This window comes from Mastigoproctus giganteus, chromosome 7 (assembly GCF_048544385.1).
Source record: "Mastigoproctus giganteus isolate SK-2022 chromosome 7, ASM4854438v1, whole genome shotgun sequence".
NCBI classification, from domain to species: domain Eukaryota; kingdom Metazoa; phylum Arthropoda; class Arachnida; order Uropygi; family Thelyphonidae; genus Mastigoproctus; species Mastigoproctus giganteus.
In genome coordinates, this window is record NC_143581.1 from 117,164,803 (window position 1) to 118,297,830 (window position 1,133,028).

The window sequence follows — 1,133,028 nt, forward strand, 5'->3', positions numbered from 1 at the left end:
GAAAATGTATTTGCCAATTAAGTAAAAACTACTTACAAAGAGCTAACATTTCAACTAGATGGCTGGTAATATTATCTAAACGAAACGTTAAGATTTAAGTAATTGTATGTTTTTACTTATATAGGTTTATTAAAATAATAATTTTAAATGCAGAGCAAGTGTAAATCTTTGATAAATAATTAAGTTAACTGAAGATTACTAATTCATGAAACTAAAAAAGTGAAATGCTACATTAGGAAATAAAATTTATAATGGCAGTGTTTCTTATACAATCTAAATAATTAGATTGTATAAGTGTATATCTAAATAATTTCACAACACAGTTTCAATTTGCTAAGTATTTTTGATATAGTTTTCAAAAATGAAGTTGCCAATTCAAAAAAAAAAAAAAAAAAAAAAAAAGGATTATTGTATTTCCATTTTATAAGCGGAAGAGAAATGTATGTGTCACCCCTTAGAAAACAGAAGGTTGGTTAATCGACTGATTTGTGGTTTTATGGCACAGCAGCATCTCTGGCCGTAGAGTGCTTAGTCCATGGTTACAGACAGTAAGAAAAGAATGATAAAAATCAAATATACTAACACTGAAATTCACTAAAATGTGAATTCTTTGTGAAGTCTTTTCAGAAAACTGTTTAGTTTTATGCCTAAACACATGTACATGTGGAAGACAGGCTTCAGTTTTATAGTATGCATAGCAAATTGAATTGATTTTTGAATCTAAAGTTGCACAGGTGTTAGGACAACAAAAGTTACTTGTTGTGGGGAAAAGGACAGTTAGTATACATATATATAACTGGGTATAAAGTTTGGTGGATATAAGCTACCTGTTTTATTAATAAATATTTATATAGCAAACATAATACCGCAAGTGGAGCTAATATTAAGTCAGACAGGAAACTGTAATTAGTTTGCAAAACGGGAATTTTGAAAGGGGATAAAATGAATCAAAATTAAGTGGAATGTATTTTGTGTATTAAATATTCTTAAAAACGAGAAGAGATGTGGAAGGACACGCAATCTATTATAAGACAAAAGCATATATAATACATAAAGACAAGCATATACATACACTACTGAGGTAGGATATAGCAAAGGCAGTGGTAATTATCAATGATGTGGCTTTTTAATGACAAACTTTTCAGGACAAGTCATTATGATGTACTTCCTAGAATTATTCTTTTTGGAGAGGATACTCCTGCACTTTTGCTCTACTATAAATATATCTGTCCAGAAAAAATGAGCATGTTTTTAATGTACAAACTTGAATGGTATTATCAAGGAACTTCATAATTTGCACTGAATAAAGAATTTTTTTAAACTTTGAGCAAAACATGTAAAAATATATAAGTGCACCTACAGAAATATACACCTGTGTTCAAACTTAAATTTTAATAATAATAATAAAAAAGCAATATCACAAATTACCTAAATAGGATAAAAGTTCATTTGACACATGAAGTGGAAGTTCGTTTTGGGTGCAGTTGCTTGATTAAAGAATCTAACATAAAAGACCAGTATATAATTAATATAAAACATACCCAGGAGGATTTATAAATATATGTAATGTCTAAACAAGGCAAAACATCCTGATGAACAGAGGATACAGTCATCACAGGTGATATGCACACATATACAAAGGACTTACTTTAAATTTGAATATTCTACTGTTGTAGCAGACATCAAAAGAACTAAATTCTTTTATGACTTCAGCATTTGTAAAGATGATCTTGCAAAAAGAATGCACAAATCTAATTTATGAAGGACAACACCATGTTATCTCTCTCTCTCTCTCTCTCTCTCTCTCTCTCTCTCACACACACACACACACACACACACACCACTGGTTAACAAGGTCTGACATTACTTAAACTGCCTACTCCTGATTTCTGATGTTTGCCACACTATGGCAGGATTTATTTATTATTTTGCCTTGTAGAAATTAAAATATGATGTGTACACAAAAGGACAGTCTTGCGAATAGTTCACTTGAAAGAACATGGCAACTACATCATTATCTTCTGCTATGATGACCAAGGTAAAAATGGTTTTGTATCTACATCATCTATAAGCTTTTGAAGCTGGTGTACAGTGTGGTATACCAGTGAGGCACTGATAAGTCCAAAATCAAATAAATTGCTAAGATGCAATAGAAAGTTCTTGTACAGCTTTCTCGTAACTAAATCTTTTCCATGATGGTCAACAAACATAGAACATGCAAGAGGAATCTGACAATCGCCAACATACCTGTCAAGGAAAAAGATTAGTTTCATTAGTTTTACTTTTATAATTCTGTCTTCCAGAAGAGGGTCTAAAAAGTGATATATAAAATTCTACTTACCTTTATAAAACATCTCACTGTACAGACTACTGTACATTTATAATATATTTCAAATTGAATAATAAATTAAATTTGAAATATTACAATATTAATTACAACTTTAATTAGAACTACTTTAATTGTAGCTCTTCTCAGAGCATTCACCAGTGGCTAAATATTATAGTTATTTTTAGCTAAAACATTATCTAGAAATTAGAATCATGATATCACTCAATTGGATAATAAAAGACTTAAGCATAACAAAAAAAAAAAAAAACCCAACTGAGACAGTAACCCATAGCTCTTTTTCTGTACTTTGAGTTTTGTGTTGCCTGATCACAATTGGAATAATACAGACTTCCATGGAGCAAGAATGAAAAAATGAACAAAAGCTACTGAGAGTCCAGATATTAAAAAATTACTGTCCTATAAAAACACAATATTTGTAGTCTTCTCAGACAAAGTTCATAAAATTTTAAAAATAATACACTGTGAATGAGGGCTGGTGCAAGAGATAGAGTAGGTGGCACAGGGCAAAAAAGATTGAAAACATTAAACTACCATTTTACAGGTGCCTGAAGTGGAACTTTTAAAAATATAGTGGTAATGATTTTAATCTGATGTGAGAATGCTTTAATATAGCGTAAATAAGGAACTACAGCTTGAAGTAACCAATGATACCAATGTTTTTTGAATGCTTGCCAGTGTGCTTAAATGAAATAATACATTTTCTGCTTAATATTCGGATGACCACATAGGATCAGAGGAGTTTAAAACAAAGAAAATAAAATTAATTAAAAATTTGCAGATAAAGGAACCACTAGGGGGGCAGTGATCACAGTATACTGAGCCGGGATTTACTTAAAGATATCTTCTCCTCCTCCTTGGTGATTCCTTTCTACTTCTGACTTGTCTCTCTCTCTCTCTCAGGGTAATTCAGAAATTTTTTTTTTTTGACTGGTGCAGCATAAGCCTGAGGCTTCCTTGCACCATATGGCTAATAATAATAAATAAATAAACATAACTACCATCAGGGATAAAGGGAAGGGCTTTTGCTTTCATAAAGGTGACTACAGTGTTCTCAGAGAGTTTTTAAATTCTATATATTGGGACCTCAACATGAATTGTTGAGGAGGCTTCCATCCTGCAGTGGGTTGATAATGGCTGCACTTTACTTTTTTTACCATCAGGGATAAAGGGAAGGGCTTTTGCTTTCATAAAGGTGACTACAGTGTTCTCAGAGAGTTTTTAAATTCTATATATTGGGACCAACTGATGACATTACCAACAGCGAATTCTATATGGGAAGCATTGAAGGAATTAAATCATGGAAGCTACTCATGGAGGCTTTTCGTACTGATTAAGAATACTGTTCAAGGTTTAGGCTTAAATGGATGTCAGATAAACTAAGGAGACTTTTTTTTTTTTTTTTTTGTTAGTTGTTGGCGCATCGGCTTCTGTGGCCATAATGCACCTCACAAAGTTTTTGCATTTAATCTGATCCAAGCCTGAGGTGGGATTCGAACCCAGGACCTTTGGGTTGCCAGGCAGGCACTTTACCTAGCTGGCTAGAATGAGACTCGTGGCAGAGAAGAAAAATGCACGGGATGCATATAAATTATCATGCGACACAGAAGCCTATGGTAGATATAAGTTAGTCTGTAATCAAGTCACAAAGGGGGCCAGGCAAGTGATGGCAGATTATGAGAAATCTTTGGCAAAGGATGCAAAGACTTCTTTACTTATGTAAACTCTAGAAGGATTTGACTGATTGACTGACTTATTTGAGAATTCTTGGCACAAGAGCTACTGAGGCTAAACTGCACCTGGAAGGTTTTATTCAACAGTTTTGTTCTTATTCGTATTTTGCTGCTAATAGTTTCCATGAATCACAGAGTGACTATAGCTTGATTCAGAAATAATATTTGGTTTCATATTTGATTGTAGTTTTCTTGAGGAGTTAAAAAACATCTGCTATATTTTTCCTATCTTCCAGTATGGTTTTGAGAGTAAGGAAGTGATGTTTGCTTGTCAGCTCGTTGAAGCACTTTCGGCACTCATCTGCAAAAGCTGGACAAGTAATCAGTACATGTTCTACTGTTTGTTGTATGTGGCAGATAGGACATGGAGGGGGATAACCTCTCCTCGAAAAAGAGGAGGAGAGTTGCTGAAATGTGTGTGTCCTATTCTGAACCCTGCAAGTCTTCATGTCTATTTTGCTGTATGCTGGATTTCCATGGTTGGAGTAAACTTTTAATCTGATGCAATTTGTTATTGGTTAGTACTTGCCATTGCTGTTGCCAGTGATGTATTCCACTGTGATGAATAACTTGTTTGTAGTCTGAGGAAGGGATATATTCTGATGAAGAAATGTTGTTGGCTTCTTTAGCAGCTCTGACTGCTTGCTTGTTACCAATCATGTATTCTGACATGACTTGGGATCCAGAAAAATCTAATGTTACAATGTTGTTCAAGGAGTTTTGATACTCGGTATTTAATTTGTTGTTGTAGTGGATGTTTGTTAGAACTGATATTTTGTATCGCCATTGTGGAACTAAGGGAATCAGTGAAAATGATGTTTTCACTGATTCCCTTAGTTCCACAATGTTGTGGAACTAAGGGAATTGTTTTTGGTACCTGAATGGTCGATTTGGTTTAGTGCTAACATAATGGCTTGTTGTAGTTCTCGAGTATAAACGCAGCAGTCTTTTGGGAGTTTTTGAGTCAACGAAGGTCAGAAAAGTAAAATTTCTGCTCCCACATGAGATTCAGTTTTGGATCCATCTATATATAGAAAGCAATGATCTGAAAATTGTTCCTTATAAGCAGCATGCAGCTATTGATAGTTTATATGAGAGAGGGTTTGTTTGCTTTAAAAGAGGAAAAAGTCACATGACAGCTGTGTGGTTATCCATGGTGGTGGTGTAGACTGGTTCGTCAGTGGGGTTATATTATCTGGGTTAAGCTCTCCACTGAGAAGGTTTTTAATCTCACACTCACTGGTTTATTGATTCCTTGTTGTTGATAATGTTGTTCCCATTCAGATGTAAAAAGAGTTTTCTGTAGGGGGTGACCTGGTAAGGATTTTATTTTAGCTGCACAAGAAAGTAATTGATTTTGTCTTCTGATTTGCAAAGGACGTTCTTGGGCCTCAGTATACAGGCTATGCACATGTGAGGTACGGAAAGCTCCAAGGGCTCATCAGAGTGCGCAGTGATGTACCAGGTCAAGCCATCTTAGGGCACTAGTTCTTGCTGAGTCAGACTTGGGCAAATAGTCTAGTTTACATCGAATGAGTAGGTGATATAAACATAGTAGGATTGTCCTGTCTGCTCCCCAGGATATAGTGGATAGGACCATTAAGATATTCGTTTCCTTCAGATAGTGGACTCTCATGTGAATGATATGCGCTAGAAAAGTCAATTTTTTGTCAAAAACAAGTCCTAAGAAATGGACACTATTTTAAACTGGGATGATCTGTTCTTTCAGCCTGAGTTCGGGGTCAGGATGGAGATTGCTTTTTCTGCAGAAATGTATACATGCAGTTTTTTGTACCGAAATTCTATATCCATTTCTTTCTGTCCATTTTAAGACTCTGTTTATGGCTACTTGTAATTGCCGTTCTATTGTCCTTATATGCTGCGCTTGATAAGAAATGCTGAAATCATCAGCATAAACAGTTGTAAAGATGTCCTTTGGAATTTGTTCTATTATTGTGCTGAAGTGGACTGCAAAAAGTGTGGCACTTACAGACCCTTGAGGGACCTCTTCTTCCTGACATAGAAAGTGTATTTCGAACTTGGAATGTCCGATTCTTAAGGAAATTGTATACATAGAGGGGTAGATGTCCGCTAAGTCCTAGTTGATATACCCTTCTAAGTATACCATGAGCGGCACGTAATATCATATGCCTTCTCGATATCAAAATTAACCATGACGATGTTGTTTTCTGAGGAAAAGCATTTCTTTCTTTCCAGTTGTATAAGTACATTCAAGGCACAGTGATTTTTCTGAAAGCCATATTCTGCTGGGTTGAGAAGAAGTTTATTATTTTCTAGATACCATGTTAGTCTATTGTTGACCATTTTCTCTAAGATCTTTCCCAAGCAGCTAGTCAAAGCTATGGGGCAACATGTGGGTCTGATAGGTCTTTTCCCTATTTTGGGAAAGCTAGTATTATTGCATGGTGCCATTTGTTTGGAAAAGAATTTTCAAGGTATATCTTGTTGAATAGATCTAACAGGGCTAATTGGGATTGTTCATCTAATTGTTGTATCATTGCATAATGTATTTCATTATGCAATGATACAACAATTTCAGGACCGAATGCACTGTGTTTCGTCTGTAGCAGAGCCTGCTTTAGTTCTGCAATTGTGAGTGGCAAGTTGTATTGTTCACTGCTGGAAATGTTTAGTTTTATTTTTTCAGACTCATTCTTGTACGTTTTGAAAGTGGTCAAGCATACACAATTAACAGATGTATTGGCAAACTTTACACCAAGCACATGGACAATATCTAAGGTATTTGTAACCAAATGTCCTTTCCAGTTTAGCAATGGAGAGGGGTTTATTTGAGAATTGGAAATGGTTATAGTGGATGCGAATTTCATCCAAGTCGCTTTTTTGCTGATTTTTTTGCACTTTCCTGACCTTAGCTCAAGCTCTCTTGAATTGTATCAGATTGACTGTTGTTGAATTTTTGCAAAAGAGGTTCCAGGCGCTATTTCTCTCTTTTTTTAGCTTCCCGGCACTCTGTTCCACCGTGGTTTTGGATATATTCAAATTTAGAATATAATTAGTATTGTCTTTTCCGTAGCTTGAAGGATATTATCTGTAACATTAGCTAGTGTCCTGAATGTTTCTCAATCTGCATCATATATTTTCCATCTGGGATGCCTACTGGCTTGGCATAGCATTTTCTTCATGATTTTCAAAATTATGGGGTAGTGGTCACTGCTCAATGAAGTATCGTGCATGCTCCAATGTGTCATCGGGAACAGTGTTGGGGAACAGATTGATAAGTCTATTTCAGTACTGCTTTTTGATGGAAGGTGGAAATATGTGTGTGCATGTGCCATTATTCAAAATCATTAGGTTATTCTCAACTAATAATTTTTCAATTTGTCTTTCCTTCTGGTCTATATTGGGATCGCTTCATAGTGGATGATGTCCATTTAGGTCACCTAAAATGCAGAACGGAGGTAGTAGTTGAGCAATCAGCTCTCAGAAATCTTTCAATCGGAATTCCTGATTAGGGAATAGTTATACTGAGACTATGGTAATATTAAAGCCCATTGCTAGACGGGCTGTGACTGCTTCTGATGGTGTTTGGGAAGGCACATGTCTATTAATTAATATTGGAACCCCTTCTCGTGTTGTTCCGTCCGGTATGCAATCCTTGCCATATCATTAGTAGAGGCACACAATGCAAGAAAGTAAGCTTATGCAGCATCAGCCAAAAAAAAAAAAAAAAAAAAAAAAAAAAAAAGTTCCCATTTCAGCACACAATTCGTTCCAAATGCCTGTCTAGCTCAGCCTGAAATTTATTTAGGCTATTGGCTTCCACAACAAAAGATGGAAGCCTGTTTCACCAATCAACTAACCTCTAATCAATTACCCATTGTCTAACTAAAGGCAAATTTTCGCACATCTATTCTACAACTATCTTTCCTCAATTTGAAAAAGCGGCCCCCTCAGGTTCTTAGTCTGAGCAAGAGGAAGAATCCCATCAGTATTCAGCTTGCTCAACCCATTCAAGGCCTTATACACCTCAATCAGATCAACTCGCAGGTGTCTACTCTCCAGGTGCTGCATTTTTGCAGAACTTAAGCCTTTCTTGGTATGAGCACCCCTTTATTCCCCTAACCAATCTTGTTGCCCTTATTTGTACTCGTTCTAGCAACTCCATATCCTTCCAAAAATGAGGCCTCTAGACCCATACACAGTACAGTACTCTACGTGCGGCCTGACCATTGCATTGTATAACGAGATAATCACCTCCCTGTCTCTGCTAGCAAAATTCCTATATATCATTGACAAGACTTCATGACATGTCCTCACAGCCCGTCTGCACTGCTCAGCGAACTTCATATTTGACTGCACAATTACCCATAGGTCTTTTTTACTTTTCACTTTCCTGAGCGTAGTACCACAGAGTTGGTACGTTTCTTTTCGGTTATCACTACCCATATGCAGTATTTTGCATTTGTCAAGGTTAAACTTAAGTTGTCACTTCTCAGCCCATTTTCCCAACTTATCTAGATCCAGTTGGAGTAGTATACTGTCTTTACTGTCGTTAACAACCCTGCTAACCTTTTATCATCTGAAAACTTGGCCATTAAACCTGATATTCATAATAACTGCACAATCATACACCAACCATTATTAAAAATATAGTGTTATGCTATATTAAAATAATGATGTAGATAAATGAAATAAATAGAATGATATAATTCCACCGGATAAAACTAATAAAAATGTAACTGTCTGTACAATAAAACACAAGATGATAAAAGTGCTAAAACACTGTAGCTTTTGCAGGCATCCGCCTCCTTTTTCAACAGTGACTACTTACAGTCTGAAAGTCAGTTCGAAATTTCATATTTTATTGTTCAAAGTTACCTTTTTATCAGTTTTATCTGGTGGGATTATATCATTCTATTTATTTCATTTATCTACATCATTATTTAAATATAACATAACACTATTTATATTTTTAATAACGGTTAGTGTATGATGGTGCAGTTATTATGAACATTCCCAACCCCAGAGGCCTATTTGAAGATTACACCCGATATACCTTCATCAATATCATTGACAAATATACAAAACAACAATTGACCCAACACCAAACCCTGGGGAACTCCACTAACAACATTTGTTTACAAAGAGCATTGTCCATTGATTCCCACGCTCTGTCGTATCCCATTCAACCACCCCTTTATCCATTGTAGCAACTTACTCAATTTGTACAGCAGTCTACCATGTGCAACAGTATCAAAAGCTTTCCTGAAATCCAAGTATATGCCATCAAAATTATTTTTGGCAATCAGTTCCTTTGTGACCACATCATAGTATCCAATCAAATTGGTCAGACAAGACCTCCCTTTAACAAACCCATGCTGTCTTAACGATTACTGCAGCCTTGTCTAGATGATCCTGCAATGCTTCTTTAACCAGTAATTCCATTATTTTCCATGGAACACAAATTAAACTAACAGGTCTGTAGTTACTTGTGTCGCCTTTTGAACCCCCTTTGTGAATTGGCAATACATTTGTAAATCTACAGCCCATGGGGACCTCCCCTGAGTCCAAGGAAGCTCTTATAATTATGGCAAAGGGTTTGTTTACTTCCCTTACTGCTTCCTTTAATATAACTGGATAGATCCCGTACATCCCAGATGCCTTCCTTATGTTTAACTTCAACAATTCCTCCTCCACTTTGCTTTGAGTTATTACAAAATCACTTAGCTCCCTGTTAGCTTTTGATAAACTGCTGGCACTCCCCTCATTGAATGACTCCTCATGTGTGAATGTAGATGCAAAATACTCATTCAGTTTATCAGATACTTGAGCATGATCATCAATAGCCAACCCATCTATGTTAAGTGGTCCAATCTGATTCGTCCCTTCCCTTCTAGAGTTTACATAAGTAAAGAACTGTTTGCTGTTTCTCTTTGCATCCTTTGCCAAAGATTTCTTGTAATCTGCCTTCGCCTGCCTAACCTACTTTGTGACTTGATTACAGACTAGTTTATACCTGCCATAGGCTTCTGTGTAACCTGATACTTTATATGCAACCCATACATTTTTCTGCTCTGTCACATGTTTAATTAGTTCATCTGACATCCATTTAGTCCCAAAATCGTGAACAATATTTCTTAGTTGGCATGAAACCCCGGGGGCTCACATCCGGTGAGTATGGGCTTGGCAAACCCAGGGTCCTGAGCTGGATATCATCATTCTTCTCTTTCTTGGTGATGCCTTTCTACTTCTCTCTCTCTCACACACACACACAGGGGGTAACTTGGATTTTTTTTTTTTTTTTTTTGGCTGGTGCAGCATAAGCCTCAGGCTTCCTTGTACCATATGGGTAATAATAATAATAATAATAAAAAGCCTAGTAGCCTCCAAAATTAAGTCCCTGAAGCAGTAGCGTAGCTACCCTTTCTTGGGCCCAGAGGCAAAGAACATGTTTAGGCTCCTACTTATTTAATGAAAATTGCAAAAACAGGAGACAGCCAAAGACGCCGTACCCCTAAAGGGCCCGGGCCAGGAGGCAACAGACTTGCCTGCCTACATGGTCACTACGCCACTGTCCTGAAGGCTTTCTCATTTAGAATTCAACATTCGTAACATCAATTGATCCCACTGTACAAAATTTAAAAACTGTCTGAGACCTCTGTAGTTACCTTTACGAAAACAAAAGCCCTTCCTTTTAGCCTTGATGGTAGTTACATCTTTAAGTAATTCCCACATCAATACATTGTGATCACTGTCACCCAGTGGTTCCTTTATCTGCAAATTCTTAATGCATGAATAATCATTGCTGATAATCAGATCAAGAGTATTACTCCCTCTGGTTTCCACTCGAACATGTTGCTGTAGAAAACAATCATCCAATAAATCCATAAAAGTCTCGTTAGTGTGTGAGTGACCAACCCACAAGTTCCAGTCAATATCTGGAAAGTTAAAATCCCCCATTATAAGACATCCTGATTTACTGGCCCACTCTATTACTCTGCACAATTGATCATTATACTCATCAGATTCATTAGGCCTATAACACACACCTACTCCCATTTTTCCTTTGCCAGTGCTTATGTCACACCAAATAGACTCAACACTGCATTGCCCACAAACATCAATTGCATGCACTTCCTTAGATTTTATGTTTCTTAACTAACAGCATAATCCCTCCACCCTTCCTGTACACACTGTACTCCCCAAATTCTAATTCTGCACTGCTTATCTGTGTGACACCATGTCTCTGATATCCCAACAATATCTGCCTTTGATGTCTTGACTAGCACTTCAAGCTATAAAATTTATTAACCCTATTCCTAGCATTGATGTACGTGAAAGTATACATGCACCTGTTCCTACTCTTAATTACCCTATAACACAGCCCATGTATTTAATTGTTCCACTATGACTCCCAGCAGTCCTGGATATCTCCATTACCTTGCTTTCCGGGCTTCTGCTCATTCTAATAGAAGCAGTGCAAGAATCACTTTTGCCTCTGCCTGCAGCCAATGTTAACCTTTCAGTTTGTGTATCCTCCCAAGCTAGCAGTTTTCCAACCCACCTAACACTGCATTGATAGCATCAGCAAATATTCTTGAACCCTTTCTATTTAAGTGTACCCCATCCCTGCAGAACCAGGCTCTACTGTCAACAAGCACAGATCAGGATGAAAAAAATTGTGCCCCTTGAGCCTTTCGCAATCTCTCCACAGCCGAATTGATCAACAAGGCTCTCATCATATACTCCCACCTATCGTGTCTGGGCAGAATTGCAGACACTTTCACATTCAACCTTAACTCGCGACTTTTTCTTCCTTCAACATTTACCTGTACGTTTTGAGTTACTCTTAATGTCATTGGTTGCAACGTGTACAACAACATCACCTTTTCTGCCCTTAAAAGATGATATCTACTCTAAAACGTCATCAACTTTTGCCCCTGGCAGACATACCCTGGTAAGGTGTCTCCATAGCCAAGTGGGCAGCAGCAGCAGTTTGTAGTACACGATTAGACCGGGGTTCGAGCACGTGACCACCAAATACGGAGGATGCGGAAAGGTCAGGGAATGACCACCACATATCCCCGGAGCAATATGGCCTTAGTTGTTAATGCTCCTAAAAACCAAATAAATAAACAACATACCCTGGTCCTGTTCCACCTATCCTTCTTGCATAGTATATCCCCTGTCTCCCTGACAATATTCACCAACAATAACTAGTTCCTTTGGCACCAGCGCATTCTACCTTGGAGATTGCCTCTGTTTTGCCTGATGCACAGGAGTGAGCTGTGCATCAGGCAACACACAAAAGGCATCTTCTTTGGCTAGATCATGTCCTATTGTAGAAAAATCGCAAACATTTCATTCGCATATTTTTTGAGACTGTGATGCATTGGAGAATTGGCCCCTTGATTTCTCCCCCGAGTCACAGCACTCTCGCTAGTTTGTGATCTTTGCTTCGAAGCTCTGGGTCAAGATTTCCATTTAAATACAATTTAATTAACAATGAATTTTAATGAGATTAATACTTTTTGATTAATTGATAATACTATAATAAGCTAACAGATTCCTAATACAGTGCTTTGTATTATGCTATATAGTTTTACCAGTTCGAGATATATATACATTAAGCTATTTCTTATCGACTACAATATGGCGGCTAGTTCAATTATTGGCGCCAACACCGGGAGTTGTAACTTCTAAAAATCGCTGGTTAAATTCAAAATAAGAAACTAACGAACGCTACTAAACCTATTTAATATCTGTGTAAAACACAATGTACTATGTTAATTAACGAAGGATACGTTAAAAATACTTATCCCTTTACAGCAGCCAGAAATCCACCAACTGTTCTCCTCCGCGACCCTAGCACCACGTATGTGGTATAATTTTTGATTATACTGTTGTCCTGTGGTTTTACATAGGTTTCTTTTAGGCAGATGGTTATGTTGGATGGTACTGGGTAATGAGGTCTATAACATCATTAATGTTTAAGTGAAAACCTCGACAGTTCCAATGGATAATCGAATCTATCATTTGGGGTTGGATGATCCCTCGAATTGCTTCCTTGGGTCTGTTTTCACTTTGTCTGCCTTGGTTTAGTCTTTCTTTGAAAAACAGGGTCTCTCCATATCCATTTCTTCTTCAAGGAAAATTTCGAGAACTAGTTCCTCTCCGTGGTTTCTTACCTCTAGGTCTATTTGTTCTGTCATTTTTTTCCTTCCTTTGTTTATTCTTCTTATTAGACTTTCTGCATTATCTGGTGGGAAAGATAAAGGCGTATTGATAATTTTTAATTGTTCTTTTTGTGATGGAGATGGTTTGTAAAACTCACGAACCCATCCTGAGATGGATTCTCCTAGGGGAATTGTAACATCTGTTTGTGTGCCGCAACATTTTGAATTAGGCAGTGTAATTTCCGGAGTCTTTTTGATTGTGTTAACCTGAGTATAAGAAGGTTTGATTGCTATGTTTATTCCAATTGCCTTTTTAGCTTCTTGATATGAAACTCCATTTTCTGCTTTGGATTTTTGTATTCTTTTTTCTTTCTTCCAAATTGCACAATCTCTTGAGTGCACAGTATGTTCCCCTTTACAATTTATGCACTAGCTGTGCAAATAGAAGTGGCATGTTCTTGAGAACCATAGTTTGCACACGTTAATTTTCCTCTACATACTGTCTGCGAGCGACCAAACTTCTGACAGTTGAAACAGCTGAGAGGATTCAGGATATATGGTTTTATATTGCAGTGTAGGTATACTGCTTTTACCGATCTGGGTGGCTTTGGTGTGTTAAAAGTGAATATCAGATTCCTGGTGGGATGATTATCCCTTCTTTTTTAATTGTAATTCTTTTAAGACTGATGATTACTTCTTCCTGAAGCTCAATTTGAATTTCCTCTTCGGGCACATTTAGAAGGTCCCATTTGTGGTATTTAATGTATTGTGTGGGGATACTGTTACTGGTATTCCTGCAAAGGTTGTCATTTGTAATAATCTTTCGGAGTCTTTAGCACTGGCTGTTTCTACCAAAATATCACCTGATTTTAACCCCTTAACAATTTTTGGTGGATCGACATAACTCTCAAGAGTCTTTTGTATGAGAGGAGGTGATAATTGGCCTACCGCTTTCTCGGTGTTTGAATGAATAATAATATATGCTGAAGAAATTAACTCTAATGTCAGTTTTTAATCTCTTTGCAGAGACAGAGTAATTTATATCGCCATTTCTGGTTGCCAATTCGAAAGAACTGAATTCCTCATATCTTGGATCAGTTCTATTCGGGTCCATTGACCAGTGAATTCCTGGGTATTGGAGCCAGTTTGCTCCATTTCACCTTGGAAGGGAGAGTTTTTCTACTCCAGGTTACTGGCCCTGCCATGTGGAGGCAGGAGAAGTGCCACACTGTGATCAAGCACTAGGAGGTTAGTAATTAAGATATATACAAGAAAAGAAAAGGTAAAGAGAAGGTTGCATTCCTTCTTAATCTAGTAAAGTTGATTTCTTTACTTGATTTCTTTACTATAGACTAGGTTTATTTACTATAGATTATGTGTGTCAATAAATAGTTCAAATAAGGAAACGATTTCTACTTCAGGAAAGAGCCACTTGATCACAGAATCGCTTGGCACCTACGGCCACTCTAGAAGGAAGGGGATGAATCAGATTAGTCCACTTGACATTCGTGGTTCAAACGTTGATGATCCTGCTAAGATAGCTGACAAATTGAATAAGTATTTTGCATCTACATTCACACCTGAAGAATTCTGTAGGGAAGTGGAGGACAGAAGCTTACTAAACTCTAACAGGGAGCTTAATGATTTTGTAATAACTGAGAGCAAAGTGGAGAAAAAATCGTTGTAGTTAAGAAAGGCACCTGGAGTGAATGGGAATCTATCCAGATATATTGAAGGAGGTGGCAAAGGAAGCACACCCTTAGTCATGATTATGAGGGCATCCTTGGACTCAGGGGAGATCCGCACAGACTGGAGCTGTGCAAATGTATCCCCAATTCACAAAGGGGGTTGAAAAGGTGATACAAGTAATTACAGACCTGATAGTTTAACTTCTGTTTCGGGGAAAATAAGGGGGCTAATAAAGAAGCATTGCATTATCATCTAGACAAGACTGCAGTAATAATTCAGACACATCATGGGTTTGTTAAGGGAAACTCGGGTCTGACAAATTAGATTGGACCTATTATTATTATTATTAGCCACATGGTGCAAGAAAGCCAAAAAAAAAAAAAAAAAAAAAAAATATTTCTGAAATACCGAGAGAGAGAGAGAGAGAGAGAGAGAGAGAGAGAGAGAGAGAGAAGGGAATCACCAAGAAAGAGAAGAATGATGATATCCAGCTCAAGACCTTGGGTGTGCCAAGCCCATACACAACAGGTGTGAGCCCCTGGGAATTGGAACTGAATGAAAAAAATAATTTTGATATCACATACTTGGATTTCAAGAAAGCTTTTGATATTGTTGCACATGGAAGACTACTGTACAAATTGGAGGAGTATGGTATTAAGGGGGTTTAGAGGGAAACAGGTATCCTGTGTGTTATCAGACACTCAGCCTAAAACACTGATGGATCCAATATCTCTCTATTACAGAAGATTTAGGAGAAGTCCGGTTGGCCTGCCTCCCTAAATTCCACTCACTCATCGGTGAAGACAGGATATTAGAGCTGGAAAAGGAATTAGAAAATGTGAATTGGAATATCATCGGATTGGCTGAAACAACAAGAAGAAATGAATCACTTATAAGTATATCAGGTGGAAATCTGCTGTACACCAATGGAAACAGTGAAAGGAGTGAAGGTGGAGTTGGGTTTCTGGTCCATAAAGATTTTAAAAACAACATTTTGGAATTCAAAAGTACATCACCAAGGGTGTCAAGACTAATACTCAAGATTTCTAAGAGGTACAAGCTAAAGATTATAATGATTTATGCACCAACATCGAGCCATGATGATGAAGAGGTTGAAGAAATGTACACCGAAATTGAGTCTTCTAGATGAGCAGAAAACCCACTACACTATTATTATGGGGGACTTCAATGCTAAGGTTGGAAAAAGGCAAAACAGCGCAGAAAGAGGAACTATAGGAAATTTTGGAATTGGTGAAAGAAATAAAAGAGGTGAAAGACTTCTGGAATTTGCAGAATCTCAAGGACTGTCAGTAATGAACACTTTTTTCAAGAAAAGGGTGAACAGAAAGTGGACATGGAAGAGTCCAAATGGATTAACAACTAATGAAATCGACTTCATCCTCACTAACAGAAGATATATTGTGAATGATGTTATCGTCCTGAATAAGGTAAATGTTGGAAGTGATCACAGAATGGTAAGATGTACACTTGATATAAATGTAGGAAAGGAAAGGAAAAAACTGAGTCGGGTAAATAATACAAAGGTCTTTGAGATAACAGAGGAGGAGAAAAAGCAGTATGTACTGGAACTTAAGAACAAGTTTGAGCTTCTGCAGACTGCTCAGGACCAAGATATCGACGAGGAATATTACAACTTACTGAAAGGGATAAAGCCCAAGAAACCTATAGGGAAACAGAAATCCAAAAAAGAAAAAATTAGTCTAGAAACACTTGTCATGATGAATCGAAGACGACAAATGAAGAGCAAGAAAAACACTGACAGGGAGAAAATTGAGTATACTGAGTTATGCAAAGCCATTAGAAAGAGACTCAGAGAGGACATAAAGAAGATTTAACACAAGAAAAGTAGAACAAGCATTAAGGGAAAACAAAGGATTTAAATCAGCAGCCATGAGCAGTAATACAGAAAGACAAATGATACTGAAACTGAAGAATAGCGATGGTGTACTTATAAACAGCAGAGAAGGCGTAATTCAAATAGTAGAAGACTACTATAGAGAATTATACAAGGAGCGAGGGAATGATACCAGCAGTGGGGAAGATGGATTGCAAAGTAGCAACACATACGACATACCCGATGTTCTTCCTGATGAGGTAGAACATGCATTGAAGAAAATGAAGAATCGGAAAGCCCCGGGGGGGAGATGAAGTTACTGTAGAGTTGTTAAAATTGGGAGGAAGAGACAACACAAAAACTGGCAAAGCTCTTCACAAAGTGGATTAGAAAAGGTGTGATGCCTAATATGTGATGCCATAGATACTCCATATATTATGATTTTGAAGAAAATATATGAGAGTGCTACCTCCTTTATTAGACTAGACAAAGACAGTAGCCAATTTAAAATTGAGAAAGGGGTTCGACAAGGAGACACAATATCTCCAAAGCTGTTTACTGCTGCCCTTGAGGAAGCTTTCAGAAAATTAGACTGGTCGCAGAAAGGAGTCAATGTGAACGGATTTGCAGACGACATTGTGGTCATAAGCCATGACCCCAAAGAATTAGAGGAAAATCTTAATCAGTGATGCACAGTTAGTAAGGATTTTGGACTAAAGATGAATATGGCTAAAACAAAAGTAATGATGAACAAGTATGCCACGGAAAGGGAAATAATGATTGAAGGAGCAGTAATTGAAAAGGTGGAGTCATATACTTATCTGGGACAAGTTATTAGCTGTAATAATGATAAATGGCTGGAAGTCAAGAGAAGAATAAATTTTGGATGGATAGCATTCAGGAAATATAGTCACATACTGAAGAGCAATATCCCAGTTTGTCTGAAACGTAAAATAATGAATCAATGTATATTCCCCATCATGACCTATGGAAGTGAAACTTGGGCACTCACCAAAAGAATGGAAGAGAAGCTGAGAACTACACAGCGAAGAATGGAACGAATTATATTGGGAATCAGACTGTTAGATAAGAAGAGAAACACATCGATTAGGCAGCAAACTCAAGTAAAGGACATTCTTATCAAAACTAAAGAACTAATGGTCTTGGGCAGGACACATAGCTCGAAGACATGATGACAGATCGACTAAGAAAATAACAGAATGGAACCCAAGAGGAGCTAGAAGAAAACCTGGAAGACAAAGGCGGAGATGGATAGATGAAATTCATGAGTTTTTGGGTAGTAAATGGATGGCCAGTGCTCAAAACAGAAGGAACTGGAAAGTTGCTGGAGAGACCTTCATCCTGCAGTGCATTGAAAATGGCTGATGATGATGATGATGATGATGGTGGTATTAAGGGCAAGTTGCTACAATGGATAAAAGGGTGGTTGAGTGGGAGAAGACAGAGAGTGGTATCAATTTACACTGCTTTTTGTGGACTAATGTTATTAGTGGAGTCCCCTTGGTTTCGATGTTGAACCCACTGTTGTTTTGTCAATTTATCAATGATATTGAAGGTATATCAGGCTTAATGTCCAAGTTTGCAGATTATACAAAGGTTGGCAGGGTTGCTAATGACAGTAATGATAGTATGCTATTGCAACAGGATCTAGAAAAGCTAGGAAGACCCTGCAAAGTGGCAACTGAAGTTTAACACTGACAAATACAAAGTACTGCATATGGGTAGAAGTAACACGAGAGAAATGTATAATCTGTGTGGTACTACACTTAAAGTGGTAAAAAAAAAAAAAAAAAAGGGACCTGGAGGCCTCATTTGAGGAAGGATATACAATTCTGGGGGCCTCATGTGAGGAATGATGTAGAGTTGCTTGAGCGAGTACAGAGAAAGGCAACAAGATTGGTGAGGGGGATCCTCTTATCAAGTTAGGCTAAAGTTCTGCAAATTGCAGCATCTGGAGACTAGGCACCTGGATGATCTGAATGAGGTGTATAAGGCCTTGGATGCGTTCAACAGGCTCAGTTCTAATGGGATATAATTTCAAATTGAGGAAAGACAGTTGTAGAACAGATGAGCAGAAATTTGCCTTTAGCCAGCGAGTAGTTGGTTACTGGAATAAACTTCGATTTGTTGTTGTGGAAGGTGATAGCTTAAATAAATTCAAGGTAGAACGGGACAAACTTTTAGAAGGAATGGATGTGTGAAATGTTCTTTTTTTTCCCTAGCTGATGCTACATAAGCTTGCTTTTTGCATAATATCTAGCAGTCATATGAGCTTGAACCATGGTCAACTAAAATGCATGTACTACTGTACTCTTGCAAAGGCAAAGGGTATAGAGGCATTGTTGTATGCATGCCGTCAAAGCAGGAAAAAAAAGAGAGAAGGATTTAAAAGGACTCTCCGTTAGAACAGTTAATCCTAGACCCTTTGTAGGAAACTGCAACTGATTAGTGAGAGGATCATTAAGAGAGAGAGAAAGTGTTAAATGCGTTCACACTGAGCATGCTATTTCAATGCAAAGATAGTAATATTGTAAATGGGATGGAGCTGCAATTAAGCTCTCCACAACACTACAATGCATTAAAAGGAAGGAAATTTGGAAATATAGCAAACTTTCAGAGGCATGAGCTTTTCTCAGTGTTCTAGCACTGTAAACTGTATTTCATAAAATGAGAAGTGAAGAGCAAAACTTCCTTACATATGAATTACTCTTAGTGGACTGATCACAAACTAATTCCAGAAGAGGGATTTCCCATGGCCTGCCAAATACTCCTTGGATCAGCTGACAGATTTTCCCATCGGCAAAGATGAAAGGCAATGGAACTTGGAGTTGCAAAAATGTCAACTGTAAAGAGAACTTGATCATGAAGGCAACAAGCAGATCACAGGTTAGCTGATTTCTTGTTCCAAGTTTCACATGCATGAGTTGCTAAGCTTGGTGATGGAAATAAACCAAACAGATGAATTTGAAATACGCAAACAAAATTGACCAGTCATAGTTTACACAAAATACAATAAAAACACACATTTGTAATATTAAAGAATAATGAGGGCAGTACTGCCAAAACTCATCTTGACATCGAGATTGCCAAGAAAGGAATCAGAGTACAACAACAAAACAATGCTGTTCCTAAAATTATAATATATAACACAGCAATCATCCTAACACAAGACGAAAGCATGGAGGACCCGTCTATAAAAACTCTTGAGGTACGTGCAAGGGTTGCTTTGACCAATATTATCAGATAAATGCGTGTCAGTATTACCCACATCCCCCCTAACTAGCAGTTCCCCTGAACCTTTAAGGTATTCTCAATAATACTGGCAAAAACTTTTGCACCACCTTTGTTTAAGTGTATCCCATCTCTACAAAACAAATTCCTTCTACCTACAAGTGTGGGCCAAGCTGATAGAAATTTCCGCCCAAAAGCCTTGCAGAGTCCTTCAAGTCTTGAGTTAATCCACAAGGCTTTTAATATATAATTCCTCCTATTGTGTCTGGGCAGAATTGCAGACACATAGACATTGTGGCCTAGCTCGCAGCATTTCCTCAGCATGGGCCCTGTATTTTTCCAACAAATCGTCCGATTGTGTACGTTTAATGTCATTAGTCCCCACATGAATAATAATATTCTCTTTTCCCCCCTTAAAATCTGACAATCTGTTGGTGATATCATTAATAGTTGCTCCCAGAAGACATACCCTGGTTCTACTCCACCTATCCTTATTACAAAAAATATTCCCTGTTTCGCTGACAATAGTCTCCTAATAAAACAAAGTCCTTTTGAACCACAGTAGTTTGCACTTTGTTTTTCTGTTTTGAGGCCCGAATTGGGAGTGCATCACTTGAGTCTCTGATGAGCTCCCAGATGTATTATGACTCAATTGTTCCATCAGTGCACCAAATTGTGATTTAAGATCGGTGCACTCCTTACCTCGATCACAAAGAAAAGAATCCCCAGGTGAGCTATCAACTAGTCACCAGGTCGACTTTGGAAGACATTCCACAGGTTCCGCAATGGATTAAATCATGACTCACATGTAAATCGCCATCGGCTATTTCCGTGTGAGTCTCGATACCCTGTGACGTGTTTAAGGCACATCTCGTAATTACCATTATAAAATTAGCTAAATATCAATGAAAATTAACTTTAAAAAATTATATCTATAATATTATAAAATTTAAACTGTTACAGGAAAACCTATAACAAAATAATCCAACAATATACTAAATAAATCAAATATTTAAAAGCAATAATCAACAGTAATCCAATCCGCACTAAATTGAAGAACCCTGATGAAGCGTGTCCGCTCACCTCGAATGCTAACACAATGTACTTCCACAACAACAGATGGATCTAGCAATAAATTACCAGCTGGCTAAAGGCAAATTTCCACACACCTAGGAAGATGGGCCACGTGCTTGAAAGTTCAGTTTTCTGTGTAGTACCAGGACAAGAAAACAGACATTACGAGCAAGGGGAATTGAAACATTACTGATCTTTAGCTCAGGATCAGGATGAAGTGACTGTAATTTGCAGAAGTGAGCAGTGGTAGATTTCTGCTCAGTAAGACGGATATCCTTTACGTAAGGTCCAGGATTTTATTTTGGAAAGAGCAATTTGTAATTGTCTTTCAACAGTATTCATACTCTGTGACTGGTAGGATATGGTGAGGTCATCTGCATACATGTTTAATGGTAATTAAAGAGGCCTATGTGCTCCAGATTCATTCTACTAAAATTAAAGTTAAAATTACAGTTGCTCAGAGCGAAATGGATACAAAAATATAGATTGTAACAGGTTTAATAACAGGAAATATACATATATTAGATTAGATACATAGATGTAATTTTAACTTTAATTTTAGTAGATGTTTAATGATTTTTGGAAGATCTTCCAATATGTTGTTGACCCGAATCGCAATAGGGTAGCACTCAATATGGAAGCTTGCAGGAGACCCTCTTCTTGAATGTGAGATGATGACAGCAGGTGGGATAGGGAGGGGCTGCAGCCAATACCTCTGGCAAGAGGCCAGACTTCTCAACTACAGATTAGACAAGAAGAAATTTTCCTATTCTCAGCGTGTTGAAAATCTAGCTTGGATTGATTAATAATGGCTTGACAATTGTTGTGACTTTAGTGTAGCCAGAAAATGAATGTTAAGAGCATCATGTAAGCTAATTGTGATATGAAATCTCCCATTTTCAAGATATATATATATATATATATATATAAGACTTCTAATATATCAGATAATTTTCTAATCATTATTATTGGATTTATGATACATTACGTATTCTAAAATTTCTTCTGATTACATCAAATATCGCTACATACTATAATACCAGGATCCTTACTAAAAGGTCAGGCAGTTACGCTCCCGGTAAATCCCAAGTATCTAAATAATATGCCGTTTCTACTTTTGCTTTCTGCTCGCTAACTCTAATCTTTTATACTTCAAAATCTATTAGAGCAATTCGAGAGAGATTGAGGTCTATTACTATCCTTATTCCTCTTCATATTCACCTTAATTTTAGGCCTTCCTTTTCACTACATAAATAAATTGTTGGTACTCATTCTTTTTTGTACCCTATATTTATAGGCCGAATGTAAATCGAATATAAATCGAAAGATGAAACTGAAACCGAAAGATGAAAATCGAAACCGAGCCACAACTTATATCTTGTAATGTCTTTAAACTGTAATGTCTTTAAACTTGTAATGTCTTTAAACGACCGAAGAAGAACGGAAATTGCCATCCCCAATGAATGAAAGTAAATTACATGCTCGAAGAAAATCGACCACCCCACAAGACTGCCAAGAGTAAGAGGAAATCAAAATGAGCGTGGAAGAAGACAACCCCGACCAAAGTGAGGCCATAAATGGATCAAAGGACCCAACAGGACCCTACAAAGATCAAGAAAATAGCAAAGTGACAAGGAACCTGGTCAGACACTGCCATAGGAACTAACCGACGAAGATGATTACATGCAAACAAACCAAGTGACAAAAAGCCCGGACTGGACATAAATGCAGGAACTACTTGCATTACGCCATATGGCGGTCTGTATAGGACTCCCTAGTCCTATTCACCTTTAAATTCCCAATCCCCAGGCAAGGGGGAGACGGTTTCCTGTTTCCCCCCTGCCACTCCCCGCTTCTCTACCTCTGGTGGGGCATGGGCCTGCCCCACTGCTTTTGGGGGACACCTACTCTATTGTCCCCATACTTCTTGCTTTTCCCCCCAGTCTTTAGTCTCCCTCCCCTCCTCTGTCTATACACCAGCCAACGTCCCACACAATGTTAAAAATTAAAATATGTCCAAATTCAAACCGCGCACGCAAAACTCTTTCAGCTTAAACCTTTTTCAGCAATTATTTTATTTTATTATTTTATTTTTATTATTATTTATTATTATTATTATTTATTTATTTATTTATTATTTTTTTAAGGCCCTAGCCACTGAAATCTCAGGAAACTAGGTGGCAGGGCCTGCCAGAGTAAAATATCAACTACTGGGTACCTGGTCTGCCTCCACGAGGCTAAGTGTGGAGAACGTTGGGCCCCAGCAGGGGTCTAGCGGCTAAATGGCCAGAAGAACAACGAAACACAACACTACACTTACAAAATCCATACACTTTTAAATCTCTGGCCTTTACAGTGAACTGTTACACCTACAATGAAAGCAACGCGGAGTTGGGGGAACCTCCGGTGCCGCTAGACATGAATACACTTTACACTTTTGTCTTTAAACTGTCCTACACTCTTTAGTTTTATTTCTCCGAAATTATTAGGGCAATCCGAGGACGTAGGAGAAACTATTTCTTATCTATACCACTATTTTTCGCCTTTGTGGAGTTCAGGTTCTATTATTCCTACTCCTTTAGTTTTTCTTCTTACTATCTGCATGTTTCTCTATGCGTTAATTTAGTTATTTATTTTTACCGTATCCATCACATAGGGGGCACCACATATTATTTTGACGACTATTACATTATGTCCTAGATACGGTCAATATGTAGTATGTATTATATATTTAATCTTATTTTAATCATTAAATTACGTTCTCTGTCAGGTCAACGATGATTAATATATGCTTACATTTATATTTTACTTATATTTCTTACCTTTGATTCTAATATTTCTAAATTTTCTTAACTTTTATTATCATCTTTCCATTTATATTCGATTTACATTCGGCCTATTCTGGTTAATATTTGGTTTAGATTTAAATTACTTAGCATATATTGATCATCACAGAAACAGAGAACCTCTTGTCGTTTTTTGCCTTCATTCTGGGTGGTTGGCCCCAGTTGAAGTCATCTAGATTGTCGGTAAAAAGCGATAATATATATATATTTTTTTTTTTGCATTTTCTTAGGTCCCTGATGGTATTATTGGAATGATTTGCTTATTCTAATGGTTCTTTATATTATCCTTAATACTATATATATATGCCACCAAAATAATGATTGAACATTACAACAGTCTGTAAAACATATATTACATTATTTATTAAACTGAATAGCAAGGGAATTATACAACTGATAATATTTAATAAGAATTTTGGAATATTAAGTATTAGGAATTTTGGAATATTAAGTATTAAGTATTAGGGGTGAAAAAAAAAAAAAATGTTAATTTTAACAGAAAACTGGTAGAATAACCACTGGCAATTATTCTGCCAGTTTGCTGCTAAATTTAATATATATTGCATTATTATATTAAAATACTCAAATTATATTCTTAGTATATTTGAACCTAGACAAACTGGAAAATGGCATACAGAAACAGATAGCCTCAGCCAATTATTATTAGCCATAAGGTGCAAGGTGACGCCTATGCTGCACCAGCCAGAAAAAAAAAAAAAAAAAAAAAAAAATCCTGTGTTACCCTGATAGAGAATCACCAAGAAAGCAAGGGAGAAGAATGATGATATCCAGCTCAGAACCCTGCCCTAGTTAACGTTCCATTCAATGTATCCATTAATCAATAATTTCCTACATCATCATTTTATTTTTATTATAAATTGTGTTTATTTATATGGTGCAACAAAGGTTACCTAAATACTTGGCACTATGGCCTTATAGGTATATTTTTTCACCCCTAATACTTATATTCCAAGATTCTTATTAAATTTCATCAGTTGTATAATTCCCTTGGTGTTAATTTTAATAAATAATGTAAAATACAGTCCATTCCGGTTATTTGGGACACATCGGGACTAGTGCATTTTGGCTCGATTAGGCGGCTGCCCCAATTATCCGAAGTTTCACGTATATAGTTAAAAATACAATGTACCCCCCCCCCCCTTTTTTACAATTGTTTCACAGTACAATCATATCACGTTACGATGAACTCAACATAGTAAAGTACCGTTCACTATACGATGCACAGTAAGTGCCGGTCATTGTGATCACGTTTGTGAATTGAATTTTAATTCTATTAAACAGTGATTCTAATTAGTGAAAATAGGAGGAATCCACAGGCTATAAAAGCAAAGATATATTAAGCACACAAATTTACCCTTTATTACCTCACAAATTAAAAAATACGTACTGTAATATGTACATATGAACTAGTTGACATTTCTGTTCACTGACATTTGTGCATGGGCGTTAAAATTTAAAACAGTAAAAAGATAAGCAATCAATAACAAAGAACATGGCACACACACAAACTGCAAGTAACACACGATACACGCAAGTGAGAACGGAGTAACGAGTTACAAAGCTTTAAAAATAGGAATGAAGAGAAGATCTGAAAATTAATTTTTTTATTTGATTGAAGATTTCATGGAAGTGTAAACACATTTCACCATAATAACCAACAGAATTCCAGCTGTTGGTATTATCACGAATTCAATAAGATTGAGTTTACTGTCCGTTTACGATAGATTTCACTAACAGAAAAGCCCAATACACAGGTGACTGCTAATTGTTTTATGGTTGTGACCTACAGAATTTCGACCGAACCACGTGGTACTGTCGGAAACAATTGTAGGGTAATCTCCAGGGCTGCAGTCTCCTGCCCCGATTAAACGGCATGCTGTCCCAATTAAGCGAAGTAAACCCAGGCTATTTTCTAGACTGGTTTCTGTTTTTTAAGATTTGCCCCAAATAAACGGCTGCCCTGATCAACAGGTGGCCCAAATAACCGGAATCCACTGTATATATACACACTGGTGTTCAAAGAAAGTTCATCACCCTTTAAAACTGTAATTGTTGTTAGAATAACAAAGTATATGGCAATATTTCTTAAAGATAGGCATCAGATAAGATTGACACGCGTAGGTGATTACATAATATTGCATCAGCAGTTACTTTCAGCTACATAAGCACATTATATATAATATATATGACTGTTGCAGCCATTCTTTGCTTGTGTCAGGATAGCGAGTTACGTCCTGTCATATTGCTTATAGAGAGTCTTGTTGTTGTTGTTTGGGGTTTAATGGTGCAAGAGCAACTTCGGCTATATTGCGCCTATTCAAGTTTTGTTATTTTCTGTTTTACTCTTACTGATTTGACATATTAGATATGATTGGTTCAGTTTATTAAACTGAGGTATGAAAAGAGTTCACTACCATTTGATTTTTCTCCCATAATGAGTTCAAGGCTTAATGGCTCATTTGAATGCGATTTGAAAGCTGATTGGTGGGCAATTTGGTATCGCGGACATTCTATGATGATGTGCTTCACTGTTAGTGTGGTCAGACACTGAGGGCATTGTGGAGGATCGTCTTCCATTAGGAGGTAAGAGTGTGTTAAATGTGTCTGTCCGATGAGAAGCCGGGCGAGGATAACCTCTTCATGTCTGTTTGACCGAAAACTTGATTTCCAGGATTTCTGCTGTTGCTTGATTTGATATAATTTATTGTTTGTTTGAAATTTCCAGGTCTGCGTCCATATGTTTTCAGAGGCTTTTCGATGTTTTTGAAGTCATTGAGCGGTATTTTATGTAAGTGAAAATTTTTGTTAGACGGATGTTTTGCACCATCATTTGAGTCTGCTGACGAGGCTAGTAGGGGCCAGACGTGTTCAAAGCCGCTAAGTGGATTTTTCTTATTTATTGATTCGAAATTATTGTTTTTCTAAAACTTTTGATTTAAATTTAGCAGTATAGCATTATTTTGGGATTTTCTGATTAATTTGGTGTATTTATTCTTTACTCGGCCTTGCAATTGCATAAAACTATCGGTAAGAGTATACACGTGTTACAAGTCGCAACTCCGCTGAACGAGAAGTTTTTTTTTTAGCCATATTTAGCCGGTTATTGAATATTTTTTACAACAAATTATTTTTTGTAAGTAGCTTATAGACCTACTAAAGATCGTTAGTTTATTGTGAATTGAGACAGCGAGATTTGAAAGTTAATTAATACTTAAGTGTCCATAGATTACCGTTCGTAACTTCCGCCTTTGTCTTTGTGATACGATCGTCATATATCAAACCTAGATAGCGTTAGTATAGTATAGGTTATAATATTTTCAGTGATCGGTAAAATCTATTAAACTTCTTGAACTTCGTTGGCATTTAAATTGTACTTTTAACTAAACACATATACCGTCTTAGATTACAAACCTAACATAATCAATTAATACTTAACTGATACGGAAGTTATATAAAGGGAACTCGGAGATAATTAATACTTGACACTAAAAAAAATATATCCCGTTATAACTGTGTTGGAGATAATTTAGGGTTATAAACTGAAATTGAAATTTTATTTAAATTAAAAGAAACATGACTCAGACCAGAGCAGCAAAACAAAAGGCTCAAGCTAATGGAAGTGCTGTGGCTCAGAGGACAACTGAGTGGGGCAGTTGCTTTCGGAATCACAGCCTTCTAAAATGCACAGCTTGCATGATGTTTGTGGAGCATCCAGTTACGGGACATGATATTGCCATGGGGGATGTCTTTGTGTGTGCGCGATGCAAGGAGTGTATCGAAATCAGGCAACAACTCAGCGTTCTTATGGGCCTATATGAGAGCTTGAAGGACAGGGTGGATGCCCTCGAAGGAACTAAATTGAGGGGCCCATCAAGCTCTCAGCTGCCCACATCAACGCCAGAGCTTGCACTTCGTCGTCGTGCAACACAGCAGCAACCCCCATGGCAGAATGCGCTGGTCCCAAAGGAACTAGTAGTTGTTGGTGACTCTATTGTCAGGGAAACGGGGAACATGCTTTGTAAAAAGGATAGGTGGAACAGGACCAGGGTATGTCTGCCAGGGGCAAAGGTTGGTGATGTTGTAGAGCAGATATCATCTTTTAAGGGCACAAAAGGTGATATAGTTGTACACGTAGGCACTAATGATATCAAGAGTAGGAGACCGGCAGAATTGCTTAACAAGTACAGGTCACTGTTGAAAAAAAGCCGTGAAATAGGGTTGAATTTGAAAGTGTCTGCAATTCTGCCCAGACACGATAGGAGGGAGTATATGATGAGAGCCTTGTCGATCAATTCGGCCCTGGAAAGATTGTGCAAAGCTCAAGGGGTAGAATTTTTTTCAGCCTGGACTGTACTTGTTAACAGGAGAGATTGCTTCTACAGGGATGGGATACACTTAAATAGAAAGGGTGCAAGAATATTTGCTGATGCTATGAGGCAGTGTTAGGTGGGTCGGAAAACTGCTAGCTTGGGGGGAGACAAAGACGAATAGATTAACAGTAGCCACTGGCAGAGGTGAAAGAGATTCTTGCACTGCTTCTATTGGAATGAGCAGAAGCCTGAAAAACAAGATGCAGGATATTTCAGAGACTGCCGGGAGTCATTGCGGTACAAGTAAATACATGGGTTGTGTTAGGGTAGCTAAGAATAGAAACAGGTGCATGTAATACTTGCTTGTACACCAATGCTAGGAGTTTAGTAAATAAATTTGATGAATTTGAGGTATTGCTCAAAACATCAAAGGCAGATATTGTTGGGATATCAGAGACGTGGTGTCACGCAGATATAAGGAATGCAGAACTGGAATTTGGGGAGTACAGTCTACAGAAAGGATAGACTGGATAGGAAGGGAGGAGGGGTTATGCTATTAGTTAGGAAATACATAAAATCCAAGGAAGTGAAGCCAGTGGACATCGCTGGACAGTGCAGTGTCAAGTCAGTTTGGTGTGACATAAGCATTGGGAGATCAAAATTGAGAGTAGGAGTGTGCTATAGGCCTAATGACTCTGATGAGTATAATAAGATACTGTACAGGGAAATAGAGTGGGCCAGTAAATCAGTGAGTCTTATAATGGGAGATTTTAATTTCCCAGATATTGACTGGAATTTGGGGGCTGGACACTCACACACTAGCAAGGCTTTTGTGGATTTATTGGATGATTGTTTTCTACATCAGCATGTTCAGGAGGCAACTAGAGGGAAGAATACTCTTGATTTGATTATCAGCAGTGATTCTTCATGTATTAAGCATCTGCAGATAAATGAACCACTAGGTGGCAGTGATCACAGTGTGCTGAAGTGGGATTTACTCAAGGAGGTAACTACCATCAGAGGTAAAGGGAAGGGTTTTTGTTTTCGTAAAGGCGACTATGATGGTCTGAGACAGTATTTAAATTCTATACAGTGGGACCAACTGATAATGTTACCAACAGCAAACTCAAAATGGGAAGCATTCAAGGAACTAATCTTGGAGGCTACCATTAGCAAAGGCACGTGATGCAAGAAAGCAAGCTTATATAGCATCAGTCAAAAAAAAAAAAAAAAAAATCTAATTTCACCCATCCACTTGCTCCACATGTTTGTCTAGTACTGCCTTCAATCTATTTAAGCTATCAACTTCTACAACTACAGATGGAAGTTTGTTCCAGCAATCAACCACCCACTGGCTAAAGGCAAACTTCCGCACATCTATCCTACAACCATCTTTCCTCAATTTGAATTTATACCCTCTCAGGTGATTATTCTGAGCAAGAGCAAGAATCCCATCAGCAATGAGCATGCTCAAACCATCCAAGGCTTTATACACTCAATCAGTTCATGTCGCAGGTGCCTAGTCTCCAGCCACTGTAATTTGCAAAACTTAAGCCTTTCTTCATAAGAGCAATCCTTTGTTCCATTCACTAATCTTGTTCTTCTCTGCACTCGTTCCAGCAGCTCTATATCCATCCTAAAATGAGGCATCCAGACCTGTATACAGTACTCAAGATGTGGCCTGAGCATTGCCTTATGCAAGGTGATAATCACCTCCTTATCCCCGACAGAAAAATTCTTCTATATCGTTGACAAGACACCATGATTTACTCTTGGAGACCGTCTGCACTGCTCAGAAAACTTCATATCTGGCTGCACAATTACCCCCAGGTCCTTTACATTCTCTACCACTGTCAGTGTGGTACAACACAGTTGATACATCACTATGGGATTACTGCTTCCATACGCAGTACTTTACATGTGTCAAAGTTAAACTTCAGTTGCCACCTCGCTGCCCATCTGCTCAACTTTTCTAGATCCTGCTCCAGCAGCGTACTGCCATTAGTGTCATTAACAACCCTGCCAACCATCTTATAGTCTGCAAAATTGGACATTAATCCTGATATACCATCATCAATATCATTAATAAATACAGAAAACAACAATTGACCCAACACTGAACCCTGAGAGCATACTCTAATACCATTAGTACACGAAGTGCAGTGTCCACTGATTACCACTCTGTCTTCTCCCACTCAACCGCCCCTTTATTCATAGCAGCAATTTGCCTCCAATGCCACACTGCTCCAATTTGTGCAGCAGTTTTCCATGTGCAACAGTATCAAAAGCCTTGCGCTTTGTCAGGAACACCCGCCATTCGTTAACGTAGCTGTATCTACCGCCCATCTCCGTCGATCATGGTTATGGGATATGATCGCTACGGTGCAGCAGGGGATAGATGTTAGCGCTGTCAAAAGTTAGAGTGCAGTGCAACGTTCGGCTGCATATATTTGGAATATTTTCTGTGAAGATAAGATAAACTTCTGTTAAAAGAAATTAAAATAAGTGTAAGTAAAAATAAGGTAAATTCTTGTAAAATATTATATACAAATTAGTAATTATATAGTAATATGTAAGTAAGAAATTGTTTCTCCTTTCTAGATATTTTTCTTCACCGTTCTCCCATAGTTATGGCTACTAAGAAAAGAAAAGTAGATGCTGAGTGTCGCCTTTTCAATGAAGAATGGGAAGAAAAGCACTTCTTTGTGGAAGCAAGTAACCAAAGGGCTATGTGCCTGATATGTAACGACAGTGTTGCCGTTTTGAAAGAGTACAATCTTCGGCGTCATTATGAAACAAAACATGTTTCAACATTTTCTGGAAAGTTACGTACTGAAAAATATAAATTCATGAAAAATAGTTTGGAATCACAAAGGTATGTGTTCACAAAAATATTTACTGAAAATGAATCTGTAACCCGTGTAAGTTACAAAATAGTAAATAAGATGGTAGAGCGAAGAAAACCGTTCACTGATGGCAGCTTTATCAAAGAGTGTATGATGGAAGCGGCAAATGGCTTGTGTCCTGAAAAAGCAGATTTATTTAGAAGTGTTAGCCATTCAGCAAGTAACAGAGCAAGTAATGGAGAACAGAAGTACTTGGAGAAAATATAGTACTGCCGATACGCGAAAAAGCTAGACGATTCTTGTGGTATTCTCTAGCGCTGGATGAGTCTACTGATCTCTTGAGCACGTCGCAACTTCTCATATTCATTTGTGGTGTTAATTTGGACTTACAGGTCACAAAAGAGTTGGCATCTGTTCGCAGCATGCACAGAACAACAACTGGAGAAGATATTTTCGTGGAAGTGCAGAAAAATTTGCAAAGCTATAATCTTCAATAGAATCAGCTTCGATGTGTCATAGTTGATGGAGGAAAAAACATGGCTGGTGTTAGGAAGCGTCTCGTAGGGAAAATTAGAACTAAGTTAGAAGATCTTCAACTTACGGGTGTTTTGTTTATACACTGCATTAGACATCAACAAGCACTATGTGGCAAAGACTTAGATATTTCTTGCGTACTGAAACCAGTCATCTCTGCGGTGAACTTTATTCGGGGCCATGCACTTAATCACCGCCAGTTCCAGGCTTTTCTTGAGGAAATTGACTCTGAATTTTGTGACCTTATCACACAGCAGTGAGGTGGCTTATCTGCGGTAAAGTCCTGTTAAATTTTTATAAGCTACGAAAAGAAATAGATATTTTCCTCACTGAAAAGGATAGAGCTGATACACTTCTATCAGATCCTACTTGGCTATCAAAATTGTCATCTTTGGTTGACATAACATCTCACATGAATGAATTGAATTTAAAACTTCAAGGAAAGGACAACTTTATCTGTGATCTTTACCGAATCATTAAAGGATTTCGAAGAAAGCTATTACTTTTTGAAGCACAACTAGAAAGAGGAGATTTCTCTCATTTTCAGTGTTTCAAAGAATTTCTTGCTGAAATCGGAGAACATAACAATCTCGAGTTTCCAACGAAAATGATTAATGACTTAAAAAAGCATTTTTTGGAAAGATTTTCAGACCTCGACAGAACTGAATGATATTCTTTTGTTTCAAAATCCGTTTCACTGTAAGATTGATGACGTGCCAGTCGAACTACAGAGAAGGAAACCTTGTAGAATTTTATCGCTGCTTATCTGATAATGAGTTTTCAAAATTAAAGAAATTTGCCTCTGGTATGGCATCAGTGTTCAGTAAAACTTATGCCTGGGAGCAAGCATTTTCAAAACGGAAATTACCATTAGTAGAGGCATATGATGCAAAAAAGCAAGCTTATGCAGCATAAGCAAAAAAAAAAAAAAAAAAAATTCCACTTCACCCCTCCATTCGTTCAAAATACCTGTCCAGCTGATCCTTAAATTTATTTAGGCTATCAACTTCAACAACAAGGGATGGAAGTCTGTTCCACCAACCAACTACTGCTGGCTAAAGGCAAATTTCCGCACATCTATCCTATAATTGTCCTTACTCTATTTGAATTTATGCCCTCTCAGGTGATTATTCTGAGCAAGAGGAAGAATCCCATCAACATTAAGCATGCTCAAACCATTAAGGGCTTTATACACCTCTATCAGATCACCTCGCCGGTGCCTAGTCTCCAGACACTGCAATTTGCAAAACTTAAGCCTTTCTTCGTAAGAGCAACCCTTTGTTCCATTCACTAATCTTGTTGCCCTTCTCTGTACTCGTTCCAGCAGCTCTACATCCTTCTTGAAATGAGGCCTCCAGATCTGTATACAGTACTCAAGGTGCAGCCTGACCATTGCCTTATACAAGGAAATCATCACCTCCCTATCCCTGCTAGAAAAATTCCTGTATATTATTGATAAGACACCATGAGCTACTCTTGCAGCCCGTCTGCACAATTGCCCCCAGGTCCTTTTCATTCTCTACCACTGTCAGTGTAGTACCACAGAGTTGATATGTTGCTCTGGGGTTGCTGTTTCCCATATGTAGTACTTTACATTTGTCAATGTTAAACTTCATTTGCCACCTCTCAGCCCATCTACTCAACCTTTCCAGATCCGGTTGCAGCAGCATAGCATCGGTAGTGTCCTTAACAACCCTGTCAACCTTTGTATTGTCAGCAAACTTGGACATTAAGCTTGATATACCCTCATCAATATTATTTTTAAATACAGAAAACAAAAATGGACCCAACACTGAACCCTGAGGGACTCCAATAATAACATTAGTCCATGATGAGCAGTGTCCATTGATTACCACTCTTTGTCATCTCCCCCCGAACCAACCCTTTATCCATAGCAGCAATTTTCCTCCAATGACACACTGCTCCAATTTGTGCAGAAGTCTTCCATGTGCAACAGTATCAAAAGCCTTTCTAAGATCCAAGTATATAATAAAGTTATTCCTTGCATCCTAGTAATCCAATCAAATTGGTAAGGCAAGACTTTCCCTTAACAAAACCATGCTGTGTCCGAGCTATAACTGAAGTCTTATCTAGATGATCCTGCAGTGCTTCTTTAACCAGTGCCTCCATTAATTTTCCTGCAACAGAAGTTAAACTCACAGGTCTATAATTACTTGTGTCAGCCTTTGTCCTCCTTTGTGAATTGGGGTCACATTTCCACATCTCCAGTCTATGGGTACCCTGAGTCCAAGGAAGCTCTCAATAATTATGGCTAAGGGTTTGCTTACTTCCTTTGCTGCCTCCTTTAATATAACTGGATAGATCCCATCCACCCCAGGTGCCTTTCTTGTGTTTATCTTCAATAATTTCTCCTCCACTTTACTCTCAGTTATTCCCCTCGTTGAATAACTCCTCATGTGTGAATGTCGATGCAAAATATTCATTTAGGTTGTAAGCTACCTGAGCAGGATCATCAACAGTTGAACCATCGATATCAAGTGAACCAACCTGATTCATCCCCTTCCTTCTAGAGTTTACATAAGTAAAGAACTCTTTGCTGTTTTTCTTTGCATCCTTTGCCAAAGATTTCTCGTCATCTGCCTTCGCCTGCCTAACCTCCTTTCTAACTTGGTTATAGATCAACTTATATTCATCATAGGCTTCTGTGACACATGTTAATTTATAAGTATCACACGCATTTTTCTTTTCTGCCATATGTCTCATTAGTTCATCTGACATCCATTTAGGCCTAAACTTTGAACAATATTTCTTAGTTGGTATGTAAAGCCTATTAGCTTCCAAGATAAGTTCTTTGAATGCTACCCATTTTGAATTTGCTGTTTTCAACATCATCAGTTGGGCCCACTGTATAGAATTTAAATACTGTCTCAGACCATCGCAATCGCCTTTACGAAAGCAAAACCCTTTCCCTTTACCCCTGATGGTAGTTACCTCTTCGTGTAAATCCCACTTCAGCACAATGTGATCACTGCCACCTAGTGGTTCCTTTATCTGCAGATTATTAATGCTGTTGTTGTTGTTGTTATTTGGTTTTTAGGAGCATTAGGAACTAAGACCATATTGCTCCGGGGATATGCGGTGATCATTCCCTGACCTTTCCGCATCCACTGTATTTGGTGGTCACGGGCTCGAACCCCGATCTAATCAAGTAGCGTGTGCTACGCACTGTTGCTCGTGCCCACCTGGCTACAGAGGCGCTGATTCTTAATGCATGAAGAATCACTACTGATAATCAAATCAAGAGTATTACTCCCTCTAGTTGCCTCCCGAACATGCTGATGTAGAAAACAATCATCCAATAAATCCACAAAAGCCTTGCTAGTGTGTGAGTGACCAACCCACAAATTCCAGTCAATATCTGGGAAATTAAAATCCCCCATTATAAGACTCTCTGATTTACTGGCCCACTCTATTTCCCTGTACAGTTTCTTATTATACTCATCAGAGTCATTAGGCATATAGCACACTCCTACTCTCAATTTTGATCTCCCAATGGATAAGATGTTACACCAAACTGACTCGACATTGCGCTGTCCAGCGATGTCGACTGGCTTCATTACCTTGGATTTTATGTATTTCCTAACTAATAGCATAACCCCTCCTCCCTTCCTATCCAGTCTATCCTTTCTGTAGACATTGTACTCCCCAAATTCCAGTTCTGCATTCCTTATCTCTGTGTGACACCAAGTCTCTGATATCCCAACAGTATCTGCCTTTGATGCTTTGAGCAATACCTGAAATTTATTTACCAGACTCCAAGCATTGGTGTACATGCAAGTATACATGCACCTGTTCCTATTCTTAGCTACCTAACAACACAACCCATGTGTTAGGTAGCTAAGTCATTGCGGTACAAGTAGTTTACTTGTACTGCAATGACTCCCAGCAGTCTCTGAAATACCATGCATCTTGTTTTCCAGGCTTCTGCTCATTCCAATAGAAGCAGTGCAAGAATCACTTTCACCTCTGCCAGTGCTTACTGTTAATCTATTAGTCCTTGTATCCCCCCAAGCTAGCAGTTTTACGCCCCACCTAACAATGCCTCGATAGCATCAGCAAATATTCTTGCACCCTTTCTATTTAAGTGTATCCCATCCCTGTAGAAGCTGTCTCTCCTGTAACAAGTACAGACCAGGCTGAAAAAAAATTCTACCCCTTGAGCCTTGCACAATCCTTCCAGGGCTGAACTGATCGACAAGGCTCTCATCATATACTCCCTCCAGAACTGGAGGGAGTATATGATGGGCAGAATTGCAGTCACTTTCAAATTCAACCCTAATTCACGGCTTTTTTTTCAACACTGACCTGTACTTGTTAAGTAATTCTACTGGTCTCCTACTCTTATGTAAAGTCCACATATTGAACAAGGCTGAGTGATGAACATTTAAAGGCAATTCTCTTGTGTGGGTGTAGCAATTCTAAAGCAAACATTGATGATAGTTTTAAAGCTAAACGCCAGTTCCATAAATCACATTAATCTTTTCTGGTTATCTTATTCCTAATGTCGCCTTCCTTGATAAGTTTTTGATAAATAAATATATTTGTTATCTTTATTTTTCTATATATTCTTTATTTTTGCATATTGTGTATTGGTAAATAAATATATTCGTTGACTTCATTTTTGTTGTGTTTACTGAATTGTATGTATTGAAAAAAATGATTATACGTTCCGAGCTCCTCAATCTCTCGGGTATCTGACCCGTCGTGAAAAAATTTGGTGATCCCTGGTCTAGATGATCCTGCAGGGCTTCTTTAAGCAGTGCTTCCATTAATTTCCTTGGAACAGAAGTTAAACTAACAGGTCTGTAATTACTTATGTTTCCCTTTGATCCTGCTATGTCATATTTGCACTTCTCACCTTGGACTCAGAGGAGGCACTCATGGACCTCCATGAGTCCAAGGAAGCTTTCATAATTATGGCTAAGGGTTTGCTTACTTCCATTGCTGCCTCCTTTAATATAACTGGATAGATCTCATCCACCACAATTTCTCCTCCACTTTGCTCTCAGTTATTACATTATCTAGCTCACTGCCAGAGTTTAATTCATCTCTGGCATTCTCTTCCCGGAATAGCTCATCATGTGTAAATGTAGATGCAAAATACTCATTTAGTTTGTTAGCTACGAAAGCAGGATCATCATGAGTCGAACCATTAATATCCAGTGGATCAATGTGATTCATCCCCTTCCTTCTAGAGTTTACATAAGTGAAGAACTCTTTGCTGTTTTTCTTTGCATCCTTTGCCAAAGATTTCTCATAATCTGCCTTTGCCTGCCTAACCTCCTTTGTGACTTGATTATAGACCAGCTTATATTGATCATAGGCTTCTGTGTCACACACTAACCTATATGTATGCTATGCATTTTTGTTCTCTGCCACATGTCTCATTAATTCATCTGACATCCATTTTGGCCTAAACCTTGAAAAATATTTCTTCGTTGGTATGAAAAGCCTAATAGTTTCCAAGATTAATTCTTTGAATGCCTCCCATTTTGAATTTGCTGTTGGTAGCATCATCAGTTGGTCCCACCTCATACGGTCTCAAACCTCTGTAGTCGCCTTTACGAAAACAAAAACCCTTCACTTTACCCCCGATGGTAGTTACCTCTTTGAGTAAATTCCATTTCAGTACACTGTGATCATTGCCGCCTAGTGGTTCCTTTATCTGCAGATTCTTAATGCATATAGAATCACTACTGTAGTTAGATCAAAAGTATTACTCCCTCTCTAGTTGCCTCCCGAACATGCTGCTGTAGAAAACAATCATTCAATAAATCCACAAAAGCCTTGTAAGTGTGAGAATAACCAACCCACAAATTCCAGTCAATATCTGGGAAATTATAATCCCTCATTATAAGACTCTCTGATTTACTGGTCCACTCTATTTCCCTGTACAGTTTCTTATTATACTCATCAGAGTCATTAGGCATATAGCACACTCCTACTCTCAATTTTGATCTCCCAATGCTTATGTCACACCAAACTGACTCAACACTGCACTGTCCCGTGATGTCGAGTGGCTTCACTTCCTTGGATTTTATGTGTTTCTTCACTAATAGCATAACCCCTCCTCCCTTCCTATCCTTTCTGTACACATTGTAATCCCCAAATTCCAGTTCTGCATTTCTTATATCTGTGTGACAAAACGTTTCTGATATCCCAACAATATCTGCCTTTGATGTTTTGATCAACACCTCAAATCCATCAAATTTATTTACCAAATTCCTAGCATTGGTGTACACAAAAGTATATTTGCACCTCTAATGCATTAAGGGCTTATGCCTCAAGCTGTGAAAGAGTTAGACTATGTATATTTAAGTGCACTTGCATCATTTATACACAGCCAATTATTGATTAGCAAATTTGCAATAGCGGCATCGTTTAAGTTACATCTCATATTGTGAATACCTTCACTACGAGTTTCCATGACATTGCACTACTTTGAATAAGTAACGATTCACCCGAAGCAGAAGACTGTTGTTACTTATTATCAGTGGATACCACCACCCAGACGGCACCATTTCAGGGCTATTTTGTATTTGTGTGGGATAATAACTCGACTATCCAGTTGTCCTTATTAGACTTCGAAAAGCAGAAAGGTAGAGGGAAAGTAATAGTAGGAATGGAAGAGGAAAAGAAAAAGTTTAGAAGAATGAAAGGGACAGTAACTTCTTCAACTCACACCACTCAAAAACTCAAACGTCTCGAATAGGCAACGCTTCCCCAGTGGAGAAGGCTGTTGCTACCTATTCTTGGAAAATCCGGACATCATCAGGCTTCCCTGATGATGTCCAGATATAAGTTATAAGTTATATCCGGATATAAGTATGATATAAGTTAGGACTCTAATGCATTAAGGGCTTATGCCTCAAGCTGCGAAAGAGTGACTATGTATATTTTAGTGCACTTGCATCATTTATACACAGCCAATTATAGATTAGCAAATTTGCAAAAGCGGTATCCACTGAGAATAAGTAACAACAGTCTTCTCCTTCGGGTGAAGTGATACTTATTTGAAGTAATGCAACTCATCGTGAAGGTATTCACAATATAAGATGTAACTTAAACGATGCCGCTATTGCAAATTTGCTAATCTATAATTGACTAAGTATAAATGATGCAAGTACACTAAAATATACATGCACTAAAATATGCGTACACTAAAGTATACTTGCACTGCAATGACTCCCAGCAGTATCTGAAATCCCCTGCCTCCTTGTTTTCCAGGCTGCTGCTCATTCCAATAGAAGCAGTGCAACAATCATTTTCACCTCTGCCGGTGGCTACTGTTAATCTAATAGTCCATGTTTCCCCCCAAGCTAGCAGTTTTCCAACCCACCTAACACTGCCTCGATAGCATCAGCAAATATTCTTGCACCCTTTCTATTTAAGTGTATCCTATCCCTGTAGAAGCAGTCTCTCCTGTTAACAAGCACAGACCAGGCTGATAAAGATTCTACTCCTTCAGCCTTGCACAATCTCTCCAGGGCCAAATTGACCGACAAGGCTTTCATCATATACTACCTCCTTTTAGGTCTGTGCAAAATTGCAGACACTTTCAAATTCAACCCTAATTCAAGGCTTTTTTTTTTAGCAGTGACTTGTACTTTAAGTAATTCCGCAGGTCTAATACTCTTAATATCATTAGTGCCAACGTGTACAACTATATCACCTTTTGTGCCCTTAAAAGATATCTGCTCTACAATGTCATCAACCTTTGTCCTAGCAGACATACCCTGGTCCTGTTCCACCCATCCTTTTTGCACAATATGTTCCCCGTTTCCCTAACAATAAAGTCACCGAGAACGACATTCCTTTAGGGCCAGTGCATTCTGCCTTGGGGGTTGCCGCTGTGTAGATGATGTACAAGTGCAAGCTTAGGCATTGATGTGGGCAGCTGAGAGCTTGATTGGCCCCTCAATTTAGATCCTTCGAGGGCATCCACCCTGTACTTCAAGCTCTCATATAGGCCCATAACAACGCTGAGTCGTCGCCTGATTTCCTGACACTCCTTACATTGTGCACGCACACAGACATTCCTCTTGGCAATATCATGTCCCATCCCTGATTGCTGAAGAAACATCAACTGCACCCCCTCCTCAGTTCTCCCCCGAGCCACAGCACTTCCATTAGCTTGAGCCTTTTGCTTTGCGGCTGTGGTCTGAGTCATGATTTCGATTCAGTTTCAAATAAAATTTCAATACAAAATTATAACCCTAATCTTATATCCCAATGCAGTTATAACACTATATATATATAATTTTTCTTTCCTTATCGAGTATTATCTCTGAGTTTAGTTATATAACTTCAGAATCTCCTATCAAGTTATATGTATTAATTAATGGTGTTACGTTTGCAAAATCTAAGTTGTTATACGTAGTTAGTTAAAAAAGTACAATTTAAATGAAAATGAAATTTAAGAAGATAAATCTATGGACGTCATCATCATCAGCCATTTTCAATCCACTGCAGGATGAAGGCCTCTCCAGCAACTTTCCAGTTCCTTCTGTTTTGTGCAATGGCCATCCATTTACTACCCACAAACTCACGAATTTCATCTGTGCATTTCTGTTGTTGTCTTCAGGTTTTCTCTTAGCTCCTCTTGGGTACAATTCTCTTATTTTCTTAGTCCATCTGTCATCAAGCTATGTATCATGCCCAAGACCATTTTAGTTTGTTAGTTTTGATAAGAATACTTGTGTTTGCTGCTTAATCCACGTGTTTCTTTTTTATCTAACAGGCTGATTCCCAATATAATTCATTCCATTTTTCGCTGTGTAGTTCTCACTTCTCTTCCAAACGTCATGGTGGGGATTATACATTGGTTCATTATTTTATGGTTCAGACAAATTGGGATATTGCTTCTCAGTACGTGACTATATTTCCTGAATGCTATCCATCCAAAATTTATTCTTCTCTGCACTTCCATCCATTTCTCATTATTATAGCTAATAACTTGTCCCAGATAAGTATATGACTACACCTTTTCAATTACGGCTCCTTCAATAATCATATCCCTTTCTGTGGCATACTTTTTCATCATTACTTTTGTTTTAGCCATATTCGTCTTTAGTCCAAAATCCTTACTAACTGTGCATAACTGATTAAAATTTTCCTCTAATTCTTTGGGGTCATGGCTTATGACCACAATGTCGTCTGCAAATCGTAAATGGTTTAGGTACTCTCCGTTCACATTGACCCATTTGAAAGCTTCCTCAAGGGCAGCAGTAAACAACTTCGGAGATATTGTGTCTCCTTGTCGAACTCCTTACTCAATTTTAAATTTATTGCTGTCTTTGTCTAGTCTAATAAAGGAGGTAGCATTCTCATATATTTTCTTCAAAAATCATAATATATGGGGTATCAATGCCTTGTCTTTCCAGTGCCTGAAACATTGCCTTATTCTGTATGGAGTCAAATGCCTTTTCATAATCCACAAATTCCAGGCATAACGGTGTTTTTTTATTCATTTGCCTTCTCCATTAGCTGTGACATTAAGTGAAGGTGATCCATAGATGAGAATCCTGTCCTAAAGCCAGGTTGCTCTTTCGGTTGATTCTCATTAAGTATTCTTTCTAATCCGTTAGTAATGAGCCTTGTGACCAACTTGTATATATGGGATAACAAGCTAATTGGTCTATAATTTCGAATTTCTAATTTATCTCCTTTCTTATGCAGCAAAACTATGATTGCATTATCCCACTCCTTAGGTGCCACACCTTTTCTAATGTATTTTGTGAAGAGTCTTGCCAGTTTTTGTGTCATGTCTCTTCCTCCCAATTTTAACAACTCTACAGTAACTTAATCTTCCCACAGAGCTTTCTGATTCTTCATTTTCTTCAATGCATGTTCTACCTCATCAAAAAGGATATCAGGTATGTTGTATGTGTTACTAATCTGCGATCCATCTTCCCACTGCTGGCATCATTCCCTCACTCCTTGTATAACTCTTTATAGTAGTCTTCTGCTATTTGAATTATGCCTTTTCTGCTATTCATAAGTACACCATTGCTATTCTTCAGTTTCAGTATCATTTGTCTTTCAGTATTACTGCTGATTTAAATCCTTTGTTTTCCCTTAATGCTTGTTCTACTTTTCTTATGTTAAATTTTCTTATGTCCTCTGAGTCTCTTTCTAATGCCTTTGCATAATTCAGTATACTCAATTTTCTCCCTATCTGTGTTTTTCTTGCTCTTCATTTGTTGTCTTAGGTTCATCATGACAAGTGTTTCATGACTGATTTTTTCTTCTTTGGATTTCTTTTTACATATAGGTTTCTTGGGCTTTATCACTTTCAGAAAGTTGTAATATTCCTTGTCGATATCTTGGTCCTGAAAAGTATGCAGAAGCTCGAACTTGTTCTTAAGTTCCAGTACATTCTGCTTTTTCTCCTCTTCTGTTATCTCAAAGACCTTTGTATTATTTACTCGAGTCAGTTTTTTCCTTTCTTTTCTTACATCTATATCAAGTGTGCATCTTACCATTCTGTGATCACTTTCAACATTTATCTTGTTCAGGATAGTAACATCATTAATGATATATCTTCTGTTAGTGAGGATGAAGTCGATTTCATTAGTTGTTAATCCATTTGGACTCTTCCATGTCCACTTTCTGTTCACCCTTTTCTTGAAAAAAGTGTTCATTACTGACAGTCCTTGAGATTCTGCAAATTCTACAAGTCTTTCACCTCTTTTATTTCTTTCACCAATTCCAAAATTTCCTATAGTTCCTCTTTCTGTGCTGTTTTGTCTCTTTCCAACCTTAGCATTGAAGTCCCCCATAACGATAGTGTAGTGAGTTTTCTGTTCCTCTAGAAGACTCTCAATTTCGGTGTACATTTCTTCAACCTCTTCATCATCATGGCTCGATGTTGGTGCATAAATCATTATAACCTTTAGCTTGTACCTCTTAGAAATCCTGAATAGTAGTCTTGACGCCCTTCGTGATGTGCTTTTGAATTCCAAAATGTTGTTTTTTATATCTTTATGGACCAGAAAGCCAACTCCACCTTCGCTCCTCTCACTGTTTCCATTGGTGTACAGCAGATTTCCACTTGATAAACTTATAAGTGATTCATTTCTTCTTCTTGTTTCAGCCAAACCGATGATATTCCAATTTACATTTTCAAATTCCTTTTCCAGCTCTAGTATTCTGTCCTCACCGATGAGCGATCTTTACGTTGGAACAGGTCAAGTTCAGTTTCCGTGCATGGCAACCTGGTCGTACCCAGAGATTCTTAGCATCCCCCGCTTCCACTCTGATCCTCTCGCTGCCGTAAGAGGGGGAGTGAAAGCTGCTGGGGACTGAGGGCGATTTGTTTTGTTGTGCTGTCATGTGCTGGAGAGTTTGGTCTTTTCCTCTTCATGCTGACTAGGTGTCTTGAAGAGAACTACTCTACACGTTCATTGCTACCTAAGTGACGTAACAGGGCTTACCATCGAGAAGGTGTGCATGATAGATTTCAGGGAGGAAGGCCAACCGGACTTCTCCTAAATCTTCTGGAATAGAAAGATATTGGATCCATCAGCGTTTTAGACTCAGAGTCTGATAACACACAGAATGCCTGTTCCCCGTCTAAGCCCCTAAGTATTAATTAACTTTAAAAATAGCACTATCTAAATTCAAAATACATCAAGGAGTATGACTAGGTCTATAAGCAACTTATAGAAAATAATTTAATATAAAAATTAAGTCAATAAAAACTTAACTTTCGCTGGAGCTACAAAAACATAAAACACGTATATTGGATACCCTTACCGATACTAAGTAATAACCTACAAAATCTCTATCGAAGTTCAAATTAAACTAAGTATTGTAACCAGGAATACAAAGCTACTTCTAGAAAATAAATTAATATGCCAATGTAAGTCAATAAAAAAGCAGAAATTTAAGAAAACTTCTCTATTAGCTGGAGCTGTAAAAACTTCGCCTGCACAAGGCTACTATTGTTCCGAAAATGTTTTGAAGCGCTTATGCCTGAAACACAGTAACGCTTCTTCGTCTGAGCTGAAAAGAGAATGAGAAGAACATACAGGAATGGTGGCAACTGCAGTAACAGTCAGAAGACACCGCTTCAAAAATGGACTTGTAGCCCGTCGTCCTAAGAAGCCCCTCCTCACACAAAAAATGAAAAAGGCCCGATTAATTTAGTGCAATGAGCATGTCAAATGGATCCCTGAGCAGTGGAAGTCAGTTATTTTCTCGGATGAGAAGAAATTCAACCTGCATGGCTCTCATGGGAGACAAACAATTCGCTTAGATGTGAAGAATTACCATGCAGACTGTATGGTGTCGACAGTGAAATTTCCAGTAAAGATTCAATATCAGGTACAGCCACCAAAAATGGCGGCGAGGAGAGTAGGGGGGAAAGCAATGGTTGATGGGTCGTGACTCCGCCCACTCACTGCATTCCCCCTCCTCTCCTTGCCTGGTGGATTTGAAATGACACGCGGACGGCACTTGGCACAGCAACAATTATCGTGGCTGAAAACAACTGAAGAAAAAGCAATTTTTAAAAAACCAGGAAACAAATATTTACATGAAATGCAATCACTGATTCTTCTCGCCCGTACATAACTAGACTATTTCGCGAGCATTAACAACGATAATTTCTGATGCCAGTGAACACATAAATGCTTCTTTTTTTGCGAGTGAGCACATAAATGCTTTTTTTTATAAATTTTTGGTGGGGGCTGCTGCCCCTAACCCCCTGCTATTTCCCCCCCACAAAATTGGAGCCGAAAAAGAAAAGGTAATTTAAGGGTAAATAGATAGGAAATTTTACAAAACAGAAATGCACGTTTTTCTATGCTATTTTACAGACTTTCTCATTAACAATGAGAAAGGCTGAAAAGCAAACGAAAAGGTAATTTTAGGGGAAATTTTACGAAACAAACATAAAGCACGTTTTTCTACAAAAAACATAAATGCACGTTTTTTTATGAAAAACATAAATACATGTTTTTCTATGCTATTTTACGAGCATTAACAATGAGAAAGGCTGAAAAGAAGAAAAAGAAAATGTAATTTTAGGGGAAATTTTACGAAACAAACAAAAATGTTTCTATGAAAAACATAAATGCACGTTTTTCTATGCTATTTCTATGAAAAACAATCAGATTGAACTGAGACAAAGAAAAATCACTCACCTCATCGGTCGGGTGTCCTCGTTCAATCCTCGGTTTCAGGTTTATACACTAAGCTCGCAGCTTTTAAAAATTCCATAGTTAAAGGGCTGCTGCCGGAATGTTTCCTTCGCCACATATACTCTTCGAGGTAGGAGTCGAACTGATCCTTTACTTTGCTTAATGACAGTTGCCGTTTAATAGCACTCCATGTTCCCTCGATTTTGTTAGTGTTTGCCTGTTTCCTGTGAAAAATACCTGTGACAAAGGAGATTTCACGGCAGCAAGCAACAGGCACCCGCGCAAATCAAGAACTGACCAAAACGTGATTACGCAATCGTAATCAGCCAATCACAGAGTTAAGTTACTTTATTTTTTTTTAAAAATTTAATTTTTATTATTTTTTACTTTTTTTTCTGGGGGCTACCGCAGACCCCCGTCTATGTGGGGGCTCCATCCCCCACACCCCCGGAATTATTCAGCCGAGAACAATACCAATAAACAATAGTTAATTTTTTTTTAATTTTTCGGTTTCGTAACCCAAAAAAACCTCAGCATGCCTCGTGTTGCCAGTGCCAGTAGGTACATGACACGGTTGACACGGCCCTCACACCCACTAGTTTTATTTCACCTTTAAATTCAGATAAATATGATTTTTTTAAATTACAAATGTAATTAAGAAAGACCGATGATTAAATTGGCACCACGTGACATCCGATGATTAAACCGCAACCACATGACATCCGAACTCTGCAAGTAACAAGAGGGGGAGAGTGGCCACGTCACTTTCATCAGTCGACATTTCAAAATTTTTTTTCTGGGGGCTCTACCCACAGACCCCCGTTTGAGCGGGGGTTCAGCCCCATCACCCACTAGTTTAATTTCACCTTTCAATTCGGATAAGCATGATTTTTTTAAATTACGAATGTAATTAAAAAAAAGATTACACCGAGAAGACTGATGATTACACCGCAACCACGCGATATCAAACACCACAAGTAACAGGTGCGCACAAGGTGACACGCACTGCGTGGCACCTGTGTCAGTTGTGATCGTCTAGACGTCAGTTGACTCCGCCCACTGGGTGGAGCCGGCTGCCTTCATTCACAGCCCTTCTGAGCCGTTCTCATTGACTGTACCCGATACTGAATCTCGACCAAATTTCCTACCAGCCAAATGATATGGGGTGCATTTCGTATCACAGAGTATGTCACCTGCAGTTCATAAACGGTTCCAAAAATGCCAATGGATACCTGGCTATATATTGGAAGGGAAATTGCTGACAACCATTAGAGACCATGTCAAGCTGCCAAGTAACTGCATCTCTCAGGACGACTCCGCTCCTTGTCATTGGGCAAAAAAGTGTAAGTAGGAACTTCTGTAGTTACTTTAGCTTCATTTCTGCATTAGACGTTTGATATTAAGGTTTTTAAATTTGTTACAAGTGAAAAAATGGTCCATTACAACTCTTAACTGGCCAGGAAAGAGCCCGGACCTGAATTCTATAGAGAACTGTTGGCATCATGTGGAATCTGCAGTTGCGAGAAAGAAACCAAAGACCCGTTGTGAACTTCAGGAAGCCATAATTCATGTTTGGAACCACGATCTATCAAGTTCATTATCTTCACAAACTGATCTTGCCAATTCCTCGATGATGTGCTGCTGTCATCAGGGCCAGAGGCGGTTCAACTAAATATTAGTTTGCATCTGGTGAACTTTTTATTTTGTTTTCCATTTAGAATGATAAACTGAAGCAAACTCAGGGCTTCTGATAACATTTCAGCTGTAATTGTCGTGTTTACCAAAACAGTTGTATAAAGGTTGCAAATGCTCATTTTGGAATATTTTGAGATCACCTGTCAAATATTACTTAGCTTTGCCTTAATTATTAATAAATATCTCTGTTTATATTTCTATTTGTGATGCTAGTCATTAATGTAACTTACCATCGCAAAAAAAAAGTTAGAAACGTGAAATTCCTAGGCGATGCACTTTCTTTGAACACCAGTGTGTGTGTGTGTGTGTATATATATATATATATATATATATATATATATATATTTGAGTACATACTCTGGATCCAGGTGTCAAGTCAGGTTAACCATTTTTGTAGGTTGATGGGTACTAAAATGATGCATTTGCACTAACCTGTACATTAAATATTCCTTACTAAAAAAATAAAATTTCTTAGCTAAAAACAAATTAGAACCTTTGAGTTACTTATTTATCACAATTGATCCCTATTATTTCACTGCACCACATAGTTACATGCTATGCTATTTGCACCAAAACCCCAATAGCTGGTCGAACAAGTTGTAATTTACAAAATAACTAGCTAAATTAAAAAAAATAAAAAAATAACGAACATGGTCAGGACTATTAAACTATTTGTCAAAAACAATTTAGTATGTTAATTAATTAAAAAGAACTAAAAATTTCCAGCAACCTGATGTGTTCCCATGAGTTTGAAATTCTTTGACCATTCATGTGTACCCTCATTGTTGGTGACTCTAATGTCAGGGAAACAAGAAGCACACTGTGCAAATAAGATATATGTAATACAGGGTGACCAGATTTATAAAACAAAAAGACACTCATGGAAAGCTGACGAATCGACTGTCATACTAGTTAAAACTATCCTCTTGTACTTGTTTCATGCCAACTAGCCATAACTGTTTAGCTTGATTAAAATTAACATAGATTACTTACATATTTATTGCTGTCCTAGTCTCACATCAACATTGTCAAATTACCAAATCTTTATTGAGCAGATGGACCAGGATATCCACTACTAATAACTTTTTCAAATTTTTTAGATGACTGAATTTCTTTCAAAAGGTTTGGCTGTTCCTTTATGAATTTAGAAAAGTCCATTTTTGTTATTAATATTTCCTGTACAGTTTCAACGGACAACTGGTTCACTTCATCAGTCCAAAATACGTTCATTAAAGAAAACACCCTCTATAATGATGCATTTGTGCCTGGTATCCCTAACACAAAATTCACAATGTGTATTATGTTCCCAAAACTAATGTCTTAAATTTTTATTGTCTGAATTGCTTCAGTCCACCTCTCGCTAGTCGTCACACCACAATTCCTCCAATGATCAATCTTAGATTCACATATATTCTTCATATGATTCACTTCACTGAATAGTTTGTCTTCATCTATTACTTTTAATATGTTTGTGTCAATTCTGGATATGTTTTGGACACACTGTTGAAAATACACCAAGATTTTTGGTTTTGGTTGGTTTTTGGGGTCCAGGACAGCAGATGTAAAAAAATGTTGCTCCTTTCTATTGAGAATTTGTTCTGTCAGGGTAATCAGTTCTTGTGCCACTTCACTGCCACAAATGTCATCTCGTTCAATCTTTTTGATAGTGTATTACACATTTTAAGTTGGCTGTGAATGAACATGAACCAGAGAAAGCACTGTGGATTATTAAAAAAAAAATCCTTCAAAAGTTTGAGGCCATCAAACATTTCGATCATTCTTTCCACTGCAGGTAGCAAGGAAAGCCCATCTCATATTCACACTTCCTAAAAATTGCTTGTATTCCACTTTGACAAAATTGCATAAGGATTTCAGTGCCTCAACTCTAATAGTGAAAACATAATAATGATTCCACATCAATTGGCAACATATCTGCACTTGTTTGCAGATATGTTGACATTAAATTGACATATACATATTTGCAGATATGTATTAAATTGACAGCCAATTTAATAGGATCTTGTAACTTTTCTAGATCCTGTTGCAAAGTTATTCACGATACATGCAGCACTGCATACTCCCAAGATGTTCATTTCGTGTTCTTGCTTAACTTATGAAAGACATTATTCTTACATTTTCTCACAATGCCACGGAAGTTGGTGTTACAGTTTCACCACAAAATGTTATCTTGTTGTTTAATTTATATTTCTCCAATATGGACAGAATGTGATCCACCAATATCTTAGACGTTTCTCCTACAAGATTTTTTAATTCCAAAAATTCCCTTGTATTCCTTTCATAGGTATAAAATACTTCACAAAAACTGGGACCAACTTCAGGATTGAATGATTTAATGAACCTACCGTAATAGATACATATTTTGCCTCATGTAAGTCATTTATCACTTCACAAAATGCAAAAGGAGCTAGTACGTTCACAACTACACATGTGAATCTTTTTGAGAATAAGTTTTGTATGAAGGTAGATGTTTAATCCACTGATCTAAACAAACGGTTATGCTGATATTATGGAAAGCTAGCAATCCTCCTTGTACAGCAAGACGTTTCTGTTCACCATTTACATCTTGTTGTTTTGTCTCAAAAGAGGTTAGTTTACGGCTTGCACTTTTTGCTGCAGCTGCTTCTTTTTAACAGTGTGCTGTGTAATATCTGAAAGACCACCATTCAATAGAAAATTCAGCTGTACAAACAGTGCATAAAACTTTAGAGTTAACATTATGGCTTTCAGTTAGGAAATGGAATATTTTTTTTAGCATTAAGCATTAGTAGAGGAATATGACACAAGAAAGCAAGCTTATGCAGCATCAGCCAAAAAAAAAAAAAAAAAAACACTCCCATTTCACCCTTCCGTTCATGCCAAATACCTGTCCAGCTCAGCCTTAAATTTATTTAAGCTATTAACTTTCCACAACAAAAGATGGAAGTCTGTTCCACCAACCAACTACCTGCTGGCTAAAGGCAAACTTCCACACATCTATCCTACAATTGTCTTTCCTCTATTTCAACTTATGCCCTCTCAGGTGATTATTCTGAATCTGATTCTTCAAGAGGAGGAATCCCATCAGCATTGAGCATGCTCAAACCATTCAAAGCTTTATACACTTCAATCAGATCACCTCGCAGGTGCCTAGTCTCCAGACACTGTAATCTGCAAAACTTAAGCCTTTCTTCGTAAGAGCAACCCTTCGTTCCATTCACTAATCTTGTTGCCCTTCTCTGCACTCGCTCCAGCAGCTCTATATCCTTCCTAAAATGAAGCCTCCAGACCTGTATACAGTACTCATGGTGTGGCCTGACCATTGCCTTATACAAGGGGATAATCACCTCCTTCTCACTGCTAGAAAAATTCCTGTATATCATCGACAAGACACTATGAGCTACTCTTGCAGACCATCTGCAGTGCTCAGAAAACTTCATATCTGCCTGCACAATTACCCCCAGGTCCTTTTCATTCTCTACCACTGTCAGTGTAGTACCACAGAGTAGATTATTCTGGGGTTACTGCTTCCCATATGTAATACTTTACATTTGTCAATGTTAAACTTCATTTGTCACCTCTCAACTTTTCTAGATCCTGTTGCAGCAGTGTACTGTCATTAGTATCCTTAACAACCCTGCCAACCTTCGCATCGTCTGCAAACTTGGACATTAAGCTTGATATACCATCATCAATATCATTTATAAATACAGAAAACAACAACAGACCCAGCACTGAACCCTGAGGAACTCCACTAATAACCTTAGTCCACAATGAGCAGTGTATATTGATTACCACTCTCTTTCTCCTCCCACTCAACCATCCCTTTATCCATAGCAGCAATTTGCCTCCAATACCACAATGCTCCAATCTGTGCAGCAGTCTTCCATGTGCAACAGTATCAAAAGCCTTTCTAAGATCCAAATATATAATATCAAAGTTATTGCCTACATCCTGTTCCTTTGTGACCACATCACAGTATCCAATCAAATTGGTCAGGCAAGCCAACGTGTCCATGAAACTACACTTTCGCTTGGGCATCTCATGACCTATTGTCAACAAATTGAATTTATAATTAAATACTGGACCTTTCAAATAATGTTACAGAGTTTGCATCACCACCAACACATTAATACTTTGAAAAACACCACAGAAAATAATAAATTCATTCGCATGCTACACACATCAGTTGACCCTCATGTGGTAAAGAAAGAAAATAAAAATGGGAAGCGGGTTTAAAAAAACGGGGCATTTGGCGTCCTGTTTACATTTTCTCAGAACAATAGTATCAGTGGCTGAAAAAAGGGGACAATACCGTTAAATACCCTGGCATTTTCTGATGTAAGGGGAATTTGTCAATTACCTAGCACTAGCAAGACTTTTGGGGATTTCTTGGATGACTGTTTTCTACGGGGAGCATTAAAAAGGCAATAAAACTCTTCATCTGGTTATCAGCAGTGATTCTCATTGCATTAAGAATCTGCAGAAAAAAGACCCACTCACTGGGTGTCAGCGATAACAGTGTAACAATGTAGAATTTAATTAAAAACATAACTACTGTCAAGGGAAATGTTTTTGCTTTTATAAGGGCGACTAAATTGGTCTCAGACAGTTTTAATATTCCATGCAGTGGGACCAACTGATTACCAACAGGAAAATTCTAAATGGGAAGCATTCAGAAAAGTAATCATAGAAGCTACTAGATTTTTCATACCAAAGAAGAAATACTGCTCAAGGCTTAGACCTAAATGAATGTCAGATGAACAACTGAGACAAGTGGCAGAGAAGAAAAGTGCATGGGATGCATAAATGATCGGATGATTCAGAAGTCGATGGTAGATATAAATTAGTCTGTAATCAAGTAACAAAGCAGGTTAGGCAAGCTAAGGCAGATTACGAGAAATCTTTGGCAAAGAATGTCAAGAAATGTAGTAGACTTCTTTACTTATATTAGCAGTTTTAGGAAGGGTTGCTGACAAACTGAATATACATTCACACATGAGTAATTCTTTAGGGTCTTCCAGAAGTTTATCAAACTCTAATAGGGAGCTAAATGATTTTGTGATAATTGAAAGAAAGAGGGAGAAGAATTGTTGAAGCTGAATATAAAAAAGCATTTGTGTTCCATAGGATCCATCCAATCATATTAAGAGAGGCAGCAAGAAAGGTAAATAAACCATTAGCCATAATTATGAGAGCCTCTGTGGGATCAGGGAAGGTCCCTATGTACTGGACATGAAAATGTATCCCCAATTCATAAAAAGGGGATAAAAATGTGACATGAGTAATCACAGACCTGTTAGCTTAACATCTTTTCCAGGGAAAATAAGAAATGATGCAGGACAATCTGGGCAGGAATGCTATTATATTGCAGTCACAGCATGGATTTTTTAAGGGACGGCCTTATCTAACCAATCTGATAGGTTACTATGATGCAGTGACCAAGGAACTGGATGAAAAAATAATTTTAATATTATATATTTGGATTTCAGAAAGGCTTTTGATACTGTTCCACATAAAAATACAAACTGGCGCAATGTAGCATTTCAGGCAAGATACTGCTATGGATAAAGGTGACTAAATAGAGAGAATGGTCATCAATGGACACTGCTCTTTGTGGACTGATGTTATTAGTGGAGTTCTCTGGGGGTTCACTGCTGAGTAAATTGTTGTTTTCAGTATTTATCAGTGATATTGAAGATGGTATATCAGTCAATGTCCAAGTTTGCAGATGATACAAATATTGGCATGGTGGTTAACAGTAATCAAGTCATTGAGCTGGATATCATCATCATTCTCTTTCTTGATGATTCCTTTCTACTTCTCTCTCTCAGGGTAACTTGGGAATTTTTTTTGGCTGGTGCAGCATAAGCCTCAGGCTTCCTTGCACCATACGGCTAATAATAATAATAATAAAAAAAAAAAAAAAGTCCACGAAGAGCCAGTATAAAGACAGTTTTTTTTGAACTGTATGATTAATGCAGTGATCAGAGGCATAGGAATCCAAGGCCTTCCTGAAAGAGTTTAGTGATTAAGGATGTCATTTATGCAGTTGTTAAATCCCTTTGTACAAGGCCATGGTTAGGCCGCATGTTGATTATTTAATACAGGTCCGGAGGTTTCACTTTAGGAAGAATGTAGATCGGCTGGAGCAGGTGCAGAAAGGCAATGAAGTCAGTGAAGTGTACATAGGGGTGTTCTTACCAAGAAAGGCTTTAGTTCTGCAAATTCATCTTCTGGAGACTAGGCACCTGGGGGTGATCTGCTTGATGTGTTTAAGGCCTTCAATGAACTGAGTTAGCTGAATGTGAATGGCATTCTTTCTCTTGATGAGACCATACACACGTGAGAAGGCATAAACTTAAGTCAAGGAAGGATGGTAACAGAATAGATGTGGGGAGGTTTTCCTCCAAAACAGAATTTAAAAACACACAAATGTTTTTTTTTCTAGAAAAAGAAAATTGGCACCACCATTTTTTGCAACTATTCATTCAGGTTAACTGCTAAGTTAATAGAGGAACTGTTAATTACAACAATTCCTCTACTGATCTAGATAGGTTCATTAACTGCTGCAGACCTTTCTATGCTTAAGATAAACATTTTGGAATGTAAATTGAAAACGGCAAAGCATGTGTGTCACAAGGCTGAATACAAGTATAGTCATATCCACCTTGATATCATACCACTAGATGTAATCTGTTTTAGAAGCAAAGGGAAGTACTTACTCTCTTTTTTCCTTAGTTAAATGACCCCCCCCCCAACTTCTTAAATACACTATGTAAGATAAACTGACCACTTAAAAAGCATTAGCAACAGAATGGTTTGAACATTATACACAAATTTCAGTCCTTAATGACAAACTACTCAAAACCTTTTCTCTCATATGGAACTTAAACAATATAAAATTTTCAATGCACATGCCCAAGTTGCACCATGGGAATCAGGTGCATATATTAATAACACTTCTCCTTCCCACCATTAAAGAACCAACTGAAGATGTATTTGAAACTTCATGTTTGAACTCTTGGTTCCCATGTTTTTAACATTGGGTAATATTATGACAAATATTGCCGACCGGGCTAGCCGGGTAGGTAAAGTGCCTGCCTGGCAACCCAAAGGTCGCGGGTTCGATTCCCGCCTCGGGCTGGATATCGCGATGGTGCCGAACCAACTGGTTGGTTGGATATCCCGGCCACGATACACGAAGGAAGCAAGAAAAAACTGGTTCCTTCGTGTATTGATCACATCATACGAAATAAAAAATGACAAATATTAGAGAAAGATGCAGTTTCCTCTATGGCAGTGTTTCCTAAATTGGGATCCGTAGGCAGTACCCGGGGTCTGTGAAATGGACCCTCTCGAACTGGTCAAATTATTTGTTCCATGTATAGCAAACTGATGATAAATAAAGTTCTTATTATATATTTGTGTAAAACTAAGAATAAAGTTGATTTGTTTTAAACATAAAATTTTGAACTTTCTTTTCAGAAAACCCAGTGTTCACACACACACACACACACACACACACACACACACACACACACACACACACACACACACACACACACACACACACACACACACACACACACAGAGAGAGAGAGAGAGAGAGAGAGAGAGAGAGAGAGAGAGAGAGAGAGAGAGAGAGAGAGAGAGAGAGAGAGAGAGAGAGAGAGAGAGAGAGAGAGAGAGAGAGAGAGAGAGAGAGAGAGACACATACAAACATATATATACAGTCGATTCCGGTTATTTGGGACACATCGGGACTAGTGCATTTTGGCCCGATTAAGCGGCTGCCCCAATTATCCGAAGTTTCACGTAAATAGTTAAAAATACAATGTATCCCCCCCCCTTTACAATTAGTTCACTGTACAATCAAATCACATTACGACGAACTCACCACAGTAAAGTACCGTTCACTATACGATGTGTAGAAAGAGCTGGTCATTGTGATCATGTTTGTGAATTGAATTTTAATTCTATTAAACAGTGATTCTAATTAGCGAAAATAGGAGGAATATTATCCACAGGCTATAAAAGTAAAGATATATTAAGCACAAATTTACCCTTTATTACCTTACCAATTAAAAAATTAAATGATATAAGTGAAATTCAGAAGAATATACGTGATAATTGGAATAATTAATACGTACTGTAATATGTATATACGAACTAGTTGACAAATTGCAAGTAACACAACACGCGCAAGTGAGAACGGAGTAACGAGTTACAAAGCTTTAAAAATAGGAATGAAGAGAAGATTCTGAAAATTATTTTTTTTTTATATGATTGAAGATTCCAAGGAAGTATAAACACATTTTACCATAATAACCCACAGAATTTCAGCTGTCAGTATTATCGCAAATTCAATAAGATCGAGTTTACTATCCGTTTATGATCGATTGCACTAACAGAAAAGCCCAATAAACAGGTGACTGCTAATTGTTTTTATTGTTTTATGGTTGTGACCTCCAGAAATCCGACCGAACTATGTGGTACGGTCGGAGACAATCGCAGGGTAATCTCCAGTGCTGCAGTTTCTTGCCCCGATTAAACGGCATTTTGTCCCAATTAAGCAAAGTAAACTCTGGCTATTTTCTCGATTCGGTTCTGTTTTTTAAGATTTGTCCCAAATAAACGGCTGCCCCAATTAACCGGTGGCCCAAATAACCGGGATCCACTGTATATACATATACATATATATATATATATAGGGGTCAGCAAACTTTTTTTTGATTTTTGAAGGGCTCACTAAACATTTTTAATTTCTGAAAGGGTATGTAGACCTCAGGAGTTTGGGAACCACTGCTCTGTTGGATCTCATTTTAAGAAATTTTTAATGCTCACTATGATTTTCCAATTAATTTCTTTATAACTTGAAACATGCAGCAAGGAGTAAGTTCTGTAAAATAAGGTATTCTTCTTGGGGTGTGGGGTGTTTAGTATAATCATAGTGATTCTGAATTGATGTCGATTCACTGATCGAATCAGTGTCGATCCACTGGTGATATTCTGGCTTATGTTACCCATTTATGGACTAATTCAAGGAAAGGTTCGGTGAAACACAAGTAGTTGCTCTTGACATCTCAAAGGCTTTCGATCGTGTTTGGCATAAAGGTCTTCTAAACAAGCTTCCATCTTATGGTTTACCAACTGTTTTTGTAATTGGTTATCCAGTTTTCTCTCTGATCGCTCACTGAGGGTGATGGTAGATGGCTCTTTGTCTTCTAACTTCTCGACTAATGCCGGTGTCCCTCAAGGTTCAGTTCTTTCTCCCACTCTTTTCCTCTTGTATATTAATGACCTTCTTCCATTGATTGGAAATCCTATCCATAGTTTTGCTGATGATAGCACATTGCATTCCACTTACCATTTTGAGAAACCTTGTTCTGCTCAATCAGCTTCAACTTCTCGAAAATCTGCTACCAATTCCTTAAATGCAGATCTTCAGGTAATTCTCCAGTGGGGCAAAGACAACTTAGTTGATTTCAACCCTTCTAAAACTCAGTCTTGTCTTATATCTCGCAAAAAGGATTCTTCTGCTCCTATGCTTATCTTTAGTGACACTCCGATTTCTAGGCAAAATGATATATCTCTTTTGGGGGTTACCCTGACTTCTAATCTCTCTTGGCACAAGCACATTACAAATATTGTTTCCTCTGTATCTAAAAAAACTTGGTTTTCTCTTTCGCTCTCAGCGTTACTTTTCTTCCAAACAGCTGCTCACTCTGTATAAATAAATCGCAAATCCGCCCTGCCATGGAATATTGTTCCTACATCTGGGGGTGGTGCCCCCAAAATCTCTCACTCGGGCTTCTTGATTCCATTCAGAAGAGGGCAGTTAGGTTAATTAATGATTCATCTATAACAGAGTCTCTCCACTCGCTGTCTCATAGATGTACTGTTTCTGCTGCATGCCTCTTCTACAGATACTTCCATGGGCACTGTTCTTCTGAATTGGATTCTATAATTCCCGCTCTCTCATTCAAAACAGTCCGAACACATGCCGCCACCAGCCAACATCCATTTACTGTCCAACTTCAAACCCACCGAACCAACTTTTCATCTTCCTCATTTATTCATTCAACTGCCATTTTCTGGAACAACCTTCCTTCATACGTATTTCCTGAAAATTACAGTCTACAGAAGTTCATTATTATTAGCTGTATGGTGCAAGGAAGAAGCCCAATGTCAACAAATATCTTCTTTCATCTTCTCAACCTCCAACCCAAGCACGGCACTACGTACTAAAAAAAAAAAAAAAAAAAAGAATAATATAGTTATTAAATTACAATAAATGTTTGCTTACCCATATTTCATTACATGCAGATTCCACATTTTCATTAGTTCTTTTTCGCCTTCATTTACATCTGTAAACTCATCTATCATCTGAAATATAAATCTGCATATAATTTTTTTTCTTCTTAAATGGATTTTTAAGAAACATGCTTAAACATTTTAATGTTTAGAAACTGTCTGTCACATTCAGTTGGTTGGCTGGTTTGGGTTTTGCTGCACATTGGCAAGCAACTAAAGCTATAGTGAGCAAAAACCAGGTCATATGAAAGATAACAAGATTATAGTGACCTAACAAATTAGGTCATTATATAAAAACAGATAACAATAAAAAAATATATATATATATAAAAAAACAGCAAGCTACATTTTAAATGAGGAAGGCTTAATAATTTTTAAATATCTAAAAAATGGATGACATATGGTCACTGTTGGATAAAATCTGACCGAGTAAATAAGGGTCAGTCAGATGACTAAGCACAGTCAAATAAAACACATTTGTAATTATAAATCTGGACACAGATAAAATATGTTGAATAGTTAAAAAGGTCTCACACATGAGAGTCGCCTGCCCACTGCAGGAATGAACGTATTGTTTTCATAGGAGAGAAATAACAATTCCTCCCTACAGTTTCTGCATGGACTAGACTGCCAATTTCTGATTACAGGCTTTAACCAATATTGTTAGTTTGTGACCTACCCATGTTAAGATCGTTGCCATTGGGAGAGTAATCTATTGTATTATTATTTTCCTGTAGTCTGTACACCAACTAACAAGTTATGGTGGTTCTGGGTTTTGGTTATCTGGCTGCAGTGTCAGCCAGTTCATTACCCTTGATACAAATGTGGCTTGGGATAGAGAATGAGATAAGATAAAAATATATCTCATTCTCGATAGAGCCTTAGTTTACTTACAGAGTTCTGTATACACCAAATATCTTCAGTAATTCACTAAAGTTTTAATGGTTTTCACTGTTGTTCCGAGGCAAATTCTATAGGGTATAACTATGCTGTATTTGTTGAGAAACTTTTCAGATATAGTGTTTTCTAGTGAAATGGCAGGACCCAACCAATGACCAACTTCCAGTCTTTGGTAAACACAGGCAAGGAGTCAGAATACAATCAGTCCTGCTATAACGCAGTATATATGTTCCTAAAAATCTCCATGCTATGGTATTTTGCATATTAAAAACAGCAAGGCTTATGGGAAAAATAGGGATAGGGACAGAGCACTCAAAAAAAAAAAAAAAAAAAAAAAAAAAAAAAAAAGCCAGTCTGTTAAGTAAAACACTAAAAAAAGTTAAAAACCCAATAAAGTTTCTAACACAGGTTTAAACACCTTAAAGTTCTAATAAATAAATAAAAATTCCAGTAAATATAGCAATTTACCTTGACCACTTTAAATTTCTAAAGCTTACAAGATAGGAATGAAGAGAAGATTCCGAAAATTTATGTTTTTTTATATGATTGGAGATTTCATGGAATGGGAGACATTTCACCATAACAATGTAAAAACCAACAGAATTCCAGCTATCGGTATCATCACAATAAGATCGAGTTTACTACTCGATTGCACTAACAGAAAAGTCCAATAAACAAGGAACTGCAAATTGTTTTTATTGTTTTATGGTAGTGATCCCCAGAAATATGCTCCTCTGATCATGCTACATGCCTCATGAAATTTCTGTTAAAACAGAAAAATGTGAGCTAATGCGCAAATCGCATTATACTCGCATCGTTCCCTAATATATCAATTGTGTTGGAGCAAATTTGTGCTGTAAAAATGCGCATTAAAGCAGAACTGACTGTATTTGGCTTTGTAGTCAGCAGAAAGTTGTAAGTAGAAGAAATGTGGGGGGGGGGGGTGGCGGCAGCCTTTCCTCAATTTTTAATAGAGAGAAGTGTCATAATGGTACTTCAGCATGCCAGGATGAAGTGACTACCTCAACGACTCAGCCATATTGACTACCGTGATGTGCAATTCTCTTAGTAAATCTTGGACATGAATACCAAAGTAACAGTTAGCTGTCTTAAGATAGTTATAGAGGTTTTTTCAATGTGCCTCAAAAACGGAAGCCTGTGTGGGGTGGTCTGGCAGGAATTATCCAAGTATCATCAAAAAATTGATGCTCCTGAGAATAGATAAGTTTTTGAAAAATTTTGCATTTTATTGACCTAATTAGTATATTAAATCATACTCTTCAAACAGCTTTATAATTCTAGTCATGTTCATTAGTTCATTTTTAAATTTTGGTAGAGATTTTGTAAGTTACAACTTAATATATGCAGAAACTTTATATCAGTAATTTTGAGCGAATATTGTATCTTTTAACATCATACTGTAGGGCAGTGTTTCTCAATCTTTTTACTCTCGTGGCACATTTTCCAAAGAAGAAAAATTTCGCGGCACACCTACGTAGTCATAGAAGAAGAAATTTCTAAATTTCGCGGCACACTTGGAAATTTTTGCGGCACACCCTTTGAGAAACACTGCTGTAGGGTGTGGTAGGGAAATTGTCTTAATTGTGGTAAATACGAATCTAAAAAGTTTGAATCATGTAGGTTGGCATTAAAATGAAATTTTATTAGCTTTTATAATAAAATTTAAAATCATTATTATAATATAATAATATTATAACTTTACAAGCCTAATGGTACAGAGCAAACTCGATAATGTATTACACATAACATTAACTCCAAATGTAATAATTACAACATAAACTTGATATCATAATATGTATTTCTGCAGCATAACTGGTGCGTAGTGTCATTATTGAATTTGAATGGAAATCATGCCTCAGGTATTGATATGGGTGTTTAAGGGCACAAGGGCAGCCGAGACCAAAACGTGCCAGTTCCTATATAATTTGGTCAGTTTGGCATCAGACAAATTCATATATGTGTGTTTGTTTAAGGAAGGTATAGTTTGGCTAGATCAGCACTTTTTCCAATGATGTGAATAATGGTTCTTGCAATCGTAACTGAGTGGGAAGTATTTTTTTGTGAAATGGGAATAGCACATACAATCTAAGGGTATATGTTTGACTGTAAGTGGTAACGTGCAATACGTTCATCAAGGTGGGGCATCCCTCACGAGAAGAAACGTATGGGTTAGGTGTGGATTTCCTATCGTTAATCTTTTAGCAAAGTAAAGGGCTCAAAGTAGAGGGAGTACTGTGCCGTTGGGGGAAGAAGTGAGGGGTATAGTTGTGTGTTACGGGAGTTGGGTTTAATGGTGCATAAGTTGTGTGGCTATAATGCGCCTATTCAGAGGAAAATGCTAAAAACAAAATTTAGGCATGACCACTTGATTTTGTTTACAGAGATATTTTAGAATTTATCGTATAGTCCAATTATTTGCAGATAAGAGAAAAACTCATTGATGTTTGCGTTATCTCCAATAAAATGTTGTAATGTCATTGGTTCTCGTAGATTTCTCAGGGAAAACAGGACGGATGTTCTGTCCTGTTGGTAGTGAGGACAGTCAATCAGAATATGTTTGACTGTTAAATCTGCTGAACAGTATAAGCACTGAGGAGAAGCTTCGTGTGTGAGTACATGGAGGTGAGTCAGTTATGTAGGTCCAATTCAGGACCGTGCAAGTACCACTCTTCTCTTTGCACTGTTTTGGTGCTAGAGTGCCAAAGCTTTGGATCATGTTTCAACTGGTAGAGTTTATTATGGTTTGGGTGTGCCAGAGCTCTTGACACTGTGAGACATGCTGTTTATATGATGTGATTGTAGTCAGAGGTTGGAACTGGAATGGCAGTTAAATCAAAAGTTGATGGATTTTTAGCCGTTTGATCAGCAAGTTTGTTCCCCCATTATCCCCGAATGTGCTGGCATCCAGCAAAAGGTCACTGATATGATATTCTTCAATTTGTAACGAGTCTTCTGATTTGATTTAACACAGGGTGAACCTTGTAGGAGGAGTTTTTCATTGCTGCAATTGAGAAGAGGGAGTCAGTGCATATACTACGTATTTTAGAGATGGGTAGATTCAGGTTGTTTAAAGCTAATTTTATTGCATGAAGTTCTGCAGAGAAGTTGCTATACTCAGGTTGAAGGGCAGCCAAAATGATACTAGAGGGAAGTGTACTGCCGCTGCTCCAATGGCTGAATGCAATTTCGAGCCATCAGTGTATATTGGCAAAAAATCAGTGTACTTCTGAATATGGCTTGCATGGAGTTGTTTCACATTGAGTGTTGGTAGACGATTCTTTCCCTACTTGTGAGGATAAGTATCGAAAAGTTAAATGAAGAGTGGGAGACCAAGGTTGGGAGTAATTCATTAATTGTTGCCTGTTGAAAATAGGAACATTCCAACTCTGCATTAATTCAATAAGATGTAAGCCTGCCGGTCTTATTTTACTGGGTTTATTTCTATACAGATTTTGCAGTGGTGCATTAAAGAGGAATGGATCAATAGGATGCTGACAGCAACTTTGTATTCGGGCTGCATACTTAAGAAGTAGTGTTTTCTTGTGGAAGCAAAGAGGGGGGCCTCACGAGCTTCAAAATATAAACTATAGGTAGGAGATGTCTTGAAGGCGCCAAGAGCAATCCGCAATGCTGTATAGGATCCAGCCCGAAAGAGCACAACAAGTGCTCTTTAAGGCAGAACCATAGATTGGAGCACCATAATCGAAACGGGATCTGATCAATGCTCTTTATAAGAGCAACAAAGATGTATGGTCTGCTCCCCAAGACAGGTCAGATAAAGCTTTTAGTATGTTCAACCTGTTGTGACAGGTAGTACACACAAATTTAATGTGCTCAAAGAAATTTAACTTCCTGTCAAGGATTAATCCCAAGCATCTGATGTTCAGGATCTGTGTAATTTACATTTATTGCAAAAGTGGACTGTAACAGTTTTATGCTGTGACAGACAATAGCCACTGTACAGTGCCCAGCTTTGGACTTTATTCAGGGATATCTGCAATTGCCGTTCAATGAATCTCATGTTCTGAGAATGGCAAAAAATAGAGGGATCGACAGCGTAATGGTAGGTGCCAACAGTATTTGGAAGTTCTTTTGTGATGGAATCAATTCTAAGGGCAAAAAGGGTTATACTCAGTACAGACCCTTGTGGTATTTCATCTGAAAAATGTCTGATGAATATAGGCAGGTTGCCTCGTAGACCAAGAGCATGGAGGTCATTGAGAATGCCATGACACCAGGTAGTGTCACATGCCTTCTCTATGTCATGAACGTCTTGTTATGGAAACCATAACAAGATGTTCATCTTTTTACAAAGGCATTATGAATTGCAGACTCAGCTTTGATCATGAGATCTGAGGAGGACCTGTTCTGGCAAGCCATGCAGCTTATTAATCAGAAGATGTTGCATTTCTATGATCCAAACAAGTTTCTGGAGGCCTCATTTTAAGAAGGATGTAGAGCTGCTGGAACAAGTACAGAGAAGAGCAACAAGATTAGTGAATGAAACAAAGGGTTGCTCTTACGAAGAAAGACTTAAGTTTTGCAAATTACATTGTCTGGAGACTAGGCACCTGCGAGGTGATCTGATCTGATTGAGGTGTATAACGCTTTGAATGGTTTGAGCATGCTCAATGTTGATGAAGTTCTTCCTCTTGCTCAGAATAATCACTTGAGAGAGCATAAATTCAAATTGAGGAAAGACAGTTGTAGGATAGATGTGTCGAAGTTTGCCTTTAGCCTTTTGCTGGAACAAACTTCCACCTGTTGTAGAAGCTGAGAGGTGCCTCCATAGCCAGGTGGGCAGGAGCAGCACTGCGTAGTACACGCTTCTTGATTAGACCGGCGTTCGAGCCCGTGACCACCAAATACGGAGGATGCGGAAAGGTCAGGGAATGACCACCGCATATCCCTGGAGCAATATGGCCTTAGTTGCTAATGCTCCTAAAAACCAAATAACAAACAAAAAACAGAAGTTGAGAGCTTAAATAGATTCAAGACAGAACTAGCCAAACATTTGAAGCAAGTGGATGGATGAAACGAGAAGGTTTTTTTTTTTGGCTGATGCTATATAAGCTTGTTTGCTTTCTTGCATCATGTGCCTTTACTATTGCTAAGTCGATTAAGGATTATTTTTCAAGTAAATTAACATGGCAACTGTAGACAGAAATTAGTCTGTAACTGTATGGACTGGTAGGATCTTTTCCAGGTTTCAAAGAGGACAGAACTATGGCATGGTCCTAAGAGGTGGGGTAAAGGTTTTCAAGAATGATTCGGTTATAGAAGGCCAGCAGTATTTTTAAATTTTTTTCTTCAATATGTTTTGATAGCATGTAGACATTCACAATATTAAAGAAGTTGGTTACATGGAAGAAGTACTGAGATTCAAAAGTTCAGGATCGATGTTCAATTGTGGTCTTAATTTTCTAGAAATCCAGAGAGTAAGTTGATGCCACTGAAACTTGGGCAAAGGTTATGCCCAAGGCATTTGCAATGTCCACAGGAGAAGAGAGTTCTTGCCTATTCCATGAAAGAATTAGGGAAAGGATGGTTGGAAACTTTTTTTTTTTTTATGTAAACCACAACCACAAGAGATATTAGAAACTATAGTACTTAGTACCGTGGCTGGGTTGGAGGTTGGGAAGATGAAAGAAGATATTTGTTGACATTGGACTTGAACTTCTGTAGACTGTAATTTTCAGGAAATACGTATGAAGGAAGGTTGTTCCAGAAAACAGCAGTTGAATGAATAAACAAGGAAGATAAAAGTTGGTTCTGTGAGTTTGAAGTTGGACAGTAAATGGATGATGGCTGGTAGTGGCACGTGTTCAGACTGTTTTGAAAGAGAGAGAGAGCGGGGAATTATAGAAGCGGCATGCAGCAGAAACAGTAAGTCTATGAGACAGCGGGTGGAGAGACTCTGTTAGAGATGAATCATTAATTAACCTAACTATCCTCTTCTGAATGGAATCAAGAAGCCTGAGAGAGGTTTTGGGGGCACCACCAATTGTGGGAACAATATTCCACGATAGGGCAGATTTGCGATTTTTAAAGAGTGAACAGCTGTTTGAAAGAAAAGTAACACCGAGAGAAAAAGAGAAAACCAAGTTTTTAGATGCAGAGGAAGCAATATTTGTAATGTGCTTGTACCAAGAGAGATTAGAAGTCAGTGTAATCCCCAAAGATAAACATAGGAGCAGAAGAATCCTTTTTGCGAGATATAAAACAAGACTGAGTTTTAGAAGGATTGAAATCAACTAAGTTGTCTCTGCCCCACTGGAGAATTATCTGGAGATCGGTATTTAAGGAATTGGCAGCAGATTTTCGAGAAGTTGAAGCTGATTGAGCAGGACAAGGTTTCTCAAAATGGAATGCAACGTGCTATCATCGGAAAAACTATGGATAGCATTTCCAGTCAATGGAAGAAGGTCATTAATATACAAGAGGAAAAGAGTGGGGGAAAGAACTGAACCTTGGGGTACACCAGCATTAGTGGAGAAGTTAGAACACAGAGAGCCATCTACCATCACCCTCAGTGATTGATCAGAGAGAAAACTGGATAACCAATTACAAAAAACAGTTTGCAAACCATAAGATGGAAGTTTGTTTAAAAGACATTTATGCCAAACACAATTGAAAGCCTTTCAGATGTCAAGAGCAACTCCTTGTGTTTCACCAAACTTTTCCATTAAATTAGATCATAAATGGGTAACATAAAGCCAGAATATCACCAGTGGATTGACACTGATAGAATCCATACTGGCGATCATTGAACAGACGGAAGGTTTCTAGATAGTTTAAGAGTTGGCGGTTAATTGATTTCTCCATTACTTTAGAAAGAGTAGAATAAATTGCGATGGGATGATAATTGGATGGGAGGGATTTGTCACCCTTTTTAGGAACTGGCTGGATATGGGGAAATTTCCAAGCAGCAGGAAAAACACATTTGGAATAAGAAAGTGAAAAAAGGCGGCAAGGAACAGGAGTAAGTTCAGAGCACAGGTTTTGAGAACAAGTGGAGAAATATCATCGGGACTAGAAGCTTTCTTAGCATCAAGATTCATCAAAATCCATTTGTCATCCTTTTGACGGAAGACTACAGGAGGTAATGAATGGAGTGTGTTGGGAATGATGGGAGGTGCCTTACCAAGATCATTAATACATGAGTTGGAAGAAAAATGGGATGCTAGCAGGTCAGCTTTATCCTTAGCTGAAGTGACAATAAAATCACCTAGTTTGGACAGAGGTGGGAGCAGACTTGGGCAAAAGTTGTGGGCAATAGATTTGGCAAGAGACAAGAATGCTCGGCTACCATTCAGGCAAGAAGCAAGTTTTCTACTCTTAGCCTGTTCAAACTAGTTCGGACTGCTTTACAATTGTTGCAAGCTTTGGTGTAGGCAGAAAATGTAACTGAAGAATTAGAAACAAGCCAATTACGATATGCAATGTTCTTCTCTGAACACCCTTAGCACATTTATTGGAAAACCAAGGTTTATATAAAGGATGAGATTTTAAAGCGGAGTGTGGGATAAAGGATTCCATTCCTGCAAGAATAATTTCACTGACATGGTCTGAGCAAACATTACATCAGAAGTTTTGAAATAGTAATCCAACAAGTCATTATCATAATCGCAGGTCATTCCATTTTGCATTCTTGTAATGCCAAACAACATGAGGTTGGGAATAGCCATGAGATAAAGGCTCCATTGGAGAAGAGACAATCACCAAGTTGTGATCTGAGGTGCCTAAAGGACCTCTCACTTCGACTGTGTACCTTGAAGGGTTGTTTGTGAGAAAAAGATCAAGCATGTTGGTTGTACGGTTAGGATTGTCCGGTATTCTTGTAGGTAAATAAACAATCTATGCAGGGTCATTAGTAATTGCAAAAGCCTCAGCATCTCAACCAGCTGGGTCAGTGTGACTAGAATATGGGAGCCACCTGGAGTTGTGAACATTAAAATCACCAAGGAATGTTACCTCCCTGTTAAGAAAGTTGGACTGGAGAAAGTCAAGTTGCAAAGAGAGGAAGTCAAAGAGCTTCAAGTGATTAATGGAGTTGGGAGAATAGTAGAGAGAGAGAGAGAGAGAAAACAGATGAATTTGACACAATGAGGTAGAGAGATTTTAAGCCAGAGAAGATTGGAACAGAGATATGCACAAGTACCACCTTTGAGGCGAAAGGAATCATACAGCAAATAATTTAGGCAACTGAGATGAGCAGTAGTTGAATCAACGGATAACTGAGATTCAGTCAGAAAAAGTACATGGGGTTTGGCAGACTGCAAGTGGAAATGGACATCGTTGAGATTAGAATTGAGACCATGTATATGTCTGAAATGAATTAGGAACTGCTTGGGAGGTTTGGACCTTTTTGCAGATAAGCTTACTCTATTAGTTTGACAATTCATGGTGTATTTAATAATAAGAAAAAGAGCGTGGGACATGAAATTTTTGGATATGCATATACATGGTAAGAATATACCCAGATCCTTGACATAAAGTGGCCTCGAAAATGCTCCCCCGCAGCATACACACTACTCGGACTCCCTCCAGTCACTACATAGCAGAGTAGAGGTAGCAAGATTATACACTAGCTGATCAGGAAGTCTCTTAGAAAGTTACCAATAGGTTCGGTCCAGTGTACTAACTAGCGGCCAGCCTGTGACTACCGTTTTAGAATTGTACCCTCGAAATGTAAGGAAGATTGGATCTCGCTACGATGTTCATCTTAACTTCAAAGGTCATTAATCATACTGCATGATGGAAGAGATGGAGAAGGGTTGACCAGAACTTAGTGCTGGAGACTAAACATGGGTTCCACCACTTCAAGCCTCCAATAAGCAAAGTGGTGGTATTGCACTGGTTGATGAGAGTCATCTACACCCCTCTGTGTTACTGCCTGGTAACACAGAGGGATGGCATCCCTTCATGTGGTGTGGGTGCCACACCTCGACCCCTGCTTACGTTGGTTCAGACCTGGATGGTCACCCACCATGTGCTTGTGCATGGAGGTTATACCCAGGATTACCAACAGTCCCACCATCGTGAAAGTGTAAGCAGAGGATCTGGCTGTCACAGACCATCCGGACTTCGCCAAAATTGGGTCCACTTGACTTGAGTGTCACCCAAATATCAGTTCCATCAGCGTTTTAGACTCCCAAGTAGCAAGTGCAGCTTGTCTGGCATATCTGAGAGAATGTCTGTGACAACCTCAAGGACCGAAGGACTTGCCGGAAATCTGTTGAATCTTCTTCCATATTAACCCGGAATTAGTATTTTTGTTTACTGCAGAGGCGAACTGAAACCAGGTATTCTTCTTGGCTTGTCTTTGTGCGAGACATGCTTTTGCACTTAGCTTCTTATAGTTGATAAGATTAACTGTGGTTGGGGATCTATGAAATGAAGTCCATGCTTTAATTTTTGACTTTTGTTTTTGTGCAATATTCATTCCACCAACAGTTATGGTGCCATTGAGAAGGGGGATTCGTCAATCGAATTGAGCATTTAGCTGCAGATAATAGGTGTGACGTAATCTGTGGCTTCATCTATTGGCTGAGTTTGTATAAATTTCTCATCCAGGCTGACAGCTGATTGAAATTTGACCCAGTTGGCTTGAGAGAATTTCCATTTCCTGCATGGTTGGGTAGTGAACAGCCAGCAAACAATTGAAAAATGGTTACTTCCCATGGGATCATCCACAGTGGACCAGTCCATGACTGGAAAGAGAATCAGGGAGCATACTGATAGATCGATTGCAGAAGTTTGTCCAGTTGGTAATTGTATGTGACTGGGTGCACCAGTATTAAAAACAGTAAGGTTTTGCTTCTCCAGAAAGGTTTCAATTAGTCAGCCATATCTATCTAATTTAGTCGATCCCCATAAGGGGCGGTGGCCATTGAAACCCCCAAGAGGCAGACAGGGGAAGGTAACTGCATTAGCAGGTTTTCAAGATCTTGGTAAGAGAAGGCATGACTTGGTGGGAGATAGATTGATACCAGTATTAATGCAATCTGGGCAATTAAATGTATGACAACTTCAATTATAGTTTGCAAAACAATTTGGTCGGGATCTTTGTACTGACCAAGGTGGCTACACCCTCACGGGTGGCATTTGAAGTATTACGATCTTGTTGATAGATAGAATAGTTCTTTATGTTACTAGAAATTTGAGAAGTTAGGTAGGTTTCCCGTAGACAGAAACCAACTGGAGAGTGGCGGGTAATTAAGACTTGAATACCATTAAGGTTGCTCCAATATCCTCTACAATTCCACTGTATAATGTAAGGCATTATTGGTGTTTAGTAGAAGAAGCTGTATCTGACTGTTTCTTTAATGTGACTGGCTTATGGCATTCAGGCTTTGGTTTGTCTTTTTGAGAAGAATGGCTGACTGGTGTCCATATCTTCTTCCACATATATTTCTAGGATTGAGTCTTCTTGTCTGGATGAGTAAATTTTATCCACAGATGTTTCTTGGATATTCTTTTTTAAATTTGAGCTTCAATTATTCGATGTAGAAGCAATCAATAAGGGAGTAGAAGGAGATTATCTGGTACTGTAAGTGCAGTATTGCTTGCCTGGTTCAACTGTTTAGGAATATTTGGCTGTTGCTGAGAGAGAACAGTCCAAGCCCAGTCAGAGATTGAAGTGTTTGAAGGGACTGTAACATCAGTTTGGGTGGCCACTGATTGATATTTTTTCACAATACTGGCATATGTATGTTTATTCATAGTGGGAACAATTAATTCCCTTGCTTCTTGAAAGCTTACTTTATTTTCAATCTTATATTTCACGATTTTATTTTCAGTTTTCCATCTGCCACATGTACTTGAATAAGTAGAATGGTTTCCTTTACAGTGGGCCATTTCTTTTGCCGAGCAATCACTTTGAGTGTGGTCTAAGGACCCACACTCAATTGGGACAAACTTGGTTTCCTCTGCACACCGTTTGAGAGTGGCCATACTTTTGGCACTTAAAATATCTCAATGGATCAGGAATGTAAGGTCTAATGTGGCAAAGTTGAGAGCCTGCTTTTATCGATGATGGTAGATTTGGTGTGTTAAAGGTTAGAATAATATTCTTCATAGACATGAGTGTATTTTCTCTCTTAACCATAATTCTTTTCACAGCAATGACATTTGGATCTTGAAGCTCTTGGGCTTTTTTCCTCCTCCGTGACATTCAATAGATCCCAGCTGGATATAACACTCTTAGATGTATTAGGGTTACATGAGAAGAAACCTTTACTGGAATTCAAGCTAAGTTTGTAATATATAGCAGTTTCTCTGAATAATTGCAGTGTCTTGATTGTCATAGGAGATCCTGCCAGACTTTCTAGATATTTCAGGATAAGGAATAGAGACAGCTCACTGAGAGGCTGATCTGCAAGAGAGTGCATTATGAGAAATGCAGGAAAATCTGTGGCCGAGAAATTGGTTTTAAACCTCTTGGGTTGCAACATGTCATGTTTGGTTTCTGTGTTTGGCTGAGAGCTTGTCGGTTGTAAAGGCGGAAACCTATTAGGATCTGTTTCTGCTCCTTTTGACCCTTGGCAGATTAACCGTTCTGCCAAGGTTTCCGACCCCGCCACAGGGAGGCAGGAACAATGCCTGGTGTGACCAAGTGTAAAGTAGCAAGTGTTAGTAACAGAAATACAAAAAATAGAGAAAAATGGTTTTTTCTTTCTTGCTCTGGACATGTAGTTTTGTAACAGCAGCTTTTTTTTTTTTTTTTTTTTTTATGTGAACCCCAAACACGAGAGGTATTAGGACCTATAGTACTTAGTACCGTGCTTGGGTTTGAGGTTAAGAAGGCGAAAGAAGATATTTGTTGACATTGGACTTGAACTTCTGTAGATTGTAATTTTCAGGAAATACGTATGAAGGAAGGTTGTTCCAGAAAACGGCAGTTGAATGAATAAATGAAGAAGATGAAAAGTTGGTTCTGTGGGTTTGAAGTTGGACAGTAAATGGATGTTGGCTGGTGGCGGCACGTGTTCGGACTGTTTTGAAAGAGAGAGCAGGAATTATAGAAGCCAATTCAGAAGAACAGTGCCCATGGAAGTATCTGTAGAAGAGGTACGCAGCAGAAACAATGCGTCTATGAGAAAGCGAGTGGAGAGACACTGTTAGAGATGAATCATTAATTAACCTAACTGCCCTCTTCTGAATGGAATCAAGAAGCCGGAGAGAGGTTTTGGGGGCACCACCCCAGATATGGGAACAATATTCCATGGCAGGGCGAATTTGCGATTTATACAGAGTGAGCAGCTGTTTGGACGCCGAGAGCGAAAGAGAAAACCAAGTTTTTTAGATGCAGAGGAAGCAATATTTGTAATGTGCTTGTGCCAAGAGAGATTAGAAGTCAGGGTAATCCCCAAAAGAGATATATCATTTTGCCTAGAAATCGGAGTGTAACTAAAGATAAGCATAGGAGTAGAAGAATCCTTTTTGAGAGACATAAGACAACACTGAGTTTTAGAAGGGTTGAAATCAACTAAGTTGTCTTTGCCCCACTGGAGAATTACCTGAAGATCAGCATTTAAGGAAGTGGTAGCAGATTTTCGAGAAGTTGAAGCTGATTGAGCAGGACAAGGTTTCTCAAAATGGAAAGTTGAATGCAATGTGCTATCATCGGCAAAACTATGGATAGGATTTCCATTCAATGGAAGAAGGTCATTGATATACAAGAGGAAAAGAGTGGGGGAAAGAACTGAACCTTGGGGGCCACCGGCATTAGTGGAGAAGTTAGAAGACAGAGAGCCATCTACCATCACCCTCAGTGAGCGATCAGAGAGAAAACTGGATAACCAATTACTAAAAACAGTTGGCAAACCATAAGATGGAAGCTTGTTTAGAAGACCTTTATGCCAAACACGATCAAAAGCCTTTGAGATGTCAAGAGCAACTACTTGTGTTTCACCGAATCTTTCCATTGAATTAGTCCATAAATGGGTAACATAAGCCAGAATATCTCCAGTGGATCGACACTGACGGAATCCATACTGGTGATCGTTGATCAGACGGAAGGTTTCTAGGTAGTTTAAGAGTTGGCGGTTAATTGATTTCTCCATTACTTTAGAAAGAGTAGAAGTAATTGCAATGGGACGATAATTGGATGGGAGGGATTTGTCACCCTTTTTAGGAACTGGCTGGATATGAGCAAATTTCCAAGCAGAAGGAAAAACACCTTTGGAATAAGAAAGTGAAAAAAGGCGGCAAAGAATAGGAGTAAGTTCAGGAGCACAGGTTTTGAGAACAAGTGGAGAAATACCATCAGGACCTGGAGCTTTCTTAGCATCAAGATTCATCAAAATCCTTCTGATATCCTTTTGACGGAAGACAACAGGAGGCATTGAATGGAGCGTGTTGGGAATGGTGGGAGGTGTTTTACCAAGATCATTAATACATGAGCTGGAAGAAAAATGGGATGCTAGAAGGTCAGCTTTATCCTTGGCTGAAGTGGAAACAGAACCATCTGGTTTGGACAGAGGTGGGAGTAAAGATGGGCAAAAGTTGCGGCCAATTGCTTTGGCAAGAGGCCAGAATGCTCGGCTACCATTAGGGCAAGAAGCAAGTTTTCTACTCTTAGCCTGTTCAAACTCTAGTCTGGACTGGTTAATAACTGCTTTACAACTGTTGCGAGCTTTGGTGTAGGCAGAAAATGAAACTGAAGAATTAGAAACAAGCCAATCACGATATGCAACATTCTTCTCTTGGACAGTCTTAGCACATTTATTGGAAAACCAAGGTTTAGATAAAGGACGAGATTTTAAAGTGGAGTGTGGGATAAAGGATTCCATTCCTGCAAGAATAATTTCACTGACACGATCTGAGCAAACGTTGACATCAGAAGTTTTGAAACGGTAATCCAACCAAGGAAAAGAAGTCTCGCAGGTCATCCCATTTTGCATTCTTGTAATGCCAAACAACACGTGGTTGGGAATAGCCATGAGATAAAGGTTCCATTGGAGAAGAGACAATCACCAAGTTGTGATTTGAAGTGTCTAAAGGACCTCTCACTTCGACCGTGTACTTAGAAGGGTTGTTTGTGAGAAAAAGATCAAGTGTATTGCCCGTATGATTAGGATTGCCCGGTATTCTTGTAGGTAAATGAATAATCTGTGCTAGGTCATTAGTAATTGCAAAAGCCTCAGCATCTCGACCTGCTGGGTCGGTGTGACTAGAAAACGGAAGCCAGCTGGAGTTGTGAACATTAAAATCACCAAGGAAAATTACTTCACTGTTAGGAAAGTTGGACTGGAGAAAGTCAAGTTGCAAAGAGAGGAAGTCAAAGAGCTCCAAGTGATTAGTGGAGTTGGGAGAACGGTAGAGACAACAGATGAATTTGACACAATGAGGTAGAGAGATTTTAAGCCAGAGAAGATCAAAGAGAGGAGATTCCAAATTGCCAAGTGTCTGACAGGGAATATCAGAACGGACATATGCACAAGTACCACCTTTGAGGCGAAAGGAATCATACAGCGAATAATTTGGGCATCTGAGATGAGCAGTAGATGAATCAACCGATAACTGAGATTCTGTCAGAAAAAGTACATGGGGTTTGGCAGACTGCAAGTGGAAATGGACATCGTTGAGATTAGAATTGAGACCACGTATATTTGTGAAATGAATTAGGAAGTCCTTGGGAGGTTTAGATCTTTTCGCAGATAAGCTTGCTCTATTAGTTTGACAATTCATGGTGTATTCAATAGTAAGGAAAAGTAGGTGGGACATGCTGTATGAAGTAAGGAAATTTTTGGATATGGCGTACATGTGGTAAGAATATACCCAGATCCTTGACATAACGTGGCCTCGAAAATGCTCCCCGCATACACACTATTCCGACTCCCTCCACTCACTACTATCTGGCAGAGTAGAGGCAGCAAGATTATACACTAGCTGATCCGGAAGCTTCCTAGAGAGTTACCAATAGGTTCAGTCCGGTGTACTAACTAGCGGCCGGCCTGTGAATACCGTTTTAGAGCTGTACCCTCGAAATGTAAGGAATATTGGATCTCGCCACGACGTTCATCATAACCTCAAAAGTCATCAATCATACTGCATGATGGAGGAGATAGGGAAAGGTTGACCGGAACTTAGCTCTAGAGATTAAACATGGGTTCCACCATTTCAAGCCTCCAATAAGCAAAGTGGTGGTATTTCACCGGTTGATGAGAGTCATCTACCACCTAGTACTGCCTGGTAACATAGAGGGGCGGCGTTCCTCCATGTGGTGTGGGCGCCACACCTCAACCCCTGCTTACGTTGGTTCACACCTGGGTGGTCACCCACCATGTACTTGAGCATGGAGGTTATACCCAGGATTACTAACAGTCTCACCATCGTGAAGGTGCAAGCAGAGGATTTGGCTGTCACAGACCGTCCGGACTTCGCCGAAATTGGGTCCACTTGACTTGAGTGTCACCCGAATATCAGTTCCATTAGCGTTTTAGACTCCCAGATAGCAAGTATAGCTTGTCTGGCATATCTGAGAGAATGTCTGTGACAACTTCAAGGACCAAAAGGTTATTAAATAAATTAAATTTCTTAAGGATAGGAAATTAAAAGAATATAAATTGGCTTTAGACAATTGCACTTTAAGCACGGAGAAAAAGCTTTATCACAATTGCTTGACACTCAGGGCCGGGATAGTTGTCTTCCAAATCACAGCCTCACGAAATTAATTACTTGTTTGATATTTGTGGAATGGGACATTAGGTTGACCATAATTCCTTGAGGCCAAAACAGGATGAGAACGAGCTGATGCTTAGAACCAAATTCAAAGTTTTCTCAGCATCCTTATGTTTCAGACTATGTAGATGTCGGCTAATGTCACTCCTACATTCATGAGCATCGGAAAAATAAACATTATAATGTTGACAAACCACTTCTGTTTTATAACTATACCAATTGTCCAGTTTAATAAATTTGAATTCTCTTAGAAGGTCTTTGTTAAATGTGTATTTCTCCCATTTGACATTTTAAATTTGAGGCTTAAAAAACTTAAAATTATAAAATAAAAACTTTCAAGTGTATCTATGTATGAAGCACACAGAACAAATGCTGACTACAGACTACTGATCAACTACTGCCACGCAACACATTGTTGAACTGATGTTAAAGGCCTATGACAAAAATTGTCGGACCCTTTCAGTTGTAGTGGTAACCACTGGTAGATGGAATTCACGGCATTTGATCAATGTGCCTCTACCTGTGATTACATGAATGACTACTACCTACGATATAATCATGATAATCGATTATGTTGTGCCAATATTTAGGGATTTTTAAACAAACAAAAAAAAAAAAAAAAAAAAAACCAGATGCAAAATGATATTTTTACTAAAACGACGGAATTGCTGGGACATAGCAAAAAATGATGTCCTTGTGTGTGTTCAATGTAGAGAGAGAGAGAGAGTCAGGATATTAGGTGTCAACCAAATGTTCTAAGAACTTGAAGAACAGAGTGGATACCCTCGAGGAAATTAACTTGGGGGTCCATTAAGTTCTCAGATGTACACAAGAGTTTGCACATCAGGTGACACAGTGGCAACTCTAATGCAGAAGCGACTCTATTGTTAGGAAAATGGGAAATATATTGTGCAAAAAATATAGGTGGAACAGGATCAGTGTGTGTGTCTGCCAGGGGACAAAAGTTGATGACATTATAGGACAGATATCTTTTAAGGGCACAAAATATGATACACTAATGACATTCAGAGTAGGAGAGTGAGGTCTTACTTAACAAGTACAGGGCAATGTCAAGAAAAAGTCGTGGGTTATCAGAAATTTGAAGGAATCTACAATCCTGTCCAGACATGATATGAGGGAGTACATGATGAGCACCTTGCCAATCAATTTGGCCCTGGAGAGATTGTGTAAGGCTTGTGGGGCAGAATATTTCTCAGAATTATCTGTGCTTGTTAACATACACAGATAATTCTGAGAAAAATGTTTCCTATGCTTGGTTCTACAGGCATGGGAAACACTTAAATAGAAATGGTGCAAAAATATCTGCTAATGCTATCAAGGCATTAGCAGATATTTTAGATGGGTTGAAAAACTGCTTGTTTGGTGGGAGGGGGGGAGATACAAAGACTAATAGATTAACAATATGCAGAAGTGAAAGTAATACTTTCACTTCAGCCTAGTATTAATCTATTAGTGAAAGAATCAATATCTGTTAATTTATTACTGAAAGAATCACTATTATCTCTGTCACAGGCAGAAGTGAAAGTGATTTTCTTGCACTGCTTCATGCAGCAGCAGCCTGGAAAGCAAGGTACCCAAGATTTAAAGGACTGATGTAGGTCATCATGGAACAAGGAAATACACAGGCTGTGTTAGGATAACTAAGAGTAAGAACAGCAGTTATACTTGCATGTACACTTATCATAGGAGAATACTAAATATATTGATGAATTTGATGTTCTGGTATGTCATCAAATGCAGTCTTTTTAAGGATATCAGATGTTTCACTCAGATATAAGGGATCCAGAATTCGAACATGGGAAGTCTAATGTATACAGAAAGGACAGGAGGGGTCGGGGTTATGCTCTTATTTAAGCACATAAAATCTAAAGCATTGCACCCAGTTGACATAGGTGATCAGTGCAATGTTGAGTCAGTTTGTTGTGACAAAAGCAATGGGAAAGCAAAAAAGGAGTGTGTTAAAGGACTGTGATGAGTACAATGAACAGCTGTATAGGGATAAGAATGGGCTGATAAATTAGAATGTCTTACAATGAGGAATTTTCACTTTAAAGATATTTACTGGAAATTGTGGGCTGGTCACTCACACACTAGCAAGGCTTTTGTGAATTTATTAGATGACTTTAAGATATTACCAACAACAAATTCTAAATCGGAAGCAATTCAGGAAAATAATCATAAAAGCTAAGAAATACTGTTCTTACAGTATTTACATTAATGTTCTTACAGTATATCTAAGAAATGCTGTTGAAGGATGTCTAAGAACTATTGAGACATGTGGCAGAAAAGAAAATTGAATGGAATGAATATAAATTATCAGGCAAGACATGATAATTGCCTATGGTAGATATAAACTTATCTGCAATCAAGTTACAAAGGAGGTTAAGCAAGTCAAGGCAGATTAAGAAGTCTGGCAAAAATGCCAAGAAAAGCAGTAAAGATTTCTTTACTTATATAAACAATAGAAGGAAGGGATAGATTGAATCACATTGGTCCACTGTGGGTCATCCTGTCAGGTTGCTGATAGACTGAATGAATAGATATTTTGTAATTACATTAACTCACACACAGACACACTTATCAATCTAATAGAAAGCTAAATGATTTTGTGATAACTGTGAGGAAAGTGGAAGAGAAGTTGAAGTTAAACATAAAAAGGCACCTCAGGTGGATAGGATCTTTGCAATTATATTAAGGAATGCATGAAAGGAGACAAGTCAACCCACAGCTATAACTATGAAAGCATTCTTGGTTTCAGGGAGGTTCCTGTGGACTGGAGATGAGCAAAAGCAGTGGCATATTGAGGTATCATCGTAAGGGGGGGGGGGATGGCGACCAAGTTTTTGAGGTTTTTTTTTTTTTTTTTCTTTTAAGATAGACCTAGGAACATTTATACGCACAAAAATAATGTTTGATTGATTGTCTTTATTTGAATATTAGGAAAGCATGTCAATAATAATATATATTAATCACAAAAAAAATTACAATAATATATTATTTCCAAACATATGGCAAACAAGATTATGAAATATGCAAGAAAATTATAAAAGGAAAGAACAACAGAAGTACGTTATACACTAAAATTATGCATAAAATTGTTTACAAAAACTGCAAACTAGAAAAAAAACAGAACAGCATTACACTCAAAATAAATGAAATTCTGAACAAAATAAACAAAGGAATGATTAATATAAGTTCATGTACACATTAAAATTATATTAAAATTTATAAAGAAAATTAGAAAAATTACAAAGAAAAGAAAAAAAAATGACAAAATAGTTTTTAACTTTCTACTCTTTTTCTATAGAATATTAAAAACATTGTCAATATCTGCAAGTAAATGTTTTATGAATATACAAAAGTGCAGGGTAATCAAAATACATTAGAGTTTATATACATTGAGAAAATAGTTTCACTGCACAAGTTTAGGTACTCTATTGCATGGTAAGGTAAACTCTATTGCATGACTAGGTAAATATTTTGGACTTGAAAGCTTTGAATTTATCCCTCCACAGCAGCACTTCAGAATTTAATATATTTACATTCACACTGCACTGAAAATCACTTTTATATAAGTTTTTATTAACAACTCTTCTTCTTTTTTTCATAATTGTCTGAATAAGGCATATTAAGTAACAAGATGTTCGGTGATTCCAAAATTTCTCTGTGACTGGTAAACTTACTGGTTAGTTGTACAATCACTGAGTTTAAAAAGGATATAAATAAGATGATTTCATACTGACCCTCTGGAGTAGACTCATGGAAATTATGATGGAATTTTTGGCTTTCTGTCACTCTGGGCAAAGGAATTTTGCATTTTTCACGGATGACATATTTTCAGCAACTTAATAGCTGTATCGTAAATTTTTTCAAACTTTGCATCAACATTATGTGTTCATTTCAGTTTTTCAATCACAGTTTTTTTTTTTTTTTTTTATGTGAATAATTCTACCCTGGTTTGTGTAAAAATTTCCTTATATATCAAAAGGCTATACTCATGCAACGTCCAATGTTACTTTGGTATATAGTACCCATACAATTTGGTCTACTGTCTATTAATTCTGACCTACATTCACTGTATTTTTTACTTGTAGCCATGACAGCCATATCTTATGACTTTCTGATCCGTTGGACAAGTCACTTTAATATATCTATTTTCATTTATAGACTGATATATTTTTACTTTCTACATTTCTTTTGTCTTTCTGTCTACAGAATACAATTATTCCAATCACATATTTATATTATAATTAATTTTAGAGATAGGCGTTCACTTTACCAATGCTCGACTACAGACGTCACTAATTTCTCCCTTTCATAGCTTTTTATTAAGTCCGTTCTGTTTCTATAAATAATGGTGCCTTATGCATATCAAGCTTAATGTACAAATTTCCGGACAATACAAAGGTTGGCAGGATTGTTAAGGACACTAATGACGCTATGCTGCTGCAACAGGATCTGGAAAGATTGAGCAGATGGGCTGAGAGGTGGCAAATGAAGTTTAACATTGACAAATGTAAAGTACTACATATGGGAAAGAGTAACCCCAGAGCAATGTATCAACTCTGTGGTACTACACTGACAGTGGTAGAGAATGAAAAGGACCTGGGGGTAATTGTGCAGATATGAAGTTCTCTGAGTTGTGCAGACGGGCTGCAAGAGTAGCTCATGGTGTCTTATCAATGATATACAGGAATTTTTCTAGCAGGGATAGGGAGGTGATGATTTCCTTGTATAAGGCAATGGTCAGGCTGCACCTTGAGTACTGTATACAGGTCTGGAGACCTCATTTCAAGAAGGATGTAGAGCTGCTGGAACGAATACAGAGAAGGGCAACAAGATTAGTGAATGGAACAAAGGTTTGCTCTTACAAAGAAAGGCTTAAGTTTTGCAAATTACAGTGTCTGGAGACTAGGCACCGGCAAGGTAATCTGATAGAGGTGTATGAAGACTTGAATGGTTTTAAGTATGCTCAATGCTGATGAGATTCTTGAGGGGAAAGACAGATGTAGGATAGATGTGCGGAAATTTGCCTTTAGCCAGCAGGTAGTTGGTTGGTGGAACAGACTTCCATCCCTTGTTGTGGAAGTTGATAGCATAAATAAATTTAAGGCTCAGCTGGACAGGTATTTCGAACGAACGGACGGGTGAAATGGAAGTTTTTTTTTTTTTTTTTTTTGGTTGATGCTGCATAAGCTTGCTTTCTTGCATCATATGCCTCTACTAATGCTAATACTGTGGTACTGATTTATCAACTCAACAGAATATTTTTACAATATTTTCCCCGCCTTTTTACTTACACTACGCATTACTTGAAAACACCAGGTATCGTCTTTACACTTTATTTTCACATTTTACTTTTGGTTTCTGTTTCGGACTTTCTCAGCTCATATTTTTCAGCTTTAGATTTTTGCTTGCGCTATTCTCTCTTGCTTATTCACAAGCATTTGGTATTACATCTCTTTTTCATACTAACACTTATAAAGGCTAGCTGGGCTTTACAACGCCAGCTAGTATAGTTTATTTTATACCCTTTTCTTTACTTTTTCCTTTCCTACTTCTACTTTTTCCTATTCGTAAAGCTATTAGTGCAATACGAGGGTGATACGAACGTTCCTACTATCCTTAATCTCTCGCTATCTTCGTCTCTATTTATTCAATTACACCTTTATCCTATTCCCACAATTACCCTATCCTCAACTTTCCTTACCCTTGCCGCATACCATTTGCTTGCTCCAAATTTTATCAAATTTATTCACTTCGCCACTAAATTCCATTTAAATTTACATTATATAATTTTTTTTTTTATTCTGAAAACACTTATTTGTATTGCAGTTTTGTTTCAGCTTTGATTTACTTTTATTTAACTCAGACTGCGCAGGGACTACCTTGTCCGTACTTTGTGAGAGTGCTGCTGCTGCTGCTTTATCCGTGGTAATTTTATTCTTTTATGTTTTATTTTGCCTCTCTTCCACTGTTACAGACAAGTATAGAAATGTAGTTCCTGATACATGGTCAGGTGTAGTCCCCTGATGAAATACCTGACTATGTCTCAATAATAACTCTAGCTAACATCAGATTTCTGCCTTTTTGCTATTCCCCTTTTTCGACTTATAGCTAAATTTGCCCACCCATTTCCGATGATAGTTATCTCATCTTTTATTTTATTTGTTTAATCATTTTGTATTAATCTACTTTACAGTTCCTTCGCCTCTAATTCAGCCTCGCCAGGCTTTGCAATTCAGCCTATAATTTTCTCATTTCATCATAACATATAGGATATTCACATTCTTTCTCTCTTTTTACAAACCTACAATACTTCATATTTCGGCTCTCCTCACCCTTTTAGTTTTCGGCACCTTGTGTATTTTTTCACTTCCATCTATGCACCTTTATCAGACCTATCATTTCCTAGATACATATATACAGGGTGTCCAAAAAAAAAAAAAAAAAAAAAAAAAATGTATACACACTCTAATAGCCCATAACCCAGTAACCTTTTTTCTTTTGTCATTTGCAAGTTGGTGGTAATAATGCAGAAGACCAGACTTACATTTGAACAGTGCAAATGTGTGTTGAAGTGGTATTGGAAGTCGGAAAATATCAACAAAGTTCTTAGACAGTTTAGGAGTGAATACCACACCGAACCACCAATGAGTCTGAAAATTTTGCTTAGTTGTGATAAGCATGAAGCGGATGGCACTGTGCAAAATGTACAGGCAACGATCAGGAAGATCTCGCACCACGAACGTTCCTACTATCCTTAATCTCTTGCTATCTTCGTCCCTATTTATTCAATTACACCTTTATCCCTTCCCTACCCTCGCCGCATACCATTTGCTTGCTCCAAATTTTATCCATGAGATCACAAGAGGTGCTGGAACTTTTTTGACAAACAACAAGGAAATCAGTCCGACAGGCTGCCTCTGAAACGGCAACCCCCAAATCAGCGTGAATATTTTACAGCATGTAAAATGGAAAAGCCACATTCCAAGATTAGTGCAGACCCCAATATATATATAAACAATATTAAAAAATGTTATATGATAGTTATACACAGATGAGCCAAAACATTATGATCACCTACCTAATATGATGTTGGTCCTCCACATGCAACCAAAACAGCTCGTAACCAGCGAGGCATGCACGCTACAAGATTTCTAAAAGTGTCTTGTGGTATCTAGCACCAACAAGTAACCAGCAGATTCTTTAACTCCTGTAAGGTCTGTGGTTGAGATGCCACCGATCGGAATTGCTGTTCCAACAGAAACCACAGATGCTCGATTGATTGATGCCTGGGGAATTTGGAGGCAGGGCAATACCTGGAAGTCTTCCTCATGTTCCGCAAAAAAGTCTCGAACAATCCGGGCGGTGTGAAATGGAACATTATTCTGCTGAAAGACAGCACTGCCAGAGGCAAAGACTGTTGCATTGAAAGGGTGTACCTGGTCAGCAAAGATGTTTAGGTAGGTGGTAGATGGCAGAGTGCCCAGCACATGGATGAATGGACCCAGGGTATCCCAGCACAACACTGCCACCACCGGCTTGGTTTCATCCCACGGTGCATCCAGCTGCCACATGGTGCAACAGGAAACGTGATTCATTGGACCAGACAACTATCTTCGAATCACTCAGGGTCCAGTTTCGATGTTCACGTGTCCAATGTAGCCACTGTTGCTGGTGAACTGCGGTTATCATGGTCACTCGGAGCCTCCTGTGACTCCGCAGCCCCATTTTCAGCAGGGTTTGATGTACTATGTGTTGTGACACATTACTCCCATCACCAGAAATCCAATTACTGGCGAGATGTGCCACAGTTGCCCTTCTTTTTTTTTTTTTTTTATATGTAAACCTCAAACACGAGAGGTGTTAGAACTTATAGTACTTAGTACCGTGCTTGGGTTGGAGGTTGAGAAAACGAAAGAAGATATTTGTTGACATTGGACTTGAACTTCTGTAGACTGTAAGTTTCAGGAAATACATATGAAGGAAGGTTGTTCCAGAAAACGGCAGTTGAATGAATAAATGAGGAAGATGAAAAGTTGGTTCTATGAGTTTGAAGTTGGACAGTAAATGGACGTTGGTTGGTGGCGGCACGTGTTCGGACTGTTTTCAAAGAGAGAGCAGGAATTATAGAAGCTAATTCCGAAGAACAGTGCACGTGGAAGTATCTGTAGAAGAGGCATGCAGCAGAAACAGTACATCTATGAGAAAGCGAGTGCAGAGACTCTGTTAGAGATGAGTCATTAATTAACCTAACTGCCCTCTTCTGAATGGAATCAAGAAGCCCGAGTGAGAGATTTTGGGGGCGCCACCCCCAGATGTAGGAACAATATTCCATGGCAGAGCGGATTTGCGATTTATAGAGAGTGAGCAGATGTTTGGAAGAAAAGTAATGCCGAGAGCGAAACAGAAAACCGAGTTTTTAGATGCAGAAGAAGCAATATTTGTAATGTGCTTGTGCCAAGAGAGATTAGAAGTCAGGGTAATCCCCAAAAGAGATATATAATTTTGCTTAGAAATTGGAATGTCACTAAAGATAAGCATAGGAGCAGAAGAATCCTTTTTGCAAGATATAAGACAAGACTGAGTTTTAGAAGGGTTGAAATCAACTAAGTTGTCTTTGCCCCACTGGAGAATTACCTGAAGATTGACATTTAAGGAATTCGTAGCAGATTTTCGAGAAGTTGAAGCTGATTGAGCAGGACAAGGTTTCTCAAAATGGAAAGTTGAATGCAATGTGCGATCATCGGCAAAACTATGGATAGGATTTCCAGTCAATGGAAGAAGGTCATTGATATACAAGAGGAAAAGAGTGGGAGAAAGAACTGAACCTTAGGGGACACCGGCATTAGTGGAGAAGTTAGAAGATAGAGAGCCATCTACCATCACAGTCAGTGCGCGATCAGAGAGAAACTGGATAACCAATTACTAAAAACAGTTGGCAAACCATAAGATGGAAGCTTGTTTAGACGACCTTTATGCCAAACACGATTGAAAGCCTTTCAGATGTCAAGAGCAACTACTTGTGTTTCACCAAACCTTTCCATTGAATTAGTCCATAAATGGGTAACATAAGCAAGAATATCACCAGAGGATCGACACTGACAGAATCCATACTGGCGATCGTTGATCAGACGCAAGGTTTCTAGGTAGTTTAAAATTTGGCAGTTAATTGATTTCTCCATTACTTTAGAAAGAGTAGAAGTAATTGCAATGGGACGATAATTGGATGTGAGGGATTTGTCACCCTTTTTAGGAACTGGCTGGATATGAGCAAATTTCCAAGCAGAAGGAAAAACACCTTTGGAATAAGAAAGTGAAAAAAGGCGGCAAAGAACAGGAGTAAGTTCAGGAGCACAGGTTTTAAGAACAAGTGGAGAAATACCATCGGGACCTCGAGCTTTCTTAGCATCAAGATTCGTCAAAATCCTTCTGACATCCTTTTGATGGAAAACCACAGGAGGCATTGAATGGAGCGTGTTGGGAATGGTGGGAGGTGTTTTACCAAGATCATTAATACATGAGTTGGAAGAAAAATGGGATGCTAGGAGATCAGCTTTATCCTTGGCTGAAGTGATAACACAACCATCTGGTTTGGACAGAGGTGGGAGCAGAGATGGGCAAAGGTTGTGGCCAATAGCTTTGATAGAGACCGGAATGCTGGGCTACCATTAGGGCAAGAAGCAAGTTTTCTACTCTTAGCCTGTTCAAACTCTAGTTTGGACTGGTTAATAACTGCTTTACAATTGTTGCGAGCTTGGTGTAGGCAGAAAATGAAACTGAAGAATTCGAAACAAGCCAATTACGATATGCAACATTCTTCTCTTGAACAGCCTTAGCACATTTATTGGAAAACCAAGGTTTAGATAAAGGAAGAGATTTTAAAGTGGAGTGTGGGATAAAGGATTCCATTCCTGCAAGAATAATTTCACTGACACGATCTGAGCAAACGCTGACATCAGAACTTTTGAAACAGTAATCCGACCAAGGAAAAGAAGAAAAGAAGTCTCGCAGGTCATCCCATTTTGCATTCTTGTAATGCCAAACAACACGAGGTTGGGAATAGCCATGAGATAAAGGTTCCAATGCAGAAGAGACAATCACCAAGTTGTGATCTGAAGTGCCTAAAGGACCTCTCACTTCGAATGTGTGAAGTGCACAATGTCTTCTTGTAAACATTTAACTTTAAAAGATAAAGTCGAACTCATTAATGCATATGATCAGCAAAAAGTAGTGTTCGCAATCTCGCTGAAAAATTCAAAATCGGGAAGACGCAGGTAAGCGACATCCTAAAGGGAAAAAATGAACTGCTCAAACAATTTTGGCAACGCGGAAATGATCAGGTTGAAAAATCATTCCCGAAAACTGTTGGACTTCAAATTGACAATGTTACGTATGAGTGGTTTTGTCGCGCATGTGCTAAAAAAATTCCCATTAATGGGCATTAGGGAAAAGGCTTTGGAGGTTGCGAAATATATGGGTGTAAATGAGTTCAAAGCTTCTGTGGGATGGCTAGACAAGTTCAAATCTTGGAATAAAATTTCTTGGAAAACCATACGCAGTGAAGGTCGATCTGTTGATACTGGGGTTGTAACAGAGTGGACCGTCAAATTGGAAGATTTATGTCGTTTTTGAAGCTAAGGATATTTACAACTGTGACGAAACAGGGTTGTTTTTTAAAGCTCTTCCTGAAAAAACAATAAGTCTAAAAAATGAAAAGTGCCCAGGGCAGAAAAATTTCTAAGGAACGCTTGACTGTACTATTGTGTACAAATATGCTGGGATACTTTGAACAACCTCTTGTTATAGGAAAACCACAAAATCCTCATTGTTTCAAGGGCATAAAGTTGAATCTTTTGAATATTGACTGGAAGTCTAATAAAAAAGCGTGGATGACACGAGATATCATGAGCAAATGGATAAGTACTTTAACCAAAACATGATTCGTCAAAACAGAAAAATTATTCTTTTCATGGATAATGCTGCATCTCACCCGCACATTGAATTGTCCAACATTCAAATCGTTTGTCTGCCACCAAACACATCTGCAGAGTGTCAGCCCTTGGATCAAGGGATAATAAAAAAATTTTAAACTTCACTACAGAAAACGTGTTTTAAGACATCTCACTGCAAACAGGAACGATGTAACATGTGCGAGTGACCTTGCAAAGAAAATCAGCATCCTAGATGCGATTCAATGGATTTCCTCTTCAGTAAACGCAAAAATTGAAGTTGTGAACAGCAATGTGGAGCACCAAAAAGAACAAGAATTCAACATCTATTGATAATGTACGATACTTCCGCTACAAGTGACCCTAGCTACAAAGATATAGACTCGAACCTCACTACAGAAGATGGTGCTCTAGATATCAGCGACATTATCATCGATATTTTTCAAGAAGTTCCTCATGAGGATAAAGAAATGGAAGGAGGTCATTCTGTCGAAGAACATATTAATGACGAACCACCGATGAAAATAGAAGTGCTCATACAAATCAATCGTTTAAAAATGTTTTTCGCCGCTGAAGAAGATACTGAAGGACTTTCGATGGTTTCTTCACTCCAAACAAATGTTGAAAACAAAATATCAGATGGTGCAGAAGAAAATAAGTGATTACTGTATGTATTTTTCTTATATAATATCGGTGTTTAGATACACCATAGATAACTCTTAATAAACTACAAAGTAGTTGTTGTAGGCATCATTTGCTGTTTCTCATATTGTGCTCTGCCTTCACAACGAGTTGCCATGACATTGCACTACTTCGAATAAGTAACTCTTCACTAATAGAGAAGACTATTGTTACTTATTCTCAGTTGAGTACCACCACCCAGACAGCACTGTTTCACGGCTATTGGCCGATCATCAGTGGGTGGGCAGGTACCCTGGTAATGCAGACATGACGACCCAGTTGTGAAGTTAATCACACAATATGAGAGATGCCAAGAGGTGTAGATGTCAATATTTAAAATAAATAAATGCACAAGGCATAATACTTTAAGAGTTTGGTATCTATATAATATCGGTGTTTAGATACACCATAGATAACTCTTAATAAACTACAAAGTAGTTGTAGGCATCATTTGCTGTTTCTCATATTGTGCTCTGCCTTCACAACGAGTTGCCATGATATTGCACTACTTCGAATAAGTAACTCTTCACTAATAGAGAAGACTATTGTTACTTATTCTCAGTTGAGTACCAATAGCCGTGAGATGATCGGCCAATAGCCGTGAAACAGTGCTGTCTGGGTGGTGGTACTCAACTGAGAATAAGTAACAATAGTCTTCTCTATTAGTGAAGAGTTACTTATTCGAAGTAGTGCAATATCATGGCAACTCGTTGTGAAGGCAGAGCACAATATGAGAAACAGCAAATGATGCCTACAACAACTACTTTGTAGTTTATTAAGAGTTATCTATGGTGTATCTAAACACCGATATTATATAGATACCAAACTCTTAAAGTATTATGCCTTGTGCATTTATTTATTTTAAATATTGACATCTACACCTCTTGGCATCTCTCATATTGTGTGATTAACTTCACAACTGGGTCGTCATGTCTGCATTACCAGGGTACCTGCCCACCCACTGATGATCGGCCAATAGCCGTGAAACAGTGCTGTCTGGGTGGTGGTACTCAACTGAGAATAAGTAACAATAGTCTTCTCTATTAGTGAAGAGTTACTTATTCGAAGTAGTGCAATATCATGGCAACTCGTTGTGAAGGCAGAGCACAATATGAGAAACAGCAAATGATGCCTACAACAACTACTTTGTAGTTTATTAAGAGTTATCTATGGTGTATCTAAACACCGATATTATATAGATACCAAACTCTTAAAGTATTATGCCTTGTGCATTTATTTATTTTAAGTATTTTTCTTAAGATAAAGTCATAATACATAGCACAATTGTATGTATATTATTAACAAAAATATTGTGCAAAATCTGTATATAATTAAATTTAATTTTACATTAAACATTTAACAATTTTTCTTTATCTCGTGTATGTAATTGTATATTATTTACAAAATATTGTTCAAAATCTGTATATATTTTAATTTAATTTTAGATTAAACGTTTAACGATTTTTCTTTCTTTTTTTTTTTTTTTTTTTTTCCTCCCTCAGACTTCTTGTTAGTGGACAGTTCTCTCTAACAGACAAACTTTCGTTCCCCATGGCTGTCCGTTAAAGGGAAGTTTCACTGTATTAGTATACCAGTCTGATGCACGAGTGTGGTGGGTAACTGGAGAAAGGCATCGGTTTGACTGTACCATCCCAATAGGTTTTTTTTAGACAACAATGTGTTTCCTACATTGTACATTGCGATGGACTGGTTTGTGGACATGAGCACTGAAAAGTTGGAACGGTGAGTCTAGAGCCCTCACCTGAATCCTATAGAGAACCTCTGGGATCAATTGGATGATTGAGTGCTTGTGAGGAGAAACTATCATAAAAACAGAACTTAACTGGTTTACCCTTTGAAGGCTGAACAGGATTCAAAGAAAAAAAATTTGTAAAAAAAAAAAAAAAAAAAAAGTTGAGCATACCACGGAGACCAGAAGAGGTCATAAAGCTAAAGATTTCAGCACAAATTATCTGTACACCCCAAATATATGCAATGGTACACCAAAATATAAACCTGGGGGAAAGGAGGGTAAACTCTTAAAGGATGTTAAAGCTAAAAACAGGCAAAATAAAATAAACATTACTAAAGTATAAAGAATAGTTTTTAAAATAGAATTTTTTTCTCCCAGGAGTAGGGGTCGGAAAACCAATGGCCCGTAGTCCTAAAAAAGAATTTAAGAGCGTAATTCGTTCTGAGGCCTGATGAAGAACTGCATAATTTTAATAAATTATAATGATTTAGAGGGTGTTATGAGCCTGAATATAAATGTACATATTTGTTTATAAGTCAATAAAATAAATATATAAACATCTAAAATAGAAATAAAAAAGGATTTAGATTTTTGATTTTAGAAGATTCAGAGAGCAGTGTTGCTTTCATACATTTTTTTTACGATTGGCCTTGATCTTTCATAGCTCTTGTTTTCTGTGCTACAGTGGCTGATGGCACCACGGCTCGTGTCGCATCAGCCATGCTTGGTGTGGAAGGAGTTGCATAGAGGCACCTGTCACTTGCCATGTCCTTGTCACCTGTGTTTCGGCCTCATATATTATTGCTGCTCTTTAGCATTAGCATTAGTAGAGGCATTTGATGCAAGAAAGCAAGCTTGTGCAGCATCAGCCAAAAAAAAAAAAAAAAAACCCCACTTCCACTTCACCCCTCTGTTCGTTCAAAATACCTGTCCAGCTGAGCCTTAAACTTATTTAGGCTATCAATCTCCACTACAAGGGATGGAAGTCTGTTCCACCAACCAACCATCCGCTGGCTAAAGGCAAATTTCCGCACGTCTATCCTACATCTGTCCTTTCCTCAATTTGAATTTATGCCCTCTCAGGTGATTATTCTGAGCTAGAGGAAGAATCCCATCAGCATTCAGCATGCTCAAACCATTCAAGGCTTTATACACCTCTATCAGATCACCTCGCTGGTGCCTAGTCTCCAGACACTGTAATTTGCAAAACTTAAGCCTTTCTTTGTAAGAGCACCCCTTTGTTCCATTCACTAATCTTGTTGCCCTTCTCTGTACTCGTTCCAGCAGCTCTACATCCTTCTTGAAATGAGGTGTGGCCTGACCATTGCCTTATACAAGGGAATAATCACCTCCTTATCCCTGCTGGAAAAATTCCTGTATATCATTGACAATACTCCATGAGCTACTCTTGCAGCCCGTCTGCACTGCTCAGAGAACTTCATATCTGCCTGCACAACCACCCCCAAGTCCCTTTCATTCTCTACCACTGTCAGTGTAGTACCACAGAGTTGATATGTTGCTCTGGGGTTGCTGTTTCCCATGTGTAGTACTTTACATTTGTCAATGTTAAACTTCATTTGCCACCTCTCAGCCCATCTGCTCAACCTTTCCAGATCCTGTTGCAGCAGCATAGTGTCAGTAGTGTCCTTGACAACCCTACCAACCTTTGTATTGTCTGCAAACTTGGACATTAAGCTTGATATACCATCATCAATATCATTTATAAATACAGAAAACAATAATGGACCCAACACTGAGCCCTGAGGGACTCCACTAATAACATTAGTCCACGATGAGCAGTGTCCATTGATTACCACTCTCTGTCTTCTCCCCCTCAACCACCCCTTTATCCATAGCAGCAATTTGCCTCTAATGTCACACTGCTCCAATTTGTTTAGCAGTCTTCCATGTGCAACAGTATCAAAAGCCTTTCTAAGATCCAATTTATGCCCTGGACAACATGTTCCCCAGTTTCCGTGACAATAGTCACCAACAACAAATAGTTTCTTTGGGACTAGCAAGGTTTTATATATTAGAATATACATTGATATTCTATTATGCAGTGCTTTTTTTTTGTAAAAAAATAGGTGCCAGTATCCATTCTTTGCTATCAGGAAAAATTGAAAATTAAAAGGATATGAAAAATACTTTCAATTTTTTTTTCTCCTGATATTGTTACATTAGTAGCAATGTTTTTAGAATAAGAAAAAACAAATTAAGTATATTAACACAGTTTATTAAGCATAAATTTATTATTCAAGTACATAAAAAATAAGTAAAATGTGAGTAAAATAAGTAAAAAATAATAACATAAGTAAAAATAATTACATAATAAAGTTTTTGTAGAATATTTCAAATTTTTATTAAGTTCTCATCCGATGCCACGGGCCGGCAACCTATTTTTGAGTGAAGAGACATTTTTGATCTAATATAAAAAAAGAAAAAAAAAAAAAAAAAAAGAGAGAATCCGAAGAGCCACACCTCAGCTCAAGTTTAGAAGAATTAATACCTTCGTAGTCCTCGTTTTTCTTCTCTCATCATCGGTATTGTCACTAGTTCTTAAATTTGAATTTTTTCTTTTCTTTTTTTTTTGAAACTGTCCAAAACGTCGGTGTCACTCAGATATTCAGGTACTGTGATCATGTAAACAGAGATAAGGAAATTTTACGAAAAATGTGGATAACGCACTTTCGCGAAACAACAGATGATTATTTGTTGGGGTAAAAGAAAATAACTTTTCTAATTCTGGAACGGGGCGCTTACAATTGATTCACAAAGGTGTCCAACTGAGGAAAGTGAACTAAAACAGCATTTTAAATTTTATTCAGTAAATGCAATTGTGTTGTACTTAATCAAATTTTCGAATATTTTCAATTTTACTTTTACATGCAACAAGATATCGAAAATGTAACACACTAAAGAAATCTAACTGAATTTTTTTGAATATGGCCCCTGTATGGGAAAAGGTTGGACACCACTGCAGTAGAAGGTGGGCAGAGCCCATTGGGAATACACCTTGATCTGCTCACTGTGGACTAGTGCAACTCCTCCGTATGTGGGACAGGTCGACCACCTGATAGGTTTGACCAGGTACCACTAAGTTGTAGAATGCTTTAGCTCTCTTAATTCGCGCAGCAACACTAATTGCCTGAAGACCAGAAATGTGAACAGTTCATACCGAGTTAATTCTATCCTAATCCGTTCGCAACATGAAAATTTTCTTCACCCAACGGAAACTATTTTAAATGTAACTTCCAAGGGCAATTCAAAATAATTCGCCATAAAAGCACTTCGTTAAACTGAGGTCCGACTGAGTAATTTAGAATTATAAAAACGGTTATACAGTTTTATATAGAAAATATCTTAACAATAGACAGTAAAAAATGCAAATTTAGTTAAATAATTTTAAGCTTATTTGAATAGTAGGTAAACATGTGAAAAATTTTTAACGAATATTACAAATTTCGAAGTGTATTGCATCCAAATGTCACACGTCACTGTTAATAAAGGTGCTGGTACTGTCCCAAAATAAAGCACTGCTATTATGTATAGCACTTAAAAACACCACTATTTTTTCAAAGCCATTTCTTTTCTTTTTTTTTTTTTAGTTGTTGGCACATCGGCTTCTGTGGCCATATTGAACCTCCCAAGGTTTTTGCATTTTCTACTCTGATCCAAGCCAGAGGCGGGATTTGACCCCGCGACCTTTGGGTTGCCAGACAGGCACTTTACCCATCCCGCTAGCCTGATCGGCAAAGCCATTACAACCTCTCCTTATATCTGCTCTACATCATCAACCTTTGCCCCTGGCAGAAATACCTGATCCTGTTCCACCTATCCTTTATGCACGATATGTTCCCCGTTTCCCTGACAATAGAGTCACCAACAACAGCTAGTTCCTTTGGGACCATTAGCATTAGTAGAGGAACAATGATGCAAGAAAGCAAGCCTATGCAGCATCAGCCAAAAAAAAATCCTCTCCCATTTCACCCCTCTGTTCATTCCAAATACCTGTCCAGCCCAGCCTTAAATTTATTTAGGCTATCAACTTCCACAACAAAGGATGGAAGTCTGTTCCACCAACCAACTACCTACTGGCTAAAGGCAAACTTCCACACATCTATCCTACACCTGTCTTTCCTCAATTTGAATTTATGCCCTCTCAGGTGATTATTCTGAGCAAGAGGAAGAATCCCATCAGCATTGAGCATGCTCAAACCATTCAAGTCTTTATACACCTCAACCAGATCACCTTGCAGGTGCCTAGTCTCCAGACACTGTAATTTGCAAAACTTAAGCCCTTCTCTGTACTCGTTCCAACAGCTCTACATTCTTCTTAAAATGAGGTCTCCAGCCCTGTATACAGTACTCAAGGTGTGGCCTGACCATTGCCTTATACAAGGGGATAATCACCTCTTTATCCCTGCTAGAAAAATTCCTGTATATCATTGACAAGACACCATGAGCTACTCTTGCAAACCGTCTGCACTGCTCAGAGAACTTCATACCTGCCTGCACAATTAACCCCAGGTCCTTTTCATTCTCTACCACTTTCAGTGTAGTACCACAGAGTTGATACGTTACTGCTTCCCATATGTAGTACTTTACATCTGTCAACGTTAAACTTCATTTGCCACCTCTCAGCCCACCTGCTCAACTTTTCTAGATCCTGTTGCAGCAGCATACTGTCAGCTTGCTGACCAGCAAGGTATTAGCATTGCTATATACTATTATGTACAGCACTTGAAAATGGCACTATTTTTTCAAAGCATTACAACCACTTCTTTCCCTCTTTGTGCAGTTTCGCTAACAGTGCCCGCTGTTCTCCCACTGCTATCTTCCCCATCCATATTTTTTGGTTATCTCCCTACCGTGAAATAAAATTCTACATGGCACCCTTGCAAAACTAGCACAGAGCAAGGGAAGAATATAGCTTCGGCTATATTGCACATATTCAAGTTTTGTTATATTCAGTTATGATAATACTAATGTTGGAATTCGTAAGGTTTATCAGACTGTGGTATGTAAATAGTTCCTTTATTTCTGAGTTTTTTCCAATAATGAGTTCAAGGCTTAAAGCTGATTGCCAGGCAATTTGGTAACGTGGACATTCTATGATGACGTGCTTCACTATTAGTATGGTTAGACACTGAGGGCATTGTGCAGGAGCATCTTTTATTAGGAGATAAGAGGGTATTAAATGTGTATGTCCAATACGAAGCCAGGTAAGGATAACCTCTTCATGTCTGTTTGCCTGAAAACGTGATTTCCAAGATTTCAGCTGATGTTTGATGTGGTATAGTTCGTTGTTTTCTTGAAATTTCCAGGTCTGCATCCATATATTTTCAGAGGCTTTTCGAATGTTATTTTTTAAGTTATTGTGTGGAATTTTATGAAGGTGAGAATTTTCATTTGATGGATGTTTGGCAGCTTGATCAGCATGTTCATTGCCCTATATTCCAGATTGTCCAGGAATCCAAGTGAATCTGACTTTTCGGTTTTTAGTATTAAGAAGCAATAAGCAGGAAAGAATTTTTCTTGGATATGGATGAGATAGCTGATTTTGTAGCTGTAAAGCATATATTGAAAGCATATATATTGAATTATACTTTTTACAAGGGAACTTTTGGTAAGTGATCTAGTGTGAAACTTTTGCAAACATGATGCTACACTCTATTGGAAGTGACTGAGAAATTGTGCTATATGGCAGGACCACAGCAGCACCAACGTGTACATCCGTTTTCAAGCCATCAGTGTTGTTGTTGTTATTTGGTTTTTTAGGAGCATTAGCAACTAAGGCCATATTGCTCTGGGGATATGCGGTGTTCATTCCCTGACCTTTCCGCATCCTCTGTATTTGGTGGTCACGGGCTCGAACCCCAGTCTAATCAAGAAGCATGTGCTACGCACTGCTGCTCCTGCCCACCTGGCTATGGAGGCAGCAGCCATCATTGTACAGATGTGAGTAATCAGAGAATTGCATTACATAAGAGGAATGCAGCTGTTTCACATATTGATTTGGGATGTTATTGTGGTCCATGCCACAGTCGGCTTAAATGATATCCCACGGGGGAAGATATGCGGGGGTATCTTGGTAGATTTTATCCATATTTAAGTTCCATTGTGAAAGTATTTCTTTTAGTCATATGCTGACAGATTTGCATATGTTAGGTTTGTTCTCATATAAAGTTTCCCATTTTGGAGTATACAGATATTGCAAAGTTGGATGTCCGGAAAGGCTTTGAATTTTTGTAGCATAGTTCAGAAGAAGTCGTTGTCTACGAAGGTTGAGTGGAAGTTCATAAATCTCAGTGTATAGACTGTACACAGGTGAGGTATGAAATGCTCTGCAAGCAACACGTAAAGCACTGTGATGGATAAGATATAACCATTCTAGAACACTTTTCCTTGCTGAGGAGTAGATGGGAGAACCATAATCTAATCTAGATCTTATCATTGTTCAATAAATGTGCAAAAGTGAATAACGAGCAGCTTCCCATGTCACGGCAGATATTGCTTGTAGAATGTTTAATTTGTATACACACACCGTACGTAGATATTTTATATGTTCTAAAAAATTTAATTTGTGATCCATGATTATACCTAGCAGTTGGATGCTATGCTTCAGTGGGACTTGTTGATTGTTTATTCTTAGTTTTGGGTCAGGATGCATCTTTGGTTTTCTGCAGAAGTGTATTGCTGCTGTCTTTTGTAATGAGAGTCGATATCCATTATAGGTACACCAGGATTATTTTGTTTATAGTGCATTGAAGCTGTCTCTCGATTGCCAGCATATTCTCTGAGTGACATGAAATAATGAGATCATCTGCAAATAGATATGTTTCAACTGTTTTTCTGGAATGACTTTTGTGATAGGATTGATTTTTATTGCGAAAAGGGTTCCACTAAGGAGTACCCTCTGTTCTTGATTGTATATTTGAGACAAAATATTATGGTAGCGGACTTTGGAAAGTTCTTTTATATATGAAGTTCTGGAGGAACATTGGTAGATGGCCTCGCAATCCAAATTTGTGCAAATCCTGGAGGATACCACATATCCAGGTAGTATCAAAAGCCTTTTCAATGTCAAAAGATCAAAACAAGGTGTTCGTTCCAGAGAAAGGCATTGCAGATGTTTGATTCGGCTTTTGTCAATATATCCAGTGTTGATCCGTTTTTCCGAAAACCATATTGGCTCAGACTAATGAGATTGTGCGAGCCAAGAAACCATGCTAACTGATCATTTACCATTCTTTCTAAAGTTTTAGTAAGACAGCTAGTGAGGGAAATAGGATGGTAATTATTTGGATTTGAGTGGTCCTTCCCTGGTTTTGGAAAGGCCAGAACAAACAAATGCCGCCAAGAGTTTGGATATTTGTGCTCAAGGGATATCCTATTAAAAAGTAGTAGGATCATGTATGGAATTTTCAGTGAGATGTTTAATCATTTGTTAGTGGATCCCATGTGGACCTGCTGCACTTTGTTTTGATTTGGATAAGGCTTTATGTAGCTCATTTATAGTGAAGAGTCGATTGTATGGAATCTCATGAATTGTGTGGAAATTAATTTTGTATTTTTCGATTTGAGCTTTATATTTTTGACTGTCTCCGTAGCCGAGTGGGCAGGAGCGGGAGTGCAGTAGCACACGCTCTTTGAGTAGACTGGGGTTCAAGCCCCTGACTGCTGAATACGGTCGATCTACCAACCCGCACTGGACCAGCGTGGCAGATTATGGTCCATTTCCCTCAGCATGAATTGTTGAGGAGGCTTCCACCCTGCAGTGGGTTGATAATGGCTGCACTTTACTTTTTTTTTTTATTTTTGAAAGACTGGTCTATATGACAATGCAGCTGATAATTCCTCAAATGTTTCTAGTAAGTTTGCAATTTTTCTGGATCAGTTATGTCATGGCCTTTCCAGCTTGTTATCGGTTAGGTGCTGTTGAATATTTACCTGAGATTTGTCTAATCTTATTCCAGATAATTCTAGTGTTGGTATTTCTATTAATTTTGTTAGCATAAGATATCCAGGACTCTTTTTGAGATTTCTAATGTATATAACATGCTCTTGCTCTGGCTTTCTTATATTTTATGAGATTAGTGGTGGTGGTGGGGAACTTTCTGAATTGATTCCAAGCTTTATTTTTCTCTTCCTTTGCTTCCAGGCATTCTTCCAGGCACTACTGATATCACAATGTCTTATAGTTTGCACATCTGGTATTTTTCCCAGTCAGTTTTCATTGCAAAATTTTCACTTTGCACCACTTATAGATCACAGTACGTCATCTGTCAATAGGTGGCAAACAACTGGGTAATGATCACTGTTATAGGGATCATTTTAAACAGACCAGTCAAGAATAGGATAGAGAGCCAGGGAACAGATGGTGAGATCAACTTCAAAAGTATTCCCTGTAGGTAAAGGATATGGGTGTGAGCACATAAAAGAGAAATAGTGAGAGAGACAAAAGAAGATGAGAAAACCAGAGAAATAGAGATAGGGAGAAAATTGCAGAGAGAGAGAGAGAGAGAGAGAGAGAGAGAGAGAGAGGGAGAGAAAATGTTCCTGCTATCAAGAAGTTTTCTATTATCTGCCTTCTTTTGTCTACATGAAGAGAGCCCAAAATGGCATGATGCTCATTAAGGTCTCCCATCAAACAGAATGGAGATGGTAATTCGTTAACTAAATCCTCGAAGTATTGCAACGTATATATATATATGGTTAGGTGGAAGATAGAGGGAAACCATGGTAACGGTAATTCCAATCACAATGCAGACTGTGGCTGCTTCAACGGATGTCTGCAGCTGAATAAGGCTGGATGGAATATTAGAGTCGACCAAAATGGCAACTCCTCTGTTGGTGGTGGTTGTAGTTTTACGATCTTGCCTATATGTATATTGTAGTGCTTGAACGAAATATTTATGTGCGGAGTTAAGTTTGTTTCTTGTAAACAAACACTTGCAGGATTACAGATGGAAATCAGATCTCTGATATCATTAAGGTTACTCCAAATCCCATGACAATTCCACTGAAGAACTGTACGCATTATTTGGACTTAGTTATTGATTCAGATTATTTACGATGTGCTGCCTGTCTCAACCGATCTATTTTGACTTTTTCTTTTCTAGGGAAATTTGGTCTACCACCACTGTCCATATCATCAGTTGCATAAATTTCCAGAACTAGTTAATCTTCTTATTCCTTTTGATCAATTTCCACAGTGTCAGTATTTTTTTGTGTTTTTTCAACAGGTTTAGTGGGATTTGCACTGCTTTTTGATGTTGGATCTTCAGCATCTGGTGAGATTATAATGGGTGTACTAATTGTGTGTTCAACTTTTGGGTTTGTAAGTAAAAGGAGATCACATGGCCAGTCCGCTATTGAGATGTTAGTCTGTGTTGCAGTTACTTTTGTTTTCTGCACTGTAGTTGCAGTTGCTGCTGCATATGATCTTACTGCTGGAAGTAATGTTATCTGCTTTTTGGCTTCTTGGTATGTGACCTTATGTTCAATTTTATATTTCTGAACTTTTTTCTCTCTCTTCCATGTAGTCGCCTTTACGAAAGCAATAACCCTTCCCTTTACCCCTAATGGTAGTTACCTCTTCGAGTAAATCCCACTTCAGAACACTGTGATCACTGCCACCTAGTGGTTCATTTATCTGCAGATTCTTAATGCATGAAGAATCACTGCTGATAATCAAATCAAGAGTATTCCTCCCTCTAGTTGCCTCCCGAACATGCTGATGTAGAAAACAATCATCCAATAAATCCACAAAAGCCTTGCTAGTGTGTGAGTGACCAGCCCCAAATTGCAGTCAATATCTGGGAAATTAAAATCCCCCATTATAAGACTCTCTGATTTACTGGCCCACTCTATTTCCCTGTACAGTTTCTGATTATACTCATCAGAGTCATTAGGCCTATAGCACACTCCTACTCTCAATTTTGATCTCCCAACGCTTATGCCACACCAAACTGACTCGACACTGCACTGTCCAGCGATGTCCACTGGCTTCACTTCCTTGGATTTTATGTATTTCTTAACTAATAGCATAACCCCTCCTCCCTTCCTATCCAGTCTATCCTTTCTGTAGACGTTGTACGCCCCAAATTCCAGTTCTGAATTCCTTATATCTGTGTGACACCACGTCTCTGATATCCCAACAATATTTGCCTTTGATGTTTTGAGCAATACCTCAAATTCATCAAATTTATTTACTAAACTCCTAGCATTGGTGTACACGCAAGTATACATGCACCTATTTCTATTCTTAGCTACCCTAACACAACCCATGTGTTTACTTGTACCACAATGACTCCCGGCAGTCTCTGAAATATCCTGCATCTTGGTTTTCAGGCTTCCTCATTCCAATAGAAGCAGTGCAAGAATCTCTTTCACCTCTGCTAGTGGCTACTGTTAATCTATTCGTTATTTAGGGGATGACACCAGAAGAATTGGCCGTGGATGCAAAAGACTGCAGCTACGCCGCTGGTTACCTATATATTATTTTATATATTTAATTATTATGGATACATTTATTTATTCCTAATTTATGATTGTTATTCAGTTAGTATTCAATGCCATATTCTTATATTCTATATTCTTTGAGTTCATGGGGGCCACAGGAACAGATATTAGTCAAAGTTTTATATATACTACAATTTTCACATAATGAAATTTTAAGAGAGTTGCAGCATACAATATACAACTAGAGTTGTAACCTCTTTGAAATTTATCAAAGACTGAATGTGCAGCCTAATCCCCATATTCCAAATAAATTTAAGTCCAGCTCAGACTTAAATTTATTTAGGCTATCAACTTCCACAACAAAAGAGGCAAGTCTGTTCCACCAATCAACCACCTGTTGGCTTAAGGCAACTTCTGTACATTTATTCTACAACTACCTTTTTTCAATTTGTATCAACGGCCCCTCAAGTTCTTAATCTCAGCAAGAGGAAGAATCCCATCAGCATTCAGTTTGCTCAACCCATTCAAGGCCTTATACACCTCAATCAGATCACCTTGCAGGTACCTACTCTCCAGGCACTGCAATTTCCAGAACTTAAGCCTTTCTTGGTAAGAGTACCCTCTGTTCTCCTCACCAATCTTGTTGCCCTTCTATGAACTCGTTCTAGCAACTCTTTATCCATCCTAAAGTGAAGCCTCCAGACCTGTACACAGTACTTTAGGTGTGGCCTGACCATTGCCTTGTATAACGGAATAATAATCAACTCACTGTCCTACTCTAGCAACCCGTTTGAACTGCTCAGCGAACTTCATATTTGACTGCACAATTACCCCAGATCTTTTTCACTTTCCACTTCCCTGAGTGTAGTACCACACAGTTGGTACGTTTATCTTTGGTTATTGCTACCCATAGGCAGAACTTTGCATTTGTCAATGTTAATCTTCAGTTGCCACTTCTCAGCCCATTTTCCCAACTTATCTACATCCAGTTGGAGTAGCATACCGTCTTTACTGTTGTTAACAACCCTGCCAAACTTTGTATCATCTACAAACAAACTTGGACATTAAATCTGATATACCTTCATCAATATCATTGATAAATATACAAAACAACAATGGGCTCAACACCGGATTCTGGGGAACTCCACTAATAACATTTGTCCACGAAGAGAAGTGTCCCTTGATGACCACTCTCTGTCGTCTCCCACTCAACCATCCCTTTATCCATTGTAGCAACTTACCCTTAATGCCATGGAAGACTGCTGTACAAATTCTCCAATTTGTACAGCAATCTTCCAAGTGCAACAGTATCAAAAGCTTTCCTGAAATCCAAGTACAGTAATTCCCCGCTATTCACGGGGGTTACGTTCCTGAAAAATGCCGCAAAAAGTTATGGCTCCCATAGTAATAAAGGGGTTCCGTTCCAAAGTATGAAATATATAAGAAAAACTAGTCTAAAATTTTGTCTATGTATTATATGTACCTTCGTAATATGACTATGTACATAGACAGTACATAGTGAAATGCAAGCATAAGGCATCGAAATGAAAATAAGAAACAATTTAATATTAAATGTAATATTTATTAGAAATTTCAAACAAATCTTTCAAACCACCACCTTTGCTAACTAAAAAACTTATCCCGTCAGTGCTATCACCTATTTCGCTAAAGTGTTGATAAAGGAGTTTTGCCTTTTCATGAATGATGAGTGAACTTAACGGAATTTTATTTTGAGTTTGGTCTTCTATCCACAGATTTAAAGCCTTTTCCATTTTTTCTAATTTAACATCACGAGTTACAGAGTAAATTTTTGAAGCAATTAGTGCATTTTCACGGATTTTTCCTTCTGATTTCTTGATTGATCGTACCGTTGACTCATTGATTTTATAATGTTTTGCCACTGAGGAGACACTTTCACCACTAGAAATTTTGTCTAATAACTCAATTTTATTCGCTAATGTCATCACCTTCTTTGATATTTTCACATTTCCCTTGTTATTCGTAGCCATATTTTTGTACGGGTTAGAAAGAATTTGTCCACAATAAAGTTACTTTCTTCTGTTAACACACTCGAAAAAGTCTGTTTTACCCTGCAAAACGGTAGATTTATCGCTTTTGTAAGCATATCAATTTATAAATTGATAAAAAATTTATTCAATTTATAAGCATATAAATTAAAAGCAAATGACGAAACCTTCCATGACAAGCGCATAACACATACTGAACGAGGATTAGCGAGAAACATCCACGCTCGCGATTTTGTCACCCCTCTCCCCCCACCCACTGAGCGCTGTTTTGACCGGGAAAGATGATTTTAGCCACGGCCATGTTTTTTTATGGCAGAAAATGTTCACGCCGTTTTAAAATTCACATTTTTTTAGGTTTCATTTTATATTAAATCAGCGCCCGCGAATAGCGGGGGTTTACTGTATATGATATCAAAATTATTTTTGGCATTCAGGTCCTTTGTGACCACATCATAGTAACCAATGAAATTAGTCAGACAAGACCTCCCTTTAACAAACTCATGCTGTGTCTTAACTATTACTGCAGTCTTGTCTAGATGATCCTGCAATGCTTCATTAACCAGTGATTCCATTATTTTCCCTGGAACACAAGTTAAACTAACAGGTCTGTAGTTACTTCTGTCACCTTTTGAACCCCCTTTGTGAATTGGTGATACATCTGCAACCTTCCCTGAGTACAAGGAAGTTCTCATAATTATTGCAAAGGGTTTGCTTATTTCCTTTGCTGCCTCCTTTAATATAACTGGTTTTAACTCCTTTAATATTAACTTATATTAACTCCTTTAATATAATCGGAAAGCCCCGGGGGAAGATGAAGTTACTGTAGAGTTGTTAAAATTGGGAGGAAGAGACATAACACAAAAACTGGCAAGGCTCTTCACAAAGTGCATTAGAAAAGGTGTGATGCCTAAGCAGTGGAATAATGCAATCATAGTTTTGCTGCATAAGAAAGGAGATAAATCAGAAATTGGAAATTATAGACCAATTAGCTTGTTATCCCATATCTACAAGTTGTTCACAAGGGTCATTACTAACAGATTAGAAAGAATACTTGATGAGAATCAACCGAAAGAGCAAGCTGGCTTTAGAACAGGATTCTCAACTATGGATCACCTTCACGTAATATCACAGCTAATGGACAAAGCAAATGAATATAAAACACCATTATGCCTGGCATTTGTGGATTATGAAAAGGCATTTGACTCTATACAGCATAAGGCAATGTTTCAGGCACTGGAAAGACAAGGCATAGATACTCCATATATTATGATTTTGAAGAAAATATATGAGAGTGCTACATCCTTTATTAGACTAGACAAAGACAGTAGCAAATTTAAAATCGAGAAAGGAGTTCGACAAGGAGACACAATATCTCCGAAGCTGTTTACTGCTGCCCTTGAGGAAGCTTTCAGAAGATTAGACTGGTCGCAGAAAGGAGTCAATGTGAACGGAGAGTACCTAAACCATTTACGATTTGCAGATGACATTGTGGTCATAAGCCACGATCCCAAAGAATTAGAGCAAAATCTTAATCAGTTATGCACAGTTAGTAAGGATTTTGGACTAAAGATGAATATGGCTAAAACAAAAGTAATGATGAACAAGTATGCCACGGAAAGGGAAATAATGATTGAAGGAGCAGTAATTGAAAAGGTGGAGTCATATACTTATCTGGGACAAGTCATTAGCTGGAATAATGATAAATGGCTGGAAGTCAAGAGAAGAATAAATTTTGGATGGATAGCATTCAGGAAATATAGTCACATACTGAAGAGCAATATCCCAGTTTGTCTGAAACGTAAAATAATGAATCAATGTATACTCCCCACCATGACTTATGGAAGTGAAACTTGGGCACTCACCAAAAGAATGGAAGAGAAGCTAAGAACTACACAGCGAAGAATGGAACGAATTATATTGGGAATCAGACTGTTAGATAAGAAGAGAAACACATGGATTAGGCAGCAAACTCAAGTAAAGGACATTCTTATCAAAACTAAAGAACTAAAATGGTCTTGGGCAGGACACATAGCTCGAAGACATGATGACAGATGGACTAAGAAAATAACAGAATGGTACCCAAGAGGAGCTAGAAGAAAACCTGGAAGACAAAGGCGGAGATGGATAGATGAAATTCATGAGTTTTTGAGTAGTAAATGGATGGCCAGTGCTCAAAACAGAAGGAACTGGAAAGTTGCTGGAGAGGCCTTCATCCTGCAGTGGATTGAAAATGGCTGATGATGATGATGATTAATATAACTGGATAGATCCCGTACCCCCCAGGAGCCTTCCATATCTTTAACTTCAACGATTTCTCCTCCACTTTACTCTCAGTTATTACAAAATCACTTAGCTCTCTGTTAGCATTTGATAAACTTCTGGCACTCCATTCATTGAATAACCCCTCATGTGTGAATGTAGATACAAAATACTCATTCAGTTTATCAGGTACCTGAACGTGATCATCAACCCATCTATGTTAAGTAGTCCAATCTGATTCATCTTTTACCGTTTAGAGTTTACATAAGTGAAGAACTCTTTGCTGTTTTTCTTTCCATCCTTTGCCAAAGATTTCTCGTAACCTTCGCCTGCCTAACCTCCTTTGTGACTTGATTACAGACTAGTTTATATCTGCCATAGGCTTCTGTGTCACCTGATACTTTATATGCATCCCATACATTATTCTTTTCTGCCACGAGCCTCATTAATTCATTTAGGTCTAAACCTTGAACAGTATTTCTTACTTGGAATGAAAAGCCTAGTAGCCTCCAAAATTAAGTCCCTGAAGACTTTCCCATTTAGAATTCAACGTTGGTAACATCATCAATTGATCCCACTGTACAGAATTTAAAAACTGTCTGAGACCTCTGTAGTTACCTTTATAAAAGCAAAAGGTCTTCCCTTTAGCCTTGATGGCAGTTACATCTTTAAGTAATTCCCACATCAGTACATTGTGATCACTGTCACCCGGTGGTTCCTTTATCTGCGAATTCTTAATGTATGAATAATCACTGCTGATAATCAGATCAAGAGTATTACTCCCTCTGGTTGCCACTAGAACATGTTACTGTAGAAAACAGTTATCCAATAAATCCACAAAAGTCTTGCTAGTTTGTGAGTGACCAACCCACAAGTTCCAATCAATATCTGGAAAGTTAAAATCCCCCATTATAAGACATCCTAATTTACTGGCCCACTCTATTACTCTGCACCACTGCTCATTATACTCATCAGATTCATTAGGCCTATAACACACACCTACTCTCATTTTTTCTTTGCCAATGCTTATTTCACACCAGACTCAACACTGCATTGTCAACCAACATCAATTGGATGCACTTCCTTATATTTTGTGTGTTTTATAATTAACAGCATAACCTCTTCTCCCTTCCTATCCTGTCTATCTTTCCTGCACACATTGTACTCTCCAAATTCCAACTCTGCACTGCCTATATCTGTGTGACACCACACCTCTAATATCCAAACAATATCTGCCTTTGATGTCTTGACTAGCACTTCAAGCTCATAGAATTTATTAACCATACCCGTAGCATTGGTGTACATGCACCTGTTCCTACTCCTAGCCACCCCAACACAGCCCAAGTATTTACTTGTTCCATTATCATTCCCCTGGCATTCCTGGAAATCTCCATTACCTTGCTTTCCAGGTTGCTGCTTATTCTAATAGAAGCAGTGCAAGAATCACTTTTGCCTCTGCCTGCAGCCACTGTTAACCTTTATGTACACAAAGTTTGAAATTTATCGTGAAAAGTCTAGAAATCACTAGTTTTGTGGATGTTCCAAAGGATTATAATCACTTATGAAGCAGATTGAAAAACATGCAAAATGTAAGATTTGTAAACTTCATTTACAAAAAATAAATTCTAAAACTTTATATAGGTAAGTGTTTTCAGTTCCAGTATATACCTGATTATTACGATATATTTAATAGAATAGAATAACTTACATGTTGAGTTTTGATCTGCAGCCATTCAGGATCATTTTCTGATTCACTATCAATATCAATTTCTTGCGCTCTAACTGGCAAACAAGTGCACGTGTGATAGTATAACCTAGAAAACAAAAAAAAATACAGTGAACATTAACAGAAATAAATATGCAGTTTACAGCAAGGGCATCAGTTATTTTTATTTCTCGAACAGCTAATATTTTATAAAAAAAGAACACTAAAGGCTTTCTTATCTGACCTGATGGGAATTTTGTTGAAAAATTAAGATTTTTTAAGACAGTTCTAAGTTGTTTTATCAGCCAGCCGATAATTCAAATTTTAGTGTGCTAGATTACCACTGCATCAACTGCTTCAGCAATTTCAGAAAATTGTTGAATGTTTAGTTATATACTCATTTTTTTTTTTTTTTTTTGCAAAAAAAGCACTAAGAGCCAATACTCATTCTTTGCTATCAGAAAAAATTGAAAATTAAAAGGGCATGAAAAGTAAACTAAAAAATTATTTCCTGATTCCTGACATTGTTACTTCAGTAATAATATTTTTGGAATAAGAACAACAGATGAAGTATATTAACACACAGTTTATTAAGCATAACTTTATTATACAAGTTTAAAAAAAATTAAGAAAAATGTGCATAGTTTCATAATAAAGTTTTTATAGAAAATTCCAAATTTTTATAAAGTTCTCATCCAACACACTATACTGACTTCTTTTCTTACTCTTTGTGTCTGTTGCTGAATGATGTTTCCAAAGCAGCCATGAATTGACATATTTGGCTGCATTGAAGCGTGTCAGCAGTGGGCCTACAATTTTAAGAAATAGTAATAAAGAAATTGTTTTTGTCATCAACGAAGATCTGGTTCGGCTGACAATTAGATTCATTTGTGAAAATCCTCGTTCACATTCACTCAAAGAAATTGGTATCGTTCTGAGATGATCCATCAAATGCTTTAAATTTTCTGGAACCATCTTTTCAATTAGGCATTCCCGAAATGCAAGAATTGTATCTCTTTCATTTAAATGAAGCTAATTGACAATGTTCTTCTAACTTCATTCTTACCAAATGTCGCTTCAGAGTTGATATCTTCGGGCCAATGTTTCCTATCAAGTACTTTGACTAATGCTGCCAAAAAAAGCATTTCTGTAATCTATCCCATGAAGTGAAACTCCTTATCACAGATTTTTGTAGAAGAAAATCATAGATTATTGGCAGCATTTCTGTAATACTGTCCCTGAACTGTTTGTGTTTCGTGAAAAAGTTGTACAACAATTTCTATTTTTTATTCACCCCGTACATAGCAACAAAATTTCTCCCTTCGAGTAGAACAGAAGGTTCTGTACCTGGAAGAGTGGCTGACGTTTCTGGTGCATGCTGGTTACTTGCGAGAGAAGGTGAATTACGAAAGAGCAGGAAATAAATCTAAGGACATGAAACCAGCTGAGCGAATTTAAACTAGTTCTTTATCCTTGGATTTATTTACTATTCTTGCAACATTGGATTTTTACTACACCCTTTCCCCTTTGAATTTACACCTGAAACTACCTTTGGGTTCAACCGATTTCATATCCATGGACTTATTTCCTCTTCTTTCATATTATACCTTTGAAAATCCACATGTGGATTTTCTACTAAAATTGTATAGCTGCCTTTAGAATTTAGTAACTTGACTTTGCCACTAATCTTTGAAAACGTTCCTTTCCACAGTCTCTTAACTACACCACTATTAGGTCTAGAGACATCCAATTACAGTGGAACTTCTCTATTACGAACTTCTATTTAACGAATTTCTCTATATTATGATTTTTTTCGCAAAACATTGCACCTTGAAACAAAATTCCTTTTAAAATTAACCCCATAAAACGAACTGTTAGTCTCTCTATAACGAATTTTAAAAAAAATTAGTAAAAGCATTTTTGAAGATTTTTAAGCATTTACTGCTAAATGCTTGAAAATCTTATAACAGCTGATCAAATATACTGCCTCCTTCCTTCCGAAATTGCACATTAGCATCTGGAATTAAATAATCATCCTTTTAGTGAACACTTGTGGCCATTGACGCCTATAGGAGAGTCTTTGTTTCATTTTTGTTACAGTTATTAAACCAAACAGGTCTTCTTAAAAGTGGTCGTAAACTTTACAATAAATAGGGTAGATTTTTAAATTGATGTTGGCTCAGGGGAAAACGAAATTTGCTGAGGTAACTTTAGCATACTGTGGCGGCAATACATAGAATGCTACCATAGTCGGTTTTTATTAACACCTACTGAGTGACATTCGCTTCTCACCTCAACTGTACCACGTGACCTTCCTGTCAATCATTATATGATATGTCCGTTCTCATCTAACTGAGTAGACGGTTTTCACGAATTTTTTTTTTTTAATTTCATTCGTCATCAATCACATATGCTATATGCTATATGTTCTTGTATTTTTTTTTTTTTTTCCTTCTGAAAAGTAACATATAGCATACATTAATCATAAATTTTCTTTCATGTATATATGAATGAAAGCAGAAAGTCGTATATTTCTTTAAAGTGATTGATAGAAAAGGTCACGTGATACTGTTGGTTGGTTGGGTTTTATTGGCGCATTAGCAACTAAGGCTATAATGCGCCAAAACCTGGTCATAAAAAAGCAAAACTTTCAGTGGCCTAATGAATTAGGTCACTAAGTCAAGGTATAAAAACAAGTATAAACTGTAAAAGACAAAGGATACTGTTGAATTGGCAAGCGAACGTCATTGAGTAGGCGGTAATAACAATTCACTATATGGCAAGCGCAGCGAAGTTCGCGGTGTGTATATCGGCAAGAGCTGCAGTAGAGTAATTTTTACAATTGCGGAAACAATGTCGAAGAGAAAGTGTTTAAGTATTAATGATAAAGCAAAGATTGTTATGTTATTGACCAGGGTTTTAAGAAAAAAGATGTTGCGGAGAAATGTGGCATACCTGCAAGCAGTTTATCCACAATTTTAAAAAATCGAGAATCAATTTTAAATGCAATTGAAGGAGGAGCAGACAAAAAGCGAATTAAGTTGTGTATTTAAGAAGATGTTGATTTTTTTTTTTTTTTTTTTGATTTGGTAGTTGGCGCATCGGCTTCTGTGGCCATATTGCACCTCCCAAGGTTTTTGCAGTACTTTGATCCAAGCCCGAGGCGGGAATCGAACCCGCGACCTTTGGGTTGCCGGGCAGGTACTTTACCCACTCGGCTAGCCCGGTCGGCAAGAAGATGTTGATAAAGCTGTTCTAAAATGAGTGCAAATGATACGTGAAAAGAATATACCAATATCGAGCCTAATAATTAAGTAACAAGCTCTGAAATTTGCACACAGTCCCTTGGACATACAGAATTTAATGCGAGCACTAGGTCAGCACTGGCAAAACAGTGAATTGTTAGTACCGCCTACGCAATGACGTTCGCTTGCCAATTCAACAGTATCACGTGACCTTTCCTATCCAATCACTTTAAAGATATATGGCTAGATAAATTTAAGAAGCGGCACAGAATTGTGGAAAAGGTTATTTGTGGGTAAAGTGTTAATGAAAGCAAAGAAGATTACAAGAGTTGGAGGAACATGAGCGTAAGGATGTTTTTAATGCTGACGAAATGAGTTTATTCTTTAAATGTTTACCGAATAGAACATTTGCTTTTAAGATAAATGTTTTGGCGGAAAACAAAGCAAAGAAAGAATCACTATGCTAGTTGGGGCAAATATGACAGGAAGTGAAAAATTAAGACTTTTAGTCATCGGAATATCAAAAAACCCAAGATTAGAGGCACAAAATCTTTGGAAGTTGATTACACCTTTAATAAAAAAGCATGGATGACAAGTGATATTTTTGAAGAATGGATATTAAAACTAGACAAGCGTATAAGAAAAGAAAAAAGGAAAATTGTGTTGTCAGTTACCAACTTGATTTTCCTTTTTTCTTTTGTTACATAATACTGTCCGGCACATCCTGCCAGTATTTCTGCCAAACTTAAAAGTGTGAAGTTGTTGTTTTTACCACCAAACGTAATGTCAAAACTCCAGCCAATGGACCAAGGCATTATTAAAAATTTTAAATTTCATTATCAAAAGAGAATAATAATGAAGATTGTCAATGCGTTATCAGAAAATAGAAACTTGGAGGTTACAATTAACCTTAGAGATTGTATCTCCGAACTGGCAAAAGTTTGGACAAACGATGTCACAGAATACACTATTCAAAATTGTTTTTCGAAAGCGGGATTTGCATTGAATATAGAAGTCGAACAACAACAACAACAACTGGACGAACAAGATGAACTGCCCCTTTCACAACTAAAAAACTTTTGGACATTATTAGAATCGTCCGGAAACATCGAAAATGAAATAACACTGGATAGTTATGTTTATGTAGATCACAGCAGAACATCCAAATGAAGATGAAACACTGCTGAACAGGGCTAGACGCGACCATGATCACGAAAAAATTAACGATGACGCTGAAGACGCATCAGAACAGCCCGTAGAAAAGCCAACTCACAAAGAAATGATTACCACTTTTGAAACGATTTGTATGGGTCTACAGTTTTGTGAAATGTTCCTGTTTTTAATGCTCTGAACAAATGTGAGAAAATGTTTTTGAAATAAAATAGATTAAAAATAAATGTAGATTCGTTTTCATTTTCTAATTAGATAACAATTTCTAATAAAAAAGATATTCTCTGTATAACGAAATTTCTCGCTGGATTTATCGAATTCATCATAGGGAAGTTTGACTATTTGTTTCCTTGGAACTGTTTCATATACATGGACTTTTTCCTGCTCTTTCATCATTGGATTCTTAACTACGCCACCATTGGATCTAAAGTCACCAAATTATTTATATCCTTGGAGTTATGTCATATGCTTTCATCAATGGACTTAAACTAGTTCTTCATCCTTGGATATCTTTACTATTCTTTCAAAATTGGATTCTTACTTACTTTTTGGACTACAGATTAAAATTATTAATCTTTCTCTATCAAAGAACATTTTGTGATTCTTCACATAGCTCCTTCTTTCTATGTTTATTTTTGTAATCTGTATGACTTTATTATGGTAAAGTCTTGAAATCTACTGCTCCAACCGCATTTCTTTTTTCAACAACAGAGGTTACTACTTTCACATTTCTCCACAGCTCACTATAAAGTCCGTTACATTGCTATAAATTCCTTCATCATGTAGATATATTACTAATGTGATTAAGGTTTACGTGCACTCATATATTCTACTAAATTGTGCGATTCATTTCCCTGCCTTTTCCCTTCAGCTATGTATATTTTTCCTGCCAGCTTATTTCTGTTATGCATTATCAAACTTGAAACTCCAGGTATCGTTCACTTTCTTAACATACTTTCGGTTTCGTTTTAAGTTAGTTTCTCTGCATGTTTCGTAGTACTTGAAAACTCCAGGTATCGTTCACTTTTCTTTCCGCTACGTATATTTTCCCCTCCAGCTTATTTCTTCTACGCATTACATAGCAGAAATGAACCGAAAAAGAAATCAAAAGTATAATTAGAAATAAGGGTATTTCTGCTATGCATTATGTAGCAGAAATACCCTTATTTCTTATTATACTTTAGATTTCTTTTTTGGTTCATTTCTCGGCATGTTTCAATTTACATATTTTTACACCTGTCTCTTCCTTACAATATAAGCATTTGGTATTAGCTCCCTTTTATACTAACGCTTACAAAGCCAGAGCCCTTATTATAAGGTTGGGCTTCACAACCCCAGCTAGCTTAGTATTATTATATAACAACTTTTTCTTTGCTTTTTATCTTTCTGCTTTCTATTTCTACCATTCTTTCCATTCGTAAAACTATTAGTGATTACGAGGGCGATACGAACTTTCCTACTATACTACTTCTATTGCTATTTCTTGCCTTTATTTATTTAAATACTCCTTTCCCCCTTCCCTATCCTTAATTTAATACCTCACCCTATAACACGTGCTTGTTCCAAATTATTGAATTCCACAAAACCTCCACAAAATTACAACTTTTAAACCCCATACAAAACTTTACATATTTTTATTAACCATATCTTATTCTAACTTGATCCTTATTTTTACCTTAATAAATGACACTGCATTGGGAATACCTTGTCCATACTGTATTAGAAAGTGCTAATTACATTTTTGTTGCTTTTTTGGCCTTTCACCTTTCTTCCACTACTATGGACGAGTATAGAAACACAGTTTCTGATACATGGTCAGGTGTAGTCCCCTGATAAAATTACCTGATCATGTATCAATATTTGGTTCAGCTGATATCAGATTGTGCACATTTGCCTTACCTATATTCAACCATTATCCAAATATGTTTCCCCCACATCTCATGACAGCTGTACCACTTTTAATTTTTATTTTATTTGTATTTTACTTTACAGTTCATCCACCTTCTATTTGCTATTATTTATTTTTTGCCTGTTTGCAAGAAGCTGCACTAACTTGATTCAAATTTGTTGTAGTAATGTATTACTGGAAGGAAGTTTACACTGCAGAGCAGATAGAGCACTTAAAGGAATCGGTGTAGATAATGGTTTGGGGATATAAGGACTGTTTTTCATTCTCTAGAGCAATCAGGATAGCATTAGCATTAGTAGAGGCATATGATGCAAGAAAGCAAGCTTATTCAGCATCAGCCAAAAAAAAAAAAAAAAAAAAACCCTCTCCCATTTCACCCCTCCGTTCGTTCGAAATACCTGTCCAGTTGAGCTTTAAATTTGTTTAGGCTATCAACTTCAACAACAAGTGATGGAAGTCGGTTCCACCAACCAACCACCCGCTGGCCAAAGGCAAATTTCCGCACATCTATCCGACATCCGTCCTTCCTCAATTTGAATTTATGCCCTCTGAGGTGATTATTCTGAGAAAGATGAAGAATCCCATTGGCATTGAGCATGCTCAAACCATTCAAAGCCTTATACACCTCTATCAGATCACCTCGCCGGTGCCTAGTCTCCAGACTCTGTAATTTGCAAAACTTAAGCCTTTCTTCGTAAGAGCGACCCTTTGTTCCATTTACTAATCTTGTTGCCCTTCTCTGTACCCGTTCCAGCAGCTCTACATCCTTCTTGAAATGAGGCCTCCAGACCTGTATACAGTACTCAAGATGTGGCCTAACCATTGCCTTATACAAGGGAATAATCACCTCCTTATCCCTGCTAGAAAAATTCCTGTATATCATTGACAAGACACCATGAGCTACTCTTGCAGCTCGTCTGCACTGCTCAGAGAACTTCATATCTGCCTGCACAATTACCCCCAGGTCCTTTTCATTCTCCACCACTGTCAGTGTAGTACCGCAGAGTTGATACATTGCTCTGGGGTTACTGTTACCCATATGTAGTACTTTACATTTATCAATGTTAAACTTCATTTGCCACCTCTCAGCCCATCTGTTCAACCTTTCCAGATCCTGTTGCAGCAGCATAGCGTCAGTAGTGTCCTTAACAACCCTGCCAACCTTTGTATCATCTGCAAACTTAGACATTAAACTTGATATCCCATCATCAATATCATTCATAAACACCGAAAACAACAATGGACCCAACACTGAACCTTGAGGAACTCCACTAATAACATTAGTCCACGTTGAGCAGTGTCCATTGATTACCACTCTCTGTCTTCTGCCACCCAACCATCCCCTTATCCATAGCAGCAATTTGCCTCCAATGCCACACTGCTCCAATTTGTGCAGCAGTCTTCCATGTGCAACAGTATCAAAAGCCTTTCTAAGATCCAAATATATAATATCAAAGTTATTCCCTGCATCCAGTTCTTTTGTGACTACAGGTGACCCCCGCTTAACGCTGATCATTCGTTCCGGAAAAACAGAGCGCTAAGTGAATCCGCGCTAAGCGAGCGCCGCTTTTCCATAAGGTGCCATAGGATATTTCCTAATCAATAATAAACGGTAATGAAAAGATGCACAAATGTCGGTCAAAATATTTAATATTCAAATATTTGCACATATAAAATATTCTGCATTACATACGTATAATTATGTGGTAACTACTTGCGTCTCAAAAGTAAACAGAATTCCAATTAAAATAATGAATTTAATTGATTTAATTTAATGGATGAATTTAATCATGAAAAATGTGTGGATTTTGAGTTGAACTTTGGCCCTCTTCCAAATAAACTAAAAGGGGTATTAATTTTAAATGGCCCTCAGCGTTACCACCCAAAAATGAAGTCAACTGATCCTTCGCCGCTTTGAAATTTGGCATATTTTTTGTTCTTTCAATATGAAACTTCTTTTAGGCATTCGTTTCCACAAAAGTCCCGCTTCATCTATGTTAAAAACTTGTTGAGAAGTATTACACATAATACCTCTCTCCCTCTTCAATAATTTTAACAAGTTCTTTTTTGAAAGTTTCGGCTCCTTAATCTGCACTAGCGGCTTCTCCCGGGATTTTAAATCAATTCTACCAGTTTTAAATGGTTCCACATTTTTTTTTTTTTTTTTTTTTAGGCGAGTTTTCTTCAGATCATCGTATTGGCTAATCTCTTTCTCTCTCTCTCTCTCTCTTTAATATTTAACTTAACTGAATTCTGCATTGGAATATTATCTTCAAAAAAATTAGTCTTTCCATTTCAATCCTAATAGCCGGTCTAGTCCTAGTTGCTTGCAGTGGAACAGCTATCTTTCCCGCTGCTAAAATTAATTCTTTATTTTTTCATAATTGTTCTTACAGTTAAATTTGCGAGTCCTAAATTATGGCACACATCCGCTTGTCGTTGACCGGAATCGATTCGCTTCAAAACGACTAATTTAATTTTCAAATTCAGTCTTTTTCTTACATTTATAGTCTTCGTACTGCGCCCAGACGTTGTTGCATTTTCATTCCTGTCGGTCATTATTAGCTCTTCGAAAATATAACTGCTTTGGTTGAATTAATTATGATATAATGTTCAAGTAAACTGTCCGTTAAGCACAATGTCTAATACTGTACTGAGTGATGACTAACTAGACTTCGGATAAATGCATATAACGCAAATATTACAAGCAATATATTTGATCATTTTTTAAAATGTTGATCTCGGAACTACGTAACAAGTGACTGTACTTAAATTAGCGTGAGAGAAAATTTCACTGAGCGTGGGAAAATTGCTCAAGTCGGCGTGGGAAACGTTTTAATGCTGTTTTGCTATTCATTTTCAAGCTATCGACTCCATCAAATGAAACGATTTCGTTAAATATGTCAAAAATAATCTGTAAAAGAGCGTTATAGAGATCTGTGACAGCGTTATAGTCAGATACGGGTTATAATATAAGAACAGCGTTATAGCAAATCAGAGTAAAGCGAACCGCGTTATAACGGGGGCCTGCTGTACATCATAGTATCCAATCAAATTGGTCAGGCAAGACCTGCCCTTAACAAAACCATGCTGCGTCTGAGCTATAACTGAATTCTTGTCTAGATGATCCTGCAGTGCTTCTTTAACCAGTGCCTCCATTAATTTACCTGGAACAGAAGTTAAACTAACAGGTCTATAATTACTTGTGTCAGCCTTTGATCCTCCTTTGTGAATTGGGGTTACATTTGCACATCTCCAGTCTATGGGTACCTCCCCTGAGTCCAAAGAAGCTCTCATAATTATGGCTAGGGGTTTGCATACTTCCTTTGCTGCCTCCTTTAATATAACTGGATAGATCCCATCCACCCCAGGTGCCTTTTTTATGTTTATCCTCAACAATCTCTCCTCCACTTTCCTCTCAGTTATTACAAAATCATCCAGCTCACTGCCAATGTTTACTTTACCTACATCATTCTCCTTCCTGAATAACTCCTCATGCGTGAATGTAGATGCAAAATACTCGTTTAGATTGTTAGCCACCTGAGCAGGATCCTCAACTGTTGAACCATCAATATCCAGTGGACCAATCTGATTCATCCCTTTCCTTCTCGAGTTCAAGTATGTAAAGAACTCCTTTCTGTTTTTCTTTGCATCCTTTGCCAAGGATTTTTCGTAGTCTGCCTTTGCCTGCCTAATCTCCTTTGTGACTTGGTTACAGACCAATTTATATCTATCATAGGCTTCCATGTCACCCATTAATTTGTATGTATCCCATGCATTTTTCTTCTCTGCCACATGTCTCATTAGTCCATCTGACAACCATTTAGGCCTAAACCTTGAACAATATTTCTTAGTTGGTATGTAAAGCCTGGTAGCCACCAAGATTAGTTCCTTGAATGCTTCCCATTTTGAGTTTGCTGTTGGTAACATCATCAGTTGGTCCCACTGTATAGAATTTAAATACTGTCTCAGACCATCATAGTCGCCTTTACGAAAACAAAAACCCTTCCCCTTACCTCTGATGGTAGTTACCTCCTTGAGTAAATCCCACTTCAACACACTGTGATCACTGCCACCTAGTGGTTCATTTATCTGCAGGTTCTTAATGCATGAAGAATCACTATTGATAATCAGATCAAGAGTATTGCTCCCTCTTGTTGCCTCACGAACATGCTGATGTAGAAAACAATCATCCAATAAATCCACAAAAGCCTTGCTAGTGTGCGAGTGACCAACCCACAAATTCCAGTCAATATCTGGGAAATTAAAATCCCCCATTATAAGACTCTCTGATTTACTGGCCCACTCTATTTCCCTGTACAATATATTATTATACTCATCAGAGTCATTAGGCCTATAGCACACTCCTACTCTCAATTTTGATTTCCCTATGCTTATGTCACACCAAACTGACTCGACACTGCCCTGTCCATCGATGTCAACTGGCTTCACTTCCTTTGACTTTATGTGTTTCTTAATTAATAGCATAACCCCTCCTCCCCTCCTGTCCTGTCTATCCTTTCTATATACATTGTATTCCCCAAATTCCAGTTCCGCATTACTTATATCTGTGTGACACCACGTCTCTGATATCCCAACAATATCTGCCTTTGATGTTTTGAGCAATACCTCAAATTCATCAAATTTATTTACCAAACTCCTAGCATTGGTGTACACGCAGGTATACATGCACCTGTTTCTATTCTTAGCTACCCTAACACAACCCATGTGTTTACTTGTAACGCAATGACTACCAGCAGTCTCTGAAATATCCTGCATCTTGTTTTTCAGACTTCTGCTCATTTGAATAGAAGCAGTGCAAGAATCACTTCCACCTCTGCCAGTGGCTACTGTTAATCTATTAGTCCTTGTATCCCCCCCCAACTAGCAGTTTTCCGACCCACCTAACACTGCCTCGACAGCATCAGCAAAAATTCTTGCACCCTTTCTATTTAAGTGTATCCCATCCCTGTAGAAGCAATCTCTCCTGTTAACAAGTACAGTCCAGGCTGAAAAAAATTCTACCCCTTGAGCCTTGCACAATCCCTCCAGGGCCGAATTGATCGACAAGGCTCTCATCATATACTCCCTCCTATCGTGTCTGGGCAGAATTGCAGACACTTTCAAGTTCAACCCTAATTCACGGCTTTTTTTCAACAGTGACCTGTACTTGCTAAGTAATTCTGCCGGTCTCCTACTCTTAATATCATTAGTGCCAACGTATACAACTATATCACCTTTTGTGCCCTTAAAAGATGATATCCGCTCTACAACGTCATGAACCTTTGCCCCTGGCAAGACATACCCTGGTCCTATTCCACCTATCCTTTTTACAAAGCATGTTCCCCGTTTCCCTGACAGAGTCACCAACAACTACGTGGGACCAGCGCATTCTGCCTAGGGGGCTGCCCCTGTGTTGCCTGATGACCAAGTGCAAGCTCTGGCGTTGATGTGGGCAGCTGAGAGCTTGATGGGCCCCTCAATTTATTTCCTTCGAGGGCATCCACCCTGTCCTTCAAGGTCTCATAAAGGCCCATAACAACGCTGAGTTGTCGCCTGATTTCCTTGCACTCCTTACATCGTGCACACACAAAGACATCCCCCTTGGCAGTATCATGTCCCGTACCCGACTGCTCCGCAAACATCAAGCAAAGAGTGCATTTTAATAGACTGTGATTCAGAGGGCAACTGCCCCCCTCAGTTCTCCCCTGAACCACAGCACTCCCATTACCTTGAGCCTTTTGCTTTGCTGCTCTGGTCAGAGTCATGATTCCAATTTAATTCAATAAAATTTAAAACAAAAATTAAATCCTTAAGTTATATCCCAAAACAGTTATGTTATATATATATATATATATTTTTTTTTTTCGGTATCTAGTGTTCCCTTTATACAACTTCCGTATCACGTGTAACACTATAGTTATGTATTAATTATTTGTTACGATTAAGTCGTTATATATATTTATAGAGTTAAAAATACAATTTAATTGACAATAAAGTTTATCAAGATTAATAGATTTACTGATTAATTGACAATATTATATTATGCAGTATACTACACTAAGCTTATGCTATCGTGTAAAAATGGCGGGAATTCACGAACGGTATTTCTACGGACTCGTAAGTATTGATTAGCTTCGAAATCTCGCTATCTCAATTTAGAATAAACTAAGGATCCTGACTAGGTCTATAATCTACTTATAGAAGATAATTTGATATAACAATTGGTTAATAAATCGACTAAATTTGGTTAAAAGACCTCTCGTTCAATTTGTGACACGTGGATTTGATACCGTTACCGATACTAAGTAATATCTACGAAATCTCTGTCTAAGTTAAACTTTAAACTAAGTATCGTAACTAGGAATATAAAGCTACTCTAGAAAATAAGTTAATATGACAATTTAAACTAATAAAGCAGAAAATAAATCAGGAAAAACTTCTCTGTTTGAAGAGCTTTAAGGAGCAATGTCTGCACAGGCTAACCTCGCACCCCACTCAGCATACAGTTCTGCAGTGTAAGTGCTGCCCTCCAAAGGGAGCTGCTGGGATATTGTAATGTTTGGTAGAACTGCAGCTGTGCCAACTTTATTATCTGTTTTGGAACCATCAGTGTAAATTTGGGTAAAACTAGAGAACTAAAAAGAGTTTTACCCAAATTTGCTGAAATTTGGAAGTGCATTCTTTCCATATCGTTGGAAATGTTGGTCAACATTAGCCAAGGATACTTGCAATGGTGGTGTAGCCATGCTAATATCTAGAATTATATTATTCATATTTAGTTCCCAGCACAGAATTAAGCTTTGTAATCTAATGCCACATGGTTTATTCTGAAAAGGTTTATTTTGGTACAAATTATGCCATTTTGGGTTGAATAGATACTGCCTTATAGGATGATGTGGAAAACTTCTGATTTTAGCTGCATAGCTTAATAGCAGAGCAAGCTGAAAAAGGAATAGAGGTGATTCGTGTGCTTCTGTATAGAGACTCTGAACTGGTGTTGTACTAAACACTCCCAGTGCAATTCGGTGAGAATTGTGATGTACTGGGTTGAGCCATTTTAATGCACTCTCTCTAGCTGAGGCATATGCAGGAGATCAAAAGTCTAGTCTGGATCTTATTAGCAACCGGTATAAGTGTAGCAGCATGTACCAATCTGCACCCCATGGCATAGCATAAATTGCCCTGAGGAGATTCAGCTTCTTTAAACTGGTTGTATGAATATGTTTAATAAGGTCGAGGAAACTAAGTTTTTTATCCAGAATTAGTCCAAGAAAGCTAATACTCTGTAGAAAAGTAACTGGATGAGAGTCAAGATATAAATCTGGATCAATTCTGTTGTAAATTCTGTTTATGGCAAAAATGAACTGCTGGTGTTTTTTGTTTTGAAAGTCTATCCATTATTTTTTGCCCACTGAAAAAGCTTGTTAATTGTGTCTTGAAGCTGCCTTTCAATGAAATGAATGTTTTGTGAGTGGCACGAGATTGCCAGATCGTCGGTATACAGATATGTTTCAACTGTGTCAGGAATACACTGGTAATCGAATTAATCCTGATGGAGAAGAGTGTGGCTAAGCACAGAACCCTGAGGGGGGGGGGACCCCTTCTTCTTGCACAAATGTTTGCGAGAGCAGAGTGAAATCGTGCCTGAAAGGACCTATTGCTCAAAAGTTCCGGATAAATTTTGGAAGATGACCTCAAAGACCAGATTCATACAGATTGAGAAGAATCCCATATCGCCAAGTTGTATCAAAAGTGTTTTTGATGTCAAGACATATCCCCTTGGTGTTCGTTCCTGAGAAATGCATTTCGAACGTTTCCTTCAAGCTTTGGCCATAAGGTCAAGTGTTATTATTATTATCATTATTAGTGATTTTGACCTAGAATGTTTTCAGTCTCTAGGAACCATATTCAACCTGGCATTAATTATTTTTTCTAATATTTTTCCTATACAACTAGTTAAAGCTTTCGGTCAGCATTTTGCTGGACCTGAATGGTCCTTTCCTGGTTTTGGGAAAGCTAATACAATAGAATGACACCAGCTGGTAGGGTAGTAATCTTCATCAAAGATTCTATTATACAGTTTTTAGCAGAGCAAAATTGGATTCTTCACTCAAATGATATATCATGGCATAGTAAACTCCATCAGGACTAGCAGCACTATTATTGGATCTTGCAAGTGCACTGCATAACTCTGTCATGGTAAGGGGTACATTATATCGAAAGAGAGGTTATGTTTTTCTACTTGTACTTTATGTGATTGAAAGCTTGGCTCAAATCGGTTACAGATGAGAGTTTCAGATGTTTCACCTAATGTATTAGCAATTTCAAGCAGATTGTAGATCTCTTTCCCTTTTAGAAATATTATCCCAAGATTATCGGAGTGGTTATAGGAGGATATTTTCCATTTATCCTTTGAACTTTAGTCCAAACAGTTCTGATATTTGTGGTTCTGTTTATAGTGGAGGCATATCTGGACCACGTCTCTTTTTTGTTTATTTGTTGTATATGACGCGCTTTAGCTCTAGCTTTGTTGAACTGTATGAGATTTGCTGTGGTTGGGTATTTACAAAATAAGTCTCAGTATCTATTCTTCTCTTTTTTGGCATTGCTACAGGCTTCATTCCACCGTATTTTTGGGTGTGAGTGGGTTTTCATGGATGATCTGGGTATGCTGATTTCTGATGTTGTTGTTATTTGGTTTTTAGGAGTATTAGTAATTAAGACCATATTGCTCCGAGATATGCGGTGGTCATTCCCTGACCTTTCCGCATCCTCCGTATTTGGTGGTGACAGGTTCGAACCCCGATCTAATCAAGAAGCGTTTGCTACGACTGCTGCTCCTTCCCACCTGGCTAAGGGAGGCAATTTCTGCAGCTGCTTTATTTGCTGAGCTATGTAAGTCACTGCAGAGTCAATGGTGAGAGTCTCAATCGTTTGAATATCAATATGTCCAGTATTTGATATTTCTTTCAGTTAGCTTTGTCAAATTTCCAAACAGTTTTTATTTCAGTTTGAGGATGTTGTTATTTGGTTTTTAGGAGTATTAGCAACTAAGTCCATATTGTTCCAGGAATATGCGGTGGTCATTCCCTGATCTTTCTGCATCCTCAGTATTTGGTGGTGGTGGGCGTGAACCCCGGTCTAATCAAGAAGCGTGTGCTATGCACTGCTGCTCCTTCCCACCTGGCTACGGAGGCGCCTCAGTTTGAGGAGGAGAGTTAGTCGACAGTGTGCATATTACTGGAAAGTGGTCACTATTATGAAGGTTATTAGTGACCGTCCAATCAATAAGCGGAAAGAGGTTTGGCGAGCATATTGAAAGATCAATTGCAGAAGTTGACCTTGAGGAAAGATGCACGTATGTGTGAGTCCCATTGTTTAATAATGTCAAGTTGTGCCTTTCAAGAAATTTTTCAATTAACTGACCTCTTTTATCAAGGTGCAAGGAACCCCATAAGGGGCGATGGCCATTCCAGTCACCAAAGATGGTGGCAGCTGAGTAGCTAAATCATCCAAATCTGCTAAAGTGTATGAATAATTCGGCAAAAGGTATAAGGAAACAACTGTTACTGTTATCTCAACCATAACTCTAGAAATGATTGCTTCTGAAACTGTTTGCATTGGGACAGGTCTGAAAGGAGTTCTGGAGTTTACTAGCAATGTTAAACCTCGATGTGCTGTATTAGAGTCATTCCTATCCTTTCTAACCATTATATGATGTTTTATGCACATAGATATTTTAGGGGTCAGGCTGTTTTCCTGTAGACCAAGAACAGTAAAATTATATTCGGTAATTAAGTTATAAACACCGTCTAAGTTAGCTCGGAGTCCGTGACAATTCCACTGAATGATTCTATGTATTATTGAGGATTATTGGGTGTGTCTACTTGCTTACGGGATGTGGTTTGTTTGCACCTGTCTAGTATTGTTTTTTCCCTTTTTGGGAAAGTTAGTCTGGTGACATCCTTGTCCTCCTCCTCTTCTGCATGAATTTCAAGAAGCAGTTCATCATCGGTGTGAATGTGTCTATTTCCACAGTATCAAGTACTTGATCTTTGATTATTTTTTTCTAAGCTTGTTTGATTAACTGGCTGTTGTACAGTGTTTTTATCTGGCGGTATTATCAATGGTGTATTTACTGAATGAGTTGATTGTTGTTGGGTAGGCTGTCCTTTTAGTGAAGAGGACTAACTTTGCCCAATCAGAAATTGAGATGCTCGGTAGAACTGAACAATCTGTTTGTACTGTTATGGATTGTTGCTTTTTTACAACTGAAGAATAAGATGGCAATTTATTAGAAATTGAAAAATGTCTTTTTTGCTTCTTGGTATGCCACCTTGTGTTCTACTTTGTACTTTTGTATACGGGTAGTCGTTGAATTACCACCTATGTGCTTTACAACTGATCGACTTACAACTGCTATTGTATCTTGCACCGGGTTTCAGTCTGAACTGAGCATACATACAAGATTGTTGCTAGGAAGAATGCTATACGCACATCAACCGCCCCCTCCCTTAATGCAGTGCTCTCAGATTTTTCTACTACACTAATACGCCCTATCCATGTGGTCCCCGAAGCCTAATGGGAACGGTTGTGCGTGTAGCATCAGCCCACTGCCAGTAACGTGTGTTTGGCATGAATAAGCTAGTCTTAATCCATTTAGTCAGCTTTGTCATCACAGCTGAATAAAACATCTTGCTAATGTATGTATGTCGTGATTCATGCGTCTCGATCTCTGTTTGCATACATATTATGTACACTATTTTTGGTTCAGTTATATTTTTGTTACAATTAGAATTTTTTTAAAATGCCTAAACATGTCAACCAAGAGGAAAGTGCCTTTCCTCTTGGCTGACATGTGGTCTTTCAGTGGTCTTTCTTTCTTGACAGGTCTACCCCTAGACCTGTCAAGAAAGAAAGACCACTGATTTAGACACAAAATTGAAAGTGATCAAGAAGCATGAAGAAGGAAAGAAGGTGAACGTGATCGCACGTGATTTTAAATTATCTCATTCTACAGTGTCTACAATTTTGAAAGACAAAGAAAGGATTCATGAAGTTGTTAAAGGTTTGGCACCCATGCGAGCAACAGTGATGACGAAACATCGTACAGGGCCCATCCATGAAATGGAAAAATTATTTCTTTGGATGGAAGGTCAGATACAGAAGTGAACACCCTTAAGCCTTCTTACAGTGCATTCAAAGGCTAGAAGTCTCTTTCAGATGCTGAAGAAACGCGCCGGAAAAGATTAGACTCAGATGGTTCAAAACATTCAACCTTCATAGGGTTCGAGTCACTGGAGAATCAGCAAGTGCGGATGAAATAATTACGGAAGGAGAGTATTAACCAGAGAAGCTTTTCAATGTGGACGAGACTGAATTGTTTTGGAAAAGGATGCCAGAAAGCACTTACATTCACCAAGAAGCCAAAAGCATGCCTGGTTTTAAGGCACTTAAAGATAGGCTGACTTTGTTCCTTGGAGGGAACATCGCAGGTTTTAAAGTGAAGCCTTTTTTTTTAATTTATCATTCTAGGCAGAGTGTGCTTATTTACGTTCAAGAATGTAAACAAGCACACTCTGCCTGTATACTTCTGTTCAAACCGAAAAGCCTGGATGACTCAAACATTGTTTGAAGACTGGTTTCTAAATTGTGAAAGAAAGAAATTCCTTTCAAAATTGTATTAATCTTAGATAATGCACCTGGCCATCCACCTCACCTAGACCACCTCCATCCAGATGTAAAAGTTGTTTATTTGCCGCCAAATACAACTCCACTCATTCAGCCTATGGACCAAGAGGCGATTGCCACACTTAAGGCGCACTATCTTCGAACCACTTTCGCCCAAGCTATAGCCAACAGAGACACCGACCCAGAACTATCTTTGCGAGAGTTTTGGAAACAGTATGATATTTATAAATGCATCAAAAATATTGCGGCCGCATGGGAGGCTGTGACAAAGAAATGCATGAATGGAATCTGGAAAAACTGTGTCCAGGGTTTTGTTAATACTATTGATGAATTTGATAGTGAACACGAATTTGAAATGGTTACGGAAAATATTGTAACACTGGCAAATGGACTTGTTTAGAGATTGAAGTGGAAGATGTTGAGGAGCTGCTAGAGCAAGAATTTGGAGAACTTACGAATGAAGAACTTATCGCTTTGAAAGAAGAAAGGATGGAAGAAGAGGAAAATGAAAGAAAATTCACCACTAGACGGTTATCTGAAGGTTTTTCTCTACTAAATAAATGTTTTACACATTTTGAGGAAATGGACCCAAACATTGAACAATTTGCAGGGATTGAACGAATGGTACAAGATGCTTTTCAGCCATACCGTGAAATTTAGAAAAGGAAACAAACAACTCAGAGACAAAAATCAACATGTTTACGAGAAAAACAACTCCCACTACATCAAGTGGCGGCATTGATGACCCGCAGCCAAGCACGAGTGGTCAGTAAAATATTTTTATCTTAATATGTAGAAAAGATAAAATAAGGTTCTTTAAGATAAAATATTTTTTAGGTTTTATACAGTATTTGATATCTTTTTCATAATATTTTTTATTTTTGTAAATAATAAACCAATTGTGTTGTATACAGTGTCTGATTTACCTAACCTGGTCCGACTTATGTCCAGATCGCTTTACGACCGGTCAGTCGGAATCTAACATGGTCGTAAGTCGATGACTATCTGTATTCTTTTCTGCATACAGATGCATTCCTTTGAAAATGCTGAATGATTTCCCTTACAGTTTGGGCAGCATTGCATTTCAGTGGTGCAGTCTGTGTGAACATGCCCTTTTGAACAGTTGGGTTACACCCCTGCAGATGGCTTGCAAATGTCCAAATTTTTTGCATTAAAAACACCAGACTTGATTTGGAATGTAAGGTCAAATCTGTGTTTTAAATGTAAGAATAACTGTTTGGGTACGAGTAAGAACCCCATCTTTCTTAATGACTATTCTTTTGGCATTTATTACATTTTGATTGCCTAATTCCTAAACAATCTCTTCCTCAGATACATTAAGGAGATCCCACTCGGCTATTACCCCTTTAGAGGAGTTTAGGGTGGCATGCAGGGTAACCTTTGTGGGAATTCCACCAAAAGTCAATGTTTTTAACAGTATTTCTGAGTGCTTATTCTCAAGCATCTCCGCTACAAGGTTTCCAGATTTTAATTTCCAAACCATTTTTGGAGGGCCCGCCACATTTTCCAAGACATTTCTGTATTAAGAATGGGGAGAGCTTACTCAAAGGATGATCAATGAATGCAGTATCAGAAAAAGAGGAGCAGAGGTTTCTGTTCCTTCTTTTTCTGCTGTTTTGCATTGCATGCATTTGAGTCATCTCTGTTTGAGAGATCTGGATCATGAGATCTGTAAGTGTTATGTCTATTTATGTCCATCTTTGCTCCTTTTTGACATGGGAGAGTGATTTCTTCTCCCAGGTTACTGGCCCCACCACGTGGAGGGGATATATATATACAAGGAAAGAAAGGTGTATTTCCTTTTGGGATTCCTACTTCAAAGCTTTTAAGTAAAGAATCACTTATGAAAAACAGGAAGAACAGATGCACTGGAAAATAAATATAACTAATCCGCTGAGAAAGTCCACTCTATGTATCGCACAAAATATAGCCTGGTACTCGGAGTCACGCACTTCAAGTGCTCGTCTAGTACAGCCCTAAGAGAACAAAGAATGGGGACAAGGAACGTTTCATGTATTTGAACAGATGGGAGAAAAAAGTGCATCATATCAGACCCTGGGTGTGGGATCCTAGACTACCTAGCTGATGTTACAGGTGAATTGAACAGATACTTTGCATCTGTCTTTACTACAGAAAGTTCCTTCGTGCTAAGAAGAGGCTGTGCAAGTGATGCAGAGTCATACAAAATTAGTGATTTCAAAATTACAGATAACTATTATTAAAAAAACTTTTCAGCATAAAGACAATTAAGGCTCCTGGAGTTGATGACATATACCCAGTAATTTTGAGGAAGGCAGCCTAGGAGAGTATTGAACGACTGACGTTAATTATAAGTGCATCTTCGAACTTGGGCGACATTCCTTTGGATTGGAGAATTGCCTACATATCACCAAAACATAGAGGCAGTTCTAAGAGTAAAGTTGGTAACTACAGACCAGTTAGTCTAACTTCAGTGATATGGTAAATCTTAGAAGCAATGATTAAGAGTGCAATCCAGGGATATTTAGATAGATATGGCATTCTGAATAACACATAACATGCTTTGTTAAGGGAAAATCATGTTTAACTACCTAATTTAGTACAGATACTGATGAACTGAATTTAGGGAACAATTTCAAAATTGTTTATTTGGATTTTGGCAAAGCATTTGACTAGGTCCTCATGAGATAAGCTTGAACAGGTTGGGATTACTGTTAAGCTTCTAAAGATTGATTGCTGGGTGCGTGCAGGGTAGAAGGCTATAATTAATGGATATTCTTCAGATTGATATAACGTCAGGAGTGGGCCCCATGAGGATCGGCTCTTGGACCATTATTGTTTCTCATTTTCATAAATGACATCAATAATGGGATAGCAGGTGTGAGGCCAAAATTTGCAGATGAGGTAAAGATTGGCAGAGTATTAAGTGATCAATACCAAGCAGTGATCCGTCAAGATGGCTTGAACAGGCTGCAAGAATGGTGAAAAAAGTGGCTGCTTTGTTTTAATGCAGCAAAATGCAAGGTCTTACATATGGGGACTAGCACGAACAAAATATATTATACATTTTGTGGGGTTGAATTAAAAACAGGAGGAAGAAAGGGATCTGGGAGGTATAATATGGGCAGATATGAAGTTTTCTGAGAAGTGTAAACAGGCAGCGAAGAAAGCCTATGGTGTCTGAACATTGTCCTATAGAGATATGGAAGTCATAGTCCCACTGTATAAGGAACTGTAAGATCACATTTGGAACACATACAGATCAAGTATGGAGACCTCATCTGAAAAAAAGCCATTGATCTTCTTGAAAGGGTTCAAAGATGGGCAACGTTGATGATCCTGCTCAAGTAGCTGATAAACTGAATGAGTGTTTGGCATCTACATTCACAGGAAGAGTTATTCAAGAAGAGGAATGCCAGAAGTTTTTCAAACTCTAACAGGGAGCTAAGTGATTCTGTAATAACTGAGAGCAAAGTGGAGGAGAAATTGTTGAAGTTAAACATAAAAAAAGGCACCTGGGGCAGATGGAATCTATCCAGTTATAATAAAGGAGGTAGCAAGGGAAGTAAGCAATCCCTTAGACATAATTATGAGAGCATCCTTAGAGTCAGGAGAGGTCACCATGGACTGAAAATGTGCAAATGTATCCCCAATTCACAAAGGGGGGGGGGGGGTTCAAAGGGTGACACAAGTAACTATACACTTGTTAGTTTAACTTCTATTCCGAGGAAAATAATGGAGCCACTGGTTAAAGAAGTGATATTGGATCACCTAGACAAAGCAGCAGTAATAGTTCAGACAGAGCCTGGGTTTGTTAAGAGGAAGTCTTGTTTGACCAATTTGATTAGATTACTATGATGTGGTCACAAAGGAACTGGATGCAGGGAATAACTTTGATATCATATACAGGAAGCCCTCATTTCGTGCCAATTCCCAATAGTGCAGATCACTAACCACAATGCCATTTTTATTTTTATTTTTGCAATTTTTTTTTTTTCAAATTTTTTACAAATTGAAAGCTTAAAATCATCAGACAAAATTTTATATTATTATTATCATATAGGGCTCAGATGTGAGCCCTATATTTTTTGCCTCTAGCAGCTTACATTTCTTATTGGCAATTATTGCTTTCCTACTGCAGATGTCTCTAATCACAGTAATAAGATACAGAGTGGACACTCTCATAGGCGATAATGCTAATTGCTTTTACATGTTAAGACGCACAGAAAGTAGAGCCACCATTGTGTGAACAGGGAAACAGGCCAAAACATTAGAATTAGCATTAGCAGAGGCATACGATGCAAGAATAAATAAATAAATAAATAATAATTTATTTATAAATAAAAATAAATAAATACCCGCTCCCATTTCATCCCAAATACCTATCCAGCTTAGCCTTAAATTTATTTAAGCTATCATCTTCCACAACAAAAGATGGAAGTCTGTTCCACCAATCACCTACCTGCTGGCTAAAGGCAAACTTCTGCACATCTATCCTACATCTGTGTTTCCTCAATTTGAATTTATACCCTCTCTGATTTGAGGATAGCTTTTGATACTGTTGCACATGGAAAACTGCTGTACAAATTGGAGTGGTATGGCATTAAGGGCAAGTTACTGGAATGGATAAAGAGATGGTTGAGTGGGAGACTGCAGAGTGTGGTACTAAATGGACTGCTCTACGTCGACTAATGTTATTAGTGGAGTTCACCAGGGTTTGGTGCTGGGCCCATTGTAGTTTTCTCTATTCATTAATGATATTGATGATGGTATATCAGGCTTAATCTCCAAGTTTGCAGATGATATGCAGGTCAGCAGGGTTGGTAATGACACTAATGATAGTGCACTGCTGCAACAGGATCTAGAAAAGTTGAGTAGATGGGCTGAGAGGTGGCAAATGTAAAGTACTGCATATGGGAAGCAGTAACCCCAGAGTAAACATATGAACTGTAAGGTACCACACTGATAGGCGCAGAGAGTGAAAAGGACCTGGGCATAATTGTGCAGTCAAATATGAAGTTCTCTGAGCAGTGCAGACGGGCTGCCAGAGCAGGTCATGGAGTTTTGTCAATGATATATAGGGATTTTGCTAGCAGAGACAAGGAGGTGTTATCCCTTTGTATAAAGCAATGGTCAGGCCACACCCTGTATACAGGTCTGGAGTCCTCATTTTTGGAAGGATGTACAGTTGCTAGAACGAGTACAGAGAAAGGGAACAAGTTTGGTGAGAATAACAAAGGGGTGCCCTTATGAAGAAAGGCTTAAGTACTGCAAGTTGCAGCATCTGGAGACTAGGCCCCTGCGAGGTGATCCGTTAGAGGTGTATAAGGCCTTAAATGGTTTGAGCAGGTTCAATGCTGACGGGATACTCCTGTTTGCTCAGATTAAGAACCCGAGAGGGCATAGATTGAAATTGAGAAAAGACAGTTGCAGAATAGATGTGTGGAAGTTTGCCTTTAGCCAGCGGGTAGTTGATAGCTTAAATAAATTTAAGGCTAAATTAGACAAATGTTTGGAGTGACTGGATGGGTGAAAAGGGAAGTTTTTTTTGGCTGATGCTGTATAAGCTTGCTTTCTTGCATTGGCAAAAGGGAGACCACATGAGGAAAAAAGGCTGTATATGTGGGCTGCAGAACTTGCCAACCAGGTACCTCGGACGTGACCTGACTGAAGTTTATAAGGCTCTGAGATGGGTTAGTAAAATGAACAAAGGCAGAAAATTCACTGTAATAGAGAATTCCAGAAATCAAGGGCATAAATTCAAATTGCAGGGATAAGGTTCAGACTACTGTTGGAAGTTTTCTTTCAGCCAGCATGTTGTTGATTACTGGAACAGGTTGTCTGACAGGTAGTTGAAGCTGAAAATTTGAATAAATTCAAAGGTAAACTGGATACTCATGTGAGGATGAAAGCCAATAATTTGTTTTATCTTATCTACTTATTTTTTTTTGGAATTTCTATATTTTATTGTTCAATTTAATCATCGTTACTTTTTTTTTGTTTAATTAGCCACCCTAAAAGTAAAAAAAATCAGAAGACGTGAAGGAGCATGCAGCAACAACAATTATACTGGGTGAACCACAAGTGATAAAAGACAGCTTGGTCTGAGTAGGAATCCACAACCAAAGATGAACAAAATTATTTGAAAATATACAGACATTTATTCAATTTTCAGATTATCTATGTGTTAACAAAAGGACCGTTTTCTGTGTGTCTTGTTTGTGGAGAAAAACTTTCCAGTGATGCCTTGGTTCCTAGCAAATTGAGGAGATATTTTCATCACTAACCATGAGAACTTGCAGATAAAGATTTGAGCTATTTCAAAAAAAATACTGAAAAAAAAAAAAAAAAAAAAAAAAGAGAAAACTATTTCGGGAAAATAATACAAATTTCTAAAAAAGTCCAGATTGGATCTTATCAAATAGCACAAATCATTTCATTGCAAAAGAAACAGCCCACCACAACAGTGTCCCTTATTTTGCCAACTTGTTTGATTGTCAGAACACTGTTTGGTACTGAAGCCAAAAAACAAATTGCTGAACCACCCTATCAGATAACTCCATTTGAAGAACAATAATCAAAATGTGCTCTGACATCAAAATGAATCATTGAGGATCCAGTAGCTACAAAGCTAAAAAAAAAAAAAAAAAAAAAAAAAAAAATCATATTTTGCATTAAAAGTTGGCTAGTCTACTGATATTAGTGCCAAAGCACAACTACTGCCTCTGTTTTATTGACAGAACTTAAATTAAAAATCAATTCTTAGGTGGAAAGAGCTTAAAGAACCACCAAGGGTAATGACATTTTTGATACTCTGACTGGCTACTTAGAAAAATTAGAACTTTCATGGAATTCATGCATGAGTGTCTGTACAAATAGTGCTCCAGCAATGACAGGATGCATCAGCAGTTTTATTTAATTTGGAGAGAAAGAAAACCAAAATGTGATGTTTACTCACTGCTTTCTGCACAGATAGGCCCTCGTTGGAAGAATACTAGGCAATGAGTTGGATTCGGTGATAGATCAAGTTGCATTAATGGTCAATTACATTAAATTGAGACTACTAAAAACTTGTCTCTTTCATCAGCTTTGTAGTGCCATGGATGCTAAGCATGAATACAGAAGTAAGACGGCAGAAAAGGGGAAAAGTATTGTTTCGGGTCTATGAACTAAAAGATGAAAGTATTCTTTCTATCAGAAAAAAAGAATTTTTTTTTTACGAATACCTAAATAATGAGCAATGATATGCGAAGCTAGCTTATCTATTCACTCATTTGAATGGTTTGAATACTAGTATGCAAGGAGAACGTCCTTAGTTCTATAGACAAGCTACCAGCATTTAAGAAAAAACAACTGATTTAGTGGAACAGAGAAAGAAGGGGGAATTCTGATATCTTTCCATAACTTAAACATTTAAAAAGATTATCGCTGCTCTCGTAACTCATCACTTAGAAGCACTGGAAAACAACATTTAAAAATACTTTCCATCGCTAAATATAGTTTTGACTGGGTACGAAACCTTTTTACGTCCGTCTCATCTGGCTTGGAGTTCACAGTGAAAGATGAACAATTAGCATCAATTTCATGTGATCAAAGTCTTAAAAAGAAACATACTGATACCCACTTAGTTGCATTCTGGATTTCGATCAAAGATAAGTATCCTGCAATTTCAAATTGCCCTTTGAAAATTTTATTGCAGTTCTCCACTATTATTGTTCTGAGTTGGAATTCGTGTTATTAACAAAAACAATAAAAAAAAATCCAATAAAATGAAAAAAGCCCTAACATGGTACTACATTCAGGGTAGTAGAAAATGAAAGACTTGGGGATAACTGTGCAGTGAGATATTAAATTTTCTGAGTAGTGCAGACACATGCAGCTAGGACAGCTCTGGGGTTTTGTTAGTGATATACAGAACTTTGCTAGTAGGGATAAGAAGGCGATTATTCTTTTGTATAAGGCAAAGGTCAGGCCACATTTTAGAATTTAGAGCTGCTGGAATGAGTACAGAGAATGGCAATCAGACTGGTGAAGGGAACAAAGGGGTGCATTACCTAGACGGGCTTCAGTCCTGCAAATCGCAGCATCTTGAGATTAGGAACCCGTGGGGTGATTTGATTGAAGCCCTGAATGGATTGAGTAAGCTGAATGTGAATGTGGCAGTCTTCTCTTGCCGATACCTTACATGAGGGGGCATAAATTTAAGTTGAGGAAGGATGGCTGCACATTATATGTGCAGAAGTTTGCCTTCAGCCAGGGTGTGGTTGATTGTCAGAACAGGTTTCCAACTGTTGTTGTGGAAGTGGATGGTTTGAATAAATTCAAGGAAGAACTATATAAATTCTTGGACGGTATGAAAGGTTGGATGGGAGAAGGGTGCAGTGTCCCCCCCACCTCTTTTGACCTGCAAGCTTTATAAGCTTGCAGGAAACTATTCAAAAGCATCGTCAAAATCATTAAAATATTTTAGTGAAAACTTCCAGTCTGTATACAAAGGGTACTAGGAAAGTTTTGCAATATGACGCAGCAATGAATCACAGGAAGCTGCTTGTTGCTGCATTTTGAGACATGTTCATACGTGCATGGTAGCCGCCGCGCCAAGTCGATGGGCTCAATTATTCATTAGTAGTGAGAGTGTAAAGTGCTTGCGATGGCATCGTGGTCACGAAATGAGATAAGGACAGTTTTGCGGTATAATTTCGTGCGTGGTTTAACCATAGACCAGTGCTTAGAAGAAATGACTCTTGCACTAGATGATGATTGTCCACATCGTACAACGATATTCAGGTGGTATAGAGAATTCCAAAGGGGAAATTTCACTCTGGAGGATTCTGAGAGGCCGGGAAGGCCACGAACGTCAGTTACGGAGGAAAACGTTACTGCTGTGAGGAAAATGCTTGACGAAAACAGGCGAGTGACCTACCAACAGATAGAGGATACTTTGGGCCTAAATGCACCAGCAATTCGTTCGATTCTGCAAGATCATTTGCACGTGAAGAAACTTTGTTCTCTCTGGGTGCCGCATCAACTGACTGAAGAGCAGATGACACGACGTGTGACTTGGTGCCGGGAGATGTTAAAAAAGTTTGATAAGGGACAATCTCGGTATGTGAACAACATCGTGACAGGTGACGAGACTTGGCTGAACTATTACGATCTGCTGACCAAGGCTCAAAACAAAGTTTGGGTCTTTGATGATGACGACACACCCGTAATTGTCAAAAAATCCTGATCTGTAAAGAAGAAAATGATAGCTGTATTTTTCAAATCGAGTGGAATTGTGGAATGTGTCGTTTTGGACACGCAGAAGACAGTCACAGCTAAGTGGTATACTGAACAATGCCTGCCTAAAGTCATTGGATCTATGAAGAACCTGCGGCTCCTTGAAATTAAAAAAGATATTCCATGAGGAATATCTTTTTTAATTTCAAGGATTTCGATAAAAACGAAGTGTTTTCTATTAAATTATTGTTAGATACGTTAATTGGCTAATTTTTGTAAAGAAATATTGGAAATTAAGTGAGTTGTTGAGAAAAGAATTTTCTTCAATGCTTCCCTATGGCACCCAAAACGACTTCAGAAAAAGTGCAGTATTTACTGCATTTTAGAACGAAAATCTTTGATTTTGCCATTTTTCACACTAATCTCATCTTAAATTACACTCAAGGATTTCAATCAAAAAACGAATTAAACATTTAATATAGCTTATTTGTAGGTATATTAACATATTATCATCAAGTTTTCGGCAGAAATTAAGTTTAAATAAGAAACTCATTTCCCATTGTTCCTATGGGAATCCTCCCTATGCTTTACTATGGGAATCTAATACCATGTCGATTCACTTATTTCATACGAAGGATTTCTATAAAAACGAATATTTGACCTTCTCGAGCACCCTCCCTACAGTCCAGACCTTGCTCCCTGAGACTTTGCACTGTTCCCGCATGTGAAAATGAAGCTAAAAGGGAGGCGGTTTTCCAGTGATGAGGACCTTCTACGGGCTTGGGACAACGAGTGTGCTTTACTCCCTAGTGAAACTTGGCAGAACTGGTTTAAAGATTGGTTTGGGAGGATGAGGAGAGGTGTAGAGGAAATTACTTTGAAAAAAATAAATAAACAAAGCTGTATTGCAAAACTTTCCTAGTACCCTTTGTATTTGACAACTAAATAAAAAAATTCCTTCTACCTTGACTGATCATATAGTATTTTTTAGTTATAACCACCACTTAATTATATTAAAGTGTGCTGTGAACTATTTTTCAAGTATGCCAAGAGCCCAAAAAGGTTGAGAAACACTGAAATAAGGCAGGGATGTTTTAATAAATGTGAATTGGATTACCGATATATGACTGATGAAGTGAGTATTGTCGCAGAACTTTTGAATAATAGCTTTTAAAAGTCATTCGGAATCTGATGCTTCCAAAAATCATGGAAATTTATGGGGAACTTGTAAATTTAATCAGTCAATATGACAGATTGGCAAATCATTTAAATACAACTTTAGTTCTTGGGACTATCGAACAGAATTCAAAATGACTTGATAGATGCAATTAAAAAGGTTATGTTGAATGAAATACAAACTAAAATTAATGAGGAAGCTAAGTTTGTTGCAATCCTTTTAGATGAGACTTTTGATACATCCAATTACTCACAATTGTTGACTGTTTTGTTGTATGATACTAAGGATAACATTGTCAGTGAACGATTTATCGGTTTTACAGATGTGAGTGAAGAGTGTTCAGCAAGTGCCTTATCTGATCATGTTTTTCAGTTTAAAAATATGAACAGTAAAGAGTAAGGGAAAAAATATCCATGATCAATTATTTTCATTGTTGAGCGTATGTATTAAACTTAGTTCTTTCACAAGCACGCAAAATTATAAAAAGGCATAAGACATTTTTTTCCAACTATAAATGGATAGGCTAGTTTATTTTTCAAAATCACCTAAAAGATCCAATGCTCTGGACGATATTATTAAGAAAAGATTTCTAAATGCTGCATGAACTAGGTGGAATTACTCCTCCCCCTCGTCAATACCATGAAATAAAATCATGGTATTGACCATGAAATAAAATCATGGTCTTTTTGAAGGCATAATCGAAAACCCCGAAAAGTGGGACAAAGTAACCATTGACTCTGCTATTGGATTCAAGAACAAATTTAATGTTCTCATTTCGTATTTCTCTTGGAAGTATTCAGTGAAATGTTTTAATTCCCTGATGTTTTATTTAAAATTTAAAATTCTTCAACAAAATACCTAGACGCTGTGTATTGCATAAATGAAATAAAGCTGACTACAAAGTTGCTTGAAAATAAACAAGAAGACTCTCAGATTTTATAAAATAATAGAAAGCGACATAGATACAACACGACCACATAAGAGCAAGAAGGAAATGTGTTAAGTCACAGAAATACCACCTGTGGCCTAACTGTTATACTATGAAATCACAGATATAAGAGTGCAACAATTAAAAGTACAGTTTTCATTGTTTATTATTAAATTTTAGCCAAATTAAAGAATATTTCAAGAATTTTCCCGAGAATGCGCTGAAATCTTCAAATTTCGAATTGTCAAACTCATCTGGAAACGATCTAAATCTCCCAAAGACTTCTTCATTCATTTCACAAATATACGTGGTATCAGTTCCAATCTCAATGCTGTTGATTTCTACATACAGTTGTTCGAATTATTCGTTATACGATTACTCTCACTTCAGAGGTGGTACTTAGACTAGAAGACCACTGATATTCCCAGTCAGAGACTTAGAAATTTGGAATCTCCTCTTTTCAATCATCTCTGGCTTACAATCTCTCTGTCCCATGTTCATTTTCTGCCTACAAGCTCGCAACAATTGCAAAGCAGCTATTAATCAGTCCAAACTAGATTTCAAGCAGGCTAAGGGTAAAAAACTTACTTCTTGTCCAAATGGAAGCTGTGAATTCTGGTTTGTAGCTACCAACTGCAACTTTTGCTCAGCTATACTGCCAACTCAGTCAAAATCAGACGCTTGTATTGCCACCTCAGCTAAAGATAAGGCTGACTTGCTTAGCATGTTACTTTTCTTCTAACCCATGTATTGATGATCTTGGTAAACCACCTTTTACTATTGCCACTCCATTCAATGCACCCTATGGTCTTCTGTCAAAAGGATGCCAGAAGAATTCTGAAGTCTTGATGCTACGAAAGCTCCAGGTCCTGATGGTATGTCTCCACTTGATCAAAAACCCGTGCTACCAAGCTTACTCCTGTTCTGTATTCTACCTTATTCTATGCTCATATCCAGCCAGTTTCTAGAAAGGGTGGCAAATCCCTCCCATCCAAGTATTGTCCCATTGCACTCACTTCTAATCTTTTCAAAGTAATGGAAAAATCCGACAGCTGCCAACTCCTAAACTATGTAGAAACTTCCAGTGATCACAAGTATAGATTCTGTCAGTTGAAATCCATTGGCAATATCCTGGCTTATGTTACCTATTTATGGTAACAAATTGAATGGAAAAGTCTGATGAAACTCAAGCAGCTGCTCATAACATGTATTCCTGAAAAAAAAACACACCAAGTTATGAGTTGCTACATCAGGTTTAGGGGGTGAAATATCACAGTGACATGCATGAATTTTATGTTGTTCTTGCAATAGCACAAGAGTTTCATTTTGAACTTTATTCCTTCAATTTAGTTTTTTGTTTTTTTTTATGATTACAATACATTTGCTTTAAAAAAAAATATATATATATCAATCTCATATATATGTAAATTCCACTCTGCAATCACAGTACTAAGTACTCTGTGTTCTAATACCTTTTGTGTTTCATAAAAAAAAAAAAAAACACACACACACACACACATCTGTAAGAGAAAGATATTTCAGCATCATTTTCCTCCAGAATGAATTAACCATTCTATACTCAACGGAAAAGTTCTCTGATAAAAAAAGAAAAAGAAAAAAAAGTGGTTGAGTTCATGCACTACACCTATACCAATGGGCTTGTTGATGCTATTCCAGAAAATTTCAAAAACTATAATCTATCTGTAACAATTTCATCTATTATTTAAACTATTGAAAGAACATTTCCTGTATTAAAAAGAATCAAAACTATTAAAAAAAAAAAAAAAAAGCAATTGTTGGGTTTAGCTTAAATGTCAACAGAAAAGAATTTGTTCTACAAGTTAAGAAATTCAACAGATTTTTATGAAAATGTCATTGACGAATTTGTCAAGGATTGCAGAGTAGAATTTACATATACACGAGGATGAGATATATATATACAAAGGGTACTAGGAAAGTTTTGCAATACAGTTTTGTTTATTTAATTATTTCAAAGTAATTTCCTCTACATTCAATACACCTCTCCATCCTCCGAAACCAATCTTTAAACCAGTTCTGCCAAGTTTCACTGTGGAGTAAAGTACACTCGTTGTCCCAAGCCCGTAGAAGGTCCTCATCACTGGAAAACCGCCTCCCTTTTAGCTTCATTTTCACATGCGGGAACAGTGCAAAGTCGCAGGGAGCAAGGTCTGAACTGTAGGGAGGGTGCTCGAGAAGTTTCAGTCCTGTCGTGGTCAAATATTCGGTGCAGTCTTTGGCGCGCTGAGCTGCAGCATTATCGTGATGGAGGTACCAGGTGTCCATTCTTAACTTTGGCCGCAGGTTCTTCATAGATCCAATGACTTTAGGCAGGCATTGTTCAGTATACCACTTAGCTGTGACTGTCTTCTGCGTGTCCAAAACGACACATTCCACAATTCCACTCAATTTGAAAAATACAGCTATCATTTTCTTCTTTACAGATCAGGATTTTCTGACAATTACGGGTGTGTCGTCATCATCAAAGACCCAAACTTTGTTTTGAGCCTTGGTCAGCAGATCGTAATAGTTCAGCCAAGTCTCGTCACCTGTCACGATGTTGTTCACATACCGAGATTGTCCCTTATCAAACTTTTTTAACATCTCCCGGCACCAAGTCACACGTCGTGTCATCTGCTCTTCAGTCAGTTGATGCGGCACCCAGAGAGAACAAAGTTTCTTCACGTGCAAATGATCTTGCAGAATCGAACGAATTGCTGGTGCATTTAGGCCCAAAGTATCCTCTATCTGTTGGTAGGTCACTCGCCTGTTTTCGTCAAGCATTTTCCTCACAGCAGTAACGTTTTCCTCCGTAACTGACGTTCGTGGCCTTCCCGGCCTCTCAGAATCCTCCAGAGTGAAATTTCCCCTTTGGAATTCTCTATACCACCTGAATATCGTTGTACGATGTGGACAATCATCATCTAGTGCAAGAGTCATTTCTTCTAAGCACTGGTCTATGGTTAAACCACGCACGAAATTATACCGCAAAACTGTCCTTATCTCATTTCGTGACCACGATGCCATCGCAAGCACTTTACACTCTCACTACTAATGAATAATTGAGCCCATCGACTTGGCGCGGCGGCTACCATGCACGTATGAACATGTCTCAAAATGCAGCAACAAGCAGCTTCCTGTGATTCATTGTTGCGTCATATTGCAAAACTTTCCTAGTACCCTTTGTAGCAGACTCTTGATTAACCGGGACACTTCAAGCCTCCAAATTAAAAAAATAAAATAAAAATAAATAATCAACCAGAAATCAAAAAATTCGAGTGATAACTAGAATAAGTATAAACAGATATTTTGCAAGACGTAAATAAGTGACAAGCGGCATTATAAGTTGTCATTGGGAGATTAGTGTACCTATTATCTTGCAATCTCCACTGTCTTCACACCTGCCTCTCAAAAAAAAAAAAAAAAAAAAAAAAAAAGAGAGACGAAATGTTTGGTTTGTTTTAGTGTGTTGCGTCGATTGTTGTGTTCTGCTGCAGTGCAAAAGGACAAATCTTGTTTCGTTATTTATGTCAGCGATGTCGGAATTTTTTTTTTATATATAAAAAAAAAAAAAAAAAAAAAAAATTTTTATAGTTTAGAAATCGCAAAAATGATGGGCGAACGCAAAAGAGTTGTTTTCAGTTAAACAAAAACTACTTGAAATTATTCAAAAGTTTAAAAACGGTGCATCTGTTAAATCTCTAAGGAATCATTATAATAAGGATGTATCAAAATGGCCATACATTAACAGGTATCGTGCGGAATTCAGATTTGTCAAATGATAATATAGTAGCAATATGTTATTAGTCATACCAGAGATACGTAAAACTTGACGAAGTAAAAAGTCTTGGAATGTATCTCTTACATATGCCGGGGACTTGGTAGTCCACCGTATCCACCGTATTTGGTGGTCACGGGCTCGAACCCAGGTCTAATCAAGAAGTGTGTGCTATGCACTGCCACTCCTGCCCACCTAGCTACGGAAGTGCCAACTGTGCCTGGTGCCATCACATATTTTTTAATTATGTAAAGGAATTCAATGTTAACTGCTTCTAACAACAACAACAACAAAAAAAAAATTATTTTCCAATTACCAAATAAATTTAATTTCGGTTGAAAAATAAATGTTCTTCACAGAATTGATGATGTATAAGCCATACTACTACCTATACTTAACTGGACTAAATTTAAACTGAATGGCAATAAACATGAGCCAGTAAATAAGGTTCCTGTAATGCTGTAACCAGTTGATTAACAGTGAAGCAAAAATGAGTGAAATTTAAATTTAAACACTGATGCATTATGCACTTGTGACTGACACCTTCCCCTATCTTTAAGTTAATGGTAAATTTCAGTACACAGTCTCCTTTCTTTTGGACAAAAACATGTAAAAAAGAGCAGGGGATATGGGCAGATATGCTCAAGTATAATCAAGGCCATTTAAATTCAATGGGTGTTATTACCTTAAAATAAGAAAGTATGCATCCAAAGCTTACTGACTTTCACATAGGTATCATTACACTTGTCACGCTTTGATTCCCCATTGCAAATCGAGCTAAATTCTCATATCTGCAGTCCACATGGACACCGACTGAATCCAAGGATACTAACATAATTAAGACTAAAAGTTTGCTTACCTCTTTTGCTGCTACATTTGTTAACATAACTGGATAGATCCCATTCCCCACAGGTGTCATTTTTTTTAATTTAACTTTATCTCCTAGACATGACAGGACATGGTGGGGGTATTATCAATCAGTAAATTCAGCCCAAGAGAGAGAGATTGCACAAGGCTCACAGAGGTGGAATTTTTTAATGGGTGGAATTTTTTAATATTTACTGATGCTACTGAGGCAGTGTTAGGCAAGTCAAAAACTACTGGCTAGGGGTAGAGGAAGAGAGATATATAGATTAATGGATTAACAGTTGCCAGTCAGAGATGCAAGTGATTTTTTCACTGCTTGCATTCAAATATGCAGCAGTATGCAGAGATGTTGGAATTTCAATGCCTGCTGGAGGGAGGTGTGGGGCTCATGGAACAAGCAAATACACGGGCTGTGTTAGGGTTACTAAGAGTAAAAATGGGTGCACAGATATTTGCGTGCATTAATGCTAGGAGTATAGTAAATAAATATCAGAGACATGGTATGGCTGGGAATATGGGTTGTACAATGTGTAAATTACAGAGAGACAGAAATCGTAGGGTTATGTTCTCAGTTAAGTTAAGAAGCATAGACATCTAAAGCAGTGAATTTAGTTAGCTTTGTTGACCAGTGCAATGATGAGCATGAAGAAAACAAAACAGAAACTAGGAGTATGCTATAGGCCTAATGACTGTGACGAGTATAAAAAAAAATTCTGTACAGATATAGAAAGAGAATAGCCATGTATAGACACAGAAATCAGAATGTCTTATAATGGGGGATTTACTTTCCAGATATTGAATGGACCTTGGGGGGGGGGGGGTCACTTACAAAGTAGCAAGAGTTCTCTGGATTTACTGGATGATTTTCATACCAGCACGTTAGAGCTAATAATAGGAAGCATACCCATGTTCTGATTACACCAGTCAGCATCAATTTCCTCCCTGAAATAATTGATAGATTCTTGTAGGAAATATGGTCAAACACTAGATACAAGCTTAAAAAGTTCTCAGCACCCACAGTTTTCAAATATTGTAAGTTAATGACTGAAAACCAAGACCTGTAGTTGGTTTAATCAACTCTTTCATCTAATATATATATATACACACACACACTGGTGTTAAAGAAAGTGCATCACCTAGGAATTTCATATTTCTAACCCTTTTTTGCGATGGTACATTACATTAATGACTAGCATCACAAACAGAAATATAAACAAAATATATTTATTAATAGTTAAGGCAAAGCTAAGTAATATTTGACAGGTGCTCTCAAAATCTTCCAAAACGAGCATTTGCAACCTTTATACAAAAGTTTTGGTAAACACGACAATTATGGCTGAAATGTTATCAGAAGCCCCCATTTTGCTTCAGTTTATCACTTAAAATGGAAAACAAAATGAAAAGTTCACCAGATGCAAACTAATATTAATTGAACCACCTCTGGCCCTAATGACAGCAGCACACCGTAAAGACATTGACAAGATCAACTGCTGAAGGTAATCAACTGATAGTTCGTAGTTACAAACACGAATTATGACTTCTTGACGTTCACGAAGGGTCTTTGGTTTCTTTCTGGCAACTGGAGATTCCACACGATGCCAACAGTTCTATATAGGATTCAGGTCCAGGCTGTTTCCTGGACAGCTAAGAGTTGTAATGGACCGTTGTTTCAACCAATTTTTCACCTGTAACAAATGTAAACACATTACTGTCGAACCTCAAATGCAGAAATGAAGCTAAAGTAACTTCAGAAGTGCCTACTTACACTTGATAACAAGGAGCAGATTGATATTGATATTTATTACTTAAAGTGGCCCCTGCCAACCAATGGCAACCCCGCTGTCAGTTACACATAATTTAGCAGTACTGTTATATACCCCCTCTCCTGTTTGCACAAGTACAGGGAAGGAAAAAACCTGCCATGACCAAAAAAAGATTGATATGAACAAACTGAAAAATAATCAAATAAATAAAAAATAAAACATACATATAATTAAATTTCAGACAAAGTCCAAACTTCATTGGAAAGATCTGCATCTGTTCACAGTCGCATATCGATGTTGGAAAGCCAGCATCGCTAGGAGCTGCCGAGAAGACAAATACCAGTGCCAGGAGCTGCTAAGAGCAGAAATTCCAGCACAAGGAGCTGCAGAGAACAGAAATGCCAGCACAAGGAGCTGGAGTTATAGTGGAATATAGCACACTCAAGCCTCCATGATTTCACAGAACTTTAGGTAATTGAGCAGAAGGAGCTGGAGTTGCAGTGGAATATAGCACACTCAAGCCTCCATGATTTCACAGAATTCTAGGTAATTGAGCAGAAGGAGCTGGAGTTGCAGTGGATATAGCAGACTCAAGCCTCCATGATTTCACAGAATTCTAGGTAATCCGGCATACACCATACCGCATTACAAATCCAAGGCTTCCAGAGGCAGAAGAGTCTTCCGCCTAAGAAATGTTGCAGTAGGAAAGGCTTGGAAAGCCAAGAAGTTCTCCTGTTTATCAACTAGAATTGTCTCGCAGCCTTCTGCATAAGATTGAGATTACTAACCCGAGATACCAATTCAATTTGTAGATCGCAGTACTCCTCACAGTTGTACATATGTTCCCATGATTCTCTTTTGCACAATGGCAACTAGATCTTTCATTAATTCCTAAATCATGCAAATTTGCATTAATCCAACAATGACCAGTTAATAAGAACATAGCTTGTAAGTTTGGGGCAAACCATTTGAATTTTATTGAGGCTGCATTTCTTAAATCTGGGAAAAATTTTTGTGTAATCTGCCCCTTATCACAAACACTCCAATGCTCTTGCCACACTGTTACCAAAGCATCCCAGATTCTTGTCGTTTCCTTCCTGGGATCTGCCAAAATGTCCACCTGTATATTCAGAAAAGGACAGGGAATGCCATGCCAGATGAAGTAAGCCAATGCACAATACAATAAATGCAAATCAATAGGCAATTTTCCAGTCACAATCTGCAATGCTGGGGTAGACACAGTTCTGCATGCCATTCACATCCTAAGGAGCATTAATCTTTGAATGGAACTGAGCTTTCTAGTAAATACTTTTCCACTTACACGTTCAAACCAAATTGGTGCATCATACATTACCATGGGGATAAATACATATTCATATGGCAAGTTCAGAGCCTTACCTTTTATTCCCCAGCCAACTCTAGTGATTCCAATAATCATCCCAATAAATTTCCTCACCTTTTATGATAGATAAGTAACATGTGAGTTGAAAGTCAAAGATCTGTCAAACATAATGCCTAGATATTTTAATTGCCTTGCCGATTTTAGGCTCGACCCATTCATTATAACAACCGGGGGTTTTCTACTCGAAAATTGATCCTTAAAGACCATTGTCAGTTTATGTAACTTACACCAGTTATTAAGTTCAAACAAAACCTGCTGTGACCTGGTTTCTAGTTGCATCCGTGTATTTCCTTCAATAAGCAACACAAGATCATCGGCACATGCCACCATCTCTGTATGCTAGAAGTCCCTACAAAACCAGTCCTCCAAAACTAGGTTCCACATTAGTGGTCCAAGACCTGATCCTTGTGGGCATCCCCTGGTCAACTCTCGTGTGTGTGTGTGTGTGTGTGTGTGTGTGTTATGGTTGTTTATTGGCGCATTAGCTGCTATGGCTATAGTGCGCCTATTCGTAGTTATATCAGAAAATAATAAAGAACGTAACAATTCAAATTAATTTCAGTTCTGAGAGCTATTCATAAAAGATCATACACTCTAATATGTTTCAGAAAGCAGAAAAGTTCCTTATTATTTGACTCCTCTCCTATGATATGATGTAGTGTCAGTGGTTCTTGAAGATTTGAAGTGTTGAAGTACGATGTGGACAGTCAATCAAAATATGTCTGACTGTTAGATGTTCAGAGCAGTGTGAACACTGAGGAGGATCATTGCCAGTGAGTAAATGGAGGTGAGTCAGATGGGTATGCCCTATTCTTATCCGTGCGAGTAACACTTCTCGCTTGAGTGCATGAGTGCCATAATTTTGGGTCCTGTTTCAATTGAAAAAGTTTGTTATTTGTTTCTTTATGCCATAGCTCTGACCACTCTGCATGGTATGCTGTTTGAATTATGATATTATAATCAGATGCTCGAATGAAGGCAGAGGTTAAGTCTAAGGTTGATGGATTTTTAGCAGATATATCAGCTAGTTCATTTCCTTTTATGCCTGAATGTGCCGGAATCCAGCAAAACTTCACTAGTTGTTGACGGTGGTCAACTTGCAATAGCAAACTCCTGATTTTAATTAAAATATGGTGATTCTTTTGAGAGGGATTCTGCATTGCTCTAATTGAGCTGAGAGAGTCAGTGTAAACTATATATTTTGCAGATGGGTGTAGAGTCAAATTGTCTAGAGCTAACTGTATCGCATACAGTTCTGCTGAAAAGTTGGTATACTCAGGTGGAAGAGAAGCTGATATGATAGCCGAGGGAAACACTGCTGCTGCTCCCACAGTTGAAAGAGATTTGGAACCATCCGTATATACCCAAGAAGTCAGCACAGCTTTGAAGATGGCTAGCATGGAGTTGTTGCACATTCAGTGTCGGAAGGCGATTCTTTCCCCATTGTATCACAAGTTAGTTGAGGAAAGGGGGCCCACGGAGGATGAGAGTAATTCTTTATCTGTTGCCTACTGTGGAGAGGAACATTCCACTTCTGTGATATTTCAAGGAGCCGTAGGCCAGCTGGTCGGATTTTACTTGGTATATTTCTATAAAGATTAACTAGTGGTTGATTAAAAAGGTATGGCTGAATAGGATGCAAAGAGCAAGTCTGTATTACAACATTTTTCTGCGGAGATGCAGAGGGGGCTCACGAGCTTCAATGTATAGACTATGAGTTGGAGATGTCCTATACGCACCAATTGCAATCTGCAGTGCATTATGTTGAATAGGATCCAGCCAATGTAGTACACTCCTTCGGGCAGAATCACAAACTGGAGCACCATAATCTAAACTGGATCTGATCAATGCTCTATATAAGAGCAGCAAAGTTGTACGGTCTGCTCCCCAAGAATGGGCAGATAAAGCTCTTAGCATGTTGATCTTTTTGAGACAGGTAGTACGTAATAATTTAACATGCTCAAAGAAGTTCAGCTTACTCTCCAGGATTGGTCCCAAGAATCTGATATTGCTGGCAATTGGAATGGTGGTATTTGATATCCGAAGTTCAGGATCCATATGCAGTTTGCGGTGATTGCAAAAGTGGATCGCAACTGTTTTTTGTTGGGAAAGTCGATATCCATTGCGCTCAGCCCAATTTTGTACTTTATTGAGAGACATCTGCAAACGCCTTTCAATAGATCTCATATTCTGTGAATGGCAAGAAAGAGAGAGATCGTCAGCGTAAAGGTACGCCTCTACAGTATTTGGGAGTTCTTTTGTGATAGAATCAATTCTGAGGGCAAACAGGGTTGCACTCAAAACTGACCCTTGTGGTACTCCTTCTTCTTGCAAGAATGTAGTAGAAAGGGAATTTTGATATCGCACCTGGAAAGATCTGCTCTTGAGGAAGTTCTTAATAAATATAGGCAGGTTGCCACGGACACCATGATTACGGAGGTCACGGAGAATTCCGTAATGCCAGGTAGTATCGAATGCCTTCTCTATATCTATGGAGACCATAATTAGGTGTTCGTTTTTAACAAAGGCATTGCGAATTTCAGATTCAGCCTTGATCATCAGATCAAAGGAGGACCTGTTTTGGCGAAAGCCATGCTGACTATTACTTAGTAGATGTTGGCTTTCAATGATCCAAGTGAGTCGACTGTGGATCATTTTTTCAAGAATTTTACCGAGGCAACTGGACAGAGATATTGATCTGTAACTATTAGGATTGGAGGGGTCTTTTCCAGGTTTCAAAAAGGCCAGAACTGTAGCATGGTGCCAAGAAGTGGGATAAACATTTCCCAGGAAGGTTCGGTTAAAGAAGGCTAGCAGCATTTGTAAGTTTTTCTCATCAAGGTGCTGTAACATAACATAATATATCCCATCTGGCCCAGCGGCACTGTTGCGTGTTTTTCTGATGGCTTGCATAAGTTCACATTTTTGGAGTGGCTGGTTATATGGAAGTAGCAGTGAAGTTCGAAAGTTGATGTGTCTCTGTTCTGTGGTGGTCTTAGTTTTCTGAAATTCCGGAGAGTAGGTGGAAGCAGCTGAGACGTGAGCAAAAGTTTTGCCTATGGCATTTGCTATATCCAGAGGAGTAGAGACGTCTAGACCATTGCAGGAGAGAATTGGGGAAGGAACAGTTGGAAACTTCCCGGAAAGCTGCCTAATTTTCTTCCATATTAATCGTGGGTTCGTGTTTCTATTGATAGTTGATGCAAACCGAGTCCAAGAATCTTTCTTGGCTTGTATTTGAATGAGACGAGCTTTTGCCTTTAGTTTCTTGTAGTTAATAAGATTAACTGTAGTTGGAGTTCGACGAAATAAATTCCATGCTTTATTTTGTTCTTTCTTCGCTTTTGTGCATTCCTCATTCCACCAACAGTTGAAATGGCGTCAAGTCTTGGAATTGAGCTTTTAGCTGCAAATAAAAGGCAGGAAGTGATATAATCGGTAACTTCATCTATGGGATGTAGTTGTATAATTTTCTTGTCCAATGTGATTGCTGACTGAAATTTGTCCCAATTAGCTTTAGAGAATTTTCATTTCCTGCAGGGTTCGTCTAATGGTGGTTGTGTAGTCATCAGATTACAAACAATTCGAAAATGATCGCTGCCCATGGGATTATCCAGAGCGGACCACTGCATCACTGAAAACAGTATCGGGGAGCAAATCGATAGGGCAATGGCAGAAGTCTGTCCATTAGGTAACTGTATATGGGTGTGCGCACCACTGTTAAGAAGAGTGAGGTTTTGTTTTTCCAGTAAAGTTTCGATCAGTCGGCTGCGTCTGTCTAATTTAGATGATCCCCATAAAGGGTGGCCATTGAAATCCCCTAGCAGGCAGATAGGGGAGGGTAGCTGTAATAAAAGTTCCTTAAGATCATTATAAGAGTAAGTATGATTTGGTGGGAGATAAACTGAGACTAGAGTTAAAGCAGTCTGAGTAATCAGACGCACAGCGACAGCTTCGATTTGGGTTTGGAGAGTGATTTGCCTAGCTGGAATCCTTGTGTTAATTAAAATAGCTACACCAGCACGAGCAGAATTGGATGTATTCCGATCTAGTCGATAGACTGAGTAGTTTTTTATGGAAATGGAAATTTGAGGAGTTAAATAGGTTTCTTGCAGGCAGAAACCAACTGGAGAGTGGCGGTTAATTAAGTAATGAATGTCGTCAATGTTGCCACAAAAGCCTATGCAATTCCATTGCAAGATGTTAGGCATTACTTGAATTTAGAAGAAGAAGCTGTACCTGACGTGGCTGTCTTATGGCGTTCTGGCTTTGGTTTGTCTCTTTTTGGAATATCTTCTTCTTCTACAAATATTTCCAAAATCGGATCTTTCTGTTTGGATGAATACTCTGAATGCATCGATGTGCCCTGAATAATCTTTTTTGAAGATGAACTAGGATTATTTGAAGTAGTAGCAATCACTGGTGGAGGAGGAGATTTTACTGGAATCTTAAGAGGCGTATTACCTGCTTGGTCTGAGTGCTTCTGGGTATTGGACTCTTGCTGAGAGAGGCCAGCTCGAGCCCAGTCGCAGATTGATATGTTATGTGGAATGGTAACATCAGTTTGCGTGGCTATTGTCTGATATTTTTTTGCGATACTGGCATAGGTACAGTTATGTATACTGGGTTCAATTAATTTTCTTGCTTCCTGATAACTAACTTTATTTTGAACTTTATATTTCACAATTTGTTTCTCTGTTTTCCATCTCTCACATGTCTTAGAGTAGGCTGGATGGTTGCCTTTGCAGTTGGGACAGATCATATCTTTCACCGAACAATCACTTTGAATGTGATCAGAAGATCCACAGTTGGGACAAACTGGGTTGCTTCTGCATGTCGTTTGAGAGTGGCCATACTTTTGGCATTTATAACATCTCAACGGATTGGGTATGAAAGGATGAGTGCGGCAAAGAAGATATCCTGCTTTTACTGATGAGGGCAGATTTGGACTGTTAAAGGTTAGAATTATATTTCTGGTAGGTATGAGTATATTGTCTCTTTTGACCATAATTCTTTTTACAGCGATTACATTTTGTTCCTTAAGCTCTTCTTTAATTTCTTTCTCCGTCACATTCATCAGGTCCCAACTAGATATTACACCCTTTGATGTATTTAGGGTTGCATGTGGAGTTACGATAACTGGAATACCAGCAAAATTTGTAATTTTTAGTAGTTTTTCAGAATGCCTGTGGTTTTCAGTTTCAACAAGTAAGTCCCCTGATTGCAGTCTCTTAACCGTCTTGGGAGACCCTGCAATACTTTCCAGATGTTTTTGGATTAGAAAAGGGGATAGCTTACTGAGAGGCTGTTCTGATATTGAGTGCATTATTAAAAATGCTGGTAAGTCTGTCACCAAGGGATTGGTTTTCAACCTCTTTGCTTGTGATGAATCATGTTTATGTTCGGTATCTGGCCGACAGCTCGTCAACTCTATAGATGGAAACATATTTTTTTCCATGTTGGCTCCTCTTAGCCCCTGGCAGATGAACTTTTCTGCCAAGGTTACCGGCCCTGGCACGGGGAGGCAGGAGCAGTGCCTGGTGTGACCAAGCGAAGTTAGTAGGGATTAGCCTATTAAATATGAAAAAAGAAAGGTTACTTTCCTTTCTTGCTCTCGATCAGAACTTTTGAAAAAAGAGCTGCTATTAAATAAAAGGATTTATTAAGGAGAAGAACGTGAAAGAGAACTAGAATTCACCTTTTGAGAATTGCAGTGAAAGCACAGGGAAATCGCTCAGTCACAATTGCTTGGCACCTGGGGCCTCACCTCTTGTACAATAGAATCAACCAATGACTTAACAGTCACTGTATGGTGTATGAAGTAGTCCTTTACCACCCTAAAGATCTTAGTTGAACAGCTTGCAAGTCTCAACATCAGAAGAACGCTGCTCCATTGAATGAAGTCGAAAGCTCCCTCAAAGTCAATAAAGATTCAAAGGATATACTTACTGTTCGAGCCATACTGAAAGATGTAGTTACTTGGAAGGCTGAAATGGTCTCTAATGGTTGGCAGCAATTTGCATTCAAATACAGCCAGGTAGACATTGGCATTTACATAACCTTTTATAAAATGTGGGTGACCTACTTCACGATACAAAATGCACCCCGTATCATTTGGCTGGTAGGGAATTTCACTGTAACCATACAGTCTAGATGGTATTTTTCATCACAATGAAATGTTCGTCTCCCATGAATTTCTTCTCATTCGAGAAAATAACTGAATTCCACTGCTTTGGAGTCCATTTGACAAGCTCCTTACACCAAATTAATGGGAACTTTTTGATTTTTTGTGTGAGGAGGGGCTTCTTCTTAGGAAGATGGGCTACAAGTCCATTTTGAAGGGGTGTCTTCTGACTGTTACTGCACTTGCTACCACCAATGTACGTTCTTCCCATTCTCTTTTCAGTTCAGACGAAGAAGCTTTACAGTTTTTAAGGCACAAGTGCTTCAAAATGGGGTCCTGTTTTGGCGTAGAGACTTGTTTGCACCCGGTGCCTTTTTCCCATTAGCAGAACCAGTATTCTTGAGTTTGGAAAGAAATCTACTCACTGTCGACTGATTAAAAGACACTATGAGCAATATGACAGGAAGAACATCTTTCCTCACGTGAAGTAACACAGCACTCTTTTTTTGTGGCGTCAACTGCCTGTAACTCACCATCCGTACACAAAGGAATGACTGCAACTCTTGCAGAGCGTGCTTATATAGCTGAAAGTAACAGCTAATGCAATATTATGTTATTGACTACGCGTGTCAATCTTATCTGATGCAATCTGGAAGAAATATTGCCACAGCGGCAACTCCCAAGGCAGAATGCGCTGGTCCAACAGGAACTAGTAGTTTTTGGTGACTCTATTGTCAGGGAAACGGCGAACATGCTTTGTAAAAAGGATAGGTGGAACAGGACCAGGGTATGTCTGCCAGGGACAAAGGTTGATGACGTTGTAGAGCAGATATCATCTTTTAAGGGTACAAAAGGTGATATAGTTGTACACGTTGACACTAATAATATTAAGAGAAGGAGACCGGCAGAATTACTTAACAACTACAGGTCACTGTTGAAAAAAAGCCGTTAATTAGGATGGAATTTGAAAGTGTCTGCAATTCTGCCCAGACACGATAGGAGGGAGAATATATGATGAGAGCCTTGTCGATCAATTCGGCCCTGGAAAGATTGTACAAGGCTCAAGGGGTAGAATTTTTTTCAGATGATCTGTACTTGTTAACAGGAGAGACTGCTTCTACAGGGATGGGGTACACTTAAATAGAAAGGGTGCAAGAATATTTGCTGATGCTATCAAGGTAGTGTTAGGTGGGTCGGAAAACTGCTAGCTTTGGGGGAGGAATACAAGGACTAATAGATTAACCATGGCCACTAGCAGAGGTGAAAGTGATTCTTGCACTGCTTCTATTGGAATGAGCAGAAGCCTGGAAAACAAGAGCCAGGATATTTCAGAGTTGTTGTTGTTATTTGGTTTTTTAGGAGCATTAGCAACTAAGGCCATATTGCTCCGGTGCGGTGGTCATTCCCTGACCTTTCCGCATGTTCCGTATTTGGTGGTGACGGGCTCGAACCCCGATCTAATCAAGAAGGGTGTGCTACGCACTGCTGCTCCTTCCCACCTGGCTACGGAGGCGCCTTATTTCAGAGACAGCTGGGAGTCACTGCGATACAAGTAAACACATGGGTTGTGTTAGGTCAGCTAAGAATAGGAACAGGTGCATGTATAATTGCGTGTACACCAATGCTAGGAGTTTGGTAAATAAATTTGATCAATTTGAGGTATTGCTCAAAGCATCAAAGGCGGATATTGTTGGGATATAAGGGACGTGGTGTCACGCAGATATAAGGAATGCAGAAGTGGAATTTGGGGAGTACAATGTGTACAGAAAGGATAGGAAGGGAGGAGGGGTTATGCTATTAGTTAAGAAACACAAAAAAATCCAAGGAAGTGAAGCCAGTCGACATCGCTGGACAGTGCAGTGTCGAGTCAGTTTGGTGTGACATAAGCATTGGGAGATCAAAATTGAGAGTTGGAGTGTGCTATAGGCCTAATGACCCTGATGAGTATAATAAGAAACTGTACAGGGAAATAGAGTGGGTCAGTAATTCAGAGAGTCTTATAATGGGGGATTTTACTCTCGCAGATATCGACTGGAATTTGTGGGTTGGTCACTCACCCACACTAGGAAGACATACCAACTAAGAAATATTGTTCAAGGTTTAGGCCTAAATGGATGTCAGATGAACTAATGAGACATGGCAGTGAAGAAAAATGCATGGGATACATATAAATTAACATGTGACACAGAACCTTTTATAGATATAAGCTCTTCTGTAACCAAGTTACGAAGGAGGTTAGGCAGGCGAAGGCAGATTACGAGAAATCTTTGGCAAAGGATGCAAAGAAAAACAGCAAAGAGTTCTTTACTTATGTAAACTCTAGAAGGAAGGGGATGAATCAGATTGGTCCACTTGATATCGATGATTCAACTGTTGATGATCCTGCTCAGGTAGATAACAAACTAAATGAATATTCTGCATCGACATTCACACATGAGGAGTTATTGAGCAAGGGGAATGCCAGAAGAGAATTAAACTCTGGCAGTGAGATAGATGATCTTGTAATAACTGAGAGTAAAGTGGAGGAGAAATTGTTGAAGATAAACACAAGAAAGGCACCTGGGGTGGATGGGATCTATCCAGTTATATTAAAGGAGGCAGCAAAGGAAATAAGGAGGCAGCAAAGGCCTCATTTCAGGGAAGTAAGCAAACCCTTAGCCATAATTATGAGAGCTTCCTTAGACTCAGGGTATCCATAGACTGGAGATGTGGAAATGTGACCCTAATTCACAAAGGAGGATCAAAGGCTGACAAGTAATTAATAGACCTGTGAGTTTAAGTTCTGTTCCAGAAAAATTAATGGAAGCACTGCAGGATCATCTAGACAAGACTTCTGTTATAGCTTGGACACAGCATGGTTTTGTTATGGGAAAGTCTTACCTGACCAATCTGATTGGATACTATGATGCAGTCACAAAAGAACTGGATGCAGGAAATAATTTTGATATCATATAATTGGATCTTAGAAAGGCTTTTGATACTGTTGCATATGGAAGCCTGCTGCACAAATTGGAGCAGTGTGGCATTGGAAGCAGATTGCTGCTATTGATAAAGGGGTGGTTGAGAGGGAGAAGACAGAGTGGTAATCAATGGGCACTGCTCATTGTGGACTAATGTTATTAGTGGAGTCCCTCAGGGTTCAGTGTTGGGTCCATTATTGTTTTCTGCATTTATAAATAATATTGATGATGGTATATTAAAGCTTAATGTCCAAGTTTGCAGATGATACAAAGGTTGGCAGGGTTGTCAAGGACACTACTGACACTATGCTGAGAGGTGGCAAATGAAGTTCAACATTGAAAAATGTAAAGTAGTACATATGGGAAACAGCAACCCCAGAGCAACGTATCAACTCTGTGGTACTACATTGACAGTGGTAGAGAATGAAAAGGACCTGGGGGTAATTGTGCAGGCAGATATGAAGTTCTCCAAGCAGTGGGGACGGGCTGCAAGGGTAGCTCATGGAGTATTGTCAATGATATACAGGAATGTTTCTAGCAGGGATAAGGAGGTGATTATTCCCTTGTATAAGGCAATGGTTAGGCCACATCTTGAGTACTGTATACAGGTACTCATATTGATGGTTCAACAGTTGAGGATCCTGCTCAGGTGGCTAACAATCTAAACGAGTATTTTGCATCTACATTCACGCATGAGTTGTTATTCAGGAAGGAGAATGATGTAGGTAAAGTAAACATTGGCAGTGAGCTGGATGATTTTGTAATAACTGAGAGGAAAGTGGAGGAGAGATTGTTGAGGATAAACATAAAAAAGGCACCTGGGGTGGATGGGATCTATCCAGTTATATTAAAGGAGGCAGCAAAGGAAGTAAGCAAACCCCTAACCATAATTATGAGAGCTCCTTTGGACTCAGGGGAGGTACCCATAGACTGGAGATGTGCAAATGTAACCCCCATTCACAAAGGAGGATCAAAGGCTGACACAAGTAATTATAGACCTGTTAGTTTAACTTCTGTTCCAGGTAAATTAATGGAGGCACTGGTTAAAGAAGCACTGCAGGATCATCTAGACAAGAATTCAGTTATAGCTCAGACTCAGCATGGTTTTGTTAAGTGCAGGTCTTGCCTGACCAATTTGATTGGATACTATGATGCAGGGAATAACTTTGATATTATATATTTGGATCTTAGAAAGGCTTTTGATACTGTTGCACATGGAAGTCTGCTGCACAAATTGGAGCAGTGTGGCATTGGAGGCAAATTGCTGCTATCGATAAGGGGATGGTTGAGTGGTTGTTATTGTTGTTATTTGGTTTTTAGGAGCATTAGCAACTAAGGCCATATTGCTCCGGGATATGCGGTGGTCATTCCTTGACCTTTCCGCATCCTCCGTATTTGGTGGTGACGGGCTCGAACCCCGGTCTAATCAAGAAGCGTGTGCTACGCACTGCTGCTCCTTCCCACCTGGCTACGGAGGCGCCATGGTTGAGTGGCAGAAGACAGAGAGTGGTAATCAATGGACACTGCTCAATGTGGAGTAATGTTATTAGTGGAGTTCCTCAGGGTTCAGTGTTGGGTCCGTTGTTGTTTTCGGTGTTTATGAATGATACTGATGATGGGATATCAAGTTTAATGTCCAAGTTTGCAGATGATACAAAGGTTGGCAGGGTTGTTAAGGACACTACTGACGCTATGCTGCTGCAACAGGATCTGGAAAGGTTGAACAGATGGGCTGAGAGGTGGCAAATGAGGTTTAACATTGACAAATGTAAACTACTACATATGGGAAACAGAAACCCCAGAGCAACATATCAACTCTGCGGTACTACACTGACAGTGGTGGAGAATGAAAAGGACCTGGGGGTAATTGTGCAGGCAGATATGAAGTTCTCTGAGCAGTGCAGACGAGCTGCAAGAGTAGCTCATGGTGTCTTGTTAATGATATACAGGAATGTTTCTAGCAGGGATAAGGAGGTGATTATTCCCTTGTATAAGGCAATGGTTAGGCCACACCTTGAGTACTGTATACAGGTCTGGAGGCCTCATTTCAAGAAGGATGTAGAGCTGCTGGAACGGGTACAGAGAAGGGCAACAAGATTAGTGAATGGAACAAAGGGTTGCTCCTATGAAGAAAGGCTTAAGTTTTGCAAATTACAGAGTCTGGAGACTAGGCATCGGCGAGGTATTCTGATAGAGGTGTATAAGGCTTTGAATGGCTTTGGCATGCTCAATGCCGATGGGATTCTTCCTCTTGCTCAGAATAATCACCTGAGAGGGCACAAATTCAAATTGAGGAAGGACAGATGTCGGAGAGATGTGCGGAAATTTGCCTTTAGCCAGCGGGCAATTGGTTTGTGGAATAGACTTCCATCACTTGTTGTTGAAGTTGATAGCCTAAACAAATTTAAGGCTCAACTGGACAGGTATTTCGAACGAACGGAGGGGTGAAATGGGAGTGGTGTTTTTTTTTTTTTTTTTTTGGCTGATGCTGAATAAGCTTGCTTTCTTGCATCATATGCCTCTACTAATGCTATTGCTAATGCTAAGTTTTGAAGTGCTGGTCAAGACATCAAAGGCAGATACAGTTGGGATATCAGAGACTTGATGTAACACATATATAAGGAATAAAGAATTGGAATTTGGGGAGTACAAGGTGTACAGAAAAGATAGGAAGGGAGGTAGGAGAGGTTATGCCGTTAGTTAAGAAACACAATCTAAGGAAGTACATCCAGTTGACACTGATGGACAGAGCAAGGTTGAGTCAGTGTGGCGTGATATAAGCACTGAGAAAGCAAAAATTAGGGTAGGAGTATTTTATAGAGTATTTTGCTAAGACTCTGACGAGTACAATGAACAATTATACAGAGAAATTGAGTGGGTGAGTAAATCAGAATGTGTTATAATGCGATATTTTAACTTCCGAGATATTGATTGGAATTTGTGATTTGGTCACTTGCACTCTAGCAAGGCTTTTCTGGATTTATTGGATGATTGTTTTCTTCAGCAGCATGTAGGAGAGGCAACCAGAGGGAGTAACACTCTTGTTGTTTGTATGTAGTGCAAGGGCAGAAAAGGCCACAATGTGCCTAACTATGGTGATGTTAAATACATAGTTCTATCTGTATAGATGTTATTCAAATTTATACGGTATTGTACAGTTTTATCTGTCTGAGGAAACCAAAAATTTCGGTTATATGTGGCGTGTCTGCTAGGAGGTCAGAAATGCTGAAAGATGTTTGTTTGTTTGTTTGGATTTTTTAGTGCATTAGCAACTAAGGCTACAATGCGCCAAGTCCAGGTAATATCTAAAAATTTGAAATGCTGAAAGAGGTGTTTGTCGTGGAAAATGAGATAAACATAGCTTGTAGATCATAGTTTGTCACAATCAATAGGCAGATGCTAGACAGTGAGCTGAGTGTTGCACCCTGTGCACCGTTGTGGATCAGTGCCTGCAAGAAGATAGAGATGAGTCAGGTGCGTATGACCTATTCGTAATCGAGCTAGTACTACTTTTTCATGTCTATTCTCAAGTGTACTCGACTTCCAAGGCTTGAGATATTTCTTTATACAGAGCAGTTTGTTACCAACTTGGTTTTGCCAGATATGTTTCCACTGCTCAACACTTCGCTTCTTTATAATTAATTTGAAATCAGAGAGTGGTATGCTAAGGGTTGATCTGAAGGATCTGTAGCAGTTTTAGCAGCTAGGTCAGCACATTCATTTCCAACAATTCCAATGACCAGAGATCCAACAAAAGAGAATTTATTGTTTGTTCTTATTTAACTTGGTCATGGTGTTCCAAATGTGTAGGAGTAAGGGGTTGTGATGATTTTTATTCTGCTGTACAGCTTGGATAGCACTAATTGAGTCTGTGTTGATAGTGCTGTGGAAAATATTTGCTGAGAGGGTGAAATTTAATGCTATGTAGATAGCATAGTGTTTTGCAGTGTAGCTATTCAATGGGGAGTTTCTTGGCTATAGTAAGGTTGGGAAATACTGCTGCTGCACCAACATGGGTGGCAGTTTTAGATCTGTGTGTAGATTTCTCATGTACAATACGTGCTGGGTTCTTAATGTGGCATTAATTTGCAGTATGTTCTGCTGGGATAAGGTATGTTTCACCAACGATGTAAGTGAAAGGTCGCACAGCGGTATGTCATACATACGGGGTGGAACTGTATGCGAAGTGGCCAGCTGTATCATGCTAAGGCCAATTTGCCAATCACTGAGCAGGGATAGCAGACGTATCCCTCTTGATGGATTTTCAGATGGGTAGGATCTGTGAAGATTTTCCCATTTCGGCGAGAAAAGTCCATTCGGGTATGGTTGTCCAGTTGCCCTTTGACTTTTGCTGCGTAGTTTAACAAAAGCATTTGTCTGCGCAGATGTAAAGAGGTTTCAGTTGCTTCAGAAGCTCTGAACTGGTGATGTATGGAATGCCCCTAGTGAAAGACGAAGAGAACTGTTGTGTACGGGATCAAGCCAACGTAAGGCGCTTGGTCTAGTAGAGTTGTAGACCACAGAGCCGTAGTCTAGACATGACCGTATTAAGGCATGATACAAATGCAGTAGCGTGTAACAGTCAGCTTCCCATGTTGTGTCAGACAGCACTCTTAAGATGTTTGGCTTAAAGCAATAAACCGGAGATGTTTTATATATTCGAGGAAGGTACGTTTTTGGTCTAGAACCACGCCAAGAAAGCGAAAGCTGCAAACCACTGCCATAATTTGATTTTCTAGGTGAAGTTCTAGGTCTGGATGTAGGTCATGCTTCCTACAGAAGTGTATCCCAACAGTCTTTTGGGGGGAGACACAAAAGTCATTGTTTTGTGACCATTTTACAACGTTGTTGACGCAACTTGCAACTGTGTTTCTACCATTTGCAAATTAGGCGAATGGCAGGAGATACTGAATTCATCGGCATACAGAGTAGTGGACCCTGTTCGTGGTAGACCCTACGTTAAGGAGTTCATTATTATGTTAAATAGGGTGGCACTCAGTACTGAACCTTGCGGAATGCCTTCTTCCCGGATAAAATTTAAAGATAATTGGTTCTTGACTCTAACTCGGAATGGGCAATGGTGTAGGAAGTTTCTGACATACCCTGGTGGGTTTCCGCATAGCATTAGCATTAGTAGAGGCACATGATGCAAGAAAGAAAGCTTATGCAGCATCAGCCAAAAAAAACCCATTCCATTTCACCCCTCTGTTCATTCGAAATACATGTCCAGCTGAGCCTTAAATTTATTTGGGCTATCAACTTCCATGACAAGGGATGGAAGTATGTTCCACAAACCAACTACCCGCTAGCTAAAGGCAAATTTCTGCACATCTACACTTCCTCAATTTGAATTTATGCCCTCTCAGGTGATTATTCTGAGCAAGAGAAAGAATCCCATCAGCATTGAGCATTCTCAAACCATTCAAGGCTTTATACACCTCTATCAGATCACCTCGCTGGTGCCTAGTCTCCAGATACTGTAATTTGCAAAACTTAAGCCTTTCTTCGTAAGAGCAACCCTTTGTTCCATTCACTAATCTTGTTGCCCTTCTCTGTACTCATTCCAGCAGCGCTACATCCTTCTTGAAATGAGACCTCAAGACCTGCACACAGTACTCAAGGTGTGGCCTGACCATTGCCTTATACAAAGGAATAATCACCTACTTATCCCTGCTAGAAAAATTCCTATACAGTGAAACTTCCCTTTAACGGACAGCCATGGGGAACGAAAATGTGTCCGTTAGAGAGAAGTGTCTGCTAACAAGAAGTCTGAGGGAGAAAAAAAAAAAAAGAAAGAAAGAAAAATCGTTAAACGTTTAATGTAAAATTAAAGTAAAATATATACAGATTTTGAACAATATTTTTGTAAATAATATACAATTACATACACGAGAGATACAGTAAAATCGTTAAACGTTTAATGTAAAATTAAATTAAATTATATACAGATTTTGCACAATATTTTGTAAATAATATACATACAATTGTGCTATGCATATTATGACTTTATCTTAAGAAAAATACATACAGTAATCACTTATTTTCTTCTGCACCTTCTTCCGGCTGATAATTTTGTTTTTAACATTTGTTTGGAGTGAAGAAACCATCGAAAGTCCTTCAGTATCTTTTTCAGCGGCGAAAAACATTTTTAAACGATTGATTTGTAAGAGCGCTTCTTCTATTTTCATCAGTGGTTCGTCGTTAATATGTTCTTCGACAGAATGACCTCCTTCCGTTTCTTCATCCTCATGAGGAACTTCATAGAAAAATATCGATGATAATGTCGCTGATATCTAGAGCACCATCTTCTGTAGTGAGGTTCGAGTCTATATCTTTGTAGCCAGGGTCACTTGTAGCTGAAGTATCGTACATTATCAATAGATGTTGAAGTTCTTGTTCTTCTTGGTGCTCCACATTGCTGTTCACAACTTCAATTTTTGCGTTTGAGAAGCCAGACTTTACAAAACAGTTCACGACAGTTTGTTTTCTAATTGCGTTTATTGAAGAGGAAATCCATTGAATCGCATCTAGGATGCTGATTTTCTTTGCAAGGTCACTCGCACATGTTACATCATTCATGTTTGCAATGAGATGTCTTAAAACACATTTTCTGTAGTGAAGTTTAAATTTTTTTTATTATCCCTTGATCCAAGGGCTGACACTCTGCAGATGTGTTTGGTGGCAGAAAAACGATTTGAATGTTGGACAATTCAATGTGCGGGTGAGATGCAGCATTATCCACGAAAAGAATAATTTTTCTGTTTTGAGGAATCAAGTTTTGGTTAAAGTGACTTATCCATTCGCTCATGATATCTCGTGTCATCCACGCTTTTTTATTAGAGTTCCAGTCAACATTCAAAAGATTCAACTTTATGCCCTTGAAACAACGAGGATTTTGTGGTTTTCCTATAACAAGAGGTTGTTCAAAGTCTCCCAGCATATTTGTACACAATAGTACAGTCAAGCATTCCTTAGAAATTTTTCCACCCTGGCACTTTTCGTTTTTTAGACTCCTTGTTTTTTCAGGAAGAGCTTTAAAAAACAACCTTGTTTCGTCACAGTTGTAAATATCCTTATCTTCAAAATCACAACATAAATCTTCCAATTTGATGGTCCACTCTGTTACAACCCCAGTATCAACAGATCCACCTTCACCACTTACGGTTTTCCAAGAAATTTTATGCCGAGTTTTGAACTTGTCTAGCCATCCCACAGAAGCTTTGAACTCATTTACTCCCATAGATTTCGCAACCTCCAAAGCCTTTTCCCTATTAATGGGAAATTTTTTAGCACATTTGCGACAAAACCACTCATACGTAACATTGTCAATTTGAAGTCCAACAGTTTTCGGAAATGATTTTTGAACCTGATCATTTCCGTGTTGCCAAAATTGTTTGAGCAGTTCATTTTTTTCCCTTTACGATGTCGCTTACCTTTCCGATTTTGAATTTTGCAGCGAGATTGCGAACACCATTTTTTGCCGATCATACGCATTAATGAGTTCGACTTTATCTTTTAAAGTTAAATGTTTACGAGAAGACATTGTGCACTTCATACGACACTGAACAAAACTGAAAACTGAAACTGAAAAGACGAAAGGCCGACCAAATTCCCCCCCCCCATGCACACACCGAATTCATCAGAAGTTTTACACGTGCCTTAAAATTCTTGAAAAAGGGTTTAGAACAGTGACGTAAACCTTGATAAAATTCAGAGAATCGGAAATAGAAAATAAACACACGATTGAGGCAATACGTGGAAGAAAAGTTCCTAGAAAAAGGGCCGTGAGCTCGCCCGCTGTCTGTTATGGGGAGATCAAATTAAGTGCTAATCTAAACGAAACAGTGCAGCTTGCCTGTCCGCGTCCGTTACAGAGAATGTCTGCTAGACAGAAGTTGAAAACACGTTAAAACCAATGGAGGTGAGTTGGGGAATTTGAAAATGTCCGTTGTAGAGAGATGTCCGTTAATGAGAGGTGTCTGTTAGGAGAAGTTTCACTGTATATCATTGACAATACACCATGAGCTACTCTTGCAGCCTGTCTGCACTGCTCAGAGAACTTCATATCTGCCTGCACAACCACCCCCAGGTCCATTTCATTCTCTACCACTGTCAGTGTAAATTTAGGTTTCAGATTATGCAGTACCTCCAAGCTGTGTCAAGCGCCTTTTCTATGTCAAAAAGAACCAGGATGTGGTGTTCTTTGCGTACAAAAGCATCACAGATGTTTATTTCTCCCTGATCAGTGGATCTGCCTTGATGGAAACAGCATTGTACCGGTTTAAGAAGCTTGTTTTAGACCGGAAACCAGGTTAGGCGGGCAGTTATCGTTTTTTCCAGGACCTTGCTCATACAGCTGGTGAGTGCAATAGGTCGGTAATGTTGTGGATTTGTAGGATCTTTTTCTGGTTTTGGAAATACCAAAACATAAGCATGGTGCCACTTGTCTGGGAAGGTATTCTGTTTGAAATTTCTGTTATAAAAAACTAACAATGTCTTAAGGGCTGCTTCAGTAGGTTGTGCTATCACGATGCAATGTATTCCATCTGGTCCTGCTGCACTGAGTTTGGTGGTGGCTAAAGCAAGGTGCAATTCTATCTTTACGAAGTGGAGATTGTATGCAGCACTAGTGCTGATTCGAAGTTGATAAAATATTTCTGAGCCTGTGCCTTGCGTACCTGAAAACCAGTTGTGTAAGATTTCGTGGCTGAGATTTTCGTGAACGAGTCGTCCAATTAATCTGCAATATCCACTGGTGTTGTAACATCACAACTGTTTACAGTTAGTATGGGAAGGTTGATGTGTGGATGTTTAGAGTACATACGCCGTATTTTGGTCCACATTGTTTGCATTTTTGTAGTTCTTGTAATTGTGGAGGCGTAACGTCTCCATGCTTCCCCTTTGCTAGTCTGTCTAGTAAGTTTTGCTTTTGTCCGAGCCTGTTTAAAGTGGATGAGATTTGCAGTTGTTGGAAACTTCCTGAAGATGTTCCATGCTTTGTTCTTTTCTTTTTTAGCCGCGCTGCATTCTTCATTCCACCAAAATTTTGAGTTTGCTGATACTTTGTTGGATTTCTTTGGAACCGCTTGGTCTGCTGCCTGTAGTATTTTGTTAGATATATATTCTGTGTCTGAGTTTATCGATGCTTGCTGGACCTGCTTTAGTTCCAATATTGTTAGTTGTTTGTATATGTCCCATTTCGCCATATCATTGGGTAATGGTCACTACCCAGTGGATTGCTGTGATTGTTGTCCATCCAAATATAGGATATATGGATGCTGAGCATAGTAAGATATCAATAGCTGAGGGAGATCCGGTAGGTAAATACATATAGGTAGATGACTTCCATTAACTGGTGAAGTACCACCATTTTGCTTATTGGAGGCTTGAAGTGGTGAAACCCATGTGTAGTCTCTAGAGCAAAGTTTCCAGCATCCCCCCCCCCCATACTTCTCCTTCAACCCATGCAAGGTACTAAGTACTATAGTTTTTGATACCTTTTGTGTTTGGGGGTTTAATAAAAAAATAAAATAAAAAATCAAATTGTGCTGGTCAAGTAACTGTTCTATAATTTGTCCTTGTTTGTCCATATTTTCATTTCTCCATAAAGGAAGATGACTATTGAGTCATCTTCCTTTGAGGTCACCTAGGATGAAGTAGGGTTGAGGAAGTTGTACCACTAGTTCTTCTAGGCCGGTTCAGCTTATATTTTGAATAGGCGGCAAGTATAGCGAGACAATAGTCAAGTCAAAATTAACATTGACTCGCACTGCAATTGCCCCAAGGTTTGTTTTCAATGGGAGTGGTTTGGAGGGTATTTGAGCGTTGATGATCAATGCCACACCTCCACGCACCTGATTGTTGGGGTTGTGTACAATACAATCTTGCCGATGAATTATGTGGTTCCAAAGAGAAACAGTTATATGTGGTGTGAAATTGGTTTACTGAAGGCAGAAAGCGATAGAATCATATTGTGTGAGGAGATCTCGGATATCATTTAAATTACTGCGATATCAGATATGTAATTATTATTTGGTTTTAGTAGAACCCCCAGTTTGTTTTCGAGGAGTTGAAGGTTTCTTTCGCTCAGGTTTCCCTTTCCCCTTCTTTGCAAAGTATGGTTTTCCAGTGTCCATATCCTCATCAGTAAATAGTTTTAGTACGTGCTTATCTTGCTGAGAGTTACCTTCTAAGTCCATGAAATCTGTTTGGTTTGCATAAGAAGAGGTAGTTACTTTTTATTGTTTTGCTTTGGGGAGACATCTGGTTGTACAGTAATTGGAGTATTTATGGCTTTACTTTGTTTGCTTGTCGTTTGGTTTACTTGTATGGTGGTCAATACTGACCTTGCCCAGTGAGATAGCAATTTGCTTGCCAGTATGGTTACCACTGTTTGGGTTGCAATTGATGTATGTCTTTTGCTTGCTTGAGCATAGGTTGGTTTATTATTATTCATGGCTGGTAAAAATTTTTTGGCCTCTTGATAAGTGACTGTGTTCAGTTTTGTATCGTTGTATGTGTTTTTAACGTTTCCAAATGGGACACTCCTTAGAAAACGCTGGATGTGCTTCTCTGCAGTTTGGACAACTAGGTGTTGTAGCTGTGCATTCAGAGTTCGTGTGCGCAGTGGACCCAAATGCGGCATAGGCAGCTGTTCCCTCCTCTGCAGACTGTCTGTGAGTGCCCAAACTTCTGGCACTTGTAGCAGCATAAGGGATTTGGAATGTACGCTCTAACATGGTAATTAAGATAACCTGCTTTGATCGCTGTTGGTGGTTTAGGGTTATTGAAAGTGAGTATTATGTTCCGAGTGGGAAGTAGTATGCTGTCTTTCTTTGTTATTATTCTTCTTACATTGATTACTCCTTGATCTCGTAATTCCTGTTTTAACTCTTCATCTGACACCTCTTGACGTGTTCAGGGAAGCGTGTGGTGAAATGGTAATGGAAGTTCCACCAAAAGTTTTTAGTTTTAGTAGTTGCTCAGACTACTGAGCAGCAGCAACTTCAACCAGTAAGTCTCCCGATCTTAAGCGATGAACTGTCTTGGTGGTACCTATTATGCTTTTTTGCACTAGAAATGGCGATACTTTGCCAATAGGTTGTTCTTCAGTTGAGTGAATGATATGAGTTGGAGTTCTAATTTTGGCCACGTCAGTCTTTTGACATTTAGCTCCAACAAAATCAGGCTCCGACTGTTTTTGCCCTGTAAGGGTCTCATCCATGCACCCAATGGATTTCTGGGTCTTAGGATTTGTTTGCTCCATTTCACTCCGGAAGGGAGAGCTTTTCCACTCTAGGTTACCGGCCCCACCATGTGGAGGCAAGAGTAACACTCTTGATCTGATTATCAGCAGTGATTATTCATGCATTAAGAACGCACAGATGTCGGATTTACTTAAAGATGTAATTACCATCAAGGTAAAGGGAAGGGTTTTCACTTTTATAAATATGACTACGGTGGTCACAGAGATTTCTTAAATTCTATTCAGTGAGACCAACGGATGATGTTACAAATAGCAAATTCTAAATGGGAAGTAATCTTGGAAGCTATTAGGCTTTTTGTTCCAACTAAGAAATACTGTTCTAGGTTTAGACACAAATGAATGTTAGATGAACTAATGGGACTTGTGGCATAGAAGAAAAATGCATGGGATGCATATAAATTATCAGGTGACACAGAAGCCTATGGTAGATATCAGCTAGTCTGTAATCAAGTAACAAAGGATGCAAAGAAACACAGCAAAGGCTTCTTTACTTATATCAATTCTAAAAGGAAGGGGACGATTCTGATTGGTCCACTTCATATCAATGGGTTGACTGTTGATCATTCTCAGATAGCTGCCAAACTAAATGAGTATTTTGCATCTACTTTCACACATGAGGAATTATCCGAGGAGGAGAAGGTCAGATGTTATTATTAGCCATATGGTGCAAGGAAGCCTGAGGCTTATGCTGCACCAGCCAAAACAAACTCCGTAGCCAGGTGGGCAGGAGCAGCAGTGCGTAGCACACGCTTCTTGATTAGACCGGGGTTCGAGCCCGTGTCCACCAAATACGGAGGATGCGGCAAGGTCAGAGAATGACCACCGCATATCCCTGGAGCAATATGGCCTTAGCTGCTAATGCTCCAAATAACAACAACAACCAGCCAAAACAAAAAAAAATTCCGGAGTTACACTGAGAAAGAGTAAGTGAGAAGTAGAAAGGAATCACCAATGATATCCAGCTCAAGATGCTGAGTGTGCCAAGCCCATACTCACCAGATGTGAGCCCCTGGGAACCTCATTAGTTCATCTGACATCCACTTGTGTCCAAATCTAGACTAGTATTTCTTAGTTTGAACAAAAAACCTATTTGTAACATCATCTGTTGGTCCTGTAAGTTATAAAATCCTACAAGTAAATTGTAGATAAAGATAACAGAGGTCGTTCCCAAAAAGTGAGAAATTTAACAAGAAAGGACATGTTAGGAATAGTTATACAGTAAACCCCCGCTATTCGCGGTCGCTGATTTAATAAATATGAAACCTTAAAAAAATGTGAAGTTTAAAGCGCTGTGAACATTTTCCACCAAAAAAAAAAACATGGGCGTGGCTAAAATTATCTTTCCCGGTCAAAACAGCGCCCAGTGGGTGGGGGGAGAAGGGTGATAAAATCGCGGAGTGGATGTTTCTCGCTAATCAGTATGTGTTATGCACTTGTCATGGAAGAAATATAGTAGAGAGAAATAAGCCTAGTCCGTAATCGGAAGGTAGTGAAAGTGGCCAGTCTGCAAATAAGTGAAAGGAGGAACCTTGGTAAACCGAAAGAAGCAGCCTTGTGAAGCTGAAAGTAGGAGCCTTGGTAAGGAGAAAATAAGCCTAGTCCATAATTGGAAGGTAGTGAAAGTGGCCTGTATGTAAACGAGTGAAGTGTAAGGAGAAATAAGCCTAGTCCGTAATCGGAAGGTAGTGAAAGTGGCCAGAGTGAAAATAAGTGTTGTGTAAGGAGGGAAATAACCGTAGTCCGTCATCTGAAGGCAGTGATAAAGGCCAATGTGCAGATAAGTGAGCTGAGAAGGTAAAGTTGTAGTCCCGAGCCCGCCAGAATAGCTGAACCGAAGGCTAAGTAGCAGTATTGGAGAATGGTCCATAAATTCCTAAGAGACTCAGTGATGCCCTATCCAGACGTCGACTACAGCCAAGAGATCTGGTTCAGTATCAGAAGTAAGTGTCTAATTAACATGAGTATTCACTTGTAAATTATAGGACTCTAAAGAAGGGTTAGGAATTATAAGAGGGACATTATAACAAGAGATATGTACTTAAAAAAAATGTACAATTAAGATAAGGTTCCCTAGATAAAGGTAAAGAGAGGAAGATTCATAGATGTAGAAAATTTTCTTGAGTAATGTAAAGTAAGGTAACAGTTTTGGAAGTGGGACAATTCAGAGAGATTATAGAAAGAGTGTTATATATGTATGTGATACACTGAACTGTCATAAGCTGACAAGTCAGAAGTAAGGTTGTTAGCATAATTTAGAGATTGAGATAAATATTGATTTAAAAGATGAATGCCAATGTATTAGAAAAGATAAATAATCTAATTAGAAAGAGATTACCCTTAATGTTGCTAAGAGAGAAATCTTATTGTTAAAAAGGAAAGATTGAAATGTGAGAGACAAGCCTGATCTATTAGAATAAATAAAAAAAAAAAAAGATTTATCAGAGAATGTTTTGCTAAGTAATGTATAAAAAGAGTGGCATAAGAAAGCTGTTGTTGGCCTTGTAATATAAAGGAAGAAATTGTACAAGAATATAGCTAAACTTAACCAATCATTTTATGCTTGTACGGTAATAGAACAATAACAACAAAATTTTATTACACATATTTACATAAATGAAATTTATGTAAATATATGTAATAAAATTTTGTTATATTTTAAACGAAGTCTTTGTTTAGTCATTTTGAACATACAGCCAAACCCAAAGGAGGAACATAATAATATAGAAACCCCTTAGAATCTGAAAGCTCCTGATAGACATACGAGTCAGATTGCAAAGTGCCTTTATTAGGTAATAATAAATATAAGGAAGGATATAAAAAAAAGGGGTTAAAATAAATATAAAGTAAAAAAAGTAAGTAAAAAAATAAAAAAACCTCCAGACAGTCCCATTGTATAGAATGTTTATGAAATTCTAATAGGGAGAGAAATGATTTTGTAAGAACTGAGAGCAAACTGGAGGAGATATTGAAATTAAACATATGAAAAGCAGCTGACATGGAGAGGATCTACCCAGTTATATTAAAGGAGGTGGCAAAGTAAGGAAACCCTTAGCACTAATCATGAGAGTATCCCTGGACTCAGGCAAACTCACCACGGACTGGAGATGTACAAATGTATCTACAATTCACAAAGGGGGAATCAAAGGGACCTGTTAGTTTGACTTTGGTTCTATGGTAAATAATGGAGTCACCAGTTAATGAAGCAAATCAGGATCATCTATACAAGACTACAGTAATAATTCAGACTCAGCATGGGTGTGTTAAGCGGAAGTCTTGTCTGACCAATTTGATTGGATACTACGATGTGGTCACAAAGGAACTGGTTGCAAAAAATAATTTTAATATCATATACTTGGATTCCAGGAAAGCTTTTGATACTGTTACACACGGAAGACTACTGTATAAATTGGAGCTGTTGTTGTTATTTAGGAGCATTAGCAACTAAGGCCATATTGCTCCGGGAATAGGCGGTGGTCATTCCCTGACCTTTCCACATCCTTCGTATTTGGTGGTGATGGGTTCGAACCCCGGTCAAATCAAGAAGCGTGTGCAATGCACTGCTGCTCCTGCCCACTTGGCTATGGAGGCGTCATAAATTGGGGCATTATGGCATTTGGTTACAATGGATAAAAGGATGGTTGAGTGGTTGAAGATAGAGTGGTTATCAATGGTAACTGCTCTTCATGGAGTAATGTTATTAGTGGTGACCACAAGGGTGTGCCGTTGCACCGTCTGTTGTTTTTTATATTTATCAATGCTATTGATAAAGGTATATCAAGCTGAATGGCAAAGTCTTCAGATGATACAAAGGTTGGCAGGGTTGTTAATAACAGTAATGACAATATGCTGCTGCAAAAATATTCTGGAAAAGATGGGCAGATGGGCTGAGATTGGATTGTATTGGGGTTTAGTGGCACATGGACTTCATGAGTCACAATACAGTAGATCATACAAAGGGTACTAGGAAAGTTTTGCAATATGACACAACAATGAATCACAGGAAGCTGCTTGTTGCTGCATGTTGAGACATGTTCATACGTGCATAGTAGCCGCCGCGCCAAGTCGATGGGCTCAGTTATTCATTAGTAGTGAGAGTGTAAAGTGCTTGCAATGGCATCGTGGTCACGAACTGAGATGAGGACAGTTTTGCGGTATAATTTCGTGCGTGGTTTAACCATAGACCAGTGCTTAGATGAAATGACTCTTGCACCAGATGATGATTGTCCACATCGTACAACGATATTCAGGTGGTATAGAGAATTCTAAAGGGGAAATTTCACTCTGGAGGATTCTGAGAGGCCGGGAAGGCCACGAACGTCAGTTACGGAGGAAAACGTTACTGCTGTGAGGAAAATGCTTGACGAAAACAGGCGAGTGACCTACCAACAGATAGAGGATACTTTGGGCCTAAATGCACCAGCAATTCGTTCGATTCTGCAAGATCATTTGCACGTGAAGAAACTTTGTTCTCTCTGGGTGCCGCATCAACTGACTGAAGAGCAGATGACACGATGTGTGACTTGGTGCCGGGAGATGTTAAAAAAGTTTGATAAGGGACAATCTCGGTATGTGAACAACATCGTGACAGGTGACGAGACTTGGCTGTACTATTACGATCTGCTGACCAAGGCTCAAAACAAAGTTTGGGTCTTTGATGATGACGACACACCCGTAATTGTCAGAAAATCCCGATCTGTAAAGAAGAAAATGATAGCTGTATTTTTCAAATCGAGTGGAATTGTGGAACGTGTCGTTTTGGACACGCAGAAGACAGTCACAGCTAAGTGGTATACTGAACAATGCCTGCCTAAAGTCATTGGATCTATGAAGAACCTGCGGCCAAAGTCAAGAATGGACACCTGGTACCTCCATCACGATAATGCTCCAGCTTACCGCGCCAAAGCCTGCACCAAATATTTGACCACGACAGGACTGAAACTTCTCGAGCACCCTCCCTACAGTCCAGACCTTGCTCCCTGCGACTTTGCACTTTTCCCGCATGTGAAAATGAAGCTAGAAGGGAGGCGGTTTTCCAGTGATGAGGACCTTCTACGGGCTTGGGACAACGAGTGTGCTTTACTCCCTAGTGAAACTTGGCAGAACTGGTTTAAAGATTGGTTTCGGAGGATGGAGAGGTGTATTGAATGTAGAGGAAATTACTTTGAAAAAATTAAATAAACAAAGCTGTATTGCAAAACTTTCCTAGTACCCTTTGTATGGTATGATGTGTTTCAGAGGTTTTTACTTTGGATTTAAATTGGTCCTTTTAACCTGATTTGTACTTCGTTGGGCTAGTCTGTTTCTTATGTTTACTTCCTTAGAGGAGGTGGCATAATTACTATCTTTACAGGTGAAAACATCTGTGAAGTCATCTCTATCATTCAAGAGGTCCATTAGGGCAGTGGTATGATGTGTCCTATAAATACCTTTGAAAGCCTGTTCGTGTTCATTTGCATATTTAGGACCGTCTATTAAAATGTGTTGGACTGACTGGATAGTGTCACAAGTCGGGCATTGTGATGATTCTTTGGCTCGCAACAAGAAAGTGTGCGTAATACAGGAATGTCTGATCCTTAGTCTGGCCAGTAGCGTTTGTTCTTTTCTCAACTTTCGTGAGCTTGCAACCAAGTTTTCAATATTTGGCTTTATCTGGTACAAATTAGTTTGCTGATTCAAAGTTTCTTGCCATTGCAACTAGAAAGTATGCTGTATTGCAGGCTTGTAATCGGAATATGGCACTGATCTATCTTCTCCAATCTGCATTATGGGTTCTTTTGCTGCCTTGTCTGCTGCTTCATTTCCAGTAATTCCTGTATGTGCTGGTGTTGTTGTTGTTGTTGATGGTGGTGTAGATGCTGGAAATTTGTTTTATTTGATTTTAGAAATATTCATATAGTCTGGTTTGTTTAAGATAAGCAAAGAGCTCATCCAGATTAGCACTGTTTCCCAACTGGTGAGTTAAAGATAAGGGATCTTGCATTTGCGTTAGAGAGTGGAAAGTATGATTTTTGATGTGAGAATAAATTGAACAGTCTAAGGGATTATGCCGGACTGTAAGTTGTGATGAACAATGTGTGCATATATATGAGTATCGTCACCCACGAGCAGGAACAAGTGGGTCAGTTGTGTGTGCCCTATGCGTAGTTTTGACAGTATTACCTCTTCATGCCTGTTTCATCTATAGCCGGTGTTCCACAGTTGTGGTTTACGTTTAATTCAAACAATTTATTTTTCATATGGGTCTTCCAGCCTGGTCTGCTGTTTCATTGCGTCTGATGCCAGCATGCCCTGGAATCCAACCGAGGCTTAGAGTATGATTCCGATTCCGTAAATGATTTGTTGTTGTTGTTATGGGATTTCTGGCGCAAGGGCTACAAATAGGCCATATTGCGCCTATCAAAGTAAGTAAGTATACATGTGATAACTGCTCTGGGTGCAATTAGAGTTGGCCATACAGTTTAAATTTTTTTCGAGTAGGTGAAAAATTCGGAGAGTTTTGCGTCATTACCTATGATGCTATTGAGTGACAAAGGTTTGAGAAGGAGCTGAAAGTAGACTGTCGGACAGTGCTGAACAAGCTTTTTTTTTTTTTATATGGTGCCGCATCGGCTTCTCTGACCATAGTGCACCTCCCAAGATTTTTGCAGTACTTTGATCCAAGCCCGAGGTGGGATTCGAACCAGCGACCTTTGGGTTGCCAGGCAGGCACTTGACCCACCTGGCTAGCCCGGTCGGCGTTGAGCAAGCTACATTCAGTCAGAATGTGCGTAAATGATTTAGACCAGACCATATTTCTTTTACTATGTAAAAGAAATATGGTCCGGTCTTTTACTATGGGATGTGGAGTTGAGAATTTATTACTTATTGCGGACAGCGCACTCATGGAGTCTGTATATATTAAACTGCTAGTGTTGAGATGAATACTGATATTGTCAATAGCTAGCTGCATTGCATACAGTTCTACAGTATAGTTGCTGCATTCAGTCGGGAGAGATAGACGCTATGAACGTGGGAGAAACTGGTGCAGCACCTAAAGTGCCGTCTGATTTTGAGCCTCAGTATATATATTATGCAGCTCTGTGCATTGCTATAAGCATGCCCTTTGTGCAGTTGTTGATGTTACAGTTTTCCAGAGACTTTTCCTCCTACTGTTGGAAATGTGTGTCATAGAAAGGTAGGTTTGTGGACCAGGGTGGATCAGGTATTTTAGTTTCTTTGAGCATGTTTTCAAAATGTACGTTCCAGCAGTGAATCAATTCTTGTAGTCTAACACCAATGGGTCTGTTTTCAGTAGACTCATTGTTATAAAAATGTTATCCATTCAGGATTGAAGAGTAGCAGTTGATTGGAATGATCTGGAGGCTTTTAAGTCTGGCTGCATAGGTGAGTAGTAATATTTTTCTGTTGAGGTGGAGTGGAATCCTGGTGGAATGAAGACAGCATGACAAAAAAAAAGACAACAAAACAAAGCATGCAATAAGTTCCGGAGATGTCCTATAACAGATTTGCCTCTATATAGAGACTTTGGACCGGGGAAGTTCGGAAGGCCCCAAGAGCAGTGCGAAGGGCACTGTGTTGTATGGTATTTAGTCTCGTAAGCACTTTTCCTGGCTGAGTCATAAATGATTGCACCATTGTCTAGACACAACCTAATGAAAAAACGATACACGTGCAGGAGAGTGTATCTATCTGCACCCCATGCTATGGCAGAGAAAGCTCTAAGTATATTGAAATTTTTCAAACAGATGGTTCTAAGATAACTTATATGCATGGAAAAATTTAGTTTCACATCTAGAGTTAAACCTAAAAAGTGGATATTGCTGGCAAGAGGGATTGGATAAGTTCTTAATTTAATTTCAGGTTCTGGAGGTAATTTGCATTTTTCACAAAATGGATCGCAATCATCTGCTGTTCCGATAGACATTAATCATTTTTCTGTGTCCATGTCTCCAGCTTATTTATGGATAGTTGTATCTGTCCCTCAATGGTATTAATATTTGATGAATGGCATGATATGGCAAGATCGTCAGCATACATACCTAGGCGCCTCGGTAGCCAGGTGGGAAGGAGCAGCAGTGCGTAGCACACACTTCTTGATTAGACCGGGGTTCGAGCCCGTCACCGCCAAATACGGAGGATGCGGAAAGGACAGGGAATGACCACCGCACCGGAGCAATATGGCCTTAGTTGCTAATGCTCCTAAAAAAAAAAACCAAAAATAACAATAAAAAAAAATAAGCATACATACATATATCTCTACAGTTCTAGGAATATTCTGCGTCATGGTGTTTAGTATAATTGCAAAGAGGGTAGGACTAAGTATGGACCCTTGGGGCACCCCTTCTACCAGGATAAAACACCATGACAGTACATTCTGGTGATGAACTTGAAAGGTTCCATGCTTAAGAAAATTCTGAATGAATTGTGGTAGGTGTTCTCTCAACCCCTGGGAATAGAGCTCTAGAAGAATGCTATATCTCCACGAGGTATCAAAAGCTTTTCCGATGTCTAGGGATCGGGGAAATGACCACCAGTAGATGTTGATTTTTAACATAAGCGTTGTGAATATTGGTTTCAGCTCTTATCATAAGATCCAAGCAGGATCTGTTTTGGTGGACTAGATGTTGATTTTTAACGTAAGCTTTGTGAATATTGGTTTCAGCTCTTATCATAAGATCCAAGCAGGAAACCATATTGGTTGCAATTTAACAGCATTTTACTTTCAAGGATCTATTTTAGTCTGCAGTGTATAATTTTTTTCGAGTGTTTTACAAAGACAGCTGATGAGAGAAATTGGTCGATAGTTTTGTGGAACTGATTGATCCTTCCCCAGTTTAGGAAAGGCAAGCATTACTGTGTGATGCAATGAGGAAGGATAAACACATTCAAGGAAAATCTGATTATAGAATACAGTCGGTCCTCGTATAACACGTGTTTGCATTACACGAATTCGATCATACACGATTTATAAATAGGGGAACGTTATCTTATATAACACGAACCGAATTCGCTTATACACGATTCGCCTTTGTGTTTACAAGAAATGGCAGTCGAATGCGGAATCACCCCAACTGAACGTAACACGATAGGAACGAAGAAGATTCTGAAAATGTATTTATGTGTTTTATATCAGTGAAGGGGAAACACATTTCACCATAATAACGTAAAAACCAACACGATTCCAGCTATCGATATACTGTAATCGCAAATGCAATTAGATGGAGTTTACTACCAGTTTATAACAGATTCCACTAGCAGAAACGCAACTGGAAATTGTTTTTATTGTTTTATGGTAGTAACCTCCAAAAATGTGCTTTAGTAAAATGCGAGGTGTTAATTAATAGTGTATCTCGGCCTTTACGGTGTTATTTATTCAGTTGCTACACGCGCGCAGCTTTGTTTATGTGTATCAAGCGTGCCTCCTCGTTTTATAATTGCGCTTTATTCCCTAAAAATTAGTAAAATACTTAAAAGGTGTGAAAAGGAAGCGTCCTGGCTAAGACACTGCAGATTCAGAGAGAAAAAAAAAAAAAAGCAATATCGATAAACAGAGGCGGACGGGGTCAAAAATTCTTACCCGGGAAAATTTATAGTGGCCTCATACTACGGTTTATGGCCAAAATCACACCGGCCTCCGGCCCACCGTGGTTTCCCCCGTAAGGCTTATGGCCAGTTCGCTTCTGTCGACAGAGAAAAAATATGAAATTGTGAAAAGCTTTGAGCGAAATGAAAGACCATGTGATATTGCACGTGCTACAGACCTAAATGAGGCAACGCCGAGAATTACAAAGAATGCAGAGAAAATAAAAACAACTTTCATAGCGGGAACAACTCAAAGTGTAATTAAAATCCATTAGATTAAGACACAAAGAATTGGAAGAGATGGAACGGCTGTCATCTCTTTGGATAGAAAATCAAACAAAAAGCAAGTTTGCTTACGATAGAAGCAAAAGCATTAGCAATATTTTATTACGACTTAAGTATTATAATTTATACTTACATATTATAAAATACGTAAGTATTTTATTACGACTATTTTATTTAATATAATAATTTTTTTACGAATAAAATACGTATTTTATTCGTAAAAAATACTTTTTTAGTATTAAAAATACTAAAAATACTTTATTATAATATAATATTATTTTTATTACGTATTTTAATCGTTATAAAATACGTAAGTATTTTATAACGATTAAAATTACCCGATTATTTATTGTGTTTGGTAATGTTTTGGTTCCAAATGTGTGTTCAATCTTGGGTGGTCGGCACCTAACCCCACTTTTCCCATAGGGCCTGTTGTTTATATTGCACGATTTTGCATTGCACGAGGATTTCTAGGAACGCAACTATCGTGCTATACAAGGACAGACTGTACTAGTAATAATTTTAAAGATGTGTTATTGAGATGTTTGAGCACTATGTAACAGATTGTGTCCGGTCCTGCTGCATTGTTTAGGGCTTCTTGGAGTTCAGTTAAGTTGAAGCGCTGATTATAAGAAAGAGGACGCACTGTATTAAAATTTATTTAATATATTGCTGCTGAGGTTTGAATTTTCGGGAATGAAGTGTCATATATAGATGCTGCTGATATTTCACTAAAAGTTTCTCCAAGGAAATTGCCTATTTCTTTATGGGAGGACAGTTCTCGTCCATTTCTAATCAGGATTGCAGCAGTAAATGGAATGTATTTATTATTTAATTGTTGGATTTTTTTCCATATTATCTGCCTGCTGGTGTTCGTGATGGTACTGGCAAATTTTAACCAGGAGTCTTTTTTTTTTTTTTTGCTTTTCTTCTTATTTGTCTTGTCCTTGCCGTTTGTTTTTTATATAATATGAGGTTGGCTGTTGTGGGGAAACCTATGAAACTGATTCCAGGCTTTATTTTTCTCTCTTTTGGCACTATTACAAGCCTCATTCCACCACTATTTTCCATATCTGTGTTGGTCTGCAGAGGATTGAGGATTTGTTTCCAAAGCTGCTGCCAGAATATTTGTGGTAATGTGCTTGGTGACTTTGTCTATGGATTGTGTTTTTATAAATTGATCGTCAAAGGACACACAGATTGAGTATTTTGCCCAATTTGCTTTTGAGAACTTTCATTTTACTCTATACCCGGCACAGTGGAACTGTTTTGTTTGAATTTTGCATATAACTTGAAGATGACCGCTGTTGTGTGGATCTTCTAAGATTGACTACTCCATACTGGGGAACAGTATGGGAGAGCAGATGGACAGGTCAATTGTTGAGGTGGATTCTGTGGGAAGATGAATATAAGTGGGATGGCCAGTATTTAACAAGACTAACTGCTGTGGGTTCAGTAAGATCTCAATCAGATGCAGTCTTTAATCCATGCAGGAAGATCCTCATAATTCGTGATGCCCACTGAAGTCACTGAAGAGACAGAAGGGTGTTGGCACTTGAACTATGAGATCCTCTAGTTCTTTTAGTGTGAAGGGACTGTTTGGCAGAAGGTATATTGAAATTAGTGTTAGATGAACAGCTTCCAAGTCAGTCTGCAGAGAGATAATTAGAGAGGGAATTTTATAGTTAACTAAGATCGCCATCCCTCCATGTGCGGATTTTGCAGTATTCCTGTCTTTTCTATAAATTGTGAAGTTTTTGATTCAGAGAGTTACTTGCAGCGTTAAATTGGTTTCTTGTTAACAACCTATCATTGGATTATATCTATTAATCAGGTCATATAAGTTGTCTGTATGGGCACGCATGCCTCTACAATTCCATTGAAGTATGTGCTGCATTACACGGTTTTTGGAGTTGTGTTTTGATCAGTCTGTCTTTTTTTTTTTTTTTTTTTTTTTTTTTGAGCAGTTTGTTTTTATCATTCAGTTTTATGTCTATCTTTTTTTGAAAATATCTGTCACTGTCTTCTTCTGCATGAAGATGTGATATAGTTTCACCTGTTTAAACTTTATTGTCAACATCCATATGTACGGGGGGGATTTTTTCTTGGGCTGGATACGATCTGTTGGTGCTGATTTGTCTGATTTTTTAGTAGTTGCAGGTATATTGGGTGGAACGAAAATTAGAGTATTACTTTCTTGTTCTTGTAGACTTTGTATGGCAGGTTGCAGCATTAAGCACGGACCTCGCCCAATCGGCAAATGAACTGTTTGGAGAGATTGAGATGTCAGTCTGGGTACCAATAGAAACAATCTGTTGAGCTGATTGTGCATTTTGGTATAAACTGCATGATGTGCTTTTTTGGTATGGTATGTTACCTTGTTTTCTGTTTTGTTTATTTTTTCCCACTCTCCACATTTCAAAATTTTATGAATAGGCCAATTAGGGCAGGTGAAGGCTTTTACAGTACGCGTAGCTTGGGTGTGTTCTGTTGAACCACAATTTGAGCATATCATAGTGCCATGGCATGCTAATTGGGAGTGTCCATATTTCTGGCACTTATAACACCTGATGGGATTCGGTATATATGGACATATACGAGAATTTAGATATCCTCCTTTAAGTGGTCCTTGAGGTTGTCACAGACATTCTCTCAGATAGGCCAGACAAGCTGTACTTACTAAATGGGAGTCTAAAACGCTGATGGAACTGATATTCTGGTGACACTTAAGTCAAGTGGACCAATTTCGGTGAAGCCTGGGCAGTCTGTGACAGCCAAATCCTCTGCTTGCACCTTCATGATGGTGGGACTGTTAGTAATCCTGGGTATAACCTCCATGCACAAGTACATGGTGGGTGACCAACCAGGTGTGAACCAACGTAAGTAGGGGTCGAGGAGTGGTGCCCACACCACATGGAGGAATGCCGCCCCTCTATGTTACCAGGCACTACAAGGTGGTAGATGACTCTCATCAACCAATGCAATACCACCACTTTGCTTATTGGAGGCTTGAAGTGGTGGAACCAATGTCTCTAGAGCTAAGTTCTGATCAACCCTCCCCTATCTCTTCCATCATGCAATATGATTGATGACTTTTGAGGTTATGATGAACAACGTGGCGAGATCCATTATTCCTTACATTTCGAGGGTACAGCTCTAAGACGGTGTTCGCAGGCCGGCCGCTAGTTAGTATGCCGGACCGAACCTATCGGTAACTCTCTAGGAGGCTTCCGGATCAGCGAGTGTATAATCTTGCTACCTCTACTCTGCCAGTTAGTGACTGGAGGGCATCCGAGTAGGTGTGTGCATTGTCGACGCCATGTTATGTCAAGGATCTGGGTATATTCTTACCACCTGTACGCCATATCCAAAAATTTCATTACTTCCTACAGCATGTCCCACCCACTTTTTCTTACTATTGAATACACCATGAACTGTCAAACTTATAGAGCAAGCTTATCTGCGAAAAGATTTAAACCTCCCAAGCACTTCCTAATTAAATTCACAAATATAAGTGGTCTCAATTCTAATCTCAACAATGTCCACTTCCACTTGCATTCTGCCAAACCCCACGTACTTTTTCTGACAGAATATCAGTTATCGGTTGATTCAACTACTGCTCATCTCAGATGCCCAAATTATTGGTTGTATGATTCCTTTCGCCTCAAAGATGGTACTTGTGCTTATGTCCATTCTGATATTCCCTGTCAGAGACTTGGTAATTTGGAATCTCCTCTCTTCGATCTTCGCCGGCTTAAAACCTCTCTACCTCACTGTGTCAAATTCATCTGTTGTCTCTACCATTCTCCAAACTGTACTAATCACTTGAAACTCTTTGCTTCCACTCTTTGCAACTTGACTCTCTCCAGTCCAACTTTCCTAACAATGAGGTAATTTTCCTTCGTGATTTTTACGTTCACAACTCCAGCTGGCTTCCGATTTCTAGTCACACTGACCCAGCTGGTCGAGATGCTTGTTAGTTTGTTATTGATTTTTAGGAGCATTAGCAACTAAGGCCATATTGTTCCGGGATATGCGGTGGTCATTCCCTGACCTTTCCGCATCCTCCGTATTTGGTGGTGACGGGCTTGAACCACGGTCTAATCAAGAAGCGTGTACTACGCACTACTGCTCCTTCCCACCTGGCTATGGAGGCGCCTAGGTCGAGATGCTGAGGCTTTTGCAATTACTAATGCACAGATTGTTTATGTACCTACAAGAATAAAGGACAATCCTAATCATACAGCCAATATACTTGATCTTTTTCCCACAAACAATCCCTCTAAATACATGGTTGAAGTGAGAGGTCCTTTAGGCACTTCAGATCACAACCTGGTGATTGTCTCTTCTCCACTGGAACCTTTAACTCATGGCTATTCCCAACATCGTTTTGTTTGGCATTACAAGAATGCAAAATGGGATGACCTGCGAGATTTCTTTTCTTCTTTTCCTTGGTCGGATTACTGATTCAAAAGTTCTGATGTCAACGTTTGCTCAGATCGTGTCAGTGAAATTATTCTTGCAGGAATGGAATCCTTTATCCCACACTCCACTTTAAAATCTCGTCCTTTATTTAAACCTTGGTTTTCCAATAAATGTGCTAAGGCTGTTCAAGAGAAGAATGTTGCATATCATAATTGGTTTGTTTCTAATTCTTCAGTTTCATTTTCTGCCTGCACCAAAGCTCGCAACAATTGTAAAGCAGTTATTAACCAGTCCAAACTAGAGTTTGAACAGGTTAAGAGTAGAAAACTTGCTTCTTGCCCTAATGGTAGCCGAGCATTCTGGCCTCTTGCCAAAGTTATTGGCCGCACCTTTTGCCCATCTCTGCTCCCACCTCTGTCCAAACCAGATGGTTCTGTTGTCACTTCAGCCAAGGATAATGCTCACCTGCTAGCATCCCATTTTTCTTCCAACTCATGTATTACCGATCTTGGTAAAACACCTCCCTCCATTCCCAACATGCTCCATTCGATGCCTCCTGTGGTCTTACGTCAAAAGATGTGAGAAGGAATTTGACGAATCTTGATGCTAAGAAAGCTCCAGGTCCCGATGGTATTTCTCCACTTGTTCTCAAAATCTGTGCTCCTGAACTTACTCCTATTCTTTGCTGCCTTTTTTCACTTTCTTATTCCAAAGGTGTTTTTCCTTCTGCTTGGAAATTTGGTGCCTCCAAAACCTCTCACGGGCTTCTAGATTCCATTCAGAAGAGGGCAGTTAGGCTAATTAATGACTCATCTCTTACAGATTCTCTCCACTCGCTGTCTCATAGATATACTACTTCTGCTGCATTCCCTTTCTACAGATACTTCCATGGCCACTGTTCTTCTGAATTGGCTTCTATCCTGCTCTCTCTTCAGAAACAGTCCATCCATGTTGTGCCACCAGCCAACATCCATTTACCGTCCAACTTCAAACTCACAGAACCAACCTTTCATCTTCCTCGTTTATTCATTCCACTGCCGTTTTCTGGAACAATCTTCCTTCTTATGTATTTCCTGAAAATTCCAGCCTACAGAAGTTCAAGTCTCATGTCAACAAATATCTTCCCTTGTCTTCTCAACCTCCAACCCAAGCACGGCAGTAATACCTCTCGTGTTTGAAGTTTCCATAAAAGAAACAAAATTACGATTTTTCACGGAACACTTGTACACATCTCAGAAATTATGGGATACCTACCTAGTAACAGGCAGGTCCAACCTTTGCCTGGGTAAGGATGGTCACACTGCGAGACATTTAGTCAAATTGTTCATGAAAGCATTCCACACGTATTTCCATCCATGCTTGCTGCAATGTTGTCCATAATTCCATTGCATTCCTGGGTGGAGATCCAAAGCCCGAACAGACCATTCCAGTGCATCCCACAGATTCTCCACAGGGTTAATTTCTGGTGAATATGGAGGCCATTTCATGGTGCTAAAATCTGAAGAATGCTCTTCGAACCATGTTCTAGTCACCATGGCTCTGTGGGGAGACGCATTGTCCTGCTGGAAGTCCATTGCCATGTGGGTGCACAATGACCATGACTGGATGCAGATGGTCTGCAAGGATGGACACGTAACCTGAACCATATAGAGATGCGTCTAGACCAGTGTTTCTCAATCTTTTTACTCTCGTGGCACATTTTCCAAAGAAGAAAAATTTCGCGGCACACCTACGTAGTCATAGAAGAAGAAGAAATTTCTAAATTTCGCGGCACACTTGGAAAATTTTGCGGCACACTAATGTGACGCGGCACACCCTTTGAGAAACACTGGTCTAGACCATAGGTTCCCAAAGTGGGCGCTGAAGTCTTCTGGGGGGGGGGCATTCAGGTGGTCCAGGGGTCGGAGGCTCCTTATTCGTATTTTTATCTCCTCAGGTCCAGCGTACCCAATTCAAAGGTCAACTAATAAATTCTATAACTTTTACTCTATGGACATAGTGGAAATTCGCTATAGGTGAAGCCAGAACTGTTTTCTTCAATTTCCCCTCTTCAGTTTTCAAAACCTTCTATTGGATTTCACGCAAATGACAAAAACGTGACATCGTGTGTATATTTTTAGGCCTTTTTCTGTTATTTTTCTAAACCCACCCTAATTAGCCTAGGGCCTTTGAAACGCAACAACGCGAGCTACTGTGAGTTGTCATAAAGAAGCGATAAAGCGAAACAGTTGCAACAACTGTTTTTAAAAGGTGAACAGATCGTATTTCCTTTCTTCAATGTGTATTGCTCCTGCGAACATAAAATCAAGGAAATTCATCTTTTAGAAACAAGAAAAACTGGCGTAAAACTGATAACACTGCAATGCGCATGTGATAAAAAAAAATTTGCTTTATTGTAATTGTTTTTAGTAAACAATATCGGAACAGCAGTTTCCTGGGTTTGATCTTCTAACGAAATTTTGAGAAAATATTTCTATTTGTAGCTGCGTTATAAACTTCGAAAACTGGTGTGCAAAAGAAGAAAAAAAAAAAAAAAAGGATTATCCGCTATGAATAATGGGCTGTTTCTTGAAATGTGTATTCTTCACAAAACTGCAATATTTTCTAACAGTACAAAGCTAACAGATTGTGACTAACTGCGGCCGAAAAAGTATTCTTACAAGATATTTGTTTGTTACGCTTTGATGTCATCGCAAAGGGAGAAATTCTGTTTTAGTACAGAAGCCGAATAAATTCACTATCCACAGTCATAATGCTGTTCTGAACTACAATAAACAGATAAACTCCACTGAAAAATTGATTTTTTCCCCATCACTTTTCTTGTTTTGCTGTGGTTTATAGCGAGCAATTTCACACAATCAAGTCTGTGACTTGATTGTGTGAAATGCGGTTTCTTGCATTCTTTCTCTCTATTTCGGGATCTCTGACCGTGTGGTCATCCTGGAGTATGAACAGAAAATTTGTTAGTCTGAATGCTGCCCACCAATGGCACTAATTATCAACTCTTTTACTGTACTTCTAATTTTCAATATGTGCAGATAATCGACCTGGGCAAAATTCGAAAGTGCTACTTCAATTAGGAGCAAAAACCGTTTGCCCCAACATAACGAATTACTTTAGGTACAATAAAGGACGACTACTGATGGTTTTACTGACTGGAAGGAAGTGTCTACAATAAAACATCTGTACAAGGCAGTCAAAGGAAAGTAACCGTAGTCATTTGTATTCAAGGACAAGCTATACAGCGATGTTTGAAATGTATAATGCAGTTCACTGGCTAATATTTCCAGGGGGATTATTGCAAAATATTGTTCCGAAAAACAATTACAATAAAGCAAAGAGGGATTTTTATCGAATGCACACGGACAAAAATCGGACTAATCTGAACTTAGGCATCCTACGATGAAGCTGACTTATTAGAACTTTAGCATCCGTTGTGAAACTGAATGCAATAAAGAAATACTTTCGAATCCGCAATGAAACTGACTTATTAGAACTTCAGCATCTGTGATGAAAGTTACAACTGTGGACCTTTGACAATCTCCAGGCCTTCCTCCCACCAAAAGAGTATTTTTATTTCTTTCGCTCTGTCTCTTTCCCTTAGGGTCGGACTAGAAAGGGTGAACTCCATCCCCTAAGGAGTTTTTTCCCCTCAAATGAATGAAAGGAAGTGGAAATTTCAGGAAAATGAACCCCGTTTTCCTTCATTCGGCAAACAGCAGCTCTGTCAGCACAAGAGAAGTCAAATTACATTTGCAGCTCAGATTGGAATTCAAGCAAGCAAACGTATGACACTTTATGGTGAATTTTTCGGGCGTGTGTGTGTGATAATGAAAATTCAATTTTCCCCTCAAATTTTTTGATGGTATCAAATGTATATAAAACAATCCATTACTTGTAGCATATATATATATATATATATATATATTTTTTTTTTTCATTTGTACACCAGGTGAGATGCATGTGAAGTTCCTTTGACATCAGTTTTCGAAGTTTATAACGCAGCTATGAATAGAAATATTTTGTTAAACGTTCGATTTAGTCTTCTAAAAACAATTACAATAAGTGAACTTTGTTTTTATGAAATGCGCATTGTGGTGATCAGTTTTACAACAGTTTTTCCCCCCCTTCTGTTTCCAGTATGGCTTCCAACAGATGAATTTCCTTCATTTTTTGTTAGTAGTTACAATAAATACTGAAGAAAGCAAAGAAGATATTTTTGTTTTTCAAAACCAATTCATTGCAATTCTTTCGTACAACAATTACAAAAAGCAGTGAAGGCAAAATGGTGTGATAGAGCGACAATGCAAAATACTGTACGCAAGTAATGATGCTCAACTGTTTGTTTTCCACGAAAATTGTTTACAGTTTTATTTTCTCCTTGGATCACCTTGGTAACGCTAATGACGTAAGTTTGACCAGTCAATTATATCTCCACATCTGTTGATTCGTTTGAGACAGATTAGGTGCGAATTTTAAACTAATGCCGTAGCGCGTTTCATCTTCAAAGCTTCCAAGGCCGTTTTGCCGACGTAATAATTCATAAATTGATCTGTGATCTTGTAAGATCCATTCTTACAAATATTATGTTAATAAAATTTTACCAATTTTTTTGGAAAATATCTAATGTTTCAAACAGACAAACACTGAGCAGAATTTGCTTGCACTGTGTACATTTTATTAGGGACCAGATTAGCGTGGCAGCAGGAGGGACGCCGACCGTTAGGTAGTACGATGGGAAGGCCAGTTTTGATGCGGATCTTGTTTACAGAATGTAGGGCTGTACCGAACTTATGGCAGCAGGGGACAAAAGAACGCCCACACTCTAGAACGGTTTTGGACTCCATCCAAAGGGAAGACCTCAGATCAGAGAGTACACTGTGTTCGAGTGATAAACAAAGTACAAACGGGCCGACACGACAGGTACTCTCAATAATTTCAAGGGCGGTAACTTGAAATAGAGCGTGACGGAAGAGGTAAATGGAATGGTCACCCCAAGGGTAGTTCTTGAGATTGCTTAGCGCCCGGATGTTCTCGACACAAAGAAGGAAGATCGACCTATCAGACGCGGGTCGGGACGACATAGAAAAAAAAAGAGCGAATGAAATTAAGGAGAGATGGAGGACTACCAAATGATTGGACAAAAAATAAGGAAGGGAGTTTGAAACAAAAAGGTGATGCAGAGAGGAGAGGAGAACCCAAGAAAAACAGAGTCCCAAAAACTGAAAGGAAAGAATCCGGAGGAGAATCTCGGGGAGAGGCACGTGAGAGTAGCGGAAAGAAATTTTGGGAGTGTGGGAAACGCGTACAAAAAGTCCAACTATGATAGTTTAGTTAGTGGGTAAAGGTAGTAGCGAAAGGCAGTATGATCAGCGTAAGGAAGGCCGTTCGAGTTTTCCACGGAGAGTTAAAAGGCAACAGTCCTGGAGAAAGATTCTAGAACGCAGTAGGAATGTCTAAGTGTTGAGTTGGGCGCACACTTAGCTAGTCTGCGGAGGCCGAGCTCAGAGAGGAAATCGTGGAGGAAGACCTGAAGGATCGGAAACTCACCCAAGTGGTAGGAAAAGATAGCAAGTAAGTTTGTTTAACAAATATATTAACAGAAACGATGTTACAAAGAAATAGACGAGAAAGGAATAATGCAGAGGACAGTCAATAAAGAACTGTAGTTAGTGGCACTTTTATCGTTAGTGATAGATATTAAAATTAATAAAGAGAGAGAGAGAGAGAGTGTGTGTACGTTACTATTCTGTGATTAGAGGTATTGGTTAGAAGCTTAATGAAATGTGTTAGAAGTAAATGAGTTGATATCATGAATTGTCTAATTGCTATTAACGGAGTGAATTGTATTCAGTAGATATTTCCTCCAGAGTATGTAAGAGAGAGTGAAAAATTATTGGAGTTATTCAGTGTATGTTGGAAAGAATATATATAATAAATATATGTGAGAATAAATCATCATCATTTATTTGCCCCCCGACAATTGTCGAGTAAGAGAATAAGTAAATCATTCTTCATTCCCCCCCCCCCCCCAACTGTACATTTTTGCTGTTTAGGAATAAGTTTCATTATTTTTTGTGTGCTTTGCCAACTTTTGTTTTTTGTTTTGTTTTGGTTTTATTGGCGCATTAGCTACTAAGGCTATAATGCGCCAAGACCATGTCATTTATAAAAAAATTTAAACTTTCAGTGACCTAATTATTTAGGTCACTATGTCAACAGTAGTATAAGAAAAAGTATAAGAAAAAAGTAAACTTTATAAACGAGTAAAAATATTTATTGATTTTAAAAATCTAAAAATAGCAGACACATTGTCATTGTCGGATAAGATCTGACTGAGTGTATACGGCTCAGTCAGATGATTAAAAGCAGTGAAACGGATATTACTAAAATCTGGACAATCAATTAAAATGTGTCTTATAGTTAAAATTGTACCACAAAACACACACATAGGAGGGTCACCAGCCCTCAGCAAAAACGAATGAGATAAATGACTGTGTCCTATGCAGGTCCGGGCAAGAACAACTTCCTCCTTACGATTCCTGCGCAGACTAGACTGCCACGGTTCAATTACAGGCTTTATACAATATAGTTTATTTCCAGTCTGTCTATTCCACGAGTCCTGCCATTGGGAATGTATCTTTTGATGTATTATTTGCCTGTAGTCTGTATAGGGGACTGACAGGCATTGGTTATTATTGGGAATTGCTGATTTGGCTGCGGCGTCAGCCAAATCATTTCCCCTAATCCCAATGTGGCTGGGAATCCAGCAGAAGTGGATATCATATTCACGTCCAAGGAGGAAGTGAATCTTCTGCTGAATACTAGACAGAACTGGATGAGGATTATACCTCACAGATATTAAAGCCTGTAACACACTGAGAGAATCGGAATATAAAATGAACCGTTGGTATTGGCATTCACTAATGTGATCCAAGGCTAACTCTATAGCATGCAGCTCTGCAGTAAATATACTGCATTCAGAGGGAATCTGCTCCGATGTAGTGCTGTCTGTAAAGACAGCGGCAGATCCCACATATGAGTCCAACTTCGAACCGTCTGTGTAGACTGGCGCGAAGTCAGAATGTTCAGCTCGGTGTGCTGAATAAAGCTGCAGGTAGACCGATGATGGAGTGTCCGACTTTCCCCAATTTCTAAGGGACAAATCGCATGCCGGGACACGAGCATGCCAGGGTGGAAAGGGTTGCTTTGGTGTTTGGGCAACCTTGTCTACCTTGATATTAAGTTCTTTGAGTAGCTCTTGGAGACGAATACCAAAAGGACGATTGGCAGTCTTACGGGTATTGTATAAATTTTCCCATCGTGGCTCAAAAACGGATGGCCACGTTGGATGGTCTGGCAGGGATTTCAGTTTTAAAGCGTACTTTAAAGACAACTGCTTACGTCGAAGCGATAATGGTGGTTCGTTTGCTTCGACGTATAAGCTCTGGACAGGAGATGTTCGAAATGCTCCAGTAGCGATACGTAGAGCCTGATGATGGACAGGGTCCAGCCATCGAAGGGCACTGTCTTTGGCTAAAGAATATACTTGGGACCCATAATGTAATTTGGATCTCACAAGTGCACGGTAAAGCCGTAGGAGGGTGCATCGGTCTGCACCCCAAGATAAAGAGCAGAGCGAGCGGAGCATACTGAGGCCTCTTGTGCACTTTGTGCGGAGTTGACGAATATGATCCAAAAAGGTCAGTTTTTTTTATCAAATATGAGTCCCAAGAATTTTGTGTTCGCTGCTACTGGAATAGCATTTTGTCCGAGCCTTAATTCAGGTTCAGGATGAAGATTACGCTTGCGACAAAAGTGTACGCAAACGGTCTTCTCCGGCGAGAACCTGAAGCCATTAGCAAGTGCCCAGGAATTCAGACTATCAATGGCTTTCTGCAGTTGTCTTTCAATAACCCTCATGTTGCACGACTGACAAAAAATGCTAAAGTCATCAACATAGAGGGCACTGTTTACAGTTGGAGGAAGTTGTTCTGTGATGGAATTTATTTTGATGGCAAAAAGCGTGACACTTAATACGGATCCTTGTGGTACTCCCTCCTCTTGGCTAAAAGAGCGAGAGAGTGAGGATCCCACACGAACTTGGAACGATCGATTAGCTAAAAAGTTTTGGATAAAACAGGGGAGATGTCCTCTTAGGCCTAGGCTATGTAAATCTTTTAAAATGCCAAATCTCCAAGTTGTGTCGTACGCTTTCTCCATGTAAAAGAACACCGACACCAAGTGTTCGCATTTTAGGAAAGCATCCCGGATGGATGCTTCCAATCTAATAAGATGGTCCAAAGTGGACCGGTTCCTTCGGAAGCCGCACTGGATGTTGGAGAGAAGGTCGTTTGATTCTAGATACCATATTAAACGAGAACTGACCATTCTCTCCAGGATTTTGCACAGACAGCTAGTCAGAGCAATAGGACGATAATTGGTGGTGACTTTTGGATCCTTTCCTGGTTTAGGAAAGGCAAGAACGATTGCCTTTCGCCAGGAGTCCGGAAACTGCCCTTCAGTAAAGATTCTGTTATACAGAAGGAGCAGACAATCCATAGATTTTGGTGAAAGATGTTTAATCATTTCAAAATGGATGCCATCTGGTCCAACAGCACTTGCTTTGGAAAGAGTGAGGGCTCTTTTCAGTTCCTCTATAGTGAATGCCCCGTTGTAGGGATAGAGGCCCTTGGTCTTAAAATTAAGTGCTTGTTTTTCTAGTTTATGTTTCAAGACCAGGAACTCTGGGGAATACGAAGATGTTGCGGAGATGTTAGAGAATGTTTCCCCAAGAGCATTGGCTATTGCAGTTGAATCTGCAATAGCGCATCCATTATAATCTAGGATTGAAGAAGGGTGGGAAGAAGAATATATTTTCCCTTCATTTTCCGGATTTTATCCCAGACTACCTTAGAGTTGGTAGACTGGTTAATAGATGATGTAAAACGGATCCACGATTCCTTTTGACTCTGACGACGGATGTAGCGTGCTTTGGCTCGTGCAAGTTTGAAGGCTATAAGGTTGTTCGTGGTAGGATATCGGCGAAATATCCCCCACGCTTTGTTTTGAGCCTTTTTTGCTGCTGTGCATTTGTATTCCACCAAGGTTTGGGAAATGGTAGAAACAGGGCAGATGTTTTTGGAATAGCATTCGCAGTTGCTTGGACAATATTTTCTGTGATGTACTTAACTGCATCATTGATAGGCTCTTGACTGACTGTGCTAAGATCAAAATTTGCCTGATGTTGGTAGGCAGTCCAGTCAGCCTGATCAATCTTCCACCGTGGTAACCTCAAGGGAAGACATGGTCTCCCGCTGTGTAACGAAGTTATCACAGGGAAGTGATCACTTCCGTATGGATTCTCACTTCCCAGGTGAGTGAAGGGAGTAGAGCAGGGGAGCAGATAGAGAGATCAATGGCAGAAAAAGTACGGGCAAGCATGTGGAAGAAGATGTTTGTTCCAGTATTTAGAAGGGAAAGATCATTGTCATTGAGCATACGCTCTATGACACTTCCCCTTCCGTTGATGTTAGCACTACCCCACAGGGTGTTATGTCCGTTAAAATCCCCGAGAAGTAAGAAAGGGGGAGGCAGCTGCATTAGAAGATCATCAAGGTCTGCCTGGGAGATGTCAGTCCCAGGTGGCAAATAAATGGAGCACACAGTTAATAAAAATCCCACTGAAAGGCGCATTGCAACAACCTCTATGCTGGTTGTAATTAGCAAGGGCTGCACTGGGGTCTGGTTACTCACAAGGATAGCCACTCCCCCACGTACAGAGCCATCCGCGATTCTATCCTTTCGAAAAACTGTGATGTTGTGCATGGTGGGATCATCATTTGCCTTTAGATATGTCTCCTGCAAGCAAAAGCAAACTGGCTCGTGCTTTTGCAGGAGGGCCTTGATGTCATCAATGTTTCGCCGGAATCCACGACAATTCCATTGTAGGAATTTAGCCATTATTTTGGCTTGGTGGGTCCATCAGGCGGCTTCCGAGGTGCTGAGGGCTTACTTTTATCAGTCTTGGTTTTGTCTTTTTTGGGGAAGAATGGACGCTGTCCCATGTCCATTTCCTCCTCCGCAAAGAGTTCCAAGACTGAATCTTCGGGTACCTCCTTCTGCTCGACATCCATCTTTTCTTGGATACTAGGGGGGGACTTCCCATTTCTTATTCTTTTCTTTCGTAATTATCTTTGTTGCTTGTGGAGCATTAGGAGGTACCGATATAGGAGTGGCAGCTGATTGGTCCTTTTGTGCAGGTTTTTGAAAGCTTAAGAGATACCGCGCAATGGGAGTGAAAGATTCCTTTGGAGGAATGGTCATGTCTGTCTGAGTTCCGACGGAACAGCTCCCTGCTACCTTCTGGGCGTAGGTAGGTTTCTTGATATTCAGGGGTTTGACCGATTTCCTTGCCTCCTGGTATGATATATTTAGCTCTGCCTTCAGCCGTTGAATTTCTTTTTCTTCTTTTCACATCTGGCATGCTCGTCAGTAGGCCGGGTGTTCGCCTTCACAGTTAATACAGGTGGGTTTTGCGGCTGAACATGCTGTTGTTTCGTGGTCCTTTGCACCGCATCGAGCACATGCAAGGACTCCACGGCAGGCCATTTGAGAATGTCCATACTTCTGGCATTTAAAACACCGTAAAGGGTTCGGAACGAACGGACGCACTGAACAGTTGATGTATCCAGCTTTAATCTCGTCAGGAGGTTTAGGAGAGTTAAATGTCAGGATAACGCTCCTGGTTTTCACAATTTTTCCATCCCTTCGCGCAGTAATTCTCTTGACGGCAATAACTCCCTGGGGTTTTAATTTGGAGCAGATTTCCTCCTCGGTTACGTCGAGAAGGTCCCACTCCGAAATGACACCACTCGATGAATTGAGGGTTCTGTGTGGTGTCACTGTTATGGGTATTCCTCCGATTGATGTTGTTCGGAGTAGATGTTCAGATTGCCTGTCATTTTTAGTTTCAATTAAGAGGTCTCCAGAACGGAGCCTCTTAACTGATTTGGGAGAACCTGCTAACCCATCTAACCCTTTTTGAATAAAAAAGGGCGACATTTTACCAATCGGTGTCTCATTGGTAGAATGCATGATTAAGAACCGTGGGACTGGCCCTGATGGTACTTCGGTTCGCTGCCTTTTTTTAGCAATACTGTTATCTGTATCTGCATCAATGTTTTCTGATAGGGATCGGGTTGGGGGCCCCTGAAGAAGTAAGTTTATCAGGATTCATGAAGTTTTTTATAAGGTTCAGTGCTCGGGCTCCCCACCCATCACGGAGCCCAAACGGATGCCCACTACCCGGCATGCAATAAATGCGCTCGGGAGTGGGACGCCAGGGCTACCCAGACACTATACCCGCACCGCCGCCAGCCTGAATCCTGTCCCTCGGACCATGAGGGTAGGGGCGTGGCACTGACATGGTTGACCCTACCCGGGCCTTCCAGGACCACCCATCTTGTCGAAGCAGGGGCCAAAGTGGTGTATTGAAGCTGGGCCCCTCAACCACCAGGATCCCCCTTTCCAAATTTCACGGGTCGCAGCGCACGGCAAACACATCGGATTCCATTGATGTAAGCCTGGAACCTAGGCTGTGGGCGTTTGATCGCAGTGATGCTAGTCTGGAAGTCCAGCAGCGTCACAGGGAGGTCCCCTCACCACGTACAAGTGTCCACGTCGAGGGGGCTTTGCCAACAATTATCAGTCGAAACTGTGATAGATAGGTGGAGTCATACAAAGTGTAAATTAAATCTTTTATTTTGTGAATATTGTTGCAAATTTTATTACTTCATTATGTCTGAAACTAAGAAGGAATGTCGACAGTACAGTATTGAGTATTTGAAATATGGCTTTATTCAGTCTCCTACGAACCAATTATTACCTATGTGCTTGATTTGCCAAAAAGTATTTTCAAATGAAGCCTTCTAGGCTACATGAGCATTTGACTAAAATGCATGCTGACGAAAAGGATAAAGATTTGTCCTATTTTCAAGTACTAAAATAAAAATATTTTAAACGTCCAACTATATCAAAACTTTTTGCATCGTCCACTAAACAAGATAATGACGGATTACAAGCTTCTTATAATATTCCATTATTAATGGCAAAAGCGGGAAAACCACACACAATTGGTGAGGAATTAATCTTGCCGGCAGTAAAAGAAGTAATAAACACTGTGCTTCATAAGCCAGCGTCAGATATCATCAGGAAAATTCCTTTGAGCAATAATTCAGTGCAAAGAAGAATCGATGAAATGGCTGAAGACGTTGAAATCATTGTGCGATTTGAAGACATGCCAATTTTCCATTCAACTCGATGAATCAACTCTCCCAAATAATGAAGCACTACTCTTATCATACGTACGATTCATAAAAGAAGAAAACGATTGTCGAGAATTATTATTCGCTAAAAATTTGGAAGTGGATACAAAGGGAGAATCAATATTTAATACCATGAATAAGTTTTTTTGAGAGAAAGGCATTCCTATTTGTAATATTTTGTCTGTTGCTACTGATGGTACTCCAGCAATGACAGGGTGCCACAAGGGTTTCATAGCGCATTTGAAACAAGCAGTCCAAATCTACTCGCTATACATTGTGTTCTTCATCGTCAACATTTGGTTGCGAAGAATTTAAGTGAACGACTGCATTTTTTTTTTTTTTTTTTAAGAGAACCCCAAACACGAGAGGTATTAGAACCTATGGTACTTAGTACCGTGCTTGGGTTGGAGGTTGAGAAGACGAAAGAAGATATTTGTTGACATTAGACTTGAACTTCTGCAGATTGTAATTTTCAGGAAATACGTATGAAGGAAGGTTGTTCCAGAAAACGGCAGTTGAATGAATAAACGAGGAAGTTGAAAATTTGGTTCTGTGAGTTTGAACTTGGACTGTAAATGGATGTTGACTGGTGGCGGCACATGTTCGGACTGTTTTAAAAGATAGAGCAGGAATTATAGAAGCCAATTCAGAAGAACAGTGCCCGTGGAAGTATCTGTAGAGGAGGCATGCAGCAGAAACAGTACGTCTATGAGAAAGCGAGTGGAGAGACTCTGTTAGAGATGAATCATTAATTAACCTAACTGCCCTCTTCTGAATGGAATCAAGAAGCCTGAGAGAGGTTTTGGGAGCACCACCCAAGATGTGGGAACAATATTCCATGGCAGGGCGGATTTGCGATTTATACAGAGTGAGCAGCTGTTTGGAAGAAAAGTAACGGCAAGAGCGAAAGAGAAAGCCAAGTTTTTTAGATGCGGAGGAAGCAATATTTGTAATGTGCTTGTGCCAAGAGAGATTAGAAGTCAGGGTAATCCCCAAAAGAGATATATCATTTTGCCTAGAAATCGTAGTGTCACTAAAGATAAGCATAGGAGCAGAAGAATCCTTTTTGCGAGATATAAGACAAGACTGACTTTTAGAAGGGTTGAAATCAACTAAGTTGTCTTTGCCCCACTGGAGAATTACCTGAAGATCGGCATTTAAGGAATTGACAGCAGATTTTCGAGAACTTGAAGCAGATTGAGCAGGACAAGGTTTCTCAAAATGGAAAGTTGAATGCAATGTGCTATCATCGGCAAAACTATGGATAGGATTTCCAGTCAATGGAAGAAGGTCATTGATATACAAGAGGAAAAGAGTGGGGGAAAGAACTGAACCTTGGGGGACACCGGCATTAGTGGAGAAGTTAGAAGACAGAGAGCCATCTACCATCACCCTCAGTGAGCGATCAGAGAGAAAACTGGATAACCAATTACTAAAATCAGTTGGCAACCCATAAGATGGAAGCTTGTTTAGAAGACCTTTATGCCAAACACGATGAAAAGCCTTTGAGATGTCAAGAGCAACTATTTGTGTTTCACCGAACCTTTCCATTGATTTAATCCATAAATGGGTAACATAAGCCAGAATATCACCAGTGGATCGACACTGACGGAATCCATACTGGCGATCGTTGATCAGACGCAAGGTTTCTAGGTAGTTTAAGAGTTGGCGGTTAATTGATTTCTCCATTACTTTAGAAAGAGTAGAAGTAATTGCAATGGGACGATAATTGGATGGGAGGGATTTGTCACCCTTTTTAGGAACTGGCTGGATATGAGCAAATTTCCAAGCAGAAGGAAAAACACCTTTGGAATAAGAAAGTGAAAAAAGGCGACAAAGAATAGGAGTAAGTTCAGGAGCACAGGTTTTGAGAACAAGTGGAGAAATACCATCAGGACCTGGAGCTTTCTTAGCATCAAGATTCATCAAAATCCTTCTGATATCCTTTTGACGGAAGACCACAGAAGGCATTGAATGGAGCTTGTTAGGAATGGTGGGAGGTGTTTTACCAAGATCATTAATACATGAGCTGGAAGAAAAATGGGATGTCAGCAGGTCAGCTTTATCCTTGGCTGAAGTGACAACAGAACCATCTGTTTTGGACAGAGGTGGGAGCAGAGATGGGGAAAAGTTGCGGCCAACAGCTTTGGCAAGAGACCAGAATGCTCGGCTACCATTAGGGCAAGAAGCAAGTTTTCTACTCTTAGCCTATTCAAACTCTAGTTTGGACTGATTAATAACTGCTTTACAATTGTTGCGAGCTTTGGTGTAGGCAGAAAATGAAACTGGAGAATTAGAAACAAGCCAATTACGATATGCAACATTCTTCTCTTGGACAGCCTTAGCACATTTGTTGGAGAACCAAGGTTTAGATAAAGGACGAGATTTTAAAGTGGAGTGTGGGATAAAAGATTCCATTACTGCAAGAATAATTTCCCTGACACGATCTGAGCAATCGTTGACATCAGAAGTTTTGAAACAGTAATCAGACCAAGGAAAAGAAGAAAAGAAGTCTCGCAGGTCATCCCATTTTGCATTCTTGTAATGCCAAACATTACGAGGTTGGGAATATGTCGCTTCATTACGTTATTAGAGCAGTCAACAAGATTAGAAGCAATTCATTGAGTGACAGATTGTTTAGCCAACTTTGTAGTGAAAACGATGAAGATTTCAATCGTTTGCTGCTTCACACAGAAGTTCGTTGGCTTTCAAAAGGTATTTGTCTGAATCGATTTTACATTTTGTTTGATTCAGTACTAGAGTTTCTAGAAAACAGAGACGACGGATTGCGGGCCAACCTGATTACATCCAAAAATGACATCACTTATTTGGCAGACCTATATAAAATATTTAATGAAGTCAATCTACAATTACAAGATGATGAATGGAATTTAATTAAAACAAAAAACGTTATTGCCGCTTTTGTGCGGAAACTTCTGTTCAAGCGGAATCTAGGCCGAGGGGAATATAGCCACTTTTCAAATTTATCAGCAGTGTCTCTCAAAAAGGGAGATTTACTAACATACTGCCAACACTTGGAGGTTCTCCATGCTGATTTCAATGAGCGATTCTTATGAAGGATATTCTAAACATGAATATACCAAATTGGGTTCTAGATCCTTTGTCACATGTAAACACAGCAGGATCATGAAATTTAGAAGGGGAACTCACAACAAATGAAGAACTAAAAATAAAATTCAAAAGTGGATACCAAGAGTTCTGGCTTCAGAAATCAATACCGACACTGTACCCTGGATTATGGGAAATAGTGCAGAAATTTTTAATTGCATTTCCATCTTCTTATTTGGCTGAGCGTGGGTTTAGTGCTGTAACGAATTTACTATCTAAGAAAAGGAATCGATTGCATATCGAACTGAGCGTGGCGATTTACGACTGTTTTTAATGAAAGTTGAACCCGATATTAACAAATTTTTAAAAATGCATCAGGCTCACCCTTCACATTAATTTGTTATTTTTTCTTTGTATTTTTACTTTGTAAGTTCGAAATAAACAATTTTCTAATACATTTGACGGTGTTTTAATTATTACAATAAGATTCTTAATAATGCATTTGCAATCTCTTAATATGTATTCTGAATTTTCATAAATCATTGTATGAAACTGTGCATAATGTTATTCAAGCATACACTTTACATATGGGCTATGTTTCATCAAAATCGGTATTTCATCAAAACCAGGAGATGAAGCACATATTGGCCACTACGTTTTCAATAATTTAACGGCATAAGCAGTAATGTGTCATTGTTATTGTTATTTAGTTGCTATTTACGTCGAAAATATCAAATGGCTTAAACGCGGAAAACTATTATAATGGGGGGAGGGGTATTACAAAATGTATGTCTTACAAAGTGGGCGGTGGCCCAAAAAAGTTTGGGAACCTATGGTCTAGACGTACCAGAGGTCCCAACGTGTGCCAGTTGAACAAGCCCCCAGATCATTACCGACTGTCGAACTGCATGCACAATTCCTTGTTGACATGACGTAGCTTCATGCGGTTTCCGCTAGATATGCAACCTCCCACCAGCAATCATCTAAGGTCCGGTGTTGATGTTCTTTCGCCCAGTTGAGGCATAGATTCCTGTGTCATGGTGTTAGCAATGGGGCCCTGGTGGGTCGGCAGCTCCCACAACCTATTGCAGCCAATGAACGCCTGATGGCTTCGAAGGAGACGTTTCTGGCATTGCCCTCGTTGAAATTTCTGCCAATGTTGCTCTCCGGTTGGTTGAAACAATGCAAGACAGATGTTGACGGACACATTCACTACCACCTTTTTTCACCCACAGCTCTGTCCACAATGAGATGTTATTCCGAAATGGCATATTCCTGATATACTAGTGATAATGTCGAATGGGTATAGTGCAATTTCTATACCACTTCTGTGATAGAGTGATGCTAGTCGGTACATAACGTAAAGGAGTTCCTAATAGCGTCACATTTTTAGTGTCTGGGGTATGGCCATTTTTCCATTAATTGCTGACTGCCAGATTGCACCTGCAGACTGTGGGCAACAGGGTCATCAAATAGATGTATGTCCCAATAAGCATTCACAAATGGTTCAATCAAATTGCACGTTGAAGAAAAAGAAGTCTGACCATTCATACTGCAGGTGTCCTGAATATGCTTTTGCCCAGGAGTTAACCAAATCAAGAACTAATTACGTTTATCGCGGTTAACACTGACAAAAATATCAGTCAAATATCGAAGTCATACAGCTAATTGTCAGCTATATGCATCAATATTAAATGATTTGTCCAAAATTATCATTCAGCAAAACATAGGAGTTCTTGGATTGCAAGAACTGTACTCCTATAAGGGAAAAGTTAAAGAACTGCCTTTTGGTTGTATGGTAGTCTAGTCAGAAACTCAAATTACAGGAATTAGTGAAATGAGGTGGCTAGGTTGATTGATTGATTGATTGAATTTTATTGGCGCATCAGCAACTTAGGCTATAATGTGCCAAAACCTTGTCATAAAAAAGTAAAACTTTCAGTGATCTAATGAATTAGGTCTCTAAGTCAGGGTATAAAAACAAGTATAAACTGTAAAAGACAAATATCAGTAAACAAGTAACAATAATAAATCTTAAAATAATAAGATTTTTTAAATATGAGTAAAAAGGTTTACTGATTTTAGGAAGCTAAAAATAGCAGACACATGGTCATTGTCGGATAAAATCTCACTGAGTGTATATGGCTCAGTCAGATGGTTAAAAGCGGTAAACCGAGCATTTCTAAAACTGGTACAGTCACATAAAATATGTTGAACGGATAAAATGGTGTCGCACTGCTCGCACATAGGAGAGTCATCAGTCCTCAGCAAAAATGAGTGTGTAATATGACAGTGTCCTATGCGGAGCTGAGCAAGAACAACTTCCTCTTTGCGATCCCTGCGTAAGCTGTACCGCGAAGGATGGATCACAGGCTTAATTCGACATAGTTTGTTTGTAGTATTCAGTCGATGCCACGAATCTTGCCAATGAGATTGTAAGTTATTACGGATCACTTGCCTGTAGCAATGTCAGCCAAATTATTTCCTCTAATCCCGATGTGACTAGGGATCCAGCAGAAGCGGATATCAAATCCACTTACATAGAGGCTGTATATTATCTGCTGAATTCGGGACAGGGTTGGATGATTAGTGTGTGACATCGCTGATAAAGCCTGTAGTGCACTCACTGAATCGGCATATGTAATACACCGTTGGTAACGATGTTTTCTTATGTGATCTAGAGCTAACTCTATAGCATGCAGCTCTGCAGTGTAAATGCTGCAGTCAACGGGCATATGCTCTGATATTAGTATTAATATTAGTAACGGCTGCATGGTGCAAGAAAGCCTATGGCTTATGCTGCACCAGCCAAAAAAAAAAAAAAAAAAAAATCCGAACAAAACAATGATAAAAACAAAAAAATAAATAAATACTAAATAATAATTAATAAATAAAAAAATATAAAATAAAAAATAAATAAAAAGGAAATTAAACCTATCATCCTATGCGCTTCCCTTACCCGAAAGTACTATCCAGATGACCCTCGAATTTCCCCAAACTGTCGGCCTCTACCACCCACGAAGGCAACTTATTCCAGTAATTTATAACTCGCTGGCTAAAATAGAACTTCCTGCAGTCCAATCTAAACATTTCCCCCCGTAACTTGAATTTATGTCCTCTAGTTCTAGCATCATTTATAATCTTGAAAATTTTGTCCTCATTCATTTTTACTGATGCCTCTCAGAGCCTTAAACACCTCAATCAAATCTCCTCTAAGGTATCTAGTTTCCAAACTCTGCAACCCACATATTCGAAGTCTTTCTTCATAAGGACGCCCTTTTGCCGATCTCACCAGGTGAGTTACCCTTCTTTGCACCCTTTCAAGAAGCTCGATGTCTTTCTTTAGGTGTGGTCTCCATACTTGAACACAGTATTCCAAGTGTGGTCTAACATAAGCCTTATATAATAGGATTATCACGTCCCTATCTCTACTTGCAAAAGTTCGATAGATCATCGATAGGACACCATGGGCCTTCCTTGCAACCTGTTTACAATGCTCAGAGAATTTCATGTCTGACCGTATCGTAACACCCAAGTCCCTTTCCTCCAGTACTGGGTTTAGTTGAACTCCACCAAGTGAATAAGTTATTTTGGGATTACTGTTTCCCAGGTGTAATACCTTACACTTTGTTGGATTAAAGCACAAAGTGTAAGGTATTACACCTGGGAAACAGTACCACTTCTGTGATATATTCATTCATCAATGTCGTTTATGAAAATTAAAAACAACAGTGGTGGTCGTAATACTGATCCTTGGGGAACCCCACTTCTTACATCAACCCAATCTGAGGAATAGCCATTTATCACAACCCTCTGCCTCCTGCCCCGAAGCCATCCTTCTATCCATCAAAGGATTTTCCCAGTGATTCCAACCTGTTCCAGCTTATAAAGCAACCGCTCATGTGGGACTCAGTCAAAAGCTTTGCTGAAATCTAAATAAACAATGTCGAAATTATTATCTAAATCCAGCTTGTGAGTGACCCTTTCGAAATAGCGAACCAGATTTGTTAAACATGATTTTCCCTTTACGAAACCATGCTGAGTATCCTTGAGAATTTCAATTCGATCCAAATGATCCTGAATTCCACACTTGATCATTGCCTCCATGATTTTCCCTACTACTGAAGTCAGACTGACAGGTCGATAATTTCCAACTTCACTTTTAGAGCCACCCTTATGTATGGGAGATACATTTGATATGGTATTATTTGGAAAGACAGCAGCAGATCCCACATAAAATTCTGACTTCGAGCCGTCTGTGTAAACTGGCAAGAAGTCAGAATGTTCTGCACGGTGTTGTGAATAGAGCTGAAGGTAGACAGAAGCTGGAGTATTAGACTTCATCGCAATCTTGAGCGAGAAGTTACATGCTGGTGTTTGTGCATGCCAGGGTGGAAGGAGCTCCTTTGGTGATCGAGCAACCTTGTTTACCGAGATCTTAAGCTCATTGAGTAGCTCTTGAACACGAATGCCGATCCATCGTGTGTTATAAAGATTTTCCCATCGTGGCTCGAAAACAGATGTCCATGTGGGATGGTCTGGCAGGGACTTCAGCTTGAAGGCATATTGTAGAGACAACTGCATCCGTCGAAGCGACAAGGATGGTTCATTTGCTTCGACATACAGACTTGGGACAGGTGATGTTCTGAATGCACCAGTAGCAATATGAATGGCTTGGTGACGGATGGGGTCAAGCCAACGAACAGCGCTATTTCTGGCCGATGCATACACCTGAGACCCATAATCTAATTTTGAGCGTACAAGTACACGGTATAGATGTAGTAGAGTGCATCGGTCTGCACCCCAAGAGGTAGAAGAGGGAGAGCGGATGATGTTAAGCCCTCTCTCGTGCACTTTGTGCGTAGCTGACGAATGTGTTGAACAAATGTCAACTTTTTGTCAAAAAAGATTCCCAGGAATTTCGTCCCTGATACAACTGGAATGGTGTTTTGTCCAAGTCGTAATTCAGGCTCGGGGTGGAGGTTACATTTGCAACAAAAATGGACGCAAACAGTCTTCTCCGGTGAGAACCAGAAACCATTGGCCGTGGCCCAGGTGTTAAGACGGTCAATAGATTGTTGCAGTTGTCTCTCAATAACCCTCATATTGCATGATTGAGAGAATATGCTGAGGTCATCGACATAGAGTGCACTGTTTATAGCTGGAGGAAGTTACTGCAGGATCATTTAGACAAGACTTCAGTTATAGCTCGGACACAGCATGGTTTTGTTAAGGGGAAGTCTTGCCTGACCAATTTGATTGGATAGTATGATGCAGTCACAAAAGAACTGGATGCAGGGAATAGCTTTGATATTATATACTTGGATCTTAGAAAGGCTTTTGATACTGTTGCACATGGAAGACTGCTACACAAATTGGAGCAGTGTGACATTGGAGGCAAATTGCTGCTATGGATAAAGGGGTGGTTGAGGGGGAGAAGACAGAGAGTGGTAATCAATGGACACTGCTCGTCGTGGACTAATGTTATTAGTGGAGTCCCTCAGGGCTCAGTGTTGGGTCCATTATTGTTTTCTGTATTTATAAATGATATTGATGATGGTATATCAAGCTTAATGTCCAAGTTTGCAGATGATACAAAGGTTGGCAGGGTTGTCAAGGACACTACTGACACTATGCTGCTGCAACAGGATCTGGAAAAGTTGAGCAGATGGGCTGAGAGGTGACAAATGAAGTTTAACATAGAAAATGTAAAGTACTACACATTGGAAACAGCAACCCCAGAGCAACGTATCAACTCTGTGGTACTACACTGACAGTGGTAGAGAATGAAAGGGGGTGGTTGTGCAGGCAGATATGAAGTTCTCTGAGCAGTGCAGACGGGCTGCAAGAGTAGCTCATGGAGTATTGTCAATGATATACAGGAATTTTTCCAGCAGGGATAAGGAGGTGATTTTTCCCTTGTATAAGGCAATGGTCAGGCCACACCTAGAGTACTGTATACAGGTCTGGAGGCCTCATTTCAAGAAGGATGTAGAGCTGCTGGAACGAGTACAGAGAAGGGCAACAAGATTAATGAATGGAACAAAAGGGTGCTCTTACGAAGAAAGGCTAAAGTTTTGCAAATTACAGTGTCTGGAGACTAGGCACCAGCGAGGTGATCTGATAGAAGTGTATAAAGCCTTGAATGGTTTGAGCATGCTCACTGCTGATGGGATTCTTCCTCTAGCTCAGAATAATCACCTGAGAGGGCATAAATTCAAATTGAGGAAAGACAGATGTAGGATAGACGTGCGGAAATTTGCCTTTAGCCAGCGGGTGGTTGGTTGGTGGAACAGACTTCCATCCCTAGTAGTGGAGGTTGATAGCCTAAATACGTTTAAGGCTCAGCTGGACAGGTATTTTGAACGAACAGAGGGGTGAAGTGGAAGTGGGTTTTTTTTTTTTTTTTTTTGGCTGATGCTGCATAAGCTTGCTTTCTTGCATCAAATGCCACTCTACTAATGCTAATGCTAAAGTTGTTCAGAAATAGCATTTATTTTAATGGCCAAAAGCGTAACACTTAAGACAGATCCTTGTGGTACCCCCTCCTTTTGGCAAAAAGGCCGCGAAAGGGAGGATCCTACACGAACTTGGAAATAACGGCAGGATAAAAAATTTTTAATAAAAATGGGGAGGTGGCCTCTCAGACAGAGGTTGTAGAGGTCTTTTAAAATACCAAATCTCCAAGTTGTGTCATCCGCTTTTTCCATGTCAAAGAATATGGACACCAAGTGTTCTCTTTTTAGGAAAGCATCTCGAATAGATGTTTCCAGTCTAATTAAGTGGTCCAGCGTGGACCTGTTTCTTTGGAAGCCGCACTGAAAGCGGGAGAGAAGGTCGTTCGATTCTAAATACCATAAGAGACGAGCATTGCCCATTCTCTCCAATATTTTGCACAGACAGCTGGTCAGAGCAATAGGACAACAGTTTTTTGGACATTTAGGATACTTTCCTGGCTTAGCAAAAGCAAGAATAGTTGCCTTGTGTCAGGTATCCAGAAAGTGCTCTTCAAGTAAAATTCTGTTGTACAGGAAGAGCAAACAGTCCATGGATTCTGGTGAAAGATGTTTGATCATTTCGTAATGGATGTTGTCTGGTCCAACAGCAGTAGCCTTTGTAAGGGCGAGTGCTGTTTTCAACTCATGGATATTAAATGGCCCATTGTATTTGTGGGAACCCTTCGATGTGAATTTAAGGGCCTGTTTCTCAGTGTTGCGCTTTACGACCAGAAACTCTGGGGAGTAAGATGATGTTGGAGAAAATGTTAGAAAATGTTTCCTCAAGAGCATTGGCTATTGCAGTAGAGTCTGCAATAGTACATCCATTATATTCAAGGACCGATGAGGGGTGTGCTGTGTATTTTCCCTTCATTTTCCAGATTTTTTCCAAGACCACCTTAGTGGACTGAGTAATTGACGAAGTTAAACGGATCCACGATTCCTTTTGACTCTGACGGCGGATGTAGCATGCTTTGGCTCGTGCACGTTTAAAGGCTATAAGGTTGTTTGTGGTAGGATATCGGCGGTATATCCCCCACACTTGGCTTTGAGCCTTTTTTGCTGCTGTGCATTGTGAATTCCACCAAGGTTTGGGAAATGGTGAAAACCGGGCAGATGTTTTTGGAACAGCATTCGCAGCTGCTTGGACGATAATTTCTGTGATGTACGTTACTGCATCATTGATAGGCTTCTGACTGACGGTACTGAGGTAAAAATTTGCCTGATGTTGGAAGGCAGACCAGTCAGCCTGATCAATCTTCCACCGTGGTAACCTGAAAGGAAGACACAGTCTCGCACTGTATAATGAGGTTATCACAGGGAAGTGATCACTTCCGTATGGATTCTCCTCCACTTCCCAAGTGAATGAAGGGAGTAGAGAAGGGGAGCAGATAGAGAGATCAATGGCAGAAAATGTATGGGTAGGCATGTGGAAGACGGTATTTGTTCCAGTATTTAGAAGAGAAAGGTCATTGGCATTTGGCATATGCTCTATGACTCGTCCCCTTCCATTGATGTTAGCACTACCCCACAGGGTGTTATGTCCATTAAAATCCCCGGAAAGTAAGAAAGGGGGAGGCAACTGCGTTACAAGATCATCAAGGTTTTCCTGGGAGATGTCAGTCCCAGGTGACAAATAGATAGAGCACAACGTTAATAAAAATCCCACTGTAAGGCGAAATCCAACAGCTTCTATGCTAGTTGTAATTAGCAAGGGCTGAACTGGGGTCTGGTTGCCCACAAGGATAGCCACTCCTCCATGAGCAGGACCATGGAAACTGGCAAACTGGCTCGTGCTTTTTCAGGAGGGCCTTGATGTCATCAGTATTTCGCCGGAATCCACAACAATTCCACTGTAGGAATTTAGCCATTATTTTGGCTTGGTGGGTCCATCAGGCGGCTTCCGAGTTGTTGAGGGCTTACTTTTATCAGTCTTGGGTTTATCTCTTTTGGGGAAGTATGGACGCTGTCCATTGTCCATTTCCTCCTCCACGAAGAGTTCCAAAACTGATTCGTCCGTTACCTCCTTGTTCTCTACATCCATTGTTTCTGTTATTATTGGTTGCTCTGTTTTACTACTTGGTTTTGTTAGTTGTGGAGCACTAGGACGCACGGATATAGGAGTACCAGCTGACTGCGTTTTTTTGGTGGGCTTTTGTGAACTTAATAAATAGCGTGCAAGCGGCGTGAATCACTCTCTTGGTGGTACAGTCATCTCTGTTTGTGTACCGATAGTGCACTTTGCAGAAACCTTCTGAGCATATGAAGGCTTCCCGCTATTTATTGGTTGTATGCGTTTTCTAGCCTCTGGGTAGGAGATGTTTAGCTCCGTTTTTAATTTTTGTATCTCCTTTTCGTCCTTCCACCGCTGGCATGCTCGAGAGTATGCAGCGTGCTCTCCTTGGCAGTTAATACAAGGCTTAGGAGCTATACATTCCTTGCTCTTGTGATCTTTAGCACCACATCGAGCACAGACTTGTCAAGCACTCACAAACAGCTTGTCGTTACCACGACAAGCTGTTTGTGAGTGGCCGTACTTTTGACATTTAAAACACCTCAGTGGATTTGGAACGTAAATCCTCACTGGGCAGTTTAAGTACTCTGCCTTGATGGAACTTGGAGGCCGTGGGCTGTTGAATATTAGGATGAGAACTCGGGTAGGGACGCGATTCCCATCCTTACACATGGATATTCGCTTGACAGCTGTTACTCCTTGTTCTTTTAATTCAGAGGAGATCTCTTCTACAGAAACGTGAAGATCCCACTCTGATATGACACCTCGTGAAGAGTTCAAAGTTTTGTAAGGGGTTACGATGATGGGTATTCCCCCTATAGATGTGGCTTTCAAAATTTTTTCTGCTTGATTTGTGCTTGGTGCTTCAATTAGAATATCTCAAGAATGCAGCCGTTTTACGGATTTGGGTGAACCTGCCATCCCTTCTAATTCTTTCTGGATAAAGAAAGGTGACATTTTCCCTATTGACTGCTCTCCGGTGGAATGGAGAATGAGGAAGAGTTGTCACAGATGGTGTTTTCTCCTCAGTTCTGGCTCTTTTAGCAGAATTGCTCTCACTTTCATCCGATGATCGATTAGGTAGGGGCCTTGTTGGGGCCCTAGAAAAAGAGGGATTTAAATTACTCATAAGAGTAAAGAGAAAGTGTCTGATGCCTAAGTACCTCACCCACCACGGAGCCCTACGAGGGGACGCCCACTCGTGAACTAGCAGGTACTGCATACACGAATTGGACGCCGAGTTCGCTTAGGAGCACCATACCCACGTTACAAATAAGTCTTTATCCTGTCCCAGGAACAAAGGGAGGGAGACTTATTGGAACACAGTTGACCCTAGCAGTAAAAAACCACCTGCCAATTGATCCCAGTCGGGCCCAGCCCGGGACCACCCGTCTTGTCAAAGCAGGGGCCAAAGTGGTGTATTAAGGCTGGGCCCCTCAACCACCAGGATCCCCCTTTTCGAAATCCACAGGTCGCGGCACAAGGCTGCACACGCCGGATTCCAAAGACCTGGAAGTCCAGCAGCTTCACTGGGAGGTCACCTCACCACGTACAGGTGCCCACATCGAGGGTAGAGGTGGCTAGGGTTTGGGCAGCCCCAGTCATTGTGGTTAGCTGGTTGGGGATTTTTTTTTGGCGCATCAGCATCTATGGCCATAGTGCAACACCAGTCAATGGAGAATTCACATTCTTCTTGTGCATGATTGGAGGATTTGAAAATAAGACTAATTGCTTGGCTAAGTTTATGCCTTACCTTATGTTTTTTAGTGTACAATTTGGCACTCCAGAATTTTAATCTGCACCATCATCCTCTGAATTGATTTGGTTTACCTCCGATGCCATTTTCACCAAATACACTTCTCTAGCATCTTTTCTACCAGTAATTCTTGAAGTTTGAGTCACATCATCAAACTTTCCCCCCTCCTACCGACTTAACAATATTTACTATCGCACAGATTCCGTTTTCTGCTTGTTTGACCATACAGTATTTATTGAATGAACTGACTCTGGCCATACATTTTTCCAACACGGTTTTAATATTGACAGATATATTTCTTTGGGTGATAAAGTTATGATTCTGACACATTCCACAATTAACAAATGCTTCCATGCCTCTATCACTTCAACAGATTGGAAATCATTTTTTTTTTAAATCCATTGTAAATTTTCTGATGTGGTGAGTTTTAATGGTAGATATAATGCCTTGATCTAATGGCTGAATTAAAAGAGTTGTATTAGGTGGTACAAACAGTACTTCAACATTTTCGATGACTTAAATCTTTTGGATGGCCTGGAGCCTTATCCAATAGTAAGAAAACAATTTAGAAATCATTCTTTTAATAAATTGGCAGTTACCCAAATTATGCCCAAGTTCCTTAGGCATAATTTAGGGCTGGAATTGAATCCACAACAAAGAAATTATTCCAATACACTTTTTTAAGACAAAGTTTAGTAATGCTTTGAAGGCACAAATTTTTTTTTTTTGTGGTCTCAAGCAAGCACAAGTTAAGTAGCACAGAATTTTTTTTTCTGTGCTACTGAACACAGGGATTTCCAAGCAAAATAAAATATGGGGATTTCCCAATAATTTTTTTGCATAACGACTAGTGAGTCAACAATGCAGATTCAGAAAAAACAATGGAAATGTTGAAAAATTACATCCAACATAATAACAGTAGGGTTTTCTCCACATAAATGCTCAAAAATACTGTGCCTTCCGAGGTTTGTCGAAATTCTCTAACCGTGTTAGAGCGACCGGTGTTATTTAAGTACTGCATTATGTGAGGATTGCTACAATTTATCAATTGTGTTAGAGCGAAACCGTATTGTAGAAGTACCATGTTATATGGGGGGGGGGAGGTTTCCTATATTCCATCTTCAAATAAGTTTTTAAAAGTAGGATATTAAAAACTTATCCATAGTTTTGCTGATGATAGCACATTGCATTCCACCTTCCAGTTTGAGAAAACGTAACCTGCATAAATAGCTTGAACTTCTCGAATATATACTACCAATTCCTTAAATGCTGATCTACAGGTAATCTCCACTGGGGCAAAGATAACTTAGCTGATTTCAATTCTTCTAAAACTCAGTCCTGCCTGATATTTTGCAAAAAGGATTCCTCAGTTCCCATGCTTATCTTTGATTACACTCCAATTTCTAGGCAAGATCATACATCTCTATTGGGGGTTACTCTGAATTCTTATCTCTCTTGGCATATGCACATTACAAATATTGCTGTTTCTGCATTTAAAAAACTGGGTTTTCTCCTTTACTCTTGGCGTTAATTTTCTTCAAAACAGCTGTTCACTCTGTACAAATCGCAAATCTGCCCTACCATGGAATATTGTTTCCATATCTGAGGCAGTGCCCCCAAAACCTCTCTCATGCTTCTAGATTTCATTAAAAAGAGGGCAGTTAGGTTAATTAATGATTGATCTCTAACAGACTCTCTCCACTCTCTGTCCCATAGACTTTCCATTTCTGCTGTATGACTTTTCTATAGATACTTCCACGGGCACTGTGCTTCTGAATTGGATTCTATAATTCCTGCTCTCTCTTTCAAAGCAGTCTGAGCACGTGCCACAAGAAGTCAACTTATCCATTTACTGTTGAATTTCAAAGTCAGAGAACCAACTTTTCTCATTCCTCATTTATTCAATCAACTTCCCTTTTTTGGAACAACCTTCCTTCGTAGGTATTTCCAAAAAATTACAATCTACAACAGTTCAAATCTAATATCAAATATCAACAGATATCTTCTTTCATCTTCTCCAGCTGAACCCTGAAATTGTTGATGTCAGTGACCAAAAAAATTTGTAAAATTAATTATGAATGTTTCTTTCTTTTACTTCTTAATATTATTATTCAAATATTATTGTTATTATTATTATTATTAATTATTATTATTATTATTAATTTAAAGCTAACTAATGCATTTTTACTGACATGTAGAAAATTTAATGCAAATTTTTTTTAATTTATCATTTATTATTCTTATTTTCCATCCCCAGTTGCAGGTAGAAACAATGCTAGTTGGGTCAAGTTTAAACTGCGGATTTGCGAGGATTTTAATATGGAGTAATGAAAATCTTCATGTTTTTTCATAAAACACTCTTATGCCCTGAAAAGATTGTGGAATGGTGTACTGTTTCAAATTGTTGAGGGAATGGGTCCCATTTCTACGAGAACAAAGTTATTATAACCTGCAACCGGGATTTAATGCATCAGTTCATTGTGCTACTTGACAATGACAAATGCTATTATTAGTTGCAAGGAGATGAGGAACATTTCCACACACCCAATGAAACAGCGAATTTTATTGGATTTATGAGAATTTTTTGTCAAGAGTTTTTCAGTAACCATCATATTTCTATAACTTCATGGTACCCCACGAACCCCAGATTTTATTATTTATAGGCTTGTTAAAAGAAAAAGCCTATACAAGCCTATCAGAACTATAAAAGTGTTACACTAAGTATTGATGCATGCATTCTATGCGAGTGGGATAGTCGTGCCAAGGATATGCACTATGAGAAGAGGAGTTGGCCTCAATGAAAATCAATAACACCTGGAATGAAGAATGCAGCATTTGAACCTCTGGTAGATTCACATTAAGTTTTGCTTCCACTCCACATCAAAGTGGAGCTCATTAAAAATTTTGTGAAGGTTTCGCAATGAATGGTCCTGCATTCACATACCTGCAAGAGAAATTCCCAAGACTTAATACAGAGAAGATTAAGGCGGGCATTTTCAAAGATGAAGTCTTTGAAAATGCCCGCCTTAATCTACCACTAAAGGCACCTTCCAGTTTGAAGGTGCCTTTAGTGGTAGCGAGAAATCAGTGTGGAAAAACTTTTGAAATGTGGAATGGTTTTCTAGGAAATGTTAAAGCTGGCAACTACAGGCAGCTTGTGGAAGATCTCATTAATTCCTAAGGAAAAGTGGTGTGCAACATGTCATTGAAGATGCATTCATGCACTCAGACCTGGATTTTTCCCCCACAAAATAGTGGTGCCATCGGTGACAAACATGGTGAGCGCTTCCATCAAGACATTGCGGCAATGGAACAATGATAAAAAAGCAAATGGAATGCAGCCACATTAGCTGATTATTGTTGGATGGTGTTTGATATAGCTATGTTTGTAGCCACATCTTTTGCCATATAAATAAAAAAAAAAATTACTTTTTTCAAAAATATGAGCAAATCTGCCAGTTTAAGCACCATTTCCGTGTTTAGCACCCCAAAATTTGTTGTTCAGTGTTATATGCTCTTGTATAGGCCAGAAGGTTTTAAATTTATTAAAACGGTGGTTCCCAAACTGTGTGCCACAAAAGGGGTGCCGTGGGACATTTTAAATTTGAGGGAAACACAGCGATACTCGACATCTGTTGGACACCGCAGGAACTACTAGCTCCAGGTAGTTCACAGTGTCAACATTACTTATTAAGTTGTTTGGACCTAACTATTTAATAAACAGAACAGTTAGGTATTTCTTTTGGCCTAGGGGACCGGTGAAAAAATTATTGAGACACTAAGGGTGCCGTGAACCGAGAAAGTTTGGGAATCTCTGGATTAAAAGTTCTACATTTGCATCCTTTCCTAAGAAGTGAGATAAATCATTAGCATTAGTAGAGGCATATGATGCAAGAAAGCAAGTTTAAGCAACTCCAGCAAAAAAAAAAAAAAAAGCTCGTATTTCAGCCCTTCGTTCATTCTAAATACCTGTCCAGTTCAGCCTTAAATTTATTTAGCCTATCACCTTCAACAACAAAAGATTGAAGACTGTTCCACCAATCAACTACCCGTTGGCTAAAGGCAAACTTCCGCACATCTATCCTACAACTGTCAACATTCCAACTGTGAACAGGCTGTTTGATTTTCATGTTGTTTACTCCCATAGAAGGAATCTCACCGAGTATTATAATGTTTTTCTATGAAGGTAAGTTGTAATGAGGGATCATGTACTTCAATATAAACACTCTGGAATGAAGAAGTCCTGAAAGCTCCCAGTGTATTCCTCAGAGCACTGTGCTGGATGAAATTTACCTGTTGTAAAGTAGTGCTCCTGGTAGTCCTCTAATGGACAACCATAATCTAGGTGTGAAAAGATTAAAGTTCTGTAAAGATATAGTAAAGCATACTGATCAGATCAACACAACATGGATGAGACCGACAGAAGTATATTCAAATGCTTTAGACAAGTATTTCTTCAGTGAGTGATGTGAGCTTGGAAATTTAGCATGCTAACTAATATCAATCCAAGTAATTTAACAGTATTAACAAGTGGGTTTGGAGTATTGTTTATTTGCAATTCAGGATCAGGATATAGAGCTCTGTGCTTGCAAAAGTGAGTGGCAGTGCATTTCTTTTCTGATAGTCGATAACCATTTTACGAAGTACAGGATTCTATTTTGGTTATGGCAAATTGGAGCTGCCTTTCAATGATGTGCATACTTCGAGACCAGCAAAAAATGATAAGGTTATCTGCCCACATATACGTTTCAACAGTTTTTTGGGTATATCGTGTCATGTTGCTAATTTGGATTGCAAATAGTGTTGAACTAAGCATTGATCCTTGCAGGACCTTCTTCCTCAAAGTGAGATACAGAGAGTATGTTTTTATAACAGAACTGAAAAGCATGCAGTTGTGGGAAATTTTGAATTATTTCAGGCTTAGCCATTGGTGGTCAAGATTCATAATAATATCATGACACCAATTAGCACCAAATGCCTTTTCCTGACCTAAAGTAACCATAACTAGATGTTGTTTCATGACAAAGGCACTATGGATATGAGATTCAGCTTTGATTAGGTTGATCTGTTTTTCCCAAAGTCATGCTGATGATCTGTGAGGAGAATCTGTGACTTCATTATCCAAGTGAGCCTTGTATGAACCATCCTTTTGAAAATTTTACCCACACAGCTCATAAGGGATTTGGTCTGTAATTTTGAATAAAGACAGGATCTTTTCCTGATTTTGGCAAGGCAATAATGAAAGAATAGCACCAGGAAGGATAGGAATTTTTAAGATCCAGGGTACACAAGTCCTCTTCAAATAAATGCTTCAGAATAATGTAATAAACACCAACTGGGCCCTTCTGCACTATTGGAAGATCTGATTTGATTCTTTTCGTTCCATTAATGTAAAGGGCTGGTTGTACATGTGTATGAACAAGTTGATCTATACTGTACTGCACCTGCTTGATTTTCCGGAAGGAGGACATATAGGAGGCAGAAGCAGAGATTGTAGTAAAATATATTGCTAGTGCATTAAGCAATCTGTCTACTTCTTCAGGAATAGACAGGTCTTTCCTTTCCACTGAAGAACTGAAAAGGGCAGCCAAACGAATCTGCCATTTAGATCCTGTATTCTTTTCCAGATGAGCCCTGGTGATTTTGATGATTGTTCAGGCAAAAGCAATCCACAAATTCCGTTTCACTTTCATCTAATTTGTCTTGCTTTTAGCTTTAAGTCTTGTAAGAGGGGGGTATCAAAAAGTTCTTCATTATCATCATTAGCCATTTTCAATCCACCGCAAGATGAAGGCCTCTCCAGCAACTTTCCAGTTCCTTCAGTTTTGTGCAATGGCCATCCACTTACTACCCATAAACTGCTGAATCTCATCTATCCATCTCCGTTGTTGTCCTCCAGGTTTTCTTCTAGCTCCTCTTGGGTACCATTCTGTTATTTTCTTAGTCCATCTGTCATCATGTCTCCGAGCTGTGTCCTGCCCAAGACCTTTTAGTTCTTTAGTTTGATAAGAATGTCTTTTACTTGAGTTGGCTGCCTAATCCACGTGTTTCTCTTCTTATCTACAGTCTGATTCCCAATATAATTTTTTCCATTCTTCGCTGTGTGGTTCTCAGCTTTTCTTCCATTCTTTTGGTGAGTGCCCAAGTTTCACTTTCAAAAGTCATGGTGGGGAGTATACATTGGTTCATTATTTTACGTTTCACACAAATTGGGATATTGCTCATCAGTATGTGACTATATTTCCTGAATGCTATCCATCCCAAATTTATTCTTCTCTTGACTTCCAGCCATTTATCATTATTACAGCTAATGACTTGTCCCAGATAAGTATATGACTCCACCTTTTCAATCACTGCTCCTTCAATCATTATATTCCTTTCTGGCATACTTGTCAATCACTACTTTTGTTTTAGACATAGTCATCTTTAGTCCAAAATCCTTACTAATTCTGCATAACTGATTAAGATTTTCTAATTCTTTGCAATCGTTGCTTATGACCACAATGTTACCTGCAAATTGTAAATGGTTTAGGTACTCTCCATTCACATTGACTCCTTTCTGCGACCAGTCTAATCTTCTGAAAGCTTCTTCAAGGTTAGTAGTAAACAACTTCGGAGATATTGTGTCTCCTTGTCAAACTCCTTTTTCAATTTTAAATTTACTACTGTCTTCTTCTAGTCTAATAAAGGAGGTAGCAATCTCATATATTTTCTTCAAAATCATAATATATGGGGTATCTATGCCTTGTCTTTTCAGTGCCCGAAACATTGCCTTATGCTGTAATAAGTCACGTGCCTTTTCATAACCCACAAATGCCAGACATAATGGTGTTTTATATTCATTTGCTTTCTCCATTAGCTGTGACATTATGTGAAGGTGATCCATAGTTGAGAATCCTGTCCTAAAGCCAGCTTGGTCTTTCGGTTGATTCTCATCAAGTATTCTTTCTAATCTGTTAGTAATGACCCTTGTGAACAACTTGTAGATGTGGGATAACAAGCTAATTGGTCTATAATTTCCAATTTCTGATTTATCTCCTTTCTTATGTAGCACCTTTTCTAATGCACTTTTTGAAGAGCCTTGCCAGTTTTTGTGTCATGTCTCTTCCTCCCAATTTGAACAACTTTACAGTAACTTCACCTTCCCCCGGGGCTTTCTGATTCTTCAACACATGTTCTACCTCACCAGGATGGATATCAGCTACGTTGTATGTGTTACTAATTTGCGATCCATCTTTCCCACTGCTAGCATCATTCCTTCGCTCTTTATAGTAGTCTTCTACTATTTGAATCATGCCTTCTCTGCTATTTATAAGCACACCATCGCTATTCTTCAGTTTCAGTATCATTTGGCTTTCTGTATTACTGCTGATGGCTGCTGATTTAAATCCTTTGTTTTCCCTTAATGCTTGTTCTACTTTTCTTGTGTTAAATTTTCTTATGTCCTCTGTGAGTCTCTTTCTAATGACTTTGCAAAACTCGGTATACTCAATTTTCTCCTTGTCAATGTTTTTCTTACTCTTCATTTGTCATCTTCGGTTCAACATGACAAATGTTACTTGACCAATTTTTTTTTCTTCGGATTTCTTTTTGCCTATAGGTTTCTTGGGCTTTATCACTTTTAGAAAGTTGTAATATTCCTCGTTGATACCTTGGTCCTGAGCCGTCTGCAGAAGCTCAAACTTGTTCTTAAGTTCCAGTACATACTGCTTTTTCTCCTCTTCTGTTATCTCAAAGACGTTTGTATTATTTACTGGAGTAAGTTTTTTACCTTCTTTTCTTACAACTATATCAAGTGTGCATCTTACCATTCTGTGATCACTACCGATATTTACCTTGTTCAGAACAGTAACATCATTCATGATATATCTTCTGTTAGCGAGGATGAAGTCAATTCCATTAGTTGATAATCCATTTGGACTCTTCCATGTCCATTTTCTGTTCACGCTTTTCTTGAAAAAGTGTTCATTACTGACTTTCCTCGAGATTCTGCAAATTCCACAACTCTTTCACCTCTTTCATTTCTTTCACCAATTCCAAAATTTCTGCCTTGTCTCTTTCCCTTAGCATTGAAGTCCCCCATAATGATAGTGTAGTGAGTTTTCTGTTCATCTAGAAGACTCACAATTTTGGTGTATATTTCTTCAACCCCTTCATCAACATGGCTCGATGTTGGTGTATAAATCATTATAACCTTTGGCTTATACCTCTTAGAAATCCTGAGTATTATTATTGACACCCTTGGTGAGGTACTTTTGAATTCCAAAATGTTGTTTTTTATATCTTCATGGACCAGAAAGCCAACTCCACCTTCACTCCTTTCACTGTTTCCATTGGTGTATAGCAGATTTCCACTTGATAACTTATAAGTGATTCATTTTCTAATTCCTTTTCTAGCTCTAATACCCTGTCTTCACTGAAGAAATGAATCACTTATAAGTGATTCATTTCTTCTTGTTTCAGCCAAACCTATGATATTCCAATTCACATGTTCTAATTCCTTTTCCAGCTCTAATATCCTGTCTTCACTGATGAGCGATCTTATGTTGTAACAAGCCAATTTCAGTTTCCTTGCATGGCAGCCTGGTCATACCCAGAGATTCTTAGCACCTTCTGCTTCCACTCTGATCCTCTTGCTGCCATAAGAGGGGGGAGTGAAAGTCGCTGGGAACTGAGGGCCATTTGTTTCGTCTTAATGTCATGTGCTGGAGGGTTTGGACCTTTCCTCTTCATGCTGACCAGGCGTCTTGAAGAGAACCACTCTACACGTTCATTGCCACCTAAGTGACATAACAGAGCTTACCATCGAGAAAGTGTGCATGAGTGGATTTTAGGGAGGCAGGCCAACCGGACTTCTCCTAAATCTTCTGAAATAGAAAGATATTGGATCCATCAGTATTTTAGACAGAGTGTCTGATAACACAGAGAATAAAACATCAGTAGAAAGATGCCGTTTTTAATATAAGTTGACTACACATTCAATAACTAACATTTCATTCCTGTGGGTGATTATACACCAGAGGTGGATTCTGGAATCTGAGGAAGGGCACTATGGTTGATAAAGTGGAGTATCGAGCATTGATCAAGTTCCTGCATTTGCAGGCCAAGAAAGCTCCAGAAATTGATAAAGCAATGAAAGCTGCGTATGGGTAGAATTGTCCATCCTATGAAAATGTAAAAAAGTGGAAACGGAAGTTCCAGCGTGGCATACAAGTGTCTTACACAAGCCAAGAGGAGGAAGGCCATCAACACCCAACAGTTGCAAAGGTCAAGCAGCTAGTGCTGAGTGACAGATGGGTAACAATTCATTTTATCATAAATGCAGTCGGAATTAGTTATGGGTCTGCCCACAGCATTTTATATGACCATCTGCACATGTCTAAGGTCTCCACACGATGGGTTCCAAGATTGCTGATGTCTTTGCAGAAGCAATGTCGAATGAAATGTTCTCGCCAACTGTTGCATTTGCGTAATGTGGATGTTGAGAACTTTTTTGATCAGTTGGTGACAAATGACGAATGGTGGGTGTACCAGTATGATGGACGCCACTTTGATTCGTCTCAGATGAAGTGAAATTGTGGTTGCAGGCAAAAAGTGTGGACTTCTATCATTTTTACGAGAGGGTATGATCAAGGCATTAAACAACTGATCCACGGATGGGAGAAATATGTTACTATACATGGAGAGCACATAGAAAAGGATCAAAGTTGCTGTGAAGTTTCACCTTTCTAGGGCTATTATTTCTAAGTAATGGTAGAAAATTTTTGATACCCCCTCGTATAATCAATTAAGTTACCAGAGGAAGGATAGCTATGGAAATTATGCCAAGCATTGTATTTCTCTTGTTTGGCCTTAGGGCAATATGTATTCCACCAGTGATTTGGTTAATGAGATATGTCTTGAATTATGGAATGGAAGCATTAGTTGAAGTCAGAATCTGATTGGTCATGAAAGTAGTTACATCACCAATAGGTTGTTTTTGGACATAAAGTCTGTCTAAAATTATTTGGGCAGATTAGCCATCCCAGTTCACCTCAATAAAGTTCCAAGCGAATCATTGATTAGGACTTGGAGTTACCACTGTTTGTAATGAGCAAATAATTGGAAAGTGATCATTGTTAAAGGGAACAGTTAATACTGATGTCAAAATGGAAAGTTGAATGGTGAACAAACTGACAAGTCAATTACAGAAGCAGATCCTGTAATTAGGTGGATATAGGCGTAGGTGTGGGATGCAGAATTTAGTAAATTAAGATCATTATTATCCATAAATTCTTCAGTCAATTTGCCTTCTTGTGTCAGTTGTAGTTGAACCCCACCCCACAGTGGATGGTGACCATTAAAATCACCAAAAAGACAAACTGGAGTTGGGAACTGTGTAATGAGGTTGTCATGTTATGAATGGGGAAATGGCAGAGATGGTAGAATATAAATGGAAACAAGGTTAACTGAAATACCCAATGCAATACGAGCTGTCACAGCTTTAAGAATGGTTCATAAATGGACAGATCTGGAGTGTGTGTTAGAATTAACAAAAATAGCTACTCCTCCAAGGGCAAAAGACTATGCTCCTATCTTGTCTGTACATGATATAATTTGAGAATATGGTAAAACTTGCAGTGTTAAGAACGTTTCCAGCAGGCACACACCTGTGGGATTCAACTGAGCAAGTAAACCTCTTAAGTCATCAGAATGATTGATTAATCATTTGTTGTATGATATTCTGCATTATTTAGGTTTAGCTGATGATGATTTTAATTGGACATTTTTGGGCTTCAGCTTGAAGGTGGCAAGTTATTTAAATCCATGTTTGCTATTTTCAGACCTGGGAGAGGGACTTTCTTCTACAAAGTTAGCACCCCTCCACAAAAAGGCAGGGCCATTAACCAACCAGTTAACCAAGCGATAAAACCAGTAACCAAGCAACAAGGAGAGTAGTATGTTGCTAGTGGGTGTAGCAGTCACATTGCTATTGAGGGAGCAGTAATGTTGAGAGTGGAGGAAGGTTTATTAAAAAAACTAGTACTAGCCCTAGAGAAAAACTAGAAAATTGCTTGGAAACTATCGCTTGGCACTCGGGCCAGGCATAGCGGAGTATTATTAAATAAAGTTCTGGAAATGGGAACAACGCTTTAAATTGGTACGGGACATTGGTGCTGCCTGAAATGGAATCGAAGCAACAAATGGAACTGACTTTAAGAGAATTGCAGACAGTGTGGAGCTAGTGATGAACAGCCTTGTGGAAATTTGTAGGCAACCTGATTTGGAAAATAAGTCTAGAGCTCAAGATTAACTGACAGCTACAGAAATATGAAGTCAGTCAGATGAAAGAGAAAACTGGAGAATCTAAAGGGTTCAAATGGAAGGAAGGTGAGCTTTGACCTCTTTAAGGAGGACTTAGCTGTGTTTAAACATCTCAATGTTTCAGCAGGTATTTACATCTTTGCCAGTTAAATGGACATATATGAAGAGAAAAAGAGACAACTTTTCAGACATACCTTGACATGTTCTTCAAGGAAGTAGGCAGCTGCAAAGCTAGCCATCTACATCAGGTTCTACTACTTTAAAAGCCATTCCCAGAAGTGTAAAAGAACGTTCCTCAAATCCAGCTGATTACCCAACCATTACCCTCACTTTCCTCTTCCAAATAAACATCACTCATCTTCAAGCAACATCACTAATATTAAGGTAAAAAAAAAAAAAAAGTTTATTCAAAGAATAATACAGTAAAGTACATTGCACTTTATATATAGGAAATATCAAAAACACTACATATATAGTGTTTCTGATACTTTTAAGAGTAAAATTTGAAACAAACTTTTCGACCTGTGAAAGAATCTCAGGAATGCATTAAGCTTTTAAGCTGGGTATATATGCCATCACGAGCCAAAACATCACAATTAACCCTGTCTCCTTGAGTGGATGCATCCTAGGAGATGATGTCACCGACTGGTGTAGCATATATAATGAGTAGTACATGAGTAGTACCTGTTAGTTTGAAAGTGGAATGATTTGTGGTGCTAGGAAAGTTGGGGGCAGCATCACTGCAACCACAGGCATCATTGGCTGTTGGAGGACCACTGTGGTGGTGAATATGTGACAGGAATGTGGTGAACGGTGGCTGGCATGTGTTTGCCTGGAAAACAGATGGCTCCTGATCACTCAATTAATGTAAGACTACAACCAGGTCGTAAAGAGAAACATTTCCACACACAACATCCAGTAGATGTTTTTGGGGATAGACCTATGGAGTAGGTGACCTGTTCGAGTGCTCACATTGACTGACTATTCCACCTGAAGTGGGCATGGGACCACCATTCCTAGGCAAATAGAAAGGAGTTGCCTGGTCTAATGACCCAGGGATCCAGCTCAATTATGCCACGGGATAGGACATATTTGATGGTGAGCAGCCAAACAGCTGAAACCAAACTACACGGTTGGAGGGAAACAGGTTGGTGGCAATGGTAGCATGGTTTGGGGATGTCTTTATGGACATCACTGGGTTTGCTCATTCCCACTGAACACACATTCACCACCAGATTCTACCTCAACTTTATTTCAAACCAAGTTTTTCCCTACACGGCAACCATGCATGACAACACCCTGTGTTACAAGTCCCACATTGTGAAGGAATAGCATTAGCATTAGTAGAGGCATTTGATGCAAGAAAGCGAGCTTATGCAGCATTAGCCAAAAAATAAATAAATAAATAAATAAAAAATAACCACTTCCACTTCACCCCTCTGTTCGTTTGAAATACCTGTCCAGCTGAGCCTTAAACGTATTTAGGCTATCAACTTCCACGACAAGGGATGGAAGTCTATTCCACCAACCAACCACCCGCTGGCTAAAGGCAAATTTCGTCACGTCTATCCTACATCTGTCTTCTCTCAATTTGGATTTATGCCCTCTCAGGTGATTATTCAAAGCAAGAGGAAGAATCCCATCAGCATTGAGCATGCTCAAACCATTCAAGGCTTTATACACCTCTATCAGATCACCTCACCGGTGCATGGATAATGCCCAATCATTACATGCACTCTCCAGCTGCCAATTTACCCCACCTCAACATTAATACCATTGAATGTTTGTGGGATGTGGTGGAACATAGTACTCAGAGGTCTTTTTTTTTTAAATGAAACCCCAAACACAAAAGATATCAAAACATATAGTACCTAGTAGCGAGAATGGGTTTAAAATGGGGAGGGAATGCCAGAAACTTTTCTCTGGACTATTAAACATGGGTTACACCACTTCAAGCTTCCAATAAGCTAAGTGGAGGTACTGCATTGATTGATGAGAGTCATCGACTTGAAACAACCTAGTGTTAGCATTAGTAAGTATTCCTATTATATTATTAGTGTTATATTATATTAGTATTGGCACCGCTCAGCGCTCCATTGGCAAATTCCAGATATCTTCGACCTAGCTGGTGCAGAATACCCGAGGACACCTTCGATCTTGTGGAGTCGATGTCACACCAGGTGCAAACAATTATCACGATAAAAGGTGGCCCAACAGATCTATTAGACAGGTAGTCAAGATGTTTTGCTCACAAGTGTACATACATATAGAGGGATCCCCATTATCCACACAAAAAGAAAGAAAAACTTGTAAAAGTGACAAAAATGCAAATTTATATACATAATTATTTCATATTTATAAGAGTACAGCCATTCCCCGACTTACATAAGGGTTGCATTCTGCAGAACTCTATGTAAGTCCAATTTTACATAAGTCAGAATTTCCCAAAATACTAATGCAGCACTCGTAACTATGCAAGCTGAACTTGATTGAAACAAAAAAGAAATGTTCGACGAACAAGTAAACAGAACTATTTATTAATTTTTTTTTATCTTATGTGGAGGAAAAGTTATCTTTGCAAGAATTAAATCTCCAGCTGATAAGCACACCGCTGCAGAAGTTGAGGGCTGTGGAGATTTAGAAGGAGTTTTATCCAACACCACAAAATTTCTCTGCAGCTTCAGAATCAGTACTGGTAACATCACCGCATATTTTAATGTTTTGGAAATCAGCACAATACATAATGCTTGAACCTATTAAACCATCCATTGCTTGCCACGAACTTGGCTTGGGGTTCGCCATACTTATCCTCAATAACTTCATAAATACTTTTTGCTTTTGCTTGAATGGCCACTGGATTCAGGGGCATTCACTTCTGAATCTGATTTACATTCCATATTATTAATAGCTTTCCATCTTTGATATAGCACCTGAATGCTGTTTTGTGATCACTGTCAATCTTAAATGTGTTGATCCTACAACATGTTTTTTTATATGGGCAATGTCCCTTAAAATAGTATTCACTGTTGAAGCAGCGAGACCTAATTCGTTCAATAGATGACAAACTTTTTCCTGCTTCATATTTCTTAATTTAATCATCTTCATTTCTAAATCAATTTTGTTTCGTTTCCTAGCACTGCCAGCACTTGCACTTTCCGTTGCTCTCTTTTCCGTCTCCATTGTAACAAGTAAATAGGAATGAAGGGAAGATTCTGAAAATTTATTTATGTTTTTTTATATATTTGAAAATTTCAGTGAAGAGGAGCTCTTTTCGCAATAATACCGTAACGTAAAAACCCACATAATTCCAGTTATCGGTATTATCACAAATGCAATAAGATCGAGTTTGCTCGCTGTTTACAATAGATTTCACTAACAGAAAACCCCAATAAACCAGAAAGTGCAAATTGCTTTTATTGTTTCATAAAAACGTTGAGGCAAAAGGAATCATAAGCGAATAATTTGGGCAACTGAGATGAGCAGTGGTTAAATCAACCAATAACTGAGATGCTGTCATAAAAATACATGGGGTTTGGCAGACTGTAAGTGGAAATGGACATCATTGAGATTAGAACTGAGATCACATATATTTGTGGTGCCTCCGTAGCCAGGTGAGCAGGAGCAGCAGTACGTAGCACACGCTTCTTCAAGCCCGTGACCATCAAATACAGAGGATGCGGAAAGGTCAGGGAATGACCACTGCATATTCCCGGAGCAATATAGCCTTAGTTGCTAATTCTCCTAAAAACCAAACAACAACAACAACGTATATTTGTGAAATGAATAGGAAACATTTGGGAGGTTTAGATCTTTTCTCAGATAAGTTTGCTCAATTAGTTTGACAATTAATGGTGTATTGAATAGTAAAAAAAGATTGGGGGGGGGGGGGGGTGGAGACATGCTGTATGAAGTAATTAAATTTTTGATATGGCGTACACATGGTAAGAATATACCCAGATTCTTGACATAATGTAGCCTTGACAATGCCCCACATAATACACACTTCTCGGACTCCCCCAATCACTGTTTGGCAGTGCAGAGGTAGCAAGATTATACGCTAGCTGATCCGGAAGCCCCTGAAAGAGTTACAATTGGCTTGGTCCGGTGTTCTAATTAGCAGCTGTCCTGCGAACACTGTTTTAGAGCTGTACCCTCAAAATGTAAGGCAGTTTGGATCTTGCCATGGCATTCAACATAACCTCAAAAGACATCAATCATACTGCTCGATGGAAGAGATGGGGAAGCGTTGATGGAACTTAGCTATGGAGGCTAAACATGGGTTCCACCACTTCAAGCCTCCAACTAGCAAAGTGGTCGTATTACACCGGTTGATGAGTCATCTACCATCTAGTGTTGCCTAGTAACACAGAGGGGGCAGCATTCGTCTGTGTGGTGTGGGCACCACACCTTGACCCTGCTTAAATTGGTTTACACCTGGGTAGTCACACACAGTGTGCTTGCGCTTGGGGGTTATATGCAGGATTACTAACAACTAACAGTCCCACCATTGTGAAGGTGCAAGCAGATGATTTGGCTGTCACAGACCATCCGGACTTGGGCCAACTAGACTTTAATGTTACCCGAATATCAGTTCCATCAATGTTTTAGAATCCCAGGTAGAAAGCACAGCTTGTTTGGCATATCTGAGGGAATGTCTGTGATAGCTTGAAGGACCATGATGATGATTAGTGAAATGTTTCCTCTGCAGGTAGTTGTGGCCAACAACTTGAAGAAATTCAAAGGTAAAATGGAAAGTTATCTGTGTGAGGCAGGAAATGCATAATTTATTTATTTTCTTACCTAATTTTTTTTTTTTATTTGGCTGGTGCAGAAAAATCCAATGGACCCGTTGCACTATATGACTAGTACTGGTAGCCAAAAACAAAGAAATTTGAAAATTCTTACAATTTAAAGTTTTGAGAAATAAGAATAGGAGAGATTCAGTGACAGCAATTTGAAGTTAATAAATTCAAAGGGGAAATATAAATAAATTTTTTTGCCTGGAAATCGGGGAGGGGGGAGGCTGCTGCAATGATGTAGCTTTCTTAATAGTTCCAGGGTCATGATAAGAGTTTCCAGAAGTGTGTGTGAAGTTTCAGTGAAGTATATTTTGGTGGAGAAGAGTAGATGTAGCAATAAGCTGGGCCATGTACTGGAAAGAAAGGCTAATAAATCTTTTCCTAAAAATGGAAGGAAAAGTTGGGAAAATCCTATGTTCTAATGTCTTTAAAGAATAAAGTGAAATCACTCTTTTAATGATGTCCAGTTATTGAAGTGGCCGAGGCAACTTCAATAACTGGACATAGTTTGGAGGATCCATAGCTTGGCTAGGTAGGAAAATTCAGCCCCATATTATCAGAACAGGAATGTCCCAAAGAAGTTTCTTGGAAATGGAGGAACGATCTGCTGACAGTAGACCCCAGAAAAGATAAAATTATTGAAGGATTGCTAATGAACTATCATAAATTCACAAGACTACAGTGGCTGCTACATATACTAGAGACATATTAAGTTGGATTTAGCTTTTAGTTAAATGTAACTGAAGAGTATGGAAAAAAAAAAATTACTGCTATTGATAGTAAATATACCCAAAGAAAGTTATATGTATATGATAGATGGAAGTAATTCAGAGAATTAAATATGGATTTAGAACTGATACTTGATTTGCAGTATTGTCTGAATATAGAAAGTATTTGATACGTTTTATCTCTATTTCTGTAAAGGAGGAGGTGAAATACTGAATGAAGAGACTCATTTATAACAAATGAAAGCCAATTATGTACACTAAAAAATAATTTCATCTACTTAATGCTTTGTTGTTTATTCTTGTGTCTGCCCCTGAGAGCTCATGAGACCTACACATCTTGCTCTGTATACATATAGTCGTAAATATGTATACAGAGGATCAGTATCAATAAAATAAAAGTTACAGGTATAAAATAAATGAAAAATGTTAGAAAGAAAATATATACACTTTTCCACACCGCATCATATAGCATATAACATAATTCTGCTACCTTTTTTTGGATAATGCACAATATAAATGCAATTTGCATTCATATATGTGTATCATTAATATTGGAAGTGTATTTATGAAGTATATAAACTACAAATTTACAATACACTGAACGGACAGAAATCACAGAAATCACAAGGATACCTACCTAGTAACGGGTAGGTCCACCTTTCGTCCAGATAAGGGCAGTCACATGGAGGGGCATTGAGTCCACCATTTAAGAAAAGTGCTCCACAGATATTTCCATCCAAGCTTGCTGCACTGCTGTCCACAATTCCATCGGATTTCTGGGTGGAAGATCCAAAGAAAATAGACCTTTCCACAGCATCCCAAAGGTGCTCCACAGGGTTCGTGCCTGGTGAACGGGAAGGCCATTCCATGGTGGTAAGATCTGCAGAATGCTCTTCGAACCAGGTTCTAGTCACCAGGGCTCTGTGGGGAGATGCATTGTCCTGCTGGAAGTGTCCCTTCCTTGTGGGTGCACAATGACTAAGAAAGGATGCTGATGGTCTGCAAGGATGGACACATAACCTGGACCATTCAGCGATGCATCTAGATGTATCAAAGGTCAGAATATGTGCCAGCTGAACACGCCTCAGACCACTGCCAACCATTACAAATTTATAATACACTAAGTGGACAGAAATCATGGGATACCTACCTAGTAACGGGTAGGTTCACCTTCTGCCCAGATAAAGGCAGTCACATGAAGAGGCATTGAGTCCACCAGTTCAAAAAAGCATTCCACAGGTATTTTCGTCCATGCTTGCTACATCGCTGTCCATAATTCCGTCTCACCCGCCTGATTGGTTCCTTGTTGACATGATGCGTGCATAACTTCATGCGGTTTCCGCCAGATTCACACCCTCTTGCCCACTCGAAATAAGTGGAAACGGGACTCATCAGACCAGTAGACCCCATCTGCAATCATCCAAGGTCTAGTTCCGATGTTCTTTATCCCAGTCAAGGTGTAGAGTCCTGTGTCGGTATTAGCAATGAGACTCTGTGTGGGTTGTCAGCTAATAATCACCTGATGGTCTTGGTGGAGACATTTTTGGCACCTCCCTAGTAGAATGATTTGTGCCAGTTAATCTCCAGTTGGCTGAAACAATGTGAGACAGACATTGACAGCCAAGTTCATCAACCACCTTTCTTCACCCACAGCGCCGTCCACTCTGAGATGTTATTCCGGAGAAGCCGTATTCTCGATACAGTCGAATAGGGATAATGCAATTCTGTACCACCTCCGCGATAGAGTGACCCATGCATCAGGCACCCACTATCATCCCTTTTTCAAAGTTGATTAACTCACCACGTTTATCCACACTGACATCGAATTACCGTCTACATGAATGCAATGTACCTATATACCTGCCAAGCAGTCGGTTCATCCACCAGTGAGATGGGTGACAGTAAAGCATTTCCCAGGAACCAGGTAGCCCTTGAATTCTGTACTTTTCAGGGTAATGCATACATGATTTTATAATGAAAATGACAGTACATGTTACAGAACATAACTTAAAATAGTGTATCTGTGCAATACCATTGTATTACCTAGGAGGAGTATATTTTTATAATCCTAACTTATAATTTTGCATTATTAAATTAAATTTTAGACTAAAATCAAGCTTCACACTACAGCAGTAAAGCAAAAGACTTAAAGTGGCTAGAATGTTTGGCTTGGGGAGGATGGTTGGTTGGTTTAGAAGTTAAGTGTATTCCTGATTCCTAATAGCACTGCTGTCAGCAGTGCGATTTGGAGTCAAGGCTAAATAACATGCCCTATTAGAGCCAAAGGGAATATCTTTGTGTGGGTGTATATATTCGGTGTAAAGGCTGTGAGAATATTATGTACATAGTAAGTATTCTGGTCTTATATGGAGGTTCGTCTCAATGCTACAGTCTGTGCTTGAGCATCAGACAATATGACATCTTTAATTGCAAAGACGTCTAGTCCAAGAGGAAGCAGCTTTTGTCGACTCTACTGCCAGGGAAATGGCAAATATACTGCAAAAAAAGGGTAGGTTGAATAGGACCGTGTATGCCTGTCAGGAGTACTAATGACATTAAGAATAGGAGTTCTGATAACTTATGGTACTACTTGTTGAGGATTTACTTAGAAGGTAGAGGGCAATGTATGATGAGTGCCTTGTTAATTGTTTTATCCCTGGAGGAGAAAGTGTGAAAGGGTGTTATGGGCACAATCTTTCGTTGGCAAGGTCCATGCTGTCAATGAGGGTTTTTTTTTCTTTCTCCCTCGAAAACTGTAGGCCTGCAGAAATACTTAAGAGTTACAGATTAGTTGTAGCGACAAGCAGAGGTGAGAATGATCTTGCACTGCTTTTATAGGGACATGTAGCAGCCTGGAAAGCAAAACATTTGAGATTGCAAGGCCTGCTATCATTGTTATTTATAGTGCAACAGCTAAAATAGTCCATGATGTGCCTATCATTGATATGAAGATACTATGATATGAAAATAATCACAGTCTATCATATAATTGTAATTGCCTGTTGGGGATAAGAATTGGGCATCGTTATTTGAATAAGTATGCAAACTATTGGGGGGAATGAATGGGAGGCGTCGTTGTTTATTTATTTTTTTTTTTTTGCACCATTTGCAACTGCTAATGCTAACTTTTTATTTGAATAAAAATTTGTTATTCATCTATTCATTAAAGAAAATATTACTCATTATTCATTATTTTTATTCAGACTATGAATAAATCATTACAAACAAACGTTCTTGAAAAGCTTCTTTAATAATTTTATTAATTAGAGTGGTCCCTGCTATAAAATGATTTAGCCTAAACATATTATTTTTTAACACCATTATTATATGGGAAAGAACTCATAATGTGATAAAAAAAAAAAAAAAAAAAAAATTATATTACTTTTAAGTTTGACCATTAATGCTTTCCCAGAATTTCTCCACCAACATATCTACACAGTCGCCAATTCAGACTGTTCTTAATTTGTGTTTATTTTATAATGTGATACAGAATTATTCTCATAAGATTTGAAATTCTCACTAAAATAATTTATTCATTACATTTTTTCATTTAAATTGCTATTAACATAGCATGTATCTTATAAGAGGGAGCAGCATCAAAACACTTGTTTACATTATGTAAAGAAGGTGCTGATGTAATTTACACACAGCACCTTCCTTTCATATAGCTTTTAATTTGATGAGTATACAAACAACCGTCAAAGGCGGCTCCGTAGCCAGGTGGGAAGGAGCAGCAGTGGGTAGCACACGCTTCTTGATTAGACAGGGGTTCAAGCCTGTCACCATCAAATACGGCGGATGCAGAAAGGTCAGGGAATGACCACCGCATATTCAAGGAGCAATATGGCCTTAGTTGCTAATGCTCCTAAAAACCAAATAACACAACTGTCAATTTGTTTTACTTCTTACCTGTTACTTCTAATTCTGCATTATTTCTTTGCTTCGGCAGAGTAAACCTGTTTTTTTTCTTGAAATTATTTTTATGTCAATCCATTAATTTTCGAATTCTTCAATCAGTTGGAAAATTTATATTTTTAAGTGGAATTTTTTTTTCAAAGAAGTCTTAATATTTTTTTTTTCTTTGTGATAATTCTGTGTTGATTTAGCTGCATATATATTTTTTTAAAATTTATATTTATTTTGGTAGCTCTTTACTTTATTCACAATGGACCAGAGAGACAGTGATACTTGATCAAGTTTAGGCCTATCAAGCCACAAAATAAATAAGAGATCTGGCCATTCGGGAATAAATGAATCCATTAGCAATGAACATAAAAGCGAGTCTCAGTTCCGATTAGCCACTTTGGATGGCAAGTTCTTTAAAGTGTTGACTGAAGAAAGTTGATCTGTAGACAACAGGTTTTTGTGTCCTGCATAGTGTGTGAACTGAGGAGAGTAAAAATTAAAGGCTCTGCAAATTCGTCTAATTTTATTTCTCATCTTAAGAGACGGCATGGAATAGAGGCTCTCAAGAATACAGCGAGTCGAACAAAAAAAAAGTACCTAAAAGAAGTCATGAATCTGCTGTAAAAAAGAAAACAGTATCAACGAATGCAAAGAAAAGCATCTCTCAACAGTCTTTTAATGAAGACATTACAAAATTGATGCTATGATTCTTGAGAACTGCTGAGAATTCATACTTTTTAAAAGTGTTTGAGAACTTAAATATTTCTAAAGCTGGTTTAAAAGTTATTAGCAGTTATTACAACTGCTAATAACTTTTAAACGACATGATGATTTATTCCACCATAGTATTTCTCAAATAAAAGAGGAAACAGGAAAGAAGTAAATTTTATATGTATGACTAGGAAACGAAGTTTCTTAAGCATGACCACTCACTGGATTACATCGGATTTAGGAAGGAAATCAGTTGGACTAACTGTTCGTGTTTTGCAGTACACATTCCATCGACAGAACTGATGACCTTTTAGTTGAGATCCATTTTGATCTAAATTCAACAAAAATCTTAGCAAACATTACCAATAATGCAAGCAATTTCCTTAAAGCATTTAAATATTTCAGGGTAAAAAGCAAATATTTATAAAAATTAGAAGATTATAAAATATTCAAGGGCAAAGGCCTCATGCTACAAGATAGAATGACTAACATGTAGGTTAGTGCAAAAGCATCATTTTAACATAACCATCTACCAAAGCAGTTATCCGCTGAAAATAAATAACAGTAGTCTCCTCCACTGGTGAAGTGTTATTTATTCAAGGTAGTACAATACCATGGCAACTTGTTGTGAAGGCATTCACAATATGAGATATAACCAAAACGATGGCAATTTAATTAATTTAAGTACTTTGATAGATGGCTACGGTAAAATGATGCTTTTGCACTAACCTACATGTTAAAAATTAGAAGATGCTTTAAACCTCTCATGTTTGACAACTGACAGAGCCAATGGCAGCAATGTGAACATCTCGTTGCAAACAAATACAGTAAACCCCCGCTATTCGCAGTTGCTGATTTAATATAAAATGAAACCTAAAAAAAAAAAAAAAAATGTGAATTTTAAAGCGCCGTGAACATTTTCCGCCATAAAAAACATGGGCATGGCTAAAATTATCTTTCCCAGTCAAAACAGCGCTCAGTGGGTGGGGGAGAGGGGTGACAAAATCGTGAGCGTGGATGTTTCTCGCTAATCCTTGTTCAGCATGTGTTATGCGCTTGCCAGGAAAGTTTTGTCGTTTGTTTTTAATTTATATGCTTATAAATTGAATAAATTTATCAATTTATAAATCGCAAGCATATCAATTTATAAATTGATATGCTTACAAATGTGATAAATCTACCGTTTTGTAGTGTAAAACAGACTTTTTCAAGTGTGTTAATGGAAGAAAGTGACTTTATTTGGACAAGTTCTTTCTAACCCCTACAAAAATATGGCTACGGATAACAAGGGAAATGTGAAAATATCAAAGAAGGTGATGACATTAGCGAATAAAATTGAGTTATTAGACAAAATTTCTAATGGTGAAAGTGTCTCCTCAGTGGGAAAACATTATAAAATCAATGAGTCAACGTTACGATCAATCAAAAAATCAGAAGAAAAAATCAGCTGTAGTGTCAGTGAAAATGCGTTAATTGCTTCAAAAATTTGCTCTGTAACTCGTGATGTTAAATTAGAAAAAATGGAAAAAGCTTTAAATCTGTGGACAGAAGACCGAACTCAAAATAAAATTTCCTTAAATTCACTCATCATTTGTGAAAAGGCAAAACACAATTATCAACACTTTAGCGAAACTGGTGATAGAACTGGCGGGATAAGTTTTTTAACTATAGCAAAGGCGCTGGATTGAAAGATTTGTTTGAAATTTCTAATAAATATTACACTTAATATTATTGTTTCTTATTTTCATTTCGATGCCATATTCTTGCATTTCACTGTGTACTGTCTGTGTACACAGTGAAATGTCTGTGTACTATCTTCACTGTGTACATAGTCATATTATGACTGTACATAGACAAAATTTTAGACTAGTTTTTCTTATATATTTCATACTTTGCAATGGAACCCCTTTATTACTATGGGAGCTATAACTCAGTATTCGCAGCATTTCTCAGGAACTAACCCCCGCAAATGGCAGGGATTTACTGTATTACCTAGATATCTAATAGCAGGGATTTACTGTATTACCTAGATATTACTATCTTTATTACAAGAAAGTAATAAAGAAATGTAACAAGTTCTGGAAAGTTGCAGGATGCCTGAAATCTTCTGAAATTTTGGAAAGAGTATCAAGTCATACACTTTCCTATTCAATCAAATTTAAAAAATTCCTTGAGATACTTTCAACTCAATTATATATTGGAACACGTAACATGTACACAGCTACTAGCAGAAGCCCTGGATATATTGCACGGAGAGACAAATGCATACTATGGAGTTTTCATACCATGCCTTTGGGCATGGTGCAGGAAATTGTAAAATGTATAAAATGTGAATGGATGTATTGTAAACATTTGAGTGAATCCTTACTCAATAGTGTTAATTGCTGATTAAATGATTTTTTTTTTTTCCAGGTGCCTAGGCAGAAAATGCAGCTGTCGCTACACATTCGTATCCTCATTTTAAGAATAAATGGATAGCCTGCATGGACCAGTACAAACAAAGACGATTGCTTACTCTCTTTAAGCAACTATATTTAAACTACAGCTGAAGAAATTACAACAGAAACTGAAGAGAGCATATGTTCTTCAACAGAAAGTAGAGATGATGCTTTTTTGATTTTGGATTAGACATAAATCACTATATAGTGAAAAAATTAACATCAATTGGAGAACTGGAAGTACTGCACTTTTCAAATGACCCAGACGTCAATATAAAGTGTTTAAAGAAATATCTGGCTGTGAAGGAAGTATTCAATTTAATACACCACTTCCAACTTCTGCACTGGTAGAAAGACTTCTCTTTTGCCTCCATTACACTGGTCAACAAGGTTTTTGATAACACAGGTGAAAGTAAGCATTTTTTTGTTAATTTGTATGTGCTTTCACTGATTACGAATGTGATGTGATAGGAATCAACATCACATTTTTTAGGAAAATGCAAAAAACAGTTTTAAAAAAAAAACATGTAAAATAGCTTCAAAATCAATGAATTCGTTGAACATTGCATTGTGTACCTTTCCCGGTTGAATTTACTGTAGAAAAAAAGACATATCTATGTTGCTTAATGGTATACTAATATATCTCTTTTTAGTTTTAAGGCCCTGAGGAGTGGGCGCTCTGAGTTATATTGCTATAATCCATATTATGTGGTAGCACATTTCGACCCTACTATATTTCTGGCAGCCAGGCGGAAAAACAATTTCTGGGAAAGACAATTTCTTTACAAGCTGTCTTTAGCCCTTAAATTTACATTTATCGGGTTAGTTTCGTTTTGGTCTTGCCAAAACTTGTGAAAAGGAGAGAAAATGCCGTGCATGCGGTAATTTGCCAAACAGTTTTTGCTATGTTTGTGGACAATTTACAGTGAAGTCACAACGTCGATCAATCACAGACAAAGAGAAACAAGCTTATTATTTTTATTTTGGTTGTCATGTGGATGATCAGGAAAAGGATGGGCACTGCACATGTGCTGTATAACGTGCTATGTAAATCTGACTGAATAGATGAAGGGGGAAACCATTCTAAAATGCCTTTTGAAGAACCAACAAGTCACCTCAAAGATTGTTATTTCTGCTTCACAAATACAAAGGGATTTTCAAGGAAAAATAGAGTTAAAATAAAATACCCCAACCTTCGTCCGCAATAACACCAGTGCCACACACACATACTGGAACTCCCTATTCCTCCACCTAGTTGTGAAGAAATTACTATTCTGGACGGAAGAAGAGCAAGAGTTATTAGAGCTTATATCTGACCCCTCAACATTTGCTGATCCTAGTTAAAATCCTGAAAATGACAAACCCCCACACTTAATTGAGTCAATTGAACTTACTGATTTGGTTAGGGATTTAAATCTTTCAAAGGAACAGGCTGAGCTATTAGGATCTAGGTTGAAACGGGGGAATTTGCTGGCAAAAACCACAAGGATTGCGGTGCTTAGAAACCAAAATTAAAAGTTTGCAGGTTAAATGGAAGGTTCTCTTTGTGTCTGCAAAGATGTAAACGGACTGATGGATGAAATAGGATTTGAACAAAATCCTGAAGAATGGAGGTTAATTATCAATTCTTTTAAACACAGTTTAAAAGCCGTTTTGCTACACAATGGTAATATTAAACCGATGGTCCCAGTGACTATGAAAGAAATCTACGATAGCATGTCATTGCTATTAAATGCCTTAAACTATAAAAAATATTGTTGGAAAATCTGTTATGATTTTAAAGTAATCGCTTTGTTGCTTGGACTACAGGGTGGTTTTACTAAGTACTGTTGTTTCCTGTGTTCATGGGATAGTCGAACAGTAGAACATCATTATAATGTGAAGGAATGGCCCATCCAAGAAGAATACATTCCCGGGAATCCAAACAGAAAAATGCATGCCTTTAGTGAAAGATGAAATGGTGCTTCTCCCGCCTTTGCACATTAAGCTGGGTTTCATGAAAAATTTTGTAAAAGCTCTGGACAAAAATAGTGAAGGTTTTGAGTACCTAAAAAGTCAGTTTTCAAACACTAGTGGTGCAAAGTTTAAGGAGGGTATACTCATAGGCCCACAAATTAGACGGCTTTTAAAGGATGAAATCTTTAATGCACACGTATGGCTTCAGTATCCCTCCCCAGTAATCAGCACAATGCATTACAGCAGGCCCCTGTTATAACGCGGTTTGCTTTACGATGATTTGCTATAACGGCTGTTTTTATATTATAATCCATATCTGACTATAACGATAATCAGATACAGATAAGAATCACATATCACTATAATGCTCTTTTACAGATTGCATTTTTGGTATATTTAACGAAATCGTTTCATTTTCTCGCACGCTAATTTAATTGCAGTACAGTGACTTGTTACGTAGTTCCGAGATCAACATTTTAAAAAATGATCAAGTATATCCACAATAAGGGCTCTAAGGTTGGGATTATTCATAGCACAAATTTAAACAGATACACCAACTGTTTAAAACTGATTTAATAATAAAATAAAATGATACAAAAGACTAAAATAATATTTACAAAAAACTAGTTTAAGACAAAAATAAAATAAGTAAATACGTTAAAATATAAATTTAAAAGCGATAAAAACACTACTGAAGCTTTCGGAGGTGTCTGCCTCCTTCCTCAGCAATAATGAAACTTAAGCAATACATCCTTAAATACCAGGTTCACGACATACGTGGATGACCAGGTGCATACTCAGTATTCCTTTCACGTGTACCAGAACCGGAAGTGGCCTGGGGGCATGGAAAACTAAAATGTTTATCTCTGGCAAAAACCACCGCCTCAAAAAGGGCCCTATCTCTATTCATGCTATTGTTGCCAGAGGATCCAATCCACAGACTTTCCCAACCACTTGCGGTCCCAGAATCTATGCGCCCGGTCAAGGATGACAGCGTCGTCGGGGGAGACCTGGTGTTGTTTTTCGCAATAGTGCTCGGCTATGGTGGATTTATTGAGCTCTGCGGTCCGTATCGCTCTTGAATGATCCCCCAGACGGTCCTTAAGACGCCGTCCTGTCTCCCCTACGTAACATTCCCCACAATCCGGGCATGTGATCTCATATATACGACCCCACTACTAGAATCCCTAGTAATTGGGTCTTTGACCTGGAACACTACTGTGTGCAACCCCCGGCCCGGGAGCCGCACACAGCGTAAAATAAATATTATTTTATGCTGCGCACAGTAAAATAAATATTATTTTAGTCTTTTGTATCATTTTATTTTATTATTAAATCAGTTTTAAACGGTTGGTGTATCTGTTTAAATTTGAGGTCTGAATAATTCCAACCTTAGAGGCCTTATTGCGGATATAGTTAATGTTTATGGCCATACAGTTTTGCGGCACATCCGACGGTTCCAAAGATACAGCATAGGTGAGTCTAAACAGCAACAGCACTTAAGGTTTGCCTACTGCTGCAGGGATCATAATCTTATTCCACATGGACTTAGGATCAAGGCACCATTTAAGGATGCCCATCTGTCCAGAATTATCACATGGTATCAAAAGAAGGTTTTGAACACATGGATTCAGAAGCTTCATGATGATTTGAGACATAGTAGGAGATTGAAGTAGCATTAGGTAATATTAGTAGTAGATTGTCCCCCCCCTGCACCTGATGGGTGTTAAGAGGTTAGTTCTGGAGAGGGTGAATAGGATTTCCCATTCATATAAACAGAGACATATTAGGAAGTTCAACACGTTATTAGAGGAGCAGTCCACTATATTTAGGGGTAGTAATCATTCCAACTTCATTCAGAACTTAAGTGGCAAACCTTTAACCCAAGAACAAGAGGGACTTTTGGCTCTTGGACCTAAGTTTGCATTGCTGCTCCCTAAACCTCCAATTACCAAAATATCCATGGGCATTGAGATTAGCAAATTACATGAACATATTGCCAATCAAATTCGTGTTAAAGCTGTTTCCATACTGTGCCAGGCAAAAATGGTTGCTCCAAATCTAACCCCGTAACAGAAGAAAGCGCTAGAAGAACTTAAACGGGATGAATACATTATAATCCTACCAGCAGATAAAGGCAGATCAACGGTGGTATTAAGCAAGGATGATTACCACAAGAAAGTGTTGGACTTATTAGGTAATAGTGGTATTTACAAGATTATCCATAGAAACCCCTTGGCTTGCTTAGAACAGCGTGTAAATAAGATGCTACTTTCCTGGCTAAAAGTGGAAAAGATTTCAAAGGACCAGTATTGGTCCATGCATGCAACAGGGTGTCGGCTGCTCGGATATTATGGGTTACCCAAGACGCACAAGGAGAATGTTCCATTACGGCCCATAGTTTCCTTCATTGGTAGCCCTACATATGTTCTATCTAAATATCTGACGCAGCTGAATTCTCCTGTTGTGGGTCGTTAGTCTCCGTTAGTCATTGGAAATAGTGTGGAATTTGTGAACTTTGAAAGGAGTCAAAATATAGAGATGGACGAGATGATGATGTCATTGGACGTGGTATCATTATTCACGTGTATCCCTATATGGGGTAGAATGTGTGAAATTGGCTTTACAGAAGGATGATACCTTAAGTGCTAGATCCCACCTAAACATAGATGATATATGTTGTGCTGTTGAATTATGTCTTTCTAGTACAACCTTGGTTTTCCAAGGAGTGATGTATAAACTGGTTCACGGCACGGCCATGGGTTCTCCAATCAGCGCCATTGTCGCAAATCTGGCTATGGAGGAATTAGAGAATAGGGTTTTTGCGAGATTGGAGTTCTCTACGTGTAAGTGGAAACAATATGTCGATGACACATTGTTTCCACTTACTCTCTCCACTTGTAAAGAAGGGGAGAGAGGAAGATGTGATCTCATTTCTCAATGGTTTTCCCCCCTTTATAAAATTTACCTCGGAGGTAGAAACAGATGGCACCCTCCCATTTCTAGATATAATGGTGTATAGGGAAGGCCCCAGACTTAGAACCAAGGTTTATAGGAAACCAACTTGTAGGGGCCAGTATACACATTATAGGTCGGCACAGACTACCCAACATAAAAATAGTGTGGCCAGAGCACTTTAGGGTGAGGATGCATTCCAGCACCTCTAAGGAAGGGGAGAAGGAAATTAGGCAAATTACGACGGATCTTATGAGGTGCGGTTACCCCCAGAGGGTCATTGATAAATACAATAAAGAGGAAGAGCTCAATCGGGTAGTTGCGCCTGTACCGCTTACCACAGTGTATGTTCAATGTGTTTCATTATTGCTGAGGAAGGAGGCAGACACCTCGGAAAGCTTCAATAGTGTTTTTATCGCTTTAAAATTTATATTTTAAAGCGATAAAACTTATTAGTTTTATCGCTTTAAAAACGTTAAAATACATTTTACATATTTACTTATTTTATTTTTGTCTTAAACTAGTTTTTTGTAAATAATCGGATTTTGTAAATATTATTTTGCAGTCTTTTGTATCATTTTATTTTATTATTAAATCAGTTTTTAAACGGTTGGTGTATCTGTTTAAATTTGTGGTAGGATCAAGTATCTTGCTTGTAATATTTGCATTGTATGCATTTATCCGAAGTCTAGTCCTCACTCAGTACAGTATTAGACATTGTGCGTAACGGACAGTTTATTTGAACATTGTATCAAATTAATGCAACCAACGCAGTTACATTTTCGAAGAGTTAATAATGGCTGATAAGAATGAAAAAGCAACAACGTCTTGGTGCAGTACGAAGACTATAAATGTAAGAAAAAAACTGAATTTGAAAATTAAATTAGACATTTTGAAGCGAATCGATTCTGGTCAAAGACAAGCGGATGTGTGCCATAATTTAGGACTTGCAAGTTTAATTGTAAGAACAATCATAAAATAAATAAAGAATTAATTTTAGCATCAGGAAAGATAGCTGTTCCACTGCAAGCAACTAGGGCTAGGCCGGCTATTAGGATTGAAATGGAAAAACTTTAACTAATTTTATTGAAGATAATATCCAATGCAGAATTCAGTTAAGTTAAATATTATAGATAAAAAAAAAAAAAAAAAAAAAAAAAAAGAGAGAGAGTGAGAGATTAACCTATATATAATGAGCTGAAGAAAACTCACCTAAAAAAAAAAAAAAAATTGGAACCATTTAAAACTAGTAAGGGCTGGTTGAATGGATTTAAAATCCAGGGAGAAGGCGCAAGTGCAGATCAAGGAGCCGAAACTTTCAAAAAACAAATTGTTAAAACTATTGAAGAGGGGTATTGTGTTATACTTCTCAACAAGTTTTTAACATAGATGAAGAGGGACATTTGTGGAAATGAATGCCTAAAAGAAGTTTCATATTGAAAGAAGAAAAAACATGCCAGTTTTCAAGGCGGTGAAGGATCGATTGACTTTATTGTTGAGGGGTAACACTGCAGGGGATTTAAAATTAATACCCCTTTTAATTTATTTGGAAGAGGGCCAAAATTGAACCCAAAATCGACACATTTTTCATGATTAAATTCATCAATTAAATTAAATCAATTTAGATCAATTAAATTCATGATTTTAATTGGAATTTTAAGTTTAATTTTGATAAGTAAGTAGTTTCCACATAATTATATACGTATGTAATGCAGAATATTTATATATAGAAATATTTGAATATTAAATATTTTGACCGACATTTGTGCATCTTTTCACTACTGTTTATTATTGATTAGGATATATCCTATGGCACCAATCGCAACTCACAAATACATGTTACCTTATGGGAATGCGGCGCTCGCTTAGCGCGAATTCACTTAGCGCTCTGTTTTTCCAGAATGAATTATCGACGTTAAGCGGGGGTCACCTGTACTGTGTTCTGCACATTTCGAGATCTGGGTTCACTAGACTCCATGGGCAGAGGAAATTTTAAAGTTCTCTTTAATCGAGGCTGCAGTTATCCAACCTAAAACAGAGGGTGTTTTGCTTTTCTGTGTTTTATTCTGGGATTTTCAGCTGATGCGACACCACAAGGTTTAAGCAAGAATTCTCTGTATAAAGTTTGTTTGTGTGATGTTTTGAAGGTGTATATTTAATATACACACACACTATAAGATACAAGATATTAAAATGCATGAATATAATAAATACAATTAAAAAGAAAGGACTATGCAACCAAGCTTACCAATAAATATTTATACAGGTGATTGTCAAAATGTAAAATTAATTGTAATCTTTCAAATTAATTTAATTTGCAAACAGGGACTTTGACATAAATTATTAACAAAATTACATTACCTATTGTGTCCTGATACGTAAGTTCTCGGGCCATCAAAGTCTGTGTCATCTGGTTCTAGAAATTCTGAAAGACTAGGTAGTAACCTTTTAGGACTAGAAATAGAGAAAAAATTACATTAATTCAGAATTTAAAGAAAGTTTCTGATATATTTATGCATGTTTTTAAGCATTGCCTAAATAAATATTTTATTTCATTAAAAACATGATAATATTAAAAAATTATTGAATCAACATTATTTGCCAGTCGAGAAAGTGAGTAAAAAAAATGTTTTATTTTAATGGAACATTACAAAACTAATCTGATGAGCAGACAACTGAATATTTAGAAACCTTACTGGTCAATTAGCACAAGGCTTCTTAAACTTTTTTTCCCCCCATGACCCCTTTTTTTACAAAGAAAAAAATTTTGCAACTCCTGGCATTATAAAGGTTCTTCTTTCAAACAAACCTCTTTCAGATGGGCATAACTTAAAATTTACATTTTTCCATACAATTTTAATATATCAAACGAGGACAGGTGATTACACTGGTCAACACGTAAAATGTTACAAAAACGGAAATACCAAATATTGACTAATTTTATGCTGCTGAACACCGAAATCGCATTAAAATGTGTTAAAGATGAAGATGCTGATGAACATCAACATGGTATACACGAAGAAGTACAGCAGCCATCTAAGTCAAGGGATCCACCAATATGTCCAAAGATTTGTATCCTTCTGAATCGCATAAAATCGCAGAAAGTGAGCTTAATGACCTCATCAGGGAACTTGAACTGCTGAAGAATAAGGAAGAGCTTTTGGCCTCGAGGCTACAACAGTGGAATCTTCTAGATCATTCTGTGAAAGTGACAACGTTTCGTACTACAAATAAAGACTATGATAAATTCTATCAAACAGAAGATGAACTCACTATTTGTAAGGAAGTTAGCCTTAAGGTTGTGTTATCACACAATGGAAATATCCTGCCTTCAATACCTTTGCATTATGGCGTCCATAAAAAAGAAACATATACAAGCGTAGTGTACTCCTAAGAGGATATACACTATCAGACATATGAGTGTCAGATATGCAGTGATTTAAAGGTAATTGCCATTTTATTAGGACTATAAAAGGGTTACACTAAATACTGATGCTTTCTGTGCAAATAGGATAGTCGTGACAAGGATATGCACTATGAGAAGAGGAGTTGGCCTCGATGAAAATTATTAACACCTGTTAATGATTTTAGTGCCAATGTGTACAATAATATTACCTTTTTTGTGCCCATAAAAGATGATATCCGCTCTACATCATCATCATCAACCTTTGTCCCTAGCAGACATACCCTACCCAGACATACCTGTTTCACCTATCCTTTTTACATAGCATGTTCCCCGTTTCTCTGACAATAGAGTTACCAACAACTACTAGTTGTTGGTAACTCTAGAAGGATATGCACTATGAGAAGAGGAGTTGGCCTCGATGAAAATTATTAACACCTGTTAATGATTTTAGTGCCAATGTGTACAATAATATTACCTTTTTTGTGCCCATAAAAGATGATATCCGCTCTACATCATCATCATCAACCTTTGTCCCTAGCAGACATACCCTACCCAGACATACCTGTTTCACCTATCCTTTTTACATAGCATGTTCCCCGTTTCTCTGACAATAGAGTTACCAACAACTACTAGTTCCTGTGGGGTTATATATGACATTGTTCCCATATTTATAAATTGTGTATGATTGAATTTGTGTAATGTAAACACGTGTTATACAAGGACTGGCCGTACTATATATTGTATTTTAATTTTTTCTCATGGTAAGTATTTTTTGTGCTACCATGTGCAACTTATTTGTTAGCTTACAGCTTTGATTCTTTATACGATTTCAATCTTTTAGCATTGCTTATAAATATCATGAAACTTGCCCACTAATCCGTATGGTAAATTAAAATATAACGAAGAAATTAAAATATATAAAAAAATTCCCTGAGAGGAAAAAGGGCACTCTTTTCTGCTTGATTGATCATACATGAAAATTAACGATTATGAAACTAAGAATGAGAAGAACCAAGAGTGGTAACTTTGAAGTTTTGAAGTTATGTCATCACTTGGTTCATTCAGGAAAGAAATTCTGAGTGTTATAAAGGTTAACTCTAGCTCCCATGGTGCATGGTTAGGCGGAAATTTTACATGTTATCCTGTGAGGTTCAGTCGGAAAATCATTCAATGGCTAAAGCTTTGTGTATTAATAATAGTTTATAAGGGATGGAATTCAGTTTTGTTAATATTACTGCAGAATCTGAGTGTTATAAATATGTGAATGCGAATGTTGACCGAGTTCTGTGGCTGAATAATTAGCATGAAGGCTGGTTTGGTGATATAAGCTCTGTTATTTGCAGTTTTAGTGGATCCAAATTTAGCAGTAGTAGTAGTACCAATGTCGCATGCATTAGGGTACCTACAGACGCCCAGGCTTGCCTGCAATGGCCAAGTTTGTACAGTCAAACCGGAGCGTATGTATATAGCGCAAGCTGTCTGGTCCGGTCTGTGTAAATTTGAGTGACAACAGATATTGCCCTGCACGTCTGTGCATGTGGATGTAGTTTTCCCAAATATGGCACACACAAAGAACCTTGTGAAGGCACGCACTCAATGCCGAAAACTAATTCCCTACAATTATTAGCTTCACAAGTTCTGATTGTAATTTGGCTTCTGATGTCGGTAATTTCTAGATTCTGGGTTATGAGAGTGAGCAAACAGCAGGTTAGACAAAAAAAACCATACACAGTGAACGAAACAAATAATTCATATTTAATGCATCTTAAATTCTTCTTCACTACCCTTAAGCTGTATGAAGAAATTCTTTTTCCATTTGAATCGTTACAATATATTTTTAAAAACGATTTTACATATAATTTTCCAAATGTAGCAGTTGCACAAAGAATTTTTCTAATTAACTTGACTGGTTTCAACTGCCACAGGTGAATGAAGTTTTTCAAAATTAAAATTAATTAAAAATATAAAGTATTTAAGGGCAAAGACCTCATGCTACGAGGTAGAATGACTAATATGTAGGTTAGTGCAAATGCATCATTTTAACATAGCTATCTACCAAGGCAACCATGGCATGGCGACTCGTGAAGGCAGTCACAATATGAGATACAACCAAAACGATGCCAATTTAATTAATCAAATGCATCATTTTAACATAGATAGCTATGTTAAAATGATGCATTTGCACTAACCTACAAATTAATCAAAAATTATTTACGACCGACAATGTCTCAACAAGTACTTTCTAATTTGGAAATTATTTCAATAGAAAATGACCATTTGTAAAAAATAAACATAAATTTATATAATTTTTTTGACATTATAATTTTCCTTTCATTTTATTATTGTGATAGAATATGATTACTGTGATTTAGAATTTAAAACAACATTTTGTTCACTGATGAAGCTGTGTTTACTCGTGATGGTATTTTTAATTTTCATAACTGTCACGTTTGGTCCGACGAAAATCCTAATGCAAAAGTTTGTTTCCAGAATTTCAGAATGATTTTATTTTTGCTTGTTTATTTATATTATATGTGAGATATTTTGTAATTATTTTCTCTTTTAATAAATGAATGCTATTTTATTTTGTAATTCAAATATTTTTGGGTGGCAAATTTGATTTTGCTTACTGGTGGCACATAGGGTCGTGGCGGCCCTGCTTGTTTTAAGGAATTTAAGAGTCTTTCTAAATACTCTACTGACTTACTGGAGTAGGCAACATATTTGGTTTCAAGATGTCTTCTAAATTTTGCAGGCTTTAACCTTTCGCTGACCAAAATATCATTACAAATTAAACAGACTTGTTGCTATTCATTATGATTAGAATTAAAAGTAAATCCATATTGCAAAAACAATTCATTACGTTTCTTCTTTTTTTGTACCTGAAGGTGTGCCCTTATTTGATTCTTGTGTCATTTTACTACTTCCTGATATTCCAGCATCCTTCACATCATCTTCTTTTCCGGTTTTTCTTTTTTAACTAAATTTAACAATTTGTCCATAATGATAATTATTTTATTATATTTAAAATTTTCAGTACTATTAAAATTCAAATATTGTTACACACTATGAGAAAGCAACAATAATCTCACGTAAAGAACGTTGAAGTTTCGCATGCAAATCAACAATTGGATCAGCCTGTATGAATAACAGCTGAGCTGCTTTCGATTATGTTTTTGGAATAGCAATTATTTGTAGTACAAAGGTTACCAGGAAAGTTTTGCAATACGTTAGTTCTCAAACAGTAGGGACACGAGTGTTGTTTCAAAGAATGTCTCAATACAGGGGAAGCAGTAATAATCATTAATGGAAATACAGCAATTGCTCAAAACAGTGCAATTAAAAATATCAAGTATGGCATCACGGTCGCAAAATGAAATTCGTGTAGTTATATGATACAATTTCACAAAAGGGTTTGTCAATAGATGAATGCATAAATGAAATGTATTTCTTCTAATTTTTGTTTACATTTCTTTGAATTCATATTTACCACGAAATCATGACATCATACCATTACACTCAACAGCTCTATTGGATAATCATTATAATTATTTAAGTACAGGCTTTTTAAAGGACATGCTCAGCCAGAGAAGTTGAAGTTGTGTAACCATAACTTTTTAAATTGTTGTTGTTATTTGGTTTTTAGGAGCATTAGCAACTAAGGCCATATCGCTCCAGGGATATGCGGTGGTCATTCCCTGACCTTTCCGCATCCTCTGTATTTGGTGGTCACGGGCTCGAACCCCGGTCTAATCAAGAAGCGTGTGCTACGCACTACTGTCCTGCCCACTTGGCTATGGAGGCGCCTAATTTTAAGTGTGATTCCGATTCTGACTGTTGTGTCAGTTCACACTCTCACTGCAAGTGCAAGAACAAAACTGTAATAGCCTATAATTGTTGCCATTTCAGAATCCATACACAGAGCTGGCATCTGGGTACAACCTGTATTTCACCCATTTCCATAAACTCAATGCTAAAATAGAATCCATAAACAGAGCTGGCATCTGAGTACAACCTGTATTTCACCCATTTCCCTAAACTCAATGCTAAAACAGAATCTCAAAATCATGCACACAACTATTAAATATATTATAAGCGCAATAAAACTAAAATACCTTACAAACTACTAGTCTTAAATATATATACAGGTAGCCCTCGGCTTACGACAATTCACAATAACGGTGGTTTTGAAACCAGATGGCAAAAAAAAAAAAAAAAAAAAAAAAAAAATATATATATTTAAATAATGGCTTAAAAATTTAACATAAAATAAGAAAATAAATAAATAAATAAATATTTATTAACATTTATTTATTTATTTCCTTATTTTATGTTAAACTTTTAAGCCATTATTTAAATATAAATCAGTGGTAGTAGTGGGTTGATATGCTAAATAAGCAGCGCCTGTGCCGCCATCTATTCTTTTCTTTTCTTTTATATAAGCTGGCTAAGCTTATATTATGTCAGTGGTATGGCTCTGCTCTAGAGTGCTGTCTGCTCTATAAATTATTTCTCGCTACATAAGGACCACCGCCGTGCAAATCCTCTGCATTTGTGGATCAATCGAAGAAGGAATGGGTGGTTTGGTTCTTCGATCTTTTCGCCTTCGCGACGATTTGTATAGTGATTGAAATGCAGCAATTCCGTGACCATTATTGGCCCTGTGGTCCTCTGTCGATATGGGGCATAATGGTCAGACTATTATTTTGATATTTTGTTTTTCTCTTAGTAGTTTCTTTTAACACCTTTTTGTAATATTCCACGTTTTTCGGAAATGGTACCTTTGAGGGGGGTACCACGAAATTATATTATAATTGGTATTATTTTAAATTTTATATCGGTTTTATTAATTGGATTTAAATTGCTAAATTATATAGGGGACTATCGGCTACTGTTTATGTCTTATTCCCCCTCCCTCCCTGTTGGTTTATTTTATTTAACGTTATTTTTATGTTAATTTTCGCTCCACAGTTTTTCTCATACTACTGGGTTATGTTTTATTTTGAATTATCGGATATATATACAGGGTGTTTCAGTTAAATGTTTCAGAACTTCTAAGAGGGGTAGGGTACATCCTGACAACTCGAAATCATATAGCAATGTGGGGTCGGAAATGCTTTCCTGAAGCGGTATTGTACACAGAAGTCGTCGTGCAGCACAGATTCGATTTTCGGTCAATGTATGGGCTGGTATTATGGGAGATCACCTCATCGGACCTTACCTGTTACCGTGTCATCTAACCGGACCTATCTACTTGATCTTTCTGTAGCAAGTATTGCCACAACTTTTGAGAGATAAACAGATTTCTGCATCGACGCAACAGACAATGTGGTTCCAACACGATGGAGCCCCTGCCCATTATAGCGGAGATGTTCGTAACTACCTGGATGTCACATTTGGACAACAGTGGATCGGACGTGGTGGTCCCGTGCGTTGGCCTGCTCGGTCACCCGACCTATCATGTCTTGATTTTTATTTCTGGGGTCATATGAAATCGCTAGTTTATGACACCCCTGTTGACAATGCTGAGGAGCTGGTTGCAAGAATCGCAGTAGCTGCCGAAGAAATTCGAAATTCGCCTGGACTATTCCAGAATGTTCGGATGTCCATGCGTCGGAGATGTGAGGCGTGCATTGTAGCCCGTGGAAGAAACTTCGAACACTTACTTTAATCCATGTACCTTTTGCTTCTTTTCATGTATTATTAAAAACGATTTCTCACTTACGGTCTCTTTTCTTTATGGTGCTTCTGTGTACAACACCGCTTCAGGAAAGCATTTCCGACCTCACATTGCTATATGATTTCGAGTTGTCAGGCTGTACCCTACCCCTCTTAGAAGTTCTGAAACGTTTAACTGAAACACCCTGTATAAATATATATATATATTTTTTGGTTTCAAAAAAATATATATCTCGCCTTCTGGTTTCAAAACCATTTTTTATATATACAGCAAACACCCACTATTCGCAGTAGCTGATTTAATATAAAATGAAACGTAACATTTTCCGCCATAAAAAAAAAAATGGGCGTGGCTAAAATCATCTCTCCTGGTCAAAACAGTGCTGAGTGGGTGGGGGGGGGGGGGGAAATGGGTGACAAAATCGCGAGCATGGATGTTTCTCGCTAATCCTTGTTCAGTATGTGTTATTCGCTAGTCATGGAAGATTTCGTCATTTGCTTTTAATTTATATGCTTATAAATTGAATAAATTTATCAATTTATAAATTGATATGCTTACAAAAGTGAAAAATCTACCATTTTGCCATGTGTTAGTGTAAACAGACTTTTTCGAGTGTATTAACGGTAGAAATTGACTTTATTGTGGACAAATTCTTTTCTAACCCCTATAAAAATATGGCTACGAATAACAAGGGAATTGTAAAAACATCAAAGAAGGTAATGAACATTAGTGAGTAAAATTCAGTTATTAGACAAAATTTCTAATGGTGAAAGTGTCTCTTCAGTCGCAAAACATTATAAAATCAATAAGTCAACGGTACGATCAATCAAGAAATCGGAAGAAAAAATCCGCCGTAGTGTCCATGAAAACGAACTAATTGCTTCAAAAATTTGCTCTGTAACTCTTGATGTTAAATTAGAAAAAATGGAAAAAGCTTTAAACCTGTGGATAGAAGACCAAACTCAAAATAAAATTCCCTGAAGTTCACTCATCATTCGTGAAAAGGCAAAACACCGTTATCAACACTTTAGCAAAATGGTGATAGCACTGGTGAGAAGTTTTTTTTGGCTATAGCAAACACGCTGGTTTGAAAGATTTGTTTGAAATTTCTAATAAATATTACATTTAATATTAAATTGTTTTTTATTTTCATTTCAATGCCTTATGCTTGCATTTCACAAAGTACTGTCTGTGTACATAGTCATATTATGAAGGTACCTATAATACATACATAGACGAAATTTAAGACTAGTTTTTCTTATATATTTCATACTTTGGAATGGAACCCCTTTAATACTATGGGAGCCATAACTCAGTATTTGGATATGTAAATAATAAACAGCACGGTTAATCAGAGATGAAAGTTATCCTCTACCTACCATCTAAGCCAATCAGGGATGAGCTGACCGAAGTTAAGAGGAGAGGACCACTTAGTTCGCTTGTTTGCGTACTATTGTTGGGCGACTATTCTACAGTGTCATTTTGTGACTCTTAATTAAAAATGGTTGATTACATTAATATAATAAGAGCCATGATCTCTACTAAGAGAAGTGCAGTTGAAAGTGTCGCAAAAAAAAAAAAAAAAAGTAAGAGGTCTATCATGTTGGAAAAAAGATGGAGCTAATTCGTGGAATGGAAGATGGTCAGACATATCCTAATGTGTGTAGAAATATGATATTGCCTTCGTTGGCTATGAGTACCATAAAGAAAAATGCACATAAAATAAAACAACCAATGCAACATGCTATGATAGTAAGTGCAATGCAAGTGAGTTATAGCAGAAGGAAACTTTTAGGAAAAATGGAGAAATTGCCATTGTCGATGGATGTCTTAAAATAAATAAAAAAATCCGTTGGCTCAAGTTGATAGAACTGACATTTTTGAAGATTTTTAAGAAGCAAGAGGGTGGCGATTAGACATTAGCATTAGTAGAGGCATTTGATGCAAGAAAGCAAGCTTATGCAGCATCATCCAAAAAAAAAAAAAAAAAAAAAAAAACCACTTCCACTTCACCCGTCTATTCGTTCGAAATACCTGTCCAGCTGAGCCTTAAACTTATTTAGGCTATCAACTTCCACGACAAGGGATGAAAGTCTGTTCCACCAACCAACCACCCTCTGGCTAAAGGCAAATTTCCGCAAGTCTATCCTACATCTGTCCTTCCTCAATTTGAATTTATGCCCTCTCAGGTGATTATTCTGAGCAAGAGGAAGAATCCCATCAGCACTGAGCACGCTCAAACCATTCAAGGCTTTATACACCTCTATCAGATCACCTCGCTGGTCCCTGGAATCAAGACACTGTAATTTGCAAAACTTAAGCCTTTCTTCGTAAGAGCACCCCTTTGTTCCATTCACTAATCTTGTTGCCCTTCTCTGTACTCATTCCAGCAGCTCTACATCCTTCTTGAAATGAGGCCTCCAGACCTGTATACAGTGTGGCCTGACCATTGCCTTATACAAGGGAATAATCACCTCCTTATCCCTGCTAGAAAAATTCCTATATATCATTGACAATACACCATGAGCTACTCTTGCAGCCTGTCTGCACTGCTTAGAGAACTTCATATCTGCCTGCACAACCACCCCCAGGTCCATTTCATTCTCTACAACTGTCAGTGTAGTACCACAGAGTTGATACATTGCTCTGGGGTTGCTGTTTCCCATATGTAGTACTTTACATTTGTCAATGTTAAACTTCATTTGCCACCTCTCAGCCCATCTGCTCAACCTTTCCAGATCCTATTACAGCAGCATAGTGTCAGTAGTGTCCTTGACAACCCTGCCTACCTTTGTATCGTCTGCAAACTTCGACATTAAGCTTGATATACCATCATCAATATCATTTATAAATACAGAAAACAATAGTGGACCCAACACTGAACCCTGAGGGACTCCACTAATAACATTAGTCCATGATGAGCAGTGTCCATTGATTACCACTCTCTATCTTCTCCCCCTCAACCACCCCTTCATCCATAGTAGCAATTTGCCTCCAAAGCCACACTGCTCCAATTTGTGCAGCAGTCTTCCATGTGCAACAGTATCAAAAGCCTTTGTATGATCCAAGTATATAATATGAAAGTTATTCCCTGCATCCAATTCTTTTGTGACTGCAGAGTATCCAATCAAATTGGTCAGGCAAGGCTTCCCCTTAACAAAACCATGCTGTGTCCGAGCTATAACTGAAGTCTTGTCTAGATGATCCTGCAGTGCTTCTTTAACCAGTGCCTCCATTAATTTTCCTGGAACAGAAGTTAAACTCACAGGTTTATAATTATTTGTGTCAGCCTTTGATCCTCCTTTGTGAACTGGGATCACATTTGCACTGAGTTCAAGGAAGATCTCATAATTATGGCTAAAGGTTTGCTTACTTCCTTTGCTGCCTTTTTTGTGTTTATCTTCAACAATTTTTCCTCCACTTTACTCTCAGTTATTACAAGATTCTGTAGCTTACTGCCAGAGTTGAACACACCTCTGGCATTCCCCTCACTGAATAACTCCTCATGTGTGAATGTCGATGCAGAATATTCATTTAGTTTGTTAACTACCTGAGCAGGATCCTCAACAGTTGACCCATCGATATCAAGTGGACCAATCTGATTCATCCCCTTCCTTCTAGAGTTTACATAAGTAAAGAACTCTTTGCATCCCTTGCCAAAATTTCTCGTAATCTGCATTCGCCTGCCTAACCTCCTTTGTAACTTGTTTACAGATCAACTTGTATCTATCATAGGCTTCTGTGTCACGTGTTAATTTGTATCTATCATATGATGTTTCTTCTCTGCCATATGTCTCATTAGTTCATCTGACATCCATTTAGGCCTAAACCTTGAACAATATTTCTTAGTTGGTATGTAAAGCCCAGTAGCTTCCAAGATAATTTCTTTGAATGCTTCCCATTTTGAATTTGCTGTTGGTAACATCAACACTTGGTCCCACTGTATAGAATTTAAATACTGTCTCAGTCCATCGTAGTCGCCTTTACGAAAGCAATAATCCTTCCCTTTACCCCTAATGGTAGTTACCTCTTTGAGTAAATCCCACTTCAGCACACTGTGATCAATGCCACCTAGTGGTTCATTATCTGCAGATTCTTAATGCATGAAGAATCACTACTGATAATCAAATCAAGAGTATTATTCCCTCTAGTTGCCTCCCGAACATGCTGATTTAGAAAACAATCATCCAATAAATCCCCAAAAGCCTTGCTAGTGAGTGACCAGCACCCAAATTCCAGTCAATAACTGGGAAATTAAAATTCCCCATTATAAGACTCTCTGATTTACTGGCCCACTCTATTTCCCTGTACAGTTTCTTATTATACTCATTAGGCCTATAGCACACTCCTACTCTCAATTTTGATCTCCCAATGCTTATGTCACACCAAACTGACTCGACATTGCACTGTCCAGCGATGTCGACTGGCTTCACTTTCTTGGATTTTATGTGTTTCTTAACTAATAGCATAACCCCTCCTCCCTTCCTATCCTTTCTGTAGACGTTGTACTCCCCAAATTCCAGTTCTGCATTCTTTATATCTGTGTGACACAACGTCTCCGATATCCCAACAACATCTGACTTTGATGTTTTGAGCAATACCTCAAATTCATCAAATTTATTTACTAAACCCCTAGCTTTGCTGTACAAGCAAGTATATATGCACCTGTTTCTATTCTTAGCTACCCTAACACAACCCATGTGTTTACTTGTACAGCCATGACTCCCAGCAGTCTCTGAAATATACTGCATCTTGTTTTTCAGGCTTCTGCTCATTCCAATAGAAGCAGTGCAAGAATCTCTTTCACCTCTGCCAGTGGCTACTGTTAATCTATTAGTCTTTGTCTCCCCCCAAGCTAGCAGTTTTCCGACCCACCTAACACTGCCTCGATAGAATCAGCAAATATTCTTGCACCCTTACTATTTAAGTGTATCCCATCCCTGTAGAAGCAGTCTCTCCTGTTAACAAGTACAGTCGAGGCTGAAAAAAGTTGTACCCCTTGAGCCATGCACAATCTTTCCAGTGCCGAACTGATCGACAAGGCTCTCATCATATACTCCCTCCTATCATGTCTGGCCTGAATTGCAGACACTTTGAAATTCAACCCTAATTCATGGCTTTTTTTCAACAGTGACCTGTACTTGTTAAGTAATTCTGCCGGTCTCCTACTCTTGTTATCATTAGTGCCAATGTGTACAACTATATCACCTTTTGTGCCCTTAAAAAATGATATCCGCTCTACAACGTCTTCAACCTTTGCCTCTGGCAGATATACCCTGGTCCTGTTCCACCTATCCTTTTTACAAAGCATGTTCCCCATTTCTCTGACAATAGAGTCATCAAGAACTACTAGTTCCTGTGGGACCAGCACATTCTGCCTTGGGGCTTGCCGCGGTGTTGTGTGATGACCAAGTGCAAGTTCTGGTGTTGATGTGGGCAGCTGAGAGCTTGATGGGTCCCTCAATTTAGTTACTTCGAGGGCATCCTCCCTGTCCTTCAAGCCGTCATATAGGCCCATAACAACGCTGAGTTGTTGCCTGATTTCGATACACTCCTTGCATCGCCCACACACAAAGACATTCCCCATGGCAATATCACTTCCCGTACCTGAATGCTGCACAAACAACATGCAAGTAGTGCATTTTAAAAGGCTGTGATTCAGAAGGCAACTGCCCCCCTCAGTTCTCCACTGAGCCACGGTACTTCCATTAGCTTGAGCCTTTTGAACTGAAATTGAAATTTCAATAAAATATAATTTTCAGTTCAAAATAATAACCCTAAACTTGTATCCCAACACAGTTATAACGGTATATATATTTTTCCGTGTCAAGTATTAGTTATCTACGAGTTCCCTTTATATAACTTCCGTATAAGTTATGTATTAATTAATTGTTACGTTTGTAATCTAAGTCGTTATATGTATTGAGTTAAAAGTACAATTTAACTGACAACGAAGTTCAACAAGTTTAATAGATTCTACCAATCAACTGACAATATTATAACCTATACTATACTAATGCTACCTAGTTCGGTATATAACGAATCGTATGACAAAGGCGGCAAGTTACGAACGGCAAATCTACGGACACTTAAGTATTAATTAACTTTCAAATCTCGCTGTCTAATTTCAGAATAAACTAACGATCCTTACTAGGTCTATAAGCTGCTTACAGAAAATAATTTGATGTAAAAAATATTCAATAAAGCGGCTAAATATAGCTAAGAAACTTCTCGTTCAGCGGAGTTGCAACTTGTAACACGTGGATTTGATACCCTTACCAATACTTTTATGCAATTACAAGGCTGAGTAAGGAATAAATACACCAGATTAATCAGAAAATCACAAAATAATGCTATACTACTAAATTTAAATCAAAAGTTTTAGAAAAACAATAATTTCAAATCAATAAATAAGAAAAATCCATTTAGCGGCTTTGAACACGTCTGGCTCCTACTAGCCTCAATAGTGACATTTTTAGGTAGCAAGGGATGGTTCATGTGATTAAAATCTCAAAGTAAGTACAGATGCTAAGGCATCTGCACTTGCCGCCAATGTTGTTTACATGCCACCGAACACCACTTACCTGGCAGAATTGGCCAAGGAATTTAGTCAACAGAAAGAGGAGGATAACGAAAAGGATGAAGAGTCACTTCTAAATCTATGAATGCAAGCAATATACAGACCATCCTTTCAGCCATGGAAACCCTCACTGATGAGCTTGACCACAACTGGGAGCGAAGTGCGAAAGTGAAAATGAACGTAACTGTATCCATTACCCCCACATTCTGAGATTCTCAAAGAAAGAAAGAAAGAGGAAATCTCAACAACAGGCATGCTTTCTTCAAAAAAAGGGACTTATCAGAAATCAAATCTCTGCATTACGCCACTGTCAAAAAAGATCAATGCAGAGGCCTTACACTGGCACTTAAAAAAAAACTTTAGGTTGTCTTCGAACATATCAAAGTAAATGTGCAAATTTCATTTTTTTGATTAAATTAAATTTAATTTCGTTATCTTCTATTGTACTACATTTCACTGATTTATATTCATAAAATTACTGTTTTTACATTCATAACATTCATTTCAGAGCTTTAAATATAATGCTATTATATTACTCATGTCAATTTTAGGTGAAGCCTGGAACGTACACATTGACTTACATTATTTTACATCGATTTTTTTTTGCAAAAAAGTTCGTCCTTGCTGCTATGGAAAAAGGGATGGTTGAGGGGCAGAAGACAGAGAGTGGCAATAAATGGACACTGCTCAACGTGGACTAATGTTATTAGTGGAGTTCCTCAGGGTTCAGTGTTGGGTCCACTGTTGTTTTCTGTATTTATAAACGATATTGATGATGGTATATCAAGCTTAATGTCCAAGTTTGCAGACAATACAAAGGTTGGCAGGGTTGTTAAGGACACTAATGATGCTATGCTGCTGCTGCAACAGGATCTGGAAAGGTTGAGCAGATGGGCTGAGAGGTGACAAATGAAGTTTAACAAATGTAAAGTACTACATATGGGAAACAGTAACCCCAGATCAACGTATCAACTCTGTGGTACTACACTGACAGTGGTAGAGAATGAAAAGGACCTGGGGATAATTGTGCAGGCAGATATGAAGTTCTCTGAGCAGTGCAGACGAGCTGCAAGAGTAGCTCATGGTGTCTTGTCAATGATATACAGGAATGTTTCTAGCAGGGATAGGGATGTGATTATTCCCTTGTATAAGGCATTGGTCAGGCCACACCTTGAGTACTGTGTACAGGTCTGGAGGCCTCATTTCAAGAAGGATGTAGAGCTGCTGCAACGAGTACAGAGAAGGGCAACAAGATTAGTGAATGGAACAAAGGGTTGCTCCTATGAAGAAAGGCTTAAGTTTTGCAAATTACAGAGTCTGGAGACTAGGCATCGGCGAGGTATTCTGATAGAGGTGTATAAGGCTTTGAATGGCTTTGGCATGCTCAATGCCGATGGGATTCTTCCTCTTGCTCAGAATAATCACCTGAGAGGGCACAAATTCAAATTGAGGAAGGACAGATGTCGGAGAGATGTGCGGAAATTTGCCTTTAGCCAGCGGGCAATTGGTTTGTGGAATAGACTTCCATCACTTGTTGTTGAAGTTGATAGCCTAAACAAATTTAAGGCTCAGCTGGACAGGTATTTCGAACGAACGGAGGGGTGAAATGGGAGTAGTGGTTGTGTTTTTTTTTTTTTTTTTGGCTGATGCTGAAAAAGCTTGCTTTCTTCCATCATTTTTCTTTGCATCCTTGGCAAAGGATGCAAAGAAAAACGGAAAATAGTTCTTCACCTATGTAAACCCCAGAAGAAAGGGATGAATCAGATTGGTCGACTAGATATTGATGGTTCAACAGTTCAGGATCCTGTCAGGTGGCTAACAAACTAAATGAATATTCTGCATCGACATTCACACATGAGGAGTTATTGAGCAAGGGGAATGCCAGAGGAGAATTAAACTCTGGCAGTGAGCTAGATGATTTTGTAATAACTGAGAGTAAAGTGGAGGAGAAATTGTTGAAGATAAACACAAGAAAGGCACCTGGGGTGGATGGGATCTATCCAGTTATATTAAAGGAGGCAGCAAAGGAAGTAAGCAAACCCTTAGCCATAATTATGAGAGCTTCTTGGACTAGGCGAGGTACCTATAGACTGTGGAAATTTGACCCCAATTCACAAAGGAGGATCAAAGGCTGACATAAGTAATTACAGACCTGTGAGTTTAACTTCTGTACCAGAAAACTTAATAGAGGCACCAATTAAAGAAGTACTGCAGGATCATCGAGCCAATTCATCAGTTATAGCTCGGACACAACATGGTTTTGTTAAGGGAAAGTCTTGCCTGACCAATCTGATTGGATACTATGATGCAGTCACAAAAAAACTGGATGCAGGGAATAACTTTGATATTATATATTTGGATCTTAGAAAGGCTGTTGATACTGTTGCGCATGGAAGACTGCTGCACAAATTGGGGCAGTGTGGCATTGGAGGCAAATTGCTGCTATGGATAAAGAGATGGTTGTGAGGGACAACACAGAGAGTGGTAATCAATGGACACTGCTCGTCGTCGACTAATGTTATTAGTGGAGTCCCTCAGGGTTCAGTGTTGGGTCCATTATTGTTTTCTGTATTTATAAATGATATTGATGATAGTATATCAAGCTTAATGTCCAAGTTTGCAGATGATACAAAGGTTGGCAGGGTTTTAAGGATGCTATGCTGCTGCAACAGGATCTAGAAAGGTTGAGCAGATGAGCTGAGAGGGGAAAAATGAAGTTTAACAGTGACAAAAGTAAAGTATTACATATGGGAAACAGTAACCCCAGAGCAACGTATCAACTCTGTGGTACTACACTGACAGTGGTAGAGAATGAAAAGGACCTGGGGTAATTGTGCATGCAGATATGAAGTTTTCTGAATAGTGCAGACGGGCTGCAAGAGTAGCTCATGGTGTCTTGTCAATGATATACAGGAATTTTTCTAGCAGGGATAAGGAGGTGATTATTCCCTTGTATATGGTAATGGTCAGGCCACATCTAGAGTACTGTATACAAGTCTGTATGCCTCATTTCAAGAAGGATGTAGAGCTGCTGGAATGAGTACAGAGAAGGGCAACAAGATTAGTGAATGGAACAAAGGGTTGCTCTTACGAAGAAAGGCTTAAGTTTTGCCAATTACAGTGTCTGGAGAGTAGACACCGGCGAGGTGATCTGATAGAGGTGTATGAAGTCTTGAATGGTTTGAGCATGCTCAATTCCGATGGGATTTTTCCACTTGCTCAGAATAATCACTTGAAAGGGCATAAATTCAAATTGAGGAAAGACAGATGTAGGATATTTGCCTTTTAGCAGTGGGTAGTTGGTTGGGGGAATGGACTTCCATCCCTTGTTGTGGAAGTTGATAGCCTAAATAAATTTATGGCCCAGCTGGACAGGTATTTCTAACGTATGGAGGGGTAACATGGGAGTGTCTTTTTTTTTATTTTTTTTTGCTGATGCTGCATAAACTTGCTTTCTCGCATCATATGCCTCTGCTAATGCTTCGTCAACGTTTGTAACCTCGCACTTTGAAAAAAAAATTTTTTTACCTTTTCGGTTATGTTCTTTTCCAGTGGAGATATGTAAACATCTTTATTCTTCCACAATCATCATCATCAGCCATTTTCAATCCACTGCAGGATGAAGGCCTCTCCAGCAACTTTCCGCTTCCTTCTGTTTTGAGCACTGGCCATCCATTTACTACTCAAAAACTCATGAATTTCATCTATCCATCTCCGCCTTTGTCTTCCAGGTTTTCTTCTAGCTTCTCTTGGGTACCATTCTGTTATTTTCTTAGTCCATCTGTCATCATGTCTTCGAGCTATGTGTCCTGCCCAAGACCATTTTAGTTCTTTAGTTTTGATAAGAATGTCCTTTACTTGAGTTTGCTGCCTAATCCATGTGTTTCTCTTCTTATCTAACAGTCTGATTCCCAATATAATTCGTTCCATTCTTCGCTGTGTAGTTCTTAGCTTCTCTTCCATTCTTTTGGTGAGTGCCCAGGTTTCACTTCCATAAGTCATGGTGGGGAGTATACATTGATTCATTATTTTACATTTCAGACAAACTGGGATATTGCTCTTCAGTATGTGACTATATTTCCTGAATGCTATCCATCCAAAATTTATTCTTCTCTTGACTTCCAGCCATTTATCATTATTAGAGCTAATAACTTGTCCCAGATAAGTATATGACTCCACCTTTTCAATTACTGCTCCTTCAATCATTATTTCCCTTTCCGTGGCATACTTGTTCATCATTACTTTTGTTTTAGCCATATTCATCTTTAGTCCAAAATCCTTACTAACTGTGCATAACTGATTAAGATTTTCCTCTAATTCTTTGGGATCGTGGCTTATGACCACAATGTCATCTGCAAATCGGTAATGGTTTAGGTACTCTCCGTTCACATTGTCTCCTTTCTGCGACCAGTCTAATCTTTTGAAAGCTTCCTCAAGGGCAGCAGTAAACAGCTTCGGAGATATTGTGTCTCCTTGTCGAACTCCTTTCTCGATTTTAAATTTGCTACTGTCGTTGTCTAGTCTAATATAGGATGTAGCATTCTCATATATTTTCTTCAAAATCATAATATATGGAATATCTATGCCTTGTCTTTCCAGTGCCCGAAACATTGCCTTATGCTGTATGGAGTCAAATGCCTTTTCATAATCCACAAATGCCAGGCATAATGGTGTTTTGTATTCATTTGCTTTCTCCATTAGCTGTGATATTACGTGAAGGTGATCCATAGTTGAGAATCCTGTCCTAAAGCGAGCTTGCTCTTTTGGTTGATTCTCATCAAGTATTCTTTCTAATCTGTTAGTAATGACCCTTGTGAACAACTTGTAGATGTGGGGTAACAAGCTAATTGGTCTATAATTTCCAATTTCTGATTTATCTCCTTTCTTATGCAGCAAAACTATGATTGCATTATTCCACTGCTTAGGCACCACACCTTTTCTAATGCACTTTGTGAAGAGCCTTGCCAGTTTTTGTGTTATGTCTCTTCCTCCCAATTTTAGCAACTCTACAGTAACTTCATCTTCCCCCGGGGCTTTCCGATTCTTCATTTTCTTCAATGCATGTTCTACCTCATCAGGAAGAATATCGGGTATGTCGTATGTGTTGCTACTTTGCAATCCATCTTCCCCACTGCTGGTATCATTCCCTCGCTCCTTGTATAATTATCTATAGTAGTCTTCTGCTATTTGAATTATGCCTTCTCTGCTGTTTATAAGTACACCATCGCTATTTTTCAGTTTCAGTATCATTTGTCTTTCTGTATTACTGCTCATGGCTGCTGATTTAAATCCTTTGTTTTCCCTTAATGATTGTTCTACTTTTCTTGTGTTAAATCTTCTTATGTCCTCTCTGAGTCTCTTTCTAATGGCTTTGCATAACTCAGTATACTCAATTTTCTCCCTGTCAGTGTTTTTCTTGCTCTTCATTTGTCGTCTTTGGTTCATCATGACAAGTGTTTCGTGACTAATTTTTTCTTCTTTGGATTTCTGTTTCCCTATAGGTTTCTTGGGCTTTATCACTTTCAGAAAGTTGTAATATTCCTCGTCGATATCTTGGTCCTGAGCAGTCTGCAGAAGCTCAAACTTGTTCTTAAGTTCCAGTACATACTGCTTTTTCTCCTCCTCTGTTATTTCAAAGACCTTTGTATTATTTACTCGAGTCAGTTTTTTCCTTTCCTTTCCTACATCTATATCAAGTGTACATCTTACCATTCTGTGATCACTTCTAACATTTACCTGATTCAGGACGGTAACATCATTCACAATATATCTTCTGTTAGTGAGGATGAAGTCGATTTCATTAGTTGTTAATCCATTTGGACTCTTCCATGTCCACTTTCTGTTCACCCTTTTCTTGAAAAAAGTGTTCATTACTGACAGTCCTTGAGATTCTGCAAATTCCACAAGTCTTTCACCTCTTTTATTTCTTTCACCAATTCCAAAATTTCCCATAGTTCCTCTTTCTGCGCTGTTTTGCCTTTTTCCAACCTTAGCATTGAAGTCCCCCATAATAATAGTGTAGTGGGTTTTCTGCTCATCTAGAAGACTCTCAATTTCAGTGTACATTTCTTCAACCTCTTCATCATCATGGCTCGATGTTGGTGCGTAAATCATTATAATCTTTAGCTTGTACCTCTTAGAAATCTTGAATATTAGTCTTGACACCCTTGGTGATGTACTTTTGAATTCCAAAATGTTGTTTTTAAAATCTTTATAGACCAGAAACCCAACTCCACCTTCACTCCTTTCACTGTTTCCATTAGTGTACAGCAGATTTCCACTTGATAAACTTATAAGTGATTCATTTCTTCTTCTTGTTTCAGCCGAACCGATGATATTCCAATTCACATTTCTAATTCCTTTTCCAGCTCTAATATCCTGTCTTCACCGATGAGTGATCGCACGTTATAACAGGCCAAGTTCAATTTCCGTGCATGGCAGCCTGGTCATACCCAGAGATTCTTAGCACCCTCTGCTTCCACTCTGATCCTCTCGCTGCCGTAAGAGGGAGAGTGAAAGCTGCTGGGGACTGAGGGCCATTTGTATTGTTGTCCTCTCATATGCTGGAGGGTTTGGTCTTTTCCTCTTCACGCTGACCAGGCGTCTGGAAGAGAACCACTCTACACGTTCGTTGCCACCTAAGTGACGTAACAGGGCTTACCATCGAGAAGGTGTGCATGAGTGGATTTTAGGGAGGCAGGCCAACCGGACTTCTCCTAAATCTGTAATAGAGAGATATTGGATCCATCAGTGTTTTAGGCTGAGTGTCTGATAACACACAGGATACCCGTTCCCCTCTAAGCCCCCTTCCACAATATCGATACACTTGAAAATGACAAAGAAAACTTTTTACGCACTTCAACATTTTTTCACCACGTTCTAACTTATAAATAATTTCGACTTTTTCGCGAATCGAGAGACATTTTTTTTTTTGTTAGTAGAGAAGTTCCAGAAGGAAGGCTTTGTTTCTAACTGATTTTACTTTAAAACAATAAAGTGATCTGCATACAAAGTTCTAAGAAGTCCAAAATGCATACAAAGTTCGTAGAAGTCCCGAAATGCGCACAACATTCTTAGAATGTCCCATAATGCTTACAACGTTCTTAGAAGTCCGAAATGAATACAAATTTCCTAGAATTCCCATTTCCAAAATTCTTAGAAGTCGAAAAAGAAATTTGTGGTTCAAAATACAAGACCATCTTTAAATAGGGTAATGCAACAAACGGAACTCCAATGCAGTATTGTATAGCCCCCTGTCTGCGGAAGAACAAGGTCATAAATCGGCTGATAATCTGAGGTAGGTGGTCATAAAGCTAAGTCACACTTTTCATTTTCGTCTATTCCAAGAATTGGGTTTTTTCGACTACCCGAGCAATTAAGAAGGCATACAAAAATTTGTTCGGTATATCAGCGCAGTATACTAATTATAATAGCGAGCGATTGTATGGGAATACGCATAATTTAAAACCATTATGGCTTTTTGCTCATTACAGCCACGATCTTGTTATTTCCGGGTTCATTATAACCTAGTTAGACTGAGTACAGCACATTCTCAAGTTTTTTTTTTTTATCGCCATATTTTTTACGTAGGTTGCTGGATATTTTTGTATACAGTAAGTCTCCGATTCACGTAACTTTGGAATTATGTTAAATTTTTTTCATTCGATTTTTTTCCCTTCTTTTTTAGGATTGTAAAATTTAAAACAGTAAAATAATAATACCAAGCAATCGATAGTGATGATCACGGCACGCACAAATTGCAGAAGAGAGATGACTCTCCCTCTCTCTCTCTCTCTCTCTCTCTCTCTCACTCATAGGGTAACTCGGGAATTTTTTTTTTTTTGGCTGGTGCAGCATAAGTTTTAGGCTTCCTTGAACCATATGGCTATTAATAATAATAATAATAATAAAGCTTAAAAACAAGAATGAAGAGAAGATTCTTAAAATGTATTTAGTTTTGTTTTTATATGACTGAAGATTTCAGTGAAGGCAACACACACTTCACCATAATAATAATATAAAATCACACAGAATTCCAGCTATCGGTATTATCGCAAATGCAATACGATCGAGTTTACTACCCATTTATAATGAATTGCACTAACAGAAAGCCCAAACTGATTTTATTGTTTTATCGTAGTGACCTCCAGAAATGTGTTTTAGCAAAATGTGAGATTGCGGGGGGTGATAATAGTGTGTTTTCGCATTAACCACGTGAAGTTCTTTACAGATTTCATTTTGACAACTATCATGGTGCTGACTAAAAGAATAAATGACAGTGGTACTAGCAAATCTATCAAAAAAAGAAAAGCAAACGATTCAGATCAGAAAATTAAAATAAGAATGTTTGAAAATGGTCGAAGATTAACAATTATTGTGTAGAATTCAGATTTGTCGTTGTCAGCAGTGAACACAATAATAAAGGACAAAGACAATAAGAGAAGTGGAAGGGATCGGCACCATGAAGTCAACTATGATTACCAAAGCTAAGAAATACATATCAGTTTTTATAGTACAACAACATGTGCCACTCCGGCTACTTCACCGTTGTCCCCCAGATAAAGTTATTAATTGAACTAATTAAAAATATATTACTAACTAATTGAAAAATATATAACTATACTATCTTTCTTCATTGTCCTGATGATATTATGTGGTTTTTTTTTTTTTTTTGGGATATCACGGATACAGTAGCAATATTTTATTAGTCATTCCCGAGTTACCGAAAATTTGACTTACGGAAGAAGTTCTGGAACGTATGTCGGGGACTTACTGCATTTTTGGATTATCCAGGAAACAAACCCGGATAATCAAAAAAATTTTTTTTTTTTTTTTTTTTTTACCATCTCTCCCGGAAAATCGAGAGTCTACTGTGTGTAGGTATATATATATATAAGCTAAAGTAAAATCGAATATTGCCAGTAGCATGGCTAACCAGTAGGGTGAAAATGAACTGAACCAAATAAAATAACATAAAATGATGTTAGCTTTTTCTATTATTTTTTTTATTTATTTTAATATATATTTCAGTAATTTTTATTTCACTATTTAACTTTTGGATTAATTCGATCACACACACACACACACACACACACACACACACACACACACACACACACACACACACACACACACACACACACACACACACACACACACAGTTAACTTATATACATAAGTTAACATATTTTATACACTATGGATTTATATAATTGTTGGCTAAACCATAACACCATTACCTTGTGAAGGTCCTTGCACCGTATGTAGACTGTTTCATCGTTTTTCTGATAGTTATGCCTTTTACGCTTTCAGATATGCCTGCAAAATCTAAGTCTCTCTTTATTTTTTACGATGTCGTGTATCGTTTGGTTACCAACGTTATAATGGTTCATTAAAGATTTAATAGATGCACCGTTTTCAAACGTTTGAATAATTTCGAGTTTTTGTTCAATTCAAAACAATTTTTTTTTGTGTACCTATCATTTTCACGATTTCTAAACAAAAAAAAATATTTACTATAAAAAAATGGACACTCCTGGCATAAATAAGGAAACAAAACTTGTCTTTTTTTGGTGGAAGGGAACACAACAATCCATGCAACTTACTAAAACAAACTAAACACATGTTCTCTTTCCAATGATTTTTGAGCAGCAGGTGTGAAGACAGCAGAGGTTGTGGGATGATAGGTACATTCATCTCCCAATCAGGACTTATAATGCCACTTCTTATCACTTATTTATGGCTTCCAAAACATCTGTTTATATCCATTGATTTGCAGGGTGTCCCAAAAGTTTGGAACCAATGGTAAAAACATGTTTTTCTTTACAGGTGAAAAATGACATTAACACTGGGTGGAGATAGTCCTCCTCAGTGGTTGTCAGGGATGGACCCAGAGGGAACTGGTGGGTGAATTTAATGATAGGGAATTCCTGAAGGCACAGGTATATGCTGTAAAAATCTGAGATCTTCAGCTTAGGAAGAGAATTACCAAGGTTTGTGCCACTGTAAATCCCAATATGCTGAGAAGAATCCAAACAATCATGGTATATCAGCTGATAAAAGGCATGGAGAGTCATGTGGACACTTTAACACATATTGTAAATGAGTAAGCAAATGTAGTGTAAATCCCATTGGTTCAAGACATGCCATCTTTATTATTTGAATTTTATGATATTCAATAGGATATTTATTTATTTAATTTTTTACTTTAGAATCTTGAAGTTAATCCAATCCTGGTAAATCAAGAGTCTACTGTACAACTCCCGAGTCTTCTATCGATGGATAAATGTATTGCCTTTTTATGGTTTTTAAATAAAGGCTCTAAAGTGATATATATATATATATATATTTTTTTTTTTACATTTATTTGTTTTCTAAGTTTATTTTGTCTTTTAGGAATATCTTTTGCTTCACTAATCAGGATTAGCGAGGGTTAGCTGTGGGCATACAGGGTGATTCACTACCAGTGCGACAAACCTGCAGGAGGTGTAGGCGATACAAAGACGAATCGGAATCACATAGCATTGCAGGGTCCGAAATGCCTTCATCATGCGGTAGAGGGCATTGAACGGGAGGTTGCGTGAACAGCGATCCCGCTGGAATTCGGCATTTGCGAACCAGTTCCCGAGGCATTAGGATAGACGAGTATTCAAATTTTGAACTGGCCGACATGCACCTCACATATGGAGATGCTGACTGTAATGGGCGCGCCACTCTGCGCTTGTACCAGGAACGTTTCCCGCACAGGCGTGCTCCTCATCATACGATTTTCGCATGTATGCACAGAAGGTTACGTGAGACTGGTTGTTTCATGAGAGGTACCATGAATCGAGAGAGAACGACAAGGACGCCAGACAATGAGGAGAATGTCCTACGTCTTGCAGAAGGCAATCCGAGTACGAGTACTCGAGCGATAGGCCAACGATTATGTATTTCCCAATCCACTGTATGGAGGATACTGTCAACAAACCAAATGAGTTCATACCATCTGCACCGCGTCCAATCATTGGAGCCTGTGGATTATCCACTCCGGAGGACTTCTGCTACTTGGTTTCTTCAACAGAGTACGGAAGACAGCGCATTTGCTGTGTCCGTATTATTCTCGGATGAGGCAAGTATCAATAGAGGGAACCTTCAACAACAAAACACCCATTTGTGGGCTTTGGAGAACCCCCATGGTGGTTCCAGCATGATGGGGCTCCCGCACATTACACCAATGACATCGGCCAACACCTAAGTGTTACATTTGGACAGCATTGGATAGGTCGTGGTGGTCCGGTTCATTGGCCTGCTAGATCGCCGGACCTATCATGCCTGGACTTCGTCTGCTGGGGTCAAATGAAGACATTGGTGTACGATAACCACCGTTGATTCAGTTGAAGACCTAGTCGCTCGCATCTCTGTAGCTGCCAGGGAGATTCGAGACGCCACGAATCTTACAGAACGTTTGGGATTCCATGCGGCGGCGCTGTGAAGCCTGTGTGACCGCTTCTGGTCGAACTTTCGAACACCTTCTGTAGCATGGCTTTTTGCCAATGTAAAACTTGTCATTAAAATGATTTCTGTTACACTAACGATTTGCTGTTTCTGTTCTTTTTCTTTGCTTCTTTGTTCACGTGACCTCCTGCATCACGAAGGCATTTCGGACCCTCTAATGCTATGTGATTCCGATTCGTCTTAGTGTCCCCTACACCTCCTGTAAGTTTGTTGCACTGGTAGTGAATCACCCTGTATATAAATCTCCTTCATGCGTTCTACCTACAATTTTTTATACATAAAATATTTTAAGATATATATATACATAGTACTAAATACTTAATTAGTATTCTAAAAAAATTAAACCACTCACCGACACACCATGATGTGAGTGACTGGGGTACGACGTACTGGTCCTGTTCGACTGAAAGCAAATCCAGCTTGTGAATACAAATCTTGGGGATTTCCAGCATATGATCCATCATAGCATTCATTTATAGACACATCAATTCGAGCACCTTTAGTATGTGGCTAAAAGAAAATTGTTTCATTTATTTAAAAAAAAAAACTTAATATAAATAAATGTTGAATTGAACTAAATACGATAGATCAGCGGTCCCCAAACTGTGCACCGTGGTACCAAGGTGTGTGGCAGCGAATTCACAGGGGTTCTGCGATACTTGACATCTGTCGGACACGGTCGAAATACTAGCTCGAGGTAGGTCACAGTCTTAGCATTATCACAGTTTCAACATTACTTAGTAAGTTGCTTGGACCAAACAATTTAACAAATAGAACTGTTAATTATTTCTTTTGTACTGGAGGTGCCAGGAAAACAATACTTAGGCACTAAAGGTGCCGTGAAAAAATTGAGACACTAAGGGCGCCATGAATCGAAAAAGTTTGGGAAACTCTGTAAAAGACTACGCAGACAAGAAAGAGGATGTATTAATAACAGAGAAATATAAACCTTATAGATTAATTCCATATGCCACCAAATTTACACTTTTTTCTATTTATTCTCATAATAAAAATAATTATAGTTTTTGTGACAAAAATGAACGTATGATATTAATATTTTGTGATAACTGATTTTTGAGAAAGTTCTCTTATGTCTGTTTATTAGTAGTAGTAGAAGTGGCATGTGATGCAAGAAACCAAATGTATGAGCTTATGCAGCATCAGCCAAAAAAAAAAAAAAAAAAAAATCACACCATTCCCTCCAAATGCCTGTCCAGTTCCTCCTTAAATTTATTCAACCTATCAACTTCCACAACGACAGATGGAAGTTTGTTCCAGCAATTAACCACCTGCTGGCTAAAGGCAAATTTCCGCACATCCATTCTACATCTGTCTTTTCTTAATTTGAATTTATGCCCCCTTAGATTCGTAATCTGAACAAGTGGAAGGATCCCATCAGAATTCAGTGTGCTCAACCCATTCAAGGCCTTATATACCTCAATCAGATCACCGCACAGGTGCCTAGTCTCCAGCCACTGCAATTTGCAGAACTTAAGCCTCTCTTGGTAAGAGGATCCCTTCATTCCCCTCACCAATCTTGTTGCCCTTCTCTGTACACGCTCAAGTAAATCTACATCCTTCCTAAAATGAGGCCTCCAGACCTGTACGCAGTACTCAAGCCGTGGCCTGACCATTGCCTTATACAGAGGGATAATCACCTCCTTTTCCCTGCTAGCAAAATTCCTATATATCATTGACAAAACCCCATGATCTGCCCTGGCAGCCTATCTGCATTGCTCAGAAAACTTCATATCTGCCTGCACAATTACTCCCAGGTCTTTTTCATTTTCTACCACCTTAAGTGTAGTACCACACAGTTGGTACGTTTCTCTGGGGTTACTTCTACCCATATGCAGTTCTTTGCATTTGTCAAGGTTAAACTTCAGTTGCCACTTCTTAGCCCATCTGCCCAAATTATCTAGATCCTGTTGCAGTAGCACACTGCCATTACTGTCATTAACAACCCTGCCAACCTTTGTATCATCTGCAAACTTCGACATTAAGCCTGATATACCTGCATCAATATCATTGATAAATATACAAAACAACAGTGGAGCTAACACCGAACCCTGTGGGACTCCACTAATAACATTAGTCCAAGAATAGCAGCACCCATTGATTACCACCCACTGTCTTCTCCCACTTAACCATCCTTTTATCCACTGTAGCAACTTACCCTTAATACCATTCTGCTCCAATTTGTACAATAGTCTTCCATGCGCAACAGTGTCAAAAGCTTTCCTGAAATCCAAATATATGATATCAAAATTATTTTTCGCATCCAGTTCCTTTGTAACCACATCATAATATCCTATCAAATTTGTCAGACAAGACTTTCCCTTAACAAACCCATGCTGTGTCTGAATTATTGCTGCAGTCTTGTCTAGATGATCCTGCAATGCATCCTTAACCAGCGACTCCATTATTTTACCCGGAACAGAAGTTAAACTAACTGGTCTGTAATTACTTGTGTCACCCTTCGATCCCCCTTTGTGAATTGGGGATACATTTGCACATCTCCAGTCCGTGGGAACCTCCCCTGAGTCCAAGGATGCTCTCATAATTATGGCTAAGGGTTTGATTAGTTGCTTTGCCGTCTCCTTTAATATAACTGGATAGATCCCATCCACCCCAGGTGCTTTTCTTACGTTTAACTTCAACAATTTCTCTTCCACTTTGCTCTCGGTTATTACAAAATCATTAAGTATCCTGCTACAATTTGATAACCTTCTGCCATTTTCAAACCTTAATAATTCCTCACATGTGAATGTAGATGCAAAATACTCATTCAGTTTGTTTGCTATCTGAGCAGGATCATCAACAGTCGAACCATCGATGACAAGTGGACCGATCAGATTCATCCCCTTCCTTTTAGAGTTTATATAAGTAAAGAAATCCTTGCTGTTTTTCTTAGCATCTTTTGCCAAGGATTTCTCGTAATCTGCCTTCGCCTGCCAAACCTCCTTTGTGACCTGATTACAAATTAACTTATATCTGCCATATGCTTCTGAGTCGCTTGATAATTTATATGCATCCCATGCATTTTTCTTCTCTGTTACGAATCTCATTAGTTCATTTGACAACCATTTAGGCCTAAACCTTGAACAATATTTCTTAATAGGTATAAATCTTTTAGTAGCTTCCACGATTAATTCCTTGAATGCTTCCCATTTTGAATTTGCTGTTGGCAATATCATCAGTTGATCCCACTGTATAGAATTTAAATACTGTCTCAGTCCATTGTAGTCGCCTTTACGAAAGCAATACCCCTTCCCTTTACCCCTAATGGTAGTTACCTCTTTGAGTAACTCCCACTTCAGCACACTGTGATCACTGCCACCAAGTGGTTCATTTATCTGCAGATTCTGAATGCATGAAGAATCACTACTGATAATCAAATCAAGAGTATTACTCCCTCTAGTTGCCTCCCGAACATGCTGATGTAGAAAACAATCATCCAATAAATCCACAAAAGCCTTGCTACTGTGTGAGTGACCAGCCCCCAAATTCCAGTCAATATCTGGGAAATTAAAATCCCCCATTATAAGACTCTCTGATTTACTGGCCCACTCTATTTCTCCGAACAGTTTCTTATTATACTCATCAGAGTCATTAGGCCTATAGCACACTCCTACTCTCAATTTTACTAATACATGAATGATCACTGCTGATAACCAGATCAAGAGTATTACTTTCTCTGGTTGCCTCTCGAACATGCTGCTGCAGAAAAATATCATCCAATAAATCCACAAAAGTCTGACTAGTGTGTGAGTGCCCAACCCACAAGTTCCAGTCAATATCTGGGAAGTTAAAATCCCCCATTATAAGACATTCCGATTTACTAGCCCACTCTATTTCTCTGTACAATTGTTCATTGTACTCATTCAAGTCATTAGGCCTATAACACACTCCTACTCTTATTTTTGTTTCACAGTGCTTATGTCACACCAAACTGACTCAACAGTGCACTGTTCATCTATATCAACTGGATGCACTTCTTTTGATTTTATGTTTTTCTTTATTAACAGCATAACACCTCCTTCCTTCCTATCCTGTCTATCCTTTCTGTACACATTGTACTCGCCAAATTCCAGTTCTGCATTCCTTATATCTTTGTGACACCACGTCTCTGCTATCCCAACAATATCCGCCTTTGATGTCTTGACCAACACTTCAAATTCATCAAATATATTTACTATACTTCTAGCATTGGTATACATGCAAGTATACATGCACCTATTCTTATTCTTAATTACTCTATCCCATATCCCATATACCCACCTGTTTCACGATGACTGCCATCCGTCCCTGAAACCCCCAACACCCCTCGCTCCAGGTCGCTACTTACTCTAATAGAAGTTGTGCAAGAATCACCTTCACCTCTGCCTACGGCTACTGTTAAACTATTAGTCCTTGTATCCCCCCAAGCTATCAGTTTTCCGACCCACCTAACACTGCCTCGATAGCATCAGCAAATATTCTTGCACCCTTTCTATTTAAGTGTATCCCATCCCTGTAGAAGCAGTCTCTCCTGTTAACAAGTACAGTCCAGGCTGAAAAAAATTCTATCCCTTGAGCCTTGTACAATCTTTCCAGGGCCGAATTGATCGACAAGGCTCTCATCATATACTCCCTCCTATCGTGTCTGGGCAGAATTGCAGACACTTTCAAATTCAACCCTATTTCACGGCTTTTTTTCAACAGTGACCTGTACTTAGCATTAGTATTAGTAGAGGCATATGATGCAAGAAAGCAAGCTTATTCAGCATCAGCCAAAAAAAAAAAAAAAAAAACCAACCACAACTCCCATTTCACCCCTCCGTTGGTTCGAAATACCTGTCCAGCTGAGCCTTAAATTTGTTTAGGCTATCAACTTCAACAACAAGCGATGGGAGTCTATTCCACAAACCAACTGCCCGCTGGCCAAAGGCAAATTTCCGCACATCTATCCGACATCCGTCCTTCCTCAATTTGAATTTATGCCCTCTCAGGTGATTATTCTGAGCAAGAGGAAGAATCCCATCGGCATTGAGCATGCTCAAGCCATTCAAAGCCTTATCACCTCAATCAGATCACCTCGCCGATGCCTAGTCTCCAGGCTCTGTAATTTGCAAAACTTAAGCCTTTCTTCGTAAATGCAACCCTTTGTTCCATTCACTAATCTTGTTGCCCTTCTCTGTACTCGTTCCAGCAGCTCTACATCCTTCTTGAAATGAGGCCTCCAGACCTGTATACAGTACTCAAGGTGTGGCCTGACCAATGCCTTATACAAGGGAATAATCACATCCCTGTCCCTGCTAGAAAAATTCCTGTATATCATCGACAAGACACCATGAGCTACTCTTGCAGCTCGTCTGCACTGCTCAGAGAACTTCATATCTGCCTGCACAATTATCCCCAGGTCCTTTTCATTCTCTACCACTGTCAGTGTAGTACCACAGAGTTGATACGTTGCTCTGGGGTTACTGTTTCCCATATGTAGTACTTTACATTTGTCAATGTTAAACTTCATTTGCCACCTCTCAGCCCATCTGCTCAACCTTTCCAGATCCTGTTGCAGCAGCATAGTATCAGTAGTGTCCTTAACAACCCTGCCAACCTTGGTATCGTCTGCAAACTTGGACATTAAGCCTGATACACCATCATCAATATCATTTATAAATACAGAAAACAACAATGGACCCAACACTGAACCCTGAGGAACTCCACTAATAACATTAGTCCACGTTGAGCAGTGTCCATTGATTACCACTCTCTGTCTTCTGCCACTCAACCATCCCTTTATCCATAGCAGCAATTTGCCTCCAATGCCACACTTCTCCAATTTGTGCAGCAGTCTTCTATGCGCAACAGTATCAAAAGCCTTTCTAAGATCCAAATATATAATATCAAAGTTATTCCCTGCATCCAGTTCTTTTGTGACTACATCATAGTATCCAATCAAATTGGTCAGACAAGACCTCCCTTAACAAAACCATGCTGTGTCTGAGCTATAACTGAATTCTTGTGCAGATGATCCTGCAGTGCTTCTTTAACCAGTGTCTCCATTAATTTTCCTGGAACCGTAGTTAAACTAACAGGTCCATAATTACTTGTGTCAGCCTTTGATCCTCCTTTGTGAATTGGGGTTACATTTGCACATCTCCAGTCCATGGGTACCTCCCCTGAGTCCAAAGAAGCTCTCATAATTATGGCTAGGGGTTTGCTTACTTCCTTTGCTGCCTCCTTTAATATAACTGGATAGATCCCATCCACCCCGGGTGCCTTTTTTATGTTTATCCTCAACAATTTCTCCTCCACTTTCCTCTCTGTTATTAGAAAATCATCTAGCTCACTGCCAATGTTTACTTCACCTACGACATTCCCCTTCCTGAATAACTCCTCATGTGTGAATGTAGATGCAAAATACTCGTTTAGATTGTTAGCCACCTGAGCTGGATCCTCAACTGTTGAACCATCAACATCCAGTGGACCAATCTGATTCATCCCTTTCCTTCTTGAGTTTAAATAGGTAAAGAATTCTTTTCTGTTTTTCTTTGCATCCTTTGCCAAGGATTTCTCATAATCTGCCTGCCTAATCTCCTTTGTGACTTGATTGCAGACCAACTTATATCTATCATAGGCTTCCATGTCACCCATTAATTTGTATGTATCCCATGCATTTTTCTTCTCTGCCATTTGTCTCATTAGTCCATCTGACAACCATTTAGGCCTGAACCTTGAACAATATTTCTTGGTTGGTATGTAAAGCCTGGTAGCTTCCAAGATTAGTTCCTTGAATACTTCCCATTTTGAATTTGCTGTTGGTAACATCATCAGTTGGTCCCACTGTATAGAATTTAAATACTGTCTCAGATCATCATAGTCGCCTTTACGAAAGCAAAAACCCTTCCCTTTACCTCTGATGGTAGTTACCTCCTTGAGTAAATCCCACTTCAGCACACTGTGATCACTGCCATCCAGTGATTCCTTTATCTGCAGATTCCGAATGCATGAAAAATCACTACTGATAATCAGATCAAGAGTATTACTCCCTCTATTTGCCTCCCGAACATGCTGGTGTAGAAAACAATCATCCAATAAATCCACAAAAGCCCTGCTAATGTGTGAGTGACCAACCCACAAATTCCAGTCAATATCTGGGAAATTAAATTCCCCCATTATAAGACTCTCTGATTTACTGGCCCATTCTATTTCCCTGTACAGTATCTTATTATACTCATCAGAGTCATTAGGCCTATAGCACACTCCTACTCTCAATTTTGATCTCCCAATGCTTAAGTCACACCAAACTGACTCGACACTGCCCTGTCCATCAATGTCGACTGGCTTCACTTCCTTGGATTTTATGTGTTTTTTAACTAATAGCATAACCCCTCCTCCCCTCCTGTCCTGCCTATCCTTTCTATACACATTGTACTCCCCAAATTCCAGTTCTGCATTCCTTATATCTTTGTGACACGACGTCTCTGATATCCCAACAATATCTGCCTTTGATGTTTTGAGCAATACCTCAAATGCATAAAATTTATTTACTAAACTCCTAGGATTGGTGTACACGCAAGTATACATGCACCTGTTTCTATTCTTAGCTACCCAAACACAACCCATGTGTTTACTCGTACCGCAATGACTTCCAGCAGTCTCTGAAATATCCTGCATCTTGTTTTTCAGGCTTCTACTCATTCCAATAGAAGCAGTGCAAGAATCTCTTTCACCTCTGCCAGTGGCTACTGTTAATCCATTAGTCTGTCTCCCCCCAAGCTAGCAGTTTTCCGACCCACCTAACACTGCCTCGATAGCATAAGCAAATATTCTTGCACCCTTTCTATTTAAGTGTATCCCATCCCTGTAGAAGCAATCTCTCCTGTTAACAAGTACAGTCCAGGCTGAAAAAAATTCTACCCCTTGAGCCTTGCACAATCTTTCCAGGGCCGAACTGATCGACAAGGCTCTCATCATATACTCCCTCCTATCGTGTCTGGGCAGAATTGCAGACACTTTCAAATTCAACCCTACTTCACGGCTTTTTTTCAACAGTGACCTGTACTTGTTAAGCAATTCTGCTGGTCTCCTACTCTTGATATCATTAGTACTTGATATCATTACTATTCTAAGAAGACTCCAATAAATTTAATCAATCAATATCTGGTGCTGGATAATGACTGATAAAGGATTGTCAAGAAGTTAATCAAGGATTGTCTTTGAGTCCCAGAAGAAGAGTTTAATTTTTCAGGATTATTATTGTTATTATTATTAATAGCCATAGGGTACAAGGAAGCCTGAGGCTTATGCTGCACCAGCCAAAAAAAAAAAAAAAATCCCCAGTTACCCTGAGAGAGAAAGAGAGAAGTAGAAAGGAATCACCAAGAAAGACAAGAATGGTGATATCCAGCTCAGGACCCTGGATATCACCAGCTCAGTCCTGAGCTGGTGATATCCAGCTCAGGACTCTATGATTCATGATAAAATTAAACTACTACTACTACTATTGCCATCTGTGGTATCTGTTTGTTCCGTTTTAAACTGTAATAGAGGTGTACAACTACACCCAATCTTGGAGTCTGTAGTGTTACAATGTGACAAATGCTGGCAGTCAGCCAATATACGCAGCCTGTACCAGCAACAAGAAAAGATTCATTATCTTAAAAGCTTCCATTAACAATTTATTAAATACTTAATACACTGATCATACTTTGTAAACTGAATTATTATTTCTTATCTATGGAACCCAGTGGCAGTCCCCTTTTATTTTATTTGTTCTAACTATGGCCAGCATACATACAGCGTTACAGAGGATCTTCAGAAAATTTTTTTCTTGATAGCGGGAAATAAGGAGAACCTCCGCTTCGCACATCGAGGCAAGTCACGTTGCATCACCTCTAAGGGCTTTTTCTATAAGGCAACCATCAACCATGCCCGCACGAAGAGCACCTGTTTTAACTTTGGCCTTCAAACCTTGAGAGTATTATTCGGCTACCTACACCTAGAACTGTAGAGAGACACGGTCAATAAGTCCAGACATCCAGGAACTCGGTGGTTTGGTTTCTCTGTTACCCTTTCCAAACCTAATTCACACCCTTTGTTCCCAGGCTAGCCGCGTATCTAATACTTACTGCTCGCGCCAACAGCTTAAGTTCACTGACCTACTCTGAGAAGTTCACTCTTCCAAATCCCACAAGGATCCCCCAGCAGACAATGCTCACATTGTCTTAAACCCAAGCAGCAAACAATTATCTGGCAACCAGACCAAACTCCTCACTTTCGGTATAACGTTTGCTATTCTACCATCTAGACCTCCTATCACACAACTCACCATTGGGGTAGAGGCATCCTTGACCTGCCTCCCCGAAGAGACTGATAACAAAATTCGCTTCAAGACAGTTTCTATTCTTCAGCGCATGCACCCTGCTGCCCCTAATCATAACCAATGCCAACATGCAGCCCTTAATTCTACAGGAACGACATTGTCGTCCTAACAGCTGACAAGGGGTATCATACGGTTGTGATGGATTGTCCTGAATATCTAAGTACGGCTCTCTCTCTTTTCCACTTGATCCTAATGTCTATGAACCGGTGCAGGACCCTCCCATCAGAATATTGGGATTATTAGAATCAAAGGCGAATAAGTTAGTCAGTGATTGGTTCAAGCCCGGGAAGATTTCCAATTCCACACGTTGGCAATTGCACACAATGGGCTGCCAGCTCCCACAGTCCTATGGCCTACCAAAAGTGCACAAGTGAGGCATTCCTTTAAGACCTATTGTCTGTTGCTACAATTCTCCAACAACAATGGCATTAATAAACGGGCGACATATTTTGTCGCCCGTTAACTAACACCACTAGTAAATACTACTATTCACACTGCATTGAACAGTGTGGAATTCCTATTCCTCATCAAGCAACTCAGTTCCTGAAGACAAGATCATCGCATCCTTTAATGTCATCTCTTTATTTACTTCAATACCTCTGCAGTTATAGTATATGCAAGGTAACTCTTGCAGAGTGACGACAGCTTACCGGAGAACATCCCTATCCACAGAGGAAATCTGTACCACAATTAATACAAAGAACAGGTCAGTGTACACCGCTACACAGTACTGCACACACACTACTTGCATGAGCCTGGAGCCATTCCAGTTCGATGGAAGACAGAGGTAATAAAGTTTCTAAGATAACAGCCGACCTCACCGCATGCAATTCTTCTAACAGAATCGCAGTTATCAGTTGATTCAACCACTCCTCCTCATCACAGTTGCCCAAATTATTAGCTATATGATTCCTTTTGCCTCAAAGTTGGTATTTGTGCATATGTCTGCTCTGATATTCCCTGTCAGAGACTTGGTAATTTGAAATCTCTTCTTTTCAATCTCCTCTGGCTTAAAATCTCTCTACCTCATCCTGTCAAATTCATCTGTTGTCTCTACATTCTCCCAACTCCACTAACCACTTGGAACTCTTTCACTTCCTCTCTTTGCAACTTGACTTTCTCCAGTCCAACTTTCCGAACAGTGAGGTAATGTTCCATGGTGATTTTAATGTTCACAACTCCAGCTGCCTTCCATTCTCTAGTCACACAGACTCAGCTGGTCGAGATGTATGAGGCTTTTGCAATTTCTAATGACCTACCAGAATACCAGACAATCCTAACCACACAGCGAACACACTTCATCTTTTCCCACAAACAACCCTTCTAAGTACACGGTCGAAGTGAGTAGTCCTTTAGTCACCTCATATCACAACCTGGTGAATGGCTCTTCTCCAATGGCGCCTTTATCTCATGGCTATTCACAACCTCGTGTTGTTTGGCATTACAAGAATACAAAATGGGATGATCTGCGAGATTTCTATTCCTTGGTCGGATTACTGTTTGAAAACTTCTGATTTCAACGTTTGCTCAGACTGTTGTTGTTGTTATGGAGGCTTATTGGCACATAAGCTGCTAAGGCTATAATGTGCCTATTCACTTATTATATTAAAACATGAGTTTTCCATAAATCAGAAATAATTAAAAAGCGCAGTTTGCCTGAGAAAGTCAAAAAATTCAGAAATATTTGCCTTATCACCAATCAGGTTTTCAAGAGTTATTGGTTTATGTAGATTAACCAGTGAGATCAAGGATGAAGTTCTGGCTTGTTTATAATAGGAGCAGACAATAAGAATATGTTTTACAGTCAAATTGTTAGAACAATGTGTACATTGTGGTGGATCATCTCCTCTCAGTAAATGAAGGTGGGTCAGATGTGTATGTCCTATTCTTGCCCTTGAGAGTACTACTTCTTCTCGTCTCGATGTACAGCCACTGGAGCGCCAAATTTTCGGGTCTTGTTTAAACTGAAAGAGTTTATTATTAGTCTGAGAATGCCACAGTGCTGTCCATTGTGATAGGCAAGCAGCATGAATGGTTAGTGCATAATCTGATGCTGGAACAGGGATGTTGGTGAAATCTAAGATAGTTGGATTTTTTGCAGCTTTATCGGCCAGTTCATTGCCTAAAATACCGGAATGTGCTGGAATCCAGCAAAAAGTGACCTGTTGATTGGGTTCTTTAATTTGCAGTAATAAGCTTCTGATTTCATCTAGAACAGGGTGAACTTTATCTGGGGAATTACATAACGACATGATTGAGCTGAGGGAATCAGTGTAAATAACAGATTTTAAGGAACAGTTAGAATGGAGATTTTCTAAAGCTAGTTTTATTGCGTATAATTCAGCAGAAAATATACTAAATTCTGACGGAAGGGAAGCTGATACAATTGTATTTGGAAACACTGCAGCTGCTCCAACATTCGAATTAGATTTAGAGCCATCTGTATAAATTGGAGAGAAATCAGAATATCTTTGAATATGAACTGCATGAATTTGGTTGATATTTGATGCTTGCAAAGAATTCTTTCTCCATTGACAGAGGTAAGTGTCACAGATTGGAAGAGGAGGAGGAGTCCATGGAGGATGAGTATAAGCTGCTACCTGCTTTACGGAACGGATAGAAATATTCCAAACTTGCACCAGTTCAAGAAGGCGAAGACCAGCTGGTTTTACTATGCTAGGCTTGTTTCTGTCTAGGGTTTCTAACGGTGGGTTAAAAAGGTATGACCGAACGGGATGAGAGGCACAACTTTGTATCTTGACAGCATATTTCAGTAACAGTGTTTTCCTGCGTAAAGTTAGTGGAGCCTCATGAGCATCAATGTAGAGACTATGTACTGGCGACGTTCTGAATGCACCAATTGCAATTCTCAAAGCACTGTGCTGAATGGGATCAAGCCAGCGTAATGCACTCTTTCTGGCAGAATCATAGATTGGAGCACCATAATCGAGACGAGATCTGATTAATGCCCTGTATAACCGAAGAAGGGAGGTACGATCTGCACCCCATGTTTGGGCAGATAAAGCTCTGAGTATGTTTAACTTTTTTAAACATGAAGTCCTTACATTTTTAATATGATCTAGGAAATTTAACTTATTGTCAAGGGTTAATCCTAGAAATCGGATGTTGCTGGTGACCGGGACAAAGACGTTAGAAATTTGAAGTTCAGGATCTGGATGAAGTGTGCGTTGTCTACAGAAATGGATGGCAACTGTTTTCTGCTGCGAGAGCCGATAGCCGTTGAGGCTCGCCCATTGTTGAATTTTATTAAGTGATATCTGAAGCTGTCTTTCAATAGACCTCATGTTTTGAGAATGACAGGAGATGGAAAGGTCATCTGCATAAAGGTAAGTCTCAATTGTATTTGGAAGCTGCTTAGTGATAGAATCTATTCTCAGAGCAAAAAGAGTGGCACTCAGTACTGATCCCTGTGGAACACCTTCTTCCTGGATGAAAGTTGGGGAAAGGGCATGTTGATATCGAACTTGAAATGATCTAGTATGTAGAAAGTTCTGAACAAATATAGGAAGATTGCCTCGTAGTCCGAGAAGGTAAAGATCACTAAGTATACCATACCGCCAGGTGGTATCAAAAGCCTTCTCTATGTCTATTGAAACCTTACTAGATGTTCATGTTTGACAAAAGCATTACGGATGGCAAATTCGGCCTTGACCATAAGATCTAAGCATGATCTGTTTTGACGAAAGCCATATTGACTATGGCTCATTAGATGTTCCGACTCAATGATCCAGACGAGTCTTCTGTGGATAATTTTCTCAAGGATTTTACTGAGGCAGCTTGAGAGAAATATGGGTCTATAGCTATTTGGGTTGGATGGATCTTTTCCAGGCTTCAGGAATGCCAAAATTGTAGAGTGATGCCAAGATGCTGGAAAAACATTTTCTAAAAATATGCGATTGTAAAAGACCAGGAGGCAGCGCAGAGCTTTGTCATCAAGATGTTGTAGCACGACATAATAAATCCCACCTGGCCCAGCAGCACCATTGCGAGATGTTCTAATGACATGTAAAAGTTCAGAATATTGCAGAGGTTTGTTCTATGGGAGAAGACGGGTAGTTTGAAAATGAATAGCATGCTTTTCTTTAGTGTTTTTAATTCTTTGGAATGAGGTAGTATAGGCTGACGTTGCTGAGATTTCTGCAAATGTATTGCCTAAAGCATTAGCTATATCTACAGGATTAGAGAGATCTTTCCCATTCCAGGAGAGGATTGGAGAAGGTATGGTAGGAAACTTACCAGACAGCTGTCTAATTTTTTTCCATATTATTTTGGGATCGGTATTTCTGTGAAAACTGGATGCAAAATGGGTCCAGGATTCTTTCTTTGCTTGCTTTTGTATGAAGCGTGCTTTTGCCCTTAATTTCTTATAATTAATGAGATTGACTGTGCTCAGACATTTCCGAAACAAATTCCAGGCTTTATTTTTTGCTCTCTTTGCTGTGGTGCATTTGTCATTCCACCAGTAATTATAATGCTTTCGGCCTGGCGGATTTGATATTGGTATTGTGTCTTTAGCCACATTTAGAAGATGCGACATGATGTAATCTGTCACATCATCAATGTGCTGGAGGCGGATTTTTTCCTCATCGAGGTCAATTGATGATTGATATTTTGCCCAGTCTGCTCGGACAAATTTCCACTTTCTGCAGGGTTGAATTGAAGGAGTCTTTGCTTTCAGAAAGTTGCATACTATTGGGAAGTGGTCACTGCTCATGGGATCGTTTATTACATACCACTCTATGGCTGGGACTAGTACTGGTGAACAAATTGAGAGATCTATTGCTGAGGTGTGTCCTGCTGGAAGCTGTACGTGAGTCGGTGCACCTGTATTGAGTATAGTGAGATTTAGTGCATCCAAAAAACTTTCAATTAGTCAGCCTCGTCTATCCAATTTAGGAGAGCCCCATAATGGGTGGTGCCCGTTAAAGTCTCCTAATATACAGAGAGGTGGAGGTATCTGTATAAAGAGGTCTTCAAGATCTTTTAAAGAGTTAGTACAGTTTGGCGGTAGGTATATTGAGACTAGTGTTATTGCACTATGGAGAATTATACGAACAGCAACAGCTTCTATTTTAGTTTGGAGTGGGATATGTTTAGTTGGGATCTTTGAATTTACTAGGATTGCCACACCACCATGGGCAGCGCTAGCGGTATTTCGATCTCTTCGATAAATGCAATAGTTCTTTATGGAAGGAGATATTTGTGTGGTTAGGTAAGTTTCCTGTAAACAAAAGGCGACCGGAGAATATTGATTAATTAGGTATTGAATATCGTCTGTGTTGGAACGAAAGCCTCTGCAATTCCATTGTAAGATGCTGTGGTTCATTTTGGTTTAGTTGAGGATGATTCATCTGACTGTTTTTTGTTTGAGGAGGATTTTTTTCGGTCTCTTTTCGGGAAGGTAGGACGACCGGTATCCATAGTATCGTTTGCGTGAAGTCCTAGTAATGATTCTTCATGATCTGGGTTTACATCTACTTCCATACTACCAGTGGATGATTCAGGTTTATTGTTGTGTTTAGTAGTTTTTAGTTTTTCTTTGTCATGCGGGACTGTCCGAGTCTCAACTGGGATACTGATTGGAGTGTTGGTCGATTCACTGATTTTAATTTGATGTGTGCCTTTTACAGGGTTTGATAATGTGTTTTTAACCCAGTTAGCAGGGAGGTATTGATACATCTGTTTGAGCTGCTGTTGAATTATAGCTTCGAGTGTGAGATGCATATGAACGACTGGGCATGGTCGACATAACCTGTCTGCATGCCTCGGGGTACGTAACTTTGTGCTCTATTTTATATTTTTGGATTTTCTTCCCAGTTTTCCACATTTCACAAGATTTGGAAAAGGTTGGGTGACTTTCTTTGCAGTTGGGACAAATGGGACTTGAGGCTGAACAGTCTGTTTGTGTATGCTCCTTGGAACCACAAATTGGACAAATGGCATCACCTATACATGCTTGTTGCGATTGTCCATATTTTTGGCATTTAAAGCAACGTAGGGGATTAGGTATGTAAGGCCGTATTCGGCAGTTTAAATAGCCAGCTTTTACTGAGGATGGCAAATCTGGGGTGCTGAATGTTGAAATTATGGATCGGGTTGGAATAACATTTCCATCTTTTTTGGTCTTTATACGTTTTGCACTAATTACTTTTTGATTGCCCAGTTCCTGTACTAATTCCTCTTCAGATACTGTAATCAGGTCCCACTCTGTGATGACACCTTTTGACGAGTTTAACGTATTGTGGGGAGTGATAGATACGGGTAGCCCAGCAAAGGTTGTTGTTTAAGCAGCCATTCTGAATGTTTTGAGGAGCCTGTTTCGATTAGGAGGTCTCCGGATTGCAGTCGTTTAACCATTTTCGGTGTACCAGCAATGGATTCCAAAAATCTTTGGATGACAAATGGTGATAATTTGCCGACAGGCTGGTTGGAGAGCGAATGTATTACAAGGAAGTTTGGCATCTCATTGCTCTGCACTTCTCTTCAGAGACTTTTTGGTTGGTTTAGGTCATCATCATTTGGTTTGTCTGGCATTGAATTTGAAGGCTCTAGTGGTGGATAGTCATTTATATCCATCGTTACTCCTTTTCGCCCTGGAGGATAACTTTTCCCCCAGGTTACCGGCCCCGCCACGGGGAGGCAGGAGCAGTGCCGCTTGGAGGCCAAGCGGTTGAAGTGTTAGTTAATTAGTAAAAATATAAATAGAGGAAAATGTAAAGAAAGGTGTATTTCCTTCCTGTGTTCTACTTGTTACTTTTCAAGTATAGAACTGTTTTTAAAGTAAAACTGTTTATAGAAATGTGAACGTAAAATATAATTTCAATCGCTTATCAAGAGCACTTTATAAATTGCAATAATACAGCTTGGCCTCGAAATACGCTTGGCACCCGGGGCCGCTCAGACTGTGATATTGAAATTATTCTTGTAGGAATGGAATCCTTTATTCCACACTCTACGTTAAAATCTCGTCCTTTATCTAAACCTTGGTTTTCCAATAAATGTGCTAAGGCTGTTCAAGAGAAGAATGTTGCATATCATAACTGGCTTGTTTCCAATTTTTTAGTTTCATTTTATTTCTACACCAGAGCTCACAACAATTGTAAAGCAGTTATTATTCAGTTCAAACTAGAGTTTGAACAGGCTACGAGAAGAAAACTTGCTTCTTGCCCTAATGGCAGCCAAGCATTCTAGTCTCTTGCCAAAGCTATTGGACGCAACTTTTGCCCATTACTGCTCCCACCTCTGTCAAAATCAGATGGTTCTATTTTCACTTCAGCCAAGGATAAAGCTGACCGGCTAGCATCCCATTTTTCTTCCAACTCATGTATTAAAGACCATGGTAAAACACCTCCCACCATTCCCAACACGCTCCATTCAATTCTTCTTGTGGTCTTCCGTCAGAAGGTTTTGATGAATCTTCTTAGAAAGCCCCAGTTCCTGATGGCATTTCTCCACTTGTTCTGAAAACCTCTGCTACTGAATTTACTCCTATTCTTTGCCACCTTTTTTCATTTTCTAATTCCAAAGGTATTTTTCCTTCTGCTTGAAAATTTGCACATATCCAGCCAGTTTCTAAAAAGGGTCACAAATCACCTCACAGCCAATTATCGTCCCATTGCAATTACTTCTACTCTTTCTAAAGTAATGGAGAAATCAATTAACCACCAAATTTTAAACTAACTAAAAACCTTCCGTTTGATCAATGATCGCCAGTATGGATTCCATCAGTGTTGATCCACTGGTGATATTCTGGCTTATATTACCCATTTATGGACAAATTCAATGAAAAAGTTCAGTGAACCACAAGCACTTGCTCTTGACATCTCAATAGCTTTCCATTGTGTTTGGCATAAAAGTCTTCTAAACAAGTTTCCATCTGACCACTCACTGAGAGTGATGGTAGATGGCTCTCTACCATCACCCTCACTAATGCCGGTGTCCCCCAAGGTTCAGTTCTTTCCCCACACTCTTTTCCTCTTGTATATTAAAGACCTTCTTCCCTTGACTGGAAATCCTATCCATAGTTTTGCCGACGATAGCACATTGCATTCCACTTTACATTTTGAGAAACCTTGCCCTGCTCAATCAGCTTCAAATTCACAAAAATCTGCTAGCAATTCCTTAAATGCTGATCTCCAGATAATTCTACAGTGTGACAAAGACAACTTTGTTGATTTCAATCCTTCTAAAACTCAGTCTTGTCTTATATCTTGCAAAAAGGATTCTTCTGCTCCCATGCCTATCTTTGGTGACACTCCCCTTTCTAGGCAAAATGATATATTTCTTTTGGGTATTACCCTGACTCCTATCCTCTCTTGGCACAAGTACATTACAAACAAACATTGTTTCCTCTGCATCTAAAAAACTTAGTTTTCTCTTTCGCTCACTGTGTAATTTTTCTTCCAAACTGTTGTTCACTCTGTACAAAACCCATCCCCATACTACCATGGAATATTGTTCCCACATCTGGGGAGGTGCTCCCAAAACCTCTCTCAGGCATCTAGATTTCATTCAGAAGAGGGCAGTTAGGTTAATTAATGACTCATCTCTGTCGCAGTTTGACGTTTTATCCAAAAAATTGTCATAGTCATTCCAAAATGTCAAAAATTCATTCCAAACATTTGGAATGAATGGATAAGTGAAATGGGAAGAGGTTTTTTTTTTTTTTTTTTGGCTGATGCTGTATAAGCTTGCTTTCTTGCACCATGTGCCTTTACTATTGCTAATATCTTTTTTCCAGGTTTCAGGAGATTTGCATGCTTTACTCAATGGTGGGATCACCATCCATAATTTGCTGCTTTAAAGTTCCAAGCATATGAAATATTAAATTGAATTCTTATGAAATGAATTCAACTACTTCAAATTGTCCTCATCTTCAAAAGCATGTTGCCGTTTTAACTTAACAATGTCATTATTACTGAGTTCTTATGTATTATATTCCAACAATTCATGAATTGTTGTGTTTAATCGCAGTGTCTAATCGATCTAAACCTATCTCTCTTTTCCAATTTCAGGTATTTCTTCAATAGCAATTTTCACTTAAGCTGGAAAGCCACAAAGATCAATTGCACAATGTGGCATAACATGTTTTCAGACAGCACTCATACTGCTTGCAGTCAATTTGAGCCATGACTGATGAATATTTGCAATGGCATCTTACTTAATTCATAAGTTCTCCTTAGATAATAAACCTTGAAAGTTGCAAGTTCACTTTGGTACAAGGGTTACAATAATGACATAGTATTCACAGGAAAAAAAAAAATTGCATTCACATTTTTTCACACGAGGACATCGTGAACAGTCGACTTACCCATCTTCACTATTTCTACGATTCCATGCAGTTTCACTCACCTGTTTTCAAGAATGATGCCCTTAACACACAAAATGTTCTCTTCTGTCATGCTCGATTAAGCCCTGTCCACCCGAATGATCTTCAATGTCAAAACAGCCGCTGTATATTCATTGCTCCAAAACACATCTGCTTCTTTGTCATCACCTTTACACAATACACAGTAACAAGTTCATGGGGAATGACACTTGGCAAAGACCTTTTGCTTGCAAAAAGTGAATAACTTCACAAACACCTGTTTTGGACCACACTCGCATGGTAGCTGCCATTTTGCAACTGGAATCTGTTGTGAGGCGACAGTGCAGCAACACTGCACTGGCAGTCATTTTGTACATTATTAACTGGTCTCTCTGTCCATTTCATTTCATCTCATTCCCTTTCACCAATATTAAGAAAAAAAATGTGCTACCTTACTTTTTTGGAAATCCCTCGTAACAGTATCATGCCATGATTCTTGTCATTAATCACCCTGCCATGGTTTATTCTCATGTGCAAACTTAGACAATTAGCTTGATGCCTTCATTAATATTGTTAATAAATACTGAAAAGAGTAACGGGGGCTCAGTAATGAACCCTGAAGGCCTAAACTAATAACTAAGTCAAAGAAGGCTATTTATAACAATCCATCTTCTGCTTTGATTTGATTTGATTTTGATTTTTTGTGGCACAAAAACAGCAAGGTTATAATGTGCCAGGAAAAGGTTAAAATATAAAAAGACAAGGCTGGTAACTTGTAAAAAGGTTACTTCGTCCATCTTCTGCCATTCTTCTCCAATATTCATAGTTTTTCATGTGGACCCACGTCAAAAACTTTACTGAGACCACACAAGATCACCATGTGATCACGCAACAAAATCATGCTATGATTTCCATATAACTGCATTCTTGATAAGAAGATTCTGCAATTCTTCTTTGTCACTGTATTATTTTACCCAACTCCATTTTACACCCTTCATTATTTTACCCAACTTCTAAACAGTGGATATCTTATGAACACAGGTCAGGCCTATAGGTCAATTATTACTCATTTTACCTTCATTTTACCTTTATCTCTCTTTGTGAATAGGGAAGCTCCAATCTATAGGAACCTCCCTTGTATCCAGGAATGCTCACATAATTAAAGCTAAAGGGTTGCCTGTGTCTCTCTCTCTCTCTCTCACTGCTTCTTTTAATATAATTGGATAGATTTCACCAGATCAACGTGCCTTATTAACTTTTGGCTTCAACAATTTCATTTTCACTCTCTTATCAGTTATCACAAATTCATTTAGCTCACATATAAAACTTGCTATACTTCTGGTATCCCAATCCCTAAAAACGTTTCACATAAATGATGCTAAATGTTAGTTCAGTTTGTCAGAAAACTGAACATGGTAAATGTGGATGGATTCCATGCTTTCTAGTGTTAGTATAAGGACAGTATACTTTGTTTGCTGTCTTAGCAAACGACCTGACATCTAACATTCTTTGAGGTCTAAACTTTCAACACTACAGTAGAATGTTGGTTATTGAAAAGTCAGTTTTCTGGGATAAGGGTTGATTTTTTTTATTTAGGGTAGAATTTGAGACAAATGTTTATTATGCTACAAGAGTATTTCTGTCTGTTCTTTTATGTTGTATATCTGGTGAAACATTGGATTAGGACTAATGGGTTTTCTTGGAAACCATGAGTAATAGAGTTTAGTCATTCGCTTCTGCGTACCAATTTAACACTACATATTTTGTTCTCTTCATTTTATATTATGTTTAGTTTAGTTCCAGATTCATTAAGAATAATATCGGCCCAAAACTGTACGATTTATTATTTTCTAATTTTTTTTTTTTTTTATGGTAAAATGTCAATGAAAAGAAATAGCACTGAAATGGGCAAAAAACCAGGAAAAATGCGATATAATCAAATTGATATTATTAAGGAACTTCAGAGATTTAGCAGCAAAAAAAAGTTCACAAAAAACAATTGAACATTATTTTAAAACACTGCTTTAAAAATTTTTTTCCCCATAAATTTTGCAGTAAAATACGTATCCGAATATATGTACATATGTAACTGGGTAAATTTTTAAGTTATTATTGTTTTTAAATAAATAAATCAGTTTTTCTCACGCTATTTAAAGTCTTTTTATTTTACCTTAATACATAATGGCAGGATTTGGCTTCCAGGTATCGCTTGGTGAGGCAGACTTCTGTAGCTGAAGTTGCAACTCGCTACTCCTACCACTAACTATCACAGTGGTAATATTGCAGCATAACCAGTAGCTCAGAACAGTAAGGTTTAAATTGTAATAAATAAGTATTTAGAACGGTTTAATCATTGGTCATATATCTTTTTGCATTTTTTGATTAATTAACGTATTAATTTGTGTTTTTCAAATAGATTAAAATAAGTTTAGTAGAGTTTGTTAGCGTATTCTTTTAAACTTAGCTAGTGACTTTGTAGTTACAACTCGTTACTCTTACCGCTATCGTTTGGTGTTTTGGCTGAAATATCATAGTGTAATCAGACACAGGACTGGTCATGGGGATTGAGTCTTAGCAAATTTTATATTTCAATGAGCGCCGGTTGGCTGTTTGTTGTTTATTTATTTTTCTGTATTTATTTGTATTGCTTGATCCATTCCAGCTGCCTGTACCTCTTCATTGGCATGGGGTAGGTGAGGAGAGTTTCCCTGAGTGGCTAAATAGGTTTAATTGACACCAACTGTAGGAACAATGAGGAAAATAAGAGGTCAAATCCCATGCTCAAAATTGGAAGTCAGAGTAGGAGTTATTGAAATTGACTTCTATTGTTTTAATAAAATTAGCTGAACCTAGATTGTGTTCAACTATACGGTACCTTGTTTTTATTTCAATTTTGGGTGTACGCTTTATAGATAAATTCTAATCTATACATTTCTATATCTTTATCACCTTTAACTATTTTTGATAATTTAGTATTGATTTAACATTGGGTTAGCAATATGCACGTTTTGCAGCCCCCCCTCTCACTTCGGAATATGCCTGCTTGTGCATATTCATTGATAAGATCATGAAATCCAACCATTTTGTTCAGAAAGCCTCTACAATTCCATTCAAGGATTCTTTCCATTATAGGTATTTTTTTTTTTTTTTTTGAACTGCATTTTAGTTGTGGACTGCTTGTGTCAGTATCCATTTCAGTGGAAAGTGATGGTTGCAGCTTGATGGGTTCTGTCACTTTTGATTTTGTTGTTGGACGAATATCAGCTGTAATGTCAACTGCAGTATCACTATCTTGTTCAGCTGTTTATTGAGACAGATATTGTTTGGAAATGGATAAAAACAAAAACGTCCAATTAGCAACAGATATATCTCGAGGAACTCACACATCTGTCTGAATACCTACTAACAGAAAATGCTAGCAGCGGTGGCATAAGTACACTCTGACTCTGTTCTGATTATTCCTCTTCTTGCCTCTAAGTGTGTGGCTTTATTCTCAACTTTATATATCTGGATTTTTTTTTTTTTTTTTTTTTTAAACATTTTACAAAGTTCACATGATTGGAAGAACACTGAGTAGCTACTCATACAGTCTGGGCAATGAAAAATGCTATCGGTGCAATCACCTTGGTTGTGCTCCTTTTATCTACAATTATGGGGATTTTACATCACCTCAACATGCAGTTTGGGAGTGCCAGTATTTTTGATACTTGAAGCATCTGATAGGTTTAGGAATGAAATGTTGCACATGGCAGCAAAGATAGTCTGTTTTGACAGATGTTGGTAAGTTAGGAGAGATAAAGGTGAGGATTCCTTGTCAGAACAAGACTACCATCTTTTTTGAGTAATGATTCTCCTTGCTTGGATGACTCTGATCATTAGCTCTTGGACATTTTTTTTTTATGTTATTATTCACTTGGAATTTGGGTGAGCAAATTTTATTGGGTGTCTACCAAAGTTTGTCAGCTTAATAGCTTTGCAGAATGTTAGAATTCAGTAGTCTCTATTAGAAGATTGCCAGACTGGAGGTGCCTTACTCATTTCAGTGAATCTTCAGCAGACTAATGCAATTCTGAACAAAGAAGGGAGATAATTTACTCAGAGGCTGGGTTCAGAAGCATTGCAAAATAAAGTGTGCCTCCGTAGTCAGGCGGAGCAGTGTGTAGCACACGCTTCTTGATTAGACAGGGGTTCGAGCCAGTGACCACCAGATACGGAAAGGTCAGGAATAACCACCCCATATCCCTGGAACAATATGGCCTTAGTTGCCAATGCTCCTAAAAAAAAAAAAGCAAAAATAAAGAATGCTCTTGGGGATGAATTTTTAACCTGTTGACTCAGAAAAGTCAAGAAAACTCAGAAAATTTTGGTGTCACTTGTCTCAGTTCTTGAGCTTAATGGCTTCAAAGATGGGAGGAAATATATATTATAATATTATATTTCTTCTCAGTTTCTGGCCACACCATGGGGAGGCAGGAGCAGTGCCACTAGAGCCTCCAAACAGTATAAAATTAGTGTGTTGCTATAAAAGTTAAAAGAAACGTGGTTTTCCCTTCTGAAACTCATTAACAAGTCATAACACTAAGCATACTGTTAATTAATGGGGACATAAAAAACACTTTTAAAACTGAACAAGACCTGTAACTTTGAGGAAACACTATAGAAATCACTCATACAATTGCATTATGCTTGGAACCCATAGCAGGGGACCTGGTAGGATGAGATATCTAAGTTTGTTTGATTTTTTTTCGCTGCTCAATTAGCACATTCATGCCTGGGATGCAATGAATTACCGATATTGAGACCATTTTACTTGTGATTGATTTAAGAATTCTTGGCGCAAGAGCTACCGCAGCTAAAATGTGCCAGTAAGATTTTATAACGGTTTTATTCTAATTCGTATTTTGCTGCTAATAGTTTCCACATGCTAATAGAGTCACAGAGTAACTATAGCTTGCTTCAGAGATAATATTTGGTTTCATATTTGATAATAGTAATTTATTTTCTTGAGGAACTGAAAAACATCTGCTATATTTTTCCTATCTTCCAGTATGGTTTTGAGAGTGAGGGAGTGATGTTTGTTTAACTCTTTGAAGCAGTTTCAGCACTCATCTGCAAAAGCTGGACAAGTAATCAGTACATGTTCTATTGTTTGTTGTGTGTGACAGATAGGACATTGTGGGGGGGAGATCCTATCCTCGCAAAAGATAAGAGTGGCTGAAATGCATGTGTCTTATTCTTAATCTTGAAAGTATCATTTCATAGTGTCTATTTTTCTGTATGCTGGATTTCCATGGTTGCAGTAATTTTTTAATCTGATGCAATTTGTTAGTGCTTAGTATTTGCCATTGTTGTTGCCAGTGATGTACCCCACTGTGATGAATAACTTGCTTGTAGTCTGAAAAACGGATATATTCTGATGCAGAAATGTTGTTGTTGGCTTCTTTAGCAGCTCTGTCTGCTTGCTCGTTACCATGTATTCTGACATGACTTGGGATCCAGCAAAATCTAATGTTATGATGTTGTTCAAGGAGTTTTGATATTCTGTACTGAATTTGCTGTTGTAGTGGATGTTTGTTAGAACTGATATTTTGTATCACCATCATGGAACTACGGGAGTCAGTGAAAATGATGCTGTTTTGGAAACTTGGTCGATTTAGTTTAGTGCTAACACAACGGCTTGCAGTTCTGCAGAATAAATGCTGCAGTCTTTTTGGGCCAATGTGATGTCAGAAAAGTAAACTGCCACTCCCACATGAGAATCAGTTTTGGATCCATCTGTATATAGAAAGCAATGATCTGAAAACTGTGCCTTATAAGCAGCATGCAGCTGTTGATGGTTTATACGAGAAAGGGTTTGTTTGCTCCAAAGGTGGAAGGAGAAGTCACATAAAGGCTGTCTGATTATCCATGGTGGTGTAGACTGTTTCGTCACGGAGTTATAATATCCAGGTTAAGCTCTCTACTGGGAAGAAGGTTTTTTAATATCATGCTCGCAGGTTTATTGATTCGTTGTTGTTGTTGATAATGTTGTTCCCATTCAGATGCAAAAAGAGTTTTCGGTAGGGGGGTGAGAAGAAGACACATAAAACGCTACTACGAGACGGTCGTGTTCAAAGCCGCTAAGTGGATTTTTCTTAATTATTGATTTGAAATTATTGTTTTTCTAAAACTTTTGATTTAAATTTAGTAGTATAACATTATTTTGTGATTTTCTGATTAATTTGGTGTATTTATTCTTTACTCGGCCTTGTATTTGCATAAAAGTATCGGCAAGGGTATCCACGTGTTTGCAACTCCGCTGAACGAGAAGTTCTTTAGCCATATTTAGCCGCTTGATTGAATATTTTTTACATCGAATTATTTATGTAAGTAACTTATAGACCTAGTAAGGATCGTTAGTTTATTCTGAATTGAGACAGCGAGATTTGAAAGTTAATTAATACTTAAGTGTCCGTAGATTTACCGTTCGTAACTTTCCCGCCTTTGTGATACGAGAGTTATATACCGTACTAGATAGCATTAGTTGAACTTCGTTAGCAGATAAATTGTACTTTTAAATAAATACATATAACGACTTAGATTACAAACGTAATATAATTAATTATAATTAATTAATAAATTAATAGAATCATGACTCAGACCAAAGCAGCAAAGCAAAAGGCTCAAGCTAATGGAAGTGCTGTGGCTCAGAGCAGAACAGAGGGGGGCAGTTGTCCTCTGACTCACAGCCTTATAAAATGCACTGTTTGCTTGATGTTTGCAGAGCAATCGGGTACGGGACATGATACTGCCATGGGGGATGTCTTTGTGTGCGCGCGATGCAAGGAGTGTATCGATATCAGGCAACAACTCTGCGTTCTTGTGGGCCTATATGAGAGCTTGAAGGACAGGATGGATGCCCTCGAATAAACTAAATTAAGGGACCCATTAAGCTCTCAGCTGCCCACATCAACGCCAGAGCTTGCACTTTGGCATCACGTGACACAGAGGCAACCCCCAAGGCAGAATGCGCTGGTCCCGAAGGAACTAGTAGTTGTTGGTGACTCTATTGTCAGGGAAACGGGGAACATGCTTTGTAAAAAGGATAGGTGGAACAGGACCAGGGTATGTCTGCCAGGGGCAAAGGTTGGTGACGTTGTAGAGCAGATATCATCTTTTAAGGGCACAAAAGGTGATATAGTTGTACACGTAGGCACTAATGATATCAAGAGTAGGAGACCGGCAGAATTGCTTAACAAGTACAGGTCACTGTTGAAAAAAAAGCCGTGAAAGAGGGTTGAATTTGAAAGTGTCTGCAATTCTGCCCAGACACGATAGGAGGGAGAATATATGATGAGAGCCTTGTCGATCAATTCGGCCCTGGAAAGATTGCTTCTACAGGGATGGGATACACTTAAATAGAAAGGGTGCAATAATATTTGCTGATGCTATCAAGGTAGTGTTAGGTGGGTCGGAAAACTGCTAGCTTGGGGGGGGATACAAGGACGAATAGATTAACTGTGGCCACTAGCAGAGGTGAAAGTGATTCTTGCACTGCTTCTATTGGAATGAGCAGAAGCCTGGAAAACAAGATGCAGGATATTTCAGAGACTGCTGGGAGCCATTGCGGTACAAGTAAACACATGGGTTGTGTTAGGGTAGCTAAGAATAGAAACAGGTGCAGGTATACTTGCGTGTACACCAATGCTAGGAATTTAGTAAATAAATTTGATGAATTTGAGGTATTGCTGAAAACATCAAAGGCAGATATTGTTGGGATATCAGAGACGTGGTGTCACACAGATATAAGAGATGCAGAACTGGAATTTGGGGAGTACAACGTCTACAGAAAGGATAGGAAGGGGGGAGGGGTTATGCTATTAGTTAAGAAAAACATAAAAACCAAGGAAGAGAAGCCAGTCGACATCGCTGGACAGTGCAGTGTTGAGTCAGTTTGGTGTGACATAGGCATTGGGAGATCAAAATTGAGAGTAGGAGTGTGCTATAGGCCTAATGACTCTGATGAGTATAATAAGAAACTGTACAGGGAAATAGAGTGGTCCAGTAAATCAGAGAGTCTTATAATAGGAGATTTTAATTTCCCAGATATCGACTGGAATTTGGGGGCTGGTCACTCACACACTAGCAAGGCTTTTGTGGATTTATTGGATGATTGTTTCCTACATCAGCATGTTCGGGAGGCAAATAGAGGGAGGAATACTCTTGATTTGATTATCAGCAGTGATTCTTCATGCATTAAGAATCTGCAGATAAATGAACCACTAGGTGGCAGTGATCACAGTGTGCTGAAGTGGGATTTACTCAAAGAGGTAACTACCATTTGGGGTAAAGGGAAGGGTTATTGCTTCCGTAAAGGCGACTACAATGGACTGAGACAGTATTTAAATTCTATACAGTGGGACCAACTGATGATGTTACCAACAGCAAATTCAAAATGGGAAGCATTCAAAGAACTTATCTTGGAAGCTACTATGCTTTACATACCAACTAAGAAATATTGCTCAAGGTTTAGGCCAAAATGGATGTCAGATGAACTAATGAGGCATATGGCAGAGAAGAAAAATTCATGGGATATTTACAAATTAACACATGATACAGAAGCCTATGATAGATACAAGTTGATATGCAACCAAGTTACAAAGGAGGTTAGGCAGGCGAAGGCAGATTACGAGAAAACCTTGGCAAGGGATGCAAAGAAAAACAGCAAAGAGTTCTTTACTTATGTATACTCTAGAAGGAAGAGGATGAATCAGATTGGTCCACTTCATATTGATGGGTCAACTGTTGATGATCCTGCTCAGGTAGCTAACGAACTAAATGAATATTTTGCATCGACATTCACACATGAGGAGTTATTCAGCGAGGGGAATGCCAGGTGTATTCAACTCTAGCAGTAAGCTACAGAATCTTGAAATAACTGGGAGTAAAGTGGAGGAGAAACTGTTGAAGATAAACACAAGAAAGGCACCCGGGGTGGATGGGATCTATCCAGTTATATTAAATGAGGCAGCAAAGGAAGTAAGCAAACCCTTAGCCATAATTATGAGAGCTTCCTTGGACTCAGGGGAGGTACCCATAGACTGGAGATGTGCAAATGTGACCCCAATTCACAAAGGAGGATCAAAGGCTGACACAAGTAATTATAGACCTGTCAGCTTAACTTCTGTTCCAGGAAAATTAATGGAGGCACTGGTTAAAGAAGCACTGCAGGATCATTTAGACAAGACTTCAGTTATAGCTCGGACACAGCATGGTTTTGTTAAGGGGAAATCTTGCCTGACCAATTTGATTGGGTACTATGATGCAGTCACAAAAGAACCGGATGCAGGGAATAGCTTTGATATTATATACTTGGATCTTAGAAAGGCTTTTGATACTATTGCACATGGAAGACTGCTACACAAATTGGAGCAGTGTGACATTGGAGGCAAGTTGCTGCTATGGATAAAGTGGTGGTTGAAGGGGAGAAGACAGAGAGTGGTAATCAATGGACACTGCTCATCGTGGACTAATGTTATTAGTGGAGTCCCTCAGGGCTCAGTGTTGGGTCCATTATTGTTTTCTGTATTTATAAATGATATTGATGATGGTATATCAAGCTTAATGTCCAAGTTTGCAGACGATACAAAGGTTGGCAGGGTTGTCAAGGACACTACTGACACTATGCTGCTGCAACAGGATCTGGAAAGGTTGAGCAGATGGGCTGAGAGGTGGCAAATGAAGTTTAACATTGACAAATGTAAAGTACTACACATGGGAAACAGCAACCCCAGAGCAACATATCAACTCTGTGGTACTACACTGACAGTGGTAGAGAATGAAAGGGACTTGGGGGTGGTTGTGCAGGCAGATATGAAGTTCTCTGAGCAGTGCAGACGGGCTGCAAGAGTAGCTCATGGAGTATTGTCAATGATATACAGGAATTTTTCCAGCAGGGATAAGGAGGTGATTATTCCCTTGTATAATGCAATGGTCAGGCCACACCTAGAGTACTGTATACAGGTCTGGAGGCCTCATTTGAAGAAGGATGTAGAGCTGCTGGAACGAGTACAGAGAAGGGCAACAAGATTAGTGAACGGAACAAAGGGGTGCTCTTACGAAGAAAGGCTTAAGTTTTGCAAATTACAGTGTCTGGACACTAGGCACCAGCGAGGTGATCTGATAGAGGTGTATAAAGCCTTGAATGGTTTGAGCATGCTCAATGCTGATGGGATTCTTCCTCTAGCTCAGAATAATCACCTGGGAGGGCATAAATTCAAATTGAGGAAAGACAGATGTAGGAAAGACGTGCGGAAATTTGCCTTTAGCCAGCGGGTGGTTGGTTGGTGGAACAGACTTCCATCCCTTGTAGTGGAAGTTGATAGCCTAAATAAGTTTAAGGCTCAGCTGGACATGTATTTTGAACGAACAGAGGGGTGAAGTGGAAGTGGGTTTTTTTTTTTTTTTTTTTTTTTGGCTGATGCTGCATAAGCTTGCTTTCTCGCATCAAATGCCTCTACTAATGCTAATGCTAATAAAGGCTGTCTGATTATCCATGGTGGTGTGGTGTAGACTGCTTCGTCACGGAGTTGTAATGTCCAGGTTAAGCTGTCTACTGAGAAGAAGGTTTTAATATCATGCTCGCAGGTTTACTGATTCTTTGTTGTTGTTGATAATGTTGTACCCATTCAGATGCAAAAAGAGTTTTCTGTAGGGGGTGACCTAGTAATGATTTTATTTTAGCTGAATAAGAAAGTAAATGATTTTGTCTTCTGATTTGCAAAGGATGTTCTTGGGCCCCAGTGTACAGGCTTTGCACAGGTGAGGTACAGAAAGCTCCAAGGGCTAATCGGAGTGCGCAGTGATGTACCGGGTCGAGCCACCTCAGGGCACTAGGTCTTGCCAAGTCATAGATTGGGGCACCATAGTCTGAATGAGAAGGCAATGCAAACGTAATAAGATTGTCCTGTCTGCTCCTCAAGATATAGCAGATAGGACCTTCAAGATATTCATTTTCTTCAGACAGTGGACTCTCATGTGAATGATATATGCTAGAAAAGTAAATTTTTTGTCAAAAACAAGTCCTAGAAAATGGACACTATTAAACGGGGATGGTCTGTTCTTTCAGCCCAATGTCAGGGTCAGGATGGAGATTGCTTTTTCTGCAGAAATATATACATGCAGTCTTTTGTACCGAAATTCTATATTCATTTCTTTCTGTCCATTTTATGACTCTGTTTATGGCTACTTGTAATTGCCGTTCTATGGTCCACCTACGCTGCGCTTGATAAGAAATGCCAAAATCATCAGCATACACAGTTATAAAGATATTGTTTGGGATTTGTTCTGTTATTGTTCTGAAGTAGACAGCAAAAAGTGTGGACAGATCCTTGAGGGACCCCTTCTTCTTGATATTATATATTGGAAAGTGTATTGTTCATTCGATTTTGGAAGTTCCGATTCTTAAGGAAAAGAGGGGTAGATGTCCACTTAGACCAAGTTGATGTAATCTTCTAAGTATACCCTAGTGCCACGTGGTACCATATGCCTTCTCGATATCAAAATTAACCATGAGTTAGTGTTGTTTCCTGAGAAAAACATTTCTTACTGATTTTCCAGTTGTATAAATACATCTAAGGTACAGCGATATTTTCTAAAGCCATATTGTTCTGGGTTGAGAACATCATTAACCATTTTCTCTAAGATCTTGCCAAAGCAGCTAGTCAAAGACAAGGGGGCAATAGTTCTATGGGTCTGATAGATCTTTTCCCTGTTTTGGGAAAGCTAGTATTATTGTGTGGTGCCATTTGTTTAGGAAAGAATTTTCAAGGTATATTTTGTAGTATAGATCTAACAGGGCTAACTGGATTGTTTATCTAATTGTTGTATTATTGCACAATGCATTTCATCAGAACCAACTGCACTGTATTTCCCCTGTTTTAGTTCTGTTACCGTGAGCGGCAAGTTGTATTGTTCGCACTGATTGCTAGAAAAGTTTAGTTTTAATTTTTCGGCCTCATTATTGTACGTTTTGAAAGCAGTTGAGAATGCAAAATTAGCAGATGTATTCGAAAAATTTTCCCCAGGCACATTGACTATATCTAAGGTATCTGTAACCAACTATTCCTTTCAATTAAGCAATGGAGAGGGGTTTATTTGAGAATTGTTTGTCATCCTTCTGATCTTTTTCCAGATAAGTGGAGATGGTGTGGAAATGGTTATAGTGGATGAAAATTTCATCCAAGCAGCATTTTTGCTTATTTTTTGCACTTTCCTGACCTTAGCTCTGGCTCCCTTGAATTATGAGACTGATTGTTTTGGGATTTTTGCGAAAGAGGTTCCAGGCTCTATTTCTCTCTTTTTTAGCTTCATGGCACTCTTTGTTCCACCATGGTTTTGGATATATTCTAATGTTAGAAGATGTTTTAGGTATTGTCTTTCCCACAGCTTGAAGAATATTATCAGTAACATAGGCCACTGATGCTTGTATTGATTCTCGTTTAATAATGTTGCAGTCTAACTTGGCTAGTGACCTGAATGTTTCCCCATCTGCAGTGCCCACTGGCTTGTCATGACATTTTCTTCATGATTTTCAAAATTATGTGGTAAAATTATGTTCACTGCTCAATGGAATCTCATGCATTCTCCATTTTGTCATTGGGAACAGTGTTGGGGACAGACTGATAAGTTTGAGAATGGGAATTTGCTTTCCCTTCTGGTCTATTTTGGGATCGCCCCATAGTGGGCGATGTTCATTTAGGTCAAATAAAATGCAGAATGGAAGTGGTAGTTGAGTGATCAGCTCTTCGGAATCTTGAAATCCGAATTCTTGATTAGGGGGTAGATATATTGAGGCTATGGTAATATTGAAGCCCATTGCTAGACGGGCTGCGACTGCTTTTAATGGTGTGTTCAATAATATTGTTTGGGAAGGTTTAATCTGTTAACTAATATTGCGACTCCTCCTCACGTTGTTCCATTCGTTATGCGATCTTTCTATATGTGGTTTTATATAGGTTGCTTTTAGGCAGATATTTAGTGGATGGTACTGGGTGATGAGGTCTATAAGATCATTAAAGTTTGAGCGAAAACCTTTACCGTTCCACTAGATAAGTATATCTATCATTTGGGGTTGGATGATTCCTCGGATTGCTTCCTTGGGGCTGTTTTTGTTTTGTCTACCTTGGTTTTGTCTTTCTTTGAAAAATATGGTCTACCTGTATCCATTTCTTCTTTAGCAAAAATTTCAAGAACTAGTTCCTCTCCTTGGTTTCTTACCTCCGTGTCCATTTCTTCTGTCATATTTTTTCCTATATTACCTACCCTTCCTTTGTTTACTTTTTGTTTTACATTTTCTGAATTAATTGGTGGTAAAGATAAAGGAGCATTGATAATTTTTTCTTGTTGTTTTTATGATGGAGATGGTTTGTAAAACTTAAGAACCCATTCTGAGATTGATTCTCCTGGGAAAATTGTAACATCCATTTGTGTGCCACAACATTTTGAATTAGATAATTTCATTTCCGAAGTCCTTTTGATTGTGGTAATCTGTGCATAAGACAGTTTGTTTGCTACATTTATTGCAATCACCTTTTTAGCTTCTTGACATGAAACTCTTCTGCTTTGTATTTTTGTATTCTTTTTTCCTTCTTCCAAATTCCACATTCTTTACAATTTACATATTTATGGTTTCCAGGTGTGCAAATAGAAGTGGCATGTTCTTGAGAACCACAGTTTGCACATGTTAAATTTTCCTCTACATACTTTCTGCGAGTAACCAAACTTCTGACAGTTGAAACAACAGAGAGGATTCTGGATATACAGACTTATATTGCAGTGTAAATATCCTGCCTTTACATCTGAGTGGTTTCGGTGTATTGAAGGTGAGTATCAGATTACTGGTGGGGGTGATTGTCCCTTCTTTTTTAATTATAATTCTTTTAACACTGATGACTCCTTGTTCCTGAAGCTCCATTCCGTAATGACACCTTTTGGGGTATTTCATGTACAGTGGTACCTTGGTTTGCGAGCATAATTCGTTCCGGAAACGTGCTCGTAATCCAAAGCACTCGTATATCAAAGCGAATTTCCCCATAAGAAATAATGGAAACCCAGATGATTTGTTCCAAAACTCAAAAATATTCATATACTGTAAAAATGATTAATACAAAATACATACCTTTTTTATATTTTTAATTAAATTTAATATACATAAAGCAATCGAATTTATTAATTATTGGGTAGGACGACTTTCACTGTCTCTAACGGAATCACTGCTATCTGTTGATTTTTTCTTTTTGTGCGACTTGAACAAGGAATCTTTCCAATGACACTTGCTTTTGCCTCCTTTTGAGGATTTCAGAAATCAGATTCATCACTCGCACTATTACAAAACGAGGAGGCACGCTTGATACACATAAACAAAGCTGCACGCGTGTAGCCCGGTGGGCCGGAGCGTAGTATGAGGCCACTATAAATTTTCCCGGGTAAGAATTTTTGACCCAGTCCGCCTCTGTTTATCGATATTGCTTTTTTTTTTCTCTCTGAATCTGCAGTGTCTTCGCCAGGATGCTTCCTTTTCACACCTTTTAATTATTTTACTCATTTTTAGGGAATAAAGCACAATTACAAAACGAGGAGGCACGCTTGATACACATAAACAAAGCTGCGCGTGTAGCAACTGAATAAACAACACCGTAAAGGCAGAGACAACTCTATTAACACCTCACATTTTACTAAAGCACATTTCCAGGGGTTACTACCATAAAACAATAAAAACAATTTCTAGTTTCTTGCGAGTGGAATCTGTTATAAACTGGTAGTAAACTCGATCTAATTGCATTTGCGATTATACCGATAGCTGGAATTGTGTTAGTTTTTACGTTATTATGGTGAAATGTGTTTCCACTTCACTGATATAAAAAACCATAAATACATTTTCAAAATCTTTTCATTCCTATCGGGTTGCGTTCGGTTGGGGTGATTCTGCGTTCGACTGCCATTTCTTGTAAACACAAGGGCTAATTGTGCATAAGCGAATTCGGTTTGTGTTATATAAGATATCGTTCCCCTATTTATAAATCGTGTATGATCGAATTAGTGTAGTGTAAACACGTGTTATACGAGGACTGACTGTACTCGCATTGCAAGACCTCGCTCGTTTATCAAGTAAAAATTTATTAAAAATTTTTGCTCGTCTTGCAAAACACTCGCATACCAAGTTACTCGTAATCCAAGGTACCACTGTATTTGCTTGTTATTTGGTTTTTAGGAGCATTAGCAACTAAGGCCATATTGCTCCAGGGATATGCAGTGGTCATTCCCTGACCTTTCTGCATCCTCTTCTCTCAAATTTTGCCTTCTTTTTTGGGAAAAAAAGGAGGAGCATCCATGTGATCAATATCCATACCTTGTGTCAGAGGCAGCTTCATGCTATTTGTGCTAAGGCAAGTGGGGAATAAAGTGAGATGTTGCAGGCAGCATCTGGTGGAGCTGTGATTGGAGTGTTGGTAGCTTGAGTGGAGACTGATAGAATAAGCAGATACTGTTCAGGGCATGGTACTGAGTAAGCCTAGTGGATACATGCAGAGAGAAAGAGGCACTGGCTTCAACTGATAATGTTTTCTGCTTCGGTTGTTGAAGATCAAGTGCACAGGAATATTTTTAAAAAAATTTAATTGTATTTAATGGAATTTGCTCTTTTTTTTTTTTTTTTTGCTTCTAGGTAGGAAACTTTATATGCCTTTTAATACTGTTGGATTTTTTTTTTTTTTTTTTTTCCAGTTGTCGCAATCCTCTGAATATGTGGTGTGATCACCTTTGTGGTTTGGAACATGCTGTGTGGATTCACAGGAGGTGCAACTGCATATTTCCTGCAGGCTGTCTGTGAATACCTTTGGCATTTAAATCGATTACCAATTAATAAGATTTAGTATTGTCATACTTTACAATTTACATAGCATGCCTTCACTGTTCCTGATGGACTAGGTGAACTGAAATACAGTATATCATTTCTAGTTGGTAAGAGTGAGCCATCTTGTTTGCTAAGCTTTCTTTTGGCCTGAATGGTACTTTGATTCTGCTGCTCTTGAGTAATTTCATCCTCAGTGATATGTAATAAGTTCTTTCTAATACAATACCCATGCAGCTAACAAACACCCACAGAAATAAATACTTCCAGTGAATGCAGGCCTATAAAGTAGAAAACACTATAAGGAAAAACATAAATGAGCAACCCATATATGGCCAAATAGATACAGCATAACAGGACAAGCCTGTTATGTTGTATCTATACTATCTTAGATATTTTTGCAGAAGACATGAAAATTTGCAAAACATGTTCCAAAAAGAGAAAGATTAAAGGCAGAAAAACACAAGACAGTCCCACAGAAACAAACTGAGGTCACAAAAACAATAGATTTTAATGTTTTAACGTACTAGAACTGTTGAGGTTTCTGCAGTAATATCAAACGTGAAACAATTAGAAACTATTCCACATATTGAAAAGACAGATTTGCTGAAAACAATGCACATGAAAAATGGCAATCCTTGTTAACTCCAGCATTCTCATTAAGGACAAATCTAAAGGCTGTACTTCTGTGCATGTCATATAAGTTTCCACGTATGTACCTACAAACAAGTACACAGATTACACTAAACTGGAAAACGTCACTGATGAGTTACAACCTCCTGTGTAAACTGGGAAACAAATTGTCATCAACTATTATGGGCATATTCAACTACTGACAGAAGAGGGCAACATACAGAAAAGCTGATTCAGAAACAGCTTAATGTGAATGCACGCACTTATGTGCATGTTCCCACAGGTACTGGTACAAGCTGTAGTTCTTATCACTAGTTTCCCCCAACTCCGTACCCTATCCATGAATGGATAGTATATATGAAAATCCACTACATAGTGATCATTATCCCAATATAATCACCCTAACATGAAATATCCCATGTCAACCCAAGAAAAATCCCAAGTGGAGACTGGAAAAATTCAAGAGGTATTCAATGATTCAACAGTTAATATGTATAAGCACTTTAATCCAAGAAGCAACAGACTCAATACCGAAAACATCAACTAGATTAGCCACATAACCAAAAGCATGATGGATTCACTAGCTCCCCCAATTCCGTACCCTATCTTCAATGAATAGTATATATGAAAATCCACTACACAGTGATCATTAACATGAAATACCCCATGCCAACCCAAGAGAAATCCCAAGTGGAGACTGAAAAAATCCAAATGGTAATATTTCAAACAGATAGCAGTATTAAATGAACAAAAAATCCATAATTCAGCAGTTAATATGTACAAGCACTTTAATTCAAGCAGCAACAGAATCAAAACTGAAAACATCAACTAGATTAGCCACATAACCAAAAACATGATGAAATAAGGAATGCTTCAATGAGAAACATGAACAGAACACAGCATGGAACACCTTCCACAAGTCTCACCACAGACAACCTCATAATATATAAAAAAGGAAAAATAAATAAAAGGTAGATATATCAAGAATTTGGTTAGCTACGTCCTGGGTCCGGTTTGCCTTAATAATAAATAGCTCCACAAATACCACTTTAATAAAATCAGAATGATGAACAACAAACAAATATCAAAAAAACCAGCCTCCAATTTTAAAAGGAAAGAAAAGGATATAACATACATGATGGTGACACCTATGGCAATGCCAAAATACGTGCAGCTACAAATTATTCTCAAGATGCCTAAGATTATAAAAAAACAAACAAACACACATACAGCATGAATTTCTCCACTTTGCATTCCAACCCACACAATCAACTTTTGACAGTGTTGCGATTACTACGAGAACTAGCTCACTAAAATCAAAGTGCAGAGGATTCAAGTGTATTTGCAATATGATGCAAAAGAGCGTAGATGGAAAATAACTACACTATACTACAGGTGACCCCACATTCCCGTAATGTAACATATGGATTTGTGAGTCGTGGTCTATGCCATAGGATATTTCCAAATCAATAGCGGCTCAAATAGCGGTCAAAATATTCAATATTAAAATTTTGTACATATAAAACATTCTCCATTACATACGTATAAAATTATGTGGTAAATAACTACACTACGTATCAAAATTAAACTAAAATGCCAATTAAAATCATGAATTTATTAACCCAATGGCCATGGGCTGCCGAGTTTTCTTAACTTTGGTCAATTACGGGCTGTACTTTGGCCGTCTTCCTAGTAAACTAAAAGGGGTTTTACTTTAAAATCCCTGCAGTGTTACCACCCAACAATAAAGTCAACCGATCCTTCGCCGCTCTGAAGACTGGCATGTTTTTTTTTTCCTTCTTCTTTCAATATGAAACTTCTTTTAGGTATTCGTTTTCAAAAAAAGTTCTGTTTCATCTATGCTAAAAACTTGTTGAGAAGTTTAACATCACTCTTGAATAATTTTTAGAAGTTCTTTTTAGAAAGTTTCAGCTCCTTTTTGATCTGCACTTGCGGCTTCTCTCTGGATTTTAAATCTATCTTACCAGCCCTTACTAGCTTTAAATGGTTCCACATTTTTTTTTTTTTAAAGGTGAGCTTTCTACATATCATCATATAGGCTAATCACTTGTCCTTTAATAATATTTAACTTAACGGAATTTTTTGTTGGATATTATCTTCGATAACATTATTTAGAAGTCTCTCCATTTCAATTACAATATCTAGCCTAGTTGCTTGCAGTGCAACAGCTGTCTTTCCCATTGCTAAAATTAATTCTTGATTTTTTTATAATTGTTCTTACAGTTAAACCTGCCAGTCCTAAATTATTGCACACATCCACTTGTCACTGAACGGAATCAATTCCCTTCAAAACATAATTTAATTTTCAAATTCAGTATTTTTATTACCTGAGTGGCCTCCGTACTGCGTCCAGACGTTGTTCCTTTTTAATTCTTATCCACCATTATTAATCTTTGAAAATGTAACTGCATTGCATTATGAAACAATGTTTGAGTAAACTGTTCATTACAGATGATGTCTAACCCAGTACCGAGTGATGACTAGACTTCTGATAAATGCATATAACTCAAATATTACAAGCAATATACTTAATCATTTTTCTAAAATGTTGATCTTGGAACTACGTTACAAGTCACCATAGTGCAATTAAATTAGCATGGGAGAAAATTTCACTGAGTGTGAGTAAATTTCGCAAGTCAGCTTGGGAAACTTCACTATTCATTTTCAAGCTATTGACTACATCAGATGAAACGTTTTCGTTAAGCATGCCAAAAATTCAATCTGTATGCTGGTAATAGAGTGTTAAAGTGAGTTCTGACAGCACTGGAGTGGATATGAGTTATAATATAAGAACAGCATTGTAGCGAATCAGATTAGAGCAAACCGCATTACAATGAGGCAGGTCAAGCACCCAGTAGATTATTAAAGTACTCTGGCTGGCTCCACCATCTAATTTCCAAAGATTTCAGTGGCAAGAACTTAAAAAAAAACAGAAAAAAAAAAAAAAAAGGGGGGGGGGGTTTCCCCCTAGAATTTGGCGGCATTGTTAAAGGGTGTACTTGGTCGGTTTAGTGAGAGAAGGGGAGGACTGAAGCGTGAGGGGGAAACAGAAGAATAGGGAGGATAGAGTAGGCATCCCCAAAGAGGTCAGTGGAGACGAGCCCCACAAGGCGAAGTATGGGGGTAGGCAGGGAGGAGACAGAGACCTGTCTCCTCCTTCCCTCCCCGGGGATGGGGTTTTAGAGGGAACCAGGCTAGAGTACCCGGTTCAGATTGCCAATGGCGTGTCAGCAGCAAAGCTGCAGAATGTCTTCATCGGTGTCATGTCCAAGTAGTGTCAAATACAATAGGAAGGTCAAGCTGCCCACCCCACTCCGGGGGTGGGATATGTTAGTTGGCAGTGGGGAACCCACCAGGCAAAGGGGTGGGAGAGACACAGATTTACTTCATTCACAATCTGCATTCTCACTCTATTTGCATTCTGTTTTTATACTTTTTTCTTAAATTATATATATATATATATATATATATTTTTTTTTTTTTTTTTTTCACTGGCACTCATTCATCTTTTTCTAACAACACCAAGGGGGGATGCAATGATGTGTAATGTAAATTTAAATACTAATTAAAACTAGGGTTAGTGTGTACTTAACTGTAGCATATATGGTTTGTGTTCTTTATCTCACACACTTACACTTTCATTCATTCTTCTGGCTTTCATTTCATTTATTCGACTCTTGCTTTCTGCACTGCCCTCTCTGGGCACCTCAACTTACTGTTATTCTTCAGTTGTGGTGCAGGCCTAGCCGCAAGTTTTTTGCAGGCCAAGGGAGAATGCAGTGATAGTGTTTGTGTTGTTAGTAAATGTTTGTTAGTATATATAAAGTAATGTGTTATTTTTAACTTTGTATTCTTTCGGCCAATTACATTTGCTCTTCCACTCATTCCCATTCACTCTCTATTTCCCCTCATGCTAGCTCACTCTCTTTCACCAAAACTGCCATTTATTCCCTTTTACCATAATTCCTAGTTTAGTATTAGTATTAGTAACGGCTGTATGGTGCAAGAAAGCCTATGGCTTATGCTGCACCAGCCAAAAAAAAAAAAAAAAAAAAAAAAAAACCGAACCCAGTTTCGGATTTTACCCAGTGCCCAGCATATTCATTGTCTTTCATTCTACATTGCATCCCTTTGCTACTAGCTTACTGATATTTTTCAGCTAATCTGCTTCCTTGGCCGCCTGTACACCCCCCCCCCCCACGTGGTTACTTATTTGGCATGGGGCCCTAGGTTAGTACACATGGCAGGGTAGTCCTGGGGAGGTTTGTCATGTCAGGTTTCTGTAAGGGTGCAGAATACTGCCATCCTGACAGTTTTTAAGTCATCTTCTGTGTATGGTGGGAAACTTGGACAATTTTAACTATCGATTATTGTTTAATTGCTGGGGTGCTGAATTGCCATTCTTTGGATACTTCTGCACTTTTCAAACACTTTCTGTGTGAAAGATGTAAAGGTTTTATAATTTTCCTCTTCTATGATGAACAGATGTTCATCTCCCCTAGGAAGGGGGGCCAATCTGTGATATTAGCTCTGTTCTGGGGATGTCATATATTATACATTCATATAGAATGTGTACCCAGTCTTCACTCTCGCCACAGGTGCAGTTTGGGTCATCAGTCAGGCCTACGGAGGTTAGTTTTGCCTTTAGGAAGCCGTGACATGTCAATATAAATGTTGCAAAAAGTCCAGGGACATACCACTTAGGTGGGTTTGGGCTAACAATTGCCACCCATGGTAGAAACCTTTTGGTAACTAGACCTCTGGTTTCCTGCTCCCACTTTGTTTGCCATAGCTCATGGAGCTTTATGGCTATTCTTTTTTTTTCTTATCCCCCCCCTCCATCATTGAAGGTGTTGGTTGTATCAAGGGTTATCCCCAGAAATTCTGTGAGTATGTCCTTTGTAAATCTATAATATAAGCCTCTTTTGGCTACTTCAGGTAAAGTGGAAGAGCTACGACCAGCAACTGTAGTGCAGGTGCGCTTACTGTGAGACATGCTTTAGTAATAGTGAGTAGTATTGTCCTTTGTATTGATTCTAATTTATTCCCATTTCTTACTATGGTCGAGCAGGTGAACCACGCATTGGCTCCATAGGTAAAGACATCGCACGGTATATGATTGCAAGAGTCTTTCTTTCGAGATCCCAGTCTGCTCGACTGATCCTGGAAATTATACCTGCATAATTTCTCACTTTCTTTGCCAAGTAGATCAAATGGGGGTAAAAAGTTAATTTTGAATCAAAGAGCACTCCAAAATATTTTAGTTCTGTTACCATTTTTACAGTGGTTGTGTTAATTTTAATTTGTGGACATCTTCTTATGTCCAAATTGCCCTTTAGAAGTACTTGTTTGGTTTTTACAGGTGATATTTTGAGCATGTGCATTTGTGTCCACTCCTGCAGCTGCAAGAGGGTGGCATTTCATCTTTGCTCTACAACCAATCGCGTGTTACCTTTTAAAAGGAAAATCATGTCATTTGGCAAGGCCAAGCTTTCTACGGGACCCAGATCCAAGGCAGCCTTTATTCACAGGGCATGTCAATTCCTGGAACCTTGTGCATACTGAGACACTTCTGTCTGTAAGGTAGCTGTTTATTACCTTATAGAGGATTTTGGTGCATTTGCCTGGAGGAGTCTCCTAAGAACACTAGGCCACCAGAGTGAGTCAAATGCCCCAGAAAAGTGAATGGAGATTGAGTGCATATATTTCTCCTCTGAGTTTTTAACTGTTGTCAGTAGGTGGTGCATGGCATCTTCCATAGAGTTGCCCTGCTTAAAACCATACTGATTGTTACAATGTAAACCGGCTTCCGTGTGAGCTAATCTACTATATATATTAGTCTTTCACATATTTTCCCTAGTACAGGGAGTAGGGTTTGGTCTATATGATTTGGGATCAGTAGGCAGTTTCTCGGGGTTTTTGAGAATTAATCTTAACACAGCTTTTTTCAATATTTTTGTCATACAGTTATTATATAGTGCTATTAATTTTTCTGGTGCTATTTCTGCCAATTTTTTGATAATCTCAACCTCTAAGAGGTCAAAACCTGGGCATTTATTGTTTTTGGTTTTAGATAGTGTTATTTCTAAGTCTTGTATAGTAAACAGAGGTTCAATATTGGCATTGTCATATTCAGTGTTTTCTTTTATAATGTCTAGCTGGGTGGGGTAGTTGTTGGCACATCGGCTTCTGTGGCCATAATGCACCTTCCAAGGTTTTTGCAGTACTTTAATCCAAGCCCCAGGCGGGATTCGAACCCGCGACTTTTGGGTTGCCAGGCAGGCACTTTACCCACCTGGCTAGCCCGGTCGGCCCTTGGTGGGGGAATGTTCCCAAGTTTCAAGTCTGAATAATACTGTCTAGGATGTTATTTACAGAATCCACCCAACACAGGGTTGGGGTCCATCTGGTTTGACAGTCGTTTCCAAGACATCTCCTCTTGGCAGCTTGTTAGTCACTATTCTGTAAACAACTCCCCAAGGGTTATTGTTTCCAGTAGTTTCCACCAAGTGCCTCCAGCATTCCTTTTTCTTGTCTGTTATGAGGGCTGTATACTGATTCCTGAGAGTTCTATAAGAATCTCTCAGTGCATCCACCTCATGTTCTGGCTCTTTGAAAATTTCTCCTAGCCTGGTGCACCCTTCTCCGGAGTACAGTCAGTTCAGGGCACCACCGAGGGACTGCCTGCTTCCTTGGCTTTTTCCGTGGGATAGACAGGTTTTCTGTTTTTGTTAAAATGTTTGTCATAGTCGGTGCTTGCTCGTCCAGGTTACAGTTGCTTGAACTAGACCACTCATTTTCCTGTTTTTGCAGCTCAGCTGCTGTATGTTCTGCGAAAATCTGCCAATTTGCCTTTTTGAGGTTATATCTTTTGGTATCCGACAAGGAGTGTTGGGTTATCTGTAATTGCTTGTTTAGTTTGAAGTGATGGCTCTAGGATCTGATGTGGTCCAGGCTGGCTGGACACACCAGTCTGTGATTTTATAGGCCATTGAATTGATGGCAAGAGTGACATCAACGTCACTCTCCCACATGGTACTGCTAAAAGTTGGTAAGTTATTAAGTTGAATTATCACTTGAAAGGGTGAGGTGGCTATAAAATCTGATAATATCTGGCCATTTTGTGTGCCTGCTCTGTCTTCTCTATGGCTAAGCCATAAGGCTGACCAGCAGTTGATATCAGCACACACTATGATATTTGCTGTAGGTAGCAGGTCTGTGACTGCTTGTAAATATTCTATTGTAGGATTTATATCTTCACCAGGTCTGGAATAAAGTGAGATAACAGAGAACTGTCCCACAGCACTAGTGATATGAGCATACACTGCTGTTGGGGTGCAGAGGTGACCCACCTTTTTGACTGTAAGGTCAGTGTTTTCAACTACTATTGCTGTAGAAGGGACACCCGAGGTGGATTCCATGATTCTGTAGTTTCTTGGGTATCCTTGAACCCTACTCACATGTGTGTGTAGTTTCTGGAGTACCAATACGTCTAGGTCATTTTCTTCTAATTTAAGCTTGACGTGATCTACAACAGCTCTTGTTCTTTGAGCATTCAATTTAACGACATTTAGAGCCCTAGTCACATTTATATTTTCAATCTGGCTCATAATTGGTCCTATATTGTATAAATTTTTACCACTTTTTTTATAGCAGGGGCATATCTCATCCCTGATGTTGTGTGCAGTTAGTCAGTTATGCTGCCTTGCAGATAGCACATTTTGGCTGCTGAGACTTATTTTTGCAGCTTTTTTAATCGTGGCCAGTGACTGCACAGTGACCACAGACGGGTTCTTTTTGAGTGCAATCCCTGGCAGTATGACCATACTTATGACATTTAAAACACTTTTGTATGGGGAAAATGTTCCCTGAATCTATGGCTGTTCCAGCCAGCATAGATTCTCTGTTGTTCCTGCAGTCCCTTCCATATTTTAGGTGTAATTTTTGTTATTATGTTAAATAATCCATTTCTTTTGCTTTTGGTTCCTCTTTTTAGAAGGAATTCAGCAGCAAATTCATTTACTGTCATTATACTACTGAAGTATTTATAGTATATATCCGTCATTAGATCTTTTTCTCATGTTGCCTCTAGTACATCAAAAATTAAGATGAGGATTTTTTCCTTTTGGCTTTTTTGTTTTAAGCTCCACCTTTTTTAAATCCTCTTTATTTGCTACTGCCAGTAGCACCCCATTTTCTTTCACCATTCTCATACTGTTAAGTTTTATGTCCTTTTAGTAGGGCTTTACTTGTGTCATCAATGTTTCTTTGACAGCCTCACTGGATTTGTGGGCTGAGTCAGACATTGCTTTTAGTATAACAATGTTTGTTTCTTTATTTCTGGATGTTTGTTTTTGTCTTGTTAACCTCTTTCGGCTGTGTAGCTGTTTTATTTGCCCCTGCTACTTGGGCATAACTTAATGTATTGATCTCTTTATAATTTTTTTTTTTTCTTCTGTCACAGTTTGCACTTTGGTTTTTAAAACTGTTTTCTGTGTTCAACTCTATGACCCTCTGCTCCAAAACTGTCCAGCAGTTGACTATCTGTAGTCTTGTTGCAGATGTTATTTTATTTGTTTGCTTGTGGAGAAAGTCTTCTAAGTATAGTTTTAACTCTTTAGGGCCTGCTGTACTGTTATCACAAAATATACACAGGAAATGATATCCCAGTTAAATAACACCATCCCATAGTCCTCGTTCCAAAGCTTGGTAAATAGCCAACAAAACTGACTATCACCCCTTGCCGTAACTAGCTGCTTAGAAAAAATTATACAAAAGATGATCAATATAAGATCCCAAATGTAAAAATTGGACATGTCCAGTGCAATATGGATTCAGAAAACAACCTGTTTGCACTGTCCAAAGAATAGGGTGGAGTGTAAAATTACCCATCTTTTTTCTTGAGTTTGGAGTGACCCAAATCACACGTCAGATTGATATTATAAGTGGAGTGCCCAGGGTTTCTGTTGGGACCATTGTTATTTTCTATATTTATCAATGATATTGATGAAGGTATAACAGACTTAATGTCCAGGTTTGCAGAGGATACAAAAAGATTGGCAGGGTTGTTAATGACAGTAATGACGATATGATGCTGCAACGGATCTAGAAAAGTTGGGAAGATGGGCTGAGAGGTGGCAACTGAAGTTTAACATTGACAAATGCAAAGTACTGCATATGAGTAGCAGTAACACCAAAGTAACGTACCAACTGTGTAGTACTACACTCAGGGTAGGGGAGGATAAAAAAGATTTAATTGTGCCTCAGATATGAAGTTTTCAGAGCAGTGCAGACAGTCTGCCAGAGCAGCTCATGGCCTCTTGTCAAAGATATACAGGAATTTTGCTAGCAGGGATAAGGTGATTATCACCTTGTATAAGACAATAGTCAGGCCCTCAACTTGAGTACTGCATACAGGTCTCGAGGCCCCATTTTAGGATGTAGAGCAGCTGGAACGAGTACACAGAAGGGCTATGAGATTGGGGAGGGGAACAAAGGAGTGCTTTTATGGCTTAAGTTCTGCATATTGCAGCAGCTGAAGACTATGCACCTGTGAGGTGATCTGAATGAGGTGTATAAGGCTTTGTGAATGGTGCCAATCTTTTTCATATCCTCTGCAAACCTGGACATCAAGTCTGTTATACCTTCATCAATATCATTGACAAATATAGAAAATAACAATGGTCCCAACAGAAAACCCTGGGCGACTCCACTAATAACATTAGTCCACGATGAGCAGTGTCCATTGATTACTATTTATAATATCAATCTAATAATATTTGGGTCGCTCCAAATTCAAGAAAAAAGATTTGAGCAAGCTCAATGCTGATGGGATTCTTCCTCTTGCTCAGATTACGCACTTCAGGGGGCATAAATTCAAATCAAGGAAGGACATTTGCTGAATAGAGTGGTTGACTGCTGGAACAAACTTCCATCTGTTGTAGAAATTGATTGCTTAAATCCATTCAAGGAAGAACTGGATAAACTTTAAGGAGCAAATGGATAGGTAAATGCGAAGTGTTTTTTTTTTTTTTTTTTTCCGGTTGATAGAGTATAAGCTTGTTTTCTTGAATCATATGCGACTGCTAGTGCAAATGATACTTACTGCTATCTTGCATTTATGGATGTTCAACTTTAGATGTGGCAGAAATGCACTTTAGGTAGATAAAATGATTGAGTTACAGCAGACTGGCACAGCACTGCTAAGTGCAAGAATGATGAATACATTGTGTCACACATTCAGCCATATTTCTGTAATGCAAATCATGTAAAAAAAAACAAAAAAAACCCCAAACAGTGAACCCACTAAATGATAAAAGCAATTAAGACAAAAAAAAAAAAAAAAGGCTTCATATAATCACAAAGCAGAAAAAACAAAAAACTTCTTGGTTTTTAAATAGAGATGAGCAAGTAAAGAATAACTTACAACATAACTGAAGATAAAACGATTGTGGCAAAGCTTGAGATGTTTAAGCAAACAATACAGCTGAAGGCAGTTAAGGGAACACCAAGGACAATGGAGATCATCTCTTGCTTCAGTTTGTTGGCGGGTATTGTTATTATAGAGAAACTGATAAAATATTCTCACTTTCTTTGCCTTTTCAAGTAGCACATTTTCAAATGCATATTCTAGAATGAAAATGAACATTATTTGTCAGAAGTCTGATCAGTTTTGTTACTGGTTAAAAAAAAAACAAAAAAAAAACCCTAATGTAGGTTTACTCCAAAATGCAAATACAGAACTATTAAGATTGTATTTATTTATTACAGCTGTTATATTTAGCACCTAAATAGAAATTCACATATCCCAGTCTTATGTTCAACAGTTAACTATACACTAACAGTAAACACTTTTCTTTTTATTATTACAGAGCACACCTTTATTGAAATTGGAGATGTACATTTTAATGGTGAAGTTAAGATGAAATTGAACTTCAAATTACCATTTTATTATAACAAAAACAAATGAACATTAAAATTTTCCCTCATTTCATTAAAAAAAAAAAAAAAACCCACAAGCAACAGAGTTGAAGTATGACACAAAAACTATCACAGTTTCGGCACTACTCTTCTTGAACTGTTATTAGTGGACTCCTTAGGGTTCAGTGCTGGATCTCTTACGTACAGTGGTTATTCCCAATATTAATAAAAGGATACCAAGCTTACTGTCTAAGTTTAGAGATGACACCCAGCATGGATAATGATAAAAATCAAGGCATACTAATGCAGCAATACATTGAAAAATTAGGCAGATCTGATGAGAACTGCCAATTCACATTTAACATTATAAGTGCAAGGTACTGCACATGGGTAACAGTATTCCAAGAATAACTCCAATATGCAGCTCTGTGAGTAGTGCAGACATGCTGCCAGAACAGGCCATAGTGTTTTGTCAATAATATACAGGAACTTTGCCAGTAGGGAAAAAGAGATTATCTGAATGTATCAGGCAATGGTTAAGCCATACCTTGAGTACTATATGCAGGTGTGCTAACCTCATTTTGAGAAATGAGCAGCTGCAGGGGCAAACAAATTAGTCAAGAACATAAAAGGATACTTTTTGGTTCTACGAATCGCAGTGGTTGGAAAGTAAGAATTTACAAGAAGACCTGATTGAAGAATTTAAGGCTTTAAATGGACTGAGTAGACTTAACGATGATGGTATTCTACCTTTGTCGAGCAATATACATACACACAAATGGATATAAATTTAAAATTAAAATGAAATGGCTGCAGGATAGATGAGCAAAATTTTTCTATAAAACAGAGTGTAATTGATTGTAGAAATAAAAAAGTACCACATCGTGTTGTGGAAGTGGGTATCTTAAATAAGTTTAAGGCAGAAAAGGGTATATTATTAGATGTGATGGAATGTGAGGGTGGACAGCATTTTTTTTGGTTGTGGAAGTGGGTATCTTAAATAAGTTTAAGGCAGAAAAGGGTAAATTATTAGATGTGATGGAATGTGAGGGTGGACAGCATTTTTTTTGGTTGATGATGTATAAGTTTGCTTCCTTTTATCAGTTGCTATTTACTATAGCTAGTTATAATAATAATAATAAACCACTGCAAGAGTTGGTTCAGAGAACCCTTCCCCCCCCCCCAAGGTTGAAGTGATGCCTGAGACAGATAGTAGTGGCATTTGGCATCACTCCCAAGAAGTAACATTACCACTGGTAAGCCGAAGCTATAAAGGTCCACCTCCATAGATGGATAATGACCTCGAAGAGAACTAATAATTATACTGCATGGAGTGCGGTGCAAGACAAAGAATTATACTGCACGGAGTGCGGTGCAAGATAAAGCACTCCATGCACTGCGGTGCATTCCTTCCAACTTTTCAAACTGACCCCTCTGCCTAAGGCAGAGGGATCGGTTTGAAATGTTGGAGATGGAAGGCAGTGAAGCAGGTGGCAATGTCTCCTGTTTGGCTACCCCAAGGAAAAGGCAAGACCATCCAGCCAACTAACTGGAAGTGCTTCCTGTGCAACTGTGCTAGTGACCAACCACGATGAAAGTAAATGCTAATGTGGAGTATCAAAATAAATACATTTTTCATGTGAACATACTACGAAATACCCAAGATAGAGACCGATATGATAATGTACAGGCTGAGACTACATACCAAGTGGCTGGAACGATTGCCGGATATTCAGGTCACTGAACTGCACACCAGAGAAGGACTATCGACATGAAGAACCTGATAGCTCCAGCTATCTTCGAAAAAAATCAAGCAGGACATGAGCGACAAATATGGACAGCATGGAGCCATGTTATCCATATTCTTTGAGGTGGAAGAAAGAAATACAACCCAGAGCAGTGGAATTGGAAAGAGAGGAGGTCATGAAACCTAGAATGGAAGACAAGTGTAAGGCCCTAAGTGGTTATTTGGTTTTTAGGAGCATTAGCAACTAAGGCCATATCGCTCCGGCGATATGCGGTGGTCATTCCCTGACCTTTCCGCATCCTCCGTATTTGGTGGTCACCGGATCAAACCACGATCTAATCGAGAAGCATGTGCTACGCACTGCTGCTCCTGCCCACCTGGCTACGGAGGCGCCGAAGGCCCTAATAGAACGAGAGGAAGAACCATAAGAAGTTGTGGTCCTTCCTATTGGAAATAGAATTTGATTCAGAAGGAAAGACTGCACAAATACCCACACGTTACCGAAGGAGACCAATAGAATCCTGTGGAGAGTCACAGACGATCTCAATCAGCAAATAATACCACAATACCACAAAACAACAGTGTAGCACCATAGGCCATCCACACAGCTGTATACTAGGCTGCCATAGCAGCCCACTATGATTAACAGTGGGCTGCTATGGCAGCCTAGTATACAGCTGTGTCTATCTCTCATTGCTGCTGCTGCTGCTTATCTCTCGTTTCTCCACCTGGAGAAACGAGAGATAAGCTGCAGAAGGGAAAAAAAAAAAAAAATACAAGGAACCTCCAGCTTGGGAAAGAAGACTTCAGCAGAAGATAGAAGAATCAAGACGGGCCAATTGACCCAGTACCCACAGGGCAATAGAAGTAATTGATTGGGAAAGTGTTTGCTGTGGATGTTATCCCTCAAGTGAGATAACATCCACAGCAAACACAAGACTAAAAATCAGAGAATACTTGGACACACTGAAGCAGAACTTCCTTGCATTCAGCAAGAGACTACGCTGATACAAAGAGAGCTCCCAGAGGAAAATAAAGAACTAAATTTTCGGACAAGGCAGTAAAAACAGAACTGAACCACCCAAGCAGAAGGCTATCGAGGAGATCTGGGCCAACGTATGGAACTGTAAAGTAAGACAAAAGCCAAGAACGTGGACAGAACTAGAATGTAAGAGAACCAAGAAGGTAGAAGAGAGAGGGAATGGATAATTCAGAAGGAAGAAATACACCAGTTGATCAGGAAGTCCCACAACTGGAAAACCCCAATAGATAACGTCCACAACTACTAGTAAAAGAAGATCACATACACATACAGAACAGTTAACGGAAGTAACGCAGTGACAATCCCAGAGTTTCTCACCCAAGGAATCATACATCTGAAGGCTAAAGACCAAGAAACAAGATACCCAGCAAAATACAGGATGAAAACCCGACTCCCAATAATGTGAAGGGCATACTGTACAAGAGCAGCTGCATAACCAAGAAGATATGAGACCACTTGGAAAGCCAGAGCATCATGGCCAAACAGCAGAAAGGATGCAAGGAGCAATTCACCATTGATGCCACAGTTATATAGGAAGCACCACAACCTGTACACGACCTACATTGATTACTGCAAGGACTTTTGACTGCATACCTCATAGCTGGCTAATAGAGACAAATTTCCTAGAAGCAACTTCGTGAACTTGTGTACCACCATCAAGGTGGAGATTATAGGAACCAGACCAATCAGGAGAGGAATCTTTCAGGGAAATGCCCTGAGCCCACTCTGGTTCTGTCTAGCACATAACCCACTATTTACCATGCTCAACAACAGCTAGTATGGATATAACCACAAAAAAAGTAAAGAAAAACCTGTACACCCTCTCCCACCTGATGTTCATGGATGACATCGAGCTCTATGCAGCAATTGAGAAACTCCAGAAACTACTCTGGATCAACAAAGAATTCAGCAATGATATCAGGATGGAATTTGGAACAGACAAAGGCAAGACCCAAGAATGGAAACGGGGGAAATTACCAGCTGCAGACTAGTAAAGAGAGCGAAGCTATGATGAAGGGAAGAGACCTCCAAACACCTGGGGATGATGCAGACTCGGCAGTTAGACAAGGAGATCAAGGCTTGCATGACCAACCATCATATACCATCAGAGATTCAAAAGCTTGCTGAAAGAAAAGCTGAAAGGAGAGAATACAGAAAAAGTCATAACTAAACAAACACTTATGCAGTCCCAGTGGTAACATATTCCTTTAGTATCACAGATTGGACTAAAATTAAGCTGGAAAATATCACGGAAAAGACGTGGACAATGATGACCAAGAGCCAGCAACACCACCCGAAGTAATCTGTGGAGAGAATGACAATAGATTGGAAAGAAGGAAGGTGTCTGATAAACCTCATCGAGCAACAGAACACAGTGATATCTAACTTGGTGTATTTCCAGAACAACATAGCAGCAGCACTTTACCAGGCCATAAGAAAGATAGGAAGAAGGCATACCACACTCAACCTAAACGAGGAGTCCCTCCTGCCCAGACAGCACAAACAAAGCTATAAAGATGGGAAAAGAAGACATCCCATTGTAGATCCTACAATTACCTACATCAGGATCACATAGATAAAATGGCTTCCAGTACATTGCTCATAGCAGGATGCTCTACTCCAAAACTGTAGGATTCATGCTTGCCATTCAAGACCAAGAACTATAGAAAATATACTGTCAAGGAGCCCAGACTGTGACACACGTCAACGATGCTATCTGTCCTTAGAAACAATTCAACACATCACTGTCTGATGCAAAGTGATAACCCAGAGGGAGTACACTCCTAGCAAAAGGGCGCCTCCGTAGCCAGGTTGGAAGGAGCAGCAGTGCGTAGCACATGCTTCTTGATTAGACCGGGGTTCGAGCCCATCACCACCAAATACGGAGGATGTGGAAAGGTCAGGGAATGACCACCGTATATCCCGGAGCAATATGGCCTTAGTTGCTAACGCTCCTAAAATAACAAACACAAACCTAGCAATGACCAAGATTTGCATCAGAAGCTAGTGAGTAAATACCAGTTGAACAAAGAAAGTATGAACACCAGGCCATATTAGAGATTCAACCCAACAAGCTCTACTCGGACCGCACCACAATAATGGATAAGACAATCACACACAGCAGACTGGACATAATCCTTGTTGACAAAAAGGAAAAGACTACCAATCTGATATTACTGAGGTGCCCAAAACTGGTAACCTCTAGAGAAAACATCAGAACTTTGTTTTCTTGACAGGACAGTCATTAAACTGATGTCGCCGAGCACCACAGTGTCCACAAATCCACAAATACTTTCCACCTGGCGGAAATTTTTTGTTGAATGCCCATATCCCAGACAACAGAAACACAAGGCAACTGTAATTTTTTTTCATTCCACGAATGGACAATTTAAATACACTTTATTATTCAACAGTGACAGGAACCTCAATCAACCAGTGCAAATGATTTTTATTTTTGGACTTAATTTTAAAGTGAATTTTGACCTGTTCTTTCAGGTCCATCTCAGTATAACCAGAGTCAGATAGATTTTAATCCAGCAATTCTTCTATAAATTTCTGATCTGTTGTATCTTTCCCTACATTGTAGACAAACATTGTTGGACAGCATTTTTTTTTTTAGGAAACTCAACATTAAAATTAAGTCTTTAAATTTTGTACACTTTTTGTAAGACTACAGGTCTCCGTTGCTGACAGCCTCAATCAAGATACCACAATCTTTCCACACCAAATTTTATCTTAATTTGCTTAAACTCAGCTTTGAATTGCTTAGTCATATATTTTTTGATTTCCTCACTTGCATTCTGAACTCTGACCAATTTTCTCTATAGTTATATGCCTTTGCTGAATACCCTTTGGAGACCGCAACTGAAATTTGTCTGCCGGTACCTTTCCAAGCCACACTGGCATAGGTGACAGCAGTAGGAGTACTCAGTGCAATTTGTTTTTCTAGCTTACATTTCAGCTTATAATTTTCAGTACTTAATTCAAAAACCAATTTTTCTATCAAGTTAAATATCTTTGTAACCTCAATAATCATATCAGGAGTGACTTTCATGCCACCCTTCAAATGATCTAAAAGCAAAAACAACCTTTGGTTTAAGTATCAACCATATCTGCAGAACCCGCTTGGTCTACTAAATTTGAATTATCCAGCTGCTCCTGAGCTGATTCCAATATAGGTAACTCTTTGCCAAATACATCAGCTATATTGGCTGGTGGACATTAGCATTAGCAGAGGAATATGATGCAAGAAAGCAAGTTTATGCAGCATCAGCTAAAAAAAAAAAAAAAAAACACCTCCAAGTTCACTCATCCATTCACTCCAAATGCTTGTCCAGCTCAGCCTTAAATTTATTTAGGCTATTAGCTTCCACAACAAAAGATGGAAGCCTGTTCCACCAATCAACTACACACCTGCTAAAGGCAAATTTCCGCACATCTATTCTACAACTATCCTTCCTCAATTTGAAACTGTACCCCTCAGGGTCTTAGTCTGAGCAAGAGGAAGAATTCCATCAGTACAGCTTGCTCAACACATTCAAGGTCTTATTATACACCTCAATCAGATCGCCTTGCAGGTGCCTACTCTCCAGGTGCTGCAATTTGCAGCCCAGCCTGGAGGCTGGGCTGCATGATGCCAGCAGTACTGGAGTATTTCTTGGGCAGCAGCAAGTTCATCCGGCATTGAAGCAGTTGAATCCGAAGAATTTAAATCTGACACAGTAAAAGTGTGAACATACCACTTAAACAAGTTATCAGTTATCTTTAATATACAATTTATTGCCAAAACAGAGTAGCATGAAATCCACTAGAACAGATTTGTATAGTTAACACCAACATCCAGTCAACTATACAAGGTAGCCCTCAAACCCCTTAAGTTGTTTAAGCAAGTAAATTGAATAGAGAGAATTACTATAAGGTATCCATAAAATCTAACAACGAGCAACGAAGGCTCAATTTATACTACGTTATATTCAATATAAAAATAGAGATTACCTCATAGATTCATAGGATGTCTTCTACACTATACTCTCCAAATAATAATAATTAAAATAGTTAAAAACAACTTAATTTAAATGTGTTCCTCACTTAATGCCCATTGATGGCCCGACACCCCCAGGATCACAGCCAAATGCCTCAACGTGACCCCAAACATATCAATGAGCCCCCCAAGAAACTCAGAGTGACTGAAGACATTATGTCAAATATACAATACTATAAAAAATAAATTTAAAAGATAAAATGCGCCGACGAAATAAAAACAAATTCATGTAAATTTCCTCCCTTGAGTGGACTGAGCTTTTTGACTCATGTCTTGATCACAGATTGGAACAAACTGGTGCAAGGTATATGTGTGCTATGATACTAACAGGAGATTAATTGTTCATGTGCATACATTCAAACAACCATGAATCGGAAAGGAGGTACTGCATTTAAAATTGAATTACTGTGTAGCTTTGCTTCCAGGGTTTTAGCAATTAAAACTTTTGTGTAATTCTGCTGAATATGTATATCTTAGTATCGTTAAACAGGAATGTGTAACCTTCATTTATAGCATGGAATGTTAACTCTGAAGCTGAGGCATGTGATACCCGGACTGACGCAGCATGTTGCTTTTGGTCCAGAGGAAATCTGGTCGATCCTACGTATGTGGAATCACACTCGCCACAAGAACCACCATATACAATGCCAGGGGTCTGGAATCTTTTTTTTTACGCTGCAAGGCCAAATTTTATTTAACATAGACACTATTAGGCCGCAAGCTGAGAATTAAATATTTCCAAAAAAATTCATATTTTTGTAAGCATATTAACAATTTTAATTACAGCCTGTAATCATATGAGGGTTTTAAACAAAAAAATAAGAAAAGACATTTATTTGTTTAGCAAAGATGAAACTAAAAATAGACAAATTTAGACATCAAACCATTTAATGACTTTTTTGTGACTGCTTAGTGCCAGATAGAAGTCTGATATTTGGTTCCAACATCGTTGAGTGTAGTTTTATTTGGTCCACCAAGCAAATATCCACCACCTGAGATCTCAAGCTTGTTTTAATTTGTGTCATATATGCAAATTTTGATTCAACAGTAGATTGTGCCAAAACAAGATAATATTCAATGAGCAGGTTGACATAGACATGGGTATTCAAGATCATTTTTTCATATTTGAAGAGGATCCTTCTTTGCATCAAATAGATACCTCAGTATATTATCTTCTGAGAGTGTAATTAATTCCATCCACAGTTCCATCAGGAACTATGGAGACATCAATCAGATGTGGTTGAAAAGCTGGTTTCAGTGTGAGATCACATTTCTCAAAATCAGCAAACCTTTCATTGTATTCTTCAATTAGGGAGTCTAGAACAGCTGTATATTCATTTATGTCACATTTCCTTAATGATTTGTTTGTATCCTGTTCATTAATTACGTTTGCCAGTTCAGGAAAGTGTTCAGTTGAAAGTTCCAATCGGGTAAGCAAGGTTTTGAAAAAGGTCAGCTTTTAACAAAATGTCTGTGTTTAAAGTGACGTATAAATATATACAAGGGGTCTCCGAAAAGTAAGGTAACATATTTTTTTTCTTAATAATGGTGAAAGGGAATGAGATGAAATGCGGTGGACAGACAGACCCATTTGAACATGCTGTCTTTTTGAACATTAATAATTCTTCTCTTTCTTGGTGATTCCCTTCTACTTTTGACTCTCTCTCGCTCTCTCTCTCAGGGTAACTCGGGAATTTTTTATTTTTTTTGGCTGGCGCAGCATAAGCCTCAGGCTGCCTTGCACCATGTAGCTAATAATAATAATAATAATAATAATAATATTCAAAAAGACCGCCAGTGCAATGTTGCGGTACTGTCACCTCACAGCAGATTCCAGTTGCAAAATAGTGGCTACAGTGCGAGTGTGGACCAAAACAGGTGTTCGTGAAGTCATTCGCTTTTTGCAAGCAAAAGGGTCTTCAACCAAGCGACGTTTACCATGAACTGGTTGCTGTGTAAGGCAAAAATGTGATGACAAAGAATCAGGTGTGTTTTAGGTGCAATGAATTTAAAGCAGGGCATGTTGACATTGAAAATCGACATCGGGCAGATAGGCCTTCATTGAGCAAGACAGAAGACAACACTTCGTGCATTAAGGGCATCATCCTTGAAAAAGGCAAGTGAAACTACCTGAAATTGCACAAATAGTGAACTTAAGTCAACTGTTCACGAAATTGTTCAGGTGTCCTTGGCTTTCGAAACGTGTGCTGCCGTTGGATGCTCTGACAATTGTCATAGGAGGACAAAGCAAAATGCATGGGGATGTGTTTGGAGAAGCTGTTGCAATACAGCACCGAAGGAGAGGATTTTCTTGCTCGTATAGTGACAGCAGACGAAACGTGGGTTCATCACTTTACCCTGGAGAACAAACAAGACTCCATGACCTGGAAATATCCAAAACCTCCTGTGCACAAAAAAGTCAAAGCTGTTCCCAGTGTCTGAAGAGTCATGGCCACAGTGTTCTGGAATCACCAAGGAGTTCTGTTGGTGTATATCTTGTTGAAGGGAGGAATAATCAATGCACAGCTTTACTGTGCAATGTTGGAAAAACTGAAAGGCAACATTCGACGCAAAAAATCAGGACTCTTGACCAGGTGTGATTTTGCTGCATGACAACACAACTCCATACCACTTGTGAGTGGTTGCACTGCAATCGTTGGGAAACTCTGGCAACCCCCCCCCCTACAGCTCAGACTTAGCGCCTTCAGACTTCCATTCGTTCACCTTATGAAAAAACAACTTTCATGAAAGCATTTCACCACAGATGAGAAAGTTCATTAGGCGGTGTGATGTTGATTACTGCGTGTAGGCACGGACTTCTTCAGTACTGTATCGATAAACTGATCCATCATTGGGACAAGTGCATCAATAAAACTGGAGACTTTGTGTAGTGCATGTTCACTTATTTCTTGGAGTGTAATTTCAACTTCGTAATATTAAACATCATCAAGCGAAAAAATGTTACCTTACTCTTCGGAAACCCCTCGTAGATTTGGCTTTACCTTGCAAAATAATAATTCAGATCGGTTTGCTTTATCACACAAAAATGCAATATCTCTGCAGAATTAAACTTTTGACAATTCACACTGTTCATTCAGTTCCTCAGAAAAGCTTGTGTTTTTCTTTCAAAGAAAAAAGTTTGACAGTTATTTGTCAGATTTCCTTGGGACAGCTAGCACACTTTAGCATGATACGGCAGATCCATGCTTAATGTTTCATCATCAAGATGAAGCATGTAGTGAAACTGGTGAAGTCGTGATATATTTGCTCGAATATAGTTTACAATACCTATAACTTCATTTAATGTGTCACTTATAACAGTAGATTTGGCACACAGATTCTTCTGACGAAGAATACAGTGAAAGGATACTTTGTCTAGTAACAGGACCTGGCAATTTTCTGTAGAAACACAATAAATCCATCGTGTTTCCTCTCGTGGATGGTGCGCAATCTATGCATACACTACTAAATTACATAAATTCAGTTTCGCTTCACGCCATTTTTCTTTGAAGATGGTGAAGATGTCAATGTCCTGGCAGTAAGAGAACCCAAAGCCGTAACTCCTCGTGAGAGTGAAAATCCACAGTAATAACATGAATAAAAAATAACACCTGCGCTGAGTCAGTAATGTCAGTGGATTCATTCAAAGCGATAGAATAATAAATGTCTTCGCTTTGGCATACTGCATGAAGCTGTTCCGTTATATTATCGCTAATTAATTCATGCTGCTGATCAGTTATGGTCCTCCTTGAAAGAGGTAGTTGTTTACATTTTAACCTCTGCTGAATCTAAACATCCCACAACTTCAACAATGCATTCTTTTATGATTTCCACATTGCTTACCTCTTTCAAGTATGCATGCTACTTTTAGAATAAATAAAACCGAACTATAATCCTCAAATGAGTCCTACATTTATATATATACAGATATAAAGAGGAATTTACCTCAATGCTTTTTTTTTTTTTTTTTTTTTGGTAGTTGTTGGCGCATCGGCTTCTGTGGCCATAGTGCACCTCCCAAGGTTTTTGCAGTACTCTGATCCAAGCCCGAGGCGGGATTCGAACCCGCGACCTTTGGGTTGCCAGGCAGGCACTTTACCCACCTGGCTAGCCCGGTCGGCACTTTTTTGTAGAATGCTTCACTACAATACTCTCTGAAATTCAACCAGACAAAAATTATAACTCAATGGTTTCCTTCCCTCACAGACCATTCATTCACTTCTGTGTAATTCAAGGCTGCAGCAATAATTCAGACACAGCATGGGTTTGTTAAGGGAAAGTCTTGTCTGACAAATCTGACTGGATAGTATGATGTGGTTACAAAGGAACTGGATGCAAAAATTAATTTTGATATCATATACTTTTGGATTTCAGGAAAGCTTTTGATACTGTTGCGCATGGAAGACTACTGTACAAGTTGAAGCAGAATGGTATTAAGGGTAAGTTGCGACAACGGATAAAAGGATGGTTGAGTGGGACAATACAGAGGGTGGTAATCAATGGGCGCTGCTCTTCGTGGACTAATGTTATTAGTGGAGTCCCACAGGTTTCGGTGTTGGGTCCACTGTTGTTTTGCATATTTATCATCGATACTGATGAAGGTATATCAGACTTAGTGTCGAAGTTTGCAGATGATACAAAGGTTGGCAGGGTTGTTAATGACAGTAATGGCAGTGTGCTACTGCAACGGGATCTAGAAAATTTGGGAAGATGGGCTGAGAAATGGCAACTGAAGTTTAACATGGACAAATGCAAAGTACTGCATATGGGTAGAAGTAACCCCAGAGGAACGTACCAACTGTATGGTACTACACTTAACGTGGTAGAAAATGAAAAAGACCCGAGAGTAATTGTGCTGTCAGATATGAAGTTTTCTGAGCAATGCGGACAGGCTGCCATGGCAGGGCATGGGGTTTTGTTAATGATATACAGGAAATTTGCTAGCAGGGAAAAGGCAGTGATTGTCCCTAGCAGGTGGATCCTTGTGGGACTCCCTCCTCCTGACAAAATACTCAAGAGAGCATGGATCCTAAATGGACTTGAAATTGGCGATCAGAGAGAAAGCTTTGCTTTTAATAAAAAGAGGTTTGTTATCCCTAAGACCAAAGTTATAGAGGACTTTTGATATGCCAAATCACCAGGTTGTGTTGCACGCTTTTTAAATATTAAAGAAAACTGCTATCAGATGCTCGGATTTAATAAAAGCGTCACGAATGTAAGCTTCAAGTCGGATTAAGTGATCCAAAGTGGTTCTGTTTCTTCGGAAAGCCGCACTGTGTCCTGGAAAGCAGATCATTTGTTTTCAAATACCAAAGAAGGTGAGAATTAACCATTATTTCCAGGACCTTGCACAAACAGCTTATCTGAGCAATAGAACGATAGTTACTTGGATTTCTAGGATCCGTTTCTGGTTTTGTGAAGGCAACAATAATTGCCTTCCGCCAGGAATCCGGAAATTGTTTAAGAAAAATTCCATTAAATAAAATTAAAAGGTGATCCTTAGTTTGTGGTGAGAGGTGTTTTATCATTTCGAATAGGATGTAATCGGCCCAACAGCACTGACACGCGTGAGAAATAGTGTGAATGATTAAATTAAAGGGATATACGGTTCTAGCCCATTGGAAGAAAATTTAAATGGATATTTCTCTTTCAGGGTCAAAAACTGTGGGGAGGAATGATGTTATTGCAGAGGTTTTTGCAAGAGTTTTCCCTAGAGTGTTTGCAACTGCAGTTCGATCAGCAATTGGACATCCATTGTCCTCGAGGATCACTGAAGGGCTTGGTGGATATTTCCCCTTCATTTTCTGGATTTTATCCCAGATCACTTTTGTTCTAGCCGCCTGAATTATGTTAAATGGATCCAAGATGACGTCGGACATAACGTGCTTTAGCACATAAACGTTTGATATTAAATTTTCAGTCAATCTCAAAAAAAAAAAAAAAAAAAAAAAACCCCCCAACTGGATTTGTTTTGGGATTGCAATTGTAGCCACTTGGACAATCGTTTCTGTGACATACATGACTGCACCATTGATTGGTTCCTGACTGACTGTAGCTGTTGGGCTAAACTAAATTCCATACAACGCATCATGCTTCTTGGTATTCTAAGAGTGTGCAGAACGGTGTCCACTGCTGCGCTGCAGGTATTGGCCGGAGCACTACCCTTGGATCTACATTTGTTGTATTATGGTTTTTGCTACCGTATTAAGAGGGAAATTCCTACAGAACTTTTTGGTATAGAGATAAATATTCGCTCTGACTGTAGAGGCGAAAAGAAAAGATGTATGAATGAAATAACCAATTTATGGCAGACAAGACGGGATACCATACCTACTGGAAGAGTGACCAACTTGTTTATCCCAAACGTGACTTTTCTGTATGATAAAAAGGTTCACAATTGGATTGCACCTAGTTTACGGTCGTCATTTTTGTTAACAGGGCATGGGTCAATGAATGAGAAATTATATGCATTAGGACTAAGTAACACAGACCTTTGTTTTTGCAGGGCCAGCGAAGGCTGGTGGCACATACTATATGATTGTCAAATATATGACAATGCCAGGACAGCGATATGTGAAATTCTTAAGAGACTGTAGTAAGTTTCAGATGCTCCAGGTAGATGCTACAGAAGTGTTTGAACTAAGGAAAAGTATGATTCCAGTGATACGAGTTTGATCAAATCCATCTGGCTGGAGGAACCGAAGTGTTTTTATGCTGCCGTTCTTACTGGTTGCACAACTGGAAGATCTACTCTTTTCTTTATCTCTCACTTTCCCCCCTTGGTTTCCCTTTTCACTTTTTGGTATATATATATGTATGCATGTTTGCGTATATATGCTAAAAACCAATATATATATACTTAGTATATATATTTTTTTATTATTTATTTATTATTATTTTTATTATTTATTTTTTATTTATTTATTATTATTATTATTTATTTATTTATTATTTTTTTTATTATTTATTTAATTTTTTTTATTATCTTGGTTAATTATTTTTATTCTCTTCTTTCTCTTCCTTTCTTTTTTTTTTTTTTGTCTCATACTCTGAGACCATAGGTGCCCCATCTACTGGAACTGGCCCACCTTCCCGTGGTGTGGACGAGTACCCAGAATCATCTGTCCAGGTGATTGATGCTTCTGGGTAGCCAAGTGGCCAGAACATAACAACAGAACACACACAAACCGACGTCACACACATATCCGGCCCATTTGTAGTGATACTGTTCTTCACAGAGATACGAGGCGGAGTTCAACTGACGTTCTAGGAGCCGCCCGATACATAAACACATGTCCATGACTGTAGCTGCTGTTGTTGTTGTTATTTGGTTTTTAGGAACATTAGCAACTAAGGCCATATTGCTCCAGGGATATGTGGTGGTCATCACTGACCTTTCCGCATCCTCCGTATTTGGTGATCACGGCTCGAACTCCGGTCTAATTAAGAAGTGTGTGCTACGCACTACTGCTCCTGCCCACCTGGCTACAGAGGCACCCTGACTGTAGTGATGTCAAGATTTGCCAGATGTTGAAAGGCATTCCAGTCAGCCTGATCAATCTTTTCGGGGGAAACTAAATGGCAGACACAGTCTACAAATACGGTGGTTATCAGAGGGAAGTGATCGCTTCCATATGTGTTTTCTTCCACCTACCAAGTAAGTGAAGGAAGGAGAGAAGGGGAGCAGATAGAAAGATCAATGGCAGAGATGTACAGGTGGTATGTGGAAGAAGATGTCTGTTCCCACATTTAGGAGGGAGAGGTCATTTTCAGTGAGCATATGTTCTATGACTCATCCCCTTCCATTGATGTTAGCACTACTGCACAGAGTGTTATGTCCATTGAAATCCCTAAGAATTAAACAAGGGGAAGGCAACTGCATGATAAGATCATCAAGGTCTGTCTAGGGCAGTGTTTCTCAAAGGGTGTGCCGCGTCACATTAGTGTGCCGCAAAATTTTCCAAGTGTGCCGCGAAATTTAGAAATTTCTTCTTCTATGACTACGTAGGTGTGCCGCGAAATTTTTCTTCTTTGGAAAATGTGCCACGAGAGTAAAAAGATTGAGAAACACTGGTCTAGGGGATGTCAATCCCAGAACCCCAGTTTAAGGCAAATTGCTACAGCCGCAATGCTAGTGTAAACTGCAAAAGCTGAAATGGGATCTAGTTGTCGACGAGGATTGCAACTCCTCCCTGAGCAGGACCATCCACAATTCTATCCTTACGAATGATGGTAATGTTATGTATGACAGGGTCATCATTCGCCTTTAAATAAGCCCCCTGTAGGCAAAAGTAAGCTGGTTTGCAGGAGTCCCTTGATGTCGTCAGTAATTTGCCGGAATCCACAGCAATTCCACTATAGGAATTTAGCCATTATTTGGGCTTGTTGTGTCCATCAGGCAGCTTCCTAGGTGCTGAGGGTTTAATTTTGTCAGTCTTGGATTTATCTGTCCTGGGGAAGTATGAATGCTGTTCTGTGTCCATTACTTCCTCCACAAAGAGTTCCAAGACTGACTTATCATGTACCTCCTTTCTTCGGCATCCATTATTTCTTGCCCTGAAGTGGACAGTTCACTTTTCTGTGATGTTAATTTAGTGCTCACTGTTGGTAATGCTGGAGCACTGGGAGGTACCGAAATTGGAGTGGCAGCTGACTGCGAGTTTTGGGTGAGCTTTAGTGAACTCAATAAATAGCGAGCATTGTGAGTGAAAGAGTCCCTTGGGGGAATCTTTCACTCACAATCAGTTTGCATCCCGATAGTACTCTTACTAGAAACTTTCTGGGTGTATGAAGGCTTCCCGCTATTTATTGGTTGGATGCGTTTTCTTGCCTCCGGGTAGAAGATGGTCAGCTCTGTTTTTAATTTTTGAATCTCCTTTTCGTCCTTCCACCGCTGGCATGCTCGAGAGAATGTAGGGCTTTCTTAGGAGCTAGACATTCCTTGCTCTCGTGATCTTTAGAACCACATCGAGCACAGACAGGGTTACCACGACAAGCTGTCTGTGAGTGGCCGTACTTTGACATTTAAAACACCTTAGTGGGTTTGGAACATAAATCTTCACCGGGCAGTTTAAATACCCTGCCTTGACGGAACTTGGAGTCTGGGGGGGGGGGTATTAAAAGTTAGGATGAGAACTCTGGTAGGGGACAAGATTCACGTCCTTTTGTATGGATATTTGCTTGACAGCTGTCACTCCTTGTTCTTTTAATTCAGAGCACATCTCTTCTTCAGAAACGTGAAGAAGATCCCACTCTGATATGACACCTCATGGCGAGTTCAGAGTTTTGCGAGAGGTTACGACAATGGGTATTCCCCCTATGGATGTGGCTTTCAAAATTTTTTCATCATACATTGTATTTGATGCTTCGAGTAAAGTATCTCCAGGACGCAGCCGTTTTACGGATTTAGGTGATCCTGCCATCCCTTCTAATCCTCTCTGGATAAAGAAGGGTGACATTTTCCCGATTGACTGCTCCCAAGTGGAATGAAGAATGAGGAAAAGAGGTGTCACAGATGGTGTATTTTCCTCAGTTCTGGCTCTTTTAACAGAATTCGTGTCATTATCATCTGATGATCGATTAGGTAGGGGGCCTTGTTGGGGCCCCAGAAAAAGTAGGATTTATATTACTCATAGGAGTAATATAAAAATTTCCAATGCCCTAAGTACCTCATCCATCACTGAGCCCTACGAGGGAACCCCCACTCGTGAACTAGCAGGTACTCCATACACGAATGGGATGACAAGTTCGCTAAGGAGCGCCATACACACGTTACCAATAAGCCTTGATCCCATCCCAGGACCAAAGGGAGGGGGACTTATTGGAATGCAGTTGACCCTAGCAGTAAGAACCGCATGCCGATTGATCCCAATTGGGGCGGTCCGGGATCACCCGTCTTGTCAAAGCAGGGGCCGAAGTGGTGTATTAAGGCTGGGCCTCTCAACCACCAGCATCCCCCTTTCCGAGTTTCCATGGGTCTGGGCGCATGGCAGCACACGCCGGATTCCAATGATGTAACCCTGGAACCAAGGTATGGGTGTTAGATCCCAGTGATGCTGGAAGGCCAACAGCATCACTGAGAGGTCCCCTCACCCCATACAGGTGCCCACATCGAAGGGTCGTAAGCAGGACACTCATACATGGGGTGCCCCATGACTCCTCTTCGCAACAGTGGTATAACGGATTTCTTTCAATTCCCATTGGTGTCAATTTCTGCTTATTTATTTGTTTTTTTTTTTTAGGAGCATTAGCAACTAAGGCCATATTGCTCCGGGGATATACGGTGGTCACAGGCTCGAACCCCAGTGTAATCAAGAAGCATGGGCTATGCACTGCTGCTGCTCTTGCCTACCTGGCTACGGAGGCGCCTTGAATTTCTGCTGTAAGGGTCCTTGTCCTGTGATCAGGAATGTAACTTGCACATCACTCGAAAACCAGGGAGGCAGCTTTGGGAAAGTCATTTGAATGGATGGCAGGAATCTTCTAGTAATTTCTCCTTTTGGCGTGGTTTCCCATGAATGCTGCCCAAAGTCCTTGAAGGTGTTTTGAAAATATGCTTTTTTTTTTCATGTTTCAGGTCATTGTTAAGCTCCAGTTGAAGATTTAACAACTGTGTTGGAATTCTCTTCTTTAATCGATGGTAAAGGCCCCTTTTAATCACCTCAAGATCCAGTGATAACCTGTAGGGCAGGGATGCTGGCAGTGCAGCATGCCCTGCAGATAGACAACAGCATGGATCTCTGTACTGAATCAAGTTTACGCTTGTTTTTTCCAGGGTGGCCTTTGTACACCAAACTGAGGTCCGTAACAAACAACTGGGAGAAACACTGCTTCATAGATGAGAGACAAAGCTTAATGCTTCAAATCCCAGTCCGCTCTGCTGACTCTTCTTATCATGGCTGTATACTCTAGGATTTTCGTGGACAAGTACTTCACATGACAGTGGAAGATAAGGCCGGTGTTGATGTAGATTCCGAGGTATTTGACTTCTGTGTAGAGAGAGATGGGGATGTTGTTTAACTGCATTGTTGGAGGTCTGTGTATTTGTAGCTTTCCCTAAAGAAGAATTGATTTTGTTTTCTCACCAAAAATTGAGAGGTTAAAGAGTGCTGCCCAGTTTTGGAGCTTTTCCAGAGCTGGATTTACTTTTGCATCCAGTGCCGCTCTTGTGTCGGCTTCCAATTGATAACCCTACTGCGGGTGCAACGTATCACCCACAACTTACTTATATGTAAATAACATGTTTGGCTACGCAAAACCAGAAGAACGCTGACCAAAATTATACTGACTCTCTACCCACGCAAGCAAAGTGCAATGTGCTCACACATGGTATCGATCCATGTTTTACTCAGGCAAAACTTTCCCCCACTCAAACCATATGTGATACGCCTGCTTACAAACGTGTGACGAACCTTTGTTCATACGTGTTATCTGAACATCAAGTTTCTCTTTTAGAGAAGGAGTAAAATTATAACTCACCACCACGTATACTTCCTAAAAACAGTTGATGATGGATTTGGAATTTTGCCTTAGGGATATCCCGCAAAAGATTTATTGATTCGACAGGTAAACTGAGTTATAAACAGCTCTAATATGCTATGGTTACCAAAATTATGAGAGAACAAGGATATCATTATACAGAGGGCTGATAAGGGGGGGATACGTTGGTTGTCCTTAAGACAGACTACATTAACAAATTCGGTAATATTATAACTGACAGTTCTACTTACCGAGAGGTTGACACCATATTTAATAATCCAGTCGAACCCTACAATAAATCTCTTACGTTATATCGAAAAAATTATTACATCTCGATGGCCCAATTAAAACAGCTTAAGGCTAGAACATAGAATGTACTTGTGCTCTTCAGATAGGTATACAAACCTGATAAACCCTTTCAACAAGTAGTCTTCCTTAAGAACTGGACATTCTCACCCTTGGCCCATCTGTTATATATCACATTATAAAACCGTTTAGACAAGTACTAAAATTCAGTATCAAGAACTATGATATACAATTCGCTAGTCTAACTAAAAGATCTCAAGCCTGCATATGATGTCAAATTATTTTCACTGGACGTTACTTCATTATATACAAACATTAATGTAGAATATGCGTTATACATAAGTTAGGAGTAACTGAATGATGACACTGTTGGCATTAATCAGACCAGGTTAGTGAAAAAAGAAATTGGTGATTTGGTTAAACTTTTGAAAGAAGCAAATTACATTTCTTTCCAGGACAAAATTTATAAACAAATTTTTGGTTTGCCAGTGGGCCCATATTACATATTATGGGAGGTAACTAGCTGATATACTTATCATTACGGATGATAATACTATTAATGACTTAAAGATATTTAAGAATATTCATGAGAGATTGAAATTTACACTGGAAAGTGAACATGTGGAGACTAGGGCTATTAATTTCCTAAACTTTACACTCATAAGAGAGGGGGGAAATTCAAGATTATCGCAAACCTGGGATATTCCTCCACAATGACAGTTACTATCCATTTTTGTATTAAGAGATCCATTAAATTTAATCAGTTTTTTAATGCCTATAAATATTCCTCTACAACAGTGGTATCCAACCCGTGGTTCACAAACCTCTGGGGGTTCACGAAAGTGTTCCAGGGAGTCCGCACTAAAAATTATGTAATGGCATCTGCTTAGATTTACATAAGTATAATACTGTAGACTAAAAAAATATAACTAACAATGAACAATAAACTAAAATAAAATTAAATAAAAAGTAAAGAATCTCCCACAATTCTTTATAATTACTTTATTATCTAACAGTGTATCATGTTAAATAAATGTTTTTCATACAATTTTTTTTTTTTTTTTTTTTTTTCATTCTCAAAGATCATTGTTATGTATAGGTACTTATTTTTTTTACAGAAAGCATAAAGATAGTACTTACCACAGTGCATGGGTTGAAGGTTGAAAAGATGAAAGAAGATTCTTGTTAACATTAGACTTCACCTTCTGTAAATTGTAATTTTCAGGAAATACTATGAAGGAAGGTTGTTCCAGAAAACAGAAGTTGAATACATGAGGAAAAAGAAAGTTGGTTCTGTGGGATTGAACATGGACAGTAAAAGGAAGTTGACTGGTTGCATCACGTGTTCGAACTGCTTTGAAAAAGAGAGCAGAAATTAGAGAAGTCAATTCAGAAAAACAGTGCCCATGCTAGTACCTACAGAAAAGGCACACAACGAGGCAGAGAGAGGAGAGACTCTGTTATAGATGAGACATTAATTAACTTCACTCATCTGAATGGATCTAGAAGCTGAGAGAAGTTTTGGAGGCACCGTCCAAGATGATGGAACAATATTCTTTAGTAGGCTGGATTTGCGATTTCTACAGAGTCAAGCATTTGGAAGAATGGTATAGTCGAGAGCAAAAGAGAAAACCCAGTTTTTTAGATGCAGAGGAAAGAATATTTGTAATGTGCTTTGTGCCAAGAAAGATTAAAAGTCAGGGTAATCCCCAAGATCTTGCCTAGAAATCGGAGCATCATCAAAGATAAGCATAAGAGCAGAAGAATCCTTTTTGCGAGCTATAAGACGGGACTGAGTTTTAGACGGATTGAAATTAAGTTATCTTTGCCCCACTGGAGATCACCATTTAAGGATTTGGCACTGGATATTCGAGATGTCGAAGCTATTTGAGTAAGGCGAGGTTTCTCAAACTGGAAGGTGGAATGCAATGGGCTATCCTGAGCCAAACTATGTTATTGTTGTTGTTTGATTTTTAGGAGTATTAGCAACTAAGGCCATATTTCTTTGGGAATATGCGGTGGTCATTACCTTGACCTTTCCGCATCCTCCGTATTTGGTGGTGACAGGCTCGAACTCCGGTCTAATCAAGAAGCATGTGCTACGCACTGCTGCTCCTTCCCAACTGGCTACGGAGATGCCAGCCAAACTATGGATAGCATTTCCAGTCAACAGAAGAAAGTCATTAATATACAAGAGGAAAAGAGTGTGAGAAAGAAATGAACCTTGGTTAACACCAGCATTAGTGGAAACGTTAGAAGAGAGAAACCACTCTACTATCACCTGTAGTGAGCAGTAAGAGAGAAAACAGGATACCCAATTACAAACAAGAGCTAGCAAACCATAGGATTGAAGCTTATTTAGAAGACCTTTATGTGAAACACAATCAGAATCCTTTGAAATGTCAAGAGCAATGGCTTGAGTTTCAGCAAACTTTTCCATTGAATTTGTCCATAGAATAGTAATGTAGCCAGGATATCACCAGTGGAATGATACTGACAGAATCCATACTGGCGATAGTTGATCAGATGAAAGATTTTCAGATAGTTTAGGAGTTGCCAGTTAAGTGATTTCTCCATTACTTTGTCACCCTTTTTGGAACTGGCTGGATATAAGCAAATATCCTAGCAGAAGGAAAAATACCTTTGGAATAAGAAAGTGAAACAAGACGACACAAAACAGGAGTAAATTCATGGGGAAAGGTTTTGAGAACAAGTGGAGAAATACAATTAGCACCTAGAGCTTTCTTAGCATCAGATTCATCAAAATCATTCTGACATACTTTTGACAGAAGACACACTCCATTCAATGCCACAGGAGGCACTGAATGGAGCATGTTGGGAATGGTGAATTTTACCAAGATCATCAATACACGAGTTGGAAGAATCATAGGATGCTAGTACGTCGGCATTATCTTTGGCTGATGTGGCTTTAGAATCATCTGGTTTTGACAGAGGTGCGAACAGAGATTGGCAAAATTGCAGCCAATAGCTTTGGCAAGAGACAAAAATACTCCGCTACCATCTGGACAAGAAACAAGTTTTCTACTCTTAGCTTGTTCGAAATCTAATCTGGACTGATTATTAACTGCTTTACAAAGTATAAATAATATATTTTAATTTAATTTAATTAAAATATAATTTTATTATATTTTTAATATAATTTAATTTAATTTAATATCTTGGTTTAACTCTCATCTATTTGTCATACATGTTTTTATATTACCCCATAACCTTGTGAAGCCCCTGGCCTCCTGGCTGTGGCAGGCATATATTGTATCTTTATTGTACAATAAAGATTTCTTCATCTTCTTAATAATAATTTTTATTATTACGCAATGTCGTTTATAAAAACGTAGTACTCAAAATATTTTATAATAAAAATTCAGAAATATTATACGATTTCAGAGAATATAGGCTTAGTGATTCGCATAAAAATATTGTGTTGAAAGGGAATCGCGATAAAAAATATTGTGTTGAAAGGGGTTCGTGAGTCAAAAATGGCTGGGAACCGCTGCTCTACATAGTCCACCTTACATACAGAAATTGATGAATTAACTTCTAGATTCCTGAATAGAGGATATCCTCTCATGATGTTCAACTGAATAAAAATGCAAGCTAAAGACAGGGTAGAAATCAGGGGACATGGCAGCTGAATTAACAAAAAATACTTTATTACTATTCCATACATAGATTATTGCTATAAGCAAATTAACAGTCTTCTCAGAAACACTGAATTTAAAATAGTTGGGGAAAAAAAAAAAAAAAAAAAAAACCCGACACAAAAATCATTCTGTTTTTTCCGCTTTCCTGCACAGACAGATGACATAGTATATGGTGTTTTGTGTGGAGAATGTGATTTCACATATGAAAGATTGACCAGATGGACTCTGGGGCAGAGACTAAAGCAACATGATATCACCGAAAAAAACTAAATCTATACTTTTGATATGAAACCTAACGAGACCCCCCTCAAATTAAAATTAAGGGAAAAACTGTAAAAATTATATCAGAACTAAAATGTGTGAGTGGGCTAATCACCCGAATAGCCACACCTCACATTACGAGACTAATCTGGAGAGCTCTTGTGCCAAACAAAGTGATTCTGCTGCTTCCAGTGATCCTTGATGGAGGAATATGGATTCGGTACAGGGATAGAAATCTGGCAACTTGGGCCAGCATTAATGACAGACAGATCATTTAAAAGAATGTCTGGCAGATTTCTGTGCAGCTCCATCAGTACAGCCTTTTGATGAAACAAATATTTAAGCTTTTGGGCTTAATGATGACTTTGGTGTAGAGGAAATGCATTCCTGAAAGGCAGAACAGTGTAACTAGTGCCCAAGGATATGAAACCTTATAATAAGCCAAGAGACTTCTGTTGCTGTTTGTCAAGTTGATGCAGATGATTGCTTAAATGTGCTATTTTCCATGTAAAGTTCCTCAGAACAAAGTCAACAGATTCCAGTTTGTAAATATTACAGTGGCAAAAAGAGTTGCTGACTGAAGCCGGTCTGTCCTGGGGTGGTGCCTATTTTTGGTCTGATATAAGTAGAACAGTTGTGTGTGGTTACTTTGTGCATGTCACTCAGCAATTCCGAGGGAGAGATTGAAAAAGTGGGAGTGTGATTGAGCTGGAAAGATTGCCAGAGTGATGAAGCATATGAAGACCTATATCTGAAGAAGAATTTCTTTTTAGATTATGGTGAAGAGTATATTTACATTTTGAGTACCCCAGAGACCCATTTTAAACTCTTCTAAGCCACTGCATTGCAATGATAAATGATGAAATCCAGGACATCTTCGGCAGCCAAGAATCTCAGAATTCTTGGCTGCCAAAAAAAACATAGCTGTCAAAGAAACCTCTGACAAGAATTCTGAGATTACTGATTAAATTCTTTGAGAAGCACTACAGCAAAAGCCCCAGGCTTCCTTGCACCATATATCTAATGATAATGTAATGGGGATGTCCCTATTCTTATTATTGTGGCTATCGTTTCCATCTTTACCTTGTGTTGCACAAAAAGACGTGTTGTAAATGTAGAGAGAACTTGTTTTTTTCTAGATTTACTTTTTCAGTGGGGGAAGGGGAATAAATAAAAATCTCTCCATACCAGTAGAGTAAAGTGTAAAGAGTGTTAGTTGTCTGATGGCACTAGGGGTTCCCCCATCTCCACATTGTATTCATTGTACATGACACAGAACTCTGTGAAGGCCAGAGATTTAAAAGTGTATGGGGAGTGGAATGTTGTGTACCGTTGTAGCTCTGACCATTTAGCCATTGGACCCCTAGTGGGACCCAACATTTTCCACACTTTGCCATGGGGAGGCAGGTCATTTTTAACAGTACTCTGGCAGGCCCTCCCACATAGCTTTGAAAGATTTCAGTGCCTTATATAAAAAAAAAATGAAATGCCGCATATTAGGTTAAGGCCGAATTGGAGTTAAAAGTTAGGGTTGAATTTAGATACTAAGTTAAGTTTAATTTAGATTAAGAGCTAGTGTGATGGTTGGGTAAGTTAGAGTAGGGAAGAAGACTAAAGGTTGGGGGAAACAGACAGACTATGGGGACGATATGGGGCCGTGGAGGGGAGGAGACAGGAACTAATCTCCTCCCTCCACCAGGGGAAGGGGAATAAAGGTTCACACAAGGGAGTGTGATACAGATCACAAGATGGTCGCTGACAGCAGAGCTGAATGTTGCCAGGGTAGGGGTGGGTGGGTAGACACTAGGGCTTGCATAAAACCGAGAAATTTCAAAACCGAGTTTAACCGAAGTTTACTCTTAAAACCGATTTTCTCAGACTTAGGGAAAATAATTAAAAGCTTATAACACAAGTATTTATTTTATCTTGGGTAGATTGTACAAATCGTAATCAAATCTTTTAAACAAAATCTATCACCTCTTATATAGTAAAAAAAAAAATTTAAAAAATTAAAATGCTCCAAAAAGGTAACCAGCTTGAGATTATACAAAATTACAAATTGTATTCAAATCCTTTGAATAAAAACTATCTTCTTGTATAGTAAACAAAAAAATAATAAGCCCTATAATAATAATAATAAATAAATAAAAAATAATGTGAAAAAAAAACAGCTTGGGGAAATTACTTTACTATTTATTGCTCAGCTTTTTTCTGAAAATGATCCTTTAAAAAACACAGTATATTAAGCATTTTTCCTGATAGACTTGACCTTATTTTTGTGTTAAAGAGTCCGGTGATCGAAAACACTCTCTCAGATTGGACACTTGTTGGTTTAATGGTCAGCAGTGCTCTATAAACTTTCTCCAGCTTTTCACTTCTACTGCTAGTTGCCTCCAAAATTTTAAATTCTTTGCTGATTTCCAATTCACTCGGATATTTTGAAGGCTCTTCAGTTACTCTTTATTGCACTATCATACTCTCGCACGAGTGTATCTCCAACATCGGAACTAGACGAGTCTTTGTTTTCTTCTAAAAGAACAGTTCGTTTATTTTCAGTTTCTTCGTTCAACGCTAAGGCACCTTCGGAATGTTTTGCAAATAATCTCTGATAAATCTCTTCAGCATGTTTTTTCAAAACTTGCTTACTTGGAAAATCAAAAGTTCTTGAACCTGAATCTTCTTTCCTAAACTTTTTGGGGTTGTGTAGATAGCTCAGCAAAGCCACAGTTTGGCAATTTCGTCTTGCATCGTAACGCTGCAAAAGGCTTTGGTGAAACTTTAAAGCAAATGGATTTTCTGCAGTATCAAGCTTAGCAAGCAGAAATTCTATTGAACACTCTGCTTTAAGTAATTCTGTATCTTCTGAGGTTATAGCCTTCAGAATCATTTCAACTGGACGCAAAGTTTCACATAGCAATTCAAGTGTTTTCCAGTCATCGTCAGATTTTTTGATTTGATTTAGATTTTATTGGCGCATTAGCATCTAAGGCTATAATGCGCCAAAACAAGGTAATATATAAAAATTTATTCTCTCAGTGACCTAAGTAGTTAGGCCACCGTGTCCAGATATATAATAAAAGACATAACAATAATGTAAAAATTTTAAATACGAGTAAAAACCTTTATTGATTTAAAAAAACTAAAAACAGCAGACACATTGTCATTGTCAGATAAAATCTGACTGAGTGTATACGGCTCAGTCAGATGGTTAAAAGCGGTAAGACGGATATTGCTAAAATCTGGACAGTCAATTAAAAGGTGTCTAATCGATAAAATAGTGCCACAGGACACACACATAGGAGGGTCATCAGCCCTCAGCAAAAACGAATGAGTTAAATGACTGTGTCCTATGCGGGTCCGGGCAAGAACAACTTCCTCCTTACGATTCCTGCGCAGACTAGACTGCCACGGTTCAATTACAGGATTTATTTGATATAATTTATTCGCAGTCTGTCTATTCCACGAATCCTGCCATTGGGAATGTATCCTCATGTATATTATTTGCCTGTAGTCTGTATAGGGGACTGACAGGCAGCGGTTATTATTGGGAATTGCTGATTTGGCTGCGGTGTCAGCCAAATCATTTCCCTTAATCCCAACGTGGCTAGGAATCCAGCAGAAGCGGATGTCATATTCACGTTCACGGAGGAAGTGAATCTTCTGCTGAATGCTAGACAGAACTGGATGAGAATTATATTTCAAGGTTATTAAAGCCTGTAGCGCGCTGAGAGAGTCAGAATATAAAATGAACCGTTGGAATTGGCATTCACTAATGTGATCCAAGGCTAACTCTATTGCGTGCAGCTCTGCAGTAAATATGCTGCATTCAGAGGGAATCTGCTCCGATGTAGTGCTGTCTGTAAAGACAGCAGCAGATCCCACATATGATTCCGACTTCGAGCCGTCTGTGTAGACTGGCGCGAAGTCAGAATGTTCAGCTCTGTGTGCTGAATAAAGCTGCAGGTAGACAAACGATGGAGTGTCTGACTTGCCCCAATTTCTAAGGGACAAGTCACATGTTGATACATGGGCATGCCAGGGTGGAAGGGGTTGCTTTGGTGTTTGGGCAACCTTGTCTACCTTAATATTAAGTTCTTTGAGTAGCTCTTGGAGACGAATACCAAAAGGACGATTGGCAGTCTTACGGGTGGTGTACAAATTTTCCCATCGTGGCTCAAAAACGGATGGCCACGTAGGATGGTCTGGCAGGGATTTCAATTTTAAGGCGTACTTTAGAGACAACTGCTTACGTCGAAGTGATAACGGTGGTTCGTTTGCTTCGACGTATAAGCTCTGGACAGGAGATGTTCGAAATGCTCCAATAGAGATACGGAGAGCCTGATGATGGACAGGATCCAGCCATCGAAGTACACTGTCTCTGGCCGAATTGTATACCAGGGACCCGTAATCTAGTCTGGATCGTACAAGTGCACGGTAGATGCGTAGTAGGGTGCATCGATCCGCACCCCAAGATGTAGAGGAAAGAGAGCGCAGAATATTCAGCCCTCTTGTGCACTTTGTACGGAGTTGACGGACGTGATCCAGAAAGGTCAACTTTTTGTCAAATACGAGTCCCAAGAATCTTGTATCCGCTACTACTGGAATAGCATTTTGTCCGAGCCTTAATTCAGGTTCAGGATGAAGATTACGCTTACGACAAAAGTGTACGCAAACGGTCTTCTCCGGCGAGAACCTGAAGCCATTTGCAAGTGCCCAGGAGTTGAGACGATCAATGGCTTTCTGCAGTTGTCTTTCAATAACCCTCATGTTGCATGACTGACAAAATATGCTAAAGTCATCAACATAGAGGGCACTGTTTACAGTTGGAGGAAGTTGTTCTGTGATGGAATTTACTTTGATGGCAAAAAGCGTGACACTTAATACTGATCCTTGTGGTACTCCCTCCTCTTGGCTAAAGGAACGAGAGAGTGAGGATCCCACACGAACTTGGAAAGATCGATTGGCTAAAAAGTTTTGAATAAAAAAGGGGAGATGCCCCCTAAGGCCAAGGCTATGCAGATCTTTTAAAATGCCCAATCTCCAAGTTGTGTCATACGCTTTCTCCATGTCAAAAAACACCGACACCAAGTGTTCGCGTTTTAGGAAAGCATCCCGAATGGATGCTTCCAATCTAATAAGATGGTCCAAAGTGGACCGGTTCCTTCGGAAGCCGCACTGGATGCTGGAGAGAAGGTCATTTGATTCTAAATACCATATTAAGCGAGAATTGACCATTCTCTCCAGGATTTTGTACAGACAGCTAGTCAGAGCAATAAGACGATAATTGGTGGTAACTTTTGGATCATTTCCTGGCTTAGGAAAGGCAAGAACGATTGCCTTTCGCCAGGAATCCGGAAACTGCCCCTCAGTAAAGATTCTGTTATACAGAAGGAGCAGACAATCCATAGATTTTGGTGAAAGATGTTTAATCATTTCATAATGGATGCCATCTGGCCCAACAGCACTTGCTTTGGAAAGAGCGAGGGCTCTTTTCAGTTCCTCTATATTGAATGCCCCGTTGTAGGGATAGAGGCCCTTGGTCTTAAAATTAAGTACTTGCTTTTCCAGTTTATGTTTAAGGACCTGGAACTCTGGGGAATACGAGGATGTTGCAGAGATGTTAGAGAATGTTTCCCCAAGAGCATTGGCTATTGCAGTTGGATCTGCAATAGCGCATCCATTATAATCTAGGATTGAGGAAGGGTGGGATGTATATTTCCCCTTCATTTTCCGGATTTTATCCCAGACTACCTTAGAATTGGTAGCCTGGTTAATAGATGATGTAAAACGGATCCATGATTCCTTTTGACTCTGACGGCGGATATAGCGTGCTTTGGCTCGTGCACGCTTGAAGGCTATTAGATTAACAGTGGTAGGATATCGGCGGAATATCCCCCACGCTTTGTTTTGAGCCTTTTTTGCTGCTGTGCATTGGGAATTCCACCAAGGTTTGGGAAATGGTGGAAACCGGGCAGATGTTTTTGGAACAGCATTCACAGCTGCTTGGACAATGATTTCTGTGATGTACATTACTGCGTCATTGATCGCCTCCTGACTGACTGTACTCAGGTCAAAATTTGCCTGATGTTGGAAGGCATTCCAGTCAGCCTGATCAAACTTCCACCGTGGTAACCTAAAAGGAAGACATGGTCTCCCACTGTGTAACAAGGTTATCACAGGGAAGTGATCACTTCCGTATGGATTCTCCTCCACTTCCCAGGTGAGTGAAGGGAGTAGAGAAGGGGAGCAGATAGAGAGATCAATGGCAGAAAAAGTACGGGTAGGCATGTGGAAGCAGGTGTTTGTTCCAGTATTTAGAAGGGAAAGGGCATTGTCATTGAGCATACGCTCTATGACCCGTCCCCTTCCAGTGATGTTAGCACTACCCCACAGGGTGTTATGTCCATTAAAATCCCCAAGAAGTAAGAAAGGGGGAGGCAACTGCGTTACAAGATCATCAAGGTCTTCCTGGGAGATGTCAGTCCCAGGTGGCAAATAAATAGAGCAGACCGTTAATAGAAATCCCACTGTAAGGCGAATTGCAACAGCCTCTATGCTGGTTGTAATTAGCAAGGGCTGAACTGGGGTCTGATTATTCACAAGGATAGCCACTCCTCCATGAGCAGGACCATCCGCAATTCTATCCTTACGAAAGATTGTGATGTTATGCATGGTGGGATCATCATTTGCCTTTAGATAAGTCTCCTGCAAGCAAAAGCAAACTGGCTCGTGCTTTTGCAGGAGGGCCTTGATGTCATCTGTATTTCGCCGGAATCCACGACAATTCCATTGTAGGAATTTAGCCATTATTTTGGCTTGGTGGGTCCATCAGGCGGCTTCCGAGGTGCTGAGGGCTTACTTTTATCAGTCTTGGCTTTATCTTTTTTGGGGAAGAATGGACGCTGTCCCGTGTCCATTTCTTCCTCCGCAAAGAGTTCCAAGACTGATTCATCCTGTACCTCCTTGTTCTCTACATCCATTTTTTCTGTTGTTCCTTGAGGCTCTTTACCACTTGGTTTTGGTAGTGGTGGAGCACTAGGAGGTACGGATATAGGAGTGGCAGCTGACTGCGTTTTTTTGGTGGGCTTTTGTGAACTCAATAAATAGCGTGCAATCGGAGTGAATGACTCTTTTGGTGGTACAGTCATCTCTGTTTGTGTACCGATAGTGCACTTCGCAGAAACCTTCTGGGCATATGAAGGTTTCCCGCTATTTATTGGTTGCATGCGTCTTCTGGCCTCTGGGTAGGAGATATTCAGCTCTGTTTTTAGTTTTTGGATCTCTTTTTCATCCTTCCACCGCTGACATGCTCTGGAGTAGGCAGGGTGCTCTCCTTGGCAATTTATACAGATCGGTTTGGAAGCTGAACATTCCTTGCTCTCGTGATCTTTCGAACCACATCGAGCACAGGCAGGGTTACCACGACAAGCCGTTTGTGAATGGCCGTATTTTTGGCATTTAAAACACCTCAGTGGGTTTGGGATGTAAAGCCTCACTGGGCAGTTTAAATAGCCTGCCTTGATGGAACTTGGAGGCCGTGGGGTGTTAAATGTTATGATGAGAACTCGGGTAGGGACGAGATTCCCATCCTTCCGCATCGATATTCTCTTGACAGCCGTCACTCCTTGGTCTTTTAGTTCAGAGCAGATCTCTTCCTCAGAGACATGAAGAAGATCCCACTCCGAAATGACTCCTCGTGAAGAGTTTAAAGTTCTGTGGGGTGTTACAATGATCGGTATTCCCCCTATGGATGTCGCATTCGGGATTCTTTCTGCTTGCTTTGTACTTGAAGCTTCAATTAAGAGATCGCCAGAACGCAGCCGTTTTACAGATTTTGGTGATCCTGCCAGCCCTTCTAATCCTTTCTGGATAAAGAAGGGTGACATCTTCCCAATTGACTGCTCTCCGGTAGAATGGAGAATGAGGAAAAGCGGTGTAATAGATGGTGTTTTATCCTCAGTTCTGGCTCTTTTTGCAGAATTGCTCTCACTCTCATCTGATCGATTAGGTAGGGGCCTTGTTGGGGCCCCAGAAGAAGGATTTAAATTACTCATGAGAGTAAAGAAAAAATGTCTGATGCCTAAGTATCTCACCCACCACGGAGCCCTACGAGGGGGCGCCCACTCGTGAACTAGCAGGTACTGCGTACACGAATGGGTCGCCGAGTTCGCTTAGAACACCATACCCACGTTACCAATAAGTCTTTATCCCGTCCCAGGACCAAAGGGAGGGAGACTTATTGGAACGCAGTTGACCCTAGCAGTATAAGACCACCCGCCGATTGATCCCAGTCGAGCCGGTCCGGGACCACCCGTCTCGTCGAAGCAGGGGCCAAAGTGGTGTATTAAGGCTGGGCCCCTCAACCACCAGGATCCCCCTTTCCGCTTCCACGGGTCGCGGCGCACGGCTGCACACGCCGGATTCCAATGTTGTAACCCTGGAACCAAGGTATGGGCGTTGGATCCCAGTGATGCTAATCTGGAAAACCAGCAGCATCACTGGGAGGTCCCCTCACCACGTACAGGTGCCCACGTCGAGGGGTCATCGTCAGACACAGCTTCAGTTGACAGTACTGCACATAGAGCATTTGGAATGCAATTTTTCAATTTCAAAAATCTCTCAATCATATAGAATATGCTATCCCATATAGTCTTGCAATCCAATATAAGTTTATATTCCGTCCCATTAAATTTTGCTTTAACAAAATTTTGTGCAATAATGGCCATTGGATTGAAGAAATAAATGAGCTCATCGGTAAAATCGGTTTGATAAAGCATGCCTTGCTGTCTTTCTTCAACTTCTTCATCATCACTACTTTCTTCATTATTTTCATTTTCTTCATTGTCTTTGGGAGACTCAGAGACTGTGGCACCATAACTGATTGCTTTTTCATAAAGTATATCTATAACCGACAGATGTATACAATGGGCTATACATTGTTGATGATCAGGCGTAATTTGCTTGCCAAACTTAATCATCATTGCTGCTCCATCGGTGGTGCAGGCAACAATATCCTCATCCAAGTTCAAACCAAATTCCTTCAAGTGTCCATTCACAATTTGCTCAGTTCTTCTGCTATCAAGTGAACCATTAATCTCAACAAGACCTAACGACCAATGATTGTCTTTTGAATGCACATTTATATTCATATACCTTTTATTTTGTATAGACGTATATTCGTCTAGAGTCAATGAATACCGTGCACCCAAAACCAATGAATTTTTGAAATGCTGAATGAGTTCTTCTTTCTTAGTTTTATAATAATTCAGAACCATATTTTTAATTCCATTCACTGAGGCTGGTGGTAATTTATCGTATTTATTTCTCTGAAGGCACAATACTATGCGTCACTCCCGCAAGCACTGAATGACGAGTAAACGAGGCAAGTTTCAAAAGATACAAGTGGGAAGATAAAAGGTACCCCTCTTAGACTTGGGCCACTTGCCCATGAGATTCGTACCTAAACATAAAATAAAATAAAATAAAAAACATGTTTAAAACAAAGCAGTTGAATGATCCAGACAAACGAACAAACAAAAGAAAATGTCCATAACAAAAAACTATATTCGAGGGCTAACTAAAAAAATATTCAAATCCGGTTTTAGAAGCTCGGTTTCGGTTTTAACAACTCAATATGAAAACCGGATTTAACCGGTTTATAAAACCGGCTTGCAAGCTGTAGTAGACACCCATTTAGTTCATTCATAATCTGCATTCTCACTCTACTTGAATTCTATTTTATACTTTCTCCACACCTACATTTTATAGTTTTTTTTTTTTTTTTTTTTCCTGTTAGGTTAAACACACACACACTTTTCCTCCCTACTCACTCATCTCTTTTTTTCTTTTGCACACACCAGGCGGGGATGCAATGGTGTGTAGTATAATTTTAAATACTGTAATTAAAGTAAATAAGTAAGAATATAAAAGATTAAAACTAGGGTTAGTGTGCACTTTAACTGTAGCATTTATGGTTTGTGTTCTTTCTCTCACACACTTCAGTTATTCTTCAGTTGTAGTGCTGGCCGAGCTGCAAGTTTTTGCAGGCCAGGGGATAATACAGTGATAGTTTCTGTGTTAGTGAATGTTTATTAGTATATGTAAAGTAATTAAGTTATTATTCACTTTGTATTCTTTTGGCCAATTACTTTTGCTTTTTCACTCATTCCCATTCACTAAAACACTCATTCACTCACTCTTTCACTCAGTGCCCAGCCCATTCATTCTTTTTTCATTCTACGTTGCATCCCCCCCCCCCCCCGATTAACTTACTAACATTTTTTTCAGCTAATCTGCTTCCCTGGCTGCCTCTATATCTCCCTCCCCTAATGGTTATTTGGTTAAATACCAGTACAAACAAAACATAACAAAATTTAAAACTTTCATGAGAACAAATTAAATACAGAAACTACAGTTGACAATGCTTATGATCACTTTGCAACACAGCTGTTCAGCATTCTTTTTTTTGATGCAGAGCAGAAATGTGTGCATAAAAAGATAGAACTGAACAGAAAAGAAACATTACAATCAAGCAGCACAAAATACTTTTATTTAACTGCCCCCTATTTCTTTCAGAATGTCAACAATAAACATGAAACTATCGTGTTTCTGGAAATCCACACAAACCATTTAAAAAAATATATATACAGGGTTATTCAAAATGAAGTCCGGGGTTTCAAACAATTCCTGTACACAGATGAGCAGACATAGGAAGAAAGAAATATTCCAGAATGCAAGTATAGTAATGAAGTTTTTTTACATACGTCATAAATGTTCAATATGAGAGCCTTAAGTGAAATCGCACTGAAATTGCCCAAAAACACACATTCTGCTTATTCACTTTCCCCGACAAATGGAAGGTGATTCCTCAGAAAACTACTCTGTCAGCAAAGTGGCGTTGCACAACAATAACAGAATTACTTACATGAAATTCCAACACAGTAAACGCTTTCTCATTACATTCCGAAGCCATGTCGCAACAGAGCAGAAATGACGTCACAGGCAAATGAACGACCGCATGGCGGTATGCGTCCAAAGCCATTTGGTGGTCAGCCGTGCAGCATACCGAACATCACGAGCGTGGGAACGAAACTTGAGATATTATGCGTTCATTCGAGATGGCTACAAATGATTAAGACACATGCGCTTCCCCAAAAAAAATTCTGAAACCCCGGACTTCATTTTGAATAACCCTGTATATATATATATATATATATATATAAAAAAATCAAGAATTAGAAAATGGTTAATACTCTATCGTAAAATAGTCAAATTGGGAAAGTGTACAGATAGAGTATTATGAAGAAAGAGCAGCAACTCTAGAGATGCAACACAGAGTTCAAGAACAAATTGGGATGTTACATAACCACTTCCACCATGTAAACCATGATAAAACAAAAAAAAAAAAAAAACTGATAAAGTAAACTGAAGTGCGGATTACAATAAACATTATTTCTATGCATTATTGTACATCTCATAAGGACTTCACTCTTATCGTGATTGTGGACAGTTTGACCACAATTGATCACATTATGTTTTGTTTTTTTTTAGTTAGTTGTTGGCGCATCGGCTTCTGTGGCCATAATGCACCTCCCAAGGTTTTTGCAGTACTCTGATCCAATCCCAAGGTGGGATTCGAACCCTCGACCTTTGGGTTGCCAGACAGGCACTTTAACCATCCGGCTAGCACGGTCGGCATCGCATTATGCATAATCATAATAAGCTGTTTACACTGTTTATTATGCTAAATACTGGAGATATACAGTGTATATCTCCAATTTTTAGAGATTTATGTTTATCAAACAAATTCCCTAAACAAATCTAAATAGGTACACTAACTACTGAAATATTACAAACAATTGAGAAAATGGGCAATTTTTTTTTTAATTGCAATCTATGTGCAACTTGTACTATCAGTAGCTATTTTTTTTGTGTTTCTATATAAAACAGAAATTCTAAAAATTCGGGGGAAAAAAAAAAAAAAAAAACCCCAAACATTTTCTAACCATGCTGCATATCCTCTGACACTGATCATTGTTATGAGGAATTTTTAAAGTGCAGACCATTATTTGGGATTATTTGTCCTATTTCAAGGACCACTGTACATCAATCTTTGCTCCTTTCATAATAGATATGGTATGTTCTCCCAATGAAACAGATAGAAATTATGCCATAAATCATCCATTTCATCTACGGCTTCATCTTTAAGAAAACCAAAAAGAACTGAAACTGTAAGAAAAAATATTCAAAAGTGAAAATAATGCAGTACCAACTGATGAAAATTTGGTGCTAACTCAGTATTTATAAGAAAATACTATTTATTTTTTTTTTTGACCTTTGAACCATTTAGTTATTTTTGCAAAAAAATACTTTTTCACTGAGCAAAAAAAACCAGAATATTCTCCTCATGTTTGAAACTCACAATAATCCTGAGAGTAGAAATGCCTATGACTAAGTCAGAATCATGGTTCCAGTTGGGTCTGGTATGGTAATTAATTTCCAATGCAGAAATGAAAGATTTAAAATTGTTTTTAAAATACATTTTCACTTAACATTCTTTGACATATCTATGAAAAATGTCATCAGTACAGATATGAGAGGTACACCAGATTTTCAAATGTTGGCATAATATTCAAAAGAAACAAGAAAAGTGTTTTAATAAAACGCTAGAAGAGAGAAATATGAACAGATGCTCATGAGTGAAGCAATATGCCTGGAATTATCAGCTTGTTGGCCCATTTAGAATTGAATTTAAGCAATTTTTTCTTCACTTGATTAATTTGTCTTCTTTCAAAACTTTTGGATCATGAAATAGATCTGAACATGAATCAAGATTGCACTCAATAGTAATTGTTGTTGTACTTTACAATTTGATAACTCTGTAAATTGCCTCATATTGCTTTTCTATCACTTCTTTAAACAAACTTGTGAAAGGATAGATTAAAAGTAGCCACTGGCAGAGGTGAAAGTAATTCTTGCACTGCTTGTATTGGAATGAAAAGCAGCCTGGAAAACAAGATGCAGGGTATTTCAGAGACGGCTGGGAGTCATTGCGGTACAAGTAAACACATGGGCTGTGTTAGGGTAGCTAGGAATAGGAACAGATACATGTACACTTGCGTATACACCAATGCTAGGAGTTTGGTAAATAAATTTGATGAATTTGAGGTGTTTGTCAAAATATCACGGGAGGATATTATTGGGATATCAGAGACTTGGTGTCACAAACAGATATAAGGAATGCAGAACTGGAATTTGGGGAGTACAATGTGTACATGAAGGATAGACAGGATAGGAAGGGAAGAGAGGTTATGCACTAGTTAAGAAACACACAAAACCCAAGGAAGTGAAGTCAGTCGACATCACTGGACAGTGCAGCGTTGAGTCAGTTTCGTGTGAAACAAGCACTGTGAGATCAAAATTGAGAGTAGGAGTGTGTTATAAGCCTAATGACTCTGATGAGTATAAAAATAAACTGTACAGAGAAATAGAGTGGGCCAGTAAATCAGAGTCTTATAATGGGGATTTTAATTTCCCAGATATTCACTGGAATTTGTGGGTTGGTCACACACACTAGCAAGATTTTGTGGATTAATTGGATGATTGTTTTCTAAATCAGCATGTTCAGGAGGCAACTAGAGGTAGTAATACTCTTGATCTGATTATCAGTAGTGATTCTTCATGTACAGTAAACCCCTGCTATTCACGTACGTTCCTGAGAAATGCCGCGAATACTGAGTTATGGCTCCCATAGTAATAAAGGGTTTCCGTTCCAAAGCATGAAATATATAATAAAAACTACTCTAAAATTTTGTCTATGTATGTAATATATGTACCTTCATAATATGAACTATGTACATAGACAGCACGTAGTGAAATGCAAGCATATGGCATCGAAAAGAAAATAAGAAACAATTTAATATTAAATGTAATATTTATTAGAAATTTTAAACAAATCTTTCAAACCAGCACCTTTGCTAGCTAAAAAACTTATCCCACCAGTGCTATCACCAGTTTCGCTAAAGTGTTGATTAAAGGAGTTTTGCCTTTTCACGAATGATGAGTGAACTTCAGGGAACTTTATTTTGAGTTTGGTCTTCTATCCACAGATTTAAAGCCTTTTCTATTTTTTCTAATTTAACATCACGAGTTATAGAGCAAATATTTGAAGCAATCAGCGAGTTTTCATGGACACTGCGGCGGATTTTTTCTTCCGATTTTTTCATGGATCGTACCACTGACCCATTGATTTTATGTTTTGCCACTTTCACCTTTAGAAATTTTGTCTAATAATTCAATTTTATTTGCTAATGTCATCACCTTCTTTGATATTTTCACATTTCCCTTGTTATTCGTAGCCATATTTTTGTATGGGTTAGAAAGAACTTGTCCATAATAAAGTCACTTTCTTCCGTTAACACACTCGAAAAAGTCTGTTATACACTGCAAAACGGTAGATTTATCACTTTTGTAAGCATATCAATTTATAAGCATATAAATTAGAAGCGAACGACGAAACCTTCCATGACAAGTGCATAACACATACTGATTAGCGAGAAACATCCACGCCACGATTTTGTCACCCCTCTCCCCGCACCCACTGAGCGCTGTTTTGACCAGGAAAGATAATTTTAGCCACACCCATGTTTTTTTATGGCGGAAAATGTTCACGGCACTTTAAAATTCACATTTTTTTAGGTTTCATATTTATTAAATCAGCGAACGTGAATACGTGAAACCGCAAATAGAGGGGATTTACTGTATTAAGATTTTGCAGATAAAGGAACCACTAGGTGGCAGTGATCACAGTGTGCTAAAGTGGGATTTACTCAAAGAGGTAATTACCATCAGAGGTAAAGGGAAGGGTTTTTGCTTTCGTAAAGGCGACTACAGTGGTCTGATACAGTATTTAAATTCTATATGGTGGGACCAACTGATGATGTTACCAACAGCAAATTCAAAATGGGACGCATTCAAAGAATTAATCTTGGAAGCTACTAGGCTCTATATACCAACTAAGAAATAATGAGACGTGATAGAGAAGAAAAATGCATGGGACGCATATACATTAATGAGTCACATGGAAGCCTATGATAGATATAAGCTGGACTGTAACCAAGTCACAAAGGAGATTAAGCAGCAAAGGCAGATTATGAGAAATCTTTAGTAAAGGATGCAAAGAAAAACAGCAAAGAGTTCTCTACTTATGTAAACTCTAAAAGGAAAGGGATGAATCAGACTGGTCCACTGGATATTGATGGTTCAACGGTTGATGATCCTTCTCAGGCAGCTAACAAACTAAATGAGCCAGCGAGTAGTTGTTTTGCTGGAACAGATTTCCATCTTTTGTTGTGGAAGTTGATAGCCTAAATAAATTTAAGGCTGAGCTGGGCTAACATTTGGAGTTGTTGTTGTTATTTGATTTTTAGGAGCATTAGCAACTAAGGCCATATTGCTCCGGGATATGCGGTGGTCATTCTCTGACCTTTCCGCATCCTCCATATTTGGTGGTGACGGGCTCGGACCTTGGTCTAATCAAGAAGCGTGTGCTACGCACTGCTGCTCCTTGCCACCTGGCTATCGAGGCGATTAACATTTGGAGTAACTGGACTGGTGAAATGGGAGCGGGTTTTTTTTTTTTTTGGCCGATGCTGCATAAGCTTGCATTCTTGCATCATATGCCTCTACTAAAGCTAAAGTTGCCACTGTTCTACTTTATAAACACATTAATCCCAGATGGCAATATCCACATATCATTCCAAATCTCTTCATTGGCATGAAGTATTGATGGAATCATATTTCCATCAATACATGCTATACCACCGTCCATAATTCCACTGTATTACTGGATGGAGGATCCAAACCTTGATCAGACCTTTCTACGGCATGTTAAAGAGGCTCCACAGGGTTCATGTCCGAGGAGGCCATTACATGGTGTTAAACTCTGCCGTATGCTCTATAAGCCATGTTATAGTCACCACAGCTCTGTGGGGAAGGGACACTGTCCTGTGTGTGCATCATGACCATGAAGGGATACAGAAGGTCTGCAAGGATGGACACGTAACCTGTATCATTCAGAGATGCATCTAAATGTACCAGAGGTTCCAACTGTGCCATTTGAACACACCTAGACCATTACTGACCATCCATAGGCCTGACCATTTCCTTGATGACATGACAGGCTCACACTTTCTTGCAGTTTCTGCCACATATATACCCTCTAGTCTGCTCAAAATATCTGGAAGTGGGACTCGCTGGACCAGATGAACTTCCTCCAATCATCCAATGTCCAGTGCCAGTGTTCTTTCACCCAGTTGAGGTGTAGAATCCTGTGTCATGGTGTTAGTAACTAGGACTCTGGTAGGTCGGTGGCTGCGATAACCCACTGCGGACAATGAATGCCTGATGGACTTGGCGGAGATGATTCTAGCACTTCCCTCGTTGAAGTCGGTGGGATTTGTGCCACTATCCCTTCCGGCTGGCTGAAAAAAATGCAAGACGGACGTCAACGGCCACATTCATTAATTTGCCTTTCTCCGTCCACAGTGCTGTCCACTATGAGATGTTATTCAGAAAACGGAATATTCCTGATACACTCTTGATACTGTCAAACACGGACAGTACAATTTCTGTAACAATTCCACGATAGAGTGACCATGAGTCACTCTATCGCATCCACTATCATCCCTCATTCAAAGTTGTTTAACTCAAGACATTTATCCATACTGCCATCAAATTACCATCTATGTGAATGCAATGATGCACTGTACCTATATAACTGCCAAGCGGTGGGTTTGCCCACTAGTGAGAGGGACGGCAGCATTTCGTTGCCCAGGAACCAAGTATCCTTTGAATTCTGTCCTTTCAGAGTATACTTGATGTACAAAAATGCTGGGAGACTTTGTGTACATCAAGCACTGAGGTTGTCACAGACATTCTCTCAGATATGCCAGACAAGTTGTACTTGCTACGTGGGAGTCTAAAATGCTGATGGAACTGATATTCAGGTGACACTCAAAGTCAAATGGACACAATTTCGGCGAAGTCTGGAGAGTCTGTGACTGTCCAGACTTTGCCAAAATTGTGGGTGACCACCCAGGTGTGAATCAACATAAGCAGGAGTCGAGGTGTGGCACCCCAAACACATGGAGGAATGCCGCCTCTCTGTTACCAGGCAATACCACCACTTTGCACATAGGAGGCTTGAAGTGGTGGTTGTTTTTGTTGTTGTTTGATTTTTAGGAGCATTAGCAACTATGGCCATATTGCTCCTGGATATGCGGTGGTCATTCCTTAACCTTTCCGCATCCTCCTTATTTGGTGGTGACGGGCTCGAACCTCGGTCTAATCAAGAAGCGTGTGCTATGCACTGCTGCTCCTTCCCACCTGGCTATGGAGGCGCCTTTGAAGTGGTGGAACCCATGTTTAGTCTCCAGAGCTAAGTTCCGGTCAACCCTTCCCCATCTCTTCAATCATGCAGTATGACTAAATACCTTTGAAGTTATGATGGGCATAATGGCGAGATCTAATCTTCCTTACATTTCGAGGGAACAGCTCTAAAACGGTATTTGCAGGCCGACCACAAGTTAGTACACCGGACCGGACCGAACCTATTGGTAACTCTTTAGGAGGCTTCCGAATCAGTGAGTGTAGTATAATCTTGCTACTTCTACTCTGCCAGATAGTGACCAGAGGAAGTCCGAGTAGTGCACATGCAGGGGGATTGTTGAGGCCACATTATGTCGAGGATCTGGGTATATTCTTACAATGTGCGCCATACCCAAAAATTTCATTACTTCATACAGCAAGTCACCCACTTTTTCTTACTACTGAATACACCATGAATTGTCAAACTAATAGGGTAAGCTTATCTGCCAAAAGATCTAAACCACCCAAACACTTCCTAGTTCATTTCAGAAATATATGTGGTCTGTATTCTAATGTCAACGATGTCCATTTCCACTTCCAGTCTGTAAAACTCCATGTATTTTCTCTGACAGAATCTCAGTTATCGGTTGATTCAACTACTGCTCATCTCAGTTGCCTAAATTATTCGCTGTATGATTCCTTTTGCCTCAAAGGTGGTACTTGAGCATATGTCCAATCCGATATTCCCTGTCAGAGACTTAGTAATTTGAAATCTCTTCTTTTCAATCTCCTCTGGCTTAAAATCTCTCTCCCTCATTGTTTAAATTAACGAATTGTCTCTACCTTTCTCAGAACACCACTAATCACTTGGAGCTCTTTAACTTCCTCTCTTTGCAACTCGACTTTCTCCAGTCCAACTTTCTTAACAGTGAGGTAATTTTCCTTGGTGATTTTAATGTTCACAACTCCAGCTGGCTTCCGTTTCCTAGTCACACCAACCCAGCTGGTCGAAATGCTGAGGCTTTTGCAATTACTAATGACCTTGCAGAGATTGTTCATTTACTTTCAAGAATACTGGACAATCCTAATCATACAGCCAATACACTTGATCTTTTTCTCACACACAACTCTTCTAAATACATGGTAGAAGTGAGGTCCTTTCAGCACATCGGTGAGTGGCTGTTTTCCAATGGAGCCTTTCTCTCATGGGTATTCCAAACTTCGTGTTGTTTGGCATTAGAAGAATGCAAAATGGGATGACCTGCAAGATTTCTATTCTTCTTTTCCTTCATTGGACTACTGTTTCAAAACTTCTAATGTCAACATTTGCTCAGATCGTGTCAGTGAAACTATTCTTGTAGGAATGGAATCCTTTATCCCACACTCCACTTCAAAATCTCGTCCTTTATCTAAACCTTGGCTTTCGATAAAAGTGCAAATGCCGTTTAGGAGAAGAATGTTGCATATTGTTGGCTTATTTCCAATTCTTCAGTTTCATTTTCTGGCTACATCAAAGCTTGCAACAATTGTAAAGCAGTTATTAATCAGTCCAAAACATATTTTGAACAGGCTAAGAGTAGAAAACCTGCATCTTACCCTAATGGTAGCTGAGCATTCTAGTCTCTTGCAAAAGCTATTGGCCGTAACTTTTGCCCATTTCTGCTCCCACCTCTGTCAAAACCAGATGATTCTGTTGTCACTTCGGACAAGGATAAAGCTGACCAGCTAGCATCCCAGTTTTCTTCCAACTCATGTATTAATGATCTTGGTAAAACACATCCCACCATTCCCAACATGCTCAATTCAATACATGCTGTGGTCTTCCGTCGAAAGGATGTAAGAAGAATTTTGACGAATCATCATGCTAAGAAAGCTCCAGGTCCTGATGGTGTTTCTCCACTTGTTCTCAAAACCTGTGCTCCTGAACTTACTCCTGTGTTTGCAGCCTTTCTTCACTTTCTTATTCCAAAGGTGTTTTTCCTTATGCTTGGAAATTTGCTCGTATCCAGCCAGTTCCTAAATCATCATCACCATCATCAGCCATTTTCAATCCACTGCAGGATGAAGGCCTCTCGAGCAACTTTCCAGTTCCTTCTGTTTTGAGCACTGGCCATCCATTTACTACTCAAAAACTTATGAATTTCATCTACCCATCTCCGCCTTTGTCTTCCAGGTTTTCTTCTAGCTCCTTCTTGGGTACCATTCTGTTATTTTCTTAGTCCATCTGTCAACATGTCTTCGAGCTATGTGTCCTGCCCAAGACCATTTTAGTTCTTTAGTTTTGATAAGAATGTCCTTTACTTGAGTTTGCTGCCTAATCCATGTGTTTCTCTTCTTATCTAACAGTCTGATTCCCAATATAATTCGTTCCATTCTTCGCTGTGTAGTTCTTAGCTTCTCTTCCATTCTTTTGGTGAGTGCCCAAGTTTCACTTCCATAAGTCATGGTGGGGAGTATACATTGATTCATTATTTTACGTTTCAGACAAACTGGGATATTGCTCTTCAGTATGGAACTATATTTCCTGAATGCTATCCATCCAAAAATTATTCTTCTCTTGACTTCCAGCCATTTATCATTATTACAGCTAATAACTTGTCCCAGATAAGTATATGACTCCACCTTTTCAATTACTGCTCCTTCAATCATTATTTCCCTTTCTGTGGCATACTTGTTCACCATTACTTTTGTTTTAGCCATATTCATCTTTAGTCCAAAATCCTTACTAACTGTGCATAACTGATTAAGATTTTCCACTAATTCTTTGGGATCGTGGCTTATAACCACAATGTCATCTGCAAATCGTAAATGGTTTAGGTACTCTCCGTTCACATTGACTCCTTTCTGCGACCAGTCTAATCTTCTGAAAGCTTCCTCAAGGGCAGTAGTAAACAGCTTCAGAGATATTGTGTCTACTTGTCGAACTACTTTCTCGATTTTAAATTTGCTACTGTCTTTGTCTAGTCTCATAAAGGATGTAGCACTCTCATATATTTTCTTCAAAATCATAATATATGGGGTATCTATGCCTTGTCTTTCGAGTGCCCGGAACATTGCCTTATGCTGTATGGAGTCAAACGCCTTTTCATAATCCACAAACGCCAGGCATAATGGTGTTTTATATTCATTTGCTTTCTCCATTAGCTGTGATATTACGTGAAGGTGATCCATAGTTGAGAATCCTGTCCTAAAGCCAGCTTGCTCTTTTGGTTGATTCTCATCAAGTATTCTTTCTAATCTGTTAGTAATGACCCTTGTGAACAACTTGTAGATATGGGATAACAAGCTAATTGGTCTATAATTTCCAATTTATCTCCTTTCTTATGCAGCAAAACTATGATTGCATTATTCCACTGCTTAGGCATCGCACCTTTTCTAATGCACTTTGTGAAGAGCCTTGCCAGTTTTTGTGTTGTCTCTTCCTCCCAATTTTAACAACTCTACAGTAACTTCATCTTCCCCTGGGGCTTTCCGATTCTTCATTTTCTTCAATGCATGTTCTACCTCATCAGGAAGAATATCGGGTATGTTGTATGTGTTGCTACTTTGCAATCCATCTTCCCCACTGCTGTTATCATTCCCTCGCTCCTTGTATAATTCTCTATAGTAGTCTTCTGCTATTTGAATTATGCCTTCTCTGCTGTTTATAAGTACACCATCGCTATTCTTCAGTTTCAGTATCATTTGTCTTTCTGTATTACTGCTCATGGCTGCTGAATTAAATCCTTTGTTTTCCCTTAATGCTTGTTCTACTTTTCTTGTGTTAAATCTGGATTTCTGTTTCCCTATAGGTTTCTTGGGCTTTATCACTTTCAGAAAGTTGTAATATTCCTCGTCGTTATCTTGGTCCTGAGCAGTCTGCAGAAGCTCAAACTTGTTCTTAAGTTCCAGTACATACTGCTTTTTCTCCTCCTCTGTTATTTCAAAGACCTTTGTATTATTTACTCGAGTCAGTTTTTTCCTTTCCTTTCCTACATCTATATCAAGTGTACATCTTACCATTCTGTGATCACTTCCAACATTTACCTTATTCAGGACGGTAACATCATTCACAATATATCTTCTGTTAGTGAGGATGAAGTCGATTTCATTAGTTGTTAATCCATTTGGACTCTTCCATGTCCACTTTCTGTTCACCCTTTTCTTGAAAAAAGTGTTCATTACTGACAGTCCTTGAGATTCTGCAAATTCCACAAGTCTTTCACCTCTTTTATTTCTTTCACCAATTCCAAAATTTCCTATAGTTCCTCTTTCTGCGCTGTTTTGCCTTTTTCCAACCTTAGCATTGAAGTCCCCCACTAGTGTAGTGGGTTTTCTGCTCATCTAGAAGACTCTCAATTTCAGTGTACATTTCTTCAACCTCTTCATCATCATGGCTTGATGTTGGTGCATAAATCATTACAATCTTTAGCTTGTACCTCTTAGAAATCTTGAATATTAGTCTTGACACCCTTGGTGATGTACTTTTGAATTCCAAAATGTTGTTTTTAAAAGCTTTATGGACCAGAAACCCAACTCCACCTTCACTCCTTTCACTGTTTCCATTGGTGTACAGCCGATTTCCACTTGATAAACTTATAAGTGATTCATTTCTTCTTCTTGTTTCAGCCAAACCGATGATATTCCAATTCACATTTTCTAATTCCTTTTCCAGCTCTAATATCCTGTCTTCACCGATGAGTGATCGTACGTTATAACAGGCCAAGTTCAATTTCCGTGCATGGCAGTCTGGTCGTACCCAGAGATTCTTAGCACCCTCTGCTTCCACTCTGATCCTCTCGCTGCCGTAAGAGGGAGAGTGAAAGCTGCTGGGGACTGAGGGCCATTTGTATTGTTGTGCTCTCATTGCTGGAGGGTTTGGTCTTTTCCTCTTCACGCTGACCAGGCGTCTTGAAGAGAACCACTCTACACGTTCGTTGCCACCTAAGTGACGTAACAGGGCTTACCATCGAGAAGGTGTGCATGAGTGGATTTTAGGGAGGCAGGCCAACCGGACTTCTCCTAAATCTTCTGTAATAGAGAGATACTGGATCCATCAGTGTTTTAGGCTGAGCGTCTGATAACACACTGGATACCTGTTCCCCTCTAAGCCCCAGTTCCTAAAAAGGGTCACAAATCCCTCCCACCCAATTATCGTCCCACTGCAATTACTTCAATTCTTTCTAAAGTAATGGAGAAATCAATTAACCGCCAACTCTTAAACTAACTAAAAACTTTCTGTCTGATCAACGATCGTCAGTATGGATTCCATCAGTGTTTATCCACTGGTGATATTTTGGCTTATGTTACCCATTTATGGACTAATTCAATGGAAAGGTACGGTGAAACACAAGTAGTTGCTCTTGATATCTCAAAGTCTTTCGATCGTGTTTGCCATAAAGGTCCTTTAAACAAGCCTCCATCTTATGGTTTTCTACCGTTTTTTGTAATTGGTTATCCAGTTTTCTCTCTGATCTCTCATTGAGGGTGATGATAGATGGCTCTCTGTCTTCTAACTTTTCCACTGGTGCTGGTGTTCCCCAAAGGTTCAGTTCTTCCCCCCCCTCTCATTTCCTTTTGCATATTAATGACCTTCTTCCATTGACTGGAAATCCTATCCATAGTTTTGCCAATAATATCAAATTGCATTCCACTTTCCATTTTGAGAAACCTTGCCCGGCTCAATCAGCTTCAACTTCTCGAATATCCACTACCAATTCCTTAAATGCCGATCTCCAGTAGTGCAAATTCTAACTAAGTTGATTTCAATGCTTCTAAAACTCAGTCTTGTCTTATATCTCTCAAAAAGGATCCTTCTGCTGCTACACTTATCTTTGGTGAAACTCCAACTTCAAGGCAAGTTGATATATCTCTTTTGGGAATTACCCTGACTTCTAATCTCTCCTGGCACAAGCATATTGCAAGTATTGCTTTCCGCTCTCGGCGTTACTTTTCTTCCAAAAAGGTGTTCACTCTGTACAAATCGCAAATCCACTCTACCACGGAATATTGTTTCCACATCGAAACCTCTCTCAGGCGTCTAGATTCCATTCAGAAGAGGGCAGTTAGGTTAATTAATGATATTTCTAACAGAGTCTCTCCACTCACTGTCTCATAGACAGTACTGTTTCTGCTGCATGCCTTTTCTAGATACTTCCCTGGGCACTGTTCTTCTGAATTGGCTTCTATAATTCCCAATCTCTCCTCAGAACAGTCCAAACACGTGCCACCTCCAGCCATCATCGATTTACTGTCAACTTCAAACTCAAGAACCAACTTTTCATCTTCCTTGTTTATTCATTCAACTGCCATTTTCTGGAACACCCTTCCTTCTTATGTCTTTCCTGAAAATTACAGTCTACAGAAGTTCAAGTCTAATGTCAACAAATATCTTCTCTCGTTTTCTCAACCTCCAACCCAAGTATGGTACTAAGTACTATAAGTTATAATACTTCTCGTGTTTGGGGTTTTCATAAAATAAAAAAAAAAAAAAAACTTGATGAAATTGTAAAACACGGATTCAGTCATCGAATGCCAGCATTGTAGAAATAACAGAGATGTGGGGTCACTCAGACCTATGCAAAGTAGAATTTGAATAAGGCGAGTACAATGTATAAAGGACAGGAGAGGTTATGCTCTTAGTTAAGAAAAATATTAAATCTGAGGAAATGCACTCAGTTGACATGAGTCACAAGCACAATGTTGGGTGTGATATAAGCACTGGAAAAACAAAATTGAGAGTAAGAGTGTGTGATAGGCCTAATGACTATGATGAGTATACCAAACAGCTATACAGGGAAATGGAGTGAGCCAGCAAATTGGAAAATTTCGTAATGAAGGAATTTAATGTTCCAAATGTTGAGTGGAATTTGTGGGTTGGTCACACACATTAGTAGGACTTGGGAAGATTCCTTGAATGACTGTTTTCTGCAGCAGCATGTTGGAGAGGCAACAAGAGGAAGCAATGCTCTTGATCTGGTTATCAGCAGTGATTCTTTGCATTAAGAATCTGCAGGTAAAACTGAAAAACCCACTGGGTGGCAGGGATCATAGTATACTAATGTGGAATTTAATTAAAGACATAACTACTGTCAAGGAGAGAATGAAATGCTTTTGCTTTCATAAAGGTGACTACAGAGTTATCAGACATCTGTTTTTGAATTGTGTAATGGGACCAACCGGAAGATGTTACCAACAGCAAATTCTAAACGAGAAGTATACAGGGCAGTAATCAAAGAAGCTACAAGGCTTTTCATATCAACAAAGAAATATTATTCAAGACTTACACCTCCCCCCCCCTCGTTAGTTGTTGGCGCATCAGCTTCTATGGCCATAATGCACCTCCCAAAGTTTTTTCAGTTGCAGCAATGCGTAGTACACGCTTCTGGATTAGACCGGGGTTCGAGCCCATCATCACCAAATACGGAGAATGCGGAAAGGTCAGGGAATGACCACCGCATATCCCAGAGCAATATGCCCTTAGTTGCTAATGCTCCTAAAAAAACAAAAAAAAAAACAAACAACAATTCATAAAGGAGTATCAAAAGTCAATGTAACTAATTACAGACCTACTATTTTTACAAGTCTGTAATTACAGACCTGTTAAGCTTAATTTCTGTTCCATGCAAAATAACGGAATCACTGGTTAAAAAAGTAATGCAGGACCATTTGTACAGGCATGCAATTATAATGCAATTGCAGCATCGATTTGTCAAGGGGTGGTCTTGTTAAACTAATCTGACAGGTTACTATGATGCAGTGACCAAGGAACTGGATGCAAAAAAGAATTTTAACATCATATACTTAGATTTCCCGAAGGCTTTTGATACTATTTCACATAAAAGACTGCCGTAAAAGACAGTGGTTATCAACAGGCACTTATCTTCATGAAGTACTGTTATTAGCATTACCATTAGTAGAGGCATATGATGCAAGAAAGCAAGCTTATGCAGCATCAGCCAAAAAAAAAAAAAAAAAAAAACCCTCCCACTTCACCCCTCCGTTTGTTCGAAATACCTGTCCAGCTGAGCCTTAAATATATTTTGGCTATCAACTTCCACAACATGGGATGGAAGTCTGTTCCACCAACCAACTACCCACTGGCTAAAGGGAAATTTGTGCACATCTACCCTACATCTGTCTTTCCTCAATTTCAATTTATGCCCTCTCAGGTGATTATTCTGAGCAAGAGGCAGTATCCCATCAGCATTGAGCATGCTCAAACCATTCAAGGCTTTATACACCTCTATCAGATCACCTCGCCGGTGTCTAGTCTCCAGACAACGTAATTTGCAAAACTTAAGCCTTTCTTCATAAGAGCAACCCTTCGTTCCATTCACTAACCTTGTTGCCCTTCTCTGTACTCGTTCCAGCAGCTCTACATCCTTCTTGAAATGAGGCCTCCAGACCTGTATACAGTACTCAAGGAGCGGCCTGACCATTGCCTTATACAAGGGAATAATCACCTCCCTATCCCTGCTAGAAAAATTCCTGTATATCATCGATAAGACACCATGAGCTACACTTGCAGCCCGTCTGCACTGCTCAGAGAATTTCATATCTGCCTGCATAATTACCCCCAGGTCCTTTTCATTCTCTACAACTGTCAGTGAAGTACCACAGAGTTGATACATTGCACTGGGGGTTGCTGTTTCCCATATGTAGTACTTTACATTTGTCAATGTTAAATTTCATTTGCCACCTCTCAAGCCCATCTGCTCAACCTTTCCAGATCCTGTTGCAGCAGCATAGTGTCAGTATCGTCCTTAACAACCCTGCCAACATTTGTATTGGCTGCAGACTTGGACATTAAGCTTGATATACCATCATCAATATTATTTATATATACAGAAAACAACAATGAACCCAACACTGAACCCTGAGGGATTCCACTAATAACATTAGTCCACGTTAAGCAGTGTCCATTAATTACCACTCTCTGTCTTCTGCCACTCAACAATCCCTTTATCCATAGCAACAATTTGCCACCAATGCCACACTGCTCCAATTTATGGGGCAGTCTTCCATGTGCAACAGTATCAAAAGCCTTTCTAAGGTCCAAATATATAATATCAAAGTTATTCCCTGCATCCAATTCTTTTGTGACTACATCATAGTATCCAATCAAACTGGTCAGGCAAGACCAATTTGATTGGATACTATGACCCTTAATAAAACCATGCTGTGTCTGAGCTATAACTGCATTGTTGTCAATATGATCCTGCAGTGCTTCTTTAACCAGTGCTTCCATTAATTTTCCTGGAACAGAAGTTAAACTCACAGGTCTATAATTACTTGTGTCAACCTTTGATCTTCCTTTGTGAACTGGTTTTACATTTGCACATCTCCAGTCTCCAGTCTTGGACTCAGCCCCTGAGTCCAAGAAGCTCTCATAATTATGGCTAACGGATTGCTTACTTCCTTTGCTACCTCCTTTAATATAACTGGATACATCCCATCCACCCCAGGTGCCTTTCTTGTATTTATCTTCAACAATTTCTCCTCCACTTTACTCTCAATTATTACAAGATCATCTAGCTCACTGCCAGTGTTTACTTCATCTATGGCATTCCCCTTCCTGAATAACTCCTCATGTGTGAATGTAGATGCAAAATATTGATTTAGTTTGTTAGCTACCTGAGCAGGATCATTATTATTATTATTATTATTATTAGCTATACAGTGCCAGGAAGCCTGAGGCTTATGCTGGACTAGCCAAAAAAAAAATTTCCGAGTTACCCTGAGAGAGAGAGAGAATAGTAGAAGGAAATCTCCAAGAAAAAGAAGAATGATGATATCCAGCTCAGGACCCTGGGTTTGCCAAGCCCATACTCACCAGACGTGAGCCCTGAACAATTGAACCATCGATAGCAAGTGGACCAATCTGATTCATCCCCTTCCTTCTAGAGTTTACATAAGTAAAGAACTCCTTGCTGTTTTTCTTTGCATCCCTTGCCAAAGATTTCTCGTAATCTGCCTTCGCCTGCCTAACCTCCTTTGTAACTGGTTACAGATCAACTTATATCTATCATAGGCTTCTGTGTCAAACGTTGATTTATATGTATGCCATGCTTTTTTCTTCTCTGCCATATGTCTCATTAGTTCATCTGATATCCATTTGGCCTGAATCTTGAACAATATTTCTTAGTTGGTATGTAAAGCCTAGTAGCTTCCAAGATAAGTTCTTTGAATGCTTCCCATTTTGAGTTTGCTGTTGGTAACTCCATCAGTTGGTCCCACTGTATAGAATTTGAATACTGTCTCAGACCATTGTAGTCGCCTTTACGAAAGCAATAACCCTTCCCTTTACCCCTGATGGTAGTTACCTCCTTGAGTAAATCCCACTTCAGCACACTGCTCACTGCCACCTAGTGGTTCCTCTACCTGCAGATTCTTAATGCATGAAGAATTACTGATAATCAAATCAAGAGTATTGCTCCCTCTAGTTGCCTCCCGAACATGCTGATTAAGAAAACAATCATCCAATAAATCCACAAAAGCCTTGCTAGTGTGTGAGTGACCAACCCACAAATTCGAGTCAATATCTGGGAAATTAAAATCCCCCATTATAAGACTCTCTGGTTTACTGGCCCACTCTATTTCCCTGTACAGTTTCTTATTATACTCATCAGATCATTAGGTTTATAGCACACTCCTACTCTCAATTTTGATCTCCCAATGCTTAATATCACACCAAACTGACCCGACACCGCACTGTCCAGCGATGTCGACTGGCTTCACTTTCTTGGATTTTATGTGTTTCTTAACTAATAGCATAATCCATCCTCCCTTCCTATCCTGTCTATCCTTTCTGTAGACGTTGTACTCCCCAAATTCCAGTTCTGCATTACTTATATCTGTGTGATACCACGTCTCTGATATCCCAGTAATATCCGCATTTGTTGCTTTGAGCAATACCTCAAATTAATCAAATTTATTTACCAAACTCCTAGCACTGGTGTATACGCAAGTGCACATGCATCTGTTCCTATTCTTAGCTACCCTAACACAACCCATGTGTTTACTTGTACCTCAATGACTCCCAGCAGTCTCTGAAATATCCTGCATCTTATTTTCAAGGATGCTGCTCATTCCAATAGAAGCAGTGCAAGAATCACTTTCACCTCTGCCAGTGGCTACTGTTAATCTATTAGTCCTTGTATCCCCCCAATCTAGCAGTTTTCCGACCCACCTAACACTGCCTCCATAGCATCAGCAAACATTCTTGCACCCTTTCTATTTAAGTGTAGCCCATCCCTGTAGAAAGTCTCTCCTTTTAACAAGTACAGACCAGGCTGAAAAAAATTCTACCCCTTGAGCCTTGCACAATCTTTCCAGGGCCGAATTGATCAACAGTTCTCTCGTCATATACTCCCTCCTATCGTGTCTGGGCAGAATTGCAGACACTTTCAAATTCAACCCTAATTCACGGCTTTTTTTCAACAGTGACCTGTACTTGTTAAGTAATTCAGCCTGTCTCCTACTCTTAATATCATTAGTGCCAACGTATACAACTATATCACCTTTTGTGCCCTTAAAAGATGATATCCGCTCTACAGCGTCATCAACCTTTGCCCCTGGCAGACATACCCTGGTCCTGTTCCACCTATCCTTTTTACAAAGCATGTTTTCCGGTTCCCTGACAATAGTCACCAACAACTACTAGCTCCATTGGGACCAGCGCATTCTGCCTTGTGGGCTGCCACTGTGTTGCACGATGCCCAAGTGCAAGCTCTGCCATTGGTGTGGGCAGCTGAGTGCTTGATGTGCCCTCACTTTTAATCCTTTGAGGGCATCCACCCTGTCCTTCAAGCTCTCATATAGGCCCATAACAACGCTGAGTTGTCGCCTGATTTCCTTACACTCCTTGCATCGCGCCCATACAAAGACATCCCCCATGGCAGTATCATGTCCCGTACCTGACTGCTCCACAAACATCAAACAAATAGTGCATTTTAAAAGGCTGTGATTCAGAGGGCAACATCCCCCCCCCTCAGTTCTCCCCTGAGCCACAGCACCTCCATTAGCTTGAGCCTTTTGCTTTGCTGCTCTGGTCTGAGTCATGATTTCGATTTAATTTCGATAAAATTTCAATTTCAGTACAAAATTAAAACCCTAAACTTGTATAACACAGTTATAACGCTATATTTATGTTTCAGTATCGAGTGTTATCTATGAAATCCCTTTATATAACTTCCGTATCAAGTTAAGTATTAATTATTTATTTTTGCTAATTATTTATGTTACGTAATCTAAGTCGTTATATGTATATAGTTAACAGTACAATTTAATTGACAATGAAGTTAACAGTACAATTTAATTGACAATGAAGTTCAAGATTAATAGATTTACTGATTAATTGACAATATTATATTATGTTCTATACTATACTAAGCTTATGCTATCTAGTTCGAGATATTTTGTATCGCGTAACAATGGCGTCACTTTAGTAACGGTAAGTCTATGGACACTTAAGTATCGATGAACTTCCAAATCTCGATGTCTCAATTCAGAATAAACTAAGGATCCTGACTAGCTACTTACAGAAAATAATGTGATATAAACAATTGGATAATGAATCGGCTGTGTATGGTAAAAAAAAAAAAAAAAAAAAACCTCTCGTTCAACGGAGCTGTAACTTGTAACACGTGGATTTGATGCCCTTGCCGATACTAAGTAATACCTACAAAATCTCTATCTAAGTTAAACTTTAAACTATGTATCGTAACTAGGAATATAAAGCTACTCCAGAAAATTAGTTAATATGCCAATTTAAACTAATAAAACAGAAAATAAATCAGAAAAAACTTCTCTTTTCCAGGAGCGGCAATAAGCTACATCCGCAGAGGCTATCTCGTTCTCCAATTCTCAATTCAATTAGTGGAGTTCCTTGAGGTTCAGTGCTGGTCCATTGTTGTTTTCAATATTTATCAATCATATTGATGAACGTATAAACTAAGGATCCTGACTAGCGGTAATATCTACTAAGTTTGCAGATGACACAAAATTGGCAGGGTGGTTAATGTCAGTCATTACAGTGAACTACTACAACAAGATGTGGGAAAATTGGGTCACCGGGCTATGAAATGGCAGTTTTCATTTAACAGTGACAAATGCAAGGCACTGCACATGGGTTTCAGTAATCCCAGGGCAACTTATCAACTGTGTGATAAGTTACTCTTATTTCATTCTCCACAGCTCAGAGTAGTGGAGGATGAAAAAGACCTGTGGATAATTGTGCAGTCAAACAAGAAATTCTCTGAGCAGTGCAGACATGCTGACAGGACATCTCACAGGTTTTGTGAATGATATATAGAAACCTGCAACCATAAAGTACTTCTTCACTGAGAAAAAATAAGATTTTCTTCTGTTTTTAGACTATCCACAACTCGGGCAGTAAAAAAGGCCCATAATTGAGTCAAAAGCGTCCAACTGGTTTGACCTGCTATGGTAAGCAGTAGCCAAAATGAAAGTGGTAGATTTTAAAACTGCTCATATAATAAATTTTCATACTTCATTTTTCAACATTCTCCCAAAATTTACATTTCTGAAAGAATGTGGTTATGACATCAGCATATTCATGTATGAGATACTGGATTGATGAGCTATGTTTCGATTTTTGAAACAGCCTACCAAATTAAAAAAAAAAAAAAAAAAAGCAAGCAAATTCCTTTATTGACAACCTGTGTGTGCGTGTGTGTGTGTTCCGCTTATTAAGCCTATTAATGATTTTTTTTATCAGAAATTTAGTCCTGTGGATCTTGATTTAGATGTGAACACACAGGGCCACTCAGTAGTTATAGCATATTGTACTTATATACTTCTAGTGGTATGTGTTGTCAATTTGGTTTTTCTTTTGTAATCTATACTATGTTTTGAAAAAAAAAAAAAAAAATTCACAATACAAAAATCACAAAAACAACAGTTTGCAAACATTTTTAATATTATTACAATGGATTGTAGTATATTTCGATGATCTGAAAATTAATTTTTAAGTTTTCCTCCAAACTTATGTGGGGATTTCAGAGACGTGGTGTCACACAGATATAAGAAATGCAGAACTGGAATTTGGGGAGTACAATGTGTACAGAAAGGATAGACAGGATAGGAAGGGAGGAGGGGTTATGCTATTAATTAAGAAACACATAAAATCCAAGGAAGTGAAGCCAGTCGACATCGCTGGACAGTGCAGTGTCGAGTCAGTTTGGTGTGACATAAGCATTGGGAGATCAAAATTGAGAGTAGGAGTGTGCTATAGGCCTAATGACTCTGATGAGTATAATAAGAAACTGTTCGGAGAAATAGAGTGGGCCAGTAAATCAGAGAGTCTTATAATGGGGGATTTTAATTTCCCAGATATTGACTGGAATTTGGGGGCTGGTCACTCACACAGTAGCAAGGCTTTTGTGGATTTATTGGATGATTGTTTTCTACATCAGCATGTTCGGGAGGCAACTAGAGGGAGTAATACTCTTGATTTGATTATCAGTAGTGATTCTTCATGCATTCAGAATCTGCAGATAAATGAACCACTTGGTGGCAGTGATCACAGTGTGCTGAAGTGGGAGTTACTCAAAGAGGTAACTACCATTAGGGGTAAAGGGAAGGGGTATTGCTTTCGTAAAGGCGACTACAATGGACTGAGACAGTATTTAAATTCTATACAGTGGGATCAACTGATGATATTGCCAACAGCAAATTCAAAATGGGAAGCATTCAAAGAACTTATCGTGGAAGCTACTAGGCTTTACATACCAACTAAGAAATATTGTTCAAGGTTTAGGCCTAAATGGTTGTCAGATGAACTAATGAGGCATATGGCAGAGAAGAAAAATGCATGGGATACATACAAATTAACACGTGACACGGATGCCTATGATAGATACAAGTTGATCTGTAACCAAGTTACAAAGGAGGTTAGGCAGGCGAAGGCAGATTACGAGAGATCCTTGGCAAGGGATGCGAAGAAAAACAGCAAAGAGTTCTTTACTTATGTAAACTCTAGAAGGAAGGGGATGAATCAGATTGGTCCACTTGAGATCGAGGGGTCAACTGTTGATGACCCTGCTCGGGTAGCTAACAAACTAAATGAATATTTTGCATCGACATTCACACATGAGGAGTTATTCAGCGAGGGGAATGCCAGAGGTGTATTCAACTCTAGCAGTAAGCTAGAGAATCTTGTAATAACTGAGAGCAAAGTGGAGGAGAAATTGTTGAAGATAAACACAAGAAAGGCACCTGGGGTGGATGGGATCTATCCAGTTATATTAAAGGAGGCAGCAAAGGAGGTAAGCAAACCCTTAGCCATAATTATGAGAGCTTCCTTGGACTCAGGGGAGGTACCCATTGACTGGAGATGTGCAAATGTGACCCCAATTACAAAAGGGGGATCAAAGGCTGACACAAGTAATTATAGACCTGTGAGTTTAACTTCTGTTCCCGGAAAATTAATGGAGGCACTGGTGAAAGAAGCACTGCAGGATCATCTAGACAAGACTTCAGTTATAGCTAGGACACAGCATGGTTTTGTTAAGGGGAAGTCTTGCCTGACCAATTTGATTGGATACTATGATGCAGTCACAAAAGAACTGGATGCAGGGAATAACTTTGATATTATATACTTGGATCTTAGAAAGGCTTTTGATACTGTTGCACATGGAAGACTGCTGCACAAATTGGAGCAGTGTGGCATTGGAGGCAAGTTGCTGCTATGGATAAAGGGGTGGTTGAGGGGGAGAAGACAGAGAGTGGTAGAGTGGTAATCAATGGACACTGCTCATCGTGGACTAATGTTATTAGTGGAGTCCCTCAGGGTTCAGTATTGGGGCCTTTATTGTTTTCTGTATTTATAAATGATATTGATGATGGTATATCAGGCTTAATGTCCAAGTTTGCAGACGATACAAAGGTTGGCAGGGTTGTCAAGGACACTACTGACACTATGCTGCTGCAACAGGATTTGGAAAGGTTGAGCAGATGGGCTTCGAGGTGGCAAATGAAGTTTAACATTGACAAATGTAAAGTACTACATATGGGAAACAGCAACCCCAGAGCAACGTATCAACTCTGTGGTACTACACTGACAGTGGTAGAGAATGAAAGGGACCTGGGGGTGGTGGTGCAGGCAGATATGAAGTTCTCTGAGCAGTGCAGACGAGCTGCAAGAGTAGCTCATGGTGTATTGTCAATGATATATAGAAATTTTTCTAGCAGGGATAAGGAGGTGATTATTCCCTTGTATAAGGCAATGGTCAGGCCACACCTAGAGTACTGTATACAGGCCTGGAGGCCTCATTTCAGGAAGGATGTAGAGCTGCTGGAACGAGTACAGAGAAGGGCAACTAGATTGGTGAATGGGACAAAGGGGTTCTCTTACGAAGAAAGGCTTAAGTTTTGGAAATTACAGTGTCTGGAAACTAGGCACCAGCGGGGTGATCTGATAGAGGTGTACAAAGCCTTGAATGGTTTGAGCATGCTCAATGCTGATGGGATTCTTCCTCTAGCTCAGAAAAAATCACCTGAGAGGGCATAAATTCAAATTGAGGAAAGACAGATGTAGGATAGATGTGCGGAAATTTGCCTTTAGCCAGCGGGTGGTTGGTGGGTGGAACAGACTTCCATCCCTTGTCGTGGAAGTTGATAGCCTAAATAAGTTTAAGGCTCAGCTGGACAGGTATTTCGAACGAACAGAGGGGTGAAGTGGAAGTGGTTATTTTTATTTATTTATGTTACTTTTTTTTTTTTTTTTTTTTGGCTGATGCTGCATAAGCTTGCTTTCTTGCATCAAATGCCTCTACTAATGCTAATGCTAATGCAAACTGTTTTTGGTATCACTTCGGCTGACTATTGCCAAAACATGCCAAAAACAAATGTGTTAACATGCCTAGACAACAAGGAAAGAAAAAAAAAAGAAAGAAAAGCAATTTGCTTAAGTTGTAAATGCAAAAATTTTTAGGTAATAATGGGAGAATGGATATCAAAAAACATATTTCCAGTAAAAAAAAAAACACCCTGGTAACCTTTGAAATTTAGCTAGTACATGAAATACATCGATTCATTTATAGCAGAAATAATAAACTGAAAATTAATAGCAGCTGCTGACGCAAACCTTTCATTTCATGGAATATGCCATCATCAATCTTATTGGTATTGGTATATTTAAGGGCACAAGGGCAGCTAAGGCCAAAATATGCCAGGTCATATATTATTATCCTAAAGTATTATAATTTGTTCCATTTTGGCATCAGAGGAATTCATATATATGTATTCGCTTCCGAAAAGTATAGAGTGTAGCTAGGTTAGCACTATTTCAAATCATGTGGGTAAGCGATAACGGTTCTTGCAGTTGTGATTGAGAGTGGAAAGTACTTTTGAAATGGGAATAGTGGGGACAATCTAAAAGAATATGGTTGACTGTAAGCGGTAGTGTACAATGCATGCATCGAGGTGGGTCATTCCCCATGAGTAGAAACATATGGGTTAGGTGCGTATGTCCAATCCTTAGTCTTGCTAGTACAACTTCATCCTGTCTATTTTGTCTGGATATCCATAATGCTGATTCTTCTTTGATTTGGAGCAATTTATTATTACTTTGTGACTTCCATATTTCTGACCACTGAAACATACAGACTTTTTTTATATGCATCCAATAATCTCTATACACCTAATTCTGTTTTTGCACGAACTTTTTTTACAAGAATTTGATTTAACACGAATTCAAAATAAATATTTGATTCTCTTTTTACGCGAGTCATTTTGATTTAACACGATTTCTATGAATTTTTTTTTGCCCAAATTCTACGAAATTTTTTTTATTTGCGGCATATTAGTATCATTTCTATATTACACGCATCAATAGATTGGATAACAGCTAGTTTTTTTTTTTTTTTTTTTTGATTTGGTAGTTGTTGGCGCATCGGCTTCTGTGGCCATATTGCACCTCCCAAGGTTTTTGCAGTACTTTGATCCAAGCCCGAGGCGGGAATCGAACCCGCGACCTTTGGGTTGCCGGGCAGGTACTTTACCTACTCGGCTAGCCCGGTCGGCTCCTATAACAGCTAGTGGGTGCATTTTAAAACGCATGCTTTTGTTTACCAATGTATACGTCTAGGTATCTATGAATCATCAACGTTTTTATTGAATTTGGTGCACATCTACGGTATTCGTACATTGTATCTTCGGAAGACATTTAGTAGTAAGCTCTATTTCAAAGTGAAAGAATCTTCAGTGAAATTTCTGCACATATAAATTTATTAATTTTGCCGATAGTCAATAAATTGTAAGTTTACAAATTTTTCATACCTTTTTTTTTATTAACTATAACTGAGATATTTTTCGTTAGCCCTTATATAATGTCGAATAATTCGCCTATTGCCAAAATGAAAAGGAAAGCGATTTCTTTGGAACTTAAAATTCAAATTTTAGATCGTCTTGCAACTGGACTACTGGACTACGTCTGTAGGAAAGCATTTTGGTGTACATGAAGCTACCGTAAGAACTATTAAGAAAAATGAAGCTGCAATTAGGAAGTCGGTATGTTCTGGAACAAAAGTAAGTGTTAATTCATCATCATATACAAGAGATATTGTCAAGGAAAAAATGGAAAAGGCTCTGGTAATATGGATAGAAGATCAGTCACAAAAAAGAGTACCAGTAGATGGAAATGCCATTAAGCAAACAGCACTAAGAATTTACAGACATATTAAAGAAAAGGAGCCAAGCACTTCATCTCAGTTAAACAGAAAGTACGAATTTTCTGCGAGTACAGGTTGGATGACAGGGTTTCTTAAAAGGAATGCTCTTCATAATATAAAAATTAAAGGTGAAACTACATCTGCAGATGAATCGGCTGCTAAAGTATTCCCGCAGGAACTTGCAAAAATTATGTAGCCAAATCGCAGAAAACTGCTGGTGGTTTTAAGGTAGCTAAGGATCGTGTGACCTTATTATTTTCCTCCAACGCTTCAGGAGATCGTATGTTGAAACCACTGCTGGGAAATCGAGCCCTAAACCCTCGTTCAATGAAAGGTGTAAATATCAATAAACTGCCTGTTCACTGGATGGCAAACAAGAAGGCCTGGGTGACCACTGCTATCTTTACAGAATGGTTCAACAAACGTTTCGTCCCAGAAGTCAGACGTTATATGAATTTGAAAGGTCTCGAATTTAAAGTTCTTCTGATTCTTGACAATGCACCCGGCCATCCTGTCTTGGAACACCCAAACGTACAAATTTTATTTCTGCCACCTAATACTACACCTTTGATACAACCGCTAGACCAAGGTATAATTGCGACAATTAAAACATACTATGTAAAACGAACATTCCAACACATTTTGGACAAACTGAATGATGAAACACTAACAGCCATTGATGTGTGGAAGAAATTCTCAATTATGGATTATCAATCAAGTTGGATTAGCGTTAACTGAATTAAAACTAGCAAATTTAAGTGCGTGTTGGAAAGCGGTTTGGCCACAATGTGTAAAAAGCAAAGATCCCATCATCCCTAATATGACCGAATTTCCCAACATCATTACAATAGCACACAAAATTGGTGGAGAAGGATTCGATGATCTATCGTTTGAAGATATTGATGAATTGTTAACCGACAAAACTCTAAGTGAAGATGAAATATTAGAGGTTGTCCTTGGGACTCCTTATCCCACAGAACGAAGTGATAATGAAGAAAATGACCATGTTCTAAATGCAGATTTAATAAAAGAAGATCTGGAACTGGCCAGAAAATTAGGTAATCATTTTGTCAAACATGACCCTAATGAGGAACGCGCTGGGAAGTTTCAACGTGAACTGAAGTTGTTGACAGCCTCTTACAGAGAATTATATAACGGCCTAGCCAAAACACGAACACAACGATTAATAACTGAATTCGTTCGTAAAACTGGTGAAACATCAGCACCAGAGGAGACTCGTGCTGATTTTGCCCAAGACATCACAGAAAGAATTTCATTAATAGAGAAAGAAGACGATGTCCACAACATTTCTAGTGATAGCAGTGATATTCCAGTCATATGCAAACGTATGCGCCGTTTATTATCAGAAAGTGAAAATGAATAAAATCTTATGTGTAAAACAGATTTTTTTTGTTCATGAAGAATTTTTTTCATTTCATATGCATACAAATTTATTTTAATACATTTTCATTACATATTATTACATGTGTATTTTGTTGAAATAAAATAATAAGCTTAAAACGAATATTTTTATGTGTTTTTTTTTTAATTATTTTTACTGATTTTTTAGATCCGGAACCAATTTTCTTTTCTTCCATGAATTTTTTTTACACGTATTTTTCAGGAACGTATCTATCGTGTAAAAACAGAATTAGGTGTATAGTACTTGATAATTTGCTAGTGTTGTACTGTTTGGTTTGTTGGCTGCCTGATCTGCTCTCTCATTGTCTAGGATAGGGGCTCACATCTGGTGAGTATGGGCTTGGCAAACCCAGGGTCCTGAGCTGGATATCATCATTCTTCTCTTTCTTGGTGATTCCTTTCTGCCCTCTCTCTCTCTCTCTCTCTCTCTCTCTCTCTCTCTCTCTCTCTCTCTCTCTCTCTCACAGGATAACTCGGGGAATCTGTAAGGCTAGTTTGATTGCATATAACTCAGCAGTATAACTGCTACATTCAACTGGTAGTGTTATGGAGGCTGTAAAAGACGGAAAGACAGCTGTGGCTATTCATTTAGGCTATTAGCTTCCACAACAAAAGATGGAAGCCTGTTCCACCAATCAACTACCCGCTGGCTAAAGGCAAATTTTATCACATCTTTACATTACATCCAACATTACATCGGCACCAATGGCAGAACCTGTTTTTGAACTATCTGCATATATTTGGCAGCTTTGTATATTGTTGAGGGCATGTTCTTTATGTAGTTGTTTGATATTTTCATCTGCCAGGGATTTCTTTCCCAACTGTTGAACGTGGGTATCGCAGTGAGAGAGATTTACAGACCAGGGTGGATCAGGAACATCACCCTCTTGAAGTATGTTATCACAATCAATATTCCAAGTGTGAAGAGAATCTTTTAATCTAATGCCAGTTGGTCTATTTTCAGTCAGTTTACTGTTATAGAATGCTGTCCATTCAGGGTTGAAAAGCAACAGTTGAACAGGATGGACTGGAAGGTTTTGAATTTTAGCTGCATAATTTAGAAGCAGCATTTTCCTTCTAAGGTGAAGGAAATCATGATGAAGGAAGAACATCCCCTGTTCAGAATCTGTATGCCTCTACATACAGATTCTAAACAGGGATGTTCTAAATGCGCCCAGAGCAGTACGAAGGGCACTGTATTGGATGGTATTAAGTCTGATTAATGTACTTTTCCTAGCTGAATTATACACAATAGCACCGTAGTCTAAACGAGACCTGATAATAGCAGGATAGAAGTGTAATAGAATGTATCTATCAGCTCCCCATGTCATAACAGAAATGAACTTAAGTATATTAAGTTTCTTTAGACAAACAGTTCAGAGGTATGTGATATGTGGAATAAAGTTAAGTTTGGTGTCCAGTATTAAGCCTAGGAAACGAAGGTTACTGGTGAGAGGGATCAAATGGTTTTTTAATGAATTCCGGTTCTGGGTGTAGCTTAAGCTTTTTTGCAGAAGTGAACTGCAATTGCTTTTGGTTCTGAAAAACGATATCCATTCTGCAGTGCCCCTACCTCCAACTTATTTATGGAGAGTTGCAGCTGTCCTTCAATGGTATGAATACTTTGTGAATGGAAAGGTATACTAAGGTCATTAGCATACATATATAGTTCTACAGTATTGGGTAGGTTATGCATTATGGTGTTCAGTCTAAGTGAAAAAAAAGGGTAGAGCTCAGTACTGATCCTTGTGGGACACCTTCTTCTTGAGTGTAGGACCGAGAAAGTACAGACTGATAGCAGACCTGAAAGGTTCTGTGTTGAAGAAAATTTCTAGCGAATTCTGGTAAGTGCCCTCGCAATCCTATGGAATGAAGTTCTCTCAATATGACATACCTCCAGGTAATGCTGAAAGCCTTTTCTATATCGAGACTTACCATTACAAAATGGCTATTTATGACACAAGTACTGCGGATGTTGGTCTCGGCTTTCACCATTAGATCCAAAGTGGCTCTGTTTTGTCGGAAACTAAATTGATTGCTGTTCATCAGTGCTTTAGTTTCAGGAACCCAGGTAAGCCGTCTGTGTATCATTCTTTCTAGAATTTTACTTAGGCAGCTGGTTAGAGAAATAGGACGGTAATTTTTTTGGAAGCGAGTGATCTTTTCCTGGTTTAGGAAAGGCTAAAATGATGGAATGATGCCAGGAAGATGGACCTTCAAGAAAAATCTGATTATACAACATTAATATTAAATTCAAGGCCGTACTCTTTATATGTTTAAGCATTACATAATATATACCATCAGGTCCAGCTGCCCTGTTGGGTGATCTATTTAATGCTGTTTGCAGTTCAAATAGGTTAAACGGTTGATTATAGGCAATATATTTGGTAGTATGGAATTTTATTTTGTACCTTTCAGCCGAAGCTTTGATTTTAAGAAAGGAGTTGTTATATTCTGACGTGGCAGATGTTTGGTAGAAATTCTGTGCAAGGGCGTTAGCTATTTCTTCAGAAGAAGATATTTCCTGTCCATTTTTTATTAAGATGGGAGAAGGAAGAGGTGGATATTTGCCATTTAATTCCTGAATCTTTTTCCAGATGAGACAACTGCTAGTATCCTTTGTAATAGTGGAGGCAAACTGTATTTATGATTCCTTTTTGGCTTTTCTTCTAACTTGTGTAGCTTTAGACTTGAGCCGTTTTATATAGAATTAGGTTGTTCGTAGTTGGGAACTTCCGGAACAGGTTCCAAGCTTTATTTTTTTCCTTTTTGGCATTGGTACTAGCTTCATTCCACCAGTGTTTAAGGTTTTTGTGTTTACATGTGGAGGCTTCAGGTATTGCTTCGGAGGTTATGGTCAGTATGTGCCTGGTAATATGCTCTGTGACATCATCAATTGGCTATCAAAAGAAAGACAGGTTGAAAACTTTTCCCAATCTGCTTTGGAGAATTTCAATTTTGAGCGATTATCAGGGTATGGTGTTTGAAGCATTTGGATTCTGCATACAATTGGAAAGTGATCAGTATAGTATGGGTCATTTAAAACTGTCCATTCTATACTGGGATATAATATGGGGGAACAAAGAGTTAAATCAATTGCTGACATAGATTCAGTGGGAAAGTGAGTATAGGTATTTTTGCCAGTGTTCAGTAATGTTAGATTCAGTTGGTCTAGTATCATCTCGATCAAGTGTCCTCTATTGTCCATGTGGTCTGAACCCCACAATGGATGATTCGTATTGAAGTCACCAAGGATACAAAATGGTGGTGGTATTTGTCTTATGAGGTCTTCTAGTTCTTTGAACATGCACATCTTGTTAGGTGTAAGGTACAGAGATACTTGAGTTAGAATTTGTCCAACTGATACACATACAGCACCAGCTTCTAAGTGGGTCTGAAGCGGAATATTTCTAGAAGGTATTTCAGAGTCAACCAGAATCGCGACGCCTCCATGTGCAGATAATGAAGAGTTTCTATCTTTTCTGTAAAATGTAAAATTCCTGATTGATGGAGTTACTTGTGGAGTTATATTAGCTTCTTGTATGCAAATGGCTACAGGACCATATCGGGAGATTAAATCACAGATGTCATCGGTATGGCTGCATAAACCTCTACAATTCCTTTGAACAATGTTCTGCATTATCAGGGTTTGAGGAGGAAAGGCAAGTCTGTCTGTTTCTTGTGAGTAGTTTGCTTTTTAACGGTCATATTTCATTTTATCTTTTCTAGGAAAATTGGAGACGCCCGGGATCTATACTCTCGTCTACGTCATCAGTTTGACCTGATGAAAATCCAGTCTCCATATCATCTTCTGCATGAAGATCAAGGACTGTTTCATCATGTGTAGCTATATTTTCGGAGTCCATTTTATTTGAGTTTGTCTTTTGTAATTCAGTGGCTTGTTGCCTTCGTGATTTATTTGACATTTTATCACATGATTTGATTTTAGGCGGAACTGTGATAGGGGTATTTCTTATTTCATCAAGTAGAAAAGGTTTGTTGGTAGGTTGAGGTGTTGACAGCACAGATCGTGCCCATTCTGCAATGGATGTATTGGGCGGAATTGATACCTCAGTTTTGGTTGAAACAGCTTGGCACTTTTGTGTAACGTAAGCGTATGTGGTTTTTGGGGTAGTTGACTTTATTTGCTTTCTTGCTTCTTGATATGTGACCTTATTGTTGATATTATACTTTTGTATATTCTTTTTTCAATTTTCCATAGGTCGCATGATTTTTTGAGTATGCTGGATGGTCATTCTTGCAATTTGGACATTCCGGAGCCTTTGTAGTACACTCTGTTTGTGAATGGTTTTTTGAACTGCAGTTAGGACAAGTAGTTTCGTCTCTGCATGTTATCTGGGAGTGACCAAGCTTTTGGCACTTGAAACATCTAAAAGGGTTTGGAATGTATGGTCGGATACAGCAGTTTAAGTACCCTGCTTTAGCTGAGGTAGGCAAATTTGGTGTGCTAAACGCCAATATAATATTATGTGTTGGAACAAGTTTGTCTTCCTTCCATATCATAATTCTTGTTGCTTGAGTTACTTTCTGTTCTAGTAATTCATGACTATCTCCTCTTTGGTCACGTTCAATAAATCCCACTCACTTATTACTCCTTTGGAGAAGTTCAAGGTGTTATGCAGTGAGACTTTGATTGCGATTCTGCTTATTGATGACATTTTTAGTACTAATTCTGAATGCCTTACCTGAGCGGTCTCAATTGAAAGATCTCCTGATTGGAGCCTTTTCACCATTTTCAGTGTACCTGCTGAATTCTCGAGACATCTCTGGATGACAAAGGGAGAGAGTCTGCTTAGCGGCTGAGTCGATAAAGAATGTATAATCAGAAAGGCTGGTGGTTCTGATTTGTTACAGTCCTTTTTCATTCTTTTTGGAAGACTGAGATCGTCTTCCATTCTGTGGGTCTCAGTATGTTGAGAGCCTGTTGGCTATAGTGGTGGATACGCATCACAGTCCATTGGTCCTTTTTAGCCCTGGAAGTGAGAGCTTTCCCTCCCAGGTTTCCAGCCCCGCCACATGGAGGCAGGAACGGTGCCAACTAGTGGCCAAGCAGCTAGAGAAGTTAGTTTGTTAGTGCAAAAATTAATAAGTATACTAGGAAAAGAAAGGTGATTTTCCTTTCTGGATTCTTACTTAGGATCTGTTAAGTACAGAACTACTTACAAAGAAATGAGGATGAGAAAAGCACTCAAAAGAAAGCAGAATGAAATCACTGAGAAAGATCACTATATATCACTTAGGAAAATCGCTTGGGACTCGGGGCCATCAATTTTATCTATCGGTTGATCGTACAGTTATTTTGAATAGAAAATTTGTATTTTGATATGAACACTTTCCCCTGTGTGGTCTGTGCTTGTTAACAGGAGAAACTGCTTCTACAGAGATGGGGTACATAAAAAAGAAAGGGTGCAAGAATATTTTCTGATGCTATTGAGGCAATGTCAGAAGGGTCGGAAAACTGCTGGCTTTGGAGGAACTCACAGACTAAAAGATTAACAGCAGCCACGTAGAAAAATAAATAAATCTGAAAAGCTGGTCAAGACATCAAAGGTGGCCATTGTTGGGATATCAGAGACGTGATGTCACAGAGATATAAGGAATGCAGCAATGGAATTTTGGGAGTACAATGTGCTCAGATAGGATAGGAAGGGAGTAGGGATCATACTGTAAATTAAGCAACACATAAAATCTAAGGAAGTGCATCCAGTTGACATAAGTAGACATTGCAATGTTCAATCAGTTTGGTATGACATAAGCTCTGAGAAAGTAAAGATGAGAGTACGAGTGTGTTATAGGCCTAATGTCTCTGATGAGTACAAGGTACAAATGTAGGGTTATTCGCAATCAGATGGTATGGTGATTACAATAATGTATACACTGTATGGTAATTACAGTGTATACAGAAAAAGCAGATAGGACAGGGGAAGAGGGAGGATCTCAGTCGGCGCATCCAAATGACATACGTCACCAGGACAATGTTGATCCAGTCTGGTGAGACACAAACACTAGATACACAAAAATCAATATGAGTGGATTGTAAGCCAAACAATTGTAATGAGTATAATGATCAATTGTATAAGAAATAGAGTGTAGTAGTAAATAAAAACATATAACACTGAGATTATAACTTTACAGATACTCACTGGAAGTTATAGGTTGCTCCCTTGCACTGGAGCAAGCCATTTCAGAATTTACTAGATAACCCGAGTGTTACAGAGGGGAACAAGAGATATACAGTTTTTTTTTTTTTTTTTATGTAAACCTCAAACATGAGAGGTATTAGAACCTATAGTACTTAGTACCGTGCTTGGATTGGAGGTTGAGAACACGAAAGAAGATATTTGTTGACATTGGACTTGAACTTCTGTAGATTGTAATTTTCAGGAAGATGAAACGTTGGTTCTGTGAGTTTGAAGTTGGACAGTAAATGGATGTTGGCTGGTGGTGGCACGTGTTCGGACTGTTTTGAAAGAGAGAGCGGGAATTACAGAAGCCAATTCAGAAGAACAGTGCCCATGGAAGTATCTGTAGAAGAGGCATGCAACAGAAACAGTACGTCTATGAGAGAGTGAGTGGAGAGACTCTGTTAGAGATGAATCATTAATTAACCTAACTGCCCTCTTCTAAATGGAATCAAGAAGCCTGAGAGAGGTTTTGGGGGCACAGTGATGTGGGAACAATATTCCATGGCAGGGCGGATTTGCGATTTATACAGAGTGAGTAGCTGTTTGGAAGAAAAGTAACGCCAAGAGCGAAAGAGAAAACCAAGTTTTATAGATGCAGAGGAAGCAATATTTGTAATGTGCTTGTGCCAAGAGAGATTAGAATGCAGGGTAATCCCCAAAAGAGATATATCATTTTGCCTAGAAATCGGAGTGTCACTAAAGATAAGCATAGGAGCAGAAGAATCCTTTTTTGCGAGATATAAGACAAGACTGAGTTTTAGAAGAGTTGAAATCAACTAAGTTGTCTTTGCCCCACTGGAGAATTACCTGAGGATCGGCATTTAAGGAATTGGTAGCAGATTTTCGAGAAATTGAATCTGATTGAGCAGGATAACGTTTCTCAAAATGGAAAGTGGAATGCAATATGCTATCATTGGCAACACTATGGATAGGATTTCCAGTCAATGGAAGAAGGTCATTAATATACAAGAGGAAAAGAGTGGGGGAAGAACTGAACCTTGGGGGACACCGGCATTAGTGGAAAAGTTAGAAGATAGAGAGCCATCTACCATCACCCTCAGTAAGCAATCAGAGAGAAAACTGGATAACCAATTACTAAAAACAGTTGGCAAACCATAAGATAGAAGCTTGTTTAGAAGACCTTTATGCCAAACACCATCGAAAGCCTTTGAGATGTCAAGAGCAACTACTTGTACTATGATTTTTAGTGTTTCTCACCAACCATGGAATAAAACGAAAGACGAAAAACCTAAATTTTTTTAAAATATTTAATATTTACAATAAATTTATTTACAAACAAAATACCATATTACTGATAGTGATTTTAAAATAAGACAACTGTGATAAACAGGATAATAAAATACCGAATTTAAAATGCAATAAAATATACTAGGTTAAAAGCGCTAAAATACTAACTGAAGCTTTCAAAGGCTTCTGCCTTCTTTCTCAACAGTGTAATTTCTATTCTGCGGTGCATCATTAAATACCAGCAGATTCACGGTGCGTCTCACGTGAATGTGTACTGTTCCCGTCAGAACCGGAAGTGGCTCGGGAGCGTTTCAGGCAAAAACGTTCATCCCCTCCAAGGATTCTCTTCTTCTTCTTCTTTGGTCCTTAGCTGGCAGCTGGGGGAGGCGGTTGGCCACGCAACCAGTATGCTGCTGTAGGTGCCGCAGGGTTTCGGACTTGCTCTGTGATGTTCTTCCATACCTTACGATCCATGGCTTCAGTCCTGGCCTGGTTAAGGTCGAGACGTCGGCTCTTCAAGTCATCTTCCACTTGCTTGGCCCACGTTTTCCTAGGCGCGGTCCGTTGGATGCTCCATTGGGTGGGTCGTTGTCTCCAAAGGAGTGTGGATGGTATTCTGTTCGTGCCCATTCTACATACGTGGCCAAACCATCTGAGCCTTCGCTTCTGGATTTGGTCGGCAATGGTTGGTTGCTGTTGGCATCTGGCGCGGATGGTATCATTAGTGATGCGGTCGCGAAGAGAGATGCCCAAGATCTGCCGCAGACATCGCATTTGGAATACCTCAAGTTTGTTCAAATCTAACTTGAGACAAATCCATGTTTCCGATCCGTAAAGAAGAATGGGCAGGATCAAAGTCCGGAAGAGTCGGATTTTAGTCTTTGTGGAAATGTTGGTCCTCTTCCACAGACACCATTTGAGCGAGGCGAACGCAGTGGCCGCCTGTCCAATTCTGCTGTGGATTTCCATGGTGGATGCAACTTTCTTCTCCTGGACCAGCGACCCAAGGTATTTAAAGTCCTGCACTTGCTTGATCTGGACGCCTTCGAGATAGATGGTGGCTTGCGACCCATCTGTTGTCAGGGCCTTTGTCTTACCAGCATTGATCTTCAAACCGTATGGCCGGGCAATGCGGGCAATGTCGTAGAGGATGTCCGTGGCTTCAGCGTCGTTACCGGCAAGGATAGCACTATCATCAGCAAACATCAGGTCAGTCACATAGTGATCCTTGTCATATTGTATGCCCTGTCTGTTTCTGAATGCTTGCCTCATAATGGCGTCGACCACGATGTTGAAAAGCAACGGGGAGGCTACATCCCCTTGGCGGACTCCAGTTTGGATGGTAAATTCCTCAGATAAATCATTCTGGATGCGCACCTGGCTGGTTAAACCGTTGTATGCAGTTTGGAGGAGTGTGATGACTTTTCGAGGTACATGTTCAACCTCTAGTAGTTTCCATAAGGCAGGCCGGTGGACACAGTCGAAAGCAGACTTAAAGTCAATGAAAACAATGACGGTTCGCTGTCCACACCGGATCCTCTCCTCCATCAGCTGACGAATGGCAAAGATTTGATCACAGCATCCTCGCCCGGGTCTAAATCCTGCCTGTTCTTCTCGACTGGTTTGCTCGCGATGTTTTTGCAGTCTTGACTGGATGATCTTCATAAAGACCTTTCCGATGATGGAAAGGAGGCTGATGCCACGGTAGTTCTTGCAGTCCCGGTTATCACCTTTCTTGTGGATCGGTACGATAATAGCTTTCCTCCATGTTAACGGAATTTGTTCAGTGCACCAGATGGTTTTGAGGAGTGAGTGTAGTCGGCGAAGCAGTACATCTCCCCCGGCTTTGATCGCTTCTGTGGTGACTTGGTCCACTCCTGGTGCCCTGCCATTCTTCAGGGATTGTATGGCTGCTTTCACTTCTTCTACTGTAGGCTCAACATCGACCATGGAGACCTCAGGGGGGTGATCGAGAATGCTGTTGCTGGCGGTCCCTGAGGTGGGTCGTGATGAGGCGGTAATCCTCCAAGGATTACTGCCTCAAAGAGGGGATGAATGCGTGTGCCCCTATCTCTATTTATATTTTTCTCAGTAGAACTAATTCTCAAGCTCTCGAGCCACTTGCGGTCCCAAAATCTATGCGACCGATCAGTGATGACCGCTTCATCTGGGGAGATTTGATGTTGCTTCTCTCAGAAATGTTCAGCTACAGCGGATTTACCATAGTCTGTATTTCTTATCGGAGAAACTACTTGTGTTTCTCCGAACCTTTCCATTGAATTAGTCCATAAATGGGTAATATAAGCAAGAATATCACCAGTGGATTGACACTGACGGAATACATACTTGCAATCGTTGATCAGACGGAAGGTTTCTAGGTAGTTTAAGAGTTGGCGGTTAATTGATTTCTTCATTACTTTAGAAAGAGTAGAATAAATTGCAATGGGATGATAATTGGATGGGAGGGATATGTCACCCTTTTTAGGAACTGGCTGGATATGAGCAAATTTCCAAGCAGAAGGAAAAACACCTTTAGAATAAGAAAGTGAAAAAAGGGAGCAAAGAATAGGAGTAAGTTCAGGAGCACAGGTTTTCAGAACAAGTGGAGAAATACCATAGAGACCTGGAGCTTTCTTAGCATCAAGATTTGTCAAAATCCTTTTGACGGAAGACCACAGGAGGCATTGAATGGAGCGTGTTGGGAATGGTGGGGGGTGTTTTACCAAGATCATTAAAACGGTGTTCGTATATTCAGATTATCAGGAGCAACTCCTCTTGCATTAAGAATATCCACATAAAGAAAGTATTAGGTAGCACTGATCATAATATCTCGCTGTTGGATCATGTTAAAGACTGAACTACTGTCAAGGGTAAAGGAAAGGGCACAACTGCTGTAGTGCCTTTCCTTTAATAAAGGCACTACAGCAGTTGAACACAAGTTAGCAGATAAACTGCATGCAGATCGATATTTGCACAAATGAGTTTTTAATATTTTTGGAAAAAAAACCAAATGACTTGAAGAATCATATTCTTCAGATGTGACAAGAGAAACACTGGATATATTTTTTTTATCATACAACCTTTGCAAACAGCTCACTAATTCAGTTATAGAGTTACAAAGAACAAAAATGTCTGTGAACGCCAAATCCAAATTGATTTAATCCAAGGAATGGGTTAAACAAAAGAATTATTTTCTTATGTTATCACTGAACTACTTTGCCCCACTAGATATAACAGGCCTTACAAATGATGCTATTTCTCAGGTTGCTGACAAGTTAAATAAATAGTCTGCATCTAACACTGACCTGCAAAAGAAGATTTCAACGATAAACAACACCAGAATGAACTATGTTATAACTTGACTGAAACAGAGTTACAGGAAAATCACATTAGGAATTCGTTGAGGGACAGTTTGACATCACCAGTTTGATTGGCTACTCTGATTTAGTAACAAACGATCTGGATACAAAAAATAAATTTGACATCGTGCATTGCACATATTTTTATTTCAGACACTGTTAACCACGAGAGACTGTTAAACAAACTAGAGGAGTTTGGCTTTAGGGACAAAGTACTTGTAAGGATAAAGAAGTGGTTGAATGGGAGAAGATAAAAAGTGGTTAAGAATGGGCAATGGGACTAATGATATTTCCTTTTTTTTATTTTTTAAACTTAAATTTCAAAAATATCTTTAATTTCTAGGCAAAAAAAAAATTAAAGCATTTCTTATGCAAGAAAAAGTTTTATAATTTAAAAATAATTAGAAAATCAGCAGAAGACTTAAATATACATAATGCTTTTTCTCTTTCTTTGATAAAAATCCATCTTTTTATATGAAAATCAAGTTCTATATCGCCGCTTTTTATACTGAAAAGATATACATATAAGTTATTGCTTACTTTTAGAAATAAAAATCCAAGTTTATATCTAAGAAAAAATAATTATTCAAAATATATTTATTAAATTGAATTAAGTACTTTAGATTTAACCAATTTTAATTTTTGTAGATATTTATTTTTCACCCATAATGGAAAACTTTTTGAAGAGAGTGAGAAGTCATTAGATTCATGGGACAAACAAAGCAGTCAAAAAAAAAATAAATAAATAAATAATAATAATGACTGAATTTAAGCAATATAATGAGGAATATATAAAATATGGATTTGTGCTCCGATACTTCTTTTCTTCCTCGACTCATATATCTTATTTGCCTAGAAGAGGGTAATCAAATGATGGTACCAAATAAACCATACTGGCACCTTATCATGAAACATCCATCATGTGCAGAAAAGATCTAAATTTTTTTAGGCATCTTCAAACCCAAAAGAGGAAACAAAATTCATTTATGAATTCGATTACAACACCATCAAATCGAGCTCAAGGGGCAAATTACAAGGTCGCCCAATTGGTATCCAAATCCAAATTGCCTCATACAATTGCAGAATTGCTTATTTTACCAGCCTGCATTGAAATTGCTAACATTGTGCTTCAGGCAAAAGCAGCAAAGGAAACTGAAAAACTGCAACTTTTGAATAACACTATTAGTAGATAAACTGAAGATATATCAAATGACATAGAAACAAAATTACTTCACAGTACTGTATTATGAAATCTAAAAAATTTTCATTGCAAATTGATGAATCTACAAACGTTATTAACTGTGCTCAATTAATAGCACTAATCCAAATCATTGAAAAGGAAAGAAGAGATTTAAAAGAACATTTGTTTTGCAAAGAACTGCCAAATCACACTACTGGGGATTAAATATCCAAAGTGGTATTTGAGACAAATAAGATATACACATGACCACGTGAGGTATTAGAGTGTGCAGTAAGTTGACCTATAGCAAATGGTGTCAGGGGTTCAATAGGTAGTAAAATTCTGAGCATAATGGGTAATAGGAAGGGTTTATCAGACTTTGATAAAGGACAGATTGTGGGAGCTCGACAAGGAATTTTTCAACGAAAGGGTGAACAGAAAGCGGACATGGAAGAGCCCAAATGGATTAACAACTAATGAAATTGACACAAGATATATCTAGACTGATGTTACTGTCCTGAACAAGGTAAATGTTGGAAGTCATCACTGAATGGTAAGATGCACACTTGATAAAGACGTACGAAAAGAATGAAAAAACTGATCAAGTAAATAATACAGAGGTCTTTAAAATAACTGAAGAGGAGAAAAAGCAGTATCTACTGGAACTTAACAAGTTTGATCTTCTACAGACTGCTCAGGACCAAGATATCGACGAGGAATATTACAACTTTCTGAAAGTGATAAAGCCCAAGAACCCTATAGAGAAAAATAAATCCAAAGAAGAAAAAATTAGTCAAGAAACACTTGCCATGATGAACCGAAGACAACAAATGAAGAGCAAGAAAAACACTGACAGGGAGAAAATTGAGTATACCGAGTTACAAAGCCATTAGAAAGAGACTCAGAGAGGACATAAGAAAATTTAAAACAAGAAAAGTAGAACAAGCATTAAGAGTAAACAAAGATTTAAATCAGCAGCCATGAGCAGTAATACAGAAAGACAAATGATACCGAAGAATAGTGGTGGTGTACTTATAAACAGTAAAGAAGGCATGATTCAAATAGCAGAAGACTACTATAAAGAGTTATACAAGGAGCGAGGGAATGATGCCAGAAGTGGGGAAGATGGATCGCAAATTAGTAACACATATAACATACCTGATATTCTTCCTGATGAGGTAGAACACGCGTTGAAGAAAATGAAGAATCAGAAAGCCCCGGGGGAAGATGAAGTTACTGTAGGGTTGTTAAAATTGGGAGGAAGAGACATAACACAAAAACTCGCAAGGCTCTTCAAAAAGTGCATTAGAAAAGGTGCGACACCTAAGGAGTGGAATAATGCAATCATAGTTTTGCTGCATAAGAAAATAGATAAATCAGAAATTGGAAATTATAGAAAAATTAGATTGTTATCACACATCTACAAGTTGTTCACAAGGGTCATTACTAACAGATTAGAAAGAATACCTGATGAGAATCAACTAAAAGAGCAAGCTGGCTTTAGGACAGGATTCTCAACTATGGATCACCTTCATGTAATGTCACAGCTAATTGAGAAAGCAAATGAACACAAAACACCACTATGCCTGGCATTTGTGGATTACGAAAAGGCTTTTGACTCCATAGAGCATAAGGCAATATTTAGGGAAAGAAAAGGCATAGATACCCCACATATTATGATTTTGAAGAAAATACATGAGAATGCTACCTGCTTTATTAGACTAGACAAAGACAGTAGGAAATTTAAAATCGAGAAAGGAGTTTGACAAGGAGACACAATATGTCCGAAGTTGTTTACTGCTACTCTTGAGGAAGATTGCAGAAGATTAGACTGGTTGCAGAAAGGAGTCAATATGAATGTAGAGTACCTAAACCATTTACGATTTGCAGATGACATTGTGGTCATAAGCCACGATTCCAAAGAATTAGAGGAAAATCTTAATCAGTTATGCAGAGTTAGTAAGGATTTTGGACTAAAGATGTTATTGTTATTTGGTTTTTAGGAGCATCAGCAGCTAAGGCCATATTGTTCCGGGGATATGCGGTGGTCATTCCCTGACCTTTCTGCATCCTCCGTATTTGGTGGTCATGGGCTCGAACCCTGGTCTAATCAAGAAGCGTGTGCTACGCACTGCTGCTCCTGCCCACGGAGGTGCCTTTGGACTAAAGATGAATATGGCTAAAACAAAAGTAAAGATGAACAAGTATGCCACAGAAAGGGATTCTGGGACAAGTCATTAGCTGTAATAATGATAAATGGCTGGAAGTCAAGAAAAGAATAAATTTTGGATGGCTAGCATTCAGGAAATATAGTCACATACTGAGGAGCAATATCCCAATTTGTCCGAAACATAAAATAATGAACCAATGTATACTCCCCAGCATGACTTATGGAAATGAAACTTGGGCACTCACCAAAAAATGGAAGAGAAGCTGAGAACTACACAGCGAAGAAAGGAACAAATTATATTGGCAATCAGACTGTTATATAAGGAGAGAAACATGTGGATTAGGCAGCAAATTCAAATAAAGGACATTCTTATCAAAACTAAAATGGTCTTGGGCAGGACACATAGCTCGGAGACATGAGAGATGGACTCAGAAAATAACAGAATGGTACCCAAGAGGAGCTAGAAGAAAATCTGGAAGACAACAACCGAGATGGACAGATGAAATTTATGAGTTTGTGGGTGGCCATTGCACAAAACAGAAGGAACTGGAAAGTTGCTGTAGAGGCATTTCAAATGGCTGACATTGATGAAGATATACAGGAACTCCCCGACTTACATAATACTCGACTTACACAAATTGGACTTTACATATAAGTTTTTGCCAGCTATGCAAAGCTAAAATCGTGGAAATGTATTTTGCATCCCATAGGAATAAATGGAAGTATCGTGAAAATATCGTAATGTGAACCCAATAACACATTTTTAATCGTTTCAAGACCTTGTAAGTTGAATTTTCGCTATATAATTAAGCTATTTCTCTCTAAAACTTTTAAAGAGAAGTTGCACTACACTCTCATCATTATCATATGTTCGTTACAGGAATCAATTTTGAACGCCTTTTGTAATATTTTTCAAAAACACATTTCTGGAGGTCACTACAATAAAACAATAAAAACAATTTGCACTTTTCGGTTTATTGGTCTTTTCTATTAGTGTAATCAATTATAAAAAGTAGTAATCTCAATCTTCTTGCATTTGCAATAATAACGATGGCTGGAATTCTGTGGATTTTTACGTTATTGTAATGTGGTGTAATATGTTCCCCCTTAACGGAAATCTTCAAATCATAGAAAAAACATTTTGTTTTTTACAATTATGTAAAAAACAAAATATAAACTTCTCTTCATTCCTATTTCAAATCAATGGAAAGTGCAAGTGCTGGAAGTGCTAGGAAACGAAAGAAAACAAAATTGATTTAGAAATGAAGATGATTATTTAAGAAGTACGAAGCAGGACAAAATTTGTCATCTACTGCATGGAATTAGATCTTGCTGCTTCAACAGTGAATACTATTTTAAGGGACAGTGATGTATAAAAAAAATTGGACTTTAAAGGATCAATTTAATTCAAATCAGGGTCCCAACAGTGATAACAAAGCAGCATTCAGGTGCTATATCGAAGGTGGAAAAGCTATTAATGATATGGATGGAAAATCAGATTCAGAAGTGAGTGACCCTGAGTTCAAAAGCCATTCAAGCAAAAGCAAGATATTGTATATTAATGACCTTCTTCCATTGACCGGAAATCCTATCCATATTTTTGCCGATGATAGCACATTGCATTCCACTTTCCATTTTGAAAAACCTTGCCCAGCTCAATCAGCTTCAACTTTTCGAAAATCTGCTACCAATTCCTTAAATGCCGATCTCCAGGTGGGAAAAGACAACTTAGTATTTTTCAATCCTTCTAAAACTCAGTCTTTCCTTATATCTCAAAAAAAGGATTCTCCTGCTCCTATGCTTATCTTTGGTGACACTCCAATTTCTGGGCAAGATGATATATCTCTTTTGGGGATTACCCTGACTTCTAATCTCTCTAAGCACCAGCATATTACAAATATTGCTTCAACTGCATCTAAAAAACTTTCTTTCTCCCTGAGAATTACTTTTCTTCCAAACAGCTGTTCACTCTGTACAAATCGCAAATCTGCACTACCATGGAATATTGTTCCCATATCTTCTAAATCCCATTCAGAAGAGGGCAGTTGGGTTAATTAATGACTCATCTCTAACAGAGTCTCTCCACTCGCTGTCTCATAGACGTACTGTTTCTGCTGCATGCCTTTTCTACAGATTTTTTCATGGGCACTGTTCTTCTGAATTGGCTTTATAATTACCGCTCTCTCTTTCAAAACAGTCCAAACACATGCCACCACCAGCCGACATCCATTTACTGTCCAACTTCAAACTCACAGAACCAACTTTTCATCTTCCTCATTTATTCATTCAATTGTCATTTTATGGAACAACCTTCTTTCATAAGTATTTCCTGAAAATTACAGTCTACAGAAGTTCAAATCTAATGTCAACAAATACCTTCTTTCATCTTCTCAACCTCCAACCCAAGCACAGTACTAAGTACTATAGGTTCTAATTTATCTTGTGTTTGGGGTTGACATAAAAAAAAAAATGCCTGGGAACCCTCTGGGTGGCTGGTCTTGTGTTCGCATACCCAGAATGGTGCCAAGGTAATAGTGCTATAGGTTCTAATACCTCTCCTGTTTGGTGTTCTCATAAAAAAAAAAAAAAAGAAGAAGTATTTGCGAGGATATTAAGGATAAGTACGGTGAACCCCAAGCCAAGTTCGTGGCAACCAACGGGTGTTTAATCCGTTCAAACATCGCGCTGGTTTCCAACATTAAAGTTGCCAATGCCAAGCTACAGAGAAATTTTATGATGTGTTGGGAAACACCCCCTCCAAATCTCCATAGCCCTCAACTTTCGTAGCAACGTACATATCAGCTGGAGAGTTAATTCTTGCAACAACAGTCGAAAGGTAAAACTTGCTGACGTTATGACTGTCTCCAATCTTTTTTTGTAATTTTTCCAACTGCTTAAATGCTGATCTCCAGGTAATTCTCCAGTGGGACAAAGACAACTTAGTTGATTTCAATCCTTCTAAAAGTCAGTCTTGTCTTATGTCTCACAAAAAGGATTCTTCCGCTCCTATGTTTAACTTTGGTGACACTCCAATTTCTAGAGAAAATGATATATCTCTTTTGGGGATTACCCTGACTTCTAATCTCTCTAGGCACCAGTATATTATTGCTTGCTCTACATCGAAAAAATTTGGTTTTCTCTTTCGCTCTCGGCGTTCGTTTTCTTTCAAACAGCTGTTCACTCTGTACAAATTGCAAATCCACCCTAACATGGAATTTTGTTCCCACATCTGGGGTGGTGTTCCCAAAACCTCTCTCAGGCTTCTTGATTCTGTTCAGAAGAGGACAGTTAGGTTAATTAATGATTCATCTCTAACAGAGTCTCTCCACTCACTGTCTCATAGATATACTGTTTCTGCTGCATGCCTTTTTAACAGATACTTCCATGGGCACTGTTCTTCTGAATTGGTTTCTATAATTCCCTGTCTCTCTCTCTTCCAAATCAGTCTGAACACATGCCACCACCAGCCGACATCCATTTACTGTCCAACTTCAAACCCACAGAACCAACTTTCCATCTTCCTCATTTATTCATTCAACTGCCGTTTTCTGGAACAACCTTCCTTCATACTCGTTACCTGAAAATTACAGTCTACAGAAGTTCAAGTCCAATGTCAACAAATATCTTCTTTGGTCTTCTCAACCTCCAACCCAAGCACGGTATTAAGTACTATAGGTTCTAGTATCTCTCGTGTTTGGGGTTTACGTAAAAAAAAAAAAAAAAAAAAAAAAAATTATAATTTTGAAATTTTTGCAATTTTGCACACTTTTGTAATTTTTTCCTGCACTTGAGATAAAAGAAATTGAATAATTCTATTTACATGTTCATCAAACATTTATTTTTTGCTTCTATCAAATTCAGTGTACATAGTTGTGAGTGCGGAATTTTCCTAAATGCTTATTTAGAGAAATTCCAACTTGCGTAGCGTCCCGCGGAATGCAATCCTTACGCAAGTTGGGGAGTTCCTGTAATGGAAAGATTGCTTAAGCTTGTGTACTGATGGCGTAGCTGCAATAACCAAAAGATGTAAAGGTTTTACGCAAAGAGTATGTTCTGAAAACCCAGAAATTCAGGTAATGTACTGTTTTATTCACATAGAAACTATTGTATCTAAAAGTCTGCCTGTGGATCTGAATTCCACATTACATGATGTTATCAAGATGGTGAATTTAATAAAATTCAAGCCGTTAAAAGTCACATCCGTTTTCAGCTTTGTGTGAAGAAATGGGATTGGAATATCGCTTTCTACTATTTCACACTAAAGTACCTTGGCTGTCCAAAGGAATAGTTTTATCAAGAGTTTGAGCTAAGAGAAGAGTTAAATTTTTTTTGTGAATAATTCTTACTTTGCAGATTTAATGAAGGATAATTATTAGCTCCAAAAACTACTTTAAATAACTGATATTTTTGAGCACCTGAATGAGCTATATAGAAAATTGCAAGGATCACATGAAAACATATTAAAGTGTCCGGACAAGGTTTATAGATTCAAAATAAAAGAAATTAATCTTTGGAAAAATGAAGTTAAAAATGCATCACTAATGATGTTTAATCAGTGGATTAGTAGAGCAACATTTGTGTTTGCTTGAGGAAAAACTTCATCACTATACTTGATGTAAAAAAATTTTTACTGGGATTAGAGGAGGAACAATTATATTAGTCTATTACTGTATTAGAGCTAGTGGGGGGGGATAAAATTAGGTGTTTTTTCTATCATTAGTTTCTTTTTTCTTTCTTTGCTTTCAAATTCCATTTGTTCATAATATTTTTGATAAACACAGGTTAATTGTTTTATTTTGCTATCCACTATGTCAGAATTTAAATTGGTATATTCACTGTTTCAAACAGATATGAATATTCATATCTGTTTGCATTCCTGTCAAGTTCTTTTGGTTGTTATTTTCCCATATAAAGGTTAATATATAGATGCTCCTTGAACCTTTTTTTGCCTCTTAGCATGAGATAATTGGTTCTATTTTTCAAGGTTGTGTATCCTTTTTCTAGTTTCCACTGAAACATGTTCTGGAAAAAGCTATGTTTTCTCACTACTGTAACCTGGATATGTTTGCATTGTGGCTGGACACCATTGGCATTGTGGAATTTTGACCTGAAATGAGTCCAGTTACTTGTGCTACTATTAACCTGTGTGAGAGTTGATATATTTCTGACACCTGAAACATCTTACGGATTAGATATATATGCTCTAGCTTTACAGTTGAGATAACCTTCCTTTCAGTGCATTTGATGGTCTGTCAAAAATAAGGAGAAAAAGTTTTCAGTTGGAATTAATATTGCCATCTCTTTTAACTGTTATACATCCCTTTTAGTTCACTGCATATTATCTGTTCAGCAAAGTTGACAGAACCCATTTAGACATCACTCCTCCTGAGGTTGGTATGAGCAAGTATGAGCAATTATTCTCATAGAGTCCTCCAAAATTCATTGCTTGTAGTGATAGTTCTTGGAACATGTTGTTTCAACCAGTACATAGCAAGAATGTAATCCTTTTGAAGTTTTGGTAAATAGAGAACACTTTTAGTGCCTTTTTTAAGAAATAAAAGGGAGATATTTTGCCAAGTGCTCATTCATTTGTAACAAGAATGCTGAGAAAAAGAGGTACATTTTGTGTACTTGTTTTAATCACTGTCTTTCGAGTTGGCTTGTTTCTAGGTATTCCAGTTGCCTCTTACTTTCTGACTTCAATGAGTATCTTGAAGGAGAAGGATCTGAGTTGTTTATTTAGCACTTTTAGTCCAGGAAAGAAATTCCCTTACCTGGTTTATCAGATCCACTACTTGGAGGCTTGTGCCAATTATTTTAAGCCACAGATGAAGTGACCAGAGAATAAAGATAAAGTTGGTAGGGTTAAATATGCACACAAAAACTGAAAGAACACAACAAAAAACCTAACAACAAATAATATTATATCACTCAGAAAGTTGCTGATGATTAATATATTTGTGGGCATTTGGGGGACTCAAAACATACAGGTATTAACAGCATTTAGTGACTTACTTGATATGATGTCATTCTGACAAGAGATATCACCTGGGGAAAGAACAGGCTGTGGCATATCTACCATTCCATTCAACAATGTTTCATTCCATGTCAGGTGAAATGTTAACAGCGGACTTTTCGTGAAAACATCAAATGGACAAATACTCTGCAAAAATGACATGAAGCCACATGTAACATGATAGAGTGATCAGCGTAGATATTCACTGAATTTTATTTCTATAATGATACAATCGTGTAGTAGAATTAGGCAATAAATGGTCTATAGGTGATACTACATTATAATTAAGAAATAATATACCTTTCTTAAGAGATGTGTCACTCATTCATAGAATAAACCTGAAACAAATCATTAAGAACTTTAACTTACATATAGAAAAGAATCATATCTTTAAAAAAAAAGATCTTAGATTAGTACAAAACTAAGTGTGACACCAATTCCTGTGGTGTAGAGAGCTTTTATTTGTAAAACTGAACGCAATAATTAGCATATAAAATGCAAGGTTCTATACAGTAGGACTAAATGATGATCTTATCAATAGCAATTTCTAATGCACCCAGGGAAGTAATTGCAGAAGATACTAGGCTTTCGATTAACAGATACAATAGACATTTTTTTTTTTTTTTTTTTAAAGCAGATAAGAGTATATGATATAAAATCCAAGTGTATGATTTCAAAATTATTTTTTGCACCTATTTCCTTTGTGACCACATTGTAGTATCCAATCAAATTGGACAGACAAGACTTCCCCTTAACAAAGCCATGCTATTGTTGTTTGTTTGATTTATTGGTGCAAGGGCTACTAAGGCCATAATATACCTATTACAATATTAGTTAGTACAGGTTTGGTAAAGAGACAGGTTCAAATCAGATGGTATTTGTTTATTGTTTTTGGGAAAGTAAAAACAATTATTTATATCTGGTTGGTCTCTGAGAATTTGCTGTAAAGTAAGTTCATTAGAGGAACATAGATGTGAAGAGAAAGCTATTTGACGTTCTCTCAAGCATAACAGGCATTCAATGATAAGGTGCTTTACAGTGAGTTGAGTTTGACAGTTGGTCCTATGTAACTATGAGTTAGGTGGATATGCCCAATCTGCAATCTAGAAAGTACAAATGATTCATTCCTATTCCTTCTTAGGCTTGATGGCCACTGCTTGTGATCGTTTTTAAGCTGGAACACAGTTTATTGCTTTTGTTGTCCTGCCAAATGGATAGCCATTTTTTTCAATGTACATTGTATAACATCATTGTAATCAGTGTAAAGTATTTGGAGGTTTGATGTTATGTGATTCGAATTCTTGGCAGAAAAATCTGCTGCTTCGTTTCCACCAATTTCAGCACGTGCATGTATACAACAGAAGATTATTTTTTGCCTGCTATTAAGAAGCTGCATTAAATTAATTTGAATTTTTGTAAATAACAGTGACTAAAAGCAAGTTTCCACTGAAGAGCAGATACAATGCTTAGGGAATCTGTATAGATTATAGTTTCAGGATATTATGAATCAGAGCTGTACTACTCAATATGTTTTACGTTGATAATAATATTAGTAAAATAATAAGAGTTTACCTCATTATAGTGCGTAGAACACTTCCGTATGATACCCTCCAGAAATTAAAACGGAAAAAACGAAAAAAAATCGACAACTTACCGGTACATTAGAGTAAAATATAAATAATTAAATAATCAATTTAACACAATTCAAATCAATTTAAAACAATTAAAAATCAATTTAATGCAATTAAAAGAATCTAACGAAAATATTCAAAACGATTTTCCTTCCTGAAGCTGACAACGCATTTCGACCGTATGTCGTGATCACAGCAATGAAAATTACTGAATCGGGTTAAACCTGATACTTAAATAGAGATTATTTGTCATGGCGCATGCGCGTAAAGGTCCACGCATCGGAGATCAAATATGGCCGCCGAACATTAACAGAATTCTCGTGTAATTTAATTTCAGCAGTTTCTGCAATTAATAGTCGCGTATAATTACGCTGAACATCAAGTATTTTGGCCTCGTTAAATAAAGAAGTATGTTTTTCGTTAATGGCATGAACTGCTGAACGAGAAGCACGAACTGAGGCTTCATGTATTTACACGAATATTAAGAGAAAATCGGGTCGAACCCTGATAAGACGAGTCGCAATCACCGCAAGAAATGTATACCAGATCATTAATTTGTGTTGCGAACGTTGAAAGAACCGAGCGATTGTTCAGTATAGTGTGTAACTTCCGTATTGGCCTAGCTACAATTTTAAATTCGGTATCTTTAAAGAATCTGTTAAGCTGTTTGTGCCACTGTTCAACATATGGGACAGAAATAAAGTATTTTTTGATATTACTATTGTTGATTGGTGTACTATTTTGTATCCTATCCTTAGCTTGTACCCTAATTCGGTTTACTGTGGTAATGGAATAACCCCTGTTTAAGAATCTGCTAGTTAATATTTGTATTTCTGAGTCTAAAGCAGATTCCGTCGTTGAATATTTATAGGCATTAAGAAATTGATTAAAGATAATTGATCTTTTGTAGGTGAACGGGTGATAGCTATTATAATGTAGAAGCATACCGGTGTTTGTAGGTTTTCGATAGATGCTAAATTGTATTTTATTCGAGTCCCGGGTAAGCGTGAAATTTGGAAAGTTTAATGACTTAGTATCCGTATCCTCCCTTTCCAATGTAAATTTGAGTCTAGAATGAATATTATTAAACGAATGTAAAATGTCTTGGATAGTATTACTATCAGTAATAACTAGAACATCATCTAAATACCTCCCATAGTATGTGATACTGGTTCGAAAAGGTGTCAAATGTACCTGCTCAATCGTTGAGATAGATCTCTGACATTAAGCCACTCAGGCTCAAACCCATTGGTAATCCAAAAATTTGTTTGTATACCTTGTCTCGAAAGGTGATGTAGTTAGCCTCAACTAAGTTTAATTAAGTGAAAAATTTCTTTAATAGGTAGCTTCGTATAATTAATCGGTGTCGAGTTTTTATTTAACATATCCGAAATAATATCTAATGTGTATTCAACGTTTACATTCGTATATAATGAGGTAACATCTAGTGAGAATAAATTGTCATTGTCGCCGAGTCTACAGTCTTTAAGCTTATTAAATAATGTATTGTAGTTCTTAATCCCATATTGTATTACCTGTCTAAAGGGTTTTATAATGTTATACAGGGTGTTTCAGTTAAACGTTTCAGAACTTCTAAGAGGGGTAGGGTACATCCTGACAACTCGAAATCATATAGCAACGTGGGGTCGGAAATGCTTTCCTGAAGCGGTGTTGTACACAGAAGCACCATAAAGAAAAGAGACCGTAAGTGAGAAATCGTTTTAATAATACATGAAAAGAAGCAAAAGGTACATGGATTACCGTAGGTACATGGATTATCAAGTAGATAGGTCTAACCGGACCTATCTACTTGATCTTTCTGCAGCAAGTATTGCCACAACTTTTGAGAGATGAACAGATTTCTGCATCGACGCAACAGACAATGTGGTTCCAACACGATGGAGCCCCTGCCCATTATAGCGGAGATGTTCGTAACTACCTGGATGTCACATTTGGTCAACAGTGGATCGGACGTGGTGGTCCCGTGCGTTGGCCTGCTCGGTCACCCGACCTATCATGTCTTGATTTTTATTTCTGGGGTCATATGAAATCGCCAGTTTATGACACCCCTGTTGACAATGCTAAGGAGCTGGTTGCAAGAATCGCAGTAGCTGCCGAAGAAATTCGAAATTCGCCTGGAGTATTCCAGAATGTTCGGATGTCCATGCGTCGGAGATGTGAGGCGTGCATTGTAGCCCGTGGAAGAAACTTCGAACACTTACTTTAATCCATGTACCTTTTGCTTCTTTTCATGTATTATTAAAACGATTTCTCACTTACGGTCTCTTTTCTTTATGGTGCTTCTGTGTACAACACCGCTTCAGGAAAGCATTTCCGACCCCACATTGCTATATGATTTCGAGTTGTCAGGATGTACCCTACCCCTCTTAGAAGTTCTGAAACGTTTAACTGAAACACCCTGTATACATGTGTGGCTAAGGATGAAAATGCCGAGTTCCTGTAGGAAACAATAGGTTGAATAGGAAACCCAGTCTTGTGTAATTTTACCTGACCGAAAAGTGCAGAAATATTGTATGTTCTGGACTTCAATTCCTTTAACTGAACCATAGTAATGTAGTCATTTTTTCGATAAGTGGTTAACGTTTTATTGTATTGATTGACCAAATTGGTAAACAGTGCCGGGTCTACTTCACGATAAGTGGAGGTATCTGACACAACTGAATCTAACTTATTAATATAATCATGTTTATCTAGTATTACCACTGTATCTCCTTTATCTGCCCTCTGTATAATAATGTCCTTATTTCCCCGAAGTTCTCGTAAAGCTGAACTGTCATGTGTATTCAATTTAGGAAGTCGCGTTTCTTTTATGTTATTCACTACTTGGTTAACTTGTTGAATAAATACATCTTTTTGTGGAACATTACGAAGTCCAAATTCAATATCAATTACGCATTGTTTTTTAGGCAGTTTTCGAGGTGGTAAATTATAATTTAGTCCTTTGGATAAAAGCGAAATCTGGTCCTGTGATAGTGTACACGAGGAAAGATTTGTAACCTGTTTATATGTCGGTTCGTTGGATAATTGCTGTGAGGGGGGTGTTCGTGAACTAGCTGACATTCTGTGGTAACACGTTGTGTGTCTGCGGGGGGGGATGTCACCCAACTGGTATGAACTTGGTCGCAAGCCCGCGACAATGTGTTAGAATTCGCATGAACATGTCTTGACCTATCCGATAATGTTTGCAACTTATTAACGTGTCTGTTTTTTATTTCTGAGGCCTGTGCTTCCCGTCGCAAATCTATGAGGTCTTCAATATAGACCAATCGTTCGGATGTAGGTAATTTTTTAATTTATCGCGAAGCTTCCTAACCTGAGAAAGGTATTTTTGTTTATTCGAATATCAAGATTTTAAGGCCAGCTTAACAATATTACGTGATGTCGCCAGTGTTAGTTGTTTTATGCCTGAAATTTTTTGATTTAAATTCACCCTGGCAAACTTCGGAACGATGTTGTTTTGAAGACAATATTTTAGAAAAGAAATATGGTAACTTTGGGCCGAGTACCTTAGTGTAGATTTAATGTAATTTTGTACCAAGCCATTCAAAAAATATCCCATAGTTGTGTGTATCGATTGTTTACTGCTGGAGAGACAGGAAGTAAATGAAATAGTCAATAAGAGTTTAAAAATTAATTAGATAGTATGAATCAGAGCTGTACTATTCAATATGTTCTACGTTGATAATAATATTAGTAAAATAATAAGGAGTTTACCTGAGGTAAACTCCTCTTATTATTTTACTAAGTTTCAGGATATGAAGACAATTTTACATTCTCTACTGCCGTCAGGATTACATACAGTTCTTCGGTGTGAATGCTGCATTCTATTAGAATCTGACAAGATATTGTTAAATTTGGTAGTACTGCAGCTGCACCAACTTTACTGTCTTCCTTGGAGCCATCGGTGTAAATTTGAGTGTAACTAGAGAATTGAAAGGAGTGAGTCACATGAATATGCTTAATATTGAAATTTTGAAGTGTATTATTTTATCATAGTTGGAAATGTTTATCAATGTTTGCCAAGCATGTTTGTCATGATAGTGTAGCCATGCCTTCATCTGGAATTATGTTATCCATATTTAGTATAGTCTAGAAAAAATTAGTGAACAGTATAGATGTTCCAATCTGTACAGCTTCCTTAGGCAAATTGTATAGATATGCTTTAATATTCTCCAGAAAACTTTAATTTTTTTTATCTAAAATTGGTGCAAGAAATACTATGTAATACTATATTGAAATACATTGTTGAAAAGTAATTGGGTGAGAGTTGAGTTGTAAATCTGCATCAGTACATAAATTCTGTTTATGGTAAAAACGAAGTGCAGTTGTTTTTTGCTTGGAGAGTCGATAACCACTATTTTATGGCCACTGAGCAAGCTTGTTAAATTGTGTCTTGAAGCTGTCTTTCAATTACATGCATATTTTTTTGAGAGTGGCACGAAACTGCGAGATTGTCAGCGTACAGTGTTTTGACCGTGTAAGGAATGAATGTGGTGAATTAATCCCGATGGAGAAAAGCGTGGAACTAAGCACAGAACCTTGTGGGACTCCTTGCACAAATGTTTTGGAGAGAGCAGAGAGGAAACGTACCTCAAAGGATTTATTGATCAAAAAGTTTTGGATAAATTTCGTAAGATGACCTCGAAGACTGGATTCATTGAGATCTTGAAGCATCCCATATCACCAGGTTGTGTTGAAAGCTTTTTCAATGTCAAGACATATCATCACTAAGTGATCATTCCTGAGAAAAGCATTTCAAAGTTTCTTTCATATTTGACCACAAGGTCAATCTACTTCTTCGAAAGCTATATGGATTTCGACTTAGGATATTTTTCGTCTCTAGGAACCACGTCAATCTGGCATTAATTATTTTTTCTAATGTTTTTCCTAAGCAACTAGTTAAAGCAATAGGTGGATAATTTGTTGGACCAGAATGGTCCTACCCTGGTTTTGGGAAAGGTAATACAATGGAATGCAGTAGCTAGTAGGGTAGTAAATCTTATGAAAGATTCTATTATATAGTTTTAGAAGAGCAGACTGGGACTCTTCACCCTAATGACGTAACAGATTCCATCAGGGTCAGCAGTACTATTCTTTGACTGAGTAAGAGTGAACTGCATAACTTGGTTATGGTAAGGGGAATATTATAGGGAAACTGGCATGTAATATTGAAATCAGATTATATTTTTCTGCCTATACTTTATGTGACTTAAAGGTTGGTTCATATGTGGTTACAGCCTGTTACGGTTTAAGAGGATTACAGATTTCTTTCCCTTTTAGAAGTAGCATCGGAGTGGTTATAAGAGGGCATTTCCCATTCTTCTCAATTTATTCCAAACTGTTTTGGTGTGTGTGTGTGTGTGTGTGGTTCTGTTTAGTGGAAGCATATCGGGACCATGTCTCTTTTTTGCTTATATATGTTGTATATAACAAGCTTTAGCTCTTGCTCTCTTAAACTGTATCAGATCAGTTTTGGTTCGGTGTTTGGGAAATAAATTCAAGTATTTATTCCTCTCATTTTTGGCATTCCTACAGGCTTCGTTCACACCATATTTTTAGGTGCAAGCAGGTTTGTAATAGATGATTTATGGATGGTCATTTCCGCAGCTGCCATTATTTTCTGAGTGATATAATTTATCGCAGAGTCAGTGGCGAAAGTCTCAATGGTCTGATTATCTAAATGTATCAGCTTTTGATATTTCATCCAGTTAGCTTTGTCAAACTGCCAAGCTGTTAGAGGAGCAGAGTTAGTAGAAAGTGTGCATAATACTGGAATGTATTCACTGTTATGTAGACCTTATGGGGCCATGAGGTGTAGACTCTTCAAAGAAAAATGGGCCGACTATGAATCCACACCATGCTGTGACGTATGCCGTTGCAGTGTCATGCAGAAGAGTTGGACGAGAAGTTCCCCATATTCAGCAGTTTTGTGCATTTAAAGCCCAAGGAAGAGTGAAACGTGACTCATCAGACCACAAGATCATTCGAGCCAATATATCGTCAAGTTCCATACAAGCCAGAAATCGTAGAGCAAAGTCTGTTTGTTGTTGCTGATCAAAAGACTTTTGTTCTTGTACTACGTGAATCTTGTAGGGGAACCGGTGTAAAATTGTTCGAAGCACTTTACGTACAGTAGATCAAGAAAGGTTCAAGTCTCTTGACACACCTCTGGCTGGCACTACTGACTGGTAGTGTTTTGCATTCTGACCTGGAGGCCATTGCAACTGCCACTTCATCCACTACCTCTGTTCTGATACATGGTCGTCGCCTGCTGGAATTATGCCTAACTCCCCGGTCACTTCAAAATTCTTTATTTGTTTTCGAAGCCCCATTGATAATGTGAAAAGTCCTTTGTGCACACCTTTAAGTTTCCGATATTCACGCAGTGCTGCAATAGTGTTATTATTCTGGTAAAAAAGAGCATGTTCCTTTTTTTTGTAAGAGTCATAATGGTTATTGATGGTTACATTGGCCTTTCTGCTTTTATCTAACATGTCATTTCCGTAAACAGTGTGTCTTGAAATAAATGACAACTCTTACATATGTGCATCAACGTTTTTCCCCTGGTGGCTGAAATTTGAATCCCCCCCCCTCTTCTACAAATTGCTTCCCAAAACCCTAAATGACATACCCACTGATTTTTACAGCGGCAACTCTAACTGCTTTGACACTGCGGTCAAAACGGTTAAAGTTCTGAATAGGGAAGCTAATTTTATAACCACCTGATGATATACAGACAAATAGGTTGTTATTGTTGTTGTTCAGGTGGTTTAATGGTGCATAAGCTGCTTTGGCAATAATGTGCCAATTCATTTATTATATAAAGAAATCAGATATTCTCGCACAGTCAGAAAAATCTGTAATCAAAAAAGATTAAAAACTCCAGTTTTCTTGAGTAAATTAAAAAACTGAAAGATTTGCTTTGTCACAAATCAGATTCTCTAGATTTATTGGTTTCCGATGGTTAATCGATGATAGTAAGGTTGAATTTCTGTCTTGTTTATAGTATGGGCATTCAATGAGAATGTGTTTCACAGTCAGATTCACAGAATAATGTGGACACAGGGGTGGATCATCTCCCGTGAGTAAATGACGGTGGGACAGATGGGTATAACCTATTCTTGCTCTTGAAAGGACTATTTCTTCTCGTCTTAATGTATGGACACTGGAGTGCCAAATTTTCAGATCCTGTTTAAATTGAAAGAGTTTATTATGACTGCCCGAGTGCTGTCCATAGGCATGCAGCATGATTGGTAAGTGCATAGTCTGATTGGAACAGGGATATTGGTAAAATCTAAGGTGGGTGGATTTTTTGCAGCTTTCTCAGCCAGTTTCATTTCCTAAATTACCAGAATGTGCTGGAATCCAAGAGAAGGTGACCAGCTGATGGTGTTTTTCAATTTCTAACAATAAGCTTCTAATTTCATCTAGAAAAGGGTGAACTATATCTGAGGAATTAGATGGTGCCATGATTGGATTGAGGGAATTAGTGTAAATAACAGATTTTAAAGAACAGTCAGAACACAGATTTTCCAAAGCTAGTTTGACTGCATATAATTCAGTTGAGAAGATACTGAATTAAGACATAAGGGGTTGCTGAGATAATGATATTTGAAAACTGCTGCTACTCCAATGCTTGCATTAGATTTAGACCCATCTGCATAAATTAGAGAAAAATCAATATATCTTTGAGTGTGAGCTGCATAAAGTTGTCTGACGTTTGATGCTTTTAAAATATTCTTTCCATATTGGCAGATGTAAGTGTCACAGATCGGTACAGAAGAAAGAGCACATGGTGGTTGAGAGTAAGATGCTATCTGTTGTACAGAGTGGATGGAAACCTTCCAAACCTGCAACAGTTCAAGGCGGCAAAGGCCAGCTGGCTTTACTATGCCAGGTTTATTTCTGTAGAGGTTTTCTAAAGGTGGATTGAAAAGGTATGACTGAATGGGATGCAAGGCACAACTTCGTATCTTAACAGCATACTTTAGTAGCAGTTTTTTCCCCTATGTAAAGTTAGTGGGAGCTCGTGAGCATCAATGTAGAGATTATGTGTGGGCGACATTTTGAAAGCACCAAGTGCAATCCTCAAAGCACTGTGTTGAACGGAGTCAAGCCAGCATAATGCACTTGTTCTGGTAGAATCACAGACAGGAGCACCATAATCAAGATGGGATCTGTTTAACGCCCTCTATAACAAAGTAAGGAGGAATGATCTACACCTCATGTTAGGGCGGATAAAGTTCTGAGTATGTTTAACTTTTTTCAGACAGGAAGTACATATATTTTTATGATCTAGGATATTTAACTTGTTGTCAAGGGTTAATCCTAGAAATCTGATGTCATTTGTGACTGCGATGGGGATGTTAGTGTTCATTCATGTTTTAAGAATTTGCAGATAAAGGCACCAATAAGTGGCAGAGATCACAGTGTACTGATGTGAGATTTACTTAAAGATATACTTACTATCAGGGGTAAAGGAAAGGGTTTTTGCTTCCATAAAAGTGACTACAGTGGTCTCAGACAGTTTTTAAATTTTGTACAGTGGGACCAACTTATGTTACCAACAGCAAATTCTAAGTGGAAAGCATTCAAGGAATTAAACATGGAAACTACTAGACGTTTCATATCTATTAAGAAATATTCTTCAAGGACTAGGCCTTAATGGTAGTCAAATGAACTAATGAGACTTGTGACAGAGAAAAATGCTTGGGATGCATATAAATTATCAGGCGACATAGAAACCTACGGCAGATATAAGATAGTCTGTAATCAAGTAACAAAGAAGATTAGGAAAAGGATGCTAAGAAAAAGAGCATGGATTTCTTTACTTATATAAACTCTAAAAGAAAGAGGAAGAATCAGATTGGTCTACTTCATATCGATGGTTTGACTGTTGATGAACCTGCTCAGATAGCAAACAAACTGAATGAGTGTTTTGCATCTACATTCGAAAACCAAGAGCAGGCCAAAACTTTGTCATCAAGATCATGTAGCATTACATAATAAATCTCATCTGGCTAGGCAGCACTATTATGGGCTGTTTGATTGACATGCAGAAGTTCAGAATATTGAAGAGGTTGGTTATATGGAAGAGGCGGGCAGTTTGAAAGTTAATAGCATGCTTTTCTGTAGTGTTTTTAATTCGTTGGAATGATGCTGTATAGGCTGATGCTGCTGAGATTTCAGCAAAATTATTTCCCAAAGCATTAGCAATATCTGAGGGACTCGATAGATCTTACCCGTTCGAGGAACGGATTGGAGAAAGTATAGTAAAGCTTTCTAATTTTTTTTTACACATTATTTTGGTGTCAGTATTTCTGTTAATTGTCGATGCAAGGCATGTCCAGGATTCTTTCTTGGCTTGCCTTTATATGAAATGTGCTTTTGCCCTGAACTTCTTATAATTAACGAGTTTGGTTGTGGTTGGATGTTGTCAAAATAAAATTCCAGGCTTTATTTTTTGCTTTCTTCATTCCACTAGTAATTATAATGCTTTTTGCCCAGAGGATTTGATAATGGTATTGTGTCTTTGGCCACTATTAAGAGATGTGATGTGATGTAAGCTGTCACATTATTAATATGCTGGAGGCAGATTTTTTGCTCTTCAATTTGTTTGTTGTTTGTTTGTTATTTGGTTTTTGGGAGCACTAGCAACTAAGGCCATATTGCTCCGGGATATGCGGTGGTCATTCCCTGACCTTTCCGCATCCTCCGTATTTGGTGGTGACGGGCTCGAACCCCGGTCTAATCAAGAAGTGTGTGCTATGCACTGCTGCTCCTTCCCACCTGGCTACGGAGGCGCCTCTTCAATTTGTATATAATTATATATATTTAGAAAATGTTTTTTCAAGCTGCCTCAGCAAGGTCCTTGAAAAAATTATCTTTGCTAATAGAAAGTTGCATATGATTGGAAAATGGTCAGAGCCCATGAGATCATTTATAATGTACCACTCTATGGTTGGGACCAGCACTAGAGAACAAATTGAGAGATCTACTGCAGAGGTGTATCCATATGGAAACTGTACGTGAGTGTGTGCACCATTATTGAGTATTGTGAGATTTTGTGCCTCTAAAAAACATTCAATGAGTTGACCATGTCTATCTAGTTAAGGATCACCCCATAGGGGGTGGTGCCCATTAAAATCTCCTAGTATACAGAGAGGTGGAGGTATCGGCATGAAGAGATCTTCAAGATCTTTCAAAGAATAATTACGGTTTGGTAATAAGTAGTTTGACAAAAGTGTTATTGACATATGAAGAGTTATCCGCACAGTAACATCTTGTAATTCAGTCTGAAACGGGATTAGTTTAGTTGGGATGTCTGAATTTATCAGGATTACTACAATACCATGGACAGTATTATGATTAATTCAATAAAGGCAATAGTTCTTTATCGAAGGAGATATTTGCAAGGTTAGGTAAGTTTCCTGAAGGCAAATGGAACTGGAGAATATTGGTTAATTAGGTCTTTAATATCATCTGTGTTGCATCGAACGTCTCTACAGTTCCATTGTAAAATGTTGTGCATCATTTTGGTTTAGCTCGGGATGATTTATCTGACTGTTTTTTTATTCGAGGAGCATTTTTCTGGTCTTTTTTTTTTTTGGGAAGGTAGGGCATCCAGTATTCATGGTGCCATTTGCGTTAAGTTCTAAGTATGGGTTCCTCAAAAACAATGTACATCTATTTCCATTTTATTGGGGGATAATTCAGTCTTCTTGCTGTCTTTAGTTTTCAGTTTTTCTTTGTCATGCAGGACTATCAGAATGTCAGTTGGGATGCTGATTGGAGTGTTGGTTGCTTCGCTGGTTTTAGTTTGAGGTATGTCTTTTCCAGAGTTTGATAGTGTACTTTTAACTCAGTTTGCTAGAGATATCCTGGGTGGTATTGTTACATCTTTTTGAGCTGCTATTAAATGAGAGCTTTGAGTGTGAGATGCATAAGAACGACTGGGAATGGTTGACATAATTTGCCTGCTTGCCCCATGGTATGTGACTTTATGTTCTATTTTATATTTCTGTATTTTCTTCCCTGTTTTCCATATTTCACATGATTTAGATAAGCCTGTATGACTTTCTTTACGGTTAGAGCAAACGGGAGTTGAGGCTGAACAATCCGATTGCGTATGCTCCTTGGAACCACAAATAGGACATATGACATCACCTCTACATGCCTGCTGGGAGTGTCCATATTTCTGGCATTTAAAACAATGAATGGGATTAGGAATATAAGGCCAAATTCTGCAGTTGAAATTGCCAGGTTTTACTGAGGATGGCAATTCTGGGATGCTGAAAGTTCACATTATGGATCGTGTGTCGGGACAAGACTGCCATCTTTTTTAGTCATTATACGTTTGGTGCTGATTACTTTTTGATTGCTCAGCTCTTGAAGGAATTCTTCTTCAGACACTGTAATTAGGTCCAACTCTGATGACACCATTGGATGAATTCAGCATAATGTGGGAAGTGACAGAGAGAGAGAGTGTGTGCGCGTGCGCGTGTGTGTGTGTGTGTGTGAACACATATATCATGGTGGCTCCAAGGCAGTAGCCCATCTCCACCTTTGTTCTCTGTGTTGGTGTAGAAACTCTAGGCCATTTTGCCACGAGGGAGCAGCAAACCTGGGCAGTTGCCGCCTGTGCTTGTCCCCCAGGCAAGAGGAAACCAGCCTGGGTCTACTGTCCTATTAGCATTCGCATTAGTACAGGCATATGATGCAAGAAAGCAAGCTTATTCAGCATCAGCCAAAAAAAAAAAAAAAAACAACCACTATTCCCATTTCACCCCTCCGTTCGTTCGAAATACCTGTCCAGCTGAGCCTTAAATTTGTTTAGGCTATCAACTTCAACAACAAGTGATGGAAGTCTATTCCGCAAACCAACTGCCCGCTGGCTAAAGGCAAATTTCAGCACATCTATCCGACATCCGTCCTTCCTCAATTTAAATTTATGCCCTCTCAGGTGATTATTCTGAGCAAGAGGAAGAATCCCATCGGCATTGAGCATGCCCAAGCCATTCAAAGCCTTATACACCTCGCCGATGCCTAGTCTCCAGACTCTGTAATTTGCAAAATTAAGCCTTTCTTCGTAAGAGCAACCCTTTGTTCCATTCACTAATCTTGTTGCCCTTCTCTGTACTCGTTCCAGCAGCTCTACATCCTTCTTGAAATGAGGCCTCCAGACCTGTATACAGTACTCAAGGTGTGGCCTGACCAATGCCTTATACAAGGGAATAATCACATCCCTATCCCTGCTAGAAAAATTCCTGTATTTCATTGACAAGACACCATGAGCTACTCTTGCAGCTCGTCTGCACTGCTCAGAGAACTTCATATCTGCCTGCACAATTACCCCCAGGTCCTTTTCATTCTCTACCACTGTCAGCGTAGTACCACAGAGTTGATCCGTTGATCTGGGGTTACTGTTTCCCATATGTAGTACTTTACATTTGTCAATGTTAAACTTCATTTGCCACCTCTCAGCCCATCTGCTCAACCTTTCCAGATCCTGTTGCAGCAGCATAGCATCAGTAGTGTCCATAACAACCCTGCCAACCTTTGTATTGTCTGCAAACTTGGACATTAAGCTTGATATACCATCATCAATATCATTTATAAATACAGAAAACAACAATGGACCCAACACTGAACCCCGAGGAACTCCACTAATAACATTAGTCCACGTTGAGCAGTGTCCATTGATTACCACTCTCTGTCTTCTGCCACTCAACAATCCCTTTATCCATAGCAGCAATATGCCTCCAATGCCACACTGCCCAAATTTGTGCAGCAGTCTTCCATGCGCAACAGTATCAACAGCCTTTCTAAGATCCAAATATATAATATCAAAGTTATTCCCTGCATCCAGTTCTTTTGTGACTGCATCATAGTATCCAATCAAATTGGTCAGACAAGACCTGCCCTTAACAAAACCATGCTGTGTCTGAGCTATAACTGAATTCTTGTCTAAATGATCCTGCAGTGCTTCTTTAACCAGTGCCTCCATTAATTTTCCTGGAACCGAAGTTAAACTAACAGGTCTATAATTACTTGTGTCAGCCTTTGATCCTCCTTTGTGAATTGGGGTTACATTTGCACATCTCCAGTCTATGGTTACCTCCCCTGAGTCCAAAGAAGCTCTCGTAATTATGGCTAGGGGTTTGCTTACTTCCTTTGCTGCCTCCTTTAATATAACTGGATAGATCCCATCCACCCCGGGTGCCTTTTTTATGTTTATCCTCAATAATTTCTCCTCCACTTTCCTCTCATTTATTAGAAAATCATCTAGCTCACTGCCAATTTTTACTTCACCTACGACATTCCCCTTCCTGAATTACTCCTCATGTGTGAATGTAGATGCAAAATACTTGTTTAGATTGTTAGCCACCTGAGCAGTATCCTCAACTGTTGAACCATCAACATCCAGTGCACCAATCTGATTCATCCCTTTCCTTCTTGAGTTTAAATAGGTAAAGAACCCTTTTCTGTTTTTCTTTGCATCTTTTGCCAAGGATTTCTCATAATCTGCCTTTGCCTGCCTAATCTCCTTTGTGACTTGGTTACAGACCAACTTATATCTATCATTGGCTTCCATGTCACCCATTAATTTGTATGTATCCCATGCATTTTTCTTCTCTGCCATATGTCTCATTAGTTCATCTGACAACCATTTAGGCCTGAACCTTGAACAATATTTCTTGGTTGATATGTAAAGCCTGGTAGCTTCCAAGATTAGTTCCATGAATGCTTCAAATTTTGAATTTGCTGTTGGTAACATCATCAGTTGGTCCCACTGTATAGAATTTAAATACTGTCTCAGTCCATTGTAGTCGCCTTTACGGAAGCAATAACCCTTCCCTTTACCCCAAATGGTAGTTACCTCTTTGAGTAAATCCCACTTCAGCACACTGTGATCACTGCCACCTAGTGGTTCATTTATCTGCAGATTCTTAATGCATGAAGAATCACTGCTGATAATCAAATCAAGAGTATTCCTCCCTCTAGTTGCCTCCCGAACATGCTGATGTAGGAAACAATCATCCAATAAATCCACAAAAGCCTTGCTAGTGTGTGAGTGACCAGCCCCCAAATTCCAGTCGATATCTGGGAAATTAAAATCCCCCATTATAAGACTCTGATTTACTGGCCCATTTTATTTCCCTGTACAGTATCTTATTATACTCATCAGAGTCATTAGGCCTATAGCACACACCTACTCTCAATTTTGATTTACCTATGCTTATGTCACACCAAACTGACTCGACACTGCCCTGTCCATTGATGTAGACTGGCTTCACTTCCTTGGATTTTATGTGTTTTTTAACTAATAGCATAACCCCTCCTCCCTTCCTATCCTGTCTATCCTTTCTGTAGATGTTGTATTCCCCAAATTCCAGTTCTGCATTCCTTATATCTGTGTGACACCACGTCTCTGATATCCCAACAATATTTGCCTTTGATGTTTTGAGCAATACCTCAAATTCATCAAATTTATTTACTAAACTCCTAGCATTGGTGTACACGCAAGTATACATGCACCTGTTTCTATTCTTAGCTACCCTAACACAACCCATGTGTTTACTTGTACCGCAATGCCTTCCAGCAGTCTCTGAAATATCCTGCATCTTGTTTTTCAGGCTTCTGCTCATTCCAATAGAAGCAGTGCAAGAATCTCTTTCACCTCTGCCAGTGGCTACTGTTAATCTATTAGTCTTTGTCTCCCCCCAAGCTAGCAGTTTTCCGACCCACATAACACTGCCTCGATAGCATCAGCAAATATTCTTGCACCCTTTCTATTTAAGTGTATCCCATCCCTGTAGAAGCAGTCTCTCCTGTTAAGAAGTACAGTCCAGACTGAAAAAAATTCTACCCCTTGAGCTTTGCACAATCTTTCCAGGGCCGAATTGATCGACAAGGCTCTCATCATATACTCCCCCCTATCATGTCTGGGCAGAATAGCAGACACTTTCAAATTCAACCCTACTTCATGGCTTTTTTTCAACAGTGACCTGTACTTGTTAAGTAATTCCCCTGGTCTCCTACTCTTAATATCATTAGTGCCAACGTGTACAACTATATCACCTTTTGTGCCCTTAAAAGTTGATATCCGCTCTACAACGTCATCAACCTTTGTCCCTTATATGTGAACAAAATCCCACACACACACCCACCAAGCGGAGATGGGGGGGCGAATCCCTGGTCCATTAGACAACTAACACTCGTTGACACCCAGTAACAGATACTGGCAGCCCATCAAAATTTGTTTCTCTGAGTAGCTACTCAATGTTTTGAGGTGGTTGTTTCAATCCGGACATCTACAGATTGTAGCCGTTTAACCATTTTTGGTGTCCCAGCAATGGATTCCAAATATCTTTGGATAACAAACAGTGATGACTTACCTACAGGCTGGGTGAGGAGTGTACGTCCAGAAAGTTTGGCATCCCATTGCACTGTGCTTCTCTTCGAAGTCTTTTGGGTTGAATAATATCATTGACACGAAACATTTCTGATCTTGAAGGCTCTAATGGTGGAAAATTATTCAAACCCGTGCTTGCTCCTTTTAGCCACGGAGAGGAAGATTCTTCTCCAAGGTTACCGGCCCTGAAACGTGGATAGGGGAGCTGTGCCAAGCAACCAGAAGAATAGGAGAGCAATATGCTGTTAGCGATAGCAGTAACATTGCAAGCAGGGTTAGAAGGGAAGCAGTAACGTTGCAAGTGGGTGGGATTTATGAAAGCACTAGTACTCGCCCTAGGAAAAACGCTCGATAATCGCACTAGAAAGAACACTTGGCACTCAGAGCACAGACAAATAGGTTAGATTTAGACTTGTACGTAATGTATAGTTGTGTCTCACGGCGTAGAAAGCCTGTGCCCACAGAGTGGATAACTTAGGGGGAATTATGTTTTGCTTGTTGTATCTTGCTGTTTTGTCATCTTTATTTTTATTATTTTTTTGATATTGCTCATTCTTGTATTTGTAAATACACTACCTTTACTGACCTGAACACATGAGACCTATGTCCAGGGACCTAGGAGTGCTCGGGCAGTCCGGGGATACGCAACCCCAGACTGCCGTAGAACTACTATATTCCCTTTTTCCAATTACTTTTTGCTGTTCTTAACTCCTTTTTTTCTTCTACAACAAAGTTTGGAGTCTTTTCAATGCTAATTTGTTAGTTCTGGTTCTCTCCCCTTTGTTAGTCCATTTGCATCATTTGTTTAATTGCTGTCTTCGCCATCACACAAACAGGTAAGGTTCACTTTGCACCTTCTCCCCTCTCCCGCATGCAGGGTTGCTTTAACTTTTATAAATCCTCTGGGAACTTTCAGCTAACTTCTTTGGTCTCCGTCACAGCCTTGTTGTATTTAGCTTCCCTTGCCGTTTGCTGCCAGGAGATGGTGAGGGAACAAATACAAGAATCGATAGTAAGCTATCCTATCCTGACTATATTTTTTCATCTTGAAAGTACACTTTCTTTGTTAAAATTCAAGTAGGGCTGTTTGTTATCCATTCAATTTTTCTTTAACCAGAATCACTTGGTTTTAATTTTAGTGCAATTTTTCATTTTATTTTTTATTTATTTTAATATTATACTGGTGTTGATTTTTATTCCTTTTCCTTTTGGTCTCTGTTGGATCAGCTATGATGTATACGTACGCTCGCTCTGTTGTATGTACATGAGAACAGAAACAGAGGTCTTGCTTATTTCCTGGTTCCTTTCGGCTGCCAGCCCTTGATGATGTAAATCTTAAGACCTACAGCATTAAGTACCATTTATATTTTTTCATTTAATTTTATATAATCTGCTATTATTTTTCAGGCACTTTTAATTTTTCCATTGTACCTACACCTGACAGGTCAGCACCAATATCTATACTCATATCTAACCTATTTCTCTATATTCATTATGGTTGCTGGGCATTTCTAGGTAGTTTCCCAGATTCATAAACAATTATAATACATTTATTCAATCTGTTTTATAACTACAACCTATTCTTTTTATATAATATATAAATTTTATATAATACTTAAAATCCCAATTTTTGGAATAGACAAAAATGAAAAGGGAGATTTAGCTTTTATCACTACCCACATTGGATTAGCGACCGGTTTATGACCTTGTCCTTTAGGGGATGGGGGCTATATAATAGTCCATTGGCATTCCACTTGTTGCATTATACGATTAACAGATTATTTGTATTCACTGAACCATAAATTTAATTTTGGACTTCTAATAATTCTGGACACAGGGCTTCTCAGAAATCTGTATGCAGATCACTTTACTGTCATTTTAAAGTAAAATCAGTTAGAAACGAATCCTTCCTTTGGAAACATGTCTACTAGCAAAAGAAAGTACCTCGCCATTTGCCAAAAAGTCAAAATTATTCGTGAGTTAAAAACATGGTGCAAAAAATGTTAAAGTGTGTAAAAAGTTTTTTTTGTCCTCTCCAACTGTATCGACATTGTGCAACAATAAGCATGTTTACATATTGGCACTATAAACAAACATAACCTAAAAAAAAAAAAAAAAAAAACTAAACTAAAAATTAGAAAGTGTGAGATTACAAAAGTGGATGTAGTGAACCATTGGTTCATGGTTCACTGCACAAAGAAGTGCTGGATTTACATTACAGGGTCCAAACTCGAAGGCTCAAGCAGAAAGATTTGCTACACAATCATTTGTTTTATTTTCCAATTTTATATTCCAATCATTGGAATATAAAATTTAGTTTCACAACGGTTGGCTGGACCGATTTTAAAAACTGAATATAACCATCTTAACACAAATAACATATACTAATATTATTAGGTATATACTATTATTATTTTTTTCTCTTTAATATTTCTTTTGTTTTATGAATATCTTTTTTCAAGTTATTAAGAATTTTAAAAAATAGGATGCAGATTTAACTCATTACAGATACACAGTGAGTAATGGTCATAATGGTCACAAAGAAGTGCTGGATTTAGCATTAGCATTAGTAGAGGCATTTGATGCAAGAAAGCAAGCTTATGCAGCATCAGCCAAAAAAAAAAAAAAAAAAAAACACTTCCACTTCACCGCGCTGTTCGTTCCAAATACCTGTCCAGCTGAGCCTTAAACTTATTTAGGCTGTCAACTTCCACGACAAGGGATGGAAGTCTGTTCCACCAACCAACCACCCGCTGGCTAAAGGCAAAATTTGGACCCTCTAATTTACATTAGAGGGTCCAAACTCGAAGGCTCAAGCAGAAAGATTTGCTAAACAATTTAGACGCGGTGATTTTAGTTTCACAATGGTTGGCTGGATCGATTTAAAAACTGAATATAACCATCTTAATACAAATAACATATACTAATATTATTAGGTATATACTAATATTATTTTTTCTCTTTAATATTTCTTTTGTTTTATGAATATCTTTTTTCAAGTTATTAAGAATTCTAAAAAATAGGATGCAGATTTAACTCATCACAGATACACAGTGAGTAATGGTCATAATGAGGAAATTTTGTCAGTCCCTTGATGCTCATTATAACCAAGTTCGACTGTGTATATATATATATATATATATATATATAAAAAATGTTGGTTTATATATTAATATTACGTTTAGATGTATGTATTCTTTTGTGCATCTTAATGCCATTCTTTTTTGCTGTATTGGCCAACTGAACATTATACGTGCCAGTATATATTCTTTTCTAATTGTTTGCATTTTTTATTGTTCCGTATTATTGGTGGTTTTTACATATAGGCATTAGTGTTCATACAATTCTGGTCATTAATCTATCCTTATTTAGGTCATCTTAATTCCGCATGGCCTATACATATTAGGTTTAGAAGTTTAATGCTTAGTGATAATGAATTTTCACGACAAATTATTGATGAAAATTTTTATCTGTAGCAAAGGTAATTACTAGTTATTAACAGTATACTTCTATTTTATTACTATTATACATTTTTACTATAATACATTTTTGTATTCCATCACGTGGCCGTCAATCCCCTACTTCGTCAGGGGCTTTCAGTGCATTGACAGCCCTTTCGATGTAATGCCTTATACTTATATGTTTCTGTTTGTACCTATCACAGTTTTGCTAATTTTTGCCTTTTCTTTTGTTCCTATAATTTAAGTTCCTATAATGAAGTTCCTATAATTTAAGTATGAAGTTCCTATAATTTAAGTTTTTGAATTTTTTAAATTCTTAATTATTGTTTGCATATCTATTTATAGTATTAATTAGTTTAAATTTTTACGATCACTTCAGCAAAACTGTGATAGAGTACACAAAGCCCAGTAAGTATCCAATATTGTACAATTCCTACTTACTTAATGTTGTAATCCGGTGGAGGTTGTAGAATAAAAAGGGGAAAATTTCCCACCTTCTATTTGTTTTATAGGTAGCGATTTTTATAGCGCAGTCGCACTAACGTTACCTTGTATGTTGATGGTGCATTGGCCTCAGGCCCCGATTTTCATGCCAATGCCTGTGGTGGAGCTTTGTTGTTGGATCGATGATTTTCTGTAAGCTTTATATGGGTTGTGTTAACATGTGGATTAAAATCTTTTATTTCCATGTGTATTAACATTATTTTTACATGTGTTTTTGTGCCGGACTGTGCCGGTACCGCTTTTCTAAGGCGTAGCAGCACATATTTGTCCAGAGCTAAAGCTATATACATATATACAGCCTCTTACTATGGGTGTGTGTGTGTGTGGGGGGGGGGGTTAAATTTGGTAATAGGTTGTAGTGCAGTCAGGCGACGAGCCTCGTCTGAGTGCAATAAACCTTATAAACTTGGGGATACTTTTTCTGAGTACTACATTTGACCGTATCTAGGACATAATGTAATAGTCGTCAAAATAATATGTGGTGCCCCCTATGTATTATATATTTAATCTTATTTTAATCATTAAATTACGTTCTCTGTCGGGTCAACGATGACTAATATATTCTTATATTTATATTTTACTTATATTTCTTACCTTTGATTCTAATATTTCAAAATTTTTCGTAACTTTTATCATCATTCGATTTATTTATATTCGATTTATATTTGACCTATACTGGTTTATATTTGGTTTAGATTTAAATTACTTAGCATATATTGATCATCACAGAAACAGAGAACCTCTTGTTGTTTTTTGCCTTCATTCTGGGTGGTTGGCTCCAGTTGAAGTCATCTAGATTGTCAGTAAAAAGTGATATATTTTTTTTTTTTTTTTTTTTTGCGTTTTCTTAGGTCCCTGATGGTATTATTATTGGACTGATTTACTTTTTCTAATAATATTCTATATACAGGCATACCTCGGTTAACGTTACCTCTGATAACGAAGCTTCGATATAACGAAGTCTGCAATTTCAAGCCCCATTTAACATAAAAAAAAATTCCAGTTTAATCACCTGAAATCTAAACAAACTGAAGAAATTACGGAAACCTTTGGGGCTTCTCGTGGTTGGTTCGAGAAATTTAAAAAAAGGGCCGGGATTCATAGTGTAAAATTAACAGGAGAAGCTGCAAATAAGTTTCCAGAAAAACTAAAGGAAATAATTGAACGTGAAAATTTTCCACCAAATTTGGTGTTCAGTGTTGACGAAAGCGGTTTGTTCTGGAAACGGCTACCAACAAAAAGCTTCATTTCTATTGAAGAAAAATCAGCTGCTGGGTTCAAAGCAGCAAAAGACCGTTTAACGTTACTCTTTGGATCAAATGCCTCTGGCGATTATAAATTAAAATTGTTATTAGTTTACCATTCAGAAAATCCGAGGGCATTAAAAGGTAACATAAAAATGAATTTACCTGTAATATGGAAAGCAAATAGAAAAGCGTGGGTTACCAAGGAGTTATTTACTGATTGGTTTGTTAACCACTTTTGTCAAAAAAACAACTTTGAAGAAAAAGCTCTTTTGTTGTTAGACAATGCTCCTTGACAACCTACTGATCTTAACACGTTGGACACATGCATTCCTGTCAAAGTTGTGTTTCTTCCAGCAAACACAACTTCCGTGATTCAACCATTGTATCAGGAGTAATAGCATCATTTAAAGCTTATTATCTGCATCGAACATTAAGCAATTTAACTGAACTAGAGGATAAAGAGGAAATGATAGTTAAAACATTTTGGAAAAACTACACCATTAAAAACGCAATTGAAAACATTGATAGTTCTTGGAAAGAAGTCACTAAGAAATGCTTAAATGGAGTTTGGCGCAAAATTCTAATTTGTACTAGAAGAAGAAAATAACATCCAAGAAATTAGAAATGAAGTTATCCAGATGGCTCAATCAATAGGTTTCGAAAATGTCGATGAAGAGGATGTTAGAAATTTATTGAATGCAGAAGATGATGGTTTTTCAGTGGAAGATTTAGAAAACCTTGTTAGCAACAAAGACAAAGATAATGAAGACGAAGTTAAAGAAGTTCCTGCCGAAAAAGTGTTAACAACCAAAGATTTAAAAAGGTGCTTAAATGACATTGAAAACGTTTTAAATTTTTTTAGTGAAAATGATCCTGATTTAGGAAGAAGTTTTATTGTTAAGCGATCAGTGTTAAATGCAATAACTCCGTATAGGCAATTGTTAAATGAAAGAGAAAAAAAGCATAAGCAATCAACTTTAGACTCATATTTTAAAATGTGATTTCACTTTGTATGTAAGTTGACTGTTTATTTAATAAAACTTTTCTTTGTTCGAAAAAAAAAGCTTTTCATTTTCTTTACGTAGGAACGTATCCCTATTCTGGCCATAGTATTTTTACCTCTGAAAACGAAGTTTCGCTTAACGAAGTAATTTCGTGGAACGTATCCTATTCGTTATTCGAGGTATGCCTGCATATATATACATATATATATATATATATACAGGCATTATACTATATATATATATATATATAGTATAATAGTAATCGATACAGGCATATTTAGAAAAGGAATTATAGACCTGGGGTACTACTATGTTTAGTAGAAAGAAACCAACGATCATAAGTAAGAGTAGAAGAGAAGAAAAGTAAGTAATGAATGTGGCTAGTAGTAAGTAGCTAGTATAATAAAACTGGTAGTAGAAATCAGTGAATAAAACCAGAAATCAGAGTTGTATAATAAACAAATTGTACCTGTAAAAATAAAGTAAAAACTCTCTGTAAAAATACAGTAAAAACTCCCTAATAAAAATGTGTGAGTGCCCACACCAATCAAACATTAAAAACGGGGAGGGAGATGTACATTGGTGTTCAAAGAAAGTGCATCACCCTTAAAATTTTAATTGTCATCCAAATAACATAAGTATATGGCAATATTTCTTACAGATTGCATCAGATCAGATTGACACACGTAGGTAATGACATAATATTGCATGAGCTGTTACTTTCAGCTAGCTAAGCATGCTCTGGAAGAGTTGCCGTCATTCCTTGCTTGTGTCAGGATGGTGAGTTACATGCATTTGACGCCACAGAGAAAGGGTTCTATTGTTGCTTTGCGTGAGGAAGGATGTTCATCCCGTCATATTGCTTATAGTGTCTCGTAATCAGTCAACAGTGAGTAGATTTCTTTCCCAACTCAAGAATACTGGTTCTGCTGATAGGAAAAAAGGAATTAGATGTAAACGAGTCTATGCCACTGTGTTTTGAAAAGCTTATGACTTAAAAACCACAAAGCTTCAATGTCTGAGCTGAAAAGAGAATGGAAAGAACATACAGGAGTGGTAGCAGGTGCAGTAACAGTCAGAAGACGCCTCTTCAAAAATGGACTCTTAGCCCGTTGTCCAAAGTCCCTCCTCACACAAAAAATTAAAAAGGCCCGATTAATTTGGTGCAAGGAGTATGTAAAATGGACCCCCGAGCAGTGGAAGTCAGTTATTTTCTCGGATGAGAAGAAATTCAACATGCATGGCTCTAATGAGAGACAAACAATTTGCCGTAGATGTGACAAAGGATACCATCCATGTGTCTACAGTGAAATTCCCTACCAGGCAAATGATATGGAGATGTATTTCGTATTGTGGTTTTTTTTTTTTTTTTTTGTTAGTTATTGGCGCATTGCCTTCTATAGCCATAATGCATCTCCTAAAGTTTTTGCATTTTACTCTGATCCAAGCCTGAGGAGGGATTCGAACCCACAATATGCCCAATACGAAGACCTTAGATGCAGACTAATAACTAGAGTTCACTATCTACTGAAGGATCTTGAGTCACATCTACCAGATACACAAGAGGAATATTTAGCCTTAACTGATTTTGCCCAGGGATTATTTAAAAGGCACCAAACACTAACCGCCATATACAGAAGACCTTAACAGAATGAGACAAAACAACCTGCAAACAGCAGCGAGCCGACTATACAGACCTTGGACTGACTACAAAATGCACTGGGAAAAGACAAGTGACAATATATTGTCTAACCACAAGAGTCATGATTACCGCCAATGGAAGCGAAAAACACCTTTAAATAGTCGCGACATCAGAAAAAAGGGACACTGCCCCAAGACCTTGCAGCATAGACCCACTACATAATGACAAAAGGAAGTTTAAGGACTAACAAATATCACGGAAGGGATAAAACCCCATAATGACAGCCAGTAGACTTGATTATGACCCCATGATAATGACCAGAAAATAGGACCCAGACCATACCACATGCAGTCTGGAAGGATGACATCCCAGATTTAAGCCCCTATTAGTGTCCCACCTAGGTGAGACTCAGCGGCCAGCTTTTTAGGGCCTGCAAACTGATGGAGTTGACATATGGTGGCACTCTCCCGCCGGGACAGCCTATTGGCGACCCAAATCTGCACTCTCTTGAGCACATCTTTCTTTCCAAACTCCTGGGGAGGAGAGGCTTGCCTCTCCTTGCCTCCACAATTTTCTCACTCTGGTGGGGCACAGGCATACTCACTACCTGCAGGGGCCATCTACTCTGTTGGCCCCTTATTTTCAATTTCTTCCCCCAAGTCTTCATCCTCCCCCCCAAACTTTTGTCTTGCACAGCGTTTAGCCCTACATTTCAAAATCAAAATAGAACATCAAAATTCTTGCCCGAACCTATTTGGTTTTTAAAACTCACTTTTACTGCACTGCCCCACGTCGCATACTATTAATACTAACTTGTTAAGTATCACTAATATCAACCATGATTTTTTTTTTTTGTTGTTGTTTTGGTCCTAGCCACTGAAATCCCAGGAAAGTAAGTGGCAAGACCCGCCAGAGTACAAATGTTGGTAACACCCGGCTGGCTTCCCCGTGGCGAGTATTGGTAACGTCGGTCCCTAGTGAGGCCTGGCAGCTAACAGGACAGACGAACAATGGGCACAACAAACTACATAGTAATTTCTTTGTTGTGCCCATTTGATGCCAGCAATTCTCCTACAGAGAATTGCTGGCATCGTGTGGAATCTGCATTGCCAGAAAGAAACCAAAGACCCTTCGTGAACTTCAGAAAGCCATAATTCATGTTTGTAACTACGAACTATCAGCTGATTATCTTAAGGAACTGATCTTGTCAATGCCTCGACAGTGTGCTGTTGTCATCAGGACCAGAGGCAGTTCAACTAAATATTCGTCTGCACCTGGTTAACTTTTCATTTTGTTTTCCCTGTAAAATGATAAACAAAAGCAAATTGAGGACTTCTGTTAACATTTCAGCCACAATTGTCGTGTTTACAAAACCGTTGTATAAAGTTCCTCTTGGGTACCATTCTATTATTTTCTTAGTCAATCTGTCATCATGTCTTCGAGCTATGTGTCCTGCCCAAGACCATTTTAGTTCTTTAGTTTTGATAAGAATGTCCTTTACTTGAGTTTGCTGCCTAATCCATGTGTTTCTCTTTTTATCTAACAGTCTGATTCCCAATATAATTCGTTCCATTCTTCGCTGTGTAGTTCTCAGCTTCTCTTCCATTCTTTTGGTGAGTGCCCAAGTTTCACTTCCATAAGTCATGGTGGGGAGTATACATTGGTTCATTATTTTATGTTTCAGACAAACTGGAATATTGCTCATCAGTATGTGACTATATTTCCTGAATGCTATCCATCCAAAATTTATTCTTCTCTTGACTTCCAGCCATTTATCATTATTACAGCTAATGAGTTCTCCGAGATAAGTATAACTCCACCTTTTCAATTACTGCTCCTTCCATCATTATTTCCCTTTCTGTGGCATATTTCTTATTCATTACTTTTGTTTTAGCCATATTCATCTTTAGTCCAAAATCCTTACTAACTGTGCATAACTGATTAAAATTTTCTTCTAATTCTTTGGGATCGTGGCTTATGACCACAATGTCATCTGCAAATCGTAAATGGTTTAGGTACACTCTGTTCAAATGGACTCTTTTCTGCGACCAGTCTAATCTTCTATATGCTTCCTCAAGGGCAGCAGTAAACAGCTTCGGAGATATGTCTCCTTGTCGAACTCCTTTCTCGAATTTAAATTTCCTACTGTCTTTGTCTAGTCTAATAAAGGAGGTAGCATTCTCATGTATTTTCTTCAAAATCATAATATGTGGGGTATCTATGCCTTGTCTTTCCAGTGCCCGAAACATTACATTTTGCTGTATGGAGTCAAATGCCTTTTCATAATCCACAAATGCCAGGCATAATGGTGTTTTATATTCATTTGCTTTCTCCATTAGCTGTGATATTACGTGAAGGTGATCCTTAGTTGAGAATCCTGTCCTAAAGCCAGCTTGCTCTTTCGGTTGATTCTCATCATGTATTCTTTCTAATCTGTTAGTAATGACCCTTGTGAACAACTTGTAGATGTGGGATAAAAAGCTAATTGGTCTATAATTTCCAATTTCTGATTTATCTCCTTTCTTATGCAGCAAAACTATGATTGCATTATTCCACTGCTTAGGCGTCACACCTTTTCTAATGCACTTTGTGAAGAGCTTTGCCAGTTTGTGTGTTATGTCTCTTGCTCCCAATTTTAACAACTCTACAGTAACTTCATCTTCCCCCGGGGTTTTCTGATTCTTCATTTTCTTCAATGCATGTTCTACCTCATCAGGAAGAATATCGGGTATGTAGTGTGTGTTGCTAATTTGTAATCCATCTTACCCACTGCTGGCATCATTCCCTCGCTCCTTTTATAATTCTCTATAGTAGTCTTCTGCTATTTGAATTATGCCTTCTCTGCTGTTTATAAGTACACCATCGCTATCCTTCAGTTTCAGTATCATTGTCTTTCTGTATTACTGTTCATGGCTGCTGATTTAAATCCTTTGTTTTCCCTTAATGCTTGTTCACTTTTCTTGTGTTAAATCTTCTTATGTCCTCTCTGAGTCTCTTTCTAATGGCTTTGCATAACTCAGTATACTCAATTTTCTCCCTGTCAGTGTTTTTCTTGCTCTTCATTTGTCGTCTTTGGTTCATCATAACAAGTGTTTCTTGACTAATTTTTTCTTCTTTGGATTTCTTTTTCCCTATAGGTTTCTTGGGCTTTATCACTTTCAGAAAGTTGTAATATTCTTCGTTGATATCTTGGTCCTGAGCAGTCTGTAGTAGCTTAAACTTGTTAAGTTCCAGTAGATACTGCTTTTTCTCCTCTTCAGTTATTTTAAAGACCTCTGTATTATTTACTTGATCAGTTTTTTCTTTCTTTTCTTACGTCTTTATCAAGTATGCATCTTACCATTCAGTGATCACTTCCAACATTTACCTTATTCAGGACGGTAACATTCAGTTGTTAATCCATTTGGACTTTTCCATGTCCACTTTCTGTTCACCCTTTTCTTGAAAAAAAAAAAGTGTTCATTACTGACAATCCTTGAGATTCTGCAAATTCCACAAGTCTTTTGCCTCTTTCATTTTTTTTCATCAATTCCAAAATTTCCTATAGTTCCCCTTTCTGCGCTGTTTCGTCTTTTTCCAACCTTAGCATTGAAGTCCCCCATAATAATAGTGTAGTGGGTTTTCTGCTCATCTAGAGGACTCTCAATTTCGGTGTACATTTCTTCAACCTCTTCATCATCATGGCTTGATGTTGGTGCATAAATCATTATAACCTTTAGCTTGTACCTCTTAGAAATCTTGAGTATTAGTCTTCACACCCTTGGTGATGTACTTCTGAATTCCAAAATGTTGTTTTTTAAATCTTTATGGACCAGAAACCCAACTCCACCTTCACTCCTTTCACTGTTTCCGTTGGTGTACAGCAGATTTCCACTTGATAAACTTATAAGCGATTCATTTCTTCTTCTTGTTTCAGCCAAACCGATGATATTCCAATTTACATTTTCTAATTCCTTTTCCAGCTCTGTCCTGTCTTCACCAATGAGTGATCTTACGTTGTAACAGGCCAAGTCCAGTTTCCGTGCATGGCAGCCTGGTCGTACCCAGAGATTCTTAGCACCCTCTGCATCCACTCTGATCCTCTCGCTGCCGTAAGAGGGAGAGTGAAAGCTGCTGGGGACTGAGGGCCATTTGTATTGTTGTCCTCTCATATGCTGGAGGGTTTGGTCTTTTCCTCTTCACTCTGAGCAGGCGTCTTGAAGAGAACCACTCTACACGTTCGTTGCCACCTAAGTGACGTAACAGGGCTTACCATCGAGAAGGTGTGCATGAGTGGATTTTAGGGAGGCAGGCCAACCAGACTTCTCCTAAATCTTCTGGAAAAAAAAAATATATTAGATCCATCAGTGTTTTAGCCAGTGTCTGATAACACACAGGATACCTGTTCCCCTCTAAGCCCCAACTATTAATATTTAAATTAATGAACTATTAATTAACCCAGCAATTAACTATTAATATCTTTTGTTTATATTTCTATTTGTGATGCTAGTCATTAATGTAATGCACCATCGCAAAAAAGGGTTAGAAATGTGAAATTCCTAGGTGATGCACTTTCTTTGAACAGTGTGAATATGAATATATATATATATATATATATATATATACAAATATATAGCAGACTCTCTATTTACCAGGAAGCAGATTAAAATAATAATAACAAGCAATGAAAAATGACGATCACTGCAAGCACAAATTGCACAAGCGAGATACGGGGTAAAAAGCTTAAAAATAAGAACGAAGAGACGATTCTTAAAATTTATTTAACTTTTTTTTATATATAATATATACGACTGAAGATTTCAGTGAAGGGGACACCAGTTTCACCGTAACGTAAAATCTCACAGAATTCCAGCTGTCGGTATTATTGCAAATGCAATGCGATTGACTTTACTACCCATTTATAATGAAATCACAAACAGAAAAGCCCAATGACCTGGAAAGCGGAAATTCTTTTTATCGTTTTATTATAGTGACCTCTAGAAATGTGAGTTTGCATGTGGGCAATAATAGTGAGTTTCCGCCTTAACCCTGTGAAGTTCTTCACAGAAAATTTAATTTCGACTGTTATCATGGTGCCAACTAAGAAAATAATTATGTGACAGCGGTACTAGTAAATCTTCCAAGAAAAGGAAAGCAATCGATTTGGATCAGGAAATTAAAATAATAAAGATGAAAATGGCCAAACATTAACAAGTATCGCACGGAATTCAGATTTGTCAGTGTCAATGATGAACAGAATAATAAAGGACAAAGACAGAATGCAAGAGGCGGTGACGAGATCGGCACTAATGAAGGCAACTATGATAACCAAGGCTACGAAATACATATCAGTTTTTACTGTACAATTTCTTCCTTTCACGTTTTCTTTTCTTATGTGCCACTCCATCTACTTCACCGCTGTCTCTAGATAAAGTTTTTAATTGAACTAATTAAAAATATATATAACTTTTTCTGTATATATAACTAATATATAAAAACATATATAACTATTTTCCTTCATTCTTCTGAAGATATGTGGTTTTTGTAATTTTAGCACATCATAGATATAGCAATATTTTATTATTCATTCCTGAGTTGCGTAAAACTCGACTTACGTAAGGAGTCCTGGAACTTATCTCTTATGTATGTCAGGGACTTACTGTATTTTTGGATTAACTGGGAAATCGATTATCCAAGATTTTTTTTTTTTTTACCATCTATCCTGGAAAATAGAGTCAACTGTACATACAGGGTTGTTAAAATTAAAGTATCCCTATGTAGACGGCTCTGGAACGAGTTCTGAGGCTCATACTGAAGATAAATTTGGACAACAGGTAAATTTAAGAATGTGCTCAGCATTTATTAGGGGGAGGGAAAAAAAATTGTTACAAAATTTGTCACTGTATGGCACGTAACTATCTTAGTTACGATTATACTTAGGCAATTTGCTTAAAATTATGCAAATAACTTACGTTACTTGCATAATTTTAAGTTATTGCCACAGTGCCACTACTCAGCTTTACTGTAATGTATAAAAGCAAAGCAGTCTCTTCAAAATCATACCGTAGATGCTTGCCTGCACTACAGCAGCAATGCCAACAACGTTGCAGGAAAAGGTGCTATTAGTGAAGCTGTACTATCGGAACAGCAACAATGCAGCTGCGGCTATCAGAGAATTCCGGCGTCAGAAGCGCATAAGGCATAAACCTATGACCGTTTGTGCTGTCCGCAAAATTATTGCAAATTTTGAAGAGACAGGACATCTTGGTGTTCAACTAGGTGAAGAGGTGGTTATGGCTATCGTGGATTTATCAAGTCAATCTCCATGTGGTAGTGCAAATGTGCCAGCTGTTTCTCATGAAGTGGACATGCCATACTCCACTGTAAGGCTAGTAATGCATCAAGTGTTGTGGTACTATCCTTACAAGATGCACATGCTACAGCAGCTAAAGCATGGTGATGGAGATATTTGTTTCACATACACTTCAGTTTCTGGTGTGAATGACAGTGGATATCACTTGACCATGGAACATCCTTTGGAGTGATGAAGCCCACTACTGCTTAAATGGAGAAGTGAATACACACATACAACTGTCGTATTTGGGCAACAGAAAACCCTCAAGTTATCCAAGAGGTCCCGTTGCATTCTCCAAAAGTAACAGTGTGGAGTGGATTTACGGCCACATTCATGATTGGGCAATATTTAATTTTTTTTTAAACACAGCCTGGACCCCGCACCTGTTCCATCACTGGACAGCGATATTATGAATTGTTGGCAAATTTAGCAATACCAGAGCTGCAACAACGTGGGTGCCTTCAGGATACCATATTCATGCAAGATGGTGGTCGCATTCTTTATTGTACCCGTTGTCCAAATTTCTCTACAGTACGAGCCTTAGAACTCCTCCAGAGCCCTCTACATAGAGATACTTTAATTTTAACAACCCTGTACATATATATGGAGACTGGGGTAGCCACAAGTATAGGGAGCACCTTACCATATCCAAATGCTACTGTTGCATTAAGCTGGCTACAAATCCCACACATGCACTCAAATACAAAGCACTTGTGGGCACTGTGCTATTTGGGGACATGATTACAATAGCTGAAAAAAAGAAACAGGAAACCAAATGTGCTAAATGCAAAAGTGGTGAACTTGCCTTCAACCGTTCAGTGAAGGATGCTAAAAGCCCAATCTATAAGAAGCAGTGAAACTGCATAAACAGAAAATCCAAGATTTGAGGTTCCTCCAATTAAATGCTCAGATAGTAAATGCTGTAGTAGGTCAACTGAAACTTATAATGGAAGAATAACACACAGATAGTGTGTATTCAGGAGCACTACATCCCTGATAGCAGGTTCAGAAATAGTCTAAAAACAACATAATCATAGAAACTACCACTGACACTATATGGGCAGCAATAATTATAAGAAATACTATAATACAGCATCACTGGTATTTCGAGTGATATATTCACAAGTATCTCTGGTGAGGTTGTGCAAAGGCTTGTGCATTACCTATGTTCATAGCTAATAAACCTTTTACTGCCTTCCAGTCATGCAATCTGCAAACATACAGTAGCATGTTGCATGAGACTATGACTGATGTAACTATGGAAACTGAAGCCATAGCTCACGAGAAGGTGAAGGAGGCATGGATTATGTTCAACCACTGCCATTACCTTCCTTTTATAGATTATAAAAGATAGACTGGAACAAGTACAGTGCAACCAAATAAACAAATTATAAGGCTAACTGATAATATGAGATAGGCCACAGTTGCCTCCACGGGAAGACACATCGCAGATCCAATCTCGGGCACAACAGGAACCAGAAAAAATACATTTTAAAAGATCCAGAATTAACTGGCCACCAACCAAAGTAAATGCATAAAGAAAGACACCACATGCTAAGAAATTTCTACACAAGATTGATCAGTCAAAGAAGAGAAAAAAAAAAAAAAAAAAAACACGAAAAAAGAAAAAGTTGTGGCATACTGTACTGTTATCAAGAAGTTGGCACAAGGATATGGAGTAAACACTCCGAATGGACACATTAGACATACAAAGAAGGAAACGGAAAATAATATTGTGGATATTCTGTTATCAATCAGACAACTAATTATTCATGCAGAAAAAAACAAACATTCATAATGAAAAATACTCAACCACAGATAGAACCATCTTTTATTATTGAAGAATTAACCACTGCAATGAATAGAACTAAAAGTAATAAGTGCATGGGATGTGGGCTTTTTTTTTTTTTTTTTTTTTAAAGAAAACCCCACACACGAGAGGTATTAAAACCTATAGTACTTAGTACTACTAAGAAGCATGGTTTTATCATGCTTCTTTCATCTTCTCACCCTCTGGTTAGAGGGTGAGAATATGAAAGAAGATAATTGTTGACATTAGACTTGAACTACTGTAACTTGTCATTTTCGGGAAATACATATGAAGGAAGATTGTTCCAGAAAATGGAAGTTGAAGAATAAATGAGGAAGAAGAAAAATTGGTTCTGTGAGTTTCAAGTTGGACAGTAAAAGAATTTTGACTGGTTGTGGCATGTTTCTGGACTACTTTGGAAGAGAGAGAGAGAGAGAGAGAGAGAGAGAGAGAGAGAGAGAGAGCGAGAGAGAGAGAGAGAGAGAGAGAGCTGGAATTATAGAAGCCAATTCAGAAGAACAGTGCACATGGATGTATCTAAGGGTTTGCCTAGTTCCTTTGCAACCTCCTTTAATAGAACTGGATAGATACCACTACCCCAGATACCTTTCTTATGTTTAACTTCAACAATTTTTCCTCCACTTTGTTCTCAGTTATTACAAAATCATTTAACTCCCTGTTAGAGTTTAATAAACATATAGCCCTGTCTTACTTGAATAACTCCTCATGTGTGAATGTAGATTCAAAATACTTATTTAGTTCGGCAGCTATCTGAGTATGATCATCTACAGTCAAATTATTGATATCAAGGAGACCAATCTGATTCATCCCCTTCCTTTTAGTGTTTATATTAAGTCTTTGCTGTTTTTTTTGCATCCTTTGTCAAAGATTTCTCGTAATCTGCCTTCGCTTAGCTAAACTGCTTTGTGACCTGATTACAGACTAACTTGTATCTACCACAGGCTTGTGTCGCCTGACAATTTATATGAATCCCATGCATATTTTTGTTCTGCCACGAGTCTGATTAGTTCATCGACATCCATTTGGGCCCTAACCTAGAAAAGTATTTCTTAGTTGGAACAAAAAGCATGGTAGCTTCCAAAATTACTTCCTTAAATGCTTCTCATTTAGAATTTGCTGTTGGCAGCATCATTAGTTGGTCCAACCATACAGGTACTCCCCGACTTATGTAATATTCAACGGAAATTCGACTTTACATAAGTTTCTGCCAGCAGGTACAAACTTAAAAAAATTGTGGAAATGTATTTTGCATCCCGTAGGAATAAATGGAGATATCGTAAAAATATCGTAATGTGAACCTAATAACACATTGTTTTTTTTTTTGTAATTCATTCCAAGACCTTGTTAGTTGAAAATTTTGCTATACTGTATTACTAAACAATTTAGCTCTCTAAAAGGTCATATTTGTAATGGAAATTGCCCTACCCTTTTTATTATTATCATATGTTCCCATTATAAGAATCAAGTTTGAATGCCTTTGTGATATTTTCTAAAACACGTTTCTGGTCATGACCATAAAACAATAAACAAAATTGTACTTTCCGGTTTATTGGGCTTTTCTATTAGCGCAATCTGTTAAAAATGGGTAATAAACTCGATCTTATTGCATTTGTGATAAAACAGTTACTATTACACTATTAAGATGAATTGTGTTCCCCTTCACTGAAATCTTCAATCATATCAAAAACTTCTCTTCATTCCTATTTACATATAACAATGGTGAAGGGAAAGCAACCAACGAAAAGTGCAAGTGGTGATAGTGCCAGGAAATAAAACAAAATTGATTTAGAAATGAAGATGAAAATGATTAAGATGTACGAAGCAGAAAAACGTTTGCTATCTATTGCAAGGGAATTAGGTCTCGTTGCTTCAACAGTGAATACTATTTTAAAGGACAGGGCGTGTATAAAAGCAGCCCCAACATAAGCACAGTACTAAGTACCATAGGTTTTAATACCTCTCATGTTTGGGTTTGCCATAAAAAAAAAAAAAAAAAAAAACAATTTTAAAGGACATTGTGCACATAAAAGAACATGTCAAAGGATCAATGCACTTAAGATTAACAGTGATCACAAAACAGCGTTCAGGTGCTATATCGAAGATGGAACAGCTGTTAATAATATGGATGGCAAATCAGATTCAGAAGCGAGTGCCCCTGAACCTAATGACCATTCAAGCAAAAGCATTTATAAAGATATTAAGGATAAGTACGGCAAACCCCAACCCAAGTTCATGGCAAGTAATGGGTGGTTTAATAGGCTCAAGCACTGCGCTGGTTTTCACAATGTTAAAGTATGCGGTGAAGTCACCAGTGCTGATTCTGCAGCTGCAGAGAAATTTTGTGATGTGGTTGTAAAAAATTATTCAGTAAGGTGGCTATTCAACGCTGCAAATTTTTAACATTGATGAAACTGCTCTGTATTGGAAAAAAAATGCCGGAACGAACATACACAGCCAAAGAGGATAATACAGCGATTACAGATTAAAACCACTGCTTGTGTACCATTCTGGAAATCCTTGTGCACTTAAGGGTATCAATAAAGCCGCCTTTTCGAGCTTCAAACGAACCAGAGGATGAATACCAATATCGCTCTTTCAGGATTGGTTAAAATGCTGCTTCATTCCCGAGGTTCAAAAATATTGTAAAGACAACGACGTTCCTTTCAAGATTTTGCTTCTATTAGATAATGATCCTGGACATCCTACACATCTAGATGATTTCTATTCGAACATGAGAGTCATATTTCTACTGCCAAACACGACTTCACTCAGCCAACCTATGGATCAGGTTGTTATTTCGAATTTAAAAGCATACTATTTATGCACAACATTTGCTCAGGCATTGTCTACAGTAGACAATGAGAAAATTTTTATCTAAATAGACTTTTGGAAATCTTAAACGCCATCTTAAACATTAATAAGGCCTGGGTGGAAATTACTAAAAGTTGTTTAAATGGTGCACGGAAGAAAATATGCACACGAACGGAAAAGGCTTTGAAAGCTTTGAAGGCTGTTACAGATAAGACTGTTTGTTGTTGTTGTTTGTTATTTTGGTTTTTAGGAGCATTAGCAACTAAGGCCATATTGCTCCGGGGATATGCGGTGGTCATTCCCTGACCTTTCCGCATCCTCCGTATTTGGTGGTCACGGGCTCGAACCCCGGTCTAATCAAGACCGGGCTCGAACTGCTGCTCCTGCCCACCTGGCTACGGAGGCGCCGATAAGACTGTAAAGGTTTTAGAGCTACTTCAGTTGGAGGTTGATGCCAAAGACGTGGAGGAGTTAATAAAGGAAGAAGAGAAGGAATTATCGAACAAAGAACTTATTGACTTGCAGGCAGCGATAGTGAAGGAAGAAAATGCTGACGACGTTCAAGATGAACCAAATGAGGAGCCGAGACGCTTCATCACCAGAGAGATGGTAATGGCATTTTGTGAAATTGCATTGGCAATGGCGTGGTTTGAGAAGATGGATCCTGACAGCGAATGATTCTGAAAAGCAAACAGAGGGGTGAACGATATGCTTGCTTGCTACAAATAAATCTACAACGAAAAGAAAAAAGCCACCATTCAGTCATCCATTAATATGTTCTTTCGTAAGGTTGAGCGGCCGACCACTTCTAAATCTCCACAGCCCTCAAACTTCGCAGCTGCATACTTATCAGCGGAAGACATTGATTCTGGCATTGAAACTTGAGAGGTAAAACTTAACGTTATGCCTGTCTCCATTCTTTTTTTGTAATTTTATAATTTTGAAATTGCACGCTTTTGTAATTTTTCCTGCGCATGAGAAAAAAAATTGAATCAATACAATAAATAATTCTATTTACATGTTTCTCGAACATTTCTTTTTTGATTTACTCAATTCAGCAAGCATGGGGTAAATTCCGACTTACGTAAAATGCGACTTATGCAGTGTTCCACAGAAGGCAATCCTTACGTAAGTCGAAGTTCCAGTATAGAACTTAAATCTCTGAGCCCACCGTGGTCACCTTTACGAAAGCAAAAACCCTTCCTTTTACCCCTGATGGAAGTTACATCTTTTTAAGTAAATCCCACATCAGTAGACTGTGTTCACATCCACCTAATAGTTCCTCTATCTACAAATTCTTAATGTATGAATAATCACTGCTGATAATCAGATCAAGAGTGTTACTACCTCTTGTTGCATCAATAACATGCTACTGTAGAAAACAATTAGCCAATAAATCCATAAAAGTCTTACTAGTACGCAAGTGACCAACTCACAAGTTCCTGATATCCCAGTCAATCTCTGGGAAATTAAAATCCCCCATTATAAGAACACCGATTTACTGTTCCAATCTATTTCTCCGTATAATTTGTTCATTGTACTCATCAGAATCATTAGGCATGTAACAAACTCCTATTTTTTGCTTTCCTACTGCTCATGCCAGATATTGCTGAGAGAGAGTTCACAAACCATGCCAGAGCCAAAACGCAATGCTCATGCAACACCAAACTAACTCATTCACTGTCCGCCTGTCAAATGGATGCACTTCCTTAGATTTTATGTGTTTCTTAACTAACAGCATAACCCTCCTTCCTTCCTATCCAATCCAATCTATCCTTTCTGTACACATTGTACTTCCCAAAATCCAATTCTGCGTCCCTGATATCCCAACAATATCTGCCTTGGATGTCTTAACCAGCACTTCAAATTCATCAAATTTATTTACTAGGTAATAGAAAAATCATGGATATGTGGCTGGCAGATAAGAATCACAAACATATCACATAATGCGATAACTTAAATCAGAGAAAGGCTCTATGACAACGCAAAAGTCCTGATAAAAGTTATAGCGACCCAGGGGCTCACATCAGGTGAGTATGGGCTTGGCACACCCATGGTCGTAAGCTGGATATCATCATTCTTCTCTTTCCTCATAATTCCTTTCTACTTCCGACACACACACATTCTCTCTCTCTCTCTCTCTCTCTCTCTCTCTCTCTCTCTCTCTCTCTCTCTCTCTCTCTCTCTCTCTCTCTCTCTCTCTTTCTCTCTCTCTCTCTTCCTTCCTTTCGCTCAGGAATTTTTTTTTTTTGGCTGGTGCTGCACAAGCCTCAGGCTTCCTTGGTGCATATGGCTAATAATAATAATAATAATTAGATAACATTAAGCTGGCAGTGGTGATGCCCCAAAAGTTGCAACAGGGTGGAACCAGACAGGTGTGGCCAACTTTGTTTTTATTTTTATTTTTTGCTTTGCTTATTCTATACCACTATATCCTCGTTTCTTAATAGACTGTAGAATTTGTTTTTCTTAAGTTTTCTTTTTAATGAAGTATTTTTTATTTTGTTGTATTTAAAAAAAGCAAAAAAAAAAAAAAAAAAAAAAAACGAATTACCTCTGTTGAAATAAATAAATAAAAAAAGAAAAAAAAAGTCAACCATAAAATATATTAGCACAAATTTACTAGTCCTTTCTAGGTTTTACTCCAGAAACCCAAGAAAACAATTTCGAAACAAAAAACACATCTCTGTGTATTTAATATAGAAACAGAAATTTGTACAAACTTTCATTATTTCTACAAAATAAAAAAAAAAATAAAAAAAACTTTACAATGATAAATTATTAAATACCCTTTTTCTGCTCAGAATTCTATTTCATGCACAACTTACAAAAGTCATACTGCAAAACATATTCTGTTTCTTAATTCCAAATATTTTAATATCAAAAGATTGAATATCCAATTAACTAAAACCGGAAAAACTATGGAACTTAATATTAATCCAGTTAACAAGTTCCACACAAAGAATTATTACAAGAATGGTTGTAAAGAACAACCCTTTTCAGAATTCTTCCTGACTATGTTTTTTCAGTTGATTTATCACCAAAAGCAAGTGTACCTCATAGGGATGAGATGGCAATATTTAGAAATAGAGAGCATGGCAGTTGATTATGTGGAACTAGAACAACATTTGCTTGTAGCAAATCCTGCAAACCTGTAATTGAATTAATTACGCACCAAAACACCAATATATATATATATATATATTTTTTTTTTTTTTGATACGCTTCTCGCCTCTACTTCCTACAGAATTTCTAATGTATGAATGTAGATCCAAAATACTCATTCAGTTTGCAAGCTACCTGAGCTCAAAGATAAAAATAATGCAATATTTAGAATCTGACAGCCTAACAGCAGGTTATCCGATAAGAACACCAACTGTTCAACAGAAAATCAAACGACAGCACGTATTGTAATCATAGATAATGGAATCACTTTTATGATGCCTGGGTCCGATTGTATAGTAAAACAAAGAAAAAGTGCCATTTATTGTAATCAGTGCTTTGGTTGATGTTACTAATGTTTGCCTCATCAGGATTTATGCATGTGCAGTGAAAGTGATTATGTAACATCCTTGTACTCTGACATGTTGTGTGACTATTTGGAGGGATATCAAAAAACATTAAGATGGTTTCATTCTTACTAATGATTTTTCCCAAAGAAATAGTGGACAGCCAAATAACACTTATTTTATAATGCTTGATTTTTAAGTTTTCTTTCTGTACATATACAGCTTTTGATGTGCACAAAGCATTAGCATTATGACAAGCACTTGATGCTAGAATGCCAGCTTATATAGCATCAGCCAAAAAAAACAAAAACTCCCATTTCTCCCATCCAGTCACTCCAAAGGTTTGTCTAGTTTTGACTTGAATTTATTTAAGCTGCCTTAACTTCCACAACAGACAGAAGTTTGTTTCAGCAAACAATCACCTGCTGGCTAAAAGCAAATATCCGCATATCTAATCTACAACTGTCTTCCGCATTATAGACATCCCTGAAGTCTATAATATGAGCAAGAAGAAGAACACCATCAGCACTGACCTTGCTCAAAACATATAAGGTCTTACAAACCTCAATCAGATGACCTCGCAGGGGCCTAGTAGCCAGATCCTGCAATTTGCAGAACTTAAGCCATTCTTAATGAAAACAACAATCTGTTGCACTTGCCAATCTCGTTGCCCTTCTCTATACTCATTCCAGCAGCTCTACATCTTTCCTAAAATGGGGCCTCCAGACCTGTACCATACTCAAGGTGTGACCAGACCATTGTCTTATACAAAGGATTAAACACATCCTTAGCCCTGCTAAAGAGGCAATTACTCATGAAGCCTGTCTGCACTCCACAGAAAACTTCATAGCTGACAAGACAATTATCTGCAGGTCTTTTTCATTCTCTACTACCCTGAGCAGAGTATCGTTTGTCATCTGTCAATGTTAAACTTCAATTGCCACCTTTCAGTCCATTTGCTGAACTTTACCAGATACTGTTGGAGTAGCATACTGTCATAAACAACCCAACCTTCATAGTCTTCAAATTTGGAGACTAAGCCTTGTCGATGACTTTTCTCCAAGAAATAGTGGACAGTCAATATCAAACAATCAAAATACTTTCATCAATAACATTGATAAATACAGAAAACAAAAATGGGTCCATCACTAAAGCCTTGGGGATTCTGCTAATAACATTAGTCCACGAAGAGCAGTGTTCATTCATTACCACTCAATGTTTTCTCCCACGCAACCATCAATTTATCCATAGCAGAAACTTGCCCCGAATGCTCTACTGCTAATTTTTTTCCGGCAGTCTTCCATGTGGAACAGTATTAAAAACATTCCTAAATTTCAAGTATATGATTTCAAAATGATTTTTTGCATTCAGTTACATTGTGCCACATCATAGTATCCAATCAAACTGATCAGACAAGACTTCCTCTTATGTCAGAACTATAGCTGCAGGCTTGTCTAGATGATTCTGCAGTGATTCTTAAACTAGTGATTCCATTATTTTCTCCGGAACAGACCTTAAACTAACAGGTCTGTAATTACTGGTGTCACCCTTTGATCCCCCTTTTGAATTGGGGACACATTTGCAAATCTCCAGTCTATAAGAACCTCCCCCTGTGTTAAAGGATGCTATCATAATCATGGATAAGGGTTTGCTAACTTCCTTTTGCTGCCTCCTTTAATATAACTAGTTACATTCCATTTTCTCCAGGTGCCTTTCTTATGTTTAACTTCAAATATTTCTCCTCCACTTTGCTCTCAATTGTTGCAAAATCATTTAGCTCACTGTTACAGTTTGATAAGTTTCTCGCCTCTGCCTTCTATAGAATTCCTCACCTCATCTGTGAAAGTATATGCAAAATGCTCATTGAGTTTGAGAGCTACCTGAGCAGAACCATCAGTAGTCGAACCATCGATGTCAAGTGGACCAATCTGATTCATCCCCCTCCTTCTAGAGTTCACATAAGTAAAGAAGTCTTCATTGTTTTTCTTTTCATCCTTGGTCAAAGATTTCTCGTAATCTGCCTTCGCTCTCCTAAGCTCCAATGTGACTTGATTACAGTCTAGGTTATATCTAACATACCCTTCTGTGTCTCATGAAAATGTATATGCATGCCATGCATTTTATTTCTCTGCCACAAGTCTGATTGGTCCATCTGACATTTTTAGGCTTAAAATTTGAACACTATTTCTTATTTGGTATAAAAAGTCTAGCAGTTCCTTGAATGTTGTCATTTAAAATTTGCTGTAAGTAACGTCAATTGGACCCACTGTATAGAATTTAAAAACTGGGTGAGACCATTGTAGTCACCTTTACGAAAGTAAAAATCCCTCCCTTTACCACTGATGGTAGTTACATCATTGTAAAATACCACATCAGCAGACTGTGCTCACTACCACCTACTGTTTCCATTATCTGCAGATTTATAATGCATGAATAATCACTGCTAATAATTAGATCAAGAGTATTATTACCTCTGCTTATCTCTCGAACATGCTGCTAGAGAAAACAATCATCCAATAAATCTGCAATAGAATTGCTAGTGTGTGAGTCACCAACACACAAGTTTCAGTCAATATCTGGGAACATAAAATCCTCCATTATAACACAATCTGAATTACTGGCCCACTCTATTTCTCTGCCCGGATGTTTGCTGTACTCATCAGATTAGGACTATAACACACACACACACACACACACACACACACACACACACACACACACACACACACACACACACACACACACACACACACACACACACACACACACACACACACACACACACACACACAATTTTGCTTCACAGTGTTTATGTTATACCAAACTAATTTGATATTCAACTCCCACGTCAACTGGTGCACTTCTTTAGATTTGGTGTTTCCTAACTAATGGAATAACCCCTCCTCCCTTCCCATCCTTTCTTTACACACTGTATTCCCTAAATACCAATTCTGCATTCCTTATATCTGTATGACACCATGTCTCTGATAATCCCAACAAAATCTGCTTATGTTCCTTGATCAGCACCTCATATGTTTCAAATTTATTTACTATATTCCTAGATTGGTGTATATTCAGGTACATGCACATTTCCTTACTCTTAGCTATTCTAACACAGCCCATGTATTTAGTTATTTCATGATGATTTCCAACAGTCCTAGAATTCCCCAGCACCTTAAGTACCAGGCTTCTGAACATTCCAATAGAAGCAGAGCTAGAATCACTTTAACCTCTGCCTGCGGCTACTGCTAATCTATTTTTCCATGAATCCCACATAGCTAGAAATTTTATAACCCACCTAACACTGCCTCGGTAGCATTAGCATATATTCTTGCACCCTTTGTATTCAAGTGTATCCCATCCCTGTAGAAGCAGTCTCTTCTGTTAACCAAACACAGCCAACGCTGATCAAAATTCTACCCCATGAATCTTGCACAATTCCTCCAGGGCTGAACTGATTGGCAAGGCGCTCATCATATACTGCCTCCTCATTTCTGGGAAGAATTGCAGACACTTTTGAAATCAACCCTAACTCTCGGCATTTTTTTCAACACTGACTTTTTTTTTTTCACTTTTTATTATTGGGTTGGAGGTTGAGAAGACGAAAGAAGATTTCAGGAAATACATACGAAAGAATGTTGTTCCGGAAAATGGCAGTTGAATGAATAAACTATGAAGATGAAAAGTTGGTTCTGTGAGTTTGAAAGAGAGAGTGGGAATTAGAGAAGCCAATTCAGAAGAACAGAGCCCATGGAAGTATCTGTAGAAAAGGCATGTAGCAGAAACAGTACGTCTATGAGACAGCGAGTGGAGACTCAGTTAGAGATAAGTCATTAATTAACCTAACTGCCCTCTTCGGAATAGAAACTAGAAGCCTGAGAGATGTTTTGGGAGTACCGCCTCAGATGCGGGAACAATATTCCATGTTAGGGCGGATTTGCAATTTGTACAGAGTGAACAGCTGTTTGGAAGAAAAGTAACGCTGAGAGCAAAAGAGAAAACCAAGTTTTTTAAATGCAGAAAAAGAAATATTTGTAATGACCTTGTGCCAAGAGATATTAGAAGTCAGGGTATTCCCCAAAAGAGATATATCATCTTGCCTAGAAATTGGAATGTCACCAAAGATAAGCATAGGGGCAGAAGAATCCCTTTTGAAAATTAGTAGTAGTATATTTTCCAACCAAGGAAATATAAAACTAGACTGAGTTTTAGAAGGATTGAAATCAACTAAGTTGTTTATGCACCACCGAAGAATTACCTGGAGATCAGCATTTAAGGAATTGGTAGCGGATATTCAAGAAGATGAAGCTGATTGAGCAGGGCAAGGTCCGTCAAACTGGAAAGTAGAATGCAATGGGCTATCATTGGCAAAACTATGGTTCGGATTTACAGTCAATGGAGGGTCATTAATATACAAGAGGAAAAGAGTGCAGGAAAGAACTAAACCATGGGGGTGACCAGCGTTAGTGGAGAAGTTAGAAGACAGAGAGCCAACTACCATTACCTTCAGTGAGTGAGTGATCAGAGACAAAACGGGATAACCAATTGCAAAAAACAGTTGGAAAACCATACGATGGAAGCTTGTTTAGAAGACCTTTAGGCCAAACATGATCGAAAGCCCTTGAGATGTCAAGAGCAACTGCTTGTGTTTCACTAAACTTTTCCATTGAATTTGTCCATAAATGGCTAATATAAGACAGAATATCACCAGTGGATCGACACTGATGGAATCCACACTGGCGATCAGTAATCAGACAGAAGGTTTCTAGGTAGTTTAAGAGTTGGCAGTTAATTGACTTCTCCATTACATTAGAAAGAGAAGAAGTAACAGCAATAGGACGATAACAGGATGGGAGGGATTTGTCACCGTTTTTAGGAAGTAGATGGATATGAGTAAATTTCGAAGTAGAAGGAAAAAACACCTTTGGAATATGAAAGTGAAAAAAGTTGGCAAAGAACAGTAGTGAGTTCAGGAGCACAGGTTTTGAGAACAAGTGGAGAAGTACCATCAGGACCTGGAGCTTTCTTAGCATCAAGATTCGTTAAAATCCTTCTGACATCCTTTTGACGGAAGACCACCGGAGGCATTAAATGGAGCGTGTTGGGAATGGTGGGAAGTGTTTTACCAAGATCATTAATACATGAGTTGGAAGAAAAATGGGATGCTAGCAGGTCAGCTTTATCTTTGGCTGAAGTGACAACACAACCATCTGGTTTTGACAGAGATGGGACCAGAGATGGGGAAAAGTTGGGTCGAATAGCTTTGGCAAGAGATCAGAATACTCAGCAACCATTAGGGCAAGAAGAAAGTTCTACTCTTAGCATGTTCAAAATCTAGTTTGGACTGATTAATAACTGCTTTAAATTGTTGCGAGTTTTGATGTAGGCAGAAAGTGAAACTGAAGAACTGGAAACAAGCCAATTACGATATGCAACCTTCTTCTATTGAACAGCCTTAACACATTTATTGGAAAACCAAGGTTTAGAAGGACAAGATTTTAAACTATAGTGTGGAATAAAAGATTCCATTCCTATAAGAATAATTTCACTGACATGATCTAATCAAAAGCTGTCATCAGAAGTTTTGAAATAGTAATCCGACCAAGGAAAAGAAATCTCACAGGTCATTCCGTTTTACATCCTTGTAATACCAGACAATACGAGGTTGTGAATAGCCATGAGATAAAGGCTCCATTGGAGAAGAGGCAATCACCAAGTTGTGATATGAGATGCCTAAAGCAGCACTCACTTCGACCGTGTACTTAGAAGGGTTGTTTATAAGAAAAAGATCAATACGCTTGATCAAGTATTCTGGTAGGTAAATAAACAATCTGTGTTAGGGCATTAGTAATTGAAAAACCTCAGAATCTCGACCAGCTGGGTTGGTGTGACTAGAAAACGGAAGCCAGCTGTAGTTGTGAACATTAAGGAGGAGTCTGCTGACGAGGCTACTAGAGACGGTCGTTTTCAAAGCCGCTAAGTGGATTTTTGTTAATTATTGATTTGAAATTATTGTTTTTCTAAAACTTTTGATTTAAATTTAGTAGTATAACATTATTTTGTGATTTTCTGATTAATTTGGTGTATTTTACTCGGCCTTGTAATTGCATAAAAGTATCGGTAAAGGTTTCCACGTGTTTCAACTCCGCTAACCGTTCGTAATTTTCCCGCCTTTGTGATACGATATACCGTACTAGATAGCGTTAGTTGAACTTCGTTAGCAGTTAAATTGTACGTTTAAATAAATACATATAACGACTTAGATTACAAACGTAATATAATTAATTTTATTTAACATAATTAATTATACATATAACCACTTAGGTTACGTAACATAAATAATTAGTAAAAACAAATAATTAATACATAACTTGATACGAAAGTTATATAAAGGGATTTCGCAGATAACACTCGTTACTGAAACGTAAATATTTCGTAGATAACACTCGTTACTGAAACGTAAATATTCCGTAGATAACACTCGTTACTGAAACATAAATATAGCGTTATAACTGTGTTTGGATACAAGTTTAGGATTTAATTTTGTACAGAAATTGAAATTTTATTGAAAGTAAATCTAAATCATGACTCAAACCAGAGCAGCAAAGCAAAGGGCTCAAGCTAATGGGAATGCTGTGGCCCAGGGGAGAACTGAGGGGGGCAGTTGTCCTCTGAATCACAGCCTTGTAAGATGCACTATTTGCTTGATGTTTGCGGAGCAGTCAAGTATGGGACATGATACTGCCATGGGGGATGTCTTTGTGTGTGTGCGATGCAAGGAGTGTAAGGAGATAAGGCGACAACTCAGCGTTGTTATGGGCCTATATGAGAGCTTGAAGGATAGGGTGGATGCCCTCGAAGGATTACAAGTGAGGGGCCCATCAAGCTCTCAGCTGCCCACGCCAATGCCAGAGCTTGCACTTGGTCATCGCGAAACACAGCGGCAACCCCCAAGGCAGAATGCGCTGGTCCCAAAGGAACTAGTAGTTGTTGGTGACTCTATTGTCAGGGAAACGGGAAACATGCTTTGTAAAAAGGATAGGTGGAATAGGACCAGGGTATGTCTGCCAGGGGCAAAAGTTGATGACGTTGTAGAGCGGATATCATCTTTTAAGGGCACAAAAGGTGATATAGTTGTACACGTTGGCACTAATGACATTAAGAGTAGGAGACCGGCGGAATTACTTGACAAGTACAGGTCACTGATGAAAAAAAGCCGTGAATTAGGGTTGAAATTGAAAGTGTCTGCAATTCTGCCCAGACACGATAGGAGGGAGTATATGATGAGAGCCCTGTCAATCAATTCGGCCCTGGAAAGATTGTGCAGGGCTCAAGGGGTAGAATTTTTTTCAGCCTGGTCTGTACTTGTTAACAGGAGAGACTGCTTCTACAGGGATGGGATACACTTAAATAGAAAGGGTGCAAGAATGTTTGCTGATGCTATCGAGGCAATGTTAGGTGGGTCGGAAAACTGCTAGATTGGGGGGATACAAGGACTAATAGATTAACAGTAGCCACTGGCAGAGGTGAAAGTGATTCTTGCACTGCTTCTATTGGAATGAGCCGCAGCCTGGAAAATAAGATGCAGGATATTTCAGAGACTGCTGGGAATCATTGGGGTACAAGTAAACACATGGGTTGTGTTAGGGTAGCTAAGAAAAAGAACAGGTGCATGTATACTTGTGTGTACACCAATGCTAGGAGTTTAGTAAATAAATTTGATGAATTTGAGGTATTGCTCAAAACATCAAAGGCAGATATTGTGGGGATTTCAGAGACGTGGTGTCACACAGATATAAGAAATGCAGAACTGGAATTTGGGGAGTACAATGTGTACAGAAAGGATAGACAGGATAGGAAGGGAGGAGGGGTTATGCTATTAATTAAGAAACACATAAAATCCAAGGAAGTGAAGCCAGTCGACATCGCTGGACAGTGCAGTGTCGAGTCAGTTTGGTGTGACATAAGCATTGGGAGATCAAAATTGAGAGTAGGAGTGTGCTATAGGCCTAATGACTCTGATGAGTATAATAAGAAACTGTTCGGAGAAATAGAGTGGGCCAGTAAATCAGAGAGTCTTATAATGGGGGATTTTAATTTCCCAGATATTGACTGGAATTTGGGGGCTGGTCACTCACACAGTAGCAAGGCTTTTGTGGATTTATTGGATGATTGTTTTCTACATCAGCATGTTCGGGAGGCAACTAGAGGGAGTAATACTCTTGATTTGATTATCAGTAGTGATTCTTCATGCATTCAGAATCTGCAGATAAATGAACCACTTGGTGGCAGTGATCACAGTGTGCTGAAGTGGGAGTTACTCAAAGAGGTAACTACCATTAGGGGTAAAGGGAAGGGGTATTGCTTTCGTAAAGGCGACTACAATGGACTGAGACAGTATTTAAATTCTATACAGTGGGATCAACTGATGATATTGCCAACAGCAAATTCAAAATGGGAAGCATTCAAAGAACTTATCGTGGAAGCTACTAGGCTTTACATACCAACTAAGAAATATTGTTCAAGGTTTAGGCCTAAATGGTTGTCAGATGAACTAATGAGGCATATGGCAGAGAAGAAAAATGCATGGGATACATACAAATTAACACGTGACACAGATGCCTATGATAGATACAAGTTGATCTGTAACCAAGTTACAAAGGAGGTTAGGCAGGCGAAGGCAGATTACGAGAGATCCTTGGCAAGGGATGCGAAGAAAAACAGCAAAGAGTTCTTTACTTATGTAAACTCTAGAAGGAAGGGGATGAATCAGATTGGTCCACTTGAGATCGATGGGTCAACTGTTGATGACCCTGCTCGGGTAGCTAACAAACTAAATGAATATTTTGCATCGACATTCACACATGAGGAGTTATTCAGCGAGGGGAATGCCAGAGGTGTATTCAACTCTAGCAGTAAGCTAGAGAATCTTGTAATAACTGAGAGCAAAGTGGAGGAGAAATTGTTGAAGATAAACACAAGAAAGGCACCTGGGGTGGATGGGATCTATCCAGTTATATTAAAGGAGGCAGCAAAGGAGGTAAGCAAACCCTTAGCCATAATTATGAGAGCTTCCTTGGACTCAGGGGAGGTACCCATTGACTGGAGATGTGCAAATGTGACCCCAATTCACAAAGGGGGATCAAAGGCTGACACAAGTAATTATAGACCTGTGAGTTTAACTTCTGTTCCCGGAAAATTAATGGAGGCACTGGTGAAAGAAGCACTGCAGGATCATCTAGACAAGACTTCAGTTATAGCTAGGACACAGCATGGTTTTGTTAAGGGGAAGTCTTGCCTGACCAATTTGATTGGATACTATGATGCAGTCACAAAAGAACTGGATGCAGGGAATAACTTTGATATTATATACTTGGATCTTAGAAAGGCTTTTGATACTGTTGCACATGGAAGACTGCTGCACAAATTGGAGCAGTGTGGCATTGGAGGCAAGTTGCTGCTATGGATAAAGGGGTGGTTGAGGGGGAGAAGACAGAGAGTGGTAATCAATGGACACTGCTCATCGTGGACTAATGTTATTAGTGGAGTCCCTCAGGGTTCAGTATTGGGGCCTTTATTGTTTTCTGTATTTATAAATGATATTGATGATGGTATATCAGGCTTAATGTCCAAGTTTGCAGACGATACAAAGGTTGGCAGGGTTGTCAAGGACACTACTGACACTATGCTGCTGCAACAGGATTTGGAAAGGTTGAGCAGATGGGCTTCGAGGTGGCAAATGAAGTTTAACATTGACAAATGTAAAGTACTACATATGGGAAACAGCAACCCCAGAGCAACGTATCAACTCTGTGGTACTACACTGACAGTGGTAGAGAATGAAAGGGACCTGGGGGTGGTGGTGCAGGCAGATATGAAGTTCTCTGAGCAGTGCAGACGAGCTGCAAGAGTAGCTCATGGTGTATTGTCAATGATATATAGAAATTTTTCTAGCAGGGATAAGGAGGTGATTATTCCCTTGTATAAGGCAATGGTCAGGCCACACCTAGAGTACTGTATACAGGCCTGGAGGCCTCATTTCAGGAAGGATGTAGAGCTGCTGGAACGAGTACAGAGAAGGGCAACTAGATTGGTGAATGGGACAAAGGGGTTCTCTTACGAAGAAAGGCTTAAGTTTTGCAAATTACAGTGTCTGGAAACTAGGCACCAGCGGGGTGATCTGATAGAGGTGTACAAAGCCTTGAATGGTTTGAGCATGCTCAATGCTGATGGGATTCTTCCTCTAGCTCAGAAAAATCACCTGAGAGGGCATAAATTCAAATTGAGGAAAGACAGATGTAGGATAGATGTGCGGAAATTTGCCTTTAGCCAGCGGGTGGTTGGTGGGTGGAACAGACTTCCATCCCTTGTCGTGGAAGTTGATAGCCTAAATAAGTTTAAGGCTCAGCTGGACAGGTATTTCGAACGAACAGAGGGGTGAAGTGGAAGTGGTTATTTTTATTTATTTATGTTACTTTTTTTTTTTTTTTTGGCTGATGCTGCATAAGCTTGCTTTCTTGCATCAAATGCCTCTACTAATGCTAATGCTAATGCTAATGCTAATTAAAATCACCAAGGAAAATTACCTCACTGTTAGGCAAGTTGGACTGGGGAAAGTCGATTTGCAAAGAGAGGACGTCAAAGAGTTCCAAGTGATTAGTGGAGTTGGGAGAATGGTAGAGACAACAGATGAATTTGACACAATGAGGTAGAGAGATTTTAAGCCCAGAGAAGATCGAGAAGAGGAGATTCCAAATTACCAAGTCTTTGACAGGGAATATCAAAACAGACAGACATATGCACAAGTACCACCTTTGAGGTGAAAAGAATCATACAGCGAATAATTTGGGTAAATAACTTGAGATGAGCAATAGTTGAATCAACCGATAAATGAGATTCTGTCAGAAAAAGTACATCGGGTTTTGCAGACTGAAAGTGGAAATAGACATCGTTCAGATTAGAACTGAGACAATGTATATTTGTGAAATGAACTAGGAAGTGTTTGGGAGGTTTAGATCTTTTTGCAGATAAGCTTACTCTATTATTTTGACAATTCATGGTGTATTCAATAGTAAGAAAAAGTATGAGTGACACGCTGTATGAAGTAATGAAATTTTTGGATATGCCATACACATGGTAAGAATGTACCCAGATCGGTGACATAATGTGGCCTCGACAATGCGCCCCACCCTACATACACACTACTCAGACTCCCTCCAGTCACTATCTGGCAGAGTGGAGGTAGCAAGATTATACACTAGCCGATCTGGAAACCACCTAAAGAGTTACCAATAGGTCTGATCCAACGTACCTACTAGCGGCCAGCCTTGAAACACCGTTTTAGAGCTGTACCCTTGAAATGTAAGGAAAATTGGATGTCACCATGATGTCCATCAGAACCTCAAAAGTCATCAGTCATACTGCATCATGGAAGAGATGGTAAGGGTTGACTGGAACTTAGCTCTGAAGACTAAAGTGGGTTCCAACACTTCAAGCCTCCTATACGCAAAGTGGTGGTATTGAACCGGTTGATGAGAGTCAGCTACCACCTAGTATTGCCTGGTAACACAGAGGGGCAGCATTCTTCCATTTGGTGTGTGCTCCACACCTCGACCCCTCCTTACGTTGGTTCACACCTGGGTGGTCACCCACAGTGAGCTTGCACATGGAGGTTATACCAAGGTTACTAACAGTCCCACCATCGTGAAGGTGTATGCAGAGGATTTAGCTGTCATAGACTGTCCGAACTTATCCTAAATTGGGTTCACTTACTTGACTTGAGTATTACCAGAATATCAGTTCCATCAGCATTTTAGACTCCTAGGTAGCAAGTACAGCTTGTCTAGCATATCTGAGAGAATGTCTGCGACAACTTCAAGGACCAAGGACCTGTTAAGTAAGTCCGCAGATCTCCTACTCTTAATGTCATTAGTGCCGACATGTACAACAGTATCGCCCTTTTAGCCCTGAAAAGATGATACATGCTCTTTCCCCTGGGACATACCCTGGTGGTATTCCACCTATCTTTTTGCACAATATATTACCGGTGTCTCTCTCTCTCTCTCTCTGACAATAGTCACCGACAATAACCAGCTTCTCTGGGACCAGTATATCATGCCCTGAAGACTGCTGCTGTGTTACCTGATGCACTAGAGTGAGCTCTGCAATTGAGTTCGGTAGACGAGAGCTTGATGGTCCACCAATTTAATTACTTCGAGGGCATCTACCCTACTCTTCAAAATTTCATAGACACCCAGCAGAATGCTGAATTCGCACTTAATTTCTTCACTATCTCTTCACTTAGCACACAAAGACATCCTCCTATCCTCCTTGGATAGATCATGTCCAATTCCAGAAAGGGGTGTAGTGCTAGATCGCCTCTACGTGGTTCACCCTGGCTAATACTAAATGAGCTGGCATATTTTTGGCAGCCAAACTATCTTAGGTTCTCCTAGCTTTTACACAGGCATGGATACAATAATTAGAGTGAGATCGGACCAAGTGTCCGGATCTGTCAGTTTTAGATTGAAGGAAGTAGTAGAGCAAAATGGCAGTACCTGTCAAAAATTTTAAGAAATAACAAAGTTGACCTGGTTGTCATTCAGGAAACTTATATTATAGATGAAGATCAATTTCGGAAGAGAGGAATCATCCCAGAATACAATATTATCGGGGTAACCTATCATTGTGCATATGGTACTGTTACTTATGCAAGACATACTATTGAGAACGTGGTATTAATATTAACGGATATAAAAGATAATGTCTACACAATCACAATTACGGTAGGACATATCACAGTGGTAAATGTATATAAACCTCCTACTACGCTATGGCCAGCACACGTTTTACACCTACATGTTCATCCAGCAGTATATGTGGGTGACTTTAATAGTCATCACAGCAAATGGAATTATAGAAAGAATGACTTAAATGGAGAAACATTACTGAATTGGGCAGAAGAGAATAATAACTACCTTGTCTATGATGCAAAAGATAAAGGCACTTTCAAATCAGCAGTCTGGGAAAGAGATTATAATCCGGATCTCTGTTTTGTATCCAAGGATAAGATGGACCAACCTTTGATGGTAACATGCAGAGTTCTGCACGACTTCCCTCATAGTCAACATCGACCAGTGATTCTTCAAATTGGTGTCCAGATACCATCAGTGACTCTACCACGATGGAACTTTAAGAGGGCCAAATGGAAGAAATTTTCTGACGAGCTAGACAAATGTCTCAGATAGATCCCTCCAACCTATAAAAATTACGATAGATTTACAGGAATTGTTAAAGCCATAGCCAAAAAACATAACCCTAGAGGTTATAGGAAACAATACATTCCTGGCTGGAATGAAAATAGCGAAAATTTATATAATGAATATTTGAAGAATAATAAGCAGGAAATAGCTGACAAATTACTAGGTAGCCTTGATATGGCTCGTCAAGAGAAATGGATTAATACCATTCAGACTTTAGATTTTAAACATTCAAGCAAGCAGGCGGGCATAGTCCTTGTTAAGGAAATTGAGTGGTGGCAATTCATTAATATGAGATAATTCTTTAATTACTCCAAATAAGATTGCTGAACACATAGTTACACTGTCCAGTGTACCAAGAGATAAAAAGCATACTATTCATATAAAGAAAAACTTAAAAACTCTGAAGACTACATGTCTTGCTGAATCGGAATATTCTCAACCATTTAAAAATGAAGAAATCACGACAGCCATAGGCAGTATTAAATCAGGCAAGGCACCAGGATTCGATGGAATCCATCTTGAATTTCTGATATGGTCTGGCAAACATGCTAACACGTGGCTTTCCAGATTTTTCTCAGATATTCTTAGGACTGGAATGCTGCCTCGATCCTTTAAGCAGACAAAAATCATTGCTATTTTAAAGCAGGGTAAATTGAGCAATAAACTCGAAAGCTATCGCCCAATTGCCTTACTGAGCATCTGCTATAAGCTTTTGGAAAGCCTACTAATGAATAGAATCGATCAGAAAATTATAGAACATGTTCCTGTTAAGCAAGCAGGATTCAGACCAGGGCGCAGCTGCACTGACTACATCCTCTCGCTGAAACATATATAGAGGCTGGATATCAATGATGTTTAAATACCTCTGCTGCCTTTATAGATTTAACATCTGCATATGATACAGTCTGGAGAGAGGGGTTAATTTATAAACTCCTTCAGGTGATACCATGTAGGACCATAGCACGTCTAATTAATAATATGTGATAGATTATTTGAGATTGTCAGGGGTAACACAGTTAGTGTACAGAAGAAGCTGAATAATGGCCTACCACAAGGCTCTGTTCTGGCCCCCACTCCTGGTCAATCTGTATATAGCAGATATACCTAAAACAAGATAATTCTTTAATCAACTTGTTTTAGGAAATTTGGTCATCAGCATAACTAAGGAAATTTGGTTATGTTGATGACTGGGTTCTGGCATGAAACTATAAGAAACACTGAACAGACACTTCCAAGTGATCTTTCAATCTTAGGAGAATATTTCCATATATGGAGACTTCACTAAATAAGAATAAACGGAAGTAACATGTTTCCACCTTAATAACAAAATGGCAAATCATGATATTGAAGTGTAACTTTAGGGTATTTTATTACATCATAATAGATGCCCAAAATATCTGGGGAACACTCTTGACAGAACTTTATCCTATAAATATCACTTAACTAAGACTGTAGCAAAGTTAAAATCCCAGAACAATATTTTGCAGAAACTCTGTGGAACGACTTGGGGATCTAAGGCAGCAACACTTCGATGCTCAGCTATGGGTCTTGTTCATTCCGTGGCTGAGTACTGTGCTCCTGTCTGGATTAATAGTCCTTATACCAAATTAATCGATACACACCTTAATAGTACGATGCTTATTTGTTAGTTTGTTATTTGGTTTTTAGGAGCATTAGCAACTAAGGCCATATTGCTTCGGGATATGCGGTGGTCATTCCATGACCTTTCCGCATCCTCCTAGAAGCGTGTGCCACGCACTGCTGCTCCTTCCCACCTGCCTACGGAGGTGCCTATAGTACAATGCATCTCATTGCAGGCAACTCCAACTGCTTGGCTGCCAATCTTGTGTCATATCCCTCCACCACACATTTGAAAGAGTAAAGCACTGCTAAAGGAATACCAGAAAATTATGGCAAATCTGCACTTACCCATCCATAACGACCTACCAGATATAGATATAAATATATTAAGATCTAGACATCCTCCTATTAGAACAGCGGAGAGATTTAAAATTATTAACTGTAATCTCTTAAAGGAATGGATACATGAATGGAGCCAACTTTCTCCTCCAAGACTTACTGAAAATACTAAATGGATTTCGGAAAGACCAGATGGTTTAACCTAGCTTGGATGATCTAGACCAAAATAAACCGAATAAGAACAAGACATGGCAGGTGTAAAAAGTGTAAAGTGTATTCGTGTCTAGCAGCACCGCAGGTTTCCCCCAACTCCGCGTTGCTATCATTGTAGGTGTAACAGTTCACTGTAAAGGCCAGAGATTTAAAAGTGTACGGATTTTGTAAGTGTAGTGTTGTGTATTGTTGTTCTTCTTGTCATTTAGCCACTAGACACCTGCTGGGGCACAACGCTGTCCACACTTAGCCTCGTGGAGGCAGACCAGGTACCCAGTAGTTGATATTTTACTCTGGCAGGCCCTGCCACCTAGTTTCCTGAGATTTCAGTGGCTAGGGCCTTAAAAAAAAAAAAAAAAAAAAAAAAATTTAAATAAAAAAAAATAAAATAATCGCTAAAAAAGGTTTAAGCCGAAAGAGATTTGCGTGCGCGGTTTGAATTTGGACATATTTTAATTTTTAACATTGTGTGGGACATGCGCTGGTGTATAGACAGAGTAGGGGAGGGAGGCTAAAGACTGGGGAGAAAAGCCAGAAGCATGGGGACAATAGAGTAGGTGTCCCCAAAAGCAGTGGGGCAGGCCCATGCCCCACCAGAGGTACAGAAGCGGGGAGTGCCAGGTGGGAAAACAGGAAACCGTCTCCCCCCTGCCTGGGGATTGGGAATTAAAGGTGAATAGGACTAGGGAGTCCTATTCAGACCGCCATATGGCGTAATGCAAGTAGTTCCTGCATTTATGTCTAGTCGGGGCTTTTTGTCACTTGGCTTGTTTGCATGTACTCATCTTCGTCGGTTAGTTCCTGTGGCTGTGTCTGACCAGGTTCCTTGTCACTTTGCTATTTTCTTGATCTTTGTAGGGTCCTGTTGGGTCCTTTGATCCTTTTGTGGCCTCATTTAGGTCGGGGTTGTCTTCATTCATTGTGGATGGCAATATCCTTTCTTCTTCGGTCGAAGACTTCTCGTGCAAATTGGCTGAAAGCCACATAGTCGTCTTCTGTGTCCAAGAGATGGTGTTCTTTGTTTTTTGGTATGTACTGTATTTTAGTTATTAGCACGTTTCTGTTTCCTCATAGCATTCACAGTCGTGCATTATATGATGCCATGTTTCAGGCTCACCACAGGTGCAAGTTAGCTCCTCTGTTATACCCAGCACGTTCGATTTTGCCTTGAATGGGCCATGGCCCGTTAGTAAGTACGTTGCATTTAACCCCGGGTTAAACCACAGGCGGGGGGCTTTTGGATATGTCTTGGCAACCAGTGGTATGAATCGCTTCGTCACTTCGCCTTTGTTTGATGCTGTCCATCTGTCCTGCCACAGCTGTAGCAGGTGAGCCACGATTCTATGCTTTTCTGCTTTGCGGTTGTTGTTTGGTTCTAGGGTGAGTCCATAGATTGTAGTGGGCGTTCCCTTAGACAGGTGGTACACGAGCCCGCAGCGAGTCACCTCCAGGTCCAGTGGGAGGACTCCTGTCAAGACCTGGAGGGCGTGTGTGCTCACTGTTCTGCATGCACGAGAGATGATGAGCATAATGCTACGCTGGATTGTGTCCAGGTGTCTTTTATTTACTACTGTTCCTGCTTTTTTTTACCATATCAGGGATCCGTAGGTAATGGCTGGGATGAAAATTGCTTTGTAGTAATTAATCCCCAGTCCCTGCGTGAGACTCTTGCTATTAATGCTGTGTAATTCCTTAGTTTTTCTTTCAGGTGGATGATGTGAGGGGTGAAGGATAAATTACTGTCGATTGTAATTCCTAAGTATCGTATTTGTTTTGCAAGTTTGATGGTTTCTCCTATCTTTATTTGCGGTGGTCTGTGGATGTCAAGCACTCCTTTCAGTACAACAGAGTTCGTCTTCGTGGGTGAGATCTTCAACATGTGTAGGTTTGCCCAATCCTGTAACACCGGTATTGCCTGGTTTGCATGAGTCTCCAGGCCCGATCTGGATTTTGCCTCCACCATTAGGACCAAATCATCAACAAAGGCCTGGCAGCTCACTTTGCCCAAGTCCTGAGCCAGGAAGTCGTCAAAGACAATGTTCCACATGAGCGGCTCCAGGACCGAGCCCTGGGGGCACCCCCCTGCGGGCCCATCGAGACACTTTTCGAAAAGGTGTTACCACCTCAATTCTTCAGTCAGTTAGGTAATCCTTTATACACTTGTAGAGGTTTGTTTGGAGCACTGCCTACCGGAGCCGGCCGAGGACGCTCGGCCACCACAGGGTGTCGAACGCCCCTGCGAAGTCCACTGCAATGACTAAGAAGTACTTCCTGTCGCATTGGATTTCTTTGAATATAAGGTTTTGGACTGCTTCTATGGTTGATAATCCCTGTTTGAATCCATATTGTTTTGGTGATTCTAGGTTTGCAGCTTTGTAGTGGTTCATAATTCTTTTATGCAACAGCCTTTCGTATAGTTTACTCAGGGTAGTCAGTAAAGCTATCGGTCGGTAGGAATCCGGTTGTTCCGGTGGCTTGTTAGGGTTCTTCAGGATGAGTTTCAGATTTGTGGTTTTCCAGGAGGTCGGAAATTTCCCCGCTTGCAGGCAGCAGTTCAGAAGTTTGAGCAGGAGGCCAGGTATGTGTTCCACAGCCTTTTTGATCAGCTCTGGTTCCAATCCGGTCCCGGGCATTTCCTATTTCGCATCTGTGCCGCAGCATTTTGTAGCTCCTCCATGGTGAAGGGCGGCTCCATTTGTTGCGATGTGTATGCTTCGTTCGCTTGGGAGATTTCTTCTTGCTTGTCACTGAGGTTGTCTGGGGGTTCTAGAATGATTGTATTTAGAATGTTATTAATTGAATCATCCCATGTTTTAGTGAGGGATCCTTGAGGCGTTTTTGTTGCCGTCGTTATTTCCCCCCCTGGGGAGCTTATTTGTGGTTATTTTGTATACAACCCCCCAGGGCTCCTCATTTCCGGTCACAGAGACTAGTCGCTCCCAGGAGGCTTTCTTATTTTTCTTTATTTTTTCAGTGTAGGCATTGTGTAGCTGTTGGTATTGATGTCTTAGATAGGCTACCTCTGCGGGTGGCCAGGTTCTCCGGGCCCTCTGGTATTCTTTTCTCTTTATTTGAACTTGCTTTCGTAGTCTGTGTAACTCCGGGGTCCACCACAGCATGGCGCCTACGGAGGGTGTCTTCCTTTTCATCGCCATTTCCGCTGCAGTGGTCATAATGTGGGTGACTTTCTCCTGCATCCTGTCTACGTTTTCTACCCTGTCACTCTCCCATCCAGTCAGTTCCTCTTGTGCTTTGAGGATCAATTGTTCTCGAAAGAGCTCCCAGTTTGCCTTTTTGATGGCGAACCTGCTCGCCATGTATTAGCCATTTGTTGGTCTTGGCATCGTTCTCTTGATGTTGAAGGTGGTTGTGCGGTCATCCGATGTGGTCCAGGCATTTTGCACAGTCAAATCGGTCACATGAGCTTCTATGTTTCTTGTGGTTAGCGTGATGTCTATGGTTGATTCCCATAAGGTGTTGCAGTATGTCGGTAGATTGAAGGGTTGATACTTTACAGTGAAGATAGAATTTGCTAGGAACTCTTCAATTCTGTCCATTCCTCCATTCTGTCCATTCCTGGTACCTCGTCGGTCTGGTGTAGTGCTGTGCCAGACAGTGGAGCGGCAGTTTACATCGGCGCCGATTACGACTCTTTGTCCTGCTAGGGTTTCTTGCACCATTTGTAGGTAAGTGATAGCGAAATCTATTCCTATTCCGGGTCTGCAGTACAGCGAGATCATATACAGGCTGCCAACAGAGCTAATAATATGGGTACATGCTGCCCATAGCGTGCAGAGTTGTGCTATTTTTGTTGTGGTTATCGCTGGGTTCCGTACTATCACTGCCGCCCTCGGCATGTCTTCGTTGCATTGTACAATTTTATAACGGAGTGGATGGCCCCTGACTTGCCCCGTGTGAGTGTAGGGCTCCTGTATCAGGATAACATCTGCGTTTGCCGTACTTGGTCGGCCACTGCTCTGGCCCGCTGCATGTTTATTTGGTGCACCACAAGGATTCCATTATTAAATTTCTTATGGTGTATCCTCAAAATTGATTCGTGACTGGTATGAACTCTTAGCTTTCTGGTAAGTTGGGCAGTTTGTGTCGTGTCTGGAACGGGCATGATCTAACCTCAGGGATTTGCAGTTGGTGCAGATGGGATCTTTTTCTTTCTTTGGGCAGCTGCTGTAATTGTGGCCAATTTCAGAGCAGTGGCCACATGTTGCTTCTTTTTGGGCGCAGGTGTGTGTTGTGGGGCCGTACTTGCAGCATCGGAAGCACCTTGGTACATCCACACGTTCTCTAAATCTATGACTGCTCCACTCTATGTATATGGTGTTTTGAATTCGTAGGATCTGCCATGCTTCGGGGGCCAGCTCTACCACCCAGTTGCAGTTTCCACTATTTCTAGATTTTGTTCTGTACTTGGGTATAATCAGCTGTTTTTCAACCTTGTCAGGTAATTGGTTTAGGAGGTTTTTCTTGTATATCTCTTCCCTTACACTTTCAGATGTCATATCCTGGTCAATATCAAAAATGATTACAGTTGGCCCTTTTCTTTTGGGGGCCTCCACGGTAAGGCCTAGGGTGAAGATCTTGGGGTTTGTTATTATTTGCTGTGCTGCTTCTTTGGTTTCAATAACTATTCCGGGGTTCCTGGTTTTTCGGATAGCTTTGATTCTAGTAGCGCCGAAGTCCTCTTTCAAATTCTCTGTGACTTTCTTCTTTATTTCTTCACTGGTGGATTTTTCATTCCCTATTGGTCGTACAACCACTATGTTGGGTGTGGGCAGAAGGGTTTTTCTTTTGACCGATTGACTTTTGGTCTGTGCATTTGTCGGTTTCCTCAGCGTTTCTGCGTAAGTGGGTGACCACTGTGGCACCCTCAGATTGCGAGCGTGTTTTCCTTTCTGATTTCGGACCAGTCATTTTCCAATTTTTTCCTTTGGTCGGGGGGGGGGGGGGGCTCCTGAGTAGGGGTTCTCCACCTCTTCTTGGTTTTCTATCAATATCGAATCATTATTTTGATCTTGTTCCCCAGCGACACTAGTTCTGTCCGATTTTCTTTCCATTTTGTTGGTATTTCGAATTTAAGAGGTTTTCCGGATAATCGGGTTTTGGGCGTGCTAGTTGAAAGTAGGGCTCCAAGAGCTGTCGATGGACAATAATCACAAGTCCGTAGGTTTATTATGTGTCTTACAACTGTTAATCGCAAATTTAAGTTCTCCCGTTGGTCACGTGATGGGGGAGGGAACAGCCAAGTGCTACAGTGCAACCAGAGCGATGTTCCCTATGGTGTTTTCGGGGAACGCCGAAGACGACGGTGACAACATGATTTCAATGTGTCGCACGAGTAAGAAGTTCACGCTTCATCATGGAAAGTTTGTGGGGGGGAAAGCACAAAAGTCATGATTGTCTCTATAATATTGCTTTAAACACAGTCCAGAAATATTGGAACATTGTTTCTGTACAAGTTAACACAGGACACAATCACTATGAGGGCAACATCCCCAGTCAACGGCCAGATACCAGTGTGCCAGCCATGTTATATTGGTCGGCTCTCTATTTTCCTGCCGTCAGCCACATGGTGATCAGTGCAGTCTGGCAAAAAAGGAAACAGATAAATTACGCTGGGAACTAACTTAATACCTGGTAGAATGCAAAAAGTCCTGTACTGTATATCTTCTTGAGAGAACACACTGTAGAACATAAAATGTAGTTTAAACACATTTTTTTACACAAAAATCAAGGAACGATATATCGTACGTCCGAACACAACAGTGGCCATATTGGCAGGTGTGCGGATTCCCTTTCCTCTAAGTGGAATTAGGGTTATACTTCATGATGTGTCTGTGGTGCTGATAGACAGACTGTGCAATATATTAGCCAAAACTGTATAATGAGAGAGTTTTGTGGAAAACAGGAAGAGTTCCTGATATTGACTCCGGCATCAATTGAATATGCTATTAATTTGGATATACAATTATAAATATATGAGTTTTTCTTTATAAAGCTTCTTCCTTTTTTGTTATATGTATTCATTTGTGTGTATTTTTTCCCCCCATGCGATAAATAAATTCCAGAAAGTTCAGAAAACATTTCACATTCTTTGAGGGCATCTACCTATACTCTTGAAACTTATCCAAGTTTTCTAACATTTTGAGGGTACAGCTCTAAAATGGTGTTCGCAGGACAGCCGCTAGTTAGTACACCGGACAGAACCTATTGGTAACTCTCTAGGAAGCTTCCGGATCAGCTAGTCTATAATCTTGCTACCTCTACTCTGCCAAATAGTGACTGGAGGGAGTCCGAGTAGTGTGTATGGGGGTGGGGATTGTCGAGGCCATGTTATGTCAAGGATCTGGGTATATTCTTACCATGTGTAAGCCATATCCCAAAATTTCATTACTTCATACAGCACGTCCCACCCACTTTTTTCTTACTATTGAAGACACTATGAATTGTCACACTAACAGAGTAAGCTTATCTGTGAAAAGATATAAACCTCCCAAACACTTCCTAATTCACTTCACAAATATACATGGTCTCAATTCTAATCTAATTTCCAGTTGCAGTCTGCCAAACCCCATATACTTTTTCTGACAGAATCTCAGTTATCGGCTGATTCATCTACTGCTCAACTCAGTTGCCCAAATTATTCACTGATTCCTTTTGCCTCAAATGTGGTACGTGTGCATATGTCCATTCCGATATTCCCTGTCAGAGGCTTGGTAATTTGGAATCTCCTCTTTTTGATCTTCCCTTGCTTAAAATCTCTCTACCTCATTGTGTCAAATTCATCTGTTGTCTCTACCTTTCTCCCAACGCCCCTAATCACACTTGGAACTCTTTGACGTCCTCTCTTTGCAACTTGACTTTCTCCAGTCCAATTTTTCTAATAGTGAGGTAATTTTCCATGGTGATTTAATGTTCACAACTCCAGCTCGCTTCCATTTTCTAGTTACACCGACGCAACTGGTCGAGGTGCTGAGGCTTTTGCAATTACTAATGACCTTGCACAGATTGTTCATTTACCTACAAGAATACCAGACAATCCTAACCATACAGCCAATACGCTTGATCTTTTTCTCACAAACAACCCTTCTGAGTACACGGTCAAAGTGAGAGGTCCTTTACGCACCTCAGATCAAAAATGGTGATTGTCTCTTCTCCAATGGAGCCTTTATCTCATGGCTATTCCCAACTTCGTATTGTTTGGCATTACAAGAATGCAAAACGGGATGACCCGAGAGATTTCTTTTCTTATTTTCCTTGGTCGGATTACTGTTTCAAAACTTTTGATGTCAACGTTTGCTCAGATCGTGTCAGTGAAATTATTCTTGCAGGAATTGAATCCTTTATCCCACACTCCACTTTAAAATCTCGTCCTTTTTCTTAACCTTGGTTTTCCAATAAATGTGCTAAGGCTATTCAAGAGAAGAACATTGCATATCACAATTCACTTGTGTCGAATTCTAAAGTTTCATTTTCTACCCACACCAAAGCTTGCAACAATTTTAAAGCAGTTATTAATCAGTCCAAACTAGAGTTTCAACAAACAAAGAGTAGAAAACTTGCTTCTTGCCCTAATGGTAGCTGAGCATTCTGGTTTCTTGTCAAAGTTATTGATCGCAACTTTTTCATCTCTGCTCCCACCTGTCCGAACCAGATGGTTCTGTTGTCACTTTAGCCAAGGATAAAGCTGACCTATAGCATCCCATTTTTTCTTTTTTCCGACTCATGTATTAATGATCCTGCTAAAACCCCTCCCACCATTCCCAACACGCTCCATTCAATGCCTCCTGTGGTCTTCCGTCAAAAGGATGTCAGAAGGACTTTGGCAAATCTTTATTCTAAGAAAGCTCCAGGTCCTGATGGTATTTTTCCACTTGATCAAAAAACCTGTGCTCCTGAACTTACTCCTGTTCTTTACCACCTTTTTTCACTTTTTTATTCCATAGGTCTTTTTCATTCTGCTTCGAAATTTGCTTATATCCAGCCAGTTCCTAAAAAGGGTGACAAATCCTTCACATCCAATTATTGTCCCATTGCAATTACTTTTACTCTTTCTAAAGTAATGGAGAAATCAATTAAACGCCAACTCTTAAACTACGTAGAAACCTTCCGTCTGATCAATGATCGCCAGTATGGATTCCGTCAGTGTCGATCCACTGGTGATATTCTGGTTTATGTTACCCATTTATGGACTAATTCAATGGAAAAGTTCGGTGAAACACAAGCAGTTGCTCTTGACATTTCAAATGCTTTCGATCATATTTGGCATAAATGTATTCGAAACAAGTTTCCATCTTTTGGTTTGCCAACTGTTTTTTGTAATTGGTTATCTAGTTTTCTCTCCGAACGCTCACCGAGGGTGATGGTAGATGTCTCTCTGTCTTCTAACTACCTCATTAATGCCGGTGTTCCCCAAGGTTCAGTTCTTTCCCCCACTCTTTTCCTCTTGTATATTAATGACATTCTTCCATTGACGGAAATCCTATCCATAATTTTGCCGAAGATAGCACATTGCATTCCACTTTCCAATTTGAGTAACCTTGCCCTGCTCAATCAGCTTCTACTTCTCGAAAATCTGCTACCAATTCCTTAAATGCCTATCTCCAGGTAATACTCCAGTGGGGCAAACAAAACTTAGTTGATTTCAATCTTTCTAAAACTCAGTCTAGTCTTATATCTCACAAAAAGGATTCTTCTGTTCCTATGCTTATTTTTGGTGATACTCTGATTTCTAGGTAAGATGATATATCTCTTTTGGGGATTACCCTGACTTCTAATCTCTCATGGCACATGCACATTACAAATATTGCTTCCTCTGCCTCTAAAAAACTTGGTTTTCTCTTTCGCTCTCGGCGTTACTTTTCTTCCAAGCAGCTGCTCACTCTGTATAAATCGCAAATCCGCCCTGCCATGGAATATTGTTCCCACATCTGGGGTGGTGCCTCCAAAGCCTCTCTCAGGCTTCTTGATTCCATTCAGAAGAGGGCAGTTAGGTTAATTAATGATTCATCTCTAACAGAGTCTCTCCACTTGCTTTCTCATAGACGCACTGTTTCTGCTGCATGCCTCTTCTACAGATACTTCCATGGGCACTGTTCTTCTGAATTGGCTTCTATAATTCCCTCTCTCTCCTTCAAAAGTCCAAAACATGCCACCACTAGCCAACACCCATTTACTGTCCAACTTCGAACTTGCAGAACCAACTTTTCATATTCCTCGTTTATTCATTTAACTGCCATTTTCTGGAACAACCTTCCTTCATACGTATTTCCTGAAAATTACGATATATTCTTCCGTGTTCTCAATCACCAACTCAAACATGGTACTAAGTACTATAGGTTCTAATATCTCTTGTGTTTGGGGTTTATATAAAAAAAAAAAAAAAAAAACCTGTCATGTATGATCATGAGAACGCTCAGTTGGTACGTAATTTCTTGACACTCTCTGCACAAAGACATACTCCTAGGCTAGATCATATTATCCCGAAATGTTAGCAAACATTTCGCATTTTTTAGACTGTGACGAATTGGAGAATCGTCCCCTTCAGTTCTACCCAGAGCCACAGCACTCCCGCTACTTTGTGCCTGTTGCTTTCCTGCACTAGTCTGAGGTATAATTTTGATTTAAATACAATTTAATTAATTACAATGAAAATGAATAAGGTTAATAAATTTAATTGACTAAATTAAAGCAATGCTGATGGGATTCTTCCTTCTGCTTAGAATAATCACCAGATAAATTCAAATTCAGGAAACACAGTTGTAGGGTAGATGAAGTTTGCCTTTAGCCAGCAGGTAGTTGATTGGTGGAACAGCCTTCCATCTATTGTTGTGGAAGTTGATAGCCTAAATAAATTGAAGGCTCGGCTCAACAGGTATTTGAAACGAACGGAGGGCTGAAATGGGAGTGGTGTTTTTGTTTTTTTTTTTTTTTTGGCTGATGCTGCGTAAGCTTGCTGTCTTGCATAGTATGTCTCTGCTAATGCTATCAAGTTTGATATACATGCTAACAATCACATTACTGAATTAATTATATCCTTAGCTAAACACTAAAGATATATGCCCATCAACAGATTAAAAACTTTTAAACTAACTATTAACCACAATTAAAACCCTACTATTCTTCTGCACTGGTTAAATGGTATGATATCTGCACCAAAACACCGATACAGTAGTATTAGTAGTAGTACAGTGTGTTGTAACTTACAAAATAACTAGCTAAATTTTAAAAATAAGCTAATGAAGGCTACTAAGCCTATTTAATCTATTTGTAAAACACAATTTAATGTGTCAATTAATCAAGAATATGGTAAAAATTTCCAAAAAACTTATCCATTTTCGTGGTGTCAAAAATTCTGCAACTCTGCTCTTACAGTCTCATTCACATTTGAGCTCTGCAACAATAAAGAAACAATGATGAACATATGCATTCCTGTTGGCTTGGTAATTGTTATCAATTGGCTATTATTATCACTTTAGCCAAGTTCTGAAGGAATCAAAATAAGTGATATCCAGCTAATTATTTTGGAAAAACAATAAAATTTTATCTTCAAAAAGAACTTGAGCAAAACCAGACCTATATTTAGGAAGCTAGAAAAAATTTTCAGTGAGTAACTGAAGTGGTGAGCCTCGCTTGAAAGGTGCATCTCAAAAATAACAAACAAGCATTAATTGTTGACTGACAATAAAAATCTGCGATTGTTTGTACCTTGAAAAACATAGACAAATTTTTACTTAGTATTATTTTTGGGATGTGTTTGGATTTGTGTGATTTTTGGTGGGCAGGAGCAGCAGTGCTATGCACTGCTGCTCCTGCCCACCTGGCTACGGTTGTTGTTGTTGTTGTTGTTGTTATTTGGTTTTTAGGAGCATTAGCAACTAAGGCCATATTGCTCCGGGAATATACGATGGTCATTCCCTGACCTTTCCGCAGCCTCCGTATTTGGTGGTGATGGGCTCATACCCCGGTCTTATCAAGAAGCATGTGCTGCGCACTGCTGCTTCTTCCCACCTGGCTACGGCGGCGCCCATCTGGGTGGTGGTGCCCACTGAGAATAAGTAACAATAGTCTTCTCTATTAGTGAAGTGTTACATATTTAAGGCAGTATAATACACAGGCATCTCGTGAAGGATGAGTATAATATAAAATACAGATGAAAATGATGCCTTTCACACTACTACCATAGTTTTTTTTTTTAAGAGTTGACTGTGGTGTATCTACACCGATATTATACAGATAACGAATCTTAAAATATTATGCCTAGTTCCACATAGTTTGATTTAAACCAATATTATGAAAATTTGGTCCCCGTTTTAAGTGGATTCATTAAGTGGAATATTCTGGAACCAATTATCCTCGGATAAAGAGGATTCCCTGGTAGTACTTAAAAACGATCTTAAACTTATGTATGTATATCATTTCATTTTTATTTGTGTAGATAATATATCATACTCTTAGGTCATTTTCCCTTCTAAGAAGTTTTCCCTCTTAAGAAATTCTAAACATCCAGTCCCTTGGAAAACCTCTAATCTGGAGTCTACTGTAGTAGTTACCTTGCATTTATCAGTATTAAATTTCAATTGCCATTTTTTAGTCCTTCCGCTTAGTTGAACTAGATCTTCATGAAGTAGCATAACCTAATTACCATCATAAACCACAGCAAAGACTTTTGTATCTCTAGCAAACAGAGACATGAAACATGAATATTATTTATAAATATTGTTATAAATCTATATAACAATATTTATACATTAATATTATAAATAAATATTAAAATTGGTGGGACCCCTCTCTTCTACCACTTAATCTAGTGGTTTTCAACCGGGGTGCTGCAACAACATTCCAGGGGTGCCACGTAATTCGGGTTTAAGTTACTTAAACGTTTTTTTTTTTTTTTTTTTAAATTTATATAATTATTTTATTATAAAAAGGTGTCGGTATCTTTGTAATTTTTCGGTCATATAAAATTGATGTTTATTTAGTACCTCTATATAAAGAATAAAATCATTACATATACTGTATATATATTTTGTATTATGAATTGCAATTTTGTTTATAGTTATATTATTGTTTTTAATATTAGATATATATATATATGATATATAAATTTCCACACCCATATTGTGTAATATTGCGCACGCATGCACGCAGGACCTAACAGGCAGAAAATAGAGTAGGACTGCCACGAAATAAAATAAAATACATTACATAAGGGCCCCATTATTAAGAAAAAGTCGAAAACCACTGACTTAGCCAATGATCCAATTTATGAATACTATTTTTTTCCCCCTTCAGACTTTAGTTAAAGGTAGTACCTTTGACTTACTTTTATCATATGGGAAAAAATTCTTTCTTTAGGCTAGACAATAATTATTAAAAAAAAAAAAAAAAGAAAATTACATGAGGTACAATTTCAAAGGCTTTACTAATTTCTGGTTGTTGGAGCTCCAGCTAATCCTCACTGATGTTTAACACAGAGAGGATTTGATGAAGAACTGTAATTTTATTGTATATCCATGATATGCAACCTTTTTTCCCTTTGAAGAGCCCTTTAAAAAAATTATTCTATATCTGTGGACTGCAGGATGAACAAACTGGTTATTTTAGCATTAGCAGTGGCAAATGATATAAGAAAGCAAGCTTATACAGCACTTGTGGGTGGGGGAGCACATCCCATTTCACGCATTCAATTCCCTGCAATAGATTGTCTTGTTCTTCACTGAATTTATTTAAACTATCAACTTACAAAACAAATTTGATGTTTGTTCCTGCTTTCACCCACCTGTTGCTAAAGGCAAATTTCCACACATCTATTGTGCAACTGTCCTTCCTCAATTTGAATTTGTGCTCCCTCGTGTGTGGTGGGGAGGGGCCTAAGCAGGATGAACTATGCCATCACAGCATTCAGCTTGCTCAATCAATTCAAAACCTAAAACATGTCAATCAGATCACCTCGGGTGCTTGGTCTCCAGAGAGTGCAATTTGCAGAATGAAGTCTTTCTTGGTAAGATGACCCCCCCACCTTTGTTCTGCTCACAACTCATTGTCCTTCTTTGTACTTGTAACATCAGGTCCACATCCTTCCTAAAATGAGGCCTCCTGACCTGTATGCAGTATTTAAGGTGTGGCATGACCATTGCATTATACAATGGAATAATCAACTCTTTATCCCCCCCCACCCCGCTATCAAATCTGCTGGGAATTGAATTCCTGTATATCATTAACATGAGCTGTTCTGGCACCCTGTCTGCATTGCTCTGGTGGATATGACTGCATAATTAACAGGTCTTGAGCGTAATAACACACAGCTGGTATATTATTTTGGTAGTTACTACTACTTATATACAGTACATTTCATTTATCTATGTTAAGCTTCAGTTGCCATTTCTCAGCCAATCCTGTTGCAGTAGCATACTGTCATTAACTACTGTGCCAACCTTTGTATCATCTGTAAATAATTTTTACACAATGAAAAACATAAATTTTATTTGAAACTTTAAATTGTATTTATGTTAGTAAAGTATAAAATAATACAACAATAGTTGAATATTGCTACAAGCAAACAAAGAATTTTTAAATCATCGATAGCTGGAACTCATATATGAAGCCATATCTTCACATCTGCAATATTTATTATATAGCAGGCAACAACGGTGAAATGAACACTGATGTTCAGTGCAGCACAGTTGGTATGTCATTCGTAGAATATAAACCTTAGAGTATAAATAGTTCGTAAAGTTTAATCATTACTCAACAGAAAGTGAACTAAAAGAGTCAGTGGAACTGCATAATGCAAAATTATGTAATGTGAAAAAATATGTGAATATTTTTCCGAGTACTGAATTTTCAGCCAGAATTTTATATTTTTGGTTTTAAGAAAACCCTGGTTTGATTTTCCTGTATATAACAAACATAAAAAAAATTGCACAAATTGCATACTGAGTATTCTACAACTCACAAAATAACACAAACCAATTATATTTAAAAAAAAGCGATATGTTTATTTAGGACAAAACCTAAAATACATGAGCAGAGCATTAAAATTGAGGTTAAAGGAATAGTTGCAAATGCCAATCAATCCATTCTCATATCAAGAAGACAAGAAAAAAAGAGAAAGCTTACACAAAAGCTTCTATAAGCGTATCTATTTTTACTAATTCTTGAAGAACAAAAAAATAAATAATCAGTTGGAGAGTGTGGAAAAAGACAATGAAAGAGAAAGGGAAGAGCAAAAAAAGAAAGAAAGAAAGAGAAAAAAAAAAAAAAAAAACACTTAAAACCAGTCTTAACTATAATTCTACTTACCATTTGTATCCTCTCTCTCCCATCAGGCAGTGTTTCCCAAGAAGATATTTTCCGAGAAGATGACTTTCTGTCACAATCTTGCAAAACTAACTGATAATCTCCATCAGTTAACAAACATCTCTGGTGCTTGTCATAAACAACTAATTCTGCCCCATAGTTATGGACCTCCTCTGATTGATATTTGGCAGTTTTTCTTTTCTTTTGAGGTGGCTCATCCACTAAAAATAAATAAACAAACAAGAGTAAATAACTAATTTAAAAAAAAAATAGTTATTTTTTAAATAGTTAAAAACAGTTCAGAAGGCCACACAAGACCATAAGACATTACAAGATAGAACATACATTCCATACATATTGATAGTACAAGTTAAACCACGAGTAAATAAAAGAGTAGAAAGCTGACTACTGAGATATCGCTTATAAAATACATAAGAAACAATATTACTTTAAATTTAACATTTAAATTGGGTAAAATAATGATGATACCAGAGACCTATAATTACCCCCCTCTCCTTTTGCCCACCTATGGAGACCTATGCGTAATTGCATAAAATGATCACCAAGCCAGTCGTTAAGTATCCTCTCACTTTGTTTCAAATAAATCCTCTTCAAGAAATTTCTTTATTTGAAGACTATTCAATTGCTACTTGGTTTGACATTTATTAAATCAGTTTAACACTTCCCTCAAAGAGCAGAATCCACTTCCTTCTTCATCCAGCCTTAACAAAATTCTCCATTAATCCAAGCGTTATATCTAAAGGTGCAAGTACATTTACTGGTTCAGCCAGTGGAACATATTATATTACATTTTCTTAGTAACACATCCTCCCTCTTTTCCACTACCACAAAATATAACCTTTTTTCTATTGCATAATTATCCCATGAACATAGAAAATAACAGTACAGTGGACTCCTGCTTTACGATATTAATCTGTTCCAAATACACCATCATATTGTGAAAATATCATGATGTGAACCGAATAACACGTTCTTTTCTGGTAATTCATTCCAAGACCTTGGAAGTCGAAACCTTCACTATATAACTAAGCTATTTGTCTCTCTAGAAGGAGATTTTTATAATGAAAACTGTACTTATTGATAAAAAGCACAACAAAAAATCACTTCAACTAAAGGATGCAAAAACAAAATATTCAGCCAAAACATTTACAAATGCTGCTATTGGCTGAGAGACTAGGAACACATGGTCTGTTGGAGACAATTGTAAGTCCATCGCATCATATAGTGAATTCAGCATTAGTAGAGGCATATGATGCAAGAAAACAAACTTATACAGCATCAGCCAAAAAAAAAAAAAAAAAAAACCCTCCCATTTCACACATCCATTCACTCCAAAAGTTTATCCATGTCTTCCTTGAATTTATGTAAGCTATCAAATTCCACAATGACACATTGAAGTTTGTTCCAGCAATCAACTACCTGCAAGCTAAATGCAACTTTCCACAGAACTGTCGACAATTGGTTATCAAAGGGTTATCAAAAACTCAATTCATTCATTCATCATTGCCTGCTGGATGTCTTTTAGCTTTCCCCCCCTCACCCTGTAAACATGGGGAATCAACAGCCGAATTCCTGTTCAATAGTTTTTTCAGGTGCTTTCATTTATTCTTCATTAGGGTACATTCATTCTATCCAATTTATTCTCTTTAAACTTTATATCAGCTTTCAGACAGCTTTCTTAAGTCAAATATATCATTTCTCTGCTGATCCTGAGTTTAGAAACCTGAAATATTGATTCCATTCATCACTCTAATTTTTCATTTCTGGAAACCTTAAAACTGAAAAGAAATAAAAAAAACATTTCATTGTGGTTATTTTTTTTTTTGGCTTTTCCTCTCTCTCTCTCTCTATATATATATATATATATAGCTTTATTTTATGAAGCTTTATTTTACTATTTAATTATTTCCTGTTTCCTTTTCATTTATTCATAGGTAGTTAAATATAGTTTATACATAAATAGTTAAATTAATGCAAAGAGTTGGCCCAAATGACCATAACCAGCAAGTAAAGGAAAGAAGAAAAGAGTGTTAATTGGGATAGACTCTTCTCTGCTCAACATTACTCCTACCATGGTGGTGAAAATATTTTCTTCATTATGGGCTACTAGTTAAGAACTTCAGGGTATTGGGATTTAGGAATGCTCTCCTAGATGGTAAAACAAGATGAAGTGGAAACTTTCTGAAAGTGTGTGTGTGTGGGGGGGGATTTTACCTATATTTATTAGATACAGTTCTTTATGACGTGGTTAATGAACTCAGATGCATGGAAGGTGAAATAATTGAGGAGTAGAATGCTTCCTTCTGACCTGGTCAAGTTCTGGAATAAATGTGACAACCACATTTATTCCAGTCACTCAGGATTAGATCCTCAAATAACCCAGCCTTGACAATGGAGGAGAGAGGGTGGTAAAAAAAATGCATTATAATACGAGTGCCAGTGACTTTTAGATAGTCCCAGATATATAAGGATGTGCACCTGTCCTATTCCCTCCCCTCCCTCTCGGAACGAGTATGTCAAGGAAGGGTAAGTGTTGTTTTTCTTCCAGTTCCAAAGTAAAAGAGCTGTCAGAGTGGATGTTGTTAAGGAAAGATAGGAATTTGTCCAAAGTATTCCAACCATGATTAAAAATCACATCATTCCCATGGCTTGCAGCTTGGATATGTGGATGGCAATACCTCTTCTGAAAGCAACAATGATAGTAGATTCCCATTACCACTGATTGAAGCCCTAGGTTTGTAGGTAAACCTGCCTTGAAACTGGAAGTTGGCTTGATGGGCAGCAATCTTACTCAAGGTGTTGTCTTTGGAAAGCGTGCAGGGAGGCCTCTGTATGCGTATGAAATAAAGAGTGAGTATAAAGATGGAAGCTGATGTTGGTGTAGTGTCACTGAATGACAGATTAGTGAATATCAATGATGCTTGGAAAAACATCCTTAGGGTGTGAAGGGTGCTGACCTGTCTTAAGGTCATATGAGTTCTTAAGAGGAAGGTGTTTAGGAGGGATGGAGAGTATGCGGGAGAGCCATTTGGTGGAAACTTCCCTGGGTGTGGCTTCTGTAAGAAATCTGTATGGATATACCACCAACGTAAAGTACCAGGTGATATATTATCAGTGTAAAAACACCATAGTTTATCCATAAATTAAACTATGTATGCAGTGTGAAAGGCATCGTTTTTAATTGTATTCATATTGTGGCTGCCTTCACAATGAGATACTAGGTATTGCACTACTTTGAATAAGTAACGCTTCTCTAGTAAAGAAGACTAATGTTATTTATTCTCAGTGGATACCACCACCCAGACGGCACCATTTCAAAGCTGTTGGCCTATTATCAGTGGGTGGGTAGGTATTCAGATAATAAAAACATGCCATCACAGTTGCGAAGTGGTTCCACAATATGAGAGATGCCAAATGGTGTACAGAATGATACAATATTTGAAGATTTCGAATATCGCATCACTGTATCATTTGAAGACTTCAAATATTGTATCACCGTATCATTTGAAGACTTCAAATATTGTATCAATGATACAATATTTCAAGATTCAATTATTTGAATTGAACTTGTCTAATCCTTTCTCAAATTTAGTCAACTCAGTTCCACCACACCAATGGAAGTTTGTTCCAACAATAAAATACTCTCTCTCTGGCTGAAATCAAATTTATGCAGAAGAGAGAGAGAGAGCACAACAGCACACACGAGGGCCTGCTTTACAACAGCTTTGTTGTACAGCAGGCCCTCGTTATAATGCGGTTTGCTTTATGCTGATTCGCTAAAACACTGTTCTTATATTATAACCCGTATCTGACTATAACACTGTCACAAATCACTATAACGCTCTTTTACAAATTTCATTTTTGGCATATTTAACGAAATTGTTTCATTTGATGGAGTTGATAGCTTTGAGAGGAACAGTAAAATAGCATTAAAACGTTTCCGACGCCGACTTTAGAAATTTTTCCGCACTCAGTGGAATTTTCTCGCACACTCATTTAATTGCAGTACAGTGACTTGTTACGTAGTTCTAAGATCAACATTTTAAAAAATGATCCAGTATATTGCTTGTAATATTTGCATTATATGCATTTATCCGAAGCCTAGTCATCACTCATTACACTTTTAGACATTGTGCGTAATGGACAGTTTACTCGAACATTGAATCGCAATTAATGCAACCAATGCAGTTACATTTTCAAACAGTTAATAATGCCGGATAAGAATAAAAGCGACGTCTGGACATAGTACGAAGACTATAAATGTAAGAAAAATACAGAATTTGAAAATTAAATTAGACGTTTTAAAGTGAAATGATTCCGGTCAAAAACAAGCAGATGTGTGCCATAATTTAGGACTGAAAAGTTTAACTGTAAGAACAATTATAAAAAATAAAGAATTAATTTTAGCAGCGGGAAAGACAGCTGCCCCACTGCAAGCAACTAGGTAGTTATTTGGTTTTTAGGAGCATTAGAAACTAAGGCCATATTGCTCCGAGGATATGCAGTGGTCATTCCCAGACCTTTCCACATCCTTCGTATTTGGTGGTCACAGGCTCGAACCCCGGTCTATCAAGAAGCGTGTGCTACGCACTGCTGCTCCTGCCCACCTGGCTACGGAGGCGGCGCAAGCAACTAGGGCTAGGCCGGCTATTAGGATTGAAATGGAGAGACTTCTAAATAATTTTATTGAAGATAATATCCAATGCAGAATGCAGTTAAGTTAAATATTATAAGAGAGAGAGAGAGAGAGAGAGAGAGAGAGAGAGAGAGAGAGATTAGCCTATATGATGATCTGAAGGAAAAAACTCACCTAAAAAAAAAAAATGTGGAACCATTTAAAACTTGGTAAGATCTGGTTGAATAGATTTAAATTCCAGGGAGAAGCCGCAAGTGCAGATCAAGGATATTATGTGTTATACTTGTGTTAAAATTATTGAAGAAGGGTATAATGTGTTATACTATATAGACTGCAGGAATGGTCAGAAAAATTGCAGCTAAGCTTTAATCCAACAAAGTGTAAGATATTACACCTGGGAAACAGTAATCCCAAAATAACTTATTCACATGGTGGAGTTCAACTAAACCCAGTACTGGAGGAAAGGGACTCGGGTGTTACGATACGGTCAGACATGAAATTCTCTGAGCATTGTAAACAGGTTGCAAAGAAGGCCCATGGTGTCCTATCAATGATCTATCGAACTTTTGCAAGTAGAGATAGGGATGTGATAATCCCATTATACTAGGCCACACTTAGAATACGGTCGCACCTAAAGAAAGACATCGAGCTTCTTGAAAGGATAACACGCCTGGTGAGATCAGCAAAAGGGCATCCTTATGCAGAAAGACTTCTAATATGTGGGTTACAGAGTTTGGAAACTAGAGGAGATTTGATTGAGGTGTTTAAGACTCTGAGATGAATCAATAAAATGAATGAGGACGAAATTTTCAAGATTATAAATGAATCTAGAACTAGGGGACATAAATTCAAGTTATGGGGGGAAATGTTTAGATTGGACTGCAGAAAGTTTTATTTTAGCCAGTGAGTTATAAATTACTGGAATCAGTTGCCTACATGGGTGGTGGAGGCTGACAGTTTGGGGAAATTCAAAGGTCATCTGGATACCTTTGGTTGAGGGAATGCATAGAATGATAGGTTTAATTTCCTTTTTTATTTATTTATTAATTATTAGTGTGTTTTTTTGGCTGGTGCACCATAAGCCATAGGCTTTCGTGCAGCATGTGGCCATTACTAATCACTGACGCGTGTCATTCAAGTAATGGTGATCATTACTGTGTCTTTACTTGATCTATGTCAAGCACCAGAACAATACTGCTCAAACATTTTTGTTAGTGGACCAATATTGATGATATTTCCGAGGATGGACCATATATTGTGTTAATGCGGTGATATCACTACCATTCTCACATGAAAGAATGGTTGGGAAGAGAAGGCGTTGCAGATGAATCTTGTTATCATGACTGCAATAGTTGGGAATTTTGCAGTACCTACTGGTCAACTAATAATTTTGGCAAACAAATTCCCACCTTTATGTGCACTCCTCTCCATTTTTCTGCATACTTGGAATTGGTCATCAGAAATTTTACCACGAAATTCGGTTAACAAATATTTCTTGTTAACTGTATCATCGTACTGATTTCACAAATACAGAATATTTGTGAAAGTCCTGTGCATTTCATATTAACAGGTTTCCACTGTAATTAGTACAGAAGTATTATTATTCTATAACACTTGAACAAAGATTTTTTTCACATTTGTACATAACATCATAAAAATGGACAGGCATACAAAAAGCTTACAGCTGCAGGTGGCCTGCAGGCCACACTTTGTGAACTCCTGCCTTAGACATTTCTAATAGGTCTGCACATGTGCCCATTTTCCAGATACTGCAAGTAAAACAAATCAAGTCATATTTGGTAAGATGACTTACCCCATATATCCCTGTTCCCCCTTTTTTTGCACCCACTTTAATGGCTCAAATACTTTCTGAAATGAGGTTTTCAAATTTGTAAAAAGTACTCAAGAGGCGACATAACAATGGCAACAGAAAACATCATAGTTACCAACCTGTATTTTCTGGAAAAATTCCTATATATCATGAGAAAACACTGAGATTTCCAAGCAGGCTGAATTCACTGCTCAGGGATCTTCATGCCAAGGTTTACAATTACACTTTAGGTTTCAAACTTGTCTGTCTGTCTGTCTACCTTCCTAGAGTGTGGTGAGAACTGCATAACCACATTGACTACTCTTATTAATGCAATGCAAAAAAATGAGATTGCAAAAAACAAGCACAGCATGAAATACCAGTCAAATCAACTGCATATAAGGCCTGTTTCACATTAGGAAGTCTACCAACAGCAGATCCCCAAAATCATGGGATAGAAAGAAGTAGTCAAAAATTTAGCAAGGATTCTTGTGTTGCAGGCTTTGCTGGACCATCTCCTTCAACTGATTTGGACAGCCAACAAAAAAATTTAAATTGCCATGCTTAATTATGAAAGTAGAGTTGACCAACTCTTTTTCTGATTTTAACTTATCTAATGAGTAAGTTGCACTCCTTATCTGCAGGGTAAAACAGCAGAATTATATGAACTAAAATTACATTCTATCGATCACATCACAAAGTGTTTTCAAACTATTTCATCATGGAAGGTGTTATGTTTCTGTAAAAGGAATTGAATGTAATCCTTTAAATAGTATATATTTATTGATGCCTCAATAGTAAGTCTAAATGCAATTTGCAGTACAAAAGAATCAAACATTTCCAACAGTTTTCATTATTTTATGCTAATTTACAGAAACTTGAAATGATGTCCAAGATCCTCAGTGCAAGAAAGTACTATGATTTTGCTTGGCATGTCTGTTGTTTTAAATAGTATTCACTGGACTTTACCGAAAATTGGTTTCACAAAATGTCGTACTGTTCATTCTCTTTGGGGACAGTAGTGGAACAGTAAAACATTAAATTGTACAGAAGCGTAAAAGTTTTACAAGGCAGAAGTAATAAAAATAGGTTCCAATGTTTGAACCAAAACCAGTTCTCCATCCATATTTGCTTATAAAGCTTGGAATAAGGAAGAATTTTGATAAGATTCTGGACAGAGAAAAAAGTGAATTATACTATGTATTTAAGAAAAGATGCAAAAGATTCATTAAAAGGAGCAAAACTGAAAGAGCAAATTTAATTGGCATTAAATAAAGAACCTCCTCGAAGAATGATGTCTTTATAACAAGGCTACAGAATAATGAAATGGAAGCTAAAAGTCGGGAATGGATTTCTTTGAAGGTAAGATGATAATATAGCAATCACTTGTGTCAACTTTACAGCAATGTTATAAAGATAAACACTGCTGAACATCTTTGAAAATTAATTTTTTTCATTATTATTCCCATCTCTGTTTACTATCTCAAAATTTTTCTAGGTCCTGTTGCAGTAGCGTATCGTCATTACTGCCATTACCAACCCTGCCAACCTTCATATCATCTGCTTTGTACTTTCCAAAATTCGTAACATTAAGCCTGATATAGCTTCAGCAATATCACTGATAAATATAGAAAACAAGAATGGGCCCAACAACAAACCATAAGGAACTCCACTAACAACAGAGTCCATTGATTACCACTCTCTGTTTACTTCCACTCAACTTGCCTTTAATGCTATACTGCTCCAATTTGTACATTAGTCTTCCAAGTGCAACAGTATCAAAATCTTTCCCGAAGCTATGCTGTGTCTGAATTATAACTGTAAAGCTTGTCTAGATGATCCTGGTTAAAGAAGCATGATACAATCCATACGTATCATGCTTCTTTAACCAGGGAATCCATTATTTTCCCATGTACAAAAGTTGAACTAACAAGTCTGTAATTACACTTGTCAAACTCTGATTCCCCCCTTTGCGAATTTGGGATACATTTGCACATCTCCTAGGGGAACTCCCCCTAGCTCCAAGGATGATCTCATACTTATGGCTACGGATTTGCTTTTTGCTGCCTCCTGTGTTGCCTGATAATTTATAAACATATCATGCATTTTTCTTCTCTTCCCAATGATATCATACATTCATATGATATCCATTTAAGCCTAAACCATGAACAGTTCTGATGGCATGAAAGCCTAGTAGCTTCCAAGATTAATTTCTTGAATACTTCCCATTTAGAATTTGTTGTTGTAACATCATCAGCTGGTCCCACTGTATAGCACTTTAAAAAAAAATGCCTGAGACCACTGTAGTTACCTTTATGAAAGCAAAACCCCTTCCCTTTACCCTGACGGTAGTTACTTAAGTAAATCCCACATCAGTACACCGCGATCACTGCTGATAATCAGATCAAGAGTATTACTCCCTCTGGTTGCCTCTCGAACATGCTGCTGTAGGAAACAATCATCCAATAAATCCACAAAAGTCTTGTGAGTGTGAGCGTGATCAACCCATAAGTTCCAGTCAATATCTGCAACATTAAAATCTCCCATTATAAGACATACTGATTTACTGACCCACTATTTCTCTGTACAGTTGTTTGTTGAACTCAGACCTGAAACACACTCCTACTCTAATGCTGGCTTTCTCGGTGCTTATGTCACACCAAACTGACTCAACGTTGCACTGTCCACCCAAGCCACACCTGGACACACTTCTCTAGATTCCATGTGTTTCTTAACCAACAGCATAACCCCAGCCTCCCTTCCTATCCTTTCTGTTCTCATTGTGCTCCCCAAATTACAATTCTACATTCCTTATATCAGTGTGACACAATGTCTCTGATATCCCAACAATATCTGCCTGTGATTTCTTGATCAGCACTTCAAATTCATTTACTATACTCCTAGCACTGGTGTACGTGCAAGTATATATGCACCTGTTCTTATTCTTAGTTACTCTTACACAGCCCATACATTTACTTGTTCCACGAAGACTCCCACCAATTCTTAAAATCACCAGAACCTTTTTTTTTTTTTTCAGACTGCTGCTCATTATAATCGAAGCGCTGCAAGAATCACTTTCAACTCTGCCTGCTGCTACTGTTAATCTTCCAGTCTGTGAATTCCACCCCCCCCCCAAGCTAGCAGTTTTCCAACCCACCTAACACTACATCGATAGCATCAGCAAGTGCATTCTTGTACCCTTTCTATTTAAAGTGTATCCCATCCCTGTAGACGCAGTCTCGCCTGTTAATAAGCACAAACTACGCCAAGATAAATTTTATCCCATGAGCCTTGCATTCTCACTAGGGCTGACTCATTGACAAGGCACTCAGTCTCACTCATTGACAAGGCTCTCATCATATAATCCCTCCTATGTTTCTTGGCCGAATTGCATACACTTTCAAATTCAACCCTAACCTGTGCCATTTTTGAACACTGACCTGTACTTTTTAAGCAAGTCTACAATCTCCTTCTCTTAATGTCACTAGTGCCAACATGCACAACAATATTACCTTTTGTGCCCTTTCTCATAATCAGCCTTAACTTGCCTAACCTCCATTGTGATTTGATTTCAGAGTAGTTTATATCTACTTTAGGTTTCTGTATAACCTGAAAATTTATATGATCCCATGTACTTTTCTTCTTTGCCATGTGTCTCAATAGTTAATCTGACATCCATTTAGGACTATGGTTTGAACAGTGTTTCTAAGATGGTATGAAAAGCCTAGTGGCTTCTACAATTACTTCTTTGAATGCTTTCCATTTAGAATTTGTCATTGGTAAAGTCATCAGTTGGTTCCACAGCATAGAATTTATAAACTATGTGAGACCAGTGTAATCCCATAGTAAAGCAAAAGTCCTTGACATGTCTTTAAGTATATCCCACATCACTACTCTGTGATCACTGCCACCCATGGAGTCTTTTTCTTGCATGTTCTTAATGCATCAAGAACCACTGCTGCTAATCAGATGAAGAGTATTGCTATCTTTTCTTAACTCTCTGGCACGATGCTTTTGAACAGAGTCAACCCATAAATCCCAAAAAGTCTGGCTAGTGAGTGAGTTATCATCCAAAGTAGCAGTCAACATCTGGAAAGTTTAAATCCCGCATTACATTGTTCTCAACCAAAAAATTCTTTGAATGTGTTTCCTTTCTTAGGCAAACTTTACTAATTTTAGGTCGAGAAAAACGAATATTTCTTCAGAAATTTTTTATTAGCTCTAGTTTTTGAGATACAGTACTTTCGCTTATTGTCTAAGAATACAGTAATTTCAGTAGCAGTCGGAGTGAAAAGTAATATTAAAACAATCTCATATTTACATTTACTTGATACAAGATAAATCACAGTTGTTTTTAATTAATATGGAAAAAACAAGAACACAAGAAAACTGCACAGGAACCGAAAGTACTTTCTCAAATGGCCTATTCATGACAGCTCCTTCGTTTTGCTTGTATTCCACTTCCAGGGCGACACCTCCATAGCCAGGTGGGCAGGAGCAGCAGTGCGTAGCACACACTTCTTGGACCAGGGTTCGAGCCCGTGACCACCAAATACAGAGGATGTGGAAAGGTCAGGGAATGACCACCGCATATCCCCGGAGCAATATGGCCTAAGTTTCTAATGCTCCTAAAACCCAAATAACAAACAAACTTCTGGGGCATCTCTTGTTACTGTCCAACAGTAGTCAGCAAGCATAGAAGCATTCCACCTACCCTGATATCTTCTTCACAATTCTGAAATGGCTTGGAGAAATCGCTCATCATGCTCATTACTCACTGCACTACAGCTGTCAGGGAAGAAGTCCAGATGAGAGTCAAGAAAATGGATTTTCAGTGACATGATAAACGATGATACTTTTCTAGAAGGTTGTTCACAGTCTGAATATAGTTTCCAGCGCTTAGGTTCCCCAGGCAGTCATGCACAACACTTATAACGGCTTCCCAAGCTGCGTTCTCATTGCCCTGGAGGACTCGCACAAAGTGTTTTCATTCTTTAGAAGTTCACAAATTTGCAGACCAAGAAAGATTCCTTCCTTAACCTTGGCATAACTCAACAGTGGAAATTGCCCTGTCTGGTACTTGAAAGCTTCTCCATCCTGGCTCATCCCCTTAACAAAGTTCTTCATGAGTCCAAGCTTGATGTGTAAAAGGGGCAGAAGAATTTTGTTTTGATCAACCAGAAGACTGTACCGGACATTTTCCCCCAGGGCACAGATCTTGTAGTACGAGAACCTAGCTCGACTATCCCACTCACACAGGAAACAGTAGTACGTCGTGTATCCCAAATGCATTCCAGGCAGTATTGCAATCCCCTTCAGGTCTCCACAGATCTGCCATTGGTAGTCTTTGTACTTCACTGCTTCCAGAATTAATTTCATATTCTCATGTCTCCTTCATGTGGACAGCATGGTCTAGAGGAATTGAAGGAAGAGGTTGTAATTGTGGAGCAAAACAGCTTTTAAACTTAGCTCTGAGGAGTCTATGAATGGCCTCCATTCCTGTGTGTTGAGCTCCAAATTCAAAGCTGTCATCCATTGACATCAACAGCAGGCAACAAAGTTGTTTTCACTTTTAAAATATGGAGTCAACGCATTCTGCCTGCTGCTGTACATGGACACCTTGACATTTGGTTGCAGAAGATTCCACTGTTGGAGCCTTGATCCCAGAAACTCTGCTTTATCTTTCGATAGATCTAGGTCTCGAATTAGATCACTTTGTTCACCTTGAATGATTCTGTGTGATTCACGCTGCGGCTCAGGTTCTGGCACAAAATCATTCCCCACACTGTCCCCATCTTCATCAGACTACAAAGTGTAATCTTCTGGAGTGTGAGGTACAGGCAGACCATCCTCATGTGCCACTATTCGAATTTCCATGTTGAAGAGGGGCACCATGATGAAATAACAGTCATTTACATGATTTGAGGGCTCCCTCCAAATCATTGGAATGGCAAAAGGCATTGAATGTCCTTTTATTATTCAACCATCCATGGAGATTTACAGCACATGCGAATGACAGCAAACATGAAGTGCCTTGGGTTTGTCTTCATCCCCTACCTTACAGCCAAAATAATGGTAGAAGGCTGTCTTCACAAGTGGAAAATGTCACATCACCACACACAATAAAAATTGTCAACACTGTTAACACATTTAATTGGGATCCTGGCTTTTTACGTAATTTTTGTCCGTAAACCTGAAAAAAAAAAAAAAAAAAACAGAAAGAAAGAAATGAACACATCACTCATAACATCACTTGCAAGGTAAAAACAGTAATAAAAAAAAAAAAAAAAAAAAAAAAATCGGTTTCTGTTTCAGTGTTACCAACCTATCTAATCTATTCTCTAGACTCCAAAATTCCCTAGTATTCACCAGTATTCCCCTAAATCATAAGAGGGGCTATGTCGTCGATCCAAGAGCTAACTAACAGTTTTAAATGTTATATTTGCTTTTCTCATGCTGAAATTAAGAAGAATTGACTATTTTCAAGCCAGACACATTTTTGGTGCTGATCAGTGTTATAAGACATTCTGATATACCGTCACATTATTTCTCTATGTAGCTGTTTGTTATAATCATCACAGATTAGACCTATAACACAATCCTGCTCTCATTTTCATTTTCCCTGCTTTGGTGGGCAGTACAATTTTGAATAAGAGTAACTGACTAAATACTGTACTGGCTAAAAATGCCAACTGGATGCAGTACCTTAAATTTAATATGTTCTCCCCTCCTGTCCTGTCCTGTCTATCCTTTCTGTACACAGTGTAGGATTCGAATATGGGGAGTAGAAATTGTACTCCACATATTCAAATTCTGCATCCCTTATGTCTGAGTGACACCATGTCTCCAATATCCCCACAATGACAGCATTCGATGATTGAATAATATATCAAATTCATCAAATTTATTTACTATGCTCCTAGCATTAGTGTACATGCAATTATATATGCAGATGTTCTTACACTTAGTTACCCTAACACAGCCATTATATTTACCTGTTCCATGATGACCCATGGCATGGCTTGAAATCCCCAATACCTTGCTTTCCAGCTTTTGCATATACCAATAGAAGCAATGCAAGAATCACTACTGTCATATGCTCTAATTAGTCTGTTTGTCTGTCTATCTTCCCAAGCTATCAGTGACCGATCTAAGAATGCCTCCATGGCATCAGAAAATATTCTTGCACCCTGTCTCTTTAAGTGGATCCCATTTCTCTAAAACAGTTATTGACAGTTATTTACTAGAACTTTTTAGCATTGCACCAAAGTCTGGCCAAATTGAGCAGGACTGCTGATTTAATCCAATTTCAAATTTAATCCTAACTTGTGACTGTTTCTCAATACTATTCTGCACTTATTAAGTAAATCGTCAGACATACTACTCATAATATCATTAGTGCCAACATATACAAGAATTTCACTTTTCATGTCCTTAAAAGATAGTATGGTCGTGAGCTGGATATCATCATTCTCTCTCTCTCTCTCTCTCTCTCTCTCTCTCTCTCTCTCTCTCTCTCTCTCTCTCTCTCTCTCTCTCTCTCTCTCTCTCAGGGTAACTTGGATTTTTTTTTTTTTTTTTTGGCTAGTGCAGCATAATCCTCAGGCTTCTTTACACTATATGGCTAATAATAATAATAATAATAATCATAATAATAATAATCTGTCCTACATCTATTTTTGCCCCAGGCAGACAATATATTTCCTATTTCCCCGACAAAAGAGACATGGACGATAGCTACCTCCTGCGGGACTAGCATATTTTGCCTTGGGAATTGTCACTATGTTATGGGATGCACAAGTGCAAGCTCTAGCATCGAGTTAGGCAGCTAACAGCTTGATGGTCCCTCATATGAATTCCTTCGAGGGCATCCACCTGTTCTCCACGCTCTAATTTCTAATTTCCCCACATTCTTTCCACTGAACACTCAAGGACATCTGCTGTATCATTGTCAAAGGACTGCAAACACTGCACAAGGAGCTCATTTCGTAAGACTATGATTAATAGTCTCCCCCCCTTCAGTTCTCCCCAAACCGAAGCACTCCTGCTACTTTGAGCAGTTTTTGTTGTTGTAGTCTAAAGCATGATTTCCATTTAAATTCAATTGAATTTCAGAACACTAAACTAAAATAGATAACTAGATACACACATATTACGCTATCAAGTTTACATTATATTTATTAAACGTTTTTAGCTAAAACAAAAAAATATACACAAATCTACGCGATTAGAACCTTTGGGCTGCTTATTTACCAGAATTGAAACCTTAAAATTCCACTGCTATGCATCACTAGTTCTGCAATAGTGTTCATGCCGAACCACCGATACAAAAGCTACAAATATTAAGTCACTTACAAAATCTGTAGTTAAATTTAAAAATAAGCTAATGAATGTGACTAGAACTATTAAGCTATTTACTGAACACAATTTAACACGTTAATTTTATCAAACACCGTAAAATTTCAAGAAATCTTATCCATTCGCAAGAGCTCCAAATTCTTCATCTGCACAATTATATAATATTATTTTATAATCCCAATTCTGAAAGAAAACTGACTGTTGTGCAATCAAACATGCAGTAATCTGCATAGACATGACTGTTGCATTGCCTTAGTAATTCATACTTATTAATCACAAATTAGCATCAATGAAGCTCTAAATCATGCCATATCTCATTTTGGAGATAAACACACAAAAAGGAAGATAATTTTTTCTTCCAGAATAGACAAATTCCATAAAAGTGCATTTTCCCATAATGACAAATGTGTGATTTTCGATCTGGCATGAATATACTAATATAATCAACAAACGAGACTAAAATAATCAGAGTTCACTGTATATGTATTTAAAAAATAACAATAATAATAACATCACCTTCAGAAACAAAAACTATTCTAGGATTCGAAGTCAAGACTTCTACATACGACTTTCTTTAAAAAAAAAAAAACAGTGATTTCAAAGTTTTCCAAAGAAAATGAAAACTTAAATACCGGTTCCCTATCCAAATCAAGGTTATTTTTACCATAAATATGAGAGAGAGAGAGAGAGAGAGAGAGAGAGAGAGAGAGAGAGAGAGAGAGAGAGAGAGAACTTCTCAGAGATATTAGAAATCTTACCAAAATCAGCAAATTCTCCATTACACAGACCATTGAGCCTAACTTTACCTCCAGGGCAAGTTACACGAAGAAGCAGAACATATGATTTGACTAGATGGCCATTGGTTAAATTAAAACTATCATTAGGAATTGATATGGCAGTGGCTTTGGTAGGAGGATTATCTATATCAGGATTACGTGGAATATCACACCTTCCAACTGAAAAGAGAAATTTGAATTATGGAAATAAATTTTACTTAATAACATAGAGAAAATAATAAGCAATATGCTACCATGTCAGTCAGACTAAACAATCTAGGTTTTTTCAGTATTATATATTATTACTTCAGGATACCTACATCTGGAAATGAGCATTAGCATTAGTTGAGGCATATGATGCAAGAAAGCAAGCTTAGACAGCATCAGCCAAAATAAAAAAAATAATAATAAAAAAAAAAAAAAAAACACTTTCCCATTTCACCCATCCGGTCACTCCAAATGTTTGTCTACTTCAGCCTTAAATTTATTTAAGCTATCAAATTCCACAACAGATGGAAGTCCGTTCCAGCAATCAACTACCCGCTGGCTAAAGGCAAACTTCTGCACATCTATTCTACAACTGTCTTACCTCAATTTGAATCTATGCCCCCTCAGGTTTGTAATCTGAGCAAGAGGGAGAATCCCATTAGCACTGACTCTGCTCAATCCATTCGAGGCTTTATTCATCTCAATCAGATCCACTTGCAGATGCTTAGTGTCAGATGCTGCAACTTGCAACATTTAAGCCTTTCTTCGTAAGCAAACCCCTTTGATCCTCTCACCAATCTTGCTGCCCTTCTCTGTGCTCGTTCTAGCCACTCCTTCCTAAAATGAGGCCTCCAGACCTGTATACAGTACACAAGATGGGGTCTGACCATTCCCTTATACAAAGGGATAACACCTCCTTGTCTCTGCTAGAAAAATTCCTATATATCATTGACAAAACACTACAACCTGCTCTTGTAGCCCATATGCACTGATCACAGAACTTCATATCTCACTGCACAATAACCCCATGTTTTTTTTTTTTTTTTTTCATTCTCCACATAGCTGAGTGTAGTACCAACACAGTTGGTATTTTTCTCTTGGGTTACTGCTACCCATATTGTGTACTTTGCATTTGTCAATGTTAAACTTCAGTTGCCACTTCTCAGCCCATCTGCCTAACTTTTCTTGATTGTGTTCAGTAGCATACTGTCTTTACTGTCATTAAAAACCCTGCCAACTTTGCATCATCTGCAAATTTAGACATTAAGCCTGATATATCTTCATCAATATTCTTGATAAATATGCAAAACAACAATGGGCCCAGCACAGAACCCCGGGAACTCCGCTAAAAACATTAACCCCACGTAGGGCAGTGTCCATTTATTACCACTCTCTACCGTCTCCCACTCAACCATCCCTTTATCCATTGCAGTAACTTGCCCTTAAAGCCATAACGTTCCAATTTGTACAGCAGTCTTTCATGTGCAACAGTATCAAAAGCTTTCCTGAAATCCCAGTATATGATATCAAATTATTTTTTTGCAACCAGTTCCCCCAATATGGAGGATGCGGAAAGGTCAGGGAATGACCACCGCATATCCCTGGAACAATATGGCCTTAGTTGCTAATGCTCCTAAAAACGAAATACCAAACAAACAGCAAGCATCCAGTTCCTCTGTGACAACATCGTGGCAGACAATCAAATTGGTCAGAGAAGATTTCCCCTTACCACACCCATGCTGTGTCTGAGCTATTACTGCTGTCTTGTCTAGGTGATTCTGTATCACCTCTTTAACCAGTGACTCCATTATTTTCCCCGGAACAGAAGTTAAACTAACAGGTCTATAATTATTTGTGTCACCCTTTGAAACCACCCCCCCCCCCTTGTGAATTGAGGACACATTTGCACATCTACAGTCCATGGGGACCTCCCCCTTGGCTCTAAGGATGCTCTCATTATTATGGCTAAGGGTTTGCTTACTTCCCTTGCTGGCTCGTTCATTAAAACTGGATAGATTCCATCTGCCCCAGGTGCCTTTTTTATGTTTAACTTCAACAATTTCTCCTCCACTTTGCTCTCAGCTATTAAAAAATCACTTAGCTCCCGATCAGAGTTTGATAAACTTCTGGGACTCCCCAAATTCCAATTCTGCACTGCTTATATCCGTGTGGCACCATGTCTCTGATATCCCAACAATATCTCCCTTCGACGTCTTGATCAGCACTTCAAATTCATCAATTTTATTTACTATACTTCTAGCATTAGTGTGCATGCAAGTATACATGCACTTGTTCTTATTCTTAGTTACCATAACATAGCCCATGTATTTACTTGTTCCATGATGACTCCCAGCAGCTCTTGTGAAGTCCCCAGCAATTTGCTCTCAAGGCTGCTGCTCATTACAATAGAAGCATTGTAAGAATCACTTTCGCTTCTGCCTGCGACTACCTTTAATCTTTTAAGTCTGTGAATCCCCCCCAATCTAGCAGTTTTCCGATCCACCTAACACTGCCTCGATAGCATCAGCAAATATTATTGCATCCTTTCTATTTAAGTGTATCCCCTGTTTGCAGGCACAACCAAGCTGAAAAAAATTCTACCCCATCTATCCAGGGCCGAATTGATTGACAAGGCTCTCATCATATACTCTCTCCTATCATGTCTGGGCAGAATTGCAGACACTTTAAAATCTAACCCTAACTCGCGACTTTTTTTCAGCATTGACCGGTCTTCTTAAGTAAATCTGCTGATCTCTTAATCTTAAGGTCTTTAAAGTGTACAACAATATCACCTTTTGTGCCCTTAAAAGATATCTACCCTACAACGCCATCAACTTTTTCACCTGGCAGACATACCCTGGTCCTATTCCACCTATAATTTTTGCATAATATATTCCTCATCTTCCTGACACCAACAATAACTAGTTCCTGTGGGACCAATGCATTCTGCCTTGGAGATTGCCGCTATGTTGCCTGATGCACAGGGTGAATTCTGGCATTGAGTTGGGCAGCTGAGAGCTTGATGGGCCCCTCATATTAATTTCTTCGAGGGCATTTACCTTACACCTCAAACTCTCATAGAAGCCCATCAGAACGCTGAGTTCACACCTAATTTCTTCACAGTCTAGCACACACATTGTCTAACCTAGCACACAGAAAGGCATTGTCTTTGTGTGTGCTAGGTGAACGTCAAAGACAAATTGAGATCCATACATGTATTTACAGGATGGCTTTATAATAATTTAACAATTTTGTTTACATAATTTAGAAAATGCTACAGTCTCTGAACAGGTTTTATTGCTAAACCTGGAACTGAACCAATTCAAATTCATGGAAGTGAAAATCACTTCCATGAAAATTACATATGAAAAATAAGTAATATTCTATAACAAAATCCATTGTAATTCTATCAGTATATTTTTAAGAAAATAAACACATATTACTTGACAGAGTGACACGAGTAATTACAGACCTGTTAGTTTGACTTCTGTTCCAGAAATAATGGAAAATAATGGAGTCACTGGTTAAAGAAGCATTGCAGGATCATCAAGACAAGATGGCAATAATAATTCAGACATAGCATGGGTTTGCCAAGGGGAAATCTTGTCTGACGAATTTGATTGGATACTATGTAGTCACAAAGGAACTGGATGCAAAAAATAATTTTGATATATCATATACAGGGTGTCTGTAAATGATGTTTCCAATTTTGATATATTTTTTTATTCAGAATTACTTCAAGCTACAATCATGAAACACATACCAGCTGAAAGATCAATTCAATAAATTACACGAAGGCACATAAAGTTAATGGTAAAGTTCAATGTGGACACCATGAGTAACTCGGACAATATCATAGCGATATTCGATCTCAAGCCACACACTGAGCTTCATTTCGCAATCAATTTTATCAAAGGCCTCTGTGATCCGTGCCTTCAGCTCCTCCAGTATCGTTGGTAGTGGAGGGATGTACACATTGTCCTTCACATAACCACACAAAAAGAAACACAGATTTTGTTGCATGAAATGTTAACACACATAACGCTTTCTGAGGCCAAGTCGCCGTTTTGCAACAAGCTGCGTAGTAGATTGAATGCAAAACTGGTAGTCGAGTGCAAATTTAAAAAAAATTTATTGAATTTAACTTTCAGCTGATATGAGTTTCTTGAGTGTAACTTGAAGTAATTCTGAATAAAAAAATATCAAAATCGGAAACATCATTTACGGACGCCCTGTACTTGGATTTCAGGAAAGCTTTTGATACTGTTCCACATGTAAGACTACTACACAAATTTGGGCAGAATAATAAGGGCAAGTTGCTACAAGGGATAGAAGAATGGTTGAGTGGGAGAAGATAGAGATTGGTAGTCGATTGATAATGCTCTATGTGGACTAATGTTATTAGTCGTGTCCCCCACGGTTCGGTGTTGGGCCAATTCTCCTTTTGTATATTTATCAACGATATTGATGAAGGTATATCAGGCTTAATGTCCAAGTTTGCAGACGATGGTTGGCAGGGACAGTTGGATAGATGGACTGAGAAGTGGCAATTGAAGTTTCAAATTGACAAATACAAAGTATTGCATAGGGGTAGCAGTAACACCAGAGAAATGTCACAATTGGTGTCACACTTATGGTAGTGGAGAATGAAAGAGACTTGGGGGTAATTGTGCAGTCAGATATGAAGTTTTCTGAGCAGTGCAGACAGGCATGGGGTCTTGTCAGTGATATACAGGAACTTTGCAAGCAGGGATAAAGAGGTGATTATCCCCTTTTGTATAAGGCAATGGTCAGGCCACACCTTGAGTACTGCGTACAGGTCTGGAAGCCTCATCGTAGGAAGGATGTAGAGTTGGTAGAATAAGTACAGAGAAGGGCAACAAGTCTGGTGAAGAAAGCATCTGGAGACTAGGCACCTGCAAGGCGATCTGATTGAGATGAAATAAGCCTGAATAGATTGAGCAGGCTCAATGGTAATGGGATTCTTCCTCTTGCTCAGATTACAAACCTAAGGGGGCATAGATTCAAACTGAGGAAAGACAGTTGTAGAATAGATGTGCAGAAGTTTGCCTTTAGCCAGCTGGCAGCTGATTGCTTGAACAAACTTCCATCTGTTGTTGTTGTGGAAGTTGATAGCGTAAATAAATTTAAGGCTGAACTAGACAAACATTTGGAGTGACCGGATGGGTGAATGGGAAAGGTTTTTTTTTTTCATTTCTTTTTTTTGGATGATGCTGTATAAGCTTGCATTTTTGCATCATGTGCCTCTAATAATGCTAATAGAAATGTAAACTTATAAATGAGTCTGTATGCTCCCCCATGATGTAGCTCATACCATTTGTGAAAAAAAGGTAGAACCCAGATAAGAAATTCCTGCATAAAAAGTTTCCCCCATACTAGGTTTGGTTTATATATATATTGTAATATATTATTTTCGTGCGTAAGCGGTTTCCAGGATAAAAAGCTCTCCCACATAAAAAGTACAGGATAAATAATACGCAGTGTATTATTATAATGGGCTTTTCCCACTTATTATTTTATAAATATAGAAATTCTTTATTTTTATATAAAAAAATATTAAACAATATACACATTTGTAATCGAACAAGCTAGTGCATAGCATCAGTTTATTTTGAATAAAATCACTGAAGTAGGTGAATTTGGATTGTTTTTGTTACATCTCATTTGCAAATGCCATAAATGAGATGTACTGCATCTGATCTATTGTGAATGCCTTCAAAACGAGTTGCCCTGATATGAAAAATAAGTAACGCTTTGCAAGTGGAGAAAACGAATATTATTTATTCTTGGCAGATACCACCACCCAGGGAATACCCATGGCAACACTAGTCTTCTGCACTGGCGATCATTGCTTGATCGAGGTATTGCAATAGCAGGGCAACTCGACGTGACGTAAGAAAAACTATGAGCCATTTCAGTGATTTACTACAAACTAAAATGATGCAATGCACTAACTTGTTCGATTAGTGAAATTTCCGTAGTCTCATGCTTTGGCTTAAAACCTTTTTAGGATAAACATTTCAATATAATAGAAGTGAAATATTGCAACTGTTTTCATCGATATCTATAAATGGATAGCATTTATAGATATCGATGAAGCAAATGCTTCAAACACGTGAAGCATTTGCCATTAAGTTGTGATGATATTGAACAGTTATGAATTACTCACTGGTTGTTGCTATGTCTTATTGTAATTGTGAAGTCTTAAGGAATGATCAAATATGAATTTATAATACTTTGTTTATTAATTTACGAAGACTATTAGTATTTTTGGTAATTCTTTATAACTGTATTTTTGTCTACTGTATTGGCCTTAATTATTCATCCCTCATTGGCAGTGTTCTTTTAATGCTAAAAATATTAATTATACAGATTATATGAGTATATTAATTATAATACAGTAAACCCCCGCTATTCGCGAGGGCTACGTTCCTGAGAAATGTCGCGAATATTGAGTTATGGCTCCCATAGTAATAAAGGGGTTCCGTTCCAAAGTATGTAATATATAAGAAAAACTAGCCTAAATTTTGTCTGTGTATGTATTATGTGTACCTTCATAATATGACTATGTACCTAGACAGTACATAGTGAAATGCAAGCATATGGCATCGAAATGAAAATAAGAAACAATTTAATATTAAATGTAATATTTATTAGAAATTTCAAACAAATCTTTCAAACTAGCGCCTTTGCTAGCTAAAAAAACTAATCCCGCCAGTGCTATCACCAGTTTCGCTAAAGTGTTGATAATGGAATTTTGCTTTTTCACGAATGATGAGTGAACATAAGGGAATTTTATTTTGAGTTCGTTCTTCTATCTACAGATTTAAAGCTTTTTCCATTTATTCTAATTTAACATCACGAGTTACAGAGCAAATTTTTGAAGCAATTAGCCTGTTTTCACGGACGCTACGGCGGATTTTTTCTTCAGATTTTTTGATTGGTCTGTTGACTCATTGACTTTATAATGTTTTGCCACTGAGGAGACACTTTCACCATTAGAAATTTTGTCTAATAACTCAATTTTATTCGCTAATGTCAGCACCTTTGATCTTTTCTCATTTCCCTTGTTATTCGTAGCCATATTTTTGCACGGGTTAGAAAGAACTTGTCCACAATAAAGTCACTTTCTTCCGTTAACACGCTCGAAAAAGCCTGTTTTACACTGCAAAATGGTAGATTTATCACTTTTGTAAGCATATCAATTTATAAATTAATAAATTTATTCAATTTATAAGCATATAAATTAAAAGCAAACGAAGAAATCTTCCATGACAAGCGCCTAACACATACTGAACAAGGATTAGCGAGAAACATCCACGCTCGCGATTTTGTCACCCCCCCCAACCACCGAGCGGTATTTTGACCGGGAAAGATAATTTTAGCCATGCCCATGTTTTTTTTTATGGCGGAAAATATTCACGGCGTTTTAAAATTTACATTTTTTTTAGATTTCATTTTATATTAAATCGGCAATCGCGAATACAGATACCACGAATAGTGGGGGTTTACTGTATATTTTTTCTAATTTGAAGTTGGAAGGATAAGCCTCTTTGGAGTTCATCCTTCCAACTTGGTAATGATTTTAATGAACTGAATTGTAACCAACTAGAAATCCTCAGATTAAAAATGTTTAAATATAGTGACTGGACAGAGGCCAAGTAGTGTACATCCGGGAGGGGCACTGTTCAGGCCACATTATATCAAGGAGTGATGTATATTCTTGCAGCGTGCACCCCATATCCAAAAATTTCATTACTTCATACCACATGCCATCCCTACCCGTTTGGGTAGGGAGGGCATGTAACTAATGGGAAAAAATATCTGCAAAAGAGTCCTAATCCTCCCAGACACTTCCTCATTAATTTAAAAATAAACGTGGTCTCAGTTTCAATCCCAATGATGTCCAATTTCACTTACACAAACCTTTTCTGACAGAATGGACAGAATCCCAATTATCAGTGACTGGACAGAGTCCAAGTAGTGTGCATCTGGGAGGGGGCACTGTTCAGGCCACATTATATCAAGGAGTGATGTATATTCTTGCAGCATGCACCCCATATCCAAAAATTTCATTACTTCATACCACATGCCATCCCTACCCGTTTGGGTAGGGAGGGCATGTAACTAATGGGAAAAAATATCTGCAAAAGAGTCCTAATCCTCCCAGACACTTCCTCATTAATTTAAAAATAAACGTGGTCTCAGTTTCAATCCCAATGATGTCCAATTTCACTTACACAAACCTTTTCTGACAGAATGGACAGAATCCCAATTATCAGTGACTGGACAGAGTCCAAGTAGTGTGCATCTGGGAGGGGGCACTGTTCAGGCCACATTATATCAAGGAGTGATGTATATTCTTGCAGCATGCACCCCATATCCAAAAATTTCATTACTTCATACCACATGCCCTCCCTACCCGTTCTTAGCACTGCACATCTTAGTTGTCGCAATTATGCATATGTCCATTCTGATATTCCCCATCAGAGACTTGGTAATCTGGAATCTCCTCTGGCTTATAATCTCTCTACCACATTCTGGCAAATTCATATGTTGCCTCTATCATTTTCCAAACTCCACTAATGACTTGGAACATTTTGACTTCCGCTCTTTGAAAACACTTTCTCCACTCCAACTTTCCTAATAGCGTGGTAATTTTCCTTTGTGAATTTAATGTTCACAACTCCAGCTGGCTTCTGTTTTCTAGTAACATAGGGATCCAGTTAAGATGCTAAGGCTTTTGCAATTGACTGGACTGACTGTTTATACACCTACAAGAATAGCAGTATAACAGTATCAAGAGTGTATGGGGAATTTGCCTTTTCCGGAATAACATCTCATCGTGGACGGTGCTGTGTGCAGAGAAAGGTGGAGGATGAACGTGGCCGTCGATGTTTGTCTCACATTGTTTCTTCCAATCAGAGAGTGACAGTGGCACACATCATTTAATGTGGGAGGTGCCTGAAACATCTCCACCAAGACCATCATATGATCATTAGTCGCAGACCCACCAGAGTCCCACTGCTAACACCACGACACAGGACTCTATGCCTCAACTGGGCAAAAGAACACGGCACTGGACCTTGGATGATCGGAGATGGGTATCCTGATCTAATGAGTCCCATATCCAGTTATTTCGAGCAGACAGGAGGGTGCATATTGGCAGAAACTGCACAAAACTATGCACCCACCATGTCAACAAGGAACTGTTGAGGCAGCTGGATGGTTGGTAATGGTCTGGGCAATGTTCAACTGGCACACATTGAGACCTCTGATCTGTCTAGACACATCCCTTAACTGTTCAGGTTACATGTACGTACTTGCAGACTATCTGCATTCCTTCATGGTCATTGTGCACCCACAGGGCAATGGAATCTTCCAGCATGACAATGTGCCTCCCAACAGAGCCTTGGCGGGTAGAACATGGTTCGGAGAGCATTCTACTTTTTTTTACCACCATGGAATGGCCTCCCTATTCACCAGATATGAACTCTTGTGGGGCATCTTTGGGATGACGTGGAAAGGTGCATTCGAGCTTTGAATTGTTCACTCAGGAATGCAAAGGAATTATGTGCAAAAAGAATGGTTGGAAATACCTTTGGAATGCTTTTCATGAACTAGTGAACTCAATACCTCGCCATGTGACTGCCCTTATACGGGCAAAAAGTAGATCTACCCGATACTAGATAGATATCCCATGATTTCTGTCCACTCACTGTATTAGGTAACTGTAGCATTAGTACATTATACTACTTTCATGGTTTAACACTTCATTGAGGGGCTGCCAACTTGCGTCACACCCAAATGCACAACATTTTTACATCAATGAAGATGTGAGTACATTCAATTGTGGTCAATAATTGAGCAATAGAAAAGTTACAGCACATGAAATGAACAACTGAGCAATGACAGCACACTGATTAAACCAAGGCCTACTGCATTATGGCTGAGATTTTGCTTAGCATCAATCACAGTTTGGAGTAGTATAAAAGCTGTAAAGCAACACACACACATACCCGGCAGTCCACATGGTGCAATGGGAAATGTTATTCATCGGACCAGACGATCTTCTTCCAATCACTCAAGGGCCTCAAGTCTTAGGGTGTTTATCCCCCTTTCACTATTGTTTTAAAATAGGAAAATGACTTCTACCCTAATTGGTTTGCAGTTTAATATGTTCTTTGCTTAATTTGAAGTTATTTTATTGATTGTTTTATTATTGTTTCTAAGAAAAAAAAAAATGGTAAAATTTTTGAAGACATTTGTTAAAATTTAATTATTTAGACTGCGAAAAACAAAACATCATCCATAGTGTGTATCCATAATAAAATTTTGAGTAAACACTTTTTTCTATAAAATTTTACCCTGAAAGGTCTTATAATGGAAGAAACAGGATGAGTTATCATAAGAATGAAAAGGAACATAAATGGACAGTATGGTGAAGCTGATGTCATTGAACTGGCTATTTACAATGTTACCTGATAGTGCAATAGAATTCTATTCAAGTGATGCAGATTCTAAATCTTGTCCAAATGCTTCTGCTGTTGTTAAAATGCTACAAGCAACAGATGCTGGTGGAGGGATGATTCTTCATAGATGAAATAACTGCCAATAAAGGATCCTTGCAACCATGAAAGGCAGCACAGTTGTTAATAATGATTTTTCCTTTCTTTCTATAATGGAGACATAACTAAACAGTGTCTTTATTTTATAAAGTTCATTTTTATAAAGTAAATAAGTTTCTAACCTGAGATCCGCATTATTGGTGAGCACACATCTTTTCGCTTCTTATGGCAAATCTTCAATAAGGTTGCTTCCACAGTTACCATCTCACCATGACCTTCAACAACAGCCAATAATAGAATGAATTAACATATACTTTCTAAATCAGAAAAAATAAATAAATATACGAAAAAAAAAAAAAAAAAACGACAAAATTTTAAAAATGAATTTGATATTTTTAAAAATTGAAATTTACTTCTTTAAAAGGCATATATCATACCAAGTGACTAAAATAGTTAAGTGCCAAATAATTTCAGTTTTCACTTAAATGAAAGTGATTCCTACAGTGCTACTATTAGCACATGCAGCAGTCTGGTTGATTGATTGATTTGGTTTTCAATGGCACATTGGCAGATAAGGCCATAATGCGCCAAGTCAAATTTAACAGGATGGTAAACATTTTGGTAGCCACATAAAGCAATTAATTATTATGTAAAAAAGGTATAAAGTAGAGTAAAAACAAAGTATAAAACTTAGATCTTTGTATATAAATTAATAAAGTATAAAAAGTTAAAAACGTCAGATATGTTGTCTCTGTCACTTTTAATCTGATTGTAAATGGTTCAGGCGGATTAATAAAAAGAGGTAAAACACAACTGATGTGCTTCTATAAAAACAGGGCATTCTATAAAAAGATGACGGACGGTTAATACAGCATTACACATTTCACACATAGGTGGGTCACCTGCCCTCAGCAAATAGTAGTAGTAGTGGCATCTGATGCAAGAAAGGAAGTGTATGAGCTTATGCAGCATCAGCCAAAAAAAAAAAAAAAACCCACACCATTCTCTCCAAATGCCTGTCCAGTTCCTCCTTAAATTTATTCAACCTATCAACTTCCACAACGACAGATGGAAGTTTGTTCCAGCTGTTAACCACCCGCTGGATAAAGGCAAATTTCCGCACATCTATTCTACATCTGTCCTTTCTTAATTTGAATTTATGCCCCCTTAGGTTCGTAATCTGAACAAGTGGAAGGATCCCATGAGAATTCAGCGTGCTCAACCAATTTGGCTTGGGATCCAGCAAAAGCGAATATCAAATTCTAATTCCACGAGAGAAAAAAGAATCTGCCGGATCCGGGACAGGATCGGATGAGGGTTATACCTCATAAATAAGAAGAGCCTGTAACACGCTCAATAAATCATATACCTTTAGTAGTTGCTATTTTTAATGTGATCTCAGACTGTTTCTATTCTTGCAACTCTGCAGTATAATTCTTGGGGGATCTTATTGGATAATTAATGTTTTGTGAGAAAACACAATAGCAGTTCCCACATTATTTTTTGTTATTTTTATTTGTTTTAGGAGCATTAGCAACTAAGGCCATATTGCTCCGGGGATATGCGGTGGTCATTCCCTGACCTTTCCGCATCCTCCATATTTGGTGGCTCACAGGCTCAAACCCCGGTCTAATCAAGAAGCGTGTGCTACGCACTGCTGCTCCTGCCCACCCGGCTACGGAGGCGCCCAGATCCCACATAACATTCTGAATTCGAGACATCTGTATAGACTGGGAGAAAGTCAGAATACTGCTGCCTATGTTAATCAAAGAGTTGTTGGTAGACATATGACGGTGTAGTAGCCTTCTCGCAGATCTAAAGAGAGAAGTCACAAGTTGGAAAATAGGCATGCCAGGGTGGAAGGAATTCCCTTGGCGACTGGGCAACATTGTCTACTATCATGTCTAGTTCATTTAACAGCCCTTGACTCCGAATACCAAAAGATTTGTTGCCGTAGAGGTTTTCCCAGTGTGGCTCAAAAACGGATACCCACGTGGGATGATCGAGCAGGGATTTCAATTTGAAGGCATACTGTAACGACAACTGCTTACGTCGAAGAGATCGAGATGGTTTATTTGCTTCAACATAAAGGCTTTGGACAGGACTTGTGTGAAATGCTCCAGTGGCTGTCCGGATGGCAGACTGGATCTAACCACCGAAGTACACATCTCTAGCAGAACCATAAACCTGAGACCCATAATCGAGTTTGGAACGGACAAGTGCTTGGTAAAGACCTTGATATTGTTCAAGGTTTAGGCCAAAATGGATGTCAGATGAACTAATGAGGCATATGGCAGAGAAGAAAAATGCATGGGATACATACAAATTAACACAAGACACAGAAGCCTATGATAGATACAAGTTGATATGCAACCAAGTTACAAAGGAGGTTAGGCAGGCGAAGGCAGATTACGAGAAATCCTTGGCAAGGGATGCAAAGAAAAACAGCAAAGAGTTCTTTATTATGTTAACTCTAGAAGGAAGGGGATGAATCAGATTGGTCCACTTGATATTGATGGGTCAAGTGTTGATGATCCTGCTCAGGTAGCTAACAAACTAAATGAATATTTTGCATCGACATTCACACATGAGGAGTTATTCAGCGAGGGGAATGCCAGAGGTGTATCAACTCTAGCAGTAAGCTACAGAATCTTGAAATAACTGGGAGTAAAGTGGAGGAGAAACTGTTGAAGATAAACACAAGAAAGGCACCCGGGGTGGATGGGATCTATCCAGTTATATTAAAGGAGGCAGCAAAGGAAGTAAGCAAACCCTTAGCCATAATTATGAGAGCTTCCTTGGACTCAGGGGAGGTACCCATAGACTGGAAATGTGCAAATGTGACCCCAATTCACAAAGGAGGATCAAAGGCTGACACAAGTAATTATAGACCTGTGAGCTTAACTTCTGTTCCAGGAAAATTAATGGAGGCACTGGTTAAAGAAGCACTGCAGGATCATTTAGACAAGACTTCAGTTATAGCTCAGACACAGCATGGTTTTGTTAAGGGGAAGTCTTGCCTGACCAACTTGATTGGATACTATGATGCAGTCACAAAAGAACTGGATGCAGGGAATAACTTTGATATTATATACTTGGATCTTAGAAAGGCCTTTGATACTGTTGCACATGGAAGACTGCTACACAAATTGGAGCAGTGTGACATTGGAGGCAAATTGCTGCTATGGATAAAGGGGTGGTTGAGGGGGAGAAGACAGAGAGTGGTAATCAATGGACACTGCTCATCGTGGACTGATGTTATTAGTGGAGTCCCTCAGGGCTCAGTGTTGGTTCCATTATTGTTTTCTGTATTTATAAATGATATTGATGATGGTATATCGGGATTAATGTCCAAGTTTGCAGACGATACAAAGGTTGGCAGGGTTGTCAAGGACACTACTGACACTATGCTGCTGCAACAGGATCCGGAAAGGTTGAGCAGATGGGCTGAGAGGTGGCAAATGAAGTTTAACATTGGCAAATGTAAAGTACTACACATGGGAAACAGCAACCCCAGAGCAACGTATCAACTCTGTGGTACAACACTGACAGTGGTAGAGAATGAAAGGGACTTGGGGGTGGTTGTGCAGGCAGATATGAAGTTCTCTGAGCAGTGCAGACGGGCTGCAAGAGTAGCTCATGGAGTATTGTCAATGATATACAGGAATTTTTCCAGCAGAGATAAGGAGGTGATTATTCCATTGTATAAGGCGATGGTCAGGCCACACCTAGAGTACTGTATACAGGTCTGGAGGCCTCATTTCAAGAAGGATGTAGAGCTGCTGGAACGAGTACAGAGAAGGGCAACAAGATTAGTGAATGGAACAAAGGGGTGCTCTTACGAAGAAAGGCTTAAGTTTTGCAAATTACAGTGTCTGGAGACTAGGCACCAGCGAGGTGATCTGATAGAGGTGTATAAAGCCTTGAATGGTTTAAGCATGCTCAATGCTGATGGGATTCTTCCTCTTGCTCAGAATAATCACCTGAGAGGGCATAAATTCAAATTGAGGAAAGACAGATGTAGGATAGACGTGCGGAAATTTGCCTTTAGCCAGCGGGTGGTTGGTTGGTGGAACAGACTACCATCCCTTGTGGTGGAGGTTGATAGCCTAAATAAGTTTAAGGCTCAGCTGGACAGGTATTTTGAACGAACAGAGGGGTGAAGTGGAAGTGGTTTTTTTTTTTTTTTTTTTTGGCTGATGCTACATAAGCTTGCTTTCTTGCATCAAATGCCTCTACTAATGCTAATGCTAAAGACAAAGAAAGTTGACGAAAGGGCACAAAGGATGTTAAGCCCTTTAACACACTTTGTCCTACGCTGACAAATATGTTGCAGAAATCTCAGCTTCTTGTTGAAAATAAGTCCAAGGAATTTGAATTCTGCTACAACTGGGATGTTGTTTTGCCCTCGCCTTAATTCTGGGTCAGGATGAAGATTACGTTTGCTTATGTTTGGACAGAAGTGTACACAAATGGTCTTCTGTGATGAAACTATGAACCCATCAGCCAAGGACCAGGATGTAAGGTGATCAATAGTTATTTGTAGTTGCCTTTCAATGACCCTCATTTTGCATGAACAACAAAATAAAGCCAAATCGTTAGCATAGAAGACATTGTTCACCGTGGGTGGAAGTTGTTCAGTAATAGAGTTTATTTTGATTGCAACAAGTGTAATGCTTAGGACGGATCCTTGTAGAACTCCCTCCTCCTCCTACTGACAAAATACTCGACAGAGTGTGGATCCTAAACAGACTTGAAATTGTCGATTCGAGAGAAAGTTTTAATAAAGAGGGGTAGGTTACCCCTAAGACCAAAGTTATAGAGGTCTTTTGATATGCCAAATCACAAGGCTGTGTCGTACGCTTTTTCAATATCAAAGAAAACTGCTACCAGGTGATCGGATTTAATAAAAGAGTCACAAATGTAAGTTTCAAGTCTGATTAGCATTGGTAGGGCATATGATGCAAAAAACATCATCTGCCAAAAAAAAAAAAAAAAAAAAAAAAAAAGCAGCTCCCATTTCACCCCTCCATTCGATCCAAATACCTGTCTAGCTCAGTCTTAAATTTATTTAGGCTATCAACTTCCACAACAGAGTATGGGAGTCTGTTCCACCAACCAAATACCTGCTGGGAAACTTCCGCACGTCTATCCTACATCTGTCTTTCCTCAATTTGAATTTATGCCGTCTCAGGTGATTATTCTGAGCAAAAGGAAGAATCCCATCAGCATTGAGCATTCTCAAACTATTCAAGGTTTTATACACCTCAATCAGACCACCTCGCACGTGCCTAGTCTCCAGACACTGTAATTTGCAAAATTTAAGCCTTTCTTCGTAAGAGCAACCCTTTGTTCCATGCACTAATTTTGCTGCCCTTCTCTGTACTCGTTCCAACAGCTCTACATTCTTCTTAAAATGAGGCCTCCAGACCTGTATACAGTACCAAAGGTGTGACCTGACCATTGCCTAATACAAGGGGATAATCACCTCCTTATCCCTGCTAGGAAAATTCCTGTATATCATTGACAAGACACCATAAGCTATTCATGCAGCCCATCTGCTGCTCAGAAAACTTAATATCTGCTTGCACAATTACCCCCAGGTCCTTTTCGTTCTCTACCACTGTCAGTGTGGTACCACAGAGTTGATACGTTACTCTGGGGTTACTGCTTCCCATATGTAGAAGCTTATGCTGGTGCAGCATAAGCCCCAGGCTTCCTTGCACCATATGGCTACTAGTAATAATAATAATAATAATAATAAATAATAATATCATCAAGGTGTTTCTGGGGAATGTCAATCCCAAATGGCAAATAAACAGAGCAGACAGTTAAGACGAATTGCTACAGCCTCAATGGTAGTCATAAGATGCAAAGGCTGAAATGAGATCTGGTTGCCGACAAGGATTGCGACTCTTCCACAAGCAGGACCATCCACAATTCTATCCTTACGAATGATGGTAATGTTATGCATAACAGGGTCATCATTTGCCTTTAAATAAGTCTTCTGTATGCAAAAGCAAGCTGGTTTGTGCTTTTGCAGGAGTGCCTTTATGTTGTCCATATTTGTCTGGAATCCCCAGCAATTCCACTGTAGGTATTTATTCATTATTTGGGCTTGGTGGTCTATCAGGTGGCTTCCAAGGTAATAATAATAATAATAATTCAGTGTCTTTGGAAAGAATATTAAGCTCTTTATACCATTGTTGAATGAATGGAATTGTAATAAAGTGTGTTTTTCCAATTATATTACTATTTTCTATGTTATCTACCGTTTCTTTGGCCTGTAGTCTAATACTCTTTGTGGTATAAAGTGAATATCCCCTATCTGTATGCGAGTTCTTCAATTTCTGTATGTAATGCAGTCTGAGTTGTCATATATTTAAATGCATTTGTAAACTGATTTAATATGAGAGAACATTTGTAGGTGAAAGGGTGATAACTAGCATGGTGTAAACACATCCCTGTTTGTGGGTTCATGGTAGATTTTGAACTGTAATTCTCTCTCTCTCTCTCTCTCACTTGTTAGCATAAAATTTTAAAAATTAATCGTACTCGTCTGTATATCCTCATTCCCTAATGTGAATTTAAACCTTGTATGTACATTGTTTAGAGTCCATAAAACATTATTAATAGTTTGCTCATCCGATATTATGAGGATGTCATCCAAATATCTTCCGTAAAAAGTAATCCTAGGTAAAAACGGTGATAAAAAGGTTAGTTCAATTTTATTTAAATATATTTCAGCAATAAGACTGCTAAGACCCCATAGGTAACCTGAATATCTGTCTATAAACATTATTCTGAAAGGACATGTAATTTGCTTGAACAAAAAATAACTCAATTAAAAATTTCTATGGTTCTATTTGGTTCTATTTTTGAGAACTCAGTCTGATTTACATCAATAGTGATATTGTTAAAAAGGCCCCATATTGTGTTCAATGCATATTCTATTTTGACATTAGTGTGTAACAACACTATATCTAATGAAAATAGTTTGTTCCCATCTCCTATCGTACGAGCCTTTAAATGTGTAAATAATGTGTCATAATTTTTTCTGCTAAAATCCAATACTTGTCTAAATGGCTTCATTATACAATATAAATGTGAGGCCAAAGGGGCAAATGGCAAGTTTTTATGAGACAATAGGTCTGATGGGATGGCCCTCCTTGTGTAATGTAATTTGTACAAATAATATGGGTATATTATTCGTCCTCGCCTTAAAATCTTTTAATTGCACAAAGGAAATACACCAATGAGCCAAAACATTATAACCAGCAAGTCATTATGCAAATCAAAGCAACTGCAGATGAACTACAGCGAGTGCATGAGTAGGGACACGGTATAAAAAACACCAGAGCTCCGTTAATCAGTGCTACTCTTGTTCTTCAGAGAGAAAAGGCAGCGGACTTAAGTGAGTTTGACAAAGTCCAAATTGTAATGGCAAGACGACTGGGTCACAGGATATCCAAAATGGCACGACTGGTGGGATCCTCACAGTCAGCGGTGGTTAGTACGTACCGAAAGTGGTCTGAGGAGGTAAAATCCACAAAACACTGGTGAAGTGCTGGATGACCACGGCTCATTGATGCTTGAGGTGAGCGAAGACTCTCCTGGATGACACGTGGCAACAGAAGAGTAACTGTGGCACAACTCGCCAATAATTGGAATGTTGGTGACGAGAGTAATGTTACACAACACACAGTATATCAAACCCTGCTGAAAATTGGACTGCATAGCCGCGGCCACTCCGAGTGACCATGCTAACGTTTCACCAACGATAGCGCCTATAATGGGCATGTGAGCATCGAAACTGGACCGTGAGTGATTTGAAGAAAGTCGTCTGGTCAGATGAATCACGTTTCCTGTTGCACCATGTGGACAGCCAGGTACGTCTGCATCGTTTACCTGGAGAAGCGATCGTGCCTGGATCGTCGCTGGATGCACTGTGGGATGAAAACAAGCCGGTGGCGGCGGTATCATGCTTTGGGTGATGTTCTACTGAGATACCCTGGGCCCAGTCAGCCCAGAGCTGGACACTCTGAGGTCTACCACCCCTAAACATCATTGCTGACAAGGTACACCCTTTCATGGAAATTATCTTCTCCTCTGGCACTGCAGTCTTTCACAAGGATAATGTGCCAGGCCACACCGTCCAGATTGTTCAAGACTGGTTCGCGGAACATGAAGACTCCTATGTATTGCCCTGGCCTCCAAATTCCCCAGACATCAGACATCTGTGGTTTGTGTTGACACAGCAACTCCGATCTGAGGAGTCTCAACCACGGACCTTATACGAGTTAAACGATCTGCTGGTTATGTATTGGTACCAGATACCACAAGACACATTTAGAAATCTTGTAGTGTCCATGCCTCGCAGGGTATGAGGTGTTTTGGCTGCACGTGGATGACCAACATTATATTAGGTAGGTGGCCATAATGTTTTGGCTCATCAGTGTATAGTCTGTTTATGTAGTCAGTAAGGGATTTGTTATATCATTTGACAAGACCTTAAAATACTGTAATATCGACTTGTTTATAGGTAGTATTGTCTGATATAATATCAGTTTATTTGTGTAATCCATTACATTTAACACCACTACAGTATCCCCCCCCCCCTGTCTGGCTTTTGAATTACTAGGTCTTAATTCTCTCATAATTTCTTCAGTCACTCAGGGTTTCATGGTGAATTTGAGAGGTCTAGGACTGAGTTGGGGCTTTCGACTATGATCTCAGGGATGTCTCATCGTTCATGGACTAAGAGAACTGAACACATTTAATTGGATTTTAACAAAGTCATATGTATTTTAAATCATTTTCAAATTGGGTTTAAATAAGTCACTTCAGAAGAATTGTGTATAGAAGTCACCTTATGAAGAGAAAGAGGACTTTTGTAATTTTTAAATGTGATCAAAAATATAGGGTACAATGGCCTTTGTTGCCCTTAGATTACTGTAGTATGTAGTGTTATTGCAATGTAGCTCTGGGGGGGGGGGGTTTCTTCCAACTCCACGTCAAGCAATGTGATGAATACAAAGCTCTGCAAGTTCTTCCGGCCTCATGGCCAAGGGATTTGTTTCAACACAGAAACCTCTAGGCAGAGCCAGGCAGTTGGGAGTGAAAAGCACTGGGTGGGTGAACCCTGGAGCAGACAAGGCTACAGACAGGCAGAGACCAATGAAAAAAAAAAAATAAATAAATAAATAAATAAAATAAAAGTTAACAGTCACCTGAGTGAAATGGGGGACAGAAGGGTACCACACAGGTCAGGATGCCCATCCTGCTCTGGGAGTTGGATATGATAGTTGGTGGCGGGAAAACCAACCACGTGAAGGGTGCTACCCGTGTTGGGGGAAGCAGATGGGGGAGTGAGAGATCAACCATCCCAGGTGGTAGGAATGAAACAACATATGAAAAGAATCCCTATGTAGGAGAACCTGCATTGGTGCTATTCCACACTGCCCGGGAGCAGGCCACACCATCCAGTGTGGATGGTGTGGCCTGCTCCACACGGTGTCTTGCCCATCATCATCTTGGGGAGGGGGGGGGGGGGAAGTGAACCATTTGCTGCACTAATAATGCTCATTCATACTCTACTTTGTTTCTATTTTTGTACTTTTTTCTTACATTTTTCTGTTAATGTTATATGGCTAAGCTAAAGAACGCCAACATAAGAACCATGAGAAACTTTTACCAGTCAAACATGTTTCACAGTACCGCAGCTTTTCCCTGCATTCTAAGTAAACAGAGGGTGCGTGTTATCGGTAGTGGAACTAAGTGGTCGATAACGATGTACTGATTAGTTTTTTCTTATTATTAAAAGCAGATTATCAGAGTTCATAAATGGGCTGAAATTTACTTATGGGTACACCCTCCAGACTTGCTTGTCTTAGGGTGTTTATTCCCCCTCGTGGCTGTTTTAACCCGATAGGAAAACGACTTCTATATATGCTGCATATTATCGGTAGTTGCAGTAGAAGTTGTTTTCCTAGAGGTTAAAACAGCCTAAGACTGAGTCAGTCTGGAGGGAATACACATAAGTAAATTTCAGCTGCAAAGGCATTAAACTCATGAATTCCAATAATCTGCTTTTAATAATTGGAAAAAACCAATCAATACAACATTATCGATTTGTATTGCAATTACCGATAATATGTGCTTGTTTGACTGCTTCAACAGGGATGCGATATACTTAAATATAAAGGGTGTGAAAATATTTGCTGATGCTATCAAGGCAGTGTTAGGTGGGTCGGAAAAACACTAGCTTGGGGGGCATACATGGAATAACAGATTAACAGTAGCCGTTGGCAGAGATGAAAGTGATTCTTGCACTGCTTCTATTGGATTCAGCAGCAGCCTGGAAAACAAGATGCAGGGCATTTCAGACACTGCTGGGAGTCATTGCGGTACAAATAAACATGGGTTGTGTTAGGGTAGCTAAGAATAGGAACAGGTGCATGTATACTTGCGTGTACACCAATGCTAGGAGTTCGGTAAATAAATTTGATGAATTTGAGGTGTTCGTAAAAACATCAACAACAGCAATATGGCAGATATTGTTGGGATATCAAGAGATGTGGTGTCATGCAGATATAAAGAATGCAGAACTGGAATTTGGGGAGTACAATGTGTACAGGAAGGACAAACAGGATAGAAAGGGAGGAGGAGTTATGCTATTAGTTAAGAAACACATAAAATCGAAGGAAATGCAGCCAGTCAACATTGCTGTACAGCGCAGTGTAGAGTCAGTTTGGTGTGACATAAGAACTGGGAGATATACAGGGAAATAGAGTGGGCCAGTAAATCAGACAGTTTCATAATGGGGGATTTTAATTTGCCAAATAATGACTGGAATTTGTGGTTTGGTCACTCATAAACTAGCACGGCTTTTGTGTATTTGGATGATTGTTTTCTACATCAGCATGTTCGGGAGGCAACTAGAGGGAGTAATACACGTGATCTGATTATGAGTAGTGATTCTTCATGTATTAAGAATCTGCAGATAAAGGAACCACTAGGTGGCAGTGATCACAGTGTGCTGAAGTGGGATTTACTCAAAGAGCTAACTACCATTGAGAAATGTGGCAGAGAAGAAAAATGCATGGCATACCTATAAATTAATGGTGACATGGAAGCCTTTGATAGATATAAGCTGGTCTGTAACCAAATCACAAAGGAGATTAGGCAGGCAAAGGCATATTATGAGAAATCTTTGGCAAAGGATGCAAAGAAAAACAACAAAGAGTTCTTTACCTATGTAAACTATAGAAGGAAAGGGATGAATCAGATTGGTCCACTGGATATTGATGGTTCAACTGTTGATGATCCTGCTCAGGGTGCTAACAAACTAAATGAGTATTTTGCATCTACATTCACACATGAGGAGTTATTCAGGGAGAGCAATGCCAGAGATGAATTGAACTCTGGCATTGAGCTAGGTGATTTTGTAATAACTGAGAGGAAAGTGGAGGAGAAATTGTTGAAAATAAACATAAAAAAGGCATCAGGGATGGATGGGATCTATCCAGTTATATTAAAGGAGGTAGCAAAGGAAGTAAGCAAACACTTAGCCATAATTACGAGATCTTTTTTAGGACTCGGGGGAGGTACCCATGGACTTGCGATGTGCAAATGTGACCCCCGATTCACAAAGGAGGATCAAAGGGCGACACAAGTAATTATAGACCTGTTAGTTTAACTTCTGTTCGGGGGAAGTTAATGGAAGCACTGGTTAAAGAAGCACTGCAGGATCATCTAGACAAGACTTCAGTTATAGCTCAGACACAGCATGGATTTGTTAAGGGAAAGTCTTGTCTCACCAATTTGATTGGATACTATGATGTGGTCACAAAGGAACTCGACGCAGGGAATAACTCTGATATCGTATATTTGGTTCTTAGAAAGGCTTTTGATACTGTTTCACAGGGAAGACTGCTGCACAAATTGGAGCAGTGTGGGACTGGTGGTAAATTGCTGCTATGGATAAAGGGACTGTTGAGTGGCAGAAGACAGAGAATGGTAATCAATGGACACTGCTCTTTGTGGACTAATGTTATTAGTTGAGTCTCTCAGGGTTCACTGTTGGGTTCGTTGTTGTTTTCTGTATTTAGAAATGATATTGATGATGGTATATCAAGCTTAATGTCCAAGTTTGCAGACGATACAAAGGTTGGCAGAGTTGTTAAGGACACTAATGACAGTACACTGCTGTCATTAGTGTCATAACATGCCCTATCTGTTTACCGAGAATGCATGGAGAAGCTGCGGAACTGGGAAATGCATTTTTTTTTTTTTTTTTTTTTTTTTTTTTGGTAGTTGTTGGCGCATCGGCTTCTGTGGACATAATGCACCTCCAAAGGTTTTTGCAGTACTTTGATCCAAGCCCGAGGCGAGATTCAAACCCGCGACCTTTGGGTTGCCAGGCAGGCTCTTTTACCCACACGGCTAGCCCAGTCGGCGGGAAATGCATTTCGCCACTAAAAGTGTCCTAATATTTCTCCTGCTATGTGCCTAGTGGAATTATCAATAGATGTAGTGAGGATCGAGTGACTATCAAATTGGATTATATTAGAAAACATTTCCAAATTCGCTCAGTGAAAATTCCACGTAATTTGTTGGCTGGAGGCATTGTTTCTATCCGTCTGTATTTTGCCAATTATAGGATAATGGTCACTGTTGTGAAGATCAGTTAATACTGTCCAATCAAGGCTAAGATAAATGGATGGGGAACATATTGTCAGGTGAAAAGCGGAACCTGATCCTGTAGGCAGGTGAATACCTGCCTACAGTGTTAAGTGATGTTTTCAATTATCCGCCCTCTCTGATCCATGTTAGTAGAACCTCACAACGGATGATGAGCATTTAGATCACCAAGAACGCATACCGGTTGGGGCAGTTGGTTTAGTAAATCATCAAGTTCTGCAGTGGAACATGAAACATTTGGTGGAATATAAATAGAGACAAGAGTGAATGTAATGTCAAGAACAATGTGAACGGCTACTACTTCCAGAGTGGTGCAAAGCTGAATAGTACATTTCTACGAACTAGAATTGCTGCTACTCCTCTTGGTGGAGATTCAGAACATCTGTCCTGTCTGTATATATCTTGTCTGTATATATCTTGAGAAGTGGGGAGTACAACTTGATGATAAGTATGTTTCCCGTAGACAAATGCTTGCAGGATTGTGCTGGTGCATTAAATATTTTAATTCATCCAGATGAATTAAAATATTGCTTCTTAGGCCTCAAAAATTCCATTGAATGATTTTTTGCATTATTTGATTTTAGGTTAGGCGGATTGGTCTGACCGCTTTGTTTTTCCTTGGTAATGTTTATATTTCTCTCTTTTTGAAAATGCCGGACGAGCAATATCCATCTCATCTACTGCATGTAGTAGGAGAACTGAATCATCATAATCCAATTTCTCGTCAATTTCCATACTTCTTTCAGTTAATTTATTCTGGGTAGGATTTGCATTATTTTCTTTTGTTAATGTTGCAAAATAATGTTAAAGTTCCAAAATAATGGGGGCATTATTTTGGTGCTGCTTGGTTGGCTTTGTATTTTCAGAATTTTATGTATTGTTCATCTTTGTTGCTGTCCATATCTCATCATTTGTGAGGAAATATCTGATCCATTGAGAAAGAGATATTTTAGGAGGAATTGCAACACTGGTCTGTGTTGAGAACTCTTTATTGTTTTTGACTGCATCAGAATAAGATTTGGGTGGCATCACATTTCATATCTGTTTTCTTGCTTCTTGGTACAAGACATTTTTCTTTACTTTGTACTTCAGTATTTTCTTTCCATGATTCACAAGTTCTGGAATATCCAGCAACTGCCAGGGTGCTGGGTGAGCACGCTGGCAGTTGGGACACTATGGTGCTGCTGCTGTACATTCAGTTTGGGAGTGGTCTGGTAAGTCACACAGTGGACAAATGGCCTTACCTTGACATGTAGTTTGAGAATGACCATACTTCTTTGCATTTAAAACATCCGAGTGGGTCTGGAATATATGGACGGATCTTACAAGAAAGACAGCCAGTTTTAACTTATGCAGGAAGATTCGGTGTGTTGAAAGTAAGAATAACATTTCTGGTAGGTGTAAGGACACCATCCTGTTTTGTCATTATTCTTTTGGCACTGATGACGCGTTGTGCTTTAAGTTCTTCAACAATTTCTTAATCAGGAACATTAAGGAGATCCCATTCTGAAATGACCCCTTTTGAGGTGTTTAATATTCTGTGTGGGGATTACAGAAATTGGAAGACCTCCAAAGGTCATTTGCTTCAGGAACTGTCTAGAATGACTGGGTTGGAAGTTTCTATAAGAAGATCTCCTGAGCGAAGGTGTTTGAAAATTTTGGGCATACCTGCTACAGTCTCTAAGCTTTTCTGCACAAAAAATGGAGATAAGCTACTAAGAGGTTTCATTGATAAAGAGTGTAAAATCAAAAAAGCAGGCAGGTCATGTGAAGAATCATCTTTTTTGATTCTTTTTGCTTGAGATGACTCAAGTTGATGCGAGCACATAGGCTCTACAGTCAGTGATATTAATGGATCCATAATTGCTCCTTTTCGCCCTGAGTACTGAATTTATACCCAGGCTACCAGCCCCACCATGGGGAGGCAGGAGCAGTGCCACAACTGGTGGCACTGCTCCTGCCATATGTGGGGCCTCTGTAGCCAGGTAGGCAGGAGCAGCAGTGTGTTGCACACACTTCTTGATTAGACCGAGGTTCGAACCCGTGACCACCAAATATGGAGGATGCAGAAAGGTCAGGGAATGACCACCGCATATCCCCGGACCAATATGGCCTTAGTTGCTAATGCTCCTAAAAACCAAATAACAAACAAACAAACAGTTACCAAATGATAAGAGATTAGTGGTTAGTGTGTTAGAGAAATTGGTTATATATATATATATATACAGTTAATTCTGGTTATTTGGGACACATCGGGACTAGTGCATTTTGGCCCAAATACAATTGGTTCACTGTACAATCAGATCGAGTGGTCAGGAGCGGGAGTGCAGTAGCACACGCTCTTTGAGTAGACTGGGCTTGAACCCCAGTCGATCTGCCAACCCGGACTGGACCAGCGTGGCAGATTATGGTCCATTTCCATCAGCATGAATTGTTGAGGAGGCCTCCATCCTGCACTTTACCTTTTTTTTTTTTACAATCAAATCACGTTATGATGGAGTCACCATTGTAAAGTACCGTTCACTATACAATGTGTAATAAGCACCAGTCATTGTGATCACGTTTGTGAATTAAATTTTAATTCAATTAAACAGTGATTTTAAGTAGCGAAAATAGGAGGAATATTATCCACAGGCTATAAAAGTAAAGATATATTAAGTACAAATTTACCCTTTATTACCTTACCAAATAAAAAAATTAATTATAAGTTAAATTCAGAAGAATATATGTGATAATCGGAAGAAGTAATACGTACTGTAATATGTACATATTAACTAAACTAGTTGACATTTCTGTTCACTGTCATTTGTGGGTGGGGTTAAAATTTAAAACAGTAAAGTGTAAGCAATCAATAACAAAGAACACGGCACACACAAATTGCAAGTAACACGATACGCGCAAGTGAGAACGGAGTAACAAATTACGAAGCTTTTAAAATAGGAATGAAGAGAAGATTCTGACAATTATTTTTTTTTTTATATGACTGAAGATTCCATAGAAGTGTAAACACATTTTACCATAATAACCCACAGAATTCCAGCTGTCGGTATTATCGCAAATTCAATAAGATCGAGTTTACTATCAGTTTATGATAGATTTCACTAACACAAAAGCCCAATAAACAGGTGACTGCTCACTGTGACCTCCAGAAATCCGACCGAACTACATGGTACGGTCAGAGACAATCGTAGGGTAATCTTCAGTGCTGTGGTCTCCTGGCCCGATTAAACAGCATTTTGTCCCAATTAAGCGAAGTAAACCCTGTCTATTTTCTCGATTGGGTTCTGTTTTTTAAGATTTGCCCCAAATAAACGGCTGCCCCGACTAACCGGTGGCCCAAATAACCGGAATCCACTGTATATATATATATACACACACACACACACACACACAAAAGAAAGGTGTCTCATTCCTTGATATGAAGCTTGCTTCTTTATATAGAAAAGGCCAAAATTAAATAACTTTATAAAGGAAGGGTTTTAACAATCTCTATAATCTGTCACTTAGAGAAAAGATGCTTTCGATCACTTTGGAAATATCGCTATGATCACTCGCTTGGCACTCGGGGCCTAAGGCCAGGTAAATCTGGGTTTGTCAGGTCACGTTTGCCCCAGGACACAGAATACTGCTATCCTGGCAGTTTCTAAGTAATTGTTTGGATTTGGTGGGAAAAGCAGGCATTAGCATTAGTAGGGCATATGATGCAAATGAGCAAGCTTACACAGCATCAAGAAAAAACCAAAAACAACAGAAACTCTTCTCATTTCACCCATCCACCCAATCCAAATGTTTCTCTAGTTCTTCCTTGAACTTATTTAAGTTGCTGACCTCCACTACGACAGATGGAAGTTTGTTCCAACTAGCAACCACCACCCAGCTAAAGGCAATTTTCCACACATCTAATCTACAATTGTCTTTCCCCAATTTGAATTTATGGCCCCTCCAGTGAGTAATCTGAGCAAGAGGAAGAATCGCATTAGCATTGAGCTTACTCAATCCATTTAAGGCCTTACACACCTCAATTAGATCACCTTGCAGGTGCCTAGTCTCCAGAAGCTGCAATTTGCAGAACTTCAGCCCTTCTCGGTAACACCAAGCTTTTGTTCCCCTCACCAATCTCGTTGCCTTTCTCTGTACCTGTTCCAGCAGCTCTACAACCTTCCTAATGTGAGGGCCACCAGACCTATATACAATACTCAAGGAGTGGTCTGACCATTGCCTTATAAAACGGGAACAATCACCCCCTTATTATTGCTAGCAAAATTCCTGTATATCATTGACAAGACTTCTTGAGCTACTCTTGCAGTCTTTTTGCTTTGTTCAGAAAACATATCTGACTGCACAATTACCCCCCCCCCTACTGGATACTATTCATTCTCCACTACCGCGAGTGTTGTACCACCCAGTTTATACAGTAATCTGCGGTTAATGCAACCCATATGCAGTACTTTACATTTCTCAATGTTAAAATTCAATTGCCACCTCTCAGCCCATCAACTCAACTTTACCAGATCCTAGTGCAATAGCATACTATGCTTACTGTCATTAACAACTCTGCCCTTCGTATCGTCTGAAAACTTAGACATTAACCCTGATATATATTCATCAATATCATTGATAAATACTGAAAACAACAATGGGCCCAACTCCAAAACCAGGCAAACTCCACTAATAACATTAGCCCACCTAGAGCAGTATCAATTGATTACCATTCTCTGGCCAATCAACCATCCTTTTATCCATTGTAGCAACTTGCCCTTAATGCCATACTGCTCCCATTTGTACAGTAGTCTTCCTTTTGCCACAGTAGCAAAAGTTTTCCTAAAATCCAAGAATATGATATCAAAAATTATTCTTTACATCCAGATCCTTTGTGACCACATCACAGTAGCCAATGAAGTTGGTCAGACAAGACTTCCACTTAACAAATGCATGCTGTTTCTGAACTATAACTGCAGCCTTGTCTAGATGATCCTGCATCGATTCTTGAACCAGTGACTCCATTATTTTGCTTGGAACAGAAGACAAACTAACAGATCTGTAATTACTCCTGTCCTCCTATGATCCCCCTTTGTGAAATGGTGGACACATTTGCCCATCTCCAGTCCATCAGAAATCCCCAGAGTCCAAGGAAGCTTTCATATTTACGGCTAAGGGTTTCCTTACTTCTTTTGCTGTTTCCTTTAATATAAGTGGATAAATCCCATCTTCCTTAGGTTTAATATCAACAATTTCTTCTCCACTTTCTCTTGGCTATTAAAAAACATGTAGCTCCCTGTTACAGTTTGATGAACTTCTGGCATTCCACTCCTTCAATAACTCCTCATGTGTGAATGAAGGTGAAAAATAATCATTTAGTTTATCAGCTACGTAAGCATGATGATCATGCTCAGGTACCATCTATGTTAAGTGGACCGATCTAATTCAACCATTTCTTTCTAAAGTTAACATAAGTAAAGAACTCTTTGCTGTTTTTCTTTGCATCCTTTGCCACCGATTTCTCGTAATCTGCCTTTGATTGCCTAATCTCCTTTTTCGACTAGATTACACACTGGCTTCTATGTCGACTTTATATGCATCCTAGGCATTTTTCTTTTCTGCCATAAAAAAACAAAAAAAAAAAAAAAGGTAAAGTGCAGCCATTATCAACCCACTGCAGGATGGAAGCCTCCTCAACAATTCATGCTGAGGGAAATGGACCATAATCTACCACACTGGTCCATTGCGGGTTGGCAGATCAACCATATACGGTAGTCAGGAGCTTGAACTCCAGTCTACTCAAAGAGCGTGTCCTACTGCACTCCCGCTCCTGACCACTCGGCTACGGAGACCATAAGCTGCATTAATTCATCTGATATCCATTTAGGCCTAAACCCTGAACAATATTTCTTAGTTGGTATTAAAAGCCTAATACCCTCCAATATTAATTTCCTGAAGGTCGTTTAGAACTCACCATTGGTAACATCATCAGTTGATCCCACTGAACAGAATTTAAAAACTGTCTAAGACCACTGTAGTCAACTTTACGAAAGCTAAAACCTTCCCCTTACACCTGATTGTAGTCAGATCTTTAAGTAAATCTCACATCAGTACATTGTGATCACTGCCACCGAGTGGTTCCTTTATCTGCAGATTCTTAACACGTGAAGAATCACTGCTGCTGCTAGTCAGATTAAGGGTATTATTCCCTCTGGTTGCTCTCGGACATGTTGCTGAAGAAAACAGTCATCCAATAAATCCACAAAAGTGTTGCTAGTGCGACTGAGCAACCCAAAAGTTTCAGACAATATTTGGAAAGTTAAAATCCCCCATTATAAAACATTCCGATTTACTGGCCCACTATTTCTCTGCAGAACTGCTCACTATACGCATCGGATTCATTAGACCTATAACACACATCTACTGTCATATTCCCTTTCCAATGCTTGTCACCCCACATAGACTCATCATTGCATTGTCCACCAATGTCAATTGAATGCACTGCTTTAGATTTTATGTGTTTCTTAACTAATAGCATAACCCCTCCTCCTTTCCTGTCCTGTCTATACTTTCAGTACAAATTGTATTCCCCAAATTCCAATTCTGCACTGCTTGTATCCATGTGGCACCATGTCTCTGATATCACAACAATATCCGCTTTTGATGTCTTTACCAGCACTTTAAATTCAACAAATTTATTTATTATACTCCTAGCATTGGTGTACATGCAAGTATTTAGTAACCCTAACACAACCCATATATTTACTTGTTCCGAGATGACTCCCAGCAGCCCTTGAAATCCCCAGTACCTCGCTTTGCAGGCTGTTGCTCATTCCAATAGAAGCAGTGGAAGAATCACTTTCGCCTCTGCCTACCATTAATCTATTAGTCTGTGAATCGCTCCCAAGCTAGCAGCTTTCCGACACTCTTCTTGATTAGACTGGAGTTCGAGTCCATGACCACCAAATACGGAGGATGCGGAAAGGTCAAAGAAGGACCACCCCATATCCCCGGAGCAAGATGGCCTTAGTTGCTAATGCTCCTAAAAACCAAATAACAACGACCATACTGAGAAAAATTCTACACCAAGAGCATTAAACAAACTCTCTAAGGCTGAACTGATTGACAAGGCTCTCATCATAAACTCCCTCCTATCTTGTCTGGGCAGAATTGTAGACACTTTCAAATTTAACCCTAAGTCGCAACTTTTTTTTCAACACTGACTTGTACTTGTTAAGTAAGTACACAATCTCCTACTCTTAATGTCATCAGTGCCGATAGGCAGAACAATATCACCATTTGTGCCCTTAAAAGAAGATATCTGCTCTAATAAAAGTCATCAACTTTTGCCCTGACAGACATACCGATTCCACCTATCCTTTTTGCCCTGTACCTGACAACAGAGTCACCAGCAATAACTAGCTCCTGTGGGACTAGCGCATTCTGTCCTGAAGGTTGTCACTGTGTTGCCGGATGATCAAGTGCAAGCTCTGGCATGGATGTTGGCAGGAGAGCTTGATGGATCCCTCGATGTAAGTCTTTTGAGAGCATCTACCCTGTCCTTGTTATGGATCTTATAAAGGCCTATAAAAATGCTGATTTGGCACCTAACTTCTTCACACTGCTTACATCGAGCACACACAAAAGCATCCCCCTTGACAACATCATATCCTGTCCCAGAAAAGTCTGCCAACATATCACAAGTTGAACATTCTTTAGGCTGCGATGCTTTGGAAAATCTCCACCTTCAGTTCTCCCTTGAGTCACAGCACTCCCCACTACTTTGTGCACCTTGGTTTCCTGCTCTAGTCTAGGGCATGATTTTGGTTTAAATACGATTTAATTAATTAACAATGATGATTAATTAAGTTTAACAAATTTAATTGATTTAACTTACTAGACTATACTTGACTAAAAAATACTATACTAAGCTAATGCTGTAATACACATTCCGCTATATAGTTTAATGTTATACCTTAGCTTTGAAATTTCAGATATATGTTGTAAAATTACACTATACCATAATGATCACAAATGCTAAACCAGTTATTTCCTTAGTTTAATAAAAGAGATATATGTCCAAAAAGTGATTAAAACCTTCAAAATACATATTTATTAAAATTAAAACCCTACTATTCTTCTTCTATGCTTCGATATTCTAGACAATACACCAATACAATAGTGTGAAGAGTAGCGAGTTGTAACTCACAAAGTCACTAGCTAAATTTAAAAAAATACGGTAACAAATGCCTCTAAGCCTATTTAATCTATTTGTAAAACATAAATTAATACGTTAACTAATCAAAAAAAAAAAAAAAAAAAAAAGCTATAGGCCCAAGAGGTGATTAAACCCTTCAAAATACTTAATTAGGCTACAATATTCTCAACTAAAACCCCGCTACGATAGCGGTAGGAGTAGCGAGTTGTAACTTACAAAATCACTAGCTAAATTTAAAAAATCAACTAATGAACACCACTAAGCCTATTTGAGCTATTTTTAAAATACAAATTAATACGCTAATTCATCAAAAATACAATCAAATTTCAATGAAAACTTATCGGCTTGCAGCAGCTACAGAAGTAAACGTCTTCCATTTTTAACTATTGATCATTGTTTAATTGCTGGGTGACTGAATTGCCCTTTTTTCAATAGTTTTGCATACTTCAAATATTTTGTGAAAAGATTGTAAAGGTTTTATAAATTTCCCCTACTGTGATGAACAGATTTTCTTCGCCCCTGGGAAGGAGGCAAATCTGTGCTATTCGACGTGTTCTTGGACGGTATAAATTATACATTCACATAGAATGTGAGCCCAGTTTTCACTCTCACCACAGAAGCAGTTTGGGTCATCAGCCCTAAGAAGGTTGGTTTTACCTTTAAGCAGCTGTGACCTGTCAATATAAATGTTGTAAAAAGTCCAGGGGCATAACACTTAGGTGGTTTTCGGTTAAACACAGCCACCCATGGCAGAACCTTTTGGTAACCAGACCTCTGGTTTCCTGCTCCCAATTTGTTTGCCATTGCTCATGGAACTTTGTCAATTCTTTTTCTTACAGCCTTGATGGTGTTGACTGTATCAAGGGCTATCCCCCAGAAAATCTGTGGGTATGACCACTTTTAAAGTCTATAATATAAACCTCTTTTGGCTACTTTCAAGTAAAGTGGGAGAGCACCGGCCAGTAACTGCAGCGCAGTTGTGATAACTGTGTTACATACTATGGTAATAGCGAGAAGTAGAAGTATTGTACTTTGTACTGATTCTAATTTATTCCTGTTTCTTACTATGGTAGAGCAGGGGAATCACGCAACAACTCCATGGGAAATTACAGGTATGAACATAGTACATATCTGATTGCCAGGGCATAGACTGAGACCCAGTCTGCACGACTGGTCTTGGCAATAATACCTGCACAATTTCTCACTTTCTTCACCAAGTAGATCAAATGGGGGTAAAAAGTAAAATTTGAATCAAAGATCACTCCAAGGTATTTTAAGTTCTGTTACCATTTTTATAGTATGAAAATTGCTGTTTAAGATGGTTTAAGCATCTCCGTCTTTTCTACTAACCCAGGTAGTATGCATGCATCATTTTATTAGATCTCATATTGCGAATACCTTCACAATGAAGGCATTCACAATATGTTCAAAATATTCGAACCAAACCAGCTTTGTACTGATGGCATCTGGGTGGTGGAGCCCATCTGAGAATAAGTAACAGTAGTCTTCCATACCAGAGAAGCATTAATTATTCGAATTAGTGCAATACCTGGGTAACTCGTTGTGGTATTCACAATACGAGAAATAATGGAGATGCATTACCCATGCTTAAACAGCCTTTCCATAATCTTTGATATTTAGTCAAGAAATGTATTTCATTCTCATAATTTTTATAGTAGTTGTGGAAATTTTAAGTTGGGACATCTTCTTATGTCGAAATTGCCTTTTAGAAGTATTAGTTTGGTTTTTTTTCACGCAACATTTTAAGCATGTGCATTTATGATGGATGGGATCTATACAGTTATATTAAAGGAGGCAGCAAAGGAAGTTGTTGTTGTTTTTTGGTGCAAGGGCTGCTTAGGCCATATTGCACCTATCCCCGTTATGAATGTTAAATATGCATGGTGATTGCGATAGCATTACTCAAAAACTATCGTATAATTCGATCTTTTTGGTGAAGTGAAAGAACTCCAGTAGATTAGCATCGTTACCTATGATGTGACAGAGTGTCAAAGGTTCTTCAAGGTTTGGCAGAAAGCTAAAAGAGACTTGGCGGGCAGTGGTGTATAAAGTACACTCAATAAGAATATGCTTTATTGTGAGTGGACAGTTGCACTGTGTGCATTGCGGAGGATCATTACCTGTGAGGAGATAAAGGTGGGTAAGATGACTGTGGCCAATTCGCGCTCTAGTTAAAATTACTTCCTCCCTCCTGTTTATACGGAAACTGGAGGTCCACGGTTGCGGTTCAGGTTTTATTTGGCGGAGTTTATTGTGCGTTTGGGCTTGCCATTGAATTCTCCATTGTTCTTTACACATTCTTCGAATGTTACTTTTGTAGTCAAGATATGGGACGTAATGCTGTGATAATTCTCTGTCGGATGGATGTTTAGCGGCATAGTCTGCACGTTCGTTTCCTTGTATCCCAGCATGGCCTGGGATCCAACAGAAAATGGCCACTCGGAGTTCTTGAAGATGCATCAGTTTGGATCATCAGTTTTTATGAGCTTTATTAAAGGATGTGTTTAAAGAAGAATTGTTCTGTAAAGCTAAAATCGCACTCTGGGAGTCCGTATATATCATGCTTTTATGGATGGCCAGATGGAGGATATTTTCCACTGCAAGTTTGATGGCGTATAATTCAGCTGTATAGCTGCTGCATTCATTGGGAAGTGATACGGAGAAGGTTTTATGAGGGAAAATGGCTGAAGCACCTACTCCACTCTCAGATTTTGATCCGTCAGTATGTATTTTTGAAAAATGCAGATGATTTTGTGTATGAGCTATATGGAGTTGTTGTATATTAACGTTTGCAAGAGAGTGTTTTCCCCAGTTTAGAAAATAATTGTCACAGAGTGGTTTAATAGACCTCCATGGGGGATCTGTACTGCTTAAATCTTGGAGAACTTTATCGGGATCTATATTCCAAGTTTCTCATAATGCTTGAGCTCTGAGAGCAAAAGGCTGAATTGCTCTAGGTTTATTTCTATAGAATGTTGTGAACTGTGGGTTGTTAAGTATTGGCCTAATGGGATGGGTAGGTAGACTTTGGATTTTAGTTGTATAGTTAAGAATTAACATCTTTCTCCTGAGGGTTAGAGGAAGTTCATGAGCATCAATATAAAGACTTTGAACTGGTGAAGTTCTATAAGCGCCTATAGAAATCCTCAGGGCAGAGTGTTGAATTGGTGCAAGTCGCGCTAGCACGCTTTCCCTAGCAGAATCATAAACCGAGGCACCGTAATCAAGGCGAGATCTGATTAGGGCTCTATACAAATGCAGTAACATGTACCGATCTGCACCCCATGATGTAGAAGAAATGACTGAGTATGTTCATTTTTTTCAGGCAAGGCGTCTTTAGATGTTTAACGTGCTCTATGAAGTTCAACTTACTATCAAAAGTCAGACCAAGCAGACGAATGCTGCTCACCACTGAGATAGGCTGATTTGTTAAGTGTACTTCTGGATCTGGATGCATCTTCCTTTTGTTACAAAAGTGAACTACTTTAGATTTTGAACAAGAGAGTCGATACCCATTCTGTGCCATCCATAACTGAATATTATTAATTGAAATTTGGAGCTGCCACTCAATGAAAGTCATGTTTTGAGAACTGCAAGAAAAAGTGAGATCATCGGCATAGAGGTATGAATTCACAGTGCTGGGCATATATTTAGTCATATGGTTTATTCTTATTGCGAATAAGGTGGTGCTGAGCACAGAGCCTTGTGGGACCCCTTCTTCTTGTATATATGTTTGAGAGAGAACTTGTCGGTATCGGACTTGAAAAGATCTGTGCTGAAGGAAATTCAATATGAAGTACGGTAAGTGGCCTCTCAGGTCAAGGGAATGCAGATCTCTTAGGATACCAAAACGTCATGTGGAGTCGAAGGCTTTTTCTACATCAAGGCGTACCATGACGAGATGCTCATTTCGGGTGAATGCATTCCTGATGTTTGTTTCCGCTTTGACCATGAGATCCAGGGCTGATTGATTTTTCCTGAATCCAAATTGATTGTCAGAAATTATATTTTTAGAGTCGAGAAACCAAGTAAGTCGACGGTGAATTATTTTTCCAGGGTTTTGCTTAAGCAGCTGGTGAGAGAGATAGGTCTATAGTTTTCAGGAATGGAATGTTCTTTTCCTGGTTTCGGAATTGCTATTATATAGGAGTGGTGCCAGGAACTGGGGAAACAATGTTCAAGAAAGATACGATTGAAAAAAGTGAGCAGTGAAGAGACCGATTCTTTATTTAAGTGTTGGAGCATTATGTAGTATATTCCGTTGGGGCCTGCAGCACTGTGTTTTGAGCTAGATATGGCTTCTTGAAGTTCAAGCATTGTAAGCGGCTGATTATAAGGTAAAGTACATTTACTCATAGGTCTGAAGTTCAGTTTGGACTTTTCAGCTAATACTTTGATCTTCTGGAATGATAGATCATATGCTGTTGAGGCAGATAACTGTGAAAAAACAGTCCCTAGGGCATTCGCTATATCTGAAGGAGAAGAAAGATCCTGTCCATTCCAGTTGAGAATTGGGGAGGATAATCGGGGAACTTTGCCACTTAGTTGTTTTATTTTCCGCCATATTATTCTTGAATCAGTATTTTTATTAATCGAGCTCGCAAATCGAATCCAAGATTCTCTTTTAGCTTTCTTCCTAATGTGACGGGCCTTGGCTCTGAGTCTCTTGTAGTTTATAAGATTGGCGGTGGTGGGATATTTTCGAAACAGATTCCATGCTCGGTTTTTTTTCTTTTTTTGCACCTTTGCACTCTTCGTTCCACCAATAGTTTATGGTTCTATGGGTTGTTGACTGTGATTGTGGAATCGCAGTGCATGCAGCAGCCAGTATTTGTCTCGTGATGTGATCAGTAGCTCTGTCAATAGGACAGGTTTCGATTATCTGTTCATCAAAGGACACTCGGGAAGTGAATTTTGCCCAATCTGCTCTGTGGAATTTCCATTTTACGTAGTTTTGGGGAAATTATGGAATATCCTGTTTGAATCTTACATATTAGCGGAAAGTGATCACTATTTAGCGGGTTGTCGAGGGCCGTCCACTCAATACTAGGGAAGAGGATCGGAGAGCATATCGAAAGGTCTATTGCAGAAGTTCTACCTGTAGAGAGATTGATGTAAGTTGGCAAGCCAGTATTTAGTATAGTCAGATTTTGTCTGTCAGCAAGCTGTTCGATAAGTTGTCCTCGTCCATCTGCATTGGGAGAACCCCACAATGGATGGTGTCCATTGAAGTCACCCAATAAACAGGGGTTGGCAACTGCTGAATAAGATCTTCCAGTTCATGGATGGTATAGGAGTGATTGGGCGATAGGTAAATAGAAACAGCTGTCAAAGTAATACCAATCACAATACGTGTTGCAACAGCTTCGATGGAGGTTTGTAAAGGAATTAATCTGCAAGGTACTCGTGAGTCTATGAGTATGGCTACCCCTCCGTGAGCATTATTTGTAGTAGTTCTGTCTTTTCTACAGAGTGCATAATTCTTAATTGAGAGTGATACATGCTGTGTTAAATTTGTCTCTTGTAGGCAGATGCCTACGGGATGGTAACGATTAATTAACTCGTGGATATCATCAATGTTACTGCGAATTCCTCTACAGTTCCACTGTATGATTTGGTGCATTATTTGGTTCTGTTACTTGAGGTAGATTCTGAGTCTTTTTTATTCCCAGGCTGTTTGTGGTGATCGAGTTTCATTTTCTCTTTTCTTGGAAAGGTTGGGCGTCCGATATCCATGACATCTTCTGCATGAAGATCTAGGATAGGTTCATTTGGGTCAGTATTGTTATCAGTGTCCATATTTGCTGAAGTGATATTGCTTGTCTTCCTATCTGTAACTGAGTCGGTTTTTGACTTTGAAATATCTGATGGTCTATGTGGGGTTGCTGGTGGGACTGTAACAGGGGTGTTGTTGGCTCTATCTACTACCTTTTGCTCTTTTGGAGTCTGTTTCATTGATGGTGACAGTATAGATCGGGCCCAATCTGCAATCGACATGGTTGGGGGAACTGATACTTCAGTTTGTGTTGCTGTTGTTTGGTATTTTTGCATTGCTGCTGCATATGTGTTCTTAGGTGCGTTAAGCATAATTTGCTTTCTTGCCTCTTGGTATGTGACTTTTCGTTCTACCCTGTACTTTTGGATTTTTTTTTTCAGTTTTCCATAGATCGCATGACTTGGAGTAGGCTGGATGCACGCCTTTGCAATTCAGACAGTGCGGTGTTTTGGCGTCACAGTCTGTGTGCGAATGTTCTTTCGACCCACAGTTTGGGCAGACTGGATCTCCTCGACAGGCCATTTATGCGTGACCAAATTTTTGGCACTTGTAGCATCTTATAGGATTCGGGATAAAGGGTCGTACTCGGCAGTTGAGATAGCCGGCTTTGACACTGGATGGCAAGATAGGTGTTCCGAATGTCAGAATGATGTTGTGGGTGGGAACAAGTTCTCCATCTTTCCTGATCATGATGCGCTTGGATTGTATCACTTTCTGATGTTTGAGTTCTTGGGCCAGTTCATCTTGTGTTACATTTATCAGTTCCCACTCTGCAATTACTCCCTTGGAAGTATTTAGTGTTGCATAAGGGGTAACTTGAATGGGTAGTCCGCCAAATATTGTTAGTTTCAACAGTCTCTCAGAATGTGCACGACTCACTGTTTCTACCAAGAGGTCTCCAGATCTTAGTCTTCTCACCATTTTGGGAGAGCCCGCCACATTTTCCAAACATTTTTGTATAAGAAATGGTGAGAGAATGCTCATAGATTTGTCCGACAGACTATGTAAGATAAGGAATGATGGGCATTCCTGTTGGTCTGTGTCTGTACGCAGTCGTTTAGACTTTGTTACATCGTGAGAAATTTCATGATCAGCATTGTTGATGGTACTAGATGAGCGCCTAGGCTGCTCAAGCTCTGGGTAATTGCGGTAGTCCATGTTAGGCTCTTTTTTGCCGTGGGGGATTGACTTTCCCTCCCAAGTTTCCGGCCCCGCCACGGGGAGGCAGGAGCAGTGCCGCAAGGAGGCCAAGCGGTTAGATAAGTTAGTTGATTAGTAAAATAGAGTAATATATGTAATGAAAAAGAAAGGTGAGTTTCCTTCTTTGTTCTTACTTGTGATTTTTCAAGTATAGAACTGAATTATAAACGAACTTCCAGTAAAAAACGATATAACTTAAAATGAACTTTTATCACTGGGAAAGATCGCTATATATTCGCACTTTGCACGCTTGACCTCGAATTCGCTTGGCACCCGGGGTCAGCAAAGGAAGTGAGCAAACCCTTAGCCATAATTATGAGAGCCTCCTTGGACTCAGGGGAGGAACCCATAGACTGGAGATGTGCAAAGGTGACCACCACTCACAAAGGAGGATCAAAGGCTGACAAGTAATTATAGACCGGTGAGTTAAACTTCTGTTCCAGGAAAATTAATGGAGGCACTGGTTAAAGAATACTTGCGTGTACACCAATGCTAGGAATTTGGTAAATAAGTCTGATGAATTTGAGGTATTGTTCAAAGCATCAAAGGCGGATATTATTGTCGGGATATCAGAGATGTGGTGTCACACAGATATAAGGAATGCAGAACTGGAATTTGGGGAGTACAACGTCTAGAGAAAGGATAGACAGGATAGGAAGGGAGGAGGGGTTATGCTATTAGTTAAGAAATACATAAAATCCAAGGAAGTGAAGCCAGTGGACATCGCTGGACAGTGCAGCGTCGAGTCAGTTTCTTTTTTTTTTTTTTTTTTTTTTTTTATGAGAACCCCAAACACGAGAGGTATTATAACCTATAGTACTTAGTACCGTGCTTGGGTTGGAGGTTGAGAAGACGAAAGAAGATATTTGTTCATATTGGACTTGAACTTCTGTAGATTGTAATTTTCAGGAAATACGTATGAAGGAAGGTTGTTCCAGAAAACGGCAGTTGAATGAATAAATGAGGAAGATGAAAAGTTGGTTCTGTGGGTTTGAAGTTGGACAGAAAATGGATGTTGGCTGGTGGCGGCACGTGTTCGGATTGTTTTGAAAGAGAGAGCGGGAATTATAGAAGCCAATTCAGAAGAACAGTGCCCATGGAAGTATCTGTAGAAGAGGCATGCAGCAGAAACAGTGCGTCTATGAGAAAGCGAGTGGAGAGACTCTGTTAGAGATGAATCATTAATTAACCTAACTGCCCTCTTCTGAATGGAATCAAGAAGCCTGAGAGAGGTTTTGGGGGCACCACCCCAGATGTGGGAACAATATTCCATGCCAGGGCGGATTTGCGATTTATACAGAGTGAGCAGCTGTTTGGGAGAAAAGTAACGCCGACAGCGAAAGAGAAAACCAAGTTTTTTAGATGCAGAGGAAGCAATATTTGTAATGTGCTTGTGCCAAGAAAGATTAGAAGTCAGGGTAATCCCCAAAAGAGATATATCATTTTGCCTAGAAATCGGAGTGTCACTAAAGATAAGCATAGGAGCAGAAGAATCCTTTTTGCGAGATATAAGATAAGATTGAGTTTTAGAAGGGTTGAAATCAACTAAGTTGTCTTTGCCCCACTGGAGAATTACCTGAAGATCGGCATTTAAGGAATTGGCAGCAGATTTTCGAGAACTTGAAGCTGATTGAGCTGGACAAGGTTTCTCAAAATGGAAAGTTGAATGCAGTGTGCTATCATCGGCAAAACTATGGATAGGATTTCCAGACAATGGAAGAAGGTCATTGATATACAAGAGGAAAAGAGTGGGGGAAAGAACTGAACCTTGGGGGACACCGGCATTAGTGGAGAAGTTAGAAGACAGAGAGCCATCTACCATCACCCTCAGTGAGCAATCAGAGAGAAAACTGGATAACCAATTACTAAAAATAGTTGGCAAACCATAAGATGGAAGCTTGTTTAGAAGACCTTTATGCCAAACACGATCAAAAGCCTTTGAGATGTCAAGAGCAACTACTTGTGTTTCACCGAACCTTTCCATTGTATTAGTCCATAAATGGGTAACATAAGCCAGAATATCACCAGTGGATCGACACTGACGGAATCCATACTGGCGATCGTTGATCAGACGGAAGGTTTCTAGGTAGTTTAAGAGTTGGCGGTTAATTGATTTCTCCATTACTTTAGAAAGAGTAGAAGTAATTGCAATGGGACGATAATTGGATGGGAGGGATTTGTCACCCTTTTTAGGAACTGGCTGGATATGAGCAAATTTCCAAGCAGAAGGAAAAACACCTTTGGAATAAGAAAGTGAAAAAAGGCGGCAAAGAATAAGAGTAAGTTCAGGAGCACAGGTTTTGAGAACTAGTGGAGAAATACCATCAGGACCTGGAGCTTTCTTAGCATCAAGATTCATCAAAATCCTTCTGATATCCTTTTGACGGAAGACCACAGGAGGCATTGAATGGAGCGTGTTAATAATGGTGGGAGGTGTTTTACCAAGATCATTAATACATGAGCTCGAAGAAAAATGGGATGCTAGCAGGTCAGCTTTATCCTTGGCTGAAGTGACAACGGAACCATCTGGTTTGGACAGAGGTGGGAGCAGAGATGGGCAAAAGTTGCGGCCAATTGCTTTGGCAAGAGACCAGAATGCTCGGCTACCATTAGGGCAAGAAGCAAGTTTTCTACTCTTAGCCTGTTCAAACTCTAGTTTGGACTGATTAATAACTGCTTTAAAATTGTTGCGAGCTTTGGTGTAGGCAGAAAATGAAACTGAAGAATTAGAAACAAGCCAATTACGATATGCAACGTTCTTCTCTTGGACAGCCTTAGCACATTTATTGGAAAACCAAGGTTTAGATAAAGGACGAGATTTTAAAGTGGAGTGTGGGATAAAGGATTCCATTCCTGCAAGAATAATTTCACTGACAAGATCTGAGCAAACGTTGACATCAGAAGTTTTGAAACAGTAATCAGACCAAGGGAAAGAAGAAAAGAAGTCTCGCAGGTCATCCCATTTTGCATTCTTGGAATGCCAAACAATACGAGGTTGGGAATAGCCATGAGATAAAGGTTCCATTGGAGAAGAGACAATCACGAAGTTGTGATCTGAAGTGCCTAAAGGACCTCTCACTTCAACCTTGTACTTAGAAGGGTTGTTTGTGAGAAAAAGATCAAGCGTATTGGCTGTATGATTAGGATTGTCCGGTATGCTTGTAGGTAAATGAACAATCTGTGCTAGGTCATTAGTAATTACAAAAGCCTCAGCATCTCGACCTGCTGGGTCGGTGTGACTAGAAAACGGAAGCCAGCTGGAGTTGTGAACATTAAAATCATCAAGGAAAATTACCTCACTGTTAGGAAAGTTGGACTGGAGAAAGTCAAGTTGCAAAGAGAGGAAGTCAAAGAGCTCCAAGTGATTAGTGGAGTTGGGAGAACGGTAGAGACAACAGATGAATTTTACACAATGAGGTAGAGAGATTTTAAGCCAGAGAAGATCAAAGAGAGGAGATTCCAAATTGCCAAGTCTCTGACAGGGAATATCAGAACGGACATATGCACAAGAACCACCTTTGAGGCGAAAGGAATCATACAGCAAATAATTTGGACATCTGAGATAAGCAGTAGTTGAATCAACAGATAACTGAGATTCAGTCAGAAAAAGTACATGGGGTTTGGAAGACTGCAAGTGGAAATGGACATCGTTGAGATTAGAATTGAGACCACGTATATTTGTGAAATGAATTAGGAAGTCCTTGGGAGGTTTAGATCTTTTTGCAGATAAGCTTGCTCTATTATTTTGACAATTCATGGTGTATTCAATAGTAAGAAAAAGTGGGTGGGACATGCTGTATGAAGTAATGAAATTTTTGGATATGGCGTACATGTGGTAAGAATATACCCAGATCCTTGACATAACGTGGCCTCGACAATGCTCCCCGCATACACACTACTCGGATTCCCTCCAGTCACTATCTGGGAGAGTAGAGGTAGCAAGATTATACACTAGCTGATCCGGAAGCTTCCTAGAGAGTTACCAATAGGTTCAGGCCGGTGTACTAACTAGCGGCCGGCCTGCGAACAGCGTTTTAGAGCTGTACCCTCGAAATGTAAGGAATATTGGATCTCGCCACGACATTCATCATAACCTCAAAAATCATCAATCATACTGCAGTTTGGTGTGACATAAGCATTGGGAGATCAAATTGAGAGTAGGAGTGTGTTATAGGCCTAATGACTCTGATAAGTATAATAAGGAACTGTACAGGGAAATAGAGTGGGCCAGTAAATCAGAGTCTTATAATGGAGGATTTTCATTTCCCAGATATTGACTGGAATCTGTGGGTTGGTCAGTCACATTGGATGATTGTTTCTACATCAGCATGTTCGGGAGGCAACTAGAGGGAGTAATATTCTTGATTTGATTATCAGTAGTGATTCTCCATGCATTACGAATCTGCAGATAAATGAACCACTGGGTGGCAGTGATCACAGCGGTGCTGAAGTGGGATTTACTCAAAGAGGGAACTACCATCAGGGGTAAAGGGAAGAGTTATTGCTTTCATAAAGGCGACTGATGGTCTGAGACAGTATTTAAATTCTATACAGTGGGACCAATTGATGATGTTACCAACAGCAAATTCAAAATGGGAAGCATTCAAAGAACTTATCTTGGAAGCTACTAGGCTTTACATACCAACTAAGAAATATTGTTCAAGGTTTAGACCTAAATGGATGTCAGATGAACTAATGAGACACATAGCAGAGAAGAAAAATGGAAGGGGTACATATAAATTAAACATGACACTGAAGCATATGATAGATAAAAGCTGGTCTGTAACCAAGTCACAAAGGAGGTTAGGCAGGCAAAGGCAGATTATGAGAAATCTTTGGCAAAGGATCCAAAGAAAAACAGCAAAGAGTTCTTATGTAAACTGTCAGTCCATATGGAGCATTACAGACTTATGGTCTGTAATGCTCCATACGTTCCACATTGATATCAATATTTGTAAAAGAATAAGAGAAGTTTACCAGCATATGATACGCAGAACACTTCCATATGACACTCTCCAGAAATTAAAACGAAAACTATTAAAATATCAAAAATCTTACATTACACTTACATTAAAATATCAAAAATCTTACATTTAACGAAAATTCGTTTTTTTTGTCGTTAAATTAATTTTTTATTGTGTTATATTGATTTTTATTTGATTTTTAATTATTGTTCATTATTTCTTAGTGTAATGTGAGATTTTCAACATTTTAATTGTTTTCATTTTAATTTCTGGAGAGTGTCATACTAAAGTGTTCTAGGTACCACATTCAGGCAAATTTCTCTTTTTCTTTCCAAGGTAAGAATATACTCAAAACCTTGACATAAAGTGGCCTCGAAAAGCCCCCGAATACAAATTACTCGGACTCCCTACAGTCGCTATCTGGCAAAGTTGAGGTAGCAAGATTATACACTAGCTGATCCGGAAGCCTCCATTATCAACAGGTTCAGTCCAGTGTACTAACTAGAGGGCGGCCTGTGAACTCCATTTTAGAGCTTTTTCCTCGAAATGTGGGGAAGTTCGAATCTCATCTCAGCATTGTTTGGTTTTCGTCATAAAATCAAAAGACATCAGTCATACTGCATGATGGAAGAGACGGGGAAAGGTTGACCAGAACATAGCTCTGAAGACTAAACATTGGTTCCAGCACTTCAATAATCTGTCAATGCAACTGTCATTGTCACGCATCAGTTTCCATCTCTGATACGATCTGCTCAACTTTTGAACTACTCAAGCAGTTCAAAGGTATTGTGAATAGGTGATCTAGAGGTAAAAGATGATGAAAGTGTTTCGTTGGGTGGGAAAAATATTCTGTTTTTGCCACCAAAGGAAGAAGAGTGAGTTTAAAGAATAACACTTTTCTAAATCCTGTTGCAGTAGTATACCATCCTGAATGTCATTAACAACAGAACCAACCTTCCTATAGTCTGCAAACTTGGATATTAAGCCTGATATACGTTCATCAATATCATTAATAAATACAGCAAGGTGGAGCCCTGGAGAACTCCACTAATAACATTAGATGAACAACAGTGTCCATTGATTACTACTCTCTCTCTCTCCTCTCTCTCTTCTCTCACTCAACCATCCTTTTATCTATTGTAGCAACTTGCCCTTAATGCCATACTGCTTCAACTTGTACAATACACTTCGATGTTCAACACTATCAAACGCTTTCCTAAAATCCAAGTATACGATATCAAAGTTATTTTTGCATTCAGTTCCTTTTTGATGACATCATAATATCCAATCAAATTGTTCAGACAAAAATTCCCTTTAACAAACCCAATCTGGGTCCAAACTATAGCTGAAGCCTTGTTTAGATGATCCTGTAGTGCTTCTACATCCAGAGACTGCATTATTTTTCCCCAAAAAGAAGTTTCACTAACAGCTCTATAATTAGTTGTATATCCTTTCGATCCCCCTTTGTGAATTGGGGATACGCTTGCACATCTCCAGTCCGTTGGGGCCTACCCTGAGTCCAAGGATGCTCTCATAATTAGGGTTAAGGGTTTGCTTACTTCCTTTACTGCTTGCTTTAATATAACTGAAGAGATCCCATCCATCCCAGGTACCTTACTAATATTTAAGTTCAGCAATTTCTCCTTCACTTTGCTCTCAATTATTACAAAATCATTTAACTCACTGTTAGTTTGATAAGCTTCTAACCTACTATTCGCACATGAGGAATTCCCTACAGAATTCCTCATGTGTGAATGTGGATTCAAAATAATCATTCAGTTTGTCAGCAACCAGAGCAGAATCTCCAACAAACCTACCAACCTTCGCATAGTCTGCAAACTTGGGCATGAAGCATGAACACTCGATATCAAGTGGAGCAATCTGATTCATCACCTACCTTCTAGAGTTTACTTAAGTAAAGTCTTTACTCCTTTTCTTTGCATCCTTTACCAAAGATTTCTCGTAATCTGCCTTTGCTTGCTTAAATTCCTTTGTGAATTGATTACGGACTATCTTATGTCTACCAAGGACATGGATGTCTCCTAATAATTTATATGCATCACATGCTGTTTCCTTCTTTACCACGAGTTCATCTGACATCCATTTTGGTCGAAATCTAGAACAGCATTTCATAGATGGTATGAAAAGCCTAGTTCGCCATGCTGCCCAGGGATATGCGGTGGTCATTCCCTGTCCTTTCCTCATCCTCCATATTTGGTGATCACGGGCTCGAATCCCGGTCTAATAAAGAAGCGTGTGCTATGCACTGACTGCTGCTCCTGCCCACCTGGCTATGGAGGCACCACTCTGTCATGTACTGCATACCTAAATCATTGCTGACCAATACACCCTTTCATGGCAACGGTCTTCCCCTCTGACCGTGCTGTGTTTTAGCAGGATAATGTGCCATGCCACACCGCCCGGATTGTTCCAGACTGGCTCGAAGAACATGGCGAAGATTTCAAGGTATTGCCCTGGCCCCAAAATTCCCAAGACATCAATCCCGTCGAGCATCTGTGGTTTGTGTTTGAACAGAAACTCCGATCTGCGGTCTCAACCATGGGCATTACAGGAGATAGCATTAGTAGAGGCATATAATGCAAGAAAGGAAGCTTATGCAGCATCAGCCAAAAAGAAAAACAAAAAAAAAAAAAAAACACTTCCATTTCACCCCTCTGTTCGTTCGAAATACCTGTCCAGCTGAGCCTTAAATTTATTTAGGCTATCAACTTCCACAACAAGAGATGAAAGCCTGTTCCACCAACCAACTACCTGCTGGCTAAAGGCAAATTTCCACACACATCTATCCTACATCTGCTGTTCCTCAATCTGAATTTATGCCCTCTCAGGTGATTATTCTGAGCAAGAGGAAGAATTCCATCGGCATTGAGAATGCTCAAACCATTCAAGGCTTTATACACCTCTATCAGATCACCTTGCTGGTGCCTAGTCTCCAGACACTGTAATTTGCAAAACTTAAGCCTTTCTTCGTAAGAGCAACTCTTTGTTCCATTCACTAATCTTGATACCCTTCTCTGTACCCATTCCAGCAGCTCTACATCCTTCTTGAAATGACGCCGCCAGACCTCTATACAGTACTCAAGGTGTGGCCTGACCATTGCCTTATACAAGGGAATAATCACCTCCTTATTCCTGGCACCTCCATAGCCAGGTGGGCAGGAGCAGCAGTACATAGCACATGCTTCTTGATTAGACCGGGGTTCGAGCCCATGACCACCAAATATGGAAGATGCAGAAAGGTCACGAGATGACCACCGGATATCCACGGAGCAATATGCCCTTAGCTGCTAATGCTCCTAAAAAAAAAAAAAAAAAACGAAACCACTACCTTATCCCTGCTAGAAAATTCCTGTATATCATTGACAAGATACTATGAGCTACTCTTGCAGCCTGTCTGCATTGCTCATAGAACTTCATATCTGCGTGCACAATTACCCCCAGGTCCTTTTCATTCTCTACCACTGACAGTGTTGTACCACAGAGCTGATACGTTGCTCTGGGGTTGCTGTTTCCCATATGTAGTACTTTAAATTTGTCAAAGTTAAACTTCATTTGCCACCTCTCAGCCCATCTGCTCATCCTTTCCGGATCCTGTTGCAGCGGCATAGCATCAGTAGTGTTCTTAACAACCCTGCCAACCTTTGTATCATCTGCAAACTTGAACATTAAGCTTGATAAACCATCATCAGTATCATTTATAAATACAGGCATACCTCGGTTAACGTTACCTCTGATAACGAAGCCTCGATATAACGAAGTCCGCAATTTCAAGCCCCATTTAACATAAAAAAATATTCCAATTTAATGCCAACGCCTGACAATCATCCGATTGGTGACTGACGGCGATTCGTTACGTATTCCCGAGTGCTCCCGAGCTGCGGGCGTGTCTGTTATAACAGTTTTGCACGTGAATAGCTTAATTTAGTTGTTGTTTACATGATTGAAGTTGTTTCCGTGTGGCGCATTGCAATAATTGACGTAGGTTCTTTGTAGCATTACATAACGTAGATTTTGTAAATTTTATTGGAAATATTTTTGTTTTAGTTAATTAAAATGTCAGAATCAAAGAAAAGAAAAGCAATTTCTTTGGAAACTAAACTAAATATCGTACGACGTGTTGAAAGCGGCGAAAGAAAATCCGATGTGGCACATTCTTTAGGATTAGCGCAATCAACTTTAACAACCATACTAAGTCAATCAGAAAAAATAAAACAGTCTGCTCAGAATTGTACAGATGTTACAGCGGCAAAATTAACTTGCTTAAGGAATCCAATTTTAGAAAAAATGGAGAAAATGTTAAGTTTGTGGTAGGATGATATGTCACAACGTCATATGCCTTTAAGTCAAATGGTGATTCAAGAAAAAGCATTATTTTTGTTTAATCACCTGAAATCTAAACAAACTGAAGAAATTACGGAAACCTTTGGGGCTTCTCGTGGTTGGTTCGAGAAATTTAAAAAAAAGGGCCAGGATTCATAGTGTAAAATTAACAGGAGAAGCTGCAAGTGCAGATGTTGAAGCTGCAAATAAGTTTCCAGAAAAACTAACGGAAATAATTGAACGTGAAAATTTTCCACCAAATTTGGTGTTCAATGTTGACGAAAGCGGTTTGTTCTGGAAACGGCTACCAACAAAAAGCTTCATTTCTATTGAAGAAAAATCAGCTGCTGGGTTCAAAGCAGCAAAAGACCGTTTAATGTTACTCTTTGGATCAAATGCCTCTGGCGATTATAAATTAAAATTGTTATTAGTTTACCATTCAGAAAATCCGAGGGCGTTAAAAGGTAACTGTTATTTTGGTTTTTAGGAGCATTAGCAACTAAGGCCATATTGCTCCGGGATATGCGGTGGTCATTCCCTGAATGACCTTTCCGCATCCTCCGTATTTGGTGGTGACGGGCTCGAACCCCGGTCTAATCAAGAAGCGTGTCCTACGCACTGCTGCTCCTTCCCACCTGGCTACGGAGGCGCCTTTAAAAGGTAACATAAAAATGAATTTACCTGTAATATGGAAAGCAAATAGAAAAGCGTGGGTTACCAAGGAGTTATTTACTGATTGGTTTGTTAACCACTTTTGTCCTGGAGTAAAACGGTATTGTCAAAAAAACAACTTTGAAGAAAAAGCTCTTTTGTTGTTAGACAATGCTCCGGGACATCCTACTGATCTTAACACGTTGGACACATGCATTCCTGTCAAAGTTGTGTTTCTTCCAGCAAACACAACTTCCCTGATTAAACCATTGGATCAGGGAGTAATAGCATCATTTAAAGCTTATTATCTGCGTCGAACTTTAAGCAATTTAACTGAACTAGAGGATAAAGAGGAAATGACAGTTAAAACTTTTTGGAAAAACTACACCATTAAAAACGCAATTGAAAACATTGATAGTTCTTGGAAAGAAGTCACTAAGAAATGCTTAAATGGAGTTTGGCGCAAAATATGGCCAGAAGTTGTACTAGAAGAAGAAAATAACATCCAAGAAATTAGAAATGAAGTTATCCAGATGGCTCAATCAATAGGTTTCGAAAATGTCGATGAAGAGGATGTTAGAAATTTATTGAATGCAGAAGATGATTGTTTTTCAGTGGAAGATTTAGAAAACCTTGTTAGCAACGAAGACAAAGATAATGAAGACGAAGTTAAAGAAGTTCCTGCCGAAAAAGTGTTAACCACCAAAGATTTAAAAAGGTGCTTAAATGACATTGAAAACGTTTTAAATTTTTTTAATAAAAATGATCCTGATTTAGGAAGAAGTGTTATAGTTAAGCGATCAGTGTTAAATGCAATAACTCCGTATAGGCAATTATTAAATGAAAGAGGAAAAAAGCATAAACAATCAACTTTAGACTCATATCTTAAAATGTGATTTCACTTTGTATGCAAGTTGACTGTTTATTTAATAAAACTTTTCTTTGTTCGAAAAAAAAGCTTTTCATTTTCTTTACGTAGGAACGTATCCCTATTCTGGCCATGGTATTTTTACCTCTGAAAACGAAGTTTCGCTTAACGAAGTAATTTCGTGGAACGCATCCTATTCGTTATTCGAGGTATGCCTGTATACCTTGTTTCATACAGTTATTATATAGTGCTATTATTTTGTCTGGTGCTATTTCCACTAATTTTTTGATAATCTCAACCTTTAAGAGGTCTAAACCTGGGCATTTATTGTTTTTGCTTTAGACAGTACTATTTCTAAGTCTTGTATAGTAAACAGAGGTTCAATATTGGTATTGTCATATTCAGAGTTTTCTTTTATATCTAGCTGGGTGGGGCAATGATCCCCAGTTTCAGTCTGAATAATACTGTCAAGGATGTTATTTATAGAATCTGCCAAACACAGGGGTCGGGTTCCATCAGTTTTAACAGTGGTTTCTAAGTCATCTCCTGTTGGCAGCTTGTTGGTCACTATTCCGAAGACAACTCCCTAAAAGTCATTGTTCCCCTTGTCTCTTATGAGGGCTATATACTGATTCCGAAGAGCAATGATATCTTCCACAATCTGCCTATAGTTGCCAGCTTTAACATTTCCTAGAAAACCACTCAAAACATTTCAAAAGGCTTTCCACACTGATTTCTTGCACTAAGGAGAATTTCTCCTTATCACTAAAGAGAAATTCAGACTGTTCATCTTTGAAAATTTGCCATATTTGTGGACCAATGAAAATGCCTGCCTCTTCTCTATACTAAGGATTGAGAATTTCTCTTACAAGTATGTGAATGCAGGACCATTCACTTCCAAAACCTCCACAAAAGCTTTTCATGAGCCCCAGTAAAGTGGTGGAATCAAAAGTTTATTTGGATCTACCAGAGGTTTAAATGCTATGTTCTTCATTCCAGGTGTTAATGTTTTTCGCCGAGGCCAACTCCTCTTCTTGTATTGCAAATCCTTGGCACAACTATCCCACTTGCAGAGAACAATTACCCCCAGGTCTCTCTCATTCTAGACTTCCCTATAACACCACACAGTTGGTACATTTCTATGGGGTTACTGCTACCCATATGCAGTACTTTGCATTTGTCAATGTTAAACTGCACTTGCCACTTCTCAGCCCATCTGCCGAACTTTTCTAGATCGTGTTGCAGTAATAAAACGATCCTGCAGGATTGATGAAAGACAGTTGCTGATTGCTGGAAAAAACTTCTATCACTGTGGTAGTTGATAGCTTAAATATATTCAAGGAAGAAGTAGACAAACTCTTAGACCAAATGGATGGGTGAAATGGGAAGGATTTTTTTTTGGCCGATGCTGTCTAAACTTGCTTTCTTGCATCAATATGCCTCTACTAATGCAAGCATGAATACTTAGTGTAACCCTGTTGTAGTTCTAATAAAATGGTGATTACCTTCAAATCACTACATATCTCCACTCATACTTCTGATAGAGTACACATAAGAGGATGTTCTCCATGTTTCTGTATGTTTCTTTTTTTGCAGCCGGCATGTCAGGAGGTATTGAAGGCAGCATATTTCCATTGTGTAACAATACAGACTTAAAGCTAACCTTAGAAGTGTCTATAAATAGTCGCCATTCTTCAGCAATGTGCCTCACATTCATTGCTGCGATTAGACTTTCAACATCTTACAAACAATGAGTTCACCTTCTGTTTAATAGAATTTATCATAATTCTATATCATAATTCGAAATAATTCTTCATTTGGTGTACGAAATGTTGTCACTTTCACAGAATGATCTGCTTTATTCTTTGGCAGTTCGAAATCCCTGATGAGGTCATTAAGCTCACTTTCTGTGGTTTTATGTAGTTCAGAAGAATAAAGGTTTATATGATGTATGGCTACTGTACTTTTTCATGTATATCAAGTTGATGTACATCAGTCTTCATCTTCATCAGAGTGTACAAAAAAAAATGGTCGTGTGGTTCAGGAAGTTAAGGTGTGAGGCCCGGAACAAATTTCAGATGCTATAATTGGGTACATCACTGTCCACATACTCTTCAATGTCATCCCTTTTCTAATAGCAGTCATCATACAAAAGTAACAGACTGGGACCTGATTTCTTGGCTTCCTGCATATCACAGGCAATGATATCACGAGAGGAGTAAAAAACCCTATTGGTTCATTCATGCATAGAGTTTTGATAAACAGATAGAGCAGCAGATGTTTGGAGCCCCGTTCTTGTCCTGGCCACCTACTTTACACACCCAAAGTACAAGAAGTAGACCTTATTTTATGGTTCGAGTTAAAGGAGTCTTTCTTGAAGCTAATGTGACTCCTCCATATACGTAACAGGAGTCCGGACTCTTCACACAATTACGGGACATATTAATCTTATACGACAAATACTGTGCAAAAAGTAGGAATCTCACAGAGAACTACCGTTAACTGAGAAAAAATCACCTAGTACCAGTGTTATTTGAGGATTACTGCAGAGGAGTTGAAGATGCATTCGAGGAGACATCTCATTGCATGATGCAAAGCAAGATGACAACTTATTGTGTGATGCAGAGCAATGTGAGAACTTATTGTGTGATATAGAGTGAAGCGACAGTTGCTGATCACATGATAAGAGCATGGTGATACTCAAACCGCAATGTTCCCTTGTGTTTTGCCGAGAGCCTTAGTTGACTAATATGAGACTCCCAACTGTAACTGGAAAACAAGAGCCAATAGAGAAATTTTAATGTGATTTTCATGTTCAGTAGCATAAAATTAGTCAACTTTGAGTTATTTTTTTTTTCCCCATAACATTTTACGTGTTGACAAGTGTTATTCTATGTATTTAGTCAAGCTGTCTCTTCAGTGCCTTCTCTCAATGCATCAACACTGTCACAATTAAGAAAAATCCAGTCAGCTTGAGTGGCCGGTACAATGTTGAAACAGTTTGGCACTAGAAGAACAAAAATAAGAGTAGGAGTGTGTTATAGGCCTAATCTTCTAATGACTACAACAAACAACGGTGCAGAGAAACAGAGTGAGCCAGTAAATCAGAATGCCTTTTAATAAAGGATAATAACTTTCCACTTACTGACTGCAACTTTTGGGTTGGTCGGTCATTCACACACTGGAACACTTTTGTGGATTTATTGGATGAATGTTTTCTACAGCAGCAGAAAACAGTCATCCAATAAATATTCGAGAGTCAACATGTTAAAGAATCAACAAAAGGAAGCAATACTCTTCATCTATTAGAACATGATTCTTCATATATTAAGAATCTGCAGGTAAAAGACCCACTAGGTGGTAGTGTGCAGTGTCTGATATGGGATTTGCTTAAAGCCATAACTGAGGACTTGTGAATCTGTAAAGGTAACTACAGTGGGACCCATTTAGTTGTAATGATGATGTTGCCAGCAGCAAATGCTAAACAGGTGATAAATAAATACTAAAAAAGCATTCGGGGAAGTAATCATAGATAGTACTAGACTTTTCATACCAACAAAGAAATACTATTCCATGCTTATACCTAAATGGATGCAGAGGAATTTTATAAGACATGTAGTGGACAAGAAAATTGATAGGGACTCACAAATTTTCTGATATACAGTAATACCCCGAAGTTACGCGATAGTGGGTCCGACGAAAATCGCGTAAGTCGAATTCGCGTGTCGGGGTACAACTTTGCATATAAATACATATAAATTTTGCTTAATTGGGACCAAGGACTAACAAAAACACTAGTTTAGAAGTAAAATATTAATAAAATTGCAGTTCTTTATACATATTAATACAAAATATGTATTAAAAAAACAAATGACTTACGTTAAAAAGTTATTTCGATGTCGATGGCTTCATAAAATCTAACAAATTCGTCTGACGACACAGCGCGTTCTTTTTTTCACGCAGAATTTCTTCGTAGCAAGCTAATAATTTTTTTATTCCTTGCTTTGTAGCTATAACGCGTTCTTCGTTGGAGTCTATGTTTTCTAAAATTTTTAAGCCCTTTACAATTGAGCCCTTTTCAATTTTCAACCTGTCAAGTTTGCAATTGTCATGTGCTTTTCGCCGTTGCTTCATTTAGGCCTGTAGTACGTGCAATATCACATGGTCTTTCATTTCGCTCAAAGCGTTTCACAATTTCATATTTTTTTCTCTATCGACAGAGGCGGACTGGCAATAAGCCTTACCGGGGAAACCCCGGTGGGCCAGTGTGATTTTGGCCATAAACCATAGTATGAGGCCACTATAAATTTTCCCGGGTAAGAATTTTTGACCCAGTCCGCCTCTGTTTATCGATAATTGCTTTTCTTTTTCTCTCTGAATCTGCAGTGTCTTCACCAGGACGCTTCCTTTTTATTTTTAGGGAATAAAGCACAATTACAAAACGAGGAGGCACGCTTGATACGCATAAACAAAGCTGCGCGCATGTAGCAACTGAATAAACAACACCATAAAGGCAGAGATACACTATTAACACCTCATATTTCTAGGGGTTACTACCATAAAACAATAAAAATCCAGTTGCGTTTCTGCTAGTGGAATCTGTTATAAACTGGTAGTAAACTCGATCTAATTGCATTTGCGATTATACCGATAGCTGGAATTGTGTTGGTTTTTACGTTATTATGGTGAAAGTGTGTTTCCCCTTCACTGATATAAAAAACATAAAAGCAGCAAAGTTGAATTTTGTTCATCTTTCGCTCTCATTCTCCACCGTCGCACCGTATATCGATAACATATGAAAAACGACCTTGAAGATAGTGGGCGGCAGCGTTGCCAAACGAAAAAATCAGGAACCGCGTAACTCCGAGTTCGCGTAAGTCGGGGTAGCGTAAGTCGGGGTATTACTGTAATTTATCAGGTGATAAATAATATCTACCACAGAAGCCTATAGTAGATATAAACTACCCTGCAATCACGTCAAATAAGGTTAGGGAAGCTAACCTTATTTGACGTAATGTTGATTACGCCAACATTATGGGTGATTGTGAGAAATCTGGCAAAGAATGCATGTAAAAGCAGATATTGTTACGTCCTGTAACAGTAGAAGTGATTGAATAACATTGATCCACTCGATATTGGTGGTTTAACAGCTGATGATCTTACTAAGATTTTGACAAAGTGAACAAGTATTTTGCATCTACCTTCACAAATAAGGACTTATTTATGAAAGGGAATGACAAAAGTTGATAAAAATCTAATGGAGAGATAAATGATTATGTGATTTGCTGTTCTTTGAGAGCTATTGGCGCAAGAGTAGTTTAGGCTATAATGCTGCCTAGGTTAGGAGAGTTTCATATTTCAACATTTTTCAATTTGCTTGTTGTGGCTTAAGAGAAAGTCAAAATTCTGCTTTATAATCATGTAGCTTCCCCATAAATGCTATACTATTAAATTGATATGCTTTGGAAGTATCCAATTAGCTTAAGGTAAAAGAAAACGTTAATATTTGGCCAGTCATCTAAAACTGTTTTAAGTATGAAGTTGTTTGTGCTTTCATGATTGTTTGAAATGCTCTTAAGTGTTCTCTATTAAATTTTGGACAGTTTACCATGAAGTGATGTACACTAAGTGGAACTTGACAGTTTTGGCATTGAAGAGGATCTTCACCTCTGAATAGATAAGAGTGAGTGATATGTATATACCCGACTTGCAATCGGGCAAGGGTCGCTACTTCTTGTCTGTTGGATCAGAAACTATAGTTGGCCCTGGACAAGTGTTTATTTAATTAAATGAAGTTTGTTGTTGGTCTGATCTAGCTAGTGTTGTTGACACTGTTTATTACTGCCTTGGTGAATTAAGGACTTGTAGTTTATTTTTTTTGTTAGTTGCTGGCACATCAGCTTCTGTGGCCATAATGCACCTCCCAAAGTTTTTGCATTTTTTTTACTCTGATCCAAGCCAGAGACAGCATTCGGACACACAACCTTTGAGTTGCCAGGCACGCACCTTATCCACCTGGCTAGCCCAGTCGGCAACTTGTAGTCAGTATATGATATTGAGCGAAAGGCATAATCCGAAGAGGCAGCTTCTTTTGCTTCTTTGCCTGCTCTTTCGTTTGCCATTATTCCTGTGCGGCCTGGGATCCAGAAGAATCTGATATTGTGATTTCTTTGAAATAGATTTGATACTGAATATTGAATCTCTTGTAGTACTGGGTGTGTTGTGGTATTAAGCATTCTGTAAGGCAATAACAGAGCTAAGAGAAGCAGTCAAAATCACGCTGTTTGCTATCTGCTTACATTTAAATTGATTTATGGCCATCATAATTGCTTGCATTTCAGCAGTAAAAATACTGCATTCTTTTAAAAGTTGTTGAATGAGAGTATAATCTTCAAAATGAATCCCAGCTCCTACACAAGTCTGTTTTTGACCCATCTGTATATATGGAAGTGCATTTTGTTCTTTGTATGCTGCATGTGCCTGCTGGTAGTTTGATCCCAACAGAGTAGTGTTCCCCCAGGTTTGAAAATACATGTCATATAGGGAGTTCAACTACACACCATGGTGGAATGGTCCGTGCAATCGTAGTAGCTATGATTTCATAATTAAGCTATCAGCTTAGCAGTAAATCTGTCAGACGAATGTTGACAGGTCGATTCATTCATAGATGTGCTCCCAGTTAGAGGAAAACAGTAATTCTCTATTTGGATGATCATTGATAGATTTTATCTTGATGGTGTACCATAATAACAAGTTCTGTTGTCTACGATGTAGTGAAGGTTCATGGGCATCTGCATAAAGGCTTTGTACAGGTGAAGAGCGGAAAACTCCCAGTGCTATACGGAACGCACTGTGGTGTATGGGGGGTCTAACCAACTCAATGCACTTGGTTTTGCCATCATCAACAACTGCTCCAAAATCAAGCTTCTAACGAACTATAGCTCAATAAAGTTTGTGAAGTGTATATCGATCTGTTCCTCAAGTTGCTGAGGAAGGAACTTTTTTTTTTTTTTTTTTTTTTTTGGTAGTTGTTGGCGCATAGGCTTCTGTGGCCATAATGCACCTCCCAAGGTTTTTGCAGTACTTTGATCCAAGCCCGAGGCTGGAATTGAACCCGCGACCTTTGGGTTGCCAGGCAGGCACTTTACCCACCCGGCTAGCCCGGTCGGCGAGGAAAGAAATCTAGGATGTTTAATTTCTTTAGGCACAAAAGTCTGAGTTGTTTAATGTGCTCAAGGAATGTTAGTTTCTTATCCAAGAGAAGTCCTAAGAATCTTATGCTTGGTACAACTCGGATCACATGTCCGTCAAGTTTCAGTTCAGGATCACGGTGTAAGTTTCGTTTGACAGAAGTGTATACATGCAGTTTTTTGTGTGAAAATGCAGAAGCCATTTGTTTGGTACCATTTGTTTTTTTGTTTACTGTTCCTTGTAGCTGCCATTTTATATTTCGAATATTCTGAGAGTGGTAAAAAATACTGAAATCTTCAACACATAAAGCTGCATCAACGGTTCTTGGAATGTGCTCAGTTATGGTATTTATTTTAATAGCAAAACAAGGGAGTGCTAAGCACAGACTACTGCGACATGCCTTCTTCTTGGGTGAAAACCCTTGAAAGCATTCTTTGCAGCCTAACTTGGAATGTCCTGTGTTGTAAAAATTTTGAATATATTTAGGAAGATGTCCACGTAATCCAAGAAGATAGAGGTTTTGGAGAATTCCGTATCGTAAGCCTTTTCTATATATAAAAAAAAAAAAAAAATGATGGCATGATGTTCCTTTCTAATTAAGGGATTTCGTAAACAGTTTTATAATTTAATAAGTAATTCTAGCATTGAGCAATTTTTTCTGAAAACATGCTGTGCCAGATCAGGAAGGCTATTTCTGTTTAAAAGCCATGTTAAACGTGCATTGACAATTTTTTCCATAACTTTGCATAGGCAACTTGATAAAGCAATTTTTTTTTTTTTTTTTTTTTTTTTTATGTACGGTAGTTGAGTGGGTTAGAGAGATCCTTTCCTGGTTTTGGGAAAGCTATAATTATTGCATTATACAAACTATCCGGAAACTGATTTTCTAAGAAGATTTTGTTATATAATTTAAATAATGCCATCGGCTGTCAAGTTCCTTTAATTTGGTCTGGTCCTACAGTGCTTTACTTTCTCTGCGATAGAGCTGTTTTCAGTTCATGGAAAATTTTCGGTTCGGTGACTCCACTGTCAGGGAAACGGGGAACATGGTATGTAAAAAGGATAGGTACAACAGGATCAGGCTGTGTCTGCCAGCGGCAAAGTTTCATGATGTTGAAGAGCAAATATCTTTTAAGGGCGCAAAAGATGATATTGTTGTACACGTTGGCACTAATGATAATAAGAGTAGGAGACTGGTGGAATTACTTGACAAGTACAGGTCACTGTTGAAAAAACAAGCCATGAATTAGGGTTGAATTTGTAAGTGCCTGTAATTCTGCCCAGACACGATAGGAGGGAGTGTATGATGAGAGCCTTGTCGATCAAACCAGCCCTGGAAAGATTACACAAGGCTCAAGGGGTAGAATTTTTTCAGCCTGCTCTCTACTTGTTAACAGGAGAGATTGCTTCTACCAGGATGGGATACATTTAAATAGAAAGGGTACAAGAATATTTGCTGATACTATTGAGGCAATGTTAGATGGGTCGGCAAACCGCTAGCTTGGGGGGGGGGGATACACGGACTAATAGATTAACAGTAGCCGCTGGCAAAGATGAAAGTGATTCTTGCACTGCTTCTATTGGGATGAGCAGCAGCCTGGAAAACAAGATGCAGGGGATTTCCGAGACTGCTGGGAGTTTGTGGTACAAGTAAACACATTGGTTGTGTTTAGATAAGAATGGGAACAGTTGCATGTATACTTACATATACACCAATGCTAGGAGATTGGTAAATAAATTTGATGAATTTGAGGTGTTGGTCAAAACATCAAAGGCAGATATTGTTGGCATATCAGAGACGTGGTTTCACACAGAAATAAGAAATGCGTACAGGAAGGATAGACAGGATAAGAAGGGAAGAGGGGTTATGCTATTAGTTAAGAAACACAAAATCCAAGGAAGTGAAGCCAGTCGACATCGCTGGACAGTGCAGTGTCCAGTCAGTTTAGCGTGACATAAGCATTGGGGGATCACAATTGAGAGTAGGAGTGTGCTATAGGCCTAATGACTCTGATGAGTATAATAAGAAATTGTGTAGGGAAATAGAGCACGCCAGTAAATCAGAGAGTATTATATAATGGGGGATTTTAATTTTCCGGATATTGACTGGAATTTGTAGGTTGGTCACTAGCAAGGCTTTTGTGGATTTAATGGATGATTGTTTTCTACATCAGCATGTTCGGGAGGCAACTAGAGGGAGTAATACTCTTGATCTGATTCTTTATGCATTAAGAATTTGCAGATAAAGGAACCACTAGGTGGCTGTGATCACAGTGTGCTCGAGTGTGATTTACTCAAAGAAGTAACTACCATCAGGGGTAAAGGGAAGGGTTTTTGCTTTCGTAAAGGCAACTACGGTGGTCTGAGACAGTATTTAAATTCTATACGATGGGACCAACTGATGATGTTACCCACAGGAAATTCAAAATGGGAAGCAATCAAAGAATTAATCTTGGAAGTTACTAGGCTTTACATACCAAGTAAGAAATATTGTTCAAGGTTTAGGCCTAAATGGATGTCAGATGAACAAATGAGACATGCGGCAGAGAAGAAAAATGCATGGGATACATATAAATTAATGGATGACATGGAAGCATATGATAGATATAAGCTGGTCTTTAACCAAGTCACAAAGGAGATTAGGCAGGCAAAGGCAGATTATGAGAAATCTTTGGCAAAGGATGCAAAGAAAAACAGCAAAGAATTCTTTACCTATGTAAACTCTAGAAGGAAAAGGATGAATCATATTGGTCCACTGGATATTGATGGTTCAACTATTGATGATCCTGCTCAGAAGCCTAACAAACTAAATGAATACTTTGCATCTACATTCACACATGAGAAGTTATTCAGAGAGGGGAATTAAACTCTGGCTGTGAGATAGATGATTTTGTAATAACTGAGAGGAAAGTAGAGGAGAAATTGTTGAAGATAAACATAAAAAAAGCATCTGGGGTAGATGGGATCTATCCAGTTATATTAAAGGAGGCAGCACAAGAAGTGAGCAAACTCTTAGCCATAATTATGAGAGCTTCCTTGGACTCAGGGGAAGTATTCATGAATTGGGGATGTGCAAATATGAACCCAATTCAAAAAGGAGGATCAAAGGACAACAAGTAATTATAGATGTGTTAGTTTAACTTCTGTTCCAGGAAAATTAATGGAAGCACTGGTTAAAGAAGCACTGCAGGATCATCTAGACAAGACTTCAGTTATAGCTCGGACACAGCATGGTTTTGTTAAGGGGAAGTCTTGCATGACCAATTTGATTGGATACTGTGATGTGGTCACAAAGAAACTGGATGCAAGGAATAACTTTGAAATCATATAATTGGATCTTAGAAAGGCTTTTGATACTGTTACACATGGGTGACACTGAACGCATTGGAATAGGGTGGCATTGCAGGCAAATTGCTGCTATGGATGAAGGGATGGTTCAGTGGGAGAAGACAGAGAGCGGTAATCAATGGATAGTGCTCTTCGTGGACTAATGTTACTAGTGGAGTCCCTCAAGGTACAGTGTTGGGACCATAGTTGTTTTCTTTATTTATAGATTATATTGATGATGTTATATCAGGCTTATTATCTAGTTTTCAACCAATACGAAGGTTGGCAGGGTTATTAAGGACACTAAAGACAATACACTGCTGCAACAGGATCTAGAAAATTTGAGCAGATTGGCTGAGAGATGGCAAATGAAGTTTAACATTGACAAATGTAAAGTACTACATATTTGAAACAGTATTACCACAGAGTAAAGTATCAACTCTGTGGTAATACACTGACAATGGTAGAGAATGAAAAGGACCTGGGGGTAATTGTGCAGGAAGATATGAAGTTTTCCGAGCAGTGCAGACGGTCTGCCAGAGTAGCTCTTGGTGTCTTGTAAATGACATACAGGAATTTTTCTAGCAGGGATAAGGAGGTGATTATCCCCTTGTATAAGGCAATGGTCAGGCCACACCTAGAGTACTGTATACAGGTCTGGAGGCCTCATTTTAAGAAGGACATAGAGCTGTTCGAACGAGTACAGTGAAGGGCAAGATTAGTGACTGGAATGAAGGGGTGCTGCTCTTACGAAGGAAGGCTTAAGTTTTTCAGATTACAGTGTCCGGAGACTAGGCACCTGTGAGGTGATCTGAGTGAGGTGTATAAAGCCTGGAAGGGTTTAAGCATGCTCAATGCTGATGGGATTCTTCCTCTTGCTCAGAATAATCACTTGAGAGGGCATAAATTCAAATCGAGGAAAGACAGTTGTAGGATAGATGTGCGGAAGTTTGCCTTTAGCCAGTGGGTGGAACAGACTTCCATGTTTTGTTGTGGAAGTTGATAGTATAAATAAATTTAAGGCTGAGCTGGACAGGTATTTGGAACAATAAGAGAGGTGAAATGGGAGCGCTTTTTTTTTTTTTTGGCTGATGCTGCATAAGCGTGCTTTCTTGCATCATATGCCTCTACTAATGTTAATGCTAGTTAAATGAAGGTTGTACTGTTCATCATGACTTGTGGAAAAATTCAGTTTATGTTTTTCTATTCTTGCCTTGTGTACTGAAAACTGGGAGGGTATAAGGTAGTTGCTGATATTTTGACAAAGGATCGGCTGGTGCATTGCCTTATAATCAGCAATACATTTTGCTGATTTTATTCCAGACAGTTTGAGATGATGTGGAACTTATTAAAGTGGATGCAAATTTTATCCAGGAGGCTTTCCTATTGGCTCTGGCTTGTGCGTGTTTGAATGATATGAGGTTCTCTGTAGTGGGACATCTTTGAAAGTTATTCCAGGTTTTATTTCTCTCTCTTTTAGCTTGTAAACATTGTTCATTCGATCATGATTTTGGATGTGTTGGAAAGTGAGATGATGTTTTCGGGATAGACCACTCAGCAGCATGGATTAGTTTATTTGTTACATATTGTACTGCTGCAGATAACGGTTTTTGCTTAAAAATATCTGCATCCCATTTTGGAATAGATTTATACATTTTCCAATACACTTCATTTATTTTCCATCTGGAATGTCTATGTGACTTGCACCTGGTTCCGAATGCCATGATAATCGGATAGTGATCGCTACTGAGAGGTTCTCTGTACACTGACCAATCAAGTATTGGAAATACAATTGGAGAGCATATAGATAGGTCGACAGCTGTGCTATTTCCTGATCAAAGATGTATGTATGTGTGCATGCCATTATTCAATATGGTTAAGTCATTCTATTCTATCCATTTTTAAATTTGTCTTCCTCTCCAGTCTGTGGCTGTTCTACCCCACAAAAGACTGTCCGTTGAGATCTCCCATTATAAAAAAGTAAAGTGTAGCCATTATCAACCCACTGCACGATGGAAGCCTCCTCAACAGTTCATGCTGAGGGAAATGGACCATAATCTGCCACGCTGGTCCAGTGCGGGTTGGCAGATCGACCGTATTCAGCAGTTAGGAGCTTGAACCCTGGTCTACTCAAAGAGCGCGTGCTACTGCACTCCTGCTCCTGACCACCCGGCTACGGAGTCCTAATTTATACAGAAGGGTAACTGAATTAGTATATCTTCTAAATATTGTTGTAGTAATCCTTTGTTTGGGGGAGCATAAATTGTTCTAATGGTTATGAGAGATTGAATGGCTATGCGTAATGCAACCACTTCAACGGTTATGTTTAGGGGGAGAATCTGGAAAGGAATGTGCGAATTTACTAGAATTACCACACCATCATGGGTCATGCCACCTATTACTCTGTCTTTATGGTATGTGATACAGTTCTTTACTGTGGAAGTCTTGAGGTCTGAGATATGTTTTTCGTAAGCAAAGACAGCAGGTTATGCTGTGGAATCAGATCGTATATATTACGTATATTAGTGCGGAATCCTCTATAGTTCCATTGAATTATAGTTTTCTTTATTTGGTTTTGGAGAAGGTTTCAGACTGTTTCTTAGATGGTGCTTTAACCTTTTCGAACTTAGGTTTTCCTTTGGAAAATATGGTTTACTGGTATCCATATCTTCTTCTGCAACAATTTCTAGTACTGATTAGTCTGCTTGATTGGTCGTTGTATCCATTTGTTCTTTTGACTTCTCGCTTATGACATGTTTTTCTTGAGGGGCTTTCATTTCTGAGTGTTTTGCTTCAGGAGGTACAGATAGTGATATGTTTGTGAGTTTCTATTTTTGTTTTGGCTGAGATATTATAAGTAGTGTTCGTGCCCAGTCTCAGATGGACTTCTTAGGAGAAATGTATTTGGTTCTTTATTATACACCTATTTCTAATGATATGTGCATAAGATGGTCTTGTTTAGGGTAGTCGAGAGTATCTTTGTATCTACTTTTCTCCTTTCCAATATTCACAATTTTTGGAGTAGGCGGAATGTTCTCCATTGCAGTTTGGACATTTTGATTGCTCCACTAGACAGTTCTGATTGGTGTGTGTTCCTGAGAACCACAATTGAAACAGATAGCAACTCCATGGCATGCTTTTGTGAATGACCACACTTTTGGCATTTAAAGCAGCAGAGAGAATTCAGAATGTATGGTCCGATGTTACAATTTAGATATCCAGCCTTAACTGATGTAGGTGGTTTGGGTGTGTTAAAGGTCAGTATGAGATTTCTGGTTGGGGTAAGTGTCCGATCTCTAGTTACTTTAATCCTTCTCTCGGCTATGTCACCTTGATCTACCAGTTCATTTTTAATTTCTTCTTAGGAGATGCTGATAAGTTCCCATTCAGAAAGTACTCCTTACGATGTGTTTAGTGTATTATGGGGAAAGACCTTTACTGGGATCCCACCAAACGCTGTCATTTGAAGCAGCCTTTCTGCATGTTTAGGGCTTAGAGGGGAACAGGCATTCTGTGTGTCATCAGACACTCTGTCTAAAACACTGATGGATCCAATATCTTTCTATTTCAGAAGATTTAGGAGAAGTCCTGTTAGCCTGCATCCCTAAAATCCACTCATGCACACCTTGCCGATGGTAAACCCTGTTACATCACATAGGTGGTAGCAAACGTGTAGAGTGGTTCTCTTTAAGACGCCTGGTCAGTGTAAAGACGAAAAGGCCAAACCCGTCAGCACATGACAGTAAGACGAAACAAATGCCCCTCAGTCCCCAATGGCTTTCACTACCCCTCTTACAGCAGCAAGAGGATCAGAGTGAAACCAGAGAGTACTAAGAAATTCTGGGTACGACCAGGCTGCCATGCATGGAAACTGAACCTGGCCTGTTACAACATAAAATAGCTCATCGGTGAAGACAGGATATTCCAGTTGGAAAAGGAATTAGGAAATGTAAATTGGAATATCATCGGTTTGGCTGAAACAGGAAGACAAAATGAAAAACTTAAAAGTTTATCAAGTGGAAATCTCCTGTACACCAATGGAAATAGTGAAAGGAGTAAAGGTGGAGTTCGCTTTCTGGTCCATAAAAATATAAAAAAACAACATTTTGGAATTCAAAGTACATCACCAAGGGTGTCAAGACTACTACTCAGGATTTCTAAGAGGTATAAGCTGAAGGTTATAATGATTTATACACCAACATCGAACCATGATGATGAAGAGGTTGAAGAAATGTACACCGAAATTGAGTCTTCTAGATGAACAGAAAACTCACTACACTATCATTATGGGGGACTTCAATGCTAAGGTTGGAAAGAGACAAAACAGCGCAGAAAGGGAAATTTTAGGAATTGGTGAAAGAAACGAAACACTTGTGGAATTTGCAGTATCTCGAGGAATGTCAGTAATGAACACACTTTTTCCATGCAAAGGGTAAACAGAAAGTGGACATGGAAGAGCCCAAATGGATTAACAACTAATAAAATGGACTTCATCGTCATAACAGAAGATATATTGTGAATGATGTTACTGTTCTGAACAAGGTAAATGTTGGAAGTGATAACACAATGGTAAGATGCACACTTCATACAGATGTAAGAAAAGAAAGGCAAAACCTCACTCGAGTATATAATACAAAGGTCTTTGAGATAACATAAGACGAGAAGAATCAGTATGTACTAGAACTTAAGAACAAGTTTGAGCTTCTGCACACTGATCTGGACCAATATATCAATGAGGAATATTACAACATTCTGAAATTGATAAAGCCCAAGAAACCTATAGGTAAAAAGAAATCGAAAGAAGAAAAAATCAGTCAAGAAACACTTGTTATGATGAACCAAAGACAAATGAAGAGCAAGAAAAACACTGATAGGAAGAAAATCGAGTATACTGAGTTATGCAAAGCCATTGTTATGCCAGCAGTGGGGAAGATGGATCGCAAATTACTAACACATACAACATACCTGATATCCTTCCTAATGAAGTAGAACATGCATTAAAGAAAATGAAGAATCAGAAAGACCCAGGGGAAGATGAAGTTATTGTAGAGTTGTTAAAATTGGGAGGAAGAGACATGACAAAAACTGGCAAGACTCTTCACAAAACACATTACAAAAGGTGTGATGCCTAAGGAGTGGAATAATGCAATCATAGTGTTTCCACATAAGAAATAAGATAAATTAGAAATTATAGACCAATTAAATTGTTATCCCACATCTACAAGTTGTTCACAAGGTTCATTACTAACAGATTAGAAAGAATACTTGATAAGAATCAACCGAGAGAGTAAGCTGGATTTCGTACAGGATTCTCAATTATTTATCACCTTCACGTAATGTCACAGCTAATGGAGAAAGCAAATGAATATAAAACACCATTATGCCTGCCATTTGTGGATTATGAAAAGTCATTTGACTCCATGCAGCATAAGGCAATGTTTTGAGCACTGGAAAGACAAGGCATAGATACCCCATATATTATGATTTTGAAGAAAATATATGAGAGTGCTACCTCCTTTATTAGATTAGACAAAGACAGTAGCAAATTTAAAATCGAGAAAGGAGTTCGACAAGGAGACACAATATCTCCGAAGCTGTTTACTGCTGCCCTTGAGGAAGCATTTAGAAGATTAGACTGGTCGCAGAAAGGAGTCCATTTGAAAGGAGAGTACCTAAACCATTTACGGTTTGCAAATGACATTGTGGTCATAAGCTACGATCCCAAAGAATCAGAGGAAAATCTGAATCAGTTATGCAGGGTTCGTAAGGATTTTGGACTAAAGATGAATGTGGCTAAAACAAAAGTAACGATGAGCAAGTATGCCACAGAAAGGGATATAATGATTGAAGGAGAAGTAATTGAAAAGGTTGAGTCATATACTTATCTGGGAGAAGTCATTAGCTGTAATAATGATAAATGGCTGGAAGTCAAAAGAATAAATTTTGGATGGATAGCATTCAGAAAATATAGTCACATAGTGAGAAGCAATATCCCAATTTGTCTGAAACGTAAAATAATGAATCAATGTATGCTCCCCACCATGACTTATGGAAGTGAAACTTGGGCACTGACCAAAAGAATGGAAGAGAAGCTGAGCACTACACAGTGAAGAATAGAACGAATTATACTGGGAATCAGAATGTTAGATAAGAAGAGAAACACATGGATTAGGCAGCATACTCAAGTACAGGACATTCTTATCAAAACTAAAGAACTAAAATGGTCTTGGGCAGGACACATAGCTCGAAGACAAGATGAGAGATGGAGTAAGAAAATAACAGAATGGTACCCAAGAGTAGCTAAGAGAAAACCTGGAAGACAACAACAGAGATGGACAGATGAAATTGATGAGTTTCTGGGTAGTAAATGGATGGCCATTTCACAAAACAGAAGAAACTGGAAAGTTGCTGGAGTGGCTGATGATGATACTGCATGTTTTGGAGTAGCTGTCTCGACTAGAATGTTGCCCGATTTCAGTTGCTCAACATTTTTAGTTGTTCCAGCCACACTTTCTAGACATTTCTAGATGACAAATGGAGACCGGTTTCCTAATGGCTGTTCTGTCTTGGAATGAAAAAACTAGAAAGGTAGGTGCAAAAAGCAACATCACATCCTTTTTACCTTTTAGGCATAATCATGTCGTTTTCCTCATTTTTTCCGAATCGAAGGAGTCAGATCTTTGGGATTCGTTATGTTTGGCTCATTCATGTTTGCTCCTTTTAGCCCTGGGAGTGAGAGATTTTCCTCCCATGTTTCTGGCCCCACCACAGGGATGCAGGAGTGATGCAACCCAATAACAAAGCGGAAGTAGATTAGTGGTTAGTGGGAATAACTTTGATATCATAAAACCATTTTATACTGTTCGACCTAAAAGATTGCTGTACAAATTAGATCAGTTTGGCATTAAGGGCAAGTTTCTGCTCTCAATAAAGGTATAGTTGAATAAGATAAGACAGGGTGGTTATTAATGGACACTGCTCTTCATTATTAGAGGAGTTTCTCAGGGTTCAGTGCTAAGCTCATTGTTGTTTTTCCATATTTATTAATGACATAGATGAAAGTATATCAGACTTAGTATATCAGTCCAAGTTTGCATAGGATACAAAGGTTAGCAGGGTGGTTAATGAGAGTAATAAAGTCAAACTACTGCAAGAAGATGTAAAAAAAATTAGACAGATTGGCTGAAAATGGCAGTTGAAGCTTAACATTGATAAAGTCAAGGTACTGCATATAGGTATCATTAATCACTGATTGATCTACCCTTGTGGTACTACACCCAGGATAGAGAAAAATTAAAAAGTTGTTGGGATAACTATATAATCAGATATGAACTCTTTGAGAAGTGCAGACAGGCAGTGAGCACAGCACAAAGAGCTTTGTCAAGGACATACACTGACTCTTATAGCTGGGATAAGGAGGTATTCATCTCACTGCAGTAGGCAATGGTTAGGTCACATCATGCATACAGGTGTGCAAGGCAGTGCACATGGGTTTCATAAAACCTCCTATCAACAAGGATATAGATATGCTGTATGAGTGCAGATAATGGAAATGATATTGGTAAAGGAAAGGGTAGTCTTACTAATAAAGCTTGTTCTGTAAACTGCAGAATCTGGAGACTAGCCACTTGAGATGTGATCTAACAGATGTTTAATACTTTCAACAGATTGAGCAAAACACAATGCTGATGGAATTCTTCTTCTTGTTCAGAATATACATGGGAGGAATAAATTATAACTGAAAAAGGATGTTTGCAAATTATTCTGAGATTTGCTTTCAGCCAGTGGGTGGTTGATTGTTCAAACTTTTTTTTTTTTTTTTTTTTTTGTGGTTAATACTTTATAAGCCTACTTTTTTTGCAGCATTTTGCCACTAATACTTTTAAGAATATTATCTTTTTTTAAATTCTTTTTATAAAAACCCCAAACACGAGAGATATTAGAACCTATAGTACTTAGAACAGTGCTTGGGGTGGAGGTAGAGAAGATGAAATAAGATATTTGTTGAAATAAGACTTCAATTTCTGTAGACTAATTTTCAGGAAATACGTATGAAGGAAGGTTGTTCCAAATAACGACAGTAGAATGAATAAACGAAGAATATGAAAAGTTGTTTCTGTGAGTTTGAAGTTGGGCAGTAAATGGATCTTGGCGGCATGTGTTCGGACTGCTTTGAAAGAAAGAGTGGGAATTATAGAAGCTAGATCAGAAGAACAGTGCCCATGGAAGTATCTGTAGAAGAGGCATGCAGCAGAAAAAGTAAGTCTATGAGACAGCGAGTGCAGAGACTGTTGGAGAGGAGTCATTAATTAACCTAACTTCCCTCTTCTGAATGGAATCTAGAAGCCTCAGAGAGGTTTTCGGGGGCAACGCCTCAGATGTGGCAACAATATCCCATGGTAGGGCGGATTTGTGATTTGCACAGAGTGAACAGTTTAAAAGAGAAGTAATGCCGAGAGCGAAAGAGAAAACCAAGTTTTTTAGATACAGAGGAAGCAATATTTGTAATGTGTTTGTGCCAAGAGAGATTAGAAGTCAGGGTAATCCCCAAAAGAGATATAACATCTTGCCTAGAAATTGGAGTGTCAACAAAGATAAGAATAGGAGAAGGATCCTTTTTGCAAGATATAAGAAAAGACTGAGTTTTAAAAGGATCAAAGTCAAGTTGTCTATCCCCACTGGACAATTACCTGGAGATCATCATTTAAGGAATTTGTAACGGATATCCGAGAAGCTGAAGCTGATTGAGCAGTGCAAGATTTCTCAACATGGAAAGTGGAATGCAATGTGCTATCATCATAAAAGAGTGGAGGAAAGAACTGAACCTTGGGAGCACCACCATTAATAGAGAAGTTGGAAGACACAGAGCCATCTACAATCACCCTCAGTGAGCGATCAGAGAGAAAACTGGATAACCAATTACAAAAAACATTAGGCAAACCATAAGATGGAAGCTTGTTAACAAGACCTTTATGCCAAACACGATCGAAAGCCTTTGAGATGTCTAGAGAAACTGCTTGTTTCACCAAACTTTTCCACTGAACTTGTCCATTAATGGGTAACATGGGCCAGAATATCACCAGTGGATCGACACTGATGGAATCTATATTGGCGATCATTGATCAGATGGAAGGTTTCTAGGTAGTTTAAGAGTTGGCAGTTAATTGATTTCTCCATTACTTTGGAAAGAGTAGAAGTAATTGCAATGGGACAATAATTGGATGGGAGGGATTTGTCACTCTTTTTAGGAACTGGCTGGATATGAGCAAATTTCCAAGTAGAAGGAAAAACACCTTTGGAATAAGAAAGTGAAAAAAGTTGGCAAAGAACACAACTTCAGGAGCACAGGTTTTGAGAACAAGTGAAGAAATACCATCAGGACATGGAGCTTTCTTAGCATCAAGATTTGTGAAAATCTTTGACATCCTTTTGACGGAAGACCACAGGAGGCATGAATGGAGTGTGTTGGAAATAGTGGGAGGCGTTTTACCAAGATCATTAATACAGCAGTTGGAAGAAAAATTGGATGCTAGCAGGTCAGCTTTATGCTTGGATGAAGTGACAACAGAACCATCTGGTTTTGACAGATGTGGGAGCAGAGATGAGCAAAAGTTGCAACCAACAGCTTTGGCAAGAGACCACAATGCTAGGCTAACATTAATGCTAGAAGCAAGCTTTCTACTCTTAGCCTGTTCAAAATCCAGTTTGGACTGATTAATAACTGCTTTACAACTGTTGCAAGCATTGGTGTAGGCAGAAATTGAAACTGAAGAATTGGAAACAAGCCAATTACGATATGCAACATTCTTCTCTTGAACAGCCTTAGCACATTTATTGGAAAACCAAGGTTTATATAAAGGACGAGATTTTAAAGTGGAGTGTGGAATAAAGGATTCTATTCCTATAAGAATAATTTCACTAATACAATCTGAGCAAACATTGACATCAGAAGTTTTGAAACAGTAACCTGACCAAGGAAAGGAAGAAAAGAAATCTCGCAGGTCATCCAATTTTGAATTCTTGTTTGGCCAAACAATATGGCCAAGCATTCTGTAGACTAGTGTTGCATATGGAGAATAGAAATCAATGGAAAATGCCTGCAGTGAACAGGTTAATGGGGAGTGTGATCTGTCCACTTTCATCCATTGTTCCATACAACTGTATCTTGAATGGGGGCACCAGCCAGAGACGTCATGTATGCCAGCCACATATTGTTGACCAGAATGAAAACAACGACCCATAGGGCAGACCAGTGGAACAGAGCAGATGTGCCGTATGAGGGTTGCCGTATGTGCAGGTTGGGAATAACCATGAGATAAAGGCTCCATTGGAGAAGAGACAATCACCAAATTCTGATCCGAGGTGCCTAAAGGACAAATCACTTCGACCGTGTACTTGGAAGGGTTGTTTGTGAGAAAAAGGTAAAGAGTATTGGCTGTATGTTTAGAATTGACCGTTATTCTTGTAGGTAGGTTAACAATCTGTGCTAGGTCATTAGTAATTGCAAAAGCCTCAGTATCTTGACCAGCTGGGTCGGTGTGACTAGAAAACGGAAGCCAGCTGGAGTTGTGAACATTAAAATCACTAAGGAAAATTACCTCACTGTTAGGAAAGTTTGACTGGAGAAAGACAAGTTGCAAAGAGAGGAAGTCATTGAGTTCCAAGTGATTAGTGGAGTTGGGAGTAGGGTAGAGTCAACAGATGAATTTGACACAATGAAGTAGAGAAACTTTAATGCAGAAGACAGAAAAGAGGAGATAACAAATTACCAAATCTCTGACAGGGAATATCAGAAAGAACATAAGCACAAGTACCACCTTTGAGGCGAAAGGAATCATATAGCGAATAATTTGGGCATCTGAGATGAGCAGTAGTTGAATCAACGGATAACTGAGATTCTGTCAGAAACAGTACATGGGGTTTGGCGGACTGCAAGTGGAAATGGACATCTTTGATTAGAATTGAGACCACATATATTTTTGAAATGAACTAGGAAGTGTTTGGGAGGTTTAGATCTTTCCGCAGATAGGCTTACTCTATTATTTTGACAATTCATGGCCTATTCAATAGTACGAAAAAGTGGGTGGGACATGCTGTATGAATCACTATTCATCCAACTTGGAACCCTCCTCATGGAGTATTTTTTAATGGAAAAAAATAATGAAAAAAAAAAAAAAATACATGCTGTATGAAGTAATGAAATTTTTGGATATGGCGTACACATGGTAAGAATATACCCAGATCCTTGACATAACGTGGCCTCAACAATGCCCCCTCCCCCCGCATACACACTACTCTGACTCCCTCCAGTCAGTATCTGGCAGAGTTGAGGTAGCAAGATTATAGACTAGCTGATCCAGAAGCCTCCTAGAGAGTTACCAGTAGGTTCGGTCTGGTGTACTAACTAGCGGCCAGTCTGCGAACCCCGTCTTGGAGCTGGATCCTCAAAATGTAAGGAAGATTGGATCTTGCCACGATGTTCATCATAATCTCAAAAGTCATCAGTCATACTGCATGATGGAAGAGATGGGAAAGGGTTACCGGAACTTAGCTCTGGAGACTAAAAATGGGTTCCACCACTTGAAGCCTCCAATAAGCAAAGTGGTGGTATTGCACCGGTTGAATGGAGTTATCTACCACCCATCTAATAAATAAAAACAATTTTTATGGCAAATTTATGTTTAATTACAAAGTGGATAATAAAATAAAGTAAAACTCGACAACAATAATCACTGAAGTTCGAATGCTATTCTTATTCAATAAACAAAATTATTGCATTAGAATGAATTTTAGAATACTGATAAAAGAGGATTCCTTACATACTTTATGTAACAATTCCATTTACCTGAAGAATTTGTCATTTATACTGTTAGTTTTAAACTGATAGCAACTGGTTTTGAACTATGAGTACTACATTAGACACGGACATATACATTCCAAAGTAAAAAAACCATAGGTGAAATCACACTTTATCTTAACTATCACAGACTATATAATTATATAAATTATTTATTTAAACTTTGCCACTTTTTTTTTTTTTTTTTTTCCACACAGCATTCTAAAAATTAGTGTAGTAAAAGGTAGCATAAAATGAAATTACATACTTCTTAACCTGTTTAGACAAACATGAAGATCTCTTCTCGTTATCTTTGAGAAATATTCACCAAAAGAACTTTGCATTTCGAAATACTCAATGATTATTTATCATGAAGCATCAGAATTCATGCGTGAACTGCCATGTTGTGTACCACAGGGGCTCCCATCTGATGAGTATCTGCTTTGCACACCAGTATCCTGAGCTAGATATTATCATTCTTCTCTTTCCTGGTGAGTCCTTTCTACTTCTAACTCTTGCTCGCTCCCTCTCTCAGGATAACTCGAGAATTTTTTTTGGCTGGTGCAGCATAAACTTCGTTGCATCATAGGCCTAATAATAATCTCTCTCTCTCTCTCTCTCTCTCTCTCTCTCTCTCTCTCTCTCTCTCTCTCTCTCTCTCTCTCTAAAAGGCTGGCACTACAGCATTCTGTAGACTAGTGTTGCATATGGAGAATAGAAATCAATGGAAAATGCCTGCAGTGAACAGGTTAATGGGGAGTGTGATCTGTCCACTTTCATCCATTGTTCCATACAACTGTATCTTGAATGGGGGCACCAGCCAGAGACGTCATGCAAGCCAGCCACATATTGTTGACCAGAATGAAAACAACGACCCACAGGGCAGTCCAGTAGAACAGAGCAGATGTGCCGTATGATTTAAATGATCACACAAAACATTGCAGAGGTAGCACATGTTGATTTGAGAGATCAGGTCAGCATAGAAGAACTAGAAAAACTTATGGCCCAAACAACTAACCTGCTAGAGTCCAGAAACAAATGCACCAACAGTAAGAACATATGTTTCCAAAAACACCAAGCAGACATGCATAAAACTCTAACAAAAGGAATTTTCAACCTAAGGTAAAGACTGTATTTTGTGCTGTCACTGAAGATTATCCATTCTGGTGAACACCCAAAACACTGCTGATACCAAACATCAGTATTTACACAAAAAACCTTGGTTGCACAGGAAAACAAATTCTGTGCTTCAGCACAAAATTAAATTATGAGGAGCTGTTAAAGATCATTTACATGGTGTTATTTTTAAATTCAGCATTATACATTTAACTTATCTAAGAAGTTCAACCTGACAATATAATATGGCTAATGATAAATTTGCTATCAAATGTTAAGACAGGACAAATGTAACATTAGAGAAATTACTATTATGGGTAAAAAGAAAGTTAAGGCGAAGTGGTAGGAGACAGAGTAGTCAAAAATAGGCACTACTCTTCAGAGGCTAATGTTATAAGTGGAGCGTGACAGGATGGTGTGCTTGTTTCCTTAACAATATACATTAAAGATATTGATGTAAGAATACCAAGGTTAATATTTAAGTCTGTTGATACAAAAGTAAGCAGGGTCATTAATCATAGTATGCAACTTTAACCAGACATACATATTATTTGAATATGTTGAAAAATGTTAGCTGAAGTTTAATATGTGACACAGAAGGGAAAGAATCACAAAGTGACAAGATATGGTTGGGACAGTCAAAAAGAATCCCTCCTTGACTATATACTTGTAGATAAAGAGCAACACAGAAGACTAGTGGATGGCAAGGTGCTTCCTAGTGTCTCTCTGGGCAACTGTGATCACAGCTGCCCAGAGAGATCAGCAGTGATCTCCCTGGGCAGTTGTTGGAGTTTTAAGATTCCCTAAATTGAAGAGGATCAAAATAACAAGAGAGAGAAAACTACTGGTGTGGAAGTTGAAAGAAGAGGAAAAGGGACAATGTTGAGAGAAGAGTTCAGGAAGATTGTACGAAAAACAGTGGTGAACAGCAGGAATCAGAATGGAAAGCATTCAAAATCTGTATAGTAGGACTGACAGAGCAGGTGTGCAGAAGGACAAGCAACAGAAGGAGATGGAAGCCGACTGGGCTAGCCAGGTGGGTAAAGTGCCTGCCTGGCAACCCAAAGGTCACGGGTTTGAATCCCACCTCGGGCTTGGATCAGAATAAAATGCAAAAACTTTGGGAGGTGCATTATGGCCACAGAAGCTGATGCGGCAACAACAAAAAAAAAAAAAAAAAAAAAGAGATGGAAAGAAACCCCATGGTGTATTGTGAGGCAGAGCAAATCAAGAACAATGGATTCAGGACCTACTTCCAGAATGGAAATGATGAGAATAAAGAGAGGGGTATGACAGTGTGAAGAGAAAAGCCAAGAGGATAGTTAACAAGGAGAGAAGACTGTGGTTGGAAGAATTGAGTGAAACTCTACGACAAGATAGACGGTAATAAAATATGCTGTGTGGTATGGCGAGGAATTGGAGAAGAGAGGGTGAACAGAGCTCACCATCTCTTCTGCAAAAGTAAAATATTTTAACTCTTAATTCATGGAATTAAAGCCTTTAGCTATTAAAAGCTAAAAGGATTCATGCTTAATCCTTTTGGCCCTTAATTCGTGCTTTCTACAGCATCAGCTCTATTGCCTATAGGCCTGAGGTGCAAACAATGCGTACTCAGGTCTCTCGAAATCAGTTTGTTACATGGAAATTTTCTTCGTTATACGGAAACTATTTTCAACGCAATGACCAGGCGTAAATCAAAAAAGTTCGCTACATAGAAAATTTTGCTATATATGGATGTTTGTTAAAGAGAGGTCCAACTGTATATCAAGAAAGGTATGTCTGCTGGTATACATGAGATAAACAGAGAGATGTTGAAGGCTGCAGGGGAGGCAGGGACTGTTTCGCAAGGTCTGGAATGAGAGACAGTGCCGAAGGACTGGAAGGAAGGTTAGATCATCCCATTGTTCAAGAAGAAAACAGGAAAAACTATTCCAATTATAGAGACATCACACTGACATCACATGTGAGTAAGTTGTATGAAAGATGTTAGAGCAGAAGATAAGAGGAACAAGTGAAACTAGGATGGCCAAGGAACAGTATGGCTTTAGGCCTGGCAGACCGACAGTAGATATAATTTTCTGCATCAGGCAACTGATGCAGAAAAGTGTTATGAACACACAGAATTATGGATGGCATTTTTGGACATAAAGAAGGCATTTGATGCCATCAAGAGAGAGAGAGAGAGCCAGAGAAAGTGTAGGCGGTTTTGAGAAATTTGGGAATAGAGGAATATCTTGTGGAAAGAACTGAGAATACGTACACCAATACAGTGAGCAAAGTAAAGTAAGAACAGTGAAGAGGTTGACAGAGAGCTTCGAAATAACATCAATTTTGTGGAAAGGAGGCAACCTATCACCACTATTGTTCATAGCTGTCATGAATGATGTGCAATGTAGAGTGGCAGAACAACTTGGACAAGACAAGATGAAAGTCATGCTCTTCACAGATGACCTCTGCGTATGGGGAGAGAGCAGGGAAGAAGTGCAATGGCAAGTTGATATATGGGCTAGTATGGCCAATGAATTTGGACTGGTTTTCAGTCAGGAGAAGAGAAGTAATGGTGCTAAAGAGGAGTGCCGAGCCTGACAGATACATTACAAGGGTAGGGAAAGCGCTGTTGTTGTTGTTGTTTGGTTTTTAGGAGCATTAGCAACTAAGGCCATATTGCTCCGGGATATGCGGTGGTCATTCCCTGACCTTTCCACATCCTCCGTATTTGGTGGTGACGGGCTCGAGCCCCGGTCTAATCAAGAAGCGTGTGCTACGCACTGCTGCTCCTTCCCACCTGGCTACGGAGGCGCCTAGGGAAAGCGCTAAAAACGGTTAACAATTTCAAGTATCTAGGAAGCACCATTACAAAGACTGGAGACTGAAAAGACAAAGATATAAGCAGAAGGATACAAGTGGGCGGGAATTTCTATAGGCAGACAAGAGATTGGATCTGAAACAGGCACATACCACTGAAGTGTAAGAAGGCTACATAATAGGCTGTCAGACCTATTATGTACCAATTCTGACATATGCATCTCTCCCTAATCACATCATTCCTGATGTGATTAGGGAGAGAATTCAGGTTGAAAAAACTCCAGAATAGGATTGAAAGATCCCGTTTCGAATGGTTTGGATATGTCAAAAGGATGAATGAGAGGCGTTTCCCAAGAAGAATGTCTGATTTGCAATTAAGGGACATAATACGGGGGGGGGGGGGGGAGACCAGGAATGAGGTGACAGTACATGATAAAGACTGATGTCATTAAGAGAGGAGGAAACTGGAGGGAAATCAATAACGGAGAGAAGTAAACAGACGTGGCATGGTGGCGAGGCTTCATACATCGACTCGTGGAATAGCGGAACGATGACAGATGATGTTGATTTAAAATGAAAAAAAAAAAAAAAAACTGGAAAATGCAAGCAACTGGACAGCAGTAGCCATAGAGTAACATATCTACAAAACTTCCAAGATAGTTGATAAGAAAAAAAAACTTCAATATATAATTTGATACGAAGTTTCTGAACAGTGTATGAGGATGGCTGCATGTATACAGTTAACCTTTAAATAAGGGCTGGAGGAAAAACAGGAGGATTTCAGACCAAAATAGGTGATGTAGGAGGCTTCTGCCAAAAACAGGAGTGTTTCTAAAAGGGGGAGGTTGAAAAATGGGCTTTTTCACACTATAAATTATATTTTAATGGCAAAATCGATTTCTTATATTAGAATGCAGAATTTGGATTGCTTACCACATGGTATGCTTTTAAACATTAAATTACCAAACATTTTTCTATCTGTAGATTGCTGTTTATTAGGCATAAACTGATAGAGACGTTCCTGACTTTGACCTCTACAGAAATTTAGAGTAAATTACGCATAAAAATGATCATGGTGAATAGATTGACAATTTATTTAATCTATCTACTCCTACAACAACAGATGAAAGTTTGTTCCATCAATCAACCACCATCTGGCTAAAGGCAAACTTCCACCACACATCCATTCTGAAATATTCCTTTCTAAATCTAAATTTGTGCCCGTTTATGTGTGTGGACTGAGCAAGAGGAAGATCCCATCAGCACTGAGCTTATTCCGTGCTAATGGGATCCTTGAATTTTTTTTTTTTTTTTGGCTGAGGCTATAAAAGCTTGCTTTCTTGCATCATTTGCCACTGCTAATGCTAAATCAGAACTAGGTTTTTTCTTGTTTTTGAAATGCTCCTAAAAGCCAATCTATTCACTATGGCCAATTTATGCATATGAATTTTTATTTCATATTTTATCACAAAATTTAAATTTCTTATTCAGTTTTCACCATCTTGCTACCGGGACAAAAGTTCTTTCATATTCCACGATTTCGGGTAGCATATGTTTAAAATTTCTTTCAATTTCTAATTGTCAATAGTATCATTAGTTTCTTTATTTAATTTAAAATCACTCTTTTGAATTAATAACTTATCCTTTAAGAATAAAATAATGCATTTAATAACTTGTCACGAGGTAATTTTTTATATTCAAAGCCCTTAAACACTTCAATAAGATCATCTCACAGGTGCCCAGTTTCCAGGGTTTTCTAATCTTTCTGAATATTCTCCCATATTCATCATTGCTATTAGGAATTTTAAAATGGCAAACATCACTTGGCATTGTCTGTTTCATTTCAAGTTTCCTTATGTACTTGTCAATCCCACTGTATAACAAGTATTTCTTTTTTTTTTTTTTTTCATAAAAGTGTATTATACACTTTCACAATTCTAAATGACAGAACGTATGCTGCAAAACACCTACTATTTCATCTTTAACAGCCAAAGAACACTGAAAAGTTGCCTTAAAAAATTTTCTCATTTTGAAAATGATGCACTGGCATTTTATTATTAAAAATAATACTCCTACAAATGATGAGGCATTTAAAAGAAGATTATCTACAGTCAGTGGTTAGTTGTGAATATTTTAACAATGGGCTTGCAGTTTTTCCAACTTTGTATTAAGTAAATTTGATCAGTCACGGAAGCAACGTCATCCGCGGCTTCCACCAAAGGCACTTCTCACGCTCTCACTACTAAGTAGTGTCATTACAGCATGATGTCTCATTTTTCGTGACCGGTATGATGTCTCAAGTCAGGGCACGGTTTCGGGGGGGGGGGGGGGGGGGTGGATAGATGGGGATTATTACCCCCTTAACCATGTATATAATGTTCCTAGGTCTATCAAAAAACAAAAACAAAAAAAAAAAAAAAAAACTTAAAAACCTGGTTGTCATGCCTCTCCAAATGTGATACCTGGATACGACAGTGTCTGCAGTTCTAACTTTTTAGAATTTTTGAATAGTATGACATCACAATTATACTTCCTGAAGTAACTACTACAGTAAGTATGACTGTGATAATACAAGTGTTTATCATATGACTGCAACAATAAAAATATTTGTCAACAAATTCTTTTTTTTTTTTTTTTTTTTTTTTTGTCTCGCATTTTCGTTACATTCCATTGTTAGGTTGGTTGGTTGGTTCTTGGGTTTTATTGGCTCATTAGCAACTAAGGCTATAATGCGCCACAACCAGGTGATATATAAAAATTTTTGTTTCACTGACCTAATTACTTAGGTCACAATGTCAAAATATAAAATAACGAAGGTATAAAATGCAAAAAGATAAATCAATAAAGAAATAACAATAACAAGTAAATATTAAATACATGTAAAAACCTTTATTGATTTATAAAAGCTAAAAATAGCAAACACATGGTCATTGTCAGATAAAATCTGACTGAGTGTATACGGCTCAGTCAGATGATTAAAAGCGGTAAAACGGATATTGCTAAAATCTGGACAGTCAACTAAAATGTGTCTGATTGTTAAAATTGTGCCACAGGACTCACACATAGAGGATCATCAGCCCTTTGCAAAAACGAATGAGTCAAATGACTATGTCCTATGGGGGTCCGGGCAAGAACAACTTCCTCCTTACGATTCCTGCGCAGACTAGACTGCCAAGGTTCAATTACAGGCTTTATACGATATAATTTATTCGCAGTCTGTCTATTCCATGAATCCTGCCATTGGGAGTGTATCTTCATGTGTATTACTTGCCTGTAGTCTATATAGGGGACTGACAGGCAGCGATTATTACTGGGAATTGCTGATTTGGCTGCACTGTCAGCCAAATCATTTCCCCTAATCCCAATGTGGCTGGGAATCCAGCAGAAGCGGATATCATATTCACATTCATGGAGAAAGTGAATCTTCTGCTGAATACCAGACAGAACCAGATGAGGATTATATCTCACAGATATTAAAGTCTGTAACACACTGAGGGAGTCGGAATATAAAATGAACTGTTTGTATTGGCATTTACTAATTTGATCCAAGGCTAACTCTATAGCGTGCAGCTCTGCAGTAAATATGCTGCATTCAGAGGGAATCTGCTCTCCGATGTAGTGGTGTCAGTAAAGACAGCAGCAGATCTCACATATGATTCCGACTTCGAACCGTTTGTGTAAACTGGCACGAAGTCAGAATGTTCAGCTCGGTGTGCTGAATAAAGCTGCAGATAGATATATGATGGAGTGTCCGACTTTCCCCAATTTCTAAGGGACAAGTCACATGCCAGGACATGAGCATGCCAGGGTGGAATGGGTTGCTTCGATGTTTGGGCAACCTTGTCTACCTTGATATTAAGTTCTATGAGTAGCTCTTGGAGACGAATACCAAAAGGACGATTGGCAGTCTTACGGGCGTTATACAAATTTTCCAATCGCGGCGCAAAAATGAATGGCCACGTAGGATGGTCTGGCAGGGATTTCAGTTTTATAGCGTACTTTAGAGACCACTGCTTACGTCGAAGCGATAACGGTGGTTCGTTTGCTTCGACGTATAAACTCTGGACAGGCGATGTTCAAAATGCTCCAGTAGCGATACGGAGAGCCTGATGATGGACAGGGTCCAGCCATCGAAGGGCACTGTCTCTGGCTGAAGAATATACCTGGGACCCATAATCTAATTTGGATCGCACAAGTGCACAGTAAAGCCGTAGAAGGGTGCATCAGTCTGCACCCCAAGATGTAGAGGAGAGCGAGCGGAGAATATTAAGGCCTCTTGTGCACTTTGTGCGGAGTTGACGGATATGATCCAGAAAGGTCAGTTTTTTATCGAATATGAGTCCAAAGAATTTTGTGTTCGCTGCTACTGGAATAGCATTTTGTCCGAGGCTTAATTCAGGTTCAGGATGAAGATTGCGCTTACGACAAAAGTGTACGCAAACGGTCTCATCCGGCGAAAACCTGAAGCCATTAGCAAGTGCCCAGGAATTCAGACTATCAATGGCTTTCTGCAGTTGTCTTTCAATAACCCTCATGTTGCATTACTAACAAAATATGCTAAAGTCATCAACATAGAGGGCACTGTTTACAGTTGGAGGAAGTTGTTCTGTGATGGAATTTATTTTGATGGCGAAAAGCGTGACACTTAATACTGATCCTTGTGGTACTCCCTCCTCTTGGCTGAAGGAACGAGAAAGTGAGGCTCCCACACAAACTTGGAAAGATCGATTGGCTAAAAAGTTTTGAATAAAAAATGTGAGATGCCCTCTAAGGCCTAGGCTATGCAAATCTTTTAAGATGCCAAATCTCCAAGTTGTGTCATACACTTTCTCCATGTCAAAGAACACTGACACCAAGTGTTCGCGTTTTAGGAAAGCATCCCGGATGGATGTTTCCAGTCTAATAAGATGGTCCAAAGTGGAAGCCACACTGGATGTTGGAGAGAAAGTCATTTGATTCTAAGTACCATATTAAACGAGAATTAACCATTCTCTCCAGGATTTTGCACAGCCAGCTAGTCAGAGCAATAGGACGATAATTGGTAGTGACTTTTGGATCCTTTCCTGGCTTAGCAAAGGCAAGAACCATTGCCTTGCGCCAGGAATCCGGAAATTGCCCTATAATAAAGATTCTGTTATATAGAAAGAGCAGATAATCCATACATTTTGGTGAAGGATGTTTAATCATTTCATAATGGATGCCATCTGGTCCAAAGGCACTTGCTTTGGAAAGAGTGAGAGCTGTTTTCAGTTCCTGCATAGTGAATGCCCCGTTGTAGGGATAGAGGCCCTTGTACTTAAAGATAAGTGCCTGTTTTTCGATTTTATATTTCAGGACCAGGAACTCTGGGGAATACGAAAAAGTTGCAGAGATGTTAGAGAAAGTTTCCCCAAGAGAATTGGCTATTGCAGTTGAATCTGCAATAGCTCATCCATTATAATCCATTATATTTTCCCTTCATTTTCCGGATTTTATCCCAGACTACCTTAGAATTGGTAGCCTGGTTAATAGATGATGTAAAACGGATCCATGATTCGTTTTTTTAACTCTGATGGCAAATGTAGCATGCTTTGGCTCATGCACGCTTGAAGGCTATTAGATTAACAGTGGTAGGATATCGGCGGAATATCCCCCACGCTTTGTTTTGAGCCTTTTTTGCTGCTGAGCATTGTGAATTCCACCAAGGTTTGGGAAATGATGGAAACCGGGTAGATGTTTTTGGAACAACATTTGCAGCTGCTTGGATGATAATTTCTGTGATGTACGTTACTGCATCATTGATCGGCTCCTGACTGACCATACTAAGGTCAAAATTTGCCTGACGTTGAAAGGCAGTCCAGTCAGCCTGATCAATCTTCCACCGTGGTAACCTGAAGGGAACACATGGTCTCCCACTGTGTAACGAGGTTATCACAGGGAAGTGGTCACTTCCGTATGGATTCTCCTCCACTTCCCAAGTGAGTGAAGGGAGTAGAGAAGGGGAGCAGATAGAGAGATATCAATGGCAGTACGGGTAGGCATGTGGAAGAAGGTGTTTGTTCCAATATTTAGAAGGGAAAGGTCATTGTCATTTAGAATACGCTCTATGACTCGTCCCCTTCCATTGATGTTAGCACTAACCCACAGGGTGTTATGTCCATTAAAATCCCCGAGAAGTAAGAAAAGGGCAGGCAACTGCGTTATAAGATCATCAAGGTCTTCCTGGGAGATGTCAGTCCCAGGTGGCAAATAAAAAGAGCACACAGTTAATAAAATTCCCACTGAAAGGCGAACTGCAACAGCCTCTATGCTGGTTGTAACTAGCAAGGGCTCTGGGGTCTGGCTGCCCACAAGTATAGCCACTCCTCCATGAGCAGGACCATCCGCAATTCTATCCTTTCGAAAAATTGTGATGTTATGCATGGTGGGATCATTATTGCTTTTAGATAAGTCTCCTGCAAGCAAAAGCAAACTGGCTCGTGCTTTTGCAGGAAGGCCTTGATGTCATCAATATTTCGCCGTAATCTAAGACAATTCCATTGTAGGAATTTAGCCATTATTTTGGCTTGGTGGGTCCGTCAGGTGGCTTCCGAGGTGCTGAGGGCTTTATTTTCTCAGTCTTGGATTTATCTTTTTCGGGGAAGAATGAACGCTGTCCGGTGTCCATTTCTTCCTCCGCAAAGAGTTCCAAGGCTGATTCACCCGGTACCTCCTTGTTCTCTTCATCCATTGTTTCTGGTGTCACGGATGACTCTTCTGAAGCTTTTGGCTTTTCTTTACCACTTGGTTTTGGTAGTGGTGGAGCACTAGGAGGTACGGATATAGCAGTGACAGCTGATTGTGTTTTTTTGGTGGGCTTTTGTGAACTCAATAAATAGCGTGCAATCGGGATGAATGACTCTCTTGGTGGTATAGTCATCTCAGTTTGTGTACCGATAGTGCACTTAGCAGAAACCTTCTGGGCATATGAAGGTTTCCCCGCTATTTATTGGTTGGATATGTTTTTCTGGCCTCTGGGTAGGAAATATTCAGCTCTGTTTTCAGTTTTTGGATTTCTTTTTCATCCTTCCACCGCTGGCATGCTCTAGAGTAGGCAGGGTGCTCTCCTTGGTAGTTGACACAGGTCGGTTTTGGAGCTGAACATTCCTTGCTCTCGTGGTCTTTAACACCACATCGAGCACAGGCAGGGTTACCACGACAAGATGTTTGTGAGTGGCCGTATTTTTGGCATCTAAAACACTGCAGTGGGTTTGGGATATAAATCCTCACTGGGCAGTTTAGATATAAATCCTCACTGGGCAGTTTAGATAGCCTGCCTTGATGGAACTTGGAGGCCGTGGGGTGTTAAATGTTAGGTTGAGAACTCGGGTAGGGACGAGATTCCCATCCTTTCTCATTGATATTCTTTTGACAGCCGTCACTCCTTGTTCTTTCAATTCAGAGCAGATCTCTTCTTCAGAAACATGAAGAAGATCCCACTCTGAAATGACACCACGTGAAGAGTTCAAAGTTTTGTGGGGGGTTACGATGATAGGTATTCCCCCTATGGATGTAGAGTTCAAGAATTTTTCAGCTTGTTTTGTGCTGGAAGCTTCAACCAAAAGGTCGCCAGAACGCAGTCGTTTAACGGATTTTGTTGAACCTGCCAACCCTTCTAATCCTTTCTGGAAAAAGAAGGGTGACATCTTTCCAACTGACTGCTCTCCGGTGGAATGGAGAATGAGGAAAAGCAGTGTCATTGATGGTGGTGTTTTATCCTCAGTTCTGGCTCTTTTTGCAGAATTGCTCTCACTCTCATCTGATCGATTAGGTAGGGGCCATGTTGGGGCCCCAGAAGAAATTGGATTTAAATTACTCATATGAGTAAAGAGAAAGTGTCTGATGCCTACGTACCTCACCCACCACGGAGCCCTACGAGGGGACGCCCACTCGTGAACTAGCAGGTACTGCGTACACAAATGGGACGCCGAGTTCGCTTAGGAGCACCATACCCACGTTACCAATAAGTCTTTATCCCGTCCCAGGTCCAAAGGGAGGGAGACTTATTGGAACGCAGTTGACCCTAGCAGTAAAATACCACCCACCGATTGATCCCAGTCAGGCCTGTCCGGAACCTCCCGTCTTGGCGAAGCAGGGGCCAAAGTGGTGTATTAAGGCTGGGCCCCTCAACACCAGGATCCCCCTTTCCGAAATCCACGAGTCGCGGCTGCACACGCCGGATTCCAATGATGTAACCCTGGAACCAAGGTATGGGCGTTAGATCCCAGTGATGCTAATCTGGAAAACCAGCAGCACCACTGGGAGGTCCCCTCACCACGTACAGGTGCCCAGTCGAGGGGCATTCCATTGTTAGGTGCCCCTAACAGCTGCATATGTCGCTTCAACTGCAAGATGAGTTCTTCAATTGACGCTATTTTTCAGAGACATTTTGATACGTTGCAATCACAAGTACAGGTAACCCTCGATTTACGTTGGGTTTAGGTTCCTGGGCGTACAGGCGCAAATACCCTTTATAGCAGGGGTCACCAAACGTAAGTTTCAGCCTTAAATTGGCATAGAATTCTATATCTAGCTTATTTCTTTGTTTTGTTAAAATGGGATTAACATGGCTGAAACCAGCTTCAACCATGTAGGAGCTTAGAAATCCAAGCAAAAAGGTGAGTACCACTTCAGAGAGTTTGGATATTTTTCTACAACATTTATATTTGTCCAAAAGTAAGTTAAAGTCCTATTTTTAAAAAGCGTCTCAGCTTCAAGATCAACTGACAATTCGATAAGTTCATCTTTTAAGTTACATTCGATATATTCAATATCTGCAGAAAATGGCACGATAATCCAATGTGGAATGTGCATGTTTTCAAAATCTGCAAAGCGCAATTTAAAATCATTGCTCAAATTTTGAAGATGTTTTGTGTATGTTTCTAAGTCTTCATCTTTTACTTTCAATTGCCTTAGATTCGAAAAGTACTGAAAATCTTTTCAACAATGATGATTTAAATAAGGCTAATTTAGCTTGGAAGCCTAAAAGAATCGTCCGAGCTTTAATAATTGTGACATCTTTACTAGATGGGACATCTGTACGTCATTAAATTTTGAAAATAAATCCACAAAGTAGAAAATATGATTCTTATTTCTCTTCAGTTCATCACTCAAAAACAAATTAACATCTGTAAGAAACTCTAGGGTTGAGTCGAACAACTCAACAAATCTTTGTAGACTTGCACCTCTAGACAACCATCTTACTTCAGTATTCAAGAGTAATTTGATACTTCATTTTTTTCGCAAAGTTTGGCAAACAATCGCGATTTAAGGGGATGAGCTCTAATTTAATTAATGGATTTAATACACACTCTTAGAGTATCATGCAGTTTGTCACTGAGTTTTAGCCACCAAATGGTTTTGGTGCAACACACAGTGAATAGTACGTACACGTTGAACTTTTTCTTTCAGAAAGGCAGCGAAACCTCGATAACGGCCCAACCACTGCAGGCGTGCCATCTGTGGCTACTGCTGTTATATTAGTAAATGGAATATCATACTTATTTAAATATTCCTCCAATCGCTGAAAAATTGTCAACCTCGTTCCATCGCTTTCAAGATATTTTGCAAATAAAAATTCGTCAATAATTTGATGTTTGGTTTTACTATAATATCTTACATAAGCCATAAGAATAGAAGAACTATCAAATATAGATTCATCAAGTTGGATGGAGAACTTACTATTTTTGAGTTCTGATACTACAGTTTTTTTCTACGTCTTCAGCCATTTCACAAATACGTCTTTTCACGGTATTCGCACTCAATGGTAAGCATTTTAAAGAGGGTCAGAATCTTTTTTCATTATGGTTTCAATTACACCTTTGATTGCGGGAATAACAATGTCCTCTGCAATTGTATATGGTTTTCTTTTTTTTTTGCTAAATTAAAAGAAATATTGTAGAAAGCTGTTAATCCTTGTTTATTGTCAGCTTCGGCAGGTGCTTTCATAAATGATTTTATTGTCGGTCGATGTGTATTTCTCTTTCAGTTGTTTAAAAAAGTCAAGATCTTTATCTTTCTTTTCGGGATAGTCTTTGAAGATGATCTTTCATTTTTGCTGGTTTCATTGCATCGTTACTAAAAGTTTTTTCGATAGTATGAATCAGAGCTGCAATACTCAATATGTTCTACGTTGATAATAATATTAGTAAATTAATAAGAGGAGTTTACCTCAATATAGTACGTGGAACACTTCCGTATGATACCCTCCAGAAATTAAAACGGAAAAAACGAAAAAAATCGACAACTTACCAGTACATTAAAGTAAAATATAAATAATTAAATAATCAATTTAACACAATTCAAAATCAATTCAAAACAATTAAAATTCAAATTAACGCAATTAAAAGAATCTAACGAAAATATTCAAAACGATTTTCCTTCCTGAAGCTGACAATGCTTTTAGACCGACTGTCGTGATCACAGGAATGAAAATTACCGAATCAGGCTAAACCTGCAACTTAAATAGTAATTATATGTCTTCGCGCATGCGCGTAAAGGTCCACGCATCGGAGATCAAATATGGCCGCCGAACATTAACAGAATTCTCGTGTAATTTAATTTCAACGGTTTCTGCAATTAATAGTCGCGTATAATTACGTTGAACGTTAAGTATTTTGGCCTCGTTAAATAGAAAAGTATGTTTTTCGTTAATGGCATGAAAGGCTAATTCTGACGCTGCTGAACGAGAAGCACGAACTGAGGCTTCGTGTTGATTTACACGAATATTAAGAGAAAACCGCGTCGAACCCTGGTAAGACGAGTCGCAATCACCGCAAGAAATGTTGTATACTAGATCATTAATTTGTGTTGCGAACGCGGAAAGAACCGAGCGATTGTTCAGTATAGTGTGTAACTTCCGTATAGGCCTAGCTATAATTTTAAATTCGGTATCTTTAAAGAATCTGTTAAGCTGTTTGTGCCACTGTTCAACATATGGGACAGAAATAAAGTATTTTTTGATATTACTATTGTTGATTGGTGTAGTATTTTTTATCCTATCCTTAGCTTGTACCCTAATTCGATTTATTGTGTTAATGGGATAACCCCTGTTCAAGAATCTGCTAGTTAATATTTGTATTTCTGAGTCCAAAGAAGAATCCGTCGTTGAATATTTATAGGCATTTAGAAATTGATTAAAGATAATCGATCTTTTGTAGGTGAACGGGTGGTAGCTATTATAATGTAGAAGCATACCGGTGTTTGTGGGTTTTCGATAGATGCTAAATTGTATTTTGTTCGAGTCCCGGGTAAGCGTGAAATTTAGAAAGTTTAATGACTTTGTATCCGTATCTTCCCTTTCCAAAGTAAATTTGAGTCTAGAATGAATATTATTAAACGAAGGTAAAATGTCTTGGACAGTACTACTGTCAGTAATAACTAGAACATCGTCTAAATACCTCCCATAGTATGTGATACAGGGACGAAAAGGTGTGAAATGTATCTGCTCAATCGTTGAGAGATAGATCTCTGACATTAAGCCACTCAGGCTCAAACCCATTGGTAATCCAAAAATTTGTTTGTACGCCTTGTCTCGAAAGGTGATGTAGTTAGCCTCAACTAATAGTTTAATTAAGTGAAAAATTTCTTTAATGGGCAGCTTCGTATAATTAATCGGTGTCGAGTTTTTATTTAATATATCCCAAATAATATCTAATGTGTATTCAACGTTTACATTCGTATATAATGAGGTAACATCTAATGAGAATAAATTGTCATTGTCGCCGAGTCTACAGTCTTTAAGATTATTAAATAATGTATCGTAATTCTTAATCCCAAATTGTATAACCTGTCTAAAAGGTTTTATAATATTATATACATGTGTGGCTAAGGCTGAAAATGCCGAGTTCCTGTAGGAAACAATAGGTCGAATCGGAAATCCAGGCTTGTTTCTGTCCTTATTATTTCTGTCCCATATGTTGAACAGTGGCACAAACAGCTTAACAGATTCTTTAAAGATACCGAATTTAAAATTATAGCTAGGCCTATACGGAAGTTACACACTATACTGAACAATCGCTCGGTTCTTTCCGCGTTCGCAACACAAATTAATGATCTAGTATACAACATTTCTTGCGGTGATTGCGACTCGTCTTACCAGGGTTCGACGCGGTTTTCTCTTAATATTCGTGTAAATCAACACGAAGCCTCAGTTCGTGCTTCTCGTTCAGCAGCGTCAGAATTAGCCTTTCATGCCATTAACGAAAAACATACTTTTCTATTTAACGAGGCCAAAATACTTAACGTTCAACGTAATTATACGCGACTATTAATTGCAGAAACCGTTGAAATTAAATTACACGAGAATTCTGTTAATGTTCGGCGGCCATATTTGATCTCCGATGCGTGGACCTTTACGCGCATGCGCGAAGACATATAATTACTATTTAAGTTGCAGGTTTAGCCTGATTCGGTAATTTTCATTCCTGTGATCACGACAGTCGGTCTAAAAGCATTGTCAGCTTCAGGAAGGAAAATCGTTTTGAATATTTTCGTTAGATTCTTTTAATTGCGTTAATTTGAATTTTAATTGTTTTGAATTGATTTTGAATTGTGTTAAATTGATTATTTAATTATTTATATTTTACTTTAATGTACCGGTAAGTTGTCGATTTTTTCGTTTTTTCCGTTTTAATTTCTGGAGGGTATCATACGGAAGTGTTCCACGTACTATATTGAGGTAAACTCCTCTTATTAATTTACTAATATTATTATCAACGTAGAACATATTGAGTATTGCATCTCTGATTCATACTATCTAATTAATTTTCAAACTCTTATTGACTATTTCATTCACTTCCTGTCTCTCCAGTAGTATACACACAATTATGGGAGATTTTTTGAATGGCTTGGTACAAAATTACATTAAATCTACACTAAGGTACTCGGCCCAAAGTTACCATATTTCTTTCCTAAAATATTGCCTTCAAAACAACATCGTTCCGAAGTTTGCCAGGGTGAATTTAAATCAAAAAATTTCAGGCATAAAACAACTATCACTGGCGACATCACGTAATATTGTTAAGCTTGCCTTAAAATCTCGATATTCGGATAAACAAAAATACCTTTCCCAGGTTAGGAAGCTTCGCGATAAATTAAAAAATTATCTACATCCGAACGATTGGTCTGTTTTGAAGACCTCCATAGATTTGCGACGGGAAGCACAAGCCTCAGAAATAAAAAACAGACACGTTAATAAGCTGCAAGCATTATCGAATAGTTCAAGACGCGTTCATGCGAATTCTAACACATTGTCGCGAGCTTGCGACCAAGTTCACACGAGTTGGGTGACATCCCCCCCACAGACACATAACGCACTAACACAGAATATGTCGGCTAGTTCACGAACACCCCCCTCACCCAGTATCCAACGAACCGACATATCAACAGGTTACAAATCTTTCCTCGTGTACACTATCGCAGGACCAGATTTCACTTTTATCCAAAGGATTAAATTATAATTTACCACCTCGAAAGCTGCCAAAAAAACAATGCGTAATTGATATTGAATTTGGACTTCGTAGTGTTCCACAAAAAGATGTATTTATTCAACAAGTTAACCAAGTAGTGAATAACATAAAAGAAACGCGACTTCCTAAATTGAATACACATGACAGTTCAGCTTTACGAGAACTTCGAGAAAATAAGGACATTATTATACAGAGGGCAGATAAAGGAGATACAGTGGTAATACTAGATAAACATGATTATATTAATAAGTTAGATTCAGTTGTGTCTGATACCTCCACTTATCGTGAAGTGGACCCGGCACTGTTTACCAATTTGGTAAATCAATACAATAAAACGTTAACCACATATCGTAAAAACGACTACATTACTATGGTTCAGTTGGAGGAATTGAAGGCCAGAACATACAATATTCCTGCACTTTTTGGTCAGGTAAAATTACACAAGCCTGGATTTCTGATTTGACCTATTGTTTCCTACAGGAACTCGGCATTTTCAGCCTTAGCCACACATGTATATAATATTATAAAACCTTTTAGACAGGTTATACAATTTGGGATTAAGAATTACGATACATTATTTAATAATCTTAAAGACTGTAGACTCGGCGACAATGACAATTTATTCTCATTAGATGTTACCTCATTATATACGAATGTAAACGTTGAATACACATTAGATATTATTTGGGATATATTAAATAAAAACTCGACACCGATTAATTATACGAAGCTGCCCATTAAAGAAATTTTTCACTTAATTAAACTATTAGTTGAGGCTAACTACATCACCTTTCGAGACAAGGTGTACAAACAAATTTTTGGATTACCAATGGGTTTGAGCCTGAGTGGCTTAATGTCAGAGATCTATCTCTCAACGATTGAGCAGATACATTTGACACCTTTTCGTCCCCGTATCACATACTATGGGAGGTATTTAGACGATGTTCTAGTTATTACTGATAGTAGTACTGTCCAAGACATTTTACATTCGTTTAATAATATTCATTCTAGACTCAAATTTACATTGGAAAGGGAAAATACGGATACAAAGTCATTAAACTTTCTAAATTTCACGCTTACCCGGGACTCGAACAAAATACAATTTAGCACCTATCGAAAACCCACAAACACCGGTATGCTTCTACATTGTAATAGCTACCACCCGTTCACCTACAAAAGATCGATTATCTTTAATCAATTTCTAAATGCCTATAAATATTCAACGACGGATTCTGCTTTGGACTCAGAAATACAAATATTAACTAGCAGATTCTTGAACAGGGGTTATCCCATTAACACAATAAATCGAATTAGGGTACAAGCTAAGGATAGGATAAAAAATACTACACCAATCAACAATAGTAATATCAAAAAATACTTTATTTCTGTCCCATATGTTGAACAGTGGCACAAACAGCTTAACAGATTCTTTAAAGATACCGAATTTAAAATTATAGCTAGGCCTATACGGAAGTTACACACTATACTGAACAATCGCTCGGTTCTTTCCGCGTTCGCAACACAAATTAATGATCTAGTATACAACATTTCTTGCGGTGATTGCGACTCGTCTTACCAGGGTTCGACGCGGTTTTCTCTTAATATTCGTGTAAATCAACACGAAGCCTCAGTTCGTGCTTCTCGTTCAGCAGCGTCAGAATTAGCCTTTCATGCCATTAACGAAAAACATACTTTTCTATTTAACGAGGCCAAAATACTTAATGTTCAACGTAATTATACGCGACTATTAATTGCAGAAACCGTTGAAATTAAATTACACGAGAATTCTGTTAATGTTCGGCGGCCATATTTGATCTCCGATGCGTGGACCTTTACGCGCATGCGCGAAGACATATAATTACTATTTAAGTTGCAGGTTTAGCCTGATTCGGTAATTTTCATTCCTGTGATCACGACAGTCGGTCGAAAAGCATTGTCAGCTTCAGGAAGGAAAATCGTTTTGAATATTTTCGTTAGATTCTTTTAATTGCGTTAATTTGAATTTTAATTGTTTTGAATTGATTTTGAATTGTGTTAAATTGATTATTTAATTATTTATATTTTACTTTAATATACCGGTAAGTTGATGATTTTTTCGTTTTTTCCGTTTTAATTTCTGGAGGGTATCATATGGAAGTGTTCCACGTACTATATTGAGGTAAACTCCTCTTATTAATTTACTAATAAAAGTTTTTTCACAAAGAAGACACATAGGCCTCTTTCGTTTGTTAATGAAGCAATAAACACAAGTTTTAAATATTCTAACGAATATTGTCTGCATTTCTTTTGAAAATGTAAAGCTGCCACTGTTGTTACTGGGGTTGCAACAAAATAATTAAAATTGAAGTCAGTAAGCAAAAGTAATAAGTCTAAATAATATACCTACTCACATATTTCTATAGGATGTACAAAACTACCAAACCTGCTAAACTCTTCAACATTGAGAAGTTTAGTCTGTGAATGAATAATAAATGAATTATAATATGTATGCTGATGAATTTTAGAACATTAATGCTCACTTGTATGTCGATGCAAAAATGAGACTGGGATCGAATACGTATAAGTAAATAAGCACCGACATTAGTTTATTGGTAAATACGTCATTTTGGCCTCCGTAACTATTTTCATAACCTTGCTCCATCTTACAGGTCTTATTCATGTCACTGTTCCCACGATTCACTCTTAATTGTATTGTTATTCAGAGGATGGAGGTAATCCAAGTTAACCGAATTAAATATTACCTGTACAATGATGTCTTATATTTTTCTATCGACCCCCAATAGCCGAGCCGGAATCGACCCCTGGGGGTTGATATCGACCACTTTGGCGACCACTGCTTTATATAATGGAGTCAATCAGAAATTACAGGGTTAGGTTCCGGGTACCAAAAATTTTACCTACCACTTTGCATCAATTGTTTTATTTTATTAGCATTCTTCATAGTTGTAGTAATAGTCGATGGAGGCATATTCATAGCCCTACACACATTAGGGCAGCTTTCATCAGATTCTATCCTCCAAATATTGCACAAGGATTCAATTAACTACTTTTACCAGACATGGCATGTCTTTATTCTATTAAATTAAAAACTTTATAACACGATTTATTAATAGAACAATTAATAAAAAAATTGTTAGTGTAATAAATTTCCAACACATGTAAATAGAGTAAACAACCACCAACTGAATGCTTCACTGCATGGACCTTTGCGGGCGGGAATCTTTCTAGTCTCTGACACGAATGCACTAATTACTGATTGGCTCAGATTGTCATAAATCACATGAACAGTGCACGATATATAACACAGTATGATGCCGATAAATTTTGTCCGACGATTTTAAACTTTCAATTTCTAAAAAAATTGCAAAAATAAATAAATAAAAATGGGGTTGTGGTTAATGATCGACGATATTGCAAATCGGCGCAAATCAGACCAGTGCAAAACGAGAACTACCTGTATATATCTCTTACGTTAGTTATCATAAATCCATTGTATCTTGCCTTCCAGAAATTATGTGATTGATCAATAAAATATTTACAATAAAAAAGCTCTTTTATTTCGTAATAAATACATACAAATCAAAATACCTAAAAGAAATGCAAAGGAGGTTTCACATAAACCATTTATGGTATGTGCTCAGCACACCACACGCACAAATTTTTTATTCATCTTTTTTTTAATAACTAGGGAAACATAATGGATAAATTTTTTAATGATAAAATTTTAATACTGCAAACAAAATATAACATGAAATATATCACATGTAACATAAAAACTATCACAAAACATTCCACAATATAAAAAAAAAACATACATAAAAACCAAACTATTCTAGAAAAGGTACACAAAAATAATTACACAAATATTCAGCAAAAATTTATTCTAAAAATTGCCACATAAAATTTACTTCTTTATTAATATTTGTTGTTGATCTTCTGCTTTGCTCAATAGCTGAGCGATGATTACAGAGGAATGATTTAACGTAACGATCCGGATCAAATTGAAGCAATGATTTTCCATTTAGATGTATGGTCATCTTATCTGCAATGTGTTTAAATATCAACATTATTCATTCATTTATTTATTCACACAATATTATTCATTACGCTAAAAGCTCACTCAGCTTCAGCTGCTAATCGATGGTTTCAGTGGTTTCTGGCTTTCTTGATTGAAAAGGGAATTTCACTTGATTTTAAAGACAAACTGTCTTCGATGAAATCTCTAAAATCATTAATTTTTATTTCACATTTTATCAGAAAATTTAAATTTCTTATTCAGTTTTCACCGTCTTGCCACCAAGACGAAAGTTCTTTCATATCCCACGATTCCGGGTAGCATATGTTTCAAATTTCTTTCAATTCCTAATCATCAATGGTATCCTTATTTTCTTTATTTAATATAAAATCACTCTTTTGAATTAATAACTTATCCTTTAAGGATAAAATATAATGCATTTAATAACTTGTCATGAGGTAATATTTTAAATATGTTCTTTCTTTCGATTTCTCCAAATTCTTTCCACTTCAACATGCTCTCAATTTTAGCTTCATAATTTCCTTCAGAATTTTTCAAATTAGCAATAGCATTTATAGTTTGAATAATTCATTTATCTGCTTTTACTATAGTGATTCTGTAAAGCTTCTGAAAGGTAAGAGATGCATAATTTCCTGCAGGATGTTGATCATTAGTGCTAAATGGTTAAGACATTCCAGATTTAAAAGTTGATTTAATAATCCCGAATATTTAACTTCGGATTCAAACTGTTTGCACAAAGCGGTATAATTCCTCCAACCCACAATTGCCATCTGCAAACTACAAGCTGCCCATCATGGCCTGAATACACGACTGATCTTTATAGTTTCCCCATCTAGTTCTTTAGCAATCATCCTTAATTCGAGCGGTTTTTTGGAGATTGGTGATATAATGCATACAGTTTTTTTTTTTTTTTTTTAATTATTGCCTGTATGTCATTATATTTTAGAACATTTTCTACAGTGAAAGCTTCAACGAAGTTTCAAAATCTATCAATGTTTCATCTTCGTAAAGTAGTAGTAGTCGCGTGTGATGCAAGAAAGCAAGTGTATGAGCTTATGCAGCATCAGCCAAAAAAAAAAAAAAAAAAATCAAACCATTCCCTCCAAATGCCTGTCCAGTTCCTCCTTAAATTTATTCAACCTATCAACTTCCACAACGACAGATGGAAGTTTGTTCCAGCAATTAACCACCCGCTGGCTAAAGGCAAATTTCCCTACATCTGTCCTTTCGTAATTTGAATTTATGCCCCCTTAGGTTCGTAATCTAAACAAGTGGAAGGATCCCATCAGAATACAGCGTGCTGAACCCATTCAAGGCCTTATACACCTCAATCAGATCACCGTGCAGGTGCCTAGTCTCCAGCCACTGCAATTTGCAGAACTTAAGCCTCTCTTGGTAAGAGGATCCCTTCATTCCCCTCACCAATCTTGTTGCCCTTCTCTGTACATGCTCAAGTAAATCTACATCCTTCCTAAAATGAGGCCTCCAGACCTGTACGCAGTACTCAAGGCGTGGCCTGACCATTGCCTTATACAGAGGGATAATCACCTCCTTTTCCCTGCTAGCAAAATTCCTATATATCATTGACAAAACCCCCTGCCCTGGCAGCCTGTCTGCATTGCTCAGAAAACTTCATATCTGCCTGCACAATTACTCCCAGGTCTTTTTCATTTTCTACCACCTTAAGTGTAATACCACACAGTTGGTACGTTTCTCTGGGGTTACTTCTACCCATATGCAGTACTTTGCATTTGTCAAGGTTAAACTTCAGTTGCCACTTCTTAGCCCATCTGCCCAAATTATCTAGATCCTGTTGCAGTAGCACACTGCCATTAACAACCCTGCCAACCTTTGTATCGTCTGCAAACTTCGACATTAAGCCGGATATACCTTCATCAATATCATTGATAAATATACAAAACAACAGTGGACCTAACACTGAACACTGTGGGACTCCACTAATAACATTAGTCCACGAAGAGCAGCACCCATTAATTACCACCCTCTGTCTTCTCCCACTTAACCATCCTTTTATCCATTGTAGCAACTTACCCTTAATACCATTCTGCTCCAATTTGTACAATAGTCTTCCATGTGCAACAGTGTCAAACGCTTTCCTGAAATCCAAATATATGATATCAAAATTATTTTTTGCATCCAGTTCCTTTGTAACCACATCATAATATCCTATCAAATTTGCCACCCATGCTGTGTCTGAATTATTGCTGCAGTCTTGTCTAGATGATCCTGCAATGCATCTTTAACCAGTGACTCCATTATTTTACCCGGAACAGAAGTTAAACTAACTGATCTGTAATTACTCGTGTCACCCTTCGATCCCCCCTTTGTGAATTGGGGATACATTTGCACATCTCCAGTCCGTGGGGACTTCCCCTGAATCCAAGGATGCTCTCATAATTATGGCTAAGGGTTTGCTTAGTTGCTTTGCCGCCTCCTTTAATATAACTGGATAGATCCCATCCACCCCAGGTGCTTTTCTTATGTTTAACTTCAACAATTTCTCCTCCACTTTGCTTTCAGTTATTAGAAAATCATTAAGTATCCTGCTACAATTTGATAACCTTCTGCCATTTTCAAACCTTACTCATTCAGTTTGTTTGCTATCTGAGCAGGATCATCAACAGTCAAACCATCGATGTCAAGTGGACCAATCAGATTCATCCCCTTCCTTTTAGAGTTTATATAACTAAAGAAATCCTTGCTGTTTTTCTTAGCATCTTTTGCCAAGGATTTCTCGTAATCTGCCTTCACCTGACTAACCTCCTTTGTGACCCGATTACATACTAGCTTATATCTGCCATAGGCTTCTGAGTCGCTTGATAATTTATATGTATCCCATGCATTTTTCTTCTCTGTTACGAGTCTCATTAGTTCATTAGATAACCATTTAGGCCTAAACTTTGAACAATATTTCTTAATAGGTATGAAACTTTTAGTAGCATCCACGATTAATTCCTTGAATGCTTCCCACTTAGAATTTACTGTTGGTAACACGTCAGTTGATCCCACTGTACAGAATTTAAAAATTGTCGGAGACCACTGTACTCACATTTACGGAAGCAAAAACCCTTTCCTATACCCCTTATGGTAATTAAATCTTTAAGTAAATCCCACATCAGTACACTGTGATCACTGCCACCTAGTGGTTCCTTTATCTGCAAATTCTTAATACACGAATGATCACTGCTGATAACCAGATCAAGAGTATTACTTTCTCTGGTTGCCTCTCGAACATGCTGCTGCTGCTGCAGAAAACAATCATCCAATAAATCCACAAAAGTCTGACTAGTGTGTGAGTGACCAACCCACAAGTTCCAGTCAATATCTGAGAAGTTAAAATCCCCCATTATAAGACATTCCGATTTATTAGCCAACTCTATTTGTCTGTACAATTGTTCATTGTACTCGTTCGGCCTATAACACACTCCTACTCTTATTTTTGCTTTCGCAGTGCTTATGTCACACCAACCTGACTCAACAGTGCACTGTTCATCTATATCAACTGGACGCACTTGTTTTGATTTTATGTTTTTTTTAATTAACAGCATAACACCTCCTCCCTTTCTATCCTGTCTATCCTTTCTGTACACATTGTACTCCCCAAATTCCAGTTCAGCATTCCTTATATCTGTGTGACACCACGTCTCTGCTATCCCAACAATATCCGCCTTTGATGTCTTGACCAACACTTCAAATTCATCAAATTTATTTACTATGCTTCTAGCATTGGTATACATGCAAGCATACATGCTCCTACTCCTATTCCTAGTTACCCTAACACATCCCATATACCCACCTATTTCAGGATGACTGCCATCCGTCTCTGAAACCCCCAACACCCCACGCGCCAGGTCGCTACTTATTCTAATAGAAGTTGTGCAAGAATCACCTTCACCTCTGCCTACGGCTACTGTTAAACTATTAGTCCTTGTACCCCCCCAAGCTATCAGTTTTCCGACCCACCTAACACTGCCTTGATAGCATCAGCAAATATTCTTGCACCCTTTCTATTTAAGTGTATCCCATCCCTATAGAAGCAGTCTCTCCTCTTAACAAGTACAGTCCAGGCTGAAAAAAATTCTACCCCTAGAGCCTTGCACGTTCTTTCCAGGGCCGAATTGATCGACAAGGCTCTCATCATATACTCCCTTCTATCGTGTCTGGGCAGAATTGCAGACACTTTCAAATTCAACCCTAATTCTCGGCTTTTGTTCAACAGTGACCTGTACTTGTTAAGTAATTCTGCCGGTCTCCTACTCTTACTATCATTAGTGCCAACGTGTGCAACTATATCACCTTTTGTGTCCTTAAAAGATGATATCCGCTCTATATCATCATCAAGTTTATATAATATCTTATTTGCCTCAATCCCTGCCCTCCCCTCTACATTGCTACTGTCACTAATTCTTTTAATACTGTGCAATATGTTGGAATCACACAGATATTCAACTATTGTGACCATGTAAACTTAGAGAGGAGAAATTTACCGAAAGGCATGGATCCCTCACTTCTCCGAAAAACAGATGTCTGTTTGTCGGAGTAAAGGGGAACCACAACACTGGTTGACCAGAGGATATTATCAGAGTTGGGAACCTTCTTAATCCTCTGACTGGAAATGAAAAAGCATACTGACTAGCGCGACTTCTCGGTATGTAACTGCATTGGCTTTATGGACACCACTAACATTGTGGAGCGGTAACCCCTTTCACATTTCTAATGCATTTCTAATTACCTAAAGGCCGGAGGTGAGAATAATGCATACAAAGTTGTCTCTCGTAATCTGTTCATTATATGTATATTTTCTTCATTCAACGAAAATTATTTTAAAAGTAATTGCCATAGGGAAAAAAATTTGCTATAAAGATACATAACTAATCAACTCCGCCATTAAAATGCTGGGGATGGGGCCCCGCTCGCCCAACCGTAGTTTTGGCTCTGGATATTAAATAATTGCATTCAGAATTTCATTTGTAAAATAAATGATTGTCTCAACAATGGGCTCACAAATTTTCAAAAAAAAAAAATAAATAACAATGGGCTCTCACGAGTCCAGTATAGCTCATCACTGCCTACAGTGGTAACTTGGGAACCATGTAGTCAAAAGCAAATTTTCTTCAGTGATCAAAAGAATATAATCATCTCTGCTTGTTTTCCTCTCTCCATAATCTGGGTGGAAGAAATTTCTAAGCCAAAGTTATCCTTGTTCTTTAGTCATCTACGGAAATCATCCAAAATGAAAGTGAAAGATTAAAAAAAATCTGTTGTAACATACAGTTGAAGATAATATTGTTCACCTTCTTTATAGGAAATAATTGCAGTATGAGGACATCACGTATGTTAGACTGAAGAACTATGTGTGGGATTTTATAACACTCCAGCAGAAGAGAGACACATCAAAAGCCGTTCTGTCCAAATTAGAATTACAAGACTAAAATTGAGGTTTTTGTAGTTGAAATCCGTAAATTATTTTCCTTGAGTTCATCATTCTGTATTTTTACAAAAATTTTTAAACATCAATTAAATTGGAACATGACTAGTTCCACTCACTAGTGATTGCTTTTACTTTGATTTGATAACTCTGAAAAGTGCTAATTTTCTAAATATTCCTTATTTTTTTTTATGAAAAACCCATGTAAGAAAAATATTAGAACATATAGTACTTAGTACTACTTATAATCATGCTTGGGTGGAAGATTGGCATTAAGCTTGAATTTCTGTCTATTTTAGGAAAATACATGTGAAGGACAGTTCTTTCATAAAACAGAAGCTGAAGGAATAAACAAAGCAGAAGAACAGATGGTTCTGTGAGTTAGATGGTGGACAGTAAATGTATGTTGCTGCCTTGTTGTGGCATGTTAGGACAGGTTTGGAAGAGAGAGAGAGAGAGAGAGAGAGAGAGAGAGAGAGAGAGAGAGAGAGAGAGAGAGAGAGAGAGAGAGATAGATAGAATTACAGAAACAAATTCAGAAAAGCAGTAGCCATGGTAATATCTATACAAAGTGCATGCAGCAGAAAAATAAAGTCTATGAGATAGTGAGGAGATAGGTCACTAATTAACCAGACTCCTCCTGAATAGAATCAGAATGCCTAAGGGAGATTTTAAGGGCATCACCAATGATGTGGAAATAATGTTCTATGAGAGAGCATGAGATTTGTGGAATCAACAAGATTCCACAGAAAGCAACTCAGCCTAAAAATTTCAGTTATGCAAGGATTATGAATGAGATAACAGATACTGCAAAGAGATGAGTGTCGTTGAAGACAAGCAAAAGCAGAACAATATTCTTTGAAAGACATTAAGTCAGGACTGGATTTTGGAGGTAATGAAATTAACAAAGTTAGCTTGCCACACAGCAGAATTCCTTAAATATCAGCATTTAAATAACTGGCAGTGGTTAATAGAGAAGTTGGCACTGTTTGTTGCAGTAGGCCCACCTTGATACTGTCGTTAACCTCCCTGATAACCATTTGTATCATCTGCAAAGTTTGACAATAAGTCTGTTTTACTTCCATCAATATCATTAATAAATATTCAAAACAACACTGGGCCCAGAACTGAAATCTGGGGTACTCCAGTAATAACATTAGTCAATGAAGAGCAGTGCCTATTGATAACAACTCTGTCTTCTTCTTCTTCTTAACATTCCCTTTATCCATAGCAGTAACTTGTCCTTAATGCCACACTGCTCCAGTCTTTTATGTGCAATAGTATCAAAAAAGTCATCCTGAAATCCAAGCATTGATATCAAATTTATTTTTTGCATCCAGTTCCTTGGTTATTGCATCAGAGTAATCTATCAAATGGTTAGATAACACCACCTCTTAACAAATTCATGCTGTTACTGAAGTATAATTGCATTCCTGTCCAGATGGTGCATTAGTTCTTTAACCAAGAAATCCACTACTTCCCACTGGAACAGATATTAAAACAGTTTTGTAATTACTCATGTCACCTTCTGATCCCCCTTTAATAATTGGGGATACATTTGCACATATCCTATAGGCACCTCCCCTGAATCCAAGGATGCTCTCATAATTATGGCTAAAGGATTGCTTACCTTCTTTGCTGCCTCTTTTAATATGATGAATATCTCCCAACCACTACAGGTGCCTTTCTTATGTTCAGCTTCAACAATTCCTATTCCACTTTCCTTTCAGTAATAACAAAGTCATTTAGCTCCTCATTAGAGTTAGATAAACTTCTAGCATACCCTTCCCTATAGCATTCCTCATGTGTGAATTTAGACAAAAAAATACCTTTTCGATTTGTCTGCAACCTGAGCAGGATTATTAACAGTTAATCATATGACATTAAGTGGCCTGATGTGATTCAATCCCTTCCTTCTACTGTAATTATAAGCACAGAATTCTATTCTGCTTTTCTTTACATTCTTTGCCAGAGACTTCTCATAATCTGCTTTAGCTGGCCAAACCTCCTTTGTTACTTGATTACTTACAAATTCAGATCTGTACACAATGCAATCCCCCAATTCAATTCTGCATTCCTAATATCTGATATCCCAACAATATCCGACTTTGATGTCTTGACCAACATTTCAAATGCAACATTCTCATCATGAGCAGCCTTAGCTCATTTATTGGGAAACCAATAAATGTGAGCTATTCAAAAACCACATCACCTTCAATTTGGTGATGTGGTTTCTGAATCTCCTAATAATTTATATGCATCTCATGCACTGTTCTTCTCAGCCACTTGTCTCAATACTTCATCTGATATCTATATAGGTCCGTGCCTTGAATAGTATTTCTTTGTTGGTATGAAAAGCCTAGTAGCTTCTATGACTGCTTACATAAATGCTTCCCATTAAGAATTTAATAACTGTCTGAGAGCACTGCAATCCCCTTCACAAAACCAAAAGCCTTTCACTTTACCCTTGACAGTAGTTATGTTTTTAATTAAATTCCACATTAGTAAGCTCTGATCAGTGGTGCCACCTAGTGATTCTTTTATCTGCAGATTCTTAATGCATGTAGAACCACTGCAGATAACCAAATCAAGAGTGTTGCTTCCTCATCTTGCCTCTATAACACGCTGCTGGTATGAAAAGCCTAGTAGCTTCTATGACTGCTTACATAAATGCTTCACATTAAGAATTTAATAACTGTCTGAATGCACTGCAATCACCTTCACAAAACCAAAAGCCTTTCCCTTTACCCCTGACAGTAGTTATGTCCTTAATTAAATTCCACATTAGTAAGCTCTGATCAGTGATGCCACCTAGTGATTCTTTTATCTGCAGATTCTTAATGCATGTAGAACCACTGCAGATAACCAAATCAAGAGTGTTGCTTCCTCATCTTGCCTCTATAACATGCTGCTGCTGCTGAAGAAACCAGTAATCCAATAAATCTACAAAGTCTTGCTGGTGTGTATGACCAAGGTAGCAATTCCAGTCAATATCTGGAAAATTAAAATCCCCCATTATAAGACATTCTGATTTCCCTCTCCACTCTATTTCTCAGTATAGCTGTTTGATATACTCTTCACACTCATTAGGCCTATAACATACTCCTACATTCGATTTTGTTTTCCAAGTGCTTAGTGAAATTGTGTCAGTAAAACTATTCTTGCAGTGATGAAATCCTTTATTCCACACTCCGCATTTATCTAAAGATTTGTTTCCCAATAAATATGAGCTAAGGCTGCTCATGATAAGAATGTTGCATTTGAAGTGTTGGTCAAGACATCAAAGGCAGATATTGTTTGGATATCAAAGACGTGGTGTCACACTGATATTAGGAATGCAGAATTGGAATTTGGGGAGTACAATGTGTACAGAAAGGATAGACAAGATAGGAAGGGAGGAGATGTCATGCTGTTAATTAAGAAAAATGTAAAATCAAAAGAAGTGCATCCAGGTGACATAAGCACTATGAAAGCAAAAATAAGAGTAGGAGTGTGTTATAGGCCTAATGACTCGAATGAGTACAATAAACAATTGTACAGAGAAATAGAGTGGGTTAGTAAATCAGAATGTCTTATAATGGGGGATTTTAACTTCTCAGATATTGACTGGAACTTGTGGGTTGGTCACTCACACACTAGTAAGACTTTTGTGGATTTACTGGATGATTGTTTTCTGCAGCAGCATGTTCGAGAGGCAACCAGAGAAGGTAATACTCTTGATCTGGTTATCAGCAGGGATCATTCATGTATTAAGAATTTGCAGATAAAGGAACCACTGGGTGGCAGTCATCACATTGTGTTTTTTTTTTTTTTTTTTTTTTTTTTGGTTTTTAGGAGCATTAGCAACTAAGGCCATATTGCTCCGGGATATGCGGTGGTTATTCCCTGACCTTTCCGCATCCTCCGTATTTGGTGGTGACGGGCTTGAACCCCGGTCTAATCAAGAAACGTGTGCAACGCACTGCTGCTCCTTCCCACCTGGCTACGGAGGCGCCGATCACAGTGTACTGATGTGGAACCACTTAAAGATATAATTACCATCAGGGATAAACGAAAGGATTTTTGCTTCCGTAAAGGTGAGTACAGTGGTCTCAGACAGTTTTTAAATTCTGTACAGTGGGATCAACTGACGATGTTACCAACAGTAAATTCTAAGTGGGAAGCATTCAAAGAATTAATCGTGGAAGCTACTATAAGTTTCATTCCTATTAAGAAATATTGTTCAAGGTTTAGGCCTAAATGGTTATCAAATGAACTAATGAGCTTGTGACAAAGAAGAAAAAAAAAAAAAATGGGATGCATATAAATTATAAACCGACTCAGAACCTATGGTAAAGGCAGATTATGAGAAATCTTTGGCAAAGGATACTAAGAAAAACAGCAAGGATTTCTTTACGTATAAGCTCATAAGCTCATACACTTGCTTTCTTGCATTACATACCACTACTACTACTACTATTGCAGATGGCTAGCATCCAAATCTCTGACAAACATTCTGGTCTGTCAATCTATTGGCCACAACTTCTATCCATCTCAACTCCTACCTTTGTTAAAATCCAATGGTTCTACTGCCACTTCAGATAAGCCAATCTGCTAGGATCCTACTTTCCTTCTAACTCTTGTACTGATGAGCTCGGTAAACCATCTCCTGCCATTTCCAAATAAACTCCATTCAATGCTTCCTCTGGTCTTCCATCAAAAGGATTTCAGAATAATTTTGAACAGTCTTAATACCAAAAAAGTGCTATGTTCTGATGATATGTTTCCACTAATTCTGAAATTAGTGCTTCTGAACTTACTCCTGCTCTGCATCACCTTTTTATACTTTCTAAAGCACTGATGTTTTTCCTTCTGTTTTTAAATTTTCTCTTAATCCACCATTTCCTAAAAAGGGTCATAAATTCTTCCCATCTCAATTATTGTCCAATTGCACTTACTTCTACTCTTTCTAAAGTAATGGAGTAATCTATTAACTGCCAGTTCCTAAACTATCTCATCAATCATCACCCGTATGGATTCTATCAGTATGCTGGCTTATGTTACCCATCTATGAACAAGTTCAATGGAAAATTTTGGTGAAAGTAAGAACCAATAGGAATTTCTAGGCAAAGTAAAATTTCATCATGCCAACAAGTGATTTCTCATGAGCAGCCTGCAAGCTTGTCATTAGCTTCAATACATTAGCATTATTTCATTCTGAAATGTGAATACTGAATATAAAAAATTAAATAAAAAAATTAAAAAAAAGATAAGAGTGATAGAAATATTTTAGGGTTATTATACAGATTGCATCTGTCTTTCAAGGTCATTAGAAGGAATGTAAAATAGCGTTAGGTTTATGGGAAATTGGATGGTTCCCACAACATCAGCATTATAACATGCTGCAGCTTTAAAAAACTCCAGCATGTTATACAGCTTTAACTCAACATATTTTATAATTCATTCACATTAAACATGATATTTACCAATATTACATGGGAGCTATCAATGACAAAAAATTTCATACCTACTACATTTCACACGCAGCATGTTTCCTTAGGTCTAAAAGTGCCAACACATATTTGATCATAAATTTCTTAATTCTTCTTTTTAAGTTTTAATTAATTCACTAGACCTCTAGATATTCACTCTTACCTTTTGTTGCTTTGTCATAAAATCCTGTGAAGGTTAATATCATATGACCTGAAGGCCTGCAAAGGCAATAATAATAAGTGAGATAACAGAAAAACATTCATATACTGTAACATTTCTTCAATATAGCTGTGATACACATTGTGGTACTGATAATTCACAATTTCCAGTAGAGAGAGAGAGTACATTTTTTATTACGACACTTTCTGGACTTCAAAATTGTCAATTAAAGCTCCAGGTAAATTCAAATTATTAGTATTAACAGAAGTGAATGCATCCCTGCCAATTTTAGCAGTTAACTGGCAAAGGATTCGGATGATAGCACTATATCCTTCGAATTCCAATGCTCAAGGGACTTTAGGTGATAGAGGTGGGGGAGCAAAATGGGCCAGATGACACAAAGTGATATTCAACAGAATCTCCACCTGCATAACCGTATGTTACCTTGTCTTATGATTCAAAACAGGTGTCCGTTAAAGTCAAAATCTCATTGATTCTCAAGTAGTATTTAACAACATTGGCCATTTTAGCATTAATAATAAAATTAAAGGTCATTAGCTTCAATTATGTAACATTTGCCAAAAATAAATTAGAATTTTATAATTTATCTATTTCTTCAAATACAGTGTATGCAACTTATTGTAATCATAGATAATATTATCAATCAGATGACTACAAATACATGGAAAAAATGCTATTTACCGTAATTAGTGCTTTGGTTAATTGCCCCCCCCCCCTCTGCTTTCTCAGGGTTTATTAATGTTTATGCAGTGGAAGTGATTAGAAAACATCCTGATTTATTCCAGAACTCTGAAATGCTGGGCAGTTGGTAACAAATTTTGCTTTGTACAGTTTGCATTGCTTCTTGGTGTCATTTGCTTTTTTCCATGAAAATAGTATATCTGTATTTTAATAATTTTTTTTATTTGTTTCTAATGCTGGGTATGGATTTATAGAAATAGTATGCTGGTTTTGCGTTTCTTGATGACTTCCTTGAAAAAACATGGACAATCAAAGTAAAGTATTTTATATTGCTTGATGTTCATATTTTATTTTTGTCACCTTTTTATATACATATTTCCACTCTGCATCAACAAACAATGCTAAACAACTACATTATTTTTGCTTCAGTTATTGGTGATAATAGGTTATTGTTATCATTTTAGTTGAATCCTGAAGTGATTACAATAAGCAAATTAACACTGTATTTATTAAGCCTTTACTTCCACATAAGCTCTGACTAGAGATCTGGATACTTGTCCTATTAGCTAATTACTTTTCAATGAAGGCACAATTTTGTTATGTCCAGCCAACAATTATCCTTATATAATTTCAATCAATTTCTTCCAACTTGCATAATCATAGAAAGAAAATAAGCAGTTGATTGTGGGAGTCTTCAATCTGGTGATGTGGAAATGGGGACTCAGAATAAATTCGGAGGAAAAAACTAGAACTATAGGAGGGGATGGACAGGTGTTTCATGGCATTACGTTATGTGGCCTTAATATGAGGTCCACATACTTAATAACAATAAGCTTTTTTTCCCTAGTAGGCATTGATTCAAAAATAGTAATGGGCAACAAAAGTGTCTATAATTTCCTAATTTATACTACACTGATTATCAGATAAATAATATAATTCTTAAGATACCGATTTAAATTGACTCAAATTGATAGCATACTACACTGATGCATTAAGAACAAATACATATTACTGTACTTTTAAACATCTATTATGTTATATACATGCACTAATTGTTTTGGGACGGTATGCAATGGTCCTTTTACAATGAATTATTCTGAATTCCCTTTGGAAGTTACATTGAAAATAATTTCCGCTGAGCGAAGAAAATTTTCATATAAAGAACGGATTAGAAGAGAATTAACTCGGTACACACTGTTCGCATTTCTGGCCTTCAGGCGATTTGTGCTTCTGCGCGAATTAAGAGAACTAAAGCATTCTACAACTTAGTGGTACCTGCTGAAACCTATCCGACCACCTGTCCCACATACAGAGGAGTCTCACATCATGGTGTATTCCGGATGGGCTCTGGTCTGCCTTCTACTGCAGTGATGTCCAACCTTTTCCCATACAGTGACCATATTCAAAAAAATTCAAAGTTCTTTAGTGTGTTACATTTTCTGTCTTTTTGCATGTAAAAGTAAAATTGAGAATATTCGAAAATTTCATTAAGTACAATACACAATTACATTTACTGAACAAAACATTTAATGAAAATTTTTTTGATAATTAACAAAATTTAAAATGCTGTTTTAGTTCATTTTCCTCACGGGCCATAGGTTGGACACTGCTGTGAATCAACTGTAAGCACCCCGTTCGAGAATTAGAAATGTGATTTTCTTTTACCCCTTGGCATTTGGTGAAGGTGAAGTTAGAAAATTGTCAATTAGGTTACCGTTAAATGAAAGAGATGCAATTCGTGGATTTCGGGGATACCTAATTGAAAAGATGGTTTCGGAAGAACTGAAGCATTTGATGGATGCTCTGAGTATGATACCAATTTCATCGAGTGACTGTGAACGAGGATCTTCACAAATGAATCTGGTCGACAGCCCAACCAGCTTCGTTGATGACAAAAACAGTTTCTTCACTACTGTTTCTTAAAATTGTATGCCCACCGCTGACCTGCTTCGATCCAGCAAAATATGTCGATTCGTGGCTGCTTTGGAAATGTCATTCAGCAATCAACACACAAAGAGGAAGAAAAGAAGTCGGCATAGAACAGGGGTCGGCTATCTGTGGCTCACGAGCCGCAAGCAGCTCTTTTAATATGTAACTGAGGTTCTTTAACTTTACAGCTCACATGAAGCAGTTTGAAATGGAGTTAGAGGACTTAAAAATAAAAATTAAAAAAACCTTAAAACTGAAACTGAGGATTTGGAGAGGCAAAAGGCTGCCCTTGCAATTTTACACAAATGGACGGTGATAGATGAGTTGAAAATGCAAGACCAACTTGGGTTGGATGTGTGGAGTAATTTACCGGACAAATACATAAATTTGAAATATTTTGGTCTGGACTTCTCTCAGTTTTTGGTTCAACTTATTTCTGCGAGCAAATATTTTTGAACATGAACTATATTAAAAATAAATCAAGAAACTGCCTGAAAAATGTGAGCATGTTTAAAGCTCATCATATTTAATTACGACATACTCGCATGATGTTGAGAGACTCGCTTAATTGGATGTTTGTTACGTTTTTTCGGTATTAATAAATATTTCAAAATATATTTTTAATAAACACCTTCCAACTCTATTCCCTTGGCCCCCTCCCAGCTTGAGCTGAGGTGGGCTCTTCGGATTCTCTCTTAATTAGATCAAAAATGGCTCTTCATTAAAAAAAAAAAGGTTACCAACCCTTGGCACAAGGTGTTGGATGAGAACTTAATAAAAATTTGGAATATCCTACAAAAACTTTATAGCGAAATTATTTTTACTTATGTTATTATTTTTTGCCTATTTTACTCACATTTTACTTATTTTTTTATATACTTGAATAATAAATTTATGCTTAATAAACTGTGTGTTAATACACTTAATTTGCTGTTCTTATACTAAAAATATTACTACTAAAGTAATAATATCAGAAAAAAAATTTTAATTTTTTTTTTTTTTTTCATATTCTTTTAATTTTCAATTTTTTTCTGATAGCAAAGAATGAGTAGCGGCACCTTTTTTTTTTTTTTTGGTCAGTTGTTGGCGAATCGGCTTCTGTGGCCATAATGCGCCTCCCAAAGGTTTTTTTTTTTTTTTTCATTTTACTCAGATCCAAGCCCGAGGCGGGATTCGAACCAGCGACCTTCGGGTTGCCAGGCAGGCACTTTACCCACCTGACTAGCCCGGTCGGCTACCTATTTTTTAACAAAAAAAAAAAAAAAGCATGTATATATATATATATATATATATATATATATATATATTTCCCTAAATGCTTATGCAGCACTTCCAATTTTGATTGAAGCAAAACAGAAATGTTCAACAAACATGTAAATAGAATTATTTATTCTATTTTTTTTTTTTTTTTTTTATCTCATGAGCAGGAAAAATTACAAAATTATAAAATTTCAAAAAGAGAGGAGGCAGGCATAACCGTCAGCAAGTTTTACCTTTCCAGCTTCATTGCCAGAATTAACTCTCCAGCAGCTGATAAGCATGCCGCTGCATAAGTTTAGGGCTGTGGAGATTTAGAAAGAGTTTTTTCCAACACATCACAAAATTTCTCTGCAGCTGCAGAATCGGTACTGGCAACTTCACCACATACCTTAATGTTTTGGAAACCAGCATGATGTTTGAATCTATTAAAACACCCACTGCTTGCCACAAACTTGGCTTGGGGTTTGTCATACTTATCCTTAATATCTTCATAAATACTTCTTGCTTTTGCTTGAATGACCATTGGACTCAGGGGCACTTGCTTCTGAATCTGATTTTCCACCCCTATTATTGATACCTTTTCCATCTTCGATTTAACCTGAACGCAGTTTTGTGATCACAAATGATCTTAAATGTGTTTATCCTTGAACATTTTCTTTTATACGCACATTTTCATTTAAAATAGTATTCACTGTTGAAGCAGCGAGACCTAATTCCGTGCAATAGCTGACAAACTTTGTCCTGCTTCGTAATTCTTAATTAATCGTCTTCATTTCTAAATCAATTTTGCTCTGTTTCCTAGCACTGCCAGCACTTTCACTTTCCGCTAGTCCCTTTCCCTTCACTATTGTAATAAGTAAATAAGAATAAAGAGAAGATTCTGAAAATTTATTTATGTCTTTAATATGATTGAAGATTTCAGTGAAGGGGAATTTGTTTCACCATACCGTAAAAAGCCACAGAATTCCAGTTGTCGGTATTATCACAGATGTAATAAGATTACTACCCATTTATAATCGATTGCACTGACAGAAAAGCCCAATAAACCGGAAGATGCAAATTGTTTATATTGTTTTATGGTCATGACCCCCAGAAATGTGTTTTAGAAAAATCACAAAGGTGTTCAAAATTGATTCTTATAATGGAACATAACAATGAAACGGTAGCACAATTTTCATTATAAAATGACCTTTTAGAGAGATAAATAGCTTAGTTATATAGCAAAAATTTCAACTTCCAAGGTCTTAGAACGAATCATCGAAAAAAAAAAAACAAAACAAAACATTTATTCCTACGGGATGCAAAATACGTTTCCACATTTTTAGTTTCCGTCGACCAGCAAAAACTTACATAAAGTCGAATTTCCATAAGTCAAGGAGTGCCTGTATATATATTAATATATTTGCGCTCATAGTGGTTTTCTTTTTATTTTTTTTAATGTGAAAATATCTTTAGCAACCATCACTAAATTTTTCGAACTGAAGTAAAACTGATTGGTAACGAAAATGTGAGATGAAAATGATGTCACTTCCTAAATAACACTAACTCAGTCACTAGCGTTGATTCGGAAGAGTAAGTAGTGGGCATAAGCATAAAACATTTCTTTGTTCATAACTTTGATTCTTGCTGTTCAAAGTTATGAAACAATGCTTATAAACTGGCTTATCTACTTCTGCTCTGCGTCAGTTCTCCTATACGTTTCTTCAGTAAAGTAGCAAGAGTAAGCCTAAATCGTTACAATCGGTTTTACTTCGGTCTGAATGCAACAATACAAACCAAACACTCACTGCAGTAGTTTTTTTATTTTTTATGACATTATAGTATTCTAAAAATAGATTTCTCTTAAGTTTGTTAGTGAATTTTTCAGAAATCATAATTTTTGGAATATATATATACAGCAAATGCATTCCAAGGAGTGGAAGCTAAACTGTCAATGGTGACCAGTTGATTTTTGTCATTAGAAACAGTTGTTTGAAAGGCAGAATTACAGATGATGATTCTAGTGTATGCCCAAATAAATCTAAATAATAATTTGCTTATGTTCCTTTGGCCAGAATGCTCTATGAACATGAATAACTCAAAGACTAAACAAGCCACTGACCTGATTCTTTTTGCAATAGAGTTTAAATAGCATTAAAATTAGGGGGATCCAAAAAAATAAATAAATAAATTTTTCGATCTAATTTCATAATTTCCATTGTCCCCAACCAATTTTCAAAATCTCCATTATTTCGTTTTTTAATTTTCAGAAAAGAGAAAATTTCAGGAGGAACTGTTTCTCAAAGATGTCACCAAAAGGTTCAAAAATAAAAAGAGCAATACAGGGCTCAGCAGAGTGATGAAAAAGTATCTGAAATAAGAAGAGGAAATTTGCAAATACAGTGGCTAACGAAACTAGTGAGCAAAATCAAATTAAACTTCGACATAATACTGAAAGCCATGCATGAACAAGAGCAACTGATAGATCAATGCAACAAGCAGTGTCCATAGTACACAACAACTATCAAATTACATTTTTATTAATTTTATTACCCAAGTTCGTCCCATTGACACCATAGCTAGCCATGAGGATGTTTTTTGTAATTACTTCAATATTAATCTTTATTTCTCTGAAACAGTTTTGGTGAAATGTTCGTCACAGCTGTTCTAGTATCTATATAAAAGGCACAGGAAAAACTAAACAACAGGGAGTGCAAAAATGTGTTTGTGAAAAATCGTGATTTTGAATGCATCTGCATTTAGATAGTATACAGGGCAAAGATTTCCAAAGTTATTCCATGACGACACCCCCAAAACGTTCAAATTTCTGCACAACACACCGCTAAAAAAATAATAATAACAATAATAACGTAATACAATTACAGTATTTACATTTGTGTGCTTTTGCCTTTCTGGATTATTAAATCAACGAGGTTCTTTTCTTGTTACCAAGCAACCACAAAGAGAGGTTCTACCTGCCATTGGTCATTACTTCGATGGAGTCATCTGCATAGATAAGTATTTTTGTATTTTTTAAAGTAATGAACGTCACAAGTCTCTTTCTTCACTGTTGAAGATGAGTGATGTTTTTCACCATTAATTAGACAAATCCATCACTTTCCAGAAATACTGGACAGTTTGCTATTTTGCCACAACTCACTGCTCCCAGCTGTATGCGAGAGCCTGCTCCCCAACCTTTATTGTCCCACGGTTCTATAAATATCTTGAATTAGAGTATACACCTGCTCCACAACCAGAACTTACATTTAGGAGCTATTTTTGAATTTACAACTTATAACTCTTTGCTTGCTGACATATTATTATCACCTTCTCCTGTTTCTAAAAATTGTCTAAGTTAATTTTAAAAATTATTTATCTAATTCTGCTACAGACCTAAAAATTGAAGTAATAATCTGAAAATTTGAAATATTAATGATCTTGATTTGAAGTCTACCACCTGCTAAAGACCTCATTTTTCAAATGGCCTCTCCTTATTTTCTCATGGCAATCCCAAATTGCAGTAGAGCTATTCTGAAAATTGTCCAATAACTGCTGATTTATTTCACTTAAAATTAGCTGATACTATGGAGACTGACAATGCCCGGTGAACAGATCAGCCCGATAAAATGGTCTTTATGCCTTTGACTGCAAGACAGGGTCAATCTTTATCAGCTGAGGAAATTCCAAGTGTAGAGGCTGCAAGTGTTAGGGCTTTTAGAACTTGAAAATGAACAACGTAATGCTCCTTCTTCACAACCTTCTACTTTAAAAAGATTCCAGGTGCTCCATAAGTTCCTCATATGAGAAAAACATTAGACCTTCAGCAACTAATATCTCCAGATAGGAAAAGGATACCCAAACGAAGCAATTGTGATGCTGAACAAATTTCCACCTCAAGACAATGTTATTTTCTATGCAAAGAATTAGAGGAGTACCTGCTCAATGATAATGCAAAGGTAACCAAACTGTGGAGCAAGATCATTCTAAAGTCTTGAAGTGGCTTGGAACAAATTGCTCAGTCACCTATTGTAGAAACTGAGAGACTGAAGGTTCAAACAGATTTACAAAATAAAGATAATGAAGAACTTAAAACCTTGAATGACCAGCACCAACAAAAGCACAATCAAAGAGCTAAAATTTCAAAACATCCCTGAAAAAATGTCTCATATCAGTGTTCTAAAGGACTACTCCTTACTGAGAATACAGTAACACCTACTTCTTTTTTCACAGATGAAACAGTAACAGACTTACGTGCCCCTTTTCCCAGGGCGCCTCCGTAGCCAGGTGGGAAGGAGCAGCAGTGCGTAGCACACGCTTCTTGATTAGACTGGGGTTCGAGCCCGTCACCACCAAATACGGAGGATGCGGAAAGGTCAAGGATTGACCACCGCATATCCCGGAGCAATATGGCCTTAGTTGCTAATGCTCCTAAAAACCAAAACAACAACAACAACAACCCTTTTCCCAGTTCTTCAAGTTCGTCGCAGTTAACATATAGCCTAAAAAGTGTTTGCAATTCACTACTAGCCAAGAAGTTGGGGAACATGTTATTAAAAATCGAAAAAGTGATCTGAAAGAGGTAAAAATCAAGGCACTTCAAGCTATCAAGGGGATAATAATAATAGGCTAACTCTAAATTTATTTAGAGTTAGAATCCTCTAAATTTATTTCTGAGGCTGGTTTTTCTTCAGAGGCACCAAAGGAACAAAAGCACCAAATCGTTATGATCTAGATAACGATTTAACTAAGAAAGAAGTTTTGGATGATTTGTGTTTTAAAAATTTAAAAGACCCTGGGTTTACACATGAGAGCAGCAAAGCAAAAGGCTCAAGCTAAATGGAGTGATGTGGCTCAGGGGAGAACTGAGTGGGGCAGTTGCCCTCTGAATCACAGCCTTTTAAAATGCACTGCTTGTTTAATGTTTCTGGAGAAATAAGGCAATGGACATGATATTGCCAAAGGGGATGTCTTTGTGTGTGCGCAATCTAGGGAAATCAGGCGACAACTCAGCGTTGTTATGAGCATATATGAGAGCTTCGACGACATGGTGGATGCCCTTGAAGGATCTAAATTGAGGGCCCATCAAGTTCTCAGCTGCACACATCAACGCCAGAGCTTGCACTTGATCATCACGCAACACAGAGGCAACCCCCAAGGCAAAATGCGCTGCTCCCACAGGAACTAGTAGTTGTTGGTGATCCTATTGTAAGGGAAACGAGGAACAGGGTATCTAAAAAGGATAGGTGGAACAGGACCAGGGTATGTCTCACAGGGGCAAAGGTTGATGACATTGTAGAGCAGATATCTTTTAAGGGCACAAAAGGTGATATTGTACACGTTGGCACGAACGATATTAAGAGTAGGAGACCGGCGGAATTACTTAACAAGTACAGTTCACTGTTGAAAAAAAGCCAAGAATTAGTGTAGAATTTGAAAGTATCTGCAATTCTACCCAGGACTCCAGACACGATACGAGGGAGTATACGATGAGAGCCTTGTGGGTCAATTCGGCCCTGGAAAGATTGTGCAAGGCTCAAGGGGTAGAATTTTTTTCAGCCTGGTCTGTACTGTTATCAGGAGAGACTGCTTCTACAAGGATGGGTTACACTTAAATAAAAAGGGTATAAGAATATTTTCTGATGCTATCGAGGCAGTATTAGGTGGGTCGGAAAACTGCTAGCTTGGGAGGATACAAGTAGTAATAGATTAACAGTAGCCACTGGAACAGTTGAAAGTGATTCTTGCACTGCTTCTATTGGAATCAGCAGCAGCCTGGAAAACAAGATGCAGGGTATTTCAGAGACTGCTGGGAGTCATTGCAGTACAAGTAAACACATGGGTTGTGTTAGGGTAGCTAAGAATAGGAACAGGTGCACGTATACTTGCGTCTACACCAATTCTAGGAGTTTGTAAATAAATTTGATGAATTTGAGGTATTGCTCAACACATCAAAGGATACTGTTGGAATATCAGAGATGTGGTGTCACAGATATAAGGAATGCAGAACTGGAATTTGGGGAGAACAATGTGTATAGGAAGGATAGACAGGACAGGAAGTGAGGAGGGGTTATGCTATTAGTTAGGAAATCAAAATCCAAGGAAGGGAAGCCAGTCAACATCACTGGACAGTGCAGTGTCGAGTCAGCTTCGTGTGACATAAGCATTTGGAGATCAAAATTGAGAGGAGTCGGTTATAGGCCAAATGATGCTGATGAGCATAATAAGAAACTGTACAGGGAAATAGAGTGGGCCAGTAACTCACAGATTCTTATAATGGGGGATTTTAATTTTGCAGATAATGACTGCAATTTGTGGGTTGGTCTCTCACACACTATGGATTTACTGGATGATTGTTTTCTACATCAGCATGTTTGGGAGGCAACTAGAGGGAGTAATACTCTTGATCTGATTATCAATAGTGATTCTTCATGCATTAAGAATCTGCAGATAAAGGAACCGCTAGGTGGCAGTGATCACAATGTGCTGAAGTGGGATTTACTCAAAGAGGAAACTACCATCAGGGGTAAAGGGAAGGGTTTTTGCTTTCGTAAAGGCAACTACGGTGGTCTGAGACGGTATTTAAATTCTATACAGTGGGACCAACTGATGATGTCACCAATAGCAAATTCAAAATGGGAAGCATTCAAAGAATTTATCTTGGAAGCTATTAGGCTTTATATACCAACTAAGAAATATTGTCAAGGTTTAGGCCTAAATGGACGTCAGAGGAACTAATGAGACATATGGCAGAGAAGAAAAATACATGGGATGCATATAAATTAAGGGGTGAAATGGAAGCCTATGACAGATATAAGCTGTTCTGTAACCAAGTCACAAAGGAGATTAGGCAGGCAAAGGCAGATGAGAAATTTATGGCAAAGAATGCAAAGAAAGACAGCAAAGGGTTCTTTTCCTATGTAAATTCTAGAAGGAAAGGGATGAATCAGATTGGTCCACTAGATATTGATGGTTCAACTGTTGATCCTACTCAGGGGCTAACAAACTAAATGAGTAATAACTCTTAATGTGCATCTACATTCACACATTAGGAGTTAATCAGGGAGGGGAATACCAGAGGTGAGTTAAAAATCTGGCAGTGAGCTAGATGGTTTTGTAATAACCGAGATGAAAGTGGAGGAGAAATTGTTGAAGATAAACATAAAAAAGGCACCTGGGGTGGATAGCAACTATCCAATTATATTAAAGGAGGCGGCCAAGCAAACCCATAACCATAATTATGAGAGTTTCTTTGGACTCAGGGGACATACCCATGGACTGGAGATCTGCAAATGTGACCCCAATTCACAAAGGAGGATCAAGGGGTGACACAAGTAATTATAGACCAGTTAGTTTAACTTCTGTTCCTGGAAAATTAATGAAGACAGTGGTTAAAGAAGCACTGCAAGATCATCAAGACAAGACTTCAGTTATAGCTTGGACACAGCATTGTTTTGTTAAGGAAAGTCTTGCCTGACAAATTTAATTGGATACTATGATGTGGTCACAAAAGAACTGGATGCAGGGAATAACTTTGATATTATATATTTGGATCTTAGAAAGGCTTTTGATACTGTTGCACATGGAAAACTTCTGAACAAATTGGAACAGTGTGGCACTGGAGGCAAATATGGATAAAAGGATGGTTGAGTGGGAGAAGACAGAGTGGTAATCAATGGGCACTGCTCATCGTATTTGTGGAGTCCCTCAGGGTTCAGTTTTAGGTCCACTGTTGTTTTCTGTATTTATAAATGATACTGATGATGATATATCAAGCTTAATGTCCCAAGTTTGCAGACGATATGAAGGTTGGCAGAGTTGTTAAGGACACTAATGACAGTATGCTGCTGCAACAGGATCTAAAAAAGTTGAGCAGATGGGCTGAGAGGTGGCAAATGAAGTTTAACATTGACAAATATAAAGTACTACACATAGAAAGCAGTAACCCCAGAGTAACGTATCAACTCTTTGGTACTAAACTGACAGTGGTAGAGAACGAAAAGGACCTGGGGGTAATTGTGCAAGCAGATATGATGTTTTCTGACAGTGCAGACGGGCTGCAAGAGTAGCTCTTGGTGTCTTGTCAATGATATGGAGGTTATTATCCCTTTGTATAAGGCAATGGTGAGGCCACACCTTGAATACTGTATACAGGTCTGCAGGCCTCATTTTAAGAAGAATGTAGAGCTGTTGGAACGAGTACAGAAAAGGGCAACACGATTAGTGAATGGAAAAAGGGTTGCTCTTACGAAGAAAGGATTAAGTTTTGCAAATTACAGTGTCTGGAGACTAGGCACCTGCAAGGTGATCTGACTGAGTTGTATTATGCCTTGAATGGTTTGAGCATGCTCAATGCTGATGTGATTATTCCTCTTGCCCAGAATACTCACTTGAGAGAGCATAAATTCAAATTGAGGAAAGACAGGTATAGGATAAATATGCGGAAGTTTGCCTTTAGCCAGCAAGTAGTTTGTTGACGGAACAGACTTCCATCCTTTATTGTGGAACTTGATAGCCTAAATAAATTTAAGGCTGAGTTGGACAGGTATTTGGAACGAACAGAGGGGTGAAATGGGAGAGTTATTATTATTTTTTTTTTGCTGATGTTGCATAAGCTTTCATCATATGCCTCTACTAATGGTAATAACAAAATGGGGAAAGGAGGTTGTGTTTAAATTCAAAACGAAATCAAGGTCCAAGTGTACATCAAAGTAGGTGCTTACTCTTTCCCCACATATTTTTTTTACAAATCTCCACTCTAGATAGGATATTTTATGAGGTTCATTCATGTCTCATAAATTTAGGGCCTTTAATATAATTATGAGATGCTTCTGTTGTTTGTCATACAGATACACGTCTAACTCTTGCAAAAATGAAGTACCAACTTGCGGACACTGCTCGTTCAGGTCCTTGAGGCTGTCACATACATTCCCCTAGATATTCCAGACAAGGTGAACTTGCTACCTGGGAGTCTAAAACGCTGACAGAACTGATATTCAGGTGACACTCAAGTCAAGTGGACCCAATTTCGGCGATGTCCGGAATCTCTGCTCACACCTCTATCCAAAACAGATGGTTCTGTTGTCACTTCAGCCAAGGATAAAGCTGACCTGCTAGCATCCCATTTTTCTTCCAACTCACGTATTAATGATCTTGGTAAAACACCTCCCACCATTCCCAACAAGCTCCATTCAATGCCTCCTGTGGTCTTCCGTCAAAAGGATGTCAGAAGGATTTTAACGAATCTTGATGCTAAGAAAGCTCCAGGTCCTGATGGTACATCTCCGTTTGTTCTCAAAACCTCTGCTCCTGAACTTACACCTATTCTTTGCCGCCTTTTTTCACTGTCTTATTCCAAAGGTGTTTATCCTTCTGCTTAGAAATTTGCTCATATCCAGCCAGTTCCTAAAAAGGGTGACAAATCCCTCCCATCCAATTATCGTCCCATTGCAATTACTTCTACTCTTTCTAAAGTAATGGAGAACTCAATTAGCTGCCAACTTTTAAACTACCTAGAAACCTTCCATCTGATCAATGATCGCCAGTATGTGTTCCATCAGTGTCGATCCACTGGTGATATTCTGGCTTATGTTACCCATTTATGGACTAATGGAAATTCAATGGAAAGGTTCGGTGAACACAAGTAGCTGCTCTTGACATCTCAAAGGCTTTCGATCATGTTTGGCATAAAGGTCTTATAAACAAGCTTCCATTTTATGGTTTGTCAACTGTTTTTTGTAATTGGTTATCCAGTTTTCTCCCTGATCACTCACTGAGAATGATGGTAGATGGCTCTCTGTCTTTAACTTCTCCACTAATGCCGGTGTCCCCCAAGGTTCAGTTCTTTCCTCCACTCTTTTCCTCTTGTATATTAATGATGTTCTTCCATTGACTGGAAATCCTATCCATAGTTTTGCTGATGATAGCACATTGCATTCCACATTCCATTTTGAGAAATCTTGCGCTGCTTATTCAGCTTCAACTTCTCAAAAATTTGCTACCAATTCCTTAAATGCCGATCTTCAGGTAATTCTCCAGTGGGGCAAAGACAACTTAGTTGATTTCAACCCTTCTAAAACTCAGTTTTGTCTTATATCTCACAAAAAGGATTCTTCTGCTGCTATGCTTATCTTTGGTGACAGTTCGATTTTTAGGCAAAATGATATCTCTTTTGGGGATTACCCTGACTTGAAATCTCCCTTGGCACAAGCACATTACAAATATTGTTTCCTCTGCATCTAAAAAACTTGGATTTCTGTTTTGCTCTCAGTGTTACTTTTCTTCCAAACATCTGCTCACTCTGTATAAATTGCAAATCTGCCCTGCCATGGAATATTGTTCCCACATCTGGGGTGGTGCCCCCAAAACTTCTCTCAGGCTTCTTGATTCCATTCAGAAGAGGACGGTTAGGTTAATTAATGATTCATCTCTAACAGAGTCTCTCTACTCGCTGTCTCATTGACGTACTGTTTCTGCTGTATGCCTTTTCTACAGATACTTCCATGGGCACTGTTCTTCTGAATTGGCTTCTATAATTCCCGCTCTCTCTTTCAAAACAGTCCGAACAAGTGCCGCCACCAGCCAACATCCATTTACTGTCCAACTTCAAACCCACAGAACCGACTTTTCATCTTCCTCATTTATTCATTCAACTGCCGTTTTCTGGAACAACCTTCCTCCATACATATTTCGTGAAAATTACAGTCTACAGAAGTTCAAGTCCAAAGTCAACAAATATCTTCTTTCATCTTATCAACCTCCAACCCAAGCACGGTACTAAGTACTATAGGTTCTAATACCTCTCGTATTTGGGGTTTACATAAAAAAAAAAAACATTTTTTTGGAGGGTCCCAACAAAAGTGACCCTCCAGTATGTTCCAAATGTAAATGAAAGAAGACACCCAATCAGTCTGTTAGAGATGGCTTGTGTCCAGAATAGTAGAGAGCTATAGAAAGTAAGACAAAGAACTATTCCCATCCAGTCGTAATAATCATAACAGTGACAAGGCTGAAGAGTCTATGCTCTTGACTGCCAAATTAGAAATCGCTCAATTAAATGCCCATATATGTAATCCAGTTACTGGTTAAATTCGAAAGCTTGCAGATATCATTTCTCTGGACATTGTTTACGGAAGCAGTATCACTATCGTGGTAAAATCACTCGTTTTCTACCTAATAATAAAATCTCCTCATGAAGATCCAAAAACAGCTATTTTTGTATTCAATAGAAATCTAGACATTCTCACTCTTCTCTCTGCTTGTACACAGGTACTAATTTCGTTAGTACTGTGTACAAGTTTCATTAGTACCTGTGTACTACTTGATTTCTTTATACTGTCCGCCATCTTCATATATTAACCGATTCTTGGAGTACCTACAAACTGCTCTTCATTAACATTTACCAGAACCTGTTATTATTTTAATGGATGCAAATTCCAAATATTCACTGTGCACGACTACTGACCACGGAGGTCAGTTATTAGAAGATTTAATTTTACAATTCAATGTTGCAAGGTTCATCACGCTAGGCACCTTTTATCAAAAAAGCAAAACCAAATAGACATCCTTTACTTGTGGTCAATGGGTTACATTTAATTTATAAATAAGACCCCAAGACCGTGGGGTCTTATATATAAATTAAGTCCTGGTAACATTTTTAATACAGTAATCTCAAATAATACTGAAAGTCTGAACTGGACACAAACTGCCAATCAAATACTTGAGACTTTTTTCCAATGATGATTGAACTCTTGATTCTGCCTACTATTCTGGAATTAGGAAAGGAAATGAGCAATATTATTCTCCCATTTCCACTCCTTTATTTTCTCTAGAAGAACTTAAAAATACAGTTTCTTCTGTGAGGAATAACAGATGCCCATGAAATGATCTACTGGAAAACATTTTCATAAAAAGATTATTCTCTTAATCATCTTTTCAAACTCTTCAACAAGTCTTGAAGCTGGGAATTACCTGGTTATTTGGAAGTCTGCTTGCTCTCATTAAAATAATGCTAAAACCAGGTAAACCACCAACTAAATCATACAGGTCTATCACTTTATTATCCCACTTCAGCAAGTTATCAGATAACTCAATGGCATACGGACATAATCAACTTCTTTTGGAAAATAATCTATCTTCCTCTCTTCGGTATGGATTTAAGCCTGGTTGTAGTTGTGAAGATGCACTTTATTGATTTCAAAGACATTTGCAACAATGTTTTTCATGGGAGAGTGCCTACGGAATCACTCAGAATCGCTTGTTTTTCTAGACATTTCTTACTTCTGTTCAAAAGTTGCTTTGTTGAATGTACTGTCTACATCCAAACCAAACAACAGTCAGCATCTAAAGCTGTTTCTCGAGGATATCCTCTGGGTTTCATTCTTGGCCCCCTTGTGTGGAACCTCGTCCTAGATGACTGGCTGCCTTCTCCCTGTGACATGGCCGATGTGGAAATGATTGCCTTTGACAACAATCTCTTCATCTTAGTACATGGTAAGTCCAAGTCCCAATTGGAACAACAGGCTAACTCAGTACTCAATAACTTGATGGATTGGTCTCTGAAAAATAAATTAAGGGTGTCACCATCTAAAACCAACATGATGATATTACATGGAAAACTAGACCATAACAGACCTCCAGTTGTCAAGTTTAAGGGAGCATCTTTGCCATTTAATACTACTCATAAGCATCTTGGAATCCAGAATATTTCTAAAAAAGTTAAAAATTTTATGGCCACATTATCAAAATCTCTCGGCAGGATTGGGGTTTAAAAAAAGGAACTCTCAGAATTCTATACTGCACAGTGTTTATTCCAATCGTTACACATGCTGCCAGCATATCATTTCACAGAACCAAACTTATTACAACTAAAACCAAACTAGAGTGTCCAAAGGACCTTTTTTGCTAGCTCACCTGAGAACTTGTAGAACTGTTTCAACCTACATCTTTGCAAGCTATCGCAGGCTTATTGCTTCTTCATCTATATTCAAATTCAAACTTCAAAGGCTTTGCTTACTATATTTGTAAAGGATATCCTCTAACTTTTTCCAATTTGACCTATGATCCCACTGCTGATGCAAAGAATGAAAAAGTGAAGAAATGTGGACTGAGCCTCATAAAAGATAGCACGTGAGTTGGAATCCCTCAACCAAAGGAGCAGTAACCAAATGTTTCATACCTGATATTAAATTCATTAACTCAAAAAGTAATCAGCTTTTGTTCTACCCAAGCCTTGTTACATCACACATTCTAACTGGCCATAGTTCTTTGAATACTCATCTTCTTCAATTCAATCTAGTTACATCAGATACCTATTTCTGCAGTGCCTCTGAAGACTTGAGTCATTTCTTATTCTTTTGCCCAGTTAACCAAGGTTTAAAGGAAATATGATCTAGTACATAATTGGTTTATAGCATTTCATACAGAGATTGTAATTCCTCTTATGTAGGATCAACAAAGTGTCTTTTGAATATGAGAATAAAACAACATGCTGCGTCGGTCTGAGCATTACAAGCCACGCCGTCAGAATTGTCTTTCCATGCCATAAATGAGAATTACACTTTCCTGTTCAATGATGCAATGGTTTTAAACATACAACACAATTATACTGATAGAGGTGTATAAAGCATTGAATGGTTTGAGCATGCTCAATGCTGATGGGATTCTTCCTCTCGCTAAGAATAATCACCCGAGAGGGCATAAATTCAAATTGAGGAAAGACAGATGTAGGATAGACGTGCGGAAATTTGCCTTTAGCCAGCGAGTGGTTGGTTGGTGGAACAGACTTCCATCCCTTGTCGTGGAAGTTGATAGCCTAAATAAGTTTAAGGCTCAGATGGACAGGTATTTTGAACGAACAGAGGGGTGAAGTGGGAGTGGGTTTTTTTTTTTTTTTTTTTTGGCTGATGCTGCATAAGCTTGCTTTCTTGCATCAAATGCCTCTGCTAATGCTAATGCTAATACTAAATTGCTAATTGTGGAAACCTTAGAAATGAGACTACATAGTAACTCGATTAACGTATGCCGTCCATTTCTCATTTCAGCTTCATGGGCTTTTACATGCATGTATAGTAACAAGTAATCTCCTATTAATATCAGGTAGTGAACACACATACCTCGCATTAGTATTCCAACCTGTGAAAAAGACGGATATCGAAAAAGCTTGAGCCCCCCTTAAGATAGCACAATTCAAGAAGACTGCTTTTAATAAGTTAACCATCTAAATCAGTCTTTTCTGAAACTATTATTAAGTTTTCACCAATAGTTTTTGCCACCAACACTACATCAGTGTAGAAGGCAATGTGTGGTTAGTATTTTCTCTCTCTCATTTTTTTTTTTTTTTTTGCCAAGGAAAATTTTGTAGCATCTGTCATTCACTGACAGGGGCTACCAACCTTTTATAGCCCCGGTATAGTGAATTAAAGGCACACAATCCATGCATATTCCAACACAATTCTTCCGAAATAAGTTAACCTTTCGGCATGTACAAATTCAGAGGTTACCAAACTTTCTCGGTTCACGGCACCCTTAGTGTCCCAGTAATTTTTCCACAGCACCCCTGGGCCAAAAGAAATACTTAACACAGCATTTTTTGAACTTTATTAATAAAAATTATAAGATTGTTATAATGATATAATTATAAACAAAATTACAATTCATAATACAAATTATATATACTTACATAATAATTTTATTCTTTATATAGAGGTAAAAAATAAACATCAATTATAGATCACTACTAAATTAGAAAGATGTAGTACAACAAATACTGTACACCTTTTTATAATGAAATAAATATATACATTTCAAAAAAAAAAAAAAAAAAAAAAAGTTTACTTAACTTAAACCAAAATTACATGGCATCCCTGGAATATTGTTGAGGCACCCTAGTGTGCCGCAGCACCCCAGTTGAAAACCACTGTACTAATTTAAAACAAGTCTGCTAATTGACTCATAGCAGATTCGTCAACTGAATTGCACACGTGCCATTGTTTTCCCAACTGTATCTCTCACCAAACTTTCAATTTTTTTAGATACATTCTGCATTCTTCATCCAACTGTGTTGTCAACCAAAGAAATCATCATATTCGGGGACAAACATAGTTTTCACTATGGAACAGTATGCTGGAATTATGGTTTTCTTGCCAACTGAGTGTGGCAGCATATTTTATGCAATAATCTCAACACAACTAGATAACTTGCTTCTTCAGCTTTATTTGAAGTCTTAAACTTCTTAATAAATGAAGCATCCTATGTTGTTCTATGTTTCAGCATATCTTTGAAATAATTCATAGTTTTTTCTGTTAAACGGTTCTGTTCAGGAGAAAAATTTTGAAAAACTTTATTTGCGACTGTACTCACAATAACCAGTATTTCTCTGTAAATTTAATACCCGGCAATCCTGCACCTTTTTGTTTAATTTACACAGAAATACTCGAATTTACCAAATAGAGCCCATTTTCAAATACCCCATAGGGTATAAATATACAGTGGTACCTTGGTTTGCGAGCATAATTCGTTCCGGAAATGTTCTCGTAATCCAAAGCACTCGTATATCAAAGCGAATTTTCCCATAATAAAATATTGGAAACCCAGATGATTTGTTCCAAAACTCAAAAATATTCATATACTGTAAAAATGAGTAATACAAAATACATACATACCTTTTCATATTTTTAATATTTGAATTTAATATACATAAAGCAATCGGATTTGTGGTAGGACGACTTTCACTTTCACTAACGGAATCACTGCTATCTGTTGACTCTTTCTTTTTGTGCGACTTTAACAAGGTACCTCTCCAATGACACTTGCCTCCTCTTGAGGATTTCGCGGAAATATGACAATTGCATTGTCATTAAACAGATTCATCGCTCGCACTATTACAAAATGAGGAGGCACGCTTGATACAAATAAACAAAGCTGTGCACGTGTAGCAATTGAATAAACAACACCGTAAAGACAGAGATACACTATTAACATCTCACATTTTACTAAAGCACATTTCTAGGGGTTACTACCATAAAACAATAAAAACGATTTTCAGTTACTTTCCTGCTAGGGGAATCTGTTATAAACTGGTAGTAAACTCGATCTAATTGCATTTGCGATTATACTGATGGTTGAAATTGGGTTGGTTTTTACGTTATTCTGGTGAAATGTGTTTCCTCTTCACTGATATAAAAAACATATAAAAAAAATACATTTTCAGAATCTTCTCATTCCTATCGTGTTGCGTTCGGTTGGGGTGATTCTGTGTTCGACTGCCATTTCTTGTAAACACAAAGGAGAATCGTGCATAATCGAATTCGGTTCATGTTATATAAGCTATCATTCGCGTATTTATAAATAGTGTATGATCGAATTCGTGTAGTGTAAACACGTGTTATACAAGGACTGACTGTACTTGTATTGCAAGACCACGCTCGTTTATCAAGTTAAAATTTATTAAAAAATTTTGCTAGTCTTGCAAAACACTCGTAGACCAAGCTACTCGCAATCCAAGGTACCACTGTACTTTATCTTTTGTAAATTTAGTACTGGTATTGTCCAATGAGGACAAATGCTTTGTTTTACTTATCAAAGCTTGGACATCCATTTCATAGCAGTATTTGTTTTTCAGTCTGTCTCAACATCAGCAATATTTCTCTTTATCACAATAAATTTATCCATAACTAGGGTAATACTAAAAGATCACTTTCAAAAATTTGTGGGGTGGGAAATGGGAAGATACAGATATTAACACTTTTAAATCAAACCTAGAAAATATAAAACTATTGCACAATAGCATACAACAACTGTAACACTGAACAACAAAATAGCTACACTGATGTATGTGATTACTCAATAGAAGAGCAGTGCCACAGGTGACACCTGTGGAACCACAGAAACAACAAATTAGACTAAACCATGAACAGAAGTCAGCTGTCGCTATAAATTTGTTCTTTCCATTCAGTGTTAGGACAAAAATGAAACTAAAAGTTGCCACAAAATACTAAATATTGGTGGAATTTTGTCCATATACACTTTCTCTTCCTAATTTATTATTTAAAAAATTTCTTTTTCCTTTTATCATCAGTACTTTCGAGGCACCCTACATGCTTTTACACAACACCAGTTTCTAAAGCACTGATACAGGGGATTAAACCTCAAACAAGCACATAGTGGGTAACTGTCCAGAAAAAAATGAATCAGTAAACTTAAAATTTAATATATCTAATAAAAAAGAAGTCCATGTACATGTAAAATTTCTATTCTTCGAGTATGGCTTTAATTGTAAACATGTTTCATTAAAACTGCGGCAATCGGCCTGTGGATAAATCAGATTTCCAACTACTGGATAGAGAAATTCCACAAACGTCGTTAAAATTCCAGAGCAACCATATATGCCACTACATGCACTAGTAATCTAGTCTCATTGGTTGTTGATTTTTTGTTTTTATCTTTCTGTGTGTTTGAAATAAGACAAAATGAGGCAATTTGCAATATCATGTTAACACTTCACAATTGTAATAATTTATTATCATTTTCTTATGTTAGAACTTCATCAATATAACAAAGATTTACAATTTTACTAATCTTAAGACAATAATGAACCTGCAATTAAATAATTTCTTTAAAATGTTGATCAGCAAAGTATCTATAAAAGAAAAATATGATATCCTATGGATTTTAAAAAGCTAACAGTCTTTTCCTTTTGTGTGCAAAATTTGGTGGTATATAAGAAGTGGCAATAATTTTGTAAATAAGTAAAATAGACAGTCAAGAAGATATTGCAGACAAAAATATCTATTCAAAGTAACTACTCTTCTATGATTTTTCAGCTAATGCAAGATGAACACAAAGCTTCATTTTTATCAGTTTTGAAGATCAAGTTCTTGACAGAAATTACATTAGCTACCTTCACACGTTAATTCACAAACAAAATGCATACATAGCTTTGCACATAACAAAAAAAAAAAAAAAAAATAACTACTCTAAACAAAAATCAAATAACAATGTGAACTACCTACATTGTGGAGTCCTTTATGCTAAACACGATCAAAAGCCTTTGAAGCATCAAGAGCAACTGCTTAGATTTCACCAACATTTTCCACTAAATTTGTCCATAAGCCAGAATATTACCAGTAGATCGACACTGACTGAATCCATACTGTGATCATTCATCAAATGGAAGGTTTCTAGAGAAGTTAAAAGTTTTAGAAAGAGTAGAAGTAAGTGTAATGGGACAAAAATTGGATGGGAGGGACTTGTCACCCTTTTTAGGAACTGGCTGGATATGAGCATATTTCCAAGCAGAAGGGAAAGCACCATTGGAATAAGAAAGTGAAAAATGGCAACAGAGAACAGGAATGAGTTGAGGAGCACAGGTTTTAAGAACTAGTGAAAAAATATCATCAGGACCAGGAGCTTTCTTAGCATCAATATTGATCAAAATACTTCTGAAAACCTTCTCACGAAAGACCACAGGAGGCATTCAATGGAGTGAACAGGGAATGGTGGGAGATGGTTTATCATGGCCATCAATACACGGATTAGAAGGAAAATAGTATGCTAGAAGGACAGCTTTATCTTTGGCTGAAATGGCAATAGAAGCAACTGGTTTTTAGAGAGTTGGGCAAAGCTGTGGCCAACAGCTTTGAGACGAAAATGCACAGTTACCACTTGGACAAGAAGTAAGTTTTCTACTCTTAGCCTCTTCGCAAACTAGTTTGGACTGATGAATAAATGCTTTACAATAGTTGTAAGCGTTGGCATACACAGAAAATGAACTTGGAGATTTGGAAACATGCCAATTATAATATGCAATTGCCTTCTTTTGAACAGCCTTCACACATCAATTGCAAAACAAAGGTTTAGATAAAGGAATAGATTTTAAGGTGATGTGTAGAATAAAGGATTCCATCCCTACAAGAATAATTTTGCTGACTCAATCACAGTAAATGACATCTGAAGATTTGAAACAGTAGTCTGATCAAGGAAAATCTTGCAGATCATCCCATTATGCATTCTTGTAAAAAAATAAGGTTCAGAATGGCCATGAGAGAAAGGCTCCATTGCAGAAAAGACCATCACAAAGTTGTGATCTGAAGTTCCTAGAGGACCACTTACAACCACGACTGTTTCTTAGAAGGGCTGTTAGCATTAGTATTAGTAGAGACATTTGATGCAAGAAATTGAGCTTATGCAGCATCAGCCAAAAATAATAAAAATAAATAAATAAAAAATAACCACTTTCACTTCACCCCTCTGTTCATTCGAAATACCTGTCCAGCTGAGCCTTAAATTTATTTAGGCTATCAACTTCACCGACAAGGGATGGAAGTCTGTCTATTCCACCAACCAACCACCCGCTGGGTAAAGGCAAATTTCCTCACGTCTATCCTACATCTGTCTTTTCTCAATTTGAATTTATGCCCTCTCAGGTGATTATTCTGAGCAAGAGGAAGAATCCCATCAGCATTGAGCATGCTCAAACCATTCAAGGCTTTATACACTTCTATCAGATCACCTCGCTGGTGCCTAGTCTCCAGACACTGTAATTTGCAAAACTTAAGCCTTTCTTGGTAAGAGCACCCCTTTGTTCCATTCACTAATCTTGTTGCCCTTCTCTGTACTCGTTCCAGCATCTCTACATCCTTCTTGAAATGAGGCCTCCAGACCTGTATACAGTACTCTAGGTGTGGCCTGACCATTGCCTTATACAAGGGAATAATCACCTCCTTATCCCTGCTAGAAAAATTCCTATATATCCTCGACAATACACCATGAGCTACTCTTGCAGCCTGTCTGCACTGCTCAGAAAACTTCATATCTCACTGCACAACCACCCCAAGTCCCTTTCATTCTCTACCACTGTCAGTGTAGTACCACAGAGTTGATACGTTGCTCTGCGGTTGCTGTTTCCCATATGTAGTACTTGACATTTGTCAATGTTAAACTTCATTTGCCACCTCTCAGCCCATCTACTCAACCTTTCCAGATCCTGTTGCAGTAGCATAATGTCAGTAGTGTCCTTGACAATCCTGCCAACCTTCGTATCGTCTGCAAACTTGGACATTAAGCTTGATATACCATCATCAATATCATTTATAAATACAGAAAATAATAATGGACCCAATACTGAACCCTGAGGGACTCCACTAATAACATTACTCCACGATGAGCAGTGTCCATTGATTACCACTCTGTCTTCTTCCCCTCAACCACCCCTTTATCCATAGCAGCAATTTGCCTCCAATGTCACACTGCTCCAATTTGTGTAGCAGTCTTCCATGTGCAACAGTATCAAAGGCCTTTCTAAGATCCAAGTATATAATATCAAAGTTATTCCCTGCATCCAGTTCTTTTGTGACTGCATCATAGTATCCAATCAAATTGGTCAGGCAAGACTTCCCCTTAACAAAACCATGCTGTCTGAGCTATAACTGAAGTCTTGTCTAGATGATCCTGCAGTGCTTCTTTAACCAGTGCCTCCATTAGTTTTCCAGGAACAGAAGATAAACTAACAGGTCTATAATTACTTGTGTCTACCTTTTGATCCTCCTTTGTGAATTGGGGTCACATTTGCACATCTCCAGTCCATGGGTACTTCCACGGAGTCCAAGGAAGCTCTCATAATTATGGCTAAGGGTTTGCTTACTTCCTTTGCTGCCTCCTTTAATATACCTGGATAGATCCCATCCACCCCAGGTGCCTTTCTTGTATTTATCTTCAACAATTTCTCTTCCACTTTACTCTCAGTTATTACAAGATTCTCTAGCTTACTGCCAGAGTTGAATACACCTCTGGCATTCCCCTCGCTGAATAACTCCTCATGTGTGAATGTCGATGCAAAATATTCATTTAGTTTGTTAGCTACCTGAGCAGGATCATCAACAGTTGACCCATCGATATCAAGTGGACCAATCTGATTCATCCCCTTCCTTCTAGAGTTTACATAAGAAAATAACTCTTTGCTGTTTTTCTTTGCATCCCTTGCCAAAGATTTCTCGTAATCTGCCTTCGCCTGCCTAACCTCCTTTGTAACTTGGTTACAGATCAACTTGTATCTATCATAGACTTCTGTGTCACGTGTTAATTTGTATGTATTCCATGCATTTTTCTTCTCTGCCATATGTCTCATTAGTTCATCTGACATCCACTTAGGCCTAAACCTTGAACAATATTTCTTAGTTGGTATGTAAAGCCAAGATAAGTTCTTTGAATGCTTCCCATTTTGAATTTGCTGTTGGTAATATCATCAGTTGGTCCCACTGTATAGAATTTATATACTGTCTTAGTCCATCGTAGTCACCTTTACGAAAGGCAATAACCCATCCCTTTACCCCCAATGGTAGTTACCTCATTGAGTAAATCCCAGTTCAGCACACTGTGATCACTGCCACCTAGTGATTCATTTACCTGCAGATTCTTAATGCATGAAGAATCACTACTGATAATCAAATCAAGAGTATTACTCCCTCTAGTTGCCTCCCAAACATGCTGATGAAGAAAACAATCATCCAATAAATCCACAAAAGCCTTGCTAGTGTGGGAGTGACCAGCCCCCAAATTCCAGTCAATATCTGGGAAATTAAAATCCCCCATTATAAGACTCTCTGATTTACTGGCCCACTCTATTTCCCTGAACAGTATCTTATTATACTCATCAGAGTCATTAGGCCTATAGCACACTCCTACTCTCAATTTTGATATCCCAATGCTTATGTCACACCAAACTGACTCGACACTGCACAGTGCAATGTCGACTGGCTTCACTTCCTTGGATTTTATGTATTTCTTAACTAATAACATAACCCCTCCTCCCTTCCTATCCTGTCTATCCTTTCTGTAGTCATTGTACTCCCAAAATTCCAGTTCTGCATTCCTTATATCTGTGTGACACCAAGTCTCTGAAATCCCCACAATATCTGCCTTTGATGTTTTGAGCAATACCTCAAATTCATCAAATTTATTTACTAAACTCCTAGCATTGGTGTACACACAAGTATACATGCACCTGTTCTTTTTCTTAGCTACCCTAACACAACCTGTGTGTTTATTTGTACCCCAATGATTCCCAGCAGTCTCTGAAATATCCTGCATCTTATTTTCCAGGCTGCAGCTCATTCCAATAGAAGCAGTGCAAGAATCACTTTCACCTCTGCAAGTGGCTACTGTTAATCTATTAGTTCTTGTATCCCCCCAATCTAGCAGTTTTCAGACCCACCTAACACTGCCTCAAATTCTTGCTACCTTTCTATTTAAGTGTATCCCATCCCTGTAGAAACAGTCTCTCCTGATAACAAGTACAGACCAGGCTGAAAAAAATTCTACCCCTTGAGCCTTGCACAATCTTTCCAGGGCCGAATTGATCGACAGGGCTCTCACCATACACTCCCTCCTATCATGTCTGGGCAGAATTGCAGACACTTTCAAATTCAACCCTAATTCACGGCTTTTTTTCAACAGTGACCTGTATTTGTTAAGTAATTCCGCCGGTCTCCTACTCTTAATATGATTAGTGCCAACGTGTACAACTATATCACCTTTTGTGCCCTTAAAAGATGATATCCATTCTACAACGTCATCACATTTTGCCCCTGGCAGACATACCCTGGTCCTGTTCTACCTATCCTTTTTACAAAGCATGTTTCCCGTTTCCCTGACAATAGAGTCACCAACAACTACTAGTTCCTGTGGGACCAGCGCATTCTGCCTTGGGGGCTGCCACTGTGTTGCGTGATGACCAAGTGCAAGCTCCGGCATCCAAGTGGGCAGCTGAGAGCTTGATGGGCCCTCACTTTTAATCCTTCGAGGGCATCCACCCTGTCCTTCAAGCTCTCATATAGGCCCATAACAAAGCTGAATTGTCGCCTGATTTCCTTACACTCCTTGCATTGCGCACACACAAAGACATCCCCCATGACAGTATCATGTCCCGTACCCGACTGCTCCACAAACATAAAGCACGTAGTGCATTTTAATAGGCTGTGATTCAGAGGGCAACTGCCCCCCCCCTCAGTTCTCCCCTGAGCCACAGCACTCCCATTAGCTTGAGCCTTTTGCTTTGCTGCTCTGGTCTGAGTCATGATTTCGATTTAATTTCAATAAAATTTAAATTTTAGTACAAAATTAAAACCCTAAACTTATATCCCAACAGTTATAACGCTATATTTATGTTTCAGTATCGAGTGTTATCTACGAAATCCCTTTATATAACTTCCATATCAAGTTAAGTATTAATTATTTATTTTTTACTAATTATTTATGTTACGTAAAACAAGTCGTTATATATATAGTTAAAAGTACAATTTAATTGACAATGAAGTTCAACAAGATTATCTGATTAATTGACAATATTATGTACTATACTATACTATATTAAGCTTATGCTATCTATTTCAAGATATTTTTATTATTATTATTATTATCATTAGCCATATGGTGCAAGGAAGCCTGAGGCTTTTGCTGCACCAGCCAAAAAAAAAAAATTTTAATTTACCCTAAGAGAGAGAGAGAGAAAGAAGTAGAAGGAAATCACCAAAGAAGAGAAGAATGATGATATCCAGCTCAGGACCCTGGGTGTGCCAAGCCCATGCTCACCAGATGTGAGCCCCTGGGGTTCGCGAATGGTAAACACGTAGATTTGATATCCTTTCCAATACTAAATAATGCAAAATCTCTATCTAAGTTACTTTAATCTAAGTATCGTAAATAGGAATATAAAGCTACTCTAGAAAATAAGTTAATATGCCAATTTAAGCTAATAACACACAAAATAAATCAGAAAAAACTTGTTTGTTCCAGGAGCGGCAAAAATGTACGTCTGCACAGGCTACTCTCGTTCTCAACTCCCTGTTTGTGAGGGAAAGATAAATGGTGCTGTGTGGTTAGGATTGTCTGGTATTCTGGTAGATAAATAAAAAATCTGTGAAAGGTCATCAGTAATTGCAAAAGCCTCAGCATCTTGACCAGCTGGTTCAGTGTGTATAGAAAATGGAAGCCAGCTGGAGTTGTGAACATTAAAATCACCAAAGAAAATTACGTGCCTGTTAGGAAAGCTGGACAGGAAAAAGTCAAATTTCAAAAACAGGAATAGTATCTTCTGTAAGGCGGCTCCCAAATGCTAGTTCAACTTTGCCGTGGAACACTGTGATGTTACAAAAACTCTGCAGAAAGGCCAGAAATGTGTATAATGCTATGTTCCTGCAGTGTATGTGTTTATGTTGTTTAGTTGTTTCTGGCCACTTTGCTACCAGGAAGCAACAAGCACCACAGAGGTGCATCCTGATACCAGTCTACACTGCAATGAGGTGGGCCACAAATGTGTGGCCCACCTCATCACCACAATCCACAGCAAACCTTGAGGGTCATGTACTGAATGTCCAAATCATTCAAAAAAGGAGAGGAGGTCAGAGTCCCAAGTGATAAGTGGACTTCGGAGAATGATAGAAGCAACAGATGAATTTGATAGAACGTGGAAAAGAGATTATAAGCCAGAGAAGAATGAAAAGAATAGATTCCAAATTACTAAGTCTCTTACAGGGAATATCAGAATGTACCTATCTACAAGTGCCACCTTTGATGGGAAAAGAATCATTCGGGGAATAATTTGGACAACTGAGATGAGCAGTGGTTGAATTAACTGATAACTGGGATTCTGTCAGAAAAAAATACATGGGGTCTGGCAGAGCGTAAGTGAAATGGACATCACTGAGATTGGAACTGAGACAACATATATTTGAAAAATAAATGAGGAAGTATTTGGGAGGTTTAGTTCTTTTCGCAGATAAGTTTGTTCATTATTTTGACAATTCATGGTGATTTCAGAAGGAAGAAAAGGTGGCAAGGCCATGCTGTATGAAGTAATGAAATTTTTCAAAATGGCTTAACCACGGTAACAATTTACCCAGCTCCTAGACATAATGTGGCATCGACAAAAGTTCCCCATACACAATATTCTGACTCCCTCCAGTAACTATCTGGCAGAGTAAAAGCAGCAAGAGCATGAAATATCTGATGTGAAAGCCACCTAGAGAGTAAAGAATAAATCCAGTCTGGTGGACTATCTAGTGGGTGGCTTGCATACACCATTTTAGATCTGTTTTCTGAAAATATGAGGAAGTTTGCATCTCACCAAGATTTCTATCATAACCTCAAAAGCCATCAATCATAATACATGAATGAAGAGATTGGGGGCGCTAATAACCAAAGTGGTCATACTGCACCGGTTGAAGACCCATCTATCACTAATACTGCCTGGTAACACAAAGGTGTGTCATTCCTCAAAGTGGTGTGGGTGCTACACTTCGGCCCTGTTTATGTTAGTTCACACCTGGGTGGTCACTCCAGAATGCTGGAGGCCCTATTTTAGGACTTGTCACTGGGTTTATACCTGATATGGCTGCAAGAGGGTGCATGGTGCTTATACTGTGTTATCATGCTACGTAAAAATTTATTTCAAGTTCTAGTTATTTCGTGTAACTGGTAATAACGTGGTCTACTAGACCACGTCGTCTATTAGCATTAATAGCGAGTTATGATGCAAGATAGCAAGCTTATGCAGAATCAGACAAAAAAAATCTTCTCCCATTTAACCCTCTCCGTTCATTCCAAAACCTGTCCAGCTCAGCCTTAAATTTATTTAGTCTATCAACTTCCGCAAGGATGGAAGTGTGTTCCACCAACCAACTACCCGCTGGCTAAAGGCAAACTTCCACCTGTCTTTTCTCAATTTGAATTTATGCCCTCTCACGTGATTATTCTCAGCAAGAGGAAGAATCCCATCAGCATTGAGCATGCTCAAACCATTCAAAGCTTTATACACCTCAATCAGATCACCACGCAAGTCCCTAGTCTCTCGACACTTTAATTTGCAAAAATTTAGCCTTTCTTCCATTCACTAATCTTGTTGCACTTCTTAAAATGAGGCCTCCAGACCTATATACAGTACTTAAGGTGTGGCCTGACCATTCCCTTATACAAGAGGATAATCACTCCCTCATCCCAACTAGAAAAATTCCTGTATATCATTCACAAGACACCATGAGCTACTCTTGCAGACCATCTGTACTGCTCAGAAAACTTCATATCTGCCTGCACAATTACCCCCAGGTCCATTTCGTTCTTTATCAATCTGTGTAGTACCACAGAGTTGATACGTTACTCTGGGGTTACCGCATCCCATATGTAGTACTTTACATTTGTCAATGTTAAACTTCATTTGCCACCTCTCAGCCTATCTGCTCAACTTTTCTAGATCCTGTTGCAGCAGCGTACTGTCATTAGTATTCTTAACAACCCTGCGAACCTTCAATGCCACACTGTTCCAATTTGTTCTGCAGTCTTCCATGTGCAACTGTATCAAAAACCTTTCTAAGATCCAAATATATGATATCAAAGTTATTCCCTGTATCCAGTTCCGTTGTGACCACATCATAGTATCCAATCAAATTGGTCAGGCAACTTTCCCTTAACAAAACCATGCTGTGTCCGAGCTATAACTGAAGTCTTGTCTAGATGATCCTGCAGTGCTTCTTTAACCTCCATTAATTTTCGTGAGTACCTCCCCTGAGTCCAAAGAAGCTCTCATAATTATTGCTAAACGTTTGCTGCCTCCTTTAATATTACTGGATAGATCCCATCCACCCCAGTTGCATTTTTTATGTTTATCTTCAACAATTTCTTCTCCACTTTCCTTTCAGTTATTACAAAATCATCTAGCTCACTGCTAGAGTTCGATTCACCTCTGGCATTCCCCTCCCTGAATACGTCCTCATGTGTGAATGTAGATGCAAAATACTCATTTAGTTTGTTAGCCACCTGGGCACGACCAACAGTTGAACCATCAATATCCAGTGGACCAATCTGATTCATCCCTTTCCTTCTAGAGTTTACATATGTAAAGAACTCTTTGCTGTTTTTCTTTACATCCTTTGCCAAAGATTTCTCATAATCTGCCTTTAATTGCCTACTCTCCTTTGTGACTTGGTTACAGACCAGATTATATCTATCATAGGCTTCCATGTCACCCATTAATTTATATGTATCACATGCATTTTTCTTCTCTGCCATGTCTCATTAGTTCATCTGACATCCATTTAGGCCTAAACCTTGAACAATATTTTGTGATTGGTATATAAAGCCTAGTAGCTTCCAAGATAAGTTCTTTGAATGCTTTCCATTTTGAATTTGCTTTTAGTAACATCATCAGTTGGTCCCACCATACAGAATTTAAATAGTCTCAGACCACTATAGTCACATTTACGAAAGCAAAAACCCCCTTCCCTTTAGCCCTGATTCTAGTTACCTCTGAGTAAATCTCACTTCCGCACACTGTGATCACTGCCATCTAGTAGTTCCTTTATCTGCAGATTCTTAATGCATGAAGAATCGCAACTAATAATCAGATGAGTATTACTCCCTTTAGTTTCCACCAGAACATGCTCATGTAGAAAACAATCATCCAATGTGACTGACCAACCCACAAATTCCAGTCAATATCTGGGAAATTAAAATCCCAGAAATTAAAATATAAGGGTCTCCGATTTACTGGCCCACTCTATTTCCCTGTACTGTTTCTTATTATACTCATCAGAGTAATTAGGCATATAACACAATCTTACACTCAATTTTGATCTCCTAATGCTTATGTCACAACAAACTGACTCGACACTGCACTGTCCAGCAATGTCGACTGGCTTCATTTCCTTGGATTTTATGTATTTCTTAACTAATAACATAACCCCTCCTCCCTTCCTATCCTGTCTATCCTTCCTATACACATTGTACTCCCCAAATTCCAGTTCTGCATTCCTTATATCTGTGTGATACCACGTCTCTGATATCCCAGCAATATCTGCCTTTGATGTTTAGAGCAATACCTGAAATTCATCAAATTTATTTACCAAACTCCTAGCATTGGTCTATACGCAAATATACATGCACGTGTTCCTATTCTTAGCTACCCTCACACAGCCCATGTGCTTACTTGTACTGCAATGACTCCCAGCAGTCTCTGAAATACCCTGCATCTTCTTTTCCAGGCTGCTGCTCATTCTAATAGAAGCAGTGCAGTAATCACTTTCACCTCTGCCAGTGGCTACTGTTAACGTATTAGTTCTTGTATCCCCCAAGCTAGCAGTTTTCCAACCCACCTAACACCAGCAAATATTCTTGTACCTTTCTATTTAAGCGTATTCCCTCCCTGTAGAAACAAGTACAGACCAGGCTGAAAAAAATTCTACCCCTTGAGCCTTGCACAATCTTTCCAGGGCCGAATTGATCACCAAGGCTCTCATCATATTCTACCTCCTATCGTGTCTGGGCAGAATTGCAGACACTTTCAAATTCAACCCTAATTCACAGCTATTTTTCAACAGTGACCTGTACTTTTTAAGTAATTCCACCAGTCTCCTACTCTTAATATCATTAGTGCCAAAGTGTACAACAATATCACCTTTTGTGCACTTAAAAGATGATATCCGCTCTATGCCATTTTAAATTGGTGAGTTAGTGATTGTGCTTTTATAGCAAACCCTTCAGGGAGAGACTTGTTTTAGGCATTTACAAAATTTTGCTTGATAAACCTCTTCAATGCTGTTGTTTTGCTCAAAATGGCTGCTTCCATACTAGTTCTGCGGTTGATTTTTCTAGTGATAAAGTTTGATTTGATTGATGTTTTTATAACTGTTCAGTATTAGTCTGTTACGCTGATTTTTTTGTACAAAGGGTATATTCTGTATACTGTCATTACAAAGTTTGCACTGCAACCTAAAGACTTATGGGGATCTATCATTTCTGCTAATGCTAGTGAAACTTCACTAGCATTAATTTACTTTGAAAGTCAGCAGCAATTGCTTTTTCTCAGATCGGTAACAAAGGCCTTTGTCTCCAACAATGATGTTGCGTGATCCAGAGGGTGAGTGGACAATGGGACAAGTACATTTTATTTGGAAATCAAAAAAAAAAAAAAAAAATGAATGACACAGACATAGAAGTGCTGAATAAGAATTCAGATTTGCAAACTACTGCAGCTAACACCAGACCTAAAACAAATAACTCCCAACGATGACCCAGACCAGTGTTTCTCAACCTGTTTGCCGCAGCACATTAGCGTGCCGCGAGTATGCTTCAAGTGTGTTGCAGAAAATACAAATTATAAAAAAAAAAAAAAAAAAAAAATTTAGTAAAACTTTAGAACAAAATGCATCCATCTATCCCGAATTAGCAACATATCATAACCTAACCTTTTTTTACCACTGTAGTCCTAATCAGTACTAATTAATAATCATTAATTGGTTGAATCTGTCCCAAATTGGTGGCATAACCAACATAACCTTTTTTCCCTCTACTGGAGTGGCATCCTGTTCTTAATTTATAAATCCAAGTTTTATAATAAAAGTTAATTGTATTTTTGCTTGTGTTTATATAAGTATTTTAATTTTTTACATATTAAATTTCATGTACTTCATGTATGTTCAAAAAAAAAAAAAGAAATATTAAAAGGATTTAAAAAAAAAAATAAGTGCATTATAAAATATACCAAACAGAAATAATTTCCCATTTGTGAATATATGAGTATAGTAGTGTAGTATGCCACAAAATGTTAGCGTTTTTTAAAGGTGTGCTGCAGCAACGAAAAGGTTGAGAAACACTGACCCAGACAACAATGAAGCTCCAAAGCCAGGTCCTGCCTATAAGCAACGTAACAAGAAGCTCACCATTCCAGACTGACCGAGAGACTAAGAATGCTATCAAAATGAAAGAAGTATAACACAACCAGTGCTCACAAACAGAAAACACAGTGCCTTCAAATTAAACACACAATTAGAAATAACCCAACACTCCTTGTTGGATTTCAAAAGGTATAACCTTAAAAAGGCAAACTGGCAGATTTTCGCAAACCATATAGCAGATGAGCTGCAAAAAGAGGAAAATGAGTTGTCTAGATTAAACAAGTACTTACTAAGACAAACATTTTAACAAAAACAGCAAATCTGTCTATCCCACTGGGAAAAAAACGAGGAAACAGTCTTGTTAAAAAGACTTAGAAATAACACTATCTTAAACCAAAAACAATAAATGCCAGGTTTTGATCTCTTCGAGGTTGAGATTATCAAAAAATTAGCAGAAATAGCAGCACACAAATTAATACCACTATATAATAACTAAATGACAGACGGTATATTCCCAAAAATATGGAAAAAAGTGTGTTAAGATTAATTCTCAAAAACCTCGAGAAGCCACCTACTAATCCCAAATCATACAGACCAATAGCCCTATTCCCTGCACTAGGGAAAATATATGAAAAACTAATATACAGTAGATTAGCTCCATACTAGATGGAAACAGGTTTACCTTGCAACAATGAGTATGGTTTTAAGCTGGGCAACTCTATGGAGGATGCCATGCACCACCTACTGACAACAGTTAAAAACTCAGAGGAGAAATATATGCTCACAATCTCCATTCACTTTTCTGGGGCATTTGACTCACTCTGGTGGCCTAGTGTCCTTAGGAGACTCTGCCAGATAAAAGGCCCCACAAAACCTCTATAAGGAAATACACAGCTACCTTAGAGACAGAAGTGTCTCAGTACGCACAAGATTCCAGGAATTGACACACCCTGTGAATAAAGGCTGCCTGCAGGGTTCAATCCTTGGCCTTTTCTTCTAGAACAGGCCTTTACATTGTTCTGGACGAATTTCTGGCCTTGGATCTGGGCCCCGTGGAAACCCTGGCCTTTGGAGATGACATGATTTTCCTTGTAAAAGGTAACACACAAGTGGGCGTAGAAAAAACAGCAAATGCCACCCTCTTTCAGCTGCAGTAGTCGGCACAAATACACATGCTCAAAATATCGCCTGAAAAAACAAACTAATACTTCTAAAAGGGAATTTGGACATAAGAAAACGTCCACAAATCAAAATTATCACAACTACTACAAAAATTGTAACAGAACTAAAATATCTTGGAGTGGTCTTTGATTAAAAATTAACTTTTTATCCCCATTTGACCTACTTGGCGAAGAAACTGAGAAATTATGCAGATACGATTCCAGGATCAGTCAAGCAGACTGGGGGCTCAAAGAAAGACCCTGGAAATCATATACCATGGTACACACACACACACACACACACTCAGGCATAGTAAGAAATGGGAATAAATTAGAATCGATACAAAGGACAATACTATTCACTATTACCAGAGAATGTCGCACAGTAAGCACACCTGCGCTCTACCACTTTACCTGGAAGTAGCCAAAAGAGGCTTATATTATAGATTTAAAAAGGCCATAACCACAGAATTTCTGGGGAGAGCCCTTGATACAACCAAACACCTTCAATGCTGAAAGAAAAACAATAGCGGCAAAGCTCCGTGAACTACGGAAAACAAAGTGGGAGTAGGAAACCAGAGATCTGGTTACCAAAAGTATCCTGCCATTGATGGCAATGGTTAGCCCAAAGCCACCCAAGTGGTATTCCCCCGCTCTTTATACAACATTTATATTGGCAGGTCACAGCTCCCTAAAAGCAAAACTAACCTCCTTAGGGCTGAGAGATGAACCCAACTACACCTATGACAAAAGTGAAGACTGGGCACACATTCTACATGAATGTATAATTTATGACATCCCAGAACAGAGCTAATAGCACAGATTGACCCCCTCCCTAGGAGAGAAGAACATCTGTTCATCATAGAATAAAATTATAACGCCTTTACATCCTTCACACAGAAAGAATTCGACATGCACAGAACTATTGCAATTCAGCCTCCCAGCAATTAAACAATAATGAATGGTTAAAACTGCCTACGTTTCTCACCACGGCCAGACGATGACCTGAAAACTGTCAGGATAGCAGTATTCTGCAACCTGACAGGACGAAACCGGATTGACCTAGGTGCCCCCCCCCAGGACTACCCTGCCATGTGTAGGACCCTGAGAGCCACAACAAATAAGTAACCATGTAGGGGAGGGATATGTACAAGCCAGCCAGGGAAGCAGATTAGCTGAATATATCAGTAAGTTAGTAGCAAGGGGATGCTGCTGTAATTTTGTTATTATTTGGTTTTTAGGAGCATAAGCAACGAAGGCCATATTGCTCGGGGGATATGCGGTGGTCATTCCCTGACCTTTCCGCATCCTCTGTATTTGGTAGTCACGGGCTCGAACCCCGGTCTAATCAAGAAGCGTGTGCTATGCACTCCTGCTCCTGCCCAAGGAGGCGCAATGTAGAATGAATGTGGAGAATGAATGAATGAATGAATGAGAAGGCTAGACACTGAATGAATTAGGAATTATAGTAAAAGGGAATAAATGGCAGTTTTTGTGAAAGAAAGTGTGACCTAACATGAGTGAGAGAGAGAGAGAGAGAGAGAGTGAATGAGTGGAAGAGCAAATGTCATTGGCCAAAAGAATATAAAGTTATTAATAACTTATATTACTTTATATAATTATACTAACAAACATTTACTAACAACAGAAACACCATCACTGCATTCTTCCCTGGCCTGCAAAAAAACTTGCAGCTAGGCCTGCACCACAACTGAAGAATAGCAGTAAGTTGAGGTGCCCAGAGAGTGCAGTGCAGAAAGAATGAGTCGAACAAATGAACTGAAAGTCAGAAGAATGAAGGAGGGTGCAAGTGTGTGAGTAAAAGAACGCAAACCACACATGCTACAGTTAAGTTCACACTAACCCTAGTTTTATTTAGTATTTAAATTTAAACTACACATCACTGCATCCCAACTGGTGTGAGTGAAAAAGTGAGTTCAAAAAAAAAAAAAAAAAAATTTTATATATATATATATATATATATATATATATGAAGGCGTTTTCGAAGAGAAAGTAATACATTTTTTCTCTTGATGATGTTTAATCTGAAGTTGAAATTGCACACCAAGAAATAAGTGAACATGCACTACTTCTCCACAAAGTCTCCAGTTTTATTGATGCACTTGCCCGAACGATGGATCAGTTTAACAATACCAATACTGAAGAAGTCCATGCCCACACACAGTAACCAACATTCCACCACCTGATGAACTTCCTCATCCATAATGAAATGCTTCCAGAAAGGTGTTTTTTCAGAGGGCTGAACAAATGGAAGTCGGAAGGCACTAAGTCTGGGTTGTAGGAGGTGGATGTGACAGAGTATCTCAATGATTACAGTGCAGCTATCTTCCTCTCCTTCGTCACTGTATCGCAACAGGTTCTCCAGATATATCCGCATTCATTTTGCTTTGTCCTCCTCTGACAATTGTTTGGGCACCAAGTACATCATGAACAATTTCATGAACAGTCAACTTACGTTCAATATTTGTGCAATTTCACGCAGTTTCACTCACCTGGTTTCAAGAAAGATGCCCTTAATGCGTCAAATGTTGTCTTCTGTCTTGCTCGATGAAGACCTGCTCGCCTCATATCGATCTTCGATGTCAACACGGATCGCTTTAAATTCATTGCACCAAAAACACCTGCTTCTTTGCCATCATCTTTTCGCCATAGATAGCAATCATATCACAGTGAATGTCACTTGATAAAGACCTTTTGGCTTGCAAAAGCAAATAGCTGCACGAACACCTGTGACACTCGCACGGTAGAACCCATTTTGCAACTGTAATCTGCTGTGAGGCGAAAGTACCACAAACACTGCACTGGTGGTCTTTTTCAATGTTATTAACAGGTGTATTTGTCCACCGCAGTTCATTTTATTCCCTTTCACCATTATTAAGAGAAAAAAAAAAATGTGTTACCTTATTTTTCAGAAACCTCTCGTATATATAACGGGGTGGGGGATTTATAAAATATTAGAAAAAAAGCATAAAAACAGAATGTAAGTAAATTGAGAATGAAGTAAATGTATGTCTTTCCCACTGTCAGCTAAACCATCTGGTTTTGACAGAGGTGGGAGCAGAGGTGGGAAAAAGTTGCACCCAATAGCTTTGGTGAGAGACCAGAATGCTTGGCTACCATTAGGGCAAGAAGCAAGTTTTCTACTCTTAGCCTGTTCAAAATCTAGTTTGGACTGATTAATAACTGCTTTACTATGGTTGCGAGCTTTGGTATGGGAAGAAAATGAAATTGAAGAATTGGAAACAAACAATTACTACCATGAACAGCCTCAGCACATTAATTGGAAAACCAAGGTTCAGATAAAGGATGAGATTTTAAAGTGGAGTGTGGAATAAAGGATTCCATGCCTACAAGAATAATTTCACTGACACGATCTGAGCAAAATGTGACATCAGAAGTTTTAAAACAGTAATCCGACCAAGGAAAGGAGAAAAGAAATCTCGCAGTCATTCATTTTGCATTCATCGAATGTCAAACAACATGAGATTGGAAATAGCCATGAGATAAAGTCTCCATTGAACAACAGACAATCACCAATTTGTGATCTGAGGTGCTCAAAGGACCACTCACTTTGACCGTGTACTAAGAGGGTTGTTTGTTAGAAAAAGCCTGTTGGCTGTATGATAAGCATTGTCTAGTATTCTGGTAGGAAAAATGAACAATCTGTGCATTTGAGGTCATTAGTAACTGCAAAAGCCTCATCTCGACGAGTTGCGTCACTGTGACTGATCCAGCTGGAGTTGAGAACATTAAAATCACCAAGGATAATTACCTCACTGTTAGGAAAGTTCGACTGGAGAAAGTCAAGTTGCAAAGAGAGGAAGTCAAAGAGCTCTAAGTGATTAGTGGAGTTGGGGGAAGGGTAGAGACAACAGATGAATTTGACAGAATCAAGGAGAAAGAGGATATTCCAAATTAGCAAGTCTCTGACAGGGAATATCGGATCAGACATATACAGAAGTAACGCCTTTGAGGCAAAAGGAATCATACAGCAAATAATTTGGGTAACTTTTTTTTTTTTTTTTTTTTTATGTGAACCCCAAACACGAGAGGTATTAGAACCTATAGTACTTAGTATCGTGCTTGGGTTGGAGGTTGAGAAGACGAAAGAAGATATTTGTTGACATTGGACTTGAACTTCTGTAGATTGTAATTTTCAGGAAATACGTATGAAGGAAGGTTGTTCCAGAAAACGGCAGTTGAATGAATAAATGAGGAAGATGAAAAGTTGGTTCTGTGGGTTTAAAGTTGGACAGAAAATGGATGTTGGCTGGTGGCAGCACATGTTCGGACTGTTTTGAAAGAGAGAGCGGGAATTATAGAAGCCAATTCAGAAGAACAGTGCCCATGAAAGAATATTTAGAAGAGGCATGCAGAAGAAACAGTACGTCTATGAGACAGCGAGTGGAGAGCCTTTGATAAAAATGAATCATTAATTAACCTAACTGCCCTCTTCTGAATGGATTCAAGAAGACTGAGAGAGGTTTTGGGGGCACCGCCCCAGATGTGGGAACAATATTATATGGCAGGGCGGATTTGCGATTTATACAGAGTGAGCAGCTGTTTAGAAGAAAAGTAATGCCGAGAGCAAAAGAGAAAACCAAGTTTTTTAGATGCACAGGAGGCAATATTTGTAATGTGCTTGTGCCAAGAGAGATTAGAAGTCAGTTTAATCCCCAAAAGAGATATATCATTTTGCCTAGAAATCGGAGTGTCACTAAAGATAAGCATAGGAGCAGAAGAATCCTTTTTGCGAGATATAAGACAAGACTGAGTTTTGGAAGGGTTGATATCAACTAAGTTTTCTTTGCCCCACTGGAGAATTACCTGAAGATCGATATTTAAGGAATTGGTAGCACATTTCCGAGAAGTTGAAGCTGATTGAGCAGGACAAGGTTTCTCAAAATGGAAAGTGGAATGAATGTGCTATCATCGACAAAACTATGGATAGAATTTCCAGTCAATGGAAGAAGGTCATTAATATACAACAGGAAAAGGGTGGGAGAAAGAACTGAACCTTGGGAGACACCGGCATTAGTGGAGAAGCTAGAAGACAGAGAGCTGATCGCTCACCCTCAGTGAGCGATCAGAGAGAAAACTGGATAACCAATTACTAAAAACAGTTGGCAAACAATAAGATGGAAGCTTCTTTAGAAGACCTTTATGCCAAACACGATCAAAAACCTTTGAGATGTCAAGAGCAACTACTTGTGTTTCACAGAACCTCTCCATTGAATTAGTCCATAAATGGGTAACATAACCAGAATATCACCAGTGGATCGACACTGATGGAATCCATACTGGCGATCATTGATCAGACCGAAGGTTTCTAGGTAGTTTAAGAGTTGGCGGTTAATTAATTTCTCCATTACTTTAGAAAGAGTAGGAGTAATTGCAATGGGATGATAATTGGATGGGAGGGATTTGTCACCCTTTTTAGGAACTGGCTGGATATGAGCAAATTTCCAAGCAGAAGGAAAAACACCTTTGGAATAAGAAAGTGAAAAGAGGGGGCAAAGAATAGGAGTAAGTTCAGGAGCACAGATTTTGAGAAAAAGTGGAGAAATATCATCAGGACCTGGAGCCTTCTTAGCATCAAGATTCATCAAAATCCTTCTGATATCCTTTTGACGGGAGACCACAGGAGGCATTCAATGGATCGTGTTGGGAATGGTGGGAGGTGTTTTACCAAGATCATTAATACATGAGCTGGAAGAATAATGGGATGCTAGCAGGTCAGCTTTATGGGATGCTAGCAGGTCACCTCAGCCAAGCTTTTGCCAAAGCTTGGCTGAAGTGACAACAGAACCATCTGGTTTGGACAGAGGTGAGAGCAGAGGTGGGCAAAAGTTGCAGCCAATAGCTTTGGCAAGAGACCAGAATGCTCGGCTACCATTAGGGCAAGAAGCAAGTTTTCTACTCTTAGCCTGTTCAAACTCTAGTTTGGATTGATTAATAACTACTTTACAATTGTTGCGAGCTTTGGTGTAGGCAGAAAATGAAACTAAAGAATTAGAAACAAGCCAATTACGATATGCAACATTCTTCTCTTGAACAGCCTTAGCACATTTATCGGAAAACCAAGGTTTAGATAAAGGACGAGATTTTAAAGTGGAGTGTAGGATAAAGGATTCCATTCCTGCAAGAATAATTTCACTGACACGATCTGAGCAAACGTTGACATCAGAAGTTTTGAAACAGTAATCCGACCAAGGAAAAGAAGAAAAGAAGTCTCGCAGGTCATCCCATTTTGCATTTTTGTAATGCCAAACAACACGAGGTTGGGAATAGCCATGAGATAATGGTTCCATTGGAGAAGAGACAATCACCAAGTTGTGATCTGAAGTGCCTAAAGGACCTCTCACTTCGCCTGTGTACTTAGAAGGGTTGTTTCTCAGAAAAAGATCAAGCGTATTGGCTGTAGGATTAGGATTGTCCAGTATTCGTGTAGGTAAATTAACAATCTGTGCTAGGCCATTAGTAATTGCAAAAGCCTCAGCATCTCGACCTGCTGGATTGGTGTGACTAGAAAATGGAAGCCAGCTGGAGTTGTGAACATTAAAATCACCAAGGAAAATTACCTCACCGTTAGGAAAGGTGGACTGTTGAAAGTCAAGTTGCAAAGAGAGGAAGTCAAAGAGCTCCAAGCGATTAGTGGAGTTGGGAGAACGGTAGAGAAATAGATGAATTTGACACAATGAAGTAGAGAAACTTTAAGGCAGAAGACAGAAGAGAGGAGATAACAAATTACCAAATCTCTGACAGGGAATATCGGAAAGAACATATGCACAATACCACCTTTTAGGCGAAAGGAATCATATAGCGAATAATTTGGGCATCTGAGATGAGCAGTAGTTGAATCAACTGATAACTGAGATTCTGTCAGAAAAAGTACATGGGGTTTGGCAGACTGCAATTGGAAATGGACATCATTGAGATTAGAATTGAGACCACGTATATTTGTGAAATTAATTAGGAAGTCCTTGGGAGGTTTAGATCTTTTCGCAGATAAGCTTGCTCTATTAGTTTGACAATTCATGGTGTATTCGATAGTATGAAAAAGTGAGTGGGACATGCTATATGAAGTAATGAAATTTTTGGATATGGCGTACATGTGGTAAGAATATACCCAGATCCTTGAAATAACGTGGCCTCGACAATGCTCTCCGCATACACACTACTCGGATTCCCTCCAGTCACTATCTGGCAGAGTAGAGGTAGCAAGATTATACACTAGCTGATCCGGAAGCCTCCTAGAGAGTTACCAATAGGCTCGGTCCAGTGTATAAACTAGCAGCCGGCCTGCGAACGCCGTTTTAGAATGTAAGGAATATTGGATCTCGCCACGACGTTCATCATAACCTCAAAAGTCATCAATCATACTGCATGATGGAAGAGATAGGGAAGGGTTGACCGGAACTTAGCTCTAGAGACTAAACATGGGTTCCACCACTTCAAGCCTCCAATAAGCAAAGTGGTGGTATTTCACCGGTTGATGAGAGTCATCTACCACCTAGTACTGCCTGGTAACATAGAGGGGAGGCGTTCCTCCATGTGGTGTGGGCGCAACACCTAGACCCCTGCTTACGTTGGTTCACACCTGGGTGGTCACCCACCATGTACTTGTGCATAGAGGTTATACCAAGGATTACTAACAGTCCCACCATCGTGAAGGTGCAAGCAGAGGATTTGGCTGTCACAGGCCGTCCGGAATTCGCCGAAATTGGGTCCACTTGACTTGAGTGTCACCTGAATATCAGTTCCATCAGTGTTTTAGACTCCCAGGTAGAAAGTACAGCTTGTCTGGTATCTGAGAGAATGTCTGTGATAACCTCAAGGACCCGAGATGAGATGTAGTAGTAGTTGAATCAACCAATACCTGATATTCTTTCAAGAAAAGTACATGGGGTTTGGCAGACTGTAAGCGGAATTGGACATCACTGAGATTAGAACTGAGACCAAGTATATTTGTGAAATGAAGTAGGAAGTGATTGGGATTTTTAGATCTTTTCACAGATAAGCTTCCTCTATTACTTTGACAATTCATGGTGTATTCAATAGTAAGAAAAAGTGGGAGGAGGGGTATTGCTGTATTACTTCATACAGCATTACTTCATGCTGTACGAAGTAATGAAATTTTTGGATATAGCATACGAAAGGTAATAATATACCTAGATCCTTGACATAATGTGGCCCCGTCCATATCCCGCCACCCCACACACTACTCGCACTCCTTCCAGTCACTACCTGGCAGAGTAGAGGTAGCAAGACTATACACTAGCTGATCCGAAAGACTCCTAGAGAGTTATGAATAGGTTCAGTGCATAGTGGCAGGCCTGTGAACTCCGTTTTAGAGCTGTACCCTCGTAATGTAAGGAAGTATGGATCTCACCATGATGTTCATCATAACATCAAAAGACATCAGTCTAACTGCATGATGGAAGAGATGGCGAAAGGTTGAATGAAACTTAGCTCTGAAGGCTAAACATGGGTTCCACCACTTCAAGCCTCCAATAAGCAAAGTGGTGGTATTGCACTGGTTGATGAGAGTTCATCTACCACCTTGTATTGCCTACTTACAGAGAGGGGCAGCATTCCTCCATGTGGTGTGGGCGCCACACCTTGACCCCTGCTTATGTTGGTTCACACCTGGATGATCACCCACAGCATGCTTGCAAATGGGGGTTAAACTCAGGATTACTAACAGTCCCACCTGTTAATAATCAATTTGGCTGTCACAGATTGTCTGGAATTCACCGAAATTGGGTACACTTGACATGGGTGTCACTCGAATATCAGTTCCATCAGTGTTTTAGACTCCCCAGTAGCAAGTACAGCTTAATAATCCCATCCCCAGGCAGGGGAGGGAGAAAATGGGTCTGTTTCCCCCTCCCCCATACTTCGCCTGGTGTGTCCACTGACCTCTTTGGGGATGCCTGCTCTATCATCCTTATCCTTCTACCTGTTTTCCCCAAGTCTTCAGTCTTTCCCTCTCTCACTAAATCAACCGAGTACACACCCCCAACAATGCGGCCAAATTCTACTACTTTCTTGTAAATATCTTTTGATCAAATTCTAGTGTCCAGCCCCCCCCCCCCTTTTTTTATATAGGCTTGCCACTGAAATCCTTGGAAATTAGGTGGGTGAGCCTTCCAGAGTACTTAAATAATTTACTGGGTGACTGACCTGCCTCCTCGCAGCAAAGTGTGGGCAACAAAACATTTAGTCATTGGGTCCCAACAGGGGCCAACGTTCAAATGGCCTGAGAAACAACAGAACATAACAATACATACCAAAGCACTCGCGACACACTTTTTAAATCTCTGGCCTCCATAATTCACTTACAAAGAATACAACGTGGAGATAGGGAAACACCTGGTTCCATCAGTCAACTAATACACTTCACTAATATAAATAGTGTCCTATTTGGAAATTTGCAAACATAGAACATAAGCATCCAGTATATGATGTACGGCAGCTGAAGGAAGGAATCAGCTGAATAAATTGATGAGCATCAGTGTTCTTACTTCTGTCCATAGTAAATTACACACACACACACACACACACACACACACACACACACACACACACACACACACACACACACACACACACAGGTGACCCCCGCTGATAATTCATTCCCGAAAAACAGAGTGCTAAGTGAATCAGTGCTAAGCGAGCCCTGTATTCCCGTAATGTAACATATGTATTTGTGAGTTGCAGCCTATGCCATAGGATATTTCCTAATCAATAATAAATGGTAGGGAAAAGACGCTAAATGTTAGTCAAAATATTTAATATTAAAAATTTGCACATAGAAAATATTCTCTCCATTACATACGTATATAATTATGTGATAAGTAACTACATTACGTATCAAAATTAAACTAAAAATCATGAATCTATTAATCCGATGGCCCTGGACTGTCGAGTTTTGTAACTCTGGTCGATTTCGGTTGTACTTGGGGCCATCTTCCTAGTAAACTAAAAGGGGTTTTACTTTAATCCCCGCAGAGTTACCACCCAACAATAAAGTCAACCGATCCTTCGCCGATTTCGAAGCCTGGCATGTTTTTTTTTTTTTTTCTTCTTCTTCTTCTTCTTCTTTTGATATGAAACTTCTTTTAGGCATTCTTTTCCAAAAAAGCCCTGTTTCATCTGTTAAAAACTTGTTGCGGAGTTTAACATCACTCTTCAATAATTTTTAGAAGCTCTTTTTTGAAAGTTTCAGCTCCTTCTTGATCTGCACTTGCAACTTCTACGTGGATTTTAAATCTATCTTACCAACCCTTACTAACTTTAAATGGTTCTACATTTTTTTTTTTTTTTTTTAAAGGTGAGCTTTTTTCAGATCATCATATAGGCTAATTGCTTTTTCTTTAATAATATATAACTATAAAGTCTCTCCATTTCAGTTATAATATTTAACTTAACGGAATTGTGCGTTGGATATTATCTTCAATAAAATTATTTAGAATTCTATCCATTTCAATTATAATAGCCGGCCTAGTTGCTTGAAGTGGAACAGCTGTCTTTTCCGCTGCTAAAATTAATTCTTTATTTTTTATAATTGTTCTTACAGTTGAACCTGCCAGTCCTAAATTATTTCACACATTCACTTGTCGTTGAACAGAACCGATTCGCTTCAAAATGTATAATTTAATTTTCAAATTCAGTATTTTTCTTACCTTAGTAGGCTTCATACCACATTCAGACATTTTTCCTTTTTAATTCTTATCTACCATTATTAATTTTCGAAAATGTAACTGCGTTGCAATAATTATGATACAATGTTTGAGTAAACTGTCTATTACGGAAAATTGCTAACACTGTATCGAGTGATGACTACACTTCGGATAAATGCATATAACGCCAATATTACAAACAATACTTGATCATTTTTTTAAAATGTCGATCGTAACAAGTCACCATAGTGCAATTAAATTAGCATGGGAAAATTTCGCAAGTCAGCGTGGGAAACTTTGCTATTCATTTTCAAGCTATGGACTACATCAGATAAAACGTTTTGATTAAGCATGCCAAAAATTCAATTTCTACGCGGGTAAAAGAGCGTACAGATTGAATTGAGTTGTGACAGCGCTAGAGTGAGATATGGGTTATAATATAAAAACAGTGTTATAGCGAATCAGCGTAGAGCGAACCGCGTTATAACGAGGGCCTGCTCTGTATTTATGTGTGTAGAAATGTGAAGAAGGTTTTGATTTAAACCTATTGAATATACGGTACACACTGTAAGCTCGACTGAATGAATAAGGAATGTAGCGATATATGGTATGACGAAGAAAAGGAAGAAGAAATAGACAGGAAATTAAAAATAAAGATAAGAAATGAAAAGGCGACCAAAATAAGATAATATTGCGGAGTCTTTCGCAATCTCAGTGAGATTGTGAAAGACACCGCAATAAATAAAATAAACCAAAAGACACCGCAATAAATAAGATAAACCAAAAGACACTGCAATAAATAAGATAAACCAAAAGATACTGCAAAAAATAAAATAACATTGCAGTGTCTTTCAATCTCACTGAGATTGTGAAAGACACTGCAGTGTTATCTTATTTTGGTCGCCTTTTCATTTATCTTTATTTTTAATTTCCTGTCTATTTCTCCTTTCTTTTCTTCTTCATACCATATATCGCTACATTCCTTATTCATTCAGTCGAGCTTACAGTGTATACCATATATTCAATAGGGTTAACTCAAAATCTTCTTCACATTTCTACATACAATATACTTTATATATATATAGATATATACACACACACATTATGGCTGTAGGGTTCATTTTGCTAATGCAGTGTCCCGATCCATAAGCTATGTTGTCTTCCTTTTTGTACAGTCACATTCCATCCCCATGATTAATTAGCTTCTTAATACAATTATTCTTTACCACACACACACACACACACACACACGAGCTGCCTGACTTAAGTAATACTCGACTTATGCAAATTCTACTTTACGTAAGTTTTTTCTTTTTTTTTTTTTTTTGGTAATTTGTTCCAAGACCTTGGAAGTTGAAATTTTCGCCATATAGCTAAGATATTTATCTCTCTAAAAGGTCATTTTTATAATGGAAATTGCACTATGCTTCCATCGTTATCATATCTTCCTTTATAACAGTGGTTTTCAACCGGAGTGCCGTGTAATTTGGGTTTAAGTTACTTAAAGTTGTTATTATTATTATTTATTTATTTTTTATTTTTTTTTGAAATTCATACATTTATTTCATTATAAAACGGTGTACGGTATCCATTGTACTGTGTCTTTTTCATTTTCTGGTGATCTATAATTGATCTTTATTTAGTACCTCTATATAAAAAATAAAATTATTATACGAGTATATATTAAAAGGTCGAAAACCACTGTGTTAGTTATTTCTTTTGGTTTAAGGATGCCGTGAAAAGATTACTGGGACACTAAGGGCACTGTGAACCGAGAAAGTTTGGGAACCTCTGCATTATAAGAATCGATTTTAAACGCCTTTGTGATATTTTGCTAAAATACATTTCTGGAGGTCACTACCATAAAACAATAAAAACAATTTGCACTTTCCAGTTTATTGGGCTTTACTGTTAGCGCAATCTACTATAAATGGGTAATAAATCGATCTTATTGCATTTGCAATAATACTGATAACTGTAATTCTGTGGGTTATTGCATTTGCAATAATACTGATAAATGGAATTCTGTGGGTTTTTACGTTACAGTATTATGGCAAAATGAGTTCCCCTTCACTGAAATCTTCAATCATAATTATAAAAAAACAAATAAATTCTCAGAATCTTCTCTTCATTCCTATTTACTTATTACAATGATGAAAGGAAACCGACCAATGGAAAGTACAAGTGATAGCAGTGCTAGGAAACAAAACAAAATTGATTTAGAAATAAAGATAATTAATTAGAAGTACAAAGCAGGACAAACTTTGTCATCTATTGCACTGAATTAGGTGTTGCTGCTTCAACAGTGAATACTATTTTAAGGACAGTGCACGTATAAAAGATCATGTTCAAGGATCAACGTATTTCACACCATGGCCAGTCAATCCCAACAGTGATCACAAAACAGCGTTCAGGTGCTATATCGAAGATGGAAAAGCTATTAATAATATGGATGGAAAATCAGATTCAGAAGCAAGTGCCCCTGAATCTAATGCCCATTCAAGCAAGAAGTATTTATGAAGATAACCATAATTATGGCAAACCCCAAGTCAAGTTGGTGGCAAGCAACTGGTGGTTTAATATGTTCAAGAATTGAGCTGGTTTCCAAAACATTAAAGTATGCGGTGAAGTCGCCAGTGCCGATTCTGCAGCTGCAGAGAAATTTTGTGATGTGTTGTAAAAATTCCCTTCTAAATCTCTACAGCTCTCAACTTCCGCAGCAGCGTGCTTATCAGCTGGACAGTTAATTCTGGCAACTATGGTCAAAAGGTAAAACTTGCTGACGTTATGCCTGTCTCCTCTCTTTTTGTAATTTTATAATTTTGAAATTTTTGTACACTTTTTTAATTTTTCCTGTGCATGTGATAAAAAAAATTGAATTATTTTGATTAAATGTTTGTCAAACATTTCTTTTTTGCTGCTATCAAATTCAGCGTGCATAGTTGTGTGCGTGGAATCTCCCTAAATACCTTACATAAATCGGTTAGTTAGAGTGTGTGTGTGTGTGTGTGTGTGTTAAATCAGCCTCTAAATACATGCCTTCAACACTGCAGTCTAAAACTCCACCCTAAAAAATCTGCACACTTACACAAGCCTCACTAGAGTGTGGAGTAATTCCAAATCTGACAAACCACAAAGATTCTGGTATTAATTTTGACTCAAAACTTAGGTTACAGTCACATTCAATTTGTACTCTTTGAGGAGTAGTCAGCTGCACTGGAGAGTGCCTCAACATCTCCTTCAATGTAAGAGATAAAATTTACAAGGTATCTTCAAACCTGTGTGACCCGACTATTCTGATAGATGCTGAAATCTGGGCTTCTGCAGCACCTTCTCTTCTGGAAACCCATCTTTGCCAATGAATACTGAATAGTGGATACTAAAGTAAGAAACAAACATTGCCTTCCACTCCAACAAAGGACCACCAAGTTCAAAATGGCATGTCTATCTAAAGTTATCTGCATAAGAAGAAAGTTAACTACCATAAAAATGCTTATTGGCACAACCAACTCTCCAGATTACGATAAAAATGCCTATGGCATGCCCCATTGCCTATCCTCATAAACATTTCTTTTCAGCAGCTAAAGATATGTGTCAGATTTCTACGTGCACAGGTCCTTCCATAATAAAAGTCCTAAAAATAATATGGATAGGTCACAGAAATTGCATCAAATTGCAATTACCTGTGTTTTGCTGGCCGAAATGGTTCTTTTGTTGTGTTATTCCTGATATCTGGATCTCAGGCTGGGTCTGAGGTTTCGATCCAGCCTGAGATCGAAACCTCTCATGTGCATACATTAACCTTCTCACAATAGAAATGATGAGCCTTATAAATTTTGTAAAAATTTTTAAATATTTTTATATTCCTACATTTGTACTGTCCCTCTCACAGTTTCCATATATTACTAATTACATTTATGTATATTTATTTTAATTATTATTTATTTTATTATTAGGTATTACTTTCATTTGTATGTTATAAACATTTTTACATTGTCACTTATCCCTGTCACTGGAGCATACCTTAAAATCACACCACGGTATCGTAGAATTGTTTAAAAAAACAAAGCAATAAAAATTTAAAATTAGGAACTTCTGAATGTATTTGTTAATGTGACAGTAAATTGGATATAACAAAAAATAATGTTTTGATTTATTTTTTTAATAATTAATATTAATCCAGGATTTAAAAAATAGAACCTAATGGATGTTTTCACAAGTATATAAATGCACCCAGAGGTATCCTGTGGAATATCTTTTAAGCATTAAGGCAAAAATATATTTTTAAACTTATCTGAAAGGTATAAAATATATTTCAAAATATATATTTTTTTTAAATAAAACTTTTAAATACAAGTCTCATACAGTGAAAGCACTTACTGTGATAATTTCGGGAATTAGATAAAGCGATAATAATAAGCAAGGGATGCAGCTGTTCAGTGTCGTTTACTAACACAGAATAAAAATGTGTACATAAAAAGGTGGAAGAGGACACAAAGAAAGGGGCAAAATCACACAATATAAAATACTTTAAATTGACTGGCCACTATTTTTTTCAAAAACAACAAAAAACCTCATCAATAAAAACGAAACTGTCAATGTTTCTGGAATTCCATACAAACCACTAAAAACAATGAAAATATCAAAATCAAAAATTATAAATGGGTTAATGCTCTAAAACAATCAGTGGTAGGAATACAGTTATAACACTTGCTTTCACAGAGTAATAAACCGCGAACCATTGGAACTGCAAAAAGCAAAATCTTTAACAAGCAACACACATTGGATATCAAGAACAAATCAGGCGGTCACATAATCACTTCAATGGCACATGCATAAACTGCAATAAGGCAAAAAAGTGATAACATAAACCAAAGCCTGATTACAGTAAATGTTAGTTTTTTCTATATATCTGAACATGTCTGATCAGAAGTGCATAAAATTGATAGCATTACCCGAATGATAAAATTATCCCCTGATAACAATATGCTCTGTGATATATTTTATGATATAGGCTTTGTTTTAAAAATTTAAAGCATTTTTTAAAACAATTAAAGAATTTAAAAGCAAGAATTCACTCACCATGTTCTCACACAGGATTGAATTTCCACAAACAAGCACATAACGTATGTAAATCAGATTGCAAATAAAAGTAGAAAATAAATGTACAAATGGCATCAATAATCTTACATGTGGATGTAATATTAAAGGTTTTTTATTTTATCTTTTAGTATTTTTATTGTGACTGCATTGCAAATTGAAGTGCTGAAGCATTTGGAAATTGTGTGATATCATTTTCCCACACTTGATTCAACTTCCACAAGCAGGAGCATAAAGTATAAAACTCCTATCACAAATAAAACTCTACGATAAATCTCAAAAAATGAAATTGATAATATTATAGAATGATGTAATAACAAGGGGGTGGGGGTTGTTATTGGCATTGTGGTTGCCAGTGTTGTTTGGAAATTGTTGTATCAGCAGCCCTTTAGTTACCACTGTATTTTGCATACCAAACTGTGTTAGCTGAACAGTACTGCTAAAAAACAATGGCTAGAAGACTTATTATTCCACTGACACAATCACCTGAGCAGGATATAAATAATACTAATAAATGTGAAACAACTGTCGACAAAACATCCATCAAAAATTTGTAATCTGAATTATTCCTCAGGCAAATTAAAATCCAAACAATTACACTTTATTTAAGATATGAAAGCAAAAACAAACAAAGTAATATTAAAGAACTAAGTCCCTGTAGAAATAATTTTTTCAACTCGTGATATTCATTTTTATTACAAAAGCAGGACATCTCAACAAATGCTTAAGTCTACTATTACAGAAACCGATACATAGGCGTATGCAGAACACACCTAACACTCAGATCTGATTTTTTTTTACGGACACACTTCTCAAATTGCAATAAAATCAGGGATACTGATCCAAAGTCAAAAATTATATTAAAGGAATATTAAAATTCACACTTACATCACTTTTATGGCAATTTAAATTTTCAAATTTTTCTTTTTTCGGCGTTTTGCATACGCCGTCACACCCGTCGCTGGGTTAACTTTTGTCAAACTTCTAGCCTCCTGGCCATGGCGAGTCATATTGTATCTGTGTTGTATATCAATGATATATGTAATGTATATCCCATGTATATAATACAGTGCAATAAAGACTTTCTATACATCATGAATTATTACTATTTGCTTATTATATTAATCACAGAAGAAACGTTACATGCATGTTAGATTTTCAAATGTTATTAAAATCCAAGTAAAAATAAACTACATTGTGAAAGAATTTAAATTATTTTCATATTGTTTAATTTATTAAATTACAGTGCCTGAAATGTGTTGCATTTCACATCCTGTTGATCATAAGGTATCCCAAAATGTGGTGTAATTAATGAAAGGTTATGCACTGAAGCATAAACAATTACTTTTACATATTTGTAATACCCTGTGATCAACAGAGAATTTTGAGACCCTACTGAAATCAGTAATTACAGTAGGGTCTCAAAGTAAAGAATGGTTAGGTTTCTGGCACCTTACATAAGTGAGAATTTGATTAAGCTGGGATTCCCCACTATAGAAAAAACCTACTGTATTAAGATAATACCTGGGTGAGCAACTATAAACCATAAAAGCATGTCCATAAACTTTATTTGTGTAAACTTATATGATGATTTATGTTTGTATATAACAAACAGAAATCATAAAGTACAGCCAGGACAAGTCCTTCCTCATGAAGGATGCATTTAGGGGTAGCCATGTTTAGGCTAAATGCACACACTGTGTCCTTATTAATCCATACCATAGTTCAAGTACAAAATTCTTACTACTCCAAATGAAAAGTCAATACTGCACATCCACTATGATGTTGACCACCCCCTTTCCATAATCAGGCATCATCAACTGTTATCATAAAATGGAAAGGCTATAATTATGAATCACAAACATAAATACGAATGGGGTGGTCAGCCATATATGTGCGGTATTGTATTCTGAGTTCATGTACTTTGAGATCTTATTGCAACTGGTAACAAGATAGCTAGTTATTTACTTTTTTACTTATATTAATCAAAAAAATAAAATAAAAATTAAGAAACAAACACGTAAGGCACTGTGTGCATTAACTAACTCTCTCTTTTACATAATCTTTTCAGAAAACTAAGGAATACTTGTTTTATGTTTGGGAAAGCCCTCCTACTTCCTTCCCTGGAACTTTTACATTCTTTTTTATACCAAGTCTGCAATTCAATCTTTCCCATCTTCTCTGGTTATGCTCTCTACTGTACATTGTGCACTGATTTCAGAAAAGCTTTTGATACTGTTCCACATAAAAGACTGCTGCGTGAATTTGAGTGTGGCATTAGGGGCAAGTTACTCTTGTGAATAAAGAAATGGGCAAGTGGGAGCAGAATGATTATCAATGGGCACTGCTCTTTTCTAGTCTACTGTAATTTGTGGAGTTCCCTCAAGATTCAGTGCTGGATCTATTGATGTATTTTCTGTATTTATTAATGATACTGATGAAGGCACATCAGGGGCAACTTTGTAGTTTGAATAAATTCAAATTGAATAAATTGAGTAATTGAGAAATTGAAAAATTTGAATAAATTGAGTAATTGAGAAATTGAATAACTTGAATAAATTGAGTAGTTTGGATAAATTCAAGGAAGAACTAGAGACACTGTTAGAGGGAATGGAAAAATGATGTTGGAAGAGTGAGTGTGGTTAACAACAAAAGTGTACGTTTGCAAATGATAATAAGAGTGGTTAATAACTGTAATCAGGATACGTTACTGCAACAATATCTAGATAAATTAGGTATTTCATATGGGTAGCAGGAATTACAGATTAAAAAACCAAATGTGGTACCTCAATCAGGGTAGGGGAGAAAGAATAATACATTATGCAGTGAAAAATAATTCTCTGAGCAGTGCAAACAGCTGCCAGAACAATTTGGGATGTTTTGACAATGATATGCAGGAATTTCTTCAGCAGGAATAAGGTGGTGATTATCATGTTGTACAAGATAAACAGTTAAGACAACTTAAGTACAGCATACAGATGTGGAGTCCTCATTTTGTAAAGGAATTGTAACTGTTGGAATGGGTGCAGAGGAGCAACAAGAATAGTGAGGGAAAAACAAGGTAATCTTACAAGGAAAGGCTTCAGCTCTGAAAAGTGAAGTATCTCAAAACAAGAAGCCCTGAAAGAGATTTAAGGCTGTGAATGAATCAAAGATGCTCAATATTTATGTCATCCATCTTCCTTCTTAGACGACATGGATGAGAGTTGATAAATTCAAACTGAGACAGTATGGTTATGGGATAAATATTTAAAATTTGTCTTCAGCCAGAAAATAGTTTATTGCTGAAAAAAGTGAGTAGTTTGGATAAATTCAAGGAAGAACTAGAGACACTGTTAGAGGGAATGGAAAGATGATGTTGGAAGAGTGAGTGTGGTTAACAACAAAAATACAAATGGGAAAAATCTACCATATTACTAAACATTTGTGTTTCACATATGTCCTGTATTAGCTACATCACAAATTTCACTAACTCAGAAAATTAAAAGTATGCCTTTTACTGTTCTTATGGTGTGGTGAGAACTGCACAACAACATTCATAAATGTAACTTGTTGGGATGTTGATAAAATCCAAAAACCACATCAAATTAACCTAAAATATCACCTCCAATAATTAATTTTGCATAATGACTAAAACAGATCTCCCAAAATCATGGAATAAAGAAAGCAGTGATGAATATCGGATGGATTCTGGTGTTGTGGGCTTTACTAAACCTTTCACTTCATTTTGGAGTACTAATCTTCTTCTTCTTTAATGCTGCCGAATGGCGTTTGCGACTTCGTTTTGATATTGTTCTCTGTCTAGCGCTGCGTGTAGAATTTGTGCTGTTGTCATGTGAAGCCAGGTGTTGATGTTATCTAGCCATGCCATTTTCGGTTTGCCTGGGCGTTTCTTGCCTTCGATCTTTCCCTCCAGGATGAGTGGTAGTAGGTGATATTTTTGATGGTTCCTAGCGATGTGACCTAGGTATTTACATTTCCTGCTGATGATGGTTTTGAGCAGGTCCCGTTCCGTGTGTATGTCCTACAAGAAGCCCTGAAAGAGATTTAAGGCTGTGAATGAATCAAAGATGCTCAATATTTATGTCATCCATCTTCCTTCTTAGACGACATGGATGAGAGTGGATAAATTCAAACTGAGACAGTATGGTTATGGGATAAATATTTAAAATTTGTCTTCAGCCAGAAAATAGTTTATTGCTGAAAAAAGTGAGTAGTTTGGATAAATTCAAGGAAGAACTAGAGACACTGTTAGAGGGAATGGAAAGATGATGTTGGAAGAGTGAGTGTGGTTAACAACAAAAATACAAATGGGAAAAATCTACCATATTACTAAACATTTGTGTTTCACATATGTCCTGTATTAGCTACATCACAAATGTCACTAACTCAGAAAATTAAAAGTATGCCTTTTACTGTTCTTATGGTGTGGTGAGAACTGCACAACAACATTCATAAATGTAACTTGTTGGGATGTTGATAAAATCCAAAAACCACATCAAATTAACCTAAAATATCACCTCCAATAATTAATTTTGCATAATGACTAAAACAGATCTCCCAAAATCATGGAATAAAGAAAGCAGTGATGAATATCGGATGGATTCTGGTGTTGTGGGCTTTACTAAACCTTTCACTTCATTTTGGAGTACTAATCTTCTTCTTCTTTAATGCTGCCGAATGGCGTTTGCGACTTCGTTTTGATATTGTTCTCTGTCTAGCGCTGCGTGTAGAATTTGTGCTGTTGTCATGTGAAGCAAGGTGTTGATGTTATCTAGCCATGCCATTTTCGGTTTGCCTGGGCGTTTCTTGCCTTCGATCTTTCCGTCCAGGATGAGTGGTAGTAGGTGATATTTTTGATGGTTCCTAGCGATGTGACCTAGGTATTTACATTTCCTGCTGATGATGGTTTTGAGCAGGTCCCGTTCCGTGTGTATGTCCTGCAGGACCTGTACGTTGGTTATCTTGGCTGTCCACGGGATTTTCAGCATTCTTCGGTAGAGCCACATTTCGAAGGCCTGGAGCTTTTTTGTAGTGGCTGATGTTAGAGTCCAGGTTTCTGCACCGTAGAGCAGTATTGGCCAGATGTAGCATTTCAATGTGCGTAATTTGAGCATGATGTTCAAGCTTCTGTCGGTGAGGAGGGTTTTCCACTTGGTGAATGCCTGCCTGGCTTGTTCAATTCTGCTTTTGATTTCGGCCTCATGGTTCAGCTGGTCATCAATGAGTACTCCGAGATACTTGAAGCGGTGTATTTGCTCTAATTTTTCATTGTTTAGTTTGATCGTGATTTTGCTTGCAGTCCTGCTGACCATCATCACCTTTGTTTTCTTTTTGTTGATTCGTAGCCCCCATGCTTGGCTTTCTATGTCCACTTCGTTCAAGATGGTCTGTAAATCTTGTTCTGAATCCGCTATTAGTGCTGTGTCATCGGCATATCTTAAGTTATTGATGTAGTGTCCGTTAACTTTTATGCCGATGTTCTTGTCAGCCAGTGTTTGGTCGAAGATCATTTCCGAATAGATGTTAAAAAGAATGGGAGATAATGGGCAGCCTTGCCGGACACCTTTTTTTATTGGAATTGGGTCTGTCAGGTCGTTGTCATAGCGAAGCCGGGCTGTTTGATTCCAGTAGAGAATTGTAATAAAGTTGATATCGTTGTTTTCAAGCCCAAGTTCTCTCAGTCAGTGAATTAGACGGTCGTGGTCTACTGAATCGAAGGCTTTCTCGTAATCAATAAAACATATATACACGTCTTTTTGATGTTCATAGCACCTTTGTAGCAATATTTGTAAACAGAAAATTGCTTCTCTGGTGCCTAGTCCCCTGCAGAATCCGAACTGTGTGTTTCCTAGTGCACTTTCGCACTTACATCTTATCCTTTGTTGAATCACCTTGAGGAAGACTTTTAGCACCTGGCTCATTAGACTGATCAGCCTGAAGTCTTCGCATTTCCGGCTGGTAGCCTTTTTTGGTAGGGCCACGAAGATGGATTGGAGCCATTCGGATGGAATGTCGTTGTTGTTGTTGTAGATTTGATTGAACCATTTCGTTAGTTGTTGGATGTTGCTGTAGTCTAGTTGTTTCAGCAGTTCCACATGAATCTGATCAGGTCCAGGGGCCTTGCCTGGCTTTGTTATTCGGATGGAGTACTAATCAGAAAACTATAATACCACACTTAATTAAGAAAAAATTAGATATACTGCAAGAATCTGATATACTGTAATCGAGAATTACAATATATCAAAAACATCACAGCACCTGAACGCTGTTTTGGGAATAGTGTGTGTATTTTCAATAACAAAAACTATTTTTGTTTTTCCACAACTAAGCTTTTTTTTGCTATTTCACTACTGGAAAACATTACTGAAAAATGCATGTGTGATCAGCACAATTCAGAGGAAGGTAATGTTCTATGAAAAAGACCTACTTGTTCATCTAAATTAAATTTAAAAAACAGTTCTGCTCACACTGGAAATGCATTTCCATTAGTTTCTCAAATTCAGGTTGTATATACAGGCACTCCCTGACTTACGTAATTTAACTCGATTTTAAAGTAAGTTTTTGCCGGCCAGTGTAAACTTAAAAAAAACATAGAAACATATTTGTATCCAACAGGAATAAATTGAGGTTTGTGAAAACATTGCAATGTGAACCCAATAACATTATTTTTTTGGTTATTCGTTCTAAGACCTTGGAAGTTAAAATTTTCACTTTATATAACTAAGCTATTTAGCTCTCTAAAAGGTCATTTTTATAAATGGGTAAAAAAACTCAATCTAATTGATGTTGTTGTTGTTATTTAGTTTTTATGAGCATTAGCAACTAAAGCCATATTGCTCCGGGGATATGCGGTGGTAATTTCCTGACCTTTCCGCATCCTCCATATTTGGTGGTCATGGGTTCGAACCCCTGTCTAATCAAGAAACGTGTGCTACGCACTGCTGCTCCTGCCTACAGAGGCGCCAATCTTATTGCATTTGTGATAATACCGATAACTGGAATTGTGTTGGTTTTTGCGTTATTATGGTGAAATGTGTTTTCCATTCACTGAAATCTTCAATCAAATAAGAAACATAAATACATTTTCAGAATCTTCTCTTCATTCCTATTTATTTATTAAAATGATGAAAGGAAAATGACCAATGGAAAGTGCAAGTGGTGACAGTGCTAAGAAACCAAACAAAATTGATTTAGAAATGAAGATGAAAATGATTAAGAAGTAAGAAGCAGGGTAGTCATCTATTGCATGGGATTTCAGTCTTGCTGCTTCAACAGTGAGTGCTATTTCAAAGGCAGTGCACGTATAAAAGAATATGTTAAAAGATCAATGCAGTTAAGTTCAACAGTGATCACAAAACAGCGTTCAGGTGATATATCAAAGATGGAAAAGCTATTAATAATATGGATGGAAAATCAGATTCAGAAGCAAGTGCTCCTGAGTCCAATAGCCATTCAAACAAAAGCAAGAAGTATTTATAAAGATATTAATGATAAGTACAGCAAACCCAAAGGCGCCTGTAATGACGGAAACCGATCAACATGTTGATCGGTCCCACCATTGCAGCTTTTTTTTTTTTTTTTTTTTTTTTATGAAAACCCCAAACACGAAAGGTATCAAAACTTATAGTACTTAGTACTGTGCATGGGTTGAAGGAGAAGTATGGGGGGGGGGGGATGCCGGACCTGGTTGGAATCATTGATTCCTCGAAGTATTAGAACACGTGATGGAATCATCACGTGCTCTAATACTTCCATCAACAGAAACAGAGGATGTCGTGTTCATCCTATTATTGAAGCAACCATTCTCATGACTGACAAATAGTGGCAGCGTTACCATACGTCACACACACTTCAACTTCCAACAGTTAGTTTTTGCATCTCGCGGTTCACTGTGAATGACTACCATCACGTGCTCTTAAGTTTTATGTTCCCAAAACTTCAATCCAACGGTCAACTGATGAAGGGCAACATAAACCCTCAAAGCTTTTGTATTACTGGTTACTATATGTATCTAGATATTCTGTTTTAACTGTTTATCGTATTTAACATTAAAACTAGTTTAACAACAACTCGTTATTTTACTTTCTGTTCTGCTCTGTGCTGCATAATGAAAACAGTATAATGAATCCAGAGTGCATAGACCTTTTTACCTAAGGTAAAACTAGCTGACGTTATGCCTGTCCCCTCTTTATTCTGTAATTTTTGTAATTGCGCACTTTTGTAATTTTTCCTATGCACGAGACAAAAAAAATTGAATAAATAATTCTATTTACATGCTGCTCAAACATTTCTTCTTTGCTTCAATCAAAATCAGCAAGTATAGTTGAGAGTGCTGCATAAAAGCCTTTAGGGAAATTCCGACTTACGTAAAATTCAACTTAAGCAGAGTTCCACGGAAAGCAACCCTTACAGAAGTTGGGAAGTGGCTGTATACAGTAGAACCCTGATCAGGAATTCCCACGCAAGAAGTCTTCCCCCTATACTAGGTTTGGTTTCTTAATTCCCAATTTTAACTTTATATACTCTATATACTGTAATGCATTTTTTTTCCCAGATAAGAAGTTTCCCAGGTAAAAGGCTTTCCCCGCATAAGAAGTATGTGATAAAAAACATGTACATAGTGTATTATTATAGTGATGTTTTCCCACTTAATATATTTTTTAAATACAGAAATTCTTTTATTTTATATTTTAAAAAATTAAACAATATAAACATTTTGGTAATGGAACAAGTTAGTGCATAGCATCATTTTAGTTCATAGTAAATCACTGAAGTAGGTGAAATGGCATTGTTTTTGTTACATCTCATATTGTGAATGCCTTCACGAGTTGCACTACCTCGAATAGGCAATGCTTTGCCAATGGAGAAGACGAATGTTACTTATTCTCGGCGGATACTGCAATTTTACTTATTCTCAGCACATGCCACCCCCCCCTCCACACACACACCCAAAATCCTAAGTGGTGGTATCTGCTGAGAAGTAACATTATTCTTCTCCACTGGTGAAGCATTGCTTATTCAAGGTAAGTGAAATATGTGTATTTAATGTCTAACAGCACCAGGAGGTTCCCTCATCTCCACGTTGATTTCATTGTTGGTGTACCAGTTCACTAGGACATTGAGAGATTTAAAAGTGTATGGATTTTGTACAATTGTAATGTTGTGTACCATTGATCATCTGGCCATTTAGCCACTAGACACCTGCTGGGGCCCAACATTGCCTATACTTGGTCCCATGGAGGTAGACTACTGGGTACCTGGTCTACCCAGTAATTTGAATTTTTTTACTCTGGCACCTAGCTTTCTGAGATTTCAGTGGCTACAGCCTAAAAAAAAAAAAAAAAAACACATAGGGGAATGCTGAAGTTGGAAAAGCCAAAAAAAAAATTGATCGCAGTTAATATTGACATTTTTAAATTTAGAAGTGCGGTGCATTTGCTTGCATACAGGTAGAGTGTGGGGACTGAAGTATGGGACATTATATGCAAGGCAACCCCCAATCAGTCAGTGATGCAGGTCCATGCCTCACCAGAATTGGTGGATGGGGGGGACAGACTCCTCCCCCTGCCAGGGGTGAGGGGTTAAAAGTATCACGCAAGGAAGCATGATACAGATCGCCAGATGGTACTGGCAGCAGAGCTGCAGGTTGTCAAGATCGGTGCACAGTCCAAATCAAGTAAATGTCTTTTTGTTCTTTTCTTTTTTTTGGCAGTTGGCGCATCGGCTTCTGTGGCCATAATGCACCTCCCAAGGTTTTTGCAATACTTTGATCCAAGCCCGAGACGGGATTCGAACCCGCGACCTTTGGGTTGCCAGGCAGGCACTTTACCCACCCGGCTAGCCCGGTCAGCAGGGTAAATGTCGTATCCAGTGAAGACATCATTCCTGGCATACAGATCACGTCCGGGTTGAACTATCAGTTTTGTTGCCAGGCTTGGTTTGGTAGTTGTATACCTCGGTTGCAACTGAAGAGACATTCAACATCAGAATGTCTTAGTTGAGCAGAAAGGTTTTTTGTATTGTGAAGAGATTGTGAGCAAATATCTTGAAGGCACTGTAGTGCCTTTCACTCAGGATGTGATGTTCCTGCTCTAGTGGCAGGTAATATATTTTTGTCATTAGGTCGTATCCGAGTTCTTTGTATAGTTCGTGCTATACATATTTTTCTTTGTATAGTTCGTGCTCCCAGCTTTCAGGAAGTCTACAGTGACATAGTTAGTGATGCTTAGGATGGAGAGTTTCTCCCTAATGGGTCTACGTCCCATTTGCAGGAAGGTAGCATGTAGACCTGGGAAAAATCAGTGTGGCAACTTTGGGTATGTACTTTTGCCACTGTGTATGAATTCTCTTGGTGGAATTGGTCAAGCAGTAGCGCCATGAGGTGAGTATCAAGTCATAAGTGCAATGTCAGGGCAACTCATTGCAAAGGATAACACCGGATACTCAGCAGATTGAACCACCACTGAGGGGTGGTGGTGGTATCCACCGAGAATAAGTAACACAGTCTTCTCTACTGGCAAAGCATTGTTATTCGAGGTAGTGCAATATCAGGGCAACTTGTTATGAAGGCATTAACAATATGAGATGTAAAAGAAACAATGCCATTTCACCTACTTCAGTGATTTATAACCAGTTATAGATTTTTGCATAGCATCATTTTTGATGCTATGCACAAACAAGTTAGTGCATAGCACCAAAAATGATGCCGTGCACTAACTTGTTTGATTAGTGAATTTTCTGTGGTCTCAGGTATTCAATCCTGACACCTTTTCAGTTATAAACATTTTGATATAATGGAAGTGACATATTGTAAACAGGTTGCAAGGAAGGCCCACAGTGCCCAACTGATGATTTATCGAACAATTGCTAGTAGAGATAAGGATGTCATAATCCCATTACATAAGGCTTTTTTTTTTTTTTTTTTTTTTTTTAAGGGGCATTAGCAACTAAGGCCATATTGCTCCAGGGATATGTGGTGGTCATTCCCTGACCTTTCCGCATCCTCCGTATTTGGTGGTCATGGGCTCGAACCACAGTCTAATCAAGAAGCATGTGCTACGCACTGCTGCTCCTACCCACACGGCTACGGAGGCGCCATGGCTATTGTTAGACCACTCTTGGAATAGTGTGTTCAAGTATGGAGACCGCACCTAAAGAAACGCATTGTGCTTCTTGAAAGGGTTCAAAGACGTAACTCACTTGATGAGATAGGAAAAAGGATATATATATATATATATATATATATGATGAAAGCCTTCAAATATGGGAGTTGCAGAGCTTGGAAACTAGGCACATCAGGAGACTTGACATGTGTTTAAGGCTCTGGGGGGCATAATTAAAATGAATGAATATGAAATTTTCACGGATATAAATGATTCTAGAACTAGGGGCCATAAATTCAAGTTACGGGGGAAGATGTTTAGACTGGATTGCAGGAAGTTTATTTTATCCAGCGAGTTATCAATTACTGGAATAAGTTACTTACATGGGTGGTAGAGGCTGATAGTTTGGGGAAATTCAAGGTCAGCTGGATAATTAATTACATATGGGAGGAGGGAAACGCATAGGTTGTCTATTTCTTTTTCTCTTATTATTATTTGTTTTCCTTCTTATTATTTTATTTATTTTTTTTTTCTTTGGCTGGTGCAGCATAGGCCATAGGTTTCCTTACACCATGAGCCAGTGCTAATACTATTGCAATTTTTTTTCATCTATATCCAAAATTGGATACGTTGACCACGTTAAGATTAAGTTGTGATGGCTATGAACAGTTCTGAATTCCTTAGTGGACTGTTTGCTGTGTCTTATTGTAATTGTAACCTTTTTAGGTATATTGAAAGCTAAATTTATAATACAGTAGACTTGGAGATTTTCTGGGATAGAGGGTTAAAAAAAACAAAAAAATTTTTTCCGGATGATAGATTTCCCATTTAATCCAAAAATACAGTAAGTCCCCAACATACGTAAGAGATACATTCCAGGACTTCTTACATAAGTTGAATTTTAAAAACTCGGGAATGACTAATAAAATATTGTTACTACATCCCTGATATGACAAAATTACAAAAACCACATGATATCCTCAGAAGAATGAAGAAAAATATTTATATATTTTTAATTAGTTCAATTAAAATCTTTATCTGGGGACAGCAGTGAAGTAGCCAGAGTGGCACATAAGAAAAGAAAACAGGAAGAAAAAACGCATGTTATTGTACTGTAAAAACTGATATGCATTTCATAGCCTTCGTTATTATAGTTGTCTTCATCCGTGCTAACCGCTTGATCACTTCTGTCTTTGTCCTTTATTGTTCTGTTCACCGTTGCCACGGACAAATCTAAATTTTGCACAATACTTGTTAATGTTTGGCAATTTTCATACATCATTATTTTAATTTTCTGATCCAACTCACTTTCTTTTCTTGAGAGATTGACTAGTACTGCTAGGGTGACCAACAGTCCCGAATTTTGTGAACCATCCTAATTTTCGGCTCTATATAGCAACATCCCGAAAGAACCCTAGGCGGGATGCCATTTCTCCCAATTTATCACATAACAAAATAAATGATAGAAAACATAATAATTTGTAAAAGAATAAGAAAAGTTCACCTTAATATCAAAAATATAATAATAGATCGTACTAAAATTCATTAACTAGCATAACGTGAATGCTATTTTATTTAAATTTTATTTAAATAAAATAAATCTCCCTTTACATCTTTGATGTTTATTTGACTTAGATTCCCTGGACAAGAACAATATCCAAGCTTCTAATTAGTATCCATGAGTGTGTGCTGCCATTATGCAATATATGTAAACCATGTTTACTGGTATGGATAATGCAGGAGTCCGGTGTATTTTGTAATTGGATGAAAAATAAAAAAAATCCCAATTTTTTTTCGTTGTGTCCTGATTTTTTAAGGTCACTATCCCGAAATTGGCTGATCAAGAGTTGGTCACCCTAAGTACTACTGTCACTTACTCTCTTAGTCAGCATCATGTAACAGTCAAAATTAAATTTTCTGAAAAGAACTTCACAGAGTTAAGGCAAAAAACTCACTATTATCACCCCCACGCGAGCTCACACTTTACCAGAGCACATTTCTAGATGTCACTACCATAAAACAATAAAAATAATTTGCACTTTCCATGTTACTAGGCTTTTCTGTTAGTGCAATTCATTTTAAACAGGTACTAAACTCGATCTGATTTAAGTTGAGATAATGCGATGGCTGGAATTCTGTTGGTTTTTAAGTTAATATAGTGAAATGTGTGTCCCCCCACCTAACTGAAATATTTAATCATACAAAAAAATATAAATAACATAACATAAGTCTAGGACTTTTTGTATAGAAAAATGTTCAGCAACCTATGTAAGAAGTACGGCGATAGAAAAAAAAAAAACTTACCAAGGAAAAAAATTACCATGCACTACTCGCGTGTCCAAATACAGTCAGTCCTCGTATATCACGTGTTTACACTACAAGAATTCGATCATACACGATGCCGCCTCTGTAGCCAGGTGAGCAGGAGCAGCAGTGCGTAGCAGACGCTTCTTGATTAGACCGGGGTTCGATCCCGTGACCACCAAATACGGAGGATGCGGAAAGGTCAGGGAATGACCACCGCATATCCCCGGAGCAATATGGCCTTAGTTGCTAATGCTCCTAAAAAGCAAATAACAAACAATCATACACGATTTATAAATAGGGGAACGATATCGTATATAACACAAACCAAATTTGCTTGTGCACAAATCGCCTTTGTGTTTACAAGAAATGGCAGTCGGACGTGGAATAACCACAACTGAACGCAACACGATAGGAATGAAGAGAAGATTCTGAAAATGTATTTATGTTTTTTATATCAGTGAAGGAGAAACACATTTCACCATAATAATGTAAAATTCCAGCTATCAGTATTATCGCAAATGCAATTAGATCGAGTTTACTACCAGTTTATAACAGATTCCACTAGCAGGAACGCAACTGTAAATTGTTTTTATGGTTTCATGGTAGTAACCCCCCGAAATGTGCTTTATAAAATGTGAGTTAGTGAGATGTTAATAGAGTTGTCTCTGCCTTTACGATGTTGTTTATTCAGTTGCTACACATGACAGCTTTGTTTATGTGTATCAAGCATGCCTTCTCATTTTGTAATTGTGCTTTATTCTCTAAAAATGAGTAAAATACTTGAAAGGTGTGAAAAGGAAGCATCCTAGTGAAGACACTACAGATTCAGAGAGAAAAAGAAAAGCAATATCGATAAACAGAGGCAGAGTGGGTCAAAAATTCTTACCCAGGAAAATCTGTAGTGGTCTCATAATAGCGTTTATGGCCAAAATCACACCGGCCTCTGAGCCACCGTGGTTTCTCTGGAATGGCTTATGGCCAGTCCGCCTCTGTCGATAGAGAAAAAAATATAAAATTGTGAAATACTTTGAGTGAAATGAAAGACCATGTGCTATTACATGTGCTACAGGCCTAAATGAGGCAATGCCGAGAATTACAAAGAATGCACAGAAAATAAAAACTTTCATAGCTGGAACAACTCAGTGTAACTAAAATCCATTAGATTAAGACAAAGAATTGGAAAAGATGGAATGGCTGTCATCTGTCTGGATAGAAAATCAAACAAAAAACAAGTTTGCTTCCGATAGAAGCAAAAGCATTAGCAATATTTTATTATGTAATTATTACGTAAGTATTTTTTTTACAACTTTTATTATGTAAGTATTTTATTATTAAGATTATTTATTGTGCTTGGTAATGTTTTGGTTACAAATGTGTGTTCAGTCTTGGGTGGTTGGCACCTAACCCTATTTTTCTCATAGGGCCTGTTGTTTACATTGCACGAGGGTTTCTAGGAACACAACTATCGTGCAATATGAGAACTGACTACTATGCTTCCCTTTATTTTTTACAGTGTTGCATATGGTTTGGTCACCGACATTATAATGGTTCATTAGAGATTTAACGGATGCAGTTTTCAAACTTTTGAATAATTTCAACTTTTTGTTTAATTGAAAGCACAACTCTTGCATTTCCCCATCATTTTTGCAATTTCTAAACTAAAAAAAAAAATTACTACAAATAAAAAAAAAATTTCTGACTCGCTATTTATGACATCCCTGACATAAATAACGAAACAAAATTTGTCCTTTTGCAGTGTGATGGAACACAACTATCGACAAGACTTACTAAAACAAACTAAACATTTGCATTACAATGCGACTTACTAAACAAACTAAACTAAAGATAATAGGTACACCAATCTCCCAATGACTACTTATAATGCCACTTTTTATTGCTTACTTACAAGCAGCATTTTCTTTTCTTTTTTTTTTTAATGAAACCCCAAACGAGAGGTATTAGAACCTATAATACTTTGTACCATGCTTGGGTTGGAGGTTGAGAAGACGAAAGAAGATATTTGTTGACATTAGACTTGAACTTCCGTACACTAATTTTCAGGAACACATACGAAGAAAGTTTTTTCCAAAATACGGCAGTTGAATGAATAAACAAGGAAGATGAAAAGTTGGTTCTGTGATTTTAAAGTTGGACAGTAAATGGATGTTGGATGGTGGTGGCACGTGTGTGGACTGTTTTGAAAGAGAGAGCGGTGAATTATAGAAGTCAAATCAGAAGAACAGTGCCCATGGAAGTATCTGTAGAAAAGGCATGCAGCAGAAACAGTATGTCTATGAGACAGCGAGTGGAGAGACTCTGTTAGAGAGGTATTTATTTATTTTTTTATTTTTTGGTAGTTGTTGGCACATCGGCTTCTGTGGCCATAATGCACCTCCCAAGGTTTTTGCAGTACTTTGATCCAAGCCCGAGGCGGGATTCAAACCCGCGACCTATGGGGTGCTAGGCAGGCACTTTACCCACCTGCTAGCCCGGTCGCCCTGTTAGAGAGGAGTCATTAATTAACCTAACTGCCCTCTTCTGAATGGAATCTAGAAGCCCGAGAGAGATTTTGGGGGCACCACTCCAAATGTGGGAACAATATTCCATGTGGGGTGGATTTGCAATTTGTACAGAGTGAACAGTTGTTTGAAAGAAAAGTAACGCCGAGAGCAAAAGAGAAAACTAAGTTTTTTAGATGCAGAGGAAGCAATATTTGTAATGTGCTTGTGCCAAGAGAGATTAGAAGTCCGGGTAATCCCAAAAGAGATATATTATTTTGCCTAGAAATTGGAGTGTCACCAAAGATAAGCATAGGAGCAGAATAATCCTTTTTGCGAGATATAAGACAAGACTAAGTTTTAGAAGGATGGAAATCAAATGCCGCAGTGGAAAATTATCTGGTAATCAGCATTTAAGGAATTGGTAGCAGATATACGAGAAGTTGAAGTTGATTGAGCAGGACAAGGTTTCTAAAAATGGAAAGTGCAAAACTATCATCGGCAAAACTATGGATAGGATTTCCAGTCAATGGAAGGTCAAATATACAAGAGACAAAGTGGGGGAAAGAACTGAACCTTGGGGGACACCAGCATTAGTGGAAAAGTTAGAAGACAGAGAGCCATCTACCATCACACTCAATGAGCAATCAGAGAGAAAACTGGATAACCATTTACAAAAAACAGTTCGCAAACCATAAGATGGAAGCTCGTTTAGGAGACCTTTATGCTAAACACAATCAAAAGCCTTTGAGATGTTACGAGCAACTGCTTGTGTTTCGCCGAACTTTTCCATTGAATTTGTCCATAAATGGGTAATATAAGCCAGAATATCACCAGTGAATCGACATTGACGGAATCCATACTAGCGAACATTAATCAGACAAAAGGTTTCTAGGTAGTTTAAGAGTTGGCAGTGTCGATCCACTTTTTAGGAACTGGCTGGATATGAGCAAATTTCCAAGCAGAAGGAAACAAATTTGGAATAAGAAAGTGAAAAAATGCAGCAAAGAACAGGAGTAAGTTCAGGAGCACAGGTTTTGAGAACAAGTCGAGAAATACCATCAAGAAATATTATCAAGATTCATCAAAATCCTTCTGACGTACCTTTTGACGGAAGACCACAGGAGGTATTGAATGGAGGGTGTTGGGAATGGTGGGAGGAGTTTTACCAAGATCATGATACAGGAGTTGGAAGAGAAATGGGATGCTAGCAGGTCAGCTTTCTCCTTGGCTGAAGTGACAACAGAACCACCTGGTTTTGACAGAAGTGGTGGGAGCAGAGATGGGCAAAAGTTGCGGCCAATAGCTTTGGCAAGAGACAAGAATGCTCGGCTACCATTAGGGCAAGAAGCAAGTTTTCTACTTTTTGCCTGTTCAAAATCTAGTTTGGACTGATTAATAACACTTTAATTTTATGATTTCTGGTCGATTTTTTTTTAAATTTGGAGTCTTGAAGTGTCCCGTTTAATCTGCTAATCAGTTAATCCATTCCCAGTAAAACGGGAGTCTGCTGTACTTTATTTCTGTAGATTACCATTTGGTAATTCTTTAAAGAATAACTGCATTTTTGTCTATTTACCATATTGACCCTAAGCATTCATCCCACCTCAGCAATTTTATTTTAACGCAACAAATATTAACTATACTGATTATATGAGTATAATAATTGTTAATTATGCTGATTATACTAATTACATTTTTCTCAGTTGAAGGGTTATGGCTAAAAAATGAATCAAAAGTAGTTCATCCTTACAACTTGGTAATATGATTAATGAACAGAATGTTAAGCAATTAGAAATCGTAAGTTTAAAAATGATTCCCATAGGCAGAGAAATATTTATAAATTCTAAAATAGTACTTAAAATCATCTTTAATTTACGTATGTGTTATCTTTTCATTTTTATTTGTGAACTATGTTTCAGAACCTTAGGTCATTTTCCCTTCTAAGAGCTTTTCCCTCATAGGAAGTTCTTAATCTCCAGTCCCTTGAAAAACTTCTTATCGGGGTTCTATTGTATACCTAAAACTGCTTTTTTCTTCAATTCATGAAAAGTCAAGCAATAGAAAAAATAGCAGTGGGGGAATGAGGGAAAATTTTTAATAGGGTGAAATAATATAAAATATGTTCTACTGGTTGAACCAAAATGTCATCCAAAGCTTGGATTAATGACAAATTTTGTGAAAGTGCTGGATAAAGAAGGAAGTGTATTCTGCTAACTAAGGAAAGGGTTTCAAAAATTAACAAATAGAAAGTAAGAGAAGGAATTTTCAGAGGATTGCAAATAAACTATTCCAGGATGTATTTGAAACAAAGCTACAGGATACTAAACTAGAAGCTTTGAAGTCATTTAAGGCTGTTGTGCAACTTTGCCACAAAGATATGTTATGGGCATATAGGAGAGCTTCAAGGACAGGGTGGAAGGATCTAAACTGAGGGGCCAATCAAGATCTCAGTTGCCCACATCAACACCACAGCTTGCACTTGGTGATCACACAACACAGCAGCAACCCACAAAGCTGATCCCACAGGAACTAATAGTTTTTGGTGACTATTGTCAGGAAGGTTAATGACGTTGTGTTGTAGAGCAAAAGTCAGTAATGAACACTTTTTTCAAGAAAAGGGTGAACAGAAAGTGGACATGGAAGAGTCCAAATGGATTAACAACTAGAAATCGACTTCATAGTCACTAATTGAAGATATATTGTGAATGATGTTACCGTCCTGAATAAGGTAAATGTTGGAAGTGATCACAGAATGGTAATATGTACACTTGATATAGATGTAGGAAAGGAAAAAACTGATGAGTAAATAATACAAAGGTCTTTGAGATAACAGAAGAGGAGAAAAAGCAGTATGTACTGGAACTTAAGAACAAGTTTGAGCTTCTGCAGGCTGCTCAGAACCAAGATATCAATGAGGATTATTACAACTTTCTGAAAGTGATTATTACAACAAGGATTATTACAACTTTCTGAAAGTGATAAAGCCCAAGAAACCTATAGGGAAAAAGAAATCCAAAGAAGAAAAAATTAGTCAAGAAACACTTGTCATGACGAACCAAAGACGACAAATGAAGAGTAAAAAAAAACACTGACAGGGAGAAAATTGAGTATACTGAGTTATGCAAAGCCATTAGAAAGAGACTCAAAGAGGACATAAGAAGATTTAACACAAGAAAAGTAGAACAAGCATTAAGGGAAAACAAAGGATTTAAATCAGCAGCCATGAGCAGTAATACAGAAAGACAAATGATACTGAAACTGAAGAATGATAGTGTACTTATAAACAGCAGAGAAGGCATAATTCAAATAGCATAAGACTACTATAGAGAATTATACCAGGAGAGAGGGAATGATGCCAGCAGTGGGGAAGATGGATTGCTAAGTAGCATCACATACGACATACCCGATATTCTTCCTGATGAGGTAGAACGTGCACTGAAGAAAATGAAGAATCAGAAAGCCCCGGGGGAAGATGAAGTTACTGTAGAGTTGTTAAAATTGGGAGGAAGAGACATAACACAAAAACTGGTAAGGCTCTTAACAAAGTGCATTAGAAAAGGTGGGAAACCTAAGCAGTGGAATAATGCAATCATAATTTTGCTGCATAAGCAAAGGAGATAAATCAGAAATTGGAAATTATAGACCAATTAGCTTGTTATCCCACATCTACAAGTTGTTCACAAGGGTCATTACTAACAGATTAGAAAGAATACTTGATGAGAATCAACTGAAAGAGCAAGCTGGCTTTAGGACAGGATTTTCAACTATGGATCACCATCACGTAATATCACAGCTAAGGGAGAAAGCAAATGAATATAAGACACCATTATGCATGGCATTTGTGAATTATGAAAAGACATTTGACTCCATACAGCATAAGGCAATGTTTCGGGCACTGGAAAGACAAGGCATAGATACCCAGCATATTATGATTTTGAAGAAAATATATGAGAGTGCTACCTCCTTTATTAGACTAGACAAAGACAGTAGGAAATTTATAATTGAGAAAGGAGTTCGACAAGGGGACACAATATCTCTGAAGCTGTTTACTGCTGCCCTTGAGGAAGATTAGACTGGTCCAGAAAGGAGTCAATGTGAACGGAGAGTACCTAAACCATTTACAATTTGCAGATGACATTGTGGTCAGCTGCAAATTGTAAATTGTAAGCCACGATCCCAAAGAATTAGAGGAAATTCTTAATCAGTTATGCAGAATTAGTAAGGATTTTGGACTAAATATGAATATGGCTAAAACAAAAGTAATGATAAACAAGTATGCCATAGAAAGAGAAATAATGATTGAAGGAGCAGTAATTGAAAAGGTGGAGTCATATACTTATCTGGGACAAGTTTTATCTCTAAAAATGATAAATGGCTGGAACTCAAGAGAGGAATAAATTTTGGATGGATAGCATTCAGGAAATATAGTCACATACTGAAGAGCAATATCCCAGTTTGTCTGAAACGTAAAATAATGAGCCAATGTATACTCCCCACCATGACTTATGGAAGTGAAACATGGGCACTCACCAAAAGAATGGAAGAGAAGCTGAGAACTACACACCAAAGAATGGAACGAATTATATTGGGAATCAGACTGTTAGATAAGAAGAGAAACATATGGATTAGGCAGCGAACTCAAGTATAGGACATTCTTATCAAAATTAAAGAACTAAAATGGTCTTGGGCAGGACACATAGCTCGAAGACATGATGACAAATGGACTAAGAAAATAACAGAATGGTACCCAAGAGGAGCTAGAAGAAAACCTGGAAGACAAAGGCGGAGATGGATAGATGAAATTCATGAGTTTGTGGGTAGTAAATGGATGGCCAGTGCTCAAAACAGTGCTGAAAAGTTACTGGAGAGGATTTCATCCTGCAGTGGATTAAAAAAGGATGATGATTGTCAGGGAAACGGGGAACATGTTATGTAAAAAGGATAGGTGGAACAGGATCAGGGTACGGCTGCCAGAGGCAAAGGTTAATGACATTGTAGAGCGGATATCATCTTTTAAGGGCACAAAAGGTGATATAGTTGTACGCATTGGTACTAATGATATTAAGAGTAGGAGACCGGTGGAATTACAGGTCACTGTTGAAAAAAAGCCGTGAATTAGGGTTGAATTTGAAAGTGTCTGCAATTTTGCCCAAACACGACAGGAGGGAGTATATGATGACAGCTCTGTCGATTAATCCGACCCTGGAAAGATTGTGCAAGGCTCAAGGGGTAGAATTTTTTCCAGCCTGGTCTGTACTTGTTAACAGAAGAGACTGCTTCTAGAGGGATGGGATACACTTAAATCGAAAGGGTGCAAGAATATTTACAGATGCTATCAAGGCAGTGTTAGGTGTGTCGGAAAACTGCTAGCTTGGGGGCGGGGGGATACAAGGACTAATAGATTAACAGTAGCCACTGGCAGAGGTGAAAGCAATTTTTGCACTGCTTCTACTGGAATGAGCAGCACCCTGGAAAACAAGATGCACAGTATTTCAGAGACTGATGGGAGTCATTGCGGTACAAGTAAACACATGGGTTGTGTTAGGGTAGCTAAGAAGAGAAACAGGTGCATGTATAGTTGTGTGTACTCCAATACTAGGAGTTTAGTAAATAAATTTGATGAATTTGAGGTATTGCTCAAAACATCAAAGGCAGATATTGTTGGGATATCAGAGACATGGTGTCACACAGATATAAGGAATGCAGAACTGGAATTTGGGGAGTACAATGTGTACAGAAAGGATAGGCTGGACAGGAAGGGAGGAGAGGTTATGTTATTAGTTAAGAAACACAAAATCCAAGGAAGTGAGCCAGTCGACATCGCTGGACAGTGCAGTGTCGAGTCAGTTTGGTGTGACATAAGCATTGAGAGATCAAAATTGAGAGCAGGAGTGTGCTATAGGCCTAATAACTCTGATGAGTATAATAAGTAACTGTACAGGGAAATAGAGTGGGCCAGTAAATCAGAGCAGAGAGTCTTATAATAGGGGATTTTAATTTCCCACATAATGACTGGAATTTGTGGGTTGGTCACTCACACACTAGTAAGGCTTTTGTGGATTTATTGGATGATTGTTTTTTACATCAGCATATTCGGGAGGCAACTAGAGGGAGTAATACTCTTGATCTGATTATCATTAGTGATTCTTCATGCATTAAGAATCTGCAGATAAAGGAACCAGTACGTAGCAGGGATCACAGTGTGCTGAAGTAGGATTTACTCAAAGGGGTAACTACCATCAGGGGTTAAGGTAAGTCGCCTTTTCTTTCGTAAAGGCGACTACGATGGTCTGAGGCAGTATTTAAATTTTATACAGGGGAACCAATTGATGATGTTACCAACAGCAAATTCAAAATGGGAAGCATTCAAAGAACTTATCTTGGAAGCTACTAAGCTTTACATACCAACTAAGAAATATTGTTCAAGGTTTAGGCCTAAATGGAGGTCAGATGAACTAATGAGACATACGGCAGAGAAGAAAAATCCATGGGATACATATAAATTAATGGATACCATGGAAGCCTATGATAGATATTGGAATGAGCAGCACCCTGGTCTGTAACCAAGTCACAAAGGAGATTAGGTAGACAAAGGCAGATTATGAGAAATCCTTGGCAAAGGATGCAAAGAAAAACAGAAAAAGAGTTCTTTACCTATGTAAACTCTAGAAGGAAAGGGATGAATCAGATTGGTCCACTGGATATTGATGGTTCAACAGTTGAGGATATTGCTCAGTTGGCTAACAAACTAAACGAGTATTTTGCATCTACATTCACACATGAGGAGTTATTCAGGAAGGGGAATGTCAGAGGTGAAGAAAACTCTAGCAGTGAACTAGATGATTTTGTAATAACTGAGAGGAAAGTGGAGGAGAAAGTGTTGAGGATAAACATAAAAAATGCACCCGGGGGTGGATGGGATCTATCCAATTATATTAAAGGAGGCAGCAAAGGAGTAAGCAAACCCTTAGCCAAAATTATGAGAGCTTCTTGGACTCAGGGGAGGTACGCATAGACTGGGGATGTGCAAATGTGACCCCAATTCATAAAGGACGATCAAAGGCTGACACAAGTAATTATAGACCTGTGAGTTTAACTTCTGTTCCGGGAAAATTAATGGAGGTACTGGTTAAAGAAGCACTGCAGGATCATCTAGACAAAACTTCAGTTATAGCTTGGACACAGCATGGTTTTGTTAAGGGAAAGTCTTGCCAGACCAATCTGATTGGATACTATGATAGGGGAATAACTTTGATATTATATATTTGGATCTTAGAAAGGCTTTTGATACTGTTGCACATGGAAGACTGCTGCACAAACTGGAGCAGTTTGGCATTGGAGGCAAATTGCTGCTATGGATAAAGGGATGGTTGAGGGGGAGAAGACAGAGAGTGGTAATCAATGGACACTGCTCATCGTGGAGTCCCTCAGGGTTCAGTGTTGGGTCCATTGTTGTTTTCTGTATTTATAAATGATATTGATGATGGTGTATCAAGCTTAATGTCCAAGTTTGCAGATGATACAAAGGTTGGCAGGGTTGTTAAGGTTTTTGGCAGGGTTGTTAACTACTGGCGCTATGCTGGTGCAACCGGATCTGGAAAGGTTGAGCAGATGGGCTGAGAGGTGGCAAATGAAGTTTAACATTGACAAATGTAAAGTATTACATAGAGGAAACAGTAACCCCAAAGCAACGTATCAACTCTATGGTACTACACTGACATCGTCATCATCACTGCCCTAACACCTACTTGGTACTACACTGACAGTGGTAGAGAATGAAAGGGATCTGGGGGTAATTGTGCAAGCAGATATGAAGTTTTCTGAGCAGTGCAGATGGGCTGCAAGAGTAGCTCATGGTGTCTTGTAAATGACATACAACAATTTTTCTAGCAGGGATCAGGAGGTGATTATCCCCTTGTATAAGGCAATGGTCAGGCCTGTATACAGTACCTTAGGTACTGTATACAGGTCTGGAGGCCTCATTTCAAGGACATAGAGCTGTTGGAATGAGTACAGAGAAGGGCAACAAGATTAGTGAATGGAACGAAAAGTTGCTCTTACAAAAGAAGGTTTAAGTTTTGCAGATGTCTGGAGACTAAGCACCTGCGAGATGATCTGATTGCATTAGCATTAGCAGAGGCATATGATGGAAGAAAGCAAGCTTATTCATCAGCATCAGCCAGAAAAAAAAAAAAAAACAACCACTACTCCCATTTCACCCCTCAATTCGTTCAAAATACCTGTCCAGCTGAGCCTTAAATTTGTTTAGGCTATCAACTTCAACAACAAGCGATGGAAGTCTATTCCACAAACCAACTGCCCGCTGGCTAAAGGCAAATTTCCGCACATCTATCCGACATCCGTCCTTCCTCAATTTGAATTTATGCCCTCTCAGGTGATTTTTCTGAGCTAGAGGAAGAATCCCATCAGCATTGAGCATGCTTAAACCATTCAAGGCTTTATACATCTCTATCAGATCACCTCGCTGGTGCCTAGTCTCCAGACACTGTAATTTGCAAAACTTAAGCCTTTCTTCGTAAGAGCAACCCTTTGTTCCATTCACTAATCTTGTTGCCCTTCTCTGTACTCGTTCCAGCAGCTCTACATCCTTCTTTAAATGAGGCCTCCAGACCTGTATACAGTACTCATGGTGTGGCCTGACCAATGCCTTATACAAGGGAATAATCACATCCCTGTCCCTGCTAGAAAAATTCCTGTATATCATTGACAAGACACCATGAGCTACTCTTGCAGCTCGTCTGCACTGCTCAGAGAACTTCATATCTGCCTGCACAATTACCCCCAGGTCTTTTCATTCTCTACCACTGTCAGCGTAGTACCACAGAGTTGATACGTTGATCTGGGGTTACTGTTTCCCATATGTAGTACTTTACATTTGTCAATGTTAAACTTCATTTGCCACCTCTCAGCCCATCTGCTCAACCTTTCCAGATCCTGTTGCAGCAGCATAGTATCAGTAGTGTCCTTAACAACCCTGCCAACCTTTGTATCATCTGCAAACTTGGACATTAAGCCTGATACACCATCATCAATATCATTTATAAATACAGAAAACAACAATGGACCCAACACTCAACCCTGAGGAACTCCACTAATAACATTAGTCCACGTTGAGCAGTGTCCATTGATTACCACTCTCTGTCTTCTGCCACTCAACCATCCCTTTATCCATAGCAGCAATTTGCCTCGAATGCCACACTTCTCCAATTTGTGCAGTAGTCTTCCATGCGCAACAGTATCAAAAGCCTTTCTAAGATCCAAATATATAATATCAAAGTTATTCCCTGCATCCAGTTCTTTTGTGACTACATCATAGTATCCAATCAAATTGGTCAGACAAGACCTGCCCTTAACAAACCCATGCTGTGTCTGAGCTATAACTGAATTCTTGTCCAGATGATCCTGCAGTGCTTCTTTAACCAGTGCCTCCATTAATTTTCCTGGAACCGAAGTTAAACTAACAGGTCTATAATTACTTGTGTCAGCCTTTGATCCTCCTTTGTGAATTGGGGTTACATTTGCACATCTCCAGTCCATGGGTACCTCCCCTGAGTCCAAAGAAGCTCTCATAATTATGGCTAGGGGTTTGCTTACTTCCTTTGCTGCCTCCTTTAATATAACTGGATAGATCCCGTCCACCCCGGGTGCCTTTTTTATGTTTATCCTCAACAATTTCTCCTCCACTTTCCTCTCAGTTATTAGAAAATCATCTAGCTCACTGCCAATGTTTACTTCACCTACGACATTCCCTTTCCTGAATAACTCCTCATGTGTGAATGTAGATGCAAAATACTCGTTTAGATTGTTAGCCACGTGAGCTGGATCCTCAACTGTTGAACCATCAACATCCAGTGGACCAATCTGATTCATCCCTTTCCTTCTTGAGTTTAAATAGGTAAAGAACTCTTTTCTGTTTTTCTTTGCATCCTTTGCCAAGGATTTCTCATAATCTGCCTTTGCCTGCCTAATCTCCTTTGTGACTTGGTTACAGACCAACTTATATCTATCATAGGCTTCCACGTCACCCATTAATTTGTATGTATCCCATGCATTTTTCTTCTCTGACATATGCCTCATTAGTTCATCTGACAACCATTTAGGCCTGAACCTTGAACAATATTTCTTGGTTGGTATGTAAAGCCTGGTAGCTTCCAAGATTAGTTCCTTGAATGCTTCCCATTTTGAATTTGCTGTTGGTAACATCATCAGTTGCTCCCATTGTACAGAATTTAAATACTGTCTCAGACCATCAGAGTCGCCTTTACGAAAGCAAAAACCCTTCCCTTTACCTCTGATGGTAGTTACCTCCTTGAGTAAATCCCACATCAGCACACTGTGATCACTGCCACCCAGTGGTTCATTTATCTGCAGATTCCTAATGCATGAAGAATCACTACAGATAATCAGATCAAGAGTATTACTCCCTCTAGTTGCCTCCCGAACATGCTGGTGTAGAAAACAATCATCCAATAAATCCACAAAAGCCTTGCTAGTGTGTGAGTGACCAACCCACAAATTCCAGTCAATATCTGGGAAATTAAAATCCCCCATTATAAGACTCTCTGATTTACTGGCCCATTCTATTTCCCTGTACAGTATCTTATTATACTCATCAGAGTCATTAGGCCTATAGCACACTCCTACTCTCAATTTTGATTTACCTATGCTTATGTCACACCAAACTCACTCGACACTGCCCTGTCCATCGATGTCGACTGGCTTCACTTCCTTGTATTTTATGTGTTTTTTAACTAATAGCATAACCCCTCCTCCCTTCCTATCCTGTTTATCCTTTCTGTAGACGTTGTACTTCCCAAATTCCAGTTCTGCATTCCTTATATCTGTGTGACACCACGTCTCTGATATCCCAACAATATCTGCCTTTGATGTTTTGAGTAATACCTCAAATTCATCAAATTTATTTACTAAACTCCTAGCATTGGTGTACACGCAAGTATACATGCACCTGTTTCTATTCTTAGCTACCCTAACACAACCCATGTGTTTACTTGTACCACAATGACTTCCAGCAGTCTCTGAAATATCCTGCATCTTGTTTTTCAGGCTTCTGCTCATTCCAATAGAAGCAGTGCAAGAATCTCTTTCACCTCTGCCAGTGGCTACTGTTAATCCATTAGTCTTTGTCTCCCCCCAAGCTAGCAGTTTTCCGACCCACCTAACACTGCCTCGATAGCATCAGCGAATATTCTTGCACCCTTTCTATTTAAGTGTATCCCATCCCTATAGAAGCAGTCTCTCCTCTTAACAAGTACAGTCCAGGCTGAAAAAAATTCTACCCCTAGAGCCTTGCACATTCTTTCCAGGGCCGAATTGATCGACAAGGCTCTCATCATATACTCCCTCCTATTGTGTCTGGGCAGAATTGCAGACACTTTCAAATTCAACCCTACTTCACGGCTTTTTTTCAACAGTGACCTGTACTTGTTAAGTAATTCCGCTGGTCTCCTACTCTTAATATCATTAGTAAGGTGTATAAAGCCTGGAACGGTTTAACCATGCTCAGTGCTGATGGGATTCTTCCTCTTGCTCAGAATAATCACCTGAAAGGGCATAAATTCAAATAGAGGATAGATGTAGGATAGATGTGTGGAAATTTGCCTTTAGCCAGCGGGTGGTTGGTTGGTGGAACAGACTTCCATCCCTTGTGGTGGAGGTTGATAGCCTAAATAAGTTTAAGGCTCAGCTGGACAGGTATTTTGAACGAACAGAGGGGTGAAGTGGAAGTGTTTTTTTTTTTTTTTTTTTTATTTTTTTTTTTTTTTGGCTGATGCTACATAAGCTTGCTTTATTGCATCATATGCCTCTACTAATGCTAATATAAAGTTATCAGCTGCCAAATTGTCATTGGAAATTCATTTTCTTCATTCCCATTTCAGTTTCATAATTAAAATTTTGGGATTTTATGTGTAGAGCAAGGGGAAGACTATCATCAGGACATATTCACAATGACAATGCGACATCGCTGGGATAATGCCCCAATGGAAGATTACTGCTGGTTTCTTAAAAGGAAAAGAAAATGGACTAAAAGAAAAACTCTGTCAAGTTGCAATAAATTCTATGGAAACAAAATTTATGTATGTATATATTATATTATACGTTTGATTAAAGTAATTCAAAATGAATAGGACTCATTTAGAAGATAGCATATATACTACCACATGATACTTGAAACCTGGTGTTCATTTATTTAACAAAATTTAAGATAAAACTTTCTTTCAATGGAGAGGTTACAGAGATAATTTTGGTAATCAGCCAATCAATTTGTTTTAGAATCTGCAACTTCTGCTCCCAAAATATGGAAAACTGATTTTTGTGGGCAAAAATTTTCAAAATGGTGGTGGTGGTGGGGTGAATTTATTTATAAATAAAAGCCCATTCGTACACCAGACAATTGAGGCCAGCAGACTTTACAAATTCAATGTAATGGTTTTATTGCCTGTGCACTTTTTCTGAAAGAGTATGGGCTGAATCTTACAATGTGCAAATTTGCATCTCTACTTGCTATTGCAGAACCACTTCCAACCATAACCTAACTTAACTTACAGAACAATTTCTTTTTTAACTATAGGTTCGTCCACCTTTAACCTTTCATTAGTCATACGGATTGATTTGATATCCTGGTTATATTCCCACCATGGTATGAGACACTGAACCTCATCTGTATTACAAGTACATGCTTAAACTTAGATGAACATAAACAAAAATTTATAATTCATTACATATAATTTTATACAAACATACACTGTTTTAAAAAATTTCAAAATCAAGTTATTCATTGTGTTCATTAGTGGAAACGTTTTCTGGAATCTGTCCCTTGGTAATATCATCATATTTAGATTTTGGGAGTAAAACAAAATTCTATCAGTTGCTTAAACAAATTTTCTCCCATACTCAGTCACTGTTTACAGAGACACCAATTAATAGTACAGTACTACTCAGGATACAATGACAACCTTGGTTTCATAATCAAAGTCCCCTATTTACACATACAAGATTCATAAAGAATGCGGATTATGCTTGTATTTCGAGGTGGAGACAACAAAACACACTGCAACAAAGCAAAATATGGTTAGACATGTCTCCTCTAAGGAATGAGCTGCTCACTTGCTTATGATATTCTCTTCTCATCCAAAAAATAACATGTTTTGATGACATTTTTCAAAATCCCAAAAGTACTGAAAAGTGTACTAAAGAATGTGTTGCCTGACAGGAGATGCAGGGAAAACATTTTGGTGACTTACTGGTTGGAGATTATCAGCTGTCTACAGAACTTTCTGTAAATTCTTAATAGTCTTTATTTTTGTTTGCTGCTTTTTCTGTCCATTTATAATGTTGTTTACTTTGTGCAAGCTGAAGGGTTACTCAATATCATTTATGTTACTCCCCTGCATCGAGGCACAAATAATTTTTCATGAAGTGAAATACTACCAGGTACAATAAATCAACTAACCTCACTGTATATACACTTGAGGAAGGTATAACAATGGTATTCTGCATTAAAAATAAGGCCAGAACATTATAAAATTTTATGGGGTGGTGGGACTATGTCAGGATGACATAGTTGGATGAGTTATGTGCTACGTAAGATTCAGTTGCAATACTATGGTTTGTGGTGCATACATTCCATAGCACCAATACGCATCTTTCTGGTAACAAATGAAGAAAGCTGTTCATAAAGGAAAAATCTGGTTGCAATCAAAGATGAGCACACAATGCAATATGATATACTGACATTATTTTGATACATCATTAACGGAATTTTTGTGTAGTGAATGTCACAAGAACCTTGGAGGTAAAGGATATCAATGAATTCATATCTATAATATTCATTACACAGAATTCATTATATAGAAAAGGATATGTTGTTGTTGTTATTTGGTTTTTTAGGAGCATTAGTAACTAAGGCCATGTTGCTCGGGGATATGTGGTGGTCATTTCGTGACCTTTCTGCATCCTCCGTATTTGGTGGTCACGGGCTCGAACCCCAGTCTGATCAAGAAGTGTGTGCTACGCACTTTGCTCCTGCCCACGTGGCTATGGAGGTGCCAAAAGGACATGAAAACTGTTGGGCAAGTCTGTAATATGTGTGCAAAACTGTCAAAACCGTCAGTGGGTGAGATGACAAATTCCACACACTGACAGTCTCTGACAGGGAATATTAAAACAGACATATGCACAAAGTAAAGACAAAGAGTGTAGAGATATTCTTCTATCTAAGGTAGCGTTTCCCAAACTGTGTTCAGTGAGATGTAAACAAGTGTTCCATGCAAAACCATACTTAATAATTTAAAAAAATAATAAATAAAGTTTTCATATTTGTGGCATACTTTTGTATCATTATAATTTTTTATATATATTTTTTTTTCGGTTATTAATATACTGGAATAACCTAATAATCAAACAGACTGTGGAACACTTTATTTTGGCAAGCTTTTACATAGAGAAGTACGCGTAGAGATAATGACATCTACAAAAAAGTAGCAATGTAGTGATCTAATATGCCATTCGTATGCGATTTAACCTGGAGCACACGGGTTGAAAGGGGGAAGTGAACCGATGTCATAACTAAACTCACTCCCTCTATCAGCTTTACATGTGTTAGAAATAAAGATGCTCCTGATGCACAGTGCGTTGTATGTAATAAAATACTAACAAACCGTTCTTTGTCTCGTGCAAAACTTGTGTTCTGTAAATGTTCCATAAATATATTGTGAGGAAACAGGGAGTAGGGAAGAGACAGCTGGACTGAGCTTTTGGTGAAACCAATGGTTGTAAAAACATGCCGATTTTTTTTTTTTTTTTTTTTTTAAATGAAAAACTCCACACATGAAAGGTATTAGAACCTAGTATTTAATACTTTGTAAGATGCTGAAGGTTCAGCAGATACTTGTTGACGGTAGACTTAAATTTCTGTAGATTGTAATTTTCGGGTTTACACCAAGAGATTTTTTTCCAGAAACTGGATGTTGAAGGAATAAATAAGAAAGAAAAAGAAGAAAAGTTAGGTCTCCAACTGATTGCAGCACATGTACAGATTAGTTCAGACTAATTCAATTCAGAAGAACAGTGCCCGTGGAAGTTGTTTGTTATTTGGTTTTTAGGAGCATTAGCAACTAAGGCCATATTGCTCCAGGGATATGCGGTGGTCATTCCCTGCATCCTCCGCATTTGGGGGTTCAAGCCCGTGACCACCAAATGCATCCTCCGCATTTGGTGGTCACAGGCTTGAACCCCCAGTCTAATCAAGAAGCGTCTGCTATCTTAATCAGAGTTATGCAGAGTTAGTAAGAATTTTGGACTAAAGATGAATACGGCTAAAACAAAAGTAATGATAAACAAGTAAGAAATATAATTGTTGAAGGAGCAGTAATTGAAAAGGTGAAGTCATATACTTATCTGGTTGTTGTTGATATGGGAGTTTGATGGTGTATAAGCCACTTTGGCTATAATGCGCCTATACTTATCTGGGACAAGTCATTAGCTGTAATAATGATAAATAGCTGGAAGTCAAGGGAAGAATAAATTTTGGAAGGATAGTATTCAGGAAATATAGTCACATACTGAGGGAGCAATATCCCAATTTGTCTGAAACGTAAAATAATGAACCAATGTATACTCCCCACCATGACTTATGGCAGTGAAACTTGGGTTCACGAAAAGGATGGAAGAGAAGCTGAGAACTACAGTGAAGAATGGAAACAATTATATTGGGAATCAGTTTGTTAGATAAGAAAAGAAACACGTGGATTAGATAGCAACTCGAGTAAAGGACATTCTTATCAAAACTAAAGAACTAAAATGGTCTTGGGCAGAACTTAGCTCGAAGACATGATGAACTAAGAAAATAACAGAATGGTACCCAAGAGGAGCTATAAGAAAACCTGGAAGACAATGACGGAGATGGACAGATGAAATTCATGAGTTTGTGGGTAGTAAATGGACGTGTGGAGGTACCGTGAGCCTGCTACTTAAGGAGATGTTGCAGGAAGTCATATCACTGTTGAAGAAGGGAGCTGACGCTCCTGAAGCTTTCGGGTTTTATATTTTAGCAAATTTTATTGTAAACGATCTTTTATTACAGTTTTTAGCATTCCGCAATAGTTTATTGTAAATATTTTTGTGTAAAGATAATCATATTAAATTTTAAATTTTATTCAATGGTCGGTGTATGAATTTATATATTTTTTAGACATGAGTTTTCCCGACCTCAGAGGCCTCTTTCAGGAAATGGATGGCCATTGCACAAACCAGAAGGAACTGGAAAGTTGATGGAGAGGCCTTCATTCTGCAGTGGATTGAAAATGGCTGATGATGATGATGTTTCCAGTTAGAAGTAAGGAGCCAGCCCTTTTAATTAAGATTATCTAGGACAGAATTACGTTGTGGTCTGACAGTTCCTGTTTAATTTCTTCGTCAATTACATGTAGAGGGTTCCATTCAGTTAACTCCTTTTGAGTAGTTTAAGGTGGCATGAGGTGACACTTCTATGGTAGTTCTGTTGTTTCAGCAATCAAGTCACCAGATTTTTGCAAGTGAACCATTTTCGGAGAGCCAGCAGCATTTTCTAAACATTTCCAGCTCAGAAAAGGAGAGAGCTTGCTGACTGGATGATCAGTCAGTCAATGAATGGATCATAAGGAAGCGAGACTAGATATTCTGATCTGTATCCTTCTTTTGTCTATTAGCATAGGGAGGGTTGTGATTTTCCTGATCTCTGGAATGTGATGGGATATTGGTTCAGCAAGAGTCAGTGTTGGCATAGCCCATATTACTCCTTTCAGCCCTAGGAAGATTAACTTATCTGCCAAGGTTTCCGGCCCTGCCATGGGGAGGCAGGAGTAGTGCCTGGTGTAACCAAGCAAAAAGTATCAGGTGTTAGTAATAAACTATGAAAATAACGAAAGGTGGCTTTCCTTCCTTGCTCTGTATGAATACTTTTGTAACAAGAGCTGATGAAATAAATAGATTTATTAACAACAGGTACATAAGAGAATAATTCAATTTTGGGAAATCGCATGGTCACAATCAATTGGCACCCGGGGCCAGGCCTTCCATGCAATGTGTCTACAATGTTCTGAGAACTTCACGTCTGACCATGTTGTAACTCCAAGTCCCTTTTTTCCACTGCTGATTTCAGTTCAACTCCATAAAGTGTATAAGTCATTTTGAGATTACTGTTAACCAGGTGTAAGACCCTGCACTTTCAGAGATTAAAGCAAAGCTGTCACTTATCTGACCATCCCTGATGTCTATCTAGGTCACTCTGAAGGAGCTCTGCTTGTTGGTGAACATTAACTACTCTACCAATCTTTACGTCATCTGCAAATTTAGACATCACACCCTATATCCCTTCATCAATGTCATGTAAGAAAATTAAAAAACAACAGTGGTCCAAAACCTTGGAACTCCACTTCTTACATTAACCCAATCTTAGGAATAGCCATTTATAATAACCCTGTGCCTCCTGCACTTAAACCATCCAGCTATCCATTTAAGGATTTTCCCTGTGATTCCAATCTTGGAGCAAGTGGATGGGTGAAATGAGGTTTTTTTTTTTTTTTTTTGGCTGAGGCTATATAAGCTTGCTTTCTTGCATCATGTGCCATTACTAATGCTAATAAACCAAATGCCCACAGCATTATCAAATCCAAGGCGTTATCAATCCACAGCAATATGCTGAAAACAAACAGGTAAATTTTGAAAAAAGGCTACTTTTTTTTTATTGTGGCCATTTCAGATTGCTTGTAAACAGAATCAGCAAAAAAAAAAAAAAAAAAAATGAATGGAAAAAGAACACAACGGGACGAATGAACAACTTGGATGTTGGGTTTTAGGACCATCGGCGACTAAGGCCATGTTGCTTCGTGTATATTGTCTGTAAACTTCACGTGTTCTGAGGTTGATTTTCTGTTGGCTAGATGAAAAACCTGAGTTTCCGGGAGGAAAAGTGATGCTAAACTTGCTTCAGACCGACTAAGCCACATTGTGAAAAACCGACATAAAAATTCATCCCATAATCGACAGGATTCAAACTCAGCTCTTTTCCACCCAGTGTGGAGAAGATGGCAATTCTAACAAGCGTGTCCCACAAGGATATGAAAAAAAAAAAATACAAACCAACATGATGAATAAACAAGAAGCCCTATTACCCAACTATTTCCCAGGTGTGTAAACAGGTAAAAAAAATTAGTAGGATTTAGTGAAACACAGAAATACATATATTAAGAAATACGAAACCAATATCAATGGAGATGATGGAATCTGAGGAAAGTGAAAGTTCAGATAACATAAGAAACACCAAGGGAAACAGTAGCAAGAACACATTTTATTGGCCTTATAGCACGAGTAATTGCATTGCATTTCACTGCCATTTCATTACTATACTTGTGAATTTGTTTTGACATAAATAGGGTACTATTCCATCTCAGGTTATTAATAAACAGAAAGTTCGATGAAATAACGCCACATATTTTACTGTTGCCTTTTAATATCGTCACATTTCTAATGTGGACAAGAGTATACAAGTGCAAGCAATGAATTTCCAGCTCCAAGAAATAAGTTTTTGAAGACGTCTGCAATTTTATTGAATTAACTGTCATGTTATATCATACTCTATAAGCTGCTTTATAGTCATAGTCACGCTTGTTATGTTATATTTCTAATTTAGCTAGTGATTTTGTAGATTACTATTCAACATACGTAGATCTGTTGTTTTGTTCGAATGTTGCCGGCATTGTTATCCTAGAGTGAGTGGTACGGGATTCCAATTTTTAATCATGGTAAATAGGAAGCTCTGAAGTTCAATTCAATTAGGTCAACATTAGTTGTGTAAAATGCCCACATTTTTCATATTAATTTACAGATATTTCCCATGCATTTCCCTCCCCCCTTTGCTGTGCCCCTTCTTGCTAAGAGTTATTTTGGCTGTTTCACCAGAAAATATAAATACCAATCATACATGACTAACCGCTATCAGTTTCTTGTCAAATATAGAATGGTTAAATTCGACTTGGTTGCTTTCTCAGTTATAAATTCCCTTTGCCATTATTTTCCTAACTGAAGATAACAGTCGCTACACGCAGAAGTAAGTTCACAAGTCCAGGAAAATACGAACTTTCGCTCTCTGACAAACACTGTTCAGCTTGTCCGATGTCAACCGCGTGAGTAAAGTGTCCCACCCGTGACCAAGCTCTGAGGAGGAGGAGGTGAAAGTTCACGCGATAAGCAGGATATACCCGGTGGACGACAGAGCGGAAAGAGAGTTCTTTTGTGGTGGTTTTTGGTAGAAGCAGTCGGTTAGTTAGTCTGTATGATAGAGAGTGAGAAAATACAGTAAGTTTTTGGAAACGGGAATTACGTTACAGAATGACTGTACAGAGAGAAGCTTGAAGAACAGCGCCAGAAGATACAGAATGAGCGAGCGAAGATAGCAGAACCTGAAGGAAGACTGCGAAAGCACAGAATCCCCTCGCCGAGTTCCGCCCCCCGTAGAATGAGTCATCCTTATTTAGGTAAGTTATCCCAACAGCTATACATAAACCTTACTCCTCGGTAATATAATTAATTATGTTAGCATTGATAAATTGTAGAATACCCTAATTGCTGCTATCTTAAATAGCTTACTACATAGTATTTCAGTCTATCATAATTTACTATTGGTAACATGATGTGTCACAGGGTAAAACCTATTTTATGTGTGCTATCCTAAATAGCGCGACATTTTAGTAATAACTCCCATTACTTCTTTTGACACTGAATGTAACCAGTATGATTTATTATGATGGTATTGTTAAGTATAGAATATCCTAATGCTGCTATCTTAAATAGCGCACCATTTATATTGTCGTCTATCGCAATTAACGATAGATAAAATAGTGTACAATAAGTTAAAACACATCTTATGCGCGATAGTTTAGTATTGACCCCCATCATGTTTGTACAACCATTATGTCATATGCTAGTCCTTGCCTGAGATGAAGTACCCACACGAAGAACACCTATGTGAGGAGCCCATTAACTTCCAAAGATCAATAAATGCTAAGAACTCTTAAATCCATGAAAGCAGTTATATTAGTGTAACTAGATGTTTTAGGATTTGCTTGTCATTACCACTAAGGCGGTAGTTATTATATATGTATCAATTCTATAGTAGATTGTATTAAACTATGTTTTGTTTTAAACATATGCTTCAAGCCTATTCTCCATTCACACGAATGAGTAAGTAAAGAATTATATATAGAACTTTTATTGCGGGTACTCGAATTTCTGCCTAGAATTGGAAAGAGTTTGGGTATTGACACAACGCCCTGGTCAAAGCTGCAGTTTTCCTATTCCCTGCCGTTGAATAGGGTTACCGAGGGCCGAGACCATTGTCCTAATATGAAAAACCACTAGACAGACACATGAGTATACTGGGGTTATGACAGAACAAATGATTAAGGAAGGAAAACGTCCCGCCATACAGATGTGTTGTTCAGTCCAGTCCGAACGAAAATAATAAAAAATAATAATAGCAAGAAGTATAATAAAACAAACACCCAGTATAACAGTTGGATCATTTTATTATATATTAAAATTAACTGATAAGACCAAATCACTTCTTAGAATTAGCATTAGCAGAGGCATAAGATGCAAGAAAGAAAGCTTATAAAGCATCAACCAAAACAAAACAAAAAAAAAAAAATCTTCCCATTTCAGTCATCCATTCACTCCAAATGGATATCTAGTTCTGCTTAGAGCTTATTTAAGTTGTTGACCTCCAACTACAACACAACAGATGGAAGTTTGTTGCAACTAGCAAACACCCGCTGACTAAAGGCAAATTTCTGCACATCTATTCTACAAATGCCTTTCCTCAATTTGAACTTAAGTCCACTCAGGTGAGTAATTTAAGCAAAAGGAAGAATCCCATCAGCATTGAGCTTGCTCAAACCATTCAAGGCCTTATACACTTCAATTAGATCACCTCACAGGTGTCTAGTCTCCAGATGCTGCAATTTGCAGAACTTAATCCTCCTTCTTTTATTGGGCATATATCTTTGTGTTTAGCTAAGGATATAAATAAATTAACATTGTGGTCATTACAGTACAGCATAACGGAAGTTATTAGCACAAGGTATACGTAAAACTAGTTAGCACATAATATGTATCACTGCATTTAGGAATCTATTAGATTACTGTACTATTCCAATTAATTAAATTTAAACTCATTAATTTGCACAATTATATTCAAATGGAAATCATGCCCCAGACTAGAGCACCAAAGCAACGGGCACAAAGTACCAGGAGTGTTGTGGCTTGGGGAGGAAAGTGAAGGAGAGGATTCTGCAATGCATCAGAGCCTACAAAAATTTGCAACTTGTGAAACTTTTTAGTATTAGTATTGGCCACATGGTGCAAGGAAGCTTATGGCTTATACTGCACCAGCCAAAAAATCAAATAATATAATAATAATAAAATAAAATAATAAGCATAAAAACAAGTTAATAATAATGAGAAAATTTAAAAATAATAAATAAATAATAATAAAAATTAATAAGAGAAAAGGATTAGTATCTCATACCTATTGAGTATTAGTGTAGTATTAGTACCTCAAGAGGTACTAATACTATACTTTAACCTTTCTTCCGTTCTCGTTATGTTAGCTGTTGCTTCTTTTGTACGTATGTATAATATTATATAAAAAATTTTATGAATGGATATTGGTTCTCTTTATCTTTTTCGCTCCATGCTATATAATTGCATTTCATGTTTTCTTTATATATTTGTTAGCTATTGGTCGGGCTAATTGTCATCTGGCCTGTGAACAACTAAATTATACACCTAACCATTAGACCTTAATATTACCTTTTTGGCTATGTTATACAGGCAGATGACATCAGAAACTGATAGCTCTGTTGATTATTGGAGGGATATATTGAGAGGGTTAGCCCTTGATAACGTCCCTTTCAATGTATCCTACTACCCATAATTAACAAATTGTGTTATGTTATTATTATTACCTTATTTTACTTATGATTTTTCTTTACTAGGTTTGGCCTTTGGGGCTGGTATCGGCTATTATAGCGTTTTGGTGCCTTGATATAAGGGTATATATATGTTTTTTTTTAACGGGCAGCCAGCTGGTATACATATTTCTTTATATTTATATAGTATTATTATTATATTTTCGGACACCACATAATAAAATTCTAACATAATATACCATTAAACAGCACGTACCTTATTTACTTAGACTATAATGAAATATAATATTACGACGGATGTAATGTTCTATCTACAATAGATGGCATTAATCCCAACTGGACAATATTGCTTAAGATATTTATTAATTGCTCATATTATAGATATATATATTTTATTATATATATATATATTGTTTTTTTTTTTTTTTTTTTCACTCAATCATTCATCTCTTACTCACTCATGCTCTTGAGGTACGTACAAGAGTTAATTTGACCAATACTAAAAGATAAACACGTATCTATATTACCCATGCCCCCCAAACTAGTTTTTTCCCTGAACCTTATATCATCAACAATACTGACAAAAACGTTTGCACCACCTTTCTTTAAATGTATCCTGTCTCTACAAAACAGATTCTTTCTACCTACAAGTGCAGGCCAAGGTGATAGAAATTTTCCCCCAAAAGCGTTGCAGAGTCCTTGAAGTCTTGAGTTATTCCACAAGGCTTTCAGCATATAATTCCTCCTATCGACATAGGCACAATTGCAGACACATAGACATTGTGACCTAACTCGCGACATTTCTTCAGCATGGTTCTTTATTTCTTTAACAAATCATCAGATTGTGTATGCTTAATGTCATTAGTCCCCACAGGAATAATAATATTCTCTTTTCCCCCCTTAACATCTGACAGTCTGTTGGTAACATCATTAATAGTTGCTCCCAGCAGACATACCTTTTTGTGAACCTGCCTTTAACAGGATGCAATCTAGCCAAGGAGAATATCTTTCTGTGTGCTAGTTGCAGAGAGTGTCATGAAATCAGGTGCCCACTCAGCGTTCTGATGGACATCTATGAGAGTTTGAAGAGTTAGGTAAATACCTTTGAAGTATTAAAGTGGGGGACCCATCAAGCTCTCAGCTGCCCAACTCAACCCCAGAGACTACTCTTGTGCATCGGGCAACACAGTGGCAAACTTCAAGGCAGAATGCACTGGTCCCAAAAAGGTAGTTATTGTCGGCAAGATGGCTATTATATTGTGCAAAAGAGATAGGTGAAATATAACTAGGGTGTGTCGCCAGGGACAAAAGCAGATGACGTTGTAGGGTAGATATCTTTTAAGGGCACGAAGGGCTATATTGTTGCACAATTGGCACTAACGACATTCAGAGTAGGAGATCTGCAGATTTATTAAACAAATACAAGTCAATGTCAAAAATAGTCGTGAGTTAGGTTTAAATTTAAAAGAAGAAGAACCTTTATTGCAACGCACAGAATGATAATTTACATAAGAGTAGTTGCAAGAAAGCAAGATTATATAACATCAGGCAAAAAAAAACCTTCCCATTCCACCATCTATTCACTCCAAATGTTTGTCTAGTTCTGTCTTGAACTTATTTTCATTCCAACTACCAACAACCCACTGGCCAAAGGCGAATTTCAGCACCTCTATTCTACAATTGTCTTTCCTCAATTTCGATTTATGCCCCCTCAGGTGAGTAATCTGAGCAAGAGGAAGAATTCCATTAGCATTGAGCTTGCCAAATCCATTCAAGGCCTTACACAACTCAATTAGATTACCTCGCAGGTACCTGGTCTCCAGAAACTGCAATTTGCAGAAGTTAAGCCTTTCTTGGTAAGCAGCATTACCCTGCTCTGTATTTGTTCCAGCAGCTCTACATCTTTCCTAAAATGAAGACTCAGGACCTAAATACAGTACTCAAGGTGTGACCTGATCATTGCCTTATACAAAGCGACAATCACCCCGTTATCCCTGCTAGTAAAATTCCTATATATCATTGACAAGACACCATGAGCTACTCTTGCAGACAGTCTGCACTGCTCAGAAAATTTCATATCTGATTGCACAATTACCCCCAGGTCCTTTTCATTCTCCACTACTCTGTGTGTAGTACTACCCACAGTTGATACGTTACTCTGGGGTTACTGCTACCCATATGCAGTACTTTACATTTATCAAGGTTAAACTTCAGTTGCCACCTCTCAGCCAATCTCTTCAACTTTTCGAGATCCTGTTGCAGTAATGTACTATCATTACTGTCATTAAAAACCCTCATCTCCATTAGCCATTTTCAATCCACTGCAGGATGAAGGCCTCTCCTGCAACTTTCCAGTTCCTTCTCTTTTGTGCAATGGCCACCCATTTACTAACCACAAACTCATGAATTTCATTTATCCATCTCCGCCTTTGTCTTCCAGGTTTTCTTATAGCTCCTCTTAAGTACCATTCTGTTATTTTCTTAGTCCATCTGTCATCATGTCTTCGAGCTATGTGTCCTGCCCAAGACCATTTTAGTTCTTTAGTTTTGATACAAAATGTCCTTTATTTCATTTTGCTGCCTAATCCATGTGTTTCTCTTCTTATCTAACAGTCTGATTCCCAATATAATTCATTCCATTCTTTGTGTAGTTATCATTATAATTTGTTCAATATAATTTGTTCCATTCTTTGTTCTGTGTAGTTCTCAGCTTCTCTTCCATTCTTTTGGTGAGTGCCCAAGTTACACTTCCGGAAGTCATGGTGGGGGGTATACATTAGTTCATTATTTTATGTTTCAGACAAACTGGGATATTGCTCCTCATTATGTGACTATATTTCCTGAATTTTATACATCAAAAATTTATTCTTCTCTTGACATTCAGCCACTTATCATTATTACAGCTAATAACTTGTCCCAAATAAGTATATGACTACACATTTTCAATTACTGCTCCTTCAATCATTATGTCGCTTTCTGTGGCATACCAGTTCATCATTACTTTTGTTTTAGCCATATTCATCTTTAGTCCAAAATTCTTACTAACAAGTCTTTCACCTCTTTCACTTTCCACAAGTCTTTCACCTCTTTCATTTCTTTCACCAATTCAAAAATTTCCTATATTGCCTCTTTCTGCACTGTTTTGTCTTTTTCCAACCTTAGAATAACTGGTTAAGATTTTCCTCTAATTCTTTGGGATCGTGGTTTATGACCACAATGTCATCTGCAAATCGTAAATGGTTTAGGTGCTCCCCATTCACATTGAGTCCTTTCTGCGACCAGTCTAATCTTCTGAAAGCTTCCTCAAGGGCAGCAGTAAACAACCTCGGAGATTGTGTTTCCTTGTCAAACTCCTTTCTCAATTTTAAATTTCCTACTGTCTTTGTCTAGTCTAATAAAGGAGGTAGCGTTCTCATATATTTTCTTCAAAATCATAATATGTGGGGCGTCTATGCCTTGCCTTTCCAGTGCCCGAAACATTGTCTTATGCTGTACAGAGTCAAATGCCATTTCATAATCCACAAATGCCATGCATAACGGTGTTTTATATTCATTTGCTTTTTCCATTAACTGTGACATTACATGAAGGTGATCCATAGTTGAGAATCCTGTCCTAAAGCCAGTTTGCTCTTTCGGTTGATTCTCAAGTATTCTTTCTAATCTGTTAGTAATGATCCTTGCGAACAACTTGTAGATGTGGGATAACATGCTAATCGGTCTATAATTTCCAATTTCTGATTTATCTCCTTTCTTATGCAGCAAAACGATGATTGCACTATTCCACTTTCCTAATGCATTTTGTGAAGAATCTTGCCAGTTTTTGTGTTGTCACTTCCTCCCAATTTTAACATCTCTATAGTAACTTCATCTTCCCCTGGGGCTTTTTGATTCTACATTTTCTTCAACGTATGTTCTACCTCATCAGGAAGAATATCGGGTATGTGATATTTGTTACTAATTTGCAATCAATCTTCCCCACTGCTGGCATCATTCCCTTGCTCCTTCTATAATTCTCTATAGTAGTCTTCTGCTCTTTGAATTATGCCTTCTCCTATTTATAAGTACACCATCACTATCTTCAGTTTCAGTATCATTTATCGTTCTGTATTACTGCTCGTGGCTGCTGATTTAAGTCCTTTGTTTTCACTTAATGCTTGTTCTACATTCCTTGTGTTAAATCTTCGTTTGTCCTCTCTGAGTCTCTTTCTAATGGCTTTGCATAACTCATTGTACTCAATTTTCTCCTTGTCAGTGTTTATCTTGCTATTCATTTGTCACCTTTGGTTCATCAAAAGTGTTTCTTGACTAATTTTTTCTAATTTGGATTTCTTTTCCCCTATAGATTTCTTGGGCTTAATCACTTTCAGAAAGTTGTAATATTCCTTGTCGATATCTTGGTCTGGAGCAGCTCAAACCTGTTCTTAAGTTCCAGTACATACTGCTTTTTCTCCTCTGCTGTCATCTCAAAGACCTTCCTATTATTTACTCGAGTCAGTTTTTTCCCTTCTTTTCCTACATCTATATCAAGTAACAATCTTACCATTCTGTGATCACTTCCAAAATTTACCTTATTCAGGGTGGTATCATCATTCACGATATATCTTCTGTTAGTGAGGATGAAGTCAATTTCATTAGTTGTTAATCCATTTGTACTCTTCCATGTCCACTTTCTCTTCACCCTTTTCTTGAAAAAAGTGTTCATTACTGACAATCCTTGAGATTCTGCAAATTCCACAAGTCTTTCACCTCTTTCATTTCTTTCACCAATTCGAAAATTTCCTATAGCTCCTCTTCCTGCAGTGTTTTGTCTTTTTCCAACCTTAGCATTGATGTCCCCCATAATGGTAGTGTTGTGGGTTTTCTGCCCATCTAGAAGACTCTCAATTTTGGTGTACATTTCTTCAACCTCTTCATCATCATGGATTGATGTTGGTGCATAAATCATTATAACCTTTGGCTTGTACCTCTTAGAAATACTGAGTATTAGTCTTGACACCCTTGGCGATGTACTTTTGAATTCCAAAATGTTGTTTATTATATCCTTATGGACCAGGAAGCCAATTCCGCCTTCAACTCCTTTCACTATTTCCATTGGTGGACAGCAGATTTCCACTTGATAAACTTAAGTGATTCATGTCTTTTTCTTGTTTCAGCCAAACCGATGATATCGCAATTCACATTTTCTAGTTCCTTTTCCAGTTCTGGTATCCTGCCTTCACCGATGAGCAACGTTATAACAGGCCAAGTTCAGTTTCCATGCATGGCTGCCTGGTCGTTAACAACCCTGACAACCTTCATATCATCTCCAAACTTTGACATTTACCCTGACATACCTTCATCAATATCATTGATAAATACTGAAAACAACAATGGGCCCAACATTGAACCTTGGAGAACTCCACTAATAACATTAACCCATGAGCAGCAGTGTCCACTGATAATCACTCTGTCTTCTCCCACGCAACTATCCTTTTATCCATTGCAGCAACTCGCCCTTAATTCCACACTGCTCCAATTTGTACAGTAGTCTTCCATGTGCCATAATATCAAAATCTTTCCTAAAATCCAAGAATATCAAAATTATTCTTAGCATCCAGTTCCTTTGTGACCACATCATATCCAATCAAATTTGTCAGAGAAGACTTCCCCTTAACGAAACCATGCTGAATCTGAACTATAACTGCAGTCTTGTCTAGATCAGTGGTCTCCAAACTTTTTTGGTCGTGCACCCTTATTTTACTTAAAAGAACTAGCGTGCAACCCGGAATAAAAAATTAAATATACAAGTTTAATATTTTATTATATTTATAAATCATTTACATGGAAGGCATTATATCTAAAATCGTGTTTATAAAATCACATATAATTTTAAAAGATCACAAATGAAAAATTACAAAAAAAAAAAAAATTAAATTGAAGTTAAAGCACAAAATTATGTGAAATCATTAATGTAACAAGTGCAGTAAATGTAATGTAATACAGGCAGTTCTTGCTTTACGAGTTCCCCCCCCGCCAAATATCAAGTATCAACAAAATTGAAAATACGAACATTAATTGCAAAAAATGAATGTGAAACATTCATAAATACCGCATTTCAAACCACGTGCATAGCTATACAATACAGTGTACCCCGCTTTACGATATTAATCGATTACCATCGTATTGCGAAAATATCGTAATGTGAACCCAAAAACAAATTGTTTTTTGGTAATTCATTCCGTGACATCAGAAGTTTAAATTTTCGCTGTATAACACCCTAAAAGGTCGTTTTTATAATGTAAATTGTATTAGTTACCAATTCAAATCATTAACTGCACTACACTTTCAACATTATCATATGTTATATGATATGTTCAATTTTGAATGGCTATGTGAAATTTTTCTAAATCACATTTCTGAAAATCACAACTATGAAACAATAAAAACAATTTGCACTTTCCGGTTTATTGGACTTTTCTGTTACTGCAAGCAATTATAAACGGGTAGGAAACTCGATGTTATTGCATTTGTGAAAATACCGATAGCTGGAATTTTGTGAGTTTTTACTTTATTATGGAGAAATGTGTTTGCCAATTACTGAAATCTTCAATCGTATAAAAAACAAATAAATTTTCAGAATCTTCTCTTAATTCCCCTTTTTTTTTAAGCTTCGTAAAATCATTACTATGTGAAAATCATGTTAGCTGCAATTTGTGCATTATACTAAAAAATTCTTATGCATCTATTGAAATTTATAAAGAAAATAGAAAATTATCTTGGAAACAAACACCACTTGAAGCATTGCTGAAGACGACGACTCCTTGTGCAACAGACCAACAAGTGCCGAGCCAATAATGAGTGATCATTTAGTCGATGATGATGAAGAATAAACATTCTTTAACATTTGTAAGTCATAAACAAATAATTTCTCTATTATTATAATTTGCTTGATTTTACAGGCTACATTTTCATTTCTTTCGATAAATCAATCATTGTTTAAATACGAGCTAACTAATTTCTTAACTGTTGATAACGTAACCGCTATTTGACTGTGGGAAATAAATTCCCAATATACGAGTTTTTGCTTTACGAGCGCACACTAGGAACGAATTAAATTGAAATTGATTCATCCCTTTCCTTCTAGAGTTTGCATAAATAAAGAGCTCTTTGCTGTTTTTCTTTGCATACTTTGCCAAAGAATTCTTGTAATCTGCCTTCACTTGCCTAATCTCCTTTCTGACTATGTTTGTTTGTTATTTGGTTTTCAGAAGCATTTGCAATTAAGGCCACATTGCGCCAGAGATATATGGTGGTCATTCCCTGACCTTTTCGCATCCTCCGTATTTGGTGGTCACAGGCTCGAACCCGGATCTAATCAAGAAGCATGTGCTATGCACTGCTGCTCCTGCCAACCTGGCTACGGAGGCACCCCTTTTTGACTAGATTGCAGTAGCTTATACCTGCCATAGGCTTTTCTGTTGCCTGATAATTTATATGCATCCCATGAATTTTTCTTACATACTACAAGTCTCATTAATTCATCTGACATCCATTTAGGCTTCAACCTTGAACAATATTTCTTAGTTGATATGAAAAGTCTAGTACCCTCCAAGTTTAAGCTCCTGAAGACTTCCAGTTTAGAATTCACCGTCAGTAACATCATCAGTTAATCCCACTATATAGAATTTAAACTCTCTGAGACCACAGAAGTCACCTTTACGAAAGCAAACACCTTTCCCTTTACCCCTGATGGCAGTTACATCTTTAAGTAAATCCCACATCAGTACACTGTGATAACTATCACCGAGTGGTTCCTTTATCTGCAGATTCTTAATGCATGAAGAATCACTGCTGATAATCAGATCAAGAGTATTACTCCCTCTGGTTGCCTCTTGAACATCTTGCTGTACAATAAATCCACAAAAGTCTTTCCAGTGTGCGAGTGACCAACCCAAAAGTTCCAATCAATATTTGGAAAGTTAAAATCCCCCATTACAAGACAATCTGATTTACTGGCCTACTATTTCTCTGCACAATTGCTCATTATACTCATCAGATTCATTAGGCCTATAACAAACACCTACTCTCGTTTTTCCAATCCCACTTCTTATGTCATAGTACACTGACTCAACATTGCATTGTCCACCATTGTCCATTGTATGCGCTTCCTTAGATTTTGTGTGTTTCATAATTAACACACTCATCCCTCCCCCCCGTCCTGTTTATCCTTTCAGTACACATTGTACTCCCAAATTCCAATTCTGCACTGCTTATATTCGTGTGGCATCACGTCTCTATCCCAACAATATCTGCTTTTGATTTCTTGCTGCGCACTTCAAATTCATCAAATTTATTTGCTATACTCCTAGCAGTGTACACGCAAGTATACATACACCTATTCTTACTCTTAGTTACCCTAACACAACTTATGTATTTACTTGTTCCATTATTACTCCTAGCAGCCCTTGAAATCCCCAGTACCTTGCTTTCCAGGCTGCTGCTCATTCCAATAGAAGCAGTGAAGGATTCACTTTCACCTCTGCCTCTTGGTACACCATACATAATAATCAGTAGAAAAATGCAGTCATAAATCACATGGAGTGCTTTCTCCTTTATCCCCATTCCAAATGGATTGTCCTGAGAACATTACAATAAATTTTTTCACTTTCTCTGATATCTAGTTAATATGCGAGATAAAATTCAAGGCCACTGGCAATACATATTCCTAAGTATTTAATCATTAACACCTACTGTAAGGAAATACCATTCAACCTTATAGAAGGAGGTCTATTAAGAGCTAATTTACCCTTCAACATAATGATTTTAATTTAGATGTAGAGATTGTACTCATTCGAGTCATTATAGTTTACATAGGGTGACAATGAACAATTGTACGGAGAAATAGAGTGGGCTAGTAAATCGGAATGTCTATAATGGGGGATTTTAACTTCCCAGATATTGACTGGAACTTGAGGGTTGGTCACTCACACACTAGTCAGACTTTTGTGAATTTATTGGATGATTGTTTTCTGCAGCAGCATGTTCGAGAGGCAACCAGAGAAAGTAATACTCTTGATCTGGTTATCAGCAGTGATCATTCGTGTATTAAGAATTTGCAGATAAAGGAACCACTAGGTGGCAGTGATCACAGTGTACTGATGTGGGATTTACTTAAAGATTTAATTACCATAAGGGGTAAAGGAAAGGGTTTTTGCTTCCGTAAATGTGAGTACAGCGGTCTCCGACAGTTTTTAAATTCTGTACAGTGGGATAAACTGACGATGCTACCAACAGTAAATTCTAAGTGGGAAGCATTCGAGGAATTAATCATGGAAGCTACTAAAAGTTTCATACCTATTAAGAAATATTGTTCAAGGTTTAGGCCTAAATGGTTATCTAATGAACTAATGAGACTCATAATAGAGAAGAAAAATGCATGGGATACATATAAATTATCAAGCGACTCAGAAGCCTAAGGCAGATATAAGCTAGTCTGTAATCAGGTGACAATGGAGGTTAAGCAGGCGAAGGCAGATTATGAGAAATCCTTGGCAAAAGATGCTAAGAAAAACAGCAATGATTTCTTTACTTATATAAACTCTAAAAGGAAGGGGATGAATCTGATTGGTCCACTTGACATCGATGGTTCGACTGTTGATGATCCTGCTCAGATAGCAAACAAACTGAATGAGTACTTTGCATCTACATTCACACATTAGGAATTATTAAGGTTTCAAAATGGCAGAAGGTTATCAAATTGTAGGAGGATACTTAATGATTTTGGAATAACTGAAAGCAAAGTGGAGGAGAAATTGTTTAAGTTAAACATAAGAAAGGCACCTGGGGTGGATGGGATCTATCCAGTTATATTAAAGGAGGTGGCAAAGCAACTAAGCAAACCCTTAGCCATAATTATGGGAGCGTCCTTGGACTCAGGGAGGTTCCCACGGACTGGAGATGTGCAAATGTATCCCCAATTCACAAAGGGGGGGGGGGGATCAAAGGGTGACACGAGTAATTGCAGACCAGTTAGTTTAACTTCTGTTCCGGGTAAAATAATGGAGTCAATGGTTAAAGATGCATTGTAGGATCATCTAGACAAGATTGCAGCAATAATTCAGACACAGCATGGGTTTGTTAAGGGAAAGTCTTGTCTGACAAATTTGATAGGATATTATGATGTGGTTACAAAGGAACTGGATGCAAAAAATAATTTTGATATCATATATTTGGATTTCAGGAAAGCTTTTGACACTGTTGCGCATGGAAGACTATTGTACAAATTGGAGCAGAATGGTATTAAGGGTAAGTTGCTACAATGGATAAAAGGATGGTTAAGTGGGAGAAGACAGAGGGTGGTAATCAACGGGTGCTGCTCTTCTTGGACTAATGTTATTAATAGAGTCCCACACGGTTCGGTGTTAGGTCCACTGTTGTTTTGTATATTCATCAATGATATTGATCAAGGTATATCAGGCTTAATGTCGAAGTTTGCAGATAATACAAAGGTTGCCAGGGTTGTTAATGACAATAATGGCAGTGTGCTACTGCAACAGGATCTAGATAATTTGGGCAGATGGGCTAAGAAGTGGCAACTGAAGTTTAACCTTGACAAATGCAAAGTACTGCATATGGGTAGAAGTAACCCCAGAGAAACGTACCAACTGTGTGGTACTACACTTAAGGTGGTAGAAAATGAAAAAGACCTGGGAATAATTGTGCAGTCAGACATGAAGTTTTCTGAGCAATGCAGACAGGCTGCCAGGTCAGGTCATGTGGTTTTGTCAATGATATATAGGAATTTTGCTAGGAGGGAAAAGGAGGTGTTATCCCTCTGTATAAGGCAATGGTCAGGCCACGCCTTGAGTACTGCGTACAGGTCTGGAGGCCTCATTTTAGGAAGGATGTAGATTTACTTGAGCGTGTATAGAGAAGGGCAACAAGATTGGTGAGGGGAATGAAGGGATCCTCTTACCAAGAGAGGCTTAAGTTCTGCAAATTGCAGTGGCTGGAGACTAGGCACCTGTGCGGTAATCTGATTGAGGTATATAAGGCCTTGAATGGGTTGATCACGCTGAATTCTGATGGGATCCTTCTACTTGTTCAGATTACGAACCTAAGGGGGCATAAATTCAAATTAAGAAAAGACAGATGTAGAATAGATGTGTGGAAATTTGCCTTTAGCCAGCGGGTGGTTAATTGCTGGAACAAACTTCCATCTGTCGTGGAAATTGATAGGTTGAATAAATTTAAGGAGGAACTGGACAGGCATTTGGAGGGAATGGTGTGATTTTTTTTTTTTTTTTTTTGGTTGATGCTGCATAAGCTCATACACTTTCTTTCTTGCATCACATGCCACTACTACTACTACTATACATTTGCATAATTCTTTCAATATGTGGTCAGATCTCATTTCAAACTCCTTTCTGGAATTTCTGTGCACAAGTATTACCATATCATCTGCATAAGCTATTGTGTGTGACTGGTAAAATTCTCTTTTCAGCCAATCTTCCAAAACCAAGTTCCACATTAAAGGGCTAAAGACAGATCCCTTCAGCCAGCCTTGAGTCACATGATGCGTAATTTATCCAAAATTCAACTTAACTGTTACCGTGTAATTTCATAAAGTAATCTAATTACAGAGAAAATATTAAAACAACATTTAGCCATGCGCAACATCATCAGTACACTGTTGCAACTAATAGAATCAAAGACACCAAAGTCTACAAAAATTCCCAAGGTATATTTATAATTTCATTCCCAAACATTACGAACTAAAGATTGCAGATAGCTACACCATTCCAAGTGAAACCAAATGATTTGTTAGAGAGGCCAATATTACTTTTTTGGTAAATAGTAATCTGGATAGCTAAAAGCTTCTCATTAACTTTAACAATTCCATGAAGCAATGCAACAAGTCTATATGAAGCAGGCAAACTCATAGGCTTAGCTGGAAATTTTAGGATAATCTTGAACAGCATCTTTCCAGGGAGATGGAAATACACCATCTCTTAGAGCCTCGCTTCTAAATTTGGGGTTCATGACCCCTGGGGGGTCTGTAGACCAGTTCCAGGGGGGTCCACGAAACATTCATAAGGTATCAAGTAATATATGTTTATTTTCTTAAAAAATATACTGATAGAACACTACTTATTTTCAATATCAATTAGTATATATAATTGTACAATTGAGGATAATTAGGTCCTTGAGGCTGTCACAGACATTCTCTCAGATAGGCCAGAGAAGATATACTTGCAACCTGGGAGTCTAAAATGCTGATGGAACTGATATTCAGGTGACACTCAAGTCAAGTGAACCCAAATTCGGCGAAGTCCGGACGGTCTGTGACAGCTAAATCCTCTGCTTGCCCCTGAATGATGGTGGGACTGTTAGTAATCCTGGGTATAACCTCCATGCACAACTACATGGTGGGTGACCACCCAGGTGTGAGCCAACATAAGCAGGGGTCGAGGTGTGGCACCCGCACCGCATGGAGGAATACCATCCCTCTATGTTACCAAGCAGTACTAGGTGGTGATTGACTCTCATAAACTGATGAAATACTACCACTTTGCTTATTGGAGGCTTGAGGTGGTGGAACCCATGTTTAGTCTCTAGAGTTCCGGTCAACTCTTCCCCATCTCTTCCATCTGCAGTAGGATTGACGACTTTTGAGTTTATGATGAACATTGTGGCGAGATCCACTATTCCTTACATTTCGATGGTACAGCTCTAAAACGGTTTTCGCAGGCCGGCCGATAGTTAGTACACCAGACTGAACCTATTCGTAACTCTCTAGGAGGCTTCCGGATCAGCTAGTGTATAATATTGCTAGCCCTACTCTGCCAGATAGTGACTGGAGTGAGTCCAAGTAGTGTCTATGCGGAGAGAATTGCCGAGGCCACATTATGTCAAGTATCTGGGTATATTCTTACCATGTGTACGCCATATGCAAAAATTTCATTACTTCATACAGCATGTATTTTTTTTTTTTCATTATTTTTTTCCATTAAAAAATACTCCATGAGGAGGGTTCCAAGTTGAATGAATAGTGAAGTTGCCACATTACTTGAGCAGAAAAAGGTGGCATGGAAAAGTTACAGAGCAATAAAAAGTACTGAAGCCTATAACATCTACAAGGTGATTTGTAATAGAGCCACAGAAAAGGTTCGATAGGCAAAGGCAGTTTATGAGAAATCACTAGCATACAGAGCAAAGAGGGGGTATAAGGAATTCTTCACATATATAAATGCCAAGAAGAGCAGGACAAACCAGATTGGACCTTTACGTAAGGGAAAGGGGATAGTATTAAATACACCAGTTTCCATTGCAGATGAACTCAACAGTTATTTTGCATCAATATTTACAAATGAAAAAACTTTTGTGGCAATAGGAAATTGTGCAAGCGAAGCTGAAAAATATGTAATTAATGATACTGAAATTTCGCAAGATTATTTAATGAAAAAACTTTCGAGCCTACTGGCCAGTAAGGCTCCTGGAGTTGATAGAATATACCCTATAGTCTTAAGGGAGGTGGCAAGTGAGTGCATTGAACCATTGAGGCTAATTATGCGAGGATCACTAGACCCTGGGGAGATTCCCGTGGATTGGAAAAGTGCCAATGTATCTCCAATACATAAGGGTGGCTCTAAGAGTGAAGTGAGAATTTATCGACCTGTCAGTCTGACTTAAGTGGTAAGGAAAATCATGGAGGCAATGATCAAGGGTGGAATTCAGGATCATTTGAATCGTATTGAAATTCTCAAGGATACTCACAGCATGGTTTTGTAAAGGGAAAATCATGTTTAACAAATCTGGTTCGCTATTTTGAAAGGGTCACTCACAAGTTGGATTTAGGGAATACTTTCGACATTGTTTATTTCGATTTCGCCAAAGCTTTTGACTCAGTCCCACATGAGCGTTTGCTTTATAAGCTGGAACAGGTTGAAATCACTGGGAAAATCCTTAGATGGATAGCAGGATGACTTCAGGGCAGGAAGTAGAGGGTTGTGATAAATGGCTATTCCTCAGATTGGGTTGATGTAAGAAGTGGGGTTCCCCAAGGATCAGTATTAGAACCACTGTTGTTTTTAATTTTCATTAATGACATTGATGAAGGGATAGAGACCGTGATGTCTAAATATGCAGATGATGTTAAAATTGGTCGAGTAGTTAATGATCACTGTCAAGCTGAGCTTCTTCAGAGAGACCTAGGGCGACCACCAGGCTAGGCGGGTGGGCAACGTGCCTGCCTGGCAAACAAAAGGTCGTGGGTTCGATTTCTGCCTCGGGCTTGGATCAAAGTACTGCAAAAAATTTGGGAGGAGCATTATGGCCACAGAAGCCTATGCGCCAACAACTACCAAAAAAAAAAAAAAAAGAGAGACCTAGATAGACTTCAGGAATGATCAGAAAAATGGCAGCTATGCTTTATCCCAACAAAGTGTAAGGTATTACACCTGGGAAACAGTAATCCCAAAATAAATTATTCACTTGGTGGAGTTCAACTAAATTCAGTACTGGAGGAAAGAGACTTGGGTGTACGATACGGCCAGACATGAAATTCTCTGAGCATTGTAAGCTGGTTGCAAGGAAGGCCCATGGTGTCCTATCGATGATCTATCGAACTTTTGCAAGTAGAGATAGGGACATGATAATCCCATTATATAAGGCTTTTGTTAGACCACACTTATAATACTGTGTTCAAGTATGGAGGCCGCATCTAAAGAAAGACATCGAGCTTCTTGAAAGGGTGCAAAGACAGGTAACTTGCCTGGTGAGATCGGCAAAAGGGCGTCCTTATGAAGAAAGACTTTGAATATGTGGGTTGCAGAGTTTCGAAACTAGACACCTTAGAGAAGATTTGATTGAGGTGTTTAAGGCTGTGAGAGGCATCAGTAAAATGAATAAATATGAAATTTAAGGTTATAAATGCTAGAACTAGGGAAATAAATTAAAGTTACGGGGGGAAATGTTTAGATTGGACTGCAGGAAATTTTATTTTAGGCAGCGAGTAATAAATTACTGGAATAAGTTGCCTACATGGGTGGTCGAGGCTGACAGTTTGGGAAAATTCAAAGGTCATCTGGATAGTACCTCGGTTCAGGGAAGCACATAGGATGATAGGTTTAATTTCCTTTTCTTTTACTTATTATTATTATTTATTTATTTATTTTTATTTATCATTGTTTTATTCGTTTTTTTTTTTTTTTTTTTTTCTGGCCAGTGCAGCATAAGCCATAGGCTTTCTTGCACCATGCGGCCATTACTAATACTAATGTGCCGCCCTCTTTTTCTTACTATTGAACACACCATGAATTGTCAAACTAATATAGCAGTCTTATCTGCAAAAAGATCTAAACCTCCCAAGAACTTCTTAATTCATTTCAAAAATATACATGGTCTCAATTCTAATTTCAACGATATCCATTTCCACTTGCAGTATGACAAACCCCATGTACTTTTTCTGACAGAATCTCAGTTATCGGTTGATTCAACTACTGCTCATCTCAGATGCCCAAATTCCTTTCGCCTCAAAGGTGGTACTTTTGCATATGTCCGTTCTGATATTCACTGTCAGAGACTTGGCAATTTGGAATCTCCTCGCTTTGATCTTCTCTGGCTTAAAATCTCTATACTTCATTGTATCAAATTCATCTGTTCTCTTTACCGTTCTCCCAACTCCACTAATCACTTGGATCTCCTTGACTTCCTCTCTTTGCAACTTGACTTTCTCAAGTCCAACTTTCCTAACAGTGAGGTAATTTTCCTTGGTGATTTTAATGTTCAAAACTCCAGCTGGCTTCCACTGTCTAGTCACACCGACCCAGCTGGTCAAGATGCTGAGGCTTTTGCAATTACTAATGACTTTGCACAGATTGTTCATTTACCTACAAGAATACCGGACAATCCTATCCATACAGCCAACATGCTTGATCTTTTTCTCACAAACAACCCTTCTAAGTATGCGGTCGACGTGAGAGATCCTTTCGGCACTTCAGATCACAACTTCGTCATTGTCTCTTCTCCAATGGAGCCTTTATCTCTTGGCTATTCCCAACCTCATGTTGTTTGGCATTACAAGAAGGCAAAATGTTTGAATGAGCTGCGAGATTTCATTTCTTCTTTTCCTTGGTCGGATTACTGTTTCAAAACTTCTGATGTCAACGTCTGCTCATATCGTGCCAGTGAAATTATTCTTGCAGGAATCGAATCCTTTATCCCACATTCCACTTTAAAATCTCGTCCTTTATCTAAACCTTGGTTTTAAAATAAATGTGCTAAAGCTGTTCAAGAGAAGAATGTTGCATACCTTAATTGGCTTGTTTTCAATTCTTCAGTTTCATTTTCTGCCTAAACCAAAGTTTGCAACAATTGTAAAGCAGTTATTATTCAGCATAAACTAGAGTTTGAACAGGCTATGAGTAGAAAACTTGCTTCTTGCCCTAATGGTGCCGAGCATTCTGGTCTCTTGCCAAATCTACTGGGCGCAACTTTTGCCCATCTCTGCTCCCACCTCTGTTCAAACATTAGATGGTTCTGTTGTCACTTCAGCCAAGGATAAAGCTGATCTGCTAGCATCCCACTTTTCTTCCAACTCATGTATTAATGGTCTTGGTAAAACACCTCCCACCATTCCCAACACACTCCATTCAATGCCTCCTGTGGTCTTTTTCGTCAAAAGGATGTCAGAAGGATTTTGACGAATCTTGATGCTAAGAAAGCTCCAGGTCCCAATGGTATTTCTCCACTTGTTCTCAAAACCTGTGCTCATTAACTTACTCCAATTCTTTGCCGCATTTTTTCACTTTCTTATTCCAAAGGTGTTTTTCCTTCTGCTTGGAAATTTGCTCATTACCAGCCAGTTCCTAAAAAGGGTGACAAATCCCTCCAATCCAATTATCGTCCCATTGCAATTACTTCTACTCTTTCTAAAGTAATGGAGAATTCGATTAACCGCCATCTTTTAAAATACCTAGAAACCTTCCGTCTGATCAATGATCACCAGTATGGATTCTGTCATTGTCGATCCAGTGGTGACATTCTCGCTTATGTTACCCATTTATGGACTAATTCAATGGAAAAGTTCGGTGAAACACTAGTTGCTCTTGACATCTCAAAGGCTTTCAATCGTGTTTGGCCTAAAGGTATTCTAAACAAGTTTCCATCTTATGGTTTGCCAACTGTTTTTGTAATTGGTTATTCAGTTTTCTCTCTGATCGCTCACTGAGGGTGTTGGTAGATGTCTCTTGGTCTTCTAACTTCTCCACTAATGCCAGTGTTCCCCAAGGTTCAGTTCTTTCTCCCACTCTTTTCCTCTTGTACATTAATGACCTTCTTCCATTGACTGGAAATCCTATTCATAGTTTTGCCGGTGATAGCACATTGCATTCCACTTTCCATTTGGAGAAACCTTGCCATGCTCAATCGGCTTCAACTTCTCGAAAATCTGCTGCCAATTCCTTAAATGCCGATCTTCAGGTAATTCTCCAGTGGGGCAAAGACAACTTAGTTGATTTCAACCCTTCTAAAACTCAATCTTGTCTTATATCTCGCAAAAAGGATTCTTCTGCTCCTATGCTTATCTTTGGTGACACTCCGATTTCTAGGCAAAACGATATATCTCTTTTGGGGATTACCCTGACTTCTAATCTCTTGGCACAAGCACATTACAAATATTGCTTCCTCTGGATGAAAAAAAACTTGGTTTTCTCTTTCGCTCTCGGCATTACTTTTCTTCCAAACATCTGCTCACTGTGTATAAATCTCAAATCTGCCCTACAATGGAATATTGTTCCCACATCTGAGGTGGTGCCCCCAAAACCTCTCTCAGGCTTCTTGATTCCATTCAGAAGAAGGCAGTTAGCTTAATTAATGAATTCTCTCTAACAGAGTCTCTCCACTCGCTGTCTCATAAACGTACTGTTTCTGCTACATGCCTTTTCTATAGATACTGCCATGGGCACTGTTCTTCTGAATTGGCTTCTATAATTCCCACTCTCTCTTTCAAAACAGTCCGAACACTTGCCGCCACCAGCCAACATCCATTTACTGTCCAACTTCAAACTCACAGACAAAACTTTTCATCTTCCTCGTTTATTCATTCAACTGCCATTTTCTGGAACAACCTTCCTTAATACGTATTTCCTAAAAATTACGGTCTACAGAAGTTCAAGTCCAATGTCAACAAATATCTTCTTTGATCTTCTCAACCTCCAACCCAATAACGGTACTAAGTACTATAGGTTAAGTACTAAAAAAAAAAAAAAAAATATATATATATATATATATATATATCTATATATATATATATATATATATATATATTTCTAATTATTTGCTCTATGTATAGCAAACTGATAATAAATAAATTTATTATTATATATCTTTACAAAAATAAGAATAAAGTTGAGTTGTTTCACACATAAAACTTTGAATTTTCTTTTCAGAAAATCCAGTGTTCGCACGCATGCACGCACACACTATATACTGTATATATAGGGAACCGCAAACATTTTTGAAGGGGTCCATAAATATCACTAGTTAGGAATTGCTTTCTTAGACAATTATTAAACACTTTAACAATTCATTCGAATAAAGATTAGAGAAGACTTTGATTACCTCTCCCTCCGGTAGGTCCATGTCTGGACATTTGTTATTTTTAGTGGACTTAACAAAGGTGAGAAATTCGTCATGGGTAAAGGGTAATTCTTCAATATCATTACCATAAGTCTCATTCAATGTATGCATATAAGAAGAACTGTTTATTGCATATAAAGGCACATGATACTGAGTGGAGGATAGAAAATAGGTGCTCATTGAAAAAAATCAACTCCTCCCCTGCGGTTTTCTCTAGATGTGCACACCATCTGATATCTAGCAGGCCAAGTAGAAGAAAGTGTTTCTTTACTGGGATCAAGCCATGTTTCTGCGAAGCAAACCACGTCCATTGAACTGGACGGCAAGAGCTCCTCACCTTCATTCAATTTGTTCCTCATGGATCGCACATTTTGAAATAGGAGTTGGAATGAAGCTGTTCTGTCGACCTTGATGAGGAATGTACGCTGTGTGATCCATCACTGGTTTTCGATATGTTAAAACCATGACAGGGATCGTAAAATTCGGAGATAGAGATGATGAAGATTTTGAGTAATTTTCAATCTTATTATTTTCAAACACCATTGAGAGCCCCCTTTCCATAGGTATGTTAAGGGCGAAATATGGAATTACCTTTTTGCTGTGGCCATTCCCATGTAGAGCAGTTTGGTTGTTCGTTGGGAATAGAGATACATCGCCTAGTCACAGGCTGGACTGTTGTGGACACCTCTCATGGGTATTTGATGGTATTGCTTGTTTTCTGCTTCGTGCTTCATAAAATTGCCTGATGATGGTGCCAAGGGGCCATTTGCTATACGTTCTAATCCTTTCAAACTGGCTTCTGTCACAACAGATGCAAAGACAGGCATAAGATGTGCTACGAGTGTTCAGTCTCTGAATCTTTAAATCCAACTGGAGTTCCTCAAACAGTACATTAGTGACAAGTTTTGCTGACATGTCCAGGGCCAAACAAGATACAAACAAACTGCTGGGGGAAAGCCAGGGTGATGAACCAACCAATTTGAAAGGCTGAAGTTTCAAAACTAGTGCGGTACCCGTCTAAGTGTTTTTCTTCCTATTTGAACTGTTTCGACTGCCTGTCTTGCACTTGGTAGTCTGGACATTTTCTGGTTCGGCATCCAGCACCAATTTGGTGGCAGGCCTGGTAGTGGTCCACGTTTCTTTAGGGTTAACTGACAAGTGAATTCCTGGGTGCAGTTCAAGGGCGTATGATGTGGCATTTTGGTTTCTGTACTGATCAGGGCTTACTTGGTTGGGTGGCACATGAACACCATTTGTTTCCTTATTCAGGTTTAGCTTGAGCACATTTAAATATGATTTAGCTCTCTCTCTCTCTCTCAGAGGGGTGCTCAATGGAATCTCTTGTTTCTCTATTACGCTTTTAGACAGTAATGGGCGGCGTGTTCATGATTGTGCCTTTTAGTCGGTTTTCTGCTTCAACGCCAGAGCTAGTCATTGAGAAGCTAGTTTTGAGGTCTGAGGAACCCACAAAAACGACTGTAATGTGGATTTCTCCAATAGCATAACATTGCTCTTCAGGTGTATCATCTCGTTTTTCAACAAGCTCGTTTCATTTCTAATTTCCTTGTTCTGTGCACAAAGCGCTTATATTTCAGTATAAAACGAAGTTTTATTTGTTTTATACTGAGTAGAGTACATAAACATTCATAAATTTTTGAAAATTCCTCCTCTGAATTGTGCATATACTCTCCAGCCTGCATAGCAACAGGATAAACAAATTGTGTAAATACTTCCACTATTAACATTTCTTGGGCTGTTCAGGTTGCTGGGATGTGAAATATGTGTCTGTTCACTCACTGAATCACAGGGATCTGCGTGTACGGAGCAGCTACGACAGGCATTTTGGCAGTTGTCAGGACGGATACAAAAACAACACGGTTTGTTTATAATAGCGGTATCAGGCTGCGTTTGCGAACTCACAGCTTTTCCCTTACCATCATTGGGTGGGTCATTTGTCCGGTCTCACTCATATTCCAAATGAAGTCTAATTTCCTGATCCAAATTACTTTCTTTATTCTCCAAGTCATTGTTTTGCATATCAGTGAAACAGTGAGGGGTTACGGAATTGCCCTTTTCCAAAGTATTAAATATTTTGACAGATGCATTATCTTCTCTTCATGGAGGGGGGGGTGGGGGGATCATCCTTCCTATGTGCTGTTGCTGTGGTTCCAATTTGTTTACTCTTTACACAGCATTTTCCCAGAAACCCTTTCCTTTTGCTCAGTAACAAGCGAGAGAGGCTTGAATACCCCGAGCATAACAGGCATATGCTGTGCGTTTATTTGCTGCACATTTAAGGTTTCGTTTGCAGAAGTATGACAGAGGTCATACTTCTTTCGTTTGCAGAAGTATGACAGAGATCTCTCCCATGGCAGAGAGATCAGGGAATATCCAAAAGTATACAAGATAGTGCAGGTGGATGGGGGACCCCATGGGCTGCAATTTATCTATTCTCTTTTTATATATGTTATTCTCCTTATATAAATTAGTTCACATTTACATCATACATTACCAAAAGAAACATAAAAGGCATAAAAATATTGGATAGATCGATAAAGGACAAAACAAAATGAAGAGATAAAATTATTTATATCGATAACTGTGTAGTTAACAAGAGGCCTGTCAGTGGCAACTCAGTAATTGGCGAACTGGCGAACACTAAGTGATTCACGTCACATGCCTGAGAGCTTCTTCAGAAAGAACTACAACATGTTTAAGAAAATAATAATAATGAATTATATATTAAAATAAATACAATATAAAGCATATATTCTAATTCACTAATCTTTACAGTTATTGTTTTCCGTATAGACATGGCATCACTTCCATTTGAAACTGAACTTAATTTGGCAATGTTGCCTTTCTTATTAGTGATGACGACTCATCTTCGCTGACTGCTATCAGTTGACATTCCGGTCATTTAATAATAATAATGAATTATATATTAAAATAAATACAATATAAAGCATATATTCTAATTCACTAATCTTTACAGAATATTATTGTTTTCCCTATAGACATGGCATCACTTCCATTTGAAACTGAACTTCATTTGGCAATGTTGCCTTTCTTATTAGTATGTAGAATAAAATGTAGAATAAAACTACATTTAATTTACACCGATGAACCAAAACATTATGACAAGTTAGTCGTTATGCAAATCGAAGCAACTGCAGATGACGACTCATCTTCGCTGACTGCTATCAGTTGACATTCCGGTCATTCTTCGTAGTGCCATCATTTTCCAGTGCTTGTTTCCTTTATAATTGAATCTTCCGTCAATCTGAAGATTCAATTTATTTTTAATTTTTACGGGTAACCCGGTTATCTCAAGAAATAAGAAAAGAGCATTAAAGGAAGAAAAGCAAGTACTTAGATAAAATGATGTTTGCTCTGCAATGCCATATTGGCAACAGTGAAGAAATACTATGCATATCAGCATTATGTGGTTCATAAGGACAACAAATGTGCTAAACAAGTAGGAGAACCGCAAAAGTCTGCACTTAAGAAAATGGAAAGCAGAAGCAGCAAAAAGTATTCAAAACAACTTCAGGACAAGTAACTGACATCACTGAGGTGACATATAAAGTAGCATATATTTAGTACTTTCCTTCTGTATTACTTTTCAGTATTACTTTTATAAGTCACTTTTCTCTCTGTATATGCATTTGTCTCTTTACAAGCAACATAATCAGGAGTCATAACAATACATGCAAAGCATGCACAGACAGTCTAAGGCTAACAATATTGAATAAAACTACATTTAATTTACACCGATGAACCAAAACATTATGACAAGTGAGTCGTTATGCAAATCGAAGCAACTGCAGGTGAACTACAGTGTGTGCGCAGGTCGTGACATAGTATAAAAAACACCTGATACTGAGCTCTGTTAATCAGTGTTGCTCGTTCTTCAGTGGGGAAAGGCAGAGGACTTAAGCAAGTTTGACAAAGGCCAAATTGTAATGGCCAGACGACTGGGTATCTGAAACGGCATGGCTGGTGGGGTGCTCACGGTCAGCCGTGGTTAGTACCTACCGAAAGTGGTCCAGGGAGGTAAAATCCACGCACTGGTGGCGAAGTGTTGGATGACCAGGGCTCATTGATGCTCGAGGTGAGTGAAGACTCTCCCAGATGGTACGTGGCAACAGAAAGGTGATTGTGGCACAACTCGCCAGTAATTGGAATGTTGGTGATGGGAGTAATGTGTCACAACACATAGTACATTGAACCCTGCTGAAAATGGGGCTGCATAGCCACAGGCCACTCCAAGTGCACATGCTAACCACTGTTCACAGGCGACAGCACCTACAATGGGCACGCGACCATTCAAACTGGACCTTTAGTGATTGGAAGAAGGTCATCTGGTCCGATGAATCATGTTTCCTGACAGCCGGGTACATGTGCATCGTTTACCTAGGGAAGAGATGGCTTCCAGATGCACCTTGGGATGAAAACAAGCCAGTGGCCGTGTTATGCTTTGGGCGATGTTCTGCTGGGATACCATGGGCCCAGTAATCCATGTGCTGGGAACTCTGATGGCTAGCACCTACCTACGTAAACATCATTGCTGACCAGGTACACCCTTTCGTGGCAATGGTCTTCCACTCTGGCAGTTCTGTCTTTTAGCAGGATAATGCCCATGCCACAAAGCTCGGATTGTTCGAGACTGGTTCACGGAACATGAGGAAGACTTCCAAATATTGCCTTGGCCTCCAAATTCCCCAGACATCAATCCCATCGAACATCTACAGTTTGTGTTGGAACAGCAACTCCAATCTGTGGCGTCTCAACCACAGACCTTACAGGAGTTAAAGGATCTGCTGGTTACGTGTTGGTACCAGATACCACAAGACACATTTAGAAATCTTGTAGTGTCCATGCCTCGCTGGGCATGAGCTGTTTTGGCTGCACGTCATATTAGGTGGGTGATCAGGATGTTTTGGTTCATCGGTGTATGAATTTCTTTATTCCATGCAATTTGTTTAGAAATAATAATTGCAATTTCTATTTGTCCGATTTAAATTGAATTTGCTTAAGCTCAACAAATATTTTTATAAATCCCAAATACAAAATTTCATGAAAATCTATTTACTGGGAGAGTCCCTCTATTACATAGATTTACAGACAATAGGTACTTGGCCTATACAGGGTGAGTCGAACGTCAACGCACTAAGGAGTAAATTTTTTTTTTTTTTTTATTGTAACAGATATTCAATATTCACCTCCAAATTTTGAATTCTTTGTGTGAATGATGTGCCTTGACATGCATCAATGTCTCTTTTGCAATTTGATGGAATTCTGATGATATTACTGTCTTAAGTTCATCAATATTTGTTGGTTGGTTCTAGTAAACATCAAGTTTCAAATGATCTGAAGGAGAAAAAAATTTTAGGAGGGGATGAGGTCCAGACACCTGGGTGAACATGCAACTGGGCTTTGTTGTCCTATCCACCTGTTTGCAAACTGTTCAATGAGGTAGTTTAACACTGATTTAACACTAAGCAATGAATGATGCAGTGGAGCTCAGTCTTGCTCGAAGAACAAGTTGATCCTCCATTGTGAAGGAACATCATCCAGAAAATCCATCAAATAACTCAGTAGCATAGGTAAGTAAGCCAGTAATATTGTTGTCACAGAAATAAGGACCAATTACAGTAAGTCCCCGACTTACGTAATTGGTCCTGAGTTACATAACTTCGAACTTGCATAAGGTTTTTTTTTTTCATTCATTTTTTTTTAGGACTATAAAATTTAAAACAGTAAAAAAATAATAATAAAAAAAGTAATCAATAACGTTGAACACGACACGCACAAATTGCACAAGTGAGATATGGAGTAACAAGTGTATGAGGTTTAAAAATTAAGAACGAAAAGAAGATTTTGAAAAATTATTTATGTTTATGACTGAAGATTTCAGTGAAAGGGACATTTCACCATAATAACGTAAAAACACACAGAATTCCAGCTATCGGTACTATTGTAAATGCAATAAGATCGAGATTGCGCTAACGGGAAAACAGAATAAACCAGAAACTGAAAGTTGTTTTTATTGTTTTATGGTAGTGATCTACAGAAATGTGCTTTAGTAAAATGTGAGCATGTGAGTTCGCATGAGATGATAATAGTGTGTTTCCTCCTTAACACTGTGAAGTTCTTTACAGAAAATTTCATTTTGACCGTTATCAAAACTGCTGACTAAAAGAATAAGTGATAGCAGTACTAGTAAATCTACCAAGAAAAGGAAAGAGATCGATTTGAATCAGAAAATTAAAATAACAAGGATCTATGAAAATATCAAACATTAAAAAGTATCATCCAGAATTTAGATTTGTCAGTGTCAACAGTGAACACAATAATAAAGAACAAAGACAGAATACAAGAAGACGTAAAGGGATCGGCACCAATGTAGTAAACTATAATAATCAAGGCTACAAAATACATATATTAGTTTTTACAGTACAATAACATGTATTGTTTCTATGTTTTATGTTTTCTTTTCTTATGTGCCATCCATCTACTTCACCGCTGTTTCCAGAAAAAGTTTTCAATTGAACTAATTAAAAAAATAAAACTTTTTTTCTATGTATATAACTAATTAATTGAAAAATACATAACTATTTTTCAATTAATTGAAAAATAGTTATATATTTTTCTTCATTCTTCTGAGAACATTATGTGATTTTTTAGTTTTGGCATATCAGGGATATAGTAGCAATGTTTTATTAGTCATCCCCGAGTTACATAAACTCGACTTATGTAAGAAACGTATCTCTTACATATGTCGGGGACTTGGTGTACTCGATAATCCCATATTCCAACTCACACCATAACCCATGGGTTGTTTTGCACATTAGTCGCTTCCATCCAGTTACCACTTAGGGAAAACACTGCCTCATCAGTGAGGAACTCAAACATCTGTTTTGTAACATCCATACACAAAACCATTGTTGTCACTATGAAAATCCTGAAAGGGTTTTCACTCGATATGGTCGAAAATGATTTGATTTTTTTTTTTTTTTTTTTGAAAAATGCACACTAATCAAGTTTGACTATCTCCTGTTTCTTGACTTAACGTTCCTGCTGATTTTTTATGGGCGGCTTGCAAGCTGTACCAATATCATCACTGAAGTTTCATCAGTTACACTTTTAGGTCTCCCACTTTGAGGATGATCAGCAACATTTCCAGTTTCATTAAAAACGGTTTATTAGCTTTCTAAGAGTTGATTTATCACATGGAGGGTAGTATGGATTCTGCGTGTAAAATTCTTGGGACACCGAACTGTGTGTAGCACCTGGCAACCCATACACTAAGCTCAATACTTTCAAAGGTAAAATGTACATATCTCACTTCGCACACACTGACCTGTGGGAAGTCAGATATGTACTCTGAACTGAATATCATGTTCAGTTCTTGTTGTGAATACTGTTGCGAACCCTAAATTTCCATGACTTCATTTAAGAGAAAACAGTAACAATTCTTTCAGAAAACTTGTGAGACTGTGGATATTTTCTTAACAGTCAGAGGCACACAACCTTGCCTTATAACCAAAATACAGATTGAAACCTTTTAAAAATGTTGTACATATCAGATCCCAAGTTGGCGTTAACAGAAATAGTTACAAAGATGGTCATGTGGCACCCAAGAGATGAGTTGAATTGTTCTGTAAATGCTGTAAAAAAGAAAGTGGGGGGAGGGAATTCGGGGATCATAGCAGTAAAATCTGCCGATATTCGGGAAGCTAGAAAAAATTTCAGATTCTTAATTATAGAGTAATATGGGATCATTATTTTGTAGAATTACATGTTATGACCCATGTGACTACTGCCAGGTTAAAATTTACAAATAATATTTTAATAATGTGGAGCCACAGAAAAGAACTTAGCCCTTCTCTAACAATATCAGTAACCTAGCCGAAATGAAGCCTTGTAATAATGTTGGTGCATATTAGATTCCAAGGTGGCGTCAACACAAATAGTTACAAAGACTGTCGTGTGACTCCCAAAAGATGAGGCTCATGGGATAGAATTTTTTTCATTGTGGTCTGTGCTTGTTAACAAAAGAGATTGCTTCTACATGGATGGGATACACTTAAACAGAAAGGATGCATTAAAGGGTTAGCTTGGGGGGGGGGGATATACACAGACAAACAGTAGCTGCTGGCAGAGGTGACAGTGATTCTTCCACTGCTTCTATTGGAATGAGCAGCAACCTGTGAAAACAAGGTGCTGTGCATTTCAAGGTCTGCTGGGAGTCATTGAGAAACAAGTAAATACACGGGCTGTGTTAGGGTAACTAAGAGTAAGAACAGGTGCATGTACGCCAATGCTAGAAGAATAGTAAATAAATTTGATGAATTTGAAGTTTTGATCAAGGCATTAAAGGCAGATATTGTTGGGATGTCAGAGACATGGTGTCGCACAGATATAAGCAGTGCAGAATTGGAATTTGGGAGTACAACGTGTACAGAAAGGACAGCAGGATAGGAAGGGAGGAGAGGTTATGCTGTTAGTTTTAAGAAACACAAAATCTAAGGAAGTGCATCCAGTTAACATGGGGGGACAGTGCAATGTTAAGTCTGTTTGGTGTGACAAACACTGATAAATGGAAAATGAGGAGTACGTTATAGGCCTAATGATTCTGATGAGTACAACGAACAGTTGTACAGAGAAATAGTAGGGCATTAAATCAGAATGTCTTGTAATGTCCCATTAGAAGGCAGTAAATCAAAATATCTTGTAATGGGGGATTTTAACATTCCCAATATTAACTGGACCTTCTGGGTTGGTCACTTACACACTAGCAAGACTTTTGTGGATTTATTGGATGGTTGTTTTCTACAGTAACATGTTTGAGGGGGCAACCAGAGGAGTAATACTCTTGATCTGATTATCAGCAGTGATTCTTCATGCATTAAGAATCTGCAGATATAGGAACCACAAGGTGGCAGTGATCGCAGTGTGATGTGGAATTCACTCAAAGATATACCCACCACCATGGGTAAAGGGAAGGATTTTTGCTTTCGTAAAAGGTAACTTGTGTATTTTTTGTGTATTTAAAAACTGTGTGAGACCACACAGAGGTCTCACACAATTTTTAAATTCTATACAGTGGGACCAACTGATGATGTTACCAACAGAAAATATTAAACGGAGGGCATTGAAAGAAATATTGTTCAGGGTTTAGGCCTAAATGGATGTCAGATGAACTAATGAGACGTGGCAGAGAAGAAAAATGCACGGGACACAAGATGCCTATGGTAGATATAAGCCTATCTGTAATCTAGTCACAAAGGAGGTTAGCCAGGCAGATGCAGATTATGAGAAATCCTTGGCAAAAGATGCAAAGAAAAACAGCAGAGTTATTTACTTATGTAAACTCTAGAAAGAAGGGGGTGAATCAGATAGATTCACTTCATATTGATAGTCCGACTGTTGATAATCCTGCTCAGGCAGCTGACAAACGGAATGAGTATTTTGCATCTACGTTCACAAATGAGGAATTATTCAAGGAGGGGAATGCCAGACGTTTATCAAACTCTGGCAGGGAGATAAATAATTTTGGGCAAATTAGAGGAGAAATTGTTGAAACTAAACATAAGAAAAGTACCTGGGGTGAATGGGATCAATCCAGTTTTATTAAAGGAGCCAGCACGGCAAATAAGTAAATCCATAGCCATAATTATGAAAGCTTTCTTGGAGTCAGGGAAGGTCCGCATAGACTTTAGATGTGCAAATGTGTCCCCAATTCACAAAGGGTAACAAGGGTATTTACAGGCCTGTTAGTCTAACTTCTGTACCAGGGAAAATAATTGAGTCACCGGTTAAGGCAGAGATGCAGGATCATCTGGACAAGACTGCAGTTATAGTTCAGACACAGCATGAGTTTGTTACGGGTAAGTCGTGTCTGACCAATTTGATTGGATACTTATGATGTAGTCACCAAGGAACTGGATGTAAAAAAAAAAAAAATTTGATATCATACACTTGGATACTGGGAAAATTCTGATACTGTTGCACATGGAAGACTACTGTACAAATTGGAGTAGTATGGCATTAAGGGAAAATTGCTGCTATGAATAATGTGAGGGTTGAGTGGGAGAAGACACAGAGTGGTAATCAATGGACACTGCTCTTCGTGGACTAATGCTATTAGTGGAGCCACCAGGGTTCAGTGTTGGGTCCACTGTTGTTTTCTGTATTTATTAATGATATTGGGGAAGGTATTAGGCTTAATATCCAAGTTTGCAGACGATACAAAGGCTGGCAGGGTTGTTTACAACACTAGTGACAGTACACTACTGCAACAGGATCTAGAAAAATTGAGTAGATGGGCTGAGAGGTGAAACTGAAGTTTAACTGAAGTACTAACAAATGTAAAGTACTGCATATTGCTAGAAGTAACCCCAGAGTAAGGTACCAACTGTGTTGTACTACACTCAGGGTGGTAGAGAATGAAAAGATCTGGGGGTAATTATGCAGTCAGATATGAAGTTTTCTGAGCATTGCAGACAATCTGCAATGCTTACTTAAAAAACTATATATATAGAAACACTAGCAACTGGCAGGGATGATCTCTAGAGTGATCATGATGGATCTGTGAAAGACACAAACCACTTGACAAGAAGCAGGGGTTAATTATATCCATCACCGTATCCAAGAAATCTATCACTCTTCCAGTATAGCATAGAAAACACTATCATCAGAGTAAGATAGTCGAAGGAGTCATATGTGCATACCATACATCATTAACACGTACCTCAGGTGTAATCAATAAGTTTCTTCATAGTCCATATTAGTAAAAAATATAACAATTCATTCCAGGTCCATTTTCAGCATCAAATTAATGAACGTCAAGTAAATATTTTAATAAAATTTTTATTCTCATTATAAAAAAAAGCTGCATTCAATAAAACATATGATAAAATAAGTGTTAACATCAGATTAAGGGAACCTGCAAAATTCAAAGCTAAAAGAATTACTGTAATAAAAAGCATTAAAAAAATAATAATAGTAATAAAAAGCATTAAAAAAATAATAATAACAGTAATAATAACTTGGGTTCAGGTCAGTCATAGCCTGTGAAAAATCGTTCGCAGTTTGTCAACTGGTGGACCCTTATAACACATATTTGGGGAAGGGGGTGCAAGAAAGGGAAAAGAAACGAGAGAGAAAAGAAACTCTGAAAGATATCCTGTTTGATATCCAGTAATATGAATTAACATTTATATTTATGCTGTTATTTTTATACTACATTTTACATTTATGCTATATAAATGTAAAATGAAATTTGCTATGTGGTGTTCCCCCATAGTAGCAAATCTGATAGCATATTACATACACATGCTTAAACTTGCTAAAAATGTATTATTGCAGTCTAAACAGTAAATAATAGTTATTATTGCATTTAGGAATCTATTGCTTTATGGTTCTATTTTCAAATTAAATTGAATTAGTAGTAGTGGCATGTGATGCAAGAAAGCAAATGTATGAGCTTATGCAGCATCAGCCATAAAAAAAAAAAAAAAAAAAAAAAAAATCACACCATTCCCTCCAAATGCCTGTCCAGTTCCTCCTTAAATTTATTCAACCTATCAACTTCCACAACGACAGATGGAAGTTTGTTCCAGCAATTAACCACCCGCTGGCTAAAAGCAAATTTCCCTACATCTGTCCTTTCGTAATTTGAATTTATGCCCCCTTAGGTTCGTAATCTGAACAAGTGGAAGGATCCCATCAGAATACAGCGTGCTGAACCCATTCAAGGCCTTATACACCTCAATCAGATCACCGCGCAGGTGCCTAGTCTCCAGCCACTGCAATTTGCAGAACTTAAGCCTCTCTTGGTAAGAGGATCCCTTCAATCCCCTCACCAATCTTGTTGCCCTTCTCTGTACACGCTCAAGTAAATCTACATCCTTCCTAAAATGAGGCCTCCAGACCTGTACGCAGTACTCAAGGCGTGGCCTGACCATTGCCTTATACAGAGGGATAATCACCTCCTTTTCCCTGCTAGCAAAATTCCTATATATCATTGACAAAACCCCATGACCTGCCCTGGCAGCCTGTCTGCATTGCTCAGAAAACTTCATATCTGCCTGCACAATTACTCCCAGGTCTTTTTCATTTTCTACCACCTTAAGTGTAATACCACACAGTTGGTACGTTTCTCTGGGGTTACTTTTACCCATATGCAGTACTTTGCATTTGTCAAGGTTAAACTTCAGTTGCCACTTCTTAGCCCATCTGCCCAAATTATCTAGATCCTGTTGCAGTAGCACACTGCCATTAACAACCCTGCCAACCTTTGTATCATCTGCAAACTTCGACATTAAGCCGGATATACCTTCATCAATATCATTGATAAATATACAAAACAACAGTGGACCTAACACTGAACACTGTGGGACTCCACTAATAACATTAGTCCACAAAGAGCAGCACCCATTAATTACCACCCTCTGTCTTCTCCCACTTAACCATCCTTTTATCCATTGTAGCAACTTACCCTTAATACCATTCTGCTCCAATTTGTACAATAGTCTTCCATGCGCAACAGTGTCAAAAGCTTTCCTGAAATCCAAATATATGATATCAAAATTATTTTTTGCATCCAGTTCCTTTGTAACCACATCATAATATCCTATCAAATTTGTCAGACAAGAAAGACTTTCCCTTAACAAACCCATGCTGTGTCTGAATTATTGCTGCAGTCTTGTCTAGATGATCCTGCAATGCATCTTTAACCAGCGACTCCATTATTTTACCCGGAACAGAAGTTAAACTAACTGGTCTGTACTCGTGTCACCCTTCGATCCCCCTTTGTGAATTGGGGATACAATTGCACATCTCCAGTCCGTGGGAACCTCCCCTGAGTCCAAGGATGCTCTCATAATTATGGCTAAGGGTTTGCTTAGTTGCTTTGCCGCCTCCTGGATAGATCCCATCCACCCCAGGTGCTTTTCTTACGTTTAACTTCAACAGTTTCTCTTCCACTTTACTCTCAGTTATTACAAAATGATTAAGTATCCTGCTACAATTTGATAACTTTCTGCCATTTTCAAACCTTAATAATTCCTCAAGTGTGAATGTAGATGCAAAATACTCATTCAGTTTGTTTGCTATCTGAGCAGGATCATCAACAGTCGAACCATCGATGTCAAGTGGACCAATCAGATTCATCCCCTTCCTTTTAGAATTTAAACAGATATCAATGCCCGAGATTAGAGCAGCAAAGCAACAGCAACTTGAATATAAATAAACCTGTGATAGGAAGCCTATGATAGATATAAACTAGTCTGCAAACAAGTCACAAAGTAGCTTATAAATAAAGCCAATTATGATAAGTCTCTGGCAAAATATATGCAAAGAAAAGTGACAAACACTTCTTGACTTAGGTTAACACTAGAAGGAAGGAGTTGAATCAATCACACTGTCCACATTAATGATTTAACTGTAGGTTGTTCTGTTCAGGTTGTAGACAAACTGAATATGTATTTTGCATTCACATTAAACCATGAGAAATTCTTTAGGGAAGGGGATGCCAGAAGTTAAGGGATTAATTGATTTTGTGGCAACTAAGAGAAATTGTTGAAGCTAAACAAAAAAAAAAAAAAAAAAAAAGTCATATTTGGTGGATTAGATCTATCCAAATATATTAAGTAAGGCAACAAAGGAGGAAAGCAAACCCTTAGCCATAATTATGAGAGCATCTTTGGATTCCAGATAGACTGGATTCCCAATTCACAAAGGAGGAAATGAGAAATTACAGCCCTGTTAGCTTAGCTTATTCCAAGAAAAGTAATGGAATCACTGGTTAAGGACATAATGCAGGACCATTTAGACAGTATGCAGTCACAGCATAGATTTGTTAAGGTGCAATCTCGACTGATCAATTTGATTGGATACTACGATGCAGAAACCAAGAAACTTGCTGTCAAAATTAATTGTGATATCACATACTTGCACTTCAGGAAAGCATAAAAGACCACTGAACAAATTGGAGCAGTGTGGCATTGAGGGCAATTTACTGCTATAGATAAAGGAATTATTCAGATGAGAAGACAGAGTGGCTATCAACGGACACACGTGAGGGAAGCTCTTTGTAAACTAATGCTATTAGCGGAATCACTCAGGGTTCCATGCTGAGCCCACTGCTGTTTTCTATATTTATTAATGAAGAAATATCTGGCTTAGTGTCTAAGTTTGCAGATGATACACAGGTTCGTTGTTAATAACAGAAATCTATAGTCACATACTGAAGAGCAAAAAATATTCCAATTTCTGTGAAACGCAAAATAATGGAGAGTATACATTGGTTTTCAGCTTCTTTTTCATTCTTCTGGAAGAGAAGCTGAAAACTGAAAGCTACACAGCTAAGAATGGAACAAATTATATTATGAATCAGACTGTTAGATAAGAAGAGAAACACGTGGAGTAGCAAACAAATAAAGGGCATGTTTAACAAAACTAAAGAACTGAAATAGACTTGGGCATGACACATAGCTTGATGGCATGATAACAGATGGACTAAGAAAATAACGGAATGGTACCCAAGAGGAGCTAAAAGAAAACCCGGAAGACAACAACACTGATAGGCAGATGAAATTCACGAGTTCATGGGTAGTAAATAGATGGCCATTGCACAAAACAGAAGAAACTGGAAAGTTGCTGGAGAGGCCTTCATCCTGCAGTGGATTGAAAACGCTGATATGACGATGATGAACAGTAATCAGGGTGAGTTACTGCAATAAGATACAGAAATATTAGGCAGATGTGCTGAGAAATGGCAGTTGCAGATTCATTCATTTATTAACTCAACTATTAAATTCAATGGCTCAATCCAGACAACTTTGCATCCATTTGTTGATGAGAGAAGATGCATCTTTATGGAGACACATACTGATGTGCTTGCCCCTCAAGAATCCTATCACTGCAAGGGAGATATTCTATAATATCCTTTATTGTCCAGGATAATTTCACTTGTGTGATCAACTAACACACTATCATTGTTGTGCTTATGCTGCCAATATGCAACTTATATACAGTAATTGATTTATTTTTGCAGTAATTAGACAAAATCACAACTGATGCTAACTCTAAATCCTTCCTTAGTTTAGCAGATCCTCATGGACACTGACTGAAAAATGAATTTTTCTGTATAGTTGTCCTTAAATGCCTAGTATGAACAGTAATTTCAGTTACGTTCTGGGAAATTCAAATAAAGACAACTTCGATTTCGTCTTCCAGCACTTCATTTCTGACTGTAAATATTAACTGGACAATTAGTAATCCCTCAGCAGTGGCATCCAACATCATCAGGATCTAAGGACAGTTAAAAGGAACAGATTTAATTGTTTTATAAATCAAGTTTCCTGTAGTTAATAACCATAACTTCTGTCAAGTATCTGCCACTTAGTTGGCAGACACCTGACAGAAGACACCTGGCTTCCATTATTCAAGACTCTCTTAAAAGTTATTTCTCAATGTTAGTTGGAAGAAGATCCAGGTTCCTAAGTCTGTAAAATGGTGTATTTAACTTTTGTACAGTGGCAAGTTCAAATAAAATGCACTGTATACATATAAATTATCAGGTGATAGTGCAGCTTCCAGTAGTAAGATTGAAGAGTAGCTTACCTAACCTCCTTTGTTACTTGACTGAAGAGTAGTTCCTACTCTTCAATCAAGTAACAAAGGAGGTTAGGTAAGCTAATGGACATTACGAGAAGTCAATGTCAAAGAAAAGCAGCAAAAACTTCTTTAATTAAGTAACACTAGAAAGAAGGCATAGTATAATACCTATTCTACCACATTTAGTATTCACACAGCTTGAAACACGGTCACTTCAAACGTGTGCACTTTTGAACCCTCATGTTTCACCACTGCCTGAAGTGTATCAAATTCTAACAGGGAGTTGAATGATTTTATGCTTACTGAGGAAAAGTCAAAGAGAAACTGTTGATGCTAAACATAAAAAGGGCACCTTCGAGTGGGTGGGATCTATCTAATCATTTAAGGTAGACCAAAAAAGAGGTAACAGTGTTCTCCCCAGAAAATTTTTTCAGCCAGGTACCATTATGAAGTAGTTTAATGTTTGTTTTAAAAAGTTTAATACTTCGCATAGTATGTTCGAATTAATACTGATCAAGATCATTGAGCAGTATCATATGGTAGTACAAGAATCCCTTAAATTATAGCAGGGCGGTCAGTTAAATTCACCTGGCAGTGCGCCCATTTGATAGGTCCTGGGGGATAAGAAAAACTCTAGGTACGATAGCGAGAGCAACTTTGGATTCAGGGGAGATCCCTATTGACTGGAGATGTGCAAATGTATTCCTAATTTGCAAAAGGGAATCAAAGAGTGATGTGAGTAATTACAGACCTGTTAGCTTAGCTTGGCTTCTGTTACAAGAAAATAATCAAGTCACTAGTTAAAACATAATGCAGGACCATCTACACAGAAATGGAACATGGGTTTTTTTTAGGGGTGGGGTCTTGTGTAATCAATCTGATTGGCTACTATAATGCAGTAACAAAAGAACTGGATGCAAAATATAAATTATCATCATGCTTAGATTTCAGAAAAGGCTTCTAATAGATACTGATGCACAAAAATACCTGCTATACAAATTGGATCACTGTGGCATTAGGGTCAAATTTCTACTATGGATAGTTATAAAGGGATATTTGAGTGGGTAAAGAAAGAGGGTGGTTATCAATGGACACTGCTCTTCTTATAGTGATAGCATTAATGGATCCATGACATGCATGACAAAGCAAAAGCTGACCCATAGCAAACATAGATAAAAATAAAAAAGAAATTTCTTTCCCTTTCAGTGGTGAAAACAAGACATAAATACAAACATATTACTTCCATGTGCACTCATCACTCTCACTTAGCAAGTCTATAGAATGAGAGCATTTTGAAATAGGAAAATAAAACTGCTTACAATAAAAATGCAGGTCACTGCAGCATATTCATATTAATATCAAAAAAAAAAAAAAAAAAAACAAGGTAACTTTTATTTAAGGCTATAACACTGATCTTAAAAGACATCCCCAATATTTGCATAATATCAAGGTTGAAATATATTAATACATAATGAAATATTTAATGCTGGTTTTAAAAACTGCTATTTGAAAAGAAGAAAATTTCAGCACCTCATAATGAGGTTCCAGTATATTTTAATTGTACATATACAGTCGAAGCTCTATATAACGACCCCCCCTGGGGGAATGGGAAAACGGTCATTACATCGGAAGGGTGTTATATCGATTGCTTATAAAATAGCATTAGGTTAATGAGAAATTGGCCAAGACCAACCACAGGAAGTAATAACCTGTGGAATGTTAAAAAGAGGGTCGCTATAAAGAGCTTCGACTGCGTCTTTTAGGATAGAGATTCTATTATCTTTTATAATATACTTTTTAACACGTATCTACCTTTATTTTTAGATCATCATATAATTTCTATTTTGTATACAGAACTATTTCAAATTTTTATATTTTGCTGTTTAGTTGTCTCATTTAATTATAGTTGTGTTAAAAATTTTTTTTTAATAATTAACAATTTTTAGAAAAAGTATATCTCAATATAAAATTTTTAATTATTTTTTTCACGTCTTCTAATTGCTATAGTAAGGGCCCAAAATCCAGTAAGCCTTAGGTTCTAAGCTTTCTTGATAAGAAGTCAAGTATTGTACTTCATATGGAGAGCAGTACTCCCAGATTAATGTACCAACCATCTAGTACTACACTCAGGGTGTCAGAATGAAAAATGGCTGGTGGTAATTGTGCAATCAGATACGAAATTCTGTTAGCATTAAAGACAGTCTGCCAAGCGTCTGATGACGTTTTGTCAATGATATATAGGTAATGAATACCTGTATATCATTTACAAGAACCCTGTACTGTTAGCACAGGCATTCTAGCAGAATGTTATGAAGTTCTGTTAGCATTGCAGACAGTCTGCCAAGGCGTCTGATGTTTTGTCAATGATATACAGGTATTCTGCTAGAAGGGATAAGAATATGATTATTCTGATGTATAAAGCAATGGTTAAGACACATCTTGAGTACTGCACACATCTAGAAGACTCATTTTAGGAAAGATGTGGATCTGTTGGAATGGATACAGCTCTTTCCATGGGTGCAGAGAAGAAAAATAAGGTGAGTGAGAGGAACAAAAGGGTGATATTAACAGACAGGAAAGGCTTTGGTTCTACAAACTGCAGAATCTGGGGACTATGCATCCCTGCCAGGAAGGAGGGTGTGTGTGTGTGTGTTTTGCCCCGCATGCTGGTATAAGCTTGCTTTCTTACTTCATTTGCCATTACTAATATTAATTCAGAACTAATACATTATTAAACTAATATTAATACATTACTAAACTAATAAAAAAAAAACATAATATTCAAACAATATACCTTTCATATTTCCCATCTGCTTGGCTGCTGCATACTTTCTCTAAAATTGAGTCAATTCTAAAATTATTCCTAGAAACAGGAAATAAATAGCAAATAAAAAGATCGTTCTTAAATTTGCTAAGAAAAAATTATGATAAAAAATTCCTTATTTGATTAATTAAAAATTAACCAAATCATTAATCACCACCACCTTCTATATTCTGTTCATTGTACACAGAACCTCATATCTTGGAGTGTGCCACTGTTATAGTTTGTTTTTCAATAAAATAAAATAAATAATGAAATATTTTAAACCTTAAAAGTCATTACCTTCAAAATAATTGCCTTGGGCTTGCATACACTCTTCCATGTATTTCTTACAAGCACAGATACATTTCTGGAAGTCATTTATGTAAGCCCTTTTAAAACTTCTGTCTCCCTCCGAATGTCTTCAATGGGCCGATAATAGGTTCCATTAAGCACACTTTTCAGTTAATCGGAGAGAAAAATTTCACAGTGGGTTAGGTGTGCAAATAGGATGAATGGTGACACCAAACACAGGATTTGATTTTCCATGAGAAACTATCAAACAGCGTGTTGTGTGCTGGAGCACTGTCATCATGGCAATGCTCTAGCACACAAAATCTTTTGGCATTTCAAGTCTCTTCTTTCAAATTATTTTTGAAAGAAGAACTTCAATGTAGTATTATGTTCAATTGACAGGCTGATTTGGTGGGATGTATTCATCAGACATAATAATTCCTTTAATAACGAAGACAACAAAAGAATGGTTTTCATTTTTTAGTTTGACATTTATTTAGTTTTCATTATTAGTTTTTTTACTCTCCCCCCCCTTTCAGTGCAATGGATTGCACTGACTGGCTTTTAGTTTCTGGGTCACACTGGAACAACCAATAAAATAAAGTAATTACAGTACTTAGAAAGAATAGATCTTCTTCAACTGTTTTTCAAAACATCTTCATAAACTTAAGTGTCTTCCTATTCTTTGATCTTCATGCAAAATTTCTGTCACCACTTTGGGACACTTTGCTTATGCCTAAATTTTGAGTTAAAATTTGTCTAACTGTTTAGCCAACTGTCTAACTCAGTGGTTTTCAACCGGGGTGTCGCAACAACATTCCGGGGTGCCACGTAATTTGGGTTTAAGTTACTTAAGCTTATTATTATTTTTTTAAATTTATGTTTATTTCATTATGAAAAGGTGTACAGTATCTTTTTAATTTTCTGGTTATCTATAATTGATGTTTACTTAGTACCTCTGTATAAAGAAAATTATATACTGTGTATATATATATATAATTTGTATTATGAAATGTAATTTTTATAATTATATTATTGTAATAAATAACATATATATATATATACAGAGAGAGAGAGAGAGAGAGAGAGAGAGAGAGAGAGAGAGAGAGAGAGAGAGAGAGAGAAATCGGATCTAACAGGCAGAAAATTGAGTAGGATTGCCAGAAAATAAAAAAAAATTACTTAGGGGTGTGGTTATTAAAAAAAGGTTGAAAACCACTGGTCTAACTCTTTGTCCACACTGTGTTCTGATGCAACTAATTTAATACTTAAATAGCCATCAACTTCTAATCAATGTCCTTACCTGGTCCGCCACATTTCATCAATTTTCACTGATACTGGACAGCCTGGTCATTCCTCATCTTTCACATTCTCTCTTCCTTCAAAAATTCTTTTATGTCATTCAAACATGTGATCTCTTGACAGAACTCATAACTTTCTGTTGGAGTTTTCTATTTTGATTTTGTTAAAAAGTCTGAGGTTGTTTCTTCTGTCAGTCATTTTTTCTGCAAACTGCAAAAACACCAAGTAACAAAAACCTACCTTGCTGCAAAGCGAATGAGCATGTTAGAATGAGACTTGGTGGACAACGAGGGAAAGGTTCAAGCAACAGCTGTGCCTTTGTTTTCATTGGTATTGATTTCTTTGTTTGTTGCATTGTGGCTCTGTTGCAGTCTTCTTATTTATTAGACAACTTCATAATATAAATTTCATATAAATCCTATTGCATAACAGTAAAGTGTTTATAGATTTTTCGTGAAGTTAATGAATATTTAACAAGGGGGGGGGGACATACATATATTCCTTCATTTGTAAGGCAATATCTGTTTTTGGTGAGGAAGGCAAAAAAAACAACAACTCTTTGGTATTGGACTCCATCAGATCATGAAGTGCTCTTTCCAAAATGCATCTTATATTACATAAATTGTCATTATAGCAAAATTTTCTGAACTTCGATATATATTAGCTTTCATTCAAAGAAAATTATGTCTAATTTTAACTACATGATATAATATAATGCTGTTTCTTGATAGAGAAGCTTCTGATCAACAGACTTATTCAATTTTTTTTTTTTTTTTTTGTTGTTTCAGAACAAGTTGGTAGACAGAAATGATAATTACAGAGTAGCCAAGGTACTCTCACCACAACTTTTTGAACAATCTAAAAAAAAAAAAAAACATCAGAAGCTCAATAAAACAATACAGGAAACCCTTGATTAGTGCGGTTAATGAATCCTTGAAATATACCGCACATATTAAAACCGCACTAATCAAACTTAAGAAACAATGGGAATAATTATAATGAATCCTTGAAAATTATGAAATTGTAAAAATATATTTTTTCTTACTCAATACGTACCTATAATGCACTGCATAGTTCTTAAATTATTAAGGAATAAATTTAAAAAAAGATAGTATGATTTAAATTTTATTTTTTACAAAAAAAACTTATCTAACTTCAATTGAACAGTAGTAGCTTTCTTCCTTTCCTCCATGATCTTGCGATAACAATCAATTTGCTTATCTAACCCTCAACGAACGTTCATGCTTCTCTCTGCATCTGGATCAATCTCTAGTATGAGTTCTTTTGCTTTTTAAAGTGTATTAAATAGTTCAAGTTTTTTGAATGAAATTTCTTTGGGAGCAAATTGCTTTTCTTCTGCTTCATTTTCGTCTTCTTCCTCGTATGCATGTTGATGCTCAATTTCAAGAAGATCGTCGTTACTTAAGTCTTTTGAATGCAATTCCAATAATTCTCTAACGTTTTCTGAATCTACTTCCTCAAAGCCGAGGTCTTTTCCAATTGTAGTAATTTCATCAATAACTTTGTTGACAGGATTAATGAAACCGCAAAAATCATTTGCGCATTCAGGCAAAAGATTCTGCCAGACAGCTCTCATGCAGCTGTTCGTCATTTCTTCCCACGATTTGTGTATGTTCTCAACTGCTTCTTTAATATCATAATATTAAAGAAGTTTAATATTAAAAATAAAAGAATAAAAGAATATGAGTTACCAGAGCAAATTTCAATTTCAGAGTGGTATGGGGTGCTGCTGTCGAGCATTTTGGAGTCAATTCCCATTCATTTAAGTTAGAAGACCCTGGTGAGTGCGTATCACGTATTTGCCGCTTTAGGCGCCGTTGTGATTGCCAAGCACCGCAAGAAAAAAACAGCGCACTAATCAAATTTGATAACGCATATATTAAGGGGATAGTATCAAAAAAATTTTGCGCACTAATTAAAACCGCATTGTTCAAAACCGCATTAATCAAGGGTTTCCTGTATTCATATTTTTAATTTATCACAATTTTTTATCATATACATCGCCTCAAACCTGTAAGTACTCTGTCTTCTCATAATCGGTGTACTACGTGTTAAGACCAATGGTACAACATATTTATTCACTACTTGTGCAGCAGAAGCAGTGAAAATCAGTTTGACAAATATAAAATTTTACTGCACTAAACTGGAATGAATGAAAACCACTGTGGAATTTCCAAACCTACTAAAAAATTGTAGTTCACGCTTTACTGAGAATGTCCTTCCAGCTCAATTGACTTCTTTTTTTTTATTATTTTATTTTTTTTAATGAAAACCCCAAACGGGAGGTATCAGAGGCCATAGTATTAGTACCATGCATGGGTTGACGGTTGAGACGAAGAAAGAAGATATCGGTTGACAATAAATTTGAACTTCTGTAGATTATAATTTTCAGAAAATATGTATGAAGGAAGGTTGTTCCAGAAAATGGAAGTTGAATGAATAAATCAGGAAGATGAAAAGTTGGTTCTGTGAGTTTGTAGTTGGAGAGTAAAAGAATGTTGACTAGTTGCAGCAAGTGTGTGGACTGCTTTGAAAGAGGGAGCGGAATTATAGAAGTCAATTCAGAAGAAGAGCCCATGGAAGTATCTATAGAAAAGGCATGCAGCAGAAACAGAATGCCTATGAGACAGGAAGTGGAGGCACTCTGTTAGAGTTCAGTCATTAATTCACCAAACTACCTTCTTTTGAATGGAATCTAGAAGTCTAAGAGAGGTTTAGGGACCACCGCCCTAGATGTGGGAACAATATTCCATGATAGCTGGGATTGGCACAGAGTGAACAGCTGTTAGGAAGAAAAGTAATTAAAGAGTAACAGAGAAAACTCTGTTTTTTAGATGCAGAAGAAGCTATATTTGTAATTTGCTTAAGCCATGAGAGATTAGAAGTAAGAAAAATCTACAATAGGCACATATGATCTTGCCTAGAAATCAGAGTGTCATCAAAGAAAAGCATAGGAGCAGAAGACTCCTTTTTGCGAGATATAAGACAGAGCTCAGAGTTTTTTCTGTAATGTTAATAGCCTGTTAGAGGATAGGGAAGTACCAATGAAGTGAAAAAAAGCTGATAAATTAAGCATATTTGGTCCTTATATTGACCTCTTCTGCTGAGATGTGGAGGATGAATAAAAAGGATAGAAGCAGGGTGCAAGCAATGGAAATGAAGCTGCTAAGGACTAGGATAGCTAAAACTTGAAGAGATAAAATAAGAAACACTGATATAAGAATAAATTTGGGAATAAAAAGTCTGAGGAAGAAGATGATTACATCACATTTGCAATGGTTTCGATACAAGAAGAGAATGAACTTGGACAGATTACAGGGAAGAATGTTTGAGATGAAAATGGAAACGAGGCAAAGAGGAAGACTCAGGAAGAGGTGGAGAGATCAGATTAGAGAAGTGGAAAAATAAATGAGATGAGTGGGAGAGAATGACAGAAGACAAGATCTGAGAAGACAGAAAAAGATGGAAGGCTTTGACTTACCTGACCCAACCTTAATGAACACGAAGAGGGGACTGAGTTTTAGAAGGACTGAAATCAACTAAGTCATCTTTACCCCATTGGAGAATTACTTGGAGATCAGCATTTAAGTAATATGTAGTGGATAATCAAGAAGTTGAAGCTGTTTCAGTAGGACAATGTTTCTCAACTGAAAGGTGGAATGCAACGTGCTATCATCAGAAAAACTATGAATTGGATCAAGTCAATGGAAGAAAGTCATTAATGTACAATAGGAAAAGAGTGAGAGAAAGAACCTTGGGGAACACCAGCATTAGTGGAGAAGTTACAGAGAGCCACCTACCATCACTAGAAAACTGGATACCGAATTACAGTTGGCAAACCATAGAAACTTATTTAGAAGACCTCTATACCAAACAATTGATCAACCAATGCTCATCTCAGTTGTCTCAATTATTCGCTGTATGATTCCTTTCGCTTCAAAGATGGTACTTGTGCATATGTACATTCTGATATACTCTGTCAGACATTTAATTTGGAATCTCCTCTTTTTGATCGTCCCTGGCTTAAAATCTGTCTACCACATTCTATCAAATTCATCTGTTGCCTCTATCGCCCTCCCAACTCCAGTAAGCACTAGGTTGTTGTTGTTATGGAGGTTTAATGGTACATAAGCTGCTACGGCTATAATGTGCCTATTCATTTATTGTATAAAGAGATGAGAAATTTCCATAAAGTCAGAAAAAATTCTGAAATCAGAACTGATTAAAAAGCCCAGTTTTCCTGAGGAAATTAAAAAATTCAGAAATTTTTGCCTTATCACCAATGAGATTTTCAAGAGTTATTGGTTTACGAAGATTGACCAGTGATAGCAAGGTTGAAGTTCTGTCTTTTTTATAGTAGGGGCAGTCAATGAGAATATGTTTCACAGTCAGAGTTATAGAACAATGTGGACACTGTGATGGATCATCTCCAGTGAGCAAATGTCGGTGGGTCGGATGGGGGTGACCTATTCTTGCCCTTGAAAAGACTACTTCTTCTCATCTTGAGGTACAGACACTGGAACGCCAAATTTTCGGATTCAACTGAAAGAGTTTATTATTAGTCTGAGAGTGCCAGAGGGCTGTCCATTCTGATAGGCATGCAGCATTAATGATATAGTCTGATGCTGGAACACAGATATTGGTTAAATCAAGGGTGGATGTATTTTTTGCAGCTTGATCGGCCAGCCAGTTTATTGCTCAAAATACCAGAATGTGCCGGAATCCAACAGAAAGTGACCCATTGATGCTGTTCTTCAATCTGCAATAATAATCTTCTAATATCATTTAGAACAGGGTGAACTTTATATGAGGAATAACACAATGCCTTGATTGAGCTGAGAGAATCAGTATAAATAACAGCTTTTAAAGAACAGTCAGATTTTCTAAGACTAGTTTAATTGCATATAATTCTGCTGAGAATATACTGAATTCAGATGGGAGAGACGCTGAAATAATGGTATTCGGAAACACTGCGGCTGCTCCAACGTTTGAATTAGATTTAGACCCATCTGTATAAATTGGGGGGAAATCGGTATATCGTTGAGTGTGAAGTGCACGAAGTTGTTTGATAATGGATACTGGTAAAACTCTCTTTCCCCATTTGGCAGAGTTGAGTATCACAGAGCTGCATAGGAAGAGGATCCCATGGTGGTTGAAGGCAAGTTTCTATCCGTTGTATAGAATGGTTGGAAACATTCCAAATCTGCATCAGTTCAAGAAGGCGAAGATCAGCTGGCTTCACTATGCTAGGTTTATTTCTGTAGAGGTTTTCTAATGGTGAATTGATAGGCATGACTGAATGGGATGTGACACACAACTTTGTATCTTACCAGCATACTTCAGTAGCAGTGCTTTCCTACATAAACATAGTGGGGGCTCTTGAGCATGAATGTAGAGACTGTGTGCTGGCAATGTTCTGAATGCACCAAGTGCAATTCTCAGAGCACTGTGTTGAACTGGGTCAAGCCAGCGCAGTGCACTCGCTCTGCAGAATCGTAGATGCAGTTCCATAATCCAGATGTGATCTGATTTAAAGTCCTGTATAGACAAAGTAGGGAGGTACAATCTGCACCCCATGTTTGGGCAGATATAGCTTTGAGTATGTTCAACTTTTTTAGACACCAAGTACGTATATTTTTAATATGCTCTAAGAAGTTTAATTTATTGTCTAGGATTAAATCTAGAAATCTGATGTTATTAGTGATTGGGATGGCTATATTAGAGATTTGAAGTTCACGATCCAGGTGAAACTTGCGTTGTCTACAGAAATGGATAGCAACTGTTTTCTGCTGCAAGAGTCGATAGCCATTTAGGTTGGCTCATTGCTATGTATTTTATTAAGAGATATTTGAAACTGTCTTTCAATAGATCTCATGTTTTGGGAATGGCAGGAGATAGGTCATCTGCATAAAGGTAAGTTTCTACTGTATTTGGAAGTTTAGTGATGGAATCTATTCTAAGAGTAAAAAGACTAGCACTCAGTACTGATTCCCTGAGGAACACCTTCTTCTTCTTGAATAAACGTTGTAGAAAGCACATGCTGGTATCGAACTTGAAATGACCTAGTATGAAGAAAATTCTTCACAAATATAGGAAGGTTGCCCCATAGACCAAGAGAATAAAGATCTCCAAGTATGCCATGCCGCCAGGTGGTGCCAAAAGCCTTCTCTATATCTATTGAAACCATTACTAGGTGTTCACGTTTAACAAAGGCACGAATAGCAAATCCAGCCTTAACCATAAGGTCCAAGCATGACCTGTTTTGACAAAAGCCATATTGAATATGGCCCATTAACTGTTCTGACTCTACGATCCAGACAAGTCTGGATCGTAGAGTCAGAGTCTGCTGACGAGGCTACTAGAGACGGTCGTGTTCCAAGCCGTTAAGTGGATTTTTCTTATTTATTGATTTGAAATTATTGTTTTTCTAAAACTTTTGATTTAAATTTAGTAGTATAACATTATTTTGTGATTTTCTGATTAACTTGGTGTAATTATTCTTTACTCGGCTTTGTAATTGCATAAAAGTATCGGTAAAGGTTTCCACGTGTTTCAACTCCGGTACCGTTCGTAATTTTCCCGCCATTGTGATACGATAGTTGTATGCCGTACTAGACAGCGTTAGTTGAACTTCGTTAGCAGTTAAATTGTACGTTTAAATAAATACATATAACGACTTAGATTACAAACGTAATATAATTAATTATATTTAACATAATTAATAGCATAACATAATTAATTAATAAATTAATAGAATCATGACTCAGACCAGAGCAGCAAAGCAAAAGGCTCAAGCTAATGGAAGCGCTGTGGCTCAGAGCAGAACTGAGTCCTCTGACTCACAGCCTTATAAAATGCACTGTTTGCTTGATGTTTGCAGAGCAATCGGGTACGGAACATGATACTGCCAAGGGGGATGTCTTTGTGTGCGCGCGATGCAAGGAGTGTATCGATATCAGGCAACAACTCGGCGTTCTTGTGGGCCTATATGAGAGCTTGAAGGACAGGGTGGATGCCCTCGAAGAAACTAAACTGAGGGGCCCATCAAGCTCTCAGCTGCCCACATCAACGCCAGAGCTTGCACTTGGGCATCGCGTGACACAGAGACAACCCCCAAGGCAGAATGCGCTGGTCCCGAAGGAACTAGTAGTTGTTGGTGACTCTATTGTCAGGGAAACGGGGAACATGCTTTGTAAAAAAGATAGGTGGAACAGGACCAGGGTATGTCTGCCAGGGGCAAAGGTTGATGACGTTGTAGAGCGAATATCATCTTTTAAGGGCACAAAAGGTGATATAGTTGTACACGTTGGCACTAACGATATTAAGAGTAGGAGACCAGCAGAATTACTTAACAAGTACAGGTCACTGTTGAACAAAAGCCGAGAATTAGGGTTGAATTTGAAAGTGTCTGCAATTCTGCCCAGACACGATAGGAGGGAGTATATGATGAGAGCCTTGTCGATCAATTCGGCCCTGGAAAGATTGTGCAAGGCTCGAGGGGTAGAATATTTTTCAGCCTGGACTGTACTTGTTAACAGGAGAGATTGCTTCTACAGGGATGGGATACACTTAAATAGAAAGGGTGCAAGAATATTTGCTGATGCTATCGAGGCAGTGTTAGGTGGGTCGGAAAACTGCTAGCTTGGGGGGAGACAAAGACCAATAGATTGACAGTAGCCACTGGCAGAGGTGAAAGAGATTCTTGCACTGCTTCTATTAGAATGAGCAGAAGCCTGAAAAACAAGATGCATGGTATTTCAGAGACTGCTGGGAGCCATTGCGGTACAAGTAAACACATGGGTTGTGTTAGGGTAGCTAAGAATAGAAACAGGTGCAGGTATACTTGCGTGTACACCAATGCTAGGAGTTTAGAAAATAAATTTGATGAATTTGAGGTATTGCTCAAAACATCAAAGGCAGATATTGTTGGGATATCAGAGACGTGGTGTCACACAGATATAAGGGATGCAGAAATGCAATTTGGGGAGTACAACGTCTACAGAAAGGATAGACAGGATAGGAAGGGGGGAGGTGTTATGCTATTAGTTAAGAAACACATAAAAACCAAGGAAGTGAAGCCAGTCGACATCGCTGGACAGTGCAGTGTGGAGTCAGTTTGGTGTGACATAAACATTGGGAGATCAAAATTGAGAGTAGGAGTGTGCTATAGGCCTAATGGCTCTGATGAGTATAATAAGGAACTATACGGGGAAATAGAGTGGGCCAGTAAATCAGAGAGTCTTATAATGGGAGATTTTAATTTCCCAGATATTGACTGGAATTTGGGGGCTGGTTACTGACACACTAGCAGGGCTTTTGTGGATTTATTGGATGATTGTTTTCTACATCAGCATGTTCGGGAGGCAACTAGAGGGAGTAATACTCTTGATTTGATTATCAGCAGTGATTCTTCATGCATTAAGAATCTGCAGATAAATGAACCACTAGGTGGCAGTGATCACAGTGTGCTGAAGTGGGATTTACTGAAAGAGGTAACTACCATTAGGGGTAAAGGGAAGGGTTATTGCTTCCGTAAAGGCGACTATGATGGACTGAGACAGTATTTAAATTCTATACAGTGGGACCAACTGATGATGTTACCAACAGCAAATTCAAAATGGGAAGCATTCAAAGAACTTATCTTGGAAGCTACTAGGCTTTACATACCAACTAAGAAATATTGTTCAAGGTTTAGGCCAAAATGGATGTCAGATGAACTAATGAGGCATATGGCAGAGAAGAAAAATGCATGGGATACTTACAAATTAACACATGACACAGAAGCCTATGATAGATACAAGTTGATATGCAACCAAGTTACAAAGGAGATTAGGCAGGCGAAGGCAGATTACGAGAAATCCTTGGCAAGGGATGCAAAGAAAAACAGCAAAGAGTTCTTTACTTATGTAAACTCTAGAAGGAAGGGGATGAATCAGATTGGTCCACTTGATATTGATGGGTCAACTGTTGATGATCCTGCTCAGGTAGCTAACAAACTAAATGAATATTTTGCATCGACATTCACACATGAGGAGTTATTCAGCAAGGGGAATGCCAGAGGTGTATTCAACTCTAGCAGTAAGCTACAGAATCTTGAAATAACTGGGAGTAAAGTGGAGGAGAAACTGTTGAAGATAAACACAAGAAAGGCACCCGGGGTGGATCAGATCTATCCAGTTATATTAAAGGAGGCAGCAAAGGAAGTAAGCAAACCCTTAGCCATAATTATGAGAGCTTCCTTGGACTCAGGGGAGGTACCCATAGACTGGAAATGTGCAAATGTGACCCCAATTCACAAAGAAGGATCAAAGGCTGACACAAGTAATTATAGACCTGTGAGCTTAACTTCTGTTCCAGGAAAATTAATGGAGGCACTGGTTAAAGAAGCACTGCAGGATCATTTAGACAAGACTTCAGTTATAGCTCAGACACAGCATGGTTTTGTTAAGGGGAAGTCTTGCCTGACCAACTTGATTGGATACTATGATGCAGTCACAAAAGAACTGGATGCAGGGAATAACTTTGATATTATATACTTGGATCTTAGAAAGGCTTTTGATACTGTTGCACATGGAAGACTGCTACACAAATTGGAGCAGTGTGACATTGGAGGCAAATTGCTGCTATGGATAAAGGGGTGGTTGAGGGGGAGAAGACAGAGAGTGGTAATCAATGGACACTGCTCATTGTGGACTAATGTTATTAGTGGAGTCCCTCAGGGCTCAGTGTTGGGTCCATTATTGTTTTCTGTATTTATAAATGATATTGATGATGGTATATCAAGCTTAATGTCCAAGTTTGCAGATGATACAAAGGTTGGCAGGGTTGTCAAGGACACTACTGACACTATGCTGCTGCAATAGGATCTGGAAAGGTTGAGCAGATGGGCTGAGAGGTGGCAAATGAAGTTTAACATTGACAAATGTAAAGTACTACACATGGGAAAAAGCAACCCCAGAGCAACGTATCAACTCTGTGGTACTACACTGACAGTTGTAGAGAATGAAAGGGACTTGGGGGTGATTGTGCAGGCAGATATGAAGTTCTCTGAGCAGTGCAGACGGGCTGCAAGAGTAGCTCATGGAGTATTGTCAATGATATACAGGAATTTTTCCAGCAGGGATAAGGAGGTGATTATTCCATTGTATAAGGCAATGGTCAGGCCACACCTAGAGTACTGTATACAGGTCTGGAAGCTTCATTTCAAGAAGGATGTGGAGCTGCTGGAACGAGTACAGAGAAGGGCAACAAGATTAGTGAATGGAACAAAGGGGTGCTCTTACGAAGAAAGGCTTAAGTTTTGCAAATTACAGTGTCTGGAGACTAGGCACCAGCGAGGTGATCTGATAGAGATGTATAAAGCCTTGAATGGTTTAAGCATGCTCAATGCTGATGGGATTCTTCCTCTAGCTCAGAAAAATCACCTGAGAGGGCATAAATTCAAATTGAGGAAAGACAGATGTAGGATAGACGTGCGGAAATTTGCCTTTAGCCAGCGGGTGGTTGGTTGGTGGAACAGACTGCCATCCCTTGTGGTGGAGGTTGGTAGCCTAAATAAGTTTAAGGCTCAGCTGGACAGGTATTTTGAACGAACAGAGCGGTGAAGTGGAAGTGGGTTTTTTTTTTTTTTTTGGCTGATGCTGCATAAGCTTGCTTTCTTGCATCAAATGCCTCTACTAATGCTAATGCTAAGTCTACTGTGAACAATTTTTTGAAGGATTTTGCTAAGACAGCTTGAAAGAGATATCGGTCTGTAGCAATGGGGGTTGGTTGGATCGTTTCCAGGTTTTAGGAAAGCCAAAACAGTAGAATGATGCCAAGAAGCTGGATGGATAAATATATTTTTAAAAAAATACAGTTGTAAAAAGACCAAGAGGAAGCACAAAGCTTTTTCATCAAGATGTTGTAGCATAACATAATAGATTCCATCTGGTCCGGCAGCACCAGATGGGATCTAATAGCATGCAAGAGTTCAGAATATTGCAGAGGTTTGTTATATGGCAGAAGACAGGCAGTTTTAAAGTTAACAGAATGCTGTTCTGATGTGTTTTTAATTCGCTGAAAAGATGTAGTATAAGCTGATACTGCTGAGATTTCAACAAATGTATTGCCCAAAGCATTAGACAGCTTTTCCCCATTCCACGAGAGGATTGTTGAAGGCGTGATTGGAAACTTACAAGAAAGCCGTCTAATTTTTTTTTCCAAATTACTTTGATGTCAGTGTTTCTGTTAATGCTGGATGAAAAACAGGTCCAGGATTCCTTCTTGGCTTGTCTTTGTATGAAATTTGCAGGATTCGGTAAGTTTCCTGAAGACATGGAGCTACTGGAGAAAATCGATTAATTAAATCTTGGAAACAGTCTGTATTGCAACGAAAGCCTCTGCAGTTCCATCATAAAATACAAGGCATTATTTGTTTTTAGTTGATGGAGCTGATTCTGACTGCTTTTTGAAGGTGACTGGTTTATGGCATTCCAATTTCAGTTTGTCTTTTTTAAGGAAACTGGCCGACCAGTGTCCATTTCTTCTTCTTCAGCATGGATTTCTAAAATAGGATCTTCCTGTATACATGTGCCATCTGTGTCCATGGTTGAGTCCTGAATATTATTCATAGCATTTGTGTTTGTAATACGATATGTGGTAGCAATCACTGGAGAAGGAGGTGCCGCTGGTATTGACAGTGGAGTATTTTTTGCTTGGTCTGTGGTCTTGGATTGTTGTTTGCATCAGTTGGTTGTAGCTCAGAGAGGACATTTCTAGCCCAATCAGAAACTGATTTATTAGTAGGGCCTGTGACATCAGTTTGAACGGAGACTACTTGATATTTTTTTACAGCATTTACATAGGTAATATTTTGGTTTATATTTTGTGCAACTAGTTTTCTTGTTTCTTGGTAACTGACTTTGTTTTCAACCTTGTATTTTACTAATTTTTTTTTCTCTGTTTTCCACTTTTCACATGTCTTGGAATATGCAGGATGGATAGATCGTTTGGATAGATTTGGATAGATCGTTTTTGTAGCTGTGCAGTCATTTTGTATGTGGTCTGAGGATCCACAGTTGGGGCAGACAGGAATTCCTGTGCATACAGTTTGAGAATGGCCATACTTTTGGCATTTATAGCATCTTAAAGAGTTGGGTATATAGGGACGAATGCGACAAAATAAATAACCTGCTTTTACAGCGGAGGGTAAGTTGGGCGTATTGAAGGTAAGAATAATACTTCTGGTAGGTGCCAGTTGATTATCTTTTTTAATCATTATTCTTTTTGCTTCTATTACATTCTGTCCCTGCAGTTCTTGGGTTGTTTCCTCCTCGGTGACATTTAATAAATCCCAATGAGATATGACACCCTTAGATGAATTAAGGTTGCATGAGGAGATATTTTTACAGGAATTCCAGCAAAGCTTGTTAGCTGTAAAAGCTTTTCAGAATGTCTTTGATTTATGGTTTCTATTAAAAGGCCTCCTTGATTGCAGTCTCTTCACCGTCTTGGGAGATCCTGCAATACCCTCCAGATGTTTTTGGATGAGAAAAGGAGACAATTTACTCATTGGCTGACTACTTAATGAATGGAAAATTAAGAAAGATGGAGAGGGATGCTCCATCCGGTCAGTCTTCTATTTCTTGGGGTTGTCATTTTCTGTATCAACATGGTCTGTATTTACCATGTTTGCTCGTTTTCGCCCTTGGCAAGAGGTCTTATCTGCCAAGGTTTCCAGCCCATCCACGGGGAAGCAGGAACAGTGCCGCTAGGAGGTCAAGCAGTTTAAGTGTTAGTTGGTTAGTGAAGTAGAAATATATGGATAAATAAAGAAAGGTGGGTTTCCTTTCTGTGTTCTAACTTGTGGCTTTTCAAGTATAAAACGGATTGAAAAATAATATTGCTAAAAGAAAAGTGGGAACTTAAAAATAACTTTAGTCACTTTTGAAGATCACTCTATGGATCGCAGAAAATATCACTTGACCTCGATTCGCTTGGTACCAGCAGTCGTAAGCAGTAGGAACTCTTTGAAACTTGACTGTCTCTACTCCAACTTGCCTCTCAGTGGGGAAATTTTGCTTGGTGATATTAATGTTCACAATTCCAGCTAGCATCTGTTTTTTAGCCACACGAACCCAGATAGTCAAGATGCTAAGGCTTTTTCAATTACTAATCACCTGTCAGTAATTGCTCCGGTTGGTAAATAAACAGATTGTTCATTTACCGACCAGAACACCAAACAATCCTAACCACACAGCCAGCACGCTTGATATTTTTCTCACAAACAACCATTTGAGGTACATGGTCAAGGTGAGTGGTAATCCAGGCACCTCAGATCACAACTTTCTGATGGTCTCTTCTCCAATACAGCCTATCCTCTCATGGCCAATCCTAACCTCATGTTGTTTGGCATTACAAGAATGCACAATGGGATGAAATGTGAGATTTCTTTTCTTCTTTTCCTTGGTCGGATTACAGTTTCAAATGGCCTGATACCAACGTGTCTTCAGATTCTGTGAGTGAAATTATTCTTGTAGGGATGAAATCCTTTATTCCACACTCCAACCTTAACATCTCATCCTTTATCTAAACCTTGGTTTTCCAATAAATGTGCTAAGGCTGTTCAAGAGAAGAATGTTCCCAATCGTAATTGGGAACTTGTTTCTAAATCTTTAGTTTCACTTTCTGCATACACCAAAGATCATAACAATTGCAAGGAAAGTTATCAATCAGTCCAATTTTCCTTCCGCTTTTTTTCACTTTCTTATTCGAAAGGTGTTTTTCCTTCTGCTAGATTTCAAACAGGCTAGGAGTAGAAAACATCCTCCTCCTCCAAATAGTAGCCGAGCATTCTGGTTGCTTGCCAAAGCTCTGTTCTCACCTCTACCCAAACCAGATATTCTATAGCCACTGCAGCCAAAGATAAAGCTGACCTGCTAGAATCCTATTTTTCATCCAAATCTTGCATTTAATTATCTTGGTAAACCACCTCCTACCATTCCCAACACACTCCATTCAATGCCTACTGTGGTCTTCCGTCAAAAGGATGTCAGAAGGACTTTAAACAATCTTGATGCTAAGAAAGCTCCAGATACCGATGGTATTTCTCCACTTGTTCTCAAAACCTGTACTCCTGAACTTACTCCTGTTCTTTGATGCCTTTTTTCACTTTCTTATTCGAAAGGTGTTTTTCCTTCTGCTTAGAAATTTGCTTTTATCCAGCAAGTTCCTAAAAGGGGTCACAAATCCCTCCCATCCAATTATCATCCCATTGCAATTACTTCTACTCTTTGTATAAAGTAATAGAGAAATCAATTAACTGCCACCTATCTAGAAATTTTCCTTCTGATCAATGATCACTAGTATGGGCTCCGTCAATTACTGTTTCAATTGTCGATCCAGTGGTGATATTCCGGTTTTATGTTACCCATCTATGGAGAAATTCAATGGAAAAGTTAGGTGAAACTCAAGTGGTTGCTCTTGACATTTCAAAGGCTTTCAATCATGTTTAGCATAAAGTAAATAAGGTCTTGTGAATAAGATTTCATCATATAGTTTGACAACTGTTTTTTGTATTGGGTATCAAGTTTTCTCTTTGACTCTTGCTGTGGGTGATAGTAGATGGCTCTCTGTCTTTCTCCACTAATGCTGGTGTTCCCAAAAGTTCAGTTCTTTCTCACACTCTTTTCCTCTTGTACATTAATGACCTTCTTCCACTGGCTGGATCCAATCCATTGTTTACTGATGATAGCACATTGCATTCTACCTTCCAATTTGAGACACTTTCTTGATCACACTTCTTGAACTTCTTGAATATCCATTACCAATTCTTTAATGCTGATCATCACGTAATTCTCCAGTGGGCCAAAGATAATATCAAAAAGGATATATGCACAAGTACCACTTTTGAAGCAAAAGGAATCATACATCAAATAATTTGGACAACTGAGCTGAACACTGGTTGAATCAACCAATAACTGAGATGGTCAAAAAAAAGTACATGGAGTAGACTATAAATGGAAATGAACATCATTGAGATTAGCACTGAGACCACGTATATTTGTGAAATTAATAAGCGTTTGGAAGGTTTAGATGTTTTCGCAGATAGGTTTGCCGTATTCATTTGAAAATACATGGTATATTCTCTAGTAAGAAAAGGTGGGGTGAGGGGGCATGTTACATGAAGTAATGAAAGTTTTGTATATGGCGTACACATGTCAAAAATATACCCATCTCCATGACATAACATGGCCTAGATAACAGCCCCCTGCATACACACTACTCAGACTCCCTCTAGTCGCTGTCTTGTAGAGTAGAGGCAACAAGATTATACACTAACTGATTGGGAAGCCTTCTACAGAGTTAACAATAGATTCCATCCAGTGTACTAACTAGCAGCCGGTTTCGATCACCGTTTTAGAGCTCTACCTTCAAAATGTAAGGATACCTTCAACATAAAAATTAACAAAAGACATTAATCATACTGCACGATTGAAGAGATGAGGGAGGGTTTACCAAAGCTTTACTCTGGAGATTAACATGGATTCCACCACTTCACGCCTCCAATAAGCAAAGTGGTGGTATTGAATCAGTTGATGAGATTCATCTACCACCTAGTATTGCCTGGTATCTCAGAGGGTTGGCATTCCTCTGTGTGCTGTGGGCACCACTTCGACCCCTGTTTACATTGGTTCGCACCAGGGCGATCACCCACAGTGTGCTAGGTACCGTATTTCAGGCCTTGCACATGTGGGTTATACCTAGGGTTACTAAAAACCCACCATCGTGAAGGTGCAAGCAGAGGATTTGGCTGTCACAGACTGACCGGACTTCGCCAAAATTAGGTCCACTTGACTTCGGTGTCAGCTGATTATCAGTTACATCAGTGTTTTAGACTCCCACGTAGCAGGCAACAGCATGGCATATCGAGAGAATGTCTGTTACACCCTCAAGGACTGTACTTGGCAAACCAGTGAAAAAAAATCTAATTTTTCTATAGCCTGTGTTTCAAAAAGTTCTTCCACAGCTAATTCCATAAAACACTTAGCATAAGATCAAATTAGGGCACAAGCACACGCACACAAACACAACAAAAAAAAAAAAAAAAAAAAAAAGGGAACAAAATCACAGGAGCAATGGAACTAGTCATACAAAAATACCTACTTTCCACATTTATCTATGCTGAATGTGCCTTTCATCTAGCATTCTCTACAGATGTTATTATTATTTTTTCAGTGATTGGTCCACATGGGGGCCTAGTGAAAAATAGCATTAAAACAAGTTATATTCTGTCATACAGATGGATGCATTATAAATATCACAGAACAGCAGATCAACATTAGCATTATTTCAAGAATAATAGCACTAGTAAAGGTGTATGAGGCAACAAAGCAAGCTTATATAGCATCAGCCAAAAAAAAAAAACCTTCCTATTTCACCCTTCCACTCACTCCAAATGTTTCTCTAGTTCTACCTTGAATCTATTTAAGCTACCAACTTCTACAACAAATGGAAGTTTGTTCCATCAATCAATCATCCGCTGGCTAAAAGCAAACTTCCACACATCTATCGTACGACTGTCTTTCCTCAATTTGAATTTATGTCCTCTCAGGTGATCATTCTGAGCAAGAGGAAGAAGTCCATCAGAATTGAGCATGCTCAAACTATTCAAGGCCTTATACACCTCAATCAGATCACCTCACAAGTGCCTAGTCTCCGGACAATAATTTACAAAACTTCAGCCTTTCATTGTAAGATCAACCCTTTGTTTCATTCAGTAATCTTGTTTCCCTTTACTGTACTGGTTCCAGCAGCTCTACATCCAACTTAAAATGAGGCCTCCAGACCTGTATACGTACTCAAGGTGAGGCCTGACCATTGCCTTACACAAGTGGATAATCATCTCCTTATCCCTGCTAGAAAAATTCTTGTATATCAATGAAAAGATACCATGAGCTACTCTTGCAGACAGTCTACACTGCATAAAAAACTTCATATCTGACTGCAAAATTACCCACAGTTTGTTTTCATTCTCTACCACTGTCAATGTAGTACCACACAGTTCATACATTACTCTGAGGTTACTGCTTCCCATATGCAGTATTTACATTTGTCAATGATAAACTTCGTTTCCACCTCTCACAGCCCATCTGCACAATTTTTCTAGATTCTGTTGCAGCAGCGTACTGTTATTAGTGTCATTAACACCCTGCTGACTTTCATATTGTCTGAAAACTTAGATATTAAGTCTGATATACCATCATCAATATCATTAATAAATACAGAAAACAACAATTGACCCAACACCGAACCCTGAGAGCTTCCACTAATAACATTAGCCCACAAAGAACAGTGTCCATTGATTACCACTCTGTCTTCTCGCACTTAACCATCCCTTTATTCATAGCAGCAATTTGCCTCCATTGCCACACTGCTACAATTTGTGCAGCAGTCTTCGATGTGCAACAGAATCACAAGCCTTTTTAAGATTGAAATATCATCATCATCATTCCGCTATTCCACGGATCGACGTATAAAGCCTCGCCACCATGCCCTGTCCGTGTACTTCTCACCATCGCTGATTTCAGTCCAATTTCCTCCTCTATTAAGATCAAAATATATGATATCAAAATTTTATTCTTTGCATCCAGTTCCTTTGTGACAACATCATAGTATCCAAATTGGTCAGACAAGATTTCTCCTTAACAAACCCATGCTGTGTCCGAGCTATAACTGAAGTCTTGTCTAGATGATCCTGCAGTCCTCCTTTAACCAGTGACACCATTAATTTCCATGGAACAGAGGTTAAACTAAAGGGTTCTGTAATTTCTTGCATCGCCCTTTGATTCTCCTTTGTGAATTGGGGGTCACATTTGCACATCTCCAGTCCATGGGTACTTCCCGTGAGTCCAAGGAAGCTCTCATAATTATGGCCAAGGGTTTGCTTACTTCCTTTGCTGCATCCTTTAATAAAACTGGATAGACCCCATACACAACAGAGGCCTTTCTTATATTTACCTTCAGCAATTTCTTCTCCTCTTTGCTCTCAGTTATTACAAAATCATTTAGTTCACTGTCAGAGTTAAATTCACCTCTGGCATTCCCCTCCCTCAATAACTCCTCATATCTGAATGTAGATGCAAAATACTCATTTAGTTTATTGGCTACCTGAGCAGGATCATCAACTGTTAAACCATCAATATCAAGTTGACCTATCTGATTGATCCACTTCCTTCTAGAGTTTACATAAGTAAAAACTCTTTGCTGTTTTTCTTTGCATCCTTTGCCAAAGATTTCTCGTAATCTGCCTTTGCCTGCCTAACCTCCTAACTCCTAGCATTGGTGTACTTGCAAGTATATATATGTCCCTGTTCCTATTCTTAGCTACCTTAACACAGCCCATGTATTTACTTGTTCCACAATGACTCCCAGCAGTCTCTGAAATCCCCTACACCTTGTTTTCCAGGCTGCTGCTCATTCCAATAGAAGCATTGCAAGAATCACTTTCACCACTGACAGCAGCCACTGTTAATCTATTAGTCTCTGTAACCATCCAAGATTGCAGTTTTCCAACCTACCAAACACTACCTTGGTAGCATCAGCAAATATGCTTGCTCCCTTTCTATTAAAGTGTATCCCATCCCTGTAGAAGCAATCGCTCCTGTTAAAGCACAGACCAGGTTGAGAAAAATTCTACCCTTATGCCTTGCACAATCTCTCCAGGCCAAATTGATCGACAAGGCTCTCATCATATACTCCCTCCTATCGTGTCTGGACAGAATTGCAGACACTTTCAAATTCAAGCCTAGCTAGCAGCTTTTTTCAACACTGACCTGTAGTTGTTGAGTAATTCTGCCGGTCTCCAACTCTTAACATCATTAGTGCCGATGTGCACAACAATATCACTTTTTGTGCCCTTAAAAGATGATATCTGCTCTACAATGTCATCAACCTTTGCCGCTGGCAGACATACACCCTGGTCCTGTCCCATTTATCCTTTTTGCACAATATATTTCCCCATTTCCCTGACAACAGAGACACCGACAACTAGTTCCTGTGGGACCAGTGCATTCTGCCATGATGCTCATGTACATGACCAATGCCCTCCCATGTTCAAGTGCAAGCTCTGGCATTGATGTGGGCAGCTGAGAGCTTGATAGGCCCTCAATTTAAATCTTTCGAGGGCATCTACCCTGTCCTTCAAGCACTGATATAGGCTCATAACAACACTGAGTTGGCACCTAATTTCCTCACACTCCTTACATCACGCACACACAAAGACATTTCCCTTGGCAATATCATATCCCGTTCCTGATTGACCACAAACATCAAGCGGGCAGTACATTTCAAAAGGCTCTGATTCAGAGGACAACCCCACTCAGTTCTTCCCTGAGCCACAGCACTCCCATTAGCTTGAGCCTTTTGCTTTCCTGCTTTGGTCTGAGTTGTGATTTCGATTCAATTTGAAATAAAATTTTAATTTCAATACAAAAATATAACCCTAGACTTATATCCCAATGCAGTTATAACATTATATATATATACAGGGTGATTCAAAAAGGACTTTATAACTTCGTAAGTGTATAGAAATTTATTCAGGAGACATATAATTTATTGAATTGTCATATTATAGCAAAAAACAATCTAGTTTTACTGACAGTGCCGTAGTACCAAATTCCATCACTGCAAGCACCAGCGGCTTACATTTCAAAAATGGCTACTTTCACATGTCATGTTAATGGTAGGGTTAACATCCACAACTGCAGGATTTTGGCCGGCAAATCTGTGTGGCCGTCTGGAACATGTTTGTAACAGCCCAAAGGTGAATGTCTTTTGCCCCCTCAGCAAAGTAAAAGTTTACGGACCCTTCTTTTTCCATGAGACAACCATCAATGGTATTGTGTATCTCGATATGCTGGAAAATTTTCTCATTCCACAGTTAGACGAAGATGACCACGAAGGACGCTTTCACTTTCAGCAAGACAGAGCACCTCCTCACAACCTGACAGAGGTAAGGGAATTCCTGACAGAGGTAAGGGAGATTCCTCAATAACCGTTTCCTAGGTCGGTGGATTGGTTGAGCAAGGCCATTAGCATGGCCACCTCGTTCCACAGATTTGACACCTCTAGACTTTTTTCTATTGGGTTTCATTAAAGATTGAGTGTTTGTTCCATCCTTACCTACCAATCTTCCCGAGCTCAAAATTAAAATCACCACCACAGTTACAGAAGTTACGCCAGGTTTGGAAAAGAAATTGAGTTCAGATAGGATGTCTGCCGTATCACCAATCGCAGTCACATCGAACCAAAATGACTGTTCTAGGTAAAACTTGATATTTTTTTGCTACAATATGGCAGTTCAATAAATTATATAAGTTTGATTAATAAATTTCTATACACTTATGAAATTGTCAAGTCCTTTTTGAATCACTCTGTGTGTGTATATATATATTTCAGTATCGAGTATTATCTCCAAGTTACGTTATATGAATTTTGTATCTCCAATCATGTTATAGGTATTAATTTATGATGTTATGTTTATAAAATCTAAGTAGTTATAATAGATAATAAATTTAACTATCTATTGCCACCTACATGGTTCAAACTCTCCGCTAGCAGTCGGGTTGAGCGGACGGGCTTCGCCAGGGCTCCTCAGTTAAGTGGATTAGATTACTGTTGATTAGTGATTTATTTAGATATTGTTGGATTACTTTGTTATAAGTTTTCCTGTAACAGTTTGATATTAATAATATTATAGATATAATTTTTTAAAGTTAATTTTCATTGATATTTGGCTAATTTGATAATGGTAATTACGAGATCTGCCTTAAACACATCACAGGGTATCGTGACTCACACTGAAATAGCCGATGGCGATTTGCAGAAGAGTCATGATTTAATCCGTTGGGGAACCTGTGAAATGTTTTCCAAGGTCGACCTGGTGACTAATCATAGCTCACCTAGGGATTCGTTTCTTTGTGATCGATGTAAGGAGTGCACCGATCTTAAATTACAATTTCATGCACTGATGGAACAATTTGAGTCCCTGAAAAAATGGGTGCTTGCCGTCGAGAATAATGCATCTGGGAGCTCGTTAGGGACTCAAGATACCCTGTGATGTGTTTAAGGCAGATCTCGTAATTACCATTATCAAATTAGCCAAATATCAATGAAAATTAACTTTAAAAAATTATATCTATAATATTTTTAACTCTGGTTAAAAAGGACATTGTTTTATTAGGAGACTCCACCGTCAGGGAAACGGGGAATATTTTTTGTAATAATGATAGGTGGAGTACAGGGAGCAACTATTAATGATGTCATCGACAGATTGTCAGATTTTAAGGGGGATAAAGAGAATATTATTTATGTGGCAAAGAGAATATTATTCATGTGGGTACAAATGACATTAAATGTACACGATCTGATGATTTGTTGGAAAAATAAAGGACCATGCTGAGGAAATGCCATGAGCTAGGCCACAATGTCTATGTGTCTGGAATTCTGCCCAGACACGATAGGAGGGATTATATGTTAAAAGCCTTGTGGACTAACTCAAGACTTGAAGGACTCTGCAAGGCTTTAGGGGAGAAATTTCTATCAGCATGGCCCACACTTGTAGGTAGAAGGAATTTGTTTTGTAGAGATGGGATACACTTAAACAAAGGTGGTGCAAAAGTTTTTGCCAGTATTATTGAGGATACCTTAAAGGTTCAGGGAAACTGCTAGTTGGGGGGGGGGGGATGTGGGTAATACAGACACGCGTTTATCTGATAATATTGGTCAAAGTAACTCTTGCACATACCTCAAGAGTTCTTATGTGTTACCCCAACTGCACATATTATCTAGATGTTCTGGGGGCAGAAACGTCTCAAGTGAGCGGGTAGCTAATGCCAGGGAACAGAGCCTAAAAAACTTCAAGGGTTGTGTTATGGTTCTTAGATTTACAAGAACAGTAAGTCTTAATTGTTTATATAGTAATGTTAGAAGTGTAGTCAATAAAATGAGCGAATTCGAACTGCTGGATCAAACAAGTAAAACGGACATAATATGGCTTACAGAGACGTGGTGCCATCCGGAAATTCAGGATGATGAGTTTCAGTATGGCTTGTATAATGTATTTAGGAAGGATAGGGTAGATAGAAGGGGTGGTGGGGTAATGCTTCTTATCAGAAGCAGTCTGAGTGCGACAATGGCTTTCCCAGATTCAGATGTTTCACATGCTAGTATAGAATCTGTATGGTGTGAGATAGTTGGAAACAAAGGTATAACGCGAGTAGGAGCAATCTACAGACCAGGCGATTGTGAAGATTATGACGAAAGCCTCTACATGCGAATGGAATGGGCAAGTAAGCATCCATGTCTTATTATGGGTGATTTCAATTTGCCTCTAATTGATTGGAGTAAATGGGAAGGAAACTCGACATGGGGAACAAAATTTTTAAATCAACTAGTTGACTATTATTTGTATCAACATGTCAGGGAAAGTACTAAAGAAAAAAATATCCTAGACCTCATCATCACCCATGAATCAGATGACATAACAGGGCTGACAGCAGAGGAACCAGTAGCAGGAAGTGATCACGGAGTTCTATGGTGGATGATGATGAGAGAGGTAGAAGCAGTAAAAGGAATGGGTTTTAATTTCAGAAAAGGAAATTACAATGCCTTAAGGTACTACATGGCCTCTATTAACTAGGTAGATATCGCACAGAGAATGAATACATTTGAACTGTGGTATGCTTTTAAAACATTAATCACAGATGCCTTCAATGCATATTTACCATTAAAAAAATACTCCATGAGGAAGGTTGCAAGTTGGATGAATAGTGAAGTTGCCACATTACTTGAGTAGAAAAAGGTAGCATGGAAAGGTTACAGAGCAATAAAAAGTACTGAAGCCTATAACAGCTACAAAATGATCTGTAATAGAGGCGCAGAAAAGGTTCGACAGGCAAAGGCAGTTTATGAGAAATCACTAGCAAAGAGAGCAAAGAGGGGGGATACAGAATTCTTCACATATATAAATGCCAAGAAGAGCAGGAAAAACCAGATTGGACCTTTACATAAGGGAAAGGGGATAGTATTAAATACACCAGCTGCCATTGTAGATGAACTCAACAGTTACTTTGCATCGATATTTACAAATGAAAAACCTTTTGTGGCAAAGGGAAATTGTGGGAGCGAAGTTGAAAAATATGTAATTAATGATATTGAAATTTCGCAAGATTATTTAATGAAAAAAACTTTCGAGCCTACAGGCCAATAAGGCTCCTGGAGTTGATGGAATATACCCTATAATCTTAAGGGAGCAATACATTTGTGGTATGCTTTTAAAACATTAATCACAGATGCCTTCAATGCGTATTTACCATTAAAAAAAAATAGTCCACGAGGAGAGTTCCAAGTTGGATGAATAGTGAAGTTGCCATATTACTTCGGCAGAAAAAGGTGGCATGGGAAGGTTACAGAACAATAAAAAGTACTGAAGCCTTTTAACAGCTACAAGATGATCTGTAATAGAGCCGCAGAAAGGGTTCACTAGCAAAGAGAGCAAAGAGGGGGGGGGATAAGGAATTCTTCACATATATAAATGCCAAGAAGGGCAGGACAAACCAGATTGGACCTTTACATAAGGGAAAGGGGATAATATTAAATGCACCAGCTGCCATTGATATTGAATATCAATGGCAGATATTCAATATCTGCCATTGGCAGTTTATGAGAAATCACTAGCAAACATAGCAAAGAGGGAGGGGGGATAAGGAATTCTTCACATATATAAATGCCAAGAAGAGCAGGACAAACCAGATTGGACCTTTACATAAGGGAAAGGGGATAGTATTAAATACACCAGTTGGTGTATTAAATACACCAACAAAATAACTGTTGATGAACTCAACAGTTATTTTGCATCGATATTTACAAATGAGAAACCTTTTGTGGCAATGGGAAATTGTGGGAGCAAAGTTGAAAAATATGTAATTAATTATATTGAAATTTCGCAAGATTATTTAATGAAAAAACTTTCGAGCCTACAGCCCAGTAAGGCTCCTGCAGTTGATGGAATATACCCTATAATCTTAAGGGAGAGGGCAAGTGAGTGCATTGAATCATTGACGCTAATTATGCGAGCATCACTAGACTCTGGGGAGATTATCTTGGATTGGAAAAGTGCCAATGTATCTCCCATACATAAGGGTGGCTCTAAGAGTGAAGTGGGAAATTATCGACCTGTCAGTCTGTCTCTGCAGTGGTAGGGAAAATCATGGAGGCAAAATTTCGCAAGATTATTAAATGAAAAATTTGAGCCTACAGGCCAGTAAGACTCCTACAGTTCATGGAATATACCTTATAATCTTAAGGGAGGGGACAAGTGAGTGCATTGAACCACTGAGGCTAATTATGCAAGCATCACTAGACTCTGGGGAGATTCCCTTGGATTGGAAAAGTGCCAATGTATCTCCCATACATAAGGGTGGCTCTAAGAGTGGTTGTTGTTGGTGTAGAGGTTTTTCGGCACAAGGGCAACTGAGGCCAAAATGTGCCTATTCAAATATTTGGAATGGTACCGGAGTTTGCCTTATTTGTTATTAGAATTTATAAAGTCTAATTTGTTTGAGATAAGTGAAAAGCTCATCCAGATTGGCATTGTTTCCCAATAGGTGGGTTAGTGATAAAGGTTCTTGCATTTGTGTCAGAGAAAGGAAGGTAGTATTTCTGATATGGGAATAATACGAACAATCTAACAGAATATGTCGAACTGTAATTTGTGATGAACAATGCATGCATACAGGAGGGTCATCGCCCACGAGCAGGAACAAGTGGGTCAGGTGTGTGTGTGCCCTATGCGCAACCTTGCCAGTATTACTTCTTCATGCCTGTTTTTCCTCAAGCTCGAGCTCCATATTTGTGGTTCTTGTTTAATTTCAAATAATTTATTGTTTGTGTCTTCCAAATGTTTAACCACTGGTCCCTACAGTTACATCAGATATGTTTTAGTAAATCTATATAGGGTACTTGGCAAGATGGAGGTGCGCTGCTCTTTGGGTGCTTGGCTGCCTGGTCTGCTGTTTCGTTACCTGTGATTCCAGCATGCCCTGGAATCCAACAGAAACTTACGTTATGATTCAGATTCCTCAAATGATTTAGACGAGACTGGATTTCTTTTACTATGGGATGTGGTGTTGGGAAATTGTTACTTATTGCGGAAAGTGCACTCATGGATCTGTATATATTAAACTATTAGTGTTGAGACAGATATTGATATTGTATATAGCTAGGTGGATTGCATAAAGTTCTGCAGTATAACTGCTACATTCAGTCGGCAGAGATACAGATACTGTGAATGTGGGAAAGACTGCTGCAGCACCTAAGGCATCATCTGGTTTTGAGCCATCAGTATATATTAAGCAGCTCTGCGCATTGCTGGGGGCATGTCCTTCGGGCAGTTGCTTGATGTAACAGCTTTCCATGGACTTTTTCCCCCATTGTTGGAAATAGGTATCACAGTAAGGTGGGTTTGAGGACCAAGACAGATCAGATATTTTGGTTTCTTGGAGCGTGTTTTCAAAATGAACATTCCAGCAATGCATCAAATCTTGTAGTCTAATACCAGTTGGTCTATTTTCAGTGGGTTTATTGTATAGAATGTTACCCTTTCAGGATTGAAAAGTAGCGGTTGATTCGAATATTCTGGAAGGTTTTAATCCTGGCTGCATAGGTGAGGAGTAATATTTTCCTTCTGAGGTGGAGTGGTGGTTCGTTTGCCTCTATATAGAGACTTTGGACAGGAGATGTTCGAAAAGCTCCAAGAGCAGTGCGAAGAGCCCTGTACTGTATTGTATTCAGTCTTGTAAGTACAGCTTTCCTAGCTGAGTCTTATACCATTGAACCATGATCTAGACGGGACCTGATGAGCGAACGATACAAATGCAGGAGAGTGCATCTATCTGCACCCCATGCCATGGCAGAGATGGCTCTGAGTATATTGAGTTTTTTCAAGCAGAGAGTTCTGAGATAAGTTATGTGCATGGCAAAATTAAGTTTAGTATCTAATATTAAACCTAAAAAGCAAATATTGCTGGCAAGAGGGATTGGTTGGTTTTTAATTTAAGTTCAGGCTCTGGATGTAATCTGTGCTTTTTACAGAAATGAACTGCAATTGTCTTTTGTTTTGACAGGCGATAACCATTTTGTACAGTCCATGTCTCTAACTTATTTATGGAAAGTTGTAACTGTCTCTCTATGCTGTTAATTGTTGGTGAATGGCATGATATAGCAAGATCGTCGGCATACATATATATTTCTACAGTTTTGGGAATATTCTGCGTCATGGTATTTAGTCTAATTGCGAAGAGGGTAGGACTAAGTATGACCCTTGAGGCACCCCTTCTTCTTGAATAAAATATTGTGAAAGTACATTCTGGTGATGAACTTGGAAAGTTCTGCATTTGAGAAAGTTCTGGATGAATTGAGGTAAGTGTCCTCTCAACCCTAGGGTATACGCTCTAGAAGAATGCCATACTTCCATGTGGTATCGATTTCCTTTTCAATATCTAGACTCACCATTACCAGATGTTCATTTTTAACATATGCATTCCGAATGTTAGTTTCGGCTCTTACCATAAGGTCCAAGCAGGATCTGTTTTGTCGGAAACCATATTGGTTGATATTTAGTAGCATTTTGCTTTCTAGTATCCATTTTAATCTCTATGTATCATTTTTTCTAGTGTTTTACTCAAACAGCTGGTTAGGGAAATTGGTCGGTAGTTTTGTGGAAGCGATTGATCCTTTCCTGGTTTTGGAAAGGCAAGAATTACAGAATGATGCCATGAGGAAGGATAAACACATTCAAGAAATATCCGGTTGTAGAATACTAGTAATAATCTTAAAGCTGTATTATTTAGGTGTTTAAGCATTACATAGTAGATTCCGTCCGGTCCTGCTGAGATGTTTGCTGATCTGTTCAGAGCTTCTTGCTTCAGGCATGTTAGGCGGAACTGAAACTGGAGTATTAATTCCTTGTTCCAGTTGCTTGGAGTTCAGCTAGGATGAATGGTTGATTATAAGGAAGGGATTGGGTGATGTCGAAATTTAATTTATATTTTTCTGCAGAGGTTTTGATTTTCAGGAAAGGATTGTCGTACGCAGAAGGTGATGATATTTGACTGAAGATCTCTCCAAGGAAATCGCCTATTTCCTTTGGGGAGGAGAGTTCTCGTCCATTCTTAATCAAGATTGGAGCAGAAAAGGGAATGTACTTATTATTATTTAATTGTTGGATTTTCTTCCATATTAGCTGACTGCTGGTGTCCTTCGTGATGATACTGGCAAATGTTATCCACACTTCTTTTTTGGCTTGTTTCCTGATTTGTCGTGCCCTTGCCTTTTGTTTTTTATATAAAATGAGGTTGGCTGTTGTAGGAAATCTATGAAATAGGTTCCAAGCTTTATTTTTTTCTCGTTTTGCACTGTTACAGGCCTCATTCCACTGGTGTTTTGCATGTCTTTTTTGGTTTGCAGAGGATTGAGGAATTGCCTCAGAAGCTGTTGTCAAAATTTGTGCAGTGATGTGCTCTGTGACTTTATCTATTGGTTGTGTTTTAATAAATTGATCATCAAAATAAACACAAAATGAATATTTTGTCCAGTTTGCTTTTGTGAATTTCCATTTTACTCTGTAAACCGGAGAGTGGGATTGTTTTGTTTGTATTTTACATATAATTGGAAAATGATCGCTGTTGTGTGGATCATATAAGGTTGACCACTCCATACTGGGGAACAGTATGGGAGAACAGATTGACAGATCAATTGCTGAAGTGGAGCCTGTGGGTAGATGGACATAAGTGCGATGGCCAGTATTTAGCAAGGTTAACTGCTGTTGATTCAGTAATGTCTCTATCATATGTCCTCTTTTATCCATGCTTGAAGATCCCCACAACGGGTGATGCCCATTGAAATCTCCAAAAAGGAAGAAAGGTTCTGGCAATTGTGCTATAAGATCTAGTTCTTTAAGCATGAAAAGTCTGTTTGGTGGGAGGTATATTGAAACAAGAGTTAGTGTTATTCCAAGCGCAATATGCACAGCAACAGCTTCTAAGTCAGTCTGTAGAGAGAGATATGTCGAACTGGGATTTTAGAGTTAACTAGTATAGCTACTCCTCCATGTGCGGATTTTGCAGTATTCCTGTCTTTTCTGTACATCGTGAAGTTTCTAATTGAGAGTTACCTGTGGTGTTAAATATGTTTCTTGCAAACAAACACTCACTGGATTGTACTTATTAATGAGGTCATATATATCATCAATATTGGCTCGTATGCCTCTGCAATTCCATTGAAGTATATGCTGCATTACTTGCTTTTAGGAGTTATGTTTTGATCTGTCTGTTTTTTTGAAGCAGTTTGTTTGTAACGATCTGATTTATTTCTGTCTTTTTTGGGGAAAACCGGTCTCTCTGTATCCATGTGTTCTTCTGCATGAAGTTCTAATATAGTTTCTTCTTGGTCAGTTTTGTTGTCAACATCCATATGTATAGGGAATTGTTTCTTGGTCTGAGCATGATCTGTAGGTACTGTTTTTTCTGGTTTTTTTGTAGTTTCAGGCATGTTAGGCGGAACTGAAATTGGAGTATTAATTCCTTGTTCCAGTTGCTTGTGTTTGGCAGGTTGTGGCTTAGCATTAAGCACGGACCTGGCCCAATCTGCAAAAGAAATGTTTGGAGGGACTGCAATGTCAGTTTGAGTAGCAATAGAATGATTGTGTTGGGTTGCTTGTGCATACGTGAGTTTCAGCATAAACTGCATGATGTGCTTTTTGGCTTCCTGATACGTTACTTTGTTTTCTGTTTTGTATTTTTGTATTTCTTTCCCCACTTTCCACATTTCACAATTTTTTGAATATGTCTGGATGGTTACCTTTGCAATTGGGACAGGTGAAGAAGGTTACGGTACAATCAGCTTGAGTGTGTTCTGTTGAACCACAGTTTGGGCAAATCATAGTGCCACGTCATGCTACCTGGGAGTGTCCATATTTCTGGCATTTGTAACACCTGATGGGATTCGGTATATATGGACATACAGTGAAACTTCTCCTAACGGACACCTCTCATTAACGGACATCTCTCTACAACAGACATTTTCAAATTCCCCAACTCACCTCTATTGGTTTTAACGTGTTTGCAGCTTCTGTCTAGCGGACATTCTCTGTAACGGACGCGGACAGGCAATCTGCACTGTTTCGTTCAGATTAGCACTTAATTTGATCTCCCCATAACGGACAGCGGGCGAGCTCACGGCCCTTTTTCTAGGAACGTTTCTTCCGCGTATTGCCTCAATCGTGTGTTTATTTTCTATTTCCGATTCTCTGAATTTTATCAAGGTTTACCTCGCGGTTCTAAACCGTTTTTCAAGAATTTTAAGGCACGTGTAAAACTTCTGATGAATTCGGTGTGTGCAGGGGGGGGGGGAAGAATATGGTCGGCCTTTCGTCTTTTCAGTTTCAGTTTTGTTCAGTGTCGTGTGAAGTGCACAATGTCTTCTCGTAAACATTTAACTTTAAAAGATAGTCGAACTCATTAATGCGTATGATCGGCAAAAAAATAGCATTCGCAATCTCGCTGTAAAATTCAAAATCGGGAACACGCAGGTAAGCGACATGCTAAAGAAAAAAAATGAACTGCTCAAACAATTCTGGCAACACGTAAATGATCAGGGTCAAAAATCATTCCCGAAAACTGTTGGACTTCAAATTTGTCGCGCATGTGCTAAAAAAAAATTCCCATTAATGGGCCTATTATTAGGGAAAAGGCTTTGGAGGTTGCAAAATCTATGGGAGTAAATGAGTTCAAAGCTTCTGTGGGATGGCTAGACAAGTTCAAAACTCGGCATAAAATTTCTTGGAAAACCATAAGTGGTGAAGGTGGATCTGTTGATACTGGGGTTGTAACAGAGTGGACCGTCAAATTGGAAGATTTATGTCGTGATTTTGAAGCTAAGGATATTTACAACTGTGACGAAACAGGGTTGTTTTTTTAAAGCTCTTCCTGAAAACACGAGTCTAAAAAACGAAAAGTGCCAGGGCGGAAAAATTTCTAAGGAACGCTTGACTGTACTATTGTGTGCAAATATGCTGGGAGACTTTGAACAACCTCTTGTTATAGGAAACCCACAAAATCCTCGTTGTTTCAAGGGCATAAAGTTAAATCTTTTGGATGTTGACTGGAAGTCTAATAAAAAAGCGTGGATGACACGAGATATCATGAGCGAATGGATAAGTCACTTTAACCAAAACATGATTTGTCAAAACAGAAAAATTATTCTTTTCATGGATAATGCTGGATCTCACCCGCACATTGAATTGTCCAACATTCAAATCATTTTTCTGCCACCAAACACATCTGCAGAGTGTCAGCCCTTGGATCAAGGGATAATAAAAAATTTTAAACTTCACTACAGAAAACGTGTTTTAAGACATCTCATTGCAAACATGAACGATATAACATGTGTGAGTGACCTTGCAAAGAAAATCAGCATCCTAGATGCGATTCAATGGATTTCCTCTTCAGTAAACGCAATTAGAAAACAAACTGTCGTGAACTGTTTTTTAAAGTCTGGCTTCTCAAACGCAAAAATTGAAGTTGTGAACAGCAATGTGGAGCACCAAGAAGAACAAGAACTTCAACATCTTTTGATAATGTACGATACTTCGGCTACAAGTGACCCTGGCTACAAAGATACAGACTCGAACCTCACTACAGAAGATGGTGCTCTAGATATCAACGACATTATCATCGATATTTTTCAAGAAGTTCCTCATGAGGATGAAGAAATGGAAGGTCATTCTGTCAAAGAACATATTAACGACGAACCACCGATGAAAATAGAAGAAGCGCTCATACAAATCAATCGTTTAAAAATGTTTCTCGCCGCTGAAGAAGATACTGAAGGACTTTTAATGGTTTCTTCACTCCAAACAAATGTTGAAAACAAAATTATCAGCCGGAAGAAGGTGCAGAAGAAAATAAGTGATTACTGTATGCATTTTTCTTAAGATAAAGTCATAATATGCATAGCACAATTGTATGTATATTATTTACAAAAATATTGCGCAAAATCTGTATAATTTAATCTAATTTTACATTAAACGTTTAATGATTTTTTCTTTATCTCTTGTGTATGTAATTGTATATTATTTACAAAAATATTGTTCAAAATCTGTATATATTTTAATTTAATTTTACATTAAAGGTTAACGATTTTTCTTTCTTTCTTTTTTTTTTTTTCTCCCTCAGACTTCTTGTTAGCGGACACTTCTCTCTAAAGGACACATTTTTGTTCCCCATGGCTGTCCGTTAAAGGGAAGTTTCACTGTATATGACAATTCAGATACCCTGCTTTAACCATTGTTGGTAAGTTTGGGGTACTAAAGGTCAGTATTATGTTCCTTGTTGGCTTTAATTCTCCATCTTTCCGGATTAATATTCTTTTTGCATGTATTACTCCTTGATCTGTCAATTCTTGTACAATTTCATCTTCTGAGATGTTAATCAGATCCCACTCTGCTATAACTCCTTTAGATGTATTCAGAGTGGCATGAGGCGTTATTTTCACGGGAATTCCACCAAAAGTAGTCAGTTTCAATAATAATTCCGAATGTTTTGGCTTCATTGTCTCAACCAGCAGATCTCCAGACTGTAATCGCTTTACCATCTTCGGTTATCCTGCAGCATTTTCCAAGCATTTCTGGATTAGAAATGGGGATAATTTGCTAACAGGAGAATCTGATACAGAATGAATAAGGAGAAAGGCTGGGTGATCTTGTTGACATAGATCTGTTTTTTGTCTTTTATTTTGATAAGAGTCATGATCGAGTTGGTCTTGATCAGTAGGTGATCTCAACTGATCAAGTGAGGGAAAGGTTTCTTTGTCCATTTTGTACTCCTTTTGGCCCTGAGGGTTGGCTTTCCCACTCAGGTTACTGGTCCCGCCACGGGGAGGCAGGAGTAATGCCACGAGTGGCCAAGAGGTTGTTAGGTTAGTTGGGTTAGTAACTCTAATAAAATTAAAAGGAAGTTGTCTTTTCTTTCCTGACTTAACTTACAACTTGTAAGATGAAGTCTACAGTGCTTTTTTTAAGAACTTAAGAGAAACTATCGGGGAACTTAAAAGAAGAGCGATTCCTTTAAAGGAGAATGCTTCGAATCACTTTATAGAGCTCAGAAAATCGCTTGGCGGCTCTAAGAGTGAAGTGGGAAATTATCGACCTGTCAGTCTGACTTCAGTGGTAGGGAAAACCATGGAGGCAATGATCAAGGGTGGAATTCAGGATCATTTGGATCGAATTGAAATTCTCAAGGATACTCAGCATGGTTTTGTAAAGGGAAAATCATGTTTAACAAATCTGGTTCGCTATTTTGAAAGGGTCACTCACGAGCTGGATTTAGGGAATAATTTCAATATTGTTTATTTAGATTTCAGCAAAGCTTTTGACTCAGTCCCACATGAGCGGTTGCTTTATAAGCTGGAACAGGTTGGAATCACTGGGAAAATCCTTAGATGGATAGCAGGATGGCTTCAGGGCAGGAGGCAGAGAGTTGTGATAAATGGCTATTCCTCAGATTGGGTTGATGTAAAAAATGGGGTTCCCCAAGGATCAGTATTAGGACCACTGTTGTTTTTAATTTTCATAAACAACATCGATGAAGGGATAGAGGGCGTGATGTCTAAATTTGCAGATGATGTTAAAATTGGTAGAGCAGTTAATGATCACTGTCAAGCTGAGCTTCTTCAGAGAGACCTAGATAGACTTCAGGAATGGTCAGAAAAATGGCAGCTATGCTTTAATCCAACAAAGTGTAAGATATTATACCTGGGAAACAGTAATCCCAAAATAACTTATTCACTTGGTGGAGTTCAACTAAACCCAGTACTGGAGGAAAAGGACTTGGGTGTTACGATACTGTCAGACATGAAATTCTCTGAGCATTGTAAACAGGTTGCAAGGAAGGCCCATGGTGTCCTATCGATGATCTATTGAACTTTTAGTAAAGATAGGGACTTGATAATCCCATTATATAAGGCTTTTGTTAGACCACACTTGGAATACTGTGTTCAAGTATGGAGACCGGACCTAAAGAAAGACATCGAGCTTCTTGAAAGGGTGCAAAGACGGGTAACTCGCCTGGTGAAATCGGCAAAAGGGCATCCTTATGAAAAAAGAATTCGAATATGTGGGTTGCAGAGTTTGGAAACTAGACACCTTAGAGGAGATTTGATTGAGGTGTTTAAGGCTCTGAGAGGAATCAGTAAAAAAGAATGAGGACGAAATTTTCAAGATTATAAATGATGCTAGAACTAGGGGACATAAATTCAAGTTACGGAGGGAAATGTTTAGATTGGACTGTAGGAAGTTTTATTTTAGCTAGCGAGTTATAAATTACTGGAATAAGTTACCTACATGGGTGGTAGAGGCTGACAGTTTGGGGAAATATAAAGGTCATCTGGATAGTACACCTTCGGGTCAGGGAAGCGCATAGGATGATAGGTTTAATTTCGTTTTCTTTTATTAATTAATTATTTTTATCTTTGTTTTATTCAGGTTTTTTTTTGTTGTTGGTGTAGCATAAGCCATAGGCTTTCTTGCACCATGCGGCCATTACTAACATTAATACTAGCTATCTACGCCAAATCACCGATTCTAAAACTCTACGAATATTACTGTCCTACGTTACAAGTTAAATTGTTAAATTATTAAACTGTAAGTAGTGCTATAATTTATGATGTATAATCCTCTGCTGATACTGACTACACTGCTACAAGTTACATAGAAACTACCAGATTTGCTGTATCGATACGAAAACAATGGCGGTAGATTCAAATGCTACTATCGATACAATGGCGGGAGATTCAACTGTTACTATCGAAACAGTTCTGTCAGAAATCAACCTTGGTTTTCTATGCAATTACAAGGGTGAGTAAAAAATAAATACCGATTTAATTTTTTTTTTTTTTTTTGTTATGTTGGCGCATCGGCTTCTGTGCCCACAATGCACCTCCCTCCCAAAGTTTTTGCATTTTACTCTGATCCAAGCCTGCGACCTTTGGGTTGCCAGGCAGGCACATGATCCACCTGGCTAACCCGGTCGGCATCTCTTTAATCAGAGAATCACTAAAAAACTATACTACTAAATTTAAATCAAAAATTATACAAAAACAATTTCAAATCAATAAATAAAAAAGTTCACTTAGCGGCTTTGAACACGTGTGGCTCCCACTAGCCTCGTCAGCAAACTGAGAGATGTAAAGATTCATGAAGGTTAGACTGTTGGCTTAAAGCAGTTTTATGTATATTGAATTAAGTTAGGTTTGACAGTATGAGCACTGAGGAGAATTTTTTCCAAAAAGTTAGAAACAATTAGAAAGTCTAGCTAGTACTGTCTCTTCCTGTCTATTGCTCCCGAAGTTTGATTCCCAATTTCATTTTTTAAGTTGGGCTTTCCATAGTTGAGAGCAGTGGTTTCTGTATTGTGTCTATGTAAGGAACAATGCAGAAACCACTTTATAATCAGTACAGGGCACTTCTTATGTCTTCTTAAGGGAATGACATTCCCATACTCAATGTCTGAAAAAAAAGATTTCGCATCTCTAGAATTGTCATGAAGCTGATAAGGTCATTACTCCAAGAAGCAGCCCACGCAAAATTATGTATAATGGGATGCAGCTCCATTTATCAATCATGGTTGAATCACGACCATAGATTGCCTTGGAATACAAGACCTCGGCAAAAGTCAAAGAAAGCATTTTACGAGAATAAATTGGCTATATGGAAATTACAATATAAAAAATATTTTTTAGGACTTTTATCTGCAGAATCTTAATGCATGAAGAATCACTACTGATAATCAGATCTAGAATACTGCTTCCTCTTGTTTTCTCACTAATGTGCTGCTCTAAAAACAGTCATCCAAGAAATCCACAGAATTCTTGCTAGTATGTAACCAACCCATAAATTCTAGTCAACATTTGGAAGGTTAAAATCCTCTATTATAAGACATTCTGATTTACTAGCCCACTGTATTTCTCAATATAGCTGTTTGGTATATGCATCACACTCATTAAGCCTATATAACACACTCCCATTCTCAATGTTTTCCAAGTACTTTTATTACACTGACTCGACGTTGCACTGCTCACTCATGCCGACTGGATGCTCTGCCTTAGATTTAATGTTTCTTAATTCAGAATTGCTTACGTTTGAGAGACACCATATCTCAGCTATCACTACAATGTCTGCATTTGATGACTGAATCAGTACTTTAAGTTCAAATTTTATTTACAATGGTCCTAGCATTAGTGTAGATGCCCATATTCTTACTCTTAGTTACCCTAACACAGCCATGTATTTCCTTGTTCCATGATGACCCACAGCAGGGCTTGAAATGCATGACATCTTGCTCTCCGGGTATCCCCCCCCAACTAGCAGTTTTCCAACCCACCTATTCACTGCCTTTACAGAATTTCATAATATCAAGTATTCTTAAAATGGAATTGAAAGAATGGCTTTGCAATATTTCTATTTCTATACTCAGAACGATACTTGGTATCATTCTGATACCCAGAGAGAAATAGAATAGATGAGGTAGCACGAAATTTGGGGGGGGGGGGCTTTCACAGGTCAAAAAAATTGATCTCTGAAAAGCATTATTTGATGACATACTAGTTTTCCAAATATGACTATATTTAAGTTACAGTTAATAAAATAGTGCAATCTCAATATTAAGGAAGTGTCGGGCAACAACTTTAATACTCGCATTATAAGCGAAGTGTGTTATAGCTGAAAAAATATTTTCACCCCCCTCCCCCCGTTTTTTTAACATAATAAACTTTACTTAGAAAATAAATACTTTATTTACTGATGTTTTATGAGTACACATACTAAAAGACACAGTATTAAAAGTTATGTCATTCCCTTTACAACTAACACACAATGCAGTTATGGACTTACATTTTACACATCCACTCTGAAATAGTTAGGTAATTTAGTTTGCCGGGATTGATGACAGAGTTTTTTTTAGTACAATTCTTAATAGTGGTCAGATACATTAATGAAGATGTTGTAGACCACTCTGACATTCTAACCGTGCTATCACCTCACTAATGATTAAGAGCACTTTCTGGTGCATTTTCCTTGCATGGGTTATCCACATTATCTTCTCAGTCGTTCCCTATATCACTGGCTTTCTGTTTGTCGATTGTCTTCCCACAGTTCACCGGGGTTGCAATTTCTTCCAAGCTCAGATAACATGTAGCTGGAGCCTCCAAGTCCATCTCAATCCAAGCAGCCAGGTCATTTGCCCCAGTTATGTGACAAGCAACCTTTGCATCTTTTTCTGAAAATGCTGCTGATTCAGTATTTGTGATCTTGTATTTTCAAATGCAATCAGTCCTCATATACCATGATAGCTGGGGTCCTAGAAACCCTCTTGCAATGCAAAATCATGCAATATAAACAACAATCCCTAGGGAAAAATAGGGTTATGTGCCGACCACCCAAGATTGAACACACATTTGTAACCAAAACATTACCAAACACAATAAATAATCGTAATAAAATACGTAAGTATTTTATTACGACTATTATGTAATAAAATATTGCTAATGCTTTTACTTCTATCGTAAGCAAACTTGTTTTTTGTTTGATTTTCTATCCAAACAGATGACAGCCGTTCCATCTCTTCCAATTCTTTGTGTCTTAATGTAATGGATTTTAATTACACTTTGAGTTGTTCCTGCTATGAAAGTTTTTATTTTCTCTGCATTCTTTCTAATTCTCGGCGTTGCCTCATTTAGGTCTGTAGCACGTGCAATATCACATGGTCTTTCATTTCGCTCAAAGCATTTCACAATTTCATATTTTTTCTCTATCGACAGAGGCAGACTGGCCATAAGCCTTACCAGGGAAAACCCAATGGGCCAGAGGCCGGTGTGATTTGACCCAGTAAGAATTTTTGACCCAGTCCGCCTCTGTTTATCGATATTGCTTTTCTTTTTCTCTCTGAATCTGTAGTGTCTTCACCAGGCCGCTTCCTTTTCACACCTTTTAAGTATTTTACTCATTTTTTGGGAATAAAGCACAATTACAAAATGAGGAGGCATGCTCGATACACATAAACAAAGCTGGCTCGTGTAGCAACTGAATAAACAACACCATAAAGGCAGAGACACACTATGAACACCTCACTAGCTCACATTTTACTAAAGCACATTTCTGGGAGTTACTACCATAAAACAATAAAAACAATTTCCAGTTGCAATTCCTGCTAGTGGAATCTGTTATAAACTGATAGTAAACGCGATCTAATTGCATTTGCGATAATACCAATAGCTGAAATTGTGTGGGTTTTTACGTTATTATGGTGAAATGTGTTTCCCCTTCACTGATATAAAAAACATACATTTTCAGAATCTTCTCTTCATTCCTATCGTGTTGCGTTCAGTTGGGGTGATTTCCCATTCGACTGCCATTTCTTGTAAACACAAAGGCAAATCGTACATAAGCAAATTCAGTTAGTGTTATTTATGATATCGTTCCCCTATTTATAAATCGTGTATGATTGAATTCGTGTAGTGTAAACACATGTTATACGAGGACTGACTGTACATTTTTTCCAGCAGCTGCCTGAAAAAATGTCAATTGCTGTTAAGCTTACTTTTGCTCAAACTAATCATGTACACAGTACAATAAACTTTCATTCAAGTTTTTTGGAAAGTAAGTGACATTTCACCAACATTACAAACTTGGAACTGCTTTTATAAACCATGTGTAAACTTTTCATTTCTCTCTCTCTCTCTCTCCATGTGGCGCCTCCGTAGCCAGGTGGGAAGGAGCAGCAGTGCGTAGCACATGCTTCTTGATTAGACTGGGGTTCGAGCCCATAACCACCAAGTACGGAGGATGCGGAAAGGTCAGGGAATGACCACCGCATATTCCCGGAACAATATGGCCTTAGTTGCTAATGCTCCTAAAAACCAAATAACAACAACAAATAACATAACTCTCTATGTTTACATGCCTGCTTTGTTTGGTGACTTGTCTGGGAGAAGCTTACAATACAGTGCTGCTTCGTCACAGTTGTAGGAACTGTTCATCTCTAATTCACCATCTTGAATCGCATTACACAGAAACTCAAGATATGCTTCTGCTGCTTCTCTAATGTTACCAAAAGCAGGTTCACTGCTCAGTTCAGTGCTGGACCCATTGTTGTTTTCTATAAATGTTAATGATACTGATGAAGCATTTCCAAAACTATGTTGATATAAAATATTTTTATTGTCTACATATGAGGAACTCATTCCTGAAGTTATGCCGTGTATTTCTGAGATACCCTAAATATATGAAATAGCAATGACTGATGAAGTGGTAAGAATATACCACATAATGCCCGATTCCTTTCTGTAATTTCCAACTGTAAATAAACAGATATTCTACTGCAGTTCAAAGAGTATTATTGTTGTTTTGACAAGTTCCCCACCCCACTTTTTTTAATGATTCACTTAACAATTATGGTAAACCATTCTCAGAACTTATTTTCATATATTCTCATTAAATTCTCACAGTGGTGTTCTTAACAATAGTAAGAAAAAAGCTCAATGGTACCAACTCTTATGACAGTGAAGTGGAGAAGGGGGTAAGTTCAAGTCAAAAAACATAATTCTCTGTGGTGAAGCCTTTATGTAAAACTTTGCCGTTATGTAACAACTAATATCTAGAACACTTTGACATCCCTGCAACAATGACATAGAGTAAGCAAATTGACCAACCGATGCAGAAACTTTGTTCCTGCATCGGTTGGTCAATTTGCCCACCAAAAGTCTGCATCCCAATCCCATGTAATATTATTTGTCGACTCCTTTTCCATGTACAGGCACTGCCCAACTTACATAAGGGTTGCGTTCTGCAGAATTTCCCTAAATGCTTATGCAGCACTCGCAACTATGCTCACTGAATTTGATTGAAACAAAAAAGAAATGTTCGGCAAACACGTAAATAGAATTATTTATTCAATTTTTTTTTTTATCTCGTGTAAGAAAAATTACAAAAATTTCAAAATTATAAAATTACAAAAAAAAGGAAGGGGACAGGCATAACATCAGCAAGTTTTAAATTTTGAGCATCGTTGCCCAAATCAACGTCTTAGCTGATAGGTATGCCACTGCAGAGATTGAGGGGTTTGTTTGTTTAGGCAACTATGGCATAGTGCGCCATACAGAGGTTGAGGGCTGTGGAAATTTGGAAGGGGTTTTTTCAAACACATCACAAAATTTCTCTGTTGCTGCAGAATCAGCAATGGTGACTTCATTGCATACTTCAACGTTGTACAATGCTTGAACAACGCTTGAACCACTCAATGCTTGCCATGGACTTGACTTGGGATTTGCTGTGCTTATCCTTAACATTTTCATAAATACTTCTTGCTTTTGCTTGAATGGCCATTGGACTCAGGGGCACTTGCTTCTGAATCTGATTTCCCTCCATATTATTAATAGCTTTTCCATCTTTGATATAACACCTGAACACTGTTTTGTGATCACTGTTGATCTTAAATGCGTTGATCCTTGAACATGTTCTTTTATACGTGCACTGTTCTTTGAAATAGCATTCACTGTTGAAGCAGCGAGACAATTCCATACAATGGATGAAAAACTTTGCCTTGCTTCTTAATCATTTTCATCTTCATTTCTAAATCAATTTTGTTTGGTTTCCTAGCACTGTCACCACTTGCACTTTCCAGTGGTCGCTTTCCTTTCATCATTATTATAGGTAAATAGGAATGAAGAGAACATTCTGAAAATGTATTATGTTTCTTATTTGATTGAAGATTTCAGTTAAAGGTAAACATTTCACCATAATAACATAAAAACCAACACAATTCCAGTTATCGCTATTATCGCAAATGCAATAAGATCAAGTTTATTACCCATTTATAATAGATTGCACTAACAGAAAAGCACAATAAACCGGAAAGTGCAAATTGTTTTTATCGTTTTATGGTCATGACCTCCAGAAATGTTCTTTAGGAAAATATCAACAAAAAAAAAAAAAGAAAAAAAAAAAGTAAAGTGCAGCCATTATCAACCCACTGCAGGATGGAAGCCTCCTCAACAATTCATGTTGAGGGAAATGGACCATAATTTGCCACGCTGGTCCAGTGCAGGTTGGCAGATCGACCGTATTCAACAGTCAGGGGCTTGAACCCCGGTCTACTCAAAGAGCGTGTGCTACTGCACTCCCGCTCCTGCCCACTCAGCTACGGAGAATATCAACAAAGCCATTCAAAAAATTGATTCTTATAACAAAACATATAACAATGAAAGGGTAGCACTCCAATATAAAAATTACCTTTTAGAGAGATAACTAGCTTAGTTATATAGCAAAAATTTCAACTTCCGAGGTGTTGGAATGAATAACCAAAAAAAAAAAACAATGTGTTATTGGGTTCACATTGCGATGTTTTCACAATACCTCCATTTATTCCTACAGGAAGCAAAATGTAGGAAGAAAAAACTTTTGGACCAAAATGGGGGGTTTTTTGCTAAAATCAGGAAAGCTTGTCAAAAAACAAGGGTGAAAAAGGCGAATTTCGGGGAAAGTGTGTTTTTTTGAAGTCCACAAAGCACTAGAAATTAAATTATCATATTAAATAATAGGTCCTTGAGGCTGTCACAGATTTTCTCTCGGGTATGTCAAGCTGAGCTTCCTACTTAGGAGTCTAAAATGCTGATGTAACTAATATTCAGGAGATGCTCAAGCCAAGTGGATCAAATTTTGGCAAAGTTGGGTAGGTCTGTAATATCTGAATCCCTTTGCCAGCACCTTCACGATGGCGGGACTTTAGTAACTCTGGTATAACCCCCATGTGCAAGTACTTAAATACAGCACTTAATATACTGGAGATGACTACGTAACTGTAAACCACGAGGTTGGAAGCAGGGATAGAGATGTGGGGCCACACTACACAGAAGAATGTTTTCCCTCTGTGAAACCAGGCGATAACAGGTAGGAGATGACTCTTATCAACCAATGCAATACCATCACTTTGCTTAATGGAGGCTTAGTGGTGGTGAAACTCATGTTTAGTCTCCAGAGCAAAGCTCTGTAAACAGTAACATCTGTTTTACCATGCAGTATGATTGATGTCTTTTGAGGTTATGATGGATATCATGGCAAGATCCAATCTTCTTTGCGTTTCGAGGGTACAGATCTAAAATGATGCCCATAAGCTGATTGATAGATAGTCCACTGGAACAAACTTATTGGTAACTCTCTAGGATCAGCTTTTGGAGCAGTTAGTGTATAAACTCACTGCCTCTACTCTGCCATGAAGGGAGTTTGAGTAGTATGTATGCAGAAGACACTGTTGAGGCCACGTTATGCCAACGAGATGCGCATATTCTTGCAGTATATGAAATATCCTAGAATTTCATTGGTTGGTTGGTTGAGACAATCAATGAGATGGTTGCCTCATGCCAAAAAAGTAGAACAACCTTATCTACAAAAAGTTCTAACCCTCCCAACATTTCCTCATTCAATTCATTGAACAAATATACGTGGTCTCAGTTCCATTCTCAATGATGAACCTTTCCAATTACAGTCTGCCAAAGCCCATGTACTTTTTATGACAGAATCCCAATATTGGTGGTTTCAACCAATTCACCACCAATTCAACCATCTAATTATTTGCTGTATGATTCCTTTTGCTTGAAAGGTGCTTCTTGTGCATATGTCTGCTCTGATACTCCCTGTCAGAGACTTAGAAATTTGAATCTCTCTTTTCAATCATCTCTGGCTTAAAATCTGTGTTTAACTTTCTGTCAAATTCATCTATAGCTGCTATCATCATCCCAACTACAATAATCACTAGGAAATCACTGACTTTCTCCAGTCCAAATTTCCTAACAGTGAGGTCATTTTCCTTGGTGATGATAATGTTCACAACTCCAGCTGGCTTCAGTTTTCTAGTCACACAGACCCAGCTGGTTGAAACCGCTGGTTTTTGAAATTACTAATGATATCGCGCAGATTGTTAATTTCCGAGAATAACAATCAATTTTAACCATAAACCAACATGATATATTTTTACCTCACAAACAACCCTTCTAAGTACCGAGTTGAGATCAGCAGTCCACTATGCACCTCAGATCACAATTTGGTGATGGTCTTTTTGAGAATTGCCACAAGAAATTTTTCTTGTGGCAATTCTCAACCTAGTGTTGTTTGTCAATACAAAAATGCAAAATGGGATAATCTGCAAGATTTCTTTTCTTTGTTTCCTTAGTAAGATTTTACCATTACAAATCTTCTGATGTCAACTTTTGCTCAGATTGTGTCAGTGAAATTATTCTTGTAGGGATGAAATTCTTTATTCCAAACTCCACCTTAAAATCTCGTCCTTTATCTAAATCTTGGTTTTCCAATAAAGATGGTAAAGCTGTTCAAGATAAGAACGCTGCATATCGTTCCAAAGGGTTGTATCCAAATCTCAAAGTTCATTTTCTGCACCAAATCTCACAAAAATTGTAAAGCTCTTGAAAAAGCTGTTAGCTGCAACTTTTGCCCATCTCTATTCCCACATCTGTTAAAACCAGATGGTACTATTGGCATTTCAGCCAAAGATAAAGCTGACTTGCTATCATTTTACTTTTCTTCCAACTTGTGTACTGATGATCTTGGTAAATCATCTCCAGCAGTGAGCTATAGTGAGCTCACAAGAGCCCAGTTATTTTATTATTTTATTTTTTTTTTGGAAAATTCGTGAGCCTATTATTGAAATGATCACTTATTTTACAAATCCCTGTTATTAATTAAATCCTTATTATTATATAAAATCCTTGTTATTATGATTCTGTGGCATAATAATAGTTGTCTTGTATTTGTCAGCTACATTCATTCCAAACGGATGACGTAAGCCATGTGGCAGAAATAAGTGTCCAAGTGAGACAGGCCAATTTGTATATGAGGGTAAGTGTGACAGAGAAAGTAATCAGTAGAGTTTCTGCACTAGGGAGAAGTTGTTGTTGTTGTTATTTGGTTTTTAGGAGCATTAGCAACTAAGGCCATATTGCTCCAGGATATGCGGTGGTCATTCCCTGACTTTTCCGCATCCTCCGTATTTGGTGGTGACGGGTTCGAACCCCGGTCTAATCAAGAAGGGTGTGCTAGGCACTGCTGCTCCTTCCCACCTGGCTACGGAGGTGCCTCTAGGGAGAAGTGTATTGTGTACTGCACATTACCAAGTATTTATCAAAATTATTGTATATATTTTTAAAGCACTTTTTTTTTTTTAAATGTATTAGCCATGAAAAGAGAGTTCAACTTATTAATTTTTTTTTGGAAAAGACATAAGAAAAAGAAAGAAAAGAAATCTGCTTCTACAGATTCTACTCTACCAGTGTAATGGAGAAAATGTTTGTAGTGAAGTTATTTCATCAAATAATTCTACAAATACAAATGTTTATGATGATATTATAAATTATCAATGTATTGGTTATGAAGCAGAGAGCAAGTTCCCGATTTTTGGAATGAGAAACGAGCAAATTTTTTTTTTTTTATAACTCAGTACCAATGCTATACATCCAAAATGGAAAATCAGGTTGTTCTGTTTGTACTAAATATAAAAATTTGGGTGTTGAACAAAAAAAGCATTGTTATGGTTCAAAAGAATAGATGGAAATTAACCTAGAGCCAAATGGAAATAATAAAAATAGTAAACAGGCATCTTTACACAAAAAACTATCCATTCGCAATGAGTCAGGGTACATAAATTTTTAAAAACAAACAAAGAATCAAAAGGCATGTGCTTTCACCAAGTGTCATTGACAAAATTAATGATAAAGAAATTCGAAAAACCGCAAAATTTTTAGATCTATGTATAGTCTTGGAAAAAGAAATCAGCCAGCTAACTTGCCAGCTGATCTGGAATTAACAGTAAAAAAAGGTGTTGATAATAGGAGTTTCATTGCATTCAAGATTTTTTGGGCATTAGAATCACTGAACATAATTCAAATGAAATAAAAAAGGAAATTTTTACTAAAATAATAGAAAAGAATACCAAAATCATTATAACAGTTGATGAGTCAACAACATTATCCAAACAAAGTGTCTTAATTCTTTACCTGCTTGCTGAACAATATATGATTTTTATAGATCTTACTGAAACTAGAAAAGTCAACTGCTGAATACATACATACTAGGGTAATTTCAGCTCTAAATAGCTCTTGTTTTTCTGAAAAATATTTAAAAGAAAATCTTACTGGATTTTGTTCCAATGGTGCTAGTGTAATGCTAGAAGAAAAGTATGGTGTTAACAATCAGACTTTTGCAGCAATTTCCAATTTATTATTATTATTTGGCATTGCCTGGCTCATCGTTTGAAATCAGCATTATATGATTCTATAAAAAAATATAAAAGAAGTAAAACGTTTTGATATATTTCTAGATAAACTGTAGGCATTATATAACAATTTCCAAAAAATCAGCATGATTTAAGGATGATTCCCAAAGAAATTGATGTGAAAATCATAAAGAACTGTGGTATGTTTGGGCCACGACGGACAGCTTGTAGTTTGCGGGCAGGAATTGCAATTTGGAGGAATAATCCCACTTTGTTCAAACCTTTTGAATCAGAAGTTAAATATTATGGATTATTAAACCAACTTTTAAATCTGGAATTTCTTACCGATTTAGCACTAATGATCAACATCCTGCAGGAGCTCTCTTACCTTTCGGAAGCTTTACAAAGTTGCAGCATCACTATAGTAAAAGCAGATAAATTAATTATTCAAACTATCAATGCTATTTGAAGAAGCATGTTGAAGTCGAAAGAATTTGAAGGAATCAAAATCGAAAGAAAGAACACATTTAAAAAATTACCTCATGACAAGTTATTAAACTACACTGTTTTATCCTTAAAGGACAGCTTATTAAAGCAAGAGAGTAATTTTAAATTATATAAAGAAACTAATGATAGCATTGATGATGAATTGAAAGAAATTTTAAGCATAAGCTACGTAGAAATGTGGAATATGGAAGAAATTTCGTCTCTGTGGTAAGAGGGTGAAAAAGGAATAAGAAATTTAATTTTTCTAATAAAATATGTAATAAAAATTAACGATTTTAGAGATTTTGTCGAAGTCTGTTTATCTTTTAAAATTGAGTGAAATTCCCTTTTCAATTAAAAAAGCCAACAATATCCTTGAAACCACTGCAATTAGCAGCACTGAAGCTGAATGAGCTCTCAGCGTAATGAATAATACAGTAACAAGCACTCAGATATTGAGCAAAGCAGAAGATCAGCAACTAATATTAATAAAGAAGTAAATTCCATATGGAAATTTTTAGAATAAAATTTTCTTGAATATTTGTGTAATTAATTTTTTTCATAAATCTGTGATTGTTGTGTACCTTTTCTCGAATAGTTTGGTTTTTTATGTAACATTTGTTTTTATATTCTAAAATGTTTTGCGATAGTTTTTTGTTATTTGCGATATAGGAAATAGTTCATGTTATTTTTTAGTCACAATATTAAAATTTTATGAAAAAATGCATCTATTATATTTCCCTAGTTGTAAATAAATAATAATAAAAAGTCAGCAAAGCTGCGAGCCAATTATTAAAATATTCACAGTCAACCAATAACTTCCCACCACCATTCCCAACACGCTCCATTCAATGCCTCCTGTGGTCTTCCGTCAAAACTATGTCAGAAGGATTTTGAACAATCTTCATGCTAAGAAATCTCCAGGTCCTTTTTGTATTTCTGCACTTGTTCTCAAAGACTGTGCTCCTAATCTTACTATTGGTGTGTTGATTTTTTACACTTTCTTATTTCAAAGGTGCTTTCCCTTCTGCTTAGAAATATGCTAATATCCAACCAGTTCCTAAAAAGGGACACAAGTCCCTCCCACCCAATTATCATCCCATTACACTTCTCTTTCTAAAGTTATGTAGAAATCTATTAATTGCCAACTCAAACAATCTACAAACCTTCCATATATTTTATAGAATTGTATATCTGGTTGTATAGAACTGCTTTTTTGCCTTTAAGGCCCATCGTTTGCCTTTATTGCCTTTAAGGCCCATCGTTTCTTATAAACAGTCCACCTATGCTAACATCCATATTGCTCGTCAAGATTATTTCACCTTTAATGAGATTTTCTCGGTTCAGGGTATACAATACTAAACAGGCACATGAACGTATACCTTCCATGACCATATCTGAAAACTATATTCTCGCGTCCTATACAAGCAGTTCTATACAACAACCAGATATACAATACTATAAAATATAGTCACACACAAACAGACCTATCTGTAGAATTGCAATACCTCGCCAAAAAATTCATCGACAGAAAATACCCATTACAACTAATAAAAGAACCCATCATCAAAGTACATAATAACACTAATTACCCAAGCAAAATTAATAACCACGTGAATAAGAATAAGATACATAAACCCCTTATCGCCCTCCCATACCATCAACAATACGCTAGAAGGCTTCAACAGATTTTTAAGAATACAGATATCAAATTAATATTCACATCTTATAACAAATTAAGTTCCAAATTCAATTCATACACGACAACACACAAGTATGGGACACAAGATCATAGCAACATTATATATATATATATTTGATTAGATGCCAATCGGATTGCCAAGCATGTTACATAGGCAGTACAACAGCAAAATTTTGGACATCAAAAATTTCTAACACGTGCATACTACCATTTAATAGCTTCAAATCTAATTTAGCAAGTACAGAACTAACACAACACGTCCAATCTTATAATCATAATCCACTCATCCATTCAGCCATTACAGTAGTTAAATTAAATTCCAGCTATAAAATCCTTCAAAACGAAGCCCTCATCATTGAGTGGTTTAAGCGCCACACATCACTTAACGTATTAAATAAAAAGATTCCCACCAACTTCTCCCCTATTTGGAATTTGGCACGTATTAAGTTTCACCGTGCACTGAAATGCATTCCGGGAACTCAACCCGTATATAACACATCTTTCTTCATTTAATTTATTTTAATTAGACATCCATAGAATGGAAGGTGCACTTTCCTTTAGAAAAATTTTTAAAGCTCATAACAGTTTTTAAATTTATAATCCCTGTAAGTTATTAGAATCTCATAACCACTATATATGTGGTAAAACTTTCCACCAACTAAGCGGATTACTATGAGGTGAGTGCTGAAAAATTAAGCTAAGCTATACGTACGATCTACTCTTAATAACAGTAACAGTTAGTTCTGCTATAATGCAGTACACGTTTCCTAAAAATCTCCGCGTTATGGTATTTTGCACATTAAAAACAACAGGGCTTATGGGAAAAATAGGGATACTGCAGAAAACTCAAAAAAAAAGTAAAACACTAAAAAAAAAAAGTTAGAAACCCAATAAAATTTCTAACACAGGTTTAAACATCTTTAATTTCTAATAAATACATAAATATTACAGTAAATATAGCACTTTACGTTGCCAAGATACAAACTTTGTTTCATTGATATTTCTGTTCACTGACTTTTTTTTTGTATTGTAAAAGTTAAAATGGTAAAAAAAAGCAATCAATAATGACAAACACTGTATACACAAATGACATACAGAGTACAAGTTTAAGAAGCTTAAAAAATAGGAATGAAGAGAAGATTCTGAAAATTTATGTTTTTTATATGATTGAAGATTTCATGGAAGGGGAAACCATTTCACCATAAGAATGTAAAAACTGAATTCCAGCTATCGGTATGAACGCAAATGCAATAAGATCGAGTTTACTATAATAGATTGCACTAACACAAAAGTCCAACAAAGTGGGAACTGAAAATTGTTTTTATTGTTTTATGGTAGTGACCACCAAAAATGTGCTACTCTGCTCACACTGACATGGATGAAATTTCTGCTAGAACAGAAAAATGCGTGTGTGAGCTCCTGAAAACATGAGTCAGCTACAATATCACCTGTTATCTTGTGAATACCGCGAACGACAACAGCGTGTCTCTGACCGTATTACAACTACAATAAATGGGAAATATAGCTCTCGCACATTTGACGTCTAACATTTTTTAAGCTTCGTAAACTTGTACGTATTGCTGTGCAGGTCGCTATGTTCAGCTTGGTGCTGGGTTTTGTATTAACCTAGTGTTACTCGCAGACAAAATCGAGCAGCCAATGCGAAAATCGCATTATACCCGCATTGTTCCCTAATATATCAATCGCATTGGAGCAAATTTGCATTGTGAAAATGTCGTTATAGCAGAACTGACTGTAGTGACTTTTAAAAAAAATTCAATGCTGGCATGTGCCACAAATTCTGTGGCACATGCCAGCATTTGAATTTTAAAAAAAATCATATTCCAATTCATTTTTTGAATTGGAATAATATTCCAATTCATTTCATTCAAATCATATTCCAATTCATTTTTGATTCCATGCTGTTTTTTGGAAGTTTATAACATAGCTTCAAAAAAAAAAATTTCCTTCATATATTCTTAAATCCAATATATATTGTAAGAAACTTTTGTAATTAAAAAAAAGAAAGAAAAAAAAAATTTGAACATTAAAGTTAATATAAAATTCAAAAAAAAAAACAATCTGTCAACAGAAGTTTGTTTGTTAGTTAGTTTTTTGGTTTTTAGGAGCATTAGCAACTAAGGCCATATTGCTCCGGGATATGCGGTGGTCATTCTCTGAACCTTTCCGCATCCTCCATATTTGGTGCTGACAGGCTCGAACCCCGGTCTAATCAAGAAGCGTGTGCTACGCACTGCTGCTCCTTCCCACCTGTTAACAGAAGTGCACCCCAGAAGGGATCAATAAGCGTGAAGATTGCAGGTTACACTGATTACTCTATAATTCAGTTATAATACTTTTTCTATAACACTTCTTGCAATTTCTATAATTCCCTTTCATCATATTCAAGAATATGTACCATCAATGAAGTTTTCAGGAATAGATGTTTCTGAATCCTTTTTTGACCCCTACTGCCATTTTCTGAAATGGGAATTTTTCAGTTTCCCAACAGTATTCATAAGAAAAAGTTCTACTCTTTACCATCTATCAGCACATGGGCTACAACGTGCTACAACGTACATCCCTTGATTTCAATATCTCTATTCACTTTATAAGTTCCAGCAATTAGGGTAGTTCCATCAGTATGTTGGTTGTTTGGTACAGCATCCTTAGTCATCAGAATCATCAGCAGCAGCCATTTTCAATCCACTGCAAAATGAAGGGCTCTTCAGCAACTTTCCAGTTCCTTCTGTTTTGTGAAATGGCCATCTATTTATTACCAACTAACTCCTGAATTTCATCTGTCCATCTCTGTCGTTGTCTTCCAGGTTTTCTTCTAGCTCCTCTTGGGTACCACTCTGTTATTCTCTTAGTCATCTGTCATCATGTCTTCAAGCTGTGTCCTGCCCAAGATCATTTTAGTTCTTTAGTTTTGATAAGAATGTCCTTTACTTGAGTTTGCTGCTTAATCCATGTGTTTCTCTTCTTATCTAACGGTGTGATTCCCAATTTAATTTGTTCCATTCTTCACTGTGTAGTTCTAAGCTTCTCTTCCATTCTTTTGTTGAGTGCGCAAGTTTCACTTCCATAAGTCACGGTGGGTAGTATACACTTGTTCATTATTTTACATTTCAGACAACTTGGGATTTTGCTCCTCAGTCTAATGACTTGTCCGAGAAAAGTACAGTCAGTACTCATATAGCACAATAGTTGTGTTCCTAGAAACCATCATGCAATGTAAAATCGTGTAATATAAATAACAGGCCCTATGGGAAAAATAGGATTAGATGCTGACTATCCAAGACTGAACAAACATTTGTAACCAAAACATTACCAAACACAATAAATAATTGCAATAAAATACGTATTTAATTACAACTATTACATAATAAAATATTGCTAATGCTTTTGCTTCTATTGTTGTTCTTTGTTTGCTCTACTATTCAAACAGATGACAGCCGTTCCATCTCTTCAATTCTTTGTCTTGATCTAATGGATTTTGTTAAACTGAGTTGTTCGGCTATGAAAGTTATTTTTATTTTCTCTGCATTCTTTCATTTCGCTCAAAGTGTTTCCCAATATCATATTTTTTTCTCTATCAACAGAAGCGAACTGGTCATAAGCCTTACCAGGGAAACCCCGGTGGGTAGGAGGCCGGTGTGATTTTGGCCATAAACGCTAGTGTGAGGCCGGTACAAATTTTCCCAGGTAAGAAATTTTCACCCAGTCCGCCTCTGTCTATCGATATTGCTTTTCTTTTTCTCTCTGAATCTATAGCGTCTTGACCATGACGCTTCCTTTTCACACCTTTTAAGTATTTTATTCATTTTTAGGAATAAAGCACAATCACAAAATGAGGAGACACACTTCATATACATAAACAAAGCTGCACGCATGTAGCAACGCAATAAACAACACTGTAAAGGCAGAGACACACTACTAACTCCTCAGTAGCTCACATTTTACTAAAGCACATTTCTGGAGGTTAGTACCATAAAACAATAAAAACAATTTCCAGCTGCGTTTCTGATAGTGGATGTTATAAACTGGTAGTAAACTTGATCTAATTGGATTTGCGATAATACCGATAGCTGGAATTGTGTGGGTTTTTATGTTATGGTGAAATGTGTTTCCCCTTCACTGATATAAAAAATAAATACATTTTCAGAATCTTCTCTTCATTCCTATCGTGTTGCGTTCAGTTGGGGTGATTCCGCATTCGACTGCCATTTCTTGTGAACACAAAGGCGAATTTGGTTCGTGTTATGTACGATATCGTTATCCTATTTATAAATCGTCTATGATCGAATTCATGTAGTGTAAACACGTGTTATACGAGGACTGACTGTATATGACTTCACCTTTTCAAATACTGCTCCTTCAACAATTATATACCTTACTTGTTCGTCATTACTCTTGTTTTAGCCATATTCAATTTAGTCCAAAATCCTCAGCAACTCTGCATAACTGATTAAGATTTTCCTCTCCATTAACATAGACTCCTTTCTGCGACCAGTCTAATCTTCTGAAAGCTTCTTCGAGGTAGCAGTAAACAGCTTCGGAGATATTATGTCTCCTTGTTGAACTCCTTTCTCAATTTTAAATTTGCTACCGTCTTCGTCTGGTCTAATAAAGGAGGTAGCGTTCTGATATATTTTCTTCAAAATCATAATATATGGGGTATCTATGCCTTGTCGTTCCAGTGCAGAAACACTGCTTTAAGCTGTATTGAGTCAAATGTCTTTTAATAATCCACAAATCCAGGCATAATGGTATTTTATATTCATTTCCTTTCTTCCATTAGCTGTGATATTACGTTAAGGTGATCCACAGTTGAGAATCCTTTCCTAAAGCCAGCTTGCTCTTTTGGTTGATTCTCATCAAGTATTCTTTCTAATCTGTTAGTAATAACCATTGTGAACAACTTGTAAATTAGTATTAGTATTAGTAACGGCCGCATGGTACAAAAAAGCCTATGGCTTATGCTGCACCAGCCACAAAAAAAAACAAAAAAAAAAAATCCGAACAAAACAATGATAAAAACAATAAATAAATAAATAAAATAAATAACTAAATAATAATAATTAATACATAAAAAAATAAAATAAAAAATAAATAAAAAGGAAATTAAACCTATCATCCTATGCGCTTCCCTTACCCAAAAGTACTATCCAGATGACCTTTGAATTTCCCCAAACTGTCGGCCTCTACCACCCATGAAGGCAACTTATTCCAGTAATTTATAACTCGCTGGCTAAAATAAAACTTCCTGCAGTCCAATCTAAACATTTCCCCCCCCGTAACTTGAATTTATGTCCCCTAGTTCTAGCATCATTTATAATCTTGAAAATGTGGGATAACAAGCTGATTGGTCTATAATTTCCAATTTCTGATTTGTCTCCTTTCTTATGCAACAAAACTATGATTGCATTATTCCACTCCTTAGGCATCACATCTTTTGTAATGCATTTTTTGAAGAGTCTTGCCAGTTTTTGTGCCATGTCTCTTCCTACCAATTTTAACAACTCTACAGTAACTTCATATTCCCCCTGGGCTTTCTGATTCTTCATTTTCTTCAATGCATGTTCTACTTCATCAGAAAGGATATCGGGTATGTCATATGTGTTACTAATTTGCAATCCATCTTTCCCACTGCTGGCATCATTCCCTCGCTCCTTGTATAATTCTCTATAGTAGTCTACTGCTATTTGAATATCCCTTCTCTACTATTTATAAGTAAGCCATCGTTATTCTTCAGTTTCAGTATCATTTGTCTTTCTGTATTACTGCTCATGACTGCTGATTTAAGTCCTGTGTGGTGTCTCCATAGCCAGGTGGGCAGGAGCAGCAGTGTGTAGCACATGCATCTTGATTAGACTGGGGTTCGAGCCCATGACCACCAAAGACGGAGGATGCAGAAAGGTCAGGGAATGACCACCGCATATCCCCGGAGCAATATGGTCTTAGTTGCTAATGCTCCTAAAATCCAAAATAACAACAAGTCCTTTGTTTTCCCTTAATGCTTGTTCTACTTTTCTTATGTCCTCTCTGAGTCCCTTTCTAATGGCTTTGTAACTCAGTATACTCAATTTTCTCCTTGTCAGTGTTTATCTTGCTCTTCATTTGTCGTCTTCTGTTCATCATGACAAGTGTTTCTTGACTAATTTTTTCTTCTTTGGATTTCTTTTTCCCTATAGGTTTCTTGGGCTTTATCACTTTCAGAAAGTTGTAATATTCCTCGTTGATACCTTGGTCCTGAGCCATCTGCTTAAGCTCAAACTTGTTCTTAAGTTCCAGTACATACTGCTTTTTCTCCTCTTCTGTTATCTCAAAGACCTTTTTATTATTTACTCGAGTCAGTTTTTTCCTTTCTTTTATTACATCTATATCAAGTGTGCACCTTACCATTCTGTGATCACTTCACATTTACCTTGTTCAGGACGGTAATATCATTCATGATATATCTTCTGTTAGTGAGGATGAAGTCGATTTCATTAGTTGTTAATCCATTTGGATTCTTCCTTGTCTACTTTCTGTTCACCCCTTTTTCTTGAAAAAAGTGTTCATTACTGACAATCCTCGAGATTCTGCAAATTCCACAACTCTTTCACCTCTTTCATTTCTTTCACCAATTCCAAAATTTCCTATGAACTATGATCTAAGTTCCCCTTTCTGCACTGTTTTGTCTCGCTCAACCTTAGCATTGAAGTTCCCCATAATGATAGTGTAGTGGGTTTTCTGTTCATCTAAAAGACTCTCAATTTCGGTGTACATTTCTTCAACCTCTTCATAATCATGGCTCAACGTTGGTGCATAAATCATTATAACCTTTAGCTTGTACCTGTTAGATATCCTGAATAGTAGTTTTGATACCCTTGGTGATGTACTTTTGAAATCCAAAATGTTGTTTTTTATATCTTTATGGAACAGAAAACCAACTCCACCTTCGCTCCTTTCACTGTTTCCATTGGTGTACAGCATATTTCTACTTGATAAACTTGTGATTCATTTCTTCTTCTTGTTTTTGTCAAACCAATGATACTACAATTCACATTTTCTAATTCCTTTTTCAGCTCTAATATTCTGTCTTCACCGATGAGCGATCTTACGTTGTAACAGGCCAAGTTCAGTTTCCATTCAGCATCCTTAGTATATAGCACCAAATTAACTTGCAACAGTCAACAGAATCTGAAAATTGTAGATTTTCTTCCAGGCTTCATTTATGTTATATTCATTGCAAAATCCTTCATGAAAGTCATTTCTAAGAACTTCAACATCACATTAGAAAAGATAAAGCCAACTAATGAAGCAATACCACTAGCCTCAAAACCACCCGAATGCATCGCCATAGCATTGCAAGTGATCTACCAGGTACAAAGGCTGCAGAAAAAGAACACCAGTAGCTACAGGTTGTTCTTGTTGTTGTTGGTTTTTTGGTGCAAAGGCTGCTATGACCAAATTGCGCCTGTTCCTGTGGAGAGACGCTGTACAGATTAGTAAAACGAGTTTATAAGAGCATATAGATATATATTAATCTGTTTTAGACAGTGAAAAATTTCAGATAAATTGAAGTTATCTCCAATAATATGTCTTAGTTATGGAGGGATCAGAATGATGTGGATTTGGCAGACTGCTAATGATTGCACTCTATAAGAATATGTTTCATGGTGCAACCATAGTGAGGGATTACTTCCTTGCAATAGCAATAAATAGAGATGTGTAAGGTGGGTATGTCCAATATGTGCTCTGGCAAGTACAACCTCTTCGTGACTGAGCAGAAACTAGATTTCCATAGCTGTGGATTCTGTTTTATTTTTCGTAACTTGTTATTTAACTGATTATGCCAAATTTCTCTCCATTTTTCATTGCATATTCGGTGTATGATTAGTTTATAATCTGTGTAAGGAATCTGAATAATTTCACTGTCAGTGGGATTTCCGCATGCTCATTTCCTGGATTCCAGTGTGCCCTGGGATCCAACAAAAGGTGCCACTCTGCCTATTTTTATGAAGATCTGATATTTGAGTTGTTTGATTTATTAATGGATGTGGAGAACGAGAATTGCCATGGAGGGCTGTCATTGCACTCAAAGAGTATAGATCATTTCTAAGAACTAAGTCTTCAGAGTGGAGTTATTAGCAATCAAGGTCAAACCCATCTTAATGGCATAGAATTCTGCAGTGAAAACACTGCATTCCTGTAGTAACGAGACAGAGACTGTTGATGTTGGTAGAACCACAGAAGCTCACTTTTGGAGCCGTCAGTATAAATTTGCAGAGTTTGTGTATTTTCCAAGGAGTGGGCTGCATGTAGTTTCTGAAAAATTTGATTGTTCAGGGAGTGTTCCCCCCAACGTTAGAAGTAATCATCACATGAAGGTATGCATGCTTTCCATGGAGGTTGCATGATTTCTCTGTCTTGATGAAAATTGGTCAAATATAAATTCCACTGCTGAATTAGTTCTTGTAGGCAGATTCCTTTAGGTTTGTTTTCATGAGGTTTATTTCTAAAAAGGTTTATCCATTGAGGATCACAGGTGTGATCAGACAGGATGAAATGAAAGGCTATTTATTTTAACTGCATAGTTGAAGAACAGTATCTTTCTCCCAAGGTGGATTGGAGGTGCATTGGCTTCTATATATAGGCTTTGGACTGGCAAAGTCCTGAATGCCCGAAAAGCAATTCTGAGCACACTATGTTGTACTATGTTAAGACATGCTAACAGTCTTTCAAGCAGAATCATAAACTGGAGCACCATAATTTAATCGAGATCTTATTAAAGCCTGGTATAGATGGAGCACAGTATAGCGATCAGCTCCCCAAATGAGATGACTTTAAGCATATTCAGCTTTTTCATACAGAGAGTTCATGTTCATAGTATATGCTTCTAAAATGTCAGTTTGGTGTCAAACATCATGCCCATCAATCGGATATTGCTAGTGATTGGTATCGGTTGATTTCTCAATGATAATTCAGGTTCTGGATGTAGCTGATGTTTTTTTACAAAAGTGAATGGCTGTAGTTTTAGTTGCTGATAGCCGATAACCATTACGTGAAGTCCATGACACTATTCTGTTTATTGCAAATTGCAGTTTTCATTCAATGGAACACATTCTGTGAATGGCAAGATATTTCAAGGCTGTCAGCATAAAGATAGATGTTTACATCTCCCAAAATGTTGTGCACTAAATTGTTTATCTTAAGAGCAAAGAGTGTAGTGCTGAATACCGATCCCTGTGGCACCTTCTCTTTGGACATGATATTGTGAAAGAGCATGACGGTAGGCTCACTTGAAAAGTTCTATTTTTAAGGTTACTCTCTATGGTCACTGGGAGTTGACATCTAAGTCCTATGGCATAGAAATCTTGTAGAATGCCATAGCGCCAGGTAGTCTCAAATGCTTTTTCAATATCTAGGCACATGACACCATGACAAGATGTTCTTTTTGGATAAAGGCATTTCATATGTTACACTAAGCTTTCACCATTATGTCTAATATGGATCGGTTTTTGCAGAAGCCATATTGATTACAACTGACGACTGAGTGGGACTCTATGTACCATACAAGTCTATTGTGTATCATCTTGTCCAAGCATCTGGTAAGGGATATTGGTCTATGGCTGCATGGATTCATCTGATCTTTTCCGGGTTTAGGAAATGCTAGCAATGCTGAATGACACCATGAGCGAGGATAGTGGCTTTCGAAGAAGATCCGATTCAGAAACAGCAATAGAGGATTCAATGCCTTTTGTCTAGGTGTTTCAACATGAGGTAATAAATCCCATCACGACCCCATTTGTTGATTTGTTTAGAGCATCCTGTAGCTCCAAAATTGTAAAGGATTGATTATATGGGAGAGGTAGTCTTGTGCTGAAATTTAATTTGCATTTCTCAGCCTTGTTTGTTGCTGAAAGGATGGTTCATATGCAGCTATATCTGAGATTTGGGCAAAATTTTCTGCCAGAGCATTAGCTATTTTAACTGGAGATGATAAGTCTTGTCCATTCCATCTAAGATGCTGGTATTGTTTGTTTGTTATTTGGTTTTTAGGAGCATTAGCAACTAAGGCCATATTGCTCCAGGAATATGCGGTGGTCATGCCCTGACCTTTCCGCATCCTCCGTATTTGGTGGTGACGGGCTCGAACCCCAGTCTAATCAAGAAGCGTGTGCTACGCACTGCTGCTCCTTCCCATCTGGCTACGGAGGCAACATGCTGGTATTGTATAGGATGCTGGTAGGAATCTACCCTTCAGTTTTTTTTTTTGTTTTTTTTTATTTTGTTAGAGTAGAAGCAAACTGGATCCAAGAATCTTTTTTAGCCTTTTTCCTTACAAATCATGCTTTTGCTTTTTTTTTTTTTTATTTATAAGGTTCTACATTGTTGGGTGTTTTCGAAATAGGTTCCATGCCCGGTTTTTCTCTTTTTTGGCAAGCTGGCACACTTCACTCCACTACAAATTGTGCCTATTTAAAGGAATCAGTACAGATTTTGGGTATGGCCTTGGTTGTGGCATTTAGAAACTGAGTTGTGACATGTGTGATATCATCAATGGACTGGTGGTATTTGATAATTTCATCATCAAATGAGATATTAGAAGCAAACAACTTCCAATCAGCCTTGAAAAATTTCGATTTTCAGCAGGTATTATTTGCCTGAGGGATTCTAGTTGTTTGGATTTCACAAATTATCGAATAGTGGTCACTGTTTAGGGAATTGTCCAGAGTTGACCAGCGGATGAGTGGATACAATGTTGGAGAGCAGATTGTTAAGTCTATAGCTGTAGTTGTTCTAGTAGCAAAATAAATGTAAGTATCTGCACCAGTATTCAACAGTGTTAGATTATGTTTTTCAAGCAGCGATTGCAGAATTTTTCCCTCGTCTGTCTGTATGTGGAGAGCCCCAGAGTGGGGATGGGCATTAAAATCCTCTAATAAACAAAAGGGAGGAAGGATCTGCAGCAGAAGTTCTTCTAGGTCATTATAAGTATATTCATATTCTTTGTTTGGTGAGAGATAGAATGAAACTATTGTTAACACGATTCCTGAGGAGACACGTATTGCTACTGCTTCTAAGGGGGTCTACAGCGGAATGAGTTCAGTAGGGATTCTTGAATTTACAGGAATGGCCACACCTCCATGCACAGTGTTAGTATTTCTATTATTCTGATATACGGTATAGTTCTTAACTTTTGGAATTACTTGTGGTGGTAGATCAGTTTCTTGCCAGACTATACTGTTGGATTAGGTCATAGATATCACGATGTTCCTATGTAGGCCTCTACAGTTCCACTGTATGATGTGATCCATTATTTATTTTTTAGCAGTTGGGTTTCATTCAGTCTGCCTTTTAAGTCCAATCTGTTTTTGTCTCTCCAATTTTATTCTTTCTTTTTTGAGAAGATAGGTCATCCGGTGTCTGTGTCGTCTTCTGCATGCATATCTAAGATTGGCTCATCCCGGTTGATGTTTTCATCTGTATCCAAAATTCCACATTGGGACTGCAGTTTTAGTTTTTATGGTTTCTGAGGAAGACTGCAATGTGGTTGGCAGTACTGTAATCGGTGTGTTGTTGGCACAATCTATGGCATGCTGTTCCTTAGTATATTGGTGTGAGGCTGAGGGTATTTCTTGGGCCCAATCTGCAAGACATGGTTGGGGAATTGAAAAATCAGTTTGATTGGCTGCTGACTGGAATTTCTTTGCTCCTGTTGCATAGATATATTTTGGTGTTGTGAGCATAATTTGCTTCTTTGACTCCTGGTAAGTCACTTTCCACTCTACTTTGTATTTTTGGCTCTCTCTCCCTGTTTTCCACAGTTCACAGGTCCTTGAAGAGGCAAGGTATTGGCCTTGACAGTTTGGACAATGTGGTGTTTCAGCATCACATTCCATTTATGTGTGGGATTTTGACCCACAGTTTGGCCACACTGCATCTCCTCAACAGACGGTCTGAGAGTGCACAAACTTTTGGCACTTATAACACTTGATGGGATTAGGAGTGTAGGGTCTTACACAGCAATTGAGATAACCGGCTTTAACATTCAATGGTAAATTTGGTGTACCAAACGTTAGACTGATGCTCTATGTAGGAACCAGCTGACTGGTTCTTTTCTGATCATAATTCACTTAGCTTGTGTGACTTTCTGTTCTTTTAACTCTTGGACCAGTTCTTCTGTGACACTGATCAAATCCCACTCGGCAATTACTCCTTTGAAGGTATTTAGTGTTGCATGTGGGGTAACTTGCATGGGAATACAACCAAAGGTTGAGAGATTCAGCAGTCTGACTGCTTACGACTCACACCTTCCATTAGTAAATCTCCGGATCTAAATGTTTTCACCATTTTAGGCAAACCTGATGAACTCTCCAAGCATTTCTGTATCAAAAAGGGGAGATCATACTCATACGTTTGCTTGAAAAGGAGTGGAAGTTTAGGAAAGATGGGAATTCCTGTTGCTCTTTGTCAGTAATATTGATCAAATCCCACTCAGCAATTACCCCTTTGGAGATATTTAATGTTCCATGGTCAGCATCATGGAACATTTGGACATGAGCGGCAAGGCTCAATTGAAGGCAAATTATCAAATTCCATGTTTGCTCCTTTTAACCCTGGGAGAGGGACTTTCTTAGAAAAGCAGAAATTGGCCACTAGTGTTATTTTTAGGATGTGTAATGAGAATCAACACCATAAGTAATAATCCAAAAGTGAAAAAAAATCACACTAAGATCACACATCTTGCAGAGCTTGCCATTGGTAATAAAGACACAGCTCCAAAAGAGTATAAACTTTCAATCTCCACGAAAACTGCTTCAAATAAAAGCTTCATGAATACATTTAACCATACCTATTAAGAAATATTGTTCAAGGTTTAGGCCTAAATGGTTATCTAATGAACTAATGAGACTCATAACAGAGAAGAAAAATGCATGGGATGCATATAAATTATCAAGCGACTCAGAAGCCTATGGCAGATATAAGCTAGTCTGTAATCAGGTCACAAAGGAGGTTACGCAGGCGAAGGCAGATTACGAGAAATCCTTGGCAAAAGATGCTAAGAAAAACAGCAAGTATTTCTTTACTTATATAAACTCTAAAAGGAAGGGGATGAATCTGATTGGTCCACTTGACATCAATGGTTTGACTGTTGATGATCCTGCTCAGATAGCAAACAAACTGAATGAGTATTTTGCATCTACATTCACATATGAGGAATTATTAAGGTTTGAAAATGGCAGAAGTTTATCAAATTGTAGCAGGGTGCTTAATGATTTTGTAATAACTGAGAGCAAAGTGGAGGAGAAATTGTTGAAGTTAAACATAAGAAAAGCACCTGGGGTGGATGGGATCTATCCAGTTATACTAAAGGAGACGGCAAAGCAACTAAGCAAACCCTTAGCCATAATTATAAGAGCATCATTGGACTCAGGGGAGGTTCCCACGGACTGGAGATGTGCAAATGTATCCCCAATTCACAAAGGTGGATCGAAGGGTGACACGAGTAATTACAGACCAGTTAGTTTAACTTCTGTTCCGGGTAAAATAATGGAGTCACTGATTAAAGATGCATTGCAGGATCATCTAGAGAAGACTGCAGCAATAATTCAGACACAGCATGGGTTTGTTAAGGGAAAGTCTTGTCTGACAAATTTGATAAGATATTATGATGTGCTTCAAAGGAACTGGATGCAAAAAATAATTTTGATATCATATATTTGGATTCCAGGAAAGCTTTTGGCACTGTTGCGCATGGAAGACTATTGTACAAATTGGAGCAGAATGGTATTAAGGGTAAGTTGCTACAATGGATAAAAGGATGGTTAAGTGGGAGAAGACAGAGGGTGGTAATCAATGGGTGCTGCTCTTCATGGACTAATGTTATTAGTGGAGTCCCACAGGGTTCGGTGTCTGTAATCAGGTCACAAAAGAGGTTAGGCAGGCGAAGGCAGATTACGAGAAATCCTTGGCAAAAGATGCTAAGAAAAACAGAAAGGATTTCTTTACTTATATAAACTCTAAAAGGAAGGGGATGAATCTGATTGGTCCATTTGACATCAATGGTTCGACTGTTGATGATCCTGCTCAGATAGGAAATAAACTGAATGAGTATTTTGCATCTACACTGTTGTTTTGTATATTTATCAATGATATTGATGAAGGTATATCAGGCTTAATGTCGAAGTTTGCAGATGATACAAAGGTTGGCAGGATTGTTAATGACAGTAATGGCAGTGTGCTACAGCAACAGGATCTAGATAATTTGGGCAGATGAGCTAAGAAGTGGAAACTGAAGTTTAACCTTGACAAATGCAAAGTACTGCATATGGGTAGAAGTAACCCCAGAGAAACGTACCAACTGTGTGGTACTACACTTAAGGTGGTAGAAAATGAAAAAGACCTGGGAGTAATTGTGCAGTCAGATATGAAGTTTTCTGAGCAATGCAGACAGGCTGCCAGGGCAGGTCATGGGGTTTTGTCAATGATATATAAGAATTTTGCTAGCAGGGAGAAGGAGGTGATTGTCCCTCTGTATAGGGCAATGGGCAGGCCACGCCTTGAGTACTGCGTACAGGTCTGGAGGCCTCATTTTAGGAAGGATGTATATTTACTTGAGCGTGTACAGAGAAGGGCAACAAGATTGGTGAGGGGAATGAAGGGATCCTCTTACCAAGAGAGGCTTAATTTCTGCAAACTGCAGTGGCTGGAGACTAGGCATCTGCGCAGTGATCTGATTGAGGTGTATAAGACCTTGAATGGGTTGAGCACGCTGAATTCTGATGGGATCCTTCCACTTGTTCAGATTACGAACCTAAGGGGGCATAAACTCAAATTAAGAAAGGACAGATGTAGAATAGATGTGCGGAAATTCGCCTTTAGCCAGCGGGTGGTTAATTGCTGGAACAAACTTCCATCTGTCGTTGTGGAAGTTGATAGTTTGAATAAATTTAAGGAGGAACCGGACAGGCATTTGGAGGGAATGGTGTGATGATTTTTTTTTTTTTTTTTTTTTTTGGCTGATGCTTCATAAGCTCATACACTTGCTTTCTTGCATCACATGCCACTACTACTACTACTACTACTACCACCAATGAAAGATTTCTGAACCTTCTCAACAGCATGCACCTGAACAAGAAGTTTATCTATAATTGAATGAAATGAAATACAGTAAACCCCCGCTATTTGCGGTATCTGTATTGGCGGTTTCGCGTATTCGCGATCGCCGATTTAATATAAAATGAAACCTAAAAAAAAAAAATGTGAATTTTAAAGCGCCGTGAATATTTTCCGCCATAAAAAAACATGGGCGTGGCTAACATTAACTTTCCCAGTCAAAACAGCGCTCAGTGGGTGGGGGGAGAGGGGTGACAAAATCGCGAGTGTGGATGTTTCTCGCTAATCCTTGTTCAGTATATGCTATGCACTTGTCATGGAAGGTTTTGTCGTTTGCTTTTAATTTATATGCTTATAAATTTATCAATTTATAAATTGATATGCTTACAAAAATGATAAATCTACCGGTTTGCAGTGTAAAACAGACTTTTTAAAATGTGTTAACGGAAGAAAGTGACTTTATTGTGGACAAGTTCTTTCTAACCCTACGAAAATATGGCTACGAATAACAAGAGAAATGTGAAAATATCAAAGAAGGTGATGACATTGGCGAATAAAATTGAGTTATTAGACAAAATTTCTAATGGTGAAAGTGTCTCCTCAGTGGCAAAACCTAAAATCAATGAGTCAACGGTACGATCAATCAAAAAATCGGAAGAAAAAATCCGCCGTAGTGTCCGTGAAAACGTGCTAATTGCTTCAAAAATTTGCTCTGTAACTCGTGATGTTAAATTAGAAAAAATGGAAAAGGCTTTAAATCTGTGGATAGAAGACCAAACTCAAAATAAAATTCCGTTAAGTTCACTCATCATTCGTGAAAAAGCAAAACTCCTTTATCAACACTTTAGAGAAACTGGTGACAGCACTGGCAGGATAAGTTTTTTTTGCTAGCAAAGGAGCTGGTTTGAAAGATTTGTTTGAAATTTCTAATAAATATTACATTTAATATTAAATTGTTTCTTGTGATCCTGAACTTACTGATGTTCTTTGCTGCCTTTTTTCACTTTCTTATTCCAAAGGTATTTTCATTTCGATGCCATATGCTTGCATTTCACCATGAACTGTCTATGTACATAGTCATATTATGAAGGTACATATAATACATACATACTTAGACTAATTTTTCTTATATATTTCATACTTTGGAACGGAACCCCTTTATTACTATGGGAGCCATAATTCAGTATTCGCGTTTTCGGTATTCGCAACATTTCTCAGGAACGTAACCCCGTGAATAGCGGGGGTTTGCTGTAATTCTGATGTAGCAAGAAGTCAGAAAAAACTAAAGGCACCTGCATTATTTTCTCCAAGTTTATGTGTAATAAACTCAAAACTTACTTCGAAACGATTAATTCTTACAAGACAAGACAAGATTAATTCTTACAAGACAAAACAGCCAAAAATGTTGAAATAGTGACACATGCATTAGTAACTAAGTTTTTTACTAAGTGCAGTCAATATTTTCTTCAGTTCTTTTTATGTACCATTTTTCGCTGAGATTTTGTGTAGTTCTTACAAATGATTTGAAAAAGTGCATCACAGCAGGCCTCAGTTTTGTATTGTTCCTACAGCAAAGACAACATAGTTCTCACTTCTTCTGGTGAAATACTAGCTACTTTTACCAAAACTTGATTGATTGATTGATTTGGTGTTTAATGGCACATTAGCAGCTGCTGTCATAATTCACCAAGTTAAATTAAAGCAAATACTAGATATTTTGGTAGCCTATAAATAGGCTACCACATCAAGAAAGTAAATATCATATACTAATGCATAAAGTCAAAAAATATATATAAACATAAATATATAAAATTAGATCTTTGTATGTAAATTAAGTGAGTGTAGAAAGTTAAAAAGCTCAGACACGTTGTCTCTGTCACCTATAACCTGTCTGAGTGTAAATGGTTCAGCCAAATTATTAACACCTATAAAAAAATAAGTGTCATGCTTTTCTAAAAATAAGACATTCTATAAAAAGATAATGAACAGTTAAAATACTGTTACACATCTCACACATAGGTGGGTCATCCACCCTCAGCAAAAAGAAATGTGTTAAATGAATATGACCTATGCAGAGCCGGGCAAGACCAACTTGCTCTCTTCAGATACTGCATAGACTGCCCTTCCAATTGTGTGATTAAAGACTTGTGGGTGTCAGATATAGTTCTATGTGCATTATTTGCCTGTAATCAGTATAGGGGGCTGACAGCCAAAGATTATCCAGGGAAATGGCTGATTTGGCAGCAACATAAGCTAATTCATCCTAATTTGGCTTGGGATCCAGCAGAAGCAAATGTCAAATTCTGATTCAACAAGAGAAAGAAGCATCTGCTGGATCCAAGACAGAACTGCATGAGGGTTATGCCACATTAATAATAGAGCCTGTAACATGCTTGATGAGTCACTATATATCGTGTACATTTGGTAATCACTATTTTTAATGTGATTGAGGGCTATTTCTACTGCATTCAACTCTGCAGCATAAATGCTAGTTTGTTGTGTAATCTTACTGAATACTGTTTTGTGAGATAAAACAACAACAGATCCCAAATAAGATTCTGACTTCAAGCAGTCTGTATAGATTGACTATGAATTTTAATGTTTTATATTTTAGCAACTTTTATTGTAAATGATCTTTTATTACAGTTTTTAGCATTCCGTAATAGTTTATTGTAAATATTTTTCTGTAAAGATTGTAGTCATATTAAATTATATTCAATGGTCGGTGTATGAATTTATATATTCTTAGACATGAGTTTTCCCGACCTCAGAGGCCTCTTTCAGGATATTGTATAGACGACCATGAAGTCAGGATACTGTGCTCGATGTAATTCAAAGAATTGCTAGTAGACAGATGGTAGTGTTCTGACCTTCTCTCAGATCTTAATGGAGAAGTCACAAGTTAGAAGATGGGCATGCCAAGGTGGAAGGAATTGTCTTGGTGAAAAGGCGACTTTTCTACAGTAATGTTTAATTCATTTTTTCTGAATTTCTGAATTGTCAAACTAATAGAGCAACCTTATGTGAAAAGATCTAAACCTTCAAAAATATCTGTCTACACCAAAGCTCGTAACAATTGTAAAACACTTATTAATCAGTCCAAACTAGATTTTGAATGGGCTAAGAGTAGAAAACTTGCTTTTTGCCCAAATGGTAGCCGAGCATTCTGGTCTCTTGTCAAAGTTATTGGCCGCAACTTTTGCCCATCTCTGCTCCCACCTTTGCCAAAACAAGATGGTTCAATTGTCACTTCAACCAAGGATAAAGCTGACCTGCTAGCAACCCATTTTTCTTCCAACTCATGTATTAATGATCTTGGTAAAACATCTCCCACCATTCTCAACACACACTCCATTCGATGCCTCCTGTGGTCGTCCATCAAAAGGACGTCTGAAGGATTTTGACGAATCTTGATGCTAAGAAAACTCCAGGTTCTGATGGTATTTCTCCACTTGTTCTCAAAACCTGTGATCCTGAACTTACTGATGTTCTTTGCTGTCTTTTTTCACTTTCTTATTCCAAAGGTATTTTTCCTTCTGCTTGGAAATTTGCTCATATCCAGCCAGTTCCTAAAAAGGGTTACAAATCCCTCCCATCCAATTATCATCCCATTCAGTCTGTCTGTCTGATCAACGATTGCCAGTATGGATTCCGTCAGTGTCGATCCACTGGTGATATTCTCGCTTATGTTACCCATTTATGGACAAATTCTATGGAAAAGTTTGGTGAAACACAAGCAGTTGCTCTTGACATCCCAAAGGCTTTTGACAGTTTTTGGCATAAAGGTCTTCTAAACAAGTTTCCATCTCATGGTTTGTCAATTGTTTTTTGTAATTGGTTATCCAGTTTTCTCTCTGTTTGCTCACTGAGGGTGATGGTAGATGGCTCTCAGTCTTCTAACTTCTCCAATAATACTGGTGTCCCCAAGCTTCAGTTCTTTCTCCCACTCTTTTCCTCTTGACTGGAAATCCCATCCACAGTTTTGCCGACGATAGCACATTGCATTCCACTTTCCATTTTGAGAAACCTTATCCTGCTCAATCAGCTTCAACTTCTCGAATACCTGCTACCAATTCCTTAAATGCCGATCTCCAGATAATTTTTCAGTGAGGCAAAGACAACTTAGTTGATTTCTATCCTTCTAAAACTGTCCTGTCTTATATCTCGCAAAAAGCATTATTCTGCTCCTACGCTTATCTTATGTGACACTCCAATTTCTAGGCAAGATGATGACATCCATTTACTGTCCCAACTTGAAATGCACAGAACCAACTTTTCATCTTCCTCGTTTATTCATTCAATTGCCATTTTTTGGAACAAACTTCCTTCATACGTATTTCCTGAAAATTACAGTCTACAGAAGTTCAAGTCAAATGTCAACAAATATCTTCTTTTGTCTTCTCAACCTCCAACCCATGAACAGTATTAAATAAACAGTACCTGTCGTGTTTGGGTTTTTAATAAAAAAAAAAAAAATTTAAAACCCCTTGGATTCGAATACAAAAAGGTCTGTTGGAAGTCCAACAGGCTGTTGAAGTTTTTCCCATAGTAGCTGGAAAACTGATGCCCATGTGGGATGATCGGGAAAGGAATTCAATTTAAAGGCATACTATAAGGTCAACTGTGTACGGCGGACTGGATCTAACCACCGAAGTACACTCTTGCAGAATCATATAAACCTGAGACCCATAATTGAGTTTGGAACAGACAAGAGGCTCATTAGAGATGAAGAAGGTAATAATTATCTGCACCACATGAAGTTGACGAAACAGCACAAAGGATGTTAAGCCCTATAACACACCTTGTCCTAAGCTGACGAATATGTTGTAAAAATGTCAGCTACTTGTCGAAAATAAGTCCAAGTAAATTGACTTCTCGTACAATTGGATGTTGTTCTGCCCAAGGTTTAAATCTGGATCAGAATGAAGATTACATCTGTGACAGAAGTATATACAAATGGTCTTCTCTGATGAAAATATGAACCCCTTAGCCAATGACCAAGATATAAAGTGATCAATGGTTTTCTGCAGTTGCCTTTCAATGACATATTGCACGAATGACAAAATATAGTAAAATTGTAAAGGTAGAAGCCATTGTTTATCATGCGTGGAAGTTGTTCTGTAAGAGAATTTATTCTGAATGCAAAAATTGTAACACTTAGAACGGATCCCTATGGGACTCCCTCCTCCTGACAAAACACTCAGGAGAGTGTGGATCCTAAACGGATTTGAAATTGGTGAATCGAAAGTTTTTAATAAAAAGAGGCAGGTTATCCCAAAGATCAAATTTACAGAGGTCATGTAATATGCCAAATCGAAAACTGTCTTACGCTTTTTCAATATCAAAGAAAACTGCTACAAAATGCTTGGGTTTAAGAAAAGCATCATGAATATATGTTTCAAGTCTGATTAAATGATCCAGAGTGGATCTGTTTCTTGAGATGCCACACTGTGTCCTGAAGAGCAGCCCGTTTGTTTCCAAATATAACAGAAGGTGAGCATTAAAAACCATTCTTTCCAGGACCTTGCAAAAACAGACCTGTTAGTTTAGCTTCTGTTCCAGGGAAATTAATGGAGGCACTGGTTAAAGAAGCATTGCAGGATCATCTAGAAAAGGCTTCAGTTATAGCTCGGACACAGCGTGAGTTTGTTAAGAAGAAATCTTGTCTGACCAATCTGATTGGATACTATGATGTAGTCACAAAGGAACTGGATCAAAGAATAATTTTGATATTATATCTTTGGATCTTAGAAAGGCTTTTGATACTGTTGCACTTTTTTTTTTTTTTTATGTGAACCCCAAACACGAGAGGTATTAGAACCTATAGTACTTAGTACCGTGCTTGGGTTGGAGGTTGAGAAGACGAAAGATATTTGTTGACATTGGACTTGAACTTCTGTAGATTGTAATTTTCAGGAAATACGTATGAAGGAAGGTTGTTCCAGAAAACGGCAGTTGAATGAATAAATGAGGAAGATGAAAAGTTGGTTCTGTGGGTTTGAAGTTGGACAGTAAATGGATGTTGGCTGGTGGCGGCACGTATTCGGATTGTTTTGAAAGAGAGAGTGGGAATTATAGAAGCCAATTCAGAAGAACAGTGCCCATGGAAGTATCTGTAGAAGAGGCATGCAGCAGAAACAGTGCGTCTATGAGAAAGCAAGTGGAGAGACTCTGTTAGAGATGAATCATTAATTAACCTAACTGCCCTCTTCTGAATGGAATCAAGAAGCCTGAGAGAGGTTTTGGGGGCACCACCCCAGATGTGGGAACAATATTCCATGGCAGGGCGGATTTGCAATTTATACAGAGTGAGCAGCTGCTTGGAAGAAAAGTAACGCAGAGAGCGAAAGAGAAAACCAAGTTTTTTAGAGGCAGAGGAAGCAATATTCGTAATGTGCTTGTGCCAAGAGAGAGATTAGAAGTCAGGGTAATCCCCAAAAGAGATATATCATTTTGCCTAGAAATCGGAGTGTCACTAAAGGTAAGCATAGGAGCAGAAGAATCCTTTTTGAGAGATATAAGACAAGACTGAGTTTTAGAAGAATTGAAATCAACTAAGTTGTCTTTGCCCCACTGGAGAATTACCTAAAGATCGGCATTTAAGGAATTGGCAGCAGATTTTCGAGAAGTTGAAGCTGATTGAGCAAGACAAGGTTTCTCAAAATGGAAAGTTGAATGCAATGTGCTTTCATCGGCAAAACTATGGATAGGATTTCCAGTCAATGGAAGAAGGTCATTGATATACATGTGGAAAAGAGTGGGGGAAAGAACTCAACCTTGGGGGACACCGGCATTAGTAGAGAAATTAGAAGACAGAGAGCCATCTACCATCACCCTCAGTGAGCGATCAGAGAGAAAACTGGATAACCAATTACTAAAAACAGTTGGCAAACCATAAGATGGAAGCTTGTTAAGAAGACCTTTATGCCAAACATGATCAAAAGCCTTTGAGATGTCAAGAGCAACTACTTGTGTTTCACCGAGAATATCACCAGTGGATCGACACTGACGGAATCCATACTGGCGATCGTTGATCAGACGGAAGGTTTCTAGGTAGTTTAAGAGTTTGCGGTTAATTGATTTCTCCATTACTTTAGAAAGAGTAGAAGTAATTGCAGTGGGACGATATTTCGATGGGAGGGATTTGTCACCCTTTTTAGGAACTGGCTGGATATGAGCAAATTTCCAAGCAGAAGGAAAAACACCTTTGGAATAAGAAAGTGAAAAAAGGCAGCACAGAATAGGAGTAAGTTCAGGAGCACAGGTTTTGAGAACAAGTGGAGAAATACCATCAGGACCTGGAGCTTTCTTAGCATCAAGATTCATCAAAATCCTTCTGATATCCTTTTGACAGAAGACCACAGGAGGCATTGAATGGAGCGTGTTAGGAATGGTGGGAGGTGTTTTACCAAGATCATTAATACATGAGCTGGAAGAAAAATGGGATTCTAGCAGGTCAGCTTTATCCTTGGCTGAAGTGACAACAGAACCATCTGGTTTGGACAGAGATGGGAGCAGAGATGGGCAAAAGTTGCGGCCACTAGCTTTGGCAAGAGACCAGAATGCTCGGCTACCAATAGGGCAAGAAGCAAGTTTTCTACTCTTAGCCTGTTCAAACTCTAGTTTGAACTGATTAATAACTGCTTTACAATTGTTGCGAGCTTTCGTGTACGCAGGAAATGAAACTGAAGAATTAGAAACAAGCCAATTACAATATGCAACATTCTTCTCTTGGACATCCTTAGCACATTTATTGGAAAACCAAGGTTTAGATAAAGGACGAGAGTTTAAAGGGGAGTGTGGAATAAAGGATTCCATTGCTGCAAGAATAATTTCACTGACACGATCTGAGCAAATGTTGACATCAGAAGTTTTGAAACAGTAATCCCACCAAGGAAAAGAAGAAAAGAAGTCTCGCATGTCATCGCATTTTGCATTCTTGTAATGCCAAACAACACGAGGTTGGGAATAGACATGAGATAAAGGTTCCATTGGAGAAGAGACAATCACCAAGTTGTGATCTGAAGTGCCTAAAGGACCTCTCACTTCGACCTTTTACTTAGAAGGGTTGTTTGTGAGAAAAAGATCAAGCGTATTAGCTGGATGATTAGGATTGTCCGGTATTCTTGTAGGTAAATGAACAACCTGTGCTAGGTCATTAGTAATTGCAAAAGCCTCAGCATCTCGACCTGCTGGGTCGGTGTGACTAGAAAACGGAAGCCAGCTGGAGTTGTGAACATTAAAATCACCAAGGAAAATTACCTCACTGTTAGGAAAGTTGGACTGGAGACAGTCAAGTTGCAAAGAGAGAAAGTCAAAGAGCTCCAAGTGATTAGTGGAGTTGGGAGAACGGTAGAGACAACAGATGAATTTGACACAATGAGGTAGAGAGATTTTAAGCCAGAGAAGATCAAAGAGAGGAGATTCCAAATTGCCAAGTCTCTGACAGGGAATATCAGAATGGACATATGCACAAGTACCACCTTTGAGGCGAAAGGAATCATACAGCGAATAATTTGGACATCTGAGATGAGCAATAGTTGAATCAACCGATAACTGAGATTCTGTCAGAAAAAGTACATGGGGTTTGGAAGACTGCAAGTGGAAATGGACATTGTTGAGATTAGAACTGAGACCACGTATATTTGTGAAATGAATTAGGAAGTCCTTGGGAGGTTTAGATCTTTTTGCAGATAAGCTTGCTCTATTAGTTGGACAATTCATGTTGTATTCAATAGTAAGAAAAAGTGGGTGGGACATGCTGTATGAAGTAATGAAATTTTTGGATATGGCGTACATGTGGTAAGAATATACCCAGATCCTTGACATAACGTGGCCTCGACAATGCTCCCCGCATACACACTACTCGGACTCCCTCCAGTCACTATCTGGCAGAGTAGAGGTAGCAAGATTATACACTAGCTGATCCGGAAGCCTCCTAGAGAGTTACCAACAGGTTTGGTCCGGTGTACTAACTAGCGGCCGGCCTGCGAACACCGTTTTAGAGCTGTACCCTCGAAATGTAAGGAATATTGTATCTCGCCACGACATTCATCATAACCTCAAAAGTCATCGATCATACTGCATGATGGAAGAGATAGGGAAGGGTTGGCCGGACCTTAGCTCTAGAGACTAAACATGGGTTCCACCACTTCAAGCCTCCAATAAGCTGGAAGACTGCTGGAACTGCTGCACAAACATGGAAGACTGCTATACAAATTGTAGGAGTGTGGCATTGGAGGCAAATTGCTGCTATGGATAAAGGGATGGTTGAGTGAGAGAAGACAGAGAGTGGTAATCAATGGACACAGCTCTTTGTGGACTAATGTTATTAGTGGAGTCCCCCAGGGTTCAGTGTTGGGTCCATTGTTGTTTTCTGAATTCTTTAATGATATTGATGGTATATCAGGCTTAATGTCCAAGTTCGCAGACGATACAAAGGTCAGCAGGGTTCTTAAATGACACTAATGACAGTACGACAGAAAAGTTGAGCAGATGGGCTGAGAGGTGGCAACTGAAGTTTAACATTGACAAATGTAAAGTAATGCATATGGGAAGCAGTAACCCCAGAGTAACATATCAACTGGGTGGTACTACGCTGACAGGGGTAGAGAGTTAAAAGGAACTGGGGATAATTGTGCAGGCAGAAATGAAGTTTTCTGAGTAGTGCAGATGGTCTGCAAGGGTAGCTCATGGTGTTTTGTCAATGATATACAAGAATTTTTCTAGCAGGGATAAGGAGGTGATTATCTCCTTGTATAAGGCAATGGTCAGGCCACACCCTGAGGCCTCCAGACCTGTATACAGGTCTGGAGGCCTCATTTTAAGAAAGATGTAGAGCTGTTCGAACGAGTACAGAAAATGGGAAACAAGATAGATGAATGGAACAAAGGTTTGCTCTTATGAAGAAAGGCTTAAGTTTTGCAAATTACAGTGTCTGGAGACTAGGCACCTGGGAGATGATCTGATTGAGGTGTATAAAACCTTGAATGGTTCGAGCATGGTCAATGCTGATGGGATACTTCGTCTTGCTCAGAATAATCACCTGGAGAGCATAAATTCAAATTGAGGAAGGACAGTTGCAGGATGGATGTGTGGAAATTTGCCTTTAGCCATTGGGTAGTTGATTGCTGGAACAAACTTCCATCTGTCACTGTAGAAGTTGATAGCTTAAATAGATTCAATGCAGAACTAGACGAACATTTGGAGCGAGTGAATGGGTTAAATAAGGGGTTTTTTTTTTTTTTTTTTTTTTTTTTTTTTGACTGATGCTATACAAGCTTGCTTTCTTGCATCATGTGCCTTTGCTAATGCTAACAGCTTGTCAGTGCAATAGCATGATATTTACTTGGATTTCTAGGATCCTTTCCTGGTTTTGGGAAGGGAAGAACCAGGAATCCAGAAGTTGTTTATTAATAAAAATGTGGTGAGAGAGGTTCAATCATTCACAATGATGTCATCTGTCCACACAGCACTTACACACATGAGAAAGAGTGCTGAAAGGGGGATGGCAGTTAACTCTTCCTATGAAAGAGAAGTCCTGTGTAAGAGAAGTTTAATGAATATTTCTCACTTTTCTCTTTCATGGCCAAAAACTTTGGCTGAGTGGGAAACAACGTTAATGCAGAGAATTTTGCAAAATTTTTCACTAGAGCATTTGCAACTGCAAGTTAATCTGCAAATGGACATCCACTGTGCTGGAGGATCACTGAAGGGCTGGGTGGAGATTTCCCCTTCATTTTCCGGATCTTATCCCCTGACTACTTTTGACCGAGCACCCTGGGTTATGGACGATATAAAATGGATCCAGGATTTCCTTTGGCTCTGACATTGGATATAACATGCTTTCGCACGTGCATGTTTAAATATTTAAAATTTTCACCCATGGTATATCAGCAGAATATCCCCAGATTTGTTTTGTGCCTTTTTTGCTGCTGTGCATTCTGAATTCCAGAAAGGTTTGGGAAATAGTGGAAACCAGATAGATATTTTTGGAATTGCAGTTGCTGCTGCCTGGACAATACTTTCTGTGATGTTCGTAACTGCATTATTGATAGGCTACTGACTGACTGCATTGAGGTCAAAATTTGCCAGATGTTGAAAAGCATTTCCCTCGGCCTGACCAATCTTCCACCCGGTCTCCCATTAATTAGGGTAGTGATCACAGGGAAATGATCACTTCCATACAAATTCTCCTCCACCTACCAAGTAAGTGAGAGACGAAGAGAAGGGGAGCAGATAGAAAGATCAATTGCAGAAAATGTATGGGTGTGTGTGTGTGTGTGTGTGTGTGTGGAAAAAGTGTTCGTTCCCAATTTAGGAAGGGGGGAACTCATTGTCATTGAGCATATGTTCTACGACTCATCCTCTTCCACTAGTATTAGCACTACTGCACAGAGTGTTATGTCCATTAAAATCCTAAAGAAGTAAGAAGGTAAATGCATGACAAGATCATCAAGGTCTTTCTGGGGGATGTCAATCCCAGGTGGCAAATAAACAGAACAAAATTAATGAAAAACAAACTGTAAAGTGAACTGCTACAGCCTCTATGCTAGTTGTAAGTTGCAAAGGCTGAAAGAGGATCTGGTTGTTCATAGGGATTGCGACTCCTCTATGAGAAGGACCTCCCAGAATTCTATCCTTATGAATAATGGTAATGTCACACACAAGGGGTGGTCACCATTTTCCTTTAAATAAGTCTCCTGTACACAGAAACAAGCTGGTTTATGCTTTTGCAGAGTGCCTTGATGTATTCTGCATTTCGTCAGAATCCATGACAATTCCACAGTAGGAATTTATAGGCACTTGGATTTTTCAGCCAGCTTACAAAGTGCTAAGTGTGTCCATTTCTTCCTCCGCAAAGAGTTCCAAGACTGGATCGTCGTGCACCTCCTTGGTTTTGAAATCCATTTTTGATTGCCCTAACGTGGGCGGTTCAATTTTTCGTACTTTTAACTTAGTGCTCGCTTTTAGTAATTCTGAAGCACTAGGGGGATACCAATATTGAAGTGGCAACTTACTGAGATTTTGGTGCTGGTTCTTCTGAGCTCAGTAAGTAACAGGTAATGTTAGCAAGTAGCAGGGAATGGGCGTGAATGACTTTCAATGGTACAGTAATTTTCATTTGAGTCCCAATCAAACATTTCTTGGAAACCTTTTCAGCATATGTTGCTCTTACTGGTTTAACCGTTTTTCTGGCCTCCTGATATAAGATGTTTATCTATGCCTTTAGTTGTTGTATTTCCTATTCTTCCTTCCACCTCTGGCATGCTTTTGAGTAAGCAGGCTGCTCACTTTAGCAGTTAATGCAAGTGGATTTTGCAGCTTTACACGATGTTATCTCGTGGTCCTTTAATTTTGCACATGCATTACAGACCATTTGTCTATACTTCTGGTACTTGAAGCACGTTAATGAGTTTGATGTGAATGTACTGTGCAGTTTATATAACTAGGTTTAATCTCTCATCCCTATGCATGAACATTCGCTTTACTGCTGTCACTCCTTGGCATTTTAGTTCTGTACAGATTTACTCCTCAGACATGGAGCAGATACCATTCCAAGATAACACCTCAGGATGAGTTCAATGTCTTGTAGCGCCTCCGTAGCCAGGTGGGCAGGAGCAGCAGTGCGTAGCACACGCTTCTTGATTAGACCGGGGTTCAAGCCCATGTCCACCAAATACAGAGGATGCGGGAAGGTCAGGGAATGACCATCGCATATCCCTTGAGCAATATGGCCTTAGTTGCTAATGCTCCTAAAAACCAAATAACAATGACAATGTCTTGTGGGGTGTCATTACAACTGGCATTCTCCCAATATTTGTTGCTTGGAGGAGCTATTCAGAGTGCCTATCGGATTTTGTTATTGTTATTGTTGGTTTTTAGGAGCATTAGCAACTAAGGCCATATGGCTCCGGGATATGTGGTGGTCATTCCCTGACCTTTCCGCATCCTCCGTATTTGGTAGTGACGGGCTCGAACCCCGGTCTAATCAAGAAGCACTGCTGCTCCTTCCCACCTGGCTGCGGAGGTGCATCGGAATTCGTCTCAACAAGGATGTTGCCAGAACGAAGCCGTTTAACCGATTTGGGTGAGCCTGTTAGCCCTTCGGGATGAAAAAGGGCAACATTTCTGCTCTGGGCTTTTCACTTGTGGAATGTACAATCAGATAACGAGGTGTTGGATCTGATGTATCTACAGTCTTTTAGCTGAAGTAGCATTTTCTATTTCATTAATATAATTTTCTGGTAGGGACCGTGTTGGGGACCCAGAAGGAGAATTTAAAGTATCAGAATTCATACTTATCTTTGTTTAGCATCCAGGCTCCCAACACTTCACACAGCCCAAATCAGATGTCCACTACCCAGCAAGCAATAAATTGGCTCTGAATTGGGATGCCAGGGCTACCCAAACACTATACCCACTTTTTTTTTTTTTTTTTGTTGTTAGTTGTTGGCGCAGCGGCTTCTGTGGCCATAATGCACCTCCCAAAGTTTTGCATTTTTCTCTAATCCAAGCCCGAGGCGGTTTTCAAACCCACGACCTTTGGGTTGCCAGGCAGACACTTTACCCACCTGGCTAGCTGGGTCGGCCTATACCCACATCTCTGCCAGTCTAAATCCTCTCTCTCTCTCAGACTATGAGCGTAGGGGAATGGCATCAATGCAGTTTACCCTTACATGCAAACACACTAGCCGATTGATCCTTGCCAAGACATCCAGGACAACTAGTCTTGTTGCAACAGGGACCAAAGTGGTGTGGTGTGGTGTGGTGTGTTGTGTTGTGTTGAAGCTGGGCCCTGAACCACCAGGATCCTTCTTTCCGAATGTCTGTGAGGTTGCATCACACGGAAAACAAGCCAGATTCCTATGATTTTTGCCTGGAACTTAGACTGTGAGTGTAAGATCCCAGAGATGCTAACAGGGAAGACAAGCAGCATCACTGGGAAGTCCCCTCACTACATACAGGTGCACTCGTCGAGGGGCTTTTTCCAGAGCTCTATAGCAAGTTAGTTTTCAAAATAATTTTCAGGGGTTGTGTTTTTTTTTTTTTAGACCAAACTGTAGTCAATATATAAATCTGAATTCCAATACTCACGTAGGTCAGTTTATTTTTGTATTCAGATATGTATTTAGAAAACATAATATTCAAAAAGCTTTTGCAGTCAATATTTTGGCAGGAACGTCATAACTTTCATTGGGTGGCTTCAATTCAATTTCACTAACATTTTGTCAGCAGTCTACTTTCTGTAGTATATTGTTAATTTAAATCCCGTAGTATATTTCATGTTGAAATTTGTAAAGTGCAAATATTTTGCAAGAAAAAAGAGGCACAATAATAAATGAAAAAAATATAAACCCCATAAAGGATGCAGAATGATACTGTGATTTCAACAGAAACCAAAGAACAAATAAAAGAAATATTAAAAAACATTGATAAAGCAAGCAACAATTATGGAATTAATATTAATATAAATAAAACCAAAGTAATGTAAATCGTACAAAACATAGAAGACAAACATCCAAAACCAACAAATAGAATAAGTACAAAAATTTGTATACCTCGGCTCTCTAATAACCGGAAACCTAAGTAATATTCACCAAATTAATCACAGACTGAACATCGGATGGATACACATGAACAAACTCAAAAACATATGTAAGAGCAATAAAATCTCAAATAGTCTAAAGATTAAACTATATGAAACTGTCATCATACCGACAGCAACGCATGGATCAAAGAATTGGAGAATAAATAAGAAAGAAAGGCAAAAAATAATAGCATTTCAAATGAGATGTCTAAGGAAAATCAATAAAACAAATTGGAGAGAATGTAAAACTAATGAACAAGTAAGAAGAGATCTAAATTTTGAACACAGAATAATAGAGCAGATTTACAAAAAACAAACTTCAGTGGTTTGGACATGTGAACCAGATGAAACAACACAGGCTGCCTAATGTAGTACTGACAGGAAGAATAGAGATAAGAGACCACCAGGAAGATCCAAAAGAGATTGGCTCGAATGCCTAAAGGAAAACACAGGCTTTCAGAGTCATCAACAAATGATACAAGATTCAAGAGAGTGGCAACAATGGAGGACGATATCTAAATAGGGACACAACCCGTGCCAAACAGAGATGATGATGATGATGATGATGATGATTTGTAAAGTACAGTGGAACTTCTCTATTACGAACTTCTATTTAACAAATTTCTCTATATTTCGAATTTTTTCGCAAAACATTGCACCTTGAAACGAAATTACATGTAAAATTAACCCCATGTAGCGAAGTATTAGTCTCTCAATAACGAATTTTTAAAGAAATTAGTAAAAGCATTTTTTGAAGATTTTCAAGCATTTACTGCTAAACAGCCGATCATATATACCGCCTCCTTCCTTCCGAAACTGCGCAATAGCATCTGGAATTAAATAATCATCCTTTTAATGAACACTTGTGGCCATTGCCACCGGTAGGAGGATCTTTGTTTCATTTTTCTTACAGTTATTAAACCAAATGGGTTTTCTTAAAAGTGGTCGTAAACTTTACAATAAATAGGGTAGATTTGTAAATTGATGTTGGCTCAGGGGAAAACGAAATTCGCTGCGGTAAACCTTTAGCATGCCTGCGGCGGCAATACATAGAATGCTACCATAGTCGGTTTTTAGTAACGCCTACCGAGTGACATTCATTTCTCACCTCAACTGTACCACGTGACCTTCATGTCAATCATTATATGATATGTCCGTTCTCGTCTAACTGGACTCCCAGTAGATGGTTTTCATGATTTTCTTTTTTATTTCGTTGGTCATCAATCACATAGCCTATATGCTCTTGTATTTTTATTTTTTTTTTCCTGAAAAGTAACATGCAGCATACGTTAATCATAAATTTTCTTTCGTGTATATATGAATGATGGAAAACACTGATGGATCCAATCTCTCTATTACAGAAGATTTAGGAGAAGTCCGGTTGGCCTGCCTCCGTAAAACCCACTCTTGCACACCTTCTCGATGGTAAGCCCTGTTACGTCACTTAGGTGGCAAAGAACGTGTAGAGTGGTTCTATTCACGATGCCTGGACAGTGTGAAGAGGAAAAGACCAAACCCTCCAGCATATGACAGCACGACAAAACAAATGGCCCTCAGTCGCCAGCAGCTTTCACTCCCCCTCTTACGGCAGCGAGAGGATCAGAGTGGAAGCAGAGGGTGCTAAGAATCTCTGGGTACGACCAGGCTGCCATGCATGGAAACTGAACTTGGCCTGTTATAACGTAAGATTACTCATCGGTGAAAACAGGATATTAGAGCTGGAAAAGGAATTAGAAAATGTGAATTGGAATATCATCAGTTTGGCTGAAGAAATGAATCACTTATAAGTTTATCAAGTGGAAATCTGCTGTACACCAATGGAAACAGTGAAAGGAGTGAAGGTGGAGTTGGGTTTCAAGTCCATAAAGATTTAAAAAACAACATTTTGGAATTCAAAAGTACACCAACAAGGGTGTCAAGACTAATACTCAAGATTTCTAAGAGGTACAAGCTAAAGGTTATAATGATTTATGCACCAACATCGAGCCATGATGATGAAGAGGTTGAAGAAATGTACACCGAAATTGACAGTCTTCTAGATGAGCAGAAAACCCACTACACTATTATTATGGGGGACTTCAATGCTAAGGTTGGAAAAAGACAAAACAGCACAGAAAGGGGAATTATAGGAAATTTTGGAATTGGTGAAAGAAATGAAAGACTTGTGGAATTTGCAGAATCTCAAGGACTGTCAGTAATGAACACTTTTTTCAAGAAAAGGGTGAACAGAAAGCGGACATGGAAGAGTCCAAATGGATTAACAACTAATAAAATCGACTTCACCCTCACTAACAGAAGATATATTGTGAATGATGTTACCGTCCTGAATAAGGTAAATGTTGGAAGTGATCACAGAATGGTAAATGTACACTTGATATAGATGTAGGAAAGGAAAGGAAAAAACTGACTCGAGTAAATAATACAAAGGTCTTTGAGATAACAGAAGAGGAGAAAAAGCAGTATGTACTGGAACTTAAGAACAAGTTTGAGCTTCTGTAGACTGCTCAGGACCAAGATATCAACGAGGATTATTACAACTTTCTGAAAGTGATAAAGCCCAAGAAACCTATAGGGAAAAAGAAATCCAAAGAAGAAAAAATTAGTCAAGAAACACTTGTCATAACGAACCAAAGACGACAAATGAAGAGCAAGAAAAACACTGACAGGGAGAAAATTGAGTATACCGAGTTATGCAAAGCCATTAAGAAAGAGACTCAGAGAGGACATCAGAAGATTTAAAACAAGAAAAGTAGAACAAGCATTAAGGGAAAACAAAGGATTTAAATCAGCAGCCATGAGCAGTAATACAGAAAGACAAATGATACTGAAACTGAAGAATACCAATGGTGTACTTATAAACAGCAGAGAGGGCATAATTCAAATAGCAGAAGACTACTATAGAGAATTATACAAGGAGCGAGGGAATGATGCCAGCAGTGAGGAAGATGGATTGCAAAGTAGCAACACATACGACATACCCGATATTCTTCCTGATGAGGTAGAACATGCATTGAAGAAAATGAAGAATCGGAAAGCCCCGGGGGGAAGATGAAGTTACTGTAGAGTTGTTAAAATTGGGAGGAAGAGACAACACGAAAACTGGCAAGGCTCTTTACAAAGTGCATTCGAAAAGGTGCGACGCCTAAGCAGTTGAATAATGCAACCATAGTTTTGCTGCATAATAAAGGAGATAAATCAGAAACTGGAAATTATAGACCAATTAGCTTGTTATCCCACATCTACAAGTTGTTCACAAGGGTCATTACTAACAGATTAAAAAGAATACTTGATGAGAATCAACCGAATGAGCAAGCTGGCTTTAGGACAGGATTCTCAACTATGGATCACCTTCACGTAATATCAAAGCTAACGGAGAAAGCAAATGAATATAAAATACCATTATGCCTGGCATTTGTGGATTATGAAAAGGCATTTGACTCCATACAGCATAAGGCAATGTTTCGGGCACTAGAAAGACCCCACATATTATGATTTTGAAGAAAATATATGAGAGTGCTACCTCCTTTATTAGACTAGACAAAGACAGTAGGAAATTTAAAATCGAGAAAGGAGTTCAACAAGGAGACACAATATCTCCGAAGCTGTTTACTGCTGCCCTTGAGGAAGCTTTCAGAAGATTAGACTGGTCGCAGAAAGGAGTCAATGTAAACGGAGAGTACCTAAACCATTTACGATTTGCAGATGACATCGTGGTCATAAGCCACGATCCCAAAGAATTAAGAGGAAAATCTTAATCAGTTATGCACAATTAGTAAGGATTTAGGAATAAAGATGAATATGGCTAAAACAAAAGTAATGATGAACAAGTATGCCACAGAAAGGGATATAATGATTGAAGGTGCAGTAATTGAAAAGGTGGAGTCATATACTTATCTGGGACAAGTTATTAGCTGTAATAATGATAAATGGCTGGAAGTTAAGAGAAGAATAAATTTTGGATGGATAGCATTCAGGAAATATAGTCACATACTGAAGAGCAATATCCCAGTTTGTCTGAAACGTAAAATAATGAATCAATGTATAGTCCCCACCATGACTTATGTAAGTGAAACTTGGGCACTCACCAAAAGAATGGAAGAGAAGCTAAGAACTACACAGCGAAGAATGGAACGAATTATATTGGGAATCAGACTGTTAGATAAGAAGAGAAACACATGGATTAGGCAGCAAACTCAAGTAAAGGACATTCTTATCAAAACTAAAGAACTAAAATGGTCTTGGGCAGGACACATAGCTCGAAGACATGATGACAGATGAACTAAAAAAATAACAGAATGGTACCCAAGAAGAGCTAGAAGAAATCCTGGAAGACAAAGGCGGAGATGGATAGATGAAATTCATGAGTTTGTGAGTAGTAAATGGATGGCCAGTGCTCAAAATAGAAGGAACTGGAAAGTTGCTGGAGAGGCCTTCATCCTGCAGTGGACTGAAAATGGCTGATGATGATGATATATGAATGAAAGCAGAATAAAAGAAATTCACAAAGTCTATAAAGTGAGTGATACTGTTGACTTGGCAAGCGAACTTCATTGAGTAGGCGGTACCTGTACTAACAATTCACTATATGGCCAGCATAGCGAAGTTTCCAGTGTATGTATCGATAAGAGCTGCAGTCCAGTAATTTTTACAATTGCGAAAACAATGTCAAAGAGAAAGTTTTTAAGTATTAATGATAAAGCAAAGATTGTTATGATATTGACCAGGGTTCTAAGAAAAAAGATGTTGCAGAGAAATATGGCAAAATGCAAGTAGTTTATCTATGATTTAAAAAAAAATCGAGAATCAATTTTAAATGCAATTGAAGGAGGAGCAGACAAGAAGCGAATTAAGTTGTGGACATACGAAGATGTTGATAAAGCTGTTCTAGAATGGGTGCAAATGGTACGTGAAATTAATATCCAAATATCGGGCCTAATAAATAAGCAACAAGCTCTGAAATTTGCACAGTCCCTTGGATATACAGAATTTAATGTGAGCACTGGGTGGCTAGATAAATTTAAGAAGTGCCACAGAATTGTGGAAAAGGTTATTTGTGGAGAAAGCGTTAATGTAAGCAAAAAAGATTGCAACAGTTGGAGGAACAATACCTTAAAGATGATTTGGGAAGAATATGAGCATAAGAATGTTTTTAATGCTAACGAAATGGGTTTATTCTTTAAATGTCTACCGAATAGAACACTTGCTTTTAAGGATGATAAATGTTTTGGTGGAAAAGAAAGCAAAGAAAGAATCACTGTGCTAGTTGGAGCAAATATGACAGGAAGTGAAAAACTGACTTTAATCATCGGAATATCAAAAAACCCAAAATGTTTTAGAGGCACAAAATCTTTGGAAGTTGACTACACCTTTTAATAAAAAAAGCATGGATGACAAGTGATATTTTTGAAGAATGGATATTAAAACTAGACAAGAGAATAACAAAAGAAAAATCATGTTGGTAACTGTCCGGCACATCCTGCCAGTATTTCTGCAAAACTTAAAAGTGCGAATTTGTTTTTACCATCAAACGTAACGTCAAAACTCCAGCCAATGGTCCAAGGCATTATTAAAAATTTTAAATTTCATTATCGAAAGAGAATAATAATGAAGATTGTCAATGCATTATCAGAAAATAGAAACTTGGAGGTTACAATTAACCTTAGAGATTGCATCTCTGAACTGGCAAAAGTTTGGACAAACGATGTCACTGAATACACTATTCAAATTTGTTTTTCGAAAGCGGGATTTGCATTGAATACAGAAGTCAAACAACGACTGGACGAACAAGATGAACTGCCCCTTTCATACTGAAAAACTTTTTGGACATTATTAGAATAGTCTGGAAACATTGAAAATGAAATAACACTGGATAATTATGTTTATGTAGATCACAGCAGAACATCCAAATGTTCTGCTGTGATCTACATGTGATCTACTGCTAAACAGCATTAGACGCTACCATGATCACGAAGAAATTAACGATGACGCTGAAGAGACGCATCAGAACAACCGTAGAAAAGCCAACTCGCGAAGAAATGATTAACGCTTTTAAAATGGTTCGTATGGGTCTACAGTTTTGTGAAAATGTTCCTGATAATGTTTTTAATGCTCTGAATAAATGTGAGGTTTTCTTTGAAAATCAGACAATTTTTTAATTGTACTGTTCAAACGAAAATTACAGATTTTTTTTAATTTGTGATACTTACCGGCAAAAATTGTGTAAACGTAATTTAAATAAGTATGTTTTTGAAATAAAATACATTAAAAATAAATGTAGGTTCGTTTTCATTCTCTAATTAGATAACAATTTCTAATAAAAAAAAAGATACTCTCTGTATAACTAAATTTCTCTATAACGAATTTTTTCGCCGGATTTATCGAATTCGTTATAGGGAAGTTCGACTGTATTTGGAAAGCTACAGCTTAATATTCAGATAACCTTTATTATCAATATTTTAGTGGAAATTTCATAACTTTTGTTCTCTAGCTTAAATTTAACTTTAGTGATTTAATTTTTGTTAACAGTTTAATTTCTGTGATATTTTGTTAACAAATTTTTTAATAAATTGTAAATTTTCATTTCGTAATCTTTGTGAGGTTTAAATTTTATTTAAATTATGGTTGCTAAAAGATCCACTTACAATACAAAGTCCAGGGACATCGGGACTCTAACGGAAATGTCTGCGGGAATTTCCTGTGTTTGTACAGCCTGTGGCATATATTCTAAGGCTAGTCTATTAGACAGACCTAGATCAACTGGCAATTCTTTTCTTTGCAACTGATGTAAGGAGTGTTTCAACCTCATATTAAAACTTGGTGTTTTATGAGAACAATGAGTCACTGAAGAAACAAGTGCCTGACCTAAAAAGGAAAGAAACTGGGAGCTTGTCAGGGACTCGAGTATTTCATATCCTGTCAAGTGATGCACCCCCCTCCCAACAATGAATTTCCAAAAAAGAATAATCAGTTGTAGACTGCTCTGGTCGAAGGTGATCAAGTTTTATTGGGAGACTATTGTCAAGGAAACGAGTAACATTTTTTGTAATAAAAATGGGTAGACCAGAACCAACAACTGATGATGTTAATAACAAGATTGTCAGATTTTATTATTATTATTACAAAACAGCCTGAGCCTTACAGATTTTAAGAGAGGTAAAGGGAACATTATTATTCATGTCAGGACTAACATGCACGGATGACCATCTGTTGGATAAATATAAAAATACAGAGTGAGTGAGTGAGATGTGTGCTTGCGTGCATGCACGCACACACACATCTACAATTCTACGCAGACACAACAAGAAGGCTTATGCTGAAAACCTTAAGAATTGACTCAAGACTTAAGGGAATCTGCAAGGCTTTAGGGAAGAAATTTTGTTATCAGCATGGCACACAATGAATGAATTTATTCTGTAGAGATGGTACTCATTTAAACAATGTTGGTGCCAGGATTTCTGCCAGTATCATAGAGGATACCTTAAGGTTTCAGGGAAACTGCTAGTTAGGGGTGGGGTGGGGTGGGAAAGGGTAATCTAGATAATCTATATCTGAATTTATCAGATCATATAGGTCAAAGTATTGCTTGTACTCACATCACAAAGTCCTGTTTGTTGCCACATCAGCTGATATTGATAAAATGTTCTGAGGATATCAACATTTCAAATGAGGGGAAAGATAAAGCTTGCGATACAAACCTAAATAACTTCGGGGGGGGGGGGGGGGGGTCAGGATAGTAAACTATACATTATTTAATCTAAAACTGTGTCTATGGTAATGTCAGGAGTGTTGTTAACAAATGGCTGAATCTGAATTACAAGTTAGGACAAATAATTCTGATAGGGATAACAAAAACGTGGTGCCACCCAGAAATTGGCGAGTTCCATTACAGTATGTATAATGTATTTAGGAAAGATAGGAGAGATGGGGGGAGGGGGGACATGTTTATCAAAAGCATGCCTACATGTAAAAATAACCTTTGCTGAGTCTGAAGTTTGTCTACCAGATTAGAATCTGTGATGTGAGTTAGTGGGGAACCAAAGGTATAATGAGAGTTGGAGTAATCTACAGACCAGAAGAGGGTGAAGAGGATTATTAGTCTTTACATGTAAATGGAATTGGGCAAGCAAGTGCAAATGGCTTACAATGGATGACTTCAATCTACCCCAAATTGATTGGAATAAGTGGGAGGGAAACTCACCATGTGTAAAAAAAATTTTAAAAGAACTAGATTATTTGTACCAGCATGTTAGAGAAAGTACTAGAGAGTGAAAATATTCTTTGACCTCATCGTTACTAACAAATCAGATGACATCACATGGCTTAAAGTACAGGAACAATTGTCAGGAAGTGATCATGCAATCGTCAATTGGAAGATGAAGAAAGAAAGTTGTTGCAGTAGTTAAAGGTAAAGGCACAGGTTTAAACTTCAGAAGAGGGGACTTTGACAGTGTAAGGTGCAATATGGCATCTATGAATTGGGTAGATTGCCGAGGAAGGGCAAAAACATTTGAGTTATGGAATACTTTTAAAAAAAAAAAAATCACAAGTGCCATGAACACATACATACCATTAAGAAAATATTGCAGGAGCAGGATGCCGAAATAGTTGACTGTAGAGCTGGCTGGTCAAACAGAGCAGAAAAAAGATAGCATGGACAGTTACAGAGCAATGAAAAGTACTGAAGTCTACAGCTGGTATCAGTTGATCTATAAAAGTACCACCACAAATAAGGTCAGGGAAGCCAAAGCTGTGTATGGGAAAGCAAATAGTGGAGACAAGGAAATATTCATATATCTTCTTCTTCTTCCTGACAATGAAGAAAGCTAATCATATCAGACTACTGGGTGTGGGAAATTCTCAGATTACACAGCTGATGTTGCAGGTGAATTGAATAGACATTTTGTATTGGTCTTTACTGACAAAAGACCCTTCATGCTGAGAAGAGGCTGAGCCATACAAAATCAGTGATTTTGTAATTACAGATCACTTTTGAGCATAAAGGCAAGTAAGGCTTCTGGAGTTGATGGCACAAGGTAGTTTTGCAGGAGAGAGCGAGAGAGTGTATTGAACCATTAAGGTTAATGATGAGGGCATCTTTGAAGTGGGAGATTCCTTTGGATTGAAGAAGTACCAAACGTTCACTAAATCTTTCCAAATATGCAGTACTACACTCGCGATAGTGGAAAATGAAAAAGAGACCCATGGATGACTGTGCAGTCAGATATAAAGTTCTCTAAGCAATTCAGACATGCTGTCAGAACAGCTCAGAATTTTGTCAATGATATCAGGAATTTTGCTAGCAGGGATAAATAGGCAATTATCCTGTTGTATAAGGCAATGGTCAGGCCATATCTTCAGTTCTGCTGTTACGTTGTTATTATTTGGTTTTTAGGAGCATTAGCAACTAAGGCTATATTGCTCCGGGATATGTGGTGGTCATTCCCTGACCTTTCCGCATCCTCCATATTTGGTGGTGATGGGCTCGAATCAAGGTCTAATCAAGAAGCGTGTGCTACGCACTGCTGCTCCTTCCCACCTGGCTACGGAGGCACCTCAGTTCTGCCCACAGGTCTAGGAGCCTCGTTTTTTTAAGGATGAAGAGCTGCTGGAACGACTACAGAGAAGGGCAACGAGATTAGCAAGGGTAAAAAAGGGGAGCACTTACCAAGAAAAGCTTCAGTCCTGCAAATTGCAGCATCTGGAAACTAGGAACATGCGAGATGATTGTGGAATTTAAGGCTTTAAGTGAATTTAACAAGCTCATTGCTGAAGGGATCCTTTCTCTTGCTAAAACTATACAGGAGGGCAAATAAATTTGAATTAAGGAAAAATGGTTCCAAAAAAGATGTGCAAAAGTTTGCCATTTAGACAGTGTGAGGTTGATTGCTAAAACAAACTTCCATCTGTAGTTGTGGAAGTTGACAGCTAAAATAAATTCAAGGAGGAACTAGAAAACTATTGGGTGACCAGATACATGAAGTGGCAAGTGTTCGTTTCTTTTTTTTTATGGCTGATGCTGTACAATCTTGCTTTGCTGCATCATTTGCCAGGACTAATGCCAGAGAGTAGCAATATTTTCATTTGTGCTATTTCTTTCTTATTCACTAACCGTAGCAAAAGAAGCAAAAGAATATTTCTGAAATTACTAAAAAATATTCTCCAAAATGTTGAATTTGTCATCAAATATAAAACCAGAATTACTCTGCATATACATAGAAATGATTCATAGTAATTCAGGTGCGAAGGAGCATTTTCCCAGACCACAGGTTTTACAGTTAAAAAAAAGGAAAGCAGCCGCTAGCCAAGTGGTCAAGCAACAGGGTACAAGAAGTATGATTCACTGTAGTTCAATCCCATATATGAATAATAAATAAGGTGATATTCTTTTGAATTTTTGTGACCTATGTGGTGTTCCTGGAGAATAAACAGAAAATTTATTTAATTATACCTTTTTCTGCAGCTCGGAACAGAAATGCAGACTTCCATCAAACAGTTATATGTAGTAGAACTTCATACTCGATCCTGCATTTTTCCTATCTGCGCAATAATAAATAGAGAAATATCCTTGAAATTTTGTAAGTCAAATACATATTGGGGAAAGATTTTCTAATATTACAAATTCAACGTTACAAGACCACTATCCAAAGTGTGGCATTGTTAGAAGCAAGTTACAGTTATAGATAGAGGTGGGCAACTGGTAAAAGACAGAAAATGATTATTAATGGTCACTACTCTTGCTTGACTAATGTTATTAATGGAGTCCTTTCAGGTTTCATGAAAAGCAAATTATCGCTATAGATAAAGGGGTGGGCGACTGGCAGAAGACAGAGAGTGGTTACTAATTAACACTAATCTTGTTAGACTAATGCCATTAATGTTATTAATCAGTTCTGAGCCACTTTCCATTTTTTCAATATCAATTAACAATATAGATGAAAACATTGATTTTAATATCAAAGTTCACAGATGATATCACCATTGGCAGAGTGGTTAATGATAGAATGATGCTGTACCCAGAAAACTTAACCGGACAAGCTAAAAAGTGGCAATTGAGGTTTAACATTGCAAAAATGCTATGTACTGCATGTAGGAAGCAGCAATCCAAGAATAATACATAAAATGGATGGCACCGTACTCATGGTGGTGGTGGAGAAAGAAAAAAAAAGATCCTTACTCTTTCCCAGAGGACATAAATTTAATATGGTTGGTTGGTTGCAGCATAGATGTGCTGCATTTTTCTTTCTGACAGACAGGGCCAATGTCTGTCAGAAATAAAATGTCTGCCAAAAGGCCAATGTCATGGAATCAAACTTCCATCTGCTGTTGAGAAGTGAGTACAATGAACAGCTTTAAGAAAGAGTTGCATATAGGTCTGAAAGCCTCATTTCAGGAAGGTTGCAGATGACTGATGCAGAAGAGTAACAAGATTATTCAAGGAGATGAAAGGGTACTCTTTCCAAGAATGACTTCACTTCTGCAAATTATTAGAGGGAATGGATAAATAAAGTGGATGAGGGGGGGTTGCATGCTAGTGTTATATGAGCTTTCTTCCTTGCATCATTTGCCACTATTAATAATAATACCAGGTTTCTTATTTGCCTGGATGGAGAGTTCCTAATCAACACAGCTGTTTTTTCAGACAGCCCAGTCTCAAACACCTGCCTCTTCTTGCTATGAAGGGTCTTTTCTGTGTAAAGATCAATGCAAAGTACGTATTCAGTTCATCAGCATTGCAAGCTGAATTATTTAAGACTTATCAACAGCACTACATAACAGACTGATCAGATTCATTTTCTTCTTGGTATTCACACATGTGGAAACCTCGACTCCATTCATTTTCTTTGCTAGTAATTTCTTATGATTAGTTTTTGCAAACCAAACCTTCATTGTGGTACTATTACAGGCCTCTGTACATTTGTTGATCCTATCCTGTCATTATTTAACAAGATCCTTAATCAAAAATTTTTCCCTCCTAAATGAAATGTCTATCTAGTAAGACCACTGCCGAAAATATGCTCTGCTTCTCAGCCCAGTCACTTCGGTCCAATTTCTTCTGCATCAAGCCTATTAAAGCTCTTTGAGAAATCTCTTCTGAGAACGTTAACCATCCAAATTATGCCACAACAGCTACCGCAGATCCACTCAAGATCCACCGCTACAAATCTAGTCACTACCAAGATCCTCGAGGCATTTCAGTTCTTGTGCCGTTCATGATGGGCCGAACTGATATGATCATCTTTGCTGATGACATAAAACTGTTTACTCCCATCAGCCTTGGAGACACTGCTGAATACACTGCTGAAGACACTGCTTTAATCCTTCAGAAAATCCAGAACCTTGAGGCCTTCCTGTCTGGTTTCAGACTTCACATCAATCCTGAGAAGTCAAAACAGATGACTTTCTCTCTCAAATGGAACTCAACGATAGTGCAACCCATTTTAAGAGGATCCGCGATTTCTGCCGTCCAACAACATACAGATCTGGATGTTATTTTTGATCAAAAGCTCTCCTTTCTACCACATACAGACCACCTGTAAATGAAGTTCTGTCGACTCCAGTGGATGATTAAACAACAACTTATGCATGTCTATGATCAGGCTGTTCGGTGCAGATATATTAAGACGTGTTTATCCGGTCATACTCTATGGCACCGAAGTCTGGACTTCAACTGCTACGTGGATTTTTGCGAGGGAATTCTGGCTACTGAAGTGGGCCAAATGGAAATTTCAGCTTCCCCCTGCACCAAGGACCACCCAGATGGTGGCAGCTCTCAACATCAGACATCTTCCTGCCATCATCCATCATCCATTTTGATGGCGAAGCTTCGTCTTTGCCATCAAAATTATGGTCGGCATTATTTCAATACCAGATTTCTGGGCTAACTGCGGATGGAGGATCCCAGTCCCAAGCCTTAGGGCTAATCCAATCCTTCAGGCCATTCCAAACTGGTTATCTGATCGGTTCCTACCTGTGCAAATGCTGCAGGACATACACTCCCCGTGGATGGTAACCTCTACAAGTTCGCAGTCGATAAGAAATATAGGCAGAAAGTACTCAGTCGACTTCCTTCCCAAGATCACATCACAGGACATTAGAACCTGCTCCCGAGGACCTGTCCATCACTGCCATGGATCCATCACTCCAGTGTTCAAACCCTTCTGGAGTCATAAATGCTGTTAGATTTTTTTTTTTTTTTTCCAACTTTGTTTAATGTTGTGCAATTACTTTTATATAAACCCCTGGCTTGTAACCATGAAGAGAGTTGTATACAGCAATGCACCTTCTGTATATAATAAAGAGTTCTTCTATAAACTAGTAACTGTTATTGTAGTACTTAATATCGTTCTGTAACATTCCAACCATGCCAATTATTTCAGTACAACTGCACTGTTCACCCATTTTGGCATCCTTGTCATGCTATATTTTCATAATGATATACACTCATGAGCCAAAATATTATGACCACCCCTATCTCCACAAGTGGACACATCCCACAGCACCTAGGAGTGACATCATCACCAAATGGTGCTGCATTATAGTTGTGGCACAGGTGGTGGCTGTCAGTCCATAAGTGCAAAGTCTGCGCAATGGGGAAACTGAAGGAGTTTGAATGGCAAATGATTTGCAGCACTAGAAGGACGGGGGCCAGTGTCATAGCAACTGCAGGCATTGCCAGCTGTCCGAGTGTCACTCCAAAGAAGGTGTGGCAGGAATGGTCCAACGAGAGGAACACAACCACCTAACATGCTAGGAAGAGGATACCACCACTGATCGAAAATAAGGGTGAAATGGTGGTTGGCACGTCTGGACAACAATCAGCTCACAATTCTCAATTAACAGTAGCCTACAGTTTGGAGGATTTTTCCATGGTCATCACTGGGTCCCCTCATCCCCATTGAACACACACACACACACACACTGCCATATTCTATCTCGTTTTGCCCTAGATGATGATCATGTACGCACAGAGCACTAGACTCTTTCAACACAGAATCACAAGGTCCGCATTGTGCAGGAATGGTTTGTGGATCAAATTCAAGCATTTTGTGTGTTCCCCTGGTTGTCAAATTCCCTCCATTAATCACATCAAAAGTTGGTGGGATGTGGTGAAACACAGCAATCACCAGTCCACTCCAGTCCTTGCTCTAGGATAGCCTTATGTCCAACTAGATCAGGATACCTAAGGACATCTGTAATTTCCTAGAGTCAATGCCACACTTAATGTCTCAATGGTAAGCAGTTATCAAAGTGAAAGGCTGCCCAATACACTATTAGCAAGTTAGGCATAATGTTTTGGCTCACGAATGTATATATGAGTCACAGCCATCTGTGACTACTGCTTTAAATATATTCCGGAATTCTAATATATTTACCTCTCTCTGCTATCTGTCCAGTTTTATTTATTTATTTATTACTATTAGATATACAAAAACAGCCAGAAAAAGTTACAAGCAGTTATCCATAGGTATAATACATTGTATGCAACTCAACATAGTTGGCTTGTATGAAACATATAAGTATAATAATCATATTCAATAATCAACACAGGTGTTCAATATAAACAGGGTTGTTATTGATAAAGTGCAATAAATCCAGCAGGACAATTATGACAGTAAAGAAGGAGTAACACAGAACAGGTTTCATTACTCTCTTAGAACACAAAGTAATATAAAAATTTCTTAAATGCTGAAATTATAGAATTCTTTAAATGGGAGACGCATACAGATACAAGTCACCTCATGCCTTTTATATACCTTAACGTCAACGATGATTTCTAACACTCACATAGGCAACAAAATAATTCTTAATCATATCACAGGGATTATTAGACAGTAGCAGAGTATAACCATATAAAGAAGAATCACGTTCTATATATATAATAAACATTACAGAGTTCACTTTGAAAAATAGGGGGCAGGAATGTCACAATACTCGTGGGGCCACGTTTTGCCAGTAATATAGCCCATACATATCTTGGGATAGATTCCGCAAGGTGTTGCAGGGTGTACTGTGGTAGTGCTACCCATGTGTTGCCCAATATGTCCATTAATGCCCGCATACTGTCAAGTAAATGGTCATAACACACCATCCAGGCGGACACACTTGCAGATAGACACACACAGTGGGCAACTTCTTCGTGTACCCAAAACATGTTCAAATAGATTGAGCTTTTTTGAGTTGGGTGGACATGAGGAGAGAGAATTCGTTGGCATTTTCCTAAAACCAGTTAGCCACCGGCCAGGCATTGTGCATGGCAAAGGGCCTGGCAAGCTCTCTTACTGATAGCTGCAAGAGTTGTTGGGATATTCTGTCCTAATTAGGGTCTAACAAGCAGGATCACAGAATCCGGTTTTTCCAGGATCTCACGATAAAGTTGATTTTTGTTTCAAGTAGTAATAATTTATTTAATGAAACTCATAACAAATGAATTAATTTAATTAATTAAATTGAGAATAAACAAATTTATTTAACTAACTATGCGCGATAAGGAATAAATGAAGAGCAATGTAAGATCAAACAAATGTCTGCTAGGGGCAAAGGTTGATGACATTGTAGAGCGGATATCATCTTTTAAGGGCACAAAAGGTGATATAGTTGTACACGTTGGCACTAATGATATTAAGAGTAGGAGACCGGCAGAATTACTTAACAAGTACAGGTCACTGTTGAAAAAAAGCCGTGAATTAGGGTTGAATTTGAAAGTGTCTGCAATTCTGCCCAGACACGATAGGAGAGAGTACATGATGAGAGCCCTGTCGATCAATTCGACCCTGGAAAGATTGTGCAAGGCTCAAGGGGTAAAATTTTTTTCAGCCTGGTCTGTACTTGTTAACAGGAGAGACTGCTTCTACAGGGATGGGATACACTTAAATAGAAAGGGTGCAAGAAAGTTTGCTGGTGCTATCGAGGCAGTGTTAGGTGGGTCGGAAAACTGCTAGATTGGGGGGATACAAGGATTAATAGATTAACAGTAGCCACTGGCAGAGGTGAAAGTGATTCTTGCACTGCTTCTATTGGACTGAGCCGCAGCCTGGAAAATAAGATGCAGGATATTTCAGAGACTGCTGGGAATCATTTGGGTACAAGTAAACAGATGCGTTGTGTTAGGGTAGCTAAGAAAAAGAACAGGTGCATGTATACTTGCGTGTACACCAATGCTAGCAGTATAGTAAATAAATTTGATGAATTTGAGGTATTACTCAAAACATCAAAGGCAGATATTGTTGGGATATCAGAGACGTGGTGTCACACAGATATAAGGAATGCAGAACTGGAATTTGGGGAGTACAACGTCTACAGAAAGGATAGACAGGATAGGAAGGGAGGAGGGGTTATGCTATTAGTTAGGAAATACATAAAATCCAGGGAAGTGAAGCCAGTCGACATTGCTGGACAGCGCAGTGTCGAGTCGGTTTGGTGTGACATAAGCATTGGGAGATCAAAATTGAGAGTAGGAGTGTGCTATAGGCCTAATGACTCTGATGAGTATAATAAGAACCTATACAGGGAAATAGAGTGGGCCAGTAAATCAGAGAGTCTTATAATGGGGGATTTTAATTTCCCAGATATTGACTGCAATTTGGGGGCTGGTCACTCACACACTAGAAATCTTTTGTGGATTTATTGGATGATTGTTTTCTACATCGACATGTTCAGGAGGCAACTAGAGTGAGTAATAATTTGATTTGATTTTCAGTAGTGATTCTTCATGCATTAAGAATCTGCAGGTAAATGAACCACTAGGTGGCAGTGATCACAGTGTGCTGAATTGGGATTTACTCAAAGAGGTAACTACCATTAGGGGTAAAGGGCAGGGTTATTGCTTTCGTAAAGGCGACTACGATGGACTGAGACAGTATTTAAATTCTATACAGTGGGACAAACTGATGATGTTACCAACAGCAAATTCAAAATGGGAAGCATTCAAAGAACTTATCTTGGAAGCTACTAGGCTTTACATACCAACCAAGAAATATTGTTCAAGGTTTAGGACAAAGTGGATGTCAGATGAACTAATGAGACATATGGCAGAGAAGAAAAATGCATGGGACACAAACAAATTAACACGTGACACAGAAGCCTATGATAGATACAAGTTGATCTGTAACCAAATTACAAAGGAGGTTAGGCAGGCGAAGGCAGATTACGAGAAATCCTTGGCAAGGGATGCAAAGAAAAACAGCAAAGAGTTCTTTACTTATGTAAACTCTAGAAGGAAGAGGATGAATCAGATTGGTCCACTTGATATCGATGGGTCAACTGTTGATGATCCTGCTCAGGTAGCTAACAAACTGAATGAATATTTTGCATCGACATTCACACATGAGGAGTTATTCAGCAAGGGGAATGCCAGAGGTGTATTCAACTCTAGCAGTAAGCTAGAGAATCTTGTAATAACTGAGAGTAAAGTGGAGGAGAAATTGTTGAAGATAAACACAAGAAAGGCACCTGGGGTGGATGGGATCTATCCAGTTATATTAAAGGAGGCAGCAGAGGAAGTAAGCAAACCCTTAGCCATAATTATGAGAGCTTCCTTGGACTCAGGGGAGGTACCCACAGACTGGAGATGTGCAAATGTGACCCCAATTCACAAAGGAGGATCAAAGGGCGACACAAGTAATTATAGACCTGTTAGTTTAACTTCTGTTCCCGGATTATTAATGGAGGCACTGGTTAAAGAAGCACTGCAGGATCATCTAGACAAGACTTCAGTTATAGCTCAGACACAGCATGGTTTTGTTAAGGGGAAGTCTTGCCTGACCAATTTGATTGGATACTATGATGCAGTCACAAAAGAACTGGATGCAGGGAATAACTGATATTATATACTTGGATCTTAGAAAGGCTTTTGATACTGTTGCACATGGAAGACTGCTGCACAAATTGGAGCAGTGTGGCATTGGAGGCAAATTGCTGCTATGGATAAAGGGGTGGTTTAGGGGGAGAAGGCAGAGAGTGGTAATCAATGGACACTGCTCATCGTGGACTAATGTTATTAGTGGAGTCCCTCAGGGTTCAGTATTGGGTCCATTATTGTTTTCTGTATTTATAAATGATATTGATGATGGTATATCAAGCTTAATGTCCAAGTTTGCAGACGATACGAAGGTTGGCAGGGTTGTCAAGGACACTACGCTACTGCAACAGGATCTGGAAAGGTTGAGCAGATGGGCTGAGAGGTAGCAAATGAAGTTTAACATTGACAAATGTAAAGTACTACATATGGGAAACAGCAACCCCAGAGCAACGTATCAACTCTGTGGTACTACACTGACAGTAGTAGAGAATGAAAGGGACCTGGGGGTGGTTGTGCAGGCAGATATGAAGTTTTCTTGAGCAGTGCAGATGGGCTGCAAGAGTAGCTGATGGTGTATTGTCGATGATATATAGGAATTTTTCTAGCAGGGATAAGGAGGTGATTATTCCCTTGTATAAGGCAATGGTCAGGCCAAACCTAGAGTACTGTATACAGGTCTGGAGGCCTCATTTCAAGAAGGATGTAGAGATGCTGGAACAGGTACAGAGAAGGTCAACAAGATTGGTGAACGGAACAAAGGGGTGCTCTTACGAAAAAAGGCTTAAGTTTTGCAAATTACAGTGTCTGGAGACTAGGCACCAGCGAGGTGATCTGATAGAGGTGTATAAAAAGCCTTGAATGGTTTGAGCATGCTCAATGCTGATGGGATTCTTCCTCTTGCTCAGAATAATCACCTGAGAGGGCATAAATTCAAATTAAGGAAAGACAGATGTAGGATAGATGTGAGTAAATTTGCCTTTAGCCAGCGGGTGGTTGGTTGGTGGAACAGACTTCCATCCCTTGTCGTGGAAGTTGATGGCCTGAATATGTTTAAGGCTCAGATGGACAGGTATTTTGATCGAACAGAGGGGTGAAGTGGAAGTGGTTATTTTTTATTTATTTTTTTTATTTTTTGTCTGATGCTGCATAAGCTTGCTTTCTTGCATCAAATGCCTCTACTAATGCTAAATATGGCTCACACAAATACATTTAACTACATATATAATAAAATGAGAATAATTTTTCACAAGGAAAGCATGCGCATTTTAGCTGTTACAATGCTCAATTCAAACTCTATACTTCTTTAAACACACCCTTTTAAACAACAGATGTTCTCACATACGAAACAAAAGACAAATTATGTGAACCCAGCTAGACAATTTAAAGGTTAGACAATCGCCCTTTAGCCTTTTAAACAAGAAAATGCCAAATACACTTGTAACATATTTTTATAATTAGAAAATATGAAGTTTAACCCATCATGTCAAGTGCAATAAATCAGAGTGAATACACAGCATGGAAATATTTTGTACAGTCAAATGGGGCAGAAATTGCAACATATAAAAAGAGTAAAGCCATAACACTATGTAAAGAATTTCTATTAGTGGACTTTTTCATTAAGAAATCTTCATAAGAAACTGACAAATTAATCAATAAATACGAAAAAGAACACATGAAGATTCTGATTTGGAAACAAGGTAAGTGCAACAGAAACTAACAATGCTATTAAAAAAGAATTACAGAAGAAACTGTTGCAAAATTAGCCTCTGTCAATGGATTTTTTATTAATGTGATTAAAAACTGCACATTCGTCATGAAATCTCTGATCAAAGAAGACACCTGGGATGGATGGAATCTATCCAATTATATTAGAGGCAAGCAAACCCTTAGCCATAAAGTTTTGATTACAGCCAAAAAAATCATGACATGATGAATATGGTACACAAGCAATACACAATTGTAATTGCGAAACAAATTGTAATTGAAAAAATTGTTAAGAAAATCTCAGATGGTTAAATATCACTATGCATTCAAACGACAAATTGTGGAATTTGAGTGTGGTGCAAATATTTTGGTTGTTCCAGCAGAGAAAAACTCTAGATATTTTAGAAAATAAATTGTTAGAGTTTAATCTATTTATGAGAAAGGACATTATTGCTGTTGAAACTAATGGTGCAAGCATTATGTTTAAATTTGGTAACATAAGTGGTATTCATCACCAGCTGTTATGCATACGGGTTTCATATGGCTGTATGCGATGTGCTTTACAAAAAGAAGTATTTCATAAGTTCTAAATTTGATGCTGAATAGGAAATGAATACTGAATTAGCAGGAATTGAAATAGATTTGTTGGATGACTGTTTTCAACAGCAGCAAGCTACACAGGCAACAAGAAGAAGCAATACTCTTAATCTGACTATCAGCAGTGATTCTTCATGCATTAAGAATCTGCAGGTAAAAGACCCACTGCCTGACAGCAATCACATGGTATTACAGTGGAATTTAATTAAAGACATAACTACTGCCAAAGATAAACAAAAAGGCTTTTGCTTTCGTAAGGGTGACTACAGAGGTCTCAGACGTTTTGAAATTGTGTGCAGTGGGACCAAATGATAATGTTACCAACAGAAGAATCTAAATGGGAAGTATTCAGAGAAGTAGTCAAAAAAGACACCTGGGGTGGATGGAATCTATCCAATTATATTAGAGGCAAGCAAACCCTTAGCCATAATTATAAGAGCATCCTTGGATTCAGGAGAGGTTCCTATGGACTGGAGATGTGCAAATATATCTATAATTCATAAAGAGCGATCGAAAGGCAACCTGAGTAATTACAGACCTGTTGGTTCCAGAGAAAATAATGGATTCACTGGATATAAAAATAATGCAGGACTATAAGAGCTCATAGTGGACAGACATGCAATTATACTGCAATCACTGCATGGATTTGTCGAAGGGAAGTCTTCTCTAACCAATCTAATAGGTTACTATGATGCAGTGACCAAGGAACCGGATGCAAAAAATAATTTGGAAATCAGATACAGTCCATTCCAGTTATTTTGGACACATCGGGACTAGTGCATTTTGGCCTGATTAAGCGGCTGCCCCAATTATCCGAAGTTTCACGTAAATACTTAAAAATACATTACAATCACCATAGTAAAGTACCGTTCACTATACGATGTGTAGTAAGCGCTGGTCATTGTGATCACGTTTGTGAATTGAATTTTAATTCTATTAAACAGTGATTCTAATTAGCGAAAATAGGAGGAATATTATCCACAGGCTATAAAAACAAAGATATATTAAGCACAAATTTATCCTTTATTACCTTACCAATTAAAAAATTAAATGTTACGTGAAAATTGCAAAAATACACGTGATAATTGGAATAATTAATGCGTACATACTAACTAGTTGATATTTCTGTTCACTGACATTTGTGGGTGGCGGTTAAACTTTAAAACAGTAAAAAGATAAGCAAGCAATAACAAAGGACATGGCACACAAATTGCAAGTAACATGATACATGCAAGTGAGAACGAAGTACAAGTTACGAAGCTTTAAAAATAGGAATGAAGAAAAGATTCTGAAAATTTTTTTATATGATTGAAGATTCCATGGAAGTGTAAACACATTTCACCATAATAACCCACAGAATTTCAGCTGTTGGTATTATCGTAAATTCAATAAGATCAAGTTTATTATCTGTTTATGATAGATTGCACTAACAGAAAAGCCCAATAAACAGGTGACTGCTAATTGTTTTTACTGTTTTATGGTTGTGACATCCAGAAATCTGACCGAACCACATGGTATGGTCGGAGACAATAGTAGGGTAATCTCCAGTGCTGCAGTCTTCTGCCCCGATTAAACGGCATGCTGTCCCAATTAAGCGAAGTAAACCCTGGCTATTTTATCGATTGGTTTCTGTTTTTTTAAGATTTGCCCCAAATAAATGGCTGCCCCAATTAACCGGTGGCCCAAATAACCAGAATCCACTGTACTTAGATTTCAGGAAGGCTTTTGATATTATTGCACATGGAATACGTACACTGTACGAACTGGAGCAGTATGGCATTAAGGGCAAGTTGCTGCAATGGATAAAGGGATGGTTGAATGGGAGAAGACAGAGTAGTAATCAATGGACACTGCTCATCATGGACTAATGTTATTAGTGGAGTTCCTCGGGGGTTCACTGCTGGATCTATTGTTTTCAGTATTTATCAATGATATTGATGAAGGTATATCAGGCTTAATGTCTAAGTTTGCAGATGATACAAAGGTTGGCATGGTGGTTAAATTCTGCACCAAGATCTAGGAAAATTGGGTTGATGAGCTGAGAAATGGCAGTTGAAGTTTAACAGTGACAAATGCAAGGTACTGCACATGGGTAGTGGTAACACCAAAGTAACTTATCGACTATGTGACTACACTCAGGGTAGTGAAAAATGAAAAAGACCTGAGGGTAACTGGTCAGTCAGATATGAAGTTTTCTGAGTAGTGAAGACAGTCTTCAAGAGTAGTTCATGGTGTCTTGTCAATGATATACAGGAATTTTTCTAGCAGTGATAAGGAGGTGATTATCCCATTGTATAAGGCAATGGTCAGGCCACACCTTGAGTACGGTCTGGGAGGCTCATTCTAAGAAGGATGTACAGCTGTTGGAACGCGTACAGAGAAGGGCAACAAGATTAGTGAATGGAACGAAGGGTTGCTCTTACGAAGAAAGGCTTAAGTTTTGCAAATTAGTGTCTGGAGACTAGGTATCTGCAAGGTGATCTGATTGAGGTGTATAAAGCTTTGAATGGGATTCTTCAGCATGCTCAATGCTGATGGGATTCTTCCTCTTGCTCAGAATAATCACCTGAGAGAGCATAAATTCAAATTAAGGAAAGGCAGTTGTAGGACATATGTGTGGAAATTTGCCTTTAGCCAGCAGGTGGTTGATTGCTGGAACAAACTTCTATCTGTTGTTGTAGAAGTGATAGCTTAAATAGATTCAAGGCAGAACTTGACAAACATTTGGAGCGAGTGGATGGGTAAAATAAGTGGTTTTTTTTTTTTTTTTTTTGGCTGAGTCTATATAAGCATGCTTTCTTGCAGCATGTGCCTTTGCTAATGCTAAGACTTTGATTAAAGACAATCAGACAACTTACGGCATGCCACAAAAACAGTCCCCAAACTATAACACCAAAAGTTCATCCTAGTGCTATAGCCTCATGTTGCTTTCTCTAAATGTGAATATGCCCAACATAATGAAAGAGTTCGAAATTCGATTCATCAGACCAGGCGACATATTTCTCAATGTCGGTGATCGAGTGTTTGCTGATGGGCCCAAGCAAGGTGCAGATGATCATTTCTGAAAGCAGAAACGATCATCCGATTGTTAATCACAGTCAGCATGGGTACACATAACTGCTGACAGACTACACGAGCTAATATCGGGCACTTACGTGTAGATATTGGTTTTGCTATAACTGCATTCCTGTGGAGGAATTACAAGTTATTACATACTGGGTGGTTAGCTGAAACATTGATCGCCGTGCAAACAACAATATTATATCAGCCATTCTCCCTCCCACCTTGAAGTGGGCACCTGTATGTTGTGAGGGGACCTTCCAAAAAAAAAAAAAAAAAAAAAGGTAAAGCGCAGCCATTATCACTGCAGGATGGAAACCTCCTCAACAATTCATGCTGAGGGAAATGGACCATAATCTGCCACGCTGGTCCAGTGCAGGTTGGCAGATCGACCGTATTCAGCAGTACAGGGGCTTCAACCCTGGTCTACTCAAAGAGCGTGTGCTATTGCACTCCCGCTCCTGACCACTCGGCTACAGAACATTGATCGCCATGCAAACAATAATTTTATATCAGCCATTCTCCCTACCACCTTGAAGTGGGCACCTGTATGTGGTGAGGAGACCTTCCAAAGGAGATATCTAAAGTTTCAACGCAGAATAATAGGGCAGATCTACAAAAAAAAAAAAAAAACAACTTCAGTAGTTTGGACATCTTTTGAACATGTGAACTGGATGAAACAACATACGCTGCTTAATGCAGTGCTGACAGAAAGAATTGGAGATAAGAGACCAGCAGGAAGACCCAAAAGAGAATGGCCCCAATGCCTAAAGGAAAACACAGGCTTTCAGAGTTATCAACAAATGATGCAAGATTCAAGAGATCGACAACAATGGAGTACGATATCTAAATAGGGACTCAACCCATGCCAAATGGAAGAGTAGAATGATGGGTAGTTAGCTGGGCACAATGTGCTGCATCTCAGCTGTGTTATGAAATGAGACACTCAACACTAATCACAGGTATCTACCACACATGAGGTGTCCCACGTTTGACCTATGACTGGTTATTCAACAGATGTTGAACAACCAGACAAAGTTAAACAGTCACAATAGACTAATGATACCACAAAACAGAAACAATTAAACATGATATCTGTTGTCAAGTTACTGGCACATGCAGGTCTTGCCCCCACAATTATTTCATGTTCAAAGCAGACAGGTCTCAATACCAACCCATTCTTCTGCAGACGCTGAAACATTGATCAACATGCAAACCATGTTATATCAACCATTCTCCCTCCCACCGTGAAGTGGGGACCTGTATGTGGTGAGGGAATCTTCCAATAACGCTGTTTGTCGTCCAGATTAGTATCACTGGAAGCCAACACCACATATTAGGTTCTAGGCTATCATGATGGTAATCCAGGGTGTTTGCCATGCGCTGTAACATGACAAACTTGGAAGAAGGGAGATCCTGGTGGTTGAGGGGTCCAGCCTCAACACCTATTTGGCCCCCGTTTCAACAAGAAGGGTGATCCACGATTGCTTTTTTTTTTTATGAAAATCCCAAAGGTTGAAAAGACAAAAGAAGATATCTGTTGACATTAGAACTTCTGTAGACTGTAATCTTCAGGAAATACATACGAAGGAAGGTTGTTCCAGAAAATGGCAGTTGAATGAAAAAAGAGGAAGATGAAAAGTTGGTTATATGAGTTTGAAGTTGGACAGTAAATAAATGATGGCTGGTGGCTGCACGTGTTTGGACTGTTTTGAGAGAGAGAGAGAGAGAGAGAGAGATAGAAGCCAATTCAGAAGAACAGTGCCCATGGAAGTATCTGTAGAAAAGGCATGCAGCAGAAAGAGTGCATCTATGAGACAGCGAGTGGAGAGATTCTGTTAGAGAGGATTCATTAATTAACCTAACTGCCCTCTTCTGAATGGAATCTAGAAGCCTGAGAGAGGTTTTGAGGGCACCAGATGTGGGAACAATATTCCATGGTAGGGCGGATTTTCGATTTGTACAGAGTGAACGGCAGTTTGGAATAAAAGTAAAGGTGAGAGCGAAAGAGAAAACCAAGTTTTTTAGATGCAGAGGAAGCAATATTTGTAATGTGCTTGTGCCAAGAGAGATTAGAAGTCAGGGTAATCCCCAAAAGAGATATATCATTTTGTCTAGAACTCAGAGTGTCACCAAAGATAAGCATAGGAGCAGAAGAATCCTTTTTTGCGAGACATAAGACAAGACTGAGTTTTAGAAGGATTGAAATCAACTAAGTTGTCTTTGCCCTGCTGAAGAATTACCTGGAGATCGGTATTTAAGGAATTGGTAGAAGATATTCAAGAGGTTGAAGCTGATTGAGCAGGGCAAGGTTTCTCAAAATGGAAAGCGGAATGCAATGTGCTATCATCGGCAAAACTATGGATAGGATTTCCAGCAAAGGGAAGAAGGTCATTAATAAACAAGAGGAAAAGAGTGGGGAAAATAACTGAACCTTGGTGGACACCAGCATTAGTAAAGTTAGAAGACAGAGAGCCATCTACCATTACCCTCAGTGAGTGATCAGAGAGAAAACTGGAAACCAATTACAGAAAACAGTTGGCAAACCATAAGATGGAAGCTTGTTTAGAAGACCTTTAGGCCAAACACGATCGAAAGCCTTTGAGATATTAAGAGCAACTGCTTGTGTTTCACCGAACTTTTCCATTGAATTTGTGCATAAATGGGTAACATAAGCCAGAATATCACCAGTGGATCGACACCGATACAATCCATACTAGCGATCGTTGATCAGGCAGAAGATTTCTAGGTAGTTTTAAAAGTTGGTGGTTAATTAAAGAGTAGAAGTAATTGCAATCGGACGATAATTGGATGGGAGGGATTTGTCAGCCTTTTTTGGAAGAGGCTGGATATGAGCAAATTTCCAAGCAGAAGGAAAAACACCTTTGGAATAAGAAAGTGAAAAAAAGGTGTCAAAGAACAGGAGTAAGTTCAGGAGCACAGGATCTGGAGCTTTCTTAGCATTAAGATTTGTCAAAATCCTTCTGACATCCTTTTGATGGAAGACCCCAGGAGGCTGCTGCTGTTGTTTTGGTTTTTAGGAGCATTAGCAACTAAGGCCATATTGCTCCGGGATATGCGGTGGTCATTCCCTGACCTTTCCGCATCCTCCGTATTTGGTAGTGACGGGCTCAAACCCCGGTCTAATCAAGAAGCATGTGCCACGCACTGCTGCTCCTTCCCACCTGGCTACGGAGGCGGCCACCCCAGGAGGCATTGAAGGGAGTGTGCTTGGAATGGTGGGAGGTGTTTTACCAAGATCATTAAGACATGGAAGTTGGAAGGTTTAAGAGTTGGAAGGAAAATGGGATGCTAGCAAGTCAAGTTTATCTTTGGCTGAAGTGACAACAGAACCATCTGGTTCTGGCAGAGGTGGGAGCACAGATGGGCAAAAGTTGCAACTGATAGCTTTGGCAAGAGACCAGAATGCTTGGCTACCATTAGGGCAAGAAGCAAGTTTTCTACTCTTGGCCTGTTCAAAATCTAGTTTGGACTGATTAATAATTGCTTTACAATTGTTGCGAACTTTGGCGTAAGCAGAAAATGAAACTGAAGAATTGGAAACAAGCCAATTACGATATGCAACATTCTTCTCTTGAACAGCCTTAGCACATTTATTGGAAAACCAAAGTTTGGATAAAGGATGGGATTTTAAAGTGGAATGTGGGATAAAGGAATGCAAGAATAATTTTCACTAACAAGTGAAATTATCCTACAAGAATCATTTCACTGACACGATCTGAGCAAACCTTGACATCAGAAGTTTTGAAACAGTAGTCCGACCAAGGAAAAAAAGAAAAGAAATCTCACAGGTCATCCAATTTTGCATTCTTGTAATGCCAAACAACACAAGATTGGGAACAGAAATTAGATAAAGGCTCCATCAGAGAAGAGACAATCACCAAGTTGTGATCCGAGATGCCTAAAGGACCACTCACTTTGACCATGTACCTAGAAGGGCTATTTATGAGAAAAAGTGTGTTGGCTGTATGATTAGGATTGTCCAGTATTCTGGTAGGTAAATGAACAATCTGTGCATTTGAGGGCATTAATAATTGCAAAAGCCACAGCATCTCGACCAGCTGGGTCAGTGTGACTAGAAAACAGAAGCCAGCTGGAGTTGTGAACATTAAAATCAACAAGGAAAATTACCTCACTGAAAGTTTGACTGGAGAAAGTCAAGTTGCAAAGTGAGGAAGTCAAAGAGATGCAAGTAATTAGTGGTGTTGGGAGAACAGTAGAGACAACAGATAAATTTGACACAATGACGTAGAAAGATTTTAAGCCAGAGAAGATCGAACAGAGGAGATTCCAAATTACCAAGTCTCTGACAGGGTATATCAACAATGGACATATGCACAAGTACTGCCTTTGAGGTGAAAAGAATCATACAGAAAACAATTTGGGTAACTGAGATGAGCAGTAGTTGAATCAACTGATAACTGAGATTATTAGAAAAAGTACATGAGGTTTGGCAGACTGCAAGTGGAAATGGACATCGCTGAGATTAGAATTGAGACTACATATATTTGTGAAATAAACTAGGAAGTGTTTGAAATAGAAACTGCTTGGCCAGGAATCAATCAGCTAATGGATTCACCTGCAAGGGTCAAACCATGCCAATGCCATGCCCCTACCCTCAATGGTCCGCAGAACAGGATTCAGGAGCCCAAATCGGATGCCCGCCATCTGGCAAGCAATACGTGTGCTCAGGAGTGGGGCGCCAGGGCTACCAAGACACCATACCTGCACTGTCGAGCATGCATTGCTTGCCAGATAATGGGTGTCCCATTGGGGTCAGAACCATCACAAAAACACAATGAATTCAGTTACTTCTTCAGAGTCACCAACATGCAGTTCCTATCTGAAAATAAAAACTAAGATTCAGACAATGCAGCAAAGTGGCCCCAAACTGAAGTACCCTCAGATCCCATACCAAGATCCTTAATCATGCACTCTAACACTGAGAAATTTATTGGGAAAATGTCACCCTGTCGTACAGAAGGGTTTAGAGGGGGGGGGGGGTAGCAGGATTCCCAAAATCAGTTAACAGGCTTCATTCTGGAGATCCCTTAATTGAAAACAAAAACGACAGGCATTCTGAGCAACACAAATCGGAGAAATACCAATTACTGTGTCAATGGCACAGAAAATGAATTCATCAAAAAGTGTCATCTCAGAGGGGGGGGGGGGTTGGACCTCCTTGATGTCACTGAGAAGGAAATCTGCTCTGAACTAAAGCCACAAGGAGTGAGAGATGTTAAAAGGATTTCTGCATGCAGTGATAGAATATTAGTACCAACCAGACACATCCTTACATTCAATTCTCAAACATCTCCGAACTCAATAAAAGCCACATACCTCAATTGCAATGTAAGCCCATAACATCCCAAACTGACTATGATTCTTCAAATGCCAGAAATATGGGCATTTGCAGATGGCCTGTGGAGGAACACCTGCCTGTGCTCGTTGTGGTGCAAAAGACCATAAAAGCAAAGCCAGTACAGCAACCAAACCAATGTGCAAACCAAGGTGGGCACCCTACATACTCAAGGGCAGGCTAAGGGTGTAACTAAGAAAAGCAAATACAATGATCCAAAGTAGGGCTAAATATTCTTTATCAGGAGGCAAGAAAACTAGTAATGTCAATAATTAACAATAAGATTATATATGCTCAGAATGCTGCAAGGAAGCAATCTGTTTTGACCCAAACTGATATGACAGTTCTACCAAAAGAAACATTTGCTCCCACTGAATGCTGCTTATTGAACACTCAAAAGCCAGTACAGAATGCCAATCAGCTGCCATTCCCACATCAACATCCCTTACTGCTCCACTTCTAATTAGACAAAATGATAATAAAATTATAAGACCTGACTCATTGCCCACAACAAATAAAATCAAGGACAGAGGTGAAGGAAACAAATGATGATGTGGTCTTGGAAATTTATGTGAACAAAGGTATGGACATGGGACAACATCCATACTTCCCCAAAAAGGTTAATCCAAGAGTGAGAAAGCAAAGCCCTCGGCACTTCAAAAGCCATCTGGCAGACCAAAAAAGCCTAAATATTGGCCTAATTTATACAGTGGAATTGCCATGGATTGATTGAATCCATGGCAATTCCACAAAACTATCATAGGCAGGTGCTCCTCAGCAGGCCATCTGCGAATGCCCATATTTCTGGACACTGATGACATCAACGCTCCCTTCCTTAGGCACATTCCAGCAAGCCTCTGTTTGCAGGAGATATACTTAAAGACAAATGAAGACCCTACCCTATGTAATGTCAGCACAGTACATAAAGACAAAACCTGGGATGGCCCTGCTCATGATGGAGGCACCATTCTAGTGAGCAGCCAAACCCCTTCCCCCATAACCCTTCTTACAACCACCTTAAAAGTGGTTGCTATTTGCCTCTTTGTAGAGTTTCTCCTAACAGTTTGTTCAGCATATTTGCCACCTGGGATCAACATCTTCCAGACAGACCTTGATCTCATTGCACTACTGCCTGTTACAATTCTTTTATTAGGAGATTTCAATGGACATAATATCCTCTGGGGATAGTGCAGACAATAATATGAGAGGATGTAAAATAGAGCACATGCTCAAAAATAATGGGTTCCTCTCCTAAATGGTAGAACAAACACCTTTTTTCACATGGCTACTTATAATGTTTACTGCTATTGATCTCCCCATTTACTCCCCTTCTCTCCTCCCTTTGTTCATATGGGATGTTGAAGAAAATCCCAATGGGAGTGATCATTTCCCTGTGATATATCTTCTCTGATTAAAATAAAAGACCATGCCAACTATCAAGGATATCTCAGTGGAAGTTTAATAAGGCTGTTTAATAAGTTTAACAAGAAATAAGGCTGACTGGAATGCCTTTGAACATCTGGCACAATTTGGCATCACCAGAGTCAGGCCCATCAATGATGCAGTTTCATATGTAACAGAAGGTATTTTCCTAGCAGTTGCAATTCCAAAAACGTCTATCCACCATCTCCAAAACCTAGATGGGATTCAAAATGCACAGCTGAAGAAAAGCCTAAAATAAGGCATTGTGGGATAATCTGCCAATATCCCACCACTGAAAATTTAATATCCTATGCACGTTCATGTGCATATTTAATAAAATATGCACATGAACGTGCCAAAGCATGATAAATCTGACGTCAGAGCCAAAGGGATCTTAGAGCCACTTTACCTCCTCCATAACCCAGAATGCTAGTTCCAAAGTAGTCTGGGATAAGATTTGAAAAATGAAGAGTAGATATCTGCCATGCCTTTCAGTGATTCTAGAGTATAATGGATGTCCAACAGCAAATCCAAATTGAGTTGTAGATATCCTAGGGGAAATCTCTGCAATAATATCCCCCCCCTCTAGTTCTTGGCCTTAAAAGAAAAAACTGAATAAAAAAGAGCATTGAACTTCTTTTCAAGAGCTTGAGCCATATGATAAATCACCTTTCAACACAATCTAGGGACATCTTCCAGATTTATTTAACAGGATCTTTCTTGGCAAAGAATTTCTAGATTTGTGGAGGAAGACAATCATTCTTGCCTTTCCAAAACCAGGAAAGGATCCTAGAAATCCAAGTATCTATCGTCCCATCGCTAGGACAAGCTGTTTGTACAAGATCCTGGAAAGAATGGTAAATGCTCTCCATATGGTATTTGGAAACAAATGGCCTGCTTTCCAGGATACAGTGCAGCTTCTGCAGAAACAGGCGAACTGTAGATCAGACAGGAAACATACCATTCATGAAGATTTATCAAATTTGAGCATCTGATCAGTTTTTCTTTGATATCAGAAAGGCGTACAACACAGCCTGACAATTCGGTATATTGCAAGACTTCCATGACTCTGGGAGTAACCTTCGCATTTTCATTAAAAATTTTTTGTTCTCAAGTTCGTGTAGGATCCACACTCTCTCTCTCTCTCTCTCTCGAGTATTTTGCAAAGAGGAGGTAGTTAGAATGAGGTAGTTAGAGAGGAGGAGGAGTTAGAATGGATCCACAAGGATCCATTCTAAGTGTTACACTTTTTGCCATCAAAATATACTCAATCACAGAACAACTTCCAGCAATGGTAAAATGCCCTCTACACAGATGATTTTACTATATGAGAGTCATGAAATATGAGGGCCATTGAAAGGCAAAACTGCTAAAAGTCATTGTTCATCTAGCATCTGTCTTTGGTTCAGATTTTCGCCCCAGAAGAAGGCTGTTTGTGTGCATTTTTGTTGCAATCATTAAGGCTTGGGCTAAACAAAATCCCAGTGGTATCTGAAATCAAATTCCTGGTACTCCTGACAAGATGCTGACATTTCTACAATCTATTTGTCAGCTAAGGACAAGGTGCATCAAAAGGCACACCATCCATGCCCTTTAGTCAACTCTGTGGGGGTGAAAATCACTGTACCCTACTCCAGCTGTACCGGGCTCTTGTCTGTCCTCAACTCTATGCTTCTGCTAGAGACAGTGCACGTTGATGGCTAGATCCAATCCATCATAAGGCCATATACACACTGCAACTAGAGCATTCCATACATCCCCTATTCAAAACCTCTACAATGAAGCAAATGACCCATCTTTCTCTTTGACATAAGCAGCTGTCTTGACAGTATGCTTTTAAATTAAAATCCCTGCCCAATTATCCCATGTGGACATCAGTAGACCACAGTGGGAAAATACCCATTGGACTGCTAACCAGCCTTTTGGTAATTGAATCCAATCCAAGCAGTTAAATGAAAACATGACAGCAGACCAGGTTGCCTGGTCACCAAGGCAATCTTTGCATCACATTGTGCACAGTATTCCGTCTTCATGCCCATCTACATAGATAGCTTAATGTCTGAATCATATGTAGGATCAGCTGTTGTTCTTCCACAGAAAACAGAATCTGCCACAGAGTTCTGTCACTGTTCTTCCACAGAGCTGCACAAAAATGAAATAGCCTTTAGCACACGAAAGACTGCGATTACCAAAAGCATACGAAATATACTGATTCATTGAGCATGTTACAGGCTCTATTAACAGTGATATATAACTCTCGTTTAGTTCTGTCCCAGATTCGGCAGATGCTTTTTTTCTCTTGTGGAATCAGATTTTGACATCCTCTTTTGCTGGATCCCAAGCCACATTGGGATCAGAGGAAATGAATTAGCTAATACTGCCACAAAGTTAGCCAATCCTCTGGAATAGCCACTGCCTGTCAGTCCCCTATACAGACTACAGACAAATAATATACACCAAATTATACCCCCAATGGCAAGATTCTTGGCATGGATGCTCTTGCTTGACTCCCCAAAGGTCACAGTCATCAGACACATTCGTCTTTGTCGAGGGCAGATGGCTCACCTATGTGTGAGAATTGCAAAACTTTTTTAGCTGTTTTTCATGTTTTTATTAAATGTCCTGTGTTTTGGGATGCACAACATTTGTGTTTTACCGCTTTTAATAATCTGGCTGAACCTTTTACACTCATCTAGATTTTAGACAACAGAGGAAATAGGTCTGACAGTTTTAATTTTCTATGCGCTATTAATTTATACACAAAGATCTAAAGTTATACTTTTATATTTTGTTCATTAACTATATTTTATTACCACAGTACTCTGCATATATTTCAGAACATCTTATTTACCTTTCAACTTAATAGCCTCTTTATAGGTTACCAAACATATTTTGTACTTATTTTATTTTATACTTGGTACATTATGGCCAAAGCTGCCAATGCACCATAAAAAATTAAACCAACCAATCAATCAGCCATTCCTGACTATGCACCTTCACCAGTCATATGCACCAATCTAATTATGCACACGGGAATATTGCTGATGCAAAGTCAACTCTGTGTGTAAGTGTACATTTAGTGATCAGTGAATTGGGAACACCCCCAACCATAATGGATCATGCCATATAGCTCACAGTATAAAAAGCCAAACAGCTACCTATACTACAGTATAGGTAATTGTGGGAGCTTGTGTGTCAGATGCTTCCATATTGGAAACAGCATGTCAGTTGTATATGGCTTACTATGGTTAATAAGGGTTGTACAGCTCCAAGCATTGCCCTACACACCATCAGTACACATGCTGAAGCACTGATTGCAGTCCAATCCTTCATTAAAGAAACAATCCACCATTTTAAAAATATCTTTTAGAGTTGTAGTTGTTGCAAATTGTCTACAAAATAGTTTTCTTCCATATCAGAAGCGTTTGGATATCGAACATACACCGTGAGTTCCACTTCATTACTTACATCAGTCAATTCATCCAGCTGAGTACTAAATACTCCACTTGCTTCAATAGCCATAAGTTGTTGTTTATTGTCCTTTGATATATCGTTAATTTCCAACTTTTTATTTTTTATTTTATTTATTTATTTTTTTTTTTGGTAGTTTTGGCGTATCGGCTTCTGTGGCCATAATGCACCTCCCAAGGTTTTTGCAGTACTTTGATCCAAGCCTGAGGCGGGATTCGAACCCGTGACCTTTGAGTTGCCAGGCAGGCACTTTACCTACCAGGCTAGCCCGGTCAGCAATTTGCAACTGAACAGTATCATTGGATTATGGAATCTATTTCAACTTATTGGAAAATTCATCAACAGAAGTAAAACACACCATGTCAATAGCAATTGATATGCTCCTGCACTATCATGTATGGCTGCTTGTGCTTTACAACTTTCCAAGCAACATAATAAAATGCCACAGTAGTGTGTTGCACAAAACATGCAAAGCTATTGGTAGGAGCACTCAGGTGATGTCGAAGGATTTTCTGTTGTCTTTCAAAGAAGCTTCATTCTTTTCCCACAAAATCCTTATGTTTTATCTGAAAGTGTCTTTTTAGTTTATTTTGCTTCAATAATTCATTACTAAATATTTAAAACACAGTAGACATTGTGGTTTGACAACTCCACGATCATTAATAAATGTGAAGCCAATATCTAAAAACTGTGCTTTATATTTTAGTTACACCATTTTCAGTGATAAATTTTTGTTTAATGTTTATTAATAACAATTACAAAAAATGCACATCAGTAAGGTCTGTAAAACACAATAAATTTTTCACCAATGCAACACAATATAGCTACCATGCAGGTGCTTGTGAATCTAAGAACTACTGTCCTTTGCAGGTTAGGTTGTCTGTCTGTGAATACACACTGCAGCGGCTCTCGCAGAAAATGAGCCATTTCATGATATATGCTAATGTAATATTTTTCAAATGGATATATAGAAAAAACTAGTAACTAGTTACTTTGTTTTGAAATTCCTTGCTGACTCACTTTTACTTGCTTGAAAGTTCAAAAAGTTCTTTTTTTTTCCCTCTCAAATACCTCGCAACCCACTCAAAATTCATTCTTGGTGACCCAAATTTCGGTCACAACCCAGGGGTTAAGAAACCCTGATCTAAAGGTTTGCGTAAAGTGAATATTCATGGTGAGTGATGGGTGCAGCATGGTGTACAGGTTACTGTACAAAAGTCGACGTGCAATACAATATGGGGAATGAAAGAACATTATCTAAATGATGATGTATCTATCGTACATACAGATGTATAGAGTTCCACAACCCAAGAGGAAGAGAATTTATTAAATATTTAGTATATCTTTGAATATTTTTTAATAATACTGGAATATAAATTATAAATCCTTTACTTTTTTAATTCATATTGTAGTTGTAGGATATACCACAAAGATACTCTATAATATTTTGCCGATTATAGTTACTGACCTTATCACTGAGGGCAAATGCTGGTGTCAACAACACGCTGGTTGGACAGTGGAGGACTGGAAATAAGTGTCCAAAAATATCGAAAAATGTTCAGCAACATACCTAAAAAATATGGCGATAGATAAAAAACTTACCACACAGTACTAGCATGTCCAATACGACGCTTGCATAGGTATAAAAACATACCTATAGGTAATGATATATGCTTGTGTCAGCTGCCAATGGGGTGCACAATAATTTTCACAATATTATTTTTTTACAAGTTTTGTTTTAACTTAAAAACATCTATTGATATCTTTAAAACACATTTTGTTTTTAACATAATATTTTATATTTTAAGTTTACAATAAACAGAAGATAAGCAAAAATCAATTCATTTAGAAAAATACAAAAGTATAGAAGACTGTTTTTTATCTTTTGCAACTTTTTGATGAATGGCGCTTTGAATATTTCTTGCTGCTTCGGGTAGTCAAGAAGTGGTTCTGCATGTTTTAAAGCAAAATATGGCTAAATTTTTGTAACAATATAAACTTGTCTTCCTCTTCTTCAGGTTCACCACTGTTATTTAGTGTTGGTGTAGCAGTTGTTACATTATGTAAAATTTCTTTACCATTTAGTACTTGATAGCCAGCTAAATCTTTGTCAGAATTAAGCTGATTATGAACTGATTGCTCGTTGACATCCTCGCACCCCCAAATATGTTGCAAATTTCGTAACATTTCTGGTACCAGATCTTCACAGTTTCTTTCAAATCCTAGGAATCCTTTGCTTCCTGGTAAAATATTATGCCAAGACCTCTTTAAGGTTATGCTTTTTATTGATTTCCATGCTGCTGAAACTTCATAAATCACATCCAATACAGTAAGCTTTTTCCAAAATGTCAACAAATCACAATCATTTTCTTCTGCTAACTTGAAAGATAAATATCTGCAATAAATGCTCTCATTTGTTGGATGACACCTTAATCCACAGGTTGTATTAAGCTGTCACACTGTGGGGTTAATATTTCCATCATCTGATTTTAGAATTTGCTCATTAGGATGACTTGCTGCATTGTCTAATAGCAGAACAGCTTTCTGTGGCAAGCCCAGTGATGCCAGATATTGGCACACTAAAGACAGAAATTCAGTTCTAAACCAACTGGAAAATAGCTCCTTGTCTATCCAGGCTGACTTATTATTGTGGTAATCAACAGGTAAATTTGATATCAAAATACTCAAGAAAGCACGTGGTTTTTTTGCCATTCCAATTACAGAGTTCTAAAGAAGGAGACCCTGCAGCATTAGCACAGCAAAGAACTGTCAATCTTTAGTTTTGCATTTTATGTCCTGCAGCTTTTACCTCAGTTTCATAGGCCAAAGTTTTTGACGGAATACATTTCCAGTACAATCCTGTTTCATCAACATTGTAAATTTTCTCCAGCACAAGTTCATTGGTTTAAATAAATTTTTGAAACTCACTGGCGAACTCTTGGGTGGCTGGTGCATCACTACTTAGTTTTTCACCTTGAATAATAAATTGGCGAATGCCATGTCTCTGTTTAAACCACGTCAACCACCCAGAAGATGCATTAAAAATTACCCTGCAATTGTAATTCGTCGAAAAAATATTTTGTCTTGTGTGCAAAGACTGCCCCAGACAGTGGAATGCCTCCTGCTCTTTGTTGGCTAAAATACAACACCATTGCCTTGTCGAGGTCCTCATATGTAGACTGTTTCATTGTTTTTCTAATAGTCATGCCTTTAATACTGTCAGAAGTGCCTGCAAAATCTAACAGCTTCCCTTTATTTTTTACGATGTTGCATGTGGTTTGGTCACCAACATTATAATCGTTCATTAAAGATTTAATGGATGCATCGTTTTCAAACTTTTGAATAATTTCAAGTTTTAAACTGAAATACAACACTTTTGCATTTACCCATTGCTTTCGTCATTTCCAAACAAAAAAATATTTACTATAAAAAAATTGACACTCCTGACATAAATAATGAAACAAAATTTTTTCACTAAAACAAAACTAAACATTTGTTCTCTTTCTATTGTTTTTGGGTAGCAGTTTTAAAACAGAGGGATTGCAGGATAATATGTACGTTCATCTCCCAATCACTTTGCAAGTCGCTTATTTACGACTTGCAAAACATCTGTAAACAAATTTGATGAATTTGAAGTGCTTGTCAAGAAAACAAAGGCAGATATTGTTGGGATATCAGAGACATGGTGTCATACAGCTTATTTATTACTTGATTTTTATTATTTCCAGTGGATATTTTTTTTTTTTATTTTGGAGTCTTGAAGTGTCCTGGTTAATCCAATCCAGGGAAAATTAGTTTGCCGTACCTAGTTTGAAATTTTGCATGCCATGAAGTGCATCAGATTATGCTATTCCAATTCTAACAGTACTGGACACACTCGTAACATGAAATTTCCAACATGTGTATGTGCAGAAATTTTGCAACTTTAATTTTCAAATTTTTGAAATAAAAATTTGAAAATAAAATGTGTAGTATAAACTTAAGAAGCATATACAATTATTACTGCAATCTATTAATAAAAGATGAAAAAGAATTAGCGACATTCAAGCAGAATTTTAAAAAAATAAAAATTTTTTTTTTTTTTAATTTTAAAAAAAGTGCAACCCCCTTTCCAGAAATTCAAAAGAAAACAAAAAAACAGTTAAATTCATGGGTTCTGATACTTTTCAATGTATCTAACCCAATGAATAACATTAGAAGATGTTGGAAAAACAACTTGGGAGAAATCGCATAATGAAATTTCTTCTGACTAGAAGATCTTCATGTTTTAAAAAACACATGGAGTGAAAAACATCTAAAAATCTACAAGGCATTATAAAGTTAAAGTTAAAAGAATTTCCAATGCAATCTAATGGCTTTGAACTTTAAAAATGGGCAAGAGAGACAAAAAAAAAAAAAAAAAAAAACTGAATGAAGAGGGAAAAAAAAAAAAAAAAAAACTGAATGAAGAGGAAAAAAAAAAAAAAAAAAAAATTGGACCAAGCCTATGGACATCAAAATTAACAACATAGTGGGAGTGGGCAAAAAGGATATGCTGAGAAAAGAGGAGAGAATAAATAACCAAAAATCAGAATAGATTACAAACCTCTAAGGCTGAGAACTAAGTGCACACCATAAAAAATGCAGTGGAAGAATTGTGAAGGAAGCATAGGTAGGCTACAGCCAAATCTGCAAACTTAAAGAATGAGATTTCTCATTTTATAAAAATATAAATAATTATCATCTGCCAAAATTCCACCACAATACTCATGGAGTCTTTCCAATGTAAAGGTATAACTTTGGCCAACTACTCAAAGGCAAACAAAAACAAATCACTAGGTAAACAATGCTAAATTGAGCTAGAAAAATATTAGCGATACCAAATCTATACAACAAATCATATGAAAAGTTATAAAGATAAATCAGATTTAATGTGCACCAAATTTCAAACTTCTTACCTATTTTTGTGTGTTCTTGACATACGATGCCTCATATAGGTAAGAGTGCGTGTCAGGAATATAGGCTAAAAAAAAAAAGAAAATTTAAATTTCAGTGATCAGAAATAGATATTTTTGTTGGTAATCTGCACTAACAAAAAAAGGCATAAGATTTTAGATTACTGTTATATCTACTTGAACAAAAAATGCATTTTTCATAAGAACCTCATTTTTGTTCAATTTCTAAGCATTCAGAATACAATGAAGTCTTTTTTGGAATACACCTCAAATACAAATATTGAGAATGAAAATAATTTTAAGAGAAGTAGCAATCACTGATTTCGGTAATTCATTATGCAAATGGTGACTTTTGCAGCGATATTAAATTTTTTTTATATAAATTAGTGATGTCATGTTTATCAAATAACACATTTTATAAAACTTTTTAGAAAAAAATGCATTTAGGGTTTTTTTTCTTGTTTTTTTTCCTGCTATAATGTGGTACATGTGTTCGAAAATTCTCCACGTTATGGCATTTCGCACATTAAAAACAACAGGGCTTAAGGGGAAAATAGGAATGGGGCAAAGCAGAGCACTAAAAAAAAATAATAATAAATTCAGTGTGGTAATAAAATTGTGTTAGCAATTTTATTACCACACTAAAATCATTAATTGTTAGCACTTAAATAGAAAGGATGCAAGAATATTTATTGATACTTTCTATTAGGTTTGTCGGAAAACTGGTAGCTTGGGTGGATTCACAGACTACAAGATTAACAGTAGCCATAGGCAGGGTTGAAAGTGATTCTTGCACTGCTTCTATTAGAATGAGCAGCAGTCTGGAAAGGTGCTGGGAGATTTCAATGACTGCTGGGAGTCATCATGAAACAAGCAAATACATGGGCAGTGTCAGGCTAACTAAGAGTAAGAACAGGTGCATGTACACCAATGCTAGAAGTGTAGTAAACAAATTTGATGAATTTGAAGTGCTGGTCAAGACAAAGTCAGATATTTTTGGGATATCAGAGACATGGTGTCATACAGCTTTAAACATTGCAAATTTGAATTTGCGGTGTACAATGTGTACACAAAGGATAGGAAGGAGGAGGGGTTATGCTGTTAGTTAAGAAGCACAAAATCTAAGGAAATGCATCCAACTGACATCAGTGAAAAGTGCAATGCTGAGTCATCTTGGTGTGACATAAACGCTGGAAAAGTGAAAATGAGAGTAGGAGTGTGCTTTTGGCCTCATGACTCTGATGAGTATAATAAACAACTGTACAGAGAAAGACTGGGCCAGTAAATCAAACTGTCTTATAATAGGGAATTTTAATTTCCCAGAGATTGACTGGAATTTGTGGGTTGGTCACTCGCACACTAGCAAGGCTTTTGTGGATTTATTGGATGATTGTTTCCTACAGCCGCATGTTCAGGAGGCTACTAGAGGGAGTAATTCTTTTGATCTGGTTATTAGTAGTGATTCTTCATGCATTAAGAATCTGCAGATAAAGGAATACTAGGTGGCAGTGATCACAGTGTGCTCAAGTGGGATTTACTCAAAGAGGTAACTACCATCAGGGGAAAATGGAAGGGTTTTTGCTTTCGTAAAGGTGACTACAGAGGTCACAGAGATTTTTTAAGGTTCTATACAGTGGAACCACCTGATGATGTTACCAACAGCAAATTCTAAATGGGAAGCATTCAAGGAAGTATTTTGGAAGCTACTAGGCTTTTCATACCAACTAAGAATTACTGTTCAAGATTTAGACCTAAATGGAGGTCAGATGAACTAATGGGGCTCGTGGCAGAGAAGACAAATGCATGGGATGCATATAAATTGTCAGGTGACACAAAAGCCTATGGTAGATATAAGCTAGTCTGAATTAAAGTCACAAAGGAGGTTAGGTTGATTACGAGAAATCTTTGGTGGCAAAGGATGCAAAAAAACTTCTTTACTTATGTAAACCCTAGGAGGAAGGGGATGAATCAGATTGGGCCACCTGATTTCGATGATCTGACTGCTGATGATCCTGCTCAGATAGATGACAATCTTAATGAGTATTTTGCATCTACATTCACACATGAGGAATTCTGTAAGGAAGGGGACGACAGACGTTTACTAAACTCTTAACAGGGAACTAAATGATTTTGTAATAACGGAAAGCAAAGTGGAGGAGAAATTGTTGAAGTTAAACATAAAACAGGAACCTGGGGGGGGGGGAGATGGAATCTATCTAGTAGCCATAATTATGAGAGCATCCTTAGATTCAGATCAGGTCCCCAATGGACTGGACATGTGCAAATTTTTCCCCAATTCACAAAGGGGGTTCAAAGAGTGATACAAAGAACTATAGACCTGTTAATTGATCTTCTGTTCTGGGGGAAAATAATGGAATCACTGGTTAAAAAAGCATTGCACGATCACCTAGACAAAACTGCAGTAATAGTTCAGACATAGCATGAGTTTATTAAGGGGGAGTTCTTGTCTGACCAATTAGATTGGATACTACAATGTGGTTACAAAGGAACTGGATGCAAAAAAAAAACAATTTTGATATCCTATACTTGGATTTCAGGAAAGCTTTTGATACTGTTGCACAAGGAAGACTGCTGTACAAATTGAACAGTATGGCATTAAGGGCAAGTTGCTGCAATGGACGGCCTCTGTAGTCAAGTGATCAGGAGCGGGAGTGCAGTAGCACAAGCTCTTTGAGTAGACCGGGATTCAAGCCCCTGACTGCTAAATACGTTCGGATCTGTCAACCCGCACTGGACCAGCATGGCAAATTATGGTCTATTTCCTTCAGCATGAATTGTTGAGGAGGCGTCCATCCTGCAGTGGGTTGATAATGGCTGCGGTTTTTTTTTTTTTTTTTTTTTTTGCTGCAATGGATAAAGGGATGGTTGAGTGGGAGACGACAGAGAGGTAATCAATGGATACTGCTCTTCGTGGACTAATGTTATTAGTGGAGTCTCCCCAGGTTCGGTGCTGGGCATTGCTGTTTTATGTATTTATCAATGATATCAATGACGGTATATCAGGCTTAATGTCAAGTTTGGAGATGATACAAAGGTTGGCCGAGTTGTTAATGACAGTAAAGATAGTATGCTACTGCACAAGAATCTATAAACATTAGGCAGCTGAGAAGTGGCAACTGAAGTTTAACTTTGACAAATGCAAAGAACTGCATATGCTGTAACCCAAAAGAAACAAAGAACTGTGTGATACTACACACACATGGAAGTGGAGAATGAAAAAGACCTGGGAGTAATTGTGCAGTCAGATAAGGTTCTCTGAGCAGTGCAGACGAGCTGCCAGAGCAGGTAATGGAGTCTTGTCAATAATATATAAGAATTTTGCTAGCAGAGACAAGGAGGTGATTATCCTCCTTTGTATAAGGCAATGGTCAGGCCCCATCTTGAGTACAGCATACAGGTCTAGAGGCCTCATTTTAGGAAGGATGTAGAGTTACTAGAACGAGTACAAAGAATGGCAACAAGACTGGTGAGAGGAACACAGGGGTGCTCTTACCAAAAAATACTTTTCTGCAAGTTGCAGTGTCTGGAGACTAGGCACCTGCAAAGTAATCTGAGTGAGGTGTATAAGGCTTTGAATGGTTTCAGTAGGCTCAGTGTTGATGGGATTCTTCTGCTTGCTCAGATTATGAACCTGAGGGAGCACAGATTCAAAGGAAATTATGGATTTCCTTTGAATCTATGAATTCAAAGGAAGTTGTAAAATAGATGTGCATAAGTTTGCATTTAGCCAGCAGGTAGTTGATTGCTGGAACAGACTTCCATCTGTTGTTGTGGAAGTTAATAGCTTGAATAAAATTAAGAAAAAATAATGAAGTTCTCTGAGCAGTGCAGACGAGCTGCAAGAGTAGCTCATGGTGTATTGTCAATGATATATAGGAATTTTTCTAGCAGGGATAAGGAGGTGATTATTCCCTTGTATAAGGCAATGGTCAGGCCACACCTAGAGTACTGTATACAGGCCTGGAGGCCTCATTTCAGGAAGGATGTAGAGCTGCTGGAACGAGTACAGAGAAGGGCAACTAGATTGGTGAATGGGACAAAGGGGTTCTCTTACGAAGAAAGGCTTAAGTTTTGCAAATTACAGTGTCTGGAAACTAGGTACCAGCGGGATGATCTGATAGAGGTGTACAAAGCCTTGAATGGTTTGAGCATGCTCAATGCTGATGGGATTCTTCCTCTAGCTCAGAAAAATCACCTGAGAGGACATAAATTCAAATTGAGGAAAGACAGACGTAGGATAGATGTGCGGAAATTTGCCTTTAGCCAGCGGGTGGTTGGTGGGTGGAACAGACTTCCATCCCTTGTCGTGGAAGTTGATAGCCTAAATAAGTTTAAGGCTCAGCTGGACAGGTATTTCGAACGAACAGAGGGGTGAAGTGGAAGTGGTTATTTTTATTTATTTATGTTACTTTTTTTTTTTTTTTTTTTTTTGGCTGATGCTGCATAAGCTTGCTTTCTTGCATCAAATGCCTCTACTAATGCTAATGCTAATGCTAATGCTAAGGCTGAACTAGACAAACATTTGGAATAACTGGATGGGTGAAATGGGAAGGGTTTTTTTTTTGGCTGATGCCATACAAGCTTGCTTTCTTGCATCATATGCCTCAACTAATGCTAATGCTAAAAGAAACCTGGCATACAGTCAGTCCTCGTATAACACGTGTTTACACTACACAAATTCGATCATACACGATTTATAAATAGGGGAACGATATCTTATATAACACGAACCGAATACGCTTATGCACGATTCGCCTTTGTGTTTACAAGAAATGGCAGTCGAACGCAGAATCACCCCCAACCGAACGCAACACAATAGGAATGAAGAGAAGATTCTGAAAATGTATTTATGTTTTTTATAACAGTGAAAGGGAAACACATTTCACCATAATAATGTAAAAACCAACACAATTCCAGCTATCGGTAATGCTGGAAATAATCGCAAATGCAATTAGATCGAGTTTACTGCCAGTTTATAACAGATTCCACTAGCAGGAACGCAACTGGAAATTGTTTTTATTGTTTTATGGTAGTAACCCCTAGAAATGTGCTTTAGTAAAATGTGAGGTGTTAATAGTGTATTCCTTTGTAACTTGGTTACAGACCAGTCTTTACAGTGTTGTTTATTCAGTTGCTGCACGCGCAGCTTTGTTTATGTGTATCAAGCGTGCCTCCTCGTTTTGTAATTGTGCTTTATTCCCTAAAAATGAGTAAAATATAGTACTTAAAAGGTGTGAAAAGGAAGCGTCCTGGTGAAGACACTGCAGATTCGGAGAGAAAAAGAAAAGCAATATCGATAAACAGAGGCGGACTGGGTCAAAAATTCTTACCCGGGAAAATTTATAGTGGCCTCATACTATGGTTTATGGCCAAAATCACACCGGCCTCCGGCCCACCGGGATTTCCACAGAGGGTTATGGCCAGTCCGCCTCTGTTGATAGAGAAAAAATATGAAATTGTGAAACGCTTGGAGGGAAATGAAAGACCATGTGATATTGCATGTGCTACAGACCTAATGAGGCAACCCCGAGAATTACAAAGAATGCAGAGAAAATTAAAACAACTTTCATAGCAGGAACAACTCAAAGTGTAATTAAAATACATTAGATTAAGATACAAAGAATCGGAAGAAATGGAACGGCTGTCATCTGTTTGGATATAAAATCAAACAAAAAACAAGTTTTTTCTTATGATAAAGAAGCAAAAGCATTAGCAACATTTTATTACGTAATAGTCGTAATAAAATACGTATTTTATTCGTAAAAAATACTTACGTATGTTTTATTATTTATTATATTATAATAAAATATAACATAATAATAATAAAAAATATAAAAAATTATAATATTATTTTTATTACGTATTTTAATCGTTATAAAATACGTAAGTATTTTATTACGATTATTTATTGTGTTTGGTAATGTTTTGGTTACCAATGTGTGTTCAATCTTGGGTGGTCGGCACCTAACCCTATTTTTCCCATAGGGCCTGTTGTTTATATTGCACGATTTTGCATTGCACGAGGGTTTCTAGGAACACAACTATCGTGCTATACGAGGACTGACTGTATTTCTTGCAACCAGCATACAACTATTTGAAAAAAGACAGACCACTTCAGAAACTGCAAAGTTTTGACTTTCACAATGTAGCATTTGCTTATTCAAGGTTACTTGCTTTTCCCCTCCCACTAGTTCTATAAATACATGCAGTCTTCCATAAAATGCATTAAGCTCCAGCATATCTCATTTTGCTATACAGATGCTTGAATACTGTGTGCTATATCTAAGAAATTTAGATGAAAGTAGTGTTTCCAAACTTAATACATTTGCTCTAATTATGATCTGCCTCCAAGTGGAAGCTGTTCATAATAAGATCACAATTAAAATTCATTTCTTGAATGTTAGTTTAATCTGATTATCCACACCTTTCTCTAGAATCAACTACATAGATGAATTCATTGATGTTGGGAAGAGGGGTGAGTTCCACCACTACAAACCAACTAACTCAGCAACTGACTGAGAAAATGTCCTTGCTGGGAGGTATCTCTCTTCAGCCAACATCTGGCTGATCACTAGCAAGTCCTGTGTCTGTGATTGATCAACTTTATGTTGCATTTTTATAGAGCAACTTCAAAGAATGGTATCAGCTTCAACTAAAGAAACGCATGACTCTGACTTCCATCAAGAAAGATACACAAAAAAAAAAATATATATATATATTGCATTTATAATTTATCATTACATTACAGTATTTATTTTCCCACTGTGCCTAACAAGAACCCAAAGCATATACAATTTCCCTTGTAACAGGAATGTAACCTGTTTCTAATATTAACCTGTTATGTCGGGATTACTTCGGGGAGGTTCTGGTCCCAGGGGTAGCCTACATTCAAACACAAACATTGCCAAAAAAAAAAAAAATTTTATATCCAATTACTAATTTACAGCTATTCAATTTAGTATTAACAATATCATGCAAGGAAGCTTACATGCCACAAGACAAAAAAAAAAAAAAAAAAAAAAAAACTTTCATTTTCCCATCCCTTCCAATAATTTCTGCAAATCTTTCTTAAATTTACTATCCACTTCCACAACACTAGGCACATGACCATTGACTACCATTTGGCTAAATGTCAATTTCCATACACCTAATCTGCAAGCATTCTTTTCTGATTTAAATTCATGCTTGCTTATATGCTTCAAATGAGAAATGACAAGGGTGGCATCATCATTTAGTTCACTTAACCCTTTTAATGCCATATGACTTCAATTACATCACTATGAAGATGCCTAGTTTCCAGACCCTACAATATACAGAACTCCTGTTGCAGAAATTCTGGGAATTAAGCGGTATTAAGTGGCTGCAAATTTCAGAAATTACTTCATAACAGGTTAGTTTCTAAAATCATTTTGAGACTTTTATTTTATTTTATTTTTTTATTAACAGGCTAAATTATAAATAGTTCAAATTACCACAGCCATATAGACTTACTTATTATTGTATTTAGGTGAGTATTTAGAACCCTACATCTTAGTACTCAGATAGCCTTTGTTGTCTCATATTGATGTTTGATGGAAACTTCATTATTTGATGCATGTAAATTGTAGTATTCTACTGTGTTTTAAATAATTAATAGTTTTTAAATCCATTGTATGATATTTTGCAAATTTAACTTTTATTTAGAATAAATTAAGGATTCACCTATAAAAGTGAGTAATGTCATGCCAAACAATGTTGTAACTAATGGCAGAATTGAACATTGGCAAATGCAAGGTACTGCATAATGGGCAGGCATAATCCCAGATCAATGTACCAACTGTGTGGTACTACTAAGAATAGCAGAAAATGAAAGACTTGGGGTAATTGTGCAGTCATATACAAAGTTCACTGAGCAGTGCAGAAAGGTTAGCAGGACAGCTCAAGGCATTTTGTTAATAATATCAGGAATTTTGCTAGCAGGGATAATCCAGTGTATGAGACAATGGTTAAGCTGCATCTTCAGTAATGCATACAGGTCTGGAGGCTCATTTTAAGGATGCAAATCTGCTGGACGGATATAGGGAAGAGCAATGAGATTGGCGACGGGAACAAAAGGGTACCAAGAAAGGCTCCAGCTCTGCAAACTGCAGCATCTGGAGACTGGGCACCTACAATGTGATCTGATTGAGGCATCAGATTGATTGAGCAAGCTCAATGCTGATAACCCAATGATAGCTCAAACTACACGCAATGAGGGGAACAAATTCAAATTGGGGAAAGATGGCTGCAGAACAAATGTTAAGTTTGCATTCAGCCAGCAAGTGGTAAATTGTTGGAACAAACTTCCATCTGCTGTGTTTGTGGAAGCAGGTAGTCTAAAGAAATTCAAGGAAAAACTAGATAAAATATTGGAATAGATGGATAGATGATGTGTGGTACCCCCCCCCCCATTTTGGCTGATGCTTTATAAGCTGGGTTGTTGAACGGCGAAATGTTTCCTCCCAAAGTGGTAGAGGTCCGAGTCTGCTTGATTCAAAACTGAATTGGATGACTACTTTATGGGAATGATATGAATATTTTCTTTTGTTTTATTATTTTATTTTTTGTACAATGCAGAAAAGATCTGCTTCCATGCATCATTTGGCCTGACTAATACTACTGTAAATTTTAAATTTAAATTAAAATGAAATTATAATTTCATTACTGATATAAAGAATACCTATAATCCAAAGTATCCCTTGCTGGTTAGAGGATTTCTCCATCAATGGAGAGATTTGACCTCGTCACTCCATAAATAAAGCAATAATTCACTGTGTTATAACTACAAATTTTCTCTATAACCAGAACCTTCTGTACATTATATAATACTTAATGATGAAATCTGAAAGACTGTAGAGTTCCCCCTGTTTAAGAAACTATAAGATCGTACATCATTTGTACATGTTGTAGATGTCAGTACTTTCCATTACTCTGTAACTGCCTCATGCTATCTTTTTCTGTTCTATTTGACCAGCCAGATCTGCAGTCATCCATTTCGGCATCCCCCTCCTGCAATATTTTCTTAATGGTATGGGTGCATTCATGGCACTAGTGATTTCTGCTTTGAAAGTATTCCATAATTCAAATGTCGCTCCTCCTCGGCAATCTGCCTAATTCACAGATGCCATATAGCACCTTAAACTTGTTGAGTGAGAGAAGACAGAGAGTGGCAATCAATAGACACTGCTCTTCATGGACTAATGTTATTAGTCGTGTCCCCCAGGAGTCCGTGTTGGGCCCATTGTTGTTTTCTGTATTTATCAATGATATTGATGAAAGTATATCAGGCTTAATGTCCAAGTTTGCAGACAATACGAAGGTTAGCAGGGTTGTTAATGACACTAATGACAGTACGCTACTGCAACAGGATCTAGAAAAGTTGAGATGGGCTGAGAGGTGGCAACTGAAGTCTAACTTTGACAAATGTAAAGTACTGCATATTGGTAGCAGTAACCTCAGTGTAACATATCAACTGTGGTACTACACTCAGGGTGGTAGAGAATGAAAAAGACCCTGGGGGTAATTGTGCAATCAGATATGAAATTTTCTGAGCAGTGCAGACAGTCTGCAAGAGTAGCACATGGTGTCCTGTCAATGATATACAGGAATTTTTCTAGCAGGGATAAGGAAGTGATTATCCCCTTGTATAAGGGGATAATCACCTTGTATCACCTGATAATCACCTTGATAATCACCTGACCTTGTATAAGGTCAGGCCACACTTTGGGTAATGCATACAGGTCTGGAGGCCTCATTTTAGGAAAGATGTAGAGCTGCTCGAACAAGTACAATGAAGAGAAACAAGATTGGTGAATGGAACAAAGGGTTACTCTTACAAAGAAAGATTTAAGTTCTGCAAACTGCAGTGTCTGTAGACTAAGGCCTTCAATGGTTTGAGCAAAGTTAATGCTGATGGGATTCTTCCTCTTAACCAGATTAGTCACCTGAGGGGACATAAATTCAAATCGGGTAAAGGCAGTTGTAGAATAGACGTGCAGAAATTTTCCTTTAGCCAGCAGGTGGTTGATTGTTGGAACAAACTTTCATCTGTTATTGTAGAAGTTGACAGCTTAAATAAATTCAAGGCAGAGCTAGACAAACATTTGGAATTAATGGATGGGTGAAATGGGAAGGTGGTTTTTTTTTTTTGGCCGATACGATATAAGCTTGCTTACTTGCATCATGTGCCTCTACTAATGCTAACTGTCAAAGTCCCCTCCTCTAAAATTAAAACCAGTGCCTTTACCTTTAGCTACTGCAACATCTTTTTGCATCTTCAAACTGATGATTGCATGATCGCTTCCTAACAATGGTTCCTGCTCTGTTATATCAGCCGATTCATTAGTAATGTGGTCAAGAACATTTTCACCCCTAGTACTTTTTCTAACATGCTGGTACAAATAATAATCATCTAGTTTATTTTAAAAAAATTTTCCCCCATAGTGAGTTTCCCTGCCACTTATTCCAATCAATCTGGGGCAGATTTAAAGTCACCCAAAATTAGACTTAAGCTTTCTTGCCCATTCTATCTGCATGTAACAACCCTCATCATATTCTTCACAACATTCTTGTCTGTAGATTACTCCCACTCACCTTGTTCCTTTGCTTCTAACTAACTTACACCACACAGGTTCTATGCTAGCAGACATAACTTCAGACTCAACAAATTCTCCCTAAAATTTTGTGTGTTTGGGAAAATAGTAGAAATTTACAGTAGAAGTTTAAATAAAATTTAAATTTTATATTTTACAATGGATATCAAAGTAATACAGGCACAAAAGGCAGAATGATTTCTCCAGCTAAATCACTGATAGTAACTGTAACTATGACTCTACAAATCCTGTCATACTAATCTATTTGTGTGTAAATTTACATAGTGTTTTCCAAGTATTTCAAATAAAAATTTAGACATTTCAGTTTACTTTCTTTGTTTTTTCTACTATAACCCCAGGGTCTCGTATCTGGTAGATGGGCTTGGCACACCCAGGGTCCTGAGCTGGATATCATCATTCTTCTCTCTCTCTCTCTCTCTCTCTCTCTCAGGGTAACTCGGGACTTTTTTTTTTGGCTGGCGCAGTATAAGTCTCAGGCTTCCTTGCACCATAGAGATAATAATAATAATATTCACTTTTTAAAACAATTTAATACAAACATTGGAGTGCTTGTACTTATCTTTGGCAGTTACTCAGAAGCTTCCAAAATAACTGCTTAATTCCTAGAACAGTAGTGCGCAATCTGTGTGGTGCAACCCCCAGAGGGGTTGCAGGATAAAATTAAAGGGGTCGTAGAAATTTTTAAATAAATTCATTTCTGTGTACATAAAAACTAAAAACCTGTTGTTAAAATTACGTTTTCTATACGGTAGATGTAGACCTTATAACATATTTAACAGCCTTATAAATCGATAAGGCTGTTAAATTGGAATAACACTTATAAGAATTCCTCCAACCGCTGAAAGGATTCAAACCCAGACCTCTCCAAATAAGTGACAGGTGGCTAGTTTTATCCCTAAACTCTCACGAAGGAAACTTTCCACTGCTGCCCTCCATGTTTTTCTAGAAATACTTCCCGTGAACCTCCAGACAACCTAGAATGGGCTAGCTTCTATTACAGCTACCAACTTTTTTCTTTCAAAAAGCTGGAGATTATGTTTATGTAGACAGGAAGAAAAGGGGATATGTTTTGGCCAAAACAGGTAAAAAAAAATGCCAATTTTTACAAAAATTCAGAGTTCTTCCCACGAGAATTTGACATCCACAAAGTGGACTAGTACAAATTTGAACAAATTTCAAGTACTAGAAATTAAATTTCACTAGCAAAATACACATTTTATATTAAAATACAGCCTATGATTGTTTATCAGTAAAGTATGCTTTTAAACATTAGCTCACGGCTTACAAACTTTTTCTGTGTATGGATTTCTGTTTGGATCTCTGTTAGACATCAATTGATTAGCATATCTTCAAGAAAGATACTATTGCCAGACTCAGCAGATATTCAGAAATGCTGAGTCAAAAGTTCAGTTTATAATAATGGTACCGTTATTCAGACCCAGCTGTCAAGATTATTTCCAACACTTCACACCACCAAATACAGAAAGGTCAGGGAATGACCACCGCATATCCCTGGAGCAATATGGCCTTAGTTGCTAATGTTCCTAAAAACCAAATAACAACAACAACAATTGTGCTATTAATAAATTAAATAATAATAGTGATATCATGTGCAGTTTTTGCCAAAATCTTGTTATAAAGTTTTTAATTTAATAGAATAAAGAGATGCCATGTATAGTAAAAGTAGTTCATTGAATCCTAGTGCAATATTCGGAGGATGGAAACTGGTGAAAGCCACCCTAATGTGTGTAGGGCTATGAATATGCCTCCATCGACTATCACTACAACTATGAAAAATGCTAATAAAATAAAACAATCGATGCAAAGTGGTAGGTAAAATTTTTGGTGCCCGGAACCTAACCCTGTGATTTCCAATTGACTCCATTATATAAAGGGTTCCATTTGTGCCAATTCCATTTGCATCTGGCCCCCTGGAACCTAATCCTGACATAAATCGAGGGCTACCTGTATATATACAGTCGAATCTCATTAATACAAAGTTCAAGGGACCTAAATTTTCACGTTTTGTAATAACGAGGTCCCCCAAAAGTCCAAAAATTTTAGTGTTTTTTTTTTTTATTTTTTTCTCTTTTGGGTATATACTGTATATCTAAGAATAATAATAATAATATCAAAACTAAATTAATTTAAATTAATAAAATAAAATAATAAAAATAAAAACCTTATCTAATAATACAGTAACAGGAATAACATTTTTTTTAAAGATTTTATTTGTAAGAAAAACTAAGAAAAAAGCAATTAACGGAAATGAAAATAGTGTACAGTATATATTTTGATATATACAATATTTTAGTATCACAGTAAAAGAATTACAATCTTAATATAAAAGGAGACATACAAACCATTAACTTTTTAATAAATTAATCTAATTTAAAGTAAGAATCCAATGTTGTTTGCACAGTTTTTGTCCTATATGCATTTTTAACTACAGCACAGACATTATCAAATGCAATAGTTGTTTTTTTATCAACGTTACTGCAGGCCAACATATTCTCTATTATGTTCAATGCATTTTGGACATCTTTTTTAGATGACAGTGTGTGTGCTTCTTCACTTTCGCTGGTAACAAAAACATCATTGTTTTGTTTGGTGCCCAGCAGCTCTTCTGGTGTTGGCGTTGCATTGGTAGCAACTTCATCATCCACCTTCACAAAGTCTTCAAATTTGCCAACAAATCCATATGCTCCTTCAAATTCCTCAATGCTGCTATCACATTCGTCTGCTGGGTCATGTTTTTCGATGATATTCTCTCCAAAGCCACTCTTTCTGAAGCAGTTGATTATTACACTTGATGCAATACTGTCTCAAGCAGTAACAAGATTACGGACTGCATCCAAGACATTCCAATTTGGCTGCAAATTGTTCCCTCCTTCTATGTTACGGATCAAGTATCTTATCAGGCAGGATCTAGGTGTCTCCATAGCCAGGTGGGAAGGAGCAGCAGTGCGTAGCACACGCTTCTTGATTAGACCGGGGTTCGAGCCCGTCACCACCAAATACGGAGGATGCGGGAAGGTCGGGGAATGACCACTGCATATCCCGGAGCAATATGGCTTTAGTTGCTAATGCTCCTAAAAAAAAAAACCCAAACAACAGGCAGGATCTGTATCTCTCTTGAGGTTATAAATAATGCCTTGATCCAGTGGTTGCATTAAACTGGTGGTATTGGAGGTAAAAACAACAGCCGTATATTTGTCAACTTAAGTATCTCGGCAGAATGTGCTGTACGATGATCTAGAATCATTAAAATATTCCTTTTTTCTGAAGCCACTCTTCTGTCCACTTTTGATAACCAAGACTGAAAAATTTTGACAGTAAGCCAAGCACTTCTATCGGCCTCAATCACAGGGAAGTTGGTTAACTGCTTTAAAACATCTTGGCTTGGAAAACTTGCCAATCACAAGTGGGCGTAGTTTTGTACTGCCATCTGAATTGCAGCATAACAGAACAGCGAGTCTTTGTTTACTTAATTTTCCATCATGACAAGACTCTCCTCGAACAGCAAATGTTTTGTTTGGCAGCAAATTATAAAATAAATCTGTCTTGTCGAGATTAAAAATATCCTCTGCCTCATTTTTCAAGAATGGACCGTCCAGAACACAACCAATAAGTAGCCCTTCCTTTGTCGACTAATCCGGACTCGCCGCAAACGTTTTGCAAAACCAAGTTATTCCTGTCTTTAAATCTTGGGAGCCAGCCACTGCTGCATTTGAAATTGCTAATTCCATGTTGCTGAGCTAGATAATTTGCCTTTTCTTGCAAAATCAGATCTGATAATGGCAAATTGATGCACGCATTTGTTGGTATTACTTGAAAAATTTTGTTTCAAGCTCCTCGTGTTTTGCAACTTGAATTTGTTTCCTGTTTTTATCACTGCTTCAGTGTCACGCTCTTCAAGTCTTTTTTGGTTTTTCAGTAATGTACGTAAAGGGATGTTGTATTTGTTTGCAATGTCCGTTTTGCTTCTTTCCATCCTATAAGCCTCTTGTATAATATTTAGTTTAATTTCCAGGCTTAATTCCGTCCGTTTACGTTTTCTCGCCATAACACTACTAGATAAGATTTAATATAAACAAATTTTAAATTAAAGACACCAGTTCCAAAAAAAAAGACATCAGCTCAGATAAAATGGCACAAAAAATAGATTGCTGTATATGGTATGAAAACTCTTTGAACTGGGGGTAACATCTGCCACTGACCATATTCCCGTGGGGAGGGGGGGAGGGAGTAAGTGCATGTAAACAATTTAGAAAAACTTTTTATTCTTTTGTTAATTTAACAACTCATCCTTCAGAAAGATATTTTTCAGAGTGCACTTAACGTTGTAGCTACCATAAACTGCTTTTGTTTACACAAAACTAATTTCTAACAAGTCAGTGCCATCCTTCGGAAAGTAGGGAAGTAGGGAGCTGGGTGGCCAGAGGCAATAATCGGACAGCTCTGCCATGATTTGTATTAAACATACAAAATTACAATATTTATTTCTCGTGGGGTGAAAAAGAACTTTGTAATACATATTAACCGAATTTTGTAATAAATTAATATATTTACATAGAAAAGCCTATCTTTTCGCAGGGGACTGGTACGTGCTTCATATAAACAAGTACAGTCAGTCCTCGTATAGCACAATAGTTGTGTTCCTAGAAACCCCTCGTGCAATATAAACAACAGGCCCTATGGGAAAAATAGGGTTAGGTGCCGACCACCCAAGATTGAACACACATTTGTAACCAAAACATTACCAAACACAATAAATAATAGTAATAAAATATGTATTTTATTACAACTATTATGTAATAAAATATTGCTAATGCTTTTACTTCTATCGTAAGCAAACTTGTTTTTTGTTTGATTTTCTATCCAAACAGATGACAGCCGTTCCATCTCTTCCAATTCTTTGTGTCTTAATGTAATGGATTTCAATTACACTTTGAGTTGTTCCTGCTATGAAAGTTGTTTTTATTTTCTCTGCATTCTTTCTAATTCTCGGCGTTGCCTCATTTAGGCCTGTAGCACGTGCAATATCACATGATATTGTGAGACACTTTGAGCGAAATTCATTTTGCTCAAAGTGTCTCACAATTTCATATTTTTTTTCTCTATCGACAGAGGCGGACTGGCCATAAGCCTTACCAGGGAAACCACGGTGGGTTGAAGGCCGGTGTGATTTTGGCCATAAACTCTAGTATGAGGCCACTACAGATTTTACGGGGTAAGAATTTTTGACCCGGTCCGCCTCTGTTTATCGATATTGCTTTTCCTTTTCTCTCTGAATCTGTAATGTCTTCACAAGGACGCTTCCTTTTCACACCTTTTAAGTATTTTACTCATTTTTAAGGAATAAAGCACAATTACAAAATGAGGAAGCACACTTGATATACATAAAGAAAGCTGTGAGCATGCAGCAACTGAATAATAAACAACATCGCAAAGGCAGAGACAACTCTATTAACACCTCACTAGCTCACATTTTACTAAAGCACATTTCTGGGGGTTACTACCATAAAACAATAAAAACAATTTCCAGTTGCATTCCTGCTAATGGAATCTGTTTTAACCTGGTAGTCAACTCGATCTAATTGCATTTGCAATAATACCAATAGTTGGAATTTTACGTTATTATGGTGAAATGTGTTTGCCCTTCACTGATATAAAACACATAAATACATTATCAGAATCTTCTCTTCATTCCTATCGGGCTGCATTCAGTTGGGGGTGATTCCACGTCTGCTGCCATTTCTTGTAAACACAAAGGTGAATTGTGCATAAGCAAATTCGGTTTGTGTTATACATGATATTGTTCTCATATTTATAAATCGCGTATGATCAAATTCGTGTAGTGTAAACACGTGTTATACAAGGACTGATTGTACTTTGTATTAAACAAGTTTGTATTAACGAGATTTTACTGTAGACTCTCAATAGACTCTCAATTTTCTGGGATAGATGGTAAAAAAATATTCCTGGATAATCGATTTTCTGGTTAATCCAAAAATACAAGTCCCAGACATACATATGAGATACATTCCTGAAGTTCTTTACATAAAATGAAAATTTTATGTAAAGAGGTTCACAGGGTTAATGTGAAAACTCACTATTATCACTCCATGCAAGCTAACATTTTACTAAAGCACATTTCTGGAGTTCACTGCCATAAAACAATATGCACTTTCTGGTTTATTGGGCTTTTCTGTTAGTGCAATTAATTATAAACGGGTAGTAAACTATCTTATTGCATTTTCGATAACACCGATAGCTGGAATTCTGTGGGTTTTTTACATTATTACAGTGAAATGTGCGTTCCCTTCAGTCACATAAAAAAATATATAAATAACGTAATGTAAGTCCGAAGCTATGTAAGTCGGGGACTTACTCTATCAAAAATTGTTCAGCAACCTACGTAAAAAGTATGGCGATAGATAAAAAACAAAAAAAACTTACGTGTCCAATACGATACTTCTCTATTTTTTACAATGTCCATTTTAAATCTAATGGCTTCCCTTTATTTTTTTACAATGTCATGTATGGTTTGGTCACCAACGTTACAATGGTTCCTTAGAGATTTAACAGATGCACTGTTTTCAAACTTTTGAATAATTTCAAGTTTTTGTTTAATTGAAAGCACAACTCTTGCATTTGCCGATCATTTTTGCAATTTCTAAACAAAAAAAAAAAAAAGTTACTATAAAAAAAAAATTCCGATATCCCTGACATACATAACGAAACAAAAATTTTCCCTTTTGTGGTGCGACGGAACACAACAATTGACGCAATGCACTAAAACAAATTAAACATCTGGTCTCTCTTTTTTTTTTTAATCTCCCAATGACGACTAATTATTACTTGAATTTTATGATTTTTTTTTTTTTAAATTTGGAATTGTGAAGTCTCCCGGTTAATCCGATCCCAGTAAATCGTGAGTCTGATGTGTGTGTATATATATATTGGTATTAGGCGAAGGATTGTTTATGAAGTTTGTTGTTATAGATCGTTTATTGAGATCAGCACCGATTAATGCCATCTAAGTGTAAGATTGTGCATTACATCGGTCTGTATTGATAAGTACTATATATGATGGAAAAAATATCAGTTTGGTAAAAGGTAGTGGTTTGAGTGAGATACGGTGCAATATGTGGACTTCCTGTGCGTCAAACACCCAAGTAACGTGAATAGGCCAACGCCAGCACCATGGCCAAACCTAGTGATACAATATATAATAAAAGGCGAGAGTAAAACCAAAGATAAAACGTAGAGCAAAAAGATGACAGCAGTAATGGAAGTAATATATGATAGAGCAAACTATAAGATAGAGCAAAACATATAAAATTAGGCAAAATTGTATAACAATACAGAGGCAAAATTATAAAAAGGGGGTCAATTATGGGTATGTAGATACATTAAAAGGGACTTTGTCTAGAGCTAACCCTCTCAATGTATCAAGCCCATAATTAACGTAGCTATCTGTTGCTGTAGTCAACTAGCAGCAAATCTAGGATGGTAAAAACGTAATGATATAGCACTGGCGTAGGTCCGTTAATTAAGCTGTAATATAATATACATGCCAAAAGCTGGTAATGTGCAGTTTTTTAGTATTTATATATACATATATATACACACACACACACACACATCAGACTCATATATTCAAGTGGTTTATTAGCTATTATTAACTATTATTATTGTAATTGTTTGAAAATACTTGCCTATCTTGCGCAGACTGCAAAAACAGAGAAAGTACATAAATAATATTTTTGTATTGACTTTTCTAAGTGTAGTTTGTTTGTATAAGCAGTCCATGTCTGGCTATATAGCTAATGGGAGGCGAAGTTAGGAAAGTACTTAGGATAGCAATAGACACTCCTGCCCTCGTATTGCACTAATAGCTCAGAGCGTTGAAGAATTTTAGGAGAAGGGCAGTGAATAGAATATGATTGTAGAAAATACAGTTGATGCTTAGGAAATCCGGGGGCACAAGTTCCCGTCCATATTAGTAACGGCCCTAGTTGGGTAGGTATTTGGAAAGAGTTATCTTTGTCTATCTGTATATCCGAAAAGTTAGGGCCTCCGTAGCCGAGTGGCCAGGAGCGGGAGTGCATACCACACGCTCCTTGAATAGACTGGGGTTAAAGCCCCTGACTGCTGAATACGGTCGATCTGCCAACCCACACTGGACCAGCGTGACAGATTATGGTCCATTTCCTTCAGCATGAATTGTTGAGGAGGCTTCTATCCTGCAGTGGGTTGATAATGGCTGCACTTTACCTTTATATCCGAAAGGTTATGTCAACTGTAATGTTTAAGATAACCATAAGCTATTAACAATAATGGACTCACTAGCATTAAAAGCTTAATTTTTAAATTTAAAATATTAACTATTCAAATTACATTCTGAATTGTATTAAATATAAAAATTAAACGTAAAAATTATAAATTAGCAGGTAACTGGCAGATATATGTGAAACGGTATCTCTTCAGGATACCACACCGTTTCACTATTTCAGTACATGTACTGAAATAGACCATATATGCCGCCATTAACATTTCAATAATTTACTGTCCATATTAGCATTAGTAGAGGCATATGATACAAGAAACCAAGCTTATGCAGCATGAGCCAAAAAAAAAAAAAAAAAAAAAACCCACTTCCATTTCACCCCTCTGTTCGTTCGAAATACCTGTCCAGCTGAGCCTTAAATTTATTTAGGCTATCAACTTCCACAACAACGGATGGAAGTCTGTTTCACCAACCAACTACCTGCTGGCTAATTTAATTTAGTGTTGGGGCCAAAAGTTTAAAAACGTGGATTTATTTTATGTAAAGGAAACTGTGGCATCTACGTTAAGTTACCTATACTTTTAAGTTGTTGATGGCAGCTGCAATTGGCAGCTAGAACTTACCAATCCGCACGTGGCAAACAGAATCAAAAAGTGGGAATAATTGTTTGAGTATACCGCCCTAGTCAAGGCAATGGTGGCGACCTCTTATAGTCCAAAACCTACCAATGTGGTAAAGTCACTTTACCATAATTTTCACAAAAACAAAATTATTAAATAAACCAAACTAACTAAGATGAGACTAAATACAACAAAGAAATAAGCCACCATGAAGCTGTCCTCCCAGAGGGTGTTCTCTTTACACACTACAGGGAGCGTACAGCCCATGTTAACAGAGATTAACTTTATTTGCATATATATATATATATTAGCAAGGGCACATATTGCAAGAAAGCAAGCTCATATACCATCAGCCAAAAAAAAAAAAAAAACCTTATTTCACCCATCCCCTCATTCCAAATGTTTGTCAACATTTGGAATGAGGGGATGTTCATTGAATCTACCTTGAATCTATTTAAGGTATCAACTTCTACAACAACAGATGGAAGTTTGTTATAGCAATCAACCACCTGCTGGCTAAAGGCAAACTTCCGCACATCTATTCTACAATCTTCTTTCCTCAATTTGAATCAGAATAATCACCCTCACAAGTGATTATTCTGAGCAAGAGGAAGAATCCCATCACCATTGAGCATGTTCAAACCATTCAAAGCATTAAACAACTCAATCAGATCACCTCGCAGGTGCCTAGTCTCGAGACACTGTAATTTGCAAAACTTAAGCCTTTCTTCATAAGAGCAACCCTTTGTTCTGTTCACTAATCTTGATACCCTTCTCTGTACTCGTTTCAACAGCTCTACATTTTTCTTCAAATTAGGTCCCCAGACCTGTATACGGTACTCAAGGTGTGGCCTGACCATTGCCTTATACAAGGGGATAATTACCTCCTTATCCCTGCTAGAAATTTCTGTATACCATTGACAAGATACCATGAGCTACTCTTGCAGCCTGTCTGCACTGCTAAGAAAACTTCATATCTGCCTGTACAATTACCCTCAGGTCCTTTTCATTCTCTACCACTGTCAGTGTGGTACCACAGTTGATACGTTACTCTGGGATAACTGCTTCTCATATGGAGTACTTTATATTTGTCAATGTTAAACTTAATTTCTACCTCTCAACCCATCTGCTCAACTTTTCTAGATCCTCTTGCAGCAACGTACTGTCATTAATGTCATTAACAACCCTGCCAACCTTTGTATCGTCTGAAAACTTGAACATTAAGCGTGATATACCATCATCAATATCATTTACAAATACAGAAAACAATGGACCCAACACTGAATCCCAAGGGACTCCACTAATAACATTAGTCCATGAAGAGCAGTGTCCATTGATTACCACTCTGTCTTCTCCCACTCAACCATCCCTTTATCCATAGCAGCAATTTGCCTCCAATGCCACACTTCTCCAATGTGTGCAGCAGTCTTCCATGTGCAACAGTATCAAAGGCCTTTCTAAGATCCAAATATATGATATCAAAGTTATTCCCTGCATCCAGTTCTTTTGTGACTGCATCATAGTATCCAATCAAATTGGTCAGACAAGACTTCCCCTTAACAAACCCATGCTGTGTCCGAGCTATAACTGAAGTCTTGTCTAGATGATCCTGCAATGCTTCTTTAACTAGTGCCTCCATTAACTTTCCTGGAACAGAAGTTAAACTAACAGGTCTGTAATTACCTGTCTCCCTTTGATCCTCCTTTGTGGATTGGGGTCACATTTGCACATCTCCAGTCCATGGGTACCGTCCCTCAGTCCAGGGGAGCTCTCATAATTATGGCTAAGGGTTTGCTTACTTCCTTTGGCGCCTCCTTTAATATAACTGGATAGATTCCATCCGCCCCAGGCAGCTTTCTTGGGTTTATCTTCAACAATTTCTCCTCCACTTTACTCTCAGTTATTACAAGATTATCTAGTTTACTGTCAGAGTTGAATACACCTCTGGCATTCCCCTCCTTTAACTCCTCATGTGTGGATGTCGATGCAAAATATTCATTTAGTTTGTTAGCTACCTGAGCAAGATCATCAACAGTTGAACCATCGATATCAAGTGGACCAATCTGATTCATCCCCTTCCTTCTAGAGTTTACATAAGTAAAGAACTGTTTGCTGTTTTTTTTTGCATCCCTTTCCAAAGATTTCTCGTAATCTGCCTTCGCATGCCTAACCTCCTTTGTAATTTGGTTACAGACCAGCTTATATCTATCATAGGTTCTGTGTCACATAATTTATATATATCCATTCATTTTTCTTCTCTGTCACATGTGTAATTAGTTAATCTGACATCCATTTTGGCCTAAACCTTGAACAATATTTCTTAGTTGGCATGTAAAGCCTAGCAGCCTCCAAGATTAATTCTTTGACTGCTTACCATTTTGAATTTGCTTTTGGTTACATCATCAGTTGGTTCCACTGTATAGAATATAAATACTGTCTCAGACCACCGTAGTCACCTTTACAAAAGCAAAAACCCTTCCCTTTACCCCTGATGGTAGTTACCTCTTTGAGTAAATTCCACTTCAGCACACTGTGATCACTGCCACCTAGTGGTTCCTTTATCTGCAGATTCTAGATGCATGAAGAATCACTACTGATAATCAGATCAAGAGTGACGCCATGTCTCTGATATTCCAACAATATCTGCCTTTGATGTCTTGACCAGCACTTCAAGCTCATTGAATTTAATAACTATATTCCTAGCATTGGTGTACATGCAAGTATACATGCACCTGTTTCTACTCTTAGTTACCCTAACACAGCCCATGAACTTACTTACTTGTTCCACTATGACTTCCAGCAGTCCTGGAAATCCCCATTGCCTTGCTTTCCAAGCTGCTACTCAATTGCATTTCAATATTTCACTTTTCTTTTTTCTTTTTTGGTAGTTGTTGGCGGATAGGCTTCTGTGGCCATAATGCACCTCCCAAGGTTTTTGCAGTACTTTGATCCAAGCCCGAGGCGGGAATCGAACCCGCGACCTTTGGGTTGCCAGGCAGGCACTTTACCCACCCGGCTAGCCTGGTCGGCGCATTTCAATAGAAGTAGTGCAAGAATCACTTTTACGTCTGCCAGCGGCTACTCTTAATCTATTAGTCCATGTATCTCCCCAAGCTAGCAGTTTTCTGACCCGTCTAACTCTGCCTCGATAGCATCAGCAAATATTCTTGCATCCTTTCTATTTAATTGTATCCCATCCCTGTAGAAGCAGTCTCTCCTGTTAACAAGCACAAACCAGGCTGAGAAAAATTCTGCCCCTTTCAGCCTTGCACAATCTCTCCAGGGCCGAATTGACCGACAAGGCTCTCATCATATACTCCCTCCTATTGTGTCTGTAGAATTGCTGGCACTTTCAAATTCAACCCTAACTCACAGCTTTTTTTCAGCACAGACTTGTACTTGTTAAGTAATTCTGCCAGTCTTCTACTCTTAATATTATTAGATATTACCTTTTGTGCCCTTAAAAGATATACAAACTATATACAAAATGGTTCTGTCAATGTTTGCTATTCTACCTATATTGTATCATTTTTAATTACCATACTTAAGTTTTTATCAATGAACCTGTCTGGAACATTATTCTTAGTAAGCTTATCTTTTAAAGTCCTGAGTGCTTCCAATTTAAGTCTACTGTTATTGCAAATTCTAATTATTCTTATAGCTTGTGAGGTAATTATGTTTCTTTGAATTTTAATCGGTATGTTTCAACTCCAATGTCTAAGGTGTATTATTTCGAAATTATACTCTTTTCTTTTATCATAAATTCCTATTTCTATTTGGTTAATCACCTTAATATTTATATTTAGTTCGAGAAATGTTACCTCTGTTTGTTTTTGTTAAGGTTATATCATTAGGATAGATATCCTTTTTTTTACCTCTTCTAAGTTGCTGTCAAAGGAGATCATGTCATCAATGTATCTGTATGTCTTTATTTTTTTATTATTCTTTTTGTTGTATTCCTTTTCGTAGTGGTGTAGGAAAAGTGTCGCTGCCAGAACTGAGAATTTTGATCCCATTGGGACGCTTATCACTTGTTTATATATGTATTTGCCATTATATATGTAGTTGTTGAATAGACAGAACTGTATATACTGCCCATTGGCTATCGTTTATTTTTATTTTTTCCTCATTTTCTCTAAAGTATGTGTCAAGTACTGTTTTAAGTTTGTCTAATGGAATTGCTGTAAATAGGTTGGAGAAGTCATGTGTTTCTATTTTGGTTGTATTTTGATGTTCTTTTATATACTGTATCACTTCGGTGTTACTATTTATAATCCAAGTTTCTTCAATGTTCAAGAATATTTGTTTTAGTATTTTTTCGAACTTATTCGCTATGACACCGGTGTAGCAATTTCTTCCGCTTGTAATAAATCTGAAGCTAACTGTTTTTTTATGGAATTTGGGTATCATATATAAGAACGGAATATTAGTATTGTCTATTCTAACTTTTAATTTTTTATGTAATGCTAGTACCTTGTTCAATATGCTTCTCATATTATTACTAATTTTCTTGTATGCGTTGCTTATGGTTATTTCATTTTTTAGTGTCTCAGCATAGAATTTTTTACATATAATCGCAAGGTTTTTGGTGGCTTTATCCACCCTAGTAATTATGAATTTATTTTTAGTTCTTTAATTTTATTATTTATGTTTGCATAACTAATTGTTGCCATTTGCTCAGTGTTTTTGATGAGGTTTGTGCTGTCATCCAGTACATCTCTAATACAACAGTTGAATTCTTCAATCGGTACTTCATATTTAATGGATAGCTTGTAACTAAACTGTAATAGGTCACAGTTAGTGCTCGCAATACTGAGTTTCCGGGATCCTGAATACCGGGATCCCAGTATTGATACAAAAATAGAGGTTTTTCAGTATTAATTTTGTGCTGTTTCTAGTTCTTTTGCTATGGCTTTATAATTGCAAATTTTTAATCCAACGGGAGGTTGGAGATTATATCTAGAAAAAATGATAACCCTCGGTTTTAGTGGTGGTAATAAACTTTGGCATTTTTCGAAAATATTTATCCATCTCACTTGATCAAATCTTTTGTCTAAGAATTTTACTCTACAGTATTCTATGTTTTGCGTTGCATCTTCTGTGTTTTTGAGTCTGTATTTTCCTCTATCCGTAATGAGGTTGGTTAGATATAGATTCTTCACTTTCTCTTGGTAAATCTAATTAGGGATTTTAATTTACTGTGTTTTAGGCTGAATACTTGTATCTTGATTGAACTGATGTGAATCACTTCTTGGTCCCACTCCATTAACATTTTCCTAAAATCCATATATCTGTTTTTAGTTTTCCCATTGCCTCTTGTTTTTCTATGAGATTTGTTCTGTGCGTTAGTATGTCCACGCTGTTAAAAATATTTGCAATACATCTAGGTGTAGTCATGTGGCCACTACTCACTATATGTGTGTTGTTGAACCGGTTATTCAATCCGTATGGATAAAGGGTCTTTTGCGTTAACATGAATATTTCTTCTTCTAAAGTTTCTTTGCCAGGCTGATTCGACAATAACTAAGATCTTTATGCTCGCATTGCCAAATCTGTGCTTGTTGAAATGTATAAGCTCAATGTCCGTTTCATATTTTTTTTTACGTTTAATTTTTATATTTAATACAAGTCAGAATGTAATTTGAATGGTTAATATTTTAAATTTAAAAATTGAGCTTTTAATGCTAGTGATTCCATTATTGTTAATAGCTAATGGTTATCTTAAACATTACAGTTGACATAACTTTTCAGATGTGCAGAGAGACAAAGACAACTCTTTCCAAATTGCAAATACCCTACCCAATCCAGGGCCGTTACTAATATGGATGGGAACTTGCGCCCCCAGATTTCCTGAGCACCAACTGTATTTTCTACAATCATTCTATTCACTGTCCTTCCCCTAAAATTCTTCAACACTCTGAGCTATTAGTGCAATACGAGGGCAGGAGTGTCTATTGCTATCCTAAGTACTTTCCTAACTTCGCATCCCATTAGCTACATAGCCAGACATGGACTGCTTAGGGAAACAACCTACACTTAGAAAAGTCACACACACACACACACACACACACACACACACACACACACACACACACACACACACACACACACAGTTGAACCTCTCTTTAATGAACTTCCATATAGCGAATTTTTCTATTTAGCCAATTCTTTTGATTTCCCCTTTGTCATTACATAGAAAATTTCCATATAATGAAGAAAATTTCCATATAACAAGCTGATCTATTAAAAGACCTGAGTATGCATTTTTCGTACGACTGGCCTTTGGGAAATACAGCTGATGCTGTAAAAAGCACGAATGATGAGATAAAAGGATTAAGAATTAATTCCTTTAGCTTAGGGTTTACAATACCGGTCAAAATCTTAATACCGGTATTTCAGTATTTTTAATTTATGAAACCGGGATACCGGTATTCCGAAAACAAACGTTTTTCTCAATAAATTTTGATGACAATTAGATGCAATAAAGTAAGGAAAAAAGCAAGTACTGTACAGGTAACCCCCACTTAACGCTGATAATTCGTTCCGTAAAAACAGAGCGCTAAGTGAATCCGCGTTAAGCGAGCGCCGTTTCCTATAAGGTAACATATGTATTTGTGAGTTGTGGTCGGTGTCATAGGATATTTCCTAATCAATAATAAACAGTTCAAAACGTCTAATTTAATTTTCAAATTCAGTCTTTTTCTTACATTTATAGTCTTCGTACTGCACACAGACTTTGTTGCTTTTTCTTTCTTATCAGCCATTATTAACTCTTCGAAAATGTAACTGCGTTGGTTGCATTAATTATGATACAATGTTCAAGTAAACCGTCTGTTTCGCAGGATGTCTAATACGGTACTGAGTGATGACTAGACTTCGGATAAATGCATATAACACAAATATTACAAGCAATATACTTGATCATTTTTTTAAAATGTTGATCTCGGAACTACGTAACAAGTCACTGTACTGCAATTAAATTAGTGTGCGAGAAAATTTCACTGAGTGTGGGAAAATTTCTCAAGTCAGCGTGGGAAATATTTTAATGCTATTTTGATATTCATTTTAAAGCTATCAAACTCCATCAAATGAAACGATTTTGTTAAATATGCAAAAATGCAATCTGTAAAAGAGCGTTATAGTCAGATATGGGTTATAATATAAGAACAGCATTATAGGGAATCGGTGTAAAGCGAACCGCGTTATAATGGGGGCCTGATGTAATTACTCGAATTCATGTTTTAAATAAACTTTTATTGCAATAATAAATATTCTGAAAAAAATCATTAAAATACAGTTATTCTAAAAACAAAAAAATACATATTGTTAGTGCAAAGTTTAGTTATGTTTAAGCATCCACACTACCTGTCTGAATAAAGTGTGCTCTTAAGAAACATAAGCAATCAATAGTATCATCTTTTAAAATGGATCTAATTTTGATACATACAGTATTTGATAAGCAGCAGAAAACACCCTTTTCTATTTTGGTACTATTGTACTGAGATAATTGTAGACGATCTCAGTCCATATTTTCTAGGCTTGCAACTTTTTTAGCAAAATTAGTTTGTAAGTATTTCATTAATTTCCAACTCAAATTCATCTTTTAAAATCTCATTAGAGTCAGGCAATTTCTTATTTTGGAAAGAATTTGCGGAACACTGATGTTCTGTTCCATGTTGGTCTTCCATGGTTGAATTATGTTCATTTTTGAAGGAGAAAGACGTTTTATTAAGCAAAGTATAATTTTCACTATAGTATATTTACTGAGTCTGGGAGAGAACAAAGAGTAAGGATAAGGAATAAAGAAGAGAGCAAAGAATGCACTTAAGGAATTCTTCACATATATATAAATGAAAAGAACAAGGATAAATCAGATTGGACCCTTATGCAATGGATGTGGGATAGCATTAGATACCACAGCTGAAGTTGTAGCTGATCTCAACAGTTACTTTGCATCGATAATCACATAAAAAAAAACTTTTGTGTCAATGAGACATTATGGAAGTGAAGTTGAAAAAAATGTAATTGATTATGTTGAAATTTCAAATGATTATTTAATGAGAACTTTTGCGCCTACAGGTGAGTAAGGCTCCTGTGGTTGATGGCATATACCCTATAATCTTAAAGGAGCCGGCAAGTGAGTGCATTGAACCATTACGGCTAGTTATGAGAGCATCACTGGACTCAGGAGAGATTCCATTGGATTGGAACAGGAATGGTTTTGTAAAGGGAAAATCATGTTTAACAAATCTGGTTAGCCATTTTGACAGGTCACTAGTGAGCTGGATTTACGGAATAATATCGACATTGTTTACTTGAATTTCAGCAAAGCATTTGACTCAGTCCCACATGAGTGGTTACTTTATAAGCTGGAAGAGGCTGGAATCATAGGGAAAATCCTTAGATGGATAACATGATGGCTTGAGGGCACCTGGCAGAGGGTTGTGATAAATGGTTATTCCCCAGATTGGATTAATATAAGAAGTGGGGTTCTCCAAGGATGAGTATTGGGACCACTGTTGTTTTTAATATCTTAAATGACATCTATGAAGGGATGGAGGGCATGAGGTCTAAACTTGGAGATGATGCAAAGATCAGTAGAGTAGTTAACGATCACCGCCAAGCAGAGCTACTTCAGAGTGACCTGATAGACTTCCGGGATGGTCAGAAAAGTGGCAGCTATGCTTTAATTCAGCAAAATGCAAGGTCTTACACCTGGGGAACAGCAACCCCAAAATAACTTATACACTTGGAGTTGAACTAAAGTCAGTAGTGGAGGAACGGGACTTGGGAGTTACGATACGGTCAGACATGAAGTTGTCCGAGAATTGTGGATAGGTTGCAATGTTGCATGGTGTCCTATCAATGAATTATCAAACGTTTGCTAGTAGAGATAACGACATCATAATCACATAAAGGTGATTTTTAACTTTTATGTGATTAAATTATAAACAATAATTTTTTTTTTAAATTAGTACCGAAAAACGGTACTAATTTAAATTTCAATACCAGAAAAAAAATTATCGGGATCCCGGTATAGTAAGCCCTAGTACACAGCCATTGGCAAAGATTAAAGCATATTCCCAATCCAGACATTGGGAATATGCTTTAAATATGCTACCACTGGAAGCATGCAAAATTATGCTATATGAAGCCACTTTTAAGTGTGTGAAGTTGATTCGATACCAAACATTCTGATATCAGGGACATTAATAAAAGAAAAGGCTATGGAATATGCATCTTTTCTGGGGCATGAAACATTCCAAACCAGTACTGGTTGGCTGGACAAATTTAAAAAGTGCTATGGCTTACCTGAAAAAGTTATTTCAGGTGAAAGTGCAGTTGTAATTGAAGAAGACTGTACCCATTGGAAACAGTTTTCAAAAAAAATTATGGAGGTCTACAAGTCCAAAGACATTCAAAGTTGATGAAACTGGTCTATTTTTTTAAATGTTTTAATTTTTTAAATACACTGACTTTAAAATATTTAAGGGCAAAGGCCTCATATGCTACGAGGTAGAATGACTAACATGCAGGTTAGTGCAAAAGCATTTTAACGTAGCCATCTACCAAAGTACAGTAGTTAAATTAATTAATTAATTAAATTGGCATCGTTTTGGCATCTCGTATTGGCATCTCATATTGTGAATGTCTTCACAACGAGTTGCTATTGTATTGTACTACTTCGAATAAATAACAATTCACCAGCAGAGAAGACTACTGTTATTTACAACAACAGGGTGTTGTTGCAATAGACCCTGGTGGGTCTATTGTAACACCGGGTACCTTCCAATTTAATTAATTAATTTCACTACTTTGGTAGATGGCTACATTAAAATGATGCTTTTGCACTAACCTACATATTAGTCATTCTACCTCGTAGCATGAGGCCTTTGCCCTTAAATATTTAAGTCTATATCACTGCACACCATCAGGCATCTCTCATATTGTGAAGTTATACTTCATAACTGGGTTGTCACTATTGCAACACCAGGGTACCTGCCCGCCCACCGAAGAGAAGTCAACAAGCTTTGAAACAGTGCTGTCTGGGTGGTGGTATCAATAAATAACAGTAGTCTTCTCCATCCACTGGTGAAGTGTTATTTATTTGAAGTAGTACAATACCATGGCAACTCATTGTGAAGGCATTCACAATATGAGATATAACCAAAATGATGCCAATTTAATTAATTTAACTACTTTGGTAGATGGCTACGTTAAAATGATGCTTTTGCACTAACCTACATGTTAGTCATACACTGACTTTTAAAGGTGATATATGTTTGGGTGGTAAAAATAGTAAGGAGAGAATTAGTCTTGGTTGGGGCAAATATGGCTGGTAATGAAAAACTGAATCTTTTGGTAATAAGCAAAAGTAAACAACCCCAATGTTTCAAAGGAGTAAAGTCATTACAGTTGGACTACAACTACAACGAAAAATCTTGGATGACAAGTGAAATTTTTGAACAGTGGATTTTAAATTTTGATAGAAAGTTCACGAAAGAAAACAAAAATTGCATTGATTGTCGACAACTACCTACCTTCACTTGATAATTCTGAAACTTACAAGTGTGAAGCTTGTTTTCTTCCCTCTGAATACCTCATCTAAACTGCAGCCAATCGACCTAGGCATTATCAAGAATTCGAAAATGAACTATCGAAAGTGCATACTGAAAAATATTATACTGAGAATAGAAACCAACAGACCTAATAGAATCTGTTATAGATTTGCATATGTGCATATCAGAGTCAGTGAAAATGTGGAATTAAGATGTGATGGAAATAATGATTAAGAATTGTTTTGCAAAGGCATGTTTTGCTAAAACACCAATTAAGAGTGATGAGAGAGATTAACTACTACAAGATATTGAGCAATCTCGGGAAGAACTCCAAGCGAGAGGTTTGATCGGTGGAGAAATTGTTCTTGACGAATTTTTAGGAGTTGATAATGATGTCACAGTAGCCAAATATCCGAGTGACTCCAATATTTTGACAAGTATTCAAAGAACTAGTTAGTGACAACATCGACAATGAGTTAGATGAAAATGAGGGCAACAAAGGCAATGAGGACAATATTAAACCTTCCAAACATGAAATGTTGGCAGCATTTGAAACTTTGGCCTTCAATGTGAAGAAAATATGCCAGAAAATATATCTGAGAGTTTAAACAAATGCAAAATTTTTAAGAACAATGTATAGTAAAACCCAGTGTACAACGAAAAAATAACCAAATATTTTACAAAATAATTCAAAAGTATACTAATATATTGTTGTGTGCATCATGTAATTAGTCATTTCTTAATATGTATTAATAAATTAATTGTTTTAAAATGTTAGAAAATTTATTCATTCCAATTTATTTCTGATCTTTTACTATGTTTCTAAATGTTGCATTACAGTATACAGGAACTTTGCTAGCAGAGAAAAGGAAGCGATTATCCCATTATATATGGCAATGGTTAAATCACATCTTGAGTAGTGCATTCTGGTGTGAAGGCCTCATTTTAGGAAGGATCTAGACCTGGAACAGATGCAGAGAAGGGCAATGAGATTGATGAAGGGAATGAAAGGATGGTCTTACAAAGAAAGGCTTCAGTTATGCAATTGCAGCATCTGGAGACTAGGCATCTGCTCAGTGATTTGATTGATGTGTTTAAGTCTTTGAATGGAGTGAGCAAGCTCAATGCTGATAGCATGCTTCCTCTTGCTTAGACTATATACATGAATGGAGGTTTGTCTTCAACTAGTGAGTGGTTGGTTGTTGGAACCAACTCTCATCTAGTATTGTGAAAGTGGACAGTTTGATAATAATATGGACAGATGAATGTGGGTTTTTTTTTTTTTTTTTTTGCTGATGCTTTATAAGATTGCTTCCTTGCATCCTGTGCCACTAGTTATAATAATAATTTTAAAAAAAGAACTTCCAATCATGAAATATATCTGCAACTTTCGTAATCTGTATGATGAGCAAGCAAAGCCTTAAAAAACAATAAGTTCTGAAGAACTGGTTTATTTTCCCCTGAGCATATTGAAAGACATCATGATGACAGTGAAGTCCACAAGCTTCTTTAATTATTCCAAATCCTTTTCAAAAGTAATTAACTCTTCAGCACAATGCCAAAGACTAGATAAAAAGTTCATGCTGGGCCATCCATTTAAACTTGGACTATTTTTTGAAGATTGAAAAGAGGACAATGCTCTAGGAATTTATCAAGCAAGTCCTCAGATCTTTTGTTGCTCCAAAAACACAGTAGTAAGATGATGAATTCTTACTCTGTTCTAATCATCACTCCCGTACCTCAATATAATGTCTATTTGTTCATGCCTACAGTTAAGTGTGATGTCATTACAAACCGTTGAAGAACATAAACTAGCATGATGACTTGGATATATATATCATTTATTTGAGTTTGTGTGAAATAAGAAGCCAATGTATACATTACTAGATACGAACCTTCTTTGGGATAAGAGTATACTTATCCCAAAGAAGCTATCATATTGCCTTTAAACATTTATCTAAATATATCTCCAAACCCTGAAAACTGAATGTGTTCTATCAGCATTCTTAACCCACTCAAAACTCACACCAGACCTTACAAATGGACTCAAACCTATCCATTGCATTAACTTCAAGGTTAATGGCTGGAACTTTCAATAGATTCCTAAACACAACAAAGTTTTATTCGAGATGTAGACGAGAATAATTATCATTTACGTGAAATTAAACACCTATAATTTTGCCTTCCAAGTCATTATGCTGATTTTGGAATCGGCATAATAACCACGTTGCCTGTTGGTTGATGTGCCCAATATATAAATTAAATATTTTCTTGTATGTTTAACTATTGTACAAAATGTGCTTTTTGTCTTGTTTATGATTACTAATGAAGTAAAATGGTTTCTTATGTTTATTATTATTTATCTGTTTAATTACATATTTGACATTAATATATGTGCGGTGCCTCTGTAGCCAGGTGGGAAGGAGCAGCAGTGCGTAGCCCATGCTTCTTGATTAGACCGGGGTTTGAGCCCATCACCACCAAATACAGAGGATGCAGAAAGGTCAGGGAATGACCACCGCATATCCCGGAGAAATATGGCCTTAGTTACTACTGGAGCAATATGGCCTTCAAATACATCCATTTATCCCTACAGGCGGAAGTAGCTTATTGCCGCTCCTGGAACAGAGAAGTTTTTTCTGATTTATTTTCTGTTTTATTAGTTTAAATTGGCATATTAATTTATTTTCTAGAGTAGCTTTATATTCCTAGTTACGATACTTAGTTTAAAGTTTAACTTAGATAGAGATTTTGTAGGTATTACTTAGTATCAGTAAGGGTATCAAATCAACGTGTTACAAGTTGCAGCTCCATTGAACGAGAGGGTTTCTTTTAACCATATTTAGCCGATTTATTAACCAATTGTTATATCAAATTATTTTCTGTAAGTAGCTAGTCAGGATCCGTAGTTTATTCTGAATTGAGACAGCGAGATTTGGAAGTTAATCAATACTTAAGTATCCGTAGATTTACCGTTCGTAAATTGCCGCCATTGTTACGCGATACAAAATATCTCGAACTAGATAGCATAAGCTTAGTATAGTATAGTACATAATATAATATTGTCAATTAATCAGTAAATCTATTAATCTTGTTGAATTGTTCATTGTCAATTAAATTGTACTTTTAACTTTATACATATAACGACTTAGATTATGTAACATAAATAATTAGCAAAAATAAATAATTAATACTTAACTTGATATGGAAGTTATATAAAGGGATTTCGTAGATAACACACGATACTGAAACATAAATATAGCATTATAACTGTGTTGGGATACAAGTTTAGGGTTTTAATTTTGTACTGAAATTGAAATTTTATTGAAATTAAATCGAAATCATGACTCAGACCAGAGCAGCAAAGCAAAAGGCTCAAGCTAATGGAAGTGCTGTGGCTCAGGGGAGAACTGAGGGGGGGCAGTTGCCCTCTGAATCATAGCCTTTTAAAATGCACTATTTGCTTGATATTTGTGGAGCAGTCAGGTACGGGACATGATACTGCCATGGGGGATGTCTTTGTATGTGCACGATGCAAGGAGTGTAAGGAAATCAGGAGACAACTCAGCATTGTTCTGGACCTATATGAGAGCTAGAAGGACAGGGTGGATGCCCTCGAAGGATTAAAGGTGAGGGGGGGCCCATCAAGCTCTCAGCTGCCCACACCAACGCCAGAGCTTGCACTTGAGCATCGCGCAACACAGCGGCAACCCCCAAAGGAACTAGTAGTTGTTGGTGACTATTGTCAGGGAAATGGGAAATATGCTTTGTAAAAAGGACAGGTGAAACAGGACCAGGGTATGTCTGCCAGGGGCAAAGGTTGATGACGTTGTAGAGTGGATGGCATCTTTTAAGGGCACAAAAGGTGATATAGTTGTACACATTGGCACTAATGATATTAAGAGAGACCGGCGGAATTACTTAACAAGTACAGGTCACTGTTGAAAAAAAGCCATGAATTAGGGTTGAATTTGAAAGTGTCTGCAATTCTGCCCAGACACGATAGGAAGGAGTATATAATGAGAGCCCTGTCGATCAATTCGGCCCTGGAAAGAATGTGCAAGGCTCAAGGGGTTGAATTTTTTTCAGCCTGGTCTGTACTTGTTAACAGGAGAGACTGCTTCTACAGGGATGGGATACACTTAAATAGAAAGGGTGCAAGAATGTTTGCTGATGCTATCGAGGCAGTGTTAGGTGGGTTGGAAAACTGCTAGATTGGGGGGGGATACAAGAACTAATACATTAACAGTAGCCAGTGGCAGAGGTGAAAGTGATTCTTGCACTGCTTCTATTGAAATGAGCAGCAGCCTGGAAAATAAGATGCAGGATATTTCAGAGACTGCTGGGAGTCATTGGGGTACAAGTAAACACATGGGTTGTGTTAGGGTAGCTAAGAAAAAGAACAGGTGCATGAATACTTGCGTGTACACCAATGCTGGGAGTTTAGTAAATAAATTTGATGAATTTGAGGTATTGCTCAAAGCATCAAAGGCGGATACGGTTGGGATATCAGAGACGTGGTGTCACACAGATATAAGTAATGCAGAACTGGAATTTTGGGAGTACAACGTCTACAAGGTACAGGTATTCTTGTATTGATTGCGGCCTCCAGGGTTACCCCTATATACCGCTGTAGCATCTGTAGGTTATTTATAGCCGGCAAGTGTGTAAATAAGTATATATGTGTGTTGTGATGGTTGCCGGCCCTGGAGTCTTAGCAGCCGGGAGGCAGGGAGCAAGCTACCTGCATCCCGACTCCCGTCCCTAGCCACGTGGAGGCGCTCCAGGAACTATCTAAATTACACTAAGTGGGATTCCAACAAGTGGAATCCCGGTTATAATAAATAAGGAATAGGGAGGAGAAAGTAGGAGGAAAGAAAGTAGAAGAAGAAAAGAGAGCAAAACTCTCTCAGGAAAAAGAAGAAATAGGAAAGAGGAAAACACTAGTTGGAAAATCTAACAAGCGAGAGAGCTTGAAGAGGTAAAAATTTTAAGCCCGAAGGCTTGTAATTTTGAAAGAAAGATTCTGCTAGCCGGGAAGGAAGCCCAACCTGCACCGACAAGGGGAAAATGAAAAGTCTCAAGGAAAGAACATAGGTAATGTACAAGTGGCTATTAGACAGCCACTTAAAAGAATAAATTAAGATAAATAATAAATATTTATGTCACCGATATCAAACATAGCAGTAAACATTAACAAATTTCACTGCATAAGCAGAGTAAAATATACAATATTTACAAAATAAGTAATTAAAATCTTAGCTGAAAAACCAGTCAACCAAGAAATTAACAGAAATAGTCAACCAGAAGAAATGCAGAAACATATATGCAAAACACAAAGAGACAAACAGAACTCACCAAGGCAAAGATATGCCAAAGGCAAAACCAATAAATTCTGTACAAATAAATTAGTTAACCAAATCAAAAGCAATTCTAAATTTAAATCTAAGTATAACAAATCAAAATCAAAATAATAAGTTAAATATTAAACAATAATTAATGAATATGCAGAGAAAATGTCTCTGCACAAGTAATCTAATCTATATACATATGTACATAACCAGCAAGTGCAAAGCTGCTACCACAAGCTGCGAAAAATATGTACATAACCAGCAAGTGCAAAGCTGCTACCACAAGCTGCGAAAAACAAAACTTGTTTCAAATAACAAGACACGTAACAATAATGCATAGGCAAGCATTAAAAAAAAAAAAAAAAAAACCTCAATCTGCAGGGCTGAACAAAAGCTAAAACTATACATTTCCTCTGCAACTGGCAGTAGAAAAGAAAATAATAGCAAGACTGGAGGAGGAGAACAACACCTCCAACCAGTCAGCCAACAAAGCAATTGGATCTGAGAAGGCGGGGAGAGGTCCATCCCACCCCTCAGAACCAAAACCCATTTACAACTAAAAATGCTAAACCAAGAACTATATGGTACTAGCAAAAACCCAACTGATTGCAGCTGCAATCAGGCAGGAAAGAAAAATAAAACAAATAATCAGCCCCGCAGGAAAACAAAATTAAATCAAAACACAAACAGCAAGAGAAGCAGCCAGCAGTAAAACAGTCTAGAGAGGAAAATCATCTCACTCAACCAGAACAGCCAACTGAAAGTTGGATCTGAGGGAGAAGGGAGAGGTCCATCCCACTCCTCAGAGCCAAACAGACAACGCAAGAAGAGAAAAACTGTCTCTTCAACATAATAAAGAGCTAAATACACAAGTAATGTACAATATAAACATTTAAGATTAACAACTGCTGATTAGAGGGGAACAGGTATCCTGTGTGTTATCAGACACTCAGCCTAAAACACTGATTGATCCAATATCTCACTATTACAGAAGATTTAGGAGAAGTCCGGTTGGCCTGCCTCCGCAAAATCCACTCACGCACACCTTCTCGATGGTAAGCCCTGTTATGTCACTTAGGTGGCAACGAACGTGTAGAGTGGTTCTCTTCAAGACGCCTGGTCAGCTTGAAGAGGAAAAGACCAAACCCTCCAGCATATGAGAGCACAACAATACAAATGGCCCTCAGTCACCAGCAGCTTTCACTCTCCCTCTTACGGCAGCGAGAGGATCAGAGTGGAAGCAGAGGGTGCTAAGAATATCTGCGTACGACCAGGCTGCCATGCACGGAAACTGGACTTGGCCTGTTATAACGTACGATCACTCATCGGTGAAGACAGGATATTAGAGCTGGAAAAGGAATTAGAAAATGTGAATTGGAATATCATCGGTTTGGCTGAAACAACAAGAAGAAATGAATCACTTATAAGTTTATCAAGTGGAAATCTGCTGTACACCAATGGAAACAGTGAAAGGAGTGAAGGTGGAGTTGGGTTTCTGGTCCATAAAGATTTTAAAAACAACATTTTGGAATTCAAAAGTACATCACCAAGGGTGTCAAGACATACTCAAGATTTCTAAGAGGTACAAGCTAAAGATTATAATGATTTATGCACCAACATCGAGCCATGATGATGAAGAGGTTGAAGGAAATTGAGAGTCTTCTAGATGAGCAGAAAACCCACTACACTATTATTATGGGGGACTTCAATGCTAAGGTTGGAAAAAGGCAAAACAGCGCAGAAAGAGGAACTATAGGAAATTTTGGAATTGGTGAAAGAAATAAGAGCTTGTGGAATTTGCAGAATCTCAAGGACTGTCAGTAATGAACACTTTTTTCAAGAAAAGGGTGAACAGAAAGTGGACATGGAAGAGTCCAAATGGATTAACAACTAATGAAATCGACTTCATCCTCACTAACAGAAGATATATTGTAAATGATGTTACCGTCCTGAATAAGGTAAATGTTGGAAGTGATCACAGAATGGTAAGATGTACACTTGATATAGATGTAGGAAAGGAAAGGAAAAAACTGACTCGAGTAAATAATACAAAGGTCTTTGATATAACAGAGGAGGAGAAAAAGCAGTATGTACTGGAACTTAAGAACCAGTTTGAGCTTCTGCAGACTGCTCAGAACCAAGATATTGACGAGGAATATTACAACTTTCTGAAAGTGATAAAGCCCAAGAAACCTATAGGGAAACAGAAATCCAAAGAAGAAAAAATTAGTCAAGAAACACTTGTCATGATGAACCGAAGACGACAAATGAAGAGCAAGAAAAACACTGACAGGGAGAAAATTGAGTATACTGAGTTATGCAAAGCCATTAGAAAGAGACTCAGAGAGGACATAAGAAGATTTAACACAAGAAAAGTAGAAAAAGCATTAAAGGAAAACAAAGGATTTAAATCAGCAGCCATGAGCAGTAATACAGAAAGACAAATGATACTGAAACTGAAGAATACCAATGGTGTACTTATAAACAGCAGAGAGGGCATAATTCAAATAGCAGAAGACTACTATAGAGAATTATACAAGGAGCGAGGGAATGATACCAGCAGTGGGGAAGATGGATTGCAAAGTAGCAACACATACGACATACCCGATATTCTTCCTGATGAGGTAGAACATGCATTGAAGAAAATGAAGAATTGGAAAGCCCCGGGGGAAGATGAAGTTACTGTAGAGTTGTTAAAATTGGGAGCAAGAGACATAACACACAAACTGGCAAGGCTCTTCACAAAGTGCATTAGAAAAGGTGTGACGCCTAAGCAGTGGAATAATGCGATCATAGTTTTGCTGCATAAGAAAGGAGATAAATCAGAAATTGGAAATTATAGACCAATTAGCTTGTTATCCCACATCTACAAGTGGTTCATAAGGGTCATTACTAACAGATTAGAAAGAATACTTGATGAGAATCAACCGAAAGAGCAAGCTGGCTTTAGGACAGGATTCTCAACTATGGATCACCTTCACGTAATATCACAGCTAATGGAGAACGCAAATGAATATAAAACACCATTATGCCTGGCATTTGTGGATTATGAAAAGGCATTTGACTCCATACAGCATAAGGCAATGTTTCGGGCACTGGAAAGACAAAGCATAGATACCCCATATATTATGATTTTGAAGAAAATATATGAGAGTGCTACCTCCTTTATTAGACTAGACAAAGACAGTAGGAAATTTAAAATCGAGAAAGGAGTTCGACAAGGAGACACTATCTCCGAAGCTGTTTACTGCTGCCCTTGAGGAAGCTTTCAGAAGATTAGACTGGTCGCAGAAAGGAGTCAATGTGAACGGAGAGTACCTAAACCATTTACGATTTGCAGATGACATTGTGGTCATAAGCCACGATCCCAAAGAATTAGAGGAAAATCTTAATCAGTTATGCACCGTTAGTAAGGATTTTGGACTAAAGATGAATATTAGCATTAGCATTAGTAGAGGCATTTGATGCAAGAAAGCAAGCTTATGCAGCATCAGCCAAAAAAAAAAAAAAAAAAAACCCCCACTTCCACTTCACCCCTCTGTTCATTCAAAATACCTGTCCAGCTGAGCCTTAAACTTATTTAGGCTATCAACCTCCACCACAAGGGATGGAAGTCTGTTCCACCAACCAACCACCCGCTGGCTAAAGGCAAATTTCCGCACGTCTATCCTACATCTGTCTTTCCTCAATTTGAATTTATGCCCTCTCAGATGAAAAAAATTCAAATTGAATATGGCTAAAACAAAAGTAGTGATGAACAAGTATGCCACGGAAAGGGAAATAATGATTGAAGGAGCAGTAATTGAAATGGTGGAGTCATATACTTATCTGGGACAAGTTATTAGCTGTAATAAATGATAAATGGCTGGAAGTCAAAAGAATAAATTTTGGATGGATAGCATTCAGGAAATATAGTCACATACTGAAGAGCAATATCCCAGTTTGTCTGAAACGTAAAATAATGAATCAATGTATACTCCCCACCATGACTTGGAAGGGAAGAGAAGCTGAGAACTACACAGCGAAGAATGGAACGAATTATACTGGGAATCAGACTGTTAGATAAGAAGAGAAACACATGGATTAGGCAGCAAACTCAAGTAAAGGACATTCTTATCAAAATTAAAGAACTAAAATGGTCTTGGGCAGGACACATAACTCAAAGACATGATGACAGATGGACTAAGAAAATAACAGAATGGTACCCAAGAGGAGCTAGAAGAAAACCTGGAAGACAAAGGCGGTGAGGGATAGATGAAATTCATGAGTTTTTGGGTAGTAAATGGATGGCCAGTGCTCAAAACAGAAGGAACTGGAAAGTTGCTGGAGAGGCCTTCATCCTGCAGTGGATTGAAAATGGCTGATGATGATGATGATTATTCAAAAACACAATAAAATCAGTTACTCTCAATTCTTAGAGCAAACAGCAAATCAAACAAAAGCACCATGATATTAACAAGATAATTACAGTATTTACAAAATACATACAATTCACAGAAAATCATTTCAGGCAGCCCGGACAGAGTTCGAAGTGGGAGAGAGGAGAGCCCATCTCTCCCACTCGGCCAGGCGAAACCTGAAACAAGTCTCCAGGAAAAGACGCAAAAACTGTGCATCCAAAACACAAGGCAATTTATGCAAGGAAGGAAGAAACTCCTCTCAAAAAAAAAAAAAAAAAAAAAATCAATACAGTAATACATATAAATATTAAGAACAAATAATGAAATCAAGAGTTATTGCTTGATAACGCCGCTCTTCTCCAGAAGACACTATTAGCAAAAGAAGAGAAGGCAGAAAGAGTCCGCAGACCCAACCAGGCACCAAAAATCATCTAAATTATATACATTTGTACAGATAGACAATTGTTGTCTTAAATCCACATATAAATTACAGTGTAGGATAATATGTTCAACTGTCTCCTCAGAGCCACAAGAGCAGAGAGGAGGGGACAAGTCCAAATCTATACAAACGAGAATTAATTCCATGACCCGTGATTAAGAAAGCGGGAAATAACCCAAGTTGAAGCCAGTTAATTTTTATCTTTAATAAAAACACGAGGAAAGAAAGAGTATGTGACTCTGCCGAGAGAGGAATCATCCCAAGAGTGTTGCCACTCTTCCAAAGCAAGATTGGAAAGCCTGGCCAGATCAGCATTTGTAGAGTTCTCATAATTATTAGCAAAATCTCCCACCGAGGCAGGAGAGAGAGATTTCCTATGGTAAGACAAGAAATGCAATATAATTTCCAGGTAGATAGGGAGACGACCATTAATAACAAGCAGGGCATCAGTAGAAACAGTTCAACATGCCCTGCAAGTATACAGAAGGAAGGACCGCTGCGCCTGCAGAAGGCATTTTTGGACCAGTGAATTTAGAATTCTGAAGTCCCAAGCGCCGGCACCATAGCAGACGATGGGGATGAAGAGACACTTGTAGTAAAGACCAAGAGAAGATGACTTAAGATTCCAGAGGGAACGGGCAAGACGCAACAGCCAGCCGGCAAGAGAACGGATTTTCTGCCAAAGGTACTTACAATGGGGAATGAAAGATAAACGATCATCAATCACCACCCCAAGGTATTTATATTCACTTTCCAATTTAACAGCCTGGTCAAGAATTTTAACCACAGGGGGACGATTACGTTTGAGGTTTGCTTTAATTTCCAATTCAAGACGAGAATTCCCAGGGACAAGCAAGGCAAGATCGTCGGTGTAGGCAATGTTGGCAATATCATCATGAGGGGCATTTAGCCATCCATCAAGGACCACGTTCCAGCAAACTGGGCCAAGAACGGGTCCCTGAGGACAACCCCTAGAAACCGGCCTCGTAACTGAGCAAAAACCCGAGGAAACCACAAGGCTTCTATTATCGAAATAACTAGAAATTAGTTTGTAGATAAGACAGGAGACCTCGGCCTCCCGAAACCTCGCCAGGACACTCTGCCACCATAAGGTGTCAAAGGCCCCTTTAAAGTCTACAAAGAGACCGAGAACGTATTTAGAAGGAGATGCTCAAACAGCGCCCAGGAGACGATTAATTGCATCTATAGTTGATTTACCTTGCGTGAAACCGAACTGGGAAGAAGAACAAAGATTTTTTGAGTTATAGTAACCCTTGAAACGTGAAACCAGAAGTTTTTCCAACAACTTACCGAGAAAAGGAAGAAGGGAAATTGGACGATAAGAAGAAGGAGAGTCAACTGGATTCCCAGGACTCTTGAGAAGGATTTTTAAGTTGGCAATTTTCCAGCGATCAGGGAAAACACCAAACCTAAGGCAAGAATTCATAAGGATAGAAATAAGGATAGGTTTTATTTTCCAGATTCTTTTAATCACAGAAACCTCCATGAGGTCCAGACCTGGACTTTTGCCAATAGTAAGGGTATTAATGGGAGAATCAATTTCTATATTAGTGAAGGGACCCTCAGAAGAAGAGCCTTCAAACACAAGATGCTGTAATCTAAAAAGAGTTTGTTCATTGTTCTCAGGAACCGAGACATCCCGGAGAAGCAATTCATCCAAGATGGCATCAAAAGATGCCGACCAAGTTAAAGTTTCAGTGGAATTTGGAACACGGATCGAGGTCCGAGGAATATGTGGGTGGAGTTTAGAGGCAATGACTTTACAGGGTAAACCCCCAAGGATCAGATTTAAGTTCTTTCCACGAGACGAGCCCAAGCCTTCCCTTCTCTAATACTGTTAAAATATCTGTTGCGAGCTGCCTTATACAAGTCAGCAAGCCTGTTTACTTCAATTGGTGGCCTGTTATTCCTTTTAGCTCTATTAAGATTTCGCCTGGTGGTCTTAAGATCTCTTCTAAGAGAGGAAAGACCATTAGACCACCAAGGAACAGAACTGATTCGACGAGATTTTTTAAGAAAACTAAGGTCAGACACCTCAGTAATAATTCCAGTTATCTTTTCTTTCAGGGAATTTGGATCCAATTCAGAAAGATTAGAGATGAAATCCTCATTAACCAAACTCAAAAGATTAGTGTCGAAAATGCTCCAGTCAGAACCCTTAGTTTTATAGCGAGGGAAATCATGATTAACTCGAGAGGAAGAAGGCCGCCTAACAGTGGTGACCTGGTCAAAAGTGATAGGGTGATGGTCACTGCTCGACCAAGAAGTACGAACAGACCAATTATTTATACCGAAAGAAAAAGCACGATTTGAAAGTGTGATGTCAATGTAAGATTGACCCTGCAAACTGGAAAAAGTTGGGGGATGACCCCGGACATTATGGACAATTAAGTTTTTTGCAACGATAAAATCCTCAAGGAGATCACCCTTGGGGCTAGAAGTACGGCTTCCCCAAAGGGGAGAAGAAGCATTAGAATCAGTCTTAATGATTAACGGAAGACCATAAAGTCTGGTTAACAAGAGTTCCATGTAATTTAAGAAGCTCAATAAGCTGTGCATACTGCGAACATCGCATGTACAAAGAGACGGCATATATCCTACCGAAGGAACCCTCAAGACAGGCGCAAGCAGCAAACTTGGAGCAGAGACTATTGATCTTAGTAACCGTGATCAGAGGGTCCACGATGACCAGAGCAGCCCAAACCCTAGTCACCGCATTGCCTCCAACCCCAGAAGTATCAGGGATAGATTGAACTAACTGAGATTGAGAGGGCAAGCCCTTAATCACACCTTTATAGGAATATGGCTCCTGGAGAGCCAAAACAGAAAATTTATGTAAAGAAATTAAACTAGATACATCATTAATAACAGATAAACTTCGCTGACAATTTAATTGAAGGAAATTAACACTCATATTTACAACTGTAGTATGGGTACTATTCATAAGATGTCCTGAACCTCACCTGGTCTTGGGCCCTGAGATATTCGGGACAGGAAATGTCCTTGTAAGAATGGTCAGCTTTGTGTTTCCTAATTTTACAGTTGGGACAAACTATGGGGGAAGATTTACTGGGGCAATCAGAAATTTGATGGCCCTGACAACCGCAGTGCCCACAGGTGTGTTCAGGAGACCTACAAGTTTTAGATGAGTGACCATAGCCCAGGCATTTGAAACATCTAGAAGATATTATGAAATCCTTAATACCGTGGACTGACCACCCAATATATATTCTATTATTATTTTGTAACAAAATATGCCTGATAGGACCAGGGACCTCAATCACCCAGTGCCGGCAGTCCTTCTGCTTGGAATTCATCTTAAATCGAAATTTAACTAGTTTCTTAAGATCCTAAAGGGAATAATCCGTGCCAATGAAGTTCTTATCATGAAGATCCTGGATGAAATCATCTTCAGAAGTGTCTTTACCAATGTCGTAGATAACTACCGTAGGATTTAATTTCTTTGGAGTGTCAAGATAAAATTTTAAGTCTTTGAACTTCTGACACGATTGCAGGGAAACAAGGTCGGCTTTAGAAGCTGTTTCGATCACAATATCACGGTCCCAGACCTTGCGGACCGCCTTAATTTTAATCTTTCTAAATTAATCCAATTGAGTAGTAATTTCTTACTTTACTTCCTCACTAGTTTTTAAATCCGAAGATTCAGAAGCTCGAACGATGATTACATGCAGCGGCTGAATTGGACGCTGAGAAGATTGGGCCTGGGTCCTAGATACCATGCTGGCATAGGTATTGGAAGGCAATGGAAGAGAAGCCAAAGGTGCACTGACAGAAGGAGCTGACCTCAAGGCACAAACATCCAGGTACTTGTGTTCCAAAACGTTAAAGATCTTGGTAACTTCAATCACAGTGGTTGCAGAAATATTAGGATCTGACTCCAAGACGCGAGTCAGCCGGTCCCTCAAACCAAAAACCGTGTCCACAGAAGCCTTCACAGTAGAGTGAGAGGGGGTAGAAGAAGTAGAATCCCTCTCATTAGAAAACATATCAGGGAAATCTTTACCAATGTCACTAACCATAACTATGGGATTCATATCAGCTCTCAACTCCACAGGGCCAATAGACAGGTTAGGAGGAGAGGACAAAGTAAAGGTAGAGTCAAATTCTTGTGCACTTGAAAAGTCCATTTTAATAATAACTCAATGACGAACGACACTATAATAACCAAAGTTGGTACACTGAAAGATATGGTAGAGAACAGTCCTCACACCAAAATCAGTCAGATTCGCCCAATAGAACAGGAGTTATGGACAACTCAAAACGTTACCACTAGGGGGGGCGCTGTAAAAATTCCAGAAATTAAGTAATTGAATTTTAAGTATTCTCCCAAAGACTGAGCTTAGTCCACATAATACGGACGGAGATATGGGCGTTTAAAGCCAGAAAATTTTCAGCCCAAACCAGCCCACAAAGGAAATGGAAGAGCAGTTTGAGATCCACAAAATGAAGTGGCTTTAACTCAGTCGCTAAAGCACCAAACCCCACCAAACTTCTTGGAGGGGGGGCCCTAGAGCAAGAGGACACTATATACCAATAGGCAAATAATAGGAACACCATTTGTCCTGCAGGTTTAAGTTTCTTCTTTGGCAGGAAACCCCCAGTTCGAGTAATATGTGAAACAATTGTGAGCGGTCCTTTCTGGATTTGTGAGTGACACAAATGCGCACTTACTTCCGTTACCTGAACATTTTGCACTCTGATGTATACACTGAGACCAATGGCGACAACCACTTACCATAGAAACAATTTTTATAACCTATATACACATATAATAACCGTTTAGCCACACTGTAGGTTGCAATTAAAATATAAGATGGCAGCACCCAAATTTACTTAGTCCGCCAAAATTTGCCGCCAAGATACCTGATTGGTTGGTATATTGGAGAAGACAGTATGGCATGTCCAGCAAAAAGCAAAGTTAATATTTGAGGGCAAAGCCAAACCTAAACATATTTTTTCCAATGGCTGGGTATTGACACTCAAAAGTATATATACAAGAACCCCAATGTCACAAACAGCCACCCTAGAGTACCAAAATAGCTAGTGAAGCCTTGGACACCCCAGCACAAAAGGTAAAAACTCAAAAATACAACTGTCTCAGAAGGAAATCAATAATAAGTAATGGCCATTTTTTAACGTTAATGGCATCGAAAATAATCGCTAGTCATAAAAATTAGATTTTTCATTTAGCATTGGGAGACAGTCCCAAAAAGGTGCCAACGTACTCACCACCACCTCTTCTAACTAAGGGACATATTTTCACTAAAGGGCGGTGGTCTAGAAATCACAAATTTAAAGATAAAACCCAGAGAACTAAAAATCACATCAACACAGCATATACTTTGTAACAGGAACCAGTACAACGTCTACAGAAAGGATAAACAGGATAGGAAGGGAGGAGGGGTTATGCTGTTAAGAAACACAAAATCCAAGGAAGTGAAACCAGTCGACTTCGCTGGAGAGTGCAGTGTCGAGTCAGTTTGGTGTGACATAAGCATTGGGAGATCAAAATTGAGAGTAGGAGTGTGCTATAGGCCTAATGACTCTGATGAGTATAATAAGAAACTGTACAGGGAAATAGAGTGGGCCAGTAAATCAGTCTTATAATGGGGGATTTTAATTTCCCAGATATTTCCTATGATATTGGAATTTGTGCATTGGTCACTCACACACTAGCAAGGCTTTTGTGGATTCATTGGATGATTGTTTTCTAAATCAGCATGTTCGGGAGGCAACTAGAGAGAGCAATACTCTTGATTTGATTATCAGTAGTGATTTTTCATGCATTAAGAATCTGCAGATACAGGAACCACTAGGCGGCAGTGATCACAATGAGCTGAAGTGGGATTTACTCATGGAGGTAACTACCATCACGGGGAAAGGGAAGAGTTATTGCTTTCGTAAAGGCAACTACGATGGTCTGAGACAGTACTTAAATTCTATACAGTGGGACCAACTGATGTGTTACCAACAGCAAACTCAAAATGGGAAGCATTCAAAGAACTTATCTTGGAAGTTACTAGGCTTTACATACCAACTAAGAAATATTGTTCAAGGTTCAGGCCTAAATGGATGTCAGATGAACTAATGAGACATATGGCAGAGAAGAAAAATGCATGGGATACATATAAATTAACATGTGAAACAGAAGCCTATGATAGATACAAGTTGATCTGTAACCAAATTACAAAGGAGGTTAGGCAGGCGAAGGGATTACGAGAAATCTTTGGCAAGGGATGCAAATAAAAACAGCAAGGAGTTCTTTCTTTATGTAAACTCTAGAAGGGAGGGGATGAATCAGATTGGACCACTTGATATCGATGGTTCAACTATTCATGATCCTGCTCAGGTAGCTAACAAACTAAATCAATATTTTGCATCTACATTCACACATGAGGAGTCATTCAGGAACGGAATGGCATAGATGAAGTAAACACTGGCAGTGAGCTAGATGATCTTGAAATAATTGAGAGTAAAGGGGAGGAGAAATTGTTGAAGGTAAATACAAGAAAGGCACCTGGGGTGGATGGGATCTATCCAGTTATATTAAAGGAGGCAGCAAAGGAAGTAAGCAATCCTTTAGCCATTTAGCAATTATGCAATTATGAGAGCTTCCTTGGACTCAGAGGAGGTACCCACAGACTAAAGATGTGCAAATGTAACCCCAATTCAATGTAACCCCTTCAAGGAGTATCAAAGGCTGACACAAGTAATTATAGACCTATTAGTTTAACTTCTGTCCCAGGAAAATTAATGGAAGCACTGGTTAAAGAAGAACTGCAGGATCATCTTGACAAGAATTCAGTTATAGCTCAGACACAGCATGGTTTTGTTAGGTGTTGTTTTGTTGGTCAAGCATGGTCATGCTTGACCAATTTGATTGGATACTATGATGTAGTCACAAAAGAATTGGATGCAAGGAATAACTTTGATATTATATATTTGGACCTTAGAAAGGCTTTTGATACTGTTGCACATGGAAGACTGCTGCACAAATTGAAGCAGTGTGGCATTGGTGACAAATTGTTGCTATGGATAAAGGGATGGTTGAGTGGCAGAAGACAGAGAGTGGTAATTAATGGACACTGCTCATCGTGGACTAATGTTATTAGTGGAGTCCCTCAGGGTTCAGTGTTGTGTCCATTGTTGTTTTCTGTATTTATAAATAATATTGATGATGGTATATCAAGCTTAATGTCCAAGTTTGCAGACGAATACAAAGGTTAGCAGGGTTGTTAAGGATGCTACTGACGCTATGCTGCTGCAACAGGATCTGGAAAGGTTGAGCAGATGGGCTGAGAGGTGGCAAATAAAGTTTAACATTGACAAATGTAAAGTACTACATATGGGAAACAGTAACCCCAGAGCAACGTATCAACTCTGTGGTACTACACTGACAGTGGTAGAGAATGAAAAGGACCCTGGGGGTAATTGTGCAGGCAGATATGAAGTTCTCTGAGCAGTGCAGACAGGCTGCAAAACGCTCTTTCGTACACTCTTTCATACCTCAGTTTTATTTTGCAGATCAGGCAGATTTTTATGGTGACTGGTTTAGAGTAGCTCATGGTGTCTTATCAATGATATACAGGAATTTAGCAGGGATAGGGAGGTGATTATTGCCTTGTATAATACAATGATCAGGCCGCACCTTGAGTACTGTATACAGGTCTGGAGGCCTCATTTCAAGAAGGATGTAGAGCTGCTGGAACGAGTACAGTCGGTCCTCGTATAACACGTGTTTGCATTACACGAATTCGATCATACACGATTTATAAATAGGGGAACGTTATCTTATATAACACGAACCGAATTCGCTTATACACGATTCGCCTTTGTGTTTACAAGAAATGGCAGTCGAATGCGGAATCACCCCAACTGAACGCAACACGATAGGAACGAAGAAGATTCTGAAAATGTATTTATGTGTTTTATATCAGTGAAGGGGAAACACATTTCACCATAATAACGTAAAAACCAACACAATTCCAGCTATCGATATAATCGCAAATGCAATTAGATCGAGTTTACTAACGGTTTATAACAGATTCCACTAGCAGAAACGCAACTGGAAATTGTTTTTATTGTTTTATGGTAGTAACCCCCAGAAATGTGCTTTAGTAAAATGTGAGGTGTTAATTAATAGTGTATCTCGGCCTTTACGGTGTTGTTTATTCAGTTGCTACACGCGCGCAGCTTTGTTTCTGTGTATCAAGCGTGCCACCTCGTTTGTAATTGTGCTTTATTCCCTAAAAATTAGTAAAATACTTAAAAGGTGTGAAAAGGAAGCGTCCTGGCTAAGACACTGCAGATTCAGAGAGAAAAAAAAAGAAGCAATATCGATAAACAGAGGCGGACTGGGTCAAAAATTCTTACCCGGGAAAATTTGTAGTGGCCTCCTACTACGGTTTATGGCCAAAATCACACCATCCTCCGGCCCACCGTGGTTTCCCCCGTAAGGCTTATGGCCAGTCCGCTTCTGTCGATAGAGAAAAAATATGAAATTGTGAAATGCTTTGAGCGAAATGAAAGACCATGTGATATTGCACGTGCTACAGACCTAAATGAGGCAACGCGGAGAATTACAAAGAATGCAGAGAAAATAAAAACAACTTTCATAGCGGGAACAACTCAAAGTGTAATTAAAATCCATTAGATTAAGACACAAAGAATTGGAAGAGATGGAACGGCTGTCATCTCTTTGGATAGAAAATCAAACAAAAAGCAAGTTTGCTTACGATAGAAGCAAAAGCATTAGCAATATTTTATTACGACTTACGTATTATAATTTATACTTACGTATTATAAAATACGTAAGTATTTTATTAAGACTATTTTATTTAATATAATAAATTTTTTACGAATAAAATACGTATTTTATCCGTAAAAAATACTTTTTTAGTATTAAAAAATACTAAAAATACTTTATTATAATATAATATTATTTTTATTACGTATTTTAATCGTTATAAAATACTTACGTATTTTATAACGATTAAAATTACCCGATTATTTATTTGGTTATGTTTTGGTTCCAAATGTGTGTTCAATCTTGGGTGGTCGGCACCTAACCCTACTTTTCCCATAGGGCCTGTTGTTTATATTGCACGATTTTGCATTGCACGAGGATTTCTAGGAACGCAACTATCGTGCTATACGAGGACAGACTGTACAGAGAAGGGCAACAAGGTTAGTGAACGGAACGAAGGGTTGCTCTTACGAAGAAAGGCTTAAGTTTTGAAAATTACAGAGTCTGGATACTAGGCACCAGTGAGGTGATCTGATAGAGGTATACAAAGCCTTGAATGGTTTGAGCATGCTCAATGCTGATGGGATACTGCCTCTTGCTCAGAATAATCACCTGAGAGGGCATAAATTCAATTGAAGAAAGACAGATGTAGGATAGATGTGCAGAAATTTGCCTTTAGCCAGTGGGTAGTTGGTTGGTGGAACAGACTTTCATCCCTTGTTGTGGAAGTTGATAGCCTAAATAAATTTAAGGCTCAGCTGGACAGGTATTTCGAACGAACGGAGGGGTGGGGTGAAGTGGAAGTTTTTTTTTTTTTTTTGGCTGATGCTGCATAAGCTTGCTTTCTTTTCTTGCATTATATATGCCTCTACTAATGCTAATGCTCCTAAAAACCAAATAACAACAGCAATATATGTGCATGCATAAATTCAAATTTTTAGCCCCCCCCATGTGTGTGTGTGTGTGCGCGCGCACGCGCACACACACAGTTGTATGCACGCGCGCATGCACTTGGTGTATTTTATACAACGAAGTATAATGACTTTTAATCTCGACCATCAATTATATTTTAACTGGTAAAGTCTAACCACAGAAAAATTCTTTACCATGTACAGTAAGAATCCCATATCCACAGGGGATACATTCCAAGCCCTACCATGGGTGGCTGAAACCGAACATCGGTTGACCCCATATACAGCAATGCCCCGTACAGCACTGATAATTGTACCAAAATTATTCCATATTATGTAAAACTGTGTTGATTGAGGTATAATTATAATGGGTTTAATTGAATGTGTACCAGAGAAACAGTTTACAAACAAATTATAATAAATCTATAAACAATTTTCACTTTATAGCCAATTAAAGGGATTTGAAATTTAAAAAAAAATTGCAAATATTTTATTAATGAAAAGGTATCATGAGGTTTAAAAAGTTTTAAAAAAGCAGTTGTTTATTTAGGTATTTCAATAATAAAGTTTGGTGAAGCCGCCTCTTCTTTTTCTTGGCGTACAAGTCTTTGTGACATCGAATTCCATCTTGTAAAATTTGCTATTTTGACATTCTTAATCGCCTCGCAGGCCACGTCAACCCTCCAAAAAACTTTCTCCAGTTCATCTGTTGAAAATTGTTTTGGTGGCACTTCAGTGTTATCCACTTCAGAATTGTTTTCCTCTTCTGCATATGCAGTTTGTTCGTCAATTTCAAGGAGAGTTGCTGTTGTTGTTGTTTGGTTTTTAGGAGCATTAGCAACTAAGGCCATATTGCACTGGGGATATGCAGTGGTCATTCCCTGACCTTTCTGCATCCTCCGTATTTGGTGGTCACGGGCTCGAACCCCAGTCTAATCAAGAAGCACGTGCTATGCACTGCTGCTCCTGCACACCTAGCTATGGAGGCGCCAAGGAGAGTTGCATCATCTAAGTCATTTGCATGTGAGTCAATGAAGTCACGTACATTGGCCAGTGTCCAAAGTTTCGAATCCCAAGTATTTTCCGACCTTCAAAATGTCTTTGGAGATTATCTGAACTTGCGATTCAAAACCAGTGAAATCATTTACCAAATGGGACAAAACATGCTGCCAAACAAAACGCATGTTGTTGGTAATGATTTCTAGCCAAGATGCAGATATATTTTCGATCGTATTTAAAGGGGTAAAAAATAAATTTTGAAATGAAAAGTTTGTAAAACTATCATGTCGTCTCATCAGGATGGAATTAAGAATACTTGCAGCTGACTTCCTGAAGGGAGCTATTGTCACATATGCATGGTAGACAATAGAATTGGCACCATAGCTTATATGTTTAGTACCTGTCTAGTACCTGTGCATAAAGCCCGACTCACTATGGAATGGTTCCTCGAACCATTCCATAGTGAGTCGGGCTTTATGCACATGGCCATTATCCTACTGGAAGTAACCATCAGACTGAGGATAAACTGTCAACATGAACGGATGCATTTGGTCAGCAATGATGTTTAGGTACGATGTGGCATTCAGACATGAATCTATGGGTATCAATGGACCCAATGTGTGCCAAGAAAACATTCCTCACACCATAACACTTCCCCCACTACCTTGCACAATAGTCGTCAGACCTGATAAGTACATGGATTCATGTTGTTTTCACCAAATTCTGAGCCTTCCATCAACATGATGCACCAGGAACTTCGACTCGTCAGACCAAGCAACTGTTTTTCAATCCTTGATAGTCCAGTGCTGATGTTCTTCATTGATAACAAAGGTATGTGATGTGGCCGGCATTTGTTGTAGCCCACTCGCGACAAAGTGAGATTAGTGGTCCGTTGCAATATTTTGTTCTGCGCACCAAGGTTGTATTCTGATGTGATGTGCAACATTTTGGCCCGTCTGTTTGCTTGCACAATTCTAGCCATCCTCTGACCTCTCTCATCAACAAGCTATTTTCTTCCACAGGAATACCATTGAGAGGATGTTTGCTGTTCGTTGCACCATTCTCGATTCACCCTTGAAACTGTGGTGCGTGAAAAGTTCAGAAGAACTGCCATTTCAAAGATGCTTTGTCCAGCACGTCTTCCACCTACTACCATGCCATGTTTGAAGTCCGTTAGAGCACTCCTTTTCCCCATTCTTGCTATGGTTTGTACGCTTAACTGATACTAGAAAGATTGTTCTGCTGCATTTATATCCACAACTGTGGTCATGAGACTTGCAACGTTGTGGGACAAACCATTTGTGTGAACAGCAGGGGTGTACCTAATAAAGTGGAAACAGTGTGTGTGTGTGTGTGTGTGTGTGTGTGTGTGTGTGTGTGTGTGTGTGTGTGTGGCTGAGTTACCAAGCCAATAGAAAGTGGGAGAACTGTAAAGTAAAATTGGTACATCAAAATACTAATAAAATAAAAATTTTAAAAAATGAAAATAAAATGATAGCGTCATCAGACATGGGGCGAAACATTTAGAAAATGGTTGAATATAGGTGAGGCAAATATGCTTGATCTGATGTCAGCTGAAATAAATATTTATACATGATCAGGTATTTCATCAGGGGACTACACCTGACCATGTATCAGGAACTGCATTTCTATACTTGTCCATAGTAATAGAAGAAAAGTGATGGGCCACAAAGTAACAAAAATGAAATTAGCACATTCTAATACAGTATGAACAAAATAGTCGCAACACAGTGTAATCTATTTAGGTAAAAATAATATATATATCTCAATAGATAAAAATCAGTATAAGGGTAAAAATAAATTGTATGTTTGACATGAGTGTAAGTTCTGAGCTTCTTTACTGAAGTGGAGGTTTCTGCACTCATGTTAATGACTTCTGGTAGGGACCATGTTGGGGGGCCCAGAAGAAAAATTTAGATTATCAGGATTCATAACGGTTTTATTTTTGCTTCAGTGCCTGGGCACTCCACCCACCACGGAGCTCAAATGGGGGGCGTCCACTACCCGGCAAGCAATACGAGCTCGAGAGGGGGACACCATACCCATAGTGTGAATCCCGTCCCTCGGAACATGAGGGTAGGGGAATGGCATTAGCACGGTTGACTCTTGCAGGCGAACCCACTAGCCGAATGATCCTGGCCGAGCCATCCAGGACTACCTGTCTTGGCGAAGCAGGGGCCAGAGTGGCGTGTTGAAGCTGGGCACCTCAACCAGCAGGATACCCCTTTATGAATTTCCATGGGTAGCAGCACACGGCAAAGTGGTGTAAGGCTGGAACCTAGGCTGTGGATCCCAGTGATGCTAATCTGGAGGACCAGCAGCGTCACTAGAAGGTCACCTCACCACGTACAAGTCGAGGGGCCTCCTGTGACATAAAATATCTCTATTCTGTTTTGTCATCAATTGATGCCCCCATCATTCACCCAATTCCCTAGTCACTCAACTCTGGCTTCCTTTTGCTGAAACTTACTTTCTAACAGTCAGATAATCTTCCTGTGCTATTTTAATGCTTCCATAATATAGTATGGGTGACGTCATTTGAGGGTTTGATAGAAATCATGGCAAGAACCACTATTACTTACATTTCAAGAGTACAGTTCTAAAGTAATTTTTTCAGACTCTTGGGTATTCCCCCAGAACAAACCTACTGGTAGAACTCTAGGAAGCATTAAGGTCAGCTAGTCATCAGGATCAATAAAACTGGCTGTCATCAAATCTCTAGGAGGCACCTGGTTCAATGCTGCTAGTTACTAGAGAAAATCCAAGAAATGTATGTGTTAAGCATTGTCAAGGCTACATTCTGCCAATAAGCTGCGTATATTCTTGCAGGTGTATACACTATATCCAAAAATTTTATTAATTCAAAGATAACCCCACCACACACATTTTAATCTTATCATCTTATCTAACCAACGCATCATGAATAACTAAAAGGAAAAAACTTATCTGCAAAAGATATAAAAACTTCCTCATTCAGTTCAAAAATATACAGTCTCAGGCTTCTCTCTTTTTGACCCGTGGCATTAAATCTCTGTACTACATTTTGACAAATTCAATTAATGCCCCCATCGTTCACCCAATTCCATTAATCACTCAACTCTGACTTCCTTTCTTTGAAACATGTACCAGAAAACCAAACAATCCTAACCACACATCCAATGCCCTTGATCTTTTCACTAACAACCCTTCAAAGTACACAATCACGTTGGTAGACCACTAGGCATCTCAGACCACAAACTGGTTATGGTTTTTCTGACTGAGTATCATTTCTCCAGTGGAACATCTCTCTCATGGCTATTTTCATCCTCGCATCATTAGCCATTACTAGAAAGTGAATGGGATATTCTGCATGACTTCTACCCTTCTTTTCTTTTCTTTGGTTGCATTGTTGTTTTAAATCTTCTGATTCCAATATTTGCTCCAATCATGTCACTGAAATCATTCTTGCAGCTACAAAATCCTTTGTTTCATATTCACCCTAAAAAGATGATTTTTCAATAAAAAAACTGTTCAAAATAAGAATGAAGCTTATCACATATAGCTTGCATCCGAATTTCCTGCTTCATTTTCTGAATAAACTGAAGTTTTTATTAATCAATCCCAATTTGACTGTGAACAGCTAAAAGCAAAAAACTGTCTTGTTGAGACAGCAATCAAGCAGTCTGGTCTCCTGCCAAAGCTATTGGCCACAACTTCTGTCCATCTATACTACCACCTCTGTTAAAATCTAACAGTTCAATCGTGTCCTCGACTAAAGTTAAAGCCGACTTACTACCCACCTACTTATCTTCTAATTGTTACATTGACGAACTTGGTAAGCCACCTTCCTACCAATACACTTCACTCAGTGCCTCCTGTGATCTTTCAAAAAGAAGGCTGTTAAAAGAATTCTGAACGATACTGATCTTAAGAAAGGACCAGGTCCTGATGGTATTTCTCCACTTTTTGCAAATCCTGTGCACCTGAGCTTGCTCTTATTCTGTTTCACCTTGGACGTTACGGGAACTGCCAATGATATTTGCAATTGGGTAACAGTTTTCTCTCTGACTACTTCCCATGGGTGATAGCTCTGTCTTTAACTTTTCCACTAATGGAAAAGTAAAAGATATAGAGATCATGTTCTTTCTCACACTCTTTTTCATTTATATATGATGTAAATATAATCTATATATATAATATTGATAAAAAATAAGATGGAATGAAAATTCTGAAAGGGTTAGCAAAACAAGAAAAGGTATTAAAAAATTAAAAATATTAAACTGGGTTATGGATCCGGGGTACTACTAGTTATAGTAGAAAAAACCGGCAACCATAATGAAATATAGACGAATATATTATTATCAGTGTATTAGGTGGAGGTGCTAAACTGTCAGGTGTAATTACCATGGAAAAATTGAGAACACATGCATGGTAAAAACTGAATACCTAAAATAAAATTAAATTAAAGTTTAATATTTTTAATATGTTTTCTTGTTTGCTAACACTTTTCATTACATCTTATTTTTATCAATTTTATGTACTGTACTATCATTTATTTTTATGTTAAACTTTAATTTTATTTTAGGTATTCAGTTTTTACCATGCATATGTTCTCAATTTTTCCATGGTAATTACACCTGACAGTTCAGCACCTCCACCTAACACACTGATAATAATATATTCGTCTACACACACACACACACACACACACACACACACACACACACACACACACACACACACACACACACACACACACACATATATATATTAATTTAAAATATATTTATTTATTTTAAACAGATAAAATTACTAGTCAGAACAGCTGTCATCTTCCATTAGAAATGATTTGACATTACATTTGCCTGAGAATATACAAATTCAATAAATATGGCATAAAATGGTACCGATCACGAAAGATTAAAATTCAAAAACAAAATTGGCAGTGAATATCTGCAACATACAAAGGACCTATCAACCTCTATAAAAAAGCAAAGTTAATAATAATCACAATTCCATATTTACAATATACAAAATACCAAAAAAACCAAATTTTACCAGTTATTATTGAATAAGGCTTACACTGAAAGGCACGTCATCATGGAACTAGCGTCTCTCAATGTGCCATCAATAACAACCAAAACTATCTGCTTCTGCTTGTTATATGTCAGCCTAACCATATTTATGTTAGCATTAGCATTAGCATTAGTAGAGGCATTTGATGCAAGAAAGCAAGCTTATGCAGCATCAGCCAAAAAAAAAAAAAAAAAAAAAAAACCACTTCCACTTCACCCCTCTGTTCGTTCAAAATACCTGTCCAGCTGAGCCTTAAACTTATTTAGGCTATCAACCTCCACCACAAGGGATGGAAGTCTGTTCCACCAACCAACCACCCGCTGGCTAAAGTCAAATTTCCGCACGTCTATCCTACATCTGTCTTTCCTCAATTTGAATTTATGAACTCTCAGGTGATTATTCTGAGCTAGAGGAAGAATCCCATCAGCATTGAGCATGCTTAAACCATTCAAGGCTTTATACACCTCTATCAGATCACCTCGCTGGTGCCTAGTCTCCAGACACTGTAATTTGCAAAACTTAAGCCTTTCTTCGTAAGAGCACCCCTTTGTTCCATTCACTAATCTTGTTGCCCTTCTCTGTACTCGTTCCAGCAGCTCTACATCCTTCTTGAAATGAGGCCTCCAGACCTGTATACAGTACTCTAGGTGTGGCCTGACCATCGCCTTATACAATGGAATAATCACCTCCTTATCCCTGCTGGAAAAATTCCTGTATATCATTGACAATACTCCATGAGCTACTCTTGCAGCCCGTCTGCACTGCTCAGAGAACTTCATATCTGCCTGCACAACCACCCCCAAGTCCCTTTCATTCTCTACCACTGTCAGTGTTGTACCATAGAGTTGATACGTTGCTCTGGGGTTGCTGTTTCCCATGTGTAGTACTTTACATTTGTCAATGTTAAACTTCATTTGCCACCTCTCAGCCCATCTGCTCAACCTTTCCAGATCCTGTTGCAGAAGCATAGTGTCAGTAGTGTCCTTGACAACCCTGCCAACCTTTGTATCGTCTGCAAACTTGGACATTAATCCCGATATACCATCATCAATATCATTTATAAATACAGAAAACAATAATGGACCCAACACTGAGCCATGAGGGACTCCACTAATAACATCAGTCCACGATGAGCAGTGTCCATTGATTACCACTCTCTGTCTTCTCCCCCTCAACCACCCCTTTATCCATAGCAGCAATTTGCCTCCAATGTCACACTGCTCCAATTTGTGTAGCAGTCTTCCATGTGCAACAGTATCAAAAGCCTTTCTAAGATCCAAGTATATAATATCAAAGTTATTCCCTGCATCCAGTTCTTTTGTGACTGCATCATAGTATCCAATCAAGTTGGTCAGGCAAGACTTCCCCTTAACAAAACCATGCTGTGTCTGAGCTATAACTGAAGTCTTGTCTAAATGATCCTGCAGTGCGTCTTTAACCAGTGCCTCCATTAATTTTCCTGGAACAGAAGTCAAGCTCACAGGTCTATAATTACTTGTGTCAGCCTTTGATCCTCCTTTGTGAATTGGGGTCACATTTGCACATTTCCAGTCTATGGGTACCTCCCCTGAGTCCAAGGAAGCTCTCATAATTATGGCTAAGGGTTTGCTTACTTCCTTTGCTGCCTCCTTTAATATAACTGGATAGATCCCATCCACCCCGGGTGCCTTTCTTGTGTTTATCTTCAACAGTTTCTCCTCCACTTTACTCCCAGTTATTTCAAGATTCTGTAACTTACTGCTAGAGTTGAATACACCTCTGGCATTCCCCTCGCTGAATAACTCCTCATGTGTGAATGTCGATGCAAAATATTCATTTAGTTTGTTAGCCACCTGAGCAGGATCATCAACACTTGACCCATCAATATCAAGTGGACCAATCTGATTCATCCCTTTCCTTCTAGAGTTTACATAAGTAAAGAACTCTTTGCTGTTTTTCTTTGCATCCCTTGCCAAGGATTTCTCATAATCTGCCTTCGCCTGCCTAACCTCCTTTGTAACTTGGTTGCATATCAACTTGTATCTATCATAGGCTTCTGTGTCATGTGTTAATTTGTAAGTATCCCATGCACTTTTCTTCTCTGCCATATGCCTCATTAGTTCATCTGACATCCATTTTGGCCTAAACCTTGAACAATATTTCTTAGTTGGTATGTAAAGCCTAGTAGCTTCCAAGATAAGTTCTTTGAATGCTTCCCATTTTGAATTTGCTGTTGGTAACATCATCAGTTGGTCCCACTGTATAGAATTTAAATACTGTCTCAGTCCATCGTAGTCGCCTTTACGGAAGCAATAACCCTTCCCTTTACCCCTAATGGTAGTTACCTCTTTGAGTAAATCCCACTTCAGCACACTGTGATCACTGCCACCTAGTGGTTCGTTTATCTGCAGATTCTTAATGCATGAAGAATCACTGCTGATAATCAAATCAAGAGTATTACTCCCTCTAGTTGCCTCCCGAACATGCTGATGTAGAAAACAATCATCCAATAAATCCACAAAAGCCCTGCTAGTGTGTGAGTATCCAGCCCCCAAATTCCAGTCAATATCTGGGAAATTAAAATCTCCCATTATAAGACACTCTGATTTACTGGCCCACTCTATTTCCCTGTACAGTTCCTTATTATACTCATCAGAGTCATTAGGCCTATAGCACACTCCTACTCTCAATTTTGATCTTCCAATGCTTATGTCACACCAAACTGACTCCACACTGCACTGTCCAGCGATGTCGACTGGCTTCACTTCCTTGGTTTTTATGTGTTTCTTAACTAATAGCATAACACCTCCCCCCTTCCTATCCTGTCTATCCTTTCTGTAGACGTTGTACTCCCCAAATTGCAGTTCCGCATCCCTTATATCTGTGTGACACCACGTCTCTGATATCCCAACAATATCTGCCTTCGATGTTTTGAGCAATACCTCAAATTCATCAAATTTATTTACTAAACTCCTAGCATTGGTGTACACGCAAGTATACCTGCACCTGATTCTATTCTTAGCTACCCTAACACAACCCATGTGTTTACTTGTACCACAATGGCTCCCAGCAGTCTCTGAAATACCATGCATCTTGTTTTTCAGGCTTCTGCTCATTCTAATAGAAGCAGTGCAAGAATCTCTTTCACCTCTGCCAGTGGCTACTGTCAATCTATTGGTCTTTGTCTCCCCCCAAGCTAGCAGTTTTCCGACCCACCTAACACTGCCTCGATAGCATCAGCAAATATTCTTGCACCCTTTCTATTTAAGTGTATCCCATCCCTGTAGAAGCAATCTCTCCTGTTAACAAGTACAGTCCAGGCTGAAAAAAATTCTACCCCTTGAGCCTTGCACAATCTTTCCAGGCCCGAATTGCTCGACAAGGCTCTCATCATATACTCCCTCCTATCGTGTCTGGGCAGAATTGCAGACACTTTCAAATTCAACCCTAATTCTCGGCTTTTGTTCAACAGTGACCTGTACTTGTTAAGTAATTCTGCCGGTCTCCTACTCTTAATATTATTAGTGCCAACGTGTACAACTATATCACCTTTTGTGCCCTTAAAAGATGATATTCGCTCTACAACGTCATCAACCTTTGCCCCTGGCAGACATACCCTGGTCCTGTTCCACCTATCTTTTTTACAAAGCATGTTCCCCGTTTCCCTGACAATAGAGTCACCAACAACTACTAGTTCCTTCGGGAAAGCGCATTCTGCCTTGGGGGTTGTCTCTGTGTCACGCGATGCCCAAGTGCAAGCTCTGGCTTTGATGTGGGCAGCTGAGAGCTTGATGGGCCCCTCAATTTAGTTTCTTCGAGGGCATCCACCCTGTCCTTCAAGCTCTCATATAGGCCCAAAAGAACGCCGAGTTGTTGCCTGATATCGTTACACTCCTTGCATCGCGCACACACAAAGACATCCCCCTTGGCAGTATCAAGTCCCGTACCCGATTGCTCTGCAAACATCAAGCAAACAGTGCATTTTATAAGGCTGTGAGTCAGAGGACAACTGCCACCCTCAGTTCTGCTCTGAGCCACAGCACTTCCATTAGCTTGAGCCTTTTGCTTTGCTGCTCTGGTCTGAGTCATGATTCTATTAATTTATTAATTAATTATGTTATGTTATTAATTATATTACGTTTGTAATCTAAGTCGTTATATGTATTTATTTAAACGTACAATTTAACTGCTAACGAAGTTCAACTAACGCTATCTAGTACGGTATATAACCTACGGTATATCTAGTACGGTATCACAATGGCGGGAAAGTTAATAACGGTAGCGGTAGTTACGAACACGTGGAAACCCTTACCGATACTTTTACAAGGCCGAGTAAAGAATAAATACACCAAATTAATCAAAAAATCACAAAATAATGTTATACTACTAAATTTAAATCAAAAGTTTTAGAAAAACAATAATTTCAAATCAATAAATAAGAAAAATCCACTTAGCGGCTTGGAACACGACCGTCACTAGTAGCCTCGTCAGCAGACTTATATGTTATTCTAAATATAATATAAATCATAAGTTAAGTTGAAATTTGAGTTGATATAAGTTCATTTAATAATAAGTTATCTGAAATAACGTTATATGAAATTAACGGCAGACTGGCAAAAATAACCACTAGCCCTACAGATAGTAAAAACTAAAAAAGATTTAAACATTAATAAAATATACAAGTGTATCTATTACTTGTGAAAAGCAAAGCAAAGATATGAACCAATATTATTATTAGCCATATGGTGCAAGGAAGCCTGAGGCTTATGCTGCACCGGCTAAAAAAAAATTCCCGAGTAACCCTGTGTGTGTGAGAGAGAGATTGACAGAAGCAGATTGAGAGAAAAGGTAAAGGCCGCAAGGATAGAACTTATATCAACTTAAATTTCCAATTACCTTAATCTAATTTCAACTTAACTTATGATTTATACCACGAGTGGCCTACTTAATTTGTGATGCGATCTACTTTTTTTCCTTCAAAATGTGCCACGATCTACCATCACAAAAATTACATTGCACAAGGTGCACAAATCGAGGGATGGCTGCATATTTAAAATTGGTCGTGATCGACCGAAATTAAAGCCACGATCGACTCGTTGGTCACCCCTGGTTTATACTATATTCAGTATAACATAAATATGGTCAGGCTGAACATAAAACTAACAGAAAGATAGTTTTGGTTGTTAATAATGGCATATATTGAGAGGCACTAGCTCCATGATGATGTGCCTTTCAATGTAAGCCTTATTCAATAATAACTGGTAAAATTTGGTATTTTCGGTATTTTAGATTTTGTATTTCGTAAATATGGAATTATGATTATTATTAGCTTTGTTTTATATAGGAGCTGATAGGGTCCTTTGTATGTTGCAGATATTCACTGCCAATTTTGTATTTGAACTTGAATCTGTAATGATAGGTACCATTTTATGCCATATCTATTGAATTTGTGTATATATATATATATATATCCAAGTATGAAGATGCAAATATTAAATGTTATAATAAATATAAATATTATAATAAATATTAAGTAGTCACATAACCAATTAATGCCATCTAGGACGATTAAACATTACATCGGTAAGAGTTTTTAAAGGTAAAATATGATATACTAGCTTATCAGACAAACCATAAACCATGGCGGGTACCCAACGTGACCTGGAAAAAATCAATCTATGCTATGACATATATAAAAAATACCATTAAAATGTTAATTATGGCAATAAGATACATTGAAAGGGACTTTTTCGAGGGCTAACCCTTTCAATGTATCAACCATAATTAACGAGCTATCCGTTTCTGTAGTCATCGTCCAGCATAACTATGTCCAAATATATGTACAATAGTAGTAAGTTAGAGCCAAAAGGTAGTGACAAGAATAGAATTTGTAGTAAGTTAGAGCCAAAAAGTAGTGATGAGAATAGAATTTGTAGTAAGTTAGAGCCAAATAGTAGTAATAAAATTTTGTTAATTAATCCCAAATTTAGCAGTAAGCTGGCAAGATGACTGTTAGCCTGACGGATAGCCAAAATTTTAAATTAAAATTATAGAAAGAGCTATAATTATTGTTAGGCATATGTGCGTAATAGATGCAGTCATGGTAGTCTAAGCAAAAATAACAGTGTGAGCTATCGCTAACAAAGGCGAACGGAAACAGGTATAAGAATAGATATAGTATTCGAGGGGGATTGAGATACTATATCTATTCTTATACCTGTTTCCGTTCGCCTTTGTTAGCGATAGCTCACACTGTTATTTTTGCTTAGACTACCATGACTGCATCTATTACGCACATATGCCTAACAATAATTATAGCTCTTTCTATAATTTTAATTTAAAATTTTGGCTATCCGTCGGGCTAACAGTCATCTTGCCAGCTTACTGCTAAATTTGGGATTAATTAACAAAATTTTATTACTACTATTTGGCTCTAACTTACTACAAATTCTATTCTCATCACTACTTTTTGGCTCTAACTTACTACAAATTCTATTCTTGTCACTACCTTTTGGCTCTAACTTACTACTATTTACATATATTTGGACATAGTTATGCTGGACGATGACTACAGAAACGGATAGCTCGTTAATTATGGTTGATACATTGAAAGGGTTAGCCCTCGAAAAAGTCCCTTTCAATGTATCTTATTGCCATAATTAACATTTTAATGGTATTTTTTATATATGTCATAGCATAGATTGATTTTTTCCAGGTCACGTTGGGTACCCGCCATGGTTTATGGTTTGTCTGATAAGCTAGTATATCATATTTTACCTTTAAAAACTCTTACCACTATCAACTTAACTCATATATATATATATATATATATATATATATATTATGTGAGGTAAAAGTTAGGCAAAAGTAATAAAAATAAATAAATATGGCTATGTAGCTATCATTAGAGGCAGCAAATGCACATCCTCCACATGATGCCTAATTATATCTGATAATTAAAATAAATATATTTAAAATAAAAACATCAGCCAGTAGTACGGCAATAATGCAGAGCGAAACGAAACGCAAAATAATATAAAATAAACAAACAGGGAAGGGAAAGTAGAGATAATAGGACAAAAAGGTAGTCCATAATCCCCTGTAAAATTTAGTCAATTAAGTCATTAAACCCATTAATAAAAAATGTAAATTTAAAATAATGCCAATTATAAATAATTTAGCGGTACCCCCTCGAAGGTACCAGTTCCAAAAAAAAACGTGAAATATCACCAAAAAAGGGTTAAAGAAACTACCAAAAAACTAAAAAATATCAAAATAATAGACTGACCATCATGCCCCATATCGACAGAGGACCACGAGGCCAATAATGGTCATGGAATCGCTGCATTTCAATCGTCATACAAATCATCGCAAAGGCAGAAATATCGAAGAACCAAACCACCCCTCCATTCTCCGATAGATCAACCAATGCAGAGGATTTGCATGGCGGTGGTCCAAGATCTGATCAAGAGTGCTGTCTGTTCTATAGTTTATTTTTCGCTGCATAAGGACCACCGCCATGCAAATCCTCTGCATTGGTTGATCTATCGGAGAATGGAGGGGTGGTTTGGTTCTTCGATATTTCTGCCTTTGCGATGATTTGTATGACGATTGAAATGCAGCGATTCCATGACCATTATTGGCCTCGTGGTCCTCTGTCGATATGGGGCATGATGGTCAGTCTATTATTTTGATATTTTTTAGTTTTTTGGTAGTTTCTTTAACCCTTTTTTGGTGATATTTCACGTTTTTTTTTTGGAACTGGTACCTTCGAGGGGGGTACCGCTAAATTATTTATAATTGGCATTATTTTAAATTTACATTTTTTATTAATGGGTTTAATGACTTAATTGACTAAATTTTACAGGGGATTATCGACTACCTTTTTGTCCTATTATCTCTACTTTCCCTTCCCTGTTTGTTTATTTTATATTATTTTGCGTTTCGTTTCGCTCTGCATTATTGCCGTACTACTGGCTGATGTTTTTATTTTAAATATCATATTTATTTTAATTATCAGATATATATATATATATATATATATATATATATATATATGATATCAGTGTTTAGATACACCATAGATAACTCTTAAGAAACTACAAAGTAGTTGTTGGTGGCATCATTTGCTCTTTCTCATATTGTGCTCTGCCTTCACGATGAGTTGCCATGATATTGCACTACCTCGAATAAGTAACGCTTCACTGATAGAGAAGACTATTGTTACTTAGTGATTTATGTATTACAATGTTAATTATGTATTACAACCATAATGTATATAAAATGTATAAAATTAATATTAAAGATAATAATATAGAAAGCAAATCAGTCAAATAAGTAACAATAGTCTTCTCTATCAGTGAAGCGTTACTTATTCGAGGTAGTGCAATATCATGGCAACTCGTCGTGAAGGCAGAGCACAATATGAGAAAGAGCAAATGATGCCACCAACAACTACTTTGTAGTTTCTTAAGAGTTATCTATGGTGTATCTAAACACCGATATCATATATAGATACCAAACTCTTAAAGTATTATGCCTTGTGCATTTATTTATTTTAAATATATATATATATATATATATATGAGTAATAAGGAAAGAAAGTTAATAATTGTAACAAACTGTAAATAATATTTATGGGTCAATGCACTTGCAGAGCAATTATGTATTACAACCATAATGTATATAAAATGTATAAAATTAATATTAAAGATAATAATATAGAAAGCAAATCAGTCAAATAATGCCAAGCAGGAAATTAAGAAAACACTAAAAAAAAAAAAAAAAGCTGTTTACCCACAATCCAGATGACTTCAACTGGGACCAACCACCCAGACTGAAGGCAAAAAACGACAAGAAGTTCTCTGTTCCTGTAATGATCAATATACGCTAATATATAAAGTATAAAGTAATTTGAATCTAAACTAAAGTAAAAATGTTTGAATCTAAACCAAATAAGAAATTGTAAATGTAAGCATATATTGATCATCGTTGACCCGACAGAGAACGTAATTTAATAATTAAAATTAAAATAAGATTAGATATATAGTATATAATGCATATCTACAGTAACCGGGACATAATGTAATAATAATCGTCAAAATAACTATCCCCCTAGTGAGTTAATATGTGGTGCCCCCTATGTGATGGATATGGTAAAAATATAAATCAAACTAAATAAAAATAAAAATAATTAATTAATCAATCAATTAATTGATTAAATTTAAATTAACGCAAAGAGAAAAAAATTTTATTAAGTTAACGCAAAGAGAAAAACATGCAGATAGTAAGAATAAAAACTAATAGAGTAGGAATAATAGAACCTGAACTCCATAAAGGCGAAAAAATAGTAGTATAGATAAGAAATAGTTTCTCCTACATCCTCGGATTACCCTAATAATTTCGGAGAAATAAGAACAAAGAATGTAGGACAGCTTAAAGACAATACAAGATATAAGAGTTGTAGCTCGGGTGTGCCTGGGATCAGAAACCCGTTCCTATAGTAGGACCCTGAGCTGAATTTGCATGTTACCTCAGTGTGAACTTAAGTGAACTTAACTATATACAGTTATAACCATATAAAAAAAAAAAAAAAAAAAGATACACTATAATTTGCAGGCTGGTGGGTACAAGTTTTCTAAACCGTAAGACTGCTTACATTTACAATTTCTTATTTGGTTTAGATTCAAACATTTTTACTTGTTGTTGTTATTTGGTTTTTAGGAGCATTAGCAACTAAGGCCATATTGCTCCGGGAATATGCAGTGGTCATTCCCTGACATTTCCCCATCGTTCGTATTTGGTGGTGACGGGCTCGAACCCCGGTCTAATCAAGAAGCATGTGTTCGCACTGCTGCTCCTTCCCACCTGGCTACGGAGGTGCCCCATTTTTACTTAGTTTAGATTCAAATTACTTTATATTTTATATACTTTATATATTAGCATATATTGATCATTACAGAAACAGAGAACTTCTTGTCGTTTTTTGCCTTCAGTCTGGGTGGTTGGCCCCAGTTGAAGTCATCTGGATTGTGGGTAAACAGCGATAAGTTTTTTTTTTTTTTCTTTTTTTAGCGTTTTCTTAATTTCCTGCTTGGTATTATTTGACTGATTTGCCTTCTATATTATTAACTTTAATATTAATTTTACACATTTTTTATATATATATATTGTGTAGCAGTTTAGCTAACAGGAGGCAAAATTAGGTGAGTAATCAGGCCAAATATAAACCTTTCTACCCTTATACTATACTAATAGCCCAGATTGTGGAAAATTTTAGTGAGCATTAGCATGGGCACATGATGCAAGAAAGCAAGTTTATATAGCATCAGCCAAGAGACAGAGACAGAGAGAGAGAGAGAAAACATCCCATTCTCATTTCACCTGTTCACTCACTTCAAATGTTTGTCCAGTTCTACCTCAAATCTTTCAGCTATCAACTTCAACTTCTACAATTACAGATGGAAGTTTGTTCCAGCAATCAACCACCAGCTGGCTAAAGGCAAACTTCCTCACATTTGTCCTACAACTGTCTTTCCTCAATTTGAATTTATGCCCTCTCAGGCGATTATTCTGAGCAAGAGGAAGAATCCCATTAGCATTGAGTATACTCAAACCATTCAAGACTTTATATACCTCAATCGATAACCTCGCAGGTGCCTAGTCTCCAGACATTGAAATTTGCAAAACTTAAGCCTTTCTTCATAAGAGCACCCAATTGTTCCATTCACTAATCTTGTTGCCCTTCTCTGTACTTGTTCCAACACTTCTACATTCTTCTTAATGAGGCCTCCAAACCTGTATACAGTACTCAAAGTGTGGCCTAACCATTGCCTTATACAAGGGGATAATCACCTCCTTATACCTGCTAGAAACATTCCTGTATATCATTGACAAGCCAGCATGAGCTACTCTTGCAGACCATCTGCACTGCTCAGAAAACTTCATATCTGCCTGCACAATTACCTCCCCAGGTCCTTTTCACTCTCTACCACACAGTTGATACGTTACTCTGGGATTACTGTTTCCCATTACTTTACATTACTTTACATTTGTCAATGTTAAACTTCAGTTGCCACCACTCAGCCCATCTTTTCTAGATCCTGTTGCAGTAGCGTACTGTTATTAGTGCCATTAACAACCCTGCCGACCTTCGTATTGTCTGCAAACTTGGACATTAAGCCTAATATACCACATCATGTATATCAGGCTTAATGTGCTGATATACAGAAAACAAAAATGGACCCAACACTTAACCCTGGGAGACTCCACTAATAACATTAGTCCCAAAGAGCAGTGTCCATTGATTATCACTCTCTGCCTTCTCCCACTCAACCATCCCTTTATCCATAGCAGCAATTTGCCTCCAATTCCACACTGCCCCAGTTCGTGCAGCAGTCTTCAATGTGCAACAATATCAATAACCTTTCTAAGATCCAAATATATGATATCAAAATTATTTTTTGCACTTAGTTCCTTTGTGACTACATCATAGTATCCAATCAAATTGGTCAGCAAGACTTCCCCATTAACAAACTCACTGTGTCTGAGCTATAACTGAAGTCTTGCCTAGATGATCCTGCAATGCTTCTTTAACCAGTGCCTCCATTAATTTCTCTGGAACAGAACTTAAACTAACAGGTCTGTAATTACATTTTTCTTCCTTTGATCCTCCTTTGTGGTTTGGGGTCACATTTGCACATCTCCAGTCCATGGGTACCTCCCCTGTGCCCAGGGAAGCTCTCATAATTATAGCTAAGGATTTGCTTACTTCCTTTGCTGCTTCCTTTAATATAACTGGATAGATTCCATTCACCCCAGATGCCTTTCTTATGTTTATCTTCAACAATTTCTCCTCCACTTTACCCTCAGTTATTACAAGATTATCTAGCTTACTGCCAGAGTTTAATACACCTCTGGCATTCCCCTCTCTGAATAACACCTCATGTGTAATGTAGATGCAAAATATTAATTTAGTTTTTGAGTTACCTGATCAGCATCATCAAAAGATGAACCAATGAAATCAAGTGGACCAATCTGATTCATCCCCTTTCTTCTAGAGTTTACATAAGTAAACTCTTTGCTGTTTTTCTTTGCATCCTTTGCCAAAGATTTCTCGTAATCTGCCTTTGCCTGTCTAACCTCCTTTATGACTTGGTTATAGACTAGCTTATATCTATCATAGGCTTCTGTGTCACCTATTGTATGTATCCCAATTTTTCTTCTCTGCCACATGTCTAATTAGTTCATCTGCCATCCATTTAGGCCTAAATCATGAACAATATTTCTTAGTTGGTATGAAAATTCTATTAGCTTCCAAGATTATTTCTTTGAATGCTTCCCATTTTGAATGTGCAGTTGGTAACATCATCAATTGGTTCCACCGTACAGAATTTAAATACTGTCTCAGACTACTGTTTTTTCGTTTTTTTTTTTTTTTGTTAGTTGTTGGCACATCAGCTTCTGTGGCCATAATGCACTCCCAAGGTTTTTGCATTTTACTGTGATCCAAACACGAGGAGGGATTCGAACCCGTGACCTTCAGACTACTATAGTCACCTTTACGAAAGCAAAAACCCTTCCCTTTACCTCTGATGGTAATTACCTCTTTGAGTAAATCCCACTTCAGCACACTGTGAACACTGCCACTTAGTGGTTCCTTTATCTGCAGATTCTTAATGCATGAAGAATCGCTACTGATAATCAGATCAAGAGTATTGCTCCCTCTAGTTGCCTCCCGAACATGCTGCTGTAGAAAATAATCATCCAGTAAATCCACAAAAGCCTTGCTAGTGTGCGAGTGACCAACCCACAAATTCCAGTCAATCTCTGGGAAATTAAAATTCCCCCAGTAAGACACTCTGATTTACTGGCCAACTCTATCTCTCTGCACAAATTATACTCATCAGATTCATTAGGCCTATACACACACCTACTCTCATTTTTTCTTTCCCAGTGCTTATGTCACACCAAATAATCTCAACATTGCATTGTCCACCAACATCAATTGGATGCACGTCCTTAGATTTTATGTGTTTCTTAACTAACAGTATAACCCCTCCTCTGTTCCTGTCCTGTCCTGTCTATCCTCTCTGTACACATTGTACTCCCCCAAATTCCAATTCTGCACTGCTTATGTCTGTGTGACACCACGTCTCTGATAACCCAACAATATCTGCCTTTGATGTCTTGACTAGCACTTCAAGCTCATCAAATTTATTAACTATTCTCCTAGCATTGGTGTACATGCAAGTATACATTCACCTGTTTCTCTTAGTTACCCTAACATAGCCCATGTATTTACTTGTTCCACTATGACTCCCAGCAGTCCTGGAAATCCCCATTGCCTTGCTTCCCATGGCTGCTGCTCATTTCAATAGAAGTAGTGCAAGAATCACTTTTACCTCTGCCAGCGGCTACTCTTAATCTATTAGTCTGTGTATCCCCCCAAGCTAGCAGTTTTCCGACCCATCTAACTCTGCCTCGACAGCATCAGCAAATATTCTTGTACCTTTTCTATTTAAGTGTTTACCATCCCTGTAGAAGCAGTCTCTCCTGTTAACAAGTACAGACCAGGCTGAGAAAAAGAGACCAGGCTGAGTTGTAGGAAAGTGAACAGTATATGGCTGAAGAAACAAAGTTAATGCTCGGGTTATCCGGGAACACAATTTCCCATCTGTGCTAGCAACGGTCCTAGTCCGTAATTAGTTGTTTGTATACACATAGTAATAATCTTATAATTAATCTGCCACTTAACAATATTGCCTTATACTTAAAATTTTGCTATTATAAACTTGTAGGTAACTGGCTGATATATGTGAAACAATATCTCTTCAGGATGCCACACCATTTCACTATTTCAGTAAAATATGCTGAAATAGTCCATATATACAGTCTATAACATTTCAATAGTTTCATGTACATGTAACCTTGTAGTGTAGCTAATAAATTTAATTTAGTTTAATTTTAAACAAAATAAAATCTTATGGGGTTTTTTTTAGGTACAGATAACTGTGGCATCTACAAAGGGTACTAGGAAAGTTTTGCAATACAGCTTTGTTTATTTAATTTTTTCAAAGTAATTTCCTCTACATTCAATACACCTCTCCATCCTCCGAAACCAATCTTTAAACCAGTTCTGCCAAGTTTCACTAGGGAGTAAAGCACACTCGTTGTCCCAAGCCTGTAGAAGGTCCTCATCACTGGAAAACCACCTCCCTTTTAGCTTCATTTTCACATGCGGGAACAGTGCAAAGTCGCAGGGAGCAAGGTCTGGACTGTAGGGAGGGTGCTCGAGACGTTTCAGTCCTGTCGTGGTCAAATATTCTGTGTAGGCTTTGGCGCGGTGAGCTCTAGCATTATCGTGATGGAGGTACCAGGTGTCCATTCTTGACTTTGGCCGCAGGTTCTTCCTAGATCCAATGACTTTAGGCAGGCATTGTTCAGTATACCACTTAGCTGTGACTGTCTTCTGTGTGTCCAAAACGACACGTTCCACAATTCCACTCGATTTGAAAAATACAGCTATCATTTTCTTCTTTACAGATTGGGATTTTCTGACAATTACGGGTGTGTCGTCATCATCAAAGACCCAAACTTTGTTTTGAGCCTTGGTCGGCAGATCGTAATAGTACAGCCAAGTCTCGTCACCTGTCACGATGTTGTTCACATACCGAGATTGTCCCTTATCAAACTTTTTTAACATCTCCCGGCACCAAGTCACACGTCGTGTCATCTGCTCTTCAGTCAGTTGATGCGGCACCCAGAGAGAACAAAGTTTCTTCACGTGCAAATGATCTTGCAGAATCGAACGAATTGCTGGTGCATTTAGGCCCAAAGTATCCTCTATCTGTTGGTAGGTCACTCGCCTGTTTTTGTCAAGCATTTTCCTCACAGCAGTAACGTTTTCCTCCGTAACTGACGTTCGTGGCCTTCCCGGCCTCTCAGAATCCTCCAGAGTGAAATTTCCCCTTTGGAATTCTCTATACCACCTGAATATCGTTGTACGATGTGGACAATCATCATCTAGTGCAAGAGTCATTTCTTCTAAGCACTGGTCTATGGTTAAACCACGCACGAAATTATACCGCAAAACTGTCCTTATCTCATTTCGTGACCACGATGCCATCGCAAGCACTTTACACACTCACTACTAATGAATAACTGAGCCCATCGACTTGGCGCGGCGGCTACTATGCACATACGAACATGTCTCAACATGCAGCAACAAGCAGCTTCCTGTGATTCATTGTTGCGTCATATTGCAAAACTTTCCTAGTACCCTTTGTACATTATATTACCTTTAATTTCATATAAGTGAGATTTATTATTCGTTTACCCGGAGAGAAGAAAAAAAAAACATAAGTTTTTACTGAAAATGTTATACTGTTGGGTAAGGGTTTACCAATTGTTAATTTAGCAAAAAGTTAATTAATAGTCATTAATAAACAAAAAAAAAACAATAAGCAGTAGCAAGGGCTTAACCATGCTGCATGTTGCCAGGTGAACCAAAAAATTATAAAGTTACCTTTCATTCAGAGCTAAATTTCAAGATTGCTGCCCTCTATCATAGGCTTTCCAATTTCAATTAACACGATAAGTAAGTGTCTAAACGATAAGTAAGTGTAGTTATGATCCAAACATGGATCATAGCATAAAATTTAAAAGAGAATTACAAAACACGTACATTCTTCCGATTTTCACGTATCATTTAATTTTTTAATTGGTAAGGTAATAAAGGGTAAATTTGTGCTTAATATAGCTTTACTTTTAATTTCATAGCCTGTGGATAATATTCCTCCTATTTTCACTAATTAGAATTGCTGTTTAATAGAATTAAAATTCAATTCACATACATGATCATAATGATCGCCGCTTACTACACATTGTATAGTGAACGGTACTTTACTATGGTGAGTCCATCGTAACGTAATTTGGTTGTATAGTGAACCAATTGTAAAGTGGGGTCCATTTGTACTACTATTTATGCTGACCTCTTACAAGCAAGGATTAACATGATATAATTTGGGAAAATATGAAGTAACACACAAACCAAAAAAATAAATAAATAAAATAAAAATAAAATGCAATAACAAACACACAAAAAACAATGCAGTAACAAGTGCACACATACAACAAAAAAAAAAAAAAAAAAAATGTATTACTAAAATAAAGATAAAAATCCTAATACAACATATACAGTCTAAGCTCTTTATAGCTTAGTTTAGTTTAGTTTAGTTTAGTTTTATTGGCGCATTAGCTACTAAGGCTATAATGCGCCATCTCTTTATAGCAACCCTCTTTTTAACATCACAACACGTTATAACGTTCTATGTTAGTTGGTCCTAGCCAATTAGCATTAGTCGCCTCCGTAGCCAGGTGGGAAGGAGCAGCAGTGCGTAGCACACGCTTCTTGATTAGACTGGGGTTCGAGCCCGTCACCACCAAATACAGAGGATGCGGAAAGGTCAGGGAATGACCACCGCATATCCCGGAGCAATATGGCCTTAGTTGCTAATGCTCCTAGAAACCAAATAACAAACAAACTAACAAACCAATTAGCATTAACCTAATGCTATTTTACATTCAGTATAAGGATCTTGAAAATAAAAGGATTTCTATATAAAACACAATAAATTTCTACCTCAATCTAAATTTTTACTTTTTTATTATAATATTCGTGCTTAAAAATGAAAGAACACTTCAAATATATTGCCTGACTGAGAAATCATTTGTTAAGATTTCTCAGTCAGGCAATATATTTGAAGTGTTCTATCATTTTTAAGCACGAATATTGTAATAGAAATCATTTAAGATTTCTCACAGTCTCTCACAGAAAATGTTTGCTGTTTGTGGATACAGCACTCCTCATTGACATGTAAACAACCTACATGCAATCACTGTCACGTACCTTCCACCAAATATGACATCAGTTCTTCAGCCACTTGATCAAGGTGTAATCCAGTGTTTTAAGAAAAACTCCCAAAGAATGCTATTAAACAAAACTGTCCTATGTTTCGAAAGCAAAATTCAATGCGAAATTGACATCCTGCAAGTAATGTGTTTCAACAGTGATCGCCAACTGCTTCAAACATCCTGGATATACCACCTTGAAAGATGCAATGTGTGAAGTTCGCATGCTTCTTCCTCTATTAACTGTGAAGAACAGACGATAATAGGAAAGAAATATTTGAGCACGTGCATCATCACCTAAACTTCCTAAATTTACAGGAAAACTTAAGCTTCAAAGATTAAGCAGAAGTGGATGTGGACATTGAATGTTTCAGGATATGCACGAATGGAAAGGAACTCATTTCAGACACAATGGAATCTGAAATTTGTGGTGATGAAGATGCAGAACCTACTGTGGTTAAGTAAGATATAATGACCGCTTTTCTCATTCCCCTGGGGGGGAGGGTGGCTGTTATATAGAGCTTCAACTGTACACGTGAACATATATTAACATGTACCTATAAGATTAATTAATTCTATATACCTAACTACATTAAATTGAATGAAACCATACTAAACTAACCTACTGCCTTCACAAAGCTGCCAGCCCGCAGGGTGTTCTCTTTACATGCTACAGGGTTTAGACTAGCCCATGAAGGTTGAATTAATGTATTTACCAAATTCTACATAATGGCACTGTTTTGATATTTGCAGTTTAATTATTCATCAGTATGGACCCCATTATTTTTATTATTCCGTTTTAACTTTTAATATCTTCAGTGTCTCAGATCTATTATGTAAATACAATTGAACTTGGTTATAACAAGCATCAAGGGACCGAAAAATTTCCTCATTATAACCATTACTCACTATATCCATAATGAGTTAAACTACCTTCTATTTTTTTTTTTTTAATTCTCAATAACTTGATAAAAAGATAGATTCAAAAAACAAAAGAAATATTAGAGAGAAAAAAATAATGCAGTATTAGTATATACAGTACCTACATATTATTTGTATTAATATGCTTGTATTCAGTTTTTAAATCGATCCAGCCAACCACTGTTGCATATAAAATTGTCACTTCCAAATTCAGCCTTCAAGATCGGACCGTCTATTGAAAATCTAGCACTTCTTTGTGTAAGGTGTGTTTAAAGGTCTCATGGCTCTGCATAATTTTCATTCTGAGTGTGAGACAGTACTGTCAAAGCGAGGGGTTTTTAAACTGTATGGGCTGTGTATATATGTAGTTGTGTACCGTTGTTCTTCTGGCCATTTAGCCATTGGGCCCTTATTGGGGCCCACTGTTTCCATACTTTCCACAGTGGAGGCAGGCCAGGTACCCACAAGATTTATATTTACTCTGGCAGTCCCTGCCACCTAGTGCCCTGAGATTTCAGTGGCTAGGGCATTAAAAAAAAATGGGGGGGGAGGTTAAGCATTGGGAATAGAAAAGGCCAAAAGAGGTTTATGCAGGCACGATTTAGATTTGTACGTTATTAGATTTTAGCTTGTGTGGGCATACAATGGCATGTTAGGCAGAGTGCACGGGGAGAGAAAGATAGAAGCATGGGGACAGTAGAGAAGACGACCCCAAATGGTCAGTGAGGCAGGCCCATGCTCACCAGGCAAAAAGAGGGGTGACAGGGAGGGGAGGAGACAGAAAATAGTCCCCCCCCACCAGGGAAGAAAGGGATGATAGGGACACGCAAGGGAGTGTGGTTTGGAGGGCCAATATGGCTGACAGCAGGTCTTTGCCATTGTGATCTTCCTAGGTTCAGGTGTAGTGAACCACTGAAGCAATGCTTTCTTCGACGTGTAACCTCGCACTTTCTAATTCTTTCCTTTTTTTTTTTTTTTGGTTATGTTCTTTTCTAGTGTCGATAAGTAAACATGTGGTAAAACTCCAGATTTTTGTTCCTGTCCATTTTGACAAACGGACAGGAACAAAGCAGTGATTGGTGGGTGCCACTCACTGCTTTCCTCGCCCACTGTCCTCCTAGGTTGATATGCCTAGGGTGTTTAACCCCCACTTGCCATTGTTTTTAAATCGCAAACTCATTTTCCAATTTTAAAACAGCGGGGCAGCCTACATAAGCTAAGCATCCTCCCCTCCTAGACAACACAAAACAATCAGAAAGAAAACGCCTTCACAATAATCACCCAATCACGGAACTCGACCATACAATCACTCCATTCTACGACCAACGCCACTGAGCAGAGAAAAGTTGTACCCAAATAATGAGTTTAGCCAAACATGTTTATTCTTCCACAATGTCATTACTGTTGAAGAGGCCAAAAAAACTTTTTACACACTTTACAATTTTTGCACCATGTTCTATAACTCACGAATAATTTCGACTTTCGTGAATTGAGAGACACTTTCTTTGGTTAGTAGACAGGTTTCCGAAGGAAGGGTTTGTTTCTAACCGATTTTATTTTAAATGACAGTAAAGTGATCTACATACAAAGTTCTTAGAAGTCCCGGTGACAAAATTCTTAGTCGTCATAAAAGCTAAGTCGCTTTCTTTTTTTCATTTTTGTCTATTCCAAGAATTGGGTTTTTCTGACTTTTAAAGCAATTAAAAATTAAATTTTTAATTGTTTTAAAAATTAAAAATGTTTGCAGTTTCAAAATTTGTTTGGTATATCCGTGTAGTATGCTCGTTATAACAGTGAGCGATTGTATGGGAATACGTGTAAATTAAAATCATCATGGCTTTTTGCTTGTTACAGCTGTGATCTCATTATTTCCATGCTCGTTATAACCAAGTTCAATTGTATATAATAGTGCAGATCAACAAGTTGATTGTTTTGACTTTGCTTCTATAATAGTAAGTAATAGTGCAGATCAAGTGATATAAAACAAATGGGACTGATGGGTAAGCTTTGAATTTTGGCTGTGTACTTTTAAGTCTCTCTCTCTCAACATTGAACAGAGCTTTCATATGGAGATTTAGTCTATATTATTTCTCAAATAATATTGACAAAAATTGTAGAAATAAATAAAAATAGCAATGCAAATAGATTAAGCAAAACAAAATATTTGTACACTTACTGACACCAAATGCCTTGTTCGCAAGTAACGGTATATCTGAGTAGGTTCTGCAAAAGACATGCAAGAAGTTAAGAAACCTGCACAGCCAAAAACGCTTTAAAGTGCTTAAAGTCTTTACTTAATACTATTTTTTTTCCAACCATTTTATATAAAAGAATTAAGTAGTCATGTTAAGTAAGACCTTGAGATTATTAAACTGAATAATTATCTATACCTATTAATCATTTTCAGTGTCATTGAAACTGCAATCAAACAACAATGAAACAGAGTTTAAACAGCTTCAAGGACAAATAAAAAATACATTAACTTATTAGTGGGAGGTAAAATTATTAGCAGTACTACTAGCAAATACTGTAAGGAAGCCATTATAATACATCAGAAGAAAAAAAAGGAAAACCTCATCTGTCCGTTCCCCTCTAATACAGGCAACCTATAACACGGTACTTCTACAATATGGTTTAGCACTAACACGATTGATAAACTGCAGCAATTCTCACACAACACAGTACTCGTATAACACAGTTTTGCTCTAACACAGAGAACTGCAGCAAACAGCACATAACACGGCATTTTTGAGCTTTTGTATGGGGGAAACCGTGCTATTATGTTGGATGTAATTTCTCAACATTTGCATTCTTTTTGTGAATCCCTGCTGTTGACTCGCTAGTCATTATGCAAATAAATAAATAAATAAAATAAGTATTGGGAAATCCCAGTGTGCTATTGAATTTATATTGAAATTCTGTGCTATTGAACTTGTGCTTATTATTATTAGCCATATGGTACAAGGAAGCCTGAGGCTTATGCTGCACCAGCCAAAAAAAAAAAAAAAAAAAAAAAAAAAAATCCCGAGTTACCCCCTGTGTGTGTGTGTGTGTGTGAGAGAGAGAGAGAGAGAGAGAGAGAGAGAGAGAGAGAGAGAGAGAGAGAGAGAGAGCAAAGTAGAAAGGCATCACCAAGAAAGAGAAGAATGATGATATCCAGCTCAGGACCCTGGGTTTGCCAAGCCCATACTCACCAGATGTGAGTCCCCAGGGTTATTTTTGTTTGAGACATTAAAAATTTGTGACTTCAAAGCATGCAGTTTGTAACTTTGAAGGTTTTTGTAAGGTTATCTTGGTTTTTATTTGATCGTTTATAAATTTTTCCAGGTATGTACCACTAAATTTTGTTCTTAAAAAGCATATTGGAATAATTTTTGTTGTGAATTAAATTAAAGCCCTAAATTATGGAAATTAGGCATAATTTACATAACTGCCAATTTATTTAAAGAATGTATTCTAAATTGTTTTTTGCCAGCTGTGGAAAACTATTTAAAATCAGAAAAATCTAGATTTCAAAGTTTTATTACTATTGGATAACAGGCCAGGCCATCCAAAAGATTTAAATCATCTAAAAATGTTGAAGTAATGTTCCTACCACCTAATGCAACTTCTTTAATTCAGCCATTAGATCAAGGCATTATATCTACCTTTAAAACTCATTACATCAGAAAATCGTTACAATGGATTTTGGGAAAAATTGATTCCGAATCTACTGAAATGGAGGCATGGAAACATTTTTCGAGTGTGGACTGTATCAGAATCAGAGCTTTATCATTGAAAGAAGTAGAACCATCAACACACGCTTCTTGGGAAAATATATGGCTAGTCAGTTAATTCGGGAAATATGGTTCAACCGGCAGAAAAAAAGAATCTGAGCGATAATAGAATTTGCTTTTAAAGAGAGCAGAAGATAAACGAAATCTAGATTCTGCAGAAGACAGTTCGGAAGGTGAAGATATTCTGCAACAGAGAAAACATTCTCGTTTGATTGTGCTTAGCAGCAGTGAAGAGGAAGAAAAGGTGGGGAAGGTTTTGATGATATGATTACTGAAGACGCTGACGAATTACTGGTAGAAAAGAGGCTTGCAAAGCGGATTTGGTGGAAATGGCATCGGAGGTAAACTAAACGAATTCAGGAGGATAGCATAGATGAAAATTCTGAAGTTCCAAATTTTAACTAAAAAGCATATGAGAAGGTATAAACTTAGTCGAGCAATTAGAAACTTATGTTTTTTTTTTATAGTAGTAGTGGCATGTGAGGCAAGAAGGCAAGTGTATGAGCTTATGCAGCATCAGACAAAAAAAAAAAAAAAAAAAAATCTATATCAAGCAAAAGCAAAACAATCCCAGAATACTGATATTTTAAAGACAGCAGAAGATACACGAAATCTAGATGCTGCAGAAGAAAGTTCGGAAGTTGATGATATTCTGCAACAGAGAAAACATTCTCGTTTGATTGTGCTTAGCAGAAATGAAGAGGAAGAAAATTAAATGAATGTTTATTATTATTAATTGACATATGTATCACAGTTTGTATGAATGTTCAGTAACTGACATATGTATCACAGTTTGTATGAACGTTCATTAACTGACATATGTATCACAGTTTGTTCAGTTTACTATTTTTAATAAAAAAATTAAGTTTCCTCACACCATACAGATTCTATACTAGCATGAGAAATGTCTGAATCCTGGAAAGCTTTCATCAAACTCAAGCTGCTTTTGATAAGAAGCATGACTCCACCATTCCTTCTATCTTCCCTAAATACATTGTACTTACCATAATAAAACTCATCATCCTCTCTCTCTCTCTCTCTCTCTCTCTCTCTCTCTCTCTCTCTCTCTCTCTCTCTCTCCGGGTGGCACCAGGTTTTCGTAAGTCCTATTATGTCAGCGTTACTTATCCTAACCAGCAGTTCGAATTCACTCATTTTACTGACGACACTTCTGACATTACTGTATAAACATTTAAGACTTAGTGTTGCTAACTACACTGACACACTACTTAAAGTTATTTAAGTTAGCTTCCCTGGCATTAGCTGCCTGCTCATTTAAAACGTTTCTGCCCTCAACTTCTTGCTAATATGTTCTGTTGCAGTAACAAAGAACTCTTGAGGTATGCGCAAGTGTTACTTTAACCAATAGTATAAGTTAAACACAGATCTATATTACCCTTGTCCCCCAAACTAGCAGTTTCCCCTGAACCTTTAAGGTATCCTCAATAATACTGGCAAAAACTCTTGTGCCACCTTTGTTTAAATGTATCCCATCTCTACAAAACAGATTCCTTGTACCTACAAGTGCAGGCCAAACTGATAGAAATTTCCCCCCAAAAGTCTTGCAGACTCCTTCAAGTTTTGAGTTAATCCACAAGGCTTTCAGCATGTAATCCCTCCTAACATGCCTGGGCAGAACACAGACATTGTGACCTAACTCGTGGCATTTCTTCAGCATGATCCTATATTTGTCTAACAAATCGTTAGATCGTGTATGTTTAACATCATTAGTCCCCACATGAATAATAATATTCTCTTTACCCCTTCTTAAAATCTGACAGTCTGTTGGTGACATCATTAATAGCTGCTCCCAGAAAACATACCCTGGTTCTAGTAAGATTACCAGATAATGACTGCTATGAGCAGATCATGAAGTGTTGTCCATTCTATACTCTGGTAGAAGATGGGAGAAGAAATGGATTGGTCAACTGTATGCGCTGTTCCTACAGCCCTCCAGCCATATCCAGCCCACTAATAACTTTTATAAGGCCCGCACAGAAAGTGCACTAAAACAGCATTTGAGAGTCGCGGCACTCGAGGCATGCAAGCGTCGAGCTCGACTGTATCAAACTTGTACATGTAGTCCAGTACAGTCATATGTATGCTAAATACAGTTATGTATATATTAATCTTTTTATATTGTGAAATTCTTCTATTTTGATAAAACTTGTTCATTGTATTGAATTATTATTAATTTGTACTGAATTAAAAAATCATCCTTAAAAATGTCCCAAAAAAATAAGTCAATTTGGAGTGTCGTGTTTTTAATCAAAGTACTTTTATAAATGAAATATTTTAGTGTGGCACTGGATGACAAAATTATCAAAATTATTTGATAATTTTGTACCAGTTGAAGACTATTTCTTCATTGAGTAAGACGAAAATACAGTGTAAGGAGACTGTCAGTTTGTGAAGAATTTTAAAACAACACTATAATTCCAAGCATAACTGTTGTGATCAATATAAAGGAGTGTTGCGAAAAGAAGTGTTCAAAACGATTTTTTTTTTTTTTTTTTTTTGATTTGGTAGTTGTTGGCGCATCGGCTTCTGTGGCCATATTGCACCTCCCAAGGTTTTTGCAGTACTTTGATCCAAGCCCGAGGCGGGAATCGAACCCGCGACCGTGGGGTTGCCGGGCAGGTACTTTACCCACTCGGCTAGCCCGGTCGGCTGTTCAAAACAAATTAAGAAAACAACAAAACAGACTGAAAATGTATCGGTCAAGAAATTTATCTGCTATAAGTGCCAATTATCAAGTTGCACATTTGATCGTTTTTGAAAGTAAACTGCTCAGCGATGGTGAATTTGTTAAAAGTTGTGGAAGAAATTTGTTCAGAGAAACGAGCAATGATACAAGACAAAGAGTAGAAGATATTGGAAAGAATTCGTTGGAACTTTTGAAAAACATAAAACAAATGAAATATTTTAGTGTGGCACTAGATGACAATACTGATATAATTTTTGTTATTTGGTTTTTAGGAGCATTAGCAACTAAGGCCATATTGCTCCGGGAATGTGTGGTGGTCATTCCCTGACCTTTCCGCATCCTCCGTATTTGGTGGTGACGGGCTCGAACCCCGGTCTAATTAAGAAGTGTGTGCTACGCACTGCTGCTCCTTCCCACCTGGCTACAGAGGCGCCAATATATACTGATATAAATGACACAGCCCAACTCCTCATCTTCATACGTGGAATTAATGATAATTTTGTACCAGTTGAAGATTTAGCTGATCTACAGAATATGTGCAAAACAACTACAGGTGAAAATCTTTTTGAAAATTTTTGCCAATCTATTGAAAAGTTAGGATTAAATATTAAAAACCTGGTAGGAATTACAACTAACGGTGCAAAAAATATGATTCGTAAAAACATTGGGCTTACAGGCAAAAACACCAAGAAAATTATAGATATCGGATCTGAATCTCCAATTGGAATTCACTGCGTATGCATCAAGAAGCTCTCTGTGGGAAAGTATTGAACCTCCAACATGTTATGTCAAATGTAAATTTTATAAGATCACATGGCCTTAACCCCTTCCAAGAACATTTTTTTCCAGAAAATGTGCCGTAACGGATCGACTTTTTTTTATTTTACAGATTAAAAGTATGCATCATGTGAATACTCATTGTATAGTTTTTTGTGTTTTTTATTAATTTTTTCATAGAAAATACATGGAAGTAATTAACCCATTTGGGTTATCCCGAGTTATCTCGTGTACGCCAAAAAGTATGCAAATTATACAAATTTTTTTAATAAATTAGCACTTGAGCTAAAAGAAAGGTACAGAAAAAGTCTTCATAACTCATTATATAAATAAATTTAAAAAATCAAGTGGAATGCACAAGCAGTAATCGCGAACTAACTACATTCTGACACAGTCGCCACAAGTGGACAGGCTAGGTAAGCGTCGCTTACGGGCGCCAGTTCAAGAGGGCGCCGAAATATTTTCCGATATTGTTTTTGTGAATTATTTTCATGCGTTCAGTATTCTGCATTTAGGACGGCAAATTATATTTTGCTTATTGGCAGCACAGAAACGCGCGCTACTGTTCTGAAATTTCTGTACAATATAAGTAAAACGAAAGCAGTCATAAGAAAATCCTGAAAAAACTTGGGATTTACCTGCCTAATGCAAAATTAGCCAGATAAATGCCAGAGAAAATACGTTTCAGTCCTAAATTTGGAGGTATTATTGTTTGCATTGGGTATTATTGTATCCCGAAATATTCCATGTAGTTCCAAACTTTTAAAACTAAAAAAGAGATATCTCGGGATAATCCATGAAGCGGTTAATCATCGTATGTTCAGCAGTTTCTTTCAGAAATTGAAGCTGAATACAAAGATGTAATTTTACATTGTGCAGTGAGATGACTTAGTTGTGGCAGAACGTTATATCGTATCTTTAAACTGCGTTATGAATTTGATATTTTTATGACAAACCAATAAAACAACTATCAAATATGGAGTGGCTGCTTGATCTTGCAATTCTTACAGACATTTCTAGTACAGCAAGCCCCCGTTATAATGCGGGTCGCTTTACGTTGATTCGCTATAATGCTGTTCTTATATTATAACCAGTATCTGACTATAAAGCTGTCACAGATCACTATAACGCTCTTTTACAGATTGCATTTTTAGCATATTTAATGAATTCATTTCATTTAATGGAGTCAATAGCTTGAAAATGAATAGCAAAACAGCATTAAAACGTTTCCGACTTGAAAAATTTTCCCACACTCAGTGAAATTTTCTCGCAGGCTAATTTAATTGCAGTACAGTGACTTGTTACATAGTTCTGAGATCAACATTTTAATAAATGATCAAGTATATTGCTTGTAATATTTACGTTATATGCATTTATCCTAAGTCGTCATCACTCAGTACAGTATTAGGTAGAGAATGCATAACAGACAATTTACTCGAACACTGTATCATAATTAATGCAGCCAATGCAGTTACATTTTCGAAGAGTTAATAATGGCAGATAAGAATGAAAAAGCAACAACGTCTGGACACAGTATGAAGACTACAAATGAAAGAAAAAGACTGAATTTGAAAATTAAATCAGACATTTTGAAGAGAATTGATTCCGGTCAACGACAAGCAGATGTGTGCCATAATTTAGGGCTTGCAAGTTTAACTGTAAGAACAATTATAAAAAATAAAGAATTAATTTTAGCAGCGGGAAAGATAGCTGTTCCATTGCAAGCAACTAGGGCTAGGCCGGCTATTAGGATTGAAATGGAAAGACTACCTAATTTTATTGAAGATGCAGATCCAATTTTATTGAAGATCCAATGCAGAATTCAGTTAAGTTAAATATTATAAAAAATTTAAAAAAAAGAGAGAGATTAGCCAATATGATTATCTGAAGAAAACTCACCTAAAAATAAAAATATGGAACCATTTAAAACTGGTAAGGGCTGGTTGAATAGATTTAAAATACAGAGAGAAGCTGCAAGTGCAGGTCAAGGAGCCGAAACTTTAAAAAAAAAAAAAACTTAAAATAATTGAAGAGGGGTATTATGTGTTATACTTCTCAACAAGTTTTTAACAAAGATGAAGCAGAACTTTTGTGGAAACAAAAGCCTAAAAGAAGTTTCATATTGAAAGAAGAAAAAAAAACATGCCAGGTTTCAAAGCGACAAAGGATCGGTTGACTTTATTGTTGGATGGTAACGCTGTGGGAGATTTAAAATTAATACCCCTTTTAGTTTATTTGAAAGAGAGCCAAAATCGACACTTTTTTCATGATTAAATTCATCAATTAAAATCAATTTAGATCAATTAAATTCATGATTTTAATTGGAATTTTGATTTTAATTCATAAGTAGTTACCACATAATCATATACATATGTAATGCAGAATATTTTATATGTACAAATATTTAAATATTAAATATTTTGACCGACATTTGCGCATCTTTTCACTACCATTTATTATTGATTAGGAAATATCCTATGGCACCGACCGCAACTCACAAATACATGTTACCTTATGGGAATGCGGCGCTCGCTTCGCGTGGATTCACTTAGCACTCTGATTTTCCAGAACGAATTATCAGTGTTAAACGGGAGTCACCTGTAATTTAAATGCTCTTAATTTAAAACTACAAGGGAAAAGAAAATTGGTCTGATTTGTTTTGTGAGATCATATCATTTCAGAATAAGTTATTATTTTAATCCCAAATTGGGCAAGACAACCAAGCTGAAAGACAAACACAAATTTCTAAAGAATCGTTGCCTCTCGTTATTACAATTACTTTTTCGATGAGTTTGAAAGTCGATCTGCTGATATAGCATCCGATGAAAAAGACATAAGGTTGCCTTGTTTCAGAATCCATTTACTTCTGTGGCTGAAAACTACAATCCCAGCTTGCAACTTGAAATTATTGGTCTTCAAGACAAAGCATGGTTCAATAAGACTGCGAAAATAAACTACAGTAAACCCCCGCGAATAGCGGGGGTTACGTTCCTGAGAAATGTCACGAATATCGAAAACGCGAATACTGAGTTATGGCTCCCATAGTAATAAAGGGGTTCAGTTCAAAGTATGAAATATATAAGAAAACTAGTCTAAAATTGTGTCTATGTATGTATTATATGTACCTTCACAATATGACTATGTGCATAGACAGTACATAGTGAAATTCAAGCATATGGCATCGAAATGAAAATAAGAAACAATTTAATATTAAATGTAATATTTATTAGAAATTTCAAACAAACCTTTCAAGCCAGCGCCTTTGCTAGCAAAAAAACTTATCCCGCAAGTGCTATCACCAGTTTCGCTAAAGTGTTGATAAAGGAGTTTTGCCCTTTCACAAATGATGAGTGAACTTAACGAAATTTTATTTTGAGTTTGGTCTTCTATCCACAGATTTAAAGCTTTTTCCATTTTTTCTAATTTAACTTCACGAGTTACAGAGCAAATGTTTGAAGCAATTAGCGCGTTTTCATGGACACTACGGCGGATTTTTTCTTTCGATTTTTTGATTGATCGTACCGTTGACTCATTGATTTTATAATGTTTTTCCACTGAAGAGAGACTTTCACTATTAGAAATTTTGTGTAATAACTCAATTTTATTTGCTAATGTCATCACCTTCTTTGATATTTTCACATTTCCCTTGTTATTCGTAGCCATATTTTTATACGGGTAAAAAAGAACTTGTCCACAATAAAGGCACTTTCTTCCGTTAACACACTCGAAAAAGTCTGTTTTACACTGCAAAACGGTAGATTTATCACTTTTGTAAGCATATCAATTTATAAATTGATAAATTTATTCAATTTCTAAGTATATAAATTAAAAGCAAACAACCAAACCTTCCATGACAAACGCATAACACATACTGAACAAGGATTAGCAAGAAACATCCACGCTCGGGATTTTGTCACCCCTCTCCACCCACCCACTGAATGCTGTTTTGACCGGGAAAGATAATTTTAGCCACGCCCATGTTTTTTTATGGCAGAAAATATTCATGGCGCTTTAAAATTCACATTTTTTTTAGGTTTCATTTTTTATATTAAATCAGCGATCGCGAATAGCGGGGGTTTACTGTACTTGAATTCTACAAGGCTCCCCCATCTAAAGATTATGCACTAATAAAAGAAATTGCCACGAAAATGGCTGCAGTGTTCAGATCAACTTATGTTTGTGAGCAAATTTCTTCATGCATGAAATGAAATAAATATTTTAAAAGAAACAGAACAGAAGAGCATCTTCATTCCGCACTGTGAATTGGCTTCCGAAATTTTCAACCAAATTTTGAACAATTATCTAAAAAATATCCAGTTTCAATCATCTCATTAAATGTTGTTTTGTTAAGTAAATGTTATTGTGTATTGTACTTAAAATTTTCCAAATTTTCAATTTTAGATATATCATATTTATTTATTCACCTTAATTATAATGAAAAGCAGTGATCCTTTTTGGGTTTTAAATTTTCTAAAGTGAGCATTTAAAAGCAAAAGCAAGGTATTAAAAAAAAAAAGTATAAACTATTAAAAAAAACAAGTCATATATTTATATAATTTTAATAAAATCTAAAAAATAAATCAGTGACATAGATTTGTTGCACATAAGTGTTGGGAGTTGAATTTTTTATATATAGCCTGAAAATGGCCCTTGAGGTTGTCACAGACATTCTCTCAGATAGGCCAGACAAACTGTGTTTGCTACCTGGGAATCTAAAACGCTGATGAACAGATATTCGGGTGACAGTAGTCAAATTCCGGCGAAGTCCGGGCGGGATGGCCAAATCTTCTGCTTGCCTGCACCATCGCGAAGGTGCGACTTTTAGTAATCCAGGGTATAAACCCCCATATGCAAACACACTGCGGATGACCACCCAGGTGTAAACCAATGGGTAGTTTTAGCCAGCGGGTAGTTGGTTGGAGGAACAGACTTCCATCCCTTGTTGTGGAAGTTAATAGCCTAAATAAATTTAAGGCTGAGCTGGACAGGTATTTCGAACGAACGGATTGGTGAAGTGAAAGGGTTGTTTTTTTTTTGTTTTTTTTTTGGCTGATGCTGCATAAGCTTGCTTTCTTGCATCATATGCCTATGCTAATGCTAACAGGGGTCGACGTGTGGCGCCCACACCTCACAGAGCAATCCGTCCCTCTGTGTTTTATGATTTATTTATTCTGATTTATTTTTTAGATTTTATTAAATGATTTTTTTTAATAAAATCTAAAAAATCACCAATTTATTTTTTAGATTTTAGTAAAATTATATAAATAAGACTTTTTTTTTTAAATACCTTACTTTTGCTTTTAAATGCTCACTTTAGAAAACTTACAACCCGAAAAGGATCACTGCTTTTCATTATAATTAAGGTGAATAAATAAATATAATGATAAATCTAAATCACTCTCATTAACCGGTGCAATACCACCACTTTGCTTACTGGAGGATTAAAGTGGTAGTTTGATTTGATTTTGGATTTACTGATGCAACAGCACACTGAAATGGTGGAACCCATGTTTAGTCTCCAGAGTAAAGTTCCGGTCAACCCTCCCCAGTCTCTTCCATCATGCAGTATGATTGAAATCCAAACTTCCTTACATTTCAAGGGTACAGCTGTAAAATGGTGTTTGCAAGCCAGTTCGCAGGTTAGGTTAGGTTAGTACACCAGAGTGATCCTATAGGTAACTTTCTAGGATGCATCTGGAGCTACTCTACTACTGGAGGGATCCCAAGTAGTGTGTATACGGGAGGCACCCTAAGTCAGTGGTCAGAGCGAAAACTGGATAATCAATTACAATAAACAGTTGGCAAACCATAAGATTGAAGCTTGTCTAGAAGAACTTTACACCAAACACTATCGAAAGCCTTTGAGATGAGATGTCAGTTAGATGATAAACTGAATGAATATTTTGCATCTACATTTGCACATGAGGAATTATTCAATGAAGGGAGTGCCAAAAGTTTATCAAACTGTAACAGGGAGCTAAGTGATTCTGTAATAACTGAGAACAAAGTGGAAAAGAAATTGTTGAAGTTAAACGTAAGAAAGGAAACTGGGGTGGACAGGATCTATCCAGTTATATGAGAGGAGGAGGCAGCAAAGGAAGTAAGCAAACTCTTTAGTCATAATTACGAGAGCTTCCTTGAACTCAGGGGAGGTCCCCATGGACTGGAGTGTGCTAATGTATCAGCATTTCACAAAGGTGGTTCAAGGTGACGCAAGTAACTATAGATCTGTTAGTTTAACTTGTGTTCCTAGGAAAATAATGGAGGCACTGCAGGATCATCTAGACAAGACTGCAGTAATAGTTAAGACAGCATGGGCTTGTTAAAGGGAGGTCTTTTTCTGACCAATTTGATTGGTTACTATGATGTGGTCACAAAAGAACTGAATGGCAAAAATAATTTTGATATCATATACTTGGATTTTAGTAAAGCTTCTGATACTGTTGCACATGGAAGACGGCTGAACAAATTGGAGAGGTATGGAATTAAGGGTAAGTTGCTACAATGGATAAAGGTATGGTTGAGTGGGAGATGACAGAGAGTGGTAATCAATGGACACTGCTCTTCATGGTCAGATGTTATTAATGGAGTTCCCCAGGGTTTGGTATTGGGCCCATTGTTGTTTTGTATATTTATCAGTGATATTGATGAAGGTATATCAGGTTTAATATAGAAGTTTACAGATGATACAAAGGTTGGCAGGGTTGTTAAAGACAGTATGCTACTTCAACTGGATCCAGATAAGTTGGGCAAATGTGTTGAGAAGTGGCAACTGAAGTTTAACATTGATAAATGCAAAGTACTGCCTATGAGTAGCAATAACCCAAGAGAAACGTACCAACTGTGTGGTACTACACTCAGGGAAGTGAAAAGTGAAAAAGACTTGTGGGTAATTGTGCAGTCAAATATGAAGTTCAGTGAGCAGGTCAGACGGGCTGCCTGCACAGGTCATGGAGTCTTGTCAATGATGTATAGGAATTTTGCTAGCAGGCACAGAGAGGTGATTATCCCATTTTACAAGGCAATGGTCGGGCCACACCTAGAGTACTGTGTACAGGTCTGTAGGCCTCATGTTAGGAAGGATGTAGAGTTGCTAGAATGAGTACAAAGAAGAGCAATAAGATTGGTGAGGGGAACAATGGGGTGCTCTTAACAAAAAAGGCTTAAGTTCTGCAAACTGCAGCACCTGGAGAGTAGGCACCTGCGAAGTGATCTTATTGAGGTGTATAAGGGATGAGCAAGTTGAATGCTAATGGGATTCTCCATATTGCTCAGATTAAGAATTTGAGGGGGCATAGATTCAAATTTAGGAAAGACAGTTCTGAATAGATGTGCAGACATTTGCCTTTACCCAGTGGGTTGTTGATTGGTGGAACAGACTTCTATCTTTTGTTGTGGAAGTTGATAGCCTAAATAAATTTATGGCTGAACTGGACAGGCATTTTGGCTGATGCTGCATAAGCTTGCTTTCTTGCATCATATGCCTGTACTAATGTTAACGAGTTGGAGGAAAAATGCGATGCTAGCAGTTCAGCTTTATCCTTGGTTGAAGTGACAATAGAACCATCTGATTTTGACAGAAATAACATTAGGGAAAGAAGCAAGTTTTCTACTCTTAGCATGTTCAAAGTCTAGTTTGGACTGATTAATAACTGCTTCACAATTGTTGTGAGCTCTGTTGTAGGCAGAAAATGAAACTGAAGAATTGGAAACAAGCCAATTACGATATGCAACATTCTTCTCTTGAACAGCTTTCACACACTTAATTAGCATTAGCGTTAGTTGAGGCATATGATGGAAGAAAGCAAGCTTGTAGAGCCTTAGTCAAAAAAAAAATTAAACGCCTTCCCATTTCACCCATCCGGTTACTCCAAACATTTGGATAGTTCAGCTTTAAATTTATTTAAGCTATTAACTTCCACAACAGCAGATGGAAGTCTGTTCCAGCAATCAACTACCCGCTGGCTAAAGGCTAATTTCTGCACATCTATTCTACAATTGTCTTTCCTCAATTTGAATCTATGCTCCCTCAAGTTTGTAATTTGAACAAGAGGAAGAATCCCATCAGCATTCAGCCTACTCAATCCATTCAAGGCTTTGTACACCTCAGTCAGATCACCTCACAGGTCCTAGTCTGTAGATGCGGCAACTGACAGAACTTAGCCTTTCCTGATAAGAGAACCCCTTTGTTCCTCTCACCAATCTTATTGCCCTTCTCTGTACTCGTTCTAGTGACTCTACATCCTTCCTAACATGATGGCTCCAGACCTGTACGCAGTACTCAAGGTTTGGCCTGATTATTGCCTTATACAAAGGTTTAATCACATCCTTGTCTCTGCTAGCAAAATTCCTATATAACATTGACAAAACTCCATGACCTGCTCTGGCAGCCCGTCTGCACTGATCACAGAACTTCATATCTGACTGCACAATTATCCCCATGTCTTTTTCATTCTCCATCTCCCTGAGTGTAGTACCACACATTTGATATGTTTATCTTGGGTTACTGCTACCCTATACAGTACTTTGCATTTGTCAATATTAAATTTCAGTTGCCACTTCTCAGCCCATCTACCTAACTTTTCTAGATCCTGTTGCAGTAGCATACTGTCTCTACTATCATTAACAACTTTGCCAACCTTTATATCATCTACAAACTTGGACATTAAGCCTGACATACCTTCATCAATATCAAGAAATACACAAAACAATGGGCCCAGCACCGAAACTGGGGGACTCCACCAATAGCGTTAGTCCACGTAGATCGGTGTCCATTTATTACCACTCTCTGCCGTCTCCCACTCAACCATCCCTTTATCCATTGCAGCAACCTTGCCCTTAATGCCATTGCTTGCCCTTAATGGCATTCCGCTCCAATTTGTACAGCAGTCTTCCATGTGCAACAGTATCAAAAGCTTTCCTGAAATCCAAGTATATGGTATCAAAATTATTTTTTGCATCCAGTTCCTTTGTATCCAAACAAATTGGTCAGACAAGACTTCCCCTTAAGGGTAAGAGGATTGGGAATACATTTGCACATCTCCTCACCATGAGGACATCCCTGAATCTAAGAATTCTCTCATAATTATGGCTAAGGGTTTGCTTACTTCCCTCGCTGCCTTCTTCAATATAACTGGATAGATTGCATCTCCTCCAGGTGCCTTTTTTATGTTTAACTTCATTAATTCCTCTTCCACTTTGCTCTCCGTTATTACAAAATCATTTAGCTCACTGTTATAGTTTAAACTTCTGTCATCCTCTTCCTTGCAGAATTCCTCATGTGTGAATGTAGATGCAAAATACTCATTGAGTTTGTTAACTATCTGAGCAGGATCATCAACAGTTGAGCCACCAGAGTGAAGCGGATCAATCTGATTCATCCCCTTCCTTCTAGAGTTTACATAAGTAAAGAAGTCTCTGCTGTTTTTCTTTGCATCCTTTTCCAAGGATTTGTCATAATCAGTCTTGCCTAACCTTCTTTGTGTCTTGATTACAAATTAGCTTATATCTGTCATAGACTTTTGTGTCACCTGCTAATTTGTATGCATCCCACGCATTTTTCTTCTCTGCCACAAGCCTCATTAGTTCATCTGACATCCATTTAGGCCTAAATCTTGAACAGTATTTCTTAGTTGGTATGAAAAGTCTACTAGCTACGAAGATTAATTCCTAGAATGCCTCCCATTTAGAATTTGCTGTTGATAACATCAATTTGTCCCACCATATAGAATTTGAAAACCATCTGAGACCACTGTAGGCACATTTACGGAAGCGAAAAGCCTTTCCGTTACAGCTGATGGTAGTTATGTCTTTAAATAAATCCCACGTCAATAAACTCTGGTGACTACCACCTAGTGGTTCCTCTATCTGGAAATTCCTAATGCATTTATAATCACTGCTGATAATCTGTTCAAGAGAGTTAATCCCTGTGGTTCCCTTTCTAACATGCTGCTGTAGAAAACAATCATCCAATAAATACACAAATGCTTGCTAGTGTGTGAGTGACCAACCCACAAGTTCCAGTCAATATCTGGAAAGTTAAAAACCCCATTAGAAAGCATTCTGATTTATTGCCCCACTTTATTTCTCTGTACTACTGTTTGTTGTGCTCGTCGAGTCATTAGGCCTGTAACACTCAACTACTCTCATTTTCCCTTTTCCAGTGTTTATGTCACACCAAACTGACTCAGCATTGCACTGCCCACCCCACCCATGTGAACTGGATGCACTTAGATTTTGTGTTTCTTAACTAACAGCATAACCCCCTCCTCCTTTCTTATCCTTTCTGTACACATTGTACAACTCAAATTCCAATTCTGCACTGCTTAAAGCTGTGTGACACCATGTCTCTGTTATCCCAGCAAAATCTGCTTTTGATGCCTTGATCAGCATGTTAAATTCATGAAATGTATTTACTATACTTCTAGCATTGGTGTTCATGCAAGAATGCGTGCACCTGTTCTTACTTTTAGTTACACTAACACAGCCCATGTATTTATTTGTTCCATGATGACTCCCATCAGCTCTTGAAGTACCCAGCAACTTGCTCTCTAGGCTGCTGCTCGTTAAAATAGAAGCAGTGGAAGAATCGCTTCTGCCTCTGCATGCAGCTATTCTTAATCTTTTAGTCTGTGATTTCCCCCTAAGCTAGCAGTTTTCCGACTCACCTAACACTGCCTCGATAGCTTCAGCAAATATTCTTGCACCCTTTCTATTTAAGTGTATCTCATCTCTGTAGAAGCAGTCTCTCCTGTTAGCAAGCACAGACCAAGCTGAAAAAAATTCTACCCCTTTGAGCCTTGCACAATCTCTCCAGGGCTGAATTGATTGACAAGGCTCTCATATACTCCCTCCTAACGTGTCTATGCAGAATTACAGACACTTTCAAATTCAATCCTAGCTCGCAATTTTTTCAACATTGACCTGTACTTGTTAAGCAAATTGAGATTAGAACTGAGACCATGTTTATTTGTGAAATGAACTAGGAAGTGTTTGAGAGGTTTAGATCGTTTTGCAGATAAGTTTGCTCTATTGTTTTGACAATTCATGGTGTTTTCAATAGTAAGAAAATGTGAGGGGGGATGTCATGTTGTATGAAGTAATTTAATTTTTGGATATGGTATACACATGGTAAGAATATACCCAGATCCTTGACCCAGTTGTTTCCCCCATTCATTTCCTCTTGTATATTAATGACCTTCCATTGACTGGAAATCCTATCCATAGTTTTGCTGATAGCACATTGCATTCCACTTTCCATTTGGAGAAACCTTGCCCTATTCAATCGGCTTCAACTTCTCGAACATCTGCTATCAGTTCCTTAATTGCCAATCTCTAGTGGGGCAAAGACAACTTAGTTGATTTCAATCCTTCTAAAACTCAGTCCTGTCATATATCTTGCAAAAAAGATTCTTCTGCTCCTATGCTTATCTCTGGTGACACTCTGATTTCTAGGCAAAATGATATATCTCTTTCGGGGATTACCCTGACTTCTAATATCTCTCTTGGCACAAACAAATATTACAAATATTGCTTCCTCTGCATCTAAAAAACTTGGTTTTCTCTTTTGCTCTCGGCATTACTTTTTTTCCAAACAGCTGTTCACTCTGTACAAATCGCAAACCCGCCCTACCATGGAATATTGTTCCTACATCTGGAGTGGTGCCCCCAAAACCTCTTTCAGGCTTCTTAATTCTGTTCAGAAAAGGGCAGTTAGGTTAATTAATGATTCATCTCTAACAGAGTTTCTCCACTAGTTGTTTCATAGACGTACTGTTTCTGCTGCATGCCCCTTCTACAGATACTTCCATGGGCACTGTTCTTCTGAATGGGCTTCTATAATTCCCGCTCTCTCTCTCAAAACAATCCGAACACGTGCCACCACCACCAGCCAACATCCATTTACTGTCCAACTTCAAACTCACAGAACCAACTTTTCATCTTTCTCGTTTATTCATTCAAGTGCAGTTTTCTGGAATAACCTTCCTTTGTACGTATTTCCTGAAAATTACTTCTACAGAAGTTCTCCTTGCTAACTTCTACAGAAGTTGAAATATAATATCAAACAAATATCTTCTTTCGTCTTCTCAACCTCCAACCCAAGCATGGTACAAAGTACTATAGGTTCCAATACCTCTCGTGTTTGGGGTTTACATAAAAAAAAAACAAAAAAACACATACATTCCTTGCCCCCCTTCTGTATTCATGTTTTGATTAAGAGGTCATCCAACATGCATATACTGGATCTACTTCTCGATCATCATGTAGATGAAGATCGGGAACTATTTTTCTTCATTGGCAGTGGAATCGGTGTCCATGCTATTTGAATGTTGCAGATGATACAAAGGTTGGCAGGGGTGTTATAACAGTAATGACAGTATGCTGCTGCAACAGGATCTGTGAAAGTTGGGAAGATAGGCTGAGAAGTGGCAACTGAAGTTTAACATTGACAAATGCAAAGTACTGCATATGGGTAGCAGTAACGCCAGAGAAACGTACCAAATTGGTGGCATTAAATTCAGACTAGTGGAGAATGAAAGAGACCTGAGGTTAATTGTGCAGTCAGATATGAAGTTTTTTGATCAGTGCAAACAGGCTGCCAGAGTAGGTCATGGGGTCTTGTCAATGATATACAGGAATTTTGCGAGCAGACTTAAGGTGGTGGTTATCTCCTTGTATAAGGCCACACTTTGAGTACTGTGTACAAAATTCCCAGGGGCTCACATCTGGTAAGTATGGGCTTGGCACACCCAGGGTCCTGAGCTGGATATCATCATCATCATCATTCTTCTCTTTCTTGGTGATTTCCTTGTACATTCTCTCTCTCTCTCTCTCTCTCTCTCTCTCTCTCTCTCTCTCTCTCTCTCTCTCTCTCTCTCTCTCTCTCTCTCTCTCTCTCCCCCCCCCCCCTAGGTACATGGTCAAGGTGAGTGGTCCTCGAGGCATCTCAGATCACAACATAATGGTTTCTTCTCCAATGGCCATTCCCGACCTTGTGTTGTTTTGAATTAAAAGAATGCAAAATGGGTGGAATTATTGTTTCAATATTTCTGATGTCAATGTTTGCTCAGATATTGTCAGTGAAATTATTCTTGTAGGGATGGAATTCCTTATTCCACACTCCACCTTAAAATCATATCCTTTATCTGAACCTTGGTTTTCCAATAAATGTGCTAAGGCTGTTCTAGAGAAGAATGTCGCATATCATAATTGGCTAATCGCTCTGATCCAAATCTCCAATTTCATTTTCTGCCTACTCCAAATCTTGAACAACTGTAAAGCAGTTATTAATTAGTCCAAACCAGATTCAAACAGGCTAAGAGTAGAAAACTTGCTTCTGGTCCAAATGGTAGCCAAGCATTCTGGTCTCTTGCCAAAGCTATTGGCCTCAACTTCTGCCCATCTCTGTTCCCACCTCTGTCAAAACTAGATGGTGCTATTGCCATTCATTCAAGGATAATGCCAACTTGCTAGCACCCTATTTTTCTTCGAAACTCGGGTATTAATGATCTTGGTAAACCAAGATCATTAATACCTAACCATTCAATGCCTTCCATCAAAAGAATTCCAGAAGTATTTTGAGCAATCTTGATGCTAAGAAAACTCCAGGTCCTGATGCTATTTCTCCACTTGTTCTCAAAACCTGTGATCCTGAACTTAGTCCTGCTCTGTTTTGCTTTTTTTCACTTTCTTATTCCAAACGTGTTTTTCGTTCTGCATGGATATTTGCTCATATCCAGCCAGTTCCTAAAAAGGGTAACAAATCCCTTCCATCCAATTATCATCCCACTCCACTTATTTCTACTCTTTCTAAAGTAATGGAGAAATCAATTAATCACTACCTCTTAAACTATCTAGAAGCCTTCCATCTGAACAACAATCTCCAGTAATATACTGGCTTAAGTTACCAATCTACAGGGTGTCTCAAAAATATTGGTAGAAAACTTTTAGGGGAGGTAGGTAACATCAAAAGGCATGTGAATCGCATAGGAACCCATAACCGGAAACATCACGGGAAAGTAGTAGCAGAGGCACAAGAAGCAGAAATGACACAAGACAGTAATTAGTGGCAAACATTTATTTAACATAATATTAACAATGGAGTACGAGATGGGTGCAGTTCATGATGTTACAACAGATGCTCGAAGGTTCCACCATGAGACGCGATGCATGTGACACCAACGAAACATGGATTGGCGGACACACCTGGAGTTTCTTTGACAGTAGCAGCAACGCAGACGAGTCTCGCCACGAGATCCATTTCCGTCTCCACAGGCGATCCATACACGATATATTTGAGGGGCGCCCCACAGAAAGAAATCAAGGCTCGATAAATCAGCTGAACATGGGGGCCAGGTGACAGGTCCACCACGGCCAATCCATCAACGCCCAAAACGCCTGTTCAAATGGTCATGAACACACCTTCCATAATGGGCAGGCGCCCGTCATGTTGAAACCAAATGTTGCGTCTCACATTTGCTGGAACATCGTCAAGCAACCCTGGCATAACTTGTTCAAGAAAGATCCGATATTTAGCGGAGTTCATGCGGGATGGTAACAGGTATGGGCCAACTAAGCAGTCACCGACCATACCTGCCCACACATTTATTGCGAAGCGATGTTGTGCCGCATGTGGGCGCACACTGTGTGGGTTGTCGCGAGCCCACACATGAGCATTGTGCTGATTGAATAAGCGTTCCTGAGTGAAATAAGCCTCATCTGTGACCAAAACATAGGCTGGAAAATTCAAGTCTTGAACACTTTCTTGGAGAAACAACTGCGCAAAAGCCACACGTGCAGGATGATCTTGGGGGAGCAGTAACTGAACCCTTCAGAGATGAAAGGGGTGTAAGGAATCACTGGGCCAGACACGCTGTACACTGCAACAAGACACTCCTAAGGCAGAGGCAATGGCATGTGTGCTGGTAGTAGGATTATTCTGGACGGCATTCAACACACTTTCTTCCATGGTGGGAGTTCGCGTCGAACATGGTCTGCCCATACTACTCCTGTTACCTCTAAATGACCCATAATCGCACAAATTTTGATTCACATGTGCAAACAAACGGTGGTCCGATACGTGTCTGTCTGGGAAGTGCCCTCCATAAATTTGTTCAGCGGCTCGTCCATTGCCCTCTGTTAATCCATACACTAGGTGCATGTCTGCCAGCTCACAGTTTGTATATTGATGCAAACTCTTCGTGCGGCAACTACCGCGCCATCTACCGACTTACGGTGAAATTTCCGGTTATGGGTTCCTATGCAATTCACATTCCTTTAGATGTTACCTACCTCCCCTAAATGTTTGTACCAATATTTTTGAGACACCCTGTATGGACAAATTCAATGGAACAGTTTTGTGAAACTTAAGCAGTTTCTCTTGATATTTCAAAGGCTTTTGATCGTGTTTAGCATAAAGGTCTTCTAAATAAGCATCCATCCTATGGTTTGCCAACTTTTTTTTGTAATTGGGTATCCAATTTTCTCTCTGACTACTCACTGCGGGTAAGTGGTCAGAGCGGTTCATGGCTCTTTGTCCTTAACTTCTTCAGTAAGTTGGGTATTCCCACACGTTCGCTTCTTTCTTCCACTCTTTTCTTCTTGTATATTAATGAATTTCCATTGACCTGAAATCCTATCCACAGTTTTGCTGATGATAGCACATTACATTCCACCTTCCATTTTGAAAAACCTTGCCTGCACAAACTGCTTCAACGTCTCAATTATCAACTACCAACTCCCTAAATGATAATTTTCAGCAAATTCTCAAGTGTGGCAAAGATAACTAATTGATTTCAATCCTTCTAAAACTCAGTCTTGCCTTATATCTTGGAAAAAGGATACTTCGGCTCCTATGCTTATCTTCAACAAAATTCTGATTTCTGGACAAGATCACATATCTCTATTGGGGATTACCCTGATTTCTAATATCTCTTGGCATAAAAACATCACAAATACTGGTTCCTCTGCATCGAAAAAAAAACTTTGTTTCTCTTTCACTCTCAAGCATGTTCCTTGAGGTTGTACCAGAGATTCTCACAGATATGCCAGACAAGCTATACTTGCCACATGGGAATCTAAAATGCTGAAGGAACTGATATTCGGGTGACGTTCAAGTCAAGTGGACCCAATTTTGACAGAGTCCGGACAGTCTGTGACAGCCAAATCCTCTTCTTGCACCTTCACAATGGTGGGACTGTTAGTAATCCTGGGTATAATCTCCATGCACAAGCACTGCAGGTGACCACCCAGGTGTGAACCAACGTAAACAGTGGTCGAGATATGGCATCCACACCACATGGTGGAATGGTGCCCCTCTGTGTTACCAGGCAATACTGGGTGGTAGATGACTCTCATCAACTGGTGCAATACTACCACTTTGCTTATTGGAGGCTTGAAGTAGTGGAACCCATGTTTAGTCTCCAGAGCTAAGTCTTCTCCATCTTTTCCATCAAGCAGTATGTAAAAAAAAAAAAGTTAAAGTGCAGCCATTATCAACCCACTGCAGGATGGAAGCCTCCTCAACAATTCATGCTGAGGAAAATGGATCATAATCTGCCACGCTGGTCCAGTGTGGGTTGACAGATCGACCGTATTCAGCAGTACTGAAATCCAATCTTCCTTACATTTCGAGGGTACAGCTCTAAAACGGTGTTCATAGGCCGGCCGCTAGTTAGTAGACAGGAACGAACCTATTGGTAACTCTTTAGGAGGATTCCGGATCAGCAAGTGTATAATCTTGCTAACTCTACACTACCAGATAGTGACTGGTTGTTGTTGTTATTTGGTTTTTAGGAGCATTAGCAACTAAGGCCATATTGCTCCGGGATATGCGGTGGTTATTCCCTGATCTTTCCGCATCCTCCGTATTTGGTGGTGACGGGCTCGAACCCTGGTCTAATCAAGAAGCGTGTGCTACGAACTGCTGCTCCTTCCCACCTGGCTACGGAGGCGCCTGATAGTGACTGGAGGGAGTCGAGTAGTGTGCATACGGGTGGGAGCACTGTCGAGGTCACGTTATGTCAAGGATTTGGGTATATTCTTACCATGTGTACGTCATATCCAAAAATTTCATTACTTCATACAGCATATCCGCCCCTCCCCCCAATTTTTCTCACTATTGAATACACTATGAATTGTCAAACTAATAGAGTAGACTTATCTGCGAAAAGATCTAAACCTTTCAAACACTTACTAGTTTATTTCACAAATAAACATGGTCTCAATTCTAATCTCAACGATGTCCATTTCCACTTGCAGTCAGCCAAACCCCATGTATTTTTTCTGACAGAATCTCAGTTATTGGTTGATTCAACTACTGCTCATCTCAGTTGGCCAAATTATTTGCTGTATGACTCCTTTCGCCTCAAATTCTTCCTCCCTTTGCAACTTGACTTTCTCCAGTCCAAATTACCTAACAGCGAGGTAAATTTCCTTATTGATTTTAATATTCCCAACTCCAGCTGGCTTCTGTTTTCTAGTCACACCGACTCAGCTGGTCGAGATGCTGAGGCTTTTGCACAGATTTTTCATTTACCTACTTGAATACCGGACAATACAGCCAACAACCAGACAGCCAACACGCTTGTTCTTTTTCTCACAAACAACCCTTCTAAGTACATGGTTGATTCAGTTGTTTTGTTATTTGGTTTTTAGGAGCATTATCAACTAAGGCCACATTGCTCCGGGCCGGGGATATGCAGTGGTCATTTCCTGACCTTTCTGCATCCTCCATATTTGGTGGTCACGGGCTCAAACCCCGGTCTAATCAAGAAATGTGTGCTACGCACTGCTGCTTCTGTCCACCTGGCTACAGAGGCGCCTTGGTCAAAGTGAGTGGTCTTTAGGAACCTCAGATCACAACTTGGTGATTGTCTCTTCTCCAATGGAGACTTTATCTCATGGCTATTCCACACTTCGTGTTGTTTGGCATTACAAGAATGCAAAATGGGATGACCTGTGAGATTTCTTTCTTGATTGGTTTACTGTTTCAAAACGTCTGATGTCAACGTTAGCTCAGATTGCGTCAGTGAAATTATTCTTGGACGAATGGAATCTTTTATTCCACACTCCACTTTAAAATCTTGTCCTTTATCTAAACCTTGGTTTTTCAATAAATGTGCTAAGGCTGTTCAAGAGAAGAACGTTGCATATCATAACTGGCTTGTTTCCAATTCTTCGATTTCATTTTCTGCCTAACCACAGCAGGCAACAACTGTAGAGCAGTTATTAATCAGTCCAAATTAGATTTTGAACAGGTTAAGAGTATAAAACTTGCTCCTTGCCCTAATGGTAGCCAAGCATTCTCGTCTCTTGCCAAAGATATTGACCGCAACTTTTGCCCAACTTTGCTCCCACCTCTATCAAAACCAGATGGTTCTGTTGTCACTTCAGTGAAGGATAAAGCTGACCAGTTAGCATTCCATTTTTTTTCCAACTCATATATTAATGATCTTGGCAAAACACCTCCCACCAGTCAGTGCCTCCTGTGGTCTTCTGTCAAAAGGATGTCAGAAGGATTTTGACGAATCTTGATGCTAAGAAAGCTCCAGCTCCTGATGGTATTTCTCCACGTTCTCAAAACCTGTGCTCCTAATGGTATTTCTCCACTTGTTCTCAAAACCTGTGCTCCTGAACTTACTCCTGTTCTTTGCCACCTTTTTTCACTTTCTTATTCCAAAGGTGTTTTTCCTTCTGCTTGGAAATTTGCTCATATCCAGCCAGTTCCTAAAAAAGGGTGACAAATCCCTCCCATCCAACTCTTGTTCGATTGCAAATACGTCTACTCTTTCTAAAGTAATGGAGAAATCAATTAACTGCCAACTCTTAAACTACCTATAAACCTTCGGTCTGATCAACGATCGCCAGTGTGGATTCCGTCAGTGTCGATCCACTGGTGATATTCCACCTTATGTTACCCATTTATGGATAAATTCAATGGAAAAGTTCGGTGAAACACAAGCAGTTGCTCTTGACATCTCAAAGGCTTTTGATCGTGTTTGGCATAAAGATCTTCTAAACAAGCTTCCATCTTATGGTTTGCCAACTGTTTTTTGTAATTGGTTATCCAGTTTTCTCTCTGATGGCTCACTGAGGGTGATGGTAGATGGCTCTGTCTTCTAAATTCTCGACTAATGCTGGTGTCCCCCAAGGTTCAGTTCTTTCCCCCACTCTTTTCCTCTTGTATATTAATGATCTTCTTCCATTGACTGGAAATCCTATCCATTGTTTTGCCGATGATAACACATTGCATTCCACTTTCCATTTTGAGAAACCTTGCCCTGCTCAATCAGCTTCAACTTCTCAAATATCTGCTACCAATTCCTTAAATGGTGATCTCCAGGTAATTCTCCAGTGGGGCAAAGACAACCTAGTTGATTTCTTCTAAAAGTCAGTCTTGTCTTATATCTCGCAAAAAGGATTCTTCTGCTCCTATGCTTACCTTTGGTGACACTCCGATTTCTAGGCAAATTGATGTATCTCTTTAGGGGATTACCCTGACTTCTAATTTCTCTCTCTTGGCACAAGCACATTACAAATATTGTTTCCTCTGCATCTAAAAAACTTGGTTTTCTCTTTCGCTCTCGGCGTTACTTTTCGTCCAAACAGCTCTTCACTCTGTACAAACCCAAAATCTGTCCTACCATGGAATATTGTTTCCCACAACTGGGGCGGTGCCCCCAAAACCTCTCTCAGGCTTCTAGATTCCATTCAGAAGAGGGCAGTTAAGTTAATTAATGACTCCTCTCTAACAGAGTGTCTCCACTCGCCGTCTCATAGACATTCTGTTTCTGCTGCATGCCTTTTCTACAGATACTTCTGTGGTCATTGTTCTTCTGAATTGGCTTCTATTATTCCCATTTTCTCTCTCAAAACAGTCTGAACATGTGCCGCCACCAGCCAACATCCATTTACTGTCCAACTTCAAACTCACAGAAAAACTTTTCATCTTCCTCGTTTATTCATTCAACTGCTGTTTTCTAGAAAAACCTTCCTTCCTTCATACATATATCCTGAAAACTAGTCTACAGAAGTTCAAGTCTAATGTCAACAAATATCTTCTTTTGTCTTCTCAACCTCCAACCCAAGCACTGTACCAAGTACTACAGGTTCTGATATCTCTTGTTTGGGGTTTACATAAATAAAAAAAAAAAATTACTTTCCTTCTGTTCAAATCACAAATCCACCCTACCATGGAATATTGTTCCGACATCTGGGGCCTACCCCCAAAATCTCTCAGGCTTCTAAATTCCATTCAAAAGAGGGCAGAGTTTAGGTTAATTAATTATCTATCTCCAACATAGTCTCTGTACTCTCTGTCTCATAAACATTGTGTTTCTGCTACTTGCTTTTTTAAAGATATATATATATACTGGCATTCCAATAAAGTGCATCACCCCCTTAAAATTGTAATTGTAGTCCAAATAACGTAAGTATATGGCAATATTTCTTACACTGCCATATTAGATTGCATTATATAAGATTGACATGTGTAGGTGATGATGTAATACTGCATCAGCTGTTACTTTCTGCTCTATAAGCATGCTCTGCAAGAGTTGCAGTCATTCGTTGCTTGTGCCAGGATGGCGAGTTACGTGCAGTTGACGCCACGAAGAAAGAGTGCTATTGTTGCTTTACGTGAGGAAGGATGTTCTACCCGTCATATTGCTTACAATATGACGGTCTTGTAATCAGTCGAAAGTGAGTAGATTTATTTTCAAACTCAAGAATACTGGTTCTGCTGATAGGAAAAAAGGAACCGGCCACAAACAAATGTCTACACCAAAACAGGATCAGGTTTTGAAGCGCTTATGCCTTAAAAACCGTAAAGCTTCTTCGTCTGAGCTGAAAAGAGAATGGGAAGAACATACAAGAGTGGTGGCAAGTGCAGTAACAGTCAGAAGATGCCTCTTCAAAAATGGACTTGTAGCCCATCCTCCTAAGAAGAAGCCCCTTCTCACACAAAAAATGAAAAAGGCCCGAATAATTTGGCCCCTTTTAATAATAAGGAGCATGTCAAATGGACCCCCGAGCAGTACAGGTCAGTTATTTTCTCAGATGAGAAGAAATTCATCCTGCATGGCTCTGATGGGGGACAAACGATTCGCCGTAGACATGGTGAAGAATACCATCCCGACTGTATGGAGTCTACAGTGAAATTCCATACCAGCCAAATAATATGGGGGTGCATTTTGTATTGCAGAGTAGGTCACCTGCAGTTGAAGGTTCTCCGTAGCCTAGTGGTCAGGCGCGCGGGTGCATAAGTACACGTGCCTTGAGTGACCGGTGTTCAAGCCCGTGACTACTGAATACGGTGCTGTTTCTTGTATTCTGTCTATCTTGTGAACTCCTCTGACCGTTTGGTCGTCCCGGAGTATAAACAGAAAATTTATTTTATTTTTATAAAAGGTTCCGTAAATGCCAATGGATACCTGGTTGTATTGGAAAGCAAATTGCTGCCAACCATTAGAGACCATTTTAACCTGCCAAGTAACTGCATCTTTCGGGACAATTCTGCTCTTGGGCGCCTCCGTAGCCAGGTGGGAAGGAGCAGCAGTTTGTAGCACACGCTTCTTGATTAGACCGGGGTTCGAGCCCGTCACCAACAAATACGGAGGATGCAGAAAGGTCAGGGAATGACCACCGTATATTCCCGGAGCAATATGGCCTTAGCTGCTAATGTTCCTAAAAAAAAAAAAACCAAATAACAAATAACAATTCTGCTCTTTGTTATCAGGCGAAAAGTGTAAGTAGGCACTTCTTGGTTACTTTAGCATTTCTGCATTACAGGTTCAACAGTAATGTGCTTACATTTGAGGCGCCTCCGTAGCCAGGTGGGAAGGAGCAGCAGTGCGTAGCACACGCTTCTTGATTAAACCGGGGTTCGAGCCCGTCACCACCAAATACGGAGGATGCGGAAAGGTCAGGGAATGACCACCGCATGACCCGGAGCAATATGGCCTTAGTTGCTAATGCTCCTTAAAAAACCAAACAACAAACAGCTTACATTTGTTATAGGTGAGAAAATGATTGGAAGAACAGTCCATTACCACTCTTAGCTGGCCAGGAAACAACCCAGACCTGAATCCTACAGAGAACTGCTGGCATCGTGTGGAATTTGCATTGCCAGAAAGAAACCAAAGACCCTTTGTGAACTTCAAGAAGCCATAATTCATATTTGGAACCATGAACTATCTGTTGATTATATTCAGAAATTGATCTTTTCAATGCCTCAACGGTGTGCTGCTGTCATCAGGGATAGAGGCGGTTCAACTAAGTATTAGTTTACACCTGGTGAACTTTTTTCATTTTGTTTTCCATTTAAAATGATAAACGGAAGCAAACTGAGGGCTTCTGATAACATTTCAGCCATAATTGTCGTGTTTACCAAAACCGTTGTATAAAGGCTGCAAATTCTCAAATAGGAATATTTTGAGAGCAACTATCAAATATTACTTAGCATTGCCTTAACTATTAATATCTTTTGTTTATATTTCTATTTGTGATGCTAGTTATTAATGTAACATTATCGTGAAAAAGGGTTAGAAATGTGAAATTCCATAGGTGATGCACTTTCTCTGAACACCAGTGTAGATCAGTTCTGAATTGGATTTATAATTCCTGTTCTCTGTTCCAAACCAGTCTGAACACATGCCACAACTTCTGATGCACAGAACCACTTTTCTTCTTCCTCATTTATTCCTTTAATTTCAGTTTTCTGGAACAACCTCCTTTCATACATATTTTCTGAAAATTACAATATACAGAAATTCAAGTCTAATATTAACAACCATCTTTCATCTTCTCAATCTTCAACCCATGCATGGTACCAAGTACTAAGCAGCATGTTTGGGAGGCAACTAGAGGGAGTAATACTCTTGATTTGATTATCAGTAGTGATTCTTCATGCATTAAGAATCTGCAGGTAAATGAACCACTAGGTGGCAGTGATCACAGTGTGCTGAAGTGGGATTTACTCAAAGAGGTAACTACCATTAGGGGTAAAGGGAAGGGTTATTGCTTTCATAAAGGCAACTACGATGGACTGAGACAGTATTTAAATTCTATACAGTGGGACCAACTGATGATGTTGCCAACAGCAAATTCAAAATGGTAAGCATTCAAAGAACTTATCTTGGAAGCTACTAGGCTTTACATACCAACTAAGAAATATTGTTCAAGGTTTAGGCCTAAGTGGATGTCAGATGAACTAATGAGACATATGGCAGAGAATAAAAATGCATGGGATACATACAAATTAACACATGACACAGAAGCCTATGATAGATACAAGTTGATATGCAACCAAGTTACAAAGGAGGTTAGGCAGGCGAAGGCAGACTACGAGAAATCTTTGGCAAGGGATGCAAAGAAAAACAGCAAAGAGTTCTTTACTTATGTAAAGTCTAGAAGGAAGGGGATGAATCAGATTGGTCCACTTGATATCGATGGGTCAACTGTTGACGATCCTGCTCAGGTAGCTAACAAACTGAATGAATATTTTGCATCGACATTCACACATGAGGAGTTATTCAGCGAGGGGAATGCCAGAGGTGTATTCAACTCTGGCAGTAAGCTAGAGAATCTTGTAATAACTGAGAGTAAAGTGGAGGATAAATTGTTGAAGATAAATACAAGAAAGGCACCTGGAGTGGATGGGCTCTATTCAGTTATATTAAAGGAAGCAGCAAAGGAAGTAAGCAAACCCTTAGCCATAATTATGAGAGCTTCCTTGAACTCAGGGGAAGTACCCATGGACTGGAGATGTGCAAATGTAACCCCAATTCACAAAGGAGGATCAAAGGGCAACACAAATAATTATAGACCTGTTAAACTTCTGTTCCTGGAAAATTAATGGAGGCACTGGTTAAAGAAGCACTGCAGGATCATCTAGACAAGACTTCAATTATAGCTCAGACACAGCATGGTTTTGTTAAGGGGAAGTCTTGCCTGACCAATTTGATTGGATACTATGATGCAGTCACAAAAGAACTGGATGCAGGGAATAATTTTGATATTATATACTTGGATCTTAGAAAGGCTTTTGATACTGTTGCACATGGAAGACTGCTGCACAAATTGGAGCAGTGTGGCATTGGAGGCAAATTGAATTGCTGCTGGGGATAAAGGGGTGGTTGAGGGGGAGAAGACAGAGAGTGGTAATCAATGGACACTGCTCATCATGGACTAATGTTATTAGTGGAGTCCCTCAGGGTTCAGTATTGGGTCCATTGTTTTCTGTATTTATAAATGATATTGATGATGATACATCAACCTTAATGTCCAAGTCTGCCGACGATACGAAGGTTGGCAGAGTTGTCAAGGACACTTTATGAGAGTGACACTACTGACACTATGCTACTGCAACAGGATCTGGAAAGGTTGTGCAGATGGGTTGAGAGGTGGCAAATGAAGTTTAACATTGACAAATGTGAAGTACTACATATGGGAAACAGCAACCCCAGAGCAACGTATGAACTCTGTGGTACTACACTGACAGTGGTAGAGAATGAAAGGGACCTGGGGGTGGTTGTGCAGGCAGATATGAAGTTTTCTGAGCAGTGCAGATGGGCTGCAAGAGTAGCTCATGGTGTATTGTCGATGATATATAGGAGGGATTTTCTAGCAGGGATAAGTAGGTGATTATTCCCTTGTATAAGGCAATGGTCAGACCACACCTAGAGTACTGCATACAAGTTGGATGTATTTCAAGAAGGATGTAGAGATGCTGGAACGAGTACAGAGAAGGGCAACAAGATTAGTGAATGGAACAAAGGGGTGCTCTTACGAAGAAAGGCTTAAGTTTTGCAAATTACAGTGTCTGGAGACTAGGCACCGGCGAGGTGATCTGATAGAGGGTGTATAAAGCCTTGAATGGTTTGAGCATGCTCAATGCTGATGGGATTCTTCCTCTTGCTCAGAATAATCACCTGATAGGGCATAAATTCAAATTGAGAAAAGACAGATGTAGGATAGACGTGAGGAAATTTACTTTTAGCCAGCGGGTGGTTGGTTGGTGGAATAAACTTCCATCCCTTGTCGTGGAAATTGATAGCCTAAATAAGTTTAAAGCTCAGCTGGACAGGTATTTCGAACGAACAGAGGGGTGAAGTGGAAGTGGTTATTTTTTATTTATTTATTTTTTTTTTTTTGGCTGATGCCGCATAAGCTTGATTTCTTGCATCAAATGCCTCTACTAATGCTAAAGGTTCTAATACCTCTCGTATTTGATATGTTCATGAAAAAGGGGGGGGGGGAATAAAATTAATGAGGTAGATCAAAATAAAATGCGATGCTTGAGGAATATTAAAAGTTGCCTCATGTTACTGTGGTGATTAATTTTTTTATTTACATTTAATGACTGACATAGCACATTTTGGTTCCATGTGCCCACCACATGCTTAAAGATGATTTTTAAATATATCTTTTATTATTCCCTTATATAACTCTAGTCTTCAGGGTCCCTAGGTAGGGTTATGGCCTGAAGTTATTAATGTAAATATTCTATTGCTAATAATGAAGTCCCCAAGTTATAGATGCATATAATTTATTAATATCTTTCTAACTGTACAATAGGGTTACCACATAAAAATAAACAAATTCAAGTTGACAATTATTTACAGAAATTCTGTCAAATTTCTCAAAATTAGGTTCATTCTGATCATTTTTCCCCCTTAAGGTTTAAGAAGTCCTTACTGTTAGCTTTTTTTTTAAATAGCGATCGGATGTCCTAGTTACCAATTAATAAAAGGATTGACCTAATTAATAAAATGGGTCAATCCTGTTCATTTGCCAAAATTTTTAATGTTTTGTCCCAGTATCCCAAAAGGTTCTTTTGGGATCCAAAAATTTCCCAGTTTTCCAAAAAAAATGTTTTTCTGAAAACTGGGAAATTTTCATGTAAGAATTTTGTAACAAAATTCTTACATGAAAATATAAGAATTTTTGCAATTTCTTCTTCTTACAATACTGAAATTCTTACAGTTTCAGTTGTATGACTTCCATAAAGTCATAAATGACAGATGCAATTTGAGAATGAAAATGAATTCCTGATGTATGGCACAACACCTGTTCTGCTTTACTGCATGGACGAAAATGAGGAATTTGCATAGACAGTGAACAGGAAATCATACAGCTGAAATTCATTGCAATTTTTTGAATCACCATTAAATGAAGCATACTCCCATATATGTAATGTTCTTGTCATATTCAATGAGCAAATACTAAAAACTATATGTTCTGAAAATTGCATAACAGTCATAAAACTGCAAAAATTGGTCATGAGTTACATGCATCAGACAATTGAAATACTGAAATTATGCTTGAAGAAAATATTGTTCCCAAAAATGCTTGTAAAATTAACTGGTCACAAATTCAAAATGAAGAAATGATACCACTGAAAAATATAATATTTGATATGTATAAAACTACTTATGAATGGCTAGAAAAATGGACTGAATTCTTCAATAACTGAAATTCATGGAATTAAGTATGCCAATTTGGCAGGAATAGCCAATTATGTATATAAATAACACCACTCAATGGTTTTCGATGTTTGTAAAGTAACAGCCGTTGTTAACTCAGTTTTTTTACACTGATTTCAGCTCTGTTATTCATTTTTTTTGCAAATCACTGCTTATTACTGTTTTTTCACTTTAAATCACTTAAGTTGATGCCCTGAGTTGTATTACTAAATGTATAAAGTAAGAAGTGAACACTGGGGATTTGTACAACAAATCATCACATGTTGGCAACACTGCCTTCAGTCATTTGTTTCTTGACCTTGAGAGTGCCATGTCGCAGTATTTATCAGTGTGAGCTCAGTTTATTTTCGTGGTTATAGTGTCAAAATTACATTGAAAAGTGAGTAAAATATTTTCATACAAGTGTTTGAACAATCCCAATTTATTTTGTTATATCTGTGGAAGTTATGTAGTCCTCAAGCAAAGACAAGATATTATAAAATTTGTAGAAAATGTGTATTGTGCTTATTTTTGAGTTCTGTGACCAAGTTAAACAATGGATTCCACACAAAGTTTGTCAAACCTGTGTTGAAGCCCTGAGATTGTAAAAAAATTGTAAAAAAAAATGGTAAAAAAAAAAGAAGGCTAAGCCATTTTCAAGTACCATGATTTGGCATGAGCCTACAAACTAGTGATGAATTGCTTAGTTATGTAGAGGGAATCAATGCAAATAGTAAGAAGAGCATTGTGTATCCTAATATTCCAATGCCCATTAGACTAGCCCCACATGGAAATAACCTGCTGATTCCACTTATATTGCAGAATGTAGTAGCAGAGATTGCTGAAAGTGAACCTTCTGAAGATGAAACTGAAGGCTACATGCCTGGAGACCAGCCCTCAACTGTTTTCACAGCATGAACGCAATGATCTGGTAAGATATTTAAATTTACCAAAGGAATCTACAGAACTGCTTGGTTCAAGATTTAAGTCAAAAAAGCTTCTGACACATGAGACGTTTATCTCACGGTACACAGAGAACGAGAACTAGTCCCCTACTTTGCTGAAGATGATCTATGGTGTTTTGCAGTATTTAGGAAACAGTTATAATCCTACACAGCGAAGACTTCTTACTGAATCACCAGAGAGGAGCTTCAAAGGTGTGTTGCTCCACAATGGAAGCAAATATGGATCAATTCTGGTAGCTTACTGTTTATTTGAAAAGAAACATATGAAAACTTGAAGTCATTGACAAATATTAAGTATGAAGAACATGGTTGGTTGGTCTGTGCTGACTTTAAAGTGATAGGCATGTTATTTAGACAGCAAACTGGTTATACAAAAATGCCTTGCTTTTTTTGTGCGAGTGGAACAGTTAAGCAAGGAGTGAGCACTGGGATGTCACCGTCTGGCCAAAGAAGGGCAGTTCGTTACCTGGATCAAAAAACATAGTTCATAAACACACACATGAACCAGTTTTGGTTCATTATGAACTATGTTCTTTGATCCAGGTAAAACTGCCCATCTTTGGCCAGACCTTGATATCCCAGTGATCACTCCTTGCCTGACTGTCTCACTCACAAAAAAAAGCAAAGCATTTTTGTGTAACCAGTTTGCTGTCCAAGTAGCAACCTATCACTTTATAGTGTATATAAACCAGTGGTTTACATACACTCTCCTATTCCACTGGAGTCAGTGAAATAGGAGACTGTAAAGTTTTATCTCCTCTCTGTGTAGAAAATTACTCATATCCAACCAGCTCCAAAAAAAAGTGACATCTCTCTTTTGATTATTGTCCCGTTGCACACACTCCTCCCAAAGTAATGGAGAAATCCATTAACTCTTATAGTAGCTTGAAACTTACATCTGATCAATGATTGTCAATATGCATTCTGTCAGTATCAATACATACATAGGAGGTGTCATAGGCTTATGCTGGCCATATAGCCCCAGGATTATGATTCATGGTGGGACCTGCCGCCACTATAAGGAGAGCCTCCCACCATATGAGATGGTGGGAGTATTGAACATAATCCAATATCTCAATATTACATTGGGAGGTTACAATTAAAATGCTGGCTGCAATAATGTTCAGACACGCTAGGACACAGTCCATGTTTAGATTTACCAATAGGGCAAACCCCACAATCTGGGCAGGTAATGCAATATACCACTGTTGCACAGTATAATTTAGGAATAGTCTATTTCACCCTAAGTAACATCGATTGTAACTGCTTGCCAGTAAGTTACACACAACCAATATAGTAGCGGCACACCACCTTGGCAATCGTGCAGAAACGCCTGGATAACAGGGAATGCAAGCCATAGCAATAAGTGATTCCTCCTGGTTTCCATGGGCAATAGGCCTGTCATCCTGTAGCTGTCGTCCAGAACATGAAGAGGACAACCACATTTAAATAAATTTGATCTGACCCCTGACAAATAAATTCAGCTTCCCTGTCAACAACAGTCACAATGCAAGCATACACAGCTGAACAATGCTCTAACTGTACTGTGTAGGTGCCTTGGGACAATGTGCAGATTTGTAAACTGTCCCTGGCACATGGGGTTTCTATAAACTGAAGCAACTAAACAACAACCTACAAGTCAAGCCAAAACATCTAGAATGGTAGAATTGTACTCCTCCATTTCCATGGTAAATGTAATAAACAGAGACAAGGAATTGAGATAGTGCAGGAGCAGTACCTCTGATCCCCAAGGAACTACTAGAAAGACATCATGACATATCTAAGGCGCCTCCGTAGCCAGATGGGAAGGAGCAGCAGTGCGTAACACACGCTTCTTGATTAGACCGGGGTTCGAGCCCGTCACCATCAAATACGAAGGAGGCAGAAAGGTCAGGGAATGACGACCACATATTCCCGGAGCAATATGGCCTTAGTTGCAAATGCTCCTAAAAACCAAATAACAATAACAATGACATATCTAAGCCAGAGCTCTATGGAAACGGGAAGACCAAAAATATGTCCTCTTTAAGGGCTTCCATAGTAATATTCACTATGGGAGCACTAAACAGGGCACCCATAGCAGTACCCTGTATCTGTTTGTACAGAGATTCGCTAAACATAACACAGTTGAATAGAAAGATAAATAAGGCCTGACATATATCATCAATAAAGTGAGGTCCTGCTCCCCAACGTGAAATCCCTGTCCAACAACCACTTAGCAAAAGTAATTGTAGGCTGAACCAGAATGGATGTGAATAAGGAAGCCACCTCAAAGGAAACCAAGACCTCACTCTCTAAAATAGTAAACCCTCTAATAATCTCCAAAAAAGATTATTAGAGGTTTTAAGGGTTTATTTCTAATTACTGGGGCGAACAGCATTTTAATTGTAACCCCTGATCTAATATTAGGATATTGGATTATGCTCAAGACTCGCACCATCTCATATCGTGGGAGTCCCACAATATAGTGGCATCAGGTCCAACCATGAATCGTTATGCCAAAACACGCATGTACCCTATTATGGAGGCTGTCTTACACCACACTGAGAGGTGGCGAACCAGTGGAACAAGTAATAGCTGCCACAATATACTCAAAGAGTGTGATGAATGAGTGTCTCATGATAACATTTCCTCCACCACTCATTCACTGTAACAGATTCATACTTGTACACAAGCATGGGTTTTCTCTCTGTAGTATATTATGTTCATTGTTGTTGAACTCATCTAAGTTGAGAAAGAAAGTTGTCACCTTGAAAGTTTCTTGTCGTGTACTCTTATCACCAGTAATTTGTTATATTGTTAAAACAGTTTTCGCAGGACGGCTGCTAGTCAGTACACCGGACCGAACCTATTGGTAACTCTTTAGGAGGCTTCCGAATCATCTAGTGCATTGGTTTTCAACCGGGGTGCCGCACCGCAACAATATTCCAGGGACGCCACGTAATTTGGGTTAAAGTTACTTAAACTTACCTTTTTTTAAATTTATATATTTATTTCCTTATAAAAAGGTGTACAGTATCTTTTTAATTTTCTGGTGATCTATAATTGATGTTTACTTAGTACCTCTATTTTATTCAAGAATAAAATCATTATATACTGTATATATATAATTTGTATTATGAAATGTAATTTTTAAAATTATATTATTGTAATAACTATCACATAATATATATATGTTTAATATTATATATGATATATATATATATATATATATAAATAACGACAAAAGTTAAAATAAAATAAATAAATAAATAAATAAATATTGAGCTTTCATTAGAGGCAGCAACATGCAAATCCTCCATATGAAGCCAAGATATATCCAATATTTTAAAATTAAATAAAATTAAATAAAAAAATAAAACATAAGCCAGTAGAATGGCAAAAACTGTAGAGCGAAAATTAACATAAAAATAACCCAAAATAAAACAAACAAACGGAAAAAGGAGAGTAAAGGTAAGACATAAACAATAGCCGAGAAACCCTTATATAATTTTGCACTTTAAATCCAATTAATAAGACAGACATAAATTTAAAATAATGCCAATTACATAATAATTTAGCGGTACCCCCCCCCCGAGAGGTACCAGTTCCGAAAGACATAAATATCACCAGAAAGGGTTAAAGGAACTATTAAAGATAACAAAATCAAAATAAAATAGACTGACGATTATGCCCCATATCGACAGAGAACCACGAGGCCAATAATGGTCGTGGAATCATTGCACTTCAATCGCTACACAAAACATCGCAAAGGTGAAAAGATCGAAGTACCAATCCATCCTTTCCCCTCCGATCGATCCACCAATGCAGAGGATTTGCACAGCGGTGGTCCTTATGCAGCGAAAAATAAATTATAGAACAGACAGCTGAACCAGCTTATACAGAAGAGAAAGGAAAATAGATGGCGGCACAGTCACTGCTTAATTAGCATATCAACCCATTACTACCATTGAATTATATTTGAATAATGACAAAAGTTAAAATAAAATAAATAAATAAATAAATATTCAGTGATGTTTCACGTCTTTCGGAACTGGTACCTCTCGGGAGGGGGGTTCCGCTAAATTATTATGTAATTGGTATTATTTTAAATTTATATCGGCCTTATTAATTGGATTTAAAGTGCGAAATTATATAAGAGTTTCTCGGCTACTGTTTATGTCTTACCTTAACTCACCTTTTTCCGTTTGTTTTATTTTGGGTTATTTTTATGTTAATTTTCACTCGACAGTTTTTGCCATACTACTGGCTTATGTTTTATTTTTTTATTTAATTTTATTTAATTTTAAAATATTGGAGAGATACATATATATATATATATATATATATATATATATATACACATACACACACACACACACACACACAGGGAGAGAATCGGATCAAACAGGCAGAAAATTGAGTATCATCATCATCAGCCATTTTCAATCCACTGCAGGATGAAGGCCTCTCCAGCAACTTTCCAGTTCCTTCTGTTTTGAGCACTGGCCATCCATTTACTACCCACAAGCTCATAAATTTCATCTCTCCATCTCCACCTTTGTCTTCCAGGATTTCTTCTAGCTCCTCTTGGGTACAATTCTGTTATTTTTTTAGTCCATCTGTCATCATGTCTTTGAGCTATGAGTCCTGCCCAAGACCATTTTAGTTCTTTAGTTTTGATAAGAATGTCCTTTACTTGAGTTTGCTGCCTAATCCTGTGTTTCTCTTCTTATTTAATAGTCTGAATCCCAATATAATTCGTTCCATTCTTCACTGTGCAGTTATCAGCTTCTCTTCCATTCTTTTGGTGAGTGCCCAAGTTTCACTTCCATAAGTCATGGTGGGGAGTATACATTGTTTCATATTTTACGTTTCAGACAAACTGGGATATTGCTCTTCAGTATGTGACTATATTTCCTGAATGCTATCCATCCAAAATTTATTCTTCTCTTGACTTCCAGCCATTTATCATTATTACAGCTAATAACTTGTCCCAGATAAGTATATGACTCCAGCTTTTCAATTACAGCTCCTTCAATCATTATTTCCCTTTCTGTGGAATACTTGTTCATCATTACTTTTGTTTTAGCCATATTCATCTTTAATCCTAAATCCTTACTAACTGTGCATAACTGATTAAGATTTTCCTCTAATTCTTTGGGATCGTGGCTTATGACCACAATGTCATCTGCAAATTGTAAATGGTGTACGTACTCTCCGTTCACATTGACTCCTTTCTGCGACCAGTCTAATCTTCTAAAAGCTTCCTCAAGGGCAGCAGTAAACAGCTTCGGAGATGTGTCTCCTTGTTGAACTCCTTTCTCAATTTTAAATTTCCTACTGTCTTTGTCTAGTCTAATAAAGGAGGTAGCACTCTCATATATTTTCTTCAAAATCATAATATGTGGGGTATCTATGCCTTGTCTTTCTAGTGCCCGAAACATTGCCTTATGCTGTATGGAGTCAAATGCCTTTTCATAATCCACAAACGCCAGGCATAATGGTGTTTTATATTCATTTGCTTTCTCCATTAGCTGTGATATTATGTGAAGGTGATCCATAGTTGAGAATCCTGTCCTAAAGCCAGCTTGCTCTTTCAGTTGATTCTCATCAAGTATTCTTTCTAATCTGTTAGTAATGACCCTTGTGAAGAACTTGTAGATGTGAAATAACAAGCTAATTGGTCTATAATTTCCAATTTCTGATTTATCTCCTTTCTTATGCAGCAAAACTATGATTGCATTATTCCACTGCTTAGGCGTCACACTTTTTCAAATGCACTTTGTGAAGAGCCTTGCCAGTTTTTGTGTTATGTCTCTTGCTCCCAATTTTAACAACTCTACAGTAACTTCATCTTCCCCCTGGGGGCTTTCTGATTCTTCATTTTCTTCAATGCATGTTCTACCTCATCAGAAAGAATATCGGGTATGTCGTATGTGTTGCTACTTTGCAATCCATCTTCCTCACTGCTGGCATCATTCCCTCGCTCCTTGTATAATTCTCTATAGTAGTCTTCTGCTATTTGAATTATGGCCTCTCTGCTGTTTATAAGTACACCATTGCTATTCTTCAGTTTCATTTGTCTTTCTGTATTACTGCTCATGGCTGCTGATTTAAATCCTCTGTTTTCCCTTAATGCTTGTTCTACTTTTCTTGTGTTAAATCTTCTTATGTCCTATCTGAGTCTCTTTCTAATGGCTTTGCATAACTCAGTATACTCAATTTTCTCCCTGTCAGTGTTTTTCTTGCTCTTCATTTGTCGTCTTTGGTTCATCATGACAAGTGTTTCTTGACTAATTTTTTCTTCTTTGGATTTCTTTTTCCCTATAGGTTTCTTGGGCTTTATCACTTTCAGAAAGTTGTAATAATCCTCATCAATATCTTGGTCCTGAGCAGTCTGCAGAAGCTCAAACTTGTTCCTAAGTAGAACAAGTTTGAGCTACTGCACAAGATACTGCTCCAGTACATACTGCTTTTTCTCCTCTTCTGTTATCTCAAAGACCTTTGTATTATTGACACGAGTCAAGTCAGCTTTTTTCTTTCCTTTCCTACATCTATATCAAGTGTACATCTTACCATTCTGTGATCACTTCCAACATTTACCTTATTCAGGATGGTAACATCATTCACAAAATTGAGTAAGGGTACCGCAAAATAAAATAAATTACTTAGGGGTGCCGTTATTAAAAAAAGGTTGAAAACCACTGATCTAGTGTATAATCTCGTACCACTACTCTGCCAGATAGTGACTGCAGGAAGTCCGAGTAGTGTGTATGCAGGGAAGGCATTGTCGAGGCCACGTTATGTCAAGGATCTGGGTATATTCTTAGCATGTATACGCCATATTCAAAAATTTCATTACTTCATAGAACATTTCCCTTCCACTTTTTCTTACCATTGAATACCCCACGAATTGTCAAACTAATAGATTAAGCTTATCTTCGAAAAGATCTAACCCTCCCAAACACTTCCTAGTTCATTTCACAAATATACGTGGTTTCAATTCTAATCTCAATGATGTCAATTTCAACTTGCAGTCCGCCAAACCACATGTACTTTTTCTGATAGAATCTCATTTATCGGTTGATTCAACTGCTGCTTATCTCAGGTGCCCAAATTATTCGCTGTATGATTCCTTTCACCTCAAAGGTGGTACTTGTACATATGTCCGTTCTGTTATATTCCCTGTCAGAGACTTCGTAATTTGGAATCTGCTCTCTTCGATCTTCTCTGGCTTAAAATCTCTCTACCTCATTGTGTAAAATTCATCTGCTGTATCTACCATTCTCCCAATTCCACTTGAAACTCTGACTTCCTCTCTTTGCAACTTTACTTTCCCCAGTCCAACTTTCCTAACAGCGAGGTAATTTTCCATGGTGATTTTAATGTTCCCAACTCCAGCTGGCTTCTGTTTTCTAGTCACACAGACCCAGCTAGTTGAGATGCTGAGGCTTTTGCAATTACTAATGACCATGCACAGATTGTTCATTTATCTACTAGAATTATTTATCTACCAGACAATCCTAACCATACAGCCAACACAACACGCTTGATCTTTTTCTCACAAACAACCCTTCTAAGTACACGGTCGAAGTGAGTAGTCCTTTAGGCACCTAACTTAGTGATTCTCTCTTCTCCAATGGAGCATTTATCTCATGTTTATTCCCAACTTCGTGTTGTTTAGCATTACAAGAATGCAAAATATTTGAATGAGCTGCGAGATTTCTTTTCTTCTTTTCCTCAGTTGGATAACTGTTTCAAAACTTCTGATGTCAACGTTTGCTCAGATTACGTCAGTGAAATTATTCTTGTAGGAATGGAATCCTTTATTCCACACACCACTTTAAAATCTCGTCCTTTATCTAAACCTTGGTTTTCCAATAAATGTGCTAAAGCTGTTCAAGAGAAGAACATTGCATATTGTAATTGGCTTGTTTCCAATTCTTCAGTTTCATTTTCTGCCTACACCACGGCTGGTAACAATTGTAAAGCAGTTATTAATCAGTCCAAATTAGATTTTGAACGGGCTAATAGTAGAAAACTTGCTTCTTGCCTTATTGGTAGCCGAGAATTCTGGTCTCTTGCCAAAGCTATTGGCCGCAAATATTGCCCATCTCTGTTCCCAACTCTCTCAAAACCAGATGTTCTGTTGTCACTTCAGCCAAGGATAAAGCTAACTGGCTAGCATCCCATTTTTCTTCCAACTCATGTATTAATGATCTTGGTAAAACACCTCCCACCAGTCCCAACACATTCCATTCAATGCCTCCTGTGGTCTTCCATCAAAAGGATGTCAGAAGGATTTTGGCGATTCTTGATGCTAAGAAAGCTCCAGGTCCTAATGGTATTTCTCCACTTGTACTCAAAACCTGTGTTCCTGAACTTACTCCTGTTCTTTGCCACCTTTTTTCACTTTCTTGTTCCAAACGTGTTTTTCCTTCTGCATGGAAATTTGCTAGGTGGTAGATGACTCTCATCAACTGGCGAAATACCACCACTTTGCTTATTGGAGGCTTGTAGTGGTGAAACTCGTGTTTAGTCTCCAGAGTTAAGTTCCGGTCAACCCTTCATCTCTTCCATCATGTAGTATAACTGATGACTTTTGAGGTTATGATGAACATCGTGGCGAGATCTAATCTTCCTTACATTTCGAGGGTACAGCCCTAAACCGGTGTTTGCAGGCCGGCCACTAGTTAGTACACCAGACCGAACCTATGGGAAACTCTTTAGGAGGCTTCCAGATCAGCTAGTGTATAATCTTGCTAACTCTAATCTGCCAGATAGTGACTGGAGGGATCCGAGTAGTGTGTATGCAGGGGGACATTGTCGAGGCCACGTTATGTCAAGGATCTGGGTAGATTCTTACCATGAGTACACCATATCCAAAAATTTCATTACTTCATACAACACGTCCCCACAACATTTTCTTACTATTGAATACACCATGAATTGTCAAACTAAAAGAGTAAGCTTATCTGCAAAAAGATCTAAACCTCCCAAACACTTCCTAGTTCATTTCACAAATATACGTGGTCTCAATTCTAATCTCAAGGATGTCCTTTTCCACTTTATCAGTTGATTCAACCACTACTCATCTCAGTTGCCCAAATTATTTGCTGTATGATTCTTTTGCCTCAAAGTTGGAACTTGTACATATGTCTTCCGATATTCCCTGTCAGAGACTTGGTAATTTGGAATCTCCTCTTTTCGATCTGCTCTGGCTCAAAATCTCTCAACGTCATTGTGTCAAATTCATCTGTTGTCTCTACCGTTCTCCCAACTCCACTAATCACTTGGAGCTCTTTGACTTCCACTCTTTGCAACTTGACTTTCTCCAGTCTAACTTTCCTAACAGTGAGATAATTTTCCTTGGTGATTTTAATGTTCACAACTCCAGCTGGCTTCCACTTTCTAGTCACACCGACCAAGCTGGTCGAAATGCTGAGGCTTTTGCAATTACTAATGACCTCACACAGATTGTTCATTTACCTACAAGAATACCAGACAATCCTAACCATGCAGCCAACACGCTTGATGTTTTTCTCACAATCAATCCTTCTAAGTACACAGCCAAAGTGAGTGGTCCTTTAGGCACCTCAGATCACAACTTGGTGATTGTCTCTTCTACAATGGAGCCTTTATCTGATGGCTATTGCCAAACTCATTATTTGGCATTACAAGAATGCAAATGACCTGTGAGATTTCTTTTCTTCTTTTCCTTGGTCGGATTACTGTTTCAAAACTTCTGATGTCAACGTTTGCTGAGATCGTGTCAGTGAAATTATTCTTGTAGGAATGGAATCCTTTGTTCCACACTAATTTAAAATCTCGTCCTTTATGTAAACCTTGGTTCCCTAATAAATGTGCTAATGCTGTTCAAGAGAAGAACTTGCATATCATAATTGGCTTGTTTCCAAATCTTCAGTTTCATTTTCTGTCTACACCAAAGCTCGCAACAATTGTAAAGAAGTTATTAATCAGTCCAAACTAGATTTTGAGCAGGCCAAGAGTAGAAAACTTGCTTCTTGCCCTAATGGTAACGGAGCATTCTGGTCTCTTGCCAAAGCTATTGGCCGCAACTTTTGCCCATCTCTGCTCCCACCTCTGCTCTCTTTCTCAAAACCAGTTGGTTCTGTGGTCACTTCAGCCAAGGATAAAGCTGACCTACTAGCATCCCATTTTTCTTCCAATTCCTGTATTAATGATCTTGGTAAAACTCCCCCCACCATTTCCAACATGCTCGATTCAATGCCTCCTGTGGTGTTCTGTCAAAAGGATGTCAGAAGGATTTTGACAAACCTTGATGCTGTTGTTATGTTGTTAGGTTTTTAGGAGCATTAGCAACTAAGGCCATTTTGCTCCGGGAATATGCGGTGGTCGTTCCCCGACCTTTCCACATCCTCCCTATTTTGTGGTGATGGGCTCGAACCCCGGTCTAATCAAGAAGCATGTGCTACGCACTGCTGCTCCTTCCCACCTAACTACGGAGGCGCCAACGAATCGTGATGCTAAGAAAACTCCAGGTTCTGATGGTATTTCTCTACTTGTTCCCAAAACCTGTGCTCCTGAACTTACTCCTGTTCTTTGCTACCTTTCCTCACTTCCTTAAGGGAACGGAAATGCTTGACATTGTCACAATCGACCAGGAGCTCCTTCTTTCGCTGACAGCCTCGCGCTTCCAATGACTTTGTCGCGATAGCTCGAACGAATTCCAAAGTGTTTTTCCTTCTGATTGGAAATTTGCTCATATCAGCCAGTTCCTAAAAAGGGTGACAAATCCCTCCCATCCAATTATCATCCCATTGCAATCACTTCTACTCTTTCTAAAGTAATGGAGAAATCAATTAACTGCCAACTCAAACTACTTAGAAATCTTCCGTCTGATCAACGATCACCAGTATGGATTCTGTCAGTGTCGATCCACTGGTGACATTCTGACTTATGTTACCCATTTTTGGACAAATTCAATGGAAAAGTTCGGTGAAACGCATGCTTCCATCTTAAGGTTTGCCAACTGTTTTTTGTAATTGGTTATGCAGTTTTCTCTCTGATTGCTCACTGAGGGTGATGGTAGATGACTCTCTGTCTTCTAACTTCTCGACTAATTCTGCTGTCCCCCAAGGTTCAGTTCTTTCCCCCACTATTTTCCTCTTGTATATTAATGTCCTTCTTCCATTGACTGGAAATCCTGCCCACAGTTTTGCCGATGACAGCACATTGCATTCTACTTTTCATTTTGAGAAACCCTGCCCTGCTCAATCAGCTTCAACTTCTCGAATATCTGCTACCAATTCCTTAAATGCCGATCTCCAGGTAATTCTCCAGTGGAGCAAAGACAACTTAGTTGATTTCAATCCTTCTAAAACTTGGTCTTGTCTTATATCTCGCAAAAAGGATTCTTCTACTCTATGCTTATCTTTGGTGACACTCCGATTTCTAGGCAAAATAATCTCTCTCTTTTGGCAATTAACTTGACTTCTAATCTCTATTGGCACAAGCACATTACAAATATTGCTTCCTCTGCACCTAAAAAAACTTGGTTTTCTCTTTCGCTCTCAGCATTGCTTTTCTTCAAGCACGGTACTAAGTGCTTTAGGTTCTAATACCTCTCCTGTTTGTACTTTTTCATATAAAAATATATATATATATTACTTTTAATCGCACCACATTAAGTGGTGCAATTAAAAGTGAATTTAATTCACCTTAACTGAATATTTTCAGTTTTTAATTTGTTTTACTGTGCATTTTAAACATAGTCCAACATCTTATATTTATTGTTTTTAACTGTACATTTTCAGTTAAATTATAGATAATTTACCATTTTAACATTCGTGTAATTAGTATGCTGTTTTGATAAACCGTCAACTCGGTGGTAACAATATATTATTAATATTCAGTACAATTACATTAGTATGAATTTTATTATTTGTTCAACATTATATTTTCTACTGAGATCCATTATTAATTATTTTTAACACATTTACTCTTTCTGACACAAGTATCCATAGGCACTACAAGTGATATGCCATTATGCATATAAGCATTCAAAAAACATCCAAGTGTTGTGGTGTAACACTTATGGGTGGTCATTCTTAAGCAGTCAGTAAATGAGTACTGTAGAAATAAAGGCACATTAAATTAACAACTGCTTGATTCTCTCTCTCTATCTGGAAACTGATTGAAGTCTTGACTGTTAGCAAGAATGTTTGGTTTATAATTATAGATTGCTATAAGTTGTTTTAAGAATAGTTCATATACATTAAATAAATTTTTGATTAAATTTTGAGGAGTTTTCTTATTTACAGACTACAGTTTGCTTTCTGCTATGAATTCCAGCCATTTACTTTTGAACCACTATTTTTGTAATGTTGACATTTCTCAAAATTCCGAAAATAAAAGCAATAGTGGATGTGAGCACGCTAACAGGAAAAGTTGTGGCATAAAAAAATTCTTTACAGCTTCTCTCTGTATGTTAAAAAAAAAAAAAATGCCTGTTGCTACAGTACTTTCAGCAGTTTTGGTGTTTGTATTTTTTTTTTTTTTTTTTACTTTAGTATTAACAGTGGGTAGATATTACTATTAAGAGATGCAACATTAGCAAAGAAAAAAAAAGACAACGCTTCCCATATCACCGCGACCATCCCTTTTAACAGTTTCTCTAGCTCCTTGAATTTATTTAAAACTTCCCACCTCTACAACACCAGATGGGAGTTTGTTCCAACTGCTGACAACACACAGGCTGTAGGCAAATTTCTACACATTGAATCATCCTTCCTCATTTCGAATTTATGCACCCTCGTGTGTAGTCTTATCAAGAGGAAGGATTCCATCAGTATTAAGCTTACTCAATCCATTCAAAATTAACCAACCCTTAAACAAACCCACTTTTTCACATCAGTCAGCCATCCATTTTCAATTTATGCCTCCTGGGTGCATTGTCTAAGAAAAAGTTATCTTTATCATCATTAAATCAGTAAATTTGCTCGATCCATTCATAGGCCTTTAAACACTTTAATCAGGGATCCTTACAAGTGCCTAAATTCTGAGGGTTGCAATTTGCAGAACTGAAGTTTTGTGGTAGAAGTACCCCTTTCTGTGTGGATGCTTTTCTCTGCAGCACCTATTTTCTGTTTCAAGAGATCTACATCTTTCTTAAAATGAGGCTTTCAGACCTCTATGCAGTACTCGAGATGTGGCCTGTTTTGTTTTTTGTTATTTGGTTTTTAGGAACATTAGCAACTAAGGCCATATTGCTCCGGTGATATGCAGTGGTCATTCCCAGACCTTTCTGCATTCTCCATAATTGGTGGTCATGGGCTCGAACCCCGGTCTAGTCAAGAAGCATGTGCTATGCACTGGTACTCCTGCCCATCTGGCTATGGAGGTGCCAAGGAGAGTTGCATCATCTAAGTCATTTGCATGTGAGATAATAACCAGGCCATTTAAACTGCCTATAAATGGTTACATTTCTGGTATTTACAGCATTTGACTGGGGCTACATGACAAGTAGCTTGCATTTACAGTTTGTGGTAAAACAGGAGTGCTAAAGTAAGTATGATGCTGCTTGTGGGAATGAGGTTATCATCTATTCTAGACAATGCTCTGAGACAAGCTCCTCGACTACTTCCTCCTCAGAGAGGGTAAGTCCCATTCTATAGTCACGTCACTTGAGGTATTAAGAGTAACATGAGAAGTCACTATAACAGGAAGTTCAGTTGACTGCCTGAACAATTTTTCTGAGACTTACTTGTGATGTCTCTAATGGAGTCCAATAATCAACTGTCTTCCATTGAAAACAAACTTCTGCATATGTGATATGCAACCATCTTTCCTGAATTTAATTTGTGCTACTTTATGTGTATTATTTAAGCAAGAGTAAGGATACAATCAAAATTTAAATTGAGTAAGCTTAATCCATTTGAATGGAATGAGCTTACCCAATCCAATAGCTGCAATTTGAGGAACTCAGTGAGATCTCCATGCAGTTGCCTAGTTTCCAGACAATCTGCGGAAGTCTTTCTTTGTAGGGTTATCCTTTTGTTCTCCTCACTTCCCTTGTTGCTCTTCTCTGCACCCACTCCAAAAGATCCACATGCTTACTAAAATGAGGTTTCCAAATCTGTATGTAGTACTCAAGATGTGGCTTAACCACTGCCTTATAGAAAGAGATAAGCATCTCCTTATCAGTGTATGTAAAGTTCCTGCATATAATTGACAAAAGCCATAAGCTGTTTCAGCAGATCATCTGCACTACTTGAAACTTCTTGTGTGATTACCCTCCAAGGGCTTTTCATTTTGTACTCAACTTGAGTGTGACATCACTGTTTTGGTATGCTAACCTAGGATTACTGCTGGAGACAACTGCAAGGTGCTGCCCATAGGCAAAAGACCTACAGGTCTTTTTCATTTTCCACTACCCTGAGTGTAGTACCACACAGTTGGTTTGTTACTCTGGGGTTACTGCTACGCATTGCAGTACTTTGCATTTGTCAGCATTAAACTTCAACTGCCATTTTTCTGCACATCTGCCTAACTTTTCTAGATCCTGTTGCAGTAGTATACTGTCATTAACCATCCTGCCAACCTTTGTATCATCTGCAAACTTCGACATTAATCCTGATATGCTTTCATCAATATGATTAATAAATATAGAAAACAACTGGCCCTGCACTGAACCCCATGGGGGATTCCACTAATAACATTAGTGGAGTCTTCGTAGAGCAGTGTCCATTGATTATCACTCTGTTGCATGGCTCCTACCTGCATCCTGCTACATGGAGGCATGGCTCCTGTCTCCATGCAAGTATATTATTAAAGTTTTGTGGGCTCCAGGGTTTCCCCTATCCGTCGCTAAAAGGTAACAGTATACATAGTGTACAATTTAAAGTAACTATATACAACTATATACTATTATACATAAAGGCTATTTATTGTTGTTGTTATTGGAGTTTAAAGGCGCATAAGCTACTATGGCTATAATGTGCCTTAAAGGCTATTTACAATGATGATGATACATAAAGGCTATTTACAATGATGATGATACATAAAGGCTATTTACAATGATAATGATACAAAATAAACACTGGACTTCAAAGTCCAGCAGACTGATTAGTACATCAAGTAAGAGAATCAAAAAACGGAAACAGTCTACAAACAAGCCAAAAGTGATCAGACCCCAACAACCAGCTAAGCGTTACAAAGATTTATACTTCAAAAGAATAGTTACAATTTCTGGTTTCCAAAACAATAGAAAGGGCCGTAAACCCTTCCATCTAAAATTCAAAAAAACCCAATAAACTCCTTCCAACCAACCGACAGACAGCGGTATTTTTCTATCAATTAACATTAAGTTAGTATTTTATTGAACCTCAGGAGTTCAGTAAAATTCTTTTCCTCTGTTTAAAAATTTTCTCCACATAGGTGGAGAAGGCAGCATTAATACTCAGGACAGTTAACTAATCTTGGCAGTTCAGAGCAATCAAATACATTTGTGAGAAGTTGAAAGTCCAGTCTTAAATCATCATACAGAGGACAATGAAAGACTAGGTGCTCAACAGTTTCTTGAGCACCACAACTGCAGAGAAGAGTGTTACTTAGTCCAAATGAGAACAATTTAGAGTTAAGACTGCTATGACCGGTATATAGAAAAGTAACATATAAGCCAGGTTGAACCAGTCCATTTTCTTATCATAATCAGCAACCTCAAAAAAATACCTAAAGGTCCCCCTACCCAAGGTAGAAGTAGACCATGTATTTTGCAACACCTACAACATTCATTTCTTATTCTTTTAATGTCTACATTTTCTTGTAAGTCAGTATCATAAGTAAAACCATTTACAGCCGCAGGAACATTTTTTCTTCTACAATATAAAAGATAGTGTAACATTACTTCATATTGGATTAGCAATCAATGACTGAGGACCTGGAGAGCAGCTGTAGAGACAGTTTGACAAGCTCTGCTTACAGCAAGAATAAAACATCTTTGCGCTTGAGTAAGGTATTTTTGATCAAGGGAATTACCAATTCTATATCCCCAGGCCCCAGCCGTAACACACAATTGGTATAAATATACAAGAGTAGTATAATTTAATAGATTTCTTTACACCAAAAGTACTCTTGGTAATTTTAATAATTTTATAGGTTATAGCTTTTATTTTCTGAAGTACATATTTTGCATGATAATTAAAATTAAGATGGTCATCCAAATAAATTCCTAAGTATTTATGCTGCCTAGTACTCCTAATCATTTCTCCATTTAGCTTAATAACAGGTGGTCTATTCACGTCAAGGAAGCCCTTTAGCAACATTTGTTTTGTTTCATTAGTCAAGATTTGAAGTTTATGTGTTTGACACCAGATATTCAAGTCCTCGAGAACTTCATTTGCTCTGTGCTCAAGCTCCTGGTGGGGAATTACCAAAAATCAGAATAACAAGGTCATCTTAAGTGAGCTGAAGGATGTCATCACGAACAACCAAAAGCCACCCATCAAGAACCATGTTCCAGCACACAGGGCCAAGAACAGAGCCCTGAGGGCCACTCCTGGTTACAGATCTTGTGACAGAACAAAATCCTGAGTGACTGTGATGCTGCGAGAATCAAAATAATTCGAAAGGAGGCGGTAAATGGGAGCAGAGACCTCGGCCTCTCTGGACATCGCCAGGACACAGCCACCAAACAGGGTTGAATGCCCCGTTGAAGTCAACAAAGAGACTGAGGACATATTTAGAAGTGGAATTTTGAACAGTATTCAGAACCTGACAAATAGCATCAACAGACGGCCTTCCACGGATAAAGCCGAATTGAAGTGGGGAACTTAGATTTCTATCTAAATAGTAATTTAGAAAACGAGAAACAATTTTTCTAGGACTTTACCAAGGATGGGCAGTAGAGCAATAAGCCTGTAAGAGGCCAGATCATTGGAGGGTTTGTCAAAGGACTTAAGCAGAAGTTTAAATCTAGCCTGTTTCCAATAACCCCAAAGACAGACAAGCATTCATAAGATTTAATATTATTAATGGGTAATTTTTCCAAAATCTTTTAAGAACAGAAACCTCAAGGAGGTCCTGTCCAGGACACTTTCCATCCTTTAAGGCTGAGATAGCAGATTCCAGCTCAACATCCAAAAATGGAGCCTCGGCGCAGGGCCTTGGTATGATAAATGATCTAATCTCATTGTAGTTTGGATGGTGTTTTCACAGGAGGCAGTGTCGTTGTGGAGCAACAAGTCCAAAATTGCATTAATTGACAAGCTCCAGTCCAGGGTTTCATTACCATTCACAGTAATAGATGAGAAAACATCACCAGGATGAATCTTGTTTGTAACATGTTTGTAGGGTATTCCCCCCCCCCCATGGATCTTTATTTATGTTGTGCTGAACAAACCTTGCCCAGGCAAGTTTTTTTCTCTTGGTAGATGGTATTGAAATAACTCCTTCTATTGGATTTATACAACTCACCAAGTCTGTCAATCTCAGCCCTGGGCCTGTTAGATCTCGGAAAATTACAACGAGCATTTTGTATGTTTCTTCTGAGAATAGTGAGATTTGGGGTCCACCATGGAACACAGTTCATTTTTCGTTTTTTAATTTTTTAGAGTGGTCTCGCAGACCGTGTTTAGAATCTCTTGGACCCTGGTAACCTGCATATCAGCAGGAAGAGAGCCAAGCTGGATGATTATTTCTTCAGAAGTAAGCTCACTAACCTTTACATCAAAGCTATTCCAATCAACATGTTTTGTTTTAAACCGCGGGAATTCAAAACAGCACCTGACAGCCCTAGGATTGTTGCTATGATGGATCGTAAAGGTGATGACATTGTGGTCATTCGACCACACGCTGTATGGTTAAGCCAGCTGGAAATGCCATTACCAAGAGCAGAGTTTGAAAGGGTAATGTCAATATAGGATTGATCAAGAGATGAAACAAAAGTTGGTGGATGTCCTGGTATATTCCACAGAGTGAGATTACTGTACTGGATAAGCTCTTCCAAGAGCTCCCCCTTGGAATCTGTGGTAAGGCTATTCCAAAGTCGAGAGTGGGCATTAGCATCCATCATAAAAATTACGGGAAAACCAGACAGGCAGATCAGAATATATTCCATATAATTTAGAAATGGCTCAATGGCCTGTCCGGCTTGACTGCACTGAGCATACAATGAGACCACATAAATTTTTTTAAAACAGCCTTCCAAGCATGCACATGCGGCATGAGTGGAGAAAAGACTTGAAATTTTTGTTACAGTAATAAGAGGGTCAGCAACCACTAGGGCAGCCCAGACCCTGGTAGTTGAATTCCCCCGATCACTGACCGTAACAGGGTTTGAGGAAATAATGAGCTGGGAGGAAGGCCCATGAACACACCATTATAGGAATATATAATTCTTGTAACCGTAGAAGGTGAAGTTTGTGTTGGACCATTAACTTAGAAAGGTCATTTAGAACCGATAAAGATTGTTGACAGCTTAGCCATAAAGTATAAACACAAGACACTTCAAAGTTAGGTAAAGGCAGTCCGAATTTTTGTTAGCTCTTGGGCTTTCACAAATTCAGGACACTTAACGTCCTTGAAGGAATGGTCAACATTCCTCTTCTTAAGCCAAAAGTTTGGGCAAACAACAGGTTCCTCCATTTTAGGACAATCTTGAATTTGGTGACCCAGGTCACAGCAATGTCCACAGGTAAACTCAGACTGGTGGCAGTTTTTAGCTGAGACATTTAAAACAGCATGATGCTGTGTAAAAATCCTTCATACCAGGGATAGACCATCCGATAAAAACCCTGCAATCTGATGCTAAAAACACTTTCCTAATTTTGTTTGGAATCTCAAGGATCCAATGTTGATTGTTTTTGTTCCGGGATCTAATTTTAAAACGAACCTTAACAGACTCGATATCTTCCTGAGAAATCCCATGATCCACAAGATTTTTATTGAATAAGTCCTCCAGAAAATCAGGGTCATTAACATCTTTATGTATGTCATAAATTACGACTGTTAAGTTTAATTTTTTAGGGGAATCCAGAGAAAATTAACTCCTTGAACTTGGGGCATGATTTAAGTTTATTTAGATCCTTACCATTATCAATTTCAATTAAAATTCCCTTATCTCTTATTTTTCTCATTGATTTAATCCTTATATTTTTAAATTCAGGTTTAAGGTTTTAGAAATTTCAGCTTTTAACTTCCTCACTAGTTTTACAATTACTATCTGCATTTGCTTTAACTATAAGTACATACTTTGTTTGTACATCCGGTATGTTAACATCACTCTGAGATTGTTTGCCAGCGCCTAAGGCAGCCACACCACAAAGGTGGGAGCCGAAACAGTTGGCAAGGCATTTTGTTGTTTCCTCTCACCATTAAGATCATTTAATTTTGTTCTCAACTTTTCATTCTCTATAGTTAGATCTATCACTAACCTTTCCATGTTGTTCCAATTTTTGGACATCTGAACTACAATAAGAGGTGTCACAGTGGAGCCCTCTATAAAAGCATCTAGCATATTTGCTTTTAATCCAAAGAGATAGTCAAAAATAGCTGCACTACCAGTTTGTTCAGTCTTGGGAGTCATTATAAGTATGAGTAGGAGTTTAAAGGTCCTTGAATAGGGGAAAATTTGTCTTCCAGGTTTTTGTCTTCTAACATAACTAGGAGTCCCTTGAAACTTGTGTTCAGAACTTCAGAAAAGGTCAGTTCACCAGACAACTCAGCAATTGGAGCACTATAGTTGGACATTTTGAACGACAAAAATATATGTGGGGGAGGATAGCCAAAGCTTTCCAGGTACATGTGGCCGCCTTTTCCATTACGCAGTTCAGACAATGTGCTAAGGCTATGTTGTTGTTGTTGGGTTTTTTTTAAGAGCATTAGCAACTAAGGCCATATTGCTCTGTGGATATGCAGTGGTCATTCTCTGACCTTTCCACATTCTCCATATTTGGTGGTCATGGGCTTGAACCCCGGTCTAGATCAAGAAGCGTGTGCTACGCACTGCTGCTCCTGCCCACGGAGGCACCACTAAGGCTATGTGACTAGCGCTGTATGCTGTATCACCATACAGCGGGGTTTTTTATGCAGTTTGTTTTGAGAAACTTCGCCCGGGGGGGAAATTATCACTCCTCTCTGACCTTGATTGGGGCTGTAACCGAAGGGCTGTAATCCAGAAAGCAGAAATCCAAACTGCTGAAAAATGGCGATCTTCCACAACAGAAAGTGCCTTGTTCAATAACACTTACACACAGTTTCAATGCATTAGAATGAGCAAATCTGGTAGATTCTCACCTCGGGAGATGTAGAACCATTCAGCCATTGCAATGTTACGTGTGAGAACATTTAAACATTCACTTAAAGTAGAAAAATCAAGTGACTTTCATGAGCACAAAAAACAACTGCTTCACCATGCCCATGCAGGCACACTACATGTAGAGAGACTGGAAAATTGACGCCAAAAAGATGTCTCCAATACCACAAACATATCTTTTGTGAACTGGGCCGAATGAATACTCTCTTCCAGCAAGCCAGTCATAGTTTCAAATACTGTATAAAAACAACCACGGCTAAGAGGGACAAAAATGGATGTCACATCTCTCCTGACAATGATATCACCTAGAATCAAGCCAAACACAGTAATGAAATTAACCACAAGGCTTCTCATACAAAAGGGGAAAAAAAAAAAAAAATCTTCACAGGATGTCTCATCCTTTTTAAGAATTCATTCACTGTCTACCCAACCATTCGGTGAACTTCCTCCATTTCTTGTACAAAAGGATATTGTAGCATGTTCTCCTAAAATGGACTGTACTTGTTAACAGGAGAGATTGCTTCTACAGGGATGGGATACACTTAAATAGAAAGGGTGCAAGAATATTTGCTGATGCTATCGAGGCAGTGTTAGGTGGGTCGGAAAACTGCTAGCTTGGGGGGAGACAAAGACCAATAGATTGACAGTAGCCACTGGCAGAGGTGAAAGAGATTCTTGCACTGCTTCTATTAGAATGAGCAGAAGCCTGAAAAACAAGATGCATGGTATTTCAGAGACTGCTGGGAGCCATTGCGGTACAAGTAAACACATGGGTTGTGTTAGGGTAGCTAAGAATAGAAACAGGTGCAGGTATACTTGCGTGTACACCAATGCTAGGAGTTTAGTAAATAAATTTGATGAATTTGAGATATTGCTCAAAACATCAAAGGCAGATATTGTTGGGATATCAGAGACGTGGTGTCACACAGATATAAGGGATGCAGAACTGCAATTTGGGGAGTACGTCTACAGAAAGGATAGACAGGATAGGAAGGGGGGAGGGGTTATGCTATTAGTTAAGAAACAGATAAAAACCAAGGAAGTGAAGCCAGTCGACATCGCTGGGCAGTGCAGTGTTGAGTCAGTTTGGTGTGACATAAGCATTGGGAGATCAAAATTGAGAGTAGGAGTGTGCTATAGGCCAAATGACTCTGATGAGTATAATAAGGAACTGTACAGGGAAATAGAGTGGGCCAGTAAATCAGAGAGTCTTATAATGGGAGATTTTAATTTCCCAGATATTGACTGGAATTTGGGGGCTGGTTACTCACACACTAGCAGGGCTTTTGTGGATTTATTGGATGATTGTTTTCTACATCAGCATGTTCGGGAGGCAACTAGAGGGAGTAATACTCTTGATTTGATTATCAGCAGTGATTCTTCATGCATTAAGAATCTGCAGATAAATGAACCACTAGGTGGCAGTGATCACAGTGTGCTGAAGTGGGATTTACTCAAAGAGGTAACTACCATTAGGGGTAAAGGGAAGGGTTATTGCTTCCGTAAAGGCGACTACGATGGACTGAGACAGTATTTAAATTCTATACAGTGGGACCAACTGATGATGTTACCAACAGCAAATTCAAAATGGGAAGCATTCAAAGAACTTATCTTGGAAGCTACTAGGCTTTACATGCCAACTAAGAAATATTGTTCAAGGTTTAGGCCAAAATGGATGTCAGATGAAGTAATGAGGCATATGGCAGAGAAGAAAAATGCATGGGATACTTACAAATTAACACATGACACAGAAGCCTATGATAGATATCATAGATATCATGACACAGAAGCCTATGATACAAGTTGATATGCAACCAAGTTACAAAGGAGGTTAGGCAGGCGAAGGCAGATTACGAGAAATCCTTGGCAAGGGATGCAAAGAAAAACAGTAAAGAGTTCTTTAATTATGTAAACTCTAGAAGGAAGGGGATGAATCAGATTGGTCCACTTGATATTGATGGGTCAACTGTTGATGATCCTGCTCAGGTAGCTAACAAACTAAATGAATATTTTGCATCGACATTCACACATGAGGAGTTATTCAGCGAGGGGAATGCCAGAGGTGTATTCAACTCTAGCAGTAAGCTACAGAATCTTGAAATAACTGGGAGTAAAGTGGAGGAGAAACTGTTGAAGATAAACACAAGAAAGGCACCCGGGGTGGATCGGATCTATCCAGTTATATTAAAGGAGGCAGCAAAGGAAGTAAGCAAACCCTTAGCCATAATTATGAGAGCTTCCTTGGACTCAGGGGAGGTACCCATAGACTGGAAATGTGCAAATGTAACCCCAATTCACAAAGGAGGATCAAAGGCTGACACAAGTAATTATAGACCTGTGAGCTTAACTTCTGTTCCCGGAAAATTAATGGAGGCACTGGTTAAAGAAGCACTGCAGGATCATCTAGACAAGACTTCAGTTATAGCTCAGACACAGCACGGTTTTGTTAAGGGGAAGTCTTGCCTGACCAATTTGATTGGATACTATGATGCAGTCACAAAAGAACTGGATGCAGGGAATAACTTTGATATTATATACTTGGATCTTAGAAAAGCTTTTGATACTGTTGCACATAGAAGACTGCTGCACAAATTGGAGCAGTGTGGCATTGGAGGCAAATTGCTGCTACGGATAAAGGGGTGGTTGAGGGGGAGAAGACAGAGAGTGGTAATCAATGGACACTGCTCTTCGTGGACTAATGTTATTAGTGGAGTCCCTCAGGGTTCAGCATTGGGTCCATTATTGTTTTCTGTATTTATAAATGGTATTGATGATGGTATATCAACCTTAATGTCCAAGTTTGTAGACGATACGAAGGTTGGCAGGGTTGTCAAGGACACTACTGACACTATGCTAGTGCAACAGGATCTGGAAAGGTTGAGCAGATGGGCTGAGAGGTGGCAAATGAAGTTTAACATTGACAAATGTAAAGTACTACATATGGGAAACAGCAACACCAGAGCAATGTATCTTCTCTGTGGTACTACACTAACAGTGGTAAAGAATGAAAGGGACCTGGGGGTCGTTGTGCAGGGAGATATGAAGTTTTCTGAGCAGCGCAGACGGGCTGCAAGAGTAGCTCATGGTGTATTGTCAATGACATATAGAAATTTTTCTAGCAGGGATAAGGAGGTGATTATTCCCTTGTATAAGGCAATGGTCAGGCCACACCTAGAGTACTGTATACAGATCTGGAGGCCTCATTTCAAGAAGGATGTAGAGATGCTGGAACAGGTACAGAGAAGGGCAACAAGATCGGTGAATGGAACAAAGGGGTGCTCTTACGAAGAAAGGCTTAAGTTTTGCAAATTACAGTGTCTGGAGACCAGGCACCAGCGAGGTGATCTGATAGAGGTGTATAAAGCCTTGAATGGTTTGAGCATGCTCAATGTGGATGGGATTTTTCCTCTCGCTCAGAATAACCGCTTGAGTCGGCAGAAATTAAAACTGAGGAAAGATGGTTGTAGGATAGATGTGAGGAAGTTTGCCTTTAGCCAGCGGGTGGTTGATTGCTTTATAGGTGACAAGCTTCTTTCTCAACTTAATAAGATCAACAATGAATATAATATATTACAGAGAGAAAACCCATGTTTGCGTACAAGGTTACAGCGAATGGATGAGAGAGGAAATGATATAATGAGACACTCATTCATCACACTATGCGAGTATATTGTGGCACCTGTTACTTGTACCACTTATTCGCCACCTCTCAATGTGGTGTAAGACAACAGCCTCCATAACAGGGTGCATTTCACCCCGGCATATCGATTAATAGTGGAATCCAATGGCCTATATGGTGGGACACATGAAATGAGATGGTGCGAGTCTTGAGCATAATACAATATCCTAATATTAGATCGGGGGTTACAATTAAAATGCTACTCGCCCGAATAATTAGAAATAAACGCTCTAACAATCTTTTTTTTAGAATATTTGGTGTTTGTTGGAGGTCTTAGTTTCCTTCAATGAGGCTTCCTTATTCACATACATTAGCATTAGCATTAACAGAGACATACGATGCAAGAAAGCAAGCTTATGCAGCATCAGTCAAAAAAAAAAAAACCGCTCCCATTTCACCCCTCCATTTGTTCCAAATACCTGTCCAGCTCAGCCTTAAATTTATTTAGGCTATCAACTTCCACAACAAAAGATGGAAGTCTGTTCCACCAGTCAACTACCTGCTGGCTAAAGGCAAACTTCCACACATCCATCCTAGAACTCTTTCCTCAATTTGAATTTATGCCCTCTCAGGCGATTATTCTGAGCAAGAGGAAGAATCCCATCAGCACTGAGCATGTTCAAACCATTCAAGGCTTTATATACATACATACATACATACATATTCTTTATATACATACATATACATATTCTATTATTGATATTGAGGTTATCATAGATATCCTCTCAGATAGGCCAGACAAGCTCTACTTACTACCTGGGAGTCTAAAACGCTGATGGAACTGATATTCGGGTGACACTCAAGTCAAGTGGACCCAATTTTGGCGAAATCCGGACAGTCTGTGACAGCCAAATCCTCTCCTTGCACCTTCACGATGGTGGGACTGTTAGTAATCCTAGGTATAACCTCCAGGCACAAGTGCATAGTGGGTGACCACCCAGACACAGGTGTAGACCAAGATAAGCAGGGGTCGAGGTGTAGCGCCCACACCACATGGAGGAATGCCGGCCCTCTATGTTACCAGGCAGTACTAGGTGGTAAATGACTCATCAACCGGTGCAATACCACCACTGTTTAGTCGAGGAACCCATGTTTAGTCTCTAGAGCTAAGATCTGGTCAACCCTTCCCCATCTCTTCCATCATGCAGTATGACTTATGACTTTTGAGGTTATGATGAACGTCGTGGCGAGATCCAATATTCCTTACATTTCGAGGGTACAGCTCTAAAACGGTGTTCGCAGGCCGGCCGCTAGTTAGTACACCAGACTGAACCTATTGGTAACTCTCTAGGAGGGTTCCGGATCAGCTAGTGTATAATCTTGCTACCTCTACTCTGCCAGATAGTGACTGGAGGGAGTCCGAGTAGTGTGTATGTGGGGAGGATTGTCGAGGCCACGTTATGTCAAGGATCTGGGTATATTCTTACCACATGTACGCCATATCCAAAAATTTCATTACTTCATAAAGCATGTCCCACCCACTTTTTCTTACTATTGAATACACCATGAATTGTCAAACTAATAGAGCAAGCTTATCTGTGAAAAGATCTAAACCTCCCAAGCACTTCCTAATTCATTTCACAAATATATGTGGTCTCAATTCTAACCTCAACGATGTCCATTTCCACTTGCAGTCTGCCAAACCCCATGTACTTTTTCTGACAGAATCTCAGTTATCGGTTGATTCGAACTACTGCTCATCTCAGATGCCCAAATTATTTGCTGTATGATTCCTGTCGCCTCAAAGGTGGTACTTGTGCATATGTCCGTTCTGATATTCCCTGTGAGAGACTTGGCAATTTGGAATCTCCTCTCTTTGATCTTCTCTGGCTTAAAATCTCTCTACCTCATTGTGTCAAATTCATCTGTTGTCTCTACCATTCTCCCAACTCCACTAATCACTTGGAGCTCTTTGACTTCCTCTCTTTGCAAGTTGATTTTCTCCAGTCCAACTTTCCTAACAGTGAGGTAATTTTCCTTGGTGATTTTAATGTTCACAACTCCAGCTGGCTTCTGTTTTCTAGTCACACCGACCCAGCAGGTCGACATGCTGAGGCTTTTGCAATTACTAATGACCTTGCACAGATTATTCATTTACCTACAAGAATACCGGACAATCCTAATCATACAGCCAATACGCTTGATCTTTTTCTCACAAACAACCCTTCTAAGTACATGGTCGAAGTGAGAGGTCCTTTAGGCACTTCAGATCACAACTTGGTGATTGTCTCTTCTCCAATGGAACCTTTATCTCATGGCTATTCCCAACCTCGTGTTGTTTGGCATTACAAGAATGCAAAATGGGATGACCTGCAAGCCTTCTTTTCTTCTTTTCCTTGGTCGGATTACTGTTTCAAAACTTCTGATGTCAACGTTTGCTCAGATCGTGTCAGTGAAATTATTCTTGCAGGAATGGAATCCTTTATCCCACACTCCACTTTAAAATCTCGTCCTTTATCTAAACCTTGGTTTTCCAATAAATGTGCTAAGGCTGTTCAAGAGAAGAATGTTGCATATTGTAATTGGCTTGTTTCCAATTCTTTAGTTTCATTTTCTGCCTACACCAAAGCTCGCAACAATTCTAAAGCAGTTATTAATCAGTCCAAACTAAAGTCTGAACAGACTAAGAGTAGAAAATCTGCTTCTTGCCCTAATGGTAGCCGAGCATTCTGGTCTCTTGCCAAAGCTATTGGCCGCAACTTTTGCCCATCTCTGCTCCCACCTCTGTCCAAACCAGATGGTTCTGTTGTCACTTCAGCCAAGGATAAAGCTGACCTGCTGGCATCCCATTTTTCTTCCAGCTCATGTATTAATGATCTTGATAAAACACCTCCCACCATTCCCAACGCTTCCATTCATTGCCTCCTGTGGTCTTCCGTCAAAAGGATATCAGAAGCAATTTGATGAATGTTGATGCTAAGAAAGCTCCAGGTCCTGATGATATTTCTCCGCTTGTTCTCGAAACCTGTGCTCCTGAACTTACTCCTATTCTTTGCCGCCTGTTTTCACTTTTTTATTCCAAAGTGTTTTTCCTTCTGCTTGGAAATTTGCTCATATCCAGCCAGTTCCTAAAAAGGGTGACAAATCCCTCCCATCCAATTATCGTCCCATTGCAATTACTTCTACTCTTTCTAAAGTAATGGAGAAATCAATTAACCGCCAACTCTTAAACTACCTAGAAACCTTCCGTGTGATCAACGATCGCCAGTATGGATTCCATCAGTCTCGATCCACTGGTGATATTCCAGCTTATATTACCCATTTATGGATTAATTCAATGGAAAGATTTGCTGAAACACAAGTAGTTGCTCTTGACATCTCAAAGGCTTTCAATCGTGTTTGCCATAAAGGTCTTCTAAACAAACTTCCATTTTATGGTTTGCCAACTGTTTTTAGTAATTGGTTATCCAGTTTTCTCTCTGATCGCTCACTGAGGGTGATGGTAGATGGCTCTCTGTCTTCTAACTTCTCCACTAATGCCGGTGTACCCAAAGGTTCAGTTCTTTCCCCCACTCTTTTCCTCTTGTATATTAATGACTTTCTTCCATTGACTGAAAATCCTATCCATAGTTTTCCCGATGATAGCACATTGCATTCCACTTTCCATTTTGAGAAACCTTGCCCTGCTCAATCAGCTTCAACTTCTCGAAAATCTGCTACCAATTCCTTAAATACGATCTTCAGGTAATTCTCCAGTAGGGCAAAGACAACTTAGTTGATTTCAATCCTTCTAAAACTAGTCATGGTTTATATCTCGCAAAAAGGATTCTTCTGCTTCTATGCTTATCTTTGGTGACACTCCAATCTCTAGGCAAAATGATATATCTCTTTTGGGGGATTACCCTAACTTCTAATCTCTCCTGGCACATGCACATTACAAATATTTCTTCCTCTGCATTCATAAAACTTGGTTTTCTCTTTCGTTCTCGCCTTTACTTTTCTTCCAAACAGCTGCTTACTCTGTATAAATCGCAAATCTGCCCTACCATGGAATATTGTTCCACATCTGGGGTGGTGCCCCCAAAACCTCTCTCAGGCTTCTTGATTCCATTCAGAAGAATGGAAGGCAGTTAGGTTAATTAATGATTCATCTCTAACAGTCTCTCCACTCGCTGTCTCATAGACGTACTCTTCCTGCTGCATGACTCTTCTACAGATATTTCCATGGGCACTGTTCTTCTGAATTGGTTTCTATAATTCTCGCTCTCTCTCTCTCTCTTTCAAAAAAGTCTGAACACGTGCAGCCACCAGCCAACATACATTTACTGTCCAACTTCAAACTCAAAGAACCAACTTTTCATCTTCCTCGTTTATTCATTCAACTGCCGTTTTCTGGAACAACCTTCCTTCATACGTATTTCCCGACAATTACAGTCTACAAAAGTTCAAGTCCAATATCAACAAATATCTTCTTTCGTCTTCTCAACCTCCAACCCAAGCACGGTACTAAGTACTATAGGTTCTAATACCCCTCGTGTTTGGGGTTTACATAAAAAAAAAAAAAAAATTACATATATTCCTTATTCACATATATATTCTACAAAACATTGCGCAACATTAATTAGTAGCCATTAAATGAGATTTTTCTCTCTAAACAACCAGTAATACCACATGGTAAAAATTAGTTCATTTAATTAAGTAAAAATCAGTTCATTTAGCCTTGGACTAAATGTACTATACAGCTATGTAACGTTATGGGAACCTTGCCCGTATCTATCTTCAGATCATAATTAACTGTAAGAGCAGAAAAACAAATTGTTACAATTAATTTATGCATTACTACAAACAATAAATGAAAGTAAAATAAAGTAAAAGTAAATAAGATGCTGGATTATCTATTAACTGCCTCCTGTCTCGCCAAATGACTTTCCTTCTGTCAAAGGGTACTGCTAACAATTAATTATTTCCTCTATTTGCATAAAACTAACAAATTATATATAACTGGTTTGTAGTAATGGATAATTTAATGAATTAATTGTAACATTTGTTTTTGTCCTTTAGTGCAGCCAAGTATTATGTGATGATGGGTTACAGCAAGGTTTCGGAAAAGTTAACTAATTGTATAGTACAGTGCTCCCCCCTGGAACTGGTCTATGGACACGCAGGGGCCTGCGACCCCTGGGTGTCCGTAGACCAGGGGGTCTGCGAAATACCCTCTGGAACTGGTCAAATTATTCGTTCTACGTGTAGCAAACTGATGATAAATAAAGTTATTATATATTTATGCAAATGGAAAAATAAGAATAAAGTTGAGTTGCTTTAAACATAAAATTGAATTTTCTTTTCAGAACATCCAGTGTTCAAACATATATACACACACAGAGACACATATATACTGTGTATATACAGGGTGTCTCAAAAATACTAGTACAAACGTTTAGGGGAGGTAGGTAACATTTAAAGGAATGTGAATCGCATAGGAACCCATAACCGGAAACGTCACAGGAAAGTAGTAGCAGAGGCACAAGAAGCAGAAATGACACAAGACAGTAATTAGTGGCAAACATTCATTTGACATCATATTAATAATGGAGTATGAGATGGATTCATTTCATGATGTTACAACAGATGCTCAAAGGTTCCACCATGAAACGCGATGCATGCGTGACACCGATGCAGCATCGATTGGCGGATACGGTCGAACACACCTGGAGTGTCTTTGACAGTAGCAGCAGCGTAGACCATTTCCATCTCCACAGGCGATTCATACACGATAGATTTCAGGGCCCCCACAGAAAGAAATCGAGGCTCGATAAATCAGGTGGCCAGGCAACTGGTCCACCATAGCCAATCCATCGACGCCCAACACGCCTGTTCAAATGGTCACGAACACATCTTCCATAATGGGCAGGCACCCCGTCATGTTGAAACCAAATGTTGCATCTCACATTTGCTGGGACATCATCATGTAACTCTGGTAGAACTTGTTCAAGAAAGATCCGATATTTAGCAGAGTTCATGAGGATGGTAACAGGTATGGGCCAACTAAGCAGTCACCGACCATACCTGCCCACACATTTATTGGGAAGCGATGTTGTACCGCATGGAGGTGCACACCGTGTGGGTTGTCGTGAGCCCACACATGAGCATTGTGCTGATCGAATAAGCCTTCCTGAGTGAAATCATCCGTTAACAAAATATAGGCTAAAAAATTCAAGTCTTGAACACTTTCTTGGAGAAACCATTGCACAAAAGTCACACATGCAAGATGATCTTGGGGGAACCCTTTGGAGATGAAAGGGGTGTAAGGAATCGTCGTGCCAGACACGCTGTACACTGCAACGAGACGCTCCTAAGGCAGAGGCAATGGCACGTGTGCTAGTAGTAGGATTATTCTGGACAGCATTTAACACACTTTCTTCCATGGAAGGAGTTCACGTCGAACATGGTCTGCCGGCACTACTCCTGTTACCTCTAAATGACCCATAATCACACAAATTTTGATGCACACGTGCAAACAAAACAGTGGTCCGGTACATGTCTGTCTGGGAAGCGTTCTCCATAAATTCGTTGAGCGGCTTGTCCATTGCCCTCTACTAATCCATATACTAGGTGCATGTCTGACAGCTCGCATTTCGTATATCGATGCATGCTCTTCGTGCGGCGACTACTGCTTGAATGAGTAAATCAGAAATTTTCCCTCTGGCAAACTGATGAACAGCGCCGTGTACCGACTTACGGCGACATTTCCGGTTACGGTTCCTACACGATTCACATTCCTTTAGATGTTACCTACCTCCCCTAAACATTTGTACCAATATTTTTGAGACACCCTGTATATATGTATAAAATTTGCCCACATATGTCTGATGACAGCTTTATCACCTTTTATTTTTATTTATTTTATTTTATTTGTTTAATCATTTTACTTTACAGTTTCCCCACCTATAATTGGCTTTGCAAAACATCAGACTTACCTATTCTTACATACTTATATAGATATATATATATATATATATATATATATAGGGGTCCTCAAACTTTTTTGATTTTTGAAGGTGTCCATAAACTTATTTTGATTTTTGAAAGGGTCCGCAGATCTTAGTTTGGGAACCACTGGTATAGTACAAGACAAAAAAAAACTAAAAAAAAAAAAAAAAAAAACCCAAGTGATATAAGAGTGCTTATTTCTAGAGTAAACTTTCATGGAAAATCACCACGGAATGTCATTTCCTAATTATATTAGTAGCTACTAGCTATACAAAAAGCTATGCATCACTCTATGAAGAACACTATGAAGAACTTCATAGAGAAGAACAAATGTACAAATGAAGTACAAATTTTTTCCTGTTACATTAAAATAAAAATTTTGTAAGTTAACATTTTTTTCTTTTGACATGACCATATACAAGACAACCCCGTGATGCTTTTGATTTTGAAAACGTCCAAAATTTCTTGACGTATATCCATGGTAAAAGTTGATTACCAGGCTTTCAAAAACCAAAAGTGAAGTTACATAAATGGGTGTTTTCAGATACCGTATTTTTCATGAAATGATCCGTTTCTAAACACTATACAAAGTATCTATGCATACATATACAGCAATACCTCGCTTAGCACAGCTTCAAACAGCACAGGTTTCACAGCTTTCAATTAAGTTTAAGCCAAAAATTTACTGTACATATTAAAACTCGTTCAATATCCTAGACATGTACTCTACATATATGCCACATTGTTGTAGCCTAGGAATACATACATATATGCCGCAGTGCCAACTCTATTGTCTCACATGCACATGTGCAAATAGCTTCCCTCAGGCAGTCACTAGCAAAGTGCAACTGTGTTCAGTATTCTTAATTCAGTATTCTCCATCTTGACAAGATGACATGATAGTTTCGTTTCACAATTTATTTTTTACTGCTTTAAATACGATCAAAAATATCTTTCCATTTCGGCTAGAAATCGCCTCAACATACATTCTGTTCAGCAGCATGTTTTGCCCCATTTGGCAAATTATTTCAATGGTTTTGAATTACGAAAGATATTGTTAAGTTCAAAAGACTTGGGATTTTAAACTTTTTGACACTGACAATGTACGTGACTGCACTGACTCACATGCAAATGATTTAGATGATGCAACTCTCCCTGAAATTGGCAGCCAAACTGCATATGAAGAAGACGAAAACAATTCTGAAGTGGATAACACTAAAGTGGCACCAAAAAAATTTTCAACAGAAGAATTGGAGAAAGTTTTTCGGGGGGTAGGGTTTACATGGCCTGAAAGGCGATTATGAACGAAGATCCGGATGTTGAACGTAGCATCAAGATACGTCAAATTTTACAAGATGGGTTTTGATGCAAAAAAAATGCTTCTTTTTCTCGGCGTACAAATTTTTGTCTTCACCTTAAGGCGCGGTGCAGTCAAAAACCTGTACACCGAAAAAAAGAAGAGGAGACGACTTCACCGGACTTTATTATTGAAATACCTAAATAAACAATAAAGCTTTTTTCTCATCTCTAATGATGTTACCTTTCATTAATAAAATTTTTGCAATATTTTTAATTTTAAATCTTTTTAATTGGCTATCAACCGCAAACTGTTTTTATTATAATTTGTTTATAAACTGTTTCTCTGGTACACATCAATTAAAACCCATTATAATTATACCTCAATCAGCACGGTTTCACAAAACACGGTACAGTTTCGGTACGTTATCAGTGCTATGCGAAGTATTGCTCGCATAGCACTGATAATTGGTACCGAATATATACTCGATTACTTTTTATACAGAGAAACTGACTGATTTGTCCTCTACTATTCAGTTATCCTTCAGGCACCATCAGAATCATTTTCATCTTTCTATACTCGTATTACTTTTATATTCACATGAGTGCGGGTGTACTTATTCTTTTTTTTCTTTTTTTTTTCACATTAACGATATCAGTATACAGAAAAATTAGGCTTAAGTTGCATTTCGCTGTAACGGTGATACTGAAATTGTATTACGGAACTTTATAATGCGATATAGGATGTTCAGCTTAAATGCTGCTATCCTACACATATTTCGTATACTTACTTTCGAAAGCCTGGAGAAACAATTCATGATCAGTTTGGACAAGTTCACAGCACGAATCTTTCAAGTTTTCCAATGGTTTGTCCCGCTTTTTAGGCGGCATATTGATAAACCAACACTACAGATTCAAAATAATTCGGATAAAAAAATCCGCGGGAAGAGTTTCCATACAAAAGCACATTGGAAGTCGGTCAAATGGAATTATGGGAAAATTCGCTGCCCTCTACGAAAAGTGAACTACTGTATATTTTGGCATTAGAGACGAAGGGTGGTAAAAAAAATGCAGTCATTAAAAAACAAATCAAACACATTATTATTATTATTATTATTATTATTATTATTATTATTATTATCCATATGGTGCAAGGAACCCTGAGGCTTATGCTGCACCAGCCAAAAAAAAATTTGAGTACCCTGAGAGAGAGAGAAGTAGAAGGCATCACCAAGAAAGAGAAAAATGATGATATCCAGCTCAGGACCCTGGACCCTGGGTGTGCCAAGCCCATACTCACCACATGTGAGCCCCTTATGACTTAACTGTTACTGTACACGGGTTCCCAAACTTTCTCGGTTCACGGCGCCGTTAGTGTCTCGGTAATATTTTCACGGTGCCCCTAGGCTAAAGAGAAAAACCTAACAGTCCCGTTTATTAAGTAGTTAGGTCCAAACAACTTTTAAGTCCTAACAACTTAGTAGCCGTTTGAAAAATCAATACACATAAATTGAAAGAAAAAATAATATTTTTATTTAATTCTTAAATAAGTACAATTACTTACTAATTTTTTCTGTTGAAATTTTAAAATATCCCACGGTGCACCTGTGAGTTCGCTGCAGCGCACTGGGGCACCGCGGTGTACAGTTTGGGAATCAGGCACTTATCATATATACATGTACACTGTGCTGCCACTTTATTAGGTCACCCCTGCTATACACACAAATGGTTTGTCCCACAATGTTTCAAGTCACATGACCACAGTTGTGGATATAAATTTGGAAGAACAACCTTTCTAGTATCAGCGTACAAACCGTAGCAAGAATTGGGAAAAGGAGTAATCTAACGGACTTCGAACGTGGCATCGTAGTAGGTGCAAGACGTGCTGGACAGAGCATCTTTGAAACGGCAGTTCTCCTGAACTTTTCACGCACCACAGTTTCAAGGGTATATCGAGAATGGCGTAACGAACAGAAAACATCCTCTCAACGGCACTCCTGTAGAAGAAAATCGCTTGTTGATGAGGAGGTAAGAGGAGGATGGGCCACCACAATGTCGCACATCACGTCAGAATACAACCTTGGCACGCAGAACAAAATAGCGCAAACAACCACTAGTCGCACTTTGCCGCGAAAGGGTTACAACAGCCGACGGCCACATCGCGTACCTTTGTTATCAATGAAGAACAAGAGAGCATGCCTCCTGTGGGCACAGCAATACCAGAACTTGGACTATCGAGGATTGGAAACAGTTGCTTCGTCTGACGAGTCGAAGTTCCTGGTGCATCATGTTGATGGAAGGCTCAGAATTTGGCGTAAACAACATTCATCCATGGACCTGTCATGTCTTGTGACTATTGTGCAAGGTGGTGGGGGGAATGTTTTCTTGACACACGTTGGGTCCATTGATACCCATAGATTCACGTCTAAATACCACATCGTACCTAAACATTGTTGCTGACCAAGTGCATCCATTCGTGTTGACAGTTTATCCTCAGTCAGATGGTTACTTCCGGTGCACAAAGCCAGAATCACTATTATGGAATGGTTCCAGGAACATGACAATGACTTTTCTTTGCCGCAGTGGCCCGCTCCGTCCGCGTATCTCGACCCTATTGAACATCTTTGGGATGAGCTGGAAAGGCTGTTCGCTGCAGGGCTACAAATCAGTCGAATCTCAAGGAACTGCGTGACACACTCATGTCTGCATGCTATTCCATTCCTACACAACGTTTTCAGCATCTTGTTCAATCCATGCCTAAACGAATTCAGGCTGTTTTGAAGGCTAAAGGAGACTCAACACGCTACTTTTATTATTTATTATTATTTATTTTTTTATTATTTTTTTTTTCAGTTTACTCCGGATTGAAGTACCTGGAGATGCATGTTAAGGAATGGAGATGAATAAGGAATCGGCGTGAATGAAACACAATTTGGAATGTATATTACTGGGGTGCATTCGGTGAGTACAAAAATTAAGACTTTCTCAGTCATGAGAAACCATCCATCACAGTCCTCCCCACACCGGGTGAAAGTGTTCGGGTTCGAATCCCATCGATGACGCGAGGAACATTAGTGGGCTTTTTTTCACTCTGTGGCAGAATTAATCGGTCTCAGGTGTAGATAACACCTGAGACCGATTAACTGAGACCGATTTCGTCCAACAAACAGGAAAATCGACCAGAGAACACCCGCAATTTAGAGACAAATATATAGGTAGATATAATCATTCACGGGGAACCCTAATATCATAACATCAGTCATGAAGTAATACAAAAATTTTAATATTTATTTTTAAAATAAATATTCTGTAGATGCAATTAAATCACATTTAATTCCGTAATAAATTATAAATAAGCAGATATTACTGATAAGAGGAAGGCTCTGGTAAATCGCTAGGGTCGACTCACCTTCAACCGTTTTCGGCATCAGTTGGAGGCTATTCATATTTCATTTAAAAATAAGAAAGAAGGTTGTTTCCATTGCCTAACGCCTCCTGTAGATTCTGAAGATCATGGGAGGAAGGCTGCAACGCTACACTAAATCCTCTTCTAATAGACCAGTTCCGTTCCCGTTCAGGATTACTGTCGCCTAAACTCTGCAGGTACCTATCAAACCCAGGCAGAATTTCCTGCTAGCCATGGGTGTTTATAAACCGTAAAACAAGCTCTTCTTGTTCTTGCTGCTGCTCATCCTGGGCCAACTGTGAGGCCGAATCTTTCAGTTCCATATTTGTAAGAGGCTGAGAATGGCTCTCCAACAACTAGGAGGGAGTATATGATGAGAGGAGCTTTCTCAATCAATTCGGACCGAGCAGGAGAGTTACTAGAGAAAGTTGCGCCCAGCTGCAAATCGCAATTTAGCATCCCCTTTAAAAAAAAATACAGTATCTCCATATGTGTATGTAAGTTTCAGATGCCCCTTCAACGTTGGTGCCCAGGTTGCCATGAACCGCAGCCACACTCGGGACGCCCGACCTCTGGGGCGTGGGAGATTGTGCATGGCTCATGGGGCAGAATTTTTTCAGCATCGGCTGTGCTTGTTAATAGGAGAGATTGCTTCTATAGTGATGGGATACACTTAAATATAAAGGGTGCAAAAATATTTGCTGATTTTTTTATGAAAACCCCAAACACGAAAGGTATCAAAACCTATAGTACTTAGTACTGTGCATGGGTTAAAGGAGAAGTATGGGGGGAGGGGGGGGGATGCCGGAAACTTTGCTCTAGAGACTAAACATGGGTTTCACCACTTCAAGCCTCCAATAAGCAAAGTGGTGGTATTTCACCGGTTGCTATTGAGGCTTGTTATTTGGTTTTTAGGAGAATTAGCAACTAAGGCCATATTGCTCCGGGGTTATGCGGTGGTCATTCCCTGACCTTTCCGCATTCTCCATATTTGGTGGTCACGGGCTCGAACCCCGGTCTAATCAAGAAGCATGTGCTATGCACTGCTGCTCCTGCCTACGTGGCTACGGAGGCGCCGCTGATGCTATTAAGGCAGTGTTAGGTGAATCGTCCCGTTATGACAATAACAGCACAACTAACTGTTAAATTTTTAATCTTAAACTTTTACTTTGGATTTTTTTAAAAACTTTAATATTTAGTTGGTGATAATTTTATTTTTAGTTATTCCAACAACAGAGAGAGGAATCTTGTTAAATATTCACCTGTAGATACAGTGAAATCACACTTTTACATTGGAACAGGGGTATTACTATTATTAATTTTTTCCCCCTCACACTTAGTCAACCGTATGTACAATGTTGAATCAAATCAATTGGGGATTAGTTCGGACTTGTAACTCGTCTTTTAGTTAACGTTATCTTCAAAATTGTATTTTTGAGTCCGCTTCAGTTTCAAGTTAATGTCCATTCCCAGAGATGCTTTTTTCTTCGTTTGATAGTAAAAACAATGCGAAAGACAAAAGAAGCGTCTTCAAAAGAAACGATTTGTACGTAAAATTACCAAATTCACAAGTTCCAAGGAGTTAACCGCCCAGCAAAGACACTCTATGATAATTATTTCTGAAATTAATCTATTTTCAATTTTCACTCTCCCCAACATTAAAAACTAGAAAACTCGACTTGGAATTTTCTTCAAAACTGTTACCCCCTTCAGCTATCTGCATTTGAAAGTCGTTTACAGTTATCAGCAACTTACAGTCAAAAGAAAAAGCTCCATACAAGGTGGTAATCTTGTGGTAATCATCTGACTACATTAATTCTTTTCAGTGGAGTCAAATTAAATTCTTCCCGACTGTAGAGATTACGAGTCGAACACAAGGTTTGCAGATTTTGTCTGGCATGCACAAATCATACCCAAGAAAAATGAATATCAACAAATAAGTATGGTTTCTGAAGCTTAAAATTTTCCAAAGTTTGAAAAACAGGCTGTTGGCTGTTTTCTATTTTCGGAAACAAGAGACGTTATTAGAGTTTAAAATAAAATTGATGTTTGGAAGTACACATTGTGAGAAAAAAAAAAAAATCGTGCATGAAATATCATAAATTTTACAAATAAACGCAAACTCTCGATTGTGTCCCCATGAGAATCACCATTGTTAAAAACGAGAGGTCTTGTCGATTGACCAGAGCTAGTTCCTATGCATCATTCCTTCTAATGGAATGAGCCGTGAATTAGAGTTGAATTTGAAAGTGTCTGCAATTCTGCCCAGACACGATAGGAGGGAGTATACGATAAGAGAATGGTCGATCAATTCGGCCGTGCAGAGATTATGCAAAGCTCAAGGTGTAGAATTTTTCTCAGCCTGGTCTGTGCTTGTTAACAGGAGAGACTGCTTCTACAGGGATGGGATACACTTAAATAGAAAGGGTGCAAGAATATTTGCTGATGCTATAGAGGCAATGTTAGGAGGGTCGAAAAACTGCTAGCTTGGGGAGGGGATACACGGACTAATAGATTAACAGTAGCCGCGGGCATAGGTGAAAGTGATTCGTGCACGCGCCTTCTAATGGAATGAGCAGCAGCGTGGAAAACAAGATGCAACGTATTTCACAGACTGCTGGGAGTCATTGCGTTACAAGAAAACATGTGGCTTGTGTTAGGGTAGCTAAGAATGGGAACAGGTGCATGTATACTTGAATGTACACTAATGCTAGGAATTAGATAAATAAATTTGATGAATCTGAGGTGCTGGTCAAAATTTCAAAGGCAGATATTGTTGGGATATCAGAGACGTGGTGTCACACAGATATAAAGAATGCAGGAAGGATAGACAAGATGGGAGGAGAGGAGGGTTTATGCTATTAATTAAGAAACACATAAAATCCAAGGAAGTGCAGCCAGTCGACATCGCTGGACAGTGCGGTGTCAAGTCAGTTTGGTGTGACGTAAGCACTGGGAGATCAAAATTGAGAGTAGGAGTGAGTTAGAGGCCTAATAACTCTGATGAGTATAATAAAAAAACTGTACCGGGAACTAGAGTGGCCCAGTAAATCAGGGAGTTCTATAATGGGGGATTTTAATTTCACGGATATTGACTGGAATTTAAGAGTTTGTCACTCACACACTAGCAAGGCTTTTGTGGATTTATTGGATGATTGTTTTCTACATCAGCATGTTCTGAAGACAACAAGAGGCAGTAATATTCTTCATCTGAATATCAGTAGTGATTCTTTATACATTAGGAATCTGCAGATAAAGGAACCACTAGGTGGCAGTGATCGCAATGTGAGCAAGTGGAATTTACTCAAAGTGGTAACTACCATCCGGGGTAAACGGAAGAGTTTTTGCTTTCGTTAACCTGACTACAGAGGTCTGAGACAGTATTTAAACTTAATACGGTGGGACCAATTGATAATGTTACCAACAGCAAATTCAAAATGGGAAGCATTCAAAGAATTTATCTTGGAAGCTACTAGGTTTTACATACCAGCTAAGAAATATTGTTCAAGGTTTAGGCCTAAGTGGATGTCAGATGAACTAGTAAGACATATGGCAGAGAAGAAAATGCATGGGGAAATAAAAATTAATGGCTGACATGAAAGCCTATGATAGATATAAACTGGTCAGTAAGCAAGTAACAAAGGAGATTAAGAAGGCAGAGGCAGATTATGAGAAATCTTTGGCAAAGAATGCAAAGAAAAATAGCAAAGAGTGAGGAAAAGGGTGACTCAAATTGGATCACTGGATATTGATGGCTCAACTGCTGATGATCCATCTCAGGTGGCTAACAAACTAAATGAGCATTGTGCATCTACATTCACACTAGAGGAGTTATTCAGGGAGGGGAATGCCAGAGGTGAATTTAACTCTGGCAGTGAGCTAGTTGATTTTTTTAATAACTGAGAGGAAAGTGGAGGAGAAATTGTTGAAGATAACCATAAAAAAGGCACCTGGGTTGGATGGGATCTATACAGTTACATTGAAGTACCCAGCAAAGGAAGTAAGCAAACCCTTAGCCATAATCATGAGAGCTCCATTGGACTTAGGGAAGGTACCCATGGATTGGAGAAGTGCAAATATGACCCCAATTCACAAAGGAGGATCAGCGGGCGACACAAGTAATTATAGACCTGTTAGTTTAACTTCTGTTCCAGGGAAATTAATGGAGGCACTGGTTAAAAAAACACTGCAGGATTATCTTCTTTTTTTTTTTTTTTTATGAAAAACCCAAAAAGAAATCAAAACCTATAGTACTTAGTACCGTGCATGGGTTGAAGGAGAAGTATGGGGAGAGAGGGATGCCGGAAACTTTGCTCTCAAGACTAAACATGGGTTTCACCACTTAAGGCCTCCAATAAGCAAAGTGGTGGTATTTCACCGGTTGATGAAACTTCAGTTATAGCTTGGACATAGCATGGATTTGTTAAGGGGAAATCTTGTCTGACCAATGTGATTGGATACTATGATATAGTCACAAAGGAACTGGATGCAAAGAATAATTTTGATGTCATATATTTAGATATCTGAAAGCCTTTGATACTGTTGCACATGGAAGACTGCTGCACAAATTGGAGCAGTGCGGCATTGGAGGAAAATTGCTGCTAGGGATAAAGGGATGGTTGAGTGGGAAAAGACAGAGAGTGGTAATCAATGGACACTGCTCTTCTTGACTAATGTTATTAGTGTAGTCCCTCAGGATTCAGTGCTGGGTCCATTGTTGTTTTTTGTATTTATAAATGATACTGGTGATGGTATATCAGACTTAATGTCCAAGTTTGCAGACGATACGGAGGTTGGCAGAGTTGTTAATGACCCTAATGACAGTATGCTGCTGCAACAGGATCTAGAAAAGTTGAGAAGATGGGCTGAGAGGTGGCAAATGAAGTTTGCCACCTCTTTACATTGTCAAATGTAAAATACTATATACGGGGAGCAGTAATCCCAGCATAACATATAAACTCTGTGGTACTATATTGACAGTGGTAGAGAATGAAAAGGACCTGGGGGTAATTGTGTAGGCAGATATGAAGTTTTCTGAACAATGAAGACGGTCTGTAAGAGTAGCTGATGGTGTCTTGTCAATGATATACAGGAATTTTTCTAGCAGGGATAAGAAGGTGATTATCAACTTGTATAAGGCGATGGTCAGGCCACACCTTGAATACTGTGTACAGATCTGGAGGCGTCATTTTAAAAAGGATGTGAAGCTGTTGGGACGAGTACAGAGAAGTGAAACAAGAATAGTGAATAGAACAAAGGGTTGCTCTTACGAAGAGCCGCTTAAGTTTTGCAGATTACAGTGTTTGGAGACTAACCACCTGCTAGGTGAGTAATAATGGGACGGAGTTTGAACGAAAAATCGACCCAGAATCCTTTGCGAAAGGGTGGGGTACACAAGGGGGTAAAAAAATCGGTTTATATTTGTTTGGTTTGTCTCGATAGATGGCGATAGTTAATTTCTATATTTAATTTTTTTTTGTCTTTGGGGAGGGGTTTGAACTGGGATTGGTGTTATTTATGATGCAAGACGTTACCTCACGCCTAGTGCGAGTTCTACCGCTAGATTTGGGTTATATGTTGCTTTGGAATGTATCGATTGTGACGTCATAGTGAATTTTTGTTAATAATTTTAACGTTCATTATATGAAAATGCATTGTGGGTGTTAATGTTAAAGGTGTGTTTTGTGGATGTTTATATTGTGGGGGTTGCCCGCTGCTCGCCCCTCGTCTGCGTCGGAGACGCGGCATCTTGTGTGTCGGATAAAAAATTTTTTTTTTTTTCCTGAAAGATAAATTCCTTTTTGTTTCCAACTGTTGCTGAGACCTGAAAATTTAATTTCTTCTGGGTGTTAATAGGGAAGGTGTATTTTGTGGATGCTTATGCTGTGGGGGAGAATAATAACTTTCTAAGAGTTTAATTTTAAATCTTACCTTGTAATAGATTTCACACATCAAGTATATACAGAGGTTACAAAAAAAAAAATACAATCAGCGCAGAAAAACAAGATAAAGTTAACTGCAGCCATTATCAACCCACTGCAGGATGGAAGCCTCCTCAAAAATTCATGCTGAGGGAAATGGACCATAATCCGCCACGCTGGTCCAGTGCGGGTTGGCAGACCGACCGTATGTAGCAGTCAGGGGCTTGAACCCCGGTCTACTCAAAAAGCGTGTGCTACTGCACAGCTGCTCTTGACCACTCGGCTACGGAGAAAAACAAGACAAGACTACGAGGAAGCAGAAAAATAACCATTTAACAACTTAATTTTAAAATCTTAAATTTTACACACCAACAACCTATACAGTGGTTACAAAAATTGCAATCATTGCTTTCAGACAAGACTTCAAGCGCACACACACACACACACACACACACACACACACGTTTAATTTTCAGCTTTTCAAGAACAGATGGGAATTTGGAAGGAAAAACTTGAAGAATACGGATTTTATTTTCAGGTCTCAGGAAACAACAAGGAATTTATCTTCCAGAAAACCAAAAAAAAATTTTTCATCCGACACACAAGGTACCACGTTACGGCCTTGGGTCGGGCAGCAGCAGTTCGGGCAGGTGACGGTGGCATGCTGCCGCAGCAGTTCGGGTGAGCAGGGGTGCCTTCTGCGGCAGTGGCGGTGGACATCCCCTACAGCATAAGCATCCTCAAAATACATCTTCCCAATTAACACCCACAAGAAATTCATTTTTCAGGTTTCAGCAACAGTTGGAAAAAACAAGGAATTTATCTTTCAGGTAAAAAAAAAGATTTTCATCCCACTTGGCTTTTCATCTCGCGGCGGGATGAAATAATCCACCTTAATTGCCTACGCAGATGATCTCACTATACCCACGGCTAGTAACTCTAGGAGAGAAATTGAGAACAGGACAAACTTAATTCTCAAGGACAGAAAACAACAAACTAAAGGTGTCGACAAAGACGACAGCACAAATGCTCATCAAAGGAAAGCTTGACAGGGAGCGACGGCCATCAACTATATGAGAGACTACTGCACAATAAAGGTATTGTGCAGTAGTCTCTCATATAGTTTGCTTAGCGTTGAGAGCAGAGCTATTAGACGATAAGAATTCAGTAATTTCTGGGGTGTGGTTGGGTTCTTGGGTATCGGCTTTAGATTGGCTGTTCTCCATCTAGATGGGAACTGGCCTGTCCTTAGGCAGCAGTTGAATAGTCAAAGTAGAAGTTTCGGGATGGTTTCTGTGGCTTTTTTGATCATCTCTGATTCTATTAGATCCGAGCCGGGACATTTTTTGTTCCTTGTTCTGGCCACAGCTTCATGCAGTTCATCTATTGTGACAGGGAGCTCTATATGGTTTGTCGTATATTCCTTGTTTGCCTGGCAAATTGCCTGCTGGTCCTCCTTTAGTAGTTCGGGCGGATCTTGTATTATGGCATTTAGTATGTTTGTAACTGATTCCTCCCAGGTTGTGGTTAGGTCTCCCTGCAGCATTTTTGTTGCAGTTATCACTTCTCCCCTGGGTAGTTTTTTTGTGGTTATTCTTATACCACTCCCCAGGAGTAGTTTTTCCTATTATTGGGTAGAATTTTTCCCAGGATGTCCTCTTATTCTTTTTTATTGTCTATGTACATAGGTTCCTGATTTGCCTATATTGTTTTCGTAGTTCCGCTACTTCGTCAGGGGGTCATGTTGCTCGGGCCCTCTGGTACTGTTTCGCTTATTTTGCACCTGTCTCCCGAGTCTCTGGACCTCCTGCTGTCCAATAGGGCATGGCCCCGGAGGTTGGGGGGGGGGGGGATTTCCTCTTCATGGCTGCTTCAGCGATACTGGTGATATAGTGGGTTATTTCTCGCTGTAGCTGGTCCGGATTTTCGCTTCTGCTGCCTCTTTCCTGTATGGCCAGTTTCGCCAGATATTGTTCTCTGGTGAGGAGGTGTTCTTGGAATATGTCCCAGGTTTGCCTTGCCTATTGAAAACCTAACCAGACACTGCATGTGTCTGGTTAAGTTTCTTTCTATACAATAGTTCGGTGGTCGGACGTGGTCCATGCGTTTACAGTTTGTGACATGGCTTTTGATGTTCCTGGAGGTTAAGGTTGTCGATTGTTAGTTAAGGATGTCGATTGTTGACTCCCATAGCGTATTGCAGTACGTTGGGAGACAGAATGGCTGATTCTTGACCGTGAAAATTGAACTTGCGAGATTTTCTTCTAATCGCTGTCCATTCATCGTACCCCGGCGGTCCAGTATTGCACTATGCCAAAGGTGAAATCGGCAGTTGACCCCTATAAGGATTTTCTGCCCTGCTAGGATTGATTGTATGGTCTCTAAGTAGGCTGTGGCAAAGTCAATTTCAGTTCCCGGTCTGCAGTAGAGATCAATCGCATAAAAGATTCCAATAGAGCTCATGATATGGGCACAGGCGGTCCAGAGGGTGCATAACTGGGGAATTTTTGTAACTGTTAGCTCCGGGTTCCTTATCAGTATTGCTGCCCAGAGAATATCTTCATCGCTTTGCACTATTTTGTAATTAAGTGGATAGCCTCTAACTTGTTTTTGGTGGGTGTATGGTTCGAGTACGATTATTATGATGTCAGCATTTTCCTCGTCCGCCATAAGGTGCACTTGGTCAATCACCGCTCGAGCCTGCTGTGCGTTCAGTTGGTGGATCTTTAGTTGTAATGTTTATGGTGTGTCCCCATAGTCGATTCTCGATTGGAAGGTACTCTTTGTCTTGGGATTGGTGGGGTAGTTTGCATTTCGGATGGAGTGTGTGTTCAAGTCTGAGGCTCTTACAGTTTACTTAGCCCGGTTCCTTGGTTTTGTTGGGATAATTGTTATAGTTGTGTCCTCTCTCCCCATAGTGGTCGCAGGTCGGTTCCTTTTGGCTGCAGGTATGGGAGGTGTGGCCGTACTTGCAACATCTGGGTATGGCCACGTAAAGTGAAAGTGTAAAGTGTGTTTAGGGTCGAACGGCACCAGAGGTTTCCCCTATCTCCACGTAGTTTACATTGTGGTGTGATACAGTTCACGGTAAAGGCCAGAGATTTAAAAGTATATGGTTCGTGTGATGTCGTGTACCGTTGTTCTTCTGGCCATTTAGCCGCCAGACCCCTGCTGAGGCTCAACGTTGCCCACACTTCGCCCTGTGGAGGCAGACCAGATATCTACTAGTTGTAGTTTACTCTGGCAGGTCCTGCCACCTAGTTCCTGAGATTTCAGTGGCTAGGACCTAAAAAAAAAAACGTTTCCGTGGGTTGATCGCTAGATTGAAAGACCGAAATGTGAGCTAACTTAATTTGGAACTTTTAAATTTTGACATGTGGGATGAGCAGATAGAGAGGGAGAGAAGACTGAAGATGGGGGGAGAAAGACAGAAGAAATGGGGTCAATAGAGAAGACGACCCCATTAAAAGTCAGTGGGGCATGCCCATGTCCCACCAGGAGAAAATCAGGATTGGCGAGGGGGCAGGAGGGGCAGCCTCCTGCCTCCTTCCCTACCACCGAGGGAGGGGGAAAGAAAGACGGGTCCAGCAAGAGCGCCGGCACCGATTGCCATTATGGCTGGCATATGCAGAAAGCTCTGCGGTCTCATTGGGCTGGTTGGAATTCAGCTGAGAAAGTCACTCGTGAGGCTGTGACCCGTCCAGAGGAGGTCCATATCTGGTGTGCACTTTCGTGGGTCAGATCCGGTTCGTGTGATCCTGTTATCATGGGTTTATTTTTATTATTATTATTTTTTCTTTTTTTGCTGTCATAGGATTCATTTCATGGTTGTTGCTGTTGTGGTGATGGACGCGGAAGAGTCCGCCTTCTTGTGAAGAGGTCTTGCGCATATTGAGTGAAGGCACTATAGGTATCCTTTTCAGTTAGTATCAGATATTCCTGGTCTCCGTAGCATTATTTGGGTGGTGGTTATAAATCGGCAGCTGAGATCCTCGTACAGTGGGCAGTCGTACATCAAGTGACCCCATGTCTCGTGTAGACCGCAGTGGCATAGGGGGGGTTTCACTCAATCCGAATCCATAGAGTTTTCCTCTTATGGTGCCTTGGCCGGTCAACAGGTAGGTTGCGAGAAGTCCAGGAGAAAGCCAAGGTGGATAGTTTGTGTAAACCAGTTGGATATCAGGAATAAATTTTTTAGTGATTTCACCTTTGGTTGATGTCTGCCAGCGGTTTTGCCAGCTCTGGTTGAGATGTGCGAGGAGACGTTTGCGTTCTATTTCTTCTGTCTTTCTCCCCCCATCTTCAGTCTTCTCTCCCTCTCTATCTGCTCATCCCACATGTCAAAATTTAAAAGTTCCAAATTAAGTTAGCTCACATTTCGGTCTTTCAATCTAGCGATCAACCCAAGGAAACGTTTTTTTTTTAGGTCCTAGCCACTGAAATCTCAGGAACTAGGTGGCAGGACCTGCCAGAGTAAACTACAACTAGTAGATATCTGGTCTGCCTCCACAGGGCGAAGTGTGGGCAACGTTGAGCCTCAGCAGGGGTCTGGCGGCTAAATGGCCAGAAGAACAACGGTACACGATATCACACGAACCATATACTTTTGGTCAGTTTGAGGGTCCACGGTGAAGTTCAGGTGGTTAGCCTCCCATCCATTGGAGAGTTGATATGTTAAGCCGCGGAAGACTATTTCCAGGTCTAGGGGAAGAGTCCCTGTCAGGGCCTGGAGAGCGTGCATGCTTACAGTATTGCAAGCTCTTGTTATTGTAAGTAATATATAAAATAGCGAGGGAAAAGACTTTCAGGCCTGAAATCTTTGGCACTGTAACTACTGGGAACACCGAGACTTCTAACTGGACCGACTCCATCAACTCCACACTTGACAGACTGTTTCCTGAAGATAATCCAGCAGACGATCTACCTGAGCACAGAGCAATACGATTAGCTAATCAAACCTATGCTTCTGAGGAAGAAACAAATCCCTTTACAATGGAAGAGCTCACAGCCGTCCTCAACAGGATCAATCCCCAAAAATGTCCAGGAATGGACCTCATTGAGTACGTCTTTGTCCTTCGTTTGTTCAAGCTTAGACCCCTATATCTCCAATTGCTCTACAACAAATGTATTCATGAGGGAGTTTTTTCCAAGGCGTGGAAAGTGGCCCTACTGCGACTCATAAGGAAGCCCGGAAAACCCCCAGGAGATCCGCGCTCCCTTAGACCAATTGAACTCTTGGCAAATCTAGGCAAAGTTCTAGAAAGGCTCATGGCTCTCCGGATCACACAACTGTTCCAGGAAAAGAACCTATTCTCCCCAGCGTCCTCCATATTGAAAACTCCACATCTAAATATGAACTGGCCATCTTGGTGGATTTTGAAGTGCCTTCGAAATTTGAAGTGCCTTCGAAAATGCGGAGGCATTGGCATGCCTCCGCCTAGCTAACTATACCTCCCATCTCTACAAGCTCTTCCAGAACTATTTCACAGAGCGCACTATCGTGGTTAAATCCAATCTTCTGCAGATAACTAGACCAACCTCTCGGGGGTGCCCACAGGGTTCTGTCTTGGGGCCCTTTGTGTGGAACATGGTCCTGCACAGCTGGCTTTCTAAAACTTTTGAAGGATGCAAAATTGTGGCGTTTGCAGACGACCTGAAAACAAAGCAAATCTTGTCCTAGCAGATCTCTACTCCTGGACAGTTCTCAACAAGCTTCAAATCAGTACAAGCAAAACAAAAATGATGCTTTTTAAATCAAAGCTTGACCTACGTCGCCCACCACAAATCAAGATCTCCGGAAAACAGCTTCCTATTGTGACACAGGCTAAAGCCCAAGGGTTGATCATTTACCATAAGCTGAGCTTCCTTCCACATCTACAATACCTAGGGGTCAAAACGAAAAGATTTTCAGCTGCAATCATGAGGATCTCCAAGAGCAACTGGGGACTCTCCAACAAAACACTCTCTCTGCATTATAAAGCTGTTTTCATCCCCATTGTGACCTACGCAGCAGGAGCGTGGTTTCACCGGGTTCAACGAGTACATATGAAAGTCAAGGTCAACTCCATTCAATGTGCTATGCTCTTTGCTCCATTCAATGTGCTATGCTCCATTCAATGTGCTATGGCCACGCACAGATTATGCCGAACAGTGTCTACAGCTGCCATCCAGGTGATAGCTGGAACTCTGCCGCTTGATCTATTTGTTATCTTCAGAGGGCTTAACTTCAGAATTAAAAAGAAAATACCAACGAAGATACAGGGCCTAGAACTAAATCTTAATACTGAACCCAAAGCAGAAAGAGCTCGCTGTTATAAGGAACTCGTCAATATTTGGCAGTCTAGATGGAACACCTCACACACCGGCTCAGTTACCAGAAAATTCCTCCCTGATGTCACTTTCACAACCCTGAAAACGGTAAAGACCTGGCTTTCTCTCACCTTGGAATCCTCCTATTTGGTTACTGGACACGGGTCCCTCAACGAAAAGTTACATCTACTGGGTTTGCTACCAACAGATCGCTGTTTCTGCGGCAGTTCAGAGAATTGGAAACATCTTCTTTTCGAATGCAGGTTGTACGATGACTTAAGAAGGACCCTGCTGCAGGCTGTGCCAGATATCTCAGAACAGCAACCAGAGCCTCTACTCCAAATACCTGACAATCTAAAGGCATTCCAATCCTATGCATCCGAAGTCTTTGAGCGCAGGAAGCAGAGGTACATAGTTGTTACTGCACCTAACAATACCTCTTCAGTGACTTAAAGAGTTCTATATTCGCATGCCACCATCTTCTTCATTTTTTTTTTTTCCTTCTCCACGTGCTGTCTGGAGTTTCAACTCTAGTGCAGCCAGTTTATTTATTCATTCATTTTCATTTCATTTCATTCATTTATTTATTTATTTTATTTTATTTATTTTTCTCTTCTTTATTTTCTAAATCAAATTATTCTTTTCTTTATTTTTATTAAATTATTTTTCTTATTTATTTGATTTTTTCTTCACGCGCTCTGCCTTGAGATCCCACTCTAGTGCAGCCAATTTATTTACTTATTTTATTATTTTATATCTATTATTTTATTTTTTTTTTCACGCGCTCTGCTTCGAGTTCCCACTCTAATGCAGCCAATTTATTTATTTATTTTATTTTATTATTTTTATTTATATTTTTATTTTTTATTTTATTTTATTATTTTTATTTATATTTTTGTTTATTTATTTTTTTAATTATTATATATATATTTTTTTAAATTAATTTTTTTTTCACGCGCTCTGCCTTGAGTTCCCACTCTAGTGCAGCCAGTTTATTTAAATTGTTTTTTTCTTCTTCTTCTTCTTCTTCTTCTTCTTATTTCTTAATTTTTTATTATTTTTTTTATCATTATTATTTAATATATATATATTTTATTAATTTATTTATTATTATTATTTTACCCTTTTTTTTTCCCTAACTGCACCACGGATGGTTTTTTTTTTTTTTTTTTTTGGGCTCTTCTGTCTTTATCTCCTCCCTCTGGAATGGGCCCCCAGAGGAATCTGTTCCACCTTCTGGCAACACTAGGTGGGTCAGAGTCTCTCTTGAGACAGTATGTGTTTTTATGGGACTGGCCCACCTTCCCGTGGTGCGGACGAGTACCCAGAATCATCTTTCCAGGCGACTGATGCTTCTGGGTAGCCAAGTGGCCAGAACATAACAACAGAACACACACATAATACACACAAACGTACGTCACACACATATCTGGCCCATTTGTAGTGATACTGTTCTTCACAGAGACACGAGGCGGAGTTGAACAAACGTTCTAGGTGCCGCTCTTACATATACACATGTCCACATGTCCACATGTAAGTAATATATACCGCTGCGTGGTTTCCAGTTTTCTTCTGTTGATGGCCATGGTAGCCTTCCGGTACCACACGACAGCGGCATATGTTATGGCAGGCAGGAATACGGTTTTATAGAATAGCTTGAGAGCTCTCCTCCGCAGGCCCCAATCCTTGCAGGAGACCCTCATGAACAGAGCAGAGTATCTTCTGATTTTTTTCTGTATGTAAGTCAGATGAGGGGTGAATGAGAGGTTATTATCTAGGACAACCCCAAGGTGTTTTAGTTCCTTTGTGAGCTTGATTGTATTGCCTTGGATGAGGATTTGGGGTGGTCTCCTGATGTCCAGGGTGCCTTTTAACAGTATTGAGTTGGTCTTAGTTGAGGATATGCGGAGATTGTTTTCATCAGTCCACTTCTGTAAGGTGTCAATGGCACGAGTAGCAGAAATTTCTAGCCTGGCTCTGCTGTCCTCTCGCAGTACCAGGGTCAGATCGTCCGCGTATGCTTGAGTTGCCACACGACCTAGGTCTAGGTTTAGGAAATCGTCGAGAACCATGTTCCAGAAGAGCGGTCCCAAGACTGAGCCCTGTGGGCAGCCTTTGAAGATCTGTCTGGAAATAGAACGATATGGAGTTTCTACAACAACCATTCTGTTGCCAAAACATGTATTGACGCATTGATATAGGTTGGCTGGGATGTTGGCCTTCCGGGGTCTGCCGAGGACGCTTGGCCACCACAGGGTGTCAAATGCCCCAGCAAAATCTATTGCGATTACAAGTAGATATTTATGGTTTGTTATTTCAGCAGCTCTGGTAATGTTTTCCAGGGCATCCAGAGTGCAGCAGCCCCTTCTAAAGCCGAATTGATTCTGTGATTGTAGGCCTGCAGCTATGTAGTAAGTTTCAATTCTATCTTTGAGGAGGTGTTCAAAGAGTTTACTTAGCACAGAGACACAAGGGCTATTGGTCGGTATGACTCCGGAAGGTCCTGTTGCTTGTTTGGACTTTTCAGGATTAAGCGCAATTTGGCTGTCCTCCAAGCTTGTGGAAAGCATCCCTCAATAAGGCAGTGATTAAAGAGGGTGAGTATTACCTCTGGAATAGTCTCGATGGCCTTCTCGACGATTTCAGGCTCCAGTAGGTCGATACCCGGTGATTTCTTGTTGCGCAGTTTTGCTGCAGCAGTGTGAAGTTCGGTGATGGTCAGCGGTTCTTCCTTATTGGTGGTAGTATAGGTATCATTGTCTTGACATAGTTGTTGCTGTTCTGGTGTAGTGGGAGTAATATGTCCAGGAAACATGCTGTCCAAGATGTTGTTGATATTATCCTGCCAGGTCTGGGTATAAGTGCCTAGCGGCGTCTTTGTTGCGGGGATAACTTCTCCCCTGGGGAGTTTGTTTGTCTTTATTCTGTAGACAAGCCCCCAGGGGTGCTTGTTTCCGGTTGTAGAAACTAGTTTCTCACATGAGCGCTGTTTCCTGAGTCGGATGAGAGCCGTGTACTCATTTCTTGCGGCGCGATAGTGTCGCGGATTTGCTGCTGCTGGCCAGAAAAGTCGTGCGCTCTGGAATAGTCTTTTCCTTCTGTTCACCTCACGTCTGAGCTGTTGTAGTTCCGGGGACCACCAGGGAACAGCCCCTGGAGTTGGGTTTTTCCTTTTAATTGAGCAGTTTGCAGCGGCAGTGATGAGATCCGCCACGGCGATTTGGTGCTGGTCCAGGCTCAGCCTCTCTATTTGGAGGGTTTGTGCTGCTTCTCTTAAGGTAGTCTGGAAGAGTGGTCAGTCTGCCTTCTGTATGGCATATCTATGTTGGATTTGTCTGGTTGGTTGTTGTCTGTCTATGGTGCGTTGAAGCGTGAAGGTTATGACCCGGTGATCCGATGTGGTCCAGCTTTCCCTGACCATCCATCCCGAGAGGTGACCAGCCAGAGACCTTGAGGCGAGTGTAACATTAATTGTGGCTTCCCACATTATGGTAGAAAAGGTGGTGGGGTTATTTGGCTGATTGAGTATAGTGAAGGTACTGTTTGCCAGGAACTCCTCTAGGTGTTGTCCATTTGTGGCGCTGCGATGCCCTGGGATTTGGCTGAACCACGCTGGGGATCGGCAGTTCACATTTGCTCCCACGACGATCCTGGCATTCTGGAATTCTGTGAGTAAACTCTGCAGGTACCTGGTAGCTGGGAGGATATCTCCCCCTGGGCGGCAGTACAATGAGACTGCATGGAATTCGCGGAGCGAGGTTATAATATGGGCACAGGCCGCCCAGGATGTACAGTAGCTGGAAATCTTGGTTACAGTGATAGTAGGGTTCCTAACCAGGATGCAAGCCCAGGGGTTGTCTCTGTTATCCTGGACTATTTTGTAGGATAGGGGATATCCTACCCCTCTCACCCCCCCGGCGGTGCACATATGGATCTTGGATAAGTAGGATGTCGAGGTTCTGTTCATTTGCTTTCTTGGTGAGTTGTCCGGCCACAGCCTTAGATCGCTGTGCATTTAGCTGCGCGAAGTTTACCCTGTCTAGGTTAAAAGGTCTAAGGCGTGCGTCCATAATCAATCCTCATTTGGTATGCACCCTTAGCTTTGATATAGATGGGACATTGATTGTCCCTGATTGAGTGGTCCGCTGGCATCTTCTGTGATTTACAGTTTGCACAGGTGAGCGGGTCATCTTTTTTAGGGCAGGTGCCAAACTCATGGCCTTTCTCTGCACAGTGGCAGCAAGTAGGCTCTGTCTGGGCGCAGGTGTGCGTCGTATGTCCATATCGACAGCAACGGAAACATTTGGGAACAGACACATGCTCTTTGAAGCGATGGCTGCCCCAATGTATGAAACCCTGGTTGTTTGTGCAATCGTTTTCCATGCCTCTGGTGTGAGTTCAACTACCCAATTTGTGTGGTCTCCTGTCCTAGATTTTGTTTGGAATTTTGGGGTGATCAGTGTTGTTGGTTCCACGTTTGGATACTCATGCTGAAGGTTCCTGGAATATAGTTCCTCCTGCAGAGCTTCTGGTGTTAGATCCTTGTTGGTGAAAAAAATGACTATACTGGGGCCTTTCTCTTGGGGGGCGCTGCCTTTAAACCAAGTGTCTGGATCCTCGGGTTGTTGAGGATTTCGTTTGCATCTTCCTTCGTCTGGGTTTCAATTATAACACCCGTATTCCTTATTTTTCGGACAGATTTGATTTTTGTAGTCTTTAGATCCTGTTAGAGGTTCTTCATAATGGTTTGTTTCACCTCTTCAATAGTCTGGTGTTGTGCTGTTGAGGTCGGTTTTAATATTACTAGGTGTGGAGTCGGCAGGAGCGTTTTGCGTTTTGTAGTAGTTGCCACGCGTGGCAGTTGAGGAGAGGTATCTGGAGCCGTTTTCCTCAGCGCTTGTGCATATGTAGGTGCACGCTGTGGCATTTTTTTTTTTGCCCCACATGCAGCGTAAGCTTGCAGTTTAGCATTGGCCCTTTCGCTCTCGAGGTAGGCTTCGACAAGGAGTGCATCGAGTTGTTCCACAATGTTATTATTTGAACGCTTAGTGCAGTGGTGACTCTGTTTGCTCTTTAAAGAGGGATTCTAGAGCAGTTTTCAGGAACAGGGATTTTTCATGTATTGTACCCTCAGTTAAGGTAGGATCCAGGGAGGTTTCCTGCGTCCTGTCATCGCTAGTCTCCTTTGTCGCAATCGCTGTGAGGTTTTCCTGCGTTTCCCTTATCTCCGTCTGGGAACGGGTTTCTATTTCAAATTTTGGTATCGAGCCTTTTTTGTTTTTCTTCTTACCGGTTTGGGGGGCCCGGAACGGGGATCCATCCCTTCGCTCTGTTGGTTTGTGATGATAGTGCATTCGTCGCCTTGGGTTTCCCTAGGAGGGTCACTGCTTTTGTCCATATTCCTCTCCATATCACTATTTCCGGATGACCGAGACTCGTCGGTTTTATCGGGATTTCCTCTCTACTATCAAGAAGCACTGCGAACGTTATGAAAAATGAAATCAGCCACAACTGCGTAGCACAAAAAGGAGAGTTGTGAGCCTTTAAGTTATTGGGCTGTCCCCTTCAGGCACTTGTGAGGGGGGGAAATAGGCCCAGGAACAACGGGACTACTTCCCTATAAGGTTTCTGGGCGCAGCGAAACGACGGTGGCATTAAAAAGACAGTAGAATCTATCAGAGAAAAGTTCAGCTTTTACCATGGAAAGTCTATGGCAGAGAGGGGGGGAGCACCCAAAAGTCATTATTTTTGGGTAAAACTCGCACAACGTTTAGTGGGAAATGTCCAGGATTAGAATCACCGTTGCACCTACCAAGTGAAGAGCAAGGTAGAAACGTGGCGATCGCGTTAATCGGTCGCCTCTCTATATTCCAAATGTCAGCCACATGGTGACCATGCAGTCTGAAACAAAGAATACAAATAGTGACGCTTCTAACCAGCCAAACTCCCAACAAGCACAGAAACCTTTCTCACTTTGAGAGTGTACTGGAGTTGAAGAATCACTTTATATACTTTTGATGAGAAAAACAGTTTAAACTGAAATCCACGAGCGTGAAATGAACAACGTGTCTGGCAGCCACATTCACGATCGTGAAGGCAGCCGTATTGGCTCTGCGCATGCGGGCTACATACAGGCACAACGCTGTCATACGTAAGAATGAATTAAAACTCGCATAAATTCTTACAGTCCATACAGAATTTCACATAAAGTCATCTGGTGGTTCAGAATCGTTAGTTCTTAAAGTCCAGATCTTTGGAGAACAGTAAATCCATGTTTAATCGGCACTAAAATCATTTATTACTCAGAGCACCAAGAATCTCGAGTCTGAGAACGATGTAGCCTGTGCGTACGTTTTATGGTTTTTAAGAAACAATTTGATTACGGCAGACCTCCAAGAGTTCTTTTAGGTGGAGTTAAAATTCCTTATGTTGCTAAAACTAAGTATTTGGGATTAATCATAGACGACAAACTTTCCTTTTTACCACATGTTTCACACCTAAATGTAAAAGTAAGACACTTTACAGGCTCCATTGCTAGGATTTCTCGTAAGGAGTGGGGATTATTATTATTATTATTATTATTATTATTATTATTATTATTAATAGCCATATGGTGCAAGGAAGCCTGAGGCTTATGCTGCACCAGCCAAAAAAAAATCCCAAGTTACCCTGTGTGTGTGTGTGTGTGTGTGTGTGTGTGTGTGTGTGTGTGTGTGTGTGTGTGTGTGTGTGTGTGTGAGAGAGAGAGAGAGAGAGAGAGAGAGAGAGAGAGAGTCAGAAGAAGAAAGGAATCACCAAGAAAGAGAAGTATGATGATATCCAGCTCAGGACCCTGGGTGTGCCAAGCCCATACTCACCAGATGTGAGCTTTTGAATAAGAGGGTGTTGTCATTGTATTATAAGACTATTTTTCTCCAGATAGTGGCATATGCGGCTGTTGCTTGGTTTTCTGTGGTAACTAAAACTAGGATTCGATCGAAACTTTTATCGCTTCAGCGCTCTATGTTATTAACTTTATTGAAAGTACTGTACCTAGAACAGCGTCTACAAACGCCCTACAGGTAATTGCTGGTACCATGCCATTGGATTTATTTATTGTCTACAGAGGGTTTTTCTACAAATTGAAAAAGGGTACATCAATAACGTTTTTGGATATTACAATCGATTTGGAGAATAATATTAAAGAAGAAAAATAACGAATATGAAATTAATGGATTTATGGCAGACCAGATGGGAAAGTGGTGATGTTGGAGCTGTGACGAGGAAATATATTCCCCAGGTGAACTATGCATTGGCAAAAACCGTGGCATCTTGGTTTATGCCTTCTATGTACACTTCTTATTTGTTAACATGACACGGCTCACTTAGGGCCAAATTATATGAGAGAGGGTTGGAGACAGATCCTTTCTGTACATGTGGCGAGCAGGAGACTTGGATGTATGTAATTTTTTATGTCGGGAGTATGAAGACCAAAGGCGGATTTTGATGGCGCATATTCCTGACATCATTTGATACAGTGCATTTGCTTATTGCAAATCGTGACTGTTTTAATTTATTTCAGGAGTTTTCAGCTGCTGTTTTTCAGAGTTCTGTTCTCAGAGCCTTTCTTGAGAGGCAAACCTAGTGACTTAATTGTCTTCATGGAGTTTCACTATTTGTTTCTACATCTGGCTAGCAGCTGGGGTGCTGGACCTGATTCATTGTGTTGGGTCTGATGCTCTGGTTAGTTGTCTTTTGTGCTGCGATCATGAATGCTCCATTCTGGATTCTGGGGTGCTTGATCTGATTCATTGTGTCGGGTCTGGTCGTCTAAAGGTTCTATTATCCATGGCGTTAAGTTGGAGATTTGCTGGATAGTACCGTTGTTGTTTTTGGAGGTTCCAGTGCATCTGAAACAGCAACTGAGGAAATATTCAGTTGAACTGTGATTTTTGAAGTTTATAGTTGTGCCATCCAGACTATTGGATATTATTGTTGTTTTATTATGTGTTTTTTTTTTTTTTTTTTTTTTTTTTTTTTCCTGCTGGCTCCCTGGTATGGGCAACCCGGGGCGCGGGATTGCTGGCACTCACTGGTATTGCACTACCTCCAGTGGGTGCGGGATTTCAAGTGCGAATTGCGCTACAGTAAAATCAGACTCAGGTAATTTAACATACTATTTCAGGACTGCTTTGTAAAGACTACATATTCCCAAGTTCTCAAGGTAGTAGTAGTAGTAGTAGTAGTGGCACATGATGCAAGAAAGCAAGTGTAGGAGCTTATGCAGCATCAACAAAAAAAAAATAAATCACACCATTCCCTCCAAATGCCTGTCCAGTTCCTCCTTAAATTTATTTAACCTATCAACTTCCACAACGACAGATGGAAGTTTGTTCCAGCAATTAACCACCCGCTGGCTAAAGGCAAATTTCCGCATATCTATTCTACATCTGTCCTTTCTTAATTTGAACTTATGTCCCCGTAGGTTGGTAATCTGAACAAGTGGAAGGATCCCATCAGAATTCAGCGTGCTCAACCCATTCAAGGCCTTATAGACCTCAATCAGATCACCGCGCAGGTGCCTAGTCTCCAGCCACTGCAATTTGCAGAACTTAAGCCTCTCTTGGTAAGAGAATCCCTTCATTCCCCTCACCAATCTTGTTGCCCTTCTCTGTACACGCTCAAGCAAATCTACATCCTTCCTAAAATGAGGCCTCCAGACCTGTACGCAGTACTCAAGGCGTGGCCTGACCATTGCCTTATACAGAGGGACAATCACCTCCTTTTCCCTGCTAGCAAAATTCCTATATATCATTGACAAAACTCCATGACCCGCCTTAGCAGCCTGTCTGCACTGCTCAGAAAACTTCATATCTGACTGCACAATTACTCCCAGGTCTTTTTCATTTTCTACCACCTTAAGTGTAGTACCACACAGTTGGTACGTTTCTCTGGGGTTACTTCTACCCATATGCAGTACTTTGCATTTGTCAAGGTTGAACTTCAGTTGCCACTTCTTAGCCCATCTGCCCAAATTATCTAGATCCTGTTGCAGTAGCACACTGCCATTACTGTCATTAACAACCCTGCCAACCTTTGTGTCATCTGCAAACTTCGACATTAAGCCTGATATACTTTCATCAATATCATTGATAAATACACAAAACAACAGTGGACCCAACACCGAATCCTGTGGGACTCCACTAATAACATTAGTCCACGAAGAGCAGCACCCATTGATTACCATCCTCTGTCTTCTCCCACTTAACCATCCTTTTATCCATTGTAGCAACTTACCCTTAATACCATTCTGCTCCAATTTGTACGGTAGTCTTCCATGCGCAACAGTGTCAAAAGCTTTCCTGAAATCCAAGTATATGATATCAAAATTATTTTTTGCATCCAGTTCCTTTGTGACCACATCATAATAACCAATCAAATTTGTCAGACAAGACTTTCCCTTAACAAACCCATGCTGTGTTTGAATTATTGCTGCAGTCTTGTCTAGATGATCCTGCAATGCATCTTTAACCAGCGACTCCATTATTTTACCCCGAACAGAAGTTAAACTAACTGGTCTGTAATTACTCGTGTCACCCTTCGATCCACCTTTGTGAATTGGGGACACATTTGCACATCTCCAGTCCGTGGGAATCTCCCCTGAGTCCAAGGATGCTCTCATAATTATGGCTAAGGGTTTGCTTAGTTGCTTTGCCGCCTCCTTTAAAATAACTGGATAGATCCCATCCACCCCAGGTGCCTTTCTTATGTTTAACTTCAACAATTTCTCCTCCACTTTGCTCTCAGTTATTACAAAATCATTAAGCACACTGCTACAATTTGATAATCTTCTTCCATTTTCAAATTGTAATAATTCCTCACGTGTGAATGTAGATGCAAAATACTCATTCAGTTTGTTTGCTATCTGAGCAGGATCATCAATAGTCGAACCATCGATGTCAAGTGGACCAATCATATTCATCCCCTTCCTTTTAGAGTTTATATAAGTAAAGAAATCCTTGCTGTTTTTCTTAGCATCTTTTGCCAAAGATTTCTCGTAATCCGCCTTCGCCTGCCGAACCTCCTTTGTGACCTGATTACAGACTAGCTTATATCTGCCACAGGCTTCAGCGTCACCTGATAATTTATATGCATCCCATGCATTTTTCTTCTCTGTCACGAGTCTCATTAGTTCATTTGATAACCATTTAGGCCTAAACCTTGAACGATATTTCTTAATCGGTATATAAAGTCTAGTAGCTTCCACGATTAATTCTTTGAATGCTTCCCACTTAGAATTTACTGTTTGTAACATCGTCAGTTGATCCCACTGTACAGAATTTAAAAACTGTCTGAGACCACTGTACTCCCCTTTACGGAAGCAAAAACCCTTTCCTTTACCCCTGACGGTAGTTACCTCTTTGAGTAAATCCCACTTCAGCACACTGTGATCACTGCCACCTAGTGGTTCCTTTATTATCTGCAAATTCTTAATACACGAATGATCACTGCTGATAACCAGATCAAGAGTGTTACTTTCTCTGGTTGCCTCTCGAACATGCTGCTGCAGAAAACAATCATCCAATAAATCCACAAAAGTCTGACTAGTGTGTGAGTGACCAACCCACAAGTTCCAGTCAATATCTGAGAAGTTAAAATCCCCCATTATAAGACATTCTGATTTACTGGCCCCCTCTATTTCTCTGTACAATTGTTCATTGTACTCATTCAAGTCATTAGGCCTATAACACACTCCTACTCTTATTTTTCCTTTCGCAGTGCTTATCTCACACCAAACTGACTCAACAGAGCACTGTTCATCTATATTAACTGGGTGCACTTCCTTTGATTTTATGTTTTTCTTAATTAACAGCATAACACCCCCTCCCTTTCTGTCCTGTCTATCCTTTCCGTACACATTGTACTCCCCAAATTCCAGTTCTGCATTCCTTATATCTTTGTGACACCACGTCTCTGCTATCCCAACAATATCCGCCTTTGATGTCTTGACCAACACTTCAAATTCATCAAATTTATTTACTATACTTCTAGCATTGGTATACATGCAAGCATACATGCTCCTATGCCTATTCCTTGTTACCCTAACACATCCCATATACCCAACTAATCCATGATGACTGCCATCCGTCCCTGAAACCCCCAACACCCCTCGCTCCAGGTCGCTTCTTATTCTAATAGAAGTTGTGCAAGAATCACCTTCACCTCTGCCTGCGGTTACTGTTAAACTATTAGTCTTTGTATCCCCCCGAACTAGCAGTTTTCCGACCCACCTAACACTGCCTCGATAGCATCAGCAAATATTCTTGCACCCTTTCTATTTAAGTGTATCCCATCCCTGTAGAAGCACTCTCTCCTGTTAACAAGTACAGTCCAGGCTGAAAAAAATTCTACCCCTTGAGCCTTGCACAATCTTTCCAGGGCCGAATTGATCGACAAGGCTCTCATCATGTACTCCATCCTATCGTGTCTGGGCAGAATTGCAGACACTTTCAAATTCAACCCTATTTCACGGCTTTTTTTCAACAGTGACCTGTACTTGTTGAGTAATTCCGCCGGTCTCCTACTCTTAATATCATTAGTGCCAACGTGTACAACTACATCACCTTTTGTGCCCTTGAAAGATGATATCCGCTCTACGACGTCATCAACCTTTGCCCCTGGCAGACATACCCTGGTCCTGTTCCACCTATCCTTTTTACAAAGGATGTTCCCCGTTTCCCTGACAATAGAGTCACCAACAACTACTAGTTCCTGTGGGACCAGCGCATTCTGCCTTAGGGGTTGCCGCTGTGTTGCGTGATGACCAAGTGCAAGCTCTGGCGTTGATGTGGGCAGCTGAGAGCCCGATGGGCCCCTCAATTTAGATCTTTCGACGGCATCCACCCTGTCCTTCAAATTCTCATATAGGCCCATAACAACACTGAGTTGTCGCCTGATTTCCTTACACTCCTTACATCGCGCACACACAAAGACATCCCCCCATGGCAATATCATGTTCCGTTCCAGAGAGTTCGGCAAACAATTCACAAGTTGCACATTTTTTTAGGCTGTGATGCGTTGGAGAATTGCCCCCCCTCAGTTCTCCCCCGAGTCACAGCACTCCTGCCACTTTGTGCCCGTTGCTTTGCTGCTCTAGTCTGGGGCATGGTAGTTTAAATTAATAAAATCAATAAATTAAATGTCAATAGTATTTGAATAGAAACTATTAAATAGAAACAGTGAAGCGTATTACTATATAATTATGCGTTAGAGCTACCTAGCTACCTCAATTAAAAAATTTGAATTCCCTACCACTATAATCAAAAACAATGGCTACAAAAATGGAACGAAATAACGGTTTTACCTATCGTAAGTAAAATCCACAAAAACTCTTTATCTAAATTAAAAATAAAAAATAACCAGCGTAACTATAACTATATGACTACGTATTAAGTACAATATAAAATAACAATCATGTAAATAAAAGGCAAACACTTATCGTTTTTGCGGAGCCTGTAACTGACAGCTGTTACTTTTAAAGAGATTCAGCGCCCTCTCCAGATTAGGGCTTATTTGGGAGATTTGGGCATATGCCTGGGAGCTACCCTGAATAACACACACGAGAATTTAATGTTTGTCAGAGCATATAATTATATGTAAATATATCTTGTGTATAAATCATGTATATACTTTTATGTACATAATATTGAGACTATATTGTGTGTAATTAATAAATGAATGAATGAATGTGTGTACGTATATTTTTGCCGCTCCTGGAACAGAGAAGTTTTTTCTGATTTATTTTCTGTTTTATTAGCTTAAATTGGCATATTAACTTTTTTTCTAGAGTAGCTTTATATTCCTATTTACGATACTTAGTTTAAAGTGACTTAGATAGAGATTTTGTAGGTATTACTTAGTATCGGTAAGGGTATCAAATCCACGTGTACCGTTCGTAAATTGCCGCCATTGTTACGCGATAATAGATAGCATAAGCTTAATATAGTATAGTATAGTACATAATATTGTCAATTAATCAGATAATTAATATTGTTGAACTTCATTGTCAATTAAATTGTACTTTTAACTATACATATAACGACTTGGGTTACGTAACATAAATAACTAGTAAAAAAAAAATAATTAATACTTAACTTGATACGGAAGTTATATAAAGGGATTTCGTAGATAACACTCGATTCTGAAACATAAATATAGCGTTATAACAGTGTTGGGATATAAGGGTTTTAATTTTGTACTGAAATTGAAATTTTATTGAAATTAAATCGAAATCATGACTCAGACCACAGCAGCAAAGCAAATGGCTCAAGCTACTGGGAGTGCTGTGGCTCAGGGGAGAACTGATGGGGGAAGTTGCCCTCTGAATCACAGCCTATTAAAATGCACTACTTGCTTGATGTTTGTGGAGCAGTCGGGTAAGGGACATGATACTGCCATGGGGGATGTCTTTGTGTGTGCTCAATGCAAGGAAATCAAGCGACAACTCAGCGTTGTTATGGGCCTATATGAGAGCTTGAAGGACAGGTTGGATGCCCTCAAAGGATTAAAAGTGAGAGGCCCATCAAGCTCTCAGCTGCCCACACCAATGCCAGAGCTTTCACTTGGTCATCACGCAACACAGCGGCAGCCCACAAGGCAGAATGCGCTGGTACCAAAGGAACTAGTAGTTGTTGGTGTAAAAAGGATAGGTGGAACAGGACCAGGGTATGTCTGCCAGGGGCAAAGGTTGACGACGTTGTAGAGCGGATATCATCTTTTAAGGGCACAAAAGGTAATATAGTTGTACACGTTGGCACTAATGATATTAAGAGTAGGAGACCGGTGGAATTACTTAACAAGTACAGGTCACTGTTGAAAAAAAGCCGTGAATTAGGGTTGCATTTGAAAGTGTCTGCAATTCTGCCCACACACACGATAGGAAGGGAAGTGTGACATGAGCGCCACTAGTGTGAAGTCAAGTAAAATGTGCTCCTACTTTTTGGATGTGTTTGTGCGTCTTTAGCAACCCCTGAGCTGGAAAAATGTGTCAGTGAAAATATATGAGGTGGTGAGTCTAGAGGTTAAGTTTTGGGAGTTGGGGTTGAATATTTACACAGAAATAACTGATTTAAATTTTACAACAATTTGTGCTCTCATTTCATATAGAGAAACATTGCTCCATAGGAAAAGCATTGTGGAAATCCTATAGTGAATTTTCCCATAGAAGTTGCATTGGTCCATAGACTTTATATGGGACAAGATGGCTGCCTGGCTTTAATTCTTTTTAAGTGTCCAGGGATACACTATAACAGGGATAGTGACACCTATCTGTGGTGGTTATATAATTTCAGGTGGAATTTTGTTATTAAAATTTGAAAATTCAATGTTTTCCTATGGATGGACTCTTTCTCATAGGTTAACATAAGATTTATGGTGGGCTGGTTTTGGGCTATAATGAGAAACCTTTAAAACTCAATATCTGCTTAACTATTGGGATTGAGGTTCTCATCTTCGGTAGGTGAGTTCTTAAAGAAATTACTTATTTTTCAAGATTTTTTCTAGCTCCATCTGGTGATTAGGAGCTGAGATACAGGAACTAGGTTTAGGCAAAATCAAAACTTTTATGCTGATTTTTGCCCATTGGTTAACATTGAAAAATATATATTTTTTGAACCAGATTTTTATTGTAGGTGAGAGGTAAGTGTAAGGAATACAGGACAGTCAAGCAGAAGAGGATCCCTTTAATAAATAAATAAAGAACTTTTATTACAGGAAGAAGAGGACTTATTAGAGATAAGGAGAATCGTGGTAGTTTTCTTTAAACAAAACATACATTATGGATATAGAATCTAGTAGGGAGATAGCTGGGGATTTGGATATAGAGGGGGTGTTCTCTGGCGAGTCTGGGGATAAACCAGAACTCCGTAAGAAACAAAAGGGTAAAAATGTTGTTACATCAATCAAGGGAAGTTCTAAGGGTGATAAAAGTAAAACTAAACGGAAAAAATCTGTTTTTATTGACGTGGAAAAAGGTAAACGCGATTCTGAGGGAGGTACCTCTACTGACTCGGAGTCATCAGCGTTAAGATCTCCCGAGGTTTTTAAAACATTAAAAGGTCGTAAGGTTCCTTTGACCCCTAGGGTGGTGCCTCATGGAGACAGGGACATAATCAGTAATATAGATAAAGATAATGTAGTTTGCCCCCCTAAGCTAATTGTGGACTCATCCACGTTAACGGAGCTAGAGGAAGTAGACGTGTCTGATCCTTCCAGTTCATTTGTATCAGATAAGAATCGGAGAGAAGTGACACAGAGATGGGAATCGATATTGAGCTCCCCACTTGATGATGATCCCGTTTCTGGACATGTCCAGGAGGTCTCTGGAATATGTTCTGCGGTTTGAAGGACTAAAAAAGCCCTCACAGATTTTTTGTTTTCAGAATCCAGCGGGGTTACTGCTGTTGCTGCTAGTCGCATCTTGGGCTTTTGGGCAGATGTGGAAGCAGTGAATACGACTCCACTAGTGGACAATGAGCGCTTAAAGGTGCGCTCAGCCGAGCATGAGACTCGTGCGGAACTTTTTAGTAATTTGTTGACGACGCAGACTGAGTCAGGAAGTTTGAATCCTAGATATAAAACATTTGCAAAGGTTGTTGGAAGTGGTTTGATTGGAGAGGATGAACCAGTTTTATCGAAGTCAGTTGGGAATCGTGAGAGTGCTCGCGGTTCTGTTCGCGGGGCTCCTGAATTCCAGTCTGACACTAATAACATAGTTATTTTTCGTCCATCAGAAGGCTCTGAGATTGACTCTAGTCTGAGCGGGGGAACATGTTCCCAAACTGTAGCAAGGGACCAACCAGAGAGTATGCCATCTACAAAGGACACCGGAGAAGAGAAGTCAACAGAAGTTCCCTTGGATCCTACCTTGCCTGAAGGCACAGTGTATGAAAAATCTCTAGCCTTGAAGACGGCATTAGAGAATGTTTTCAAAGAACCATCAAACAGAATTACAACAGGTATTAGATCGCGGATTGCAAACATTTTCAGTAAGATAGAAGCCATGCTGATAGAGACCTTCCTAGAAAATGAAAAGGCAAACGTGAAGATACAAATCTACGAACAATGTGGGGCAAATCAAATGCAACAGCGTGCCCCCACATATGTCCAGGCGCTGAGGAATGGCTCAAACCAGTTACAACCAAACGAAGAAGGGCAACAAGAAAAAAGGCAACCACTCTTGAAAACACCAAACTTGGTGGTTCTCAGACCGACAACCCTGGAAAACACTGAAAATGTCCAATCCAGCGAAGAACTGAAGGTTACATTTATGAAAGAGATGAAAGATGACTTGAGGACTACTAGAATTAAAACAATAAGAAAAACAAGAAGCACAGGATTAATAATAGAAACAGAAAATAAGGAAGATATACAGGCAATAATGGAAAACCCAAAACTTGTCAAGTTAGGGCTAACAACGGAGCCGCCAAAAAAGCGTGGGCCTTCAATTATAATATTTAATGTAGACCAAGACGTAACGCCTGAACAACTAGCAACTGAAATTGTCACCAGAAATCTAAGGAATTTAGCCCAGGACGCACAAAAAAAATGCATGGTAACACCAAGGTATTCAACCGGTACCAGATCGGGAACCAATAGGAACTGGGTAGTTGAACTAGACCCATCTGCATGGCAACAGCTGAAAAAATGCAACAGAATATATATAGAATGGGGATCCCACCGGTTCCGGGAGCATGCAGCCGTGCCGAAATGCTTTCGGTGCTGCAAGTTCGGACACACAACCCACACCTGTACTCAGACAACGCCTACTTGCGGCCATTGTTCTGGCAAGGGCCATGAGTACAAAACTTGCCCCAACAGGGAACAGGATCCAACCTGTGCCAATTGTAAAGCAGCCAAAATGGAATACACACATTCGATCAGAGATCCAAACTGCCCGGTCTATATCAAAGCAAAGGGTCAATACCAAAAGAGAATCGACTATGGAGACAAACAATAAGAAATATAATACATCCAAAATAGAGATCATCCAACAAAATGCGCAAAGAGCCAGAGCAGTGGCAGAACAGCTAAGGATAAAAGCTGACGAAATCAATGCAGACATTCTCATACTCCAGGAGCCGTACACCCATTCTAAACGGGTGTGTGGATACCCAATCACATATAAGATAGTACACGAAGAGGAAGATACCCCTTGGGCGGCGGTAGTGGTACGCAACCCAGACTACACAGTCACGAAAGTTAAACAACTATGCTCTTCATGAGCAGCTTGTGCCCATGTATTGACGCCGCTAGGCCAGTTCTACATAGTGGCACTGTACTGTAGACCGGGGGAGGACATTACCCCAGCTACACAATACCTTCAAGTTTTGGTAGACTTGCTCCCGGACGAGAAAATAATCATAGGGGGAGATGTCAATTGCCGATCCCCCACCTGGCACAGCCTGACTCCGGACAGAAGCGGAACTCGGAACGGGCAAATACTAGACGAATATCTTTCTAACTCCCCGATCATGGTACTAAATCGGCCGCACCAACTGCCCACATTCTGTAACACACTGTGGGAGGCCACGATCGACGTCACGCTGTCCACTAGGAACGTCGCAGGCTATATAAAGGATTGGCTTGTTCGGGATTCGTGGACAACGTCCGATCACAGAGTGATTACCTATCAGATAGCAAGGTCACTTGACAGAGCCCCAATATCCAAGCAAATACAAAGCCGCTATGCCATTCGCAAAGCAAATTGGGAACGTTTTAAGGAAATCCTAATACCAGCAACGGCCCAACATCTAACTGAGACAAATCAGCTCGAGGAACCCAATAAAACCCAAACTAAAGTAACCAAGATAATAACAGAAGCCAGCAATGCAGCAATAAAAAGAAGAAGCCTGATCCGGGGGGCTGTCCCGTGGTGGACCCTGGAAATTCAACAGCTCAGACGGGAAACAATTAAAAGAAGAAAACAATTCCAACGGGCAAGGCGCACATGGCCGGCCCATGAGGTTGAAGCTTTAAGGGAAAGATATAGAGAAGCCAGAAACAGCTACACAAATGCGATCGTCAAGAGCAAACGCAAGGCCTGGGAGACCTTTGTTAGCACAACAGGGAACACCGAACCCTGGGGTGTGGTATACAAGATAGTGACGAATAAACTTCCCAGGGGGGAACTCATTTCAACCACCCAGACACCACAAGGTGATTATACCACCACGTGGCAACAATCTATAAGCAATATATTGGATGCCATCTTCCCGAAACCAATAGAGCCAACACTGCCAGAGCAACTTATCATCTGTCAAGATAATGAAGTTTATTCAACAGACACTCAGGAGCCACCCTTCACACGGGATGAACTACAACAAATGGCAACCCTGATAAGAAATAATAAATGTCCAGGCCTGGACTACTTAGAACCCGAAATTATTAAGAAGACCGTGGAGATCGTTCCAGACCTCTTCTTACACCTATATAACAGCTGCATGGCTAAGGGCATCTTCCCCAAAAAATGGAAGACAGCAAAGGTAAAATTAATCGCCAAAATTCGAACAAACCACCCCACCTGCCAAACTCTTATCGGCCACTGCTTGAAAGACTACTCTGCACAAGGATACATCAGCATTACCAGGCAGCGAAACTCACAGAGACATCGCAATACGGATTCAAGAAGGGTTCGTCTACTGTGGAAGCCTTGCGTAGCCTATCGGAATTAGCAGCAAACTGCAATAATAAATATCTTCTAGCCATCTCCGTTGACTTTGCTGGGGCGTTCGACACCATTTGGTGGCCGAGCGTACTGGCAAGACTAAGGCTGGCACAAGTGCCGATCAACTTATACTCCATAATTAGGTCATATCTCTCCGAGAGACGCATCATCGTGGAAGCACCTTATGGTAGAGTGAATCGTGATGTCCACAGGGGCTGTCCCCAGGGTTCTGTTCTGGGGCCGCTCCTGTGGAATATGGTTTTGGATGGATTCTTGGCTTTGCACCTCGGTGATGTGCGCTCCCAGGCCTTTGCTGATGATTTGGTCCTCACCATTGCTGCAGATAGCCGGGCCCAGCTAGAGGAAAAGGCCAATCAGGCAATGCTGATATTGCAAAACTGGACCAGAACCCACTGCCTGACGATATCAACAACAAAGACGTCCTCCGTCCTGCTAAAAGGCAAGCTTGATATATGTAGACCGCCACAAATAAAGGTGGGACCTACCACAATAAAATTAGTGACCCAGTTAAAATATTTAGGAGTTATACTGGATGGTAATCTTACCTTTAAACACCATCTAACTTATATCAGAGCCAAAATCAAAAGATACTCTGGATTGGTGGCTAGGATCGTCAGGCGGGACTGGGGGTTAAACCAACGCACCCTGTCATTGTTTTATAAAACAACCTTCCTACCGATCATCACTTACGCCTCAGCAATATGGTTTTCCAAAACACGAACTGTAGTAAACCGACGCATCCTTGATACAACGCAAAGAACAATCCTACTGACAGTTACACGTGCTTGTAGGACAACCAGTACCCACGCGCTGCAGGTCTTGGCCGGAGCTCTTCCCCTTGACTTAGAGATCATGCGTAGGGGAATGAACTACCACATAGAGAAAGGAATACCTTGTACATACAATGGCTATACTGTGGACGTTAATGCACCACAAAAAAATGAAAAGACAAGGCTGCAAAAACACCTGATGCAAGTTTGGCAGGAGCGTTGGGCCAACTCAAATAAGGGAAATATCACCAGGAAATTCATTCCGAACATCGACAGGATGTACCCCAGTCTCCGAACTTGGTTTCAACCTGGCTTATACACCACCTATTTATTGACTGGTCACGGGGCCTTTAAAGCCAAGCTGGCAGCGCTGGGGATTGAGGTGGATCCGAGATGTGCCTGTGGGGAGCTTGAGTGCTGGGAGCACATTATGTATGATTGCACCCATTATGAGGACCTCAGGTGCAGACTGATCACTGCAATACACTACCTCCCCAAGAACTTGGAATCACATCTATTGGACTCACTTGAGGAATACAGGGAGCTAAAGGAATATGCCCAAAAACTATTTGGTAGGCGTAAAACACTGATAGCCATCTACAGAAGAAGATAATAAAAAAAAAAAAAAAAAAAAAAAGAGACACAGAACACGCGTGGAGAGGACTCAAGGAGAACCTCGCCCAGGAACCTGCTTATTACTAATCATCTAAAACCAGCGATCGCAAGAATAACCCCATGGAGCTGCGGATCTTCCCATGATGAAGAGAACTACAGCCATAGCTAACAGACCAACAATGGACCTGACCAGTGTTCATAGCTGAGGAAAAATACGGCTATCAATGACAGAGAAGGCCAACGAAGATAGAGAAACTCCAAGTTGCTGCCTCAACGGAGCCATATTGGCTCTATGCTCTGCACTCTCTTGTGCAGTGCAATTCTTTTACTCCCACTCCCGGCAGGGGAGAGAGGTGACAGCTTACTGTCGCCTCTCTTCCCTGCCACACCATTTCTTCCCTCTGGTGGGGCATGGGCACGCCTCACTGAAAAATTGGGGGTCACCTACCCTATCGACCCTCTTCTTCCTATTTCACCCCCCAGCCTTCACTCTCCCCTCCCAGCACTTTTTCTTGCACAGCGTATAGCCCTACACGTCCAAATTTAAAATACACCAAAAAATTTCGCCCAACCTTTTAGGCACTTTAGAAACAGGCTTTCAGCGTCAAACCCCATATTAGTGCTTAAATGTAAGTGATTTAAAATCAACCGCGGTCGTTCCAATTTTATTTTAGGTCCTAGCCACTAAAATCCCAGGAAAGTAAGTGGCAGGACCTGCCAGAGTACAATTGATTCAATGGTAACACCCGGCTAGCCTCCACGTAACGAGGTATGGGCAACGTCTGGTCCCATTAGGGGCCTGGCGGCCAATAAGCCGGATAAACAATGGGCACAACATATAACACTACTCATGACCCACACACTTCTAAATCTCTGGCTTTGACAGGGTACTGTCACCGATACATAGAACATTCGCGGAGATGGGAGAAATCCCAGGAGCCGCTAGACCCTCAATACCTCATAGCTCATACCTCATACACAATAGGAAGGAGTATATGATGAGAGCCCTGTCGATCAATTCGGCCCTGGAAAGATTGTGCAAGGCTCAAGGGGTAGAATTTTTTTCAGCCTGGTTTGTACTTGTTAACAGGAGAGACTACTTCTACAGGGATGGGATACTCTGAAATAGAAAGGGCGCAAGAATATTTGCTGATGCTATCGAGGCAGTGTTAGGTGTATTGGAAAACTGCTAGATTGGGGGGATACAAGGACTAATAGATTAACAGTAGCCACTGGCAGAGGTGAAAGTGATTCTTGCACTGCTTCTATTGAAATGAGTCGCAGCCTGGAAAATGAGATGCAGGATATTTCAGAGACTGCTGGGAATCATTGGGGTACAAGTAAACACATAGGTTGTGTTAGGGTAGCTAAGAAAAAGAACAGGTGCGTGTACACCAATGCTAGGAGTTTAGTAAATAAATTTGATGAATTTGAGGTATTGCTCAAAACATCAAAGGCAGATATTGTGGGGATTTCAGAGACGTGGTGTCACACAGATATACGGAATGCAGAACTGTAATTTGGGGAGTACAATGTCTACAGAAGGGATAGACAGGATAGGAAGGGAGGAGTCGTTATGCTATTAGTTAAGAAATACATAAAATCCAAGGAAGTGAAGCCAGTCGACATTGCTGGACAGTGCAGTGTCGAGTCAGTTTGGTGTGACATAAGCATTGGGAGATCAAAATTGAGAGCAGGAGTGTGCTGTAGGCCTAATGACTCTGATGAGTATAATAAGAAATTGTACAGGGAAATAGAGTGGGCCAGTAAATCAGAGTCTTATAATGGGTGATTTTAATTTCCCAGATTCTGACTGGAATTTGGGGGCTGGTCACTCACACGCTAGCAAGGCTTTTGTGGATTTATTGGGTGATTGTTTTCTACATCAGCATGTTCGGGAGGCAACTAGAGGGAGGAATACTCTTGATTTGATTATCAGCAGTGATTCTTCATGCATTAAGAATCTGTAGGTAAATGAACCACTAGGTAGAAGTGATCACAGTGTGCTGAAGTGGGATTTACTCAAAGTGGTAACTACCATTAGGGGTAAAGGGAAGGGTTATTGCTTTCATAAAGGCAACTACGATGGACTGAGACAGTATTTAAATTCTATACAGTGGGACCAACTGATGATGTTACCAACAGCAAATTCAAAATGAGAAGCATTCAGAGAACTTATCTTGGAAGCTACTAGGCTTTACATACCAACTAAGAAATATTGTTCAAGGTTTAGGCCTAAGTGGATGTCAGATGAACTAATGAGACATATGGCAGAGAAGAAAAATGCATGGGATACATACAAATTAACACGTGACACTGAAGCCTATGATAGATACAAGTTGATCTGTAACCAAGTTACAAAGGAGGTTAGGCAGGCGAAGGCAGATTACGAGAAATCTTTGGCAAGGGATGCAAAGAAAAACAGCAAAGAGTTCTTCACTCATGTAAACTCTAGAAGGAAGGGGATGAATCAGTTTGGTCCACTTGATATCGATGGGTCAACTGTTGATGATCCTGCTCAGGTAGCTAACAAACTAAATGAATATTTTGCATCGACATTCACACATGAGGAGTTATTCAGCGAGGAGAATGCCAGAGGTGTATTCAACTCTGGCAGTAAGCTACAGAAACTTGTAATAACTGAGAGTAAAGTGGAGGAGAAATTGTTGAAGATAAATACAAGAAAGGCACATGGGGTGGATGGAATCTATCCAGTTATATTAAAGGAGGCAGCAAAGGAAGTTAGCAAACCCTTAGCCATAATTATGAGAGCTTCCTTGGACTCTGGGGAAGTACCCATGGACTGGAAATGGGCAAATGTGACCACAATTCACAAAGGAGGATCAAAGGGCGACACAAGTAATTATAAACCTGTTAGTTTAACTTCTGTTCCCGGAAAATTAATGGAGGCACTGGTTAAAGAAGCACTGCAGGATCATCTAGACAAGACTTCAGTTATATCTCAGACACAGCATGGTTTTGTTAAGGGGAATTCTTGCCTGACCAATTTGATTGCATACTATGATGCAGTCACAAAAGAACTGGATGCAGGGAATAACTTTGATATTATATACTTGGATCTTAGAAAGGCTTTTGATACTGTTGCACATGGAAGCCTGCTGCACAAATTGGAGCAGTGTGGCATTGGAGGCAAATTGCTGCTATGGATAAAGGGGTGGTCGAGGGAAAGAAGACAGAGAGTGGTAATCAATGGACACTGCTCATCGTGGACTAATGTTATTAGTGGAGTCCCTCAGGGTTCAGTATTGGGTCCATTATTGTTTTCTGTATTTATAAATGATATTGATGATGGTATATCAAGCTTAATGTCCAAGTTTGCAGACGATACGATGGTTGGCAGGGTTGTCAAGGACACTACTGACACTGTGCTACTGCAACAGGATCTGGAAAGGTTGAGCAGATGGGCTGAGAGGTGGCAAATGTAGTTTAACATTGACAAATGTAAAGTACTATATATGAGAAACAGCAACCCCAGAGCAACGTATCAACTCTGTGGTACTACATTGACAGTGGTAGAGAATGAAAGGGACCTGGGGGTGGTTGTGCAGGCAGATATGAAATTTTCTAAGCAGTGCAGACGGGCTGCAAGAGTAGCTCATGGTGTATTGTCGATGCTATATAGGAATTTTTCTAGCAGGGATAAGGAAGTGATTATTCCCTTGTATAAGGCAATGGTCAGGCCATACCTAGAGTACTGTATACAGGTCTGGAGGCCTCATTTCAAGAAGGATGTAGAGCTGCTAGAACGGGTACATAGAAGGGCAACAAGACTAGTGAATGGAACAAAGGGTTGCTCTTACGAAGAAAGAGCAACCCTTTCTGGAAATTACAGTGTCTGGAGACTAGGCACCAGCGAGGTGATCTGATAGAGGTGTATAAAGCCTTGAATGGTTTGAGCATGCTCAATGCTGATGGGATTCTCCCTCTTGCTCAGAATAATCACCTGAGAGGGCATAAATTAAAATTGAGGAAAGACAGATGTAGGATAGATGTGAGGAAATTTGCCTTTAGCCAGTGGGTGGTTGGTTGGTGGAACAGAGTTCCATCCCTTGTCGTGGAGGTTTATAGCCTGAATAAGTTTAAGGCTCAGCTGGACAGGTATTTCGAACGAACAGAGGGGTGAAGTGGAAGTGGTTATTTTTTATTTATTTTTGGCCGATGCTACATAAGCTTGCTTTCTTGCATCAAATGCCTCTTCTAATGCTAATGCTAATCTCGTTAAACGAGGCAAAGTGTAAAAGTGTAAAGCGTTCATTGTCTAACGGCCCAAGGGGTTTCCCCCATCTCTGTGTTGTGTAGTCTGTTTGTGAAACACAGAACACTGTGAAGGCCAGAGATTTTAAAAAGTGTAAGGTACATGTTTATGTTGTGTAGTGTCATGTTGTGTTGTTCCTCTGACCTTTTAGCCGTTGGGCCCCTAGTGGGACCCCCCCGTTGCCCACACTTAACCCCGAGGAGGCAGGTCAGGCATAGAGGGATCGCATTAGAAGTAATTACTCTGGCAGGCCCTGTCACCTAATTTCCTAAGATTTCAGTGGCAAGGGCCTAAAAAAAAAAATAAATAAATAAATAAAAAAAAATAATAAAATAAAAAAATAATAATAATAAATAAATAAATAATAATAAAAAAATAAATAAATAAATAAATAAAAAAAAATAATAAAATAAAAAAAAATAATAAATAAATAAATAATAAAAAAATAAATAAATAAATAAATAAAAAATAAAATAAAATAAATAAATAAAAATAATAATAAATAAATAAATAAAATAAAAAATAAAATAGAATAAAATGCATATTTAGTTAGAGTAGGGGTGAAGCTGAGGAAGGGGGGGGACAGATAGAAATAAGGGGATGATAGGGAAGGCAACCTCAGAAAGGTCAGTGGAGACTGGCCCCACCAGGAGGAAAAAAAGGGTGTAGCAGGGAGGGGGAGGAGACAGAAACCCGTCCCCTCCCTCTCCCTACCAGGGGAGGGGGTATTAAAGTGAACCAAGTTAGGGTACATGGTTCGGAATGCTAGTTGGCCAAGAAAAGAAGTTGACATCTAATGGCATGTCGGTGGCATTGTCAGTCTTTATCTAGGAGATTGTCTTATTGGTCACATCCATGAGAGACAAGTCCAGAAGAATAAGAACCTTTTGTCTTTCTTAGATTGTCTTAATTTGTGGATTGTCTCTATTAAAAGGTAGTTATTTGGTAGTTATCTTTGGTGGGTGACATTTTGGAGAATGTATAGTAGTTCACACCAATGATGGTAATGCTGGTTAAGTTTAGCTGCCTGGTTCCAGTACCATCAGGGTCCCTGGGTTCATTTAGTAGAGGGTTATCATGTTGCTGCAATTAGTTGTCTTCTCCTCAAGAAAAGCTGCTGTGCATAGTTGGTGAGAGCTTGATACTCTTCCTTAGTATCCAGTAAGTGGTTTTCTTTGCCTTTTGGTATATAAGTCAACTTTGTGATAAGCTGGCAGTGGAGGTCATCGTAGAGGGGGCACTCGTGCATGAGGTGATCCCAGTCCTCAATTCCTCCACAGGCGCATGTTGGGTCCTCTTCTAGGACAAAGGTTGTTAGTTTTGCCTTTATTGAACCATGGCCAGTAAGCAAATACGTGGCATACAGGCCTGGAGAAAACCATAATGGGGATTTTGGATAGATTCTGCTAACATCTGGGATGAATCTCCTGGTGATTTCCCCCTTGGTTGAATTTGTCCAGCAGTCCTGCCACACCCACTGCATGTGTGCTTGAAGTCTCCTCTTCTCAAATTTTTGGTTGTTGGTAAGATTCAGCTCGAATCCCAAGCAGGTCTGAGACATGCCCTTAGACAGATGAGAAGTATAAAGTTGGGGTTCTAACCGAGTATGGCTCTATGAATTTTGGCGTCAATTTTCGTGCGTGCTGCGGCCTCGATCGCTTGTTTTGCCGTTTAGGTTTTGAGCGTGTGCCGGTGAGGCGAGCCGAGGTTTAGGCTTAGCTGTTGCACCGAGGCTTAGTTGCGGAGTAGGAGGAAAAAATATTTTAGTTCTTATTTCGCCCGCTAGATGGCGCCACTTATTTTCGGCATTAAATTAAATATATAAATTTTATTTTTGCTTTATCCCCACGGTCCGGTGCTTATCCCCACGGCTACCCTTTCAGTTATAAGAATATGTGTAAATGTAGCTGTTATAGTTAAGAGTGGTGTGAGTGTGACGTAGGAAGTTGTATTTTGCCTTGTTCTGATTGGAGGGGGATATGAACCGATGTTCTGATTGGTCTGGGGGTATAAACCGAGTACGGCTCTGAGTCTGCCTGTGATTTCTGGTCGCTTGCTGCCGTAGGAATCGTCTGTTTTTGCCGCGTTGGTTTTTCAAGCTACCGTGATCACAATGGATCGTGGGTTCGCGCACGCACGCACACACACACACACACACACACACACACACACACACACGGGGGCCACAACACTTAGCGCACGGAGATTACAACGACAACAGAAGACCCCGAAACAGTGTCGCCATCTGTTGAGTTATTCTGAAAGCTGAAATTAAAGATTTTATTTTATTTAAGATGTTTAAATATACGTATATATTTTTTTTCCTACGCAGCTATGACTTTGCCGTTTAAATATATTTCAGTGGCTTTGCAAGATGTGGCGGCATCTGCGGAAGCAATCTGAAAGCTGAAAATCTGAAATTAAAGATTTTATTTAAATATATATATATTTTTTTAACACATACATGTGTTTGGGGTCATAACAGTTAGTGCATGGAGATTACCTTGACATCAGAAGACCCAGATACTGTGTCGCCATCTAGCGTGCATTCTAAAAGCTGAAATCTGAAATTAAGGATTTTATTTAAATATATATATATATATTTTTTTCCCACATACTGATACTTGGGGTCACAATACTTCTTGAACGGAGATTGCCACGACACCGTAACAACCAAGAAACTATGGCGCCATCTAGCGAGTCATTCTGAAAGCTGAAATCTGAAATTAAGGATTTTATTTAAATACAGGGTGTTTCAGTTAACGTTTCAGAACTTCTAAGAGGGGTAGGGTACAGCCTGACAACTCGAAATCATATAGCAATGTGGGGTCGGAAATGCTTTCCTGAAGCGGTGTTGTACACAGAAGCACCATAAAGAAAAGAGACCGTAAGTGAGAAATCGTTTTAATAATACATGAAAAGAAGCAAAAGGTACATGGATTAAAGTAAGTGTTCGAAGTTTCTTCCATGGGCTACAATGCACACCTCACATCTCCGACTCATGGACATCCGAACATTCTGGAATACTCCAGGCGAATTTCGAATTTCTTGAACAAGAACGCCAAGTTAGTAGGATGGATGATTACACGAACGCAGAGTTAGCCGATATGCATTTGGCGTACGGGGCTGCAAATTGTAGTGGGCCAGCCGCACAGCGTTTGTACGCGGAACGATATCCGACGAGGCGTATTCCCAGTCATAATTTCTTTGCAAGGCTGCACCAGAGGTTAGCTGAGAGAGGTTCATTTGAAAGAGCTGACAGGGACAGGGTAAGAACAGCACGGACTCCAGCCGTCGAACAGAATGTGCTGCAGCATGTACAGGGGAATCCAAGAACGAGTACACGAAGTCTAGCAAACGCAGTCTGGGTTTCCCATTGCAGCGTCTGGAGGATTCTCCGAGAACAAGACATGCATCCGTTTCACGTGCAGCGTGTCCAGACACAGCAACCGGAGGATTATGCACCTCGTATTGCTTTCGCACAGTGGTACCTTGGAAAATGTGCTACAAATCCCCTTTTTCCTGCTGAAGTGTTGTTTTCCGATGAGGCATCCTTCACAAGGGAAGGAATTTTCAACACGCATAATGACCATATCTGGGCGGTCGAGAACCCGCATGCAATACGACGTCGTGCAGCACAGATTTGATTTTCGGTCAATGTATGGGCCGGTATTATGGGAGATCACCTCATCGGACCTTACCTGTTACCGTGTCGTCTAACCGGACCTATCTACTTGATCTTTCTGCAGCAAGTATTGCCACAACTTTTGAGAGATGAACAGATTTCTGCATCGACGCAACAGACAATGTGGTTCCAACATGATGGAGCCCCTGCCCATTATAGCGGAGATGTTCGTAACTACCTGGATGTCACATTTGGTCAACAGTGGATCGGACGTGGTGGTCCCATGTGTTGGCCTGCTCGGTCACCCGACCTATCATGTCTTGATTTTTATTTCTGGGGTCATATGAAATCGCTAGTTTATGACACCCCTGTTGACAGTGCTCAAGAGCTGGTTGCAAGAATCGCAGTAGCTGCCGAAGAAATTCGAAATTCGCCTGGAGTATTCCAGAATGTTCGGATGTCCATGCATTGGAGATGTGAGGCGTGCATTGTAGCCCGTGGAAGAAACTTCGAACACTTACTTTAATCCATGTACCTTTTGCTTCTTTTCATGTATTATTAAAATGATTTCTCACTTACGGTCTCTTTTCTTTATGGTGCTTCTGTGTACAACACCGCTTCAGGAAAGCATTTCCGACCCCACATAGCTATATGATTTCGAGTTGTCAGGATGTACCCTACCCCTCTTAGAAGTTCTGAAACGTTTAACTGAAACACCCTGTATATATATATATTTTTTCCCACATACGGATACTTGGTGTCACAATACTTCTTGAACGGAGATTGCCACGGCATCGTAACAACCAAGAAACTGTGGCGCCATCTAGCGAGTCATTCTGAAAGCTGAAAGCTGAAATTAAGTATTTATTTAAATATATATATATATTTTTTTCCCACATACTGATACTTGGGGTCACAATACTTCTTGAACGGAGATTACCTTGACATCGGAAGACCTAGATACTGTGTCGCCATCTAGCGAGTCATTCTGAAAGTTGAGAAATCTGAAATTAAGTATTTTCTTTAAGTTGCTTTGATGTTTAAATTTTTTTTTTTTTTTTTTTTACCAAAAGCACTGAGACTGTCATAACATCGTAACTACCAAGAAACTGTGGCGCCATCTACCAGGTCATTCTGAAAGTTGAAAATCTGAAATTAAAGATTTTATTTAAGATGTTTAAATATATATTTTTTCCAATAGCTATGACTTTGACGTTTAAATATTTCCGTGGCTTTGCAAGATGTGGCTCCATCTACCAGGTCATTCTGTAAGTTGAAAATCTGAAATTAAGTATTTCATTTTATGTGGTTTTGTTTAATGTTATGTGTTTTTTTTTTTTTTGATGGTGAAATTTATATGTATATATTTTTACCTATAACTATTTGTGATGGTTCCTCTGCGAGTTGAATTTGTATCCCTATGTTTAGAGTCTATCTTGGAAAAAAAAAACTGAAAAGTAAAATGTATTGATGAGTATATTTATTTATTTACCGTCTTCGTGATATGGTGGCTCCATCTTCAGATTCTATCTGTAACTTTGAATTTTTTTTTTTTTTAATCTATATTTGAAATCATTTTATGTCTTTTTTCTTTCCTAAAAGTAACTTCTCAATTTTTAAAAAAGGTTATTAATGGAAAATTAAAACCTATTTTCTACTTTCTAAGAAAAAAGACAGACAATATTTTTTCAAATAGATATGTTTTTATTGATAAATAAAAAATAAATAAATAAATAAATAAAAATTACAGCTTAGTGGGGATTATCACCAGTTTACCCCATTCTTTGAATAGTAACAGTAAAATGCGCCACGAGTAATCTTGTGCATCTTGAAAGAAGTGCATCTCCGTCTGGAAAAAAAAAAAAAAATGTTAGAAGATTACAATGATCTACGTGTCGTGGGTAGTTTTAGTGGTGTTAATGCATTACAAAAACATACAAAATTACCCAGACGTATCGTGAAAGAGTACTTGTCATCTCAACCTGCTTATGTCAGACACAAACCTCAAAGAGTTAATTTTCCTAGAACCCAAATAATAGTTCCTGGACTACACCATACGTTTCAGTGCGACTTAGCAGAAGTTTCCAATCTGTCTGATGCTAATGGTGGAGTGTGCTATTTACTCGTCTGTATAGACGCTTTTTCTAGATACGCCTGGGTGAGAACACTTAGAAATAAAACATCAAAGAAGATGGTAAAAGCATTCAAATCAATTTTCAAGGAAGAAACACCATTCAGTCTTAACAGCGACCAGGGCAAAGAATTTACAAGCAAAGATGTTAGGGCCTTATTTAAATCTCTCAACATTAATTTCTACACAACTAGATCTGAAAAAAAAGCAGCAATAGCTGAAAGTTTCATTCGAACTCTGAAAGAAAAAATATTTAAATGGATAACTTATTCTGAAAGTAAGAAATATGTGCATGTTCTTCCCGACATTGTGTCTACTTATAATCGAACGCCACATCGAGCCATAGGAATGCCACCAGCCAATGTCACATTGCATAATGAAGAAGATGTCTACAGGAAATTGTACTTGAAAAAATCCAAAGAACAGATTTCCTAAATTTAAACTGGGGGATCGTGTCGTTCTAAGTACAGGTTCACATCTTTTCCGCAAAGGATTCTGTGGTTGCTGGACTCGTGAGGTTTTTACTATATCTCAAGTATTGAAACGAAGAAAGCCTGTTGTGTACAGAGTACAAGACAAAACAGGCAACACGATCGAAGGTAGCTTTTATGAGCAACAGCTACAACTTGTTAATATCCACAACAAGTTGCCACTCGACACATATCTTATTGAAAAAGCACTTAAGGAGCGAAGTGTGGAAGGAGAGCGTCAATTGCATGTTAAGTGGTTAGGATATCCGGCTTCCTACAACAGTTGGGTTTTGGCTAAGGATGTTCTTCTTAACCCTACCGAGTAATGCGTGTATGGATTTCCATCCCCAGAATACGCAATCTAATTTTACTATTATATTACCCGACACTATACCTCTCAAGAGCAAGTGGGAAGTCGCACTGGCAGAAATACACGTACCTAAGTCATGGGACAATATTTCCAAAGGTTGGGCTGAGTTTGCAACTCTGCAGAAAGAACCGACAGTTAGGAACCTTGAGGTTTACATGCTGAACGATGAGTATGAAAATTCGTCTAAATTGATTGAACATATGTGTGGTCTTAATGCCAATTTAGAGCTTAAAGTAGAAGAGACAAAATTCAAAGTGAGATTTACAATTCGTGTTAAAAATGGCTGTGAGTTGCGTATGACTTTACGAACTGCCAGAATTCTAGGACTAGTACACAAAGCAGTAGTGAGTGAAGTTGTTGACAAAGCTAGAACTTTCAAAGGGGAGTACATCGGAAAGTGGATAACTAAAGGGAAAATAGTGATACCGCCAATAAAGTCTAACAGTGAGTGTGTTGATAGGAGGCTTGTGTTCGTACAACCACCGACTTGTGATGTTCGCGAGTATAAAATTCCTTATGGTAATTATGATAGCATCTCCGAAATTCTAAAGGTTATGACTTTTATAGCCCCAGAAATTAAAGGTTCTGTTAATGCCCATGGCTTTGTTTCTTTCGAAATAGAAAGCGGTGTGCGTCTTTGCTTCCCTGAGACAGGACTCGGTGAGTTACTCGGTTTTGAGTGTATGCCCGATGGTTTCGAAGGAACAGCGAGATCGAAATTTCCCGGAGATATAAATAGAGGTGTAGGCTCTTATTTTGTTTATAGTAGTGTGATAGAAGACCAGACTGTGGGTGATATCAGAGCGCCTCTTTTGCGAGTAGTACCATTCGGAAGCAGTGGTGAATTCTTACATTTGGATTATTACCCTGTACTTCTCTCAAACATTCAATCCATTTCTATTCAAATTCGCACAGACAGCGGTCAGTTATTTCCATTCAGAGGTGGTAAAACTCTAATTAAATTACATTTTCGACCCCAATGAACGCGTACGTTGATTACTACTCAGTGCAAGCGGGGGGAAATCCCTACTTTGCAGGAGCAGCGATCCAGAGAGGTCAAGGCTTAGGTAGTATATTCAGATCTGCATTTACATTTCTCTCTCCTCTTCTGAAACCCGCAGCCAAGTTCATCGGTCGCCAAGTGCTGTCGGCAGATCGTAATATGATCGATGATGTCATTTCGGGAGCACCCGTGAAACGATCATTTATAAATCGAGCTTCTGAAGTTGGACAGGCCATTAGGCAAAAAGTCCGTAGTCAGAGTGGAGGCAAGCGCCGAAAAAGAAAAAATATCAGAACATCTTTCCATGATGGCCGAAGTTATGATGTCCGAACTAGACCTGTTTGCCCAGCCGGCTACTAATCTGTGCATCGAGCGATCTTCATACATTACTTTCTTGCCTTTAGCTTCTGTGGACACGCCGGGGCCAATAGAATTTTCCATAGTGGGAACATCGGAAGAATATCTGGACCTGGGAAAAACTTATTTGCGACTCAAAGTACAGTTAACTCAAAGCGGTGGAAAAGAATTCCAGTCGAGTGTAGGCATTGTCAACAACTTTTTTCACTCCATGTTTAAACATGTAGATCTTTTCGTTCAAGACAAATTAATAAATCCTAGCAGTGACACATGCGCCTATAGGGCTTATTTAGAAACGCTTTTGAATTTTAACAGAGGAGCAAAAAAATCCCAACTCACTACAGAACTGTTCGTAAAAGACAATGTTTCCGATGTTTCGCAAATGTTTTCTCAGCCTGACAGTGGTATGAGTCAACGTATGAAGTTTTTTTCGAAAACCAAAACTGTGGAACTTCTGGGTCATCTCAGACTAGATTTGTGCCATCAGGCCATATATTGTTAACAACGTATCACTCCGTCTGAGATTGGTTCGCAGTTCGCCCGAGTTCTGTCTGTTGTCTCTCGACAATACTGCGAAGATTCATATACGCGAAGCATGTCTTTTTGTGCGTAAAGTTAAACTTAACCCCAGCATACAGTTAGCCCACATGAACGTCCTTGAAAAACACCCTCTTGTATACCCCATTAACAGAGTTAATGTTACTTACTTCTCAATACCAAAAGGTATGGTAGACTCTACCAGAGACAATATATATCTAAGCCAGATCCCCGCTCGTTTAATAGTCGGTATTGTGTCCAGTGATAGTTTCAATGGCTCCCTCAAAACCAACCCATTCAATTTTGGTCACTACAACCTGTGTTATTTACTTCTGACGGCTGATGGTGTGCAGCACCCTTCCATACCGCTAACACCCGATTATAAGAATGGACATTATACCAGGTCCTACTTATCGCGTTTTACATCGCTAAACAAGTGGAATTCAGACTGTGGAAACGACATATCACTCTTGGATTATACTGAAGGGAATGTGCTTTATGCTTTCGACCTGACTCCAGACAACAACGCGGTCGGCGAACACATCAGATCATTACGACGAGGTGGAGTTCGACTCGAACTGAAATTCGCAGAACCTCTTCCCGAAAACGTAACAGTGATCTTGTATGCCGAATTCGAAAACATTCTTTCTGTGACTAAAGACCGATCAATACTCATTAATTATGAACACTAGAGAAATATTGAAGGTTTTAGAAGCAGACAGTGAATCGAGAAAACATCTGATAGGTGTCTGTGCCAGGGACGAATTACCGTCAAGAATACAGAGAAAACCAGCATTCTTAGTCATCAATATTGACTTGGCACATATGCCAGGTACTCATTGGGTGTGCATTTTCCTAGGAAAAAGAGAAAGTCGATATTTCGACAGTTTTGCAAGACCGCCGACACAGGACATTGCAGAGTTCCTTAACCAAAACAGTAAGAAATGGACTTATAACAAAGTGGTGATTCAACATCCAGAATCTATAGCGTGTGGACTACATTGTATTTTTTTCCTAACTCATAGATGTAGAAACATTTCTATGCCAAAGATTGTAAACAAATATTATTGTAAAGATTTGTGGGCAAATGATGTAACCGCCACAATACATGTAATTCAGCATTTACTTACAAAATAAAATTTTATTTATTTTTTTAAAAAGTGTCTGTTTTATTGAAAAAAAAACTTACCACAAAGATATCCACGTAGGCTTACGTCTCAAAACGACGAGGCGATATCAAAGCTGTATATCTGCGCTTGACCTGCTTACGAGGTTTTATAACTCCACTCTCGGAGTGCTGTTGTTCCTGCGCTTCAGAGGAGGGAATTGTGGGTAGCGAGACGGCGGTGGCAGTTGATACGACACCCTCGATATCGCTTGATGCCGGCGGTGATGCTTGTTTTGCGGCATTAGTTTTCAGGCCTAAATATGACTAGTATCTGAAGATACATTTTAACTTTAGACTCGGGCTGCAAATCCTGTCTTTTTAAGATTGCAGACATTTGCTCGTCTAAAGAGAGCATCTGTTTTTGTTCTGGCGGTGCAGCTACAAGCAAGAATTTACGGAAAGATTCACTCATCTTCTGATTAAACTTGTAATGAGTGGAGCCACTATACTCGCGATCAGGGGGAACAGTGAACCTCCTTGTTGAAGTATTAATTTCCGCCTAGTTTTAAATGCTACTTTTTTATCTGCTAGTGTTCTGAGCAGACGTTTTTTGCGTTGTAACTTGCTTTTCACTCTGTCTGTGAAAGGAATGCTACCTTTGATTATGTTTTTACATATTTCACAGAGTGAATTTATTTGTGTTTGATCTGAACTCCTTAATAGAGCGGTTGCCTGTTTCGGTCGAACTTCCGACAAATACTTTATAAAGTTAGAATTGTGTTTTAGATGCAGAGCCATATGGGTATGTAAACGATCGTAGATCCTTCGTTTGGTAACACGTGTGAGCGCAGTCTCAATCTATCATCAGTGTTCTGACAAAAATCAAACAGTAAATATGAATGAGGATCGCGTGTTGCATGCTTATATATGTCAACTAAAACACGTGACCTTCCGGGGTACACTTGACTTGCTAGGTGTGAGATTTGTCTCAAGTCGCGAGGGTTTTTAAAAACAATCAAATAGTGCGAATTCAAACTAATAGTACGGAACTGGGTGCCTTGCGAAAACAGGTTTTGTGTTAACAAAATAACACTCAGATTTCTATGATGTGATCCCTTTATAAATATCTCAGACACAACAATACTATTTTTGCTTGGTTAATGAGATCGTCTAAAACGAGTAAATTGTTTACTGTTGGATCAAATTCGGGGATGTTTAAACCCTCCACGAACTCGATTTGCGAGTAACACCAAAACTTATCTTGAAGCTCTGAATAGCAATAGACAATTCTTTGAGGTGGTGGCGAAATTAAACTTTCACTATTTTCTAATAGCGACAACACAAACGTTGTCTTTCCACTCTGTGTTGCTCCCGAGACTATCGCTGTGAAGGGGTGATGAAACATTATGTAAATGATCGCGCGCGAGTCTGGACCAAGTATTTATGTGTGTGTGTTCGCGCACTGATGCGAGAGGCAGGACTAGCAACGGTAAAGACAGAAGGTGACGTCTCCAGAAAAACGAAACATTGTCCCCTTTTTAAAAAAAAAACTGTGAGTTATGAAAAAGGTTTTTTTTTTTTGGAAGTTGTCTTTTCCATGAAACCGTTCTTGACACGGAAAAAAGGGTTGTGTGCATTCCTCCATCTAAGCACGCCCAACACTTCGTGACGGGTGGGAGGGGTGCCGCGATCCCCCCAGTGCGCGCCCGGCACTTCGTGATGGGTGGGAGGAGTGCTGCGATCCCCCCAAGCCCCTGCGCCCCGCGATTCCCAACCGAGTGCCGTCATGAATGTGACTGGGAATAGGATGGGAAGTCCATGCCCGATCGAACTCTCCAACATCCTGAAAAAAAAAGGAGACATCACCAGAGCTAGCCACTGAAAAACTGCTTAGTGTCAAAAACATTGGGGATTTCACTGGGGTTTTTTCTAATGTTGATAGTATGATGACTAGGTGGTTAGCTTTCACTATGTGTCTTGGAAATATCCATAAGGGTAAGTGCGTGTGTTGTCTCCTACCACACATTTAGTGAAAGTAAATCCAAACCTTTTTGTTACTGAGGACTCAAGGAGACGAGAAGTACGTTTGTCTCTCCGGACAGAAAACGGTACCTCGACAGAAAAAAAAAAGAGACGCAGATAAAAGTTACAAAAGAATATTCTATTTTATTCTTAAAAAACTAAAGAAAGATACAAAATACTTACAACTAAAGATTCCCCTAATCTAAATAAATCAAGCTACTGTAACCATCATCTGTTGTTAAAGTATCGTTACTTTGATCGTGCCAAATGATGGGTACGGTGGAAGCACCGGATGTTGAAAAACCGCTCTCGTCAGCGGCATAGGGATTCCGAGGACCACCATCATTTACATTGTCTTCTTCTTCTTCTTCATACTCCCTGACAATAATTATATCCGGTGACTGAACCTCACGATCAACGTTCGCCGATCCTATTGACACTTCCGATGTCGACCGTGAGGAGTTGGATTAGGGTATATCACCGTCGCATGAAAGATGCCAACTTGCAGAGGTTGAAAGTTTCATAGGCGCTTCCCATGAAGAAAGGCTATCATCCAGCGATAGAGATGAATTGGTGTAATTGCAAAAGGACTGCCCCGTACTAATGGGAGTTGAACTCCGTATTTTCGGAAAATATGTGGGGACGTTCCAGTCAAAGGTCTCACAACCGTCAGCAACTTCCAAAAGGTCTATGTCGTTGCCGGAAACCCACGGGTCACAGCACTGTAAAGTGTAAAGTGTAAAGTGTGTTTAGGGTCTAACGGCACCAGGGGTTACCCCCATCTCCATGTAGTCTACATTGTCACGTGTTACAGAACACTGTAAAGGCCAGAGATTTAAAAGTGTATGGATATTGTTGGATGTAGTGTCGTGTACTGTTGTTCTTCTGGCTATTTAGCCGCTGGACCCCTACTGAGGCCCAACATTGCCCACACTTAGCCCCGTGGAGGCAAGCCAGGTACACCAGTATTTTTAAATAAGTACTCTGGCAGGTCCTGCCACCTAATTTCCTGGGATTTCAGTGGCTAGGACATAAAAAAAAAAAAAAAAAGGTGGGGGGTGCGCTAGAGGTTGGGTCAGGCCAAGGAGTTTTAAGTTATACAGTGTGGAATTTAGAATTTTGGGTGTAGGGCTAGGATAATTTTGACATGGGATGAATGCTAGTTGGAAAGCTAGAGGGGGAGGGGAGACTAAAGGCTGGGGGGTGAGAGACAGAAGTATAGGGTCGATAGAGTAGATGACCCCAAAATCAGTGAGGCAGGCCCATGCCACACCAGAAGGAAAGAGGGGGTGGCGGGGAGGAGACAAGGGGACCTTCACCTCCTCCCGGCCAGGACAGGGGAGAAACAGGGCCGTGCAAGGGAGCATGGGCCTCTGAACTTTTATCAGAACTGACACCTGACCCTGAACACATGCACAAACTGTACGTACACAACATTGCAAGGATGGAAAAAAAACGCGAGAGTAGCATGAAGAAATAAACACAAAACTAGCCCTTTTAAACTCAAACAGGTTCAAATGTTAACCTAATACAACCAATCAGATTGGTATGGAAAGGTGAAAATTTAACTAATGAGATGCGTTCATGAAGGTGAGTACGTGCCCAGCTTGTACATACATATCGGAATTATCGTATATAATACTGTTGCTAAAAACGACTTATTAGTTAACATGCTAATTTTTACTTGACGACAACCAACCTGTGCTTAGATTCAAGAGTATGTGAACGTCACAACCAATAGGAAATTACTACGGTATGAGAGTGAAAGTCACAGCCTATAGGAAATCACTATGGTATGAGAGTGAAATCCTTAATCATCAGTAAGGGTGTGACATCTTTGAAGGTAATCTTTGAAGCTGAGTTATCTTTTTTTTTTTTTTTTTTGTTACTACAAAGGCTTGGGAACGATACCAGCTATAGTTATATAACCTTTGTACTACATGTTTCTATTTGTTCCCAACCATTACCTTTGAAGTTGAACTAGCTTTTACTATTCTAAATTTTAACAAAGACTTGGGATTGGCATCACCCTTAGTTATATGACATGTGCCTACCCAGTTCCTGACCGATCGACATCTTTTTGCTTTTTGTCACTCTACATTTGAACGAAGCCTAGGGAGCGGAAGTACAGGCACATGTCGTACAAAGGTTTTGAACAAAAGGCTTTGGGAGCGGTAGAGCCGACTTGGGGGTGGTATCTCCTTTAGTTATATATAGTCTTTGTACATCTTGTGTCTAGCTGTGACCAAGCAAAACCTTTTGAAGTTGAGTTATCTTCTGCTTTAGCTCTTCCAAATTTGAACAGACTTGGGAGCGACACCTGCGTTAACTATATGAGGTTATATAACCTTTGTACGACATGGCTCTACCTGTTACTGATACGTCACGAGTTTATGAGCCAGTAACAATACGGCTAGAATCTAAGCACATGCTGTAATCGCCCTTGGACCACATTTACAGTTTGGAACTTTCTCAGTACAGTGTGGTTGTAAATTTTTTCCACTGTTGTTTTTCCCTAAAATGCCACTGCATGAAATGTTTGACGAAGTAAGAAAACCGAACGTAACTTTCTACAGACGTCTGAGTCACAGTAGTACAGTTCTTGTTTATTGCCACGAATTCGAGCCACATGTTGCGATCGAGACAGCTAATACACATATGATGTTATCGAGAAGACAATGGGATGAATTCAAAGACAAAATGGATGATGTCATGCTTTCCGTAAGAGCAAAATCTAAAGATGAAATCCTACTAGATGGACTCTGAATCAATACCGATGGTGGTGCTTGTGATTTCTATTGGAAGCAATTCTCGCTAGCTGCAGAAAGGCGAATGACTCTACACCTTTCTGAAATAGAATCGATATATACTAGAATCATAGACATAGATTCTTTTCTTCAGCGTCTAGAAGAAGAAAACCTGCATTTCTGTTAATGCAAACAGTTATATTGGAGCATCTTGACTGCGTTAGAGAGCGTATAAAGAATGCCGTGTTTATCGACTCTATCGATGTTTCGTTTAACAATGTTTATGCTTATTTTCTTAGAAATGCTGAACCATCTACAAGTGTTAAAATTTTTTCTGCTAAGTGCTTGAAAGAAGGTGTAGCTACGGTGTTCAACCATTATGCTTTGTACAATGCTGTAGTTTTGATGATTGAAGAACTTCAAACTGCTTACACTACGAAATATACGAAGTATCCGTTCTCATCAAAGCAATGTACATATGTAAGTGCTTGTGTTGATTTTTTTTGTGATTAGTAACTACATCTGTAAAACTTACCAATAAAAACATATCTATTTGAAAAAATATTGTCTGTCTTTTTTCTTAGAAAGTAGAAAATAGTTTTTAATTTTCCATTAATCAATAACCTTTTTTAAAAATTGAGAAGTTACTTTTAGGAAAGAAAAAAGACATAAAATGATTTCAAATATAGATTAAAAAAAAAAAAAAATTCAAAGTTACAGATAGAATCTGAAGATGGAGCCATCATATCACGAAGACGGTAAATAAATAAATATACACATCAATACATTTTACTTTTCAGTTTTTTTTTTCCAAGATAGACTCTAAACATAGGGATACAAATTCAACTCGCAGAGGAACCATCACAAATAGTCATAGGTAAAAATATATACATATTAATTTCACCATCAAAAAAAAAAAAAAAAAAACACACATAACATTAAACAAAACCACATAAAATGAAATACTTAATTTCAGATTTTCAACTTACAGAATGACCTGGTAGATGGAGCCACATCTTGCAAATCCACGGAAATATTTAAACGTCAAAGTCATAGCTATTGGAAAAAATATATATTTAAACATCTTAAATAAAATCTTTAATTTCAGATTTTCAACTTTCAGAATGACCTGGTAGATGGCGCCACAGTTTCTTGGTAGTTACGATGTTATGACAGTCTCAGTGCTTTTGGTAAAAAAAAAAAAAAATTTAAACATCAAAGCAACTTAAAGAAAATACTTAATTTCAGATTTTTCAACTTTCAGAATGACTCGCTAGATGGCGACACAGTATCTAGGTCTTCCGATGTCAAGGTAATCTCCGTTCAAGAAGTATTGTGACACCAAGTATCCGTATGTGGGAAAAAAATATATATATATTTAAATAAAATCCTTAATTTCAGATTTCAGCTTTCAGAATAACTCGCTAGATGGCGCCACAGTTTCTTGGTTGTTACGATGTCGTGGCAATCTCTGTTCAAGAAGTATTGTGACCCCAAGTATCAGTACATGGGAAAAAAAAATATATATATATTTAAATAAAATCCTTAATTTCAGATTTCAGCTTTCAGAATGACACGCTAGATGGCGACACAGTATCTGGGTCTTCTGATGTCAAGGTAATCTCCATGCACTAACTGTTATGACCCCAAATACACGTATGTGGAAAAAAATATATATATATTTAAATAAAATCTTTAATTTCAGAGTTTCAGCTTTCAGATTGCTTCCGCAGATGGCGCCACATCTTGCAAAGCCACTGAAATATATTTAAATGGCAAAGTCATAGCTGCCTAGGAAAAAAAAAATATATATATACATATATTTAAACACCTTAAATAAAATAAAATCTTTAATTTCAGCTTTCAGAATAACTCAACAGATGGCGACACTGTTTTGGGGTCTTCTGTTGTCGTTGTAATCTCCCTGCGCTAAGTGTTGTGGCCCCCGTGTGTGTGTGTGTGTGTGTGTGTGTGTGTGTGTGTGTGTGTGTGTGTGTGTGTGTGTGTGTGTGTGTGTGTGTGTGTGTGTGTGTGTGTGTGTGTGTGTGTGTGTGTGTGTGTGTGTGTGTGTGTGTGTGTGTGTGTGTGTGTGTGTGTGCGTGCGCGAACCCACGATCCATTGCGAGCACGGTAGCTTGAAAAACCAACGCGGCAAAAACAGACGATTCCTAAGGCAGCAAGCGACCAGAAATCACAGGCAGACTCAGAGCGGTACTCGGTTTATACCCCCAGACCAATCAGAACATTGGTTCATATCCCCCTGCAATCAGAACAAGGCGAAATACAACTTCCTACGTCACACTCACACCACTCTTAACTATAACAGCTACATTTACACATTCTTATAACTGAAAGGGTAGCTGTGGGGATAAGCACTGGACCACCAGTAGCAATGACATGGGTTTACGCCTAGGTAAAGCAAAAATAAAATTTATATATTTAATGTCGAAAATAAGTGGCGACATCTAGCGGGCGAAATAAGTACTATAATATTTTTTCCTCCGACTCCGCAACTAAGCCTCGGTGCAACAGCTAAGCCTAACCCTCGGCTCGGCTCGCCTCACTGGCACATGCTCAAAAACCTAAACGGCAAAACAAGCGACTGAGGCGGCAGCACGCACGAAAATTGACGCCAAAATTCATAGAGCCGTACTCAGTTAGAACCCCAACCTTATACTACTCAGATGATACAACATTCCATTTCTCACCACCTCCAGGTCGAGGGGGAGGGCCCCACCAGGACCTGAAGGGCGTGAGTACTCACAGTGCAGCAAGCACCAGAGATGGAGAGCAGGACCGTGTGTTGAGTGGGATCCAGGATTCGTCTGTTTACTGCAGTCGTAGCCTTGCCAAACCAAATTCCGGCTGCATACGTAATCACAGGGATGAAGATAGCCTTGTAATACAACGAGAGGTTTCGCTTGCTGAGACCCCAGTCCCGACGGGATATCCTAGCAACCATGGCAGTATAGTTTCTCACTTTGGTTCTGATGTATTTGAGATGAGCTTGGAAGGAGAGTTTTCTATCTAGTACTATGCCAAGATATTTCAGTTGCTCTGACAACTTTATGGTCTTGTTTCCAATTTTCATCTGTGGTGGTCTTGTAATACAGAGTTCCTTTAAGAAGCAGAGAGTTTGTTTTTGATGGTCATATGGTCAAGCAGTGTGTTTTTGCCCAGTCCTAGAGGATTTGGAGTGCATGGTTTGCCAAGGTCTCAAGCTGGGCCCTGGAATTTGCAGTCACCATCAGGATGAGATCATCAGCAAAGGCTTGTGAACGAACCTCCCCGAGGTTAAGGCATAGAAATTCGTCCATCACCATGTTCCATAAGGTCGGCCCCAGGACCGAGCCCTGGGGGCAGCCACGGTGTATCCGTCTTGTGAGTTTCTGATAAGGTGCATTTACTGTGATTACCCTATTTGAGAGGTAGCTTTTCATGATATTGAACAAATTGTCCGGTACATTTGCTTGCCTGAGTCTGCGGAGGACGCTCGGCCACCAAAGGGTGTCGAACGCTCCCGCGAAATCAATTGTAATCATCAGGAAGTATTTTCTGTCTGCTTGGTGGGCCTCAGTGAGCAGTGCCTGTAGAGCATCAACCATGGAACGCCCTGGTCTGAAACCATATTGGTTTGGAGATATTAGGTTTTCTTTCTCATAGTGGCTTTGGATCCGTACATGGAGGAGACGCTCTAGGAGCTTGCTGCATACGGACAATAGGGCTATGGGCCTGTACGAACTTGATAGATGTGGTGGTTTTGTCGGATTTTTAAGGATAAGTTTCATATTTGCAACTTTCCAGTCATCAGGGAAGGTGCTAGTGTGTAGGCAGAGTTGAATAGGTGCAGCAATAGCTCCGGGGAAAGCTCCACAACCTTCTTCACAATCTCAGGCTCGAACAAGTCAGGCCCTGGACATTTTTCCCCTTTGATAAGAGCTGCTGCGGCTAGGAGTTCTTCCTGTGTGAACTGCGGTTCAACTTGTCCAGTCCAATAGGTTTCATTTTCTCTGCAGATCTCATGCTGCTCAGTTGTTGTTGGATTAATGTTTGGAGGAAAAACGTTGTTTAAGATGTTTGAGACTGAGTCCCTCCAGGTGGTGGTTAGGTTTCCCTGCGGGGTTTCTGTAGCGGTGTTCACTTCCCCCCTGCGGAGTTTGTTTGTGGTGATTTTGTACACCACCCCCCAGGGGTCAGAATTTCCCATGTAAGAGACAAGTTGCTCCCAGGATTGCTGCTTTGATTTCTTTATTCTTTCCGTATACACGTTTCTTGCTGTTCGATATACTTGTTTAAGTTCTTCGACCTCCACATCAGGCCAAGATCTTCTCGCCCTTTGGAACGCTTTTTGTTTGGCTTGTACCTCCTTTCTCATCCTTCGAAGCTCCTCATTCCACCAGGGCACCGCTCCCGGAGAAGGTTTTTTCCTTTTAATTGTGGCATTGCAGACTTGTGTTAATAGGGTGGTAATCTCTTTTTAAAGAAGGTTTGGATTTTGAGTTTGCCTGAGTTTCTGCTGCTGTTTTCCCACCATTTCCAGCAGGGCACCCCTGAACGTGTCCCAGTTTGTTTTTTCTATTGCATATCTATATTGCATTACTCTGGAAATTGGTTGTCTATTACAGTTTTTTGTGATCCTGAATGTAATGGCTTGGTGGTCCGAGGTCGTCCAATCATCTTGGACCTTCCAGTCGGAGATATAGCTGGCTGTGTTTCTTGTAGCAAGAGAAATGTCAATGGTGGCTTCCCAAAGGGTGCTGCTGAAAGTGGGGAGGTTGTTTGGCTGATTGAGGATTCCGAAAGGGGAGTTACCCAGGTAGTTCTCCAGTCTTTGGCCGTTTGTTGTTCCTCGACGGTCTGGTGTTGTGCTGTACCACGCGGGAGACCTGCAGTTTACATCTGCCCCAACGATAATTCTCCCTCCAGGAAGAGTATTTAGTACACTTTGAAGGTATCTTATAGCCCTGATAATATCTTCTCCTGGACGGCAGTATAGGGCAACGACGTAAAAGTTTCCAAGCGCTGTAATAATGTGGGCACATAAGGCCCTGGCTGTGCAAAGTTGTGTTATCTTTGTGGCTGTGATGTCAGGGTTTCTTACAGCTATTGCTGCCCAGGGGGTTTCCCCTTCCACCTGGATGACTTTGTAGGTCAAGGGATAGCCTCTGACCTGGTTCTTATGGGTGTACGGCTCTTGCAGGATAATTACATCCGTGTTGTCCTCTTCTGCCCGAATTCTGATTTGGCCGACCACAGCCCGGGCCCGCTGCGCGTTAATTTGCATTATTTTTACCTCTTTGAAGTTAAATTTTTTAAGGTGTCTCCCCATAATCGATCCCTTGTTGGTGCTGACCCTTGGCTTCTTTTACAGTTCACACAAATAGGATCTTTGGTTTTGTTAGGACAGCTGCTAAATTCGTGGCCTTTTTCAGCACAATGGCCGCACGTTGGCACTGTCTGGATACAAGTGTGTGAGGTGTGGCCGAACCTACAACACTTGAAGCATTTAGGCACAGCCACATGTTCGCGAAAGCGGTGGCTGCCCCAGCTTATGTAGACCCTTGTTTGATTGTTAAGGACCTTCCAGGCGATTGGCTTGATTTGAACAATCCAGTTTTTTCCTCCTCCTCCTTTGACTTTTTTTGAGTATTTAGGTGTGATTAAGGCATCTGCCTCTAAGTCTGGGTTGTACTCCTGCAAGTTCCTACAGCATAGTTCCTCCGTGAGTTGCTGCGGGGTCAGGTTGTCACTGAGGTCAAAAATGATGATAGAGGGCCCCAACTTTTTTGGCGCCTCTGCCTTTAGACCCATTGTCATTATTTTTGCATTGGTCATAATTTTGTTAGCTTCTTTTTTAGTTTCCGTTTCGATCACTATGCCTGTATTTCATCTGCGTGGGTAGCACAGTGGTACCGCCACCGTCCTCCCCACACCGGGTGGAAAAGGCCCGGGTTCGAATCCCGTCGATGACGGGAGGAACTTTAGTGGGCTTTTTTCACTCCGTGGCTGAGTTAGTCGGTCTCAGGCGTAGATAGCAAGGTTTTTTTCCCTCAGAAACATGAGGTTTTTTTTGTCCAGCAAAACAGGCAAATCGACTAGAGAACACACGCAATTTACAGACACGAATACGGGTTAATGTAATTTCATTTACGGGTAACCCAAATACAGTAATTTAATAATTTAAATGCCTGTATTTCTAGTTTTTCTTATTGCTTTTATTTTCGTAGTTTTGAGATCATCTTTCAACTCTGTCATTATTTTGGTCTTGATTTGTTCACTTGTATGTGAATCTTTGGAGTTAATGGGTCTGATAACGACCAGATTCTGCTGTTTTATCAGGGTTCTCTTTCTTATATGCTGGGGGTTTTGATGACTGGTCTGTGGTGGATGCCCTTGGATGGAGGCACCCAGTTTAGAGGTTGGAAGGTTATTAAGTACAGCACCGGCATAAGAGGGCACTGTAGTTGATTCAGGTTCTGTGGTTAGGCCCAGTTCCCGCTCGGGTGAAGACTGCGGAAGCTTAGCGCAGATGTCTAAGGCCTTTTCCAGTATTGTAGACCTTGTCTTGATTTCTTCATTGACAGCTTTTAGCTTCTCATTCTCGATTAGAAGAGCTGTTGTGATTGTTTCTAGGCTTGTCCAAAGCTCCTGGACATAGTTTCCAGTGGCTTTGGTGAATCTTATGGAGTCTTGGTTGAGGAGTGCCACCAAGTTCCTGTGCAAGACTGAGATGATCTGATGGAAGGAGTTGGTGTCTCCCTCATTAAAGAAGCCAGCCAGAACAGGTGATGCAGGAATGGTAAGCATACTGGATGGTGGGAACCCAGATGAGACCACTTGGTCCAGAGCAGACGGTAGTTGTGTAGCCAAGAAATCTGCTGGGGCAGTTTGAAGTGGCAGAGCTGATGGAGTTTGGTGAGCACCTGAGGAGTTTTGCGTCTCAGAAGCAGCAGCTACAGGAGTGTTTGGAGCTGCAGGTAAGGCTGCGGTTGAGGTGGAGTTTGCCATCGATTCGAGGATGGAGGCAGCTATTGGTGTAGAGATTCTTTGGTCCAAGGTGGAAGCTGAGTAATTATGGTCTATGTAAGGTGATATACAAATATTATTCATCTGTGCAGGAAGTGGAGAGCAAGAGGAGCGCAGAGGACAAGCTCTGGACCTTCCCTTGGACTTGTTAAACGAGGCAGTCAGCGATCCTCAGTTAGGCCTAACAATATTACTATTGGCAATAAACAAATATTAACAGTTTACATAATCTATTAAAATTCATAGCCATTTAGGGAATAACTTACTGACAATTTCTCAACAACAACTAAATTAAATAAAGCAAAATGAATACTTTAGGATATCAAATAAAATGCAGCACACTAAAAAGTTAACCTTACGAACAACGACACTAGCGACACTTCGGTATGGCCACATGTTGCCGATGCCGTAAGCTACTCCACTCAATGTAGATTCTGCTCTGCATTTTTAGGGCCAACTCCACAGTCCAGTTGCATCCTGCGCCGTTTTTTGATTGTCTTATATTTTGGGATCACTAATGTTTTCCTTTCCTAGTCTGGTCTGGTAGGTGGCTTTTGAGGTTTCTTCTGTAGATCTCCTCTGCCAATTGCTGAGGTTGTAGATTCTGGTGAACGTCGAATATTGTAATAGATGGCTCTTTTCTTTTGGGGGCCTCCGCCGTGAGTCCCAGGTCATTTATCTTTGGATTCGCTAGTATTTCTTCTGCCTCTTCCTTACTCCCCGTCTCTATGACGATTCCAGGATTCCTTGTTTTCTTAATAGATTTTATTCTGGTGTTTTCAAAGTCTTCTTTCAAGTTCTCTATCACCTTTTGCTTGATTTGTTCACTGGAGTTTTTCTCCTCCCCCAGTGGGTCTGAACAATAACAATATTTGGGGTATTCAGCAACGTCTTCCTTTTCTGGATTGGTGCATTGCTTGTTTCCTCTGCCTCGCCTGATGTATTCCTGAGCGCTTGGGTGTATGTGGGGGTGCGCTGTGGAATTTGCTATGCCCCACAGTCGGCGTAGGCCTGGAGTTTTGCTTTGACCCTCTCACTATCGAGGTAAGCTCGTCATCCAGTATTCTTCATATCTAGGGGTTAAGACTTCCCCCCCCCTCCCACTCGCAAGACTCTGAACTAAACACTGCACCCCAGCAGCAAAGCAACTGCCCCTCAGAACCTTTCATCCCGCAGATTTCATCCTGCTGCAAAAAATTATTTTGGCACCATTATCCAATTCTGGGTATGGGAACACAAGACCTGGAGGAGATGCCAGACAGTCAACAAGGCCAGCCAGAGGGTTCCCAGACATCTACCGACAAGCGAGCGGTGAAACCCACCCTGGACAAACCAGAAGAACAAGACGAAACCAGACAAGACACCACCTGCAAGAGGAGAAACAAGAGGTACAATATTGAAAAACCAGACCGGGAAATGAGGAGCAATAGTGAAGCAAGAGATCGACAGGAGCCATGCAAAAACACAGAAGAGCAAAAACAAGGGGAAAAAATCTCTCCCCCCCGGATCTCTCATTGCCACAGGGAACAGTCCTTGAGCAAGTGCTCACCCTGCGAGCCACTCTAGAAAACATAATGAGAGATAACAGTAGCAGAATTTCTTCAACCTTAAGAGCAGACATAGTCCTTCAATGGACTAAATTAGAAACAATCCTCCTGCAAACAAATGTGGAGCACCAGAGGGCGCTTGCAGCCCTAGAAGCATATAAGGATGCTGATGGTGGCAAAAAAATGCTACAGCGCGCCCCATCATATGCCCAAGCGCTGAGGCATATCCCAAGTGAGAGGGAAAAAACCAGTGAATTACAAGTGCCAAAGAAGAAAGTACTCACAAAAACTCCAAATATAGTGATACTGAGACCTACCGGGGACAGCAACCAATCAAGTGAGCAAATCAAACAAAAAGTCATAGATAATATGAAGGAAGACTTTCAAAACACCAGGATAAAGTCTATCCGCAAAACCAGGAACTCAGGGATCGTGATTGAGACTGAGAGCGAGAAGGAGATAGAAGAAATAAAAGCAAATGAGAAAATAACCACATTAGGGCTAAAGGCAGAATTACCGAAAAAGAAAGGCCCAACTATACTAATATTTGATGTAGAGTATGACATGGATCCGCAGCAATTAACCAACGAGATTTATAGAAAGAACTTACAGAGCCACTTCCCAGAGTTGGAACCCTCTGAGCTGATTTTTCCAAAGTTCAAAATAAAAGCAAAGAACGGGATGGGAGTAAATTGGACGGTGGAACTGGCGCCATCTGCTTGGCAAATCTTAAGCACCCAAAACAGAATATATATAGAATGGAGCAGCCTGAGATATAGGGAACATATATCCATACCCAAGTGCTTTCGCTTGGAAAGAGAGCCGACCTGCGGCCACTGCTCTGGCAAAGGGCATGAGTACAATACCTGCCCCAACAAAACCGACGCACCAACCTGCGCAAACTGTAAGAGTCTGAAACTGGAGCACTCACACTCCATCCGCGATACTGGGTGTCCGACATACCAAAAAATCAAGAGTTCCTACCAACAGAGAATAGATTATGGCCACACACCATAAACAATTCAACTCCAGCGTTCTCACATTCCACCAGCTCAATGCACAGCGTGCCAGAGCGGTGGCGGAGCAAGTCCGACTAAAAGCTGACGATGAAAATGCTGACATCCTCATAATATTGGAACCGTACACGCACCAAAAGCAAGTACGGGGGTATCCTATTAAATACAAAATTGTGCAGTACACAGATGAAACCCCATGGGCAACTGTGATAATCAGGAACCCCCATATCACGGTCACAAAAATCCCACAATTCTGCACACCATGGGCAGCATGTGCCCACCTTGTCACCTGTCTGGGAAGTCTTTATGTGGTTGCTCTATACTGCAGGCCAGGGGCAGAAATCGACTATGCGATAACATACCTGGAGAATCTTCAAACTGCACTAAGCGGACACAAGATAATAGTGGGGGAAGACGTCAACTGCAGATCCCCCCTCTGGCACAGTACCACGCCTGAAAGAAGAGGCTCAACAAATGGGCAAAGGCTCGAGGAGCATCTGGCCAACTCCATATTTGTTGTTAAAAACCAACCCTTCTGCCTCCCGACCTTCTGCAACACCTTATGGGAAGCAGAGATTGACATAACATTAGCCACAAGAAACATAGACACCCACATCACAAATTGGACGGTTAGAAATGCCTGGACGACCTCGGACCATCGTACAATAACCTTCACATTAGAAAGGAACTTGGCAAGAACAGCTGCCGAGAGGCACACGCTAAATAGATTCGCCCTAAGCAAGGCAAACTGGGACACCTTCCGAGAGACTCTACGCACAGCAGGCCAGCAATACCTACACACACTGAGGGAGCAGGAATGCGGGAGCGAAAACCCGGAACGACTCCAGAAAGATTTAACAAAAATAATAACAGAAGCAGCAGAGAAAGCCATGAAGAGAAGAATCCCCATTGCAGGGGCCACGCCCTGGTGGACTCCAGAGCTCACACGAATGAGGAAAATAGTTCAACACAGAAGGAAACAATTTCAGAGGGCTAGGAGGAATTGGCCGCAACAAGAAGTCACTGAACTCAGGAACCAATATAGAATCGCTAGAAATTGTTATACTGAACAGATAAAGGAAAATAAAAGAGAATCATGGGAGAGGTTGGTACAAGGGTCAGGAAACAGCAACCCCTGGGGGGTGGTATACAAAATTACCACTCACAAACTCCCCAGGGGGGAAGTCGTGACAGCCACCAAAACAGCACAAGGAAATTTAACCATAACCTGGGAGGAGTCGATTGGGAACATCCTGGACAACATCCTTCAGGAGCTGCCAACAACACTAACAGATGAGCAGCAGGCTATCTGCCAAGCAAACAATTCCTATAATAATGACCAAATAGAAACCCCCTTCACCTTAGAAGAAATTCAGGATGCAGCAAGCCAAGCGAAAAATGAGAAATGCCCTGGACTGGACCTAATTGAACCGGAGATGGCAAAAGAAGCAACGGAACATATACCTGAATTACTGCTAAAACTATTCAATTGCTGCCTGGAAGCAGGTAAATTTCCACTACAGTGGAAAAAAGCAAATTTAAAACTGATCCTAAAAAACCCAACAGAGACACCTAGTTCCTACAGACCCATAGCCCTGCTACCAACCCTCGGTAAAATATTCGAACGGCTGCTACATACAAAAATCACAAGGCATTATAATGAAGCAAATCCTAACATGACAAAGCAATACGGATTTACTCCTGGCAAATCCACTATCGAAGCAATACAGAACCTCCTCTCTAGAGTCGCCCATTGTAAAAGGAAATACTTCCTCGTCATCGCAGTGGATTTCGCTGGGGCGTTCGACACCCTCTGGTGGCCGAGCGTCTTTGCGAGACTCAGAGCTGCCAACCTTCCATTGAATCTTTAATATTGCATGAAGGATTACCTGGCTGATAGAGCAGTGCAAGTTACCACACCATATAAATGCCTCAGTCGCCCAGTCCACAGGGGCTGCCCCCAGGGTTCTGTCCTGGGGCCGCTCCTGTGGAACTTTGTCCTGGACGAATTCCTCGCCATGGATCTGGGTGGTATGGAGGCCCAGGCCTATGCAGATGACTTATTCTTGACCATCGAGGCTGACAGCAGATCCTCCTTAGAAATCCAAGCAAATGATGCCCTGCAAAAGCTGCTAGATTGGACGAAGCTACACTTGCTCAAACTAGCACCCGACAAGACAAATTCGGTGCTGCTAAAAGGTACGTTAGACTTAAGGAGACCACCACAAATTAAGATTGAGAACAAAACAGTTAAGCTGTGCGAACAGATTAAATATCTAGGAATAATCTTGGACAGAAAATTAAATTTCAAGCCACACCTAGAATATATTAAACAAAAGATAAGAAGATACTCGGCCCTCCTCGCTAGAGTCACTCGCAGGGACTGGGGACTCAGACGTACTACCCTGTCTTTGTATTACAAAGCTCTCTTCATCCCTGCCATCACATATGGCTCCCCTGTCTGGTACGCGAGGGCGGCACTAGAAGTGAATAAACGGATCCTGGAAACCATTCAGAGGACCATCCTCCTTACCATGTCGAGAGCAACTAGAACGACTAGCACGGCTGCCCTCCAAGTCCTGGTAGGAGTTCTACGCCTGGATCTCGAAGCTACCCGCTGTGGTCTGCTCTACCATCTTGCCAGAAACACATCGGCTACGATGTATGACCTCACCACTGACATCACTAATGACCGCAACTATGAGAAGAGAAGAATCACCAACCACCTCATCCAGATTTGGCAGAGGAGATGGAGCAACACAGAAAAAGGTGCAGTGACCAGAAGATTCCTCCCCACTGTCACCAAGCTGTACCCTAAGGCGCCAGTGTGGTTTCACCCTGGTCGAAATACCACCTTCCTCCTTACAGGACACGGCCCGTTTAAAGCTAAACTTCACCAACTTGGTATCATAAATAACGCGGACTGTCCCTGTGGCAACCCGGAGTCCTGGAGACACTTAATGTTTGAGTGCGATTTGTATGACGACCTGCGACTACAGCTAATAACGTCAATCCAATATATCCCAAACAACCAAGAACCCAGACTGCTAGACACTCAAGAGGACTACAAGGCACTCAGTCAATATGCCCAGGATCTATTTTCTAGAAGGAAAACAATGATAGAAATATACCAAAGGCAACCCAACTAGGAAGAATGCAGGAGGTCAAACAAGTAAAAAAAAAAAAAAAAAAACACAAGCAATAAACTCACCATACCACAGAAAGACAAGACTTGAGGATGATTTGAATGGCCTACTATCGACCCAAAACTGCACTCCCTTGTGCGGTTTTTTTTTTTTTTTCGGGGAGGGGGAGGGGAGGGGGTATTTGCTCTTCTCCTCTCCTAGCCTCCCCATATTTTCACTCTGGTGGGGCATGGGCATGCCCCACTGAAAATGGGGGGTCACCTCTCTATCCGACCCCTCTTCTTCCTATTTCATCCCCCCGTCTTCACCCTCCCCTCCCAACACTTTCTCTTGTACAGCGACTGCCCCACATGTCCAAATTTAAATCACATCAAATTTTGCCCGACCTTTTAGGCTCTCTAGAAATAGTTCTTTCAGCGTAAAACCCCACGCAGCGCTTTCTAAATGCAATTTTACTTAAACCGATAACTCCAACTTAGCGATAACTCCAACCTTTATTTTAGGTCCTCGTCACCGAAATCCCAGGAAAGTAAGTGGCAGGACCTGCCAGAGTATAATTAGTCTCTTGGTACACCCGGCCGGCGTCCCCGTCGCTAGGTATGGTAACGCCGGGTCCCACTGGGGGCCCGGCGGCCAACAGGCCGGATGAACAATGGGCACAACAAACTACATACCACATGACCCATACATTATTTTTAAACCTCTGGCATAGACAGGGTACTGTCACTCGATACAAAGAACATACGCGGAGATGGGAGAAATCCCCGGAGCCGTCACACCTTCAACATACCTATACCTATACCTACCTATCGAGGTAAGCTTCCACCAGGAGTGTATCGAGCTTATTCCACAGGGTCACTATTTGTGCCCTTAATAGTGTGGTTACTCTATTTGTCTGCTCTTTGAACAGATTTTCCAGTGCTGTTTTAAGAAACAAGGATTTCTCATATATTGTACCCTCTGGCAGGATAGGATCCAGGGGTGGGTCCTGCAGTTTATCTTCATTGGCCTCTTTTGGCGCTGTGGAGTTTTCTTGTGACTCTTTTGATTCCGTTTGAGAACGCGTTTCCCGTTCTGGCTTCGGTATTCCTTTCTTATTCTTTTTCTTCCCAGTCTTTGGGGCTCCATCACTTCTTCTTGTTGGCCAAGTATAGTAGTGTCATAGTGTTGGGTCTGCTGCACTGGGTGTCTGAGTTTACCAATTTTCCCCTCCATTTCAGTATTTGCTGTCGTCAGTATTTGTCGTCAGTATCCCTGTCGTCAGTATTTGCCAGATAAACGAGTCTGGTCGATTTATCGGATTATTCTCTTGCTGTTGAATAGCACTTTAAAAGTTATGGAAATGATGCCCACCACAAGTTCGTAGCTTAAACGAGAGGCTAGTTATTATTATTATTATTATTATAATTAGCTGTATGGTGCAAGGAAGCCTGAGGCTTTTGCTGCACCAGCCAAAAAAAAAAAAATTTCTGAGTTACCCTGTGTGCGTGTGTGTGTGAGAGAGAGAGAGAGAGAGAGAGAGAGAGAGAGAGAGAATAAAAAAACAAGAATTAGAAGTAAAAGGGATTCACCAAGAAAGAGAAGAATGATGATATCCAGCTAAGGACCCTGGGTGTGCCAAGCCCATACTCACCAGATGTGAGCCTTCGGGGTAAGATGTGAGCCCTCGGCTTTAAGTTATGGCTGTCCTCCTCAGCACTTGGGGGGGGGGGAGGTAAACAGCCGAGTGTTAAAAATGACCCGAGAATCATGGGATTACTTCCCTATAAGGTATTCGGGGGGGGGGGGGGCGTAGACGACGGTGGCATCGAGAACACTAAGTTTTGCTGGAGATGAGTTCACTCCTTACCATGTAAAGTCTATGGCAGAGGGGGGGGGATATATCACTAAGTCACTATTATTTACGATAGAGTAGCACAGCACGTTTGAAAATTTTGGAACGGAGACACTGTTCGAGGTCACTTTGTTCGGGACACTTCCCCAGTCAAGTTACAGGTGGAAACGTGGCGGCCGCGTATATCGGCCACCTCGCTATATCCCTGTCGTCAGTCATATGGTGACCAGTGCATTCTGATAAAAAAGGATATAGATAATTACGCTTCAAACTGGCTAATTACCCAACAAAATAACAAAAGTTTCTCACCAGAGGTTTCCACTGATGTTGTTCTTCCTGGGGATACAACTTTCTTTCACTATAATAAACTTTAACCACATTTCACTATAATAAGCACAAAAATCAGGAGCGCGAAATAACGTGTCCATTCACAACGGCGGCCATATTGGCATTATGATGTTTAGGTGTGTGTGTGTTTGTTATTTGGTTTTTAGGAGCATTATCAACTAAGGCCATATTGCTCCGGGGATATGCGGTGGTCATTCCCTGATCTTTCCGCATCCTCCGTATATGGTGGTCACGGCGTCGAACCCCGGTCTAATCAGGAAGCGTGTACTACGCACTGCCGCTCCTGCTTACCTGGCTACGGAGGTGCCATGTGTGTGTGTGTGTGTGTTGCCTGAGCGGAGCAAGGAGTTTCCCCCATTTGCCGCTTCATTTCTTCTTGTAATATGGCATCTCTCTTCTGGCCATTGTTCTGTTGTGTGTAGTGGCTGGATCCGCAACTTAGCAGGTGGGGGGGGCAGAGACACAGAGTCGCCGCCTCCACCCCCAACTCTGCTACGTGAAGGCGTGCCGGGTTCTACTATCGTCATGCTGAGCACTCCTAAAGAACTTTAGGAGTGCTCTATGTAGAAGAAAGAGAAGGTCTAAGGGAAGATCGGCCCTAGTTAGAAGGAATAAGTGTTAAGCAAGTAGAAAGATTCCCCCCCACTCAGGATGATAGGGGGAATTAGAAGGAATAAGTGTTAAGCAAGTAGAAAGATTCCCCCCCACTCAGGATGATAGGGGGGAATCTTTCTACTTTCAGGACTGCCTCCGTAGCCGAGTGGTCAGGAGCGGGAGTGCAGTAGCATACGCTCTTTGAGTAGACTGGGGTTCAAGCCCCTGACTGCTGAATACGGTCGATCTGCCAACCCGCACTGGACCAGCGTGGCAGATTATGGTCCATTTCCCTCAGCATGAATTGTTGAGGAGGCTTCCATCCTGCAGTGGGTTGATAATGGCTGCACTTTACTTTTTTACTTCTACTTTCAGGGGAAAGGTGAGTTTTGATGTTGTCCTCGCTTAATTATTGTGCATGAGTTGGCGATTGTCAGGTCCAGTTCGGGCGTCCTCTCTTCTAATAGCTTGTTGTTTGTTTGTTATTTGGTTTTTAGGAGCATTAGCAACTAAGGCCATATTGCTCCGCTTCTAATAGCCTCTCTTCTTTTGAAGTCCTTGGTGGAAAATGTGTTAAAGGCCTTGAAGTTACTTTCTGTTGCAATCAGGTTTTCTTTATTCATTGGTCTTGACTGAGGTCTTGATAGTAATAACATTCATCGAGGATGTGGTCAAATGTTTCTATTTCACTGCAATGGCAGTGCGGTGCTTGAGCCAGTCCTAGTTGGTGCAGTTTGGCATTTATGCTACCATGTCCCGTTATAAGAAATGTTGCATGTAGGCCTCCTGGTGCCATCCAGGAGGCCTACATGCAACATTTCTTATAACATGGACAGAACATAGCTTTCTTGGTCAATTCTCTTTCTTGGTCAATTCTCTTGCTTCCGGGATGTAGCGCCTAGTCATATCCCCCACTTCAGCCGTGGACCAGATTTCCTACCATCTCTCCTTCAGTTTATTTCTTATCCTTGTTAGTTCCTCTTTATTTTTTGCTTGTAGGTTGATGGTGATGTCATCCAAGGCGGTGGGTATATTCTTTCTTAGCCTGTATTTAAGATACCGATATTATATTTCCATATGGGCTGGCATCTTCCCAAGCAGTGCCTGTAGGCCATAGTAGAAGTTGTCCGGCAGGCTCTGGACATGGTTAGTAGAGCTAGCTGTTGCGCTTGATTCAGCTGCTTAATCAGAGCCACCTTGTTCTCTCTATAACCCCAAGCCCCGGCACCGTAGGAGAGAGTTGTGAGAACAATGCAGTTGTAATAGAACCCTAGTGCGTGAGCTTCAAGGTCCCACTTTCATCTGGTTATCTGTTTTATAGCAAACAAGAAAGTTTTGGTTTTTTTTCTTCTATATATTTGACGTGAGGAAGGAAGCTGAGTGTTTCATTCCGAAGTATCTGATCCTTGAGAATTAAGTTTGTCTTGTTCTCAATTTCTCTCCTAGAGTTACCAGCCGTGGGTATGGTGAGGTGAGGTCTTCTGCGTAGGAAATGAAGGTAGATGATTGAAAGGTTTTTCCCAGCCAGGAGTCGATCACCTGGTTCCAGGATAAAGAGCCCAATATCGAACTATGCTATTGTTGGCCCAATATGCCAACAATAGCATAGTTCTGTGGGTGGAATCGAGGATCCTTAGGTTGACAGCAGTACCCACTTTTTCATGACTTTTCTTCTGATTTCATGAACTCCACTTCTCACCATAACTTCGCGGTCTTTAAAGTAGTCAGATAGCAGGGAGTAGAGGGGGGCAGAGATCTCGGCCTCCCTGAACCTCGCGAGGGCGCTTTGCCACCATAGTGTGTCAAAGTCCCCCGCAAAGTCCACAAAGAGAGCAAGAAGGTATTTGCTGTCGGTGTTGTCTCTGGTTGCTATTAATTCAGTGATTGCATCCTCAGTGCTGCGTCCAGGGTGAAGCCATATTGTTTCGGCGAGTAAAGGCCTTTTGATTTGTATGCTTCCATCAATCTGGTCGCGATGACTTTCTCTAGGACCTTACGCAAAACCGGAAGAAGGGCGATCGGCCGGTAGGACGTGGGATCCTGTTCTGGCCCTTTCAAAATAATTTTCAGCTTGGCTAATTTCCAAGTCCTGGGAAGGTACCAGATAGGAGGCAGGAGTTAAGGGCCCCATGAATGGCTTGGGGGACAAACTGCCACACCCTCTTTAGGAGGGGCGCCTCCGTAGCCAGGCGGGAAGGAGCAGCAGTGGTAGCACACGCTTCTTGATTAGCCCGGGGTTCGAGCCCGTCACCACCAAATACGGAGGATGCGGGAAGGTCAGGGAATGATCACCGCATATCATGGAGCAATATGGCCTTAGTTGCTATGCTCCTAAAAACCAAATAACAACAACAACCTCTTTAGGACGTGGGATCCTGTTCGGGCTTGTCTGGCCCGATGATGTTTAGGTAAAGTAAAGTATGTTGATGTTGATGTCAAACGGCACCAGGGGTTTCCCCCATCTCCGCGTTGCTTTCATTGTAGATGAACTAGTTAACTGGGAAGGCCAGAGATTTAAAAGTGTGTGGATATGGTAAATGTGTAATGTCATGTACCGTTGTTCCTCTGGCCATTTAGCCGCTGCTACCCTACTGAAGCCCAATGTCCGCACTTCACCCCGTTGAGACAGACCAGGTACACCAGTATTTTAAGTAAGTATTCTGGCAGTTCCTGCCGCCTACTTTCCTGAGATTTCAGCGGCTTGGACCTAAAAAAAAAAAAAAAAAAAAAATTATCGATTGCGTTGGGATGTCCCTTGAAATGAATAGGCCGAGATTGGGAAACTGTAAATTTGGTCGAGATTAGATTTGATGTGTGGGAGCATTTGCTTGTATGCAGATAGAGTGGGGGAAGGAAGGTGGAAGACTGGGGGGGGGAGGGTAAAGGCAGAAGAACGGGGACGATAGAGATGTCCCCAGATGATCAGTGGGGCATGCCCATGCCCCACCAGTAGAAGAGAGGATCGACAGAGGAAGGGAGAGGCAGGAGGCTGTCTTTTCCCTCCCTGCTGGGGAGTGTGGTCTAAAGTGAAATGGGCTAGAGTGCTCGATTCGGGTCACCAATAAGGCTATTGGTAGCAATCTGCATAGTCCGCGCTTAGTGTGTAGCAGACCGGTCCTAGGATTAATTAAGATTTGTTGTTGTCCAGATAACCATGTCGGGTTTCTCCTTTTCCTCTTGGTTAGGTTGTTTGATTCGCTTGTGGGGTTGCGGGGTTCTGCGTCTCGCGAATATTTCCTGTGAATATTCAGAAAAGGCGATGTATGTCTCCTCGCCTTCTAAGAGACGTTGTTCTTGGTCTTTGGGACATTATTATTATTATTTTAGGGTTGCCCGTAATTAAATACATTAACCCGTATTTGTGTCTTTAAATTTCGTATGTTCTATGGTCGATTTGCCTGTTTTGCTGGACGAAAAAACCCCAGTTACTGGGGAGAAAAACCTTGCTAACTCAGCCACGGAGTGTAAAAAGCCATTAAAGTTGCTCGCGTCATCGACGAGATTCGAACCCAGGCCTTTTCCACCCGGTGTGGGGAGGACGGTGACGATACCACTGTGCTACTCGCGCAGACTGGTCTTTGGGACAGTACTGTATTCTTGTGACCATTTGGCAGCGGAGGTCATCATATTAGTGGCAGTCATACATAAGGTGCTGCCAGGTTTCTTGTTCGCCGCAGGTACAGTTGGGATTGTCTGTAATTCCAAGTGAGGTCAACTGGGCCTTGATGACACCATGTCCTGTTAATAGGCAGGTCGTCAATAAGACTGGCGAATACCAGGTCGGCGTCTTCGGCTGAAATCTGTCAACTTTGGGGAGGAAATTTTTGGTGATTTGTTTCTTTGTGGAGGCATCCCAGCATGCCTGCCACGCCTGCAGCAGGTGAGTCTGGAGCCTTCTTTTTTCTGCAGCGGGGTTTGCATTGAAATGCTGGTGTCTGCAGGCTGAACCCCTGGTGACCTCATACAGTATGCCTCTTTTGACCACGTCAAGAACGAGGGGGAGGGCTTCTACTATGATCTGTAGTGCGTGTGTGCTCACCGTGCTGCAGGCGTCGGTAGCGGACAATAGCATAGTTCTGTGGGTGGAATCGAGGATCCTTAGGTTGACAGCAGTACCCACTTTTTTATGCCAAAAAAAAACAAAAAAAAACTATTATATTTAGGCCACCCGAATAATTAAATTCATCTGTCGTGCTGTGTCTTATGTCTGTTAATTGCGTGTGTTATATGGTCTGTTTGCTGAACGAAAAAACCCAGTTTTCTGGGGAAAAAACCTTGCTATCTACGCCCGAGACCGATTAACTCAACCACGGAGTGAAAAAAGCCCATTAAAGTTCCTCACATCATTGACGGGATTCGAACCCGGGTCTTTTCCACCCGATGTAGGGAGGACAGTGACGATACTACTGTGCTACCCTCGCAGACTGGCTTTTTTATAGCATGCACCTGCTGCCTAAGTTGCTATTGGCAGAAGTACTTGTAGTACAGCTTCATTGTGCGTTAGTTTAATTCCCAGTCTCGCCGGGCGATTCTTTTAACCAGGGCAGTGCAGAAGCGTATCTTCCTTCTCAGGTGTGATTTGCACGACAGTTTCGAGTTGAGTATGACTCCAGATATTTGAGTTCTTTGCTGAATCGGATGATTATATTGCTTATTTTTATCCAGCATTCCCTTGAGGAGTATGGAGTTAGTTTTAGTGGGTTAGATTTGGAGCAAGTGAAGTCCCACCCCGTTTTGGAGAGTTTGTATGACACGGTTAGTATTAGTATTAGTAATGGCCGCATGGTGCAAGAAAGCCTATGGCTTATACTGCACCAGCCAAAAAAGAAACCGAATAAAACAATGATAAAAAAAACAAAAAAAAAACCGAATAAAACAATGATAAAAAAAACAAAAAAAAAACTAATAATTAATCAAGAAAAGGAAACTAAACCTATCATCCTATGCATTTCCCTCACCCGAAGGTACTATCCAGATGACCTTTGAATTTCCCCAAACTGTAAGCCTCTACCACCCATGTAGACAACTTATTCCAGTAATTTATAACTCGCTGGCTAAAATAAAACTTCCTGCAGTCCAATCTAAACATCTCCCCCCCCGTAACTTGAATTTATCTCCCTAGTTCTAACACCATTTATAATCTTGAAAATTTCATCCTCGTTCATTTCACTGATGCCTCTCAGAGCCTTAAACACCTCAATCAAATCTCCTCTAAGGTGTCTAGTTTCCAAATTCTGCAACCCACATATTCGAAGTCTTTCTTCATAAAGACGCCCTTTTGCTGATCTCACCAGGCCAGTTACCCGTCTTTGCACCCTTTCAAGAAGCTCGATGTCTTTCTTTAGGTGCGGTCTCCATACGTGAACACAGTATTCCAAGTGTGGTCTAACAAAAGCCTTATATAATGGGATTATCACGTCCCTATCTCTATTTGCAAAAGTTCGATAGATCATCGATAGGACATCATGGCCCTTCCTTGCAACCAGCTTACAATGCTCAGAGAATTTCATGTCTGGCCGTATGGTGACACCCAAGTTCCTTTCCTCCAGTACTGGGTTTAGTCGAACTCTACCAAGTGAATAAGTTATTTTGGGATTACTGTTTCCCAGGTGTAATACCTTACACAGTTTTGGATTAAAGCATAGCTGCCATTTTGCTGACCATTCCTGAAGTCTATCTAGGTCTCTGAAGAAGCTCAGCTTGACAGTGATCATTAACTACTCTACCAATTTTAACATCATCTGCAAATTTAGACATCACGCCCTCTATCCCTTCATCAATGTCGTTTATCAAAATTAAAAACAACAGTGGCCCTAATACTGATCCTTGGGGAACCCCACTTCTGACATCAACCCAATCTGAGGAATAGCCATTTATCACAACCCTCTGCCTCCTGCTCTGAAGCCATCCTGATATCCATCTAAGGATTTTTACAATGATTCCAACCTGTTCCAGCTTATAAATCAACCGCTCATGTGGAACTTTGCTGAAATCTAAATAAACAATGTCGAAATTATTCTCTAAATCCAGCTCATGAGTGACCCTTTCAAAATAGTGAACCAGATTTGTTAAACATGATTTTCCCTTTACAAAACCATGCTGAGTATCCTTGATAATTTCAATTCTATCCAATTCCACTCTTGATCATTGCCTCATGACTTTCCCTACCACTGACAGGTCAATAATTTCCCACTTCACTCTAAGAACCACCCTTATATATGGGAGATACATTTGCACTTTTCCAATCCAACGGAATCTCCACAGAGTTTCTAGTGATGCTCGCATAATTAGCCTGAATGGTTCAATGCACTCACTTGCCGCCTCCATTAAGATTATAGGGTATAATCCATCAACTCCAGGAGCCTTACTGGCCTGTAGGCTCGAAAGTTTTTTCATTAAATAATCTTGCGAAATTTTAATATCATTAATTACATATTTTTAAACATCGCTCTCACAATTTCCCATTGCCACAAAAGATTTTTCTTCTGTCAATATCGATGTTTTGCATCGATATTGACAGAAGTTCATCTGCAACGGCAGCTGGTGTATTTAATACTGTCCCCGTTCCCTTACGTAAAGGTCCGATCTGGTTTGTCCTGCTCTTCTTAGCATTTATATATGTGAAGAATTCCTTATCTCCCCCCCCCCCCCTCTTTGCCCTGTTTGCTAGCGATTTCTCATAAACTGCCTTTGCCTGTCGAACTTTTTCTGTGGCTCTATTCCAGATCATCTTGTAGCTGTTGTAGGCTTCAGTACTTTTCATTGCTCTGTAACTTTTCCATGCCACCTTTTTCTGCTCAAGTAATGTGGCAACTTCACTATTCATCCAACTTGGAACCCTCCTCGTGGAGTATTTTTTAATGGTAAATACGCATTCAAGGCGTCTGTGATTAATTTTTAAAAGCATACCATAGTTCAATTGTATTCGTTTTCTGTGCGATCTACCCAGTTAATAGAGGCCATGTAGCACCTTAAGGCATCCTAATTTCCTTTTCTGAAATTATAACCCATTCCTTTGCCTTTTACTATTGCTACTTCTCTCTTCCTCATCCACCGTAGATCTCTGTGATCACTTCCTGCTACTGGTTCCTCTACTGTCAGCCCTGTTACGTCATCTGATTCATGGGTGATGAATCAGATGACATAACAGGATATTATTTTATGGATGAATCAGATGACATAACAGGATCATAATACTTCTGATAAGAAGCATTACCCCACCATCCCTTCTATCTTCCGCCGACCGGCTAGCCGGGTGGGTAAAGTGCCTGCCTGGCAACCCAAAGGTAGCGGGTTCGAGTCCCGCCTCGGGCTTGGATCAAAGTACTGCAAAAATTTGGGAGATGCATTATGGCCACAGAAGCCTATGCGCCAACAACTACCAAAAAAAAAAAAAAAAAAAAAATTCTATCTACCTCATCCTTCCTAAATATTACCCTATCCTTCCATTATCTTCTACCCTATCCTTCCATTATAGAAGCCGTACTGAAACTCATCGTCCCCTATTTCCGGGCGGCACCACGTTTCCACAAACCTTATTATGTCCGCGTTACTTGTTTTAACCAGCAGTTCGAATTCGCTCATTTTATTGACGACACTTCTAATATTACTATATGAACAATTAAGACTTACAATTCTTGTATATTTAACAACCCTAACACAACCCTTGAAGTTTTTTAGGCTCTCTTCTCTGGCATTAGCTACCCGCTCTCTTTGAGGAGGATTTGCCAGGTAATCTAAGAAGCAGAGAATTAGAAGTCTCCGATTCGTTTCTCTCAGATGTGCTAAACTCATCCTGTGAACTTTCAGCATTTTCATTATTTTCAACATCTTACTGTACCGGGATGAAATATTTAAGTTCGGGGTGTGAATGGTTCTACTGAATTTTAGTCAAATCTACAGAAATGGCTAGTGAAGAATTTAAATAATTAACAGAAAAGAAGAGTTTCCAAATCTTGTCGGTAGGGGACGCTTAAAGAGATGGGAAAAAATTTGCATATTGTATTCTTGAGCGACAGAGGACTGCTGTCGTCACCCGAGGATCATAGTCAGATGTATCAATGTAAGAGAGTGCCATTCAAAAGCTGCTATGTAAATAGTATGTTCCAAAATTAATAACCACATATTAATTAACTCAATAGAGAATCAGTATTAATTATTACTGACATCATTATTAATAAATAAATGTTCCTAATTAAAAGTTCTAACTTAAGTTCTTGGCTTCAGGAGGACCAATGGGCGATCGCCCTGGTGGTCACGTGACTTGTACACAATGGCCGAAGAAGAAAAGACGAATTATTCGCGTCAAAACAATATGTCCCTCAAAATCACAATAATCAATACAATTTCACTAAAAATCAGTATCAACTGATACGAAATTAATTAAGATATCCATAACTCTCTAAAAGATAGAGAAATCTAAAGATAAGTGGTCTAAAACTATGGCAAAGGATGATAGTTAAAAACAACGGCCAGACCTATAGGGAGTAGCCATTATGAACGATAAGGGTGAAGATTTAAAATCGTTCATATCTGGAGAACGCCTTAGAAGTTAGCATTAGCATTAGCATTAGTAGAGGCATTTGATGCAAGAAAGCAAGCTTATGCAGCATCAGCCAAAAAAAAAAAAAAAAAAAAACACTTCCACTTCACCCTTCTGTTCGTTCGAAATACCTATCCAGCTGAGCCTTAAACTTATTTAAGCTATCAAATTCCATGACAAGGGATGGAAGTCTGTTCCACCAACCAACCACCCGCTGGCTAAAGGCAAATTTCCGCACGTCTATCCTACATCTGTCTTTCCTCAATTTGAATTTATGCCCTCTCAGGTGATTATTCTGAGCAGGAGGAAGAATGCCATCCGCATTCAGCACCTTCAAACCATACAAGGCTTTATACACCTCTATCAGATCACCTTGCTGGTGCCTAGTCTTCAGACACTGTAATTTGCAAAACTTAAGCGTTTCTTTGTAAGAGCACCCCTTTGTTCCATTCACTAATCTCGTTGCCCTTCTCTGTACTCGTTCCAGCAGTTCTACATCCTTCTTGAAATGAGGCCTCCAGACCTCTATAAAGAACTCTAGGTGAGGCCTGACCATTGCCTTATACAAGGGAATAATCACCTCCTTAATACCTGCTAGAAAAATTCCTATATATAATTCACAATACACAATGAGCTACTCTTGCAGCCCGTCTGCACTGCTCAGAGAACTTCATATCTGCCTGCACAACCACCCCCAGGTCCCTTTCATTCTCTACCACTGTCAGTTTAGTACCACAGAGCTGATACGTTGCTCTGGGGTTGCTGTTTCCCATATGCAGTATTTTACATTTGTCAATGTTAAATTTAATTTGCCTCCTCTCAGCCCATCTGCTCAACCTTTCCAGATCCTGTTGCAGAAGCATAGTGTCAGTAGTGTCCTTGACTACCCTGCCAACCTTCGTATCGTCTGCACACTTGGACATTAAGCTTGATATACCATCATTAATATTATTTATAAATACAGAAAACAATAATGGACCCAGCACTGAACCCTGAGGGACTCCACTGATAACATTAGTGCACGATGAGCAGTGTCCATTGATTACCACTCTCTGTCTTCATCCCCTCAACCACCCCTTTATCCCTAGCAGCCATTTGCCTGCAATGCCACACTGCTCCAATTTGTGCAGCAGTCTTCCATGTGCAACAGTATCAAGAGCCTTTCTAAGATCGAAATATATCACATCAAAGTTATTCCCTGCATCCAGTTCTTTTGTGACTTTTTTTATGTGAACCCCAAACACGAGACGTATTAGAACCTATAGTACTTAGTACCGCGCTTGGGTTGGAGGTTGAGAAGACGAAAGAAGATATTTGTTGACATTGGACTTGAACTTCTGTAGATTGTAATTTTCAGGAAATACGTATGAAGGAAGGTTGTTCCAGAAAACGGCAGTTGAATGAATAAATGAGGAAGATGAAAAGTTGGTTCTGTGGGTTTGAAGTTGGACAGTAAATGGATGTTGGCTGGTGGTGGCACGTGTTCGGACTGTTTTGAAAGAGAGAGTGGGAATTACAGAAGCCAATTCAGAAGAACAGTGCCCATGGAAGTATCTGTAGAAGAGGCATGCAGCAGAAACAGTACGTCTATGAGAAAGCGAGTGGAGAGACTCTGTTAGAGATGAATCATTAATTAACCTAACTGTCCTCTTCTGAATGGAATCAAGAAGCCTGAGAGAGGTTTTGGGGGCACCACCCCAGATGTGGGAACAATATTCCATGGCAGGGCGGATTTGCGATTTATACAGAGTGAGCAGCTGTTTGGAAGAAAAGTAACGCCTAGAGCGAAAGAGAAAACCAAGTTTTTTAGATGCAGAGGAAGCAATATTTGTAATGTGCTTGTGCCAAGAGAGATTAGAAGTCAAGGTAATCCCCAAAAGAGATATATCATTTTGCCTAGAAATCGGAGTGTCACTAAAGATAAGCATAGGAGCAGAAGAATCCTTATTGCGAGATATAAGACAAGACTGAGTTTTAGAAGGGTTGAAATCAACTAAGTTGTCTTTGCCTGAATTACCTGAAGATCGGCATTTAAGGAATTGGCAGCAGATTTTCGAGAAGTTGAAGCTGATTGAGCAGGACAAGGTTTCTCAAAATGGAAAGTTGTGTGCAATGTGCTATCATCGGCAAAACTATGGATAGGATTTCCAGTCAATGGAAGAAGATCATTGATATACAAGAGGAAAAGAGTGGGGGAAAGAACTGAACCTTGGGGGACACCGGCATTAGTGGAGAAGTTAGAAGACAGAGAGCCATCTACCATCCCCTCAGTGAGCGATCAGAGAGAAAACTGGATAACCAATTACTAAAAATAGTTGGCAAACCATAAGATGGAAGCTTGTTTAGAAGACCTTTATGCCAAACACGATCAAAAGCCTTTGAGATGTCAAGAGCAACTACTTGTGTTTCACAGAACCTTTCCATTGAATTAGTCCATAAATGGGTAACATAAGCCAGAATATCACCAGTGGATCGACACTGACGGAATCCATACTGGCGATTGTTGATCAGACCGAAGGTTTCTAGGTAGTTTAAGAGTTGGCGGTTAATTAATTTCTCCATTACTTTAGAAAGAGTAGGAGTAATTGCAATGGGACGATAATTGGATGGGAGGGATTTGTCACCCTTTTTAGGAACTGGCTGGATATGAGCAAATTTCCAAGCAGAAGGAAAAATACCTTTGTAATAAGAAAGTGAAAAAAGGCGGCAAAGAATAGGAGTAAGTTCAGGAACACAAATACCATCAGGACCTGGAGCTTTCTTAGCATCAAGATTCATCAAAATCCTTCTGATATCCTTTTGACGGAAGACCAGAGGAGGCATTGAATGGAGCGTGGGAATGGTGGGAGGTGTTTTTCCAAGATCATTAATACATGAGCTGGAAGAAAAATGGGATGCTAGCAGGTCAGCTTTATCCTTGGCTGAAGTGACAACAGAACCATCTGGTTTGGACAAGGTGGGAGCACAGATGGGCAAAGGTTGCGGCCAATAGCTTTGGCAAAAGAGACCAGAATGCTCGGCTACCATTAGGGCAAGAAGCAAGTTTCTACTCTTAGCCTGTTCAAACTCTAGTTTGGACTGATTAATAACTGCTTTACAATTGTTGCGTGCTTTGGTGTAGGCAGAAAATGAAACTGAAGAATTAGAAACAAGCCAATTACGATATGCAACATTCATCTCTTGGACAGCCTTAACACATTTATTGGAAAACCAAGGTTTAGATAAGAGACGAGATTTTAAAGTGGAGTGTGGGATAAAGGATTCCATTCCAGCAAGAAAAATTTCACTGACACGATCTGAGCAAACATTGACATCAGAAGTTTTGAAACAGTAATCCGACCAAGGAAAAGAAGAAAAGAAGTCTCGCAGGTCATCCCATTTTGCATTCTTGTAATGCCAAAGAACACGAGGTTGGGAATAGCCATGAGATAAAGGTTCTATTGGAGAAGAGACAATCACCAAGTTGTGATCTGAGGTATCTAAAGAACCACTCACTTCGACCGTGTACTTGGAAGGGTTGTTTGCGAGAAAAATATCAAGTGTATTGGCTGTATGATTAGGATTGTCCGTCATTCTAGTAGGTAAATGAACAATCTGTGTTGGGTCATTAATAATTGCAAAAGCCTCAGCATCTCGATCTGCTGGATCGGTGTGACTAGAAAACGGAAGCCAGCTGGAGTTGTGAACATTAAAATCACCAAGGAAAATTACCTCACTGTTAGGAAAGTTGGACTGGAGAAAGTCAAGTTGCAAAGAGAGGAAGTCAAGGAGCTCCAAGTGATTAGTGGAGTTGGGAGAACGGTTACGACAACAGATGAATTTTACACAATGAGGTATAGAGATTTTAAGCCAGAGAAGATCAAAGAGAGGAGATTCCAAATTGCCAAGTCTCTGACAGGGAATATCAGAATGCACATATGCACAAGTACCACCTTTGAGGCGAAAGGAATCATACAGCGAATAATTTGGGCATCTGAGATGAGCGGTAGTTGAATCAACCGATAACTGAGATTCTGTCAGAAAAAGTACATGGGGTGTGGCAGACTGAAAGTGGAAATGGACATCGTTGAGATTAGAATTGAGACCACGTATATTTGTGAAATGAATTAGCAAGTCCTTGGGAGGTGTAGATCTTTTCGCAGATAAACTTGCTCTATTAGTTTGACAATTCATGGTGTATTCAATAGTAAGAAAAAGTGGGTGGGACATACTGTATGAAGTAAGGAAATTTATGGATATGGCGTACATGTGGTAAGAATATACCCAGATCCTTGACATAACGTGGCCTCGACAATGCTCCCCTCGTACACACTACACGGACTCCCTCCAGTCACTATCTGGCAGAGTAGAGGTAGCAAGATTATACATTAGCTGATCCGGAAGCCGCCTAGAGAGTTACCAATAGGTTCGGTCCGGTGTACTAACTAGCGGCCGGCCTGCGAACACCGTTTTAGAGCTGTACCCTCGAAATGTAAGGAATATTGTATCTCGCCACGTCGTTCATCATAACCTCAAAATCATCCATCATACTGCATGATGGAAGAGATAGGGAAGGGTTGAGCGGAACTTAGCTCTAGAGACTAAACATGGGTTCCACCACTTCAAGCCTCCAATAAGCAAAGTGGTGGAATTTCACCGGTTGATGAGAGTCATCTACCACCTAGTACTGCCTGGTAACATAGAGGGTCGGCTTTCCTCCATGTGGTGTGGGCGCTACACCTCGACCCCTGCTTACGTTGGTTCACACATGGGTGGTCACATACCATGTACTTGTGCATGGAGGTTATACCCAGGATCACTAACAATCCCACCATCGTGAAGGTGCAAGCAGAGGATTTGGTTGTCACAGACCGTCCGGACTTCGCCGAAATTCGGTCCAGTTGACTTGAGTGTCACCCGAATATCAGTTCCATCAGCGTTTTGGACTCCCAGGTAGCAAGTACACCTTGTCTGGCATATCTGAGAAAATGTCTGTGACAACCTCAACGACCTAGACTTTCCCTTAAAAAAACAATGCTGTGTCCGAGCTATAACTGAATTCTTGTCTTGATGATCCTGCAGTGCTTCTTTAACCAGTACCTCCATTAAATGGGACAGAAGTTAAAGTCACAGGTCTATAATTACTTGTGTCAGCCTTTGATCCTCCTTTGTGAATTGGGGTCACATTTGCAGATCTCCAGTCTACGGGTATCCCCTGAATCCAAGGAAGCTCTCATAATTATGGCTAAGGGTTTGCTTACTTCCTTTGCTGCCTCCTTTTATATACCTGGATAGATCCCATCCAACCCAGGTGCATTTCTTGTCTTTTATCTTCAACAATTTCTCCTCCACTTTACTCTCAGTTATAACAAGATTCCCTAGCTTACTGCCAGAGTTGAATACACCTCTGGCATTCCCCTCGCTGAATAACTCCTCATGTGTGAATGTCGATGCAAAATATTCATTTAGTTTGTTAGCTACCTGAGCAGGATCATCAACAGTTGACCCATCGATATCAAGTGAACCAATCTGATTCTACCCCTTCCTTCTAGAGTTTGCATAAATAAAGAATTCTTTGCTGTTTTTCTTTGCATCCCTTGCAAAAGATTTCTCGTAATCTGCCTTCGCCTGCCTAACCTCCTTTGTAACTTGGTCACAGATCAATTTGTATCTCTCATAGGCTTCTGTGTCACGTGTTAATTTGTATGTATCCCAAGCATTTTTCTTCTCTGCCATATGTGTCATTAATTCATCTGACATCCATTTAGGCCTAAGCCTTGAATAATATTTCTTAGTTGGTATGTAAATCCTAGTAGTTTCCAAGATAACTTCTGTGAATGCTTCCCATTTTGAATTTGCTGTTGATAACATCATCAGTTGGTCCCACTGTATAGAATTTAAATACTGTCGCAGTCGCCTTTACGAAAGCAATAACCCGTCCCTTTACCCGTAATGGTAGTTACCACTTTGAGTAAATCCCACTTCAGCACACTGTGATCACTTCCACCTAGTGGTTCATTTATCTGCAGATTCTTAATGCATGAAGAATCACAGCTGATAATCAAATCCCGAGTATTACTCCCTCTAGTTGCCTCCCGAACGTGCTGACGTAGAAACCAATCATCCAATAAATCCACAAAAGCCTTGCTAGTGTGTGAGTGACCAGCCCGCAAATTCCAGTCAATATCTGGGAAATTAAAATCCCCCATTATAAGACTCTGATTTACTGGCCCGCTCTATTTCCCTGTACAGTTTCGTATTATACTCATTAGAGTCTTTAGGCCTATGGCACACTCCTACTCTCAATTTTTATCTCCCAATGCTCATATCACACCAAACTGACTCGACACTGCACTGTCCAGAAATGTCGACTGGCTTCACTTCCGTGGATTTTATGTGTTTTTTAACTAATAGCAGAACCCCTCCTCCCTTCCTATCCTGTCTATCCTTTCTGTAGACGTTGTACTCCCCAAATTCCAGTTCTGCATTCCTTATATCTGCGTGACATCATGTCTCTGATATCCCACCAATATCTGCCTTTGATGCTTTGAGCCATACCTCAAATTCATCAAATTTATTTACTAAACTCGTAGCATTGGTGTACAGGCAAGTATACATGCACCTGTTTATAATCTTAGCTATTCCAACACAACCCATGTGCTTGCTTTGTACCGCAATGACTCCCAGCAGTCTCTGAAATATACTGCATCTTGTTTTTCAGGCTTCTGTTCGTTCGAATAGAAGCAGTGCCAGAATCTCTTTCACCTCTGCCAGTGGCTATTGTAAATCTATTAATCTTTGTCTGCCCCCAAGCTAGCAGTTTTCAGACCCACCTAACACTGCCTCGATTGCATCAGAAAATATTCTTGCACCCTTTCTATTTAAGTGTATCCCATCCCTGTAGAAGCAGTCTCTCCTGTTAACAAGTACAGTCCAGGCTGAAAAAAATTCTATCCCTTGAGCCTTGAACAATCTTTCCAGGGTCGAATGGATCGACAAGGCTCTCATCATATGCTCCCTCCTATAGTGTCTGGGCAGAATTGTAGACACTTTCAAATTCAACCCTAATTGACGGCTTTTTTTCAACAGTAACCTGTACTTATTAAGTAATGCTGCCGGTCTCCTACTCTTGATATTATTAGTGCCAACGTGTACAACTATATCACCTTTTGTGCCCTTAAAAGATGATATCCGCTCTACAACGTCATCAACCTTTACCCCTGGCAGACATACCCTGGTCCTGTTCCACCTATCCTTTTTACAAAGCATGTTCCCCGTTTCCCTGACAATAGAATCACCAACAACTACTAGTTCCTTTGGGACCAGCGCATTCTGTTTTGGGGGTTGCCGCTGTGTTGCGTGATGATCAAGTGAAACTCTGGCGTTCATGTGGGCAGCTGAGAGCTTGATGGGTCCCTCAATAATTTAATTCCTTCGAGGGCATCCACTCTGTCCTTCAAGCTCTCATATAGGCCCATAACAACGCTGAGTTGTCGCCTGATTTCCTTACACTCCTTGCATCGCGCATATACAAAGAAATCCCCCATGGCAGTATCATGTCCCGTACCTGAGTGCTCCACAAACATCATGCAAGCAGTGCATTTTAAAAGGCTGTGATTCAGAAGGCAACTGCCACCCTCAGTTCTTCTCTGAGCCACAGCACTTCCATTAGCTTGAGCCTTTTGCTTTGCTGCTCTGGTCTGAGTCATGATTTCTATTAATTTCAATAAAATTTCAATTTCAGTTCAAAATTATAACACTAAACTTGTATCCCAACACAGGTATAACGGTATATATTGTTTTCAGTGTCAAGTATTAATTATCTACGAGTTCCCTTTATATAACTTCCTTATCAGTTATGTTTTAATTAATTATGTTACTTTGGTAATCTAAGTCGTTATATGTATATAGTTAAAAGTGCAATTTAATTGACAACGAAGTTCAACAAGTTTAATAGATTCTACCGATCAACTGACAATATTATAACCTATACTATACTAACGCTATCTAGTTCGGTATATAACGTATCGTATGACAAAGGCGGCAAAGTTACGAGCGGTAAATCTACGGACACTTAAGTATTAATTAACTTTCAAATCTCGCTGTCTCAATTCAGAATAACTAACGATCCTTACTAGGTCTATAAGCTACTTACAGAAAATAATTTGATGTAAAAATATTGAGTAAAGCGGCTAAATATGGCTAAAAAACTTCTCGTTCAGCGGAACGAGAAGTTTTTAACAAGTGGATTTGATACCCTTACCGATACTTTTATGCAATTACAAGGCCAAGTAAAGAATAAATACACCAGATTAATCAGAAAATCACAAAATAATACTATACTACTAAATTTCAATCAAAAGTTTTAGAAAAACAATAATTTCAAATCAAGGAATAAGAAAAATCCGCTTAGCCGCTTTGAACACGTCTGCCTAGTAGGAGTTAGGCATAAAATAAACATCAGTCGAGTCAACGAACCAATCAGATCCGTTTCGACTTGAATTTAATCGAAAATGATAAATTAGCACCACTTTAAAAAACATACTTTGAAGAGCACTAATTAACACAACCCGTGCACTCCCGTCTCGGCGAATTCAGTAGTCGTGTTTCAGTTTGTTACATTACATGATGACTTGTGGGGGAAGTGGAGATATCTCCAATCTTCTTTGCGTTCTGTGGTCAGTCGCCTCCTAATTTGAATCACATCCGGGGATGGGTGTGTCTTAATATGGTTTGCTCTGATTTTCGTGACGGCATCATCCTATCCGATTGCGGTCAGATGCCTCTGTTCAGGCAACAACTCATTGCTGCTTGGGTTTGTTGCACTGTAGCGGGTTGGTGTCTAGTCAAGTGGATTTGGTGGTTGCGGCAGGGTCCGCCTTCATGTGAAGAGATTTTGGACATATTTGGAGAATGCTATGTAGGTGATGTCACTCTCTAAGATGTGGTGCTCTCTGTCTTTAGGGATAAACTGTAGCTCAGTGATGAATATACCCCGGAGGTTCTCATAGATTTGGCAGTCATACATCAGGTGGTCCCATGTCTCCTGTGATCCACATGCGCAGAATGGATTGTTCACTATTCCCAGTGTTGTCAGCTTGCTGCGAATAGCACCGTGTCCTGTTAATAAGTAAGTTCAATAGAGTCCCGGGGAGAACCAAGAAGGCGATTTTGGATACGTTGTTTGTACGTCTGGAATGAACTTGCGAGTTATCCCCCCCCCCTTTTGTGGACTCCGTCCAACGTTGTTGTTGTTTGTTGTTTGTTTGTTATTTGGTTTTTAGGAGCATTAGCAACTAAGGCCATATTGCTCCGGGAATATGCGGTGGTCATTCCCTGACCTTTCCGCATCCTCCGTATTTGGTGGTGACGGGCTCGAACCCCGGTCTAATCAAGAAGCGTGTGCTACGCACTGCTGCCTCTTCCCACCTGGCTACGGAGGCGCCCCAACGTTGTTGCCATACGGATTAGATTCTTTTCTGCAGATCGATTCCCAGCGGGGTCCGTGATATGGTCCCTGTATGTCGTGCTCCTTTCTCGTCCAAGCTGGTACAGCATGCCTGTGCTTATCATCTCCTGGTCAAGAGGCGAGACCCCCGTGATCACCTGCAGGGCGTGGGTGGAGACGGTGTTACTGGCACGCATCATGGTAAGAAAAATTGGTCGGTGAATAATATTGAGTTTCCTGCTATTTGCCGCTTTTGTAACCTTGTTAAACCACACATCTGAGGCGTATGTAGTTGCTGGAATGAAGACTGTTTTGGAGAGGAGGGCGAGTGTGCGCCTCTTTAGGCCCCAGTCCCGGCGGACGATCCTTGCCACCATTGCTGCGTATTTCTTCATCTTTGTTGGGATATAGTTCAGATGCGGTAGGAAAGATTGTTTACTGTCGAGAATGATTCCTGGGTACTTTAGTTCCATGACCAGGTTTATGGTTTTGTTGTTAATTTTAATTTGTGCAGGCCTTGTGGGTGTTAGATATCGTTTGAGGAAAATGGATTGAGTCTTGATTGGAGATATTTGCAAGTGGTGCTTTCTGGTCCATTCCTGAAGGACGGATAGGGCTCCATTTGCTGTTGTTTCCATCTGAGCCCTTGAGGCAGCTTTCAAGATCAGAGTTAGGTCGTCCGCAAAAACCAGCGCCCGAACGCCCCCAAGGTCCATTCATCCAATGCATAGTTTCAAAGGAGAGGTCCAAGCACAAAGCCCTGCAGGCATCCTCTGTAGATCTGTCTTTCAAATCTAGAGTAAGATGCCTGGTTCACCACTCTTCTCTCGTGAGGTAACTCTGCAGGCAGTTGTACAGGTTCATGGGAAGGTTTGAGCAACTCAGTCGCGCAAGGACGGTCGGCCACCAGAGATTGTCGAATGCTCCCACAAAATCGACAGATGACGAGGAGGTATTTTCTCTGGCAGTTTTCAGCTGCGGTGATGATTCTTTCAAGTGTGTGAGTGGTGGATCGGTCTCTCCTAAATCCAAATTGGTTCTGTGCAGGAAGCTGTGCTGAGTTGTACTAGGTTTCTATCTCAAAGACGCGATTGAGCGGTATGAATCAGGCATGTGTTGTGGCTTGGTTGGGCTTTTCAGAATCAGTTTAATGTTGGCAGTTTTTTAGTCTGTGAGAAAGCGGGTGCTTTGGAGACAGTGGTTTTATAGGTCCAGGAGAAGTTTAGGGCAAGCTCTGCCAACTTTTTGACTATTTCAGGTTCTATCATATCCATTCCTGTAGATTTCTTGTTTCTTAGTTTTCCGACTGCGGATATTAGGTCCAGCTGCGTGAAGGGTGCCTCTATGAGGATGGTGCGATATGTATCATTCTTCTGGCAGATTTACTCTTGTTCAGGGGAGGTTTGACTGTCCAGGGTTTTAAATATGGTGTTTAGGATGTTGTTAACCGATTCATTCCAATTTTTTGTCATGCTTCCTTGGGGCGTCCTGGTAGAGGGTGTCACCTCACCCACTGGGCAGTTTGGTCATTGTGATTTTATAGACTATGCCCTAGGGGTCTGAGTTTCCCACCGTGGAGACCAGGTGCTCCCATGGCAGCTTTTCCGCTGCCTGATCATTGCAGTGTAGGCATTCCTCGTTTCCCAGTATTGTTGCCTGAGGGCCTCAACTTCTGCGGGGGCTAGGAACGCCTGGCTCTTTGGAATGCTCGTCTCTTTTGGTTGAGTTCTCTGCGCAGGGCATCCAGTTCCCTAGACTACCAGGGAATGGCCCCTGGTCGTGGGGATTTTCTCTTAATGGCTTCTTGATTAGATCTGGGTTCGAGCCCGTGACCACCAAATACGGAGGATGCGGAAAGGTCGGAATGACCACCACATATCCCCGGAGCAATATGGCCTTAGTTGCTAATGCTCCTAAAAACCAAAGAACAACAACCTTTGGCCTGGTTTGCTGCATGTACAATTGCGTTTGGGACTGCGCGCTGGTGGAGGTCAGGGGTTTGGGTCTGATTGTGCTTAGTCGACTGTCTCTGTGTGTTTGTAATGATCGCTTTCTCAAACACATTCCACTCTGCCTTTTGCACAGCGTATCTCTGAAGCTTATAGCTGGTGATGGGCTCTTGATGTATTGTTCTGTGCATGTTGAAAGTGATGGCATGGTGTTCGGAGATTAGAATTCTGGAGCCTGGGAGCTCTGCCAGAACTTGATTCAGGTACTGTGTGGCCGGGAGAATGTCCTCGCCCGGTCGACAGTAGAGAGATATGACATAAAAATCTCCAAGGACAGAGATGATGTGCGCGCAGGAGGCCCACACCGAGCATAATTGTGAGATCTCTGTGACCGTTAGGTTCGGGTTCCTAACCAGAATGGCTGTCCAGGGATTTTCGCCATCCACCTGGACGGTTTTGTAGGATGTTGGGTAACCCCGTTGCCGCCCATTCCAGTTGAAAAGTGGAGAAGGTCAGGGAAGAAATATTATTATTATTATTAGCCATATGGTGCAAGGAAGCCTGAGGCCTATGCTGCACCAGCCAAAAAAAAAAAAGAATTACCCTGAGAGAGAGAGAGAGAGAGAGAGAGAGAGAGAGAGAGAGAGAGAGAGAGAGAGAGAGAGAGAGAGAGAAGTAGAAGGGAATATCACGAAGAAAGAGAAGAATGAAGATATCCAGCTCAGGACCCCTGGGTATGCCAAGTCCATACTCACCAGATGTGAGCACCTGGGGTTATGCCTATTAGCTGTTTTAGTTTTTCCTACAAATTATTCTTAATTCAGTATTTTTATCGATTAGGGTTGCAAATCGAATCCAGGAGTCTCTTTTAGCCTTTTTGCCAATGTGGAAGCCCCCCCCCCCACACACACACATTTTTTTTGCATTCTTACAGTCTTCATTCCACCAAAAATTTACAGTTGCTTTATAGGCTGCTTTAATAATTTACAGGTTGCTTGAGTGTGATTATGGGATGACAGTAGATGCTGCTGTTAGAATTTGTTTCTTTATGTGAATGGTGATCGTGTGAATAGGGTAAGATTCAATGATCCGATCATCAAAAGATATATGGGAAGTCTACTTTACCCAATTTGCCGTGGAAAATTTTAATTTTATGCAGTTTTCTGAGGTTATGGAATGTGATGTGTGAATTCTACGTATTAATGGATAGCGATCACTATTGAGTGGATCATCAAGAAGTATCCACATGGTACCAGGAAAGAGGGTCAGAGAACAGATAGAAGGAGAGATCTATTTCAGAGGTCATTCCTGTAGGAGATGGATGTGTTGGTGATTATTGCTCATTTTATGCAGTTTTCTGAGGTTATGGAGTGTATTCTACGTATTAATGGGTAGCAATCACTATTGAGTGGATCATCAAGAAGTATCCACATGATACTAGGAAAGAGGGTCAGAGAGCAGATAGAGAGATCTATTTCAGAGGTTATTTCTGTAGGAGATGGATGTGTTGGTGTGCCTGTATTTAATAAGTTAGATTTTGTCTGTCAATGAGCATTTAATTCATTGTCCATTGAAGTTTTCCAATAAACAGAAAAGGGTTTGCAACTGCAGAATCAAATCTTCAAGTTCATAAATGGTAAAAGGATGATTGGCTGGCAGGTAGATAGAGACAACTGTCAAAGCAATGCCAATCACTTTGAAGAAATGCTACTCCATTGAAGCTGTTGCATAGCAAGAGCTTCAATGGAGGTTTGTAAAGGAATGCATTTGAAAAGGACTTGCAAATCTAGGAGTATGGCTATCTCTCCAGGTTCGTCTTGTCGAAAGAGAATATAATTTTTTATTGAGGGAGATGCCTGAGGTATTAAATATGTCTCTTGTAAGCCAACTGGATTATGATGCTTATCTCATGGATGTCATCAATACATCCATATCGATGCAAAAGCCTCTTCAATTCTATTGGATGGTTTATTGTTTGGAATTAAAAGACCAAGCTGAGTATTGTCTGTTTTTCGGAAGTCTGCTTGAGGCAGTTAATTTTCATTTTATCTCTTTTTTGAAAAGATAGTTCATGTGTCCATCTCATCCGCTTGTTGGATCTCCATAATGATTTTGTTTTGACTGGAAATTTCAGTGGTATATATAAGGAAGGGGTGGGTGTGTTTCTTTCAAACAAAATCTATTTTCTCCTTGGAATGATCTTACAGGAGTTGTATGAACGGTGTGTGTGTGTGTGTGTGTCATTATTGCTAACTGCAGTCTGTTGCTTTGAGGACTGAGGTGTAGAAGAGGGCAAAGATTGGGCCCAGCCAGTAATGGAGATGCTTGGTAATTGATGTATCGGTTTTCTGAATACGAAACTTTCGTTTCGGTCTTGAGCTTCTGGGTATTTTTTTCTTGTATTTCCACTGCTCACAAATTTTAGTGAAGATTGGCTGAGTGTATACACTATTTTCTTGGGGAAAAAATGCTTAAAATTCTTAAAGCTAATTTTTTTTTTAAATGTATTCTTCAACAATCATTTCTACAGTCTCTGATGCTGATTTCAACAAAAAGCAAAGATTTATGGATCTTTGTTTAAAAAAAAAAACAATCTTAAAAACAATAATATGAATACAGTTATTGTTAATAATAGATAAAAATAAACCTTTTCTTACTTATTATTATATATAATTCCTCAGAGTGGTTTTTTAATTTCAGAATACACATACAAGTGCGGTTAATATATAAATATAAAGAGCTTTCGGCTGAGTGGACAGCCTTCTTCAGTTAGAAAATATATTAAAATGGCAGTTGGAATGGAGATGTGCACTGCCAAGATGGTGCGTGAGGTGCGTGGCTAATTGTTTGAGGTTCACGTTTGTGGCTGTGACGTATGGTGGTGACGTGGCCAGCGTTTGTCTATGGACAGAATTATTGCTTCTGTGATGGGGTTAACTTGACAACCACTGTTCCTGTTCAAAGAGGTATCCGAGCATTTTATGTTTAACGATTCCAACCAGGTGCGCCTTAGGTAATGGTGGGACCTGTCCACAACCACGACATCGCGGTGTGGGTCAATGTCGTGGTGGGTTGTCCAGACATGCTCGGCGATAGCTGAGTGTTCCACATCTGCCAAACGGATCGCCCTTTTATGTTCTGAGAGACGTTTCTCGAGCCGACGTCCAGTCTCTCCAAGTAGCAGCTAGTGCAGTCACGGCAAGAGACGCGATAGACCAAACCGCTCTGCAGAAGGGTGGGGACAGGTGTTTTCACGTTGGAAATGAGAGAACGCAGTTTCTTGCCTGGGAGTTGGATGCACTTTATCCCATGTGATTTTAGGATTCTACCGATCTGTTGTGACAGACTGGGGTAGTATGGGATAAATGCCCTCGTGGATGACTCGCCACTGTTGGCGTTGCTGTTGGTCGTCACGTTGTCGCGTGCCTGTAGGTCACACCTGTCAAGGATGTCGATGGGATAGCCACACCTCGCAAGGTCCACTTTGACCCTGGTGATCTCTGTGCGTCTATCACCTGCGGAGCTAGAGTGTGTCCAGGCGCGAGTTAGCAAGGTTCGGGCAGTGGTGAGGAGGTGACCCCGTGCGTGTGCTGACCGGGGTCACCATACCCTTTTCTTACTTGCAACCAAAACGCCCTACTGTAAAAAATTATAAACCTGTAAGTTACAAAATAAAATATTAAGTTAATTCTTATTTGACATTTAGATACTCTTTACAAATTTGGCCCTGGAATTTGATAAAAGTATCTAAATGTTGGATAAGAATAATTTTATATTTTATTTTTTAACTTATAGTTCAGGTGAGGCCAAACCACGGCTTGCGAGCCACATGCGGCTCTTTAACATATAATGTGCGGCTCGAGGAAATAAAAATGTTGACTGAGCTCCTTTTTGCATTACAATTCATATAAACGTAAATAAAAAATTTTACGCACTCCTTCAAAAATGAAAAAAAAATTCGCAGAACCCCTATATATGCATTGCCCTATCATTAATATCCGGACACCCCTCCATGGGTAGGGAAACAGGTCCTATGCATGCAACACATCACAGACCTGCTATAAATATGCACACTGGGCTTCGAGCAGACAATTGCAAAAGTGGGCATGCAAGATACGTTCAACAGAATTGATCACCTCAACAAATGCTAGATTCCGATTAAAATGGTGTAAAGGGCGCGAATCCTGGACTGTAGAGCAGTGGAAAACAGTCGTATGGACAGATGAGTTGAGACGTTCGCACTCTACTAGTTTTATGGCTATTCCTGGGCGTTGTGAATGCCAGGAGAACAGTTCCTTCCTGATTGTATCTTCCCAACAATGAAGTTTGCTGGAGGCAGTGTCATGGTATGGGGCTCCTTTCATGGTTTGGCTTGGGCCCATTAGTCGTTATCGACAAAACCACGAATGCTGTGCAATACCAAGTCATTCTGGACAATTATGCCCTTCCAACATTATGGCAATACTTCGGGGAAAGCCCCAAAAAAAAAAAAAAAAAGAAGTGGTGCTCATAACTGTATCAGCAAGACAACGCGTCTGGCCATACTGCTTGGGTCGTAACAGAGTGGTTTGAAGATATGAGTGTGGAACAGTTGGAGTGGCCAGCCCAGAGTACCGATCTAAATCCTATCGAGCATCTTTGGGATGCATTGGATCGTCGGGTATGTGCATGTCGAGATGGCCCAAAGAACAAGGCCGAACTGGTGGGACATGGATATGTGTATATGTAAAGGGCGGCTCCTAGAACGTTTGTTCAACTCCACCTCGTATCTCTGTGAAGAACAGTATCACTACAAATGGGCCAGATATGTGTGTGACATAGGTTTGTGTGTATTATGTGTGTGTTTTGTTGTTCTGTTCTGGCCTCTTGGCTACCCAGAAGCATCGGTCACCTGGACAGATGATTCTGGGTACTCGTCCACACCATAGGAAGGTGGGCCGGTCCACGTAAAGCACGTACTGTCTCAAGAGATAGTTTGACCAACCTGATGTCGCCAGAAGGCAGGCTAGGATCCTCTGGGGGCCCATTCCAGAGGAAAAAAAAAACGATCACCCATGGTTCCTGATATGAAAACGAAATGAATAAAAATGAAATAATAAATGAAGCAGAAGAAAATAAAATAAAACATGTATAATAAAAATAATACAAAAAAAAATAAAAAAAAATAAGTAAAATGGAAGAAGGTAGTGGTGCTGCTTAAAAAAACCCAAATAAATTAGTAAACAAAAAAAATTAATTTAATAAATAAACAAATAAAAGAAGGTAGTGGTGCTCCTAAAAAAAAGAAATATATATATAATAATAAATAAATACATAAAAGAAAGAAAGTAGTGACGCTACTAAAAGAAAAAAAAAAAAAAGAGAAATAATGCACTTAATTTTGTTTGCAGGCCTAGGAAAATTTCTCTGAAGAAATACGCCTGAAGAATCAAATAGGACTCCGAGCTTTGAAGCAGAGATGACTCCTGTCCTGGTTGAAAATTAGTAAGTGCACGAAGAGGAAGTCTGAGATCGTCATACAGGGAGCAATGATACAAGATGTGATCCCAACTCTCTGATCATCCACACGTCTGTTTGTGATAAATTGAACCTAAAAAGACTCTGGTTCATCGATCCATGTCCTGTCAACAGGTAGGACGTGAACATGTTCATGCAGAACCATAATCGAACATGTTTATCAAGGAGAAATGAAACTTGTGGTATAAATTTTCTCGTTGTTGCACCAACGGGAGCTGTATCCTATCGAGACTGCCAGATGTTAATTAACTCGTTCCACAGTCTCCTTCTTTCTCTTTTAGTATCATCTTGAAAGTTGATGGTTATTCCAAGAAATTCGGTCTGAATCTGGTTTTTCAGTCTGTATCCTCTATAAGTAACTTGCAAGTCTAAAGGTAATGTTCCGGCTAGTACTTGCAGAGCTTGCGTCACGACTGTCCTGCATGCCTTAACTAAACATCGCAAGATGGTTCTCTACAAGGAAGCGAGTTTTGCTTTGAAGTGTTTGAGTAGTGCTCTGTGAAACCACGCACCGGCAGCATACGTGACCAGAGGGAGGAAAACTGCATTGTAACAGATCCTTAACGTTTTTCTGGAGAATCCCCATTCAACACGGGACACCCTAACAATTGCACCAGTAAATCTACGTATTTTAGATGGAAAGTTTGTTAAGTGAGGAATAAAATTGAGACTGGAATCAATTACCACTCCTAGAACCTTGTTCTCTTTAACAATGGGGAGACGAATGTTGTTGATCTTGATCAACGGAGGACGAGAGATATCCAACTTTGATCCAAGGATCATCATCCTTGTTTTTGACAAGCTGATTTTAAGCTTATTGGTCACAGTTCAATCGTAGAGATCCCGGAGAACAAAATTGCGGTAGTTTCAAGATAGGCCCTAGAGTTACCATTTACCAATATGGTGAGATCGTCTGCATACGCTATTATTTTGACGTTATCTGCTGCAGATAATTATTTTGACGTTATCTTAGCCACTGGTGCAGCACCATTCCATGTTCCATGTAAATGGACCCAATATAAAATTAATAAAGGACCCCAGAATCAAGATCAGTATCTAGAGGGTGCCCACAGGGCACCCTATAGGTACTGATCTTGATTCTTGGCTATGTTTAGCCTTGACTATTATGGTTCTATTGGCAAAGTAATTATGGATTAAAAAGTAAAGGTGGTTGGAGCATCTAGCTGATCGCGGACGCTCCAGGTCGCTTTCCCACCAAAGGGAGTCGAAGGCGCCCTCGAAGAGGATGAAAATGGCCAGGGTATATTATGTACCGAGTTTTGAACTGAAGCGACAAAGTCCACAAGAGCATCCTCGCAGGAACGTCTGGGACAGAACCCATACTGACACCTTGAAAGCAGATCCTGTTCCACCAGTAGGGTATTCAATCTAATGGCCATTAGTCACTCTAGCAATTTACCCAAATTAGCCAGCAGAGCGATCGGGCTGTACGATCTAGCCGCTCTAGAAGGCTTATCTGGCTTTCGGATCAACTTAACTAGAGCGACCTTCCAAATTTCCGGAAAAGTTTCTTCCTGAAGGCATCTGTTGAATAAGTTTAGAAGAACATAAGGTTTTAATTTCACGACTGTGATAATGAAAATGTTTTCTACAAGATCTAGTCGTGGGCACTTCTGAACATTAACTTTATGCGAGACAGCCTGCAGTTCATCCAACGTAAAAGGTTCGGTGGTTGTTGAAGACACATAAGATTCATTGTCTGATCGGATTTTAGAATGAACAGCTAAGTCTGAGGTAGGATCATCCAACGGAAAAAAGAGCATCTAAGATTGCATTTGCAGATTCATGCCAGTTCAGTGTTTCCACGGAGTCCGCTACAATTGAGCCAAATATGTATAGCCAAAGATTGTAAGAGGAAAGACCTCTGGTCTTTCCTCTTATAATCTTGTATAGAAGACCGCAAGGGTTAGCATTTCCAGAGGTGTAAACGAAATTCATCCACGTTTCACGCTTTCGAGAGGCAATGGCCTTCACGTAGCTTTTCCTCAATGAAGGATACTGCTGGTAAAAACGATTAACGTCGGCTTGGGGGCCAGTCTCTATGCCTTTGGTAATACCTACGGGCTCGATGAACTTGCCTTCTTAACTGGGATAACTCCTGCGTCCACCATGAACACGTCTTCTGATTAACCCTCTTTTTCCTAGAAGACTTATATGACGCTTTTATTATAGCATTTTGAATATAGTTCACTTGATGAGAAATAGGTGAGGTTTCAAAAGAAGAAAGTTTCTGTTCGTCAAGGTCCAGAAGAATGGAAGAGTCAAAAGCATTCCAGTCAATATTTCTGATGGAAAATCTTATTACCGGTAATTCTGGCTGTGAGAAAGTGTATGAAGATGAAACGGTAGAATCAGAGGATTCTATGAACACGTCTATAAGCATATAATAGCATATAATAGATAGATGAAACGGTACAATCAGGGGAAAGCATATAATGCACCAGTCCGTATACACAGTCCAGTCAGTAAGCCGCAAATCGAATTGAGAGTTTGTCATCATTATATCTATATTAGATTCTCCTGCATAACTTGAAAAAGTATGAGGGTGATTAGGCTTGTTGTAAATTGAAAAACAATGATTAATTATGAAATCCCCCAAGAGAAGGCCACGTGCATCTGTAGAAGAGCTGTGCCAAAAGTTTGATTTTGCGTTGACATCCGATGAGATAAATATATTGCTATTCGGTCCCAAAGTATTTATCACAGTCTCAAGGTAAGCTAGAAAGTGATTAAAGTCCTCCGATGGAGGACAGTAGAGAGAAATTAAGTAAAAATTCATTACGGAGTGTGTGACAAGAACGCAGGTAGAGAACTTAGTGCAAAATCCATGAAGAACCTTGATGTCTAAAGAGTCATCAAGAGTTAATATACAAGATTTGGGATTCTGGTCAACAGGTTGTATTATTCTAATTTTTAACGAGTAACCAGGATTTTAGACTGTGGTCCAGACTGGACGCGTGCAAAAAAGGTTCTTGTATAGCAACAATGTCAATACAATTTGTCTCGGCAGAAAGCCTAATCTCGTCAGCTACTGCCCGAGATCGCTGCCCGTTTATCTGCATAATCCTCAGACAGCCTGTCTCACTCACAAACGAAACTGGCGTAGAACCGTTTACAGTAATGTTGTTTACATTATATACAGAGCGATGAACCAAATTACTCATAAGCGGTCCTTATTTTTGCGGCTTCTAGTGCTCTTTTATATTCAGGACATTCACTGTCCTTTAAAGAGTGGCTGTACTCCCATTTACTGGTGTCTGTTTTAGTAATCTAGGCCGAACTAGTTGGCTGCGTTAAAGGCCGAGTGGAGGAAAATATCACCTCTTCCATATGAGGGCACTCAGAGAAAAACATGACCACTGCGCGGGCACAGTGACCGTACGAAGGGGATACGTGGGAACAACACTGTGTAGTGTGCCCATGTCCTAAGCAGAGGTAGCACTTTGTTATAATTGTAAACCGACGAAATTTGTGAGAACTCCAAGATAAGAAAATCCTTTCTTGTGACAGAAGGCGTTTGTACATTCTTGGCTAGAAGCTTGTTACGCAATTCACAAGTGACGACGATCTTGAATGGGTAGTAAATCTGAGAGCAATTTCCTGTTTACGTTCCTCTAAAGAAAATCCATTCTCAGCCAAGTTTTTCACATGAAGATTTTCCATTATTATTTCGTCTTTAGTTAAATCATTTGGAACGTCGTAAAGAAGCAGACGGGTTTCCCATGCAAAGGGGTCCGAGAGAGACGCCAGCCGAAGTAAGAGACCCAGAAGCAGATAAATTTTCTAAATCTGTCTTGGTAGCAGTTTCCTTTATTTCGTAACATGCGTAAGGACTTAATTTTAACGGTCTTAAGATCAGACTTGAGGGTCTTAGTAACAAGATTTTTAACATCGCCACTTGTTCTGCACCCACTGGTGTCTGAAGCCCGAAGAATAAGAACATTATCAGTTTTAACTTTCGGTTGTCCAGTCTTTTGTACCGAAATTCGAACAGTGTCTGCATATGATCTAGGAAAAGGAGAAGCAGGTAATAACCCAGAATGATTAGGTTCTGAACATGACAGGTCTGGCTCTGTTATCAGCTGAGAATCGATAACCTCGGATCCCATCAGATCCTTTGATTTCTCTTGTCTGGCCGCATCTGAATTCATCACAAAGGCCAGTCAGGTATTTATAATCCTATCAAGGAGATCTGTTCTATTTTGTACCTCCTGATTAAGTGCCTTTAGTTTTTCGTTTTCAATGAGAAGTGATATTGCCACGGTTTCCAAATTGTGCCACTTTTCTCTTAGGATATTAGCAGCTGTTTTAGTAATCTAGGCCGAACTGGTTGGCTGCATTAAAGGCCGAGTGGAGGAAAATATCACGTGACATTTATAAAAAAAACTGGTTGAGAGCACGCCGCGAGGATTAAAGGCCGCCATAAAAGCAAAAGGTTTCAGCACAAAATATTAAATTATACAATAAAAGCTCTACGAAGTGTTCATGAAAATTTTGTGAAGGAAGATGGCATCATCAAATTGTAAGAAGCAAAAGTATGAAGATGAAAGCAGAAATTTTAAGCCAGAATGGGTGGAAGATTTTGCATTCACCGTTAAAGGAGGTAAATCTTTGTACCTTATCTGCAATGTGTCAGTCAGTCATTACAAAGCCAGTAACTTGAAACACCACTATGAATCTGATCTGATTTCATCTGATTATCCACCTGTATCATAATTACGGAAAAACAAGTTGACTGTGTTAAAATCATCACTAAATAGTCAGCAGGCACTGTTGACAACATTCAGTAAGGAAGCCGATATAATGACTGAAGCTAGTTGTGTTATATCATGGAATATTGCTCGTGCTCAACACCCATATTCTGATGGCGAATTTGTTAAGAAGAATGTAGCTTAAGTTGTTGCAGCGTTAGATCCCAATAACACAAAACTTCAGCGACTTCAATTAATTCCCCACCATTGCAGGCAAAATGAAAATGAATTAAAGAATTCCTTTGCATTCAGCTTAGCTTTTGACGAATCTGCAGACATACAAGTTAACCAGCAACTGGCGGTATTTGTTTGTTTTGTTTCCTCTGATGTAACTGTGAAAGAAGAGATGTTGAACTTAATGGCACTAAAAGAAACAACTCGTTGTGTTGACATTAAAATACTCTTGACAGAGTCTTAACAAATGCTGATATTTCACTGAATAAACTCGTCAGCGTTGCAACAGATGAAACACCAGCAATGGCGGGGAAAAATGCAGGATTAATTGCACTTATGAAAAGTGATCCCAGCTTTCCAGAGTTTCTCCCTGTTCACTGCATTATTCATCGTGAACACCTGGCAGCCAGATACTGCAAGTATGAAGATATTAAATCTGTTCTTGAAATTGTCAATTTCATATGCTTAAATGGGAAGACCCATCGACAGTTCAACAAAATTTACTGAAGAACTGGAGCTTGTAGATAAACCCAGTGATGTCTCTTTCTACTGCATTGTGAAGTGGCTGTCAACCAGAAATATCTTAAGTAGGTTCGTGGATCTGTTGGAGCCTATTATTACTTTTCTAGAAGAAAAGAAAGATGCTGTCTCCAACTGGAAAATGATGAATGGATGCAAGATCTAATGTTCCTTACTGATATAACGAATCATCTACAAACTCTCAACTTGGCACTCTGGGGGAAGGATAAGATTGTTTCTTATCTTATTTGGGCAATTTTCAGTTTCAGAATAAAATAAGAGACATATTGTCAAGAAACTTCAGTTACTTTCCCAATCTCAATTTCTCGAACCTCTGGTTACAGAATCATCTGCTGTTTAAATGGAACTAATAGAATTACAGGAGGAACTTGAGTCTAAAGATGATCCATAAATCTCAGTCTACAATTGAGTTCTGGAAGTAAGTTCCAGAAATAAAATATCATGAACTGAAGAAAACTAGTGTGCCACTCATCTCAATTTTCAGCAGAACATACTGCTGTGAATCACTGAACTCCGTAATGAAGTTTGTGAAGTCGAAGCATCGTACAATCCTTACAAATCAACACCTGACGGAGCTAATTTGTACAGCCTTGACAACATATCAGCCGGAATTTAAATGACTCACATCCAAGTTGGAAACTCACAAGACCACTACTAGAAGTAAATAGCCTGATAGTTGTAGCAATGTCTGTTTATCTCATAAAAATATTCTGATAAGACTATAATTTTGTAAGGTGGTATCTGATTAAAAGATCTCTAATTTTATTGGTTTACATATTTTTCTCCATGTTTTGACAGGATATTTACTAAGACAAATAAATATCATTAAAAATATCTGTTTTCATCCCTTTTATTTTTATTTTTTGGCAATCTCATTTAATGTTAATGAAATGCAAATTTGCATATTTTTCTAAATTGTTTCTGTAGTTCATTACTGTATTAAATACGCTTAATATAGTTAAAACAATAATCAATCCGTATTTTAAAAACATTTGGTATATATATGTGTATTTTGTGATTATTTAAACTGATACAAATTAAGTTTAAAAACTACATACATGAATAAATATTATTAAGTACATGTATTTCTTAATATTTATATAACATTTTTATAATAAAATGTGTAAAACAATAAAAACATGTGTGTAATATTTATTTATGCCTTGCGGCTCTCAAACATCTGAAGTTTATCGTATGTAGCCCTTATGTTAAGCAAGTTTGGCCACCCCTGTTATAGTATATACAATTTTTACTGAACCATTGAGGTAAATTATGAGGGCATCTTTGGACTTAGGGAGTTTCTTTTGGCTTGGAAAAGTGCCAATATAGGTATAGGTATATTTGGGTCTAACGGCTCCTGGGATTTCTCCCCTCTCCGCATATGTACACTGTATCGGACAAGCCAGGGATTTAAAAGTATATGGGTCATGTGGTATTTAGAATGTTGTGCCCTTGTTCATCCGGTCTGTTAGCCGCCGGGCCCCTAATGGGACCCGACGTTACCATACCTCGCCACGGGGAGGCCGGCCGGGTGTTACCTATATAGTACTCTGGCAGGTCCTGCCACCTACTTTCCTGGGATTTCAATGGCTAGAACCGTAAAAAAAAAAAAAAAAAAAAGTGCTGTTCGAGGTTAGTTATTAGCATTTGTTAGAATAATTTAGATGCTTGCGAGGGGCTATTACGCTGAAATAATATTTTCTATATGCCTAAATGGGTCGGGCAGGAAATTTTGATATAGTTAAATTTGGACGCGTAGGGCTGAAAATGCTGTGAAAGTCAACAGTAAAAGGGGGTGTGAAGACTGGAGGGAAGAAAAGGAAGTATGGGGCCGATAGAGAGGATGGCCCTGCGATTGCAGTGGAGCAGGCCCGTGCTCCACCAGAGGAAAGATATTTGGGGAAGGGAAGGAGTGGGGCAAAGCCCCCTCTCCCCACGGGAAGGGAAAGAAAGCACCATTCAAGAGAGAAACAGTGTATGTTGAGTCATATGACAACCTTGGATGTCCTTTAGTCCAGGTGCCCAACAGGGCAAGATGGGGGTTCTTCTGGTCTTCTATGGTGTCTTTGAACAAATTGAGTCAGAGTCTTAGTTGTGTTTCCATTACTCTGGGCCATTGAGGGATTACTGTTGTCTTGTGATTTGTGGACTTTTGGAATACCTCCACTCAAGGGGAGGGTAGGGTCCGTTGTCTTGTGAACAGATTTTCCGCAAAAAGTGTGAATGCTTTGTAGGTCTCTTCCTCTTGTAGAACGATGTCCTCCTGGTTTCGAAGAAGCGAGTGAATCTTGGTGTATAGTTGACATCTGAGGTCCTCGTATTGGTCACACTCGTATACCAGGTGCTCCCAGGACTCCTCCTGTCCACAGGAGCACCGCGGAGTAGCTGCGATTCCAAAGTCATATAGCCTCTTTCTAAATGAGCCATTTCCGGTCAATAGGTAGGTAGTTTTGAGTCCGGGCGAAAACCAGGCTGGGGAGAGTGGATAAACTTGTCCTACATCCGGTATAAACTTCTTAGTAATGGAGCCTTTGTTAGTGAGGTTCCAGCGATTTTGCCATAGTGTTTTCACGTGTTGCAAAATCCGTCTGTTCTCCACGGTTTTGGAGTTTGTTGGGTCTGTGGTGAATCCTATATGAGAGACTATTTTTCCTTTGGAATGTTGGTACAGCAACACCCAGCACGCAATCTCCAAGTATCGCCAATATATAAAGGCAGTATTTATTTTTTGTTAGTTGTTGGCGCATCGGTCACAGAGACCGATGCGCCAACAACTAACAAAAAATAAATGCACCTCCCAGGGTTTTTGCATTTTTACTTTGATCCAAGACCAAGGCAGGATTCGAACCCGCAACCTTTGGGATGCCAGGCAGGCACTTTATTAACTTCACTCTTAGTACTGCCTTGCCAACTGGGTTAGCCCGGTCGGCAAAGCAGTACTAAGAGTGAAGTTGAAAACTACAGACCGGTTAGTCTGACTTCAGTGGTAGGAAAAACCTTACAAGCAATGATTAAGAGCACAGTCCAGGGATATTTAGATAGATGGGTATAACCTGCATGCACAAGCACACTGTGGGTGATCATCCAGGTGTGAACCAACGTAAACAGGGGTTAAGGTGTGGCGTCCACACCACGTGAAGGAATGCCGCCCCTCTGTGTTACCAGGCAATACTAGGTGGTAGATGATCTCATCAAGCGGTGCAATATCACCACTTTGCTTATTGGAGACTTGAAGTGATGGAACCCAAGTTTAATCTCCAGAGCTAAGTTCCAGTCAACCCTTTCCCATCTCTTCCATCATGTGGTAGGACTGGTGACTTTTGAGGTTACTTTTCACTGGTGACTTTTCACTCTACAGGAGGCTTCCAGATCAGCTAGTGTAAGTAGTTGAGACTGGGGTATAAACGAGCACAGTGATTGGCTGTTGATTTGGTGGGCGTGGCCTGTTCTGATTGGCTGTTGAGTCGAGGTGGAAAATGTTTTTTCTTTTCGTTCCCTAGATGGCACTGTGTATTTTTTTTTATTTATTTTATTTTTCTGAGGCTTGAACGCATGTCATCATTACTGGCAGTCTGGTGCTTATCCCCACAGCTTCCCTTTAAGTTACAAGATTATGTGTAAATGTGCCTGTTATAGTTAAAAGTGACCTGTGTGTCACTTTTAACTATAACAGGCATGTCAAGAGACCTGTATTCTGCAGGGGCCCTTTTGTGGGGCCCTTCCGTTGCAGGGGCGTGTGGATCTTTGTTTATTTCTTCTGTTTGTATGCACCTGAAACAAAAAAGTTTTTTTTTTTTATTTTTGTTTATTTAATTTCCAATGCTGGTACTATTGGAAATAAATAGTGGTAGTCCATGTTTACCATGGTGAATCTGAAATTAGTGATTTTATTTAATTTTATGTGTATTGATGTTTAAATATATATATTTTTCCCATAGTTATGATGGTGACTCCATCTACCGGTCCTTTCTGCAAGTTGAAAAGTGAGAATCTGAAATTAATGACTTTTTTTTATTTTATTTAATTTTATGTGTTTTGATGATTAAATACAGTATATATATTTTTACCCATGTGTATTGTGGTTCCATCTATCGGTCCTTTCTGCAAGTTGAATTTGTCTCCCAATGTTTAGAGACACACTTTGCCTTTGAAAACCTGAAAAGTAAAGATTTTTTTTTTTTTGATGTGTAAATTTTCCAATGTTTTTCCTTCTTATTCTAGAATGTAAAGTTTTTATTTCCAATGTTTGATAATATTTGTATCCCAATGTTTAGTGATACACTCTGAAAACCTGAAAAGTAAAGATTTATTTATTTACCGACACTGTGAACGAGGACTCCATCTATTGGTCCAATCTGCAACTTGAATTTCACTCTATATATTTGAAATTTAATGCCTTTTACATTTCTAAAAGTAACTTCCCAAAGTATAAGGTTATTGATTAATGGAAAAAATTAAAACATTTTTTTCTAGTATCTAAGAAAAAAAAACAGACACAATATTGTACAAATAGATATATTTTTATTTACAAAAAAAAAAAAAAAAAAAAAATATATATATATATATTTTTTTTTTATATAAAATATATATATATATATATATATATATATATATACAACGGTGGGCAAATGCGGCTCTTCGTTGAGTTAAGTGCGGCTCCCATGAAAATTTAAATCCGTTTTTTTTTATTATTTCAGAAATTTTTTCAGCGAATCTTGTTAAATTATAAAAATATAACTAAGTAACTAATATTTTGTTATACGGATTTTATGTTGTGTTTATTTTTTTTTTTTTGTCTAGATATCTTGCTATTTTTATTTTGATTATAAATAAATCCGTGCGCATTTACACTGCTGGCGCCATCAGTGGACTTGTGCGTAAAAAGTTACGAGTGTAATTTTTCCGCGCCGTAAATTAATTTAATTATTTTGTTTCAATTTCAGACTTTGGAATTAAAGTTATTTAAATTTTTTGATAACATGACCTCAGAAAATATCAAAAAACGAAAATACGAACAAGAAAATAGAATCTTTCAAGAAGAGTGGGTAGAAAATTTTGCTTTTATGGACAATAATGGAAAGTCGTTGTGTCTTATTTGTAAAGTTACAATTGCAAACTACAAAGTAAGCAATTTACGTCGACATTACGAAGTAAGTCATCCCCACTTTTCAACTCAATATCCATTAAATTCAAAATTGCGAACAGAGAAACTTAAGTCCTTGCAATCTGGTCTTCATAAGCAACAAGGACTCTTGTCTTCTTTTAGTCGCGAAGATGACAGAGCAAACGAAGCTAGTTTTTTGATAGCTTGGAATATTGCTCGTGCCAAACGTCCATATGGAGAAGGAGAATTTATTAAAAGAAACTTGGAAGAAGTGGTTCAAGTTTTGGATCCAGATAATACAAAACTGCATAAATTGATCGCACAGGTTCCTATGTCACGCCGTACAACTGAGCGTCGTATTGGTGCAATTAGTAAAAATGTTGAAAATAGTTTGATGTGTGATTTGAAAAATTGTACAGCATTTAGTTTAGCTCTCGACGAGTCTACAGACATTCAGGATGTTCCACAATTGGCCGTTTTTGTCCGCTATGTATCTGCAGACGTAAATGTGAAGGAAGAAATGTTAGACCTAGTAGCTCTTATCGAAACAACTCGCGGTATCGATGTTAGAAATGCGCTTGATGAAGTAATGAAGAATAGGTTTGAATTGCCTCGTGATAAACTTGTAAGTGTTGCGACTGACGGAGCGCCTGCAATGGTAGGGAAAAACCAAGGTCTCATTGGTCTTTTAAACAGCGATCCTAAAATTCCACGTTTCTTACCTCTTCACTGCATAATTCACCGCGAGCATCTCATAGCGAAGTACTTCAAATACGAAAATGTGTGGAAGATTGTTTTGCAGATTTTGAATTTAATTAGAACAAATGCCAAAACACATCGTCAATTTAAGAACTTTTTAGAAGAGTTGCGAGTGAATGACGAAACAGATGAATTGCCCAGTGATTTATCCCTATGGTGTGTTGTAAGATGGCTGTCAACTTACAATGTTTTGGGCCGTTTTGTGGAACTCCTAAATCCTATCATAACATTTACAAAAGAAAAAGGTAAAAAATACCCAGAATTAGAAAATGAAACTTGGCTTTCTGACTTAATGTTCCTTACAGACATTATTGAACATTTGCAAACACTTAATTTGGCTTTACAAGGAAAGGAAAAAAATATTATTGATTTGTCACAAACTGTATTTAGTTTTGAAGCTAAACTTCGACTTTTTGTGTACGATCTTAAGAACAAAATATTTAATCATTTTCCACGAGTAAAAGCAAATATAATTAATATCAAAGAAGAAAAGTTAGACGAATACAAAGAAAAATTGGAAGAATTGCAAGCACATTTCGAACATAGGTTTGAAGATTTGAAAAGTTTGAAATCTACATTTGCATATTTTGTGAACCCATTTATTTGTGATATTATTGAAGATGGATTTCCAATTTCTGAAATAATATTTGTTGAAAAAGCGGCTGGGCAATTGGAGTTATTAGAGATGAAAGAGGATCAGGCATTGCAAATGCAGCACAAATCTACTAATGTAATTGAATTTTGGAAACTCGTGCCAGAATCAAAATATCCACATTTAAAGAAAGCTGCTTGCCGTCTAATTTCAATTTTTGGTACAACATATTGCTGTGAATCTTTGTACTCCACAATGAAGTTCGTGAAGTCGAAATATCGTTCACAGTTGACCAATCATCATCTCGCTGAATTGCTGCGAACGGCTTTAACAAATTTTACACCAAATTTCAAAGATTTGACCAAAGGTTTTCGTTAAATGTTATACTTTTTATTAATGCATTTTTATTATTAAAATTTTGAAATAATTATTTTGTATTTTCTTTCTCTTAATTATATTTTCTTATATATGTATACTTTACATAGCACTTAAGGCTTGTGTAGAATATGTAATCATATTAATTAAATTAAATTTGAATTTGTGTATTTAATACTATGTAACTATGGTGTGGCTCTTTATAATATATGAAAAACCGGAATGCGGCTCTCATTGACCTCATGCGTGCCCACCCCTGTATATATAGATAGATATATACACACAAAATTACAATGTGGTGGTTATTGTGTTGTTTTTCCCCAAGAACAAAACCTTCAACATCGCTTGTCAAGCCCCCTTCTTCTTCTTCTTCTAACATTGGCACCAGCAGCTCACATAGGGTGCAGAGAAAAATCATTATAAATGCCACCACCACTGAGCATCCTGTGTAAGTAAAGCATCTCCATCTGGAAAAGAACAACGAAAAAAAAATGTTAGAAGATCATCGTGTCCTGGGAAGGGACACGATGATCGTTGGTGTCATTTCAGTGGTGTTAATGCATTACAAAAACATACAAAACTACCCAGGCGTGTCTTGAAAGAGTACTTGGTGTCTCAGCCTGCTTATGTGAGACACAACCTCAAAGAGTTAATTTTCCTAGAAACCAGATAATAGTTCCAGGGCTACACCATACATTTCAGTGTGACTTAGCAGAAGTTTCCAATCTGTCTAAAGATAATGGAGGAGTATGTTATTTGCTCATTTGTATAGATGCATTTTCAAGATATGCCTGGGTGAGAACACTTAGAAATAAAACATCAAAGCAAATGGTAAAGGCATTCAAATCAATTTTCAAGGAAGAAACACCATTCAGTCTTAACAGCAATCAAGGCAAAGAATTTACAAATAAAGATGTAACAGCATTATTTAAGTCTCTTAACATTAATTTCTATACTACTAGGTCGGGAAAGAGGCTGCCATAGCTGAACGTTTCATCCGAACTTTGAAAGAAAAAATATTTAAATGGATAACTTATTCTGAAAGTAAGAAATATGTGCACGTTCTTCCCGACATTGTAGCTACTTATAATCGAACACCGCATCGAACCATAGGGATGCCACCAGCCGATGTCACATTGCATAATGAAGAAGATGTCTACAGGAAATTGTACTTGAAAAAACCTAAAGAACAGATTCCTAAATTTAAACTAGGGGATCGTGTCGTTCTAAGCACAGGTTCTCATCTTTTCCGCAAAGGATTCTGGGGTAGTTGGAGTCGTGAGGTTTTTACTGTATCCCAAATATTGAAACGAAGGCAACCAGTTGTGTACAGAGTCAAAGACAAGGCAGGTGAAACGATCGAAGGCACCTTTTATGAGCAACAACTAAAACTTGTTAATCTTCATGACACATTGCTGCCGATGTCTGTCTTATTGAAAAAGTACTTAAGGAGCGACGTGTAGGTGGAGAATGTCAATTACGTGTTAAGTGGTTAGGATATCCAGCGTCCTACAACAGCTGGGTTCCAGCTAAAGATGTTCTTCTTAACCCTACCAAGTAATGCGTGCATGGATTTCCATCCCGAGAATACACAGTCTAATTTTACTGTTGTCTTGCCCGATGCTATAGCTCTCAATGGCAAGTGGGAAGTTGCGTTGGAAGAAATCCATGTTCCTAATTTCTGAAACAATATTTCCGAAGGCTAGGCTGAGTTTGCAACTTTGCAGAAAGAACTGACACCCAGGAACACAGGGGTTTACATGCTGGACGCAGAGTACGAAAATTCGACTAAATTGATTGACCATATGTGTAGTCTTAATGCCAATTTAGAGCTTATAGCATGAGAGACAGAATTCAGGGTGAGATTCACAATTAAAGTTAAGGACGGCAGTGAGTTGTGTATGGTTTTCCGAACTGCCGAAATTCTAGGACTGATCCCTAAAGCAAGGAGCGATGCTGTCAAATATAGAACTTTCAAAGGTGAACACACTGGAAAGTGGATACATAAAGGTAAAATTATGTTACTCACAATAACGACTAACAGCGTTGATAGGAGGCTTGTGTTCATAGGACCTTCGACTCGTGATGTTCGAGAGTATAAAATTCCTTATGGTAATTACAGTGACGTCTCCGAATTCCTACAAGCTATGACCGAAATTGCCCCCGAAATTAAATACCCATGGCTTTGTTTCTTTCGAAATAGAAAGCTGGGTGTGTTTTCGTTTCCCTGAGACAGAATAGGCAAGCTGCTCGGTTTTGACCATCTGCACGGTGATTCCAAAGGAAGTGTGAGATCGAGATTTCCATGCGATATAAATAGAGGTGTCGGTTCCTACTTCGTTTATAGTAACGTGATCGAAGATCAGATCGTAGGTGATACCAAAGCACCTCTTTTCCGAATAGTACCGTTCAGAAACAGAGGTGAATTCTCGCATTTGGATTATTACCCAGTGTTTTTCTCAAGCATTCATTCCGTGACTATTCAAATTCGCACAGACAACGGGTCAGATATTTCCATTCAGGGGAGGAAGAACTCTAATTAAGCTACATTTTCGACCTCAATGAACGCTTACGTGTAACACTACACCGTGCAGGCGGGGGGAAAGTCCCTACTTCGCCGGAGCAGCGATCGAGAGAGGTCAAGGATTAGGCAGCATATTTCGATCTATATTTGCATTTCTCTCTCCTATTCTGAAGCCTGCAGCTCAGTTCATTGGTTGCCAAGTGCTGTCAGCAGGTCGTAATATGCTCGATGATGTCATTTCGGGAGCACCTGTGAAACGATCATTTATAAATCGAGCTTCCGAAGTGGGACAAGCCATAAAGCAAAAAGTTCAGAGTCAGAACAGAGGCAAATGCCGAAAAAAATATCAGGACATCTTTCAATGATGCAGATGATGATGTCAGAATTAGATTTGTTTGCAAAGTCACCTACTAATCTGAGCGTCGAACGTCGAACGTCTTCCTACGTTCCTTTCTTGCCTTAAGCTTCTAGGTGGTAGATGACTCTCATCAACCGGTGCAATACCACCACTTTTCTTATTGGAGGCTTGAAGTGGTGAAACCCATGTTTAGTCTCTAGAGCTAAGTTCCGGTCAACCCTTCCCTATCTCTTCCATCATGCAGTATGATTGATGACTTTTGAGGTTATGATAAAAATCGTGGCGAGATCCAATTTTCCTTACATTTCGAGGGTACAGCTCTAAAACGGTGTTCGCAGGCCGGCCGCTATTTAATACACCGGACCGAACCTATTGTTAACTCTCTAGGAGGTTTCCGGATCAGCTAGTGTATAATCTTGCTACCTCTACTCTGCCAGATGGTGAGTGGAAGGAGTCCGAGTAGTGTGTATGCGGGGGAATTGTCGAGGCCACGTTATGTCAAGGATCTAGGTATATTCTTACCACATGTACGCCATATCCAAACATTTCATTACTTCATACAGCATGTCCCACCCACTTTTTCTTACTATTGAATACACCATGAATTGTCAAACTAATAGAGCAAGCTTATCTGCGACAAGATCTAAACCTCCCAAGCACTTTCTAATTCATTTTACAAATATACGTGGTCTCAATTCTAATTTCAACGATGTCCATTTCCACTTGCAGTCTGCCAAACCCCATGTACTTTTTTCTGACAGAATCTCAGTTATCAGTTGATTCAACTACTACTCATCTCAGATGCCCAAATTATTCGCTGTATGATTCCTTTTGCCTTAAAGGTGGTACTTGTGCATATAGCCGTTCTGATATTCCCTGTGAGAGACTTGGCAATTTGGAATCTCCTCTCTTTGATCTTCTCTGGCTTAAAATCTCTCTACCTCATTGTGTCAAATTCATCTCTTGTCTCTACCGTTCTCCCAACTCCATTAATCATAGGAGTTCTTTGACTTCCTCTCTTTGCAACTTGACTTTCTAAGTCCAACTTTCCTAACAGTGAGGTAAATTTCCTTGGTGAATTTAATGTTCACAACTCCAGCTAGCTTCCGTTTTCTAGTCACACCGACCCAGCTGGTCAAGATGCTGAGGCTTTTGCAATTACTAATGACCTTGCACAGATTGTTCATTTACCTACAAGAATAACGGACAATCCTAATCATACAGCCAATACGCTTGATCTTTTTCTCACAAACAACCCTTCTAAGTACATGGTCGAAGTGAGAGGTCCTTTAGGCACTTCAGATCACAACTTGGTGATTGTCTCTTCTCCAATGGAACCTTTATCTCATGGCTATTTCCAACCTCGTGTGGTTTGGCATTACAAGAATGCAAAATGGGATGAACTGCAAGACATCTTTTCCTTGGTCGGATTACTGTTTCAAAACTTCTGATGTCAACGGTTTTTCAGATCGTGTCAGTGAAATTATTCTTGCAGGATTGGAATCCTTTATCCCACACTCCAGTTTAAAATCTCGTCCTTTAAATAAACCTTGGTTTTCTAATAAATGTGCTAAGGCTGTTCAAGAGAAGAATGTTGCATATCGCAATTGGCTTGTTTCTAATTCTCCAGTTTCATTTTCTGCATACACCAAAGCTCGCAACAATTGTAAAGCAGTTATTAATCAGTCCAAAGTAGAGTTTGAACAGGCTGAGAGTAGAAAACTTGCTTCTTTCCTTAATGGTAGCCGAACATTCTGGTCTCTTGCCAAAGCTATTGGCCGCAACTTTTTTGCCCATCTCTTCTCCCACCTCTGTCCAAACCAGATGGTTCTGTTGTCACTTCAGCCAAGGATAAAGCTGACCTGCTAGTATCCCATTTTTCTTCCACCTCATGTATTAATGATCTTGGTAAGGCTCCCGCCATTCCTAACACGCTCCATTCAATGTCTCCTGTGGTTTTCCGTCAAAAGGACGTCAGAAGGATTTTGACGAATCTTGATGCTAAGAAAGCTCCAGGTCCGGATGGTATTTCTCCCCTTGTTCTCAAAACCTGTGCTCCTGAACTTACTCCTATTCTTTGCCGCCTTTTTTCACTTTCTTATTCCAAAGGTGTTTTTCTTTCTGCTTGGAAAATCACTTCAAATCCCTTCCATCCAATTATCGTCCCATTGCAATTACTTCTACTCTTTCTAATGTAATGGAGATCTCAATTAACCGCCAACTCTTAAACTACCTAGAAACCTTCCGTCTGATCAACGATTGCCAATATATATTCCATCAGTGTCGATCCACCGGTGATATTTTGGCTTATGTTACCCATTTATGGACTAATTCAATGGAAAGGTTCGGTGAAACACAAGTGTTGCTCTTGACATCTCAAAGGCTTTCGATCGTGTTTGGCATAAACGACTTCTAAATGAGCTTATGGTTTGCCAACTGTTTTTAGTGATAGACGGCTCTCTGTCTTCTAACTTCTCCACTAATTCTGGTGTCCCCCAAGGTTCAGTTCTTTCTCCCATTCTTTTCCTCTTGTATATTAATGTCCTTCTTCCATTGACTGGAAATCCTATCCATAGCTTTGCCGATGATAGCACATTGCATTCCACTTCCATTTTGAGACACCTTTTCCTGCTCAATCAGCTTCAACGTCTCGAAAATCTGCTACCAATTCCTTAAATACCGATCTTCAGGTAATTCTCCGGTGGGGCAAAGACAACTTAGTTGATTTCAACCCTTCTAAAACTTAGACTTGTCTTATATCTCGCAAAAAGGATTCTTCTGCTCCTATGCTTATCTTTTGTGACACTCCGATTTCTAGGCAAAATGATATATCTCTTTTGGGGATTACCCCGACTTCTAATCTCTCTTGGCACAAGCACCTTACAAATATTGCTTCCTCTGCATCTAAAAAACTTGGTTTTTCTCTTTCGCTTTCGGCGTTACTTTTCTTCCAAACAACTGCTCAGTCTGTATAAATCGGAAATCAGCCCTGCCATGGAATATTGTTTCTACATCTGGGGTGGTGCCCCCAAAAGCTCTCTCAGGCTTCTTGATTCCATTCAGAAGAGAGCAGTTAGGTTAATTAATGATTCATCTCTAACAGAGTCTCTCCCCTCGCTGTCTCATAGACGTACTGTTCCTGCTGCATGCCTCTTCTACAGATACTTCCATGGGCACTGTTCTTCTGAATTGACTTCTATAATTCCCGCTCTCTCTTTCAAAACAGTCCGAACACGTGCCGCCACCAGCCAACATCCATTTACTGTCCAACTTCAAACTCACAGAACCAACTTTTCATCTTCCTCGTTTATTCATTCGACTGCCGTTTTCTGGAACAACCTTCCTTCATACATATTTTCTGAAAATTATAGTCTACAGAAGTTCAAGTCCAATGTCAACAAATATCTTCTTTCATCTTCTCAATTTCCAATCCAAGCACGGTACTAAGTACTATAGGTTCTAATACCTCTCGTGTTTGGGGTTTACATAAAAAAAAAAAAAAAAAAAAAAAATCTGTGGACACACCGGGGTCGACAGAGTTTTCCATTCCCGGAATCTCGGAAGAATATTTGGACTTGGGAAAAACTTATTTGCGATTCAAAGTACAGTTAACCCAAAGAAATGGTAAAGAAATTCAACAGGGTGTGGGTGTTGTCAACAACGTTTTCCACTGCATGTTTAACTATGTCGACCTTTTCGTTCAGAATAAACTCATCAACCCCAGCAGTAACCCCTACGCCTATAGAGCTTATTTAGAAACGCTTTTGAACTTTGACCAAGCAGCTAAAAGCTCCCAACTCAGTACAGAACTGTTCGTAAAATAAAATGTTTGCGATGTGCCACAGATGTTTTCTAAAACCGACAGCGGTATGAATCAGCGTATGAAGTACTTTTCGAAAACCAAGACGGTAGAGCTTCTAGGACATCTCAGACTAGATTTGTGCCACCAGGCCAAATATATTATTAACAACATATCCGTCTGAGAATGGTTCGCGGCTCGTCAGAGTTCTGTCTGTTATCTCTCGACACTACGGCGAAGGTGCACATACGAAAAGCCTGTCTTTTTGTGCATAAGTAAAGTTAATCTTAATCCCAACATACAGTTAGCCCACATGAAAAGCACCCACTTGTTTACCCCATTAACAGAGACAATATAATAGCGTAGCTAAATTTAATTTATTATGGTACTCACCTTTTTATAATCTGCATTGATGTTAGAATAAAATGGATGCTAATTTTAAATTTAAGTTAGCGTGAATAAGTTAGGATTTAAAAACAGAATTAAAATATGTGCAAGGAAGTAGAAGTGCACGTCTTCGTCCTTGGTTGTCAATGTTGAAATTGGAACAATTGAAGTTATATGGTTGAAAACAGAAGGCCAATAGCCATAACAAGTGGCTTTCGTTTTACACGTCTTCAGTTGGCAATGGTAGAATGAAAGTGGAAGCGTGTATTTAAAAAGATTAAGTTCCCGTGATGCTCCTGGATACATGTGGGAATCTCAGGTGCATGAGATTCCAGACCAGTGCTTTGTTATAAGGTAGTTTGGAATTTAATACTCAGAGAGTGGAATGGCGGCGAAACCATTCTATAACTAGGGCTTCGTACTGGAAAATTTTAAAACTGGATTTTAATTTGATAATAGGAATGGCTGAATCTACTAAGGGGGTGTGGTTGTGGGATTGAACTGTGTTACTAATTCGGTATGGGGCTGTCCCGTCCTAAAGCTATTGTAGTGGAAGTACGCACGTGTGTTTGATGTGTTGATGGAACCGTATTTTGTGGTGGTGCTACTACCAATGTAGCAAGCATTACAGTTATGTTGACATTTTATTAAGTAGACAATATTATTCATGTCACTAATGTGGTAATTGTGTGTGTCTTTATATGAGTTGAATAATGAACCTAGTTTATTATAAGATGAGAATGTAAGGGTAATATCGGTACCTTCGAATAAACGGGGAATTGATTGGCAAAATTACTATGGTAAGGGAGGATAATACGTGAATTATTATTGGAAATGTGTTTGGGTGGGTTGTTAATATTATTCTGGACTGTGATAATAGTTTGATTATTTGAATAGGATATTTCCTAGATATGAATTTACTTGTAAGATATTGAAGTTCATTATTAAGGTCGTAATGTGTGGAACTGTATTTTATAGCATTGTAAATTTGATTAAAAAGGACTGCTTTTTTGGTGTTAAGCGGGGGTGATGCGATTCAAAGTGTAAGTATTTGCCCGTGTGAGTATGTTTTCTAAAAATTCTTGTTCCTAGTTTTCTATCGCTTCTGTATACAGGGTGTTTCAGTTAAACGTTTCAGAACTTCTAAGAGGGGTAGGGTACATCCTGACAACTCGAAATCATATAGCAATGTGGGGTCGGAAATGCTTTCCTGAAGCGGTGTTGTACACAGAAGTAGACAATTCACAGGTCCATAAAGAAAAGAGACCGTAAGTGAGAAATCGTTTTCTCACTTATAGCGGAGATGTTCGTAACTACCTGGATGTAACTACCATTTGGTCAACAGTGGATCGGACGTGGTGGTCCCGTGCGTTGGCCTGCTCGGTCACCCGACCTATCATGTCTTGATTTTTATTTCTGGGGTCATATGAAATCGCTAGTTTATGACACCCCCTGTTGACAATGCTGAGGAGCTGGTTGCAAGAATCGCAGTAGCTGCCGAAGAAATTGGAAATTCGCCTGGAGTATTCCAGAATGTTCGGATGTCCATGCGTCGGAGATGTGAGGCGTGCATTGTAGCCCGTGGAAGAAACTTCGAACACTTACTTTAATCCATGTACCTTTTGCTTCTTTTCATGTATTATTAAAAACGATTTCTCACTTACAGTCTCTTTTCTTTATGGTGCTTCTGTGTACAACACCGCTTCAGGAAAGCATTTCCGACCTCACATTGCTATATGATTTCGAGTTGTCAGGCTGTACCCTACCCCTCTTAGAAGTTCTGAAACGTTTAACTGAAACACCCTGTATAATGAGGTTTAGAAAATTAATTTGTCCATTTTCTTCTAATTCCAGGGTATATTTTAATCTATTATGCATGGAATTAAATTTAATGAAAAGATAATTTATTGTGGATTTGTGCCCTATTAAGAGGATATCGTCAGCGTATCGTATAAATAATTTAATATCTGGTTGTAATATATGATTTTCTACGGAGGCTAGGTAAATTTCAGATAGGAGTGCTGAGATCCCTAATCCCATAGGTAGGCCATAGGTTTCCTGGTAATTCTGATTAAGAAATCGGAAGTATCTGGCATCTAATAGAAAAGTTGTGAGCTCTATTATGCTATTAATGGAGAGGGAAGTGCGATTGGATAAGGTTTTGTCGTCTGCTAAGAAATTACATAAGATTTGTAATGTTGACGGGAAATGTACATTAGTGTACAATGAGACTACGACCTATTATATTGTGTCAGTTATACATGGTACTTTAAGAGATCTCCAATTTTCGAATTCCCATTAACAGAGTTAACGTTACTTACTTCTCAGTCCCCAAAGGTATGTCCTATTCTACCAGAGACAATATATATCTAGGCCAGATCCCCGCCCATCTTTTTGTTGGTATTGTGTCCAGTGATAGTTTCAACGGCTCCTTCAAAACCAACCCATTTAATTTTGCCCACTACAACCTGTGCTGACGGCTGAGGGGGTCCAGTATCCTTCCATACCGCTCACACCCGATTATAAGAATGGACATTATACTAGATCCTACTGTAGCTTTTTACATCCCTAAACAAGTGGAATTTGGACTGTGGAAACGACATATCCCTCTTGGATTATACAGAGGGCAACGTGCTTTATGCCTCCTATTTAACCCCCGATCAAAATGTAGTTGCTGAACACATCAGCTCAACACGTCGAGGTGGTGCTCGCCTTAAAAGGAAATTCGCAGAACCTCTTCCCGAAAACATAACAGTGATCTTGTATGCCGAATTCGAAAACATATCTTCTGTAACTAAAGACCGTGCAGTTCTCATAGACTATGAACACTGAACAGATCCTGAAAGTTTTGGAAGCTGACAGCGAATCGGGAAAACTTCTGATGGGCGTCTGTGCACAAGACGAATTACCGTCAAGAATACAGAGAAAACAAGTGCTACTAATGGCTGCTGACGAGGCTATTGGGAGCCAGACGTGTTCAAAGTCGCTGAATGGATTTTAGCATTAGCATTAGCATTAGCATTAGTAGAGGCATATGATGCAAGAAAGCAAGCTTAGGCAGCATCAGCCAAAAAAAGCCCCTTCCACTTCACCCCTCCGTTGGTTCGAAATACCTGTCCAGCTGAGCCTTAAATTTATTTAGGCTTTCAACTTCCACAACAAGGGATGGAAGTTTGTTCCACCAACCAACTACCCGCTGGCTAAAGGCAAATTTCCGCACATGTATCCTACATCTGTCATTCCTCAATTTGAATTTATGCTCTCTCAGGTGATTATTCTGAGCAACAGGCAGTATCCCATCAGCATTGGTCATGCTCAAACCATTCAAGGCTTTGTACACCTCTATAAGATCACCTCGCCGGTGCCTAGTCTCCAGACACTGTAATTTGCAAAACGTAAGCCTTTCTTCGTAGGAGCAACCTTCGTTTCGTTCACTAACCTTGTTGCCCTTCTCTGTACTCGTTCCAGCAGCTCTACATCCTTCTTGAAATGAGGCCTCCAGACCTGTATACAGTACTCAAGGTGCGGCCTGACCATTGCCTTATACAAGGGAATAATCACCTCCCTATCCCTGCTAGAAAAATTCTTGTATATCATTGATAAGACACCATGAGCCACTCTGGCAGCCCGTCTACACTGCTCAGAGAACTTCATATCTGCCTGCACAAATACCCCCAGGTTCCTTTCATTCTCTACCACTGTCAGTGTAGGACCACAGAGTTGATAGGTTGCTCTGGGGTTGCTATACCATCATCAATATTATTTATAAATACAGAAAACAACAATGGACCCAACACTGAACCCCGTGGGACTCCACTAATAACGTTAGTCCACGATGAGCAGTGTCCATTGATTACCACTATCTGTCTTCTGCCACTCAACCATCCCTCTATCCATAGCAGTAATTTGCCACCAGTGCCACACTGCTCCAATTTGTGCAGCAGTCTTCCATGTGCAACAGTATCAAAAGCCTTTCTAACATCCAAACATATAATATCAAAGTTATTCCCTGCATCCAATTCTTTTGTGATTACATCATAGTATCCAATCAAATTGGTCAGGCAAGATCTTCCCTTAACAAACCCATGCTGTGTCTGAGCTATAACTGAATTCTTGTCAAGATGATCCTGCAGTACTTCTTTAACCAGTGCTTCCATTAATTTTCCTGGAACAGAAGTTAAACTCACAGGTCTATAATTACTTGTGTCAGCCTTTGATCCTGCTTTGTGAATTGGGGTTACATTTCAGGGAGGAAATGTCTGTGGGAGGTACCCACAGAAATTTCCAGTTTATGGGTACCTCCCCTGAGTCCAAGTAAGCTCTCATAATTATGGCTAACGGATTGCTTACTTCCTTTGCTGCCTCCTTTAATATAACTGGATAGGTCCCATCCACCCCAGGTGCCTTTCTGGTATTTATCTTCAACAATTTCTCCTCCACTTCACTCTCAATTATTTCAAGGTCATCTAGCTCACTGCCAGTGTTTACATCATCTATGGCATTCCCCTTCCTAACTAACTCCTGATATGTAAATGTAGATGCAAAATATTGATTTAGTTTGTTAGCTACCTGAGCAGGATCATCAACAGTTGAACCATCGATATCAAGTGGACAAATCTGATTCATCCCCTTCCTTCTAGAGTTTACATAAGTAAAGAACTCCTTGCTTACATAAGTAAAGAACTCCTTGCTGTTTTTCTTTGCATCTCTTGCCAAAGATTTTTCGTAATCTGCCTTCGCCTGCCTAACCTCCTTTGTAACTTGGTTACAGATCAACTTATATCTATCATAGGCTTCTGTGTCACATGTTAATTTACATGTATCCCATGCATTTTTCTTCTCAGCAATATGTCTCATTAGTTCATCTGACATCCATTTAGGCCTAAACCTTGAACAATATTTCTAAGTCAGTGTGTAAAACCTAGTAGCTTCCAAGATAAGTTCTTTGAATGCTTCCCATTTTGAGTTTGCTGTTGGTAATATCATTAGTTGGTCCCACTGTATAGAATTTAATTACTGTCTCAGTCCATCGTAGTCGCCTTTAAGAAAACAATAACCCTTCCCTTTACCCCTGATGGTAGTTACCTCCTTGAGTAAATCCCACTTCAGCACACTGTGATCATTGCCACCTAGTGGTTCCTCTATCTGCAGATTCTTAACCATGAAGAATCACTACTGATAATCAAATCAAGAGTATTGCTCCCTCTAGTTGCCTCCCGAACATACTGATTTAGAAAACAATCATCCAATAAATCCACAAAAGTCTTGCTAGTGTGCGTGTGTGACCAACCCACGGATTCCAATCAATATCTGGGAAATTAAAATCCACCATTATAAGACTCTGATTTACTGGCCCACTCTATTTCCCTCTACAGTTTCTTATTATACTCATCAGAGTCATTAGGCCTATAGCACACTCCTACTCCCAATTTTGATCTCCCAATGCTTATGTCACACCAAACTGACTCGACACTGAACTGTCCAGCGATGTCGACTGGCTTCACATCCGTGGATTTTATGTGTTTCTTAACTAATACCATAACCCCTCCTCCCTTCTTATCTTGTCTATCCTTTCTGTAGATGTTGTACTCCCCAAATTCCAGTTCTGCATTACTTATATCTGTGTGACACCACGTCTCTGATATACCAACAATATCCACCTTTGATGCTTTGAGCAATACCTCAAATTCATCAAATTATTTTCCAAACTCCTAGCATTGGTGTACACGCAAATATACATGCACCTGTTTTTTATCTCGCTACCCTAACACAACCCATGTGTTTTCTTGTACCCAAATGATTCCCAGCAGTCTCTGAAATAACCTGCATCTTATTTTCCAAGCTGCTGCTCATTCCAATAGAAGCAGTGCAAGAATCACTTTCAGCTCTGCCAGTGGCTACTGTTAATCTATTAGTCCTTGTATCCCCCCAATCTACCAGTTTTCCGACCCTCCTAAGACTGCCTCGATAGCATCAACAAACATTCTTGCACCCTTTCTATTTAAGTGTATCCCATCCCTGTAGAAGCAGTCTCTCCTGTTAACAAGTACAGTCCAGGCTGAAAAAAATTCTATCCCTTGAGCCTTGAACAATCTTTCCAGGGTCGAATGGATCGACAAGGCTCTCCTCATATACTCCCTCCTATAGTGTCTGGGCAGAATTGCAGACACTTTCAAATTCAACCCTAATTGATGGCTTTTTTTCAACAGTGACCTGTACTTGTTAAGTAATTCTGCCGGTCTCCTACTCTTGATATCATTAGTGCCACCTTGTACAACTATATCACCTTTTGTGCCCTTAAAAGATGATATCCGCTCTACAACGTCATCAACCTATGCACCTGGCAGAAATACCCTGGTCCTGTTCCACCTATCCTTTTTACAAAGCATGTTTCCCGTTTCATGACAACAAAGTCGCCAACAACTACTAGTTCCTTTGGGACCAGCGCATTCTGCCTTGGGGTTGCCGCCGTGTTGCGTGATGCCCAAGTGCAAGCTCTGGCGTTTTCTTATTTATTGATTTGAAATTATTGTTTTTCTAAAATTTTGATTTAAATTTAGTAGTATAGCATTATTTTGGGTCTTTCTGATTAATCTGGGGTATTTATTCTTTACTCGGCCTTGTAATTGCTTAACCCCAGGGGCTCACATCTGGTGAGTATGGGCTTAGCACGCCCAGGATCCTGAGCTGGATATCATCGTTCTTCTCTTTCTTGGTGATTTCCTTCTACTTTTGACTCTCTCTCTCTCTATCGCTTTCATGGTAACTCAGATTTTTTTTTTTTTTTTTTTTTGGCTGGTGCAGCATAAGCCTCAGGCTTCTTTGCACCATATGGTTAATAATAATAATAATAATAAAAAGTATCAGTAAGGGTATCATATCCACGTGTTACGAGTTGCACTCTGCTGAACGAGAAGTTTTTTAGCCATATTTAGCCGCTTTATTGACCAATTGATACATCAAATTATTTTCTAGAAGCAGTTTATAGACCTAGTTAGGATCGTTACTTTATTCTGAATTGAGACAGCGAGATTTGGAAGTTAATTAATACTTAAGTGTCTGTAGATTTACAGTTCGTAACTTGCGCCATAGTTATATGATACAATGTTATATCCCGAACTAGATAGCGTTAGTATAGTATATAATATAATATTATCAATTAATTAGCAAAATCTACTAATTTTGTTAAACTTCATTGTCAATTAAATTGTACTTTTAACTAAATACATACAACGACTTTGATTACAAACACGACACATAATTAATTAATACATGACTTGATAAGAAAGTTATATAAACCGAACTCGTAGATGATATTTGATACTGAAAAATATATATAGCGTTCTCACTGTGTTGGGATACAAGTTTATGGTTATAATTTTGTGCTGAAATTGAAATTTTATTGAAATTAAATCGAAATCATGACTCAGACCAGAGCAGCAAAACAAAAGGCTCAAGCTAAGGGGAGTGCTGTGGCTCAGAGGGGGAGGGGGTCAGTTGCCCTCTGAATCACAGCCTTTTAAAATGCATTGCTTGCATGATGTTTGTGGACCAGTCGGGTAAGGGACATGATATAGTGCCATAGGGGATGTCTTTGTGTGTGCGCGATGCAAGGAGTGTAACGAAATCAGAGGACAACTCAGCGTTGTTATGGGCCTATATGAGAGTTTGAAGGAGAGAGTGGATGCCCTCGAAGGATTTAAAGTGAGGGCCCATGGAGCTCTCAGCTGCCCACATCAACGCCAGAGAATGCACGTGGTCATCACGCAACACAGCGGCAACCCTCAAGGCAGAAAGCGCTTGTCCCACAGGAACTAATAGTTGTTGTTGACTCTATTGTCAGAGAAACGGGGAACATGCTTTGTACAAAGGATAGGTGGAACAGGACCAGGGTATGTCTTTCAGGGGCGTTGATGACGTTGTAGAGCGGATATCATCTTTTGAGGGCACAAATGGTGATATAGTTGTACACGTGTACTGACGTGGGATTTACTTAAAGATTTAATTAACATCAGGGGTAAAGGAAATGGTTTTTGATTCCGTAAAGGCGAGTACAGAGGTCTCCGACAGTTTTTAAATTCTGTACAGTGGGATCAACTGACGATGTTACCAACAGTAAATTCTAAGTGGGAAGCATTCAAGGAATTAATCGTGGATGCTAGTAAAAGTTTCATACCTATTAAGAAATATTGTTCAAGGTTTAGGCCTAAATGGTTGTCAAATGAACTAATGAGACTCGTAACAGAGAAGCAAAATGCATGGGATGCATATAAATTATCAAGCGACTCAGAAGGCTATGGTAGATATAAGTTAATCTGTAATCAGGTCACAAAGGAGGTTCGGCAGGCGAAGGCAGATTACGAGAAATCCTTGGCAAAAGATGCTAAGAAAAGCAGCAAGGATTTCTTTACTTATATAAACTCTAAAAGGAAGGGGATGAATCTGATTGGTCCACTTAACATCGATGGTTCGACTGTTGATGATCCTGCTCAGATAGCAAACAAACTGAATGAGTATTTTGCATCTACATTCACACGTGAGGAATTATTAAGGTTTGAAAATGGCAGAAGGTTATCAAATTGTAGCAGGATACTTAATGATTTTGTAATAACTGAGAGCAAAGTGGAAGGGAAACTGTTGAAGTTAAACGTACGAAAAGCACCTGGGGTGGATGGGATCTATCCAGTTATATTAAAGGAGGCGGCAAAGCAACTAAACAAACCCTTAGCCATAATTATGAGAGCATCCTTGGACTCAGGGGAGGTTCCCACGGACTGGAGATGTGCAATTGTATCCCCAATTCACAAAGGGGGATCGAAGGGTGACACGAGTACAGACCAGTTAGTTTAACTTCTGTTCCGGGTAAAATAATGGAGTCGCTGGTTAAAGATGCATTGCAGGATCATCTAGACAAGACTGCAGCAATAATTCAGACACAGCATGGGTTTGTTAAGGGAAAGTCTTTCTTGTCTGACAAATTTGATAGGATATTATGATGTGGTTACAAAGAAACTGGATGCAAAAAATAATTTTGATATCATATATTTGGATTTCAGGAAAGCTTTTGACACTGTTGCGCATCTAAGACTATTGTACAAATTGGAGCAGAATGGTATTAAGGGTAAGTTGCTACAATGGATAAAAGGATGGTTAAGTGCGAGAAGACAGAGGGCGGTAATCAATGGGTGCTGCTCTTCTTGGACTAATGTTATTAGTGGAGTCCCACAGGGTTCGGTGTTGGGTCCACTGTTGTTTTGTATATTTATCAATGATATTGATGAAGGTATATCAGGCTTAGTGTCGAAGTTTGCAGATGATACAAAGGTTAGCAGGGTTGTTAATGACAGTAATATCAGTGTGCTACTGCAACGGGATCTAGATAATTTGGGCAGATGGGCTAAGAAGTGGTAACTGAAGTATAACCTTGACAAATGCAAAGTACTGCATATGGGTAGAAGCAACCCCAGAGAAACGTACCAACTGTGTGGTACTACACTTAAGGTGGTAGAAAATGAAAAAGACCTGAGAGTAATTGTGCAGGCAGATATGAGGTTTTCTCAGCAATGCAGCCAGGCTGCCAGGCCAGGTCATGGGTTTGGTCAATGATATATAGGAATTTTGCTAGCAGGGAAAAGGAGGTGATTATCCCTCTGTATAAGGCAATGGTCAGGCCACACCTTGAGTACTGCGTACAGGTCTGGAGGCCTCATTTTAGAAAGGATGTAGATTTGCTTGAGCGTGTACAGAGAAGGGCAACAAGATTGGCGAGGGGAATGAAGGGATCCTCTTATCAAATGAGGCTTAAGTTCTGCAAATTGCAGTGACTGGAGACTAGGCACCTGCGCGGTGATCTGTTTGAGGCGTATAAGGCCTTGAATGGGTTCAGCACGCTGAATTCTGATGGGATCTTCCCACTTATTCAGATTACGAACCTAAGGGGGCATAAATTCAAATTAAGAAAGGACAGAGGTAGAATAGATGTGCGAAAATTTGCCTTTAGCCAGCTGGTGGTTAATTGCTGGAACAAACTTCCATCTGTCGTTGTGGAAGTTGATAGGTTAAATAAATTTAAGGAGGAACTGGACAGGCATTTGGAGGGAATGGTGAGATTTTTTTTTTTTTTTTTTTTTTGGCTGATGCTGCATAAGCTCATACGTTTGCTTTCTTGCATCACAGGCCACTACAACTACCACTACTACTACTTTGGCACTAATCATATTATGAGTAGGAGACCGGCAGAATTACTGAACAAGTACAGGTTACTGTTGAAAAAAAGCCAAGCCGTGAATTAGGGTTGCATTTGAAAGTACAGTATCTGCAATTCTGCCCAGACGCGATAGTAGGGAGTATGTGATGAGAGCTTTGTCGATCAATTAGGAGCTGGAAAGATTGTGCAAGGCTCAATGGGTAGAATTTTTTTCAGCCTGGTCTGTACTTGTTAACAGAAGGGATTGCTTCTAACGGGATGGGATACACTTAAATAGAAAGGGTGCAAGAATATTTGCTGATGCTATCGAGGCAATGTTAGGTGGGTCGGGAAACTGGTAGGTTGGGGGGAAACAAGGACTAATAGATTAACAGTAGCCACTGGCAGAGGTGAAAGTGATTCTTGCACTGCTTCTATTGGAATGAGCAGACGCCTGGAAACCAAGATGCACGATATTTCAGAGACTGTTGGGAGTCATTGCGCTACAAGTAAACGTTTGGGTTGTGTTAGGGTGGCGAAGAAAAAAAAACAGGTGCATGTATACTTGGGTGTACACCAATGCTAGTAGTTTGGTAAATAACTTTTATGAATAAATTTGAGGTATTGCTCAAAGCATCAAAGGCGGATATTGTTGGGATATCAGAGACGTGGTGTCACACAGATATAAGGAATGCAGAACTAGAATTTGGGGAGTACAACCTCTACAGAAGGGATAGACAGAATAGGAAGGGAGGAGGGGTTAGGATATTAGTTAAGAAACACAAAATCCAAGGAAGGGAAGCCAGTCGACATCGCTGGACAGTGCAGTGTCGAGTCAGTTTGGTTTGACATAAGCACTGGGAGAATAAAATTGCGAATAGGAGTGTGCTATAGAGCTAATGACTCTGATGAGTATAATAAGAAACTGTACAGGGAAATAGAGCGGGCCAGTAAATCAAAGAGTCTTATAATGGGGGATTTTAATTTCCCAGATATTGACTGGAATTTGTGGTTTGGTCACACACGTTAGCAAGGCTTTTGGGGAATTATTGGATGATTGTTTTCTACATGAGCATGTTCAAGAGGCAACTAGAGGGAGGAATACTCTTGATTTGATTTTTAGTAGTGATTCTTCATGCATTAAGAATCTGCAGATAGAGTAACCACTACGTAGCAGTGATCACAGTGTGCTAAAGTGGGATTTATTCAAAGAGGTAACTACTATCAAGGGAAAAAGCAAGGGTTATTGCTTTCCTAAACGCGACTACGATGGTCTGACGCAGTATTTAAATTCTATACAGTGGGACCAACTGATGATGTTACCAACAGCAAATTCAAAATGGGAAGCTTTCAAAGAACTTATCTTGGAAGCTTTACATAGCAACGAAGAAATATTGTTCAAGGTATAGGCCTAAATGTATGTCAGATGAACTAATGAGACATATAGCAGAGAAGAAAACTGCTTGGGATATATATAAATTAACACGTGACACAGAAGCCTATGATAGATATTAGCTGATCTATAACCAAGTTACAAAGGAGGTTAGGCAGGTGAAGGCAGATTACCAGAAATCTTTGGCAAGGGATGCAAAGGAAAACAGCAAAGAGTTCTTTATTTATGTAAATTCTAGAAGGAAGGGGATGAATCAGATTGGTCCACTTGATATCGATGGGTCAACTGTTGATGATCCTGCTCAGGTAGCTAACAAACTAAATGAATATTTTGCATCGACATTCACACATGAGGAGTTATTCAGCGAGGGCAATGCCAGAGGTGTATTCAACTCTGGGAGTAAGCTAGATAATCTTGTAATAACTGAGAGTAAAGTGGAGGAGAAATTGTTGAAGATAAACACAAGAAAGCCACCTGGGGTGGATGGGATCTATCTAGTTAAATTAAAAGAGGCAGCAAAGGAAGTAAGCAAACCCTTAGCCATAATTATGAGAGCTTCCTTGGACTCAGGGGAGGTACCCATACTCTGGAGATGTGCAAATGTGACCCCAATTCACAAAGGAGGATCAAAGGCTGACACAAGTAATTATAGACCTGTGAGTTTAACTTCTGTTCCAAGAAAATTAATGGAGGCACTGGTTAAAGAAGCACTGCAGGATCATCTAGACAAGACTTCAGTTATAGCTCGGACACAGCATGGTTTTCTTAAGGGGAAGTCTTGCCTGACCAATTTGCTTGGATATTATGATGCAGTCACAAAAGAAATGGATGCAGGGAACAACTTTGATTTATATATTTGGATCTTATAAAGGCTTTTGATACTGTTGCACATGGAAGAATGCTGCAAAAATTGGAGCAGTGTGGCATTGGAGGCAAATTACTGTAATGGATAAAGATTTGGTTGAGGGATTGAAGAGAGAGAGTGGTAATCAAAGTACAATGCTCATCGTGGACTGATGTTATCAGTGGAGTTCCTTAGGTTCAGTGTTGGGTCGATTATTGTTTTCTGTATTTATAAACGTTACTGATGATGGTATATCAAGCTTAATGTCCAAGTTTGCAGACGATACAAAAGTTGGCATAGTTGTTAAGGACACTACTCAAGCTATGCTGCTGCAACAGGATCTGGAAAGTTTGGGCAGATGGGCTGAGAGGTGGCAAATGAAGTTTAACATTGACAAATGTAAAATACTACATATGGGAAACAGCAACCCCAGAGCAACGTATCAACTCTGTGGTACTAAACTTACAGTGGTTGAGAATGAAAAGGTCCTTGGGGGTAATTATTCAGGCAAATATGAAGTTCTCTCAGCAGTGCAGACGGGCTTCAAGAGTAGCTCATGGTGTCTTATCAATGATATACAGGAATTTTTCTACCTAGGATAAGGAGGTGATTATTCCCTTGTATAAGGCAATGGTCAGGCCACACCTTGAGTATTGTATGCAGGTCTGGAGGCCTCATTTTAAGAAGGATATAGAGCTGCTGGAACGAGTACAGAGAAGGGCAAAAATGTTAGTGAATGGAACAAAGTGTTGCTATTATGAAGAAAGACTTAAGTTTTGCAATTTACAGTGTCTGGAGACTAGGCACCGGCGCGGTGATCTGATAGAGGTGTATAAAGCCTTGAATGGTTTGAGCATGTTCAATGCTGATGGGATTCTGACTCTTGCTCAGAATAATCACCTAAGAGGGCATAAATTCAAATTGCGGAAAGACAGATGTAGGGTAGATGTCCGGAAATTTGCCTTTAGCCAGCGGGCCGTTGGTTGGTGGAACACACTTCCCTCTCTTGTTGTGGAGGCTGATAGCCTAAATAAATTTAAAGCTCAGCTGGACAGGTATTTCTAGCGAATGGAGGGGTGAAGTGGAAGTTTTTTTTGTTTTTTTTTTGGCTGATGCTGCATAAGCTTGCTTTCTTGCATCATATGCCTCTACTAATGCTAATGCTAATGCTTCTCGTTGACAATACCGAATTTGCACACATGCCAGGCAGCCACAGGGTGTGTATTTACCTGGGAAAAAACGAAAGTCAATATTTCGATAGCTTCGCAAGACCGCCACCAATGGACATTGCTCAGTTCCTTTGCCAGAAGAGCAAGAAATGGACTTATAACAAAGTGTTAATTCAACATCCAGAATCTATAGCGTGCGGACTACATTGTATTTTTTCCTAACTCATAGATGTAGAGGTATTTCTATGCAAAAGATTGTAAACAAATATTATTGTAAAGATTTGTTGGCAAATGATGTAATAGCCACATTAGTGTAATTCAACATTTACTTCCAAAATAAATTTATTAATTTTTTAAAAAAGTGTCTGTTTTATTGAAAAAAATAAAATAAAAAAATAAAAAATACTCGCCATAACGATGCTTGTTCCTCAAACGCTGAGGAGAAATTAGCGCTGTATAACTCCGTTTGACGAACTTGCGTTGCTTCTCCGCTCTGCCCTTGGACTGTTGTCGTTTTTGCGCGTCAGAGGGAATGCTGGGTAACGGCACAGAGCTTGGTGTTGATACAGTGGCTTCGCTGTCAGGTGCTGCCGTAGAAATCGTATGCTTTGCCGCATTGGTTTACAAACCTAAATAAGACTGCAGAATCTGAAGATACATTTTAACATTATACTCCGGCGGCAAGTCTTCTCTTTTTAAGATAGCCGACATTTGCTCGTGTTAAGATACAAGTTGTTTTTGTTCTGGTGGTGCAGCTACAAGCAGGAATTTGTGGAAAGATTTAGTCATCTTCTGATCAAACTTGTGATGAGTGGTTTGATGATTCTTGCTAACAGAGGGAACAAAGCGCCTCCTTGGTGATGTATTAATTTCCACCTTGTTTTTAAAGGCGATGTTTTCATCAGCTAATGTTCTAAGCAGGCGTTTTTTGCGTTGTAACCTTGTTTTCACTCTGTCTGTCAAAGGAATTTTGCCTCTGATTACGTTTTTGCAAATCTCACAGAGTGAATTAATTTGACTGATGTTTGAGGTTTTCAAAATAGCAGTGGCATGTTTTGGTCGAGCTTCCGACAGATACTTTATAAAGTTAGCATTGCGTTTTAGAGGTCCAGACATTTGGGTACCTAAACAACAGTAGACCCTTCGTTTGGCAGCATGTGTGTGTGTGTGTGTGCGCAGTCTCAGTCTATCATCAGTATCCTGACAAAAACCAAACAGCAGATATGAATGCGGATCGCGTGTGGCCTCCTTAAATATGTCAACGAGAACACTTGACTTGCTAAATGTGAGATATGTCTCGAGTCTTGGGGATTTTTAAAAACAACCAGATAGTGCAAATTCAAGCTAATAGTGCAGAACTGAGTACCTTGAGAGAATAAGTTTTCTGTTAATGAAATAACACACAGATTTCTGTTATAAATATTTCGGACACCACAGCACTATCTTTTGCCTGGTTAATGAGATCGTCTAAAATGAGTAAATTGTTTACTCTAGGATCGAATTCGGCGATGTTTAAACCCTCTACGAACTCGATTTGTGGGTATCGTCGAAACTTATCTTGAGTCTCTGAATAGCAATAGACGATTCGTTGAGGTGGTGGCAAAATTAAATTTTCACTATTTTCTAGAAGAGACAATACAAATGTTGTCTTCCCACTCTGTGTTGCTCTGGAAACTATAACTGTAAAGGGGTGCTTCATAATTGTGTAAGTGATCGCGCGTGAGTCTGGACCTTGTATTTATGTGTGTGTGTGTGTGTGTGTGTTCACGCGCTTGTACAAATGCGAGAGGCAGGACCAGCTACGGTAAAGATAGAAGGTGACGTCTCCAGAAAAAAAGATGGATTGTCCCCTTTAAAAAAAAGTTGCGAGAATTTCATTCTGAAAAAAGATGCTTTTTTTTGGAAACTGTTTTTTCTTGAACCTCTCGTGACAACACGAAAAGGGTTGTGTGCATTCCCCCCCCCCAACATCTAAGCATGCCCATCACATTGTGATGGGTGGGAGGGTGCCATGATCCCCCTGAGTGCCATCACGAATGTGACATCGGGGAAGAGGATGGGGAGGTGCGTGCCTGGTCACCCTCGGCAACATCCGGAAAAAAGACGATTTTCACGAGGATTTTCTAATGTTTACAGTTTGATGTCTAGGTGGTTAGCTTTCACTATGTGTCTTTGAAATATCCATAAGGGTAAGTGTGTGTGTCCTCTCCAACCACACGTTTAGCGAAAGTAAATCGAAACCTTTTTGTGACTGAGGACTCAAGGAGACGAGAAGTACGTTCGTCTTCTCCGGACAGAAAACGGTTCTTCGACAGAAACATCAACATGTTGGCATTTTGCTGCAGCTGTCATAATGTCCAGGTTGACTATCTTCTCGTTTTCTGCATTAAGGGTCACACCCTTGCATTTGGTCACCATTTTACCCTCTTGGGTGCGGAAGGAGTAAGATTTGGGAGCCGTCAAAGCGAACTTGACAATATGATCTCCAGACAATTCATCTGTGAGCTGTCCCAACGAGTGACCAATGGGTGGATGTTCGGTGCCCGGTTTCTGGATGAATCCTATACTATCCACGTTGCAATAAATGAGGCAATGGCATAGAGGGGGCCATAGCCTTGTACAGCTTCATTCGGCCATAGAAAGTGAAGAAAGAGCCAGTGACTGCATTCCCCCGATGGTAGGGTACCTCCATTCCCTTGATCGGAGCGAATGCAACTTGCATTATTTCCTCCAACACTAACGTGGCCTTGTGTATGATTTTTATATCATCCATGAAAAGCTCTACAACACTTTCGTAACTGTTACATACTTTTGTACTCACCCATTGGTTCTCATTGCGAGCCGCCCCCACAGAGAATTAAGACATAACTTACCAAGAGCTCGTTTAGTGGGGTTCGCCTTTATTTTCTGCCTATCCATAGTGATAGGCAGAAAATAAAGAAAACCTTCTTTACTTTTAAAGTCGGAGATGTACACGTCAGGTTCATCCCCCTCGGGCAAGCCTGATGCCTCCTGTTTGATTTTCAAGAAGTGTCTATGTAGCCACCAAATAACAACTTATGGCTTTCTTCGAAATGCCAAACTTCGTAGCTGTTATTAATTTTATAACTGCTCTCAACTACCAGGTAAAACTCGGGCATGCATCAGATCCCCGAAAAGCTCTGATCCTCGTGATTATACGTGGGTGACATCTGATCGGCACAAGCACCGCATAGTGGGAACACTAGCTTTCCATTTGAGCTTATTGGGAGGATGGGTAAGAACTGCTTTTTGGGTGCTGTCACCCTTGCATGGATGATACCAAAGCATGCATTGTGACTATAGTCAAAGTCGCTAAGAATGACTTTAGGGTGACCGCGAGGAAATACGCCGTATTTGCAAAATCACGGATACAACGAACAGAAATCCACATAGTGAATCTCATTGTTATCTGCCACCTGGTGGTAAAGTTTAAAACAATCAACTCTACTGCCTCTGAGAACACTATGTGGAGTAATCGATTCAAGCGTTATGAACGCTGCAACAAAATCTTTCATGGCTGGGTAAATTTTCTGTTGGCTGTCAAATTGACATTCTCATATGGAAACCACATCATATCCTTGAGACCTAATGAAGGCCTCGCTGTCCATGGTTTCAGCATATAGGAACCCCATCGGTTTGTTTCTTTGTGTCTGTATAGTGTTAGGCCGAAAACACATCTTGCACCCATGATAGTAGCATTTGCAAAACTCGTAGGCAGTACTACCATAAACCCCATCTAATAAAAAAGGACCTACTCTAACTTTCCCACCCTGTGATCAAGCGTGTTGAATTTTAATGTTGTTCTGTTATTCCAACGATGAAAGCCGAGCCATCGCCTTCCTACTCAGTGTGTTGCTCCCTATGTATCTGCCAGGTGGCAGGATAGCCATGGTGTTTGGTTCTAAAAAGTTTCTGGCGAAGATCCTGCTACATGCACCAGCAATAGTGATGTCTTGACAGAAAGAATCAACTTGCGAGACTGCTATGAAGAGAGAAAGAAACGTATTGCAGGAATCTCGCAATGCCCTTATGTCATCCAAGGCATAAGCCAAAAGTTCACACTTCAGTCTCTTGGAGTGTCGCTAGTGTCGTTGTTAGTACGGTTGACGTTTTAGTATGCTGCACTTCATTTAATATCCTAATGTATTCATTGTGCTTTATTTAATTCAGTTGTTGTCGAGGAATTGTCAGTAAGTGATTCCCTAACTGGCTATAAATTTTAATAGTTTTGTAAACTGTTAATATTAGTTTATTACCGTAGTAATATTGTTAGACCTAACTGAGGAATCGCTGACAGTCTCGTTTAACCCTAGTTAGTTGTTGGTGCATCGGCTTCTGTGGCTATAATACACCTCCCAAAGTTTTTGCAGTACTCTGATCCAAGCCCGAGGCGGGATTTGAGCCCACGACCTTTGGGTTTCCAGGCAGGCACTTTCCTCACCTGGCTAGCCCAATCGGCTATTTAAACCAGGGCGCTGAATACCCTGACTAGTGTAATCACGCGAATAGTGAGCTCCGTGGAAAAAGTTATTTTTATTGTGGAAAAACATCGAATTTCTGATTGCAAATGGTATTGGAAGAAGAGGAAATTGGACTGGATATACAGGTGACCTTTTGTGACTTTTCGTTAACCATTTTTAGAGATATGAACGTTTTTAAGAAATTTTCCTATGTAAACCAGTACATCAATATGCTGGCAGCATATGTTTAGAATAATCGTTTTGATTAGAGCGGACCAAACTTTGGAAGCCCTAAAAACCTACAAAATAATCTCTCTTTGCCCTATGTGCGTGTAGCAGGTATTGTTCACCAGCATATTACAGCCACAAACTGATAAAAAGATTGACAACTTCGATAATCCGCACATCCGATTATCCGGAACCTTTGCTGATATGGATAGCAAAAATCACAAACTGAAAGAAACTCAGCCAAAGGGGCAGGACGACGAGATAATCAACCTAGAACAACAGGAGGACACAGAAGACGCCTGTCCAGGGACCCCCCAAACACAAAGCAAGTGTAAAAACAAAAAGTTGTTAACAGCGAAAATAGAGCGGGGAACACGCTCCCAAACTGAGAATAAGGACACTCAGGAAAATGTCAATGCGAACAAAGAAACAAACAATGAAAAGCAGCAGGAAACTCCCCCCATGGATCCCTCCCTACCGGTGGGCACTGTCTATGAAAAGTCACTGGCACTCAAAACAGCACTGGAATCAATATTTAAAGAACCGAATAACAGGATAACCCCTTGTGAGGTCGCAAATCGTCACAATCTTTAACAAAATGGAGACTATCCTTTTCAAGACACATGTTGAAAATGAAAAGGTCACCGCGAGGCTGCAGGCCTATAAAGACTGTGGGGCAAATAAAATGCAACAGCGTGCTCCCACATATGCTGAAACGCTGAGGAGTAACCAAAATCAGGGAAAACAAACTCAGCACGGGCCCCCAAAAAGGAAGCAACCTCTCTTGATGATACCCAACTTGGTTGTGCTTAGACCTGTGGCCCAGGAAAAGAGAACTAGTGAAGAAATAAAGACAACTGTGATGAAGAAACTAAAGGATGACCTCAAAGCTACTAAGATAAAGTCCATCCGGAAAACGAGGAATGTAGGACTCGTTATTGAAACGGAGGGAAACGAAGACATACAGACGATAATGGATAACCCAAAAATTGCCACCTTGGGTTTGACTGCAGAATTGCCAAAAAAGAGAGGACTTGCTATCATTGTCTTTGACATTGACAAAGACCTAACCCCGGAACAGTTAGCCACAGAGATCATAAACAGAAATCTGAGACCGACCCCCCCAACAACTACAGGAACAGTGAACTCTGGTGCAGCCCAGGTACTCCACCAGATCTAGGGCAGGACCAAACAGAAACTGGGTTCTAGAGCTGGCCCCGACTGTCTGGCAGCAACTAAAGAATCAAGAGAGAACCTACATTGAATCGGGATCCCACCGATTCTGGGAGCATGTGGCAGTCCCGAAATGCTTCCGGTGTTGTAAATACGGTCACACAACCCATACGTGTACACAAACAGAATCAATCTGCGGTCACTGCTCTGGCAGGGGACATGAATATAAAACATGTCCAAACAAGGAGCAAGATCCAATCTGTACAAACTGCAAGGCAGGGAAAATGGACCATTCGCATTCTATCAGAGACCTGAACTGTCCAGTTTATCTTAAAGTAAAAGGGTTATACCAGTGACGAATCGATTATGGAGAGACGCCCTAAAGAGTACAACAGATCCAAAATTGCAATAATACAGCATAACGCGCAGAGAGCTAGAGCAGTGGCCCAGCAATTTAGGGTCATAGTCGACGAGGAAGCAGCTGACGTCCTACTACTACAGGAACCATATACCCACTCAAAACGAGTGTGCGGATATCCGGTTGCATACCAATTAGTCCATGACGAGAGTGACACCCCTTGGGCTGCGGTTGTGGTCCACAATTCCAATTATACTGTGACTAAAGTAACACAGCTTTGTGCACCCTGGGCGGCGTGTACCCACATCTTAACGCCATTGGGCCAAATCTATGCTGTTGCCCTTTACAGCAGGCCGGGCGAGGACATCACACCCATCACCAGGTACTTGCAGGCCTTGACCGACATGCTCCCTGATCAAAGGATCATAATTGGGGCAGATGTAAACTGCCGCTCACCAGCCTGGCACAGTCTGACCCCAGACAGGAGAGGTACCAGAAATGGACAGATTTTAGAGGGCTTTCTCTCGAACTCTCGGTTCACTGTCCTGAATAGGACAGTGAACGCCTGTGGGAGGCGACAATTGATGTCACGTTGTCCATGGGAAACCTTGCAGGTTACGTTGATGAGTGGATCGTCAGAGACTCGTGGACGACTTCCGACCACAGGGTGATTACCTGCCAAATCAGAAGATCATTAAACAGGCTACTGATACCTAAACAAACACTAAATCGCTTCACCATCTGCTGGGAGAACTGGGAAAGGTTCAGAGAGGTCTTAATGCCTGCTGCGGCCCAACACATGGAAACAGCAAACCAGAATGGGGACCCAGACGAGAATCAAAAGAGGGTAACGGAAATAATACTTGCGGAAAGCATCGATGAAGAGGAGAAATCCCAAACCGGGAGCAGTCCCGTGGTGGACTCACGAGATCCAGCAACTCAGAAGGGAGACCATGAGAAGAAGAAAATTCTTTCAATGTGCAAGACGCACATGGCCTGCTGCTGAGGTCCAGATACTAAAGGAGCGCTATAGAGAAGCAAGAAACAGATATACGGATGCGATAAACAAGAGCAAACAAAGAGCCTGGGGAAAACTTGGAAGGCATAACAGGAAATAACAAGCCATGGGGGGGGTAGTCTATAGGATAATCACAAACAAACTCCCCAGGGGGGAAGTTATTTCTACCACATTGACACCACAGGGAAGCCAAACCACCACATGGCAAAAGTGAATCACAAATATTCTGGGCACTATTTTCCTGGAGACTGCCATGCCTACTTCACCTGAACAGCATAGAATATGCCAAGAAAATGACATATACACCACTGACTCCCGTGAACCACCGTTCACGCTAGATGACATCAAATCCGCGGCAAATCACGTAAGAAATAATAAGTGCCCAGGCCTCGATTATCTCGAACCGGAAATTATCAAAAAAGTAAAGAATCTGACCCCAGAACTCCTCCTAAATCTGTTTAATAACTGTTTGCATCAAGGCATCTTCCCAAGAAACTGGAAGACTGCGGGACTGAAGCTGATCCCAAAAACACCCACGAAGCCTCCACAACAGCCAACCACCTACAGACCGATAGCTTTGCTACCAGTGATCAGCAAACTATTTGAGAGAATGCTATATGCCCGAATTGACACACATTACAAGAGTGCTGAACTGCACGTGTCTACCCAGTTCGGCTTTAAGCCCGAGTCTTCGACAGTAGAGGCACTTAGACATCTGCTGTACGGTGTGACCAGTTCCAACAGTAAATACTACCTAATCATCTCCATAGATTTTTCCAGGGCTTTTGACACCATTTGGTGGCCAAGTGTCCTGGCAAGGCTAAGGCGGGCCAACCTTCCCTGCAATTTGTATCTCACTATCAAGTCTTACCTTACCGACAAGAGTATTAGTGTCGTGGCACCCTATGGTAGGGTAAACTGCAGTGTCTGCAGGGGTTGCCCACAGGGTTCTGTCCTGGGGCCGCTGTTGTGGAACATTGTCTTGGATGAGTTCCTGGCCATGGACCTTGGTGACATCCAAACCCAAGCTTTTGCCGACGACTTAATCTTGAAAATTGCTGCCGACAGTAGAACCCAGTTGGGGTTAAAAGCAAACCATGCCATCAAGATACTACAGGACTGGACCCCCTTACACTGCCTAAAAATCTCACCAACTAAGACATCCTCAATCTTACTGAAAGGCACCCTTGACCTGCACAGGCCGCCTCAAATAAAGGTGAACAACACCACAATGAAACTCCAAAGCCAGTTTAAGTACCTGGGGGTGATATTAGATTGTAATCTTTCCTTCAAGCAGCATCTCACACATCTAAGAACAAAGATAAGGAAGTATTCTGCACTGTTAGCACGTGTGGTCCGTCGTGACTGGGGACTTAAATGTCGCGTACTCTCCTTATATTATAAAACGACATTCCTAACAGCTATAATATATGCCTCTGCGGTTTGGTATCACAAGGCATCAACCGCCGTAAATAGACGCATAATCGACTCAATCCATAGAACTATCCTGTTAACCATTACCAGAGCCTGCAGCACCACTAGCACTGTTGCCCTACAGGTCTTGGCCGGAGCCCTTCCCCTTGACCTGGACATCATACGTACTGGAATAGCCTATTATATAAACAAAGGAATGCCCTGCACCCACCTAGACTACACAGTGGATAACAGTGCAACCCACAAGGCTGAAAAGAACAGGCTGCAGAAATACTTAAAAGAAACCTAGCAATACCGCTGGACAAACACAACAAAAGGGAATATCACCAAAAAGTTCATCCCGGATGTAGACAGAGTTTACCCCATTCTTCTAATCTGGCTGCAACCCGGACTTTACACGACCTACCTCCTTACGGGTCACGGGGCTTTCAATGCAAAGCTTACAGCATTGGGAATAGTGGAGGATCCGCGTTGTACTTGCGGGGAACAAGAAGGCTGGGTGCACATTACGTTTGAGTGTGCCCAATACGAAGACCTTAGATGCAGACTAATAACTAGAGTTCACTATCTACCGAGGGATATTGAGTCACATCTACTAGATACACAAGAGGAATATTTAGCCTTAACTGATTTTGCCCAGGGATTATTTACCAGGCGCCAAACACTAACTGCCATATACAGAAGACCTTAAAGGAATGAGACAAAACAAACCTGCAAATAGTAGCGAGATGACACAGAGGAGCCGAGTATACAGACCTTGGACTGAGTACAAAATGAACTGGGAAAAGACAAGTGACAATATATTGTCTAACCACAAGAGTCATGATTACCGCCAATGGAAGCGAAAAAAAAAAAAACCACCTTTAAATAGTTGTGACATCAGAACAAAGGGACACTGCTCCCAGACCTTGCAGCATAGACCCACTATATAATGACAAAAGGTAGTGTGAGGACTATCAAACATCACGGAAGGGATAAAACCCCATAATGACAGCCAGTAGACTTGATTATGACCCCAAGATAATGACCAGAAAATAGGACCCAGACCACATGCAGTCTGGAAGGATGACATCCCAGATTTAACCCCCTATTAGTCAACGGCCAGCTTTTTAGGGCCTGCAAACTGATGGAGACGACATACGGTGGCACTCTCCCGCCGGAACAGCCTATTGGCGACCCAAATCCGCACTCTCTTGAGCGGATCTTTCTTTCCAAACTCCTGGGGAGGAGAGGCTTGCCTCTCCTTGCTTCCCCAATTTTCTCACTCTGGTGGGGCACAGGCATGCCTCACTGCCTGCAGGGGCTGTCTACTCTGTCGGCCCCTTATTTCCAACTTCTTCCCCTCCAGTCTTCATCCTTCCCCCAAACTTTTGCTTGCACAGGGTTTAGCCCTACATTTCAAAATCAAAAGAGAACATCAAAATTCTTGCCCGAACCTATTTGGTTTTTAAAACTCACTTTCATGGCACAGCCCCACGTCGCATAATATTAATACTAACTTGCTAAGTATCACTAATATCAACCTCGATTTATTTATTTATTATAATTATTATTATTTATTTATTATTATTTATTTTATTTTATTTTATTTTTTTGGTCCTAGCCACTGAAATCCCAGGAAAGTAAGTGGCAAGACCAGCCAGAGTACAAATATTGGTAACACCCGGCCGGCCTCCCTGTGGCGGGTATTGGTAACATCGGGTCTCACTAGGGGCCCGGCGGCTAACAGGCCGGATGAACAATGGGCACAACAAACTACACAGTACATATCCCACACACTTTTAAATTTCTGGCTTGTCTGATACAGAGAACATACGCGGAGATGGGAGAAATCCCAGGTGCCGTCAGACCCCGAACATACCTAATACCTAATACTTCAGTCTCTCGTGACTTCTCGTGGTACCATAACACAAATTCCGCACGAGTTTCTTCGCTCATGAATTCCGGTTTAAAATATTTTTGGTCAGGTTAAGCTCCCACATAATCTAAAGTATCTGAGGGAAGAAGCCCTTATGAACCTCAGGGATAATAAATGCCCTGAGTATCTTAAAGCTGTTGAATTGACAGACCGAAGAACCAGACATGAATAATACAACGGTAATTGATTCAACAAGTGTTAACCTGCAATACGGCGAAATAAAAATTCTTCAAATTAATGGGCAAAGATCTCGTGCAGCGGCGGACGAGATTAGGAAAGCTGCTGATGATCTGGGGTTTGATATTGTATGCTTGCAAGAACCGTATTACTCTTCTCAGGTAGGGGGTTCAGCGTATAAAGTTATAGGATATCCAATTTCGGCAAGAATTATTGCCTCAAGTGACGATCGACCCAAGGCCGCCATAATTATCTTTAACAGTGAACTAGTAATAACAACTATCTCAAGTGAATGTTCTGCTACTACAGTTTGTATCCTGGTTTCCTCCAGGGACCAGTCGTTTTATCTGGTTTCCCAGTATTTTCCTCCCTCAGAAGATATTCAGCCAGCCTAACACAGACTTGACAGGGTATGTAGCAGATTTTCAGCTAAAAACTTACTAATTACAGCAGATTTCAACGCTAAGTCTACACTTTGGAACAGCGGCTTTTCTGATGCTCGAGGCGAGCAGTTGGTTGATCTGATCTTGGATCATAATCTCTGTGTAAAGAACTTGCCAAATAAACCATATACATTCTCGACGACAAATGGTGAATCTAATATAGATGTTACTTTAACCTCCATTAATCTGGTGGATAGGGTGCAAAATTGGGACGTCAATCCGTATCTAATTAATAGTGACCATCGAGCAATCACCTTCTCGATTTTACCGGAGGATAGGCAAGTGAATATAACAATAAGGGATTTAAGGCGTTTTCGGAAGGACAGGGTGAACTGGACCAAGTTTCGTGAATATCTGAATACAATTTTTAATGGAGATGACAAAGTAATCATTAACAACTTAACAGCAAAAGAATATGTTTTTCTGGTTCAATATCATTTATATCAAGCGATGGCCTACTCGACGAAAAGAAAACAGACAGGAAGAACTTCTGTCCCATGGTGGTCTTCGGCACTAGCTGAATTGAGACAACAAACTCAACAAGCACGAAAAGCATACCAAAGGAATAGGCATCTATCGGACGCAGACACTCAGGCTTTGAAAAATGATTACAGAGACTTGAGGAAGAGGTACCATAAAGCAATTGCTGATAGCAGGCAAAATTGTTGGCAACGTCTGGTGAAGGAAACAGGAAATGCTGACCCTTGGGGTATAATCTATAAGCTTTCAAGAAATAAACTTTTGTGTGGTGAAATTTACAACACGATAATTAGAGAGAATCAAGAAACTTCGGACTGGGAATCTACAGTCGAAGGGATAGTGAGTAGCCTATTTCCGGAAGATTTGCCGTTTATGGACAGCCCTGATCAAGCGGAAATTAGACGCATTAATCGTGAATATAAGGGGACAACCGAAACTGCCATTTTTAATATGCTTGAGCTAGGTGCTGCAGTAGCTAAATTGAACCATAAAAAATGTCCTGGCATTGACCTCATTGAGAATCAAGTAATTGAAAAATTTTATGAATTCTTCCCTGAGATTTTATTAAACTTATTTAATAAATGCCTGCTAGAAGGGCTTTTCCCTCTCGAATGGAAGCTTGCGCTCTTAAAAATCTTGCATAAACTGGGAAAGCCAAAAACAAACCCCAGAGCATACAGGCCAATCTCTTTGTTTGCAAATCTTGGCAAATTATGTGAAAGGATGATTGCCCCAAGGATTTTTAAATTATTTACAGAACATAAACTCTCCTCTGATTGCCAGTTTGGATTCAAAAAAGGACGTTCCACTGAGGACGCAATCTCAACCCTGCTGACTTACATTCAGGAGGCAAACAGCAAATATGTTCTTGCTGTTTTCATTGACTTTGAGGGCGCTTTCGATTCCCTTTGGTGGGAGAGTGCTCTCAGGTCACTGCAACTGGCAAAGTGTGATGACTACCTGTTCAGAGTCCTCAGATCTTACTTTAAGGATCGACAAATTAGAGTATGTGCAAAGCATTTATCATACACGACTACCGTTTCAAGAGGATGCCCTCAGGATTCAGTCTTGGGACCTCTCTTTTGGAATGCAGTGCTAGACCAGTGGCTCACGAAGGATAGCGATGAGTTCATTAAAGTTGAATATGCAGATGACTTGGTGGTGGCGGTGCAGGGAGGATCAAGACAAATTCTCGAACAAAAAATTCAGTCAGTTTTGAATAATTTAGTGGCATGGGCGGGTTTGAATAAACTAAAGATTTCTGTCACCAAGACCAATTTCATGGTGTTTAAACACCACTTCGATTATGGAAGGCCGCCAAAGGTAACCCTATATGGTACTCAAATTCCATATGTACAGAACACCAAGTATTTGGGTTTAACTTTAGATGATCGTCTCAGGTTTCATGTACATGTCACTAAAATCAATGAAAAAATCAAAAAGTTCGTAGCTGCAGTTGTTAGAATTTCCCGCAAGGAATGGGGTTTATCCAAAAAAACTCTGGTATTGTACTACAAGACGATATTTCTTCCCATTGTAGATTATGGTGCTGATATTTGGTTTGCGGCTGCTACCAAGGTTACAACTAAAGCCAAGCTTCTGTCCCTGCAACGTACAATGTTGCTTACAGTTATACGCGCTCCAAGGACAGTGTCGACAAATGCCTTACAGGTTATTGCAGGTACCATCCCCTTGGATTTACACATTATTTTCCGAGGTATTGTATATAACTTAAAGAAGGGAAGGGCGTTACAAATATTGAATATCACCTCTAATCCAAATAACAACATAAAGGAGGAAAAACGTAGAATTTGGGGCGAGCTTGTGAATTGCTGGCAGCAACGTTGGGATTTGAGTGAGTATGGAACCATTACAAGAAGCTTCATTCCAGCCGTAAGCTTTGCAATGGACAGGAGGGTGTCGTCTTGGTTTGCTCCCACCATGACCACGAGTTACTTAATCACTGGACATGGCTTAAGGGCCAAACTATTTGAAAGAGGATTAGAACCTGACCCCTACTGTTCGTGCGGTGAGGTGGAATCTTGGAGACATATCATCCTTGAATGCGAACTGTATACTTCAGACAGGCAGGAATTACTAAATAGGTTGCCAAACCTCACGGAGAATAATTTACCTCTCTTGGTTCAGAGGTGGGACATCTTTGCTTTGCTTCAGGAATTCTCGGCCAAAGTTTTTAAAAGAAGACAGGAGCTAAGAAATCTATTGCAGGATACCAATTAAGGGAAGTGCTGCACATTTGTCGACAGAACACTTCGTGTAATGTCATCTTTATAGGATGTTTCTTGTCTACAGCGAGATGATCTTCTGCTCCTGGACACCCAATTGCAGGCTTGCATTTGTGGATGGACTCTAACGTGGAGATAATGTTAATGTTAATGTTTCTAAGTGTTAAGTTAATGTAAGTGTATGTATTTGCTATTTACATGTAAATAATCGTATAATGTTGCTTTTGTTCAACAAGTGTACATTGTTCTTAGTTGGAAAATTTTTTTTTTTTTTTTTTCGCTGGCCTCCAAGTTTGGGCAGCCTTGGGGGCGGGATTGCTGGCACCTACCAGTATAGCACTACTTCCGGTAGGTGCAGGATTTGTGCATTACAGCACACATAGAAAATGGTGGATCCAGGTGTTAGTTAATCCCTGGTGGCGAAATTGCCTGACATAATGCTCTTTTTTTCAGGCCTGTTTTGCAGACGTTCTGAGCTTTCTCAGGAGTAAAAGGTGGAGATGGGCTTGTGTCTAGGAGCCACCCTTCATATCAGGACACACACAATCAATGTACAGAAAGACTACAGTATATATAAGAGCATGTATATAAATCTGTATATAAATATTGTATATAAAATGATTAATATTATATGTAAATTGATTAAGATATCTTGAGAATGTATATACAGTTGTGTGTTAATAAATAAAAATAAAAAAAATAATATGACCAGAAAATAGGACCCAGACCACATGCAGCCTGGAAGGATGACATCCCAGATTTAACCCCCCCATTAGTGTCCCACCTAGATGAGACTCAACGGCCAGCTTTTTAAGGCCTGCAAACTGATGGAGACGACATACGGTGGCACTCTCCCGCCGGAACAGCCTATTGGCGACCCAAATCCGCACTCTCTTGAGCGGATCTTTCTTTCCAAACTCCTGGGGAGGAGAGGCTTGCCTCTCCTTGCCTCCCCAATTTTCTCACTCTGGTGGGGCACGGGCATGCCTCACTACCTGCAGGGGCTATCTACTCTGTCGGCCCCTTATTTCCAACTTCTTCCCCCCCAGTCTTCATCCTTCCCCCAAACTTTTGTCTTGCACAGGGTTTAGCCCTACATTTCAAAATCAAAACAGAACATCAAAATTCTTGCCCAAATCTATTTGGTTTTTAAAACTCACTTTCACGGCACAGCCCCATGTCGCGTACTATTAATACTAACTTGCTAAGTAATCACTAATATCAACCTCGATTTATTTATTTATTATAATTATTATTTTTTTTATTTTTTTTTTATTTTATTTTATTTATTTATTTTATTTTATTTTTTTTTTTTGGTCCTAGCCACTGAAATCCCAGGAAAGTAAGTGGCAAGACCAGCCAGAGTACAAATATTGGTAACACCCGGCCGGCCTCCCTGTGGCGGGTATTGGTAACGTCGGGTCTCACTAGGGGCCCGGCGGCTAACAGGCCGGATGAACAATGGGCACAACAAACTACACAGTACATATCCCACACACTTTTAAATTTCTGGCTTGTCTGAAGAGAACATATGCGGAGATGGGAGAAATCCCAGGTGCCGTCAGACCCCGAACATACCTAATACCTAATACCTAATATACTTAGTTATAGGAACCACCGTCAAGCTGACCACAGAAATGAAATTTCTCGGGGTTGTCCTTGATAGAAACCTATGCTTCACTCCCCAACTTAACTATCTCAGAAATAAAATCAGAAATTACTTGTCACTATTTGCAAGAATCACCCGCAAGGACTGGGGCATAAAGAAGAAAACCCTTGCTCTTTTTCACAAAACTGTGTTCCTGCCAGTCATCCTCTATGCCTCGGGTGTCTGGTACAAGAAAGCAACCACTGCAACTAATAAAAGAAAACTAGAAACCATACAGAGGTACATCTTGCTATCTCACGAGCTTGCAACACAGTGAGTACACACGCACTTCAGGTGCTCACGGGTGCCCTCCCCTTGGACCTGGAAGTGATACGCAGTGGACTCCTCTACAGCCTTTCCAGAAGCATACCGGATACTTGCCTAAATTTCACATTAAACGTAGCCAGCGAACCGAAAATAGAGAAAAGAAGACTAACTGTACATCTCCAACAAACCTGGCAAACACGGTGGCAAAACTGAACAAAAGGGCAAATAACGCGAAAATTCCTCCCAACTGTCTCGGCCGTATATACCCAAAATACCCAAGCTGGCTCTCCCCAGGATTGCTGGCCACATACCTCCTAACTGGCCACGGCGCTATCAGATTCAAACTAATGACCTTTGCACTGAGCAACACTGCCCTCTGCCATTGTGGCTTAGTGGAAACGTGGGCGCATTTAATGTATCACTGCAAGCTTTATGAAGACCTCCGATGCCGACTAATTACAGAATTACATTATGTACCAGAGAATCAAGAAGAACGCTTACTGGAGGAGGAGCACAGCTACAAAGCACTGGCAAACTTTGCACAAGATCTTTTTGACAGAAGGCGTACTCTTCCACCCCCACAGCCACAATAGCGATTCTCAGGCCCACAATATATGACTTTGCAAACAACAACCATATAAGGTGCACGGACAGTCACCATCAAGACAATCCACAAAGGGATTGCATCCCAGGAAGAAACAGCAAAAAAAAACAAAAAACACCAGGACTCGACAAACTCGGATCCAACAAATGGACGAGGATCCAATAACTAATGACCATGACTCCAGACAGATCAGAGACATAAGTAACCACATAAGGTGCACGGACTAAATACCCACAACTACGGACCTGACTAAAGCACCTGTCCTGCTGCCAAGTGACAACCACAGACAGGAACCTACACACGAATGGGACAACTAGGACCCAACCAAGGACCTGACTCAAGCAGACATGCAGCCGCCAGGCCATACGGCGACCTGTGCCGGCTCCCTTTCCGGGCACACTTTCCTCCCTTCCCTGGCAGAGGGGGAGGCGACAGCCTTCTTGTTGCCTCCCCCCTGCCATCCCACATCTTTCTCTCTGGTGGGGCATGGGCATGCCCACTGGCACATGCTGGGGTCGTCTACTCTATTGATCCCAGTCTTTCCTAGCTATTCCCCCTAGCCTTCAGTCTCCTCCCCTCTCTATCTGTATGCCAGCGCAAGACCCACACCAAAATTCTAGCTTATTTAAATTATTTCGCCCTCTCCTCGGCCATTAAATTTTCAAATGCAACCCCTTCAAACCGGGAAACATGTATGTGATCAACATACAACGTGCAAAATGGTTTTTTTTTTTTTTTTTTTTTAGGTCCTAGCCACTGAAATCTCAGGAAATTAGGTGGCAGGACCTGCCAGAGTAAATTAATTATAATACTGGTTGTACCTGGTCTGCCTCCACGGGGCGAAAGTGGGGCAACGTTGGGCCTCAGTAGGGGTCCAGCGGCTAAATGACCAGATGAACAACGGTACACGACACTACATATGAACAATATCCATACACTTTTAAATCTCTCGCATTTCCAGCAAACTGGCACACCCATCACAATGTAAACAACGCAGAGATGGGGGAAACCCCTGGTGCCGTATGACCCTAAATACACTTTACACTTTATACTTAGTTATAGTAAAAAAATATATATATTTAATCATCAAAACACTTAATATTAAATAAAATAATTAATTTCAGATTCTCAATGGCAAATGAGCCCTTTTTAAAACAAAATCAGGGGATTGAAGTGACTGATGACATCAGCGATGGTTGATTGTGAGAACGGAAATGAGTTGTTTCCTCTCTAGGAGAGAGAGATACAAGCTTTTCGGTACAACACATGATCGGTGAATTCAAACACACATGTGATCATAAATTTGCCACCTTCTTTGAAGTTAAAACAGCTTGCAGAAAGGACCACCATGCTTTGTTATAGTAAATATATATATATTTAATCATCAAAACACATAAAATTAAATAAAATAATTAATTTCATATTCTCAACAGCAAATGAGCCCTTTTTAAAACAAAGTCGGGGGATTGACGCAACTGATGACATCAACGATCGTTGGGCGTGAGAATGGAAATGAGTTCTTTCCTCTACAGTTAAAGCAAAGTTGCTGGGATTGAAACTGTGGTTGGCATCAAAGAGAGTCTGGAGTAAGAAAGGAAACGAGTTGTTTCCACTATAGGAGAGAGATACAACACACAGTCGGCGAGTTCAAACACGTTTGCGATCATAAAGTGGACGCCTTCTTTTGAAGTTAAAACAAACCTTTGTTTTATTGCACAGTGTGTACATTCTGTCGGTTCCGCTACATCATGCATGATTGCATTTGTAACCACGTGACTAGATTCTGCGCACATGAACCGGTAACATTTGGACTTCAGTTGCAGTTTGAAACTTTCTCTGTATGGTTGTAATTTTTCCAAAAATGTCACCGTCTGTAAAGTTTGATGATGTAAAAAACAGAACGTCATTTTCTATAGACGTTTGGGTCATAATACTACAGCACGTGTTTCTTGTTACGAATTCGAACCGTATGTCACATTCGAGACAACTAATGCACACATGCGGTTATCGAGAAGACAATGGACTGAATTCAAAGACAAAATGTCTGATGCCTTGCTTTTCGTTAGAGCTAAAGCTAAAGATGAAATCCAACTGCATCGACTCCAGATCAATACAGAGGACGGTACTGGCGACTTCTATTGGAAACACTCAGACCAGAGGTGCGTTTAACCTTACATCTTTCAGACCTTGAAGAATCTTCTAGAATCCTAGACATCGATACTTTTCTTCAACGTCTAGAAAACGAAAGGCCTGCATTTCTGTTAATGCAAACTGTTATAAGGGAGCACCTTGACAGTGTTAGAACAATGTGTTTTTAACTTCTTTCCATGTTACGTTTAACGATGTGTATCCTTATTACATAAGAAATGCTGAACCACATACAGGTTTTAAAATTTTTTCTGCTAAGTGTTTGAAAGAGGGGGATAACCACAGAGTTCAACATTTATGGTTTGTTCAATGCGGTAATTTCGATGATCGATGAACTTAATTATGCCAAAACTCTGAAATATATGACATATCGGTTCATATAAAAAGCATTGTGCCTATTCAAGTGTTTGTGTTAATTTTGTGATTTGTAGCTAGTTCTATAAAAATCTTATCAATAAAAATATATCTATTTGTACAATATTGTGTCTGTCTTTTTTTTTTTTTCTTAGATACTAGAGAAAACAAGTTTTAATTTTTAACATTAATCAATAACCTTAAACTTTGGGAAGTTACTTTTAGAAATGTAAAAGGCATTAAATTTCAAATATATAAAGTAAAATTCAAGTTGCAGATTGGACCAATAGATGGAGTCATCGTTCAGTGTTGGTAAATAAATAAATCTTTACTCTTCAGGTTTTCAAAGTGTATCTATAAACATTGGGATACAAATATCATCAAACATTGGAAATAAAAACTTTACATTCTAGAATAAGAAGGGAAAACACAGGAAAATTTACACATTAAAAAAACCAAAAAAAACCTACTTTTCAGGTTTTCGAAGGCAAAGTATGTATCTAAATATTGAGAGACAAATTCAACTTACAGAAAGGACCGAACGATGGAGCCACCATACATATGGGTAAAAATATATACTGTATATTTAATCATCAAAACACATAAAATTAAATAAAATAAAAAAAATCATTAATTTCAGATTCTCACTTTTCAACTTTCAGAAAGGACCAGTAGATGGAGCAACCATACATAACTATGGGTAAAAAAATATATATTTAAATATCAAAACAGAAAATTAAATAAAGTTGTTAATTTCAGATTCTCCATGGTAAAAATGGACTAACACTGTATTTATTTCCAATAGAACACGAGCATTGGAAATTAAATAAATAAATAAAAAACTTTTCTGTTTCAGGTACATACAAACAGGAGAAATAAACAAAGATTGACACACGCTCCAGCAATGGAAGAACCCCACAATCCACTGCAGAATACAAGTCTCTTGACGTCACACTCACACACTTTTCACTATATCAGGAACATTTACACATATTCTTAAAACTTAAAGGGTAGCTATGGGGATAAGCACCAGACCACCAGTAATGAGGACTTGGGTTCAAGACTCAGAAAAAAAATACGGAGCGCCATCTCTAGGGAGCGAAATAAACACGAAAATAAAAAAAAATTTCCAACTCGACTCAACGGCCAATCAAAACAGGATACAGCCAATCAGTGCGTTCGTTCATACCCCCGTCTCAATTACTAGTGCTACCTCTACTCTGCCAGAGACTGACTGGAGGGAGCCCAAGTAGTGTGTAATGCAGGGAGCATCGTCAAGGATATGGGTACATTCTTACCATGTGTATGCCCTATCCAAAAATTTGATTACTTCCTACAGCATGTGACCCCATTCACTTGTTTTACTAATAAATACAATATTAATTGCCATACTAATAGAGTAAGCTTATCAGCAAAAAGATCCAAACATTTCCTAGTTCATTTCACAAATATACGTGGTCTCACTTCTAATCTCAACGATGTCCATTTCCACTTGCAGTCTGCCAAACCTCATGTATTTTTCTGACAGAACCTCAGTTATCGGTTGACTCAACTACTGTTGACTCAACTACAATCTCAGTTGCCAAAAAAATTCGCTGTATGATTACAAAGGAACTGGATGCAAATAATAATTTTGATATCATATATTTGGATTTCAGGAAAGCTTTTGACACTGTTGCGCATGGAAGACTATTGTACAAATTGGAGCAGAATGGTATTAAGGGTAAGTTGCTAGAATGGATAAAAGGATGGTTAAGTGGGGAAGACAGAGGGTGGTAATCAATGGGTGCTGCTCTTCTTGGACTAATGTTATTAGTGGAGTCCCACAGGGTTCGGTGTTGGGTCCACTGTTGTTTTGTATATTTATCAATGATATTGAGGAAGGTATATCACGCTTAGTGTCGAAGTTTACAGATGATACAAAGCTTGGCAGGGTTGTTAATGACAGTAATGGCAGTGTGCTACTGCAACAGGATCTAGATAATTTGGGCAGATGGGCTAAGAAGTGGCAACTGAAGTTTAACCTTGACAAATGCAAAGTACTGCATATGGGTAGAAGTAACCCCAGAGAAACGTACCAACTGTGTGGTACTACACTTAAGGTGGTAGAAAATGAAAAAGGCCTGGGAGTAATTGTGTAGGCAGATATGAAGTTTTCTGAGCAATGCAGACAGGCTGCCAGGGCAGGTCATGGGGTTTTGCTCAGAAAACTTCATATTTTGCTAGCAGGGAAAAGGAGGTGATTATCCCTCTGTATAAGGCAATGGTCAGGCCACGCCTTGAGTACTGCGTACAGGTCTGGAGGCCTGATTTTAGGAAGGATGTAGATTTACTTGAGCGTGTACAGAGAAGGGCAACAAGATTAGTGAGGGGAATGAAGGGATCCTCTTATCAAGAGAGGCTTAAGTTCTGCAAATTGCAGTGGCTGGAGACTAGGCACCTGCGCGGTGATCTGATTGAGGTGTATAAGGCCTTGAATGGGTTCAGCACGCTGAATTCTGATGGGATCCTTCCACTTGTTCAGATTACGAACCTAAGGGGGCATAAATTCAAATTAAAAAAGACAGATGTAGATTGGATGTGCGGAAATTTGCCTTTAGCCAGTGGGTGGTTAATTGCTGGAACAAACTTCCATCTGTCGTTGTGGAAGTTGATAGGTTGAATAAATTTAAGGAGGAACTGGACAGGCATTTGGAGGGAATGGTGTGATTTTTTTTTTTTTTTTGGCTGATGCTGCATAAGCTCATACATTTGCTTTCTTGCATCACATGCCACTACTACTACTACTACTACTACTACTACTACTACTACTACTACTACTACTATCGCCTCAAAGGTGGCATTTGTGCATATATCCATTCCGATAATCCCTGTCACAGACTTGGTAATTTTGAATCTCCTCTATTCGATCTTCTCTGGCTTAACTTCTCTCTACCTCATTTTGTGTCAAATTCATCAGTTGTCTCTACCGTTTTCCCAGCTCCATTAATCACTTGGAGCCCTATGACTTCTTTTCTTTGCAACTTGACTTTCTCCAGTCCAACTTTCCTAATAGTGAGGTAATTTTCTTGGTGATTTTAATGTTCAGAACTCCAGTGAGTGGACTTCCGTTTTCTAGACACACTGACCCAGAAGTGCTTCTATTGGAATGAGCAGCAGGCAGGAAAACAATTTGCAGGGTATTTCAGGGTAGAGCTGGGAGTCATTGCGGTACACGTAAACACATGGGTTGTGTTAGGGTTGCTAAGAACTGGAACAGGTGCATGTATAGTTTTGTATACACCAAAACTAGGAGTTTGGGAAAGAAATTTGATGAATTTCAGGTATTGCTAAAAACATCAAAGGAGATATTGTTGGGATATCAGACATGTGGTGTCACACAGATATAAGGAATGCAGAACTGGAATTTGCGGAGTACAATGTGTGCGGAAACGATAGGCAGGATAGGAAGGGAGGAAGAGTTATGCAATTAGTTAAGGAAGACATCAAATCCAGGGAAGTGAAGCCAGTCAACACCGCTGGAGAGTGCAGTGTCTCAGTTTGGTGTGACATAAGCACTGGGAGATCAAAATTGGGAGTAGGAGTGTGTTATACGGCTAATGACTCTGATGAGTATAATAAGAAACTCTACAGGGAAATAGAGTGGGCCAGTAAATCAGAAAGTCTTAAAATGGGGGATTTTAATTTCCCAGACATGGAGAGGAATTTGTGGGTTGGTGACTCACACACAAGCAAGTTTTTGTCGATTTACAGGATGTTTGTTTTTTACATCAGCATTTTCGGGAGGCAAAAATAGATTAATACTCTTGATATGATTATTCGTAGTGATTCTTCATGCATTAAGAATCTGCAGAAAAAGGAACCACTAGGTGACTGTGATCACAGTGTGCTGAAGTTGGATTTGATCAAAGAGGTAAATACCATCAGGGGGAAAGGGAAGGGTTTTTGCTTTCGTAAAAGTGACTACGGTGGTCTTTAAATACTGTCACATTACAGTGAGACAGTATTTAAATCCTATACGGTGGGACCAACTGATGATGTTACCAACAGCAAATACAAAATGGGAAGCATTCTTCGAATGCTTGCTATTTTAAATTTGCTGTTGGTAACATCATCAGTTGGTCCCATCGTATAGCATTACCATTAGTAGAGGCATATGATGCAAGAAAGCAAGCTTATGCAGCAACAGCCAAAAAAAAACCACTCCGATTTCACCCCTCTGTTCGTTCAAAATACCTGTCCAGTTGAGCCTTAAATTTATTTAGGCTATCAACTTCCACAATAAGGGATGGCAGTCTGTTCCACCAACCAACTATCCGCACACTGATGGATCCAATATCTCTCTATTACAGAACATTCAGGAGAAGTCAGATTGGCCTGCTTCCCTAAAATCCACTCATGCACACCTTCTCGATGGTAAGCCCTGTTACGTCACTTAGGTGGCAAGGAACGTGTAGAGTGGTTCTCTTCAAGACGCCTGGTCAGCGTGAAGAGGAAAAGACGAAACCCTCCATCATATGACAGCACGACAAAACAAATTGCCCCCAGTCCCCAGCAGCTTTCACTCCCCCTTTTACGGCAGCGAGCGGACATGAGTGGAAGCAGAGGGTGCTAAGAATCTCTGGGTAAGACCAGGCTGCCATGCACGGAAACTGAAATTGGCCTGTTATAACGTAAGATCACTCATCGGTGAAGACAGGATATTAGAGCTGGAATAGGAATTAGAAAATGTAAATTGGAATATCATCGGTTTGGCTGAAACAAGAAGAAGAAAGGAATCACTTATAAGTTTATCAAGTGGAAATCTGCTGTACACCAATGGAAACAGTGAAAGGAGTGAAGGTGGAGTTGGGTTTCTGGTCCATAAAGATTTAAAAAACAACATTTTGGAATTCAAAAGTACACCAACAAGGGTGTCAAGACTAATACTCAAGATTTCTAAGAGGTACAAGCTAAAGGTTATAATGATTTATGCACCAATATCCAGCCATGATGATGAAGAGGTTGAAGAAATGTACACCGAAATTGAGAGACTTCTAGATGAGAAGAATACCCACTACACTATTATCATGGGGACTTCAATGCTAAGGTTGGAAAAAAGACAAAACAGCCCAGAAAGGGGAAATATAGGAAATTTTAGAATTGGTGAAAGAAATGAAAGAGGCGAAAGACCTGTGGAATTTTTGGAATCTCAAGGATTGTCAGTAATGAACACTTTTTTTAAGAAAAGGGTGAACAGAAAGTGGACATGGAAGAGTCCAAATGGATTAACAACTAATGAAATCTTCTTCACCCTCACTAACAGAAGATATATTGTGAATGATGTTACCGTCCTGAATAAGGTAAATGTTGGAAGTGATCACAGAATGGTAAGATGTACACTTGATATAGATGTAGGAAAGGAAAGGAAAAATCTGACTCGAGTAAATAATACAAAGTTCTTTGAAATAACAGAAGAGGAGAAAAAGCAGTATGTACTGGAACTTAAGAACAAGTTTGAGCTTCTGCAGACTGCTCAGGACCAAGGTATCGACGAGGAATATTACAACTTTCTGAATGTGATAAAGCCCAAGAACCCTATAGGGAAAAGAAATCCAAAGAAGAAAAAAATTAGCCAAGACCTCTTCGGTTCATCATAACACTTGTTATGATGAACCGAAGGCGAAAAATGAAGAGCAAGATAAACACTGACAAGGAAAAAATTGAGTATACTGAGTTATGCAAAGCCATTAGAAAAAGACTCAGAGAGGACATAAGAATATTTAACACAAAAAAGTAGAACAAGCAGTAAGGGAAAAGAAAGGATTTAAATCAGCAGCCACGAGCAGTACTGAAACTGAAGAATAGCGATGGTGTACTTATAAACAGCAGAGAAGGCATAATTCAAATAGCAGAAGACTGCTATAGAGAATTATACAAGGAGCGAGGGAATGATGCCAGCAGTGGGGAAGATGGATTGCAAATTAGCAACACATGGGAGATACGCGATATTCTTCCTGATGAGGTAGAACATCATTGAAGAAAATGAAGAATCAGAAAGCCCCTGGGGAAAAATGAAGTTACTGTAGAATTGTTAAAATTGGGAGGAAGAGACATAACACAAAAACTGGCAAGGCTCTTCACAAAGTGCATTAGAAAAGGTGTGACGCCTAAGCAGTGGAATAATGCAATCATAGTTTTGCTGCATAAGAAAGGAGATAAATCAGAAATAGGAAATTATAGACCAATTAGCTAGCTTGTTATCCCATATCTACAACTTGTTCACAAGGGTCATTACTTACAGATTAGAAAGAATACTTGATGAGAATCAACCGAAAGAGAAAGCTGGCTTTAGGACAGAATTCTCAACTATGGATCACCCTCACGTAATATCACAGCTAATGGAGAAAGCAAATGAATATAAAACACCATTATGCCTGGCATTTGTGGATTATGAAAAGGCATTTGACTCCATACAGCATAAGGCAATGTTTCGGGCACTGGAAAGACAAGGCATAGATACCCTACATACTATGATTTTGAAGAAAATATATGAGAACGCTACCTCCTTTATTAGACTAGACAAAGACAGTAGGAAATTTAAAATTGAGAAAGCAGTTCGTCAAGGAGACACAATATCTCCAAAGCTGTTTACTGCTGCCCTTGAGGAAGCTTTCAGAAGATTAGACTGGTCGCAGAAAGGAGTCAATGTGAACGGAGAGTACCTAAACCATTTACGATTTGCAGGTGCCATTGTGGTCATAAGCCTCGATCCCAAAGACTTAGAGGAAAATCTTAATCAGTTATGCACAGTTAGTAAGGATTTTGGACTAAAGTTAAATATGGCTAAAACAAAAGTAATGAACAAGTATGCCACAGAAAGGGAAATAATGATTGGAGGAGCAGTAATTGAAAAGGTAGAGTCATATACTTAACTGGGACAAGTTATTAGCTGTAATAATGATAAATGGCTGGAAGTCAAGAGAAGAATAAATTTTGGATGGATAGCATTCAGGAAATATAGTCACATACTAAAGAGCAATATCCCAGTTTGTCTGAAACGTAAAATAATGAACCAATGTATACACCCCACCATGACTTATGGAAGTGAAACTTGGGCACTACCAAAAGAATGGAAGAGAAGCTGAGACCTACACAGCGAAGAATGGAACGAATTATATCGGGAATCAGACTGTTAGATAAGAAGAGAAACTCAAGTAAAGGACATTCATATCAAAACTAAAGAACTAAAATGGTCTTGGGCAGGACACATAGGTCGAAGACATGATGACAGATGGACTAAGAAAATAACTGAATGGTACCCAAGAGGAGCTAGAAGAAAACTTGGAAAACAAAGGCGAAGATGGATAGATGAAATTCATGAGTTTGTGGGTAGTAAATGGATGGCCAATGCTCAAAAGAGAAGGAACTGGAAAGTTGCTGGAGAGGCCTTCATCCTGCAGTGAATTGAAAATATCTGATTATGATGATTCAGCAAAACTATTGCCTAATATACATATGAACAATGTGTACATGAGATCTGATTTTATTCTGGCGTTGGATTTATTTTCATTTATTGTGTGTGTGTGTGGGTACACTGATTGTTGTCTCTGGGCAATATGTTTTATTTTACAATACACACATTTGTCACATAACAATCTAGCTATGGCCAGTGTTGTCGTTTTAGTGCCTTAGATTTGTTTTTTTTTTCTTTCCTTTTTGTTTACCTGAAACGAAAAACTGCAAGCACTACGAATGAGTTATTACTATGCCAGCTAGAGACACATCTAAATTGCCGATGATTCTCCCATATGTCGATGACGTTCTGTGTAAGTGACCATTGCTATAGGAGGAACCCTTCGTGTAATTAGCGTTTATCTCCTGGTGTGGAGATCGAATTATTTTGCCTCGACATTCAAACATGAGTTGTTCAGGGAGAAGAATGCCAGAGGTGAGTTAAACTCTGGCAGTGAGCTAGATGATTTTGTAATAAATGAGAGGAAAGTGGAGGAGGAATTGTTGAAGATAAATACAAGAAAAGCACCTGGGGTGGATGGGATCTATCCAGTTAAATTAAAAGAGGCAGCAAAGAAAGTAAGCAAACCATTAGCCATAATTATGAGAGCTTCTTTGGACTCAGGGGTGGTGCATGGACTGGAGAGTGCAAATGTAACCCCAATTCACAAAGGGGGACAAAGGGCGAGACAAGTAATTATAGACCTGTTAGTTTAACTTCTGTTCCAGGAAAATTAATTGAGGCACTGGTTCAAGAAGCACTGCAGGATCGTCTAGACAAGACTTCAGTTATAGATCGGAAACAGCATGGTTTTGTTAAGGTAAAGTCTTGTCTCACCTATTTGATTGGATACTATAATGTGGTCACAAAGGAACTGGATGGAGGGAATAACTTTGATATCATATATTTGGATCTTAAAAAGGCTTTTGATACTGTTGCACATGGGACACTGCTGAACAAATTGAAGCAGTGTGGCATTGGAGGAAAATACTGCTATGAATAAAGGGATGGTTGAGTTGAAAAAGATAGAGTGGTAATCAATGGACACTGCTCATCGTGGACTAATATTATTAGTGGATTCCCTCAAGGATTCAGTGTTGCGTCCAGTGTTGTTTTCTGTATTTATAAATGATATTGATAATGGTATATCAAGCTTAATGTCCAAGTTTGCAGACGATACGAGGGTTGGCAGGGTTGTCAAGGACACTACTGACACTATGTCAGTAGTGTCATCTGCTCAACCTTTCCAGATCCAACAGGATCTGGAAAGGTTGAGCAGATGGGCTGAGAGGTGGCAAATGAAGTTTAACATTGACAAATGTAAAGTACTATACAGTATATGGGAAAGAGCAACGTATCAACTCTGTGGTACTACACTGACAGTGGTAGAGAATGAAAGGGACCTGGGGGTGGTTGTGCAGGCAGATATGAAATTTTCTAAGCACTGCAGACGGGCTGCAAGAGTAGCTCATGGTGTATTGTCAATGCTATATAGGAATTTTTCTAGCAGGGATAAGGAAGTGATTATTCCCTTGTATAAGGCAATGGTCAGGCCATACCTAGAGTACTGTATACAGGTCTGGAGGCCTCATTTCAAGAAGGATGTAGAGTTGCTAGAACGAGTACATAGAAGGGCAACAAGATTAGTGAATGGAACAAAGGGTTGCTCTTACGAAGAAAGAGGAACCCTTTCTGGAAATTACAGTGTCTGGAGACTAGGCACCAGCAAGGTGATCTGATAGAGGTGTACATAGCCTTGAATGGTTTGAGCATGCTCAATGCTGATGGGATTCTTCCTCTTGCTCAGAATAATCACCTGAGAGGGCATAAGTTCAAATTGAGGAAAGACAGATGTAGGATAGATGTGCGGAAATTTGCCTTTAGCCAGCGGGTGGTTGGTAGGTGGAACAGACTTCCATCCCTTGTCGTGGAAGTTGATAGCCTAAATAAGTTTAAGGCTCAGCTGGACAGGTATTTCGAACGAACAGAGGGGTGAAGTGGAAGTGGTTATTTTTTATTTATTTATTTTACTTTATTTTTTTTTTTTAGCTGATGCTGCATAAGCTTCTTGCATTAAATGCCTCTACTAATGCTAATGCTAATTCCTCTCATTGAGGTAATTTAGCATTAGCAGTAGCATTAGTAGAGGCATTTGATGCAAGAAAGCAAGCTTATGTAGCATCAGCCAAAAATAAAAAAAAAAAAAAAACCACTTCCACTTCACCCCTCTGTTCGTTGAAAATATCTGTCCAGCTGAGCCTTAAACTTATTTAGGCTATCAACCTCCACCACAAGGGATGGAAGTCTGTTCCACCAACCAACCACCCGCTGGCTAAAGGCAAATTTCCGCACGTCTATCCTACATCTCTTTTCTCAATTTGAATTTATGCCCTCTCAGGTGATTTTTCTGAGCTAGAGGAAGAATCCCATCAGCATTGAGCATGCTTAAACCATTCAAGGCTTTATACACCTCTATCAGATCACCTCGCTGGTGCCTAGTCTCCAGACACTGTAATTTGCAAAACTAAAGCCTTTCCTCGTAAGAGCACCCCTTTGTTCCATTCACTAATCTTGTTGCCCTTCTCTGTACTCGTTCCAGCAGCTCTACATCCTTCTTGAAATGAGGCCTCCAGACCTGTATACAGTACTCTAGGTGTGGCCTGACCATCGCCTTATACAATGGAATAATCACCTCCTTATCCCTGCTGGAAAAATTCCTCTATATCATTGACAATACTCCATGAGCTACTCTTGCAGCCCGTCTGCACTGCTCAGAGAACTTCATATCTGCCTGCACAACCACCCCCAAGTCCCTTTCATTCTCTACCACTGTCAGTGTTGTACCACAGAGTTGATACGTTGCTCTGGGGTTGCTGTTTCCCATGTGTAGTACTTTACATTTGTCAATGTTAAACTTTATTTGCCACCTCTCAGCCCATCTGCTCAACCTTTCCAGATCCTGTCGCAGCAGCATAGTATCAGTAGTGTCCTTGACAACCCTGCCAACCTTTGTATCGTCTGCAAACTTGGCCCGATAAAGCCCGATATACCATCATCAATATCATTTATAAATACAGAAAACAATAATGGACCCAACACTGAGCCCTGAGGGAATCCACTAATAACATCAGTCCACGATGAGCAGTGTTCATTGATTACCACTCTCTGTCTTCTCCCCCTCAACCACCCCCTTTATCCATAGCAGCAATTTGCCTCCAATGTCACACTGCTCCAATTTGTGTAGCAGTCTTCCATGTGCAACAGTATCAAAAGCCTTTCTAAGATCCAAGTATATAATATCAAAGTTATTCCCTGCATCCAGTTCTTTTGTGACTGCATCATAGTATCCAATCAAGTTGGTCAGGCAAGACTTCCCCTTAACAAAACCATGCTGTGTCTGAGCTATAACTGAAGTCTTGTCTAAATGATCCTGCAGTGCTTCTTTAACCAGTGCCTCCATTAATTTTCCTGGAACAGAAGTTAAGCTCACAGGTCTATAATTACTTGTCAGCCTTTGATCCTTCTTTGTGAATTGGGGTCACATTTGCACATTTCCAGTCTATGGGTACCTCCCCTGAGTCCAAGGAAGCTCTCATAATTATGGCTAAGGGTTTGCTTACTTCCTTTGCTGCCTCCTTTAATATAACTGGATAGATCCCATCCACCCCGGGTGCCTTTCTTGTGTTTATCTTCAACAGTTTCTCCTCCACTTTACTCCCAGTTATTGCAAGATTCTGTAGCTTACTGCTAGAGTTGAATACACCTCTGGCATTCCCCTCGCTGAATACCTCCTCATGTGTGAATGTCGATGCAAAATATTCATTTAGTTTGAATAATTCTTTATGTATGTGCAAAATACTCATTCCGTTTGTCAGCTACTTGAGCATGATCATCAATAGTCAACCCATCTATGTTAACATATCTAACGTCAAGCTTATTCATCCCTTTCCTTCTAGAGTTTACATAAGTAAAGAACCCGTTGCTGTTTTTCTTTCCATCCTTTGCCAAAGATTTCTCGTAATCTGCCTAACCTCCTTTGTGACTTGATTACAGACAAGCTGATATCTGCCACAGGCTTGTGCCACCTGATAATTTATATGCATCCCATGCATTTTTCTTCTCTGCCACGAGCCTTATTAATTCATCTGACATCCATTTAGGCCTGAACCTTGAACAGTATTTCTTAGTTGGAATGAAAAGCCCAGTAGCCCCCAAGATTAAGTCCCTGAAGGTTTCCCATTTAGAATTCAACGTTGGTAACATCATCAGTTAATCCTACTGTACAGAATTTAAAAACTGTCTCAGACTCCTGTAGTCACATTTACAAAAGCAAATGCCCTTCCCTTTAGCCTTGATGGTAGTTACATCTTTTAAGTAATTCCCATATGCTTTAAAATGCTTTAAAAGAGGGTAGCCTGGGCGAACGTAGCTTATTGCCGCTCCTGGAACAGAGAAGTTTTTTCTGATTTATTTTCTGTTTCATTAGCTTAAATTGGCATATTAACTTATTTTCTAGAGTAGCTTTATATTCCTAGTTACGATACTTAGTTTAAAGTTTAACTTAGATAGAGATTTTGTATGTATTACTTAGTATCGGTAAGGGTGTCAAATCCACGTGTTACAAGTTGCAGCTCCGTTGAACGAAAGGTTTTTTTTTTTTTTTTTAAACATATATTTAGCCGATTTATTAACCAATTGTTATATCAAATTATTTTTTATAAGTAGCTAGTCAGAATCCTTAGTTTATTCTGAATTGAGACAGCGAGATTTGGAAGTTAATGGATACTTAAGTCTCTGTAGATTTACCGTTCTTAATTTGCCGCCATTGTTATGCGATACAAAATATCTCGAACTAGATAGCATAAGCTTAGTATAGTATAGTACATAATATAATATTGTCAATTAAATTGTACTTTTAACTTTATACATATAACGACTTAGATTAGGTAACATAAATAAATAGCAAAAATAAATAATTAATACCTAACTTGATATCAAGATACGGAAGTTATATAAAGGGTTTTCGTAGATAACACTCGATACTGAAACATAAATATAGCGTTATAACTGTGTTGGGATAAAAGTTTAGGGTTTTAATTTTGTACTGAAAGTGAAATTTTATTGAAATTAAATCGAAATCATGCAGGAATCAAGCTAATGGGAGTGCTGTGGCTCAGGGGAGAACTGAGGGGGGGGGGCAGTTGCCCTCTGAATCACAGCCGTTTAAAATGCACTATTTGCTTGATGTATGTGAAGCAGTCAGGCACGGATCATGATACTGCCATGGGGGATGTCTTTGTATGTGCGCAATGCAAGGAGTGTAAGGAAATCAGGCGACAACTCAGCATTGTTATGGACCTATATGAGAGCTTGAAGAACAGGTTGGATGCCCTCGAATGATTAAAAGTGAGAGCCCATCAAGCTCTCAGCTGCCAACACCAATGCCAGAGCTTACACTTGGGCATTACGCAACACAGCGGCAACCCCCAAGGCAGAATGTGCTGGTCACATTCTGCCTTGGGGGTTGTCGACTCTACTTCAGAGAAACTGACAGTAGAGTGACCCTTGTTGGTGACCCTATTTTTAGGGAAACGGGGAACATGCTTTGTAAAAAGGATAGGTGGAACAGGACCAGGGTATGTCTGCCAGGGGCAAAGGTTGATGACGTAGAGCGGATATCATCTTTTAAGACACAAAAGGTGCCCTTAAAAGATGAAACTCCTACTCTTAATATCATTAGTTGGCACTAATGATATTAGGAGTAGGAGACCAGCGGAATTACTTAACAAGTACAGGTGACTGTTGGAAAAAAAGCCGTGAATTAGGGTTGAATTTGAAAGTGTCTGCAATTCTGCCCAGACACGATAGGAGGATGTATATGATGAGAGCCCTGTCGATCAATTCGGCCCTGGAAAGATTGTGCAAGGCTCAAGGGGAAGAATTTTTTTCAGCCTGGTCTGTACTTGTTAACAGGAGAGACTGCTACTACAGGGATGAGATACACTTAAATAGAAAGGGGTGCAAGAATGTTTGCTGATGCTATCGAAGCAGTGTTAGGTGGTCGGAAAACTGCTAGATTGTGGGATACAAGGACAAATAGATTAACAGTAGCCACTGGCAGAGGTGAAAGTGATTCTTGCACTGCTTCTATTGGAATGAGCAGCAGCTTGGAAAATAAGATGCAGGATATTTCAGAGACTGCTGGGAGTCACTGGGGTACAAGTAAACACATGGGTTGTGTTAGGGTAGCAAAGAAAAAGAACAGGTGCATGTATACTTGCGTGTACACCAATGCTAGGAATTTGGTAAATAAATTTGATGAATTTGAAGTATTGCTCAAAGCATCAAAGGCAGACATTGTGGGATATCAGAGACGTGGTGTCACACAGATACCACGTCTCTGATAGTGGTATCTGTGTGATGCAGAACTGGAATTTGTGGAGTAGAACATCTGCAGACAGGGTAGGAAGGGAGGAGGGGTTATGCTATTAGTTAAGAAACACATAAAATCCAAGAAAGTGAAGCCAGTTGACATTGCTGGACAGTGCAGTATCGAGTCAGTTTGGTGTGACATAAGCATTGGGAGATCAAAATTGAGAGTAGGAGTGTGCTATAGGCCTAATGACTCTGATGAGTATAATAAGAAACTGTACAGGGAAATAGTGGGCCAGTAAATCAGAGAGTCTTATAATGGGGGATTTTAATTTCCCAGATATTGACTGGAATTTGTGGGTTGGTCACTCGCACACTAGCAAGGCTTTTGTGGATTTATTGGATGATTCTTTTCTAAATCAGCATGTTCGTGAGGCAACTAGAGGGAGCAATACTCTTGATTTGATTATCAGTAGTGATTCTTCATGCATTAAGAATCTGCAGATAAATGAACCACTAGGTGGCAGTGATCACAGTGTGCGGAAGTGGGATTTACTCAAAGAGGTAACTACCATAAAGGGAAGGGTTATTGCTTTTGTAAAGGCGACTACGATGGTCTGAGACAGTATTTAAATTCTATGCAGTGGGACCAACTGATGATGTTACCAACAGCAAATTCAAAATGGGACGCATTCAAAGAACTTATCTTGGAACCTACTAGGCTTTACATACCAACTAAGAAATATTGTTCAAGGTTCAGGCCTAAATGGATGTCAGATGAACTAATGAGATATAGGGCAGAGTAGAAGAATGCATGGGATACATATAAATTAACATGTGACATAGAAACCTATGATAGATATAAGTTGATCTGTAACCAAGTTGCGAAGGCAGATTACGAGAAAATTTTGGCAAGGGCTGCAAAGAAAAACAGCAAGGAGTTCTTTATTTATGTAAACTCTAGATGGAAGGGGATGAATCAGATTGGTCCACTTGATATTGATGGTTCAACTGTTGATGATCCTGCTCAGGTAGCTAACAAACTAAATCAATATTTTGCATCTACATTCACACATGAGGAGTTATTCAGGAAGGGGAATGCAATAGATGAAGTAAACACTGGCAGTGAGCTAGATGATCTTGTAATAATTGAGAGTAAAGTGGAGGAGAAATTGTTGAAGATAAATACAAGAAAATCACCTGGGGTGGATGGGATCTATCCAGTTATATTAAAAGAGGCAGCAAAGGAAGTAAGCAATCCATTAGCCATAATTATGAGAGCTTCCGTGTACTCAGAGGAGGTACCCACAGACTGGAGATGTGCAAATGTAACCCCAATTCACAAATGAGGATCAAAGGCTGACACAAGTAATTATAGACCTGTGAGTTTAACTTCTGTTCCAGGAAAATTAATGTAAGCACTGGTTAAAGAAGCATTGCAGGATCATCTTGACAAGAATTCAGTTATAGCTCAGACACAGCATGGGTTTGTTAACGGAAGGTCTTGCCTTACCAATTTGATTGGATTATATGATGTAGTCACAAAAGAATTGGATGCAGGGAATAACTTGATATTATATATTTGGATCTTAGAAAGTCTTTTGATACTGTTGCACATGGAAGACTGCTGCACAAATTGGAGCAGTGTGGCATTGGTGGCAAATTGTTGCTATGGATAAAGGGATGGTTGAATGGCAGAAGACAGAGTGTGGTAATTAATGGACACTGCTCATCGTGGACTAATGTTATTAATGGAGTCCCTCAGGGTTCATTGTTGGGTCCATTGTTGTTTTCTGTATTTATAAATAATACTGATGATGGTTTATCAAGTTATGGATGCTACTGACGCTATGCTGCTGCAACAGGATCTGGAAATGTTGAGCAGATGGGCTGAGAGGTGGCAAATGAAGTTTAACATCAAAAAATGTAAAGTACTATATATGGGAAACAGCAACCCCAGAGCAACATATCAACTCTGTGGTACTACACTGACAGTTGTAGAGAATGAAAAGGACCTGGGGGTGGTTGTACAGGCAGATATGAAGTTCTCTGAGCAGTGCAGATGGGCTGAAAGAGTAGCTCATGGTGTCTTATCAATGAAATACTAGAATTTTTCTAGCAGGGATAGGGAGGTGATTATTCCCTTGTATAAGGCAATGGTCAGGCTGCACCTTGAGTACTGTATACAGGTCTGGAGGCCTCATTTCAATAAGGATGTAGAGCTGCTGGAACGAGTACAAAGAAGGGCAACAAGGTTAGTGAACGGAATGAATGGTTGCTCTTACGAAGAAAGGCTTAAGTTTTGCAAATTACAGTGTCTGGAGACTAGGCTCTGGCAAGGTGATCTGATAGAGGTGTACAAAGCTTTGAATGGTTTGAGCATGCTCAATGCTGATGGGATACTGCCTGTTGCTCAGTATAATCACCTGAGAAGACATAAATTCAAATTGAGGAAAGACAGATGTAGGATAGATGTGCGGAAATTTGCCTTTAGCCAGCGGGTAGTTGGTTGATGGAACAGACTTCCATCCGCTGTTGTGGAAGTTGATAGCCTAAATAAATTTAAGGCTCAGCTAGACAGGTATTTCGAATGAATGGAGGGGTGAAGTGGAAGGGTTTTTTTTTTTTTTTTTTTTTTTTAATATCAGTACATTGTGAACACAGTCGTCCAGTGGTTCCTTTTTCTGCAAATTCTTAATGCCTGAATAATCACTGCTGATAATCAGATCAAGAGTATTACTCTATCTGGTTTTTTTTTTTTTTTTTTTTTTTTTTTTATGAAATCCCCAAACATGGAATGTATCAAAACCTATAGTACTTAGTTCATGCATGGGTTGAAGGAGATGTATGGGGGGAGGGGGATGCCGGAAACTTTGCTCTAGAGACAAAAACATGGAGGATTTCACCACTTCAAGGCTCCAATAAGCAAAGTGGCGGTATTGTACCAGTTGATGAGAGTCATGCCTCTTGAACATGCTGCTGTAGAAATCATCCAGTAAATCCAAAAAAGTTGCTAGTGTGCAAGTGACCAAACCACAAGTTCCACTGAATATCCGGAAAGTTAAAATCCACCATTATCAGACATTCTGATTTACTGGCTCACTCTATATCTTTGCACACAATTGCCCATTATACTAATCAGATTCATTAGATTCATTCATCCTATAACACACTCACTCTCATTTTTCCTTTCCCATTGATTATGTCACACCAAACAGACTCGACATTGGATTATCCGCCAACATCAATTGGATGTACTTCCTTCGATTTTATGTGTTACTTAACTAACAGTATAATCTCTCCTCCCTTCCTGTCCTGTCCTGTCTATCCTTTCTGTATACATTGTACTCACCAAATTCCGATTCTGCACTGCTTATATCTGTGTGATACCATGTCTCTGATATCCCAATAATATCTGCCTTTGATGTCTTGACTAGCACATCAACCTCATCAAATTTATTAACTATACTAGCATTGGTGTAAATGCAAGTATACATGCACCTGTTTCTACTCTTAGTTACCCTAACACAGCCCATGTATTTATTTGTTCCACTATGACTCCTGGAAATCTCCATTGCCTTTCTTTCCATGCTACTGTTCATTCCAATAGAAGCAGTGCAAAAATCACTTTTGCCTCTGCCTAATATATATATATGTATATATATAAATACATAATATATAATTTTATATTATATTACATACTGCTTTATAATCTGAGAATAATGCAACTATATTATTGTGCTTACATATTTCTTTCCTTTGCAGTAGCACGGTTGATATAATTAATCACCGTCCTCCCCACACCCGGCAGAAAAGACCAAAGCCCGAATCCCATCAATAACGTCAGAAATTTTTTTTTGGGTCATTTTTCACAATGTGGCCGGTTCAGTAGGTCTGAGGTGACAGTATCACGGCTCTTTCCTCACGGAAACCCAGCCCTCTTAATCAAGCAAACTGACTTATAGAACAAATGCAATTTGTTCTGTAAAAATTGCAAAAAAAAAAAAAAAAAAAAAAAAAAATTTAAATAGAACAAATGCAATTTTTTCCATCTTTGGACCCTTTCAGGAAGCTCAATGTCTTTTTTTCAGAAGAGGTCTCCATACTTGAATACAGTATTCCAAATGTGTTCTTACAATTGCCTTATACAGTGGGATTATAACCTCCCTATCTCTACAGGCAGTGTTCGATAAATCATTGATAGGACACAATGGGCTTTCCTGGCTGCCTGTTTACACTGTTCAGAAAACTTCATATCTGCCCATATTGTAACTCCCAAATCCCTTTCCTCTTCCACTATTTTTAATTCAATCCCACAAAGTGTATAATTTATCTGTGGGTTGCTATTCCCCAAGTGTAAGATCTTGCACTATCTTTGAAATCGAACTGAAGGAGCACTACTTGGCACTGATCTTTAAAGACTGCAATCTTTACCTGCAAATTTTGAAATAACGCCTTCTATCCTTTCGTCAATGTTATTTATGAAAATTAGCATTAGTTGAGGCATATGACGCAAGAAAGCAAGCTTATATGGCTTCAGCCAAAAAAAAAAAAAAAACACCCTTCCCATTTCACCCATCCGGTCATCCAAATGTTTGCCTAGTTCAGCGTTAAATTTATTTAAGCTATCAATTTCCACAACAACAGATGGAAGTCTGTTCCAGTATTCAACTACCCATTGGCTAAACAGAAACTTCTGCACATCTATCCTACAACTCTTTCCTCAGTTTGAATCTATGCCCCCTCAGGTTCTTAGTCTGAGCAAGCAGAAGTATCCCGTCAGCATTGAGCCTGTTCAAACCATTCAAGGCCTTATTCAAACCATTCAATCAGATCACCTCGCAGGTACCTAGTTTCCAGATGCTGCAACTTACAGAACTTAAGCCTTTCTTCATAAACGACCCCCCCTTTGTTCCTCTTACCAATCTTATTGCCCTTCTCTGTACTTGTTCTAGCAACTCTACATCCTTCCTAAAACGAGGCCTCCAGACCTGTATACAGAACTCAGTGTGGCCTGACCATTGCCTTATACAAAGGGATAATCATCTCCTTGTCTCTGCTAGCAAAATTCCTATATATCATTGACAAAACTCCATGACCTGCTCTGGCAGCCTGTCTGCACTGCTCAGACAGGCTGCCAAAGCAGGTCAGACTACTGAGTGTAGTTCCATAGAGTTCGTACGTTTTTCTTGGGTTACTGCTGCCCATATGCAGTACTTTGCATTTGTCAATGTTAAACTTCAGTTGTCACTTCTCAGCCCATCTGCCTGTCTTTTCTAGATCCTGTTGCAGTAGCATAATGTGTTTAGTGTCACTGACAACCCTTGTACCATCTGCAAACTTGGACATTAAGCCTGATATACCTTCATCGATATCATTGATAAATAGACAAAACAACAAGGGGCCCAGCACCGAACCATTGGGGACCCCGGTAATAACATTAGCCCACGTAGAGCAGTGTCCATTTATTAACATTTTCTGCTGTCTATCGCTCAACCATCCCTTTATCCATTGCGGTATAAGGGGCATAACTTGCCCTTATTAAGGGCAAGTTATGCCCAATGGCATTAAGCCCTTAATGCCATACTGCTCCAATTTGTACATACAACAGTCTTCATTGTGCAACAGTATCATAAGCTTTCCTGAAATCCAAGTATAGGATATCAAATTTATTTTTACCATCCAGTTCCTTTGCGACCACATCATAGTATCCAATCAAATTGGTCAGACAAGACTTCCCCTTAACAAACCCATGTTGTGTCTGAACTATTGCTGCTGTCTTGTCTAGGTGATCCTGTATCACCTCTTTAACCAGTGACTCCATTGTTTTTCCCGGAACACAAGTTAAACTAACAGGTCTATAATTATTTGTTATAGACCTGTTACTTCAGTTACTGCCTCCATTATAACTGGACAGATTCCATCTGCCCCAGGTGCCTTTTTTATGTTTAACTTCAACAATTTCTCTTCCACTTTGTTCTCAGTTATCACAAAATCACTTAGTTCCCTGTTAGTTTGATAAACTTCTGGCATTCCCCTCATTGAATAACACCTCTTGCGAATGTAGATGCAAAATACTCATTCAGTTTATCAGCTACCTGATCATGATCATCAATAGTCAACCCACATATGTTAAGTGGTCCAATCTGATTCATCCCTCTAGAGTTTATATAAGTAAAGAACTCTTTGCTGTTTTTCTTTGCGTCATTTGCCAAAGATTTCTTGTAATCTGCCTTCGCCTGCCTAACCTTGTTTGTGACTTGATTACAGACTAGCTTATATCTGTCGTAGGCTTCTGTGTCACCTGATAATTTATATGCGTCCCATACATTTTTATTCTCTGCCATGAGCCTCATTGATTCATCCGACATCCATTTAGGCCTGAACCTTGAAGAGTATTTCTTAGTTGGAATGAAAAGCCTAATAGCCTCCAAGATAAAGTCCCTGAAGGCTTCCCATTTAGAATTCACCGTTGATATCACATCAGTTGATCCCACTCTACAAAATTTAAAAACTGTCTGAGACCTCTGTAGTCATCTTTATGAAAACAAAAACCCTAAACTTTTCCCTTGATTGTAGTTACATCTTTAAGTAAATCCCTCATCAGTACACTGTGATCACTCTTTAGCTGAAAATTCCTAATGCATGTGTCATCATTGTTGATAATCAGATCAAGAGTATGACTCCCTCTGGTTGCCCCTCGAACATGTTGCTTTAGAAAAGAGTCCTCCAACAAATGCACAATGTCTTGCTAGCGTGCAGGTGACCAATCCACAAGTCCCAGTCAACACCTGGAAAGCCAAATTCCATCACTACAAGACACTCCAATTCACTGGCCCATTCTATTCCTCTGCACAACAGTTCACTGTACTCATCAGCATTATTAGGTCTATAACACACTCCAACCTTCCCTTTCCCAATGTCCATGTCACACCAAATAAACTCGTCGCACTGTCCACCTGTGTCAACTGGATGCACCTCCCCAGATCCCATGCGTCTCCCAACCAACAGCACAATCCCTCCTCCCCTGTCTGTTCTGTCATTTCTGTACACATTGTATTCCCCAAATTCCAATTCTGCACTTCTTATATCTGTGTGACACCATGTTTCTGATATCCCAACAATATTTGTCTTTGATGTATTGATCTGCCCTTCAATTCATCAATTTTATTCACTATACTTCTAGCATTAGTGTACATGCAAGTATACATGCACTTGTTCTTACTCTTAGTTACCCTAACACAGCCCATGTATTACTTGTTCTTACTCTTAGTTACCCTGACACAGCACTTGTTCCATGATGACTCCCGAGTTTTTCCAAATGAGAAAGTACAGTACTCCAAATCCAATCGTTGAGGGACTCCACTCGTAACATTTATAGAGTAAGACTCTGTCAATAATTCTTACCGGGGAAAACTTAGTGGCCACATACTAGTGTTTATGGCCAAAATCACACTGGCCTCCATCTCCAGCCCACTGGGGTTTCCACAGTAAGGCATGGCCTGTCCACTACTGATGTTATACCCTGGGACCACCTGATACATGACTGCCTGATATACGAGGATCTAAGATCTAGACTTATAACTCAGCTGCATTTCACCCCAAAGGGGCAGGAGCAATACCTACTTGAGGATAGTGACACCTACACCCTGCTCTCAAGCTTTGCCCAAGATTTGTTCGCAAGGAGGAAAATCCTGCCGCCGCCACCACCTCCACAGGTCCAAGATGTACCCGACAATGATAACCCTGAAACCCAACCAGGCAACAATTGATCAAAGCAGCTGGGAATGTGGGCTGGAACTTCCAAGACCTTGGACCCTCATCTACACTTGAATTGCTGAAGAAAACCCAAACTGCCAAGGCTAAGCCACTGTATTCCATCTGTCCCAAGGATGGTATTACCGCAACTGCAGATCTTCCCTGGCCTGGACTCTGTCCGAATTCCTGAAGGCCCTCTTCCTGGACGTGACTTAATCTGGAGCAACCATCAAGATGAATGGGGCAGTCACATGGCCCCCTTTCTCCATGCTCCCTTGCATGGAGCTTTACATCCTACTGTCGGAGAGAGGTGGCTTTGCCTGCCTCCTCTCCTCCTTGCCACCCCCCTCTTTTCTTTCTAGTGAGGCATGTCCCACTGATTACAAAGGGTATATATGATTACATATATATATATATTTTTTTTTTTTAAATTATATTGTAACTATAATTTAATCAGTGTTTTTATTTTCATCACATTTCACTGTATATTATTTTATTTTATAGTAAATTTTCAGTTCAATTTCTTGGCTGGTGTTTATCATTAATTATTATAACATACGCGGAGATGGGGTGAATCTCTGGTGCTGTTAGACCCGAAAATACTCTATACTGATGTTATACCAATATCCATTAACCACTAATTAGAAGAGTATCCGTTAATCACAAAACAATGTCTTCTACTCTGCAACCACCCAGCAATCCATCTTAGCAGTAATACCAATCTGTTCAACTTATACAGTAACCTCTCATGAGGGTTCAAGTCAAATGGTTTGATAAAATCCAAGTAAACTACAGTATGTTGAAATTGTTCCCTATATCAGTTCATGAGTAACTAGGTCAAAATAGCCTACTTAGCTAGTTAAACATGATTTTCCCTTAACAAAACCATGTTGTGAGTCCTTCAGAATGCCATATCTATCGAAATGTCCCTGGATTGCCTGTAAGATTTTTCCTACCACTAAAGTCGAAGTAATGGGTCTGTAGTTACCAACTTAAAATTTGTTTTTAACAGTTTCCTATGAATAGGCGCATTATAGCCCCAGCAGCTTATGCGCCATTAAACCTCCATAACACACACACACACAGTTACCAACTTCATTCTTAGAAATGCCCTTATGTATTGGCGCTACACTGTCACCTCTCCTATTCAAAGTAATCTCTCTCAAGTCCAATGATGCCCACATAATTAACCTTGATAGTTCAATACATTCCCTAGCAGTCTCCCTCAAAACTACTGGGTATAAGCCATCAACTTCGGGAGCCTTACTTACCTTTATGCTCAAATGTTTTTCTAATAAACAATCATCTGTAATTACGACATCACTAATTTCATATGGTTCAGCCTCTTCTCAGTAAAAACCGATGCACCATACCCATTGAATTCATCTGAAACGTCATCTGGGTTATCTAAGACTTTCCCGTACCCAGTGCGCAAGGATCTGATCTGATTAGCTTTCTTCTTTGTTGTATTCACATACACGAAAAATTCCTTGTCCCCATTCTATTCTTTCTGATATGCAGCCTTGGCCTCCCTGACCTTATTTGCGGTACTATTACAGATCAACTTGTACCTGTTGTGGCCTTCAGTACTTTTCATCACTCGGTAACTGTCCCATGCTATCTTTTTCTGCTCTATTAGTTATCCATTTCGGCATCCTCTTCCTGCAATATTTTCATAAAGGTATATATGTGTTCATGTCTTCTGTGATTTTTGCTTTAAAAGTATTCCATAATTCAAATGTATTTGCCATCCCTCGGCAATCCATCCAGTTCATATGTTTGTTGTTTGTTATTTTGGTTTTTAGGAGCATTAGCAACTAAGGCCATATTGCTCCAGGGATATGCGGTGGTCATTCCCTGACTTTTCCGCATCCTCCGTATTTGGTGGTCATGGGCTCGAACCCCCGGTCTAATCAAGAAGCATGTGCTATGCACTGCTGCTCCTGCCCACCTGACTACGGAGGCGCCCCAGTTCATAGATGCCATATATCTTCTTAAACTGTCAAAGTTCCCTCTTCTGAAGTTAAAACTCGTGCCTTTACCTTTAATTACTGCAACATCTTTCTTCATCTTCCAGCTGACAATTTCATGATCACTTCCTGACAATGATTCATGTACTTTTAAGCCCTGTGATATCATCTGAATCGTTAGTAATGATGAGGTCAAGAATATTTTCACCCCTAGTACTTTCTCTAACATCCTGGTACAAATAATAATAATCTAGTTTATTTTAAAAAGTTTTTCTCCACGGTGAGTTTCCCTTCCACTTATTCCAATTAATCTGCGGCAAATTAAAGTAACCTATAATAAGACATTCACGCTTGCTTGCCCATTCCATCTGCATGTAGAGAGTCGTATTTTTCAACATCTTCTGGTCAGTAAATTACTGACCAGTTTTTGTGCTGCCAAATGTAACTTCAGACTCGGTAAAAACTCTTTTTGCACTCAGGCTGCTTTTGATAAGAAGCATGACCCCCATCTCCCCTTCTATCTTCCCATAGTGCCACTCAGACATAGGGAATAGGAATGTACAATTTGAATATGGTGAATAAAATGTGTATATTAAAGACAGAAGAGGATGGAAGAAAGTTATGCTCCTGGTTAAGAACCACACAGAGTCAAAGGCAGCGCACAAAATTGAAGTGGGTGGCAAGTGCGATTTTCAATCAGTTTGATTTGAGACAAGATATGGGAAAACAAAAACTATAATGGGAGCATGTCATATGGCAAATGATTGAGGTACGTAATGAAATAATACACAGACAAACAGAATGCACCAGCAAATCAGCTCGATCTACAGTGGTAGACTTCAACCTTCCAGACAACGACTGTAAATTCAGGGGTCACTCAAACAACGATAGCATTTTTCTGGATGACTATTTTCTATATCTACATTTTAGAGACGATGTTGTTGTACGGTTTTAGTAGCATCAGTGACTAAGGCAATATTGCTCCATGTATATTGCATGTGTTCTGAAGTTGATTTTATCTTTGCTGGACGAAAAACCAACCATGTTACCCACGTCTCATACCAATTAACTCATCAGTGTTGTGAAGGCCCATAAAAATTCCTCACGGTCACATAGTACATAGTGTATATAGTGTTTGGAGGTGAGGTGCCACCGGTGGTTTCCCACAACTGCACCTTTAGTACTCTTGTGAGGATAACAGTAGTACTCTGTAAATGCCAGAAGTATGTGGAGTGTATTTATGTCAGGTTCTGTTGTTCTTCTGGCTTCTTGTCCACAGGACCTCTCTTGAGACCCACGTTGCCCATACACACCAATAGGAGGTGAGTCAAGCTGTACAGTACAAATTGCTTTTCTGGCTGGTCACTGCCAGGGTCGCCTAAGCTTCCTGGACAGAGACCAATTAAAAAAAAAAAAAAAAAAAAAGAGAAAAAAAGGGGGAGGAGAAAAAACAGAAGGGGGAAGAGTTTATTGCCACGAGGCCAAGGCAATCTTAGGAGTAGGCCAAAGTCCTATATAAGTTCATCAATGTTGTGTGTTTGCCCAGTCAGTTGTACATAAGAGTCTAATTTAGGTACTTTTTTTTTTTACAATTTATTGTCAATGTGATATTATTTCCTCTATTGGCCACTTGCTGGGTTTTCCATCATGTGAAGAGGTCTTGCACGAAGCATGTGAAGGTGTGGTAATCCTAGTAATGAGGATGCATCGTAAGTCGTTGTATAATGGGCAGTCATATATCAGGTGTTACCAGCTCTCCAACCCCCCACAGGAACAGGTCGGGTCCTCTGCAATGCCCAGCAAAGAGAGTTTGGCTTTAATAGATCCGTGTCCAGTCAAGAGAAAAGTTGGGTCGGGGAGAACTCAGGTATACTCTGCCAATGTCAGGGATAAATTTTTGTGCGATTTCTTCTTTCGGTGAGTTTGTCCGTCTTTCTTGCCATACCTGCTGCAGATGGGTAACAAGATGTTTCTTTTCTGCTCTGTGACTGCTCGACAGAGTAAGCACAGGTTAATTTTATTAAAATTTGACTAATTTTGCATTCCATGAACTTGTAAAAATTAAAAATTAAAAAAATGAGGATGAATACCCCAAACACAAGCACCCCGAGATCAAATTTTTAATCTAGTCACCCTACGTTATAGTGATGCTTTTTCTATGACCAACTTCACATTTTACTCTAAACAGTGACATGATGAGAGTCCCATGACGTGATAATAGTGTGTTTCCGCCTTAAAGTGCAGGATTACCGTAGCATGTTTTCCTAAATGACAATGTATGTCACGTTAATTATAGCAATACTACTATTAATTAATACTAGTCTATTACCACTGCTACTACTAAATTATTAGTATGTAATATTTTTGTCTTATTGTCTTTTTTTTTCTTTTTTCCGATATAAAAGTATAAATTATAAATTATCTCTCCAAAATGTATTCTCACACATCAGGAGCCCAGAAAAGAAAGAAAAGAAAGAGTGAGAGGAAAATGAAAAAAGGGGTCAACAAATGCTCTTTAAATTTGGATTAAGTGTGGCTTCAAAAAATTTTCACTGGACTCACCTATAGAATTGGAGCAAGAAGAAACTGTTGGAAACCTCATCCCCAAACAAGGAGCAGTTGATTTCGGTAATCATGCACAGGATTTTGATGAAGGTGCAGATGCAGAAAATGAAAATGGTAAACAGAAAGAAACAGACACACAGGAGCATGCGGAAGTGAATATGGAAAATGAGAGGGGTAATCATAATGTAGGCCTTGACACTGGATGTATCACATCCGAGTTTCCATTTCAAAAGGAAATAGAAAAGTATGTTACGAATGGTCACATCCCTCTGCCTAAAACATTCCCAAAAGATACCTGCAATCAAGTTTTCCCAGAAAGCATACTGAAATTTCAAAGCACCAATGGAGAACTACATGTAAGAGACTGGCTTGTCTGAAGTCAACAGAAACAAGCATTATATTGCTTTCTATGTTGATTATTTTCACATAAGACAGTCAATAGTCTCAAGACTAGCACTTCTGCATCTAAATCCGTTGAAGGGATTCTAATGGGAAGTGGCGAGAACTTTCCTACAGGATCCCAAAACATGAAAAAGGCACTGAGAATGTTACCTAGCTTGGTGAGAAATAGAAAGGCGTCTGCTGTCTGGGACAGGAATTGACACCATCTTAGAGTCAATCAAAACTGAAGCTGTGAAATGGTACAATCTTTTAAAGTGCATCATCCATGTTGTACTCTTCTGGGGAGAACGTGGTCTGGCATTTACTCTAAAAAGTGTCCATTGTTTGAATGGACACTTTTTAGAACTCATTGAATTGCTCTCCAGGTGGGACCCCATTCTTCAGGAACATGTCCTAAGTGAAGAGGAGTCACAGAAAAGGAGTGAGCGGCTTCAAGTTCATTATCTGTCCCCTGACTCACAAAATGAATTTATTGCAGAATGCTTGAATTTTGTTAAACAAAACATTTTGCTGGAGAGGCAATCTGCAAAGTACTTTGCAGTAATAATAGATGCCACACCAGATTCCTCCCATATCGAACAAACAACATTTCTTTTGAGATATGTACTTTTAAAAGAAACGCAGTATGAGATTCAAGAAAGATTTCTCAAGTTTGCAGATTGTAGCAACAAAAGAGAGGAAGAAATTGTTCAGTTGACAAGTGATACATTGAAAGAACATGCTATTCTTCTCAGTGATTGTAGAGTTCAAGCCTACAATAATGGGGCAAATATGGCTGGAAAATACAACGGCACACAAGCAAAAATACAAGAAAAATGCTCAAACAGCAATTTTTTCACCTTGAGGTTGTCAACACTCAACTTATGTGGATATGATGCTGCTGAATACCTGAAGCAATAACCTTTTTCGAAACAATTCAAACTGTGTACCACCTGTTCAGTTCCAGTCCTAAGCAGTGGGAATTATTACAGAACTGTATCGGTTGTTCTCTTCATGGTATGTCTGAAACAAAATGGTCAGATCATGTTGAATGTGTAAAGTCTTTTGCAGCTCACTTTCCTGGCATTAAATTAGCACTGGAAGACCTCCTAGAACTAAATTTGATGGCCAAAACAAGAAATGAAGTCCATGGAGTTTTATTGTATATGTGACATCTTTTGCCTGTGTGTTCATGTCAGCTGTGTGGCACAAAATATTAGCTGGCATAGATATTTGCAACAAGGTCATCCAAGCTAGGATGCTACACTGGATGTTGAAGTAGCAAACACAGTAACTCTCCTCACAGATCTTACAAAACTTCGAAACAACTGGAAATGCATGTGGAATGAAGCCAAATTGGTTGCGTCAAACCTAAAGATAAAAATAAAACTCTCCTGTAGATGTGGTGGAGTTAGGCGCAAGAGGGCAAGGCTGCATGATGACAGCACACTTGATCCTAACTTGGAGGAAATAAATGACACAGATGATATGCCGGAAGAGGCCTACTTCCGAAAGTGTGTGTTTTACGTTTCGGTAGATAATGTTATAGCAGGATTAACTGTCTGCTTCAATGCTGTTAAGCAGTTGGCAGAAAAATTTGATTTCTTGTGGAAATACCTCACGATGTCTGAAAGTGATCTAGGAAAAAAGCTTTATCTTTATCAGAGCAATATCCTGCTGACCTTAATGGTGATGATTTTGGAAAAGAAATGCAACATTTACCCTCAGTATATAAAGCAAATTTTTTAAATGCACAGTTAAAGCCATTAGATCTGTTGAACTTGTTAACAGAGTAAAAGAGTACACTTGTTGATCTGTTTCCAAATGTTTGTGTTAGCTTAAGAATACTATTAACAATTCCAGCAACAGTAGCTTCTGCAGAGAGGTCATTTAGCAAACTCAAGCTGATTAAGAATTATTTAAGGTCTACGACGTCTCAGGAACGTCTTGTGGATTTGGCCAGGCTAAGTATTGAATCAAACATTGCCAGAACAATTAATTTTCATGCTGTGATTAAAACTTTTCACAAAAAATGGCCAGGAAAGCTTTTTTTTTAAATTAAAGTAAGTACTAAGCCTATCTACCTTTTTTTTTTTTTACTTTTTACTAATAATTATGTCTTCTGATCTGCACTGCAATATAAAATGATGTTTCAATGTGAATTCTTTCTCCTTATTTGTATTGTAGCATAAACAAAGATGTTCAAATCAAATGTGCTTTCTTCTCTCTGATCCTCTTTTATTTTATTTTATTTTATTTTATTTATATTTATCATGGAGGGAGTATAGGAGCATAAGGCCTCAAATGCAGAAAATCGACAGAGTAATCCATTCCAACCCTCTCTCATGTTTCATACCCCTTTTTAGTCTTACAGGCTACAGCTCATGGCATCAAACCATAATGGATAAAAACAGGATGACTAATGAGACGGGAAGGGGGCCCGAAAGAAACTTTGTACCCCCTGATAAAATTCCTCTCAGAAGAATATGGTTGTCTCAAAGGACAACCATATGAAGTTTTCTGAATGGTGTAACCAGGCAGCCAAGAAAGCCCATGGTGTCCGTTGATGATTTGTTGATTGATTATGTGCGCTACAGAGCTTGGCAATAAGGCATCTCAGAGGTGACCTGATAAGGCTCTGAAAGAGATTATAAAATGAACGAAGCTGGAATTTTCACTGTTATAAAGAATTCCAGAACTTGGGACCATGAACTCAATCTAAACCTCAACCCCTGTATTCATGAATACAGGGGTTGAGGTTTCGATTAGATTATAGGAAGTTTTATTTTAGCCAGTGAGTAGTTGATTTTTGGTACAAGTTGCCCTCACAGGTAATTGAGGCTGATAGTTTGAATAATTTAAAAGGTCAACTGGCGAGTTACTTGTATGAGGAGGGAAGCATATTATTTGTACAGCCACTCTCTGACTTATGTAATACTTGACTTACCGAAATTCGACTTTACGTAAGTTTTTTGCCAGCCGGTGCAAACTAAAAAAAAATCGTAGAAATGTACTTTGCATCCCGTAGGATAAATCGAGGTATCATGAAAATATTGTAAATGTGAACCCAATAACACATTGCTTTTTTTTTTTTTTTTTTTTTTTGCTAATTCGTTCCAAGACCCCCGGAAGTTGAAATTTTTGCTATATAACTAAGCTATTTATCTCTGTAAAAGGTCATTTTTATAAAGAAAACTGCACTACACTTTCATCGTTATCATATTCCGTTATAAGAATCAATTTTGAATGCTTCTGTGATATTTTCTAAAGCACATTTCTGGAGGTCACTACCATTAAACAATAAAAACAATTTGCACTTTCCAGTTTATTGGGCTTTTTTCTGTTAGCACAATCTATTATAAATGGGTAGTAAACTTGATTTATTGCATTTGCAATAATCCCAATAACTGGAATTGTGTGGGTTTTTACATTACAGTATTATAGTGAAATGAGTTCTCTTCACCGAAATCTTCAATTATATAAAAAACATAAACAAATTTTCAGAATCTTCTCTTCATTCCTATTTACTTATTGCAATGGTGAAGGGAAAGGGACCAGCGGAAAGTGCAAGTGCTAGGAAATGAAACAAAATTGATTTAGAAATGAAGATGATTAATTTAGAAGTACGAAGCAGGACAAAGTTTGTCATCTATTGCATGGAATTAGGTCTTGCTGCTTCAACAGTGAATAATATTTTAAGGGACAGTGTGCCTATAAAAGAACATGTTAAAGGATCAACGTATTTCACACCAGGGCCAGTCCGCCCCCAACAGTGATCACAAAACAGCATTCAGGTGCTATATCAAAGATGGAAAAGCTATTAATAATATGGATGGAAAATCAGATTATTCAGAAGCAAGTGCTCCCGAATCTAACAGCCATTCAAGCAAGAAGTATTTATGAAGATAACGATAAGTACGGCGAACCCCAAGCCAAGTTTGTAGCAAGCAACGGGTGGTTTAATAGGTTCAAACATGATGCTGGTTTCCAAAACATTAAAGTATGTGGTGAAGTTGCCAGTGCCGATTCTGCAGCTGCAGAGAAATTTTGTGATGTGTTGGAAAAAATTCCTTCTGGCAACGATGCTCAAAAGGTAAACCTGCTGATATTATGCCTGTTTCTTCTCTCCTTTTGTAATTTGATAATTTTGAAATTTTTGTACGCTTCTGTAATTTTTCCTGTGCATGGGATAAAAAAACTGAATAAATAATTCTATTTACATGTTCACTGAACATTTTCATTTTTGCTTGTATCAAATTCAGCACGCATAATTGCAAGTGCGGAATTTCCCTAAATGATTATTAAGGGAAATTCCGACATACATAAAATTTGACTTATGTAGCATTCCGTGGAACACAACACTTACGTTAATCAGGGAGTGGCTGTATTTTCTTATTTACTTGGTGGGTTTTTTTGCAGTGAAGCAAAAGCCTGTGGCTTCCTTACACTATACGTTGAATACTATTACTTCCATGGCCCTGTTTGTTTGGTTTTTTTTTTTTTTTTTTTTGGTAGTTTTTCACTCATTATACAAATCTGAGATGAGGTCTTGTGTACTTTGATAAAATCAAAGTGTACACTGTTGCAAATATTTGGTCAACAATAGGTAACATCCACAGGGAACTGGTCTATCCCTTTTCTCTTTCTCATCTTGGAATTTTATGCACTTAGTAGCTCAGTTTCCTTTAAGGAAACAGTGTCTGAAGATAACATAGCTTCAGCACGTGATAT

General features: G+C 38.8%; 1 protein-coding gene across 1 annotated transcript; it reads right to left on the reverse strand.

Moving 5' to 3' along the window:
• Nucleotides 1-1,820: 1,820 nt before the first annotated feature.
• On the reverse strand, nt 1,821-955,388 carry Su(z)12 (Polycomb protein Su(z)12). The gene is made up of 15 exons (XM_090377077.1): nt 955,258-955,388; nt 889,773-889,819; nt 813,698-813,762; nt 697,446-697,514; nt 571,994-572,049; nt 478,575-478,667; nt 467,798-467,995; nt 452,218-452,435; nt 383,093-383,240; nt 302,420-302,622; nt 257,105-257,262; nt 231,952-232,044; nt 103,320-103,425; nt 56,833-56,912; nt 1,821-2,247 (listed from the first exon to the last, which is right to left on the reverse strand). The coding sequence occupies exons 1-15, from the start codon at nt 955,355-955,357 to the stop codon at nt 2,025-2,027; spliced, it is 1,857 nt and encodes a 618-aa protein (XP_090233203.1). The 5' UTR covers nt 955,358-955,388; the 3' UTR covers nt 1,821-2,024.
• Nucleotides 955,389-1,133,028: the final 177,640 nt, after the last annotated feature.